This window comes from Pleurodeles waltl, chromosome 1_1 (genome assembly GCF_031143425.1).
Source record: "Pleurodeles waltl isolate 20211129_DDA chromosome 1_1, aPleWal1.hap1.20221129, whole genome shotgun sequence".
NCBI classification, from domain to species: domain Eukaryota; kingdom Metazoa; phylum Chordata; class Amphibia; order Caudata; family Salamandridae; genus Pleurodeles; species Pleurodeles waltl.
In genome coordinates, this window is record NC_090436.1 from 406,868,708 (window position 1) to 407,816,978 (window position 948,271).

The 948,271-nt window shown below is 45.7% G+C and overlaps 2 protein-coding genes across 7 annotated transcripts; one reads left to right on the forward strand and one right to left on the reverse strand.

Moving 5' to 3' along the window:
• The first annotated feature begins 195,011 nt into the window (after window positions 1-195,011).
• On the forward strand, window positions 195,012-407,086 carry POC5 (POC5 centriolar protein). 6 transcript variants are annotated; one of them, XM_069223681.1, is made up of 16 exons: window positions 195,012-195,162; window positions 220,848-220,913; window positions 227,001-227,084; window positions 235,717-235,861; window positions 247,800-247,904; window positions 258,061-258,254; window positions 275,112-275,288; window positions 285,820-285,924; window positions 289,316-289,495; window positions 304,700-304,862; window positions 317,363-317,505; window positions 329,664-329,777; window positions 352,218-352,397; window positions 371,505-371,636; window positions 406,127-406,167; window positions 407,056-407,086. In XM_069223681.1, exons 3-15 carry the CDS (start codon window positions 227,001-227,003, stop codon window positions 406,145-406,147), a joined length of 1,743 nt encoding a protein of 580 aa, XP_069079782.1. In that variant the 5' UTR covers window positions 195,012-195,162; window positions 220,848-220,913; the 3' UTR covers window positions 406,148-406,167; window positions 407,056-407,086. The 6 variants fall into 6 exon arrangements, with proteins under 6 accessions (XP_069079782.1, XP_069079790.1, XP_069079763.1 ...); XM_069223689.1 differs by having other exon boundaries at window positions 258,064-258,254; window positions 317,360-317,505; XM_069223662.1 differs by having other exon boundaries at window positions 195,013-195,162; window positions 317,360-317,505.
• Window positions 407,087-421,905: 14,819 nt separating this feature from the next.
• ANKDD1B (ankyrin repeat and death domain containing 1B) lies at window positions 421,906-938,103 on the reverse strand. The gene is made up of 16 exons (XM_069223721.1): window positions 937,717-938,103; window positions 876,631-876,734; window positions 814,253-814,351; window positions 797,248-797,346; window positions 776,779-776,883; window positions 740,029-740,127; window positions 708,266-708,352; window positions 676,416-676,499; window positions 671,391-671,489; window positions 612,233-612,331; window positions 579,458-579,556; window positions 557,385-557,483; window positions 527,433-527,528; window positions 514,106-514,304; window positions 448,430-448,561; window positions 421,906-426,803 (listed from the first exon to the last, which is right to left on the reverse strand). The coding sequence occupies exons 1-16, from the start codon at window positions 937,808-937,810 to the stop codon at window positions 426,745-426,747; spliced, it is 1,653 nt and encodes a 550-aa protein (XP_069079822.1). The 5' UTR covers window positions 937,811-938,103; the 3' UTR covers window positions 421,906-426,744.
• Between the last annotated feature and the right edge of the window lie 10,168 nt (window positions 938,104-948,271).

A 948,271-nucleotide genomic window follows, 5' to 3' on the forward strand; every position in this document is an offset into this window, starting at 1 on the left:
GAGGCTTTCACTGCCAATTACACCCAGCTATATTCCGCAGCTGTGACTAAGACAACATAGGACTCAACGGATCTCCTCAAAGATATCCGCCTCTCACGCCTAACACATGATGAATTCGAGTATTTAGAAACTGACAGAGTATTTAGAAACCAACATGGGGGTGGAAGAGATTGAGTTGGCAATACAAGAGTTGCAGTCAGGGAAAGCCTCTGGCCTATAGGACTCCCACTTGAGCTCTATAAAGTAATGGCATTGAAACTTGCCCTGCACTTACTAACCATGTACAAAAAGAGCAAAAGGAGGGGCTCCATCCTTAAAGACCAAAGACTAGCTACCATAGAGGTTGTTCATAAGCAAGGAAAGCTCCCAGAGTACTGGCCTCCTCTAGGCCCACATTGTTATTGAATACCCAGGTCATAATATTGGCCAAAATACTGCCAATGTGACTGAGAAAGATGATTCACTCTTTGTTCCATACGGATCAATCAGTTTTTTTGCATCACAGAAGCACAAGGGCCAATCTCAGGTGACTATACAGAATGCTGGGGCAGAGGGAAAATCTAAGTGAGAATGCGTTAGTGAAGTCTCTGGACAGTAAAATACAGTTCAACATGCGGGAATGGAATTATATGTTCACTGTACTGGACAGGCTGGCATTTGGCCTGCAATATATGCAGTGTGTCCGCTAGCTCTATGATGGCCCGCTGGCAAGGGTCAACATGAACAGGGCATAGTCTTCAATATTCAAACTCCAACAAGGCACTAGGCAGTGCTGCTGCTGCTCCTTATCACCAATGATTTTTGCTCTGGCACAGGAGTCACTGGCTGCCTGGGTACAACAAGATCCAGTAGTCAGGGGCCTGGACTGGGGGGGAGGGGAAGGCCGGGAGGACAAATTATCTCTATACCTGGATGACGTGCTAATCTATATTTTCGACCCTGAGTTGACAGTGGCCAGAATAATGCAAACACTCATGAATTTTGGGAAATACTAAGGATACATCATACATTGGCACAAATGCATAATATACCCGTTACGGGGTGACATCTCAAGACTACCACAAGATTGTGGAGTGACAATTGTATGGAATGGATTCAGACACCTACAAATTTACATAATACCTGATGTGGAGCTCTTCCATGAGTGGAATCTAACTCTGCTGCTCGACTGAATGAAGGGTGAAGCTGACGTGCACTGCCGCTATCCCCGTTTGGCAGGACTTCCTTATTTAAAATTATGTCACTGCCATGTTTCTTATACATGCTATGAAAGACTTCCTAAAGGGTTCAAAAGGCATAATTCAAGGCAACTGAGACAGACACTCGCCTATTGCTATATGATGGTGGCCCAGTATGGCTCGCCTTGCCCAAACTGACGAGAGACTGATATGATGGAGGATTTGCCCTCCCAGATATTCAAAAGTACTACTGGGTGTCACAATTGATCACCATCCATGAATAGGCCTTCATGGCACAGCCCAAACCAACATTATAAATGGACAGATATGTGATGGGGGCGGCAGAGGATACCAGGCGGCACTTTATGGCCGTAAGATGTTAGTCAGGCTACCCACCCCCGCCAGACCAGTTATTAAAATCTGGAAAGAGGTAACAAAATACTCGGGAAGGGGGAATAATTTACACAGGTCACCTGTGAGACATTGGGATACTGGTTGAGGTGGGTGAAACCACAATCCTTGTCTTGGGAGGCACAAGCAAATCCCAAATTAACTTGTGTTCAACCCCCTGGCAGTTTGGCACAGAGCAGTCAGGCTTAACATAGAGGTAATATGTAAAGTATTTATGCAGCACTTCAAACAGTAATACAGTGAAATCATGACACAAGGAAAACCCACGCCAATTAAAAAAAATATAACAGAATTTGATAAATAAAACAGGACCAACAAAAATCCAATCAGTAGAACGAGACATGCAGATTTAAAGTCCCACTTGCAGCTATTTAGTCATGTGAGACTGGGAGAAAGTCACAACTTCAGGCTAACTGCGATGTAGCATTGGTCAGATCCAGGGACTTGGTCAGTTCCACAGAAAAGTTACCTTCTCAGTCCAGTGCAAAGTGTACTGTTCGCAGTGGAGGGGACTGCAAGGAGCGGGGAAGCGTCATGGATGATTGTCGATGTTGCACAAGGAGCACGGCTAGCGTTGTGGATGGGCGTCACTGTAGCGTAAAGATCCTGTTGTTGCAAGCTGTGGGGCTGGAGCTTTGAGGTGGTGTTCTCTGCATGCTGTCAATACTGCAGTATGAAGGGTAGGTTTGATGGAATTTCACGTTGGCGGGCAGCGCAAGCGACTAGGTTTTGGTGCCAATGGACACATTTGCATCAAGAAGAGCCCGTAAACTTCAATTCAGATCCACTGAGACCACACCAAGGGTCTAAAACCTAATGGGCCCCAATTGATGGTCAGGGGTTTCCTCGAGCTGGATCTGGGTGCTGGGTCAGGTGGTGTGGAGCCTCTTATGTCCCTCTGCCTCTGAACTGGAGGCCAGCAGACTAGCCCCTGGAGTCACTCTGGGGTCATGGGTTCAGGTGCAGGTCCAATACCTCTGACTCCAGCAGGAGAGCAGTCCAGCAGAGTGACAGTCCTTTCAGCAGAACAGCAGTTGTCCTTTCTGTCAGAGTCTCCACAGGTCCGGAAGTATAATGAAGGGGTGGTGTCTGGGGTCCAATATTTATATACCTGGGTCCTCCTTTGAAGTGAGAGAAGTTTCTAGAGGTTTCTCTTTGAAGTCACCAGGTTTCCTGTTTTCCTGGCCCTGGTTCCAAATTAACTACAGGGGGTATGCAGCCCTTTATGTGGAGGCAGGACACAGCCTAATCAAGTGTAAATAGGGTTGTGCCCTACTATGCCCTCCCATCCTGTCGCTGATGGTCCATCCAGGCACACCTAAGCTTTCTATTGTGTATGGCTGTCTAGGTGAAATACACAAAGCCAAGCTGTCAGCTACACTCTTGTGTTGCCCTACTTCAAACTAAGAGGAAACAATGCAAAAGAATGCAGTACTTTCAGTCTGAATAATGAATTTATTAAGGCACTTCCCCGATATAAAAAAAAGCACACAAAAATATGAACATAAGCATTTAACTTGAATGCAGTGAAACACATGTATATGCGAAAATACAGCAGTTAAACAATGACAGGCAGAAAATGTGCAATACATCAACAGTGAATATATGCAGTGAACACACATATGTATATATATATATATATATATATATATATATATATATATATATATATATATATATATATATTCAAGTTAAATAATTAAGAATTAAAATGCCAGGATCAAGCCGAGGAACCTTGAACGACTGAGCCAGGAGGTTGTTCCCAAAATGGGATTTTTTTCCTGAACAGTGCGTCCACTTTCAGGTGAGCTCCCTCCTCAGTGCCAAGTTTCCCCACCTTATATTCCTTTCAAGTGCTAGCTGTACTCGGTCTGCGTCGAAAACACGCAAAGGAACGGGCCCTGCCCCAATGCACATTCTAGAAACTGAGCTGCACTTTTGCTTGATGAATACATTCCCAGGCTGAGACTCTTTTATCATGTCCATCTTACACATCCTCCAGGTTTTGTTCCAGCACAGTGTAAGCCTGTGCTGGTGAGAAAAACAAACACGTTCTGTGTAGAAAACAAGCTTGGTGCAGAAAAACCCTGCACTGCCGCTGTGACGGCACCTGAAGCTAACCACAAAATTGAGTGAGTGGTCAAGATGGAGTCAGTGGTCAAATACACATAGCATTACAACTCTGTCATGTGACCCAGAACCAGGCTGCAGGCACTAATAAAATGGCTAATGCAGGAAAATGCAACCTTCAAAAAAGTGGCATCTTCAAAATTGTAATTTGAAATCTGACTCTACCATAAGAGAGGATTTTAATTACAATTCCAAAGACACCAAACATGGACTGATCACCTGTTCCCATTTAGACATCACAGCTTATTGAATGTAATAGAGTAACTCCAGTGTTATCTTATGTGAGGGGAAGGCCTTGCAGTAGTGAAAAAAGATTTTAGGTGTTTTTCACTACCAAAATATGTCAAACCCAAAAGTATATATATATATTTTTAAATCCACTCCCTGGACTGTTAAGGGCCTACCCTAGGGGTGACATATGTATTAAAAAGGAAGGTTTGAGCCTGTTTTACTAGGTTGAAATGTCAGTTTAAAACTGAACACGCAAGCTGTAACAGTAGGCTTAAGACATGTTTAACGGCTACTTAGGTGGGGGGCACAATCAGTGCTGCAGATCCACTAGTAACATTAAATTTACAGGTCCTAGGCGTAGGCAGTGCCTTTTTACTAGGGACTTATAAGTAAATTAAATGGGCCAATTCGGTGTGAGCCACTTCCACCACGTTTTAAGGAGAGAGAACAAGCACTTTAGCACTGGTTAGCAGTAGTAAAGTGTGCAGAGTCCTAAAAGCCAACAGAAAGGGGTTCAGAAAACGGGAATGTGAAGGCAAAAGGTTTGGGGATGACCCTGCTGAAAGTGCTAATTAAAACATCACCCCACTCTGGGACACAGAGATACTGGTGGTCCTGAGGAGACTGAAGGGCTTGCCAAGTGGAACTTAATTGGCTTATCCACTGTGGGGGAACATGTCGATTAAGTGAGACATAATTCCCCTGCTGGATTTAACGAATGAGTAGCAACTGTAAGCCTCTGAGACCTGCAAATATCTATAAGTGAGACTTGCTCTATGGTCTGTGTTGCCAAAATGCATGGAAGTAGAGGAGTCCTTCCACCTGGAGGACAGACTTTTGAGTGACCCCATGCCTAAATAAGCCACATCCTTGACATATAAAAAAATCCAAAATCACATGCCTGATGCCTCACAACAACTAAAGGTACAGTGGGAGTTAGACATGGAAGACTTTGAGAAAGGGGAGTGGGAGGAGGCCCTTGGTGCCCCCAGAGCGGTCGCTATACAATAGGGATTTCGGTTGACACAATTGCGTATAATGCATCACTCATACTACTCCTGAACTGCCCTGTTGAAAATTGACAGGGCTATCTCCAGTCTGTGCTTGCAGGGATGTGGGCAGATTGGCTCTTTCTTTCACATCCTCTGGGACTGCCCAGTAATAGAGATCATTTGGACCACGCTCATGGATTGCAAGTGACGGGCAGAAGGAGGGGGGCTGGTGAGCTCAGCAAAAGGATGTGTGCTTAACATATGGAGAGAGGCAGAGGTAACCAAGTTTCAGAAAATATGGATCACACCAGGTTTAATGGTAGTGAAGAGGAATATTGGAAAAGCCTGGGGAGCTGGAAAGTCTATGGATTTGGAAACCAGGAAGCAGGAAATGGACTAGTGTTTTCTAACTGAAAAGTGGTCTATGAAGGCCGGGGAAAATGGGAAAAATCTGAAGTAAATGGAACTCCTTTCGGACGTTGATTCAGACAGGTTATGAATGACAAATCATAACTAATTTCAGAGGCACTTCCACTCCTGGAGAGGAAAACATTATAGATGGCTGCCTCTCTATACAGAGAACAAAAATGATGTTCACTGTGCAGAGAGCCCAGGCAACCCCTCCTTGGTACCCAGAGACAAAAAGACAACCCAATGCTCTATTTTTGTGGTAGTATGGACAAGCAGTTAGGCGTATCTAGGAGTTGCGCTAAGCATTTGTTGTACTAATAGAATCAATAAGACCCACACTCAAAAGAATAACTTGAGTCCAATAAAAAAAATAACATGGATTTGTGTAGAATTTTTCAGACCAAGAAATTTGTTACAAGTTAAGCAGTTTTTAAATTAAAAATACTTTTCAGTTTCAAAAATCATTGTTAACCAATGGAGAAGGAGTAGCCGAATATGCGCTGCTCCCAGGTGAGTGAGCGGGGTCAGGGGTCGATATCCTGGAGTTGAGGTAAGTACAAGGGGGGCCACAAGGCAGCACCAAACTTACACCCTCAGTGGCACAGGGGCGGCCAGGTGCAGTGTGCCAACACAGATTGGATTCAGAAACAGGCTTCAGGCTGTGGCCAGGAGGCTGCCGAAGACAACCCACAGCTGCCCAAGTAAGTTAAGATGTCAGGGGTCGTAGAGACACTGATGGTCCAGCTCACCAGGGTCCTGGGGCTCCAGGTTCAGGGGTGTCTTTTGGTATCTAAAACAGCTTACTGGGCAGGTCAGGGTCAGGGGGAGCCTTCGGATTGAGGCTGCCAGTGTCGCTGTGGAGTCCGGCAAGGTCAGCCCACAGTGGACTCTTGCTCAGAAGCGCTGGGGAACCTTCACAGGACCAGTGGGCCACTTGGATTCGGGACGTGGGAGTCGGGTGCAGAGGTAAGTCCAGAGGCAGTTTTGCGGTTCCTCAGGCAGACTTCTTTTTCTTTGAAGTTGGTTTCTTTTGGACAGGTCCACTGTCCACAGGAGTTCTTGGTCTTTATCGAAGTCAGGCAGTCCTCCCAAGGCTTTAAGGTCACTGGGCTGCAGGACAATTTGGGGGTGATTCTAACCTTGGCGGACGGCGGAGGCCGTCCGCCAAGGTACCGCCGTGAAATGACCGCACCGCGGTCAAAAGACCGCGGCGGCCATTTAAACATTTCCTCTGGGCCGGCGGGCGCTCTCCGAAAGAGCGCCCGCCGGCCCAGAGGAAATGCCCCTGCAACGAGGACGCCGGCTCAGAATTGAGCCGGCGTAGTTGCAGGGGTGCGACGGGTGCAGTTGCACAGTCGCGTATTTCAGTGTCTGCAAGGCAGACACTGAAATACTTTGGGGGGCCCTCTTACGGGGGCCCCTGCCGTGCCCATGCCATTGGCATGGGCACGGCAGGGGCCCCCAGGGGCCCCGCGGCACCCCCTACCACCATCCTGTTCATGGCGGGTTTCCCGCCATGAACAGGATGGCGGTAGGGGGTGTTAGAATCCCCATGGCTGCGGAGCGCGCTCCGCCGCCATGAAGGATTCCCCCGAGCAGCGGTAAGTCGGCGGGAGCCCGCCGACTTGCCGCTTCTGACCGCGGCTGAACCGCTGCGGTCAGAATGCTCGTGGGAGCACCGCCAGCCTGTTGGCAGTGCTCCCGTGGTCGGTGGCCCTGGCGGCCACCGGCCGCCAGGGTCAGAATGACCCCCTTTGTCTTTTAGGTGCAAGTTCTTCGAGGGCTGCAGACAGGCCAGTAGGGCTGGGGCCAAGTCAGTTGGTGTCTTCAGTCTTCTCTGCTGATGCAACTTCCCTAGTGTCCAGCTCTTCTTAGGTCATCAGGAATCTAAAGTTATGGTCAGGGGATGCCACCTAAATAGTGTATTTAGGAGGCATTGGGGGGAGTACCTATAATTAGCCAATGGGCTACCTACCTTGTGTCATTTGGGAGGAGGACACAATCCTGACCGTAATAGGCTATAGTTCCTTCCATCTAAGATGAAGGAAAATGAAATGGAGGTGTCACATCGCCTGCAACACCTCAGCGGTGGTGTTAGCTGAGGGTGGCCACTCCTATACTTTCTAGTTTAACCACCAAGTTTCCCACCTAAAGTGGGGGCTAAACATGGGGGTTGCCTTCTGCTGGTAGCAGCAGAGGCTGGGGGTTCCATTTCAAAGGCGGTATAGCTTTTGAAGTTTCCTGCCTGAGCACGGTGCCTGCCTGGGGGAGGCTTTGTCTTCTGCCTCTAGAGAGCATAGGCCCAGGAGTCCAGAATCATGTCTGGTGGTGGTAGGCTGACTAAGACCAGTCAGCAACCATGCCAGGGCTGTTAGGTTTTCAGGGGCCACCTCCAAGGTGCCCTCTGGGTACCTTTAAATCAGACACTGGCACCAGCAGGGATTTATTATGCTGAGTTGTTTGATACCAAACAATCCAGGGTTCAGAGAGGCTATCATGTATTTGGGGAACTCGTAGCGACCAGTGTCCAGCACATGCACTTACTATGGCTTCCCTGTACACTCACTATGTCTAAGAATTGGCAAAGACACAGTAGGAGCATATTTACTCATGCACATATGCCTTCACATGTAATATAGTACACCCTGCCTTAGGGCTTTAAGGCCTGCTAGAGGGGTGGCTTATCTATATTGCATGCAATAGTAGGGGACATGGCACTGAGTACCATGTTGAGTTTGCAATTTTGGGGACACCTTGTCATTCAACCTGCAATGGCAGTCTGCATAAGGCTGGTGTGGTGCCTCTCAGAGAGGCTCAATTGGTGCTGCAGCTCTTGGTGGCCCTCTTCCAAATCCATGCCCTAGGTACCAGGGGTACCATTTACTAGAGACCTACAAGGGTAGCTGAAGTTGTCAATCACAGTACAGTGTTGGGAAAAGAGATCGGGCCCTGAGAACCAGTTTAGAAGGGGCCCAGGGCACTTACTGTTCAAAACCACATCATGTTCCAGGCAAAAAGTGGGGGATAACCATGTCAGAAGAGGACAAACAAGATATGGTGGGGAAAAGGGGTAACCCTAGGGGGTCTGAAGCTATTCATAAATACAACAATTGTGCACACAGTGAAAGTTGTGAATGTTATTGTCTTGGAATCGCTATTAACAATATGTTTAAAAAAATAAATGCTATGTGAATGTCGCACGTTTCAATAAAAAGCAGAAAAAGCAATGGTTGCACGAAGAGATGAGATGTATCATAGTTAGGAATTCTGATCATGCTTGGTGGCTTATAATATGGGACAGTTCACTTACCCACAGAGGAGAACAGAATTCCCACATTTCAAGAGTGCTTTGAGGGACATTTTGAAAGAAAAGACATTTTGAGTGGCAGGTCTAAGATCATGTTGAATTGTTTGAAATTAAATGCACAAGGAATATAAGAGAGTGATACAATGATTACACAATTTCACTGACTGCCAGAAAGTAGGGAATATTCTTCAAACATCAACAAAACTAATTTCTCAAGAAAGAGGGGCAGATGGCTACAGCACCCCAATCTCTAGCCCACTCTGTGAATAAATTATGCAAATTAACAGTTAAAGGGGATGGTTGGAGGTGAGCATGGAGTGGCATAAATTCCAAATGGGCCCGTCAAGCCCTTCTCTACTGTTTGATGCCTATGTTACCCTTTTAGCAGCCTTTGTACGATCTTTCAGATTCCAAATTATCTCCTTTGTCGATGGTATTGAGATTATTCTTTCCATCTTTGAGAATGTAACCACTCACTCAATAAAAGGTTTGCGGCCTCTCTGGTCTCAGTTGTTAAATGAATACACACCAAATGCATGAAGCTCAGCTCTGACAAAACAGAAGTCTTTTCATTTGGCAAACAGACCCTTCTTGGTCCTCTGACTGTTAGCCTGCAGAATTAGAAACACCACCTACCCCAGGTCCCACGGCAAAAAGTCTGGGTTTTCATATTGAGTCCAACCTGGACTTTGCCAGCAAATCAATCATGTCTCTTCCACTTGTTTTTCTATTCACAGATCTCCTCGTAAAATAATTTCTGTATTCCCATTTCTTGCTGTAAGGGAGCTCAGAATTCGGCAACCCCACTGATCCTCAACCTTCCAACATATCATTCTGTATCCTCTCATTTGCCTACTTTTCATTGGCTTCTTGTCAGGAAAAAAATCTGTTTTCAAATCACTCTGTGTAATTCACAGAACTGCGTCCAACTTTGGCAGCTCATTGATTCGCAATGAAATTGCACCTTATTTTCCCAAACGCATACACTATCCTCATAACGCTACCTTGGATATGGCGCTGTTGATGTCTGATGCCTACTCTCCATAAGCTCCCGCTGGAGTCTTCCAGTAACCTGTGTGGCATCAATTGGTGGTGTAGAGCGATATTGATGGATCTGCCTCACCCGTATTAGTGGTAGATCCTTTTTTAGGGTGGAGCCTGCAAGCACATGTGTCTCGCTTACAAAACTGTTTTGTGTTCAGTGAGGTGGTTGGAGCCTACCTGTTACTTACCGCTTGTTGGCTTGTGTGGCACTCTTCTTTACAGCCTCGTAATTTGTCACTGCAGGCCAAGCATCATTTTGGTTACTGTCTGTGGATCAGAGACCAAGCACTGATTCCTTCAACTTAATCAGTGCCCGTCCTCTGCTCCTAGTGTGATTGAGGTACTATTTTGTTCTTTTTAACTTCTGGTGCCCTGCAAACAGAAGGAATGTGACTGGCAAAAATGTGCCCAGCAGGACAAACAAAATTGCTAAGTTATTTTCTATAGCTAACTTTCTTTTATTTTGGCAAGTCATCTTTTCTTACTTTGCGCTCATGTTTCTTTTGTTTTTGCTCGTTGCCGCTGTTCTCAAAAGATGACTTGTGGTCTGCGGCCCCCAAGAGGTCTGTGACACATACCCAGAGGGTCCACAAGCCTGGGCCAGCAGGAAGGCACTTCTCCAGCTAGGGCTTCTCCACAGAAACAAGTGTGTGCTTTTCATATTTAGTATTTCCTTTATGCAACAGTTTTAAAAGCACTGCAAAGTTCCTTGTACATACAGCAGGTTTCGGCAAAAATAAAAGTGTCAAGATAACTCTGGTGATAAATGTACCTGCTGGAGAGAGATGGGAGTTTTGCCTAGTGGCAGCTTTGACTCATCTAAGGTAGCACAGATGGTTAAAATGCTTGCTGCAAAGAACCTGAATCATGCAAACAGTATGTTATGTGCACAGTGGGTTGCTGTCTTTGTCACAAAGATTCTTTTGCTACTGTGCAGTTTATAAGTTACAATTGTAATCTAGCACAGTGAGCTATGAAATGCCATCAAAGTGCTGCATGCAAACTGAATGGCACAAATTAGAAAGTTATGTTTTTTCCAGAGTCTTTCATTCTCCTTATGATCCTAAAAAAGGTTTGTTTGCATAGAAATTCATTGTTATTATTAAAGTCAATGCTAGCCACTGTGTTATGTTCTGAAACCTGAATTTGTGCTTCTCCAAACCAAGCACCCATAGAAAATGCCTACCAGTGTGGATGACATGTGAATCCTACACCTTGTAGTTCCCTGTAAAGTGCTCCAATACCCTACACTGGTATGAGAGGTGCTATAAAACAAATGAATTACATGTGACAGAGAGGCTATGGAGAGATGAGATACCCTTATGGTTTTATTTCCTTTCCCCACCACATATTTATGTGAAAAATAGTTCTTAGATCTTATGTACCTAAAAAATAAAAACAGAAATCACTTGGAAAATATAGAGTCTGACCTGAGAATTCAGCGTTCCTAAATAAAACCAAACATTGAAAAGTTAGTCACCAAGATGCAGTGTCAACCTTCCCATTAAAAGTTTTCAATTTCTACATATCTTTTCAATATAAAATAATTATGGCCCTCACTATGACTTTCGTGGTGTCTTCTCAAGACCGCCGAAGCCACAGGTGCCAGAAGACCGCCAGTGCTGGCGGTCTTCCAACTACCTTATTACGAGTACCGAAGGGTTTCAGCCACAATTTGGGTGGAAATCCTCCAGTAGACGTGCTGGCAGTCGGAGGCGCAGGGGTGGTTCCACCACCGGCACCACCCCACCAAAAGGACTCCGCCAGCTGTATTACGATCTGTAATACGGACCGGTGGTGTCCTGATGGCAGGGCACTGCCAGCGATGGAAGCGACTGTTCCGGTTTCCTGCCGGACGTCCTCCTCGCCGGACAAAGTAAGTTGTTGATCCCACAGGGGAGGGGGTGGGAGGGTGGGGGGTGTTGTGTGTGAGTGGGTGTTGTTTGTGTGTGTGCATGTAAATGTGTATGCGTGTATACATGTGTGTATGGGTGTGTGAATGCTCGTATGATTGTTGAAGTGAGTGCGTGTTGAATTGTTTGTATGAATGTGTGTATGTATGCGTTGAGTGAATGGGTGTATGTAAGTGTTGGTGAATGAGTGTATGTGGGGTGCGTGTGGGTGTGTGTTCACGTGCGTGTATGCGGGGAGGTGGGGAGGGGAGGGGGTTGCTGGTATGGAAAGGGGGTTGGGGGAGTGGGGTGCTGTTCGGGAACGGGGTGCGGGATGGGAGTGCTGGTAAGGAAGGGGGGATGTTCTGGAAGGGGTGGTGGAGGAGGGGGTGCTGGTATGGAAGAGGGGGAGGGGGAAGTACGGAAATTGCAAGGGGGAGTCGTCTGCCTTCATTGGTAGCCTTTCTGCCAGGGTTTTCATGATGGTTTTACCGCCGCGGAAACCCTGGTGGAAAGCCGACTCATGATACCACCGGCGGTCTTCAGTGGACCGCCGGGTTGGAGATGCTGATCTCCAGCACGGCTGTCCAACCGCCCTATGGTTACAAGTGGGGATGTTCCGGTTTGGCAGAGGCCAAACCGCCACACTCACAATGTGGCGGTCTTGACCACCGGCCCATCAGTGGTGAGACCGTCACCGCAGCCCTTGTGGTCTTTGGACCGCCAGGGTCATAATGAGGGCCTATATCTTTAATAATTTGAGTATTTGTTTGGTGTGTACTTGTTTGTGTATTTTTGGTGAATTACTGTTTTAATGTTTGAAATTCAAATTGTACAAATTGCTTGGGGGTCCCCGGCTTCCAGCAGTGATTTGGTGGGGGTCTTCAGCAGTCAAAAGGTTAGGAACCACTTCTCTAACACATAATCATGCAGTACACCTCAATCCACCCCACTACAATCCACATTAATTAACCCCACACCACACCCCACCCCAATCCACCCCAATCCAGTCCACTCCAAACTACCCCACTCCAATCCTCCCAACCCACCATAATCTAATCTGCCCTACTCTAGTCTGCCACACTCCAATTCACCCCACTGTAATCTAAAATAATATGCACCACTCCAAAACAATCTGCCCCACCCCTATCCACACTAATCTGTCCCACTCCAAAACACCCACTTCAATCCAAAACAATATGCCCCACTTCAATTGAAAACAATATGCCCCACTCCCATCTACCCCACTCCAATCTGCGCCACTCAAATCCTAAACAGTATGCCCCAGTCCAGTCCCCAAAAATATACCCCACTACTATCTACCCCACTCCAACCTGCCCACTCCTATCCAAAACGATCTGCCCCAGTGCAATCTGCTGCACTTCAATCCAAAAACAATCTGCCCCACTCCTGTAAGAGCTTGACCACTCACCTAAAAGGCAGATTGTCTGTAGGGGCGCTGACTGTTCCCCCATCCTTCCAAGATACATCTCTGCACTGCCGATGTAATACAGGAGTCCCCGGCAAGTGTCTCCAAAATATATTGTCTCTGCTGCCTGGTCCAGCTGGGCTCCCGATGCTGTGGGTTGCTGGTAATCGCTGTCAGCTTTAGCTGTTGAGTGTCCAGAGCTATAAGGGAAAGGACAAAGATGAGTGATGTGTTGAGGGCACTCTTGTGCAGTATTTATGAGCACAGTCTATTATCTCAGCTGATCACCTGTCACTCAACACGTTCCTCACACTTCCGCTCCACTCAATTGGGCTTACAGGAATGCACCATCATTGCCTGGATCTTCTCTTTGTCGCACACTTCTTAAAGTAATCACTCTTGGTGTAGTTGTTCACACTGAAAACCTATAGCACACGAACAAACAACAAAAACTCTTTCCAAAAAAATAAATAAACATACACTGATTTATACAGTCAAGTGAAAACCTGTTTTTCTGTGTTTGAGGAATCACTAAAATCAATTTGAGACAATACTAAAAGAGTTCCTGCAAAATGAGGATTGTTATCATAATAAACGACACACACATAATTAGAAAACGTCACACACATATGAAGTTTGTTCATCTCACAATACCCTCTTTGCATGCTGATGTCTTTCCCAATTGTAGAATGGATCAACAAGGCAGGATACAGATGCACAATCAATGTCAAAGCTTTAAGCGTTTCCGTACACTCTCTTAATCTACCTCAGAACTTTTGTTCTTTCTTGAAAATAAAGTCATTTAGTTACACACTGAGGTTCTTAATCTTAAAAAAAAAACAGAGCGTGCTTCCTCCTCTTAGCTTATGTGAACAGCTGCAAGCGGGGAGACTGAAGAAGTTCAGATCAGAGAGGCAGCTGTCCAACAATGTGCAGGGGCTCAGGTGTTTTTAATTAACCCTGTAGATGCTCCAAAGAACCTTATGGAGGTTGAGTAAACAAGCCTTGATAAATACAAGCAACAGTGGGGAAACAAACCTTGGTAAACACATGGTGTACATACTTTTCAATATACAAAGGCAACAGGCTTGGGCCAAATATCTGTAAACATTACAACATAACATAACTACTCCAACTGAACATCATCAAGCCAACAACCCAGTGGTAGTATATTACACACAATACAAGAAGCAGATAAAGGTGAGGGAATCTCAACAACTCCAATCCAAAACAATCTGTTTTACTCCAATCCGCTTCATTCCAATCTCCCCCACTCCAATCCGCCCCACTCTGATTTGCCCCATTCCAATCTGCCCCACTCCAATCCTCCTTGTTCAAATTTTCCCCACTCCAATCCAAAACAATCTGTCCCACTCCAATCTGCCCCACTCCAGTCCATAGTGATCTGCCTACTTCAATATGCACCACTCCAATCCAATCCACTCCCCTCCACCTCACCCCAATCCAATCCACCCGACTCCCTTCCAATCCACTCCCATCCAGTCCACCCCACTCCAAGTCATTCCACCCACTCCAATCCAATACACCCCACTCCAGTCCACCCAAACACAATCTGCCCCACTCCAATCTAAAAAGATCTGCCCACGCCAATCTAAAACAATCTGCCCCACTTCTATCCAAAATATCTGCCCCACTCCAATCCATTTCAGTCTGCCCCACTCCAATCTGCCACAATCCTAAACAATCTGCCCCACTTTAATTCAAAAGAATCTGCCCCACTCCAACCTGCCCTACTCCAATCCAAAACAACTGCCCCACTCCAGGTTGCCCCAATCCACTTTTCCCCAATTCAATTCACCACAATCCATCCCAATTCACCACTCCAATCCACCCCACACCAATCCACCACAATCTAGTCCAGTCCAATCTACCTCACTCTAATCCACCCCACTCCAATCCAATCCACCTCCTCCCAAACCAATCCATCCCACCCCAATCCACTTCAGTCCAATCCACCCCACTCCAGTCAAATCCATTTGATCCCACTTCAACCCACTGCACCCCAATTAAATCCACCCCAGTCCAATCCACCCCACCCCACCCCACTTTAATCTACCCCACTCCAATCCACCCCGCTCCAGTCCAATTCACCCACTTCAGCCCAACCCACCCCACTTTAGTCCAACCCACCACGCTCCAATCCATTCCACCCACTCAAATCAATTCCACCCCAATACAATCCAATAATGTCCACCCTACTCCAATCAAGTCAACCACTACACAATCCACCTCACTCCAATCTAATCCACCCACACCACCCCAATCCATACCACTCAAATACAATTTATTTTAATCCACCCCATTCCAGTCCACTCTAATCCACATGAATCCACCCTATTGCAGTCAAATCCATGCCACTCCAAACCACCTTAATCTACCCCACTCCGATGCCACTCCAATCCACCCCACCCATATCCAATCCACCTGATTCCAATCTGATCCACTCCAAGCCAGTCAACCCTACTCCAGTCCAGTTCACCCCACGCCAATCCAGTCCACCTCACCTCAATGCAATCCACCCCACCCCACCCCACTTTGATCCAATCCACCCCAATACAACCCACCCCACCCCACTCCAATCCACCCTAATCAATCCACCCCACTCCAAACCATCCCCAGCCCACCACAATCCAATCACCCCATTTCAATCCACCCCTCCCACTCCAATCTACCTTACCCCAATCTTTCACACTCCACTCCAATCCTCGTCACTTTATCCCAATCCAATCCACCCCACCCAAGTTCAGTCCGACCAACTCCAATCCAATCCATCCAGTACACCCCACTCCAATCCACCCCACTCCAGTTCAATCCAATCCACCCACTCCAAACCTGTAAATCCAACCTACCTCACTCCAATCCAATTCACCCCACTTCAGTCCAATCTAATTCACCCCACTCCACTCCACCCCATTCCAATCCCCCCCAGCCCTTTCACTCCAATTCAAGCCAGCCACCCCAATCCAAACTAATACATCTCACTCAAATCCACCCAACTCAATTCACCTCACCCATTTAAATCCACCCACTCAAATCCAAGCCACCCCACTCTACTCCAATCCAATCCACACCACTACCTCAATCCACTCCACCCTATTCCACCCCACTCCACGACACTCTCTGCCAATGAACTCTGCTCTAATACACTTTGCTCCCCCTACTCCACTCGACGACACTCCAACAAATTCACTCTGTGACACTGTTCTCCACTCTGACACTCCACGCCACTAACTTTTAGCCATACTGAACAGCAACCACACTGGTGTACAACATGGCAAAAACACATTGCCAAAGCCAATAGCTCTTGTATAGGTGAGACCTATTGGCTTTGCCAATGCTTGTTCTACTAGGGTTTAAAATACTTCAGCTCACTTCCTCTCAATCTTCCTACAGATAAAACAAACCTATCTTTCAGAAAACAACTCAAAGTCTGACTTTTTCAATTAAGCATATAGCTTTTCCTTTTGCCTCCCTGCATTTCTGCCTTACCCCGTGAACGATGCCCTTTTCGGATGACAGTGCACTCTAGTGGTAACACAAATGAGCAACAAAGATTACTCTTTCTCACTTTAATCGTCACATACTCAATAAATCTCTTAGTTCATTTCGCAAACCCCAGATGCACTGTTTTATTCAGTTGTGGAGTAGTCCATTTTAGAGGAGTTAGGCCCTCATTACATCCCTGGCGGTCAGTGATAAAGCGGCAGTAATATCGCCAACAGGCCGGCGGTCAAAAAAATGGAATTACGACCATGGCGGAAACCGCCAACACAGACAGCCACTTTAACACTCCGACCGCCACACCGCAGTGGTAACCGCCAACAGACAGGCGGAAGACAATGTACCGCCCACACTATTACAAGGCACCAATCCGCCAGCTTTTCCGGGGTGGTCCCAACGCCATCAAAAGCACAGCAGAAACAGTACAGAGAAGGGAAACCACTCACCTCTCGACACTCAACGAAGAACCAGGACGCAATGGATCCCGAACTACAGGTGTTACCAATGTTGGTGTATCTTCTCATCTACCAGGAGTACGAACGGCGGTGGCGACGACCATGGTGAGTACTGCACCTAGCACGCAGGGGAGGCGAGGAGGGAAAAGAGAGTGACACACGCACGCAACAACACCAACCCACAACAACAGACACACACATATCCAATCACATCACAGACACACCCCGTCGCCCCCTGGAAGAACGCAAGGACCAAACGAAATTAGTTTAACTAGTGTAATATTTGAACAATCAGATAGCCCAAGAGAAGAGCAACTAATCAGTATACACAAATATTTGCAGCAAGTACACAAGTCCGTACACTGTCCTATGAAATGTCCGTTGACCAGTGGTCCCAAAAAGCATGGGCGAAGCCCACACATGACACCTGCCTCAAAACGGAGAGAACACTGCAGGGGCATCAGGTCGAAAAAAAACAGGCACCTCAGGGGGAAGTGGACGGGGGGCACCTCAGCTGGATGATGGGACAATGCCACTGCTCCTCGATGGGGCTCCATGCCCACTGCCTGGTCCGGGGGAGTGCAAAGCCACAGTCTCTCAAGTCTCTCAAGTGGGTCCACTGCCCACTGCTTGGTCCTGGGTAGTGCAAAGCCACAGTCTCTCAAGTCTCTCAAGTGGGTCCACTGCTCACTGCTTGCTCCTGAGGAGTGCAAAGCCACAGTCTCTCAAGTCGGTGACATGTTCCACTGGTTCTGGAGGGGGCTTTGTGCCCAAAGTGCTTCATCCTGACAAGGATAGGGTGAGTGGATGCTTTTCTCCACTGGTTCTGGAGGGGGCTTTGTGCCCAGAGTGCTTCATCCTGCCAAGGATAGGGTGAGTGGATGCTTTTCTCCACTGGTTCTGGAGGGGGCTTTGTGCCCCGGATGCTGCTCCTGGGTGTTGGCATGTTGACTTTGTCTCACCTGTGTGTCACAGCCACGTGATGTTCGGAACTGGTGGCATGATACTCCATGGAGGTAGACCCTCACTCCATCCTGCGGCGACTTAGGCTGCCAATTGCTTGTTCGTGTCAGTGCTGGAGGGGGTGTCTCAAGTGGCGTGTCCAGGTTCCAGGACGTCACCTGCAGACTCTGACAGCTGCACACTGGGGATGGGGCTGACGTCTGACAGAGTTGCAATGGCTGTGCACATGGTGGTGCTGATGGTGGTGCAGGCGCCGGTGGCTACGGCGGAGATGCTGCCAGTGCTGGCCGTGGTGCAAGTGACTGTTGCGGTGGATGGAGACACCATACCGTCTCCGACAGCCTCAGATGGCTGATCCGTGGGGAGGATGCTGCAGACTGACGTTGTGGAAGCAGCAGTGCAGGTGGCGGTGCATGTGGCAGTGCAGGTAGTGGTCGGAGCGGCGGTGGTGACTGGGGTGCATGTGGCTGCCATCCCTGATGAGTTGGTGGTCACCAGCCCCTCACCAGGTGACATCATGCCCAGAGGTGATGTGCCTTTTGGCTTGTGGCCCTTCCCCATCTTGACAGTCGCTGCAGGGACCTTGGCACTGTCCACTCTGTGTTTGTGCGAGGCATTGCTGGGTGGGTAGTGTGACTGTCCCCTGCTGGAAGCCGGTCCATTTTTTAGCTTTGCAGGTGGTGGAATAGGGTGGTCCTTCTTTTCTGTCGGTGACACACTGGCAGCTCTGACGGGTGCCCCCTTTGACCGTACTGGAGTAGCAGGGACCACAACGGATGCAGATTTTGTGGCTGAGGTGCTGGGCTGGGATGTGGACATCCTGGCCCTAGCAGAAGGAAGGTGGGGAGGTGTATGGAAGAGCTCCAGGTTAGCTAGGTAAATTTTTTAGGACACACTGGGACGGGAAGATGGAGGGGGTTTGGGAGTGGAGGAAGAGGTAGTGGTCATAGGATGTGTACGTCTGCTGAGTTTGGGTGAAGGTGCATGGATTGGAGGCTGTTGTGAGGTGGATGGCTGCTGAGTGGGTCTGTGCCTGCATTTGTGTACTTTGGGAGGAGGGCTCACAGACACACTGGGAGAGGACACAGGGGACGTGTGAATGGTAGTGGGAGTGGTGATTGCACGTGAGCGGTGTGTAGTGATGGGCGTGCTGGTGATGGAGGTAGTGGCTGAGGATGTAGTGCATGCAGGTGTGAGTGGAGACGAGACAGGGAGGGAGGTGGAGGATGTGGAGGAGGGGGACACAGTGGAGGAAGTGGATGTTGGTGTGTCTGCATGGGTATGGTGCTTGTGTGAGTGCCTGTGAGATGTGTGGTGCTTATGTTTGCCTGACCCACTTTTGTGTGTTGATGTGTTTGCATGCTGGTCTGATGGTGTGCTGGGGATAGGCTGAGGTAGAGGGGACTGGGTCTTGGTAGAGGAAGTTGGAGGGGAGAGGCTAGACACAGGGACAATGGCTGCCATCAGTGCTGAGGCCAGAGCCTGAAATGCTCTCTGTTGGGCCGCCACACCAGAATTAATTCCCTCCAGGTATGCATTTGTTTGCTGCAAATGCCTCTCAATACCCTGAATGGCATTCAGAATGGTTGACTGCCCAACAGTGCTGGATCTCAGGAGGTCAATAGCCTCCTCACTGAGGGCAGCAGGGCTGACTGGGGCAGGGCCTGAGGTGCCTTGGGCGAAGGAGATGCCCACCCTCCTGGGTGAGCGGGCACGGGAAACACGCTGAGGGGCTGCTGGGAGGGCGGTGCTGGTGGGGGGGTGGCAGCTATATCTGTTGTTGCAGTGGGCACAGAGGTGCCCGCCACCGCAAGGGTGCTCCCATCAGAGAAGGAGTCGATGTCGCTGGTGTCCCCGCCTGTCCCCGTCGTGGAGCTCCCCTCGCCCTCCGTCCCACTGGTGCCTTCAGACTCTGTAGATTCACCCACCAGGGCCATGTGGGATGCAGCTCCCTCCGTCTCCGGTGCCTCTGCTCCTCTGCCAGATGATGCTAATGCACACAAGGACAGGGTGACAAAACAAGATGGGTGGAACGACAGAGGAGACACATGGTCAATGTCAGCAACACCACTACCGTTGGGGGACACAACACACAGGGAGCAGCCCTATGCACTAGGCCATGCACTAACAGTTAGTAGGAAAAACACCTGCCCATGGGAGACTATGCCTAACCCCATTTGCTACACACCTGGAACCCACAGGAGGCTGACTAGTTGCAGATGGCCACTACCACTATTGGGGTTGGAGAACCACAGAGCCTGCCTAACAAGGGACCTACCCTACCAAGTTAGCCCTGGCCTAGGGGACCCCACAGCCCACATCCCCCACCCAGACACCTTTTAAAGCGTGCAGAGTCAGCTGAATGAGACTGTACTCACCCCCTTGTGGCTGCTGTGATGCCCTCAAGCGCCCATCCAACTCCGGATATGCCACCGCCAGGATCCAGAACATCAGGGAGGTCATGGTGCGACGGGCACCCCTTCCACGTTGGGAGGCCATCCGCAGCTGGGCCTCTGCCGTCTTCTTGCTCCAGCTGCGCAGGTCCTCCCATCCCTTGCAGCAGTGGGTGCTCCATCTATGATAGACCCCCAGGGTCTGCACTTCCTTGGCGATGGCACGCCTAATACCCTTCTTCTGGTGGGCGCTGACCCAGAGGAAAGGTATAGGATGAAAGGAAATTACTCCCCCGTCCGGTTCGTCATACTTATTGCCCACCACTTCCCACCAATGCCCTGACACACATACACTCACCATCCTCTCATGCAGGCCTCAGCCCCCAACCCCACATGTATCTTCCATCCACATCACTCCATACATTCATGTCCCACGCATCATGCTCACAGTGTACTCACCTGTTTGTCTGGAGGACAGTAGATTAGGGTGTACTGTGGGAGGACTCCATCCACTAGTCTCTCCAACTCCTCCAAAATGAAGGCAGGGGCCCTTTCCCCAGACACTCGAGCCATTGTCGCTTCCAGACACAGGTCACAGCAGCACTTGCAGTGTAGGTTCTCTCCTGTTGAAGGTCAGGTATCAAGTGAGTGAACAGGTAGAAAATGGTGGTCACGTCCGCGGTGGTGCGTACCGTCACCGCCGGCGTACATCGTCATTCAACCCTGGAACCCATAGGGCCCAATGATAACCAATGCTGAATTGCGCAGCGGTCTTCGATCGCCTACAGCGAAGCTGCACAACACCAGCGCAGTTACCTCATTTCCCCTTGTCCCTCCCTATAGGTCAGGCAGCCGCCATTTTCAGGGTGGCACATGGCATGGCACCTAACTGCGTCACAGCACATTTGGGCAGAAATATGGACAGACAATGCCACAAACGGATTTACTCACATTACTGCAAAAACACTTGTGCAACCTATGTGGTACATGACCCTCCGCTCACCGTTCTCCTCCATAGGGCACATCAGCTGGGGCAGATGATAAGATGGCGTCATCCTCTGGTGTACAGACCCCTGGTGGACCTGTCAACAATGGAAGCCAGACACATCATTATCACCTACAGACTTGATCGTGCCACAATCCAAGAACTGTGTGCCCAAATGGAGCCTGACCTGATGTCAGCTATCCGCCATCCCACAGGTATCCCCCCTCTAGTGCAGGTCCTGTCAGTGCTCCATTTCCTGGCAAGTGGTTCCTTCCAAACAACAGTGGCCATGGCATCAGGGATGTCTCAGCCAATGTTCGCTAACGTGTTGACCAGAGTGTTATCTGCCCTGCTGAAACACATGTGCAGCTACATCGTTTTCCCCCAGGTGGAGGATTTGGCCACAGTGAAAGCTGACTTCTATGCCCTGGGACATATCCCCAACATAACTGGTACCATTGATGGTACACATGTGGCATTTGTCTCCCCCCCCCGCACGAATGAACAGGTGTACAGAAATCGAAAAAGCTACCATTCTATGAATGTGAAGATGGTGTGTCTGGCAGACCAGTACAACTATCATGTGAATGCCAAGTGTCCTGGCTCTGTGCATGACGCTTACATTTTGAGGAATAGCAGCATCCCTTATGTGATGGGCCAACTCCAGAGGCACCATGTGTGGCTAATAGGTGAGCCCAAGATCCCCACACAGTATGAATAGGTTTCTGGGTATGGGGTAGTCCCTAATTGTTTGTGTGTGTCTAACAGATATCCATCAACATTTGCAGGTGACTCCGGTTACGCCAGCCTCTCATGGCTACTGACCCCAGTGAGGAAAACTAGCGCCAGTGGACATGGAAGGCTGTTCATCGTTCGGGCTGGTGTCAGGGGCCCGGTGGTATGCCACTGTCTCCCTCATGGTGTTGGCCATGTCTGCCAGCACCCCTGCAAAGGTGACCAGGGTGGTGTTAATGGACTTCAAGTCCTCCCTGATCCCCAGGTACTGTTCCTCCTGAAGCCGCTGGGTCTCCTGAAACTTGGCCAGTACCGTGCCCATGGTCTCCTGGGAATGGTGGTATGCTCCCATAATGTTTGAGAGTACCTCGTGGAGAGTGGGTTCCCTGGGCCTGTCGTCCCCCTGTCACACAGCAGTCCTCCCAGCTTCCCTGTTATCCTGTGCCTCTGTCCCCTGAACCGTGTGCCCACTGCCACTGACCCCAGGTCCCTAATCGTCCTGTGTTTGTGGGGTTGCCTGGGGTCCCTGTAGTGGTGGACACACTGCTGATTGACATGTCCTGGGGACAGTGGCATGGGCCCGGTGGGTAGGTGCTGTGCTGGTGTTTCCTGAGGGGGGAGGTTCTATGGTGGTTTGGGACTGTGGCAGGGGAACCGACTGTCCAGAGGTCCCTGATGGGCCGGGTTGATCATCTTAATCCAGGCATGCAGAGCTGCTATCTTCACTGTGGGCCTCTTCTGTGGGGGGACTGGATATGGCTGGCACCTCCTGTCCGGTGACTTTGGGTAGGGGTCCTGTTGGGGTGTAAATGCATTGTTATTGTATCTGTGTGTGCCATCTTGTGCAATGGGTGTGTTTCCCTCTACTACTGTGCTTGCAATATCGCCTTGGCCCTTGTGTAAGTGGTGATTGTGTGCCCTGGGTGAGTCTCTCTTGGACATGCTTTGGTGATGGGTGTCCATGCAGGTCTGTGATGGGTGTCCATGCATTGTTGTAACATGCAGGGCTTGGTATTGGGATGTGTGGGTTGTGATAGTAGGGTATATGTGAGGAGTGATGGGTGTGAGGGTAGGGGTTGGGGTTTGTGATGGCATGCAGGTAGGGTGGGGGGATAGAATAGTAAAGATATGACTTACCAGAGTCCAGTCCTCCTGCTACTCCTGCGAGGCCCTCAGGATGCATGATCGCCAAGACTTGCTCCTCCCATGTTGTTAGTTGTGCGGGAGGAGGTGGGGGTCCACCGCCAGTCCTCTGTACGGCTACCTGGTGTCTGGATACCACGGAACGTACCTTCCCCCATAGGTCCTTCCACCTCTTCCTGATGTCATCCCGTGTTCTTGGATGCTGTCCCACTGCGTTGACCCTGTCGACAATTCTCTGCCATAACTCCATCTTCCTAGCAATGGATGTCTCCTGCACCTGTGATCCGAATAGCTGTGGCTCTACCCGGATGATTTCCTCCACCATGACCCTGAGCTCCTCCTCAGAAAACCTGGAGTGTCTTTGAGGTGCCATGATGTGGTGTGAGTGATGTGTGAGGTGTTGTGTGATGTGATGTGTGGGGTGATGTTTTGGGGTGTGTGGTGTTTTGTGCGTGAATGGTGTATGAGTGATGGTGTTGTGTGCCTCTGGATGCTGGTGTTGTCTTTGCTTTTCTCTCTATCTGCTTCTTCCAAAAATTTAGTTGTAAGGGCTTGTGGGTAATGTAGGTGTGTGTTTTTTAGTGGTGTGGGTGTGTGGGTGTGGTGTGCGTATGTGTGTCCGGTGTGTGTCGTTTGAATTGTCCAGTGTGGTTGTGTTTTGTAAGTATGTGTGTATTTTGAGTGCGGCGGTGTGTACCGCCAATGGTTTACTGCAGTTGAATGACCACCTCGTTGATTCGTTGGTCGTGATAGTGTGGGCGTATTCCTGTTGGCGTGACGGTGTGGGTTTTAGGATCGCCAACTTATCACTGACCTTTGGTGTGGCGGACTTGTGTGGGTGACTGTATTGTGGAGGATTTCTACGTGTGGGTCATAATACCCGTAGCGGATTTCCACCGTGGACACAGTATGTTGGCGGCGGTCAGCAGAGAGGTCAGCAGACTTTACCGCCAGGGTTGTAATGAGGGCCTTAGTATATTATCTGCCTATACTCGTTTTTCACTCTCTGGTTACTGCGGAATATCTTTTGGCCATCTGTCTTTCAAGAAGATAATTTCATGTCTTGAGTGAGTGACCGAGTAAAGGACTGACTGTAATAAGCAAACACCGAATTCAGTATCAGTTACTATCAAGTACTCTAGTCCGCACAGGAATAATGGAGGGCTTTATTGCTTCCTGCAAAACGGTTTTGCCTCTCGCGCACGCCTCATGCCCAGATAACCTTTTTGGGCCTTTTACTGTTATTTATCGTTTTTTTAAATTGGTACATTATTTACATGTGCATCTAAAATGTACCTGCACTCGAACCTAGTATATACCTGCCACTCCCCTCTTACTTCACGTCGCAAGTTTGCTCCTTCAGGGTCCTTGAGCCTGGCAGTATTGAAGCCAATGTTCACAAAAGGGTCAAATAAGGGGGTTGATAACGCCGTGCTAAAAATGAAGTATATTTTTATGTGTATATGGTTGTGTTAATAAAATGTTTGCCTATTACGTTAGCACTTTTTACAAATGAATTAATAATATTTGACAACAATAGAAGGGAGGCTCAAGAGATAGTTGCCGTTTTACTTCGGTCTCGTGACACCGACAATCCTTCGTAGTCTCTTCACTGGATTCTGGAAACAGATGAATGCTCACCAGTACGTTCTGCATTTGGCAGCCGTGGCACCTTAGATACAGCTAAATATGGCGCCGTCTCTTATCTGTCACAATGTGAGGCCAGAATAGCTCTCCTCAGATCAGCTTCCTTTCCTGCTCATCAGCACCGAGCTGTCAGCTCAAACTCAATTAAGTGTCTCCCACAACAGCAATAAATGCCTCATCAGCAGCCATGCTTTGTCACACTTAAGTTTTAGCTTTTTGGTTTTGTTTTGCCTAATGAAAACATTCGCTTTTTATCACGTTATGACTCAGTTTTTGTTTTGTATTGGAAATACAATGGGATGCTTGTTAGAAAATTAGGATTTCCATCCAAGTGATTTGGAGAAAAGGAAGGCAATTTGTATTTAATGCTAATTAAATTACAGAAAGCTAATTTGCATGTAATGGTAATTCAATTTAGGTTGCTAATTTTCCATTTAAGGCTAATTCAATTATAAAATGCAAATCTACCAGAAAGGTACATTCATAAGTACAACACATTGAAAGCAAACTGCAAGTTTAGGCAAGTCTATAATACACACATTAAATAAAGATATGAAATTGGCTACCAGGCACCGGCAATAAAACACGAAGCAGCAGTAATTTCAAAGCAGGAGCTATGCGTGGTGTGCAGCTGCATAGAGAAAGCGATGATATGAGAAAAAAACAATATGAAAAGAACAGAGAATCCCATTCCGGTTTCTGGGGAATTACCATTTTACACTGGGCAAAATTCAGTATTGCACCTTGCGGTTTTAAATTTTAAACTACCGCCTCACTCCGACTCAATGAAGCCGGAATATGGGATAAACGGCAATAATGGCATTTTTGCACCTGACTAAACCCCATTCTTCCTCTTGCAATTCTTACTTTTGAGGTACTGCCTCCTCGCTCTAATGCACATATTACACGTGGACCTGTAAAAAGGGCAGACATACTGATACTAGGTGGTATTACAGCACCTTTCAAGAGCCAATGCAAGTTTTACATTTGGAATGGAGAATAGCATGCAGAAATCACGTTAACATACAGCTTTCCATATTAAATTTCTGAATTATAGCCCTTGTTTCTGGGGACATGTTGCCCAAGGCTTATTTTGAAGGATTTGATCCCAATATCACATGTGGTATCACCACATGCAGAAATAATGCATGACTTATATTTCCAAATAGTTATTTTTTTTTGTCAAACCAGTGCTTAATGTGTGCCAGTGTTTTCCAGTGCTTAGCATCAGCACTTATTTTGTGACACCGGCATATATTTAAGGCAGTCTGCTACATGGTGGCATTGTCAGTCTATTTCTTAAACAAAAACAAGCAGACGACCAAAATGTTTAACAATTACATATGCAATTAAAATTAATAATACCAGTGTACTTAGACTATTCTTAAAGCTTTGGTTCACCTAGTACAGTCCAAAGTGTAACATAGGACTGTAATGGCAAGTAGGTATAAGTGATTCTGGTATTTGGCAGCATTGGCAAAGACCTGAAGTGGGACAAGCAGCAGTGGCATCCAGAGACATTTGCTGGGCCCTGGCACTTATTATTTTACACTTATTATTTTACAAATCAAGCAAGGAGTCAAACCCTCCTGCAGTGGTAATGTGCGCTCACTGATAGAGCATTAAAAAACTAAGGCCCTCATCCGCGGTGGCGGTCCAACTGCTGACGGGCTGGCGGTGAAGACCGCCAAATTACGAGTTCTGCGGTTTACCAGTGATACTCTGCCCATTCTGCCTCTTTTCACTGGTCCACCGGAATGGAGGTGAGCACCCTCAGCACAACGAGGGAGACCCACAGCATTTTTCCAGCAGTCGCACCGACAGAAAAAGCTGGAGGTCTTGCATACTGGTGACAGGAATAAGCATTCCTATCGCCAGGATACACTTGCACACATGTCCAAATACCCCGCACACATGCACCCACATACTCCCACACACAAACATCCCCCCACTCACCCATGCACTTGCGTCATACACCCCATTACCACTAACATACATACACAAACACCACACTCACGCACGCATTCACTCCCCTCCCTCTCTCCCTCCCTCCCTCCAGCGCATACATACATTCACACACCCCGTCCCCCCAGCGCATACAACCCCCTCCACCACATACATGCAATTACCTGCTCTCCCCATCCACTGACACAAACGCACCCGCTCTCCCTGTTCACTCACTCACACACTCACTCCCCTCCCGGTCCACGTACATACGCATGCACACACATACACACACTCACCCCTTCCATTCACTCACTCGTGCACTCAATCACTCACACCGGCACGCATGCACTCACTCGCTCACCCCCATCCACAAACACTCACACATCTCCCACCTGGAAAATACTCACACACACCCCATCCACAAACACTCACACACACCCCTCACCCTGTCCACAATCACTCACACACGCAGACATGCACCCCCGCATTCACAGCATTCACACACGCACTCACATACGCGCCACACACACCCCTCCCCTGTCGAACCATCCACTTACCTCGTCCGTCAAGGTGGTTGTTTGGGAGGGGACGGTTCCCTGCACTTCCACCGCCGACAGCGCACCGCCATCAGGACATCGCCGTGTCGTATTACCGGTCATAATGGTGTGGCGGTGCCAGCAGTGGAACCGCCTCTTCACCACCGACTGCCAGCACGACTGGTGTCAAAATTCTGCATGATTTCGAATGGAAATCAGTCTTAATAGGGCAGTCTTAAGACCGCCAGCACTGCCAATCTTTCGGCACCCGTGGTCATAATGAGGGCCTAAGTTTTATTCTTTAGTGTTTACAAGGGTAGGTCGAGTATAGCCTCTAAATCTGGCCTTCTTTGAGGACTAGTGACATTCTGCTGGTGACACCGTTGGACAAGACCTAAGTGACCTAAGTGAATCTAATAGGGGCAGTGTTGTTTATCGCCTGATTAGAGATGTCCTTCGGTCATTGGCTGTCCGTTGATGACCCTCCTCTCTGTCCTGCTGCCAGAAAGTGTGTCTGGTAAGATAAAAGTGTCTCTGGTTGTCAAGAAGGCCAAGGGACCTAGGGACCCACAGTCTCTCCTTACTGGACAGAGGCACCATGGCCAGAGCCGATCCCAGAGCAGGGCATGGCTTTACTTCTTAGGGGCACCTTGTGGTCTGGGTGCCTTGGTTCTACACCCCATGACAGCCAGGGAATCAATTTATTCACAGGCACACCCATGCACAGCCACGGCCTGCCTGTCAATGATCCTGCACTTATACAGACTCATCAAAGACACCCCCCATTCACTCAGGTATCCACTTCACCTTTAATTTGTACTTATAAAACACACTGCTCACCTTACACAGACAAAGACACACTGCTCACCCTTCACTCACAAAGGCACACTCATAACTATACACATATGCAGAATTTAAATACCTACATAACAGGATATTTCTGATCCTTACACAGTAGTGTTTATCTTTCCTGGCATGAAAATGGTTACCTAACCGGAACACTTTAATGCTGGCATGCCAATGTGTATTCAGTGGGATTAATGGGAGACCGGCATGGCAATGCATACCCAGTGGGATCAATGTGACACTGGCATGGCAATGTGTACCCAGTGGGATCAATGTGAGACTGGCATGGCAATGTGTACACAAGTGGAGCAATATGAGACTGGCATGGTAATGTGTTCCCACGTGGAGAAATGTGATTCCGGAAACTTGTGCCTCAGTAGGGCAATGTTATACCAGCGTGTAGAAAAGCAGTGGCACATTAATTCTAAAATGGATTAAATAAACACACTGTATAAATACCAACTCAGCTTTAAGAGTCAAAGCCTACAGGCAGTTCAGAATGCTGCTGTTAAACTGGTACAAAGGAGGAAAAAGCTGTCATGGTGAGCTATTTGTATTGGTGCCGAATGAGAGAGAACAGGATTCTCGTTAATTTTGTTGCTCAACTTTTAAATGTCTGAAATATATTGCTACCATACACCTGGGGCAAAATCCTTTTGTATGTGTCACATCAGTCAGACATTCCACCCAGCCAAATAACATGTTACCTTCGGTACCACCTTATCTTGTAGAGACTATATCTAACCACAGATCCCTTACCTTTGAATAATCCCCAGGAATCAGATTGGATCCGGATTTTTTGTGAGAAGTACCTTTGTGTGCTATTAGGTGGCATGGTTTGCCTTTGCGTGGCATTGTGTGCGCTTGAAGTGACATGCGCAGTACATATATAGGAGCCACCCCAGTGCGCTAACATAAGTTTCTTTCCACAACTTTACATATCAGAAGCACAGAACCAGGAAGAACACTGACTACTGGTGCGTCAGAGTATAACCCTTGAAAGGGGAACACTCCTTCACTCTGAATCCGTTTGCAGAATGCATAGAATGGGTGGGTCGGTAAGGATTCTAAGGCTAGATACAGTCTCTACCAGATAAGGCCTTAACAAAGTTAAGTAACTTGTTCATCTGATAGAGACGTCTAGCTGCAGATTCCTTATCTCAGAAGAGATACCTAAGCAATACCCCCTGTAGGGGGGCCTGCAACATGTATAATACAAAAATGTTCTGAAGGTCTGAACAGGCAGAATGCCCATCTCTATGGACTCGAGTGTCAAGGCAGTAGTGTTTCACAAACATGTGCAGGGAAGTCCACGTTTGCTGACAGACATATATCCAGGATGGGTACTCCATGAGCTAACACAGTGGTTCCAGCCTTGGCTCTGGTAGAAGGAGCTCACAAACCTTCAGGAGGTTGCTTTCTAGCCAATGTGCAGATTTTGATATAGAGCACTACCCACGGCCTTTCTTTTCTTGGCTCAGACGTACCCCACAAGGAGTTGATAGTCTACCCAGACCTTTTCTGTACTGTCAAGGTAGAACCACAATGTTGTTTTTGGGTCCAGACGATGGAGTCTCTCCTTTTTTTTACAGAGGTGAGGCAGAGCATAAGAGGTAGGTAGAGTGAAAAGGAGTGATCATCTTCGATAGGAAGGATGCTCTAGCCCAAAGAAACAGTTTATCTGGGTAGATGTTAAGAGACGGAAGGCTGAGAAGACAAAGCCTGTAGCTCATTGACTCTCCAGGCATATGTTATTTCTACTAGAAACGCCATTTTTAGGTTGAGCTTGGCAGCGCTGTCCACAAGACATGTATCAATATGGGCTTTTGACCGCGTCCACGCTTGCCATTTGTTCTTTGTTGTGATTGTCTTAAATGTTTCCTTTTTATTGGTGCATTATTCTAAATGTCCCTCCCTTTGCGTGCTTAGTTCCCTCCTAGGGGATTTCACAAAGAGAACATTTTTGTTCGCCATCAAACAACATCACAATTCCTCCTGTTACCACATGTGATGGCCCATCCTCCCTCCTGGTTTCGGTTTTGCCTTTAATCCCAGCCACAATCCTTTCTCCTTGCGGCTTGCTGCCATGCTGCATGTTTTCTTTTGTCTGCGCTCCATGGCTCCCATGGCGCTCAGAGCACAAACTCAATTTGCAGTATTGGAGCGCTGGTCACATTATTTACACTGTTACCTAATAAGACTCATTTCATTTTTGTTTTTGGATTTTATTTGCGTGACCTGTAGGTTACTGGATTACCTTTTCGGATAATGCATAGTAAATATTTATGTATTTGTGTTTTCCAGGCACATCAGAAGCATTTTCTTTCCAGGTCCTGAGGCGTGTGGAAAGCACCATCGACCATCTTGCCCAGGGAAGCTGTAGGCGGGTGTCACTGTGTCCAGTGTGGGAAATGAGGTCTCTGTGGAGTCAGAAGCAGCGGGTAGGGAGTGTGGACAAAACAAAGGGTCAACAGTACACATAGCAGAGACCTCAAGTGATTTCATAGTCGAGATTTACAAAGCTGTTCTCTCCAGAAAGAACATTAATCGCCTGAGTTATTTTTACATTTTTTTGATTAAATGCACTCTGATCTGCTTAGTACACGTTCTGTGCAGAAGGCATACTGACCCTCTGTGATACCTTATGATGACTCCAAGCTTACAATAGACAAAAGTACATTCTCTCTCCAGAAAGAACAAAAATCACCAGAATTATTTTGTCATTTTTACATTGTATACACTTTGTGATTTGCTTAGCATATGTTCTTTGCAGCAGGCACATTAACCCTCTGTATTATCTTATGATGACTTTAAGCTTCCACTAGACAAAGGTACATTCTCTTTACAGATAGAACATTCATTTTTACATCTTTACATTAGATGCACTCTAAACAGAAAAACACCACAAATGGAAATAAAACACAGCTGTAACAGTGAGCTGAAGGGGCTGGGAGTGGCTGGACATTAAATATATAGGCCCGATATAGCTTTAAAATGATGTTGCCTCAGTATTTAGTGCTTTAACATTCATGTGCAGCAGCTGTGTTACTGCATAGTGCCTTAAAGTTATTTTCTGCTTTGAAGATGTTTGATTTTTTGGGCCTCCAGGAATACCGAGTTATTTGTTTGAACACAAAATTACAACTTTACTGAACTCCTTAACAAATACCTTTGAAATGTGTGCACTGTGGCCACTTCCAAGCCCTGTGCAGGCAGCCAACCCCAGCTCATGAGATGGAGCTGCAGTCCGCGATGATAACAGTCAGGTAAGGTGCTGATATCCTGGCTTTGCCCTGTTTTTACTATGATACGCTACTATTCAAGAGGGCATTCCAACTGTAAAATTGAAAGGTTGGAAGCCAGCACTTGGAGTAGTATTCATAGAGTTGTCCAGCTCCCTAGTTCAAAATGCAATTTGCTCATTTAGTTTATGTTTCTGCTTTGCATTCTGGACTTGTAGTTTTATTTTAATAACGTGAAAAAATGCTGGAAACCAGTCCTTGAAGTAGTATTTGCAGAATTGTCCAGCTCCCAGGTTAGATGTGTGATATGCTCTTTTAGTTTGTTTCTGCTTTGCATTTTGAGACTTGCAGTTTTACTTGTATAACGTGATACAAGCTGTGAATACAAAGAAGAAACCTGGTTAGATGAACTACACACGTTTGAGTCTGTGAAACTTGACCTGTGTGTGATGCGAATCTATAAAATATATAAATACTGGAGAACCACAGTCTACAGGTAAGTAACTTGTTTCTTCTCCAGTATTGTATTTTTTATAAATACACATGCTTGAATCAGACTAGTCAGTAGTATCCAATAAATAAAGGTGGTGGGCAAGGCAAACGATCCCACTAGGAGACCCAAAATTAAATACGATTAGTCAGATTAAGACAGTGAAATTGCATAAAAGCAAGAAGAATACAGCATAGCATTAAGGCAGCATAAGAAAAAGTCTTAAACTGGTAAAACAATTACAAACAGAAAAAATAAAGAAGATTTGAGCTCAACAGCTGCATTCCTTATCGAAACAGTCTCCGAAGGGAAGCCTGGACAACCTCTACATCTGCCTTATTTTATTATTCTAGGTATCCAGACAGTAATGCTTTGTGAAGGTATGGGCGTTGACCCAGGTCGCCGCCCTGCAGATGTCAGGTAGACACACTCCTGCAAACAGGGCTGATGACGTTGCAAACTTCAGAGTAGAGTGAGCCTTCATCTTTGTAACCAGTGGACATTCAGCCTTCTCATGACAGAAGACTATAGTTGAGGAGACCCAGCAAGCAATACTAGCCCGCATCAAGGCTTGACCATTTCTTGGAACAGAGAAAGAAATATGCAATTGACTTGACTTTTGGAAAGTTTTTGTCCTTTACAAGTAGAACTTCAAACAACAGTTAATGTCTAGTGAATGCAAGCTCTCTCTGAAGGCGAAGATGGATTAGAGAAAAAAGAAGGCAAAATGACTGGTTCATTGGGCTGAAATGTTGTAGGCACCTTGGGGATGAATGAAGGATTAGTACGCAGAATTACTCTGTCTTGTAAAAAATATAGGTAAGGTTCTTTTATCGTGAAAGCCTGAATCTCACTAAAACATTTGGCAGATGTAATAGCCAACAGAAATGCCATTTTCTATTAAAGAAATTTCAGCTCGCATTTATGAATAGGCTTGAATGGAGATCTCATGAGTTGTGACAAGACACTGTTCAGCTGCCAGAGTGCTGGAGGTTTGATAGGAGGGTAATCTCTGAATAGACCCTTCATAAACACTTTCACAAGCCTGTTGGACCACAACGACAATCGCCCAGAATGTCATCTGTATCTGGAAAATGATGCTAGGTGTGCCTTAACTGAGGAATGTGTAAGGCCTGATTTGGTGAGATGTAATAGATAAGGCACAATCTGCTCAGGTGTCGACAAAAAAGGATGGTAAGACTGAGAAGCACACCATGAGCAGAATCTTTTCCATTTTGCTGAGTAACATTTGAGTGTAAAAGGAGCTCAAGCCCATTGAAGGATCAACTTGCTTTCGTCAGAAATTGTTAGAGCTCTGATTTCATCGTGGTGAGGAGCCAGGCTGACAAATTGAGAGTGTGAATTTGTGGGTGAACCACCTGGCCCTGGTTCATTGACAGGAGATCCTCCATCGGCTGGAACTGTATGTGTGAGCACTCTGACAGGCAATGCAGTTCCATGTGCCAGACCTGCCTCGCCCAAGCCGGGGATATTAGAATGAGCCAGCACGGCTCCCTAATCATTTTATGTAGGACTTTTGTAATAAGTGGAAATGGGGAGGAATGCGTAAGCGAACATCCCCGCCCTTGAGAAGTCACAGGCGTTCCCCCAAGAACCTGGCTGAGGAAATCTGCTGGCAAAGAACTTGCATTTTTGTTGAGGTATGTAGTGAATAGATCTAAGGTAGGATACCCCCAAGTATGAAAAACCTTTTCCTAATTGCCTCTGGCTGAGTTCCCACTCGTTTCTTTGCTGAGGGAATCGGCCCACTTGTTTTGCACTCCTGGGACATGTTCCATTTTCAATGAGATGTCGTTGGCTATCAGCCACCCCCATATTTACTGTGCTTGGACATAGAGAGCTTGAGATCTCCCCCATTTTTGCAGATAAAACATGGTAGTAGTGTTGTCGGTCCTGACGAGAACTGACGAGTCTCTTAACCTCGGCAGAAAGGCCTGAAGACCTTGGAAGACCGCCTTCAATTCTAGTAGATTTATGTGACATAATTGATCCTGACTTGACCACTTTCTGTGGACCTTTCCGTGGACCTCCAGATCCTGTAGGTGTGCTCCCCATCCTTCCATGGAGCCACCCGTTGTCATCACTACCTGGGCACTGCAGGCAGGAAGGAGAGACCCTGAGAGATGTTCTTTTTCACCATCCACCAGGACATTGCTGTCCTAATCTCTGGGGTCATCTAAATGATGTCCTCAAAAGATACTCGAGATTGTGTCCAAGCACAGCTAGCTGTTCTTGAAGAGGTCTCATGCACAGGTGGCAATTGGGAACTAACAGGATGCAGGATGACATCATCCCCAGTATGGATTTGTATGTCCTTACAGAAACGCACCTTTTTGAAGAGAGTGTTTGCGTTAGTGTCTGCAATCAGGTAATCCTTTCTTCTGTGGGAAAGACCTTTGAAAGCTTGGTATCCAACACTGCTTCAAGAAACACCAGCAATCTGGGGGGAAGAGGGATGATTTTTTGCTGCTGAGTTTGAGACCTAGGGATTAGAACAGATGTAGGCAGGCCTCCATGGACTTCTTTGCCGAATGAACTAACCCGTTGTTCTGATAGGGTAATACCTTGTGACCAGACCATCTGAGAAATGCCGCCACTGGTGCTATGCATTTAGTACTCTGGGGACTCATTTTAACCCGAAGAGGAGTACCTTGAATCCATAATGGCAACCTGTCACCTCAAACCTGAGAAACCTTCTGTGTTTCAGATGTACTGGCACATGAAAGTATGCATTTATTAGATCTAGGAGATCTAGGGAAATGAGGTAGTCCCCTGTGTCCATCAGCTACAAAATATCTTGAAGAGATAGCATTCTGAAAGGTTAATTTGTAATGAACTTGTTCAAGAACCTGAGATACATTACCTGCCACCACTTCCCTGACTTCTTTTTGATCAAAAAGAAGTGGGAATAAAAATCTAGATTGCGCTGGTGCGGCACCTCCTCTATTGCTTGTTTGGAGAGAAGTAATCTGATTCCTTTTTGGTAACTGGAAGATGAAAATTAGGAGATTTGTGTACAAATTTCAGGACGTGACCATGCTGGAATACGTCCAACTCTGTTTCTTGGAAGATATGAGCTTCCATTAACTGAAGAATTTGGATAACTTGTGGTTGAATTGACGTGGGGATGTTGTTACAGGGGTCGTGGTACTGCATTGTCTTCTGTTGTTATCCTGAGATTTTCCTCTTACTGAAGGGGGTCGACGATTAGGTTCCTAGAATATGCGGCGGCTGTGGTTGGCCTGTAAGACTGAGCCAAATACTGTTAGTGAAAACTCTGTTGAGAGTAGGGCTGAAACCGCTGTTGGAATTGCGGCTGGGAGATATACTGACCTCTAGTGACCCCTACTCCTGCCTCAAAAGGGCTGGAATCTCCTCCACTGTACGTTTCCCAGCAACTTTGCCATTTACATGTCTGACTTGATCAACTGCAATGCGTCATCAACGTGTTTTCCAAAAAGGTACTCTCCATCGAACGACATGTCCAGCATCTTGGCCTGTTCCTCTGGACAGAATGTAGTCACTTTAAGCCAACCTTACATTTTCAATACCCCCGCTCCAGCTATTTGCCTGAAGGCTGTGGAAGAAATATCAATGGCCACATCTATGATCTCGGAAGAGGCCTTTTCACCTGCTGGCAAGATCTCTCTTGCCTTTTTTTTCTTGTCCTCAGGGAACTAAGTAGCTGTCATTGCGGTGAACCTCGTGCCTATATTGTCAAGCCGGAGGCCTTCCTTATCCGCAGGGGCTATGCATGGTGGCGAAGGATGTTTTCTCTCATCTGAGCAGCTTGCATGATGACTGAATCTGGTCGAGGATGGCCAATAAGACATATAGAGGAACTCTCAGGAGCCTTGGACTTCTTGTCCAATTTTGGAATGTCAGCCGCCACAGACGCTGGTGTCTTCATCAACTTTAGGCCTTCCTGCCATATAAAATCCACTATGTGGCCGGTGTGAGTAGTGCGTTGTGTTCCTGCCTTAAAACCATAGAGAAAACACAGTTTGCTTAGCTGGTACAGGAAGGTCAAAGAGCTTAGACACTCTGTCAAGCAAATTGTGGAAACTGCCAATATCCACAGAAGGTGAATTGGCTGCTAGTGGGGTATGAGACGTTGGCATAAGTACAACATAATCATCCCACTCATCATGGTCAATGGGATTCATCTGAATCACACCCTCTTATAATTGCTGATCTTCACTGGCCTGCAAAGTATATGGAATTGATTTTGGAGGCGTTATAGATCTGTCTTTCTGAGGCCTAGGCTCGCTTTGTGGAGCAGGAGTTGCGTCAGAGGTTTCCTGCCTCAGTGAAAGCTGCTGAGTGGGGTTGGCATCAAGGAATCTTTTGTAATAGTCATTTAGCATCATGCATAAGTCTGTGACCAGCGTGATAGGAATTTTTAAAGAAGGTTGCAGAACATGATGCTGCTCATCGTCCTGGTCTTCATAGGGATAATGCTCCTGGAACTTATCAAATTGCTGAGAGGGATGCCCCCTATTAGAGAAAAAATAATAGCCTTCAAGGTAGGCTGATTGATCACCTTCCGCTTCTTCGTCCTTTGATTCCTGACATTTTACTCTCAACTGTGGAGAGCTGTATGTAGGACAAATTATACACTCATCCTCAGATTCCTGATACTTCAGAAGACGTGCTGGAAGCAGTGGAGAAATTCTGGAAAAGTCATGAGGCATAGAAGAAGTTGTGTCTACTAGGAACATGTAATGCTGTCTTTTCCTCCTGTAGACGAGGAAGCAACGGGGCTGTGGTTGGGGTCGTCGACGGCAGAGCCGATGATACAGCACTGAGAGGAATCTTTGTTGACGGTGCAGCAGAGGGTGCGGCCCCCGGCATCAGAGTGGTCAATGATGAAATTGTCATCAGAGATGGTCTTGTTGTTGTTCACGATGGTGTCGTCCCTACAGTTTTTGTTGACAATGCGGCTGCATCATCGTCTTAGTCGTCGAAGTAGTGGAGGTCGCCGTTGACACTGTCGACTGTGCGGATGCTCCTGGTGACATGTAAGCTGTTGACGGTAAGTTCTTCGTCGACTGTGCCATCGACGGTCGATATTTGTCTGAAGAGGACTCCTTGAAGGGAGTATGAGGAGCAGGTGGAAATGCTGAATCGTACCTTTGATGAGAATAAGAAGGGCCAGCTGGCTCTTTTCCTTGTCTTTTCTCCTCACTAGTTTATCCACTGTGAGAGTTTTTAGAGTTTCTATGAGAAGATGGTGATTCTCCCTCTTTCCTCTTTCTAGGGGAGGCATTAGTTTTTTCCTCACACTCTGAGCCTGAGTCAGAGATAGCCTTCTTCTTCTGTAGCCACAGAAGTAATTTTCCCTTGTGGTGTTTGAGTGCTTTCACAGACAAAGTACAACAGTACTTGTATTCTTTGGGCTGATGGTTAGGATAAAGACGGTACAGGCATTCTTTATGTGGATCTTCAGAATTTAGCCTGTATTTTTCACAAGTCTTGCAGAGCCTAAAAACCTGTTTTTTAGACTCAGACATTTTGTGTGGAAAACACAGCAAACACATCTCAATACTGTTCCCCCAATGACAGTGGTAGCTGAAGAGATGAACTGTGAAACTGCAGGTCAAAAGGTTTACAGTAACACACTGTGACTGAGCAGAGCTCAGGGAGACTCCCTAACACAAGATGTGCAGTAAGAAATCTGAGGTATGGTGGCTCTGCCGGGGATGAGTGCTTCAGGGTCTCTACTCTCATTGGCTGAAGTTTGGGTGTATTAAATCATTGTGAATTGGCTACTAACTGCTATTGATTTTTCAATGGAGTTTAATGCTAATGTTTTAGCACTGCTTTTATTACTGTTACCATGGGACTCCCACCATGAAAACAGGGAAGATTCAAGCATGTGAATCGATGAAAGATACAATACTGAGAATAAAAACTGTCAAGAGCTCCCCTATTCAAATAACTGTAAACCAATAACATTTTAACTGATATATTATGATACTGAAAATCATGCTGCAAATTACGTCACTTAGCACTCGTTAATAAAAAATAGGAAGAAAAGTGAATTGTCGCAACCCAAATCCCATTTGGCTGTTTGGGTTTGCTCCCTTGCACACATGCTAACATTTTAAATAATCAAAAAGTGAGATTTAGAGGGAAAAATATCAGGTAAATTTAAATCCCCAATTTTCATGGCGTAGTCGAACCTTTAAGTGAGAGAAACCTAAAATAACATTATTTTTACAGGCTTCCTCCTCTCCGACGGCGATGGGAGGGCTGGGTGGGTGAATTGGATGTTGACGACGACTAGAGGGAGGCATGTTTAGTCCCAAGAGAGCTGGTGACTTCTTTGTGGCTGTGGATGGTTCAGATCAACTATCTTCATGCAACATATCTGTCCACTGATCGACTACATTAGAAGGGTCTAGTGGCACAGCCCACATATGCACGATGTTCCTTCCCTGATGCTGACTTCTTTCATGTGGTCTGTGTTTCTCCGGCCTTATGCTCTTTTGGGATGGGGTGAGCTGCGAGATCTAAGAGGTGCGGGACATTCCATTGATTTGGGTCCTGGGTTGGCGCTATTCAATCAATAAATTAATTTGTTGAGCGCTCTACTCACCCGGAAGGGTCTTAAGGCGCTGGGGTGCTACTGCTCGAAGAGCCAGGTCTTGAGGTGCTTCCTGAAGGTCAGGAGGTCCTGGGTCTTACGTAGGTTGGTGGGGAGGGAGTTCCAGGTTTTGGCGGCAAGGTAGGCGAAGGATCTGCCGCCGGTTGGGGTACGGTGAATGCGAGGGACTGTTGCGAGGGCGAGGTTGGCAGAGCGGAGCTGGTGTGTCAGGTTGTGGAAGTTAAGTAGATCGTTGAGGTAGGTCGGTCCGGTGTCGTGGAGAGCTTTGTGAGAGTGGATTATGATTTTGAAGACGATCCTTTTGTTGACGGGTAGCCAGTGGAGGGCTCTGAGGTGGGCAGAGATGTGTTTGTGGTGAAGGAGGTTGAGGATGAGACGTGCTGAGGCGTTCTGGATGCACTGGAGTTTTTTCTGAAGTTTGGCCGTTGTTTCCACGTAGAGGGCGTTGCCGTAGTCCATTCTGCTGCTAACGAGGGCGTGGGTGACCATTCTTCTGGTTTCCAGGGGAATCCACCTGAAGGTCTCGCAGAGTATTTGAAGGGTGTTGAAGCATGAGGACGAGATGGCGTTGACTTGCTGGGTCATGGAGAGTGAGGAGTCTAGTGTGAAGCTGAGATTGCGTGTGCGGGTGGTGGGCGTTGTGAGTGACCCCATGGTGGCCGGCCACCAGGAGTCACCCCATGCTGACTTGTTGGGGCCGAAGATGATGATCTTGTTTTTTTCTGAGTTCAGCTTGAGGTGGCTTGCTCTCATCCAGTTGGCGATAGCGAGGAGTCCGGTGTGGAGGTTGTTCTTGGTGGTTGCAGGGTTCCTCGTGCGGGAGAGGATGAGCTGAGTGTCATCTGTGTAGGAAATTATGTTGAGGCCGTGGGATCGGACGATGTTGGCGAGCAGAGCCATGTAGATATTGGAGAGGGTGGTGCTGAGTGAGGATCCCTGGGGGACTCCGCAGATGGTCTTGGTGGCCTTTGACCGGAACGGAGGAGGCAAACTCTTTGTGTTCTTTCAGAGAGGAAGGAGGTAAGCCAGTCCAGGGCTCTGTGGCAAATTCCGGCATTGAAGAGGCGTGTGCGAAGGGTTTGGTGACATACGGTGTCGAAGGCTGCGAAGAGGTCAAGGAGGATGAGGGCAACGGTTTCACCTTTGTCTAGCCTGGCCCTGATGTCGTCGGTGCAGGCGATGAGGGCGGTCTTGGTGCTGTGTTTTTTCGGAATCCAGACTGGGAGACGTTGAGTAGGCTGTTGTCCTCCAGGAAGCGGAAAAGTTGGTAGTTGATTATCTTCTCTATGGCCTTCGCGGGGAAGGGGAGTAGGGAGATAGGTCGGTCGTTTTTGAGGTCTTTGGGGTCAGCTATGGGATTTTTTAGCAAGGCGTTGACTTTGGCGTGTTTCCAGCTTTCCGGAAAAAATGGCAGTCTTGAAGGAGCTGTTGATGATGGTCCGGAGCTGGGGAGCAATGATTTGTCTGGCCTTATTGAAGACGTGGTGAGGGCAGGGGTCTGCGGGAGAGCCGGAGTGGATGGTGCTCATGGTCTCGGTGGTTTCCTCATCGTTGGTGGGGGTCCAGGCGCTCAGTACGTTGGTGCAGCAGGGTGCGATGGGGTCGACATTGTCAGTGGTGGTGGTGGTGGGGGACGGCATTGCGAAGCTTCCACGTATGTCTGCGATCTTGCGGTGGAAGAAGATGGAGAGGCAGTCGCAGAGGTCTTGTGAGTGGGGAGGATCGGTGGAGCAGGACTTGGGGTTGGTGAGATCCTTGATGACTTTTAGGAGGAACTTGGAGGGCCACGCTCTGAAAGGAGCTTCATAGGAGTGGCTTACTTAGTGGCCAAGAGGGATATTGCTCGTCACTGGAGGTGACCCATACCCACCTTGCTGCTGGCCTGGAGCAATGAGGTCGACTGGTGGGCACATCAAGGAAAAACAATATACGGGGCAAGGGGATGCCCCCAAAAACATGATAAAATATGGGGGAGGTGGTGGGTGTATCACAGGATGCCATTGTAATGAAAAATGTTCGATATGACTGTTCATATTCAATACTATCTCCCAAAGCTACTGAAATAAAAACAGTGGATGATGCTTTGTGTTATTAAACTCAATAAAAATTTGGTTAACAAAAAATAACATTACTTTTAAAAAGTGATGGGTTACCACTTAAATCGGCATGGTGAAATTATAGTTTAAACTAAACCAATTTCAAAGTTTACTAGCTATCACTGGTACGGTTACTGAGCCAAAATGGAGTGGAGTCTGATTTGGAAAAGGGATGAGAGGAATTACTATTCCTCTCATCTCCTATATAAAACTAAGGGGAAAATATATGTGTAAAATCAATCCGTACTAAACGGTAGTTGAAGTGCATAAAAAATTTATGGGAACAGTGATCCTCAGCTCAGTGGGGTCGGGTCGGTGAGCATGGAGGCAGGGTCCGACACAGAAGTAAAAAGAACAAAATACTCTACTTATATGGTTGAACTTTCAACTAGAAATAACTGCTTATGAAATACAAGGCACACGCCTTGAATGAAAAATAAACGCAAGTTATACTAATCTCCACTGTGCAGTTATACTAATCTTCACCCCTCCTTTTAACTATAGACAACGGACGGTCTTCATTAACAACGCTCTTTAACAAGTGTTCTGAGAAATGGTGTGATAAAATTAACAAAAGAGGTCGAGGATGTCGTTCCCAGTAGATCCCATGGACTTTAGCCTTCGGCATTAAATACAAATTGAGGTGTCAGCTGTTCGTTCTAAGTTCAGTCAGCTTAGTTGTGTGCTTAGGGTGTGTCTGCAAAATTAGTCTGCGTCAGTAAAACTAGCATCGTATTTGTTCGCGTACAATAAAACCAAAGACACAAAGTCCTTAAGTTTCCATGAATGCAAACGAGATTCAAACCAATACAGCAGTGGTTCCCAACATGTGGGCCGTGGACCCCTGGGGGTCCGCGAAGCCTCCTCAGGGGGTCCGCCACTGCTTAGAAAATGTAATAGTATTAGGTTCCAACTATCAGTAATGACTCAGTGGGGGTCCCCGGATTCCAATAATGATTCAGCGGGGGTCCCCGGGCTCCAGTATTGATAAAATGGGGGTCCACAGATGTCAAAAGGTTGGGAACCACTGCAATACAGCATTTATGTTTGTTTTATATAATAAAACACGTTTCAGGTGGTGTTCAAGCCGGCTGCCAGTAGAGAGCAGTACAGTACCGAAAAAAGGTATATCAGCACTGACTGCTATTTAAACTAAGGCAAACTCCGTATTCAGCGTACATTTTAATGTAGTTTCGTATATACAGCGCTTATTACCACCGAAGAGGCGTTCAAGTGCTTTACGGCAGGTAGCACGCTACGGCGGAACCCAAGGTTAATCAAGTGTAAATTGGGATTAGGTTTTGCTCTCAAGGATACCATTCTATGCATTTACTCCAGTTTGATTCTGGCACATTAAATTAACAGAAGTGTGCTCATTAGAGGAGGTATGTGAATTCCTGCCAATGGTCGGCGGGGTGAATTGATAGGCTAGGGGAAGTCAGTTATTGTTAGGATTGTGGAAAGGGAGTGGCTGTTATATACGAAATATGCACGCCACACAAAGTTTTGCAGAATTATGTAGACAACCACCTGCCAAATGAATCCTAAATGTAAATCTGCACAAATCACTTAAACAGATAGAGAAAGGAATGGAAACACAATGTATTACTGAATAAATAGGAAGATGCGTTGGGAGTGGGAAAATGTGTTCATCAATTGTATAATATACACAACGTTTTAAACAATGGCAATATGGATCATTAGATGAAAATACTTGCTGCACGTTTCCGACATTTACATGCGTTTGTAATTGGATTTTGGGGGCCATTCCGTCCATTTACATGCTTGATCATTTGTGTGTTTCTAATTTAATTACACACTTACTGCGAAGATACTGCAGGAGCCTGGTGTTATTTGCACCACAAAGGAAACACAGAAGCACAGGAAAAGAAATGGAACAAGTCTGGCAGAGGCCCACACCCATAGAGGGCTTATGATGCCGGCGCAGTAAACAGTTGAGCAAGCTTAAGGAGTTGGGGAAGGCCAGGCAGGGTGGCAGACCGGGCACTTACCTTGGGATGCCTCACGGCAGGGTAAGGATGTCAGAGAGGAAAAGGGGGCAGTACAGTGCACTCGCAGCTCAGCCTGCCAGTCCGCGGAGCACAACAGACTATACAAGGTAGCGAGCTGGGCCTAAAGTTATGAAGTAATACAATACCCCTCCTCTCGGTACAGACAGTGAAGCTCCAGCTCAAGGACCCAATCAGCAACAATAAAATGCAGAACTGATACAAGCGCTAAGTTGACTATTAATCATCATAAAATGTATTCCAGTTGATTTAGATCTTAAACAACATGCTGGAAGTATTTATGGTTGATTTATAATCATGTGTCAATGTCACAACTTGATTTATGGCCTGTAGGGTGATTTATGACCTGTGTCAATACAAGATGTTTGCGGTTGGGCACAGAGAAACAATGCAACTGTAAGAACTGAAATAAAGCTGTAGCCAATAACTTCCACAAGTAATATGTGTGGACTTTTGATTGCATGCTGAGTGGGAGTGGCTGCGTACAAAGTTTAAGGGAGATTGCTATCTCCATCTCAGCAATTTAATTACATAGCTATTAGGAAGATACTTTACCAGCCTGATGCTGAAAGTAACAGACACATAACAGAAAATACGGTAAAGACCCCATTTTGTGTTCCACCATCCCACATAATGAGGCCCCTCTAGAGAAGCTTGCCGGCTGGGCGAGGAGGACAATGGCAGCCTGTGTTCCGTACAGGCCCACGCTAGCCTGATCCACCCCCTGAAAACTGTGGTCCAAGATATGCAGCGGAGTAGCTTTAATTAATTGCGAAAGACCACACACTGTAACAAACTGAGTAATCTAAGATCATAGGGGGTCATTCCGACCCTGGCGGTCATGGACTGCCAGGGCCGGGGACCACGGATGCACCGCCAACAGGCTGGCGGTGCATCCATGGGCATTCTGACCGCGGCGGTACAGCCGCGGTCAGAAACGGGAAACCAGCGGTGTCCCGCCGGTTTCCCGCTGCCCTGGGGAATCCTCCATGGCGGCGCTGCTTGCAGCGCCGCCATGGGGTTTCCGACCCCCTTACCGCCATCCTGTTCCTGGCGGTTTTCGCCGCCAGGAACAGGATGGCGGTAACGGGTGTCGTGGGGCCCCCTAACAGGGCCCCACCAAGATTTTCAGTGTCTGCCAAGCAGACACTGAAAATCGCGATGGGTGCAACTGCACCCGTCGCACCCCTTCCACTCCACCGGCTCCATTCGGAGCCGGCATCCTCATGGAAGGGGGTTTCCCGCTGGGCTGGCGGGCGGCCTTCTGGCGGTCGCCCGCCAGCCCAGCGGGAAACTCAGAATTACCACGGCGGTCTTTTGACCGCGCAGCCGTATTCTGACGGTGGGACTTTGGCGGGCGGCCTCCGCCGCCCCCCTAAGTCAGAATGACCCCCATAGTCTCCTCAGACGGTAAGTTTAGCCTAAAGGTGGTATTTCTTTCACTACATGCTTGGAACTATCTCTTCCTTCAGGTCTCATCAAGGTTTCACCAGTGCCCCATGTTCAACAGGGGACCACATGCCCAGCTGCTGCCATGGTTGGTGGGGGGGGTGGGGGGGGGGGTTGGTCGTGATTGGGAGTTGAGGTGCCCCACTTGACCTGCCATAGGAAATAACAGTTTTAGCAAGGCGATGCCAGATCAGCACCAGTGTTGTGAAAAGTTTGAGAACCCAAAGAACTTTTGTATGCATTGGCCTTCAGCTATCTTCAGAAAATAAACCTCTCCCTGGAGGAACAGACAGAAGCAGTCAGTCACATATCCAGGCTGCAGTACTGCATGGGTATAGAATTCAATCCCATACCAAACTGAGCTCAGGCTATAACTTATCTGACACTTATCTAATGCAGTAGCAGTTAATTACTGTAGAAGAGACAGAAAAGTAAAAATAATGCTTAGTGGAATAGAATCAAATTATGAAATAAACAGGGGAAGAGTATGAAAGGAGACAAAAAATTACAGGAAAATGAAACAGAAAACCACAGGGGAAAGAAATAAAGTCAGCAGGGGAGTAACAGTAAAGGGCAGGGGAGAGATAAAGGGAATGAGAGAAGGCAAGAGAGACAAACAGAGAAATAAAACATTTTGGTTTCTAAATAATCAAAAGATTTTGAAAGCTTTACTAACCACACTGTACTGGTAAAATAAGTGCTACAGCAGGGCAGGTTTCCTTAAATGCATTCAATAATATTTGTGCAACTTTGCTGGTACTTTACCAGTCTCTCCTGTATTTTTATGTTCATGTAAAAAAAGTCAAAACAATGAAATCCCCCATCCTTTCCAATTGAAACTAAACAAAATCAAACCTGTTCTGCTTCTTATCAAGATAGCCAGAAAGAAGAATTCTGTATTCCACTCCCAAGGCTAAGTTCAAAGTTAATGGCCAGGTTCCAGAGAGGGCTGTCCCCTATGCCCCCTCGTTTTGACCTTTTGTTTGGAATCCCTCTTGCAGAAAATAAGGCATCTGGCTGACAATCAACCTCTAAACATGCACTAGAACTAAATGTGACCTTCTTATGAATTAAGCCAAATATTCACTATTGGCATGGAAAAAACACTCTCTCTCCTGGGTGGGACACACCTCCACACGCAAATGATTTTACTACCTCACATCCTGTATTTATTTCAAGTCATGCCTCTCCCTATCTGGAAAGAAGACCTCTCATGACTACTGGCAATTTGCACTAATTACATATGGGTGATCGCAACTTGCCCTAAAGACCTGCATGAGGCATCTCAGCGAGGGTGGACAAGGGGTTCTGAACCTCATTTTTACTACCAAGTGTGAGAAAGGGCCTCTTTTGACTTGGTAGCACCCCCAAGATTTGCCTGGAAAATGATGTGGTTTCAAACTGTAAGTGCCCTGGGCCCCTGCTAAACAGGGTCCCAGGTCCAGATCTTTTTCCCCCAAACTATACTATGTTAGGCACTTCAGCCACCCTTGTAAGTCCCCAGTAAATGGTACCCCGGTAAATAGGGCATGGGTACTAAATAGGGCCCCCTAGAGCTGCAGCACCAATTGTGCCACTCTGAGATACCCAACATCAGATTCATGAAGACTGCCATTGCAAGTGCATGACAAGGTGTATTCAAAAGTTGCAAACTTGACATGGCAGTCACCAAGAGTGCCATGTCTGTTAACACTGCATGCAATATAGGTAAGTCACCCCTCTGGCAGGCCTTACAGCCCTAAGGCTGGGTGCACTATATTGCATGTGAGGGTATATGTGTGCAAGAGCAAATATGTCCCTACTGTGTCTTTGTAAAACCTTAAGACATAGTAAGTGTCCAGGGAAGCCATGGCAAAATCATGTGCTAGACACTGGTCATTATGAGCTCCCCAGCTACATGATGGCCTCTCTGAATACTGGGTTGTTTGGTATCAACCAGCTAAGAATATTAAACCCACAATGATGCCAGTGTTGGATTTATTATAAAATGTATCCAATGGGCACCTTAGAGGTGTACCCTGCAAAACCTAACAGCCCTGACATGGTTGCTGACTGGTACTAACCAGTCTGCCACCACCAGACATGATTCTGGACTCCTGGGGTGAGAGCCTCAGCTCTCAGGAGCCAGAACACAAAGCCTTTCCTGGGTGGAGGTGTCACACCTCCTCCCCCAGGCAGGTACCCTGTACCAGCAGTCAACTCCAAAGGCTTTACCACCTTTGAAATCTGACACCTGCCTCTGCTGCTAGCAGCAGATGGTCGCCCAATGATTTTTTTCCCCACTTTGAACAAACAACTGGCAGGAAAACTTAACCAAAGTAGGAGTGCCCCCCTCAGCCTGCCCACCCCTCAGGTGTGGCAGGCGAGGTGACCACTCCATTTCATTTTCCTCCATCTTGGATGGTAGGAAAATAGCCAATCACGGTTAGGGATGTAATCTCTTCCCACATTGAGTGTAACCACCCTAAGGTAGGTGGTCTATTGGCCTCTAGCAGGCACACCCTCTAAAGCCCTCTAGATGCAGTATTTAGTGGGCATACCTAGACCAACAGATCAGATTTTACGGACACAAGAAGACCAGGAACAAAGAGGACCTGAGGCACAAGAACAGAAGCCTTTCTGCACAAAGTAAATAGGTGGCAAACCTTGCCTGCTGCTTTTAGGACTCAATTGGAAACCTGAAGGACTCTAGAAAACCCCAGATCACCTCCAGCCTTCTGAAAATCGCCATGAAATTCCCTCAGTATGAAGATATTACTCTCATGCAACCTGCAAGCAAGGAACCAGTGAAGTCCAGTTCAATGACCAGCCACTGACCAATGAACCGGACCCAGCACCCCAACCAAAATCCACACTACAGACCTGATGGAAAAAACCTACAAGTGTGCCAAGTTTGGTGGCACTGGGACTTTCAGGGCCTGCGACATACCATTGCCTGGGGGACTGACCCCCCAAGGTTGGACATCTAGAAGCAAAGTCCACTCCAGACTCTCCAAAGCCTAGAAACAAGCACTAGTCTAGGGACTTCAGGACACCCAAGAACCACTCACCAGAGACCAGAGTGGCCCTACTGACCTGCAATCTACCCTCCAAGTGACCTGCTCCTGGCTCCTAGGACTCAAAGATGCACAATTCCTGGCTGATGTATCTTTACTGCATCTGGGCTCCCTGGACCATGCATCATCAAACCAGCTGTGAGGTAGGGGTCCCTAACCCCCTGCAATCTCTACCCTCCAAGGGAGCCCAACGGGCTTACCCTTAAGTTCACATGAGCAGTGTGTTTCCAAGTGGTCCCCCTCTCCGTTGTGCACCAGCCCTAAGACTTTTAGCCGCTGCTCCCGCTTAAACCGGGATCTGCCCGAACTTCTCCGGTTGGCCTACCGGACATCTCAATGATCTCGACCTAAAAATAGATGGTGACACTTGTGAGAGCTTCTGTAGCCTGAACAGGATGTCAACCATTGGATTCACTCAGGTTAGTCTAAGATAAAGGAAGGAGGTTCAGTCTTTCTTCTCAGAGAGCAGGGTAGGCCCCTACCAGCAGGGCAGTCATTCTTCGATATGTCCACAAGTCCAGGACTGTACTGAAGAGTTGCTCTGAGGGTTCATTGTTTCTACCTGGTGCCAGCTTTGATGTGTGTAAAGTGTGTGAAACTTCTAGACTCCCTCCATTCTGACCAGGTTCCAAGAGGTCTGGAAAGACAACAGGCTGGAGACATTTTCTTTGTGAGTGTGCTGGAGGCAGGCCCATTGAAACGTAATTGGGGCAGGGGAAAGCTCCAGCCCTCCGACCCTGGCAGGATGATTAATCTTGCCAAGAGCTAGTCCCCCCTTGTCTCACTGTCAGAGGACTACACAACAGACAACTGCCAACAACACTTTGGCCCTCATTATGACATTGGCGGTCAGCTGACCACCACGCCAGTGATGGCGGTAGTCCCATCACCAGGCTGGCGGTGAAGATCTCCAAATTATGACCATGGCGGTGATCCCTCCCATAGACAGCCAATGTACCATTCCAACCCCCAGTGCAGACCATCCACTGACCACGGAGGTAGCCATCTTCAGACTGGCGGAAGAAAATGGCCCACCCACCATATCATGACATAGCAGACCACCAGGATTTCCGGAGCGGGACTACTGCCACCAAAAGCCTGGCGGAAACACATCATATAAAAGTAGACACTCACCTCCAGGGACACAGGGAAGTCCGCGGCTGCCATGGAACCCAAATTGGAAGTCCTGCCAATGCTGTACCATGCGCTGGCAGTCCAGGAGCAGCAACGCCGACGGAGACAATGACGGTGATTACAGCTGCCTAGCCCAGAAGGGAGGGAGGGGAGCGTGACACACCCATACACACATACCACACACGAGAACTATCTGCAGAGAAGTTTAACAACAACATAACCCAGGAGCAAAGAAAGCCAGAACACATACCTTTGGTCTAACCACTGTAATACAAAGGGTATAACGACCTCAATAAAACAAAATATCAATATATGTACAGAAAGGGCCATTGTCCCGTCCAATGTAAGTATAATGCCACAGGGCTACGTCCAAGGCCCAACTTGACTCCTCACAGCACAAGTCACTCCACTGGGCAGGGGCATCATGACGATGGTAGGCAGGCACCTCAGGGGGTGGGGGGTAGGGAGGTGAGGGGGTTTCTTGGGGCAGGTCCTTGCTCTATTGTTTATAGGGCAGAGGTGGTTGCTTGGGGCAGGGGGGCTGGAGTGCTACGCTTGTGTCCCTTAGTGGCATGTGAAGCTTTAGGGGGAGGAACAGGAGTGGCCTGGGAGCTGGAGGTAGTGGGCTGGGGGAGAGGAATCTTACTTTTATGGGCAGGACGGGTGAGGAGGGAAGAGCTCAAGGCGGGTAAGGAAAAGTTGAAGGACAGGGCTTTGGGTCTGGGAACAGGTAGTTGGAGTGGGGACGGAAGAACCAGGGACACTGGCTGCCATCAAAGAGGAGGCCAGAGCCTGAATCGATCTCTGTAGAGCAGCCACGTCACAGTGAATGCCCTCCAGGTAGGCACTGCATTGCCTCATTTGGGATGCCAGCCCCTGGATGGCATTCACTATGCTTGACTGCCCTACAGGGATGGATCTCAGGAGGTCAATAGCCTCCTCAGTGAGGGCAGCAGGGCTGACTGTGGCAGGGCCTGAGGTACCTGGGTTGAAGGAGACACCCACCCTCCTGGATGAGCAGGCACGGGAAACTGGGTGGGGGGCTACTGGGAGGGCAGTGCTGGTACAGGGGCGGTGGAACATGTTGTAGCTAGGGTGGTCCCAGAGGGTTCCGCCACCACCAGGGAGCTTCCATCGGAGGAGGAATCCAAGTCAGATGTCGTTGCGCCAGTCTTCCTCATGGTGCTCCCCTCGCCCTCCAACCCACTGGTCCCCTCGGAGTCTGTGCTCTCCGCCTCCTGGGTCCCGTCGGCTGCGGCTCCCCACTCGCCGGTGCCCCTGCTCCTTCACCTGATTATGTTAATGCACACAAGGACAGGATGAGAAAAGGAGAGAGGGTGCAGGAGAAAGAAAGGGAGCACAGGGTAATTTACAGCAACAACAGCACATATGGCATACAGATCACAATCACTCACTGGGAGTAACACTGTGCAGTATGGACCACAATGACAAACCATTACCTGGGTACAACAGCAGTAAAGAACCCAAACACTACCATCTGCACACCTACTGGGACTCCCTAAGCCATGTCTGCCATGGTATGCTAGCTACTCACCAATACCAAATATACATACCACCCTACATTGCTAAGCAGGACCCCACAAGAATAACTAAACTGGCATATTGGGGCATCCACTGACTAGATCCTTGCACCCAAACCCCATGGCAGGCAACAAAGATAAATACCACACACTCTGCACTCACCCCATTGTGGCTGCTGTGCTGCCCTCAAGCGCCCATCCAACTCAGGATTGGCCACTGCCAGTATGTGGACCATTAGGAGGGTCAGGGTCTGAAAAGCACCCCTCCCTCATTGGGAGGCCGTCCCAGCTGGGCCTCTGCGTCTTCTGTGCCCAGTGCCTCAGGTCCTCCCACCGTTTCCTGCAGTGGGTGCCCTGCTGGCTGTGGACCCCCAGGGTCCGCACGTCCTTGGCCATGGCATGACACAACCCTTTCTTCTGATGAGCGCTGACCTGCATAGAGAACACAGACAGAAGGAAACCATGAACTCAACACTCCATTCTGTAAGAGAAATGCTTACATAGTGCATAGATCCCACATTAGGCACACACAACACGTACCTCTGCATACACATTGCATGCAGCCAAAACACCATCCCCAAATGACACACTGCCAGCACACAGATACATCTTCATGCAGCCATGTCACATCCTACATACCCATGATGTACTCACCTGTTGGTCCGGAGGCCCACACAACTGCCCATACAGGGGTAGGACCTGATCCACAAGCTTCTCCAGCTCCTCTGATGTGAAGGCCAGGGCCCTTTCCCCTGTAGATGAGCCATCGTGGGTTCTAGACACAGAACACAGCAGCACACGCAGTGGAGGTGTTGAACCATAAAGTGAATCAAGTGAAGTGGTACAGAGAAAATGGCTGTCACGTCCGCTGCTGTGAAGATCATCACTGACGGCGTTGATCATCATTGGTTCCTATGCTCATGGAGCTCCATGTTAGCCAATGAGGAGTTGCACTGCGGTGCAGACTGCCTTCCGCGATGACACCAAACGCCAGCGGAGTGAGGTCACTTCCACCTGTCCCCGCATACACGACAGGTGGTTGTCATTTCCTAATGCTGGTACTTATGTTGGACAATTGAATGTGCGTCTTAGGTATCAATTGTACACACCAAGACAATTCCAGTAAGCTACATACATACATGCTCTGTGTACTGTGATATTGTGTGTCCATACTTCCTGTAGTCACACACATCTCATGTTTGGTTTACTTAGATATCTACCACTGTGGAGGAGGAGGCAAGCACCCATGTACAGACCCCTAGTGGACTTGGCTACACTGGAGGACAGGCACATTATACACACCAATCGTCTGGACAGGGCCACAATTACTGAGCTGTGTCAACAATTAGAGCCAGATCTGAATCCTGCTATCCGGTGCACTACAGCAATACCCCCTGCAGTACAGGTACTGTCAGTGCTCCACTTCCTGGCAACAGGGTCATTCCAGGTGAGAGTGGGCTTGGCTGCGGGAATGTCAGTTTCAATGTTTTCGATTGTGCCTGGAAGGGTTTTGGCTGCCTTGCTCAAACACATAAGCAGCTACATCTCATTCCCCCATAGTGAAGATTTGCCCACTGTGAATGTGATTGGGGCCATTGACGGGACCCATATTGCCTTGGTCCCTCCCAGGGCAAATGAGCAGGTCTACAGGTCTGCAGGAATAGGAAGAGTTACCACTCTCTAAATGTCTGGGTGGTGTGCCTTACTGAGCAATACATCTCCCATGTAACTGCCAAGTTTCCTGGATCTGTGCATGATGCCTATTTATTGAGGAATAGCAGCATCCCAAAGGTGATGACACAACTACAGAGGCACAGAGTGTGGCTCATAGGTGAGTTTTAGTCTTCACACAATGTATGTTAGTGTATGCCAACTGGAGTTGTACTGCATGCCATTGTGTCCCTTACTACTTCCAGGTGACTCTGGCTACCCAAACCTGCCCTGGCTGTTGACCCCAGGGAAGAATCTGAGGACAGGGGCAGAAAATCAGTACAATGATGCACATGGCCATACGAGGAGGGTTGTTGAACGCACATTTGGACTACTCCATTTAACAGTTGGATCTGTATGCTACGTCCCTAAGAAGGTCTGCCAGATAGTGGTGGCTTACTACATACTGCCTAATTTGGCCCTCAGGCACCATGTGCCACACCTGCAGGAGGAGGGGGGAGACAATGCACCTGTGGCAGCAGAGGACACTGAAGACAGTGATAAGGATGAGGATGAGGAGGACAGGACACATTTCATACAGCAGTACTTCCAATGACACTCTGGTAAGACTGGACTTCTGTTCATATCTCCATTTCAGTTAAGTGCTGTGAGCCTGCTGTGTTGTGCCACGCAATACCTTTACTTTCCAATTGACTGTCACTTATGCTTTCCCTTTTTGCAGATGTTGGTGTGGTCACAACTGTGTCCTGATGTGATGACTACAGACTGCATAAACACATTTGTTGGATGAATTTACCCATTACAGTACATTTGCACAGGATAATGCAGTTCAATACATTGCAAACTGTAGTATGATGAAGCACAATACTCCAGTTGTGTTCAAGGGTGTTTATTTAAGTGACAAAAAGGAAGGGATAGTGCAATAGAGTGGGGGTGATGGTGGACGAACACTTCAGTGTTGTGGCCCAGTTGGTTTGTAGCACAGGTCCAGTGTCCATAGGGCCATATGAAAGGAGCAATAGCAGTCCAAAGTGAACAAGGTGACTCAGTGGCACACATGTGGGACATTCTGGAGGGGCTCATTTCCTGGCGGTGGTCTTGGCAACAGTATCGCGTGTCTGTCTAGGTCGCAGGGAACGTTTGCGGGGTGGTTCATCTTCAGCAGGGGGTGGTGTGCTGGTGGCCTGTAGGTGGTGTTGCAGGTCCTCCAGTCCACTAGCTGCAGCAGATGTTGATAGCTGCTGAGTGGGGTGGATAGTGGAAGTGGGCCACTGGTGTGCTCTGTTCTCCCACATGGTGTTGGCCATGTCACTCAGCACCCCTGCAATGGAGGCATTGTTGGCATTTAGGGCCTGCAACTGCTACATGACCTCCTGGTGGTGTATCACCTGCAGCTGCTGGTTCTCCTGCATGATGGTGATCACCTGGCCCATCCTGTCCTGGGTTTGTTGGTATGCCCCCACAACATGTGTGAGTACCTCCTAGGCAGACGGTTATCTGGGCCTGCCCCCCCCCCCCCCTGGCACACAGCTGACCTCCCACTGTTCCTGGCCTCCTGTGCCTGTGTCCCCTGAACGGTATTTCAACCTCCACTTAGACCTGTACCTTCAGGGTGTGGTGTCGCCTCGGGTCCCTGCACACTATTGATCGACATGTCCTGGGGACAGAGGTTTGGGGACATTGGCTGGGTGCTGTGGTGTTGGAGTCGGAGTGGGGGGCCCTGTGATGGACTGGCTGTGGGATGTGGATGCTGAATGACAGTGGTCCCAGATGTGCCAGGGAGTTTATCCAGCTCGGGACATCCAGAGTTGCTGTCATCACTGAGGGCATCTTCGGGTGGAGGACAGGTTTGCCGTGGCACCTGCTCGCCGCTGACATTGGCTGGGGCACCTGTGAAGATGTAAGTGATTTGTAGAGTCATTGTCTGTCACACATTCTGCATTTCTGGCTTTCCCTATCGGTTTGGTGTTGTCGTCCCACCTGTGGTTAGTGTATGGTGATGGATTGTGGGATTGGTAGTGCTACATGCTGCCCATGCATTGCTGTTGTGTGTGCATGCAGTGCTGGGAGGGGTGTGCTTGCAGTGGGTAGGGCATGCAGGGGTACACACTTGAGGGTGGTTATTGGGGTGGTGCACTGTATGAGATGGAGTGTGGTGTAGGGAGTCAGGGTGAGGAGGTGACATGCCATGCAGGTATCGGTGGAGGTAGGGTAATAATGGTGACTTACCAGTGTCCAGCCTCCAGTTACTCTAGTTAGGCCCTCAGGATGCAGAATTGCCAAGACTTGCTCCTCCCATGCTGTCAACTGTGGGGAGGAGGTGGGGGTCCACCTCCAGTCCTCATGATGACGACCTGGTACCTTGATGCAATGGAACGCACCTTCTCCCATCGGCCGTTCCACCTTTTTCAAATGTTGTCCCTTTTGTGTGGATATTATCTCACAGAGTTCACCCTGTCCACTATCCTCCACCATAGCTCCATCTTCCTGGCATGGAGATCTGCTGGACCTGTGCACCAAATAGCTGTGGCTCTACCATGACGATTTCTTCCACCATCACCGCTGTCGTAGTTTGGACTCTTGCTCTGAGCAAGTCTGCTGGTTTAAGGATGACAGTACTTTTGTTTGTAGGCGACTACATCTTTCCTACAACAAGTCGCAACTGTTGTCCCAACCTTACCGGCTCACTAGCAGCACCTCACCAGAAACACAATAGTAAAAGATGATTTATGGCAGCCGTTACGCATGGAATCGAGAATAAGATATCTCAGGGAGTGTTGTGGTTAAACGGAGATTACCCTTTTCTCACAGATATATTATGTCTCATACAAACACAGGCAATGACACAGATGCAGTAGAGTTACAATAGTTTTTATTTAACATAACTGCAATTTGCGATAAGTTGCATGGGCTGCCATGATTAGGATAATGAATAAAGCAAGAAACAGAATTGTGAAGACAAGAGTCATTGTTATAAAGACCCCCACCATCTTGCAATATGTAGGAAAATAAATGAGATGTAATATGCCCTAATACCCTAATGTGAAAAGGCCTAACCTCCTACCTAAAGGAGAGCTGGGTTTGTTAAACCTAATCTGCCAATGCCATGTCCATGAGAGGAGCACCCAACCCTTGTTACCTTGGAATGAGGTCTCTATCTCAGACTCCGCAGGGACAAGAAGACTGGGTCTGCCTCAAGACGACTGCAGCATCGATATCAGCGATGGTGGCGATGCCCTCTGGTCGGAATCATCCCAAAAGGCAAGCACTTAGTGAGCAACCTATGTTTTTCCTGTGGTCCCATATGGGGAAACACAGCTTCCAGCTGATTTGGTTTCTGGGCAATCCAGAACAGTATTTTTTCCCGTTCTGTGGGTACTTTACCCATAATAGTATGCACTGTTTGTGGATTAATCCCAGTAGGCAATTGATAACCACCAGCTACTGGTGGTGCTGGACACACTGGTGTTGTGTTCAATGTTCGCATCACGAACTGGACTAATTGTCTATATAATGCAAATAATTCATTATATAAAACTCGTAAACCTGCCATCGGCATATTTTGTAAGCCTGGGTGAGGAGTGTATGTGGCAAACATAGGACACGTGGGTCCATCATTACTTAAAGGACCTAACCTCACTCTTTGTAGTACATGTGGTAGGGCGCCTTCGAACCAGTTCTGATGCTCCTGGTATGTGAGCGATATTTCATGATACTGGTATGCTTGGTACCGTAAAGGTACGTTTGCAACTTCAAATGTGTGAAATGTGTGCGTTCTTTGGTCAACCTCAGGAAAGGTGACCCAACAGTAAAATGTCTCTTTTTGGTATGCTTCAGTAGCATCTATTATCAGAGTAACATCCCGTCCTCCTCGGTAAGGCCATGCGTTAATAAATGTTGTGTTAATGCATATCAAGCATTTGCAGGAATGTCTATGGCATCAGCCATAATTGTTTAGAGAAATGGAACACCAGAAATGGGAAGTAAAGTCCTTTTATGTGTTCGAGCTCAAACAACCTACAGCTTAATCAGGTATTACCTTTTCAGCTGAGGATGATTCTCCCAAAGACCACGGATGTCTCTGTGTAATGGTACTTAGGGCACCTGTTGTCTGTGAGACAGTGATAGTCAGGGTATCCGTAAATTAGTGCCTAAACACCATTGTTGGTGGTGCCATGTCGTAGTTTGGACTCTTGCTCTGAGCAAGACTGCTGGTTTAAGGATGACAGTACTTTTGTTTGTATGTGACTACGTCTTTCCTACAACAAGTCGCAACTGTTGTCCCAACCTTACCGGCTCACTAGCAGCACCTCACCAGAAACCCAATAGTAAAAGGTGATTTATGGCAGCCGTTACGCATGGACTCGAGAATAAATATCTCAGGGAGTGTTGTGGTTAAATGGTGATTACCCTTTTCTCACAGATATATTATGTCTCATACAAACACAGGCAATGACACAGATGCAGTAGAGTTACAATAGTTTTTATTTAACATAACTGCAATTTGCGATAAGTTGCATGGGCTGCAATGATTAGGATAATGAATAAAGCAAGAAACAGAATTGTAAAGACAAGAGTCATTGTTATAAAGCCCCCCACCATCTTGCAATATGTAGAAAAATATATGAAATGTAATATGCCCTAATATCCTAATGTGAAAAGGCCTAACCTCCTACCTAAAGGAGAGCTGGGTTTGTTAAACCTAATCTGCCAATGCCATGTCCATGAGAGGAGCCCCCAACCCTCGTTACCTTGGATTGAGGTCTCTATCTCAGACTCCGCAGGGACACGAAGACTGGGTCAGCGTCAAGACGACTGCAGCATCGGTATCAGCGATGGTGGCGATGCCCTCTGGCCGGAATCCCTCTGATTATCTGTCTAAGGTGTGATGTATTTATACAGATCTACAAGGTCCCCTGACATAGGTGTGTTCCTAAACAATAGATAACAGACATGCTTGGGACTGCAATTAATATCAACAATCCCTCGAAAGTATAGAGAGGGAAAATCCCTAAGTGTGAACACCTACTGTTTGTTTGTCTTTGGTGCTTGATCTTGACGCCTTGGCGCGGTGACACTGATAATGTTACCCATAACAAGTGGCCTAACTATAAACAAGGCAGCCATCTTAGAACAAATAAATAATTAAATGGGCTAAGACAAAGCAAGCTAAGTAGGTTAAAAGTCACTAGGTGACGGGGGCACAAGTCTACAAGCCAGAGGCTAAGCTAACTCCTGTTATCCCATTAAAACAAACTAGGATTCACTACACCGCAACTCCTCATCAGTGAAACAGGGGTTCTTTTTTGGGGACATGCTTATTGTGTAGTGTGTGTGTTGTGCAGAGGGTGTTAGTTATTGAGATTGGGTGTGTGGTGTGTGGTGTGTGATGCGTGACGGGTGTACATGTGGATGTGTGTGGTTCTCTAAAGGTTTGGCCTGGAAAAGTGTAGCAGTCTCTTTGTGTTTGCAAAGGATTGTGGGTTGTGTGGGGGGGTGCTTTGTAGTGCTGTTGGTGGGTGTGTACGGTGTGTGTATATGTGTCAGGTGTGGGTTTTTCTATCTGGCCATTGTTGGCTTCTAGAGGTGTTGGGTGCCCAATCCTGCCGCAGTGGTGTGCACCGCCAAAGGCTGACCGCCATTGAGTGCCCGCTGTGGTGATTTGTGGTCCATAATTTGGAGGGCTGTGTGTTGCTGGGGTAGCAGGTAGGATAATGGGTCTGACAGTTTTTGCCTCCGTTGGGTCTGGCGGAATTATGGCTGTAGCTGGTTTCTGTCGATTTTGTGTTTGTGTGTCATTATCTGGCGGGCAGGTTACCACCTCCGCTGCTATCTGTTGGCTGCCGTCACCATAGTGGTCTTCGGTAAGGACCGCCAATGTCATATTGAGGGCCATTGTCATGTGACCCAGAATATAGGCTGCAGGCACCAAATGGTTAGGACATGAATATGCCAACTTTCTATAAGTGGCATTTTCGAATTGTGACTTAAAATTTCATTTTACCATTAAAGAGGATTTTTAAGTATAATGTTTTTGAGTGTAAACATTATATTCCTATCTGCTCCCAATCAAAACCTATTAAATGTAATAGGGTAACTCAATGCTATCCCCTGGGAGAGGTAGGCCACATAGTGGTGAAAAATGAATTTGGGAGTTTTTTACTACTAGGACATGTAAAACTTAAGTTTATGTGTCCAGCTTTTAAATGCACTGCATTTTGATCTGTGGGCAGTTGAGGGACTACTTTAGGGGTAACTTCTAAGTATTAAAAGGGGAGTTTTAGGCCTGGTGAAAGATTCATTTTGCTGAGTTGAATTGGCACTTTAAAGCAGCACACAGTCTGCAAAGGCAGGCCTGAGACATGTTCTAAAATGCTATTTAAGTGGGTAACACAGTGGGGGGGCATGTCCAAGATGGCGGCCTGGTGAGATGTATGAATGTGAGCTCAGATCCGCCGCATATACTTATCAGTTTTATTTCCTTCCCAATGCCTGAGGACGGCACAGGAACGGAGGAGAAACATCGGAGCCTCATTGTGGGGTGGATCGGAGCCGCCAAACGGCCACAGATGACCCAAAGCGCGTCGCCTTCCTGACCGTGGAGGGAGCGCTATGGGCTACACCAGAGGGTGGAGCCTCTGCAGCTGAGACTGTGACTTCCAGGAGAACATAACACAAAGAACCGAACCGCGCATAAGCAGGGAGATGCTTGGATGGTACAGGAACCCTGAGCCACAAAGGGACACCCCTTCTACCGTGACCCAGTGTCCTCGAGCTACGGAAGGTCGTCAGCAACGTGTTGGGAAGGCAGGGACTGCTAAGCAAAGTTCCCAACTCACCATGTGTTGCTGCTTTCATCCTCTGACTGCAGCGCCGTCTGCAAAGGAATATTCAGAATAAGTACTGAGTCCCCATGGTCCCCGAACCCACACACTCCCAAGGAACCAGAGGTGACACCAAGACTGCAGCTGTTAGCAGGTGAGAGGCAAAGGGCCTTTATTTTACAGAAGGGACCCCATCTGAGGACTTGAGCACCAGGAGCCAAGGGGATGTCAAGGCAGAGAGGAGGCATAGCAAAGCCTTCTTAGAGTCAAGGAGATAAGTGGCACGGTGCCATTTGTGGAATATTTACCCAAAAGCACCACAGGACTCGTGACACTCCTACAGGCGCAGTGGTCCCTTGCACAGGCAGACACTTCCACTTACCCGAAAACCTACTGTTGTGTAGCCATTTTAGTTATAGCTCCATGCACGTTATTTTAGCACACTAGGCCTGCCGCTGTGCACTTTAACCTAGATATATTTTATCCAGCCTCGTTTATTATTTTAACAATAGGCACTTTTGCGGTCTTGTTTAAATCTCTCTATCTAGCTGTTCTTAGCTTAGGCCAGCACTACGTTCTTAAACAAGACATTCTTGTTCACTCTGTGCTTCTTTCAAGGCTGCAGTAAGATAGGTTGCCGGTAAAATGCCAACTGGAGTTGTACTTCAAAGAAATATACACATCCTTACGTTGGGACATTTTCTCTGAACATTTTCTCTGTACATCAGCTGTTTTATTATAAAAACACTTCCCTGTCCCATACACGTTAGAGGGAGATTCCAGCCAGAGGACCACAACTGTATGCTGATTGCTGAACGCTTCGCTACAGCTGCTTATGCAGACTTCAGGCTTTGCTCAGGTATGGGGATGATGTCTTCACAGGGCAACCTGAAGGGCAGAACTAGAGCTTAACATGCTGTGCTCTAATATAGCCTAGGTAGGAATTAGTCTATTGACTCCAGTGACAATATGGTAGCGTTATTTCTATGCTTCACTCTCCTTGTCACAATTTTAATCTTGTCAAGCTTTATCATCCTGGGTATTGCAGTACATGCTTCATTGTCTAAGATGCAGTTGCTTCATTAAAGCCTTATTGAAACATATACTGCCTCTGTTTGTCATTGTATATGTGAGACTAATGTAACTGAGAGAAACTGATAAGATCTGAGTGACCACGATTTCCCTGAGGAATCAATTGTGTCATGTGCTCGGCTGCCCAATCATCCCTGCTCTTGGGTAGAGATGAGGCACTGCTAGTTAGCAGGAGCATAAGCCGGATTGGGGCGACAGGTATCACCTGTATTGGGTTAAGACTCAGGGGGTTATTCCAACTTTGGAGGAGGTGGTAATCCGTCCCAAATGTCACGGATTTACCACCAGCCGTATTACGAGTTCCATAGGATATAATGGACTCGTAATACGGCTGGTGGTATATCCGTCACTTTACCGTCACTTTTGGGACGGATTACCACTTCCTCCAAAGTTGGAATAACCCCCTCAGTCTCCCAAACCGCAGGCGATTCTACCACTCAAATCAAGAAGTGGCTCACCTGAAAGCAGGAGCAGATGACGCTGAAGATTGATCCAAACAAATTAATATTAGGGTGGTGGCTAGCCCAGAGGGGCAGAAGGCCCACTTGTTTATGGATAACTGGCTGACGGAGGTGGTATTGAGTGGAAAGACCTCCACGTTTTCTCCATGGAGAGGGAGGTAGAGAGTACCGGGCCACCCACCAGTGCCAGGAGCGACACCGCGACCTGTGGTGTTGAGACTATTCAATTACAGAGATAACATATTGCAGTTGGTTCTAGCCAGGAGCCCCCCGCAAATTAATAATTGCAACGTCACCATCTATCCTGATTACACCGTGGATGTACGCAGACAACGGGACGCCTTCCGCGAAGGGAAACAATGCCTTCGCGCCCTGGAAATCAAATATGCTTTGTTGTTCCTGGAGAAAATACAGATTATTGCTGGCACCAAGGCACTATTCTTTACAGCTCCTCAGGATGTATGGACCTGGTTGGAAACAAGAGAAGATCATCAATGATCGCCGACGACAATTGACAACCAAAGATGGGAGACTTGATGGCCCCGCTGATGCCCTAATAAAGTCACAGGAAGTGCCCGTAGGAAACCAACCAAAGTGCGAGCAGCGCTGGGCAGAGCAGAAGTGCTAAAAGCAGTGGAACAGTCGTCTTTATCCAATCAGGAGAGTGCTGGCTCCGATAATGACATTGGTACCCTGTTAGACACTGCACCGCTGGACATGCTACCGGCAGAACTGAGAAATGGCCCACAGGTCACACCCATGACGGTAGACTTATTTCTATCAACCTGAACGCTATATAGGGCTTTCTCAAGCATGGATCAGTTTCTTATGTCTGATGCGGAGTGGGGAGAGAAAGGGGTCAATATGGAAGCTCACAGATTGCACAATGTTGTAAGGTATTACTGAATCATCGATATAGCGGCAGGAGAGCCAAAAGGTTGGACCTTCCTAGACCTGTGCTCAGAATGCCCTCCATATCTGATAGACTTTGCAGAAGTTGCTAAATCATTACAGGCAATAAGGGGCTGTGATCGATTGAGGGTGCAGCCTGGGTGTGGGAATTATTGAGGATTATTGACAATGTTTTGTTTTACTGTTTGTTTGCAATGTTATTTAGCGCACTTGATACCGCACACTCCCAAACACTTCGGCTGATGCAGGAGATACTTTATACACAACATATATGGAACCCGGGGACTATACTATTATGACATAGAATGTGAGGAGGTGGTCTGTTACACTGAATGACACAGAATGTACACTCACTTACGTAGACGCCGTGTCCAATTCGCATGCCTTCAGGAGACCCATATAACATTGAAGGAACTCATCAGATTAAGCAAGAGCTAGCGAGGCACAGTGATAGGCACCACCTATTTGGCTTACACTATATGGAGTTTTATTGTGGGTAGCTCCTGGTATACCATTTGTTATCGATAATACATTAGTGGACCCAGGGGGTCGTTATGTGGTGGCAGAACAGAAATTGGATGGGCAGCCCATAACTTTAGTGGTGATATATGTCCCGAATGTGGGTCAGCCATTATTTTTTAACTCCCTCACACCTGCCCTTCTTCGTTCCCTACTTTCCCCCTCCTTCTGGTGTGGCAACTTTAACTGTGTGCCGGATATAACGCTGGACTGATCCACACCTCCCCTTACGGGAACGGTATCTCATGTTAATATTCAACAACTTCAACAATGGGCACTCAACCTTCAGGTCACTGAAATATGGTGTACAATGCATCCCTTAGAACATGGGTACTCACACTTCTCCCCTATGCACGTGCTTCATACGAGAATAGGCCTCATATTTGGGTGTGGGTTGCTAATGCTTAAATATAAAGGAGCAGAATATTTCACCAGGGCACTGTTAGACCACTACTACTGGTGACATTCCAATCGGGCACAGCCGTCCCTCTGATCCTGATGTGGCAATTACAACCACTAGCCCTCACAGATACCACTTATTGCACGCTTGTTGGGGAACAAATAGACAAATATTTTACCGAAAATGCAGGCACAGCTACATATGAGAGGATAGAGTGGGATGTATTTAAGGTGGTTAGGGGGACATGTATGTCAGCACAGTATGATGTAAAGTGTACCCTCCAAAGATAAATCACTGACACTGAAGGTACAACGAGGGACACCAAAAGAGAGTAGGCAAAAGACCCTACGCACCTTCGGAATTTGGAGGAAATACTACCCTACATAGGAAAAAGGCCTGTCGGCTGGACACATTTGACTACAAGGAATACACTAAATGGCAGAATCACCTGGGAGACAAGGCCAGGGCTTTGCTGGCCTGGCTGTTGTGATAGAGGCGCACACATGTTATTATAAGTGCAATTCGTACAAAAACAGGCACCAAGGTGAATTCCCAACTAGCCATCAACAGTGAATTCAAAACATATTATAGAACCCTTTACCAGGAACCTATAGAAGTGTCTATGGACATGATTCACACATACTTAGCCCCTGTTGATATGGCACCACCAACACCATTGCTTGGACAGGAGTTGGACGAACCCCTCAACGAGGTTAAGGGGGCTATAAAACAGATTACCAAAGGCAAAACTCCTGGTCCAGATGGACTTCCTATAGAGGTGTATACCACATACCAGTCTATTCTAGCCCAGCAATTATCAAAGCTGTAAAATAAGGCCATGTCCCAAGGCTGGTTACCACACAGCATGCAGGAGGCCTTGATTACAGTTCTACCAAAGCCTGGCAGAAATGCACTGGAAGTGACCCTCCTATCACCCCCTTTCATTGCTCAATCTTGATTACAAGATATTGAGTAAGATACTGGCGAATAGGCTGACACTCACGGCCCACACTTTTGTTCACCCAGATCAGAACAGCTTCATTCCCAGAAGGAATGCATTTCTAAATATTTTTTGCCTGTTTGGAGTTTAAAATGGGTATGTCACGTCTCTCAGCAGGGTTGGGTGGCCGCATTGTACATTGAAAAGGCTTTCAACACTTTGAGATGGAGCTACTTGCAGTCAATACTAGTGAAGATGGGCATCCGTCCTGAGTTTTGTACGTGGGTCCAAGTCCAAAACAAAGGCCCAGTGGTTTGAGTGCGTACAGGTTTCAGTTATATCTGAGGGCTTCACTATTGGACGGGGCACCAGGCAAGGTTGCCCTCTATCACCCTTACTGTTTGCCCTGGCTATGGAGCCAACCACTGGCTGGCAAACTACAGGAGAGGGCAGGTGCCAGGGGATATATAATGGGAAATGACCCTAACATAGGGGGTCATTTTAACCCTGGCGGTCCAAGACCGCCAGGGCTAAAATGACGGGGGCACCGCCAACAGGCTGGCGGTGCCCCGCTGGGCATTCTGACCGCGGCGGTTTGACCGCGGTCAGAAGTGGAAAACCGGCGGTCTCCCGCCGGTTTTCCGCTGCCCATTTGAATCCTCCATGGCGGCGCAGCTCGCTGCACCGCCATGGGGATTCTGACAGCCCATACCGCCATCCTGTTCCTGGCGGTTCGCCCGCCAGGAACAGGATGGCGGTATGGGTTGTCGTGAGGCCCCATGCCCAATGGCATGGGCACTGCAGGGGCCCCCGTAAGAGGGCCCCACAAAGAATTTCACTGTCTGCATTGCAGACAGTGAAATTCGTGACGGGTGCCACTGCACCCGTCGCACCTTGCCACTCCGCCGGCTCCATTCGGAGCCAGCGTCCTCGTGGGAAGGTAGTTTTGCACTGGGCTGGCGGGTGGCCTTTTGGCGGTCGCCCGCCAGCCCAGTGCAAAACCCAAAATACCCTCAGCGGTCTTTCGACCGCGGAGTGGTATTTTGGAGGGGGAAGTCTGGCGGGCGGCCTCCGCCGCCCGCCAGACTTAGAATCACCCCCATAGAGTCGATGTATGCAGACAACACATTGATATACCTACAAGCGAGCCATATGAATTTGCTAGAAGCTATGTCAGTACTAGACACATTTGGGCATTTATCCGGGCTCCACATTACATGGGGAAAGTCTTGTCTCCTCCCTCTGCTACAAACACCCTTGGATACTTGTAGAAAAGTACCCTCTTTTTGGCATGTTGCCCCCAATTTCTGCCTGATGTCAGTGTGCCTCACTGTGTTCACTGGGATCCTGCTAACCAGGGCCCCAATGAGTATGCTCTCTCTCCTCTAAATGTTGTCACTGCATACTGGTAACCCAGTATTTCATCCAGAATTGGCATTCTGGTGACCCCTTATAAGTCCCTAGTATATGATACCTAGGTACCCAGGGCATTGGAGTTCCAGGGGATCCCTATGGGCTGCAGCATTTCTTTTGCCACCCATAGGGAGCCCATGCTAAGGCTTCTACAGGACTGCCATTGCAGCCTGTGTGAAATGGTGCATGCACCCGTTCATTGCCGTTTACACTGCATCAGGTCACTTATAAGTCACCCATATTGCAGGCCTTCTAGCCCTGAAGGCTGGGTGCAGAGTACCTGTGTGTGAGGGCAACCATGCACTAGCAGAGGTGCCCCCAAAACCTCCAGGACCAATTTCCCAGACTTCATGAGTGCGGGGACACCATTTTACAGGTGCACTGGACATAGGTCACTACCTATGTACAGCTTCACAATGGTAACCCCAAGTATGGCCATGTTTGGTATCAAACATGTTGGAATCATACCTCAAGGCTTTTGCAAGCATTGGCTGTATGATTCCATGCACTCTGGGGTCCCTTAGAGGACCCCCAGTACTGCCATTACAGCCTTCTGTGGATTACCAGGCAGCCACAGCTGCTGCCACCTCTCAGACAGGTTTCTGCCCTCCTGTTGCTCAAGCAGCTCGAGCCCAGGAAGGCAGAACAAAGCATTTCCTTTGGGACACGGGTGTTACACCCTCCCTCTTTGGAAATAGGTGTTACAGGCATGGGAGAGGTAGCCTCCCAGTGCCTCTAGGAATGCTTTGAAGGGCACAGATTGTGCCCTCCTTACATAATCCAGTCTACACCAGTTCAGGGATCCCCAGTCCCTGCTCTGGCGTGAAACTGGACAAAGTAAAGGGGATTGACCACTCCCCTGTCCCTCACCACCCCAGGGGTTGTACTCAGAGCTCCTCCAGAGTGTCCCTGGGTTTTGCCATCTTGGATTCCAAGTAGGCAGGGCACTCTGGGAGCATCTGAATGGCCAGTGCCAGCAGGTGACGTCAGAGCCCTCCCTGATAGGTGCTTACCTGTGTAGCTAACCAAATGCCCCTTTCAGGGCAATTTAGGATCTCTCCCTTGGGTGGTTCTTCAGATTCGGATTGCAAGACTCCAGCAGGAATCCTCTGCATCCTTTACTTCACCTTCTTACCGAGGAAACTGCATCTGGACCCTCCAGGAACTCTACAAACTGCAACAAAGAAGCAAAGACGACGTCTGCAACATTGTAACTTCAGCTCCTGCCAGCAACTGTAACCTTTACCGGGTCGTGCATCCTCCAAGGAAAGCCTGTCTTCAGCCTCCACCAGAAGAACAAAGGAATCTCCATTGAAGTGAAGGAGTCACTTCCCTGCTTCAGCAGGCACCCCTCTGCAGCGACGACCGGTGGCTTGGGTCTTCTCCCCTGAAGAAGTGCGTGGATCCAGCAACCCAGGTGGTGGACTGAATTGGTACCGACGGTCCTGACGTCCAACTTTCCAACTTTGGTGGACGTAGGAGCTTGCCTCTCCATGCAAGACAGTATCCCTGTGCACTGTGTGTTTTGCAGTTGCCAAGGTTTGTTGGCATCCTTCCACAAAGTTGTTCATACACCGTGCAGCTCCAGCCCCCAGCACTCTATCCTGTGACGCACAGCTTCCTGAGTGGTTCTCCGGCGGCGTGGGATCCCTTTGTGTAGTGCTGCGTGGGCCTCCTTTTGCACCTTCTTTGTCCCTGTGCTGTGGGACTCCTGTGCATGCTGTCTGGTCTTCCAAGGGCTCTCTGAGTTGCTGAGAGACCCATCTGACTGCCCCTCCTGGGTAGATCCTAACAGGTCACTCCTGGTCCCGGCCATTTTCCTCCGCTAACCGTGTGCTTTGCGTGTGCCAAGGCTTGTTGGCAGAATCCAGCAACGTAAACCAGACTGCAATCATTCATCCGGCGTGGGACATCATCTGCACCAACCAGGAACCCGCATCCGTCTTCCTGGCTGCAGTACTGACTGTTGTTCTTCACCGGTGGTTGTTCTTTTGCACCTTCATCCAGGTTAGCAGGGGCTCCTGTTCTCCCTGGACTCTTCAGTGCTTCTTGGACTTGGGCCCCTTCTTCCACAGGTCTTCAGGTCTCGGAATCCATCATTGGTGTCTTGCAGTCTCTTCTGGGTCTTGCATAATCTCCTTTCTCGTATTCTTGTGTGTTCTAGGATAGTTACTGTGATTTACTCATGCTTTCCTGGGCTCTGGGGTGGGTTCTATTACTTACCTTTGGTGTTTTCTCATACTCCCAGCGCCCCTCTAAACACTACACTTGCCGAGGTGGGAAAACAACTTTCGCATTCCACTTTTGTAGTATATGGGTTTGTGTGCCCCCAGGCCCATTTCTAACTATTGTGAGTTCCACTATTTGCACTGTTTTCTAACTGTTTTACTGCTATTTCTGCATACCAGTGTATGCAATTTGTGTATTACTTACCTCCTAATGGAGTACAGTCTCTATGGTATTTTTGTCATTTGTGTCACCAAAATAAAGTTCCTTTATTTTTGAAACACTGAGTATTTTCTTTCATGTATGTGACTACTCTGTGACTACAGAGGCATTGCATGAGCTTTGCATATCTCCTAGTTAGGACTTGGCTGCTCATCCACACTACCCCGAGAGAACCTGGCTTCTAGATACTGACTACATTTCACTAATAAGGGATAACTGGACCTGGTATAAGGGATAAGTACCTTTGGTACCCACTACAAACCAGGCCAGCCTACTACAATACTTTACATCCACCACCAGGGAACACGTCCCTTCAGTGGAAATCTGACACGCTCAAATATTTAGGAATCCAGATATATCACTCTGAACAGGATTTGGTAGAGGGGAATTTGGGCAGGGCATTACTCATGATTCAACACTCACACACCTTCTGAACACAACTCTCACTATTCCCGTTGGGGAGGGTATCCATTGCCAAAATGCTGATACTGCCTTAACTTTTATACTACTTTGCAGCATTACCAGTAATATTGCAGAAGCCCTTCTTCTCACAGCGATGGCGTCTGCTGACATAATTAGTCTGGGCTGCCAATAGGCACAGAGTCAAGGTGGGCACTTTATATAACATGTTAGAAAACGGAGGACTAGGCACTCCGCATTTTAAGTATTATTATGTGGCTGCTCAGTTGCAATGGCCTTTTAGAATAGCTTCAGAATCTCCTGAATCCCGAGATCCTACTATTAGGGGTGGACTTCCAGAACACATCATTAGTGGAGTGGCTCCTGCAGCCACCACCAATTCACGCCATTCATGGTGCACTTTTGAAAGTGGCAATATGGTGTTGGCAGAAATATATATTGCAAGGGAAGATAGCATATACGCCTGCTATTCCTCTATGGGCCCCACCACAGTGTAGACAATTGAAAGAAACTTTCCAAGTTGATGCTTGGAGTGCAGTGGGATACACAACATGCAGTGACACTGTTGCGGATGGCAAATTATGTGATTTCGAGGATCTAACGGAAGGGAGTAAAATTGGACCCAAGCCAGTTCCTCGTATACTCCGCTATTCGGAAGGTAGCGGGGGCACTTTGGAATATAGACAGAGAACAAGCATTAGGAGTTAAGCCTCTAGAGATGATGCTGACATTGACTGGGTCCTGGAGGTAGTCTTCCTCATTTATGGAACCCTGACTTTAGAGAGTGTGGGATCGGGGCCTTTGACTCCCAAGGAGTGGTGAGAGACTAAATTAGCGATGGTTATACAGGAGTCTGCGCGGGTGCGGTGTCTGGGATCTGTTAGAATGGTTTCACGAAATGCACAATTTTTATTTTTACATTTTAATTAGGTACACCATACCTATCTCTCCCCAGATAAAATTGCCAAGATGTACCCGTGTCAAAGTGAAATTTTGTCTGGAAGAGAAATAACAGTCAACACACAGTCATGGTATGAAAATCATAGCAAAGTTTATTTTCTAGAGCCTATAGGCGGAAGACTCACACTGTGGAGCTCTTCAAAAACATCGAGTCATCAGAGGCTTTTTATAAGGTTTAACGCTCATTAGTTTGCATTACAAGCACTGTTACACAAGCTACAAAAAGTTGCAAAAACATACAATTGACAGCAAAAGTAATTATTCTCTAAGGGAAAACAAGGTTATCGGTAAAGTAACTTAGGAAATGGTGCCTCCAAGAGGCCCTCCTTGTCTCAATTTCAAAACCCCTGTCTAGGGCACATTGTATTTCATGTGTAGCATCCTAACCCCTCTAAAAGGCACACACCGTCCCTACACCATGTCTGCATTGATAATTAGAAAGCAGAAGACGAGAAAACCTCACGTTTTAGCTCAAGAGGTCATACGGAGGAATGTATGCATGTTTAAAGAAAGGAACCTTTAAACAGTATCCTAAATGCAATTTCTGAATGCTTGGACAATGGTTCAATTTCTCATGTTAATTTTATTTTGCTTTCACAGATTCACTATTTGAACCCTTGTTCAAGCATTAATATTGCCTCTATTTCAGTTTATCTCTATCTTACACAGTTCCACAATTACAGCATCTTGCATGATTACAGTGTGGTCACGGAAACTATGGCACATTTCATAATGCATGAATCATTGTAAGGGAAAGGTAGGTGCAAGAAAGGCATTCCCTTTTCAACAGTTGCTGGCATTTTGAAACATATCCAATAGTTTGAGGCATTCATTTCTCTGTGATAAGCATTCATAGTCGGTATAGCGACATTCTCATGATACTCCTTTGCATGATAAATATGCAAATTTAACCCAGCTAGACTATATTCAGAGTTCAATACAGGCGGAAAATACATTTTATACAAAAAGATGGCGATGATAGCTAATGCAGTTAGAGCAAAAACAAGTGGAAAGCCAGACACTTTTTCTTTCATTTTTTCAATCGGTTTCTTTTTTACGATCAGCACAGTCTGAGTCCTTGCTCTGTGTCCCATATTAAATCTTAGCATATAGGCCCTCATTACAACATTGGTGGTAAAAGCCGCTTACCGCTGTGCAGAAGACCGCCAACACACTGCTGCGGCAGTGGAATTCCACCACGGTCATTGTGACCCACTGCTCGGAATCCGCCAAAATTCAGACACCCACAGAAGTCCGCCACACCAAAGGTCAGTGATAAACTGGCGAGAACAAAATCTCCACTGTCACGCCAATAGAAATACGCCCACACTATCACGACACACGAATCCACGCGGCAGTCTTTCAACTGCGGTATTCCATTGGCGGTACACACCGCGACGCTCAAAATACACACACATTTACAAAACACTACCACATTGGACAAATCGAAATACACACACCTGATACACATACACACACCACTCCCACACACCCATTACAAGATAAAACACACACCCACATCACCCACAAACCCCTACAACAAAATTACCGAGAGAAGGCCAGAGAGAGACACTACAAACAACTACCAAGCATCCACAGGCACACAATACCATCACCCACAATACTTGCACGCACCTCACACAACACACCACTAAATATTACCCCACTTATCACTACACACACCACCACACACATCACCCACACCACCCCATGGCACGGCAAAGACACCCCAGGTTCTCTGAGGAGGAGCTCAGGGTCATGGTGGAGGAAATCGTCCGGGTAGAGCCACTGCTATTCGGATCACAGGTGCAGCAAACCTCCATAGCTAGGAAGATGGAGGTATGGCGAAGAATAGTGGACAGGGTCAACGCAGTGGGACAGCACCCAAGAAATAGGGATGACATCAGGAAGAGGTGGAACGACCTACAGGGGAGGGTGCATTCCGTGGTCTCAAGACACCACCTTGCGGTTCAGCGGACTGGCGGCGAACCGCCACCTCCTTCCCCACAACTAACAACATGGGAGGAGCAGGTCTTGGCGATTCTGCATCCTGAGGGCCTCGCAGGAGTAGATGGAGGAATGGACTCTGATAAGTCAAATCTTAACTAATACTTCCCTCACCCTACTTGCATGCTATCACATACCCCCACCCTCACCCCCATCACTCCAACTCCTCACAAATGTCCCACTATCACAAACCACACATCCTAACACCAAGCCCTGCATGCAACAACAAAGCATGGACACCCATCACCAAAGCATGGCCACTGCACATACCCATACACCCCCCTAAACCACCATCACACAAGGACCCACACAGGAATGCAAGCACTGGGGTACATGGTCACCCACCCATTGCACACCATGGCACACACAGATGTCATAAACGTCCTTTTATACCCCTGCAGGACCCCTACCCAACGTCACCAGACAGGAGGGTCCACACATGTCCACACCACCAACAGAAGAAGCCCACAGTGATGACAGCAGCTCTGTCCAACTGGATCTAGATGACCAGTCCAGCCCATCGGGGACCTCTGGACAGTCGGTTCCCCTGACACAGTCACAGGCCACCACAGAGCTTCCCCCCCTCTGGAAACACCAGCACAGCACCCACCCAGCGGGCCCTTACCTCTGTCCCCAGGACAAGTCAATCAGCAGTGTGTCCACCCACCACTACAGGGAACCCAGGCTAACCCACCACCCCAACAACAACAGGGACCTGGGGGCAGTGGCAGTGGCAGTGGGCACATGGTCCAGGGGACAGAGGCCCAGGAACACAGGGGAACTGGGAGGGCTGCTGTGCAACAGGGGGAGGACAGGCCAAGGGAACCCACTCTCCACGAGGCCCTCTCCAACATCATGGGAGCCTACCACCATTCCCATGAGACGATGGCAACGGTACTGGCCAAGTTTCAGGAGACCCGGCGCCTGCAGGAGGAACAGTATTTGGGCTTCAGGGAGGAACTCAGATCCATCAATTCCACCCTGGGCACCATCGTAGGGGTGCTGAAGGAAGTCCTCAACACCAGGAGGGACACTGTGGCACAACAAGGGGCCCCTGACACTAGCCTGGATGATGAACTGCCCACCACCTCCGCCGGCGCTAGTGGACAGGAGGCACTGCCACAGGACCACCACACCAGCACCCCACCCCCTGCAGAGGGTGAACCACCCCGCAAACGGTCCCTGAGATCCAGGACAAAGACAGAGAACGAGGCCAAGACCCCACCAACAAATGAGACCACCCTGAATGTCATCCTTCTGTCCCACTTTGTCACCCTGTTCATCCTCAAACTGCCCCAGCTCCACGTCCTATGCCCATTTGGGCAATGCACCTGTGAGACTAATAGACTGGACTCTGCCATTGACATTCCTCCACCATCACCCCAGACCATTTTACAACCCCCTCCAATATTGAGCACTTAAATAAACACCCTTGAAGCACAAAACAATCTGTAGTCAGTCTGTGATTTCTAAATAGTGTATTAGCAATTACAGTGTCAAAATGCTCTTTCAAATGTGATGTCAACATACCTATGTCACACAGCTCTAGTCCATGAGGAAACAAAGCAGATGTCACACAGTGGGACCCACATCTGTGAAAATGTAAGGGAAAGTGACAACTCAGTGACCATATACTGGGTGAAAACGACAGACAGTTGAGAGGTAGTAGTGTTAAAGTACATGTAGTAAGCAGGTTTGTATTCTTACCTGTGTCTCATTGGAAATATTGCAGGATCACTGAGTTCCTGTTGTCGATGTGCTCTTCTTCTGCTTCCTCGTCTACACTGTCCACAGGCTCCACAGCTGCAACAACACCGCCATCTGGACCATCCTCCTGCAGAAAAGGCACCTGTCGTCGCAAAGCCAAGTTGTGAAGCATACAGCAGGCCACAATGATCTGGCACACCTTCTTTGGTGAGTAGAATAGGGATCCACCTGTCATATGGAGGAACCTGGCCTTCAGGAGGCCGAAGGTCCGCTCTATAATCCGCTGAGTTCGCCCATGGGCCTCATTGTAGAGCTCCTCTGCCCTTGTCCTGGGATTCCTCACTGGGGTCAGTAGCCATGACAGGTTGGGGTAACCAGAGTCACCTGCAAATGGCGAGGGACAACTGTGAGACACACACTAACCTGTAGGGATATCCCCAGACCCAGACAACCATTCCCACTGACTTGCTTCTAGGTGCTCACCTAATTGCCACACACGGTGCCTCTGAAGTTGCCCCATCACATAAGGGATGCTGCTATTCCGCAGGATGTAAGTGTCATGCAGTGAGCCAGGGAATTTGGCATTAACATGGGAGATGTACTGGTCTGCCAAACACACCATCTGCACATTCATGGAATGATAACTCTTCCGGTTTCTGCACACCTGTTCACTCCTGCGGGGCCATCAATGGCACCTATGATGTTGGGGATATGTCCCAGGGCATAGAAGTCACCTTTCACTGTAGGCAAATCCTCCACCTGAGGGAAAACGATGTAGCTCTGCATGTGTTTCAGCAGGGCAGACAACACTCTGGACAACACGTTCGAAAACATAGGCTGGGACATCCCTGATGCTATGGTCACTGTTGTTTGAAATGACCCACTTGCAAGGAAATGGAGTACTGACAGCCCCTGCACTTGAGGGGGGATTCCTGTGGGATGGCGGATAGCTGACATCAGGTCTGGCTCCAGCTGGGCACACAGTTCCAGGATTGTGGCACGATCAAGCCTGTAGGTGATGATCACATGTCTTTCCTCCATTGTCAACAGGTCTGTACACCGGAGGATGCCACCATCTCCTCACATGTCCCAGTGGACGGTGCCTTTGAAGGACAAAAGCGAGCACAGAGTCAACCAACTCAGAGGTACGTACCCACAGCTTACACAGAACAGGAATCATAATCCGAAATTTGGCCTGTATGAGTGTTGAGGCAAGGCCTAGGTATCTGTGACGCAGTTAAAAATTAAGCCATTTGGGCCCCTGAAATGGCGGCTGCCTGATCTGTAAAGTGGGACAATGGGATGTGAGGTAACTGCGCTGGCGTTGTACACCGTCGCGGTAGGCTGTCGAAGACCACAGCGCAATTTTGCATTGGTTAACATTGGACCTTATGGGTCCCAGGAGCCAATGACGATGTACGCCAGCGGTGACGGTACGCACCGCCTCGGACGTGACCGCCATTTTCTATCTGTTCAATCACTCGATCCCTGATCTTCAACAGGAGAGGACCTACACTGCAAGTGCTGCTGTGACCTCGGTGTGGAAGAGACAATGGCTCGTGCGTCTGGGGAAAGGGCCCCTGCCTTCACATCAGAGGAGTTGGAGAAACTCGTGGATGGGGTCCTCCCCCAGTACACGCTACTCTACGGTCCTCCAGACAAACAGGTAAGTACACTGGGAGCATGCTGTATGGGCTATGCCTGTGTGCAGTGGGGTGGATGAAAGATGGGGGAGGAGATTGAGGCGTGCATGAAACGACGGTGAGTGCATGTGCCACATGGCAAGGGTAGGGATAGGGGCCAATGACTGTGACGGTGCAGTTGGTAATAACTTTTCTTTTCCCCCTGTACAATTCATGTAGGTCAGCGCCCACCAGAAAAAGGATATTTGGCGTGCCATCACCCAGGAAGTCCGGACCCTGGGGGCCCACCAAAGACGGAACACCCACTGCCGTAAGAGATGGGCGGACATTCGCTACTGGAGCAAGAAGACGGCGGAGGCCCAGCTGGGGATGGCCTCCCAACGTAGGAGGGGTGCCTGTCGCACCATGACCCCCCTGATGTTCAGGATCCTGGCTGTGGCGTACCCGGAGTTTGATGGGCGCTTGAGGGCATCACAGCAGCCACAAGGGGGTGAGTACACTCTCATTCTGCTGATTTTGAGCGCAGTTGAGGTGTCTGGGTGGGGGAGGTGGGCTGTGGGTTTCCCTAGGCCAGGGCGAGTGTGCTAGGTTGGTCGCCTTGTTCTGGAAGACCCTGTGGCACCCCACCCCACCTGTTTACAGTACCAAGTACACCTAGTCAGGCGGAGGAGCAGTGGCACCGGAGCAGGAGGGAGCTGCCTCCCACATGGCCCTGGAGGGCTAGACAACGGACTCGGAGTTCACCAGTGGGACGGAGGGCGAGGGGAGCACCACGGCGGGGATAGGAGCTGAGACCAGTGATACGGACTCGTCCTCCGATGGGAGCTCCCTTGTGGTGGCGGCAACATCTGTGCCCCTCGCATCTACATGTACAGCCGCCACCCCCCCTACCAGCACCGCCCTCCCAGCAGCCCCTCAGCCTTTGCCCCGTGCCCGCTCATCCAGGAGGGTGGGTATCACCTTCGCCCCAGGCACCTCAGCCCCTGCCCCAGTCACCCCTGCTGCCCTCAGTGAGGATGCCATTGACCTCCTCAGGTCCCTCACTGTTGGGCAGTCTGCCATTTTGAATGCTATCCAGGGTGTAGAGATGCAGTTGCAACAAACAGATGCATTCCTGGAGGCCATTCATTCTGGTCAGGCGGCCCTTCAGCGAGCTTTTCAGACTCTGGCCTCAGCACTGATGGCAGCCATTGTCCCTGTCTCTAGCCTCCCCCCTCCAACTTCTTCCACCCAGACCCAATCCCCTCTACCTCAGCCTATCCCACGCACACATTCAGACCAGCATGCACACACGTCAGCACACAAGGGAAGCTCTGGCAAACATAAGCACCACACATCCCACAGGCACTCATGCAAGCATCACACATATGCAGACACACCAACATCCACTGCCTCCACTGTGTCCCCCTCCTCCTTGTCTCCCTCCTCCCTCCCAGTCTCGTCTACACTCACACCTGTATGCACTACATCTTCTACAGCCACTACTTCCATCACCAGCACACACACCACCACACCCCGCTCACGTGCAGTCATCATCCCTACTGCCATTCACACGTCCCCTGTGTCCTCTCCCAGTGTGTCTGTGACGCCACCTCCCAAGATACACAAACGCAGGCACACACCCACCCAACAGCCATCCACCTCACAACAGCCTCCAGCGCATGCACCTTCACCCAAAGTCACCAAACGAACACCTCCTACAACCACAACCTCTTCCTCCACTCCCAAACCCCCTCCAGCTACCCGTCCCAGTGTTCCCAAGAAACTTTTCCTGTCCAACCTTGACCTCTTTCCCTCACCTCCCCCACCCCGTCAGTCTCCTAGGGCCCAACTTTCCAGGTCCCAACCTAGCACCTCAGCCACAACATCTCCGGGACCAGTGGTGCCTGTAGTCACCGGAATCTGGAGTGCACCGGCCACCAGGGCAGCCAGTGTGGCACAGAGCCACAGCACGGACAGTCCCCCACCTGTCAAGCATCAAAAGTTGGCCAGTGCCCGGCGGGAGAGGGGGAAGACTCCAGCCACCAAAGCCGTTCCCAGGGGTACAGGTGGGAGTGTGAAGTCAGCTGCGACACCTTCCAAGGTGGGGAAGGGCCACAAGAAAGTCAGCAAGTCTGGGAAGAGCAGCACAGTGGAGAAGACCGCCATCATCCCTGCTGCCCAGGAGGCCACCGCCATCATCCCCGCTGCCCAGGAGGCCACCGCCACCAGCCCTGCTGCCCAGGAGGCCATCGCCAGCACCAGCCCAGCTGCCCAGGAGGCCACCACCAGCACCAGCCCAGCTGCCCAGGAGGCCACCGCCATCATCCCCGCTGCCCAGGAGGCCACCGTCACCAGCCCTGCTGCCCAGGAGGCCACCACCAGCACCAGCCCAGCTGCCCAGGAGGCCACCGCCACTAGCCCTGCTGCCCAGGAGGCCACCGCCAGCACCAGCCCAGCTGCCCAGGAGGCCAGACAGGACCGCCAGCACCAGCCCCGCTGTGCCAGAAAGGACCGCCAGCACCAGCCCCGCTGGGCCAGACAGGACCACCAGCAGCTGAGTCACTGCCAAGGACCCCGCCACCACAAGCACCGCTGAACAGGACACCGCCGCCACAAGCACCGCTGAACAGGACACCGCCGACACAAGCACCGCTGAACAGGACACCGCCGCCACAAGCACCGCTGAACCAGGCACCGCCGCCACAAGCACCGCTGCCAAGGACACCGCCGCCACAAGCACCACAAGGACCGCTGCCAAGGACACCGCCGTCACAAGCACCGCTGAACAGGACACCGCCACAACAAGCACCGCTGGCCCATGAGCGCCAAGGGCACTGACGCTACTGAGTCCGTCACGAGCAGGATGAAGCACTCTGGGCACAAGGCCCCCTCCAGAACCAGTGGAGAGATACATCCACTACCTCTGTCCTTGGCAGGAAGAAGCACTCTGGGCACAAGGCCCCCTCCAGAACCAGTGGAGAGATACATCCACTACCTCTGTCCTTGGCAGGATGAAGCACTATGGGCACAAGTCCCCTCCAGAACCAGTGGAGTGATACATCCACTACCTCTGTCCTTGGCAGGATGAAGCACTCTGGGCACAATGCCCCCTTCAGAACCAGTGGAGAGATACATCCACTACCTCTGTCCTTGGCAGGATGAAGGACTCTGGTCACAAGGCCCCCTCCAGAACCAGTGGAGAGATTCATCCACTACCTCTGTCCTTGGCAGGATGAAGCACTCTGGGCACAAGGCCCTCTCCAGAACCAGTGGAGAAAGGCATCCACCTGAGAGACCGTGGCTTTGCACTCCCCAGGATGAAGCAGTGGGCAACCCACCCACTGTAGAGACTTGAGAGACTGTGGCTTTGCAATCCCCAGGATGACGCAGTGGGCAACCCACCCACTGTAGAGACTTGAGAGACTGTGGCTTTGCACTCCCCAGGATAAAGCAGTGGGCAACCCACCCACTGGAGTGACTTGAGAGACTGTGGCTTTGCACTCCCCAGGATGGAACAGTGGGCAACCCACCCACTGTAGAGACTTGAGAGACTGAGGCTTTGCACTCCCCAGGATTGAAAGTGGGCATGTGGCCCCCTCTTGGATTTGGCGTTGTGCACTCAACTGGCTGAGGTGCCCCACCTTTCCCTTTCCCCTGAGGTGCCTGTTTAATTGCTATCTGATGCCCCTGCAGTGTTCTCTCTGTCATGTTCGGGGATGGAGTGTGGGCCTCGCCCATGCTGTGTGGGTCCAGTGTTCCACGGACTTCAATGGAGCACTACCTGGACTACTATTCTTGGTGTATATATTTGCTTATAGTGTATATATATTTTTGCGTCCTGGATTTTAATAGATTACAATGGTTACACTTATTTGCTTTTGTCTTTGCATTCTTCCGAGGGGTTTAGGGGGTGTAACTGTAATGTATCATGCTGTATTAGTGTGTGTGTTGTAGTGGGTGAGGGTGGGGGTGTTGCGTGTGTGTGTCCCTGTTTTTCCCTCCCCCTCCCCTGTGTCGTAGGTGCAGTACTCACCGTTGTCTTTGCCACCGGCGTTCGTGCTCCTGGTAGAGGAGCAAGAAGATGAGGGCTGGCAGGATCTGGAGCTCGGGTTTCATGGCGTCCGCATTCCTCGTGGGGTGTGTAGAGGTGAGTGTTTCCCTTTGAAGTCCTGTTTCCGCCTTGTTTTTGTCCGCGGTGAATCCGCCCCGGAAAAGGTGGCGGATTGGTAGGTTTGATACTGTGGGCGGTACGTTGTCCTCTGCCTGTCTGTTGGCGGTGACCACCAAGCTGTTTGTTCGTACCACCGTGGCAGTCAGAGTGTTAAAGTGGCTGTCTTTGTTGGTGGTTTCCTCCACGGTCGAAATTGCAATTTTTTTTACCGCCGGCCTGTTGGCAGTCTTACTGCCGCTTTAACACCGACCGCCAGGGTTGTAATGACCACCATAATGTCTCAGGCCACACTAATGACCTAGAGGGTGTTATTAAAGGTATACCACAACTTGTCCTTCATGGAATTGTATCTGGCTGGCAACGAATGGAGCTGTAGGTGCACTGGCACTCACAGAATCCTTCCTGCGTGCTGTTACCAGGCTGGTTTCCCTTTTGCATCACTCTGTAGGCCTGGGTTTAGTCAATTTTTAGATATGTACTGCACTATGAGTTCATCCCAAATTAGCTTACTATTTAGTTCAGCATTGGCAAGTGTAGACCAAGTATGTACCTGTCCAGTGCAAGAGTAGACAGTTAATCCTTGTTCAAAGTAGACAATAACAGCAGCTAATGGATCCTTCAGTTCTTTCCTCAAAGTCTCTTCTGTGATCTCAGGTTGTAAGGTAGTGCCTTGCTGCTGAGAGGTTGTGGGTGTTGCTGAACTTCCTCCATTGTAGCTGTGGTAGATGTTAGCAGCGTCACTTGCAGTGGCGCCCTTTTCAAATGGGATGCATGAATCCAGTTCTTGTTGTTGGTGTATTTGACAGCAGTCTCCGTAGCCAGCAGAACTTGCTCAGGACCTTTCCACCGAGGCTGGAGACAGTTGGTTCTTTGGAAGCTGCAAATCAGCACCCAATCTCCAGGTTGGAAATGGTGCCCCCTACCTTGCAAGGGCTCTGGCAAGGCCTCCTTCACCTGCTGATTAATAGAAGCAAGACATTTAGCCACAGCAAAACAATAGTCTCTCATTAGTTTGTTTGACATGCCAGTTCTCATTTCAGTCTCTGACATTCTGCAAAGAGACCATTGATCTGTCAGCAACAATTCCATGGGGCTTAATTTGTGTTCTGTCTCACAGTGGGTGTTGTTCTCATGCTCACAAGTGCAATCAGCAAAGCTTCCATCCATATCAGTTATTTTTCTACGTATTTAAACAGTTTCAATTCTGAGCACGTTATTCTTCCTTCCCACCACACCCACTGCTTCTGGGTGATAGGTACAGTGGCTTGTCGCTTACACCTAGAGATCTGCACACCATACATACTCTGAGAAACCTTTGTTGCACTTTTCCTAATGTTCCTGTGGACTCAAAGCATTGTCATACAGTTCACAAAGTAATTTCCACCATTGCATCTGTTTGTGCCATGTCACTGTCACTTGGTAAGGATACTTACCTGATCAACCTGCATCATATTTCTGCTTCGTTTTTCTCCTTGTTTTCTCTTATTAAATCATGTGTGTCAGTCACAGATTTTACACTTGAAGCTTGAGACGCAACATTTCCATAACCTCATTTGAAAGGGTGACCCATTGTCTTTCACTTGAGCACATCGCACACTTTTCCGTCAACATGGATTAGAGTATTTATCCAAATAGTTTCCTTCCTTATTACTTATTATCATTTACCTTCAAGTCCAGTAACCTCCACAAAGCTCCTCAAAGTGTTCTTTCATATGCAAAAACGAAAATCAGCACGGGTATTGCAAAAGGTGAAATCATTCCTAATATCACATCTTCAGAGTCATTATAAATGCTAAAATGCAATGCTGCAAAGGAAAAGAAGTCCAAGGTGGGTTTCCTACATCCTCAAGTCTCTATCATTCAAGGTGACATGATAGCAGTACCTTGGTAACTATTACTTTCTCCTGGGAAAATCCTGTAACTGGTCACTTTCTCCTCATCATATGCAGGGTAGTTTAATTTGTTATTCCACCCAGGGTAACCTTTACCTTAAAATGCCTAATTATACATACAAGGTCCTGGATATACAAATCCACATTGGTCACATATTTCTTTGAAACAGGGTGGTTCATCAAAGGTGTTACATCTAGGAGGTGAGAACTGGATGGGATAACATGCCATTATCACCCCAAAGAATTGTTTAAATGCCACAACAAAAATCATTTGCTTCAAAAATTAACATTGTGCACAGTGTAATAGTCATTTGCCTATTGTTAACTCCCCCAATTGAGTCATTGCTACTGCCAGCGCTTCTCGTGTTCTTTACACAGGTTATAATAGAAATGTTATCGCCAAAGGAAACACCCATTGTCAAATGTAGTATACAAATCACTAGAGAAAAAAACAAAAGCAGGAGGGGGGAATTCATAAGTGTTTCTGGCAATAGACCACCTTGTACTGTGGAAAGCTGTTTCTGTTCCATAATAATGTTACTGACAAAATTGTACTGCTGACTCTTGTGACTGAGACATTATGCCTACTTACATTTCATATCTTCCTACTTTGTAAATAGTAAACCTGCTTACCTCATCATATATTTCACTCAGTGTAAAAACAGCATCATTATTACTTTCTCTTGCCTGATAAACCAGGCTAACTCCATGAAACAGCAAACTGTTTACATATAGAAAGCACGTTTTGTATCCCTCCTAATGTATTGGTGACCTGTCATACAACCCAAAATTGTATTACAGTTCAAATTTATTTTAAAAACTCATTTGCACCTTAAATCACATATAAATGGTTCATAAAGTTACATCTAAATTATGCATGTTTGCCATTTTGCCATTTTGAATGCAAATTTGAATCCCATCATAATTCCATGCATGTATATATTTCCTTTAAGCAAACTTGTTTTGTGGCAGACACGTATAGATGGAAATGATAAAAGTGTTGCATTTCATTTTTCATCATTCTTTGCCCTTTTCTTTCTCAGAGACTGAAGCAAAATATATTTTACATGCGTACAAAATTAGGAAGCATACCTTTAGAATTTTTCAGGGAATCAAGACTTAAAAAATAAAAGCCTACTAAACTGGCTGTTGCACACTTCTTACTCATAAATACCCAATTGCTTCATGGAAGAAAATGTCAAGGGAAACAAAGCTTCATTGCCTAGAAATCCATGCAAATAATTGAAAAACCTACAACAGTGATACATTATTTAGTTGTCAGATATTACAAAATACTCCTCAAACACAACTCAATTATGTCAGCCCTGTGAAACAGTCATGTCAGTTAAGTTCCTATTTCCAAGTTGTAATATATTCTGATTGGAACAATATGTTGTTTTACTTCAGTATTCTGGATCTTCACATTATCCTGAGGCTTACCCTGTTAATGAATTGAGAAATATGTTATTGGCGCACTCTATTAGAATTATTTAAACATTTTTAAATGAACAATCATTAGTTCATCCATTCATTACATAACTCCCATTATCATCAATAGCACACCTTGCATATCCATTTTGCCTATTGTCTGCATCTTTATTTTGTAAATGCAATTATCGTTGTCAAAGTATTTCTGTACACTTCCAACATGAGATATTAGTGTGATTGCATATTCTTATATTGAATGTACATCAAATGTGACAGGGAAATATTCACAATCTTTTATAGTAGCCAGTCATAACTAAAAATGTGTGCATCTGTTTTGCATTACTGTGGGTGGTACAACCAACATTTTATTTTATATGTTTTGCATCCAGTTACCTCCTCCCTTTCGGCAGAAGGTGTCCCAACCAGGAACCCACTTGTTTGAACGAATATACATACTATTAAGAAATGCCTTTTAGTCTCAGGTAACTTAAAACTCAGTAATTTATAGAGTGTGTGATGCAGTGCTCTCTAATAGTGCTGATCAAAACAAATTTGCTTTCTGCATTAATATCATACCTCATCAACATGTAAAAATATCAGATTTGTACATATTTTACAAACAAAAAAACTGTCAATGTGCTCTTGAGAAATCTGCCTGAAAAATTAATAAATATATTGCAGATCTCAACTTTAGTCACTAATTCAGACTCTTCATTTAGTGTTGCAGAAAGGTGTGTATCTCTGCCTGCACCTTCTTTATTCTGATTAGGGTTTTTGTTCTCTTTATCCTCTTTGTAACTGTCCTTGCCCTTCTTCTATATCAACATTTCCTGTTCTCCAGAAGCTGCATCATGCACCTTTTCCATCTTTTTCCTTCCATAGTTTACTACTTTCCCAAAATGTATCTCTTGACTCTGTCCACTGTCTCCCTCTTGTACAATCCTTCCATGCATAAAATGCCTCCCACTGTAACGACTTTACCTTTTTCCTTCCTTCTCACTTGCTCTCAAACAATCTTCTAAATAATCTATTCTACTTTTCTCAAACGTACCTCCTTTAGGCCATTGCATAGATAAATCACCACTAGTCAGATGGTGCCATTTGTCTAAAAATATTGCCACATGATAACCCTTTTTCTTTACCACAAATCAAGTCGGCTTCCCTAGCTCTGGTGTGGGTTGAGTCTCATCCAGACTCTTAGATGTTCTACATTTAGATCCACAATAAAACAATTTACTCAACATTTTTTAAAAAACGGTTATTAAATAAAAAAAATAAAACCGTCAATTGCTCATCTACAAAGACCCTGTCTCTGAGACAATAATAAGGCCTTTTCCGGTCTAATGGTCCAACCACAGACCCCACACAGAATCCCAGTTCTATGTTTTATCTGGAGCAAGAAACCCTGTTTCCCTCCTTCCGTAAAACCCAGTTCCCTTGGTCTAACCTTGTCCACGATGACTGCGAGTGACTGTCAGGCAATTCAACTTTTACATTTCGAATAGAGCTGATAAGTTCATCTGCCTTGGGGGGTTCCAGGGAGTCCTTCATCTGAGGCTGCAGGAAGAAAGTCCTGATAGTTGCAGTGTGCTTCCCTAGACAGCTGGAGTCCTCTGGCCTTGGGACCGCGGCATAATTATCCGTATGTAACTGAACCAGTCTAGACCGGGCGAAAACCCCAAATTGTCAAAGCGAAATTTTGTCAGAAAGAGAAATAACAGTCAATACACAGTCAAGGTATGAAAATCATGGCAAAGTTTATTTTTTAGAGCCTATAGACGGAAGACTCTGCTCACAGTAACACACTGTGGAGCTCTTCAACAACATTGAGTCATCAGAGGCTTTTTATAAGATTTCACGCTCATTAGTTCGCATTACAAGCACTGTTACACAAGCTACAAAAAGCTGCAAAAACATACAATTAACAGCTAAAGTAATTATTCTTTAAGGGAAAAACAAGCTTATCGGTAAAGTAATTTAGTATATGGTGCCTCCAAGAGGGCCTCCTTGTCTCAATTTCAAAGCCCATGTCTAGGGCACATTGTATTTCATGTGTAGCATCCTAACCCCTCTAAAAGGCACATTCCAGCTTTGTAGTGTAAGAAGCTATAATTCTGTAACACACGTCACTTTTATTTTCTCAAACATCCTTAAGAAGTTCAATTTACAAAATAACCAATTCTTCCTCTAAGTCTTCAAAGGTTTAGTGATTTGCGACTGCACAAAGCTGAGATAACACAGTTCCCTACGCCATGTCTGCATTTATAATTAGAAAACAAATTTAGCTCAAGAGGTCATACAGAGGAATGTATGTGTGTTTAAAGAAAGCAACCTTTAAACAGTATCCTAAATACAATTGCTGAATGCTTGGACAATGGTTCAATTTCTCATGTTCATTTTATTTTGCTTTCACACCCAGGGACTAGTGAAACCTGACACAGATGCCAACAGGTAGAAGCACAGTTCCTTCACATGGTGTGGTTTTGCTCTGTAATAGAAGACTTTTGGCAGAGAGTTATTACATGCATCTCTGCAATGACAGCATCTGTTTTGCCCTGTGACCCTATGTTGTGTTTTCTTCACTCAGGGTTTGTAACAAAAGCCACAGTACAGCTCAGGGGATTCCAAATTCTGGCATTCGTTTTGGCACAAAGACACATTGCTAGGTCTTGGAAAGCAGCACTGCCACCCTCAGTCATCCTATGGCAGAAGGATATAGACCCTCATTATGACCCTGGCGGTCTTCCGAAAGCCAGGGTTAATATGGCGGTAGCACTGCCAACAGGCTGGCAGTGAAGACTGCCACATTATGAGTGTGGCAGAATTGCCGCTGGCAACCTGCCACATCTCCACTCATACCGCCATGACGTTATGAACTACTGGGCCGGAGATGTTCATCTCCGACCCGGCGGTCCACAGAGAGCCACCAGCAGTTTTATAAGCCGGCCAACCACCATGGTTTCTGCAGCGGTAGCACCACCATGAAAACCATGGCAGGGAATTCCTTCCCTGTACCTGGTAGAAGGCTTCCCCCACAGGAAGCACCTGACCCCCCCACCTCCCCTACAGTCACAGCGCCCCCAACCTACTTTCATGATGCCCCTTATCCCACCTCCCCGCATACATGCACACAGACACCCACACGCACCACGCATACACCCATTCACCTACACTTCCACACATGCATCCACTCACACATACTTACACAAGTCCATATATGTATCCACTCACACATACTCACACTCATCCATGCACACAAACATCTGACCACTCATACTCACATGCATACTGTTAGACTTTTCATCCTTGGTGTGGTCTCCCTTAACTTTTTGCCTCTGTTTCCCAGGTTGTTGATGTGTGCTGGACTCTGTTTTTGCTGTTTTTGTTACTCTGGGCACTTTGGGCCACATGTACGAAATGCAGGTTTTGCGACTCGCAATTTGCAAGTCGCAAAACCTGATGTACAACAGTGTCAATGACACTGTCTGTGATTCCTAATGGGGTCGCAAATGACCTACCTCATGAATATTAATGAGGTAGGTCGCAATTTGTGACCTCATTGGGAATGGCTGCTCTCACAGGGATGGTGGCCTGCTGGAGACAGAAGACCACCATGTCTGTGACTGCTTTTAAATAAAGCAGTTTTGTTTTTTAAATGCAGCCCGTTTTCCTTAAAGGAAAACGAGATGCATTTCAAATACAAAAAATGAAAAGTTTTCTTTTCATTTTTTCAGAACAGGCAGTGGTCCGTGAGACCACTGCCTGCTCTGAAAAAATATTTTCACTGCCATTCACAAAGGGGAAGGAGTCCCCTGGGGACCCCTTCCCGTTTGCGAATGGGTTAGGACCAGTTTGAAACTGGTGCTAACTGCAATTGTTTTGCGACCACATTCGCAGTCACAAAACAATCACACATGGGACTGTGACACGCAATTTAGGAAGGGAACACCCCTTCCTATTTGAGATTCGCAAACCCTTTTTGCGATTCGGTAAATAGATTACCGAATCGCAAAAATGGGTCTGTACATCCCAAATAGCATTTTTCAAGTCGCAAACGGCCTGATTTGCAATTTGCAACTTGAAAAATGCTTCATACATCTGTCCTAAAACCACTGCTAACCAGTGCTAAAGTGCAAGTGCTCCTTTACAAAATGTGTATGTAACTGGCTTGTCCATGATTGGCATATTTGATTTATTAGTCAGTTCCCAGTACAGTGCACTAGAGTTGCCAGGGCCTGTAAATCAAATGCTACTAGTGGGCCTGCAGCACTGGTTGTGTCACCCACATAAGTAGATCTGTAATCATGTATCAGACCTGCCACTGCAGTGTCTATGTGTGCAGTTTTAAACAGTACATTCGACTTGGCAAGTGTACCCACTTGCCAGGCCTAAACCTTCCCTTTTCTAACATGTAAGGCACCCCTAAGGTAGGCCCTAGGTAGCCCCAAGGGAAGGGTGCAGAGTATGGTTAAGGTAGGACATATAGGGCCTCATTACAACCCTGGCGGTAAATCCCGCTTACCGCCGTGCTGAAGGCCGCCAACATACCGTGGAGGCGGCAGAAATCCGCTACAGGTATTATGACCCACATCTCAGAATCCGCCACAATACAGACACCCACACAAGTACGCCACACCAAAAGTCAGTGATAAACTGGAGATAGCAAAACCTACACCGTCACGCCAACAAGAATACGCCCACACTATCACGACCCACGAATCAACGCGGCGGTCTTTCAACCACGGTAATTTATTGGCGTACACACCGCCACACTCAAAATACACACACATTTACAAAACACAACCACATTGGACAATTCAAAATACACACACCTGATACACATACACACACCACACCCACACACTCACAACACTATAAAACACACACCCACATTACCCACAAACCCTTACAATGAAAATTTTTTGAAAAAGCTGGAAGAGAGAGAATAGCAAACACAACATCAGCATCCACAGGCACACAACACCATCACTCATACAACATCCACGCACCTCAAACAACACAGCCCAACACAACACATCACACAGCACAACAAACATCACCTCACATCACCCACACCACATCATGGCACCTCAACGACACCCCAGGTTTTCTGAGGAGGAGCTCAGGGTCATGGTGAAGGAAATCATCCGGGTAGAGCCACAGCTTTTTGGATCACAGGTCCGGCACACCTCCATTGCTAGGAAGATGGAGCTATGGCGGAGAATCATCGACAGGGTCAACGCAGTGGGACAGCACCCAAGAATACGGGATGACATCAGGAAGAGGTAGAACGACCTACGGGGGAAGGTGCGTTCAGTGGTATCCAGACACCAGATTGTTGTACAGAGGACTGGCGGTGGACCCGCACCTCTTCCCCCACAACTAACAACATGGGAGGAGCAAGTCTTGGCAATACTGCATCCTGAGGGCCTCCCAGGAATAGCAGGAGGACTGGACACTGGTAAGTCATATCTTATTTACCATATCCCCCCACCCACCTGCATGCAATCACATACCCCCAACCTCACCCCCATCACTCCAGCACCTCACATATGCCACCACTATCACAACCCAGCCATCCCAATACCAAGGCCCTGCATGCAACACCTATGCATGGACCCCCATCACCAAAGCATGTCCAGTACAGATACCCACCCAGAGCACAAAAGGGCAAACACAATAATGCAAGCACAGGAGTAGAGGGTAACTCACCCAATGCACAAGATGGCACACACAGATACTAAAACTATGCATTTACACCCCAACAGGACCCATACCCAATGTCACCAGACAGGAGGTGCCAGACATATCCAGTCCCCCCACAGAAGAGGCCCACAGTGATAACAGCAGCTCTGCATGCCTGGATCAAGATGACCAGCCTGGCCCATCAGGGACCTCCGGACAGTCGGTTCCCCTTCCACTGTCACAAGCCACCACAGACCCTGCCCCCTCAGGAAACACCACCACATCACCCACCCAGCGGGCCCATGCCACTGTCCCTAGGACACGTCAATCAGCAGTGTGTCCACCACTACAGGGACCCCAGGCAAACCTACCAACCCAAGACAATCAGGGACCTGGGGTCAGTGGCAGTGGGCACACGGGTCAGGGGACAGAGGCACAGGACAACAGGGAAGCTGGGAGGACTGCTGTGCGACAGGGGGAGGACAGGCCCAGGGAACCCACTCTCCACGAGGCACTCTCCAACATCATGGAAGCATACCACCATTCCCAGGAGACCATGGGCACGGTACTGGCCATGTTTCAGGAGACCCAGCGGCTGCAGGAGGAACACTACCTTGGGATCAGGGAGGACTTGAAGTCCATTAACACCACCCTGATCACCATTGCAGGGGTGCTGGCAGACCTGGCCAACACCATGAGGGACACAGTGGCACACAAACGGGCCCCTGACACTAGCCTGGACGATGACCAGCCCTCCACCTCCGCCGGCGCTAGTGGACAAGAGACACCGCCACAGGACCAACAGGCCACCAGCACCCCACCCCCTGCAGAAGGGGAACCACCCCGCAAACGGTCCCTGAGATCCAGGAACAAGACAGAGAACATTGCCAAGACCCCCGCCAGGAAATAAGACCCTCCTGGTTGTCACACTTCCGTCCCACTTTGTCACCCTGTCCACCTTAAACTGCCATTGCTCCCCTTCCTATGCCCCCATTGACAATGCACCTGTGAGACCAAGAGACTGAACTCTACCATGGACATTCCTCCACCATCACCCCAGCCCATTGCACACCCTCCTCCACTTATTAGCACAGACATAAACATCCTTGAATCACAAATCAATCTGGAGTCAGTCTGTTCTTTCACAAATGTGTAATTGCAACCTCTCAGAAATATAGCAATGTCAACGTACATGTTCACATACCAATGTTACACACAGTTGTTGGCCAGCAGTAAACATAGCAGAGGGCACAAAGTGGGACCCAGATCTGTGAAATGGAAAGGCAAAGTGACATGTCAGGGTCCATACACAGAGGTAAAAAGGCAGATTTATGCTAGGTCCTACAATAGTATGAGATGTGGGAAGCAGTTCCATCCTCTTACCTGTGCCTCACATGAAGTATTGGATGATGATGTTGTTACGGTTGTCTACATCTCCTTCTTCTGCCTCCTCTTCTTTACTGTCCACAGGCTCCACAGCTGCCACAAGACCACCATCAGGCCCATCCTCCTGCAGAAAAGGCACCTGGCATCGCAAAGCCAGGTTGTGCAACATACAGCATGCCACGATGATCTGGCACACCTTCTTCGATGAGTAGTATAGGGATCCATCTTTCAGATGGAGGCCCCGGAATCTGGCCTTCAGGAGGCCGAAGGTGCACTCTATTACCCTCCTAGTTTGCCCAAGTGCCTCATTGCGTTCCTCTGCCCTTGTCCTGGGATTCCTCACTGGGGTCAGTATCCATGACAGGTTGGGGTAACCAGAGTCACCTGCAAATATCGAGGGACAACTGTTAGACATCCTTCAAACATTAGGGAATCTCCCATACCCAGACACCTATTTATACTGTGTGGGGACCTTGGGCTCACCTATTAGCCACACACAGTGCCTCTGGAGTTGCCCCATCACATAAGGGATGCTGCTATTCCTCAAAATGTAAGCGGCATGCACAGAGCCTGGATACTTGGCATTGAAATGAGAGATGTACTGGTCTCCCAAACACACCATCTGCACATTCATTGAATGGTAGCTTTCCGGTTTCTGTAGACCTGTTCATTCCTGCGGGGGGGACAATTGCCACATGTGTACCATCAATGGCATCAATGATGTTGGGGATATGTCCCAGGGCATAAAAATCACCTTTCACTGTGGGCAGATCCTCCACCTGAGGGAAAACGATGTAGCTGCGCATGTGTTTCAGCAGGGCAGCTAACACTCTGGACAACACGTTAGAGAACATTGGCTGTGACATCCCTAATGCCATGGCTACTGGTGTTTGAAAAGACCCACTTGCCAGGAAATGGAGCACTGACAGGACCTGCACTAGAGGGGGGATTCCTGTGGGATGGCGTATAGCTGACATCAGGTCTGGCTCCAACTGGGCACACAGTTCCTGGATTGTTGCATGATCAAGTCTGTAAGTGATAATGATGTGTCTGTCTTCCTTTGTCGACAGGTCCACCAGGGGTCTGTACACCGGAGGATGCCGCCATCTCATCACCTGCCACAGCGGATGTGCCCTATGGAGGAGAACGTTGAGCAGAGGGTCATACACCACATAGGTTTCACAAGGCTGTTTTGCACAATTGTGAAATTATCTCTAAGTGCCTTTGTCTGTCCGTATTCCTGGCCTAAATAGGTGTGACGCAGTTAGTTGGCCTGCCATGTGGCCCCCTGAAATGGCGGCTGCCTGACCTGTAAAGAGGGACAAGGGGAAATGAGGTAACTGCGCTGGCGTTGTGCAGCATCGTGGTAGGTGGTCGAAGACCGCTGCACAATTCAGCACTGGTTATCATTGGGTCCTATGGGTTCCAGGAGCCAATGACGATGTACGCCGGCGGTGGCGGTACGCACCGCCGCGGACGTGACCGCCATTTTCTATCTGTTCACTCACTTGATACCTGACCTTCAACAGGAGAGGACCTACACTGCAAGTGCTTCTGTGACCTGCGTCTGGAAGCGACAATGGCTATAGTGTCTGGGGAAAGGGCCCCTGCCTTCACTGCGGAGGAGTTGGAGAAACTGGTGGAGGGTTCCTCCCCCAGTACACGCTACTCTACGGTGCTCCAGACAAACATGTGAGTGAACTGTTTGCATGGTGGATGGGACATGATTGTATGGAGTGTCGTGGATGGAAGGGACGGCAGGGGGGAGAGGCCAGCATGTGAGGATGGTGAGTGTATGTTTTTCTGGGAAAGGGTGGGAGGTTTGTGGTCAATGTGTGAGAACAACTGTACGGGAAGGTAACATCCTTTTTAACTTCACTATTCCTCTAGGTCAGCGCCGACCAGAAGAAGGGTATTTGGCATGCCATCGCCAAGGGAGTGCGGACCCTGGGGGTCTACCATAGACAGAGCACCCACTGCTGGAAAAGATGGGAGGACCTGCGCCGCTGGAGCAAGAAGACGGAGGAGGCCCAGCTGGGGATGGCCTCCCAACGTGGAAGGGGTGCCCATCGCACCATGACCCCCCTGATGTACCGGATCCTGGCGGCGGCATATACATAGTTGGATGGGCGCTTGAGGACATCACAGCAGCCACAAGGGGGTGAGTACACTCTCATTCAGCTGACTCTGTGCGCTTGACGAGGTGTCTGGGTGGGGGAGGTGGGCTGTGGGTTCCCCTAGCCCAGGGCAGACACGCAAAGGTAGATCCATTGATTTGCAGGCTCATTCCCACTCCAACCCCAAAGGTGGTATTTGCCCTCTACACCTAATCAGGCTCCCATGGGTTCCAGCTGTGCATGAAATGGGTCTAGACAGAGTCCCCCTTGGGCATGTGCTTTTCCGCTGCACTGTTAGTGCATGGCTTAGTGCAAAGGGCTGCTCCCTGTGTGTTGTGTCCGCCAACGGTAGTGGCGTTGCAGGCACTGACCATGTGTTTCCGCTGTCTTCCCCCCCTTTTTGTTTTGTCACCCTGTCCTTATGTGCATTAGCATCATCTGGCGGAGGAGCATTGGCACCGGAGCAGGAGGGAGCTGCAACCCACATGGCCCTGGAGGGCGAAGTAACGGAGTCAGAAGGCACCAGTGGGACGAAGGGCGAGGGGAGCTCCACGATGGGGACAGGAGCAGACACCAGCGACAGCGACTCCTTCTCTGATGGGAGCTCCCTTGCGGTGGTGGGCACCTCTGTGCATCAACAGGTACAGCCGCCACCCCCCCACCAGCACCGCCCTCCCAGCAGCCCCTCATTGAGTTTCCCGTGCCTGCTTACCCAGGAGGGTGGACATCTCCTTTGCCCCAGGCACCTCAGGCCCTGCCCCAGTCAGCCCTGCTGCCCTCGGTGAGGAGGCTATTGACCTCCTGAGAGCCCTCACTGTTGGCCAATCAACCATTGTGAATGTCATCCAGGGTGTTGAGAGGCATTAGCAGCAAACAAATGCATACCTGGAGGGCATTCTTTCTGGCGTGGCGGCCCAACAGAGAGCATTTCAGGCTCTGGCCTCAGCACGGATGGCAGCCATTGTCCATGTGTCCAGCCTCCCCCCTCCAACTTCCTCCATCCAGACCCAATCCCCTGTACCTCAGCCTATCCCAAGCACACCATCAGACCAGCATGCACACTCATCAACACACAAGAGTGGACATGGCAAAAATAAGCACCACACATCCCACGGGCACACCCACAAGCACCATCCCCCATGCAGACACACCAACATCCCCTGCTTCCACTGTGTCCCCCTCCTCCACATCCTCCTCCTCCCTCCCTGTCTCGTCTCCACTCACACCTGCATGCACTACATCTTCATCCACTACCTCCATCACCAGCACGCTCATCACCACACACCACTCACGTGCAATCACCACCCCACTACCATTCACACATCCCCTGTGTCCTCTCCCAGTGTGTCTGTGAGCCCTGCTCCCAAACTACACAAACGCAGGCACTCACCCACCCAACAGCCATCCACCTCACAACAGCCTCTGGCCCATGCACCTTTACCCAAATTCAGCAGACGTACACCTCACAACAGCCTCCGGCCCATGCACATTTACCCACATTCAGCAGACGTACACCTCCTACAACCACTACCTCTTCCTCCACTCCCAAACCCCCTCCATCTTCCCGTTCCAGTGTGTCTAAGAAACTCTTTCTGGCTAACATTGACCTCTTCCCTACACCTCCCCCCCGTCCTTCCCCTAGGGCCAGGCTGTCCAGGTCCCAGCCCAGCACCTCAGCCACCAAATCCTCCAGCACTGTGGTCTCAGCAAGTCCGGTCACATTGCAGGCGGCACCCATCAGGGCTGCCAGTGTGCCACCTAGCGAGGCCAAGGATCAGCCCATTCCACCACCTGCCAAGTTGAAGAAGGTGCCCACATGCCGGAGGGAGAAGCCGCACCAACCACCCAGCAAGGGCTCCTCCAAGCCAAAAGGGGACAGTGCCAAGGGACCAGCAGCAACATCAAAGGTGGGGAAGGGACACAAGGCGAAGGGCAAGTCAGGACAGGGCACGGAGCCTCCGGTTGAGGGACCAGAGTCACTCCTTCTGTCAACCATAACATAAACCTGTACGACGGTGGACACCACCACCTGCACCGCCACCTGCACGTCTGCTGCCTCAGCAACAGTCCCCAGCATCATCCCCAGTGGGCAGGTGCCCGAGGCTGCAGGAGACGTCCTGCTGAGTTCCTCCACAGGTGCTGACACATGCACCACCGCCAGCATCTCCACCACAGACACCGCCGCAACCACCGCCAGCAACTCCGGGTTGTACTCAGACAGTGCTACCACAGCTGACATGGCTATCATCCCCAGTGGGCAGCCGTCCGAGGCTGCAGGAGACGTCCTGGACCCTGCACAGCATATATGAGGCACAACACCCAGCACTGATTGTACCTGCAGGTGGCAGGCGAAGTCGCAGCAGGGTGGACTGTGTCTCTGCCTCCATGGAGTATCATGGTACCTGTTCCCAGGCAATCTCGTGGCACACACACCCAGGTGAGGGAATGGGACCTGTCACACTGCATGTGAAGCACTCTGGACACAATGCCCCCTCCAGAACCAGTGGAGAATCACATCCACTCCCCCAGTCCTTGGCAGGATGAAGCACTCTGGGCACTAAGCCCCCTCCAGAACAAGTGGAGAATGGCATCCTCTTGAGAGACTGTGGCTTTGCACTCCCCAGGATAAAGCAGTGGGCAAACCACCCACTGGAGAGACTTGAGAGACTGTGGCTTTGCACTCCCCAGGATAATGCAGTGGGCAAACCACCCACTGGAGAGACTTGAGAGACTGTGGCTTTGCACTCCCCAGGACCAAACTGTGGGCAGGGAGCCCCCTTGTGGGGCAGTGGCGTCGTCCTTTCATCCGGCTGAGGTACCCCCTCTCCCCTCCCCCTGAGGTGCCTGTTTATTTTCGATTTGATGCCCCAGCTGTGTTCTCTCCGTTTTGAGTCAGGTATCATGTGTGGGCTTCGCCCATGCATTTTGGGACTACTGGTCCATGGACAATGATTTAATTACTATCGGTACAAGTGTAGTTGGTGTACATATTTGTATATACTGATATTTTAATTTGGCCTATCTGGTTTTTCAATGATTACACTTGTTACAATCATTTCATTTTGTTCTTGCGTTCTTCCAGGGGGTGACGGGGTCTATATGTAATGTTGCTGCATGTATTTGTATGTATGGTGTTGTGGGTGAGGGTGGGGGTGGGGGTGTTGCGTGTTTCGTGTGTGTGTCACTCTCTTTTCCCTCCTCCCCTCCCCTGTGTGCTAGGTGCAGTACTCACCGTGGTCGTCGCCGGCGTTTTTGCTGCTCCTGATACAAGAGGAGGTAAGCCAACATGGGCAGGACCTGTAACTCGGGCTCCATGGAGTCCTGGTTCCTCGTTGGGTGTTGAAAGGTGAGTGGTTTCCGTTCCACAGACTGCTTCCGGCGTGCTTTTGACGGCGTTGGTACCGCCCAGGAAAAGGTGGCAGATAGGCCTCTTGTAATAAAGTGGGCGGAACCTTATCTTCTGTCTGTCTGTTGGCGGTTGCCGTCGCAGTGTTTGTTTCTACCGCTGTGGCGGTCGGAGTGTTAATGTGGCTGTCTATGTTGGCGGTTTCCGCCATGGTCGTGATCAAATTTTTTTTTACCGCCGGCCTGTTGGCGGTATTACCGCCGCTTTAACACTGACTGCCAGGGTTGTAATGAGGCCCATAGTAATGTGTTTTATATGTCCTGACAGTGAAATATTGCTACATTTGTTTTTCACTGTTGCAAGGCCTGTCCCTCTCATAGGTCAACATGGGAGCTACTTTTAAATCTGATTAAAGTGTAGATTCCCTTTGGGAGCGGATGGGCATGTGGAGTTTGGGGTCTCTGAACTCACAATGTAAAAATACAACTTTTAGTAAAGTTGATTTTAAGATCGTGTGTTTGAAAATGCAACTTTTAGAAAGTGAGCATTTTCTTGCTTATACCATTTCTGTGACTCTGCCAGTTTGTGGATTCCCTGTCTCGGTCAGTTTGACAGTTGGGCTGGTTGCACCTCTCACTAGACAGTGACACAAAGGGAGCTGGGGTGTAGTCTGCATTTCCTGATGAGCCATCTGTGCTAGGAGGAGTGCTCACACACAGCTGAAAGGGCTGTGCCTGCCCTCACACAATGCAGTATCCAACCCCTGGGTGAGTGTCTGGGGCCTGTCCTGGGAAAGGTAGGATTTCACAATCAAGAGAGACTTTGCTTTGAAGTAGGCCTACGTCAAAGGAGAAAATGGGTATAAGAAGGGCACCCAAAACCACAGACTTTAGAACACTTCTGGAAACCAAGAAGAACCTCTGCCTGGAGAAGAACTGCAGAGCTGAGGAAGAAGAGCTGCCCTGCCTGTGACTGTGCTTTGTGGAGCTCTCCTGCAGTTGCTGCTTCTGCCTGTGCTAGAGGACAAAGACTGGACTTTGTGTTACCTTCCTTCTTGTGAAGATCTCCAAGGGCTTGATTTAGAGCTTGCCTCCTGTTATTTGAAGTCTTAGGGACAGCAAAGACTTTTCTCTGCCAGCACCTGGAGTCTCTGGAGAGCCTCCTACCCTGCCAAGTGGTGCCCATCCAGTTCCTGGGACCCTGAAAGGAGAAGCTGGCAGCCCAAGAGTAAGAAATCCACGCACACACCACCGTGCGGGGAAAAGATCGAAGCAACTCAGAGCTGTAGCTGAAAATCAACGCTCTTCTGCGGCTGGAGAAACGAGGCGCAGCATTGCTGACAGAGGCTGGTGAGATCACAACCTGCACTGCGTGGTTCTCGGACCATCGCCCAGCTGAATTTCTGACGTAAACACTGCTGAGCGTGTAAAAACAGAGCAGGCCTGCCCGGACCCGAGAGTACTGACCGGATCAGTGCATCGCTGTCCTGAGGAGAAAAGAAACAATGCATGGCAACCCGACTAAAGGAGAAACAACGCAAGGTCTCGCTCGTGAGCGATATCAAAGCATCGCAAGCCCTTTTTGACGCACACTCGCCCATGCGGGGTTATTTTTTTTACACACCCAAGGTAAATTTTCACGCTAACAGCATTAGCGTTGTGTTTAAAATTACATGAAAACTCTTTTTGCATTTTTAGTGATAACTTGACTTGTGTGTTCTGGATTTTTATCATTTTGGTCTTGTTTTGTTTAGATAAATATTTTCTATTGTTCTAAACCTGTGTTGTGTCATTTTGTAGTGTTTTCATTAGGTTCTGCTTGTGTCAAGCTACCAAGGGGGTAGGCAGGGTTTAGCAGAGGGTGATTCTCTTTTACCCTGACTTGAGTGAGGGTCCTTGCTTGGACAGGGAGTAACCTGACTGCCAACCAAAGACCCCATTTCTAACATTGGTGATAAGCAGTTGGGATTGAACTTGTATGTGTACTTGACATACAGTAATTAAGTCTACACTACTGTTTTGAGTGCAGACCACTACGTGACCACATACTGCTTGTATTGGGATTTTTTTTCTTTCTCTTTTGCTTGGTATAGGAAAGTACCATCTTGCCTGGCATGTTACCCCCATTTTTACTTGTGTGTATGTTTGTTTTTGCCTGTGTCACTGCGATCCCGCTAGCCAGGACCCCAGTGCTCATAAAGTATGCCCTGTATGTGTTCCCTGTGTGGTGCCTAACTGTATCGCTGAGGCTCTGCTAACCAGAACCTCAGTGTTTATGCTCTCTCTGGTTTCAGAATTGTCACTACAGGCTAGTGACTAATTTTACACTTTCTCTATGGCACACTGGAACACCCTTATAATTCCCTAGTATATGGTACCTAGGCACCCAGGGTATTGGGGTTCCAGGAGAGCCCTATGGGCTGTAGCATTTCTTTGGCCACCCATAAGGAGCTCAGACAATTCTTACATAGGCCTGCCACTGCAGCCTGAGTGAAATAACATCCACGTTATTTCACAGCCATTTTACACTGCACTTAAGTAACTTATAAGTCACCTATATGTCTAACCCTCACTTGGTGAAGGTTAGGTGCAAAGTTACTTAGTGTGTGGGCACCCTGGCACTAGCCAAGGTGCCCCCACATTGTTCAGGGCAAATTCCCCCAACTTTGTGAGTGCGGGACACCATTACACGCATGTACTACATATAGGTCAATACCTACATGTAGCGTCACAATGGTAACTCCGAACATGGCCATGTAACATGTCTAGGATCATGGTTTCTAGCATAGAGCCGGGGTACTGCCAAACCTACCTTCCGGGGTCTCCTCTGCAGCTACCGCTGCTGCCAACCCCTCAGACAGGCTTCTGCCCCCCTGGGGCCCGGGCAGCCTGGTCCCAGGAAGGCAGAACAAAGGATTTCCTCTGAGAGAGGGTGTTACACCCTCTCCCTTTGGAAATAGGTGTGAAGGGCCTGGGAGGAGTAGGCTCTCCTGGCAATGCTTTGAAGGGCACAGATGGTTCCCTCCTTGCATAAGCCAGTCTACACTGGTTCAGGGATCCCCCCAGCCCTAATCTGGCGCAAAACTGGACAAAGGAAAGGGGAGTGACCACTCCCCTGACCAGCACCTCCCAGGGGAAGTACCCAGAGCTCCTCCATTGTGTCCCAGACCTCTGCCATCTTGGATGCAGAGGTGTGAGGGCACAATGGACAGCTCTGAGTGGCGAGTGCCAGCAGGTGACGTCAGAGACCCCTCCTGATAGGTGCTTACTTTTCTCTGTAGCCAATCCTCCTCTGTGGGCTATTTAGGGTCTCTCCTGTGGGCATCTCACCAGATAACAAATGCAAGATCTCACCAGAGTTCCTCTGCACTTCCCTCTTCGACTTCTGCCAAGGATCGACCGCTGAATGCTCCAGGACACCTGCATAACCACAACAAAGTAGCAAGAAGAGTACCAGCAACATTGTAGCGCCTCATCCTGCCGGCTTTCTCGACTTTTTCCTGGTGGTGCATGCTCTGAGGGCTGTCTGCCTTCACCCTGCACTGGAAGCCAAGAAGAAATCTCCTGTGGGTCGACAAAACCTTCCTCCTGCTAACACAGGAACCAAACTTCTGCATCACCGGTCCTCTGGGTCCCCTCTCATCCTCACGAGCGTGATCCCTGGAACACAGGAGCTAGGTCCAAGTGTCTTCGACACTCCAGTGGCCCTTCTGTCCAAATTTGGTGGAGGTAAGTCCTTGCCTCCCCACGCCAGACAGTAATCCTGTATATTGCGTGAACTGTAGCTGCTCAGGCTTCTGTGCACTTTTACAAGGCTTCCTTTGTGCACAGCCTAGCCCAGGTCCCTGGCACTCTGTCCTACATTGCCCAACTCACTGAGTTGAACTCCGACGTCGTGGGAGCCTCTTTTGTGGCTCTGAGTCAACCATTGTCCTCAGATCTTCTAAGTGCCTGTTCAGGTGCTTCTGCGGGTGCTGCCTGCTTCTGCGTGGGCTCTCTGTGTTGCTGAGTGCCCCCTTTGTCTCCTCCTCCAAGGGGCGGCCTCCTGGTCCTTCCTGAGCCCTGGCAGCACCCAAAATCCTTAACCATGACTCTTGCAACTAGCAAGGCTTGTTTGCGGTATTTCTTTGTGGAAACAACTCTGCATCCTCCAGCACACCGTTGGACATCTTCTGACCAAAGGAGAAGTTCCTGGCACCTTCCATTGTTGCAGAATCTTTGGCTTCTTCCACCCAGAGGCAGCCCTTTTGCACCTTCATCCGGGGTTTAGTGGGCTCCTGCACCCCCTGGACACTTGCGTGACTCTTGGACTTGGTCCCCTTCCTTTACAGGTCCTCAGGTCCAGGAATACGTCTTCAGTGCTTTGCAGTCAGTCGTTGTCCTTGCAGAATCCCCTATCTCGACTTTACTGTCTTTCTGGGGTAGTAGGGCAACTTTACCCCTACTTTTCAGAGTCTTGGGGTGGGGTATCTTGGACATCCTTAGTGTTTTCTTACACTTCCAGTGACCCTCTACACACTACACTAGGCCTGGGGTCCATTCGTGGTTCGCATTCCACTTTTGGAGTATATGGTTTGTGTTGCCCCTACGCCTATGTTCTACATTGTTTGCACTACTTTTCTAACTGTTACTTACCTGATTTTGGTTTGTGTGTGTATATTTTGTGTATTTTACGTACCTCCTAAGGGAGTATATACTCTGAGATACTTTTGGCACATTGTCACTAAAATAAAGTACCTTTATTTTTAGTAACTCTGAGTATTGTGTTTTCTTATGATATAGTGCTAAGTGATATAAGTGGTATAGTAGGAGCTTTGCATGTCTCCTAGTTGAGCCTAAGCTGCTCTTCCATAGCTACCTCTATCAGCCTAAGCTGCTAGAACACCTCAAATCTACTAATAAGGGATAACTGGACCTGGCACAAGGTGTAAGTACCCCAAGGTACCCACTATAAGCCAGGCCAGCCTCCTACACTTGGATTTTTCCCTACCTCCATTATTTGTGGTAAACTTTGATTGACTTCTGAACTTCGTTTGGTAACTTGTTTTATGCCTTTTGGAACCTTGCACTTTTGTTGACTTTTCATCATGTCCCAATCTGGAGATGCATCACTTGGATCTGCTTTTGACCTAGAGAAACTGGATAGCTATACCAAGTCTCAGTTAAAGCAGTTCCGAATAGTTTTGAATGCCCCATTAAGAGCTCATCCAAGAAGGAGGAACTGCAAAAGGCGCTGAGGGCCTGGGTGACAGCCAAGAGCACTTAAGGGCACACAGAGGAGGAGGAGGAGGAGGAGGAGGAGGATGAGGAGGAGGAAGAGCATTCCATACACAATTGTATTGTGGGTGTGCCTGTTATACCCAGGGAGAGGGTCTGCAGGGCAGGTAGCAGTGTCTCATCTAAGGGTCTGACCCCTAAAGAATTGCAGGACAGACATGCAGAGAGGGAGCACCAGAGGAAGTTGGAGAAAATGAGGATGGCCATTGAGGAGAAAAAGTTGTTGTTGGCTCATGAGCTCAGCTTGAAGGAGCTAAATCAGAGGAGCCAGTCTAGTAGGGATTGGGGCAGCCACATCACAGTGCAACCTGAAAGGAGGGTGCACATTCCTAAAGATCTTGTGAAGGCTTATAAAAGGGAGGACGACATATACTTGTGGTTTAAGGGGTACGAGTCTGCTCTCCATATGAATCTGGTCCCTGAAGCTCATTGGGGGGCGGGTCTGTGGAAGCACTTTGAGGTAGAGGGGAGGGATACACTGACAGGCTTAGGGGATGCTCAGAATCTCACCTACACCATCATGGAGGATGCCCTACTCAGAAGGTATGGTCTCACCCCTGAGCAGTATAAGGATAAGTTTAGGTCCTACAAGAAGAAGGAATCCCAAACATGGTTGGAATGTGTTGATTCTTATTGCAAGTCACCGGATGGTTGGGTGAAGGGCAGTAAGGTAACTACGTATGAGGGGCTTTACAATCTCATTGTTTGGGAGCATGTGTACAGTTTATGTTTTCCACAGCTGCGCCAGCACCTGTTTGACAGCAAGCTGACTGACCCCAGGAAGCATGCGCAGTAACCGGACCGCTGGGAGGGCACAAGGGTCCAAAGGAGGTATAGGGGAGACCACGCCAAGGGTGGGCAGGGTCCCTCTCAGAAGAAAAGAAAGGTAAAGGTAAACAGGGAGAGTTCTATAAAGAGTCCCAAACTGATTCCCAGGGTAAGGATTCCCAACCCCCAGTGAGAAGACACCATGGTTCTCCTAAGGGAAGCCAGTGGCAGGTGGTCCCCCACATAAGTGCTATGCATGTGACCAGGTGGGTCATGTGAGGGGGCACCCCAAATGCCCCAAAAGTACACCGGCACCCACTGGTGCGACGTCCCAGGGTTTAGCTAGTGTAGGGGTTGGGGAGGAGTTGGTTCCAGGTGGGTGGGAGCCAGATGAGATGACCCTTGTCTCACTAGGGGACAGTGAGATGGTCCAGAGAACCCTTGTGCCTGAGAAGACTAAGAAGTACAGGCAGTGGGTGACCATCAATGGACAGAGGGTCGAGGCTCTGAGAGACACAGGAGCCAGTGTGACTGCAGTGAGGAGTCAACTGGTGTCTGAAGAGCAGATTGATCCCCGGGTACTTCACCAAGTAGTTGCAGTGGACAACTCAGAGCACCTGTGCAGAGTGGCGCAGGTTCCCTTGGAATGGGGGGGTCCTCAGGTTCCTTGAAGGTAGCTGTGAATCCAACATGCCTGTTGATTGTTTGGTAGGCAATGACCTGGAGCATTCCCCTTGGAAGGAGGTGGACCACAGGTCTCACTTGGAGATGCTGGGTCTGCCTGGGTGGGTATATTATCCACCCGGTGAATGGCAGCCCATCAGGTAGTTGTAGGAAGTTGACTCTGTATATACTATTTCAAAGTAAGAAATAGTGTGCACAGAGTCCAAGGGTTCCCCTTAGAGGTAAGATAGTGGCAAAAAGAGATAATTCTAATGCTCTATTTTGTGGTAGTGTGGTCGAGCAGTAGGCTTATCAGAGGGTGGTGTTAAGCATTTGTTGTACACACAAAGGCAATAAATGAGGAACACACACTCAGACTTACTCTAGGCCAATAGGTTTTTATATAGAAAAATATATTTTCTTAGTTTATTTTAAGAACCACAGGTTCAAGATTTACAAGTAATACTTCAAATGAAAGGTATTTCACTAAGGTACTCTAGGAACTTTGAATAATCACAAGATCATATACAGTCTTTGTAAAAATGGCAATAAGCTATTTTATAAGTGGACACAGTGCAAAAATGAACAGTTCCTGGGGAGGTAAGTAAAAGTTAGTTTTGCAGGTAAGTAAAACTCTTACAAGTCTCAAAGTTGGGTCCAAGGTAGCCCACCATTGGAGGTTCAAGGCAACCCCAAAGTTACCACACCAGGAGCTCAGGGCTGGTCAGGTGCAGAGGTCAAAGAGGTGCCCAAAACACATAGGCTTCAATGGAGAACAGGGGTGCCCCGGTTCCAGTCTGCCAGCAGGTAAGTACCCACGTCCTCGGGGGGCAGCCCGGGGGGTTTTGTAGGGCACTGGGGGGGACACAAGCAGGCACAGAAAGTACACCCTCAGCGGCACAGGGGCGGCCGGGTGCAGAGTGCAAACAGGCGTCGGGTTTTAGATAGGAAGTAATGGGGAGACCCAGGGGTCTCTTCAACGATGCAGGCAGGAACAGGGGGGCTCCTCGGGGTAGCCACCATCTGAGCTAGGCAGAGGGTCGTCTGGGGGTCACTCCTGCAATGGAGTTCGGTTCCTTCAAGCCTTGGGGTCTGCGGGTGCAGTGTTGGTTCCAGGCGTCGGGTCCCTTTTTACAGGCAGTCGCGGTCAGGGGGAGCCTCTGGATTTCCTCTGCAGGCGTCGCTGTGGGGGTTCAGGGGGTCGTCTCTGGCTACTCACGGGCTCGCAGTCGCCGGGGAGTCCTCCCTGAAGTGTTGGCTTTCCGCAGATCGAGCCGGGGGCGTCGGGTGCAGAGTGGAAAGTCTCACGCTTCTGGCAGAAACGTGAAGTCTTTAAAGTTTTTTCTTTGTTGCAAGAAAGTTGCAGATTGTTGAACAGGGCCGCTGTTCACTGGAGTTTCTTGTTCCTTGGTTGCAGGGCAGTCCTCTGAGGCTTCAGAGGTCGCTGGTCCCTGTTTGATGTGTCGCTGTTGCAGTTTTCTTCAAAGTTGGGAGACAGGCCGGTAAGGCTGGGGCCAAAGCAGTTGTCGTCTCCGTCCTCACTGCAGGGCTTCAGGTCAGGAGTCCTTCTTCTTGTTAAGGTTGCAGGAATCTAGTTTCCTAGGTTCTGGGGAGCCCCTAAATACTGAATTTAGGGGTGTGTTTAGGTCTGGGAGGGCAGAAGCCAATGGCTACTGTCCTTGAAGGTGGCTACACCCTCTTTGTGCCTCCTCCCTGTGGGGACAGGGGCACATCCCTAATCCTATTGGGGGTATCCTCCATCCACAAGATGGAGGATTTCTAAAAGTAAGGGTCACCTCAGCTCAGGACACCTTAGGGGCTGTCCTGACTGGTGGGTGACTCCTCCTTGTTTTTCTAATTATCTCCTCCACTCTTGCCACCAAATCCTCCAGCACTGTGGTCTCAGCAAGTCCGGTCACATCGCAGGTGGCACCCATCAGGGCTGCCAGTGTGCCACCTAGCGAGGCCAAGGATCAGCCCATTCCACCACCTGCCAAGGTGAAGAAGGTGCCCACATGCCGGAGGGAGAAGCCGCACCAACCACCCAGCAAGGGCTCCTCCAAGCCAAAAGGGGACAGTGCCAAGGGACCAGCAGCAACATCAAAGGTGGGGAAGGGACACAAGGCGAAGGGCAAGTCAGGACAGGGCACGGAGCCTCCGGTTGAGGAACCAGAGTCACTCCTTCTGTCAACCATAACATAAACCTGTACGGCGGTGGACACCACCACCTGCACGTCTGCTGCCTCAGCAACAGTCCCCAGCATCATCCCCAGTGGGCAGGTGCCCGAGGCTGCAGGAGACGTCCTGCTGAGTTCGTCCACAGGTGCTGACACATGCACCACCGCCAGAATCTCCACCACAGACACCGCTGCAACCACCACCAGCAACTCCGCGATGTGCTCAGACAGTGCTACCACAGCTGACATGGCTATCATCCCCAGTGGGCAGCCGTCCGAGGCTGCAGGAGACGTCCTTGACCCTGCACAGCATATATGAGGCACAACACCCAGCACTGTTTGTACCTGCAGGTGGCAGGCGAAGTCGCAGCAGGGTGGACTGTGTCTCTGCCTCCATGGAGTATCATGGTACCTGTTCCCAGGCAATCTCGTGGCACACACACCCAGGTGAGGGAATGGGACCTGCCACACTGCATGTGAAGCACTCTGGGCACAATGCCCCCTCCAGAACCAGTGGAGAATCACATCCACTCCCCCAGTCCTTGGCAGGATGAAGCACTCTGGGCACTAAGCCCCCTCCAGAACAAGTGGAGAATGGCATCCTCTTGAGAGACTGTGGCTTTGCACTCCCCAGGATAAAGCAGTGGGCAAACCACCCACTGGAGAGACTTGAGAGACTGTGGCTTTGCACTCCCCAGGATAAAGCAGTGGGCAAACCACCCACTGGAGAGACTTGAGAGACTGTGGCTTTGCACTCCCCAGGACCAAACTGTGGGCAGGGAGCCCTCTTGTGGGGCAGTGGCGTCGTCCTTTCATCCGGCTGAGGTGCCCCCTCCCCCTGAGGTGCCTGTTTATTTTCGATTTGATGCCCCAGCTGTGTTCTCTCCGTTTTGAGTCAGGTATCATGTGTGGGCTTCGCCCATGCATTTTGGGACTACTGGTCCACGGACAATGATTTCATTACTATCCGTACAAGTGTAGTTGGTGTACATATTTGTATATACTGATATTTTAATTTGGCCTATCTGGTTTTTCAATGATTACACTCATTACAATCATTTCATTTTGTTCTTGCGTTCTTCCAGGGGGTGACGGGGTCTATATGTAATGTTGCTGCATGTATTTGTATGTATGGTGTTGTGGGTGAGGGTGGGGGTGGGGGTGTTGCGTGTTTCGTGTGTGTGTCACTCTCTTTTCCCTCCTCCCCTCCCCTGTGTGCTAGGTGCAGTACTCACCGTGGTCGTCGCCGGGTCTTTGCTGCTCCTGATACAAGAGGAGGTAAGCCAACATGGGCAGGACCTGTAACTCGGGCTCCATGGCGTCCTGGTTCCTTGTTGGGTGTTGAAAGGTGAGTGGTTTCCGTTCCACAGACTGTTTCCGGCGTGCTTTTGATGGCGTTGGTACCGCCCAGGAAAAGGTGGCAGATAGGCCTCTTGTAATAAAGTGGGCGGAACCTTGTCTTCCGTCTGTCTGTTGGCGGTTACCGTCGCGGTGTTTGTTTCTACCGCTGTGGCGGTCGGAGTGTTAATGTGGCTGTCTATGTTGGCGGTTTCCGCCATGGTCGTGATCGAATTTTTTTTTACCGCCGGCCTGTTGGCGGTATTACCGCCGCTTTAACACTGACTGCCAGGGTTGTAATGAGGCCCATAGTAATGTGTTTTATATGTCCTGACAGTGAAATATTGCTACATTTGTTTTTCACTGTTGCAAGGCCTGTCCCTCTCATAGGTTAACATGGGAGCTACTTTTAAATCTGATTAAAGTGTAGATTCCCTTTGGGAGCGGATGGGCATGTGGAGTTTGGGGTCTCTGAACTCACAATGTAAAAATACAGCTTTTAGTAAAGTTGATTTTAAGATCGTGTGTTTGAAAATGCAACTTTTAGAAAGTGAGCATTTTCTTGCTTATACCATTTCTGTGACTCTGCCAGTTTGTGGATTCCCTGTCTCGGTCAGTTTGACAGTTGGGCTGGTTGCACCTCTCACTAGACAGTGAAACAAAGGGAGCTGGGGTGTAGTCTGCATTTCCTGATGAGCCATCTGTGCTAGGAGGAGTGCTCACACACAGCTGAACGGGCTGTGCCTGCCCTCGCACAATGCAGTATCCAACACCTGGGTGAGTGTCTGGGGCCTCTCCTGGGCAAGGTAGGATTTCACAATCAAGAGAGACTTTGCTTTGAAGTAGGCCTACTTCAAAGGAGAAAATGGGTATAAGAAGGGCACCCAAAACCATAGACTTTAGAACACTTCTGGAAACCAAGAAGAACCTCTGCCTGGAGAAGAGCTGCAGAGCTGAGGAAGAAGAGCTGCCCTGCCTGTGACTGTGCTTTGTGGAGCTCTCCTGCAGTTGCTGCTTCTGCCTGTGCTAGAGGACAAAGACTGGACTTTGTGTTACCTTCCTTCTTGTGAAGATCTCCAAGGGCTTGATTTAGAGCTTGCCTCCTGTTATTTGAAGTCTTAGGGACAGCAAAGACTTTTCTCTGCCAGCACCTGGAGTCTCTGGAGAGCCTCCTACCCTGCCAAGTGGTGCCCATCCAGTTCCTGGGACCCTGAAAGGAGAAGCTGGCAGCCCAAGAGTAAGAAATCCACGCACAGACCACCGTGCGGGGAAAAGATCGACGCAACTCGGAGCTGTAGCTGAAAATCAACGCTCTCCTGCGGCTGGAGAAACGAGGCGCAGCATCGCTGACAGAGGCTGGTGAGATCATAACCTGCACTGCTTGGTTCTCGGACCATCGACCAGCTGAATTTCTGACGTAAACACTGCTGAGCGTGTAAAAACAGAGCAGGCCTGCCCGGACCCGAGAGTACTGACCGGATCAGTGCATCGCTGTCCTGAGGAGAAAAGAAACAATGCATGGCAACCCGACTAAAGGAGAAACGACGCAAGGTCTCGCTCGTGAGTGATATCAAAGCATCGCAAGCCCTTTTTGACGCACACTCGCCCATGCGGGGTTATTTTTTTACGCACCCAAGGTAAATTTTCACGCTAACAGCATTAGCGTTGTGTTTAAAATTACATGAAAACTCTTTTTGCATTTTTAGTGATAACTTGACTTGTGTGTTCTGTATTTTTATCATTTTGGTCTTGTTTTGTTTAGATAAATATTTTCTATTGTTCTAAACCTGTGTTGTGTCATTTTGTAGTGTTTTCATTAGGTTCTGCTCGTGCCAAGCTACCAAGGGGATAGGCAGGGGTTAGCAGAGGGTGATTCTCTTTTACCCTGACTTGAGTGAGGGTCCTTGCTTGGACAGGGAGTAACCTGACTGCCAACCAAAGACCCCATTTCTAACATTGGTGATAAGCAGTTGGGATTGAACTTGTATGTGTACTTGACATACAGTAATTAAGTCTACACTACTGTTTTGAGTGCAGACCACTACGTGACCACATACTGCTTGTCTTGGGATTTTTTTTTTTCTCTTTTGCTTGGTATAGGAAAGTACCATCTTGCCTGGCATGTTATCCCCATTTTTACTTGTGTGTATGTTTGTTTTTGCCTGTGTCACTGCGATCCCGCTAGCCAGGACCCCAGTGCTCATAAAGTATGCCCTGTATGTGTTCCCTGTGTGGTGCCTAACTGTATCACTGAGGCTCTGCTAACCAGAACCTCAGTGTTTATGCTCTCTCTGGTTTCAGAATTGTCACTACAGGCTAGTGACTAATTTTACCAATTCTCATTGGCACACTGGAACACCCTTATAATTCCCTAGTATATGGTATCTAGGCACCCAGGGTATTGGGGTTCCAGGAGATCCCTATGGGCTGCAGCATTTCTTTTGCCACCCATAAGGAGCTCAGACAATTCTTACATAGGCCTGCCACTGCAGCCTGAGTGAAATAACATCCACGTTATTTCACAGCCATTTTACACTGCACTTAAGTAACTTATAAGTCACCTATATGTCTAACCCTCACTTGGTGAAGGTTAGGTGCAAAGTTACTTAGTGTGTGGGCACCCTGGCACTAGCCAAGGTGCCCCCACATTGTTCAGGGCAAATTCCCCCGACTTTGTGAGTGCGGGACACCATTACACGCATGTACTACATATAGGTCAATACCTACATGTAGCGTCACAATGGTAACTCCGAACATGGCCATGTAACATGTCTAGGATCATGGTTTCTAGCATAGAGCCCGGGTACTGCCAAACTAACCTTCCGGGGTCTCCTCTGCAGCTACCGCTGCTGCCAACCCCTCAGACAGGTTTCTGCCCCCCTGGGGCCCGGGCAGCCTGGTCCCAGGAAGGCAGAACAAAGGATTTCCTCTGAGAGAGGGTGTTACACCCTCTCCCTTTGGAAATAGGTGTGAAGGGCCTGGGAGGAGTAGCCTCTCCTGGCAATGCTTTGAAGGGCACAGATGGTGCCCTCCTTGCATAAGCCAGTCTACACTGGTTCAGGGATCCCCCCAGCCCTAATCTGGCACAAAACTGGACAAAGGAAAGGGGAGTGACCACTCCCTGACCAGCACCTCCCAGGGGAGGTACCCAGAGCTCCTCCAGTGTGTCCCAGACCTCTGCCATCTTGGATGCAGAGGTGTGAGGGCACAATGGACAGCTCTGAGTGGCGAGTGCCAGCAGGTGACATCAGAGACCCCTCCTGATTGGTGCTTACTTTTCTCTGTAGCCAATCCTCCTCTGTGGGCTATTTAGGGTCTCTCCTGTGGGCATCTCACCAGATAACAAATGCAAGATCTCACCAAAGTTCCTCTGCACTTCCCTCTTCGACTTCTGCCAAGGATCGACCGCTGAATGCTCCAGGACACCTGCATAACCACAACAAAGTAGCAAGAAGAGTACCAGCAACATTGTAGCGCCTCAACCTGCCGGCTTTCTCGACTGTTTCCTGGTGGTGCATGCTCTGAGGGCTGTCTGCCTTCACCCTGCACTGGAAGCCAAGAAGAAATCTCCTGTGGGTCGACAAAACCTTCCTCCTGCTAACGCAGGCACCAAACTTCTGCATCAGCGGTTCTCTGGGTCCCCTCTCATCCTGACGAGCGTGGTCCCTGGAACACAGGAGCTAGGTCCAAGTGTCTTCGACACTCCAGTGGCCCTTCTGTCCAAATTTGGTGGAGGTAAGTCCTTGCCTCCCCACGCCAGACAGTAATCCTGTATATTGCGTGAACTGTAGCTGCCCAGGCTTCTGTGCACTTTTGCAAGACTTCCTTTGTGCACAGCCAAGCCCAGGTCCCTGGCACTCCGTCCTGCATTGCCCAACTCACTGAGTTGAACTCCGACGTCATGGGACCCTCTTTTGTGGCTCTGAGTCAACCATTGTCCTCAGATCTTCTAAGTGCCTGTTCAGGTGCTTCTGCAGGTGCTGCCTGCTTCTACATGGGCTCTCTGTGTTGCTGAGTGCCCCCTTTGTCTCCTCCTCCAAGGGGCGGCCTCCTGGTCCTTCCTGGGCCCTGGCAGCACCCAAAATCCTTAACCGCGACTCTTGCAACTAGCAAGGCTTGTTTGCGGTATTTCTGTGTGGAAACAACTCTGCATCCTCCAGCACACCGTTGGACATCTTCTGACCAAAGGAGAAGTTCCTGGCACCTTCCATTGTTGCAGAATCTTTGGCTTCTTCCACCCAGAGGCAGCCCTTTTGCACCTTCATCCGGGGTTTAGTGGGCTCCTGCACCCCCTGGACACTTGCGTGACTCTTGGACTTGGTCCCCTTCCTTTACAGGTCCTCAGGTCCAGGAATACGTCTTCAGTGCTTTGCAGTCAGTTGTTGTCCTTGCAGAATCCCCTATCTCGACTTTACTGTCTTTCTGGGGTAGTAGGGCAACTTTACTCCTACTTTTCAGGGTCTTGGGGTGGGGTATCTTGGACATCCTTAGTGTTTTCTTAGACTTCCAGCGACCCTCTACACACTACACTAGGCCTGGGGTCCATTCGTGCTTCGCATTCCACTTTTGGAGTATATGGTTTGTGTTGCCCCTACGCCTATTTCTCTCTATTGCATTCTATTATGTTCTACATTGTTTGCACTACTTTTCTAACTGTTACTTACCTGATTTTGGTTTGTGTGTGTATATTTTGTGTATTTTACGTACCTCCTAAGGGAGTATATACTCTGAGATACTTTTGGCACATTGTCAAAAAATAAAGTACCTTTATTTTTAGTAACTCTGAGTATTGTGTTTTCTTATGATATAGTGCTAAGTTATATAAGTGGTATAGTAGGAGCTTTGCATGTCTCCTAGTTGAGCCTAAGCTGCTCTTCTATAGCTACCTCTATCAGCCTAAGCTGCTAGAACACCTCGAATCTACTAATAAGGGATAACTGGACCTGGCCCAAGGTGTAAGTACCCCAAGGTACCCACTATAAGCCAGGCCAGCCTCCTACACTTGGATTTTTCCCTACCTCCATTATTTGTGGTAAACTTTGATTGACTTCTGAACTTCATTTGGTAACTTGTTTTATGCCTTTTGGAACCTTGCACTTTTGTTGACTTTTCATCATGTTCCAATCTGGAGATGCATCACTTGGATCTGCTTTTGACCTAGAGAAACTGGATAGTTATACCAAGTCTCAGTTAAAGAAGTTCTGAATAGTTTTGAATGCCCCATTAAGAGCTCATCCAAGAAGGAGGAACTGCAAAAGGCGCTGAGGGCCTGGGTGACAGCCAAGAGCACTTAAGGGCACACAGAGGAGGAGGAGGAGGAGGAGGAGGAGGATGAGGAGGAGGAAGAGCATTCCATACACAATTGTATTGTGGGTGTGCCTGTTATACCCAGGGAGAGGGTCTCCAGGGCAGGTAGCAGTGTCTCATCTAAGGGTCTGACCCCTAAAGAATTGCAGGACAGACATGCAGAGAGGGAGCACAAGAGGAAGTTGGAGAAAATGAGGATGGCCATTGAGGAGAAAAAGTTGTTGTTGGCTCATGAGCTCAGCTTGAGGGAGCTAAATCAGAGGAGCCAGTCTAGTAGGGATGGGGGCAGCCACATCACAGTGCAACCTGAAAGGAGGGTGCACATTCCTAAAGATCTTGTGAAGGATTATAAAAGGGAGGACGACATATACTTGTGGTTTAAGGGGTATGAGTCTGCTCTCCATATGAATCTGGTCCCTGAAGCTCATTGGGGGGCGGGTCTGTGGAAGCACTTTGAGGTAGAGGGGAGGGATACACTGACAGGCTTAGGGGATGCTCAGAATCTCACCTACACTATCATGAAGGATGCCCTACTCACAAGGTATGGTCTCACCCCTGAGCAGTATAAGGATAAGTTTAGGTCCTACAAGAAGAAGGAATCCCAAACATGGTTGGAATGTGTTGATTCTTATTGCAAGTCACTGGATGGTTGGGTGGAGGGCAGTAAGGTAACTACGTATGAGGGGCTTTACAATCTCATTGTTTGGGAGCATGTGTACAGTTTATGTTTTCCACAGCTGCGCCAGCACCTGTTTGACAGCAAGCTGACTGACCCCAGGAAGCATGCGCAGGAACCGGACCGCTGGGAGAGCACAAGGGTCCAAAGGAGGTATAGGGGAGACCACGCCAAGGGTGGGCAGGGTCCCTCTCAGAAGAAAAGAAGGGTAAAGGTAAACAGGGAGATTTCTATAAAGAGTCCCAAACTGATTCCCAGGGTAAGGATTCCCAACCCCCAGTGAGAAGACACCATGGTTCTCCTAAGGGAAGCCAGTGGCAGGTGGTCCCCCACATAAGTGCTATGCATGTGACCAGGTGGGTCATGTGAGGGGGCACCCCAAATGCCCCAAAAGTACACCGGCACCCACTGGTGCGACGTCCCAGGGTTTAGCCAGTGTAGGGGTTGGGGAGGAGTTGGTTCCAGGTGGGTGGGAGCCAGATGAGATGACCCTTGTCTCACTAGGGGACAGTGAGATGGTCCAGAGAACCCTTGTGCCTGAGAAGACTAAGAAGTACAGGCAGTGGGTGACCATCAATGGACAGAGGGTCGAGGCTCTGAGAGACACAGGAGCCAGTGTGACTACAGTGAGGAGTCAACTGGTGTCTGAAGAGCAGATTGATCCCTGGGTACTTCACCAAGTAGTTGCAGTGGACAACTCAGAGCACCTGTGCAGAGTGGCGCAGGTTCCCTTGGAATGGGGGGGGTCCTCAGGTTCCTTAAAGGTAGCTGTGAATCCAACATGCCTGTTGATTGTTTGGTAGGCAATGACCTGGAGCATTCCCCTTGGAAGGAGGTGGAACACAGGTCTCACTTGGAGATGCTGGGTCTGCCTGGGTGGGTATATTATCCACCCAGTGAATGGCAGCCCGTCAGGTAGTTGTAGGAAGTTGGCTCTGTACATACTATTTCAAAGTAAGAAATAGTGTGCACAGAGTCCAAGGGTTTCCCTTAGAGGCAAGATAGTGACAAAAAGAGATAATTCTAATGCTCTATTTTGTGGTAGTGTGGTCGAGCAGTAGGCTTATCAGAGGGTAGTGTTAAGCATTTGTTGTACACACAAAGGCAATAAATGAGGAACACACACTCAAAGACTTAGGGGGTTATTCTAACTTTGGAGGAGGTGTTAATCCGTCCCAAAAGTGACGGAAAAGTGACGGATTTACCACCAGCCGTATTACGAGTCCATTATATCCTATGGAACTCGTAATACGGCTGGTGGTATATCCGTCACTTTACCGTCACTTTTGGGACGGATTAACACTCCTCCAAAGTTAGAATAACCCCCTTACTCTAGGCCAATAGGTTTTTATATAGAAAAATATATTTTCTTAGTTTATTTTAAGAACCACAGGTTCAAGATTTACAAGTAAAACTTCAAATGAAAGGTATTTCACTAAGGTACTCTAGGAACTTTGAATAATCACAAGATCATATACAGTCTTTGTAAAAATGGCAATAAGCTATTTTATAAGTGGACACAGTGCAAAAATCAACAGTTCCTGGGGAGGTAAGTAAAAGTTAGTTTTGCAGGTAAGTAAAACACTTACAAGTCTCAAAGTTGGGTCCAAGGTAGCCCACTGTTGGGGGTTCAAGGCAACCCCAAAGTTACCACACCAGCAGCTCAGGGCCGGTCAGGTGCAGAGGTCAAAGAGGTGCCCAAAACACATAGGCTTCAATGGAGAACAGGGGTGCCCCGGTTCCAGTCTGCCAGCAGGTAAGTACCCACGTCCTCGGGGGGCAGATCGGGGGCGTTTGTAGGGCACTGGGGGGGACACAAGCAGGCACAGAAAGTACACCCTCAGCGGCACAGGGGCGGGCGGGTGCAGAGTGCAAACAGGCATCGGGTTTTAGATAGGAAGTAATGGGGAGACCCGGGGGTCTCTTCAACAATGCAGGCAGGAACAGGGGGGCTCCTCGGGGTAGCCACCACCTGAGCTAGGCAGAGGGTCGCCTGGGGGTCGCTCCTGCAATGGAGTTCGGTTCCTTCAAGTCCTGGGGTCTGCGGGTGCAGTGTTGGTTCCAGGCGTCGGGTCCCTTTTTACAGGCAGTCGCGGTCAGGGGGAGCCTCTGGATTTCCTCTGCAGGCGTCGCTGTGGGGGTTCAGGGGGGTCGTCTCTGGCTACTCACGGGCTCGCAGTCGCCGGGGAGTCCTCCCTGAAGTGTTGGCTTTCCGCAGATCGAGCCGGGGGCGTCGGGTGCAGAGTGGAAAGTCTCACGCTTCCGGCGGGAAACGTGAAGTCTTTAAAGTTTTTTCTTTGTTGCAAGAAAGTTGCAGATTGTTGAACAGGGCCGCTGTTCACTGGAGTTTCTTGTTCCTTGGTTGCAGGGCAGTCCTCTGAGGCTTCAGAGGTCGCTGGTCCCTGGTTGATGTGTCGCTGTTGCAGTTTTCTTCAAAGTTGGGAGACAGGCCGGTAAGGCTGGGGCCAAAGCAGTTGTCGTCTCCGTCTTCACTGCAGGGCTTCAGGTCAGGAGTCCTTCTTCTTGTTAAGGTTGCAGGAATCTAGTTTCCTAGATTCTGGGGAGCCCCTAAATACTGAATTTAGGGGTGTGTTTAGGTCTGGGAGGGCAGTAGCCAATGGCTACTGTCCTTGAAGGTGGCTACACCCTCTTTGTGCCTCCTCCCTGTAAGGAGAGGGGCACATCCCTAATCCTATTGGGGGTATCCTCCATCCACAAGATGGAGGATTTCTAAAAGTAAGGGTCACCTCAGCTCAGGACACCTTAGGGGCTGTCCTGACTGGTGGATGACTCCTCCTTGTTTTTCTAATTATCTCCTCCAGTTTTGCCGCCAAAAGTGGGTGCAGTGGCCGGAGGGGCGGACATCTCCACTAGCTGGGATGCCTGTGGCGCTGTAACAAAACGGGTGAGCCTATGAGGCTCACCGCCAGGTGTTGCAGTTCCTGCAGGGGGAGTTGAGAAGCACCTCCACCCAGTACAGGCTTTGTTCCTGGCCACAGAGTGACAAAGGCACTCTTCCCATGTGGCCAGCAACATGTCTGGTGTGTGGCAGGCTGGCAGAAACTAGTCAGCCTACACTGGAAGTCGGGTGTGTTTTCAGGGGGCATCTATGAGATGCCCTCTGGGTGTATTTTACAATGAATTGCAAACTGGCATCAGTGTGCATTTATTGTGCTGAGAAGTTTGATACCAAACTTCCCAGTTTTCAGTGTAGCCATTATGTTACTGTGGAGTTTGTGTTTGACAAACTCCCAGACCATATACTCTTATGGCTACCCTGCACTTACAATGTCTAAGGCTTTGCTTAGACACTGCAGGGTCATAGTGCTCATGCACCTATGCCCTCACCTGTGGTATAGTGCACCCTGCCTTAGGGCTGTAAGGCCTGCTAGAGGGGTGACTTACCTATGCCACAGGCAGTGTGAGGTTGGCATGGCACTCTGAGGGGAGTGCCATGTGGACTTAGTCATTTTCCCCCCACCAGCACACACAAGCTGTGAAGAAGTGTGCATGTGCTGAGTGAGGGGTCCCAAGGGTGACATAAACCATTCTGCAGCCCTTAGAGACCTTCCCTGGCATCAGGGCCCTTGGTACCAGGGGTACCAGTTACAAGGGACTTACCTGAGTGCCAGGGTTGTGCCAATTGTGGAGACAAAGGTACAGTTTAGGGAAAGAACACTGGTGCTGGGGCCTGGTTAGCAGGGTCCCAGCACACTTTCAAGTCATAACTTAGCATCAGCAAAGGCAAAAAATCAGGGGGTAACCATGCCAAGGAGACATTTCCTTACAGTAGTCAAGAGCCCCTGGAGCCTGAAACAGTGGCTCAGGGGACCGCCAAGAAGAGGAAGGGCAGAGGGCGTGGGAAACAGGCCCCAGAAGTTCCCACAGTCTGGGAGGAGGTGGGGCTGAGGGTGACACCCCAGAGCCTACAGAGGAACAGGTAGCTGATCTGGGTGAGGTCCTTGAGCTGTTGCAGTGGTAGCAGGAAGGGGGGCCCACCAGGGAAGCATTCTGTGCAGCACAGAGGACATACCCTGCTCTGGAGGGTTTGCGGCAGCAGGCTGCACACCAGGGGGCTGGCAAGGAGCCAGGGTCACACCTGATTTATTTGGAGGATGACCTCCTGCATAGTGAGCCTAAAGTTCCTGAGCCTGCGTCAGCCCGTGTGCTGGTGGTACCCCAGTGCTTCAGGGCCTTCCTACTGGGGGTTGGTTCATGATGTGCCTTTAGCTGGACAATTGGAGCAGGACAAGACCTTTGAGAGGCTTTTCACCCACTTTTACTAGCCCCTAATGCGCAGGCACCCAGATGCACATTGCAGGTCTTGCCAGACTTGTCAGTCAAGTGGCAAGAGTGGGGGTGAAATGTAAGGCTCCCCTCCAACCTTTACCTGTTGTCAGTACTCCCTTTGAGAGGGTAGGGATTGACATTGTGGAGCCTCTGGATCCCAAGACAGCCATGGGCAACAGGTTCATCCTGGTCTTGGTGGACCATGCCACCAGGTACCCATTCCTTTGAGATTAATCACTTCCCCTGTGGTGGGTCGTGCTTTGATGGGGGGTTTTACCCGCATGGGGTTCCCCAAGGAGGTGGTATCTGATAGGGGTACCAACTTCATATCCACGTATATGAAGTCTCTGTGGAAGGAGTGTGGGGTAAGCTACAAGTTCACCACCCCTTACCACCCCCAAAGTAATGGTCTGGTTGAGAGATTCAACCGCACCTTGAAAGGCACGATTATGGGCCTGTCAGAGTCCTTGAAGCAGAAGTGAGACGTCCTCTTGCCATGCCTTCTGTTCGCCTACAGGGAGGTGCCTCAAAAGGGACTTGGGTTTAGTCCCTTTGAGCTCATCTATGGCCACCCTGTGAGGGGACCTTTAAGTCTGGTCAATGAGGCCTTGGAAAAAGCTCCTAGTAAACACCCCCATGATGTATTCAGTTACATGCTGGCTTTGAGAAACCAGACTGCCGCTTCAGGAGTCTCGCACAGGAGTACCTGGAAGCAAGCCAGGAGGACATGAAACGCTGGTATGACCAGAATGCCACTCTGGTTGAGTTTCAACCTGGACAAAACGTGTGGGTGATGGCACCAGTGGAGTTCACTGGGCCATTTGAGGTTGTGGAGCACAAAAGTGAAGTCACCTACCTGGTGGACTTGCAATTTCCAAGGAATCCTTTAAGGGTCCTGCATGTCAACCACCTCTAGCCTCACTTTGAGCGGACTGAACTGTCCATGCTCCTTGCAACAGATGATGGGGTGGAGGAGGAGAGTGAGCCTCTTCCTGACCTCCTGTCTGCAGGAGAGAAAGATGGGTCTGTGGATGGAGTGATCCTCTCCCTCTCCCTGACTGAAAAGCAGCAGAGTGACTGTCGCCACATGTTGGGACAGTTCGCCTCACTGTTTTCCCTGATCCCAGGTGTCACACACTTGAGCATACATGATGTGGACACTGGGGACAGTTCACCCATTAAACGGAAGATTTACAGGGTGACTGACAGGGGCAGGGCTTGCATTAAGGATGAAGTATCCAAAATGTTAACCCAGAGGTTATTGAACACTACAGCAGTCCTTGGGCCAGCCAAGTGGTGTTGATCCCAGAGAACTCAGGTTCTGTGTGGACTACCTGGGACTCAATGCGGTCAGCAAGACTGACGCACACCTCATCCCCAGAGCTGATTAGCTCATTGACCGGCTTGGAGCTGCCAAATACCTCAGTACGTTTGACTTAACATCTGGGTACTGGCAGATTGCCTTAACTGAGGGGGCCAAGGAGAGGTCAGCATTCTCTACCCCAGATGGACACTTCCAATTTAAAGTGATGCCATTTGGATTGAAGAATGCCCCTGCCACCTTTCAGAGGTTGGTCAACCAGGTGTTGGCTGGGCTGGATGAGTTCAGTGCCACCTACCTGGATGACATTCCTGTGTTCAGTTCCACATGGGAGGAACACCTGCAACACCTCCGGAGAGTGTTAGAGGCCCTGCAGAAGGCAGGCCTCACTATTAAGGCGAGCAAGTGCCAAATAGGGCAGGGTTCTACTGTGGTGTACTTGGGACACCAGGTGGGGCGTGGCCAGGTGGCACCCCTACAGCCAAAGATGGACACCATTCTGTCTTAGGAGCCTCCCAAGACCCAGACTGAAGTGAAAGCCTTCTTAGGTCTCACAGGATACTACAGAAGGTTTGTCAAGAGGTATGGTACCATTGTTACCCCCTTGACTGAGTTGACATCTAAGAAGCAACCCAGGAAAGTGATCTGGACAGAGGCTTGCCAGAACGCTTTTGATGCCCTGAAGGCTGCCATGTGCACAGCACCTGTGCTGAAGGCACCTGAATACTCCAAGAAGTTTGTTGTGCAAACAGACGCCTCAGAGCATGGTACTGGAGCAGTACTCTCACAGCTTAATGAAGAGGGCCTAGATCAACCCATAGCCTTCATTAGCAGGAGGTTACTTCCCAGGGAACGTAGGTGGAGTGCCATAGAACATGAAGCGTTTGCTGTGATCTGAGCACTGAAGAAGCAAAGACCCAACTTGTTTGGGACTCACTTCCTGGTTCAGACCAACCATAGGCCCCTCAGATGGTTAATGCAGATGAGGGGTGAGAATCCAAAACTGTTGAGGTGGTCCATTTCCCTACAGGGGATGGACTTTACGGTGGAACACCGTCCTGGTACAGGACACACCAATGCTGATGGTCTGTCCAGGTTCTTCCGCCTTAGTGATGAGAACTCCCATGAGGTTGGGTAGTTGCTCCCCACTTTCAGCTGGGGGGGACACGTGTTAGACTTTTCATCCTTGGCGTGGTCTCCCTTTACTTTTTGCCTCTGTTTCCCAGGTTGTTGATATGTGCTGGACTCTGTTTTTGCTGTTTTTGTTACTCTGCGCACTTTACCACTGTTAACCAGTGCTAAAGTGCAAGTGCTCCTTTACAAAATGTGTATGTAATTGGCTTATCCATGATTGGCATATTTGATTCATTAGTCAGTCCCTAGTACAGTGCACTAGAGGTGCCCAGGGCCTGTAAACCAAATGCTAATAGTGGGCCTGCAGCACTGGTTGTGCCACCCACATAAGTAGCTCTGTAATCATGTCTCAGACCTGCCACTGCAGTACCTGTGTGTGCCGTTTTTAACTGTAAATTCGACTTGGCAAGTGTACCCACTTGCCAGGCCTAAACCTTCTTTTTTCTTACATGTAAGGCACCCCCCTAAGGTAGGCCCTAGGTAGCCCAAATGGCAGGGTGCAGTGTATGGTAAAGGTAGAACATATAGTGATGTGTTTTATATGTCCTGACAGTGAAATATTGCTACATTCGTTTTTCACTGTTGCAAGGCCTATCCCTCTCATAGGTTAATTTGTGGCTACCTTTCAATCTGATTTAAGTGAAGATTCCCTTTGGGAGCGGATGGACATGTGGAGTTTGGGGTCTCTGAGCTCACAATTTAAAAATACATACTTTAGTAAAGTTGATTTTAAGATTGTGTGTTTGAAAATGCCACTTTTAGAAAGTGAGCATTTTCTTGCTTATACCATTTCTGTGACTCTGCCTGTTTGTGGATTCCCTGTCTGGGTCAGTTTGACAGTTGTGCTGATTGCACCTCTCACTAGACAGTTACACAAAGGGAGCTGGGGTGTAGTCTGCATTTCCTGATGAGCCATCTGTGCTAGGAGGGAGGGGAAGAGTGGTCACTCACACCTGAAAGGGCTGTGGCTGCCCTCACACAATGCAGTCTCCAACCCCCAGGTGAGTGTCTGGGGCCTGGCCTGGGCAAGGCAGGATTTCACAATCAAGAGAGACTTTGCTTTGAAGTAGGTCTACTTCAAAGGAGAAAATGGGTATAAGAAGGGCACCCAAAACCACAGACTTTAGAACACTTCTGGAAACCAAGCAGAACCTCTGCCTGGAGAAGAGCTGAAGAGCTGAGGAAGAAGAGCTGCCCTGCCTGTGACTGTGCTTTGTGGAGCCCTCCTGCAGTTGCTGCTTCTGCCTGTGCTAGAGGACAAAGACTGGACTTTGTGTTACCTTCCTTCTTTTGAAGATCTCCAAGGGTTTGATTTAGAGCTTCTTGCCTCCTGTTATTTGAAGTCCCAGGGACAGCAGACTTCTCTCTGCCAACACCTGGAGTCTCTGGAGAGACTCCTACCCTGCCAAGGGGTGCCCATTCAGTTCCTGGGAACCTGAAAGGAGAAGCTGGCAGCCCAAGAGTGAGAAATCCATGCACAGACCGCCGTGCAGGGAAAAGATGGACACAACTCTGAGCTGCGGCTGAAAAATGTATGCGCCGCCGGCTTCGCGGCTGAAAATCAATGCTTGTCTGCAACGCGACTGAAAGATCGACGCCCGCAGCTGGAGAAACGACACGCAGCATCGCTGATGGAGGCTGGTTATATCGCAACCCGCGCTGCGTGGTTCTCGGACCATCGTGCAGCTGAATTTCTGACGCAAACACTGCTGGGCATGTAAAAACAACGCAAGGCCTGACCGGATCAGTGCATCGCTCTCCTGCAGAGAGAAGAAACGACGCACGCCAACCCGACTAAAGGAGAAACAACGCAAGGCCTGCTCGTGAGTGACACTGAAGCATCGCAAGCCCTTTTTGACACACACTCACCCGTGCGGGGTTATTTTTTACGCACCCAAGGTAACAGCGTTAGCGCTGTGTTCAAAATTACATGAAGCCTCTTTTTGCATTTTTAGTGATAACTTGACTTGTGTATTGTGGATTTTTATCGTTTTAGTCTTGTTTTGTTTAGATAAATATTTTCTATTTTTCTAAACCTGTGTTGTGTCATTTTGTAGTGTTTTCATTAAGTTACTGTGTGTGTTAGTACAAATACTTTACACTAGCACTCTAAAGTTAAGGCTTCTGCTTGTGCCAAGCTACCAAGGGGGTAAGCAGGGGTTAGCTGAGGGTTATTCTCTTTTACCCTGACTAGAGTGAGGGTCTTTGCTTGGACAGGGGGTAACCTGACTGCCAACCAAAGACCCCATTTCTAACACATACACACAAAATCCAAAAATGCACTTACTTCAACATTCATACATGCATTCACTCACATGCATACAACCATGCATACACCACAACACTCACAGTCACATTCACACACATTCATACACACATGCAGACACCACACACTCACACACAACAACCCGCACTCTCCCACCCCCCTCCCTCCCTGTCGGACGCCCGACTTACCTTGTCTGGCGAAGAGGTCGTCCGGTAGGGAACAGGGAGGGGCACTGCCAGCGCCACCACCGCCCCGCCCCGCCAGCAGGACACCGCCAGGCTGTACTAATGGTCCTAATACAGCTGGCGGCATCCTACTGGCGGGCTGTGCAGGTGGTAGCAATGCCAGAACACCACCGCCTGCCAGCATGGCTACTGCGGGATATCCGACCACAGTGTGGTGGAAATCCGGTAGTATCCATAATATGGCAGATGGATGTTCACCTCGGCGGCGGTATGTTGGTGGCCGTCACCGCGGTGGTAGGCGGAAAATACTGCCAATGTCATAATGACGGCCATAATCCGCTGGGCCACAGAGGAGCTATCACTCCGTGAAGACACTATAGCAAGGGATGGGAGACGCAACCTTATGATACAATGGTCTGAGTACCTGACAAAACTTAATGAAACACATACCCCCGAGAATGAGTCCATTCCAACATGTCACTAGATAATGTACAATACGTTATTTGATTACTGATTGGTTGACTGCACTGTATCTCTTCTTTCTATAGATGATGGGTGGGCGGTGGATGCCGGGGGAGCGAGCAGAATTCGGAACATAGTTGGTCTGGTTGTGCAGATACTAGTAGCTGTTTCCGTAACTGATAACAATGTCTGAGTCTTCGATAATTGCTTTTCAGTTTTTTTTTTTAACAATGTTTCAGTAGACCTGGAAAACATGATGACCAGATCTGATCCACTCACACAGCATTACTGCTGGATGTTTATGAAAACCCGCAGATGCCATATGTATGCTTTTTGTTCCTTTTAACCGAGATATAACCAATAAACATGTATATAAAAATGTGAGTGGCACAATTAGTGCTACAGGCCTACTAGTAGCATTTCATTTAAAGGTCCTGGGTACATGGTGTACCACTTTACTAGGGATTTACAAGTAGGTTAAATGTGCTAGTTAGGTGTAGACCATATTTTACCATGGTTTAAGGAGTGAGCACTTGTTAGCAGTGGTAAGTGCACAGTGTCCTAAAGCCAACAAAAATGAACTTCATCAAACAGGAGGCGAGGAGACAAAATGGGGAAGATCACCCTAAAGGCTGTCAAGCCTCCAGATGCCAAACATAATAGTCCAAGAATTGCATTTTTCTGCGAAACGTAGTCCTTTGGTGTGCTTTCAAATATTATTTTTTTGTGTGGACATACCAAATATGATGGTTGATCCACTGCTATATCTTTTATCTCCTACTGTTCAAGGGTTACTTCCTGTTGATTAACCAGATTAAATTGCCTTGTATTTGATAGGTGATTATAATATGTTTGTGCACTTTTGATATTATTCTTGGAGCTTCCACAAACTGTTCTTGTGGGGGTACCAAAAGTAAACGCCCATGTGGTTCTATAATTGATATCCAGTGGGGTTATCACTCACTGGCATATACGTTGACATGGTCTTATATATTAGCTAGGTGAATAGATTATTTGTCTTCTAAACTGCACCTTCCATTTTGTTTTACAATATTTTTTTTGTATGGGTACACCAAATGTAAAGGCCCATACATAGCTATATCATGTATGCTCTACTTCTTAAGGGTTACTTTTTAGCGATATAGCAACTGTGTTTTTTTCGACAGTTGGTTACAACATGTTCATGTTCATGTACATTTTATATTATTCTACAAGTTTTCACATCCTGTTTTCGAGGGAAACATAATTGCTCAAGCAGTGCTGTAAAAGTTGCCACCCTCGTTTTTAATCGGAAACTATTACCGATAAACCATTTCAATTTAACTCATTTTGGGATGGTGAATTTTTCCTGCCTAATGTTCGTTTGCTGCTGTGGAAGTTTTGCGGGGTACACAGCGAGTCTACCACATATGGAGTTCTTTTCAGATAAGTTTTTATTCTTATTCTCTTGCTATGTATCTTATCACAATAGTCAGTACATATGTCTATCAAGTAAGTGCATATTTTCATTTTTTATTCTTATCTTCATTCGACGTTTCGTCTCTTCCTGTTGTACCGTTCTCTTTCAATGTTTTCTCCAACAAACTTCCTTTTTCACACAGGGACTGCACTGGGACAGTTCTCCTTTCTCCAATAATGAGTCTGTCTGCCACTATTGCTCCCTTACTGTTCTGTTAACATCGGGAATAGCGGTCATCAGTATACTGAAACCTAGCTGGTGGTTTTAAGCTTTTATGGTCCATCAATTGATAGACCATTCCTGAATTCTCCCTGGCAGTTCTCAGAGCCTCCATATGTGTAGGATGGCCTCCGAGGGGTATTGCAGGATCATAAGGAAGTGTAGTGCATGTATAAGCAATACTATGCCTCAAGCATTTCAGAGCAGTTCAGAGAGATCTTTTGCGGTTTGGGCCCTGGAATGAATCTCTCTTGCAACATCCCATCTTAATTCTGCACCTGTGTGAATCCCATCTTGCTACCTTGATATCTCTCCAACCAGTGGGCTACCCATTGCAAATGGTCAGTAGTATCCCTGAAAGTCTGTGCTCCAACTCACCTTGGTCAGTGGGTAGCTTCAGTTTGCTAGTGCTTCTCTTCGTCGCCCTCATTCCCATATAAGTCTCCCAAGAGGAATTCCTTCCCTGGAATCACTAGCAGCAAGCTAACAAACTAATAAAGCCATCCTGACTAACACAATGCAGGCTATTACTGCCAATTGTAATGTGATCCAAAAGGTGATGTGGAAGCGTATGGCCCTTGCCAAGCAAACCTCCAATTCGTCTACCTCATTGTGATGTATGTTGATATCTAGGTAGCGAAAGATGTGCTGTCCAATGCAGTGCTCCTCCTCCCTGGTCAACCTCCTGCTGGGGAAGAGTTTTGCAGAGATGAATGATACAAGATTTTCCCCTGTTGACCTTCGAACCTGAAACATCCTTGAATGTGATTGAGGTGTTTGAGACTGGAATCAGATCAGAGTTGATGTCCAGTACACAAAGTATCGTGTAATTTGCGTATAAGAATATCACATGCAGCCTCTGCATCTTTATTGCTAGGGGATCAATTGCTAACACTAACAATAGAGGGAAAAATGGGCACTCCTGCTTTGTGCCTTTAACTACTCCATAGAAATCCGATACATGACTAACCATTCTGACCAGGTGTTGGTCTAGCATAGAGGACCATTACCCACTTTAGCATCTGGGGTTGATGCCAAACCTTTCTAGGACCCCAATCATGAATTACCAGTTCAGTGCATCAAAGCCCTGTTCAAGGTGTAAAGCCAAGCCGGCAGATCAGGCCAGCTTTGCAGGGCCCAGTCCATAATATGATAGAACCTTCTAATATTTAAAGAGAAAATCCGTCTTAATATGAAAACATTTTGGTCTTCATGTATCATGTCCTGAAGGCTAGTAAGAAGTTTTCAGGGTTTTACGATCAATATTCAGGATTGACAGCATCTGCATGAGGACATATTTAATAGTTTGCATCAATGTTTAAGGACTGAGGTTACTAACGCTTTGTTCAGTGTGGTAGGGACGTGACCCAGTTCCCTTACTGCTGCATATAATGTAAACAATATAGGGAGGAGCAGAGCTCCATCGGTTGCATAAAATTGTATGGGCAAGTCATCAATTCCTTGCATTTTACCCCTAACATCACACAAATGGCAGATATTACCGCCTGCTCAGTGACGGAGGGGTTTCACTTCTTCATGTCAAGAGGGCATTTGAGGGAATTCTCTAGAAAGGTAAAGAAGCATTTAGGTGCTTATCATTAGGAACAATTGTTTCAGAATAGAACTGCATAATTTTCATTGAAGACTAAATTTATCTCACCTTGCATATGGACCAGATTCCCTGTCTGATGTTCAATGGAAAGATTGGGGACATACCGCTGTTGAGGTTTTATAAACCAGGCTAACAGCTTTAAGAGTGTGCTCTCGCTGCATATGAAGCCAAGTCGAAATATCACAGGCATTCTAGGACCTCAGTGTTTTTCTCTGTGGCTGCATGTAGCTGTTCCAAGAGATCAGGGTAATTGAAGGCTGCTCTCTCCAGCCCCTGAAGCGAATTCTCTGTTGCTTTGACGTCTAATTTGATTGTTTTCCAAACCCTATTGTGGTTCTTATACTAAAACCACTAACAACCACTTTGAGCAATCACCATTGTAGTAGCGGTGAAGAGGAGCTTCCTCCCTCTACCTGAAGTCGTTTACAATTGTTCTCGTAATGCCTCCTCGAATAAGACATCTACTAGCCACAATGCTTGCAGCTTCCAAGTGGGTATAGAAGTTGGGATCCTGCTCCAGGTTAGCAGAATTCCAATGTGTTATGCTCGGACAGCGTCTTACCCAACTGAGTCAAGTGGCACATACACGGCTACACTGATTCAGAGAAAAACATTCTACCTAATCCAATTTTCAGTGCATGTGAGGCCAAATAAAAGGAGTATTCTTTCATCATTTGATTTTTTGCATCGCCGAAAATCTACCAGCTGGCATTCTCTTAGCCATTATTCCAACTCCTTAGCATTACGGACTACAAGGTCATCTGGTAGATGAGGGGGGTACCAGTTTAATTCTACACAAGGGCACTATTAAAATCACCATTATTACCAGTCCATTCGGCCAATTTCAGTGACAAAGTTGCCAGAAAATGTGGCTGTTCCACATTAGGTGCATATAAGCTGCCCAGTAATATGAGGCGTCACCTAAGCAGCCTTTAACCAGCATGTAACAACCGTCTAGGTCATTACGTCATTCCTTCGCATTGCAGGGTAGACCAGGCCTCAGCCAGAATGTGGCAACTCTAGTATATGCTGAGAATGTGCTGTTGAATTACAGGCATCTGTTTACACCTCCATTTGCTTCCTGCTTTACAATTCAGTTGTGTTTCTTGGAGAAACCATATGTGGAATGCTGAATGTTTTATTTCGGCTTGTATTTTTTATCGTTTACTTGCTGACTCCATGCGCTAAATGTTCCATATTAAGAATATGTGCTTATCCTGTGTCCCCAAAGTGCATTTTATTCTTAATGCATGTGCCAGGCCTATGTGGAAGGCGTCAGTGAGATCTTTTGCAATTCATCTCCTCCTAAGCATCTCACCAGTACTCCCCTCATCCCGGTGGACATAACCCTCCCCTATAACTGCCAGTCAGAAGCAGAACTGACATCAAACCATAACATTTTAACTGTACAACTTGTGAAACTTTTCTAAGTGTAGGTTGGAATACTCACTATGTAGTTAGACAAGATTCTGGGTGAGAAGAGAACCAGCTGGTATTCGTAATGAGATCGTACGTCTGACACTCAACCCTTTGAATGTACCACAGGAATGCATGTATCTATGGGGAGAGCCTGACCACCTTGCTGGAAAACTTGTAATGATTTTAGTGTTACCATTAACAGGTGCAGATTATATCATCTCTTAGCAATGTGGAGACTTTGGGCCAGATGTATCAAGCTCCCAGTTTGCTTTTTCTAAATAGCGAATTTTAAGAAATCATTATTTTAGAAATGCAAAATGGGATGTATCAAAATTGTGAGTCGGTAATAGTGATTTCTTAAAATTCGCAAACACAATTTGCGATTAGAAAATATCGAATTGCAAATAAATAACGATTCGGTATCTGAAAATCGCGAAAACGTAAAAATGGAACACCCTGATGACATCACAACCAGGAAGTGAGTCAGCCCATGCTGTTTCCAGGAGCCTCACCCACAGGAGCAGGCAGAGAGACACAGCCCAGCACTAGGGAGCCCTCTTTGTGAGCCTGTCAGGACCAAACTGCAACATGGGCAATGACTGGAATGTGAAGGACAAAGGAGACAGGAAGCGTAAGCTCAAATTCAGTGAGCAGGATTGGAGGTGCTCACTGAGGAGGTGGTCAGGAACCACGACAAACTGTTAGGAAAGAACTCACTCCAGGTACCTGAAAGTGAGAAGAGGAAACTGTGGTCAGAAATCCAGACCAAAATATGCGTAGTGGGTGTTGCGCAGTGCTCTGTTGAGGAGATACACAAGTGATTGTATGACTTGCATTCCCGTCCCAAAGAGAGGGTACCCAGTAGGCTAAAGGAGGCAAGGAGCACCGGAGGAGGACCACCCACCCAGACACCGTCTACACCAATGGAAGACATGGTGGAGTCCACCCTGCTACCTGAAGCTGATAGTGGTGTCACCGACATTGACACCTCAGGGACACCCAGCACCAGCAAAGGTAAAGCCAGCAATGATGTGTATCCCCATATGTGCATGTACAAATGCCCCTTAGAAGATAACTATTAGATGCATTGTGATAAGTAGGCCATGCCACATCTTACATACATCACAACTATGCCTTATGGGAGTGGTAGTCCACAACCCTAATACCACATAAATAGCAAGTTACTGTTCAGCCACATAGAAAAACAACACACAACTCACAGTGATACAATGTCAGTGCACAATTATTTCTATTGTGCAACTTCTTGTGATATATTCATAAATGACATGCTGCACATTGTCGTTGCGTCCCGGGCCCTGTTTCAACAGAGTGTGGAAATGTGGGGGATGTTTAAACACAGTCACAGTCTGACTCAAACAGCAGTGAGTCTTTCAGTATTGCACCAACTAGACGCAGGGCAAGGGTGTTACCTCTCCCAGAGCAAAACCTGAACTCAGATGAAATGCTGGATGAAGTCCCCACACCACCCCCAGAGGCTAGATCCACAGGAAGACAGTAGTCCCTGCCCCAGCGTCAGTCAACTCCCCTCAGGAGGCGTCACGAAGCAGGCAGGCAGTGCACAGATGAAGGAGAGGGCCCATCAGTCTTTGGCTGCCTTGAAGCTTTCTTGCTGAAAGAGCAGCGCCTGCAATGCAAACACATGAGGTCAATGCACAGGCAGTTTGAGTCTTCTCAATGACAATATGGGAGAACTGCACAAGCAGATGGATGCACTCAATAAAAATATTGGATCAATGCACAAGCAGTTGGAGTCTCTGAATGAGGGAGAGCAAACAGCAGCAGAAAACACAAAGGAGTTGACAAATGCCATTAGGGACCTCTGTACTGAGATTCAGCAGGAGCGTGTCAGCCACCGTAGGCGCCATCACCAATTTATGAGAAGGTTTAATGGGTTCTGCAAATCGGTCAATCGGCTTGCTAGCTCAACTGCCTTGATTTCACGGCATGCTGTGGGCATACAGGTGGAATGCCGGAGGCGCGCCAGAGGCAAGCCCGTCTGCGCCCGTCCGCGCCTGGCCCGCGCCCAGCGCCACGACCCCTGGTCCCCAGCTCTCCCAAGCCCCGCTGACCGGCTACGACCCCACCACCCTCCACGCCCTCAACCCAGGACGCTCCAACACCTGCTTCCAAGCTCACCCCAAACGCACCCATGGACCCTTCGCCTGCAACTCCTGCAAACGCACCTTCCACCACGCAACAACCACGACCACAAGCCCACGTGCCATCAACCACCTCAAGTGCATCCTAGTCAACGCTCGCTCCGTCCACAAACACGCCATTGAACTCTGGGACCTCCTAGACTCCATAGCACCGGACGTCGCCTTCATCACGGAGACCTGGATGAACGCCTCCTCGGCCCCTGACATCGCCACTGCCATCCCCGAAGGCTACAAGATCTCCAGAAAAGACCGCACCAACCAGGTAGGAGGAGGTATCGCCATCGTCTTCAAAGACTCCATCAGTGTCACCACCTCCACCGAAGACACCCCTCTCGCCGCTGAACACCTGCATTTTCAGATTCGCACCGATCCGAGGACCACCCTCAGAGGATCGCTCGTCTACCGTCTTCCCGGCCCACGCGCCCCTTTCAGCGACGCCATCGCCGACTTCATCTCCCCGCACGCCCTCGCCTCGCCGGACTACATCCTCCTAGGTGACCTCAACTTCCATCTGGAACAAAACAACGACTCCAACACCACCACCCTGCTCGACAACCTCGCCAACCTCGGCCTCAAACAACTGGTGAACACCGCCACCCACATCGCCGGACACACGCTTGACCCCATCTTCTCCGCCAGCAAACACGTCTTCTTCAGCCACGCCTCCGCCCTACACTGGACCGACCACAGCTGTGTCCACTTCACATTCCGACGCGAGACCCGCCACCTCCGCACCCAACCCATCCCTCGTCGACAGTGGAACAAGATCCCCGAAGAGCAACTCTTCTCCGCACTCGCCGCCAACCAACCCACCCTCACCACCGACCCCAACGACGCAGCCCTCAACCTCACAAACTGGATCTCCAACTGCGCAGACATCCTTGCTCCCCTCAAACGCATGCATCGACAGACCAACACCAAAAAACCTCTCTGGTTCTCTGACACCCTCAAAGAATCAAAGAAAACTTGTCGCGCCCTTGAGAAAGCCTGGCGCAAGGACCGCACCGCTGACAACATGACCGCCCTCAAGAACGCTACCCGCGAACACCACCACCTGATCCGCGCTGCCAAAAGGAACTTTTTCACCGACAGACTGGACAAAAACAGACACAACAGCAGAGAACTCTTCAGCATCGTCAAGGAGTTCTCCAACCCCAGTGCCAACGCCGTCACGCCCTCACAGGATCTGTGCGAATCCCTCGCCACTTTCTTCCATCGCAAGATTAGCGACCTCCACGACAGCTTCGGACACCAGACCCAACCATACACCACCGAACCGGCATCCACGGCCATCACCCTCAACAACTGGTCCCACATCAACACGGAAGAAACCAAATCCATCATGAACTCTATCCACTCCGGCGCCCCTTCGGACCCCTGCCCGCACTTCATCTTTAACAAAGCTGACGACATCATCCCCCCGCACCTCCAGACCGTCATCAACTCTTCTTTTTCTTCTGCTACCTTCCCCGAATGCTGGAAACACGCCGAAGTCAACGCCCTACTAAAGAAACCTACGGCTGACCCGAGCGACCTAAAAAACCTCCGCCCCATCTCTCTTCTGCCTTTCCCAGCCAAAGTAATAGAGAAGACCGTCAACAAACAGCTGACCACCTTCCTGGAAGACAACAACCTGCTCGACCCCTCACAAACCGGATTCCGAACCAACCACAGCACTGAAACCGCCCTCATCTCAGTCACTGACGACATCAGAACCCTGATGGACAACGGTGAAACAGTTGCCCTCATTCTGCTCGACCTCTCGGCTGCCTTTGACACCGTCTGTCACCGCACCCTAATCACCCGCCTCCGCTCCACCGGGATCCAAGGCCAGGCCCTGGACTGGATCGCCTCCTTCCTCTCAAACCGTTCCCAAAGAGTTTACCTCCCTCCGTTTCGCTCAGAACCCACCGAGATCATCTGCGGCGTACCCCAAGGCTCATCACTCAGCCCGACACTCTTCAATGTCTACATGAGCCCCCTCGCCAACATCGTACGCAAGCATGACATCATCATCACCTCCTACGCCGACGACACCCAACTTATACTCTCCCTCACCAAGGACCCCGCCAGCGCCAAGTCCAACCTACAAGAGGGTATGAAGGACGTCGCAGATTGGATGAGGCTCAGCCGCCTAAAGCTGAACTCTGAAAAAACGGAAGTCCTCATCCTCAGCAACACCCCGTCCGCCTGGGACGACTCCTGGTGGCCCACGGCCCTCGGCACCGCACCGACCCCCACAGACCACGCCCGCAACCTCGGCTTCATCTTGGACCCTCTTCTCACCATGACCAAGCAAGTCAACGCCGGGTCCTCCGTCTGCTTCCTCACCCTCCGCATGCTCCGCAAGATCTTCCGCTGGATCCCCGCCAACACCAGAAAAACCGTGACCCACGCCCTCGTCACGAGCCGCCTGGACTACGGCAACACCCTCTACGCCGGGACCACAGCCAAACTCCAAAATCGCCCGCAACGCATTCAAAACGCCTCGGCCCGCCTCATCCTCGGCATACCCCGCAGCAGCCACATCTCCGCACACCTGAGACACCTGCATTGGCTCCCTGTCAGCAAAAGGATCACCTTCCGACTTCTCACCCACGTACACAAAGCCCTCTACGACAAGGGACCGGAATACCTCAACAGACGCCTCAGCTTCTACGTCCCCACCCGCCTCCTCCGCTCCTCTGGCCTCGCACTTGCTGCTGTCCCTCGCATCCGCCGCTCCACGGCGGGTGGGAGATCTTTCTCCTTCCTGGCGGCCAAGACCTGGAACTCCCTCCCCACCAGCCTCAGGACCACCCAGGACCACTCCGCTTTCCGGAGACTCCTAAAGACCTGGCTGTTCGAACAGCGATAACCCCCCCCTTTTTCCCCTAGCACCTTGAGACCCGCACGGGTGAGTAGCGCGCTTTATAAATGTTAATGATTTGATTTGATTTGAATGGCACATTGCAGTCGGGACGTTGCACAGGGATTGGTGCAAATAACCAATGTCCTGGATGAAATGCAGACAGCACGCAGTGCTACAAATAGCTAACTGGGTGGTGGGGATAGTAAGGAGTTCTCTAGCCTCAGCAGTCTTACAGCTCCTGTGATGGATCCTAGGCATCGCAGCACCAGACACAATACTGCCTGTGAACACGCTACAGGAGGTGCTAGTGAGGCCACTGAGCACTCATGTGGAGTGCGTGAACGCAGGAAGTAATGTTGAGGGCTACAGGGGGCTACCGTAACATGTAGCTATACAGTTATACTATGATGCTAATAGTGTGACACGGTTAATCGTACATGTTCGCCTACAGTTCATGGCTAAATTGCATGTGCAAAAGGCCATCCTATTGACACACATGTTACCTGAAGTTAAGGTAATAAAGTTTTGAACTACAGAAATACATAATATTGAAATGGTGTTGTCATTACTTACATCAGAAATGGTTGTGCGTGATGTCAGCACGTCTTTGCCTGCCCTCTGCTGCACTGCTCATGTCTACTGGGTGGTAAGGGACCACCATCTTCATCTGAGTCCGGCTCCATTGGTTCAGCTTGTATGCCCCTTCTCATTGCAATGTTGTGCAACATTGCACATGTCGCCACAATTTTGCATGTCATCTCTGGGATGTACTGTAGTGCACCTCCACTCTTATAGATGCACCTGAAGCGACTCTTCAGCAGTCCGAAGGTCCGCTCCACCACACTGCGGGTTGGCCTGTGTGCAGCATTGTACCTCCTCTCTGCTGGCGTTGCAGGACTCACGAAAGGTGTCAGTATATAGGTCCGCACTGCGTAGGCATTGTCTCCCGGAATGGACAGAGAGTAAAATGAGTACTGTTGATATCTGATGTCACAATAACATCAATGCAACATTGTCAACTATTACTTTACGCAGTAGGTATCCTTCGCCAAATTCCCCAGCTAGCCGTCTTGTATGAATCCTGTTGTGGCGAAATATGTTTGAGTCGTGTGCTACCTGGGTATCTGGCCACGAGATCGGTTATGATGTTGGAGGCATTACTAATCGCCTGTATGTTCATGGAATGATGCTTCTTATGGTTACGATACACATACTCGGTGGCCGATGGTGGACAGATTGCTACATGAGTCCCATCAGTGGCACCTGTGAGATGTGGGAATTGTGCAGTCTGATAGAAATGTGTTTTCGTCTGTTGTAATTCGTGTGGGGTGTTGGGGAATCTCATGTGCTCTTGTATTTTGCTCAGCATGGCATTGAGAAATGCATTGAAGAAGCATGAGAGAGCACTCTGTGAGACCCCTCCTGCTGCTGCTATGACTCCTTGTTAGCTCCCTGTGGCTAATAGGTGCCAGGAGCATAATACCTGCACATGGGTGGGTATACTTTTGGTCCTGTGTGTGGTTCGCTGCAATATGGGTTGTAGATCTGCTATCAGGTCAAGTATCATGGCTGAGCTTAACCTGTACTTATCATAGATTTCTTCCTCTGTCTGGTCAAAAAAGGGTTATGCGCACTCTGAAAATGCGCTGCTGTCTCCTCCTCCCTCTCCTCAAATCTGCCAAGATCCTCATTCTCCTCGCCATCACGTAGAGTGCAGCCACTGTGGAAAAGAGGCTGAGTCATTCTGGGCCTCTTTATATAGGCTGCACGTGGTTACCACCTGATTTCAATTTGTGGTAAATTGCATGTGCAAAAGGCCATTCTGCGAATATTTGCAAATTGCGAATTTTTGATGCATCGCATTGCGACATGGTTTCGCGTTCGCAAACAGCATATCGTAATTTGCGTCAGGATTTTGCAGATCGCTATCTGCGATTAGCAAATCTTTGTCACAGTTTGTGTCACGCAAATAGTGATTCAGTAAATCATGTCGCTATTTGCGATATGCTGTTTGCGACACGCAAAACCATGTCATATTTGAAAAAAATTGCAAATTTTGCGATTCCTTATTTTCACAGTGCGAATGCCTTTCATGCATTGTGGAAAGCATTTTTGCATTTGCAAACTGTAGAATTTTGCGATTCGCATCGTTTGCGAATGCAAGAAAGTTTGATACATCTGGCCCTCCTTCTTACTTCAGAGGTACTTGCTCTTACGTTTCTACTGTAATCTGTCTACATCTTGGCCTATGCAAATAGCATTGTCAATACATTATTTATATATGTCATATAAGTGTGTACATCAACTGGCTGAGGGCAATAGTCAGTCATGTGAGCAGTACATTACTTGCAATGTTACAGTAGGTCCTCAGCCATATGTGGTGCTACCAGCAGTAGCTGGTTCGAGCTGCTACTCATGTCCAATCCTGAAGTCTCTTTCTCAGAGTCTCCATTGGATGGGCTTTCACTCTTGGCAGGCTGCTGCTGCAATTGCTTCTTTTTGACCCTCCTGGGTCTGCAAGCGAGTCGGTACATTTTGCAGGTTCTGAAGTCTTGCTCTCTTTACTTGCGATCAGGGATCCTTGTTGTTATGTCATCTTGTCACCAGACCTAATTTAACTTGGTTCTTTTTCCCATCTTTGTATTGTTCTAGCCAGTTCCAGGTGTCCTATTGCTCAATAAAGAAAAGTGTACTGATCTGTAACAATTATTTGTATGGCTGGAAAAAGTAGAGCGTATTTAAGGCAAAGTTCTCTGAGTCCTTTGTTCGGGATCAAAAAGGAGATTCTGCAGTACTAAACGGGCAGTGTAAAAGCAAGGAAAATCATAAATTTGGAGGAGCTCAATAACAAGTTGCTATGTGAACTGGTCTTCTACAGGATTACATCACGGTCATGGTAATTCTGAATTCTCATTATTATGGGTCTGAGCGGCTGCTTAGTGGGGACCTGGTAGGCTCGTTCAACAGTGAAAAATGGTGATTAAGAACTGCAGGTCTATTGATTTCTGGAACCAGGCATCAATATGCAGCATTACATTGGAACCTTCTGTGCTTTCAGGCATGTCGACTATGCACAGGTTATTGGGCCCAAACTGGTCTTCAGAATCCTCAGCCCAACACTCCAAGAAGTGTGCCCAGTCCATGAGATTGTGTAGCTGTTTCACCATATCTGTAGTTTTTATCAATGTTTTATTGTGGTGGAGTCTTCCTTTAAGTTTACATTGGTCTTCTCTTAGTAGGTTAATGTTGATTATCACTGCATCAATCTCGTGTCCCCAATCGCTGCCAGGGTTTGGTCAAGTGTGTCAAGGCCCACTGCAGTTATAGCCAACTATTGTTCAAATTCTTGTTCAACTTAGGAGCCCTCCTTCAAAATCATGCTACATTTCAATGTCTTCTCTGTGTATAACATTGTCCTACCTGTTCGGATCCTCCCCATTTGACTTATGGCACTCTCTGCTGCTATCAATCCATAGGTTATGCTGATCACACAAACACAGCTTGGTGTTTTTTGCAGACAGCCTGCAGAGCACACTTGTGGCTCTCCAACTGTTTTCTAATCCCTGGGACCAACATGAACATCTAACTAGCCGGTGTACTTTGGCCATTATGACAATCAATTAAGTTTTGTACAGGCTTGGACAGCTCAGAGGGGGCCACAATACCCAACTGTCAGCTCTCCATCTTATCCATTAACAGCTGTGGGGCCTGGCTCTAACATGAGGGGAGGAGTCCCAGTTTCAGAGAGCATATTTAGTTGCTTAGCTTTAATCACTGTGTTAAGACCACAAGATCACTCCAGGACTGTGTTATGGATGGAATGATTCAGGCTGGACTGTTCCCATGGGGAGCAGGGACAAAACTGATTTTCATATGGCTGGGTCCAAACTGGGCTGGCATGTTGGGCAAAAAAAACTATGGATTGGAATGCGGCCCGAGCAACTGCCAGTGGCTGAGATTAATTCAAGTATTCCACCCATCACCTTGTTGTTTTTGTATTTGCTGTCCTAAGCACGCCCGGTATGCCCAGTGTGGGTCCCAGGCTCACTGTGCCACTGGATTCAAGCTAGCCTGGCTGATGAGGGGTGATACTCCAAAACCGGTCCCAGTATGCTTGTTCCCGGTCTGGGGAGGACCTGGCCTGGCAGTTCGGCTGGACTGTTCCCATGGGGAGCAGGGGCAAGACTGATTTGCATATGGTTGGGTTCAAACTGGGGGGGCATGGTGGTAAACAAAATGATGGATTGGGAAGCAGCCCAAGCAATTGGTTGTTTTTGCACTGATGTTCAAGCAATACAGTTCAGACAATGGAGGGGGATGTCTTCAAAAAAATTGGGGCTACCCAACTTAACTCTCCAGAGTCTTGGGCAATTCAACGTATAGAAACTTAGCCCCTTAAGTGGGGACGCACTACCTCCCTGGTGCGGGTCACGACCAGTGCCCGACACCGTGGAGGGGGTTTGAAAATCCTCTGGTGCGTCGAACCCGAGGATTTTCTTTTTTTTTTTATCCCTGGGAGACACGAAGAGCTTCTGTGTCTCCCCCCACCCCCCACCCGCCCCTTTGTGACGTCAGCGCACCACGATTCGCGCTGACGTCACACTGTTGGAAAACGGCCCCAAACGGCCTTCCCCACGTTCGGGAAGGCCTCATATGAAAGGGGAGACTCTCCCCTTTCATACGAGGCCTTCCTGAACGCGTTTCTTGGCCCCCGGGGGCCAGGAAATGTCACTAGACGCCAGGGATTTCACTTGGTGGGGTCGGCCCCCCTAGGAAATGTTTTAAAATTTAATGTTGGGTCCCCTCCAGGCGCAATTTTTAAACAAAATTGACAGTGGGTCGCCCATAGGCAGGGCGACCCCCTGTGGGGGCAATTTTTTTTTAGTAGTTGTACGGTTTCCCTGGGGGGTGTTTTTGGCCCCACGGAAACCGTACAACTACCCAAAAAAATACAGATTATATATATATATATAGATATATATATATATCTTTATATAGATATATCAATCCATGTAGATAGATATGTCTATCTATATAGAGATCTATATATATATATCACTTTTGTCAGTGCATGTGTGGTTTCCCTGGGGGCTGCAATCGGCCCCCAGGAAAACCAGACCCACAAATAAAAGTGATCTATATATATATATATATATATATATATATATATATATATATATATATATATATGTATATTTGCCACCAGTTGTCTTGCAGTTGCAGCTTGCGTCTTCAAAGCAGTGCACATACTTCAACTGACGCATTTTAGCTGCAGCTTTTAGGCAGCAATAAAGAAGTCAAGTAAGTCTTGTGATTATGTTTCTGCTACAAAAGGATCAGACTTTTGTCTAGTGGCAGTTTTAGTGCCATAAAGAAGCACAGAAGGTTTATATGACTACTGCAAAGAGCAAATCTGTATTTTAAGTGAATAGCTGAGTACGTTAGTAAAGTCAGCCACTACCTGCGCTATAATACAAATGAAATGTATGTGCGGGGTGGGGGGTGGCTATGGAGAGATAAAGAGCATGTTTGCTGGGTGGTAATGAGGGAATCCGAGGAGGAGGACATGGGAGTGGGAGCACCAATAATGATTGTTGGACTGGGCGCAGGAGGTGCTAAAGACTGTGACGAAGGGTATGTGACAAGGTGTTTGAGTGTCTTGAAAGAACGTGCTGATTGAGGGAAGAAGCGCAGGTAAGGTGGCCTCTACTATTGCATGTATCACACACACACACCAGCAATTTTGTGACTGTCTATGTAGGCTAGTGTTTTAGAGCAACAGTTTAGCCAATAGCAGAGATGGCATCTTGCTGGATGGCTGCTGCTGACGTCACTCTGGTTATAGAGGACAGCTCTGACATAGGATCAGAGACTGAGACAGCAGATACTGAGACAGCATCTGAGGGATAGGACAATGGTGCAGATTCTGGGAGTGATTTTTCAGTTGGAGGAGTCCCATTGGATAACACCTTCCAGTAAATTGTGAGGGAGGTGATGAAGGCAGTCCTGTTGTCCCTTCGCAAGCACAGTCTGTGCAACAGGGCAATAGTGGGTTAGCCCAACCCAGAGAGCAGGTGAATGCAGGGGCAAGCACAGAGAGGGTTCTCTCTTGGGAGCTCCCCAATTTAGTTCAGCCCCGAATTCCACTGCCCAAATTGTATTGTGGAGACATCAAAATTATCTATCAGAAAACAAACTGGTTTTGTAAGGCAGGCAACTGTGTTTTTGGTCCTGAGAGCGGCGGCTATATAGGGAAACATACTAAACCCAAACATTTCTGTAAACTAGACATGCGGGGGAATCCACAGATGTGTGACTTGTGTGGATTCCCCAAAGTTTTCTTACCCAGAATACCCTGCAAAGCTGAAATGTTGAATAAAAACTCTATTTTTCTTGCATTTCTGTCACACAAACTACAGGAATATGCTGCGATCCACAAAATGCCTACCACCCAGTGATTCCTCACCTGTCCTGATAAAAACACTACCCCACTTGAGTGCCTATACCTAGTGCCTGCGTAAGGAATGGATCACCCCAGGGTCAACAGTTGCCTCATGTAAGTACCAACTTGACCGTTGTATGATCTATTCCTGTCGCGGGCACTAGGCCTACCCACACAAGTGAGGTACCATTTTTATCGGGAGGCTTGGGTGAATGCTCGGTGGAAGGACATTTGTGGCTCCTCTCAGGTTCCAGAACTTTCTGTCACCGAAATGTGAGGAAAAAGTGTTTTTTTGGCCACATTTTGAGGTTTGCAAAGGATTATGGATAACAGAACCTGATCAGAGCCCCACAAGTCACCCATCTTGGATTCCCCTAGGTGTCTAGTTTTCAAAACTGTGCAGGTTTGCTAGGTTTCCCTAGGTGCTTGCTGAGCTAGAGGCCAAAATCCACAGCTAGGCACTTTGCAAAAACAGCTCTGTTGTCTTTGCCAAAATGTGATGTGTCCACGTTGTGTTTTGGCATTTCCTGTCGCGGGCACTAGGCCTACCCCCACAAGTGAGGTATCATTTTTATCGGGTGACTTGGGGGAACGCTGGGTAGGAGTAAATTTGAGGCTCCTCTCAGATTCCAGAACTTTCTGTCACCGAAATGTGAGGAAAAAGTGTTTTTTTGGCCACATTTTGAGGTTTGCAAAGGATTCTGGGTAACAGAACCTGATCAGTGCCCCACAAGTCACCCCATCTTGGATTCCCCTAGATGTGTAGTTTTTAAAACTGTGCAGGTTTTGTAGGTTTCCCTAGGTGCCAGCTGAGCTAGAGGCCAAAATCTACAGCTAGGCACTTTGCAAAAAACACGTCAGATTTCAATGTAAAAATGTGATGTGTCCATGTTGCCTTTCCTGCCGCGTGCATTAGGCCTACCCATGCAAGTGAGGTACCATTTTTATTGGGAGACTTGGGGGAACACAGAATAGCACAACAAGTGTTATTGTCCCTTGTCTTTCTCTAAATTTCTTCCTTACAAATGTAAGACAGTGTGTAAAAAAGATGTCTATTTGAGAAATGGCCTGTAATTCACATGCTAGTATGGGCACCCCGGAATTCAGAGATGGGCAAATAACCACTGCTGCTCAATACCTTATCTTATGCCCATTTTGGAAATACAAAGGTTTTCTTGATACCTATTTTTCACTCTTTATATTTCAGCAAATGAATTGCTGTATACCTGGTATAGAATGAAAACCCATTGCAAAGTGCAGCTCATTTATTGGCTCTGGGTACCTAGGGATCTTGATGAACCTACAAGCCATATATATCCCTGCAACCAGAAGAGTCCAGCACACGTAACAGTATATTGCGTTAAAAAATCTTACATTGCAGGAAAAAGTTACAGAGTAAAATGCTGAGAAAAATTGCTGTTTTTTTCAGCTCAATTTCAATATTTTTTTTTTTCAGTTGTTATTTTCTGTAGGAAACCCTTGTAGGATCTACACAAATGACCCCTTGCTGAATTCAGAATTTTGTCTACTTTTCAGAAATGCTTAGCTTTCCAGGATCCAGTGTTGGTTTCATACCCATTCCTGTCACTAACAGGAAGGAGGCTGAAAGGACCAAAAATAATAAAAATGGTGTATGTCCCAGTAAAATGCCAAAATTGTGTTGAAAAATGTGGTTTTCTGATTCAAGTCTGCCTGTTCCTCACACTCATGCTCACCCGGGCAGGAATACGCAAGGTAGAGAGTACACTTCTGAAAACTGCGTTAGAGTGCTGGAAGCGATGCTCATGTCGAGTGGGAATAGGGACAGCATACTCCCCGGCTCTTCCATTAGAGTGGCTGGTATTTCACCCATTAGACGGGTCAAAGACTAGCAGTGGCCTAGGGATCTGGGCGAGTAAAGGAGTGAAGACTCTCAGTGATTTCTTTCAGGGCGGAGTATTAAGATCATTCACGGACTTAGTTGAAAGGAATAAAGTACCGACTGGGCAGTTCTTAACTTACAGCACCTGACTCACCGTATTAAAACACACTGGGGAACGATTAATGCAGAACCAGAGACACATAATATTCTGCATATCCTCCTGACCATGGGCAAGGATACCCACCTGGTCGCTAAGCTGTACAGGGCCCAAAACGAGAGCACACTGACCCCCCCTCCAGTTGCTACAAGAGAGATGGGAAAAGACACTAGATAGTACCCTAACAGAGGCGGAGTGGAAGAAAGTCATGGCATGCCCTAGCACAGTATCCAGGAACACACATTTGAGATACATAAAATGTAACTATTTGCACAGAACGTTTCTCACGCCGCATAGCCTAAACATCATCTATGGGGGTGTCTCCAGAACAGGTCCCAGATGCAATGAGCTGGATGCAGACTTGGACCATATGCTGTGGCACTGCCTGGACCTCTGGCGTTCCTGGGAGGAGGTCCTGCGCAAACTGGAAAAAACACTTGGTGTCAAACTGGCACAGACCCCATCGCTGTGCCTGCTGGGTCTTCGTTCAGGGCTGGCGGCGGGTACTGTAACTACCCGGTTTCTGGATCTGGCATTAGCACTCTATAGGAGACAAATAGCACTAAAATGGAAAGCTCCTGGATGCCCCCCACTGGAGGTGTGGAGTCGTGAAGTTACGAAATGGGCTAGAGAAGAACTTCAGGTCCTGGGGCGCGAAGAAATGAAAGGACTGTGCCAGAAACCCATCGCCCCCTTATGGGAAGGAATTTTAGAAAGATGGGAATCTCGAGATAGTGATGAGGAAATACACCGGGATTAGGCAGGACACCCTCCAGCTAGGAATAGTAAAGCTGACAGGTACACTTAAACGCAACGCTATTGCCCGGAGGGAAAGTGCAAGGGACTTCAACACCAAGTAAAAAGTAGGCGAGGAAGGCAGCACCTACCTGGATGTAATAGACACTGTACAAGCATGACCAAGAATCACACCAAGCACCCACCCACTTGACTAAAATAGCCCCGAGCAGACACAAATTAAAGTGAGAACATTGCAAGAGAACTGCAACCCCAGATGACTAGTCTTTATTTCACCCCACTACTGATACTCACCTCAAGTTAACCACCATCATGTAAATAGTTCTATAGAATATCTGTTAAGAAGTTACATGGACTATGAACACGCTCGTGCAGACACTGTCTAAGAATCTGAACAGTATAACGTCTATTGGAATTGATTGATGCTGTCTAATGTACAAGTTAAAACTGTATTATCAAAGTATGAGAATAAAATGATAATAAAATATTGTTAAAAAAAAAAAAGTCTGCCCGTTCCTGAAAGCTGGGAAGATGGTGATTTTAGCACCACAAACCTTTTGTTGATGCCATTTTCAGGGGAAAAACCACAAGCCTTCTTCGGCAGCCATTTTTTCCCATTTTTTTGAAAAAAACAAAGGCCCATATTTATACTTTTTGACGCTAAACTGTGCTAACGCAGTTTAGCGTCAAAAAATTTAGCGCCGTCTAACGCCATTCTGAAGCGCCATGCGGGCGCCGTATTTATGGAATGGCGTTAGCCGGCGCTAGCAGACCGGCGCTGCCTGGTGTGCGTGGAAAAAAACCACGTAGACCAGGCAGCGCCGGCGTAGGGGGAAAATGGCGTTAGGGCGTCTTAAAATGGGGCAAGTCAGGTTGAGGCAAAAAAATCGCCTCAACCCGATTTGCGCCATTTTTTTCGACGCCCAGATGCCATTTAAATGACTCCTGTCTTAGTAAAGACAGGAGTCATGCCCCCTTGCCCAATGGCCATGCCCAGGGGACTTATGTCCCCTGGGCATGGTCATTGGGCATAGTGGCATGTAGGGGGGCACAAATAAGGCCCCCCTATGCCACCAAAAGAAATTAATAAAAATAAAAAATTATACTTACCTGAACTTACCTGAATGTCCCTGGGATGGGTCCCTCCATCCTTGGGTGTCCTCCTGGGGTGGGCAAGGGTGGCAGGGGGGGTCCCTGGGGGCATGGGAGGGCACCTGTGGAGCTCATTTTGAGCCCACAGGCCCCTTAACGCCTACCCTGACCCAGGCGTTAAAAAGTGGCGCAAATGCGGGGTTTTTTGACCCGACCACTCCTGGGCGTGATTTTTGCCCGGGAGTATAAATACGACGCATTTGCGTCGCCGTCATTTTTTTAGACGGGAACGCCTTCCTTGCATCTCATTAACGCAAGGAAGGCGTTCACGCAAAAAAATGACGCTATTTGCCCATACTTTGGCGCTAGACGCGTCTAACGCCAAAGTATAAATATGGCTTTAGTTTTGCGCCGAATTTGCGTCGAAAAAAACGACGCTAATTCGGCGCAAACGGAGTATAAATACGGGCCAAACTTTTCTATGTATTTTGGCTAATTTCTTGGTTTCCTCCAGGGAAACCCAGAAACTCTGAGTATAAGTGAAGAAAGTTCAGTTTATTCTTAAAAATGAAATGTCCATTTAGAGCAAAAATAACCATGAGGTGTCCATTTAGAACAACAACAGCCAACACGTGTTTCGTCTTGTGAGGAAATTAATCCCAAAAAGACTTTATCAGGGCTGTAACAGATACAAATTGTAACCATCGTTATGATCAGAAAAACAACCTATTGGTCATTCTATATCATTATCCCCATGACATTTGTGAATCATAATCTTGAAGCATGACAGTTCGTGAAACAGATGAAGCCACGTTGATAAACACACATATCAAAAGACATTATTCTTGTTGTGTGGTGTATAGTAAATTAACAAAGTGATAACTTATGGATGGATAAGGAGAACATATGCGACAAGATGATGTGCACGTGAGAGAGCCCCAGTCACCAATATATAAATAATCAAAGAAGAATAAGACCCAACAGTGTATCCCTAGCAACCCAAGGAAAAAGGACTCAAAACCTGTATCTTGAAAATGGAGAGGAAAACTCAAAGCAAAGTCATAATCAAGAGAGACCTACCAATAAGAATCAAATTAAAATTAACTGTTGTGTCCAGAAACATACCTTATGCTATTATTGTATGAGACAAGACGAAACACGTGTTGGCTGTTGCTGTTCTAAATGGACAGCTCATGGTTATTTTTGCTCTAAATGGACATTTCATTTCAAGAATAAACTGAACTTTCTTCACTTATATCCTGGTCCGATTTTTGCTGGATGATTGAGAACAAGATACCAAGACACAGAGCATATGATTGATTGAACTTTTATTAACGAGTGCCCTGACTTTCTGTTTCTGAGATTTGTTTCCTATGAAACTTAGGAGGAGTTTGGAGGATCCTCCTGTCATGAGCATGTGCAGGTACTTAGTTAGTGTCACTACTGTCAATTTGGTGACTTACAATGAGCGCTGACTCCTATGTTGTTTCTTCCATTGCGCATTTCTTTTTTCAGAAACTCTGGGTACCTGTAGAATCCCTAGGATGTTGGAAAAAAAGGACGCAAATTTGGCGTGGATAGCTTATGTGGACAAAAAGTTATGAAGGACTAAGCGCGAACTACCCCAAATAGCCAAAAAAGGGCTCAGCACTGGGGGGAAAAGGCCCAGCAGCTAAGAGGTTAATAGATGACTCTAGAGGGATAGATTCACAAACATTTTTGTCAACAATATCTCAATTATTTTTGGATCAATTGTATTTTTATTATACTCTGTTTCCTTCATATAGTATTTGCAAGAATATTTACAGGCACTGTTTGTAAAAAGGATGAAAAACTAAGCATATACCGTAACCAAAAACACCACTTGATTGTTTACAAACTTATGTTTAAATCAATATGCTTTTACACACTTGTCTTTATATTACAAACTTTCAAAAGTGATGGCTTAATATGTATCGTCCATCTTTTTTGGTCCATCTGCAAGATGATCCATACTCTAAAGACCTTATTGCCTGATGACCCAATTGTCTCACACACTGTGGATTGTGGCTGATGGTCTTCTTTCTATTCAATATTTTCATTTTTAATTATGGACTCCTTGTGTACAAAAAGTGTCAAAGCGTTTCGGCCTGGTTGTTAATGGCCTCTTCAGGACAAGATAAGGAGCACATGTTCCTCCCTAATATGTGGTATGGGGGTACAACCATACATAAGGGGGAATTAAACTGTCCCATGTAACAGCCAACCGGCACGCAAATGGTTGTGCGCTTGGTGGCCAAAATCGATCAGCAGTTAAATAAGGGGGTAACTGCAGCGCGTGTCTCTCCCCACACAATTGTTTAGTCGCTCTGGTCATGTTCCAACTGATCCAACCAGATAGATCCCGGCACTTCCTGGATGGAGGGGGATGGGCACCACTAAACATTCCTATTTTTTAAGAAGAGGATGGGTGGTACTGATTCCCTGTCATAGTTCTGGAGAGGCTGACGCTAGACTTGCAATGATCTACTTGGTGCCCTCACTTACTTGCTGACTCTCTGCGTACATAACTGCAGTCCTCCCAGACCGTCCCATTGTGCCTCCCCCCACCTCAAGATCAGTCTGAATTAGGGCCTGTCCTGGCCGTCCTTGCTGATTTTTGCAGTTGCGGCCTCAGGCAACCTTGTGGGGCCACTCTTGCCATGCTCAGCATGAGGCACCATCTTAACTTGTATCTTTCGCTGTAGCCTTCCAAGATGGCCTGCACCTGACTTAGTGGGCAATCGCTTGGTATCAAAACCGCATCCGTCAAGGTTCCAAGTTCTGGAGGAGTCAGCTCTCATCTCCCGCATTTTATGTTGGGCTCCCCACTACAGACAGCAGCAGACAATCAGACCGTGTGCAAGAGCACCTTTAGTGAGCATCTGCCACTTTAGATGGCTGACTTCGCTCCCTGACTGCTAGCTCCCCTTTGCCAGGTTCAGAAATAGGTTCTGCATCCTGCTAAGAAGAACTGCCTTGAAATTACCTTGATGAAAGGAACCTACCAGCCGCTCAGGAGAAGTGCTTGAGGTGCCGTTGCCAAAAGGAAAGGCTGCCTAGATAAGGAGGACTATGCAGGAAGAAATGAAGTTGGCCGGCTGCTGCAGAGAGAAGGATCTATACTGGCAGTCAGTGTGGCAAGGCTTTGTGACTCTGGTTCCCCTACAGTGTCTCCAGGAGCGTGATCAGTTAATTCCTGAGTCTGTGCATGTATTGGGCACTAGTGGACTTCCTAGCTGATCTGTAGAGCCTCACGAAGGCAATCAAGACAGTAAAAATTCCCATGAAAACCAAAATTGTCAAAGAAGTGCCATGACGCCTCTGTGCTATGGAATACAGGACGACATAAACACAACTTGTGGTTTATTTCTACTAAAAGAAGTATCTATGCTAGCTTGGTGCTCCAACAACTTGCAAGTAGCAAATCTTTGCATCAGCAAGATCACCCCATCTTCTTTCGCTAACCATGGCTTATTAACGAAATCCCATTTAGATGTTAAATGCTAAGCATATCAATTTGTAAGATCCACCCAGACAGCCCTCATCGAAGGCGTCATCTCACACAAATCAATATTTGTTAGACTTGCCGCTCAAGGAAAAGCCAACCTAGAAACACAATTATTCCAATCAGAATATAATGCTCACCGAGGACATATAGGGTCCTAAGGAAACCTTGGGAAGCAATAGAAAAACTCATTGCAAGAAGAAGGCAGGAAAATGTTTTATATAAGCCAATAATGACAAGACAAACAGGATCAAACACAGACTAGGGGCCATATTACAATTATTATAAAGGGGAAGGTATAGAGCTAAATGACACTAATAGCATAATGAAAGACTCCACACATACAACACTACCCTTTACCCCTCTCTTATATTAGATGCTGCCACCGAAGACCAATATCATAGAGATTTTACATTACCCTAAAACTAATCTCTAAATTAAAATTAAGATGCACTTGAGGAAACAAGTACAGCTGAAAGTCAGAATAGCAATCAAACAACAACCAAATAATAAAGCGACAGGTCTGATGGCTTTAGAGCATCATTTTCAAAAGTGTTTACCTATCTCCTAATCAGTCCCTCTACCAAAATGTATAAAGACATCCTGATCACAGGTTCAGTCATTAAATCCATGGCAGAAGTCGCTCTTCTATTGAAGCCCGGGAAAACCACAATGATTGTGCCTCTTACTATTGGTCTTCCTGCTGCTCAATATTAACATGAAGATCATTACATCCATTCTAACTCAACTCTTCCATTTCATGTGGTCCACAATCATATCTGCTGACCAGTCAGGCTTCATAAAAATGGTCACAAGTACAACAAAAACAACCTACGACCAACCCAAAAGATTTGGTGGAAAAAAGATCAACAGTGAAGGATCCTTCTCTCACTTGATGCAGACAAGGTACTCGATACAGTAAACAGGAAATGCGTAATGAAAGTCCTGAAAAAGATAGACTTGGGCCCGAATACATCATGTCAAACTTTTGAACAAAAACAGCAATGAGCAAAGTGACTGGCGAGGTCAGCTTCACCTGCTAAAGAGAAGCATGAGACAAGGATGCATGTTGTCATTTTTGTTTGTTATTTGCATTACCAAAGGAAACTTCAGTTCAAAATAATTATAAAAAATCGAAGTATCAGGGGCAGCAGGGCTAAGACTTGGCACTATTTCGCGGATGATTTCCTGTGCTTTCTTGTCGATCCTGGGATACCACTTCCAGCTGTAACAAGCAAGCTAACTAACTTCTCAGAGATCTTGGGCTTAAAAATCAATTATGCTGACTCACAGGGAATGGGGATAGCAGACAGTGAGCAAGCATGAAAAATGCTCTATATTATAACGGATTTAGATGGACAGCCGGCACTTTAAAATTCCAAGGAATACATCTAACATGCACAATAGCTAAACTATACCGACATAACTTTACCCCCATGCCCCATGCTAGATGTTCTGCATTAGGACACATACAGATGGGGTACGCTGGGGATTTCATTCTTAGGCAGGTTGACTAGTATACAAATAAATGTTCTTCTCTGTTTTCTATAAGTAGCACAAACACTTCTGCTGAAACTCCCAAAATGAATAGTGACTCAGATACAAAAACTTGACACTTGCTTGGAACAATAAAACCCCTAGTGGTATCCAGTGCCACCCTTTTAAAACCCTTAGTAATAGCGAAGACTACTGGCAAGCTGTGAAGACACATCCAGCTCTAGATTGGAGCCACCATTCCCTTCTAAATCTATGTCTATTTTCGCACAGGAATTTCCCCCATGTGTCACTGCAATACATGTTGGGGTTGCCTCAAAGATCACCCCTCGAGCTCGGACCCAATTTTAAATATAGAAACCATGCTAGTACCAGAGCCAGACTAATAACTAAAAATAAAAAGACAACACTACTGGGGAACAGGGTGCACTCAATGAATACTGCAAGTAAAAAGGCTGCTTTTATTGGCTTGGGTGCACAATCACATAAACAAACCTGGCCTTAGCCTTCCAAAACTAGAAACCTCACTAGACAAGAACCTATCCTATAACCTCCACCCCCTCCCCTAAAGTACCCTACCTATCCCAACCATCATCAATGCAAATTTCCCGCATTTGCTCTAAACTCATTTAAACCATAACAGCACTTTGATATTGTAAACCTGTAAACCGCTGAATGCATCACATTTGTAACCAAGCTTGAAAGGATGTCCCGTCCATGTTTGGTCCTATGTACCGCAGTCTCTCCAGCCTGCCCTAAGCCCAACCATGAACTGAACAAAATGAGGATAACCTGTCCTCCTCCCACCATGCACCTGTGAAAGGCAACAAAGCCCGTACATAAATCCCCACTCTTATGCACCTAAACCACCTAAACAACACCTTATATGTTCCATTGAAACACTACATTCACCCAGACCCCCAAGGACAATAATTCTGTGCAAAGAGGGAAGGAGGAAGGTGTTTAATATCTTACTCTACAACTAGCCGCCGGGTCACCAATTCTAAAATGGTGGCCCACATTAAAATGGCTGGCTATAAATGTGCCACAAGAAAGCCCAAACATAGCCAAATTGAAGCCCAGGACAGCTCAAGGAGAGCACCACTTCCCAAATTCCCCCAGGGCGGAGTCTTCCTTAGAGTGCGCTCCCCCCAAGTCCCCATTTTTCATCTCTCAAGACACCAATGATGCATAATACAGAGTTTGGACCAGGCATAAGCAATGCAGGCTTTAGGAAGGAGAGCAGCCTAGGAGGGATGTATGTACAGCTAAACTGAACCTTAGGTACAGAAATAAATTTAGACTAATTCATGTGATGCACTAGATAGGCATAAGATCTATATGAGAGGCACCATGCAGGGAGAGATAAGACTCTAACAGACTAAGGCCCTCATTACATCCCTGGCGGTTGGTGATAAACCAGCGGTAATACCGCCAACAGGCCGGCGGTAAGAAAAATGGAATTATGACCATGGCGGAAACCGCCAGCAAAGACAGCCACTGTAACACTCTAACCGCCACTGAGATAGCAAAAAACACCTGGGCGGTATCTGCAAACAGGCAGGCGGAAGACAATGTACCGCCCACAGTATTATGCACACCAATCCACCACCTTTTCTGGGGAGGTACTAACGCAATCAAAAGCACGGCAGAAACAGTACACAGAAGGGAAACGACTCACCTCTCGACACACAAGGAAGAACCACAACGCCATGGAGCCCAAACTGCAAATATTTCCAATGTTGGTGTACCTCCTCCTACACCAGGAACACGAACGGCGGCGAAGACGACCACAGTGAGTACCGCACCTAGCACACAAGGGATGGGGAAGGAAAAAGAGAGTGACAAACACATGCAACACGCAACACCCCCACCCCCAACACCATACACACAAACAGATGCAACAACATCACACATACACCCCGTAAACCTCAGGAATAATGCAAGGACAAAAGGAATTGATTAAAGTGAGTGGAATATTTCACATTTAGATATATACGTCCTTGAAGCAATAAATAGTATGTACAATATATACAGATGGAGGGGCAATGCCCACTCCAAAATGTCCGTGGCCCACAGGGCCTTAACACATAGGCCAAGGCCACACTTGACTCCTGCCTCAATACAACGAGAACACAGCTGGGCATCAGATTGAAAACACACAGGCACCTCAGGGGGACGGAGAATGGGGGGCACCTCAGCCGGAAGATGGTACAACACCACTGCTCATGGAGGGGGCTACATGCCCTCTGCAATGTCCTGGGGAGTGCGAAGCCACAGTCTCTCAAGTGGGTGGTTTGCCCACTGCTTGGTCTTGGGGAGTGCAAAGCCACAGTCTCTCAAGTGGATGGTTTGCCCACTGCTTGGGCCTGGGGAGTGCAAAGCCACAGTCTCTCAAGTGGGTGGTTTTCCCACTGCTTGGTCCTGGGGAGTGCAAAGCCACAGTCTCTCAAGTGGGTGGTTTTCCCACTGCTTGGTCCTGGGGAGCGCAAAGCCACAGTCTCTGTAGTGGGTGGTTTTCCCACTGCTTGGTCCTGGGGAGTGCAAAGCCACAGTCTCTCAAGTGGGTGGTTTGCCCACTGGTTCTGGAGGGGGCTTTGTGCCCAGTGTGCTTCATCCTGCCAAGAAGGGGATGAGTGGATGCCTTCTTCCACTGGTTCTGTAGGGGGCTTTGTGCCCAGTGTGCTCCATCCTGCAAAGGAGGGGGTGAGTGGATGCCTACTTCCACTGGTTCTGGAGGGGGCTTTGTGCCCAGTGAGCTTCATCCTGGCAAGGAGGGGGTGAATGGATGGCTTCTTCCACTGGTTCTGGAGGGGGCTTTGTGCCTACTCTGCTTCATCCTGCCAAGGAGCGGGTGAGTGGATGTCTTCTTCCACTGGTTCTGGAGGGGGCTTTGTGCCCTGTGATGCTGATCCTGGATGGTGCAAGGTAACAGTCTCTAACCTGGGTGTCACACCTGCAGGTGTTGCAGGGGCCTGGACGCACTACAGCCCATAGAGGCACGACTACCCACTGTTTGCTAGCTGCTCAGTGGATGGCAGTTGAGCTGCAGGTGGCGGTGCTGTCAGTGGTGGTGGGAGGCTCCAGGCCTTCCCCTGCAGCCTTGTACGGCTGCCCACTGGGGCTGCTGCTGCTGGCAGTGGTGCTGCTGGAGGTGCAGGTGGGGGTGCTGCTGGGGGTGCAGGTGGCGGTGCTGCTGGCGGTGGGGCGAGGCTTCAGGCCTTCACCTGCAGCCTCAGACGGCTGTCCACTGGTGCTGCTGCTGCTGGCAATGGTGCTGCTGGCGGTGCAGGTGGCATTGCTGCCGGCAGTGCAGGTGGTGGTACTGCTGATGGTGCAGGTGGCAGTGCTGCGGGAGGTGGGGGGAGGCTCCAGCCCTTCCCCTGCAGCCTCAGACGGCTGAAGTGCCATGGCTGGTGTTGTTTGCCCAGATGCTGCTCCAGCCCCAGGCACCAGATACATCCTGCCTGTGGCGTCAGTTCCCTTTACATTGGCCTTGGCAGCTGTTGTCCCCTTCCAGCCCTTGGCAGATGGTGGTGCCTCCTTGCTTCTGCCTGCTGGTGTTCCCTTCCTGCTCTTGATGGCTGGTGTTCCCTCCTTCCCCTTGCTGGCTGGTGGTGCCTCCTTCCCCTTGCTGGCTGGTGGTGCCTCCTTCTCCTTGCTGGCTGGTGGTGTCTCCTTCGTCTTGCTGGCTGGTGTTCCCTTCTTGGCAGGTGGTGCAGGCACACTGGCTGTGGTGACGGGTGCCTCCTTGAAGCCTCTCACACCTGCAGTAGCTGCACGAACTACAGTGGCCGTGGAATGGGTGGCTGAGGTGCTGGCCTGGGTTCTGCACATCCTGGCTCTGGAGTGAAGGACAGGGGTGGGGGGGCAGGGAAGAGGTCAAGGGTGGCAAGGAAAAGCCTTTTACGGACACTGGGGCTGGAAGAGGGTGAAGGTTTGGGAGTGGTGGAAGAGGGAGTGGTGGTAGGAGGTGTCAGTCTGGTGTGTTTGGGTGCAGGTGCATGGGCTGGATGCTGTTGTGAGGTGGGTGGCTGTTAGGTGTCTGAGTGCTTGCGTTTGTGTACTTTGGGAGGAGGGGGCACAGACACAGTGGGAGAGGACACAGAGGACTTGTGCATGGATGTGGGGGTGGTGACTGCCAGTGAGGGGCGTGTTGTGATAGGTGTGCTGGTGATGGAGGTAGTGGATGAGGATGTATGCATGCAGGTGTGAGTGGAGACGCAACTGGGAGGGAGGTGGACGAGGAGGAGGAGGGGGACACAGTGGAGGCAGTGGATGTTGGTGTGTCTGCATCTGGATGGTGCTTATGTGAGTGCCTGTGGGATGAAGTGTGGTGCTTATGTTTGCATGAGCCACTTCTGTGTGTTGATTTGGGTGCCTGCAGGTCTGAAGGTGTGCTTGGGATAGCCTGGGGTTGAAGGGAATGGTTCTGGGTAGAGGAAGTTGGAGGGGGACGCTAGAGACAGGGACAATGGCTGCCATCAGGGAGGAGGCAAGAGCCTGGAATGCTCTCTGTTGGGCCGCCACACCAGAGCGAATGCCCTCCAGGTATGCATTTGTTTGTTGCAAATGCCCTGCTAGACCCTGGATGGCATTAAGTATGGTTGACTGCTCAACTAAGAGGGATCTCAGGAGGTCAATAGCCTCCTCATTGAGGGCAACAGGGCTGACTGAGGCAGGGCCTGAGTTGCCTGGGGCGAGGGAGATGCCCACCCTTTTGGGTGAGAGGGCACGAGAAACTAGCTGAGGGGCTGCTGGGAGGGCGGTGCTGGTACGGGGGTGGCGGCTGTACCTCTATTTAGGGTGGGCACAGAGGTGTCCTCCACCGCCAGTGTGCTTCCATCGGAGGAAGTGTCGCTGTCAGAACTGTCTCCTCCTGTCTCCATCGTGGTGCTCCCCTCACCCTCCATCCCACTGGTGCCCTCACTGTTGGTGGATTCGGCCTCCAGGCCCATGTGGGATGCAGCTCCCTCCGTCGCCGGTGCCTCTGCTCCTCCGCCAGATGATACTAATGCACACAAGGACAGGGTGACAAAACAAAAAGGGGGGGAAGAGACAGAGGATACACTTGGTCAATGCCAGCAACAACACTACCATTGGCGTACACATCTCACAGGGAACAGCCCTATGCACTAGGCCATGCACTACTGGTTACAATGCTAGACACCAGGCCATGGGGTACAATGCCTAACGCCATTAGCTGCACACCTGGAACCCACAGGACCCTGCCCAGTACTAGATACCAACTAGCATTATTGGGGTTGGAGTGCATCTGAGCTTGCCCATCATGGAACTTACCCTGCCATGTTCTCCCTGGCCTAGGGGCACCCACAGACCCACATCCCTCACCCAGGTAACACCTTAATGCGTGCAAAGTCATGACTCTGAATCTGTACTAACCCCCTTGTGGCTGCTGTGATGCCTTCAAGTGCCCATCCAACTCCAGATAGGCCACTGCCAGGATGCGGAACATCAGGGGGGGTCAGGGTACGACTGGCACCCCTTCCTTATTGGGAGGCCAGCCCCAGCTGGGCCTCCGCCGTCTTCCTTGCCCAGCGGCGCAGGTCCTCCCACTGTTTTCGACAGTGGGTGCTCGGCCTGTCAAAGTCCCCCAGGGTCCGCACCTCCTTGGCGATGGCACGCCACATACCCTTTTTCTGATGGGCGCTGACCTGCAGAAAACAGTACAGCAGAAAAGGTATTATTCATACCGTCCGGACTGTTATACTCATGGCCCACCATATCCCTCCCATCCCCTTACGCACAGACATTGCCCACCGAACATACAGCACTCTGCCCAGGACCCCTCAGCCTTCCCCCCCTACACGAGGCTTACACACACAGCACACCATATATTCTTGCCCCACGCATCGTGCTCACAGTGTACTCACCTGTTTATCTGGAGGACCATAAAGTAATGGGTACTGGGGTAGGACCCCATCCACTAGTCTCTCCAACTTCTCAGAAGTGAAGGCAGGGGCCTTTTCTCCAGACACTCGAGCCATGGTCGCTTCCAGACACAGACAGGCCACAGCAGCACTTACAGTGTAGGTCCTCTCCTCTTGAAGGTCAGGTAGCAAGCGAGTGAAGAGATAGAAAATGGCGGTCACGTCTGCGGCGGTGCGTACCGTCACTGCCGGCGTACATCACCATTGGCTTCTGGAACACGTAGGCCCCAATGATAACTAATGATGTGTTGCACGGCGGTCATCGACCGCCTCCCACAACGGCGCACAACACCAGCGGAATTACCTCATTTCCACTTGTCCCGCCTCACAGGTCAGGCGGCTGCCATTTCAGGGGGGCACAGGCCATGGCACCAAACTGTGTCACAGCAGACATAGGCACATCAACGGACCTACACATTCACATACTGTTTCTGTAAAAAAAGAAAGACATTTTAACCAGAGTATATGTTTGAATATGACCATCTGCTCACTGTTTTTCACCCTAGAGTTCAACCAATTAGGATGAATGGGAGATGGAGACATACCCCCGTGTACAGACCCCTAGTGGACCTGGCGACAATGGAGGACAGGCACATTATCCTAGCCTACAGGCTTGATAGGGCCACAATCCAAGAGCTGTGTGCCCAATTGGAGCCAGACCTGATTTAAGCTATCCGCCACCCCACAGGTATCCCCCCTCTAGTGCAGGTTCTGTCAGTGCTCCATTTCTTAGCAAGGGGTTCCTTCCAAGCAACAGTGGCCATGGCATCAGGGATGTCACAGCCTATGTTCTCAAACGTGCTGATCAGAGAGCTGTCTGCCCTGATGAAACACATGCGGAGCTACATCGTATTCCCCCAGGCAGAGGATTTGGCCACAGTGAAGGCTGGCTTCTATGCAATGGGACATATCCCCAACATCATTGGTGCTATTGATGGTACACATATTGCCTTTGTAACACCCCGGAGAAATGAACAAGTGTTCAGAAATCGAAAGAGCTTTCACTCTCTGAATGTGCAGATGGTGTGTTTGGTGGACCAGTACATCTCACATGTCAATGCAAAGTATCCTGGCTCTGTGCATGATGCCTTTATCTTGAGGAAAGCAGCATCCCATATGTGATCTCTCAACTCCAGAGGCACAGGGTCTGGCTAATAGGTGAGCCCATGGTCCCCACCCAGCTGATGAAGGTATATGGGTGTGGGGTTGTCCCTAAGGGTGAGTGTCTGGCTAACAGGTATCCCTTGATATTTTCAGGTGACTGTGGTTACCCCAACCTCTCATGGCTACTGACCCCAGTGAGGAATCCCAGGACAAGGGCAGAGGAACGTTACAATAAGGTACATGGGGGTACAAGGAGGATCAATGAGCGCACCTTTGGCCTCCTGAAGGCCAGATTCCGGTGCCTCATCTGACAGGTGGATCCCTGTTCTACTCACCCAAGAAGGTGTGCCAGATATCTTTGCATGTTGCATGTCGCACAACCTGGCCTTGAGACGCCAGCTGCCTTTTCTGCAGGGGGATGAGGCTGGAGATGGTCGTGTGGCAGCGGTGGAGCCTGTGGACAGTGACAAAGAGGAGGCAGAGGAAAAGGATGTGGACAACAGAACTACTATAATTCAACAGTACTTCCAGTGATACACAGTAAAGACAATGTAACTTCACCTTCCTTTGCAGTTTTGTGTTGGACATTGTACATGGCAGCCTGATTTTCCTATTTCTACGGGCACTTATTGTACCCTTTGGCATCTCTATTTTCAGATACCTGTGCCCTACTCTGGCTCCTGGTGTGTTTACTACTGCCCACTACAGGTCATACCTATGTATATATAACTGTACATTTGATTTGCAATGTTTACGGCTTGTTAAACTAATACATATTTCAATCAATTGACAGACTCCATACTTGTATTTGTTCCAAGGGTGTTTATTTTTGTGATAACAAGTGTAGGGGGTATTGCAATGGGCTGGGTTGATGGTGGAGTAATGTCCAGGATAGAGTCCAGTCTATTGGTATCACAGATGCATTGTCCAAGGGGGCTTAGGGAGTGGGGCAATGGCAGTTCAAGGTGGACAGGGTGACAGAGTGGGACACAAGGGTGACATTCAGGGGAGTCTTATTTACTGGTGGGGGTCTTGGCAATGTTCTCTGGCTTCTGCCTGGATCGCAGGGACCTTTTGCGTGGTGGTTCTCCTTCTGTAGGGGGAGGGGTGCTGGTGGCCTGTTGTTCCAGTGGCGGGCCTCCTGTCCACTAGCGTCAGCGGAGGTGGAGGGCTGTTCATCAGTGTGGCTAGTGTCAGGGGCCTGTTGGTGTGCCACTGCCTCCCTCATGGTGTTGGCCATGTCTGCTAGCACCCCTCCAATGGTGACCAGGGTGGTGTGGATGTCTTTCAGGTCCTCCATGATCCCCAGGTACTGTCCCTCCTGCAGCCGCTGGGTCTCCTGCAGCTTGGTCAGTATCTGGCCCATGGTCTCCTGTGAATGGTGGTATGCTCCCAGGATGTTGGTGAGTGCCTCGTGGGGAGACAGTTCCCTTGGCCTGTCCTCCCCCTGTCACACAGCAGTCCTCCCAGCTTCCCTGTTGTCCTGTGCCTCTGCCCCCTGAACCGTGTGCCCACTGCCACTGACCCCAGGTCCCTGATCGTCCTGGGTTTGTAGGGTTGCCTGGGGTCCCTGTAGTGGTTGACACACTGCTGATTGACGAGTCCTGGGGACAGAGGGATGGGCCCGCTGGGTGGGTGCTGTTGTGGTGTTTCCTGAGGGGGGAGGCTCTGTGGTAGTTTGGGACTGTGGCTGGGTCACCAACTGTCCAGAGATCCCTGATGGAAAAAGAACAGATAATGGACGGAATGCAGAGCAAATCAAACATTCACCCCCAGTCACAAAGATCTGGGTTTAATCACTCATTTGTTTGCTCACCACGCCACCCCTGTTTGGACCCAGCCATATGCAAATCAGTCTTGACCCTGTTGCACATGGGAACAGTTCAGTCCGAATTGCCAAGCCAGGTCTTCCCTGAACCGGAAACAAACATCCTAAGACTGGTTTCAGGGTATCACCCTTCATCAGCTAGGCTAGCTTGAAACCAGTGGCGCAGTGAGCACGGGACCCACGTCTGGGCATACCCTTCCCACTTGGGGCAACAAATGCAAGCAGAACAGATAATGGACGGAATGCAGAGGAAATCAAACATTCACCCCCAGTCACAAAGATCTGGGTTTCATCCATAATTTTTTTGCTCACCACGGCACTCTGGTTTGGACCCAGCCATATGCAAATCAGTCTTGACCCTGTTCCTCATGGGAACAGTCCAGCCTGAACTGCCAAGCCAGGTCCTCCCTGGACCGGAAACAAGCATCCTAGGACCGGTTTCAGGGTTTCACCCTTCATCAGCTAGGCTAGCTTGAAACCAGTGGCGCAGTGAGCACGGACCCACGTCTGGGCAGACCCTTCCCACTTGGGGCAACAAATGCAAAAAGAACAGATAATGGATGGAATGCAGTGCAAATCAAACATTCACTCCCAGTCACAAAGATCTGGGTTTAATCCATCATTTATTTGCTCACCACGCCACTCCAGTTTGGATCCAGCCATATACAAATCAGTCTTGACCCTGTTCCACATGGGAACAGTCCAGCCCGAACTGCCAAGCCAGGTCCTCCATGGACCGGAAACAAGCATCCTAGGAATGGTTTCAGGGTATCACCCTTCATCAGCTAGGCTAGCTTGACACCAGTGGCGCAGTGAGTACAGGACCCACCTCTGGACATATCCTTCCCACTTGGGGCGACACATACAAAAAGAACAGATAATGGACGGAATGCAGAGCAAATCAAACATTCACCCCCAGTCATAAAGATCTGGGTTTAATCCATCATTTCTTTGCTCACCACGCCACCCTAGTTTGGACTCAGCCATATGCAAATTAGTCTTGACCCTGTTCCTCATGGGAGCACAGATAGGACTTGCACAAGAGGGGGGATCCCAGTGGGGTGACGGATGGCAGATATCAGGTCTGGCTCCAATTGGGTACACGGCTCCGTGATTGTGGCCCTGTCCAGCCTATGGGTGAGGATAATGTACCTGTCCTCCATTGTTGCCAAGTCCACCATGGGTCTGTACATGGAGGGATGTCTCCATCTCCTATTCATCTGCAGCGGTTGTACTCTAGGGGACAAAAGAGTGAGCAGCTGGTCAGTATTCCACATATCCAAACTGTACACTGTATTGCATATTGTGACAGTAACAGGATGTTTTTGGATATACTGTGACGCAGTTACGTGCCATGGCCTGCCCCCCCCCGAAATGGCACCCGCCTGTCCTGTGTGGATGGACATGTGGAAATTAGGTAATGCTGCTGACGTTGTGCGCTGTTGCGGGAGGCCGTCGAGTTCCCCTGTGTAACTCCTCATTGGTTGTCGTTGGGTCCTATGGGTTACAGTGGCCAATGGTGAAGTACGCCGGCAGTGATGGTACGTACCGCAGCGAACTTGACCGACATTTTCTATCTGTTCTCTCACTTCCTACCTGACATTCAACAGGAGAGGACCTACACTGCAAGTGCTGCTGAGACCTGTGTCTGGAACCGACCATGGCTCGAGTCACTGGGAAAAGGGCCCCTGCCTTCACCACTGCGGAGTTGGAGAGACTGGTGGATGGGGTCCTACCCCAGTACCAAATGCTGTACGGGCCTCCACACCAACAGGTGAGTACACTGTGAGCACAATGCATGGGGCATGAATGAATGTAGTGCTGTGTGTGAGGACCTCGTGTAAGGGGGGGGGTTGGTGGAAGGGTCCTGGGCAGCGTGCTGCATGTATGGTGAGCAATATCTGTGCGTAAGGGGATGGGAGGGCTATGGTGGGACATAAGTGTAACAGGCCAGACGGTATGGCTGATACCTTTTTCTATGTATATTTTTCTGCAGGTCAGCGCCCATCAGAAAAAGGGTATATGGCGTGCCATCGCCAAGGACTTGCGAACTGCAGGCGGAGCACCCACTGTCGCAAATGGTGGGAGGACCTGAGACGCTGGGCACGGACGACGGCGGAGGCCCAGTTGGAGTTGGCCTCCCAGCGAGGAAGGGGTGCCCGTCGAACCCTGACCCCCCTGATGTTCCGCATACTGGCGGTGGCCTATCCGGAGCTGGATGGGCACTTGAGGGCATCACAGCCGCCACAAGGGGGTGAGTACAGTTTCCAAATCTACTACTTATGCATGGTGGGAGGCCTACGGGTGGGGAATGTGGGCATGTGGGTGCCCCTAGGCCAGGCCGGACATTGCAGGGTATGTCCCATGTTGTTCAGGGGCTGATGAACACCACCTCCTACAAAGCTAGTAGGCATCCACTACTGGGCAGGGGTCTGTGGGTGTCAGGTATGCTGCTATTGGAGTTAGGTATTGCTGTCCTTGGGCTGGTGACTAGCATTCTGACTGGTAGTGCATTGCATAGTGCGAATACCTGTTTCCTGTGTGAGGGTGCTGTGTACGCCAAAGGTGTTTTTTGGGCAGCTACTGACCAAGTGTGTCCTTTGTCTCTTCCCCCCTTTTTTGGTTTGTCACCCTGTCCTTATGTGCATTAGCATCATCTGGCGGAGGAGCAGTGGCACCGCTGATGGAGGGAGCTGCATCCCACAAGGTCCATGAGGCCGAATCCACTGACGGTGAGGGCACCAGTGGGACGGAGGGCGAGGGGAGCACCACAGCGGGGACAGGAGGGGACAGTTCTGACAGTGATACCTCCTCCGATGGAAGCTCATTGCTGGTGGCGGACACCTCTGTGCCCACCCCAACTACAGGTACAGCCGCCACCCCGTACCAGCACCGCCCTCACAGCAGCCCCTCATCGAGTTTCCTGTGCCTGCTCACCCAGGAGGGCGGGCATCTCCTTCGCCCCAGGCACATCAGGCCCTGCCCCAGTCAGCCCTGCTACCCTGAGTGAGGAGGCTATTGATCTCCTGCGATCCATCTCTGTTGGGCAGTCAACCATAGTGAATGCCATCCAGAGTCTGGCAGGCCATTTGCAACAAACAAGTGCATTCCTGGAGGGCATTCACTCTGGCATGGCGGCCCAACAGAGAGCAATCTAGGCTCTGGCCTCCTCCCTGTTGGCAGCCATTGTCCCTGTCTCTAGCCTCCAGCTTCCTCTACCCAGTCCTGTTCCCCTCAACCCTAACCTATCCCAAGCATACATTCAGACCAGCATGCACCCAAGACAACACACAGGAGTGGCTCAGGCAAATACAAGCATCACACATCATCCCTCTTCCTCCACTCCCAAACCTTTACCCTCTTCCCGCCCCAGTGTCCCTAAGAAGCTTTTCCTCTCTGCCGTTGACCTCTTCCTTACCCCTCCCCCCAGGCCCCCTCCAGAACCAATGGAAGAATCCATCCACTCACCCCATCCTTGCCAGGATGAAGCACACTGGGCACAAGGCCCCCTCCAGAACCAGTGGAGAAGCCATCCACTTGAGAGACTGTGGCCTTGCACTCCCCAGGACCAAGCAGTGGGCAAACCACCCTCTTGAGAGACTGTGGCTTTGCAATCCCCAGGACCAAGCAGTGGGCAAACCACCCACTTGAGAGACTGTGGCTTTGCGCGCCCCAGGACCAAGCAGTGGGCAAACCACCCACTTGAGGGACGGTGGCCTTCCACTCCCCAGGACATCGCACAGGGCATGTAGCCCCCTCCAGGACCAGTGGTGTTGTACCATCTTCTAGCTGAGGTGCCCCCGTTCCCCGTCCCCCTGAGGTGCCTGTGTATTTTCGACCTGATGACCTTGCGGTGTTCTCTCCATGTTGTTGCAGGAATCAAATGGGGCCTTCGCCTATGTGATGTGGCCCTGTGGCCCACAGACATTGTGGACTTGGCAGTGTCTCTACATTTGTATATATGTATATACTGTTTTGATTTTGAAGAACGATTTTCTACACTTTTATCTTATTACTTTAACTTTAATCAATTCCTTTTGTCCTTGCATTATTAGTGAGGGGTACGGGGTGAATATGTAATGTTACTGCATCTGGTTTTGTGTATGGGGGTGGGGTGTTGCGTGTGTGTGTCACTCTCTTTTTCCTCCACCCCTCTCCTGTGTTCTAGGCGGCAGTACTCACCATGGTCGTCTTGGCCGGCGTTGGTGTTCATAGTGAAGAAGGAGATAAACGAGCATGGGGAACACCTGCAACTCGGGCTCCTTGGCAGCGTGGTTCTTCCTTGTGTCTCCAGGGGTGAGCCTTTTGCCTTCTGTGCACTGTTTCTGAGTGCTTTTGATGTTGTTGGTACCGCCCCGGAAAAGGTGGTGGATAGGCCTGTTGTAATACAGTGGGCGGTACATTGTCTTCCGTCTGGCTGTTGGCAGTTACCGCCGCACTGCTTGTTGCTACCGCAGTGGCGGTAGGTGTGTTAAAATGGCTGTCTGTCGATGCGGTTTCTGCCGTGGTCATAATTCCATTCTTGTTACCGCCGGCCTGTTGGCGGTATTACCGCCGCTTTATCACCGACTGCCAGGGTTGTAATGAGGGCCTAAATGTTCTATAATAAACAGTTGAAAAAAGAACGTCATTCCTACATAGCCAAATGAATAATGTATGGTCAACCTGAAAATAACTTACATGATCAGATGAAAGAGGAACTTGTGAAACGATATTCCAGAGGTCTGTAACAGCTTGTGGAAGAGAGAAGCACAATAATCTATCTGCACTCAACATAAAGAAAATGTCAATGAAGTCCCGACAAAGTTGTCTTTCACACGGATTAGACTGAAAACCATGTTTGAAGGCCCAGACCTATGCTGAGGGGATGCGAGGGCACACAACAGATCTATGTAGTGGTTATGTATCCAAATTCAAGCATATTAGAAAGAAACTTTATCATGCATAAAAAGATAACGAGTAGAACCCTCACTACATTATACCATATTACTATTTTGAGCCACTGGTGAATACCGTATTTATTTGATGACAACAGTCCTGGGCAAAGTGATAATACTACAACTACGCAAACGCCTACTACTGGCAGCTAGACTACATATAACACACGTCTGTAAACACCAGTCAATTTCCCCTATTGGGCCGGATTATGCTCTTATTGAATTCAGGCCAGCGGCTTCTTCAGATGCGGCGCATGTCTGTGGGTCGTCACTTAGGCTGCCTGGATAAACGACAAGGCAGTCTTGGGTGCTGTTTGCAGGTCTCTGGTAGTTGTGACTTTCCAGCCATGGGGCAGGCTTTCCGCTATGGCTGCAATGATAATGTTCATCAGGAACATCACTTACTAACCAGCTGTGGCACAAGTCTCTCAAGAAACACATCAGTGGCCCCAGACAGCAGGCTGATGGTCTGGTTTGTAGTTTTCTTTATGCATTTTGCCACACCAAATGAATACAAGGCCAGGTTACTTCTCACATCCTGGGCTGACACCGTTGGGGCCCTTGATATTAGAAGCATGGCTGGTCTTCTCCTCCTAGACAGTCTCTCCTCATTCCGCTCTGATAACGAAGGCAGGCTTCTGAGCACAAGGGAGAACCACAGCTTCACAAGCAAGCTGGACAGACTTCAGGTGATGTCCTTATCTGAGAAACTGAATGTCATGCAAACACCAGCCCTGGTCTCACAACAGCTATTCGAGTTCTCAGAGAAGAACTCTCTTCTTTGGTCACTGAAGCAGTGAGCTGACTTTGGTTAAGTCTGCCTCTGCCCCCTGACGCCTGCCTTGTCTGCAGTGAGCACGCAATGCTGCCAGGCTCGCCCTCACCACAGGTGTGAAGGAGATTGTCGACAAGCCGGAACCGGAGCGGAGAGCTCAACTTGGATTGAATCGACCTCGTTGGTTTTGTTCTCCCCGTCAGTCCCTTCATAGTTGCTTTATCCCCCTCTAATTCCAACATCATTTTGGAGATATCTATGAGGCGGGAGGTCGGGGCCAGTACCTCCATGACAGCCCTGTGCCACACTCGAGGCTCTGGGGCCTAACAGGCTGCAACTATGCCTGCTCAACACAGTTAGCCATGGGGAGCTTGGTGCGCAGCAGTGCAAGCACGCGGCCCAAAGGGGGACATAGTAGGCCCAGGTAAATGGCATTCTGCTCCAAGGACTACACACGGGGGAGGGTTCAAGTAAGGTCCCCGGTACAAGAACAACTGAATTGTAAGGCCCTAGCAAGAGAAAATAAATCTGTTAAGCCTTAGGTTTCCCCCTGAAAAGTGCACTGAAGGATAAAAAAAGCTAGAGGGGGCGACAGCCCACCAGGACTGCAGAAGTGAGTGACATTACTGGAAAGTGGGGAACTTGAAGTGAATAATGTACCCCACCGTAGAGTAGGTCCTAGGACGATAATAAGTGAAAGAAATCACGATTTTAACTGCCAGAGAGTGGGGTAGCTAGTTCTATGTCTCGTAAAATAGAGTGCTGTACCAACTCTTGAGTAAAAAGAGACCCCTGAGTAACACCTGTAGGAATGGCCCTGGCAAAAGGTAGAACTCGCCAAGGATTGAACAATCACCAAAAGAAAGGAGAAACAACCACTGCAGGAAATATGACACTAGAAGGGAATCAGGTGGTGCAAACGGATAAAAGCAGAAGTCCAAAGTCCTCTCGAAAAAGTGCAAAGAAGCATGATCCCAATGAAAGCCCCTCACCGAGTGAGATTGGTGAGTCTTCAGTCACTGAATCAATGAAGGGCTTTGGGCGCAAACATTTACCAAAAAGGCCAGCTCAACTTGAGTTTTCAGTCTCTAGAGAGAGGATACCTAGTGGCACGGTGAATGATAGTTACTGGATTTCGGACCTGAGTCTACCCTTCATAGATAACCCAAATATGACGGACTGCAATGAGTTCATATTAGAGCCAATGCTGTCCTCTTCACCTCGGCATTTCTACCTATAATAGGGTCACTCAAGAAGGAGGGGTAGAAAGTAGGGTGGATGAAGAGATGGACAGAGGGACTGTAAATGAAAACAGGGAGGAGCTTGGCAATATGCAGGAGAAGCTCACTCCAGCAGCAAACGAAGAAAGCAGGTGCATCTGTGCAAAATTCAGTTTTAAATCTGTATATCTCAGCGTCACCTTCAGCCTCAATGTTGGACATAATGCTAATCCTACAAAAAACCTTGCACGTATTATTAAAGGTGTCGGTTAAGAATAATGATATTTTAAAATCACAGAAGGCATAGTTACAGATCATCGCAGGGGAACTAAAACAAATAAAGGACCTTATGCAGACCTTAATGAGGCTTGTTGATGAAAATAAAAAATCCATAGGTAATGAAGACCACGGGACGGCAGAAGGGGCTATTCTCCAGGCAGATAGTGCTCCAAATGTTTACGTGTCTAAACCACCTATTTTTATTAAAAACAAGTGGGGAGAACCTACTATTTATAGGCAGTATATCCCTTGTACGAAGAGAGTTAAAAAAGGGCCCAAGGAGGGGAAGGGAAAAAGGAAAAAACAGCCATAAACACACTAAGAGGGACATCTAAAAAGAAACTCCATGAACGCCACAAGAAGGCTCTAATAATGTGTACAGGGAAGAAGAGATTGGAAGGTGGAATTCAGGGAGTGCCACACAGAGTAATTCACAACCCTCAAGCAAGAAAGAGACTGGAAATGCTCAAAAGGAGGTAATAAGTGGAAGAAATAGAGCCTCTGGCGAACAAGGGCAGGGACGCCACAAAAGTAATGCAAACAAAGTAAAGGGAGATACTACGAGGGAAGGTGTAATGAAAGAATCATAGCAACAACGAGGAGGGGGAATAAAAGACCTATGGGTTTATTTAGAACCTATACAAAAAGAGTAAAAAGGAGAGACATAATGGAAGTTAGTCCCTTTAAATCACCCTCAGTTAATATACTCTTTATCAAAACGCCCCAGTCTGAAAGCAATAGAGTCAAAGGACCTCAGACAAGTAGGGTTTAATAACAATAACAAAGGGAAGGAAGTAACAAAGGTATTATTACATTCTGGCCTGGTTAAGGCAGCACTTGAAAAGATGGAAAGTGAGGTGTTAAAGGAAGGGATTACATTTGCTCCTGAAACAGAAATACCAAAAGCTAACAGACCCTTCTTGAGGTATCGTGCAGGGTTGGGACCAAGGCAAGTTACACTGATTGAACAGGGGTACATGAATAGCAGATAGTTAGACGTTAGTAAGAAGGAAGACCTAAGAATAAGAGCCCCACACTTCAGCCCTGAAGGAGGGGGTGGGGGTAAGCAGTTGTGAGAATAGATATACGGCCCTTTCTTCATCAGCCAATAACAAAGCCAGGTGACTGAGTGATATCAACTAGGATAATGTATGGTCGCACAGCCTGATGGTCCTATCATGGAACATTAGCAGATTTGTGAAAACATCACACTTATAAAGGGTTAAAGAGGTAAAGGATCAATAAGAGTCTATGGGGGTCATTATGACCCCAGCAGTAAGTAACGCCAACAGGCTGGCGGTACCTACCGCCATATTATGACAACCTGCCAATGTACCACTCCGACCGCCATGACCTTCCCTGTCACTGATGGGGTCTCCCCCCGCCTCCAGTAACCCCCCAAACCTCCTGCCTCTCCAAAGGCCCCTTACCCCCTCTACATTCACACCCCCCTTCACACACACACACACACATACTCACACACTTTCCCACAAACATCCACGCAGGCATACATCCACTCACATACACCCGCACACACTTTCAAACATACACGCAGATACAAAACACAACACACACGCACTCACACCTTCATACATGCACACTCGCATCCATCACACAACACACACCCGCATCCACGAACACACAAACATACACACACACCCCCACAAACATACACACACACACACACAACACCCCCACCCCCTACCCTGTCGGAGACCCGACGTACCTGTAGTCAGGGGGTCCTCCGGCAGGGGACAGGGCACTGCTGCCACCGTCAGCATCCGCCAGCAGAACACCGCCAGGCCGTATTATGGGTCATAATACTGCCGGTGGCGGTCTACTGGCGTGGCGCTCCTGGTGGCAGCAGCACCACCTTACTGCCATCTGCCGGCATGGCCACAGCCGGATTTCCGTCATCCTTCTGGCGGAAATCTGGTTGTGGTCATAATACGGTGGACGGCTGGTAGCGGCAGCGACGGTCTTTGGCGGCCGTCGCCACGGCAGTAGGTTGGTTTTACCGCCAATATCATAATGAGAGCCTATATGCTTGCAGGAAACCTGGCTGTGCAATGACAAGATATGACTGTATGCTAATAATTAAAGTTCATATCCAGGTGGGCAGTGCAGAAGAGTATGGGTCTAAATTAAGAAAATTTAAGGACGACATAGAATGTAATGGTACAAATTTCCATAGAGATATGATTATATTGCTGGGAGATTTTAAGCATAGATTGGACCCAAGAATGACTGATCCCTTATTCAAGGCGATATTGTCTTCTTATAACATCAATATTGCTAGGTTCCTCGCTAGTTCCCTGGCTATGCACAACATCACACTAGGAAAGTTCTTGGGCTCTAAAGGAATATTTTGAGCTAATGGGCACAGGAACCATGACCAGCCTGCACGCCAGGCATTTAAAAATAGGTTGCAGCTTTGCCCAAGTGATGATATCTTCTTGCAGGCCTGGGTCTTGGACAAAATTGGGAAGCTTCCAGGTATTTCAAATACAGGGAAGCAGCCACGATCCCCCAGCACCTAGAAATAACTACGGGGGATGTAACTAGGATTATATAAATGGTTTTACCCAAACACATAGATCACCCCAAGTGCCTCACCACCAGAATCACAGAGGAATATCTGGTTAAACTAGCTAACTTCCAAGAGAGCGAAGAGCTCACACAAGCTCCAGTAAACTGTATAAAGTGGTACAAAAATACAATTAACCAGGTTGTTCTCTGTCTAAGAGTAGATTTAAATGCCAGCAGGAAGAGGAAGAAAAGGGCTCAGGCCAACACTACGAAAGTTAATGCTTGGTCTGATGGGGACTGCAGAGAGTTAAAGTCACAGATTAGAAAAGGGGTGAAACTCCTTAAAATAAAGTTTGCCCACGAGATCTATGTTAACCTCCAGAACACCAATGGAAATATGAAAAACTGGTTAGAGATTGGGAAAGAGTACATAAGGAGAGCTGCTTGGGAAATATGCTATAAGTTATAGAGGCAAAAAATGTTAAGGTTTGGAAGCTTGTGCTGCTGGGCTGAGGCATGGAGACGGGACAATGAAATGTGTGGTGGAAGAAGAAAAATGGGCTGAATATCTAAAAGAAATATACAGAGCTGGGTTGGAGTCTGAGAGTATGAGGTCAATGCAATGGGGTGGATAAGAATATTAGAACTCAGTTCTCTCTGGTCAATATTAAAAAACACATTCTTGCCCTGCTGGATCTGACTAAAGTAGTGGGGCCAGTCAATCTCCCCACTGTTATAATGAAAACCAGGGTGGACTGGAGGGCAAATTTCTTCCACCTGACCTTCCATGGAATAATAGTCACTGGCCAATTCCCAGACACTTGGAAAGGGGCTATCATCAGACCGATACACAAGAGGGAGGACACAAAGGACACAAAAAATTACTGGTTGGATATTCTGCTGGATGTGGACAAGAAACTGCAAAAATAATCCTAGGGAGTCTTAAATAATGGGCTGAATTACATCATATTGCATCATATTGTATCCCCAGGAAATAGGAGGGAAGGCCACTCGATGACAGACCATTGATTCAGCCAATGGTCCCTTGCGCGGAAGTCTATGAAGCAAAGCGGCAGCTTATTCTGTTGCTTCATAGACTTCCAAGAATCCTTCTACTCGGGGGACTGGAATTGTTATGCGAGAATCTGGTGAAACAAGGTAGCCCCAAGAGTCTCCTGGCTATTATAAAGGGGCTGCGTTCACACAACTGGGCGCAGGTAATTACAGACATATATGGGTCTTTGAACCAGAAAATCCCAGTCAATAATGTACTGCAACAAGGATGTGTCTTGTCCCCCTTGCTCTTCTCCTTGCTTATAGCAGATTTACCATCAGCACTAGCAGTTGTGAAGGGAGCTAGACAATAAATGGTTGGCAAACATATAGCATGTCTCCTATATGTGGAAGACCTTGTTATCATGTATCTGCAGGAGATAGGCTTGCAAAGGAAGGTGTATATGTTTATAGAATACTACAATAATAAAGAGCTAGTGGTAAACTTGGAGAAGACTAAGGTGATGGGATTTGGCACAAAATGTGTACATTTCGGGTAGTACTTAGGATCCAAAAAACTGGAATCTGTTAATAAATATAAGTATCTAAGGGTGTGGTTTGAGAAGAGTCTACTGTGGAACGTCCATATTGAATCGTCCAAAGCGAGAGCCTTAGCATCACTAAGTAGTCTGATAAAATTTAATAGAGACTATCAGGGTATATCCCTAAGAGCAGTAATCACAGCCTATCTCACTATCGTACTCCGTCAATTTCAATATGGAGCCGAGTTGTCAAATCTAATTGGCAAAAGGAACTGGGAATATGAGGAGCGGAAATGTCTGAAAAGCCTTTTATCATTGCCAAGGTTCTCAATGATGCAGGCAATAAGATTGAAAATAGGTTTTATGTCATAGAGCCACCTGTCATGTGCGGATGTAATCAGACTCTGGCTACTTTTGAGCTCAGGTGATGGGCAAAAGTTATCATTATGGTGTAAAAACAAGATTATGCATAGTGAATGAAAGTAGGCTCACGGTGTCAGGAAAAACCTGGAGGATATATGTAGGGTATTAGGTCTTAGGTTGAGCTCCCAGAATCTGCAAATAGAAACCAAGAGGAATAAACTCTGTGTTTTAATGAAGAATATAGCCAAAGAACATGATATGAGGCATTTAAAAGGGAAGTCTTCAATTCAATTCATGCCCAACTCATGGCAAAATGAGAAGTGGTTCCCTTACGAGGATTCTCTACCTAACCGTAGTTTCAGACTAGAATTCCTAATGTTTAGAACTGGGATCGATCTGTGTTACAATAGTGATAAGGTAAAAATGGCTATGATGAATGCATCTGATAAATGTACCTGTGGCCTGAGGGTAAAATGTAATAATTTACAAATCTTCTTATGATTTTTTAAAAGTTGATACCCTTTGGAAAACTATTTTAAGGCTGCTCTTTTTAAAATAAGGCATCTGTAACTATGTGCAAGCAGTGGCACTTTTAACAGACATGCATTACTTGGATGTGTCCTGTGCCTTAGGGAGATTTATGGTTGCTGTCAAAAGGTTTTTATTGGATTATCAGAAGTCTGCCTTGTGAAATTTGGTTTTACAATTTTTTATGAGGAAATGGCTATGTCTGCTATGTAAGTTTATCAATCATAGCATTTGTAAAGTGCAGCACTATCACCCCAAAGGGTATCTGGGCGCTGAGGGTGCCCTGTCTCCATAAAAAAGCCATATCTGGAGTCTCCTTCCAAAGTCTGTCAGGAAAGGACTGTTCGGAGATGGAGGGGCAGGCTGTTCCAGGACTTGGCTGCTGTATAGGAGAAGGAGCGGCCTCAGCTGCGGCTGCATAGAATGTGGGGTGTGTGTGTGAGGTTTAGCGAGGCGGAGAGTAGTTGTCTTACTGGGACACAGAAGCTCAGTCAATGGTTGATGTAGGTTGTGAAGTGATAACAGCAGAATGACCCCGGCACACAGAATGGTATAATCACAGTTCAAATTGAGGACAAGTGTCCCTGGTGTTCAGGTTCCGGACGTGGGTAATAAATCTGAAGAGTCCTCAGTTGGTGATGCAAGTGTCTTTATTTGTAGACCCAATTTGCCACAGATTTACGTAGTCATCCAAGAACAGCCAACACGTGTTTCGTCACACAAGTGACTTTTTCAAGGCTGGGCCAGTTGGCCAGGAAGGTAAGTAGTGGGTGGAACCAATGTAAGGAGTTGAATGGTTGGCAGTAGGTAAAAGACGATCCAGTAAATGAAGGTAAGCCAAAAAGGCCTTGATAAGCCTCAGTTGGGGACCCTGGTGGGATAGTGAGCCGGTCGTAGTCTGCCGAAGAAGCGCGTCTCGGTGTAGTGTAGGTTGTGAAGTGCCTTGTATGCAAATGTAAGGATTTTGAATTGGCATCTCTTCTGGCCAGGGAGCCAGGGAAGGTTCCTGATGTGTGGGGTAATGCTTGAGCGTTTGGGGAGGTTAAGGATGAGTCTGGCTGCGGTGTTCTGTAGAGTCTGGAGTCTTTTAGGTAGCTGGGAGGACACTCAGGCGTAGAGGGTGTTGCCATAGTCGGGGCGGCTGGTGACCAGGGTGTGCATGACTGTCTTTCTGGTGTCAGTAGGGATTCATTTGAAGATTCGGCGGAGCACATGGAGGATGTAGAAGCAGGAGGAGGCGACTGAGTTTACTTGTTGATTAATGGATAGTTGGCAGTCGAGGATGATGCCAAGGTTTTGTGCGTGGTCTGATGGAGAAGACTTTGGTCCGAGTTCAACTGGCCACTAGCTGTGGTCCCATAAGGAGGTGTTCTTCCCAAAGATCAGGACTGAGGATGAGTTTTCTATTCATGTATATGTTAATATTGGTTAAAATTATGTCAATGTACGCCATGATATGTGTACGCATTACAAAGAACTTGCATCACTGTTGTCGAATCCATCCGATGTGACCTACTCATCAACTCCAGAAATACATGGTCAGGTAAGCCTTATGACCTAGGCCTGAAGGAACTGATTGACAGATCACTGGTGTGGTGATACATAGCCCGTAGACAAATGCTCAAACAGGAAAAACCCAGATCTCTCCCTCAGATAGGCAGTGACACCACAATGTCCTAGAGGACTGGCCCTAAATAAAACACAATTGGCCAGAGGGGTGCTCATCCCCAAAATACCATAAACGTTAGATGCCACATAAAGTTAGGGACACTCAGCCAATCAGAACACAGCACACACACACAACACAGAGTGATCACGCGCTCCACATGCCGGACATCTGGACATGTTACCTACTGGCCTGCATTATGTCCACACAAGGTCGAGACCCACCTGAGCACTTTATCAGATGGTCAGATTTGTGACTCCGTGACTAGGCCCGGATTCCTTTCTCCAAAGAATGCATAGAAATGTTTCATGACGCTTTGAGAAATGTATATAATGGCACTCAATGTACTTTGAGACAGTCATCAGTCCCCAACTCTGTACTGCTCTCTCAGACACTACGTTTAATTAAACCAACTGTTCCTGTTTTGCCAAATTGAGCAATATTTTGATGAGCCAGATAGGAGAGATTTGGTTTTCAAACCCGACAGCAGCTGAAGGAAGAGGATCCCACCCGTACAGATTCACATATGCTCAACAAAAGAGGTGAACAAATGCCGCAATTGACTGAAAGTTCTGCTGAATCTGCGGGCCAGAGGTCCATCCTGAAGCCGCCATCAGGGGTGAGAGACTACATCCGATCCTTAGTCCCAGCATTTGGCGTATGACAAACTAAAAAGGACCACAAAAATTTAACTTGAGCACCCTGCCACTGACAGAAATTTTACATACTGCACATTTCATGTGTCCGAACTGAGTAGTCACAAGACGGCCTCGGAGGCGATCCTTCGGAGGTCAAATTTTTACAATAGTCGGCTAGGGAAGGTGAAAGTGTTGTTTGGTCGCTTGGACCGCTGGGATTGACACAGATCGTACGCTTGACCCCTGGGTGTGACACTTGGATCACTGGGCGAGATACAGATTGTACACTTGACCCCCGAGTGTGATACTGGGGCGAGACCTCACCACTTGGGCCAATGGGCGTGACACAGACAATACGCATAGGCCCAGGGTGTGATATAGGGCCACCACCGCAATCTTATTTTTTAGTCAAAAAGGGTTTTCTCAGCGCCATCGGTTTCTTAACACTGGTGGAAACTGAAAGAAGTGAGAGGTGTTATTGGCTTGGACTGCTGGGAGTGACATAGATGGTATATATGACCCCTGGGTGTGATACAGGGTGTATTTTGGACATTAGGGGAAGATTTGGATCTTGGAGAGTAGGTGTAGCGTGTGCTTTGCCGAGAAGGGCCTGTAGTTGTCGAGTTGTTCCTTCCTCTCTGCGTAAATTGTTGCTATCTTTGTCTCCGAGCAAATATTCTCAGGCTCTTGGGCTCACTTGGTTCCGTGTACCACATGGAGCCTCCTCTCGGCATCGGGCATCATTGCTCAGAGCGGTCTATGGGCTTTTTTTTGCCGTTTTCTTTCTCTTTTTATTTCCAGTGTGGTTTTCAATGGATTCATTGTTGATGTTGTGAGGTGATAAACTATTGTAACTATATTCATGTTGAAGTGCTATCTCTTGTTAAGTGAGTTAATGTGCACATGGAGAAGTCACTATCTTTCACAAATCATTTTTCTATCTCAGCTATTCCGCTGTTAAAAAAAAACAGTACATAATGTTTTGAACTAACCATTGCACTTTCTTTCAGATTGTGACCCTTCATATGTGTTATTTTATGTATTGTGAAAAGTCTGTTTGCATCTCTGTCTGAAGTTGAGCTTCTAGCTAATAGTTATTGCAGGCATTATCCTGCATACATATTTCCCCATGACCAAAGTAGAATTTAGGATTATTTTAACCTTAAGAAAGTTAAAACTATGCCAGTCCCTTAAGAAAGGTTCCCAACTGTTAGAAATGGGAGTCTCTAGCTGGTAATGGCTTGCACCCTGTCCAAGTAGGGACTCCTCTTCCTAGTCAGGATAGGGGAGTCACACACCTAAGATAACCCCTGCTTACCCCTTTGGTAGCTTGGCACAAGCAGTCACACTTATCTCAGAGGCAGTGTGTAAAGCAATTGCACATAATGCACAGTAATATAGTGAAAACACTACAAAAGGACACCACACCAGTTAAAATAAATAGCCACTATTTATCTGTGTAAAACAAGACCAAAACAAGAAACATCCAATATACAATAATAATGATAAGAGTTTTGCAAGAATTTACTTAAAAAGACAGTTCCTTAAAGTCAATAGCTCCTTCTGGGGCTATCACGGTGTCGTGAACAACAAATCCAACAGTTCAGGTGAACTGCAAGGTCGCCGGCCAGCTACGGGAAGACTCGCAAAGAATATCCTGGAAATGTAGGATCTCGTGATCCTGACGATAAGGTCCAAAGTGCGGATTCACTGGTGATGGCTGGTGTCAGGTCCGGAGGTCGGTGCAGGGGTCGTTGGGCCCTTGAAGTCACACAGGTTGCTGATCAAACTCCGTGCTGATGATGAAGTCAGGAGCGCTGGCGTTGATGGTGTTGATGGCGTCGGGGCTTCGGTACAAAGTGGGATGATGCAACGTGCAGAGCCCACAGGTCACGGTGCAGGAAGCGGCTCAGTGATGGCGCCTTGCGGCGTCAGTGAGACCAGGGCTGTGGTGTGAAGTGGGGTGGTGGAAGGTGAGGTGTCTCCAGGTCTCAGTGCAAGCAGTGTTGTCGTTGTCACTGAAGCGTTGTCATTGGTAGGCTCATGGCTGTGGTACAATGCAGGGTGGGCTCCGTGTGGTGCCCACAGGTCGCGGTGTAGGCAGGGGTGTCTGTTGGCGATGCTGGAGTTGATGATGGATCGGGAAGGTGCTTCGTGTACCTCACGAGTGGTGTCCTCAGGCTATGGTGCAGGCAGTGGCGTCAGCATAGTGCGGCGGCGGCGGGTATACCAGGGCTGCGATGTGGAACAAGGTGATGCGACGTGCGGGGCCCACAGGTCAAGGTGCAAGCAGCGGCTCGGTAATGGCATCAGGTGGCTGCAGTGAGACCAGGGTTGCAGTGCAAAGTGGGGTAAGGCTCTGTGCTGTGCTGTCAGGTCACGGTGCAGGCAGCAGTGTCATTGACAGCATTGTGGTGGTTTTTCTTCTGTTGCAGCACAAAACACATAGTTCCAAGTGTTGTAAGCAATTGAACATAACGTCTTTGGTGTCCTTGAGACTTCCAACAGGAGGCAACTCTACTTCAAGCCCTTGGAGAAACTTCCCAAGCAGGATACCCTGCAAAGTCCAGTCTTTGTCCTCTCCACATCAATAGCAGCAACTGCAGGCCAACCCAGCAAAGCACTCACAGCAAAGGGGCAGTACTCCTCCTCACAGCTCTTCAGCTCTTCTCCTTGGCAGGGAATCTCTTGATCCAGATGTGTTCTTAAAGTCTGGGGTTTGGGGTCCACTACGTATAAATATTTCTGCCTTTGAAGTAGGCAAACTTCAAATGAAAGTTTCTGTTGTTAACAAGATACTCCCTTGCCCAGGTCTGGCTCCAGACATACTCCAGGATGTCAGAGACTGCATTGTGTGAGAACAGCACAGCCCTTTCAGGTGTAGGTGTCAGCTCATCCCTCCCACTCTATCCCAGAAACACCCATCAGGATATGCAGGACACACCTCAGCTCCCTTTGTGTCACTGTCTAGAGTGAATTCACAACTAACCTAACTGCCAGTCTGACCCAGACGTGGATTCAGCAGTCAAGCAGAGGCACAGAACTTAGAGACCCCAAACTCCACATCTCTATCTGCTCTCAATGGGAAACTGCACTTAAAAGATATTTAAAGGCAATCCCCATGTTAACCTATGGGAGAGATAGGCCTTGCAATAGGGAAACCGGAATTTGGCAGTATTTCACAATCAGGACATATAAAACACAACAGTACATGTTCTACCTTTTGAATACACTTCACCCTGCACATGGGGTTACCTGCCTACTTTAGGGGTGCCTTACATGTACAAAAAGGGAAAGGTTGGGCCTAGCAAGTGGGTTTATTTAAGAGCTCAGCTTTCACAGGTGTTGGTAACGGTACGAGGGGCGTCAGGATTTACTATTTTCTTTATGAGCACTGGTTTTAGTGATTGATAGCAGACATGTATTCAGCACACTGGTTCACATGTAAGTTTGTTTTTCGTTTTGTTTTTCATTCAGTTTGAATTTAGAATTGTTTCTCATGTGTTGGTTTTGAGATGGACACTATTTTTATAATTGTGTATTTCTTTAGAACATTTTTAAAGTTTCCTTTTTAAAGTTTTTTTAAGTTTATTTCAAAGCACATTAAAAAGTGTCAGACACGGGGGTTAGTTCAAAAGTGTATACAGAGAGTGTATTTTCGTAGGTAGGGATCAATGCATCAGCTGGTCTGAACTACTTCAGGGTAGATTGGAAGGGGTTTGGCAGACTGTAGGTTGGGACGGCATGCATAAAAGTGTGAGATTGAATCATATGGTATATACATAGCATTTGATTAGCAGCACTGAGCTATTGAAAATATATGCTAGAGGGAAAAGTGTCACCCAAACGTTGAATCTGATGGTGTTTTAACTTTCCTGTTTCAGTTACCCCTGAAGAAGAGATTGTATCTCGCAATGCATTGGGTATAAAAACATCATGTGTGAAATTTGGATTGTCGATTGTGAAGCCATTAAACCATGGAATTTTTATATTTTTGAATCACCATACAACCAATTAAATATGAAAGATATAAATATTTATGCTTTGGTCTTTTTGAACTGGATTAAACTTGGATTGAAATGGTTGAAGATGTAAAAAGGTTCAAAAAAGTTTTTAAAAAGTTTAAAATGGACAAATCATGACTATCATTGAGCAGCGCTGGATGCACGTAGCCCTATGGGCCTGTTTACAAGGCTGTGCACCTTGGGACTGTTGTACCCAATCAGGACATTAGCTTGCGATCAAGTGGGTGCACTTGCCAGGTCAACATTGCAGTTTCAAACTGTACACACAGACACTGCAGTGGCAGGTCTGAGACATGTTTACAGGACTACTCAATTGAGTAGCACAATCAGTGCTGCAGGCCCACTAGTAGCATTTGATTTACAGTTCCTGGGCACACATAGGCCCTCATTCTGACCTTGGCGGGCGGCGGAGGCCGCCCGCCAAAGTCCCGCCGTCAGGTTACCGTTCCGCGGTCGAAAGACCGCGGCGGTAATTCTGACTTTCCCGCTGGGCTGGCGGGCGGTCTCCTTCAGACCGCCAGCCAGCCCAGCGGGAAAGAGGCTTCCACGATGAAGCCGGCTCGGAATCGAGCCGGCGGAGTGGAAGCTGTGCGACGGGTGCAGTTGCACCCGTCGCGTATTTCACTGTCTGCGCAGCAGACAGTGAAATACATTTAGGGGCCCTCTTACGGGGGCCCCTGCAATGCCCATGCCAGTGGCATGGGCACTGCAGGGGCCCCCAGGGGCCCCGCGACCCCCCCCTACCGCCATCCGGATCTCGGCGGTCCGACCGCCGGGATCTGGATGGCGGTAGGGGGGGTCAGAATCCCCGCGGCGGTGCAGCAAGCTGCGCCGCCGCGGAGGATTCAATGGGGCCGCGGTACACTGGCGGGACCCCGCCAGTGGTGCCGGTCCGACCGCGGCTTTACCGCCGCGGTCGGAATCCCCATTGAAGCACCGCCGGCTTGTCGGCGGTGCTCCCGCGGTCCTCCGCCCTGGCGGTCAAAGACCGCCAGGGTCAGAATGAGGGCCATAGTGCACTTTACTAGGGACTTACAAGTATATCGAATATGCCAATCATGGATAAACCAATCACTAATACAATTTACACAGGGAGCACTTGCACTTTAGCACTGATCTGCAGTGGTAAAGTATGCAGAGAATAAACCAGGAAAAACAGAGTCTAGCATATAAAAAAACAGGGTCAGAAGGAAAAAAGACAGGGGAATCATACCAAAAGAGGCCAGGTCTAACACCAACTAATCATGGGGTTGCCGTTAAGTCACATGCAAACTAGATTTCCCACTCAGCCTAAAAAGCTAGATACCTACCAGCTAAAAGAGAGGCACTGTTAGAACTATGAGTCATCCCGACCTGCAACCACCCAGAACCCGCAAGCAAGGTTTTCGTACTTCCCCCACCATAAGTAAGTGCTCTCTCTGATGCCTGCCATCCCAGCTGTTCCAGCACTAGGTTACACCAATCTGGCGGGTATGGGACCCAGAAGGCCCCCTGCCGGGTGGTGAGCCACTACATCCAGTGCTGGGAGGTCACCAGACTGGCAGCCCCAGATGATTCCAGCCCCATCCCAGGTAGGCGCTAGGGTTCCCCCAGGTTCGGACCCCCCCATCTGTTGGTTCAGTCGTTCGAACCCCAGCAGTGCAGGGAGCATATCTTCCTACCTCTCTGGTGACTGGGAGATTCATTGCGGTCCTGGGTAGTGATCCCAACAGTCGGGGAGGGGGAGTTCCTAGCCTTCCAGGGTCAGATTTTGAGGGGGGAACCACAGGGTACACTCCTCCAAGGTGTGTCCAGGCAACGGAAGAGACAACAGAAAGTCAGCTTGAGGGCCTGTTCCCCCCAAGGAAAACTGCACATAGCACCAAGCGAAGGAGGCAGCCCAGGTGGAAGTTAGCAGAAAGGTGCAGGTTGAGGAGGGAAAGAGAGCTCTTGCCTGGGAAGCGCAAAGGGAGAACAGAACAGCTGCCCTCCCCCAGAGGAGAGCGAGGCTAGGTCCAGGCTCCACGTGAAGAGGAGTGCAAAGTAGAACCAGTAGGGAGGCCTCGAACCTCACCATACCATCAGCATATGGGAGGAGCTGATCAAGAAATACAAAATCAGAGTAGCCTAGTCCAAACTCAATTAAGGCATATGAGAAGCAGAATGGCACCTTTAATCACGCACAAGAAGAGTAGTGACAAAGATGTCCGCCGTTCCTCCAAACGCGCCAGTCACACAAGCTGATCCCTAGGGAGATAGGGCTAGAAAAGAAGGTGAGGATTTTCAGCAACCATTTCACCACCTGCTGGCCCGCTGGACCAAAAGGGAGGGTCGGTATGATAGACCCTGGCCGGAGGAGGGACATGGCCGTCGCAGAAGACTGCATCAGGCACGGGGGCCATATATGTGCCATGGGCGCTGATGGGCAAAGAAGGGCCCAGGACCAAACTGCCCCCCTTGATGGACGGGGCAAGAAAATGGACCTCATGTTTTGAGAAAAACATCACAGGAATAAACCTAGCAATAGGTGATGTCAAGAGCCTGCTCAACAGCCTCATCAAAAAGCAGACTAAAGTGGTGTTTTCCGAGCTCGCATTCCAACAGTCACACTGACTAACACCAAGCATGACGGGCCGCATTCAATTAAATCAGACACCAGATATGGACCGCCTTGAAGGAAATGTTCCTTGACTGCCCAGACGTAGAGGATTGATGGTGGAGAGCATGAAGCACTTTTCTAGAAAGAATGAGGGAACAAGAGACAGGACAGCCATGGACTGACAAGGGCCCCAGATTGCATTCTTTTACAACATCCTCAAAAAGAGGCTGCCCACCGGAAAGCAGAGTGGACTGGAAAGTGTAGTAGGATTAAACACCAAACCCTGGCAGGAAATACAGGCCCACATATTACTCTACTACAGAAAGAAACAGGAAAAGGACAGGGAAAAGCAGAAGCAAGCCCAAAGAGACACTGCTAAGCTTGTCCAACATAAATTTAAAAAGACCGTCCTCGAGGGAGCCACATTGGCCACAAGCATGCAACTGGCACCAGTCTTGAAGGGAGCTCTGCCTCAGAACCCCAGAGGGCTCTCACCCAGTCCAGATGACAGAGGTCAGGGAGGCTGGCAGAAGCCAGATGTTAGAGAATGTTTCTATTGCCACAAAATGGGCCACATGGCTGACCGATGACGCCTAAAGGCGTATCATGAGCAAAGAGCGCTAAGACTGGTCCAATCCCTGCAAAATCCCCATCAACAAAACCAAGTCCAGGTTATCCCAAATGCATCCTACATTTAGCCACAGGGAAATCAGGCAGCCACCAGACCACTACAGCAGGGACCAGGTGGTTGGCCAAACACATGGCAACATGGCATGGCAACATCAACAACAGACAGGGAATCCAGCCCAGCAATGATTGGGCCACAACCACAGCGGGGAGGGGTGACTGTCTGGGGGGGCAATCCCTATATCAATTGAAAAATCCAAATATGCAGGTAGTCAGAACCCCCAATAAGTTTACATTCACATCATACCCACTTCAAAACTAAGACTAGTTATAATATTAGGAGAAAAACGCAAGCCGTACTCACATTTGGAGAAACTTAGGGCCACTAAACACTCTGTCAATCAGGAATCGGTGCTAGAGTCTGCCATTCAGGTGCCTGGGTCCCCACTCCGCTGCTGGTTCTCCAGGGGTTCGCTGGTCACACCCCAGAGGAAAGGGAGTCTGATGAGGTTGGCGGAGTGGTCCCCGACTAGTACATAAAAACAGGCACCCATGTCCCCTTACCCAACTCACTAGGACGGGCTCCAAATCGAAAGGACCCCATTCTTCAACAACAAGCCTCTAGCTAAAGGAGACCCCTTTTGGTGCAAAAATAAGGCAGAATTCCAGTGTCAGAAACCAGGTTTCCTGTGCACTTGGGATAATGATGTCCCCATAAAACTCCGAAGTCCACGCACAAATCTGACAGATTACAAAGCAACAACACAGAACCAAATCAGTAGGGGAATTCACCAGAGCAATTAGCCGCCCCAGTTTATCACCCCTATCGGGCAAATATCAACAAGTCCTGGTCATGCACCTGACTCCCATTGTAAGCAAATGCTCTTCCTCTTCCTCTCCCCAAAAGGCTTCCAAATGTCCAAAGGCTGCTTGTCGGATTATGTGCCTCCAAAACAGTGAGAGTAGATTGTCGCTGGGTTGTAGTCCTTGGTCCCAGCCGGGGCGGCAGACCCAAAAACATCCTGGATCCCAGGGAGAAGGAGGTGCTGGGATAGAAGGGGATTCGGTAAATGACCATCACAGACCCATTTGAGGTGCACAGATTCGATCACTGCTGCGTCTGGCCTGTCAATCAGCTCACATAAGGCCTCCCACACACCGTCCGAAGAGGCAGTAGCCCGATCCCAGTTAACTGCTGCATCAAAATCACACAGGGCCAGACAGAACCTCTCCGACCCCCTCCAGTACACCACCAACAAACTCAGCATCACATGAAGACCTAGGAAGGTGCCTAAGGACCAGCAAAAAGTAGCCCAAAATGAAGTTTCCAGGAAAAAAGGCATAGTCAAGAAACCTGACTACATTAGAGAGAGAACCTCATTGAATGCCACGTGCAGGGACTAGAGGGGCATACATGTGACCTCAGAGCATGTTGTGATCACCAGCAACCCTGAATTGCGACATGCCCCCCTACTTTCACATCACTCCAAGCACATGTAGGTCAAAAGGTTCCATCCACATTGGTATAGCGTGCACACACACACACACACACGCACACATAAACACACACACACACACGTTAGGAAAAAGGAATTATCCCACGAAAATCACCCCCATAGAAATACTCTCCTGTGTCATGGCAAGAGGTGAGAACCAAATGGCCCACAAAATAAAACTCATGCGATCCATAACTAAAACACTCACCGCTCCCTAAAAATAGTTGCATCAACTGCAGCCACCTTCAAAATAAATGTACAGAACATACATAAAAAGGAAAGACACAGGATTCTTCAGAGACTAAATAATGATGTATGTTTTCTAAAGTGAACCTACAACCCACAGCTCTTATCCAATAGGTCTGCAACCGAGCCATGAGTGCACCACCTTTACAGTGGCACGCCACCTCTTAAGCAGCAACTTCCAGAACCCCAACAAGACCCATGTGTGAAGACAAAGACATGGACTGTTTTTTATGGACATCCTTCTACAAAATCATTTTCCAACAGCAAAGACACCCCGGTACTGCAGCATTTTTCCAGAGCACAGACATCCCCAATTGCCAGAAGTCTGCAGATGTTCCCCCAGAGAAAGCAAAATGTCTCATCCATTTGTACCTATCAATTTAGCCAAGTTACAAACTAGTAGAGTGGAACCCCATAGAGTGGTAGTAAAAATAATTTGATATGGAACCAATACCTTCGCACTGTACCTTTACACTGAGTATTGCGTTATTCAAACCGAACTAGACAGGATACGCAGGCGAGGGCACTGAATTTCTAGAAAAGAGGTACTTGGAGGTAGCAAAACGACTGCACCAGTGCACAAACGCATCTGCTCCCGCCTCTGTCCGAAGTCCCAGGGTGGCCCTTAGCTTGTCTGGGGCAGTCTTCTTTAATAACAAATGGACCAAAGACATGAAGTTCCTGTGTAAGGGCATCGACCTCAATGATACAAGGGGAAATGAGCCTCATGGAGAGCATTGAATAGCAGAATAAATACCCCATGTCAGGAGATTCGGGATGATGAGATGGATAGGTACACGTGGTTATAAGGGAAGGGGCAAACCCTAATTGTACGGAAACTTACACTGCATTCCTTGTATTTCAGAGGAAAAGGGACGATCCCGCTCAGCAAGAATGAGAACTGTGAAGCAATTCTGCACATACCAGATGTGCACTGGGTCACCTACGCACTGACTGATTTCTACTGGCAGTGCTGATAATTCACCTACATTCAGCTAGTACCTGGATGCCAGGGCGTTTTCTCCTTCCACACCACTCACACCCCAACCCTGGTCATCCCTGGAGAAGACCTGTCCGAGTTGTTCCAACAGCCGCTACCGAAGAAAACAACTCTGTTGCATCAGGCTCTAGAAAAAAGAACTACTGATTATTTTGGCTGGGCCCAGTACAAGGACATTCCGGAAGAATTTAGACTATTCACGGACACTCAAGAAAATGCAGGATGGTCCATACCCTTCTTCACCCTACAAACAAAAGCAAACACCCGCTGGTTACAAATAACAAGGTAGGAGATGCTGAAAATGATCAACAATACTGAGCTCGGACTAAAAGCTAACAAGAAAGAATTAAAAGCCATCCGCCTCATGGTGATGCAACATCAGTATGTGTTCAAATTAATGACCGCAATGGAAGGTGGGATGTGGGCCAAGATCAGTACAACCTGTTGTACATTTACACTGGTAATGACCTGAACAATGGGGCACTAACTTCTGCCATCCAAGCACTGCATCGTCTACCAGCCGACATGAAGAAAGAAGGAGGTGCCCTTGAGTAGGACTGATTATTTCATTGGTTTTCCTGACTCCCCCGGTGGATGACCAGACTGTACATGCCACTGCTGCCTATCCTCATTCCTGTGCTGTTTCTGTGCTGTTTCCTACAAGTGGGGGTTTCCTGCTATAAACACTGAGTCCTCAAATTAAGTACAATGCAAGTAAATAGGAAAACAGTAATAGACATAACAGAAAGACAACAACCCTTAAATAATGTGACTGTCATGAAGTTTGGAGTGGATAAAGTAGTTAAAAATTCAACTAGAGGGGGCAATGTTAATATTGATAAAAACAATGTCAATAGACGCCATGATATGTGTACTCATAGCAATGAATTTACATCATTGTTGTTGAATCCACCCGATGTGACCCCCTCATCAACCCCAGAAATACGTGGCCAGGCAAGCCCTTTGACCTAAACCTGAAACAACTGGCTGACAGATCACAGGTGGAGTGACATGTAGCCCTTAGACAAACGCACAAACAGGACCCCGCAGATATGCAGCAACACCACAATGGTCCTAGGAGATTGGTACCCGTTAAAACACAATTCTGTACTGCTCTCCCAGCCGCTGCGTTTAATTAAACCAACTGTTCCTGTTTTGCCAAACGCCTCTTGTCTTTAATTTTCTTTTAAGGTAAATCCACATTCGAGCAACATTTATTTATTATGACGATATGTTATTTATGAATTTTATGAGACGATTTTAATCCTACATATGTTTTTAGGATGACCTACTGTCGGAATGGTTTTATGTAGTTTAAAGACCAGAGTCTAAATACAAATTCTTTGTGACTTGACTTGACTTAACAGTGAAGCAGATATCAACTTCAACGAAGTGGAATGGCTTGGGTCTCACCTTTAAACTCATTATTTGGATATGGGGATGTGAATTCACTGTGCAAGGTCCTAGAGCCAGTTCATAGTGGATTCCCCTCAAATGTCATTATCTGTCTAGAGAGCAGACACAGACTGTGTGCAATGTGATGGCCCTCACAGGAGGTAGTGATGAGCACAATGAAGTGTGTACTCTCTGCATGTGGCTTTTATCAGCATTTGTGAATTTGCAAACAGTAACAGACAAAAGAAACAGGCAACTCTAGAAACTTACTTGCCCATAACAGCAGAATCTGTTGGCTCGCCAACTCCCCCACTGCTCATGAAAGACTAATTGACAGTACCTTGCCGGAAAGTCCTTAAAGAATTTTGATGGGCAGCCCTGTCTCCATAATACCTCACTTCACTGAGTATCCACCATTCAGCTTTAGAAATGCTGGCAGCACACTTCTACTATGTGTAGAAAAACGTCCCTCACCCACTATTTGTGGCATGCTTCATCATAGGGCCCTGCTAACACAATCAGAAAAATGTATCCCCTTCGGAGTAGAGCAGTAAGGGTACGGAGACATAAAGCACATCAGACAAGTCCAACAATAATGGCACAGGGACCACAACAGAGAACAAACGTAAAAACTGTCTCAGGCTAATCACTCGTCCTATTTTATTCTAGTGTAGCCTGGACAGGATTAAAATATATCATCAGTGGTGTATTCAGGAATTAATTACCTGTACACCCCAATATCTGAGGAGGGTCAATATGTTTCGGCCATTTCAGGTTACCACCTAGGGTCATACGGCCTTCTTTAGGACCTTCATCCTGTCCCGTTATTTATATGTGCCCCTACCTATCATTCAGTCAGGGACTCACTTATTCGTGCTTCTGAGATAATTTCTCATTAGTCAACACACTCAGTTATCTGTAAAGGATAAAGAAAATAAGCAAGATACCAAAGGATCAATAAAGTAGGGTATCTAGTAGTATTTAATTATTCCCAAATCATCACCTTAATGTGTGGAAAGGATAATATCCAAACTGTGCATTTTGGTCCCATAATTTCCATGTTAATATTGGTGGAAAAAGTATAAATTTATCAGATCCACCTGTGTCTTTTGGTCATATACCCAAGTCCAAAAACAGTAGAAGAAGGAGGCATATGTGAGTACACTTACCGAGTTTTCATTATTACTCGCTTTAATCAAAGCCGGGTGGGAGCACCACCCTGTAGTCACACACTATATAAAGATAAACAACCATTATTGCAATAATCGGAAGTAGCTGTACAAACAAATATATATGGTATATTTTCCCTTTTGCTCCTTAACCCAAACGTGTCCTGAGCTACGAATATTATCACTTAAAATTCAATATGTTGTAAAAGAGTTACGAGAAACTTGCTGTTGTCTTATATTGTAACTGTTCATTGTGTTTTTAACCACTTCAGTATCGTACTCCGGCTGAGATCTAGTTTTTCCACCCGCCGGCCCCTTCATATTCCATTTTTAGAGCCCCTGTTTTCCTTATTCTCTCATGTTAAGCATGCAGGGCGATCTACCCGGAACCGGGTGACCATCTCACTTGGACAATGTGTAGTCAATAAAGTATACCCCCTTCCGTGCCCCCATCCCCATATTATCTCCTTACTTCATCAAGGGTCTGGCGCTGCCTATCATTGCCGCTCCCCGGCTCCGCGTTGATGTGATACGCGGGGCCGGGATTCAGGTAAAGGCAATTCCGGGTACCCCATATAATTTTTACAATCACATTAATCATCATAGCTGGTATTGGGCTAATATAGCTATTTGCTTTATCTTTGGAAGTAAGACCCCCTCCCTAATATGTCTGCCATTCTTTTCGTTAATTTGATAAGGCGTTTTATTCATTAAATGTAGGATCGGTCTTCCAACCCTACTCAATATGGCCGCAGTGATTTAGAATTTAACGTTCCAGCCTTTTCTGAGCAAAGCACGACGGTAGTGACGACATACCCGGAATTGCCTTTACCTGAATCCCGGCCCCGCGTATCACATCAACGCAGAGCCGGGGTGCAGCAATGACGGGCAGCGCCAGACCCTTGACGAATCCCTTGGGGATGGGGGCACGGAAGGGGGTATACTTTATTGACTACACATTGTCCAAGTGAGACGGTCACCCGGTTCCGGGTAGATCGCCCCGCATGCTTAACATGAGACAATAAGGGAAATAGGGGCTCTAAAAACAGAATATGAAGGGGCCGGCGGGCGGAAAAACTAGATCTCAGCCAGAGTACGATACTGAAGTGGTTACAAACGCAATGAACAGTTACAATATATGACAACAGCAAGTTTCTTATAACTCTTTTACAACATATTGAATTTTAAGTGATAATATTCGTAGCTCAGGATCCGTTTGGGTTAAGGAGCAAAAGGGAAATATACCATATGTATTTGTTTGTACAGCTACTTCCGATTATTACAATAATAGTTGTTTACCTTTATATAGTGTGTGACTACAGGGTGGTGCTCCCACCCGGCTTTGATTAAAGCGAGTAATAATGAAAACTTGGTAAGTGTACACACATATGCCTCCTTCTTCTACTGTTTTTGGACTAGGGTATATGACCAAAAGACACAGGTGGATCTGATAAATTTATACTTTTTCCACCAATATTAACATGGAAATTATGGGACCAAAATGCACAGTTTGGATATTATCCTTTCCACACATTAAGGTGATGATTTGGGAATAATTAAATACTACTAGATACCCTACTTTATTGATCCTTTGGTATCTTGCTTATTTTCTTTATCCTTTACAGATAACTGAGTGTGTTGACTAATGAGAAATTATCTCAGAAGCACGAATAAGTGAGTCCCTGACTGAATGATAGGTAGGGGCACATATAAATAACGGGACAGGACGAAGGTCCTGAAGAAGGCCGTATGACCTTAGGTAGCAACCTGAAATGGCCGAAACATGTTGACCCTCCTCAGATATTGGGGTGTACAGGTAAATAATTCCTGAATACACCACCTATGAGATATTTTAATCCTGTACAGGCTACACTAGAATAAAATAGGACGAGTGATTAGCCTGAGACAGTTTTACGTTTGTTCTCTGTTGTTCGTCTCTGGTCCCTGTGCCATTATTGTTGGACTTGTCTGATGTGCTTTATGTCTCCATACCCTTACTGCTCCACTCCGAAGGGAATACATTTCTCGGAGTGTGTTAGCAGGGCCCTATGATGAAGCATGCCACAAATTGTGGGTGAGGGCCGTTTTTCTACACATAGGTGTTGAACCGTTCTGGTTCTCACACCAGATATTTTTCCGTCTTTTTTTGTGATAATATATATAGTATAGGGAGGTCGGACAGGAAAAATTTCATTTCACCTCTTTGTAGTGTTTTAGTACACTTCTACTGTCTGTATCCCAAACTCAGTTTTGTGCTATTTTAAATCAGGGGCCATATTAACTGGATCCCAATTGTCTCAGTATTCAGACTCCCACCACACGTGATGTCTTGCTACCACCATAAATGCTAAATAAAACCACCAGGCATACAAGCCTTTCAGCACAAACATGGTAATGTCAGTGCATGGGTTAGGGTCTGGATGTTGTATCTCAGCAGAACTTTGTATGCATGATGCCAGTAGGTTGAGCTCCCAGATACAGAGAAAAGGGTCTGTTCAGGTGTATTATTCAACAAAAATCTTTCCTGTTTTGTGACCTTAACAGGTCACAAAACAGGTTCTGGATTTTAGCCTTACCATGGGCAGGTCTATGCCTCAGCAAACAAGCTGTATTAGTGTGTTAGCTAGACCAACAAAAAGTGAGGATAACAGTTTCATATGCAATAGGGTCATTCTGGTCATGAGTACATTCTCGTATACCACCCAGGGGAAATTCCCATCCCAACAGTGTGCATCCTCACTGCTGAAGTCTCCTGATGCTAACTCTTCCTCTGTGACCAAGTTCTGTGAGTGAGCGGATATGCTGTGAGGCAATTAGGGGTGAGGCCTTTGATATTAGGAGGAAGGCAACAATGCACCACCATAACTTATCTTCTGTATTAAAATTAATCAACCTGCTCTTCTCTGCAGGTGCAGGATGAAATATGAGTGCTCACAAAAATAAGCTGGGAACTACAGATTTTAAAATCATTCCGGGGTTCCAGTCACCCTTCAATGACACAGCCGTTCCAGACCCATTTGTTCTCCATGCATGTCAGAAAGCACTGTCAACAAAGTAAGAAGAGTATACTTTAGACTGACAACACACCATCTGTTCTGGCTAAAGACCCTTCAATTGTTTGGCTAGCCTACAGTATTATTTCAGTCCATATTTCATTACAGTGGTTACTTATATTTCACTTCCATGGGTTGGTAGGAACTCATTCACAATACATATCTTTTAAATGAAAGTAACCATACTGATTACTAGATCATGTGCTTGTCTTCCTTAACACATCTCATGCAGCAGACCTTTAGTCCATTGTTTACTGTGTGATTCCATTTCAGTGCACAGTTCCTGTCTAACTGCCAACTATTTAACACTCTTTCCTACCTCCTGCACTCTCATGAAGAATACAACTTGCATTTTAGATCAAATTCTTCCTACTGTGGGCTTTGCCAAGGCTATGTTCATCTTTTGACTGTAGAATTGACTGTAAAAGCCTAGAGGATTTCATTATTTCCACTTCCTCATAGGGCTTTAGAACTCCTTTTCATGGTGAACATCACCTTCGCACCACAGCACATCAACAAATTAGCAAACACTGTTTTGACTTTAACTCAGAAACACCTTTAACTTTGGCAGCTCGATTTTATAACCTGAAGACTGCCCTAAATTCAGACTTCATCTGAATATGCAGCAATAGAACTCAGTATCAAACATATTTTGTGGACTTGTGGTCTTCTGTCTTCCAGGCCTCTTACGCTATAGGTGTGGCAAACATCTTCAAAAATCATTAGCTCAGGATTGCCACATCTTCAAATTCTTCTTTGATGCAATCTCAGGCATCTAAGGCTAGTTCATCTTGCATCTCTTCACTGGATTACTATGTGCTGCAATAATCGTTTATGTAATTATTCTCATCATTATATTGCAACATGTCCAAGAGAGCACCAATGCAATAATGTTCTGGCTGACTGTCTGGGACTCATGGAAATGGCAGCCTGAGTCCTCCTCCAGCATTGACAGCATTTAATAATATTTTGCTCAATAATCCACTGGAAATTGCATGTACTCGGTCTGCAGGCCACTGCTTATGGTTCACCGTTATCTAAGTTACAAATGTTTCCTGTCATGCCTTCTTTAACTGTACAAACATCTTCTTACTCTATAATCTCCCTTCAATGCTCATGAACCAAGACGAGACTTCATATCACCCGCTTCCCCACTACTATTCTCTTCTCAGTGCAGCTACCATATCTGCAGTCCTTACCACCCATTGGAAGTTTGGCACCTCCATGTCTGTCTCCTCAGTCTCTGGCATCAATGCTTTCTGTTGTCTCTTGCCCACCATCACCAGTGGTACTTTTCATCTTCAATATTTCTGACTTGGACATGTCAGCGCTTTCTAATGATTTAACCTCCCATTAGGACACACAGCTGCTGTTCAGTCTGTGATGTCCAGTTTTTTTTACAGTTTTGCATCTTGCTGTTACTTTACTGGGTCTTGCTTTTTGGCCAGGTTTTACACTTTACTAATGTGCATTTTAATATTTCTTCAATATAGAACACTTAGGCCCTCATTATGACATTGGAAGTAAATACCAAATACCGCCGCAGTGACTGACGCCAATATACCGCATGATGGCGAACATCCGTCAGCCAGATTATGACACATACACACAAAACCAACAGAGAGCAGCCACAACCATAAATCCGCCAGACCCACTAAACGTAATACACTGTCGGAACTAGCACACATACGGTTACGTCATCAAAACAACGCCCTCCAAATAACGACCCACGAATCACCACAGTGGACATTCAATGGCGGTAAACCATTGGCGGTCAACACCGCCAAGGCGGGAATGGCCACCCAAATACAAAACAAGACAACATTGGCCAGAACAAAAACACCAAACCTGACACAATTACACCCACCCCACATACTCACCAATGGCACTATAAAACACTCCTCCACAACACCCTAAACCTTTGCAAACACGAGAAGACCGCCACACCTTGCCACGTCAATCCCAGAGACAACTGCACACACATACCACAACTACCCATACATCGGTCAAGCACCACACACCACACGCCCCAACACATTACACATATCCCTCTGCACAACACACACACCACACAACACCCATGTCCTCACAAAGGCACCCCCCGTTTCACTGATGAGGAGTTGCAGGTCATGGTGGAGGAAATAGTCAGGGTAGAGCCACTGCTGTTTGGAGCACAGGTACAGTAGAGCTCCACTGTCAGGAAGATGGAGCTATGGCTGAGAATCGTGGACAGGGTGAACGCCGTGGGACAACATCCACGCACAAGGGACGACATAAGGAAGAGGTGGAACGACCTATGGGGGAAGGTGCATTCCATTTCAGCAAGGCACCAGCTCACCATCAGGAGGACTGGCGGTGGACCCCCACCTCCTCCTCCACAGCTGACAGCTGACAGCATGGAACAAGCAAGTTTTGGCAATACTGCATCCTGAGGGACTCACTGGAGTAGCCAGACGACTGGACACTAGTGAGTCACCATTTACAACCTATCACCCCCCCCCCCATACCTGCATGCCATCTCACCCTCTCAGCTTGACTCCCTTCACCTCACTCCATCTCACACAGTGCACCACCCCAATTACCACACCCAAATGGCAACCCTTGCTTGCCATACCCACTGCAAGCACATCCCTTCCAGCTCTGTATGCACACCCACCACCAATGCATGCACAGCATGTAGAACTACCAATCCCACAACCCATCACCACACACTACCACCAATATCACTGGGAATACTAGAAATGCAGAATATGTCACAGCCAAGTACCCTAACACATCACTTACATCCCCACAGGTGCCCCAGCCAATGTCAGCGGCGAGGAGGTGCCACGGCTACCCAGTCCCCCACCAGAAGATGCCCCCAGTGATGACAGCAAATCAGGAGGTCTGGATCTGGATGAACTCCCTGGCCCATCTGGGACCACTGGTCAGTCGGCTACCCCATCCCACAGCCAGTCCACTACAGAGCCCCCCTTCTGAATTTAAACACCACAGCAGCCAGCCAACGCCCCCAGACCTCTGTCCCCAGGACATATCAATCAGTAGTGTGCCCACCTGTACAGGGACCCGAGTCCACACCACACAGGCTAGACAATGAGGGTCCTGGTGTCAGTGGGAGTGGGCCCACCGTTCAGGGGACACAGGCACGGGGGCCAGGGACAGTCGGAGGACAGCTGTGCACCAGGGAGAGGACAGGCCCAGGGAATCCACTGCCCAGGAGGCACTCACAAATGTCCTGGGGGTATACCAACAATCCCAGGACAGGATGGGTCAGGTGCCCAACATCATGCAGGAGAACCAGAGGCTGCAGGGGGAACACCACCAGGAAGTGATGCAACAATTGCAGGCCTTGAATACCACCATGTCCTCCATTGCAGGGGTCCTGAGTGACATGGCCAACATCATGCGGGAGTACACAGCACACCAGTGGGCCACTACCACTAGCCAGTGTACTGACCAGCCCTCCACATCTGCTGCAGCTAGTGGACAGGTGGCCCTACCACAGGACTCACAGGCCACCAGCACCCCTCCCCCTGCAGAAGGTGAACCAACCCGCAAACATTCCCTGTGACCCAGACAGACACCAGAGACAGTTGCCAAGACCAAGACCACTGCCAGGAAAGGAGCCCCTCCAGAATGCCCCCTTGTGTTACACTGTGTCACCTTGTCCACATTGAGCTACCATTGCTCCTCCTCCTGCATCCCCTTGGACACTGGACCTGTGCTACAAACAGACTGGCCCACTACACTGGACTTTTCCCAACCATCACTCCACCCTATTGCACTTTGCATTGTATACCTAATTTATTAATAAACAACCTTGGCCACAACTTGAGTAATAGTGCTTTATCTGAAGGAAATGTACAATGTATTGAACTGTATTGAACTTCATGATCCTGTGCAAATGTCCTGTAATGTGGTCATCCATCCTACATATGTGTCTCAGCAGTCTGTACACATCACAGCATCACACTGTTGTGACCACACCACCAACATCTGAAATAAGGGAAGGCATATGTGACAGTCAGTTGGGATTCAAAGTTAGTGACTGGCATCATACTATAGCCACAGAGTACAACACTTAAACTGAGAAATGTATAGTTCAACAGTCTTACATGAGTGGCATTGGAAGTACCGCTGTATGATGTGTGTCCTGTTGTCCACATCCTCCTCCTCTTCCTCCTCCTCACTGTCCTCAATGTCCACTGCTGTCACAAGTGCATTGTCACCCCCCTCCTCCTGCAGATAGGGCACATGGCGTCTGAGGGCCAAATTGTGCAGCGTGCACTACACTACAACAATCTTGCAGGCCTTCACAGGGGAGTAGCATAGGGATCCACCTGTCAGATGGAGGCACTGAACCCGGCCTTCAGGAGACCGAAGGTGTGTTAAATAATCCTCCTGGTACGCCCATGAGCATCATTGTGCTAATTCACAGCCACTGTTCTCAGGTTCCTAACAGGGGTCAAGAGCCAGGATAGGTTTGGGTAGCCAGAGTCACCTGGAAGACGTGGGGGACACACTTTAGCCTTGCACAATGGGATTGGGTATGACTCCTGTAGGCATACACTGACATACATTGGGTGGGGACTGAGGCTCACCTACAAGCCACACTCTGTGCCTCTGTAGTCATGCCATCAGCTGTGGGATGCTGCTATTCCTCAGGACAAAGGCATCATGCACAGACCCAGGATACTTGGCAGTGACGTGGGAGGTGTACTGGTGGGCAAGCCACACCATCTGGACATTGAGTGAGTGGAAACTCTTCCTATTCCTGTACACCTCTTCATTGGCCCTGGGAGTAACTAAGGCAATATGGGTGCCGTCAATGGCCCCAATCACATGTGGTATGTGTACCATTGCTTAGAATCTAGCCTTCACAGTGGGCAATTCAGCATCCTCGGGGGATGCGATGTAGCTGCACATGTGTTTGGGCAAGGCAGTCAGAACCCTTGCAAGCACAATAGAGAACATTGGCTGTGACATTCCTGTAGCCAAACCCACAGTCACCTGGAAAGAACCTGTTGCCAGGAAATGGAGCACTGATAGAACCTGCACAAGATGGGAAATTACTGTGATGCAACAGATAGCAGGCAGCAGATCAGGCTCCAATTGTGCTCACAGCTCTATGATTGTGGCTGTGTCAAGACGATAGGTGAGTATGATGTGCCTGTCCTCCAGTGTAGCCAAGTCCACAAGGGGTCTGTACACAGGTGCTTGCATCCTCCTCCTATTCCTCCACAGTGGTTGGGACCTAAGTGACCCAAAAGTCAAAAGGGAGTGACAACAGGACCTATGGACACACAACATCAGAGTACACAGAGCATGTATGTATGTTGGACACTAGAATTGTCTAGCTGTGTACATTCAACACCAATGAAGCACTTTTATATTCAATACATGAGTACTAGCAGTAGGAAATGGCAACCGCCTGTCCTGTATGCAGGGACAGGTGAAAGTGACCTCACTCCGCCGGCATTATGCGTCATGGCGGAAGGCGGTCTGCACCGCCATGCAATTCCTCATTGGCTAACATAGGACTCTATGGAGTACAGGAACCAATGATGATCAATGCCTTGGGTGACGGTGTTCACCGCCGCGGACATGCCCGCCACTTTCTTCCAACTACTTCACTTTATTCCTGACTTTCCACTGGACTACATCTCCAAGGGTGTGCTGCTGATACCTGTGTCTGGTACCTGCCATGGCCCGTGCTACAGGGGAAAGGGCCCCAGCCTTCAGGTCAGAGGAATTGGAGAGGCTTGTGAATGGGGTCCTACCCCTGTATGGGCAATTGTATGGGCCTCCAAACCAACAGGTGAGTACATCATGGGTTCGTTGCATGCAACATGGCTGCATGTAGATGTATGTGTGTGCTCGCAGTGTGTCATTTGTGGGGGTCTGGCTACAGGCAATGTGACTGAAGAGGTATGGGTCATGTGTGTGCTTGATGAGGGGCAAATGCTGTATGTAGGCCATATGTGTGACAGGCTGGATGTTATGGTTCATGATGTCCCTCTGTCTGTGTTTCCTCTGCAGGTCAGCGCCCTATCAGAAGAAGGGGTTGTGGTGTGCCATCGCCAAGCTTGTGCGGACTGGAGCACCAACTGCAGGAAATGGTGGGAGGCCCTGAGATGCTGGGCCCGGAAGACTGCGGAGGCCCAGCTGGGGACGGCCTCCTAACAAGGGAGGGGTGCCCGTCGAAGCCTGAACCCCCTAATGGCCTGCATACTGGCAGTGGCCTACTCAGAGTTGGATAGGCGCTTGAGGGCAGCACAGCAGCCACAAGGGGGTGAGTACAGTGTGTGTGACATTCATCATTTGCTGCCTGGCATGGAATTTGGGTGCTAGTCAGTGGATGCCCCAATATGCCAGTTTAGACATTGCTGTGTGGTCCAGCTTAGATATGTAGGATGGTATGCATATTTTGAATTGCTAGGTAGCTGGCTTTCCATGGCAGACAGTGCTTAGTTGGTACCAGTAGGTGTGCAGGTGGCAGTGTTTGGCTACCTGCGGCAGTACCTAGCCAACGGTATGCCACTGTGGTCGATACTGCCCATTCCTAGTCCCAGTGAGTGATAGTGATGTGTATGCCATCTGTGCTGTTGGTGCTGTCATTGACCGTGTACTCCCTTTCTCCCCCCCCTCCTTTTGTCATCCTGTCCATGTGTGCATTAACATCATCTGGGGAAGGAGCAGGGGCACCGGAGAGTGAGGGAGCTGCAGTCCACGAGACCCAAGAGGCAGAGTCAACCGACGCTGAGGGGACCAGTGGAGCGGAGGGAGAGGGGAGCACCACGGGGGAGACAGGGGCTGATACAACTGACTCTGATTCCTCCACCGATGGGAGCTCCCTGGTGGTGGGGGACGCCAAAGGGGCCAGCCCAGCACCTTCATCTTCTGCCACCCCCGTACTAGCACCGCCCTCCCAGTAGCCCCCCACTGAGTTGCCAGTGCCCGCTCACCCAGGAGGGAGGGCGTCTCCTTCACCCCAGGCACCTCAGAACCTGCCCCAGTCAGCCTTGCTGCCTTCAGTGAGGAGGCTACTGACCTCTTGAGATCCAACTCTGTAGGGCAGTCAACCATAGTAAATGCCATCCAGGGGCTGGTATCCCAGATGCAGCAATGCAATGCCTTCCTGGAGGGCATTCACGGTGGCTTGGCAGCCCTACAGAGATAATTTCAGGCTCTGGCCTTCTCTCTGACAGCAGCCATGGTCCCTGTTTCTTCTGTCCCCCCTTCAACTACCTGTTCCCAGTCCCTGTCTCCTCTCCCCCAACCCATCTCACCCACACATTCTGACAAGCATTCACCAAAAACAACAGACAAGACTCTCACAGACAAACACAGGCACCACATTGTCCACAAGCACACACAGCCAACACAAAGATACACACACATCAGCCACTGCCTCCACTGTCTCCCCCTCATCCTCCTCCCTCACAGTCACATCAGCACTCCCACCTGAATGCACAGCATCAACAGTCCCAGATCCTGTCACCCACACAGCCTTGCCCACAGTCACCACAACAGCAGACCCGCAGACATGCACCCCACACACCACATGGGCAGTCACCACCACCACCATCACCATCTCATGCAGCACACCCACCTCACTTGCAGACACCACAATATCCATCCACACGTCCTGTTTGTCCTCCCCTACCCTGTCTACCCCCCAAAGACACACAAACGCTCCCACTTAGACCCCCAACAGCCATCCATCTCACACAAGCACGCTGTCCAAGCACCTGCAACCAAGTCCAGCACACCACTCCCTCTACCTCCACTCCCATACCTCCTCCCACATCCCGCCCCACCGGTCCTAAGAAGCTTTTCCTTTCCCGGCTTGACCTCTTCCCTCCCCTACACCCCCACGTCCTGACCGTAAAGGGAAAGTCCTACCCCAAGCCAGTACCTCCAGTTCCAAACTGACTCCTGTTCCTCCCCCTAAGTGTACTCCTGCCACTAAGTTGAAGAAGGGCGGCACTCCGGCCCCCCATCCCAAGGCCACTCTTCTGCCCCCAAGCCAGAAGGGCAAGGAACTGCACCCTCCCAAACCCAAACCCAAGGACCTCCCTGCGAAAAAGAAACAGGAGGGATCACCGCCAGGGTCATAATTTGGGGGTCATTACCCCTGGCCTGGCAGCGGTATTACCGCCATGGCCAGGTGGCGGTCAGATGACCGCCAATGTCATAATGACCACTTTAATCTTCAATATAGCTCCAGTGCTGTCTTGCCTTTGTGACCTCTGATTTATGCGGTACAGCCTCAACTTCTAACATATACCTCTTACTTTCCATAACACCAAATTAGAATGTTATGACTTTCTGTTAGTATTAGCAGTTATGAAAGGTCACCTCGGTTTTATCAGCATATCACATATATTTCAGTAGTGCCCATCACCGACGTTTTTTTCACTGCAAGGTAATAGGCCGTATATACAAGTGTAAATATTATACTTTTTCACATGCATCAAACGTAATGATCACAAGACGGCATCAAGATCCGAACTACAAGAAAATTGTGTCCACCGTGCGTCATAAGTATGGGTCTTTCTTTTGTACCAACCGAACGTACAAACTTTTTCAACTTTCATGAGGACATTTTGAAGTTTGTTAGACAATTTGTTTGTATTCTTGTGAGTCACAGGTAAATCAATTGGAGTGCAGTGCTATTATTCCAGTATTGTTTAAACTTTTAAACACCAACTTGTGGTCCATAGCATCAAGAGTTGCTGAAATGTCCAGAAGTAGTAGTGTGGCGACTCTATTAGAAGTCATCCCAGTTAGAAAGCAATGCTGGTTCAGGCTCTTCCAGGTCAGAATCCTGACTATTTGTTAAAGAGGGTGTTTTCTTCAAATCTGAAGTCTCAATATATATGCTACTATTTTGATCAGTTTACAGAGGAATGGCTCTCTTGACATAGGTTTGTAATTTGTTAGATCCTCCAGGCCCAGTCCTTGCTTCCTAAAAACAGGAGCGGCTCCTTCGCTATGGCGAAGGAGCGTCGTCCCCCTGGCCAAGAGCCAGGAGATGGAAAATGAAACGATAGTGGAAGTATCATTTCATTTTCCATCTCCTGGCTCGGCCGGCAGTACAAGGGAGGGGTGGTGCTGGGCCACGGGAGGTGGGAGGAGGAGAGAGTGCACTAAGTGCAGAAGTGTGTTTGGCCGGCTGTCTGAGGCCGGCCAAACCAATGGAAGCCTACTTTTAATGTCTACTCTGAGCAGGTGTTAAAAGTGCTGGAAAAAATGCGTCATTTTTTTGGCCCCCCTAACGAGGGATGCCCCCTTTGCATACATTATGCCTGGCGCAGGCATAATGTAGCACAAAGGGTTTACAAAGTGGTGCAATGCTTGCATTGCGCCTCTTTGTCAATATGGAACTGTGTTTTTGGCCTTCTAACACCACATTAGTGTAAAAAAATGACACGAATGTGGAGTTAGAATAGCACTAGGGGCTCTTAAATATGCCCCTATGGCAGTGCTTAATTTGTGCTTGTTGTTTCCGGTGTGGAGCACCAGCACTTATTTTTGAGGGCCGGCGCTTATTTTTCTGCCTCAAATATTTACTGCGAGAAAAAGACACATATGGGAAAGACGGAGGAAGAGAAAAACAAAATAGCGTCAGAATGGGAAAAAGCAGAAATCTGCAAGAGTGAGCTGAAGGGGCAGGGAGTGCCTGTAGATGGATTGAGGGGGCCCGAGATGGCTTCAGGATTACGCTGCCTCTGTGTTCTGTGTTCACACATTTCATTGCAGCAGCCGCGTGTTTAAGAGGAGGGCTTTGGGCACCAGCACCTTTTTATTTACAAATTAAGCACTGCTCTATGGGGCATATTTGAAAAAAATGGTGCTGCACACTTGTGCCCCTTAGTGCCCCCCCTTGCCACCATGTGTGCGTCATATTTAAAATACGGCACACCATGGCGGTAGGGGACTAGCGTCAGAATTTTTTATGCTAATCCGGTGCTTTGCAGGATTTGCATAAAAAATGTTGACTCTAATCCTGCAAAGCACCCAGAGGCCCATTGTAACTAATGGAAGCTTTGTTTTAATGCCTGCTGTGAGCAGGCGTTAAAAGTGCCGGAAAAAAATGACGCAAAGAAATCTGTCAGATTTCTTTGCGCCATTGTTTTGGCCTCCCTAACGGGGGATGCCTTCTGTGCATACATTATGCCTGGCGCAGGCATAATGTAGCACAAAGGGTTGCAAAGTGGCGCAATGCATGCATTGCATCACTTTGTAAACATGGCGCAGTGTTTTTGGCCTTCTAACGCCACATTAGCTTAAAAAAAAAAATGTACACTATTGTGGCGTTAGAATAGCACTAGTGCCTCTCAAATATGCCCCTGGGGGACAAATTCGAAAAAAGTGGTGCTGCACACAGTGCTTCTCCACTTTTCTTGCGCCCCTTAGCGCCCACCTAACGACACCGTGTGTGCGCTGTATTTAAAATATGGTGCAACACGATGGTAGTTAGGGGGCTAGTGTCAGAATTCTTGACTCTAGTCCTGCGCTTTGCAGGATTAGCGTCAAAAAATGTGATGCTAATCCTGCAAAGCACCCAGAGACCCACTGTGACCAACAGATGCCTCCTTTTAACGCCTGCTCCAAGCAGGCGTTAAAAGTGCCAGAGAAAAGCAATCCAAAGAAATCTGTCAGATTTCTTTGAGTCATTTTGTTGGTCCCCCCTAACGGGGAATGCCATCTTTGCATACATTATGCCTGGTGCAGGCATAATGTAGCGCAAAAGGATACACAGTGGCGCAATGCATGCATTGCACCACTTTGTAAATACGGCACAGCGTTTTCGGCCTTCTAACACCACATTAGCGTTAAAAAAGGACGCTAATGTGGTGTTAGAATGGTGCTAGGGGCTCTTAAATATGCCCCTATATTTTATGTGGCTAGCTGAGTGAATTAGTAAAGCCAGCCTTTACAAGTGCTTTAAAACACATGAATGTATGTGAAAGGGGAGCGATCGAGAGATAAGGGGCACAGCTGCCGAGTGGTAGTGAGTGAACCGAGGAGGCGGTCATGGTGTGGGGGGCGCCACAATAAACTGTTGCACAGTCACCTGTACTAAAGCCGGCCCTGGCGACGAGTCTCCCATATAGCCGAAAGAACAGAGATGGGAATTCTCGAAAAGGTTTGCTGAAGACTTTCTGAGGAGTGAGTGTGCCCAGATACAGGCAGACTATGCCCCACACCCAGATCTGTCTGACCCAGTGCTTTGAATGGGAATATAGAGGTGCCGGCACTCACTATTTAAAGTACCTGTTAGCGCCTGAGAAGTGCCGGTACTCTCCTATTAAATGTACTGCGATAGTGTGAGAAGTGCAGGTACTCAGTATAGGAGAGTACCTGCCTATTTAAAGCACTGGGCTGACTCTTGTGGGATTACGAGGGGGGGGGCGTGCTTTCCTCAGCTGTTTAGATCTCACCTATCTGTACCCAGCCACAAATCTAATCCCCGAGTAACGCAGCCAGCATTCGCATAAACACTCCTGCTAGACTGCGTCACTTACTGTTCCAAGTTCACATACATAATATTTTCTGAAAACGTAATCACGAAACCAACACATAATTGTAGTTTGGGGGTTATGCTTTCCTGCACACACCCTTCGGAACAAACTCGACGAGGCCATTTACTACATTTCCCTTCTTACCTCAGGGCAACTGTAACAATAGAAGAGGGACTATATTCATAGGCTCCCTCTCAAGAGCCCGCTTAGTTCTGTTTCCATGGCAACCGACCTACTGAGGGCGACTGCTTTTGTCCTATTAGATTGGGTCGTGCAAGATCGCTGTAGAGCTCAACATGTATCCAATCAACGGTTGACTCTTGATTGTAAAGGGCCAATGAACAGAAGCGTTGTTGGTGACCGGCAGTTTGAAACTGTCGGAAACTTCCTGGTGAGGCAAAGCCGCAGAGAAAGCGACAAGTCTCTATTTGAATTGCAGAAGCGGAGGTCCCTTAGCATTGATTAGAGGTGAGAAGCGACATGGTAGTGGCAGCGCGGACTAGCAGCAGCTCATGTTGAAGATACCAGGCTGTAAAGTTGCACATCTGCCGCCTGTGGAGGCCTGAACTAAGACCCTTTAATTCGAATCACTTGTATGCCATATTATTGTGAAATGCACTTATGTAGTTTATTCATTAGTATGGCACCATAGTACTTAGATGGGTTTCCAAATGATTTCATTTAATTGACTGAGAGGGTACATGACTTGTGGATATTAGGATCAACGATGGTGATGAGGGATTTTAGTGACATGATGGTGAACCGTACACCAATGCTAAATACAAATGTCATCAGAATCGCAAGATGGCATTATAGAACCTTAATAACATGTTCCTGATACCTATTTTTAGATGTTTTATGCTCTGCATTGATGGACATTGCTTTACTGACTAACGGGATGTATTTTCTTTTATTACTAATCATAATGTATTTGAGTTTAAATCCCTTTACCACCTCCTGGCGTAAACCTTGATTGCTTGCTATTTCAACTTTTGAGAGACGATTTTAGAAAATTGACAACTCTGGTATTCAAATGGATTGAAAGTGTCCTAAGCTACTGAACATAATGCCCAATCACCAGTCCAGTGGTGCATTTTATCCATGGACTAGGATACTTTACAACCAAACTCCACTTTACCACATATGCTGGGAATTGACTTGATTTTCCCAGAAAAGGCAGCCTCTTCGCCTTGCCATCAGAATCACTGCCACCCCAGTTGTGGTTTGGTGGGCTAGTTGGGAACATGAAACCAGTATAAATATTTTTTAATACCAGCCTTCTATTTGGCTAAATTGTGTGCTATTGGGCACTACTTTTTGAATTTATTATTTTTGCTCTATTGTTTGTAATATTGGTAGTGTTTAGAATCATAGTAATAGCTGCTAGTAAACTTGCATAGTAGTTAAAGTGATATTCATTATTCACAACATGTAATGCAAATCTGGTACACACAGCCAACGTCTTTCGTCCCTTAGACATTAAGATTTCTTCAGGACTGATTAAATAACTGTTGTAATCAAGGATGGATGCTCGTAGGTTATAAAAGAGGTAGGTTTATTAGCTTAGTTGTAGGTTACAGATAAAGCCCCGCCAGGAGCAGCATCCTGCCGTTCAGCTCTTCTCACTCCAACCGTCCACTCATCCAAGCACAAACACTGTAAACTTTCCAACCATACAATGACCCCACTCACTGGCTGAGTAGCAGGTAACATTAAGGGAGTGGGGAGAATGCTTAAGATAGAAAGAGTCCACAACACATCTCCCCCCCCCCTTATAAAAACAATGAAATATTCAACAGAACGGAAAATGGCAAAACACCCCCATCAACCGTCCTCCAGAATTGAGTACCACCCCATTGAAATAAACAGAACAGTTTAACAAACACTCTCTGCAATGTACAGAAAAGTTTAACAAACACTCACTCTGCATAACTTCAATACTCCAATGGGATGTAAGATGGTAAAACGGAATTAATCAATGTGTTCCAGAAATTTACAATACAAGTGTAAAACTAACACACAACTTCCCTGCTCACCCAACAGAGAACACTAACTACCTGTTCCCCTCCACATCATGCACACTATAACAGGACCAGCCTGTTGCCTTCCAAAACTCAACACTCAACAGGACTAGAGTTTCTTCCACCTCTACGGCATTGGGGTGTAACCACCTACCCCATCACCATTCACTTAAAGAGAACCAGGGTCTCACCTATTCTCCACTGTATTGGGGTGTAAACATGTACCCCTATCACCATTCACTTAAACAGAACCAGGGTTTCACCTACCCTCTACTGCATTGGGGTGTAATCGCATGCTCCCATCACCCTGTACTCGAACAGGACCAGGGTTTCACCTACCCTCGACCGCATTGGGATGTAACTTCGTATCCCCTTAACACTGGGCCTAAACACTGCCCCCACATCCTTCCTTAACCCTGTAGGAAGGATTGGCACATCATTGGAGTGTACCCCATTAACATTGGGCTTAACACACTGCCCCCACATCCTTAACCCCATAGGATGGATGGTCAAAAACGCGATCCATAATACGGATCAAAATACTAATATCCCAACATTAAAATGTCACTCTGCATGTGACTCTAGCATCCAACCTCAAATTATACGTCTCTAAAATCAAGCAAGGCTTTAAAACTTCAGGCCAATATACACAAGCAAAATATGGTAAGCAAAATTTCATATTAAAATAGCGTTAGGGTGCACCTCCCATGCGTAACATACATGCCATGACTCAACAACTTTAAAACATGTTAGAAACTGCATTACATTTCTCAGTTCAGTACAACATTAAAAAATCATTTCAGCAGCGGCAAACATTGTCCGCATAAACATAACATTACTCAATATAACCCAACTCGTCTTTAAAATCCAATATAGCAGTATTGAAAAATACACTCAAGCAATGTGTGAGTATGCTCGTAGGTTATAAAAGAAGTAGGTTTATTAGCTTAGTTGTAGGTTACAGATAAAGCACCACCAGGAGCAGCATCTTGCCGCTCAGCCCTTCTCACTCCAACTGTCCACTCATCCAAGCACAAACACTGTCAACATTCCAACCATACAATGACCCCACTCACTGGCTGGGTAGCAGGGAACATTAAGGTGGTGGGGAGAATGCATAAGATAGAAAGAGTCCACAACAATAACACATAAAGAGCAATACACAAAAGTTAAAATTACATATATTGTAATCATAAAGTTAAAACACATCACAGAAAAATCTTAAAAACATACATTGCTAAAAACATGGTAACTAGACAGTATACCAATTCTCAGTGCAAAAAAGTGAATCAATCTTAGGGCACAAAACAAATACTTGTTTGTGAGTTGACTACCAACTTTTCTTTGACTATACTGTATTTTGCCCTATTACATTTGCAGTTGTGACATCTCTTTTGTCATATCAGTTTGCAAATAAGGTTTCCTAATTTCCAGTACAAAATGCTCACAACTGCCATGAAGTCAGAGCATGGTTGGAGAATAGCCACATTGGATGCTTTTTGTAAACCCTCTTCTCTCCAGACCAGCCCCATGTCTCGGATGTAACCAGCAGAGGGACCAAATTGAAGTTCTTACCTTTCTGCAAAGAGGGTGGTTTGGGAGGAGTGAAAACCACTATTACCTTCTGACCATGGCATTTGAGCTTCAAGGATGCTTAATTATATTTAATGGTTTCTTTTAGGATGGACTTTTTAGTATTGAGGTCATTAGAATAGTGTAGGTTCAACGAACAAAAGCATTAAATTTTCATGTGACTGACTCGTTAGTTTATAATAGCAAAAATGTGTTCATTATGTAGCACTTTCAACTGTTTGCTCATGAAGGACATTTTGTTTACAATTATTGTTACTAAACTTGATTTGGAATTTATTTAGATAGTTTTTGAATGCAACTTTTGTTACCAGGGCTAATCTGGCATTTCTTTCATTGACTTTAGAACAGTGGTATTCAAACTCAGGGGTGTGGAATTCCCATAGCCCGACGCCCAGGACATATTGTTTGGGGTTCAAGGACAACAAGTTTTCATGGTTATTTTGTGTTTGGGACAAGTAGGCCCAACGGCTTGCAGCACCGACCCTTTGGCTGCCATTTTACATTGAAAGGGAATTGTTTGCAGTTGAGGTAATATTTGTGTATATGTTAATGCTGTTTGAACTTGCATTTATGGTTAATTAATGCAAAGTTTTTATTAGTGTGAGCAATCTAAATAAACATTGTATGGTCACACTGCACTACTGACAGTGGTTCCAGTAAAAAATGTGTGCGCACATTTGAAAAATGTAACAATATGAGTCTATATATAATGCTCTCTGATTAGATGCAAAGGTCTGCAGAAGCTTGTAAGCATCATTGATTATTCGTTGCTTCCAAAACAAAATGTTCAGGAAAAAAATGCAAGTAGGAAAATATGTTTTGATAAATTACTGTCATAAATTAGGTACTATTTCTTTTAAGCATTATTTAGTAAACTGTGTTGATGCAGCCTCGTATTTCCAAAACATCTTCATAATGGAAAATCAGTGTAACCATTTTCATCAAGATTGTGAGAAACATGAACATATGCATGCTCTGGCAAAGCCAACCCATCCGGTTTTGGTGGCCTGTCTTTGGTTTTGCCAATGTGTGTCTTGTTTTGATATGGCTTTTGTAACACTTCTGTGAAAAAAGAAGCAAGTGAAGGATAGCCTAATGGCATGCGCCTTGAAGCAAGCTTGTGGTACTAAAGAAAGCCCATGTTGTGATCCGCAATAAATATACTCTGCTGTGCAAACTGTTTACAGCCCTGAATGTTGACATTACAGGTTCTGCATGATATTGGAAACCATCCTTGGCAAAGCTAGTATATTTCACTTTTGTTCCGAATGCTAATGATCTTGCCACTGCTTGTATGTGGACTAGGGAGAACAGTCAAAAGCCTCTAAAATGGATGCTATAGAAAACATTTTTTATTGTATTTCTGTCGGACTAAAGTGCAGAAATTTACTCCTCCAGCGTAAGTATTCATCACAGTTTCAGATATTGCAGATTAATCACTTTTCAAACACAGTGGCAAATCAATTATGTTCACAGAAGATAATATATATTTCTGTCCAGTTGTAATAAAAACTACAATTGCATTGTGGTGACCATAATCCTACAAAAAACTTCACTCATGAAAATATTACAAAGGTGCCACAAATGCTATGCGGCAAAGTGCCAATTTCTGTGAAAAAAATAAAAGATAAGGGGGTAGAGAAGCAGCCAAGATAAGAAAGAGGGCCAATTTTTGCAGTCAAGGGTCTTTAATTATACTGTATCAAGTAAATTCACTTCAGTGTAACACCAGTTTTTCTATTTGTAAACCAGTAGAACCATTATATTCCTTGTTTCAGCATAATTATTATCCCAAAGAGGCTACTTACCCCAAAAGCTAAGACTCTGCCCAATCCTTTGACATCTACAATACATTTTGGCCTATTGGTTATTGTCTCTCCTTTCAGGGTGTTGACATGTTTCGACCCATACATCATTTATAGGTCTTATTAGAGCATTGCTGTGACTTGTTCCTGCATACAGAGAAAGGGAATTTTTAGTGAATGTAGGGTTTATATTAATTATGAGAGGTTAAAACCACATCTTCTTGAGGTGACTCAGAAGTTCCTACCCAATCTTCTCTCATTAAGGTCAGTGGGCAACACACAAGGTGCCTAAAAAGGAGTTCAAAGGGGCTGAATCCAAACCCCTTCTATATAATTTCTCTGTAGGGGAGCAAGCAACATGACAGGTCCAACTTCCTTCTGACATTTTCTGGTAGAGTTCCCCTCATGCTCTTAATGATGTTATTAAATCTCTCCTACATCTCATGGGATTCTGAGTGGTAGTCACCAGAGAACTGGTAGGTCACACCAGCATAATCCCTCATGTCTCTTAAGCATGAGACTCTACAGCTTCTATCTTAAGCTAATGAAATTGGTTGTTAAATGGACCAGTAATGTCAAGTCCCACCTGCTCAAACGGAACACCCGCAACTGGTAGATGCAATAAATCTGCCTTCTTCTTAACTACCGACTCATTTGGCAGGTAGGAGAGGTACTAGAGATCCTCTCTGGCTCTGCTCATCTCTGGCTAGTAGAACAAAGAGTCCAATCTACATGGGTCTTTCTGATGCAGTGGTATCCTGCTGAGGGCACTTCTAGGGCCAGTGACAGCAAGAAATAAGTCTGTATTAGGGGAACTCCCAGCTGCTTCCTACCTCCTGGCCCAGGATTCACAGGCTCACTTTAAAGTAGTCCAACCAACTTTGTCTTCCAACAACTGTCTTGCTGACCTGTACCTGTGCTTCATTCTGAAGGTCCACAAATGTAGGCACTCAACTTGTGCCTGAGGGAATTCCTCAAGGGTAGGGCCCCCAACAGGTAATAACCCCTGCAGCTCTGGCAGTGACCTAGACACCAAAACCTGGTCCCCTTAATGTGTCATTCTGCTATCTCTATGTAACAAGGGCGATGGACTCGCATTCCCTTGCCTTTTCAGATTCTTCCTGCATCCGCTGACTACCTTGCTCTTGTCTAGGCAAATCTGGGATAATTCCAGTCTTTTCTTGAGACCCATCTGCAACCTGTGCTCTTAACATTGCTGTTGTGGTCCAAGCCATGCATGTAGGTTTTCCCCTGCCCCAGGAACCTACATATATTTCAGGGGGTCCCTAGAAACAATATAGCTAAGCCATGTAGGTACCTTGTCATGAAAAATCAAGGGCAATTAAATCACTGAGTAAGAGAAATCCAGCACCCTGTTTGTCTCTCAACCCTGCATCAACCATGGCTGATGTGCCATTGATTTCTGCATCGCGTGTGCTCAGTGTGAATCCCAGTGGTTACTAAGCCTGTGACATTGACAGTGTGGTGAATCTCTTTAGGTTTGAAAAAAAAACCCTGTCAGCCGTAGTTCTGTGAGTAGCTTCTATCACAAACCCCATGGATGGATGTGCTTTCATGCATCTGGGTACCTTTCCCAGATTTCCTCTGCCAGGTTGAGTGCAACAAGGCCCTCACTGCTCCCTTCACCTACAATTATTACTTTTGCTATCCTCTATACAGTTGGTACCAGGATCTTTTATGTGCCCCTCCTTGTGACACCTATAACAAGTAATTAACTTTGCCTTGGAAAAGCATTCCTGTCCACCCTTCTCCTTGTGTTCTGGACTTCGATTCCTTCTCCCTTTCTGCTTGCATCCTCCCATGGATCATAGGAATTACCCTAACCCTTACCTGCCAATGTGCAACCAGTTCTTTGAGGGTTCCTCTCGTCCTTTGGCTTAGAGCCATGCAACTCCAGCCCCTTGTTACCCCTCTTAGCCAACTACTTGCCAACCAATTCAAAATATTTCTCTGAATCCTTCTGTCTTGTCTGGCAGGTATTGTGTAAGTGTGGTAGAGCACTCATCCTTGAGTCACTCCATCATCATGAACTGGTCAAGAGCGTGTAAATCCATGGCCTTCATCCCTCTAACCCAGTCATTCTTGTCACACAATACGCCACTAATCCATGTCTCAAACAGAACACAATCTGCCCTTTTGCTCTCCTTAAACCTCCTTGTTTTTTGGAAGCACCTATAGCATTATCAACCCTCCCACTGGGCTATGTCCTACTATGTTGACAGTCCTCACAAGCTTGACTACTGGAGATAATTAGGCTTTTTGTGAGACTTGCAAATCGGAGGCCATCTTAAGTCTGGTTGTATATAAATAAGAACAATGCTCGGTTTCCAGTCTTCAGTTGCTGTTCCTAGGTGAAGACTCCCCGTTTTCCTCTCATGCCCTAATCAAGGCTTTTTGATGACTTTTGAAATTTATTTCTTGACCATGTCACCGTGAACCCTCCAGGTGCCTAAAACCTAATAAAATAAAGACAAAAAGCAAGCATTGTCAAAGCTTAACAGGACTCACCATTGTGACCTATTTGCTTTGCCACTGCATTTTGTTGATGCTACACCGCATCAGTAAAATGGAAAATGCGTTTTGCTAATGCTGTGTATCACTGGTCAAAAAAAAGGAAAAAAGGATGTTGACACAGCTGCATCATTCCCTAGGCGTTCACATGCATGGTGACATATGAATGCTTCAAGGAAATAATATGAGTGCACTGTTTATTTGCCAGTACAAGATGGGGGGGAGGAATTCAGTAATTTTAGTAGTTTCACATTTTTGTACTGGAGAGTAACCTGCCAGCAAATGGCAGCTGCTCGGCCCTCAAAAAATAAATACAGTTAATATAAAAACATGTTATGCACTGAAAGGAGCTGGGGAGCAGTGGAGGAGAGGGACAGGGAAGCAATGAGTAAAGGTGGGGGGGGGGGCAATGTTTGCTATATTTAATTGCCTACACTGTTGAGTTGCTAACTGCTTGTACACTACTTCTCATATGTTCTTTGAAGAATGTCTAGTTTTTTGGGGCATATGTCTCTCACTAAAAAGTCTCACTTCTCTCCTATCATTCAAATCTTTTACATTTAAAGTTTCCAGTTTAACCGTTCAATAATGTTCTCGATATGCAAGGAGAACAGAAATACAGTAAGCTCTATAACTTCTTTTTACTTCTTCTAAAATATGAAATTCATGTTGATTGATGTTGTAGTCAACTTTGTTCCACTGCATCATTATTGGTGCCTTTGGACTTCACAATCTGTTACCTACATACTCACTTTTCTATTCGTTTTTCTGCTGCATGCCTTCCAACACAGGCATCTAATTAAGCAGACGTAATTATTCATGTTACAGGTTGTGAAACAATTTAGTTTTATTTCCTCTCTTCTCCTAAACAATTGTGCATATTTTTATATCACATTTGAACAATGAATACACAGTAAACATGGGTATATTTTTTTCTGTTTATTCTGATACTTTTGTTTGTGTTTAATATTTAACTCTGATAAGCTTAGCTTTGTTTTTATTTTTTTATATGCCATCAAAGATGAGTAGTCAAAAAATCCTTTGGACACATGTCCTCACCACCTATTTGAATGTCTCTTGGTGATTTGAATGATCATCATGCTTGACGTAGAACATCTTTCACTAGTATAGTCACATCTAGGAAACACAACAGTTTGTATTCATGTACTGAGTTTAAGTAAGCAATGTTCTCTGTTAGTTCTTCTTTCTCACCCCCCACTAATACAAGGAGCACATCAAAAAAGCATAGTAGTATCTTTAGGCCCTTCCATCATCATTGAGATGTGGTCATCTTTGAATCTCCTCATGGACATGTTTGCATAGCAAATGTTTGCTGATGCTCTTGTAAATGTACTAAAAGTCTGTTGATAGAATTTGGTACCCTTGGTTAAAAAAAAAAAAAAAAAAAAAAAAGTTTGTATTTATACCTGAAAGTTCTTTCCAAAAGAGACAAAGTTCTACAGATCCTATATTTTATGCATAAGTATCTATGTGTGTAATGCTGTAACATCAGTGGTGCATAGGCAACTTTCTGATGAATGACAGTTAAATGTTTTTAAAGAATTGAGAACATGGCCCAGTAATGGGTTTTATAGATCCCCTAGCACTGAGGACTTTGTCAATGTGCCAACCCGTGAAAGAAAACCAACTGTGCTACAACCATCTCATAACCCACTAGCACTGATTGAGTGAGATGTGTTTTAGTAACCGTCTATCTCTATGTGATATCATAGAGATAATTAGTGGAACTCAAATCCTCTATCATTATGGAAGGCACACTTAAGAACACCAGGAAACCATGGATATATTTTAAAGATTTATATTTAAAGCCAAATCCTATCCTGGTGCATGCAATATGAATAGTAACTATCATTAAATCCAACAAAACAGAGGTAGCAATATATATCAAGAGTGTGTAGAAAATAATATTGTAACATATTGGTTATACAATAAATCTTTCTTTATATTCAATTCTCCAACCCATTCCTTATATCTTCAGCTAACCGAATTAAACTTAGCACAAAATGGGGATTCTAATTTGAGTTTCAAAGATGGTTCATTCCCACATACTTCTTCTTAACAATAGTACCAATGTTAAGCAAACTAGCAGCATCGCTATTCTTTTCCACATCAGTAAGCAGACTGATAAGCCCACCGAGCTTAGACTAAATGTGCCTCTTGATAGCCTTCAGCAAGGAAAAGTGATACAGTTCTGTATGAGTCTCTGGCCCTTTTGACTGTTGACTGTATGAAATAATGAACATAGAAATGAATGAATATATTTGCACAATGATTCTTTTATCATTTCCATTTCTAGCATAGTGGGCCTGCTTGTAGAATTTTCACATATGTTGTTGCTTTAACATAACTAACACAGCAGGAAAACCACTGTAATGTACAGTATAGTGTGAAAGAAAGCATCTGCAGGTTTAGCTAGCAACATGTTCATATACAATCCGCACTAGTATCCCAAACGTATGCATTTTGTCACATATCACATTTCAGTCAGCTCAAACTAAAAAGAAAACGGCAGCAAGTAAACCAGTGATCAAGAGTGAGATCCAGATCTTATCCCCAGATAGTGAAATGTATATTTTGTGTCCCTGATGTATTGTTCGCCAGACCCGGCACAACAGTACAAAGAGGATGGAAGACTAGGAAGAAGGTGAAAGCTGGAGAGGGGAAGGGAGCAGAGTGCTTTCTTTGGGGTTCAGGATGTTCACATTCATTTGGGGGCCCATTCTGATCTGATTAGGATGTCTTGAGCCCTCGTTCCCCTCTTTTTTTCAATGTCCCCCCTTCATACCTCTCTTTTGTGGAGTACTGTGTTCTTGCTGATGCCTTTTTTACCAAGTCTCTGTGCCACGTCAAAATATAGAGGCTGCTGTTGTCACTTTCCAGCTTATAGAAATTTGCCTTTTAGTGAGGGCCAGAGCCAGGAATATGAATCTGCTAGTCACCTTGTTGGCTTTTGACCTTTGGATAGGCCTAGTCTGCAGGTTTAAGGCCGATGTTTAGCTGTGTCAACATTGGTCCCCAGTGCTCCCATAAGGTGAGGAAGTCCAGACCATGCGGTAGAAGTCTGCACCCCGCTCCCCACACTTGAGGCACTTTGATTCTAAACTGGAGTACATTCTGTTTATTCTGTTGAACATGATAATACGTTATGTCCATAATAAAAAGGGCTAAACTTGAATCTAGCATTTCTAGAGATTTCTGGGGCAGTCCTCTGTACTCTGCCCCATTCCACTTCAATGATCGGCTTAGTCATGACGTTTGCCGATGTACCTCTCAATGAAGCTAGTGAGCATTTTGTGTGCTCTGTGCCTGTGTTATACAGTAATATAATAGCTTTGAGCTTGTAATTGGTAGGGCAAATCACTCTCCAACCCTTGATAGATTAGTAGTTCATTGTGACCTGTTTTCCATAACCTCTGCTCAAGAAGATCAAACTCCTGCAATTCCCCGAAGTCTGTATAGGTCCCATTTTGAAATAATTCTGATTCCCCTTTTTTTTTTTTTTTTTTTTTGGACCCTCTGTGGAGTAGCGATCAGAAGAAAGTTGGGTTCAGGTCTTTCTCCAGATATCTTTGCTACAGTCACTGTGACATTTATTTTTGTGTGACAATCATCACTGCTCCGTTAAAAGCAATTTGATTCATATTTTGAGCTGGTAATAGAAATAAAAATCTTCTGCTCCTTTGTGATTGAGCTTTGCCTTGGCACAGCAATTGGGCGCTGATCTACTTCTTTGTAGGATGCAAACAATAAAACCTAATCCGGTTATTCAAGTAGAGGGACACATACCCAGGCAGGTGCTTGAAGGTCAGGCAGGCGATCCTAAACTAAAATTGCACTCAAATGGCATGTGAGTCCAGTTTCACTTTGACCATAATAAAGTGTATTTACTACACCACATTGCTGTAAGCTGATCAGTTAGTCAAACATCTTTATTCAGCTACTGGCATAAAAGTCAAGTCCTCAATTAAAATATACAATAAATAAAGAATTTTAAAAAATACAAAACTCCTAAAACCATCCACATAATAATTCATCCTTTACATTTTGTAAAATGATCATAATCGCAGCACGTTTACCTCTACTTATCATACATTTTTCTTATTTTTAAACCCTACCGGATAACGCGGACTACGGCGCAGCAAGTTGAATACGTTCCTAAACACTGTTAAAAAAAAAAAAAAAAAAATGTAGCCCTAGCTTATAAGACCTAATGTTTTCAGCATGCAAAATTGGGATCAGGAGTTGTAACCTGGGTAACTATAGAGCTTCCAAAATAATATAAAATGTACAACGGAGTTGGACGATATATTATCTCGGGGGCAGCAAGGCAAAAACGAAAACCATGATTTTGCTGGGGAAAAGCACAAAAAAGTGCAGAGTGCTTAATCTAAAATGAGTGAGATAAAATCTATTTTCAATATCGGCTATCCATTTCACATTTGGTTCCAAATCTAATGTAGTGGGATTTAGAGTGTCTAATCATTGTATCAATTTCTTGTGCACGTGCTGCTCATAGGTCCTGTCAGTGTTTACCTTTAAAAAAAAAAAAAAAATCTTTAACAAGAGTTTAAGAGTTGCTGTCAATTTCAGGGGACAAGGAAACATTTAATCCCCAGGTCTAAAGTTGTGTGTTTAACGTATGATAGCCAGGAGATTGTATCCATATGTCGTAAATTTACACAATCCTCAAGCAGGAAAATTTTGCTTCGGTAGTATACCAAACCTTTAACCAGAGAAGTAGGGGTGCAATTCTGAGCAAGCCTTTAATATAGGATAATCCTAATTCTGGATGTGCAATATAACTCGCAGTACTCTTGAGAATAGACAAAAGTCTACATAAAAATGTATTTTCTTGAATTTGTAGATTCCCAGTAATAAAATAGCCCCATAGGTGGCAATGAAAGACATTTACTTTTATAGAGGTGGATCATTTCCTTGATGGACTTATAACTTACCTTTTCTGTAAATATAAATATGGTTTCCAGTGCCCCTGAAAATCTTTGTGTTCTATGGTTTGAAAGACCTCCCCACTTTAGATTGGCATCAAATAAAATGCGTAGGTTGTTAAAATTATTGCCCTTAATGACAGGTGGCCCATGTAACACAATTTTTTGTCCTTGTGTTTTTGGGGGCACATATCATAACATAAGATTTGTATTGGTTCACTTTCAGAAAAAGACTATTCATAGAATTAGAAAAAGAGTTCAATAATATGTGAAGACTGTTTGTCATGCATGCAGTAAGAACAGCATCGTCCCCATATATAAGAACAGGTAAAGGGCGGTTCCTGACCGTGGGCGTATCTTTTCCGGTTTGTATTAATTCATTATCCAGACCGTTATTATAAAATAAGAATATAAAAGGGGCTAAAATACATCCTTGCCTGACACCACGATTCAACCTAATTTGAGAAGTACATTCTCCATCATAGAGGACATTCATGACCGTTCCCCAATGCAGATATTTCTCTGTATTCACCATGTCAAAAACACTGGAGAGGTCCATAAAGGCCATGTTTAGGGAACCTCCCCTGGCTTTGTCATATTTCCTAATCAAGAGGACAGGTTTATTGGTTGTCCTACAGTTTCTATACCAGGCCGAAAATTCTATGTGGTTTCTGAAAAAAATATATATTTTGTGTTCTAACCACTCCTCAAGTTCAGGTTTTTGGAAGATGACCTTTCCCATAATTTTTGATGTGGAGTCCAAGAGGGAAATGGGATGATAACTGGTCGGCTGAGACCTGGCACCCTTTTTAAAGACAGGAACTATTATCGATTTCCAGACCCCCCCCACCCCTTTCCCCAATGATTGAGGCAAATCACCCTTTATTGCGGGCTGAAAAACATTATTAATGGTGCTTAAAGGGAAAGGTCCTGTCTAGAGATCAGTGGGGCCCCCATCAGGACCTGGGGCTTTGCCTGTGGCACCTCTTAGAATGGCTTTCGACATGTCTTGAATTCCAATCGAGTCACTGAGGATGACAGCGCTTTCTTAGTTAACAATTGGGAGTTCCAGTTGGTCTGCCTCATGCAAAGTGTAATTATCAGGATCAAATACCCAAGAAAAGTGTCAAGCACTAACCTGTTCATCCCATGGAGACACAATGTTGACCAAGCTGCTTGTTCCCAGTACCACCTAAATGTTGCATGCCTCTCACTTAAATACACATGATCGGCACCACAACGTCCCAGGGGATGGATGAGAGAAGGAGAGAGACACTGGAGCCACAGGGCTGGATCTGGATGCCTAGTGATGGTTCTTGAAGAGCCTGTCTTTCCTATGATCATTTACACATCAGTCAAATAACTAATATCTCATAACCCATGCATGCTCTTGTTAAACTATGATGTGCAAGCTAGATGTACCTGTTGGGTTCCCCTTTCCCGCTTTTGATGGCTCTCCCTCTCTCTCAGAATTTTCGGAAACAATGTGGATTACCTGTAATTAAATAGGAGCCTTGAACCTCCTATACTGTGTGTAACTACTCCCACTGTGATCCCATATTAGTCCCTCGCCGCCACAATTAAGTCTACCTAGATGTTCCGTGGATACCTTTCATCTTTCACCTTGATGAGATTTCCCAAGATGCTGACTCACTCGACTCCTAGGTATTCATGGGTCAATCATTGTACTGTACTAATATTGCGAGGAACTCAATTCAATGTTTAAATCACACTGAAAACATAGGGTTAGTATCAAGGATTATGGTTCACGTTGTATTACTATGAAAACATAGGGTTAATCAATAACGTTCAACTTCATGAACAACCGGTTTATCACTGTTACATCACATCGTAATTTTGAGCATGGCAAAGATAAGCTTCAACTTCGTTTTAAGCACCAAACACAGAATGTTCTGCATCACTAGCAACAATTTGAAATAATGCAAATGGCACTTTGAACTAACTATATTCTCAATACATCGTATCGCTAACAACAATAGAAGTGCCATTTTAAACTCAGCGATAATAAAGGTATTCACAGTATATCATTTTCATAATAATTGTTCAACAGTAACTCCTTTGTGTGATTAAATGTAAGCAACTACAGTCAGCGTTGTAGCATGACAAGCGGCGAACATCCCAATGACCTTAAAACCCAAAGATGTGCCCTTTTAGGCGCATCGCATCCTGGAACATTTGCTTATCTAGCTTCAAATCAGCAAGTATCAAGTTTTAGCAATAAATGTTTTTAAATCGTGCACAAGGGTTAAGACCCTTGGTCTGTTCTTCTTCCAGAAGCGGCCTCCAAAATGCTGAACAGAACGTGAAGATCAAAAGCGGAGGAGCAGAGATTCCTTCTCTGCAGCCGTTGACCTTTACAGCAAGCCACTCACTCAGGCCGGGTGTGGTTTAAATACCTGCTGCATCCAACTACATCCAGTCTGAGTCATAGGTAGCCACACCCAGTTTGAGTCATAGGGATGCTAGAGGCTTGTGCAACATGTGTTCCCAAACATGCATTGGTCTCCAACAAGCATTGGTCCCTGCAAAGGCAAATGATCAACTCAGATGTTTTTTACTGGGACATATCTGGGTTTGCAGGCCTGACAAAAAGTGGGTTACCCATTGCTCTGCCGGAATATGACGTTCTATCCTGGGTCCGTCAGTTTCTATAAAGTATGGCCGATTGGGGCACTGCCACTCCAGCCACCTATATGGTCTTCTGGCTGTTAATCTCTGGCTCAAACGGACCCCATTGTACTCATTTCAGGCTGAAAACTACATCTTCATCCATTTGGGATAAGGGCTCTGCTGTCAAAGTGAGGGTGACATGGATTGATGCAGTTTGTAGAAGATAGGTGGCTGAGAGCAAGAAAATTGCGGGGCGGCAAGCAGCGGCCCAGCATCTGCATCAGAGACCCTGCGACAACAGGGGCTGCAGGTGAGTCTAGGGCTACCAAGCCTTACTGGGCCAGACACCCCTCTCCCAAGCTCCATGCTGATCTCCCCGGAGCTGCTGATGGTGGGGTGGATGCTGCTGGGGAGCTTCGAATGTTGAAGGAGGCCAACCCTGCTGTGAGGTTTGGTAGGCCCCACGGAGGCACCTGACTCATCCTGTACAAGCCAGGTGGAGCACTTTACTGACACAGCCTCAAAGCTGCTCTTTTTCTGCCCTTCCTTCTCTCAGCTGATCCACTAAGGCATGCAAACCAAACACCTGCATAGCAGGATGAAAAACTGGCGCAATCTGCGCTCTCAGCGGGAAAGATGGCTAAGAGGGGGCCTATGGTTGCACACAGACTCCCTCCTTCATCTTATGCTACATATGATGGCTGAGTGGACTGGTGGCACTGTTCTGACCCCTGGACAACTCACTGGCGCTGCATTACATGAGGAGCACCTGTACCGGAGTGGCTTCTGTGATCCTTACGTATTCAACACACTTTTGACCATTAGAGGAGCTGCCAGTTTCCTTTGTTCCTTGAAGGAGCTGAACTCTCACTGCACACTACTAAATGCGCTTCCATTCCATCCCTCCCTGGATATGGTTGAAGACGGACGCCCTCCCCAGGTGCCTATAGCATATACGGTTGGCAATCATGTTGAGGTGTGATCCCAAGGAATGCAAGCTGCCCTTTTGAGTGGCCTATAGGAACAGGGTGGCTTGCTTCCTCCATCTCCTCCCTTCAGATGCAGAAGAGAGTGCGGTGGGGTGCACAAATGGTGACAAATTGACTGGTACAGCAGCTATAATGGTGGAACTGCACACAAGCTTTCACTCAATCAACCCTTACTTTAACACCTTAGTGGGTAGACTTGACTGTATGGGCGAACGGCTAGATGGACAGAGCATACGGATGGATGGTGAGGAGGAACGCATATTAGGCCTGGAGGACAATGCAGCGGATATTTCTAAGCAGCTGGAGAAGCTGCAATGCCTTCTGAAAGTAGTGGCTGTGAAAAACAGACATGGAAGCACAATTTCAGCACAGCGATATCGGACCGCCCAGATCAGTTTGTTGAACATTTACTTGCAGACCTCTTTGACTGTCAAAAGTTCACTTTCGCATTTGTGGTTGAGATGACCCATTGACCGCTTGGCTCGTGCCTACCTCCTGGAACTCCACCCGCCCACGTGCACATGCAACATTACTAAATTAATTTAGAGAACTAGCAGCAAGGGAAGACGCGTATCTGAGGAAATAAGCGAGACCATGACAATATGGGAAGGGTGAACGCCCACATCGCACACTGACGAGACTTGCGTCCAAACCATGGTAGTGTTTTATATATCTGAGCCACAACTGGCAGATGGGGAATGAGTGACGGATAATCAAAGTATTATTCATGAACTGCTTAGCTACTACATGCACGTATATGCATCACAAGCTAGTGGTGACATCACTGCACAAGCAGAGTATTTGGCCAAAATCGCACTTGTCTATCTGACAGATGCTCAACAGCAATTTTTGAGCAGGCCCATCTCCTGTGAGGAGAGCATACAGGCGATAGACACCTTGGACGAATCCTAGGCCCCAGGTCTGGATGGACTCACTGGAGCGTTTTATCAAGCTTTACAGGTTACAAACATATATTCTTGCACCGCATCTTCTTGAGCTGTACGTCTAGGCACTCCCATCTTCACTGAGAGAGTCGGTGATTAATTTAATATTGAAACCAGGAAAGGACCTGCAACTAATTCCCTCCTATTACCCGTTATCACGCCTTAATTTTGACAATAAAATACTGGCCGAATTGGTAATAGACAAGATTACGTCACCAATGCAAACTGGTTATGTCCCACATAGATCAATGGCCATTAACCTGTTTAACTCTGCAAAAATAGTGCACAAGTTATCTCCAGATGTGCGGGCAGCTGTGGCCTGGTTGGATGCAGAAAAAGCATTTGACTCTTTAGAATGGCCCTTTCTTCAGGTGACCTCACATAAGTTGGGAATGCCCTGCAGGTTCATATTGCTTATTTTGCTGTTAATGTCGTTCACTCACATGGTTGAAATTTAAGTGAGATGTACCTTTTTTAGGCCATACTTCCAAAAGGTATCAGATTAGACATTACTGACATCAAAACACACTCAACTACAAGCTGAGCGTGGCGAAAACTTTGCTTGCTGTTGGGGGCTGGACTGCTATACTCCTCTGCTCTTCCTCTGGTTAACAAACTGGCTTCCAATAACCCAAGAAACTTTGGTCCAGCGCACTTGACTTAGCTACATTGAGGGACCTTTTCAAGGATGTGCATGTTCTCTCCCATGCCGACAATAACTAATTCACACACCCCACATCCATGGATCATTTTGTACTGAGGTGTCTGCATAATGTGCTTCGAGCACAAATGCCTTCCTGAAATCAGATTACTTCTCCCCCTCCCCCCTGTGATGCTCAAGATAACTGACACAGACAGCAGACAAATTATCTCTAGACTTTACCACACATACATGGATATGATGTCGGCATGAAATAGGAGAATTAGAGCGTCCTGGGTGCAGGTCCTTGGCAGCCCCTTACCGGCACTACTGCAGCCCAGGACACAGCTGAGGAGGACGGCAAGGCAATCTAGGTCGCCAGGAGCACCAGCATGATACAGCTGTGCCAGGGGACGGGAGGAGCGACCAGCAGCCATTGGGGGAGCAAGGTCACCACCGTAGCCCAGGCCAAGCGAAGGAGAGCGGCACAGATCCAGGTCACCGGGAGCGCCACAACGAAGACAGCAAGCCCGGTCAGAGAGCAAGGAAGCTGGAAGAAGCAGCGTGGAAGGCAGAGGCACCCAGGCCTCTGTGTAAACTCTTCGCCAGCTGGGGAGCGAGTGGATAACCAAGTGAAGTAAGGCTGCAAGTGAGAGGGGGCGTGCTTGTGTACACAAATGTTGGTAGAGCTGGCCCAAAGCGGGGAGTTTGGTTTTTGACTCGCAAGTGGTGATACTGGGGATGGCAGCGTGAGGTCCCTAAACAGACAATATTTTGAAGTGAAACTTTTTGTCTTACCCCAGCTGCAGGCATAGGAATTTGGGGCAAAAGAAGGGCTATATTATTAAACCTGACTGCACTAGCCAGCCGGAGCAACCGGAAATCAACACCTCAGATAAACGGCCACTTTTTATAGCTTGTAGTTTTGTTACTGCCTACAGCAAATGCATTGCAAGGACATTTCAAGTTTTCTAAAGAAGCTAGCCAGCGGGGAAACAAATGTAAAGACATCAAGGGGGGCAGGCTGTAAACTCCTCAGCAGCTGGACATAAACAAAAAGGACAACTTCAACTGTAGATAAGACAAGAAAACAAAAGGAGCAGCCAGAGACCGCCTCTGGGCGATGCAGCATTGCTGCAGAAGTTCCAAAGAAGCAACATGGTGACAACCCACGAGGGTGAAGTGACCAGAGTTGACCAGCGGACAGGCCATTAAACAAGGAGACAAAGGACAGTTGGGGACATCCCGCAGAGGCTATGTGAACCATTTATGAACCACTGAGTAGCAGGCAGCTGGGGACGGCCTACTGTAGCAATGCAGCCAGAACAGGTGTAACTTCAATAAAATACTCCCTCCACCCCCAACTTGACCGTGGAGTACCAGGTTACCAGTCACCAGTCCGATCTGGAGGAGATGATCAAGGGAGGCTGCAGCGACACAGAGCAAAGAGTGGATCCTTAGGGAAATCAGAAGAGAGGGCAAGGAGCAGCCCGTGCAAGAAGCACCCAGGGATGTGGGCAACACAGAAATAGCCAGGGAAGAGGCGGAAGCCACCGAGGAGCCAAGAGAGCGGAATAGGAATTCAAGCAGAGGCGGCAAGAAAGGAGAAAAAGAGGGCACAGGAGATGCTGTAGCAGCGTTTGGGTTCCCAGGACCTAGCAAAAGGGCAAACGCGAATAATGATGAGCGAATCAGTACCACAGTACAAGAGTGCTTAAAATCATTTGCGCCATTGCTGTTTGTGAATAAAGGGGGCTTGGTAACAACAGGAAAGAGTGGGGGAGGAACCACTCAAAGAAGCCAGGGTCATGCTAGGTTCCCCTAGTAGGAGGACTCCATCGCCACGGGCTAAGGAGTGCCCATATCCAGAGAGGGTGGAGGATGAAATGGCAGCAGCCAGCACTGAGGCACTGTCCACACAGGTATGGGGCGCAGAACCAGGAGTTAAAGGGCAAAGGCAGGCCAGCGCAGCCACAAGAGGATTGGACGCGGAAGCATACAAAACAGGTATCCTAGGAAGGCCTTCTATGGTCACCAGGGTCCCTGGTTTAGCCAGCATGATACTGTTGGCTGTCAAAGAGCGCATTTGGCGCAGGGAATTCATTGACATATTATCACTTTTAGAGATGCAGGTAGAGGGCCTTGATTTGACCACAGTGAATTAAAAAAAAAAAAATTAAAAAAATAGACGAGGAGAGAGAAAGGATCAGGATAAGAAAAGAGAGTAACTTTGATAACTGGCTTGATACCTTTAGGATCACGTGCTGCATCCTAGTTGAGAAATTCCCGCACTGATACATGAGGCACAGAGGCAGTTTGTGGGTGAAGCACGGCTGGATTATGATCAAGGTTTCAGGCTAAAAATGCAACCTCACCCAGAAATGGAATGGGATGAGGAAGATGTGGCAGGGTTCATACACAAGATGATGATGATGATGATGATTGTTAGGCACGCAGGGAGCTGGTCTGGGAAAAGCAAGGAGCCCTTTTGCGGGAGCTGTCAAAAAAGGGAAACCTGAGAAGCAGAAGCCCTACTACAAGCAGCTGCACTACACAAACTGAAAGGAACAGAGTCAGGGAAAGGTGCATTGTCCATTTGTTATAAGTACAACCAGGACAAATGTACCTGGGTGGGCAGCATGCAATTTCAGGCATGTATGCTCCAGAGCAAGAGTTCCCTAGCACGGAACCAAGGAACCTCTGCATGGCAAGCGAGCACCCAGAAATAGGAAGTAAATCAACAAGGGGAAGGAGAAGGAGAAGGAGAAGGGGCTGGGGGGGGGGGGTGTAAGGACGTCTGAAAGAAGGTGGCCCCCTTGGCCTGGTCATCTTGTGCCTAGGTGTAGTGCCCAAGAAAGAGTAGGGCCAGTTCAGACTAATCCACCACCTTTCATATCCAGAAGGAAGATCAGTGAATGTTGGAATAGCCCCTGAAGTCTACGCAGTGGGGTACGCATCAGTTGTGACACAGTAGACCTAGTGTGCTCAATGGGGCGAGGGCCTGATGGCGAAAGCAGACATTGAGTCCACCTCCAGACTACCCCCGGTTCATCCAGACAGCTATCACCATCTGGGTTTCAAGTTTGACGGGACACATATTTTGGCCAAGCGCTGCCCATGGGGTGCTCTCTCATGCGCCTACTTCGAGCGCTTCTGCACCCTCCTGAAGTGGTCCCTACATAAGCGACACCCAGGGGGTGGTAAGCTGCACTACCTAAACTACTTTCTTTTTGGAGGTAAGCCAGTTCGACCAGAGTGCGGAGAACTGCTAAGGGCGTTCCAAACCCTAGAAGCAGAGCTAGGAGTGCCAGAATTCGATAACAAAATAGTGGACCCACTACAAAGCTGATATTCTTAGGCATAGAGTTGGACTCTGAAGCAGGCACATCCCGCATGCCCTAGGACAAAGTTCAGGATATGAGGAGGGACTTACAAGAGCATTTGGGTAAACTGAAAGGCACCCTGGGGGAACTGCAGGAGCTCATCAGGAAGTTGCTTTTTGCAGCCAGTCTTTCCCAGCAAGGAGGGTTTTCACCAGAAGGCTCATACAGTTGACAAGGAGGCTTCAGAAATAGCATCACCACGTGAGACTGGGCTCAGGGGTGAAGAGGGATCTACAAACTTGGCTGACATTTCTGAATAATTTAACAGGACTGTCATCTGGAGAGAAGGCTGGGTATCAGCAAAACAGAACAGGTGGTGTGCCAAAGAATGGCCCAGAGAATGGGGTATGGCGTGCCTCACTGGAAACATCACGCTCCTGGAGCTATTCCCCATAGTGGTGTCCCTGACAATATGGCAAGAACATCTGATGAACATGAAGATCACACTATGGTCAGATAACCAGGCAGTAGTCCAAGCAATTGACAAGGAGGGAGCCCAGTGCTCACAAGTATTAAAACTGTGTTGACACTTGGTAAAACTGCAGCTAGCAAGCACCTAGATATCCGGACGAGGCAAGTCCCCAAGTAAGTAATGCTAAAGCAGATGTGCTCTCTCGCTTCCCGATGGAGAAATTCGGGAGATCAGTGCTGGAAGCGGAGTAGGGAATGATACCATTCCAGAACAGCTTTTGGGGATTAGTAGAAGCTACCTGTCCCACTTAATAGAGCAGGCATTAGCCCCTAAAACAGGCAAACGCTATGCTACATATGCACAAACAGTGCAGAAGGTAACAGGGCTGATAGGTTTTGATAATCACAAGGTGACAATGGAACCAGAAGACGTCAGTCATGGGCATATGCGCATCTAACAGCAGTGGCACGTTTTAGCAGATTAATAACAGGAAGGAACCGCACAAGCTCACACTACATAAGGGCGGCCATGACTGGGTGGCAGAGGCTGGAAGGGCCCGCACAGAATACAAGGCGCCTGATCGAATTCAACACACTGAAGCTGCTGGATGCGGTGTGCAGACACTTTTGAGACCACACTGTTCAAAGTAGCATTTAGGCTGAAGTGCCTGGATGATCACAGCCTATGCCCGGTGTGTAGTGTCATGAGATATATACTTACTGATGAGACCAGCAGTGGACGGGATACTTTTTCTGCACAACAACGGAGAATGCTTGAGCACATTCCAGTTTAAAACAGTGCTGAAGGGGGTATTGATTAAAAGCAGAGTTGCTAACTGACTGCTTTGGTACAAATTCATTCTGGATAGGGGTGGCAACACCTGCGGCCAACTATGGGTTGCCATTCGCAGGTATTAAGGTGGTTGGTAGGTGGCGCTCTAATGCATATAGGAGCTACATTAGGAGGGAAGCACCCTGGGTCAGAAGGAGGACATTTTGGGAACACACACCCACCCCTACACACCGCACCCCTTATTTGTATGGCGAACACAGACCTGGTGGAACTGCAAGGGGCCCAGGAAGGACCTATGCCCTCAACAGACAGACATTGAGGCTACCTGGGATGAAGTGGGGGACCTTTGGCCTAGCTTCAAAAGCTGCAGGCGACCCAGCCTCAAATGCCGGACATTTTAATCATACTCTTGAGGGGCTACGATCTAGCACAACTGGGCAAGAGGGAACTCCTGGTGCGCATCAGGGAGGATCTAACAGAAGCAGCAAGGCTCTTTGGTAACACAATGTTGATCTGGTTAGAGATCATTCCCAGGCAGTATTGGAGGGGAGCTGAGTCAGTGGCAGCACTGGATAAATCAAGAGATAAACTTAAAGTGACTGTGAAAAAGTGTTTTTTTTTAAAAAAATTTTTTTAACTGTTTGTTATTTTCAAACTATGCTCATCATACAGACCATACAAACATGGTGTTACCTCGTATATAACACTTGAGGCTGCAGTGGCGCCATGACAGGCAGGTTTAGAAACTTAACACAGCTGGTAAGAGTGATTTAACGGCCAACATATACATTTCACCCACTATCTGCTCTTGGTGTAATGTGTCTCCTTGTTTTCAGGGTTGTTACCCCTGCCTCATCAGACCCCTCTATACATTCGGCATGCCCCCCACACGTTCTCCCACTTCCTTTGGCAGCCGTGGTTTTGATAGATTACCTTTTCAGCATGTTGGCACCAGTCTAAGTCTGACTTCCAGTCTGTAAGTCTCGGTGCTCCCCGATGCCCTTGCAGTGTTTCTCTTGGCTACTCCTGCAGCCAACCGCATCCATGGGTTCTGATGTGTGGTCCAGGTCTCCTCTCCCGACCCTGATAATAGGAGCCATTTGGCGTCTAATTTCAACTCAATTGACATAACTTGAGACATAGTTTCCCCCACCCAGTGAAAAAGTTTTGCTTGTCTAATGGCTGGGAAAGCATCAGGCATGGCCTCGTAAACCTACAGAGGCCGGAGTACTTCCATGACAAGAGGGTGCACCAGTGTACATAAGGGACGGAAGTTTTCTGGTCCAACTACTGGGCAGCCATGAAACTAGCGGGCTGCGGTTAGGGTGATTGAATTTTGGGGGTGAGCCACCATCGGGCGGAAACTCAAAGGCAGTGTGGTGGTAAAGAACGTAAGGAGGATGGGGAGGCCATGCCCAGCACGACTGGGTGGTGGGACTACTTACTTTGGTATGCCTTACTGCAGGGTAAGACAGTCTGTGGAGGGGGTACACGAAACACAGTGCTCGCACCCCAGGTGTGCCAGAGGGCAAGATGCAACGGATCACCAAAGGCAGCAAGTTGAGCCTAAAAAAAGGTTCAAAGGAGTACCAAGCCTTCAACCCCTCTCCACCCCCCACAGGAAAGGACAAACACCAGCACCAAGACTCAGTGTACTCTAAACTAAACCATCTGATTTATGGCTAGGTGATTTATGGTCTTCCTACATATACAAATGTCGGAATGATTTATGCTAGGCCTGCCAACAAAATAATTGATGGCCTTTTTGTTGCGATGAATGAAGTATATTCTTTAAGTAGGAAGTGCTTTATTCAAAGTAGAACAGGAAGGAAGGGAATGAGCGCACGACTGCTTCTTTCCCAGTCCAGAGCGCTTTTGAATAACAGGCAACCTTTCTCCAGAACACTCAAGATGGAGATCACAGAACTGGGCAGTAAATTAAATAAATACATTCAGAATCCCGTGCTTTGTCATGGTATATACAATAACAATGTAACACCATCTTTTCCTTTGCAACATCAACACCAAAAATGTGTTTTATGCTCTTGAACTGAAAAATTACAACCTTGTAATAACCTATTGTATGTAATAATCTTTATACTTAACAGATAATAAGATCTTTCTACTAGACCTCTTGGTAATTATTGGTTCCTGACAAGGCCTGGAAGACTCCAGCATTTCCATCAGTAGACCCTGAGGAAACAACCCTGTTAAAACTATTACCTACATTAGTATTACACTTGCCTTCAGTAGTGTCAAACCACCAAGAATGTTTATCATTTTCATCCCAGTTCAAACATTTATTTTTGACTTTAGTAGTTTTTATGGCTTGTTCATGAGACTTTCACCAGACTCCTGTTCCACCAACTTTTCCATCTATGAGAACAGCACCTTTAGCTACTCTGGTAACTGTTACAGATAGAGTAAATGTTGACTCACCCTTCTAGACTTTGTTTGGTTTCTTTACTATAACCCAATCTCCCACAAGATACTGACATTCTTTACCACTGTGCTTTGCATTAAAGTAGGTCATGTCTGACTTTTGCCTACTTTCAACACTTAGGTAATCTGTTGCGAAATAACTTGAATGGAGATTCACCTGTAGTGAATCTCCAAACTGTAGTTTAACTCAGCCAGAATGAGAGTGAGTGATACAAATGCTATTGTATGTTGCTTTTTGTCTATCCATTGAGATAAAACAGCGTCTATGCTCAATTGACTTGCATCCACCATTTAAAAAAAAAAAAAAAACAAGGTTGTCCAGCAGTAAAAGTAGGCAAAATGGGAGTTGAGGTATTGAGAGATTTGATTTGTAGTTCTCTCAATGGTGGTACAATTAAAGCATAGCCATGTACGAAATGTGAATAATATTCACAGAGACACAACAATTAGTGAAAAGTCTTTGTTCTGGGGCGGAACGGTGCCCTAAATGGCGCTTACTAAAGACATGTCAAATTTGATGCCACAGTCAGAAATGTAATGACCCAAATAGTCTAATACGTTTACACTTATCTTTCCTTAGGGCTTTGCATAATTTCTCCTAAGGCATAAAAAGGAATTATCAGATTACCCTATTTTGGCCCACCTTATTACATGATTTTTATTGTGTGGTCCTGAAGAAGGTGTATTATTATTTCTTTATACCCACCAAAATGTTTTGAGCTACGGATTTCCCTTTTAGCAATACCAATTATGTTTACTTGGTTGCCATAAACGTAATATTGACCACATTGAGTAATTCACGATGGGTCAGCTTTGAAGCTCAGATGTATATGTCTTACCATTGTTGTCCTGAGGAGATCTGTAATGTGAAGGCCGAAACATGTCGACATATATAATTGGAGGAGTAAGTTAAATTTGATGTCGAGAATAAATGATTTGTGCAAGGCACATCTTTATTGGACAAGGAGAGGGCATTTATTTGTCTAACTGTATTGCCTTTAGAGACTACCTCACATAAGGACTGCATTTGAGGCAAAGACGCAGTTAGTAGAAGACTACATCAATATTGTAAGTTTTCTGCTAAATTCCATGTTTCTAATTGTACTTTAATGTCTGTAATCTGTGAATTCATGTGTTTTGCCAAAAAATATTTACGGTTTTGATGGTATCCAATATTGTGGTTGTAATAAAGTTGTACAAATGTATTCTCCGTAATATAATTTTTTTGACCCTGGAGCAATTAGTTTCCTCTATTGTTGGTAAGTACAGTTGCTTGATCTATCCCCACTACACGTTGTTTCTATACACTTTTAGTCTCTGGCCCAGTTATAGAGGGCTTCTGTGGGCACACCCCTGATTTTGTAATATACTTTCTCAAAGGTGTCAAGCACTCTCTATAGAATAAAATTGCGCCCCCTGGCACTGTGTGCAAATATATGCACATCGTACTGAAAGGCTTGCACCCCCTGAATGCCGCCCAGAATAATATCCATGAACTTCTTGTTGGAAAATGGGTTATTGGTAAGGGCAGGTAGGTACCTACACTTAGTAATAGGCCACTAACCTCCACTAAGGTCCAGTTAGGTCTCAGTAAATTAAATCCAGCTCGGCCCTTGGTAGCTTGGCAACGAGTGTCAAGGCTTAACTTAGGAGACAGAGTGTAAAGCATTCAAATATCACAAAACAGTAATTAAATAAAACACAGGAAACAGTTTAAAAATCCAAAACCAATTTATAAAAATAGATTCTATTTTTATTTTTAAGATGACACAAAAATGAATACAATAGGATTAGGGGAACCGGAGATATGAATTTTTAAAGAATTATTGTTTTTTTAGCACCTATAAACAAAAAGCGCCAATCGGGTCATCTGGTTGCACCTCAACCGGGGCAAAGTCAAAGTTTAAGGCTGACCGCGATGGAGCCCTGCTCGGCTACAGGCCGCTGGAGGCCTCAGTTAAAAGTTTACCTTCACACTTAGTCTCTTTTTCGAAGATTTTCTTCAGTGGGACGAACCTGCCAGTCCAATCCGACCTCCTGGAGCCCTTCTCCGGATACGCGTCGCGGGAATCCTCGGTGGAGATTTTTACCTTCGGACTTAGTCGTTTTTTTCGAGGTGAAAATCCTTCGACCGGGGTAAACCTGTATCTTGATCTGACGTCCCTGGAGCCCTCCTCGGGTACGCTGGCTGGGAGGTCCCGGTCAACTTTTTACCTTCTGACTTAGTCTCTTTTTCTGAGATTTTCTTTACCGGGACGAACCAGCAAATCAGGCTGGGTCGCGGTTGAGGCAAGCCGGCTAGAGTTGCCGTGGTGGGTCGGTCCCTCTATGGAGCTTTTTTTTCAAAAGTTCTCCAAACTTCTGGGGCTTCTCCCAGATGTTCTTTTAAGGTTCTTTTGAGGTCCACAGCTCACCCCAGGGGTCCAGAAGTTCTGAGATGGTCCTTGGGGGTGCAGACTAAAACTCCCAGAATGCACCTGGCGCAAACTCCTTTTTAGCCACTGGGCAGTGGCCAGCTGGTTGATTTCTTCAGGAGTTGGTGCAAGGGATTCTGGTTAGCAATTTTTCACCTGTAGCAAGGAGGGAGTCCCTCCTTGAACCAGTTGAAGCCAGGCAAAGTCCTCCTTGTGGTGAAGCCCAAGTGTGCAGCTGGTGCAGTCCTTCTGAGTGCAGGTTCCAGGTGCAGGCCAGGGGTCCAGCAGGGCAGTCCTTCTTCTCCTTTGGTTCTTCCTTGTTGGAATCTGATGGGGATCTGAGGTGTGGGTGCAGGTCTGCCAGTTTTATCCTTGCTCCTGGGTGAAAAGCAGGGGGGTCCTTGTTCTCCAATCAGGTGCAGGGTCCTTCCACCTGTGATGACCACTTCCTGGGAAGTGTGGCAAAAATCAATCCCAAGAGGCAATGTTCTCCAAAAATCCATCATGGCTGAATCTGATTTTTGGAGGTTACATCTGGCTGAGCCCACCCACTGGTGTGGCTAATAATCATAAACGCATCCCTCTCCTGCCCTCTCCTAATCTAATCAAGGGGGCACCTAGTTGTCTGGGGTTGCAGGATGTGGGGCTGTTGCTGGTTGCTCCAAATGTCCTTCTCTGTCTTTGAAGACCAGTTTGGCAGCCCTCCCCCTTCCTGCCTCACCATCTGCTGAGGGGAGATTCCCTCCCACAGGCACATTCCTTTGTGTGAAGCCAGGCCATTACTTCACACCTCATCAAGGCAGCCTGGCCAATCCGAGCACAGCAGCAAAAACAATGCAGGGCTGAAATTGGCAACTTTTCAGGTAAAGTTTAAAACTCTTTACCTGAACAAGTTATATTAAATCCCACAACTGGAAGTTGTGGGATTTATTATAACAATTAATTTGATACCAAACTCTTGGTATCCATCATTTAAGGGGACTTTAAAAATTAAAATAAAGTCTCCCCATTCTTGCCTATGAACGCCATTTACTACAATGAGGGAAAAACGAATTTGGCTGTTTTTACCTCACCAGGGCTTATAAAACTATTTTTATAAGGTCCCTGCTTATAGTTACATGGCACCCAGACCCAGGGGCACATAGGGCACACCTTAGGGGTGACTTATATGTAAAAATAAGATAGTTTAAGACTTTGGAACTACTTTTAATTCAAAAGTCGAATTTGCATATAAACTAAATTTAAAAGCAGCCAGCAAGGCAGGCTTGCTTTCAAAATGACACTGGGCACCTCAGCAGTGCACCTATGGGTGTACTACCTATTCTGTGGTCCCTAAACCTACATGCCCTACCATATACTAGGGACTTATAGGTAGGTTACCTTAGCCAATTATAATTAGCCTAATATGCATATCCATTTTACACAGAGCACTGGCCCTGGGACTGGTAAGCAGTACCCAGGGCACAGCCAAGAGTCAGTAACCACCTGTACCTGTCCAAGAAAGTGTGGGGTGACCAGGACAAAAAGGAGGGCTTTCCTACATTTCTGAAATACACTGGCCGCAGAGGCCAAACCAAAGGGAATACACAAAAAAAAAATATGCTCCAAAAGGGGTAATGAAGGTAGTGAGGTCTTGGCTGTCTGCAGCTAGTGGTATCTGATGATAGGCCGATCTGATATCAAGTTGCGAAAACATTTTTGACCCTCCTATATTGGCCAACAATTCTTGCACTTTGGGTAGTGGATGGCAATTGACTACGATTTTATTATTAACGGTGCGTAAATCCACACACATTTTGGCTTTTTCTTTTTTTTTTTTTTCTTTCTTTCTTCACTATAACTATCGGAGTAACCCATTCTGATGAGTCAGTCACTTGGATGACCCCTTCAGTACATAATCTGTCCAATTCTTTAAAATCTGACTTAACTGAAAGACGAATAGATCTAACTTTGTGTACTACAGGACTGGCACCCTCTTTGAGTTTGATCAGATGTTCAAATTTAGTAATGTTACCTATGTTGTCACTGAAGATATTATTAAATTAATTGTATAATTTCTAAATTTACGCCATCTTCCCACTCAGTAAATTAACTGGAATCATCCGCTAGTAAAATAGGGTTCTCGCCCACAGGAATTAATATAATTCCGAGCCTGGCTTGATCCCGCCAACCAATAATGTTTCGGCCCTTATGGGAGCATAAATATTCGTGACAATTTGCCTGCCCAGACAAACAAGTGCATCAATTAAATACCCAAGCACGTCACTATCTTGTTCATCTTGTATCATGCCTCAGGATGCAAGTCCGGTTTTGTGAGATAAACTTTGTCTGAGATAATGGTTATGGGTGCACCCGAATCTGCCATCATATCTGCAAATATTGAACCAATGAGGTCTTTGCACCACAGACCTTTAACTTTACCAGAAGTTAGTTGGTCATAAGCTACAGTCAAAACAAGTTTAGATAGCTCTACAGAACATTGATCAGTATCTATTGCTATATTGCTATTTTTTTACATTTATTTGGTTCTTCTGGAAACTGTTTGAAAATTAAAATTTTTACAATAGTTGTTGCATCTTTTGTTAATGGATGGACATTTGGGGATGTTGCTCAAATGAGACTTTGAAACACATTTATAACATGCGTTGAAACCTTTCTTTAGTGGCACTTTTCTCCCCCGCTCCCTTTTTCCTAACGTCAGTTGCCCCAATATCCTCTTGTACTGTGTTTACATTCATAACTGAAACACCAAGAGGTGATGCTTCAGAATACATCATTTTGCTGGAAATAATAAATCTTTCTACTCCCTTAGCGATATCAGTTACTTCTGTAAGGGTAGGGTCTCTAAAACCCTAAAGTCTCTCTTGTATTTTTTTTTTTTTTGGTTTAAGAAGCACAACTATATACAAATTGATTTCTCCTATAGGTGTCACGAAAATTACCAAAGTTAGAGGATGAAGTTAACAACCTCAGTGCAGAAATCTATTCCTCCAATGATTCCTCAACATTTTGTTTTTGTCTAAAAAAAAAGTTAGTGTTCCAATAAAAGACTAGGTTCTTCTGAGAATTTCTTTGTAAGTCTAGCAACTGCCTCTGAGTACACATCCCCAAGAGTCTGAACAACCTGGAAGTGCATCAGTTTGTGGAAGATTGTCAAAGATTTGTTGACCTTAATAACCTAATTGACCAAACAGTGCAAGTTTCCTTTTGGGTGCAAATTGTAATGTATCATTTTCTACCATGCATATTGCTAATGACCTTAAGCAATGGTTCCAACGTATTTATGGTTTCCCAGGATTGGGTAAAAAAGGAGTAATCTGTAATAATTGTGTATTGCTGGACATGCCATGACCAAAATATACTTAATAGTGCACCTAAACAACAAGTAGAATGAATTAGTTCAATATATATCTGGGTCTTGCAATAAATTATAGATATATTCTGTTTTTTAAGAGTAGAGATTAAGGATACAAGCTATTGGGTGTGCCTGTCACCGATAATGCAGGCTGAAATGTTGTGTTAGTTTACACAACAGGTGTGCCTATCGTGGAAAGTGCTGGCAACAAATACGTGTTCAGTACCTTCAGTTACTGTTGATGGTTGGCCACTGTTAATGGTTGGCCACTATTTCAGAGAATGTGGCAGCCTTCACAAACGGAAAATTACCAAGACGGGACTTCAAAGAGCATTTGGAGTGTGTAACCGCATGAAAACGCTCTGGTAAATGCCGACGTGCAGTGTGGAAATATGTGGCTTTTCTAGTGACCAGTGCAGACGTGTGAAGTCATCAGAGAAAACGGTGACTCCTTACCAATAAATGTGTCACGTGGTTGGTGCGAGAGGACGCCTGCACGAGACCAAGCACGTCCAGGGTCTCTGTGAAACAAGTGCGGGTCCAAAACCAATGCCAAACTGTACTGCTGCGAGAGTTGCTGTTCTAAGCTGGCGAAATAGAAAGCCCAGAGACCACAGCGGGGCCAGCAGACAGCCTTAGCACAATCCCTCGGAAAATGCCTCCGAGTCGGTGGGCTTAAATTATCCCCGGTGAGTTAATCCTCGGGTAACCCAACAAATCACGTTGTGATGAAAGAAAGAATGAAAGGTATTCTTTGGAGTAGGAAGTGCTTTATTATTAGAAGAACAGGAAGGAAGGGAATGAGCCCACGACTGCTTCTCGCCGAGTCCAGAGCGCTTCTGAATAATGGACAACCGTTCTCCATAACACTCAAGGCGGAGATTACAGAACTGGGCAGTAAATTAAATAAATATATTCTGAGTCCCGTGCTTTGTCACAGGATATACAACAACAATATAACACCTGTACGGCTCACAAATGTCAAAATGATATATGCCAGGCTCATATGATCTATGGCCCCAATAAAGAATGACAAGGGTGGCTTCATGCTATAAATCAATGATAAACTGCAGCCCGTATTTTTCCAACAACATCATGAACACCCCTTATATCATAGTTCTGTACAGACATTTAGGGCGTCATCCAACGTCTGGTATATTTTGTGTTATCCTGTACTGCTTTTTGATTCTCTAAAATGTAATATTTTTATACTTCGTTCTTTGAACAGTGTTTAAACACCGGAAATGGATATGTAAAGCGTAACTACATCATGCAAAATAATAAATATTAAAAAGGAAACTACACATTCTCATTTTAAGCTTTTGACGACCACAAATTATTGTGCCCTAGTTTTATGTTTTTTATATTTTATATGTATTTATGCAGATGTCATCTGATGAGGAAAGAAACTCCTCTCCAGTTCTTCCAAAAGACTCTGATCGTGGAAGTTCTGTCTCTTCAGATTTTCAGGTAGGTCAGACACATCCCCATTTCACCTATCTTCTTTTCTATCGTCAGCAAAAACCTTACTTTCAAACAGATCGGGCGAACATATTTGTAAAAAGTTAGCTTTTAACAGTATGCGGGTCGAAGACCGTGAAAATAAGTTTTCTTTTGAGTCACTGCGATGCAATGTGGGGATCTTTTACTTAGCTAGGACCACCTGAGTATTATATTTGCAACAGCTCTTTTTCTGTATGTGTACTTCTTTGGCACACAGTAGCCCTCCAGCTCTTGCCTTGTTTTCTTCTATCACTTAAACTATCATGCCTGAAGTTCCGTTCATGCTGTTTCGGGCCTACTACCTCCAGTTAGGTGACACCGGCCCTAACCAAACCCACACCCTACTGATGCGAAGATGACACACAATGAGCTTGGTAGGTTACTGCCCTCCAAGAACAAACTCACACTGCAAATACTATATTACGCTCCAGTTGTCACACCTCCATTCTAGTGTAGTACTTTTAGACAGGACTGGCTTTAGCGCTGATGACGCCGGAGTGACGATCCTTTTTATAAAATTTTTTTTTTTTTTTTTTTTTTTTTTTTTTTTGCCCTCAATGGCCTCCTCCTCAGATTCCCTCACTACCACCCTGCAAAAGTGCCCCTCATCGCTCCATAACCCCTCTCTCACATACATTAAATATTTTTTTTTAAAGCGCAGGTAAAGGTAAAATCCAAACCGCTATCTACATAAAATACAGATCTGTTCTTTGTAGCAAGCATTTTAAACCTCTGTGCTACTTTATTGCAAGTCAAAACTGTCACTAGACAAAACTGACCTCTCTCTGTAGCAGGCACATTAATCACAAGAGTTACCTCGGCTTTGTTATTGTGCATGAAAGCTGGACCCACAAGGAACTCTGCAGAAAGTGTTTTTGAATCGAAAGTTATTGCTCAACACCCCCCCCCCACCCCCAATTGATGAGGGACCCCTGCTCCAGGTCAGCGTCCAGTGGGGCAGCACCACTCGCCCCACCCCTTCTCTCCCCAAGCCGACCTTGCTTTTAGATCTCCGAGACCAATTAATGTTTCTTATTAACCTGAGTGAAAATGTTCCTGCCCTACTAAAATATCGTTTCAGAAATATTCAGTTTCAGTTTTTTTTTTGTCGGGATTGACACTTGATGGCACGGTTGAACAAACAAAGGAAAAACAATATTGTGCAAGGCCGACATTTGTCGGAAGGTTTTTTTTCCCCAGTCTTATCCGCCCTGTTCCCTGAAAAAATACTCTTGTCTGGTTTTTATATATATTTCGTAAACCTGGAAGAACACATATCTATAAGCATATAAATTCATCTGTTTGTGTTAGTTGTCACGCTATGCCTGTTCTGGTGGTTAACAAATTAGTGTGAGAGACGTTTAATGCCCGCTGGTCGCATGGTGAGCAGATTTTCAAAACGGAATGGTTTTGTTCTCGTGCTTATGGTTCATAGACTCGTATGCTTAAATTACTCCCCCAATACAGCCCATCCACTTAATGTGGCCAATGCCAAGCTGTAGAGGTGAAAATGGCTTAAGCTTCTTTCTCCTACAGCTCAGTACAAATGGAAACACATCAAAGGAGAGAGGCAGAAGGTTGTAGGTCAATGGATAGGGGTCAATGTATAGGCGTCAATGTATAGGCCTTTCGCCACTATCTAGCCTAACACGCCCTGTCCCACCTGCACTCTCCAGCAAACGACCATACTCTTGAGTAACTTGGTGCTCTCAGCATCCCGGGTGATTGTGGGCAGATCTTGAAGGTGGCTAGAGCCTAATTCATATAAACATGTATAATTTGAAATGGAAGTTTGTATTTGCTCATGGTGGAGAAGTTACATCTTCTGTTCATCTACCCTAACCAAATACTTTGAAATCCCCTGCGCCTTAAATGGACTGCCCTTATGCTCATAAGATTCCACCTAAAGTTGACCTCTTGCTTTGAAAGACACGCACACAGCTCTCTCAGTGAGTAATAAAGTAGATTGATACACAACGCTGTACGAATGTACCTGATAAAGTGCAAACCTAGCTGTAAAGCAGATGAGTGCCTCACAGTAGGACATTTCACATTACAAGTGGGTATCTTGAGGCAAGGGAACATTTCCACTAGCACTGTTCCCAAATTGTACACAGACGTTCACTAACATAGCTCATGGATGCCTCATTTGACCCTATCCTGAAAATGAATTGTAAGAACCGATCTTGGAAGACAACTATGGTCTTACCCATAACTCCTGCAAAGCCACTCCTTGAAGCTATGTTGTTTTCTATATTGCAGCTGTGCCTCAGGTTCCATATAGAGGAGTTTACACACGTCTTGTTCCCAGGGTTGTAAATAGATTTTCATATATGGTGATGTTCACTTTCTTCTCTAATCTGACAACCTCTGCTAAGAACTCTCTTCATACAATTGTCATCAAAAAGTACCTGAAAGTGTTTCTTGAAAGAACCAAAAATATTTACAACTCAGATCAACTATGTGGCATTTGAAAATACTATCAAGAGCCAGCACTTGTCCCAGTAGACCAGTGCCCACTAGATATTTTTCCTGCATTACACTCTGCCCCACCAAAGGAGTAACTATAAACAAGGCACTCCATGTACCACCCCAATTACAGTAATGCTCAGCGAGAGCCACTAGATCAAGCTCACTCCACCACATTAAGTACAAACCAACCAGCAAAATGAGGGAGGTGTGCTAGATATGTTTGATAAATTTCTGTCTTTTCTAAGTAAACGTTTCTATTTAATTGCCCTGCCTAATGAGGGGAAATAATTCAAGCACGTGAAACTATTAAAGACATTAACCATGGAGGACTATATTTGCACATTTTGGAATGAGTCTCAATGATCCCATGGTGAGAAAACACCAGACAGGTCTGAGCTACCATTTCGGTGAGATTGCATACTGAGTTTATTCACAAATCCATGATTTGCTTTGGTGCCTTTTGGAGACTGCAACCAAACACATTCATGGATAGAGCTTCAGGATTTATTGTTCTTTGTGTTAGAAAAGCAGCGAAGTTAATTATTTTAATGTTAAATCTTTTCTTCTGCTTTATTTTCTTTAGCATAAAAAGTGATAGTAAACCATAGCTTGCACCAATTAATAATCCCTTTATTGTACCAAAAGGCTATTGTAGTCAGGATCCACAGTGATGCAAAGATGGTACAACTGCTTGAATTAGCTAATGGGAACATAATAAGCATTGGCAAAGCCATTGTCTCTCGTCGTTGGTACCTATTGGCTTTGCGAGTTACTTTTGGCTGTGCTTTACAGCCACAGAACAATGTGCAGCACCCCCCCACTCCCCCCCCCCCCAAAAAAAAAGTAACATCAGTCTCATTACACCGACATGCACTACGTCAGAGCGCATGCACACAACAGCAGAACGATGTGGGCACAGTGTGCGTTAATATATATATATTTTTTGCCTATACCTATGCAAGGTGACGGACCCCCCTGAGATAGGTAAATAAATTGAAGATTTTTATTTTAGAGCAAAATCGCCAATGTAAAAAAATAAAAATGACTTTAGGTGTTGAGGTTTGGTGGGGTTCAGTATAACGGAGGAGAGGATGGGACAAGGAAGACAAAATCGTCACATGCAGGGTGGGAAAGAGAAAACACTACAGGAGCACATAGGTGAGATAGAGCAACATGAAGCATGGGATGCAAGAGGGAAGTGCTGAGAGCGAAGCACAGCGAGTTAAAGCAGTAAGCAAGGCACACAACACAAAACAGCAGGAGGGAGAGAGAAAAGCACATTAAGTAGGCAGCTGAAAAGCACATGCATCCTTATGGAGTGCATAAGCAAAAAGAAACGAGCATTGGCAAAACCATTAGGTCTCGCCTATGTAGGAACTATTGGTTTTGCCAACATGCTTTAGCCATGTTGTACACCAGCGTGGCTGCTGTTCAGCAGGGCTCAAAGTTAGTGGGGTAAAGGAGAGTCGCATGGAGTGGGATATCGTAAAAAGTGGAGTGGAGTGGAGTAGAGTGGGGTGTTATGGAGTGGCATAGAGTGGTGTAGAGCTGAGTGGCATGGAAGAAGTGTTGTATAGTGGAAGGGCATAGAGTGGAGTAGTGACGTAGAGTGTCAGAGCTGAGTAGTGTGTTGTGGAGTGGCATAGAGGCTGTTGCGTTGAGTGTTGTGGAGTAGATGGTCATAGAGTTCAGAATGGAGTAGTGTATGAGACTGAAGAGGCATAGAATAGAGTTGAGTATTTTAGAGTGGAGTGGCATAGAGTCAAGTAGTGGAAGAGAGTGGAGAAGTGTGTCATACAAAAGAGTTGAGTAAAGTGGCATTGAGTTGTTGTGGATTCCTTTTAGCGCTTAGATTAGGTTCCTTTATTTTAGCTTCAGGCCTGCAGCCTGTGCCCTTTTACCTATACACACATTTTATTTGTTTATTTATTTTATTATATTTTAACATGGATTGCTTTTCAGCAGGGTTGGTTTTTATATTCTAATCGGCTGTCCTTCTGTGAAAGCATTGCTCAGTTCCTTTGCAAGACATTTCATTCTGTGCTCTGCTCAAGGCTGTCATTGCATACAATAATTTACTAGGTATTGCCAGTCAGAGAGTTACGGAGTCAACCTTCAAATCGGAGACATATTATCATGTCAGGCCTGCTCTCGGAACGCAACACGTTTTGCCACATAGACCTAAGAAGGTTAGAGGGGACATTCCAGCCAGTCACCGTGCGCTGTGTGCCACTTCGTCACAACTTTGCTGATCTTGGCCTTGTCTTTACAGCCAACTGGGAGGACTAGTAGCAGACCAACAGGCAGATCTCTTGGGGGCTCCTTCCATAGATTAGTACAGGCAGAAGGACTAACACTGCCATGCTCTCATGTTAGATGCTTGAAGTGCAGGTAGGAATTCTTAGACTCATGATTATGTCAGGATGTTGGGACTGTTTATATGTTTCACTCTAATGGTCACAATTATCACTGTTATGTTTCATCTTCCTAATAATTGCAGTTTGTTCCTTTTATCATGGAATACAGTTTCTTCAATAAATGTATTGAAACTTATCCTGCATTTGTTTTGTCTGCCATCACATGTGTGAGTCTTTATGCAAATGGGAGAAAGGGGTAAGATCTGTTCCACCACAACTTCCCTGAGAAGTCCCAAGTGTCATGTTTTTAGGCTGCCACAAATCACTTGTACTTTCTAGGTTTGAGGTGCTTCTAGCTAGCTGAGAAGGTCAGGACACCAGCTTCCAGTCAGTGTTGGACTGATTCAGTCACCCACACGCGATGGGGCTGCCACCCGAAACCAAGCAGTCTTACCCCCCTCCCTCAGGGTAAGAGTCCTACGACAGAGGGAGTTGCTTAGAGCTTTGTAGAGTGTAGTAGTGTTGTAGAGTGGCAAATAGTGTAGTAGATTTTAATGTCTTGGAGTTTTGTACAGTGGCCTAAAGTGAAGTGGCGTAAAGTAGTGCAGAGTAGATTTGGCATAGATTTCACGGGTTTTGAGTAAAGTCATGTAGAGTGCACTGGAGTAGAATGCTGTGACACACAGTTGAGTGCAGTGGCGTAGAGTAGAATGTTCCAGAGTAGAGTGAATTGGTATGGAGTGGTGCAGGATAGAGGGCAGAGGTGTAGAGTAGAGTGCCCTAGAGTGCTGTGGTGTAGGGTAGAGTTCATTTGAGTGCAGTGGTGTGGAGTGCATTGGCCTAGCGTGGTGCAGAGTAGAACATAATGGCATAGATTGGTGCAGAGAGCAGTGGTGTAGAGAGTACAGTAGTGCAGAGTAGTTGGCAAAGTGCATTGGTTTTGAGTATAGTGGTGTTGAGTGCATTGGCATAAAGTGCAGTGGTTTAGAGTAGAATGACCTAGAGGGGCAGTGGTGGAGAGAAGAATGGCCTAGAGGGGCAGTGGTATGGAGTGATGCCAAGTGAAGTACAGTGGTTTGGAGTGTTGTGGTTTGGAGTGCAGTGGTACAGACTAGATTAGAGTGGCGTAGAGTGATGCAGACTGTAGAGCCTTAGAGTGCATTGTCACAGAGCAGTGGTGCAGAGTAGCACAGAGTGGCAGAGTGCAGTGACATGGTGTGCAATGGCGCAGTGGCATATCGTGGAGTGGTGCACAGTTGGGTGACAGTGAGATCATTCGTGGTGAGTGCAGTCTTGTATAGTGCAGTGGCGTAGAGTGGTTCAGAGAGCAGTGGCATAGAATGCATTGGTTTTGAGTAAAGTGTTGTTGAGTGCATTGGCATAGAGGGCAGTGGTTTAGAGTAGAATGATGTTAAGGGCAGTGGCGTACAGTGGAACAGTGTACAGTGAGTGGTGTGGTATGACAGTGGAGTAGAATGGCATAAGGTGCAGTGGCATAGAGTGGAGAAGTGCAGGGAAGAGTAGTGGTGCAGAGTGCAGTGGCGAAGGGTGCAGTGGTGCATAGTAGAGTGGGGTAGGGTACACTGGCGTAGACTGCTGTCATAGAATGCAGTGTACGGTGTACAGTAGATTAAAGTGGCCTAGAGTGCATTGCGTAGAGTGGTGCAGAGTAGAATGGCAGAGTGCAGTGGCCTGGAATAGAGAGTAGAGTATAGTCGCGTACAGTGCAGTGGTGCAGACTTATTTGGCAAAGAGTATACTGGTTTGAGTAAAGTGTTGTAGAGCATTGTCGTTGAGTGCAGTGGCTTGGAGTACAGTGGTATAGAATAAAGTGGAATGGCACAGGTAGATTGCTAGATTGCATTGGTGTGGAGTGGCGTAGAGTGGAATGGCACAGAGTAAAATAGAGTGGTGTAAAGTGCAGTTGCATAGAGTAGTTTGAGTACAGTGCAGTGTTGTAGAGTGCAGTGGTACAGAGCAGATTAGAGTGTCTTAAAGTGGATTGACAGTGTAGTAGCACAGCGTAGAGGGATGCACAGTAGAGTGATATAGAGTGTAGTGGAGTGCAGTAGAGCGGTGCAGAGTAGAGTGCAGTGGTGTATAGAAGAGTTGCATAGAGTGTAGTGGCGCAGGGTAGAGTGCAGTGGCACAAAGTGCAGTGTTGTGGAGTGGCATAGAGTAGATTGTTTCAGCGTGGAGTGGTGCACAGTAGAGTACTGTGGCGTAGATTAGAATGGCGTAGAGTGGATTGACGGTGTGTTATCATAGAGTTGAGAGGCAAAGAGTGCAGTAGTGCATTGTAGAGTAGTTTGGGGTAAAGTGCATTGGCGTGTAGAGAGTGGTGTACAGCGCAGACTGGAGTTAAGTGGGGTAATGTGGAGTATGCATGGTGTGGTAGCGCACTGCCATTATAGGCAAGACATTTTCAATTGAAAGGACCAGTACTTTTGCACAGACATTCAGTTTTACTGATAAATGTATATAGTGCACAAACAATATGTGGAAATGTAATCCCCTAATGTATTGATTTGTTTTGATCATATTAAGCTATTTACTTCAGAATTACAAAAAAAGTTCCTAATTTGTGCTTATCTAATTCTGATCAGTTCTGAAATATTGGTACAGTTCATTTACAGACATTTAAGTTTTGTTGTGTGCTAGAAAAATATTTTTCAACCGTCCTCAAGGACTCCCCGAGTAGCCAGCATGATTGTTGCATAAATCCTTTCACTTTGAAGTTGGAGAAAGAAATGTAAACACCAAGCTACTTTGAAGACCGAGCCTGACATTTGATTTCTGTCTTTGAATGCACAGCGAATGTGACAAAAAAAGAACGATGTAAAAGCCAGTGTACTGTTGGAAGAATACAGTAAATAAGCTTTGGACAGCGGAAGGACCGAACTAAAGCTAGGCAGTCCAATACAAGTATACCCAGCAAATATAAAGCAAGCAAATGTAAGTTGCAAACCAGAAAGCCAGTGGTAAGCAATGTGCAGAATGCATTCCCCAGGGAAGCTTTCCGAATGTTCCAAATATGTCATTAGCAAACCAGATAGCTGCACCGTCTGGTAGGCTTCGACCTAAAAAGTAGCCCCTGAAAGTGAGCAGTGCAAGGACACAACAAATCAGACTGTGCTCCAGGGGAGGGACAAAGATAAGATAGACATAGCAAGCCATTGAATAAGAAGCAAGCAAATGAGTGACAAAGCCAGAGTTTTAAACCCACTGTACGTTCTTGGTATACTGACAATAGTTTTTTCCAGATAAACAGCTGTGTTGTGTGGTAAGCTTGACCTAAAACATCTCTGGCATACAATTGTTCAAAAGCCCTTAGTACTGAAAGGGGTTAATACTTGCTTGGGTTATGCAAAGGCTCTCTGTACTGCCACCTTCTTTGCTGTCCAAAACCAAAGAAAAGAGTAGAAGAGAATCCTTTTTCAGTGAATAATTTGCCCCTGCTTTGCATAAGGGCTTACATTTACTTAACCTACTGCAGATGGTGGAAAAAATGTTGAAATAGGTTTGGGTTTGCTGTTTAAGAGCGCATGGTTCGAAATGACTAGTGAATCTTACACTTTATCTAAATGTAAAGATAGGGCACTATTTAAAAAAATAAATAAATATATATATATATATATATATATATATATATATATGTATATATATATATGTATATATATTTTCTAGATTTCATTTGTGTTTTCTGTTTCCGCTTGGAACTCACCGTCTTGCATTCAGAGTTCACAGAGCAATCCTTCCTTTTTTGACAGGATGAATATGAAGAGCTTCTTCGTTATGCTGTAGTGACTCCAAAGTTTGAACCGAGTGTTCTGGGGCAGCCTCAGCCGCCCCTTCAATTGACAGCTGATGGCAGGATTTCAAATGTTCCAAGTGATGTTTGCCACCAAGGTTCAGGTACTGTCAAACGATGCATGGTTTTGTTTTTTCGTAAGCCTTTCATTTTATGTCTGCTAATCGATGTCTGAATTTTTCCACAAAAATGCAAGACATTTTTAAAGCATTTATTTGTCTTCTGCCCACATAGAACACAAATATAACCCCTTTTAAAGCCTAACCGTTGTAGAATCTTGTATGATAACCATAATACTGGCATTTACCTGACACCTAGTATAAAATTTAGCCTTGCATAGATTCAACCACTTATAGGACATTTCTTTAACAGTTCCAGTTATGCATTATGCATTATGTTACTATTCCATCAACACTTGCCTAGTCCAGTTTGATATTTTTTTAAATTCCTATTCTGTTCTACAGTTGCAAATATTTTTGTGAATTTTAGTGTTCGAACTGTTATCACAATTCGATTGCTTTAAGTATAAATCATATTTCCCTTGTGTGTTAAACAAAACCTTGGCTCTTCCTTGTCCACGTTTTTTTTAACTTTGTTATCTGAACCCATGACGTAGCTTTCTCTTGCTTTGTCAACATATCTCCAGGATAGCTGATTGACTATCTGAATATTTGCTGTCTGAATGATCATATTTTTCAGTACATTTGTGTTGTGTTTGAAGGTTGTTGTTTTAACAAACAAAACACAAACAGTAGGAGACCAGGTGCTGCATTAATGAGATTTGGCTGTTCTATACTTCTCAAACGACCAGTGAGACACAAGGTTGACCTGACCATACTAAAGGAGGCACACGTAAATCACAGCAGGCCAGTACAGTTTGGGAAAGATTGGGGACTGAATAGTTATTTTGCTGCATAGATCTCATATTCAAGAAGGGTTTGCCTCCATAAATCAGGAGACTTTATGCTTAAGGAGAACCCTGTCGAACCGTAGTGGGTAGTGGGTGGTGGGTGGTTGTTGGAACTTGAATGTGGTGCTGAATCCACAAATGTATAGGTCCAGGCCAGGAAGCGGGTAAACAGGCTTAGAGGCAACCTTTTTGTATGTTTATGGCATTCTGTAGCACAAACTTCACCAAAAGGCAGCGGTGCGCTGGTGAATGTCAAAGACAAGTAAAGATTCAAACAGTAAAAAGACAGGAAGCGGGGTTTTGGACACTTAGTGTACTGTGATTTAGTGCTTTTTCAAGAGGCGAGTCTATAACTATTTTCTAATTTTGATCAGTCCTCAGGCAAATGGGAGTGTTGTTCCAGAGACTTGATGGATAATGCTTACTGCCATGGAGCAGGGTGTTGCCACCATTCGGATGCAAGAATATGAGGGCTTGAAAAACAGTTCTTAAATTACTTTCTGGAAAAAAATGGGTTGATCTCCTCCTAAAAAAAAAAAAAAAAAAAAAAGGGGGGGACTGGTACCTGGTCCATCTTTGTTGTATTTGGCTTGTGTTCCTTAAGAGTGAAGTTGGTGTCCAGGGTGAATCCAGGTGACTTGGCATTCAGTGAAAGCTGGTGTTTGTAGCCATCAAAGTTCATGTAATTGAGCCCGGTTTCTACCATATCATTTTTTTTGTTGTTGTTTGCAAACAACAGAACTTCTGCTTTAATTGGGTTGAGCTTCAGGCAGGTACTGGACATCCAGGTCTACATGATGTTACATGCACTATTTGAGGCATTGGATGTATGAAGAAGAGAAGGCTTTTTAGAGTGGAGTATCCTCGCCCTATTCGTGAATCTTGATGCTGTTTTCTGTGAAAAGAGCACCAAGCATCTCTATGTAAAGTTTAATGATAACAGGAGACCGTATGGAACCCTGGAGGTACCACATAGGTGAAACGGATTTTTGTGACCTAAAGGAGCCAATATGAACAAAGTGGTATTGATTGGAAATGAAGGAGGAGACCTAGAGAAGTAGATTGCTGGTGAATCCTATTCAAGACTCCAGTGTGCAAAAGAGGCTGATATGGACTGTGTCAAAAGTAGTTGAGTGGTTCAGCTATATTAGAAAGTGGTGGTCATCTTCATTTGTGGTCATGAGGGCATAGTATGTAATGTGTAAGGTAGCGGTCTCCATCCTTCAGTGTTAAATTAAGCTAGACTGCTAATCGTTTAGGAGATGGTTGGCACTGAGGTGATATGGTTGTTTAACATAAACTGCTTTTTCATGATCCTGAGCCTGGTAAGGTTATCAAGGTTTAATTTCGGATTTGGTCTGTCTTGAATGCTTCTGGAAAGATGCCTTGAGTGAGGGGGCAGTGACAATGGAATGTAAGGATGTAAGAGTTGCCCAGAGAGAGCTTTGATGAAAGACGATGATAAGATATCATCTTCATAAACAGTGGCTTGAGGGAGTTCAGTATGTCAGTGAGATCTGGAGAGTTTTACTTTGTCGCACCGCTGTAGAATTCTGCATGAAGGGGTGAGAGTAAGAGATGAAACAGGCTTCAAACCCTAGTCTCTCCAGATCTCTCCAACGTACTCTACTCCCTCAAGAACTCCCTCGCCATTGGGAGTTATAGGTCGGTCTGTTTTTCCATAGCAAAAGTGTTTTTAGGTTGCAACCTACCAGACAGCGCAACTGCCTGGTTTGCTTAAGAAAACTTGGGGACTTTCAGAAAGTTCACCTAGGAATGCCTTCCGCCTGTTGAATACCATTGGCTTTGTGGATGGTAAATCACTTTCTGGCTTTCTGTTGGCTGGCTTTATTTGCCTTAGGCGCCCCAGCTCCATTTTGCCCCTCCCATTGTCTAAATTGTATTCAGTATATCCTTTTACAAGTTCCCTTTCTGTAAACAGTCTTTAAAATCTTCTTATCTTGTCACATTTGCTGTGCTTTCAATGACCAAGGTCAAATGACAGGCGATTTTGTCTGAGAGCGCTTGTTTCCCTTTCTTTCTATGACTTCAAAGTGAGAGGATGTATCTGACAATCTTGCTGGATACTGGGGGTAGGAAAGAAGTTTTTGCTAGCATGCGACCATATTTAAATGAACTGTGTAAGTATTTCGGAATATATCGGAATTAGTAACACCTATGAAGCACTTTTTTTGGGGGGTTATTTCTGAAGTGTGTTGGAAACATACTTTAACATGACCAAACAAATTATTACACAAGGTGACGCACTTTCCACACATTTTTGTTTGTGTACTGTATAGTTTTATTAGTAAAACTGTATATCTGTGCAAATGTAATGGTCATTTCAATTGAAAATGTGTTGTCTAAAATGGCATTGTGCCACCATACCATGCATACTCCATTCTATGCCACTCCACTCCACTCTACACAACTCCACACCACTGCACTCTGCTCTGGACCACTCCACTTTACCCACTCCATGCCACCACACTCTGCACCACTCCACAGTATGCCACTGCACTCTATGCCACTTCACGATACCCCTCTCTACTCTACCCTGTACCAATCTACTCTATGCCAATGCACTCTTTGCCACTATACACCACTGCACTTTTCGCCACTGCACTCTACACCACGCCACGATATAGGCCAAACCAATCTACTTTGCACAACTCCCCTCTATGCCCTTGTACTCTATGCCACTCCGCAACACTGCATCCATGCCAATGCACTCTTCGCAAATGCACTTTACTCTTTAACACTCAATTCTATGCCCCTGCTTTCTATGCCAATCCACTGTATGCCACTCTAATCTACTCTGCACCATTGCACTCTATGCCACTCCACTCTACACCACTTTACACCACTTTACACCATTACAATCTATGCCACTCTACTTAGCACCACTTCACTCTGCCACTGCACGCCACAGCACTTTACTCTACACCACTCTATGCTACTCTACTCTGCACCACTCTATACCACTTGAGACTACTCCGCAGTCTACACCACTGCACTCTATGCAACTGACTTTGCTCTGTGCCACTGCCCTCTGCATCACTCAACTGTGCTGTGCCACTCTACTCTATGCCACTCCATTCTGCACCCCTGTACTCTACTGTGCACCACTACACTCTTCTATGCCCCACTCTAATCTGCGCAGCTGCATTCTATGATGATGCATTGTATGCAGCTGAATTCAATGCCTCTGCACTCAATGGCAGTTCATACTATGCCACTATACTCTGCAACACTACGCCAATGTACCCTACATCGGTCCACTCTATGCCACTCCACGCAACTTCACAATGTGGTACTCTAATACAACATGGCTAACACACAGTGGCAAATAGCTCTTACATGGGCAAGACCAACTGGCTTTGCCAATGCTTGTTTGTTACTAATAAATTTGGTGCCATCTGACAAATCTTCACAAACGTTTCCAAAAAAAAGTTCTCCCACCTCAGCTCCTTCCTGGAAAGTGTCACGTGGAACTCTTTAAGTGGGGGCCAAGGAAAAAGGGGTGTCACATAACACAAAATACCCATGCATTTTCATAGTTTTTTGCAGAGGGATATTGCTAAAACTGCTAAATGGAATTAAAACATATTTAACAGGAAGCTAGATTTTGGTGACAAAAACTTGCGTTTTTGTGATTTGGTGTAAATCTGTTCAGTAATTTTGGAGCTATTAAGGGACAAAAATATTTATATCTGGATGATTGGGGTCACAGTAGTCTAGTGAGAGTCCCTCGGTTTCACAAATTAAAAACAAATAGAGCCATCTGATTGGTCAAGATGCCAGGCATAGGGCTAGCACCCCTCCCTCTTCTCCTGCACCCAATATTCCTCACCCAACCCTTTCCCCAAAGCAGGCAGCAAAACCCACCCAACCAACAAACCATCCCCCTGTAGTTAAAGCAGATCTAATATCTTTCTCCAAAAGTCACCAATGATTTTAATCAAATTTATATTTCAATAATACACACATCAATGTACGGTGTGTAAGAACCTGGGCACCTAGCCTGTCACTTGCTTGTGGCCCCCAGTTCCTGCTTGTTCCAGACTGATTCCTCCCCAGGGGTTTCCTGCCCTGGTTTTCTCACTTACCGTTGTTCCAACAGAAGCCCAGCCCACCCCCGGAACTACTTAATACAGGCCGCAGCGAGGCCGCACAGCGGACGTGCTGCTGGCACTCCAAAGGCAAGCCCTTCTGTGGTCATCTGGATCCAGCGCCACAAAAATACAACATTGCAAACCGTGCCACCATGCCGACCCACTCTCCATGATATGACCTTTCAGCTGCACACATTGCCAGTTCACCTGCATCAGCCCACACACCAGCCCACCGACCAGACACCACCTGAACACACCTTCTCTTATGCGCCCTTCTCAGCACTTGCCCTCTATGCAAGCATTCCACCGAAGTATGAGACCTCATCGCCACCCTCACACCAACATTCTTTCTTCATTGAGACCTGGCTCAACCCCACGCCTGGTGCAGGCATTGCCACAGCGATCCCAGACGGATATAAAATCACTCACAAGGGCAACAACAACAAGCCAGCAGGAGGAACAGCCATCATCCACAAAGATATCATACAGTGCACCACCACCACTGACAACACCAATAACCCCATGGAACATCTCAACTTCAAGCTCCACACAGACGACAAGGCAACCATCAGAGGCACCACGCTTCAGCTTCTGCAACACCATTGCAGACGTCATTGCGCCCCTCGCCTTAGATTCAAAGGACTAAATCTTTCTCAGTGACCTAATGACCACAGCACCACACACCTCTTTGACAGTATGAGCAGCCTCGGATTGACCCAGATTGTCAACAACCCTACACACTGCAGGACACACGCTGCACGACATTTTCACCTCCAGCTACTGCATCAAATACAGCCACTTCAGAGAACTCACATCACTACATCATCCATCCATCCATTTCAGTATCTCCAGCCCTCACCATCACCACGAAGACGACCATTGTTCCCCACCGGAGGTGGAACAAAATATCAGAGATCAGCTGGAGAGACGACCTCAATACCTTCAACCCTGCAACTGCCACCAGCCTTGAACAGGGAATAAAGACTTTCAATGCCTTGATCACCAATTGCGCAAATAGCATCGTTCCTATCAAGGGCAACATCCAGAGAAAATCCTCCAAAAAGGCCAGGTGGTACACCCAAGAAATCAGAACAATGAAACGAGATAGCAAACAGCTGGAGCAGAGATGGCACTGCTGTAGGGACACATCTGACAGGGCATCCTTCAAGACCTCCCATAACCTCTACACCTCCTGCTGAGTGCAACACGAAGATGGGACTAGCCGCATGCATCAAAACCAGCACCAAAAACACTAAGGAACGTTTCATTATTGCTAAGGAATTATCCAAATCAGCTGCCAGCGAAAACAACATCGCACCCTCACAGGAGCTGTGCGACAACCATACCGACTTCATCCACAACAAGATTGTAACCTTATTCAGAGACTTCGAACCCCAACCCACACCTACAGACTTTAACAGATACGCCACCATTGCAACTGACACCAACCGCAGGCTGACCACCTGGAACCTCCTCTCCACCCAGGACACCACCCCCACCATGAAAACCATCCACTCGAGATCTCCCACAGACCCATGCTTGCACACCATCTTCCACCTCAGAAAGGATCGGCCATAACTCGCCACCCCTGCTCAACACCTCTGTCATTACCGCAACATTTCCTGAGGCCTGGAAAAACGCCGAAGTCAGACCACTACTCAAAAAATACTCCACCAATCCTAGCGCACTCAGTAGCTGCAAGCAGTCTCCCTGCTCCAATTCCCAGTGAAGGTACTGGAAAAGATAATCTACAAGTAAATCATGACACACCTGGAGCTTAACCAGCCACTCAAACCCTCCCAATCCGGCTTCCGCAGCAATCGCAGCACCAAAAGCACTGGCTTCCACAACAATTGCAGCACTAAAACCACCCTGAACGCAACCACAGATGACATCCAAATCCTCCTCGACCGAGAAGAAACAGCAGCTGTGGCCCTCCTTAACCTCTCTGCAGCCTTCAACACTGTATCCCACCACACGCTGATTGAAAGACTTCACCACATATGCATCCAAGGGGATGTTTTCAAATGGGACACCTTCATTCTCACAGGAAGAACCCAGAGGATTCACCTTTCACCTCTGTACCCAAGGAGATCACCTACGGTGTCCCTTTGGGATCATCCCTCAACCCCATGCTCTTCAACGCATATATGACCTCGCTGGCCAACATCTCAATATAATTACCTATGCAGATGACACCCAACTCATCCTCTCAATCACCAATGACCCCCACCACCAGAACAACTTCCACAGATGCATGACAAGCATCGCCAACTGGATGAAGAAAAATTGCCTGCTGCTGAACATAAACAAGATGGAAGTAGTGATCTTTGGCAACAGCAGCACCACCTGCAACTAGGGGGGCCATCAGACCTAGGACCCACACCCACTCCCTCCGACTATCCAGAAACCTCAGAATCCTCAATGACAACAAGCTCGCCATGAAATCACAAATCAATGCTGACTTTTCCGCCTGCTTCCTCACTCTGCTCATGCTATGTAAGATCTTCAAGTGACTACCCCCTACACACGAGATGCACCATGACACAGGTCCTCATCACCAGCCAACTGGACTAAGGCAACGTCCGCAACATAGGAATCACCGCACACCTCCTACAGAAGCTTCAAACCATACAGAACACCCCAGCCAGAGTCTGCCTTTCCTGACGAACCCACATCATACCCTACCTCGGGCAACTCTATTGGCTCCCCATGCAGAAAAGATGCCAATTCAAGCTGCTGACCCATGCACACATATCTGTATACAGCCAAGGGAAATGCTTACATTATGTACTGCCTGAACTTCCACCAGCCTTTGAGAAGACTACGCTCTGCCTCCCTTTTGCTTGCCCATACTCCCCGCATCTATTGAAGCTAAAGTGGAGGACGCTCCTTCTTCCACATAGCAGCAAAGATCTAGAACAGCCTCCCCATGCAACTCCAGACCATCACTTCCGTTCCGGAATTCCAAATGACCCTCAAGAGCTGGCTGTTTGAATAAGCCTCCAGGACCTGTTAGCGCCTGTATACGCTATTGGATGATTAGCAGTATTTTATAAATCTTGATTATTGATTACTTACAAACATATTTAATGACGTTTTGTTAACACACCTGTGACTCTTCCTTTTCACAATTTTTTTCATTACATTTTGTGGGTGAAAAATGCAAAAAAAAAAAAAAAATATATATATATATATATATATATATATATATATATATATATATATATATATATATATATATATATATATATATATATATATTTTTTTTGTTCTCAATGTTTCTAGATCTTTCTTCTGCTTTTGTTTAACCCAAAAAATGCAATCTCAAAAACAACACGAGGTCCTAATATCGTCTGTATACATCTTTAAACCACAACAAAAGCAGCCGTAAAGAACAAGCCCCTAGAGAGTGGTGCATTTATATCTGTAGAGCAAAAAACGCCAACCTGGGCAATGCTTTAAAAATGTTTTCTAGAGGTCATAGTTCAATGATCAAGGAAACTTAAAAATTTTTTATTTTTCAAATGTTGCTGATGGGCTGCAGAACTCTCTGCAGTCCCTCACATCATTAAAACAAAGGTTTTGGTGGTGCCCTTTCTAGGGACATCACCAAAAAGTAAAATATATTGCCCTTGCAGCTCATTATGGGGCGCTTCTCGAAGGAGTAGCAATAAAAAAATGAGCGGCTGTTTCCTCTCATTTATTATTCACTTATTTGTGTGTTGTTGTTGTTGTTGTGTTTTTTTTATTTTTTTTCTGGGTGTCCCAGTCTCACTGAGGTTACCTACTGATTTTATTTTTTTTATTTTATTTTAAATGAAGGGCCGTGGTGGGAGCCCCAGGGCCCTTGCGGCCCTGTCGGCTCCCTGCATTAAATGGGGCTTCCCAGGAGCCTATATATATATATATATATATATATATATATATATATATATATATATATATATATATATATATATATATATATATATATATATATATATATATATATATATATATAATGTATATATTTTGTTTTTTTTGTTTTGTTTTTTCATGATCCCACCGGTGGGAGAACAGTGCACTTTCCCTGCACGCAGACAGGGAAACAGCCAGTTTCCTGTGAATTGGGGACACCATCTCTGAGCCAGCCCCGAGGCCTGAAAGTGGCTCGGTGGGCAGGGGGGAACGTTTCCCCATATAATTTTTTGCAGCCTTGGGAGGGTGGATGCCTGGGACCTTTTTAGGCTAAGTGAAGGGGCCCATGCTCTCCCCTCCCCTTAATTTAAGGGCCCCTGGGGATAAGGTCCCTGTTTTCTCTTTTTTTTTTTTTCCTATGGAGAAAACACGTTTTCGGACTCCCATTTTTCAGCACCTGTTTAACAGATCACCCCAAATCTTTCCATGCACAAATAGCCAAACAGTAGCACTTGTTTTGGAAAGTTTTGTGAAGAGTCGTCAAATGGTGCCAAAGATACAGGCAAATAAAAAAAATAAAAAAAATGTTTCTAAGGAAACAGTCCTAACTGTATGTGTGTGTGTGTATGTATATATATATATATGTGGATGTATGTATAGAGATATAATATATATATTATATTTCACTGAAAAAAAACAATGGTTACAGGGACATTATACTCGCACGAAACCTTAGAAATCCAGCAGTTATAGATAGTTATTTCAAGTATGTTTCATTTATATTTATAATAATAATACCATCATAGAAGTTGTCATGAGTGTTGTAATATCTGGGGTAATTAGCAGTGCATGGCGAGGGCGCAAGTTATTGTTACCTTAGGGCGCGAGTTATAGTTACTTCGAATAACTCTATAACTACTGATTTTCTACAGTTTTGTAAGAGTAAATTCAGAACCTAACTATAACATCCCTGTAACCTTTTTTTTTTTTTTTTTTTTTTCAATGAATTTCTGTTTTTTTTAGCACACAGAAGTTTAAATATAAGCAGCGCCACACACAGCCAAAGGCCAGGTCTGGTGGCCAACTCGCATGCATGCACCCAAACCCAAGCTGTGCACGGCCTTCGACTGTGTGCCTCATAAGTTTGGATGCAGTGGGTGTTATATTTTTTTTTTCCCAATTTTTCTCAGGATTTGTGAATCCAAGATCCGTAGATCCACCTGCGGATCAGACGGGAAAAAAAATTGTGAATTTTTTTGTCCACGAGGACCTCTGTGTCCTGTGGGGTTAGGATATCTGTAACCGGACCCCATATGTGTGTTTTTTTTCACACTCCTCTTCTCCAACCCCTGAGCCGATGCAACAAACAAAATGGCAGCAGCAAGTTTTCAATCATTGCCATGCTTTTCTCCTTGAATCTGCCAATCCACATCCGTGGCACTAGATAGCTATATTTTCTAAAATCTAATATCTCAGAAACTACTGAACAGATTTTCACCAAACCACAAAAAGCATACTCTGCGGAAGAGAATCTAGCTTCGTCCCAACTTTGGTGTAATTCTGTTCAGCAGGTCTGGCTGTAGGTATGTTTAAAGAATGCAAAATCCCCATTGGCACAGAATGGATACATTTTTTTTTGGGACAGGCCCCCAACCCCCGCAATCCATTATTTTGGCCTCTGCTTCAGGGATCACCCCAAAACTTTCAAGACTGCAACTGAACTGATCAAAGAATGAGTTTGAAAAAAAACTCTTTCATGAAGCCGTAGTTCCACTAGATGTTTCTAGGTGTTACTCACAAGTCAATTGCAAAAGCATTGAAATTATTCAATGAAGCTGCTGTTCCACTAGTGGCTACTAGGCCTCCCTCAAGTAAAATGCAAATCCGTTGATATTCTTTCCTATAGGTGCAGTTCCTAAAAAAGTGTTCCTAACATGTCGAATGCAAAACCATTGAAATTCTTATGTCAAGCCGCAGTTCCAGACGTTGTTATTCGGTGTCCCTCAAAAGTCAACTGCAAAAGCATTGACGTGTTTTTTTCATGAACCTGCAGTTTCACATATTGTTATTAGAGGTCCAGCTCAAGTCAGATGCAAATGCTTCAAATGGCCTGCACCAAGTTGTGGGGGTGTGGCTTTAGCATATAAATTTGCATACCCTCTTTAATCATTTACACTTGTTTTCCATAGGATTTTTTTTACTTGCCAAAGTCTAGCTCATAATAACGAGTAAAAATTACAGATTTCAATATATTTCTTGTTTTTGTTTTTTAAACTTTTTTTAAATGATTATTTTTAAGTATGTGATCACACCATACTATTTATAGGAACTTTTATTCACTTGTAAGTACAAGGACGTTCAAAGAACATATTTTGGATTTTTATATTTGTGTGGACATAAGATTCCAATAGGGGAGATGCAGTTCCACAAGTAATGACTAGAGGTTTCTCTCCACTCAGACTCAAGTGGTTGAAATGTCAATCACAAATATTTGCACTTCAACCTGGAAATTTGAAACTACAGTTTAGCCACACTATGGACTTGTGCTTGTTTTCAGTAGGGTAAATGAACATACCATAAACTGGTTCATAGTGAGGGATGAACATTGTAATTTACAGTGAATGTCTATAAACCCTATTATACATATGAACTAGTAAGTGTAAGTCTCTATTTTTATTTTTGGGGAACACTTTTTCAGGTTTATATGTACATGTGCAAGGGCAAAATGCTGTCACCGAAAGTAAAAGAATCTAATGGCTGGAGTGTGCTGGTCCATTGATCTATAACTTTTGTTAGGGTGAGAGGTAGTATAATTTGAGTGACATGTCACAGACCAATGGTGAAAGTGTGTTGATTGGGAGCTCCCATATATGTATGCATTTTTGTATTATATTTTTTGGAAAACATGAGGTGGGCACAACAGCTAAATCTGTCTTGTAGAATAGACCTACAAAGAGGGCTGTTCAAAATCAGTTCTGCTCTCTGCTCCTTGCTGGTCTAGACTTCTTACTTTCCTGCTCCCTCCATGCCTACTTCTTTTTGGGAAAAACAGCTTGATATTGGTTATTGTATTTTGAAGTCACTTTGATCACCTTTCTTTGTGTGTTCACGTTACAGGAAGAAATCCACAACTAGAAAACTCGCCCCAAGATTCAGGAACCAATTCAGAAACTCCAGCTAGCTCAACTCGACAAAGTCCTACAGCTCTACATGCTGTAGAAGGTACTGGTGTGATTGGGTTTATACATTTGAAAGCAGTAACACTACAACTTCATTTGGAAGTAGGATGCTGTGAATGCTTATCTGACATTGCCTCGTTGAGCTTTGATTGGTCCGTTGCTTTTCTTTAGTTGTGTATTTTTCAGTTAGTTTTAAAAACAACACTGCCATACTGAGTGCGTGCTCACTTGCAGCGAGTGTGCATTAAACAGTTTCAAGGCTGGTAACCTTAGTTTTGAGTTCAGTTGTGAGAATGCCTTTGCATGGATTGTGTGCATTGCTGCTTTGCTCAAGGCACTCTGATTCTTGAGCAGTGACGCTCTACCTACTTCCAAGGGTTGCAGTTACAAGTCTTTTATTCGACCAAGTTCAACCCATGTTGCAGGACAGACTGTTACAGAGTGATGTTCTTAAAACCTCAGCGTTGTAGTAGATGAATATCAAACCTTGGAAAAGCAAAGTGTACTTGTCAACTCTTTATTCTTCCAAATGATACTTCCTTAATACATATTAGTTCACTCAAGTTACAAACCTCTGTTACTGATGAGCAGACAAACAGAGGAAAGGGTCTTACCACCCAGACCTGATTTCTCCACTGCCTCAGTCTATCCAAAGAATGACTCTATAGGAGTTTTGCATGTAGTTGGGAAAGGGTGAGGCACTAATAAAGCCCTGCCTTCCTTATTTCCTTCCCTGTAATAAATTCAGAAAACATGTCTGTCGCGTATCTCTCCTCCAAAAGGAGCCTCTAGTTTTCTTTAGCTTGACTTAGCATGTGGCTATCTCTTCACCTATTCATTGAACCATTAAATAATGCCTGTGATCCTTTAAAATGCTTTTAGTCTTTTCTTATACCACTTGCCTTAGTCCACTGTCTCTCTCTTCTCCTGGCAGTTCAGAGTATGTAGAGGAAATTCTCTTTTCTGAAGGGTACTTTTAACTGCAGATTTTTCTCTTTAGAATATCCCTAGATGGCACACTGGATCAAGAAGATTTAAACAGCATTGCTGCCATGTGCCTGCAGGTGGGGCACATGGAACTTCACATTGGCATTCATGTTGTCTCAGAAGTGACGATGGAACCTAGTGTAAATGCCACCCATGCATATTATTGTCAGATCCTTTCTTTCCACACCTTCCTACGTGGATCTGGTGCTCACTGAACTTTATCCACAATCCACTGTCAACTTTTTGCCCCCCAAATTCAGTTTTTTCCCTATTTGCAAGAAAACCATGTAAACCATGTCCCTTCCTAAAACCTATGGAATTAAGCAATGTAATTACTGTTGCAAACAAGTGCTGCAAAAGACCCCCATGAGAAGCGCTTCTGATGGTTGGGTTCAGGGCATGACTCAAAGTCCTGTAAGTAGTGTGCCCTTATGAGTACGAAGGCGATTCAGGAACATGATGTGAAGCTGTACGTTGCAAAACACCAAAAGGAGTCACGAAGGTCCCGCTCCTGCTAGAAGTTGAGGCCCACAACAGGCCCTCATTTCAGCCCAAGCCTTTCAGTGAGTGGAAGCAGAATCACAGAAGGACAAACAGGATTTATCCCAGTCCCTCTACTCTCATATTGTGAAGTCAAATGGATGTTAGGATGCTTCTCTGTCTTGCTGCCTGTCCCCACCGAGAAGGTGATTCTACAACTGATGGCAGTGCACTCTGACATTTTGGGGTCATCGCCAACATCACAGCAGATTGAGGCCATGTTGCAAGTCTTTGGAACTCTTCCATCTCCCTCTGGCTCTGCTTCCAAGTTGCTTTACTTTTCCTTTAGTGGCACATGACCAACCTATGGGATGCAAGAACAGGCATTTCCTCCAAGGGTGTCAAAATATAACATCTGACAGTTGTGTCCTTGAGATTGTCCAATGGAGCACTGCCCTACCATTCATTTTAGACCCTTCAAATCTTCCACCCATATCGGAGTGTCTCGTAGACGAGCCCTTTTTGCCTTGTCCAAGAAGTGCAGGCTCTTTAGGCCTAAGGAGCTCCACTCCACTAAGGAGCAATAGAGAAGGTTCATGCTCTTGAAATAGGAACTGGCTGTTACTCCTGCGGTTTCTTTGTGCCGAAGAAGGACAGGGGCATCTCCACCCTCTGAACACCTTTTGTAGAAGGACAAGTTCAGGATGCTCACGTGGGCCACATTCTGCCTGCTCAGGATATAGGTGACTGGATGGCAGTTTTGGACCAGCAGGACACCTACTTCCATGTACCTGTTCTGCAGTCCTTGTGGTACAGTCCCACTAGCGCCCCTTGAGTGTTCACAAAAGTGATGGTGGTGGTCGCAGCATACCTTAGGACATTGGGGATTCCAGTTTTCCTCTACCTCGATGACTGACTTTAACAGGTCATCCTCCCACAGTAAGTCGTAGACCACCTCTAGACAACGACAAACCTCCTAACATCATTGGGGTTCACTATCAACATACTGACGTCACAGCTGACTCCTTCTCAGTGGCTTTCATTGGAGCTGTCCTGGATATGGTGCAGTTTTGAGCCTCTCTCCATCAGAAGCCAAGGGCATTTGGGCTATAATTCTGGTGTTTCAGCCTCTGTCCTGGGTCTCGGTGAGAGTGGCTCTTGGCATCCTGCTAGTCGACTGTGCCAAGTGGCATATGCAGGCTCTGCAGTGGAACCTGAAGTCTCAGTGGACCCAGCAACAGGGGAACCTGTTGGAGTCCATTCATGTTTCGGAGGAGACTACATAAGACCTGCAGTGGTCGCTGCTGAACCACAATTGCACTGGCACTGGCAACAAACCTCCTCTCCCTGAACTACCTGAAGCTGACAGCTGTAATGGGTGCATTACTGTTGGGATGGAGAGATCACCTGGGAGAGATAGAGATCAGAGTGTTCTGGTCTCTGGCAGAGCCCTGTCTCCACATCATCCTATTGAAGATGTGGGCTGTTTGTCTAGCACAGAAAGCATGGATCCTATGTCTGGAGGCGCTTCCTCTCTGAAGCTGGCTGGAGCATCGGTACATTTCCCTGGTCATGAGTCATGTGGACGGTTCTTTGGACGCCACAGCAGAATAAGACTGCCTACAGCACCTGGCAGACCTTGAATGTCTGTTACATCCTGAGATAGCAAAGGACATCTTCGAGCAATGGGAAGGACCCTGGCTAAATATTTTCTATGTTGGTGGGAGTGCTCATTGTCAAAATGTTTGCACGCTGGAGATACTCCTTTCAGTCGCTTCATCTCCTTCCCCAAGATCTGAAAGAAAAATAGAACGACCGGGCCCTAGTCATCGTAGTGGTTACAGATAGGACAACGAGAATGTGTACCAGGGCATGAGTGGGGTGGGATCTCCTGTCAAAGCAGCTGCAACTCCATGTATGGAGTTTTAACAGCAGCAGTTAACTGCCTTCAATTATCTCCTATAGTTGTGGATATTCTTTCTGCCAGCTTCTGGGACAAAGTTGTAGTCTGGTGTTTAACTCTCAGTTCAGACCTGTTGCAGGCCAAGCTGTCACAAGTCTTGATATTTGTTTTATCTCTGGCCCGGCAAGGATTCGCGGAACCAACTGTCTTTGTTCAAATCACCTATTGTGATGAGGCTTCTGAAAGGTTTGACTCATTTGTTTCCTCCCACAATGGCATCTCAGTTTGGTCTGCCATTTTAACATGTGCACTCCCTTGGAACCAATGCACAGCTGTCCGCACATTTCCTTACTCTAAAGGCTGTGTTTTTTTTGTCATGGTAACTTTGGTGCATCCCATGTTTGAACTCAAGCTCCCTGTAAAGGTTTGTAGTTCATTCCAGACCAAACCTTTACCTTCATCAGTGGGCTGTTCCTGGAAGTTGTAACAAGAAAGGGCTCTGCAATTTTTAATTTGTTAATGAGCATTCCAGCTGTAGCCTTAAACTTCATAGAAAAAAGTTCTCATTAATGGAAAAACTGCTACGATCAATCTCCAGAGGTTGTCTTTTTTCCGGAAGGCTTAACCCACTTTCTGAAACTTTTTCTGCAGCCCTCTACGATGACTGGAAAGTGTCCATATTTTCATACTGCGTCTTTCAGCACCTGGTCCATTTCCGACATTGTGTCAGCCGTAGGCCCACTACAAGAGCAGTTTTTCCAGTGATGGAGCATGAAATGACTCAACTTTCGTAAACGGTGTTTCCCCTGCTTTTGAATGAGGAAGGGTAATGGAGAGCAGAGCAGGTGGGACATGCATAATTTTGTGATGGCCTATGCTTCCACATGTGCTTTGTTTCTTCTTCAACTTATTTTTAGAAGTTCCTTTATGTATTAGGCTTTTGTTTTTATATTTTGATTCATATTCTTTCATTCAACACCTCCACGAGCACTGGAAAAGGTTAACACCCCCAGTCAGTTGATGTCCACATGTAGTCAAAGTTTTGTTTTCCAGCAGTAGGCAGTTGTTGTCCTATAGCACAAGAGTTGCTTTTAGCCAACATGTGATGGAGGAAACACTGTCCCCAAAAGAATCCTTATTTATGGATCAAATCTGTTTATTAACAGTTTAGGATGCAAGAAACACATTACACAGCCATGCGCCTACAACCTCTCGGGCCGGCAGCATTTCACATCTTCCATCAACAAGCCCAAGGAAGAAGCTCCAATGAAAGGACTATACAGCCACAGTTAAGTGCACACCCGTCCCTCCCACCTCAAGAAAACCCGAACTAGAATGAGACCTAGCGAGCGCTGATGCCCCGTCTTAAGAAAAGAAGAAACAGAAGAAAGGTCACAGACAACCATAACATGTAACACAACAAAACCCCTCACAGCAATGCTTAGCTAGAGTACATTCTGCGCCCACCCGGACCACACCCCCTGGCCTTTAGCGCCACCTGTCCGACTCACCCCACCCCCACGCCCTACTTACAGCTCCCAATCAGTCCGCTCCAAGTATCCTCCGCACCCTCAGATATACAGGGCATGTGAGTTTGTTAAATTCAGCGGATAGGATCTGAATAAAGGGTTTCCACAGCTCAGCTAATTCATCTGCTCTCTGATCAGCCACTAAAGTTAGTTTCTCCATGGCCAGAATATACCAAAGCTTGTAAAGCCAGGAGGTATAGCTCGGGGCCCCGTCCGTGCCCCACAATCCAAGAATCACCTGGTGTGCCGCATTGAGGGCAAGGGCAATCTGCCGTCCCCGCAAAGAACGGAGGGGAAAGGTGAGAGAGTTAGCCAAACCCAGAATAGTGTATGCCAGGAACCTTGGGATCTCTGTGGAAAACACTCTGTCAATCTCATCCATAATACAATTCCAGTATCTTGTCAGCTTCTGACAGTGCCACAGCAGGTGGATGAGCAAGCCCGTATTCCCACACTCCCTCCAGCAAAGCCCAGATTTAGTAGAGTCCCATTCACTTATCCTCGCAGGGGTATAGTACCAGGAAGTAGCTATCTTAAAGGCCGTTTCAACCCCCGGAATAGGCACTGCCAATCCCCCCTCCGACTTGAGGCAGTACAGTGTGTTACGGGAGATCCGCGCGGGCCTCCGGTCCCATATAAACTTCATGATCGCCGTCTGAAGCGTAGCCAGTGTGTTAGATGGCGGAGTGAGAGGAAGTGCCTGAAACAGGTAGAGTATGCGCGGCAAGATCGTCATTTTGATTGCGGCGATCCTACCGAACCACAATAGTTTATACTTCATCCATGTCTCTAGATCCCTGAGTATCTCCCTAAAGAGGGCCGTGTAATTCAAATAGGCTGTCCTTGCCACTGGCTTCGCTAGAACAATTCCCAGATACAGGATATGCGAGGCGGCCCATATAAAGGGAAGATTGATTCAACTTAACTAGTGCCGTCCGCTGCTCCTGATGTGATTGAGATACTATTTTGTTCATTTAACTTCTAATGCCCTGCATACAGAAGGCTTGTGACTGGCCAAACATGCCCAGCAGGACAGACAAATTTGCTAAGTTTTATTTTTTTAAAGCTAACTTTCTTTTATTTTGCCAAGTCGTCTTTTCTCACTTTCCTCATGTTTTTTCTATTTTTGCTTGTGGGCAGTCTTCTCAAAAGATTACAACTTGTTCAAGCTACATTGTTTCTTTATTATGTGTAATTTCTGAAATGCTTGAACACGTAAAGTGCAGTACACTCTAATCCACACACTCCAATCCGCCCTGCTACAATCCACCCCACCCTAGTCCACCCCACTACAATCCAAACCACTCAACCCCAACCCACTTCTAATTTGCTGCACTCCAACTCACCCCACTGTAATCAAAACAATCTGCCCCACTTCAATACGATCTGCCCCAATCCAAAACAGTATGTCCCACTCCCATCAAATCTACTTCAGAGTGCCTCACTCCAATCTAAAACAGTCTGCATCACTCCAATCCAAGACGTTCTGCCCCTCTCCAGTCCAAAACATTCTGCCCCATTCCAATCTGCCCCACTGTAATCTGCTGCATGCCAATCCAAAACAATCTGCCTCCCTCTAGTCCAAAACAGTCTGCCCCAATCCAAAACCTGCTGCCCCACTCTAATCCAAGACATTCTGCCCCACTCCAATCTGCTCCAATCCAAAGCAATCTGCTCCACTGCAATCCAAAACAATCTGCCACACTCCAATACAAAGCAATGTGTCCCACTCCAGTCCACCTCACTCCAATCTGCCCCACTTTAATCCAAAATAATCTTCCCCACTCCAATTTACCCCACTCCCATGTGCCTCACTTCAAATTAAAACAATCTGTCCCACTCGAATCCGCCTCACTCCACTCTGTCCCACTCCAATCCAAAATAATATGCTCTACTCCAATCCACCTCACCCCAGTCTAATCCACCCCCACACCATCTCAATTCACCCCAATCTGATACACCACAATCCGATCCACCCCACTCCAATCCACCCCATGCCACTCCAATCCACGGCATCTCAGTGCAACCCACCCTAATAACCCCTCCAGGCCACCCCATTTCAATCCACTCCAATCCACCCCACCCTTTGCCAGTTCAGTCCACTCCAATCTCTTCAGCCTACCCCACTCCATTCTGACCCTCCACGTCACTAACTCTTAGCTATGCTGAACAGTAACCACACTGGTGTACATCAAGGAAAAACACACTGCCAAAGCCAATATCTCTTGTATAGCCGAGACCTGTTGGCTTTGCCAATGCTTGTTAATATATGCAAGTTACCCTAAGGTAAGCCAATAAAGCCATAAGGCAGGGTGTATATATTAAAAGGTGGAACATGTACATTTGCAGCAGTAAAAACCCTAAATAGTAGTTTTTACTTTCAAAAGGCTAGTAGCTCTGTTGACAAGTACAGAGCTACAGGCTGGCACCCCTGCCCTGTTAACTCCTGAATGGGCATACTAAAGTTAGTATTGAAAAGTAACAAAAGAATCAGTGCATTGAATCGGATTTAAGGGTTAATTCAAATTCAATGTAACATGGGCAAAGTTCAATGTTACAAGTTGCCGCTTTGGTTGCTCAAGGTTCCCAGTGTCTGTTTTCAGTTGCACACAAAGACTTTCCTCACTGGAGCCTTCTGTCATCCTGGGAAGACGTATCAACGACTCTTAGGAAAGTTGACAATAGAGGCCAGCCATGGGAAGAGGTATTACCTCCGCCTGGAAGGGAGCAACATGGCTGTCGGCCCAAAAGGCGAGCTTCAAAGGAGAAGCCATCTTTGAAGAGCAAATGTGGAGCACTTGGGTGAAGAGCTGCCATATTGTCTTGGTAGACAGGCTGGCACTCGGGCAGGAGAGGGGAAACCAGTTGCCAAACCAGTTTTCCAGGGACGTGTAACCCCTTTGGTCGGCTAGAGAGCTCTGTACACCAAGAGAGGGGTTCCGCCATGTTGTAAGTGGGCAGAATGGTGCATCCTGGGATATCCAAGTGCCACACTTTGTAGGAGTGGAGGAAATCCGGTAGCCCATTGGATACCAACCACATCCTACGTTGAGGGCACCTTTGACACCCAGAACTCAGATCTTGACAGATTGCAGAAGGGGAACGAAGGAGGACTGGCCTTCTGCACTGAGTAACTGGCAAAGAGGCTGCACCAGCATGGACTGCACCGGCTGAATCTGGTGGTTATCAAATGAGAAAGGAATGTGCCTGCTGTGTCCTGCTCATGGGGTAAGTTGTCTCTGAAGCCCAGCTGAAGCAAAAGACTGCAAGGTTCAGTTGACTGACTTCCTGTTTGCAGCATAGGGTCACAACAGCTGAAGTTGCTGGAGCTAGTTGGTAGCCCATATATTTGTATCACCACCACTTGTTGCTGTGTAGCACCAGAGACCAGGACCTGACACTCAAAGTTGCACCTCAGTCTGCTGGACCCAGAAGAGGAGTCAGAGTGCAATTTGGTCGCCCTGAAGACGAGGTGTCGCCCAGGAAAGGATTTGGCTGTTACTGCCATACCGGGCAACTGATAGCCCAGTGTTGACTGTACTACCAGGACCAAGAGGACTTCAAGGGATTTTCACCCAAGTGGCCAAGACCACCTTTCCAAGTTCATGGACCGAGTAGCCACAGTAAGACCTCTGTTGACCACATTGCATCCACAGCATCCTTGAGCATCTTCAGCAACCTGTATCCCTTGCATCAGGACCACTTCTATAGGAACTTATAGCAAAGGGTTAAAAGGGCTTTGAACTTACTGAAGACTGCTTCTGAGGACCTTGCTGGTTCCCCTTACTGCCGGAGTTGGTTGCCTAAAGTATCTAAAAGTAAGTACAGTGGTACTTACATTTTTCATGAAAGTTTCCAAATATCAAATTTGTTCAGTTTGCCAGTGCTTGTTCGCCATTAAGTGAAAGTTCATATATTCTATACCTTGTAATTGCTGTATACCCAGCCCAGAACCGTCTTTTTGATCTTTTTCATTGAAGTGTCTAAAAATACATAAAATGTAGTCTATTTTTATAAATTGGTGTTGGATTTCTTGACTGTCTCATAAATGTCTACTTCAGTTGTTTTGGTGCTGCTTAAATCCTTAACACTTGTTCCTTTGTGTACACCTGACAGCTGAGAGCCACAGCTTCCCAGGGTTGAGCTTAAGGTTTAATATACAAAACCTACTACTCCTTTATTACACAGTGAGGTCACACAACCACACCATATAATACACCCCATTTCCTCAAATAGGTTCTTTGCAAAATCTCCAAGTGCAATTTCTTGTACTTCCTGCCCCCCCCTCCATGTACTTCAGACTTTTAGCATATAAATCCAAACATCCATCAAATATTAAACTAACCTTTGAATAAAAAAAGTTAGGTTAGATTAAAATAAGTACATCATCTTATAAATGTACACATGGTTGCACTAATACATAGGTACTCACAAACATTTTTTCAGGGGCCAAAAGGGTTTGTCTGTGATGTGATCAAGGGCCCCCTTGTTGCCAGCAGGGTGGCAGTCGGGATGGGTGTTTCCCAGGGGCTGTGCCGGGAGGTGGGTGTAGGGGAAGCAAAACCTTTACATCCATTGCACAATGTGAAACCAGAAAACCTGGGATTAATCCAGGCTTTCCCACTTTACCAAATTGTGTGATGCTAGGAAATTGTACAGTTTTACTTTCCCTCCTTTTTCTTCTTTATCATATATAAAAGGACGTCGAAATACATGATTCCGGATGTGCATTGTACAAAACCTTCTCCTGTGTTTAATTTAATAAACTATAATGTTTTTGCTGTGTAATAGGAAACCAGCCCAAAGAGTGCACTTAACAACAGACTTTCATCTTAGTTTACCATTGACACTGTTGTCAGGGTGGAGGAAGAATGAATGTAAATTCCTGTTTGAAAACTATTATATATTTCTCAATGCATTGATATAATGTGATGTGTTATGGTGAAACGGTTTTGCATGTTAATGAAATACACTTCTTGAACTTTGAAGAGACCTTATTTTATATTTACACTTTTGCTTCAAGATGTCTTTACAAATAAAGGTGTTTGTAAAGATAGGCGCTTCAGGATAACCTAGTTACCGCCTTTCTTTCACTTCAATTAATCTTCAAATAAAGACTTGCCTGTTTATTTAACTTATTTCTCTAGATAACCAATCAGTTACTGGCAATTATTGACAAATTGCCATGGTGGGGTTTGGAGCTTTTCCGGTAGTGCCTCACAGATGTCGCATGACATTAGCTATTTCATTATTAAAAAAAAAAAGAAAAAAAGTTTTTATTTGTTTGTTTTCTCTTTCAGAAGAAGTAATAATGGAAAACAGACCCTTTCAATCTGGCATGCCACTGTTTTCTCCTGCTCATTCTGAGGATTCAGATCTACAAGGATCGGGTTCTCAAAGGAGTAGTGAAGTACAAGTCACTGAGTTGCCTATTCCAGATGAGAAAATGAAACGGGTTGAAGACATACTTGATATCTGGAGCGGAAATCTTAAAGTAAGCCTTACAATTATTTTTAGAAACAGTCTTATTAATTGCATATTGTAAGGAAATGCCTCTTCTTGCATAATCACCCCAAAGCTTTTAACTGATGCTAATGGTGTTTTGACTCCAAGAGTACACTTATGCCTGCTAACCAGACCTTCCTGCCAGTGCTATGAACCTGGCTTATCTCAAAATAACATTACTTACCTTAATTATAATATGTACATGTATATGCTACCAGTGGTACCCAGGGCCTGTAAGTGAAGTTGTCCCCTATGGATGGAGTTAATTGTGCTACCCTATGGTAACAAAGACAAACGTGTCTTCAGCCTGCCACTTCAGACTGGTGGAGAAGGTTTAAAACCGCTAACTTGACTATCATTTAAGCTGTGTCCCCCCTGCAGCAGGCCTATTGAGTCCTAAGGTAGGGTGCTGTATATTAAAACATAGGACATATATTTTTATGTCTTAACAGTAAAAACTCCAAATAGTTTTTTTTATTGTGGCAAAGCTAATAACCCTATAGGCAAGTACATCGTTACAGGCTGACAACTCAGCTGTGCTAACTTCTGATTGGGCCTACTTAAATTGGTACTTAAAGGTATCGAAATAAACATAACATTAAATCCAACTTGATGTCCAAGTATCGAATTTAATCTAACATTTAAGGAAATGCACCTTTTGCAAAATTGCTACCCTGTTGCCCATGTTTTCTCGTGGCCATTCGCGGATTTTGCCCTCAAACACCCTTGTGCCCTCCTGGGGAGAAGTATGAACAACTCCCAGGAAAGGGAATGGTAGAGGCCTGCCATTGGAAGAGGTGTCACCTCTCCCTGGCAGAAAGCCACACATGCTTGAGCCCAAAAGGCAAGGTTAAAAGAGAAAGCCGCCTTTGAAGGGCAGATGGTGGACACTTATGCAAGAGGGGCTGATCCTTTCTTCAGGTAGGTGGGTTTGTTTTCAGGATAGAGAGGGAGAGACCAGTTCCCAGACAGTTTTTTCCATATGCGTAGCCCTCAGATAGCCACACTTCTAGGCTGGACTACCATGCTGCACATGCCAAGAGAGGGGTTTGCCATCTTGTGAGAGGTCAGAATAATTGCCACATATTGAAGGAAATCTCCATCTGCTGAGAAACGTCTAGGTGTAACCGCTGCATCCCCAGGGGCATATTCTGGACACATATACGTCACCTCTGGCACCCAGACCTCACATCACATCTAGACTGGAGAGATGACCAAAGGACTGCCCTGCTGTTGCCTTGCCCTGGCAAGAGGTTGTACCAACCACTGGATTGCACCGCCTGCTTGGTGGGCTGGCAAAAAGGGGACTATGCCTGTTGTGCCCGGCTCATGGAAAAGTAACTCCTGAGCTCCAAACAGAAGAATTAACGTTCATGAGTCAGTTGGCGGACTTCCTGTGGCAGCACCAGGGCCACAAAAGCTGAGATAGTCCATCCTGGCTAGTCAGTAGCCACAATTGTCTGATCACCACAGGCTGCCAACGTGCAGCTGCGAACACCAAATACCGATGCTCAAAAGTTGCACCTGAGTCCACTGGACCTGGGAGAGTTGTTGGAGTGCAGTTTGGTGTCCGAAGACGGACACTAGCCTTCACCAAAGGGAACCAATGGTTTTGCTGTGACAGGAGAAGAGCAGTTCAATGGCAACAGGACTTTTGGAATGAGGAGTAGCCCCAGGAAGCTTCACCCCCACCCCTATTTACTGCACAGCATCTTCAGGATCCTGTATCCCTTGCATCAGGATCACTGTAAAAGGCACCCTTTTTGGCATGGTTAGCCCCCCCCACTTTTTGCCTGGTACCGGAGGTAATTTCAACTGTTAGTGCACTGGGTCCCTGCTAACCAGGTCCCCAGTGGCAGAGCTCTTTCCCAAAACTGCACAGTTGTTTTGCACAACTGCACACACTTTAGCACCCACAGTAAGTCCCTAGTAAATGGTACCCCTGGTACCTAGGGCCTGGGGTACTAAGGAAGGTCCCCGAGGGCTGCAGAACCAGTTGTGCCTCTCCCAGGGACCCCTCACCAAACCCACACAGTGCTGAAGTGGTCATCAAAAGGGCGTAGTCACCCTAAAGGTGGTCAGCTTATTGACTACCACCTAGCGCTCCCTGTAATGCCCCTAAATTGAATATTAAGGTGGCACCCCTGAACCCTAGAACTCAGATCCTGATGACCTACGAAGAAAAGGACACAGAGGAGTCTCACCTGCAGAAGAGGAAAAGAAAAGGCAGCTGACTTGGTACCAGCCTGCCTGCTGACTTCAAAAGACTGTGCCCAAAAAAGACAACTCGTCCTGCAGCTGAGCCTCCAATAAACCCAGAAGGACTGCCTGCCTTCCACAAAGACTCAGACTTCCATGAGCAGCGGATCTGCTCTGCAACAAAGTCTCAAGAAAGGACGCTGCAGCCTATGGGACAGCAAAGACCCGACACCTGAAGTGACCGCTGCACCTGACGTCCATGCCCTGAGGTGAAGCAAATAAATGGTGCCAGCAAGGTTCCCCAGCTGTCCAGAGTCCTAGTCCACCCGTGTTTCACCCCTTTTGGACTCCCCTACGTTGCTTGCAGCCTCTGTACGCTGGCCCTGTGTCCTGCGGCCTTGTGGTGAGAGAAAACCAGACACCACCAACAACCACTGCACCTGGCACCCATGACCCAATCTGAGGTAAGTCATCAGTGCCAACTATGTCCCCCGGCTCCACAGGGCACGAGTCCACCCTGGTATCCCCAGCTCCCTGCTGGAATCCCAGATGACCCGTGCAGCCTCAACACATAGGATCCCCTTCACTGCAAGTGCTACTGCGACCAAATGTGCACCAATGTCCCCAAATACCCCCCGTCTACAACCTACCTGTTTGTTGTTCCCGACTGGCTTCTTAGCCAGAGCCTGCAGCCTGTCTTCACGAGGGCCAATTCTCATTGAATACCATTGGGTACCCGACGCCTTGCTGCACCCCTGCACCCAGCCCCACCAGTGCTGCCCGAGATGACCTGCTGGTGTGGTTCTGATCAGTGTCCAATATTTACCTTAACTCTCTGAGATTGGCCTTGTGAGTCGTTGTTAACTGTGTGTTTGCTACACATTGTTTCTCTTGATAGGTTAACACTGAAGAATTCTGAAATTGTATTGAGTTAATATTTTGAAAACAAAAATTATTTATGCATGAAAACGTACTTACCTTAAAACAAAGTTCTTGGGTTGAAGTGTATACATAAACAAAAGTATTATTTTTCTAAATTGGTCTTGGATTTATTCTTTGATTGTGTCTCTCATTTATTGCCACTGTGAGTACAACAAATGCTTATCACTAATGTCCGATAAGCCTAACTGTTCACCGACAAAATAGAGCATTAGTCCGATCTGCTTTTGCCTCTGCAAACCTATTGGGAATCCACTGGACTCTGCAAAGTGTACTTCTAAATGCATCATATGGAAAGCCAGCTTCCTACAACAACTCCTTTGAAATCTATGGTGGTTAACCCATAGAGCCTGGAACTGGACTGCAGACTGCTTTGGTGACTAGGTAACTGTCCTAGAAATTCTTACTGACCCTCTTGCCTGCCCGAGTTGGTGAACTAGAGCAGGCCAGAGAACCCAAACACAACTTTATAAAAGTTTTACATTGTTTCTGGTAACCTATGTAGTTGCCAGTGCTTGTTTGAATGAAAAGCTGTGAATTACATTTTCCTTAAAAATCTATACCTCCGTAGCCTTCTGGTTGATTGTTTTTTTTTTTTCTTCAGTGTCTAAAAATTAGACCTCTTTTGATATATTAGTGTCCGATTTCTTAGGTGTTGTATGACTTTCTAATTATGTTGTTTTGGTACTTCAAATTGCTTTACACTTGTTCCTTTGTTTAAGCCTGACTTCTCCTAATCACAGCTACCCACAGTTGAGCTACGATTTAGTAAACAAGCCTGACTCTACACAAGTTGGTACAGTCGGTGTCTTACAGGCTGAACTCACACTACCACACCCTAAAATGCACCATTCTCTTCACACGTGTAATAATTGTTCATAAAATTAACTTCTGTGCTTTTGTTAATCTTGGAAGGTGGTTTTGGGCTTGAGAATGGTGACACATTGAAAGGAACTCATTTTTAAGTCCCACACAGCAGTAACTGTTTTCCTGTACTTATCTCAATTACTATAAACAGGGCACCGTTATTGCCACATTGGAAATTAGGGTGATGTGCATGACTGCCCATCATCTAATTTTATGTAGGCTTCTGACCGAACCACCCATATTTTGACATAGAACTTTGAGTATAAAAGTAAATGGCTGAATCGTGAATGCTGGAATTGACCTAAACCCTAGAGCCTTACAGTAAATAAGGCAGATACTAAGGCCTTGATTACCAACTGAAAGGAATTCCCATGTGGAATTCTGTTCCACTGATTGTTTTTTTTGTTTTGGTTTGCATTTTTGTTTGTTTTGTTTTTTGAGTGGGCTCCTGTACCTGTATGTACTGGATGTGGGAACCATTTACTTACTTGTACTGGCCAAAATGATCTGTCCTGTAATATTGCTTTGGTAAAGGGCTGCCTTGCAACCTAAACTGGCTCCCTGGCCACCACGTGTCCCTTAGAGGAGGTACAGGGAGCATGTCATGATCCTCAATGCCAGCCAACATTTTCCCCTTCCCTTGTCACTCCCCCTCCGAGCAGGTGATAAATGTGTCTGTTAATGTCTGTTAAACCCCACAGAAAAGGGAATATCTTGTTGCATTCTGGCCTGTAATTTCGGTTTTGCACAGTTATAACCTGTTCCAAGGCGTTTAACTCATAATTCCTGGAACTGTATTGAGAAATTACATGGGCATCTAAAAATCTGACTGCCCAGAATCTTGCTATTCAATTTGGTCGTAATCTGGACCTAAGGGGAAAATAAGGTTTAGGTTTGCTGCTGCTAATTAAATAACAACGTGCATGTTCATTTTGATGGAATAGGTCATTAGTTGATGTAATGGCTTTAAAAAAATACTGACTTTGCTGTCATTCTTCAAATTTTAAACTATTTGTTTATTCAATTATTAATTCTAGTCCAAATTAGATCCAGAGCAGTGTTTTTTGCAGCTGTGCTTTATTTTTTTACTGTTAACTTAGTCGAAATATTCTTGCAGAATAATATTGAGATATTTATATTTCTGTTAGAAATTGAGGTTGGCCACCTTGACCTGTTGAATTTCTCACGGTCTCCCCTAAAATGACTTACACGCCATATGTAAGTACAGACTCTAAAACACAGGGGTGTTATTATCCGTAGTAAAGTAGGTGCTGTGCCACCCTGACCCAGGAATGTTTGGGCCCACTGCAGCCATGTTTTGCCTGTAATTTACTATCTAACCAGTGATGGGCATATTTCTTGCTTGCACTAACAAGGGACCATGGCTCTCTTGGTACACAACTACATAACGTTTGTATCTGAACGCATAAACTGCTTACATTTGTAGGTTGACTGACAAGGTGTACCGTTTGCAACCAACCTCTTGTGTTTTTAGAACCAAATATTGAGGATGTAAAATGTTCATCATACAAACTCCTTCCATATGAAGTGGAATTGATATTCCTCCTGTGTGTACAGAATGGAAGACGTGCCATTTAAGGTGACCACCTCACTCTTTTAGATTTTAGACTGAGTACCCTATGAAGAATACTTGTATGCATTTATTCACATGTCTGCACAGAGGAAACATTCTTAAATTTATTAGATACTTCACACCCTTTTAATGCTGTACTGGGTGAATGACTTCAATTTTGTTTTTTCACGTTTGTTTACTCCCCTCTCCCCAAGAGTAATAATAGTATCTAGTCTTCCCCTAATTCTAGCAGACAGAATGCTTACACCCATTTTCTTTACTTAAAGACCCAAATTATTTGAAATGATCTGTGAGACGATTGTATGAGGTTTTTAGAATTGAAGTTTTGAGGATTTTGTTGATCATGATTCTTTATAATAAGGCAAACAAAATTTGAAATTTAATTGACGATACCAACGCAAGTTTTATGCGTCCGCAACCCTAATGCTTTTTTTAACATCCGCATTTCTTAAGTTAACAATATTTGCATAATCTGGTTGGATAAACGTTAGTTCTTTGACTTAAAATGTTGTTTTAACCCCGACCGCCATTGCTTCCTAGTTCAGCTCTCTTTCTTTCATAGATGCTTATTAAAGTGTCCACTAACTCTGAACACACTGGCGTTATCACCACTGTGGATCTTGCACTTTCTGTCCAGGTATCTATGGTTTTCTGTGATCATCGTTGACAGAGGCAAAACCCAATTGATACTGTGTCTGCGAAAACAATGCAACCTAAACCTTTCAAAGCAATGGGCAAGGGACCTTGTGCAAAACTTTAGATCAACTCTCAACTCAAGGAAACCTTTAATATGCTACCTGTCTTTGCCCCCCTCCCCCATGTTTCACAGGCAGCATAATGAACAAACCCTATGTCATAAATAGAAATTCAGCGTTCTTTTGTTAGTATATGAAGAAATGATTTTATGGTAAAACGTATCTAAAAATAAATTCTTGTTCAAAGGTAAGTACTCACTGCAATGGTCATCTAATTGATGGTTATTCAAATAAAACTCTTTGAAGACCATTTCTTGCCCTATCAGCCACCCTCAAAATACCATTTAGTTTAGCCCATGCTAAGAAAGTCTTAGCTAGTTTAATGGATGGGACTTGTTTGTGTGTTTTCCGGAAATAATTAAAAGTTGATGCTCTACCAGAGTTCTGAGTTGTTTAGGTTTAGCTTCATTACTCTTCAGGTGTGGGGGTGGTGGTGCAGCATGTCAAGATGGCGCCCAGATAAGACGTACTGGTGTGGAGCTCTGCCGCTGTGGCCTACGATAGCAGCATTCTTGGCTCTCGAAGCAGGTCCCACTGCATCCGCCCAGCAGAGGACCATACTGCGGGGGGTGGAGTAGTGGTCCTTCAGCAGATCTTTGGGCCAGGGTGAGGTCTGTCTGGTGGGAAATGGAGTGCGGCGGGTGCGAGGACATAGCGGTCAGCAGCGGGTTGCGCTCCAGAATGTTGATGGATCAGACTGACTACAACAACCTTCACTCCACTGACTATAGGAATGTTCCCAGGCAGGTAACTACCCAGTTGTATGGCTCTATATTTGTTATTGTTGTTTCTCCTTCCCCCATATTCCGCACACGACTAGGTCACCTATGGCACCTAGATTCACAGCAGTCCCTAGCTCTGGCATTAAGGCCCCCAACGTATGGCTACACCATTAGCTTATCAATCCCACTACCCAATACTTAAAGTTGTAAGCCTTAATATACGTGGTTTAAATGCTGTGGTTAAGCGACTTGTGCTACTCTCTCAACTCAGGGACTCACACTGTGATATTTGCCTCATTCAGGAAACACATCTTCTCAAATCTGATTGGAAGCGCATGCGCTCAAGATGGTTCAATCACCAATTTTTCACTTCTGGACAGGGGAAAAAAGGCAGGAGTGACGATTCTGCTGGCTACACACTTTCTGGAGAGGGTGATCCAAACAAAAGTCGAAGTTGCAGGTAGAGCGGTCTCCCTATGCATCACCATGGGAGGCTACACATTCACTGTAGCTTTATATAATATGCTTCCAATGACCACCGAGAGTTCTTCCTAAAAGATGCAGTGGGGCAAATACTAACTACTAGAGAGATTTTGATCAGAAGAGACTTTAATCTGGTCCCAGATAACGCAGTAGATAGGTCTACGCAGATGCTGAGCCAAGCGGGTGCGCACACCCAGATGGTTTGCCAATGGTTGGCCAATACTGGCCTGGTGGATGTCTGGCGACTGCATCATCCACTAGGACAACAATATACATTTTTATCTGCGGTGCACCAATCCTATGCTAGGATTGACTACCTCCTCCTCCTCTCACTCCTCCTGAGTACAGTCACTACTATAGCAGACATAGGGGTGCTCTTCGACCATGCACCTATCTCAGTGGTCTGTTGTCTACCAGACCCCATGGCGCATCACCACACTTGGCACCTTAATCACTCCCTCCTATGTCAAGGCACAACAGTGACAGAAATAATATCTGCTATAGCTAGGTTCTTACACCTTAAAGATACCACAGAGGCTGCAGTTACACTACTCTGGGACACACTGAAATCCGTATTCCTGGGGCATTTCATTGCAATAGCGGCCCGCACAAATAAAGATAGAGAGAAGAGAACGCACCTGGAGACTGCAGTTCAGGAATTAGAAGACAAACACAAACAAATGGGAACCTTCAAAGTACATAGGCAGCTGATGGCTGCTCGCAAAAAACTTAAATCCCTGGACATAGGCAGAGCCGAATATGCATTGCTGTGCCTAAAGCAGAAATACTATTTAGGGGGGGCAACACAGTGGGGCAACTGTTGGTGCATAGACTACATTCCCACATGCAGCAACAGAGAATAGTGGAGGTGGATGACGCCCAAGGCAGTTGGGTACGCAGGATGACCTCCTAGCGAAAGCATTTGAAATCTGAAAATTTAGAGATAGTCAATGCAGAAGTATACCTAGCACATTTACCCCTGCTCTGCCGCTCTGGGTCTGACACTTCCATCCTGGGGAACGACATTCACATAACTGAGGTATTGCAAGCCATACAAAAACTGACACCTGGCAAAGCCCCCAGGCCAGACGACTATACAGCGGACTTTTACAAGACCTTTGCACCCATACTAGCCCATCTTAATTAGACTCTACAATTCCTTTAGCATGACCGGCACTATTACTGACACCATGCAATTGGCAACCATTACTGTTATCCCCAAGCCTGGCAAGGACCCTGCTAGCTGCTCATCACACCGCCCCATCTCTCTACTGAATATAGATGTAAAAATCTTTACAGGAATCTTGGTGACCTGCCTGGTCCCCTATATGCAATACCTGATTGATCCCAATCAAGCTGGTTTCATACCAGAGCACAACTACATCGATCATACAAAGCGACTTTGTCATCTCATTGACAAAACACACCCGTCACACATGCCCACTGTCCTCTTTTCGGTTGACACTGAAAAAGCGTTTGACAGAGTGCATTGGCCATTTCTTCAGCTCATCCTTGCTAAACTAGGCTTGGGTCCAGGTTTTGTAACTGGGTGGGGGCTAGTTACAAACACCCCAAGCAGCGGTCAGGGCCAATGGCCTCCTTTCTCAGCCATTTGACATCTGCAGGGGCACCCGCCAAGGATGCACCCTGTCCCCCTTGTTGTTTGTGCTCTATATGGATTCTTTAGCACAGCGGGTGCGTCTTAACAATAGTATTCAGAGGTTTACCGATTTTGGTGGGGGGGGGTTGGGAGCACAAGCTTGCGCTTTATGCTGATGAACCCACTCACCTCGCTCACTCCACTTATGTAGGAACTGGAGACTTTTAGGAACATCTCAGGTTTTAAAATTAATCTCTCAAAATCTAACATTGTCAACCTTACTTTGCCCAAGGCGGGCCAAACACAATTGGAGCACCTTTTCCCTTGTACCTGGGTGACTCAGGGTGTGGCTCACTTGGTTCTGGACATACTGTAGACTCTGGGCCGTACAGTCAGAAGCAACTACTAGAGGCGCTTAAACCTTGCCAGAGCAGACCTTACTTAGCTGACTGGGTCATCTGGCGGCAGTCAAAATGACTGCTCCCAAAAATGCACTACGTCATGCAAACCTTACCATTGTATTCCCCCCACCCCCCCTCCCCCCCCAACCCCCTCCACCCCACCCCTATCCTCACTAAATGGCAACTCCTCATTGATGTCTTTATCTGGGGTGGGAAAAAGGCACGAGTAGCTAGACAATATGCCTATTTGACTCTTGCAGAGTGTGGATTGGGCATACCAAACTTGATAAAATATTATCAAAGTGGCCCAGCTGCACTACATGTTGCAATGGGCCAGACCCTCCATAGAGAAGCATTGGTGCTTTATTGACCAAGCGATGGCTGACATCCACATTTTGAAAATACCCTGGCTACCTAAATTCCTTTGGCCGCCTAGTGTATACATCTCATCTGTCCTACAAGCCACTATGAGTGTTTGGGACAGGTTACAGCTCAGACATAAGCTATCCTCTCACATTTCACCTCTGACACTCTTTGTAGGCTACCCAAAAGTCCCACCAGCAGCCCAAGGCACTTCCTATGATGCCTGGCAAGCAGCAGGATATAGGCTGGGAGATGTTTTTGACCTGAAGGGCTTAATAGATTTAATTCACCCAGTCCAACTTCAAGATCACTATGACCTCCCATTCAGTGCTTACTGGCATTATATAGCGCTGAGACACTGGCTGTTGCAACCCCACATTCACCCCCATGCGAATCATTCCCTTATGGTCTTTGAAAAGTGGTTGCTCACGCGCACATCTGGCAGGCGCATACTTTCGGACATCTATATATTCCCTGTTGCGCCCCTAAACACCCCAACAAATCCCCAGCACAGAAAATGTGGGAGCAAGAGTGTGAGCGCACATTCACTGGAGGAGAATACTGTACAAGTTAGTGTTGCCAAAGAATCTGTGCAGGGGAAGCAATACACAGAAAATCTGGACGACTTTAATGACGTAATCCCAGGCATAGAAATGGGTGGTCTAAAAACTAAAAAGGGTAACTGTCAGGCAAAAAACCCTGCCTCTGTAAACAATTGGTCAGAAGGTTTGATGGTGTATTATCTCTTCTTAATCCAAATGTAAATCCATATGACCCGATGTATACTTTAATAAGTGGGTTCAAAAACTGGTACACATGCGAAGTTAAGCAGTGAGGGCCGCATGGGTGGCAAAAGGAACTTGAGGTGGCTGAGATTTCAAAGAACCTGGATTTTAATGTTGTATTTGACAATGAGGTTTCCATTTTAAATAGATCATATCTGCTTTGTTTTCTGGCTCAGTTAGATTACTTGTAGTCTATAAAGAGTAGCAATATCAAACTGGTAGAATTACTAAACATGGGGGAGAGAAAAAATCTAGGGTTACCTTCTTTTCGCCTACAATAGTTAGCCTAATAATGAACAATTGTGAATTTTTCATTTCAAGAGGGGTTGATAGACGGGAGGGTTTTAACTGTAGTAATGGGAATAGGCCATCTCTCACAGGTAATGGGACAATTCCACCTGAGGAGTTGGAGGTAAATGCAAAGTTAACTGCAGTTTCCTGTGCAGTGGGGAGCAGAAGGGCTCCCCTTCTAAAACAGAATTCAATTACTGAGGAGTGGGAGGATGACTTGAGGGGTTGGCAGGAGTCCTAAATGAAAAGGGCCTAGGCCCACAGCATGCACTCTATTTAGCAATCAAATTAATATTGTCTCTTAGAACTTAGCGGATAGCTCTAAAAGCGTAGAGAGAATTTTAAATCTCTCTTCATTAAATGCAGATTTATTATGTTTACAAGAAACATGGATTACAGGTACATTTGAGGTAAAAGATTATTTTGTCATCAATAGCCCTGCGAAGATGTCTAGGAAGGGGCATGCAAGCACTGGCATCGCCACTTTGTAGGTCTTTGAGCAGTATGGACTCAAAGTGTTCTATCATCCCTCAAATTTACTTCATTGTATACTTTTTGGTAAGAAAACAGGGAGGGATTTTTACCTACCCCAGCTGTTGTTGGCTAATATGTATTTACTGCATGGGAAAGAGTTTAACCAACTCTTAGGAGATTGTTTCCATTTAAATAAATCAGTGGCCATCCAGGCCCAGATAAGTAATATAATTTTGATTGGTGACCTTAATGCTTCTGTCTCCAGTCATTTGTTAAGATTCCATTCTGATAAGGAAAGAGAGGAGGTTTTGAACATAACAAAGGAGTCTTTTCCAATCGGTCTAGAGTAAATAAGAGAGGGTAACTACTGCTGGAGGCATCTAAGGGGTTAAACGCCATTATTGTAAATGGCAGAGTAGATGGTGACATCCTGGCCCATCTGACCCATAGAACATCCAATGGCTCGATTTTATCATGAATTCCTACGCCGCCTTCCCTCTTATAATGACTGCTGCTGTAATTGATAACAATTGCGCGACCACAGTATTTTATCCTTCTCCATTAAGGGCAAGCCTGAGGCTATTGATAATTGGTATATAAGGTAGGAGGAGCAGGTAAATTTTAAGATTGCCAATGGTAGGGTATCCTGGAACGTTGCAAATAAGCTTTTCTTTAACTAACAACTTGAGACGAGCTGTCAAGGCAATTCCCGATAAGGTTTGGATATCAGCAGCATACAAAAGATATAGGAAAATTTGTAAAGGTTAAAGCTATTGCTCCAGAGAGTATCAAATATAGTAATCAGGTGAAGTGCCTAAATAAGGGGTTTTCCCTGAATAGACAAACTTCAAAGAATTTTTTTTAAATTTTACTCAAAAGAATGTAATAAAATCCTAAATTGTCTTGGAAGGAGGAGATCATGGTGGTTAAGGTTACAAAAACAGGAAAGAAGCAGATATGAGATGGATAGAAATCAGTGAAGCTGTTAAACAGAAGAATTGCGGTTATTGTGGAATATTGTGGTAGAAGGCACTTTAATCATTGAGTGTTTATAAGATGAAAATACCTCCTACACTGCTATATGCAGTGGAAACTATACACATTAAGCACTAGCACTTTATGCATAAACTTGAAGGGAAAATTTAGAGAACTCTTTAATTCAAACACCTCAGCACAAATTGAGGCATTGCGCATAGAAATGGAACTGACTAGCACTGTTGAAAGAGGTTTGTTGTCTTTAGTACGTTGGGGCATTCATCTTATGCACTCAGAAGAGATTTTCTTGAGGAAACGCATTAGCGTTGAATGATTTCCCTCATTAAGAGGAGGTTACACCCTGATGTTGAACCTGCTGCAAGCACTTGAGCACTTTAACCTTAATTTGGTTGGCCTACGAGATATGACTTACAGCATCCTTAAATGCTACTTAAAAAGCTCTGCTGAAGTTGGATCAATGGAACTAGGCAGTCATCATTGCAGGAGTCTAAAAAGGCTGGAGGAAGTAACTAAGGGCCAGATGTATCATCACAGCCCTTTGCTATTCGTAAATAGCGATTTTTAAGAAATCACTATTTCCGACTCTCGAAGTGCCATGCATCACATTTGCGAATCGGTAATAGCGATTTCTTAAAAATCGCAAATACTATTACCGAATCGCAAATCGCGATACCGGCCCCATTCGCAGCTATGGGCCTGTTGGCCCATATCTGCAAATTTTTTGCATTTCCAAAATTGCGATTTCTGAACCAGAAATCGCAATTTTGGAAATGCAAAACCCCAGGGTGCTGGGGGGCTAAGGCCCCCTCTGCTGCACCCCAAATTGTTTTTGGGGGACATGTAAGGTGCACACATGCCAAAAGGGCATGTGTGCTTTACATGTACAATTGAAAAATGCATTTTAAATTTTGCACATGGTTACCACCAAGTTCAGCTTGGTGGTAATTAGCGATTCCTAAATGCCAAAATCGCATTTTAGGAATTGCTTCATACATGTGCTAAGAAATCGCAAATAAGGAACCCTTATTTGCGATTTCTAATTCAGAGAGTCGCAATTTGCGACTCTCTAATCAGGGTCGCAATTTTAAGGAATCGCTTTTTTAGTGATTCCTTAAAATTGCGTTCAGAATGCATACATTCTGAAATGACATTTTGCATTCGCACCGTTTGCGAATACAAAATGCCTTCATACATCTGGCCCTAAGACCACTAGAGTCTTGGCTTCTCAGCCCTATCTAAGGTGGAACCTGAATCACAGGGTCCATCGCTGTATGCTGACGTTCAGACTAAACAGTCTCCCATTCAGTTGTCATGGATGTGTGGCACCAGGTAAAGTTGGATGATAGGTGGTGTACTCTGTGCATGGGTGGCATACAGACGAGAAACATACTCTGTTTGCCCTGTTTTAAAGCCAGCTAGATGTCTTTTTTTTAAATCCCTTGTTTTTGAAGCATGGTATTAACACATCCAAAGCAGCCGCTGAGTTCCTTTATAACCCGGTCAATGAGATGTTAAAAAATATTCAAATGTTTTAAGAGTTTAAGTATGTATTAATAAACCTTTATCCATGTAACTCAATTGAATCTTGATGGAATGTAATGGTCGACATTGTATTAAGCCGAATTGTTGACATATTGTGATTTCTTTTATCAAATGCAAAAATTTAATATACGGTATTATTGCGGAACTTGCTGTTTTACTGTAGATCTTTGTAGATCTAAAAAATTTGAATACACATCTTGAATCTTGAGATGGTTATACCAAATGGTGCTGGTGCACAGTATGTTTCCATTAAAGTGAAGAATTTCACCTTGCCACACTTTAGCTCTACATATAGGAAGAACTCCAGTGGTTCAGGAGCAACCTCCCAACTAAGCAGGTCGTCTGGAAACTATTGATGAGATGTGGTGGCTACTAGGTTAAAATACCAGACATAGTCAGCATGGATGGATTTACACAATAGGTTGGAGCAGGTCAACTATCCAGTCCATTAACCTGATCTTGAAATACAAACAAATGGGGGTGTGGACAAGGAGGCCAAGATGGAGGTTGGCCTTAGATCTTCTCATGCCGCCCAAATACAATGCTTCCCAATCTTGTCTGACAGTGCCACCATCCACCCCCTCCCCCTTAACCCTAGTGGGTTCTGGACCCAATGGAGGTCATTATTTGCCCTCCTCTGGGCGAGTGCGATACTGCGAGGACCTTATGGCGGAGACACTGGGTGACGGACCGTGACCAAGATGGTGGCTGCCCGACGCCTGGTCCGCTGCCTGCTGGCGGCTCTGAGATGTTGGCCCTGACCAGGCTGCAATCTCCCAGTGATGGACCTAGTGGAGTGTGGTGGCCGGCAGCTTGAGTGGGGGCTGCTCTTGCTGACCCATGATTGCTGCTGACCGGCTCGAGGGGGCAGCATGGCAGACGGCAGCCGTCTCCTTCCCATTACTGAAGCTGTAGGCTCTCACGGTCACAACTGGAGAGACTGAAGATTGCCACCTTTCCACTCCTGATACCGAGTCTGTGCTGCAGCAAGATTTCAGGTGAGGCGTATTGGGGGCTCATGAAACGTTCTGTGGAACCCCATTGCCCTGAATTGGGGCTGCTGGGGGAGGAGGGCCCCTATTTTGAAAGGGGCCGGCAGCCCCCCTCTTGTGAATTGGCTCACATATGGCATGGCCTGGCCTTGATGGTGATGTCCCCATGCTTTGCAGTCACACTGGCGCATACCATGGTCTAGTGGTGTCATATCTTGGAACTGGTCACTTGGGGCTTGACCCTGGGGGCTCTGGCGATATTGAGCCCTACACTGTGACAGGCTGCTGTCCCTGGAGCTGTGTGCCCCTTTAGTGGCTGGCGATTTGGAATGTCTCCAATAGGATAGTGCCGGCCATTAGACATGCCTCTGGAACCCTCTGTGAGAGTTTGCCTGATATTGTGCAGGTGTTTGCGGTCTACTATCAGAACGTTTGTGTGGTGCTTCCCGACCTGCCTTTATGCAGTACTCCCCCTTTGATTCAGGATTTCCCGCTACTCTTCCATCCTTGCCTCCCTTGCTCAGGAACTTAAGCAACCCTTAATGGTGGAGGAGATATGCCTAGCTCTCTCGGACATCCAATCGGACACGACCCCTGGCTTGATAGGTTCCTATTGAGCTCTTTAAGCACTATTGCACCCATCTGATACCCATCTCTTGGCTTTATACTGAAGCGTTGAGGTGTGGTTCCTTCCCTTATGACTTGGATAACGCCACAATCTTGGTTATTCTGGAGGAAGGCCAGCGTACGGACCAGTGCTCTTCCTGTAGACTGAGTGCCCTCATTAATGTTGATCTCAAGATATACGCAAAGGTCCTCGCAGCCAGGCTGGGACACACCATCTAATCCACCCAGACTCCATGCCTGGGCAGAGCACACGCCACTGCATATGAAGGGTGCAACTAGCCCTCTCCCAGGCAACCCGTTTGGAGGTTGCTTTGTCCCTCCTCCTTATTGACTTTCAATGGGCCCCACTGCACAGGCCCCATGCACCATGTGTACTCTCTCCGCTGTTGACCTTTTCCATAAGGTATGGTCTTGTCCGGCTTGGTCAAGCTTTTGGGTGGGAATCTGGGTGGGAGATCTTGGAGTTACTGGGCTGTCCTGTTGATGTGGAACCCCCGATGGCCCTCCTGGGTCTCCTGGAGGAGGCAGGGGGACCCTGCGATGACGGGGCCTTCATAGGCATAGTCTCCTTGGCGGCTAAATGGGACATCACCCATGCCTGGAGGCAGCCAGAGTCCCCCCCTTGTTGGCGGTATGGAGAAGGAGAGTGGATTGGCGTGGTCGCCAAGAGAAGCCAATTTCTGACGCAAGGGGCTGCCCCTAAAAACATACTAAGGTATGGGACGGATGGTGGGCCAACATAATGCTGCTATTGTTTGTAGACATTGGTGACCTATGTTGCAAATTAACACGTACTGTGACAATGTTCCAGGACTGTTGGTGGATGTGATGCTAAGTGTTAAAATTAATAAAATGTGGTTATTTTACAAAAATACAAACAAACAAATTGTATTACTATCTTCTCGTCTAAAATGCAACACTAGCTCAAAATCAGTAAGTATCTGAGCAGCAAGGAAGAGTGGCGCCTGCAGGAAATCATGGCTGAAGAGGAAAGCATGGATGCCAGCCCAGATAAGAAAAGGTTTTAGGTTAAGTATCCAATTTATCCCACGGGTTTACACATAAAAGTACTTTCAGCCAAATCTTTCTGCTGTTACAAAGAACGTTAACATGAAAGAAGCATATGTTGCCGCAGAATTTTCTTCTGTCTGTTATCAGCAAGTTTCTTCTTGTAGCAAAATGGCTATATTGCAATATTTTTATTTATTTTTTCCAGACAAATGTAATAACTGAATTAAACAAATGGCGACTTACAATCATTGAGCAACACAGACTGGAGATAAAAAGACAAAGTGAAAAGCATGCCAACCAAGTCACTCAATTTAGCAACCAGGTTGACAGCCTGAAGGATTTGTTGCAGAACTATGAAACTTCTGTGAAGAGAAAAGATGAGGTAATTTATTTGCATCATTTAGAATTTGAATTCTTGCTCTTAGAGAATATTAGGTCCATTTGGACTGTTAATAAAGACATCTGTGAAGTGTCCTATAAACAAAACTATTCATTGAGTGCTACCTGCAAGGCGATTGTCTGCATCTGAAAACGCCAGATCTTTTACCAAATTTGTGTTCTGATGGATACATCTACCGGTGAATACCTCACCTTTTGAATATCCCATGTGCCAGCATTCCACAGAAACTTTGTTGATCGCTCTTCCATATTGACAACGGCTTCTGAATTTTCACAGCTCCGCTAGCGACAGTGTGATGTCACTGGCGCCATGAGAAGCCCTCATCAGCATCCTGATGTCCATTTCCTCTTTACGCGCCTTCGACGCATAACTGTTTTTGTTCACTCTCCACTGGGGAATGGTCTAAGTCTTTTGATGATTTTTGAGAGTGAGAAGAAGCAGTGTCATGGTTCTCGACATTAAGAGATGAGTTGTGTCCCCATGTCCGGCTTCAGAAAAAGACTAGAAAGAAGTTACTTCAGTGCCGTCCCCAGCGACTTTCCCAGCGCCACCTTCGGCTCCAGTGCCCTGGACTACTAGATGCAATGACGGTCTTGGATCTAGTGCCCAGCAGGAGCTGATGTATGCAGCCTTCCCTGCTCCAGGAGTGGATCCATCCCATTTTTTCAAATACTATGTTTAGCTTTTTCAGTAGGGTGATGACACCATCTGGTGCGCCTGTGAGCCCCATAGGCCTGCTATCATTCTTTAGAAGGTTTTCCAGCAGATTATCAATAGGCACCTTTTATGCCATTTGTCAATGGCCCAGGTTTCCTGGCCAACTCCAGCGCCGAGGAAAAAGATTCCTTCTACTATTCAGATGTCACTGACAGTGCCTTCTCCGATGCCCGCTTGCTCCATTCTGGCGTCACATGGTTCGACTCTGCCTCTTCTCACCTTTGCAGCACAGATATACTGATGTCTCCAGCGCTTTTACAGACATTGCTGTTGCAGACATCACCAGCACCATTGCCGATGTTACATCATAGATCACGAAGTGAGGCTCAAAGACTAGTCCTCTGCTGATACATATTGAGAGTTTTTCACATACAGAACAGGGTACCTATCTAGTGTTGTCTATTGGATTCTGGGAGACTGTACACTGGACTGTGGATATCTCACTTCCTCTCTTTTAACTGACGGTCCCACTTTCTTCCAGGATGGAGGTCCATGACATTGGATCAGTGGGTGTTAAATATTGTGGAGTAGGGTTACTCCCTACACTTTCTGCCCCAACAAAATTTCATTTCCGCAGACCATCTTCAGCTCCTCCAGCAGGAAGTCAATCCTTGCTTCAAAAGGGTGCAGTGGAGTTGGTTCCAGAGCAGGAATGGGGTCAGGGATGCTTTTCACTTTATTTCTTGATTCCCAAGGAGGAGGGTTGGTTGCATCTGATCCTAGATCTTTAAGATCTTCTTCAACTGGTTTCTCAAGCAGGAAAAGTTCAAGACACTCACCCTAGCTCAGGTGCTGCTTGCGCTGGAGAAAGAAGATTTAATAGTTTTGATTGACTTGCAGGATGCGTATTTTCACTTTCATAATCTGCAGCCACACAGGAATCATCTCCACTTCATGGTGGGGATCTCAATATTATCCGTTTGTGTCCCGTTTGGTCTTACTTCTGCATCTTGAGTCTTAACGAAGGTGATGGGAGTGGTCGCAGCTCATCACAGAAGGTTGGGGGCTATTAGTATTCGCTTACCTAGATGATCAGCTTATCAAAGCCAAATCTCTGGAGGTTGTGGTTTAACCTGGATTTTTTCCATCAACAAGCCCAAATCTCACCTTGATACCTCTCAGAGCACCCTGTTTAATGGGTTAATGAGTGAGTCGAGCCTTCCCTCTCCCTCAGAGGGCTCTGGACATTCTCTATGACTCCAAAGTTTCAGAATGAAGCAATGGTTCCAGTTCTGAAGGTCTCACGTCTATAGCCTCCTGCATTCTGTTGATCAACCATGCATGCTGGCACTTGAGGGCCCTCCAGTGGTGCCTCCACAGGCAGTGGTTTCAACACAACAGGTATCGCCAGGTGTCTGTCAAGATCTCCCGAAACACTGCAGTGGATCTTCAATGGTGACATGTCCCGCAATCTATCTCAAAGAAGCATTTTCATCCTCCTCCTCCAGTAGCCACAGTCACAAAGGATGCCTCCACTCTAGGGTTGGGTGCTCATCTGAGGGACCCAGAGATCAAAGGACTTTGGTCTCTAGAGGAACATCTGTTTCATATAAATCTGTTGGGATTGCGGGTGATACGTCTGGCTCCCAAGACCTTTCTCCCTTCCATTCGTTGTATCAGTCAGTACACGTCCCGACAGACAATACTGCTGCAATGTAGTACATTGACAAGCAAGGAGTAGGGTCGTATCCTCTCAGCAGTAAAGCTCTGTGACTTTGGTCATGGGCTCAGGATAATCGGATTTGTGTGATGGCATGTCACCTGGCTGGAGTTCTCCATGTGCGTGTAGACAGTTGCAGTCAGTGTTTTTCTGCTGACCACGAATGGCATTTCCACCCGGTTATGGGGGACCCACAAATAGACCTTTTTGCCATGTGTGAAAATCCACACTGCCAGTTATTCTGCAGCCTCCAGTATCTGATGCAGGGGACATTGGGGGATGTGTTTCAATTGGACTGGAGTTCCCAACTGCTTTACGCACACCCAGGTCCCTCCATTACCACCCACCCTCGATTCCTTGAGTCTTTAGCAAGATTCACCTCAACTGGACCCAAGTCAGATTAATAGCTCTAGATTGGCCACAAAGGGTGCAGTACACATAGCTTCTTCACCTCTCCCTGTGTCCACCGCTCAGTCTCCCTCTCAGGGCATATCGCCTGTCGCAGGGGCAGGTGCTACAACTCCACCTCCAGGGCCTGCACCTATATGCCTGGAGTTTGAATGGGACAACCTGAGTTTGATTTTGCTTCCTCCTGATGTAGTGGATGTTATTTTATCATCACAAAGGCACTCCACTAAATCTGTTGGTGGTAGATGGTCATTTTTGTTTTTTTTCAGTGGTGCAGTTATAATTCTATAGATCCTTTACAAACTTGTTTGTCTGATATTTTACATTTTGCTCTTTCTTTGGCGCAGCCAGGCTGTGCAGTTGCCATGGATATGGGCTATTTTTCTGCTCTTCCGGTGTTTCCCTGTTTCAGATTAACCTTCTTTAAGTCTCCTATAGTGTTAAGGTTTATTAAGGTACTTACAAATGGATTCCCTCCTGTGACGTTCATTATGCCTCAGTGGGATCTTAATTTAGTGCTCACTTACTTGATGTGTTCTCCCTTTGAAACTTTACATAGTTGTACTTTGAGATTTCTTACTTTTAAGACCGTTTTTCTTGTTGCCATAATGCCTGCAAGATGCGTTAGTGAGCTACATTCCTTTAGTGTAATACCTCTATTTACAACGTTCTTCCCTGATAAATTGAATCTGAGAACCAGGGCTACCTTTCTGTGAAAAAGTGGTTACTCCATTCCATTTGAGTCAGTTAATCATCCTTCCTACTTTCTGTCCTTCTACCCATCCATCTAAAGAGGAGAAAAAGCCTTTGTTGTTTGGACCCCAAAAGGGATTTCAATTTCTATGCCGAGAGAATACATGATTTCAGGCTGGATGACCAGTTTTGTGTGGGATATGTTGGCAAACAGGGCGGCAATCCACAAAAGGACTTTATCAATATGGATCATCCAGAAGATATTCATGCTCACTCTACTAGAGCTAAATCTTCCACCTCTGCTTTAGGCAGGAGAGTCCCTGTAGCAGATATTTGTAAGGCAGCGACTTGGGCCTCCTTTTACACTTTTACAAAGCACTATTGTTTTAAAGTCACAAGTGAGGAGGGACAGTCATTTCACTTGTTCTGTTTTGCAGGATGTTTTTTTATAGGCAGACATGCACTCCCCTTAGACTGTGGGATTGCTTGGGTACTCTATTCAAAAGGTGAGGAATCCACAGGTAGATGTAATTTATCAGAAGAACGTGTTGCTTACCTTCAGTAAGGATTTTTCTGTTGGATACAGAAACTACTTGCAGATTCCTCACTGACCCACCCTCCTCCATGTTGCTTGTCTGCATATACCAAAATAAGTTTGTTTTTCATATGTATAGAAGTTTTTATATGCAATTCTTTGATTTGGAATTTTCAAATTATGTTTCTGGGGTTTGTTTCATCTGTTCACTTCAAATGCATGTAAAAAATGGGTGGAAAATTGTTGTCAAGCCGACATCTTATGGTGCCGGTAATGTTGTGTGGTGTCACATGCAGAGTCGTGAAGATTCCGAAGCCCTTGTCGACGTGGGAAAGCTATCAAAGCTTCTGTGGAACACTGGCCAGCAAATATTGAAATCTGTAGGTAGATATGGTATCCACCAGAAAAAGCGTTACCAAAGATAAGTAGCTTGTTCTTCTTGGTGGAAGGTGATTTGTTCCTTACACTATCGGGAAATAAAAGTGTGGCTGGAACCAGGGCTTTACTTCGATGCATCTTTGCTCTGGCAGAAACGGGATCAAATTAAGTTTGCCCCCATTTTGTTGAAATAGCTGTAATATAAGTTCTTTGAACTTTCAAATTGGAGTGTTGCAATTTACCTTGATGCAAAATCTGGCTTGTGTGATCACATTTTCTGTAATCCACTAACAATTCAAATTTGGTTTGCTCCATTTAACCTGATGCAAAATGGTATTCCAAGTGACTTCCTTTCTCTTTGCTAACCACAAGACCACAACTATACTATTTTTACTGTGTCATGGTTGGCCATTTCTAAGTAGTTTAATTAGGAAATTGTCATTAGGCTCATTGCTTGAGACTTAGAGGCCCCAATTGGGCTTTGTGTTCCAGGATTTGATATTGAAAACAGTAGTGTTGGACCCAGATGCAAAGCCATCAGCACTCTGTCACCCTGGATCACCCCAGACAGGGTCTTTCTTCTAATATTTAAGATTGTGTAGGAGTTAAAAATGATGGCAGGGCCTACACTGACTGTTTTAGGGTGTTATTGTGTTTCATCCTTGTAAGTCGCCTGGTGATTTTGGCTGTGAGGGCTTCTATTCTTGAGAATGGATGTCCTGCTTTTCATGTTGTGGGTTTGCAAATGGAACATTTGTTTGTTAAGGAACATTATAAGAGTAGTGTTAATTATTGTGCCTGTAGGAAGTTGGCTCTGTATGTGCTATTTCAAAGTAAGGAATAGCATGCACAGAGTCCAAGGGTTCCCCTTAGAGGTAAAATAGTGGTAAAAAGCGATAATACTAATGCTCTATTTTGTGGTAGTGTGGTCGAGCAGTAGGCTTATCCAAGGAGTAGTGTTAAGCATTTGTTGTACATACACCTAGACAATAAATGAGATACACACACTCAGAGACAAATCCAGCCAATAGGTTTTGTATAGAAAAATATCTTTTCTTAGTTTATTTTAAGGACCACAGGTTCAAATTTAACATGTAATATCTTGTTTGAAAGGTATTGCAGGTAAGTACATTAGGAACTTTGAATCATTTCAATTGCATGTATACTTTTCAAGTTATTCACAAATAGCTACTTTAAAAGTGGACACAGTGCAATTTTCACAGTTCCTGGGGGAGGTAAGTTTTTGTTAGTTTTACCAGGTAAGTAGGACACTTACAGGGTTCAGTTCTTGGTCCAAGGTAGCCCACCGTTGGGGGTTCAGAGCAACCCCAAAGTCACCACACCAGCAGCTCAGGGCCGGTCAGGTGCAGAGTTCAAAATGGTGCCCAAAACGCATAGGCTAGAATGGAGAGAAGGGGGTGCCCCGGTTCCGGTCTGCTTGCAGGTAAGTACCCGCGTCTTCGGAGGGCAGACCAGGGGGGTTTTGTAGGGCACCGGGGGGGACACAAGCCCACACAGAAATTTCACCCTCAGCAGCGCGGGGGCGGCCGGGTGCAGTGTAGAAACAAGCGTTGGGTTTTCAATGTTAGTCTATGAGAGATCAACGGATCTCTTCAGCGCTGCAGGCAGGCAAGGGGGGGCTTCCTCTGGGAAACCTCCACTTGGGCAAGGGAGAGGGACTCCTGGGGGTCACTTCTCCAGTGAAAGTCCGGTCCTTCAGGTCCTGGGGGCTGCGGGTGCAGGGTCTTTTCCAGGCGTCGGGACTTAGGTTTCAGAGAGTCGAGGTCAGGGGAAGCCTCGGGATTCCCTCTGCAGGCGGCGCTGTGGGGGCTCAGGGGGGACAGGTTTTGGTACTCACAGTCGGAGAGTAGTCCGGGGGTCCTCCCTGAGGTGTTGGTTCTCCACCAGCCGAGTCGGGGTCGCCGGGTGCAGTGTTGCAAGTCTCACGCTTCTTGCGGGGAGTTGCAGGGTTCTTTAAAGCTGCTTCTTGAAACAAAGTTGCAGTCTTTTTGGAGCAGGTCCGCTGTCCTCGGGAGTTTCTGGTCGTCGTCGAAGCAGGGCAGTCCTCAGAGGATCCAGAGGTCGCTGGTCCCTTTGGAAGGCGTCGCTGGAGCAGAGTTCTTTGGAAGGCAGGAGACAGGCCGGTGAGTTTCTGGAGCCAAGGCAGTTGTTGTCTTCTGGTCTTCCTCTGCAGGGGTTTTCAGCTGGGCAGTCCTTCTTCTTGTTGTCGCAGGAATCTAATTTTCTAGGGTTCAGGGTAGCCCTTAAATACTAAATTTAAGGGCGTGTTTAGGTCTGGGGGGTTAGTAGCCAATGGCTACTAGCCCTGAGGGTGGGTACACCCTCTTTGTGCCTCCTCCCAAGGGGAGGGGGTCACAATCCTAACCCTATTGGGGGAATCCTCCATCTGCAAGATGGAGGATTTCTAAAAGTTAGTCACCTCAGCTCAGGACACCTTAGGGGCTGTCCTGACTGGCCAGTGACTCCTCCTTGTTATTCTCATTATTTTCTCCGGCCTTGCCGCCAAAAGTTGGGGCCGGGCCGGAGGGGGCGGGCAACTCCACTAGCTGGAGTGTCCTGCGGTGCTGTGACAAAGGGGTGAGCCTTTGAGGCTCACCGCCAGGTGTTACAGCTCCTGCCTGGGGGAGGTGTTAGCATCTCCACCCAGTGCAGGCTTTGTTACTGGCCTCAGAGTGACAAAGGCACTCTCCCCATGGGGCCAGCAACATGTCTCTAGTGTGGCAGGCTGCTGGAACTAGTCAGCCTACACAGATAGTCGGTTAAGTTTCAGGGGGCACCTCTAAGGTGCCCTCTGGGGTGTATTTTGCAATAAAATGTACACTGGCATCAGTGTGCATTTATTGTGCTGAGAAGTTTGATACCAAACTTCCCAGTTTTCAGTGTCGCCATTATGGTGCTGTGGAGTTCGTGTTTGACAAACTCCCAGACCATATACTCTTATGGCTACCCTGCACTTACAATGTCTAAGGTTTTGTTTAGACACTGTAGGGGTACCATGCTCATGCACTGGTACCCTCACCTATGGTATAGTGCACCCTGCCTTAGGGCTGTAAGGCCTGCTAGAGGGGTGTCTTACCTATACTGCATAGGCAGTGAGAGGCTGGCATGGCACCCTGAGGGGAGTGCCATGTCGACTTACTCGTTTTGTCCTCACTAGCACACACAAGCTGGCAAGCAGTGTGTCTGTGCTGAGTGAGAGGTCTCCAGGGTGGCATAAGACATGCTGCAGCCCTTAGAGACCTTCCTTGGCATCAGGGCCCTTGGTACTAGAAGTACCAGTTACAAGGGACTTATCTGGATGCCAGGGTCTGCCAATTGTGGATACAAAAGTACAGGTTAGGGAAAGAACACTGGTGCTGGGGCCTGGTTAGCAGGCCTCAGCACACTTTCAATTGTAAACATAGCATCAGCAAAGGCAAAAAGTCAGGGGGCAACCATGCCAAGGAGGCATTTCCTTACAGTGCCCATCTCCATTAATATACCTTACATCCTGCAACTCCCCCAATAACATGAAATGCTTGTTGGCCCAATTTTATTTTATTTTATTAGATTCTTTTGCATAAGTTAAGGCTGGGTTCTACTGGTCTGTCATTGCCTCTTTAAAATTTTGCAGTGCAACTGGCCCTAATACTTTATTGCTTAATAACTTCTCAGACCTAATTGCTGTCTCCTCCATCGCTTAGATCTACACGGTGAATTTAATCGCCCCTGATATTTGAAATTCTTCAAAGATTCCTTCCTAGATCTTTCTGCTCAACCTAACCTCGCGTATGGCAACTAATTCTTTCATCACATGCGACAATATTGACTTCATCCTGTCTGCCTTCCCTTCATCACCTGCCTCCTACCCATTCCTTCTCAATTGACCGCTTTGCCCAGACGTTTCATCTTACCATTTGAAACCTCTTCATAAATGATAAAATAAACATTCTGTCCAGATACTTAAAAAATCGTCGTATTGAATAGCTGGATCGCAAGCTGTCCTGTCTGCTTCCCAACACATCAGGTGATGTCTTGCCTCTTGTGCTCACTAGATTCTCATTCAATTTGCTAACGCTCATAACGCCACAAATACGGAGGAAATTAGGGAAGATCAAAATATGCTTTTCCATGGTACACCCAATAATGAACATTGCAAGATAAGCTATAAAGAGACAGGGAGGCCTGGCACATTTCAGCATCACTTGTTGACCTCCTATACCTCAGTACTGCATGCACTGTAAACTTGAAGTTTGTGAAATTAATTTTGCACATAATTTTAAAACCGTTGCCAAAACTAAGTAGAAGAGCTTTAACAACCTTTTCCCCCATGATTTCTCACTCAGTTGAGAACCTGTCAAACATAACCAAACCCTTCAATACTAAAATCAAACTATTGGAAAAAATGCTTTTTTGTATGCTTAGCACTCAATTCCCCCTACCATTAGATGTTTCAGAAGCACCTTCCAGTTCTTAACCACGAGTGACGTGATAAAAATTCTCCATGCCTTCAAAGCAACCACCAAAGATAAGTATGTACTCCCCTCATCTATCTTTAAGTTCCCTTTCAGTTTATCAGTTCTGAATATATTCAACACCTTCCTTTGCAGGGCTACGTGCCCTCAGCATTCTAACTTGGCCAACTTCTTTACTAAGTGGTTCCTCTTCAACAGAAACCCAATTTAGAATGCAATAACCTTGCAAGTTACCAACATACCTCTTCTCTCACTTTCATTGGCAAGGTATTTAAAAAAGTAGTAGCACTGCAACTACAAAAATGCCTAGTCTGCCAAAATGTTCTTGTACTCTTAAACTTCTCTGTGCCCTTTTGAAACTGTTGACCAGAGAGACCTGCTCAACACTCTCTCTTCATGAATGGATATCTCTGACACTTCCCTTAATTGGTTTCCTTCTTTCCTTCCTCTCAAATAGTCAACATACATTCTGCTCTTTATCCTCAAACCCTATGATCTTGACCCTTTGCATGGAGCCACATTTCTCTAGTGCATGGATAATACTAAATTATAACTCAAAGCACATGTATCCAGTGCCTAAAAACATGCTTGTAACCATTTAGTTCTATATGACAAAAAAATATTTTGATTCTTCTTAATGGTAGCGTTGTGCAACAATAAGTTTAGTGTTTGTTAACTTCAGTCCATCTTAATGGCTTTGTCATCTCCTTCCACCCTCTTACACTCAAAGCATGCTATACTCAACAAAATATTCTTGAAGCTCACTAAACAAAAACAGAAAAACAACAAAGTAGATTTTTCCTCCTTAGCTTTCTCCCTCTGGAACAACTTTTCCCATTACCTTAGGAGTAATACTGTATCAAAACATTAAGATCTGATCTTGAAAACGCTCCACCTCTCATCCCCCTTACCTCTTAGTAGGCATTTCCCCTGTCTTGCTGACTTGATCTGCAAATCCCTACTAATTACAATATCACTGTATGCATGTGTGGTTATGTATGTATATATCTGTGTGTATTTATGTGTGTGTACAAACTATCCAGAATCAGCAAATATTATGTATTCTGTGCATAGCCAAAGCCTTTTGTGATTTTTGTATATTTCCTGAAACAACCTCCTTTTTGCAGCCTCCTCCCAACTGTGGAATACACTGTCCCTTGTTGGATGTGGCTAGAGACATTAGAGAGGGTACCAGAGATGTACTCAGTACATAATACACGACAGAAAGGGAGATATTTTTAAATCTAGAGAAATAGGACTCCATTCAATTTATATGTAGAATTTGCAATATTAGCTAGAGTTCAGTTTTTTTTTTTTTTTTTTTTTTTAACTGTGGGCCAGTTAGCCATTTGCAGGGAGCTTCTTGCAATACTTGGACATTGCACAATGATTAAAGCTTGTTCTCTTACCTTTTCTGAATCCTGGTACTCACTCAAATTAAAATGATTTTAACCATATATCATGTTTCGGAGTTTTCCTTTTTGTCCAAGTATTTGGTTCAATATGTCTGTTTTTGGCCTAGTTTGTGCATGGGCGTGTTGGTGGAATTTGCTTTCTTTCTAAGAGGTACTGTGAATTTTGGATGCAGAGTGCTTCAAGATACAATTTGAAATTAGTTTTATGTTCATTATTAACTGTATTTCACAGGTGATCTCTAATTTGACAAATGCAATTGAAAAGCAGAAAGAGAGGCTGTCTGTAATGAAATCATTTACACAATGGAGGCTGGAGCATGCAGAGAGTCGCCAAGAGGTGGGTATGAAATTCAAACCATAATTGGTGTAAAACGTTGGATCATTCTTTGTGTTCTGATCTGACTTAATTGGTTGCTGCCAGGTGTTGCAATGCGGAACTATTGCTGTCTGCTATATCTAATAAACCATCAAGCATTGCTTGTTGCACCACAATTATATCTAAATCCCTATCTTGCTCTATCATGCTAAGACTGCTTACTTTGCCAATTTAACTTTGGCCACCATCATTTCACCTTTAGTACCTTGGTTCACATTTGCTGACCTTTATCTCGACAATTCCTGTTTCAAATTTGGTTAGAAAGAAGTTAGAATACTAACTTTGCTTTTCCCACCACCACTTTGACTATAATGTCAATCACAGATATCCATAATGACTACTCACTGGCATATAGAGTTCAGATTTCACAATCGTTAAAGTGAAAAAAATCCTCTAATTTATTGTTGAAATGGTGCAACTCTTCTTCAACTTTTTCTAGAACCTGTTGTTTAGCTTTTGTTTCGCCATCAAAGCTATTTCTTCACCTAATCCTACTGTAGAGGTGTATAGACCATGACTTTGAAGACAAAGGCTGTTACGTTATGAAATGGTATAATACTAGAGGAAAATTCAAAGAATGGAAAATGTTTAATTTTTTTGCATGGGTCTCCAGTTTTATTCTCCTGGATATCTGGTATCTTGTGGTTAACAAAAAAGAAAGTTAGCTTTAGTTTCCCTATTTTGATGTGAGCTGAAACCTACAACAGACTCCCTGTCTGAGGCATTACTGGCTGATACAAATGATCAAGTAACTTTTTAGAGTTTCAATATGAATTATTTATCTTGCATTAGAGGTGCATTCAGGTGCCATTGTTTCAGTAAGTCATTAGTTTCCAGATAATGTAATGAGAACTTAATTTCATAATCTTCAGAATTTGCCAATTTGTGAACCTACAACCCCGTGTTATAAAGGTTTGAGATCAAGAACAAACACAATCAGATAGTGAGCTCCATTAGTAGAAAAGAAAATGAATCACAATCACGTGGTTACCATGCCCTCCAAATATCCAAATGTGGGAATTCAGTTGCCAAACCTCCAGATTGTGATTGTGTTAGGTAGTTGAAAACTGGACCAGTTTACTTCTCAAAATCACATTAAAGGCAGTTGTTGCTCTGCTTTTGTGATGGGGTGATAGCTGCTAGTTCACAGTACTACCCTTTGGACTCTTAAACACCAATAGTGTTTTACAACCGTCATGGCAGTCACAATAGCACATTTACATCAGGAGATCCGGTTATACCCGTGCCACCCACATAGAAGCCTTGGACTGTTTGCTACCCTGAAAGTATAGTTCTGAAGAGGTTGTACTTGGCCTAGTTTGCAGAGCCATAGTATGTCAAGCCCTCATGCATCAGTAGCAGACAACCACCTCATTTGGGTCCTTGTTAACGTGGATTGCCCAGTGGCTTCTAAACAGTGTCTACCATACATAGTAAACTCTGCTTCAGTATTTTGCATGTAGGTATTAACAATCCCTTTATTTCTTTAGAGAAAATCCAACAAGCCTTACGAAAAATACTTACATTTAAACAATAAAAAAAAGTCATTAACAGTACTCATGTCGCCATGCCTCGTCTGTCCTTAAGTCCGTGTTGCCTGTTCTAATTGCAGTATATAAGGGTAAAGGATTGGCAGTTTTCCTTCCATTACTACATAGTTTGCCAATCCATGTTCCTTGAGATTCTGCTTAAGGCTCTGGTATAGAGATCATTTGCTAATTATTTGAAAGGAAGATGTGGTCCGGGTGCTTTACTATGGGGTGTGTCAGTCAGGGGAAAAGCTATTACTATCTGAGAGCAGAGTTATTTGGTTCTGGTCCCACAGGTCTGAGACGGAGTGTAAATAGATTAGGGAGAAGCATACATGCACATGTAATGCATAGTAAGCAGTTATTTCAATGCAGAGAAAACATAACCTGCAGTATGGAGTTCTGAGGAAACCAGCTTAAAACTAGAAGTATGAGCTGATATTAAATGCATTGAAGCCTACTGTTTGGAGTGGTATTCCTTCTGCAGGATCATGTGGCACTTTGCAACCATTGCCTCTTTCTTTGCCTGTTGTTCAACACTCATATTTATTTCAATTTTTTCCAGTGAAATTGAAATGTAAGGGAATAAAGGCAGTAGACACAGTTTACCACAGAAGTTAAAGAAGTGCACTACTTCACTGATGTAGCAAAATATAATGGATCAAGCTACTTCCTCCCAAGTGGTCCATCTACATATGTCTAATTCAGTAAGCTGGCTTTGTTGCACTTCTCTAAAACGTAAAAATGATCAGACCGATTTAAAAGGGCAGATGGACAGAATGAATGAGGACAGAAAAAGACGACTAAATTTGCCCTTTTAGCTTTGATGTGTTGCTCATTAACCTATAAATATTGAAAATGTGATTGGTGACTATTGTTGACAGGTACGTGAAGGAAAATTAAAAAAAAAAAGACAAAGGAAAGGAGTAGAGAAGTAATGATGATTTTGTATTGTACCGTTCTATCTTTTAGTTTTGATTCATACAAGATCGTTACATTGCACATCCTCTTGTTTTAATTTAGTGTTTTGTGATCACTGTTTTGGGCAGACTTGCTGTGTCAGAGTGCCAAGAGAAACTGTGCAAATGTATCCCTCGCTGAGTGGTCATTAAAATGGACTGCCAATATATAGTTTCCACCCAGTGCTCTGATGGAGCACCGGTTGGAAATTATTCTGCTTGATAGAAGAGTCACTCTGCATTCTATTCTGCACAAGGCTCTGCTTTGGAGTCCAGCTCTAATAATGGACTTGGTCCCTAGATTCTCCCTCATACCCCCACCATGGCAAATATCAACGAGATAATTGGGTGATTCTCTCCAAGACTAGTTCTGATTCTCATTGAGTTTCTACCTGCCTACTCTAGCTCCAAAGCACTAATGTAGCAATCAAGGTTTGTAGTGCCAGCACGTGGCAAAGTATTTGCATAGAGATGTACTCTCTCAAATCTAGTCCCATGTGCCTCGCAAACCTATGTGCTGTACTTTACAGATGACTGCAATCCACCATTTTAGCACACACCATGGTGCCACTAAACACCACAGCATAAAGCCTGGGAGCTGTAATGACAACTATACAAGACCTAGATGAATGTAGTTATGTAGTGTCATGAAGACTCTTTTCACTTTGGATTTTTTGATTGGTAGCTCTTGCTTAATAAGGAATGATTGGAAGGAGATGGTGAGCATAAGTTATGGATTTAGGAAATCTAAAGCCAGTGGTAAGTATAGTTTATAAACTCCATTATTTTCTGTGTCTAGTTTTTATAATTGTCTTTAGATCAATTAATGAAGCAATGCTAATGAGTACTTTTATCACATTAAAGGCTTATGCACGGAACCTGGCAGATAAGCACTACACCATGACTTTAATAAAGAAAGCGTGGCGTGCATGGCACTCTATCATTCAAGCAAATTGGAAAGACCGAGTAGAGAAAGCATGTCGAACTCGAGCTGAAGAAGTTTGTGTTCAATTGTCTAATGATTATGAAGCTAAAATTGCCCAGGTAACTCAGATATTTTTCTCTTTAACTGTTTTCAAGCTGAATATGGAAAAAAAAACATTACCATGCTCCTAATCCTAGATCATTTGGACAAGTCAGCTACCTATAAAATGCTTGCCATAATATTTGGGCATCTTTGTAATCTTCCTGGTGCTCCTAACCTTTTGAATACTTGTGGTATGGGTGGATCATAAAATATATTATGAAAATCATTGTTTTGTCCTTACTAAATCAGACTCACTGCCTCAGCCTTTAAAGCTGAGATTTTCAGGCCGCAAAGGATCTTAAGCGTTTTACGCCATCAATGCTATTTCTTCACCTAATCCTACTGTAGAGGTTTATAGACCATGACTTTGAATACAAAGGCTGTTACGTTATGAAATGTTATAATACTGAAGGAAACTTCAAAGAATGGAAAATGTAGATTTGTTTTTGCATGGTTCTCCAGTTTTATTCTCCTGGATATCTGGTATCTTGTCGTTAACAAAAAAGAAAGTTATATAAAAAGCTAAGGTACATATGTTGAATTAAATGTATGAGCAGATGTTTAATACAATGCACAATTACAAGCAGAAGCCCTTCTGCTCATTAGTGGCAGCAGACAAAATATCTAAAAAGAAAAAAAACACGGTTGGCCAGCTACACGAGAATACCATACTAAATAAATCAATACCCAATTTGGCAATATTGATAACGCAGTTGGAAGGGAAGGGGTGATTTACCCCCAAACCCAGCCCCCATCTATTCCCCACCCTCCCCCCTCCTCAAGAGAGATGTGAACTTGATTGGAATTTATGAGCAGCCTTTTAACAATTAAAACAACGGTCTGGTTTCATACTTCCCTGCTGTTTAAAGACTTTTGCAGCATGGAAGAAGTTACAGAACTTTTCTTGAAAGTTGGGACTTTCAAAATGTCTGTTTCTTGAGGATCAGGGCAGGGCACCAAGCTTAAACAAAAAAGATGCAATTTTGGTGGTTTCATATTACTGCCTTTTCCACTTAGAGGTTTTGACCGTGAAATTAGAGGTCCACAAAAAAATTATATCTAGCTGCTGGAGTCCTGCATGGCCTTTATGCTTTTGACCATGGCAAACTGCAAAACTTTCCCCGATCTGACTGACAAGTCAGCTGTAATGGTTAAATTAAAAAATGCTAAATCGATTTGTCTAGTCTTAATTTTTAGGTCGGATATGAATTGCTTTCTTTTTAATCTGTGACTTGAAATAAATGTGTAGGTTTTTAAGGCTTGTTTTAGAGTTTGTCGGATGTGTACGCCATAAACATGTGGTGGATAGCCTGTCCGCCTAATTACAAGTACACTCGTAACAAGGCAGGCATGATATCAGTCACGTTTGTGACAGAATCCCGTCTACGAAACTCTAAATCCGGCCCTTAGTATTGTTTGTCTAGTTTGTATAAAAAAATTAATGTATGCCTGTGTAAATATAATATGAAATTGTTTTGCATTATATATCTTCAGGCTGTATAACTGGTTGTTTGAAGGAATGCGTGTAATGGTCTGGTGGTAGTATTTTATTGAAAGCATCAGGTTATTGTATGAATGTCACTGAAAATATGTAGTGATTCTAATTATGGTATGTATCAACACAATAGTTTTTTTTAGAACACATACATTGTGCTAGTATTACAACATGCATTTTATTAATGAATATATTGATTGTTAAATTGACATAACATAATATTAGTGTTGGATGTTTACTTTAAAAAAAAAAAAAAATTGGGAAATCTTTTTATTGACAGTATAATGAACAAATACAAAACATAATTGCGCACTGATATTGAAGCGAATAAGTATGCTGCTGTGTGATACTCAGCCGTTCAGACGATAATTCCTTCCCACTGCTTGAATCGATCGACAATAATGAAGCGTACAGTGAGACCTGGTCCCTATTCCATCGGACCTGTGGAGGCAAGAGTCATTACTACCGTTACCTCTGTATGTATTCCATTTCCCCCAAATTCGCCTCCATTTTAGAGGCTAGCCCCTGCCGTTATACACCACTTGCTCGGCAACCATACACCAATCCATATTCCCGTTTCCAGTCCCTCAACTGTGGTGGCTGTTCTGCTCCCCATAGTCTCGCTATAGTACGTTTCGCTACCAATAGTCCCAAGGTCTACCATAGCTATTCTGTGCGAATTAGGCCTGATGTGATCCAGATATTGAGAACACTTAATTTCGCTGAAGAGGTCATTGCACACTCATGCACCTCATTCATAGAGGCCACTATTGCTGTCCAAAAGTACTGTAGCACCGGGCATTCCCAGATAATATGATTAAATGTGCCAACTCGCCCACAGCATCTCTGACAACTCTCCGCCGCTGCTCTACCCATCTTAACCAGGGTGGTCTGGGTGTAATAGGATCGATGCAGGATTTTTAGTTGGATTAAGCAGCAACTCGCCAGCATGCCCAATTCTTTCGGAGAAGCCAAAGCCTCTGCCATTCACCGTCTTGCAGCTCTACTGGAGCCTTGGGCCATTAATCCCTCAGATGCTGCATGGTATCAGGTAATTTATCAATTAACTTTTTGTATGTCGGGGACGTGACTTTTCGTAGCATGTATTCATCCAACAGCCGGTCTTCTAGGGGGAAACATTCCAGAGGTCTCCCAGTTGGGAAAGGCCTGTTAATTCCCATTTGTCAAACCACTGCTGCTCTCCTAGAGTACCCAGTTGCGCCGTGTTCCCACCGGGGTGTGACTTGTGTGAGTTTATCTTTCCACCCTAGGATCTTTGTGGCTGTTCTGTTGAGAGCAACCACAGTTTCTGCCCAGCCATAGAGGGCAGTGTTGCTAGCCTTACCATAAAGTGCCCGGAGGTTCTGTATCAGCCTATTTATTCATCTTACCATGAAGCACCCAGAGCTGCGTTATTAACCTTTTCATTCGAATTGAGGGTTCGGCGAGGTGGCAAATTGTTGATGGTGGGGAGTTGTGCAGCCCAGTAATATTTATGTATATCAGGCAGGACAATTACACCTTCCTCCCCACCATCATACCTCCGCCTGGTGAGTTTTCGTAGCACTATTCTCTCCAGGCCCCTATCCCCTAGAAGAGTTCTAATTTCCCCATCAATGGCTTTGAAGTAGAAGTCTAGTACCTGGTAGGGCGTGTTGTGCAGAGCATATTGTAATCCGGCAGGGACATCATCTTGAAGAGCGTGGCCCTTCAAAGGAGCGACAGGGACAGAGACCTCCAGTGCTGCACATCCCTTCGCAGCCTATCCAGAAGTGTAGAGAGGGTTTTTTTTTGGGGGGGAAAAACAAGTCTGAATTGGTAATGAAACCTTCCCTCAGTCATGGGGCAATCCGGGGCCTTTGGCCCTTCAGGAGTTAACTGGAAAAAATCTTTAATTTAATAGTATAACAAGTATAGTTATGATCTGCATCAATCTATCCAGTGTAAGAACTGTGTCTGTTTACACTGGGCAGAATGTCGTCAGCGTATAGGAAGGTTTTGTCCTCCCAATGATCATACCACTGTAACCGGCATACCAAGGAGTTCTGTCTGATCCAGTCAGCCAGGGGCTTAAGTACTAAGGCAAAAATCAGAAGCGATGGGGGCAGCCCTGATGGTTGCCTCTCCAAAGTTCAAACACGTGGGAGCTCTCCCGTTGACTTTCACCTGTGCAAATGGGGCTGCGTATAGCAACCTCTCCCATTTTATGAAGCGTGGGCCGCAGCCCAGCCTGGCCAGGATTTCAAACATGTAGGCCCATTCTAATGTGTCAAATGCCATTCTGGGGGTCTAATCAGAGCAGTAAGGCATCTTATTGAAGTTTGTTTCACCTGGCCCAGGACACAGTGAAGGCATCGGAGATTCATGGTGGCGCTGCAGCCCGGCATAAAGTACGACTGGTCTGGGTGAATTAGGGTTGTGAGATAACTTTAGGGAGGCAAGAGGCCAACACCTTGGCCAGGATTTTGACCTCTACAATATAGGAGTGAGATTGGTCAGTAAGAGGTGCAATCCTCAGGTGGTTTCCCTTCCTTGTGAATAACTACAATCGTGGCAAAGCACTGGTCCCTCTGCAAAAATCCTTGTTTCAGACTCTCTGTAAATGTATGCAGCATATATGGAGCCAGCTTCGGGTCCATAGGTTTGTATAGTTCAGTTGGCACTCCATTGGTACTGACTGCTTTGCCTAAATTTAGATCGCATATGGCTTGTATTATTTCAGCTTCTGTGAGCTCTTCCTCTATGAGGGCTCAAACAGAATGATCAAGTGTTGAGAGACAAATATCGGAGAGGAGCCCCCTGGAGTCCTCTGCTGTGGCTGACAGCCGGGAAGTATATATGTGTGTGTAGTAGGCTACAAAGGCACCAGCTGTGCTTTTCTTATCCCTTGCCAATGTTCCATGGTCGCGGTACACCTCCAATACACAATGGCTATCTTGTTCCTGTCTATCAAGCCAGGCCAGGAGTTTACCCACTTTGTTGCCCACTTCGTAGAGGCAATGTTGCGTGGCTCTGTGACTTACCCTAACCGCATCCGTGGCCTCGTCTTTATACTCCTACTGCTATAGTCTCAGACCATGGTGGGTGTCAGTCATATCTTGCATGAAAAGATGCTTTTCTAGCTCCTGTGTCTCACCTTTGAGGTTTTCTAGTTTGGCCCTTTTATCTTTTTTGTGGCCAACAATCAGAGAGGGGGCCTGCCCTTTGATAACGGTTTTATATGCCTTCCAGGGAGGCTGGGGTGAGGCAACTGGGGTTTTGTTCTTGGTGAAATAATGATTGGTGGCCTCTGTGACACCTAGTCTAATACATGGCACTTTGAGGTACCAGGGATTGATCGCTATCTCATGGTGTTCAGAGCCCTCATTGAGACCAAAGATCGCCCAGAGTGGGGAGTGGCCTGAAATTCCCCTGGACAGGTGTTGGACATCTGAGTAATGGTGAAGCTGGTGCGCGGGAGTGAAAAAAAAATGATCAATACGGAAGAGACTGATGTGCTCCCCAGAATGGAAAGTATAATTTCAGAATTGTGAGCGCGCCAGAGGTCGGCTAGGCCAGGGGCTGAAAGTCAGTCATATAAGGTGCAATGGGATGGTCACACTGGTCCCAAAGGCCAGCTATCACGTTCCTCACACAACACCAAATTGAAGCTTCTCCCTGCCTCCCACCTGCAGCAATTGTCCGCCGCCTGGCAGTCAAAGCAAGAGGGTACTCAGGTCAGCATCACTGTCATGAAGGTGTGGTGGGAAATAGACTGAGCAAATATTAATTATTACACCCTCCCAACTTCCCATGAGGACTGCATACCTCCCGTGTGCATCCAACCAAGTCTGTTGAAGGGTAAGTGGGAGCGATTTCTTGATCAGAATGCCAACCCCCCCTGAATCCTCTAATGTAACCTGCGCGCAGTGTCATAACGCACCTCCATGAGTTTAGCACTCAATATGTGGTGCCCTTCATGTGCATCTCCTGGAAGAGGGCTATATCAGGGACTCTACATTTGATATATTGCATAACAAGCCCTCATTTGATTTTATCGCCTAGGCCATTCACATTCCAGGATAGAATGTTGATCTTTGATATATTCGTGAAGTCTCCCATGTGTGGGTTTAGGCCAAAGGCCTATTTCTTACCTTTTCACTAACCCTGAAACTGTGGAGTGACCTGATAGCGAAGAATGGGCGGTTACCCATATTGTCTGTGCTGGTGTCATGTATGATATAATACATGTCCAAAACACTGAATGAAAGGTAACTACAACACACCACCCCGCCTACCTACCTGCTGCACTGCAGACTTTAAAACTGTCTGCCCCCCAAATGTTGCAGATTGCCTGTAGCCTGTTGCCTGTAGCCTCAAACTAAACCTGGAATGACAACCACCAACCCCCCCCCCCCCCCCCCCAATATTGCTCACTTGTAACCAAGAGGCATCAGTTGTCACGAAGAAACAAAACATCCACTGCGGCCTTGAGCATAGGAGTCTCGTTGCCAGAGGGCTGTGTTGTAGGGCTTGGCGCCGAATTGCGGAGCAGGACTTAACCACCGCTGCCACCCATGGAGCATTCTACAAGGGGATGCCTCCCTCCACCTGTCGGGTTTTCCTGCTGCATGCCCCTTAAATATTGGGCGGTGTAGCGATGTTTGTGGGGGTGCGCTTTGTTTCAGGCCACTAGGTTATCCGGTGTGAGGCTTGCTGGAGACCTCCGTTACTGTGTCTCCTGTCCATGTGACTTCAGGGAAAGGGAAGGGGACGGTCCGACGCCTCAGTTAATGCGCAGCGATCAGGTCATAGGGTGCTACACGAGAGGGCCAGTGTCTCTTACCTGTTGCAGAAAGTTAAGAAAGCGGGCCCACATCTGCCAATTGTTGTCAGATTTGGGAAGTGAATATCCCCTCCTACGTGATGGTGGCACCGTGTCTGTGGGCAGTGGCTAACAGGTGCCCCCCTGCTGCGGTTGTTCATTGTGATTCGCATGGAAGGAAGAGTAAAATGGTATAAGCTATTTTGCTGCCCTGCCTCAGGCCCCGTATGGCTTACCTAGTGGCCCAATGCAGGCCATCGCCGCCAGTGCTGTATTGTAGATTCGCTCCGCTGCGATCTGGGGCGCCTGCGTGTATCAGGGAAGGAAGCCGCGCCCGCACAGGGAGGAACCGTTCCTCCGGATTCAGGTACGGGCGTCGCCCATCAATCCTCTGCTTCTCATCGGGCACCTGTTTGCCTCGGAGTCCACGTGGGGCACCTGTGTCAGGAGTGCTGGCTACAAGTCGTGACATTTCCCCTCTCCCCTTTTCCCCCCCTCCCAGCGAGTCTTCGGTCAGGGCAGCAGTGCCGAGGAAGCCCCCTTGTTGAGGTTTGACAGCTCTCACCACGGCCACCTCAATCTTCAAGGCCCCTTACTGTTGTCTGTGGCTCCAGCAGGTGCGTTACACTGCTAAACCAGATGCGGGCACTCGCGCCAATATTTGTTATCATAGGTGGGGACGGCTCCTCTCCAAGCCCCCAAGGAGAGTGTAATGTCCTGCTGGACACGTTCTAGTGTTTGGCCAGCCTCTCTGCTGAGGGCTGGCCTCCCACATACACCCCACACCTACCCAACACAGGCGTCACTGGTCAGGTGACCCTGGCAATAAAAGGGGCCGGGCGCATGTGCCCAGGGCCAGTTATACCTACCATGCAACTGTGTCTGCGTTGTCTATTTTAGTAGCATGGGGGCCTAGGGCCACAACACTACAGAGAGCTTCAACTGTAGGCGGCGGTGTCTCACTCGCAGGTGGCCCGCATTGCCCCCAAGAAAGTAATGCGGTCGCCGCGTGTGCCACGCTGCTGCGGCCGCAAGTGAAGGACATGGTGCGATTGTGCACCAAGAACAAATGAAAATGCACTGGGGCCGTTTCCCCCCTCTGTTTTCAAGTAATGGTGCTGTTGCGCACTGAGAAAGTAAAAGGCGGAGAAAAGGAAAAGCGGTCCAGCCGGTCGCCTCTGCCCCACCTTCAAGAGAGAACTGCCAGGACTGCTGCGGGCGCGAGGAGGGTGGCGCAACGGTGCTGCCCCGCACCGGAATTACAGAAAATGCCCAGGGCCGCCCCCCCTCTTCCCAGCAGTAACGAAGGCAAGAGGTGCTCCTACACACCACAAAAGAAGAAAGGAAAAGTGTCCAGGGCTGCCCCCCACCCCAGAAATGCTGGCAACGCGGCCCCAAGCGTGAGAAATCTGGTGCGGCCGCGCACCAGATAAAAGTACTGCCTAGTGGTGCGGTGCTTCCATGCGCCAGGAAAACAAAGGAAAAGCCCAGGGCCGCTCCCCCACCTTTTTTCTTCAAAATAAAATGCTGAAATGCGGCCCGCAGCGCGAGGAAATGCTGCTGCGTCCGCGTAATGAAAATGGTGCTGGCACGCACCAAAGAAGCAGAGTGCCCGAGGATCGTACCCCCTTATCCCACGTGGGATACCAGGGAGGTTTGCAGCACAGGCCCGCGAAGGCTTGCACCAACATAGCTGACCCCCACAGCATATGCCCGCATGTCACCAGGAGGCTGTGAAAACAAACAAAAAAAGAAGACAGAAAAGTGCACTTACCTACAAACCTCCTCCAGCCTGAAGAACTAACTCTTCCTGCAGCATGGCTTCTCAGCATGGCTTCACCCTGCGTTTGTTTCAAAACAAACGAGGCCGGCAGGAGGAAAGACTTTATTTCAAGGGGAAAAAAAAGTGCACTAGTGGCATCCAGTGGCCAAAGTCGGTACTGCACCCTATTTCTATTTTAAAGTAGAAAAACCAGTTTTGTTGAAAGAAAGTCTACAGCAGCAACTCAGAGAGTGACTGCACAAACCAACAGCGCGCCCGCGGAGGAAAATGGCACAGAAGACGGAAACGGCGCAGAAGATGGAAGTGACACGGACGACGCTGCACAGGGAAGGAGAAGACTGCAGCTGCTCCAACCAAGCTGCACCCATGAGAAATGGACAGAAGTGCCACGTAAGGCACGAAGAGTGCGCGCATGGACTGCGCAGACCCAGGCGGCCATCCACCGCCATCGCCGAAAGAACGCCACGTCTCAGCAGTGATGGACATCACCGCAGGACAAGAAAAGGACATGCCAGACGCTAACAAAGGACGCCCAGAAAAAAGAGAGACTATGTCACATGCGCAGAGAGCTGCGCCATAGAACGTGATGACTAAGACAACGCCCACGAAATTGGATAGAGCACCCAAGAGCGTGACGTAACGCACGGGACAAGAGGCAGTGCCAGCCGGCCTTTCTGCAACACCAGATGGCCACCGCTGGCCCATCACACAGGAGGTCATCAGAAGCGACCAACCCTGCAAAGCACACCCAGGTTCAAGCAAGTCCCAGTGCCAAGAAAGCACTGCCTTGAGGCGCAAGCACTGCGCCCTCAAGTGAAGAGGAAGCGGAAAAGAAAGTGACCCTATGTCACTGCCCTGTAACGGGCCAGAGACTCAGCAAGGAGTGTCCTCCCCCACACTGCCTCAAGACGGAGTCGGCAGTGACCCACAACAGGCAAGAGGAGAGTCGCACACCCCAAGTGGCATGATGCCACCCAGCAACACTGAGAAACACCTAGTCCTTGGACAGGAGAGGACAGGACCTTCTAAAGGTCCACACAACAAAGGAGAAGAAAGCGTGGCGCAGCACCACGCTATGAAGAAGGAAGAAAGGAGAGTGTGTGACCTCACCTGTCACACTGCAACACCTGACGACAACAGAAGAAAAAGAATGGAAGATCAACAGGGTGGAAAGATGGAGGACTCGCACAACAAAGGAAGAGTGCACCCACAGACAAGACAGCCACCGGGGTGCAGTGACGTCACTGGAGACAGCTCGGAGGGAGTGCCAAATGTAAGAGACGCCATGCGCGAACTGCGTACTTACCCCACATGTCAAAGGTGACCATGCAAGCCACCTGTCATCGGCTGCTTGAAGCAGATGGCACCACTGCTAGCATCTGCACATGCGCAAGAGAAAGACTGCACTCGCCATGACGAAGTTACTCCAATCACCCTTACTCCAGCAACATCACTTGTTGTCCAGGTCTCCAAATGGCAAACATCATCATTGCCATGTGCATCACGGTATCCATCAAAGGAGCAGTTAAACAACCAGACTGGAGTCCTACACCTCTGCTTTAATGCTCTGAAGAACCAGTCAACCAATGACCAACTGCTCGCCCTGACTGTATCCTGCTGTCGGTGACAAGAGCAAGTCGTGACCTAGACCCATCTACACCTGCAATTGCACGAGCGACTAGGCAGTGGCTCCTAGGAGGTCTTGCAGCTGCCCTATGTGGCACACAAGCAGCCCCAGCGCAGACCACAAGCAGTCCCGTGACAACCCAGACAAGGGGCCTCTCAAGCTTGAGAGAGGACTGGACATTGCCCCACCGATGAAGTCAAAGAGACAAACAGGGCTGTGCAATGGAGACTCCAACAGGTCACAGCACACCAAGACTGTCTTCGGTGAATTAACATGACACCAACTAGACACCCTCCTGGCAACGTGATAGACCATTGCCATGAGACCGTCTGAGAGCCAACATGCACCTGATCCATGTCGGCAAGCGCCCTGACCATGGAACATCCACCCTCGTGGTTGCGCGAATGATTTGAGCATGGCTCCTGTCGGAGAGCCTGCAGCGGCTGGCAGATGGCCCACACGCAGCCCAGCACAGTCCATGCCAATCCATGGCAAACCCATCGAAAAGGCCTAGAGGAAGTTCCATAGTGAAGAATCCACAAACGAGAGGTGGTCTGGAAGCAGCTCTGCCATCAGAGTGTCAGGATGTACAAAGGTTTCAGAGGAGGACTTCACGCCATCATAGATGTCATCCGTCTTCGAGGGATTGGCCTTCGTGAAGCCAGGATGTCTCGGCAAGCAGATTCACAATGGACTCCACCAGTGCTCGTGATGCACCCAATTCGAATGACACCCCCAATTCGAATGATACGCCCTATTCGAACAAATTGAACTGTAAACACCACCAGCCTCGCCACGAGTGCCCACAGGACTGAACCACAGCGCATCAGTGGACACTTACCCAACCTTCTGACTGTCAGAGTCCGGACTTCTTCCACACAGTGTTCGTGCCCGGCTGTTCCCGGTTAAATCATGAACTCGTGCAGAAGGATCCATGTGCTCCCAGCTGCACCTGCCCACTGCAATCCTGCGGCCTGCCTTCTCGAGGCCGAGAGACTGATGGTGGTGTTTTTGTTACTGTGTTTTCTCTTGCAGGTTGGACTTGGTTTTTGTTACTCAAAGTTTTGGAAGAATGTAGTGTCCTGCTGGACACTTTCTAGTGTTTGGCCAGCCTCTGTGCTGAGGGCTGGCATCCCACATACACCCCACACCCACCCAACACAGGCGTCACCGGTCAGGTGACCCTGGCAATAAAAGGGGCCGGGCGCATGTGCCCAGGGCCAGGTATACCTACCATGCAACTGTGTCTGCGTTGTCTATTTTAGTAGCATGGGGGCCTAGGGCCCCAACACTACAGAGAGCTTCAACTGAAGGCGGCGGTGTCTCACTCGCAGGTGGCCCGCATTGGCACTCGGGTCCGCGGTTTTGCCCGCTACTGCAGGTCTCTGCATCGGCCAAGAGCTAAACTGCTCTAGTAATCAGACCGGACGGGCCTCTGGAATCCCCTCGGCCGCCAGGTTCTTTAATTGTCGCTGTTGGCCTTCGGAGACCCATCAGGGCTCGAATTATGGGAGATGCAGGCGGTGGAAGATGGGAGCCGCTTTAAGAAGTGCCCAGTCCAATCGATGGTCTACCGCTCCCCTCTATTTACTTTAAAAGTGTGGGTTATAATTTAAATGTTTCTGTAGGAGTTCAGCTTGTGACTATGATGGTGGAAAAAGGTATAGTTAAGGTCGAACCTAACCGTTTTAATATCTAATCTTTTTAGGTTTTGATTGTAGCCTCAACTGCGCCTTACTCAATGTTCCTTCCCTTAAACGTACTTTTTTTTTTCCAATACATTTCTTTATTTAAATGTTGGACTAATAATAGGTTAAAGGTTGATGCTGTGTGGTGCAAATTAAGTACACCTTAACAATGACATGAGTGTCTGTTATAACTTGTTTTGGAACACAATTTGTTTGTGAACATTTAACAGTTAAGCAATGCAAGTTGGGGGTTCCTGCTACTGTTAACTTATCTTCCCAGGGTTTCACAGATTACAATCCTCATGGAATTAAATGTCCTCTACTACATTTTCAGTGCTCTAGAGCTCCTGTCCCCTCGGCCTGTGACTGTTGCTCATCCATGTACCAAAAAGTAAAGGGAATGGAAGGCCAAACAGTTTTTGGCAAGGGCATGCAAGAGCAGAAGTAGTGGTACTATTATCCTCTCTTCTGGGAAGGCCCTGGACAGGAACGGTCTCTCAAGGGCTCACACAGCACAGGAAGGAGAAGTCCTCTTCTTACTGAGGGATGCTACCTTACTTCAGGAGCATTCAGAGACTTGGTGGATCTGTTCTGTGACTCTGGCCTCTTCCTCATTTTCGAAGCTGATTCTGGTTCTCTAAAAGTAGCTAGAGTTTCTGTTTCCATCTGCAGCCTCCTCCAATGGCAAGATTTTTTGGCCGACCATGTGAGACATTTTGTTGATGGTTCAGCAAATCTCTAGGCTACTCCTAATGCAGGGTTGATCAAAATGTTTTGATGATTCTGCCAGCTCGGAGCCAGACAGTACAAGACTCTGCAGTTTTGGCCTTGGAGATACTTCCAAAGTAGCACCTACCTATGAAGACATTGGATCTTGCACCGTAGGTGCCATCTACAACACCCTTTCCAACACCACCCTTGGAGATCATTTCCACCTTCGAAATATCAGACATTATCAGTGTGGTGAAGGAAAAGAGTTGAGCTTGCTTTCACAATGAGCCCCTTGCATTGTTACCACCTGCAGCAATAGACATATTTTATAAATTACAGTATCATTTACAGATATTTGTTCTCAATTGTCCAGCGACACAGACCAGTTACAGCCAGCAAGTTTTACCAACCTTGCTTGAACGTTCATGAATGGCCAAAAATCGGTTTCTTCAATATCGAGTGTACTGTATGACCTTTGAGGCTCTTTGACCATCTCTTGTTTGTCCCAAAAGCAATCTTTGAACCAGTTCTGATTTCATGGGAGAAATCTTTCTTGGACCTCTCAGCCCACAGACAAAACGCACCATGCCATAGTACTGCGCCATCTGACCCCAAAGTTTTGTCTTCCCCTCCCATCTTTGAAGACTTTGGTGGCACCAGTCTCTCATGCCAAGTTACATTCTAACAGTTTTACCACTGCTCATCCGGACCATGAATCTGAAGATTAATGGTCAGGAAAGCCTTTGCTTCCTGCGGCCTAACTCTGTACATTGGAAAAGCCACATCATCTTGGCAGTATGTCCATGCCTTGCGCAAATTGGCTAGCATGGCCATTTTCAGTCTTGTTGACCACAAAAAGCCCTCCTCCAGCCTAGTCAGTATAGAATTGGGCTCCTCCAGACAAATGTTGAAGTGTGACCAGAACTCTGGTCACACTATGGCTCAGTCCATGGCCAACGTGGTTACCTTAGGCCAGCACGGCTAAATGCAGTCCACAAGATTTTTAGACTGTCTGGGTGGCACTGATGCATATGCCATTCAGTGGCAAGCAACCTTTCAGGGAGAAGACAGACTCCTCCCTGCAATATTTTTAACAATAGTCACAGCATGAATGCATGCCATGGCCTCCCCGTGGAAGTAGTTCCATCAGCAGTACCATCGTTTACGTGACCTCTTCAGGGACAATCCTCAGGGCAGTGGCATCTAATCAGCTTATCCAGACCCTACAATAGCTTTGTTGCTCTTTTGGGTCAGAGTGTAGCTAAGAGACGCCAATATCGCCAGCTGTCGTATCTCCAGTCTCCTCTGTCTTCTAATGCATCTGCCATGTCGCAACTTCTTTGACTCCCCTTTTTGCCATAGCCACCAGCTTTCAGTAGAGAGGAGAGTCTCCCTCTTACCCTCCAACTGGGAGGCCATCAGGATGAGTCACTGAGTGCTTCAACTTAGCTGAAAAGGCTACATTCTAAACTTTAGCCTTAGACCTTGACCCTTCCTGTAGCCCCTACTCCACCACCATCTTTCTGCAAGGAAGTACTCGCTGATGTACGCCAAATATTGAAGGTTGAGGTTCTTTCTCTTCTAAACAACGTAGCTGCAGAAGTGCTTTCCTAGGGGAAAGTGGTGTGATATTTTATTCTTTTTACCTCTTGGTCCCAACAGTATTCACAAATGCATTCTGGACCTATGGCTCTTACCCCTCTTCTATCAATATGATAATTTCAAAATACTTTCCTGTGCCATTTTCTGCTGGCCCTGCAACCGGGGTGATTGTTTGGTGTCCTGGATCTGCAGGATATGCCCGTTTTTATTGGTATATCCTCCATCTTCACAAGCCTTTTTACCATGGAGTCCCAACACTCCCACGCAGTACTATCATTCGGTCTTAGAACTGCTCCAAAAATGTTCACAAAGTGTTGACTGTCATAGTGGCTTCACTCATTAGGTCATGAGTCCTTGGGCAGCTCGCTGGTGAAGAGATGGTCCTCTGTGTACAGTGACCATTCTGCATGAGTTTGGCTTTATCGTCAACACCCAGATGTCCCATCTCATATGTAGAGGCTGCTGTTTTTTGGTGTGGTGTTGGGCACAGCCTTTATAAAGCCTTTTTCTCATCATCTGAGGATTGCAAAAATTTGAGAAAGGATTTCTGTTCTGCAAGTCATCCAACTTCTGAGCCTGAAAGTTTTTTTCATTCTGGTGGTGTCACACACCAAGTAAAACAAAAGAGGGCCCTAGAGTTGCACTTGAAATAGCAGTGACTCCTGCATCATGTCTCTGTTCTTGAACTTTCACTGATGAACGTTCCTTTCAACCTCGTTGTTGCTCCTTCAGTTTGTGCAGGCTCTGATGCCTTTTTGTTGGTCTGGATCATCCATATGGGCAAGATTACAGTGCAAGACCTTTATTCAATTATGAGGAATTTAACTCTTTCCAGAAACAAAAACAGTAATGTATCAAGACGGTGTTGTGGCTCTAGAAAAGGCTCTGTCATCAGGCTCATAAGTGTTCATACAGTCATTGCAGCATCAGGATATCTTACTAGTGGAAATTGTTTTGCATGAAGATGTCACCGCGGAACATGAGGAAGATTGAGTAGGCGGCAAAGATGATGTTGCCAGGAGTCCATGTCATAGTCTTAATTGCAGTGCCTGTTACTGCTGAGACTCATAATGAAGAATAGCTTTCAAATGCTTCATAATCTCCAGCTAGGCCTGGGAGGAGAAGTCCTGTTTATTCAATGGGAGTGGGCATGTTTATGCAAGAAACATGCCAGAGCTCTTAAGGGCAGAAATGGCAATCTTAATGTCTGCCTTAACTACAGATGTGTATTAAAAAATATTACTGTTTCATTTAAGTGTGTATCTCAGTGATTGTTTTACTGATCTGAGTTTACTTAGACACAACTGCTTGGGAAATCTTTGCAGGTTATATTTCTCCTCAGATTTCAAATAGATTCTATTAAAGGTTTTAGCATTAATTTAGCATATGTGTACACATAACTGCCTTGCTCTGTGCAGTTGATGAACTGACTACCTTTCTGCATAATAGTTGTTTTTTATTGTGGGTTTTAAAGATATGTGTACCTTTTTATATACATATTTGTTTTTTAGTGCAATGAATCTATTGAGGAAGCAAGAGCAGAGATTCAGCGCCTTCATGGAGATAGAGAACATTTTGAAGGCTCAATGAAGAAAGCATTCATGCGTGGTGTATGCGCCTTGAATATGGAAGCAATGACCATGTTTCAGGGCAGAGAAAGTAAACTGGAGAATGGTTGGTATTTAAATGGATACTGTAAAGTTACATTTCACTTACCTGTAAAGTTACATTTCACTTACCATGTTGCTATTGTCAATTTCACTGCTTGTGAAATTTGTATCTATCGCCAAATTTAAGAACTAGTCTGTGATGGTGTGAAAGTGCTTCACTTATCCTATAGTAAACTTTGTTTTGTATCCAAACTAATATTATCAGGCTCTCTAAAAGTGGCTTTACGCATCTTTTGTTCTACTTAGCTAGTATGGGTTGAGCACAGAGGTCTAGTTTACATGCATCTCTTCTAGATGCCTTTGCATTATAATGCACATTGCCCTCTTGGTTTGGAGATGTGAGAAGTAGCAAACTCCTGCCTCTCCTTTAGGCAGACTTAATTACTAGCTGTCCCCAGTATTTAGGTTCCTACTCTTTCGAGGGAGGTGATTTTAATTGTATACTTTTGCAGACCCTAGGTTGATCATGCTGGGTGTCCATCAAATTTTACCTGAAACCCTTTGTCTAAATATGATCTAATTAAGCTGCGAGAAGCCTCCCATGCAGTTTCCCATCTTTGTTCATGCTGCCACTCCTTCCATAATAACTCCTGTATAAACAGCTGTTCGTAGTTTGTGCAGCTATAGACACACTTGCTCTGCATACTTTTGCCATCTAGAATTGGGCTCAGACTGTTTGTTTTTTTGTTTTTATGTTTATTTTATTTTTTATTTTTTGGAGCAGTTTTTTGAGTTAAAAAGTATTTGTAAATCCTCTGGGAGTGAATGCGCACAATTTCACTGTTGGATTGTTTTCCCCATCATTGGGTTTGGACGTGTATCAGCATTGCTCTCGATCTCAACATGGTTGACGTTGTTGTGGTCCCAGGACCTGATACTTCCTACCTCTTGCCAAGAAGAGTTCTACTCTACATTGGTTCCATTTTCAACTCCTTCTTTTGAACAGCACTAGATATCTTTTTGAGGGCACTTTCACCATTTTAAGAGCCCCCACTCATTCCTTATCGACTCCAAAGAATGAAGAGGCATAGGGTAAGATGGAATGAACTCCCTTCAAGAGACGCCCTCAGTGCCACTCAAAGTATTCTTGAGTTGACCTCCATTCTGTTTGCAATCTGTTCCTCTCTCCTCAGTATGACGACGCCCGCTGATACTCCTGCTTGGCCTTCAGGAGTAAGAAGACCCGTAGGCAACAGGGAGCCCATAATAAGCTGTACTTTTCATTGTCCAAGATGTCAGATATGTTCTGTGAAGCAGACCCACTTGACCCCAAGGAAGAGGAATACGGTGAGACATCTGACGTACCGGCCCGGAAATCATCAGATCCAACTATTTGGAGCCAGGAAAGGATGAAATCCAAGGTGAAGAGGAGAGCCACTCAAAGATGCCATGTCTACCTCAGTCTACCCCAGACCTCTCACCAAGCCCACGCTGAAACATGGAAGTATGGTCAAGACCAGACTTTCACCTAAAGCTTTAAATCACGTAAGCAGTTGCACTTGGAGGACAAGCACTGTCCCCTGGGAGACTGGGTGCTGAGTCCGTGCACAAACCACTGCTGCTTCCAGGTCCACTGCCACCCTCTGGGCCCAGTCTGCGTAAAGGTTGTGCAGGAGGGTTGGCTCAGGGGTGGAGGGATAATGTGGCATCTGAGGACTGGCCATGGGTGCTTGGCATCTAGAACTTTTCACCCACACATATAAACTTATGCACAAGGAAGAGACAGGGGGAAAGACTCTGAACTTTGACAGTGACAGCACCAGCATTGTGGCCAGCTGGAAGGAGAAGCCACCAGATTCCCGTGATGGAATAAGAACAAAGTGAAAACTTTGAGTACAGTTGCGTGAACAGTCCACGAAAAAGAAAAACACTCCACGTAGAAGAATTTTCAAACTCGTTCATCTCCATATAATCCACTATACTCTCTGACTCTGTTACAGCAACTTCACAACTCAGGCTTGGGAAAGAGTGGAGGGATGAGAAGGGGAACAGTTTAAAGTGGGGGAGCACAGGAAGAAAAGGGAACACACTGCAATGTCTGCCATTAAAAGCTCCAACAAATAGGAATAGGACTCCACAGCCCCATTGCCCATCCCACAACGAATACAGAGGAAATAGATTGGTATCAAATTCTAGATGCAATATAACAGGATCACTCTTTTAAGAAACTCTGATCAAATGGCTTGCTTAAGGCCATTAGTAAAGTATCACATAACATCAGTTTTAGGAAAACAAATATACTTCTCCGCATGCAAGACCTTTAGTCTTGCTGGGTTCCTCACAGCCAGCCTAATTCCCATGTCCAATAATCTCTTCTGGTAGGTCTGCATGAGGATTCTCTTTCACTGGCCAGCTGGGTAGCTCCCCAAGGTCCGGCAAGGGACGTACTCTTATGTCACCTTTTTTTTTTTTTTTTTTTAATAAAGAATTTTGTATTGGTTTTGCAATTGAATAAGATAATACAAAACAAGCTAAACAATTTTATACAGAAATAACAAGGCGCCAATGGGCACCAAACAGTGGTCAAATCCAATGCCCCAGACAACACCCTGAATGAATAGATTGTACATGTCAATATCGGCGTGTCACGTATGTGCCCCATTTCCCACCAGAGGAATTAGAGGAATGTGTGTGGATTCTTCCTCTCATCGGGGGTTAAGTTGTCATGCCCTCCCACCTCCCCCAAATCTTGTTATATTTATTCGGGCACCCTCTAGCCTCATATACGAGCTTTTCACATTGGGCACACCAATACATCCCTCTCTTCCATTTGGTCAGGGCCGGTGCCTTATTGGCTTTCCAGTCCGCCACGATATCTCTTTTGGCCACTAGGCATGCCACCCCTAGCAAGGTTCGCTCTGCTCTGCGTAATCCCGAATCTCCCATAACCCCTAGTAGGGATGTCAATGGTGTCAGCTCCATGTCCACTTGCAGGGTCAACGAGATCTCTTGCGAGATCATCTTCCAATAAGTATTAATAGTCGAGCATGACCACACCATGTGGAAAAAGTCAGCGTCTGGGCTCATACATCGGGGATAGTCAGCTGTAGGCCGGAGCCCCGCCCTGTGCATTTTGGAGGGTGTAAGGTAGGCAGTATGGAGATAATAAGTCTGTATTAGTCGGAGACGTGTCGCCATGGTCAAGGCGTGGGGAGCTGCCAATGCCTCAGTCCAGTCCTCCTCGTCCACAGGGCCCACCCATCCCTCCCATTTCCGACGAAGTTCCTCCAGGGAGCAGGCAGTGGAAGTGATTAATGTGCGATATACCTGGGAAACACCTCCCCTACCCAGATTCCCCATCAGGGCCCTACTCTCCATAGGACTGCTTACGGGTATGCTGTCCCCTGTTTGGACCTGCGTCAGAAGGGCATGTCGTACTTGGAGATACTTGTGGAATTGTGTCTTATTTAATGCAAAGGTTTCTTGGAGATCTTCGAAGGAACGCATATGCGTGCCCTCCCATACATCACCCAGTGTAGAGATGCCTATATTATCCCATTTCTGGAATCCCTGAAGACCCGCCACCTCTCCCAAGCATGTCCCATGCCACAGTGGGGTCTGCTGAGTAGGGCGCCCCCACCATCCTGAAATCTTTTGAGCCGTCTGCCATCCCTGCAACACCACCCCTGTCGCCCCAGGAGTCCCACGTGTGATCGGACCGCCATACAGGGCGTCAAAGATCTTGGGGTAGCTCAGTGTCTGAAGTTCCAGTCGGTACGCCGGGTCTGGCGAGTGTTATGTCATTCAAGAGGGGAGAAGCTATTTCAACAGCAGGCCGGGGGTGCTCTGCATACAGGCGTGCATAATAGGAAGCAAAACTCTGTGCAATCTCGATGGGTGTCTTGAGAAGGGTGCCTGTATCATCTCTAATTTCGGGAATGATTCTGTTAACTAAGGGTCGGGTGGCCAACCAGTGTAAGAGCTTCCCATTTTTGTCTCCCCATCCATATATTCGGGCAGGCAATGCCCTCCACATATGCTTCGCTGACTCAAGTGTTTGATTTCTTCTCGGATCCTGGTGAGCTGCCTCAATGCGGAGACTTCGGATAAGGCCGTTTGTTGGCGTTCCAGTTTTAACGCTTCAGCTTCTAGCTCGGACATTCGTGAGTCACAGGTGCGCTCACGTGCGTGCAGGAGGCACTTAGCATGTCCTCTTAAGGTAGCCTTGTAGGCAGCCCATATTGTGCCTGACGACTGGACCGTTCCCACATTCAGTTCAAAGTACTGCGTGAGACGATCCCTAATCTCGAGGGTATAATCATCATCCTGTAAGAGCCATGCATTTAGGCGCCATACCGGGTGTCTAGTGAGATCTACTCCACCCAGCCGAACTCGCACCGGTGCGTGGTCCGACACCCCTCGAGGCAGTATCTCTGCCCCCGTGACACCGGTGAAGTCCATGGCCGGCATAAATACTAAGTCAATTCTAGAGTGTGTCCAGTGGGCAGCAGACGTGTGCGTATATTGACGCTCCATAGGGTGCCAGGTTCTCCACACTTCACATAGGCCAAGGCTATCAGCCCATCCCTTGAGGCCTGCGGCTCGGGTGGACCTGCCCGCAGTGACATCTCCTGACACATCTAATCTGGGGTCTAGAACCGCGTTAAAGTCCCCTCCTACTATTGTGATTCCTTGGGGGAGTCCCGCTACCACCTGCCGAAGTGAAAGTAGAAAGGCGTCAAATCCCGCTGGGGGGGTATACACACACACAAGATTCAGGGGCTCATTCTGAGCCCGGCGGGCGGCGGGAGCCGCCCGCCTGGAGGGAGCCGCCAAATGACCGCACCGCGGTCAAAAGACCGCGGCGGCCATTCAGACATTTCCTCTGGGCCGGCGGGCGCTCTCCAAAAGAGCGCCCGCCGGCCCAGAGGAAATGCCCCTGCAACGAGGACGCCGGCTCAGAATTGAGCCGGCGTAGTTGCAGGGGTGCGACGGGTGCAGTTTGCACCCGTCGCGTATTTCAGTGTCTGCATTGCAGACACTGAAATACACAGTGGGGCCCTCTTACGGGGGCCCCTGCAGTGCCCATGCCATTGGCATGGGCACTGCAGGGGCCCCCAGGGGCCACGCGGCACCCCCTACCGCCATCCTGTTCCTGGCGGGCGAACCGCCAGGAACAGGATGGCGGTAGGGGGTGTCAGAATCCCCCATGGCGGCGCAGCAAGCTGCGCCGCCATGGGGGATTCCAAGGGCAGCGGAAAACCGGCGGGAGACCGCCGGTTTTCCTTGTCTGACCGCGGCCGAACCGCCGCAGTCAGAATGCCCTGCGGGGCACCGCCGGTCTGTCGGCGGTGCTCCCGCCGACCCTGGCCCCGGCGGTCTGAGACCGCCGGGGTCAGAATGAGCCCCTCAGTGTCGCCCCACGAAGTAGCCCTGAGACTACTACAAATCTGCCTTGCGGATCGGATCTCGTAGATGTAACCACCATGGGTAGTGAACGGTGGAGCAGGATAGCCACCCCCCTGGATCCCCTAGAGAATCCTGCGTGGTAGACCCTATCAAATCCTCCTCGAGCCAGATTAGGGCATTTAGTTCCCAAAAGGTGGGTTTCCTGCAGTAGGGCCACCAAGGGGGAATATCTACGGAGAGTGTTACTTACTGCGGATCTTTTGATCTTATCTAGCAGCCTGTTCACATTCCATGAGATGATTTGTGTCAATGGGGACCAGGCGTGAGTCGCGTAGGAGTCTTATGGTGTTGGGTGTCAGTCAGTGGACAAAGGAATGACCAGTTAAAACTTAACAGTGCAATACTCAAAATATACCTATCCAACCCTAACTTAACCTTCTTCCCCCAAAACCACCCCCCTCCCCATACTCCCACCCAGGAAGCATCTGTCGCCCTAACAATCAACCGGAACAAAACAGCCATAGGAGTGGAGTGGTGGACCCCTCCATTAGGTCGGATCATTTACAACTAATCACAAAAAGTCAAGCCATACTTTACAAGTCTTAAGGAAAGCCCATATCCCCGATGCAGCCCATCGCGGATTTCCTCAAGATGGACCGGGCCCTTCGCCCCCCCCCCCTCCCCCAAACGCTCCGTTCGGGGCTTCGTGCAACATGTCAGCCAAGCGCCGGGGATTGGCTCAGGCGGTCATCGTCTCCAGTCTGCATCTGAATCCACCCCTCTGGAGACTCAACAGGCAACCCTCCTCTCTGTGAGCCAGTCTCTCCCACCGTCTCTCCACCCATGGGAGCATCCGAGTTTCCTCGTCTTCCTCTCCGAGACCTAGTGCGTTTACGGCCCCTCCAGGGCCCCCCAGCGGGGGGGGGAATCCACCCGGGAGGGTTCCCCTCTCCGCGCCGCAGGCCCCTTTCGAGCCCAAACGCCCTCCTCAGTTAGCCAATCCCATGCCTCCTCCGGGGAGTCGAAGAAGTACGCCTTGCCCGCCATAATGACTTTAAGTCTCGCAGGAAAGAGGAGCATGTACGAAAGTTTTTGTTTAACTTGCTCATATGAGCGGCGACGGGCCTGGACCTCCCTGGTGTAGTCCGGGAATACTAAGATTTTGTGGTTTTCCCACTGAAGATTTTCGGAGCGCCTTGCCTCTTTAAGGATATTGTCACGGTCTCTAAAGTTGAGGATTCGGGCAATCATCGGGCGTTTTGGACTGCCCGGAGGGGGGCGTGGGGCGAGGGCCCTGTGAGCACGTTCCACTGCAAAACCAGGGTGAAAGAGTTTGGTCTGGCATCCAATTTTTGATCCACTGCTCTAAGAATTCTGTGGCTTTATCTTCCTCAGAGCCTTCCGGGAATCCTACAAAACGTAGGTTGTTTCGTCTCGATCGGTTTTCTGCATCTTCCGCCCGGCGATGTAGTTCGGATGTTCGAGTCTGTAACTGGGCCACCTTGGTCCTAAGGTCAGCTAGTTCGTCCTCGTTGTGGGAGACTCGGCCCTCCACTTCAGTGATACGATTTACTGCGTTTCTGAGGTCCTGCCTGATGAGGCCCATGTCCTCGCGCACCTCCCCGATTTTAGTCTCCACAGCTGTTTGCGATGATTGAATTGCCAGGAGAATGGCATTCACTCCGCCTGGTGCCGGGCCCCCCGCGGCTGTCTCTCCGTCTCCTCTAGGGCCTGTTGAAGTTGTAAATTGATCAATCTTTTGCTGAGAGGGTGGGGGATGTTTACTCGCTCTATCGATCCCCATTTTGTATCGGAGGGAGGGGATGGAGTGTCTAATTCGAATTATGCAGCTCTTCTGTCCAAATTCTACACCCTAGACGCACCCACAGGGAAGGTCCCAGGGGAGGACCATCAGCAGGGTCTCATCAGGGCGCGTAGGCAATAGATGTCGCAGTCCCCTCCCCGGGACTTGGTGGCCTCCGGTCAGCCACGTGTTGCTGGTCTGCCAAGTGTCTGGTTTCTCCCCGTTCCAGGTCCTGTCAGACGACTTCGGGAAGTCGCGAGGCGCAATGATTCCCTGGAGACTTCAGCACGTCTTTAGTGGGTTCCCATCACCAGGGTCTGTTGGCGTGCTTTATCAATCTTATGGCCGTGGGATGGGAACAGGTCTCCGGGGAGTCTCTTTAAATTGAAGATTGGGGGCACTGTTGCCCAAATCTGCTGCGCCCTTTTGAGTTCCTATTGCGTTGTTTATTTGGGGGGGGGGGCCCGGACTCTCTTCTCCCTCTTTCTCTCTTTCTTCCAGGAGGGGGCAGCTTCGTTCCTGGGCGGCCGGACCCGGGGGGCGAGGGCCACCCACTTCACCCCAGTCGCCCGGGAGCAGCGGACAGGAGAGCGGCCGCACCGCACAGCTGCGCCCTACCCGGCTCAAGCGAGGTAGCCCCCACCGTACGGCTCACCTCTTCAGCGCCAGCATCATTGCGTTCATTTCGTCAGGGCGGGGTACATCAAATCGGCCGCGTCGCCTCTTCTCTTGCGGGGGGCTCCAGATTACATTGCCAGGTCCAGGCGCCCCCTGCAGGACGCACGGCTCGCTCGCTCGCAGCAGTTTTCTTAGCAGGCAGGCCCCCGTCCCGGGGCCCGGCCGCGCATGTCTGAGTCAGACAGGGGAGCCCCCGTCCCAGGGCTCACCCTCTCCGGGCTTCCCTTCTGCTTCCCAAGCCCGGTGCCACGGAGTCCGAGTCTCCGAAGGCCAACTAGGGACGCCGGCCGCGTCGCTCCACCATCCGCCGGGGGCTACAGGTCACAGTCCGCTCCAGGCTCTTCAGCGCCGCACACGGCACTCACTTCGGAGGGGGCCCCGTCGGCGGGCGGGCCCCGGGCTCGCCGAGACGCCGTCAGCCCGGCCGCCATCTTGGGAGACCTATCGATCCGGTCGCGGCCAGCGTTCACGGCTCGGGCCGTGCCGACACCGGTGCCGGAGGTCTCTTTGAGGTCTGGGAGCTAGCGGGAAAAACTAGGGCAGCATAATAAATTTCCTGGTGGCAGCTTCTTAGGGTGGATGACGGAGGGGTCCAGAGCACTCTGAGTGCGACCGCCATCTTGACGCCCGAAGCCACGCCCCCCCCACCCCCCCCCCCCTCTTATGTCACCTTTTTAATGAGAGATCCTCCAGTGAGGTTGCAACTCGCCAAGTAGGCTCTCTGAAGTCCGATCACAAAAGTACTGCTATGACAATGCCGCTTTCGGAAGGTACACCTGAATGAGATGTCCTGACAGGCAACCTAATAATCTTTCTGCACCACCTCACCTCCAGTGACCCGGATGGAGGTCGCCTATTCCTGAAAAAGGCGCATACTGTTTCAGTCATGGAGGTGGCTTGACGCACTAGGAAATCAATCCTAGTATATGGATATTGGCAGCTCTTCGCCCATTTGCAAGCATTTCATTCTTCTTGTCAAGCAGAATCCTAGCATCTGTTACCCCACCACTCTACAGCCAGCACTCAAAACCAATGCTACAGGGTGAGTGACACACAACTCACAAGTAGCGATGCTCTCCAGTGCTCCCCACTTGTGTCATGGGTCCCAACTGCTCCTCCGTCACTGTCTTTGCTACTACAGCTGTTCCCTGAACTGTCTCTGAGTCCAGAGCCTCTTTTGTGCCTGTCCTCAAAGGTGCAAACAACTCACTACACAATCCACACACTGTTAACAGAATCGGGGCAAGCAAGCCCAGACATCAGAGCTCCAATGAAAGGCAGCTATGTGGGCAACATGGCCTTATTGTGCTTCTTAAGCCATGTTTCAGGCCTTTTGTATTCAATTACCTCCATTATGAATCCTTTTCTTGGTGAAGAAGCCATATCTTAGTATTCAAAGCAAGCCACTATTATCAGCCTTTCGAACCCTAAAATATAGACCACCTGCTGGCCTATACATAATCAGCAGGATCATAGAGAATATTGTCCCCATGAGGCAGCAAACATATTTTTAATAAGTGTACTGGACCTTAATTCATCAGGGATTTGACCTGAATACAGTGCCGAGAAAGCTTTCTAGCATTTAGCTGACTATCTGTTGACCTCAGGAGCTGGTATTGTTTTATTGTTCTTTTGTGGCACGTCAACATAGTGTACCAGTAGGAGCTGCCAATCGGTGATCTCAGTTGGCGATTTCAGCCTACCATACAAATTTTTTTTTCTTTCTGATCCTACCACTGCTGGTCATGGGGTCTTCCAAGGTTCACTGTTATTCCCCATTATTTTTAATATTTAGGTACGACCTTCAGTAAACACCATTCGTAGGCATACGTTAGCATTTCAGTCATATGGTGATGACCTGCAAATTATGTTGAAAGACAGTAATCCTCAGATATTTCACTCTCCACCCAATATGTCTAACTAATATTCAGATCAGTATGAGTGGTGAGGCCCTTGACCTATTCTACAGAATGTGCTCAGAACTTTTTTTGCCTTTTTATTTGCAATCTGTCTGCGATTGCCAAAACTAAAGTAAATGACCTAGTTGTATACTTAGTCCTTTATCCCTGTAAGCTAAAGTAAATTTGGTTCCCAGCTACATCTCTTATTATGATGCAAGGTTGGTTGTGCGCCTTAATACTCTTCCTTTTTGAGGAACTGCAAAAGAACCAAGAGAATGGCTTTATATGGGTGTGAAAAGCCTGCACATGTAGCATCTTCAACAGCCCCTAAATACAGATTTTAATTTAAGAGCTGGATTTACGAGAATAGAAATCCTCCAAAGTGAGGAAGTCAGTTTTAAAATCCTTTGTCTGGTTTGCATGTACCAGCTGTGTACCTTGGGTATATCTGAATGGTGTAATTAGTCCTTATCGCACTGTTAGGTCACACTAATCACCAGCGACATTCCTTGTGCACTGTGCTATTTTGAGCCTGCTAGTTATGAAACTCTCCTTTGAGAGAATCACTATTTTATATTTTTAAGGGAGAGGCAGTTGTCTACAGTACAGTCCAGTGTTCTCAAATCAGATTGTTCTACCAGTATAATTTTACAACAACAACAGCAGAGATTTTGCTGATTTAAAATTAAATTGGCAAAGACTTTCCCAGTTGTGTCTAATAATGATATTCTATACAGGTTTATAGGCAATCTTGTTTCCCTTTCTAAAGTGCTGGAATTATTAAGCTTCCCTTACAGGTAGCAGGAATGATTGAGTAAGGCAGATAATAAGTAAATGAAGGTTGTGCTCACTTGGCCCAGATCAGGGAATTATTTTTAATTATTAGAAGACCATCCAGTCTGTGGGCACTTGAACATTTAAAAGAGTTAGCTGATCTAAAAATGTCATCAACTTGAAACCAATACAATATTGGATCTGAGACAGTACTCCCAGAAAATGGAACCCATAAAATTATTCGGTTTAATTTGTCAAGGTTATGTTCTCACTCTATACATGTTAGTAGGATGGCTACGCTTTCAGTTGTGTTGCCAGAAACCCCTGAAACAATAATACAATAAACCAGAATTTCGATTAATCATTCATTTAACCATGGGCTATTCTGAACCAAAATTGTGTTTCTATTTTGTCTGTTTTAAATAGAAACTAAATTAGTTTTTAATACCGCTAATCTATCTTAGTTATATTCCTAAGGTAGTATGGATCAACACTATCTAGCGCATTAATATTTTTTCTTTCCTGAATTAGGGTTTGAGATGTTTCATCTTACTTAATGGGTCTTTTCCAGTTAATGATCAGATTTATTTTAAATTCTTTGGGAATAACAGATCAGGGTAATTATATTCCCTGTAAATTTCTTAAGCCAGTCTGTCACAATAGTAGAATCTATGTGTGAAATTAAATAGGGAACTAAAGCATTAGTAAGTTTGCTTGTAGACGTATTCCAAAATAGTTTTCCAACTAGCAAATGAACACTACCTTTACTTTATTGTCCAATTTTCCAAAGAAATAAAATGGGGAAACACTACTGGAAACTATGATACAGTAATTTGTTGCAGCTAGTTTTCCATTAGACCAGATCATTAGTTTGTATAGACATTCTCCAAAGCAGCATTTCACGAAAAGTAAGATATCACTATCAAGCCAACCTAATAATATACTATCACGTTTATCCGCCCTCCAAATTTACAGAAGCAGAAGACTTAAACCAAAAATTGGATTCTTTTTTCATGCTGATGACTCGTTGCACAAGTAATTGGTTATCAGTACTTTAAAGTTACCAATGACGACAACAAAAAAACTCTATTTTCAATCTTTAAATTCTCAAACACCTTCCAAGTTCTTTGCAGAATCAACTGGCACTGGAAAAGCACCCAGCGCCTCTGGCTGCTCAGCTGTGGACCAAAAGGTTGCATCCCTGCCAAACAACAAAACCTTTTTCTTCTCACTGTTCAGCTTAAGATAGTTGGATTTCATCCAACTACTCACTGCGTTCATGCAATCTTAAAAGTTGACAGTGCATGAGTGAATGCCATCAGAGATGTTAACACTAACCTGCATGACTTCTGCATAAGAAAGAAATGAATCCAAATGATCTAATGAGGCTGGCCAGCGGAGACTTGTACAGATAAAAGAAGGTAGGACTCAAAGAGCCTTGAGGAACACATATGGGAGTGAAAAGGGATTAGGCCTAAATGGGCACAGTCACCCGTCTGAGTTCTGTTTGACAGAAAAGAATGAAGTAGTTGGAGAGCCTTGCCATTGATTTCAAGTTGAACCAGACCGGCACAGTGTCAAATACTGCTGGATAGGTCCAACAGGATCGGGGCTGTATAGTCCTCTCAGTCTACTCCTCTGATGTCCTGTAATTTTGAGTTCCTTAGGGTCTGGTGACGTGACAGTTTACCGTTGTAACTGGCATATATCTAGTCCTCCTTGTAAATTAACTAGCTCTAAAAGTGAATTCCTTCAAATTGTTTTCATCCATTTTTTTTACCGCAGCAAATTAATCATGTCGGTCCTAGGTAATACCTTTGATCCATCTAGCAGTGACTAACCAGGTACATGTTGACAGGGTGAACCCAAGCAAGACATAGTTGAAGCGGTTTTATTAACATATTTAAATGATAAAAGAATAAGCAATATATGTTGCCATTTGCATAGTTGTCTCTCTAAGTGCAGCACCTAAAGCCTTCTTTCCTTTACTTTCAGCAGATCAGTCAAACCGAAGGGAAGATGCTGGGCCAAGTCAGCCAGTATCTTTCCAGCCACAAACCAGAACCTCCCTGCATATGGATGCTGCTCAGTATGATGTATCCACTTCACAAATGGCACCTACCGGGACATCAGAGCACATTGTAAGTAAAAGACCCATTGATACTTAAAGATAAGTGATCAATTGTTCTTTGATCTTGAATATTTTACCCGTCTACCAAAGGTAAATATTAATCTGCCTAAGTAATGTGCTTTACGTTTTTTTGATATAGTGCTGGATCTTTTATCAAATAAAATCCTCAAACATTAGGAAGGGAGTAACCCCTTCAATGCGGGCGACGGCCACTGGCCGACGCCCGCACTACCTCCCTGGTGCGGGTCACGACCAGTGGCCGACACCAGGGAGGGTGTTTATTATTTTTTTTCTTTCCCCGGGAGACACTGAAGCTTCAGTGTCTCCCCCCCACCCCCACCCGCTCTTTTCTGACGTCAGAAAAACAGTTTTCAGAAGGCCTCGTAAGAAAGGGGAGAGTCCAGGAAACATCACTAGACGCCAGGGATTTCACTTTGGGGGGGGGGGGGGGGGGTCGGCCCCCTCGGAAAAACGGGCCGGCCCCCTGGGGCATATTTTTTTTTTTTTAAAGGTAGGTGCCCCCCCGGGGGGGGGGGGTGGGGGGCGCGATCGCGGGCAGGGCGACCCCCTGTGGGGGCAATATTTTTTTTAGATGTTGTAGGGTTTCCCTGGGGGCCATTTTAGCCCCCAAGGAAACCATACAACAACTAAAAAAAATAGATCTATATATATAGATATATCTATAGATATATCTATGTAGATAGATAGATATATATATATAGATCTATATATATATCAATCAATCAATCAAAGAGATTTATAAAGTGCGCTACTCACCCGTGAGGGTCTCAAGGCGCTGGGGGGGGGGGGGGGGGAGACGGGGGGAGGGAAAGGGGCTGGGAGGTTCACTGTTCGAAAAGCCAGGTTTTGAGGCCCTTCCGGCAAAGTAGGTTTTGGGTCTTGCAAAGGTGGGTTGGGAGGGCGTTCCAGGTTTTGGGTGCAAGGTAGGAGAAGGATCTGCCCCCGGTGGTGGTGTGTTTGATGCGGGGGGCAGAGGCGAGAGTGAGGTCAGCTGAGCGGAGGTTTCGTGTGGGGGTGTGTAAGGTGACTTTCGTTGAGGTAGGCAGGGCCTGTGTTGTGATTTGTGTGCGAGGATGAGGATCTTGAAGGTGATCCTTTTGTCAATGGGGAGCCAGTGGGGGAATTTGAGGTGTGGAGAGATGTGTTCGTGTCGGGGGAGGTCGAGGATGAGTCGTGCTGCTGAGTTCTGGATGCGTGTAGTTTGCGCTTGAGTTTTAGAGAGGTGCCGGCATAGAGGGCGTTTACGTAATCAAGTCTGCTGCTGATGAGTGCGTGAGTGACAGTTTTTCTGGTCTCTGTGGGGATCCATTTGAATGTTTTTTTCATTATACGGAGTGTGTTGAAGCATGAGGAGGTGAGAGCGTTGATTTGTTGGGTCATCGAGAGGGAGGAGTCTAGGATGATGCCGAGGTTGCATGCGTGGTTGGCGGGGGTGGGTGCAGGGCCTAACGTGGTGGGCCACCATGAGGGGTCCCAGGTGTTTTTATGTGGGCCAAAGAGGATTATTTTGGTTTTGCTTGAGTTGAGTTTCAGGTGGTTGGCTGTCATATATGTATCACTTTTGTCAATATGTGTGTGGTTTCCCTGGGGGGAAAAGGGTCAGACTTGTCTAGTGGCAGTTTTAGTGCCATAAAGAAGAGCAGAAGGTTTATATGCCTACTGCAAAGAGCAAATCTGTATTTTATGTAAATTGCTGAGTACATTAGTAAAGTCAGCCATTACCTGCGCTATAATACCAATGAAAGGTATGTGCGGGGTGGAGGGCGGCTATGGAGAGATGAAGGGCACTTTTGCTGGGTGGTAATGAGGGAATCCGAGGAGGAGGGAGTGGGAGCACCAATAATGATTGTTGGACTGGGCGCAGGATGTGCTAAAGACTGACGAATGGTATGTGACAAGGTGTTTTTTGAGTGTCTTGAAAGAACGTGCTGATTGAGGGAAGAAGCGCAGGTAAGGTGGCCTCTACTGTTGCACGTATCTCACACACACCATCGATTTTGTGACTGTCTACGTAGGCTAGTGTTTTAGAGCAACAGTTTAGCCAATAGCAGGATGGCATCTTGATGGATGACTGCTGCCTGCACTCTGGTTATAGAGGACCGCTCTGACATAGGATCAGAGACTGAGACATCAGATACTGAGACAGCATCTGAGGGATAGGACAATGGCGCAGACTCTGGGAGTGATTTTTCAGTTGGAGGAGTCGCATTCGATAACTCCTCTTCCAGTACATTATGAGGGAGGTGATGAGGACAGTCCTGCTGTCCCTTCGCAAGCTGTTTGTGCAACTGGGTAATAGTGGGTTAGCCCAACCCAGAGAGCAGGTGAATGCGGCTCCCCAATTTAGTTCAGCCCCAAATTCCACCACCCAAATCGTATTGTGGAGACATCAAAATTATCTATGGCAAAACAAACTGGTTTTGTAAGGCAGACACCTGTGTTTTTGGTCCTGGATTCAGCGGCCATATAGAGAAACACACTAAACCCAAACATTTCTGGAAACTAGACATTCGGGGGAGTCCACAGAGGTGTGACTTGTGTGGATTCCCCAAAGTTTTCTTACCCAGAATACCCTGCAAAGCTGAAATGTTGAATAAAAACTCTATTTTTCTCGCATTTCTGTCACACAAACTACAGGAATATGCTGGGATCCACAAAATTCCTACCACCCAGTAACTCCTCACCTGTCCTGATAAAAACACTACCCCACTTGAGTGCCTACACCTCGTGCCTGCGTCAGGAATGGATCACCCCAGGGTCAACAGCTGCCTCACGTAAGGACCAACATTGACCGTTGTGTGAACTATTCCTGTCGCGGGCACCAGGCCTACCCACACAAGTGAGGTATCATATTTATCGGGAGACTTGGGGGAACGCTGGGTGGAAGGAAATTTGTGGCTCCTCTCAGATTCCAGAACTTTCTGTCACCGAAATGTGAGGAAAACGTGTTATTTTAGCCACATTTTGAGGTTTGCAAATGATTCTGGGTAACAGAACCTGGTCAGAGCCCCACAAGTCACCTCATCTTGGATTCCCCTGGGTTTCTAGTTTTCAAAAATGCGCTGGTTTGCTAGGTTTCCCCAGGTGCCGGCTGAGCTAGAGGCCAAAATCCACAGGTAGGCACTGTTTTCTATGAAAAAATGTGATGTGTCCACGTTGTGTTTTGGGGCATTTCCTGTCAGGTGCGCTAGGCCTACCCACACAAGTGAGGTATCATTTTTATCGGGAGACTTGGGACAACACTGGGTGGAAGGAAATTTGTGGCTCCTCTCAGATTCCAGAACTTTCTGTCACCGAAATGTGAGGAAAATGTGTTTTTTTTTTTAGCCACTTTTTGAGGTTTGCAAAGGATTCTGGGTAACAGAACCTGGTCAGAGCCCCACAAGTCACCCCATCTTGGATTCCCCTAGGTCTCTAGTTTTCAAAAATGCACAGGTTTGGTAGGTTTCCCTATGGTGCCGGCTGAGCTAGAGGCCAAAATCTACAGGTAGGCACTTTGGAAAAAACAGCTGTGTTTTCTGTCAAAAAATGGGATGTGTCCACGTTGTGTTTTGGGGCATTTCCTGTCGCGGGCACTAGGCCTACCCACACAAGTGAGGTATCATTTTTATCGGGAGACTTGGGGGAACATAGAATAGCAAAACAAGTGTTATTGCCCCTTATCTTTCTCTACATTTTTTCCTTCCAAATATAAGAGAGTGTGTAAAAAAGATGTCTATTTGAGAAATGCCCTGCAATTCACATGCTAGTATGGGCACCTCGGAATTCAGAGATGTGCAAATAACCACTGCTCCTCAAAACCTTATCTTGAGCCCATTTTGGAAATGCAAAGGTTTTCTTGATACCTATTTTTCACTCTTCATATTTCAGCAAATGAATTGCTGTATACCCAGTATAGAATGAAAACCAACTGCACAGTGCAGCTCATTTATTGGCTCTGGGTACCTAGGGTTCTTGATGAACCTACAAGCCCTTTATATCCCAGCAACCAGAAGAGTCCAGCAGACAAAACGGTATATTGCTTTCAGAAATCTGACATCGCAGGAAAAAGTTACAGAGTAAAACATAAAGAAAAATGGCTGTTGTTTTCAGCTCAATTTCAATATTTTTTTTATTTCAGCTGTTATTTTCTGTAAGAAAACCTTGTAGGATCTACACAAATGACCCCTTGCTGAATTCAGAATTTTGTCTAGTTTACAGAAATGTTTAGCTTTCCGGGATCCAGCATTGGTTTCACACCCATTCCTGTCACTAACTGGAAGGAGGCTGAAAGCACCAAAAATAGTAAAAATCGGGTATGTCCCAGTAAAATGCCAAATTTGTGTTGAAAAATGTGGTTTTCTGATTCAAGTCTGCCTGTTCCTGAAAGGTGGGAAGATAGTGATTTCAGCACCAGAAACCCTTTGTTGATGGCCTTTTCAGGGAAAAAACCACAAGCCTTCTTCGGCAGCCCTTTTTCCCCATATTTTTGGGAAAAAATAAATTTTCACTGTATTTTGGCTATTTTCTTGGTCTCCTCCAGGGGAAACCACAAACTCTGGGTACCATTAGAATCCCTAGGATGTTGGAAAAAAAGGACGCAAATTTGGCGTGGATAGCTTATGTGAACAAAAAGTTATGAAGGCCTAAGCGCGAACTACCCCAAATAGCCAAAAAAGGGCTCAGCACTGGGGGGGGGGGGGAAGGCCCAGCCCCTTAGAGGTTAAACCCTGGGTATAAAATGCACAGGAATTCTATGTAATGAGTACTAATGCAAAACCTTTTGTAACATACTGATATCCAAAGCAAGAGGGCAGAAAAACGCACTATTTCTTTTTTACATTATTTTTGGTTAAACTGAATTCTCACTGCTATAAATGTTTTTGGCATTATTGGCACATTGTGGAGTGTCTGTGGCAGAGAACAGGGAGTAATAACTAGAGTGCAGCAAGTGCTGCAGCCCAGATACGTGGCATCCCCCACCTCACTTGCCATCAGACCACCCTAAATATGTTGAGGAGGTGCCTTCTGTCCATCTTTCCACACTGTGACGTCATGTTGCGATTACCAAAATTGCTGCTGCAGAGTAGAGCACTGTAGTACAGTAATGCAGCAGTCATGGGGGGGGGGGGTGGGGGGGGCGCAGCTGTGGGCTTATTATGGGAATATTGCTCTGTGCACATAGGACTGACATGCATGTGTCTGCCACTTCCACTGTCATGCCCGCCCAGCCCCCATAATGGTCACTGAAGGTTAAAACCAAGATGACATTCATAACAGCACAAACCATGATGGAGTCTGCACAGCCCAATGGTAGATTCCATTTGATACTGTGAGGGAAAGTCAGGCAGCACTCTGTAAAGTAATCTCAGTTATGATTGCAGAACGCATAGCTAGTGGCAGAGATGACGGGAGCAGAGGCTTCCCTCTGGGGCACTGCGTTTTCAAGACAGAAACAGAAAAGCAACAGATACCTTTATGCATACCTTCTAGTTTGGGATACTGCCAGGTTCTCTAGTGAATTATTTGTATGCTTTGGTTGTTTGTTTTTTGCTCTTGTCTCGCATCTTAGTTCCCTTATGTTGTGTTTCTGGTATTAGGGCTGCTACTCAGTTTTGTGTCGTATAATCTGAGTGTGCAGCACTTATAGTGACTTCTTCTCTGATATTATCTGCTAAATCGTGGGAGTGCTCCTGTTTAAGCCGATGATGCATTTTTTTCTTCCTAAATTTTATTGTTGCTATGCTTGCACGTTGACTCCAACAGCAACCCATTCCTTCTGTATAAGCCTGGCAAGGAAAAAAAATAAGGAACTGATGCCAATTTGTCCAGTGGTGCAGTATGTAGACCTGTTTCGTCATTCCTTGGGCATGTGGAACTTGAAACACGTGGAACCATCTGGCTGCGTTAAAGAGCTACTTTTAAAGGGAAACGTTTCCAAATCCAGTTTGGTGCTTGGGACTATGTTTGTGTTGAGCAATCCGTGGGAATATATAGTATCCTCCAGAAATGGTGTTACCAAAGTTACCCCAAGTTATCGTTTGTCAGGCACTTCCACAATACCATTGTTCAGCTAATTATTTCTCTGGCTTGAAGGATAAACAAATAACAAATTCCGAATGATAGAGTTAGAGCACTGGAATCGCTTGTTTCCTTTCTATGACAAAAGATTGTAACTGGTACTTTAAAGGTCCGTATTCTGTGTGATACTTAAAATTATTTGTACCGTTTTGTCCTCAGCTCAGAACATTGCATGTTCAATAGCCTATCCTGAAACTAGTTACTTGCCATGGCCTGTATTGGCTACTTGTCCTGGCTGTCAGAATCTAAAGATGATTTAACTGCAGTGCACCTTACTGGTTGCCAGCCTGACAGATTACACCAGTGGTAAATGCAGATTCAGGTGTGATAATGAGGCCTTGTTTCAATTTTGTACCATATCAAGAGCCATTTGCAAGGGACAAAGTAGTTTCTTTTGCTTTTATTTTTAAATAAAGCCTGCATTAAACCAAATGGCACTAAATTATTATTTTATTTATTTAACAATTTAATCATTTTCCCTGCTACTGGAAAAATAGAAGGGTTTACCTAACGTTAAAATTGGATTTTGATTCTGGCATGTTTACCTTCCGGTTGCAGGTAAATCTAAACCTGAAGTACTAAATGCTTTTGCGTTCTCAAATCCATTACGCAAAATCACAGAATTTAGGAGCTCCAAAGTGTGATCTACAATTTACTTAACTCATTTTAACTCGCACCAGAGGTTTTTCAACCCATTCCAAATCAGTAAGGAGGGTTATAAAGGGGTGCTACTCCTAACTGTTACAATAGTATGTATCCATGATTGGCTACCGCTGTTAGAGAAGGTTGTTACTCGCTTTGCAAAAGGGTATGTAGAAAAAGGAATTGTTCTGTTGCCTCGCTGTCAACCCAAAGGTATAAAATATATATATATATATATATATATATCTCAAACCAAGGCCCTTTCAGGGTTAGAGTGACCCATAAATTATGCAAAAAACAAAGGAGAACTCTGGGAAGTTCCCAATTTTAGGTGGAGAGCAGCTCTAGTAAGGAGCAACCTGCAACACCAGCGACACTCTAGATTTGCTCACCTCAAATGTCTTCTTATCTAGCAAAGTTTTTAAGCATAGGATCAGCACAGTGCTATCCTCGCCGAGCTAGATAGTGACAAAGTCTTTTGCCATTTGTACAGCAAAATCTTTAAGCATGGGATTGACTGTGTCATCCTCGCCGAGCTGTAAAATGACACTTAAAGATTTTATATTTTTTTTTTTGAATACTTTTGGAGAAACATCGGGGGAGCCTGCAGCAGACCACTGCCTACTCTCCCAGCGCCTACAAATACAATCCACTATGCAAATTACGAAACCTTTACCACCTCCTCTGAGGTGTTGATAACTGATCAGTACTTTGTGACTGCAGTGTTTTTTTTTTTTTTTTTTCTGAAAGGTCGGCCATTTCATGCTCCCTTCTAATTGTAGTTCGGAATGGATCGCAAAATGGGCTTAAGCCATTTAACAGGTACAAACCCCGCAGTTTAAGCAAATCACAGGATTTGCAACTGCAAAGTTCTTTGTACATATGCCCCAATGGTTCATTTTTTTAGGTCTTGCCTACCAGGCAGCTTTTAGTTGTCTGTATCCAAAAGCCTCTTGTGCACCATACCTAAAACTTACAATGGCCGTAGACCTTGCCCATTGTTTGGTTGAATTTGTTACTCTCATTTGCTTGCTTCTTATTTAGTGGCTTGTCTTCATCTTTTTGTATTTGCACATTCATTGTATCAAAGCTACCACACCATCATTTTAATTGGCTAACTTATATCCTTCCACTGCTCACATTTCGGGAACTACTTTGTTACTTTAAGCACTCCGTGAGTGCATGTCTTTTCAGGCTCACTCCCCCAACCCTCCAGATAATTTCCCCACCCCAAACCCTTTGGACAGTCAGTTTTTCTCACTCTTCCCCTACCTCGTCCATTACTATCTCCTCATTGGCCTCTAATTTCCCCCACCCTCCCCACTCAGTTGCTTTCCTTCTATTAGAACGTTGCTCTTCTATCCCTTATGGTCATTAAACTAAAACATAGAATTGGATATTTTGGATGCAATTGATGCTGCTATTTGCTGCTGGGTTGCTCTACTTAAATAAAATAAAAAAAGCACTTTCTTGCAGTTTTTTTTTTTTTTTTTTAAACATCTCCAAGTTGTCTGCCATCTTGGATCAGTGTATATATATATATTTTTTTTAAATGGCGTCTCTTTGAATTGTTATGTATGTGCATACATAGTCACGCATGCTTTCACCTACTGAACAACATGCCAATAGTGTCATAACACATGCACGCTATGCTGTAGCGTCATGCTATGCATCATGGCCCAAACGCAGTTTGTTTTTTAGCAATGCTGCACAGTATTGCCAAAAAGCATTGGCAGAGCAAGTTGGTTGCAAAAGTGAGACCTATGGGTTTTGCCAATGCTTGTCTTGTACAGTTGTCGCATTAGCAGTTTGCCAATTTGTGGCGCTTCAAATAGCCATGGTTGCCACCACCCATTTTTAACAGTATTAACTTTGTTGACTGTGGAAGTGCTAACCGAGGCAAAAAGCTCTTAACTGAATGCTCTCTGCTAGTAGCATATTTATGGCCAGATTTGCCCATGGTCCATTTGGGTATAACCTCTGGTACTTTGTCACGATGTATTATCAAATTCACACAAAATAACCTTTGCAAAATTCAGATGGAATGCCTTCTTTTCCTCCATGCTAGATTTGCATTTTAGGTTAATACTCGGACTTGTTTTGACAGTGGTTGATTTTCAAACGATTCTTTCGAAATTATAAGTGTTAAAATCCTTCCTGATAGATGGGATCTCGAGGACGTATTTTCTAGCATCTATTTTGGTATTTTAGAGTTTTCCTGTGCCAACTTGATGCCAAATAAGCAGTTCTTCTTTAGGAGGCACTCTAAACGCTAATGTAAAGGCGGGGCTCCAGGATTCAGGGAACCAACTGGTTATCTTCAGTTCTAGTTTTTTTTCCATGAACACTGGACTGAGCCTTTTTGCTGCACATAAATACTGTTTTCCTCTACACCCTGCATTGTACTTTTCTTTCGCCAACATTTTGTTCATGCCTGCTGACTGTTTAGGTGTGTAGCAATAATTATTTTTTCCTGACTAAATTAGTTGTCTTTTTGCTCCCTGTTCCTTAAGCTATGTGATTTATAATTAAATCACCTAGTTCCATAATTACAATATAGGGAATTTTAAAAAGGCGTGCACATACCTCTTCCCGAGCTTGGCCATGCCATAAATAGCTGCAAAATGCGTATGAATGTACTCACTCCTTTGTCCAACACCCCCGACCCCTCTGCCTCCCACTCAAATCCCCCCTACACACCAGTTGCAAAGTTTGTAGAAGCTTGGTCAGAAAAGAAAACTACCGTTGCCTTTTCTGCATTTTCACTGGCTCCCTTATGACTGGTTTGAGGATTTTGAGGTCTATTTTCCAAGGTACATAACCTGTCTCTCAAGGGGTCGCTTATTAGTCTTGCTAAAGAGCACTTAAGGGCCCTCACTACTAAAACTGCTGTGGTACCTCCTAAGGTCTTTCTGATGTTACCTTGCGAGCGGCCTTCTTCATGCTGACCCCCAGCCAGGTACCCTCGATATCCAGATAATACTCCTTCACCCGGTGAATAATTATAAAACAGCATTTTAACAGTTATACCATGCAGATATACCAACTTCGATAACATCTTAGCTACCAAGGCTGTCAGACAAAAAGTAGCGAGCCTCGGATTTGGACATTGTGTACAGGATGACTCCCCTGCAGTGTCCACAATTAAAGGAAAGACTTTGAAATTGTGATTTGTCTAATTTGGTCCATAGGACATGGAAAGTGAACAAATCGAGGCAGTGGTGGGTGCTCGATTGATCCACAGGAGCCTTCTCCTCCAGGAATGTGAAATGTCCACTTATGAACATTGAGAGGTCCTTTTGGAGTAGGCTAGACTGTATTTTATTTTCCCTGACCAGTACGTGCTGCAGGCTGTCTTTTGGTTTGGGAACGAAGCCAGTGCATTTAAACCATAAATCCATGCTAGAAATGGCATATATAGCTGCAGGGGATCTAGCAGTCATTCCGTTCCCATTCTTATACTCTAGAGTTTAACAAGAAAAAGAAAAGTAGGTGGCCAAGTCTTCTGGATTGGAATAACAAAAATGTCGCTGGGGTTACTTCAGATGGTCCAGATATGGTTTTGAAGCAGCAGAATCAAGCTTCTCAATGGCTTTAATATCCTGCCTGCAAATACAGAGATAGATTAATTTTGGCAAGACTGTTTCATCTGCTAGGGTCTACCGCACTACAATATGCCAAACCAAAGCAGGTTCCTCCCACTCACAACTAGCTAATGGCGGGAAATGATGCACGTCCATGGTTTGTGGGAGACTAACATGCATAGATGACTGGTAAAGAATAAGGAGATCTCTTGGTAATTTGTAAAATGCTAAACCACCAATTTGTCTCCCTGTGAAGAGCGAATTTTTGGCCCTACGCAAATTACTCCAAGTACAAGGTGAAGACATTTTGAGCAACAGAGGGATAGTGCTTCATTGCACTCTAACTATCCCAAGCAAACTGACAGATCTCTACGTTTGGATACAGGGATGTGTGGTTGTACTGTGACCACCTATGTGGGAAGAGTTAGGTAATGTGCATGAGGTCCTGACACACGGTCTGATCAGTTTGCTGCAAAGGTCAGTTATGCAATGTGTGCAAACTTAAGACTTTATCTTTGTCCATTTTTTATGAGTACAATGCAAAAGAATTGACATGAGACCCATTGTACTTACATAAACAGTATCAGGTTCACAGGATGAGCAATGCATTCATAAAGCACCATTTGCCACCTCTTTAAAATACCAGCTTGCTTGCATATCCTTGTCTTCACCACCCTCAGCATCTGATATAACGCTACATACCAGGATGTTACTACCCACAGGTGCTGGTTACCATTAGCGTAGGGATTCCAACAGCCATTGCATCAGGTAAGAAGGTGGATCAGCAGTTACCCCTTCCATCATCATGTTGATATCTATATCTGCCCCACATGTCAAACTAATTCTGTGCCAGCATCCCAGGGGCCCTTGCTGCCAATCAAAAGTGCCTTTGAATAACCACCTGTTTAAGGCACATAGATCTAGGCCAATATTGAGCCTCATAGAATTGTTGTCTTTTTATTCTGCCGCTAGGCTATGACTCTATTTATTCAATGTTTAATAGAGGTGCGGGAGAGGAACTAGGCAGTGATTCATGCAGCAAATATTTTATGCAACTTCTCACATAGCAGTAGCATGGTTGGTGTCCTATCCCATTCTAATTAGACTAGTGTTGCAGACCTGAGGGTTACTGTGGAGTCCACTCTTAGAACTGAAGTCGCAACCAAAAGAAAATCCACTGATGACTCAGTTGCATCGTTTGTGCTTCCAAATTTACTAAGAAAATCCACAGCTCTCCTTGGTAAATTATTTTGGGGCACCACTAAGAAGCACAGAAGGATCACCCTTATGGCAAATGCACAAAAACCTCAGTAAAGGGTCTAAGTGGTCACCCATAAGCACTGTACGTTGCAGCTAAAGAAAAGCCTTACCACAATCCACCCAAAGTGCAGCCAGCCTGAGTGGATAACACTGGAAATGAGACTGAGGAGGCATCAGTTTGACACCTGTGGAAGGAATGCAGGTAGATGATGGAAAAAAGAAAGGGATAGAGATAGTGAAGTTTCCAAAAAACAGTTTAGAGGCATCAAGCAATTATTCTGTCCATAGGCAATTTTTGGTTTCTAACAAGCCCAAACAGGGAAGTTGCCATAGGAAGTCTCCCTTAATCACTGTTCCAGTTCCACAAAATATATTCTCTCCTAATGTTTATCGATCGTTATTAGTATAGCTTACTGTACTTACTTCTTCACTTTTTGATTATTCTGCCCCTTAAACTCACTAATAAACATGTTTTCTGTAAAGCAATAACTTCCTCTGAAAAATGGAAAGGTATAGTGATTGCGTGTCTCCTTGGCATACTGTACGTATTGTCCTGTTTTCTACCTTGCTTATCTGAGAAACTTTTGTGATTTGTTTGCAGCTCTCCGCTCCCTTTAGCCATCAGACAACTCACCAACTCCAAGATGATTTACGTGTTCCGGTTATTGTCTCTGCAACAACTGCAGGATCGGGCATTCAACCAGCTCAGCAATTGGTAATTATGGTGTCCTACTGGAATTCACTTAGATGGGCCTGTAGTATTGAATTGTGCAATCTAATGCAATTGGTTTAAGTTCTGCTATTTTTTATATATATATATATATATATATATATATATATATATATATATATATATATTGTGGTATTTTTTTTTTTTTTTTTGACAGAATCTTCACAAACTTTTCCCAAAAAATGTTATGCTCGCTTCAGCTGCTGTCTGGAATGTTTTGGGGTGATCTGTCAAGCGGGGGCTGAGGAAAAGTGGGGGTCCCAAAACACTTTTTTCCCCATGTTAATTTTACATGGGGATTTTGAAGATGACTACCACCCGAACCGCTGGACGGATTTACACCAAATTTGGCAGAAAGCTAACTTTCGTTCCAGAAAGCACACTGTTTGTGATTTGTTGTAAATCCATCCAGTAGTTTTCTACTTCTTAAGTGAAAACCAAATTTGTATATATAGGGATGCAGATCCTCCGCAGATTCGGAAGAAAAGCAAGGCCCTGATTGGCTGGCCCAACTTGACAGAAAAGTTGCAGCCACCATTTTGTTTCTCTCATTGCCTAGGGGGTGGGGAAAAAACAATGTAAAAACATATATCTCTCCGAAGAGGTATAATGATAACGAAACACGTGTCAGGGGTCACTTTTGATCATTCCAGGTTAGCTTGGATGGTATATTACCAATTCAAAGCTGTAATACTGTGCCTAGGGTGGTGAAAGGCTTTTGTCATTTACAGCTCAGCAAAGATGGCACTGTGCAATCCTATGCTTAAAGACTTTGCTGTATAAATGGCAAAATACTTTGTCATTTTCTCGCTCCTTGTGGATGGCACTGTGCTTATCCTATGCTTAAAGACTGATAGAAAACCAGACATTTGAGATGAGTCTCGCTGGTGTTGTAGGGTGCTCTATACAGGAGCTGCCTTCCACCTCAACTTGGGAACTATCCAGATTATTTTTGTGGACAAACATACTGCTTTGTAACTGTTTAAACTCTGAGATAGTCTTCTGTGACTTCCACATGACTTGGTTAGTGGTGGTATAAACATGTCCTTACGGATAATTTGAGTGTGTGATTTTTCCATACCCCAATTCCTGTTCCCAGTATGAAGTCTCTCACTGGATGCTGAGGCAGTCAGTGGCTACTTGCTGGTGTCCATGATGGGTAGCAGGGTTTTCCACTGGTGTTCAACAGTCTTGGAGACTATGGCACTTTAGCTGGATAGTTTTGTAACCCCTTTTTACTGATGGCGTTCCATTAGTAGCTTGACTGAGCAGTTAAGGCTCCCTACTGGATGTGGTAGTCTTTTTAGCTGAAAATAAAATTAGCACTCAAAGTTAATAAATAATTGGCCCTTTTAGTTTAGGTAGCTTAGGTTTAAAAAAGCAAGAATAAAAAAACTGATGGTCCTGTAGGTGCTGGAAGTAGTAACAGTGGGTGTTGCAGCACCTCCAAAATAACCACACTGGAGTTCTAAGGTGAATGAGCAATAAAGATGCTATTAAATTTTGTTTAATTATCTTGTCATATTTGCTGCACTTATCAAAGACAGACATCAAATATCAGGGTATGTCTTCTGACAAATTACTGCTAATTATTTTAAGGTGGAGATTGGTGTTTACTTTTCTTTGAAAAGCGACCTTATGGACACACTTTTGTCAATCTGTGTCCAGATACTGATCGAGTCTTCTACTCACCCTTAAAAAGGGACACAGCCCAGAAAGGAGGAGGGGGGCTTAACAGGAGAAGGAACAGCAACTCAAGGTCTTGCTGTACTGGCTTTAGAGACCCCTTAGGTATGGCATACTGGTAGGAAGCCAAGACCCAATCAGTTTTACCACTTTCAAAAGCCATGACATCAAGGCAACCTCATTAGGGTACAGCTTCATGTACCTTTTCAAAGGTTTCTTACACTGAAGAGAGAGAAGTGGAGATGTGTATTCACTTGTTGCCAATCAACAATAAGCTGTTGCTGAGTTTCATTCCATGCATTGTTCCTAGCAGGTTCTTCAGCTTAATGTGGATTAAAGCCTAGAAATTAAATGAGCGACAGTCACAAGTTCTACAAAATTTGTGTCCCAAGAACTGTTCCGAGCAGAAGGGAACTGGAACAGCCTTAAACCATAATCTTGTGCATATGTGGTGTCATCAGAGTTTGAATGAATCTCCTACAGGAATGGAATTTTAAAATGTGCCTCGTCACAATCTAATAGGTCACCACAAAATTCAGGCTTCCCCTTAATCTGGTGAGTAGGCAGTAATTGCCAGACACTGTGCTTTGGGGTACACTTTGTGTACTCTTAGCTGAGCAGAGCATTGTGCTGTTTTGTAGGCCACACAAAAACAAGTCGAGCACCCTGTTGCTTTTCTTGGCGTCACCACTCAGAACTGGCAACTTTGTATGAAGAGTTGTAGTTTTACTGGCAGCAGTCGTCTACCTGCCATCCTTACACTGGACGTTCTCTCTGATTGCAGTGAGCCCTGTGAGTCTGAGTCCTAATTAGTCCTGCATCTTTCCTGTAGTGGTCTAAAATGTGGTGCTTCCATGGGAGATTATCCCCTGCTTCCAGCCCTGCTGTAGCATGTCTTGCCATAACAGCATCTTTCTCCTTAGAGACAACACAATAATCTCCACCTCATTACTTTATTTTGCCATTACTCCCCTGCCATCACTTCAGCATTACCATTACTTTGACTGTCACTAATAAGGCATACCATCACTTAAACCAACACGCCGCACAACTTAAAAGGCAAAGCAGAGTTCCAGTACATTAGCGCAATGGGCAGTTCAAGAATCCAACAACAGTTTCACAATCTAACCAAATGAATCTAGCTCTCCCTAGTTATTCACTACCCCAAGGCCTCTGAAGCATGCACTGGAAGAGATTGAAGTGTTCCAAGAATTAAAGGAAATTATTTGAAGAGTTCTAAAGTTGCAAAGACATTCTTTGAAGTGATACTGTGGATGAAGTTCCAAGAAGGGCCACGTGCAGAAAACGTCTGACAAGATGAACTCTGCCTGGCTTGAAAATAGTTTCAGCTGAAGAACCAGGAACAAAGACAAAAGCTGAGCTCAAGCAGAGGCTTCCTTTCATTAACAGGGAGGAAAGAGAAGCACCTGGCAGTCTGCTGGGTGTAGCTTTTATAGACTGCAGGAGACCCGACACTTACAGTAGATCCTCAAAAGTGAGGCGCTTTGAATCCTGGGGTGGATCCTGCTGTAGCCTGTCACTCGAATGGGGCATAATGCCTCAGCTTTTGGGGTGCAGCATGGCCAAACGTATTAGTATTGCTGATGATAATTTCACAACTAGACTGCACCCATGTGGTAGCCGAAATCCAGGGTCGCATGACTCCCATCAAACCATTGTAGACCTACTGAGTGACAATACCCTGATTAATGGATGGAAGGGGGGCACTAATGCCATGTCTGGAAGTGGATAGGAGTAAAGGAGAGCAACGGTAGCACGCCACAGGAGTTTTCTGCTGAGCACTCCATTTCTTGGTCATAAGGACTTTTTGCTGGAACTAAATGAGGTGGTTAGGGTCTCACCTCTATGCACAACGTCTACACAGGGCATGTGGATCCACTTTTTCAAACTCTAGAACTGTTTTGAGCTGGTTCTTCTTCCAACTGTCCACCTAAGGTTGTTCTCCAGACAGTCTTTGTGTAAAGTGGTGCTTCTCACAGCTGGTGGCACTGTGGCTGTCACACCCGCAACACAGGCACAAGAGGTGTGAGGTTTCTGCACTTGGCTCTGTCCAACTGACGCAATGGTAATGGCCAGACAAAATGGTAGGCTAACCTAGAAATGTACCTAGAAATGTACTCGCCTTTCACAACAGCCAGCAATTCCATCCTTCACCTTTGCATTCCACCAAATGCCAGTGTTTAGGAAGAATAATCAGTTCATTTCTAATCAAAGGCCCCACAGAATTTCAAAAGGTAGCCCAGTCCCCTCACTTCAGTTTCTGAGGCTCCCTCTCCAGCTACAGCCAATACACTTCCAGTATCTGGGAACACCCTCGCTCTCCCCCCTATCATTGGATTGGCCAGGCAAGGAGACTCTAAAAGGGCTTCTACTGGCCTCTATTACTGACTCACACAGCATGCATGTGTTGCACACTCTCTCTCTCACACACACACACACAATGTCGGTGCAAGGATCTGGCCACACACATGGAAGCAGAACTTTACACAGACGAGGCAGAATCCTCAACCCTGGTGACACAGATAAAAAGGGCTGGTCTTACTATTCATGTCTCTTAACCTGAGTGTGCTGTCACCACTGCTGTTTGCACTCGACAGTAGTTTACTGCCAGCAATGAGGGCATGCTTGGTGCACCTTCCTGGCACACTACAGGTCCACCAAAAATCTCTCATGGTAAGGGACAGGCCTTGGCCTCTGTGCTCATGCTTACATTAGTGTGATGTCAGGGCCACAATAAGTCAGGATATCAAATATACAGGCAGTTTAGCACTCAGGGCAAGGGAACACACCAGTATATCATGTAGGGGACATTCCTGTGCCAAAAGATAGACTAAGGTTATTTTAATCTAATGTAGCATAATTTCATTATATTTCCTATAGGGTTAGTATTAATTTATTACTGTTAGAGATAGTGCCCTTTCTGCAGGGCCGTACTAGGTTTTTCTGCTCTTTTTGTTGAACATTAATTTTGCCGGCTATAGAACTTATGTACACTTTGCCCCTGCCAACTAGTGGTAAAATGCTTGTGCTCCTCCCTTCAGCATAGCAAACGTGGTATGCACCTGACCAGTTTATTTAATTTCCCTGTACGCCCCTTCTATATGATGTACCCACGATCTGTAAATTAAATTCTACCAGTTATGCAGCACTCATTGTACCATCCAGAGCAGTGGCACTGTAAAGAAAGTCTCTAGGCCTACTAGTAGTCTGGCTGTGCAGTTTTATAAACTGAAAACTCGACCTGTCAAAATAGCCCCCTTTGAGAGGCCTAAATCTTACTTGTAAACATTAATAAGACACCCCTAAATAAATAGGCCTTATCAGCCATAAGGCTGGATGCATTGTGCTCAAGAGTAGGACAAGTAAAAGTTTAATGTTAAAGATGTCCTTAAGTGAAAAATCCTTACAAGTTATTTTCAGCCTAGGACAGTTGGCTGTTCCATAGGAAAGCATTAGGGTATAATAAGTTTAATAAATGTTATCTTTGGCTCAGAAACTGATACAAATTTAGTTTTTGGACCTTTTGAAATATTTAGTACAAGCCTATTACACTGGTGAAGTTGTATTACTGATAAATATATAGTAAAGGGCACCTTAAAGTCAGGTTTACCCTGCCTTAAGTCCTTGGAAGCTAAATCTGCAATTGGCTCTCAAACGTCTGCCAGCCTGTAATAACATTGGAATAGGTGGCAATGAGGTTTAAACTTGCTTCCAGGAGCAAACAAAAGGCTGACCTGAATGGGGCGAGATGGACCATCTGACCCTTACAGAATATGTTGGAAGGATCTTTTTTGACTTGACATTAAAGTGTCATGTCCTACCTGAATGTCACATCCTGCTTGACAGGTCTTCTGTTTTTTTTTTTTTCATGAGACACTTGGGGAGCACTTCAAAGATGCCTCCTCTGTCTCAGACAAAGGCAGGGCCGTTCTTTCCCCCACCCCCTAGCCCCAGACAGAAGACCAGTCCAAAATCTCAGTGGGCCTCTTTTTGACCTTACAGTGTCTCAACTTGTTTGACAGGTTGGCTGGGTTTACGTATAACGTTTGAATTGCATTTCAGAAGGCAGGATGCCAAAACCATTCTTGTGTATTCCATGTCTAGTTTCTGAAAACTCTGCTTTATTCTACCGGACTAATGTCTGAGGTTGTGGGTACAGGTATTGCTTTAAACTGAATTTCGGTATTACATCTGGGAGGACACTAGGATTAATATAGTACACTTCCAACACATACACCCAGCCCCCAAAGCCCACATTTTCTGTGGCTGAAAACGTCTGCCATCTTGGAAGTGTCCAAAGTGGGTAGGGGTAGCCGCAGGTTAGGGTGTTCCTAGGGGCCATTCCCACACACTAGCTGACGTCGGGCATAAATGGCACATCCGGGTTCCCACCTCAGAACCCTTGTGGATCTGAGGAAGATCAGAAGAGGACTGCTGTCTAGGACCTGTGAAGAACCTAGAAGGCTAGACCTGCTCTGTCATACCCAGGACAAATAAGTGAACTCCCGGGCTGACCTCTTCAAGTTAAAGGGCTACAACAAGCTACAAGAGGCTTTTGCTGCAACTGACCAGTGGCAACTGGACCGTGCTCCAGACAGCTGCCTAACACCCAGTGAGTCTCTAAGCACCTCCCCCTGAGGTCCTAGGGGATTTTGAAGTGCAATCCTGTGCCAGATTGGCTCCTAAGGAACTAAAATCAGAAGATGCAATCTTTGACCAGGACAAACCTGGACAAACCTGGTTAGTGTATCCGACCTGCACCCCAATCTCTGTCAAATTGAGACTAAGGCCCTCATTCTCATGGATATCCCACCAGGTAATCCCTGGCGGAATGCCTACTGGTGATAGGAATACTCATTCCTGTCAGCAGTATGTGACGTGTTAGACTTCCCCCTTCTCCCCCCACCAACTGCCACAACCCTCAAATACCCCCTCAAGCCACTGGACACCCACCCCTGAAATCCTAAACCCTACCCCTCCTCCCCGCGATCTCCCTGTAGGCCATCCCCCAACCACCCCCTCACCATTCCCCCACCTCCGTTTAGGGCCCCTCCCAACCCCCAAAATACACTTGCACGCATATATAGACATATATGCGTTCATACACGCAGACACACCATCGCCCTTCACAAACACAAACACACACGCACACCCCCATGCATGCATGCACTCACTCACTCAACACACCCCTCTGCCCTCCACCCCCCTCGGGCAGCACTTGTCTGTTCCATGGCGCAGCTCCGGGAGGGAACGGGCTCCTAGGATGCTGCTCCCCCTGCATCGCCATACACCACCACACCTATGACTGCATCATTATAGGCGTGGCGATGTCTGCCTGGCATGGCAATGTCTGGCTGACGTGGCTGTGAGGGTGAAACACCATCCACCCCCGCCACCGACCACCATCATGGTGCTTGTCAGCCCTCACCTCCATCAATGGCCTCACCTTAGCCCTTTTGTGCCTGCAACCTGGCCTGCGTCACATGACTGATTATAACTGACAGATTTTGAGATTTCTTCCCAGACAGTCACACAGTAGAAGGGTTAGGTATTCCTGGATGGGTCACGTGCTGGCAGGATAAAGGGGCGGAGCGGAGTACAGACCCACTTGCAACTGAATTGGGCGTGCTGTGCCTTCACACAAAGGACTTAACACCTCAACATTGTCACTGAAGCCAGTTTGAAGTTGGGGCAGGGGAGCCAGGAAGTTACATGTACTTCAAAGCCACTGTCTAAAAGGTTCTCCCACCTTCCAGAGGGAGGGTGCCAGGGTGTAAAAATAGGACCTCGAATGCCAACTCTTCAGTAAATAAGTACACTTCGGAACCTGTGTATTCTGTGCCAGGAAAAGGACTGCTATGCTGATGAAAGGACTGTCTCTCTGCTGGAATGCAGCTCCGAAGGACTGCTGCCCTCTTGCACTGCTGCCTTCTGCCTAGGTACAAGTAATGGATCTTCTACTGTCCCAGGACCTCCAAAGTGAACCGGAGGCCAGCAAACTAGCTCTTGTGAACCGGAGTCACAGGGACACACAATGCTTACCCCATCATGAACCTGCACCTGAAACCAGTCCTGACCCTCCAAGTAGTGCTCCTCAAGTCTTAAGCCCTGGGAAGCGGTGCTCAAGATGTCCAAATAGCCCAAATCCAAAAGTGGGGACCTGGATTTTTTTTGGCTAAAGCTGCTTTGAGAACCGGACAGATACCGGGACCAACCAGCTCGCCTATTGCCCAATGTGCATCGTCGGTCGGATTGACTTTGCACCTTCTCCCACTACCCTCACAGTAAATCCTTTTCAGGGATCCTTTGCCGAAGAAGGCTATCCTATTAGAATTGTCTTTGGCTACAGTGCGTTGCCTCGTCCTGCTGGAGATTTCTTGGCTTCCTTTTCAGAGACTAATTCTAAATGTAGAAATCTTCACTGCTGTTTCGCCCAAGGGTATCCGATGATGACAATGACTCCTGCAGCCTTGTCTTGCTGAACTTTACTTTCTCAGAATTTTTATTAAACCCGAAGGCCCAGTCCACCTCTTGTATCTGAACTGCACTCCATCACGCTCAGACTTATTTTTAGTTTCTGACCTGGTCTCAGGCAACTTGATGTCCGCGGTTGGCGCTTTGATCTTTTAGGTGCTTCTATTCATAACTCCGATTCTACTGGTGCCATTTTTGTCATTTTGGGGTCAACTTATTAAAATGTATGCTATTTTTCTAAATTGTTATAGGATTTTTCTTGTTAGTGTGCTGCGTAAATACTTTACATTTTGCCTGTAAGTTAAGCCTGGCTGCCTTTGTGTGCCAACCTACCCAGGTTTAAGCACAGGTTAATTTAGTGACTTCTTGTGGTTCCCACTACAAGGGACTGGGGCTGTTGCTTTACCAGAGATCACCTCCCAGTCAACCAACAAACCAAGTTCTAACAGTCTCCTTCAGACCCCTCATAATTAATAACTAGATTAACATTAAGCATAATACAATTCATGGTTAGAGTTTGCATTGCTAACAATAAGATCAAATACTTTTGAGTAACATATAATGGCATTCAGGGATAGTAATAGCTTTTATTTGCTGTAATGCCTTTTTTATATAATTTATTACACTGTTTCTTTAATATAATATGTAAAATAATTTAGTTTCAGGTTAGGGCTAGTAGTAGAAATATCGTAAGATTATTCATTCTTAAATATAATTTAGGAAGAGAGTTAATTTCATTCAGAATGCAGGAACGTGTTGGCATTAATAGGTTGAAGTAATTGTCGGTTTAAGTAATGTGTTCAAGTAAAGGTATTAGGAAATAATGGTGGTTGAATCCTTGGACTCTCGTATGAGATGGCTTTTTTGCTTTCTTCTTGTTATGGAGCAGTATGCCACATGAATACCTGAACATACATGTGTTCATTGAGTGTAATACACAAGCGTACAAGTGCTCTGTCTGCTCTGTGCTGGCCGAGAAACAAGCCCAGTGCCACACTGCTTGGGTTTTCTCTATCTTGCATGAATGCCCTTTCGGGAGCATGTTCGAACCCAAGAAAAATAATTTATATCAGGCTATGGAGAGAATACATTTTGGGCCTCAGCAAACTGCTTTTCTTTACCCTGTTATTCTTTAATGAGATGTAACGCTGGTTGGTATGGGCACTGTTATCAAACCTGTGTTCTAAGTTTCCCAGATGGTCCTGGCACATTTGTGTTTTGAGCTATAAATGGGCTTTAAGTAGAAACTCTTTGGCTTACAAAGTAATCTTACTCTCATCCCTAATGAACCCAAAATGTTCTGTTAAAACTGGTATTCTTGGCACATCTTACAAGGAGCGTGGCAGACAACTGTTCTGTTATCTAGTATGATTGTGACCTTCACAGTGGTGGTCAGAGAGTGCTGTTCAAGCAAATTGGAAGTTATAGTTTCCAGTGAAAGGATAGTATCTGAACAGCATGAAGTGACTTTATTCCATTTTTGAGTTATTTAGGTATAAACTCCATGCCAAAGCAGAACTGGAATTTTTGCCCAGCAACAGCCATTTCTGGCATAATGCTCCAAAACTTGCATCTAGTTAATAGTGTTGCAGTTCTATAAAGAGGTAACATGAATAAACATAACTGTGCTTCTAAACTTTAAATTCAACTGACCTATCCTCACAAGTATTTCCTTTACCACATTGTACAAGCTACAACTGTTTGTATGTTATGTTTCTGATTTAAAGTGTCCCTAAATTGTTTACATATGGTGAAGCCTCTTTTTTTTGTGGAGGCAAGGAAAATTTCACTAGGGAAGAACATGTGCTGTTGCTCAATGCCCAGATGCATACTGTGATGTTTTATTTACACATGCGTTCTGTATCTAGCCTCTTCCAAAAAATATATCCCAGTACAGAAATGTAGCATTGATTAATTTCCCTCCAATCAACATAGTTCTGATACTGGATACTCCTTCCATAAAACTGGACCCAGCCATGTTTCAGTAATTCAGAAGAGTTCTGCCATTTAGTTGGTATTGTGTGGCACAAGACTTAGTTTTTATTGCCATTTAGTTTTTTTATGTCCATCACAGATGCCAAGATCATCAAGGCTTGTTGAGCTCTTGCCTGCTTGTTTTATTAATACTACCAAATCTTCCGGCATGAAGCTTTAGCTGAAGTGTAGAAGTTAAGTGTCTGTGTTTGGCCCACCTATATCATGTATGTGAACCAACAGTGTGATAAGTATGGTAATTGTTAGAAATTGGTTTTTTGGTTATCCGATTAGGGACCACTGTCCTGGTCAGAGTAAGTCAGATGCACACCCTAAAATAACGTGCTCACCCTCTGGTAGCTTGCCACAGAGCAGTCAGGCTTAACTTAAGAGGCAATGTGTAAAGTATTTGTGCAACACTTAATTACAGTAACACAGTGAAAGACCATAAAAAGACTCCATGCCAGTTTAGCGAAATAGATATTTATCTGGGTAAAACAAGACTATAATGACAAAAATCCAATAAGTAGAAGTTGAGATATGTTTTTTTTTTTTTAAGATTAAATGTGAAAACAGTCAATAGTGGTTACAAGGTATTGATGTAATTCCAAGTCCAGGCCTACTGCGATTGAGTGGGTTCTGTAGCTTGCCTACCCTCCGAGTCTGCTGAAACAGTACCTTTGATGGAGCAAAGCATCATCGTTGAGGGCACGATGCATCTGTATTTTTCACACAGTCGGATCACTGCATTGTCGTCTGGCGCCACTGAAATGAACGCGATGCATCATTGACGAGCCGCACAGTGTGTCGTCGTTGAGCTGCGCAGGCTGTGAATCTGCTGCCATTGAGCAGCCTCGGCATCGAGAGAGCTGTGTGTTGGAAGTTCTCCTGGATTCAAGGGTATGCATTGGGTTTTGCAGAAATCCGCTGCAGAACCTACTTCTGAGGCCCAGGACTGCAGAGGGGGCACCTCTGGCAAGGGTAGGACTCACCGAAGGCAGAGACCAACAGCATCAGGAGAGTTGCAGGCAGTCTTTGATGTCCCTGAGACTCAGTGATAAAAGAGGGCAAGCCAACATGCCCTTGGAGAATCTTGGGTACAAGGATGTAGAGAACAAGTCCAGTCCTTCAGGCAAGAAGCAGCAGGCCACCACAGCAAAGCATGTATCAGAATGGCAGTTTCTCCTACAGCACTTCACAGCAAGCAGTAGGCCAATACAGCAGTGCTGTTGGAGAGTGGCAGTCCCTCCTGGCAGCACAGCAGTCCTTCTTCCTGGCAGAGTGTCCTTGGCTCCAGTAGAGTTCAAATTTGGTGTGGTTTGAGGTTCAGTACTTATACCCAAATATGCCTTTGAAGTGAGGGAGACTTCAAATGTGGCTTTTGAAGATCACAAGGTACCCGCAGTTCCTTACCTGGCTCCAGACACTCTACAGGGAGGTTTGCAGCCCTTTGTGTAAGGAGAGGCACAGCCCTATTCAGGTGTAAGTGTCTGCTCCTCCCTCCCATCTAGCCCAGGTAGACCCATCAGCCTGGTGATGATCCATCAGGATCCAAATGTCACCCAAAGCTCCTTTTGTGTGTGACTGTCTACAGGGACTGCACAACGCCCATCTATCATCTACCCCAGACGAGTACAGAGATAGGCATGGGCACTGAATGGTTAAAGTAAGAAAGTGCCAACTTTCTAAAAGTGACATTTTCAGACGTAAAATTTTAAAATCCAACTTCACCATAAGTGGTGATTTTAAATTGTGAGTACAAAGTCACCAGGCTCCATATTTCTATCTTTTCACAGCTGAAAATTACACTTTAAAGATGTTTTAAGGTAATCCTAATGTAGACCTATGGGAGAGAGAACCCTTGCAGTAGTGGAAAATGAAGTTACGTTTTTCACTACATGGACATGTTTACACGTCCAGTTTTTTAAATACACTGAACCATGCCCTTGTAGGCTAACTGGTTCTACCTTAAGGGTGACTTACATCTAATAGGAAGGTTTGGGTATGGCAAGTGGGTGCACTTGGCAGGTCGAAACAGCTGTTGAACTGCACACACAAGCTCTGCAGTGGCAGGCCTGAGACGTGTTCGAAAGGCTGTTGTAGTGGACGGTACAATCACTGCTGCAGGCCCACTAGTAGCATTTGATTTTCAGGCCCTGGGCACATATACTGCACTTTACTAGGGGCTTACAAGCAAATTATATATGCCAATTGTGGAGAAGCCAATGTTAACATGTTTAGAGTACAGAGCACCTGCACTCTAGCACTGGTCAGGAGTGGTAAAATGCCTGGAAACCTAAAAGCTTACAAAAATGAGTCAGAAAAGCAGAAGGTAAAATGTTAGGGGAAACCACGCCAAGGGTGCCAGGTCTAACAGTAATGAAGATTAGTAGTGATGAGTATTGTGATGATGTAGCACTTGGGAAGCATGCCGCTGCTACTCTAAAAGCATCTTTGTGCAATAGAGCAGTGAACTAAACCAGATAACAAAAGCATTACCTTGTGAGGAAAAGTTTAGGTTTCCTGAAAAAGAGAGGCAAAGCAAAGAGGAAGTCTGTGTTAAAGCTTGGGAGTCGTGAGAAAAAAGAAAATGTGGCCTCCTATTTGAGCATGGCCCAAAGAAGGAACACTCAGCCGATACTGAGGTTGAATGAAAAAGTTTCATCTATAGTTCAATGGCCACTCTAGTAAGAGCATTTTAAAGTGTTTGAAAGTGGTGTTTTTGGGCATCCCTAAGTTTATAGTATTTCATTAAATAGTATGAGGTGCAGTGGTTTCCTGCAGGTCAATACAACTCCATTAACTTGATGTTCAGATAAATTGTATGATCAGATTGCGGACCTGGCATGACACAAGTTCCTGTGACGTCTGCATACATGTACACCCAAAGATTAGTGAAAGAGAGGTTAAGCTATTACTATTCAGAAGCAGAGAAGAAGCCCAAGTCTCTGCCTCTGTCCAGAGGTCCATCAGTACATCGACCCTCACCTTGGTTCAATTGCATTTTAAAGAATTATGTTTTTTCTTCAAAGATTTTCTTTTTATATTGTCTCCGTGAACCTCAAATGGCAGGAAATACAAAGCTGACAGGGTTTTGTCTCCATCTACATTCCTGTTTTGAAGAAGTCTTCTATCTTCACTTAGTTTGAGGGCAACCATTGATATGAGTTCTTTTTTTTATTTTATTTTTGCCTTTTAAGCATTGGAGGAGCTAGTGCTCCCTTTAGTTTGCCATCTTGAAGTTGAAGTGAAAGGACAGTAGTGTTGCTGAGTGATCTTGGGTCAGAATCTCCAGATGAGCATCAGTTTTCGCTGCTAGGTCATGTGGGTTTAGTCTTGTGTTTCTGATCCATTGTGTAGTTACAAAGGTGTGGCTTTTTGATTGCATTCTCATTAAAGGCAGGGAGATTTGGATGAGGTGGTGCTCGGACCAGTTGACAGGTTGTATAAAGTTGAAAGATGTTTGCTATCTTGACTATCCCAAGGTTGTGTGTGGCTCTCTTATTATGTGTCAGTTTGGTGCAGAATTGTGAAAGACTGTTGTTAAGGAAGGTGTTCAGCTGAGTTACATGGAGATCCATTTGATTGTTCCACTTTAAGTTGATTTCAACTACAAAGATGATATTCTATGAAGCAGGGGCTGGGCTTGAGATGCACTTCATTAATTCTTTCATGAAAATTTGATTGCCTTCTGGGCAGGTGGTTGTTGATAAAAATCAGGGTTCAAATCAGTGCCCTGGAATTCAACACCTAGGCATTCATATAAAGAGTAGTTCTTAATTCTGACATCTGAGATAGGTTGTATGTACATGACAGTGACTCCATCACCCAGTTGGGCCATCAGGACCCTGGTATGGGATGCTGAAGTATAGTGGGCACTAGTAGGTCAAGAGGGGATGAGTTTTCAGTAAACAATGTTTCTGTGAGGAAAATTATGTTGGAGTTATGGTTTAGGATAGACCCCACAATCTCCGAGCAGTGTATGGTAACAGAAAAAGTGTCCTGAAGGATGCACTTCAGGTTTGTGAGTGTCTGCTCAGTGGTGATAAAGGGGGCAATAAGAACATGCAATAGGTTATTGGGGATGGGTCTAACTGATGTCTGGAGAGTAATTTGTTTCCTAAAGCTTTCAATTACCTGTATTTTGGATGAGCTCGAGTTGGGGAAGAAGCATCTTTTAGATCTGTAGAGTTTTAGTGAACTGTTAATGTTGATGTTTGAGTGGTCGCGGAGAGCTCTTTTTGAGTGAAGTTTACCTAGGTACAGCTGGCCATTGAGGGGAAATACCATTGGGGAAGTAAGAGAGAAGCTGTTCTGTTTAGATGACTTTGGCAATTTTATCAAGCCTGCAGACATGTATAAGATGATTGTGAGTAGTGAATCAAGTTTGGTCCAGATGTTCTCAGTGGTAGACTGGATGTAGGGTGGGATCAGAACCTGGGCCGAGTTAGTCAACCATGTGCGTAGTGGAGTGGTGGGTGGGGAATGAGTGTTTCTTTTTTATCTGGCTGAGCGCTGGCTTCTGTGGTTGGTGTGTTGTAGTACACTGGGAGAAAGCAATTTTTTGAGGGGGGGGTTCACGCTGTGGCGAGGGGACATAATGGGCCCCTTTTGGGTAAGTAGAGGGGGAGAGGGTCATTGGGGGAAGGTAGTAGGAGAGCAGTTTGGTTTCCGAGGTGGTGCTGGGGTTACAGTTGCAGGTTTATGATGGGTGATAAAGTAGGAAGCATGGTGAAGAGTTTTTGGTTTGTGTGCTTTAATGCTAAGAGGAGGAGGAGGAGGGGTGGGTGGTATGTTGATAGGGGTGGTTATGGACATAGGAGAGCCAATTAGGTGGGTCTCTGATGTCTGTGACTGCAAGTGGGTCCCAGTGTAATATAAGGGGATGTTTCGACTCAGTGGTAGTTTTGGGAGATAAAGTGCTGGTAGGAGGGCTATTGACGAAGGGACTGGGTAAAGGGGGAGCCACCTAAGAAGGGATCTGCTATCTGTCACTGCAAATGGGTCCCATTTAAGGTGGACTAAGCTGGGTCCAGGTGCGTTAATTTGATGGTTAAGGCTGGGATTAATGTTTTTGATATGGTGCAGATTGACGAATTGTAGGTTGAAATTTTGCAGGATGATGTCAGAGGCTTGGATCATTATGTTGCAGTTGTAGATGGAAATTGAGACATCTGTGTAGAGATGGGCTGATTGCAGGTTCAGAACCTAGAGGATTCACCAAAAAAAACAAGTTATGAATGGAATTCTTGAATTAATCTCAGTCACTGGTAATTACTCAGTCAGCATCCCAATCCATCATTATTCTGCACACCATGCCTCCTCAGTTTGGACCCAGCCGTTTGCAATTCAGTATTGACCCTGCTCCAATGGTAACAGTTCAGCCCGAACTGCAAGACCAGAACCTCCCTGAACCAGAACATAAGCAACACAAGACTGTTTTTTGTCCTGTGTAGGGCTCCTAACCCAGGCCATAGCTTTGTTCCAGTGACCATGTGTACAGGACCCACGTCTGGGAGTACCCGTCCCACTTAGGACAACTCACTGAAGCATACAAAAGTGATGGGTGGAATGGTTGAATTAATCTTGGTTACTGGTAATTACTCGGGCCCCATCCCAATCCATCGTTATTTTGCACACCATGTCACATCAGTTTGGACCCAACCTTTGGCAAAACAGTCTATAACCTGCTCCAGTGGTAACCGTTCATCCCGAACTGCCAGGGTTCCAGCAGAGCAAGTTTGGTCCAGCCTGCACGTTCATAGACGGAGAATGTAAGGTCAGTATTTAGGTGTCCCTTTTGAGCATAGCATTAGTGGTTGGATAGAAGGGTTTCTGGGAGCTCCTTGAGAAGTCAGTCTTTGGAGTTCTTAACAGTATTTTTGTAAGGTTTGAGGAGTAGAGCTTTATATAGGAATGTGGGCTCGCACCCAAGATGTGGGATTGAGGATTGTCAGTTGGGTGGGTAGACATTGCCATGTAGCCTCCAAAGGGAGGAGGAAGTGGTATGTGGGACAGAAGAGATGTGGGAGGACAGAAGAGGTTGTGTGGCACAGAGCAGACTTATAGCGGTGCCCTGCACTATGGGCTGGTGAAGGGGCACGGAGTGTAGTTTTCAGTTCGTAAGAGAGATGAATAACATTGGAGCTTCAGTGAACATCATCAAAAGGTGGTCTCCGTGAGTGGAGTGAGGGCAAGGAGGAAGTCAAGAACAGAAGGAGGAGGCAAAGAGGGAGATTTACGGACTTCGTGGTGGTAGGGCAGATCTTAGAGCAGTATCAGTAGAGTGGGAGAAGTCAAAAGTAATGTAAGATAAAAGGGGAGAGGATGTTGTTAGGTTGTTAGGTCTGAGTATTCAACCTAGGGGCATGTAATTGGGGATTGGGCTATTAGAGTAAGTTGGGCTTATCTGGGGTCAGTGGGTAAGAAGGGGACTTGCCTGATTTTTAAAGTAGGTGTGGCTTAAGTCTGTGCTCATTTCACCCTCTTTTATTGTTCCATGAGAACAGCTGGAGAGGTAATTGAATATAGAACCTGGATTCTCAGTTCCGGTGATTGGTCTTATTTCTAGGGTTGGTTGGGTTTATTAAACAATGTCCGTGCACCATCCTTTGAGAGCGGGGTGCCATATATAAAAGTTTCAAGTTTAATTTTATCAACTGCAAATTTAGTTAAAACATTGCGCTAAGTGCATACTTAAAACCTTTAAAATAGAAAGTTACAAAGAGGCACTTTGATTAGCGATGATGAGTAAAACATGGTGCAGAATGTTGCAAGTTTGAAGTGCCTAGTGTGACGAATTTGTCCAGAAGATAGCTGGGTGACCAAAGATGGCTGCCTCATTTGTCAGTGTGTAAGGGAAGGGATTTTTATCACAGGTGTGTGGGTAATGTCTTCTGAAGGAGGTCTTAGTGGTGCCTCGCAATGCGGTGCTGGCCAAATTCAGGATGCCAGGTATTGGATGAGGTACTAAATTGACTGTGCACTACCAGGTGGCATGGTGAGGCACAACTGAACATCCCAAAGCAGAGGAGGAGAACTGCCATGCACAGTGTTAAAGGAGAACAGCCTAGGAGCAGTGCTGTGCAGGGGATGAGGGGGAGGAGACCAGGGTAAGCCCACAAGGGTCCTTTACTTGAGTGCCACACTGGCAGCAACAGACACCTGGAAGAGACTGCAAAAGAGCAGGTCACCCCAGCCCTTCTAATGAAAGTGTTGGGCTGCACATCCTTGGCTGTATCTGGGCTCCAACATTGTCCCACATGTCCTGGTGCAGTGGGCAGGATCTCAGTGTTTATGGTGGCCTCTAGCACAGGCTCCCTTTGTGGTAGATGTGGTTTCTGCACGGTGCTCACAGTGTTGGTTGGGAGAGGGGGTTTCTTACCTAGGCCATGGAGTTCACAAACAGGTCTACATCCTGTTGCCCATCTTGGGTTACTCTACTTGAATGTTCCATCAGTTGGGACTGGAAACTGATTCAGTGTTGGGAACCTATGACAATTTTGAAATCTCAACCAAATCTATAACCCTTAGGGCTACAAAAAATGTAAACAGTCCTAATAGCCCGGCAGGCCACAGACAATGCAGGCTCTCACCAAACTTACATTCCCAGAATTACCTTGTGGCTTTGCCGGCATAACCGCGTCTGGTCAGCTCAGCTGCAAGTTCTTTGTTGCTTCTTAGTATCTCAGGTCCTTGAGCTAACCCCTAAACAACCATCAGTAAGCTGGACATTGATCCTACATCTTCCTGTTCAGAGACCTGTTCCTATCACCCCAGGAATCTGTTTTGCCTTCATCCATTTGTTGGATCCTGACCGTCATAACACAATAGCTAGCAGGGTTCTGTTTGAGGTGAAAGTCCCTTTTTGCTGGTATGTTGCTTCCTTGTAATATCAAGACAGAGTACAACTGCTAACAGAATGGGTCCAGCATCCATCCGATTTTGGTACATTGGGAAGAAGCTTTGGCCATCCAAAGTACAAACCTTGTTTAAAATTTGAACATGCTGCCAATCTGATGAGGGTGCATCTTAGTTTTATTTGGAGGGCATAGAGGGAGAGACTGGGTGCAACTTATCACACCCAGCACTCTCAGCCAAGGACCCTACGTTACTGGGTGTCCTCCAGTACAGCACAAGAAGAATAAAAGGGGACTGCGGTATTGGGGTAGGCAGAAACATGTTTAACGGGGAAGAGATGTTGATTTGCGCTACCCAGACACACACCTTGTAGGAAAGTGCCCCCTTTCTTGGCATGGTTACCCCCATTTTCTGCCTGTTGTTAGTGTGTTTGACTGTGCTCATTGGGATCCTGCTAACCAGGACCCCAGTGATTATGCTCTTTCCCTTCTAACTTGGTTACTCACACCCCACATTAGGTATACTGGTGCCTCCATGTACGTCTGTCATATATGGTACCTAGAGCATTGGGGTGCCAGGGGATCCCCATGGGCTGCAGCATGTATTATGCCACCCATGGGGATGCAGACCTGCCCTACAGGTCACTGCACCAGGTCACTGTAAGTCACCCTATGGCAGGCCCTCCTAGCTCAGAGGGCAGGGTGCAAGTACCTGTGTGTGTGAGGGCAGCCCTGCACTAGCAGAGGTTCCACCATGAACTCCAGTTCCATTTTCCTGGAGTTCGCGAGTGCGGGGATGCCATTTTATGCGTGTACCGGACATAGGTCACTACCTTTGTCCAGCTACATAATGGTAACTCCGAACATAGGCATGTTTGGTATCAAACTTGTTGGAATCATACCCCAATACTGTTGCCATTCTTGGAAGTATGATTCCATGCACTCTGGGGGCTCCTTAAAGGACTCCCAGCATTGCTCCTACTAGCCTTCTGGGGTTTTCCAGGCAGCCCAAGCTGCTGCCACCCTTCAGACAGGTTTCTGCCATCCAGCTGCTTGAACAGCTCAAGCACAGAAAGGCAGAACAGAGGATTTCCTTTGAGAGGGGGGGTGGGGATAACACTCTCTCCCTTTGGAAATAGGTGTTACATGGCTTGGGAGGGGTAGCCTCCCCAAGCCAGTGGTATGCTTTGAAGGGCACATTTGGTGTCCTCTGTGCATAAACCAGTCTACACCGGTTCAGGGACCTCCAGTTCCTACTCTGGCGTGAAACTGGACAATGGAAAGGGAAATGACCACTCTCCTGTCCATTACCATCCCATGGGTGGTGCCCAGAGCTCCTCCAGGGGGTCTGTGGGTACCACCTCAGGGGTGGTGCCCAAAGCTCCTCCAGAGGGTCTCTGGGTTCTGGAATCTTAAATCCAAGGTTGGCAGGGACCTCTGGGAGCATCTGAGTGGCCAGGTCAGGCAGGTGACGTCAGAGCCCCCTTCTGATAGGTAATCACCTGGCTAGGGGGCCAATCCCCCTTTCAGGGCTATTTAGGGTCTCTCTGTTTAGTGGGTCCTCATATTCGGCTTGCTAGATTTCAGCAGGACTCCTCTGCAACCTCTACTTCAACTTCTAGCCACTGGAACCATGACTGGACCCTCCAAGAACAACAATCTGCATCCACCCCGAAGACACTGCTTGCAACATTGTTTCCACGGCTCCTTCCAGCTTCTGCAACATTTCACCGGCTGTGCATCCTCTGAGAGCGGCAAGTTTTCAGTCTGCATGAGAAGGATGAAGGAATCTCCCTTGGAGTGAAGTAGTCACTCCCCCTGCATCTGCAGGCACCAACTGCCACGACAACTGGCTGTGTGGATCTCCTCTCATCCTGAGCTGCGTGGATCCTGCATCACGGGTGGTGGTCTGGAGAAGTCTCTTGGTCCTCTCTGCCAGCTGTCCAACTTTGGTGGCGGTAAGCCCTTGCCTTCCCATGCCGGACAGTGTCCCCGTGCACTGCTTCTCTTGCCGCTACAAGGGCTTATTTGCATCTCCTCTGAGGGATCTTCAGGCTCCGTCTAGCCCCAGCACTTTTTCCTGGGAAGCATCGCCCTCTGCATGCTTTTCCTGCGGCGTGAGACCCTTACTCCAATAGTGCTGCGTGGGCTGCTCGGTTGGGAGCTGCCTTTTCTTCCGTTGACTCTCTGCCTTGCTGAGGGTCCCCCTTGGACTCCCTCCATAGGTTGAGTCCTCCTGGACCTTGCTGGTCTCCAACAGCTCCACTTTTGCTTCACTGTGATTTCTGCCTTTGCCAAGACTTGTTTGTGGCTTTTGCACGCCAGTGACCTACTGCAATCATCTATCAGGCGTGGGACGTAGACTGCATCCTCCAGGAACTCTTCACCTGCTCCAGGGCTGCATTCCTGACCATCTTTGTCCTACCATCGATGAACTCCTGCATCCACAACTGGGTGGGTAGTAGCTCCTGCTCCCCCCAGACTCTTCTGTGACTTCTGGACCTGCTCCCCTTCTTCCACAGGTCTTCCTCTTCAGGAATCCACCTCTGGTTTCTTGCAGCCTTGTCTGGGTGTTGCATTTTTTTCATTTTCTTCCTTTTGGGTGGTTTGGGGAAAATCTAGTAGTAATTTACTCCTTTCCTCCTGGTCGCTAGGGGGCACTGTGGTACTTACCTTTGGGGTTTCCTAGTACCCACAGCTCCCCTCTACACATTCCACTTACCTAGGTGTGTGGGTCCTGTGTTTGCATTGTATTTTTTTTTAGTATATGGTTTGGGCAACCCTAGGGTCACTATTGTCTATTTACATTTGCACTGTTTTCTATCACTTTCTATGCATATTGCTGATTACTAGTGTACATTTCTAGTATGTTTCTTACCCCAAATTGGAGGGTTGCCTCTCTAGTACTTTTTGGTATTTGTGTCACTAAAATAAAGTACCTTAATTTATGTAACAATGAGTGATTTCTTTCATATGTGTAAGTATGACTACAGTGGTATTGCATGAGCTTTGCATGTCTCCTAGATAAGCCTTGGCTGCTCATCCACAGCTACCTCTAGAGAGCCTAGCTTCTAGAAACTGCCTACACTACACTAATAGGAGATACCTCAGGTACCCACCACACACCAGGCCAGCTTCCTACACAACTCTAGTGGTTTGAGAATAGTATCCAGGAGGCCAGCCAACTAATCCTTCGAATCACTGTGGGTGTCCGGGGTTCAAGATGCAAGTCCAGTCCTTCTCACTCAGGCAGCAGAGCAGAGTAGCACTCCTTCTTGCAGAGCAGTACAGCATTCTTTCTAACCCTTCCATGGGTCCAGAGATGTACTGAAGCGTTGGGTCTGAGGGTCCATTATTAATACCTGGTGTGCCCACTTTGAAGTAGGAGAAGGTTCTGGAGGTTTCCAACCCCAATTTCTTGCCTCCCTGCTTTGGCTCTTTCTTGTCTGAGGTCACAGCAGACTACTGTCAAACACTTTGTGAGTGTGCTCAGACAGAGCCTTTGTGATGTGCAATTGTGGTAGGTGACAGCTACTCTCCCTCATCAAGTCAGAGATGGCCCATCCTGCCAACACCTATTCTTTGTCTCACTGTCTGGATGCAATACACAACGACCAACTGCAAGCTACATCTACCCATGTCACCCAGAATACAGGCTGCAAGCACCAAATGGTTAGGACAAGAAAATTCCAACTTTCTAAAAGTGGCATTCTCAGAATTGTGACTTAAAATCCGATTTTACCATTAAATGCGGTTTTAAAGTACAATTCTTTAGACCCCAAACTCGACATTCCCATTTGCGCTGAACTTGAAGTTGTCACTTATTAATTGTATTATGATAACCAAATGTTATCCTATGGAAAAGGGTGACCTTGCAATAGTTAAAAAAACTTTGCGTTTGTGTTTGTCACTGTAAAAGTTAAAACTACATGTCCAACTTTTTAAAGACACTGCACCCTGCCCTATGGGCTATTGACGGCCCAACCTAGGGGTGACCTATATGTATTAAGAAGGAAAGTTTAGGCCTGGCAAAAGGTGTATTTTACCAGATAGTCGGGTCAAAATAGCACTTTAAACTGCACACACAGGCCGCACTGGGAGGCCTAGATCTATCTCAGGGGCTACTTAAGTGGATGGCACAATCATTGCTGCAAGCCCACTAGTAGCATTTCATTTACAGGTCCAGGAGACTTTGGAGCAGGTGAATTATGCAGAAATCACATCACCGCTGCTGCAGCACCTATGTGGTGCTGCTACTGTTCAAACTGTGATGTCTGGTAGATGTGTGAACAGGTGCTTTCTTGTTGTCGGATGGTTGAATTGCTTAAAACTGACAGGGTATTTATCATAAAAAAAGTTACCTAAGGTATGTAGCTTATTAGTTTGTAAAATGTGTTTTTCTGTAATTTAGCCCATGACAAGAGTTGTAACGTCGGCTCAGCAGAACGCTGGAAAAACAATAACGGCAAGAATCACTGGACGGGTGGATTTGGTGCAGAAAGCGAATAGAATTGGAAGCAATATAACTTCAGTAGGTGTAACGCCACCAATGAGCTCTATTGTCGTGGAGAAACATCATCCCATTACACAGGTAAACTCTTTTTGGGTTATGGAAAATAACCTTTGTGACATGCTTAATATTGCACGTTTTTTCTGGTAGTCGTGTACCACACTTTGTGCCCACTGTCCAATCTGTATAGCAGTAAATGTGCACAGTCAGGTTTTATGAAATCACAATTTTCTGGCACAATGAGACCAAAGGGGAAAGCTGCACGTGGCTGAACGCTTCTTGCAGTGGGCTAGGTCCATATGGCATCTTTGTTCAGAATCTGGCCAATGGCTAGGTCCTATGCCCAGGGCCTGGCCAATGGGTAGGCCTATGCCCAATCCTGTGGGCAAAAGCATAGGCAATGGACATGACTGATGGCTAGGCCATTTACCCACCCGCTGCCTGGGTCATTGGCACACAGGCACACAGGCACTGAGTGCAAGGCCTGGTCTTTTCTCTGTGCTCTACGCGCAAGCCTTGGTGTGCATGGCCAAAGGCAGTGCATAGTGGGTTATGTCAATATATGAGGGCTTGTGCATCACACATTATCCTTGTTTATGCTCTGTGGTAATGTATGTGATCACTGTTCCAATTTGAAATGTATTAAACGCCCATAAAGTTGAGAAAAGTTAAGGTTAGTCGTAGGATCAACAGTGGCTTTAGCACAAAACAAATTAAGGTACTACCTTTACCTCATCTCCTGCCTCTTTCCTTTCTGGCATACCATGTAATTTGGAGAAATTAGATTTGACTAATAGAGTGGGCAAGAACGTGTATGAGTATGTGAAGTGTCTCATTAGCTGGAGTGGCAATAAATAGAAAGTTAATGTAAACTATTTATTTTTATTCTTGTTTTATTCTTGAGTGAAAATTAATTATCATTGTTGTTGGGGTCTTGTATGTTATATCATACGCCTGATATGCCAGTCTATATTGGTGTTAAAAGCTTTTGGGGTTCAAAACTTAGGGCCAGATGTAGGAAGAAACCAAATTGCAACTCGCAATTTGGTATGCAGAAAGGTGTCTCAGACACCTTCTGCAACTCGCAATGGGGTCGCAAAAGACCCACCTCATTAATATTAATGAGGAGGGTCGCATTTTGCGACCCCATTGCGAGTATGGGCACTCACGGGGACGGTGGCCTGCTGGAGACAGCAGACCACCATGTCCGTGACTGCTTTTAAATAAAGCAGTTTTTTTTTCTCCATCTGCAGCCCTTTTCCCTTAAAGGAAAACGAGCTGCACTTGGGGGGAAAAAAAAAAAACGAAACCTCTAGTTTCCGTTTTTTTCAGGGCAGGTAATTGTCCATTGGACCACTGCCTGCTCTGAAAAAATATATATTTTTTTCCAGTCATAAAGGGGAAGGTGTCCCATGGGGACCCCTTCCCGTTTGCGACTGGGTTACCATCCACTTCAAGTGGATGGTAACTGCGATTCCATTTGCGACCGCTTTCGTGGTCGCAAATGGAATTGAATTGCATTGCGAGTCGCAAATAGGAAGGTAACACCCCTTCCTATTTGCGAGTCGGAAATGCATTTTGTGAGTCGGATCGGACTCGCAAAATGCATTTCTGCATAGCAAAGAGGCTTTTGCGCCTCGCAAACAGCGTTTTTTGCTGTTTGCGAGGCGCAAACACTTTGCTACATCTGGCCCTTAATTTGCAATCAAACCTGTTTAGTATAGAAAAAATTCCTGGGTGTAGATTTTCGAATGTGGTATTTAGTGTGCAAAAACATGTTTCACCTTGTGAAGTGTATGGCGGGGGCAAGAGGTATTGTATCAGGGTGTTTTCTTTGTTCTTCAAACTTTGGATTCCATTCAGGTTTCTATTCCCTTTATATGTAATTAATGTAAAGTCATGATATTGTACATCGTGTACTGTTTGTGAAATGTGTTTCACAGTGCTAAGTGTGTGGCATGGATTCTATTGTTCTACACCTTTCACAATGGTCCACCAACCAAGAACATCCACTAGCAGGGTTCCAGGCTGCTCTGAGTCAGCTGTTGCTGAGCTTTTTGAGGATGAAGGTGGTTTGGGACAGACTGATGTGGCTGTTCCCAGCTCACAGTTTCAAATGGGACATCAGGCCAACAACTGTCACCTGTCCCAAGCCTTTAAAGGTTGCAAAATGATGCTGGCTGGGGAGAAGCATGGCAGCGTACACTAAACCGACACCCTTTGTGGTGATGTAGGTAGCTAGCTAGAGGTCAGTTGTCCCCGGTGTCTTCATTTTCATGATTTCTTTAGGAACTGGTTACAGGTGGCTGATTGCTTTGCTTGCAGTTGCGAACAGGGTACCTAACACTTATGTTTGCCCCCATTGTGGCCTAAGAAGGAGAGACACATGCTCCTCCGCTCTGTTCATCATTGCAAACTATGTGCTAGGTCAGCAGTCCCATGATGGCCAGGTTCACCACCTCTTCCCTCCCCTTTGTTAGGTTATTTGTAGCATGGTCTGTTGGCTCAGTGTTTACTCCATCAGTAACAGAGTAGTGAGCAGTGTCCATGTGGGCATCTGACTTTGTGCTTATGGACTGCAGAAGGTGGCTGTTGCAACGTAAAATGGTGGATGTGGGAGCATATAATGGTGAGTGTGGCATCTAATGATGTGCTGAGCCTTCTGCTTCCCTTGTTCCACATGGACCCGCCAGTTCGATTCAGCAGTTGTCACAATGTGCCTCGTGCTGGATCTGCATCCCTCTGCCAACTGGCCATGTTGCTCCCAGACTCACTGTGCAGCCCTGCCAGTCTCACTGCTGCCATCTAGTGCTTGGATCCAGCCACCACATCCAAGCCTTGTTACCCAGTGTATCCTGCTCTGCTGCCCTATTGTACCCTGATACAATATTTGAACTTGCACCCAGCTGCCCACTGCCTTAAACTATGCTTTGCTATCCTACTGCCTCTTTCCTTTTGTGAGGATTCCAAACGAGATGGTCCGGTAAATGAGCATCTAATGGTGAGTATAGGGCCACCTGATGATATGGGTAGCTTTCTGTTTTTGTGTCAGATGCTCTGTATATTGGCATCAGGTGTGTATGTAAGCATCTGGTTATGTATGTGTGGACATCTCCTGGTCTGTGTGTGTCTGGGCCTTTGTGTTTGTGGGTGCTTGGTGTGGATGGGCATGTAGTTTTAGCAGCTGATTGGTGCGTGTCGGTGGCTGATGGTGGGCACGTGTCGGTGGCTGATGGTGGGCACCTGTCGGTGGCTGATGGTGGGCACCTGTCGGTGGCTGATGGTGGGCACCTGTCGGTGGCTGATGGTGGGCACCTGTCGGTGGCTGGTGGTGGGCACGTGTCGGTGGCTGGTGGTGGGCGCTTGTTCGTGGCTGGTGGTGGGGGTGTGTGGTCGGCTGGTGGGTGGGGGGTGTGGACGGCTGAAGAGCAGGCATTGGAATAGCTGTTCGTGTAGAGGTGGCTAATGGTATATGTAGACATCTGGTGACAAGTTTGTGGGTTTTTTTTTGGTCTGTGCTTTTGTCCGATTGTGGTTGTATAGATGCTTGATTGTTGCCTTATCCTGCTGAACATCTGAGATTAGACATGACCACAAGCTTTCAGGATGGTATAGCTGCACAATTTCTGCACACCAGTGTTTCAATTGTTAACTTTTATATTATAAGTTACACGTTGGTGCTAGTGACAAAATATGAATTTGGATCTGTAAAGGAAAAATTAAACTTGAACAACAACTGATGGTGATCATAAAGCAAAAAAATGCATTCTGTACTTAGTATTCCCTGGTTGGGTTCAATCCAGGTACTAACCAGACTCGCTTCTCCTTAACGTCTGGATTCTGCCATGATCAGGTGCCATAGGCCTACTGTAAATTTACTCACAAATTCTTACCTTGCCTACATGATGGTAAATGTTGCCACTGACAAATGTGCATTACTCTCCACTTGAAAACTGAGCACTAACTGCTGCCTTAAGTACCACTAGTTCTCCTGGAATGGGGGGGGGGGGGGTGGGAGGGGGGGGTTTGGGACAAATAGTCAGTCACATGTCCGTTGTTAGGCAAGAAGGGTTTCATTAGATCCTCGCCACGTATTAATCTGCAAGGCCATAGTAGGTTTATTTTTTGGCACCCAAGATTTTTGGGATTTCCCCATTTCTTGGTTTGCCAAATGTAATGACAGGTGAAGCACCCCTTTTGATTGATTTCGTCGTGACTTATGTGGCAGGCTCTAGAGAGATCTACATAAGTGGCCAGACTCAAGTCCCTTTTACTACTTCATTATGCAGCATTGTGTTTCTTGCTGTCTTACTTATGTGTCCTTTGGAGTGAGGCATCAATCTTAACCACAGAGCACATCCAAACAATACATAAATATGTATGTATGTATGTATAAACCTACAACAATTTTCAATTAAGATTGCTGTCCTGCTAAACAGAATTTTAATCGCTCTTTCTGTTTGTGTCAAACCATTTAACCATTGTATCCAACAACAGAAGAAAAGTTTTTTGAGACACCTGTCCATCCTGTACCCTATCGAAATAATACAAGTTTGTTCACAGTGGTACGCCCAAGGTTCGTGCTGTACAAATACTCCTTCTTTCCCTCCCTTCCTCCTTTTGTCCATTATATCTGTTTGAGAGCCGTAGACCACTGCAGCACACTGTCTCAGGAAAATAACGTAAAAAAAATAACCTGACTTATTCAGTCCAATCGTGATTGGCAATGGCAAAGCCATGGATAATAAACATTTGTTAACGAACAGAAGAACTGGGCACCTTGCACCAAATGATCAGTTAAAATAAAAATGTCAACATGTTATTACTTTGTGGAACTAATGATTTCAGTACAACATTTTGCACTTCCCTTTAATTATTTATTTTAATCTGTTGTGGGGTTATTTTAGCACTTTTCATGGGCACATTTATTCCTTTTTAATATTTTAGCAAAAGCTTCACTTTAGCAGTGATGTTTTATTATTGTTATGAGCTGCCCTTTCACGCAGAGTTTATTAGTTCTTTTGCACGACATTTCATCTTGTGGTCAGCCTGTGGCTGTACAAGGCTGTACATGAATATTTACAGAGTATTGCTGATCCAGAGAGTACAATGTCTACCTTACACAGAAAGGAGGCATTAATTATCGCATCGGAGCAGTTCTCAGAACAACAACATGTTTTATTATAAAACAACACACTGCCAGAAACTAAGTTAGAGGGGAACATTCCAGCCAGCCATTTTATGCTGTACCATGTTGCAGCTCTGCTGAATTTGGCCTCATCCCACCATCCACTTGGAAGGACTGCCAGTAGTCCAACAGGCAAACCCCCTACTTTGCTCAGGAATGGGGATGGGGTTTCTTTGCAGATCCTTGTATGGGTGGATTAGGACTAACACTGCTATTTCTCTAATGTAGATTTTTAGTAGTGCAGGTAGGGATTTCAGATTCATTTGTGTGACAGAATGTAGGGACTTGTCATCTGTTTCACTTTTCAGGTCACCGTACTAATAGTGTTGTGTTCCATTGTCCTTATAATTGCAATTCATGCCTTTTTAAATAGAACGCAGTTGCTCCAATAAAATGTATTCAGCATAATCCTGCTTCTATTTTTCGCATGTATGAAACTTGTGTAACTAAAAGAAAAGGGTATGATGTGTTCCAGTACAACTTCCCTGAGAAGTCATTGAGTGTCATGCGCCAGGCTGCCACAAATCACCTTTACTTTTGGGTTCTGGGGAGGTGATGCTAGCTAACTAGCAGAAAGGGTTAGGCCGTCAGCTCTCAGATGGTGCGGAATAAGACTCAGTGCCCCGCACGCGGTGGTGCTGCCACCTGAAGCCAGCAATATTGTCTCCATGATGAGTCCTACAATAAAACCTATAATTACTGTTTCTCCTACCAGTCCAACACACCTTCTGCTGAGGAAAGTCAAGGCATTGCAAATGAGTGGCCTATTCATGCACCATTCCTTATTCCAAACCGGGAGTTCACTACCTAGTACCACAGTGATTCTCCTAAGAATAGCTTACTGATGCTCTTCATACGCCAGGCCTCAGATCTTAATTCATGCCACCACAGATGTGATCTCTTGACTTGATCTGGAAGTGGCTTCATTTATTTCAGTACTGCGTAAGGCCCTCAAACTACCCTTTTCTGTAGTAGAAACAAAGTAAAATTCCTTCACTGAGATGCTACAGCTTGCTGTGTTTGATGTTGGACATCTGCAGTTCTTTCAACAAGTCATCATAGACCCTATTCCAGTGGTGTAGAACAAGCAAGAGTCTGCACCAGTTTTCAGTTGCCAAGTTGTTTCCCATCATCCTGCCCAGGTGGATTAGAAAGTTTTGACAGCTCACCAGTCGCCTGTGTCTTGTGGTGCAGACATCTTCGTCTTCTAAACAAAATCCTGATTCTTTTCCTACCTCTCCATCAAATAAGGAGTTGATAAAGATTGAAGCTATGAGGAAGATATTTTATTTTTCATCAGGGAGCCTGGCTTTTGCTGAAATAATGCACCTTGGCCTGATGCACCTCTGCTTTGTGGTAGATGGCTCAGCTAGTCATTCCTAATGTCCCTGATCATCTCTTTGATCACTTTGTGTAGGTTGTGCACCATGGACAAGATACAGCAAAGCTTATATTCTACTCTGGTCTGGACACTCAGTTGCCCGATCTATGAGCTCCTCGTTCACCATCTGTTGCCACACATGGATGAGCTCCGCTGTTTTTTCTGGAGCTGCCGAAGCATTTTTAATAGACATGCAATTTCATAGCTTCTGCCTATTTGGCTATAATGCATACGCCTCTCCCAAATTCTTTAAACAAGGATGGACCTCTGCTTGGTTTTTGGACCTGGTTTCCCTGGCACAACGGTTCCATCAGCAGTATCACAATTTCCACGGCTGTTCCCACAGCATGCCCTGTTGGAGACATCAGTTTTCTAGCTCCCTTTAGTTATCCAGAGTTTTTTTGCAGTACAGATGGTTGTTCCCACTCTTCTTCCCTTCCCTCCTGCCTCTCCGCACCCCTCCCAGAACCCATTTAATGGAGGTCGCAGCACAGCCTCCACTGAGCAGGCCCTGACCTAGCTCTCGCAGCGCCAGGCTGTCTGCCCAGCGCCAGGCACCCCTGACCAGGTTTGTGGAGGTTGTGCACCATGGACAAGATACAGCAAAGCTTATATTCTACTCTGGTCTGGACACTCGGTTGCCCGATCTATGAGCTCCTCTTTCACCATCTGTTGCCACACATGGATGAGCTCCGCAGTTTTTTCTGGAGCTGCCCAGGTATTTTTAATAGACTTGAAATTTTATAGCTTCTGCCTATTTGGCTATCATGCATACTCCTCTCCCAAATTCTTTAAACAAGGATGGACCACTGCTTGGTTTTTGGACCTGGTTTCCCTGGCACAACGGTTCCATCAGCAGTATCACAATTTCCACGGCTGTTCCCACAGCATGTCCTGTTGGAGACATCAGTTTTCTAGCTCCCTTTAGTTATCCAGAGAGGTTTTTTGCAGTACAGATGGTGGTTCCCACTCTTTTTCCCACCCTCCTGCCTCCCCGCATCCCTCCCAGAACCCATTTAATGGAGGCCGGAGCACAGCCTCCACTGAGCGGGCCCTGATCTAGCTCTCGCAGCACCAGGCTGTCTGCCCAGCGCCAGGCACCCCTGACCAGGTTTGCCCCACCAGCACACCTGTACAAGCTGCCCCCTCCAGTAGCACCAAGGTCTACTGTCCCAGGAAGCCTGGTCAGCTCCTTTGCCCTTGGGATCCTGCGCTTCTGGTTTCTACTTTTTTTTTCCTGCCTCCCCCCACCCCTTCCAGGACCTATTTAATGGAGGCTGCAGTGTGGTCGTGAGGCAGATGCGTGCAGCGGGTGCCCTACTCGCACACCAAAGGAGAGCCTATCTGTGTTGGTCCAAGCCTGGACCACACCCAGTGGCAGAAACCCTGGACCTCTGGACTGCAGCAGATATTCTGCCACCGACCTTCACTCCCTTGACCCCGGTCACATCAACAAGTGTTACCGGGCATCACCCCTGCACTACACTGGGACTTTTCAACTGCTGCCACTTCTGCTGCACCGCCACCTCAGGACCGACTACCCCCGCAGCTTTCCCTATTGCGCCGTAGGCAACATCTAAGACCAAACCTGGCAAACTCAGCTGCATCTTACTCAACACCAGATACTCAGCAAGCACGTCACCGAAATATGGGACAACATTTCTACCCTCACACCGACATAACCATCAGTGAAACCTAGATCACCCCAGCTATCACACCGGACATTGCTAAAGCAATTCCCACCAGCTACAAGATGAAACACCGGGACCGCACCAACAAACATGGAGGCAGCATCACCATAAGACAGAAGGAATCTATGTCCTGCACAATCATAGATGACCAGACCTCTCAATTCATGGAATACATAAACTTCCAGCTCCACCACCTTCAAAAGCACCCTCGCCTACAGACCACCAGGACCATGGACAGGAATCTGCAATGCTATTGCTGAATTAATCACTCCCCTTGCCATTGAATCCGAACATTTCATCCTCCTGGGAGACCTCAACTTCCACTTTGATGACTCCACCGATACCATCTCCACCCACCTCCTGGAAAGACTAGACAACTTCGGCATCAAGGAGCTAGTTACCAATCCAGCACACATAGCAGGACACATGCTGGACCCCATTTTCTCTTCTAGCAACAGAATCAGTTACACCCACACCTCAGACGTCACCTGGTCGGACCGCTCAATTGTACACTTTACCATCTCTGGACATGGTTCGCCAATGCTACCGACCAGGTCGCCCCCTCCAGCTAAAGCTCTCAGAACAGCCAGGCAAGCCACTTGGTACACTCCAGAACTCAGCTCCACCAAATGCGTGGGCCCTGCACCAAATCCAGATTCAAAGAACTCGAGAGAAAATGGTGCACCAGTAAGAAGAAAATCTACTCAACCGCTTACAAATCAGCCATCAGTGGCTACCACTGACAGATAAAAGCAGCAAAGACTGAGGCCCTGCCCTTTCAGATCGACACTAGCACCAACCGAACCAAGAAACTCTTCACCATTGTCAGACAATTCGCCTGCCCCACAGGAACAGAAAATGCAATCCCCACATCACAGAAGCTTTGCGATGCCCTTACCAACCACTTCCACAACAAAATGGAAAGAATCTACAAGAACTTCAACCTCCAACACCCCCAACCACCACTACCGACCACCTGCTCGGTGCCTGGAAACAACTCAGACACAGGCACAACTGCCCTTATGAGCTCCATCCACACTGCAGCACACACTGACCTCTGCCGCCACTGACTCTTCAACCTCAGAGGGAACAAAATCAGCCACCAACTTCTCACCACAATCATCTACGCTTAACTGGCCACAGCCACCTTTCTTGATGTCTGGAAACAATCCAAGGTCAAACCCCTTCTCAAGAAACCCACGGCTGACCCAATGAACTATAAAAATACCAACCCATCTCACTGCTCCTTTACCCTGCCAAAGTCTTGAAAAGGGCTGTCATCCTCCAACTTGCCGAACACCTAGAGAGAAATAACCTACTAGATTCATCTCGATTAGGTTTCAGAAGCAACCACAGCACTGAGGCAGCTCTGATCGCTGCCTCAGACAACTTATGAGCCATACTCCACAAAGGAGAATCCATCGCCCTCATCCTGCTCGACCTATCAGCCGCCTTCGACAGTCTTCCACCACACACTCATGTACTGTCTATGCCAAACGGGAATCACTGAGAACGTGCTTAATTGGATGGCATCCTTCCTCAAAGGATGCACCCAGAAATCTGCCCCCCTCCCCCGCCTTCACATCGCAAGCCAAGCATAACATCTGCGGCGTTCCCCAGGGCTCGTCCCTCATCCCCACACTCTTCAACATTTTATGACTCCACTCGCAGACATAGCAGATCGCACAACATCAACATCTTCTCCTACGCCAACAGCACTCATCTCGTCCTATCACTCTTCGCTCATCCCCAAACACTACCAAGACAAGTTTCCACAAATGCATGAAGAACATCACAGCATGGATGAAGAACAGCTGCTTAAAGCTGAACACAAACAAGATGGAAGTTCCCATCTTTCCCAAAAACACTGCCTTCTGGTGGCTGTCTGAGCTCGGCCCTTCGACCACGCCCGCAACCTCTGCATCATCCTAGACAGCGAGCTCGCCATGAGATATCAGATTAGCTCCATCCCCTCAGCCTGCTTCCACACGCTACACATACTCCGGAAAATTTTCAAGTGGCTCCCCATCAACACAAGAAAGACGGTCACTCATGCCCACATCACCAGCTCTCTTGACTACGGAAATGCACTGTATGCCGGCACCACCACCAAACTCATGCAAAGACTCCAATCAATACAGAACACGGCTGTCATACTGATTCTCGACCTGCCCAAGAGAATCCACATCTGACAGCACTTGAAAGACCTCCACTGGCTTCCGATCCAGAAGAGATGCCACTTCAAACTCCTCACTCATGTCTACATAGTCCTCCATGACCAGGGACCCACCTCTCTGAAATAACATCTGAATTTTCATTACCCCTGCAGAAACCTCTGCTCTGCACAACTGGCCCTTGCACACATCCCCTGCACTCACTGCTGCCCCGTCGCAGAGCATTCCTTCTCCCACCTCGCCTCCAAGGCCTGGAATACCCTCCGCCTCCCCTACACTGACCGATTACAAGAAAGTGTTCAAGACCTGCCTTTTTGAGTGAAGACCTGCTCCTAGCGCCTGGATACCAGCACAGGTGACAAGCTGTGCTTTACAAATACTTGTTTGACTGATAGCCTTAGAGGTCAGCAGCAGCAATCTTCCTCCACTGGGTACTGCACTTTATTTGTAGGGGCTACACCCTGCCCTTCCAGGAATCCCTCCCACCATCCCTCCTGAACCACCCCTGAAGATCATTCTCACACCCTGAGCAGGTGGTTCTTTCGTGCCTAATCAAAGGTGTGGTGGAAGTGGTTCCAACAACCAAAATAGTGTATCATGCAACAAAGTTTCATAGGGCATCAATAGATATTGATTTTGTTTAAATAACTAAATATGACAACGATCAATATGGCACCTGAGTTCATAAACAAATATAATCTGATAGAGACTTCTAGCCTCAGATTCCTTACCTTTGAATTTACGGGACTCAGCTTTGAAACCAGAATTTTTGCTGATCGTTTGGATCAGTGTGGCATCATTGGAGTCATCCGTGACGTCACGGTCGCCTATAAATGGCGCCACCCCAATGGGGCCTCTTGGATCCAATACCGGATCCGGAAATACGCAGAGTACACACAGTCATCGTCCTCCGTCGTCATTCCTGATGTTGACGCTCCCTGCGGCACTGGTGCCCACCGGTGGTGCGAGGCCTATCCTCATACCTGATGAACTGCAATGGCGTCATGCAACGCCAATTCTGACGGCACCGACAGGGGCCAGATCATTGCCTGAGCCTTACCATGAGCAACCAGACACAGGTGAGGAATGGAGGGGTCTTGGGATCCTATATAGTTTGGTTTGGAGCAAATGGACTGGTATGAGAAACTAGAAGCCAGGGGACTGGACATCTCTCCAGAAACTAGCATGCTCTCACCTCCTACAGTGGCTACGGAGGAGGGAGCTTTGTATGCTATGGTGGTGCATAGGGAAACTGAGGTCTTGGACCTGGATTTGCCTACGGTGCCGGTCATGACTAACCTTGACTGAGGTGCTTCAGCCGGTGGTTTCCACATCGGAACCCATGTTAACCTTTAACAAAGCCCTCACTGATGTCTTGCTGGGGACGTGTCCAAACCCAGTACAGGGGCTCCTGTAAATAGGACATTTTGGCCACTGCCACAGCCCAGCTCCAAATGATCCTAGTTTCCTCACCCAGCACCCCACCCCAAAGAGCTTGGTGGTCCAGGCCTCCACTTCCCCGGGTGCCTTCCCTTCTACTCCCCTGTATAGGGAATCCAAGAGGCTGGATCTGCTTGGGAAGAAAATGCTTTCTTCCTCCAGCCTGGCATTGAGGTCTGTAAACACCTCATGCATATTGGGCCGTTCTTCCCATACTTTATGGGATACGGTGGCACAGATGCCGCCACAGGTCCTGGAGGGCGTGCAGGACACTTTCTCACGTTGTCAAAGATGGGAGAGATGCAGCGAAGTTTACAATAAGGTGTGGTTTGGACATGACTGACTCACTGGGTAGGGCGATTTCATAGACAGTGGTCCTTTGGCGCAACGCCTGGCTTTTCATGGGATGTCCAGGCAAACCTTATGGTCATGCCCTTTGATGGCTCGCGCCTTTTCGGTGAAAAGGCAGATTCGGCGCTAGAGCATTTCAAGGATTCTCGGGCTACGGCCAGGTCATTGGGCTTCTCTTCGCCCCCTTGCCAGCAGTCTGCCTTTCATCCCTTTCGAGGCTTCGGATGGGGTGGGTAACACGCCAACCACAGACCAGTCACCGTTGTCTGTCAGGGCAACATCCTGTGTGAGGACGAGGTTGTGGTACCTTTAGACCCAGAGGGTGTGGCCAGAATTCTTCCACCATCCATCCCCCCCCCACTTCACCCAAGTCCTCCTAGTATGATTCTACAAGACCACATGTGTCCAGTTGGAGGGAGGATTCAGTTTCATCTCCCTCACTGGCGATCCAGAACACCGGACAAGTGGGTTTTGCAGATCATACAGAAGGGCTATTCCACCCCCCCCCCCCCCCCCCCCTTTCCAGTCTTTTTCTCCCTCTATGGCTCAATTAAAAGAACGGCTGATGGAGGATCACTTAATCTTGTTCCGCGAAGAAGTTACAGAGCTTTTGGCCAAGGGAGCTATAGAAAGGTTCCTGATGTTGGAAGTAGGCAGTGGTTGTTACTCCCGCTACTTTCTGATTCCCAAAAATAACAAGGGTCTTACCCCTATTCTGGATTTACGGGACGTTAGTCTCTTCCTCATAAAGGAGAAATTCAAGATGCTGACCCTTGCTCAGGTCTTGTCTGCCCTATACCAAGGAGACTGGATGGTAGTGCTGGACTTGCTAGATCCGTATTTTTACATCCCCATCCTGCTTGCCCACAGGTGTTATTTGCGTTTCAAGGTGGGCCATGAGCACCTTCAGTTTACTGTTCTTCAGCCTTACCAGTGCTCCTCGGGTGATGGCGGTGGTAGCAGCTCATCTGTGCAGGTTAGGGATTTCAGTCCCCCCCCCCCCCCCTCGACGACTGGCTCCTACGTCCCAGGCTCTCATCTCCCACCTTCAGACTACGGCAAACCCTCCTGCATTTGCTGGGGTTTACTATAAACGTGCCAAAGTCACACTTGACTTCCTATCAGAAGCTCCCTTTCATTGGAGCTGTTCTGGATGAAGTGCAGTTCTGGGCTTATCCTCCCGAGCAGCGAGTCCAGGATATTCAGGTTATGATACCCATGTTTTGGCCTCTATCCTGGATTCCAGTGAGAAAGACTCTGAGGCTGTTGGGCCTCATGGCCTCCTGCATCCTGTTAGTCAAGCATGCCAGATGGCATATGAGGGCTCTGCAGTGGGACCTGATGTTCCAATGGGCACAGCATCAGGGGAATTTCACAGACACAGTTCAGATCTCAGAGGGAACTGCAAAAGAACTGCATTGGTGGTTAGTTAACTGCGATTTGATCAGTGGCAGACTCCTTCCTCCCCAGCCAGTGGTGACAGATGTGACACTGCTAGGATGGGGTGGCCATCTGGGAGAGGTGGAGTTTAGAGTTCTCTGGTCTCCAGTGGAATCCAGGCTCCATATCAATTTATTGGAGCTCCGGGTGATCAGACTGGCATTGAAAGCATTTCTTCCTGTGGTAAAAGGGAAGATGGTGCAGGTTTTCATGGACAACACTACCACAATGTGATACTGCAACAAGCGGACCCTTTGTCAAGAAGCCCTAGGTCTCTCTACATGCCTGGAACAACAGTGGAGAACCCTTGTGTTTCAACACCTGGCAGGTTCCCTGAACGACAGGGCAGACAAACACAGCCGTCGATGCCTAGTGGATCACGAGTGGTGTCTCCACCCTGAGGTGGCGCAAGGACTCTTTCATCAATGTGGAGAGCCTTGGTTAAATCTGTTCGCCTCCGCAGACAATGTGCAATGTCAGCAGTATTGCATGTTGGAGTTTCCAAGGCGGCAATCGCTCGGCAACGCAAGAGGAGTTCAGGCCTCCTGTACGCCTTTCCGCCCATACCACTTATGCCCAGAGTTCTCCATGAAGATCAAGACAGACTGGGCCCAAGTAATCCTAGTGGCTCCGGACTTGGCACAGAGAATCTGGTATCCTGAGTTTCTGAAAATGAGCATCGATCCTCTGATCAGGCTGCCCCTTCGGGAGGATATTCTGTCGCAACAGCAGGGTGAGGTTCTCCACCCGGACCTGTCAACTTTGCATCTGCATGCGTGGAGACTGAGCGGCGACAGTTGATGGCCTTTGACCTTCCTCCCAAAGTCTGTGTAGTTATTTTGGCAGCCAGGTGTTCCTCCATTAAAACTGTATACGCCTGCCGTTGGAAACGCTTTTTCCATTATTGTGCAGAAAGATCTATTGATCCTCGTTCTGCTTTATACTATCCCTTGCCCAGCAGGGTTCTGCCTTGACTCCTCTCAAAGGCTATCTTTCCACCTTAACAGCGTTCCATCGGCTGCCTGATCAGCCTTCACTTTTGAAGTTTCCTATTGTATTTAGATTTCTTAAACGGCTTGTACATATGTTTCCCTCCACGCCCTTTGTTATGCCTCAATGGGATTTAAATCTGGTCCTCACATTTCTCATGAGTGCTCACTTCGAGCCCTTACACAACTGTCCCCTACAGCTGCACACCATCAAAACAGCCTTCATAGTGGCAATAACATCTGCTAGGAGAGTGAGTGGGATGCAAGCTCTTTCATCTAAGCCACTGTATCTCACTATTTTCCCCAGACAGTGGTTCTCAGACACATGCCTCTTTCCTTCCCAAGGTGATTACCCCATTTCATCTGGGTCAGAATATCACCCTGCCCACCTTCTTTGCTCCACTGCATCCCTCTGAGGAAGAGAAGCAACTCCATTGACTGGACCCAAAAAGAGCATTGTTGTTCTACCTTGACTACACAAAAGAGTTCTAGGTGGATGACCAACTCTTTGTGGGGTATGTGGGAGCAAAGTAGGATACGGCAGTGCAGAAAGAACCATTTCGCACTGGGTCATTCTCTGCATTAAGATCTGCTACGCACTGGCTAAGAAGCAGCCTCCTGATGGTTTGAGGGCTCATTCTACCAGGGGCAAGCTGCTACCACTGGGCTAGCACAGGGTGTTCCAGTCCTGGATATCTGTAAGGTAGCAAGATGGGCATGCTTGCACACGTTTGCAAAACACTACTGCCAGGACAATCCGGTCCAGAGAGACGAACACTTTGCCCTTTCAGTGCTACAGGACTTCTAGTGTAAGAAGATCTATCCGCAGCCCACCGCCAGGAGGTTATGGCTTGGGTATAATTTCCAAGGTAAGGAATCTGCAGCTAGAAGTCTCCAACAGATGAACAAGTTGCTTACCTTCGTAACGCATTATCTGGTAGGGCCTCTATTGAGCTGCAGATTACTTACACCGACCCATGCCTCCCCCCCTATGTGGATCAGTCTAACAGGGTCAGAGATTGTCCCTTTCAGGGCTCTAGTTTTTTGCACATACAAACTGTTGGTTCTATCCATGTCTCTGCGCTTCTGGCGTTGAAGTTCATGGGAAAAAGAACTGACAGACGTGTGCCGAGGTCGTGCCTTTATAGGCGACTGTGACATCATAGACTGCTCCAACGACGCCGACGACGTCACACAGATCCAAATGACGCCACCCAACAGCGCACGCATGGTACTGCTCAGCAAAGATTCTGGATTCCAAGCTGATACCAGGAAATTCTAAGGTAAGGAATCTGCAGCTAGATAGTCTCTACCAGATAATGGGTTACCGAATGTAAGTAACTTGTACTTTAACAATATTATAGAGAAAAGAAGTAATTAAAAGCAGCATCAAACCTAAATCATGATTGTATTCCAAGTGCAAGGGAAAACATGGTGCTTGTGAAAAAAAAAGATGAACGATGCAAAGTGAAGCAAATATAGGAATACTAAACAGTGACCGGACATCAGTTGGTGGATTGTGTGCATGACTTAAATTAGCCCAATATTTAATTTAGGCCATCATGGCACAATACAAATCCACATATGTTCCGATGTTTGTTAACGGCGTTTTGACCTTCCTCAGTTTGAGGTCATCAGGACAGAGTAAACAGAATAGATATGATTGATTATTAATGAGCTATATTGGCGGTACCTGAGGAAATTCCAGGAAACCTGCTAAGTAGTAGAAAAAAACATAGAAGGGAAAGCAAGAGCTAATAAAGTCATTTGAGAATGGATAGACGCCCCATGATGCACCGTGAATGTGTGCTCATTAAATAACACTTGCGGTTGTATGCCGCCATTTAGATCCTTTTTGAGACAGAAATATTCAGGATGGGGAAGATTTAAAAAGCAATAATTGGATAGGTATAAAGCGGAATCATTAGAGCGCTCTTAAGTAAACTGTGGTAATCAGCGTGATGGTGATGGTGGTGGTATGGAGGATGGAGAGCCTGTCTTAGGAAATGGGTGGTCGGCACTAGGGTCAGTCAACCAATCTTGGGTGAAATACAGTAAAGCTAATTTCCAAGGGAGACCTAGTTATTGCAAGGTAACGAATTTGTTCTTAAGGAACTGCTGTATGAGGGATGCTTAGTGAGCCACTCAGTCACACAATCGCCAGGAAAGCTGGTCGATGCTGATAAAGTGGTAAAGTGCTCTGTCAATTATTCCGATGTGGCAGGTGGTCGATTTACAAAAAAAAAAATGGGGAGGGAGTTGGAGGATCTAACCTGTAGGGAAGGATTGCTCTTACGCTCACCGCACTTATGGTTGGCTTTGGTTATAAGATGTTACCGTAGGTATAAAAACCTAATATTCGCTGGGGGGGGGGGGGGGGGGGGGTGGGTGGGAGCTGGGGTTCTCATTTAACATAAAATTCTAGTTACAAACACAATCTAAAAAACACTGAATTGTTTCCAGTTTGTGCTAGGTGAACTAACCAAAAAACCTTACCAAAACGTGTGCCCTCATCATGGGCTGCCTGTGCTCTCTTTCATAACCATTATCCACCCTGATTTGATTCTCTGCTACAACAATTTGCTCTGAAGAGCTTCTGAAGCATATATTGTCATAATTTGTGATAACATCTCTCTTGCCTATGGCCAGGCCAGCACAGGAATAACCTCGTCAGTGCCATGGGGTGGTGTTCCTTGCACTCTGACAATGCTTTCAGGGCTTGAATGCTGTGATTGTTTTCACCTTTTTATACCTTTTTCCTTTTCCCCTTCTTCTGATTGCCACACAAGGTTTTATTTGGAGACTCCAAGTGTGCTTGCATTATTATTCCTCCTTCAACACCCTTATTTAACGTCTTTATTGCTTTATGGTGAGTGAAAAGCGTAGCTCCTTCCACATTATTAGCACAGCCCACTATACTTAGGTTTTCTCAACCTCACCAGCTCCTTCCAGAGGTTCATGATCGTGGCCTTCCGTTGGGAATCAAGGACAGTTGGCACACTGACACAATTTTTGGTTTCCTTACACTAGCTGACGTCAGTTACCCTGATTAAGACATAAAAAGGATGCAATTACCTACCCTAGAAAGCCAGTGTTTGATACCGTGCTAAGAGCTAAATTTCAGGGGATGGAAAAACTCATTACTCCGATGTTAAAATAGGGGTCTTTAAGGATCCCGTCTTCTTTTACTTTCCTACATTTATGCCTTATCTAGGAGTAGTCTTATCAGTGGTCTGCTGGTTTTCTCTTCGTCTACTAATCCATTGATTTACAATGGGAAAGTAATGTTGACGGTTGACTAAAGCACTAAAGCCCTGTTAACCAATTTTTAATTTTCTATTGATCTTGTACTTATATGTTTTGTTATCTGTAAGGATTTTTTTCTCTCCATTGACAGTATTTCGCCATCACAGGCAGGGGTATAGATTGTGCTATTTGTAAAATGAGTTGATACTTGTGATGGGTAACTAGTTTTACAAGACTTATTTTGTATATTGGTTGCTGTAAAGATGCGCCTGGAATCATTCATTTGCATAAAGGCATGATCCCCCAGATTCTAGCTCGTCTTTTTCAAAAACGTATAGCCTTACCACCTATTCCACAACACCAGAGCACAGATTAACTCACTTGCCAAGCACAAGTTGTAATAACACAAGAGCCCTGCTCCTGAATCTCCCACATGACTAATCACCTTCCGCACTACTCTCGCACTTCTCACTACCAGCGATATGTATGACATACCTTCTAACTGTGGTTTTCAAGTCAATTCATGATCTTTCCTTACCTACCTCACTGACACCCTCCTTTGCTATTCTACTGATTCCATATTGATATCCTGTGTGTGAAAAATCTCCATATGCACCAACCTATTGGTGCTCACTCCACGTACCAGTTCACTTGCTCTGGAATGCGCGTCCCGCTGATCGTGGAGCCACTTCTTCCACACCAGGGTCAAGGATGCCCTGAAATTCTACATCCTGTCTTGAGTAACTGTCGCCACCTAAACAAGTGTACAAAAGCTAGGTCACAAACTACCCATTTTTCGTCACTCTCAGTAATTATCCCTTAAACACTTGCAAACGTACATCACTCCACTGCATTTTAAAATTAATCTCTTCCCTCATCTTTTATTTACTAATCATCTTTCCAGTAGCGTATGTAATCACTCATATTCAGTACCAAGATAATATCAACCGTCAGTGTATCATTGCTCGAGTCCTTTGTCTCGACATGTAAATAAATGTATCACAAAACAGAATGTTTTGGTCTGTACAATACTTTGCTTAAAGGAAGGAGTGTAGATGATCGAATTTGAACGTTTACTGTGTATAAATCATTTTGTTTTCCAAAGGAGTAATGTATTGTAGTTCCTAGATGGTTGACATTTCATACTATGAATATATAGTTGTTCTGAGAGCAAAGAATGTCTGCCAGAAGTAGGGCACTAACAATGAGAATATGTATCCGTGATGAATTGAAAATGGAGGTATTGTTGAACATAATGTTAATGCAATAATTGTTTTATTTTTCTAAGCAAACCATATCCCAAGCAACTGGTATGAAATATTCCCGAACTGCACAGCATGGTTCCTCTTCTGTGACTGCAAGAAGTTCAGGACAGAGCAGCAGAACTCATCACCCATTCATTGGTGTTCAAACAATAAAGGTGGTTGACTGAAAATGTATTTTCTATTTCGAAAATATATATTTTTTGTGAAAAACCCTTGCCAACATTTATATACCGCACTGTTTACCATATCAACCATCTAACATTCCCTGTCAGTGCTTCTATTTTCTCAATCTTTCTTCTGACTTGATCAACAGAAAATGTTGAATTTTAGTGTGTTGAAAAAAAAAAAAAATCTGTTAAGAAAGGAAGTTTAACTGAAATCCGTTTTGTGCCGAGTTGCTTTTTTTTAATTATTATGGATGTGATATTTGCAAAATGTATATAGACTCATTTTCATGGTTACATATTTAAATGCTTAGAACTTCAATCATTTGCTTTTGAAATCACTTGAACAGAAATAGCTTTACTGTTTTTCTGGGTAAAATAGGCAGAATTTGTTTCTTTACTATTTGCTCACAGGCAGTTTCCTTCCAAAGTCATTATTCAGTACTCGTTCAATCATAATGCATTCTGTGGCCATCAATTAGTACTTAATGGTCTGAACATCGTAAACCTCCTGCCACGTAGATCTCTTAAAGAGGTTGTTCGGTATATTAAGGAGCAGCAGAACATGTGTCCACTATACAAAGTAAAATGGTGCATACTGTATCTGGAAGAGGGTGTTGAAGCTGAGGTGTTGAGCAGTTACAAATGGGATGGATACGAATGCGAAGCTTAAAGAAAATCCGGTTTCCTCCTTTGTTTTTTTCCTTCTTTCTAGTCAGTATGAACAAGTTGCTATGTCCTTAACATAGGCGCTTGTGGCATTTCTACCTTGATTTATGAGAGGTCGAAGCCCGCCTGGTTTTTGAACACTTCATGAAAAGGACTTGCTTTTTATCCAATTATTTTAAGGACTGGTAACTGAATAGCCAAGTTTTTTTTTTTTAAATATGATTTTAAAATGTATCCTGTGTCATAAGTGCTATATATAATTTATTTTAATAAAATTAGATATTCAAGCTTCATGTGTCTTGTATTTAATGTTCTTACAATTTCCATTGAGGTTACGTTACTATGAAGACCACCCTGATGCATTTTGTGGCCAGTTGGCAAATGTTGTGTAAAAGAGCAAGTGGAAATCTGTGCAAATCTTTTTATAATTAACATATTATTGTTTGCTGGCAGTTAGATTGAAGAAACACAAAAAAAGAATCTGCCTCTTCTATTACTCTAGGATGATCCTAAAGTCCCAATTCCTGTAAGCAGGACCTATAGGGTATTTATGAAAATATACAGGATGGACTCACCCCCACCCCCTTGTTTCGGGTGGGTCTCCAAGAGGGCTTCTATATTATTATTTTGAGTGCTTTGTTGCACATTTGATAACCCTAGTGGGGCATCTACGTGCCTTAGGTTTGTCCTCAAGTCTCTTGGCCTGTTCTTTAAGTGCGTTGATGTTGGAACAGTTGTGCCTAGTGCGCAGAAACTAGCCAAATCGTAGGTTTTCTCTTAGTGATCTCAGGTGGTAGCTGTCGAATCAGAGTAGGCTGTTTTTATCCATAGGTTATTGGCAAACCCATGTAACAAACTTGTTATCGATGTTCTGAATATTAAGATCTGAGAATATAATTGGGTCTTTGCTGATGGTCTGTGTAAACCTTAGGAAGCAGTCTCTAGTGTTTACCGATGCTGAAAAGTCATTTGTTGATTTCAGGTCACCATGCCAAATGAGTGTTAGAAATTGGGTTTCTGGTTGGCTAGGGTATGCCCCTAAGCCAGGCAGAACTTACCCACTCTAGTCAGGGCAAGGGAGTTACACGTCCAAGATAACCCCTGCTCACTCCCTTGGTAGCTTGGCACGAGCAGTCAGGCTTATCCCAGAGGCAATGTGTAAAGCGTTTGCACAACACACACGTGATGCAATATCCCCACCACAAAGGAAACACAACACCAGATTATATGAAAATATACTGTATTGTACACAACACAATTATCAGACCAAACATCACATATCAGTACTATCCTGCTACCTTAGCAGTTGTCAGAACGTTACACATTAGTTACTCTGCAAACTAGCAGTAGTTACACATAACACACAGGTTACTCAGTATCCTGCAACATAAGCAGTAGTCAGGAAACACTATTACACCAAAGCATTTGTCATAAGAATATCATAAAATGCCCAGAGCAGGAACATTAGAAAACATATGGCAAGTTAGAAAAACATATTAGCAAGCATGTCCATAAAAGGAACATTTCCACACATGTATAAAATCATCATAACACAAGTAGGCAACGTATAATACAATAAAGTCTCTAATAAGAACTTATGATATATATTTTCCCTTTAAAAGTACCTGGTCTTGTGACGAAGGTACCTCCAGTGCCTAGAAGACAAAGAAGAAGGGGGCCCCCGGCGCTCCTCTGCGCAATGTGATTGCCTTATTAAAATTCTGAGGAAGAGGGGGGTGGCACACACCCCCTCTGCACTACTGACAGGCCCCTTCTGGGGCCCGTGATCACTGGGGGCCCCCCTGGGCCTCCACCTGCCCTCACGTGGGGGGGGGAGTCACCCAATACTCCTATCAAGGAGGGGGGCGCCACGCACCCCCTCCGATTCGAGGGCAGGCCCCTCCTGGGACCCGTGAATGTTGTAGCCCCCCCCCCCCCCCCCAGGCCCTGACTGTCCCTCCACGAAGGGGGGAGCCAAGAGATCCAAACTGGCCCACACAAGGGCCACGCCAGGGACTGGCGGCACAGGGGGCCTCTGGTGAGAAACCAGCAGAAAACAGCAGGACGGCCTCGTTTGGGCCGGAGGGAACCTCCGATGAGGTTTACTTCCCCCCACCCGGAGTCCAGTTGTAGGCGCGGCCCGCCCGGCTGTCGAAGAAGAGGCAGGCACCAAAGTCGGTGCCTGCCAGTGCCCCGGGGGCGCTCTACAGAGCGCGATTCTCCCCAGGGGCACGACAGGAGCGCTCGAACTCCAAGGATAATAATCAAGACTTCTCCTGGTGCCCTGGGGACACGGGACAGCGCACTCGCTCGCCCTCAATCCAGCAACTTCCCCCGGGCTGCGGCTGTGATTTTCCTCGGGCAAAAAAAAAGGAAATAGCGATTTGGAGGGCGCTAAGCACCAGTGAGGGGGGGCGCTCCCAGGCACTAAGAAAAACCCCTAAATAAGCGCTTTCTCAAGCGCTTAGCTCATGGGCAAAGTGAAGCACCCCTCGTGCTTCAGGGTAAGTGCAGGGGTCAGGGGCCTCAGCACCCTGCCCCTGGTGAGAAAAAGTTCAGGAAAAGGCCCACCGGTGGAGGGGCCCAGCAACCGGCCAGCACAAGGGAAAGGCAGCAAGTCCTTTACAGTGACCAAGCAGGTCGCAGGTCAGCACAGCAGCAGCAGTCCATGGCGGTCCCTGGTGAGTTATTCCAGTGTCCAGTTCCATGATGTTCAAAGAGTTTCCAAATTGTGGGGAAAATTCCCCTATACTTGTACTCAGTCCTTACAATGTTTTGCAATGGTAGGGAGAGGGGGTTCTAGCCAGTTACAACTGGATCTGGGAGTGCCCCCTCTCTCCTTTCAGCACAGGCTCCAAACATCAGTGGGGGGTTAACAACCCTATTCTGTGAGGCCAGGGCACAGCCTTAACAAATGTAGGTGTGCCCCGCCTCTCCCTTCTCTCAGCCCAGGAAGACTATTCAGTATGCATATGCACCTCTGTGACACCTCCACCCTCCCGGTGTACAGGCTGTCTGAAAAGTATGCACAAAGCCCCAACAGTCACTCTGCCCATACGTGGATTGGAGTCAAGCTGCACAACACCAGAGTCATAAGCACAGATAAATGCGCACTTTCTAGAAGTGACATTTCTGTGATAGTAATAAAAAATACACCCATATCAGTAAGCAGCATTTATTATCACCATCTCAACCATACCAAACATGCCTACGCTACCCCTCATAAATCAGGCATTACCCCTTACACATAAGGCAGGGCATTTCTGATGCAATCCTATAAGAAGACAGCACTCACAGCAGTGAGACACCAAGTTAGGCTGTTTGTCACTACCAGGACAGGCCACACAACCTGGCACATGTCCTGCCTTTCTACATACATGGCACCCTGCCCACAGGGCTAGCTAGGGCATACCTTAGGGGTGACTTACATGTAGTAAAAGGGGAGTTCTGGGCCTGGCAAGCAAATTTAGATGCCAGGTCCCTGTGGCAGAAAACTGCGCACACAGGCCCTGCGCTTGCAGGCCTGAGACAGGTTTGAAAGTCTATTTCAGTGGGTGGCGCAAGCAGCGCTGCAGGCCCACAAGTAGTATTTAATTTACAGGCCTGGATATAGAGATACCACTGTACAAGGGACTTGTAGGTAAATTAAATATGCCAATTAGGTATAAGCCAATCATACCCACTTTAGATGGGAGAGCACCTGCACTTTAGCACTGGTCAGCAGTGATAAAGTGCTCAGAGTCCTAGAGCCAACAGCGAGAGTTCAGAAAAACCAGGAGGAAGGAGGCAAAAAGACTGGGGATGACCCTGTGTAAGGAAAAAAGTCCAACAGTGAGTATATTGTCAATTTGGCTATGCCACATGACGATATTAGCTTTGACCGGGTTATCATTACTGTAGATGTAATTACTGTCAAAATGTTGGGCATAATGGCATGCCAAGCTCGGGCGAAGGTACTGCCCATTGAAGTACTCTAGATTTGGTGATAGTTTTATTGTGCTAGAAAAAGTTCTCAGTGAGGCCAGTCTGGCACAGACAAGTACAAATTGTATAGGGGAAATGGTGTCTATCTCTGCATCTTTGAGTCCATTCCCAATGACTTCGAGGGTCTGTTCCTGGGGGATACTAGTATATATATATATCCTCAATATCCAGTGTGATGGTCTGTTTCAGAGTCGCAGCTAAGGTCCTTTAGGAGACAAAGGACACCTTTATTGTCTTTTAAAAATGATGAAAGAAGCCACTGACTTTCTTTGTCTTATATGTTAGAGGGTAAGACAATTGTTGTACCCCCTTTATCAGCAGGTTTTATCACTATCTGGTGGGTAATCATAAGGTTCTTGAGAGCTTTCCTCTCCAGAACAGAAAAGTTATTGTACTGATTGAGTTCTTGATGATGTTGGCTTCTATTACTCTCGTGACTGCCATCTCAAAACTTTGAATTGTCACTGTTGTTGTCTGAATAGAGGGTTGAAGGGTTGATTTGTTACCAAGACCTGTGTTCTGCAAGACACTATCAGTACTGGGGGGGGGTTGGTAAAATAAGCTTGGAGTTTGATTTTTCTGAAGTACTCTGCTAATTCACACTGGAGGTCAAACTTCTCAATTTTAGGGGTAGGGACAAAGATGAGCCCTTTACATAGGACCTTATGCTCTGTGTCTGTGAAAGATACCGTGCAGAGGTTAATCACTAAGTTGTATTCAGATCTGCTTGGTTGTTGTCCTTGGTCTTGCTCCTGGTAGCCATTGTTGATGGTTTTGATCCTTGTACTTTTGGTCCCTCTCTTTGCTTTTGTCTTCCTCTTGGCAGTCCTCTCCATAAAAAAGGCAGTTTTCCATATTGGAAGTGGAACCCCTGTTGGAAGTGTGGGTATAGGTGGGGCCACATTCCCTTTGGGAAACCTGCATTGTGGGGGCCCATTGGTGGTAACTGGGGCCAATACTGGCCCCATCGTTACTACTGTACTACTATTCCTACCAGAGCTGATTGACCAATCATTTGGGGTACATTGTTTTTTGTTCAAATTCCTTTCGCTTTGGTAGTGAGTTCCTGGCTTCTCTGATGTAATACACGTCAGTAACATAAGGGGACAGTTGACTTTTTTAATGTTATTTTGCGACTTCGTGATTTTGGACTGGGTTAGAAACTCCCTATGTTAGTTCATATCCCTATTGATTTCCTCTAGTCTTTTCTTGAATGTCATTTGGACTAGAGTTCTAAGGTGTCCCTTGCTTGTCTGTATTTGAATGTGCATCCTGTCTTAAATCCTCTTGGCTGTATTAATGACTAGCATTCCCAAATCCGTAGTACATTTCCAGGCGATGTAGGACCATTCTTTTAAGAAGGTTACATCGTCCAAGAAGATACAGGATTCGTTGATTACTATGAGGACATGGGGTGCTGCCTCAGATCAAAGTATTCTGTCACTATAGCACCATGTAAAGCTGTTTTGATTTGGTTTCTTTTTAATTTGGTGAATGATTCCCAGTCTCCAACCTCCGCTAGTTTTTGTGCGACATTAAAGTCGCCAAGAAGTGATAGGGCCACTGGGATGTTTGTGACTGTTTTATCATCAAAACCAAGTTCGTTTGGTTCAGACCTGTTTGGGGATGGAAGCGATCCACTAACGATCAGATACTGAATAATACCTAGGGACGTGGTTGACAATGCAAATGGAAGAATAGCTTCCCGTGGCTGTGAGCCGCACCAAACAGCAACACACAATGCCTTATCCAACGAAGGGCTGGGGGAAGGAGAGAGTAACTATAGAGGTACACGTTTGTGCTGTCCCTTACCAAATCAAGAAACACAAAGAACAAGCATGCCCCTTCAATAGGTTCTCATATACAAGAGCCACTCGCCCTACTGTGTGGGTAATGACCCAATCCAGGATGATCCTTAAGTCCCAATTTCTATAAGCAGGACCTGGAGAATACTTTAAAAAATATACGGAATGCCTCACACATACCCCGGGTGTCATGCTTCGGTCATCCCGCACTCACCAAAGAATTCTCTAGTGGAGAGCAGGCTGGCGTAGTACACTGCTTAGGGGCTGTGCAGGGTGTCTAATCCAGGTGACTGGTAGACACCTGTTCGGTATAAGTCAATATGGACGTTCAATGAAGGACCACATGCCAATTATGAATACAATTTAGCTTTACTAGAATTTCAGGTAAATGTATGCATTTAGCACATCAACAATGGTAGAATAAAAATAGCAATGAAGAGCATCTATTTATATATGAGTACACTACAAAGAGCATCTATGTATATGTATGAGCAAAGAGTTCATTGACAGATATGAGCTTTGATTAACTGTATACCAAAATGCGTCACACTATGATGTTCAGGAAGCAAAATATAAACGAGCTGAATACTTCAGATAAGCTTTGACTGCATACCAAAATGCATGTTTCAATTACTGCAGCAAGCTCACACTACGATGTTCAGAAAGCAAAATATAAACAAGCTGAATACTTCAGATTATAAACACAGTGCAAGCATAATAATCAATCATAATAATAGAGCAGAGAAACAAAGGCCTTTAATTCCTGTGTAGAACTTAACTTAGTCCACAAAATGCTGGGAAGCCCTCTACCGCTCGCTTGGACCTCTCTCCCCCTCAAGCATCATGGTCTCTGAACAGCAAACAGGGAGGCAGCACTGGTCCTGGAGATGGAAGCTTTCACAACCCCATCTGCGAGCTTCAAATCCCTCACCCGCACTTCAGTGCTTAAATAACTCGAAGCTTGGATTCTATCCCTTTCTGGCATTTTCTAGCTATGTTATCAGCACTTGTCTCTTGGCTGCTCTGCCCTTCCCCAGCCATTGTTTTCATTCCATCTTCTCCCTGTACTCTCGTTCTCAAGGTTGAGACGGAGTCTCCTACACAAACAAGCTTGAAAATAACATTGTGAACTTTTCCACGTTGTTCGGGTTTCAGCAGGCGTGATGCTAATCTACACTGTTCAAGCTAATTAACCCTTCGCGTCACAATGTCTTCTGCACCTTTCCCTATACTGATCACTCCACCCCTTAGATGAGCGCGATGCATGCAAAACAGATATCATTTATTTTGACGTTCCGCTAGCTAGGTTGCTACAAATACTTGTCAGCGTTATTCTAAGCGCCTGTATCTTAGTATAAAGCTGTTTTGTGCGTACATATAGTCTACATAGTGTAGTCATTAGAGTAACACAAACAATCAATAACCAAATTAGCGAATGTAACACTATATTTAGCATCTATGGTCATCTGTATGGCTGTATCCTTGGTGTATTTAGCTGCCATATCAAATTTAGCAAAGGTAACTTGTGCGTAGTGCCTGATTGCCTCTAATCTGGGTAGCTTAACAACAAGCGAGATGTTCCACTCTAACTGCGCTCACATTTGTGTCTGTAATGTGGTTATGGTGAACTTAGTTGGTTGTTACAAGATTTGAGTGCTTATGTTAATAATGCTGGTAATATTGCACATACGAATTACTTGCTCTCCGGTGGTTTGTATAAATCAGTTAATAAGTAAGGGATGATTAGTGACATATCCAATAGGGACAGAGAGCATATGTTATAAGTCTGTGCCATTAATAGGATAAGGTAACCATTCACATTCTCCTGGTATTGCGTGAAGACATGGATCTAGTACCCGTCCAGTGTGGGTACATACCCACCCATTAGACCAATCTGCACATCTAGTGGGATCTACAGTGTGATTTGTTGGATTAATCCACTTTTTGTCAGTGTGAGGTATCCACCATTCTTCACCTATCACTCCGCGGAGCAATATAAAGGGGCACCATATGTCAGGAGGAAGATCACTTCTTGCTATATCAAAAAGAGCATAACACATTTCTTCCTCACAGTGAAACTGAATGGGCTTTACCCATATTTCTTCAGGCAAATGCAATTGTTGTCTCCAATATTCACCCTTAAGCTGTCCCCATTCTGCTTTAAAGTCTGCATACTGTTGATTAACAATGCTTTGCCATAGTATGCACTGGATGCCCTTAGTCACTGTGTGTTTTGAAAGCTTTTTCTGAATTGTTTATAAGTGAAATTATGCCATTGCCAATCGCGATACAACCCACGCAGGACTTTCCATACTTCTTGTGAGTGTGTGGGCCCCCATTGAGAAATTACTTTTATGGCCTCTCCTGTACTATATACTGTAGAAGATAGCTTATTCCTAATGGCTTCAATATAAAAATAATTCAGGGCCCCTAAACCGATTCCGATGGCCCCAGCTATCAAGGTCCCTAGATCTCTTCTAATGCGCAACTTTGGCAAGGGCCATAACTGTGGTGTCCATGGTGCACATAATGGATCATACTTTGAGACATTCCCCTTGGCAATATTTATCTGTAACACAATACGGTTAATTATGCTTGCATGCAGAGCTTGCTTACATCCTATTCTATATCGAACTATGGAAACGCTTCCTAAGTTGCTGACCATGTGTCTTTCGGTTACATAAAACATGAAGGCTGGTGGTTTGGAGTATCGAACTCCTTTGGTTCCATTGTTCATTGTAACAACCACCATATGTCCTGGTAAAATAATCTGTTTGTCAGAGCAATCATAAGGTTTACACGGGTATGCCTGTGCTGGTGTAAAAGGTACAATGGTATCACAATATTTACATATCATGTTTAGCGTATAATTCAAAGCCTGTACTGTTGCTGGCGTCCCCTTCAACTCGTTCAGTCCGTTGGCATGTCGGATTTGCTGTCCAGTTACCTTCCAGGTCACAGCTTTGGCAGCCATCCACTTGCCTCCAGGTACTTTCACGTTGCAAAGTGAAACATTTCCCTGGTCATTAGTTACGTTAGCGGCTTGAGATGCACAAGTGACATGAAGGTCCGTAACGACATTCTCTGCTACATTCGGTCGAACCCAAACACCTCTCCCAGTTGTAATTATGACCGCAAACAGGAACTACGTCATTGACGCAGATGTCATCGTTTACGACCGTGGGGTAAGTCACACTGCAGGTACAAACACAGGTACATTAGAGTTCTTTAAAAGTACAATATACGTACTCCCCACCCCTTGACTCAATATCTCTCCTGCCTCCTGGCTTTTTCCCAGAATGGTTCACCCATACTTTTCTTCCTGTGCTTCCAAATCCTCCCTCACCTCTCTGGGTGTTATCTGGGGGGGGGCAGATCTTTCTTCAATGTGGGGGGTTTATGCTTGTTCACAAATCAATTGTGCAAGTTTGTCATGTGCTGATAACTTTTTTAGCTGTTCTTTCAACAATCCGTTATATCTCTCAATCATGCCTGCAGCTTGTGGATAATAACTAAGGTGCAAAATCCACTGAATTCCCTGTTCCTGCGCCCAGCCCTGCACTGTTTTCCCTGAAAAGTGTGTGCTCCTATCTGTTTGGATCTCATCAGGTGCCCCATAATGTTTTATCAGGTAGTTTAGCCCTCGCAAAGTGGTCTTTTGGACTGCAGACTTACAGGGCGTACCAAACATAAAGCCAGAGTAGGTGTCCACCATGGTCAATACGTAGCTTTTTCCTCCTTCTTTTGGTAGCAGCCCGATATAGTCCAATTTCCACACTGTAGCAGCTGCAGTTCCTCTTCTGATATGGCCGCTAGGCTTCTCTTGCAGGGGCATTTGTCTAATCTGGTTGCATGTGGGGCACTCCTTTACTGCTTGTTGCACTTGTTCTTTAGTAACTGTAATTTGTCGTTGCTGTGCCCATGCAGAAGTGGCATTCTCTCCTAGAGGTCCGGATGTTGCATGGTCCCAGTTTGCTATAGCAGCTTCAGCTTCCTCATTGATGACCACCGTTCGTGTTTTGGCCATCTGATCTGGGGTGTTGTTGAATAGAGATGCATGTGAGGTGTCCGATGGACAATGGGCATCCACATGTCCCACATCGATTTGACATTTGTTGGCCTTTCTCCCACATCTCTTCCCATAGCTGCTCGCCTCCCGAAATGGGGGTGCCTTTCATTTTCCATCCTTCCTGGTGCCAAGTCGGGGCCCAGCTTACTAGTCCTTGGTAAGTGGCCCAGCTGTCAGTGTACACAAATGTTTTCTCTCTGATGGGGGCTTGTTCGATCACTGCTGCTACTCCCTGCAGTTCTGCAAGCTGGCTTGATCCAGTATCCCCTCCTCGCAGCAACATCGTTGCTGTAGCAGGCTGAAATGCGACTGTTTGCCATTGTCTTTTCCCTTGATAGCACCGGGCGGTACCATCTGTGAACCATGCATTTTGCTGTTCTTCTTCAGTAAGTCGTTCAAAAGGCAGGGCTGTCTTAAATGGTGAGGATTCCATTTCGCAGGGCTCTGGGGCAGGGGCAATTGCCTGCAAGTCCACTGCCCCTAGCGTATCTTCTTGTAACTTCGACACTCCTGCTGGTTCCGGTTTTGCCCTCTGCTGCAGATACCATTTCCACTTCACGATGGTAAACTCCTGCGCCCTGCCTACTTTAGTGCCAACCCCTCCTTCTCTTATCCAACCTAGTAAGGGGACCTGCGTTCTTAAGGTAACCGGCCGGTCACCAGTTATGCATTCTGTTTCCACTAATGCCCAATATGCCCCTGCTTGTTCTTTTTCTAACGGGGTGTAATTGCTCATGGATGGTGTTAATCTCTTTGACCAGAATCCTTGTGGCACCCTCTTTTTTCCCTGCCTCTGCCATAAGCTCTGTATCACTACATCATCCTGCACTATCATTTCCAGCTCAAACTGGTCTCCTTCTGTGATGGGACATAACGTAAAAGGATTCTGTAATGCATCTTTTGCTCCAGTGTCCCACAATCTCACCAACCTTTTAAACAAAGGCTCTGCAGGCAGCTGCCTAAACATACGGGTTATCTCCAACAACTCACTCTGCGTATAATCTCTCACCAAATGAGAATTCTGTATTTGCCCACCATTCACTCCATTTGATTTGTTTTGCACGAGTGGGCGAACCTCCATTACACTTCCTCTTCCACCTTCAACTTCACCTACACCTACACTTCCTTCTCCACTTTCAACTCCACCTAGTTCTGCTACATGTACTTCCACCTCATCCTCCCAATTCCAGTCGTCATCATTATCTGAGACTATTCCATCCCAAGTATATGGATCCCAATTTTCTTTGCGTACCAATGCCATCACTTGCACAGCTGAGGGTATTTTAGGCCTCTGCCTATTCTTCTGTTTTGCTACTTGTACTGCTAATGCGGTGCAAATTGCCTCCATTTGATCACCCCGAGTCACTGCACTTCCTATGGTCTCTTTCATGAGTAACTGTCTTTCCTGCAAGGCTGCAACCTCATCCCGCAGTATTGTCTTCCTGTATACCATACGGAGCGCAGACCGGAAAAGCCATCCCACTTGCCCTGCTGCTTTCAGCTCTAGCTTCGCCCCTCTTAGCTTCACACTCTCGGCCGCATCTTCCACTAAGAGAGGAGTCACTTGCTCATCTAATGCATCCCATAACACCGGCGCTGCCCACCTGTTCAGGAGTCCTGCCACACCAGAGAATGGGTTAGTTGCTAACCACCTGGGAATGGATCTGGCTTCTGCCCCATGCTGCCTTCCGCTCTCTGCCCCATTTTTCTACCGTCCCCAAAGAGGCAATATTGACTTATGCCCCACTCCTGGTACCAAAATGTCTTATACAGGTGACTAGTTGACACCCGTTCGGTATAAGTCAATAAGGACGCTCAATGAAGGACCGCACGCCAATTATGAATACAATTTAACTTTACTAGAATTTCAGGTAAATGTATGCATTTAGCACATCAACAATGATATATATAAATAGATGCTCTTCATTGCTATTTTTATTCTGAGTACACTACAAAGAGCATCTATGTATATATATGAGCAAAGAGTTCATTGACAGATATGAGCTTTGATCAACTGTATACCAAAATGCGTCACACTAAGATGTTCAGGAAGCAAAATATAAACGAGCTGAATACTTCAGGTAAGCTTTGACTAACTGCATACCAAAATGCATGTTTCAATTACTGCAGCAAGCTCACACTACGATGTTCAGAAAGCAAAATATAAACGAGCTGAATACTTCAGATTATAAACACAGTGCAAGCATAATAATCAATCATAATAATAGAGCAGAGAAACAAAGGCCTTTCATCCCTGTGTGGAACTTAACTTAGTCCACGAAATGCTGGGAAGCCCTCTGCTGCCTGCTTGGACCTCTCTCCCCCTCAAGCGTCACGGTCTCTGACCAGCAAACAGGGAGGCAGCTTTCACAACCTCATCTGCGAGCTTCAAATCCCTCACCCGCACTTCAGTGCTTAAATAACTCGAAGCATGGATTCTATCCCTTTCTGGCATTTTCTAGCTACAGGGAGTGCAGAATTATTAGGCAAATGAGTATTTTGACCACATCATCCTCTTTATGCATGTTGTCTTACTCCAAGCTGTATAGGCTCGAAAGCCTACTACCAATTAAGCATATTAGGTGATGTGCATCTCTGTAATGAGAAGGGGTGTGGTCTAATGACATCAACACCCTATATCAGGTTTGCATAATTATTACGCAACTTCCTTTCCTTTGGCAAAATGGGTCAAAAGAAGGACTTGACAGGCTCAGAAAAGTCAAAAATAGTGAGATATCTTGCAGAGGGATGCAGCACTCTTAAAATTGCAAAGCTTCTGAAGCGTGATCATCGAACAATCAAGCGTTTCATTCAAAATAGTCAACAGGGTCGCAAGAAGCGTGTGGAAAAACCAAGGCGCAAAATAACTGCCCATGAACTGAGAAAAGTCAAGCGTGCAGCTGCCACGATGCCACTTGCCACCAGTTTGGCCATATTTCAGAGCTGCAACATCACTGGAGTGCCCAAAAGCACAAGGTGTGCAATACTCAGAGACATGGCCAAGGTAAGAAAGGCTGAAAGACGACCACCATTGAACAAGACACACAAGCTGAAACGTCAAGACATATCTCAAGACTGATTTTTCTAAGGTTTTATGGACTAATGAAATGAGAGTGAGTCTTGATGGGCCAGATGGATGGGCCCGTGGCTGGATTGGTAAAGGGCAGAGAGCTCCAGTCCGACTCAGACGCCAGCAAGGTGGAGGTGGAGTACTGGTTTGGGCTGGTATCATCAAAGATGAGCTTGTGGGGCCTTTTCGGGTTGAGGATGGAGTCAAGCTCAACTCCCAGTCCTACTGCCAGTTCCTGGAAGACACCTTCTTCAAGCAGTGGTACAGGAAGAAGTCTGCATCCTTCAAGAAAAACATGATTTTCATGCAGGACAATGCTCCATCACACGCGTCCAAGTACTCCACAGCATGGCTGGCAAGAAAGGGTATAAAAGAAGGAAATCTAATGACATGGCCTCCTTGTTCACCTGATCTGAACCCCATTGAGAACCTGTGGTCCATCATCAAATGTGAGATTTACAAGGAGGGAAAACAGTACACCTCTCTGAACAGTGTCTGGGAGGCTGTGGTTGCTGCTGCACGCAATGTTGATGGTGAACAGATCAAAACACTGACAGAATCCATGGATGGCAGGCTTTTGAGTGTCCTTGAAAGGTAAGGTGGCTATATTGGTCACTGATTTGTTTTTGTTTTGTTTTTGAATGTCAGAAATGTATATTTGTGAATGTTGAGATGTTATATTGGTTTCACTGGTAATAATAAATAATTGAAATGGGTATATATTTTTTTTTGTTAAGTTGCCTAATAATTATGCACAGTAATAGTCACCTGCACACACAGATATCCCCCTAACATAGCTAAAACTAAAAACAAACTGAAAACTACTTCCAAAAATATTCAGCTTTGATATTAATGAGTTTTTTGGGTTCATTGAGAACATGGTTGTTGTTCAATAATAACATTAATCCTCAAAAATACAACTTGCCTAATAATTCTGCACTCCCTGTATGTTATTGGCACTTGTCTCTTGGCTGCTCTGCCCTTCCCCAGCCATTGTTTTCATTCCATCTTCTCCCTGTACTCTCGTTCTCAAGGTTGAGACGGAGTCTCCTACACAAACAAGCTTGAAAATAACATCGTGAACTTTTCCACGTTGTTTAAACCAGACATCACGCTCATCTACTCTGCTCAAGCTAATTAACCCTTCGCGTCACAATGTCTTCCGCACCTTTCCCTATAATGATCACAGGGTTATGCCAGAACGGAATGGGGAAGCCGATCCGGGTGTGATATAAAAATCCCAGTCACCTACACAAAGGTGTTCTCTACTTTATTGATGGAGTGATGAGGGAATAATTAAAATGAGTAGTGGAATAATTAAAATGAGTAGTAGGACAGATGAGGCTTAATTATGCAACTCTTGTCCTTATCAGGGCTGAAAAATGTTGACCACTAAGTTCCCACGTGGGGCGTGGGGCTTTCCTCTGGACCGGAATCCTATTATTACCCTACACTGTGTCCCTGTCTGTCATCACTGTCGGAACAAGAAACACACCATTGAAAACAAATTAAAATACAATAAATAGAGCATGAAACACATATAAATAAAAGAAAATGGAACGTGCGTCAAATTGAAGGCCAAAAAGCAGTTCCAAGCCTTCAGTTACATCATGTGCCACTCAAGTGTCTACTGCAAGTATGTGAGAACATTGCAAACATTTCACAGTGTGTATGTGGAATTTCAAACACACTACATGCGTTGGACACTTGTGTGATAGTGGTTCATGAACTAGCAGACAACTTAAACTAATGAACTATATCTTACCCTAACTACGGGAAAACCACACCGAATGGAGATGTAAACAGAGGTGGCCTTGAAGTCACGCTATATGTACAATGAGTTGTATAAAGGGAAGCGAAAATACAATATTCCTAGTGTCAGCCTAGTGTGCTGTATCCTGGTGCTGAGGCCAAGGTCAAAAAAAAGGAGCAACTTACTTCGTCAAAGGTCTCAACCCCCTCCAGAACCTATTTCTGCCTTTGCTGGCTCCTCCCAAAGATACCGATACTAGGATGGATCTTGCTTTTTAGTATGTGGGTTCACGTGTGGTACGTAGAGACCCTCCGGGATGTGTACGCAGGGCCCATGGGCCCAGAGGATGCTGGAAATTATAGTCTTGGCTGGTATACCTCATTCAGGCGTAATAAACCACTTGGGGGAAACTTTGGTTCCCTCAGAAAGGCGCTCACCAGTGTACATGTGGTCAAGGAGTCAGATTTCGAACATGGGCAATCTTCACAGCTACTTGAAAAACAGATCATGAATTGTCTAACATAATGTACAGCATTATTGGTTGAACAATCGCTCCCTTGCCCGCTGACTTTCCAATATTTAAATACTTCTACTTTGTCATTATTTTGAATTTGCGAACTGTGTGCATACCATTAACGGTGCCCTAGGCACAAGGATGCAAGGCTGAGAAGCAAGTTAAGTTTTTATAATATAAAAATACATATCTTAAAGTGTATCCTAAAGATAAAATGGTTTTCAGCTGTTTAAGGTTGCCACACACACTTTGTAGATGTGTCAGGACAATGCAACTATCTCCAAGACATGGTTCTACCAATTCTTTGAACTAGAGTGGGCTTTGACCCAATCCAAAGTGTATAGTTCTGCATGCATTGTAGTGCATGAGGGACTATTTTGCTTCTAAGGAGTACTCTCAGTTATCACATATTGAATATTTTCTCTCATACTTGCACTGTATATAGAGTCAATCTGACTGGATCCAGAAACGTTTCAGCAGAACCTCTGAACACCAGAAGGTGGCACCTTGCGGCTCCACACTGATGCCATTCCCCTTTAGAAATGAAGTGTGGGCCTATATAGGCAGCACTCCCAAGCAACATCGCTTCCTTTCTTTCTGTGCCACATGACATGAATCCGGAGAGCCTTCTCGTCTCTCTGAGACATTTAATTCAACATTTATTTCTACCAAATTCTACGATGTGCAAGGGATGTCACCTCCTAAAATGACAGGATTCAAACCCTGTAGGTGCTGTTGCAAACAAATGTTTGTAACAGATCCCTATAAGATGTGCCTCTGGTGGCCCGGGCCAAACCATGAATACAAGGCATATGGCGATTGCACAGCGATGAACCTGAAGGTTATTGGAAATCAGAGGTGAAACTGTTGCTAAGCATAACAAGACTGCCCTGATACTGCTCCAAGGCCCACTCTTGGTCCTGTTCCCAGAGTTGACAGAGCCACTCCAGACATTGATCTTCATCGCGCCTCCTGTCCTCAAGTAAGTATAAAAATATAAGTTGAAGCGCCCCTGCACTACTTGCATTCACATGAGCACGCTTTGGGGGGGTGGGGTGAGGACCCCTTTCGAAGTCGCTCCCGAATTCAGGCAACCACAGAGCTAACTATGCTGGTGGTTCCGGCACAATGTGTGTCCGGGGCCTTCAGCCATGCCATGTTAGATCAAACAATTCGGGTTAACCATGCCCTGGCTATTAAGATCTGTGCCAACTTCCTCTTGTGCACGTGCACTACCTGAAGAAGCCCCTCAGATTGCCCTCTCCAATGCTGGCTTGACCTTGACCGACAGCTTGCTGGAAGCTGGCTAAGTCATAAACCAACCAAACACCCCTCAACCCCTCCCCCCCACCACCCCCAAACTTTGAATTAACAGAGGCTCAACGGCACACTTTGCATTCCCTTTATGGGACTGATTCAGATATCCACTGTCACCCGGGTGATGAGTTTGCTCACACATTACAACAGTTACGAGGGTTTACAGTAGGTTACTGGCCTCAGTACCTTAGAGGAGACAGGCAATTTTTCTCCCTGTGAACCAGCCACAGAGGAATCCACCTCCTACACCATGGTAAATGCAAAGGGCAGCCGAAGTAGTTGACTTTCAGCTCCCCACACTGGAAAATGTCTTGGTGGAGGTCCAAGCAGGGCAAATGTCTTCTGAGCCCCTTCTTTCCTTTTAGCAAAGCACTGACTGCTACCTTACTGGGGATGTGGACCAAACCTTGCTCTGGCTTTCCACTTGAGAAAAAGTGCTAGGTCTCCTGTTCGGAAAGAAAGCTGATTTAACTGTTGAACATTTAAGGAGAGCAGGGCTACTGGTCTCTAGGCCTTTCCCTGCCAACTGCAGCAGTTCCACCGTTCCTTTTGGGCTCTTACTGGGGCATCCCACCAACCCAGCTGCCACAGGGAATCTAGCAGTTTCGGGTAGAGTCCATGATGGCCCACTGGCCTGCAGTCAAAGTCTGTGCACCACCCAGCCTGTGGCCCCACCTGTGAAATCTCTTTAGTGTGCCCTTGCAGGGACACACTTACCTGGTCAGAGACAGGATCCCCTGATTATCGGGCTGGCAAATGATCATGTTGGATAGGTGGGTCCAAGATTGCAAGAGATACACCTTTCCCTTTTCTCTCTTCTCTGCCGCATATCACACCATCCCCCCACCAGCTGTCCTTTACAGCTCCTTGCTGTGTTCCTCATTGCCATCACCTCAGCAAGGCATGTGACTGAGCTTCAGGCTTTTTGTGTCAATCTACTTTACACATTTCCCAACCAAACAGGTTCTGCGGACACGGATGTCTTTCCTGCTGAAAGTTATGATGCAGTTCCACGTCGCTCAATCCATCACCCTGCTGGGGTTTTGTGCTCCACCTCATCCCCCTAAGGAGCAGGAGCAATTTAATTGCTTAGACCACAAGAGGGCACTGAGCTTCTACATAGATCGTACTAAAGACCACCAGGTGGGCAATCAGCACTTTGTGGGGTTCTCTGGAGTGAAAATAGGCAAGGCAGTGCAAAAGACAACAATCTCCCACTGAATTGTGCTCTGCGTTAATATCTGCTATTCTTTTGCCTAAAAGCAGCCTCTGGAAGGACTGCATGCTCATTTTACCAAGTCCAAAGCTGCTACCACTCCATTGTCACGTGGAGTAACTGCTCTAGAGATTTGCAAGGCAGCTACGTGGGCGTCCCTCCATACCTTCACAAAGCATTATTGCCCGGAAAGTCCAGTTTGCTGGGTGGAACATTTTACCCACTTTCCTTCAGTCCTTTCTGGTATTCAAAAGGTGAAGAATCTTCAGCTAGAAATGTCTATCAGAAGAGCAAGTTACTTTCTTTTGGTAATGTTATTTCTGGTAGAAACTCTGTCTTGCTGAAGATTCCTCACCAACCCTCCTGTCCTGCCCATTTTGTGACTGGACTGTATCCATTAATAACATCCCAAGTCTAGGAATCGACACACTTGACTAATTTGCTTTTGGGGCTCTGCCTCTGGGGGCACAGACAGTCTCAAAAGCACCTGACAGCGTGTGGGAGCGGTGCCTATACAAACCCCAAAAGTCATTTCTAGAGCAGACAACATCCGTGTGGAGCCGCAAGGCGCTACCTTCCGGCACACACCGCTGAAAAGTTTCTTGATCCAGTTTTGAACCTGCAGAATATTCAAAAGTTAAGAAATCTGCAGCTAGATAGAGCGTTACAGAAGGTAAGTAACTTGTTCTACAGTACCATTAATTGTGAGACCTAGGTTGTACTCTTCTTAGGCCTTCCCTTAACGGAACAATAAAGAGTCCCACTTTATTCAAAATGTTTTGAAATGTTAAGGTTGAGAAGCCAGTCTCGCACTAAAAATTCTACTGTGGATCAGTATTTTGTTCTATGGGAGAGCATTATGACCCATATCTGGGCTTGTTATTTTCCAAAGCTGTGCCACAATCTGCTCATTTTGACTGAATAAACATGAAGGCCCTTGCTTTAATTAATGGTGGGCAAAAATGTAACAGGTGTTTTGGTGGTCTGTTCATTATGTATAGCAAATGAAAATAGAGTTGCACTGAATTCTTCTTCCCATATGATGAGGTATTTATTATATACTGGACATCTCACATACATTTTGTGGCATGTTTTATCATCTGTATCTCGTCTGTGCCTAGAAATACATTCTCAGGGTAGGCCCAACCTGATGTGGGAAGGCTTGACATGGAAAAATAAACAGCAAAAAGAATTCCTGTAGGATTTTAAAATTATCTCATCCCAAGATTGATTATCTTTATTGTGTATCCAAGAGATATATGTTTAAAATAGTTGTAATGTACGAGAATTTTTATTTCTACACCAAGAAAGATCTACATGTTTCAACCATCACAAATGGCAGCATAGGTCAATGGCTTTCTTCAAGTCCGGGATCCACAAAAAGTTTAAGCTGTCTCAAAAAGTAATCATTCATTCACAGACAGTCATTCAAAAGCTTTCTAATCATGCGGTTTTTATACCTAACATGATTGCTTCTCTTTTACAGCAACCAATTATGAGAAGAGATAAGAGCATGCACATAGTGTCTTGTGAAACGCTGCAAACATCAAACTTGGTGTGAAGCACACAAGTACATAAATATTCATTACTGTGTTCAGAATAATTCAGCAGTAAGATGTAGGGATTACCATAAATAACACTGTTAGCTAGGTCCATGGGGGACACAGAGGTTAAAACATTCTATGTCAAACATCCCGGGCACAGGAACTATAGTGAAAATTATGAAGGTCAGTGATACTCTTACCAGTTAAATTAAATATCCTGGGCTCATTTACAAGCCCTCTCCACTGCTGGTGCATCACTTTTTGTGATGCACCGGTGGCACATAGTGCAGGTCCATATCTATGACTTTGTGTGGCCTTTAATGGCCTTGTAGATATGGTGTAAGGCAACGCAGCATAAGTTGCAGTGTTACCTTACACTACGTCAGGGAGGTGTTACATTGGGGTTTTGACACATTCCCAGATTTACAAGAATTTGTAAACCTGCTAATGCTTCAAAATCTTACGCCGCCCAAGCGAGGCGCAATGAGGAGAAATATCTTTATTTCTCCTCGTGTTTTTCCTCTTTCTATGTGTGCTGGCCTTTGCAGAACAAATAGAAAGAGGAAAAAACCTCAGGTTTTTTTTGTGCAGGAAGGTGTTCCTTCCTGCACAGAAACAATCTTTTCTGATGGATACAACTACCTGTGGATTCCTCACCTTATGAATTCACCCTTGCGCCAGCATCCAACGGAAAATCTTCTTCCCAGCTCTCCACGTCGACGAGGACATCACAATTGCACGGCTCCATGCGACTCAGTCTGACGTCACCGTGCCAATAAGAGGTCCTCGCTGGTGTGCTGACGTCGGTTCCCTTTTTTCCGTGCCTTCGACGCTGTTTTCTCCTAGCTCTCGCTTATGTTGGAGGGTTTCATTTTGTTGCTATCAGACTTGTTAGTTACAATGTCTTCCCCCTAGGAAGTCCAAGCCATGCAGAGAGTGCGGGGGTCACATGTCGGTCACTGACCCTCATGACGATTATCTTTGGTGCCTTAGTTCTAAGCATGACGTCGAGAAATGTGTGTCTTACCAGAGCATGAATCCAAAGGTGTTAAAGAAAAGGGAAGTCAAACTCTTTTTGGCTAAGGCGAAGAAGGGTCAGAGGAGCCATCATAGATCCTCTTCCCTCGCTTCTTCGAAGAAGCATAGACGGGTCACGAGGTTGGAGGCTCGATTGAGGTCACGCAGGAAGGCCTTGCGACTCTTAGAGGAGTAAGAGTATCGAAGGCAGTTGTTGGAGGAAGGAGAGATTGTCCAGCCCTTGGGAGAGTATCAAGGCCTGGAGTCGGCCAGTGGACTGGATACTTCCCTGGAATGGGACTTTGTCTACACCGGGGGAATTTACAGAGGAGGCAGCTTCTTTTTACACAGTGATCAGGAAGGCAGCAAACTTTTTAAAACTTCCATTGCCTGCTGCGGAAGTTAAGACGAACATTTTAAGAGGTCCTGCAGCCTTCTTTGGCTTCAGCAGATCCTTTGCTTCCATTCAACAAGGCTCTTACGGAGCCCATATTAGAACTTTGGAGGAAGCCTGTATTGTCGCCTGCTGTGAATATAGCTGTGGCAAGGAGATATAGCGTGGCACCTGGTGATCTGGGGTTTTGATCAAAACATCCTACCCCGGAGAGTTTGGTGGTTCAGGCCTCTTGCTCCACACGGTCTGCTCTAGGCTCCTTCCCTGTGATTCCATCAGACAGGGAATCCAAGCGGATGGAGCAATCCGCAAAGAAGACTTTCTCGTCTTGCAGCATGGCTCTCAAGGCTGCAAACGCTACCTGTGTGCTGGGTAGATTTGTCCCCGCCCTCATGGACTCCACAAAGGCCGTGTTTCCTGACCTGCCGCAGGATGTAGAGAGACCATTTGGGGAACTCCTATCTGATGCGCAGGCTGCTGCAAAACAAATAATCCAGTCTCGCCTGGACTCTATGGACTCGCTGGCCAGGGCAATGGGTACATCTATTGCCACCAGGAGGCACACTTGTTTGAGGTCCTCTTGGTTTTCTTCAGATGTACAGACCACTTTGTTGGATTTGCTCTTTGATGGGGAAAAACTGTTTGGAGATAAAGTGGACTCTTCCCTAGAGCGCTTTAAAGCTTTAAAGATAGCCGGGCCACAACTAAGTCTTTGGGATTGCAAGCCTCCTCTGCTACCCCATTTAGGTCCCTTCGGAGTTCAAGGGGTTTGGGCGTGGAGCCGTTTATCAAGGGAGACTCCAGTCCTCGGTCCAGCAGCCTACCAGCCTCCCATATCGGTTCTTTAGAAGACGGGGAGGGTTAGGACAAAAGGGGCCACCCAGCAGCACCCTACATCATCCTCTTCCTCTGGAGGACCACAGCAAGGGAAGCAGCCCTAGTTTTCTCCCCTTTATTGACCATACTTCTCCTGTATGGGGAAGATTACGACTTTTTCTCCACGAGTGGGAGTTAGTTACATCAGACTCATGGGTTCTAAGTATTGTGAGAAAAGGATATGCTCTCCCTTTTCAGGAGTTTACTCCTCCCATCCCTCGTTTTGTTCAGAAGACCATCTCCTGTTACAGCAGGAGGTTCAGGCCCTATTGTCAAAAGGTGCGGTGGAGTTGGCTCCAGAGCAGGAAAGGGGTCAGGGTTGTTATTCAAGATACTTCCTGATCCCCAAGAAGGACGGTCGTTTGAGACCAATCCTAGACCTGAGGAGTTTGAATTGGTTCCTCAAACAGGAGAAATTCAAGATGCTGACTCTAGCGCAGGTATTTCTGGCGTCCAACAAAGAATTGGATGGTGTCTATCGACTTGCAGGATGCGTAATTTCATATCCCTATACTCAAGTCGCATAGGAAGTATCTCCGGTTTGTGGTGGGGTCGCAACACTACCAAGTTTGTGGTCCTTCCGTTTGGTCTTACTTCAGCACCTCGAGTCTTCACAGAGGTGATGGCAGTGATGGCAGCAAGTCTCAGAAGGAAGGAGATATCAGTATTCCCTTACCTGGACGATTGGTTGATCAAAGCCAAGTCTCCAGAGATTGTGTTGCGTCACTTGCAGATGACAACTCAGTTGATGTTCAGGCTGGGTTTTTTGATAAATGTACCCAAATCTCACCTGGAGCCCTCTCAAAGCCTTCTGTTCATAGGGGCAGTACTGGATACAACATTGAATCGGGCCTATCCTCCGCCTCAGCGGATCCAGGATATTCAGGCATTGATTCCAATGTTTCAAAATGGAGCAGTTGTTCCAGTCCTCAAGGTCTCACGCCTGCTCGGTCTGTTCGCTTCTTGCATTCTGTTGGTCACTCATGCACGTTGGCACATGAGGGCTCTCCAATGGTGCCTCCGCAGGCAGTGGTTTCAACACAAAGGGGATCTCGGGGATCGATAACTATCTCCAGAGATGCTGCAGTGGATTTACGATGGTGGGCTGTGGACAGCAACCTTTCTCAAGGAAGGACGTTTTCACTGCCTCCTCCAGTGGCCACGGTCATGACTGATTCTTCCACTATAGGGTGGGGACCTCATCTGGGGGACCTGGAGATCCAGGGTCGTTGGTCTCCAGTGGAACAGACTTTTCACATTAAGCTGTTGGAATTGCGGGTGATACGTCTGGCTCTCAAGGCCTTCCTCCTGTCCCTTCGCGGTCAGTCAGTTCAGGTCCTCACGGACAACACTACTGCGATGTGGTATATAAACAAGCAGGGAGGAGTAGGGTTGTATCTTCTCTGCAGAGAAGCTCTGGATCTCTGGTCCTGGCTTCAGGACCATTGGATTTGCTTGATAGCAAATCATCTGGCTGGGGTGCTCAACGTGCATGCAGACTCTCAGTCGGCATCTTTCGGCCGACCACGAGTGGCGTCTCCATCCAGATCTGGTCCTGCACATCTTTCAGATGTGGGTTTCTCCAGTGATAGATCTGTTTGCCACTCGGGAGAACACGCACTGCCTGGCATTCTGCAGCCTTCAGTATCCGGTGCAAGGAGCTTTGCGGGCGCGTTTCAGATCTCTTGGTGCTACCAGTTGCTTTACGCGTTTCCCCCTATACCCTTGATTCCTCGGGTTCCGAGGAAGATTCACCGAGATCGGGCTCAGCTTATTTTAATAGCCCTGGATTGGCCAAGAAGGGTGTGGTACACGGACCTTCTCCAACTATTGCTGTGCCCTCCGCTCCATCTCCCTCTCAGGGCAGACCTCCTCTCGCAGTCGCAGGGGCAGGTTCTACACCCCTACCTCCAGGGCCTGCACCTTCATGCCTGTAGATTGAACAGGGCAACCTGAGTTCCTTTTCTCTCCCACCTGATGTAGTGGATGTTATTTTAGCGGCCAGGCGACACTCCACTAAGTCAGTTTATGTCGGCAGGTGGGCAAAATTCGTGGCTTGGTGTGGAGAAAAGCAAATTGATCCTTTGAAGGCCCACCTTTCTGATATTTTATTATTTGCTTTGGACTTGGCAAAGAAGGGTTGTGCAGTGGCTATGGTTAAGGGTTATTTAGCTGCTCTGTCAGCCTTTCTTTGCCTCCCGGATCAGCCCTCATTGTTTAAATCACCTATTGTGGTTAGGTTTCTTAAGGGTTTACTTAATAGGTTTCCTCCCACTCCTTTTCATGTGCCTCAGTGGGACTTAAATCTTGTTTTAACCTTTTTAATGGGGTCACCATTTGAGCTCATGCACTCTTGCCCGTTAAGGTTTTTAGTGCTTAAAACATTTTTTCTTGTTGCCATAACCTCGGCTAGGCGGGTTAGTGAGCTTCAAGCTCTTTCTGTTAAACCCCCTTTACCTTGTTTCTCCCAGATAAAGTGGTGTTGAAAACCAGGGCTGATTTCCTGCCAATAGTTGTCACTCCTTTTCATATAGGGCAGACTATTACCCTTCCATCTTTCTACCCTCCTCCTCACCCATCGAAGGAGGAAGAAAGGCTTCACCGCTTGGGCCCTAAAAGGGTGCTTATTTTTTACATTGAAAGGACGAAGGACTTTCGCCTGGAAGATCAGCTGTTCGTGGGGTATATTGGACAGATGAAGGGCAGAGCAGTCCATAAAAGAACAATCTCCAGGTTGGTTATCCTTTGTATCCAGATCTGCTACTCGTTGGCGAAAAAGGTTCCCCCTGAGGGTATCAGAGCCCATTCCACCAGGGCTAAGTCCGCTACTTCGGCCCTGGCAAGTGGGGGTTCCGGTGGTGGATATTTGCAAGGCAGCAACTTGGGCATCCCTCCACACCTTCGCAAAACATTATTGCTTGGACTCTGAGGTTCGGAGGGACGGCCATTTTGCACGATCTGTGTTGCAGGATTTCTTGGTGTAATCCTACCTCTGAGTGCGGTACTGCTTTGGGACTCTATTCATAAGGTGATGAATCCACAGGTAGTTGTATCCATCAGAAGAACAAGTTACTTACCTTCGGTAATGCTTTTTCTGGTGGATTCCTCACAGTCCCACCCGCCTCCCTGTTGCCTGTCTGATTGCACTAGGATATGTGGTAGTATAGATGTATGTATATATTGATATTTTTCCTGTATGTATAAATGATGGTTTTGATTATGTTGCATCATGAAGGTTTTGTGTATATATGTATTTATTGGAGTTATTTTGGAGTCGGTTTTCACCTGTTTGCCTCAAAGGCACGTAAAAAATGGGTGAAACTGACATCAGCACGCCGGCGAGCACCTCTTATTGGCACGGTGACGTAAGACGAATTCGCGTGGAGCCGTGCAATTGTGATGTCCTCGTCAACGTTGAGAGCTGGGAAGAAGATTTTTCGCCAGATGCTGGCGCAAGGGTGAATTCATAAGGTGAGGAATCCACAGGTAGCTATTGTATCCACCAGAAAAAAGCGTTACCGAAGGTAAGTAACTTGTTCGTCTGTGACAAAGGCATCATTGCATCATGGCACATTTCTGCCCTTTCCCTGTGGCGCAGGGCAGCACAGCAAGGTCACTTACTGTGCGCCCTGCGAAACGGGAATTGTAAATAAGCCCCCCTTTGTTTTACCAGCATTACTCACTTCATCAAGGATCCACTGCCAGCTTTTGTGCCCGCTTGCCTGCTGCAATTGTCCAATAAAATGACATACCACTTTTTGGTATCAAGACAGATTTAGTTTTTCATTCAGTGGGTAGACATTGAACAGCTTTCTGGAAAATACATTCACATTGCAAAATTCCTATTAGAAATGGAACAATGGTGGATATACAGACTTAGCACTCATAACTGGGATGAAAGACAAAAATTTCATGAACCCCTATAGGTAAATAAATGGTATCCTCTTGAAGCGCCCAGTATGTTTAGGATGAGCTCCTTCATAGCTTTTGGCGTATAATTTGATCTTAGTCCTTCCAGTACAAAATTCCAATCTATCGCATCAGTGCTTAGTGTACATTCCACAGTCCCTTGCAGCATGATTAGATATGTTTACATGAAGGCATTATATTGGATTTTGTCGCACTGTCCGATAGTAGCTTCCTCGTCTGCTACAACATGTGAACCATTGATTTTTTTGTTTACCAGTATGATTATGAATGATAATATTTTTGGCAACTTTATTTGAGATATTGTCTACAGCAGCCATCTCCAAAGAGCAGCTTGGGAGCAACTAGTGGCTCTCCAGGTATCTGAAAGTACCTCTCCTGTATGCAGGCCAGCCTACTAAATAAAAAATAAAACACAAAAGGCAACAGTGACTCTGTTTAGCTGCACATTCCTCAACTTCGCAATTCAAATTGTATTTGTGGTGCTCGTACACTATAATACATCCATTGCCAACATGTATAAACTGGAATCAGACAGCCAAACCAGTTAATCACAAAACAAAAAAATAGTGGAGCACACCATAACTCAATTATTTAACATCAAACTGTGAAAGATATTTGCTATGGCCTCATGAATCATTGCATGAAATGCACAGATATAAAAAAGGATAAATAAGATATCAAAAACAATTTAGGAGGATCTAAGTAAACTAGATGAAAAGATTAGAAAGGGTAGATCATATGTCATATAATATAACTCAAAAAGAGAAATTGGCTTTGAAAAAATTGTGACAACCAGATGTTGGTTGTCAAGGAAGCAGATAAGGGGGGCAATATAATCATCCTTAACAGATCTGACTACATTAAAGAAATCAATCGACAATTGGCAGATACAACATCATATATAAAATTGAAAGATAATCCGATGAATACAATTGTCCAAAAATTGGGGATTTTATTATAAATGTGGCAGGAACAGTGTTTAATTTCTGATCTAGAATGTAGGTGTATATTGAATACATACCCTAAAGCACCGTGTTTATATGTATTACCTAAAATACATAAGAACAATACATCACCTCTTGGTAGACCTATTATATCAGGGATTAGTGCACCCACCGAAAGACAAAAAATGTACCCTCATATTTGCAGAACACGAAGGATGTCCTTATGAGATTATAGTATGGATGCCGGAGATGATTTGGGTCACAATGGATGTCACATCATTATATACATGTATACCAAGAACCAAAGGTTTGGAAGCGGTGCAATATTTCCTTTCTAATCGCTCAACACCACATCTAGAACACACAGATATGTTATTACAAATGATTGATTTCATATTGGAAAATAATGTTTTTATTCATGAGGGCAAATGGTTTTGACAAGCCCAAGGAGTAGCTATGGGGTCGCGATTTTCACCATCTCATGCAAACTTGTAGTTGGGCCGATTTGAAGGATCACACATTTGGCAAAAGGAGCTCATGCGCTGACTAAGGAATAATGATTTATCCTCCCCTATAGTGCGCCACATTAGTAAGATACATCCTGCTTTGGAGATTCCACTGATTAAATATGTGGGTATTATTCAAACTCCTGTGCATTCTAGAGATGGGAACAGGATGGCAGAATTGAGAAGAAATGAGGCAAGATGGATAATTAGATTAAAAAACATAGAATTAGGGATGAATATAGATGAAGAAATGCATCACTTTCAATAACTGTATACAGAACAAATTGTGAATATTATATAGGTGCATTACATGGCGGATACATTTTTTATAATGATAATGTGATTGTTATGATCAAAGCATGGAGATATACAAGGATTAACAGTGGTTACAATTCAATAGCTGCTATTAACTTGAAATGTTTAGAACAACTTAATTGCCCATGGAAATAACAGGATATGTGTAATAATCCTAAAAAACACTACTAATCTCTCATGTCTAATAGTTAGGAATGTCTGCATGTGACTAACACACAGGTAGAACCTTTCAATTCATCTTTTCCGTTTTAACTACCAATTATGACCAAGATCAAGTATAATTTAATTTTGTGTTTATGGATAATTTTAAAAGGGGCCATTAGATCATAGGACATGAGGTACAGCGGATTAACATTGGGTTTGTTTTTGGTAAATAGAACTAATTAATATTTTTGTTCATAGACCTTTTCACCAATGATTTGGTGGACACTATAAACGGATCGAGAATGAGTTTGAGTATAAATAAGACAGTGCCTCTTTAAAAATGGTGACCAACTTTGCGGTGGAATCGATTCAACTTTTGGTTAGATAGAAGGTATTAAAGGCTCTTGGGATGTGTTGCACTGGTGACTCTATATAAGAAAATTCGTTACTTACCTGTAACTGTAGTTCCCCAGTATTGGAATCTTTCATAGATTCACATGCTTGAATCCTTCCCCGTTGTCGAGATGGGAGCCCCCGGTACATCAAAACAACAATATAGAAGTTACTGCAATGAGAAAAAAAGCCCAAAGGCTTTCACTTTAGTAGCCTATCCTTGTCTCTATGAGTAAAAAGGACCAAAGCAAGTCCCAGCCAATAAGGCTTCCCCTCCCCCTAGAACCCTCCTGAGAGAAGCTCCATTCCCTCAGATTTTCCCAAGCATGAGTGCCAGAGTATCTGAAGAAAAACAGGAAATGATGAGCTTCCCAGGGGAGGAGGGAGGGTCGCATGTGAATCTATGAAAGATTCCAATATTGGAGAACTACAGTTACAGGTAAGTAACTAATTTTTATACTCCAGTATTGATATATATATATACACATATACACACATATATATCGTCATAGAACATACATATATAAGCAGAATCACTGAAGAAAAAAAGATCATGCAGGAGAGATACAATACTAGATAAGCAATAAACATGATAAAATAACACCTTGACCAGAAAAATAAGAAATATCACAACCTCAAAGGAAGAAACAATGCTATACAATGTGCGCTAAGTATACTGGTCTGGCTTTAAAAGGGAATAAAGGAATACAACACCACAGTGTTACTGGAATAGATGTCGTAAAACCGCTTGTCCTACCGCCATATCACCCTGCTGAGTTTCTTCTAAACAGTAATGTTTCGCAAATGTATGTGTTGACTTCCAAGTGGCTGCCCTGCAGATGTCCTGGATGGGCACTCCTGCAAAAAGCGCCGTGGATGCAGCCATTATCTTTGTTGAATGCGCATGCGCTAGATTCTGTAAAGGTTTGCCTGCTGCTGTATGACAATAATTAATCGCAGAGGCTATCCACCTTGCAATCCCTTGCTTGGACAATGCTCTGCCTTTACGCGGAGCACTAAATGCCACAAAAGGTTGGTTTGATTGTCTAAATTGTTTAGTTCCAATCGAGATAAAACTTCAGGCACCTCTGAACGTCCAATGAATGCAGAGCTTGCTCCGCTGGCGTCGATGGATTTTGGAAATATGACTTCAGTACCACCAGCTGGTTGATATGGAAATCCGAAGGGACTTTAGGTATATAAACTTTGTGTTAGTCTGTAAAATTTCCTTGTCTCTCTTGAACTGCAAGAAAGGTTCTTGGATAGTGAATGCTTGAAGCTCGCTCACTCTTCTGGCTGAGGTAAGAGCGAGAAGGAGAGAGACCATCCAGGATAGAAATTTCAAATCTGCGTTGTGAATTGGCTCAAACGGTGGTTTCGTTAATTGAGACAAGACCAAATTAAGCTGCCACGATGGAGGAGGAGGCCTGACTGGAGGGAAGGACCTGAACAGTCCCTTAAGAAACTGCTTTATGACCCTTGCAGACCACAAAGGAGGCACGTTATCTGCATGCCTATAACGGGTAATCGCTGCTAAGTGGACTTTAATCAAGAAAATAGCCAAACCGATCTGGCCAGAAGGAGAAGATAAGGCAGTATTTGCTCTGGCGATGAATAGAAACGATGCACCTGAGCTTGTGTACACCATAAGCAAACCTCCTCCACTTCGGACAATAACATTTTCTGGTACTCTCAGCTGCAGCCCTGGCGAGGATGACTCTACAATCCGAAGGTATATCTATATGCGCAAACTCATGGTGTTCAGGAGCCAAGCTGTCAAGTGAAGTGGAGCCGGATCCGGGTGGAGAATTTGGCCCTCGCTCATTGTTAGCAGGGATGGCATCACTGGTAGAGGGATGCTGTGGTTCTGTGAGAGGAGAATGAGCTCTGTACACCAAAACAGGCGAGGCCATGCCGGAGCAATCAGAAGAAGCTTGCAACGCTAGTTCTTGATGTTTGCCATAACCCTCGGTATTAGGGGAATGGGAGGAAAAGCGTAAGCATAAATTCCTGACCATGTCATGGAAAACGCATTCCCCCAGGAGCCCTGATGGTGATCCTGACTTGCAAAGAATCTGCATTTTGCATTCAGCTGGGTGGCGAAGAGATCCAGGTTTGGTTTTCTCCATAGGGAGAAGACTTGATTCAACACTCCTTGATCCAGCTCCCATTCGTGGTTGGACGATCAAGACCTGCTCAGAGAATCCGCTATGATGTTCTGTACGCCTGGGATATGTTCCGCTCGAAGGTTTATCTGCTGGCTGATAGACTATTCCCAAATGCGCTGAGATTTTCTCGATAAGAGCAGAGACCTGGTTCCTCCCTGTTTGTTGATATAATGCATTGTTGTAGTGTTGTCCGTCCAAATGAGTACTGATGAACCTTTTATTTTTGGAAGAAAAGTGCAAAGCGATAATCGAACCGCTTTCAATTTGAGGTAATTGATGTGAAAAACCTTCTGATGTGGTTTCCATTTGCCCCTGAGTCGTAGGTGCTGAAGGAAGGTGCCCCAACCCTCAAGAGAAACGTCTGTAGTAATCACCCATGGAGCTGGTTGGGGGAGAAAAGAAAGTCCCCTTGATAAGTGAGACTCCTGAGTCCACCAAGTCAGAGGTGATATCATGGGCTTTGTTATTCTGATGACATTGTCGAAAGACTCCCTGGACTGCGTCCACTGAAGGTCTAGCTGCTCCTATAGGGGCCTCATTTTGAGACTACAGAATGGTACCAGTGGAATGCAGGAGGACATCATCCCTAACAGGGACTTGAAGAGGCAAAGTGAAACATACTTTCTTTTTCGGAAGCGCCTTGCAAGGGATATCCGCTTTTTCCGTCTCTCCTCTGTAGGAATTGCATTGTTGGTGGAAGTGTCCAATATCGCCCCTAGAAATGTTCTTCTTAAGGGCTGGAAGGCTGACTTGTTGCGGTTGACTGTCAAGCCTAGGCTCGTGAACAGCTCAATGCAGGCGCATGTGGACTTCAGTGTCTGAGACCTGGACTTGACCTTGACCAGCCAATCGTCCAGGTACGGGAAGACTTGATGGTTCTGCCTTCTAAGGAAAGCTGCTACTGGAGCCAAGCATTTGGTAAAGATTCTGGGGGCCGATTTCAATCCGAAGGGTAGCACTTTGAACTGGAAATGGTCTCCGGCTACTACAAATCTGAGATATTTCCTGTGGGAAGGGTGTATAGGGATATGGAAATCTGCGTCCAGCAAATCGAGGGTGGACATGTAATCTCCCGGGTTGATCATACAGATTGTTTCTTCAGATAAGTATTGAGATCTCTGAGGTCTAGGATTGGGCGCCAAATCTTCCACTTCTTTCGAACCAGGAAGAACCAAGAGTAGAATCCCTTTCTTTTGTCCTGATGTGGAACTCTCTCTAAAGCTCCCTTGAGGAGCATCGACTCGATTTACAGCTTGAGTAAGTGCAAGAGTTTTCCCCTTCGAGGGAGGGGAGGTCTTGTAGGAGGGTACTGCAAGAATTCCAAAGTATGGCCAAATTGAATGAGATTTAAGACCCATTGGTCTGATGTTCTCTTTTGCCAATTGTGAAAGTAAAGAGAAATCGTTCCCCCTAGTTTTGTATCCAAGGGAAGGTTCGCAGCCGGAGACACCAGAAAGTCATTGTCTGCGTCCTTCGCTTGCCTTCCAGCTTTTACTCTCTGTGAAGGTCTCGAATAAGCCGCTTGCGGAGGCAGTCTCTGTTGGAACTGGGAACAAAAGGACTGACAAGCCAAGGAGACAGAGGGGTACCTATATTGTTGGAAGCCTCCCCTATATGATGAATACCCCTGACCTCTAGCTCCCCGAGAGGGCTGTCTTTCAAACTGCAGTGTGCCAAGGGACCTGGCTGTATCAGTATCCGTTTTTATTGACTGAAGCGCATCATGAATGTGCTTCCCGAATAGGGCTTCACCATCAAAAGGAAGGTCCAGAATTTTGTTTTGAACCTCAGGCCTAACTGAAGATGCCCAGGGCCAACCCTGCCTTCTTAGAACCGCAGCTCCTGCCATCTGCCGGAAAGCCGTGGTGGCGATATCCATCGCACAGTCTATAACTTCAGCAGAAGACCTCTCACCCTCTTGCAAGACATTCTTGGCTTCCAACTTAGTGTCCTCTGGCAGCTGATCTAGGTAGGGAGCAATGTCCGCCCATAGCTTTCTATCATATCTGCCTATGATAGCCAAAGAATTAGAAGCTCTTATCATAAGCGAAGCCATCAAAGAGAAACACTTCCCAATATTATCGAGCCTTCTACCCTCCTTGTCCGGTGGAGTAGTTATTGGTGCTGGAGGGTTTCTAGATCTACGTTGTGCCGCATGGGCAATTACAGAGTCTGGTTTGGGATGGCCCGTGAGGCAGGCCGGAGAGTCCTCCGGGGCCTTATATTTCTTGTCAAGGCGAGGCAAAACCGGGGTGATGGTTGCCGGGTTGATGGTTGCCGGGTTCTTCATTACCTTGATGCCCTCATCCCATATGTAGTTCAGAATTGGCATAGACTTTACACTTTTTTGAAATCATACAGGAAACAGTCCATCTGCTTCGTGGGCATGGGCAGCTCAAACCACTTTGCAGCTCTTTCCAACAAATTGTGAAAATCCACTGGAACCGGGGAGGGTGAGGGCAGGGTAGGAATCTGATAATCATCCCACTCTGTTATGGCATCCGGCAATTCCCCCTCCTTTCTGTAATCGTCAGATGAAGACAGATCTTGTGTTGGGATTGAAACTGGCATCTGTGGTGGTACATGCAACAGCTGGACCCCCGGATGAATGAAGTCGAAGGAAGAGTCACAGAGGGTGTCATAGATGGATGCTGCACTTCCGAGCCGGCTGGCGGGAAACAATCTTCTGTAGTCATCCAACATCAGCTGTAAGTCAGCTATGAGTGATCCCGGCAAAGAAACCATCTGCGCCTGATAGGGATACTGCTGTGGTTGGGAATAAAATGAGTGTGGATCATGCTGAATGTCCTCCTCTAGATCCTGGCACTTCACATGCAGTTCTGATGGGCTATGTGCAATCCCAAACAGGCCCTCATCTTCAGAATCTTCCTGTTCCAAAAGATGTGCAGGTACCAATGCTGATACCCTACTTGGAGATGTAATCAGTGGCGAGAGTAAATCAGACTTCTTATGTCTTTTAACCACCTTTTTACTCAGAGACAAGGATAGGCTACTAAAGTGAAAGCCTTTGGGCTTTTTTTCTCATTGCGGTAAGTCGGGTGCTCCGACAGGGGAGGAGGTGGGAGGTGTTGTGTGTGTGCGTAGGGGTGTGGGGGTGTGTGTGACTATTTGTGTGCATGCATGTGGGTGTGAGGCGTGTGGATTGCATGTGTGCATGAATGGGTGTGAGTGTGCGTGTATGTTGTATTGTGTGAATGCGTGTGTGCAGAAATGAACGCTTAAGAGCCTTCGATTTTCTAACTGAGAAGTTGTTGTATAAAGCGCTAGCGTATAAATACGTGGTGTACGAGATTGTTTCATATATTATTTACTCTTAACGCAATATGAGTGTGATTGTTCTCTGTCTATGACTAAACCTCTGCCTTCTGAGATGGGGTTGAAACACCCAACTCTCTCTTGTTAGTAGAGGTTGGGCATGTTATGTGGGGCACCACGTATAGACAACATGTTTATGGATATGAATATTGCTGCAGGGACTAAGGGATATTTCAGCTGTAGTATGTAGGGGAGAGTAAGATATGATATTGGCACATATACATTGCCCAAATTTCGTGTCTGGAGACATCTTAACTTGATTGGACCAACTTATGTCTTGTATATATGGTTTGGCTGGTTAAAAAATCGATTTATTAGAAATAAGTATTTACATTTTTTCGCATTTTATCTCATTGCAGATTTGCATCTTTTTTGTTGTTTGCTTTGTCCAGATGCGTACCAGTAAAGCACTTATAGTGCATGTTGCAATTGAAACTTGGAGACTCTATTTTGGGAACATAGAATTAGACGTTCTGCCAAATAATTCTTCTGATGAATTTCTCATTTCCTTTCCTAGTTTCGCGTTCCTTGGGATTAGGATGTATACAAGGAAACAAGGTACATCTAGTCTATAGAATTTTTATTGCATGGGATACTATGGTCTTTCTACTATTTTATGTTTCACTCGTGTATAATGAAGCAGGGTTTATGGAATATGGTGATCACAGGGTCTTCTTTCTAACCCTATACTTATGTTTTGCATGGGTCTATGGGTGTTGGAGCACTTTTTATTATGTACTTTGGTTTTATAAATGCTTGGAAAATGGTGGTCTGTGGGACACTAGTTTTTTTTTAGATAATGGTTGTATTATAATCTTTGTACTTGGTGATTTTGGTATTGGAGTTTTAGCAACAATTTGTGATTTAATAGATACATGGAAGACATTGTATAGTATAATTTTCTCATGTTGACACCCTATCAGCCTTGAGAAAGTCCTGAGATAGGATGAAACACATGTCGGCTGAAGTCTACATCCATTGGCTGAGAATTTATAAAGATTGAACGTCTGAGATCCATAACTACTTCTGAATGAGATTCAAAATTAATTATGTATTTTCTAAGCTGTTTACAATTATGTATTTGCATAAGATTATATATTTATGAATGTGAATATTTATAAGCAAATATGTTACATGTACTATGATTGTGATAATTTATAGTACTTTTGTATATGGAACCAGTAAAGATAATAAGGACTTTAAAATTACACACCCATATGTTATTGATTTCTTATCTATCCCTTTTTATATCTGTGCACTTCATGCAATGATTCATGTGGCCATAACAAATATCTTTCACAGTTTGATGTTAAATAATTGAGTTATGGTGTTCTCTACTATTCTTTTCTTCAGCCTACTAAATTAGACATTTTTACTTGGGTGAATTAATACATGTATACCAAAATTAAAAGCATGTATTCAAGATGAAAATGTGTTTATTTTCAGAACTCAAAACCTGACGCTTGGTGAAAAATTGGTGGATTTCCAAATATATTGAACAGTGATATCTGAGCGGTAAATCGTGAGGTAATGAAAAGGCTTATTAATACTATTACCTTGTGCCAGAGGCATTGTAGCTATATCTGTTATTTTTATCTGTAAATATGCATTCCAAATTGACAGAGCCCTTTTCCCATTACTGCTGGTAACCCTGCCTGATGCACTGAGGTGATCTCTGCCAGTAATCTTGCACGGGAAGGCCAATAGGGTAATCTTGTCTGACATGATCACTGTTCCCTAACTAAAATTGTTATTAGCTCGGTATTTTCGTTGAACATAAGTAGCTCTCATTACAGAAAAGATTGGAGAATCCTAGTTTACAGCTAGTTAATGAAGGCATAACATGTACATTCTAGTCTTGCAATTGGAGCAAAGTTGTGTGATGACCTCATATGCATGATGCAGGCTCTGGTGCTACAGCATTTAGTGATGCTTTCAAAACAGCCGGGCTCTAAATTTAGCTTTTGGGTGCGCCCCATTTACCCTAACTCTATGGAGGCTGGGGGCAAGAAGACATGCCCATTAATTATCATATTTGCACTTAACTCTTGCACTATAGGTTGCTACAAAGACGAATCAACCATGTTGACTATAAAAACTGCATAAGCAGCATGCTGCTGATTGTATTTGAATGAATGAATTCCTTTTTGAGACAGGGTGTTGGGACGGAAAAGTGCCCTTCATGATGATGGATATGTACTCCTCCCCAGAGTGCCTCAGCTGCATGGATATCTGGAATCCTTGTACTGATATTTTGTGATTGGCAAACACAGATCATACATGTGTGCCATGACGCAGGCCTCTATCATGGTGATGCAGCCTTGTTAGACAGGGATGGTGTACCAGGCGTTGCACCCAGAATAGTAGAGAGATAATGCCCTTTCCTGGAGTGAAGTGACATGAGTGTTGGTGGCATTGGTGCTGGAAGCATACCTATTTGTGTTTAGTACTTAGAACAGGCCTTTTTTTTTTTAACCTGTCACAAGTTCGGACATGTGCATGGTGCATAACATGAAGGCCTATAGGTTACATTTTGAAAGCCTTGGGCCTGGAAAGGCTAGTGGAGGCGAGGACTGCATCCACCAGACAGGGTTTGTGGACTGATGACATTCCTGAGAGCTGGAGTGGAAGTAGTGTAGAGCATCGGATTCCAATTACGGTTATTAGTCGGAAAAGTCTGGCCTCATTGTTGGGAAGATGGTGAGACTATTAAGGTTGGCACTGTGGACCAGGGAATTGAATTGTGAAAGAGAGGAAGGACTAGGCATTTGAACCTTTCTGAGGCATATTTGAGTGGAGGGTGACAGCCAGGTGTGATCCCATGTTACACCCATGCCATTTGATGTGGATCATACAGATTGGAGACACTCCTACTATGGCAAACAGTCCCTTTGGCAAAGGACAGGGCAAAGGAGAGAGCACATCAAAGTAGCTGGCAAAGACGACCAGAGTTTCGAAGGCCCAGACAATAAATCATCTGTGTGTCTGAATTTGGAACATAGATGCTGAAGACTGAATTCCACACTTTGTTCAACAGCACTGTTCATTAGAAGGCTTTGGGCTGCTGCACTAGGACTGGGGACCATGGTCTGCCAGTCTCCCAGATGGGTGAGGTGCCATCTCCCAAAAAGCGGAGACCAGTTCCCTGTGGATCGAGCACAAACCTTCTGCCTGCCTCCCTGCCAAGATCAGTGTGCCCTGTGACAAGGAGGAGAGCCTGGAGGGTGTGCGATCCAGCGGGGATCAAAGCAAGTGCATCCGAGTGAGCAGTGTGAGGTGCCTGGTCCTGTCGGAATTGTTATTGCTAGGGAGCTGTTTGGCAGAAATCTGTAACCCCTGTTGGGGCTACCATGAAGTTGGAGTCTGCCCAGTGCAGCAGCCAGCGTTGGGGATGTTGCCTGTGTCTAGGACCCCTGTATGCCGGAGGGCGGGTGGGGGAACTGGAACTTTTGGGGCCATTGCAACTAAGACTGTTGGGCTGTTGCATGGGTCCGTGACTATGATATGCCAGGAGGCAGCAGCTATGATTGTTTGCCCTGTGCATATGACCTTGTTGGGGGCCGACTCCTGTACCTGGGGCTCTTTGTACCAAGAGGGAGCCACGAGGTGGGTAAACACATCCTAGGTCAGCCATTCTGAGTTACTTATTTAGTGTGCTGTGTTTTCTTGCAGAATAAATACTGCTTTTCTTACCAAATGAAAGTATTAGACTGCAAAATTATATTATTGGGTTCACTGGGAGTATTTTAAGATATATGCTGACGCATATCTTACACCTACCTCCCCCTGAGGAGCTCAACCCGCACTACCACTGAAGCAAGGGCTCATGGTATGGTACTTGGACCAGTTAATATGGGTCCATAGCAAGTTGGGCCACAGAGCTGCAGGAGTACAAAGCCATAAGTCTGCCCCCCCCCTCCCTACGGGGGCACCCTGTAACCCATACTTGCCCAGTGGGCTTCTGAAAGGGCTTCTGAAACAGGATAAATGTTATAGTCTGTAACCCAGTCCTGAAGAAAGTAATTGACCTAAATCACCATTTGCCATAGTTAAAACATATAGGAATAATAATAATTAGGGCCATAGTAGGTATTATCCCTATGGTCTTATCTGGTTGCAAATGTCTAATTTTAGATAACATAATCAAATTAATAATATTGAAATCTTGCCATTAACCTCTACTGCTATGATACAACCAGTAAGATTAGAAGTGGGGCTTTGAGCCTCACAGTTACAGCCCGAACATTTAAATTTATATTTTTGTACAAGTTAGCTTGTGTAACTATATTTAAATTATTGACACTGACCCTTACAGCAAATTGTTGTTGTGAAAGTTTCAAAAATGCTTGCGTAGAGGATAGACAAATAGAATAAAAAGGACTCGCAACACTTCACGCAACATGCCTTCCTCTAGGCCTCGAGCAGCGTCAATAGCAGAGAGTGAATCTTTGGGTAACACAGACCTCACTACAACCCCCAAAGTTCCTTCGACACCTGGGCTGATGAACACTTCACAGGCAGGCAGTCCTATAGCATGCAATCCGGCAACCCCATTCCCAACAGACAGAACGCTTCTCCTCTACAGACAGTTCAGAAATGCTTCCGTGGACTGGTAGGACGCCTGCAGGCTGACTCTGGCCATGAGTGTTTGCCAAACATTAGAGCTTCCTAATGGCACACATGCTTATCTTCTCTTTACTTGCATTTCTCCAATCTGCTGGCAGCCCATCTGCAAGGCCAATCTTTGTCTCTGTTTTGCCGCTGGTCCAGAAGGGACAAAATAGTGAATGATGCAGACTGTTTGTTGTAGATGCCCCTTCTGGAATATCTGAAGTTCCTCTCTCCTCAAGAAGCACATGAACATGAATCAAGTAATATTTTTCAATCTTATTTTGGAGAAAAAAATCCTGTGTTCTCTGATGTAAGGTGAAAATAGAAGCATGTGAATTCCCTCGCACAATAATTTAAAGCCACTGTGTTTTGTTTAAATATCATACTGGTATGAATATATTACATACCAAAATATAATAAAATATTTAATACTGGAAATGTATGTAAATAGAATTACAAACAAGATTTAAACATCATACAATATATGTGAAGACTTACAAAATGAGGACCTTGACAAGGAAAGATGCATCATGGGGCCTCAGGCGAAACACATGACACTGTACTCTGTCAGAAATGCACAGAAGCTCCACACTTATCCTGTGCCCTAAACAGTCCACATCCACCTTTCACTTCTAACTCCCACATGTGGAAGTGAAAGATCCCAGATAAGGGAGACTGGCAGAACCTTGTAATGATGGGGTGGGGGCGGAGGTATCAACCCTGAACACTAGTAAACACATAAATCCATTCACTACAAGTTAAGCTGTCACCACCATCGACCCCATAACATCTAGGTAGAAAGGGTAGTATCCACTTTTCCTAAGGAGGAGGCACATTAATTACCCACGACGACCTACAAGACCTTCTTTGAGGTCTCAGACCACCTGTAACTAGAGTTATTCACCACTGGTATCTCTCATAAACTCACGTGCTTGAATTATTCCCCAACCTCAGGCTGGGAACATTAAAACAGCAGTATCCCAGTACACCAAATAACACTGAAACAATAAACTACCACTAGCCTGTTCCCATAATTTTATTACCCAAAGTCCAGCCAGACAGGTGGATGGGCTCAGTGCTTCAACTCTCCTCAGAGGCCCCAGCTGTCAGCTTTTACCAGTTTGTCTCTTAAAGACATTGGTAGTCCTTTGAGAGAGGAGGGTGGGAGCATGTGAAACTATGAAAGTTGCCAGTGGTGAAGAACTGTAGATACAGGAACATACAGATACCTTTCTCGTCCACCATTAGATTTTAGTCACATGCTTGAATTGAGATTACCAAAGCAGAACATTGCATAAGAATAAAACAAAGGCAGAAACGAGGCTCACCTTAATGAAAAAAGTTGTGTAGCACTGCCTATTAGGCTGCTCTCTCCGATCTATACTCAACATCAAGGTATTAGTTCCGTGTCAGTTTGTGAGTGACACTTATGTTGCTGGTTTGCATATGTCCATAAGTGGCACTCCTGCATACAGCACAGATGTAGCTGCCTCTTGTCGAGTGATCTCCGATTTTGCACTGAAATGGTTTATCAGATTTGGAATGACAACAAGTAATATATAAAGAAATCCATCAGGGAATTGTTTGTTTTGAAACGGTATTCTTAGATTCATTGCGGATTGACACAAATAGCTAGTTTTCCACATACTTGTTCTGCCCATAGAGAATTGTGAGCATCGCTTAAAATCAAGTGACCAATGCTATTTATTCCGGGGATACTGGTGTCGCAAAGAATATCAGCTGAAATACCTTTTAATTAAAAATTAAATGGAAGGAAGCCCCTTTTGGAATGAAGCATGGATTTCAGGATAAAATAACTGTCCTAAGAAATCCTACGAAAAGATGCTCTAACTGAGAAAGCTTCTATCACACCAACTCGTCTCACAGAGTATTGCCAGGAGAAACACATTCTTTCGTGAGAGCATTTGTACAGATGCCTGGATAGAACCATAAATAGTCCCTCGTGAGGGCCTTTAAAAGTATTGTTCAACTCCCTGCAGGGGGCTGTTTGGTTCATGGAGAATAAAGTCTGAATGAACCAGCAGGTGATAGTTCTAGCTGCCCTCAGGACTTACCTGTGACCAGTCCTCAGACCGAACAAAGCCCTTTCAGAACCGGCTCCGCACCTTGAGGCTCCACCCGTGCTCTCCCTCGCTGTCTGGTCTCTTTTCTCTCCTCTCACATTTGTCTAAACATTTCTTTTGTGTGCTACTGATTCTCTGTGCAGTGACTTTGCCATTTGTTTTTCCCAGAATTGTGAAAGCTGTTTTGTCTTTTTGTTTCCCTTGATTGTCTTCGCCTGATCGCCTTCTGCCTTTGCTTGTGCCATTTGTTGTCCCGCAATTGTGCCACTTGTTTACCTTTTTAGAGTCGAGCCTGCGAGTGCATGCGCTGGCGCATGCGTCTTGCTTGCATGACTCTATTGTGTTCAGTAAAGGGCTTGGAGCCCGCCTGTCCCTCACCATTTGTGTGGCACTCTTCTTTACACCCTCCTAATTTGTCGAGGCACACCTGGCATCATTTCCGTTCCTTCGTGTGGAGTAGCAAATCGAGCACTGATTGATTCAATTTAATTGGTGCCCGTCTGCTGCTCACGACGTGATCGAGGTACTATTTTGTTCTTTTTAACTTATAGTGCCCCACAAACAGAAGGCATGTGACTAGCAAAATGGTGCTCAGCAGGGCAAATAGAATTGCAAAGCTTTTTTTTATAAAGCTAACTTTCTTTTATTTTGCCAAGTCGTTTTTTCTCACTTTCCACTCATGTTTTCTTTTGTCTTTGCTCATGGGCACTCTTCTCAAAAGATGCCAATTAACTTACATGAAATATTGCAAAGTGACAGGGTTTCTTTATTATGTGTAATCTGAAATGGTGCTTTAACACATAGGCCCTCATTATGACATTGGCGGTAAATCCCGCAAACCGCCGCGCTAACGGCTGCCAACTTAGCGCTGCGCTGGCGAATATCCGTTCACCATATTATGACACACACATACCAATCTGACAGAATACAGCCACATACGCAAATTTGCCAGACCAAAGGTCAGTGATAAACTGGCGGTCCCAAAACCCACACCGTTATGCCAACAGAACAACGCCCATCACATTATGACCCACAAATCCCCACGGCGGACATTCCACAGCGGTAAACCATTGGCAGTACACACCGCTGCGCTCACAATGGACACCCACATACAAAACAACACTACATTGGCCAATACCAAAGACACACACCTGACACCCATACACACACCACACCCACACCACTATAAAACACCCACCTGCATTACCCCCAACCCCTTACGTACAACAATTGCCACCAGGAGACTGAGAAGAAGAGCACAGAGACAACTAGACACACGTACCATTTACACCCATACACCCCTCAAGCACTCCACATCACACACCCCATCACGTTACCCAACATACTCTCACGAACACACATCACATAACACCCATGGCACCACAAAGGCACCCCCGTTTCACTGAGGAGGAGTTAAGGGTCATGGTGGAGGAAATTGTCATGGTAGAGCCACAGCTCTTTGGAACACAGGTACATCAGATTTATTTTGCAAGGAAGATGGAGCTATGGCGGAGAATCGTGGACAGGGTGAACGCCATGGGTCAGCACCCAAGAACAACGGATGACATCAGGAAAAGGTGGAACGACCTTTAGGGGAAGGTATGTTCCATTGCAGCAAGGCACCAGCTCGACATATAGAGGACTGGCGGTGGACCACCACCTCCTCCCCCACAGCTCACAGCATGGGAGGAGCAATTCTTTGCAATACTGCATCCTGAGGGACTCGCTGGAGTACCCGTAGGACTGGACATTGGTAAGTCAACATTTACTACCTATCACCCCATACCTGCATGCCATCTCACGCCCACACCCTCACTCCCATCACTCCACTCCAACCCACACACTGCACCTACACATCTCATTAACCCCAGTACCAAGCCCTGCATGCCATACCAATGCATGGACACCCCTCATAGCACTGCATGTACACTCATCACTTAAACATGCACAGCATAGGGAAACTAACAATCCCACAATACACCAACATACACAAGCAAAAGCTGGCAGGGTAATACCAACCATAGAGGGTAAGCTACAGAATTATAAATGTCACACCAATTGAAGCATAATACATCATTTACATCCCCACAGGTACCCCAGCCAATGTCACTGGAGAGGAGGTGCCACCACTATCCAGTCCCCCAACAGAAGAAGCCCTCAGTGATGGCAGTAACTCTGGACTTCTGGATCAGGACGACCTACCTGGCCCATCAGGGACCTCTGGACAGCTGGTCACCCAAGCCCATTCACAGACCACCACAGAGCCTCCCCCAGAGGATCCAACACCACAGCACCCACCCAGCGTACCCATGCATCTGTCCCCAGGACATATCAATCAGCAGGGTGCCCACCTGTACAGGGACCCCAGGCCACACCTCGCCAACAAGACAATCAGGGACCTTGGGTCAGTCGGTACACCGTTCAGGGGACAGAGGCACAGGCCAACAGGGACACTGGGAGGACTGCTGTGTACCAGGGGAAGGACAGGACCAGGGAACCAACTCTCCAGGAGGCACTCTTTGAGATCCTGGGAGCCTACCAACATTCCAAGGACACGGTGGGCCAGATCCTAGACAACATGCAGGAGAACAGGCGGCTGCAGGAGGGACAGTATCAGGGCATCTGGGAGGACTTGCAGGCTATCAACACCACCCTAATCTCCATAGCAGGGTTGCTGGCAGAAATGGCCAACATCATGAGGGAGGCAACAGCACACCAGCAGGCTCCTACTACTGGCCACTCATCGCTAGTGGCCAGGAGGCCTCACCACCAGCACCCCTCCCCCTGCAGAAGGTGAACCACTCTGCAAACATTCCCTGCGAACCAGACAGAAGCCAGAGACACTTGCCAAGAGACTCTCCTGATTGTCCCCTTTGTGTCACACTCAGTCACCTTGCTCAATTTGAACTGCCATTGCTCCCCTTCCTATGTCCCCATGGACACTGCACCTGTGCTACAAACAGACTGCTGGAACTATACCCTGGACTCTCCTCCATCATCACCCCATTCCATTGCACTTTCCCCTCTATATTTTAGCACATTAATAAACACCATTAGATAAAAATTGACTACTATTTCATGTATTGCAAAATTGTATTGCTTGAAACAGCTACAACAATAACAAATAAACTGTACGTAGTATGAGCATAGAATTAATGACCTGTTGCTGGCAGTTGTGATCACATCAGGACAATGTTGTCATATCAACAACATCTGAATGAATATCCAAAGGTAACAGTAAGTATGGGGAAGAAGTAGCATGCTAATGCCACACAGAATACACCAATAGTCATAGAAATGTGAAGTTGCACCGTCTGACCTGTGTGTCATTGGAAGTATTGACGTATCACCAATGTTCTGTTGTCCACATCCTCATCCTCTGCCTCCTCATCCTCTTCCTCCTCATCCTCGCTGTCCTCAGGGTCCACTGCTGCCACCGGGGCATCTCCAGTCTCCTCCTCCTGCTGAAGAGGTACATGGCACCTGAGAGCCAGGTTGTGCAACATACAGCATGCCGCTACTATCTGGCAGACCTTCTTGGTAGCACAGGGATCCACCTGTCAGATGGAGGCACCTGAACCTGGCCTTCAGGAGGCCGTGGGTCCTCTCAATTATCCTTCTGGTTCGTTCATGTGCCTCATTATAACGTTCTTATGTCCTTGACCTGGCATTCCTCACAGGGGTCAGCAGCCATGATAGGTTTGGGTAACCAGAGTCACCTGCAAATATTGAGGGACAACATTTAGCCACACACTATCCTATAGAGCCAACAGCATAGGCATCCACCAACATATACTGAGTGGGGACCAAGGCTCACCTATTAGCCACACCCTGTGCCTGTAGTTGGGACATCCCATTTGGGATGCTGCTACTCCTTAGGACAAAGGCATCATGAACCGACCCAGGATACTTAGAATTGACGTGGGAGATGTACTGGTCCACCAGGCACACCATCTGCACATTCATGGAGTGGAAACTCTTACGATTCCTGAACACCTGTTCATTTTGCCAGGGGTGATAAATGCAAAATGTGTTTTGTTAATCGCCCTAATTATATTGGGGATATGTCCTATTGCATAAAACCCTGCCTTCACAGTGGCCAAATTCTCCACCTGGGGGAAAGCAATGTAGCTGCACATGTGTTTTATCAGGGCAGACAAGACTCTTGCCAGCACAATTGAGAACTTTGTCTGTGACATTCCTGCTGCCAAGCCCACTGTCACTTGGAAAGGACCAGTTGCCGGGAAATGAAACACTGACAGAACTTGCACAAGAGGGGGGATCCCAGTGGGATGATGGATGGCTGAGATCAGGTTAGGTTCCAACTGGGCACACAGCTCTGTGATTGTGGCCCTGTCCAGTTTGTAGGTGAGTATAATGTGCCTGTCCACAAGTGTAGCCAAATCCACCAGGGGTCTGTACAGAGGGGTATGTCTCCATCTTCTATTCATCTGCCGCGGTAGGTATCTAAGGGACACAAGAGTGAGTAGGCTGTCACATTTTGAACAACTATACCACAACAGCAGTCCACATCGTGCAATCATGTTTTGGGACAGTGTAATTTAAAAGTATGTGCCTATATATTCTATCACGCAGGAGTAATTGATAGGCCAGTTCACCCCCCTGAAATGGCGACCGCCTGTCCTGTGTGGAGGGACAGGTGAAAGTGAGGTAATGCCGCAGACTTTGTGCACCGTGGCAGTAGGCGGTCGTGAACTGCCGTGCAATTTTATATTGGGCCTTATGGGGGTACAGTGGCCAATGGGGATCTACGCCGGTGGTGACGGTATGCACCGCCGTGGACGTGAAAACCATTTTATTTGACATTTCTCACTTGTTTCCTGACCTTCCATAGGAGAGGACCTACACTGCATGTGCTGCTGTAACCTGTGTCTGGAACCTACCATGGCCCGTGTGACCGGGGATAGAGCCCCAGCCTTCACTTCGGAGGAGTTGGAGCGACTGGTGGATGGGGTCCTACCCCAGTACAGACTGCTGTATGAGCCTCCAGACCAACAGGTGAGTACACTGTGGGCACGATGCATGTTGCATGAAGGCATGGAGTTGTGTGTGAAGGCATTGTATAAGGTGGGGTGGGTGGATGTCCTCTGGGCGGTGTACATATTGTGCACTGGGCTATGTGTGTGCCAATGGTGATGCAAATATGCATGGTGTGACAGGCCGGACTGTTTTTCTAATGGTGTTCTCCTGTCTGTATTGCTTCTGCAGGTCAGCGCCCATCAAAAGAAGGGAATATGGCATGCCGTCGCCAAGGACGTGCAGACCCTGGGGGTCTATGGCAGGAGGAGCACCCACTGTCGGAAACGGTGAGAGGACCTGAGACGCTGGGCATGGAAGACCACGGAGGCCCAGCTGGGGATGGCCTCCCAATGAGGAAGGGGTGCCCGTCAGACCCTGACCCCCCTGATGGCCTGCATACTGGTGGTGGCCTACCCTGGGGTGGATGGGCGCTTGAGGGCATCACAGCAGCCACAAGGGGGTGAGTGCAGTGGCTATCATTACAACTTACGGCTGGTGGGGTGGTATCCGGGTGGTGGTTGTGCGTCAGTGGGTGCCCCTAGCCCAGGCCAGACATAGCAGCGTAGGTCCTCTGGAGGCTAAGGGTTTGAATGGAAAATACTGCTTACCTAGCTTGTTAGTATTCACTTCTAGGCAGGGCTGCGTGGGTCCCAGGTGTGCTGCAGTTGACGGTGTATGCCCCTCCTCATGCCTTGGTGACTAGCCATTTTACTGGTAGTGCAATGCATAGTGCGTAGGCCTGTTCCCTGTGTGTGAGGGTGCTGTGTACACCAACGGTGGTGTTGGTTCAGTCATTGACCCAGTGTATCCTTTGTCTCTCTCTCTCTCTACCCCTTTCTTGTTTTGTCATCCTGTCCTTAGGTGCATTAGCATCATCTGGCGGAGGAGCAGAGGCTCCAGCAACAGAGGGAGCTGCATCCCTCAGGACCCTGGAGGCACAGTCCACCGACGCCGAGGGAACCAGTGGGACAGAGGGTGAGGGGAGCACCACAGCGGAGACTGGAAGGGACAACAGACTCTTATACCTCCTCCAATGGGAGATCCCTGGTGGTGGCGGACACCTCTGTGACCACCCCAGCTGCAGGTACAGCCTCCACCCCGTACCAGTACCGCCCTCTCAGTAGCCCCTCAGCGAGTTGCCCGTGCCCGCTCACCCAGGAGGGTGGGCATCTCCTTCGTCCCAGGCACCTGTGGCGCTGCCCCAGTCAGCCCTGCTGCCCTGAGTGAGGAGGCTCTTGACCTCCTGAGATCCATCTCTGTAGGGCAATCAACCATTGTGAATGCCATCCAGGGGGTGGCATCCCAGATGCAGCAATGCATTCCTGGAGGGCATTTACGGTGGATTGGCAGCCCAACAGAGATCGATTCAGGCTCTGGCCTCCTCTCTGACGGCAGCCACTGTCCCTGTTTCTACCGTCCCCCCTCCAACTTCCCCTTCCCAGTCCCATTCTCCTCAACCCCAACCCATCCCAAGCACACAGGCAGACGAGCATGCACACAAAAACACACGAGTGGCACAGGCACTCCAGATAGCTCCACCTTATGGGCCCCTGAGAAGTATGAGCATTGGTGCACAGATGGGTGTTTGGAGTGCCACACATCTGTCAGACCTAGAGTACTTAAAAACCCAGCCAATTGGGTTCCCCTGTGCCCGAACTTGGGTTTGTGCTATCTAGGTATGGGTCCACTATATCGTTAAAGTCTCCACCAATTATGTGTATATGGGAGCAGATTCCACTATTATTTTGGTGACCTTGTCCAGCGTCTGTCTTTGCAGTTGCGTTGGGGCATAAACGATTATGAGGATGATACCCCTCAAGCCCCACAGTCCCTTCACTGCCATATATGTCCCATAGGGGGCCGCCCAAGTTTTCTCCATGCTGAAGGGGGGGTGACTTTCGGATTAGTATGGCCACTCCTCAGGAGTCTGATGTATAACCTGTGTGTGCTAGCACCTTATAAGTTTCCCTGCCCAGGAAACCGCAATGTGAGCCCTTCAGATGTGTCTCCCCCAAGAGGATCACATATGGCTTTAATTTTTTGAAGTATGTGGCAACTAGCCCCCTCTTGATTTTATTGGCCAGCCCACTTACGTTCCATGTCATTAGTGAAAAAAGCCCTCTTCTTGCATGTCATCTCCCTTCATCTGTCTGGTAATTTTTTATGGTAAACTTGCCTGTGCTGGTGAAAATTAGTTGCTGGCATCCACCTGTTGGGCCATACAATTGTCTTCTGTATTAGTATGTTTGTAGTTTTCAAAGAGTGCCCGAAAACGGGCTGTTTGTATATTTTTGATAGCCTGTAATGCCTCATTTGCATGCTTGCCAAACAGGTGCTTGCCAGCAATGATGTTGGTCCTTGGATTGTACTCTGAAGGAAGTACTACGGACCCATCCATATTTCTTGCACAATGGTAAAAACGTTTTGCAAAAAGGTTCAGGAAAAACTTGTTAGATGAAAGGAGTAGAGCTCCAGATCTGCATTCGAAGATGTGGAAAAAGTAACTGACATCAGTGCACATGGGTGGTGCTTATATGCACCTCACTGCATCACTTCTGCGCTGAACGACATCAACACAAAGCCACAAAACGCCACCTACTGCTGTGCAGTAGTACTGGTTTTGAGGTTTCTGGGTCCAGTCTGACACCTGGGAAGTATTCACAAGGTGAGGAATCTGCGGTTAGATTAAAAATTACTGTACCACCCACTATATTTCTAAGTAACAGACCATTCCCTCCCAATTGGCAATATGACTTTTAAGTGTTAATCATGAACAGTCTCCACACCAAATGTCTCATTTCCTAAAGCACATCTGCGAGTGGACAGGAATCCTCTCTATTCTTCTCCTGAAATATTTTTCTCTAGAACTGCAGATATTCCGGTCTCTTGTTAGTAAATCTCTGCTGCAGGGGGTTAAATCTTTTACTTACTGAGCTCTTCAGGGAGCACTACCACCTACAGGATAGAAGTTTTCTGTATAGCAGCCTCACTGTAAACCATTATGAATCATATCCAAGACTTCCAGCTTCCTATCGAGCACTCCTTTGCTGTGCAGTTAGGTTTGTGCTACATAAATACCAGTACATACATACATGCATGCACAACGTAGAATGGAAAAGTGACTTCAAGGGAGTGATATTTGAATTAGGAAGGGCAGTGAAGAGGGTTTGCCTTTGTCAACGTTTGAGATGGAGAGTGGGCACAGATGAGTGGCAGGTTAGGTTAAGAGAAAAGGTTTCATACTTTCATAGGAGGCTTAGCTGAGAACAAGCAGTTTATTATGTCATCTTTATTTGCTCTTTGAAGGAAAGATGTAGATGTCCTTGGACTTGACATTAAAAGAGAGGGAGATTGCAAACTGAGTTAATTGCTTGTTTTTAAAGCAGATCATTGATTTGGCGTTGATCCTTCCCACTGTTTGAGAATTAACTCCGTTTTTGTTGTGTTACACCACTGGCATACTGGATTGCATTAGGTCAAAGTAGCTATTTAAACGCCCTGTGTAAAACGTCAATGTACATTAAGGTACAGCTGCATATTAACAGTTAATTGATAAAGGCCCATGTCCTGCTTGATGGGTAGGGCCGTTAGAGGTTCCTGAGTGTCCTCAGGGTAATGATAAAATTTAAAAGCAATCCATATTACCCTGGAACTTCAAACTTTGGAAATGTGTGTCTGGACAAATTGCTTTTTGGCAGCTAGAAAGCAGCCAAAGTTGATGAACACTGTTTGAGTAAGGTCTATGAGGATGGAAATAGAGGTAAGTAGAATATAGTAATCAACAGATTTCATGAACACTGAGAGGCCAAGGAGGACTAGGAAACGCAAACCATGGATATTCTGGGGTGTCTCCTGGTGATGGAACCCTAACTGCTCAGTAATGAATATGGAAGGACATTCATGTGTAAAGAGAAAGCAAATCATCTAGGATAGATCTCTTTCGTTGTGGCAGGAAAGCGCAGTTCCTCAGCTCTGCAATACCTTGGCCGCCAACCAGAATCTCATGCAGGTTATATATCCAAGCTTTTAGATAAGTAGATGTTTGTGTGCAAAACTCAGCTCCAAGGAGAGAGAGAGGCACGAAAGAACAAGCATTTGCCATACAATGGGTCTCGCATTTGCTCGAGTTACAGCTATTAGTGTTTTAAACTCCCAACCAGACTTTTCATGCCACATAAATTGAAAATGAAAAGTAATACAGTTTCAAATAAGCGAGCTGATTCAAAGTGCCACGGCATCTGCGTGAAGCAGCCCACAAAAGGAAAAAGAAGTTTGCTCGCAGTCAAACATATAGGAAAAAGTGCAATTAACCATATAACAGGGGCTATGTCCAAGGTGTTAACTAAACCGCCCCAAGGAGGGACAAACGTAAAGCATTTACTAACGAGAATCAAGGATTTTTGAAGGGAAAGCCCTTGAACGAGTGGTAATGATGGGCGTGCAGTGGGTGTGGTTAAAAGCCCAGATACATACCAACATGTCGCAAAAGCAGCTGCTATGCTCAACCTAAAAAGGATTAAATGTTAGACGCAAAAAAAAAATATATAATACAAAAGTCAAATATTTATTTCAATGCAAGACAAAAATATCATGGCAGTTATACAAAGTATGGTAAATTAAATTTTCCCTGCACTATAGGTTTCTTCAACGAGAATATGAAATATAACATAATGAGAAGGGGAGTAGCGTTAATGTTTCTAACAGCCATCTTTTGTTGGGTGTCTCATAAAAACATACACTTGTGTGCTACGCTATGGCAGAGTATCTGAATTTCTCCACTGAAGTTCAATGTGATCATTTCATTTATGGACAAACTACCAAAACTGTTTATATTTGTGAGTTAAAAAAAAAGGATTACAATTGATTTAAATTTGTAACTATTGTGATTATTGCTGTAAACTCTAGAATGGTATTTCTTCATGCAATTGCTTCGGGGATCTTGTCCTATCTCTCAACCCCAGGCAGGATCTGAAAATGTGATCCTTGGGAACATGTTGCAAGTCAGCGGCAGCACTCTATGCACAGGGCCACTCCAATCAGGGGGGCCCACTTATGTCGGCGGAGCTGTGCCAGGAAAAGTGGGGGTGGGGGGGTCAGGTGGTGGCAAGCTCCCCAGCCCCCACCCTTGTTACAAAATCACAGCCGACTGGCTGTAATAATGCTGCTGCACCAGATGCACTGTTTGTGCTTCCGGGATCGTGCACAAGGAATGACATCACGGGGCCGGCCTTGATAAGGCGGCCGTGGTCGGCGAGCGCGTCTCTTGCTCACCGACCGGACCAGGGGCCCCAGGGACCACCGGAAGAAATACCCACCCGCCTACCCCCGTTCTTGGGCATCAGTCTCTACTGAAGTAGTTTTCCTACAGTTACATACAAATGCTCCGAATGTGCAATTGTTGTGTATGTACTAACGACTTGTTTTTTCTCAGGTGACTTTATTTGGTAATACAAATGGGTACCTTTTATTACAGGAACTGGGTGGCAAGCAAATTGGACCCTCCAAGGGGTGCTGGCTGCGAAGTGAGGACGACATACAGGGGCGCGGGGGTTGCGAGCGGTCGCTGGTATCTGGCCCTTAGAGCCAATCACTTGCGCATGCGCAAAAGGTATGAAGCGAGCACTGGCCCTTGGGGGGTGTAGTCTGAGGGTAGCAGGGGCGCCCAAGGTAGGTATCCTGGTGGGCAGGCGGGCCCCCTTCACAGTAATCCAGTTTGGAAAGGTATGAGAACACCCTGATGGCGATCCTACCCCTGGGATTCATAGCGTAAGGAGGGACAGTGTATGGGGTACTAGAAAACAGTCATGATCTCATTCACAACCACCAACATTGGGTACGCAGGAACGAAGTGTTTTTTAGTCATTAGTCAGTGTCAGGAATGTGGATGTATTAACGTACTCTGTTAAGGCTAGGCATGAGATTACTGCGTATAATTTTCGATTATGATTAACAATGTCTTGTCAGTAATAAAATACAGCCGGGGGTTTATGACCCCTAATCGCAAAGGAAGTGTGTCTGAATTTTAAATTAAGCTTGGGGGAGGAGAAGGGGGAAGGGTGAGTGGTGTTTGGTGTTAAGAGGCCTCAGCGATACCCGGCCATATAGCCTTCTTACCTGGTTTTATTGGATGAAAAAATGGAGACTAGCCATAAATCAGATCTGAGTCCCAGATCAGGGAAAGACTTTAAGGTTCCTTTGTACCTTATACTTTGACCACCAATTTATTGTGAATCAGTTTGCTTCAGTAGCATTGTAACATTTTCTTTTTCTTTTTTTTTTCAGCATTTACAGATGAACAATGATGCCATGTACTGCTAATAGATCAACGACTGATCCAATTCCACATTGTGTGCCATTACTTGCTAAAAGTTCAAACAAATCTTTTTTTTGCGTTTTTTCCATAGTAGTAGTAGTGTCTTAGGACTGTAATTTCTTGTTCTCACCTATGATGGCCATTGTAGGTGATGCCCCAGTCTACTCTTGTATTAAGTGTTCTCTGCCTTCCTTTCTCAAAGGAAAGGATTCTGTACTCACCAGCTTCTAGAGTGCTGATATTTGTTAAGTCACAGGACTTTCTTTAAACTATCTTCCCATAAAGCTACCCTGATTTATCGTATTCTCCAAATACATAAACAATTTGTGTGTCTTCTAAGTGAAAAATATCCAGATGTTTTGAAGATCTGTCACCCAGGGCAGTGCAGCAATGAAAAACCTGCATCAGGGAGGGAGCCGGAGAGCACCATATCTACAAAGATATGGCACTCTCCGACCCTCTCTCTAACACCTCCGCTGATTTCAGCTGCTTTGCGCCACACACATACACCTTTGTGCCGTAGTGCAAGGGTGTGTGCATGAGTCTAGCATTGGTGTTGTACTGAAAGGGTACCCTTTCAATAGAAAATACTATGCATTAGACACATTTCAAAACTTTTCCTACTTTGTATGCGTGCTGCACAAAGCGGCATGCATGCAAAGTCGGAAAAGAAAGGAGAAATAAAAACATTTTCTCCGTTTAATGCCTACTTACAAATGGTGTTAACTTTTGGTGCAAAACCCCATCTACTATTGTTTGCAGATACTGTTTTGCGACAAAAGGCATGGGTGATTGCATGGGAATGCCCATGTACCACCCATGCTTTGCGCTTCTTTGCGTTACTTTTAAGGGACTTTCCAACAAGTGTTGCGCAGGAAAGTAAATTAGGAAACAATATTTAGTGCTTTTAGCATCACTTTTTGTGGTGCTAACGTAGCACAAAATGTATGTAAATCTCCCCCCTCATGTAGAGAAGAACTGAGGGGCATATTTATGAGAAAGTGGTGCATCGGTCCCCATGCGCCACTTCTCTTGCATTGCCCTTGCCCCGCCTAATTACACCATGGTTGCACCGTATTTATAATCCCGTGCACCATGGCGGTCATTACCATAAAAGCGTCAGAATTTTTGATGCTGTTGTGGCACTTTGCTGTACTAGCGTCAAAAATGTTGATGCTATTGCAGCAAAGCACAGGGAAGCCCATTGATTTTGATTTGTGTGTCATTTTAACGCCTGCCTTGAGCAGCCGTTAAAAATGACAGAAACAAATGGTGCAGTGAGAACGCCCCCCCCTTTGCATACATTATGCGTGCAGGGGGTTGCAAAGTGGAGTAATGCCTGCATTGTGCCACTTTGTAGAGCTGGTATGTAATTAAGGCCTCCTTAGCGTAAAAAAACAAAAATTCCCCTAAATCTAGTGGTTAGGGTCTATTTATGTTGCCCATGTACGGGGCAAGATGGCAATAATTTCAGCACAGCAATGATGTCATTTCTCCAGAGCCACAGCAGAGCAATGATGTCATGTCTCCAGAGCTGTAGTAGATTAATGTGCCATGTCTCCAGAGCCGTAGTAGAGCAATGATGTAATGTCTTCAAAGTCATAACGGAGCAATAATGTCATGTCTCCAGAGCCACAGCAAAGCAATGATGTCATGTCTCCAGAGCCACAGCAGAGCAATGACATCATGACTCCAGAGCTGTGGGAGAGCAATGACGCCATGTCTACAGAGCCTTGGCAGAGCAATGACGCCATGTCTACAGAGCCTTGGCAGAGCAATGACGCCATGTCTACAGAGCCTTGGCAGAGCAATGATGTCAGGTTTCCAGACCCACAGCAGAGCAATAATGCCATGTCTCCAGAGCCACATCAGAGCAATGACGCAATGTCTCCAGAGCCGTAGTAGAGCAATGATGTCAAGCCTTCAATTATTCTCTGGGATTGAGCAGCGGTGCTAAGGGGAGGAGAGTTAAGAAATAGATGCAGCGGCCAGTTGATAGACTACATCTGTTTTGACCAGGTACCTGGTCTGTCACGGTTGCTCTCTCGCTCCTTTAGAAGAGGGATCAATGTAATAGAGAGGGGTGGGATGAGAGACACTGATTGGCCTCATACATAATATGACATCAAATGTGGCACATAAGTGTTGTTATAGATGGTATTTAAAACCAAGTCCCATACAGAGGTTCGAGAATGCTGTTTCTTCCCAAACTCAGTCTAGATGAGGCTGATACGGCTCCCTCATCTGGCTGGTTACCTTTTCTCCACTAACCATGACCTACTCCATCTTGATGTTTTCTCTGCTCCAGGAAGGGAGCCTGCACGTGGATGTCTGCTATTCACTCTCCCATGTTTCTATAGCTACCTCTCCTTGCTTTAGATAGTGTAAAGAAGGGAGAAGTGTGGGCGTTAAAGGAACGGCATGTTTTAAACCCGGCTGCCGCTGCACAGAGAGATTAACTACTCTGGTCTCCTTTCAGGCAACTGTTCTTTTGTTCACGATACTAGCACTGTCAGGGATCAATTAAGGTGTCAGTGTTCGGACTGCCACTCACCAGATTCACTCACGCTTTCTTAATCAAGACAGCTGTAAAATGTTACTGCATAACAAGTGAGCCTGCTGACATCACTACTCGTAATACATTGTTACAAGCAAGGAGGTATGTCATTTTATGACATGCGAACGCACCTGTAACAGAAAATAAATAAAAGAGCACATTATAGGAAATCCGTCGCTCACATTACAGTAAAATTATGATTAATTTGTCAAAAGCCTCTATGAAAATTACAATTGTTCATCACAACGTGCAATCGCACTGATAATAATAAAAAATGTATTTCACATTAGAGTAAGATAATGTGACTGGAGTTCACTTGAAATGACTTTGCTATGGATTCTTGTCCAAGAGTAGACATTATATCATCGTCTAAAAGAAGAGGCTATCAAAACATCTCTTAAAAGTGCAGGCATCTTCTGGCTAGAGCGCACACTTTGTCATCTGGATTCTGAGAATAGTACATTTCCACTTCTGCTGCAGCCTTCATATATTTTTTTCTGCTGAATAGATCCATTCCGTCTTCTGGGACGTCAAGAAACAATGCACTTCTTAGAATCTGTCTCACTGGTGCTTTCAGATCTGAAGTGTTCTGCAAGATCAACGAAACACATAATATGATATAAAAGAAAATATTTCAAAATGTCACACGAAAAAGCATCTGTGTCATGTAGATTGATTAATTCTGTTTTTATGAACTATGGAGCACATTTACAAGAAACTGGTGCATCGGTGCAGATGTGCCAGTTTTCTTACATCGGCCCTGCCCCGCCTAATGACACCATAGGTGCATCGTAAAATACAGTGCACATTAGGCCAATAGCGTCAACATTTTTGACACGATTGTGGCGCTTTGCTGCACTATTGTAAAAAAATGTTGACGCTAGTGTACCAAAGTGCAAGGAGGCCTATTGATTAAAATGGGTGCGTCATTTTAACACCTGCTTTAAGCAGGCGTTAAAAATTACGCCAAAAATGGTGCAGTGAAATCTTGTAGATTTGGTAGTGTAGCAAAGTGCAAAGAGGCCCATTGATTAAAATGGGTGCATCACGCCAAAAATGGCACAGTGAAATCTTGTAGATTTCACTGTGCCATTTTTGCGGGCCTCCTACTGCCGGAACGTTCCCCTTGCATACATTATGCCTGAAGCAGGCATAATGTGGCACAAGGGGCAGCAAACTGGCACAATGAATGCATTGTGCCACTTTATAAATATGGCATGGTGAAAATTGCATCCTTGAGCCATATTAGCCTAAAACAAGTGACGCTAGTGTGGCACAAGGAGGTGCTAGGACCTTGTAAATGTGGCCCTATGAATGTCTAGTGGATTTCCTTTTTTGCTTGTAAATTCATTGTTGTGCAGTTACTTCTCACTTTACCTGTAATCAATACAAACTTTAAAACCAATTAGGTAAAGGGTAAAACTTGCTATGGAAAAATCAATACAAATAAATCTATCAATCTTCATGCTGACAGTATTAAATAGTTTTGGAATAAAATGCACGTGTCGATAAGAATTGTACAGACGGAAGACAATTTAATAGATTAGTGTTTTTTTTTAAATGAGATTAATGGTTTGTCCACCACCAGTGTGCCTAGAGGCTAGGATTCTCGGTTTTTAATTGATGCTCTAGGTATAAAAAAGTAAATGAACAAATATTTCTTTCAACTTACTCTGTGAATGCACAGCATAAAGAATTCCACATGGTCCAGTCTTGAAAGGCCTTCTTTGTTGTGCAAAGCGGATGAAGGCCCATGGGAGCCAGGTGAAGTCTGTCAGTTCAAGAGATTTTTTAAACTGTGCCAAGAGCTCACCAAAGATAGCAAACATTCAGGAGTCATGGGTGTCCTTTCTCAGGCAGGCAGCATACTACTAGGTGCTACGCTGAGCCTGTGGTTTAGCATCCTCACCTGCTAGACCCTACAGGGTTTCCTGTGCTTAAGGTCACCAAGGGGGTGTTGAGTGTTGGCTAAGAAAGGCGGTAGTGGAACTGCTAAATTCAGTGCTGGGAGAAACATATAAAACTGCAGGCTCTTAATGTGCCAAACTGACGCCCTCAGTTTCTGGAAGGGGATGTGGACACCCCTTATTATCTGGCATTTTGCAAATGATTGTCTGTCCAGACAATTCTATCTAAGGTTCCCAACTCAAGATGAAGTAGAATCTTATCCTGTGATGTCAGATTCTGTTTGAATAATATAAAAGGGGAATTTTCCAACTAATGAATTCATAGCAACATATTTGTTATCTATAGAGAGGTCTAGCCACAGATTGCTCACCTTCTGAATATTCACCAGGCCTCAGACTTGATCTGGAAACTTTTCAGCAGTACCTCTATGCCTTGGAAGGTGGCGCTGTGCGGCTCCGCACCAATGCCATTCTGCCCCAGAAATCACATGCTTGTGGAGTTTATATAGGTGCCACTCTCATGCACTGGCATCAGTTCCTTTTTTCCTGCACCACCAGATGTGAATCTGGAGCTTTCTTCATGTTTCTTGGAGATATTTTTCTTGAACTTTTTTAAATGTTAACGGAATTACATCCTCTAAAATGACAGGTTTCAAGCCTATAGGAACTGTCACAAACAAATGTCTGGGGACAGATCCCCGCCAGGAATACCTGTTGTGTTTGTTGAATCTGGGGTCAGGCCACAATTCCAAGGCCTGCTGTCACTACATGTTGATGAACCCGACAAGGCTAATTGCACTTTAGAGCGGTTTGAAAAGAGCAGGGCTACTGCACACTCTTTTGGCCTTTCTGGCACTCCTTGCCAACCACAACAGTTCCACCACTCCTTGTGCGCCTTTGGCCGTGCCACCCTCTACAGCCAGCCGGTCCGGCCTCCACAGGGAACCCAGCAGTTTTGCTGTTGAAGCCTTGGTGCTCACCGCCCCTGCAGTCAAGGTCACCGAGCCACTCAGCCTCCAGGCCACCTTCCAAGCCTCTTTTAACGTGCCCTTAAAGGAGCACAGCCATCCGATGGGAGACCTAATCCACTGATTCTTCCTGGGGTATCAAGCCATAACTTCAGACAGGTGGGTTCTACAGATTGTTTGCATTGTTTGCACCTTACCATTCCTTTCTTCCCTGCGGCACTTTCCACAATCCCTTCACTGACAGAGGACCATTTCTCCATTTTGCAGCAGGACGTGGAAGCCCTTTTGGCCAAAGGGGCTGTCAAGACCATGCCAGTGGCAGAAGTAGGATGTGGTTGTTATTCCCACTACTTCACAAAAGTGATTGTGGTGGTGGCAGCACACGTTAATGTCGGGGGGCAGTCTTCCCCCTACCGTGCTGACTGGCTGCCTTGGGGGCTCACCCCAGACAGTCATCAGCCACTTCCAGACTATGGCAAATGTCCTGCCATCATTGGGTTTCACTGTCAACGTGCCAAAGTCACATCTGACTCCTTTTCAGACACTCCCTTCATAGGAGCCATTCTGGACATGGTTCTGTTTTGTGCCGTTCCCCTGAGAGAGTGCAGGACATTCAGGCTATAATCCCAATCTTTCAGAGTCAGTCCTGAATTTCAGTGAGATCAATTCTGAGGCTGCTGCAGCTACATGGGTGACCTTCCATATGTTCACTAAGCACTGTTGCCTGGACAGTCAGGTTCGTCAAGAGGGGCATTTTGCCTGCTCAGTCCTGCAAGACTTTCTGTTTTGGGTCTACTCTCAGACCTACCTCCAGAAAATAGGTATTGCTTTCCAAAAAGGTGAGGAATCTGCAGCTAGAAGTCTCTTCCAGAAGAACAAAATTGTCTCTGATTTTTTGTTTTTTTGAAGTTGTAATTATTACTGAATCCAATTCTGAATAGTCCTGCTTGGCTCTTCTGCTTTCCTCCTCTCAGAGGGCGTTTGGAGCCTTCCTAATATCCCTTGTTTTAATCTTCAGTGAAGCGCAAAATATTGCATAGGTTTGTTTTTAACCTTTGTGTTTTTTTTTTTTCTTCCGACCTGGGACCCTCTTAAGGAGGCAGCTGATATCTTTCATGTTGGCTATTAAGTTCAAGGTGGCATTTTGACTACTAGTAGTCACCATTTCCTTTATCAGTCAAGAAGAGAGCTCAACAGTCCTTCTCAACGTCCACCCCTTGATAGCCTGCAACACCCACAATGACTTCTTAGGTTTGATTTAAAGTATGGATTATTCACAGGACGTAGCACAAGAGGTAAATTAATTATGCCTGGACAATTTGGTGTTAAAGCACACATTGGAATTACAGTCTACAAATATCCTAGTAGTCCCCTGAAGTTCCCCACATGTTTCTAGTGAGCCAGTGAAATTAGAAGAATATTTAAATTCTCTCATGGTGTCTTTTTCTTTTCAACATGCACAGTTTAGTTAAGATCAAGTAAAGGTGTGTTACCCGATCGGTCGCTTTACTGGATATACATTTGCAAATCCTTTAGTAACCAATTCAGATGCTTGGTTGGAGACTTATGATACTTTCCACCTATCAATTAAGAGGACGTTTGAACATCCTGACTTGGAGTTTTCTGCTGAGGAAGCACTGTGTGAGATTCAGCCACAGGGATTGGATGTACTGACTGAAGTGGCTCATATTCTTCAACCAGTAATTCCCTGGTTTGAAAGAACCTCCATGTGAATTTCTTTCAGTGTAGTTTGAAAGAAGAAATTAGCGTCAAGTTGGTCAGTTCACAACATTCTACTTCATTTTTGACCTTTTCGATTTAGTGCTTAAGAAAGATGAGAGGAAAAAAAGGAAGTCCCAAGAGAGCTATTCGAATCTTTTCAGTTTTGTTTACTTCTGGTCAATCCGACGTTTCACTGGACCTGTTGCCCCAAGTAGAGCCTAAGTAAGTAGGAGCAGTTAAGGGTCCTGTAAACAAAAAAGGGAGCACCCGTTCAAGATTGAGCTGTGTCAATATTGTGGTGATGCTGAACATATGATTCAGGCATGTGCTAAACGGTCTCAGAAAAAATGTTGGAATAAACCAATCACCTCCTGAAAAACAGAAGTAAACAAGTGCATTGGCTTCCTTATACTGAATCGGCTGTGAATGATACTGATAAGCATTTGTTCCTTCTACTAGTTGCAATTAGAACAGAAGAAAAAGTTGTTAATAACACTGTACTTTTGAATCATGACACATGTCAAATGGTCATTGATCAGGACTGGGTCTTTAGGAATAATATAAGAGAATCAAGACTCCTGAAGTGATTCAAACTTTTTACTGGCTCGTCATTGACTTCTGGCCCTCTTCTACAGTGCAAGTCTCATTTGGAGAGCATATGGAAGTGTTATCTTTTGGCATTATTGCCTTTTTCAATTATGCAGTAGTTTTTTTTTTTTTTTTTTAATTCCTTGGTTAAAGAGGCATAATCCATATACCAATAGGTCTATTTGAAATATATTTATTACAGTTATGTGAATTATCATAGTTATGCTTCAGGAAATTCAAGGACCTGCACGGTGTACAGTACTTGAGAGAAGTGGCTGAAAAGGGTGAGTTTGTAAATTCCTTCTTAACACATCAAAGTGGGTTGAGTGTAAAGCTCCAGAGGTAGCACAATTCTGCTGGTGGTTGCTGCACCCAGATTGTTTCTGGGTTTGGGCAGTTTTATATTTTGGTGATTCAAGCTTAAATGAATATCTGCATCTTAAAGTTCCCAAGTTTCCCGAGATAGATACAAGCTTGGATCACATAAGAAGGTTAGTTTTTCGTGATAAACTTTTAGTCTAGGCAACTGATCTTGAAATGTATTCTGGCCTCAAATTGGGGCTAAGGTAGCTCTCTCCAAATAGACAAGATGTGGTTATATTTTCTTTTGGAGATGATGAGTTGGATTACTTTATGGGAAGAGACTGCATAATGCTTATAAGACGAGCAATGCTGAAGACGATGCAGGCTATAACAAGATATAGCATTTTTATTAGGCTGGTCAGAGAGAGAAGATGCTCTATTTTATTGCTGTTGTGCGCATAAATATTTGCTGTTTTACTCCTGCTGTTGATGTGCGGAATGAGAAGGAGTTATGGGTCAAGGATGAGCCCAGAGATTTGGGATAATGGAAGTCGCCTGCAATTAGTTCACTCAATAATAAATGGTTATATTTTCCCTTTGGTTTTAGGGATAATGAGAAGGGACTCCAACCCTGACATACTATTCTTAGGTTGCAAAATAGTTGGTGTTTCCGCAGAATATTTTAGCACTCCAATGGATATACTAATATGTCAGCAAAAAAATGGTATTCAGGAGGAATAATAAAAAATCCACCCTTGAGTCATGAACTTTTTTCAGATAGGGTTGAGTGTCATTCACATGTTGGTGGATAACAACTCCGGTCTTATCCATTTGAGTGCTACTTGGATTACAATTAAAAAATATATATATATCACTTTAACAGTTGTATTACACGCATAAATTAAGGATAATTTTTCCAGCCATTACAGAGCGTCAGTCAAATTAATTGCATGTTTCAGAATCATTTCAGCACAATTTATGTATCAAGCTCTTTTGACTCAGCCAATATGCACCAATTAGTCCTGCAGTTTCTGCATCTGCAACTCACCCTGCTGGGCAGTTGGCTCAGCTGGTCCCCACCTACATCTCCCATATCATCCCTCTTCCAATAGAGTGCACGTTCTGATTTTGCTGTCATTTCCCCACATGCACTTCATGCTCTGTGAGGAGTGGGGGTTTCTAACTAAGTAGTAGGCTTGAAGAAGAGTCCAAATATCCGTGGGTGGCGCTGAATGTGGAAACGATGAGAACACGTTGTGTTTTTGTTGTAATGTATCAGATCTTTAATCCACATGGTGGAAGCGTGGTATCCCCCCATCACATTGCCACCATTCCCTTTGTCAGTAGTAAGAGCAAAGCAATACATCTGCAAGTGTTCTCTGCACCTCCCTAACATAACCCAACAGCACCACCTGTATTGATGGAAGAAGTGGCAATACTATCATCTTGGAGATCTCCTGGAACACTTTCACTCAATATGTTTGTAGTGCTGCACATGTCGATGCAAAGTGTACAATATCTGCTGTCTATCCTGCTTAGGTCACAGCACCCCATACAGAGTGCAAGCTGAAACAGTCACGTTGACGATTGATATATACCATGTATTGATTTGATGTGTAATAGGCATAGGTTTGTGAGCAGCAAAAAGTACTGAGGGCCTCATTTACAAGTCCTTTGGGCCACCGCTGCATAATTCTTTTTTTGATACAGCGGCAGTGCTCGCAGTGCACTACACTGCTCCATATTTACAAACTGACGCACTGGACCCAATACGTTAGTTGTGGAGCCCTGCGTCACATTATACCTGCAGCAGATATAATGCATGCAGGGTAGGCGTTCCCACGGAAAAAGCCACATAGAACTGACGCATTGAAATTCACAACTTTCCACTGCATCACTCTACGACTTCACTACATAAAAATCTCACCACCTGCTTAGACCAGGCGTAAAATTCAATTCCAATTGGACTCTTCTCGCATTGCTTGAGTTGTGGTAGGTTAACAACACAACTCAGGCAAATGCGTCATTTTAGCTCCAACAGATTTGGAATTTCTGACATGTGAAAACATGTGCCATGGAGCTCTACATTGTAAATTCAGCACATCAACTGTGTCATTAGGGGATGTGTGGCAGGCGAAAGATTTCTGATGCATCAATGACAATGCGTCAGTTTATTGTAAATGAGGCCCTTAGTCTCTGCCGTGATTAAACCTCTCCCTGTGGAGACTTGTAATTCTGCCTCCCTGATTCGGATGGGTGGAATTAGAGGTCAGTTTTACTGCCAGTCAACACCAGGAAAACCCTATAAGTAAAAAGGCAGCAAAAACTGCTAAATGCCCCCATCGCAATGAGAGTTCTCTCTCATTGCGAGGGAAGCGTTGTTTTTTTTACTTTAAAAAAATACTCTTTTGGGATTTTGTTTCGGAAAATCAAAAAAAGGAAACTCTTTGGTGCAGGGCTCCGTCATGTTGATGGAGCCCTGTACCAAACAGCAAAATGCATTGACAGGAATTGCTGAAATGCTGGTTCCTGGTAATGCCTTATAAATGACCACCAGCTTTGCAGTCATTTATAAATCTGGTGGGTGGTCCCTCCACCAGGGCGATGGAGCAATTTACTCTGTTGCTCTGGCAGAACAATGGGCTGTCAGCAAGGAAATAAATCGGACCCTTAGGCCCATATTTATACTTTTTTTGCGACACATTTGCGTCACTTTTTGAAGCAAAAGCAGCGCAAACTTACAAAATACAATTATATTTTGTAAGTTTGCGGCACTTTTGCATCAAAAAATTACGCAAATGCGCCACAAAAAAGTATAAATATGGGAAGAATAACACAATTTGATTCTTGGCATTGCCATAAAGGTGATAGTGTAGGTGTTTCCCACCTAATTAGGGGCTGCCATCCCGCCCTTGCCATGCGCACCATTAGCGCCCTCATCTTTCTGAAGTAACTGCATGAGCGCAAGGGCAATATTACAAAACCAATAAAGCAATGAAGAAAGCAGCACCATCTTCATAAGAGCTATTCTCCCAGCCACTGACAGTAGTACTTGAATTCAGTATTCTACCAGGTAAGCTGATTTATCATAAACTGGACCATAATTGAACCTATGAGATAAACTCCGAGTCTTGGTGAACCTGGATCGCTCAAGTTGCGAGGATTCAACCCTTTGTAACAAATATTCAGGGCATGCCCTTTCAATAGACTGGGTTTGAGGGGACGAACTTCACAGATGTTCTTTTTTTCAAATAATGTTTAGCCTTGACAACTGAATATTAGATGTGGTTGGGTGACAGGAAAGAGGTTTACTGTTGTTGATTTTTTTTTTTTTTTAAACAGCAGGTTGTGTTGTCCATATATGATAAGAGTATTATTTCTGATGGATACTTCAAACCACGGGGTCCTCACCTTGTGAATATTCCCCAGGCTTCAGACTTGATCCAGAATCTTTAAAGCAGTACTCCTGTGCACTGGTATGTGCCGTTGTCGGCCTCTGCACCACTGTTGTTCTGCTGTGGAAGTGACAAGCTAAAGCACATATATGCATCACCCATGTGTGCTGATATCAGTTCCTTTCTGTGCCTTCAGGCGTGGTTAGAGAACTACTCTTTGGTCTTTTCAAAACCCTTTTTTTTACACATTTACCAGTGTATAAGGGGGGAAAATGTCACCTCATAAGGCAACAGGGTTCAAGCAGTGTAGGGATTGTTGCAAAGAGATGTCTGTGATAGAGCCTCACAAAGTGTATGGTGCCTGGAGTTGGAGCATGATTACAGAGCCTGCAACGACTGTGCCTAGATAAATCTGAAAGCCATCTGGGATCGCAAAGCTGTATTTCACCAAACATCGGAAAACTGTATGCAGTGACTGATCAAAGTTGAAAGGAAAGTCCTGTTCCTTTGGCAGACCATCGTTGTGGTCAAAGTCTTTGAGTAAGCCCAAGAAATGGAATAAGAAATCAAAGAAGGAATAGGTCTATTCCTGCCACTCTCAAAATCCAGAGAGAGATCAAGGGCATCAATGTGCCCCACCAGTCTCACTCCTGAGCTCCATTAGAGCTGATCCAAGTCTAGTCCCGATACACAATGAGTTTCTGGGTCCGTCAACCAAGCTGCAGGACGTGCTGGGCATTTTTGGCACTCTACCGGCTAGCACTGGCATGGCTTCAGTCCCTAAGCATCTGCAGTGACTTCCAGTTGGATTTCTCCTGGCAGACCACCCTCTGCACCATCTGTAACTGTTCGGCACATTCCACTGCTTTGGTTCCCTTCACATCGATGCCGGTGCCAACATCATCAATTCCCTCCGGAGGATCTGCAGCTTATTGTACTTTCCCACTCCAAGCAGAATCCACCTCGACCAAGGCTGCGCCCTACTTCCACCAGAGCACAGCCGGTCGGCTGGCAACCCTTCAGATTCAGATACCTTGCCCTTACCTTGTAGCTGGGCTCAAACTTTACATTATAATTTCGGCACTGATTCAGACAGTGACCATTTTTATGAAAAGGATGATTTTGCCTCCCAATATGTTAAGAAAACTGGTATGAGGAACTACAGGATGCCAGTGGCCTGAATAAATCTGACGATACTGGCCTTGTTTCTCCTCCTATCCTTGCCGGCGAGGAAAGTGCCTCCTTCACTTTGGTCATGTGGAGGGTGACAGAAGTACTAGGCCTGGAGTTCCCTACTATGTAGATGAAGACATGTTCTGACAAAGGTACTCCCGTCTGGTCCAGAATCTACTCTATTGCCTTTTGATGGGGCCCTTGCAGAAACCCTTTTGGGCACATGGATGCATGTTTGGACCACCAGCCATAGACCAGCACCAGGCAACCCTGACTTTCTTGCACAACATCCCATGCCAGAGAGTTTGACGTTGCGGATCCACCAGTAAGGTTAATCCCAACACATTCCCATCTGCACCCCCCCAGATCATGAGTCTAAGATATTAGAGACATATGGCAAGTGCATCTTTTGCTTTACGAATCTTGCTCTGTGATCTGTGAATGCCAGCTACCACCTAGGCCGCTTCTCCTATGCCTTGTGGGACATACTGACCCAAATTGTACCCGTTGTTCTGGACAACCTTCTGGCGTCCCTAATCCAAACTATTCAGGATGGCTGTGATGCAGGTACATTTGTAATATTCTCTATCTTGGACGCAACCAACTGCTCAGGTCGGGTGATGGGTGAAAGTGTGGCATTTTGGAGCCATGCCTAAATGAGGTCTCTGGGCTTCTTCAGTGATGTCCAAGCATCCCTGATGACCATGCCATTTGATGACTCTTGACCTTTTGGCAAGAAGGCAGACTGGAATGTTTTAAAGAAAGCAGGGCCAAAGCACATTCTGTGGGCCTGTCTGTCACACCCAGACAGTTCCATCAGCAATTTAGCCCCTTTTAGGGTTACAGTAGGGGTTTCCAATACTGCCAACATAAGACCCTGCCGCCAGCCCAGTAGGTCTCCCAGCCCTTTCTTGGACAAGGCCACAGCTCTCAGAGACATCCGAAACAATGGGCAGCTCAGTTCCCTGCCCTCTGCCAGCTGCTGCTGCAGCAAAAACTCTTTAGTGTGTCCTTAATGGTACACAACAACCCTGTTACCCTGTTAGGGGGGAGGGGCAGGGTCCAGCACTTCCTCCACATGTGGTAATCAATTACATCAGAAAAGTCAGTCCTCCAAATTGTCATTCAAGGCTATCCCCTCCTGCTTCTTTTCGTCCCATTGCATCTTCCACCATCATCAGGATAGATCACTGAGGACAACATGTCCATTGAGAGGGTTCCAACCTTGAAAGTAGGAACTCGGTGTTACTCCCACTATTTCCTTGTGCCGAAGAAAGATACAGCATGTGGCCGATTTTAGATCTTGGCCCTTTCAACACCTTCCTACAGAAGAACAAATTCAAAACGCTCACACTAGCCAAGGACCTGTCCTCCCCAGATCCTGGAGACTGGGTGCTGGCATTGCACCTGCAGGATGCTTATTTCCATATCCCAATCCTGCAGGCCCACAGGCGCTACCTGTGGTTCACACTGGAGCAGAAACATTTTTGGGCCTCACTCGTGCTCTCTGAGGTGTTTCACAAAAGTGATGGTAGTGTTCGCAGTCTACCTTCGGAAGTCGGGGTACCGTCTCCTCCTACCTTGATAATTGGCTGTTGAAGGTGGGCTCACCACAGGCAGTTGTCAACCACCTCCAGATGACGGCAAACCTTCTAACATTGTTAGAGTTCCCTATAAACATGCTGAAGTGACACCTGACTCATTCACAGATGCACCTGTTTATTGAAGCCATTCTGGATACGGTACAGTTTTGTGCATTTCCCCTAGAGTGCAGAGTCCAGCATATTAGGCCATGATCCTGATGTGTCAACCTTTGGCCTGGATCATAATTCAGTGTGGATGACTCTGAGGCTGCTAGGACAGTTGGCCTCCTGCATTCCACTACTGAACTGTGCCAGATGGCATATGCAGACTCTGCAGTGGGACATCCAGTCCCATTGGGCACAGCACCAGGGGGGTCTGTCAGATTGTATCCAGATTTTGAAGGAGACTACAAGAGACCTACAGCAGTGGCTGTGGGACTGTGATTGGGCAGATCACCTCTCCTTAACCCACTCAGACTTGACATTGGTCAATGATGCATCGCTTCTAGGTTGGGGAGGCTATCTGGGAGAGGTGGAGATTAGAGACGTCTAGGGGCATATTTATACTCAGTTTGCGCCGAATTAGCGTCGTTTTTTTCGACGCAAATTCGGCGCAAAACTAACTCCATATTTATACTTTGGCGTTAGACACGTCTAGCGCCAAAGTTCATGGAGTTAGCGTCATTTTTTTACGTGAACACCTTCCTTGCGTTAATGATATGCAAGGTAGGCGTTCCCGTCTAAAAAAATGACTCCCAGGCATGTGCGTGGTATTTATACTCCCGGGCAAAAATGACGCCCGGGAGTGGGCGGGGCAAAAAACCCCGCATTTGCGCCTCTTTTTAACGCCTGGGTCAGGGCAGGCGTTAAGGGACCTGTGGGATCAGAATGAGCCCAGAGGTGCCCCCCCCTGCCCCCAGGGACACCCCCTGCCACCCTTGCCCACCCCAGGAGGACACCCAAGGATGGAGGGACCCACACCAGGGACATTAAGGTAAGTTCAGGTAAGTATTTTTTTTTTTTTGTGGCATAGGGGGGCCTGAATTGTGCCCCCCTACATGCCACTATGCCCAATGATCATGCCCAGGGGACAGAAGTCCCCTGGGCATGGCCATTGGGCAAGGGGGCATGACTCCTGTCTTTGCTTAGACAGGAGTCATGTTAATGGGGGTTGGGCGTCGTAAAAAAATTGCGCAAATCGGGTTAAGGTGATTTTTTTGCCTCAGCCTGACTTGCCCCATTTTTGGACGGCCAAACGCCATTTTTCCCTACGCCGGCGCTGCCTGGTGTACGTCGTTTTTTTTCACGCACACCAGGCAGCGCCGGTCGGCTAACGCCATTCAATAAATACGGCGCCCGCATGGCGCTTCAGAATGGCATTAGACGGCGCAAAATGTTTTGACGCAAAATGTTTTGACGCAAAACTGCGTTAGCGCAGTTTTGCGTCAAAAAGTATAAATATGGCCCCTAGTCTCCAGTGATGCTTGACTCAACATCAGGTTTGTTGGAATTGACAGTGGTGCTCTTGACTTTGAAGTACTTTCTGCCACCCTCAGAAGAAAGCTGGTGCACCACCCCCATGTTGTATTGTAACAAGCCGAACGGAGTGGGCTCTTGGGACCTGTCCCAGCAGGCTTTAGGGCCCTGGAAAGACTGCCAGGGAATTTCTCTGGTGGTCAGCCATATGGTGAACTCTTTAAACACCACGGCATACAAGCAGAGCCACAGATGCTTAGCAGACTACAAATGGCATTTATAACCAGAGGTGGCGCAGGGCATCTTCCAGCAACGTGAAAATCCTGTCTTGATCTTTTCTTCACCGCTGAGAACGTGCAATGTCAGCACTTTTGAGTCTTGGAGTTCATAAGAAGGGTGTCTCTCTCTGGGATGCATACCACCTAGAGTGAAGCTCTGGACTGCTGCCTCTACTGCCCTGAGTTTGGAAGAAGATCAGGAACAACCAGGCACAAATCATTCTGGTTGTACCAGATTGGGCCAGGAGATTATTGTACCTGGAACTCCTAGGCATGAGCATTTGTCCTATAATCAAGATGCTGATTCAGGAGGAACTGTTGTTGTAACAAACGTGCAGAGTGCAGCTCAAGGGCCCAAGCAATCTGCATTCATGTTTGGAAATTGAGTTGCAGCAACTGACCTCTTCTGACCTTCCTCCTGAGTTTGCTGATCTCATCTTGATGGCAAAGCATGACTCTACAATATTGTTGCACACCAGTCATTGGCGCAAACTTGTGGCTTGGTGCAGCACCTGCCAAATTGACCCACTGAAAGCCAAACTATGTGAAGTTTTGCAATACATAAACACGACTCTGTAATAACTCAAAAAACACAAACAATACATTGTAACAGCCCAACATAAATCCACACGGAAAAGTGCCACAAAACTCAATGAGACCAAATACAAACAACCCACCACATCATCTCAACAGAGAAATGTAGCACATCTTCTACACAACAGCACATTAAAACAACAGACCAACACCGGCAAACAACATAATAAAACATGTACACAACAGACCACAACACTGCAATAGGACACAACCATACAGTAGGAAACCTCAGGACAACACAACAACAAACTCCATCCACCACCAGCACTCTTTGGCCTGCATACATTGGACATTTTCATTTCTATAGCCTATTAATCTGTACAATGCAAATATTTTGTCGGGGACAATGTACATTGCGGATACATATGGAATATGAACTGCACTTTTCAAGTACAAGCTGTCTCAAATCTCGTCTTCAGTGTCAAATTAATCAGATAAGAAAAACAACATATCCGGCGCTGAACATTTTACATATCAGCATAGGGTCCAAACCAACAATACAAAGGGGGGAAATCAAGGATACAGCAGCAACAAGTCGCAGTTAGAAGCAAAGAAGTTACATTCTATACATTCATCACAAATTAAATCTGTCTAGATTAACTAGCAGTAACAAAGCAAATAGGTCTGGCATTAATGTGCAGTGCATGCCTGCGTTGGTATTCATATTCAAATTAAACATAGCCTTACTGGCGTTTCATTTTTTCCTGGCTGGCAGATTCCCTAAGACTGTGTTCACAATGATCCTCAAAGCCCCCATCTCTTCACTGACAGAGCAGGCATACAGAAAACAATGGGAGAAGCAAACCTCCTCAAAATATACGATATGTGGCTGCTTCTGCTCAGCTACGCAAAAACGAAAATACACGTTAGGAGTAGAAAAGCAGCAAATAAAGCACTTCAAATGCGCAACAAAGTTCAAAACCTCAAGTAAAAAGAATAGCATTTACAAGAGCAAACATAGGCGTTCAGGCACCTGTGAGAAGTGTTGTAGTACCAGAAGACTAGGAGGACTCTGGGTAAGGTAATAAAAAAGCATGCAAAAAATCGTGAAAGAATGCCAGGATGGTAGAAGGAGCACCAGAGTGGTACACAGAAAGAAAAGCAGGTTTGTAACAAAGGCTCACCTGTCACCTGACTAAGTGAAGGTAAAGTCGTAGAGCGAGAGCCTAAATTATAGTCTTAATTTTGTTTCAATGTCATAATAAGAAAATCAGGGAAATAGTGTAAGCTTCCATGCCATTTGATTTGTTTCACATAGAAACAAAATCATGAATATAATGAAGGCTCTCATGCTATCCAAGCAAGTCAATCAAAGATTCCATGGCAATAGGGGCATTAAATACAGGCCTGCATATATTTCTATGTGAAATGAAAATCAGATTGTTTTCTGCGACACAGAATGAAAACTACAATGAAGGGTTCCTTGCCATATAAAACAGAAAAAAAGAAATACTCATTCTCAGCGGTAGTGCACAGGAGCCACTGGGAGTTTAAAATAATTATCCCCAGCAGGAATTAATACAATCCTTCAGAACCTTAAAAAATGTAAAAATAAAATAAAAATAACATCCCTCATGCATTGAGAGAGTAAGGCCCATATTTATACTTTTTGACGCAAAACTGCGCTAAAGCATTTTTTGCGTCAAAAAAATTAGTGCCTGCTAACGCCATTCTGAAGCGCCATGCGGGCACCGTATTTAAGCAATGACGTTAGCCGGCGTTAGCCGCCGGCGCTGCCTGGTGTGCGTTGAAAAAAACGACGTACACCAGGCAGCGCCGGCGTAGGGGGATATGGAGCTTGGGTGTGAAAAAATGGGGCAAGTTAGGCTGAGGCAAATTTTTCGCCTCAACCCGATTTGCGCCATTTTTTTCCACTCCCAACCCCCATAGAAATGACTCCTGTCTTAGCAAAGACAGGAGTCATGCCCCCTTGCCCAATGGCCATGCCCAGGGGACTTCTGTCCCCTGGGCATGGTCATTGGGCATAGTGGCATGTAGGGGGGCACAAATCAGGCCCCCCTATGCCACAATTTTTTAAAAAAAAAAATACTTACCAGAACTTACCTTATTGTCCCTGGGATGGGTCCCTCCAGCCTTGGGTGTCCTCCTGGGGTGGGCAAGGGTGACAGGGGGTGTCCCTCATGGGAGGGCACCTCTGGGCTCCTTCCGAGCCCACAGGTACCTTAACGCCTGCCTTTTCCAGGCGCAAAAAAACGGCGCAAAATCGGCCGTACGTCATTTTTTCTAACCCGCCCACTCCCGGGCGTGAATTTTGCCCGGGAGTGTAAATACGGCGCACATGCCGCGGAGTCACTTTTTTAGACGGGAACGCCTACCTTGCATATAATTAACGCAAAGTAGGTGTCCACGCTAAAAAAGGACGCAAACTCCATGGACTTTGGCGCTAGACGCGTCTAACGCCAAAGTATAAATATGGAGTTACTTTTGCGTCGGAATTGCGTAAAAAAAAACAACGCAATTCCGGCGCAAACGGAGTATAAATATGCCCCTAAATGAGTAAAACTACTCTGAAGCCCACTGTAGGTATTTTTATTTAGAAAGGTAGTGACAAGAGTTCCGGTAGACAGGTGGACTGTCAAGCCACAAATTCACCAAGAAATGTCTAAACCGTCACACTACAAAATCAAAAGTGGGGACCCTAAAATAGTTCCTACTGGGTGGAAAATAGAACTGTAGCTGAAGAAGATTTGAGTATGTTGAACCAAGACACAATAGCTAAATATGAGCTAATAAAAGGCAGAACTTTCTGAGCACTCACATATACCAATGAACCTCAGAAACTACATATCTCAGGCATCCTACTATTTAATGTCTACCTTGAACTTAAGAGCCTCTTTCCCATTCACTAGAACTCACTTACCCCTTTAAGTGCAGAAAACCTGAAAATCCATACTTTAATGCATGTAGATGACACTGTATTGTCACCCAAGTTTGTTTTATACATACCCCATACACTGGAACTGGTTTAACTAGCAAACACAATGAATGTGGTCAAGTATGTGGGCTAATGTTTCCAGCACGTTTCTCAGAAAGCCTCCTCTCAAAACATTGTTGGCAAAGCAAATTCATTTCATTAAACCACTAAAGGTTTTGCAGTTCAAAGGTAATACCAACTTTGAAGGGTGTAGATTTCAAAATGATGGTTCAACGGCTACTTCCTTGTACTGTTTGAGAACACCAAATGGACTGCCAGTTACTGTGATGAAACCCAAAATCTATGCATGCCGTTATAGGGCGGCTTCATACTGTTTTTCTTGAAATAGGCGGATCGTTTGAAAGCAGTGAGATATCCACATGAAAGCAATGAAAACAAGTATTGGCAAAATTTAAAGGGCTTGCCTGTACAAGAGCTATTGGCTTTGTTTTGCAATGTTGTACACTGCTGTTCAGCAGGCTAAAGGTTAGTGGCATGGAGTGTCAGAGTAGAGTGCCATAGAATGGATTTGTCCGAATGTTGTAGAGTGGAGTAGGATTAGAGTCTTGTAGAGTTGAGTAGAGTTCAGTGGCAGAGAGTGAAGTGGGGTGGAATAGGGTGACATTGGTTAGAGTGGCTTGGGGTAGTGGGGTGGATTGGATTGGGGTGGCTTGAGTGGGGTGGATTGGAGTGGGTTGGGGTGGATTGAAATGGGGTGAGGTGGATAGGATTGGGGTGGATTCAAGTTGGTGGATTGGATTGGGTCAGTGGTTTGGATTGGAGTGACAGGGGTGGGGTTGACTGAATTGGAGTGGAGTGGGGTGGGGTTGACTGGATTGGAGTGGGGTGGATTGGATTGGGGTGGATTGGAGCGGGTGGATTGCATGGAGGTGGGGTGGATGGATTGGAGTGGGGTAGAATGAACTGGGACGATGGGGTGGATTGAATTGGGCTGGGATGGATTGGAGTGGGGTAGGCTGGATCACTGGATTGAAGTGTGATGGGCTGAACTGGCATGGGGTGAGCTGGTTTGGGGTGGAGTAAGGTGGACTGGAGTGGAGTAAGGTGGACTGGAGTAGAGTGGAGTGGATTGAAATGGGGTGTGGTAGATTGGGGTGGGGTGCACTGAATTGGGGTGGCTGGACTGGGATGGATTGGACTGGGGTGGATTGCACTGAGGTGAGGTAGACTAGATTGGCATGGGGTGCATTGGACTGCAGTGGGGTGTATTGGATTGGGGTGTATTGGGGTGGGATGGAGAGGAGTGAGGTGGATTGGACTGAGTGGGTGGATTAGGGTGTGCTGGGGTGGATTGGATTCAGTGTGGTGGATTGGATAGGGGTGGGGTGGACTGGATTGGGTGGGGAGGATTGGATTGGGGTGTGGAGGATTGGATTGGGGTGGATTGGAGTAGAGTGGACTGGGGTGGATTGGACTGGAGTAGGGTGGATTGGATTAGATCAGAGTGGGGCAGATTGGAGTGGAGTAGATTGGATTGGTGTGGCGTGTATTGGATTGAGGTGGATTGACTGGAAAGTGGTGTACTGGATTCAAGTGGGGTAGGTTAAGATGGTTTAGAGTCTGGTGGATTCGATTGGAGTAGGGTGGATTAATGTAGACTGAATTGGACTGAGTGGGGTGGATTAAAATGGATTATATTGGAGTGGAGTGGAGTGGATTGTATTGGAGTGAGATGGATTGGGTAGCAGTGGACTTGGGTGGGTTGGATTGGACTGGGGTGGGTTGGATTGGACAGGGATGGGATGACTGGAGTGAGGTGGGATGACTGGAGTGGATTGGACTACAGTGGGGTGGATTGGACTGCAGTGGGGTGGATTGGACTAGAGTGGGGTAGGGTGGATTGGATTGCTGTGGGGTGGACTGGGCTCTAGCGAGTGGATTGTGCTGGATATGAGTGGGGTGAACTGGGTTGGAGTGGGTTGGATTGGGGTGAGGCCGACTGTTTTGGATTTGAGTGGGTTGTTTGGCATTGTAGTGAGGCATGTTGGAGTGGGCCAGGTTGTTTGGCATTGTAGTAAAGCATGTTGGAGTGGGGCAGGTTGTTTTAGATTACAGTGGGGCAGAATGAAGTGAGGCAGGTTGAAATGGATTAGAGTGGGGCAGCTTATTTTGGATTTCAGTGGGGCATATTGTTTTGTATTGGGGCAGATTGGAGTGGGGCTGATTTTTTGATTGGAGTGGTGCAGATTGCTTTTGATTAGAGGGGACGAATTGAGTGGGGCAGATTAGATTTGGGTGGGTTGGGAGGATTGAAGTGGGTGGAATGGAGTGGACTGGAATGGACGGGGGAGGGTAAAGTGGGTTGAATTAGGTGGATAGTAGTGGGGCGGATTTGAGTGGGGTGGATTGGGGTGTAGTGCATGATTATGTTTTAAAGCATCATTTCAGAGATTACACATAAAGAAACACTGTTGCTTTGCAATATTTCTAACTAGTTAATTGTCAACTTGTAAGAAAAGCACACATGAGCAAAAACAAAAGAAAACATGAGGGGTAAATGAGAAACAACAACTTGGCAAAATAAATGAAAGTTATCTTTAAAAAATAAAACTTTGTAATTTGTTTGTGGGGCACTAGAATTTGTAAAGAACAAAATAGTACCTCAATTACATCAGGAGCAGCAAACGGGCACTAATTAAATTGAATCAATTAGTGCTTGATCTCTGGTCCACACAAAGGAACGGAAATTATGCCAAACGTGCCTTGACGAATTACGAGGCTGTAAAGAAGAGTGCTACGCAAACCATCAAATCGTAAGTGACCGGCAGGCTCCTAGCCCTTTACTGAACACTAGAGTCTTGCAAGCGAGACGCATGCGCTAGCTCATGCACTCGCAGGCTCAAACCTAAAAACGGTTGTCAACTAAATGTCAATCTTAGTAGTTGTCTTTTGTGAAAGTAGTTCAATAGCTTGCAGGAGTTGAGGACTAATGGAAGAGTCACATTTAAACGAGGTCACAGGTGACATTTATAAATTAGGCATGGTCTACATCTGGGTCAGCAAAAGCTTTCCTGGTAGAACTTCATGTTGGTGTGGAGGACTCCAAGGAACGTGGCTGAGGGCGCACAAAGATGTTTGGGATTGCTGGTCATGGTGACATCCCTCTGCCATACTGTAACATCACTGATACACCTTGTTGTTTCAGTAAAGTGGTTTACTCTATTAAGAGTGTAGATGTGGTGCCCCTTCCGCCACTTAAACAATCCTGTTGACAACACAGGCACTCTTCCTGGTGCAAGGATGCCTCCATTGGTGCTAGGCTGCCAAAGCGACACCAGCGCAGGAGGGAAGGACAGGAATGAACCATATTAGATAATTAGGGTGCGTTCCTGCCCTTTCACTTTGACGGTCAAATACCCATAAATGAGGGCCTTAGTTTGGGAAGCACTGCCCTATATTGTTTCCTATTCCCAAGTTGCGTAGTCCACTGGGTGCCTCTGAGACAGACTTTGATTTTTTTGATTAAGGTCCAAAATCCAGCCACTATCTTCCATAGAAATTCCCTGAATTGGGGGTATAGTAGGTAGACAAGGGTCATATGTGGTTTTTTTCACTGAATCATTACCTCCATCACTCATCTAGGCCCTAGATTTACATGTTCCTAGGGGGTAACAGAGGGCAATCTGCAGATTTAATTCATGCACGGTGGGAGCCATTGATAAACAAAAACTTGATTTATTAAGAGGGACATAGACACAATGGTGTAACATGGGGACTGAAAGTTGTGATTGGTGGTAGAAGAAATGAGAAGGCTAGGAAGACAATCAGAGAAGATTTATTGCTCTGTGATAAAACAGTATGTCCATTGAAGAAGAAATCGACAAGGAAAGAGAATGGGAATGGGAAATGACGCAGTAAACTACACAGTCATTTGGGGTGTAGCGATCTTCACGTAAAATGGCATGCAGGGTAAAGGATTAGGAGAAATTGAGCGGATACAGGGATTTCACTGAAAAATCTGAATAAATATGTTAATGATGGAAAGTAACCTTTGATTTTGATGGGGCAGAGCATAGTAGATGGAATACAGAGGCTTGCTGCATTAAATATTGGATAGGAGAAGTAGGCAATATTAAGTCTCTCTTCCTTGACAGAGGAACATAGCTGGTAGGACCAAGACTGTGACTTGCCTGTATGTAAGAAGTGAATGAGAGAGAGTCCCAAATTAATTTAAGGTGATGCTCACAATGAAGCCCCAACCCAGGATAAAGTCCTCAAAAGCTTCTCCCCAGGAGTGCTGGACTAAGGCAGTTCTTTTAGTAGTCCTCACTGGTACTTGTTGGCTTTGACAGGAGAATCTGATTTTTTGTTACCCTACAGAAAAACCACCCTGATTTACTAATGACATGCATTGTCCTGGCAAGTCGACGAAAGTGCCTAAGTGACATATTCAAAGCCAACAAATCAATATTTGCATGGCCTTACTTTACTTTTCACCTGCAAAGTATCGCAATGCAGCACCTTTCACTGCCCTGCCCTGCATTACCCTTCATCAGGGAGGAGTTACATGAATGGAGCATGGATGCTCCCATGTTTTTTTTTTAATGAAAACCCAGATTTACTAAAGCCTGTAAACCTGGGGTTATGCTAAAATGGTGCTCCTACCTGATTTGGGAAATAGTCTTATTTCTCCTTGTTACTTCCTCTTTGAATGTGTGCTGCATTCTACAGCAGACATACACAGAGGAATAAGCCTCTAAGGATTGTTTGTGTGCAGGAAGGGACTTCTTCCACAAAAACAATCCTGCCAACAACGCAGGCACCCTTGCACCATGGAGCAAGGGTGCCTGCGTTGATGCTATACAGCCACAAGGGCGCCAGCGCAGAGAGAGAGATGAACAGCGTTATACCTTTGTAAATATGGTGCAGTTTAGCTCTCTCCCTTTCAAGCAGCGCAGCAACTTGCTTTGCTGGGTTGCATGAAAGTTTAGTAAATCCTTGACTTTGAGTTGATAAGAGATGATCAATGGCTGTCAGCTGGATAGGCCTTAAATTTCTTCAGCATGAGCATATTTTGTATGAGCATAGTTAGGCCCATATTTATACTTTTTTAGAGCCGCATTTGCGCCGCTTTTTGACGCAAAAGCAACACAAACTTCCAAAATACAATTGTATTTTGTAAGTTTGCACCGATTTTGCGTAAAAAAACTACGCAAATGCGGCTCTAAAAAAGTATAAATATGGAGCTGAATATTTCAAGCACAAGATAATCATGCCTAGAAGCCCAGTAAGAAACACGTGTACTATGTCCTGAACTGGAAATGTGTCTTACCAGCTATCTGTGGGTGTCCTATGCGCACCAGATCTTCATACAGGTTCTTGACTGGATTTTGATGAGCCAGAAGGACACCGTTTAACCAGATGAGCAGCATCCTGTTCCCATGCTCCTTGTAGCTCTTCGTTCCTGCACAATAGACCATTAGTAGGTTAATCCATGAAATCACCACCATTTCACAAGTACAGCAGATTCTGAAAGTTTAAAACACTTTACACGGGTTATATGTAGGCGTGCCCACTGTGGTGTCGCTGGTCGGTGACGTAACCGACCATTCGACACCTGGTTGGCAATGGGGGAGTACCCAGGCGCATCCAGCCTGGGTAGTTCCCGGATGTATTTGATGGATTGTCACCTCTGTTTTCTGTACTGTTGGTTTCCCCCGAGGCTTCCGGCCCGGGGGTATTTAATAAACAGGGCGTGGTCGGAGGGCAGGGAAAACGCGGCACAAGGAGATTGCAGCAGCCCGCTGCAAAGCTGACACGTGTTACGAGGCCCTATCCGACCACACGGTACTCGCAGCAACAAACCGGTGGTCAGTGTCATTATTTATACAGGTGCCATTGCATAGATCTGTCGGGTTGGTCCGTGACCGACAGACATAACACCCACTTGAAGAAGATATTCTCATATCGAGAAGATATCTCCTCTGTGAATTTATGTGTCAATTTGGTATGTTTGCTGCTCTGCTATTATAACAGCATTTTAGAGTTACCCAGTCACGTAATGTAGTTGTGTCCCTCAGCTCTGAGTAGGCCTATGTATGGAAAGAGGTGTGTGCGCAATTATGTAACCTCTTCTCATTGGCCCTCTCCCCCACCCCACCAATCTGCTTTCTGGAATCCACAGGTGGGAGGAAATGGCAGCAACTAGTACAAAAAAACACGATCCTGCGTCCGAGAAAAGAGTTGAGGGTAGATGTACTCATTTGTCATGTGATGCAGTACAGCAAAAACATTTCTTGTGCAGGGGATAGGGGGCAGCACAGAGCCAAGTCTTCCATGACTTGCCTGCGCTGCACTGCTACTGCAATCAGGCTTTCATGCACACAGCACAGCTGCACATCATGGTGGAGAGGGGGCTGTGTCGTCCATCTTACCACTTATACTGCAAGCACACTCTTCAAGTACACATTTCTATGCTTAGACAACCCTAATCATCCAACTTTTTGGATGTGTGCAGTGCACTTCAGCACTTAACAATATGTGGGTTTCTTTTTAGATATTAAAACATTTCCTCTCGTTAGCGCCTGCTTCATGGAGGCATTTCTTAATTATGAAAAGCCAGGTCTGGCTCCCTTTGTAGACTGCTCTTTGCATCAAAACTCATTGGTGCGATTAAAGGTGTGGCAGTCCTGATTAAAAAGTCTATAAGGTTTAAGATAGGAGAGGTGCAAGTAGACTCTAGGGGTAGATGGGTAGTGGTAGAAGTGTGTGTAAGTGGCTACTGGGTCACAGTCGCAGGCTACTACGGACCAAATCTAGATGACCCGACGCCATTTCAAGAACTATTTAACATTTTACTTCTAGCTAGGTACCCAGTGGTGCTAGGTGGGGATTTTAATATACTGTTGGATCCTGCTCTTGATAAGTCGATCCACCGGGCTGCGGTTTATTCACCTAAAACTAGGGCACAGGTGAAGCAAGCCATGCGGGATTTAGGATTGATAGATATATGGCACTGGAAAGGGGGTGAAGGAGATAGATACACATTCTACAATAAAAAATATGGACATGGATCTAGAATAGACTTCTTCTTAATACATAAAAGTTTATGTTCAGAGGTGATCAAGGTAGCCCATGACCCAGCACACCTTTCGGATCACTCAGCTGTAAAACTACATTTGGATATTAGGGTCGTAAGTAAGGGTATCAGGAGTACAATTAATCGCTCTTTACTTTTAGATGATTCAATAGTAGAGGTGTTAAAGAAAGATGCAAGAGATTTTTTCTATTTAAATCGAGGAACAGCAAGTTTATGGTGTGTCTGGGACGCTTATAAGGCTTACATTAGAGGGAGGCTTGTGAGCCTGGCAATATATAAGCGTCGTGAAGAAAGGAAGAAGTTGGGGGTTATGGTATCATCTTTAAAAACTTCTCAAGTTTTAATTCATAATGCACGATTAGAAGGGAAGGAAGAACTACTAGAGGAGCTGATACGCCAAGAGGAAAAGGTTCGGATCGACTTAGATTCTTTTTTGGAGAAGCGTAATAGGTTAAAGTGGGAAAGTAGTCGATATGCACATTATGAATACGGAGAAGGTTGTAGTAAACTGTTAGCTTGGAAGGTTAAATCGGATTTCTCTAAAAGGTATATTTTATCGGTTAAATCAGACCTTACGAACCAGATTTGTGTGGAGCAAGATGAGATTGAGGGGGCATTTGAATCTTTTTTTCAAGAAATGTATTCAGAAAGTTTGGTAAATTCGGAGGAGTTGATCAGAGCATTCTTGGAAAAAGCGCATCTTCCAGTCTTGGATGAATCGGCAAAGCTGTCATTGAATTGTAAGATAAGTGGGGCTGAGCTTGATGAAGGCATAAAAGCTTTGAAGAAAGGGAAGGCAGTCGGCCCAGACAATTTACCTAATGAGTTATATAAGGTTCTGGGGGAAGAACTTATTCCAATTTTACTGGAATTATTTAATTCTATGTTGGTAGAAGGGGAACAGGTGCCTAAATCCTGGAGAGAAGCTATAATCTGTTTATTGTTAAAGCCAGGTAAGGACTCAGGGGGTGATTCTAACCCTGGCGGTCGGTGATAAAGCGGCGGCCAACCCGCCAACAGGCCGACGGTCAAAAAAATTGAATTCTGACCCTGGCGGGAACTGCCAACACAGGCCGCCACATTAACACTCCGACCGCCGTGGCGGTGCAGACAAACAGCGTGGCGGTCACCGCCAACAGGCAGGCGGCAGACAATATACCGCCCACACTATCACAACTCACCAATCCGCCACCTTTTCCGGGGCGGGAGCCCCGCCGATAAAAACACGGCGGAAACAGACTACGAACGGGAAAACGCGCACCAAAACACACTCCACGAGGAAGGAGGACAGCATGGAACCCGAATTAAACATCCTACCTGCTCTCGTCTACCTTCTCATCTACCACGAGTACGAACTCCGGCGCAGACGACAACGGTGAGTACTGCACCTACGACACACGGGAGGGGGGAGGAGGGAAGCTTACGGCACACACATATGCGACCCCCCCCCCCCAAACTATGTACACACTAATGCAGAGCAACAATGCACAGTGACACCACCCAAACCCCCCTTAAGAATGCAAAGACAGAAATAAATTGGGACGAAAATTTTATATAAAAAATAGACTCTGATATGGAGCGGTCAACTACGCAAAATATCCATAACAAAATGATACTATATACACTGCCATGGAGAACCGAGGCAATTAGTCCTGTACATGAAAGTTAAATGGAACAGTCCGTGGGCTACAGTGTAGCGACACAAGGGCAAAGCCCACACAGGAGACCTGAGTCCTTTGGAGAGAACACTGCAGGGGCATCTGATGAAAAAATACAGGCACCTCAGGGGGAAGGGAAGGGGGAGGCACCACAGCCACATGAGTCCACGACGCCAGATCCACGAAGGGGCCACCATGCCCATTGATGTATCCTGGGGAGTGCAAAGCCACAGTCTCTCAAGTCTCTCCAGTGGGTGGGTTGCCCACTTCACCATCCTGGGGAGTGCAGAGCCACAGTCTCTCAAGTCTCTCCAGTGGGTGGGTTGCCCACTTCACCATCCTGGGGAGTGCAAAGCCACAGTCTCTCAAGTCTCTACAGTGGGTGGGTTGCCCACTTCACCATCCTGGGGAGTGCAAAGCCACAGTCCATCTGGTGGATGACAGTGTCCACTGCTCAAGGAGGAGGCATGGTGGGCACAGTGAACCATAAACAGTGCTTGACAGGAAGGACCCAGCGGAGCGGTGCTTGAGACGGCGGGGCCCAGCGGAGCGGTGCATGACAGGAAGGGCCCAGCGGAGCGGTGCTTGAGACGGCGGGGCCCAGCAGAGCGGTGCTTGACAGGAAGGGCCCAGCGGTGCGGTGCTTGAGACGGCGGGGCCCAGCGGAGCGGTGCTTGAGACGGCGGGCCCTGTTCAGCGGTGCTCTTCTCCACGGCGGGCCCTGTTCAGCGGTGCTCTTCTCCACGGCGGGCCCTGTTCAGCGGTGCTCTTCTCCACGGCAGGCCCTGTTCAGCGGTGCCTATCTTCACGGCGGGCCCTGTTCAGCGGTGCTCTTCTCCACGGCGGGCCCTGTTCAGCGGTGCTCTTCTCCACGGCGGGCCCTGTTCAGCGGTGCTCTTCTCCACGGCGGGCCCTGTTCAGCGGTGCTCTTCTCCACGGCGGGCCCTGTTCAGCGGTGCTCTTCTCCACGGCGGGCCCTGTTCAGCGGTGCACATCCAGTAGGTCAAGGGAGCAAGACCTGAGCTGGACTCCCTGCTCAGTCGCCCTCCGACCGTGATGCTTCTGGACCCTTCGGGATGGAGTCCTGGGCCCTTTGGTGTCCTCATTTCCAGCTGGGATGTGGCATGTGGGGCCCACCTGCTCCGCGCTCCTGCTGCCTGACTTCTCCGCCCTGCTGCCCTTACGCTCCTTAGATGGGGCTCTCGGGCCCTTGCCTCCCCTAGATGATGTGGCTGGTGAAGTGGGCGAAGTTTGCTCCTTGGGGGCAGCCGTGTCAGTCCTCGCACGGCGGCCCTTGTGTTTCCTGGTCCTCTTGCCGGGGGGGGGGGGGCTGGATGTGTCCTTGCTGCTGATGGAGGTGTCACTGCTGGCAAAGGGTGGACTCCAGAACCCATGCACAACAGTGACACCCGAAGCTGGGCTGGTGGTGGCTGTGGTGCTCTTGGGACTCTTTGCAGATGGAGGGGGTAGGTCATCGGAGGGAAAGAGGTCAAGATTAGCCAGGAAAACTTTTTTAGGGCCAAGGTAAAGGGTAGGAGAAGTGGTGATGGGAGTGGAGGAAGAGGATGTGGTTGTAGGAGAGTCAGGTGTGCTGTCATTGGGTGAAGGTGGTGGTGCTGTAGGCTGTCGTGAGGTGGATGGCTGTTGGGTGGGTGGCTGCCTGCGTTTGTGTGTCTTGGAAGAGGGGGTGACAGACACAGTGGGAGAGGACACAGGGGACATGTAAATGGCAGTGGGGGTGGTGACTGCACGCGTGCGGACTGTACGGGAGGGTGTGGTGGTGATGGAAGCACTGGCTGATGTTGGTGTGCATGCAGGTGTGAGTGTACACGTCACAGGGAGGGAGGAGGGAGACGAGGAGGAGGGGGACACAGGGGTGGCAGTGACTGTTGGAATGTCTGCATCTGGGTGTTGCTTGGGTGAGTGTTTGTGGGATCTGTGCTGCTTGTGTCTGGATGAGCTGCCCTTGGGTGTTGAGGTGTGTGCAGGCTGGTCAGATGGTGTGGATGGGATAGGCTGAGGAACAGGAGACAGAGACAGGCTGGAGGCAGTCAGAAGAGGGAGGCTGGAAACAGGGACAATGGCTGCCGTCAGTGCTGAGGCCAGAGCAGTGAACGATCGTTGATGGGCAGCCTGACCCAAATGAATGCCCTCCAGGTAGGCATTGCTCCGATGCACCTCCCTTTCTACCCCCTGGATGGCATTCAAAAGGGTAGTCTGCCCAACAATGAGCGTCCTCACAAGGTCAATGAGCTCCGCACTGAGGGCAGCAGGGGTGACAGGGGCAGGGGCTGAGGTGCCTGGGGCGAAGGAGACGCCCGCATTCCTGGGCGAGCGGGCACGGAGCGTAGGCTGAGGGGCTGCAGGGAGGGCGGGGCTGGTGCGCTGGGTGGCGGCTGTACCTGTAGAGGCGGGGCTCCCGGATGTTTCCGCCACCGCTAGGGAGCACCCATCCGAGGACGTGTCTGTGTCGCTGCTCTCACCACCGGTCCCCGTTGTGGTGCTCCCCTCGCCCTCCGGATCACTGGTGCCCTCGGTGTCTGTTCCTGGGCCCACCGGGGCCTTGTGACTTGCAGCACCCTCGTGCTCCGATGCCAAATCTCCTCCGCCTGATGATGCTAATGCACACATGCACAAGTAGATGAAGAAGAAGGGGGGGGGAGAAAAAAGAAGACCAGGTTGAGTGCATGCAATGTCAACACCGTTGGCGGAGAGGACAGACACAGGAGCCTCATGCACTAAGCCGCGCATTCGGGGTACACTACTCAGTACTTCTGACTAAGACAACAGGTCAAGAGAGGACAAACGTGCAGATGTGTGAGGCTGGACCATCAATAGCTGTACTTGTCACCCTACAGAGGTGGGGGCCGGGAGCACAGGGCCATGCCTAAGGGAGAGGACTACACTACAGAAAGCGCCCTGGCCTAATGTCACCCACAACCCTCCTCCCCCACCCAGACGCCTCCACTGCGCAGAAAGATAGCAGAATGTGCTGATACTCACCCCCTTGTGTCTGCTGTGATGCTCTCAAGCGCCCATCCAAATCAGGGTAGGCCACCGCCAGGATCCGGGACATCAGGGGGGTCAGGGTACGACTGGCACCCCTCCTAGGTTGGGAGGCCATCCCCAGCAGTGACTCGGCGGTCTTCCTGGTTCCGCGGAGGATGTCCTCCCACCTCTTGTGGCAGTGGGTGCCCCGTCTGACGTGGACCCCCAGGGCCCGGACTTCCTTGGCGATGGCACGCCAAATCTCGACTTTCTGATGGGCGCTGACCTATGTGACATGTACAGGGTGGGAAGGAAACATTCATCAACTTACTGCATGTTAGATGTGATTGGCCCCCCCTCCCCAACCTTGCCATATGGCACATGCTCTCATCTGTCGTGCGTTGCACTCCTCATTCGCCCCCCACCCCACCAACTTACATCCACCCCACTCCACACAGGCATCGCCCATTCCATGTGCACCCGGTGTACTTACCTGTTGGTCTGGAGGACCGTAGAGTAACGCATACTGGGGGAGGACCCCATCCACGAGCTTCTCCAACTCTTCAGACGTGAAGGCAGGGGCCCTTTCCCCAGTCGCAGCAGCCATTGTCACTTCCAGACCGAGGTCACAGCAGCACTTGCAGTATAGGTCCTCTCCTGTGGATGATCAGGTCTCGAGTGATTAGGCAGATAGAAAATGGCAGTCACGCCCGCGGCGGTGAGTACCGCGGCGGTGCGTACCGCTACCGCCGGCGCACATCGTCATTGGCTCCTGAAACCCATAGCATTCAATGTTAACCAATGCGGCTCCGTGTAGCGGTCTTCGACCGCCTACCGCCACGCTGTGCTCCGCCTGCGCATTGACCTCACATCCCATTGTCCCACTTCACAGGTCAGGCAGCCGCCATTTCAAGGGCCCACATGGCATAATTTCTACTGCGACACACAGGCCTAGGCCTTGCATTGCCACACATACACGCCTTTCAAAACATAGATAACCGTGTGCTATGCAAGCTGTGGTGAACGTACAAGTGATTGGCTTGACTCTGTGCTCCATGTTGTCATTCCTAGGCACCGTCCGCTGGGACTTGCGAGGAGAAGGATGAATCCTCGCGTGTACCGACCGCTGGTGGACCTGTCGACAATGGAAGAACGCCACATCATACTACGATACCGACTTGACCGTGCCACTATCCATGAACTGTGTGCCCAGCTGGAGCCAGCCCTGATGTCCCCATCCGCCAACCCACAGGAATTCCCCCTCTGGTGCAGGTTCTGTCAGCCCTCCATTTTCTTGCAAGTGGCTCATTCCAGACAACAGTGGCCATGTCATCTGGAATGTCTCAGCCTATGTTTTCCAAAGTTTTGTATAGAGTGTTGTCTGCCCTGACGAAACACATGCGGAGTTACATTATATTCCCTGAGGAGGGTGATTTGGCCACTGTGAAGGGTGATTTTTATGCCCTTGGACATATTCCCAACATCATTGGTGCCATTGATGGGACCCATGTAGCCTTAGTCCCCCCAAAAGACGATGAGCAGGTGTACAGAAACAGGAAAAGTTACCATTCAATGAACGTCCAGGTGGTCTGTTTGGCTTACCAGTACATCTCCCATGTAAATGCCATGTTCCCTGGGTCAGTGCATGACGCGTATGTGATGCGTAATAGCAGCATCCCTTATGTGATGGAACAGCTACAGAGACAACGTGTGTGGCTAATAGGTGACTCTGGTTACCCCAACCTGCCTTGGCTATTGACCCCAGTGAGGAATCCCCGGACCAGGGCTGAGGAACGGTACAATGAGGCCCATGGGCGAACTAGGATGATCATAGAAAGGACCTTTGGGCTCCTGAAGGCCAGATTTAGGTGCCTGCATATGACAGGGGGATCCCTGATGTACTCACCAAAGAAGGTGTGCCAGATCATCGTGGCCTGCTGTATGCTTCACAATCTGGCATTGCGACGTCAGGTGCCTTTCCTGCAGGAGGATGGTCCAGATGGTGGTGTTGAAGCAGCTGTGGAGCCTGCGGAGAGTGAAGAGGAGGAAGACTCAGAGGACGACACAGACAACAGGGACAGAGTTATCCAACAGTATTTTCAGTAGCACACAGGTAAGAATCAACCACGCCATTTTACTTTTCCTGCAAGCCTCCTGCTTCTCAACTTTGTCTATGACCCCCCAGTTCTTTTAAACTGATGTTTGAATTTCCCTTCCCTTTTCAGTGCTGTATGACCCACTCCGTGACTACTGCTTGGTTAGCCCATGGACTAATGCTTATTGATCTCGGTATGTGTTCAGCACGAAGTTAACAGAACATAATTGATCGGTAATGTGTTATACATTTGTAAATAATACAACCTGACTCCTGTTTGATTTCAGTGCATTGAGTGATTTATTTTTTGTGCTAGATAATGGTACATGATATAAACACGGTGATGGGTGGGGGTGGAGTAATGGCCATGGCAGAGTCCAGTTCTCAGTCTCACAGGTGCATTGTCCATATGCCTGTGGAAGGATGGAGCAGGGGCAGTTCAAGGTTGGACAGGGTGGCAATGTGGGACAGTGGGATGACTTCAGGGGGTGTCTCATGCTGGCGGGGGTCTTGACATCCTACTCTGTCGATTTTTTGGATCTCAGGCTCCTCTTGCGGGGTGGTTGTTCTTCAGCAGGAGGTGGGGTTCTGGTGGCCTGTCGTTGTGGTGGGGCCTCCTGTCCACTAGCACCGGCGGAGGTGGTAGGCTGTTCCTGGCTAGTGACAGGGGCCCTGTGTGGTGCCACACGGTCCCGCAACGTGTCTTCTATCCGGTTGAGGGCCTGGACTATGCTCCCCATAGCGGTAGAGATGTTGGTGAGTTGATTGGTGAACCCCATGTAGCGTTCCTCCTGCTGTCCCTGGATCTCCTGGAACCTGGCCAGTACCGTCGCCATCGTCTCTTGGGAGTGGTGGTAGGCTACCATGATGGTGGTGAGGGCCTCTTGGAGAGTGGGTTCCCTGGGCCTCTCCTCCCCCCCCTGTCGCACAGCAGCCCTCCGAGTTGCCCTGTTTCCCCCGGCCTCTGTCCCCTGGACGGTGTGCCCACTACCACTGCCCCCAGGTCCCTGTTGTTGTTGGGGTGGTGGGTTAGCCTGGGTGCCCTGTAGTGGCAGACACACCGCTGATTGACCTGTCCTAGAGACAGAGGCATGGGCCCGCTGGGTGGGAGCTGTGCTGTTGGCCCCAGAGGGGGTTGGGTCTGCTGTGGCCTGTGTGTGGGGAACCGACTGTCCAGAGGTCCCCGATGGTCCGGGCTGGTCATCAGGTTCCAGGTCGACAGAGCTGCTGTCATCACTGGGGGCCTCTTCCGGGGGGGGGATGGACATTTCTGGACCCTCCTGGCCGGTGTGTTGGCGTTCGGGTCCTGCATGGGGTAAGAGAGTATGGTTATTGTTTCTGTGTGTGCTATTGCGTGCCATTGATTGGTGCCCTTGTCCCCCAGTGCTGCCATTCCCTTGGGGCAGGTGTTGTGGGGGTGTTTTTGGGGGGGGGGGTATGTGCAGTGGTCATGCTTGGGTGATGGGTGTCCATAGTTTGTGGGGGCATGCAGGGGTTGGTGTTGGGTGGGTTGTGCTGGAGAGACATACTCAGGGAGGATGTGTGATGGGGGGTTGGGGGTGAGGGTGGGGGTGGGGGTTAGCATGCTGGGGGGGGGGGTGAAGTAGTTGAGATTGTACTTACCAGAGTCCATTCCTCCGTGTACTCCAGCGAGGCCATCAGGATGCAGGATGTTTAGTACCTCTTGCTCCCATGCTGTGAATTCGGGTGGAGTGGGTGGGGGTCCCCCGCCAGTCTTCTGCACTGCGATGTTGTGTCGCGAGACCATCGAGCGCACCTTTCCCCGTAAGTCGTTCCAGCGTTTGCGGATGTCGTCTCGATTTCTGGGATGCTGTCCCACCGCGTTGACCCTGTCCACGATCCGCTGCCATAGCTCCGCCTTCCTGGCTATAGTGGTGTGCTGCACCTGTGAGCCGAAGAGCTGCGGTTCAACTCTTATGATTTCCTCCACCATGACCCGGAGTTCTTGGTCCGAAAAGCATGGGTGCCTTTGGGGTGCCATGGGGTGGTGTGGATGAGGTGTGGGGTGGTGTATATGGTGATGAGTGTGTTGGTGTGTGGTGCTTTGTGCTTCTATGTGGTGTGTGTGATGGTGTAGTGTGCCTCTGTGTGATGTAGCTCTATATTCTGTGATGTGTCTCTCTCTCCTTCGTCTCTGATCTTCGGTCGTAGGGGTTTGTGGGTGATGTGGGTGTGTGTTTTATAGTTGTATGGATGTGTGGGAGTGTTGTTGGTATGTGTGTCAGGTGTGTGTATTTCAAATTGCCCAATGTGGCAGTGTTTTGTATGTGTGTGTGTATTTTGAGCGCGGCGGTGTGTACCGCCAATGGAATACCGCGGTTGAAAGACCGCCGCGTGGATTGGTGGGTCAGAATGGCATGGGCGTGTTTGTGTTGGCGTGGCGGTGGAGGTTTGGTCATCTCCAGTTTTCCGCGGCCCGCTGATGAGGCGGCCTTCCTTGGATGTCGGGTTTTTGGCGGATTCACAGTTGGTGGTCAGAATGACCGTGGCGGTTTACCGCGGCCGCGGCGGTAGAATGGCGGAGTTCTGACCGGCGGTATGGCCCTTTTACCGCCAAGGTCAGAATGACCCCCTCAATGTCTTGTTCATCGTATAGACCCATTTCCTTGTTGAATTCGGACTACAAATTGTACACCGGGATTTTTATCTAGGAGACTGGGGAAAGCTATAGGCAAATTGATTCACTTGGATCAAAAGGGATTTATGAAGGGTAGACAACTCCATGAGGTAACTCATGAGTTATTCGCTGCAGTAGACCTGGCGGAACAAGAAAAGGCTCCATTAGCGATTTTGACTTTTGATGCAGCGAAAGCTTTTGATCGAGTCAATTGGTCTTTCTTGGGGGTCGTGTTGGAAATAGGGGGTTTGGGTATTCCTTTTATTAGGGCTGTTAGGGAACTGTATAGATGCCCTTCTGCGAGAGTCCTGGTTAATGGTCAACTATCACAGGAATTCAGGATTTGTTGGGGTACGAGACAGGGGTGTCCTTTATCTCCCTTGCTTTTTAATCTATATATTGAACCTTTGGAAATCTTATTACGGGCCTGTAAGGACATTCCCCTGTTTCGGGTTGGGGGCTGGGAAAAGAAAGTAGCGTTATACGCGGACGTTCTTATGCTATTCACTAGTGATGTGATGACTACTTTGCCTATGGTTAATACATTGATGGAGCAATTTGGCAGAATTTCAGGTTATAGTATAAATACAGAAAAGACGGAAATTATGTGTTGGAACTTGGCTTATGTTTCTCCCCTAGTTAAACAAGAGATTAAGGCCCTCATTCTGATTCTGGCGGGCGGCGGAGTCCGCCCGCCAGAATTCCGCCCTCCAAAATACCGCGCCGCGGTCAAAAGACCGCAGCGGGTATTTCAAGTTTTCCCCTGGGCTGGCGGGCGGCCGCCAAAAGGCCGCCCGCCAGCCCAGGGGAAAACGACCTTCCCACGAGGATGCCGGCTCGTAATCGAGCCGGCGGAGTGGGAAGGTGCGACGGGTGCATTTGCACCCGTCGCGTATTTCACTGTCTGCCAAGCAGACAGTGAAATACTTGTAGGGGCCCTCTTACGGGGGCCCCTGCAGTGCCCATGCCATTGGCATGGGCACTGCAGGGGCCCCCAGGGGCCCCGAGACTCCCCCTCCCGCCATCCGGTTCCCGGCGGGAGAACCGCCAGGAACTGGATGGCGGGAGGGGGAGTCGGAATCCCCAAGCCGGCGCAGCAAGCTGCGCCGGCTTGGAGGATTCCTGGGGGCAGCGGGAAACCGGCGGGAGACCGCCGGTTTCCCTTTACTGACCGCGGCTAAGCCGCCGCGGTCAGAATGCCCCGCGGGGCACCGCCGGCCTGTCGGCGGTGCCACCGCGTCCCGCGGCCCTGGCGGTTCTATACCGCCAGGGTCGTAATGAGGGCCTAAATACTTGGGAATCCAGTTTACAACTGATCTTAATGATGTAGCTAAGCTAAATTTTGACATAACTTACAGGGAAACAAAAAAATTGTTAAAGGCGTGGGCTGCTCTTCCACTTTCTATAATTGGAAGATCTAATATTTTGAAGATGTGTATTCTTCCAAAGTTTACTTTTTTATTTAACACAATCCCATTAGAGTTTAAGAGGAGTTGGTTTAAAAAATTACAGGGAGATTTATCCTCGTTTGTTTGGGCCTCCAAGGGAGTAAGGATTTCTTGGGAAAAGATGAGTAGAAAAAAAGAGTGGGGGGGTATTGCATCTCCAGATTTTTTTAGGTATTATCTGGCTTTTTAACTAAAAAATACCAGAATGTTATTGAATAAGAAGTCAGAGTACGCATTGGTCTGGAGAGCTCTGACGGCACATCTTGAGGAAGGAGCTGATCATTTTTTATATAAATTTGGAAACCCAAAGTACTTCAAGAAGGTGCGTTTGAAGCTCCCCAGACAGGCGTGTAATGTTTGGATTCACTTTCGGAAGGTGCTAGGGATACCTTATTATTGTAGTTCTGCTCCTATTTGGGATTCACCCGGTACTCCTGAATGTCTTATTGACAAATTATCAATTCCTTTGAGAACAAGTGGGATGGTAAGATGGGGTCAGATTATAGAAGGTTCTGAATTGTTAATCTGGTCTGAATTTCAGGAGTGTACTAGAGGGACAGTTTCTAAATTCAAGTACCTTCAGTTATCTAGTTGGGTGAAATCTCGACGAGCACGAGAAATAGGGAGGAGCTCATGGGAAGGGAAATTAAACCAGATAGCCATTAAAAAAGAAGTTGCTTTGTGGTATCATGCTCTGTTGGAAACAGTAGATGATGGTGCATCCCTCCCCTTGTTGAAGTGGGGGAGGATCTTTCCAACCCTAGAAGTTACAGCATTGTGGCAGAAGTCTTGTTAAGAACTGTGGTTTACTATTAAACCTGCAGGGTTGAAGAAAAACCATCTGTTTACACTACATAGGGTTTACTGGACACCTGCTAGATTAACAGCTATTGGGAAATTTAAGAAAAACTGTCCGTGGTGTGGGGAAGACAATGCGGATGATGTTCACATGTTTTGGCAATGTTCAATGTTGATTAAATATTGGAAGGAGATAGGAAGTATTCTGAAGGTAATTTTTGATGTAAACTTAAGAATAAACCTTCTTATGGTGGTGTTTGGGGTTTGTGAACCGGGTATAAATGATCAGAAAATGTCAGTACAACAGGAGCATTTGTTGTTTGTACTAATGCTTTTGGCCAGACGGGAAATATGTGGTAAATGGGTGGATCCTCTGCCCCCCCTTGTTCAGGATTGGCAAACATCTGTAAATCGACTGTGTAAAATGGAACAACAAGGTTCTTTTACTAGAAGAGATCATTTTTGTTTGGTCTCCTCCTCCTGAATTTTAAGTCCAATGATTAGAACTCCCCTCACCTTATTGGGTGCTGCTTTGGTTATGATCAGGTCTTGAAGAAAACAGTAAGATTTGGTTGATGGCAGTCGATTGGGAAAAGTGCAATAAGTAGAACAGGTGGGGCGGCCCAGCAGTGTTGCGGACCGCACACCTGGAGCCATGCCAGTATTGCCTCGGCCATTGCCTTTTTCCTTTTAACCAAAGCGTGGGTGGCGAAATGAGGAAAAAAAAAAAAAACTCATTGGTGCTCGCGTGAACCACCCAAGTAACGACCCCTTGATGCAAAGGGACGGAAAACAGCGCACACCCCTTTTTGCACTGAGAAAAGGCCACCTTTCCCGCAGCAAAAGGTAAATACCAGCGCATCGCTCTGCATCAGTTTGCATGGGTAAGAAGCCTTTGTAAATCCGTGTCTAGAAGTAGGAAAGAAATCATGCAATACGGATGCCTGGAGAGTTCCAGAGCAATCCAAACTTCAGAGATGTCAACTCATCTGCATTATTTTTACTTTGTCTCAGTACATAAAACTAAAACATTTGTACACGAATTTCTGCATACATGGGGCCAGCTGTAGGTAGCTAAAAAATTGCGAGTCGGAAATTGCGAGTCATTGCGACTCGCAATTTCCGACTCGCAAAATGGTATCCAACAAGAAAAAGCTACTTCCTTTTGCGACTCGCAAATGAAGTCGCACCGCAGATAGCGAGTCCAATGTTTGCGAGGTCGCGTTGTGCGACCTCGCTAAAAACGGACACACAAATTGCGAGTGGGTGTTGCAAATTGCGACTGTGCCGCAAATTGCATGCAGGTGCAGCAGAACAGTTTGGAAAACACTTCCTGGCTCATGCTGATGACATTACAGCCAGGAAGTTAACAAATACACCTGGGAGGAGGGAAGAACACACCCTTTTCTAACTGCTGAGCAACCACCTGGAGGAACAGCAGCAAGAATGGAAGACTCTGGCAGGAAGAGAAAACTGATGTTTTCAGAAAAGGAACTTGAGGTGCTGACAGACGAATGCTGCCAGCACCATGACAAGCTATTTGGAAGGGCTGTCCTGAGTGTGCCAGAGACGGAAAAAAGGAGGATCTGGAATGACATCCAGGAGAGGGTCAACGCCATAGGGGTGAGCCACAGGAGTATAGAGGAGATAAAAAAGAGATGATATGACCTGCGCTCCAGGACCAAGGAGAGGGTGGCAGAGCGCCTCCGGGAGATGAGGGGCACAGGAGGAGGCCCATCCACCGTCCCACCACCCACACCCATGGAGGAACTTGTGGAACAGACCCTTGAGTCTGAGGCAGTGGCTGGAATGGGAGTGCTGGACACGTCAGCGCCAGGGACATCAACAAGTGAGTACCATGAAACATGCATGTACGCCCATATCTGCCATACCCCCACCCACCCAGTACACAGCAGCATGCACAACTAAACTAGCTCCATTCCAGACTTGCAACCACCAGAATGGTGCATTATGGGCAATGTAGTTCAGTAGTCAGCTGATAGGCAACAGTTTATTAGGAGGCATACAACAGATGTTAGATACTGACAGTGTGTTCCCTATGTCCCACAGGTCTCCCACAAGACACCCCCACCAGCCAGTCCGTCCAGGGTGCAGAGAGCAGCCAACAGGCAGCACAGGAGTCTGAAGCAGCCACTGCAGGGACCAGCACCACCCAACCACAGTCCCCTCCATCTGCACCAATGGACATTGTGGAAATTGACACAGCACCTAGTCCCAGCCACAGTGTCATACAGCAGGACCCTGAAGCTCCACCGCATCGCAGACGCAGAGTCCATGTCCCAGGAGGATGTAGGTGACTCATCTATGTCCGCCGCGGAGGCAGCCCTCATAACTGGTCAGTGCCTGCAGACAAGGCAGATGAGAGTAATATCAGGGGCAATGCAACGTATGGAGCGTAATTTCACCACAGGGCTGGCACAGGTGAACACACAGTTCACACGTCTGAATGAGAATGTCGGTGACCTTGCACTCTCCATCCATCAACTCATAACAGAACTATGGCCATATTTATACTTTTTAACGCAAAACTGCGCCGGTGCAGTTTTGCGTCCAAACATTTACCACCGGCTAACGCCATTTCGTTGCGCCATGCGGGCGTCATATTTATACTTTGACGCACGGCGGCGCAATCAACAGGTGGGAGTCATTATTTTTTACACACACCGCGGCGTTAAGTCATAAAGGAAAACGACATTAACGTGGCGGAAATGGCTGTGGGTCGATTTACGACACCGCAACCCGGATATGCGCCGTTTTTTGACGCAATAGCGTCAAAAAACCCTGCGAACACTGCAAGTGCACCAGAGGAGAGCCAAAATGGATCCCAGATGCCACTACAGACCCCAGGAAGATGACAGTAGACCAGGAACCAGCCAGAATGATCCATACAAGAACCAGGACACTTATAGAAAGAAAAGAAAGTGTCGCTTCAGTGCAGAGGAGCAGCAAATCCTGGTTAAAGAGGTGACGGAACACCAGCACTTACTGTTTATCACCTCAAAGTTGCCAATCAGTAGGAGAGAGGCCATATGGCAACAAATTGTTGACAAGATTAACAGTGTGGCTGAAGTACGCAAAACAGTCACTGAGTTTAAGAAACGCTGGCATGACCGCAAACGCAGGACCAAGGAAAAGATGGCCAGGAACAGGAAGGCAGCACTGCAGACTGGAGGGGGGAGTCCAGCACACCAGGAGGCCCTGGACCACATGGAGGAGATGGTCGCAGCCGTCATCCCTGAGGAGATCATCACAGGGATTCAAGGACAGGACAGCGCAGACTACCACGAGACAACGCACATGCAGGGTAAGTCGCATGGGGAATTATAATGCAATAATGTCTACTGTAAGCAGGGGGGGAAATATCTACTACACATTGCATGTAAGTCATCATATACATGGAGTGGCATGGGTAAAGGTGCACCGCACGGGGGCATGGCCTGCACAAACATAAGCTGGGGCACAACATTACACTACACCAACAACAGTCTCATGGGGGCATGCTGTCATGCCAACGATGGAGCAAAGTGATAACCTCGACAGGAGGGAAGGCCACTACGTCAAACTTACATCCTGGCACTCGTCAGCCAACATATCTCCTACTTTAACTAGGGCCCTATTAGCAATCCTCTAGCCAAACCGACAACTGCAATGTAACTGCAACAACAGTTGCCACTACCACCTCTGCTCTGTGTGCAGCTCAAGTAGCCAATGGCAGTAACCTCCCCATGGAACATACATACCTAAATTAGGGGGTGAGGATGACATCTGCAACAATCTCCTGAAACAAGACAAAGGCCCCAGTACACTCATATGTCAATGCCCATAGGTGTCACAAACATCAGCCAATGTAAACAACAATAGGAGTGACACAGCACTAAGGACACACCCATGCTGCATATGTCAGGGTCCATCCCGTGCCTGGCTAACAAGGCAACATCACAAATGTCATACTGCTCAGACAACAGCATTGAGGAGGGGACACATGGAACTGGTCACTGAAATACACCTGCACAGTCAGAGGAGGAAATAGGACACTGATACGACTATCAGTGCAATCCAATGTAACACACATTACCCAACATCAGCAGGACACATTAACAATGTCAACATCCATATCACATCATAACATTGCCATGCATAGGATATGCTACATGCCAAGTAAAATTAAGTCGATGTGAAAGATCAGGGATTGGGGCAGGTCCTGATAACTAAGTGTGCTGCCAGGGCCATCAGAACACCTACAGCCAGTGAAAGGTCTCACCATGAGAATGGATATACACGGAGGGTCGAGTAGGACAAGAAGGTGTCAATTCTTTATTTGGCATAAATCAACACCTAGAGGCGATGAGGCTGACAAGTCGGATAACTCAATAACATACATGTGACACACAGGTGGGCCATAGGCCTGAAACAATGCCCATCTGAAGGACTGCAGATATTAATACAAAACAAGATCACAAAGTGAATTCATCAAAAGGCAGGCACGTCACGTCAAAAATGTCACAACACAGACACACTAATTGTACCCTGTTCCATTGCAGAGGAAGATGGATCTCCTGCCGATATGCCTGTCCCAGATTTCCCTGATGACATGGATGACGAGCCCATAAACATTCCCCAGGAGACCATCCAAAAGGTCCTTGAAAGCCTCCAGACCCCACCTTCAGTCACAAGGAGGAGCACAGAACAAGAAGCCATCACAGAGGATCCACCCACCACCCCAATTGCAAGACCTGCCAGCTCCAATACAGCTGAGGACTCAGATGACACTGGCACCAGCTTTGAGAGAACTGTAGTTGGAGTACAGCGAGAGCTGGCCAAGGAGGTGCGGGTGGGGATGCAAACTATGGCAGCCAGCCTTGAGGGGGTGCGTTCGTGCATGATGTCATCTGCAGATCAGGCAGCAGCTATGCAAGCCCTAACATCCATACTGCAAGGACTACAAGAAACTGTCAAGGAATTCACCACTGCAGTAAGGGAGTTGCCACAACACCTTGCACCCCAAACATTCCACTGCATGCACAAATGCAATCATGACTCCCTCAGGGCCGACCTGGCTGCCTACCATTGTGATGTGGCTGCTATTCTCAAAAACCAGCAGACCCTCCTTGCTGCAGTACTGCCCTTAAGACCTTCACAGGGAGCAGCGACCGGGATGTCTGACTCCACATCTTCTAAAACTGAGGTGTGTGTTGCCCCTTCACAACCAACAACAACAAGGACGAAGCAGGCAACACACACATCAGAAGGAGAAGACATGGAACAGATCACATTGACACGGAAGAGTACCCGGAAGCACTAGTTCCTGCACCATGGCCTACTTTGACCAAGGTCCAACGTTTTGTCAAACAGCTATACTCAATGACTGTTCTGCTAACCACTGTATAACTTGTCAGCATGCCCAGTTAATGTCTCTCTCCTACTAATCGGCAAATCCTGTCCCTCTGCACTGTCTGTAACGTCACCCCAGCATGTCAGTAGCATTACCTACACCCCTTCTGTAGGATCACCATGTAAGATTTCACTAGAACGGACTCAGCAAACATGGACAATGTACGTATTGCACTACAGCACCTATCAATAAATAGCACTTGCACAACAAATATGTCTCTGTGTAATTTGACACATCAACTGTGCAGTAGATAACACAAATGTGCCTGTGTGCCAATCATGTAGCTTGTCAATACAACTGTCCTGACATCATGTAGTCAGAACCATCTGCACAGTGGCCAGGATTGCATCATAGCCTGCCCATCCTGAGGAGAATAACTGATGAAGTGAGAAACCACACACCATCACGCTGTTTTGGACAGAATAATGCTTTCTCAAGAGATATCAAAGTCAACTAATAGTGGCTGATAAATGTTGTCACCATGCAATACTAACACATTGAACTGTGCAGTCTAATCTAAGCAAACACTACAAAACACAGCATGAATCAATCTTTCTGAGTAAACATCCAAATAGGTAATCATGCTGAATATTGACACAAATGATCTGTCAGTAATGAATACAAGAAGACAAGAGTGTTAACAAGACCTCATCTTCGAAGCTGTCCCTGAACATCACACTGCAGTCAGACCTAAAACTGTCCCCACAATACCAAGTTTGGAAGCACACTTTGTGACGTAGAAAACATACTCATCAACAAAAATCCTTTGTGATCCATGTCAACTCCGATTGGTGGTTCTAACAAATGGTGGATTCTTACCAAGGTAGCACTGGGGTAGCTGCCATTTTACACCTCAGTTTGTATTTGTTTGCAGCATAGGAAACAAATGTAATAGTACAACAACCATCTACACTGATGCCAAGGCCATGATCAAGTAGCAGTTAACACATAATGTAAAGGGTTATCTATATATTTATTCAAAACTAATCACACCAGAGGCAACTAAGGGAAAAGTCATACCTACCCTAATCTAACCTGACTACTCATTATCCACAACTGTCCCTAACTAACCTAAGCTAAACTTACTCTTCACATTTAACGAATCGTTCTAAACATCAACCCCCCACCCACCATTATGAGACAGGACACATGGAGGACAACACATACTAACCTACACACATACTATACTATCCTAAACAATCATATATTTTTGGGTTTTTTTTAAAATATTTTTTATATATATATATATATATTTCAAACACACAGGAACCCCAACATTGCCTACCACCCACCCACCCACAAACTTAATAAGGAAAAGTAGAAAGAATCAGGACCCCTCACCCCCCTCCCTAAACTAACAACCTATACTAACCTAACACTAATCCCCCAAGCCCACTAATCATGATAACAAGGAAAGAGGAGGGAGGGGAGGGAATTATGTCCATAGAAAAAGGTTATTCCTAGAGGTTGGCCCTCCGGAGGGTCCGCCTGATCGATTTGACCCGATTCTTGATGTAGCTGACATCCTTGCTAAGATTGTTCACCTTCCTTAGAACTTTGTCCATCTTATGTTCCAAAGCCAGGAATGCCGCAGGGTCGATTGTTGGTGCTGGTGCTGTTTGTGTCCCGGCCGAGGTGCTCTGTGGCCGTGTGGAGCCTAGCCCACTGGAGTGTCCTGCAGCTGTCACACTGCTGGGGCCTGGGTGTGCTGCAGATGTAGGGACAACTGTCCCCGCTGTGGCTGGGGCCACCTGGGGAGAACCAGTGGTTGTGGTGGTGGTGGCTGTAGTGGGCAACCTTGGGCCACCCTGTGGTCAAGCCCACCATGCTCCGGAGGCCCGATCAGACTGGTGTGTACGGGCCATCCTTCGGATCACCAACTGCACCTGCAGGATGTGTCTGTACCTCATGGCCCGCCTCTCAAATTCATGCTTCTGGGCGGGTGTCATGTTTGCAGCTGTGAAGACAAAGGGCAACTATTTACCATAGGAACTGCATTGTGTGGAATAGCACAAGTGGTCAATCTGACAATACATCTACTGTACTTGTAACAGCTCATATCACCATACAGATCATTGAAAGTCTCAGAGGAAGTAAATGGAAACCCTGCCTACAAAGGTCATCTCACAGATAGCACACACAAAATCTAGATGATGGGTAACAACTGGCAATAACTTGTCATCAAAGTACTGACAGTTGTCAGCTAACAATCATGCTGCACCTCCTCCGCCTATTGCCTGGACTACATATGTCAGTGTATGTGATGATAATCACAAACCTCAAGGTCTGCGATTTGTAATGGGATTTGCTAGTACAGTACTCATGTGCCATACCTGAGGGTGTACACTAGGTTCAAATTTTTTTCAAATAGTCACAAGTATGTGTAACATACTGGTTGCTTCAGTCCTAGGTACCCTATTCACAAACCCATGCCTGTGTTTGAGGGGGGAGGGGAGAAGAACAACAAACAATTCCAAACTACATGCACACCCAGGAGTGTATAGAAAGCTCAACATGTTTTTGGCTCTACACACACACACCACCAGTAAGGGCTATCAACAAATTGGAGTCAGCTAAACCTTGTCCTATCCAAGGCCCACACATGTCAGAATGTACTGACCTAGGTCAACATCACATACTTCCAGTGAGGCATAATTTTCAACAGACACAGAGGAGCAAGAACACCCATGATCATGAATAGCATGCACACCTAGGCCTTTGCACTCTAGTTACACACACTTGTAGTACAACTTGTGGAAGTACATGCTCCCAGAAGGTTCAACCTACAGTGTACTCAGTACATCGGTTAATAGGGAAGCAGCAGTCTTCAGAAAAGCCATTTGCATAAGCTATCTGGGAGAATGTCAGTCTGACATGAAGACTCAGTCCGAGACGAGTCCCAGTGCAACTCTTATTGTAACTAGTGTATTCCACAAGACTCACCCCAGTTCTCATAGCGGGCCCTACAGGAATGGCCTACAAACCCAAGATCAGACAAATGGATAAGCATTGGCCAACTCAAAATATTATAATAACTGAAATCCCACTAATGGAACAAGACTAATGATTGGGCAGCGCATCACACCTTGCAATGTGTTAAACACACAGGAGTCCATCACACATCACCAGCAAACACAAAACATAACACACATGTCAACACTCACTGTAGGTGTCGGGGTCCTCAAAACGAGCCACCTCTCCCACTGTGTACGGTGCAGGTCCACCTGTAAAGCATTGAAGGAAGAATATGCTCAGAATCAGTGCAGTGACAAACAATTTCAAATAAAAATACAATGTGTAAGCTGACATGGGTAATGAAACACTTTCAGACATGCTCATAATGCATGTAATATTTCATGGCCAACATTTACATAGGATGGGTCTCCTGCTACAGTTACACACACTTCTACACACATGCAGTGGCCCTGACTGTCATGTGGTGGCAAACATGCACCTCCATTAGTGAGCAGCAAGAATATTGGTGTGTATTCGTCTAATCATGTGCATCCAAGAGAGACATCCAAAGGCTGGTTACTTGAGGACTGCATGACCTATCAAACAGCCTATGTGGTCATGACACATTTGTGACAGATAGGTACATGGTACAGAGGGGCAGGGACTTTGGCAATACCTCATGTTGTAAAAGTTTCATAAATTGATGTGTCCCAACAATGGTGATTGGCACCAAACATAGATGTTTGTACCCTAGTCCATACCTTTGGACTGCCATCCCTAATCGAATTTTGGCACAAGAAACAAAAAATACCTGTCTAAGATGTTAGCTGAGGGTATCTGACTCCTTTCCAAATATGGTTCATGTTCAGATCTGGCATGTATCAATAAAATATGAAGGAGCACATTAATCCCTAACAGGCATAGCACTTCCGTGAACACTTTCCTTACACACTCACCAGACACACATGAGACACATGTCTGGGCCACACTGATATCATCAATTGACGTGAAGGCAGCACTCATTTTCTGCATCATGTAGGGTTTCCAATGTCAGTCTAACTATAGCGTCAACATATGTAGGTATGATGTTAGAACATCCATACTTCACTGGCAATTGTGACCTGTAGAGTCCTGATTGCCTCATTAATGTTTCACTTGTCTGACACAAAGGTGGCACTAAATTACATTCAGCAACAAGCAACCTGTAAGTGTGCAAAACATGAGCTGCCTGACTGCTAGCATTTGTCATCCTTCACATAGTGCATCAATTACCCTGTATGTTTCCTCAGCATTACACACAGTCAGCTACTTATCTGGCAGATTGTGTACCAATCATCTCATGTCACTACACAGCTTTTAATTGTGCACATTTACATGATCTGTACTCACCAACATGGCCACCAATCATGATTCCCAGGTGGTCCAGCAGATCTTGCTCCCTGGAGATCAGGTCAGCCCAGCGGTGCTTCAGTTGATGCTCATTGCGTTGGCTCCCATACAGACGCACAAGTGATGGCGCACCTTCCCCCACCTGACTTTTCGGGCCTCAGTGTGATACCCCTGTATCACCCTACCCCCAGCCTCCAGCATCAGTGGGAGGAAATGGCACACCAGCCATATGAATCCCCCCAATTCCTCCTCACCCATCCTGGAAAGACGTGGCCTACCAGACATTTATACACAGAAAAGGGGAAAATATAGTGGTAAAAAAAGAAGAAAGGGGAAAATGGGGAAAGGTGGAGTAAGGAAATACAAAGTAAACTTAACAAATAGAAGAGCCCAACTATCCCCTATATAACAGTACCCACAACAGACTCCCACAGACAATAAATACAACACTGGACTGGACAAATGTAAACAACACACACTCAGACAGTATTCTACAACAATATATTAATGACAAAACAACAAGTAAGATGGCACTCTGGACACAAAAGCACAAAATCACAGGACAACACTCTGCACACAGCCACACAGTCTAGAATAATCACAGACTGCAAAGTGAAAGTGAAAGTACACCCACTGTACACAATCTGTAAACAGGATATCCTATTACATCACATCCTGCATAACATGGCTGCCGTTTTTTTTCATTATGTGTCATATTTTCACGCACTCAGACCGTATTCTACAACAATATATTAATGACAAAACAACAAGTAAGATGGCACTCTGGACACAAAAGCACAAAATCACAGGACAACACTCTGCACACAGCCACACAGTCTAGAATAATCACAGACTGCAAAGTGAAAGTGAAAGTACACCCACTGTACAGAATCTGTAAACAGGATATCCTATTACATCACATCCTGCATAACATGGCTGCCGTTTTTTTTCATTATGCGTCATATTTTCACGCATACAGCTTGTGCGTCATATTTTTTGACGCACAGGAGTGCAAATAATGTTGAATCCAAATAATTTTAATAATTGGTCAATAATATTTGGGTACGGCATAATTTACACTTCCAGAGGTGAAAATTAAGCTGCATCCAAATATTATTTACCAATTATTAAAAATATTTTGATTCAGCATTATTTGCACTCCTGTGCGTCAAAAAATATGACGCACAAGCTGTATGCGTGAAAATATGACGCATAATGACAAATATGTATTTTATATGTCCAAATGAGTCATGAAATTTTCCTTTACCAAACGGTGCTAAATGATAAATACTGGGGTTAGCGAAAGCAAATGTGCCTTACAGGATGTATGGAAGGTATTCACAGTGCAATAGTAATGATTGGCCAAAATGGAGATTACTTATAATTGCGCACACATGTAGGTAATTGCTGATTGTGACTTTCCAAATGTGAAAGAGATAACAGGATGTCTTTATTAGCTAATTTGTGAGCACATGTATCAAGCTATTCCAAATTGCAAAATGGCCATTTAGGTAATGCAATTGACGCCTAAACAATTTTTGGGGGTAACCATGTGCTAATTACGAATTAATGTAGCTAAAATATGTTTCACTATAGACATGTAGCGCACACATGCCTCTTAAGCATGTGTGTGCGTCACGTGTCCGTAAAAAGTGTTTAAGTGGGGTGCAGCAGAGGGGGACTTAGGCCCCCAGCACCCTGGGATTTGCTGTTCCTGACTTGCGAATTAATCAACGGTTTTCCCAATTTCAGTAATGCTAAACCATTGGCAGCAGGCCCATAGATGCAAATTAAGTATGATTCTCTTTTTGCAAATCTGTAATACCATTTGCCCATTTGAAGTTTGCCCTATTACTTCTTTAGAGAATTCTGACATACCATTTAGCATTGATTTAATAGCAAATTCTCAAAGTTCCTTATGTCATAATTGCAAATAGGATTTTGATGTATGTGGCCCTTTATGCATTACCTGGTTTAGTGGCATGTTTCAATCTTCATGCTAGGTTACAATTGGGACACTACTGTGATAGGCTGCTTGCAACCACTTTGTTGATTGGATGGTACATGTACATGTGTGTGGTCCAATGTTGATCCTGTATCAACTGTTAAGGTGTATGTTGTCACTGTTACGTCCAGGTCTCATCATGAGTTAGAGGCAGCTAATCGTGTATCTAATGAGTATCCTTTGGAGATAAATGTGAGTAAAGTCATTGAGGACATGGTAACCTACACATGGATGGTCCCACCCTGTCACTGAAGACGTGTAATGAGACTTTCAACTGGGCAACCTTGGTGTGCTGAGTGAGAGAATGTCTCAGGTGTCAGGATCCGGCATGTGTCGTTGCAACATTTGTACTCAAGTTGGCCTCTGTGGATGGAAATGCATCTGGGAACATCATAGCCTCTGTGCAGAATAATATGGCTGGTATTCACCACACACGAGCCATCTCTATTATTTGGACAATGTTACTCAGTGTGTGAACTGTCAGGGTCCTCAAATGTGTCGACTTTTCATGGACATTATCTGAGGTTGCTGGTTCTGCTTGAGGCCACGTACACCATCAAAGGCTATGGCCCAGGTACACTGTCAAACTTTGTAGTTTAGGCATTAATGAGACACAGACAACGGATGGGCCATGATTTAGCTATTCAAGGGCACTGTAACAAATATGATACCAATAAAAGTCAGATGATGCAACACAATGTATTTGAGTATACATTGATGAGACAAATGACAAATTAGCCTCTGAGGAAAGAGAGGTTTTGAACAGCAAGTGTGGTCCATATGTGGCCACCGGGTATCTTTAGGGTGACCCACGGACAGGTGCCAGTCAGGCTGACAGGATGCAGGGTCAATCAGGATCCAGCTCTTTCACAATTGACATGATCAGTGGTCTGACTAAGACTGGTCAGAGGGAGCAGTAGACAGTTGACATGTCAAACTTTGTATGTCCTGTGTTGTTCTGAAGGTGACACATGAACCCAAATACAGTGTTACTCGGCAACATTAGTAGCAATGCTTAACGGTTTAATTGTCAAAATGACTACATCTATGCTGTAGGAGGCATCAGCAGGGACAGTGCATGTAAATTTGGGTGGTGTGCATGGAGGTGATCACTGGTGTGGCCTCCATCAGTGTCTCACAAGTCCTGTCGGATGAGAATTGCTTTCAAATGGCCTACAGTACCTTTCACACGGGAAGCAATCTATGCTTTGTTCTTCCGCTGCCCTGCACTTCCGGTCTCTTTATTTAACGAGGCAGGTACTTTGTCCCGCTGCTATCTCTCTTTGTCGCCGCTTTCCTATTTTTCACCTGCTATTTCTCCCTCGCTTTCCTGATTTTCTCTTTTTGCTCTGGATGAAAGGCTGGTAAAGAAGAATATGACTCAGTTTCCAAAAATGACTACTAGTGTCGACCACCTGCAACCACTGATATAAATGAAGCACTGGCCGTCTCTCCATCTAACAGTGGGAAGTTAATAATACTGACACCAGGAGCAAGACATACCAAAGTCAAAGTCCAAATTAAAGCCCTAGTAACCTTCAGAGCAAGACTTGAACCAAAACGAACCCCGGCAAAAATGCTGAAAGTGCTTTTACTAGTTGACTGCGGGAGGCCACAACTACAGTGGGACCACTGAGGCAAAGCTGTAACTTGGCAGCCCAACCTGCTGTGAGCGCAGCCCTCTAGCCTGCGGCTCACCGGGAAATAGCCAGAGTTCCAGAATGGGCAGACCAGCCCTGGTTTCCTGCATATTTAGATACTGCACTTGTCTTGATGTTGGGTTCTTATATCTCTCACGGGACAAGGGCAGCTCGACTCTCCAAAGGAGTGCTCCTAGGAGTTTTTATTCTACTTCATCCTAGAGGTGCCAAATGGTGAGGCATAATACAAAAGACGTGAGCCGCTGTGAGTGCCGGACAATCCTTTGTCCCGTGTAGCACATACATCAGATGAATCATGCTTCAAAAACCTGGCTCTGGTCTAGCACACTCACTAACTGCTTCTGAAGAAAACCACTTGTGGATGAGGTGCTCTTATATCTCCAGCACCAGGCCTTGAATGAGTGGCAACAGGAAGGTCTTGGGGAGTTGAATGGTCAGTGGCTAAGGACCAACCTAATACTCACCTATCCAGGCCATGGTTCTCCAAAGAATCTGGCACTTTAGGTGAGTCACAGGGTGGGTCCCTGCAACAGTATCACCGTGTGTCCCACTGCTGTTCCCCATGAGAGATGGTCAAAGCCTGAGGTGTTTTTGAGTGTCAGATGGGGAATGGCAAGGCACACCGCTTTGGTCCTTTATGGTGGAACTGTGCACCGAGATTAAAAGAAATCCCCTTCATGAGAAGAAATGGCCAGCTTCCGATTGTCATCCTCCCTCCCCATGTTGGGAAATTGCCTTAGACTTACATTCTGAGTGGGGCTACAGTGGTTGAAGACTTACTGGCTAAAGTTCCTTTATCAGGACGGCTTGAAACACCTCCAGAAAAGGGTGTGTATAGCGGTCAGTGGAAGCTTATGCTTGGGCCATGTAAACTTACGCTTGGGCCATGTAAATTTATGCTGGGAGCTCCACAGTGCAAATCCCGGAGTTTGGAGGTACAACTGGAGGTGGAAAACCTGGATGCCCCTTGCAGCATTGATCCACTGCAGGGGTGGCTGTAGTACTGGTGCCAACCGAATCAGGTGCACTGGCAATCCATTGCTCATCAAATTTAGTGCCAGCAGCTGCACCAGCAGGGGGGACAGGTGCTTGAACATTTCTTTTTAGGTCAAAACCAGGATCCACATGCAATGTGGGCTTCTCAGAAACATCAGAAGGGGATGCAGCCCGTTCCCCTAGCAAAGACACAGAGGGGGTCATTCTGACCTCGGCGGTAAAAGGCGCTTACCGCCGGTCAGAAGGCCGCCACAACACCGCCACGGTTGCGGTAAACCGCCACGGTCATTCTGACCCTCAAGAGGCAAACCGCCAAAAACCCGACATCCACAAAAGTCCGCCACACCAACGGCCAGCGTTAAACTGGCGAAGACCAAACCTCCACCGTCACGGCAACAGAAATACGACCATGCCATTACGACCCACGAATCCACGCGGCAGTCTTTCAACCGCGGTATTCCATTGGCGGTACACACCGCCGCGCTCAAAATACACATACAGCTCCAAAACACAGCCACATTGGACAATTTGAAATACACACACCTGAGACACATACACACAACACTCCCACACACCCAATTAACTATAAAACACACACCCACATCACCCACAAACCCCTACGACCACAAATCAGAGACGAAGCCCAGAGAGAGACAGCACAGAATAGAGAACACCATCACACAGAGGCACACTACACCATCACCCACACAACAACCACGCACAAAACACCACACACCACTACACTCACCACACTCATCACCGCAAACACCACCCCACACCTCATCCACACCACCCCATGGCACCCCCAAGACACCCCAGGTTCTCAGACGCAGAACTCAGGGTCATGGTGGAGGAAATAGTTTGGGTAGAGCCCCAGCTCTTCGGGACACAGGTGCAGCACACCACCATTGCCAGGAAGATGGAGCTATGGCAAAGAATAGTGGACAGGGTCAACGCTGTGGGACAGCATCCACGAAATCGGGACGACATCAGGAAGCGGTGGAACGACCTACGGGGGAAGGTGCGTTCCATGGTATCCAGGCACAACATCACGGTGCAGAAGACTGGCGGCGGACCACCACCTCAACCCCCAGAATTTACAACATGGGAGGAACAGGTCTTGAACATCCTGCATCCTGAGGGCCTCGCAGGAGTATCTGGAGGAATGGACTCTGGTAAATCTAATCTCAACTACTTCATCCCCCCCACCCACCAGCATGCCAGCTCATACCCCCACCCTCCCCCCACCCCCATCACACATCCTCCTTGCTAATGTCTCACCATCACAACCCACCCATCCCAACACCAAACCCTGCATGCCACCACAAACCATCGACACCCATCACCTAAGCATGCCCACTGCACATACCCATCTCCCCCACAAACCGCCGTCACAACAGCCCCCACAAAGGAATGCCAGCACTGGGGTACATGGGCACCCACCCATTGCACGCTATGGCACACACAGAAGCAATAACCATACTCTTATACCCCTGCAGGACCCGAACGCCACCACACCGCCCAGGAGGGTCCAGAAATGTCCATCCCACCCCCAGAAGAGGCCCCCAGTGATGACAGCAGCTCTGTCTCCCTGGACCCAGATGACCAGCCCGGCCCATCGGGGACCTCGGGACAGTCGGTTCCCCTCAGACAGCCACAGGCCACAGCAGACCTACCCCCCTCTGGGAACACCAGCACAGCACCCACCCAGCGGGCCCATGCCTCTGTCTCCAGGACACGTCAATCAGCGGTGTTTCCACCACTACAGGGCACCCAGGTTAACCCACCACCCCAACAACTACAGGGACCTGGGGGCAGTGGTAGTGGGCACACGGTCCAGGGGACAGAGGCCCAGGGAAACAGGGGAACTGGGAAGGCTGGTGTGCGACAGGGGGGGGGACAGGCCCAGGGAACCCACTCTCCACGAGGCCCTCACCTCCATCATGGGAGCATACCACCACTCCCAGGAGACGATGGCGACGGTCCTGGCCAGGTTCCAGGAGATCCAGGTACTGCAGGAGGAACAGTTTATGGGGTTCAGGGAAGAACTGAGAAACATTAGTTCCGCAATGGGCACCATCGTTGTGGCTCTCAACCAGATTGTCACCACATTGCGGGACCATGTGGCACCACAAAGGGCCCCTGTCACTAGCATGGACCAGGAACAGGCTACCACCTCCACCGGCGCTAGTGGACAGGAGGCCCCGACACATGAACAACCGGCCACCAGAACCCCACCTCCTGCAGAAGAAGAACCACCCCGCAAGCGGGGCCTGAGATCTAGGAAGAAGACAGAGTAGGATGCCAAGACCCCCGCCAGGAAAGGATACCCCCTGATGTCATCCCACTGTCCCACATTGTCACCCTGTCCAACCTTAAACTGCCCCTGCTCCACCTTCCACAGGCATATGGACAATGCACCTGTGAGAATGAGAATCTGGACTCGGCCATGGACATTCCTCCACCATCACCCATCACCGATTTTCAACCATGTCCCAAAATTGAGCACTTTAATAAACACACTTATTGCACACAAATAATCTGGAGTCTGCTTGTATTTTTGAAAATATGTATTAGACATAAACGTGCCAAAATGACCAGTTACATTGTGATGACAACATACCACTGTCACACAGCTGTAGTCCATGGGCAAACAAAGCAGAGGTCACACAGTGGGGCCCACATCTCTGAAATTGGAAGGGAAAGTCACAACTCTGTTAGCATACACTGGGTGAAAAGGACAGACAGTAGAGAGGCAGGAGACTGTAAGTAAATGTAAAATGCCGGTGTTGATTCTTACCTGTGTGTTATTGAAAATACTGCTGTATCACTGTGTCCCTGTTGTCTGAGTCGTCCTCTTCGTCTTCCTCCTCTTCACTCTCCGCAGGCTCCACAGCTGCTACAACACCACCATCTGGACCATCCTCCTGCAGAAAAGGCACCTGGCGTCGCAAAGCCAGGTTGTGAAGCATACAGCAGGCCACGATGATCTGGCACACCTTCTTTGGTGAGTACATTAGGGATCCACCTGTCATGCAGGCACCTAAACCTGGCCTTCAGGAGGCCGAAGGTCCGCTCGATCACCCTCCTAGTACGCCCATGTGCCTCATTGTACCGTTCCTCTGCCCTTGTCCTGGGATTCCTCACTGGGGTCAGTAACCACAACAGGTTGGGGTAACCTGAGTCACCAATTAGCCACACACAGTGTCTCTGAAGTTGTTCCATCACATAAGGGATGCTGCTATTTCGCATGATGTACGCGTCATGCACTGACCCAGGGAACTTGGTATTTACATGGGAGATGTACTGGTCAGCCAAACAGACCACCTGGACATTCATGGAATGATAACTTTTTCTGTTCCTGTACACCTGTTCACTTTCTCTGGGGGGTACCAAAGCCACATGTGTCCCATCAATGGCACCAATAATGTTGGGAATATGTCCAAGGGCATAGAAATCACCCTTCACTGTAGGCAAATCCCCCACCTCAGGGAAAACGATGTATCTCCGCATGTGTTTGAGCAGGGCAGACAACACTCTGGACAACACCTTTGAAAACATAGGCTGAGACATCCCTGATGAAATGGCCACTGTTGTTTGAAATGAGCCACTTGCCAAAAAATGGAGTACTGACAGCACCTGCGCTAGAGGGGGATCCCTGTGGGTTGGCGGTGGGTGACATCAGGGGCCATATTTATACTTTTTGACGCAAAACTGCGCTAACGCAGTTTTGCGCCAAAAAAATTAGCACCGGCTAACGCCATTCTGAAGCGCCATGCCGGCGCCGTATTTATTGAATGGCGTTAGCCGGCGTTAGCCGACCGGCGCTGCCAGGTGTGCGTGAAAAAAAACGACGTACACCAGGCAGCGCCGGCGTAGGGAAAAATGGCGTTTGGGCGTCCCAAAATGGGGCAAGTCAGGCTGAGGCAAAAAAATCATCTTAACCCGATTTGCGCCATTTTATTTGGGCGCCCAGACGCCATTAACATGACTCCTGTTTTAGCAAAGACAGGAGTCATGCCCCCTTGCCCAATGGCCATGCCCAGGTGACTTATGTCCCCTGGGCATGGTCATTGGGCATAGTGGCATGTAGGGGGGCACAAATCAGGCCCCCCTATGCCACAAAAAAAAAAGTAAAAAAATACTTACCACAACTTACCTTTTCTTCCCTGGGATGGGTCCCTCCATCCTTGGGTGTCCTCCTGGGGTGTGCAAGGGTGGCAGGGGGTGTCCCTCGGGGCAGGGGAGGGCACCTCTGGGCTCATTCTGAGCCCACAGGTCCCTTAACGCCTGCCCTGACCCAGGCGTTAAAAAGAGGCGCAAATGCGGGTTTTTTTTGCCCCGCCCACTCCCGGGCGTGATTTTTGCCCGGGAGTATAAATACCACGCACATGCCTGGGAGTCTTTTTTTAAGACGGGAACGCCTACCTTGCATCTCATTAACGCAAGGAAGGTGTTCACGCCAAAAAATGACGCTAACTCCATGAACTTTGGCGCTAGACGCGTCTAACGCCAAAGTCTAAATATGGAGTTAGTTTTGCGTCGAATTTGCGTCGAAAAAAACGACGCAAATTCGGCGCAAACGGAGTATAAATATGCCCCCAGGTCTGGCTCCAGCTGGGCACACAGTTCCTGTGTAGTGGCTCGGTCAAGCCTGTATGTCAGAATAACATGTCGTTCCTCCATTGTCGACAGGTCCACCAGCGGTCTGTACACGGGAACATTCCTCCATCTCCTCGCAAGTCCCAGCAGACGGTGCCTAGGAAGGACAACAGCGAGCACAGAGTCAATCAACCCACAGGTACGTTCCCACAGCTTGCACAGTACACGATTCTCGATGCATTGAATGGCTTGTATGAGTGTTGATGCAAGGCCTAGGCATGTGTGACGCAGTAGAAATTAAGCCATGTGGGCCCTTGAAATGGCGGCTGCCTGACCTGTGAAGTGCGACAATGGGATGTGAGGTCAATGCGCTGGCGTGGCACACGTGGCGGTAGGCGGTCAAAGACCGCAGCGCAAAGCCTCATTGGTTAACATTGAACCCTATGGGTTTCAGGAGCCAATGACGAAGTGCGCCGGTGGTCGCGGTACGCACCGCCGCGGTACGCACCGCCGCGGACGTGACCGCCATTTTCTATCTGCTTAATCACTCGAGACCTGATCATCCACAGGAGAGGACCTATACTGCAAGTGCTGCTGTGACCTCGGTCTGGAAGATTCAATGGCTGCTGCGACTGGGGAAAGGGCCCCTGCCTTCACTTCTGAAGAATTGGAGAAACTCGTGGATGGGATCCTCCCCCGGTATGCGCTACTCTACGGTCCTCCAGACCAACAGGTAAGTACACTGGGAGCATGCTTTGAGGGCAGTCGGGTGGATGAAAGATGGTGGGGAGGGTAGCGATTGAGGCATGCATCAAACGACGGATGAGAGCATGTGCCACATGGCAAGGGTGGGAATGGGGGGCCACTCACATCGAGCATGCAGAAAATTATGACAATGTTATTTCTCCCCCTGTACATGTGACATAGGTCAGCGCCCATCAGAAAATCGACATTTGGCGTGCCATCGCCAAGGACGTCCGGACCCTGGGGGTCCACAACAGACGGGGCACCCACTGCCGCAAGAGGTGGGAGGACATCCGCCGCGGGAGCAGGAAGACCGCAGAGGCTCTGCTGGGGATGGCCTCCCAACGTAGGAGGGGTGGCTCCCGTCAATTGACCCCCCAGATGTCCCGGATCCTGGCAGTGGCCTACCCCGATTTGGATGGGCGCGTGAGGACATCACAGCAGATACAAGGGGGTGAGTACAAGCACATTCTGCTGATTTAGCGCACATTGGAGGTGTCTGGGTGGGGGAGGAGGGCTGTGGGTATCCCTAGGCCAGGGCGATTTCCGTAGGCTAGGCCCCTCCGTTAGGCATGGCCCTGTGCCCCCGCCCCCCCCTCTGTAGGTTGCCTAGTACAGCTAATCATGGCCCTGTGTCACCTATGTGTGGATTTGTCGTCCATAGGCTTGTAGGCCATGTCCCACGGATTGAGTAGTGTACCCCAAGTGCGCGGCGTAGTGCAGGGGGCTTCTGTGTCTGTCCTCTGCACCAACGGTGTCGCCAATGCATGCACTCAACATGTCTTTATTTCCCCCCCCCCTTTTTTGTTGGTCTTCCTGTTCATGTGTGCATTAGCATCATCAGGCGGAGGAGAAGTGGCATCGGAGCACGAGGGAGCTGCATCTCACATGGCCCTGGAGGGCCATGCAACCGACTCGGTGTTCACCAGTGAGACGGAGGGCGAGGGGAGCTCCACAGCGGGGACACGTGGTGACACCAGCGACACAGACACGTCCTCAGAAGGGAGCTCCCTTGTGGTGGCGGCAACATCCGTGCCCACCGCAACAACAGGTACAGCCGCCACCCAGCGCACCAGCTCCGCCCTCCCAGCAGCCCCTCAGCGTTCGACCCGTGCCCGCTCACCCAAGAAGGTGGGCATCTCCTTCGCCCCAGGCACCTCAGGCCCTGCCCCAGTTACCCCTGCTGCCCTCAGTGAGGAGGTCATTGACCTCCTCAGGACGCTCATTGTTGGGCAGTCTACCCTTTTGAATGCCATCCAGGGTGTAGAAAGGGAGGTGCACCGGAGTAATGCATACCTGGAGGGCATTCATTCGGGTCAGGCTGCCCATCAGCGATCGTTCAACGCTCTGGCCTCAGCACTGACGGCAGCCATTGTCCCTGTCTCCAGCCTCCCTCCTCCAACTTCCTCAACCCAGTCCCACTCCCCTGTTCCTCTGCCTATCCCAGACATACCTACAGACCAGCCTGCACACACCTCAACACCCAAGGCAACCTCATCCAGACATAAGCACCACACATCACACAAGCATTCACCCAAGCAACATCCACATGCAGACATGCCAACAGCCACTGCCTCCTCTGTGTCCCCCTCCTCCTCGTCTCCCTCCTCCCTCCCTGTGACGTCTCCACTCACACTTGCATGCACAACATCATCAGCCACTACGTCCATCACCAGCACACCCACCAGGATACTCCGCACACGTGCAGTCACCACCCCCACTGCCATTTACACGTCCCCTGTGTCCTCTTCCAGTGTGTCTGTCACCCCCTCTTCCAAACCACACAAACGCAGGCAGCCACCCACCCAACACCCATCCACCTCACGACAGCCTCCAGCACAAGCACCTGCACCCAAAGACACCAGACCTGACTCACCTACAACCACATCCTCTTCCTCCACTCCCATACCCACTGCACCTACCCTTCCCACTGCTTCTAAAAAAAAATCATGTCCAAAATTAACCTCTTTCCATCACCTGACCCACCCCCTCCATCTCTTAAGAGTCAAATCAGCACCTCAGCCACCACATCCCCTGGACCTACAAGGACAATAGTCCAGGGATTTTGGAGTCCACCACCTTCAAGGGCAGCTACTTCGGCTAGCAGTAAAGGGACAGCCAGCCCAACCCCTGGTAATAAATCTAAGAAAGGCAAGGCCCGGCGCGAGAGGCCAGAGACAGCAGGCTCCAATGGCACTACCCTGGCACCGTCAGGAAGTGGGGTGCCACCTGTCACACGACAAAGGGAGGAAAGGGCCACAGAGGAGCGGGGAAGGGTGGCAAGGGCAGCACGCCCGACAAGTCCGGCAGCAGGCGAGCTGCCCAGGAGGGCCCCACCAGCCCCATTCCAGGTGTGAAGGAGGACACCCACGGGCCCGGGACGGCAGCACAGGAGGGCCCCGCAAGCGAGAAGATAGATGTGCATGAAGGGCCCGGCAGCCACATGTCGGGTGGCGAGTGAACTCCATCTCATGGCCGGATCTGGTGTCCTGGAGACACATGTCAAGAACCGCTGAACAGGGCCCTTCAAGACAAGCACCGCTGAACAGGGCCCTTCAAGACAGGCACCGCTGAACAGGGCCCTTCAAGACAGGCACCGCTGAACAGGGCACCGCCGTGTCAAGAACCGCTGAATAGGGCCCCGACGTGTCAAGAAATGCTGAACAGGGCACCGCCGTGTTAAGAACCGCTGAACAGGGCCCTTCAAGACAGGCACCGCTGAACAGGGCACCGCCGTGTCAAGAACCGCTGAACAGGGCCCTTCAAGACAGGCACCGCTGAACAGGGCATCGCCGTGTCAAGCACCGCTGAACAGGGCCCTTCAAGTCAAGCACCGCTGAACAGGGCACCGCCGTGTCAAGAACCGCTGAGCAGGGCCCTTCAAGTCAAGCACCGCTGAACAGGGCCCTTCAAGACAGGCACCGCTGAACAGGGCACCGCCGTGTCAAGAACCGCTGAACAGGGCACCGCCGTGTCAAGAACCGCTGAACAGGGCACGCCGTGTCAAGCACCGCTGAACAGGGCCCTTCAAGTCAAGCACCGCTGAACAGGGCACCGCCGTGTCAAGAACCGCTGAACAGGGCCCTTCAAGTCAAGCACCGCTGAACAGGGCCCTTCAAGACAGGCACCGCTGAACAGGGCACCGCCGTGTCAAGAACCGCTGAACAGGGCCCTTCAAGACAGGCACACTGAACAGGTCACCGCCGTGTCAAGAACCGCTGAACAGGGCACCGCCGTGTCAAAAACCGCTGAACAGGGCACCGCCGTGTCAAGCACCGCTGAACAGGGCCCTTCAAGTCAAGCACCGCTGAACAGGGCACCGCCGTGTCAAGAACCGCTGAACAGGGCCCTTCAAGTCAAGCACTGCTGAACAGGGCCCTTCAAGACAGGCACCGCTGAACAGGGCACTGCCGTGTCAAGAACCGCTGAACAGGGCCCTTCAAGACAGGCACCGCTGAACAGGGCACCCCCGTGTCAAGAACCGCTGAACCGGGCACCGCCGTGTCAAGAACCGCTGAACAGGGCCCTTCAAGTCAAGCACCGCTGAACAGGGCCCTTCAAGACAGGCACCGCGGAACAGGGCCCTTCATCTCAAGCACCGCTCCGCTGGGCCCTTCATCTCGAGCACCGCTCCGCTGGGCCCTTCATCTCGAGCACCGCTCTGCTGGGCCCTTCATCTCGAGCACCGCTCCGCTGGGCCCTTCATCTCAAGCACCGCTCCGCTGGGCCCTTCATCTCAAGCACCGCTGGCCCATTGGCAGAAGGGGCAGGGCCGGATCTGTGTTGGGCAGGGCTGCACGAAGCACTCTGGGCACCATGCCTCCTCCAGAACCAGTGGAGTCTGTAATCCTCTTGATAGACTGTGGCTTTGCACTCCCCAGGATGGTACAGTGGGCAATCCACCCACTGTAGAGACTTGTGAGACTGTGGCTTTGCACTCCCCAGGATGGTACAGTGGGCAATCCACCCACTGTAGAGACTTGTGAGACTGTGGCTTTGCACTCCCCAGGATGGAACAGTAGCCATGGAGGCCCCTCGTGGATCTGGCGTCGTGGACTCATCTGGCTGAGGTGCCCCCCCTTCCCCTCCCCCTGAGGTGCCTTTAGTTTTGATATCTGATGCCCCTGCAGTGTTCTCTCCAATGGATTCGGGTCTCCTGTGTGGGCTTTGCCCATGTGTTTCGGCCCATTGGCCCAGGTACAATGGCTGATACCCAATTTGGACAAGACAATTTACATATGTGTATATAGTTATAGTTGTTTGTTATATTTATTTACTTAGCCGTACAATATACTTCAATTTTCATGATCATTTTATTTTGTCTTTGCATTCTTCCGGGGGGTTTGGGGGGTGTCACTCTGAGTTGTTGCTCTGCATTGATGTGTATGTAGTTGTGGGTGAGGGTGGGTGTGTCACGTATGTGTGTGCCCGTAATCTTTTCTCCTCCCCCCTTCCCTGTGTCGTAGGTGCAGTACTCACCGTTGTCTCCTGCGGCGGCGTTCGTGCTCCTGGTAGAGGAGCAGGTAGACAATAGCTGGTAGGATGTGTAATTCGGGTTCCATGCTGTCCAGATTCCTCGTGGAGTGTGTAGAGGTGAGCGTTTTCTGTTCGTACTGTATGTTTCTGCCGTGTTTTTATCGGCGGGGCTACCGCCCCGGAAAAGGTGGCGGATTGGTGGGTTGTGATAGGGTGGGCGGTACATTGTCTCCCGCCTGTCTGTTGCCGGTGACCGCCGTGCTGTTTGTTTGTCCCGCCGTGGCGGTCGGAGTGTTAAAGTGTCGGTCTCTGTTGGCGGTTCCCGCCAGGGTCAGAATTCCATTTTTTTTACCGCCTGCCTGTTGGCGGGTTGGCCGCCGCTTTAACACCGACCGCCAGGGTTGGAATGACCCCCAGAGTATCCAGTGATTTGATTCCTGACACTGCTCACAGTTACATTAAAGTACAAGTTTGTAATTAGTTGGTTTCTCCTGAACGTTGTAATGAGTAATCAAATGTTCCCCTTGAACCTAACACTGACTATGTAAAATCCACACTCCTTCCAAGGGTGCCGAGCCAATTTCAAATGAAACCCCAATAACTGGGAATAATGCAAAAGGGCCAACTATAGATAAAAAGTTTACCAGCACTCATGAGCGAGGAAAGATACAGACTAACTTCAAGCAGTCTACAATAATAGGTAAAGATCTAGCACAGGTCAGTGCTCTTAAGGTGGGGTTGGACTGAAAGCTGCAGAGCAGAGCCTGGAGGAGGCTTAGCATCAGCAATTTGACCCATGAAACTAAACAAAACTACCCTTCCCGATTCAACTTTATGCACTGGCGAGGGCCCTTTCTCAGTAAATACTGAATAATCTGAGGGCATTAAGTTTTCTTTTTCGTTATATGACACCTCAGAACATGGCAAACATAATCAGATGAAGAAGGTGCAAAGTTAGGTAATATGGCCATTAACCAAAAAACACTGGGTGCTTGTTGGGGAGATCTTGTTGAGTAAGCTAATTTCCCAGCATCAGATCCTATCTCCTAAACAGTTAATTCTAGACGATTCCATGGCATGTATTTGCTAAAGATTTCACATTTATTAGGCCACATAGTTCAAATTATGATCAAGAAGCACAGAGCCTGTCAAGAAAAGGAAAGGATAAAGAAGCACAACCCACGCTTGTCTCATTCCAGGAAAAGTGCAGGATTTATTGGCAAGACTACAGAAAACACCACAGGGCCATCAACACAGCTCATCTAAAGTCTCAAGTTGCAGTATGCAATATCTCAAAATGAGTGCATGTTTTTGATACTCAAGTACAGGAAGTTGAAGACTGAACAGGAAAACTGGAGAATCTCACTAATACTATGCAACAACAAATTGGGAAGCACGAGAAAAAAACTAGTGATCTGGTTGAAAAACTAGAAAATATTGAGAATCAATTGAGGTGCAACAATTTTCAAGTATTGAGAGTGTCAGAGGGAAGTGTAGGAGATGATCCATCACATTTTACTGTTCAGTTATTCCAGAAGTCTTTTCCTGATCTGAATGACGGGGACACACATTATCAAATCCAGCATGTCTAACAATTTCCTTTTCACAAACCTAAATCCATTCAGGGAAAAGCATATCCATGTGCCCTTTTAATATTAATTGGTAATGTAATATATTTGTTTGCCAATTGGTCTATCATTGGACATCCTGAGTTTTACGTACCTTCTAATTATTTTCCACCCCACAGCGAAACAAAGATGGAAGCTAAGAAAGTGATTCTAGAATTGCAGATAATGGGTGTTCAGGTCTTTCTCCAAGAACCTGCTAAACTGAAAAGTATATAGAAAGCTCAAACATATGTCTGGAATACATATCTGAAAACTCAAAACATATTGGTTAGTGATCCTAAGGAAACACTACTGATGTAGCTCAAAGTTAATACTGAAGAGGGAGAAACAGGGAAAAATAAAGTACTGGGAGGACTTTAAAATGGTAATTGAAAGTGGGCTGAGAGAGTTTTAAATGTTGGGAATAGGGTCTACTTTCCACTTCTGTTTGTTTTGTTTGGGCAACGTGGCTCCCCATAATGACATGGCAGAGCTTAAGATAGGGAATAAAGTAGGTTGAAAGTGATATCTGGGAGGGTAGTTGGGATAAAACAAGTAGGGGGTTCAGAGAGGGGAAAAACAAAGCAAATGTCAAGACGATTAGCGTCTGGCCCAGCAAAAAAAGTCTTTATGTGTGGGAACTCAAAAATGGTGTTAAATCAACAGGCTAGAAAAAAGACTCTACTCATCTACGAATTCTAACTTAGAATGTCAAAGAAGTATGCTCGACAATGAGCTGTAACACCCTACCCCTGCACCTCAGGCAGTCACCATTGCTACCCCAATTCTGGAAGGAACTTAAAACATGGCTCTTCGGCTGAAGCTCAGAGGACAAAAACCCTGAGCGCCTTGAGACCCTAACGGGTAAGTAGCTGCGCTTTAAAAACCTGATTTGATTTGATGCTCTCCCAGTAAAAGTGGGAAAATATAATGGGAACTGTAGTATATATTTTCTGAGATTTTGTGTTTACGGGAAACACATCCAGTTAATAAAACTGGCACATCTGTGGTTCACAGTTGGACGTGCTACACTGGAGATTCTTACTAAAGAAGTTGCATATGGGCTTGAAATAATACCTGGTAATGTTATAAAGTAAAATGTGGTAACCAGGTTCAAAGGAATACAGTAAGAATAACCCAATAAATTTGTTTTTACTGTTTGCAATCTATATGCCAATAACGGAAACCCTTCAGCCTTCCAACAACTGCTACTTGAACTTTCTTTCTGGGAAGGATCATTCATTATTTGTGGGGATATTATTTTGCCAAGAGAGTTGGGCAAGGGTTTGACTAATTCCTACAATACTATTTAAATTTGATCCTTCTGGCCGTTCTTCAGCATAACATGAATTCACTAGGATTGGCTGATTCTTGGAAACATCTTAATCCAGATAAACCTGGGTTCCCATTATATTCTTTACTAAATAACCTATATTCTACAATAAATATGTTTTTGATAACACAATAACACAGAAGCTTTATGAAAATGGGTCAATTCAGCTATATCCTCTGATTCTAGCTGATCATATCCAATTGATTCTCATAATATCTTATAATTCTCTTAATATTGTTAGTACAATTAAACATTTACCTAAAAGCAAGGCTCCTGGCCCAGATTCTATTCCATCTGAGTTTTATTAACGTTTTCTAGAATACTAGTACAATTCAATATAGGAAATCCATCACCTGAATCTTGGAGACTAACCCGTATTGCTATTGTTTTAAAGATAAGGATTTGAGGTTGTGTGGTTCATAACCTCAAAAGCTTTGTCAACCAGTTACACTAAAATTCTGGCCAACAGAACTGAGCCTCATATTGCAGAATAGGTTGACCCCATGCAGCATGGATTTGTTCCATCCTGAGCTACAGTTAGGCATACGGATCTTGCCAATACTATACTTAATATTGCTGGAGCCACTGGGAACCTAACAGCAGTGATTATCCTTGATGCCAAAAAAGGATTATAATTGGTTTTCCTTGCTTTTTCTGTGGTGAGTCTTACTTTGTTTTAGTTTCAGACACATTTTTATCTGAAAAATGTAGTCTTTGTTTGAAGGATTGTAAACCTAGGTGACCCGTATGGGGATTATCTCACCCAGTCTTCCTATTTTTAGCGGGACATTGCAGAGTTGCCCTTTGTCCCATTATCTGTTTGCCCTCTATCTTGAATCATACCATAAATATTTGAAATTGAATATGAATATGTCTGCACTGTTCAACTAAATCAATAACTAACATCATAGTCACATGATGTCACTATAGTCAACCGGTGACAAGATCAATTCCTTATATGGAATCGAGCAGGAGCCAAACAAATACAGGATGATGTCAGGTTATCATCTTGGTCAAGATAAGACTCAAATCCTGTTTAACAAAAATCTGACAAGAGTAGCTAGCTGATATATGCCCCCAGCCACCAACGTAGGGATAAAATTGTCCCTTCAAATGCAAAAATGTTCAAGTAAAATTACAATTCTTTGTAAAAGAAGACTATGGCCTAATTGAAGAGATGGAACAAATTAGCATTGAGTATAAAATGAAGAAGTAATGTAATCAAGAATACTATTCTTCATAGTTTTATGTTCTTGTTCAGAGATTTGCCATTATTTGTCCCATCTGTTTGTTGCATAGATCGACACTTTTATATCTCTTTGGGGGGGCAGTAGACAAGGAGAGAACCTCCTAAGGCCGCTCACCGCGAGTGCAAGAGTAGCTAAGCGAGCCCCACAACAAAAAAGGTTAAATAAGAGTTAGAAGAGCATGAACGTACACGCTCACATGACTCATTCCTCAGAAATAAGCCGCAAAACCAAATAGTGGTCCAATTTTTAAACACGAAAAATAATTTAAATACATAAATAAATACATTGGTGCAGGAAAACATAATTAGAATACACCACGATATATCCCTGACATGTTAAAAAACAATTAGGATCTGTGTAAACCATACACTGGTATATTCTCCTATTCTCCTACTTTCTACTTCCCTATCCCCCCTAGGGGAGTTTGTTGCCCTCCATTTGTTTACTTTAATTTATTGAGTTGAGAAAGACATGGATGTTTTTGTGTTTTTTATAGCCCTTTCCTGCTAAAGTCTTAGGAGAGGCTTACAGTTTTTGAGGGCCCTTTGATGGTATCTGCAACCGAAGTTAGATGCACTACTGAATTGTTGCTACGAGCAGGCACATTGCTTTACCTTATGACTGACCAGAGACACGGGTTCCGTGTAACTGAAGGTGAGCCTCTGCATGTGGTCATTTTCATAATAAGTCAGATTGTACAGCCTCATTTATTGCTGGATAGGTTGTACTTTTGAAATGTATTTCCTTAGCCCTCTGGGCAATACCACCAGTGATAGGTGCACTACAAATATTGTTTTGTCAAAAAGGATTACCGCCTAACTACAGACTGATTTGGGCTAGTCATATGTGTTTTGAGGTGAGCCCATGATGATTTTGTAAAATATGGAATTATCTGCGTCCTTTGTCTACACTTTTCATGTATGTCTATTGATTTTGGGGTAATTTTCCAGCCCAAATCGTCGAAGGCTTTCCATTGTAAATGATGAACCCTAAGTGAGGTGCTTTTAAAATGTTGCTATGACATACAAGTTGGCCGTCCATTCTCCAGTTTATTTGTGGTGCAAGTTTCTTACACTTTAAGGTAAGCTTCCACGTAATTGTTTTTCATTATATTTTCTCACGTGTCAGGTCAGGCTTTAATCTCCCTTTCTGCTCTTTCATACAGGTTGCCCAATCCTTAAAATCCTGATGGAAATCCCTTCTTGATGGTTTGGAATAACCACATAACAGAGGGTCAAAAGGTCGACCCTCCATTTTTTTTCTGGAATTCCCATTTCCACTCTGGGGCCTCTACGGAAGTTACTCTAGTGGCCCTCTTGTGATTTATCTTGACAGACTGCTGGCAGACAGCCTTTGTTTTGCGAATTGCTTTAAAATGTTGTTATTTTATTGTATCACTTGCACATTGCACGAGCGATGTTTCCATTTTTCTGCACTTACTGGAGCAACTTTAATTGAAATGTTTGTTGATTTCTTCATGTGCTTTTGACTAATACGTGATATACGTGATAATTTTCCGTCTTGGTGTTATGTGTGTTTTTGATTTCATTTTTTGTTTTTCCGCATATGTTGAATCATGCATGTTTTGGACCCAAAGAAATATAGCTACACAGTACCGGTTTCTGGCACCGACAGGAACTTTTTTATTCTATCAGTTAGCACCCAGATCCTGAGATTCACTAGGTTACCCATGTTTCTGTAATAGCACCCAAATATGAAGGCATTGTTTTTGCAGCAACAGAAATATAGCCAGAATTTGTATTGCCAAATCATGGCTGGATAGCAATGTACAAACAGTGCAAGAATGGTATTCACAACCACTAGATCTTTGTAGTTTAACATGGCTTTATTTGAAAGAATCCAAAGCAGGAATTGGCGTCGGATTTGGATTCCAGTTATAGGGGGTCATTAGTTTGACCGACGGAAACACCCGCTCCCAAAACTCCTGACAAAGAGACTGCCACGGTGCTGGCAGTCTCCCCATCGGCCGGCCCCATTACAACTTTCCCACAGAAATGACCGGCAGACACCTCAGCCAAGTGGGAAAGGTGCAAAAACAACAGATGATGGACGGAATGCAGAGCAAATCAAATATTCACCCCCAGTCACAGATCTGGGTTTAATCCATCAGTTTTTTTGCTTGCCATTCCAGTTTGGACCCAGCCATATGCATATCAGTCTCAACCCTGTTTCCCATAGGAACAGTCCAGCCCGAACTGCCATGCCAGGTCCTCCCTGGACCAGAAACAAGCACCCTGGGACCAGTTTCAGGGTATCACCCTTCATCAGCCAAGCTAGCTTGAGTCTGGTGGCATAGCAAGCACAGGACCCACGTCTGGGTATACCCTTCCCACTTGGGGCCACAAATGCAAACGCAACAGATGATGGATGGAATGCAAAGCAAATCAAACATTCCCCCCCAGTCACAGATCTTGCCATGCCATTCCAGTTTGGAACCAGCCATATGGAAATCAGTCTCGACCCTGTTCCTCATGGGAACAGTCCAGCCTCAACTGCCAGGCCAGGTCCTCCCTGGCCAAGAAACGAGCATCCTGTGACCGGTTTCAGGGTATCACCCTTCATCAGCCAGGCTAGCTTGAGTCTGTGGCATAGCAAGCACGGGACCCACATCTGGAAATACCCTTCCCACTTGGGTCGACAAATGCAAAAACAACAGATGATGGACGGAATGCAGAGCAAATCAAACATTCACCCCCAGTCACAGATCTGGGTTTTAATCCATCAGTTTCTTTGCTTGCCATGCCATTCCAGTTTGGACCCAGCCATATGCAAATCAGTCTCAACCCTGTTCACCATGGGAACAGTCCAGCCGAACTGCCAGGCCAGGTCCTCCCTGGCCCAGAAACATGCATTCTGGGACCGGTTTCAGGTAAACACCCTTCATCAGCTAGGCTAGCTTGAGTCTGGTGGCACAGCAAGCACGGGACCCACGTCTCGGCATACCCTTCCCACTTGGGGCAACAAATGCAAAAACAACAGATAATGGACGGGATGCAGAGCAAATCAAATATTCACAGATCTGGTTTTAATCCATCAGTTTTTTTGCTTGCCATGCCATTCCAGTTTGGGAAAGGTGTGGTAGCATTATTCCCAGCTCATAACTGAGCTGGCAACAATGCTGCTGCATACAGGATGCACCAGCACCCTTGAAGTGCATTTCAAGAGTGCTGGGCAGGGGGACCCATGCACTGCCCATGCCATTGGCATGGGCAATGCCGGCCACCCCCGGTAGGCCCCCTGCACTTGTTCTCCTCCAGCCTTTTCATGGCGTTCGGACCACTATGAAAAGGCTAACGGAGAACAAGGTTGTAATCAGCACGGTGGCGCTGACTTCAGCACCACCGTGGCTGATTACAATCAAGATTGCCATCATTCCGTCAGTATCACTGATCATGGCAGGGGCGTCGGTCTTTTGGTGGTATGACTGCCAAACTCTTAGTTTGACGGTCAGGCCGTCAAAGCCGCGGCAGTCCGGTAATTAGGCCCATAGACTGGATGCAAACATCATGCCCTGAATTATTTTCAAGGTGCTTGATTTTCCTGAATTCTCAACACAGAGAAATGGAACGTTAGATTTTTTTGTTGGGCTTTATAAATTTGCTATTTATGAATGCAAGAAATTATTAGAAATTTTTCAGCAAAAAATTAATAATTACTTTATGTTTATAATTAATTTTGCCATTTCTCAGTGTCACCTTGTGTAAATAAATTTAAAAAAAGTGGCTTTCACATGTGGAATTCCCTTAACTTTCAACTGTCCAAGAATAAGCTGGCTGTAAAGTCGAACATCATACTTATTGCAAAATAAAAAAGCGCAAACGACTCAATTATCAAAATAATGCAGTTAAGATTAAAACTCAAATGTATAGATTTACACCAGAGAAAATAAAGTAAAGTAATGATAAGTACAAATGACAACAGCAAACCCTTTGAGCTTGGTTGGAGAGCTTTATCGGGCTGGACTGGAAGCAAAAAGCAGTACGGTGATATTGTTTAACTCAAGCCACTTACTGTACAGAGTGTACAAAGTGAACACGTCTGACCCTCATTATGGGAGGCTAGGACTACTTCCATGAAGAAACTGTTTTGAAAAAAATTGACCCAGCAAATTTACGTTAAGGCAACATTTTCCAAATGTGCTGGATAAAAAACATGCAATCCTGATAAGAAACTCATCACATGTTTCAATACGTTAGAGTCTGGTACAAAGCCAATGAACGTTGTTTCCCTGTGCATTAAGAGGTTTATATGCATATAAGAAAACTGTGTCTTTCTCTCTCATAGCTGCTTTCAAGCTAGATGGGGCAGCAGTTCACCTTCTCAAAGTTCATCCAGAATTTTCCTTGTGTCCATAATGACCATAGTGGCCCTGGCTCCATCACACACTAACACCCTACACTGATTCACAGAGCAGAAGTAAGGGTACTACCAGTGTAAGTGTAAGAAGTGGTTTCACAGCACGTAACCACTTGCACAAGAGAAACTGCGGGAAAGAGATCAATGCCAGTAAGAGATCAATCGTAGTAAGAAGTCTTTGTTCTTCAAGTTTAGAGAATCATTCCGACACTTCTGAAAACTGCAGGGAATGAAGAAAGCAATGGTGAAAAGTTTCTCTTTCTGAAGTACATGCATTTTCCTGTGATGTGAAAATGGAATCTGGAAGCCATGAGAAGAAAAGGTTTTAATCTGCCTGTCAAAAATCACCCGTGGAGGACAAAGCAATCCTAGCTCAACCAATTGGGAGAGCTGTCAGGATGTGGGACTTCATGGGATAATGTGGGAATAAACATATGCGTTCTTCTACCCCCGCCAGATCCCACCATAATACCAACACCTTTTGGTGAAGAACCCCATCTGCATATTTGTCTGATGAGATGATTTCCCTTCTAAGCATCTAAACCCCACAATAAGCTATTACTTCCCCAAACATCCTTCAATCCTTATGAAATTCAGGATGGATGCTAAAAGCCTTCTGATGTCATTTGTTGTTAAACCAGGGTTTGATCTCTTCTCACCAAGCTAGCAGGATTAATACATGAATGTACACTGTTTTGGACATAGAGTGTAAACTGCAAGCCCATAACAGATATTGATATAAACACTAATGCTACATTGACTAGGAGCTGCTGAAGAGCTCTGAGCCCTGTCACTACATAATCCCTTTTGGGGGCCAAGAGAGGGTTAAACTGCAGTATCTGGCAGACAGAAGTGGACTCATTAAGGGAGACTGGGAATATTACACTGAGAGAATTACAAAAACTGATCTTAGAGTTTTTAGGGGACCCGGACCCCCAGCTGTGTTAGCCTTAGGATCAGTATGATTCAGCCACCTAAAATTTTATCTGTGCCTAATAGCTGTCTAAAGGTTTGGTAGGTGGCAAAGGTTTTAAAAGATTTTTCACGGCAAAGTGGAAGAACTTAGTTGTGGACAGACTGAGCCTGCTTTAACAAGGCTTTGCTCAATATTTTCAGAACCTTCTAGCATTTATTTGACAATTTTACTTCTTGGGGACAAACAAATCAACGTCAAAAGGAAAACTGCTGATGCTGAAATATGAACTTAAAAGGTATGTATTTCTGTCCTTGAGACCCTAACTCATTGACTAGAACTTGAAATTCTTTCTTTATGTAGTAATTTCCACCGAATGCACAGACCATCGCATTAGTTGGTGGTGGAAGAAATTGGCTGTGTATAGAATCAAGGTAGTGGGTGGGGTCATCTTATGAGTGAAGCACAAGACCACACTCTGTCTGCAAGTCACTGGGTGCTCCAGAGTAGAGCCCAGCATTGCAACAATTTCTAGTCATAATTTCAAGCCCGTCTTAAAGCATCTACGGGTCCACATGGCTCTCTCCCTCGATAATACATCTTGAAATAAGTGCACACTATACAAACCTTATCCAAACAAGTCTCACTCAACACGCATAGTAAAGATTTTGATACACGATAATTCACTTATTTTTTTTACTTTAGTCGTACTTGTAGAAAAACACCCGAGTACAATGCAAGTGCATCTGTACAGCAGTTCCTCAATCAAGGTCCCTCCTCGAATCCCCAGAGGTTCTCAAACCCACATGCAGCATTCCAAAATGCATCACAAGTGATACAGTGTGAACAATAGATCAGAAAAATAACCAACACTACAACCATCCTGTAAGAAGGAGTCATACATACAGAGAAGTGTTTAGAGCGAGGTCCTTGATCACCACACTGTGGGAGCTAAACCCCAATAATCACCTGAACCCCAATATTTGGTCACCCTGATTTTATAATAATTATTTAAAAAATTTGTTCCAGTATCTCCAACTGGTCTAGAGGTTAGAGACTACACTCATCAGGAGACAGAATTTAGCAGAGTTAAACAAAATAAAATATTGGAAGCATAAAGCACTGAATTCTACATCACAAATTAGGCAAAAGGTGAATGTATTACAGAATAGGTACAATGCGATACAGAGAAAAATGCATGAAATGCCATGAAGGCCCAAATACAGAGATAGAGATAAATGCAAATTCATAACATTTAGTAGTCCCTAGTTAGGTAAAATCTAAGCATAAATTCCAAGTGTCAAACTCATAAAGTGTATTGACAGCATCCCAATAGGAAGTCTAAGACAAATGAAAAGAGTCTTGGAGGAAACTGGAAAGTAGTCCCAAAAGAGAGAAATAGAGGAGCAGAGAGCCAAGGGGTGAGCCAATGGGGGCAAACAGATCCCCAGACCCAAGGGCTTTTATACACGATTCACACAGGCTATTAATATATTTTGCAATTTTAGCATAGTATGATCATGGTTAAGGTTGCATTGGGAAATCAGGAACAGCAACGAAATGTTTTAAATCTTTAGAACTAATTTCTTAAGGCAAGAGGTATCTTCCACCTGCTCCCTCGGCAACTGCACTCTGGAGATGTAAACACAAAATGAAACATTTTTTAAACAATGGCTCATAAAATTAGCACGCATACAAAGGAACTTCCGGCGGAAGTCTCTGAAAATTATAATTAAGTACACCATTGGAACTTCATTCACAATACACACTTTCTAATATTGTTGAACATTACTAATACATTGACGTCATTCACTTGGTGCACATCAGAAAAAAAGTGAGAGAGATTTTTTGCAGCGGGACACTAATTGGAAGAAGCAAATGAGCAGGTGCAAGTTGAGCAGAACACCAGAAACTGCATCCACTCTAAAAAACATAATAGAATCTAACATGAAAGTATGGCAAAACCATTTATAGCATAGTTTTATGCTTCTAAGTCACATAGGAAACCTGTTCCAAATGCAGCATCACTAGTTCATAGGTTACGATTCTAAGCATCATTAAAAACACTAATTATCAATAATAGTTTTCACACAACACTTGCACATTTTGCACATTTCATTAACATTACAACAACAGGTAGCCCAGATTGTGCATACTAGTGTACTGGGTAACAGTAAAACATCTGTTATTTGTCAACAACACCAAGAGACTCCCTGGGATAAACATGCATTTACACAAATACGCATGTTTCGTTATGTTCTGCTCTTCTTAAAACTTGTCGTTTGGTGCAAATGAAATGTAAAATATGTTAGAGAGCGTGCTTGAGAATTTTCAATATGTCTCGAAAATAGAGAGGAAAGGCTTGGTTCAAATCCTAATTTCAAATATTTTCACACAAGCATGTAGTTGGAAAGATAATTAGTAAATGGCAGTGTGCAAAGAGAGTTTGAAGTTTCATTTTTTTTAAAACAGTACTTAAGTGAGCACATTCATTGTAAAACAAAAAAAATATTTTCTGGAGATTTGTGCTGTGGAAAGGCTTGTGCTTGGGAGGAGGCTCGTGTTTTTTACCTACATTGGTTGGGAGTTACTATGTTGTGCCGTGAACTGGAACAGGTACTGAGTTGTGTGAGAATGTATGATACCTTCTTCTGTACTGGTCTGTGTTTATAGGTCTGCCATTAGCCAAGACCTTTTGAACTTACTAAAATTATACCTATAATATACTTATTTAAAGGGCATTTCAGCAACCTTTCTTCATCCACTGGTCTGTTGTTGTGTCATTCACATTTTGCTTCGCCTACTACAGCATAGAGCATGAGGCAAGCAGTCAGCCTAATTAAGCCTCTGGGAAACTTCCCTTTGATTGACTGCATTTTGCTCTTTCACAAGAAGCACATGCACACCCAAGGAAGTTTCCTTCAGTGCCAGTGTTTTTGTTTGTACTTCCTGTATAGAGCCTGCTGTGACAGCTGGAGGCTTTTCATGTGAGCACAGACCACATTCTCTACTAATGTTCCTAAATTCCTTTCAGAAAGGCCTTGCTCATCTGACTGCTGCTAGTTTAGCTCATATGAACTCTCAATACAAGTGACCAGTGTGCTCTTTCAGTCTTTCTGTCTTCCTTTCTCTTTTTCTAACTTTCTCTTTTGTTCTCTCTCTTTCCTGTTCACCTTTATCTTTCTATTTCTTTATCTTTTTGCCGTATTTCTTTCATTCTTTTTTCTTTTTCTCCTTTATTCTTATTTAATTTTTTTTCTTTCCTTCCTTCCATCTGCTGCCAAAACCATGTTTGATGCTTTGAGCACATACACACTTCACTGTTCAAAGGCATAGTGGAGTAGTTCTAGACGAACCTTTGGTTAAAACTGTACTCTTGGTCATCTCATGACAATACTATGTATCATATACAAGGATAGTGTGTTTTATGCACCAAAGGCTTTGGAACCATTTTGAGTTATTTATACATACAATAAATTGATCTTGCAATGATGTTTTGCAAAAAATGAGACATTTAAGCATTGTGGGGTTCTCAAGAGGAGGTATCTATATTTAAATATTTGCATATAAATAATGGCACAAATGTCCAATAATAATGCATGTGTTATTGTTGACAAAATAGATTAGATAAATCTGTCCCGCTAGACTAGTTCCTCCTTTTTGCGTTTCACTATGACCCATGGCATTCTGCCCTTTCAGAAGAAGCACATTCACCCACAAATTAGTTCCCTTCAGGGCCAGGGAGTTCTATGGTAATGTCTGCATTATTTAAGCCCACAAATAACATTTTTGCCTTTAGCCAATGCTATTTTTAGATTAGTAAGGGCCAAGCAGCTTGAATAATTAAGTTTTACAAAAACCATGACAAAAAACATAGGAATTGCCAAAAGGCTTGCCGCCAGTGCCTGACCTATTGGCTTTACCAATGCTTGTGTAGGTATAGGAATTACCTCTCTAGAAGAGGGTGGAAGCAAATCTACTTCCTAAGCTGTAGAGTACACCTTGAGGAGCTGGAGCATAAGCAGATCACTGTAAGTGCTAAACAAAACTGATGGTAATACGTCTGTGGGATAGCTATTGGTAAGAAAGGATAGGTTGTTTTTACCTGAAGGAGTTAGGCAAATTGGTTTTAGTACGAATGTGAGGGAGTTCATGTTGGTAAGTGTTGCAACGGAGTTGGGTGTCACGAACGTCAGTACTACGACACTCCAATCTCAAAGGAGTTGTGCAGGATCAGTGGCTGGGGCGATGCAAGGCCTGCAGAGTCATTGGGGTCGTTGCGCTTCTGCAAGGTCCACGGCTTCAGGTGCAGGCGGTGTTGCAGGTACCATGCGGTGGCGTCCTTAGCGAAGTTGCACGGCGTCGTCCGGTGTGTTTTCTCAGAATTGTTCCAGAAATTCACTTCCAGGGACCCAGTAACTGGAATGGCACCCTCTGGAAAGCTAGAGTCCACAGCATGTAGACTCAATCTTGGGTGGTGAAGCCTTTGTTGTCCCTGAGGCTTCAAAATAGGAGGCAAGCTCTACTCCAAGCCCTTGGCGATACCTCTCAAGCAGGAATGCACAACACAGTCCAGTCTTTGTTCCCTTTCACAGGCAGAAGCAGCAACTGCAGGATAGCCCAACAAAGCACAGGCAGGGGCAGCACGTCTCTTCAGCTCTTCTCCTTGGCAGAGGTTCCTCTTGATTTCAGAAGTGATCTAGAAGTCCAGGGTTTTGGGTCCACTACTTATACCCCTTTCTGCCTTTGAAGTAGGCAAACTTCAAAGGAAAGTCTCTGTTCACAAAATCCTGCCTTGCCCAGGCCAGGCCCCAGGCACGCCCCAGTGGGTTGGAGACTGCACTCTGTGAGGGCAGGCACAGCCCATTCAGGTGTAAGTGACCACTCCTCCCTCCACTCCAGCTCAGATGGATCATTGGGATATGCAGGCTACTCCCCTGCTCCCTTTGTGTCACTGTCTAGAGGAAATTCACAAACAGCCCAACTGTCAGTCTGACCCAGACAGGAAATCCACAAACAGGCAGAGTCGTCACAGAATGGTTTAAGCAAGAAAAAGCCTACTTTCTAGAAGTGGTATTTTCAAACTAACAATCTAAAAACCAACTTCACTAACAGATGTATTTTTAAATTGTGAGTTCAGAGACCCCAAACTTCACATTTCTTTCTGCTCTCAAAGAGAAACTGCACTTTATGGATATTTAAAGGCAGCCCCCATGTTAACCTATGAGAGAGATAGGCCTTGCAACAGTGAAAACCGAATTTAGCAGTATTTCACTGTTAGGACATGTAACACACATCAGTACATGCCCCACATTGAACATAAACTGCACCCTGCCCATGGGGTTACTAGGGCCTACCTTAGGGGTGTCTTTCATATATAAAAAGGGAAGGTTTAGGCCTGGCAGGTGGGTACTCTTGCCAAGTCTAATTGGCAGTTTAAAAATGAACACATAGACACTGCAGTGCCAGGTCTGGGCCATGGTTACAGGGCTACTCATGTGGGTGGCACAACCAGTGCTGCAGGCTCACTATTAGCATTTGATTTACAGGCTCTGGGCACCTCTAGTGCACTTTACTAGGGACTTACTAGGAGATCAAATATGCCAATCATGGAAAAGCCAATTACACATTTACATTACACAGGAGCAGTTGCACGTTAGCACTGGTCAGCAGTGGTAAAGTGCCCAAAGTGCCAAAAACAGAGTTCAGCACACAGTCTAAATATGGCAAGCAGAGGTTAAAAAGACAGGGGAGACCACGCCAAAGGACGCCAGGTCTAAGATGCTGCCAAGGCTTTTTCTTCAAATTTGTATTTGAGAGTTAAGTTGTGTTTTAACGTTCACAAGCTCCTTTATCTGGCTCCCTCCTTGTTTTATTTGTGCCCCAAAGAGAGGCTACTCTGGGCTCTGTTTATCTAGTGCTGATCTCAGGGTGGTTGCAATGTTATTATTACTTGGGAACGGGCATAAACAATGACATGAGTCTTCATTTCAAGAATAGTTTTGTAAAACATGTTCGCATTAAAATATGCAGAGGAAAATAGCAAAAGTAATCTGTAATACGAAATAAGTAACAAAAGAAAACCTAATTTCTTCCTTTTACCCTTCGCCTCCCTGGTGCAAGCCGAACATCAGGATGAAGCAAAATCTTGAAGCGCTCGTTGTGATATTTAAGTCTCGGCTCCAAGGAAGCTCATCCTCAGCTAGCTAAGGCCGATCAAGGCAGGGCCGAGGACTGTCAATGGTTTGATCTTTTCAGATCTGCACATGAAAGGCTGCAGCTGCCTTGTTGAACAGCCGCATGATGAAAGTTCACGTCTGTGTGCCATCCCTATAGCTTAGCTCGGGAATGTTTGGCGAAAGAATATTTGTTTCACTTCATAGTCACAGGTTCGAATCTCCATGGTCCACTCAGCATTTCATCCTTCTGGGGTAGATAAAATGAGTTCCATTTATTTGGGTAACAAAGACCATATGATGTAACTTGGTCAAACTCAGGCCACTGGAGATGTGCAATTTCGAGGGTTAGCATTTTCCACATAATTATTGATGTGCCACATAATCCATTATTTGCTGCATAATCTACAGAATGTAACTAAAAACCTGTATTTCTAGCTCAAAAGGATCAAAAGTTAATAAATATGCAGTGAAGTAATGCAATCCAATTAGCATGGATTAGCATGGCCGATTTAAATTAGGATGCTAAATGGGAACATTTTCATTTTTTGCTGCAGATATAGAAAGAAGGTAAATGGAAGTGCTTTAGTTGTATGTAAGGCCGCTGGAATTTTGTGGCAGGAAAAGACCAAATTACGAGGCAGGGTTTACCAATTTATGAGGCAAGTAAGGTCCAGGTATGAATTTACAACGCCAATAGCTCTAACTCAAGCATTTGCGAGACTTATTGCATTGCAAATGCTTGTTTATTTAAACCGTAAGTCATGTTGTACAGCAGCTAGCGCCTCTGTGCAACATGTTTTAACAAGCCAAGGCTCATTAATTTCAGCTTCTGACAACAAGAAAATTGAGGAGGAAGTGTAAAACAATTTAACTGGCAGTAGTACAGAGGTAGGGTGTGTAACCCTGTACTTACTTAAACACCAAACACTAGGCGCACCCTGTGCACTACAGCATTGCACCAGGCTCTATTATGAGCTGGAGACAATGCTGTAGGCCGATTCCCCCTGGGCCAGGGGAAATTCCTGATGGGTGCAGTGGGGAGGCTGCCACACTGGCGGCAACCTACCCGTCGGGACTTCGGCAGACGGGCTTTTTCGTCCGCCGAAGTCATAATAAGCCCCATTGTGTGGTATTTTGCCCCTAAAATGCCTAAATGTTTCAGGCTATTTTATATGCTTACAAATGTATATATTTTTTGCATAAATGAACAGTGTGAATTATGGCCATTGGCCCCAAAAAATAATCTGTAACGCAATCTTTACACCTCTGTATGTTTTCTTCTTGCAGAAACATTTGGTGGGCACTAGACGTTACTTTGTGGTGTGATCCCATGAGGTGCCAATGCTTCCTGGTACTATTATAGCAGTGCTTACTTTACCGGATCGCTCCTCATGCAGTACACACAAGTCACAAATGTGGAGCCTTCAATATAATGCCACTTTTCTCCACCCTAAGTTGACAAGATGGCTGGCACTGCTTTGGAACGCATGATTGAAATGGTTTTGCATTGTGCGTTCCAAAGGAATGTCAGCCATCTAATATGGTGAGCTCAATGTTCACGGAGAGGAGAGGTGATGTGACGTAAGGACTAGAGCCACTGATACTGAAGCTGGAGAACCAGGTTCGAGTCTCCGCAGGAAGCTAAAAATTCTGTAATTAATTGAAAGAAAGAAGGAACAATGGGACATACCAGGGATTATACAAATATACAAACATAAGGGATTGTGTAAAATATGGAGTGCAAAGATTAAAAATAAACAAGCATGCTTGAAATGTGTGCAGGCATGCAGAGACTAAGTAAAGGCAGAAGACAAACAAAGCAAGCCCTGTGCAGGCAAAACAAAAAAAAGAGTTCTGCAAAAGCAGATGAAAACAGTACTTGGGTCTCAGAGCACTGATAAGAGAAAACGCATGAGGAACAGGCATTGGTAAATGCAGGAAATATGCTTCAGCCAATAAATACAGAGGAAACCTTAGTGGCAAGCACAGGGACCAATGAAAAGCAAGTGCAGGATGTAAGCCCCTTTTAAGATTTATATTGAATGCAATAGGTTTCACAAGCACAGCGCAAGCACTATGCAGGCAAAACTTAAAAAGGAGAACAAATCTGCATATAGTTTCACTGAGCTTGAAACATACACTTGACCTCCAGATTTCAATTACCAAGAGGGAGATTTTAGCGGATAACCATCACTGACAAATGGTACTTTTAAGTATAGTTGGGTGTCATTGACCTAATGATATATGAAAACACCCTAGTTACCTAGCAGCCTAACCACTGGCTCCAAGTACAGTTTTGCATTGTGGGTCACAATTTGAATGTTTGGTTGACCCCGGAACTGACAAAGAAAAAGTAATCTGGGTGCTTCCATGTGGCTGTATTAACATACCCTTACATAAGAGAGAAAGGAGAAGAACCACCTTGGGACCTACTCCAAGTGTAATTTGTGGAGATCTTATGATGAGTATTGCTATGTTAGCTAAGGCACCATCAATTGCAAAGACAGCTAATGGAACAAGAAGACAGAATAGGATGAAATGGCTACATAGTGACAGGCAGTTCTATAGGATACTCTGGGCATCAATGCATGCTTGTAGTTAGAAAGCTCATTCAAGTTTCTCATGGTAGTGACAGTGAGGGTATAAGTAGAAACTGATTAGTTTGGGAGGATTTAAATACATACATTGTATTATTTGACTGTTTTTATGGAAATGGGTTAGAAATGTACCTTGGACGAGGGACACATATACAATATGCTGCTGGACTTTTTGTCCCTTGTTTGTGTGCAGTTATATAATGGGTTGATTTGTACCTGTAAAATGGTTACATATTTGTGGTAAAGGCATTTGTTGTAAAGGTATATTCATAGTAAAAAAAAAACATTGTCGTAAAGCCATTCGTTGTAATAGTACTTGTTATTCCATCATACATCCCTGGCTACATTGTGACAATGAAGTTCCCATTAAACTGCATATCCAACATCATCCAAAGTGCTGATTTATGGTTTTACCTCTTGCTGTTTGGATGCCTAAGCAGGTCATTAAAAATAATGGGTAAGTATTATTCCCTAATTGCCATTTAATTTGCTTTAGTTATGTGTCATGACAACATGTTGGATTTTTGCTCACAAAGGCTTTCGTCAAGACCAATGAAAATACTGGTACTTTGGCAATATGCAATATTTTGCTGTGTAAGTTCATGACTTTGAATGCACACCATATCTTCTGTCTCAAGTTCATAAGACTCTTCTTTGAGGGTACAACATATCTTTGCGATTGCAATCTGCTAATGCAATCTGTTCAGCAAAGGGGTCCATTGCCATTGTTATCATTAGAAGGCACCAACATGCAATTGTATTAACATGCAAAGAATCCCACTGACCTTGGTTTGTGCATTTCCTGTCACAGGCACTAGGCCCAGTACACAAGTGGGGCTGCATAGTTTTTGAGACAAGTGGGGTAATGCTTGGTGGTATGAATTTTGTGGATTCCTGCTAATTCCGGATGTTTCTATCATAAAAATATATATGAAGAAGGTTGATTTTAGGCGAAGTTTGAGGTTTGTAGGATGTTGTGGGTAAGAAAACCTAGCAGGATCCATGTAAGGCACACTACCCTGGGTGCCTAGTTTTCAAAAAGGTCTGTGGTTGGTAGGTTTCTATGGGTGGTTGCCAATCACTGCCCCAAATACTGTAGCTACCCCTATTGCTGATATCTCCAATGAGCAGTTTAGGGTCTTTTGTGTTGCAGTCTATTCGCCCTCCCACACAAGTATAATTTTTATCAGGAGGCTTGAGGGAACGCTGGGTGGTAAGAAATTTGTTGCTTTCCACAGATTCCAGAACTTCACATCACAGAAATGTGAGGAATATGTGTGTCTTAGCTAAAGTTTGAGTTTAGCAAGGGTTTGTGGGTAAAATTATTTGGCGAATGCCATGCAAGTCATGCCACCCTGGACTCTCCTGGCATCTAGTTTTCAGAAATGTGTAGGTTTGGTATGGTTCCTTAGATGCCGGCTGAGCTAAGGTTAAAAATTCACAGCTTGCAAAAAAAAGGGATGCTTTTCCAAGGAAAAAGGTGATGTGGCCATGTAGCATTTTGGGCTCTTCCTTCTTGCAGGGGTTACGCCCACCCAAGAGAGGTACCATTGTTATCAGGAGACATGGGGCAACGCTGGGTGGTAGAAAATGTGTGGATCACCACAGAATCCAGAACTTTCTGCCACAAAAATGTGAGGAATAAGTGTGCTTTTAGACAAAGTTTGAGGTTTGCAAGATAGTGGGCCTTAGTTACAGGTAAGTATATTGGGCCTTAGATACAGGTGACTGGGAAAAAGTGGAACAGGGTAGAGTGGAATACAGCCTTAGAAATAGGGCCTTAGATATAAGTAAATACAGTGGAACAGAGTGGAATAGGGTACATTTTGGGTTCAGTGTTAGGGCCTTAGATATAGGTAAGTAGAGTGGCAATAAGTGGAACCAAGTGGAATGGTGTACAGTGGAGTGGTGTACAGTGGAGTAGGGTATAGTGGATGAGCATAGAGTGGGGTGGCATACATTGAAGTGGCGTGGCATAGCATAGAGTTAAGGGAACTGTTGTAGTGGCGTCCCATACAGCAGAGTGGAATGCTGTATTGTACAGAGTTGGAAACTGTTGTAGAGTGTTGTACACTGGAGTGCACGGGCATAGAGCTGAGTTCAAATTTGGACAGAGGAGTGTATGGGGATAGAGTAGAGTAGATTCTAGTAGCACGGCATAGAGTGTAATAGTGCTTTGTAAAATGGAGTTATATAGAGTGGAGGAGAGTGATGTGGTTTAGACTGGAGTGGTGTATGGTGGGGTAGAGTGTAATAACATACAGTGAAGTGGCGTGCAGTAAAGTGGGACAGAGTGGAATACCGTACAGTAGAGCGGCAAAGAATGAAGTAGCAAACTAGCGCAGAGTGGAGTGCAGTGGAATATCGTAGAGTGGAGTACAGTGGATATAGGTAAGTAGTAGGTCCCTGCCTATTACCACTTTATTTATATTTTTTATATACATTTAAATAAGTTTGCAGCCATGTAACACAGTAGTTTCACAAAATCGTTAGAAGATCTGCAAAAGTACAGCAGTGACAGATTCACTAAGTTTAAATGCCTTATAACTTAAAAAATATTTACCCTACTTTACTGCAGTACCAGAGACGCATCATTTCTGCCAAATTTCATGTAAACCCACTCAGTCATTTTCACACTACATCAAATACTATAGTATATGGAAAATCATTGGTGGAAAAACACGTTTTGGGATCCACTTTCATCTTTGCACCCCCTTAATGATTCACCACAAACATTGACATCATCTTATAATGTAGAAAATGCTATAGGTCTGCCAAGGTTTGCGGTGATTTATCAAATGGTTGGAGCGTTATTAGGGAGGTAATATCCAAAAAATGTCTATCTTTGGGAATACTAGCTATAACTATAGAGTTGCAATCAGATTTAATGTGATGTCTTTTTATATCTATTGTATTTGTTATGCATTTGTTTATTGGTTTACATAATCAAGTGACAATAAATATGTCTTTTAGTTGTTCATGTAGAATTTCTGAAAATTTACACATGCAGTCTAGTTTATTTGTTGGGCTTCCTTGTTACTTTTAGTAGGATTGTGCTTCATATGAAGCCCAAAGTGAATGAAAGCCAATCATTTATGTTATGAAAATTAAGATCTTTTTTATCATGTCCTTCATATAGTAGTTTGTGTAGCTCACTGCTGTGTCATTTTTCCATTTTGTTGCACAGGAGTACATAAGGAAGATGTTTTTTCTTTGGCTTGTTAGGCACATTTTTATTTTGTGAGCCAGAGTGCATGCAAAAAAACCTTATGTAGATTAACTTGTATTCTATTTGTTATGTATTTGTTTATATGCAGTCGTGGCTGCTGCCAGGAAGTGGTGTGGGGGGCAGCGGGCTGAGCGCAGGCTCCGGCTCGATTTATTTATTTATTTTTAAATTATAAACTTACCTGCCCCTCCGTGATCCGCTGCAGTCACCTCTCGTCTTCTTCCCTCCACAACCAATCCCAACGCTTCTCTCATGCTGTTACACAGCATGAAAGAAGTGCTGTGATTGGCTTGAGCAGGCAGAAATGCTGCTCAGGGAGGGAGTGAGGCACTGCTCTTGGTCTCCACCCAGCTGTAAAATATAGCCAGATAGAGAGTTTCTAAGTGCACATGTCAGTTTGGCCGGGCTCGGATAGCCGGCCAAAGTGACATAAGCATTTAGAAGTGCACCACTACTCCTCCTCCATTTGCTGACGTGGAGGAGGCTGTCCCGCCCGCCCTACACAAGCAGAAAAATAAAGGGATAATAAAATACTTTTATTACCCCTTTATTTTTCTGTTTTCAGCAGCCAGGTGACGCTCCTCTGCCATAGTGGAGAGGCCACCCCTGTTTATATGTTTCCATTAGCATGTGACTATGAATCGGTCTTTCAAGTGTTCATGTAGTAAACCTGAAACTTTACATTTGCACTCTAGTTTACTTTCTGGGCTTCCTTGCTAGTTTAGTACGATTGTGCTATATATAAGGACAAAGTAAATAAAAGGCAACCATTGTTATTGTTATAAAAACTGGGGTTATTATGTTTTTCCTAGTGGGCAATTATCATGCTCACCAGATGGTAGTTGTGTGTCTCATTGCTTGGTCACGTTTTTCATTTTGTTGTGCAGGGGTGCATAAGAAAGATCATTTTTGTTTGTCTTGTTGGGCCAGTTGTATTTTGTTAGCCAGAAAGCATGCAAAGAAAACTTATGTAGATTAAGATGTATTCTATTTGTCATATATTATAGGTTTCCAATAGCATGTGAACATAAATGGGTCTTTCAGTTGTTTATGTTGTAAATCTGAAACTTTACATAAGCAGTCTGGTTTATTTTTTGGCCCACCTTTCCACTTTTAGTTGTGTTTTGCTACAAGATATCAATAAGTTGAAAAACTATGTAACTTAGCATTTACTTATTCTTCTCACCTGCAGTCCCCCACAGTATCATCTGCACCCCCTAATATATCATACTGTCAAATTGCATAAAAATACAGCTGGCGGTTTTTGTGAGATGCGAAATACAAAGGTTTGTGGAAAATGCATTCGATTTGAGGCCCGTTTTGGGGCATCTATTTTTTCTTTGCACCCTCTTAACCAAACACTGTGAAACTTTCAGTCCTCCCAAAATGAAACAGGGGCAGCAGGTCTGCAAAGTTTCACGCACAGTCGTTGAACGGGCGCAAAGGTATAAAGGGACAAAGATCTGAAAAATTCCTATTTCTGGTCACCCTAACTATATCTACAGAGTGTCTACTGCCTTATTACATTACCTACTGGAGGTTGCCAGTAGATAGTTATAGTTAGGATCTAGTTTCCATAGGAAAAGAGTTTTTTTGTTTTGCTAATAACTTTGGCACCTTATGACGAATCTTCAGAAATTTTCCAAAATAGTTTGCCAATCACTTGAGCTGCTGTCTGGAAAGATTCAATGTGATTCATCCAGTGGGGGCCGAGAAAAAGGGGAGGGGGGGTCTCAAACCAGGTTTTGCCCGTTCAATTTCCTGTAAGGATTTTAGACACGACTACAGCCCGAACCGCTGAACGGAATTACACTAAATTTGGCAGTGGTCTAGATCTTGGTCTAGAAAGGGTGCTTTTTGTACCTTGGTTTAAATCTGTTCAGTAGTTTTGGAGTTATTAAAGAAAAAAGATTTATATATATTTAAAAACGTGGAGGGTCTGCAGATCCGACAGATCTCATGATGAGATCTGATTGGCTGCCACCACTTCAACCAGGTAGAGGTGGCAATCATCTTGGGACTCGGACTGGGCCCTGTCCAAGACAAAAAATATAAAAAAACATAAGGGAGCAGGGTAGCAATACCCTGAGGCCCACTGGTGCGGTCTACCAAATGTTTTTTTTGTTTTTTTTAAATGTTGCCACTGATCAATGGAAGTTTCCTGCCCTTGTTTTATTTTCATGTCTCTGGGGTGGCCCCGTTGCCCGGCTGATTTTGGCCCCAGAAACCCCATTCCCCAGGCCCCAGCCAATGCTAAAAGGGGGGAGAAGGGCAGCTCAGCCACCCTCCCTAGGCCAATTTTGGTCCTAGGGACCCCATCCCCTGGGGCCTGGCCTTATAGATATATTGGGAGGAGGCTTGCAGACCCACTCCTGGGCTGATTTTGGCCCCAGGGACTCTATCTCCTGGGGCCCAGCACAAGCTAAAATGGGGGAGATGTCAGCCCAATGGACCCCATCACTGGGGCCATGTTAGTAATGGGGAGGGAGGTTGGGTGACCCTCCTCCCGAGGCTGATGTCAGCCTCAGGGACTCCATCCCTCAGGGCCCGGCTGCATTTAGAAAGGGAGTGGAGGGCCGTGGGACCCCCTTCCTCAGCCATTAATAGTCTCGTAGGAACCCATTCTCCAGGCAAGTCCCAGGGTGCCCACCCCTGGGACATATTGGTTTCCCTGCTCACACTGGCGTGGGCAGGAAACCTCTGTTTACTTTTGCTTGGCGTGAGCAATTTCAAAGCTCCCACCAAGCAAGAGCAAACATTAAGTCCGCTCCTAGAGGACTGGAGCATGAAAAATGCTCCCGCCTAGTGGAAGCAGACTTGAGGTCTGTTTCCCTGCACGCAGCGCGGGGAAACAGATCTGAATATTCCTCCCCCCTGCAGGGATCAGTCTTTTTAGCGTGGGCAGAAGCAATGCTGCCTCGTGCTGGATGCAGGGAGCTCGCTGGGGCTGCGTGGACCTTGGTGATCCCCCCGTGGTCCCCAGCGTGGACATGGTGGGTGCCCTGGGTGGGAACCAGAGCAGCCACCCTTTTTTGGCAGGGCCATGGAAGGGGGTGCCACGTGACCCCTCTACCCCTTTAGTAACTGGCTGGGCCCCAATGGATGGGGTCTCCGGGGCCAATATTGGCCTAGGGAGGGGGGCCACATGGCCCCCCTCCCACTTTAGTAATCGGCCGGACCCCAGGGGCTGGGGTCCCCTGGGCCAAAATTGGTAAAGGGATAAAACGTGTCTTTGGAGACCTCATAGATAAACCTCTTCTGACAGCTCTTGTGCCAATAATACTTTGAGCTTACTGCAACAGTGCTGGGAGCTCTAGGGATGGCTTTTAAATTGCTTGGCCTTTTCCATTATTTAATCCACATATTAGGCAGTAGCTCAGGATGGTTTTAGTGATCAGAAGTAGCTCTTGCTATTAAAACGTTTATAGAACTCTGTTGAAAATTAATTGCACCACTGAATGAAAGTAAATTGTGGGTCAAGCAGAATTAGAACATATTCTAACATCATATTGTTCATGGCTGCCTAGTGGGCATATCTGTGTTTCAATGTCTATTTAACAGCTTTAATCCCATCTGCACATTAAATTGACGTGTTTAGGATTGCTACATCTAAGTTGCAAGCATAAAGATCGTTACATGTCATAATTTAGCGTTCTGTAGAAATGAGGGGAGATTTTTGACATAGGGCTAAATGTGCAGGTCTATGAATGGCAGGACCTTGCGATAGGTGGAATTAATACCCAAGATTATTGTCTTCATGTTCGTGGAAATCTATCTTTTTTGCACTTTGGGCAGAAGACATGATGTGGCCATGGTTGGCTGTGCTATAAACAGATATATTTTGTCTTGCTTTAAAGTAGCCCCAGTTCTTCACAATCATCTAGCATGTTCTTCAATATTAGGAGTGCTTCAGTAGTAGAACTGCTGGCCAATCGTTTGTAACAGATGGTATCAGGTAGTTGTTTATCCCCCTCTAAGATATAACCATCTGCTTGTAACAGTAAATAGGCTAATATGTAGTCCTCAAATGTCCAGAAAGATTCACATGACAAGCTAACTCATAGTCAGGCTTTTGCCCTTTTTAATTTAAGAGCACTGCAAACTTTCTCGTGGGTAATGATTTGACCCCACATTTTATAAATCTACATAGGATTTGGTAGATTAAGGAATACTTTATTTCAAAATACGTCTCAGAAAGTCAATCCCACTTTGGACATGTTGTACTCTTGTGATTTCTTGACATATGGCCATCGAGGTGGCTTGAAACAGGTGATGGCGGGGGGACTGGAGTATTAGAGAAACTTGAGTTTGCTTCAGTGTATTTGAGAATGGACTTAGAACTGTGAACAGCATGATTTTAATTAAGTTCAAGCAAAGGATTTTTTTGGGGCAGTGCAGTAAGGTTGTTTTAGTGTTGATGGTTCGATCAAGTTAATGAAAATGTTGGCTGCTGTTTCCAATCTACCTTTCCTGCACCATTCAGAAACTGGAATCTCGTTGTAATTTTCCGGGAGGTACAGAAGACAGGAGTTGTTGTATAGTTATACTTTCAAAAGAGTTATCAAGGTCTTGGTCAGAAATGCTAATATTTGGGACTCAGCAAAGATGCTGACCAGGTGTACATACTTTGTCACCAAGTCACCATTTGTATCCTTACTAGTCACTATTGTATTTCTGTCTTCATTCAATTTTAAAAATTATCTTTGGAAATAAACCAACTGTGGTTTTCTCTGTAAATGTATACAGGGCAGGTCTGTTGAGTGGTAGGGAGTGTGCGGGAATGGTTGAATCACTGGTGATGTGCAAACCGTATGTTGAAAATATTCTAGAAGAGTCTTTTCTGGTTCTCTGAAGGAATCCAGAAGAAAGAATGCCTTAAAGGAAAAGAATCAATGACTTTCAATTAGTTTTGCCTAGGATTTACAGAATATTTCAGAGACTTGGCTGTTTGTGAGACACTGTCATTGAATTTGGGTTCAGCATATTGTTTTGTTTATTTTGCTGTACAAAAGAGAGGAACCTGTCAGTTTGGCTGAAAGACAAGTAATATTTGTCTGTAAAGTGCAGCGTGTTATGTATGTAAATTTTGGTGTGTGGTTATTAAGCAAGACCAATAGGGTGAAGCTGTTTTAGTTTTTGCGCACCATTGCTGGATTTCTGGAAAAAAGGTTTATATATTTGCCCTTAGAGAGAAATAGATTCATCACTCATGTCCATTTCCCAAAATGTTTGAGGAACAAATAGATTTCGACACTGAAACGGCAGCAGAAACATTTTCCTTGAAATCATCTTGTTTTGTGGTCTAATCAGCTTAGTGTTCCAAGATTAATTAAGGTTTAATTTATTCCCACAATACACCTGAGTAGGACAGATGTTCAGAATGGACATAGTAACCTATTTTGTTCCATTACAATAAAATGATGAGATTTTCAAGGATGTAAATAGAAGTAAATATTTGAAGTAAAGCCATGAGACAAAATGCTTGTCTTTAGCCAAAATTAAATTTGTTTGTGTTGTGTGGTTTGGGTTGTGTGTCACAGAATGCAAAAAGTAATTTCAACCTGCACAAATATCGACTACTCCTATATGGGCAAGGTAATCATGGTTATCATGGTTATTGTGTAGTGAAGAATAGATTTAATATTCTAACTCTACATTTAGTGACCTTGATGATGTTCTGCAAATCGAAGTTCTGGAATCGATATGTGTGCAGGCCATTATTAAAAAACCTTAGGGCCTAATTTAGAGTTTGGTGAAGGGCTTACTCCGTCACAGTATTGACGGATATCCCGTCTGCTGAAATATAAATCCCATTATTTCCTATAAGATTTATATTTTGGCGGATGGGATATCCATCAGCGTTGTGGGTAACCCCACTGCCAAACTCTAAATCAGGCCCTTAATCTTGTGAGGCCCCGCCATAACTCATTTTGTATGTATTTTTATCTGAAGAATTTCTTTAAGTTGTTTTAACTGATGTTTCATTGTATCATGACAACCTGTAATACGGTTAACTGTTCTTCAAGGGGTTACCTCCCAGTGTGATCAAATCCAGATTTAAAGTGATATGTCTCTTGGATGATGTATGCAGGGTAGAAGGTGGTTGAATTAGCTCTTAGATTGGAAATGGTCGTTCTAAAAAATGTTAAGGTTATTTTGACTTTCTGTTTAGCCAATTCACTGTGGTCTTGCCAAAAAATAAGACATTGTGCTTCTTCAGTGCAAGACCCTGTCCAGCAAATCATATTATTCTATTGTCACATACTGTTTTATTGAAGCGCTTGATGAAACAGCCACAGCCTTGAGAGTACAACTAGATTCACTACTGGTGTTAAATAGCATTCACTGCCCTTTTATTTTATGAGCACTCTTTCAGCAGTACGAATTTTCCGGAGTAAGTCATATCTAGTCATGGAAAGATGCTTTCTGAATTGGGCCCTAGGTTACCAGGTGCATATAATAAGAAATAAATTATACTATATTGTTTGCATACACAACCTATTCAACCCTAAAGGTCTTCCTTGGTTTACAGCCACTTTGCAAAATATGCTGTTTTACCTGTCCACTGGTCTTCTACAGCTTTAATCTGGGCCTCCGTGAACATCCACACATATGCCAACTTCTTCCACTCCTGTGGTTTGAGGCGATTATAAGACAGATTCCAAAGAGCTGAACGGATTAGGCTAGTTTGCACAGAGTGATCTTGTTTAAATGAGAGGCTATCTTCATATACTTCTTGCCCAGTTTCGATACGATCCTGAGGGAAAAGAAATCCAAACTGAATTTTAGGCCTTTGTCCCCCTCGCCAACACTTAAGTGCAGTCCACATTAACTACTTTAAGTCAAAGCATGTACTCCTACAGCACCTGCAATAAATAGAAGCCATATTGGGACCCTCTTTGTAACACTTTATTTTAAGACAGAATAGGATAAACAACAAATGGGCCAATTCCCAAAGACATTAATGATTGAGAAGTAGTACCCCTATAGTCCTACTTCACGCACTAATAATGCCATGTGAATTGGCCCTAAAGCATGTGGAATGTGGATATTCAGGAAAAAATCATACATAACTAGTACAAACAGAAAAGGATGTTCCCTCATTGCACTTGTACCAATAGGGAGTTCGAAATTTTGGGGCCAATTCATTTATGATTACGTGTAACTGTAGTACTTCAGGCACTAAAAATACCTTTGTGAATTGGCTGCAGTGTCACAGTCCAATTGAAAAAGAGATGCATGTACCCACACCTGTATGCATTACACACCAATAACATGGGGCCTGGAGAGGATTCATAACTGGGGGAGGTGTAGTGTGCACGCTCATCTTTATTTTGATAATGTCGTCAGGAATCTTTACAATAACTGAGCCAACTGACCTGCCTAAATTTGGCCAATATATCAGCCTATTACAAGAACCACTCAAATAATGCAAGAAGACTGGCCAGATTTTCCTTCTTCAGTAAGTCTTAGAGGACAAGCAAGTCTACTCCCTGAAATTGTGCATTTTAATTTGTTGGCTGATAGCACTGCTTTTAACTATGAACTCATATTGTCTCCTTTTATATTGATTTTTTTAGCATACACTGAGAGACTTTCGTATTTTATAAGCGTTTAGCCATCACTTGACACTTTTGTGCTGCTATGACCTCAGGTCTTTTCTCCAATATTTGCACTTTATGGTTACCCTGGCTATTGCTGAGTGATATATATGTCGGCTGCTCATTGTAGGGTTTGTTTAGAGTATCAAATGTAACCTTCAAGACATTCCAAAGAATGAATTGTTTTAATATATTTTATTTGTTGTGGATTATTTTGCTTCTCCTTAAATATTGTAAAGAATTTAAGTAATCATACAATAAAGATTTTTCAATGTACTCATGGCCTTGGTGGTCATGAGGCAGTGCAGAACAGAAAAGATTGTGTGGGTCTGCTGTTACAGCATGGCCGAGGAGTACACATGCCAGCATTCATTCAGAGCAGCGCAAGTCTTCTGCTAGGATAAACAGTAAAGGGAAGATCTTCATACAAGGTGGGCTTAGAACCTAGTGGACATGTCTGTGCTTGCTTGATTGACTTTTATTTAAAGCAACACCTGTCATGGTCAATCCAACATCTCATTCTCTGCATTCCAACATCGAGTTTGGGCCCAGAGAAGTGCATTGCAAATGTTGAAACTCGCTTTGCAGATTCCCCACAAGTAGAAGTCCAAATCACTTCTCTCTTCCTTGTCAGTGTTTAACAGGTATTAAACACAGTGTCATAACAGTGTCATAACAAAGGCCCCCACAGCCTCTGCTGTGTGGGGGAGCCTCCACCCTCCAGGGGCCCCTCTCAGCTCATTACCCTGGTCTGAGAGCTCCTGAGTGAGTTCAGAGGGGGGGGAGCTCATGTTTCGTTACTGCATTCTGTGCCTTTTCTCTCTTCCACCATGCTGCTTTCTAAATTGTTACTGCTTATGTCATCATCAGCTTTGAGGCAGTTGAGAACCATCTTCAGTAAAGAACTGCCAGCACATCACCTCCTCATTGAGGGACGGCACTGGCAGTTCCCCAAGGGTGGATTTAATCTTTAGGACCTGCTGCATTATCTACAAAACAACAAAGACTACTGCACCTCTCCAGCCACTGGGCAGAAAAACTCACCATGCAACACAATAAGCAATGACATCACAAGAAAGGAAATAAAGAACTGCAGAAAGGAAAATACATGGAGTAAAGTCTTACCAAACTGAGCACCAGGATTTGAAATAAGGTATCCCACCCATGAGATTTCATTCATCATTTTTGGACTTCCAAAAAGAGATGAAAACACACCTTTTCAATAAGTCCCTCCTTAGCCACCATTATTCCACTAGTCCCAATATTTTGTACAACACCACTGAAGGATACGGGGTTATTAGTTGTGCATGGTGTGAGGCCTGCACAAGTTATTGGTCCACAATTTCCCCTTACTGGGAACCAAACAGGCCGCAGTTACACTTGACTCTCTCAGGGTAGCGAAGCACAGCAGTCCAATTTCTACTCAGGGGAGGTGGTGTGAATAGGCAATCACCATTGGCACGCAATAATAATACTAAGGGGGTTATTACAACTTTGGAGGAGGTGTTAATCCATCCCAAAAGTGACAGATATACCACCAGCCGTATTACGAGTCCATTATATCCTATGGAACTCGTAATACGGCTGGTGGTATATCCGTCACTTTACCGTCACTTTTGGGACGGATTAACACCTCCTCCAAAGTTGTAATAACCCCTTAAGTAAGTGACTATCCAGTCAGGGCTTTTTCTTTAGAAAAAGGAAACAAACATTTATTACACATACACCACTAAAAACTATGCACTATATACAGAAAGCAGATTGAAAATACCATGGATGACATTGCAAAATCACATTTGACTCCTAAAATCCCAGTACCTCCTTAACCTATACCAGGCATCATAATATAGGGGGTATCAATTTAGATAAAACAGGCCTATTGGCTTTATCAAGGGTTCAACATACTATAAGAGCAAACAAAACATGTTAAAAACACCTTCATTTTTCGTGCAAATGTAATAATCAACAATATCCATGTGTAAATGCAATGAATGTTAACATAGCATTTCAACCCTGATCAGTAATCACTGTCAACATTATTATATCCCTAAGACTTTTCAAAATTAAACTTAACTTGTATGTGTGCATTTTTTATATACTTTCAGGCCACATAAAATGGAACAGTAAAAATACCCCTAAAGGGTTCTACTTTCTGACCGGATAAAATGCAGATATAGATTCAGCCCCTAGAGAACACATCTCTCTATATACCTTCCTTATATCCCTCAGGACAGATTTAAGCAGCAACAGAAACAGTGCCTAGAGAACGATGCACTCCCAGATGTAGAGCAATAGCTCCAGTCTTTAGAGTGCTTTCAAACATTAAGTGAAAATCCCAGAAGGTCATGGCTTCTTTCATCTCTGCAAACTTAGGGACAGTTTTACAAACATTACTTCTGAGGGCGCTGCTGTAACTTCTACAACCCCGCACAACACTTTCCAGATTCATTGTTGGTGTCCTTGTCCTCCTTGTGTTACAAATAAACAGGGTATATATATATATATATATATATATATATATATATATATATATAAAATCACCCACCAGTTCTCCTCATCAACTGGCAAAAGTTAAATACCCCCACACAAAGTGGACCAACTAATGCCCGAAGCCAATTCCGAAAATAAAGCAACACAGCATATAAATACTTGCTTCAACAACAACTTTTTAGAAAAGCACTGCTTAATTCTTTTCGTCCGGCACATCCAACTAAATAAAAAACATATAAAGTCAAGAGTAAAGTTCTAACATCTGATCTACAGTAGCAGGACTCCCACAGAACCATGATTACCGCTAGTAAGTTACTCCAGCACAAGGAAAGGACAATGAAATCTACATGAAGACAAAATAAACGGCAAACCATTATCCAGATATCAACAAACACACACAACTTCAGGTCACTATAGAACATAAATCCATTAGACACAAATATTACTTACTTCACCACAGATACGTAAACTCCCACTGGGCTCGACTCAACCATAAATCTCAGACGTGCAAACAAACAAACAGTCCCTCTTAACCAAACGCCTGGAGGGCATAGCCCGTTAGAAATCACATGACAACTGCGGCAGCCATCTTGGAACAGAATATCTCATCAAACCTATTGAATACCTGATTGGTCCTAACATTCCATACAAAAAAGGGGCAACAATATGATGCATTCAAACATCAAAGTGAATGCAGACTTTATTTAACGCAGGTATACAGTCATAACTACCTTGGTGGTTAAATAGTCCCTCTTCACTAATTGCTTGGAAGGACTTACCCCTTGTCCTCCTAGGGCCACTACAAGACAAGACCATCATGCAAATTAACCAGTTCCACAGGGCATGATGGGGTGCTCCAGTTTGGAGCAGTGAATATTATTTATATGAGCAGCTCTCTCGCTGTGCTGGGGAGAGCTGCATAGCTTTTTCCTTTGTTTTTTCTTCTTTCCTCTTGGGGGTGACTGGTCCCATCCGGGCACCCCACATGCCTCCATTTGCTAGGGGTAGCTTAGGAAGCCCACCCCCGGCTGCCCCTGCCACCTCCCAGCAGGCACGGCATTTGCTACATTAGTGGCCCTCAGACATGTGCATGGAGAGCAGAGACAAGGCCACCACCATTGCTGGTGTTCCCCCTTCTGCACCTTGGTTCAGGGTACCAGGCCCCAAAGACTGCTTCTTGGCCCTCTGGGCTGTGTTGTTACTGCATTGGCCCCTAGGGAGATGCTGGTCCCCGGGGGTACTTAAAGATGAGAGGAGATGTCCTCACACAGGCCCACTACCTGGATATATTAAAAAAATGAATCCTGTGCTGATCCCCGGGGTATTTCTTATACTTGGTGGTGCAGCCCCACACGCTAGCTTCTCTGGGGATCAAAAGTCACCAGTTTTAAAATGACCATAACGTGGGCAACAGTGGGCCTATTCAGACACTACTGGGCAGTCCCAGCAGGCCTTCTGGTCTAAAAATCGATGTACCTTGCAGGGAGCTGGTTCAACTGACTCCTTGCACCAGCCATCCTTTGGGTCTTTGTCTCTGGGTTCAAAAGTCCAGATCTTCACCCTCCTGGTTCTTAGGGACTTTTACAGGGGCAGCCTCACTGGCCCTTGGAGTGACCCACAGGTCCTTGGGTCAACCGGTGAAGGGTCTCTGATCCTTTTGGGCATCAGGGGGTTTCTCTTTCCAGTTGTCCATCACTGTTGCAGTCCCAAGGTCCAGCAGCAAAAGCACATAAAGCCCCAACAACAGCAACCCTCCTTTGTTCAAGAGTTGTCAAAGAGGGTGGAAGGTTCCCCCTGGGCAATCCTAGGGTGCCACATCACCTCTCCGCCCCTGCCCCAACCCTCCTGCACAGCTTGCTGGGACAGTTCAAGATGGTGTTATCAAGGACTCACTGGTCCCATCTGGTCTTGGGGTCTCAGCTCCACCCCTTGCTGATATCGTTGCCAGGGTCTTTCCCACCAAAACATCAAATAGGAGACGCCACCTGCGTTGGCACCAATTGTCTGCACTTCATCCTATGTACAGTGGACCTGGACTGTCCCCAACTCTGGTACAGTGTGACAGATAAGTAACAGATGCAGATTTCCATCCCAAGCCCTTCCTGCTCAAGAGCTGAGGAAAGCAGTTATTTCTGGGGCGGCCTTTGTTCCCTCTGCTGAGGGGATATGTAATTAAATTGGCCCAGTGGGGTGACAAAAGGCCTGGGCTCTGATCCTGAGCTGAGCCAGAGCAATATGACAATTCTGGATGACCCATAAGTTGTACAGACCCCTTCTTGGAACTTGCAGGTTTGATTTTGGCGCACATGTTCCACTCCATTTTGATGTGTCACTTTGTAGGCCAAAGGGAGTGAAACTGCGCTCCAAGGCAGTTTTCCCCATATGTGTATAGTAAAGTATCACTGTAGACAAAAGAGAAAACCACACTGACTTTTCCTATGAGTATACACTAACAATGTAAGGCCAACCCCAGGTCAATATCTAATCCAGGATAGTCCTCTCAGTGCCAGGCTACCCGTGCGCAGTTACCGGGCTGTGCGCAAAAGTAGTTTCACACGTGCAGCACTCACACGCATGCACACATGTTCACATGTAACCAGCCTAGTGCCCCTTACCCTTGCTGCCGTGCAGAGGCCTTATCTTAAAAAGCGGACACTGGTGGAGGCATACGCGGTCCATTTGCCATGTGATTACCGTGGGTGGGATACATGTAGTGAGACTCACCCATAGTAAAAAGTCCAAAACTGGGTAATCCAAAGAGCAAAAAATCTGGGTATATTAAATGGGCAGAACCCATTTTGCAACAACAATATTGCTCACTCATCAGCAGTGGCACAGCATGGACACAATGGGTGCTAATGCAAGAAAGGAAAATGGGCCCACCCATACCATGGGGTTGTAATAAAAGAAGCCCATGATTGGGCTGAACCCATGTGTCACTCAACCTGCTTCACAGCATCTAAAGATCTCCATGTTCCTTATTCTATCTGCCTTTTCTTCTAGCCCTCTTTCTCTCCTGCTCTCAACCCTATCCACCTTTAACCCTCTGTCCTTCTTATGTCTTCCTTTGCCTCTTTCCCTCTTGATTCTCACTCGTTATTATCTTGTTCTGCACTTTCTCTCACTTTTTCTCTCCTTGCTTTCCTTCAATAATCTTCTCTCTTTTTTTCACCTTTCCTCTCTTCTCCAGTATCCACTCTCCTTTATCTGCATCCCCCACCTTCTCTCCTCCAACCTCCTCTTCGTTAACTTGTTCTCTCTATCTCCTTCTATGGTGAATCCATTTTAGTTCTTATTGGGATTCAGGAGTTTAGCTTAGGCTTTTGGCTTGCAGGCCTGTGCCCCCGTCACCTAGTGACTTTTAACCTACTTAGCTTGCTCTGTTTTATTTCATTTATTGCATTATTTCTTCTAAGATGGTTGCCATTGTTTATAGTCAGTAAAGATGTTTTGATTTGCATTATCAGCGCCACTCTAAGAAGGCGTCATGATCAGTGATGTACGTAGGTATTGTTATCATGTCCCTTTCTCACTTACGTGTGATAGGACCATAATATACATTTGTTGGGGATTGTTTATATAATTGCTGCCACAAGTCTGCCTCCCTATCAGTTGTTTAGTAACATACCTGTGTTAGGGATCCTACATGATCTGCATAAATACATCTCACACGGACAAGGTGTAGGAAAGTACCATCTTGCCTGGCATGTTACCCCCATATTTCACTGTATATATGTTGTTTTAGTTGTATGTGTCACTGGGACCCTGCCAGCCAGGGCCCCAGTGCACATAAGTGTGCCCTGTATGTGTTACCTGTGTTATGACTAACTGTCTCACTGAGGCTCTGCTAACCAGAACCTCAGTGGTTATGCTCTCTCATTTCTTTCCAAATTGTCACTAACAGGCTAGTGACCAATTTCACCAATTTACATTGGCATACTGGAACACCCTTATAATTCCCTAGTATATGGTACTGAGGTACCCAGGGTATTGGGGTTCCAGGAGATCCCTATGGGCTGCAGCATTTCTTTTGCCACCCATAGGGAGCTCTGGCAATTCTTACACAGGTCTGCCACTGCAGCCTGAGTGAAATAACGTTCACGTTATTTCACAGCCATTTACCACTGCACTTAAGTAACTTATAAGTCACCTATATGTCTAACCTTTACCTGGTAAAGGTTGGGTGCTAAGTTACTTAGGGGGTCATTCTGACCCTGGCAGCCGGTGACCGCCAGGGTCACCGACCACGGGAGCACCGCCAACAGGCTGGCGGTGCTCCCAAGGGCATTCTGACCGCGGCGGTTCAGCCGCGGCCAGAAAGGGTAAACCGGCGGTCTCCCGCCGGTTTACCACTGCCCTACAGAATCCTCCATGGTGGCGGAGCGCGCTCCGCCGCCATCGGGATTCTGACACCCCCCTACCGCCATCCTGTTCCTGGCGGGTCTCCCGCCAGGAACAGGATGGCGGTAGGGGGTGCCGCGGGGCCCCTGGGGGCCCCTGCAGTGCCCATGCCAATGGCATGGGCACTGCAGGGGCCCCCGTAAGAGGGCCCCACAAAGTATTTCAGTGTCTGCAAAGCAGACACTGAAATACGCGATGGGTGCAACTGCACCCGTCGCACCTTCCCACTACGCCAGCTCCATTCGGAGCCGGCGTCCTCGTGGGAAGGTAGATTTGCCCTGGGCTGGCGGGCGGCCTTTTGGCGGCCGCCCGCCAGCCCAGGGCAAATCTCAAAATACCCTCAGCGGTTTTGTGACCGCGGAGCGGTATTTTGACGGGGGAACATTGGCGGGCGGCCTCCGCCGCCCGCCAATGTTAGAATCACCCCCTTAGTGTGTGGGCACCCTGGCACTAGCCAAGGTGCCCCCACATTGTTCAGGGCAAATTCCCCGGACTTTGTGAGTGCGGGGACACCATTACACGCGTGCACTATACATATGTCACTAAATATGTATAGCGTCACAATGGTAACTCCGAACATGGCCATGACTTCCTCAGAGAGAGGGTGTTACACCCTCTCCCTTTGGAAAAAGGTGTCAGGGCTGGGGAGGAGTAGCCTCCCCCAGCCTCTGGAAATGCTTTGATGGGCACAGATGGTGCCCATCTCTGCATAAGCCAGTCTACACCGGTTCAGGGATCCCCCAGCCCTGCTCTGGCGCGAAACTGGACAAAGGAAAGGGGAGTGACCACTCCCCTGACCTGCACCTCCCCTGGGAGGTGCCCAGAGCTCCTCCAGTGTGCTCTAGACCTCTGCCATCTTGGAAACAGAGGTGCTGCTGGCACACTGGACTGCTCTGAGTGGCCAGGGCCAGCAGGTGACGTCAGCGACTCCTTCTGATAGGCTCTTACCTGGGTTTCCAGCCTATCCTCCTTCCTAAGTAGCCAAACCTCCTTTTCTGGCTATTTAGGGTCTCTGCTTTGGGGAATTCTTTAGATAACGAATGCAAGAGCTCATCAGAGTTCCTCTACATCTCTCTCTTCACCTTCTGCCAAGGAATCGACCGCTGACTGCTCTGGACGCCTGCAAAACCGCAACAAAGTAGCAAAGACGACTACTGCAACCTTGTATCGCTGATCCAGCCGCCTTCTCGACTGCTTTCCTGGTGGTGCATGCTGTGGGGGTAGTCTGCCTCCTCTCTGCACTAGAAGCTCTGAAGAAATCTCCTGTGGGTCGACGGAATCTTCCCCCTGCAACCGCAGGCACCAAAAGACTGCATCACCGGTCCTCTGGGTCCCCTCTCAGCCCAACGAGCGTGGTCCCTGGAACTCAGCAACTCTGTCCAAGTGACTCCCACAGTCCAGTGACTCTTCAGTCCAAGTTTGGTGGAGGTAAGTCCTTGCCTCCCCACGCCAGACTGCATTGCTGGGTACCGCATGATTTGCAGCTGCTCTGGCTCCTGTGCACTCTTCCAGGATTTCCTTTGTGCACAGCCAAGCCTGGGTCCCTGACACTCTAACCTGCAGTGCACGACCTCCTGAGTTGTCCTCCGGCGTCGTGGGACCTTCCTTTGTGACTTCGGGTGAGCTTTGGTTCACTCTTCTTCGTAGTGCCTGTTCCGGCACTTCTGCGGGTGCTGCTTGCTTCTGAGTGGGCTCCTTGTCTTGCTGGGTGCCCCCTCTGTCTCCTCACGCAATTGGCGACATCCTGGTCCCTCCTGGGCCACAGCAGCATACAAAAACCCTAACCGCAACCCTTGCAGCTAGCAAGGCTTGTTTGCGGTCTTTCTGCACAGAAACACCTCTGCAAGCTTCTTCACGACGTGGGACATCAATCCTCCAAAGGGGAAGTTCCTAGTCCTCTTCGTTCTTGCAGAATCCACAGCTTCTACCATCCGGTGGCAGCTTCTTTGCACCCTCAGCTGGCATTTCTTGGGCATCTGCCCACTCACGACTTGAGTGTGACTCTTGGACTTGGTCCCCTTGTTCCACAGGTTCTCTCCTCTGGAAATCCATCGTTGTTGCATTGCTGGTGTTGGTCTTCCTTGCAGAATTCCCCTATCACGACTTCTGTGCTCTCTGGGAACTAAGGTGCACTTTGCACCCACTCTTCAGGGTCTTGGGGTGGGCTATTTTTCTAACCCTCACTGTTTTCTTACAGTCCCAGTGACCCACTACAAGCTCACATAGGTTTGGGGTCCATACGTTATTCGCATTCCACTTTTGGAGTATATGGTTTGTGTTGCCCCTATACCTATGTGCTCTCATTGCAATCTATTGTGACTGTACATTGCTTGCATTGCTTTCTATTGCTATTACTGCATAATTTTGGTATTGTGTACACATATCTTGTGTATATTTGCTATCCTCATACTGAGGGTACTCACTGAGATACTTTTGGCATATTGTCATAAAAATAAAGTACCTTTATTTTTAGTATATCTGTGTATTGTGTTTTCTTATGATATTGTACATATGACACCAGTGGTATAGTAGGAGCTTTACACGTCTCCTAGTTCAGCCTAAGCTGCTCTGCTAAGCTACCCTTTTCTATCAGCCTGAGCTGCTAGACACCTCTTCTACACTAATAAGGGATAACTGGACCTGGTGCAGAGTGTAAGTACCCCTTGGTACCACTACAAACCAGGCCAGCCTCCTACACAAGGTCATTAGAGGGGTTCCTTCCAGATGCCATCAATGCTGCACATCACCTTGCTATAGAACTCAGCCTTTGTGTCACCACAGAGCCTGAGCTAGAGACATCATTCCAAGCAACAAGGGTTGGGTGGGGATTCTCATGGACATGGTACTGGCTTATTAAATTTATCATACATATCTCTCTCTAGGTTAGAGATTAAGCTCTTTTTGCTACGAATTTCACATCTCATGTGTATTGTAAGATGATGGGGGTTTTTATATTTGCAACTCTCATCTTCTCAATTCTGCTCCTTTTATTGTTAATTATCCTAATCATTGCAGCACATGCATTTTATTGTAGACTGCAGTCTTTTCAATAAATATATTGAAAACCCTCCTGCATCTCCTTCATTGCCTCTGTGTGACTGAGACTTGTTGCTAGCATGAGAAAAGGATAACTTCCGTTCCACCACGACTTCCCTGAGAGGTCTTATCTAGAGTCCATGCGTAAGGCTGCCAGAAATCACCTTTGCTTTCTGAGTTTTGGTGAGGTACTGCTTGTGAGCCGGGAGGGTTCGGCCGACAGTTGCGACTTGTTGTATGAGTGACTCAGTAGCCTACGAACAAAAGTGCTGTCTCCCCTAAACCAGCATTCTCTCTTAGGAGCGAGAGTCCATCTACGACACTTCCTCCCTTTCTCTTACATAAAAACCTTGTTTTTATTGCTCTCTGTAGCTTCCATTTCCAGACTACTGTTCTTCCCCTGACATCCTTATATGTGGCCACTGTCTCATTTACATGTTCTAATCTGCTTCTCTCTGGTACCTTTCCTTCACCTTTCGATGTGTCACCCTTCCCGTTTTTTAATTTCACTTACTCTTCTTCATCTTTCTTACTCTCTGTCCTCTTTCCCTAATCCCTCCACCCTGATCGTACACCACTAAGAGTAAACAGTACAAGGGCCCAGCAAGACCCTGTTTCACTGATTCGAAGTCAGTGAATTGTAATCCTATTGTAGCCGATCCGGGCGGGGTATACTCGCTCTCTACTTTTGGCCCGGGTACCACTGCACCATCTGCACCACTGATAGCGATGCCTCCGCTGGAGAGGTGTGCACTTGGTAATTATCACTACCAGTTCCTCTAATTCTGGAATAAGCCCATGAGTATGCGCTGGACCCAAGAGGATGGAACTGATATACAGATACGTTTGACACAGTGCCAATGGCCTCCTTTCATTATTTTATTTTTTTTTCAACTAAATAACCAACATGTAGAGAGTTATATGTCAAATCTTTAAAATATTCAAGAAATGTGGGGGCCTTTGGCATGTTATGTAAGAGCCTGAAAACATGATATAAAACTGTAAAAAAACACAAGTAGGACACCCTAAGAAATTGGGGTCTATGGGCTTAGGAGCTAGGTGCCAGCAAATGCCAAATAGCATCTGGCAGGACAGGACTCAAGCAGCTGTCTAGTATCAATATTTTGGGGGCAAAACAGCATCAATAAGAGTAGTTTCGGGCAGGCAAGGCCCTATTGTTTGTCAATGGAAATTACAACTACTGCAGGGTGCGAAGAAGACAGTCGGAGCCTCAAGCTTATCTACGTGTCTGCTGAAACCCATATGAGGCTTCAACTGAAAAGTGTACTCCTTCCTAGAGCATGGCTTGTGTATCCACGCACTAATCCAGTGCACTTGTTTGTTTTGTTACCAGGTAGAAAAAAGCAAAATATTACTAGAGTAGGAACACATTTCTTCTAAAACACATTGGGTCCCACTAACAAAGAAATGTATGAGTATAGGAAGTAGTAAAACAGGCATTCTCTTTTACCTACTCCTCCGTGACTTTGTGCACCTGCTACAAAACTATCAACTCAGGACTTAATTTGTACAAAAAACAAAGTACCAACGCCCACATCCTGTCAGCGCTATCAAATCAGTGCTACTACCCATCACACTGCAATGAATGTGACAATTTTGATTATTCCATGCAATCAAAGGAAAAAGAATGATCGGGATGACACACTGTTATGTTAATATATATATTGAATTTTTAAACGCTCTACTCATGTGCTCTTATGAAGACAGCACCACTATGTGGAAGAATATGAGAAATGAATGCTGGTGCCAAGCACCCGGGAACACCAGCACAAATTAAGCCCTGATCCTACTCCCTATAAGTGAAAGCACAGAGCGGACACAGTCCCTTCTACTTGCACTAACCATAAACTAACTTTAACTACTTATTTCCGTGTTATTCTTTTTATTCAAATTCATTAAGGTATGAAAGAGTAAGTGAAATAATATGTAAAAGAGTACTACAGGAGTACTCCAAAATGCTTTATGAATTGGACCTTTAAAAAAGTGACTATTGAAGTTTCAACTAGATGGCAATAGATGGCCACGGCCAATTCTAACTACCCGACTATCCTTAGATGCCAGAAGAAATACATGGGAGAGTGGAGCTTTTCTGTACCGATATAGCATTCCCTCCCTGGTCACCAGCGAAATGAAACCGTGTTTAGGCTCTTCAGGAAAAATCTAAAAACATGGTGATGTAGAGAAGCATATATCACTGCTGATAGAGGAAAATTTCAGATTGCCTTACCTTATGGGAGGGAGCCCCAGCATTTTTTAGCTTCTAGAAACCGTAGGTTAATGTGCGCTCTATCAAGTATAAATTACGTAACATGTCCAAAGATAGTGTAGTTTCTTACCTTTAGCCAGTCGTAGTACCTCTGCGCCTTGATAATCATATCTACGATGAGGGTGTGGTTGCTTCTGGAGGCCACGTTCAGCGCAGTTTTACCTTGCTGAAGACAGAAAGTGTGAGTCATTGAGGTAGACGGAAAGAACTGCTCATGAAGGCATTCGGTGTGAGAATGTGAGATGCTTGCAACTGGTTAAATGTTAACAAAAGCACAGCTGTTAAAATACCTTGTTGTTATATTAAAATCTGTGGCGTAACAAAGGCCCCCGCAGACCCCTGGGCGCGGGGGCGAGCTCCAGGCACTCCGTCCCCCCAGCACAGCAACTGGCCTGTGAGTGAGTCCGGGGGGTCCATTTTCTGTGCTGGAAGGGGTGGGCCCTCCAGTTTCATTACGCCACTGTTTAGAATGTCATCTTCCTGTAAGGTATATGATGGAACAGGGCAGTTCCAGTGAAAAAAAAAAGGGGGGACACGTAATTTACAAGATGTATATTAATTTATTTATGTATGGCAAATCATAGTGTAAGAGCATTTCCAAAGCAGTCTTTTGGCACTGCAGAGGATTAGTATCCTGGTACAGGGATTAGTTGTTAAATTACCGCGCAGCAAGGAGGCTTCTGACCATAGGGGTATTGGAAGAGAGTTCCATATCATTGAACCATGAGATCGGAAGGCCATGTCACCACGATTCTAGGATCCGAAAGTGGGGACACTGAAGATGGATTGATAGACGGACTTTAGCTAGTGAGGTGGTGTGTATTTATAGAATTTGGCTCTTAGTGAAAGGAATGCTTTCTCATAGTATAGCTTACATGTGAGGCAAGCCTCTTAAAGATAATGGGCCTAGATTCATCAAGATGTCAAGCAACGCAGTGCAGCAGGTAATATGCTGAGCTGTACTGCCTGAAAGGGAGAGAGGGAACAGTGCCATATATACTAAGATGGGGCGCTGTTCTGCTCTCTTCCTGGGCTCGCGCTCAAGACAGCTATGTGCCAATACAGACACCCGTGCGCCTTAGTGAAAGGGCGCCTGCCTTGTCTGAAGCATAGTTTTTGTGCTGGAAGGGGTACTTTCCAGTACAAAAACTGTACTTTGAGATATTTCCCACTTTGTTTGTGTGCTGTTCAATCAACAAAACATGCAAAGTAGAAAAAACAAGGAGAAATTAAAACATTTTTGCTCACTGCCCCTGTCTTGAGGAGGCATAGGATCTTGGCGCAAATCCATGTCCACAATTTTCTGTAATAAGGGATTTGCATCAAACCCCATAGGTGGTTGCTTTGGAATGTCTACACACTACCGATGGAGCACCCTCTTAAAGCAATGTAATTCAAGGCAGCACATTGAATTACTTTGCACTGCTTCTGGTAACTATCTAATATAAATTACTATTTGCATTGGACAGTAAATCCCACCTGAAGACTTTGTGTCAGGTTTGCATTGTGCATTAGAAAAGCAATGCAAGGACGGCATGACCTGGCATAGCGCTAAGATGGTGGTGTTTAGCTTGGCTCTGCCGGTCAGAGCAAATGTACTACAAAGTCATAGCATGACATATGTCCTTGGCCGGCCACAAGACACGCATTGACTGTCAGCTTTACAGCTTGAAGCGGGAGTGGCCTCGACCCACCACGTTGCTGTATTGGTCAGAGCTGGGGGAATACACCCACGCCAAGCCTGCGTCACCGGAGTGCCACCTGGGCCCCCGGTCTCTGCGGTGTGGCATGCTTCAGAGGACACGTTCACTGCATTGAAAAGATGCCGGGGGGCGGTGGGGATGTTGGACTGGCTCGGGACGACATCAGACCCATAGTGGCACACACATGACGGTGCGGCCTGACTGTAGCCTACCGCTGCACGTTTTTATCACCATTGGGAAGACCTGCCATAACATGGGAGGGACAGCAGGTGAAGACCGTGGACTGCACTCTGAGATGACACATGAGCCGTCCTCCCCACTCTACTTCGTACAGTAAATGCAATCCTTTCAGACTGATGATTGCTGAAATGGCCCAATCTGAGTGACTGCTAATGCCATAATCTGGGGTATGTTTTGGAACTGTGCTGACCTGCATGAATAACGATCGCTGGCCCATACATTCAGGATTGCATGCTATATGGCACTGTCCCTTAGACTGCCTCTACCCTGGATCGGGAGATGACTGTCTTAAGACCCGCTTTGCTGAGGTGTTAAATCAAGTCTCCTTTGCAACAGGAGCCTGCCACCACACTGTAGAAAAAAGGGCAAAATGAACACTAAACTACAGCGCCTTGCATTTGAGTCAAAGCGGCAGTCATGCCTGATCGGATCATCCACTGATCAGCAGCCAGAGGGTGAAGGCTTTAGTGGGGATGACTCCCCCCGCTGAGGATATTAAATCAATATTCATAGAAATGTGATCTAGTCTCACAGTCATTAATTATAAATTAGATTCCCTGACAAGAGGCATGGGTGATATGAAAGATCGCATGGATAAACAACACACAAGAATCACAAATGCTGAACAGAGGATCTCTGATGTGGAGGATGTGCACACACAACAGGCCAAGCCCTAGAAGAGGTGAAAATGGAGCTGCATAAAGTGCAAATGAATAACGATGATTTAGAAGCCTCGCCAACCTCGGCCTCAAGCAGCTCATCACAACACCCACCCACTCCGCAGGACACACGCTTGACCGCATTTTCTCTGCCAGCAAACACATCTCCTTCAGCCACACCACCGAACTCCACTGGACCGACCACCGCTGCATCCACTTCTCCTTTGAGAAACGCACAATACACCATCACTCGCAACAGATTCCCCACTACAGATGGAACAAGGTGACCAAAGACCAGCTGATCACCCCTCTGTCCCGGAACCCACCTATCGACACCACCGACACAGCAGCCCGCAACCTCAGGCAATGGATCGACGACTGTGCCAACACTCTCGCCCCGATCAAGAAACCCTCTAACAGACGCACCGACTGAAAGGCCTTCTGGTTCACCGCCGACCTCCAAGAATCCAAGCAAACATGCCAAAGACTCAAGAAAAAGTGGCGCCAAGAACAGACACTGGACAACCACGTAGCCTTCCAGAACACCATCCGCAGACACAACCAACTCATCCGATCCACCAAAAGAACCGCCTTCAAAGAACGCATCAACAACAACGCACACAGCTACAAGGAGTTCTTCAACATCATGAAGGAACTCTCCAACCCCAGCTCCAATATCAACAACATCCCGCCATCACAAGACTCTGCGACTCCCTAGCCAACTTCTTCTACCGCAGGATCCCAGACATCAATGACAGCTTCAATACCCAGACCCCCGTCAACCACCGACACCACACACTCACCGCCCACCAGCCTCCTGCTCTCATGGACCCACGTCAACGACGATGACACCATCAAATTCATGAACACCATCCACTCCGGCTCACCATCCAACCCCTGCCCTCACTACATCTTCAACAAAGCAAGCTCCGTCATCGCACCCCAACTCCGGAAGATCATCAACAGTTCCTTTGAGACCACCACCTTCCCGGAGAGCTGGAAACACGCAGAGATCAACGCTCTCCTCAAGAAACCCAAGGCAGACCCAAAGGACCTCAAGAACGTCTGGCCCATCTCCCTGCTCCCCTTCCCGGCAAAAGTAATTGAGAAAATTGTCAATAAACATTTGACCCATTTCCTCGAGGAGAACAACACTCTGGACCAGTCCCAATCCAGATTCCGCAGCAACCACAGCACTAAAGCCGCCCTAATCGCTGCCACCGACGATATCAGGACCATACTCGACAACGGTGAAACCGCAGCCCTCATCCTCCTGGACCTCTCGGCCGCGTTCAACACTGTCTGCCACCACACCCTACGCACATGCCTTAATGATGCAGAGATCCACGCCAGAGCCCTGGACTCGATCACCTCCTTCCTCACCGGCAGAACTCAGAGAGTCCACCTCCCTCCATTCTGCTCTAAAGCCACCAAAATCATCTGTGGCTAGCCCAGGGATCGTCCCTCAGCCCAACCCTCTTGAACGTCTACATGGCTTCGCTCGCAAACATCGCCCAATCTCACAACCTCAACATCGTCTCATACGCCGATGACACCCAGCTGATCCTATCCCTCACCAAGGACCCCTCCACCGCCAAAACCAACCTCCACGAAGGAATAAAGGCCATCTCTGAATGGATGAAGAACAGCTGCCTGAATTCTGACAAAACTGAGGTCCTCATCTCCACCCTCTTTGTGTGGGACGACTCCTGGTGGCCTACCACACTGGGAACCGCACCGATACCCACCGTCCACACATGCATCCTGGGATTCATCCTGGAGTCATCACTATCAATGACCCAGCAAGTCAACGCTGTCTCTTCCTCCTGTTTCAACACCCTCCGCATGCTTCGGAAGATCTACAAATGGATCCCCACTGAAACCAGAAGGACGGTCACCCAAGCCCTCATAAGCAGCAAACTGGACTACTGCAACACTCTCTACGCAGGAACCACGGCCAAGCTCCAGAAAAGACTGCAACACATACAGAACGCCTCCACACGCCTCATCCTGGACATCTCCTGCCACAGCCACATCACAGCCCACCTGAGAGACCTGCACTGGCTCCCAGTCAACAATAGAATCATGTTGAAACTCCTCACCCACGGTCACAAGGCACTGCACAACACTGGACCTGAATACCTCAACAGATGGCTTTCCTTATACACCCCGACCCGACAGCGTCGCTCCGCTGACCTTGCCCTCGCCACTGTCCCACGCATCCACAGAATCATTCTCCCACCTCGCCACCAAGACATGGAACACTCTTCCCACCCACCTGCGACAGACACAGTACCTACTTACCTTCAGGAGACACCTCAAGACTTGGCTGTTTGACCAGTAGCAGCTCCCCCACCCCCTCAGCGCCTTAAGACCCTCACTGGTGAGTAGTGTGCTTTACAAATGCTTTGATTGATTGATTGATAAGCCAGGTTCCGGTGAAACAACATATGCATCCTAGGAGTTCCTGAAACTACAGTGACTGAGGGCTTTGTCGAAAAACAACTTCTTACTCTCTTTTGGGCTGAACATTTCTCTCAATCATTCATGACACAGCGGGCGCATAGGTCTTTGGCTCCTTGGCCAGTCCCTGGAGCCCCTACGAGGCCCCTCATTGTGAAGTTTCTAAACTGTAGGGACAGAGACTAAGGGGCATAGTTATACTCTGTTTGCGCCGAATGTGCGTCAACAATTTTGACGCACATTCGTCGCAAACCTTGTCTCGGACGTCATAGAACCTCCATGTGCATCATTTTTTGGATGCGGGAAACCACCTTGCTTTAATGACATGCAAGGTAGGCGTTCCCGTCCAAAAAATGACTTTAAGGCCTGTGCGCCTTATTTATACTCCTGCGTCATTTTGACGCACAGGAGGGGGTGTGCCTTAAAAAACGAGCACAGCCAGATGTGTGCCATTTTTTAACCCCTGGGTGAGGGCAGGCGTTAAGGGAACTGTGAGCTCACTTCCATGGTCTCTGGGGTGCACTTCCCTGCCCCCAGGAACACCCCCTGCCACCCTCGCCCACCCCTGGAGGACACCCATGGATGGGGGACCCATCCCAGGTATGTACAGGTAAGTTGAGGTAAGTATAATTTTTTTATTTTTTAAAGTGGCATGGGGGGGCCTAATTTGGGCCCCCCTACATGCCACTGTGCCCAATGGCCATGCCCCGGGGACAGAAGTCCCCTGGGCATGGCCATTGGGCAAGGGGGAATGACTCCTGTCTTTGCTAAGACAGGATTCATTTAAATGGGGGCTGTGTGTCAAAACATGTCACAAGTCCGGTTTGAGCCATGATTTTTTACTCAAACCTGACTTGCACCATTTTTTGACGCACAACCCCTATTTTTCCCTACGCCGGCGCTGCCTGGTTTGAGTCATTTTTTTTTTACTCTGACCAGCCCGCAGCACCGGCTAACGTCAATCCTTAAATAAGGTGCCCGTATGGTGCGTAGGAATGGCGTTAGCCGGCGGTAATTGTTTTGACGCAAACCAGCGCTGGCTTACGTCAAAAAGTATAAATATGGGCCTAAGTGTTCTGGCTGGCTTAAGGGACTAAAGAGTTTCGACATGAGGGGATGCACTTTACTTTCTTTCCTGACTTCATGCAGCCTGTGCAAGAAGCTACAGGAGCGAGGCATACAGTATTCCACGCTTTACCCAGCCAGTTTAAGTTTTTCCTGGAAAGGAAGACCAAGGAACTTCCTGGAATCAGCTGCCACCATGTCCTTCCTGCAGACGCACCCACCTACCCATGGGCCTTCATCGTCTTGAGAACATACTGACATTTCATCGCTGGATGAAGTGGAATGACTGTAGACCAATGCAAAGTGTGCCACTTAAGTTGATCTGACTAGGCAGTCAATCCTCAATAATACTTTATTCAATTGTTTATCAACAACCATAAAAGCACATAAAAATTAATACTTATATCACAAATAATCCAACTAACATCAATTCATGATAAAACACACATAGAGCACAATCTCATAAAATTTTGTTAGGCAGATAAAAGCTAAAACTTATGTCACAAAATCCACTATAAAAGTTAAGATCAATTATCGATAAAAAAGAACATAAAAACATCTTCTCAAGTATTTTGTTAGGGAGGAAAGCCTCATGGCATCACAAAAGTCATTCGTAAAATCATCTCCAAATTTATCTAAAAGCCTTACCTTCAAAACTGCGCATAAATAGACTGCAAGGGCATTACATATTTTGATTGATGGCAAAGTTAACAGGTACAAAAAAGCCGGGCGGCACTGATGTATTTGTATAGTTTTTAAAGTTGGTATCACAAGTTCTTTTCTCTGTTCAGTATAAAATGTGCAAAATAAAACTGTGTGCATTGTACTTTGTGTCGAAACTGAATCACAAGGACAATTCTCCAATACTGGGCTCCAATCATTGATTACAGGAAAACTGACTAGTCAATGAAATGTCTCTAGTCTTAAACGAGTTAGAACAAAATGATGCCTCGGATTTAGGACATACTGCAAATATGGTTCCATACCGTCCGTTAGCTGCAGCAAGTAATTCCTCATCACACTAGATTTTTTCGCTTCTGTGGACCACCTCAAGTCAGCCAAGTGGGTGAGACATTCCTTTTTAAGATCTTTCCTAGATAGAATTTCCATTTTTCCTCGGGTAAAATAATAATCCGGATGTCCCAAGTCCGTGAAAAAGTTCTTTATGTGTTCCAGCCACGGAATTTGCAATGAATAACTTAATGATTGAGAGTCTGCTATAATCGCCCTGTTCAAACTCGCAAATTCTGAAGTCCAAACTTTGTGCCAAAGTAATGCTGGTTGTATTCTTCTTAAATCTATGATATATGTGGGCCCCATATCTGAGTGACACGCAAATGTTGAGGTAGATTTTGGGGCACTTAGTATTGACTTTAGAAAGTCATTTTCTGCTATCTGTAAATCATTACATTTTTTGTATCCCCATAAGCCTGCCCCATACATTGCAAGAGAAACCCATTTCGCTCTGTAAATTGTCATCATATCTTTTGGAGAAATCCTCCCTACTCTTTTGGAGACATTTTTTATAGCCATAATGGTTTTTGTAAAGTGTAGTTTCCTGGACCTAATTGCTTGGGACCAAGTGCCTTTGTTGTTAAACAGGATTCCTAAGTACGAAAACGTTTGCGTGACATCTATTTTCCCACCCTTTATTGGCACAGGGCATTTTTTTACAATCTTTGTGCCACGTTTCATCATATATGTTTTAGAACGGTTAACTCTGAGGCCTAGTTCTTCTGTATAATTAGCAAAAGTTTTCAGAAGGCGCTGCAGAGCTACTGGAGTTCGTGCCATGAGCACAGCATCATCGGCATACATGAGAACTGGAATCGGTCGTCGGCCAATTTGTGGTAAGTCTCTACATTCTGTAGTTAATACAGATTCAAGTTTACTTATACATAGTGAGAAAAGAAAGGGCGCTAAGACGCAACCTTGTTGTACACCCCGATTTATGGCGAAAGGAGTGGTACACTCCCCTTGTGCCCCAAATCGTACCTTTGCTCTGCTTCCAGAGTATAACGCCCTGATAAAGTGCACTATTGTTTCATCTACCCCCATTTTCAACAGAAAAGTACATAGTTTGCTATGAATTACACAGTCAAACACTGAGGTCAGGTCTACAAAAACAAGATATAGGTTTCCTTTTTTCGGCCTTTGAGTATTTGCCAATGAGGATACCTAAGTTCAAAGCCAGTTCCACCGTTTCTATCCCTGACCGAAACCCATATTGCAAGTCCGTTAAGATGCTATTGGCTTCTGCCCACTCCTGTAGTCTATTCAGGATGATATGCCCTGCAATCTTTGCGAAAGTATCAAGAAGCGAGATTGGTCTATAACATGCAGGGTTTTGGCGATCACCTTTTTTAAATATTGGAACTATAATGGACTCCGCCCAGGTTGAAATGAAACCTGTGGCGCAGCTTGCTGTCAGAACCTGTGTCAATAGGGGAGCCCACAAAGCAATATTAGACTGATATAAATATTGACTGGGACTCCATCTGGGCCTGGAGCTTTCCCACTCTTACTAGCATTTATGGCATCAGTGACCTCATTTAGACTAAATGGTGGAACAATAGACAGTAAGTCACCCTTGTGGTCTTCTATATCTAAGGTTGCCTGTTTTGAGCAATATATTTCAGAGAAATGGACGACCCATTCCTCTTCCGTAATTGCTATTTCAACGCTGGGTGGTACACCTTCTCCCAGCAACTGAGAATTTACGACCTTCCAGAATGTAGTGTTATTATTTTGGAGATTTCGTTCATGCAAAGTATTCCAAGCCTCGTCTTTCAGGAATTTCTTCCTGTTTTTTAGGGCCTTCTTGTAGTTGTGTCTAAGTATAGAGATCTCATTCTTACTTATGTTTTGATTATGTAAGGTCCTTTTAGGTTTTTTGTAGGCCCGTGTGCATTCAGTATCAAACCACCCTTTTTTTCCGGGGTCCTGGAATTTCTACATTTACAATAAGTGACTTTTTAATTCCCCGTGTGGTTTATCTCATCACGAGTACCCAGTACTTGAAATGGAAAAATAGAAGTGCAGGTACTCTGTACCAGAGTACCTGCTTGTTTCTGAGAAGTTCTGGTACTCTCCCATTAAAAGTATTGCGTTTTCCTTGAGATATGCCGGTACTCTCCCTCTCAAAATAAAAAAGTGCCGGTACTCAGTACCGGAGAGTACCGGCCCATTTAAAGCACTGCGAGTACCCTACAACACCTTTTGGTCCATAATATCTTTTATGAGAAGGGTGTGTGCAACGTAAAATGACACAGTGAACCTTTTACACAGCTTGACAAGTAAAAGTGATCAGTGCTTAATCCTATGAGAAGCACAGAACACAAAGGTTCTAACTCCTGCAAGGCTGACTCAACTTCCCTCTTCCCTGGGTCAATAATGTGTCTCAAAAAGGAAATTGTCAAGTCCCTTCTCCTGAAGAGATGCCAAGGTCAAGTCTACATTTTTATGGATGCTTGATATAGAGATGTAATCCTTTCCCTAGCACCATACTTTAATGTTGTACTTACTTACACTGATGAGTTTTTGTACAGGTTTTGAGATTTTTGGAGTGGAAAAGATACTGGTAATTTTACCCAGTTTCCAAGTCACAGACTAGTTCTGTTTATATCAAGTCATTTGCTTTCCTGGTGCTGATACCATAAACACGTGACAGTAAAATACTACAACCGATAATGCGCTCAGTCTTCTATCCATATACTGACAAATTCACAACCCAACCCTACACAGGACCCCTTTCCTCACACTCTGCTATTGCACACTATATCCACCCATGCCCTCACTAATCAGTCTAGCTAGCCATGTACTTATTGACTCATGCAACTGCACCCTGAAACACTTGCACTATCTATTATATCCATTCATCTGCATTCACCACAGAAACATCAATCTTGATGGGTTTTCCAAAGAGCTTGATAGGTGGCTTCACCTATTTTTGGCTATATGGTGGGGCCACTTGCCCTCGCTCAAATGATTTGATTGAATTAAACTATGTTCTACATATTTTTTCTATGATACTCCATGCTGTCCCATTTTTAGGTTTTTAAGTTTCAATCACAGGATCTAAAGTAGAAACTTACTGGTAATATATTTTTTAAGATAACATTTGGGTCCCTCCTCTAAAGATTTACATGCCAGGCAGGCAGTTATAACTCATATCTCTTTGTTAACTTGGAAATACCATGGTGAATCAGAAATCTAAACTGTGATGTTATCTTTCTAGGCCAAGGATTAAGATGATTGCTGCCTTTTGTAAAATGTGTGGCCACTTGTGGTTGTAATTAAGAGTACCAGCACAAAGGTCGTCACTGTGATCCAACCTTGACTTTGTCTCTATTCAAATATCGATTGCTGCATCAGACTGTAGTATGTATAGTAGAATCTTTTTCAAAGGTATTTGCCATTGATCTGCAGTTTGAAGGCTGGTCATGGTTTCAAGAAGACCTCTAAAGATTTTACTTTATCTGATTCCTGTTTTTATCTTTTGTATCAACTTTCACAATTCTGTCTGCAGCTCAGATCCATCAGAATGGTAATTTATGGAGGGGAGACTATAGCTGAACCTAGGTATTGGTAGCTTGGCACGAGCAGTCAGGCTTATCTCAGAAGCAATGTGTAAAGCCTTTGCACATACACACAGTAATAAAGTGAAAACACTACAAAAGGACACCACACCAGTTTTAGAAAAATAGCCAATATTTATCTATTTAAAACAAGACCAAATCCGATAAAAATCCAACATACAGTACTAAAAATATGAATTCTGCAAGATTTACTCAAAAATACAGTTCCTTGAAGCTCCACCTGGGACTATAAAGGCGTCATGATCAACAAAACCAACAGTTCAGGCCGGCCTCGGGGGCCCCGAGCCACCTACAGTGTCGGGGAGACCCGCAAACAGTATATTGGATTTGCAGGGCATTGTGATCCTCGCGGTGAGCACTGGAGAGCTGCGTTGCGGTGTCAGTTCTGGAGTCGGTGCGGGAGTCATCGGTCCCTTGAAGTCACACATGTTGCAGATCGAACTCCGGGCTGATGAAGTCAGGAGCGCTGGCATGGATGGCGTCAGGGCTGCAGTGCGAAGTGGGACGATGCGTCATGCAGTGCCCACAGGTCACGCTGCAGGCAGAGGCTGGGTGACGACATCCATCGGTGTCTGTAAGACCAGGGCTGCGGTGTGAAGCAGGGCAACGTGCGGTGTCCACAGGTCACGGTGCAGGCAGGGGCGTCATAATTGCTGAAGCACTGTCATCAGTAGGTACAAGCCAGCGGTGCGGGACGGGACAGTGCTTCGTGACCCTCACGAGCGGAGTCCACAGGCCACGGGGAGGCAGGATGCCTGGTGACGACAGGGGAGTCGATGATGCTGGCGTCAGTGGACCGGGGCTGTGGTATGGGACAGGACGATGCTTCGTGTACCTCATGAGCGGTGTCCACAGGCCATGGTGCAGGCAGCTGCACCGGTGTCAGCAGGAGCAGCGTCGCCGGGGATGCCCAGGCTGCGATGTGAGCAGGCGATGCTGGAGTGTGGGGCCCACAGGTCGCGGTGCAAGCAGCGGCTCGGTGAAGTCGTCTGATGATGGCGTCGGTGAGACCAGGGTCATGGTGAGAAGCGGGGCAATGTGACTCCGTGCGGCATCGGCAGGTCACAGTGCAGGCCAGCAGTGTCGTTGGTAGCGTCGCTGTGGTTTTCGTCTTGAATAGCACAAAACACACAGTGCTGCAGGTCGAGGGAAAAAAGTCCTTGGTGTCCCTGAGACTTCCAACAGGAGGCAAGCTCTACTCCAAGCCCTTGGTGAACTCCTTTCAGGCAGAAGCAGCAACTGCAGGCCAGTCCAGCAAAGCAACACAGCAAAGGGACAGCACTCCTCCTCCAGCTCTTCAACTCTTTTCCTTGCAGAGGTTCCTCTTGATTCCAGAAAGATTCTAAAAGTCTGGGGGTTTGGGTCTTCTTCTTATACCCTGTTCTGGCTTTGAAGTTGGCTAACTTCAAAGCAAAGTCTCAAGTGTTTTCAAGATCCTTCCTTGTCCAGGCCAGGTCCCAGACACCAGGGGTCGGAGACTGCTTTGTGTGAGGCCAGGCACAGCTCATCACGATATGCAGGCCACACCCCTGCCCCCTTTTTTGTCACTTTCTAAAGAGGTGCAAAACAACCCAACTGTCAAACTGACCCAGACTGACAATCCACAAACAGGCAGAGACACAGAATGGTTTTAGCAAGAAAATGCCTACTTTCTAAAAGTGGCATTTTTAAACAGACAATTTAAAAACCAACTTCACTAAAAGATGTCATTTTAAATTGTGAGTTCAGATACCTTAAACTCCACATTGTATCTGCTCTTAAAGGGAATCTGCGCTTTAAGGATATATAAAGGCAGCCCCCATGTTAACCTATGAGAGAGATAGGCCTTGCACAGCGAAAACCAAATTTGGCAGTATTTCACTGTTAGGACATCTAAAACACACCAGTATATGTCCTACCTTAAACATACACTGCACCCTGCCCCTGGGGCTACTCTAGGGCCTACCTTAGAAGTGTCTGACGTAGTAAAAGGGAAGGTTTAGGTCTGGCAAGTGGGTACACTTGCCAAGTCGAATTAACAGTTTAAAACTGCACACACAGACACTGCAGCGGCAGGTCTGAACCATGTTTACAAGGCTACTAATGTGGGTGGCACAACCAGTGATGCAGGCCCACTAGTAGCATTTGATTTACAGGCCCTGGGCACCCCTAGTGCACTTAACTAGGGATTTACCAGTAAATCAAATATGCCAATCATGGATAAACCAATCAACAGTACAATTTACAGAGAGAGCATATGCACTTTAGCACTGTTTTAGCAGTGGTAAAATGCTCAGAGTCCTGAAGCCAACAAAAACTGGTCAGAACAATTGGGAGGAAGGAGGCAAAAAGACTGGGAATGACCTTGCAAAAAGAGCCAGGTGCAACAATTAGTTTGGAAATGTATGTGTTTTAAGTGTCACTAACAATCCACCCTTCTCTCACTTTCCACTGCCCCATTTGCCCCCTTATGTCCTGCTTTTCAAATAATTACATTTTACGAGATATTCCAGTGTGACTGATGGGAAATCTGAAGCTCACACCTCTGCAATCTTAATGACCAAGCTACCCCCCTGCTTAGAACCCTTGCTTCAGCTTCAACTCTAGAATTCAATTTACTAAAATAGCTTTTGGTTCAGGATTCTTTTTTCTGTTCTAGCACAATCAAGGGCATTTAACCAGTCCATTGTCTATTCGCTACAGGACAAGTGCAAATCCATAGATCTACAGTTATCAATTATCTACCCTTCCTGGTTTACTGGTCTACAGTAGGTTGATTCTTTGCCCTGTGTGTTCCCAACTCATTTGACCTTGGTTTGGTTTCAGTCCATTTTTCTTGCCCGTGGAGCAGGGGGTCTGCAGGTCATGGTCTTCTATAGTAAAGAAATAGCTGATTAACTTTCTACCAATTTCTACTTGAATACAGAGGCTACAAGGTTGTAGCTTACTGTAGATCACCCAAAGGCTTATATCTAATAATGAGCAATAGGAAAGGGAGCTGCAGAATATAGCTCCCCAACCCTCTGAGATGCTGCCATCTAATTCCCCACCTTTCTGGCCCAGGTCCTACGCCTCATGATGATGGCTGCTGTTGACTTAAGTTCCTCAGCTGAAAGCTAGTATACACATATTGAAGATGAGGCTAGACAAAAAGGATGGCAGAAAGAGGGGTAGTTCTAAAACATCACTGGCAAAGCCAACAAGTCTGGCTTGTTATAGATGTATTCAGTAGTTGTTGTAATGTATATATGTTGTTGTGCAGTGCGTTTGGGTCCACCAACAGATAGCATCCATGCATGCACACATATTCATACATATAGTACCTACATGCTTGCACAGCGCACATACAGTCAGGTAACACAGATACATGCAGGCCAGATGAATGTCAGTTGGCTGCAAGGATTGATTCCTGGCTATGTGTGTATATGCAAAGATGAATAGAAGGCTGTAGGTGCACGAAACCAAGGGTGGTTGGAACACTTGATAAGTATATTTGCTTAACTGGATGAGAGCAAAATGTTGGTGGATGGATGTACACATGACTGTGGGGTTATAGATGTAGGTTTAGGTGTGAACAGATAAATAGGTGCTTGGGTGAGGAGAACGATGAATGCATTGAGGAGAGGGTAGATGTAAGTACATGTATACAGAAGTAAGAGTAGGTGTAATACTAAACATGAGTAGGAATATGAATAGAATTAGTAAAGTACTTATGAATAAGTAGACGAGTAAGACTAGGTATAAGTAGGAGTAATAGCAATACGAGTGGGAATAACGGGGGAGTTGGTGGGAGTAGGTGTAAGTAGGAATAAGTGGGAGTATGAAAAAGTGAATGTAGGTGTAAGAAGGAGTATGAACAGAAGTGAGGAGCAGGTAACAAGGTTGAAGTAAGTAGGAGTAAACAGAAGTAAGTAGGAATGAGCAACAGAAGGGGGAGTAGGTGTAAGAAATATTAAGAGTAGGAGCAAAAAGGAGGAAGTAGGAATAGGAGTAGCAATAGGTAGTAGTAATTAAAAGTAAAAGTAGGAGCTAGAGCAGGCATATGCAGGTGCAAGAAGAGGCAAAAGTGGGTGAAGAAAAGAATACGTATAGCGTGTGTAGGGTTAAATGTTGGAGTGTAACTCTATGTATGTGAGTTTTTTTTATCTGGATATGATTTTTATCCCGGATGTTTAGTGACTTAGGAACTAAAGTTTTATTTTGAAAGTAGTCTAAATAGGGTGGCTACTGAACTGTAGCAAAATTGATATTCTAATAGCCAGCTCCAATTGGAAAATAAATTAAACTTATTGACTCATCTACACATCTGTAGTAAATATCCAGCCACATCTGTGGCCTGCGGATTGCACACACAAATCTCTACCATTAACCCACTCAGCTACCTTATAAGTTTAAGAAGAAGCAAATTAGAACTGATCAGTTGTCAATTAAAAACATATGAGGGGCATAGCCACTCTGTATCCATTTGTGGGTGGCTTTACCTGTCTCAAGGAGTAATAATCTCTCAACCCAACTGACCCACCTCCAGCCACACAATTGCTGAGGCACACATCCTTCCTATCAGATGCTGGGGGGAGGGGTTAAGAAATGAACATGCAGTATCTGTATTTTCATAGCTAAACAATACAGATGTTTAAATATTGATGGTCATTAGAAAGTAATAGATTTGATATTTGGTTTTACAACTTTCAAGATACCGCCCTCTGTCAATTTGCCCTTCACACCTTCAAAACCTGCTTAGGTTATTATGCAATAAACAGACATTGGAAATTATATATGTCATTTAGGACAAAATAATCCTGCACAATCATGCACATATTGCTGAAGTTAGAAGTCATATGTATTTAAATGGCTATTAAACTGACAACTCACTAAACAATTAGAGAAAAAAAAAAATAACAGTAAAACCAAGATGCCTTCAGTGATGTCTTCAATAATGGCACTTATCACGTCATGAATGAGGTAATAAGTGCGATCCTAAGATGTGAGATCATAAGCAGGGCAGGGCACAAGTTATTGTTAGATCAGTAAGCTAAAACTGATGAATTTCAGTTTTAATTGGGCTTTAAACATTAGTTTTTGTATTCTTTCTTCACCTAACTATAACGTCTATTTAACTTTTGTTTTTTCAGTGAATTTATAGGTTTTTCAATGTAACTAAAATGTTATTACCTTACTTAACTATAGCGTCACTTCAACTGCTGTTTTGTTTTCCGTTTGTATTATTTACTGCTCCAGCAAAGACATTCCCCATAATGCAAGGGAAAATGTTGACCATAGAAAATGTGACACTTGATAAGGCCATAGAAATTGCTAGTGGAATACAGTCCATTACTGCATTCATGGAACAAATGGCTGTACACAGGTTCATACTGTGCAAGTGAATGAGAAATCCAGAAGGAAGGGGAAGAACAATGATGGAAGAAAGAAATTAATGGAGTGTTATAGATGGTGAAATAAGAATCATGTGGGATGTTTTGCCAATTGTCCTACAGTAGACAAGTATTGTGGCAAACATAAAAAAGGCTCTTTTGCTGACTCTAAAGTGCCTTCTAGGAGAGTGAACATAGTTCAAAGAAGTTCAGACATAATGATACAAACTGATACGGTTGAGGTAAGTGTGGTACTGATGGTGGACACTGATCAGAGTGTGGATACAAATGTGAGTATTGAGAACAAGATTTCATTTTAAAAAAGCATTGCTACCATGCAGGAGTCATATTGTCAAATGTAAATTGGGGATGTTGAAGTGTCTATGATGGCTGATTCAGGTTCTATGTTTACTCTAATAGGACCACATGAATTGGAATAAATGATAGTGTTACCCTTATGAGGTCCTGTGTCCAACAAGTAGCATATGGGTGTTAGGAGAGTTTAGCACCACCCTGAAGCTCAAAGGGAATATGGCAGAAGGAACTGTTTATGTGGCTGGGATGGGTCATCTTTGTTTGGGCTGTTTGGATCAGAGGAACCTAGGGATTATCTTGGATCCCAATAGTTCTGAGAAGGTTGTGTTCACTAAGGAGTGTTTGTGTGTGATGGCTGCGGATGAGTGTTCGTGGGTGGAGGCATTTCCTGAAGTATTTGGAGATAAACTGGAAAAGATCAAGAGTTCCTCATACCAGACTATTTAGAAAGCCGGAGTGGAGCCTGTGGTCCATAAAACAAGACATGTTCTTATTTCAATGAGAGAGGAGTTAAGTAAAGAATTAAAACGTTTATGTGACCAGGGAATCCCTGAACCCATTGAGAGTTTGGAGTAAGTATCTCCTGTGGTTCTGGCTAAAGGAATGGTTCTCTGAGAATATGTATGTATCTGAGAGATCTCAATGAACAAACTTGGGTTGACAGACATCCTTTGCCAAACATCACAGAAATGCTTTCATCTCTGAAAAGCGTCTAAGTCTTTTCTACATTGGATATGTTCTTTGTATACCACCAAATTGTCTTACATTGGGGATCTCGACAATTGACCTTGTTTGTTAAGAATGATGGGGCTTACAGGTTTAAGTGCATGCCTTTTGGCTTGGCCTTGGCCTTATCTGTGTTTCATCGAGTGATGAAAGCTTTATTTAAAGCAGTGTCAAACGTCAGATGTTTTCAAGATATCACATTGATTTACGGTAAGGATGTGAAATTTCGTGATCAGACTTTAGCAATGGTTTTATCCATTCTAAAAGAAAAGGGTGTGACCTTGAAAGCCAGTAAATGTAAATTTGCTGTGGAGTGTGTGGACTATTTAGGTTGTAAATTGTCTGTCAATGGAGTCGAGCCTACAGGAATTTTTATGAAGGCCATTAAGGAATTTCCTGTACCAGAGAACAAGGATCGGTTCCGTTCTTTTTTCAGAATGTTGGAATTTTACGCTGGATTCATTCCCAAATGTGCAGAAAGAACTCACATGGTAAGGTTCCGGTTAAAACAAAATGAGAGGTTGTGTGGAGTGATGAAGTATCCAAAGAATTTGATCTCATTAAGAATAAAGTGGTTGAAGCCATTCCGCTTAAGCCATTTGACACATGAGATCTCTGTGTGTGGTGGTCACTGATGGCAGTCAGTATGGCCTTGGTGCAGTTTTACTGCAAACAGGTGGAGGCAGGGATGAAGTGGTGGAATTTGCTTTGCATGCTCTGAAGGGGGTAGAATATACTTATTCAATGACTGAATGGCAGGCTTTAGCCTGTTAGTGGGGTGTAGACCGTTTTAGGAGATATTTGTGGGTTGTTGAATTCACGGTGCCCATGAATCATAAGCCATTGGTCAATTTTCTATACCACAGAAGTAGTATGTAAAGCTACACCTTGCATCGCAAAGTAAAACTATAGGTTTAAATTGGAGTACATATCTGAAGTGAAAAATGGGTTAGCTGATTGTCTTGTTTGCCTCTTAAGGAAGAGGGTGTTCCACATAATGTCAAGAATGATGATTTTTGTATAGTCGCCTTTGCATCAGCTGGTGAGTAGGATTGTATATCAGAGGAGGAATGGAGATTAGCCTTGTCAGGTAACGATAAGTTGCAGGAAGTGTTTCAACAAGGAGTGGCAGAGGTGTGGGGTTAGTGATTCTCTTAAGGTTTACAAGTAGGTGGTTCTACAGTTGCAGTTGAGTGTGATCATTGGTATTATAACACACACTGATTTGTTGGTAGATCCTCAGGGAATGCATTGTGAGGTACTCAAATTGGCCCATGAAGGTCTTGTTGGCATGAGAACAATGAAAAGGAGGCTCAAGGATGTTTTTTTGGTGGCCAGGTGTGGACAAGGAGCATTTTGTTAGGGACTGTGTGGCATGTGCCATCAGTGATAAGTCCCAGGTTACTGTTCCTAGTCCTGTTGAGGCAGTACCTGTGCCAGACAAACCTTGGTTTAAGTTGGGGATATCATTGGTCCCATGAATGTACTTAAAAAAAGTTGCAGATATGGCATTGTTTTGATTGATTATTTTTTACACTGGCCAGAAATGAGGTATGTGAAAACAGCTAATACTGCAGAAATCACAGGTTTCTTGTAATCTTTGTTTTTGAGAGAAAGTGCCCTTTCCAAATTGGGACTGATAATGGGGTTCAATTCACGACTGCTGAATTTGTGTAATTTGCTGAGGGAGTGGATGGCTGCGACAAAGTTGGCGTGTCCTTGGATAAATATTTTAACTCTATCTGAAGAAAAAAAGGCACAGATTAAGCGTAAACGTGAGTGTGCTCAAGGGAAGTATATAACTGAGCTGTTAGTCATTAGTCAAAAAGGCGATTGGGTCAGGGTTAAATTATCTGGTTTGATCTCCAAGGGTCAGACCCTAAAAAAAAAGTGGTGCACGTCAAAATTTGGGCAGTTATTCTTGCGGATGGCAAATGGTGACACAAAGAAAAATTATTGCTACAGAAACCTTTGATGGAAAACACTGTTACACCTAAAGGATCCAGGAGGAAGTGGACCTGTTAAGGAATCCTGGGCTTATTAAAGGACACTGATGCTTCAAGACCTCCTAATGTGGGAAAACCATTTGTGAAGATCCCCACGGAAACAAGACCTTATGCGACTATGTATTCTGAATGCATTAATTTTATGTTGTGGTGCAATTACTTGATTTTTTAGTGTGTTTGGGAAAGCTTTTGGGGTGTTGTCATTTTGGGTTTCAGTATAAGGGGGAGTTGTGTTGGGTTTATCTTGGAAGGAATATTAGAATGTGGAATTCTGGGGTGGCAACCAGGATGGGTGGGGATGTAGAGGGAAGGTTGAACAGTTTGCCTGGCAGTTGCTGGGTCACTGGCTGCCCTGCCAGTTGTGTATTCTCATGCTGAATAAACGTACCTACTTATCTTCATGGAGCCTGCGGTCTTCACTCATTACCAGAACTTTTCTCTTACCTAACTATAGCGTAACTTTAACTGTTGTTTTTTCAGTAAATTTCTGAATTTTATTGTTTACTGCTCCAGGAAAGAAGTCTCCCATAATGCCCCCTGTGGGCTTATTTGTGCATGTGTTTATGCTTTGTGGTGCCCCAATCTGCACCAATCTATTAACAAAGTGTTATGGGAAACTGCTGGGAAAGTAGCAGCCCCCCAAAAATAATTTAAAACAAATTAACCCTATGTTTCCTGGGGTCTGTAGAACATGACTCCAGGGGAAGTTTAAGATATTCTTTTGGCATTCTTATGGCTGACGTTTTTGTTCTTCAGTTTGGAAATGCAAGGGCCCATTGGAGTTGGTTAGATGCTTTCTGTGGCCTAAGTGATGTAAAAGAAAGACCCTAATACAATTTTATGTTGTTTTGAAGGCAAATACTTTATTTAAAATTTTGATGACAAACATTGTAATGCTTTTTATTAATGACAAATGTTTATCAATAAGGTTATGCAATCAATTGGCTAAAATGTTAAATTTTAAAATGTAATTTTTATTTTACTACAGTAATGACCCCTTAACATAGTGAATTGGCATGGAATTGTGTATTGATGTGGTGACACTGACAAATACATTAGGCCTTCTTGACATTTATATCCATAACTTACAGTTACCATTTAAACCCTTCCATAAAATTACTATAACTCATGCACCTCCATACAGACTCTTGTCATCTTGCCAACTATAACTCTGCACTGCTTATACCCTATCATATTGCATCACTTGCAGCATGGTTAATCATAGCATTCAGAACTCATGATATCTGAAATAACATCATTTAAATGAACACTGTGCATGGTAGGGGGTAAGTTATAGTTCATGTAGTCTGACTAAAGAGTTGACAATGTCTGTAATCTTTGCCCTTGCTGTAAAGTTCTGCATTGTAAAGTACCTGAAAATGGCCTGTGTGGTGACTACCTATGTTGTACAAACTGCCTGGGAAAAGTACCACGTGGTACAGGCTGCATGATAAAGTAACATACCCACATTGGGCAACATACCTAGTAGAAGCTGTGTAATGTATACTAAACAGGAATGCATTGGCCCATGGCTGACAACTGGAAAAGCAAAGGGGTTGCTTTCTTTATGGGTAGATTAATTCTCTTTGGCGAACCCCCAGAAGTTCTCTTTGACAAAACCCCATGAAAAGGTGCTGCTCACAAGAGGGCTTGGGGGGAAAGCTGACCACATGGAAGTCTGCCCCCGGGACAACCTGGGAGGGTGGCTCAGTCCAGAACTGCCAATTTGAGCCCATTGTGGCCCAAGGATATATAGTGGGTACTCTTGGCTTCCTGCCACCATTTTAGGTTCTTGTGACCTGGTGACTGGTGTCAGGGAGACCGATTAGTGGTGATTTTTCTCAAACTGGCATTGCATTTTATATATTGTAAAAAGAAGTGCCAGCTAGCTTAAATACTTACCGTTGATCATGGCTAATGTGGAGAATAAGGTGGCGGAGGCGATGCAGCTCCTGAGGCAAGCCGGGGACCCCAACCTTGTGGCTGGCGGGAAGGTATTGGTGGGGCAGCCTGCCCAATTCGGGCTTTGCTCTGTGAAGCCGCTGCTCTGGCTTCATGCTTGCAGCCATATAAAGGGTGAGCAGCTGTGACATCTGAGGTGAGGCTGAGTGTTAGGGGCCCCTCAGTGGCAAGGGGAATGGCCACTTATGGCACAGGGCACAAGGGGGTATCTGTGTAGGGGTGGGCTGGCCAGTTTTACCCATGCATGGGGCAAAGGCTCCTAGGGTGGGTTATGGGCATTGGAGTGTTGAGGCACAGAGAGGAGGTTGAGGTGGTGGTGCGGGAACAGCCATCGGCACTGCTGCACCGAGTGCCCGAAAAGTAGGGGACGTGGCTTCTCTGCATGGCCTACGCATCTACGGTGCTGCTGGAAAATAACAGGAGCCACAAGGCCGGCATTGAAAAAAGAAGCACGTTCAGCAGGAAGCAGGAGGTGGGTGTGGAGCCGCCTGCAACTGTTTTAGTTCAGCCTATGGGCACGAGGCACGGGGCACGGGGCAGGAGGGGGATGGGGTAGATAATAAAGAAGATTATGGCTGGTCCCGGAGGAGTTGAAGTATGGGAAGCAGCAGGCTGGATTCAATAAATAAAAAAAACAAGTGCGGGTTGAGGTGGGGTGGGGTGGAAAATACGAATTATGAGCCTGCAGGGGTGTCAAAAAAAGGACAGAATGCTGCAGATTTATATTTAGGGACCCCGGTGCTCGAAGGCCCCCCGTGAGCTGAAGAGGAAGGGTAGGGGGAGTACTGGGACCATGAAGGTGAGCAAGAGTCACACCTGGGAAAGTGGGAGTGGCTCCAAATGGCCCTTCAGCATCTTCAGGCCCAAGGGGCAGTGGGAGGCTCTTGGGGGGAGAGGAGTGCGAAGGGGGGGACTGCTGGGATGAGGGACTGGGGACACCTGAGTTTAAGTAGGTCATTGGGAGAGAAGAGGAGACAGAGATGGACAGGGGCCTCTCGACCACTGTTGCAGCAGCCATGTTAGAATGGAGCAGGATGAGGAAGGGAGGGAGGATCCCAGAAGAGAAAAAGCATACGTTGAGCCAGACGCGCGGCAAAATCTGGAAAGTTTGGGCAAGTTAGGGGGCAGGGAAAGGCGAGGTTGTAGAGGCAGGGGGAGGTGAGTGGTCTTGGGGCTCAGCAGAGGCCAGGGATAGTTCACGGCAGGAGTAGGGTACCAGTACCCTAGTCCTGTTATTGTTCCCACAGGTGGGGGAGCAGTGCAGGTTTCCGGACTCGGCAGACCTTAGGGCACCTCAAGAGAACGGAGGAGAAGAGATGGCTAGGCCCAGTGCAGTTCGCTGGAAATTGTCGATGGAGCCCTACTTGGCGGACAGAAGAAGGTCCAGAATGTCCTAGTCAGCCCCACCGGCTAGTGGGTCTTGTACGGCCTCACAGCGGCTGGGACAGATGGATGGAGTTGTCAGAACGGCATGGAGGGGGTTACTTTGACCCACCACAGCTCCAGAACATGTTTCGGTATGTGGAAGGGAAGGAAGTGCAGACCCTAATTGGGCAGGTGTGGAGGACTCCTTGAGGGTCATGCTGGTAAATAATGAAGTGGAAAGCCCGGAAGAAAGGGAAGTTTGAGATGAAGAGGGGCCAGGGTTGGTGACAGGGTCCAGCCTTGGGGGGCAGGGGGTTAGGGTGTGTGCAACTAATGCCTTGTCAAGTGTGTTGCAGGCAAGTAAATAATGGCTGAGCATGGCGGTGGAGGTGCAGAGGGCACGGGCGAGGTAGCAAGCAGCAGTTCAGGCACCAACCTTGGAGCCAGGTGAGGGCCATGCAGTGTTAGTCCGGTGATTGTATCCACAGTTGAGGAAGCAGGAATGATCAAGGGAGGGCAAGAGAGCGGCTGCAAAAGGGGACGTATGTCATGAATGTGGGTGTAGGTACACAAGCAGAAGCGTACAGCACACAGGGTGAGCAAGGGTCCAAAAAGAAAGTGCAGGCAGTGGTTGGGGAAAGAAAAGGGAAAAAAAAGGAAGTGTTAGAGAGAAATTAGCTCAAGATTAAGAGGTTACGCTACATTGGGGTCACAAAACCCCTGGAGGCCCATTTAATGTTGGCCACAAAAGAAAGGATTTGGAAAGGGGAGTATGTGGAGATGCACAAACTCCTGCATAGGAAGGTGCGCTCCAAGAAGGGGTCAAAGGAGGAAGAGTACGAGCCCACTAAATGTCCGAATTTCCCCTGACAATTGAAAATTGAACCTCTGCTTTCTTAATTTATGCCAGCATTTACTGTGAAAACTTTCCGGAGCACTCAGTGGCCATGTTTGAGTACATGGAGGTGATCAAAAAGGCTCATATCACAGGGGTGGATACACATGGTTGCAGTATGATGTAGAATTTCGGGTGCGCTTGGCATAGGATCCAAGAAAAAGTGGGGGGAGTTAGATTCAGATCTTTGGTGATACACCATGGGTGCTGGAAAGCGGGGAAAGACAATTTTTACAGCCAATTGTGTATCGCCTCATTCAGGGGCATCCCACCCAGGGAGGGGAGGGGTGGGGTTAGCATCAAAAGGCCAGACAGGGACAGGGGACACCTGCTGGGATTTCAATAAAGGAATGTGCACTTTGGAGACTGTGGGTTTGCCACAAGTGCTTTAAGTGTGCAGACTGGCATGTCCTTATCCATTGTTTAGGCACAGGGTGGGTACCAGAGCCATATCTCCAGCAGGGTGCAAATAAATAACATTAGTCCTACAGCAGCAGAGGTGGGAGGGGGTACAGGGATCTGGTGTGAAAGGCTTGTACTCCAGTAATTTGAACAGATTGGAGAATGGGCTGGGTTTCTATGATAGTACAGATGAGGAGACAGTTCTATGGGAAGGTTTCAGATGATGTTGTTTTCAATTGTGGTATGAGGGCCCTCAGGTTCAGAGGTGGGCAGACAATCTGCAATCAGATAAAGAACACAGACATGCAGTGCAGGACAAACTGGATACGGAGGTTCTGGAGGGCAGGATGGGGGGCCCTTTGATGATTGGCTTATCGAGGACTTGATCGTATTACTGCTAGGGATAGTGCTTAAGAAGGAACATAGCCAGCTTCACTTACTACAGCATCTGTCATGGCTAGAAGGGGGGAAGTAAATGATTTGATTTCAGAGGAGAGGGTCTTGGTGGACGTGGCCATGTCACTCGTAGTGACGGTGGACAAGGTTGTACCGATGGCAAAGAATGACATGAAGTCAACTTTTCGGCAGCTGACAGTGCATCCAGATCATTTTCAGTTTTTGGGCATACAGTTTCAGGGGCAGTGGTATGTTGACAAAGCACGCCCACTATCAGGTGCGCTGATTTATACATCAGCTCATTCCTCGAATGGCAGGCAGGACATCAGCTAGTGACACACTATTTGGATGATTTCTTTTTTGTGGGGGCACCCAGCTCGGTGGACTGCCAGCAGCTGCTGGTAATATTCCAGGAGCTCATGGGTGGCATTGGGGCACATGGCAGGTGGGATATCAGCTGGTGACACAATATTTGGATGATTTCTTTTTTGTGGAGGCACCCAGCTCGGTGGACTGCCAGCAGCTGCTGGTAATATTCCAGGAGCTCATTGTTGGCCTTGGGGTTCCTTTGGCACCAGAGAATACAGTAAGCCCGGGTACGGTTTTGATTTTTTTTAGGCATCAAAATAGACTCCCAACTGATGGAAGCGAGGTTGACATGGGAGAAACAAGAGACAATGCTGAAGCTGTAGACCGGCATGCTAGCGAGGGAAAAGGTGAAAGTGGGAGAGGTTCAGGTTTTGCTGGGTCACCTAAACTTTGCATGCAGAGTGGTCAGGGCAGGTAGAACCTTTCGTAGGAGATTGCACTTTTAGGTTTGTCTCTGCCTCATCATCATGTGAGGCTGTCTCCAGTGTTAAAAGAACATCTTCCGATGTGGTACTTATTCCTGAGGTCCTATACCTGGACCCCTCTAGCGTGGCAGGACGACTTGGTTTGGGACATGCAGATATTTTCAGATGCAGCAGGAGGTTTGTGTTTCAGTGTGTACTGGCAGGGCAGGTGGTGTGCAGAGATGTGGCTGGGGCAGTGGAAGTACGGAGGCAGGAGCATAGCATTCTTGAAACTCTTCCCATTGGTGGTTGCGGTCACTTTGTGGGGAGAGGAGCTAGTGCACAGGAGTATGCTGTTCTGAGGGAACAATATGTCTGTGGTGGATGTAGTGAACAGGGAGTCCACAAGAGATGCACAAGTTTTGAAATTACTGAGGGTTTTTGTGTTGAGCTGCTTGCGGCATGACTTTGCTTTCAGGGTGCAACCTGTGCCAGGTGTGGACAATGACATTGCGGATACTTTGTCTCATTCACAGTGGGGGAGATTATGTGGGTTGGCCCAGCACGCCGACAAAGACCCGAAACCACTGCCAGAGAAGTTGTGGTCAGTAGGCAACACAGGATGGTGCAGCTAGTGGTAGATTCTCTTGCGGAGTAGACTCTGAAAGCTTATGGTTACGCATGGGTGGAATTTTTGGCATTAGAGGCACAGCATAGGGAAAAGGGTTGAGTGCGGATCGAGGATGTGACAGTGGGTGAATTGGGACACAGGATGCTGGAGGGGTGGACACGAGAGCAGGGACGACTGGGAAGGACCAGGAAACTGTTAACTTGGACATTATTCTTCAAGGTGTTGCAGTGGTTGCCAGGGATGTGCAGGGAAGCAGTAGAGACTTGTTTGTTTCGCGCCCTCAAGTCTTGGATGTTTTTCGGGTGCTTTCTGCATGTCAGAACTCTTGGGTGGCAAGAGACGGGGTACTGTGAGAGGACATTTCAAGAAGGGGGGATAGGTTGGCAATATGGATCAGCAGTTCCAAGACAGACCAGCGAGCTTGTGGGATGAGAGTAGATCTACATGCTGTAGAGTTGGTGGGGCGGTATCCAGTACTGTGGGGGTGATAAGTGGGCTATTTGCTGTAGGGGTGGTAGCAGCTTTGTGTTTAGACACCATTCTGGGTTAAAGTTTATAGCATTTCAGCTCTCCATAAAGGTCTGGGGGCTTTTCGGGGTGCACCCAGCAGATTATGGTACCAATTCATTCTGTATTGGGTCGGCATCTGAAGCAGGAAATAGAGGATAGGCACACAAAGGAATTGTGAGGCTGGGGCACTGGTCTTCAAATTGCTACAGGCGCTATGTGCAGAATTTGGAAGTTAAAGGTAGCACCGTGGGCCAGGTATTCTGACATTTTACTGCATTTTTATTTTCTTGCAGGTTCAGTGGCACATTTTACGGCAGAGGATATGGCCATTTGGGTGGTGGGCCACTCTTTCATCAAGTGAATGGAAACAAGCTCATCAGAGGGATTTGGGGGCCAATTTGAGACTACAGAAGGAAATGTTTCCAATCACATGGAAAAGAATAGGGGATATCTGCTGAAGGGAGTAGTTGAAATGTTTGAATTGTATGTTAGACGGTGGTCAGTGCTCAAATCTGTTGGTCTTACATCTAGGGAAAAACAATTTAGTGAAAGAAAAGAGTGTAGTGCTTATCGATAAAAAGAAATTTACAGCAGATTGAGGCGAGATTGGCTGGTTGGTTTGTATTATGGATAGAGTTCATGCCTAAGAGGTGTTGGAGAGGGGCGGGCAAGCCCTCTGTGATTGACAGGGCTCTTAGGAAAATGAATTGGGAAATTTCTAGTTTTTGCAGGGAAATTGGCTTTGGGTGTATTTCTCATGTAGACATCAAGTTTGAGAACAGGGACCTCTTTAGGGGAGATGGAGTGCATTCGTTGTGCCCTGGGATGGAACTGTATTTGTTAGAGTTGAGGTAAGCCTTGTGGAGGACCATGAACATTAGTCAATAAAGTTTATAGTTAACAGGGAATCAAGGGTGGGAGGGGGCAGAAAAAGTTAGCAGGCTCTCTTTTCATAGGCAGCAGGTGCCTGGAACATTTTGCAGGAGTTGTCAGATATTTGGTTTGGTACTGACATTTGGTGAACCATGTACAAACGGAGGGTAGGCAGGATGTTTAAGGTTAATGTTAGAAAGTTTGGTTGCTTGGAGGTTCATACATACAGTCCTAGGCTGTAGGAGAAATATATAGTTGAAAACTGTTGAAATGCATTATAGCTAATGAGTTAGTTGCGGGTGGAGCATGTGGGTGGGACCACAGGGGTGAAGATGGGATGTTAGTTAATTTGACAGTTGGCCAGGTAAAAGTTTGTGATGTGCACCTCTTTCAATAAAGCAATACTTGTCACACAACAAAGTGGTCGGTGGTATGCGCTGCACCCCTCTCCCAATATTGTTAATTTGCCACCTATGTTCTTAAACAACCATAGACATTTTACCGTTTTGAGTGCTACCTCTTGTGAAAGAGACAATTAATCAATACACCTACTCCTATGGCTTATCAATTATTCCATATAATGATAAGTGCAAAACATCCAGAGATTAAGGGCCTGATTACAACTTTGGAGGAGGTGTTAATCTGTCCCAAAAGTGACGGTAAAGTGACGGATATACCACCAGCCGTATTACGAGTCCATTATATCCTATGGAACTCGTAATACAGCTGGTGGTATATCCGTCACATTTGGGACGGATTATCACCTCCTCCAAAGTTGTAATCAGGCCCTAAATGCCGAGGAGACCCCAGCATGAGCACCACTTACAATCGCACTGGCAATTGTGTTAAAAGGTAAATGCATGAAGTATTATTTTCTCATGTGGCATAATGCAAGGCGAGTATTTGTTCCCAGCATCCCTAGATACTGCCATAATTTCAGAAAGCCACTGTGTGTAAATTCACCGCCTTCACTCGTGGCACTGAAGTCTGAGGAGGAAGACGCCAAGCATAGGTGATGGGATAATGACAAGCGCTTGTACTCTCTGGGGCACACCAGCACTAAAGGGTCAATGCCAGTGGGGAATGACCGCAAAGTATACTATCAGCAGTGCCCCATCAGTACAGGGTTGGTACCCTTGTGGATCTGTGACGGAACAAGGTTGCAAAAAAGCTCGATATCAGCAGTCTTCAGAAGCCATAGAGAGAGACAGAAATCAATATGGAAGACGCCTTGCAAAAATGGCTTCTGTATTGAGCCAGCAGAGAAAACGGACAACATCTCTTACTACAATGGGGACCGCATTACAAAAAAAACAACAGTTTGTCATTTTAGTTGTTTCTGTACTGAACTGAACCAGCAGGGCCACTTATCTGAAAAGAAAAGCATCCTTGAAGTATTAGCTAGATATGCATGTAAATATAATATTTTCAAGTCTTATACTTCAATAAAATCATTGCTTTTGTACTTTTCGTTTCCACCAAGAAAAGATATGTTTTTACAAGTAACACCTGAAAAATATACTTATTAATTTTATATACTTCAAGTAAAAAATTGTTATCATGAGTTTTAGTGGGCCTGGGGTGGCTATCTTTATTTTGAAGATGGCTTCTCCATTGAAGCTTATAGTCCCTTCTCGACCTGCTGCTGATGCTGGGAATAACACATCTCAAGTGTTACAATGCAAGTACTCTTTAGGAGGTAGAGTTATACAAGTAGTAGAAATAGCATGAGGGTGAGAGAGAAATAATCCTCTGGCCTCTTCCAAGACATGACTGACAGGTTGAGAAAGCAATGGTCGGGGCGGGTGGAGGGGTGTGGAGGGCAAAGCAAGGATATTCCACCTTCTCCACCTGCTACGTGTCCCTTAGGGCTGTTGTTTCCTCTTGTCCAACCCTGCGCTCTTTGACTGTGAGTTACAACAATGGAGAGTAGCTACACGTTGCAGGATACCCTATCATGGCCTTTAGTTGTGCTTATCCATGACTACTACTGTAGTGCAAATGCTTTTTTGGAGTCACGCCACCTTCTTGAGAAAATAATGAAATGTGAAGAGCCAGAAAAGTACACCTTCAAAGTTGACATCTTACGTCATAGGGAGGAGATGTGGGTCTACGGCCACAGCATTCCACTTTGGGACTGAGGAACCAGGTTTTATGAACGAGCTGACAATTAGAGCAGGATACGACTCTACAGTGGGAAAGAGGCACTAAAAACACAACAGAGGGACGAGACACTGAAAGGAAACAGTAGCAGTAGCCTGAGTGGTGTGAAGCAATAAGGAGGGCCGAGCTATAAACTAATGAGGGGTGGAAGAACACTACTGAAGAGAAAGTAAAAAAAAAGAACTGATGGACACTTAGACATTAAGAGAAAGAAACTATGGATCAGAAAATGGTGGTTCCAAAGGGTTACCCTCTATCGTCTTTTTTGAGTTTGGACAGGAGCAGCAAACGTTGTGCATCTACCCCACGCTGAAAACACTGCACCAAATGACCATGGTTGGGATAAATACCAGTGAAGTTACATTTACCACTTATGTATAATAGGACGTCCAAGGCCTCAGGAGAAACACGCATTGTGAGGAAGGCATAGAAGGTTTGCTTCACTTTGCAGATATCACCGAGTATCGTTGAGCATTTTACATTTACAATTCTTGATCGGTTACATAAATGATTGGAATTTATAGGACTGCTATATTACCATCCATAATTACATATTACATTACAAACAGAGTATCCTTGAACATTTTACATTTACAATTCTTGATCAGTTTCCATAAATGATTGGAATTTATGGGACTGCTATATTACCATCTATAATTACATATTACATTACAAACAGAGTATCCTTGAATATTTTACATTTACAATTCTTGATCAGTTTCCATAAATGATTGGAATTTATGGGACTGCTATATTACCATCTAAAATTACATGTTACATTACAAACAGAGTATCCTTGAACATTTTACATTTACAATTATTGATCAGTTTCCATAAAAGATTGGAATTTATGGGACTGCTATATTACCATCTATAATTACATATTACATTACAAACATGAGGCAATATTTAGAATTGCACTATACCTTGTCCACAGCGTGCAGGTCACAGCCTGCCTTTAGCAGCATTTCCACCATTTCAATATTCCTAAGGTCAGCCGCAAGGTGCAGAGGAGTTTGTTGTCTCTATATCCAAAAAGAGGAGAGTGTAGTTTAGCGACTTGAAGCTGTTCTCATTTATAATTAACAGGTAATAATAACACACAAGTTGGAAATAAATTATTAATGGTGACTAAAGCCATGACCGGTCGCTACCACCTCTTATCACTGCCGTGCACAGCCTTATCTGGACAAGAGTCAGATTATCAACTAAGAACACAGCTGTACCCGAGTTGTATGCTGACAACAGCCCGAAGTAGGGCTGCGCACTCGCACCATTTTTGTTCTGTTTATACATCTCCCATCTTTTGTACTTTTTAGAAAACTGAGTTGTCCTCCCCCAAAATGATGCGGCCACTCTGTCAGTCACTGAGCATGTGCCGACGACTTGGTGAGATTCTCTTTGACACATTCTGGGCTTCGGAATTGTGTATTAATTGTGTGCAGTACAATTACTTGCGGCCTTACTATTGACTAGAAAATAAACAGGTCAGATCCTATCAGGAAACTAAATCAAAACTTTTTTGTGACCAAAGGAGTTGAGAGATTTTCAGTCATCTATGGCAGCCGAGCAATCACCCCCAGGCTCGCAGCCATGAACGGGAAACTCTTCCTGCTTCGCCTTTATGCCTCAGAGGCATTCCAAGGCAAACAGATCAAATCATGTAACACCATTTTTATGCAAAACATTAGGCTGTTACTGAACTTACAGACTTTCATCCCTCAGGCTATTCTCTGATAAGAAGTCAACTTAAAAACTGCTATGATCTTGCGCAATTGATCAACCTCGCCTGTGAGTGTTGGTCCGCACAGGACGAACCTTAACAAGGTGGATGCAAGAGGACTTAACTGCCAACAACTAAAAAAATCAAGGAGACTTTACTAGCCGCAGTATCGGGAAATGTCTTGACCATAATCTACCTTTCCTGGCTGTACCGTTTGGTCCTCCGGGAAGCAGCTGCAAATGGCTCACAAGAACCTACCTACACCAATTAAGCCGTCTTAATGACAGTAAGCTCATTCGAAATACAAACGCTCCCTCGTATTGTCAGACTCCTGCTGTTCCTCAAAACAGCCAGACCTTAACTCAGGCCTGGAAGCCATTAAAAAAATTAAATACCTCCTGTTCTGTCTACTGTATCTTCCAGTTGGCAAATTTGACGGGTCTTGCAAAATATCCACACACCATTACATGCGGTGCAGACTGTGCAACTATAAATTTGAACCACTGGTCAACATACTATGCACTTTTCCAAGCTTACTGGATCTAAGGAGCTGTTATTAAGGACAATGTAAGAACAGTCAAGGAAGCGACAAGGTACGGTTTCTCTCTTCAGATGGACAGTTTTGTTAGTAAGATTGGACAATTTTTATACTTAGCCTATCTCAGGTTGGCAGGCTAACAGAAAGCTAGGTGCCTTTAATGGGCAAGATTGTTTGCAGATGACCTGAAGATAAGCTTATCAATTTATTTCGGCTGACTTGAATTAAAAAAATGATTTTGATTTGCGTTTATTTGTATTATGTAATGAAATATTTTGATCGCTAGATCTGAGCATGACTGTCCCCGAGTCCAAATGATCCTAGTTTTAATATGATCTTTCCACAGTGGAGTACTGATAGAGCGGTCCGTACTAATAATTTTACCTGTTTTCGGACGCTCTTTAGGCCGATGAATCTTTTGACTAAGTGGGACTCTCCGTACTCTTAATCGATCAATTGCATTCAAATCAATAATCAATAACGAACATAAGCAATACCTTGATCAACATAACACTTAACAATTAATCCAGAATACATTTCGGCGAACCCTGACCTTTCAGTCAGGAATAACCACACCAGTTTATTCAAAGTTAGTGAATTTTATTTCCCTATATTAGCAAAGCTAGCACAATATAAATGTGTCTCAACACCAAATGATAAACATATATGAACATTAATAGCTGTCCATAGCGGCGAAACAGGTGCAATCTATGTAGCATTTGAATCACAAGGCATTCGATAATAGCAATGCAAATCACTAATACGATAATCTGTAATGAACTAATCGCATACATTTAGTCAGCATAACAAGATCTCAAATTGCATCGTGTGACATATGGAATCCTCGTCTAACCTCAAATTAGCATCTGCATGTGGGACTTCATGCAAAACAATTTAGCAACATTAATTTAGAAAAACTCCTAGCTAGGGCTCTTATCAAAATCAGCAGTTGGTTACCTAAAGGAAACACAATGCAATTTTACAATTTCCTTTCATATTTACCAATTACGATCAGCAATCAAGGAAGTCTTCGTCTCACAGGTACCGTTTCTTCGGTCAGCATGGGTACCGTTTCGATCAGCATAGGACGGGGCAAAGGGGCAAGGGGTGAACGGGGCAATTGCCTCACGGCGGCAAGGTAAACTACTACTTCATGCAAAGGATCAAAGTTAAAGTCTCTAGGGCCAGAATCATTAAAAGTCTCTTTCTCTCGATTAGAGAAAGCATCAAAGTCTCTCAAAATGGCGTCGCAGCAAAGTGGGCCATAATAGCTACGAAGTCTACAAAATGGCGGGTATCGAGCTGGTAATGGCGGATGATAGCGCAATGGCAATCATAGCGCGTAATGGCTACCTTCTTCTCGTGCACCTGGTTTAAATAGACAACAGTTCAAATCCAGTAGGGTCTTCCATTGGAGGGTTCATAGGTTAGCTTCAAATTGTCCAATCAAAAACGACAGTTCTCAAGCTTTTACTTAAGCATACATTATCCTTGGAGATGGGTACGCAAGTTGCAACATTTTATACCAATTAACTCACTTTCAGAGCCTCCATTGTCCGCACCTGCAAATCGACCTTGGAGTAAAGAGAAAATATGCCAGGCTGGCACGAAACCTTAAGATAAGCATGTGAACGATCTCAGTGGAAAAGTACAGCTTCAAGCAAAAATACACGTTTAATAGCACATTGGAAAAAATACGAGCATCTAAACCGTGAGACCAGGCCACTAGGCCGAAGCCTGCACTAAAGTAATGCTAAGCTAAAGCATTTCAAACAAGCAAATCATAGCACACGTTTACGATTATGTCGGATTAGTGCAATTCTAATACACCACGTTATATAAAGCACGTTTATAAATGTTGGCAAACTACTCTGAGGGCACATTTTGTCCCCGTACATTCTTTATTAGTTCGGTTAAAGTCACACATGATTATTTCACACTACGTTTACGTGTTAATAAATGTAAAACCTTCATTTTCCGCTTCATCAATCCCTCCTCTGATGACTACTAGTCATCACACCAAACCACGCCCACAAATTTTATTCCATTAAAATTCTGTCAGTTCTCTTTTCCTTTTAATTCCCCTAGTTTGCGCTTTGTATTCTTTTGCCATTCTTTTCATAATTTTCTCTTCTTTTCTTCTTTTAATTCTCTCCATAATCATTATTATTCCCCTTTTTATTCCCCAAATTCCAAATATGCACATTATAACTATTAAAATTCCCTCTATTATTTTTAACAATATTCCATTCCAAATTCCCCCAATCCAATGTCCCACTGAAGCAAGTCCCTTTCCAACCTTCTCCCACACTCCTGGTTCTTTCAATTCCTTGAAATCTGCACTCTCTTTTGTTAGATTAGCAAGCATAGTTTTAATTTTCACACTATTGTCAGGAATATATGTACAACAGTGTCGTGCACCAAGCATTTTGCAAACGCCACCATCCTTTGCTAAAAGAATGTCTAAAGCAAGCCTATTTTGAAGAGTCATAGCTCTTTCCGCTGCAAGCTCAGCATCTATCAGGATTATAGCACCTGAAAACTTTGTCAACATGTTATCCACTATAGTAGACAACTTTCTTATTTTGATGGAATTCAACACGACTCCCAACGAAGGAATCATGGCTCCAAATATATCTCCTACCACAGCAGCTGCGGTCTCTCTTTTCTGGATACAATGGGATCCAGATGTCTTTTGAATCATCGATAGGTCATCCAGTTGATAAACCTTTGGGAACACTATACCCAAATAACATCTCCCCCACCATCCCTTTGGAAGACGATAATAGGCATTATACCCACAAATGTAATATACACCTGGAATGACAGGGTCAAGTCCGTTCATCATGAATGTCCATTTGGCCTTAAAAATAAACGTATGTTTACACTCACTCGCTCCTACAAAAATGTTGTCATAATAAGATTCACCTCGATATATACAAAATTTCCCTACATGCCAAGCATCTAAAGCTATTCTCCCTTGTGTCTTTATTGCAGCAAAATCATAATTATCTACTGAAGTCCTCTTATGTAGCTCCTTTTCTAATTTCGCATTCATTTGTGCCCTTCTATCATCTGTGCGATCTAAAAAGCTTATTTCTACTGCAGAGAGCGAGCAGGTGAGATTTTCCCTATGAGCGTGAGCCGTTTCAAAAGGTTGCATTGGCTCGAAAAATTCCCTCATAATTTTAGCATCCCAATCTTTAGCAATCTGGCTTAGCTGCGCTATTATAGGAACATATGCAAAGGTAACATCATAATTTGAATAAAAATACTGTATGTTAGTTTGACCATAAAACCTAGACATTACTATACTACATGTAATCCCGTATGTAAGAGGCATGTGGTGATATGTCACCCCTTCCTTCACTGATGTCGGTATCTGTGTACACACATAACAATCTTTCGCATCCATAGTCTCAACATATTCTGTTAGCAAGCGATAGAAAACATTATACGAAAGCTCCTTCTTATCATGCAAGAGTCTCTCATCTAATTCTAATCTTTTCCGTGCAGTTAGTTCAGTGACAGTAACAGGAGCAAAGGTAGAAGCATCAATTTTCTCATTCTCAGTCTTACCATGTATTCCAAGCACAATTGCCATTATTATTAGTACACATGCAATTATCAAGCCTATACACACATATTTACAATATTTCTTTCTATTGTTTTGCGTCATGATCTGTATAGAATCAGAGAGCTAGAAGCACCTATAAATGAAACTATTTAGCAATTCAGTTACAAAGCTGAACGAGCACAGTGTTCACACCGTCTTCTTCAGGAGGCCAGTCACTTATCGGTTAGCAGCATTTGTCTCAATTCGGCAATAACTCAGTCTTTATCGGTTTAGCAAATGTCTCATCCGGTTTAGCAATGTCTCAGCTGGTTGTTTGTTTCACGTTATATTGTAGCAAGCAATATCATTTATTGCCCTTTCAATCGACAGAGTCCATAAAACTTTTCTTTTCTATTGGTATCTCTTCTTCTTCTTCGTTCTCGATGCTTAGAGATACAAACTCGTCAGTCCAATTGTCATTGACTACATATGCCCATTCAGGACCGGAATATCTCCTGTTTGGTATCCTTTTCCTTTTCAATTTTGCTTCTCTTTTTGATTCTGCTTTGCTGGTACTTTCCTCTTTTGTCAAGTCTTTTTCTTCACTTGAGGATTGTTCCACAACAGTCACTTCCTTTCTTTTCTCTTTCACTTTTGGCCTTTCTCCGTCGTTCAAACTTTCTTTAGTCCTTTCTTTTATTGGTGATATACTTAGTCTCCTCTTTGCACCATGTCCATTTGATGGACCTGCGATCTTTTCTGAGGAAGCTTGAACCTTTTCGTTCTGTTTTGCCTTGTCCCCTCCTTCTGGGGAATCAATCACGTTCTCTTTTTCTTTTTCTATACCGTCTGCTTCTGGGAAAGCCCTCCTCTGATCCGGCTCTCCTTCCTTTTCACCTTCTTCGAGCCCTTCGTCACCGTTACTTTCGTCAGGCTCTTTATCACTTTCAGCTGCTTCAGGTTCTTTGTCACCTTCAGCTGCTTCAGACTCTTTGCTACCCTCAGCTGCTTCAGGTTCTTTGTCACCTTCAGCTGCTTCGTCGCTGTCTGAACTTTCTCCTTGGTCTTCCCCAAGTGAGTTAGTCTCTTCGTCCTCAGAGAATATCTCCCTCTCTCCCGTTTCTGCCTGTTCGCTTTCAGTTCGGTTTTGCTCTGTTTCAGCACTCAGCACTGTTTTGTCAGGCACTGGCAGCTTTAGCGCTTCAACTTCCTCATCTGTGGGACACAACACCTTCTTTGTGTGACTGGCGTGAATCCAGTTGGGAACCCCCGCACACTTCACAGCGGTAGTTGTCATCAGGATCACTTGGAAAGGGCCTTTCCAACGGGGTTCCAGACACGACTTTCTCACGTGCTTCTTTACCACGACCCAGTCACCTGCTTTCAGTGCGTGTCCTGGACCTTGGATCGGTGGCAAGGTGGTTGCTTCCACCTGGTGAGAGAAAGAGCAAACCACGTCAGCCAGAACCTTGCAGTAGTCTAACACCATATCATCTGTAATATTCAAAAGCGCGTTTGCGGGAACTGCAGGAAGTCTCATAGCCCTGCCCATGAGGATTTCGTGCGGAGACAATCCAGTCTTTCTATCAGGGGTGTTCCTCATTGACATTAGCACTAAAGGCAACGCGTCAGGCCATTTCAAATTTGTCGATGCACATATTTTCGCCATTCTTGATTTCAGTGTACCATTCATCTGCTCCACCAGTCCTGAGGCTTCAGGGCGATAGCTACAGTGCAGCTTTTGCTCAATGTTCAGCGCTTCGCAAAGTAACTTTATCACCTCGTTATTGAAGTGACTTCCCCTATCTGATTCTAAAGAGATCGGGAATCCGAAACGTGGTATTAACTCTCTCAACAATAGCTTTGCAACTGTAAGGCTGTCATTTCTACGTGTGGGGTATGCCTCAATCCAGTGACTAAAAATGCACACAATCACCAACACATATTTCAGACCTCCATGCACAGGCATCTCAATGAAGTCCATCTGCATACGACTAAAAGGCCCGCTTGCCCTACCAATGTGGCTCGAGTTCACAACTGTTCCCTTTCCTGGGTTCATCTGCTGGCAAGTGACACATCGATGGCAAACTGCTTCTGCAGCTTGACGAAATCTGGGGTTAAACCAATCAATTTTGAACAATCTTATCATGGCATCTCTCCCTAGGTGAGCCTGCCCATGATAGAACCGCGCAAGCTGTGATAAGAGACTGTTTGGCAAAACAAATTTTCCCTCATTTGAAACCCATAACTCGTCTGGTCTTTTTATACATTGTGATTTAATCCAGGAATCTCTTTCATCCTCTCTGACGCTATTCTGTAATGCTTTTAATTCATCTATTGTATCTACGACCTTCAGGGCAAATGCTTCAGCTGGTTCGAGTTCTGGCTCACTTATCGAATTCCAATCATCCCTGAGTAATATACAGTTCAAGGCACAAAATCTTGCGACTTGATCCGCATATGCATTTCCCAGAGAAACATAGTCCTGTCCTTTCGTGTGAGCACTGCACTTTACCACTGCAACTTCGGCTGGCACTTGAATGGCGTGTAACAATTCCCTTATCCTCTCCCCATTTTTCACTGGGGATCCTGAAGAAGTCAGGAAACCTCTCTGTGACCATAGTTGTCCAAAGTCATGCACAATCCCAAACCCGTACTGACTATCAGTGTAAATGGTGACTTTCATCAATGTAGACAGTTGACATGCTCTGGTAAGGGCTACAAGTTCTGCTACTTGTGCAGAATAGACTCCTTGAAGCCATCCCGCTTCCAAGACCCCTGTTACAGTACATACAGCGTATCCTGCTTTCAAAATCCCCATCCCGTCCCTTAGACATGAACCATCAACAAAAAGAATTTGGTCATTTTCATCAAGCTTAGTATCCTTAATGTCCGGTCGGGGTTTTGTGCAAAATTCAGTCACCTGAAGGCAGTCATGCTCGACGTCTTCAGCGTTCTCAATTTCAGCATTTTCTCCAGGGAGCAAGGTTGCTGGATTCAACGTAGTGCACCTTTTCAGCTGCACATTCGGTGAGCCCAGAATTATCGTTTCATACCTTGTGAGTCTTGCTCCAGTCATGTGCTGCGTTCCGGAGCGGGTCAAAAGTATCTCAACTGAGTGAGGGACCATGACTGTTACTGGGTGTCCCATCACTATTCCTTCACTCTGAGTGAGGCTGATACCAACTGCTGCTACGGCGCGCAAACACCCTGGGAGTGCTGCTGCGACCGGATCCAAAGTAGCTGAAAAATACGCTACTGGTCTGTTTACGCCACCATGGGCTTGAGTCAAGACAGACAAAGAACATGCATCACGTTCATGACAAAACAATGTGAAAGGCTTTGTGTAGTCAGGCATACCTAAAGCTGGAGCTCTGCACATGCATTCTTTCAACTCAATGAAAGCATCCATCTCATCTCCTTTCAGCTCAATTTCATCCAATGCATCCTTCTGGGTCAGTTTCAGTAGAGGCTTTGCTAGAGTCGAGAAGTTGGGAATCCACTGGCGACAATAACCCACCATTCCCAAAAACTTCCTCACCTCCTTCCTTGTCTTTGGTGGACTCATTTGGAGTATACTCGTTATTCTTTCCTTCATTATTATCCTTGACCCTTTCTCTATCTGGTGACCCAAGTATTTCACTTTCTTCTGACAGAACTGCAATTTGGAAGGAGACACCTTATGTCCATTTCTTCCCAAATGATTCAACAGAGCAATGGTATCGGCTGTGCAGCCACTTTCTGTCTTTGATGCGACCAGTAAGTCATCAATGTACTGTACTAGAGTTGACTCGAATGGCAATTCTAATGCTTCCAAATCTTTCTTTAGAATCTGATTGAATATTGACGGTGACTCAGAAAACCCTTGAGGAATTCGACACCAACTGTACACTCTGTCTAGGAATTTGAAACAAAAGAGGAATTGGCTGTCCTCATGAAGAGGCACTGAGAAGAATGCTTGTGACAAGTCGATGACTGAGAACCACTCAGCATCGCAAGGGACCTGGAACATTATCACAGCTGGATTCGGTACTACTGGGCAGCATTTGACTATGATGTCATTTATTTTCCTCAAGTCCTGCACGAGTCGGACCTTTCCACTCGGCTTTATTAGTCCCATTATTGGTGAATTACATGGACTGCTTAACACCTCTTTCAGTACTCCCTGTTTTACAAATTCGTCAATAAGTTGAGCAACTTTCATGAGGGTGTCTTGTGCCATGTGGTACTGTGGGGTCTGGGGAAAGATTGCATTGGGCTTTACAGTCACTTTCACTGGTTCCACTCCTTTCATCAATCCCACCTCTTTCCCTGTCATGTCCCACACTTCCTTTCCGACTGTCTCCCGTAATTCGGCTGGAATATCCTCTTCAGTCATCATCGGAAAAAGACAAATCAAAGGATACTCCTCATCTACAGTTTCCATCTCATCCCCCTCTACACTGTCCTCTTCTTCCCCATCACTGCTCGTCTGGATTGTTATTCCTTCCTTCGAACACATGATCGAACAACCCAATTTGCACAATAGGTCTCTCCCTAATAGTGCTATCGGGCTTGAGTCACATACCACAAACTGATGTACCCCTTGATAGTTACCGATGCCGACTGGTACCGGATCTGTTATTGGGTTTGTCAGGTGTCTGTTTGCTACTCCCACCACTTGAACTGTCCTCCCTGAGAGTGGCAAATTTGGTACTTCACTGCTCTTAACAGTTGAACGTGTGGCTCCCGTGTCAACCAAGAATGAGACACGATGACCCATTACTCTTCCCTCTACGTACGGACCCTTTTGATCAACTTCCAAGGATGCTGCAAGCACACAATCTCCTTCTTCTTCTGAACTTTCACTCTCCCATACATTGTTTATTCCACTCTCACTGTGTAATGGGAACTGTTGTACGGTGCCACTTGTACTCATTACCTGACCCGAGACCTGTGGAGGAACCATCACTTGCTGCTGACTCATTGGTGCCAAGGGTATTTGCATTTGCTGATTAGGTACCATAGGTAACTGCTGTTGCATTGGCTGCATTTGCGTCATCTGCATACGGGGCATCTGCATCTGCTGCGGCTGCATAGGTTGCAATCCCTGCAATTGATTTATGGTCTGAAAATTTGGGTTTGGACCTCTCATTTTCGGTCCCCTCATTGTCTGAAATGCATTGACATCATTGTTTTGCTGACCAACACCTACACCTGCACCTGCACCTTCCTGCACCACCATCGGGCACTCGCGTTTCCAATGACCGACAATTCCGCACACGTGACACGGCATCACCTTCTTCATTGCCTGCACACCCGTCACAACAGTGTTTAAATCCAGACCATTATTCACAAAACCTCCTCTGCCTCTGGCCTGTGGCTGAAACGCCATGTTTCCCTGCAACTGCGGCTGCGGTTGCGGTACCTGCTGTTGGAACCCTTGCATCCCTTGCAGACCTTGCAGACCTGTCTGAGCTGCCTTAAGCTGCATCATCATCACCTTCTCTTTCAGCTTCTTCTGTTTCACCTCAATTTCGTCGCTACAGTATTTTGCATAATTTAAGACCTCATCAATCGGTTTCGACTGCCAGCAAATCAAATGCGACTTTATCATCTGACTTATCTCTGGCCTCAGCCCTTCCACAAATCTAAACACAAAATGAAGCATGTCCTTCGCCTCTATTGTTTCCGTGCCACTGTAGTTCTTAAACGCCTTCAACAACCTCTCATAGTAACTATGAATCGATTCTTTAGCCTCTTGGGCAGTTCGATCGATCTTCTGCCAATCCACATTTTTTGCGGCAACCTTCGTCTTCAAATGCTCAATCACCTTATAGTACAGGCTCATCACCATAGGTGATGGTGCACCCGTCTCCCTGTCTCTCTCTGGTTCACTTGTTGGCCAACCTACAGCTCTTTTGCAATCCTCCCACAAATCTGCCGGAACCACAATCTCAAAGAGAGTATTCAGGTCTTCCCAGAGACATTTTGCAAGCTTCACAAACCTGTCAGTCTGCTGATACCATTCAATCGTTTTTTCTCTCTCAGTTTGGGAAAATCGTCCGTAAAAGACTGAATGTCACTTCTGTGCCATGGTACATGTATTAATTTCCCCCCTGCTGTCTCCCTCATTGGTAACATGGTTACTGTCTCGCTGCTTTGTGGTCTTTTCTCATTGTGCTCTGTAGCGCTGTCCCTCCTCTTTTCCTTTCTCTTTACCCACCTGCTTTCCCACTTGTCTAAACACCTCCACACTTGTGCACTCTGCAACAATTCTCTAAGGTGCGCCTTCATGCCTGCTGACCTCATGTGTTCAAACTCTGTGGCCCCAAAATCCAACCTGTAGCTTCTGCTCAAGTGTTTTGTCTTGTCTATGTCGACCCCGTTTTTGTCAGCTATTTCCTGCAAGCTTTTATGTACCTTGTTCACTTCCTTCGTAATCTTTGGACATAGATACCTCAGCTCCTCTTCCGAGTAGGACTCTAACCTATTCACACCCATAGTCCCTTCCACCAATTCTTGTGCTTCCATGTTCAACCTCATCCTATTCATATAATCTTCTCCCTTCCCACTGGCTGCGCTTTGTGTAGAATTCAGACTGTTGAACCACTGCGTCAGCTGTTGCGCATTCAACCCCATCAGCGTAGCATTCACATTGACTGCCATCGATGGTTGCGGCAACTTTTCAGTGTTCGATGTTAGAGGTATTATCAGTGGGGGGCTCGACCTCACCAGTGTTGACTGAGCACATATGGGACTAAACTCCATCAAGGATCCGGATCCATTTGGCTGAGCCGCTATAGGAGTTATCCCTGGAGTGTTTTCTATGCACCTTCTTTCTGTCCCACTCTGCAGCATTGGTCCCTGACCGCTCATACCTAAGTTAGGCTGACTGTACAAAGGTACCGGTGGACCTACAGTAATGGGTAGTGATATCGCATCTGGGTTTTGTCCATTTCCCATGTTCTGTGGCATGTTCATTCCCACACCATGGGTCATCATTGCCGGCATGCCCATCTGACTCCCCGTCATTTGAGCATGTGCTGTTCCCCCCTGCATCTGCTTTTGGGGCATCAAAAACTGAGTTGATTCAGCTTGTGCCATTGTTGGGTTGTAACCATTCTGTACTCCCCTTACGGTTTGTTCTAGAATCATTCCTCCACTGTTGTCGCTGCTGTAGTACCCTGGCATCTGCGCCTGATAATTTTCTGCTGGTTTCAACATGGGCACATCTGGATATATTCTCCTAACCTGCGGTATCTGCGGGGTGAACAGTAGACTCGGGTCCTTAGATCCCGATGATGCTCCTGAACTCTGAGTTTCACTGTTCTGTACCGGTGCCGGAGGGGCGGAACTGGTACTTGGACCTTGTCCATTCTCCGCATAAGGTGGTGGACGGTCGTTCAGCAATTGCATGATTAACTCCTCATCCTCTAACTCCTCTTCTCTTCTCAACTTTTCCTCGTCCTCTCTATCCTTGGAACACTTCCTGTCTGTCTTACAGGTAGCTTTCTTACCTGTCTCCTCTTCTTCCTTAGTAATGGCGGGAAACAATTTTATCCCCTGCAATACATCTGACCTCCACACCTTCTGTGCATTATCCCACCTAGCATCCGCTAGTGTCTTTTCTACCTTTCTCATCCTGGTCTCAAACTTCTTCTGCTGTTGCTGTCTGGCCATTAGTTCCCAAATTGCTAGAGCCTCAAACTGTGCTGGCCTTGGAGGCACCTTCATGTCGTACATCGTGAATCTAAAATTCTCTAGGATCCTTATATTGAATGTCCCATGTATCGGGAACGCTACGCTCCCATGTTTCTCTGTCAGTTTGTGCCATTGCTTTAGCCAAAGACACGGAGCTACCCCCTTCTCTTCCATTACAATGTAAGCTGGTGTACCCTCGGGCGGCGTCTCCTCTCCTACGCTCGCTTTAATGTAAGACTCCCCCTTCATCGCACTCCTAAATGCTTTAAAGAATTTCATTTTTTCGTCTTTTATTTCACAAAGTTTGTAATCAATAGGTGACTTTAATTCCCGGAATACTCTTCGCTTGCCTTTCCCTTCCAATCGAGTCCCACGGACTGCGTCCAATCCGTGCGCGACCCTTCTCTGCAACCAACCTATCCCAGCGCGGCTCCTAGTGACGTCACACTCACACACACTGCGGCTGACAAAGCCTCGCGGCTAGTCCTCCTTCACTCACCTCCTCTCGTAACAACTTCTTGCATGTATCGCGAGCTACCAAAAATTAAAACAGATCTGTCGGTTTACTACAGGAAGGGTAACACAATCGCTTCAGGACCTTAGGGACTTTTCACTAGCCTCGGCCGCTATTCCGTCTTTCTCGGTCCCCACGTTCGCAAGCAAATCTGACCCGCAGACCTACTCTCAACTTGTCAATGATCTGTTCTAGTGCACTTAGAATCTTGTCAAAGCCCGAAGTCGAAGTTCCTTTCACTCCCTAACACACGTACCGACTTGTTGACCACGCCCGATCAACCTACTAAACCGCCCAGACCACAACATGGATCAACATACTCCGGAGTCTCTTGACCTCGCAGGGCCCGTCTCAACAACAACAACCACGTGGACCTTTTTATGCACAAAGCGCCACACGCACATGAAGCTCGACGACTTCCCTACTCTCACACTCGGAGTCGCACCTCCGCTATCTCTATGAAGTTCGACGACTTCACTACTTCTACACTCGGAGTCGCACCTCCGCTATCCTCTAAAAAGAAAAATCCTCGCAACCTTTTCACACACCCTGCGGCAATAAGCTGTGCAAGCGCAAAACCCTAACTTCACTCATACCATCACTAGTACCGCCAACGCCGAATCCACACCTCCATTCTCTCCATTCGCAAGCTCCGAGATCCCGGGAAAGTCGCGGTGGACCTAGCCCATCATCATTCTGTCAATCTATTTTACCCAAGAAAAATCTAATTCAACTTCTCGAGTGGGGTCTCAAAATGCGTAACCGTTAATTCAACATCATGTACTCTGAGTACAGGGTCCCAAAAGACGAAACCATCCTCTGCTACCATCTAATGATAGAGCGGTCCGTACTAATAATTTTACCTGTTTTCGGACGCTCTTTAGGCCGATGAATCTTTTGACTAAGTGGGACTCTCCGTACTCTTAATCGATCAATTGCATTCAAATCAATAATCAATAACGAACATAAGCAATACCTTGATCAACATAACACTTAACAATTAATCCAGAATACATTTCGGCGAACCCTGACCTTTCAGTCAGGAATAACCACACCAGTTTATTCAAAGTTAGTGAATTTTATTTCCCTATATTAGCAAAGCTAGCACAATATAAATGTGTCTCAACACCAAATGATAAACATATATGAACATTAATAGCTGTCCATAGCGGCGAAACAGGTGCAATCTATGTAGCATTTGAATCACAAGGCATTCGATAATAGCAATGCAAATCACTAATACGATAATCTGTAATGAACTAATCGCATACATTTAGTCAGCATAACAAGATCTCAAATTGCATCGTGTGACATATGGAATCCTCGTCTAACCTCAAATTAGCATCTGCATGTGGGACTTCATGCAAAACAATTTAGCAACATTAATTTAGAAAAACTCCTAGCTAGGGCTCTTATCAAAATCAGCAGTTGGTTACCTAAAGGAAACACAATGCAATTTTACAATTTCCTTTCATATTTACCAATTACGATCAGCAATCAAGGAAGTCTTCGTCTCACAGGTACCGTTTCTTCGGTCAGCATGGGTACCGTTTCGATCAGCATAGGACGGGGCAAAGGGGCAAGGGGTGAACGGGGCAATTGCCTCACGGCGGCAAGGTAAACTACTACTTCATGCAAAGGATCAAAGTTAAAGTCTCTAGGGCCAGAATCATTAAAAGTCTCTTTCTCTCGATTAGAGAAAGCATCAAAGTCTCTCAAAATGGCGTCGCAGCAAAGTGGGCCATAATAGCTACGAAGTCTACAAAATGGCGGGTATCGAGCTGGTAATGGCGGATGATAGCGCAATGGCAATCATAGCGCGTAATGGCTACCTTCTTCTCGTGCACCTGGTTTAAATAGACAACAGTTCAAATCCAGTAGGGTCTTCCATTGGAGGGTTCATAGGTTAGCTTCAAATTGTCCAATCAAAAACGACAGTTCTCAAGCTTTTACTTAAGCATACATTATCCTTGGAGATGGGTACGCAAGTTGCAACATTTTATACCAATTAACTCACTTTCAGAGCCTCCATTGTCCGCACCTGCAAATCGACCTTGGAGTAAAGAGAAAATATGCCAGGCTGGCACGAAACCTTAAGATAAGCATGTGAACGATCTCAGTGGAAAAGTACAGCTTCAAGCAAAAATACACGTTTAATAGCACATTGGAAAGAATACGAGCATCTAAACCGTGAGACCAGGCCACTAGGCCGAAGCCTGCACTAAAGTAATGCTAAGCTAAAGCATTTCAAACAAGCAAATCATAGCACACGTTTACGATTATGTCGGATTAGTGCAATTCTAATACACCACGTTATATAAAGCACGCTTATAAATGTTGGCAAACTACTCTGAGGGCACATTTTGTCCCCGTACATTCTTTATTAGTTCGGTTAAAGTCACACATGATTATTTCACACTACGTTTACGTGTTAATAAATGTAAAACCTTAATTTTCCGCTTCATCAGTACACAATCCCCAAAGGAGAGACAGCAAGAAGGTAATCCACTGGCTATTATGTTCTGAAAGAAGAATGTAGTGGAGGAATAAATATCGAAAATAGATTTAAAAAAAGACCTTCTGCAGATAATTTGTGGTGAGTCAGAGAAGCCAGTTTCAGTGCACATCACCACACCGTGGTGGTTGATAGTGCCATCATATACCCGGCGTGTAAAGCTTGTATTAAAGCTTGTATTAAAACAGTTAAAGGAGCAAGAGAGAAAATGACATTGTGTGCATGTGTATGTCCATCTGTCTGTCTGTCTTTATGAGGATATGTGCAGAGAGGCACTGCCAATGTGTCAGATTTTCCCGGGTTAGGGCAAGCAATCACCCTGAACCCTGTGAGCTGAGTGCAGCCCCTTGTGTCCCCAACATCCTCTCACTGATTGACCCTTCAGATGGAACAAGGCATGCAGGATGCATTTTTTCATGTGTGAATCCCTGCTCTCATTTCTTTTGTCCTGCTTCCTTCTCCAGATGGTACCTGGCCTGTAAATACATGGTCTCTCCTCAGCATCCTCAGCCTGATGAAGATGAGGGCTCCACCTCATCAGGGTTCAGGAGGCAGTGAGCTGCAGCTCTCCATCTCCCCAGCTATGCTGACATATAGCACCATGGTGCTTCCCTCTCCAGGGCCCTCTCCAGGCTCCATTGCCCCCCCCCCTTTCACAAGAGGGCAGTGGTTAAGAGTGGCATAAGTCTGTGCACATGTATAAATGTGAATGTGGTAATATTTTGAGAGGGTGTCTTTGGGGTGTGGGCGCATGTTTGTGCATATGTATGCGAGTGCATGTGTATGACTGATGCATGTCTATTCGGGAGTACCCTGACATAATCTGAGAATTTAATGGAGGGATTCAAGGCACCATGTTGGCTGCCAGTAGCACAATGTGGCCATATATTGAGAGCATTCATTGCAAAATAGCAGCCCATCCATGACATTTTGTGGACACTAATGATGATATTCTAGCCATCCCACACACAATACAGACCTATCTTTGTTATAATGTGGGCATTCAAAAGAACATTCTGATTATCAAATGCATACAACGAGCCTACCGATGACACAGTGGGAATTTCAGTGAAGCATTCTGGTTATTTAGGCATATTAGTGGCCCAACCATGATTTACTGTGGGTATTCTGAGTAATGTTAAAACTATCTCATGCAACCTTTGGGTATCCTTCGCAAAAAAATGACCAATCCTTGACATTTTGTGGACATTCTTGACATCATTCAGAATATCCTTGGCATAACAGTATCTCGTCCTTGACATAATTTGGGCATTCTTGGTGGCATTCTATCTGTATCTTGCATCATAGTGGCCTATCCATGACATATTATGGGCGCCCTTTGCAACACTCCAGCTAAACCATGGCATAACAGTGGCCAATCTTTGACGTTTATAGCCATTTGTGACAAAATTCCAACTATCCTTGGAATACTGCTGCTCACCCTTGACACACTGGTAGTGGTCCTGACGAAATGGTAGCTATGCATTGCATAATGGTGGCCCTGGAACAATAATGCCAATCCTGACATACTTCTGACTATCACTGGAATAATAGTGGTGAAAATCCAAGGCATGCGATGAGCAAACCTGGTATTTAAAAATGGTAAGTGGACATAAAACACAACATCTATTTTTGTGGTACTGCTTTTGTGGTAGTGCGAACGAACACTTAGGCTTATCCGAGGATAGTGTTAAGCATTTATTGCAAACACACAGACAGTAAGTGAGACACTCACTCAGTAAAGAAATCCAACACTAATTCATGAAAATAACACTTATTTTATATGAACATAGATCACAAGATCATCAGAATCAGGTAAATAATATTCAGGACATGAAATTTTATGAGTTTCAAAAGTTGACAGTGCAATTTATGGAGTGGTAATGTTATCCAATGGGGGGAAACATATATTGCATTTCGGTACTTGTCAGTGACTTACAGGACTGTTCTTCAGGACTTAAGGTGAGTATGGGGCAAGATCCAAGGCCACATCAACAGGTCACCTCAGGGGGCCCTGGGGAGTCCACAGTTGGCAAACCCAAGGTGGGCTTTGGATCTGGGGGGGGCCTGTGGCCATTTTAGCACTGTTGGCCCACTTCAACTCAGGCAAGGTGGCACGGGTGCAGTGGTGCTTTCCAGTGTCAGGTTTTTGGCAGTCCATAATCCTCGCAGCTCTTCTGGGATGCCATATGTTGCAGGGGAGAGCTCTGTTACTCCACGGGAGTTCCTGGATCTTGAGTGAAGGCTGACATTCCTCCCAGGCTTCTACAGGCACAGGCAGGTGCAGGATGAGTCATATTTGGTGCAATTGTCAAGGACAGCAGACGGGCCGCGGGTGAGGAAGGTGCCAAGTCAGTTTCTAGTCTTCTGTTCTTGCATTTACGTTTCTTCAGTGTCCGTCTTCTACTTTCAGGTTGGCAAGATATGAAATCCTGGTATCAGGGGGTCCCCTAAATACTCAAGTTAGGGATGTTAAGGGGAGTGAAGGGTAGTAGTCACTGGGCTACTTACCCCTGGGGTCACTACACCCCCTAAATGACCACTTCCTTTGGGGAGTGGGCATCACACTGTCCCAGAATTCCTAATTCCACCACACACAAGATGGTGGAATTACACATTTTCTGTTAACTTCAGGCTGGTCAGCATACAGGTGTGTCCAGCCTGGCAGGGAAACACACCTCCTGCATAGCTAATTTTCCCATCTGTCCTGGTGCCAAATGTGCCTCAGGGTAGGGGGTTGCCTCTCCCAGGTCCGGGGAAAGCTGGAGTTTGCATACCAAAGGCAACAGGGACTTTGAAGTCCCTGGCCTTGGTATGCAGATTTACCAGCCATTCTATTGGCGGAGTTGATAACACCTTCTGCCAGAGCAGGTGTTGTTTATGACCTCAGAGAGCAGGGGTTCTCGTCTCCAGGGGTTCAGAAACTCGTATGTGGTGGCAGGCTGGTCGATACCAGTCAGCCAGCACACAGAGGACTAGTAGGTTTTCAGGGGGCACCTCTAAGGTGCCCTCTGGGTGCATGTCATAATAAATCCAATACTGGCATCAGTATGCATTTATTAAGACGAGGTGTTTGATATCAAACACCATTATTTTCCATGTAGCAATAATGTAGTTGGGTCACTAGCAATGGCCAGTGTCCAGTAAATGTTCTGGGATGGCTGCCTGGTCACTTGCAATATCTAGTAATAGAACTAGACATCACAGGGCATATCTGCTCATACAGACATGCCCTCACATGTATTATAATGCACCCTGTCTTAGGGCTCCTAAGGCCTGCTGTAGGGGTGACTTACATATAATGCATGGAGTGACTTTGGCATGGCACACAATGAGTGTGCCATGTCATGTTTTCACTCTCTGACACGCAGTCTGGAATGGCAGGCTGAGTGTAATTTGTGTGTGGGCCCCTTAGGGTAGCATAAGATAGGCTGCAGCCCTTAGGGACCCTCTTTAATACCTATGCCCTATGTACCAGAGGTACCATTTATTAGGGACTTACAAGGGTGCTAAAGTCCTGTACCAATTGTAAACAATTACACATACATTATCTTTATGGAAGGGGCACTGGCACTGGGGTCTGTTTAGCAGGCCACAGTGCACTGTCAGAGTCGAAAATCAGCATCTAGTAGTTCTAAAAGGGAGCAACAAGTTGGGAGCATCTACAAAGAAGCCTAGTTTCCTACACAACCCCTCTGCCGCCAACACACCCAGGAGACTGAGCCCACAACTGGGAGAGTTTTCCTAGTGTGTCAGGTGGAGAAGAGTAAGGAAACTGGCTATGCTATTGCAGGACCTGTTCTGCCTCACATTCTCCTGCCAAGGTCACTGCCTCTGGACAATTGACCTATCCCAACAGTAATAGGACCAGTTTTGAACTGAACTAGATCTGTTTCCTTTTTTCTCCTTTCTTTGGGGTTAGAGGTATCTGCCTCTACTAACTCTATCCTAGCCAGGACAATTCCCAGCTTACCCAAAGAGGTTAGTCATAACTGGGTCAACCCCACTATGACCAGCAGGGTCAGGGGCCTAACTTGCTATCTGACAGGGGGTCAGACCACCATGCAGAGGACAGTGCAGCCATAAAGTTTACCACCCAGAAAAGGCTACTGACAGCTGACAGTACCCAGAACAACACCTCAGCTCTCCACTGACAGGTGGATGGGCTAACAAATCGGTTTCTTTAGGTTCAGGGGGTCCTCCTGCTGTTTCTGTAGCAAACACCCTTTTTCCACTCTCTCTTCTGTTAGCAGAGGGGCCAGAACCTCCTGCGGAACAGCTGTCTGACCAGTCAGGACTTTTTGTGGGGCAGGTGAGGACTCACCGTGACAACCCTGGAGTTCTTCCTTACTGGAGCAGAATCTCCCTGGCTGTCTGGAACTTTTTCTAAAAGTGGCCCACCTTTCCTACACTTCCTTTTCTTGCTTTTCTTCTGGTGTCTACTTTTACTAGCTGTAGGTTGAGCACCTCCAGAATCCTTGGGAGAGGACTGGCGCTGGACCAGTACCTCTTCTGGTTCAGACCAACCTCTGAGAGGTCGTTTCCAAGGGTACAACCAAAGGAGGGGGGTCTGGACTGACTACCACCCTTTGCCAACTAAGGGACTCAGCTATCTTTAAGGTTACTAAACACACAGGCCTAACAGTAACCTCCCCTGGGACAGCCCTTACTCTTCTGGTCTCTCCTGGCAAATACTGGTCTGTGGATACCAACCACTGATGTACAACAGCGTGTCTGGAAAAAGTATCCCTCACGGCAGTGATTGGGATTTCATTCACCTGGATGTGATGGAACTGCCTTTTTCCCTCTGGGATCACCAACTCACCTTCTGGCCCTACTTTCCAGTTAAAGGCTAAAAAGATGTCCTCATATCAGGATCACTCCTCTAAGGCTACACTGCCAACCCCAGTGCCTACTTTTTCCTTGTGACAAGTTGAGTCCCCTCTGTAGTACCCCAACTGCTGACATCAAAGCAGGGCCTACTACCTAGAGTCTTTTTAAGCTTCGGGTCCCCACTACTCTGTTTACCACTAGAGGTGGTGTGGGATGTACTACCCTCTTTTGTGGGGGCATGGGTCCCTGAAGTTACTTCTTTGGAGGGCTTACCACTTCCTTCCTTTCCCTTCTTTAGGCCTAACCCCAATTTTTGGGATCTCCCTCCTGTTGCTTTTTGGGTACCCTAGTCGTAACTCATTCACCTAATTTTTTAGCCAGTTCTATGGGACTAGAGAGTGATGTATCGACTAGATGCTGATGCAACTTTTCTGATGTACAATTTGACAAAATGTGCTCCTTCAAGATCAAATTGTAGAGCATTTCATGGTCCTACAACTTGTTACCTTTTTACCAGCCACCTAGTGAACTGATTGAGAAGTCAAAAAAATCTACCCAGGGCTGACTCAAGGTATGTTACTTTTAAGGAAAGGGTACTGGCAGTGAGGTCTGTTTAGCAGGCCTCAGTGCACTATCAGATTCAAAAATATGCATCTAGTAGTTCTAAGAGGGGGCAAAACGTGGGGGCCATTTGCAAAGAAGCCCAGTTTCCTACAGGGGAGACTCCACCCAAACCATCCCCATGAAAGTTGGGCTAGTAAGCATTGCTCACTCACTCTGCCAAATTTGAAGCAAGTGCTTACTCCCCTCTACTTTCAGAGTTCACCAACTGCCACTATACATTAGGAGACCTTCTCCCCCTACCGTGTGTGGTTCTGTGCCTGGAGAGACTTCTGCTTAATCCCCGATACTGAACTCAAGATTTCATGATTTAGTTTAGGTGATATGGGGTCTTCATACTCTTCTTCTGATAGTCCACCCGGAGGACTATTACTTTTAATAGGCATTCCAATGTCAAGATTTCTAATGTGTCCATTCTTCTATTTATATATGATCTATAGTTCTCTGCCTTTTCACTCACCAGAACAAGAGTCGCTTCCCCACCACAGTGACTCTATTCCCAAGGATTCCAAATGAAAGATCAGTAAGACAAGAGTTCCTGTTCCTCATACTTCTTTTGCTACCCCGACATCACAGTATAAATGTTGCCCATATTGGGGAATTCAGGCACCGATTCCAACTCTGCCAAGTTAGAGTCAGGAGGAAGAGGAAGGTGAAGCAAATTTTGCCAAAGTGGAAAAGCAAAATAAATCCAGGCACAAAAAAGGCAAAATGGATTGGATTCATTGCGTTGGCATGATGGAGGGCAACAGCGCCCAGATCAACTATGTTAATTTAAGCTGCCATTGCATTATTTTAGTAGCACAAAAAAAAGTAAAGAACAATGACAAGCATAAACAAGATTGTTACTCTACAGATTTGAACCACTCTAGATAAGAAGTAGACCTGCCATCATTAAAAGTAGCATGTGGATGCCATTTGACATCTGTCTAAATTAAGACTAAGCAGCCACATTATATTAACATAAAAGAGCACCATCACTTATAATAAGGACAAAACATGTTGACTTATTTTACCTGGTCCAAGGTGTTTGTTTCAATTTTTGCTTCTAGAAGAATTTGCACTACATCAGAATGATCATTTTTAATAGCTCGATGAAGAGGGGAATTTTTGTGCTGCAAGGTAAAAAAAGAAAGGCAGTTGTAAGCCAGCAGCAATATCAGAGATAAACCGTATTCAAAATCATGGGCGCTTGACTTCTCTTACAGTCAGAGAATTAAACCTTACAGCCGGAAGAGAGCCACAACCAAATGTTCCTTTGACAAGTGTAGTGTATAGTAGAAATTATTCCACCTGCACTGACCACATTGAGCATGTCTACAGTCCTAAATCTTGATCCATCTGGTTTTCTGCGTCTGAGCCTGCCCACAAATGTTATGGAGATCATGGGGTTTGACAAAATTGTACCACACCAAACCGTCTGAGTGAAATGTGTCACTATTTGTGGAATTTTAAACTTTTACATTTCAAACACGGAAAAAAGATTGTCATGGATATACTTATAATAGTACAATTACAGCCATACAACTGGGATCATGGTTTGACTCAAACGTTTATCTACACATAGGAAAAAAATCAACTTTCGACAATACAACAACACAATGATGCTCCCCTTACAAAATTTCTCTTAAAAAAACACCCATCACACATCACCTGACCCACCTGAGATTAGATAAAGTAAAGTAGAGCGTGAAACACTGGGGAGAGAGTGCAGTTGCCTCTTCCACAACCTAAATCTATTGCTGGCTTGCACTCAGAATTTGTTATCTGTGATCCTTTTCAATGTATACTTCGTACTGTATTTTCTTATTGTTCAAGACGAGTCATTAACAATTCTGTATGTGTTTTCTTCTTTGGGATGGCACTCTCTTATTTTTTTGTCTTGCCACAGATTTACGCAAAGATTCCAAGGTTCACTATATGGCTGGTCTCAAGCATCTATCCTTCACTCTCCCATCCCAATTATCTTTCATGGCTGTTTAATCAGTACTTCCACAAAAGTATCCATTGTCACCTAAGTTACACAGCCTCTCATCAAGCACCTTTGGTACAGAGGTACATGACTGTAAGAAATGGGGTTATTAGTTGAGTGGGGGTGAAAACCCCACTCAAGTAATAAACACAGTCCCTGTCAGGGTGAACCACAAAAGTCACTAAATAAACCTGTGATTAACCCTTTGATAGCTAGGCACAAAAGCAGTCAGACTTTACTTAAAAGAAATGTGCAAAGTATTTAGTAGCACTCAAATGGTAATAAAGTGTAAACACAACACAAGAAAAATCTCAAGATTTACTAAAAATAGAGTAAAATGTATTAAATAAAATGACATCAAAACAACAAAAATCCCAAAAATAGAACCTCAGTTTTGAATTTCTAAAGTTCTAGGTGAAAGCTAGCTTCCAGTATATTGTTGTGCTGGACCAGGTCAAAGTCATCAGTTAAAGCTGGCTGTGTTGGAGCACGGGTCAGATACAGGGACCATAATCGGCCTGGTGAAGAGTTTACCTTCTCAAAGTCCACGTCCATGCGAGAAGCTTCAGCTGGAGCTTCGCATTGAGAGGCTGCGAGGAGATCATTGTCAGAACAAGGAGCAGTTCATCGCTGGAAGTTCACGTTGGCATTAGGAATAGGCATTTGCTGTTTGGCACAAAGAGTAGGACGCCATCAGAACTTCATGTTTGCAGGACACTCTGTGATAGTTGCTGATGCTGATGCTGGGTGCCCTCTCGGGGTCACAAAGAATCCCAAACTTCTAGATTTTCACCTGGAGCTTGGTTTTGAAGCAGGAGGTGAACACTTCGAGGCCAGCAGCAGGGTTCAAACAAGTCCAATTGGTGCTGGACAGATAAAGGAAAGGCTGCAGGAAGTTTGATGTGTCCTTGTAGCTCAAACAGGAGGTCAGCCAACTGTCCCCTGGAGTCATTTCTGGGGATCCCAGGTTCAAAGCAAGCAGGTCCAGACTTCCTTTGTCGGACAGTAGGGCTTCTCAATCTTCTAAAGGTAAAGCAGTGCTCTGATGAGGGTTTCTGAGGATGCCATTCTTATACCCAGTGCCAGCCTTTGCGTGAGGATAATCACTGGCCACTCCTAAACTAGCTCTGGTCAGTTCTCCCCTCCTCCCCATGTTTCACTCCAATCTGGCTATGAGCACAAATGCAAGATGCAGGAAAATGGCTCTCTGTTGCAGTTACCCCCCACACTTTGCCTGATATTGATGCTGAGTTGACTAAGAAGTGTGCTGGGACCCTGGTAACCAGGCCCCAGCACCAGTGTTCTTTCACTAAAAATGTACCATTGTTTCCACAATTGGCACACCTCTGGCACACAGATAAGTCCCTTGTAAAACGTCCCAGTGGTACCAAGGGCCCTGTGACCAGGGAATATCCCTAAGGGCTGCAGCATGTGTTGTGCCACCCTAGGGGACCCCTCACCTAACACATGCACACTGCCATTCCATTTTGTGTGTTTTGGTGGGGAGAAAAGGCAAAGTCGACATGGCATCCCCCTCAGGATGCATGCACACAAAATACTGCCTGTGGCATAGGTAAGTCATCCCTCTAGCAGGCCTTAAAGCCCTAAGGCAGGGTGCACTACACCACAGGTGAGGGCATAGCTGCATGAGCAATTATCCCCTAGTGTCTAAGTCTATTCTTAGACATTGTAAGTACAGTGTGGCCATATTAAGTATATGGTCTGCAAGTTTGTCAAAACGAACTCCACAGTTCCATAATGGGTTACACTCAACACTGGGAAGTTTAGTATCAAACTTCTCAGAATAATAAACCCACACTGATGCCAGTGCTGGATTTATTACAAAATGCACACAGAGTTCGTCTTAGAGATGCCCCCTGTATTTTACCCAATCCTTCAGTGCTGGACTGACTGGTCTGTGCCAACCTGCCACTGAGATGAGTTTCTGACCCCCTGGGGTGAGAGCCTTCTGGCCCCTGGGGCCAGAAACAAAGCCTGCACTGGGTGGAGGTGCTTCACACCTCCCCCCTGCAGGAACTGTAACACCTAGCAGTGAGCCTAAAAGGCTCAGGCTTCATGGTACAATGCCCCAGGGCACTCCAGCTAGTGGAGATGCCCGCCCCCCAGACACAGCCCCCACTTTTGGCAGCAAGTCCTGAGGAGATAATGAGAAAAACAAGGAGGAGTCACCCTACAGCAAGGGCAGCCCCTAAGGTGTCCTGAGCTGAGGTGACCCCAGCCTTAGGAAATCCTCCATCTTGTTTTGGAGGATTCCCCCCAATAGGATTAAGGATGTGCCCCTCTCCCCACAGGGAGGAGACACAAAGAGGGTGTAGTCACCCTCAAGGACAGTAGCCATTGGCTACTGCCCCCCCAGACCTAAACACACCCCTATGTTGAATATTTAGGGGCGACCCTGAACCCAGGAAACCAGATTCCTGCAACCTGAAGAAAGAAGAAAGACTTGAAAGCCCTGCAGAGACGACGGAGACAACAACTGACTTGGCCCCAGCCCTACTGGCCTGTCTCCAGACAAAGAGAACCTGCACAGCGACGCATCCAGCGGGACCAGTGACCTCAGAGGACAAGGACAAAGAAACTCCAGAAGACAGCAGCTCTGCCCAAAACTGCAACAAAGAAACCATCTCCAAAGAAGACTCCAGCCTCACTCCGGAAGCGTGAGTCTTCACACTGCACCCGACGCCCCCGGGTCGAGTCCAGAGAAACCAACACTGCAGAGCGGACCCCCAGATGACTCCAACGACGTGGACAGCCTGAGTCAACCTCCCTGCACCCCCACAGTGACGCCTGCAGAGAGGATACAGAGGCTCCCCCTGACCGTGACTGCCCAGTAACAAACAAACCCAACGCCTGGAAGAAACACTGCACCCGCAGTCCCCAGGACCGAGAGGAACCAACCACCGGTGCAGGAGTGACCAGCAGGCCGCCCTCATCCTAGCCCAGTCAGTGGCTGGCCCGAGAAGCCCCCCTGTACCCTGCCTGCATCGCCAGAGTGACCCCCGGGTCCCAATACAAAACCCGACGCCTTGTTCACACACTGCACCCGGCCGCCCATGTGCCGCTGAGGGTGTATTTTGTGTGCCTGTTTGGGATCCCTCCAGAGCTCTACAAAACCCCCATGGTCTGCTCCCCAAGGACGCAGGTACTTATCTGTTAGCAGACTGGAACCGGAGAACTCCTGTTCACCATAGGCGCCTATGTTATTTGGGCCCTACTTAAACCTCTGCACCTGACCGGCCCCGTGTTGCTGGTGCTGGGGGTTTGGGGATGACTTGAACCCCCAACGGTGGGCTGCCTATGCCCAGGAGACTGAACTTGTAAGTGCTTTACTTACCTGAGAAACTAACCAATACTTACCTCCCCAAGGAACTGTTGATTTTTGCACTCTGTCTACTTTTAAAATAGCGTATTGCCATTTTTGCCAAAACTGTGTACATTACTGTTTTAAATCAAAGTTCCATATTTACCTGTAGGAAGTACCTTACAATTTATGTACTTACCTAAATTCTGAATCTTGTGGTTCTAAAATAAATTAAGAAAAAAATATTTTTCTATATAAAAACCTATTGGCTTGGAGTTATGTTTTTGAGTGTGTTTTCTCATTTATTGCCTGTGTGTGCACAACAAATGATTAACACTACCCACTGATAAGCCTACTGCTTGATCACACTACAACAAAATAGAGCATTAGTATTATCTAATTTTGCCACTATCAACCTCTAAGGGGAACCCTTGGACTCTATGCACACTATCTCTCACTTTGAGATAGTAAATACAGAGCCAACTTCCTACACAAGGGCAGGCAGGGTCCTTAGAAGTGTAATTAGGGCACATCACAACTTCTCCCAAGCCATTGTGTCACAAAGTACTATTCCTTCTACACCCAGGCCCCTTTTCTCCTAATGTCTATAAAGAATACACAAGATACCATTGGAGAGTCATTCACAGTTATGAGTCCCTGGACACTGCGGAACAGCACATTTGGTTTAGGCAGCAGAAAAGGCAAGTTTCTAAAAGTGACATTTTCAGAATAGTGACTTAAAATCCACTAAATAGGATTTTATATTACAATTCAAAGAGTGGAAGAAGTATTTCTGTACCTGCTCCCAACTGAAGCTATCACTTATTAAGTGTAATAAAGTAACCCAATGTTAATCTGCGGAAGAGCTAGCCTTGCTACAGTGAACAATAACTTTGAGAGTTTTTCCACTGCCAGTACATATAAAACCTTAGTACACTTTCCCTATAATTTTAAATATGATCCACCCTGTCCTATGAACCTTTAGGGCCTACCTTAGGGATGACAAAAATATTGAAAAGGAAGGTTTAAGCCTAGCAAAAGGTTTATTTTGCCAGGTTGAAATGGCAATTCCAAACTGCACACACAGCCTGCAGTGGTCATCTAAAGACATGTTTTACATTGCTAATTTAGTTGGGGGGGGGGCAGCATTTAATTTGCCATATTATGATATCTAATGGACGTATAAGTAAATAAAATGGACCAATCAGGTGTGTATCAATGTTACCATGCTTTCAAGGCAGATCACAAGCACATTAGCACTGCTCAGTCGGGGTAAAGTGTGCAGAATCCTAAAGTCCAACATACACAGTTTTAGCAAGGGACTGCAAAAATACTGGGTGACCTGTAGAAAGGACCAAGTTCAAAATGGTCCTTATTAAAGGATCACTGATGGAGATGTCACTATCAATTTCTGAAGTGTATAAAAGTCAGCAGTGAATAGCAAAGGTGTTAATGAAGTCCCATTCACTATTCACTCCAAATTCCCTTTGGCATAGGAAAATGCTGTTTGTGTTTCCCTTCCAGGCAAAAAAGCTGGATTGATATTGCATCCTTCCGTAGTTGTTCATGTCCTAGCATTTTTATGGGCTTTGGAGAATAATGATATGCTTAATACTGAGCAATAAGTCACACACACAGTGGGATACAAAAATGGCCTTTTCAAGATTTAGTTGACTGATGGCAAAAAAAACTACTGCATTTAATACAGACTTAGAGGAGGCTTTGTGGATGTTCATTGCTCATGATTCAATGTTTTTCTTCTTTATCACACCTCCATGGTCTTGAGTTTATGGTTTTCTCGCTATTTGTCCTGCCCAAGAAGCATTTCCTTCCATTTCTGACTTCACACCTTGCACAATAATGCGCAAGTGAGTACTGTCTGTAGCTCTCTGTATTGTCCTGCTAGCTAAAGCTCCTTTCCCACATCCCACTCTCTTTATTAAAAAAGTAGGCACCACCCCTGCCTCAATAGCAGATTACAGCGAAAAGTCAATTTCTAGCACGAGTGGTGGCCATCACTAAAGGCTTTTAAAATTGTTTATATCTATATAAAGATCGATGCCACACATGAATGAGCATTCATGACTGCCGTCTTGTTATGTCAGTTAGAGAACTTTATTCGACGGTTGCCATAAAAGTGCACACAAAGACACATATTACAAATCTATAAATAGTATAAAACACATTTAGATACCATAAAAGCATTATCTAAAAACAACATATAAACATCCGATCCAAAAAACCCTTGACAGATGGCAAATAGGTATACTAGACATAATTAAAGATCACAAAAATAAAAAAAATTGCAGATGTAATCTCAGAACAGAAACTACCTTGTAATATTATGCAGAAATCTCTCACAAACTTATAGGGATTAGAACAAAATAATTTTTTTCCTAATACTTAAAGAAGCTATAAAAAAAAATTGTACATGATGACAGGTTTGAATATCTGTCAGTCTCTGAAAATATAGTAGAGCTTCCTTATAATGGATAGGTCTAAGATGACATAAGATGGGTAGAATAATGGCCTTTCTGAGAGTAGCATATAAAGAACAAAAAGAAAAAAATGAGAGGTACTCTGCTTTGATTTAGAATCACAAGGGCAGGGTGGTAAATCCTTTTGCCAAATACATGGTTTAGGAAAGGCTACCTTAAAATGAATCAGATCAAATCTAAAAAAGGTTAGAAGAGAGCTTATTTTAGAACATGAAAACCAGATCAAATAAGGTTCCAGACATGGAACCGTTGCAATCCGGAAATAGGGATCAAAAGATTTCAATTTCAGGGAGCTATAAAATCTCAAATCTGATGTATACTCAAAATAAGTTGATTTCAAGACAGACCTAGAATTTGTAGTTAACAGTTGGGGTTCTTCAAACATATACCTGAGCCCTAGCTTCTCAAAAGAATTTCGTAAAAATGCAAGCCAGGGAATCCTATTTGAGTTGTCCAACTGTAAACAGTCAGAAATACAGTCTTGAACAAGTTTTCCCTCTGGGTTCAGCCAACATCTAATCCAGAGCATAAAGGGGCAATAGAAACCCTGTCCTCCAAAAAACATTGACCAATTTCCTCATGACTGATGATGTTTGCTATACACTTTGGTACCATCAGTAATCTACACAGGAATTTATTTTCAGCACTTTGGAGGGAGGGTACTTTGTTATAGCCCCAAACACCTGCCCCATATAAGACTGCTGCAACACACTTGGAGTTATAAAGTGTTTTCATCTGAGCAAGGTGTCTGTGACCTAATTTGCGAGTAAAGCGAAAAATCGCTTCATTATTCCTTGTCATCTGTTGGAACTTAAAATTAATGTGAATCTTCCAGGACAAAGAGTAACTCATATACATACCTAAATAACAAAAACATTTTACCTTATTTAAAATATGTCCTCCCATGATAACTTGTTTGGACCTTGTATTACGTGGGCTGCATGTCATAACTAAAGTCTTAGGATAATTTACTTTCAAGTCAAGATCCAACATAAATTTATAAAAAAGGTCCAAAAGACCCTGTAAACCGTTTGCAGTACGAGCAATTAAAACGGCATCATCAGCATATAATAAAACTGGGAGCAGTCTCTGGCCCATCTTTGGTACATCCTTACCGTGTTTTACCAATGAATCATAAAGCCCATTTATATATATCAAGAAAAGAAAAGGCGCTAGAATACATCCCTGTCTTACGCCCCTTGTTGATGGAATAGGAGAAGTTCTCTGACCAGATGAGCCAATCTGAACTGAAACCATTAAATCTATATGAAGGCATTTAATAAGCTCCAAAAGTGACGTATCACAACCTAAAGCTCCCAAAATTTGCCATGTGAATAGACTCCTTTTTGGCAGTCACATACGTATCAAAAACTTGCTCAACTGTGCCTAGACCAGGTCTAAAATCAAATTGAATTGGGGATAGAATCTGTGCCTCAGTCACCCAATCTTCTAAACGAGATAAGATCACACTTCCCAAAATCTTAGCCGTTGAATCAATAAGAGAAATTGGTCTGTAACAGGAAGGATCTTGTCTGATTCCTTTTTTGAAGATGGGAACAATAGTAGTCGATTTCCATGAAGTAGGTACGTTACTATTTACAACACTTCTCAACACGTTTGTAACTAAAGGGCCCCAAAGATCAATTTCAGATTTAAAAAGATCAACAGGGACCCCATCAGGGCCAGGAGCCTATCCCTGCCTTAGCCGATTGATGGCACCTAGGACCTCATGAAGATCAAAGGTAATATCTAGGGCCTTAATATTGGAGTCTGAGGTAGGGTGTGCAATAAAGTTATCCTCCATATACAGGTTCTCGTTGTCATTGTATCCTGGGCAAAATACTTTCCTAAAATGAGTCACCCATACATCCTCTGCAATAAGGCAATCATCAGCCTTAGTGTTATTATCTGAAAAATATGGGTGATTTACCACCTTCCAGAATTTAGAAGTGTCCTTCAGCTCAGAGGCAGCCAGAAGTTCGTCCCAAGCCTTGGACCTAATTTCTGATTTCCTTTTTTCAAGAGCAGCCTTATATTCGGCTCTAGCTAATTTAACTAATTGGCAAGAGGGGGGAACGACTTTAAGAGCATCTTTAAGTTTTTTATGAGCAGAAGAACACACAGAATCAAACCATCTATGAACAACTGGGCCCTTCAAGGGCCTATCCACCAGCAAGGCTTGCGAGATATCAATACTTAAAAGTTCACATTCATGGACTATACGTTCATGATCTAACTGCTGGGACAGACACATATTAATAGAATCAATCCTAGTTCTTATAGTTTCCTGATTAAATAATTTTGGGTTTATTTTGTCCCATTTTAAGCTTAAGCCACAATTTGAATTATAAACAGTACTAGCTCTTAAACTTTTATTCTTAGGAACCTGATTAATATTTAAGTCCAAATTAATGCTAAGGGGATTGTGGTCACTGGCACAGTGAGGCGTGATCTTAAATTCTTGTACTAGATGATAGTCTGGGGAGCCAATAAGTCTATAATCAATGATGCTCCCCTTCGGTTTCCCTGTGAAGGTTGGTATATTACAGGCATCAGCAGCCAGTTTCTCCATAACGTGTACCAAATCAAACTTACATATAAAGTAATTTAGATCATCTCCTTCAGCAGAATGAGTGAAATGGATGGTTGACTCTCTGCCCTCATCGGGAAAGGCACACAGTTCAGAAGGTTCCTTACAACACATAGGAGTGTTGAAATCGCCAACCCATTATACAATTAGATCACTAACCTGCAAATCATTTGATGAGTCAGTAAAATCTGCTACCTCCTCCAGGCATCCCATAAGGAGACCCCGGGGAATGTTGTTAGAAAAATTTAAAATCAAAATACCTTTCCGTCCTCTGATAGATACTAGAACAACCATAAAATAAGGAGAAGACCAAATTAAGGACACATTCAATAAAGGAAGATGTAAGGATACGAGGACTAAAAGGCCGCCATGTGTTCTCCCCATTGGAGAGGTTATAGTTGGCTGACAAAGAGAAGTAAATTCATCCAGGAGGAACGTATCCTTAGACCAAGTCTCCTGTAGACAAATTATGTTGTAAGAAGAAATAAAGCTCGTCCAATCCGAGTTGTCAGTTTTGGACCGCAACCCCGCTATATTCCAACTATTCAGGGTTAGTGGTCTAAACCCAAGACATGGTGTTAAGTCTCCAGTATTTATAGGAGTTGACAAATCCAATACAAACTTTCCTGCATCCCAGATAAACTCATCATAAACATTCTCAGCCATTGATCGCACCATATTATTAGGGCACGGAAAATCCGTGGCCATCAGTCAATCGTTTTCATCTAGGTAGTTGAGAGACAAAAAACGATTACTAGTGGGCACATTTACCTGCAAATGGGACCTTACTGGGACAGAGGTGTGGTTTCTTAAGTCAGCAGTGGAGCGATGTGGTAGGAGCGAGGGGTCATAAAATTGACACAGAGAGTGTATTTGGATCCCATTAAGTGACCTGTTGCATTGGTCGGACTTAGCCAAGAAGTAGTCCACTGAACAAGGGTTTGCAAAATTTAAAACAAAATAGGGCCAGATGTAGGAAGAAAGCAAATTGCGAGTTGCAATTTGCGAGTTCTTCCGACTCGCAAATTGCAACTCGCAATTTGCTATGCAGAAAGGTGTCTCAGACATCTTCTGCGACTCGCTATGGGGTCGCAAAGACCCACCTCATTAATATTAGCGAATCTGGGCACTCACGGGGATGGTGGCCTGCTGGAGACAGCAGACCACCATGTCCGTGACAGCTTTTAAATAAAGCAGGTTTTTATTTTCTATCTGCAGCCCGTTTTCCTTAAAGGAAAAGGAGCTGCACATAGAAAAAATACCGAAACCTTTTGTTTCGTTTTTTTTTCAGAGTAGGCAGTGGTCCATTGGACCACTGCCTGCTCTGAAAAAATACTTTTGTGATCATTCACAAAGGGGAAGGGGTCCCATGGGGACCCCTTCCCGTTTGCGAATGAGTTACCATCCACTTCAAGTGGATGGTAACTGCGAGTTGATTTGCGACCACTTTCGCGGTCGCAAATCAACTTACATCGCGGTGCGAGTCGCAAATAGGAAGGGAACAGCCCTTCCTATTTGCAAGCAGGAAACGCATTTTGCGAGTCGGTTCTGACTCGCAAACTGCATTTCTGCATCGCGTGCGAGCATTAGCGCCTCGCAAACGGCGTTTTTCGCCGTTTGCGAGGCGCTAATGCCTTGCTACATCTGGCCCATAGTCTCCCTCCTCTATTGTCTTTGAATATCCAACCCTCTTCACTCTGTGCGCCATAAGAATCTTATCATTATAGTGAAAATTTGGTTTAATATTAGATTTCAACCAATGACCAGCCTTCCTGATTAAAGATTGGGTGTCTTCTATTTTGGAACTCTCCAGAGAGGGATGTTGTTATGATTTTCTTTGGATTTAAGAAAACTCATTCCAATATGGCCACCACCTTGTGTGCACTTGAAGGACGGCCATCTGATTAATAAGAACAACTTTGGTAAAGCCGATGAGTATCATAAGTGAGATCTACTGGCTTTGCCCATGCTTGTTTTTCCTGGGTAGCCCATAATGTTTGCAAATCAGTGTTCCTTTAAACTGTTACATAGCAGTATCAATTAGAGACAAAACAGTAATTTGTATTTCACCAAATGTAAATGCTGACTAGAAAATGGTAAACCGAATCTTTACTTCCAGCTACCATTCACGTGCTATTTAAAAGATCAATTTTTTTGTAACTTCATACATTTTTTTATTACTTTTCTTGAATGTTTTTTCCCAAGTATTTAACATCTTCATGTACCATAAATAATAAAAAAACAAAGACCTGGCACCAAAGGGAATTCATTGTGATTCTTTCCTGACCAAATAGTTGTTGTCCAGAATTACACTAGTGATATTTGACAGGTTCAGTGTTCTTGTCACTCGCCTCCACTTCCACTGGATCACATTCTCTTCCTGTAGATCTCCTTCTTATCTTCCCAACACTATGTTAACATTTCTGAAGTATAACTTTGCCTTGTAAATTAACCTTTTGTGTCCCACACATTGGTTCTAACAGACTTTTCAATGTCTTTTTCTATTGACAATTGGATCCGTCCACTACTATGTACCATCTACCATCCACTACCAGCACAATATTTAGCAGGGCTTGCTTGTAGCAAGTTTCCTTTAATTTCCCTCATATTCCTCCAACCCACAGCTAAGATCCACAGCACAGAAAGACCACAGCTAATATCTCAATGCTTTTCCAAAGTATGTGGGAGCAAAGCATTGTTGCATGAAGAAAGGTTCTCATCTCTCTTTTGTCTCTGACATATCTATCCCTCTCACTTTTTTCCACTGCATTTGGACTATCTCTTGAGCAATGGATTTGGGGCAAATATTTAGGTAGGATGTGTCCAAGTCTTGAATTAATGACCACTTGGGACTAAGGTCCATTCCGATTGCACTGTAGTGATATCGCATGTATATAGCACAAACCACCCGGAGGAGGTGTTGACAGGTGGCAGGTAGCACACTTCTCCATAATCCAAAGTCAGTGGTTAACCCAGTGGTTATTAGTTATTGTAGTATATTGTTGGTTTTTGGGTTAGTCATTGGCTGGGAGGGAACTGTTCGATGCATTTCCTCTGGTTTATCGTGGTGCATTAATTTGTACAAGTTTGGTGTGATTATTAGGGTGATTTCCTGTGAGTAGAAAAAAACTAAAAAGTAAATAGGGTAGAAGAGGTTAAATATTGTGAGATTGCAAAGAGAGGTCACACACAGGAGAAGTTGTGGTTCATGAGAGTTGGGTGACTAGATAGGCTGAAAAGTTTACATATTGTAGGAATAGTTAGTTGGTAAGGCAGGAGGGCATGTGACAGAGCAGCCACTAAGGCAGGCAGAAGATGGAGTATAAGGAGAGTCCTTCAAAAAACATGGGGGAGAGAATAGTCCCTAGCTATAAATAAAGGATACATTTAATGGAGTTTTTTTTTTAGTATATGGCGGGGTAGGATATAGAGATAGGATTCAATCACAAGAAGTATACAGAGTATTAAGAAAAGTTGATAGTTGATTACCTGTGAGCAGGTGATATATGTTGTTACATCTTTGGTGATTCTATTTGACTGTTGATGGTGTTATTTCACTCTGCTCATATCTTGCATAGATATTGAACAGCAATGAGAATGTTTAATGTTATACATGTTTTCAAATATGAGGTACTGAGTTAGGTGGTATGTCTGGACAGCAGGCTTTCTTCTATGCTCTCAGAGGTGGAGAAATCTTAGTGTTCCGAATAATTTTGAGACCGTATGCTAACTGTAATACCCCAAACAATGGGTTGCTAATAAAGGGGAGTCAAAAAAACAAATGTTCACTTCAAAACATTATAGAATTAATTTTGTAATACAAAAAGATGACACAAGATCATTTGATAAAAAGTACTCAGATTTACAAGAATATATTTAAAAGATGTCATAAGTCGCATCTTATTTTACATGACCACAAGCCAACACGTTTCGCAGAATTTTGTCTTTTCCACTACCTCAGGGCTGTGCAAACCAAGCTAGACTGATCCCAAATTATAAAAACAGAAAAAAGAAAGTAAAAACATAAAACACATAATCAGAACAGGACAAAAAGTTAAAAACGCTCTCACACACTTGAAAGCGATCTCATTTTTTAAAGAGACATTATACACATTTATTGATAGTCCCGCGATTATATCACATACATCTGACACCAATTTATTTTTTCGGATGAAATGTAACTATCTTATTCGAATATTTAATTAAATCAGTGCTGATGCACAAAGTTTTGCAGCTCTATACACATAATTATATTTCTGGATATATCATTTTAATTGTACTCACATCTATCATTTGAATTAAACCATATTGTACATTGCGATGTACTCAAACTAATTGTTCCTCAAGTGTAGCAAGTAAATTCATAATGGGAGAATAGAGGGGGCAGAAAAGGAAGGGCTTGCCATAGATAAAACATAATATTTAGTGACAAGCTACATATTTTGTATTAAAAAACAATTAGATACAAAGGGCCTGATTACGGGTTTGGTGGACAAGGTGACCCATCTGCTGAATTTCCGATGGGGAGGTTGCTGCCTAACTGGCTACCTTGCCACTAGGCCCATTTAGACTTTCTTGCTAGGCTGATGGGTGGAAACCCAGGTTTCCACCCGTCAGACCAACAGGGAAGTGGCGCCAGGGTGCACCAGCAAGCTCGCAATGCTCACTGTCTGCGAAGCAGAAAATGAGCATTGCGAGGATGCTCGACGGGGATGCTGCACTGCCCATGCCAAGAGCAAGGGCAGTGCAGGGGCCCCGGCTGTGGCACCCTGCACCTGTTCTACGCCAGCCTTTTAATGGCAGTGAAACCATGGAAAGGCCGGCAAAGAACCAGGTCGTAATCAGCAGGGCGGCGCTGACTTCAGCGCCGCCCTGGCTGATTCCGACCTCTGCCACCATCAGCCTATATGGATCAAAGACTGGTAGGTTGACAGGGCTGCCCACCAACCTCGTAATGTGACGGTCAGACTGCCACAACCGCGGCGGTTCAACAGGCACCACAAGTGTGGCAGTCTGAGGACCACCACACTTGTAATCATTTGATTACCATTTTTAGCAGCTCTTAATAGCATAGTTTATTTAATGTTTAAAACAGCTCAATTGTTGGCTGTCGTTGTGAGAGAAGGATGTACTCACTTTCAGTTCAGCTTTGATTCAATTAGAGACTGCAAGTCTTTTGTTTTTTAAAACTCCTTTTATTTACGATTTCCGTCGTCTAGTTTAACACCAGTATTCTTACAGCCACTTGTATCTAATTTAGTAGACATTATTTTTTATAACTGCATATTTAAAAGAAACAAGATGACCCCAAGTTATATTTTATTGCTTTTTGCTCCGAAGCTACCCTTTTGACCTTTCTTACCCAGTATACTTACTTGTAACATTCACAGAGTTACTACTCCCTCCATGGCTGTTTCACAAGCCCACAAAAGAAAGGGAATTTTGTCAGGTTCACTGCACTCAGGTAGACAACACAATCTACAAGGACATTGTTAAATGTTTTTAAACTAAGTGCTTCTTAATTGAAAATGCGAAACATATTGGTTTGGAGGGACACTTCATATTTGAATCTAAAACACCAGACATATACAACATATTTTCTTGTATCTATGCGGTCCCCTTGCAGTTTAAAATTAATCATAATAGTGACATTGAGAAAATACATAGAGGTGTGGTGAATTCCTTGTGGCTTAAGGATACATATTTCTCCTGTAGTAGAGGACCTCATACGAGAACAAGTTAAGAAATGTGAAAACAAATTAGATCAGACATCAAGAGACCTAATGGAGATGTTTATAGAACAAGAAGAAAATAAAATGCTAAGCCTGCAGAGAGAAATATAATTAGTGAAAGAAGAAACTATAGCTTCTAAAGTACCAGAGGGTACTGAGAAAAACTATAACATACGGGATGAGGTACTGAGCAAATATCAAGAATGTATACAGAGTAGAAAGGAAATAAAGTTTTTAGTGATGAGTCATTATAACTCTAGCCGAACTAAAGTCTATGCTAGAAAATATAATGATCTACCACACAAAAAAACTGAAACAAATGGATTACAACGAAAGGGCAGCATTAGTACAATTGACTCAGTAACTTCGATTAGTACCTAAGAGAGGGAAGAAGATTTAGGTCCACAAATACGTTTCTGTTGTTCAGAGAAATTGGAAAGCATGAGATTTGTAGAGATAAAAGTGATGTATCAAACCAGGAAGGACCAAACAACCAACATAAGGAAAATAAATGAAGGCAAAGAGGAAGGAGGAAAACAACAGAAAGACATAGGAAATAGATAGGACGGGATAAAAACAAGAACACAGAAGAGATTGCATCAGAAATAAAATAGAACATTGTTGAGAATATTTCCAGTAGACCACTTATCAGAACTGGGCCTGAACTAAATTGTTTGAATAAAGGGTTATCATTTAATCCAAGCAGCTATCTCAACATATTAGATGTCAAAGTATGTCCTTCTTAGGTTCACTCGACAACTAAAATAAAAAAATAAAAAACTTTTGCATAATTCCAGTGATGCACAAACCTATTGTTATAACACCAAATATTTATAATGTAACGATTGGGGACTTAAAGGACACACATTTGATTTGTAGTCTTGAAAAGGATAAATCTATTTACTTGCACGTGCTAGCCACCTCTTTGAGGCAGATCAAGGGGGAAAAACCGGTGTAATGGATTTTGGCTTACAATGCTGAAAACAACTAAGAAAGCCCTATGACTATAAACTTGTCTCTTTTCAGAAGTTAAAATATGCTCAAGATTACATGCAAATGTTACCTCTTAAATGGTTAAATTGGACATTCTTAATTTAGAAAAATTCAGCTACTTAAATATTAAATCACTAAAGGTCCTGGTGATCTACTGCTTCACAAAAATTCAAAAAGCAGGAATGTCACCCACTTACAGTCCTAAAATCACAGGAATAGGATCTTTGACAGAGAATATTGGAATATATAGGCACCTTTTTGGACCTGCTTTCATCCTATGTCAAAGCCACAAAGATGTAATAAATAGACCTAGGGCCTCATTACAAGTTTGGCGGCTGGACGACCCAACCGCCAAACTCGCAGGAAGGCATCACCACCATGGCAGTGGGGTCCCCCTCAAGCATATTACAATTTTCCTGCTGGGCTGACCGGTGGGAACATTGTATTACACCACTCATGCCAGGCTGACTGGCGGGAACAGTGCTACAGTATTGATCTTGTCTCCCTTAATGGAGCAGAGGCCAATACCGCAGCACACCAGCACGATCGGAATGCGCACTGTCTGCAAAGCTCAGCTGAGCTCAGCTCAGCACCACCATGGCTGAGCACAACTCAGACTGCCGTCAGCCCATCGGAAACGATGTTCTCAGCAGTGACGGCGGTCTCGGGCGAGTCCACCCGCCAGGGTTGTAATGTGGCAGTTAGACAGCCTGGAGTGCGGTGGTCCGACTGTCACCACAATGAGGCCCATTATAATGTGATATGGGAATACAACTTCCAGTTAGTAACCATGGATGACAAAGGTTTATACACAGTTATCAATCATGAAAAAGGATTAACTGCATTGATTTTTTTTTAGCAAATCCAGTAGTTATCTACTAAATATACAGATGATCTTAAAAATGACAGAATTTGCATGTGGCCAATTTTTTTCCATATTAAAAATACCTCCACCAAAAGGTTAGGGGCACAGCAGTGATTTCCAGCTTTGCTCCCTCTTTTGAAAACCTCTTTTATGGTATGGTAGGAGAGGAAGCATACATGGAATGAAACCATGTCAGATGTACATAAATGCATGTTACTGTGAATACGATTACTTGACGATATCCTTATAATTTAGGATTGATCCTGTGATGATGTATTTAAACTTTCTGAATTGAAATACATAATATTGAACTAATAGATGAATGTAGTAAGACCAACACTCAATTTCTGGCTCTTGGCATCTATATCAAAGATAGCAAAATAATGTGCAGACTATTTAGGAAACCAGCTTCATCTAACAGCATATTACTCCGATGGTCATCCCACTAGTAAAATAAAAAAACAAAAAAAAAATACCATATGGTGAAATGCTAAGACTAAAGTGAAACTGCAGTGAAGCAGATGAGTACCTGAAGGAGGAGAATAAATCTATGGAATGGTTTGTGGAAAGGGGTTATCCAAAAAAAGTGTATTAAAAGGCAGAGCTAAATTACATGGTGTTTCAAAAGAAACCCTACTTATGGATAAGCCATAGAACAAGGAGAAAAATGGCCAAAGTAAAATTAGGATGAGAATTGAGAACGAGGATGAGAACACAGTGAACAACATTATTACATTTTTAAAACTTCGAAAAAACATTGGTCTATGTGTTCTTCCCATGTCTGTTTAAGGATCCTGGAAAGCGGATAAAGATATCAGTGATTATGTAGGTGATTAACCTTTGATCACATAAAGAAGATCTAAAGGTTTACAGGGCTAGCTTAGCCCGAGTGACACCACGAAATACAAAAGACATATACACAGAAAAACATGGTTATCTAAGGTTGTGATGGGGTGCTTTAAGTACAATACCTACATCTGCTGTATATATGTACCTAAAGGTATTAGCACATTTAAGAACTGGAGTGCAAACAAGAATATCGTATTTGCTATTTCCTCAACTGTAAAACAAAAAAGTGTGTACATAATCCTATGCATTTGTAAGAAATTCTCCATGGGCTCTTCGAAAAGGCTCTTGAAACAGGGATGGCAAGAACATATAAGAGCCATACAAAATAATGATAAAAGAGATTGGCTGGTTGAACACTTGCTGAACATGGAGAGCTAGCTTTGTGGGGCATTGAATGGATCTCAGCAGGTAGAAGAGGTGGAGGTAGTGAGAACGTCTAGAGGACCAGGAAGTATGACAGAATGAAAAACTGAATGCCACAAACCTTCCAAATGAGAGAACAGACAAATTGGGATTGCTTTGGACTTGTACTATTTAAAGAGTTTTATCAAGTCACTCAGAATTTTAGCAAATGACAAAGCTCTGACCCAGGGAGAATAGGTAAATTAAGTTTACTTTACAAGTAGTTCTATCCAGGAAAATATGAGGAGATCTTGTGGAGTACGTCTAGAGGATTGATTGTACAGATACGTTTAGTGAGAAATATATGAGACCAGTACTAGTGTAGTAAGTCCTTCTCTCAGATGTCACACTTGCCAGTTGGCTTGCCAAGTGGTAAGACAGGAGTGTGTGTTATAAGCGAACCTTCAAAAAGGAGTGAGTTTGATTCCTGCCGCATGCACGTTTTGAGCAAATATACAGTGGTTTTACATTATTCACTATTACACTTATATTATACTTTGATGTTTGAAACATTGCAATGGATTAGAGTTTTTCAATGCACAAGCTATTTTTGTGTATGTTTTTATCTGAAGGAGTCACTTTGTTGCTGAAATCTTGTCATGAAGAATTGTAATACAGATGAGCCACCTTAATTGCTGAATTGGCTTTATGATATACACAATAGATTCCTTAGTTTGAAAATCAGAACACAGGTAAATAACCCAATTACAATATCGTCTTCAAAGCTAGACCTTTTTTCTCTACATCAAAAAGTTAGGCAGTTTAGCCTAGTGAAATGTCAGGTGCAACAATGGGGAACAAGAATACAAGTAGAAGAGGATTTGATTCCTTCCTCATGTGGAGAATAGCACTATAGTGTGTTTTCTTATCCCTCTTTCCTCTTTTGAGGTGAAAGTAAGTTGTCCTTAAACAGCGTGGGGAATACATGGGTAGAAGAAATTAAATATGCTGTAGTCTATTGTTTTAGAGTTAAATATGAAAGATCACTCTAAAGTGGACTGCCTGTTTATTTGGAATTTTTTTTAATTGTGTCATAATTAGCTTGTTTAGACAGCCGTGGACACTGTATGTAAAAGTTATGTGGAGTGTGATACAAACAAGTGTATCACATGTCAATAAATCATCTGTTAATTAAAAGGGGCTATAAAAAGGTTAACCAGTGCAGTTGCTGTTCCTCTGGGCTACAGAAGATTGCAGATGGATGTGAAGCTGTGCATTATGGAAGAATAGACAGCTAGATTTTGGGAGTTTTCTTTCTTGATAGAACAGTCTTGTTCCAGATTGAAATTTGTTCTTATCGTTGTTAGGTCAGAAAATGATTTTTTCTCCTGAACGTTGGCCCAATGCTTTCAAAGTAATAAAGTTGGATAAATAATCAGATAGTCTATGAGGTATGAAATGTAAAGGTTTTTACATAAAAATAATATGTAAGGCATTTTTGATCAAGGAGTAGTTTGTAGTAATTGTTTCTTAAGAAGTTGTTTATTTATTAAATGTACTGGTAATGGTATGTTCCATCCTCCCCTGTCCTGGCACAATGTTATCTCTTGGAATGCTCAGGGATGCCAGTGAAATCAGTTGGAGAAGAGAGATTGCTGTGCCAGGTGTGGCTGGAGTTTCTGGATTCATGACTTATAAATAAATTACAGAAACATTTCAACTGGATTTCCAGATCTTCTTGTTTTCATAATACAGTGATTACTACAATTTGTCGACGAGCTGTGGAACTTTGGACTCTTTGTCGTCTAGGAACTTCAACACATCGTTTGTGTTTAATACAGTTTACTTCATTTTAAAGGAAAAAGGTACTGTTACTTTAAAAAAAAATTTTTGTTCTATTCCTCTCAACTTAATCGCGAAGTTAAACACTTCACATATATCTTATTTGGATTTAAAGCATTACTTCCGACACGGACTCAGCTGTTTCGTTTCCAAGCAACGCATTGTGTCCTTAAAACCTCGCGCTGCCTTGCGCATTTGATTTCTTTGCGTTTCTCCTTGGAAATCATAACGTTGCATTGATACATTATTTCGTCAAGCTTGGCTCAGCTGTTTCGTTGCCAAGCAACTCAACTTGTTTAAAGCCTCGCGCTTTTGTTTTCCTCGCATTTCTCGCTTGGAAATCATAACGCATTAACGGGAAGCAACTTGTTTCAAGCGTCGCGCTTTTGTTTTCCTCACGCTTCTTGCTTGGAAATCATAGCGCATTGTGAGAACCTCCCTCAAAGGAACCCTAAGCATTTCTGCTTAGCAATTATCACAGTTTTTGTTTCTCATTTCTCACGCTGTTGCCCTAGACATTTTTATCGCATTTCAAGAACTATAGTGCCATTGAATACCATTTGGTTTGTGTTGTTCATTTCAGTTGCACCAAGCATTAGGAATTGTTTTGCATCAATTGAAATCATTTCTTCATTTTTGGCACTTTATTGAAACATTTATATGGGCACAATGGAAAGTTAAATGTGATATTAAATTAATAAAGAAAATTTTAAGGACAGATTTCCGTCGTTATGCAAAATATTTCTCCACCTCCATTTTTTCTATCGGTCCCTGGAGAACCCCCAATTCCATGGAACAAATGTAAAAAAAAGGTATTTTTAACCTACCTCTGTGTTTGTGGCAGCAATTTATCTGCGGAGAGGAAAGCATCTCTTCTTCAACACTGTCTTGGAGCTGAAGGGCAAGAGATTTTAGAAACTTTACCTTCAATCACCTCTTCTGATGGTGCTGAAGGAGATTCTTCTGTTAATGAATTGGAGATTTGCTTGCTCAAATTGGATAAACACTATTTACCTAAGATTTCTATTGTTCTACAGAGATATTACTTTGGAAAGTGCAAGCAGAATGACGATGAAACTGTGAAAGAATTTGTGACAAATTTACGAAAGTTAGCAGCCCAGTGCAATTTTGGTGCAACACTTGAAGAACGTATTTGTGATCAACTTATGCTTGAATGTAAGAGTGACAGGATTGGGGAAGCATTATAGTCAAAAAATGATCCTACTTTGGAGGAAGTATTGGCAATTGCAAAACAGGTTGAACATTCAGAAATGTGTATGGATGATCTAAAGAAATCTAAGGAGAAGTTAACTACTGTTCAATCTCTGACTTATAAAACTAAAGAACTTAAAAAATCCAAGTTAAATTGTTTTAGATGTGGGTCTGTTTCTCATTTGGCCAATAGTAAAGAATGTCCAGCTGTTAGTGTCATATGCAACAAATGCAAGAAGAAGGGACACTTTGCTAAGTATTGTAGGTCTGGGACTAAATTTAAAATGAAGGTTAATGAAGTTGAGTGTGATGATGATAACCATGACTTCATTCTACAGGTGATCAATGATGTCAATTGTGTTTCTAAGGGGTCTTGTGAGTATCCATCTGATTTTGTGGATGTGAATGGTGAGAGGGTAGAAATGATGATGGATTCGGGAGCAAAACTAACTTTGGTTTCTGTTACATATTTTGAAAAATTATTTCAAGGAAATGTGTCTCTGGAAAATCCTGATGTTACGCCTTACGGTTATGGCGGTAAACCTATAGATCTAAAGGGATATTTTAACGCCTCAATAGTGTTTAAAGGAAACACAATTCATGGAAAGGTTTATGTTCCAGTTGTAGGAGACACTATCTTAAGTTGGCCGCATCAGAAATGATTAGGTATCACTCCTAATCCAAATGCTGTACCTCAAGTACAAGTACAAAATGTTTGTGATTTTGGGGAAGAGTTGAATGAAGTTCTAATGTGGGATGTATTAAAGTTTATAAGCATCGCATAGTGTAACAAAATGGTGCTTTACCTGTTGCATGTAAAGCCAGGAACATTCCTTTTAGTTTGAGAGATAAAGTTTAGAGTGAGATTCAAAATTTGAAATCTCAAGGAATAATTGAGGATGTGGAAGCTGCCCAATGGATTGCGCCCATAGTTGTAGCTTTAAAAAAAGAATGGTGATACCAGGCTGTGTGTAGATTTGCGCAATTTGAACAAAGAGGTTATTGAGGACAGATTTCCGTTACCTAACATCACGGAAATGGTGGGGTCATTAGGTAAAGCAAAGTATTTCACTACTTTGGATTTAAGTTCTGCCTATCATCAGGTGCAATTATGTGAGCAATCCAAATTGTTAACATCTTTTATAACACCTTTTGGGGTGTAAAAGTTTAACCGGATGCCTTTTGGTCTTTGCGCAGCAGCATCTGTTTTTCAAAGAATCATGTCTGACATATTGGGAAATATAGCTAATGTGAAGTTTTTTCAAGACGATGTGCTAATATATACTGATACATTGGAACAACACAAAGAGAGAGTGAGAGCAGTTTTGAAGATTTTTTAAACTAAAGGAATAACTCTTAAGAGTGATAAATGTAGGTTTTTTAGATCTGATATTACGTATCTGGGTCATGTAATTTCTGGTAGTGGTGTGAAACCTAAGGATGATTTGGTTAAGACTATAATTAATTTGTCTACACCTGAGAAGAGAGAAGATGTTCAAGTTTTTCTTGGGATGGCTGAGTATTATGCAAGATTTATTCCCAACTTTGCTAGGAGGTCTGACTCCATTAGAAGGTTACTTAGAAAAGGTGTGATGTTTGATTGGACTGAAGACTGTCAAAATGAATTTATGGATCTTAAACAAGCTTTATCATCTGCTCAATCTTTAAGTAGTTTTCTTCCGAGTTTGCCATGCTACATTATAACTGACGCTTCAGATAAAGGCTTAGGTTGTGTTCTTAAACAAGTGATTGATGGAAAAGAGAGTATAATTGCTTTTGCTTCACGTGGATAGCGAGATGCTGAACGTAGGTACTCTACCATAGAGAAGGAAGCTTTGGCCATATATTGGGCTATTAAGAAATTTAAACAGTTTATTTGGGGAAGAAATTTCACATATCAAACTGATCATAAACCTTTGCGAGAAATGTTTGAAAAAAAAGGATTAGACAATGTTTCTTCTAGAATTTGTAAGTGGGTTGTAGGACTACAAGATTTTCACTTTTCTATTAAGTATGTACCTGGATGTGAAAACAAAACTGCTGATTGTCTATCCAGGTTGGGAGTTGAGAATTTGGATGTAGGAGAGAAAGAAAATTCTTGGTGGATTGATGATGAAGTCAGAGTATGCAGTGTGACGAATGGTTGTATATCTGAAGATGAATGGTTGCATGAGTTGAGCGAGGATAAAGAATTGTTAGAGATCAGAGATTTGTTGTTGTCTGGGAAAAGTTGGATGGATTCAGAAGGTAAAAATTTGTCATTTAAAAAAGTTTGGGATGAACTTTCTGTTCAGAATGGAGTAGTTTTGAGAGGTTGCAAGTTGATTCCTCCACTTAAACTTCGTGAACGTTTTGTTGATCTGGCTCATTCTGGTCACCATGGAATATGTAAAACCAAAGAAAGGATGCGAGGTGTATATTGGTGGCCTGGTATGGATTTAGTGTTGGAGAGAAAGGTCAGAGACTGTGTTGAGTGTAAAATTACAGACAAGTCCTTGAAGGTCAGGACACAACCTATGGAGTTAAAAGAGATCCCTAAGGAAGTATGGGAAGAAGTTTGCATTGATATAATGGGGCCTATCAGTTGTGGAGGTGTTGCTAAATAAGCTGTGGTACTGATGGATGGTTTATCACGTTGGCCAGAAGTGTTAATAACTTCAGAAATAACATCTATGGTTGTTATTAAATTTCTTTCTAATGTATTTGCAAAGGAAGGAAATCCTAAATTTATTTTGTCAGACAATGGGGTCCAATTCACCTCTAAATTGATGAAAGAATTTTTCAAATCTAGAGGGATTGTTCATAAAAAAACAGCGTTGTGTCATCCTGAGTCTAATGGAATGGTTGAACGTTTCAACAGAACTCTAAAGGAAACCATTCAGTTAGCTAAACATTTGGGTACAAATTGGGAGAAGTCAGTGTTGTCTAAAGTGGAAGACTATAGGTTTACACCTCATTCTAGCACGGGTTTATCACCGTTTGTTTTGTTCAAAAAACGTATACCTCACACAATGATTTACCCTCCTTGGGTCAAGGAATATGTTTCAGAACAGTTCAATTATGAAGAGCAGAAAGGTTTTGCTCTGAAGAAGAATGTGTATCTTCAAAAGGGAAGAAAAAAAGTGTTTGATGCTCGCAATTCTGTCAAACATATTGATGTAAAAGTGGGTGATTCTGTCAAAGTGAGGTTACCCGGTAAGTTTCATAGTGGACAATCTCATTACAGTAATGTATTCAGTGTGATTAAGGTTTTCGGAAAAGCTGTAAAGCTTGATGATGGTCGTATTTGGAATGTAAACAGAATTGTCAAAATATAATAAATGTATTCTTTTCTATTTGTTTTTATTTGTTAGAATGGAGATAGTAGTGTAGTATTTGTTAGAATATTTGTTTGTATTTGTTAGAAGGGAGATAGTGTAGTATTTGTTTCTTAAGAAGTTGTTTATTTATTAAATGTACTGGTAATGGTATGTTCCATCCTCCCCTGTCCTGGCACAATGTTATCTCTTGGAATGCTCAGGGATTCCAGTGAAATCAGTTTGGAGAAGAGAGATTGCTGTGCCAGGTGTGGCTGGAGTTTCTGGATTCACGACTTATAAATAAATTACAGAAACATTTCAACGGGATTTCCAGATCTTCTTGTTTTTATAATACAGTGATTACTACATAATTAATCCAAAAACAGTTCACATTTTCCTTGTAGATTGGGGACCCTTCTACAATTCACTTTGATTTGTGCACTTGTTAAACAGCTATGAAGGGAGTGAAAGGAATGTCAATGTTACAAGCAAGTATGTTACCCTGTTACAAGCAGGCATAGCAGGCAAGGAAGGTCAATATGGAAATTTGAATTACATTCTGAGCAAAAAGCAAAGACATATAATTTGGCTTGTCTCAAAGCTTCGAGCTTGCGGAGAAGGGTAGGTTGGGGACACAACCACTTTGACTTACGTTTGTTTTGCAGCTTCCAGCGTGAATCTTCTTTGCCCCTGGTTGCACTTTACGGACCCTCATCGGGTTAGTTTAAGTGACTAAAAGACGACTGTAGGTAGCCACAATTTTTACAAGTGATGTGATTTTTGAAGATACTCCACACACTTATATAAGATTAGATTTATTGGTCCTGATGAATTGTCTAGAACTTTGATGACAGTAGGGGCAAGAGACATGTTGACCACTTTATATATAATAGTGTGAGCTGCCTGGAACATTATATCCATTTGGCAGCCGGTATTCTTGTTTTTAATCATAACAAGGGAGCCTTTCTTGTTAAACAAACATTATTTAGGTATTTCTTAGTTATTTTTAAAGCATTAGACACCAATCTACATGTAGAGCACCTCATCAGTTAGCTATTTTTTCGGCTTTTCAAAAAGATCAAGGGCAAAGTGCCCCCTCTGAGGGATCCGTTGGACATTACAGTGCTGGCCCAACGAGGGGCTAGCCCGAGGATGAAGCATGACACTCAAATGGGTGTGTGAAGACTCTTGCTCCAGAGTTACTGGATCCTCCTGAATCCCCTCCCGCAATTAGTAACTGACGTGTGTTCTTTTTCCTAAGGGACTCACCATCCCCGTCTGCTTTTATAGGAAAAGCACACCCTTTCCGTTAATGATTTGTCTGAAAGCTTGCCATCTTGTTTCTTTTACGTATAAAGAACATCAAAAGAATAACTAAATAGAAGTAAGTGACCATAGAAATACAGTTGTTAAATTAGATGTAGGAAATCGTAAACAAAAGGAGGGTTAAGGAACAAAAAACTTGTAGTCTCTAATTGAATTAAAGCTGAACTGTAGGTAAGAACAGCCTTCCCTCACAACGAGGGCCAATAATCGAGCTGTTCATTAAATGAACCATACTGTTAGGAGTGTCCAAGAATAGCTTGCTTTGTAGCTAATTGTGTACAACTACAAAATATGTAGCTTCTAGCTAAATATAAAGTTTTATCTATGGCAAGAACTTTTTTTACACTCTCCTCACCCCTTCCTCTATAATGAGGTTACCTGTTAGATTTGAGGAACAATTAGTTTGACTACATCACAATGTATGTTATGAAATGGTTCTGCTTGAATTTAAATGACAGATGTTAGTACAATTAAAAAGATGAATCAAGTAATTTAATTGTTTGCTTAGGGATGCAAACCTTTATGCATCAACAATGATTTAAATTATTTCTAGAATCAGACAGTTACATTTTATGCATGGAAAGTGAAAAAAAGAAACGTGAAATCATGGGACAAGAAGTCCTTATAATATGGTTTATAAGCATGGGAATATGTATAAACACGTATGTCTCTATAAAAAAATTTGATTGTTTTGATTTGTGGAAGAAATTTTTTAACTTTTTGTCTTGTTCTGACCATGCTTTTTCTTTCTTTTTTTTGCTTTTTTAAAAACATTTTATTGGGTTTTCAAGTGAGCAATAATATCAATTGTCAAGATCAGTGCATGATGCAGTTACAGGCATGTTATCTATTGCTCTACAGCCTGCAGTGAAAATAACATTAGAAAAGTATTGTCTCTCTATATCTCCTCCCCTTCCATACCTTCCCCCAAGCCGTGACGCTAGTGTTCGTGTTATGAGGTAAGCCTGCGGGTGCGCTCGATGTTTTCACATTTTTTACGGTTGAATCTGGATCTGTCCACACAGTCTTGAGGAAGTAGAAAAGACTACACTTCAAAAAACATGTGTTAGCTATTGGTCATTTAAAATAAGATTCTGCTGATGACATGCTTTTGAGAAATTCTTGCGCATCCAATGACATTTGATCAAATGATCTTGTGTCATATTTTTGGAATTCAAATGTAATTCTACATTATAATGAAGTGTATGTCTGTTCGTTTGTGTCCCCTTGAATAGTAATCCCTTGTTTGGAGTGTTTCATTGCAAATATGGTGTCAAAGTAGGTTGTGCTTTGTTGGGGTAAAACTGGGATGAGGGTTAGAGTCTTTGCAGGACCACAGGTGTGCACTTTGCTGCACTCTCTGAACTTTTCACAAGAATCCCCTATTGGTAAAGACTAACTTGAGATCTTATTAACAGTCAACCAACCACTCCTCAGAACGTGGAGGTGAAAGGCATTGGTGAGAAATTTGCCTGTAGGGAGTATCTACCAAAATGAATGTTATCAAATGCTAGTAGTCTATGTTCCTTGTGGATACTTCTCTTTGCAGATGCTTCACCTCCTGATTCAATACCCAAGCATTACCTCTAAGATGGTGGATCGAAAAAGATGGTCAAATCAGGAAGTTCTGCATCTCAGATCTAGCAAAATGTCCATCTCTGCAGACATAGGAATGAAGGCATTATTATTTGGTAAAAGTGTGGACAAAAGCCCACTTTGCAGCATGGCAAATGTCCAACAAGGCAACAATGCTAGACAGTGCACTGGAGCAATGGACTCTGATGCCTTCTGGATGTTCTTTCTTAGTGAGGGTATAGCAGATCTTGATTCACAGGACAATTCAGAGGGAAATAGTCTGCATCTGAATCACCTTGCTGTTCTTGGAGACAGCAAGCTGAAGAAAAGTTGGTCATAGATCCAAGATTCTCAGGTCTTGTCGATATAAAAACTGAGAGACCTACAAGGATCCAAAATATGTAGCCTTTCCTCCTCCTCAGCTTTCCTTTTTGTCAGTAACATGAGGTGGGTACAAGGTCAGAAGTGTGATCAATTGACATAAATGAAAGAAACAGGCTACTTTCAGAAGGAAGTCTTTGTCCCTAGGACTACATTATCTGGAAAAATTAAGAGAAGGGAGGCAAGTCCAACTATGCCTACAGCACATTAACACGCTATGCCAAAATATGACAATAAGAAGGAAAATGTTACACTACAATTATCTGTCTGTAGCCTGTAGTGCACAGCATCACCATTCAGCCCCAGTTGTAGACATCCACAAGCCACCACTCCTCGAAGAATTTCCCAGTCCCAAGATACCCCACAGCCTATGCCCATGCCTGAAATTAATCACCATTGTGGCGTAAAGACAATCCTTTTTCAAGGCCAATGTTTGCAGTTTATCTCTTAGCATGTGCAGAGGTTTACTTGTGAATTCCAAGATAGCACTGCCCATGATTAAGATTTCTTTCTTTTTTGGATGTAGAGGCTTCAATGGGCATAGGTCTTGAAGTGGACTTTCTGTTCGCAGCCTTCAAGATAACAAATGTGTAGTCTGCATTATACTTAGATTGATATACATTCTGTAGTCCATATTCTCATTTCTATAAAAGGTTATTCATGATTATCTTCCTTAATACTATTACTGTTTGATGTTGCTGTATTTGCATTATTGGCCTTGTTAGATTTCACATCTTTGGCGTGCTATTCCTCCAAACTTTTTGCCTTAACCCCATGATTTTTGCTGAACTCGTTTTTTGCTCTCTTTTGGCATTAGGACTCTGTGTACTTTACCCAGCTAACCAGTGCTAAAATGCTTCTGCCCTCTCCTTCAAACATAGTAAACAGGGTAAAACTGGACTACACCTAATTGGTACGTTCAATTTAGTTGTAACTCCGTAGCAAAGGGTACTACCAGCAGCCAGGGCCTGTAAATTAAATGTTACTAATGAGCAGCGGTACTCATTATGCCACCCACTAAAGTAGCACAGACCTGCCACTGCAGCCTGTGTGCCTGTGTGTGTAGTTTTAAACTGCCATTTCAACCTGGCAAGATAAACCTTTTGCAAGGTATAAACCTTCCTTTTTTAATACTTATAAGTCACCCCAAAGCTAGGCCCTTAAGTCTCATAGGGTAAGGTAGATTGTATTTAAACAGTAGGGCATGTGTACTTATGTTTTACATGTCCTGGCAGTGAAAAACTCCTAACATCATTTTTCACTGCTGTAAGGCCTATCTCTCCCATTGACTGATACAGGGTTACTGTATTACCTTTAATGAGAGTTAACATCAGATTGAGAGTAGGTAGAGATACAATGTTAACACTCAAATCAATTGTAATTTGAAATCCTCTTTAATGGTGAAGTCAGATTTTAAGTTGCAATTCTGAAAATGCCACTTTTAGAAAGATTACATTTTCTTGTCGCAGCCAACTGTTCCTCTCTGCCAGTGTCCTTAGTCACATGACTGTGAATGGCTCTGCTGTTGAGGTTTGTGTATTACTTCTAGTCAGTGAGACAAAGGGGGGGGGTTAGTTGTGGACAGGGTGCAACATCCTGCTGGGATGGCTGTGGAGTGGCTGCTCCCAGCCTAACTTACACTTTAAGATTTACCTATTGCATACACACAGGAACCTGAAGTCAGGCCTGCCCGGCCTGTTTTTACCCCAGACAGCTTAGGGCCTTGGCCAGGGTAAGGGGAATAACTGACGAGAACCAGTTTTGGGGGTAGGCTATGTAATTCCACCACACAAAGGCTAGCACCAGGTATAACAAGAGAGCTTGCAAATCCTCTCATCAGAACACTCATGGACCTGTGAAACATTCAAAAGGGGGACTATGCTACTGCCAGAAGGACTACCCTGCGGCATGAAGGACTGCCTTGCTGTCTGAAGAAGGAACTTTGGACTTACTTGTCTTGATTCCAGGCTACTCAGAGTAACTCCAAGTCCTGCTGTGTGAGCTACGGGTATGCAATAGGATTCCATAGGACTCCCTGCAACTGCCCAGCTGACTAGCACCAACTGGATCTGCCTGAACCTTGCTACAGGCCTCTGCTAGAGTGAGTGCTGATCCCCAAGAGGTGCCCTCCAGATCCTAGACGTCTGGCTGGCATTAGTGAGAGCTGCTTCTGAAGAAGAAGGTGAAAATCCTGAAGTCTGTGCTCCTCACAACCGCAAATGCCCCTGTTTGTGCCAAAACTCTGCTGCCCATGAGGACTACCAATGTGAAACTCCAGTGGGACCTGCTGTTCATGCCGACAGCAACCATCCGTGACGATCTGCAACATAAAACCTGCACTTTGTGCTACAGCAACGACAGCCCATGGTGACCGCCAATGCGAAGCTCTAGCGTTGACCGTCAAAAATGCTCAACCTGCTCTTCCCACCCAAAGCCTCCTTCAATGCATACAGATCTCTTTGCATCAAGACCTGAGAAGGTAACTTTTCAGCAGGACTGACCAAGGCCATCTACCTGGCTTGCACTGCATCGTGGTCAGCATGAACTTTCCTCTGGCCCAGCAGAATCAGGTAACCATGATTGGCGCTTTTTGCTTCTTTGCTCTGTTTTCAATAAAACCCTGGAAATTCACTATCTCCAGTTATAGTGATTAGATTTTGTTCATTTTTGTGTCATTTTATTTATTATAATGAAAATATACTCTATTTTTCTAAATTGGTCTGGGATTTTTGATGTGTAGTGATTTCACTTCATCACTGTTTGTGTGCTGCATTAATATTTTACATTTTGCCTCTAAGTTAAGCCTGACTGCTTTGTACTAAGCTACCAGAGGGTTCAGCACCGGTTAGTTTAGTGACTTCTGTGGTTCACCATGACAAGGATTGTGGTTTTTGCTTGTGTGAGGCTTCCACCCTTCTCAACTAATAACCCAGTTTCTTACAAGCCCCACACTGTCTACCCCAAAATAACTACCTTAAACCTCAGTAACTGCTCCACTGACTGGTGTAGGAGATAAGAATTGATAAACGTTAATTGAGAAGAAATTAGAAGCCCATGCCTTGGCACTTAACGTAAATAATATATTTTTTGACCATCAGATCTCACAGAGCAAATAATATGTTTTTTATGGCAACATGGTGATTGCCCAGTGACATTGACACAATCCTTGTACCTCCGTGAAAATGAAAACGTCACTCCTCTGCATCACCATGACGGCAGAATTCATAACTATAAAGTAGATAGGAAGAAGACAAGCAACTCTGACCCACACTCGGATTTGCACTAAAGTTCACCTTACTTTCATTATCTTGCTGCTTTAAGGTTCTAGGAGATGACTCGTCAGCACATGTACGTAAACAATCTGGGCTTCATGGAGGTTTATGCAAACACATTAATGCAGTCTTGTGGATCCGGTGAATGTATCATACATGGATACATAAAAAATAATCACCAAATAGTTTTGACAATTTGTGGGATATATTTTGCTTGCTAAGCTTTAAATAGAAATTTCTATAGATAAACCGTCGATTAATACTTGTTTCATGCTCAATGTAACCCTATCATTGTCATAGATCTGTATGTTTGTTTAAAGGAGCCCTCTGGTGGAATGGTTCTTAACCTGTGGTCCGGGGACCCTTGAGGGTCCGCAAAGCTTAGTCAAACCACCAGCCAATGCTTAGAAATGTATATAATATTAACAGATTAATACAATGTATATAAATGAATACGAAAAATTTAAAGTAAAAAAATGTAAAATGTTCCGTAAATGTAAGGGAATTTGCAACTGGAGGCTAAAAATTAAGTTTGTATCCCCTGATGTATTCATGGGAGCAGTGCAAGTTCGTCAAACAGAATATAGCATGGATGATGAGGGGCCGAAACTGAATCTAGAAAAGCTCCAACCTTCCCAATAAAATTAAAATTCTGTTTTTTGTATATTTGTAAATTAAATGAAATAATAATGTAAGTATTTTTTGATGAATGCTTGTTTCTCTGTTTTTGTGTATTGGTTTGCGTTTCGAATCATCGAAAATGTTTATGCCAGGGTGTCCGGCTTCCAGGAATGCCTCAAATGAAGGGGTCCTTGAATTCCAATAAGTGGGGATCCCGGGTTCCATTAATGATTAAGTGGGGTCCACAGATGTCAAGAGGTTAAGAACCACTGATCTGGTGTAAAGAAAAAACACATTTCTCTTAGCCTACTCAGTGGCTGCTCCTCCGCTATGGCTGAGGGGCATCCCCCCCACACACACCCCCACCAGCAGCAACCGCTGCAAATCCTTTAACAATAAAAGGATAATAAACCAAGTTTATTATCCTTTCATTGTTAAAGGGGCGGGGCATTTGGGATGACAGGGAAGAGGGGAGTGCACTGTGCACTCCCCTCAGTGCGCAGGTATGTCTGGCCGGCTGTCTCGGGCTGGCCAAACACACATGCGCACTGTGGTTTCTCTAGCCCGGCACTGTGTTGCCAGGCTGGAGAGAGCAGGCACAGGTTCCCAGTATTCCTGGGAGTGCCCTGGCTGGGTGCTCCCAGCCAATCCTAATGCTGCTCTGAGCAGCGTCAGGATTAGCCTCAGGGCAGGCTGGAATCCTGTGCCTACGGCCTGCAGAGGAGCGGCGGCACACAGCGTGCAATTTTTTTATTTTTATTTAATTTATTTAATATTCCCCCCTGCCACTCCCTCTCCCTCCCCCCCTGTCCCCCCGGGGCCCCAACCTACCCCCTGAAACACCCACAAGCCACGGTTGAACCTATTACTACATTGCTAACAATCACGAACCATAGGCATTCTGCAATGCTGCTCTGTTTGATGACATCAGCCTGGGCTTTGAAATCTATTGTGACTTTGTTTACCAGATGGCCCACAGTTAAAATTCATGCAAAGTTCTGTGGCTGTAACTTTGCATTCCTTAGGTTTCATATTGAGTCGTATATTCTGGAGACCATCTTGCGTAATAAAACGGACACAAGCCTGCAGGTAACACTCACCTCTGGTTTTGGCGTAACATCAACATCTTTACTCAGAAGGAATTTGACCAAAGATAAATGTCCATTCTCTGCTGCTGCATGCAAAGGGCTGCTGCTGTCCTGAAAATGAAAAAAAGAAACCATCAGAAACAGGAGGAAAAAAACAACTTTCCAAATAGTGTATTCCACCAGCCGGCAAGCACTATGCAGGCAAAAGTGGAAGTCATGGTAGTCACAGCAATGCCTGCACGTAAGGGCAGTGGACTCTACTGTTCTCAGTCAGTCACTCCTGATCTTTGTGCCTTAAGCTGCTTCTCGGTTTATGTGGTGAGACAGTGTTTAACTAAAAGACAGGAAGGTATGTTACACTCAAAGTGTTATTAATCAATGACTGCATGAATGTGGTACTCAGGGGACCTACACAGGCCCTGAATCCCCTGCAGTGCTTGGAGGCAAGAGGACCAAGAAGCCACCTGTCATCTTCACCCACAAAATCTGCGTCTGAAGGGTTCCCATGCGAGTGATGTGTAGGGCAGTGGGTCCCCTCCGGTTTCATTCCCATGGTGACGGTGCCGTCGGTGAACACTGGAGTGAGCAGATGGAGTCCTGCTGTGCGTGGATATGTGTATGTAAGGGTACGGGAAGGAGGATCATCGTGGCAGCGGTGGTCTGAATACGTTCAGTTGTGGAACATATACCCCGGGAATGGCAGTGGGGACAAAATTACTTTACAGTCACTCTCAGGACCTCCAATAGACCTCAGTATCAACAACTTGAGGTCAGACAGTATTACAGGTTGGCACAGTAAGTACACTCTGTTTGTACATTCACCAGTGTAACAGCATGTGAGTGAAAACTATGTAGGGAGCAGTTCCAAGAGTTGTGCCGCTTAACTCAAGTTGCTGGTAGAATTCAACAAACTATAAATCCAGGATACCCTCCCGGGTGTGTTGTGTGCTGTACTGAAACACATAGCATAGCAGGACAAACATAACATAATATAACATAACAAAACAAAACAAAACATAACACAATATAACGCAACCCAACATTACACAACATAACATAACACAAATTTCAATTAAAGAAGCCAGTGTCTGTATTATACACTCCAATGTCTGCCTCTATCAGGGTGTAAAATTCCGGCATATGCAACGCTTTTGTAGAAACATTCTGAGAAAAGATCAAATGTACAAGGAATGTTGTTTCACACAGCTACAGGCAGCATGAGAAATATGCTGTAAAGTTGTTTTTGTTTCCTATGACAAACACAAATGGAAAACATTGCCAAAGCGTTGTTCATAATTGAAAGAAAATATACATGCAACTGAAAACCAAAAAGGAAATCTGCTGACCACGCAACACCTGACCTGATCCAACATGTTGTCTAGAGTAGACAAACCCTTACCTGGTTAATGAAAAGCATATACTGTGTTACTCAAACAGAAAACCATGAGCACCAAAAGTAATAGAAGAAATGGCTCTAGTGGGTAAAAATAACATATTTTTCAATTTTCTAGCACTATGCATAATGAGTGTTTTTAGAAGTGGCATCCTTGGCATGGTTTCCCCTTAACTTTTTGCCTTCAGACCTCTTGTTTTCCCCGACTTTGTTTTGTTGGCCCTAGGACTCTGTGCAATTTGCCACTACTAACCAGTGCTAGAGGGCTTATGCTCATTCTCTAAATCATGGTAACATTGGCTTCTACCAAATTAGCATATCTAAATTACTTAAATTACTTATCAGTTCCTAGTAAAATGCACTACATGTCCCAGGGCCTTTAAATTAAATGCCTAGTAGAGGGCCTGCAGCACTGTTGTGTCACCCACTTAAGTAGCCCTTTGAACATGTCTCAGGCCTGCCATTGGAGAGCCTGTCTGTGCAGTTTTAATCTGCCATATCAATGTGGCCAAATAAACCTTTTGCCAGGCCCTGACCTTCCTTTTTAATACATATGTCACCCCTAAGGTAGGCTCTGGACAGCCCCAAGGGCAGGGTGCAATGTATATAAAAAGCTGGACATGTACTTTTACGTTTTACATGTTGCGGTAGTGAAAAGTTCTTAAATTCTTTTTCACTATTGCAAGGTCTATTGCTCCCATAGGATAACATTCGAGTTGTCTTATTATTATTGGGAGAAATAACTGGTTCATGTTTGGTGTCTCTGGAATCCTAATTCAAAATCCTAACCTATGGTGAAGTTGGATTTTAAATTACAGTTCTGAAAATGACACTTTTAGAAAGTTGTCTTAGCAATTAGGAGTCTGCAGACTGTCTCTGGTCACATGAGTGGGTGTAGTTGGCAGTCACATGACTAGATATAGCCAACAGTTGGGCTTTGTGTATTCCTCCTAGACAGCCACACACAATGAGAGCTTAGAGGTGACTGGATGAGCCAGCCCTAGCAGGATGGGAGGGAGGAGCTGGGCCCAGCCTTACTTACACCTGAATAGGCTGTGCCTTGCCTCCAAACAAAGGGCTGCATACCTCTGTAGTTAGTCTGGAGCCAGGTCAGGGAAGGCGGGGTATCTTTGAACTTGCCTCTAAGAAGCTTCGCCCAACCTCTAAGGCCCAACTGTGTAAGAACATTCAGTACACTTCTGGACCTGTGGATACTCTGCCAGGAAGATGGACTACTGTGCTGGTACAAGGACTGCCACCCTGCTGGACTGCTGCTCTGAAGGAACCGCCTGCTGTTCTGGCCTGCTGCCTGCTACCCTCTTACCTGGGGAGTAAGAATTGGACCTGTAACCCATCTTGAACCCAGGACTCCAGAGGGACTCAGAGGGCTAATCTGTTGGCCTCCTAATCTGAGCCTCAGGGACATAAAAGGCTTCCCAACATCTACTGGACCTATCCTCAGTGAGTTCCTGACCCCCAGGTGGTGCCCTCAGGTCCTAGACCTTTGGGATGGCTCAGCGGGCACTTAATTCAAGGTTTTGAGCTCTTCACGGCCATAAACAGGCCCATTCACACAGGAACGTGCTGGTTACACTGAAAATCAGCGCAAGCCGCCGCCAGTCTGTCTCTTCGCGCAGCAGCATCAACAGCTTACCGGGATCCGCCAACATGAAGCACCAGCCTACCTGTCCGCGATACCAGGTCTGCTCATTGCTCCACACTGGCAGCCTGTCTCAACATCTTCCTTGACCCTCGTGACGCTCTCCAACACAAACAGGCCTCTTGGCACAAAACTTGAGAAGGTAAACCTTCAGCAGGACTAATCTGGGACTGCATCCAAAAAGCGCTCCATTGCAGTCGACCTGAACTTTTGACTCTGACCAGGTCCAGTGTGATCAGATAGCTGTGGTTGGCGCTTTATGCTCTTAGGCAGTATATTGCAGTTTATTCCTTAAAAAATTTATCATTCTGGTTCTACTGATTGGTCGTCCTTGAAGTCTTTTTTCATTTATTAAATTAATCTCTAGTTTACTAACCTGGTGCAGGATCCTTTATGTGTGATGTTCTCCCTGTTTTACTGTTTGAAATATTGCACAAATAATTTATACACTGCCTCCAAGTTAAGTCTGACTGTTCTCTGCCAAGCTACCAGGGGTTTGAGCACAGGTTAATTTGGAGTTTGCTTGTGTCTTACCCTGAGAGGACTGAGGTTTCTGCTTGACCTGGGCTCACACCCCAGTCAACCAGTAACCCAATTTCTAACAGGTGTCATTACTCAAAAGTGCGGTGCTTCATTTATCATCAATGCACGTACTTAAGTTTGAGTTAACACCGATGGGTTTAGGGGGGCCGTGCCTGTCACTTTGAAGACAAACACACAGTCCTGAGCAGCAAGCACTTAAGCAACAGTGCTATTTTGAAGGACTTATCCAAGTTAATATTCATATCATCTATATTAATTAAGTATGCAGGTTGTATGTACATGCCAGAAATGTTTATCAGCCATTATGTGTACATTTTCCGACATTATCTTGATTTGCAAATAGTACTCAGTGATTGTTAAATCTTGCTAGTAGTTTACAATTTGAAATTTCATATTGTGATCTGTCATATGCACGGTAGTATAACCTCGAGGAGTCTTTCAGTAAATGGGTATCAGGACTTTCATTCCTTTTTCATGGTTCTATTTTGTTTGCGACCAAGTGATGTGAAGAGCTCACTATACCCCAAAAATGGCTATCTTTTAATAACCAACTGAGGGCAAAGTGTCCTTCTTTCCGTGCTTGAATTAGTGCCACGGCACCCTTGCTAGCCTCAAAGACCCAGAGTTACTAACGCGTTGTGCTGGGTTTATGTTACTTTGTAACACAAACTTGACGCAAAGTATTATGGTGGGATTTACTATCCAACGCAAATCAGAATTTGCATTGGATAGTTTCCCAAAGTTGTGTTATGCATTGTTTTGTGCTACGTTATGTCAAGGCGGTGTTCCATGGGTGCTGCAGGAGTGTTTTCATACAACTACCCATGGGTTTTGATGCAAATCCCTATAATCAAATAGTCATTAACAGGGATTTGCCTCAAAAACTTATGCCTACTTGAGGAGACATGTTTTCATTCGCCCCAATTTTCATACTTTGCACTTATGCTGCACTGTAAAGTACACATACAAAGTAAGAAACGTGTTAAAGGGTAGTTTTAGTATTGAAAGGGTCACTTTTCAGTACAAAAAATATTCCTTAAGAGCGCACATATTCTTGCATTATGGCGCAAAAGTGTGTATAGTTACACATGGCAGCCTATAGAATGCCAGCGCTGGTAGAGAACAAAAAACAGCACCATATTTACTAGTTATGGCTTTGTTCTGTTCTCTCCCTTTCATGCAATGCAGCAATGGGTGAATTATTTGTAAATCTGGGCCGTAGTGACTATTTCTTAGTGCATTCCAAGATAAGATTCGAAACCACATACAGCTACAGTAGAAATGAGCATCTTATACCAGATTAAAAGCGGATGTCCTACCACAGAAGTCCTTTGAAACATAAAACATTCTGCTTTGTAAATGTTTGCCAGGTGAACGGGACATGGATGTGTATAATGAATTTAATTCAGTTAATAGCTACCTAGGGTTTAAGATCAGGCTTGGATAATGACTTTAGAAGTTCACCTTGACAAGGATTATGATTATTACCTAACTAATACTCTAATTTCTTACCGATTTATACTGCAGTTGTTGCTCAGCAACCCCCTTCCATGAGTGACACTCTTCAGCCTGTACTGGTTTGCATATCAACAGCACTGCACACTAGGAGCAAGATGTACTAAACTTTTTGCACGTCGCAAACAGCGAATTTTGTTGTTTGCAACGTGCAAAAAGCACATTGCGATGCCCAAACCCCGTTTTGCGATTCAGTAACCTGGTTACCGAATCACAAAACGGGATTGCGAGTCGCAATTAGGAAGGAGTGTTCCCTTCTTAATTGCGAGTCGCAGCGCGATGTTGTATTGTTTTGTGAACGCCGTCGCAAAAAACAATCGCAGTTAGCACCCATTTCAAATGGGTGCTAACCCATTTGCAAAAGTGAATGGCATTAAAAACATTTTTCCAGAGCAGTCAGTGGTCCTGTGGACCACTGCCTGCTCTGAAAAAATGATACGAAAACGTTTCATTTTTTAGTTTTGTAATGCATCTCGTTTTCCTTTATGGAAAACGGGCTGCATTACAAAAAAAAACTGCTTTATTTAAAAGCAGTCACAGACATGGTGGTCTGCTCTCTCCAGCAGGCCACCATCCCTGTGAGTGCTGCGAGTCTCAAGGGGGACGCAAATTGCAACCAACCTCGTGAATATACATGAGGTGGGCCTTTGCGACCCCCTTGCGAGTCGCAGATGGTGTCAGGGACACCATCCTACATTCCGATATGCAAGTCGCAAATCAGAACCTACCTACATCTGGCCCTATGAGTCAAGAACAATAGGTCTAACCTGGAAAGTTAAATAAAAAGTCCCAGAATTGTTTAAAAATCAGGGCTGACTAGTGATTGACCCCCTTTACCTCACAATTCCCCCGAAGGTGAAGTTGACATGGGGCCAGCCGGCAACTAGGTTTAAAGGTTTTTAAAAGGAAAGCCGTGTTTACAGTTTTGGAGGACTACAATATCCGTTGTTTGCAATCAAAAACCTACTCCTTTTAGGATAGAGTTAACATAGTTGATTTAGTGGTCCTAGGTGTTATGGGACACTTTCAGGAAGCCATGAGGTTGTGGCTAATAGCGCTTTGCATTCTGAGACAGATAAATAGTCTTGCTGTATGTAACATTGTAGACACAGGTTGACAATGCCCTGCATGCAAACCACTGCTGGATACCAAATCAGCACTAACTAAAGTTATCAAAGAAGACATGGGCCATTGGGCAACAGTGAGCAAAGTAGCAGTGCTGAGACCAACAATGCAAAACCATTCTTTCAGAAACAACAGGAATACCAGGACACAGAAGCTTGCAAAGGTGATGTGGGCTGATCACCCATTTAATCTGAGAAGATGCAGATATTCTATTTCATATTGTGATAGTCTTCCAGTCATAGAAACAGTGGTATAACAAAGTCCCCGGAAGCCCCTGCGGTGCAGGGGGGAGGTGAGCTCCAGGGGGCCCCCTCAGCACTGCACCCTGGCCAAAGGGCACCTGAGTGACTCTGAAGGGAGGGCCCTCCGTGTACGTAGCATGGGATCCCCCTCAAGTTTTGTTACGCCACTGCATAGAAACATAGGGCCAGATGTGCAAAGCCCTTTTGCATTTTTTAACAGTCTAAATTGGTATTTTGGGCTGTTAAGAAATGCAAAACGGCCTTTTCTGATGTATAAAGGCCTTTAGGAAATTGCAAATTACGATTTCTACCCTGTAGAAATCGCAACTTGAGATCTCCAGAAAAGGAAATCGCACATAGGGATTACCTTTTTGCGATTCCGATTCTGATGTACAAAGCATTTCCTAAATTCGATTTGGGCATTTAGGAAATGCAATTATCATCGACTTGAAGTCGATGGTAACCATGTGAAATTTAAAAAAAGCACCCCCAAATGCTTTTTTAAAACTGCACCAAGGGGGGGTCTTTTGCCCATTGCCATCCTTGGTTTTGCATTTCTCAAATAGGTAATCGCTATTTGGGAAATGCAAAACCGGCCCATTGCCACAAATGCAATGGGATTCCTTATTTGCGATTTGCTAGTAGCAATTCTTACTTTGTAGGAATCACTATTAATCTGTGCATAGCATTTTGTATTTCCTAAATACCGATTTCAATGAAGTCGCTATTTAGGAATAGTAAAATTGCATTTTAATACATCCGTCCCATAGTGTTATCCCATAATATGTGCAAAGAGATCTGCTGGCAGTAAGAACAAGCATTAGAAAATCATATAGGCCAGCTTTAATGTGGCTTTAAACTTTTTTAGGATCAGTAGCTTTTCTATCACTAAAATCGCAGATATTATCAAAGAAGAAGAATAAAATGGCTACAACACTTAATATCATGGAATTAAAATCTTCACCATCCAATATCAATATAGCACAAGCTATCACCCATGAAGCAGAGACTCCCACTAGTTGAATGACCTCGAATATGAGAAGAAACAGAAATGCCTGACAATCAATATTTAATAGCTATCGCTAGATGAACCCAGCAAAGAGAGTTGCAACTGATTAAGACCCTGACGGTCAGAACTAAAAGAAACAAAAAAAGTGTCTGATTTGTGAAATTTGGAAGTTTTTTGTAAACACATCTTTATTGTTCAACCAACATCTAAAGAATGTAAAGATCCTTTCTTTCTCCTTTATCTGAAGAGAAACTAAGAAGAATTTCTTTATTTAGATGGAAGTCAGAAACAACCTAAGGTAGAAAAGAAGGCGAAAGAAGGTAAAAAATATAGTGCAAGACCATCAGGCAGAAACCAAAAATATGGATCAAATGACAAACATGCGCCAATCTCACCCAATCTATGTGCCATTGCTATTGTGACTAGAACCACCATCTTAACGGAAATGTTTAATGTATGCTTCTTCTGGAGTTTCAATGGGAGCAGTTTGTAAAGCACCCATTAAAACGGGTGATCTCAAGGGGGTATAAGGTTATGAATCTTAATCAGAATTCTTCAAAAGTTGAGGAGCCAGTTCAAACAAAGAGCCTAAATTCTGTCAGGGAGAACGGAAAACAGTAACAGCTGTTAATTGTCAACAAACAGTAGAAATAGCTAACCCTAAGAAATTCAGAGAAAGAAAGAGGGTCACATGAAGGAGGATTTGGATCTTAGAAGTGTGTCATTGTCAAAAGGAGGCCCAATGTTTATTCTGTGATTTTAACAAAGCTGAGTAACAAGCCTACTTAATTGCTAAGGCAACCTCTTGGAAAAATACTTAAATTACAAAGTCCTAACCTATTTAAAGTGAGACCATCAACTTGAGGTGGTGCGAGGTTGATAGGGACTGTCGATTTGAGGTGGCACAAGGTTGATAGGTAAGGATTGGCTACCACAAGGGAGATGGATGGTAAGGTAGTAACCATTAATAATAAACACTCAACTCCCTCAGGAGGGGAAACCACAAATTCAGCAGTACAAACTCTCAGGATGACCTGAGACTTTGCTCTGAGTCCTTTCATTATTAGGGGAAAGAAGGGTAGGCATAGAGGAGACCTCGAGGCCAGTGAGATGTTAAAGCATTGTATGCCTCGGGTTGAGGATCCCTTGCTTTGGAATAAAAATATGGGAGTTGTGAGTCTCTCGAATTCACTGACAGATCTGTTAAGGGGGTCACTAACCTCAGATGACTCTCCGGAAAGATTTCTGTTTTAGGGTAGCTCAGCAAATTGGTGTCCATAACAGCAAATTCAAGGAACCTTTGATGGCATTTTCTGGGGGGAATATGAAAGTAGGCATCATGCAGGCATATTGAGGATGTAAAATCTCTGGGAAACGGATAGAATGAACTCCTGGATAATTTCCACCCAAAAATGTACGGTCTTTACATTGAAGTTGCCACTTTTTAAATAAATAACTGGATGATAATCTCCAGAAGGTTTTTGGACAAGAAAAATAATTGAATAAACAGAGAGGGCCTGATTTAGATCTTTGCAGTAACTGTCTTGCTGTGAAATTACCGTCAGATTTCCCATACGGGGACCACCCACCCTATTTAGATGTTGGCGATTCCATTGATGAAAGACTGCTGATGGTCCACCTCCATCACCATGAATCACCGCCTGCATCGACAACACAATAGGCAAAAGTGACTGACGGCGGTACTCCAGCCCCTTTTACCACCGAGCCAATCACAATGTGCCTTACCGCCAACCTAACTGTGGTGGTTAAACCGCCACACCTGAGTTGGCGAATTGGGAGGGATATCAGCACGAAACATACCGGTTTTCACTTTTCCCATTTACTGCCACCACAAATCCAATCGTATAAGTATTGCCTTTGATGCTGCTACTGGACCAAGATGAAAATCAACCCTGTTGTTGCAGGAACCGAAGGTAAGTCACTGTTTTACCTGTCATCCTCACAATTGTTGGTGTACATTAGCATTGGACTCGAGCATGTTTAACAAATACTTGAAAACAATAGTACAATGATGTGCTATGCAAATGTTTAAAAAAATGTTTAAAAAAAATATTAGTAATGCTCACCAATCTGGTACTAAGGGCCAGATGTACCAAAGCATTTTACCCATTCTGTGTCTATGGGAAAAAGCTTTCGTACATATGGCCCTAACTGTCTTCATGCAATGGACACCTACACAAAATGTCACAGCAATCCTAAATCGAAATGAGTATATGCAGGCGTGTGCAATAATCTGCCCTAAACTACCATATCATATGCACAGACAGTATAATCAATAGGAACTACTGAAATCCATGATAATGTAGCAATTGCACTACAAAACGCTACAGGTCGGTGTACACAGAATGTTCAAGGAATGTTACCTCTAAACTGCAAACATGTCAGAGATGTATGAAGGTCATATGTCCTCTTGGTTTGTGCAATATCTGTTATACATTAGATGTCATTCAACTGTAAAGTGTCAGGGTCCCTGTGTAATGCATATGTGTATATAGTTGACACATCATGTTAATATAAATACACATGCATTCTCCAATCACAATAACAGAAACACATATAAGTTTTGGTATAAGTGTCCAGTAACAAGATGAATTCTTGCACCAAAATTGACGTGTCCATCACAAATGTGCAACACTAATGTATGCATTATAAACATTTCTAAAAAAAATAAAAACTTTGCTTCTCACTGTCACAAATGAGAGTAAGTACATGGCTCACACATTAGCAAAAAAAATCACAGTCAGCAAACAATTAGTAACAATCCAAAAATAAGTCAAGGACAAACACAACAAAGCCTCAAGGCCACAAAGTCCCAAGTCTGGGTTGCATGCCCATATCTTGCCTTCTATTTGCACTGCCAAAATCACCCTCCTCTGCAAGAGGCATTTATGGGGCAGAAATCAGGCATCTTAATGATCTTACTTGGGGGTGCTCCTTTGGTTTGGGAGGGGTGGGTTGGGATTTGGAATTGGGGGGTTGGGGCGTGGAAGGCGTGGGATGTGTTGGGGTGTCAATGGGGTGACAAGACGTTTGGGAGGGGTGACCTTTTATTGAGAGGGGTGGTCTGGGATGAGGAAGGGGTCGGGCCAGGGCAAACATAAGGTACTCCTTAGAGAAAATGGTAGGGTGTTCTGGAGGGAGTTGGGAGGCAGTGTCTGTTGTGCATGTGTCTGTTGATGGTGTGGGCGTCTGTGGATCTGATGTATGTGGCGTATGTTTCAGTTTGCGTTTTTACTGGGTGCCTGTTGTGTGGTTGAGTGTGGGCGTTTGTGTACAGCACTTGTGTATGGGTCTGCTGTGGAGGTGCTGTGTATGGTTGTGGAGCCTGTGATGTGCTGGTGCATGTCAGTTGGGGTGGGTAAGGTGTCTCTGGGTGTGGTAGTGATGGTTGTGGGTGTTTGTGCTGTGGTGGGTGTGGTGTTTGCGGGTGTGCTTGTGGTGAATATGGATGTCTATGTCGTGGTGGGTGTGGTGTCTGTGGGTATCATTGAGGTTGTTTGTGGTGGTGGTGGGGTGTGTGGTGCCTGCATGTGTTTGTGTCTGTTTCTTGCTGTGTTTGTGTTTATGTGAGGATGTGCTGCTTGTGTGTGTTTGGGTGTGTGTGTATAAATTAGTGCGTGTGTTTTGGATAGGGCTGGGAAGAGGGATTCAAGATAGGGAATGGGGTGGCAGTTGAGGCACGAGGGTGGGATGGGTGGGAGGCTGCGGTCAATGAGGAGGCCAGACCCTGGAATGACTGCTGTAGGCTAGATATGGCACTGTGAATGTCATCCAGGTAAGCTAGAATCTATGTCATTTGACCACTAAGCACCTGGATGGTATGCAGTACTACACTCTGGCCTATAGTGAGAGTCCACAATTGAAATATTCTCCTCAATGAGCAAAGCCTGGAGACCGAGGTGGTGCGAAGTGCCTACAGCAAAGGTGTTGCCTTCCTTTTTGGGGAGCGGCTATAGCCAACTGGGGTGGGGGCAAGATGGGGGTGGAGATGGAAACGTGGGTAGCATATGATGATGCAGGTGGAATTGTCACATTGGGGTCTACCACCACTAGGGACTGGTCGTCTATGGAGGCCTCAGAAGATGTTGTGGAGTTGCTCGTGGCCTTCGCGTTAGTCACCTAACTCTCTGTGGCACTGGGTCCCTAGGTGTTGGTGGTGTCTGCACCTGGACCACAGTGCCCAGTTTATTCCCCAACGCTGAGGCCGCTGTCACATTCATCTTGCCCAGATGATGCTGCAAAGAAAGATACAAGAGTGTGAGGGTATCTGTGTAATTAGATGTGAACATGAACCTTGCTCACAAAGCATTTGCAAGTCTACATATTAATCCAGCGGCAAGGCACTTAAACTTGGCTTCTTAATAATCAGTATCTCATGCGTGTAGGAAAGAATTCCACAAACCATTTGCTCACAGTCTAGAAATTCCCCATGCTAGCTCCAATATCATGTATGCATTTTGTCTCTTAGTCACTTTTGTTTCTCTGCATGACAAATGGCTTGGACAGCATTAGTAAATACATAGACCTGGATACATTCCTAAATCACTTTAGAACAGAGCAAAACATTTCCACATTTCCAAAAGAGACATGTTTTGGGCCTAATATAGACTTCAAGATGGGATACTCCAACATTTACGTGATGTAACCTTCCATCTGCAATTGTCGTTTTTAAGTATGACTTTTGTCACCATCATTGCTTTCTCATCAGGACACCAATAAAGACACTTAAATGTCATTTAGGGGACCGGTAACACTGTCACCAATGAAGACACATTCCTGTCCGTTTCAATCAATACTGTTTGGCATAAACGTTCATGTTGGCTGACACAGACTGGCTTACATGCACATTTGGAAAGGACAGAGGCTTCATGACAATCTGCTACTGTCTACATGAAATTAATTGAATTTTGCTGTTGAAACATATTTCTAACATATCTCAAATAAGAAATGATGCCATTGTACATGTTTCCATTCCTTTTGGTGCAGATGTTCATGATCATATTTTCATTGTACCAACTTACCAATGTAAAGTTGGAAACATAAACTGTATCAGTGCTTACTATCCTATGTCACTAGTAAGAGGGCCCACATTACCTATCACATTTGTGATGAAGCATCCCTCCTGACCCAATCCTCAAATGGGGCATGTCTGGTACAAATGTACCTCATAACATGGAGAAAATGCTGGTACCCCTTTTTCGCACGCAGCCATGTGTCTGCTCAAAATGGTACTTGGATTTTGATGAGGAATCTAGTGACAACCTTTAGCACAAAACAATGCACCAAACACCATCTGAAAAACTTACACCTCCAGCAATCCTCATCTGCTTTGGATGTGTGTCAATCATCATGTTGATGCCAAACAACATTGCTGTAAATAAAATAGGTTAAACAACAAGATTAGCTACATAAATAGCTCAACCCTTTGATGTTGCTGGTGGGCCCTCAACTGCCCATCAAGCTCCGGGCACGCCACAGCAAGGATGCGGTCCATTAAAGGGTCATGTTGCGGCACACGCGTTCGCCTTGTTGGGAGGTCTGGCCGAGCTTGACTTCTGCTGACTTCCTTGTCCAGCGTTGGAGGTCCTCCCACTTCTTCCTGCAATACCTCCAAGGACCGCACCTTCATTGCGATGGTTTTCCACAAATGTTGCTTTTGATGGGTGTTGACCTGTACGGATGAGAACAAATAACAACAAAATATGCTTTAAGTGATTTTTTTTTGTCTGTAATGAAGTGACACAATTTCTTGGCACCCCTCAATGCATTCCAGAACAGTCAGTACAGATTATTTACAAACATGTCAAAGTTCCTAAGAAACAATAATTTGCAGTGATCTGTGGAGTCGCTAAACACTTTCTTTCTTCTATGTAACCAATCCAAGACACAAACATTATCTAAACTGGGGCTAGGAAACTTTTCATGTAGTGAGACTCACTCCAGATTAGTCCAACTCATTGTGAGCTACTAAAAGCTAAACAGCCTATGCATTATTTGCACATAACCACATGCAAAGCTACATTGTCTTCATGCCTAATTTTCTAAGAGTCAGATATTATGGTTTGCACAACATACAGTGATGAAGGGAAGTATAGGAGGGCTTCCATGTGTCAGTGAGAGCGTGGTTTTGGGTGAAGCATGAAAAAGTTTGAGTAGTAACGGGACATACTTGTATGGCTGATTGAGAGCCTGTGTCATTTAGACAGGCAGCACAGAAAATACCTTTCCCATATGTGGCACAATGACATGTTTAAAACATAAAGATACTCCTATTTCAAAATATGGGCTGTACATTCACTTGACAGAACAGCATCAGGCAAAGATTCTGCTTAGACTTAAAATGTATCTCATTTCAATATGAGCTGAATGTTTCCACTTAAACTAGTGATACAGTGACTACTAGCCACTGGAAGTAGGGTGCATGCAGTCTGTTGAGTTACACCTGGAATTGTGAGTAACATGCACTGAAAACTCAGCTTATCCTTTCAGGTGACTTTTCATTTCAATGCACAGACATTTCTAACATCCTCAAACAGCATCCTGCACCCAGCTATATCATTCAGTTCACTACACTCCAATCAAAATACTTCATTCTTGAACAAAAAGAGACCAAATAGCCTGTGGACAAAGAGGGAACAAGTTACTTTGGCAAACATTTCCCACTCAAACATGTACCTGTTCTTTGGGGTTCCCATACAGCTGGCTTTACAGGGACAGGATCTCCCTGGTGAGGATCTCCAACTCCTCAGGGAAGAAGGCAGGGGCTCTGTACCTGCTTTGCCCGGCATCCTGGCTCCTGGAGATCAGTAACAGCAGCAAAAAACAAGGAGGCCTTGTTGGCTGAAGTGTTAGGAGACAAGTGAGCTTTTTCTCAATGCACAGCATACAAGTACAAGGCGTACGCGATCCGTGACGGAGACAGACACAGCTATTGGCTTTCATGCTGAGCCGTCACACACGTTAGCCTATGGCAGTGTTTGTTGTTGAGTGTTCCACCAACTAAGCAGTCAACTTCCGCTGACGCCTGTCGGCTAGCCAATGTCCTGATGGCAAGGTCAGACACCTGCCATTTTAGGATATGAAGCTTTGTATTTTTCAATTATTTGTGCATCACCAGCAGTCCAAATGGAGGCTAGTATATGTACAAATGTCAGATACGAACAACACTGTTTTTGACAAGATATGACACATTAAAAAGTGAATCATGACCGTGTTTAACATTGATAGTTCCACAAGGGATGTAATACCTCTGTTGACGGTATTTAGAAAAAAACATTGAAAAAACAAAATATTTGCAAATAATACATGCCAAATGTATTATTTACACATAAAAAAATAGACATGTAAAAAAGTGAGTTTTAAAGTAAAAACAATTTGATGACACTGTGTACGTATATGACAAAATGAGATTCCTAATGTTACAAAGACATAAGATGTGTGTTGCTTATAATGGGTAGAAGACGACGGCCTGAAGTCTTCAGACCATTTTCAGACCTTGCCACCATGGAGGTAAGGGATATTATAAAGAAGGTCATAATAAATACACAAACTATCCTGAGTTTGTGTCACCAGCTGGAGCCTGATTTCCTGCCTCACAATATGAACACAACAGAAATAACACCAATAGTGAAATTCATGACAGTACTTCATTTTGTGGCCACAGGATCTTTCTAATACACTATGACAGTATCTGGAGGTATGTCCCAAGCCACCTTCAGTGGTGTGCTATCTTCAATGATGAGACACATCAACAGCTACATCCAGTTCCCACGACAACAGGATTTTGCCAATGTGAAGGGAGAATTTTATGCTTTGGGTGGCCTACCAAATAAGGCTGGAGCAATGGATAGATGCTTTTGGTGCCACCACACACTAGAGCACAGGTCTACCCCAATCGGAAGAACTTCCATTGCATCAATGTGCAAGTTGTCTGCTTAGCTGATTTTTACATCTCAAGTGTGAGTGCCTGTTTTCCAGGATCAACACATGATTACTTTGTACTACAGAATAGCACCATACCTCTGCAAATGTCACAACTTGGAGGGGAGAGGGCCTGGTGTGTTGTTGTTAAGTACAATATAACTTGAGGGCCATTTGCTTTAATCCCAGTTTAGGAAGGTGCAATTGATATTAATCTATTGATATATTGTTTCCATGCAGGAGACTCAGCTCACCGCTAAGAAATCCAACAAGGAAAGTCCACTTCAATGAGGCCAGAGGAAGGACATGGAGGCCAGTGGAGCAGGTTTTTGGGCTCCTGAGGGCCAGATTTAGATTTCTGGACAAGGCCAATGGAGCCTTCCTCTACTCACCCAAGAAGGTGTGCCAAATCATGGTTGCCTACTGCATGTTTCACAACATCGCCCTGCGACGGAACATCCCAATCATCGCTGAGGTTGGAGACCATAAAGAGCACCTGGGTGAAGCGGTTGAAATGCCAAATGAAGATGAAGGAATTGACCCACATCAAAATGTTATTGACCACTTCTTCATCTGAGTGTAAGTGTCAGTGTCAGAACAACTTGTGACATACTGAACATATCAGCCTGTGATGCTAAAGTAGTGGTAATGATCTGTTCAGGAGGAAAGTCCAAGGCAAAGATGCTTATTTATCAAAGCTTCCATAAATTGCTTATTTATCAAAGCTTCCATAAATTGACTACTGTGTTTATTAACAGAGATGTTCTTTGCTTGTGCTAAGTATATGTGCCTTCCTAACTTATCACTTGAGTCACATTTTGTCTGTGAAAATATTAATTTTCCCTTGTTATTCTGTTTCACAATCCTTCAACATGTCATCTTCATTCGGACATTTCAAAGTTGGAACATCTGCAGCGATATGTTGCTGTTGGAAAGTACATAGGGAGCATGGGTTGATCCAGGGACAGGGACCTACTTAAGATGTACAGATCTTGTAGAGAGACAACTTGCACAGTGATTGAATGGAAGTTAGAGGTTGCCACCAAGGCAATATGCACTGCTTAAATTGCTCTAATCACATGTGTATGTCAAGCCATACCATGGTGATCTCCCTTAACATTGGCTGAATCTTCAATTTGTGTTCAGTGTATCAAGCTGGTGATGTGTCTCATCATAGTTGCAGGAACTTTTTGTAGCACAGCACTTAAAGGTGGTTGTGACATGGCTCTAGATACCGCCACAGTGTACTGAAATGGTCCTGTGGCCTCAAAGCTTTTGGCTGCCATAATGTAGACTATTGATGTTACTGATGAAGGATTCCTGTTGAGGGCAGGATGTCTGGCTCCACCTGATGCCGTCAATCAAAAATATTTAGTTTTAATTTGGATTTTCGAAAAATGCCATTTCTTCCATAGTCTCACGGTCGTGGAGTGTCAACCTCTAACTGGCACAGGCTATTTGGGTAATGCATGGTTTGTGAAAATCATCTCTGATTCTATCAAAGACTTGTTACCTACAAATGTATGACACCATACATTGTGATTTTCATTCGTTATGTTTGAATAAAATGGGTAACACATTCCCTCACTGTCATAACTGATTTTCCTTTGCAGCTAATTGTTCAATAGATTTAACAAAATGATGACGGAAGAAAGACATGGAATGTGAACTACCATAATAAACACAACAACAGTCTTGGAGTATGTGTCAGTAGCATTTATTTACATGACACAAAGGAAATGAAAAGTGTTTCCAACAATAAAACAATGAACAAACCCAAACAAAAGAGTCTGTCATGATGGATAAATTATAGTAGTAGAGGCAAAATAGTTTGCAGTCCAAGGTGCAAAATACCTCTGTCCTCAAAAAAGGTAAATGCATCCCTGTATCAGTCCACAGAGTGAATGCTAGTCACTGGAGGAATTTAGGACTGGCATCTCTTGGAGGTGGTGGTGGAGGTCTTGCCAGCCCCTCCTGGTGGTTCGGATGATCATCCCCTCTGGGGAGGAAGTGGGCACAGTTGCAGGGACTAGGGTGGGGGGAGCAGGCTCCTCTTGTGGTAGGGCCTCCCTATCTGTGGCTGGCATTGGTGTATTGGGTCCAGATGTAGAAGGGTCACAGACAGGGGCAGATGGTACTGGAAACTCCCTGCACATGATGATGGGATATATCGAAAAGCACAACAGTCAAGGAGCTTATGTGGTCATTGTGATTCCAGACTTCCACCATGAGTTCCAGCTGCACCTGCGTGATCTCCAGGAGCTCGGATACAACCTGGCCCATCACATCTTGGGACTAGTGTACTGTTTCCAAGAAAAGGTCAATAGTGATCTGGGTGAGAGTGACACCAGTGGCCTCAATTTGCTAGCCCACAGATTCCCTCCCACGAAACCTACCCCCACTACCCTTTTCCCTGGAGGCAGTGCACCCCATCCCAATGAGTCCTGGAACAACTGGAGGCAGTGTTGGTGTTGTCTCAACAGCAGACAGGATTGGGGGCACAAAATTGATGTTGTGTTCCTCTGGACACAGGAAGTGGAGGTATCCTGAGGCTGAGATGTGGCTGCAGCTGGGGTGGGAGGTGTAGGTGTGAGCTGAGTGAGACTCACTGGAGCTGTCTGCCCAGACAGTCCAGGCTGCTCCGGACCATCTGGACTTGCAGGATCGGAGTCTTCACTGAAGGCTTGATCCTGCTCTGGAATGGAGGTGTCTTGAGTAGCAGACGGTGGTCCACTGGTCCTGGGTGTTGGACATGAAAAGAATGCAGACAATATGAAATTAAAATCTGGTTTCTACCTCAAATGTGTCTTTAGCTACAAATGAGGCAACCTAATATGAAAATTCAGAATGATTAGGCCATTATGTGATTTTCATCATTTTACACACTCAGGCTAATTGCCACAGATGCAAACTCCAGTAATGATGTTGTAGAGATGCCCTGAAATGCAAAATATTATTTATGAAGTGTGCAATACATGTACAGGACATTCAACCCAAAGCAGTAGTAAGGAGATTGTGTATAAACCATTCATAGGCCTAGCAGGCTAAAAAACAAAAAAACTGTAGTACAACTTAATTTAAAAATGGCATTGATCATCACATGGACACTGCAAAGTAAATTTTGTGTGGACACTACTTCTATTCAGCATGCCACATAACATGGTAGCAAATCTTGTATTCAACAGACTATGAACTATCTGAGCAATTACATCAATTCAAGGTAGCTATGAGAAGTTGTCAACATGACTGATGACTGATATTTTCATACATAGCAGGATACGGTGACTTAGAAATGCACAACCTGCTGACGTGTGCACATATGGAAGTAAAGGGAGGTAGAGCAACATTACATTGCACTATTGTTTTTCAGATACAAAAACAAGGCATCATGGAGTTTGTAGTCATCTGTTAACACCTTTGACAATACTTGTTAACATGTGAGTTACACACACCTATTTCAATGACACACATTTACAACATGTACAAACACACATATGTGTATATTGAAAATAGGTGAAAATACCACTTCCCTTTATGTGCAAATTGATGGAATTTTAGACCTGTTTTCTGGAGAACAGGAACATACATTGAGAGCAGTGTGCTTAAAAGATATAGGGGGTCATTCTGACCCCGGCGGGCGGCGGGAGCCGCCCGCCTGGAGGGAACCGCCAGAATACCGCTGCGCGGTCAAAAGACCGCCGCGGGTATTCTGGGTTTCCCACTGGGCTGGCGGGCGACCGCCAACAGGCCGCCCGCCAGCCCAGTGGGAAACACCCCTCCATGAGGATGCCGGCTCCGAATGGAGCCGGCGGAGTGGAGGATGTGCGACGGGTGCAGTAGCACCCGTCGCGAATTTCAGTGTCTGCTGAGCAGACACTAAAATTCAGGGTGGGGCCCTCTTATGGGTGCCCCTGCAGTGCCCATGCCATTGGCATGGGCACTGCAGGGGCCCCGAGGGGCCCCACGACACCCCATACTGCCATCCTGTTCCTGGCGGCCGAAGCCGCCAGGAACAGGATGGCAGTATGGGGGTCAGAATCCCCATGGCGGCGCAGCAAGCTGCGCCGCCATGGAGGATTCTACAGGGCAGCGGAAAACCGGCGGGAGACCGCCGGTTTTCCCTTTCTGGCTGCGGCTGAACCGCCGTGGTCAGAATACCCTGTGGAGCACCGCCAGCCTGTTGGCGGTGCTCCCGCCGACCCCGGCCCCGGCGGTCCTTGACCGCCGGGGTCGGAATGACCCCCATAGTAATGACTGCTGAATATTTGCACTACGATAACCAGCATGCTAAGGGGTAATGGTGCATGGATACGAGCCAGTGTGCTCCTACCCCCTCCTCTCACTATACATTGACAGTACGAAAGGGACTAGGCAAATGCAAGGGATGACCTATGAGCAACAGCACACAATCTAATAAACCATATTGCTCATTTTTAAAAAGAGAGATGCAACCATGATGGTAATAATTGGGACCCAAGTTTAGATATATATGTTCTAATAATAAGGGTGTTGAAATATTCTAACCAGCTAACATAAGGGCAAGAACTACATTTGTGACTTTTGAGACATTGCTGAGTGCAACTTACCAGTCTCCACTCCATCATGGATTCCAGTCAAGCCTTCAGGATGTAGGGTCTTTGTGACGTTCTGCTCCCAAGCAAAGGGTTGTATTGGGGGATGGGGGAGCAGGAGAACCACCATCAGTCGTCTGGGCGTCCAGGTAATGCTCGGAGGCCAGGGAACACACTCTCCCCAGCAGGTAATTCCACCTCTTCCTAATTTCCTCCTGTGTCCACATTTGCCTTTTATGAGATATGATTGTCTTTTGTATGTGTACTCCAAACAATTGTGACTCTACTCTAATAATTTCATCCACCATAACAGACAATTCTCGCTCTGTGAAATGTGCATTCCCCCTCTCTGCCATAGTGAATAAGTGAAAAACAAATCTAGAGCCCAAAATGTTTAATGAAAATCAAAAACAGTATAGGGAACAAAAAGCACAGAGAGAAATAAACACAAAAAAGCACGTGTCTCCAGAGTGGCAATTCTTGCATCAAAATGCTATGCTGCAGTGTGATGGCAAAGGATCATGGTTTGAAATTGGGTGTGTTGTATAGTGTGTTTTGCAGGTGTTCACAATAGTCCAATATACATCAGGTGTGGGCTGCTAGCATCCAACCAATAGCCACAGCCATCGTACAATACTGAACGGGTTCTGCGATGGACTCCCACCATCATGAGACTGTCGCTGATACACTGCCAACACGATTGTGATATCTAAATAGGGTCTTTGGGATCCCACCATCAGGACAGGGATGGAGTGTTAATCAACAGCACTGGAGTCCGCTATGTTGGCTGTGGGATGAAGCTGGAACGACACACTCCGTTGTCGCAGACAGCGGCTGACCTGCCATAGGTCTAAATATGTTGGGCAGCCCCCCCATCAGCAGCAGTACTTGGGATCACCGCCGCTGCAAAATGGCGGTAATACCGTCAAGATCAAAATCAGAGTCCTTTTCCCTCTATGGGAACAAGAGAGATTGCTGACTTCTGTAGGAGCTTCTGTATCCTTGAACGTAGAGAAGATTTCTTCACATGGTCTTCAGGAATAGGAGTTATACAAAAGTAAGGGGGAGGCTGCTCTAGAAAGGCCTATAATGAATGGTCTTCTATTATCCCTCTAGTACCACTCTTTTCTATATGTAATTCATCCAGACTTTGTAGAATGATGTTATTCTCCAACTATTTACTTGGAGGAGAAACTGACTAGTCAGGAAGGTTGCACTTCTGCTAGGTGCTGACGAAGGGTGTCCTTTAGAGTCAAACAGCAGTGTTTTCTCCTTCCTCTCCCTCTAACAGGTCAGCCTCTACTAACAGCTTATTTCAAAAGTGGATTATTTTGACATGGCCGGCACCATGAATGACACCAGTGAAGAATGGAAGTGAAAGGAGGAAATTAACTTTGTCTTCAGCAAGTTCTTTTTGAGTTTTTCTAGGTGAGCTTCAGACCTTCAAAGGCCAGTTTAGGGAAAAGAGGTTCCTACAGAAGTAACAATACCTAATGTAGAGATTTTTATAGAATCCACAGAAATATCAAAAAGTAATTTAGCTGTTTTTCAAATTATATGAAAGAGATCAGAAAACTGTGTCCTCCCTCCATGACTGAAATGAATGAATGAAACTCTCTCATTGAGGAATGAGCCAAAAAGGCAGCATATATTTTGGCTCTAATGGCAAAGCAAGTAACAGCATGTTAATATATTAAAGCCAATGCAACTGTCTTATCAATGTGATCAGAAGGACTGAATCCTCGGTGGCAATAAATGAGCATCCTGCAAGGCAAGACAGTGTGGAGTCTATTTTAAGAATGTCCAGAAACTTCTGGTCAAATTCCTCCAGAGGGTATAATTTAGCCCATTATCTGAGTACTGAAGCATTTTCAGGGTTTTTCTGACGCTGAAGAATAGTCTTTAAATATCTTGGATTTTGAGGCCTGAGAAGTGATGTTGTCAAAAATGTATTTGTTCAAGTATGTGCAATGATATCCTTTAACACCTCTTTTTTTACATAGAATCTTAATTAGGGGTATCCTCAATATCTTGGACAAGGTCCTGAGGATTCTCACAAGTGTTCCTCTGAGGCTCTAATGAGAAGATGTTAAGAAGCAAAGCACTTTTCTGAAGCAGGGGACAGTGCACTATCAATTCAATATTTTTGCATTTCCAGGCCTGTATGCTTATAGGGGGTTGGAGCACTCAGTGTCTGACATTATACTATTATAAATATACAAACTTATCCAAATCAAATGGCATGAAAAATGTACAAACACACCTAGCCACGTTTAGAATCGAAGAAGAAGCTTAATAGTAAAGGAGTGTCCCAAGTAAGACAAGCTGAGTATAAATGAACCCTGTGAGCAGAGGACAGGCCTGCACAGCAGCATCTAACCGTAAGAATTCTTTAAAGCAACACAGTTAACACTAAGTTGAAAATTCACAAGCTTACAGGAACCTGAGCAATGGAAGGAAATAAAACAGGATATCCTGTTTTCTTTATTTAATTTCTATACATAATAATGGGGAGCTAGTTATACAATTACAATTGACACTGACGCTATGATTGCTTGGAATAGGGGCCTGTTGCAAGGATTGGAACCATTAGAGATATAAGGACAGGGATAAAGAAGTTGTAATGTTATTTTCAAAAGGTGCAATTTAGGACTCTGCGATAGTTGTCACTGCACAGTTTTATTTCATATCCATGCCTACACTCATGTTAAAATATGGCCTGGTGAGGAGACTTAGCAAGTCCTGTGGGGCTGAAAAGGTAAATGTCCACAAAATACTTATGACTCAGAAAAGAGAACTTTCAACATGATTATTCGTAACTACATTAAACAATTGATGCTCATTGTTGCCTATTATTATGCACCTAAGTACCTCAGCATACAGTTAACAACTTTATCCTACCATTACATCTTCTCTTTTTGGTGCATATTTAGAATGTTTTCCACCACTGTACCACCAGCTTCCTTTAGCTATGTTATTTTCACAGGGTTAGCAATAGATACATTTATTTCTACAAAATGTCACCAGTGCATTATTATCTACTAGGGCCACACATTTGTGCTTCTATGGTGACCTCAGGTAAGTAAAACAGAGACATCAACCTCATGATATACCTCCACTTAAAATATTAACGGGTAATAACATCACCCTGAAGGGAACCCTCACCTACCATCCTCTGGGCCCCCAAGCGGAATTCTAACACCACATTACAGACTTCATCGCTCCCCTCTCCATCGGATCAACCAACTACATCTTCCTCGAAGAGCTCAATTTCAGCCTGACCCTAACTCCACTGCCCTCCTCGACAGCCTCAGCAAATTCTGACTCACCCAGCTTGTCCAAGGACCAACCCACCCATCAGCCCACACACTCAATCCTATTTTCTCCTCCCACAACAGGATCACCACCACCCACCCCCGCTCCATTGGTCCAATAAGTACATCATACATTTTCGGATACCAGCCCACCAAGCCACCCCACAAGAAAGACCCAAAGCACCATCAAGACACTGGGGCAAAATAACGGATGAAACCGTGGCCAAGACCCTACAGGAATGCCCACCCACCCACACTGGGAACCTCAATGTCGACACCAAGCTCTTCAATAAATAAGTCGCCGACTGTGCCAATTGCAATGCTCCCACCAGAAACGAATCCTCCAAAAACAACAATCGACCCTGCTGGTACACGAACAACCACACCACTGCAAATACCTTGAGAGAAAATAGAGACTCGACCAAAACACTACCACAAGATCCACATACTGAGCTGACTTCAACCTCCACCACCAAAAACTATGCGGTGAAAAGAAAAAGGCACGGACTGTCAGAATCGAACCCAGCCCCAACGGCAAATAATTCTTCACCATTGTCAGGGAGTTCTCTAACCAGGAAGCTGCCTACATTATCATTCCATCCCATGCACTCTGTAATAGCCTCTCAAACTTCTTCAAACAGAAGATTGCCAAGATCAACAACACAACATACCAATATGAATGCCCAGCATGACACGTCTCTCATTATCAAACAGCAGCTAATTGACTGGGAGCCCCTGTCAAATGAAGACACCACGCCCTGATGAATACCATCCACACACGAGCCCCCTCAGACCCATGCCCCCACTTCATGTACAACCTTGGAAGAACCATCATCTCCCCGTACTCACTGCTATCATCAACACCTTCAAAACAACTGCCACTTTCCGAACTTGCTGGAAAAAATGCAGAAGTCAATGCCCTATTAAAGAAACCAACAGCAGACCCCAAACCCCTCAGTAGCTGCAGACCCATCTCGCTCCTGCCTTTTCCATTAACAGTCATAGAGAGAACCACCTAGAACTTCATCAACTCCTAGACGGCTCTCAAACCACAGCACAGAAACAGCCCTCATCGCGCCCACCGATGACATCAGAATCATCCTCGAAAAATGGCTGCACTCATCCTCATTAGCATTTTATATGGTCTCCCACAAGTCACTCATCAGAAAGCTTCAGCACTTGGGTATCTGATCTGCAGACTCCCCCTCAAGTGGATATCCTTCTTCCCACTGACAGAACTCAAAAAATTAGACTTCTCCCTTACAACTCAGAACCCACAAAACTCATTTGCGGAGTCCCTCAAGGATCCTTGCTCAGCCCAGCACTCTTAAACGTCTACATGATGCCCCTCGTGGATACTGTGAGAGCCCACGGCATCAACATAGTATCCTATGCCGACGACACACAGCTCATCCTCTCCCTTATTGACTCAATCAAAGTAAACTTCGCCACCTGCATGAGCAACATCACTGCTTGGATAAAAAACAACTGCCTCCTGCTCAACACAGACAAACCAAAGTATTTATCTTAGGCAACAACCATTGGACGCCTCTTGGTGGCCCTCTGAACTTGGCCCCCTCTCCCACCCCTGAGGACGAAGCCAAGACCTCAGGATCATCTTGCACACCAACTTCTCCATGAGCAGACAGATCAATGCCATTGCCTCATCATGCTTCCACATCCTGCCAGTGCTACGCAAGATTTTCAAGTGGCACCCACTCAACACCAGATGAACAGTCACCCAGGCTCTTATCACAAGTAGATTTCACTACAGAAATGCCCCATACTTTGGAATCCCAGGCCATGTGCTACGCCTACTCCAAACCACCCAAAAAGTCTCCGCCTGAACATTCTGTGAATTAATCACATCTCTCCACGCCATAACAACCTCCACTGGCTCCCATTCCAGGAAAGATGTAAGTTCAAGCTACTCACATATGCCTACAAAGCTCTCCACAACACCCATCTAGCATACCTCAACCCATGCCTCAACTTCTATCAACCCACCAGACACCTTTGATCTGCATCCCAGTTAGGAGCACACCTCCTTCGGATCAAGAAAACCAAAAGCGGAGGATGCTCCTTCTCATATCTCGCAGCCAAGACCTGGAACGGCCTTCCACATAACCTCAGAACCTCCCCCTCCTTCATGGACTTCCGAAGGAACCTCAAGTCATGGCTTTTACAGAGTAAACAGGCCTGATCTCCTCCTCTTCTCTCAGGCCTGCCGTACTTAGCACCTGGACCCTCACAGGTGATTAGCCATGCTCTACGAATCACATAAGATAACATAACATGCTCCATGGTTTAGGTGAAAATGCTAACTCCTCTGTATATTTCTGCAAAGTTCAAACAGACACAGGGAGGGAGTATTGTGCTCCAACATAAAACTACATTCCAGTAGAACCTGTCCAAGGACTTAACTATGCACTAAAGAGCACAGCAGGAACTGGAAATCATTTAGATAGAGATATATTTATTCATCTTAAGTACATCCTGTTTCTCCACATTCTTGGGCTGTCAGTTCAGTTTGGCTGAAGGTAGCTATTGTACACTGCCTCAGCTAACATGGTACTAGGTTTGTCGGAACTCAGTAGCTCACCCTGATTGCAAAATTCATGTTAGGATATGGGTTGGCACAACATTTTGAAAGGTAAAAGAAAACCCAACTTCACTAAAGGATTGTAGAATGACATGAACATCACAGTTTCACAGGATGTAAAGATGATGATACACCAGGACAGTGGCTTATGACTTTTAATTTGCCTTCATACAAATTTAGAAGAATCAGGAGCACATTTAAAACTACTCCTTTGCAGCTTGTTACTTTTTTAGATCTGGTCTAGAGACAGATTCGGTTGTATCGCCAGCCTCATGTAATAAACAAAATATCCTGAATAAAAAGTACATATATATATATATAGAAAAAGTACGTACAAAGAGTGGTTTTGGGTCAGCCCTGTTCATCCATTGTCCCATTCACATTTTGCTTCTGCCTACCACAACATATAGGAAATGTGTTGGAAATGACCATATTTTGCATGGTGTATCCCCTGATTTTTTCACCTTAACTGTTTTGCTGACTGTAAAACTCTGTGCGCTTTACTCCTGCTAACCAGTGGAAAAGTGCCAGTGCTCCCACTTGCAACACGAAGAAACAGAAATCGGCATACCACTAATTAACATGCTTAACTAACCTATAAGCCCTTAGTATATGGTACCCAAGTGTACTCTAGGCATGTACTTTGAATGTCACCAATGGGCTGCAGTCACAGGGCAAACATGACTACAGGCTTGCCACATGTAGCACAGCGGCCCATTTTGTAGCTGCAAATTCAACCTATCAAAATAAACCCTTCTGACAGGGCTAAACCCTCCTTTTAAATATCAATAAGTCAGCCCTAAGTTTACTGCTCATCAATACAGCACAAATGGTATTTAAAAGTAGGACATGAAAACCTTTAATGTCAAACATGCCCCAGAGAAAAGGCTATTTTCATTGTAGCAGGGTTAGCTGTTCCATAGGAAAGCATTGAAATACAATATTGCATTTATTATCACTATCTCAGCTTAGGAAACAACTATAGAAATCACCTTTAGACTTTTAAAATATTTATTACAAACTTAATTAATTGGTAAAGTCTGATATGCATTAAGTATTTTTTAAAGTGGTACTTTTAAAACATTGCCTTTTACCTGCCTAAAGCCTCTAGAAGCCCATTTACATGAGCTTCCAACTGTCACACAGGGGATGAATAGCCCCCTTCATGAGGACTGAATTGCTCTCAGAGCTAAGACAAAGGTCTTCGATGTGTAGAAGTGTTCTGTTTCTCTAGCAGGCTGTCCATCTGGGCTGTGCCATTAATGTAATTAAATTTACCCTGTAACAGGCAGATGTAGCTAACAGCTGGGCCTGCTCCTTTCCTTTGTACTCCTAGCCAGCCAGGCCCAGTGGGAGAGGAGCTGCCCCCAGAACCAGTTTGGGTGACCACAGAGGAAGAGTTGCTCATTTCCCTTGGTGGGTACAGGAGGTCTGCGTAGGGGAACAAGGTTCTGCCATGCTGGTTTTGGGCAGAGAATGGCACTGTGGAATTGTTTGCAGTAAAGCACAATGAAGTGCTGCAAAAGTGGCTAGGGACAACCATGGGAACTTTTACTCTATTGGTTAGTGGGTGGCCAGGAGTTTCCCTCACCCATATGGTGGATCTAAATGTAGCACACTCCTCAGATCACTTCTGGACCCGTGGAAGAAAAGACCTGCTGTCTCTGACCTGAGAAGAGCCCTGAAGACTGGACCTGTGCACCCTCTTGTACCCAGGACTAAGGTATTGACTCCATGGGTCATAGGACTGACCTCACGTTCAAGCTAAAGGGACACAACAAATTTCAAGAGGCTTTCATCCTGCATTAGCAGCTTATCAACTCCAATTAGATCTGCCCTGGACACTGCTGCTGGACTCTGCTAGAATGACTCTTGACCCCCACGTGCTGTCTCCACAGTGCTGGACCCTTGGCTGGTATAAAACTGTACTTCTCCTAACAAATCCTGAAACATACGACTTAGAAACGTCTTGCTACTTTTTGCTCTAAGAAGTGACCAGGACAGGTACAACCCACATAGGTGCATAGGTGTGTTGCTACCGGGCTAAGGATTCAGTTTGCTCACACTATGTTTGGCTCCGCAGCAGAAAGTCTGATTCAGCAGGGACCTCATGGAGAGGGTATCTGACCTCATAGAGCCACCTTCAGCTATAACTCTGCCCCACTGGAAGAATCCAAGCTTAAAAAAAGTGGCTAAGTCTGAAGCTAGAAATCTGCACAGGGAGAAGGATCCAAAAGTCAGCCAGCAAGGGACCTTCTCTGGGTGTAAAAGTCAAATTTCTCCAGCTCAGAGCTTTCCCGCCAAAAGTCAAAGGCTTTGTTGGGACCTCAACTACAATCTATTTGATGATATAGAGCCCTCTTCGGCCACAGCTTGCTGCCTTACACTGCTAAGGATTTTTGACTTCCATTTCGAAAGTAAAGCTTTTCAATTAAATGAACCTGCTTTATGTTTCCAGTCTGCGCTTCATCGGGGTCAACCTTAAACCTCACCCTTGTCCAGATCAAATGGAAACAGATGAGCTAGGTTGGTGCTTGACAGTTTTTGAAGCTATTTTAAATTTAAACTTTAAAAATTCCTAATTGCAGTTCTGTTTCTTGGATTTTGTCGTTTTGGTGTCATTTTATTCATTAAAATTTACTCTGTTTTTCTAAACATGTGTGGGATTTTTCTTGTGTTATTTTTTTACTTTATTACTGTTTTTGTACTGCATAAATATTTGACACCTTTCCTCTAAGTTAAGCCTGTCTGCTCTGTGCCGTAGCTACTACAGGGTTGGCCTTAGATTAATTCAGTAACTTTAAGGGTTCACTCTGACAAGGATTGTGGTTATCTGAGGTGGGCACTCACCGCCTCAACTAAACCCTAATTTTTTACAATAGATCAAAATTTGTGTTCAAGCTATGTCCTCAGCTTACAGTCATTCAAACCAATAGTAAAGTTTATTTGTGCCAATAAGAATCAGATTCTCTGTCATGTGATTTTTTTTAATAAACATTTTTATTTCAAGGACACCACATCTAGGTAGGGGCGTGTTTTCTCTTGTATCATCCTTTTTATTTGTGTGGCAAATGCTTATGATAATAATTAAATGAAAAAAGCATTGACCCAGAGTGTGAGTTCTATTGACTTTGCCAGTGCTTGTTACTCTTGTACTGTAGTCTAGCCCGCTAAGGGAAACTCTCACATATTTTGCTCAAAGCCATACTACCACACTGATTAGAAGGTTTTAGCTTGGAGATTCCCTGGTGGAATATCTATTCATCATAGCAGCCTTTTTAATCTACGATGGCAGTGGCAGAAAGGCCACTAAATGGTCACCGCAAGCTAGAGATTTCTCTATCAAAGTGGCTGGCTCTGCCACAGAATGTGTAACTTGGGCAGGGAGGTTGGCAGTTACTCGATCAATGCCGCTGTCGAACAATGGAGTTTCCTCCATCAAATGTGGAAATTCAAATATCCCCCCCCCAAAAAAAAACGGGAATAACACCCAGCACTTTAGTGTGAAATTTATTGCTAATTGTTTCTTTAGTTAAAATGGCATATATGAACCATTTGATGGAAACTGATAAATTGTGAAGGTGTGAAAATAAAATTGACGCCAGTTTAATGCTCTGGTGCCAACAATGTTCTGTTAATAGTATGCACAGTACTTCCAGATGGGTGCAACATCGTTAGACAAATGCATGTGAAATATTACAATGGTTTGCCTTGGTTCCCATTCAGTCGGGGGGGGAGCTCTTTCATATGGGTGGAGGAGCGTTACCCCCCCACCAGCAGCAGAAGCCGCAAACCTTTCACCAAGAAGGGATAAACTATGTTTATTATCCCTTCTTGGTGGAATGGGCGGGGCCACGGGGTGACGAGTACTGAGCGCATATGTTATTTGGCTGGCCGTCTCGGGCTGGCTAAACACACATGTGCTGTAGGCTCTCTCCAGCCCAGCAACAAAGTTGTTGGGCTCGAGAGAGCCTGCACAGGCTCCCCATCTGCCTGGGAAGGCCCAGCCATGGCGCTCCCAGCAAATCCTGATGCTGCTCTGAGCAGCATCAGGATTGGCCACAGTGCAGGTTCGGAGCCTGTGTCTGAGGGAGGAGACCAAGGAGAGGAATGACATGCGAGGAGCAGGTAAGTTTTTATATTATTATTATTATTTTTTTTAATTAATTTTAAGACCCGCTCCCACGCACCACCTCCCAGCGCACCGCCCCACCCCCCTCCTCATTAAGGAAGCAAGCCGTGACTAAATTTAGTGGTGGCATTAGGCTGCATCCAATGCTTGCATTAAACTGGACTTTGGTATTTGTTGCATGCCTTACTAGCCTGCATGAGGCATAACTGCTTCCTAGTTCCACGTAACAGTTAAAGTTCCTTTATCAAGTTGTCTTGAATTGTCTTGCAGCTCTCAGAGACACTGACTTTGAAATTAATGAGAGGGCTGTTGCCAGGTAAACTAACAGGTTAAATGTAACGTAAACATAAAAATATAATTTTGAAAAGCACGGCAAAACTACCCAGACTGCCAAACAGGCTAATTTGCTAATTGTGGGTCTAATAAATCATAGGGTTATTATGAGCTAAAGATTAACTGTAGGTCACACCCAACACATAACAAAAGAGCCCTGAAGCAAGACTTATCAAACGCTGGTGCAGCCCTTCCCTTAACCAAGAGCTAACTCACGTGAAGAGGTGCCGTGGAACACCTGATTCTGACCTTTCCTCTTCCTGCACTTTACCAAAGGACTGCTTGCTCCCTTACCTGGACAACCAGGAAACACTTTTAGTAATCCAAGCTAGAGAAAACATTTAGAAGCATTCCACCAATCATGTAACAAAAAAACTTGTGCTTGATACCACTGTTGTTGGGTCTAATAATTTAAGAGCTTACAAGACATAGAGAGGGAGAGCAACACATCAGCCCCACTTAGCCACTGGGTGTTTAAAATAAGCGTGGGCGAAATACTCTGTTCTGCCGCCAGAAGTGGTCGAATTTAGGCGACTGCTTTATTTTTGTAACATGGGGTCCCGGCAAATTCCATTAATTGCTGTGTGGTGGAATTTTTCTCATGTGTGGCACCACAACAGTAAGTTGGAGAGAGAGATTTGGCATCCCCTAGTGAGATTTCCAGTTGCTATGAGGACATCTTGCAAGATTTTTCTAACATGGGGGTTCGTGGGCAGTCCGGAACGTTTGTGATCAGAAGGCTGCCATTTGAGTAGAAAACCTACAGAAAAATCAACTTGAATAGCTGCTCCCTCTAGCGCATTGTGTGGTGCAGTTCGGGCTGATTTTTCAGCACTGAAAACACTCCCAGAACTAAATCACAGCACAAGCAATACAATGTCTATTTCCGCCAATTGGCGGAACTCCACAGAAACTCACTGAGCTTTTATGTAACTTAGCAGAATTGCGCAGAGTCAAATTCTATGAGTTCCACCCATCACTAGTTTATAAGTGTCAAGCACAACTTGATGAGCCCACAATATACAGAATTATAGATGGATAACAGTGAATTATGAGGTTTTACTTCACCGAGGGGTTCTGAGTGACATCAAATAGACATCAAGAGTGAAGATCAAGGTTTCTAAGAGGTCACTCAGCACTCTGAGGTAAAAACCATACCCTTAATTAACGTTCTACCCATTTATAATTTTATGGTCTATATGGCTCCCAAAATCAACTGCCCCTGCATTCAACTACCACACAGGGGCAGAGGAGTAATGTGGAAGCCCTCCATAAGAAAGCCTCTCCTCCCTGTCCAAATTTGAAAAATAAATACTTTACCTGCCATTCTTTTTCTCTATAACTCACACCTCCATGTCGGAGGCTATGGCCCGTATGATGTCAGTCAAGAAAGATTTATCATCCACATTTGGGGCATATGCATTAACTAGGCAAGTTTCAGAGCCGTCTAGAACCTCTACTACCACTACATAGCAGCCCAGTTGGTCTGTTAGGAGCTTCCATTCCAGAAACAGGGCCCCTGGCACTACCCCAGTCACCACCACCCAGACATAATTAGAGTATGTTGCCATGTACATATGACCTCTCCATCTTTTCCCCAGCTTGGTTGCTCCTGCCCGAAGCAGGTGAGTCTTCTGCAGCATTGCAATCTGCACCTTGTATCTGCAAAGGTATGAAAAGATTCTGTATCGCTTAAAGGAGATATTCAGTCCCAAAAATTCCAGGTTACCTATGTTCTAGTCATAGGGAAGATACACATCCATGTTGCCCCTAGCCAGGAGCCCTCAGCCTGGACCAGGAAGCCACTGCCCCATCCATCAGCCATATCTGATGTGATGCTTTCACCTGCATCCACCCGTACTTGTCTACTTAACTTTCCCATCCAACAGCTTCAACTACCCAAGACCCCAACCCCACCTCTCCCCAAGGACAGCCCTCAAGCACCACCAACCTTTAGAGACATCTCCCACTAAGACCCCCTGCCCAAATTAACAGATTTTTATACTTCAAATGTGTGTGAAGTCATGGGCAGCTATCGGCCTGCACAGCCATGCTCTAGAGGGCCATTGAGACTAGCTTGACACAGCAGGGATAGAGGTTCAAGGGCATCCACCCCTGCCCCCTATTGTGGTAGCCATGAAGGCACTTTTTCTGTTGGTGCCCTTGGGCTCTGTCTCCACATGCAAAAGACTCAACCTAGTACCATGGGGTTCGAACATCTACAGTGTTCTCAGCCAACGATTACACCTGTCCAGGTCCCAGTTCCACCAGTCTTTCTGAATTAACTCTCATCCAAACATATCCAGAGGGCAGCCTGATCTTGAGAGACTCCAAGCTCGCTCATCGTTTCAAGGACTCAGCCCTCCTCAACTGAGTGAGGAATATCCACCCTGGAGTCCTCCATTCAGGCCACTGTACCATTCTCCTGGATTGTTATCTAGCCCCTCTACTGGGAGGCCACCCTTCGGAAACCCAGACAGATCCGGCCCCTTCTGCGCCACACCTCTCGCCATTCCAGGTCTGTCCTGTGGGCCCCACCTTGTCCCACATTTCCAGCCACGCCCATATTTGCTCCAGCGATTCAAAAAAGTGGCTTTTTTCCCTGCGCTGTTACTTTCAGGCAACATTACTTGCCATCCTTAACCAAAACCCACCACCTTCTTTGCCTTCCTTTCCCCTCCTGAAGCTTTGCTTTCTGTTTTGAGGCAAAGCAGGCAAGCAGTGCTGCACTCACAGGCTCTCAGAAAGTCCTATCAGCCTGGCCTCGTAGGCCTTTATGACATAGCAACAGTGGGTAACAAGTTTTGTTATCAAGTGTTGCTACATTATAGCAGTGACTTACCAGTTTTAGAATCTGGTGTAAACGATAGAGGCTTCTTAGGGAAGCCATACATAACAAAGCCATTGGTTGTGATACTTGTCATTCACAAAGTATGGTGTACTGCCTTTTCAACAGCATATGGCATATAATCATTTGATAGGTACATTAAGTGCATGAGTCAGAAAAAGAGAAAAACATAATTCATGCAACTGGGACCGGGGTACTGGGAGTATCTCTTCTAAATTGAGGCACTGTACCACTCCACTTGCGAGAGAGATGGAAATGCTGTGTCTAGGCTCTGGACTTGTTCAGTGGGTTCCCAGTAAGTGGCCTCATGCTTCGACCACAGGCATTCGTATAAGAAGCAGCAGCTGTAAGCACCTGACTGATGCGCAGATGTCTCTTAATCCTGCACAGTGAAGGAAGTGGCAGCTTCCTCCGTGGACTTTCCTCCTGCAGTGTGTATGAGCCTTGCCACTCCCCAACAGAGACATGCTCCCAAATCTGAATCCCGCAGCAGTACTATCATCTTACTTTACCACTAGTGAAGACGCAGGGAAGTGAAGAAGAAGAGATTGTAGCAGATATTACTTCAAAGAAGGGGGCCAAATTAATATTTTGGTCAATCAGTGTAAGGAAATGCCTCTTTGGCATGGTTACCCACTGAATTTTTGCCTTTGCTGATGCTAAGTTTTGATTTGAAAGTGTGCTGAGGCCTGCTAACCAGGCCCCAGCACCAGTGTTCTTTCCCTAACCTGTACTTTTGTTTCCACAATTGGCACACCCTGGCATTCAGGTAAGTCCCTTGTAACTGGTACCCCTGGTACCAAGTGCCCTGATGCCAGGGAAGGTCTCTAAGGGCTGCAGCATATCTTATGCCACCCTGGGGACCCCTCACTCAGCACAGACACACTGCTTGCCAGCTTGTGTGTGCTGGTGAGGACAAAACGAGTAAGTCGACATGGCACTCCCCTCAGGGTGCCATGCCAACCTCACACTGCCTATGCAGTATAGATAAGTCACCCCTCTAACAGGCCTTACAGCCCTAAGGCAAGGTGCACTATACCATAGGTGAGGGCATAAGTGCATGAGCACTATGCCCCTACATTGTCTAAGCAAAACCTTAGACATTGTAAGTGCAGGGTAGCCATAAGAGTATATGGTCTGGGAGTCTGTCATGCACGAACTCCACAGCACCATAATGGCTACACTGAAAACTGTGAAGTTTGGTATCAAACTTCTCAGCACAATAAATGCACACTGATGCCAGTGTATATTTTATTGTAACATACACCCCAGAGGGCACCTTAGGGGTGCCCCCTGAAACCTTAACCGACTATCCGTGTAGGCTGACTGGTTTTAGCAGCCTGCCACACTAGAGACATGTTGCTGGCCACATGGGGAGAGTGCCTTTGTCACTCTGTGGCTAGTAACAAAGCCTGTACTGGGTGGAGGTGCTTCACACCTCCCCCTGCAGGAACTGTAACACCTGGCGGTGAGCCTCAAAGGCTCACCCCCTTTGTTACAGCACCACAGGGCACTCCAGCTAGTGGAGTTGCCCACCCCCTCCGGCCACGGCCCCACTTTTGGCGGCAAGGCCAGAGGAGATAATGAGAAAAACAAGGAGGAGTCACTGGCCAGTCAGGAAAGGCCCTAAGGTGTCCTGAGCTGAGGTGACTCTGACTTTTAGAAATCCTCCATCTTACAGATGGAGGATTCCCCCAATAGGGATAGGAATGTGCCCCCCTCCCCTTGGGAGGAGGCACAAAGAGGGTGTACCCACCCTCAGGGCTAGTAGCCATTGGCTACTAACCCCCCAGACCTAAACACACCCTTAAATTTAGTATTTAAGGGCTCCCTAGAACCTAGGAACTCAGATTCCTGCAACCTAAGAAGAAGAGGACTGCTAAGCTGAAAAACCCTGCAGAGAAGACGGAGACACCAACTGCTTTGGCCCCAGCTCTACCGGCCTGTCTCCCCCCCTCTAAAGACACTGCTCCAGCGACCTCTGAATCCTCAGAGGACTGCCCTGCTCTAGAAGGACCAAGAAACTCCAGAGGACAGCTGCCCTGTTCACCAAAGACTACAACTTTGAAACAAAGCAGCAACTTTGAAACAACTTGTGTTTCCCGCCGGAAGCGTGAGACTTGCTTATCTGCACCCGACGCCCCCGGCTCGACTTGTGGAGAACAATCACTTCAGGGAGGACTCCCCGGCGACTGCGAGACCGTGAGTAGCCAGAGTTGCCCCCCCTGAGCCCCCACAGCGACGCCTGCAGAGGGAATCCCGAGGCTCCCCCTGACCGCGACTGCCTGCTCCTCAGATCCCGACGCCTGGTAAAGACTCTGCACCCGCAGCCCCCAGGACCTGAAGGATCCGAACTCCAGTGCAGGAGTGACCCCCAGGAGGCCCTCTCCCTTGCCCAGGTGGTGGCTACCCCGAGGAGCCCCCACCTTGCCTTCCTGCATCGCTGAAGAGACCCCTTGGTCTCCCATTGCTTTCTATTACAAACCTGACGCTTGTTTGCACACTGCACCCGGCCGCCCCCGTGCCACTGAGGGTGTACTTTCTGTGTGGATTGTGTCCCCCCCGGTGCCCTACAAAACCCCCCTGGTCTGCCCTCCGAAGACGCGGGTACTTACCTGCTGGCAGACTGGAACCGGGGCACCCTCTTCTCCATTGAAGCCTATGCGTTTTGGGCACCACTTTGACCTCTGCACCTGACCGGCCCTGAGCTGCTGGTGTGGTAACTTTGGGGTTGCCCTGAACCCCCAACGGTGGGCTACCTTGGACCCAAACTTGAACCCCGTAGGTGGTTTACTTACCTGCAAAAACTAACAAACTCTTACTCCCCCCAGGAACTGTTGAAAATTGCACTGTCTAATTTTAAAATAGCTATATGTGATTTATGTGAAAAGTCTATATCCTATTTTGCTACTTCAAAGTTCCTAAAGTACCTACCTGCAATACCTTTCATTTGAAGTATTACATGTAAATCTTGAACCTGTGGTTCTTAAAATAAACTAAGAAAATTTATTTTTCTATACAAAAACCTATTGGCCTGGAATTGTCTTTGAGTGTGTGTTCCTCATTTATTGCTTGTGTATGTACAACAAATGCTTAACACTACTCCTTTGATAAGCCTACTGCTCGACCACACTACCACAAAATAGAGCATTAGTATTATCTCTTTTTGCCACTATCTTACCTCTAAGGGGAACCCTTGGACTCTGTGCATACTATTCCTTACTTTGAAATAGTGCATACAGAGCCAACTTCCTACATTGGTGGATCAGCGGTGGGGTACAAGACTTTGCATTTGCTGGACTACTCAGCCAATACCTGATCACACGACTAAATTCCAAAAATTGTCATTAGAAACTGATTTTTGCAATTTGAGCTATTTTTCTAAATTTTTAAAAGTCCTGCTAGGGCCTTGTGTTAGTCCCTGTTAGCATTTCTTTTAGAGTTTAAAAGTTTTGTGAAAGTTTGAATTAAGTTCTAGAGACAGTTTTAGATTCTTAAACAGTATTCCAACTTTTAGAAACATAGGGCCTGATTACAACTTTGGAGGAGGTGTTAATCCGTCCCAAAAGTGAAGGTAAAGTGACGGATATACCACCAGCCGTATTACGAGTCCATTATATCCTATGGAACTCGTAATACGGCTGGTGGTATATCTGTCACTTTTGGGACGGATTAACACCTCCTCCAAAGTTGTAATCAGGCCCATAATGTCTAGTGCAGAAGAGAATGTGATGGAACTCGACATCACCCCTTACCTCCATCTTAAGATGAGGGAGCTGAGGTCTCTCTGCAAAATAAAGAAAATACCAGTTGGCCTAAGACCTTCCAAAATACAGCTCCAGGAGCTGCTGGCAGAGTTTGAAAAAGCCAACCCCTCTGAGGATGACCTCCCAGAGGATGAAGTTAGTGACTTAGAGGAGATTTCCCCCCCCCCTCCAGTCCTAATTAGGGAGATCAGGGCCCCTCAAGCCCTGTCTCCAAATGTGATAGTCAGAGATGCTACTTCCCTCACAGGAGGGTCCAGCACCTCTGCAATCACTGAGGATAGCCTCAGTGAAGATGACCTCCTGCTAGCCAGGATGGCCAAAAGATTGGCTTTAGAGAGACAGCTCCTAGCCATAGAAAGGGAAAGACAAGAGATGGGTTTTGGTCCCATCCATGGTGGCAGCAACATAAATAGGGTCAGCGATTCTCCTGACATGTTGAAAATCCCTAAAGGGATTGTAACTAAATATGAAGATGGTGATGACATCACCAAATGGTTCACAGCTTTTGAGAGGGCTTGTGCAACCAGAAAAGTAAACAGATCTCACTGGGGTGCTCTCCTTTGGGAAATGTTCACTGGAAAGTGTAGGGATAGACTCCTCACACTCTCTGGAAAAGATGCAGAATCTTATGACCTCATGAAGGGTACCCTGATTGAGGGCTTTGGATTCTCCACTGAGGAGTATAGAATTAGATTCAGGGGGGCTCAAAAATCCTCGAGCCAGACCTGGGTTGATGTTGTGGACTACTCAGTGAAAACACTGGATGGTTGGATTCAAGGCAGTGGTGTAAATGATTATGATGGGCTGTACAATTTATTTGTGAAAGAACACCTGTTAAGTAATTGTTCAAATGATAAACTGCATCAGCATCTGGTAGACCTAGGACCAATTTCTCCCCAAGAATTGGGAAAGAAGGCGGACCAGTGGGTCAAGACTAGGGTGACCAAGACTTCCACAGGGGGTGACCAAAAGAAAGGGGTCACAAAGCCTCCCCAGGGGAAGAGTGTTGAGACATCCAAAAACAAAAATAGTAAAGAGTCTTCTATAGGCCCCCGAAAACCTGCACAGGAGGGTGGGCCCAGAGCCTCTTGACAAACCAATTTTGGGTACAAGGGTAAAAACTTTGATCCCAAAAAGGCCTGGTGTCGTAGCTGTAATCAGCCTGGACACCAAACTGGAGACAAGGCCTGTCCCAAGAAAAGTACCACTTATAACTCCACTCCAGCTAACACTGGAATGGCTAGTCTCCAAGTGGGATCAACAGTGTGCCCAGAGCAAATCAGGTGTCACACTGAAGCTACATTAGCCTCTGAGGGTGGGGTGGATTTAGCCACACTGGCTGCCTGGCCTCCTAACATGCAAAAATACAGGCAGCAGCTCTTAATTAATGGGACAAGTGTAGAAGGCCTGAGGGATACAGGTGCCAGTGTCACCATGGTGACAGAGAAACTGGTTTCCCCTGGTCAGTACCTGACTGGACAAACTTATCCAGTCACCAACGCTGACAATCAGACTAAAGTACATCCCATGGCTATGGTAACTTTAGAGTGGGGAGGGGTCAATGGCCTGAAACAGGTGGTGGTCTCCTCAAATATCCCAGTAGACTGTTTGCTTGGAAATGACCTGGAGTCCTCAGCATGGGCTCCGGTAGAATTGAAAACCCATGCAGCCATGCTGGGTATCCCTGAACTGGTGTGTGTCAAGACAAGGGCACAGTGCAAGGCTCAGGGTGAAAAAGTAGAGTTGGAGCCTGGAAAAAGGGCCCACCCTCCCAAGAGAAAAGGAAAGACAACTGGGAAACCAGCTGCAACACAACAACAAAAAGAGAACCTCTCTTCCCAAGAAGAAGTTCTGCCCTCTGAGGGAACTGAGCCTATGGAGTTAGAACCTTATCAGGTTGAGCTCTTAGGCCCAGGGGGACCCTCAAGGGAGCAGTTGTGTAAGGGGCAAGAAACCTGCCCCTCTCTTGAAGGCCTTAGGCAGCAAGCTGCTGAAGAGTCCAATGGCAAGAAAACTGGAACACATAGGGTCTATTGGGAAGATGGACTCCTTTACACTGAGGCAAGAGATCCCAAACCTGGTGCCACTAGGAGATTGGTAGTGCCTCAGGAGTTTAGGGAGTTCATACTGACCTTAGCCCATGACATTCCTCTTGCTGGGCATTTGGGACAAACCAAGACGTGGGAGAGACTAGTCAACCACTTCTACTGGCCCAACATGTCCCAGAAAGTCAAGGAGTTTTGTGTCTCCTGTACAACCTGTCAAGCCAGTGGTAAGACAGGTGGACACCCAAAGGCCCCCCTCATTCCACTTCCAGTGGTGGGGGTCCCCTTTGAAAGAGTGGGTGTGGACATAGTGGGTCCACTTGAACCTCCCACAGCCTCAGGGAACATGTACATACTAGTAGTAGTGGATCATGCTACTAGATACCCTGAAGCAATTCCCCTTAGGTCGACTACTGCCCCTGCAGTAGCCAAGGCCCTCATTGGTATTTTTACCAGAGTGGGTTTTCCTAAGGAGGTGGTGTCTGACAGAGGTACCAACTTCATGTCAGCATACCTGAAACACATGTGGAATGAGTGTGGAGTGACTTACAAATTCACTACACCATACCATCCACAAACTAATGGCCTTGTTGAGAGATTCAACAAGACATTAAAAGGCATGATCATGGGGCTCCCTGAAAAACTCAAAAGGAGATGGGATGTCCTCTTGCCATGTCTACTTTTCGCTTACACAGAGGTGCCTCAGAAGGGAGTAGAGTTCTCACCCTTTGAACTTCTGTTTGGCCACCCTGTAAGGGGACCACTAGCTCTTGTGAAAGAAGGCTGTGAGAGACCTCTTCATGAGCCTAAGCAAGATACAGTGGACTATGTACTTGGCCTACGTTCAATGATGGCAGAGTACATGGAAAAGGCAAGTAAAAACCTTGAGGCCAGCCAACAGCTCCAGAAGTTTTGGTATGACCAAAAGGCTGCAATGGTTGAATTTCAACAAGGGCAGAAAGTCTGGGTTTTGGAGCCTGTGGCTCCCAGGGCACTTCAGGACAGATGGAGTGGCCCTTACCCAGTGCTAGAAAAGAAGAGTCAGGTCACCTACCTGATGGACCTAGGCACTAGCAGGACCCCCAAGGGGGTGATCCATGTGAACCGCCTCAAGCTCTTCCATGACAGGGCTGATGTGAATCTGTTGATGGTAACAGATGAGGACCAGGAAGCTGAGAGTGAACCTCTCCCTGATCTCCTCTCCACAAACCCTAAAGATGGCTCAGTTGATGGAGTGATCTATTCAGACACCCTCTCTAGCCAACAGCAATCTGATTGTAGGAAGGTCCTGCAACAGTTTGCTGAGCTCTTTTCTCTAACCCCTGGTCAGACACACCTGTGTACCCATGATGTGGACACAGGAGACAGCATGCCTGTCAAAAACAAAATTTTCAGACAGTCTGACCAAGTTAAGGAAAGCATCAAGGCGGAAGTCCACAAGATGCTGGAATTGGGAGTAATTGAGCACTCTGACAGCCCCTGGGCTAGCCTAGTGGTCTTAGTCCCCAAACCTCACACCAAAGATGGAAAGAGAGAGATGAGGTTTTGTGTGGACTACAGAGGACTTAATTCTGTCACCAAGACAGATGCCCATCCCATTCCAAGGGCTGATGAACTGATTGATAAATTAGGTGCTGCCAAATTCTTAAGTACCTTTGACTTAACTGCAGGGTACTGGCAAATCAAAATGGCACCAGGAGCAAAAGAAAAGACAGTATTCTCCACACCTGATGGGCATTATCAGTTTACTGTTATGCCCTTTGGTTTAAAGAATGCCCCTGCCACCTTCCAAAGGTTGGTGAATCAAGTCCTTGCTGGTTTGGAGTCCTTTAGTGCAGCTTATCTTGACGATATTGCTGTCTTTAGCTCCAGCTGGCAGGATCACCTGGTCCACCTGAAGAAGGTTTTGAAGGCTCTGCAATCAGCAGGCCTCTCTATCAAGGCATCCAAATGCCAGATAGGGCAGGGAACTGTGGTTTACTTGGGACACCTTGTAGGTGGAGGCCAAGTTCAGCCACTCCAGCCTAAGATCCAGACTATTCTGGACTGGGCAACTCCAAAAACCCAGCCTCAAGCCAGGCCATTCCTTGGCTTGACTGGGTACTACAGGAGGTTTGTGAATGGATATGGATCCTTAGTGACAGCCCTCACAGAACTTACCTCCAAGAAAATGCCCAAGAAAGTAAACTGGACTGTAGAATGCCAACAGGCCTTTGACACCCTGAAACAAGCAATGTGCACAGCACCAGTTCTAAAAGCTCCAGATTACTCCAAGCAGTTCATTGTGCAGACAGATGCCTCTGAAGATGGGATAGGGGCAGTTGTGTCCCAAACAAATGATGATGGCCTTGACCAGCCTGTTGTTTTCATTAGCAGGAGGTTACTCCCAAGGGAGCAGCGTTGGAGTGCCATTGAGAGGGAGGCCTTTGCTGTGGTTTGGTCCCTGAAGAAGCTGAGACCATACCTCTTTGGTACTCACTTTGTAGTTCAAAAAGACCACAGACCTCTCAGATGGCTGATGCAAATGAAAGGTGAAAATCCAAAACTGTTGAGGTGGTCCATCTCCCTACAGGGAATGGACTTTATAGTGGAACACAGACCTGGGACTGCCCATGCCAATGCAGATGGCCTCTCCAGGTTCTTCCACTTAGAAAATGAAGACTCTCTTGGGAAAGGTTAGTCTCATCCTCTTTCGTTTGGGGGGGGTTGTGTAAGGAAATGCCTCCTTGGCATGGTTACCCCCTGACTTTTTGCCTTTGCTGATGCAAAGTTTTGATTTGAAAGTGTGCTGAGGCCTGCTAACCAGGCCCCAGCACCAGTGTTCTTTCCCTAACCTGTACTTTTGTTTCCACAATTGGCACACCCTGGCATCCAGGTAAGTCCCTTGTAACTGGTACCCCTGGTACCAAGTGCCCTGATGCCAGGGAAGGTCTCTAAGGGCTGCAGCATATCTTATGCCACCATGGGGACCCCTCACTCAGCACAGACACACTGCTTGCCAGCTTGTGTGTGCTGGTGAGGACAAAACGAGTAAGTCGACATGGCACTCCCCTCAGGGTGCCATGCCAACCTCACACTGCCTATGCAGTATAGATAAGTCACCCCTCTAGCAGGCCTTACAGCCCTAAGGCAAGGTGGACTATACCATAGGTGAGGGCATAAGTGCATGAGCACTATGCCCCTTCATTGTCTAAGCAAAACCTTAGACATTGTAAGTGCAGGGTAGCCATAAGAGTATATGGTCTGGGAGTCTGTCATGCACGAACTCCACAGCACCATAATGGCTACACTGAAAACTGTGAATTTTGGTATCAAACTTCTCAGCACAATAAATGCACACTGATGCCAGTGTATATTTTATTGTAACATACACCCCAGAGGGCACCTTAGAGGTGCCCCCTGAAACCTTAACCGACTATCCTTGTAGGCTGACTAGTTTTAGCAGCCTGTCACACTAGAGACATGTTGCTGGCCACATGGGGAGAGTGCCTTTGTCACTCTGTGGCTAGTAACAAAGCCTGTACTGGGTGGAGGTGCTTCACACCTCCCCCTGCAGGAACTGTAACACCTGGCGGTGAGCCTCAAAGGCTCACCCCCTTTGTTACAGCACCACAGGGCACTCCGGCTAGTGGAGTTGCCCACCCCCTCCGGCCACGGCCCCACTTTTGGCAGCAAGGCCGGAGGAGATAATGAGAAAAACAAGGTGGAGTCACTGGCCAGTCAGGACAGCCCCTAAGGTGTCCTGAGCTGAGGTGACTCTGACTTTTAGAAATCCTCCATCTTGTAGATGGAGGATTCCCCCAATAGGGATAGGAATGTGCCCCCCTCCCCTTGGGAGGAGGCACAAAGAGGGTGTACCCACCCTCAGGGCTAGTAGCCATTGGCTACTAACCCCCCAGACCTAAACACACCCTTAAATTTAGTATTTAAGGTCTCCCCAGAACCTAGGAACTCAGATTCCTGCAACCTAAGAAGAAGAGGACTGCTAAGCTGAAAAACCCTGCAGAGAAGACGGAGACACCAACTGCTTTGGCCCCAGCTCTACCGGCCTGTCTCCCCCCCTTCTAAAGACACTGCTCCAGCGACGCTTTCCCCAGGGACCAGCAACCTCTGAATCCTCAGAGGACTGCCCTGCTCTAGAAGGACCAAGAAACTCCAGAGGACAGCGGCCCTGTTCACCAAAGACTGCAACTTTGAAACAAAGCAGCAACTTTGAAACAACGTGCGTTTCCCGCCGGAAGCGTGAGACTTGCTTCTCTGCACCCGACGCCCCCGGCTCGACTTGTGGATAACAATCACTTCAGAGAGGACTCCCCGGCGACTGCGAGACCGTGAGTAGCCATAGTTGCCCCCCCCCTGAGCTCCCACAGCGACACCGGCAGAGGGAATCCCGAGGCTCCCCCTGACCGCGACTGCCTGCTCCTCAGATCCCGACGCCTGGTAAAGACTCTGCACCCGAAGGATCCGAACTCCAGTGCAGGAGTGACCCCCAGGAGGCCCTCTCCCTTGCCCAGGTGGTGGCTACCCCGAGGAGCCCCCCCCTTGCCTTCCTGCATCGCTGAAGAGACCCCTTGGTCTCCCATTGCTTTCTATTACAAACCTGACGCTTGTTTGCACACTGCACCCGGCACCCGCTGAGGGTGTACTTTGTGTGTGGACTTGTGTCCCCCCCGATGCCCTACAAAACCCCCCTGGTCTGCTCTCCGAAGACGCGGGTACTTACCTGCTGGCAGACTGGAACCGGGGCACCCTCTTCTCCATTGAAGCCTATGCGTTTTGGGCACCACTTTGACCTCTGCACCTGACCGGCCCTGAGCTGCTGGTGTGGTAACTTTGGGGTTGCCCTGAACCCCCAACGGTGGGCTACCATGGACCCAAACTTGAACCCCGTAGGTGGTTTACTTACCTGCAAAAACTAACAAACTCTTACTCCCCCCAGGAACTGTTGAAAATTGCACTGTGTCTAATTTTAAAATAGCTATATGTGATTTATGTGAAAAGTCTATATGCTATTTTGCTAATTCAAAGTTCCTAAAGTACCTACCTGCAATACCTTTCATTTGAAGTATTACATGTAAATCTTGAACCTGTGGTTCTTAAAATAAACTAAGAAAATATATTTTTCTATACAAAAACCTATTGGCCTGGAATTGTCTTTGAGTGTGTGTTCCTCATTTATTGCTTGTGTATGTACAACAAATGCTTAACACTACTCCTTTGATAAGCCTACTGCTCGACCACACTACCACAAAATAGAGCATTAGTATTATCTCTTTTTGCCACTATCTTACCTCTAAGGGGAACCCTTGGACTCTGTGCATACTATTCCTTACTTTGAAATAGTGCATACAGAGCCAACTTCCTACAATCAGCTGTTGCAAGGGAGTGTGGATAGTACACAGAGACGCTTTAAGGCATGGGCAAAGTGGGCTCTGGCCCAGGGTCCCCACCTTTCAGGAGGGCCCTTATAAAGCTTGCTCTGTTCTGCAGAGTCTTTCCCTGATGACTTGTTTTAAATACCGTTTTCCTTGAACTTATTTTTAATGTGGGTGATGTATCAGAGTCTATTACGGACATTTTGCGGAGAAATGCTGTGTTTATGTTTCATGGGATATCCATAAAAAAGTTTATTTTAGATCAATACAGGACCTCACACATGAAAAATGGGAGGGCGTCACAGAGATTATTTGCAGTAAAATTAATGAGCTATTGCTGTGTTAAATGTTGAAAACGCAAGTCACCATCTCTGAATAATAGAGGTAAACACATTCAACATTTGTACAAGTGGTACTCTGGCCAAGAGGGCATGCAAGAGCTGAATTTGCATCACAAATGTAAAGCTGATCTGAACAGTGGGCCCCAAAGTCCGTTTGGCCCAGAGCCCCCAAACTTCCTAAAATGACCCTGGCCATTTTGTCTCATCATGTATTATCCTAAAGGCTGGAGCAATCTGAGGCTGATTTTTAAAGGTTGAAGGCCGCAGTCTCTTTCTCCAGCTCCCCGCAGAGGCACAGCTGGAGCAAAAGGAGAGAGGAAAGGGAGAGAGAATGAATTAATGTAAAACAGAGATAGAAGGAATGAGCACGGCTGATTTGAACATTTTTGTCAGGGTTGTTTTTGGTTTACAGTCTGGCTGTGAGTGCATGTCACTTGGGTCCCTCTAGCACAAGCGGAGCCCTCAAGCTTAAGATTCCTCCTGAATATTGGTTCCCCACCGAAAAAAGAAAAAATACTAACTATACTCAAATGAAAGACTGCATCTTAACAGTGTTTAGTGGATGCAAAGCATACAGACCCTTATTTTGGAGCAGTATATTTAAACATATAAAAAGTGCACTAAAATGCATTGTTAGACCTGTTAACTCTTGGCATGGTTTCCCCTGTCTTTTTGGCTTCTGACCTCCTGTTTGTCATCCTGTACTGAATTTTGTTTTTGCTAGCTTTAGGACTCTGGGTACTTTACCACTGCTGACCAGTGTTAAAGTGCAAGTGCTCCCTAAATGGTATTGGTGATTGGTTTATCCATGACTGGCATGTTTGATTTACTAGTAAGTCCCTAGCATAGGGCACCCTGTGTGCCCAGGGCCTTTAAATCAAATTATACTAGTGGGCCTACAGCACTGATTGTGCCACCCACACAAGTAGCCCTGTAAACATGCCTCAGACTGCCACTGCAGTGTCTGTGGGTTTTAAAGTGCCATTTTGACCCCAAACCTTCCCTTTTACTACATGTAAGTCACCCCTATGGTAGGTCCAAAGCAGCCCCATGGGCAGGGTACAGTGCATTTAAAAGGTAGGCCATGTACTGGTGAGTTTTGCATGTCTTGATAGTGAAATGCTGCTAAATTCATTTTTCACTTTCGCAAGGACTATCTCTCACATAAAGTAACATACTTAAGTGTAATTTCCCATTGGGAGCAGATTGAGATTTGGAGTTTGGGGTCTCTGAACTCACAATTTAAAACTACATATTTTGGTGAAGTTGGTATTTAAATTGTAAGTTTGAAAATGCCACTTTTGGAAAGTAAAAAGAACAGATGATGGACAGAATGTTGAACAATGCAGACATTCACCCCCCAGTCACAAAGATCTTGGTTTAATCCATCGTTTTTTTGCTCACTACACCACCCCAGTTTGGACTCAGCCATGTGCAAGTCAGTCTTGACCCTGTTCTCCATGGGAAGAGTCCAGCCCGAACTGCCAAGCCAGGTCCTCCCTAGACTGGAAACAAGCATCCTAGGACTGGTTTCAGGGTATCACCCTTCATCAGCCCGGCTCGCTTAAATTCAGTGGCACAATGAGCACAGGACCCACATCTGGGCATACCCTTCCCACTTGGGGCGACAAACGCAAAAAGAATAGATGATGGACAGAATGCTGAACAAGGCAGACATTCACCCCCAGTCACAAAGATCTGGGTTTAATCCATTGTTTTTTTACTCACCACACCACCACAGTTTGGACCCAGCCATGTGCAAATCAGTCTTAACCCTGTTCCCCATGGGAAGAGTCCAGCCCGCACTGCCAGGCCAGGTCCTCCCTGGACCAGAAACAAGCATCCTAGGACTGGTTTCAGGGTATCACCTTTCATCAGCCAGGCTAGCTTAAATCCAGTGGCCCATTGAGCACGGGACCCAAGTCTGGGCATACCCTTCCCACTTGGGGTGACAAACGCAAAAAGAACAGATGATGGACAGAATGCTGAACAATGCAGACATTCACCCCCAGTCACAAAGATCTGGGTTTAATCCATTGTTTTTTTACTCACCACACAACCTCAGTTTGGACCCAGTCATATGCACATCAGTCTTGACCCTGTTCCCCATGGGAACAGTCCAGCCCGAACTGCCAAGCCAGGTCCTCCCTGGACTGGAAGCAAGCATCCTAGGACCGGTTTCAGGGTATCACCCTTCAGCAGCCAGGCTAGCTTAAATCCAGTGGCACAGTTAGCACGGGGCCCACGTCTGCGCATAACCTTCCCACTTGGGGAGACAAAGACAAAAAGAACAGATGATGGACGGAATACTGAACAATGCAGACATTAACCCCCAGTCACAAAGATCTGGGTTTAATCCATGATTTGCATATGGCTGGGTCCAAACTGTAATGGCAAGCAAAAAAACTGATGGTTAAACCCAGAACTGTGACTGGGGGTGAATGTTTGATTTGCTCTGCATTCCGTCCATCATCTGTTGTTTTTGCACTTTTAGAAAGTGGGCATTTTCCTGCTTAACCATTCTGTGCCTCTGCCTGTCTGCTGAATACACGGCTAGGTCAGGATGACAGTTGGGCTGTTTATGAATTCACTCTAGACAGTCACACAAAGGGAGCTGAGGTGTGCCCTACATATCCTGATAGGTCTTTCTGAGCTAGAGTGGTGGGACGAGCTGACACCTGCACCTTAATATGGCTGTGCCTGTCCTTACACAAAGCAGTCTCCAACCCCAAGGAGTGTGTCTGGGGCCAGGGCAGAAAAGGCAGGGTCTTATGTACCACACTTTCTATGAAGTTTGCCTATTTCAAAGGCAGAAACAGATATAGGTACTGGACCTCTGACCCCACAAAGTTAGAACACTTCTGGACTGATGACATTCTGTGAGGAAGAAGAGCTGGATGCTGTAGGAGAGACTGCCACTCTGCCTGTTGCTTTGCTGTGCTGGCCTGCTGCTTGCTACTTCTATCCTTGGATGGAAAGGACTGGACTTTGCTTTATACATCCTGCTTTCCAAGGTTCTCCAAGGGCTTGAACTGAGCTTGCCTCCTGTTACGAAGCCTCAAGGACATCTAAGACATAATCTGCCAGTGCCTGGGTTCTCCTGCTGAGAGTCCTTACTTGCCAAGTGGTGCCAAATCTAGTCCCTGGTCCATGGGAAGTGGAAGCTGGTAACCTGAAGAAGAAAATCCACGCATCAGCACACCGCAAAAGAAAAATCTACGTAGAGCCTGCCCCGCAGCTGAAAAATCGATGCAGTGCTGGTCCCGTGGCAGAGGAATCGACGCAGCGCCTGTTTCAGCGTGTATTCATCAACACATTACATCTGGATTTTCCATGCATCGTCACTGAGTGTGATATTCTCATCGACCCGCACTGCAGTAAAGCACCAACGCATCTCCTGCCCTGCGCAGTAAAGAATTAATGCAGCAATTGTTTTCCGATGCATCATCTATTTTGCGGCCTGCATTGTTTTTGTTTTTTAACGCATCCCACGTACTGGGTATTAAAAGGATATAAGCATTGATTCCTATAGATTAAGGGGGTCATTCCAACCCTGGCGGTCGGTGTTAAAGCGGCGGCCAAGCCGCCAACAGGCAGGCGGTAATAAAAATGGAATTCTGACCCTGGCGGGAACCGCCAACACAGGCCGCCACTTTAACACTCCGACCGCCACGGCGGGACAAACAAACAGCGCGGCGGTCACCGCCAACAGACAGGCGGCAGACAATGTACCGCCCACACTATCACGACCCACCAATCCGCCACCTTTTCCGGGGCGGGCGCCCCGCTGATAAAAACACGGCGGAAACAGACTACGAACGGGAAAACGCTCACCTATACACACTCCACGAGGAATCTGGACAGCATGGAACCCAAATTAAACATCCTACCAGCCATTGTCTTCCTGCTCCTCTACCAGGAGCACGAACGCCGGCGCAGAAAACAACGGTGAGTACTGCACCTACGACACAGGGGAGGGGGGAGGAGGAAAGGTTACGGGCACACACATACGCGACACACCCACCCCCCCCCAAATCCCTACACACCAATGCAGAGCAACAAGTCAGAGTGACACCCCCCAAACCCCCCAGAATAATGCAAAGACAAAATAAAATGTTCATTAAAATTGAAGTATATGAAAGCATATTTGAACTTAAGTGAAATATGAAATTTATCAAATAAATATATTACAACATAAACAATATATACATAGTCCAAATGTCCGGCACATATTGGCTACATTCTATTGTTCGTGGGCCAATGTGCATAAACACATGGGCAAAGCCCACACACGAGACCCGATTCCATTGGAGAGAACACTGCTGGGGCATCAGATAATAAAACCACAGGCACCTCAGGGGGAAGGGAAGGGGGGCACCTCAGCCACATGAGTCCACAACGCCAGATCCACGAGGGGCCTCCATGCCCACTGTACCATCCTGGGGAGTGCAAAGCCACAGTCTCTCAAGTCTCTACAGTGGGTGGATTGCCCATTGTACCATCCTGGGGAGTGCAAAGCCACAGTTTTCCAAGTCTCTACAGTGGGTGGATTGTCCACTGTACCATCCAGGGGAGTACAAAGCCACAGTCCATCAGGTGGATTACAGACTCCACTGGTTATGGAGGAGGCATGTTGGCCAGAGTGCTTTGTGAAGCCCTGCCCGACACAGATCCGGCCCTGCCAATGGGCCAGCGGTGCTTGAGATGAAGGGCCCAGCGGAGCAGTTCAGAGACGGCGGTGCCCAGCGGAGCGGTGCTTGACAGGAAGGGCCCAGCGGAGCAGTTCAGAGACGGCGGTGCCCAGCGGAGCTGTGCTTGAGATGAAGGGCCCAACGGATCAGTTCAGAGACGGTGGTGCCCAGCGGAGCGGTGCTTGACAGGAAGGGCCCAGCGGAGCAGTTCAGAGACGGCGGTGCCCAGCGGAGCGGTGCTTGAGATGAAGGGCCCAACGGAGCAGTTCAGAGACGGCGGTGCCCAGCGGAGCGGTGCTTGACAGGAAGGGCCCAGCGGAGCAGTTCAGAGACGGCGGTGCCCAGCGGAGCGGTGCTTGACAGGAAGGGCCCAGCGGAGCAGTTCAGAGACGGCGGTGCCCAGCGGAGCGGTGCTTGACAGGAAGGGCCCAGCGGAGCAGTTCAGAGACGGCGGTGCCCAGCGGAGCGGTGCTTGACAGGAAGGGCCCAGCGGAGCAGTTCAAAGACGGCGGTGCCCAGCGGAGTGGTGCTTCTCACGGCGGGGCCCTGTTCAGCGGTGCTTGTCTTGGCGGGGCCCTGTTCAGCGGTGCTTGTCTTGGTGGGGCCCTGTTCAGCGGTGCTTGTCTTGGCGGGGCCCTGTTCAGCGGTGCTTCTCACGGCAGGGCCCTGTTCAGCGGTGCTACTCACGGCGGGGCCCTGTTCAGCGGTGCTTCTCACGGCGGGGCCCTGTTCAGCGGTGTTTCTCACGGCGGGGCCCAGTTCAGCGGTCCTTGTCTTGGCGGGGCCCTGTTCAGCAGTGCTTCTCACGGCGGGCCCTGTTCAGCGGTGCTTGTCTTGGCGGGGCCCTGTTCAGCGGTCCTTGTCTTGGCGGGCCCTGTTCAGCGGTCCTTGTCTTGGCGGGGCCCTGTTCAGCGGTGCTTCTCACGGCGGGGCCCTGTTCAGCGGTCCTTGTCTTAGCGGGGCCCTGTTCAGTGGTGCTTCTCACGGCGGGGCCCTGTTCAGCGGTGCTTGTCTTGGCGGGGCCCTGTTCAGCGGTGCTTCTCACGGCGGGGCCCTGTTCAGCGGTGCTTGTCTTGGCGGGGCCCTGTTCAGCGGTGCTTGTCTTGGCGGGGCCCTGTTCAGCGGTCCTTGTCTTGGCGGGGCCCTGTTCAGCGGTGCTTGTCTTGGCGGGGCCCTGTTCAGCGGTGCTTCTCACGGCGGGCCCAGTTCAGCGGTCCTTGTCTTGGCGGGGCCCTGTTCAGCGGTGCTTCTCACGGCGGGGCCCTGTTCAGCGGTGCTTCTCACGGCGGGGCCCAGTTCAGCGGTGCTTCTCACGGCGGGGCCCTGTTCAGCGGTGCTTGTCTTGTGTTCCTAGGGAACCAGATCTGGCCAATAATTCCCGCTCAGTCGCCATTCGACCTTTCGCTTGCGGGGCCCTCCTGTGCTGGAGTCCTGGGCCCGTGGGTGTCCTCCGTCACACCCCAAATGGGGCTGGTGGGGCCCTCCTGGGCAGCTCGCCTGCTGCCAGACTTGTCCGCCCTGCTGCCCTTGCCCTCCTTGGCAGAAACTCTGGGGCCCTTGCCTCCCTTTGTGGATGGGCCAGGTGACGGTGCAAGGATGGTGTCCTTGGGGGCAGCCGTCACAGGCCTGTCGTGCCGGCCCTTCCCTTTTTTGGTTCTTTTCCCAGGGGGTGGGCTGGCTGTCCCCTTGCTGCTGGCCGATGTTCCTGCCCTAGGAGCTGGTGGACTCCAATAGGCCTGAATGATGGTCCTAGTAGGTGCAGGGCTTGTGGTGGCTGAGGTGCTGATTGGAGTCTTATGAGATGGAGGGGGTGGGTCAGTTGTCGGAAAGAGGTCAAGGTTGGAAAGGAAAATCAATTTAGAAAGACAGGGACGGGTAGTTGTAGTGGGTATGGGAGTGGAGGAAGAGGATGTAGTTGTAGGAGAGTGAAGTCTGGTGTCTTTGGGTGCAGGTGCTTGTGCTAGAGGCTGTCGTGAGGTGGATGGCTGTTGGGTGGGTGACTGCCTGCGTTTGTGTGGTTTGGAAGAGGGGGTGACAGACACACTGGGAGAGGACACAGGGGACGTGTAAATGGCAGTGGGGGTGGTGACTGCACGTGTGTGGACTGTTCTGGTGGGTGTGGTGGTGATGGACGTGCTGGCTGATGGTGGTGTGCATGCAGGTGTGAGTGGAGACGTCACAGGGAGGGAGGAGGGAGACGAGGAGGAGGGGGACACAGAGGTGGCAGTGGCTGTTGGCATGTCTGCATGTGGATGTTGCTTGGGTGAATGCTTGTGTGATCTGTGGTGCTTATGTCTGGATGAGCTGCCCTTGGGTGTTGAGGTGTGTGCAGGCTGGTCTGTAGCTGTGTCTGGGATAGGCAGAGGAACAGGGGAGTGAGACTGGGTTGAGGAAGTTGGTGGGGGAGGCTAGACACAGGGACAATTGCTGCCGTCAGTGCTGAGGCCAGAGCGTTGAACGATCGCTGATGGGCAGCCTGACCCGAATGAATGCCCTCCAGGTATGCATTGCTCCGATGCACCTCCCTTTCTACCCCCTGGATGGCATTCAAAAGGGTAGACTGCCCAACAATGAGCGTCTGGAGGAGGTCAATGATCTCCGCACTGAGGGCAGCAGGGGTAACTGGGGCAGGACCTGAGGTGCCAGGGGCGAAGGAGATGCCCGGCTTCCTGGCCGAGTGGGCACGGGGCGAAAGCTGAGGGGCTGCTGGGAGGGCGGAGCTGGTGCGCTGGGTGGCGGCTGTACCTGTTGTTGCGGTGGGCACGGATGTTGCCGCCACCACAAGGGAGCTCCCTTCCGAGGACGTGTCGGTGTCGCTGACGTCTCCACGGGTCCCCGTTGTGGCGCTCCCCTCGCCCTCCGTCTCACTGGTGAACTCGGAGTCGGTTGCTGGGCCCTCCGGGGCCATGTGAGATGCAGCTCCCTCGTGCGCCCATGCCACTTCTCCTCCGCCTGATGATGCTAATGCACACATGAACAGGAAAACCAAAAAAAAGGGGGGGAGAAGAAAGAAAGACATGTTGAGTGCATGCATTGGCGGCACTGTTGGCGGAGAGGACAGACACAGAAGCCCCCTGCACTACGCCGCACACTCGGGGTACACTACTCAATTATTGTGACTTGGCCTACAAGTCTATGGACGACAAATGCACACATAGGTGAGCCCGGACCATGGATAGCTGTACTTAGCACCCTACAGAGGTGGGGGGCGGGGGCACAGGGCCATGCCTAACGGAGGGGCCTAGCCTACAGAAACCGCCCTGGCCTAATATAGCAGAATGTGCTGATACTCACCCCCTTGTGTCTGCTATGCTGTCCTCACGAGCCCATCCAAATCGGGGTAGGCCACCGCCAGGATCCGGGACATCAGGGGGGTCGATTGCCGTGTGGCACCCCTCCTAGGTTGGGAGGCCATCCCCAGCAGAGCCTCGGCGGTCTTTCTGCTCCCGGGGCGGATGTCCTCCCACCTCTTGCGGCAGTGGGTGCCCTGTCTGTTGTGGACCCCCAGGGCCCAGACGTCCTTGGCGATGGCACGCCAAATGTCGATCTTCTGATGGGCGCTGACCTATGTGACATGTACAGGGTGGAAAAAGAAATATCATCACTTTTCAGCATGGTCGATGTGAGTGGCCCCCATCCCCAACCTTGCCATGTGGCACATGCTCTCATCTGTCGTGGGTTGCAGTCCTCATTCGCTCCCCTCCCCACCATCTTACATCCACCCCACTCAACACAGGCATAGCCCATACTACGTGCTCCCTGTGTACTTACCTGTTGGTCTGGAGGACCGTAGAGTAGCGCATACTGGGGGAGGACCCCATCAACAAGTTTCTCCAATTCCTCAGATGTGAAGGCAGGGGCCCTTTCCCCAGTCGCAGCAGCCATTGTATCTTCCAGACCGAGGTCACAGCAGCACTTGCAGTATAGGTCCTCTCCTGTGGAAGATCAGGTCTCGAGTGATTAAGCAGTTAGAAAATGGCGGTCACGCCCGCGGCGGTGCGTACCGCGACCGCCGGCGCACATCATCATTGGCTCCTGAGACCCATAGGGTTCAATGTTAACCAATGCTGCTTTGCGCCGTGGTCTTCGACCGCCTACCGCCACGGTGTGCCACGCCAGCGCATTGACCTCACATCCCATTGTCACACTTTACAGGTCAGGCAGCCGCCATTTCAAGGGCCCACATGGCTTAATTTCTACTGCGTCACACAGGCCTAGGCCTTGCATTGCCACTCATACGAGCCATTCAATGCATTGCGAATCGTGTACTGTGCAAGCTGTGGTTACGTACCTGTGGGTTGCTTGACTCTGTGCTCCATGTTGTCCTTCCTAGGCACCGTCCGCTGGGACTTACGAGGAGATGGAGGAATCCTCCCGTGTACAGACCGCTGGTGGACCTGTCGACAATGGAAGAAAGTCATGTCATACTGACATACAGACTTGACCGAGCCACTATACAGGAACTGTGTGCCCAGCTGGAGCCAGACCTGATGTCCCCCATTCGCCAACCCACAGGGATTCCCCCTCTGGTGCAGGTTCTGTCAGTACTCAATTTTTTGGCAAGTGGATCATTCCAAACAACAGTGGCCATATCATCAGGGATGTCTCAGCCTATGTTTTCTAAGGTTTTGTCCAGAGTGTTGTCTGCCCTGATGAAATACATGCGGAGCTACATTGTTTTCACTGAGGTGGGCGATTTGGCTACAGTGAAGGGTGATTTCTATGCCCTTGGACATATCCCCAACATCATTGGTGCCATTGATGGGACCCATGTGGCTTTGGTTCCCCCCAGTGGAAGTGAGCAGGTGTACAGGAACAGAAAAAGTTATCATTCGATGAATGTCCAGGTGGTCTGTTTGGCTGACCAGTACATCTCCCATGTAAATGCCAAGTTCCCTGGGTCAGTGCATGACGCGTACATCATGCGAAATAGCAGCATCCCTTATGTGATGGAACAGCTACAGAGACACCGTGTGTGGCTAATAGGTGACTCTGGTTACCCCAACCTGTCGTGGCTACTTACCCCAGTGAGGAATCCCAGGACAAGTGCAGAGGAACGCTACAATGAGGCCCATGGGCAAACTAGGAGGATTATAGAAAGAACCTTCGGCCTCCTGAAGGCCAGGTTTAGGTGCCTGCATATGACAGGTGGATCCCTAATGTACTCACCAAAGAAGGTGTGCCATATCATCGTGGCCTGCTGTATGTTTCACAACCTGGCTTTGCGACGCCAGGTGCCTTTCCTGCAGGAGGATGGTCCAGATGGTGGTGTTGTAGCAGCTGTGGAGCCTGTGGAGAGTGAAGAGGAGGAAGACGACGGGGACGACACAGACAACAGGGACACAGTGATACAACAGTATTTTCAGTAGCACACAGGTACGAATCAACCACGCCATTTTACATTTACTTAAAGTCTCCTGCCTCTCTACTGTCTGAGTTCCCCCCCAGTTCCTGTTAACTGAATTGTGACTTTCCCTTCCGTTTTCAGAGCTGTGGGCCCCACTGCGTGACCTCTGCTTTGTTTGCCCATGGACTACAGCTGTGTGACAGTGGTATGTTGTCATCACAATGTGACTGAACATTTTTGCACCGTTATGTGTAATACATTTGTTCAAAATACAAGCAGACTCCAGATTTTTTAAGTGCAATGAGTGATTTAATTAAATTGCTACATTTAGGAACATGATTGTAAAACGGTGATGGGTGATGGTGGAGTAATGTCCATGGCAGAGTCCAGTTCTCAGTCTCACAGGTGCATTGGCCATATGCCTGTGGAAGGATGGAGCAGGGGCAGTTCAAGGTTGGACAGGGTGACAATGTGGGACAGTGGGATGACATCAGGGGGTATCGTTTGCTGGCGGGGGTCTTGGCATCCTACTCTGTCTTCTTGTGAGATCTCAGGTTCCGCTTGCGGGGTGGTTCTTCTTCTGCAGGAGGTGGGGTTCTGGTGGCCTGTCGTTGTGTGGGGGGCCTCCTGTCCACTAGCGCTGGCGGAGGTGGTAGGCTGTTCCTGGTCCAGGCTAGTGACAGGGGCCCTTTGTGGTACCACATGGTCCCGCAATGTGGTGACTATCTGGTTAAGGGCCACGACGATGGTCCCCATTGCAGAACTAATGTTCCTCAGTTCCTCTCTGAACCCCATGTACTGTTCCTCCTGCAGTACCTGGATCTCCTGGAACCTGGCCAGTACCGTAGCCATCGTCTCCTGGGAGTGGTGGTATGCTCCCATGATGGAGGAGAGGGCCTCTTGGAGAGTGGGTTCCCTGGGCCTGTCCCCCCCTGTCGCACAGTAGCCCTCCCAGTTCCCCTGTTTCCCTGGGCCTCTGTCCCCTGGACGGTGTGCCCACTACCACTGCCCCCAGGTCCCTGTTGTTGTTGGGGTGGTGGGTCAACCTGGGTGCCCTATAGTGGTGGACACACCGCTGATTGATGTGTCCTGGAGACAGAGGCATGGGCCCGCTGGGTGGGAGCTGTGCTGGTGTTCCCAGAGGGGGTTAGGTCAGGTGTAGCCTGTGGCTGTCTGTGGGGAACCGACTGTCCCGAGGTCCCCGATGGGCCGGGCTGGTCATCTGGGTCCAGGGAGACAGAGCTGCTGTCATCACTGGGGGCCTCTTCTGGGGGTGGGATGGACATTTCTGGACCCTCCGTGCCGGTGTGGTGGCGTTCGGGGCCTGCAGAGGTATAAGAGTATGGTTATTGCTTCTGTGTGTGGCATTTCGTGTAATGGGTGGGTGGCCGTGTACCCCAGTGCTGGCATTCCCTTGTGGGGGCTTTTGTGACGGTGGCTTGTGGGGGTGATGGGTGTGTGCAGTGGGCATGCTTTGGGGATGGGTGTCCATGCTTTGGGGACGCATGCAGGGCTAGGTTTTGGGACAGGTGGGATGTGATGGTGAGCCATTTGCAAGGAGTTGGTGTGGTGGGGGTGGGGGTGAGGGTGGGGGTATGATTTGGCATGCAGGTGGGGTAGGGGGAATGAAGTAGTGAAGATTTGACTTACCAGAGTCCATTCCTCCGCCTACTCCTGCGAGGCCCTCAGGATGCAGGATGTGCAAGACTTCCTCCTCCCATGCTGTGAACTCTGGGGGAGTAGGTGGGGGTCCGCCGCCAGTCCGCTGTACCGCGATGTTGTGCCTTGATACCATGGAACGCACCTTCCCCCGTAGGTCGTTTCACCGCTTCCTGATGTCGTCCCGATTGCCTGGATGCTGTCCCACAGCGTTGACCCTGTCCACTATTCTGCTCCATAGCTCCATCTTCCTGGCAATGGTGGTGTGCTGCACCTGTGCCCCGAAGAGCTGGGGCTCTACACGAACTATTTCCTCCACCATGACCCTAAGTTCTGCGTCAGAGAACCTGGGGTGTCTTTGGGGTGCCATGGGGTGGTGTGGATGAGGTGAGGGGTGGTGTATGTGTTGTAGAGTGTGGTGAGTGTGGTGGTGTATGGTGTTTTGTGCGTGGAAATTGTGTGGGTGATGTTGTGATTTGCCTCTGTGTGATGGTCTACTCTATGCTGTGCTGTCTCTCTCTGTCCTTCAGTCGCAATTGTGGTCGTAAGGGTTTGTGGGTGATGTGGGTGTGTGTTTTATATTTAATTGGGTGTGTGGGAGTGGTGTGTGTATGTGTCTCAGGTGTGTATATTTCGATTTGTCCAATGTGGTAGTGTTTTGTAAGTGTGTGTGTATTTTGAGCGCGGCGGTGTGTACCGCCAATGGAATACCACCGTTGAAAGACCGCTGCGGGGATTTGTGGGTCGGAATGGTATGGGCGTATTTCTGTTGGCGTGACGGTGGAGGTTTGGTCATCGCCAGTTTCCCGCTGACCTTTGGTGTGGCGGACTTTTGTTGGTGTCGGGTTTTTGGCGGTTTGCCAGTTGCGGGTCAGAATGACCGTGGCGGTTTACCGCAACCGCAGCGGTGTTATGGCGGTCTTCTGACCGGCGGTTAGCGCCTTTTACCGCCAAGGTCAGAATGACCCCCTAAGACTCTTGTAAACATTTAAAAAGTGATCTCTTTATTTGTGTATGTAGGATTTTTGTATTTTTGGTCTTGTTTTTCTCAGATAAATATTGTCTATTTTTCTAAACTGGTGTGGCGTCCTTTTGTAGTGAATTCACTGTGTTACTGTGTGTATGTGTGTGTGTGTGCGTGTGTTTGTGCCAATACTTTACACCCTGAGATAAGCCTGAGTGCTTGAGATAAGCTACCAAGGGATGAGCAGGGGTTATCTTAGGTGTGTGGCTCCCTTACTCTGACTAGAGTGAGGGTCCCTCTTGGCCAGGGTGTAAACCACTGCCATCTAGAGATCCCATTTCTAACATGCATTATAGAGAAAAGAGCAGCGCAGGAGCAAACTCCAGCTTCAAGGCAACCCAAAAATGAAAAAATACAATAAAAAAAGGGGGAGAGGTTGGGGACTTGAGAGGGGCAGAAAAGCAATGGAGGAGCTGGGGAGGGGGGAATAAAAAGGAAAAGGTGGAGGAAGCAAATGAGAAGATGGGGTGGAAGAACACAAAGAAGATGGGGGCAGAGCTATGAAAGGGAAGCAACACATGGAGTAGAGTAAGAAAAATATGCATGCCACGGAGCAATTAAATAAGAAGTAAAGGGTACAGCTAAGCAGTCACCAACACTCTAACACAGTTGGATGGGGGGAACAAGCACAAGAAGAGGAAGAAAAGCCACTTGGCAGACAGTGAAAAGCACAATGGGGCTGTCCATGAGGGCCCCTGCACTGCCTATGCCAAGTGCATGGGCCCCAATGGGGCACTCTGCACCCCGTCTCCGCCAGCTTTCACATGGCGGAGAGGGGTCTCGTAATCCCCAGGGCAGTGCTGCATGCAGCGCTGCCCTGGCAGTTTGCGACCGCCAGTCTCTCCAGTGGAGGGAAACTAGCGGTGCTGATGGTCCGACCATGGCCAAACCGCCACAGTCATAATGTGTCATTAGATAGTCGGGGACATAATGAGGCCCTTAGTCATGGGAAATACAAAACAATATAATATGCTTTGTTATGCACGACTGTCAGTAAGGGCCACTAGCATAAACACCAGATTCAAAATCTGTTGACTCACTGCTGTGAGGTAGCAACAGTGAGAAACAAAAGTTGTTTTCTACTGTTGCTACATTATGAAGGATTACTAGGCTGCTCTTAAAGACCTCTTACAGAGCCTGTTAGTGTAGTGCTCAGCCTGTGAGTGTAGTGCTCGCTCTCAGGTCCAATGCACATCAGAGAGCATCACCTCCGGAGGATGGGGAGGGTGAAGGAAGATACAGGGGGGTTTGGAGGGGCAGGGGAGGCTTAGATGCTGTCCATAACAAGATTAACTACTTATTTGTAATACAGGGGACACAGAATATGACGACAAAATAGATGAGGCCATTACATCAAACTTATCCAGCAAACCACTCGCACAAAAGACTATTAGACCACTTTCAAATATTTTTTCAAGCACTCTAGCACAAATCAAGCACCCTATTCCATTAAGATTCTTAGAAAAAAAGAAAATTCCAAAAATAAAGGCAGAATTTAAGCAACTGGTCAAAATAATGTCTTCAATATAAAGACAATCCTTTATAATGAAGTACATAGCAAAATAAAACAATGAGTACATTTTTAAACACAAACGAACATGGCAAAAGGCCACAGGATTTCTGCTGTGTGCTACGTAACTAGTTGTGCTCCCTTTTTCAGACGATGCACCCATAAGCCTCGGAGTCTACATACCTTCGTGGAAATATTGATGTCACATCTGGCATCAGCCAGCAGCTCCGCACACTTTTCATGCCCTCCTTCCGCTGCCAAGTAAAAGGCGGTTTCTCCATTCTAGTACACCACATGAATAAAAGAAATAAGTCCTGTCAGTAAAACGTACATTTACATTCAAAGTGCACATTTAGAACAAGCCAATAGGTCGCGCCTATAAAAGAGCTCTTGCCTTAGCCAATGTGTTTTAGCCATGTGGTACACCAGCGTGTCTGCTGTTCAGGATGGCTAAAAGTTAGTGCTCTAAAGAGAAGTCGCATGGAGTGTCGCGAAGTGGAATGGCGAAGAGTGGAGTAGAGTGCTGTAAAGTTGAGTGGCAGAAAGTGTTGTGTACTAGAGTAGCATAGTGTGGAATCATGTAGAGTGACATACACTGCAGTGGCATAAAATGAAGTAGCGTAGAGTGGAGTAGTGCAGAAGAGAGTGGCGTACAGTTCAGTCGCAGAGAGTTCAGTGGTGTAGAGTGGAGTAGAGTAGCGTAGCGAGCAGTGGTGTAGAGTACAGTGATGCACAGTGAAGTGCAGTGGCATAGAGTGCAGTTGTGTAGAGTGCATTGGCTTAGAGTACAGTAGTTAAGAGTAGAGCGGCGTAGACTGCAGAGGCATACAGTGGAGTGGCACAGGGTGAAGTAGATAGATGTAGAGTGCAGTGGCATAGAGTAGATTGCTTCAGAGTAGAGTGAGGTGGCATAGAGTGGAGTGGTGCAGGGTAGAGTGCAGTTGGCATAGACTGTAATGGTGTAGAATAAAGCGGTATAGAGTGCAGTGGTGCAGAGTAGATTAGAGTGGCATACAGAGGATTGGCGAAAAGTGCAGGGGTACAGAGTTGAGTGTTACAGAGTAAAGTGCATTGGAGTAGAGTGTATTGGCATAGAGTGCAGCGTTGGAGAGTGGCATAGAGTACAGTGGCGTAGAGTGGAGTTGTGCAGAGAACATTAGTGTCCCTAGACTGGAGTGGTGTACAGTGCAGTGTCTAAGAGAGCAGTGGTGTAAAGTAGAGTGGCAAAATGTGCACTGGCATAGAGTAGATTGGTAGAAGGTAGAGTTGAGAGGCGTAGCGTGAAGTGGCATAGAGTGCAGTAGAGTGGAATGGTGTAGAGTGCAGTGGCGTAGAGTTCTGAAAAGTGGAGTGGTGCAGAGTAGAGTGCAGTCGTGTGGAGCAGAGCAGAATATGCATGGTATGGTAGTGCTCATTATAGACAACACATTTTCAATTGAAATGACCGTCACATCTGCATAGACATACAGTTCTACTAATAAAAGTCTACAGTGCACAAACAAAAATGTGTGGAAATTGCATCATCTAGTGTAATGATTTGTTTTGATTATATTAAAGTATTTGTTTCCAACACACTTCCGAAATAACAAAAAATATGCTTCACTTGTGCTCCCAATTCTGATATATTCTGAAAATATATACAAATTTCATTTAAATGTTGTTGTATGCTAGAAGAAACTCTTTCCTAACCCTAGGAACCAGCAAGATTTTCACATAAATCCTCTCACTTTGAAGTGAGAGAAAGAAAAGTAAACAAGTGCCCTCAGAATACAGCGTCTGACATTTGACTTGGGTCTTTGAAAGCAAAGCAAATGTGACAAGATAAGAACAAGACATAAAGGGACATTGTGGAAGAATACAGTAAACATGGTTTAGGCAATGGTAGGAATTAACTGAGCCTTAAGAGCGTAAAGCAAATAAAGCCAGCAAATAGAAAGCCAGAAAATGTGAGTCACAAACCACAAATCCAATGGTAATCAATGGGCGGAATGCATTCCTAGGTCAACTTTCTGAAAGTCCCCAAGATGTCTGTAGCAAACAAGACACCTGTGCCATCTGGTAGGCTGCAACCTAAAAATCAAACCTAAAGCGTTTCAGACTATACATTGTCCTTGCATGTTTGGCAGCACCTAAACAACAGTGACATTGCATATCTATGCTCAAAGCGATCTGCAGACCACAACGTGTCCATTTAAGGAGGACATTTGCCTTGTCATGTTAACTTGACTTTTGCTGCTGTTTTATATGAGTAAACAAATTGCAATAAAGAAAAAGGCACAGAACGCCCTTCCAGGAATGCAAAGGTTCACAGCTACCTTCACTACTTTAGTAAGTGGTATCTGAGTTTTAATAGTATTCTGGGAGTGTGGGGTAAGGTAAGTGAGTGGACCTCACGAGGCAAACATCAAACCAAAGGTCACAACTGTTACCACATAGGCACAAAAGTAAAGACCCTCAAAGAAACAGAAAAGAAGACCTTTGAATACCGTCTCTCCCCCTCGCACTGTGACCGAACTTGGAAACAACTTGTGACCTCTCACCACGTAGAATTATCTGGAGCATCACAGACATAGCAGATCCATAGCAAAGTCCAGAGTTCAAATTTCTTGGAAAAGTCAACAACTCACCACAGCCTGTAACAGTAACAACCTGCCTACCTGAGCTAAGCACTCCCACCTCCCCACATCTTGAAGCAGGACCCTAAGCTCTGGGCGCTGGAGACACGAGAGAGAAACAGGATGAACGGCTGCATCTCCCTTGCTCTCAAGTCAAGCATTGGGACCAGAGCTATGCTCAGTCCTGCGCTTGGGCTTGAATCTTAATTGAAGTGAATGAAAAAGTGCTGCCTTCATGACAACCTAATTTCAGGTTCTAACCTTCAACCTTTTTAACAATAATTACTTGGCTTGAAAAGATAAGCTTGAACTAAACATAAAAACATGAGCTGTAGATTGTAACTGCATTTTTCAATGTAATTCTCATTATGGGGTATACCATAGCAACGTTTAGTGAGCTAGAAAGCAGCGATATATATGAAAGGACATCTTTTACTGTCCTGAACTGTAAGATATTTAGTGAACATGCTCACCGGCATGTTGAAGGACATGGAATGCTCTTGAAGTGCAATGTGGCCCACAGTAACTACTAGTGGCTGAGGTTATGTCACCCATTACACCCATCACTTCTTCTTTTTCTCAATTCTCAGTTAAATGCACTAAGTGTGATGGACATGCTAATACATGGATCAGTCGCTCACTGTATTTAGGACTCAAGTTGCACCTCACTAGTGAGACCTAATAGAGGTGAAACAGGTCTGGAACTACTTGTGTTCGGTTTAGAGGGGACGTGGCCTTGACGTTTTTGCTGGACTGTTTCGACTGGAGCAAGAAAGCAAATTTGCACATGGTTGGTCCTCTCATGCAGTGCACAGTGAGCAAAATTAGAAATCGGCCTGGAGTAATTATCAGTTGTGGAGATGAATGCAAGTATCTATCAATCAATTTTTACTTATCTCAGTGACACATCGTACATCCAAAGGAATGCCTAGAGGTGGGCATAGGATTCAAACTGAGCCTCATTCAACGGACTAATAAGGCTGAAACCAAACTGGTGTTTCTTACATTCCCTTTCAGAAGATTTAGGCTGCACTGCTCGTATTAGAGAAGGAACAAAGCTGATTTGTGTATTGTTGGTTCCTCATATTAGTGGTTTTAATGAGCTAGAAAAGTGGTACTCAACCCCTGAGGGTCTGTCTCACCTATTCATGGGGTCTGTTACTCTTTATAAAAAAAATGTAAGTTAGCAGATTAATAATATCCATATGTAAAAAAAAGCAAAATAGAAATTGTAAAGCTTTTAAAGTTTTTGTAAATGTGTAGGAATTTGAATGTTGAATCGAAAAATTAAGTGGGTATCCTTATCTTGATTTGCGGGAGTAGCGCAAGTACAGCAAACAGATGGACGATTAGTGGCCTACATTGAATGAGTATTACTATGCACAGATAAAAAAGAGCTCGCACCAGGAGCAAAAAATACATTGATATACTAAAATGTAGCGAATTGTGTCGTCTTTCAGAAGTGAAACTAAAATTTGAAAAGCTCCAACGTTCCCATTAAAATTAAAATGTTTGCACATTGTTGCTTGTAAATTCAACAAAATATTCCAACTATATGTATTTGTTTGATGTATAAGTCTTTCTGTATTTTCGTGTAATGCTTTGAGATCCAAATCATAGCAGTGGCTTAGGTGGAGGTCCCTCATTCCAGAAGTGATTCATCAGGGCCACAGAAGACAACCGGTTAAGAAGCACTGTGCTAGACTACCCTGCAGGGTAATTCAACCATCCCACCCATCATTTTGTTTTTCTTTACTAGTGCATCATAAAAGAGGTCTCAACAAGCACCTCGAAGAAAAATTCAGAAAGTATTTCCCCAACGCTTTAGGCACTTTGAGAACCACCTCTTTGAAGAAAAAAAGGATTCTTATGATATATAGATCTATTGTAAAATGGAACTATTTATATTTGTATATATGCAGGAGACCTTTTGTAGCACAAACCTAACGATTAAGCAATACGGCTCTGTAAGTGGTAAAGGAGGGGTCAAAGCAGTGCTTCATTTGTAAATAAAAACGTGCAGGTGCCCAAAGCCCTCCTCTTAAACACACCACTGCTGCAATTAATTGTGCGAGAACGGAATACTGTAATTCTGAAGCCATCTCGGGCCTCTTTAATCTATTTACAGCCACTCCCTGCCCCGTCAGCTCACTCCTGCAGCTTTCGGTTTTCTCCTGTGGTGACGCTTTTTCGTGTTTCTCTTCCTGCGTCTTTCCCATATGTGTATTTTGCTTGCAGTAAATACGTGAGGCAGAAAAATAAGTCCCAGCCCTAAAAAATAAGTGCCAGTGCTCAGAACCGGAAACAACAAGCACAAATTAAGCACTGGGTCACAGATTATTACTAGGGTACAAATCGGGGGTTGCGCCACAGATGCTATACAGGACAAGAAATGTTAAGGTGTGCCTTCAAGAGGATTTCATCACATTAAATGATCGTCTCTCAATAGCCATGTGCCTTGCTTCTTTATTTTTAGTGCAAAGCGATGATTGTAAAAATTGTGCATCATTAGCCAATGCCGGTTCTGTGTTTCAGTGCATCCATTATTTTTGTGCTTTTTGCTCTTAGCATGTGAAAATCAAGGCTTTCTTACCTCATTTTGTTCATCAAGATTTTCCCAGCGATTGATCAAATCTTCGCTTATCTCACTGCTGCGTTTTTTTGCTGCGTTGCCCTCCTATCAAAGGGAGAAAAATGTTTTTTTACCAAGTTTCCAAATTTTAACTTAGAAAATAGTAGACCTTTATTCACACCAAAAGACTCTCACAGTCTAAAAAAATTACAACACATATTGAAAGTGGTAATTCATAAATACAAGCAATCCAGCATTGGTTTACGGGTGTCTACTGCCAAAATAACAACCTACCAGGCGCTTCGTCGCTCACATATGCAGGGTACCAGGGTGCCAGTCTGGCGCGAGGGGGAGGGGCGAAGGCTGAGCCATGGCTCACGGAGGGCTCGCCTGAGAGTCGTCTGTATTTGGGAGTCTTCAAGTATCCTGGTACAAAATTCTGGCCTAGAGGGATTAGGTGAATTCTGGGCCTTTCAAAGATTGTGCTGTTTCTGCTTAGATAACCAGCCATGGCTCCGCTCCCACTTCTTTCATCTCTCAGGAGCAATAGTTGAACAGCAATAGGCAGAATCCATCCCTTCAGAAAAGAGCGGCCACTGCCGTCCCATTCTTGGCCATTTGGCATCATTTATTTCTTATTTGACAACATCTTCTGCATGTTGTTTTATAAAGTGCAGGACCATCTCTGATGACCCTCGTTTTTTGGGGTAAACGCTGACAGCACCCCACTTTCCTTCTCATTAGGTTGCTGCTGGATACCTGTCTCTAGGTCTTAGACCTAATAACATTTCTGTTTTGCGTGGCTGCCTCTTACTCCTCCTTGCACGCACCGCTAGGCGCCGCACTCACGACAACACAAGACACCTCTAGTCACTCATGCACAGCGGCGCAGTACTTCCCACACAGGATCACAACAAATGCAATACTCCGCCAGGCTTGCATTCCCCCTGGAGTAGCGCCCTACCCATCTCATAATGCGCCTCAGCGCCCACAACAGGGAAATACTAACTACATAACTGCTATGGTACAAAAGAACCTAAGTTTTGAAAGGCTGCAAAACAGTTTCGTAGCAAGTCCCATTATTTCTATATGTTTGTGATGCGCCTGCAAAGGTACGATGTAAAATACAGCCTACTTGTATGTTCTTTGTCTTCAAGTAAAATGCTGCGGGTTTGAGAGCTTTACACATTCTTCTCCACAGTCAGGCGACCTTAAGTATCAGATCTGCCAATGAAGGGCCAGAACTAGTTGTAACAAAAAAGTGTCGTGAATGGAGAAAGGGGACATCACAATGCCTTCTTGTATTTTTCTTATATACATTTGTAATCAAACTTGAACAGAATAACACAACACAAATCGGGATAAAGTCCCTTCACCTGTCAAATGGGGACCTTTGATTTTTTGTGTCAAAGACCTTCACCTGATACGGAAGGGTAAACAGGCCCTGCCCTGCTGGGTGAAAAGGCTGCTGTATCTGAAAACCACACTTCAAGATACCAGTGAGCAATGGCAACAGAGCCTCCCTTAGTTCACCCACGGCAGAAGAGCTGTCTCTGAACTCAACCTAGGAGGCTGGCGAGTACCTCGCTCTACCTCGAATGCCCAGGTAGACATCTCCTCCAGCAGTTTGAGGCCATCTCGAGCACGTAACCCTGCCGTCCGCCAGGCAAGCTCTTTGCTACAACTGTTACTCCCAGTGGTGGAGAACCAAAGACGGGAGTCACCCGACTACCAGCAGCAATGTGCGCGTTCCACAAAATGAAGCAACATGTCCAGTTGGGTTCAGTTGTACACGCACAGTGAATTAACAAACATAACTGGTAAATTGATTTGGTTTGCACATTAATTGCCTATCCTGAAGCCAGTGGTAATGTTTCCACTGTGTGATCTCAGCTCGAACACACCTGCCCACTCTCGGCGCTCTTTACCGACCAGTGGGGCAGCCCTGGTGTCATGAGCCCTCATATAACAAGGAAAACGGGCCTTGTGCCGACAATAGAGGAGTAAAAGAGTCATAACTGGGTGGTGGTGGCCCCTCACAACCGCTGGGCACCAGGACTACTGCACCAGGAGCTCTATGGATACTGACAAAACGGTCAGCAGAGCAGTGCAAAGGGCACAATTCAATTGGATTTCAGCTTTGAAAGTGAGGCTTGGGTGTAGTCTTTCAGAGCATGTAGTGTATCAATGTCAGGGCCAATATTTGAACAATATCTCTAGGTGTTTGTAAAGTCACTTATATCTTAATCAATCTTGGGTTGAACTTATAACCCAGATAACTGAGTTTACTTATGTATGCACGAGTAGATCACACCTCCATCAAGCAACACTTGTGCAATACGTGTTTGGTTTAAACAAAAACCATCAGCAAAGCTAATAGGTTACGCCTGTGCAAGATCAATTGGTTTGGTCAAAATTGTTTTACTCATGTTAAACAACAGCGTGGCTACTATGTATTGTATAGCATAGTATGGTATGCTAAATCTTGTCACTGTATAGCACAGTACAATATAGTATGGTATGGCACGGCAAAAAATAGTGAGATCAAAAGCCACAGGGATCGAGGTTGAGAGAGAAGGGAGCAAGGCACATGGATGGAGGGAGGGAGTGAGTGAGAATAGGCAACATGGACGAATGGAGGGAGAGAAAAAGGGCAACATGAAGGAATGTCATGTCTGCAATACAACTTGAAGAAAGTCATAAAAATGTGAGTGACATGCACACTCCAACAAACTTTATCAACTATAGTGTAGCATGTTTGAAGCAGTAAAGAGAAAAGGGGGGAAAACCACAGGAATGGAGAGTGAGGGACGAAGGCACCATGGACAGAGGGAAGGAGGATAGGAGCAGGGGGGGGGGCAAAGGCACACGGACAGAAGGTGGAAGGGAGGGAACAGGCATAACACAAAGGACAGCGGGAGAGAGTTTAACATGAAGGAACAGCATGTCTACAATACAACTAAAGCAACAAAAGTAAGAAAAATGCGAGTGATACACACTCCAAAAATAAACTTTCTTAACTACAGTGTAGCCTGTTTGAAGCAGTAACAAAAATGGAGATAAGGCAAGAGGGGTCAAAAGCGAAACGGACAGAGGGTAGGAAGAGAGGTGCAAAGGCCACACCAAAGGACTTGTCTGACACAACAAAAACAAAACTCAGAAAAATATAATGAACACACTCAGTATGAAAATAAACTTCCTATGATGCGATGAAGCATGTTTAAAGCAGAGGGAGTGGTACAGAAATAGAGGGCTTGCAAACAGATGCACCATTATGGAGGGCTTCCTCCAAAAGAAAAGAATATGGCAGGCGTCAAAGCGTGAGCAGCTGAAGGACACTCAGGGGCGGCTGCTTCGCTATGGCGATGGAGCGTTGCCCCACTGGCTGAGCCAGAAGCAGAAAAATAAAATGATAGTTAAGAGCCAGCAGGGAGGGGCGGGGCTAGGCCACGGGAGGTGGGAGGAGGGGAGAGTGCACCTAAGTGCCCATGTGTGTTTGTGTTTGGTCGGCCGTCTGAGGTTTCTACAGCCCAGCTGTGTTTAATAGACGGGCTGGAGAAACTGCACAGACCTCAGGGTTGTGTCTGAGCGGCAGTCCAAGCAGCTCAGACCAATCCTGGTGCTGCTTTCATGCTACGTTTAGCACAATAGCAGCACCAGTATTGCTGGGGAGCCTGTGCTGGTGTCCCAGCAGTGAATGCCCAGGTATCACAAGAGGAGCGACGAACGAGGCGGCCAGGACAGAGGCAAGGTATGTGCGTTTTTTTTTTACATTTTCACCTCATCTCCGTTTCCCCACACCTCCTCCTTGAGTTATGCGGCTACCACCACTGAGGACACTCAGTGGAAATAAAAGCAATACTTTGGCCATGAGCCACAGGGGAGACAAACACACAAAAATGAAATAAAACCAGCATATGCTAACCAAAATAATACACAGAAATGAGAGTAATGATATAGCTAACCAGTGGTAAGGAATGGGTGGGCCCTAAACCCCCTTTAAGGTAACAAAATGTCTTGCAAGCAACAGCACAAGAGCTGTCTAAGGCGAGGCCTAAATAGAGGTCATGGGGTGAAAAACAACAGGAGAACAGGCTTCTTTACTTAGCTCTGTCCCCTGTTGCCAATCTTATCTCTGAGTTCTGCCGGAGATTTACATCACAGCTGTGAACCACTCACTAATCATTTTGCCACCGTAAAAATTAATTAAAAAAATAAACAAAATGATTTCTAACTAATTCACAAACGGAATTCTCATTTCTTTTATACTTAAGAATTTTATCTTAATTGAAGAATTTAGCCTTCATTGCAGCAGCAACAACTACTCTCACGTTGATATTCCGCTTCAGACAGCCTGAAGGCTTCTACGCTCACAAGTCAAGCTTACATTTCTCAAATACAGCACAACGTTAAATTTGGAGATAAACATCCATAGCGTAAATCCAGTTACCACTGGGAATTACCTCCCAATTTAGTGTTGTGCAGGTGAAGTTAGGAATAATGTTTGTTTTTATACCTGCAATTACCACCAGTGTTTTATTGGTGGTGCTTACACATGGATTTACTATGTTTTACCACATCACTTATGTAAAATGTGATTTCACCTCTGCCATATAAATGCATCACACAACACTTTTGAGGCTTAATTTAAAGTCTTCATAAATGCCGATATGAGTTGTAACCAGGTTACTGCACATATTTTACAATCAGTGCAGTGCTGTCCATGTGACAATAAACGTGTTGTGGACAGTGGCGGATGTCACTCAATGGGGGCGGTGGGGTGGGTCAGGACGGGACAGGGCAGGGGGAGATGTAAAAAGATAAAAGAAAAAAACAAACGCTTACTGGTGGGGGAGATGCATTCATCTTCCCTTCATCCTTTTTGTCTACCCGGTTGCACACAGGGTATCAGCAAACCACAACGCTGCTGTCGCCAGCATGACAGCATCGTTGTGATTGGTCTGAGCGGACTGCTTCATCGTTCAGACTGGGAGTGGGAGCCTGGGCATGTTCTACACTCGTCTGTGCAATACCTTAGCGGAGGAGCCACCCCTGGTTGTGGCATAACTTTACTATATTGCATGCAATATATCAGTTGACAAAAATATTGCATTCACTACCTCGACTTAACTGCAATATCACAAACCAAGTCTAGGTAAGTAAATTTGGATCTAAGAATAGTAAATATATAATTACTTTGATAATGTAGTGGCAGGCGATGTAGTGAATATGATATTTTTGTAGGTTGCTAGTATAGCCTGATACCACCTCTGATGTAAGTTAGAAATGGGTGATAGGAGAGGAACAAAAGTACAGTTTAGTAATCTGAGCACAATGATATAGTCACAGATCGCATAACTTTTATTGTACCTCTCAAATGCTTTGCCTAATATTTTAATCTGGCTGAAATAAGTTTGGAGCTTTTATGAAACTACTGCTTGCAGCGTAGTATTGAGTGAAAAAGTGAGTATTTTCTTAATAACATGTTGTTCCACTTCATCTGGAGAGCTTTTATCCAATAATTCTTCCAGTAACTTTAACTATGCTGATTTTCTGTTTATACAAATTAATATGTTTTGAAATTATTTAAGATTTTTTCTATTGTACCCAATACAACTGCGATCTGGGGAGCATAATGATTTAAAGCACCATATTCTACAACATTCATAGGTTGGTACGGGCAGATTTGAACTAAACAACAGAAGCGATTCGCTTTTCAGTCTCTCACCTTTCCCACCAATGGCCATATATGATGAGATATAAGAGCCAGTGGTGGAAGTGAGGAATGCGGAATGGGCTCCAATAGAAAATAGAGACACATGACTACACAACCTGTCTCATCACTTCTGGGTGCAAAGAGACCTGCAGGTTGTAGTGGATTTCTACAACTCAAACATATACCTTAAGTAACTCTATTTGAACACTGAACATAATTGCGATTGTGAAGTGATATACCTTAGCAATATCTCTGAATAACAAATGTTATGCTTTCACAAGTAATTCGGAATTCCTGAAAGCTAAACATAAGGAAACATACATACCTTGCAATACATATACATTTACACATCTCCTTATATTTATAATAACTACTTTAAGTTTTGTCACTATATGCCCTTATGTTGAAGATAAGTATAGTTTCTATTTGACTTTAGTAGTGTCGCGTGGGCTCTCATTATTCTAAATGAGACTACTGGATTTCTAGGCAGCAGGATCGTTCACGGTGTGGGGGACTGAGTCTGACCCACTTGGAAGGACCTCTGGCACCCTAAACCCGGTTTTGCTCCAGCTAACTAGCAGTGCCTCATTTCTCCCAAGGGGAAGAGATGATTAGGCAGCCGAGCGCATGACATCTTTGGAACTTCTCAGGGAAGTCGTGGTCACTCAGATCCAAACCAGCTCTCTCATTTACAGTATGATCTCATATACAAATGACAAAGGCAGTTTAAGTTTTATATAATGTTTTAGTAAAACGACTGCATTTTAGATATTAAGGCGTGAGCCGCAATAACCAGAACCATACAACACAGTAGGTTTGAAATATACGAGGAGAGTGAAACATAAGAATAATGCTATCATGGTGTTAACAATTTCTACTCTCTCTCAGATAGTTCTATTTCGAGCACAGCATGTTAAGCTTCTAACTTGTCTTTCAGATTCTCTGGGAAGACATCAACCCTCATACCTGAGCAAAGGCCTGTGATCTGGTTCAGCATCTGCAACGAGGCAGTCAGCATCTAGTTGTGGTTCCCTGGTCGGAATCTCCCTCTTGCATGTATTGGGACAAGGAAGTGTTTTTATAACTAACATGTCAGCCTGATCACAAAATGTCCCTACGCAAGAACGCCAAAGACTAAACTCCTACCACGTCTATCGGCAATGTACCAGACTGTATCCTTGACTGAAGCACAGAGTGAACAGGAATGTGTTATTGAGAACTCCAGTGCTGAAGTAGGCTGAACAGTGCGATATACAAAATAAAACAAGACCGTAGAACTGGTTATTTGAAAAATAACAGTACGAAGACGAATAAAAAGCAATTAGAGCAAAGTGCACAGAGGCTCTAAGCTGTGAGCAAAGGAATAAAATACATCCAGGGCAAAGTGCACAAAGGCCTAAAGCCTGAAGCTAATGCGCAAAGAATACACAAAACTGATCACACTACACCCTCCCCTTGTCGGTAGCAAGTGGTTCCAATAATATAAAAGTATGCCCCAGATACCAAAAATACATCAAATATATTTCGACAAGGTCAGAGGACAGCAAAGCAGAAAACAAATTATAAATTGGGAAGCATGTGAGGGTAAGGCCAAATTCAATATAATGTCAATTTAACAAAAAAAGAAATGACAGAAGCCACGGAAAGCAGGAGATCCTCCACTTCGACAGATGTCAACATCGGAAAATCCATGCCAAAAATTATCATGGAGCAGGTGTGTTCCAAAGCCCCATAACCATCCAGGGCGGCACCCCGTGCAGGGCCTATGAATGAGACAATACCATCTTCCTCCAGGAAGGGAATCTCATAAACTGCCTCACGAAGCAAACGCAACCGCAGTGCACAAGTCTGGGAATGAGCCCTAATCGGGAACATCAACAGATCAGTATCGACCACTGGGGGGCGCCGCAGTGAGAGACAGAGAGCCAGTGCATGTTCAAACAAGCACCAAAGCCACCGAAACACGGGTTGCACACAATCCAAAACCTGTCGCAATGACAGAGACCAGTCACACTCCAACTGTCCCAGGAGTGTTGCTCCAAAATGCTACATCATGCGTTCACGACACAGCTGCGCTGACGGGAGCGCTAAAGTGGGATCTCGTCGCAGTGGGACAGCCATTGCGGAAGAACAGTAGCAACAGCAAAACCCCAGCCAACAAAGCCAAAGTAATCGGGAATCCCCCAAAAATGCTTCCGAAAATAGAGTGAATAGCCGAAGGTATTAAACCGAATATGGAAGAGAAGGTATGAGCAAAACCAACACCAACGGCTTTGAAAAAATGTGCAATTCCAGCAGTGCTGGACGCATTAAATATATGTCCCACGAGTTCACCAAAGTGACTCGGAAAGTTAGTATTCAAAAGGGACTGTATTTCCGCCGATGACCTCGCCACCTGAATTGCGTAGGTCTCGCTAGCAGATGTAAGGGCCACATACTTTTGAAACAATAGAGCTTTCAGTCGACTCAACTTGTCGAAATTCACCTTGGAAGTAGCAATATGAGGCCAGATGTCCGCTACCTCCCTAATTTGAGTGGGGGAAAACAACACATTCCCGCAGCACGTAACGGCCTTGGTGACAATGACCACGTAAACTATTCCGGCACGCATGCCACAACAGGGTTCACTGTTAAGAAGGACATAACTGCCGTTTGAAAGCACCTGGAAAGTGTCTTTAATTACCGTGACTGGAACTCCCTTAAGATAACAAGCTAAGCTAGCAATCAAGGCATTACACGCCCCGTGCAAAGACAGCTGTTTACAAACCATCGAATGGCTGACAGAAGTTTCGCATTTGCTACCGCTAAGAAAAACCTCCCTCAAACCATTAATACATCTGTATAGAAAGGGAAGCTCCCACACCTCGTGTATGTAACTGTCTCCCAACCGTTCATATCTACCCACCGGAATGTGTTTTAAACAAGAAGTAAATTGCAGAGTGGAGATAGGCAAATTAATAACCCTGTGAATCAACCACTCAGCTGACGGAACCTCAGCAACAGTAAAAGGCAATTTCTCCAACTTTTCAATATTTAACATAACATATGTTGCTTCCTTCTTAGCCATCAGCTGTTGTTGACGAGTCAAATTAAAGGAAATAAATATCTCCCTGGCACGAATGCGCTGCCACGGAACGCGACCTGCCTTCAAGGTCTGTAGAGTCCAACCCAACTGCATGACGGACCGCGTTTGACTCTGCCCATGATATAAAGAAGACATATCAGATTTAATAATGTCTGTAGCAGAGGAAACAATGTTGTCAATTGTGTAAACATGGTCTGAAAGGGTATGCATCCCATTATCCACAACAGACAAAGCCTGTATCAAATTGTCCTGATCAATCTGCCTCAACCGGGCCGCTGCCTCTTGTTGTGAAAGCTTCCAAATCTCATTATATACTTCATATAGAAAACGTTTCTTCCGCGGCATTCTTGGTCCTGACAAAAAATCTTGCAAGTCAGTATCATTAGACAGTAACGTGAGATGTGTCTTAACTGCATCCAGCGTGGATGACTTCAACCATTGTTGACAAAGTTTCCCCACGCTGTATGTAGTAATGATATCAGCATGTTCTGGTGATATGTAGCGAGGGTCTGCCCTACTAGTCCTGAAACCCCCCGAAGAGGTGACAAAACGCTGATCAATCAATCAATCAATCAGAGAATTTATAAAGCGCACTATGTACCCGTCAGGGTTTCGAGGCGCTGGGGGGGGGGGTGCTGCTAGCGTTCGAAGAGCCAAGTCTTGAGGAGTCTCCTGAAGGTGAGGAGGTCCTGGGTCTGGCGTAGTGAGGTGGGGAGAGAGTTCCAGGTCTTGGCGGCGAGGAAGGAGAAGGATCTGCCGCCAGAGGTCTTGCGCTGGATTCGGGGGACGATGGCGAGGGCGAGGTTGGCAGAGCGGAGTTGACGTGTGGGGGCGTAGAAGTTGAGTCTGGTGTTGAGGTAGGTGGGTCCGGTGTTGTGTAGCGCCTTGTGAGCGTGGGTGAGGAGTTTGAAGGTGATCCTTTTTTCCACGGGGAGCCAGTGGAGGTCCACCAGGTGGGGGGAGATGTGACATCGGTGTGGTATGTCGAGGATCAGGCGGGCGGATGCGTTCTGGATGTGCTGGAGTCGTTTGATGTCTTTCGTTGGGATGCCTGTGTAGAGTGCGTTGCCGTAGTCAAGTCTGCTACTGACGAGGGCTTGAGTAACCGTCTTTCTGGTTCCTGTTGGAATCCACTTGAAGATCCTGCGGAGCATGCGGTGGGTGTTGAAACAGGAGGAGGAGACGGCGTTGACCTGTTTGGACATGGTGAGAGCGGAGTCAAGGATGAAGCCGAGGTTTCTTGCGTGGCTGGCAGGGGTGGGTGGGGGGCCGAGGGCTGTGGGCCACCAGGAGTCGTTCCAGGCCGAGGGGGTGCGTCCGAGGATGAGGACTTCCGTCTTGTCGGAGTTGAGCTTCAGGTGGCTGTTGTTCATCCACTCGGCGATGGATTTCAGTCCCTCGTGGAGGTTGGTTTTGGCGGTGAGCGGGTCTTTGGTCAGGGAGAGGACGAGCTGGGTGTCGTCGGCGTAGGAGATGATGCTGAGGTTGTGTTGACGGGCCAATTGTGCGAGGGGGGCCATGTAGACGTTGAACAGCGTCGGGCTAAGAGAGGAGCCTTGGGGGACGCCGCAGATGAGGTTGGTGGCTTTGGAGCAGAAAGGGGAGAGTCGGACTCTCTGGGTTCTGTCGGAGAGGAAGGATGAGATCCAGTTGAGGGCTTTGTCTTGGATGCCGGCTTCTTGGAGACGGGTTAGTAGGGTGCGGTGGCATACTGTGTCGAAAACGGCTGATAGGTCGAGGAGGATGAGGGCTGAGGTTTCACCGTTGTCCATTTGTTGTCTGATGTCATCTGTGGCGGCGAGGAGTGCGGTCTCAGTGCTGTGGTTTCGTCTGAATCCAGATTGAGAGGGGTCTAGGATGGAGTTGTCTTCTAGGAAGTGGGCGAGCTGTGCGTTGACGATCTTCTCGATGACTTTCGCTGGAAAAGGGAGGAGAGAGATCGGTCGGAAGTTTTTGAGATCGTTGGGGTCAGCCTTGGGTTTCTTGAGAAGGGGTTGGATTTCTGCGTGCTTCCAGCTGTCCGGGAAGGTGGCGGTGTTGAAGGAGAGGTTGATGATCTTGCGGAGTTTGGGGGCGATGATGGCATCGGCTTTGTTGAATACGTGATGTGGGCACGGGTCCGTGGGAGAGCCTGAGTGGATGGAATTCATGGTTGTGAGGGTTCCGGCGTCGTCTACTTGGGTCCAGGCGGTGAGACGGTAGGCGTGGGAGGAGTCGTCGGGGGTGGGGTCTGGCGGAGGTGTGGTGTTGAAGCTGTCGTGGATGGCTTTGATTTTCTGGTGGAAGAAGGTGGAGAGGTCGTCGCAGAGTGTTTGGGAGGGAGGGACGTCGTTGATGTTGGCGTTAGGGTTGGAGAGTTCCTTCACAATGCCGAAGAGTTCTTTACAGTCGTGGGCATTGTTGTTGAGGCGTTCTGTGAAGTGGGCGCGCTTGGCGAGTCGGATCCGTTGGTGGTGATCACGGTTGGCGTCCTTGAGGGTAGCGAGGTTGTCGGGTGTGCGCTCGAGGATCCATTTCTTCTTGAGTTTCTGGCAGGTGTGTTTGGAGGTGGTCAGTTTGTCTGTGAACCAGGCTGGTTTTTTCTTTTCTTGGTTGGCGGTGGGTTTCTTGAGTGGAGCTAAGGTGTTGGCGCAGTCGAGGATCCATTGATGGAGGTTGATGGCGGCGGCGCTCGGGTCGGTGTGGTCGGGTGGTGGGTTTTTGACGAGGGTGCTGGTTAGTTGGTCTTCGGTGACTTTTCCCCAGCGGCGGTGAGGCGGTAGGGGGATGCGTGGTGTTCGGTGTTTTTCTTGAAGGTAAAATGGACGCAGTGATGGTCGGTCCAGTGGAGTTCGGAGGTGTGGCTGAAAGAGATGTGGTTGCTTGAGGTGAAGAGGGGGTCAAGTGTGTGTCCGGCGATGTGGGTGGGAGTGTTGACCAGTTGACGGAGTCCGAGGTTGAGGAGGTTGGTGGTCAGTGATGCGGTGATGACACCCATTAGTGTCTATGGGCCACAATAAACCACCCACCCGGACGTATCAATGAAGTGTTAAGCGTACCATTCTGGACCCAGTCCGTAAGCTCACTAAACGTGGTATTAACATATCGCTGCCAATTGTTCAATTTGGAAGGGACAGGTATGCTAGGCAAATTCAAATCTCTAATCGTTGCTACACCCAAACAACTAGTCTGTTGTACAGTGTCATTTAGGAAAATCATTTGGACAGGAATAATACACGCCCTAAACAATGTGTCCCTACCCCGCATTTGCCAATTTTTCGTTCCCCAGACACTTTTCAAGTCAATAGTTTTGGACCAGTATTCATACCCCTCAACCGAAAGTTTGGATACAAACAAATTTGAATACAGTAATTTAGTGTCTGTCAATAACATTTGCTTATTAGCATGAGGAGTAACTTTAAAATAGTAAGACTTAGCACTCTGTTGATTATGCCCCAAAAAATATGCAAATTTATCAGAATACGTTTTAGAGCTCCCCTGTGGAGGAGTTGGGCAATGTTCCCATTGCATATATTCAAATATCGACTTAGGGCTACTAGCTTTATGAATAAAGTGGTGTCCATAATAACTGTAGCAAAACATGTCACCATAATTATCTCTAATTAGGTAAGCATCTTCATTTTCATAGACAGTATAATATTGCAATTCCGTCAACATAGAATCCACTGTTTTTACATCCCAATCATCAGATACAATACCTGGTATAACGATATCATTCATTGATAATTTGAGAACATACGGTATTTGAATTATTTCAGTGGGACCATATATATCAAACATTACTCTATCCCACACAATCCCATCCGGAATCGGCACTGCAGAAATGTTCACAAAGGACAAGTCTCTTCGAACCATATGAGATGAAAAATGTGGTTTCAACACCGTCTCCACGTGCTCAATGTCAGATCATTCAGGAAGAAAATGACCATGTATTACCAAAAAAAAGGTAACTACAAATCCCAGCCACAAGAAAAGAGTCATTACAGTCATAAAAAGCCACAGATAGTTCCAAGGAACAACAAAATACTTGTGTTTAAGCCAACACAGCAGCTTACGTGGACCATGGGCTGATGGTAAAGAGGACGAGGAGTCCGACACGGTATCATCAGTGGTGTTGAAGCAGCCAGAGGCAGTTCTCGCAAAAGGTGCTACCGTAAACAAAGAAGCAGATGGTGGCTCTTGCCTTGGCACGCTATAAACCACATGTTCAGTAATATCATTAGAACGTACAGCAACTTGATCAAAAGATTCCAAATTATTCCCCGTCTGTGGAACAATCGCAAGATCAGCTTCCACCCTCCCCAAGCCCGGAGAGGAAATAGCGTCGGTGCAAATCACCTGCAGCGGGACTTCTTCCGCAGTAGTGAGAGGGATTCCGGAACTACTGGGTGTCCCTCTTGGTCTGCTGTGCAGAATCGGCCACATGTTGTAACTTGACAATGGAAACAAGCGATTTTCTTTGGCACCTTGCAACGGCGGTAAAATTACAGTTCTTCTGCCGCTGATTCCTATCACAGGGAAAGGCACCCGATAAGAAGGACCAAATTCTTTTTTTCACTGCGACCTTTTCACGCACAAGATCCCCAATCCTGGGAATCCAACCAGTAGGCGTTACTGGTTCATCCTTAATTCCTGTGGAGGCAGCACTTGCAGAAGAGTTATCTTCATGGAATTGTTGTAAATCCTGCAAAACAGTGACACGATCATTTATGTCAAAGGGCGTATCCGCCGTCTCCACACCAGGACCATCTAGATCAGGAACATACATTTGTGTTCCAAACAGGCACTCATATGAAGTACGACCCCCCAGGGACCTTCTAGGCAAGTTATTAAGTGCTCTCTGTACTCCATACAGGTGGGCTAGCCAACTACGACCCGTACCTATAACTCTGGCCGTTAAGGATTGCTTTAAATCACGATTTAAACGCTCCACAACAGAATTTCCCTCGGGATGAAATGGAGACGAGAATTGGAGTTGGACCCCCAACGAAGCCATGGTGTCCCTGAATGCCTTAGAGGCAAAAGCAGGGCCCTGGTCCGAATGAAAAGCCGCAACTGCAAATGTATCGACAAAGATGCGCAAATCTTTAATAACAGTCCGAGCGTCAGCCGAGCACTGTGGCCAGACACACACAAATCTGGAGCACGAATCTACAGCAACCAAAATATATTTGTATGCACTATCTGGCGTCAGCGGACCACAATGATCCCAGTACACACATTGTAAAGGTTTATTTGAAATCAGAAGGGGCGTCTGCTGCGGGCGTCTAGCCGTCGAAGCTTTAATTTGTTGACAGACGTCACAACAAAGGACATACTTATTTGTCTCCTTATAGAGACCAGGCCACCAGTAACGAGCCTGCAAGAGTGAAATTGTGGCAGCCACGCCCGCATGCGCAGATGCCGCCCCCTCATGTGCTGCAGTAATTAATCGAGGTCGCTCAATTTTATTGGGCATTTCACGTACACCAACGCCTGGGATTTTAACTACAGCATTTAGCATACCACCCATACAGTAACTATATTTAGAAGGGAATCCTTTAGGAAATGACGTGCCATCAGTCGTAGCTTTTATGGCAGCCAAAATCTCTGTGTCTGGTTTGGAACTCTAACGAGTTACTGCGTCCACAGTGGCAACTGCCACCGCCGATTTTGCGGCTTCATCAGCCAAAGTATTTCCAGCAACGTGTATTCCAACGCGCTGGTGTCCAAGTGCATCTACAACATGGACCTTAGGAAGTGTTTCTTTCAGATCAGCAACCTTCCCCCACAGCAATTTGTGTTTAATGGTGTTACCTTTGGAATCTCTGAACCCATTCAACCTCCAGTAGTGTAAATATTCATTGAAAGACTGAACACAGTAGTAGGAGTCACAGACCAGCAATGTCCGCGCGTTCCAAGGCTAACAATAGATCTTTCAGCTCAGCCAACTGTGCCGTACTATCTCCCAAGGTTTGTGTATAAGTATGTCGGGGGCAGAACACTTCCCCCTCCATATAGCCGCTCACCACCGCATATGCAGCAGAATACTGTTGTTTAGTCCCAACCGCTGGTTGTGCAGAGCTATCGGTATACATGACCACCTGATATTGGTCAATAGGCAATGTGCCAGCGGGAACTGGGTACTCCATTTCATATTGAAGAAAATCTTGAGTCTGCAGTTTAGGGTCAAATATGTAATCTACATCAGTGGCCGTCAAAGACGTTGCCCATTGTATCCATCGCGGGTGTAAAGCTTTCGAATTAGGAACACTCGCTTTTGTAACAGCCTCTAAGGCTGGAATCAGGGAAACGACAATAATGCGTTGGCCCTTGGCAAGAGGTCGTTCTTTAATAACAGCCATCTGTACAGCAGTGAGAATTTTCTCAGTTTGTGCAAAACGTTGTTCTGCAGCCGAATACAAGTGAGATTTGTATGCTATTGGGACTGTCTCACCCTCATTAAAGGTGACATATGTAAATCCAACGGCACCAGGTATAACCCTGATGACCAGATACGTTTTATTATCCCGTGAGCGGTTGGCGCATATTGTGCGCTATGTTCACTACTTGAGGATTCGCCATTATAAAAATAGCACTAGGGCAGAGAAGGCACACCAATATCGGGGTTTTCCTTTCAAAGTTCAAGCTTGAACAACCGACCACTAAGTAATAGGATGCACCTATCCTGTGGTGGCGGAAATCCTCAGCCCCACGGACGTCTCCGTTAACAGAACCGAGGAGTCAATATATATATGAGACCGAGAGAGTCAGCCGGACCCGAAAATTAGAGCCAGACCAATCGTTGGCGGCACCATGTCGCATGGGCTCTCATTATTCTAAATGAGACTACTGGATTTCTAGGCAGCAGGATCGTTCACGGTGTGGGGGACTGAGTCTGACCCACTTGGAAGGACCTCTGTCACCCTAAACCCGGTTTTGCTCCGGCTAACTAGCAGTGCCTCATTTCTCCCAAGGGGAAGAGATGATTAGGCAGCCGAGCGCATGACATCTTTGGAACTTCTCAGGGAAGTCGTGGTCACTCAGATCCAAACCAGCTCTCTCATTTACAGTATGATCTCATATACAAATGACAAAGGCAGTTTAAGTTTTATAAAATGTTTTAATAAAACTACTGCATTTTAGATATTAAGGCGTGAGCCGCAATAACCAGAACCATACAACACAGTAGGATTGAAATAGTCACGAGGAGAGTGAAACATAAGAATAACGCTATCATGGTGTTAACAATTTCTACTCTCTCTCAGTTAGTTCTATTTCGAGCACAGCATGTTAAGCTTCTAACTTGCCTTTTAGATTTTCTGGGATGACATCAACCCTCATACCTGAGCAAAGGCCTGTGATCTGATTCAGCATCTGCAACGAGGCAGTCAGCGTCTAGTTGTGGTTCCCTGGTTGGAATCTCCCTCTTGCATGTATTGGGATAAGGAAGTGTTTTTATAACTAACATGTCAGCGTGATCACAAAATGTCCCTATGCAAGAACGCCAAAGACTAAACTCGTACCACGTCTATCGGCAATGTACCAGACTGTGGGGGTCATTCTAACCCTGGCGGTCGGTGATAAAGCGGCGGCCAACCCGCCAACAGGCCGGCGGTCGAAAAAATGGAATTTTGACCCTGGCGGGAACCGCCAACACAGCCCGCCACATTAACACTCCGACCGCCACGGCGGTACAGACAAACAGCGTGGCGGTCACCGCCAACAGGCAGGCGGCAGACAATGTACCGCCCACACTATCATAACTCACCAATCCGCCACCTTTTCCGGGGCGGGAGCCCCGCCGATAAAAACACGGCGGAAACAGACTACGAACGGGAAAACGCTCACCAAAACACACTCCACGAGTATGGAGGACAGCATGGAACCCGAATTAAACATCCTACCTGCTCTCGTCTACCTGCTCATCTACCACGAGTACGAACGCCGGCGCAGACGACAACGGTGAGTACTGCACCTACGACACACGGGAGGGGGGAGGAGGGAAGCTTACGGCACACACATATGCGACCCCCACCCCCCCCAACAATGTACACACCAATGCAGAGCAACAATGCACAGTGACACCACCCAAACCCCCCTGAAAAATGCAAAGACATAATTAAATTGTGAAGAAAGATTTATATAAAAAATAGGCTCTGATAAATATAGGTCAACTATGCAAAATATCCATACCAAAATAATACTATATACACTGCCATGGAGAACCGAGGCAATTAGTCCTCTACATCAAAATTAAATAGAACAGTCCGTGGGCCACAGTGTAGCGACACAAGGGCAAAGCCCACACAGGAGACCTGAGTCCTTTGGAGAGAACACTGCAGGGGCATCTGATGAAAAAACTACAGGCACCTCAGGGGGAAAGGAAGGGGGGGGCACCACAGCCACATGAGTCCACGATGCCAGATCCACGAAGGGGCCACCATGCCCATTGATGTATCCTGGGGAGTGCAAAGCCACAGTCTCTCAAGTCTCTACAGTGGGTGGGTTGCCCACTGTGCCATCCTGGGGAGTGCAAAGCCACAGTCTCTCAAGTCTCTACAGTGGGTGAGTTGCCCATTGTGCCATCCTGGGGAGTGCAAAGCCACAGTCTCTCAAGTCTCTACAGTGGGTGGGCTGCCCATTGTGCCATCCTGGGGAGTGCAAAGCCACAGTCTCTCAAGTCTCTACAGTGGGTGGGTTGCCCACTGTGCCATCCTGGGGAGTGCAAAGCCACAGTCTCTCAAGTCTCTACAGTGGGTGGGTTGCCCACTGTGCCATCCTGGGGAGTGCAAAGCCACAGTCTCTCAAGTGGATGACAGTGGGTGGGCTGCCCACTGTGCCATCCTGGGGAGTGCAAAGCCACAGTCTCTCAAGTCTCTACAGTGGGTGGGTTGCCCACTGTGCCATCCTGGGGAGTGCAAAGCCACAGTCTCTCAAGTCTCTACAGTGGGTGGGTTGCCCACTGTGCCATCCTGGGGAGTGCAAAGCCACAGTCTCTCAAGTCTCTACAGTGGGTGGGCTGCCCACTGTGCCATCCTGGGGAGTGCAAAGCCACAGTCCATCAGGTGGATGACAGTCTCCACTGGTCAAGGAGGAGGCATGGTGGGCACAGTGAACCATAAACAGTGCTTGACAGGAAGGGCCCAGCGGAGCGGTGCTTGAGACGGCGGTGCCCAGCGGAGCGGTGCTTGAGACGGCGGTGCCCAGCGGAGCGGTGCTTGAGACGGCGGTGCCCAGCGGAGCGGTGCTTGACAGGAAGGGCCCAGCGGAGCGGTGCTTGACAGGAAGGGCCCAGCGGAGCGGTGCTTGAGACGGCGGTGCCCAGCGGAGCGGTGCTTGAGACGGCGGTGCCCAGCGGAGCGGTGCTTGAGACGGCGGTGCCCAGCGGAACGGTGCTTGACAGGAAGGGCCCAGCGGAGCGGTGTTTGAGACGGCGGTGCCCAGCGGAGCGGTGCTTGAGACGGCGGTGCCCAGCAGAGCGGTGCTTGAGATGGCGGTGCCCAGCGGAGCGGTGCTTGACAGGAAGGGCCCAGCGGAGCGGTGCTTGACAGGAAGGGCACAGCGGAGCGGTGCTTGAGACGGCGGTGCCCAGCGGAGCGGTGCTTGAGACGGCGGTGCCCAGCGGAGCGGTGCTTGACAGGAAGGGCCCAGCGGAGCGGTGCTTGAGACGGCGGTGCCCAGCGGAGTGGTGCTTGAGACGGCGGTGCCCAGCGGAGCGGTGCTTGAGACGGCGGTGCCCAGCGGAGCGGTGCTTGACAGGAAGGGCCCAGCGGAGCGGTGCTTGACAGGAAGGGCCTAGCGGAGCGGTGCTTGAGACGCGGTGCCAAGCGGAGCGGTGCTTGAGACGGCGGTGCCCAGCGGAGCGGTGCTTGACAGGAAGGGCCCAGCGGGGCAGTGCTTGACAGGAAGGGTCCAGCGGAGCGGTGCTTGACAGGAAGGGCCCAGCGGAGCGGTGCTTGAGACGGCGGTGCCCAGCGGAGCGGTGCTTGAGACGGCGGTGCCCAGCGGAGCGGTGCTTGAGACGGCGGTGCCCAGCGGAGCGGTGCTTGACAGGAAGGGCCCAGCGGAGCGGTGCTTGACAGGAAGGGCCCAGCGGAGCGGTGCTTGAGACGGCGGTGCCCAGCGGAGCGGTGCTTGAGACGGCGGTGCCCAGCGGAGCGGTGCTTGACAGGAAGGGCCCAGCGGAGCGGTGCTTGAGACGGCGGTGCCCAGCTGAGCGGTGCTTGTGACGGCGGTGCCCAGCGGAGCGGTGCTTGAGACGGCGGTGCCCAGCGGAGCGGTGCTTGAGACGGCGGTGCCCAGCGGAGCTGTGCTTGACAGGAAGGGCCCAGCGGAACGGTGCTTGACAGAAAGGGCCCAGCGGAGTGGTGCTTGAGACGGCGGTGCCCAGCGGAGCGGTGCTTGAGACGGCGGTGCCCAGCGGAGCGGTGCTTGAGACGCTGGTGCCCAGCGGAGCGGTGCTTGAGACGCCGGTGCCCAGCGGAGCGGTGCTTGACAGGAAGGGCCCAGCGGAGCGGTGCTTGAGACGGCGGGGCCCTGTTCAGCGGTGCCTATCTTCACGGCGGGCCCTGTTCAGCGGTGCCTATCTTCACGGCGGGGCCCTGTTCAGCGGTGCTCTTCTGCACGGCGGGGCCCTGTTCAGCGGTGCTCTTCTGCACGGCAGGGCCCTGTTCAGCGGTGCTCTTCTGCACGGTGGGCCCTCTTCAGCGGTGCCTATCTTCACGGCGGGGCCCTGTTCAGCGGTGCTCTTCTGCACGGCGGGCCCTCTTCAGCGGTGCCTATCTTCACGGCGGGGCCCTGTTCAGCGGTGCTCTTCTTCACGGCGGGCCCTGTTCAGCGGTGCCTATCTTCACGGCGGGGCCCTGTTCAGCGGTGCTCTTCTGCACGGCGGGGCCCTGTTCAGCGGTGCTCTTCTGCACGGCGGGGCCCTGTTCAGCGGTGCTCTTCTGCACGGCGGGCCCTCTTCAGCGGTGCCTATCTTCACGGCGGGGCCCTGTTCAGCGGTGCTCTTCTGCACGGCGGGGCCCTGTTCAGGGGTGCTCTTCTGCACGGCGGGGCCCTCTTCAGCGGTGCTCTTCTGCACGGCGGGCCCTGTTCAGCGGTGCTCTTCTGCACGGCGGGCCCTGTTCAGCGGTGCTCTCCTGCACGGCGGGGCCCTGTTCAGCGGTGCTCTTCTGCACGGCGGGCCCTGTTCAGCGGTGCCTATCTTCACGGCGGGGCCCTGTACAGCAGTGCTCTTCTGCACGGCGGGCCCTCTTCAGCGGTGCACATCCAGTAGGTCAAGGGAGCTAGACCTGGGCTGGACTCCCTGCTCAGTCGCCCTCCGACCGTGATGTTTCTGGACCCTTCGGTGACGGAGTCCTGGGCCCTTTGGTGTCCTCCTTTACAGCTGGGATGTGGCATGTGGGGCCCACCTGCTCCGCGCTCCTGCTGGCTGACTTCTCCGCCCTGCTGCCCTTTTGCTCCTTAGATGGGGCTCTCGGGCCCTTGCCTCCCCTAGATGTTGTGGCTGGTGAAGTGGCGAACTTTGCTCCTTGGGGGCAGCCGTGTCAGTCCTCGCACGGCGGCCCTTTTGTTTCCTGGTCCTCTTGCCGGGGGGGGGGCTGGATGTGTCCTTGCTGCTGATTGAGGTGTCACTGCTGGCAAAGGGTGGACTCCAGAACCCATGCACAACAGTGATACTCGAAGCTGGGCTGGTGGTGGCTGAGGTGCTCTTGGGACTCTTTGCAGATGGAGGGGGTAGGTCATCGGAGGGAAAGAGGTTAAGATTAGCCAGGAAAAGCTTTTTAGGGCCAAGGTAAAGGGTAGGAGAAGTGGTGATGGGAGTGGAGGAAGAGGATGTGGTTGTAGGAGAGTCAGGTGTGCTGTCATTGGGTGAAAGTGCTGGTGCTGTAGGCTGTCGTGAGGTGGATGTCTGTTGGGTGGGTGGCTGCCTGCGTTTGTGTGTCTTGGAAGAGGGGGGGACAGACACAGTGGGAGAGGACACAGGGGACGTGTAAATGGCAGTTGGGGTGGTGACTGCACGCGTGCGGACTGTACAGGAGGGTGTGGTGGTGATGGAAGCACTGGCTGATGTTGGTGTGCATGCAGGTGTGAGTGGAGACGTCACAGGGAGGGAGGAGGGAGACGAGGAGGAGGGGGACACAGGGGTGGTAGTGACTGTTGGAATGTCTGCATCTGGGTGTTGCTTGGGTGAGTGTTCGTGGGATCTGTGGTGCTTGTGTCTGGATGAGCTGCCCTTGGGTGTTGAGGTGTGTGCAGGCTGGTCAGATGGTGTGGATGGGATAGGCTGAGGAACAGGAGACAGAGACAGGGTGGAGGCAGTCAGAAGAGGGAGGCTGGAAACAGGGACAATGGCTGCCGTCAGTGCTGAGGCCAGAGCATTGAACGATCGTTGATGGGCAGCCTGACCCGAATGAATGCCCTCCAGGTAGGCATTGCTCCGATGCACCTCCCTTTCTACCCCCTGGATGGCATTCAAAAGGGTAGTCTGCCCAACAATGAGCGTCCTCACAAGGTCAATGAGCTCCGCACTGAGGGCAGCAGGGGTGACAGGGGCAGGGGCTGAGGTGCCTGGGGCGAAGGAGACGCCTGCCTTCCTGGGCGAGCGGGCACGGAGCGTAGGCTGAGGGGCTGCAGGGAGGGCAGGGCTGGTGCGCTGGGTGGCGGCTGTACCTGTAGAGGCGGGGGGCACGGATGTTGCCGCCACCGCTAGGGAGCACCCATCCGAGGACGTGTCTGTGTCGCTGGTCTCACCACCGGTCCCCGTTGTGGTGCTCCCCTCGCCCTCCGGATCACTGGTGCCCTCGGTGTCTGTTCCTGGGCCCACCGGGGCCTTGTGACTTGCAGCTCCCTCGTGCTCCGATGCCAAATCTCCTCCGCCTGATGATGCTAATGCACACATGCACAAGAAGATGAAGAAGAAGGGTGGGGGGAGAAAAAAGAAGACCAGGTTGAGTGCATGCAATGTCAACACCGTTGGCGGAGAGGACAGACACAGGAGCCTCATGCACTAAGCCGCGCATTCGGGGTACACTACTCAGTACTTCTGACTAGGACAACAGGTCAAGAGACGACAAACGCGCACATGTGTGAGGCTGGACCATCAATAGCTGTACTTGTCACCCTACAGAGGTGGGGGCCGGGAGCACAGGGCCATGCCTAAGGGAGAGGACTACACTACAGAAAGCGCCCTGGCCTAATGTCACCCACAACCCTCCTCCCCCACCCAGACGCCTCCACTGCGCAGAAAGATAGCAGAATGTGCTGATACTCACCCCCTTGTGTCTGCTGTGATGCTCTCAAGCGCCCATCCAAATCAGGGTAGGCCACCGCCAGGATCCGGGACATCAGGGGGGTCAGGGTACGACTGGCACCCCTCCTAGGTTGGGAGGCCATCCCCAGCAGTGACTCGGCGGTCTTCCTGGTCCCGCGGCAGATGTCCTCCCACCTCTTGCGGCAGTGGGTGCCCCGTCTGACGTGGACCCCCAGGGCCCGGACTTCCTTGGCGATGGCACGCCAAATCTCGACTTTCTGATGGGCGCTGACCTATGTGACATGTACAGGGTGGGAAGGAAACATTCATCAATTTACTGCATGTTAGATGTGATTGGCCCCCCCTCCGCAACCTTGCCATATGGCACATGCTCTCATCTGTCGTGCGTTGCACTCCTCATTCGCCCCCCCACCCCACCAACTTACATCCACCCCACTCCACACAGGCATCGCCCATTCCATGTGCACCCGGTGTTCTTACCTGTTGGTCTGGAGGACCGTAGAGTAACGCATACTGGGGGAGGACCCCATCCACGAGCTTCTCCAACTCTTCAGACGTGAAGGCAGGGGCCCTTTCCCCAGTCGCAGCAGCCATTGTCACTTCCAGACCGAGGTCACAGCAGCACTTGCAGTATAGGTCCTCTCCTGTGGATGATCAGGTCTCGAGTGATTAAGCAGATAGAAAATGGCGGTCACGCCCGCGGCGGTCACGCCCGCGGCGGTGCGTACCGTGGCGGTGCGTACCGCGACCGCCGGCGCACATCGTGATTGGCTCCTGAAACCCATAGGCTTCAATGTTAACCAATGCGGCTTCGTATAGCGGTCTTCGACCGCCTACCGCCACGGTGTGCTCCGCCAGCGCATTGACCTCACATCCCATTGTCCCACTTCACAGGTCAGGCAGCCGCCATTTCAAGGGCCCACATGGCATAATTTCTACTGCGACACACAGGCCTAGGACTTGCATTGCCACACATACACGCCTTTCAATACATAGATAACTGTGTGCTATGCAAGCTGTGGTGAACGTACCAGTGATTAGCTTGACTCTGTGCTCCATGTTGTCATTCCTAGGCACCGTCCGCTGGGACTTGCGAGGAGAAGGATGAATCCTCGCGTGTACCGACCGCTGGTGGACCTGTCGACAATGGAAGAACGCCACATCATACTACGATACCGACTTGACCGTGCCACTATCCATGAACTCTGTGCCCAGCTGGAGCCAGCCCTGATGTCCCCCATCTGCCAACCCACAGGAATTCTCCCTCTGGTGCAGGTGCTGTCAGTCCTCCATTTTCTTGCAAGTGGCTCATTCCAGACAACAGTGGCCATGTCATCTGGAATGTCTCAGCCCATGTTTTCAAAAGTTTTGTCTAGAGTGTTGTCTGCCCTGACGAAACACATGCGGAGTTACATTATATTCCCTGAGGAGGTTGATTTGGCCACTGTGAAGGGTGATTTTTATGCCCTTGGACATATTCCCAACATAATTGGTGCCATTGATGGGACCCATGTGGCCTTAGTCCCCCCAAAAAACGATGAGCAGGTGTACAGAAACAGGAAAAATTACCATTCTATGAACGTCCAGGTGGTCTGTTTGGCTGACCAGTACATCTCCCATGTGAATGCCAAGTTCCCTGGTTCAGTGCATGACGCGTATGTGATGCGTAATAGCAGCATCCCTCATATGATGTAACAGCTACAGAGACAACGTGTGTGGCTAATAGGTGACTCTGGTTACCCCAACCTGCCTTGGCTATTGACCCCAGTGAGGAATCCCCGGACCAGGGCAGAGGAACGGTACAATGAGGCCCATGGGCGAACTAGGAGGATCATAGAAAGGACCTTTGGCCTCCTGAAGGCCAGGTTTAGGTGCCTGCATATGACAGGGGGATCCCTGATGTACTCACCAAAGAAGGTGTGCCAGATCATCGTGGCCTGCTGTGTGCTTCACAATCTGGCATTGCGACGTCAGGTGCCTTTCCTGCAGGAGGATGGTCCAGATGGTGGTGTTGAAGCAGCTGTGGAGCCTGCGGAGAGTGAAGAGGAGGAAGAATCAGAGGACGACACAGACAACAGGGACAGAGATATCCAACAGTATTTTCAGTAGCACACAGGTAAGAATCACCCACACCATTTTACTTTTCCTGAAAGCCTCCTGCTTCTCAACTTTGTCTATGACCCCCCAGTTCTTTTAAACTGATGTTTGATTTTCCCTTCCCTTTTCAGTGCTGTATGACCCACTGCGTGACTTCTGCTTGGTTAGCCCATGGACTAATGCTTATTGATCTCGGTATGTGTTCAGCACAAAGTTAACAGAAGATCTGTAATGTGTTATACATTTGTAAATAATACAGCCTGACTCCTGATTGATTTCAGTGCATTGAGTGATTTATTTTTTGTGCTAGATAATGGTACATGATATTAACACGGTGATGGGTGGGGGTGGAGTAATGTCCATGGCAGAGTCCAGTTCTCAGTCTCACAGGTGCATTGTCCATATGCCTGTGGAAGGATGGAGCAGGGGCAGTTCAAGGTTGGACAGGGTGGAAATGTGGGACAGTGGGATGACTTCAGGGGGTATCTCATGCTGGCGGGGGTCTTGACATCCTACTCTGTCTATTTTTTTGATCTCAGGCTCCTCTTGCGGGGTGGTTGTTCTTCAGCAGGAGGTGGGGTTCTGGTGGCCTGTCGTTGTGGTGGGGCCTCCTGTCCACTAGCGCCGGCGGAGGTGGTAGGCTGTTCCTGGTCCGGGCTAGTGACAGGGGCCCTGTGTGGTGCCACATGGTCCCGCAACGTGTCTTCTATCCGGTTGAGGGCCTGGACTATGCTCCCCATAGCGGTAGAGATGTTGGTGAGTTGATTGGTGAACCCCATGTAGCGTTCCTCCTGCTGTGCCTGGATCTCCTGGAACCTGGCCAGTACCGTCGCCATCGTCTCTTGGGAGTGGTGGTAGGCTGCCATGATGGTGGTGAGGGCCTCTTGGAGAGTGGGTTCCCTGGGCCTCTCCTCCCCCCCCTGTCGCACAGCCGCCCTCCGAGTTGCCCTGTTTCCCCCGGCCTCTGTCCCCTGGACGGTGTGCCCACTACCACTGCCCCCAGGTCCCTGTTGTTGTTGGGGTGGTGGGTTAGCCTGGGTGCACTGTAGTGGCAGACACACCGCTGATTGACCTGTCCTAGAGACAGAGGCATGGGCCCGCTGGGTGGGAGCTGTGCTGTTGTTCCCAGAGGGGGTTGGGTCTGCTGTGGCCTGTGTCTGTGTGTGGGGAACCGACTGTCCAGAGGTCCCCGAAGGTCCGGGCTGGTCATCAGGTTCCAGGTCGACAGAGCTGCTGTCATCACTGGGGGCCTCTTCCGGGGGGGGATGGACATTTCTGGACCCTCCTGGCCGGTGTGTTGGCGTTCGGGTCCTGCATGGGGTAAGAGAGTATGGTTATTGTTTCTGTGTGTGCTATTGCGTGCGATTTATGGGTGCCCTTGTCCCCCAGTGCTGTCATTCCCTTGGGGGAGGTGTTGTGGGGGTGTTTGGGGGGGGGGTATGTGCAGTGGTCATGCTTAGGTGATGGGTGTCCATAGTTTGTGGTGGCATGCAGGGGTTGGTGTTGGGTGGGTTGTGCTGGAGAGACATTCTCAGGGAGGATGTGTGATGGGGGGTTGGGAGTGAGGGGGGTGGTGGGGGTTAGCATGCTGGGGGGGGTGAAGTAGTTGAGATTGTACTTACCAGAGTCCATTCCTCCGTGTACTCCAGCGAGGCCATCAGGATGCAGGATGTTTAGTACCTCTTGCTCCCATGCTGTGAATTCGGGTGGAATGGGTGGGGGTCCCCCGCCAGTCTTCTGCACTGCGATGTTGTGTCGCGAGACCATCGAGCGCACCTTTCCTCGTAAGTCGTTCCAGCGTTTGCGGATGTCGTCTCGATTTCTGGGATGCTGTCCCACCGCGTTGACCCTGTCCACGATCCGCTGCCATAGCTCCGCCTTCCTGGCTATAGTGGTGTGCTGCACCTGTGAGCCGAAGAGCTGGGGTTCAACTCTTATTATTTCCTCCACCATGACCCGGAGTTCTTGGTCCGAAAACCGTGGGTGCCTTTGGGGTGCCATGGGGTGGTGTGGATGAGGTGTGGGGTGGTGTATATGGTGATGAGTGTGTTGGTGTGTGGTGCTTTGTGCTTCTATGTGGTGTGTGTGATGGTGTAGTGTGCCTCTGTGTGATGTAGCTCTCTATTCTGTGATGTGTCTCTCTCTCCTTCGTCTCTGATCTTCGGTCGTAGGGGTTTGTGGGTGATGTGGGTGTGTGTTTTATAGTTGATTGGATGTGTGGGAGTGTTGTTTGTATGTGTGTCAGGTGTGTGTATTTCAAATTGTCCAATGTGGCTGTGTTTTGTAATGGTGTGTGTATTTTGAGCGCGGCGGTGTGTACCGCCAATGGAATACCGCGGTTGAAAGACCGCCGCGTGGATTCGTGGGTCAGAATGGCATGGGCGTGTTTGTGTTTGCGTGGCGGTGGAGGTTTGGTCATCTCCAGTTTTCCGCGGCCCGCTGATGAGGCGGCCTTCCTTGGATGTCGGGTTTTTGGCGGTTTCACAGTTGGTGGTCAGAATGACCGTGGTGGTTTACTGCGGCCGCGGCGGTGGTATGGCGGAGTTCTGACCGGCGGTATAGGCCTTTTACCGCCAAGGTCAGAATGACCTCCTGTATCCTTGGCTGAAGCACAGAGTGAACAGGAATGTGGTATTGAGAACTCCAGTGCTGAAGTAGGCTAAACAGTGCGATATACAAAATAAAACAAGACCGTAGAACTGGTTATTTGAAAAATAACAGTACGAAGCCGAATAAAAAGCAATTAGAGCAAAGTGCACAGAGGCTCTAAGCTGCGAGCAAACGAATAAAATACATCCAGGGCAAAGTGCACAAAGGCCTAAAGCCTGAAGCTAATGCGCAAAGAATACACAAAACTGACCACACTACAGTAGAACTAGAAACTAATGGACACCATTAACATCCTGTGATTCCCTGTATATAGCAATAATTATACAAACTGAAAATCTAATATCTTATTCACTCTATTCATTGATATTTAAATATATGTGAAATATCTGTTAAGAATTTGACCTGTTCCCTTAAAGGACACCCTAGCAAACAAAACAACTCCCATCTTTGAACCAAGCAAGGATAGTTCAAAGTTTGTTTTCAAATCAAAAAGAAATTCAGAATACTTCTATGTAAATCAAAAAGTCCATCATTCGAACCTTCAGGAAACCAGAGGTCTTGACTCTTGAAAACCAGCATTTATCATAGCATGATTGCCTAGCAAAGATGCCTAGCACCACAAAGGAAGTTATAACTGAAGATCTAAGATGGTCGCATCTTTCTAGACACAGAAGAGTCCATGGCCCACCGGCAAATGTAGTTCAATGCCACGTACTCCACTGTGCAGTACTTTCCCAACGCATGTACGGAGTGAATCCATTCAAGTGCAACACTGTAATGACCACTAGCCTCCCCACCAACCTCTGGTCTACGCTATTTACCTTATCTAATACTCTTTGCTTTTTTTAACTCCATACCTGAAATCCTGTCACCCTTTCCCACCTTCCCTCAGTATGTACCTTATCGATATTTAAAACTGATGAATGGAGAATGGCATGCTTATTGAATACTATGAGCTGCTACTTAGAATTCGGCTTATTAGTTGGTTGAGCAAGTTATCTCAACCAGGAAACTTTCTAGGGCCATCCACCAATAAGTCACACTGCAGAAAGGAGTTCATGCTGTCCAATTGAGACATAATTACCCACCTTTCTGGCTGTAAGCTGAGGCAGTTGTTCTCTCTGGACAAGAACGTTTATTCAGTAGAAGTTATAAGAAAATGTCAGCAGATATGTGGCTCTAGAGTAATAAATTATGATATATGACTAGAAGTAACATATGGAAGTTGTTTTACTGGTAATCATACCATATGTGACCAACTCCTCACAGTTCTGATGAAACAGACAACAACATTACCACTGAGCAACAGAAGAAGAAACAAAGAGAAATAAAGAAGAAATAAGCAGCGCAGAAGTTGCTGTTGTGTTCTGTCGTCAAAATGTAGGTAGTTATGCAAATATAGATAGTGACTGGACAATGTATAATTTCCTGACTCACAGGTTCGTTCCACCTACTCAACTCTCTAGACTATTTAAACCAGTTAACATAATTCACTAATTCATTTAGGCAATAATTGATATTCTCAATGCTTCTACTTTAATTACATTTTACATTATCAAGGTTCAAATGGTTAGCCATCAAATATTTCCTATTATCAGGTTAATGAAACATAGTTTTATGTGGCTACGTATGTATCTATATCTTGGTATTTGTATAGCGGGAGCCCAGTCGAAAAGGCATCATCATTTCCATTTAAATTGTGATGCACTTTATTTCCCTTTTGCACTTTCAATGCTTTGTGCACTTTTCATGCCCTTCTTCCGCTGCCAAGTAAAAGGCGGCTTCTTCATTCTAGTATGCCACATCAACCAAAGAAATCATGCCTGTCAGTAAAATATCCATTAGCATTCAAAGCACACTTTTAGGAAAAACACAAACCTAAAGCTTTTCAAACTTTGCATTGTCCTTGCATATTGGCGGCACCATTGCATATCCATGCTCACAGCGATCTGCAGACCACAACTTGTCCATTCAAGGAGGAAACCTGCCTTGTCATGGTAACTTGACTTTCGCTGTTGTTTTATATGAGTAAACAAATTGCAATAAAGAACAAGCATTTGCAATGCAACGGGTCTCGAGTTAGAGCTATTAGCGTTGTAAACTCCTAACCAGACTTTTCTTGCCGCATAAATTGAAAGTTAAAAGTAAAACAGTTTCGCATAAGGGAGCCGATTCACTGTGCCACGCCGACATGAGCATCAGCGTGAAGAGACACACAAAAGGAAAAAGAAGTTCCCTCGCAGTCCATTTATTGGCAGAAGTGCACTTAGCCGTATAACAGGGGCGATAGCCAAGTCGGTAACAAAACCTCCCCAAGGAGGGACAAAAGTAAGCCATTAACCAATGTCATCAAAGGATTTTTGAAGGGCAAGCCCACGAATGAGTGGTGATGTGGGCGTGATTAAAAGCCCAGATACATATCAACACGTAGGAGAAGCAGCGCTTGTGCACTGCTATGCTCGACCTAAAAAGGCACAGCACCCCTTCCAACAATGCAAACGATCACGTTCACTCAGGATCAGTGACGTTTACTATCTTAGTAAGTGGTGTCTGAGTTTTTATAGTAATCTGAGAGTGTGGGGTAGGATAAGTGAGTCAAAAAAACAAAAAACAAAAAAAAAACAAACAGCATAACTGTTACTACACAGGCACAAAAGAAAAGACCCCAAAAGACACCGAAAAGAAGACCTTTGAACAGCCTCTCTCTGCCCAGCACTGTGAGCCCCAACTTGGAAACAACGTGTGACCTCTCACCATGTAGAATTATCTGGAGCATCACAGACAGAGCAGATCCATAGCAAAGTTCAGAGTTTAAAGTTCTTGGACAAGTCAACAACTCACCACAGCCTGTAACAGTAACAACCTGCCTACCTGAGCTAAGCACTCCCACCTCCCCACATCCTGAAGCAGGACCCTAAGCTCTGGGCACTGGAGACACGAGAGAGAAACAGGATGAACGCTGCATCTCCCTTGCTCTCAAGTCGAGCATTTGGACCACAGCCATGTTCAGTCCTGTGCCTGGATTTGAATCTTAATTGAAGTGTATGAAAAAGTGTTGCCTTCATGACAACCTAACATCATGCCAACCTTCAACCTTTTTAACAAGGTAGGCTAGAATGAAACATACAAAATGAGCTGTGGATTGCAATTGCCTTTTTCTCATTATGGGGTATACCATAAAAACCTTCAGTGGGTTAGAAAGCAAACATGGATGGAAGGACACTTTTTACTGTTCTGAACTATAGTGAACGTGCTCAGCAGCATGCTGAAGGACACGGCTCTTGAAGTGGAATTTGGGCCACTGCAACTACCAGCGGCTGAGATTATGTCAAGCATTACATCCATCACTCTTTTCTTTTTCTCAGTTTGCACCTGGTTGGACCCGTTATGCAGTGCACAGTCAGCAAAATTAGAATTCAGCCCAGAGTAAATACCAGTTGTAGAGATGAATGCAAGTATCCATCCATCACTTTTTATTTGTCTCAGTGAGACACCATATAGCCAAAGGAATATCTAGAAGTGATCATAGGATTCAAGCTGCACCTCATTCAATGGTGTAATAAGGCTGAAACCAAACTGGTGTTCCTTATGTTCACCTTAAGAAGATTCACATTACACTGTTCCTACTGGAGCAGGCACAAAGCTGATTTGTGTATGGTTGGTTCCTCATTCTAGTGGTTTTAATGCGCTAGAACAGTGGTTCTTAACCTGAGGTTTGCGGTCCCCTGAGGGTCTGTGACACCTATTCATGGGGTCCGTGACTCTTTATGAAATTAAGTAAAAATTAGCAGATTAAAAAAGTACATATATACAAAAAGTATAATTGAATGGTTAAAGAATTAAGGCTTTCTGTACATGTTTAGGAATATGAAATTTAAAAATTAAGTGGGTATCCTTATCTCAATTTGTGGAAGTGCACAAGCAGTGTAAACAGATGGATGATTGGTGGCCTAATTTTAATTAGCATTAGTGTGGGCAGAAATAAAGAGAGCGTGCATTAGGAGCAAAAAAGACACTGAAATGACGGAGTGCAGCATAATGTGTAGCCTTTTAGAAATAACACTAAAATTAAAAAGCTCCAAATTTGCCATAAAATTTTTTTTTTTGCATATTTTTGTTCGTAAACTAAATAACATAACTGGACTTTTCTTGCCACATAAATTGAAAATGAAAAGTAAAACAGTTCATAGAAGCAAGCAGATTCAAAGCGCCGCCATGACGTGAGCACAAGAGTTATTGGCTCCCTGCGTGAATGTCTAGAAAGGATCGCAGCTGGGTTGAAAGGCAAACCGAAACCGGAGGAGGGGCCATCCCACGCTGTAACAGGAGGAAGTGTGACGTAGTGTGATGGCCAACAAAAATGTACACTTAATTAAATCACCTGGGGTGAGAACTCAGCACACAAAGGAGGGACATTTCACAAAATGCTCCAATAAAAATGAAGCATTTAAGACAAGCACGACAAAGAATGAACAGCAAGAGTGGGTGTGGTTAAAAGTTCACAGAGGGGATTACAACAGGCTAGAGTGCTTGCGACCGACCCTAAAAAGGTTAAAAACTACTGTGCTAGAATACGCTGCAGGGCAATTCAAGCACTCCATCCATCATTTTGTTTTTCGCCAAAAGAGAATCATAAAAGAGGTCTCAACAAGCACCTGAGAGAAAAAGTCAGAAGTATTCGCTCAGCACTTTAGGCACTTCGAGAATCACGTCTTTGAAAAAAGGGATACTTGTGGCACATAGCTCAGTTGTAAAATGGAGGTACGTATACATGTATGTAGGACACGTTCATAGCACAAACCGCACAGTAAAGCACCAAAGCTCTGTATGTGATAAAGAAGGGTTCACAGATTATTACTGGTGCGCAGGTCGAGGGGTTGAACCTCAGACGTTATCAGGGACAAGGAATATTAAGGTCTGACTGCCTGAGAATTTGATCGCATTAAATGTTCACCTCTCAATAACCATGTGCCTTGGTTCATGGTTTTTAGTGCAAAGCGTTGCTTGTAAAAACAGTCCATTAGCAGCCAAGGCTGGTGTTGTTCTCAGCGCATCTATTATTTTGGCCGTTTGATCTTAGCATATAAAACTCGAGGCCCTCTTACCTCTTTTTTTTCAGGCTCCTCGATCAAAACTTGGAGAACCTCACTGTGACCGTTTTTTGCTGCAAGATGCAATGCTGTGTTCCCTTCCTATCAAAGGGTGAACAAAACAAAAGTTAGTAAATGTTGACTTAAAAACTATTAAATCTTTGCACCAAAATAGACTCATAGGCTGAAAAAATTACTACACATACTGCAAGTGGTAATTCATAAAACCAGGCAATCTAGCATTGGCTTACGGATGTCGCTTACCCTCATGTGTAGGGTACCAGGGTGCCAGTCTTGGGAGGGGAGGGGGAATTCTTCATGTATCCTGGTACAAAATTCTGGCCTAGAGGGATTAGGTGAAATCTGGGCCTTTCAAAGATTGTGCTGTTTCTGCTTAGATAACCAGCCATGGCTCCGCTCCCACTTCTTTCCTCTCTCATGAGCAATAGTTGGACAGCAATAGGCAGAATCCATCCCTTCAGAAAAGAGCGGCCACTGCCGTCCCATTCTTGGCCATTTGGCATCATTTATTTCTTATTTGACAACATATTCTGCATGTTGTTTTATGGACTGCTGTACTATGTCCAATCAGCCCACTTTCTGGGGGTAAACGCTGACAGCACCCCACTTTCCTTCTCATTAGGTTGCTGCTGGATACCTGTCTCTAGGTCTTAGACCTAATAACATTTCTGTTTTGCGTGGCTGCCTCTTACTCCTCCTTCCACGCACCGCTAGGCGCCGCACTCACGACAACACAAGACACCTCTAGTCACTCATGCACAGCGGCGCAACTCTTCCCACACAGGATCACAACAAATGCAATACTCCGCCAGGCTTGCATTCCCCCGGAGTAGCGCCCTACCCATCTCATAATGCGCCTCAGCGCCCACAACAGGGAAATACTAACTACATAAATGCTACAATATAATCCAACTTACCTTTTGAAAGGCAGCACAACAGTTTAGTAGCAAGATCCATTATTTCACTATGTATGTGATGCGCCTGCATAGGTACAATCTAAAAAATAGCCTATTTGTATGTTCTTTATCTTCAGGTAAAATGCTGCGGGTTTGAGAGCTTTAAACATTCTTGTCCACAGTCAGGTGACCTTAAGTATTAGATCAGCCAATGAAGGACTAGTTGTAACAAAAAAGTGTTGTGACTGGAGAAAGTGATATCACGATGCGTTCTTGTATTTTTCTTACATAAATTTGCCAACAGTCTTCAAGAGATTAAGTAAAACAAATCGAGATAAAGCCCCTTCACCTGACAAACAGGGACCTTTGATTTTTTGCGTCAAAGACATTCACCTGATACGGAAGGGTAAACAGACCCTGCCCTGCTGGGTGAAAAGACTGAAAACAACACTTTAAGATACCACTGAGTAATGGCAAAAGAACCTCTTTCACCTACGACAGAACTGAACTCAACCTAGGAAGCTGGCGAGTACCTCACGCTACCTCAAAAGAGGCTGTTAGGCCAGGCGACCCGAAGGACGCTTCTTTCATCAGTTTGAGGCCATCTCGAGCACGTAACCCTCTCGTCCGCCAGGCAAGCTCTTTGCTACAACTGTTACTCTCAGTGATGGAGAACTAAAGACGGGAGCCACCCAACTACCAGCAGCAATGTGCGCGTTCCACAAAATGAAGCAACATGTCCAGTTGGGCTCAGTTGTACACGTACAGTGAATTAGCAAACATAACTGGTAAATGGATTTAGTTTGCACATTAATTGCCTATCCTGAAGCCAGTGGTAATGTTTCTACTGTGTTATCTCAGCTCGAAAGCTCCTGCTCCACTCTCGGCGCTCCTAACTGACCATTGGCATAGCCCTTAGTGTCATGAGCTCTCATGCAGCAAGGAAAACGGTCCTTCTGCCCCCCATTGGGGAGAAAAAGAGACAATTCTTAACCGGACTGGAGGAGGCCCATTACACCACTGAGCACCAGTACCACTGGATACTCAAACTGTTTTTACATTTCAATAATTTACAAAAAGGTCAGCAGAGCACAGGGTACAATTCGATTGGATTTCAGCTTTGAAAGTGAGGCTTGGGACTAGACTTTCAGAGCATGCAGTGTATCAATGTCAGGATAAATATTCTAGGAGGTGGCAGTAGGGGTGCTGTGGGTGCTGTAGCACAGTGGTGTAATATTAGTCCCTTTGGTGCACAGTGGCCCCTGAGCTCCAAGGAGCCCCCTCAGCACGGTACACTGACTGGGTCTCCCCTGGCCTCAGAGCTCCTAACTGGGTCCATGTACTTTGTAGGTTTTGTTATGCCACTGCTGCAGCACCCCCAAAAATAACCATGTTGGAGGTCAAAAAGCACATGAACAACAAACATGCCTTTTGATTTTATGTTTATCTTGTTTCATTTTCTGTGCTCAAAGACAATGGTCAAATGTCATGCTATGCCTTCTGACAAGTTGCTGCTTATTCGGAAACTGGTGTTTAGTTTTTATTTCTCTGACTGCAAAATGAGGGGATTTTGTAAAAGTGGAATAGGTGACAATCTTAATGGGGTACAGGAAGTGAAAGGAAAGGCAGTAGGATGTCAATTTTTTCTACCCACAAAAACATTTAAATACCTGTAAAGGAACAAATTAAATAAAACAAAATAAACAAAATCATATTTCAAAATATATCAGCAATTAGGAGAGAACAAATGAATTACATTTTTCTAATTGTGAAGTGTTATGGAAACAGAGATTTTAATAGGATGAAAACAAATCAAGATACTCTACTTAGAGATGCACAAATAATAAGTATACCCTGAAACCCAATTTTCACACATTATCATTGGTGTGCTATATAGTTTTACTAGGACAAGTCTTTGCAAATTAAGTAGCTATTTCAACTGAAAATCCACAACCCCAACAGTGCTTCAAAATGTACCACCGGCTACATAATACACCCATATCACTCTCCTGCTGAATTGGCGTGGTGCATTTGCCGTACTTGTTTTTTAGTGTGATGCGTAGATATTTCACAATTGCTGTGGATTTAGTAATGCAATATTAATGGCAGCACCCCCACTCTAAATATTGTTCCAGCACCACTATGGTTAGAATCTCTCCTTATTTGTAAGGTACTGTATATCTTAATCAACAGGTTACTCTTTGGTTGAACTTATAACTAGGGCTCCCCGTTTTATGGTAGTTATTTTCTTAACATTTCCGTCTGTATTTATCCATATTTATTTTTCACCTATCTTATTGGTATTTATTCATATTTATTTCGTGTGTTAAGAACTAATGGAGTAGTAAAATTGTATATTTCTACATTTATTTAACTGAAAACCATGAACTCATAGCTTGTTGTGTTTCAGCAAATTAAACAGCCAATATAGCAAAACACTACGCCCACAGGTAAATAGTTACACTACATACAAATATATGTTAAAATATAAATGTATTTAAGGAAATCTCATCCTGTTTTTAACTCCCCATGCTGTCTATCTGCTCAGCTGTTGGCCTGGAATTCCTGAAGCCGAGCATGACAAATCACTTAGAAGAAGCGCAATTCCTTGCATTTTTCCACTTTTAATAATAAATACAGTCAGAAAACACATTGTTTTCTGGCTGAATTTATCTGTAAAGACCATTAAGAACGGAAAAGTGGGAGCCCTACTTAAAACCCAAATAACTGAGTTTACTTATGTATACACAAGTAGGTTACACCGTCAACAAGCAACGTTAGTGCAATGTTTGGGTAAAAAAAAACACAAGCATTAACAAAGTTAATAGATCTTTTGAGTTTGTCATTTTTTTTTTTAGCCATGTTAGACAACAGCATAGCTGCTGTGCATTGTATTGTATGGTATGGTATAGTATGGCCGTCATTGAATAGTATAGCATGGTATAGTATGGTATGGTATGTGTTAGACTTTACATCCTTGGCGTGGTCTCCCTTAACTTTTTGCCTCTGTTTCCCAGGTTGTTGATATATGCTGGACTCTGTTTTTGCTGCTTTTGTTCCTCTGGGCACTTTACCACTGCTAACCAGTGCTAAAGTGCAAGTGCTCCTTTACAAAATGTGTATGTAATTGGCTTATCCATGATTGGCATATTTGATTTACTAGTAAGTCCATAGTAAAGTACGCTAGAGGTACCCAGGGCCTATAAATCAAATGCTACTAGTGTGCCCGCAGCACTGGTTGTGCCACTCACATGAGTAGCCCTGTAATCATGTCTCAGACCTGCCACTGCAGTGTAAGGCACCCCTAAGGTAGGCCCTAGGTAGCCCCAAGGGCAGGGTGCAGTGTATGGTTAAGGTAGGACATATAGGGGGTCATTACGACCCTGGCGGAAGGCGGAGAACTGGCGGTAAGACCGCCAACAGGCTGGCAGTCTCCCTTCATGGAATTATGACCATGGCGGTTACCGCCATGGTCATCCGCCGGTTCTCTATTCCGCCTGCCAGGGTGGAGACGACAGCCAGGCTGGAGACCTGGGTCTCCAGCCCGGCGGCCGTCACTATACCGCCGGCGGTATTTTGACCTGGCTTACCGCCGTGGATTTCCAGCGGTTTGAACCGCCGTGAAATCTATGGCGGTAAGCACTATGAGTGCCAGGGAATTCCTTCCCTGGCACTGATAGAGGTCTCCCCCACACCCCACCCCCACCTCGACTCCCTCACCTACCCCCCCACCACCCCTGCCACACCCCAAAAGTGGCAGGGTCCCCCTCCCACCCCGACCCCCAACATCACATAACTCACACACACACGACACGCATGCAGGCACCACCTACACACTCACACGCACACACGGCAACATACATGCCTACATACACACACACAGGCAGACACGCACACCCACATTCAAACATTCACGCACACATCCATACTGACATACCCACAGACATACACGCACTCATTCCCATACACACAACACACCCGCAAGCATACACGCACTCATACTCCCCCTTCACATACACACACGCACACCCCCAAGCACGCACACAACACCCAACATCCCCCCACCCCCCTCCCCTCACGGACGATCGACTTACCTGGTCCGACGATCCTCCGGGAGGAGACGTGATTCGCTGGGCGGTGTTCTGTTGGCGTGGTGGTGGAGGTGGAGCAACCTCCACTTCCCTGCCTCCCGCCAGATGGCTGTTGGCGGCTCTCCGTCTGAAAAAGGATGGAGAGCTGCCAACGGTCATAATAGGCCAAGCGGAAAACCGTCACCACTGGCGGTCTTCCGCACGGCGGTCCCTCGGCGGTCTTGCAAAAAGACCGACGAGGTCAAAATGACCACCATAGTGATGTGTTTTATATGTCCTGACAGTGAAATATTGCTAAATTCGTTTTTCACTGTTGCAAGGCCTTTACCTTTCATAGGTTAACGTGGGGGCTACCTTTAAATCTGATTAAAGTGTACATTCCCTTTGGGAGCAGATGGACATGTGGAGTTTGGGGTCTCTGAGCTCACAATTTAAAAATACATATTTTAGTAAAGTTGATTTTAAGATTGTGTGTTTGAAAATGCCACTTTTAGAAAGTGAGCATTTTCTTGCTTAAACCATTTCTGTGACTCTGCCTGTTTGTGGATTCCCTGGATGGGTCAGTTTGACAGTTGGGCTGGTTGCACCTCTCACTAGACAGTGGCACAAAGGGAGCTGGGGTGTAGTCTGCATTTCCTGATTAGGCATCTGTGCCAGGAGGGGGGAGGAGTGGTCATTTACATCTGAAAGGGCTGTGTCTGCCCTCACACAATGCAGTCTCCAACCCCCTGGTGAGTGTCTGGGGCCTGGCCTGGGCAAGGCAGGATTTCACAATCAAGAGAGACTTTGCTTTGAAGTAGGCCTACTTCAAAGGAGAAAATGGGTACAAGAAGGGCATCCAAAACCATGGACTTTAGAACACTCTGGAAACCAAGAGGAACCTCTGCCTGGAGAAAGGCTGAAGACCTGAGGAAGAAGAGCTGCCCTGCCTGTGACTGTGCTTCGTGGAGCTATCCTGCAGTTGCTGCTTCTGCCTGTGCTAGAGGACAAAGGCTGGACTTTGTGTTGCCTTCCTTCTTGTGAAGATCTTCAAGGGCTTGATTTAGAGCTTGCCTCCTGTAGTTTGAAGTTTCAGGTACAGCAAAGACTTCTCTCTGTCAGCACCTGGAGTCTCTGGAGAAACTCCTACTCTGCCAAGTGGTGCCCATCAAGTTCCTGGGACCCTGAAAGGAGAAGCTGGCAGTCTAAGAGTGAGAAATCCACGTACAGAATGCCGTGCTGGGAAAAGATCGACAGGACTCTGATCTGCGCCTGAAAAATCGACATGCTGCCAGCTTCACGGCCGAAAATCGACGCTCGCCTGCAACGCGACCCAAAGATCGATGCCCGGGGCATGAGGAACAACGCACAGCATCGCTGACGGAGGCTGTTGAGATCCCAACCCACGCTGCTTAGTTTTCGGATCATTGTGCGGCTGGATTTACGACGCACACACTGCTGGGCGTGTAAAAACAACGCAAGACCTGCCCGGACCCGAGAGTGCTGACTGGATCGACACATCACTCTCCTGCTGAGAGAAGAAATGACGCACGCCGACCCGACTAAAGGAGAAACGACGCAAGGTCTCGCTCGTGAGTGATATTGACGCATCGCAAGCTCTTTTTGATGCACACTCGCCCGTGCAGGTTATTTTGATGCACCCAAGGAACATTTTCACGCTAACAGTGTTAGTGTGAGTTTAAAATTACATGAAGACTCTTTTTGCATTTTTTGTGATAACTTAAGTTGTGTATTGTGGATTTTTGTCGCTTTGGTCTTGATTTGTTTAGATAAATATTCTCTACTTTTCTAAACCTGTGTTGTGTCATTTTGTAGTGTTTTCATTTAATTACTGTGTGTGTTGGTACAAATACTTTACACCTAGCACTCTGAAGTTAAGCCTACTGCTCGTGCCAAGCTACCAAGGGGGTAAGCAGGGGTCAGCTGAGGGAGACTCTCGTTTACCCTGATTAGAGTGAAGGTCCTTGCTTGGACAGGGGGTAATCTGACTGTCAAATAAAGACTCCATTTCTAACAGTATGGTATGGTAAGGTTTGGCCTGTATTTGTGTGGTATGTCAAGGCCTGTATTCATATAGTATGGTATGGTACAGCATGGTATGGCCGGTCATTGTACAGTATGGTATGGCCGGTCATTGTATAGTATGGTATGGTATGGTAAAAGGTAGCGGGATCAAAACCCAAAGGGATAGTGGGTGGGAGGGAAGGGGGCAAGGCACATGGCTGGATGGCGAGAGCGAGTAAAGGCACAATGGATGAACAGAGGAAGAGAGAGAGGGTTACATAAAGTATGATAGGGCCTGTCATTACATAGTATGGTATGGTATAGTGTGGCTGGTCATTGTATAGTATTGTATGGCATGATACGGTAAAGCAGAGATGGAGCGAAAGCCACAGGGACGGAGAGTGGGAGGGAAGGGGGCAAGGCACATGGCTGTAGGGTGAGAGCGAGTAAAGGCACAATGGATGAACAGAGGGAGAGAGAGAGAGGGGGTTACATGAAGTATGATATGGACTGTCATTATATGATATGGTATGGTATGGTATGGTATAGTATGGCTGGTCATTGTATAGTATTGTATGCCATGATACGGTAAAGGCGAGAGGGATCAAAAGCCTCTGGGACGGAGAGTGGGAGGGAAGGGGAAAGGCACATGGACAGTGAGAGAAAGTGGGTAAAGGCAACACCGATGAACGGAGGGAGAGAGAAAGGGCAACACGAAGGAAAAGCATGTCTCAAATACAAATAAAACAACAAAAGTCCGAAAAGTGTAGGCAACACGCGCACTCCGGAAATAAACTTTCTTAAGTATAGTGCTGCGTGTTTGAAGCAGTAACAACGATGGAGATATGGAGAGCGGGGTCAAAAGCCAAATGGGCGGAGGGTAGGAGGAGAGGTGCAAATGCAACACAGAAGGACATGACTGTCCACAACAAAAACAAAATTCTGAAAAATATAGTGAACACGCTCAGTCTGAAAATAAACTTTCTCTGTCACACTGAAGCAGGTTTGAAGCAGGAGGGGAGCGGAACAGAAATAAAGGTCTTGTAAACAGGTGCAATATTGTGAATTTCTTCCTCGCAGATGCAGCATTATGGAGAGCGTCCTCCGCAAGAGAAGACCATGGCAGCCATCAAAGCGTGAGCAGTGGAAGGACACTCTGTGGAAACGAAGGCAGTACTCTGACCATGAGCCACGGGAGGGACAAACACACAAAGAGGAAATACAACCAACAGGCGCTAACCAAAGAAAAGCACAGAAATACGAGTAATTATGCAGCCAACCCATTGTAAGAAATGGGTTGGCTCTAAGCCCACTTCAAGCTAACAAAATGTCTTGCAAGGAACAGCACATTTGCTGTCTCAAGACATAGAAAGAGTCCCAGGGGTGCAGGACAACAGGGGTACAGGCGTATTTATCTCTTAGCTGCGTCCTCTCTTGACAACCTTATCTCTGCCAGAGGATTACACCACAGCTATCGGGCACACTCTCACTAATCACTTTGCAACCGTACAAATTAACACATAAATAAACTGATTTTTAACGTTTTGACAAACAGAACTCTAATTTGCTTTATAATTAAGAATTGAAGCTCACAAATAGACAGGTACAGACCCTTCATTGCAGCAGGAACAACACCTCTCACCTGGGATATTCAGCATCAAACAGCTAGGACTTCTCTGCGCTAAGAAGTTAAGCTTACATTGCTCACAAAGAGCACAACGTTAAAGCTGGAGGTAAAAACCCCATATCGTAAATGAAGTTTTCACTGGGGTTTACCTCTAGATTTAGTGTTGTGAAGGTGAAGTGAGCTATAATGTTAATTTTTAGGGTTGCATTTTTAGCGTTGCATGCGCTCGAGCATGCGTATCGCAGCAAGACTCTTTAGTGTTCAGAAAAGGGCTCGGAGCCCTGTCAACATCACGTCAGTGTTTTTTATTGGTTTGTGGGCTTGCCTAATAAAATCTGCTTGCTTTCATTAGTCGAAGGCACGCATACGTCATGCCTTTTCCGGTGGCTAGCCCTCCTCGAGCGCAGCGACCAAGTACAGAAAACATGCGAGGCTCGCTGTTTTCCATCGGGCTCGTGGACTTCTTTTTCACTAATTTACGAGTGCGATCTCGCTTGGCAGAAGTCGAGCGCTTTACATAGTTAATTGCACTTTTTCAGGTTACGTATATAAATACACTTTTGCCCAATAGGTGAAAAGTCGGGTTAGGAGTTTACAACGTGATCAGCTCTAACATGAGCAAACGCGAGACCCGTTGCATTGTAAATGCTTGTTATCCCTGCAGTTACCACCAGCCTTTTTTTGGGCGGTATGATAGAGCATGGATTTGCTGTTCTTTGATGAGGCTTTACAATGTCACTAACTTGAGATGCGATCTTACCACTAATGACATAAAACTGTGTTACACAACACTTTCAGGCTCAATTTAAGCTCTTCATAAATGCCTATATGTACTGTTGGAGTTAAACATAGTAAATATGTAATTTCTTTGCTGATGGGGTGGAAGGCGATGTAGTGAATGCAGGTTTTTGTAGGTTTCTATTGTCGACCCTAGTGAAGCCTCATGCAACCTATGTTGTGAATCGGAAATGGGTGAAACGGAAGGAGCAAATGTATAGCTCAGTAATATCAACATAGTGATAAAGTCACAGATTGCACAACTTTTACTTAACCTCTCAACAGCTTTTCCTAATATTTGAATCTCGCAGAAATAAGTGTGGAGTTTTTATGAAACTACTGCTTGCAGCGTAATCTTAAGTGAAAGACTGAGACTGCTTTTAGTGACTTATTGTTCTACTTCATAAAGAGATTTTTATTAAAAAATTCTTCCAGTAAATTTAACTATGCTGATTTCCTAGTTAATACTACTTAATATGCATTTAAGATTTTTTCCATTGCACCAACTAGACCTGCAATCTGGGGAGCACAGTGCTTTACATGAACATATTCTACAAAACTCATAGGTTGGTAGTGACAGATTTGCACCAAACAACAGAAGCCAATCTGCTTTTCAATAACTCACCTTCCCCACCAGTGACCACACATGACAAGACATGAGGGCAGTGGCAGAAGTGAGGCAAGGGGAATGGGCTCCAAGAGAAAATAGAGACACAAGACTACACACTCTGCCTCAACATTTCTGGGTACACAGGGGTCTGCAGGTTCTAGTGGATCTTTACAAGACAAATAAACACCATAAGTAACTTTTCATTTCAGCACTGAACATAACTGTAATTGTAAAGTGATATACCTTAGCAATATCCAGTGCTTATTTTGTAAAGTAATGAGTGCTGGTGCCTAAAGCTCTGCTCAGAAGCTGCGGACGGTGCAGTTAAATGTTGGTGGGATGAATACTATAGTTGTGCAGTCCTAAATGCACCTCATGCCTCTTTAATTCTCTTCCAGTCACTCCCTTTTCCTTTGTCTCACTCTTTCAGGTTCCTGCGTTCTCCATTGTGCTTGTTTTTCCATCTTTCTCTTCCTTCATCTTTCCACTGTGTACAGTTTTTCCCCCTCTTGCACTTGGTAAATATCTAATGCAAAAAAATAAGCGCTGATCCCCCAAAATAAGTGCGGATGGCCACCAGCGGCTCAAATTAAATACTGAATAACAAACTTGCTATGCTTTAAGAGGTAATTCGGAATTCCTGAAAAACATTAGGAAAAATAAATATCTTGCAATACATATACACCTACACATCTATATGCTTTTTTGTGGAAGATAAGTCTAGTTTCTATTTAACTTTAATAGAACTAGAATATAATGAAATCATTAATATCCTGTGATTCCCTACAATTAGCAATATATACATAAACTTAAAATCGAATACTTTGTGCACTTCATTTACTAATATTTATACATATGTAAAATAACTAGTCCTGTTTCTTTACAGGAATCCTTAGCAGACGAAACATACCTAGTCTTTGCAGTTCAAACAAGCACACAAGAATAGTGCAAGGTTTGTTTTCAAATGAAAAAGAAATTCAGAACTCTTCTATGTAAACCAAAAAGCCATCATTAAACCCTTCAAGAAACTAAAGGTCTTGACTCTTGAAAACCAGTATTTATCATAGTATAACCGCCTAGCAAAGATGCCTAGCACCACAAGGAAATGTATACCTGAAGATCTAAGATGTTCGCCATTTTTCTAGACACAGAAGAGTCAATGGCTCACTGGTACATATAGTTCAATGCCAAGTGCTAATCTGTGTGCAGTGCTTTCCCAATGCATGTAGAGTGACTTCATTGAGTGGCAACACTCTGTAATGACTACTAGCATCACTCACCAACATCTAGTCTACTCCATTTACTTTACCTAATAGACCATTGTTAGAAATTGAGTCTCTAGTTGGCAAAGGGATGCACCCTGTCCAATTAGGGACCACCGCTCTAGTCCGGGTAAGTCGGAAACACACTATAATTTAACCCGTGCTCACCCTCTGGAAGCTTGGCACAGAGCAGTCAAGCTTAATTTAAGAGGTAATCTGTAAAGTATTTGTGTAACACATAAATTACAGTAAGCCAATGAAAACAATACAAAAGACTCTACACAGATTTGGAAAAATAGAGAATATTTATCCCAGTAAAACACGATCAAAATGACAAAAATCCAATCAGTAGAAGTCAAGATATGATTTTTTAAAGTATTTATGCCACCACAGTGCTTTAAAAGTCACTAATGATTTTGTTTAGATTACCTTTACCACCACTGTGCTCACAAAGTCACTACGGATGTTGTGTAAATTATACTTGCCACCACAGTATTCAAAAACAAGCTACTGATGATCTCACATGCAAGGCTGGTCGCTTAGACTGATTTGATTTGGCAGTTACAGCAGCGTGTGAAGAAATGCAGGCCGGTACCAGTCACCCCGTAGGCCCCATAACACTCAGTACCTTTTGGGTGGGGATGCTGGCATCATGTACTGGGACTCTGCGGTACAGCAGAGGTCTCTGGTTGCACTGGCAGGGCCTGTGTCATCAAGTCCACTTGGACGAGGAGAGAGCTGAAGCATGGGCGTTGCACTGGTGGTTGCTATTCCTCATGATATGGACCGCATTGTTGACTCCACTCGGCATCGTCTTGGAAACAGCATTGCTGGAGCGGCTTCACTGGGGGGGTTTGCCCTCAGCGCAGTGGTAGTCTCAAAAGAATGGGGAGGGGTTACTGGCCAGAAGAAGTTAACCTGCTGGGCGGTCATGAAGTGCAAAGGCCAGAGGCCGTGTTGAGTAGAACAAAGTCTTTCAGATTCCCTGAGACTTCATGACAGGGAGGGCAAGCTAGCAGCCTTTGTGGTCACTCTGGGGTCCAGGCAGATGGGTTCAGTTCTGTCCTCAGAAGGGCAGAAATCCGTAAGAAGCAGGACAGCTCAGCAAAGCAGGGAAGCAGATCCTCAGAACAGTCAGTCACAGCAGAGTGGCAACCATTTAAGCACAACAGTCTTTACTCCAGATGAGTTCTTCCCAGGTCCAGTGGTGTATTGATGTTAGGGGGCAAGAGAACCAGCATTTATGGTCAAAAGTCCCTTTGGTGTAGGGGATGATTTCAAAGGAAATCTCTGAAGTGCACAAGCATCCATTTCAACCCAGCCCTATCTGCCAGGGTATCTGTGGGGCCCTTTTTGTGGGGTCAGGCCAGACGCTAGCCTTTGAAGTCTAATTCAGGAAGACCCATCAGTATGCAGATGAATGCAGATGCAGTTGAGGGTCCCTGTGTCTGGAGGGAATGCACAAATGTAGCTGTACCCAGCCTAGTCCAGTCATATATTGGAGACAGGCTGCCAGGCACCCAGAGCACTGACAGCAGATAAATGCCCACTTCCTAAAAGTAGTATTTCTAAAATAGTAATGTTAAATCCAACTTTAGCTATAAAGAGGAATTATTATTACCATGCCAATGATATGAAGCATGATGTAGCTATTCCTTTCTGATCAGGAATTATGGCTTAAAGGTGTATTAAGGGATTCCCAATGCTGGCCTGAGAGGAGTAGGCCTCACATTAGTGAAAAATGACTTAGGGAGTTTTTCAAGACCAAGACATATAAAACATGAAAGCACATGTCCTGCCTTTTAATTACACAGCACCCTGCTGTATGGGTTGCTTAGGGCCTACCTGAGGGGTGAGGTATATGTAATAAAAGGGGAGTTTAAGGCTTGGCAAGAGGTTTTATATGGCAAGTCAAAGTGGCAGTGAAAACCGCACACACAGGCTCTACAGTGGCAGGCCTGAGACATGGTTAAGAGCTACTGAAATGGGTGGCACAATCAGTGCTGCAGGCCCACTAGTAGTATTTAATTTACATGCCCTGCATATATGGCATGCCACTTTACAAGAGACTTACAAGTAAATTAAATATTGCCAATTGTGTGTACACCAAAGTTACCATGTTTAGGGGAGAAACGCTTTAGTATTGGTCAGCAGTGGTAAAGTGCTCAGAGTCCTAAGGTCACAAAAAGATACAGCAAAATCAGGAGGTGAAAGGCAAAAAGTCTGGGGTAAGACCACCATAAGGATGCCAAGTCTAACAACCATGTTTTTGTGACACCATATGTGGCATTCTGTTATCTTTTTCCACCTCCCTTAGTAAATTCCTCATCAATATTTAAAAAGAATGCCTGAAGAATGATGTGCTTATTGGACAATAATAGCTGCTTCCCAGAATATGTCTTACTAGTTGAGTGAGCAAGTAATCTCAACCAGATGGGTAAAGAACCTTCTTGGCTCATGCACTCATAAGTCACACCACATGACAGCTCATACTGGCCGTCTGCTCTCAGTTCTGATGGAATAGACAATGTCACCACTCAGCAACAGAAGAAGAAATACAGAAGAAATAAGCAGTGTAGAAGGTGCAATTCCAGGCTGTCATCAAAAATTAGGTAGTTATGTAATTATACATAGTGACTGGACAATGTATAATTTGCTGTCTCATAACATTTTAACCAGTTAATATAATTCACTAATTAATTTAGGCAATAATTGATACTCTGAATGCTTCAATTTTCATGAAAGTTTATATTATTAAGGTACAAAATGGTTATCCATCAGTTCTTTTCTATTATCAGGCTAATGAAACATAGCTTTATCTGGCTGTGTATGTTCCTATGTATGTGGTGTTTGTATAGCACAAGCCCAATCGAAAAGGCAGTATCATTTAACATTTAAATTGTGATACATTTTATTTCCCATTGCACTTTGAATGCTTTGTTTTCGCATGCAAATATCAAGACAATTAATGATAGCGTTTCTTTTTTTCTTTGTCTTAATGTATTTACTATCAAATGGGATTCTGTTTTTGGTACTTTGTGCTACTGAGATAAAAAAAACAGCATCATAGCATTTTGGGAAAAAATCCTTAAATCTGCCTGCAGACCATCAATCAATATTAACACTATCTCAGTAGCTAACTCTCTGGTGCCTGCCAGCTTTCCAGGAACTAACACTTGCATACAATAAAAGACACTGGGCGGATGCAGGTATCACCACGATGGAAGATCTATATGATGGTGGAACACTGTCTTCCTTTGAATCCCTGAGGGAGACCACAGGCATTGTAGTGTGGTCAGTTTTACGTATCCTTTGCGCATTAGCTTCAGGCTTTAGGCCTTTGTGCATTTTGCCCTGGATGTATTTATTCCTTTGCTGGCAGCTTAGAGCCTCCGTGCACTTTGCTCTAAATGCTTTTTATTCGGCTTCGTACTGTTATTTTTTAAATAGCCAGTTCTACGGTCTTGTTTTATATTTCATATCACACTGTTTAGCCTACTTCAGCACTGGAGTTCTCCATAACACATTCTTGTTCACTCTGTGCTTCAGTCAAGGATACAGTCTGGTACATTGTCGATAGACGTGGTAGGAGTTTAGTCTTTGACATTCCTGCGTAGGGTCATTTTGTGATCACGATGACATGTTAGTTATAAAAACACTTCCTTGTCCCAATACACGCAAGAGGGAGATTCCGACCAGGGAGCCACAACTAGACGCTGACTACCTAGTTGCAGATGCTGAACCAGATCACAGGCCTCTGCTCAGGTATGAGGGTTTATGTCTCCCGAGGGATTCAGAAAGGCAAGTTAGAAGCTTAACATGCTGTGCTCGAAATAGAACTAGCAGAGGGAGAGTAGAAATTGATAAACATCATGATAGCGTTATTCTTATGTTTTACTATCCTGATGACTATTTCAATCCTACTGTGTTGTATGGTTCTGGTTATTGCGGCTCACGCCTTATTATCTAAAATGCAGTCGTTTAATTAAAACATTATATAAAACTTATACTGCCTTTGTTATTTGTATATGAGATCATACTGTAAATGAGAGAGTGGGTTTGGATCTGAGTGACCACGACTTCCCTGAGAAGTTACAAAGATGTCATGCGCTCGGCTGCCCAATCATCTCTTCCCTTTGGGAGAAATGAGGCACTGCTAGTTAGCCGGAGCAAAAACCGGATTTAGGGTGACAGAGGTCCTTCTAAGTGGGTCAGACTCAGTCCCCCACACGTGAACAATCCTGCTGCCTAGAAATCCAGTAGTCTCATTTAGGATAATGAGAGCCCACGCGACATGGCGCCGCCAACGATTGGTCAGGCTCTAATTTTTGGGTCCCGCTGACTCTCTCGGTCTCATATACATTTTGACTACTCGGTTCCGTAAGCGGAGAGGTCCGTGGGGCTGAGGATTTCCGCCGCCATGGGATAGGTGCATCCTATTACTTAGTGGACGGTTGTTCAAGCTTGAACTTTGACAGGAAAAACCCCGTTATTGGTGTGCCTTCTCTACCCAAGTGCTGTTTTTCTCTAGATGGTGAATCTTCTAGTGGTGCAGGTAGCGCTTAATATGCGTCAACCGCTCACAGGACATCTGTTAGCACATGGCCTAACGGTCCAGGGGGGTCCGGTCACTTTTGTGGTGGACGCCCATGCAGCCTATAGAACAGAACTTTTTTATTCTTGGGTCGTATTTCCAGCAGTTGATGGGGGTACTAACACTTTTCAAGAATACACTGTTGCGAATGTCCCTGGACAGTACAGGGCTTATGCATACTTATAGATACCTATATCTTATCAAGAACACCATAATTGGCTTGATGGCGCCCTCCCACACACAGTAGCACAGGTTAGATTAGGTCCACTGAGTAATGATGGTCCGACCTGGCCTTTATTGGCTACGTACACACCATATCCTGCGGTTGCTAATTTGGCAGTGGCTGAAGTTTGTCGTTTATATATGGACTTAGCAACTACATACAGACGACTGGTTCAGTTTGTGATGCAGGCCTTAAATAATAATGCAGCACGTGCTGCTCCAGCGCACCCACAGGCGGTGGTGCTGGTAATCAATCCGGCCACTGTACACTCAGTTATGGGTAAAGTACCGGCTAAACGTGAGGAAACTCCATTTTGGCTGGCGCAAAAAATTAATAAGCTGGAAGCAGTATTTCCCCATATGGGACCTCAGGATAAACATAGAATATTGACGATGTGTTTGCAGTATGGAATGGTTCCTCCGGTGGACCTTTGTAATAAATGGGGCACGGTGTTTGCGCGCTCTACACTACAGCACACGGTACACCAACATTAGCTAATTTGCCGGAAGTGCTTAAACAAATTCAGGATGAATATGGGGCTGCCCCCGCCTTAGATTTAGGCATGCAGTTGATGGGCAATTTTGCCGCAGTTTCTTCTATTATTTTGAGTAACCTCAAGGGAGAGGCAGTAGCACTAACAGTGCGAATGCGTCTTCGGGATGTTACGCAGATTAATCAAGAACGGGAACTCCCGAGAATAATAGCGGAAACATATTCTAGTATTGGTCGCGATAGCCTAGGGGCTAGACCACAAAAACCCCAATTACAGGGTAAAAATAATAAAGAAAATGCTAAGCAACAGCAACCTGAGGGTAATAAGAAGCGCTGGGAAAAGAAACAGCAAACACCTAAAAAAGATGGGGGACAGTCTCCGCAACCGGAGACCCCGCAGAATAGGTATAATCTCAGGAATAGGGATAATTTGAAGACGCCTGATAGATATCAATATACTGATACACTCCAATCTCGTTCCTTTCAGGACTCCTCGGACAAGAGAAGTGAGAGAGGTGGGCGGTCAGAGCGGAGAACTGAGTATGTGAAACCGAGACAGGATTCACAACGCTCAACGGAGGTTTCTATTAAACAGGAAGAGAAACCACTCCAACAAAAACAACAATTTAAAAAGAAGAAGGTGGCAGCAGTCTCAGTTAGACATGCCACTCAAGAAGAGAGTTCTCTTGACGAACAAGACATGGGCATTGGCACTCTTAGACAGCGCGGCAGAGGTCACAATAGTTCGCCGGAGTCTTCTAGAGCATCTGGAGGTGAAAGCAACTGATGACTTCATACAAGTCGAAACGGCAGATATGCGTGTCTCTGATCCTGATAGAGTATATGAAGTAACTCTACGATTAGAAGGGGACATTGACCGCATTGTACACGCCATCTTTTGGGACCATGTGGTAAAATCATATGACGTTCTGCTGGCCGAACAAGATTGGCCACCTGACTTTGTTCGCGACTGTCCGGTTGGGGAGGAGGTTATTACACCTTCATTCTCACCGCTTGTTCCGAGAGAACTAGTGGAGTCCTATAGTAAATTATTGGCTCTGACACAGGCCACCACTCTATTTAGGAATAACGTGGGGTGGGATAGACAATCACCTTATCATGTAATTCCAATAAAGGGTGAACCTCAGCCGCAGCCGCAGTATCCTATCAAATTTGAAGCAAGGGCATCGGTTAGGAAAATTCTTACACAATTAGAGTACCAGGGTGTAATAGAACCCTGTGTCTCGCTGATGAATAATCCCTTATTTCCAGTTGCTAAACCGGACCATTCATACAGGACAGTGGTGGATTACAGACACTTAAATGGACATACAAGCACATATGCAATACAGAATTCACACAGCGCAGCGCTTATGAATAATATAGTGCGTAAAAAATACAAAACAACATTAGATATCTCGGATGGATTTTTCTGCCAGAATATAGCGCCCGAGAGTCGGGACTATACCAGTTTCAGTGCGTTTGGCTCTCAAAAAAAGTTTTGTTGTTTGCCTCAGGGGTATAAGAATAGCCCGGGACTATTTTCGGCTCGTGTAACTGAAATTCTGCACGAGTTGGACCCTGAGGCGTTATGATATATATTTGACGGATGATGAGATTCTGCAACATCTAAGGTGTGTAGCACGCATTGTTGTGGGGTTTGCTGAAATTGGCTATAAGTTTAATTTTAAGAAATCAAAGATTGCCTTCCTCAGCGTCATTTTCCTGGGATATGAGTTGTCGAATGAGGGCAAGAGCTTAGCGCCACATTTTTTGGAGAAATGTGCTCAATTGCAGCCTCCTAATACGGTTCGGAAGCTCCAGTCATTGTTGGGGTTTCCGAATTTTGGCAGAACTTACATTCCTGATTATGCTACGCGTATAAAACCCTTATACGAGTTGATTCGCCAAAAATTTTTCGAGTAGATTTTGGACGATTGAGCATACACATATACTACGAGATTTGCAAACTGATCTCTTAGCAGTTAAACATTTACACACACAGGACAATAAAACGCATTTAGTCATCAGGGTGATACCTGGGGCTGTTGGGTTTACATATGTCACCTTTAATGAGGGTGAGACAGTCCCGATAGCATACAAGTCCCACTTGTATTCTGCTGCAGAACAACGATTTGCACAAACTGAGAAAATACTCACTGCAGTACAGATGGCTGTGATTAAAGAAAGACCTCTTGCCCAGGGCTAACGCATTATTGTTGTTTCCCCGATTCCAGCCTTAGAGGCTGTTACAAAAGCGAGTGTTCCTAATTCGAAAGCTTTACATCCGCGATGGATACAATGGGCTACGTCTTTGACAGCCACTGATGTAGATTACATATTTGACCCTAAACTGCAGACTCAAGAATTTCTTCAATATGAAATGGAGTACCCAGTTCCCGCTGGCACATTGCCTATTGACCAATATCAGGTGGTCATGTATACCGATGGCTCTGCACAGCCAGCGGTTGGGACTAAACAACAGTATTCTGCTGCATGTGCAGTGGTGAGCGGCACTATGGAGGGGGAAGTGTTCTGCCCCGACATACTTATACACAAACCTTGGGAGATTGTACGGCACAGCTGGCTGAGCTCAAAGCTCTATTGTTAGCATTGGAACACGCAGTTCCGGCGACTCTAACCTTGCTGGTCTGTGACTCCTACTACTGTGTTCAGTCTTTCAATGAATATCTACACTACTGGAGGTTGAATGGGTTCAGAGATTCTAAAGGCAACACCATTAAACACAAATTGCTGTGGGGTAAGGTTGCAGATCTGAAAGAAACGCTTCATAATGTCCATGTTGTACATACACTTGGACACCAGCGCGTTGGAATACACGTTGCTGGGAATACTTTGGCTGATGAAGCCGCAAAGTCGGCAGTGGCAGTTGCCACTGTGGCTGCAGTGACTCGGTCGAGTTCCAAACCAGACACAGAGATTTCGGCTGCCATAAAAGCTACGGCTGATGGCACACCATTTCCTAAAGGATTACCTTCTAAATATAGTTACTGCTTGGGTAGTATGCTAAATGCTGTTGTTAAAATTCCAGGCGTTGGTGTACGTGAAATGCCCAATAAGGTTGAGAGACCTCGATTAATTTCTGCAGCACATGAGGGGGCGGCATCTGCACATGCTGGTGTGGCTGCCACGATTTCACTATTACAGGCTCGTTTCTGGTGGCCTGGTCTCTATAAGGAGACAAATCAGTATGTCCTTTGTTTTGACGTCTGTCAACAAATTAAAGCTTCGACGGCTAGACGCCCGCAGCAGACGCCCCTTCTGATTTCAAATAAACCTTTACAATGTGTGTACTTGGATCATTGTGGTCCGCTGATGCCAGATAGTGCATACAAATATATTTTGGTTGCTGTAGATTCGTGCTCCAGATTTGTGTGGGTCTGGCCACAGCGCTCGGCTGACGCTCGGACTGTTATTAAAGATTTGCGCATCTTTGTCGATACATTTGCAGTTGCGGCTTTTCATTCGGACCAGGGCCCTGCTTTTGCCTCTAAGGCATTCAGGGACACCATGGCTTCGTTGGGGGTCCAACTCCAATTCTCGTCTCCATTTCATCCCGAGGGAAATTCTGTCGTGGAGCGTTTAAATCGTGATTTAAAGCAATCCTTAACGGCCAGATTTATAGGTACGGGTCGTAGTTGGCTAGCCCACCTGTATGGAGTACAGAGAGCACTTAATAACTTGCCTAGAAGGTCCCTGGGGGGTCGTACTTCATATGAGTGCCTGTTTGGAACACGAATGTATGTTCCTGATCTAGATGGTCCTGGTGTGGAGGCGGCAGACACGCCCTTTGACTTAAATGATCGTGTCACTGTTTAGCAGGATTTACAACAATTCCGTGAAGATAACTCTTCTGCAAGTGCTGCCTCCACTGGAATTAAGGATGAGCCAGTAACGCCTACTGGTTGGATACCCAGGATTGGGGATCTTGTGCGTGAAAAGGTCGCAGTAAAAAAAGAATTTGGTCCTTCTTCTCGAGCACCAGTCCCTGTGTTAGGGGTTAGCGGCACGAGAACTGTAATTTTACCGCCGCTGCATGGAGCGAAAGGAAATCGCTTTATTTCCATTGATAATGTCAAGTTACAACATGTGGCCGACTCTGCACAGCAGACCAAGGGGGAGAGCCAGTAGTTCCGGAATCCCTCTCACTACTGGGGAAGAAGTCCCGCTGCAGGTGATTTGCACTGATGCTGTTCCCTCTCCGAGCTTGGAAGCTGATCTTGCGATTGTTCCACAGACGTCGATTAATTTGGAATCTTTTGATCAAGTTGCTGTGCGTTCTACTGATGTTTCTGAAGATGTGGTTTACAGTGTGCCGAGGCGAGAGCCTCCATCTGCTTCTTTGTTCACGGTTGCACCTTTTGCAAGAACTGCCTCTGGCTGCTTCAACGACACTGATGATGCTGTGTCAGACTCCTCGTCCTCACTATCTGCAATCCGAGGTCCATGTAAGCTGCTGTGTTGGCTTTAAACGCACATATTTTGTTTTTCCTTGGAACTATTTGTGGCTTTTTATGGCTGTAATGACTCTTTTTTTGTGGTTGGGATTTGTGGTTACTTTCTTTTTAGTAATACATGGTCATTTCCTTCCTGAACGATCTGACATTTAGCACGTGGAGACGGTGTTGAAACCACATTTTTCGTCTCATATGGTTCGAAGGGACTTGTCCAATGTGAACATTTCTGCAATACCGATTCCGGATGGGATTGTGTGGGATAAAGTAATGTTTGATATATATGGTCCCACTGAATTGATTCAAATACCGTATGTTCTCAAGTTATCAATGAATGATATCGTTATACCAGGCGTTGTTTCTGATGATTGGGATGTGAAGACAGTAGATTCTATGCTGACAGAGTTACAATATTATACTGTCTACGATGATGAAGATGCTTACCTATGTAGAGATAATCATGGTGACATGTTTTGCTACAATTATTATGGACACCACTTTATTCATAAAGCAAGTAGCCCTTAGTCGATATTTGATTATGTGCAATGGGAACATTGCCCGACTCCTCTACAGGGGAGTTCTAAAACGTATTATGATAAATTTGCATATTTTTCTGGGCATAATCAACAGAATGCTAAGTCTTACTATTTTAAAGTTACTCCGTATGTTAATAAGCAAATGTTATTGACCGATACTAAATTACTGTATTCGAATTTGTTTGTATCTAAACTTTCGGTTGAGGGGTATGAATATTGGTTTAAGACTGTTGATTTAAAAAGTGTCTGGGGAATGAAAAATTGGCAAATGCAAGGCAGGGACACATTATTTAGGGCATGTATTATCCCTGTGCAGATGATTTTCCTCAATGACACAGTACAACAGACTAGCTGTTTGGGCTTAGCAACGATTAGAGAGTTGAAATTGCCTGGTATACCTGTCCCTTCCAAATTGAACAATTGTCAGCGATATGTTAATGCCACGTTTAGTGAGTTTACACACTGGGTCCAGAATGGTACGCTTAACACTTCATTGATACATCCGGGCAGGTGGTTATTATGGCCCGTAGACACTAATAAGTGTCATCAACGTTTTGTCACTCTTCAGGGGGGTTCAGGACTAGTAGGGCGGACCCTCGCTACATATCACCAGAACATGCTGATATCATAACTACATACAGTGTGGGAAAGCTTTGTCAGCAATGGTTGAAATCATCCACGCTGGATGCAGTTAAATCACATCTCAAGTTGCTGTCTAATGATACTGACTTACAAGATTTTTTGTCAGGACCAAAGATGCCACGGAAGAAACGTTTTTTATATGAAGTATATAATGAGATTTGGAAGCTTTCACAACAAGAGGTAGCGGCCCGGTTGAGACAAATTGATCAGGAAAATCTGATACAGGCTTTGTCTGTTGTGGATAATGGGATACATACCCTTTCAGACCGTGTTTACACAATTGACAACATCGTTTCCTCTGCTATAGACATTATTAAATCAGATATGTCTTCTTTATATCATGGGCAGAGTCAGACGCGGTCCATCATGCAGCTGGGTTGGACTCTACAGACCTTGAAGGCAGGTCGCGTCCCGTGGCAGCACATTCGTGCCAGGGAGATATTTGTTTCCTTTAATTTGACTCTTCAGCAACAGCTGATGGCTAAGAAGGAAGCGACGTATTTTATGTTAAATATTGAAAAATTGGAGAAACTGCCTTTTACGGTTGCTGAGATTCCGTCAGCTGAGTGGTTGATTCATGGGGTTATTAATCTGCCTATCTCCACTCTGCAATTTACTTCTTGTTTGAAGCACATTCCGGTGGGTAGATACGAACGGTTGGGAGACAGTTACATACACGAGGTGTGGGAGCTTCCCTTTCTATACAGATGTATTAATGGTTTGAGGGAGGTTTTTCTTAGCGATAGCGAATGCAAAACTTCTGTCAGCCATTCCATGGTTTGTAAACAGCTGTCCTTGCACGGGGCGTGTAATGCTTCGATTGCTAACTTAGCTTGTTATCTGAAGGGAATTCCAGTACCAGTTATTAAAAACACTTTCCAGGTGCTTTCTAACGGCAGTTACATTCTTCTTAGCAGCGAACACTGTTGTGGCATGCGTGCCGGAATAGTTTACGTAGTCGTTGTCACCAAGGCCGTTACGTGCTGCGGGAATGTGTTGTTTCCCCCCACTCAAATTAGGGAGGTAGCAGACATCTGGCCTCATATTGCTACTTCCAAGGTAAATTTCGACAAGTTGAGTCGATTAAAGGCTCTATTGTTTCAAAAGCATGTGGCCCTTACATCTGCTAGCGAGACCTACGCACTCCAGGTGGCAAGGTCATCGGCGGAAATACAGTCCCTTTTGAATACTAACTTTCCGAGTCACTTTGGTGAACTTGTGGGACGTATATTTAATGCATCCAGCACTACTGGAATTGCACATTTTTTCAAAGCCGTTGGTGTTGGTTTTGCTCACACCTTCTCTTCCATATTCGGTTTAATACCTTCGGCTATACACTCTATTTTCGGAAGCATTTTTGGGGGTTTCCCGATTACTTTGGCTTTATTGGCTGGAGTCTTGCTATTGCTGCTGTTCTTCCGCAATGGCTGTCCCGCCACGACGAGATCCCATATTGATGCTCCCGTCAGCGCAGCTGTGTCGTGAACGCATGATGCAGCATTTTGGAGCAACACTCCTGGGACATTTGGAGTGTGACTGGTCTCTGACATTCAGGCCGGATTTGGATTGTGTGCAACCCGTGTTTCGGTGCCTTTGGTGCTCGTTTGAACATGCACTGGCTCTCTGTCTCTCACTGCAGCGCCCTCCAGTGGTCGATGCTGATCTGTTGATGTTCCCGATTAGGGCTCATTCCCAGACTTGTGCACTACGGTTGTGTTTGCTTCGTGAGGCAGTTTATGAGATTCCCTTCCTGGAGGAAGATGGTATTGTCTCATTTATAGGCCCTGCACGGGGTGCCGCCCTGAATGGTTTTGGGGCTTTGGAACACACCTGCTCCATGGTACTTTTTGGCGTGGATCTTCCGATATTTACATATATCGAAGTGGAGGAACTCCTGCTTTCTATTGCTTCTGTCTGACAATTGGATTTTTTTTTTTCTCCTCCTTCTCAATGAAGCAAAAATTGACATTTTATTGGATTTGGCTTTATCGTCACATGCTTCCCAAATTTATGACTTTGTTGTCCTCTGACCTTGTCGAAATGTATCTTTTTATGTTTGATTATATTTGGGGCATATTTTTATTTTATTAGAACCACTTGCTACCGACAAGGGTAGGGTGTAGTGTGGTCAGATTTACGTATCCTTCGCGCATTAGCTTCAGGCTTTAGGCCTTTGTGCATTTTGCCCAGGATGTATTTATTCCTTTGCTCGCAGCTTAGAGCCTCCGTGCACTTCGCTCTAAATGCTTTTTATTTGGCTTCATACTGTTATTTTTTAAATAGCCAGTTCTACGGTCTTATTTTATATTTCATATCACACTGTTTAGCCTACTTCAGCACTGGAGTTCTCCATAACACATTCTTGTTCACTCTGTGCTTCAGTCAAGGATACAGTCTGGTACATTGCCGATAGACGTGGTAGGAGTTTAGTCTTTGGCATTCCTGCGTAGGGACATTTTGTGATCACGATGACATGTTAGTTATAAAAACACTTCCTTGTCCCAATACACGCAAGAGGGAGATTCCGACCAGGGAGCCACAACTAGACGCTGACTGCCTAGTTGCAGATGCGGAACCAGATCACAGGCCTCTGCTCAGGTATGATGGTTTATGTCTCCCGAGGGATTCAGAAAGGCAAGTTGAAGCTTAACATGCTATGCTCGAAATAGAACTAGCAGAGGGAGAGTAGAAATTGATAAACATCATGATAGCGTTATTCTTATGTTTTACTCTCCTGGTGACTATTTCAATCCTACTGTGTTGTATGGTTCTGGTTATTGCGGCTCACGCCTTATTATCTAAAATGCAGTCGTTTTATTAAAACATTATATAACACTTATACTGCCTTTGTCATTTGTATATGAGATCATACTGTAAATGAGAGAGTGGGTTTGGATCTGAGTGACCACGACTTCCCTGTGAAGTTCCAAAGATGTCATGCGCTCGGCTGCCCAATCATCTCTTCCCTTTGGGAGAAATGAGGCACTGCTAGTTAGCCGGAGCAAAAACCGGATTTAGGGTGACAGAGGTCCTTCTAAGTGGGTCAGACTCAGTCCCCCACACCGTGAACGATCCTGCTGCCTAGAAATCCAGTAGTCGCATTTAGGATAATGAGAGCCCACGCGACAGCATCACAATTGATCACTTTATGGCTCATGCTGCTGTAAAGAAAGCGACTAAATGCACATAGAGAACTGAGGAGAAAGAACGTGCTAGGTCGGGTGCCCCAGCGATAATACTTACCGAAGGGCCTGTAGACATGCATTAACCATAGTACATACAGCAATAGGCCAAGCTTTTTATGTCCCACTCAATCCCTTGAAAGCCCTTTGGGAGCAATGCCGGGGGTGCCAGTTCCAGTAGAACTGGAGATATGCGATTTAAAATTCTTAGGTAAGCGCCATATAGTTTTCATGTATGCTGTATTCAATTTCCTTGATTCTCAATAACGGCCTTCTTTACAGAGCTCACATTAAGAATGATCCCCATTCCGTTAGACATCTTATACATTGACTCCAGGTTGCTTTGTCTTTCAGTCCTGACAAAGACCCATTTAGGATGTTTTCAAACAAGCACCGCTAACGCTGAGGGTCAAAACATCGACAATTTAATTATATTGCATGTGCCTATCGAACATGCCCAGCAATAAGACAGGATAGCGAATTCCCACTGGCCTTAGCAGCTACGATTCAATGCATTTTGGAAAGGATTAACAAGCTAGATACATGTACTGTCTTTGTGAAGTCCAATTTTGTTTTTGTTCACACATTTGTTTGCACTGGATGCACACTGCATGAGCACTTTCAAGTTGTACTTACGAAGCAACCCATATGAATATTGACTCATTTATCATTCTACCTATGTTTTGAACAATTTGAATATACCCAATGTTGGTAATCAGACCCGTGTGTTTTTGTATTTTGTTTTTTGCCCTGTGTTGTTTCAGCAATCAATGCTTTGAAATATATGGGAATATCACTATGTAAATGCAGTTACTAAGCAACTGTCTAAGAGTGTATTAATCAGATTCCGACAGAATCAATAGTTTTTTTGTTTGTTTTTTGCATTAAGTAATACCCAGGTTCTGAGGAATACAGGGTTATCCTATACAATACTGAAAACCAAATGTGAGAGTTTTTCACTACCAGGACACATAAAACATTAATGTACATGCCCAATATTTTAAATATGCTGCACCCAGCCCTAAGGGTTGTTTAGGGCTGACACGAGGGGTGACGTATATGCATTAAAAAGAAAGGTAGAAGCCTGGGAAAATGGTTATTTTGCCAGGTCGAAATTACAGTTTGAAACTCACCCAGGCTGCATATAGTAAGACTGAGACATGTTTGGAAAGGCTACTGAAAGGGCGGCTTAATGAGTGCTACAGGCCCACCAGTATAATTTAATTTTATAGGTCCTGTTTACATGTAGTATCACTTTACCAGGCACTTACAGGTATATTAAATGTGCCAATTGGGTGTAAACCAATTTTACTATGTGTTAGAGGGAGGACACAAGCGCTTCAACAGTGGTTAGTAATGGTAAAGTGTACAGAGTCCAAAAGCCAACACAAATGAATGTAGCAAAACAGGAGGGGTGAAGAAAAAAAGTTTGGGGACTACCACCCAGGGTGTCAGGTCTTATACACGCAAATAAATCACCTGCACCAAACGCATTTATTGCCTATCAGAATACTCAAAATGTTTCTGAGCGCAACAGATCTGTGTCTGTGATATCAGCAAATGCAGGCTGACTTTTACCATATCGGTCAGAAGTTCCCAGTGATACGACCATACCTGACTGAGACATTAAGAAAGATTAATTCAGTGGGTGGACGGTTGCTCCTGCTGGACCCTGCCATTTGTCTCCTGAGAATGCTCAAGAGGACCAAATATTTTAAAATCTTTTGCTTTTTTATAAATTGAGCACTAATGCTGGTCAGAAAGACTACTGCAATGGCACGGAAAGCACATGATGCACTGGGAGTTACCAGCTGGTTAAAGGAGTGGCATAAATGGTCCCTGTTTGAAGTTACCACATTAGGTGCTCTAATAGGCATAAGGGCAAAAAAGGACTCAGTGGCTATGTGGGAGGGATTTATCAGGGTCATTGAAGCCAAGTCAGATGACCTACCACTACAGATGTTTGATGTATCATGATATAGACTCTCATTACGACTTTGCGGTCTTGCAAAAAGACCGCCGAAGCCGCGGACGCCACTATACCGTCAGTGCTGGCGGTAGTGGTGGCTCCCTATTATGACATTTCTGCTGGGCCAGCAGACCGAAACAGCGTTTCTGTCCGCTGGCCCAGCGGAAAAGTCACATCAACAGTGCAGCTGGCTCATAATAGAGCAGGCGGCAATGTTGATGTGCAGCGGGTGCAGAAGCACCTGTCGCGCATGTCACTGCCCGAAATTTGGGCAGTGAAATGAGCGATGAGGCTATGCCTGGGAGCCCCTGCACTGCCCATGCCAAGTGCATGGACAGTGCAGGGGCCCCCAGGGGCACTGAGTCCCCCTTACCGCCAGCCTTTTCATGGTGATGTTTACCACCATGGATCCATGGACAGGCTGGCGGTTGAGGATTATGACTGCCTGGCGGAAACCTGGCGGTCAAGTGGAGGGGCCGGCAGTATGGCCGCGGCTAATGCGCCACAGTCATAATACACTGGCACAACACCGCCAGCCTGTTGGTGGTGGTACTGCCAGTGTACCGCTGGCCGCCAGGGTCATAATGACCCCCATAATGCTCTGTATCGTTTCTATGGTGTGAGTAGTATCCCTTTGATCTCTAGTTAGCAGAGATATGCACCCTGTCCACGTAGGGACCACAATCCTAGCCAGGGTAAGTCACAACACAACCTAAATTATCTTGTGCACACCCTCTGGTAGCTTAGCACAGAGCAGGTAGGCGTAACTTAGAAGGCAATGTGTAAGGTATTTGTGCAATAACCCATACAGTAACACAGTGAAAACACCACAAAAAGACTGCACACCAGGTTAGGAAAATAGATTATGAATCTATCAACATATTAAGACAGAATGACAAAAATCCAATGTGTATTAGTCAAGATATGAATTTTTAAATAATAAATACAAAATAGCGCTTAGAATCAAATAGCGCACCAAGGAGATACTTTAGGTCATGCTGGACCGGCCATTGATGGTGATGCATCCGTTCCCAAGACAATCACTAGAGCCAAGATGCATTGACTCCGAAGTGCAATGCACCAGGTTTTCCCATGCAGCTGAAGGATGCATTGATCCCCGTAGGCTGCTCCGGAAGTGAAGTGCGGTTCTGATGCATCAAGCTCTAATGACAATGTGGCGATTCCGAGAGCAATGCAGCAACTTTCCTTCCACAACCCAGTCAATTCGCCAGTTCTGTTACACGCAGGCAGGGGTTGCATCAATTTCTGTGTTTCAAGCCTCTGGGTCAACATTAAAGGAACAAGGCACAAGAGCAGGAATAGAGACTTTGATGTCCCTGAGTCTCAAGCAACAGGAGGCATGCCAACAGGCCCTTGAAGATCACTTGTGGTGCAAGGCAGAGTCCAACTCTTCCTCAGCAGGGTCAGAGAACAGCAGGCAGCAGGGCAGCACAGCAGAAAAGCAGTCCTTCCAAGTCAGCAGTCCAGCAGAGTAACAGACCTTTTTGCAGCACTGCAGTTTTTCAGAGTTCAGTTGTAGGTCCAGAAGTGTCTCATGTGGTGGGGTCAGAGACCCAGTACTTATACCCAAATATGCCTTTGAAGTGGGGGGACTTCAAAGAATGGATTTGAAGTGCACCAGTAGCCCTTTCAACACAGTCCTGTCTGCCAGGTTTCTGTGGGGGTAATCCTCTGAAGTGTAAGTGTGAGCCCCTTTCTCATTTCAGCCAAGAAAGGACCATCAGAATGCAGATCTTTGTAGATGGGTACTCAGCCACACCTAGCCTTCCTGTGTGTGCGGCTGTCTGAAGGGAATGCACAAAGTATAAATGCCATCCTGCCCAGACAAGTATTGGCTATAGGGCACATAGACCAGTAAGAGCAAAGAAACGCCCACTTTCTAAAAACGCCATTTCTAAAAGAGTAATATTAATTCCGACTTTACCAGTAAAGAGGATTTATCATTACCATTCCAAAGATATAAAACATGATGCAGCTACTCCTTCTAATCAGGAATTAAAACTTAAATGTATTTTAAAGATTTTAAAGACTTAGTGAAGGGTTTTAATTGCCAAGTCAAGGTGGCAGTAAACTGCACACACAGAATCTGAAATGGCAGGCCTGAGACATGGTTAAGGGGCTACTTATGTGGGTGGTACAATCAGAGCTGATGGACCACTAGCAGCATTTAATTTACAGGTATGGCACTTTACTAGGGACTTATAAATAAAATACATTTGCCATTTGGGTATGTACCAATATTACCATGTTTAGGGGAGAAAGCACAACTACATTAGCACTAGCCATCAGTGGTAATGTGCACAGAGTCCTAAAACCAGCAAAAACGAGTTCAGAAAAATGGAGGTAGGCAGGAAAAAAATTGGGGGGGGGGGAGACCATCCTAAGGCTGCCAGGTCCAAAAATACTGTTTTACTATTCTGTTCAAGCAGATCGTTTGCCCTGATGCTGTATTATGAGATGCATGTGCGCATGATTCTGCTTGTGTGTGTGAATGTTAGTTTGCTGATACATTTGTCATTCTCTGTACGTCACTTTCTAATCACTACATCCTGAAGTTTAAAGGTAAGATGGGTAAGTAACCAAATCTATTTACTACTAATCTTTTTTTTCTTTTTAATGATGATACCTATTGATGTACTATTAGCAATAGGCATAGATGTAACAAACATCTGCTCAATGCTCAGGGCTATGTGCATAATTCTAATACAAACAGGCATATTATTGCACAAATATTAGATGTTCTATACACTGTTCATAATGAACCTTGAACCACACGAGTTTATAGTGCAGTCTTATAATAACAAACACAGCTAAATCCAATCTAGAATGCCTGGTGTCTTCAAGGCATCATCAATAATATTCGAGTAGAGGTTACAGCACGTCTCATTCAACAAATTCCTTGAAATCATACCTACAAAATTATTATCATCCCAGATCCTATTTAAATCTGCAATGTGCTAAGAGGCAGAAAACAACCCCTCCTTCAAAGATGAGATATTAATAAACCATTATAAAGTCAAGATTGTTAGAAATGGGGTCTTTAATTGCCAGTCCCTTTACACCCTGTCTAAGTAGGGACCCTCACTCTAGTCAGGGTAATGAAGTCACAATCCAAAAATAACCCCTGCTCACCCCCTTGGTAGCTTGGCACGTGCAGTCAGGCTTATCTCAGAGGCAATGTGTTAAGCAGTTGATTCCACACACAATAACACAGTAAAAACACTACAAATGGACACCACACCAGTGTGGGTACTCTGAAGGCAGAAAGATCCCAGTCTGTTTGGCAGGCAGATCTACCAGTAAGGCGGTGGCAATGGCGCTGGCCAGGCAATTTGCATTCACCAAGTAATCCCCTAAATCTATTTGGCAAGAAGTTGTTGGTGTACTCATCTGAAAGAAGACGTGGCCTATTTCGAAAAATCAATTCTGTAACCAAATCTATCAAGATCACCCGTCATCTGTCCTTATTTCTCTTAGTATGATGGTCAATATTCATTGAAGAAGTTATCTACAAAGCAGTTAATTTGTTCACGAGATATAAGTCCTTACTAATATCTATGTCAGTCAAAGTCATTGATTTACATTGGAGTGTGGCAGGAGAGCCATTCCTGAGTTCACACTCGCAGTGAGTGAGTGAGTTATCCAAGAGTAGCGGGGTAGAACTATGGAGAGATGGCATAGCCAGGATGGTAATTCAGGTACTTGCTTTCTGATGGTATGTCTGGAGGGCTTGGTCTACATCTTTTTTTGCTTTACTTCCTTTTTCAATAGTAACCTCAGCACATCAGACCAGCAGAACCAAAACTATCGCCATGTTGGTCGATGCAAACTTAATTTGCCTCTACGATAAGTAGTGCACATCTGTCTTGAAATGATCCACTGCAGGTTTTCACATTTTCATGCCCAATATACAAAATATTTTCACTGTAAAGAAAATAGACTTATTGACTTAGTCAATGTTTGTTTACTAAGTGGGCCTGGTCTTGTTACTTTATTCCGGGTCTAACTCTCCTCCATTGTGGTTTTGATTTTGGAACATTTTAGCTCTCTAAACAATGGCAAGTGTTCTGCTGACTATCGCAAACCTGTTTTTCGGTCTGAAATTTGCAATAACACCACCCGACCACAAAGTTAATCATCTTTTAAAAAATAGCAGCGAGCACACAAAGAACTTCCTCCAGCAGTCTGTCTTTCAGTGCTTCTGAACTGAGAGCATAGGCGAACCAAGGTGGCGGCTTCCGGTTAAATCTTAAGTGTTTCATCACTGTTATGCTTAGTTGTGCAATTTATTAGACAGCTCCACTGAAAATAACAACTATTGCACGCTGAGAATTAGTTTTTTTACATGTTACTTACCAAGTCTTTTTCTGATGTGAACAGATCAAGTTCAATCAGAGTATTTATCATTTCAAGGTGACCTTTCTCGGCTGCCAAGTGAAACGGTTTTCTACCCTTCTGTAAAATAAATATTAACATATTTTACATAAACTTGAATTTCTTTCCAGGTCATTAAGGATCGAAAAAGTAGTAACACTTGAAAAACATCAGAGTTTAAATACATGTTGCTAGATTCAAAGACAGGCAGTTATATAGGTTGGCCACGAATGGTTAATATATGCCTAGCATGCGTGGGTGGGAAAAGTCCCTCTCATGGTAATAGATGTGCAACCCTGCCCAGGGTGCCCCAGTTGCGCTGACATCTGGACCCTTGGTAACAATCTGTGGTCAGATGCGAACACAGATTATGCGTGAATGCCAAGACCTAGCCTCGCCTCACGGATTGTGGTCTGAACCAGGAGGGGCACCCACTGCATAACCTCATAATGGTGAAGGGCTATTGCCTTTACCGAGAGCTAAGTAGTGCAAGCATGGAGGGGGCAGCACACTGTTTTGTGATAAGTAATCAGTAGATTGGCCAGCAGTGGCGGCTCCTCTGCTATGTCAGAGGAGGGTTACCCCCCGCCAGCAGCAACTGCTGCAAATTCTTTAACAACTAAATGATAAAAAACTAAGTTTATTATCCTTTTGTTGTTAAAGGGGCAGGGCATTGGGAATGACGGGGACGAGGGGAGTGCACTGAGCACTTCCCTCAGTGTGCATGTGGGTTTGGCTGGCTGTCTCGGGCCAGCCTAACACACATCCACACTGTGCTCTCTCCAGTCCGGCACTGTGTTGCCTGGCTGGAGAGAGCAGCCCGGCACTGTGTTGCAGGGCTGGAGAGAGCAGGCACAGGCTCCTAGTCTGCCAGGGAGCGCCGTGGCTGAGCGCTCCCAACCAATCCTAACGCTGCTCTGAGCAGTGTCAGGATTGGCCGCAGGGCAGACTGGGAGCCTGTGCCTGCAAGACGGAGGCTCGGCGGTGTGGAGCAGCGGTAGTTTTTTTTTAAATGTATTTTTTAATATTACCCCCTCCCACGCTATCCCACCCCTTGTAACTCCCGTGAACCACGACTGCTGGCCATACCGGTTTACCTGTGTCATGGTAGTGGGTTCTACAGCCCACTTGATGGAAATTGCATTGCTGTGTGCTAAACTAGCCCTTGGTATACACCAGGGTGGCTGAAGTGCTGGAAAAGCAAGTTCTTTGCACACTGTGCTGTTATATATGTGTGCCTGTGGCAGCAGTGCATGGAGGCAAACGTGCAGGTCTTTACACAGAGACCTGTTATTTATGTGTGCTATTGGCAGCAGTTTGGGGAAGCCTGTGCGTGTGTCTTTACACAACCCAGTAATGTATATGTGCCCATAGCAGCAGTACATGGAAAGCTACACAGAGGTTTGCGTGCAGTGCTAAGAATGCAAGTGACTTTGTGTGGTACTGTGCATGAATAAACTAATGAATGAGCCATTTATGTAGCGCACACCTACCAAAGACACATTCTGGTGCTGAAATAGCTAGAAGAGGGCAATTATTGAGAGCTGCTAAATAGTAAGAAATAGCCAAGTATTCAGACTTTTTGTGAAAGTCTGTTTATCTGGGAAAGCTTAAATATTATACAAAAGAGCATTCCAGAGTTTGGGGTCCAAGGAAGAAAAGGAACGAGTACGATGCACTTGCAGGAGTAACAGACTGGAAGATCTTAGAGACCTAGAGGAACAAAATACATGAAATCTTTCCCTCAGATACACTGACCTCTGTTTTAATGTGCCTTGAAAGTCAGCATTAAACATTTACACAAAATGCGTTGACGCACCACACGCCAAAGCAGATTCCTCAAATGTGGAGTTAGGAGTTCCTCTCTGGACAGATTAAGTAGTAGCTTTGTTTGAAAGCTACAGAGTAAATAATCACGTGGGCCCAGATACAAAATGTTTGCAATGAGAGATGATCATGTAATGCATAATGATTTTTCCTGGTATACTCTTGAACTACACTAAGGATCCTTTTTAAGTTTATCAAAAGAGCAAAACAATGCCCTGCGTCTGCCCTCGCCTTGAGAAATGAGAGATCTTTATCAAATTTAATTCCAACGTTTCTCACATCCATCAGAGTGGGAGGGGTCCCAAGCTCAGAGGGCCATCACTGGACCAAATAGAAAGTGAGCACTTGAAGAGCAGTATTTCGGTTTTATCCGAGCTAAGTTTTGAACAACAGCTCTTCATCCATTTGACAACTTTCACCAGGCAAGATTTGAAAGAATCCTGTAGCTCACAGTTGGCCTCATGAAAAGAGAACATGAGTTATATGTTATCAGCATTTGACACCACCTTCAGTCAAATGGTTGGATAATGCTCACCAGAGGGGCCATGTAAGTATTAAACAGAGTGGGACTTAGTGCAGATCCTTGCTTAACACCAGGTCTCAAAAACTTGATAGAGGACGTGTAGGGTGGGAGATAAATGGACTGGTGATGGTCAGATAGAAAATACTTAAGCAAAATCGCATATACTAATTTTCGCTAGACGGTCTAACAAAATGGGGTGAGACACGGTGTCAAAAGCAGCACAGAGATTTAATGGTACCAATGGTGATTTTTGAACCTGGTCCAGCCTCATCTTGATAAACTTGGTTACTTCAGTAAAAGTCGACTCTGCGCTGTGACATGGCCAAAAGCCAGAGTGCATACTATGCAAACGAGTATTAGCCTCAAGATAATGATTAATCTATAGAGAAATTGATCTGAAATTTGCTAAGACCACAGAAACTTGCTAGGATTCACAGAAGTCATTTTTAATTAAGGAACAACCCATCCATGCTTCCGAGCCCCGGAACCACTGATTGTTGCAACAATCAGTTAAATAGATAATTGATAACTGGGTTTAAAATATGTACAGCCTTTACTAAGACAAAAGGTTGGCAAGGATCCAGCGGTCCAAGATGGCCTGAGCTGAGACATCTGAAGAGATATTTTCAAAGTCACACAGAACTGGTCCCCGGGGTCTAACGATTGACATATAGGAATTGAGGTCGGATAGGTGGTTTGTACCTACATCTATCAAACTATTTTAACAATCTCTCTAGATACATAGGTGGCTAATTTGATCAGCGAAGTAGTCAACTTGGGGCTTTCGAACTGCTGGATAATATTTCTTTAAGGAAGATTTATAAATCTTTTTGTGTACGAAGTTATTTTTTTACCTCCAGGTAAGTTCCAGCCTGTTACACGTTTTTTTCAGTCTTCAAAGCGGCCGAAAACCAAGGGATGTAAGGAAAATTCTACCCCCGCAGATTTTCACTGTTTTCAGATGGAGGCTCCTGCTTTACAGATTTGGCTGCTTGCCTTCAAAAGACTCCACACCACTATGTGTACGCGCACTCATGGCGAAGTCATGCTCTTTATGTGCCTGCCTTCATGGGTCAGCCGGGCATATCTTATGCACGTATTTAGAGTTCAAGGGGAGAGAATTCGCCTGCTAAAACCATTGCTTAATTCTTTCCACATACGTTCTTGTAGACAGGCGTTGACAAACCCATGGAGTGTGCGAACATTCAGCTCACATGTTGCTTTATTACATTTTTAAGATAACTGAAAATCACAAAAAGTATTAGAAAACAGCCAGTTGTTTAAAAAAATCTCACTTGTTTATTTCAGCTCTTGATTTTCGAGTCATGATTACATATTCTCTGTTTAAATAGCTATTCTAAAGAAGTAGTTACTGGACTTTTTATTTGTTTACATTTTTGGCCAAATCTTCTCAGGGTGATTTAAGTATACAAGAGCTTTTCGTTTATTAGGTCACATAGGTACTGCTTTTTAATTGTTCATTCGTGTATATGTGCTCTCTCCCTTTAATTTAATTTGCCGCTCCTCTACTGTTTGTTTGGTCCTAAAATTACTTGAATAACGTTTCACATGCAGTTTGGGAATTTACTTACTAAAGTCAACCAATTCAAACAATTCAACAGTCTTTATTCGGTTTGTGTCTGAAACCATAAAAGCATTCATACAAAACATAAATACTATACATAAAAACATTGCATTCAAATAGAAGATAAAAGCTCAGGGTCGAATGAAGCACAATTAAACGTTCTGTAAACTCCCTATGGCAACAATAGTTCTTTAAAAACATATAACATTTGTAAGAGTAAACCCATCTGATAACATCTGTATAAATAAAAGGCCAAATAAAAGATCTTCTGGGTTCTTTATAATATTTACAAAACATTCTAAAATGCAATATGTCCTGTGGAGATCTACTGTTGCAGCCGCAGCGACTCAGGTATTTCAAATCATATCGACCCCTTGGGTAGGCTAAATTTAGGTGTAATAGATTAAATCTAAATCTTACAAGCAGCTACAAGCAGGTATCTATCCCTTTCACAAGAGTTAGGTAAGACTCCATATCCTGTGTAGTAGTTACCATAACATATTTCCTGACAGTAGGTTTCGTCAGTTCTACCTCTTCCCTAAGCAACATCCTTTCCATGAAACGATCCTTTACTCATTTATAGTCCCCTCTACAGATGCCCCCTGGGTTGGAAAATACCTCTGCCCTCCCAAGCTTAAAAAAAAAGTTCCTTTTATACCTACGCCAAGGTATTTTTAAGGCACAATCAAGTGACATGTAGTCCCTCATTATGAAGCTGTTAAGACTCAACTCCTTGGACCAGATCCTGATCCAACTCAGTAATGAGTGGAGGGCTATCTGGTCACTGAGATACTTTACACCTAGCTCCTTTTGCACACAAAAGGTAGACATACTTTAGGGGACACACAATAGACGTCTAAAGAATTAGTTTTCATCAATATGGGGCTCATTGAAAATGAGGAAACCCCAGGTGTTGCTCCCATACAGTGCCCTTGAAACACACAACCTGGTAGATCTTAACAAGGGTCGTAAGTGGTCAGCTTCCCTACCTAGATACAAAACTAAAAACAGCACCAATGGTCTTCCTAAGCTCCTCCTTTTTGGCCATAATCAAAGGTTTCCAACACAATTTGGAGTCAAATAAAACCCACAAATAGGGAAAAATGCCAAATTGTGCCAATATGTGGTGATTCATGAAAAAGGTGTTAGATCTGGTTGAATTTGTCCCACCACCATACTATATGATTTAGTAAAGTTAACTGACACACCTAACTCTCTCATGAAGAAGTCAAACGAGTCCAACAGGCTTTGCAGGTCATTAGCCATCCTCGCCATCAACGCAACGTCATCTGCATATAAAAGTACAGGAAGGGAGCGCAAGCCAATAAGTGGACAGTCTGAGTTGGTGGCAATGAAGGCCTGTTCAAGCCTATTTATATAAAGGGGGAATATAAACGGGGCAAGGACACACCCTTGTCGGACGCCACACCTAATTTCAAAACTGTTAGTATGAGCAGAGTCAATTGAGTATCTAACTGTTGCGGTGGTATCAGCATGAAGGTTTCATAAAAAATAAACTATGTTAGGGCAGACTCCCAACTCCAGAAGGATCTTCCACTTTGTATCACAATGACCCGGACTAATACAGATATAAGGTCCATAAATGCTAGGTGGGCTGATTCAGAGCTGGCAACAGTATATGTATTAATCACCATATACAGATTAATGCATTGGTCAATGGTGGATTTGGACGACTGAAATCCATATTGGGAGTCCAAGATGACGTTATTTTGGTCTGCCCAGCTATTAAGTCTGTCTAGTATCACCCGCCGCAGAACCTTAACAACTGTGTTAATAAGCGTTATGGGCCTGTAACACTGCGGATTATCTTTATTACCCTTTTTTTAAATGAGCTCTGTAACAACTGATGACCAAGAGGGAGGCAGGCCATCCCTACCTGCAGCATTCAGAATCAAATTCAGCATTGGGGCCCAGAAATATATGTTCCTAGCGTATAAGTCGGGCAGAATGCCATTAGGGCACAGGGCCTTATGCCTGGGGAGCCCCTTAATGCCCTGTATAGACTCTTCCAGGGTGAAGAAAAAAATATATCTCACCAAATCAGCGCCTCCCCTCTCCATCATGCCGAATGGACCTGTACAGTTATGGCTACCCTCAAAATGAGAAACCCTGTCACACGCTGTGATATGGTGACACAAATTGGGGTTTACGTCTGTGCAAAGCAAGGCTGGTTGATAATAAGCCAAAAAATTAAGCTGTGCCTGCTTGTGTTAGATCCTCTCACGCTATTTCCCTCAGGGTTCTTTTCCACCTCTGTAACTCCTTCTTGTAAGCACAGCGGCAAGTTACCACTTGCTCACTGTCTCTAGGGATTATTTTATGGGCTCTTTCTAGATTGCGTAGAGCCTTTGAGCATCTAGAGTCGAACCATTTAGGGGCAGTAGGGGAGGAATTTGTAATAGGTACAAGTAAAAGCTGGCAACCTTATCTGAAATACAACCAAAGGCTAATAAAAGCATGTGATCTGGAGAAGTAGGATCAAGACAAATTGTTATTGCATATGCACAGTTATGAAATAAGGTGTGAGCAAAAGGTTCAGTTTCTACCTTGGCCCATCTTAAAAGTCTGCCCTGACAATGTGACTGAGGGGCAGCAGGGATTCTTGATAGACTCGCAGGGTGTGTATGTACTTAGCCCCCCCCAACCCTAAATCAATGGGTTATGATCACTAAACCCTTGATGAGGCATACTGAAATTAGAGATCATAAGATTAAATGGGGGGAAATAAAAATATAGTCAATAATAGAAGCACAGCCCCTTCCCTTGTAAGTGGGGGTCACTCCCGCCAAAGAAGGATTTACCAATTTACCCAAAGTGAAGACAAGACTGAAATCATTTAGCAATGTGTTGAGATTATTTCCCCCTTTTTGTATGTTCCAAATGTAACCCTGTTGATAACAGACACTTCTGAGAGTTATTCAAATCCTCAAAGGTTTTTTTCAAGTAAATGTATATTGAAATTTATATTATATTTGCCTGCTCCTTCTGACGCTCAACTAATGATTGAATATATGAACCCAGGGTGTAAATACTAGAAGTAATTGTGACCATGTTTTTGCATTATAAAAATTAAACAGATAAAAGGCAAGAGACCCTGAAAGTGTTATTTTAGGTGGTTGTAATAATGCAGCCCCTGGATGTCAGTCAGTAACTCGTCCCTTGTTCTCCAGAAGAAAAAAAAATCAGGCCCCCTTTAGCCACTTCCTGAAGTTGAATGAATTTCTCAAGTAAAAATGTTCAAAAGCCCTCTATGAGAAAGGTGTTTGTGGTCCCCCATGTTTCTTGTAGGCATATCAGATGGAAACCCTTGATACACCTTAACTACTTCAAATCCATTCACTTAGAGGAAAGCCCTGCAATATTCCAGCTTATCAACTGCAGATCGACACTGTTGACAATAACTGGATCACTTTGCGAGTGGGCACAACAGCTATCTGGGGTGGGCGGGAAACTGGAGCGGATAAAACCAATGAGGACTCAAGTCAATCAAAAACGTCCAACAGGCTCAAAGGGACATATCTGTCAGTGGTTGCCACGTGGAAAGAAGAGGGTTGCTTTCTGAAACAATCTAACCTCTGGGAACCAGGTTCAAGGCGTAGAACAAACTATTTCAGATCTAAAACAAAAGCCCAGAGGGAGCACATGGATATAAAACAGCGATGCAAGCCTACGGAGACTTGCTGCTGCCAGAACGTGCTCTGCCACATTGGCATGATTAAGATTAGTCTCTCCCCAGTGTCTTTGTACCCTTTCCCAACCCTCTGACCCTCCTAACCATATTTATTTGTTCATGTATGGCTAAGCCTAAATTAGAATTTGTGCCTAACCAATAGGTCACTTTGTTTTTTAACTCAATGTATGATTCCTTGGAGTGAGCAGTTCGGACGGCGGGGGTCGGGGAGGGGCATAGTTGGTCCTTCAGCCCTTTGGAGCTACCACAGGCAACACTCTGCTAGGCTCACTACTATGAGAAGGTCCACCCCTATCCAACAGTGACTCTTGCCTGGGTGGGTATCCTACAGTATTCTTGGGATCAGCCTTAGTGACAGGCACAGCTGTACAAACCTTTTCTCTGATTATTGTGACTGCCAATGGGCCATCAGCAGTTGGAAGTGATGGTAAAACGGTGGCTGCCAACAAGGAAACTCTCTTAAGGACTGCAATACCTTGCTCAATGTTCCCACAACATTACTCAAGCAGGAGAAGCAACTCCCTAAGCAACTGCGTGCGTCCATACAATTTCGAAGTTTGGTACTAATAAAATCCTCTACAGTTTTATTAAGAAATGCATCCTTTGTTTGTGAAAATGTTCTGTGGCTTCCTTTTGAGATTAACCATTGCCTTTTCTTCCACTTGCGCGATGATGGGAGCTAGTCAATTACCTCCTCTAACCCACTATCATTCAACGTCAGAGTTCCTTCGCAGGTGAGTGTAACCAAAATATGTACCTGCGCCTGAATAGTGTTAGTGAACCAGAGAATCTCCCTCTCCACATTGAGCCAATTTATCCTCCACAGTTGTGATTTCCTTCTTCAAAACCCCCACAGTGGAGGATAAAAATGACAATATATTAGTTTCCGCCTGGTGGAGTTTGGGGGCTCTCAGCTCCTTCCCTAAGGTAGCATCCCCATTGGACTTTTGTTTCCCCATCTGTACTATTTGACTTGTAGAATAGATAATATTATGGTTGTCTGAGCCACCCCCTGAAAACACCACAAAGCATAAGCTGGAGGACAGTCAGTGCTACTCTCACATTGAGTCAGAATGTCCACAAAAACTTGAAGATGTTAAGTTTATAGTCCTTTTACTGACAGGAAACTAGCTTCAGTCCAGCGCTGGTGGATTACTACAAGCGCTCCACACGAACATACACGAGCAAACAGAGTGACTGAAGCATGCAATTTTAAAATTGTATGAGAGAACTGTGCGACCAGGTTCGAAGGGAAAATAAAGTCCTTACCAATAGACCGCAGTGCAAAGTTTAACCTTGGAATTGCACAATGAGAAAGAGCGGAGCCAAAGGGGGTAGCCCTGCCCTGCCTCTTCCTGGTGCTGGTGGGCGTGTGTCCCATGCGGCAGGACAACACAATATAGCGCCAATTAGCCCTCAGGTACTGTGGATTGTTGGGGGCTGCCTCCCGGCCCAGTTGGGTCTTAGGACATGTAGTCCCATAGCAACAAGGTCCTGCAGCTCCTGCATGAAGGGACAGCACAATGAGCTATATAGTGCCAATCAGTCCTCAGGTGTTGTGGATTGTTGAGGCGGCCTCCTGGCCCAGTGGAGTCTCGAGACACATAGGCCCTCATTATGACCGTCACGCCCGTCTTCCGCCCTCCAGCCCTTTTAAGAGTTGCCTGCTGGGCCAGCGGAAACAGCTTTTCTGCCCGCCGGCCCAGTGGGGAACAGGAATTTAACAGTGATGCTAGCTCATAATTAAGCCGGCGGCAATGTGGCGGTGCGTCAGGTGCGAAAGCACCCATCGTGCTTTTCACTGCCCGTAATTCAGGCAGTGAAAAGCGCGGCAGGGCTGTCCTTGGGGGCCCCGGCACTGCCCATGCCAAGTGCATGGGCAGCGCAGGGGCCCCCATGAGGGCCCCAGCGCCCACCTTCCGCCAGCCTTTGAATGGTAGGGATTGAGACCCCCAGCACTGCCAGGCTGGCGGCAATTTGGCGGGGTCGCGGTCCAACCGTGGTGGCTCCGCCATGGTTGTAATGTGGAGGCCGGACCGCTGGTTTGGCAGCGGTCTAACCTCCACCACGGTCTTGGTGGTCTCATGACCGCCAGGATCCTAATGAGGCGCATAGTCCTGTGTCAGCAAGGTCCCACAGCTCCTGAAGCTCTTGTGCAGCGGGACAGCACAATGCGCTATATAGCACCAATCAGCCCTTAGGTCTTACAGATTGTTGGGGCCTCTTCCTGGCCCAGTGGAGTCTTAGGATACGTATTCCTGTGTCAGCCAATTCCAGCAGCTCCTGTGTGGTGGAACAGCACAATACGCGATAAAGCGCCAGTCCGCCCTCAGGTGTTGTAGATTGGTAGGACACCCTCCTGGCCCAGGGTAGCCTTGGGACACGTAGTCCCATGTCAGCAAGGCCGTGCAGCTCCTGTGCAGAGGTACAGCACAATGACCTATATTTCACCAACCAGACCTCAAGTGTTGCTGATTGTAAGGGCCGCCTCCTGGCCCAGTGGAGTCTTGGGACACTTAACCCCAAGTTTGCAATGTCCCGCAGCTCCCGCAAGTCATACAAGTCACCTTAATTCCACAGGGAAGCCATCCAGACCAGGACTTGTACTCATCCCAGCAATTTTCCAAATGTACTTTTTTTGCTATTTTTCTTGCTGATTTGTTACAATTGATAACTGATCATAAATATATATTTTTGAGTTTTATGACCTTATTGTCTATAGCCAGAATTTTAAGATGTATGCATGAGTTTGTTGACTTTTTGCTTATTTTAAGATTTTTAATGAATCAAATAATATTTCTTTTTGACCCCCACAATTTGGCCTACTAGCTCCGGCTTTGCTCCGTGGCTCTCTGACAAGTATATTCTATTATCGTTTGGTTCAAGGGCACTGGGGGCATATGTCTTTGTGTGTGCCTGTATGTGATGTGCTTTGTTATGATGTTTCATTGAACTGTTTAGTGTTAGAGAATTCATGCCATTTAATTATGTGCATATGTTATATTTACATTTTATAATATGATTTGCATATGTGTCTGATTATATAGAGGCATAACCATTTTTGTAAATTAACTTATTTAAAAAAAAAAAGTTTTTTACTATTTGCACGATGCAAATGAATGTATGCAATGTCTAAAGCTATATGAACGTTTTGACTTTTTACCATTTAAAAAAATATTTAACATTTTTACAAGTGGGTTTCTGTAAGATTGTCTGCAAGGGCTAAAGGTTACAATTTTTTTCCTTTTTTTTTTTTTTTTTTTAGGGGTGTTAGATTTGTGCTGGTGTTAGTCCCTGCATACGTTGATTTCTATGTGTTCCTTAGCAGTATGTGTGAGTGGCCATGTGAAGCGTGTGGCTTTCTCCAAGATTTGACCGGAGTAGATTTGAGCCTTTTGGGGCTTTTGTAGTGCTGGAGTAGATTGGGTGTAACTTGTATTAAGTGTATATTTCTACCACACTGTCATCCTCATAGTTTTTGGGTGGGTTAGATTATTTATATTCGGGTGGGCTAGATTACATAATGACTGGCAAGACACTAGTTGAGTTCAGAGGTGTTTACCCGGGGAGGAAGCTGGGAAGTTGGGTATGGTATTGGTGGTTGTTATTGAAACAGCAGATGACACACTTTATACTTACAGAAAATGTAGTGCGGCAGATAATGCACCTTCTTCTCACAGGAGTGGACTAGTGGTGGGGGTCGACTGGTGGAGGGGCAGCAACAGTGCAGGTTAAGATACCTAGAGATGGGTGAATCGATATGCTTACTCATGTGGAAAATGAGAGGATTGAATTCTTTTGTGAAGATGTATAGAATACACACATACCCCAGGCATGTGGGGGCGCACATCGCGCTTCTACAGGAAACACACCTGTTAGATGCTGATGCCCAAAAACTACAGAGAAAATGGAGGGGACAGCTCTATTCATCTACATATTCCTCTTATGCCATAGGAGTGTCTGCGTGGGTTGCCCTTGGGGTACCATTGCAGCTAAGAAATCAGGTGGCAGATGTAGACCAGGTTCTTCAGGGACCTGGAACAGGAGCTCCTGACTTATGTTGGGATTCCTATTATCTGGGTGGCGGACTTTAATTGCGTCTTTGACGGATGTCTGGACAGGCACCCCCCTAAGCTGGTTGCAAGACTCTGTGTGACTATGACTAGGCTGTAAATTTTTGATGTCTGGAAAGACCTCCATCCCCTGTCCAAAGAATTCTCGTGATACACTTCCACACATAGGGCACATAGCCAACTGGACCACTTCCTACTGGCAAACCGCGGCACCTACAATGTCCAGAAGGCAACCTAAGAAGTGTGTGTTCTGTCAGATCACGTCCCCCTGTTATTGGAATGCGGAATGCGCACCCGTAGGCCGGCTGTCTCCAGTGGCATCTCAGGCGTGAGACACTTGGGGACCCTGAATACAAAGTGGATATGATGGAGGCGCTGCAGGGTTTCTTTGGCAAGAATCGAAACACTGCTCAGACACGGGGCGGAGAGTGGGGAACCCTTAAGGTGGTCATCCGGGGCGAGAGCCTTAGTAAGTCTTATGGTATTAGAAATAAACTGGAGCGAGAGCTTACACAATAGGAAGACACTCTTGCCTGGCTTCTGCAACGGGAGGGTGGACAGGCCATGGGAGATGCAGAACTCCTAGAGCCACATAGTGGGGTCGAGGCCACGTGGGACAGACTGGAGTGTTATCTACGGAAAGATTATAGACGGTTACATCGAGAGAGGGATAGGTTGGAGCACATGTTGGCCTGGCTGCTAAAATGTGAGATACGCCCACCATTGATTCTTGCTCTTCGTGGGCCAGATGGAGGGATGTTAGTGGGACAAGTACTCATCAAATCACTGCTGCGGGACCACCTGATGGGAGTACATGCACGTGAACGTGGAGATTACCGTGGTGGGTGAGTTCCTTAATGGGCTTCTGATTCATAGGTTGACAGAAGCTCAGGCTGAAGGTCTAGAGGGAGACATACAACTGGAGGAGGTAGAAAAGGCTCTCCAAGAAATGCCTTGCAGTAAATGCCCAGGTTCAGATGGGTTCCAGGCTGAATTTTTTCAGGCCTACTCTGTCTCCCCTCTTGTTTTGCTGAAGACACTCTGCAAGGCGCATGAAGAGGGTGCACTACCAACGCACATGTGAAAAGTCCTAATAATTATAATACTGAAGGCCAGCAGGGACCCTGCTGATCCTGGCTCTTACTGGCCAATGTCTATGCTTAATGTAGATGTTAAACTACTCGCTAAAGCACTAGCAATGCAAGTAGGCCAGGTGATTATCCATATGGTCCATGAAGACCAATGTGGGTTCATGCCAGGGAGGGGCACTTATATGAATTTGCAGAGGCTCTCCTAAGTGATGCACAAAACGTGTGGCACGGGGGTGCAGGCAGCACTTATCGCCTTGAACATCGAAAAGGCATTTGAAACCCTGTCCTGGGAATTCCTATGGGAGGTGATGAGTTGAATGGGCATCTGGCCGAGCTTCCTGTCATGGGTACACCTACTATACACAGCACCAAGAGCAAGAGTGCTCAAGGTAGTTTCCGACTCCTTCTATATCGAGTATGGGATGCGGCAGGGGTACCTGCTGTCGCCGCTCCTGTTTGCGCTCACTATGGAGCCACTGGCGATATACCTTAGGGCAGAATTGGTGGACTGGGGTATATTGGTGGGCACCGCAACACATATTGTGTTAATGTATGCTGATGACACCCTGATATATGTGTCAGACCCAGAACACTTGGTGTCCCTCCTTGTGCGCCATATGATCAGTTTTGGGAAGGTCTTGGGTCTTCAGGTTAACCGGCACAAGACTGTGCTCTTCCCCATGGCATCTCTGACTGGACTTCCTGCCTCCGACCTCCCCGAGGTGGGCCTAACATGAGAGACCCGTGCGTTTCGATATCTAGGAATGCAAATGACCCCCACCTACAGTACGATTTTAATAAGGGCAGAGGGCTGGACGGCCTTTCAGCCTCTGTCCAGTTCTGGACCACACTGCCGCTATCAGTTATGGGTGGGGCTGCCATGAGCTAGATGATCCTGCACCCCTGCTGCCTTTACACTGCCAAGTTTATTTCATTGAATCAACAGGTTGTTGGTGTCCCTGATCTGGGCGGGAAAGAGATGTAGAGTCTGCATAGCGATCTTGAAACTAGACCTAGCTGAAAGAAGTCTGGATCTCCCAGACCTCCAATTATGTTATTTAGCAGGCCTGCTCCAATATGCGGCCCTGTGGTGCAAGGAAGGCCCCAACTGGGAGAAAACATTGATGGAGGTCTCGGCGGGAATAGCTGAGCTCCCTAAATTACTCATGTGCGGTTCCAGACTCCCGACGGGCACCCCCTTCGCTGTCTCACAGGTAGCCCAGGCATGGGAACGGGCAGTCACGCAGGGGCTACAACAAGCACCCTACACTCGGCTTCTCCAAGTTTGGTGGCTACGCCCATTTGAGCACATAAGATACTCAATGGATATCTCAAGATGGCTGGCAAGAGGCTGTCAAAGAGCAGGAGCCTGTATCAGAACGGCTCCTTTATGTCCCTGGAAGAGGTTGGGGCTCATTTTGAGATTGGATGGGGGCAATTTCTGCAGCATACAGGTATATCGTGGACAGCCCAAGAGATTTGGACAATCTTCGCAGAGGAACCCGTCAGATCTAATCTATTGCAGTTGATGCTGGACCCTGGCTCCACCAGGGGTATCCTCTCTCTCCCGCTTACATGCTGCCCTTAAGAAGGACATACAGATGGACGTGTCATTGAAATGCAGAGCTTGGGACGCGGACCTGTAGACACCGCTCACTGACCAGGAGTGGACCAGGACCCGGGGGCTAGTGCAGGAGGTGTTCAGCAACGCCAGATTTAAATTGACACACTTTTACTATCTGCACAGGGCAGACCTGACACCGCAGCACCTACATTGAATGTACCCAACATGTCCCGACACCTATACATGCTGCAGCATGTCCCTGGCCTCGTTCACCCATGTCTCATAGGAATGCGGGATGCTGCAGCCCTTTTGGACTGAGATAATACTGGTAGTGGGCAGAACAACAGCGGTTACGGTGGAACAAACGATACTGCTTGCTGGGGCTGTTACTGCTTCCCAAAAAAGGCAAAAAAAAAGCAATATTGATTTATTGATTTGCCCAAATGGGGCTAGCACTTGCCAGGTGACGTATTGCCATTCATTGGGCCAGCCCGACTCCTTCGACCAGAAACAGGTGGCGCACAGATATACTGGAATGGGCAGCGGCTGAAGAATGCTGACTTCCAAAGGTCAGCACAGACGAAAACGCCGGACGAGATTTGGAGTGCTGGGGTGCAATGGTAGACCATTTGGGGAGGGCAATGCGGTGACGGCTGCTGGACCCGGCTTGAGCCTGCATGGACCCGGGGCTGGTCTCATCCCGAGGTTTCTGCTGGGGAGTCTGCATGCAATGACTTCAAAGAGTTAGACTAGCAACATGTGGTTCAATTGTTAAAGTTACGTTTTGATGGTTAAGGTCACAGACCCTCACACGACAGTTCAGGGTTCTATACAAGGTGTGTACATGATCATTTCCCTCCTTTAATTTCTTTTTAACTTCAAAAGTTTAAGGATCATACTGAAAGGCGATATCACTGTTTTTAATTGACAAATACATTTTACTTTTCAATTTGTCCAGAAATAACTCAATCTAAGTATCTCATTCATCAAAGCCTAAAAACTATCTTTCTCCCTTTCACTCCCCCCTCTCTCTCTCTCTTTATATCTCTTTCTCCCACTCACACACCCACTCAGACCCTTACGCACCCAGTCACAGACCCACTCAGACACTCACGCACCCACAGACCCACTCAGACCCTCGTGCACCCACTCACAGCCACACTCAGCTCCTCACACATCCATTAACAGACACTCTCACACACACATACACCTTGTCACACCTATTCTCACACCCAGAGAGACAGGCTGCAGCCATCTCCCGCTGCGCACATCCAAAGGGCCATGTGCAGCATGGAGTTGGGTGGTTAGGGGGGTTGGCCACGGGGTTTGGACGCAGGCCAGGCCCTGTGGTCAACCGCCGCTGTGTACAGCCAAAGGTGTATGTGGCGGTAGTTGGATTAAAGTAGTACTGAAAATTACTTCGCGCAAAAAAAAAAAAAACGGAGCAATTCACGTAAAAAAACAAATGTTACATGGATGTTACAGTTAGGCTCATATTTTAAACTTACCAAACCATAGAAATTCACCAGTTATAGTTAGAGTTATCTCAAGCAACTACAACTCGTCCCCTAAGGTAACTAACTATAACTCGTGCCCTCACCATGCACTGCTAATTACAGCACTCATGACATCTTTGATAACATAATTGATGATATCAATGTAATATTTGCAGTCAAATATTTGACGAAAAAACTGTGCATGGCCGCAAGCTATAGTTACCTTAGGGCACAAGTTCCAAACAGAGCTTTAGTCAGTTTTACTAGCATGACAAAAAAAAAAAAAAAAGTGTCCCTAAGGGCAAAGTTGCACATGACACCATGTTACAGCACCTCCCTATCACAGCACTGATTACAATCTGTTGTTGTTTTCATCCCACTTCTTGCCATACTTCTGAAGCTACTAAATGATGCAAAAGCAGGAATGTGGACCTTAGAAGATGAAAAACTGAGAGTTTTCCTGTGATTTGAACTTGTGACCTCCGTGTGCTGCAGGGGCACTCTGCTCACTAAGGGCCTGATTTATATTGTGGCAGACGGGCTATCCATCACGGTGTGATGGAATAACCCATCTGCCGAAATGTAAATCAGGCCCCCAAGTCATTCACTCAACAGCACAAATGCTAGCCATCCATGAGGAACGTTTTTCTCAAGGGGTGCAGAACTATGCAAATAACATAGGAGAAAAAATGTCATTGGAATTTCTATGATAAACAAATAACCATGAAGCTGGAATTTGCAGAGATTAATTAACCTAACAGGCCTCTAGAAAACTTCAAATATAGCCAGAAAATACCACACAGTATCTTTACTTTCTAGTGTCCAAAGGATAGCTAATGTACTACAAATCCATTACCTGGGTTTATGGACAGCTGATTTGCATTGAGAGATAGGAAAAGTATATGTGTTTACTGTGTAACATGGGGACCATGTTAAAAAAATATTAGTGAAACCCAGGTCATGCAGGTAGCCAAGCCCTCAGAGACTCAGTGCCGTACATGGCCTGCTGAGAAACTGCAGTCCAAGATGCACCCTAAGCCAAGGGAATGACGATACACCCTCAGACCATTAAAGTCTGCACCAACATAGAAGGTCTATTTCCTTGTACATTATCCTGGAATTCTCACAGTTCTGAACCCATTGTTTTTTCTAGATCTTCTAAGTAACTATCTTGCTCTCTCTTTCTACCCTCTCTATGCACTTCCTTCTTTTATTGCCCCCTTGCTCATTATGCATGTCTTGTTCTCTGCTTCTATCTCTTCCTTCTCTATTATTATTAATAAGGCTTACTATTGTCCCTGCTCTTCTATTACTCTTTCTCCTGCCTCATATCTCTAAAGTTTATCCATCTCACTTTCTCCTGGTACCCCTCTCACTCTATCCTTCCTGCTAGTTTCCCCGTTTGTTCTATAACCTCTGCACCTCTTCACTTTCTCTCCTATTAACTCTACTATTTAATTCAAGTTTCTTTCTCCATCTTCCTGAGTTTCAATCTGTCGTTCTGTCATTCTTGCTTGTGCTGTCTTTATTCTCTCACCTTTCTTAGTTTCTATTTTTCTTGATTTTCGTTCCTGTTCTTACTCCTCCTACTACCTTCAGCCCTCTCCATCTTCCAGGGGATAAAATGAATTCAGCACGTGACGCTAATTCTGTAAAAGAGATCTCACTTCGAGAGTCTAACCTTCACTTTCAGTTTTAAAAAAATGACCGAACATTGTGAACATGTGTGCATCACCACTTATTTAAATAGTTATTAATGGCCGAGTGATGGGGGACCATAACACTTAAGACGTCAAAAAATATACATATTGTTAGAAATCGGGTCTTTGGTTGGCAGTCAGGTTACCTCCTGTCCAAGCAAGGACCCTCACTATACAGGGAGTGCAGAATTATTAGGCAAGTTGTATTTTTGAGGATTAATTTTATTATTGAACAACAACCATGTTCTCAATGAACCCAAAAAACTCATTAATAACAAAGCTGAATATTTTTGGAAGTAGTTTTTAGTTTGTTTTTAGTTTTAGCTATGTTAGGGGGATATCTGTGTGTGCAGGTGACTATTACTGTGCATAATTATTAGGCAACTTAACAAAAAAAAATATAAACCCATTTCAATTATTTATTATTACCAGTGAAACCAATATAACATCTCAACATTCACAAATATACATTTCTGACATTCAAAAACAAAACAAAAACAAATCCGTGACCAATATAGCCACCTTTCTTTGCAAGGACACTCAAAAGCCTGCCATCCATGGATTCTGTTAGTGTTTTGATCTGTTCACCATCAACATTGCGTGCAGCAGCAACCACAGCCTCCCAGACACTGTTCAGAGAGGTGTACTGTTTTCCCTCCTTGTAAATCTCACATTTGATGATGGACCACAGGTTCTCAATGGGGTTCAGATCAGGTGAACAAGGAGGCCATGTCATTAGATTTCCTTCTTTTATACCCTTTCTTGCCAGCCACGCTGTGGAGTACTTGGACGCGTGTGATGGAGCATTGTCCTGCATGAAAATCATGTTTTTCTTGAAGGATGCAGACTTCTTCCTGTACCACTGCTTGAAGAAGGTGTCTTCCAGGAACTGGCAGTAGGACTGGGAGTTGAGCTTGACTCCATCCTCAACCCGAAAAGGCCCCACAAGCTCATCTTTGATGATACCAGCCCAAACCAGTACTCCACCTACACCTTGCTGGCGTCTGAGTCGGACTGGAGCTCTCTGCCCTTTACCAATCCAGCCACGGGCCCATCCATCTGGCCCATCAAGACTCACTCTCATTTCATCAGTCCATAAAACCTTAGAAAAATCAGTCTTGAGATATTTCTTGGCCCAGTCTTGACGTTTCAGCTTGTGTGTCTTGTTCAGTGGTGGTCGTCTTTCAGCCTTTCTTACCTTGGCCATGTCTCTGAGTATTGCACACCTTGTGCTTTTGGGCACTCCAGTGATGTTGCAGCTCTGAAATATGGCCAAACTGGTGGCAAGTGGCATCGTGGCAGCTGCACGCTTGACTTTTCTCAGTTCATGGGCAGTTATTTTGCGCCTTGGTTTTTCCACACGCTTCTTGCGACCCTGTTGACTATTTTGAATGAAACGCTTGATTGTTCGATGATCACGCTTCAGAAGCTTTGCAATTTTAAGAGTGCTGCATCCCTCTGCAAGATATCTCACTATTTTTGACTTTTCTGAGCCTGTCAAGTCCTTCTTTTGACCCATTTTGCCAAAGGAAAGGAAGTTGCCTAATAATTATGCACTCCTGATATAGGGTGTTGATGTCATTAGACCACACCCCTTCTCATTACAGTGATGCACATCACCTAATATGCTTAATTGGTAGTAGGCTTTCGAGCCTATAGTGCTTGGAGTCAGACAACATGCATAAAGAGGATGATGTGGTCAAAATACTCATTTGCCTAATAATTCTGCACTCCCTGTAGTCAGGATAAAAAAGAATCACCCTCAGCTAACCCCTGTTTACCCCCTTGTTAGGTTGACACGAGCAGTAGGCTTAACTTCAGAGTGCTAGGTGTAAAGTATTGGTACCAAAACACACAGTAACTCAATGAAAACACTACAAAATGAAACAACACAGGTTTAGAAAAATAGGAAATATTTATCTAAACAAAACAAGACCAAAATGACAAAAATCCACAATTCACAAGACAAGTTAATAATAAAAATGCAAAAAGAGTCTTTAAGTAGTTTTAAACACACACTAACACTGTTAGCGTGAAAAAGTATTTTGGGTGCGTCAAAAATAACCCTGCATGAGCGAATGTGTGTCAAAAAAGTCTCACAATGCGTCGATTCCACTCACAAGCGGTACCTTGCGTTGTTTCTCCTTTCGTCGGGTCGGGCTCCTTCTCTCCGCAAGAGAGCGATGCGTCGATCCGGTCAGCACTCTCGGGTCCGGCAGGCCTTGCGTTGTTTTTACACACCCAGCGGTACTTGCGTCGGAAATCCAACAGCGCGATGATTAAAAAACCACGCAACGCGGGTTTCGATCTCCGAGTCTCTGTCAGCGATGCTGCGTGTCGTTTCTCCTGCTCCGCGCATCGATTCTTCGGTCGCGTTTCCGCCGAGCGTCGATTTTCAGCCGTGGAGCTGGCGGTGCATCATTTCTTCAACCGCAGATCGGAGTCGCGTCCATTTTTTCCCCGCATGTCGCTCGGTGCGTGGATTTCCTTTTCTTTAGACTGCTAGCTTCTCCTTTCAGGGACCCAGGAACTGGATGGGCACCACAGGGTAGAGTAGGAGTCTCTCCAGAGACTCCAGGTGCTGGCAGAAAGAAGTCTTTGCTGTCCCTGAGACTTCAAACAACAGGAGGCAAGCTCTAAATCAAGCCCTTGGAGAGTTCTTCTCAAGATGGAAGGCACACAAAGTCCAGTCTTTGCCCTCTTGCTCTGGCAGAAGCAGCAACTGCAGAATAGCTCCACAAAGCACAGTCACAGGAAGGGTAGCTCTTCTTTCTCAGCTCTTCAGCTCTTCTCCAGGCAGAGGTTCCTCTTGTTTCCAGAAAGGTTTCTAAAGTCTGTGGTTTTGGGTGCCCTTCTTATACCCAAGCGACAGCTCAGGGACCTCCCCCAGTTCAGCCACCTGTTCCCCTGTAGGCTCCAGGGCGTCTCCCTCAGGCTCCACCTCCTCCCGGACCGTGGGAACTTCTGGGGCCAGTTTCCTGCGCCCCCTGCCCTTCCTCTTCTTGGCAGTCCCCTGGGCCACTGTTTCAGGCTCCAGGGGCTCTTGATTACCCTGACGGGCTGCCATTGACCGGGTGGATACGCATACCCACGCAGGCAGACCCAGCATCTCCAAGTGAGACCTGTGTTCCACCTCCTTCCAAGGGGAATTCTCCAGGTCATTGCCTAGCAAACAATCAACAGGCATGGCTGGACTCACAGCTACCTTAAAGGGACCTGAGCCCCCCCTCCCCCCCCCCATTCCTAGGGAACCTGCGCCACTCTGCACAGGCACTCTGAGTTGTCCACTGCAACTACTTGGTGCAGTATCTGGGGATCTATCTGCTCTTCAGACACCAGCTGACTCCTCACTGTAATCACGCTGCCTCCTGTGTCTCTCAGAGCCCCAACCCTCTGTCCATTAATGGTCACCCACTGCATGTACTTCTTAGTGTTTTCAGGCACTAGGGTTCTCTGGACCATCTCACTTTACGGTCATCTCAGCTGGTTCTCACCCACCTGAAACCAACTCCTCCCCAATCGCTACACTGGCCAAACCCTGGGACGGTGCACCAGTGGGTGCCAGTGTACTTTTGGGGCATTTGGGGTCCCCCCTCACATGATCAACCTGGTCACATGCATAGCACTTACATGTGGGACCACCTGCGACTGGCTTCCCTTTGGAGAACCATGGCTTCTTCTCACTGGTAGGTTGGGAATCCTTACCCTGGGAATCAGTCTGGGGCCCTTTAGAGAATTCCCCCTGTTTACCCTTACCCCCCCCCTTTCTTCTGAGAGGGACCCTGCCCACCCTTGGCGTGGTCTCCCCCATACTTCTTCTGGGCCCTGGTGCTCTCCCAGCAGTCCGCTTCCTGCACAAGCTTCCTGGGGTCAGTCAGCTTGCTGTCAATCAGGTGCTGGCGCAGCTCTGGAAAACATAAACTGTACAAGTGCTCCCAAGCAATCAGATTGTAAAGCCCCTCAGACGTAGTTACCTTACTGCCCTTCACCCAACCATCCAGTGACCTCCAATAAGAATGAACACATTCCAACTATGTTTGGGATTCCTTCGTCTTGTAGGACCTAAATTTATCCATGTACTGCTCACGGGTAAGACCATACCTTGTAAGCAAGGCATCCTTCATGCTAGAGTAGGCGAGATTCTGAGCATCCCCTAAGGCTGTCAGTGTATCCCTCCCCTTTACCTCAAAGTGCTTCCACAGACACGCCCCCCAATGAGCTTCAGGGACCAGATTCATGTGGAGAGCAGACTCATACCCCTTGAACACCAAGTATATGTCATCCTCCCTCTTGTAATCCTTCACAAAATCTTTAGGAATGTGCACCCTCCTTTCAGGCTGCACTGTGATGTGGCTGCCACCATCCCTACTAGACTGGCTCCTCTGATCCAGCTCTCTCAAGCTACGCTCATGAGTAAACAAAATCTTCTTCTATTCTAGGGCCATCCTCATTTTCTCCAACTCCCTCTGGTGCTCCCTCTCTGCCTGTCTGTCCTGCAATTCTTCAGGGGTCAGACCCTTAGATGAGACACTGCTACCTGCCCTGGAGGCCCTCTCCCTGGACATAACAGGCCCACTCACAATACCATTGTGTATGGACTGCACTTCCTCCTCCTCATCTTCCTCACCCTCTGTGTGCCCTTCAGTGCTCTTTTCTGTCACCCAGGCCATCCACGCCTGTTGCAGCTCCTCCTTCTTGGATGAGCTCTTAATGGGACAGTCAAAGCTTTTACAGAACTCTTTTAACTGAGCCTTGGTATAGTTATACAATTTCTCCAGGTCAAAAGTAGCTCTGACTGATGCATCTCCAGATTGAGACATGATGAAAAGTCAACAAAAGTGCAAAGTTCCAAAAAGCAGAAAAGTTCCCAAATGAAGTTCAGAAGTCAATCAAAGATTACCACAAAAATGGATGTAGGGAAAAATCCAAACAAAAGAGAAAAATCAACGATCCCCAAACAAGTAGTATGTGGTCACGCAGTGGTCTGCACTCAAAACAGTAGTGTACACTTAAAAGTACAAATCCCAAACGCTGATCGCCAATGTTAGAAATGGGGTCTTTGGTTGGCAGTCAGGTTATCCCCGTCCAAGCAAGGACCCTCACTCTAGTCAGGGTAAAAGAGAATCACCCTCAGCTAACCCCTGCTTACCCCCTTGGCAGCTTGGCACGAGCAGTAGGCTTAACTTCAGAGTGCTAGGTGTAAAGTATTTGTTCCAACACACACAGTAACTCAATGAAAACACTACAAAATGACACAACACAGGTTTAGAAAAATAGGAAATATTTATCTAAACAAAACAAGACCAAAACTACAAAAATCCACAAATCACAAGTCAAGTTATTAATAAAAATGCAAAAGAGTCTTTAAGTAGTTTTAAACACACACTAACACTGTTAGTGTGAAAAAGTACCTTGAGTGCGTCATAAATAACCCTGCACGGGCAAGTGTGCGTCAAAAAAGGCTTGCAATGCTTTGATGAGCGGGACCTTGCATTGTTTCTTCTTTCGTTGGGTCGGGGCACGTCGTTCCTTCTCTCCGTAGGAGAGCGATGCGTCGATCCGGTCAGCAGTCTCAGGTCCGGGCGGGCCTTGCGTTGTTTTAACACACCCAGTGGTACTTGCGTTGGAAATCCAGCCGCACAATGATTCAAAAACCACACAGCGTGGGTTTCGATCTCCGAGTCTCTGTCAGCGATGCTGCACGTCGATTCTTCGGTCGGGTTTCCGGCAAGCAGCAATTTTCAGCCGCGGAGCTGGCGGCGCGCCATTTCTTCAGCCGCAGATCAGATTTGCATCAATCTTTTCCCCGCACAGCGCTCTGTGCGTGGATTTCTTTTTCTTTAGGCTGCCAGCTTCTCCTTTCAGGGTCCCAGGAACTGGATGGGCACCACAGGGCAGAGTAGGAGTTTCTCCAGAGACTCCAGGTGCTGGCAGAGAGAAGTCTTTGCTGTCCCTGAGACTTCAAACAACAGGAGGCAAGCTCTAAATCAAGCCCTTGGAGAGTTCTTCTCAAGACGGAAGGCACACAAAGTCCAGTCTTTGCCCTCTTACTCTGGCAGAAGCAAGATAGCTCCACAAAGCACAGTCACAGGCAGGGGAGCTCTTCTTCCTCAGCTCTTCTCCAGGCAGAGGTTCTTCCTGTTTCCAGAAAGGTATCTAAAGTCTGTGGTTTTGGGTGCCCTTCTTATACCCAATTTCTCCTTTAAAGTAGGCCTACTTCAAAGTAAAGTCTCTTTTGAATGTGAAATCCTGCCTTGCCCAGGCCAGGCCCGACACACTCACCAGGGGGCTGGAGAATGCATTGTGTGAGGGCAGGCACAGCCCTTTCAGGTGTGAGTGACCACTCCCCCTCCCTCCTAGCACAGATGGCTCATCAGGATATTCAGGTTACACCCCAGCTCCCTTTGTGTCACTGTCTAGTGTGAGGTGCAACCAGCCCAACTGTCAAACTGACCCACACAGGGAATCCACAAACAGGCAGAGTCACAGAAATGGCATAAGCAAGAAAATGTTCACTTTCTAAAAGTGGCATTTTGAAACAAACAATCTTAAAATCAACTTTACTAAAAGATGTATTTTTAAATTGTGAGCTCAGAGACCCCAAACTCCACATGTCCATCCGCTCCCAAAGGGAATCTACACTGTAATCAGATTTAAAGGTAGCCCCCATGTTAACCTATGAGAGGGACAGGCCTTGCAACAGTGAAAAACGAATTTAGCAATATTTCACTGTCAGGACATATAAAACACATTACTATGGGGGTCATTTTGACCTTGGCGGTCTTTTTTAAAGACCGCTGAGGGACCGCCATGCGGAAGACCGCCAGTGCAGGCGGTTTGCCGATCGGCCTATTATGACCGTTGGCAGCTCTCCGTCCTTTTTCGGACGGAGAGCCGCCAACAGCCATACTGGTGGGAGGCAGGGAAGTGGAGGTTGCTCCACCTCCACCCCCACGCCAACAGAACACCGCCCAGCGAATCAGGTCCTGTGATTCGCCGTGGCGGTGTTCTGTTGGCGGTGTGGTGTCGGCAGAGCTGCCCCCATGGCTCCCGCCCCCTTCCGGAGGATCGAAGGAACAGGTAAGTCGATCGTCCGTTAGGGGAGGGGGGTGGGGGGGTGTTGTGTGTTGTGTCTGAGTGTGTAGAGGGGGTGTGTGAGTGCGTGTATGCTTGTGGGGGTGATGCGTGTTTGGGAATGAGTGCGTGTATGTCTGTCGGTATGTCTGTATGGATGTGTGCGTGTATGTTTGAATGTGGGTGTGCGTGTCTGAGTGTGTGTGTGGATGTTGGCATGTATGTCGGGGTGTGTGCGTCTGTGTGTTGGTGGTGCCTGCATGCGTGTCGGGTGTGTGTGAGTTATGTGATGTTGGGGGTTGGGGTGGGGAGGGGGGCACTGCCACCTTTGGTGGGTGGCAGGGGTGGTGGGGGGTGTAGGGGAGGGAGTCGGGGTGGGGGCTGGGTCAGTGCCAGGGAAGGAATTCCCTGGCACGGATAGTGCTTACCGCCATGGATTTCATGGCGGTTCAAACCGCTGGAAATCCACGGCGGTAAGCCGGGTCCAAATACCGCCAGCGGTATTGTGACGACCGCTGGGCTGGAGACCCAGGTCTCCAGCCCGGCGGTCGTCTCCGTCCTGGCGGGCGGTACGGAGAACCGGCGGATGACCATGGCGGTAACCGCCATGGTCATGATCCCACAAGGTAAGACCGCCAGCCTGTTGGCGGTCTTACCGCCGGTTCTCCGCCTTCCGCCAGGGTCGTAATGACCCCATATATGTCCTACCTTAACCATACACTGCACCCTGCCCCTGGGGCTACCTAGGGCCTACCTTAGGGGTGTCTGACATGTAAGAAAAGGGAAGGTTTAGGCCTGGCAAGTTGGTACACTTGCCAAGTCGAATTTACTGTTAAAACTGCACACACAGACACTGCAGTGGCAGGTCCAAGACATGATTACAGAGCTACTTATGTGGGTGGCACAAACAGTGCTGCAGGCCCACTAGTAGCATTTGATTTACAGGCCCTAGCACCTCTAGTGCACTTTACTAGGGACTTACTAGTAAACCAAATATGCCAATCATGGATAAACCAATTACATACACATTTTGTGAAGGAGCACTTGCACTTTAGCACTGGTTAGCAGTGGTAAAGTGCCCAGAGTACCAAAAACAGCAAAATCAGAGTCCAGCACACATCAACAACCTGGGGAACAGAGGCAAAAAGTTAAGGGAGAACATGCCAAGGATGAAAAAGTCTAACACATATTTGTATACAAATTTCACAATGCAGTGCCTAAGCGCGTGAGTATATTATGTGCTTTGGGAACTGCACTGTGCAATTCCTAGCAACATGACATGTTTAAAATAATGTGCAAGTAAATGCTTGGTTCGTAGCGCTGTTATGTTTTTTAATCTTAGGAGCGCAGGATGTCACATAGCATAAAGTATCCTGTGTATCAGAGCTAGGGCACTAAGGGCCTGATTCCAACTTTGGAGGACGGTGTTAAACCGTCCCAAAAGTGACGGATATACCACCTACCGTATTACGAGTTCCATAGGATATAATGGACTCGTAATACGGTAGGTGGTATATCCGCCACTTTTGGGCCGGTTTAACACCGTCCTCCAAAGTTGGAATCAGGCCCTAACTGTCTCTGGTGGTCATTAAACGTAGCTTCTCGCTTGCTACCCACCCTCCAGGGAATGTGCCAGGTCAGGCTCTGCTAATTTAGGCATGGTGCCCTGTGGTCCGAATCTGAGGGCATGCTTGGTCATGAGAGCAAATCAAGTTGCTGTGCAGAAGTTAGAGTAGAGGGCACTATACCATCTGAGCAGTGGCAGAGGTCAGACTGTGGTGTGTAGCTCATCTGCACCTTCGCAGTTCATATGTGCTGGTCCTGCCGGAGCACACAGAAGTTCCAGATCTCCTTTCCATGGTCGCGTTATCCTCATAGCCCCATTCTGCATCATACTCGTTTGAACTGTCTTTTCAGAAAAAGTTTCAGTTTCTGGTTGTTTCATAGGAGGCAGCAAGGACCTCGATTCTGCCAACCTAGTTAATATACATGTCGCAGCTAAGACCTTCGTATACAGAAAAGCATGTACCTGAAGGCAGTGCTTAAATCAATAACAATTTTAGCAATACTGAGGCCTGTGATTTGGAGGGGGGGGCACGCAAAAATTTAGACTGGCCGGGCCCTGCTGGGTTACCCCGTGGCTACGTCCTTGTCTTTTGGTGCACTAAGAAATCCCTGCCCCTGATGCCTTATATGTTCACTGTGTCCTCCTTCCCTTGACCTAGTGTTTGAATTATGTCTCTTCTACGTTGGTAAGTGCTCCCAGTATCCTTATTAGTTTGTATTCCTAATTGTTATATTGTTGTTTTCTTTGTTCATTTGCATTGTATTAGATATGTCTAGGGGGCCTCCTCGACGTCTGACTGTCTTCCATTCCTACATTGTTATTTCACACAATTTTATCTTGTTCACCATGGTTCAATCCTCTATGGCTCTTCACCATCTCTTCTTATCTTATCATTCTCTGTTCACTTTTCTATACCTTATCCATCTTGTCAATTCCTCCCTACCTTACTGCTCTTTCTTATATGATCTTTTTACTATGCCTATCCCCGTTATTGCCTCATAGGCTGTATTTGGGCTACAAATGGCTTTCTCATAAGCATCACATATATATTATTTTTCTTGCTGTGCATATGACAAGTAACCTTTACCTTGTTTCCTGGAATGTCAAGTGTTTGTGCAATACTACTAAAAAGCAAAGACTACTTACACCTTTATCCACATTAAAATGTCTAATTGCCCTTTTACAAGAAACCCACCTTCCAGATAAAGACCTTAGTACTCGAAAAGAGAATTGGGCGGGACATGCACTTTGCTCCTCTGCTAAACAAAATAAAAACGGTGTTGTTATTTTGTTTCAGAGGTCACTCCCTCTGGTTGTTGAGAATGAGGTGGGCGATGAGGATGACAGATGGCTGCATCTTATTAAAGATAGTACTCCAATATCCATTTTTAATACATATGGTTCTACTAATATAGATGTTAATTTTTGGGAACAAATTTAAAGTACGCTATCGTCATGTCAAAACATTAATTTTATTGTTGATGGGGCTTGTAATCAATCTATGGATCCCTTTAGAGACAAAAATTCTACTGCCAAATATGTAGCAAAAATAAAATACAAAAAACATTTAGAAATTCTATCCAGCCTAAGGGCTAATTGATGCTTGGAGGGCTTACAATCCGGATTCTATGGAGTACATTTTTTACTCTCCAGTTCACCATCCTAAATCAAGGATTAAAGACATTTTTATGACACATGATTTACTCTCCTTGTTAATTAATGCTGAAATTGGCTCTATCCTAATTTCTGATCACACACTTTCTACAGCTGACTTGAATCTGTTACCAGACGTTTCCTGGTCCAACAGATGGCTTTTCAATAACAGTTTATTAAGAGACACTATCTTTGTTAAACAATTTGAAATTGCCTCAAAGATTTTTTTGGATACTAATATCAATCCAGATACCTCTTTTTGTTTAGTTTAGGATGTTTTTAAAGCAATAGCTAGAGGATTTATTATGGATTATTTGCAACCAAAAAGAAAAAATCCCTTATGGAATCCTCACTTTTTCTTGCCTCTTTTGAACTTGAGAAGGAATACTATACTTCTAACAGAGACACTACATGAATACGTCTTGTTCAGGCCAAGTTAGATTTTAATAAAAGATCAGACGAGGGAGCATCTGGTGTACTGCAAAAAATAAATGCAAAATATTATGGTGGTCACAAAAACTTGTAAAATGCTAGCCAATTATTTCAAAGTCCGTTAACACAAATTTAAAACTGATACCATTAACAAAGAAAAATGTAACTAAGCATTTTAAAGATGCTGAAATCCTAAAATATTGTACAGATCTTTACCAGACACTATATACCCACCAGAACATTCCACATCTGATGATGCATTAAATGCACTCTTTGACTCGATTCCAAAACACAAAGCTCAGCTATCTGATCTTTCTTCCTTAGATAATAACATCTCCATCACTGAAATAAAGGCAGCCGTCACCAGTTGCGGCTCACAGGAGGGAAAGGAGCAGCGCGGGGAGGGAACGAAAAAAATAAATAATATATTTTTTTTTATGTACCTTTCTCGCCGCGCCATTCCGATCCGCTCCTCTGGCTGCCAAAAGTTGCAGGCACAGGCTCCTAGTCTGCCCTGCGGCCAATCCTAACACTGCTTTCATGCTGCTGGCATAGCGGAGGAGCTGCCCTTGGCTGTTGCCAAATTACCTAAAAAAAAGGGCCTGATTACAACCTTGGCAGACGGGATACTCCGTCACAAATGTAACAGATATCACACCTGCAGTTTTACAAGTTCCATAGGCTATAATGAAACTTATAATACAGCGGGCGGGATATCCGTCACCTTTGTGAAAGTGTATCCCATCCACCAAGGTCGTAATCAGGCCCAAAGCCCTTGGTACTGATGTTTTTTCAGTTGAATTCTACTCACTTTTTTTTTTTTACATATTTTCTTACCTCATTTATTATCTTTATTCCATTTTTTCCTTTCTACTAACAAAGCCAGCGTTAATTGATTCCAAACATAGACAATGATTTAGCTCTTTGCAATAATTATAGGTCCATGTCCCTTATTAACTCGTATTGTAAAAATAAAAATAGAAATCTGGTTTTACGTATTAACAGTTTTATTATGACTTTAATTGGAATCGAAAAAATCTGGTTTTGTGAAAGGCAGATATATGGCAGATAATTCTAGAGCTTTTTTGGACATTATACATTTTTCATCGAGAAGTACCACCCCTGAAGGTGACATAATATTGGATGTGGAAAAGGCTTTTCACAGAGTTGATTGGAGATTTTTGAAACAAGCTTTAAAATGGCATATCTTTGGACCGAGAATATTAAAATACATCAGCCTATTATATGCTTCTCCAAAAACCTCCATTTATGTCAATGGAATCGAATTCTCACATTTTCCCTTACTTAGAGGCACATAACAGGGATGTCTTCTGTCACCGTTACTGTTCAAACCTTTTTAGAGACGTTTCATCAGCCATCCTTCTTTCACAGCTTCAAGTATAAGGAAATATAAATTAAATTAATTGTGTATGCAGATGTTGTTCTTTATGTCTTTGACCCACAAACCTCTATTCCGGTTTTCTTTAGGTTATTAGCAAATTATTACACTCTTTCCAGTTATAATTTGAACATTGATAAGTCAGAAGTTCTGCTTTTTAATAAGTATTGTTTAAAAGAAATGTTTGCAAATTCTGGATTCTAAATGTATCAAATGTTTAGGAATTAAATATTCTGCCTCTATCACAGAAACAATCTGGATTATCTTGGCTGATGCTCATGATAACATCCTTAATATGTCAGATAATTTGTCATATTTATATTTACCATGGTGGGGCAGGTTAGACACAATCAAAATGATGATGCTACCTGTCATCATCTTCTAACTATCAATGCACCACGTGAAGCTCCTTCCGAAGTTTTTTAAACCAATTATTAGTTTGATCTGCAAATTTTTGTGGAATGGGCAGAAAGCTCGCATTTCATTACATACATTATGCAAATATAAAGCCTTGCATGGGGTAAATGTTCCTGACTTTTAGAAATATCACTCTGATTTTATTTTTAAACAAATCTTATCTCATTTGGGCAGGGATGAGGATACTTCTTTTACTGTCTGGTGCGAACTGGAAGATTCAATAACTTAAACTTTTTCTTTTACAACTGCAGCTCATATTTCCCATCCTCTAAAACATTTTTTATTGCCTACTATTAAGACTTTAATAAAACTAGCACACCCTATTCTCACCTGGTCGTTGTCACCTCTGCAGGCATTTTTGGAATCCTCTGTTTCAGTGGTTCTCAACCTTTTGACTTCTGGGGACCCCCACTTTGTCGGACCCCCACTGAATCATAATTGGAATCTGGGGACCCTCCACTGAGTCATTACTGAAAGCTTGTGACCTAATCTGTTAATATTTTTTAATTTTCTAAGCAATCGCGGACCCCCTGAGAAGGCTTTGCAGACCCCCAGGGTTCCCCGGACCACAGGTTGGGAACCACTGCTCTATTTGGTACAACAAAATATTAAATTATCAATCTGGTTAATGTGGATAGATTGGGTTACTAAAGATACAGTTCAAGTTAAACAATTATTGTGAGGCACTGTTTTCCTTCTCTCGATTGAATTTCAGTGTAAGTGCGGTCTCACCTCCTTCTGTACACCCAAATATGACTTGTTGAAGTCAAAGATTTTACAGTATGTGTCCACTCTTAAAAATACTCACAATCCCACTCCTACCACACCTCACAATATTTTTAATTTTCCCTTGCAGTGAAGTTTCCTTGAATATATAAACATCTTGAACATATACCTCTCACCCACTCCAAATCTAAAGTGGAAATACAATGAGAAATTGATTTCAATTGTTCCTTTACACTACAAATATAATTTGGTCTAAAATTCATCACATTTCTTGCAAGGCTAGTATTACACACGCCTTTTATTATTTTTATACCAGGTTATTTTTAACTCCTACTTCCCTTCACAAATAACAACATAGATAACAGCAACACCTACTCTCATGCAGATTTTTTTTATTGTCCATCAATTAAAACCTTTTTGGCTGGCAGACTAGACTAAGATTTCAACTGTTTGTTCTATTACTCTTTCCTTTGACATCCTACATATTTTCCTGGGCAGTTCTCCCCAGATATGGATTGGCAATCATAAAGTGGGTTAATTGGTAGACTTACTCATCACCCATTGCTTTACAATTGTATTGATGGTCAGCTGCATATTGTTTCTTCAATACGGCTTGTTTATGATTTTCACACTCTTTCCTACTTTTCTGTTTCCCTTTTCTCTTCTCTCATTTCTCTTCTTTTCTTTTCTTTTATTTTCCCCAGCCCACATAACACAAAAGTTAGAATGCTAGTTCTTCGGAAGCATGTTACATATATTTAGCATGTTTTTCTCTATACATTGTATAATTATATTTCACTTACTGCTGTTTATTACATTCTACAGTATTGTTCTGTTTACAGTCGTTATATTGATTATCTATACATATGTTCACTATGATTTTCTCTTAGATTTAAGCATTTTCAAACTTAAAAAACACACACTAGCACCTCTTTTGCTTTTTTATTGTACTGAAATAAAAGATGGCAAAACTACCAAGTTAGAAGGCACAAATGTAATCAGTCTCACGAGGATAACGGATGAATTAGCCAAGCAGCAGTTAAAAACAATCTGACTTAAGGGTGGAACACAGATTTCAACACTAACTACTCACTCAGCTTTTTGACAAAATATTATGCAACTTTACAGTAATGTGAAAACAAGTTACATTTAAAGAATATTATAACATCAAAATAGATGTGAGAACCAAATACATAAAGGTCAGTGATGATGTTTTTATCAAGGTACAATGGTGGTCAGGAAGCCATGGTGAAGTGCAATGCACCTGAAGTTGAGAGCACGTGAAGACTGAGGCTTGACTGAGACTGAGTTGAATGAAAAGCAATGGCATAATACAGAAATGATGGTCAAGGTTCATTTCTGCATCGCTTTGAGCTCAAATGGCCCAGAAAGAGCATCCATGAGATATGCTGCTACTAATGTTCTCATTTTTACCAGCCTGGAACGTTTTCTTGTCAAGGAGACATATCATAAATCCACTAACATGTGCTCTGCAAGCTTTATTTGTTGCTCACCAACAGATTGACAGGCTCTACTGGGTGATAAGGGTTCGCCCAAAGTGGTACTCCTTTTAACAATGGTGGCTCCATACACACAACCAGGCATCAAGGAGATAAAGATAAACAGTTGGTGGCACTGAATAATAGTCATGGGGTACAGGCCATTCACTTGCAGTCTAGTAGGGACATAACCTATCAGCTTTAACAGTGTAAATCCATGTGTCTGTCATCAATCAATCAATCAATCAGGATTTATAAAACACAGCTAATCATCCGTTTTTTGTTGCGATGTCAGAGAAGAAGCGTCCTCCACTTTTGCTTCTGTAGATTAGGGTAGTATGGGCAAGTGAAATGGAGGCAGAGCATAGTCTTCTCGACAGTTGGTGGAAGTTAAGGTGGTAGATAATTACGTAAGTCCATGGTTGTGTAGAGCCATGTATGTGTGGGGCAGTAGCTTGGTTTGCCATCCCTTCTGTATGGGGAGGCGGTGGAGTTGCCTGAGGTCGGAAGTGATGTGGGTTCATCAGGGAAGGCCAAGGATGAGTCTGGCTGAGGCGTTCTGTATGGTCTGAAGTCTTGGTAGGAGGTTTGCAGTGATTCCTACGTAGAGGGCTTTGCCGTACTCCAGTCGGCTGGTGTTGAGGTGCGTCTCGTGTGTAGGGGTAGCGACTTGAAGATCCTACGTAGCATGCGCAAAGTGAGGAAGCAGGCAGAGGATACAGCGTTGATCGTGATTTCATGATGAACTTGTTGTCAATGATGATTCTGAGGGTTCTTGCGTTGTCAGAGGAGGTGGGTGTGGGTCCTAGGTCTGATGACCACCAGGAGTCGTTCTGTGTGTTGCTTGTCTGTGTTCACCTGCAGGAAGTTGTTATTCAGCCAGCCAGCAACTCTTTTCATGCATCTGTGGAAATTGGTTCTGGTGGTGGAGGGGTCGTCGGTGAGTGAGAGGATGAGTTGGGTGTCATCTGCGTAGGAAATTATGTTGAGGCAGTGGGATCTGATGATGGTGGCTAGAGGGGTCATATATGCATTGAAAAGCATTGGGGCTGAGCAATGAGTCCTGGGGGACACAACAGGTGATCTCATTGGGTTTGGAGGTGAAAGGTGGGAGGTGGATCCTCTGGGTTCTTCCGGAGGAAGGAGGTGAGTCATCTGAGCATGTCCCCTTAGATTCTGATGTAGTGGAGTCTTTCAATCAGTATGTGGTGGGATACAGTGATGAAGGCTGCTGAGAGGTCGAGAAGCATCGAAGCTGCTGTTTCTCCTCAGTCCAGGAGGGTTTGGATGTCGTTGGTGGCTGTAATCACAGCAGTTTTGGTGCTGTGATTGCTGCTGAAGCCGGACTGGGAGGCATTAAGTAGATGCTTCTGCAGTACCTTTGCTGGGAATGGGAGCAGGGAGATTGGCTGGTAGTTTTTGGGTTCACTGCGTTTGGCAGAGGGGCTTTTGAGCCTCCTGAATATACATGACTGCAAATTGTGAGCTTGAGCAGTGCTTGGATCCAGAAGAGGAAGGGTACCCTTGGGCTGTGGTCTGCCCTTTATGTATTCAGCTTCTAAGATTATGCGGTGCTTCATAATGATAGTCAGTGCTACTGTCTCCCTATCACTCGATGTTCCTGTGTGCTGCTCCTTTTATTTTCCCCTCCATGCAGACGCCATGGGAAAAAACAAGTGTATGTGCTTAGCTCTTAAATCAAAGCCAATGACTGGAGCAAGGATATCTATCCTTTCGTGCTCCACTAATCTGGATCAAGATGTTTCCAGCAGGTCAGCCAGAGGCCAAGGTAGAGTAACACTTAAACAGACTGTGGAAAAGGGTGTAGCCAGAATTTGAAGAAAGAGGTGTTTACCTTCCCTCCTCTGCCAGAGAATCCAGGTCCTTTTAAAAGCATGGTTGAAAAGAGGTTGTTTGTTTCAAATTTGCAATTTAAGAGTGATTTGTCTGGCAGCTGGTTTCCATGAGACTGCGGCACACCTGAAGGAAATGCACTGTGTAATGACTGGCTCCTGCCAATACTTTGGTGTCAACTGGGTGGCCAGATGGTTGAATGCCAACTGATCTTGTAGTGGACCTAAGGTTCCTCTTGTGTGTATATGGATTATCGTGTATGTGTGTTCACTCTTCAACTCTGGCCTTTGACTGCTTTTTTACTACATTATAACAATTTATCATTGCCTTGCTTATGTTGTTTTGTATTATGGTAGTGTGCTTTTCATTCATCTATCCAATGTGTTGTTTATAAGCCTAGTGTTGTACAGGTATACAGGATTGTAACGATTCCTGTGAATTTATTTCCAACAATACATCAATATCACAAAGACGCCGTCTCATCGTCCTCCTGTAGCAATACTACAAATAGGACCACATGGTCTTTCTAAAAGTGATAAGAGCAGTATTTTTAACAGGGCGTTATGTCTCGAAAAACAGGCACACCGATAATACAGCCATCCTGCCACTCTGGGCTGCCTGGGCTACAGGCAGCACACCCTTGGCAAACAGGTGTGTGCTTACTGTATTCCACCTCTCAGACTGGCAGCCCTGTTAGCTGCTAATTCTTCATAACAGAGACTCAGTAAGAAAGGAAAAAAAGCAATACCATGTTATTGACATTTAGGCGGTCATTCTGACCCTGGCGGTCAAAGACCGCCAGGGCGGAGGACCGCGGGAGCACCGCCGACAGGCCGGCAGTGCTCCAATGGGGATTCCGACCGCGGCGGTAAAGCCGCGGTCGGACCGGCAACACTGGCGGGCTCCCGCCAGTGTACCGCCGCCCCATTGAATCCTCCAAGGCGGCGCAGCTTGCTGCGCCGCCGAGGGGATTCCGACCCCCCCTACCGCCATCCAGATCCCGGCGGTCCGACCGCCGGGATCCGGATGGCGGTAGGGGGGGGTCGCGGGGCCCCTGGGGGCCCCTGCAGTGCCCATGCCACTGGCATGGGCATTGCAGGGGCCCCCGTAAGAGGGCCCCTAAATGTATTTCACTGTCTGCTGCGCAGACAGTGAAATACGCGACGGGTGCAACTGCACCCGTCGCACAGCTTCCACTCCGCCGGCTCGATTCCGAGCCGGCTTCATCGTGGAAGCCTCTTTCCCGCTGGGCTGGCGGGCGGTCAGGGCGACCGCCCGCCAGCCCAGCGGGAAAGTCAGAATTACCGCCGCGGTCTTTCGACCGCGGAACGGTAACCTGACGGCGGGACTTTGGCGGGCGGCCTCCGCCGCCCGCCAAGGTCAGAATGAGGGCCTTAGTATGTTTAAATTCTTAGATTTTTATATTGTCACAACTGTGATATTTGCTACCAATATTCTGCATATGTTCTGTTGTAGATTGTCTCTAAAAAGGCATTTAATAATAATTGCTAGATACATTATGGGCCTCATTACGACCTTGGCGGCCAGCGGTAAGCTGGTAGTAACCCCGCCAACAGACTGGTCGTGTTCCGCCAACTATTATGACCGTGGCGCAATAGCCACGGCCATACCGCCGGCCCCTCCACTATACCGCCAGGCTTTTGCCTGACGGTCATAATCCCCAGGGCAGCGGTGCAAGCACCACTGCCCTGGGGATTATGAGTCCCCGACCGCCAGCCTGGCCACTGCGGTAAACACTGCCATGGAAAGGCTGGCGGTAAGGGGGACTTGGGGTGACCCTGGGGGCCCCTGCACTGCCCATGCACTTGGCATGGGCAGTGCAGGGGCCCCCAGGCATAGCCCCATCGCGCATTTCACTGCCCGAAATTCGGCCAGTGAAATGCGCGATGGGTGCTACTGCACCGCTGCACATCAGCATTGCCGCCGGCTCTATTACGAGCCGGAAGCAATGTTGATGTGACTTTTCCGCTGGGCCAGCGGAAAAGTCGAATTAGGGAGCCAGAAATACCGCCAGCACTAGCAGTATTCTTGCGCCCGCTGCCTCGGCGGTCTTCTGAGAAGACCGCCGAAGTTGTAATGAGGGCCTATATGCTTTACAGGCAGAAGCTGAGATTTCACACAAAACAAAGCTCCGCTGTCTGCTAGATACACTGGTTTGACCCCACAATGATATATGTATAGTAGAGCGAGCCCCAAGGTAAATACCTGCAATATGCATTTTCATTTGTGCAAGGTAGCGTTATCGAGTGCATTAGGAAAATTGCATGGAATATTTAAAATGGACCAGCGGTCGTTTTTAAGAGCTTCATTCAAGGCACTTCTATGAAATTGCATTATGCAATGAAAGGATGAAAAGTTGCAAATGCTTCATTCAACAGCAGTTAGTAGATGTATTAGCTCTTAGTGGAAACTAAAGCTCTCTCATATCTAAGAGACTTCATCTACACTTTTGGGGACGAACAGAACAGTGTACTCATTTGTTAAACATGCCTTTACATTTAATGGGTTTGAAGGCTTACCTTATCCAGAGTGTTTAAATGTTGCAGTTGCAGATCTTTAACAAGATACCGCATGATGGCATCATTTTTGTTCTGTGCTGCAAAGTGTAAGGCGTTCATTCCATCCTAAGGAGAAACACATACAAAAATGAGATCTGCTCATATAAAATAATGGAGGTAGGGACTTAAAATAAACTCTGTAGCAAATAATGTTAAATTCAAATAAATTATAGTAATAATTAAAAAATAATTATAACTTAATGTTTAAAAAATATCGAAAAATAACATAGCTTTTAGTTTATTTTAACATATTTTAATAATGTTTTTAAATGAAAAAATATGTAACATTAATTTGTCTTATTTTAGGAGGGACTTTTTTATTTTTACACTTCATAAAAATGACATTAATTTAATAGTTTTAAAATAATAAAGGAGTAGTCACAAACAACACTGATAAGACTACTAAGGAAGACTAGTGTTGCTTAACTTACTCCTGCTCTTTTTTTGGCTGTAGTATCTCACACTTGTAAATTTATTCTACACTTTCAAATAATTTTACACTTAGATTTTCTGAATAGCTCAACGCAGTAAAGTTACTCAAAGTGTAACAAGTTTACTAGCAGTAACTCTACATGTGTAGATTTAACTTAGGACTGATGAGTGGTATAACGCTCTATATTCAACACAAGTTCATAGCACTGTAGTTCATTTGTAAACTTCCACGAATTAGATAATAATAGCACGTGCCCAATCTATTGTGAGCTTTGATCAAATGTTGCAGTTAAAAACGTGCAAAAACAACAGATGATGGATGGGAAATGCCAGGCCAGGTCCTCCCTGAACCAGAAACAAGCATCCTGGGACCAGTACACTTTCCACTCTTACCTGCTAAACCCGTATCACTCAAAATCGACAACACTTGATTCAAAATTAAATCATGCGTAACCTTATCCTTTCCAAATACTAAGATATTGCCTTGAAATACTCTTGCCCCATTTACATTGGCCAACAATTTTGTCATTTCCATTTGAATCACGGCTGACGCACAAGCGAACCCCAAAGGCATTCTCTTGTATTGTAAAGCCACTTCAGTAGTTATGAAGGAAGTAAAATGCTTCAAATCCTCCTCCAGTTCAATCTGGTGATACGCACTGGGCAAATCAATTGTTGAAAAAACAATTGCATGACTCACAGATGATAACAATTCCTGTAAATTGGGTAATGGAAAGGTGTACACTCAGATAGCTTCATTCAAACATCTTATATCTATAAATAAACGTAACTCTCCATTAGCCTTACAGTATATATGATATCACAATGGGTGTCATTCAATCTGAGCTCCAGTTCAATTATGTCCTCTTCACCTAATTCCTTCAACATGTCCTTAAGTTTGGATCTATAGTTCATTGGCACATTACGCAATTTCTGTCTCACTGGACTCATGTTTTCTTGCAGTGTAATTTTGTGTTTAAACGCCTTCAGTTTTTCCAAGGACACATCAAGAAATTTCTCCTTAAGATCTTCATACTCTGCTTCTTCTCCCCTTAATTTTTGCACTGCATAAATTTGAGTATTCCTACTAGGGTCTAATTTAATTCCTAGCTCATTAATGTGAATCCATCCCAATATAAATTCACCTTTTTCAGCAACATACAATTTCCTATAACATTTCTTGTAGCTAAATTCAATGTATACATATGCAAACCCACCATAGGTATTTTGTGACCTGTATACCTTCCCGGACATACTGCCTTCCCTGCCTGGCCATAACGTATCAAACATAACTTTACTCATGATGTTATACCAATAGCCTGAGTCTGCCATAACAATTACCATACACCCATCGTCATTTAGTTTACACATTGGCAATTTCACAGTCATACCTTAACACAACATGTTCCTTCCTCCTGTACACTTAATACTACACTTCGTATAATTCCTTCCACCTCCCCAACCTCACCGTCTCATATATAGTTTACTTTTTTCTTTAGTCCTTTGCAAATTCTGCTAAAAGTACCTATTTTTTTTTCACAAACTACAAATTTTTCCTATAGCAGAACGCATTTTGGAGTTAGCCAAGTGTTCACTTAATCCACACCTATAGCACAATTTTGTACTAGTTTTCTTTGCATCCATTCTCTTTTCCTTCTCTTTACTTCCTTTCACTGATGTAATTAACTGATGGCATTAACCAATTCTGCTTTCCTGATGTTGGATTCCTTCCTTACAGTCTCACTACACTTTTCAGATACTTCAATGCTCCTAGCTGCTTTTAAAACAGTTTTCAAATTAAATTCACCACACAACCATAACTCCTGTATTTTTTTTTGTCTTCATGCGTAGTTGGTCTATAAAAACCTAGTCATTTGACATATTTTCAAACTTGCACGTAACAGCTAGACCTCTAAGCGACGCTACAAACCAATCAATAGATTTGTCTTCCTGTTGAACCCTGGAATAAAATGTAATACTTTCCAACACTACATGTATTTTCCTTCCATAGCGTTCATGTAATTGTTTTTTAGCAACTTAGTACACATCAATATCTCCTGGATTTTCTAGTGCTGGCAAATGTTTAAATTCTCTAGACCAACCACCCTAGTCTATGTTTCAACAAGGCTAAATACCATTGTAGTGAACATTCCTCCTCCAAGACTTCCACGTATGCCTCAAATAAGTCCACCAGCAATTCTCACTCAATAGGTGGTTCCCCAGGTTCAGACAAAAAGAATGGTGGAGGTTGTATCAAAACGACGCTCCAACAATAACATTACACTATTTGTAATGCCAAAAAGATGTTCGAATCACCATGACCTGCTTGCACAAGTCATAAGAATTACTGTAGTATCCATATGTGTATATTAGTTCAACCAACACTGATAGACTAGCTGGTTTTATGCAGTCAACAATAATAAAATGGTGAGTGGATCACCAACGATCCACTATGCAGTACAAACAAATTTCATAAAATTGCCTTTTGATTACAACATATTATGACCATTGCAAGTGCACAATAATGAATTAAAGGTGAGCGGATCAACGTGAAGAAGTTATCCACTCAAATCAAATTGACTTGTTATGCTGTGGTATAGAATTTAAAGGTGTGCATATCACTGTGGAGTAAATTGCCACAATACACTAAATTTTACGCCAATGTTGTGCTGTGGTAAAGAATTTAAAGGTGAGCATATCACAGTGAAGTAAATCGCCGCAATGCGCTTAATTTTATCCCAAATGAATAGACATGGTGTGCTGATCACCGTTTCCGCACCAGCAGCCAAAATGGCCACTGCATCACATACTGACATTATAGCCTGATTCAAAATGGCTGCCCTTGTTAATGTCATGAGCAGCAATATTAAACTCCATGACCCTCCACATATATGCAACTCTGACTGTAATGCCCACTGCCTGACAACGAGTTCCCATAAAAGCTGGCACATCAAAAGTCACACCTCTCACCACCCACATGCAGTGCTTAGGTGCCTGACAAGCTTCACTGCTTTTCACAGATCCAGTGCCGGTATCCTCCAGTAATAAGTAGAAAGGGAACGGAACACCGCTCTCGTGAACAGGGTGAACTTCGTGGGAACCTATACACACACAAGGAACAACATTCGGAAGCGGTGGAAAGACCTAGGGGGGAAGGTGCATGCGGTGGCCTTGAGACACCAAGCTGCCAACATGAAGACTGGCGGTGGACCCCCACCCCCACATTTGAGAGCATGAGAGGAGCAAGTCCTGGCAATCCTGCATACTGAGGGCCTCACAGGAGTCACTGGAGGGCTGGACACTGGTAAGACACCATTACTTCTCTACGACCACCGATACCTGCATGGCATGTCACCCCCTCACCCTGACTCCCTTCACCCCACTCCATCCCAAACAGTGAACCACCCCCATAACCACTTCAATTGTGTAGCCCTGCATGCCCTACTACTGCAAGCACACCTCTCCCACTTCTGCATGCACACACAACAGTAATGCATGGGCAGCATGTAGCACTACCAATCCCACAATCCACCATAATACACTAACCAAAGGTGGGAGGACAACACCAAACCCATAGGGAAAGCCAGAAATGGTGAATAAATGACAGACAATTACTGTAACAAATCTCATACATGTCCACAGGTGCCCCAGCCAATGTCAGCGGCGACCATGTGCCACAGCAACCCAGTCCTCCACCAGAAGATGCCCTCAGTGATGACGGCAACTCTAGATGTCCCGATCTGGATGATCTCCCTGGCCCATCTGGGACCACTGGTCAGTCGAATTCCACATCCCACGCCCAGTCTACCACAGGGTCCCCCATCTGACTCCAACACCACAGCAGCCTCCCAACGTCCCCAAACCTCTATCCCCAGGACGTCGATCAATTGTATGCCCACCTGTACAGGGATCTGAGTAGACACCACACAGGCAAGATGATGAAGGTCCTGGTGTTAGTAGGAGTGGGCACACCATTCAGGGGACAGAAGCACAAGGTGCCAGGGCCAGTGGGAGGTTAGCTGTGCGCCAGGGGGAGGCCCTGCCCAGGGATCCGACTGCATCGGAGGCACTCATACATGTCCTGGGGGCCTACCAACAATCCCAGGACAGGATGGGCCAGGTGATTACCATCTTGCAGGAGAACCAGTGGCTGCAGGGGGTACACCACCAGGAGATCATGCAGCAGTTGCAGGGCTTAAATGCCAACATGGCTTTCATTGCAGGAGTGCTGGGTGACATGGCCAACACGATGTGTGAGTATAGAGCACAACAACATATGTTGCAGCTAGTGGACAGGAGGACCTGCCACATCACTGAAAGGCCATCAGCACCCCTCTCCTTGCAGAAAGTGAACCACTCCACAAATGTTCCCTGCGACCCAGATAGAGACCAGAGACTGTTGCCAAGACCAAAACCACCACCAGGAAATGAGCCCCTCCTGAATGTGTTCCTCGTGTGCCACTGAGACACCTTGTTCACTTTAGACTGCCATTGCTCCTTTGCCTATGGCCCCATGGATACTGGACCTGTCCTACAAACCAACTGGGCCACTACACTGAAGGTTTTGTCCACCATCACCCCACTCTATTGCACTATCCCTTCCTTTTTGTCATTTCAATAAACACCCTTGAACACAACTGAAGTGTATGTGCTTTATCATACAACAATACGCAATGTCTTGACCGGCATTATCCTGTGCAAATGTCCTGTAATGTGTGAATCCATCCAACAAATGTGTGTAAGCAGGTGGTAGTCCTCACATCAGTACACAGTTGCGACCACACCAACATCTGCAAAAAAGGAAAGCATAAGTGACAGTCAATATATAAGTAAAGGTAGTAGAGCAACATGAGTCCCTGTAACATAACAGCCTACATTCAGCTGGTCACTTCTACTCAGTAATTTGCACAGCAATGCCTCCAAACACCATAAGTGAGGAGATACAACCCATTTAGGCCCTCACATAAAATGCCACAGTAGTAGTAATGCCATGTTGTCAGCATGCCAATCCCTCCTCTGCACCACCTAGTCTGGGCCACACTGTCAGGGACATTGAAGTCAAAGAGCAGTTGTGGAAGACCATTGTAAGTCACGTGACATTCCTAGTAACATATGCTAAGTACTGCATGAGAGGAGGACATAGTTTGCAGTGTGCATGTATCTGGGAAAGCGAAACTACTGACACATTGCTTAGGCAGAATAAGCCTGTTCACAGTCACCATATCACTGGCACGACTGACTACAGATGGAACAGTGTTAGGTCACATAATGCACACATTTGTGCTTGGCACAACACAGCAGCCACACAACACTTAACTGTAATGGAGGTAGGAACAGAAGTACAGTCTTACCTGAGTGTCAGTGGAAGTACTGCTGTATCAGATGAGTCCTGTTGTCCAAATCCTCCTACTCCTCATCCTCATCACTGTCTTCAGTGTCCTCTGCTGTCAAAGGTGCATTGTCTCCCCCCCTCCTGCAGGAAGGGCACATGGCATCTGAGGGCCAAATTGTGCAGCATGCAGCAAGCCACCACTATCTGGCATACCTTCTTAGTGGTGTAAAGTAGGGATCCACCAGTTACATGGAGGCACTGGAACCTGGCTTTCAGTAGCCCAAATGTACATTCAATAACCCTCCTGGTACCCCCAAGTGCTTCACTGTACCAATTTTCTGCCCCTGTCCTCGGATTCCTCACTGGTGTCAACAGCCAGGACAGGTTTGGGTAGCCAGAGTCACCTGGAAGTAGTGAGGGACATACATTACTCATGTACAATGGCACAGAGTACAACTTCAGGTGGCATACAGTGACATACATTGAGTGAAGAATCAAGCTCACCTATGAACCACACTCTCTGTCTTTGTAGTCATGCCATCACCTGTGGAACGCTGCCATTCCATAAAACACATAGGCATCATGCACAGATCCAGGAAACTTGGCAGTGACGTGGGAGATGTATTGATCAACAAGGCACACCATCTGGACATTTATAGAGTGGTAACTCTTCCTATTCCTGTAGACCTGCTCATTTGTCCTGGGAGGGACCAAGGCAATATGGGTACCGTCAGTGGCTCCAATCACATGTGGTATGTGTCCCATGGGGTAGAATCCAGCCTTCACAGTGGGCAAATCTTCACTCTGGGGGAATGAGATGTAGCTGCAGATGTGTTTTAGCAAGGCAGCCAAAACTCTTTCAAGCACAGTTGAAAACATTGGCTGTGACATTCCTGCAGCAAAGGCCACAGTCACCTGGAAGAAACCACTTCCCAGGAAGTGGAGCACTGACAGTGCCTGTACAGCAGGGAGTATTGCTGTAGTGCTACGGATAGCAGGAATCAGATCTGGCTCCAATTGTTGACACAGCTCAGTAATTGTGGCCCTGTCCAGACGATAGGTCATAATGATGTGCCGTTCCTCCAGTGTAGCCAAGTCCACTAGGGGTCAGTACACGGGTGCTTGCCTCCTCCTCCTCCCCAGTGGTAGGTATCTAGGTAAACCAAACATGAGATGTGTGTGACTACAGGAAGGATGGACACACAATATCACAGTACACAGAGCAGTCACATCCGACTACACCAACAAGATTGTAAAGTGGACTGGTGCCCTCTACATGCAAACAGACTTCCTCAAATATACCAATACTTTTCATTGGCCATTGTGTCTCACAGATGTAGTCGGAGTCATGTGTCGTGATTAGTATCATCCCATTATAAATGTCCTGTCAACTACTCTTCTGCCAGCAGTGAACTGGTATGAGATCTCATTTGAGTGCCAGAGTCTACAAGCGAGCCAAACTATGTAGCGGACTGAAATTGTCTTGATGTGTACCATTGGTACACACATTAAATTGTCTGCCATGAGTACCAGCATTAGGAATTGACAACCACCTGTCCTGTATGCAGGGACAGGTGGACGTGACCTCACTCCACTGGCGTTTGGCATCATGGCGGAAGGCGGTCTGCACCACTGTGCAACTCCTCATTGGTTAACATGGAGGGCCATGGAGCACAGGAATCAAACAGGGCGTGACCGCCATTTTCTCTGTCCCACTTCACTTGACTCAACAGATCAATAACTCCACTGCGTGTGCTGCTGTGTCCCGTGTCTGGAACCCGCAATGGCCCATGCTACAGGGTAAAGGGCCCCAGCCTTCACATCAGAGGAGTTGGAGAAGCTTGTGGATGGGGTCCTACCCTTGTATGGGCAGTAGTATGGGCCTCCAGAACAACAGGTGAGTCCCTTATGGGTATGTTGGATGCAACATGGCTGTATGAAGATGTATGTATGTGCTGGTAGTGTGTCATATTTGGAATGTACTTTTGCTGCATGCAATGTCTATGCAGAGGTACGGGTCATGTATGGGCTTAATGTGGGATCTATGCAGTATGTAAGCCATTTCTGTAACAGAATGGAGTGTTGAGTTCATGGTGTCCATTTGTCTGTGTTCCCTATACAGGTCAGCGCCCATCAGAAGAAAGAGTTTTGGCATGCCATCGCCAAGGATGTGCGGACCCTGGTGGTCTATAGCCGGCGGAGCACCCACTGCAGGAAACAGTGGGAGGACCTGAGACGCACATGGAGGCCCAGCTGGGGGCAGCCTCCCAAAGAGCGAGGGATGCCCGTCGGTCCCTGACACCCCTAATGGTCCACTTACTGGCGGTGGCAAATCCAGAGTTGGATGGGAGGTTGAAGGCAGCACATCAGCCACAAATGGGTGGGTAACCAATGTGTGGAATTCTTTTTTGATGCCTGCCATGTTGTATGGTTGCAAGGTTTTAGTCAGTGGATGCCCCAATATGCCGGTTTAGCTAATCTTGTGGAGTCCTGCTTAGCAATGTAGGGTGGTATGCATATTTGGTATTGGCAAGTAGCTGGCATACTATGGCAGACATGGCTTAGTGACTCCCAGTAGGTGTGCAGATGGTAGTGTTTGGGTTCATTTATGCTGTTGTTCCCAGGCAATGATTTGGCATTGTGGTTTACACTGCATAGTGTTAGTCCCAGTGAGTGATTGTGATGTGTATGCCATATGTGCTGTTGTTGCTGTAACTGACCCTGTGCTCCCTTTCTTTCTCCCACACCCTCTCTCCATTTCTTATCCTGTCCTTGTGTGCATTAGTATCATCTGGGTAAAGAGCAGGGGCACCGGCGAGTGGGGGAGCTGTAGCCCACGGGACCCAGGAGGCAGAGTCCATCGAGGGGACCAGTGGGTTGGAGGGTGAGGGGAGCACCATGGGGGAGACAGGAGCTATGACATCTGACTCTGATTCCTCCTCAGATAGACGCTTCCTGGTGGTGGCGGACCTCTCTGGGACCATCCAAGCTACATCATCTTCCGCCTCACTCCATACCAGCACCGCCCTCCCAGTTGCCCTCACCCAGTTGCCCGTGCCTGCTCAGCCAGAAGAGTGGGCATCTCCTTCACACCAGGCACCTCAGGCCCTGTCCCAGTCAACCCTACTGCCCTCAGTGAGGAGGCTATTGACCTCCTGAGATCCATCTCTGTAGGGCAGTCAACCATAGTGAATGGCATCCAGGGGCTGGCATCCCAGATGGAGCAATGCAATGCCTACCTAGAGGGCATTCACAGTGGTTTGGCTGGCCTACAGACATCATTTCAGGCTCTGGCATCCTCTTTGATGGCAGCCAGTGTCCCTGGTTCTTCCTTCCCCCCCCAACTACATGTTCCCAGTCCCAAAGCCCTCTCCCCTCACCCATCCCACGCATACAATCAGACCAGCAGGCACCCAAGACAACAGATAGGACTCGCACAGAGAAGCACAGGCACCACACTTCACACCAAAAGCATACACACAGCCAACACACAGAAGCACATCTAACTGTCACTGCCTCCACTGTCTCTCCCTCCACCTCCCTCACAGTCACATCAACTCACACCTGCAAGCTCTGCATTTTCAGTCCCACATCCTGCCACCTGTACAGCCTTGCCCACAGTCACCGACAATAGCAGACACACAGACTAGCACCCCATTCACCAAATGCTCAGTCACCACCATCACAACCACATGCAGCACACCCACCTCACTTGCAGACACCACCACAACATACATACACACATCCTGTTTGTTCTCCCCCACCCTGTCTGCCCAACCCCCTCCAAAGACACATAAACGCTCCCATTCAGACTCTCAACTGCCATCCACCTCACACACGCACACTGTACATGAACCTGTAACCCAGTCCAACACACCTACTCCTCCTACAACCACTCCCTCTACCTCCACTCCCAAACATCCTCCCACAACCAGCAACACTGGACCTAAAAAACTTTTCCTTGCACGCCTTGACCTCTTCCCTCCTCCTCTGCCCCCCATCCTACCCAAAAAAGGAAGGTCCCTCTCCCGAAGGACAAGTACCTCCAGCTCCTAATCCACTCATGTCCATCCCTTGCAGCTAAACCTGACACTAAGGGGTACAAGACTGGCACTCTGGCCCCCCGCTCCAAGCCAACACTTCGGCCCCCTAAACAATGGAGCAAGGACACCCCTCCCAAGAAGACTCCCTCCCCACCCCCAACTCCCCACTCCCCCTCCACCATGAGCTGCCTGCCTACCATCAGCATGATGTCCCTGCCCAGTGGAGTGACTTTGGCTGGCAGGAGTCAAGTTGGGCCTTGGACGTTGCCCTGTGGGTTTTCCTATACATTGAACTGGCCAATGGCCCTTTCTGTATATAGTTATTTTATTTTATTGTGGTCGCTGTTCCCACCGGGAATACAGTGGTTGGACCAAAGGTATGTGTCCTGGCTTTCTTTACTCCTGGCTTATGTTGTTGTTGAATTTCTCTGCAGATAGTTCTCAGTGTGTGGTATGTGTGTATGGTGTGTGTTGTGCGTGCGGGTGTGTCACTCTCCCCTCCCTCCCTTGGATGCTAGCCAGCTGTACTCACCATCGTCATCTGCATTGCTACTCCTGGACTGCCATCACGTGGTACAGCATCGACAGGACTTCCAGTTCGGGTTCCATGTCGATCGCGTACTCCTCTGTGTCCCTGGAGGTGAGTGTCTCCTTTATATGATTCGTCTCCGCCAGGCTTTTCGTGGTGGTGGTCCCGCCCCAGAAATCCTGGCGGTCTGCTATGCCTTAATATAGTGGGCGGGTTGTGGTGTTCCGCCAGCCTGAAGATGGAAACCGCCGTGGTCAGTGGATGGACCGCACTGGCGGTTTAGGTGGTACTTTGGCTGTCTATGGGAGGGATCACCGCATTGGTCATAATTTGGCGGTCTTCACCGCCAGCCTGGCGACTGACCTACAGCCATCGCTGGTGTGGTGGTCAGCTGACCGCCAATGTCATAATGACCACCTAAATCCCTGTAAGCCTTAGGGGCGAAAGGGGAACTGTTATCTGAATAAAATGAATGAACTTCCCCATTCACCAGCAGGCACTGTAAATCGTTTACTACTGCTGAAATGCTTGCATTTTCCTGTGGTCAAACCCATAGGAATCGAGAACATGAATCAATCGCCATAATTATGTACATATATCTGTTAGCTGAGTGGAGGGGACCAATGTGATCCAAATAAATCATCCAGAGGGGGTTATTTGAGGTCATGAGGTGAGTTGGTAAGGGTATTTTGACAGGGAATGGTTTATTCTGCTGACAAATGTCACACTGCCTAACATAATCCCTCAGTAGCATTACTGTAGCATGTCTATGGTTGCGTTAATTCCTGCATGCGCAGATGCCAACCACTCATGGGTTTCTAAGATTAAATCTAATCTAGACAGACTATTAGGTATTATTCTGTCTCCCACTCCTGGTATCTTGGCTTCAGAAATTTTATCTGAATTAAAGGTGTAGATGTATTTGGGAGGAAACCTGCAGGGGATTTCACACCTTGCTTGATTGCATTTATGGCTGTTAAAATATATGTTGTGATCTTTGTTTGAGATCTAGTTAGGACTGTGACTCTAATAGTCTGAATTGCAGCATTTGCTGCTAGGTCAGCTGCACAGTTCCCTTTGTTGTGAATGCCATCATGCTGATGGCCCAAAGTGTGCCTCTAATGGACCAATGGAAGTTTATCTTGTAGGATGGCTACCTTTTCCCAAAGCTGTTTATTCTTTATAGATTTTCCCTTAGACAATGGTGCAAGTCAACATTGTAACCTTTCACATATAAGGATGAGTCTGACACAATAAGTGTGGGAAAAGACAAGTCAGCCTTTTGCAATTCAAATAACAGGGCATGTAACTCTGCATGTTGTGCAATACTGTCACCTAAGATTTTAGTGTGAGTGTGCTGTGAGATGAATTAATCATACTTCACAACACCTTGTATTGCAGCGCAGGTTGTGGAGTACTTATATTTTGGTCCTAATGCCGGTTGGGCAGAGACATCTGCATAGCATATGCGTTGGTAAGACTCGGTGGGTAAAGTGGCTGAAGTCAAAGCAACATCTTGTTCATATTGGAGAAAAACTTGTGTGCGAAAAGAGGGCTCATACTGAAACTTCACATCAGCTGCACTTAAAGAAGAGGCTTACTGTACCCATCTTTGGTGTAGGGCGCGAGCATTAGGAATGCTTCCTTTGGTGGCTGTTTCTAGTACTGGTACAGGATAAACAATAATGATAAGTTTTCCTTGCGCCAAAGGGTGCTCCTTTAAAATAGCTGTTTGTACAGACGTCAGGATCTTTTCAGTTGAAGTAAAACATGCCTCAGCTAGAAATACTAGTGAGACATGTAAGCAATAGGGAATATATGTCCTTCATTGTGGGTCACATAGGTAAAACCATAGTGATTGGGGATGACTGATAATGAGGTAGGTTTTAGTGTCCTTAGTTTGTAAATATTTAGTCTCAAACATGTCTGCTTGTAGGGCATGCAAGATATCAGTATGTGTGAATGTTTAGATGAAAATGTGGGCGAAATCAGGTCAATGGTTTCACTTTCTCAGCATAGTGAAGCAAGTAAATATGTCCAAAGTTAAGAAATCCCAGGAGGGAATGCAACTTTTTGAGTATATCGGGAGGTTGCAGGGTAGCACAATTCTGAAGGAAGTCTGCAGCTGGATAACTCGTATCCCAAAAAGGTCACCATCAGGTTGGCAATCTTTGATTTTTTTAAAATAATTTTTACACCTGTGATGTTAATTTGGCCACCACTCTGTCTACCCTGGTAAGGTGTAGATTCAAATCATCATCAATAGGCAAAAGGTCTAGATCTGGTTGTAAGATCTCCGTGACTCATGCTGAAAGTAAGCCAGGACTGTTCTTAAAGCCCATGGACAAGCAAGTGGCATAAACACTCCACTCTGTCGAAACTGAAAGCGGTTAGATACTCACTCTCAAGCGCTATATCCTCACCAAAGAACCCATTAGAAATATCCAGGGTTGTTGTGTATTGTTTTCTGCACCAACTTAGTCATAAAGCCTGTGCTATGTGCATTTTGTAGTGTGTAGGATCCCATGTGGGAATTTGAGTTTTTAAAGTCAAAAACTATTCTATAGGAGTTGGCAAAAAGGGGCGTGTTCATTGGTGAGAGGCAAGGCATTATTATGCACAAGTACTGGAGCTAATCTAATATTGCTTTTATACCACGTTTTGCTTCTGGTTTTAAATGGTATTGTGCTTCTGGTTTACTGCATAAGGGAATGACATGTGGACTAGGGTGTTTGTGGCACCTTGCTTTGTTTCTAAATAGGGCAGGTGGTTGTCTCACAGCCCATTCCCTGGCATAAATGTCCCAGATATCCTAAGGTACTATGGGGGAGAAGGCTACCCTTATGACCCTTATGACTTCTTCCCCCCGGGGTGCTTCCCTAATAAAGACTGAAGGCCAGTCTTCTCCTACTAGGATGATGTTATAAACATCAGATAGTTGTAACCAAAAGATTGCTTTAATATTATGTGGTATGCGCCTTCAATTTTATGTTTAAATTTTAAAGTCTAACCAGAGGATTTAAATGTTTGTTTGGAGTCTTGATCTGTAAAAATTCATCAGTTGGATTTGCATCCAGAAAATTCTGAAGCATCTGATGCATTATCGTGACTTCAGCTGAGCTGTCTAGAAGTGCTTTTGCCCGAGTCCTGTTTCACAGGAGGACTCATAGCTGTATCAGCATATTTCTGAGACAGCCCTGCTACTTTCTTCTTCTTTACTGGGGTTTTAGAGTCCAATACTTTCTCTTCCATCTTTAGGCTGATGACAGTTTCACATCCTGCTGCATTTTTCCTACTGTATTTTTCTTTTCTTTAGTGCTCCCCGTTCTGTTCTTTTACCATCAGTGTCCTAAAAGGATGTAAATCACGGCTATCAGAATACTGATACCATTCAGGAGTTGCTGATTTTTAAGTAATAACCACACCTGATGGATTCCAGAGAAGAGGATGATCCAGTTTATCTCTTTTCTTTAGCTATCTCTTTATTCTTCCATTCTGTTGCAGACTTCTCTTTAACATAACCATCAGTATCATTATTGGGTTTTAGATGTGGTTTAAGGGGTCAAGTAGTCAGGGTATCTCTACCCACTGATGTATACATTTAGATGATAATTTTGGTAGTTTCCGTTCACGACCTTGAACAGGAACTGCTTCCAGTCTCTGGAATATAGCCAGAAATGAAGCTTTTCCCTTACTAATGCTTTGGATGATAGAGCACACTGTAGATATATCCCTATTAACTTCGTTCCTAAGTCCAGAGCTGCTGCAGCTCTATGCTCATTCTGTACCTGTCCCAGTACATCAGGGAGATCCGCCAATGAAGGTGTACCATGCTTAATGGTGTAAATGCATGTAAAGATGCTTCTTTGGGAGGCACCATTCCATGAGGGAGACACATAGAGCCTGATATAGATCTCAGTGAAGGGGTTACGCCGTTGCAACAGTGTCAGATATTCCATCCACCAAAATCTAAATAACATGGAAAACGATGATATTTATATTTAGGCGGACTAGAAATCTTTCACCGGTTGCGACGGAGTAACCCCTCTGCCGAGATCTAAAAAAGGCCCATTGTTAATATTTTATGTTTGTCCTGGGGAGTGGTGTATGGATACACTACTTTTAATTGATCTGTCTTAAGAGCAATCCAGAAAGCCATTCATCACACTTCATGGGCACATTTCTCACTATAGCATTAATAGTCTGCAGGCTAATAATTTGTACCTGTGCTGGAGCGATGGGTCCCGCTGTGACAGCAGGTCTGGAGCTCAACCTAAATTGTACAGCTTTACAAGTCTCCTATTTAAGGCAACTGTGTTATTTAATACCTCTTCCACCTCAGCAAGACTCAGGATTATAGCCAGCCAAAACTGGTCACGTAGCCCCTTCATTGCTCAGAGACCCCAAACGGACATTTCTATGCATATGTGGCCATTAGCCAGAAAACCGATTCTTGTGTTCCTAGTAAGTTAAAGGGATTTCCAAGTCTTGGTAAGCCTTATAGCGCGAGCAGGTCTACCGCTGTATACACACAAAACTGCCTTGAGGCATCATCAATAGGTTCAAGCTCTACCCATGAGTAAAATGTCTCAAAGGCATGTGTAGCTAATACAAAAGTAAATCCCCCCTTCATGGGGACAGCTCGAGCTTTGAGATGCTGAGTGACTGCTTCCGTATAACTGCCCCCTATCACAATAGGTGCTGCCATATTGAATAGATTAAATTGAAAGCTGGAACCAAAGAATTTGAAAACCTTCAGAATGGGAAATAACCTTTTATGAGTCAAGCTTGACAAACCTACGGAAACAGAGTCTCTCTTATCCCTAATAGGGGACAATTACTACAGAAGTTTCTGTAATGACACAACAATGGTTCAGGTGTGCGTGAAAAGTAAAAAAACTACTCAAGGAATACCCATAAAATACAAGCCCCATATTCGGTGCCAACTGTTGCATAAACTACAACTCTGGTGTAGTTCTACAAGGTGTGCTTTCCCACCCATGGGTGACCTGTGAGAAATGGTTCAATGCACCAACAATAAATGTGAAAGACAGGTTATTATAGCCCCCCAGAATACAAATCAATATGCTATTGAAATAGAGGGATCTCTTTTGGGTTAACAATCCCTGTGAAGCGATCAGGGGAAGTGTGCTAACAGTAACGAACAAGTTACTTACCTTTGTTAAAGCATTATCTGTAAAAACTCTACCTAGCTGCAGATTCCATACCTTTGATTTTCCCAGGTGCAAGGCTGGATCTGTAAACTTTTGGTGAGCAATATCCCTTATGTGCGTCGTTGGTGCTGAATGTGACATCGCGGCCACCTGTATAGGTGCTATCCAGGTGCACAGGCGTCAGTTACTTTTACCACATCTTTCTATGCCAGAAGCGCAGAGCCATGATAAGAACTGGCACAAAGTGTCACTAGTAACAAGTCAGCAGAGCAGGGAGGCATGGGTGGGTATAAGGAATCTGCAGCTAGATAGAGACTCTACCCGATAATGTAACTTGTTCATCTGATAGAGACTTCTAGCGGCAGATTCCTCACTTTTGATTAGATACCCAAGCCATATCCTCCTGGCGGTGGGCTGCGGACAATGTTTTCAGACCAAGACGTCTTGCAGGACCGAACGGGTGAACTGCCCATCCCTACGATCTGACTGTCCAGACACTAGTGCTTTGCAAACTTGTGCAGTGGCACCCAGGACTGGGAATCCACACGAGCGCCGTGGTCGCAGCCTTTCCCCTGGTGGAATGGGCCCTTAAGCCCTCAGGAAGCCGCTTTTTAGCCGGGGTGTAGCAGATCTTGATACCTAGAATGATCCAGTGCGAAATGGTTTGCTTCTGTGCTGCCCATCCCTTCTTTGCTCCCACATACCCCACAAAGAGGTGGCCATCCACCTGGATCTCTTCTGTGCGATCAAGATATAATGACAACACTGTTTTTGGGTCCAGCTGGTGGAGTCACTCCTCTTTCTTAAAGGGATGTGGGGGAGCAAAGAAGATGGGGAAGGTAATATTTTGACCCAGATGGAAAGGGGTCACCACCTTGGGAAGGAAAGAGGCACGGGTGAGTAACGCCACTTCTTCCGGAAATACAGTGAGATATGGCATTTTAAATGATAAGGACTGTATCTCACTCACCCTCCGGGCAGATGTTATTGCCACTAAAAAGGCTGTCTTGATGGTGAGCAGCCGGAGGAGACAATTGAGTAAAGGCTCGAAGGAAGCACAAATAAGGTATGTTAGGACCAAATTAAGATCCCACTGAGGCATTACAAAGGGCGTATGTGGGAACATATTTACAAGATGTTTAAGAAACCTATTTACAATAGGGGATTGGAAAAGAAAGAGTTGATCAGGCACCTACAAAAAGGCTTATAGAGCAGAAAGATAGCCCTTCAGTGTGTCCAGAGAGGAACCCTGTTGGCTAAGACAAAGAATAAAGAGAAGAATATCATATAGAGAAGCAGAAAGAAGATCTATCGACTTCTCTGTAAAATATTTTACACATTTTTGCCAACAACAGGCGTATTTTGTCTTTGTGAGGAACACCTGGCTGTCAAGATAACGTTACAGACTTCAGGCAGAAGGTCAAAAGCTGTCAACTGCTGCAGCTCAATCTCCACGCATGAAGGTGCAGTGACAAGTTCAGGTGGAGAATCCTCCCCTCCTGCTGCGATAGAAGATCCTCCCGAAGGGGCATCCTGATCAGAGGATCAATGCCTATTTTCAGAAGGTTGATTTACCAGGCTCTCCGTGCCCAATCCGGAGCCACAAGGATTACTTGAGTCTGGTTGTTCTTGATCTTCTTGAGAACTCAGGGCAGGAGCGGTATGGGCGGGAAGGCCTGAGCTCCATTCGCAATGAAGGGCGTCCTACGAGCGAGTGCCGCCTTGGAAACTCCAATGTGCAATACAGCTTACATTGAGCGTTCTTTTTCGGAGGCAAACAGATCTAACCAAGGCTCTCCCCACTGCTGGAAGAGTCCTTGCACCACTTCTGAGTGAAGACACTACTGGTGATCCACGAGGCATCGACGGCTGAGTTTGTCCACCCTGTCGTTCAGGGAACCTGACAGGTGTGGAACCACCAGACTTATGCCCTGCTCCATTTCCAGAGACCTCTTGGCAAAGGGTCCATGACCCCACCCCGCCCTGCTTGTTGCAGTACTCTGTGGCGATGGTATTGTCTGTTAACACCTTCGCCAACTGCCCCTTTATACAGGGAAGAACTGTCTTCAATGCTAGTTGGATTGCTCTGAGCTCCAGCATGTTGATGTGGACCCTGGATTCCACCGGAGACCAAAGCCCTCTTATCTCCACCTCTCCCAGATGGCCATCTAATCCCAGAAGAGACACATCTGTCACTATTGTGAGATCTGGTTGTGGAAGGGAAAGGAGTCTGCCCCTGACCCAGTCACGGTTCATTAACCACCACTGCAGGTCATTTACAGTTTCCTCCGCGATCTGCATGTTGTCGGAGAGGTTTCCCTGATGCTGCGCCAACTGAAACTTCAGGTCTCAATGCAGAGCCCACGTGTGTCATCTGGCATGTTTTACAAACGGGATGCAGGCGGCCATGAAGCCTAGCAGCCTCAGAGTCATTCTCAGTGAAATCCAAGATAGAGGCTGAAACATCAGTATCATAGCCTGAATATCCTGGAGTTGCTGTTCGGGAGGATAAACCCGAACTGCACTGTGTCCAGAACAGCGCTGATGAAAGGGAGCATCTAGGAAGGATTCAGGTGTGACTTTGCCATGTTTCTAGGTTGTGTTGGATGGTGGCTGGCATAGGGCTGGTGCGGTGCCACTCCCCTTCCAAATCCACAAAAGGGGCGGTAGACAGACTGTGAACGAGGGATCACTGAGAGACCTAAGGACTTGCCTGTAGCCTGATATTTCCTAAAGCTCTCCAGCACTCCAGTCTGCCTTCTCACCAAATAAGTGAGTGCCATCGAAAAGCATGTCCATCAGATTTGTTTGGACATCCCCTGAAAAGCCAGATGTCCTCAGCAAGGCGTGGCGCCTCAAGGCCACCGTGAGTCAGACCATTGTATGGTGAACTTATCTGCATCTCTCCCATCTTTAACTGCTTGGGAGAGTATGGCCCAGGCATCTTACGGGACCTGTAACAGCACTTGCACTACCATGTCCCAAATGAAAATGCGCAAATGAAAAGGCCAAATAAGCATGAGGTGTTAAATAGCCTCACTGCCAGGCTGGTGGAGGAAAACAACTTCTTCTCAAGGTGGTCCAGCCTGGAATGCACCATGGGATGTGGAGGCTTGGACAAGCAAGCTCCAAGAGGTAGGTGTTGGGTGAGAAAACTAGGGTCACCCGGAGTGGCGGCAGGCAATCGTCCCATTAACAGGAGTCCCTGTGCTGGGCTTGAACCAAGTTCCCAGCAGGATGTCTGTAAGGGGAAACAGCCTTAACAATACGTCTTGAACCACGCTGTGCCTTCACAACGCGTCTCTACAATCCATTCCTTTACCACGCAAGTCATTACAGTGACTTTCCTTAGGGAAAGTGTTGAGTCCTCAGGGACTCAGCCTCATCAGCTTCAGGCTTCAAGTGAGATGTAGCAGCGAAAAATATAATAGCAGTTGGTGAGAATGTCTCTGGCAGAATGTTGTGTGATAATCTGGGCGAAGGACCGCTCCTGACAAGTGGTCAAGTGGCAACCATCATATACTAAACCATATCAGAAATTGGAAATCATGACATAAGTTTAGGAATGTGTGACGTAGATTGTATACATCAATGTGTGCATCCCAGAAGTTTTATTACGAACATATAAGGTTAAAGGACGCTAATACAGACTGCATTATTTGGGCTATATGTCTGTATTTGTTCTTATTCGACCTTGACATGGTGAAGAGTAGACTCTTGTCCCAGACTAATGTCGCATCAGGTGTTAAATCTATGTCATTAGTATAATGACTTCATGTTTTCACAGTTCTTAGAAAGATAAGGTCAGACGACATCTGTGTCAAATGGCAAACATGACAATGATTCTGCATCAATCAGGAAAGATGGCAACTTCTATTGTCTAAGATTTAGAAGATGGAGACAACCATTATCTAAGATGGAGTCGGGCGTACATAAAATGGAATCAGAGCTTAGGGGCTTTACGTCAGCTGGTGGACCCACTGGCACTAATTTTTGGGAACCAGCACTTATTTTTCCTCATCAGACTTTGACCTAGCGGAACAGAGAGAAAAAAACAAAATGGGAAACAAAGGAAAAAAAGAAAGACTGCACAACAGTGACAAAGAAAGAAAGCAGGGATGAAAAAGAACCTCAAAGAGTGAGATAAAAGGGAGTGTCTGGTGGTGAATGAAGGGGCTTGAGGTGGAATCAAGGCTACACAACTTTGGAAATCGGCGCCCCTGACATTTGAGAGCATCAGTCATGGGCTTCTAACCAAAATAATGGGCCCCAGCCCCTAGGGCCTGATTTAGATCTTGGCGAGGGGAATACTCCGTCATAAGCATGACGGATATCCTGTCCGCCATACTGTGATCTCATTATATCCAATGGGGATCATAAGACAGCAGACAGGATATCCATCACATTTGTGATGGAGTATTCCATATGCTGAGATGTAAATCAGACCATCAGTCTTTTACATATTAAGCAATGGATAATATAAAAAGGCATACGTCCCAAAATGCTTTGGGCTGATCCAAAACTAGGAAGACAGCCCATCAAGCCAATATCTGACCAGGGCTCACTCAAACAAGTAACTGACATCTCTGTGTGTTGTGCATTATTTGGTGTGTTGTATTATGTTGTTGGTTGTGCATGTTTAACACAGAGTACCTTGCCAACCTTTAAACTTTCCCTTGGCATTCTTTTAAAAGTAGTACTCACACACATAAAAGTTTATTTTTATGGTAATGAAATATCCCTCACTCAGTGGTGCTCTAGACAAGGGCTTTTCTGTGTGTTGTTTGTGCTGCAAGAAAGCAAAGCATATTTGTAATAAGCAACTTGTAACATCTGAAATACATTTACTAGCTCAATGGGGGAAAGTTAAAATAGAAAATCAGGTTAAGTTATAAACGTAAACAATTCAACTCAACTCACCTCATTTGTGGCCTTTTGATTAGCACCTGCTTTAAGTAATATAACCATAATATTTAGATCTGCATTCCAGGCAGCAAGATGAATGGCCATCAAACCATGCTAAAAACAGAAAATATTGAACATTTGTAAATAGTATGAAATATCTAGACAACAAGATGAGTTGCCATGAAACCATGCTACAAACAGAAAACATTAAGCATTATTTTAAATGTTAACACTACCTATAAATGATTAAGACCAGTCTAGCAAACATTTGAACACTTTTTCTCTAAACAGTTGGATAGTAATGAGAATCTCAGTTCTTTCTGCCTGGTTCCATAATGATTCACGTTAACAGCTTTGTAGACAGCCACACTTCTTGCAGGAAACAGAGTGGTCCGTGGTAAAGAAACACTAAAGCACACGTCTGCCTTTCTACAACTTTATTTGCCACAATTTGTTCAAAGGTTCACAAGATCCGCGCAGTCGGCCTCCACCTTACCAAGCACTGTCACTGGTGAGGCTCTCTCAAAGCTCCAGGGTAGACTGCTTGGTAGATGAAAGGTCTTTTCTAGGCCTGGGAGAGACATCAGTAGTCCTGTCACAGAGCTCGTGCCAAGTATACAGAGAGGGCCTAGAGCTCAGCCCATTCATTGCTGTGACACCGATTACTTGCAGCAGCCACTGGCTGATAGCGACTGTCATTCATGATACATGGAAGTTTGCTATTGCTCTAAGCAATAGCGCCATTAAGTTGTTCTATCAAAGAGATGAGTTAAAGTAGGAAGGGGCAAGCTCGTTTTGGTGTCCTTTGTATTACGTGGCACTCTGCTGACCGTGGAAAGCATGTTTTCAGAGCAGAAGATAGAAAACGCATTCATTCATTTCACTTAGCTTTCTTCACTTGGTCAAGTAGTGCGTGAAGCACACTTCAGTAGCTGCAATGTCATTTACATTTTGGAAATTACTCTTCTTTTCAAATAAACAGTTATAGAGTTTTTGCATTGAGCGCTTGAATACTTTAAAACACATTTGCAAGTAGTAACTACCTTTTTAGGCTTGGCACAGCTAGAGCTTTTGTCAATGATTATCAATGAAAATCCACGAAGAGAGGCTAGGGTCAGCTCTTTCAATATTTACTAGAATAAAGTATCATTCATATTTTGTCCTAGTCCAGAGGAGTATTTCATTCTTATCATCATGATATTAGATACGATGCATATTTCCTCACCTCCTATAGAGCGCTTCCATTGCAATGCATGAGGGTTCATTGTTCTTAGCACGAGCAGGCAGGAACTATTTGCTTAAACACCAAAGGCATCTTGAAAAGATTTCTCCTACTAAAAGCAACACATTCCACACAAAAAAAACACTAATAGTATGACCTACATAAGGTTGTAAACACAATATTTGTTAGGGATTATTTTTCTAGAAACTGTTTTGAGGAAAACAAACATTACTTTAAAATAAAAAATAAATACTATTTTGAATGACTTAAGGAATATAGGGCCTGATTTATATCTTGGCGGTAACGGTCCTGCCATTGACTTTTTGACAAAAAAAACCTGTCCCCCTACTAGGTGGTTTGCCTGACCGATTTAGATGTTGGCAGGACGATAGGCAAAAGAGCGCCAGAGTCCTGCTGACTCAGCCAAAAGTCTCCAGCCGCCTCGATGGAAGCATTGGGAATAGGGGCTACCAAAGGGACTCCAGCAATCTTCACAGTCGAGCAGATTTGAATGTGCCTTACTGCCAAGTGAACTGTGGCGGGCCGAAGTCCACATCTGAGTTGGCAGATTGTAGGGGGAAGGGGCACAAAACCTACCTCTTTGCACGTTTCCACTTCCGTTTTGGACTGGACCCAACTGGACATCACCTGCCGTTGTTGATGCCACTGGACCAAGGAGGACACACAATTGTGTATGTTGTGTGGGCACTGTACATGAGCTTGGGACCTCAGTAGAAATATACACGTCACCAGTATTTTTTTAAATACCTTTGACATGCAATTTTTTTAAAATACCTCCAACATGCATATGTTGGGAACACATTTGTCAGTGATTTATGGGGACACACTGGTACAAGCCACATATTGCACACATAGACAATTGTTATTGTGATGTCAGAATTCATTGCCAAATGAATGCTTGCATCACAATAAGAATGGCGTCACACTTGTCAACATGTTAATGTATGCACATTGCTAGTGAATCTGTACCTGTGATGTTGTGAGTCCAGTTGTGTGTGTGAGTCAGTATGTGTATGTATCTGTGAGATTGGGTTGGCTGATCGAAGTAGAGGGAGTGGGTATTGCGGTTGTGTCTATTTGTGTGCCACATGCATATGGGTCTGATGTCTGTTGTATGGTTTGGGTTGTGTGTTGTGTTGCTGTGTGCAACATTCAGATGTGTGTTGTTGTTGTGCGGTGGTCGTTGTGATGTGTGCAATTGGGCTTTCGTGTGCATGTGTTTGTGTAGATGAGTGCATCATTGTGTTGGTTGCTGTTGTTGTGTTGTATGTGTGTGTATGTATGCGTAGTATCAATGGTGTGTGTATGTTGTGTCGTGGATGTATTGCAATGTGTGTTTTAAGCATGGAATAGTCTTGTTGTGGAGGAATGGCAATGGACAATAGTGTGTGTTGTGCAGGTGGATACATATGGCTAAGGCACAGTGTGTGTGTGTGTCACTTGCCTCTATGCGATAGCCACTGCCATTGCACAATGGTCTCCATCCGCCAGAAATCCGCCACCAGTACACCACCTGCAGGACTGTAACATCTAAATAGAGTTGGCAGGAACCCCACAGCCTGACAGCTAAGAAGAGCACTTTTTTGTGGCGGTCTGAGGCTCAGCCACAATACATCTAAATACAAATACAGCAGGTGGAACACCATGGTGTTTTCAAGTTTGTCACCATGGCGGGTTGGAGGTAATACCGCCAAGATCTAATGAGGCCCATAATGTGTTTACACACATAGCTAGCTCATTAACTATTTGTCATATTATGTGGTTTGTGTAAGCTTCAGAACCAAAAGCTGATTTTATAAGATGGCTTCTTTGCCTCTCTTTTCTGTGCCTCACTTGTTTTAAACACTTTGACTGACCACTGGCTAAACATCTGTGAGTGCTGAAATTAACATTAATAATTATTTTGCTTTCATTTGAATATATAAGATGTATTAATATTGAAATTAATAACGTGTGACACATAATGTGCTTACTTGATTGGCCACTATTACATGTAAGACCCTGTGTATATGGTCTTTTCACAAATTAATGTACTAATATTGTATTAGGCATCATAATCGTCATCAAAACTCATTGCTCGGTTTAATTAATGGTTAAAATAATGTGAGTTTTATTCTTAATATCTGCAGAGCCACAAGCAAGCAAGGCTACTGCGAAAGGTATTTATCTGCCAAAGTTTTAGAAGTTGTAACTTATGAAATCATTCCATGTCCGTTGTATAACAGAGTTTATTGTTTGAGTTGCATATCTCTCTAGAAGCTTGCACTAATAAAATATATTCCTTTTGAGGAACTGATGTGTTTTTGAAGGTTTTCTGCAGTCTCTGTAAACACTACCTAGCAACATATTTGGATTGTACTGAACAAAAGGGCCTACTGATCACAGACGGAAGGTAGAGCAGGATGATACATTTAGTATAGTTTGGAGTTACGCAAATGGAGAAGACCCATTCATCACACTGCCAATGTTGTGCTGTATCTTTCCTAATGCTTTGCCGATATCTAATTTTTTTGTAATTGGATGTTCTTCCTTCGCCTGATGTTTCTGACTAATAGCAAACTTGTGTTAGATTTTATTTAACAACTGTGTGCCGGGAAACTTGAAGACTTCAATTCCGACTCTCATGGTGACTTGTCAATTTGTCACTTCGTGCCTTACCAGTTACTGATGTTCTGGGTTTTTCTGGGATTTTCTGGGATTTTCTGAGTTTACTATGCCTGTTCAATGCTGAACTAATGCTCCGAAGGTTTAGTGAACTTATAGCCCAAATTCTAAACCGTGCCCCGTTCCCTGTTCCTGTCCTGATGCTGATGCTGCTGTCCCCTGATGACCTGATAAAGCTGAAGCTGTTTTGCTGATCTCCCAGGGATTGGTAATATCAATGATCTGCGCATTGTTGTTTGTCTTTTGTTTTTCAGGTACCAACTGCTACTGTTTTGATACTGCTGCTGTTTTGATAGCGCCATAGCTAGATGTTTTCTAAATTAGTGTTAATAAAACCATTGCGTGAAGCCCAACATGTTAATGCTAATCTGAAGTCAGTGAAGTGTTTCCTTCATACCTGTGAACTGACATCCTTCTGGTGTTGAACCAATGTATGTTATTTCTCTTGCTCAAATATTGCTGCTATTAATGAGTGTTTTCACTGTTAAAATTATCGTTCTTATTGCTTTGTTTAAGTTGACATTCTTTAGAAGGTTTGGTCAACCTGTGATGTTTCTTTACTTGTACCATTTGGTGTTGAGACTAATTTTCGTGTCCTTAGCATTGTTGATCTAGGGAAATGAACATTTTAATTGATACTAAAAGGGGTGGTTATTCGTGGCCAAATGGGTCATGGTGCATTCTTTACTGACTCTTGAATGGTTTGTATTGATTTGATATTGTTGTGTTTTATAAACTAACTCTTTATAAAATGTAAACGAGTCAAAAGGTTCATCGACCTTAAGCAATGCCGTCCACTTACTATTAACATAACAAAATAGATAAGCAGAGGGCGCGCTAGCACACCCATGCCCTCTAATATTTGAAATAGCCACAACGTTACAGATGTAGTGATCACACCAATCATAGTCCAGCATTACGACATCAATTTGAACAAAAGCCTCTTCATTAGATATTTGTAGGTATGCCAAAGCATAATAAGCAAAAGTGACCACCTCAACATTTGACTGAATTAAACATGGTCATTAATTAGACTGTGAATCAATGAAAATGGATATCCATAATGCACCAAACAGGAAGTGTCTGAAAAATCCTGTGCACCACTCACACCCACCCTTTCCTGCAGAATCTCGAAATGGTCAACATTTGAAGCCCAATCTCTTCCATCTCTGGCTGACATACTGAATTCCCTCAAATCCATTTCTTATGAAAATGATGTCTTACCATTGCCCTTCCTCAAAGCTCGTGCTAAGAGTGCTCTCTTACTCCTACTTACCATTGTCAAAGCATCTCTCTTTCAAGGCATCTTCCCAGAAACTATCAGGACTGGCCCGATCCTCCCGCTCTAAAAGAAACCTGCACTACACCCTGATGACCTCACCAACTACTGGCCCATCTCTCACCTAACATTCAACTGCCAGATGGCTAAAAAAGCAGACTCCAACATCACATCAATGCAAAACATCATCCTCACGACTACCAGTCTGGCTTCAGATCATGCTGCAGCAAGAAGACCGCCACCTCACACATCATAGACGATGGTCTGTTGACCACAGATGAAGATGAGCTCTACCTCTTGATATTGCTGGACTTCTCAGTTGCCTTCAACACAGTCGAACATCCCATCATCATACACACCCTTGAGTCCCAACAGAGATTTACTGGCCATTACCATCACTGGCTCTCTTCCTTCTTTTCCAATCAACACCAGTGTCTCACATGGGCACCCCCATGTCACTAAGGATCCCTACGAAATGTAGAGCCCCCCCAGGGTTCCATACTGTCTCCTGTCATCTTTAACCTTTACATAGAAAAGCTTGGAGCTCTACTCACAGAAAACAGCATTACAATTCACCTATATGCCAATGATACACAACTCTCCTTGAAATACTCCTCTGCTTCAGACATCCAATGCCTCAAACACAGCTTGCACATCATCCAGACCTGAATGTCCAGCACTTACCTAAAGCTCAACCCAACAAAGACAGAATTCCTATTGTTTGCAAATAGAAGAAAAACAAGAAACTGTACAAATCGAGCACCATGCCATGAACCTTGGTGATTTCGCACCAACTCTCACAGAATGCCAAATAACTTGGATTCACTATGGACATCAACCTCTCAAGGAACACATTGCGAAACAAAAGCAAAGACAACCTCTTACCAACTCTCTTCTAAAGAAAGTCAAACTGTTTCTTCCAGAAAGCAGCTTCAGAACCACTGTTCAGGCCCTTGAAATATCACATCTGGATGGTGGTTAATTCACTACACCATGGACTCCACATCGGCACCCATTAGGGCTTAATTATGCTGCAGCACGTCTCATTCAGGGCCTGAAGAAATATCATCACATCACCACCACCCTGATGGAACTCCATAGGCTCTGCTTGTGTGCCTGCGCCATCTTCACAACTAGCAGGTCATTTGCAAAGCCATCACAACCAGCACCCCTGCTTATCTTGTAGAATATCTAACCATCTCTGGTGGGTCTCGGCGTACTCAAAGCCAGAACACCAAGGTCAACAATTCAGCTTACTCTCCTATTACTCACCAACTTCAAGCTTTCCTTTGCCTATATATAGCAATCTGCTGTCTTTTGACTAGGTTTGCCCTATAGCAATACTATATACATACATACATCACTGAAGAACTTTGACCAGAGTTAGCACATTAGCCAGAGTTAGCACATATCCCTAACTTATCTCTGTATTTGCTAATGTACAGCCATTGTCTGAGAACTTGGTCACTGATGACCATTGCAATAACTGCTATATATTTTTATGTTTGATGTCAACATATTCATATTCAATCACTAATCTTCCTCTGCTGTTGAATAGGAGGTAAAACTATAAAGAAAGGAGAACAGCACAGTCTAAGTGTGGCTTGCTGGTACTGAATGAAGGTGCAAGTATTTGACTGATCTGTAGGAAAAGAAAAATGAAAGCTCATTAAGATGGCAGTCTTTACAAGTGGGCTGCAGAAAGCATGGGCGGCCACATTGAGACGAAGAAGAGTGGAGGCTGTGCTTACGATCTTGTCTTCAAAGTGTTGGACAGACTTTAATGTGAAGACAGGAATGGTTTTGTATTGCACACATGTGGGTCTTTGCCACACTGTAAGCACAGCAGCCTTCTTCAGTGCTGTGGGAGTAGGGAAGACTGATCAAGCAGTATGCTCAGCCTCGCTAATCATCTCAGTCAGGCAAAGCACAATCTCTGCTCTTTATCAGGTGCTCCTAGTAGATGGTATGTGTGTAGAAATTCTCTACAATATCCCACACCTTCATCTAGAAGCTCCCTTCTATTTTAATATTTTAATGAATCGTTTTGACATCATTTTCCCCTTAAATGTAGCCTTGCTTAACCCATCTCAGCAAAAAAGCAATATATTGCCTGAGATGAAGGTAAAAACCATATGAGACTAGGGGAACATTTATGAATACTTAGGTTTAAAGGACACTTACACACACACTTACAGGGCCAATATATTTAGCATTTGTACAGCTTGTATGCACACAGGCACATGGCTTAGAGACATTTACTGAAGGTGCACATCCACAACATTCAAAAGGGCATATAGACATCCAGCTGTAAAGACCAAGGAACTAGCAGACATCAGAGAAAACAGACCACCAGTCATATATAACTCTAAGGAAGGATAGGGAAAGGCATGGTGATAGCAGGTGATGATGCACCAGAAAGGCACACTGAATGATGTGAGGTTCAGTGGCGTACAGCAGGGTGCACTAGGATTCCATAAAAGGGTCACAAGATGATGGTGGGTGTGAAGAGGCTTTTTCTTCAGCAGCATTTTGTATACTGTGATGTTGGAGTCTAAAAAAGAAGATTTTACAAATGGTGAAGATCTGTTGAGGACTGGTCCCTAAAATATGTGTAACCTATTAAAAAGATAAGCCCAATAACAGGGTACCCACTACAGATTTGATGTCAAAGAAAGTTTAGTGTGCTCAAAACCATGGCCAAAGCTCGACTAGATTCATAACCCTACATAGAATAGCTGAGCACCAGCAAAAATATAAAACTTATCATTCTAACTTCATGTTAATGTTTGGAACTGAGTACTTTCTGCACACTAATCATGCTCAAATTATTTTGTCACTTCCTACTTTATCATCCCTCCTTCAGACACGTGCACTACACTATCTCACTGTTACTGGATGACTTACTGTAATGATCTTCAAGTCCAAAACAAATGATTTTCCAGGAAGGTTTATTCTGATCCACATTCAAACGTCCATCATCCAGTATCTCCCAGCCAGAATGCCACCATCCCTACATTCTCTTCCCATCACCATTCTCCATTCCATCCCCTAAGTTCCTTAAAGGGAACTTACATTTCTAAATACAATACATTTCCCCCCTTATAATAAACTGAAAACAATTAAAACAACTGAGTAAGATACAATTACAACAAATTGTTGTACATCAATGTCCTACTTCACACATAGACCACAAGCCGAGAAGACTTTGATCTGGAACGACTTTCCAACTTTACTCTTGAGGCTATGGAATCCTCCTCTAAACTTTCCATGCTACATTGTCTGTCATTCTCCCTACAGTCTATGCCACTAGAAATCCCATTCTCTCCTCTTCCATTGCATCCATCTTCCTGGCTTATATTCTCGGACGCGTGTTCTCCGGGATCTTGGTAGACAATGGGTCCAGGAACAGCATAATTTCCACTTTGTGTTTCTCTGCATCCTGGAACACACTTAGGTAGTCTGCTCACATTCCAAACTTTCCCATCTTGTGTAATCACTTTCTTCTTGAACACTTTTATCACTTTCATGGGCTTACTGAATCTGGACATACCCTTCCTTACCAATCCAGGTTTTCTTACTTTGACCCAATCTCCCACGACAAACATAGGTTCCTTTACTCTCCACTTCTTATCATACGCCTCTTTACTCTTCTCTTGTTTCAGTCTTACATAATCTCCAATCTTTTCTACATCAACACTCTCGAACTCCTTGTTGTGCTTCCTCTTAAACTACCATGGACACAATTTGGATACAGGATCCCTTCCCCTTAACAGCCTGAAAGGGCTAACACCAGTGGTACTATGAGGAGTGATGCGATAATGCCATAATTTCTCTCTCACTTTCTCCTTCCACAACCCACCAAAACCACGTGCCCAACAAATACACTCCTTCAAGACCCGATTAAATCTCTTAACCTGTCCATTCTCTTGTGGTTCATATAACGAAGTAGTAGCATGCTTAATATTGCAATATTTGAGGAACCTCTGCATCTCCTTCGACACCAATTGAACACCATTGTCTGACACAATAGTTTCAGGATACCCTTCTTTAGCAAACACCTCCTTGAAAAACTCAATCACCACATTCGTCGTGACTAGTGGTACCATCTTCACCTCAGGCCATTTGGAGTGATAATCCACTAACACCAGAGCAAACCGAGCCTCGTGAGGCAAAAACAAAAACGGTCCAGAAATGTAAAAACCCAATTTCTGCCATGGAGAATCAGGCCACTGAACAGGACGTAAGGGGGCTGGCACTGCCCTCAACATCTTCTCAGCACTCACACATACCCCGCACTCCCTGACAGTCCTCTCCGCCATCCTGTCCATTCCCGGCCACCAGAAAGAAGTGCGAATGAGCCTTTTCATAGTCGACATACCAGGATGCCCTTTGTGCGCCAACTTCAAAATGACCACTTGCATGCCTTCAGGTGGAACACATTTCCCCCTTTTGAATACCAGCTCATTATCAATTTCTAAATCATCTTTTACTTTAAAGAAAGGCATTACTTCTTCCAGGATACATTCTTTCCTCGGTCAACCAACCCTCAAGTAGCGTCTCACCTCTTGCAAAGTTAAATCTTTTTGATCTTCATCAGACCAATCTTTTTCTTCAATAGCTTTAAACTCTCCTGAAATAAATTCAGACACTACCGATACAAAATCACTGTCACCACTTCCGCCCTTATCCTGAGCATCCAAATCATTCTGAGGTAGCCGCGACAGTCAGCCACAGAATTTTTCTTCCCTGGCACATACTCCACCTGGAAGGAATACTCTTGCAATCTCAAAACTAATCTAGCAATGCAGGCTGTCGCATTCCACCCTCCTCCTGGAGACAGAATACCCAATAAAGGTTTGTGATCAGTTTGGAGGACAAAACGTGAACCCCAAATGTAATTCCGAAAATGCTCAATCGCCCAGACACAAGCTAATAACTCCTTCTCTATCACCGCATACCTCCTTTCTGCATCTGTCAGGGTACGTGATGCAAATGTAACATTCCACATCTCCTTGCCACATCTTTGGGACAACACACCACCTACACCATACATACTTGCATCTACCGTTATCACACACTGTGCCAGGACATTAAATGGTTTAAGTGTAGGTGCACCAGCAATCTCCCTTTTAATGGTCTGAAAAGCACTCTCCTGCCTTTCCGACCAAACAAAATCCAAATTTTTCCTCGTAAGCTCCCTTAATGGTTCCATTTTGGTGACAAAGTGTACAATAAATTTACTGTAATATTCGCATAATCCTGCAAACGACAACAACTTTTCTCGACAATCTGGAGCAGGTGCATTTATGATGGCTTTGACCAAAGACTGTTTGGGAACAACACCCTCACCAGAGACGGTATGTCCCAAATAATCCACAGACTTAGCAAAGAAATGAAATTTCTTAAATTTTAGAGTCAATCCATTCACGTTAAACACTTCACACACCTCAACTAGATGTTTTTTGTGTTCATCTTCATCTTTGGAGTAAATCAACACGTCATCCTGGAAACACTTCACAAAGTTGTCCATGTCCTTGAACATATTAAACATAGCCCTCTGAAATACTGATGCCGCTGAGGCTAACCCAAAAGGCATTTGTTTAAATTGAAACAACCCCTGTGGTGTAATGAAGGCAGTCAAATGTCTAGAATCCTCAGTAAGTTCAATTTGGTGGTAAGCTGACCTCAAATCTAGCGGAGAAAAAATCTTTGCCCCATCCAATAGACTAACGACTTCATTTATATTGGGTAAAGGATGACAATTGACTATAATATTGGCATTCAACACTCTCAAGTCCACACATAATCTCAAATAATTATCTGATTTCCTGGCTAACACAATAGGTGAAACCCATTCAGATGACTCAATCTCTTCAATAATCCCTTCTTTCACCATTTCTTTCAATATATCTCTCAATTCCTCACGCACACTAATAGGGACATTCCTTAATTTTTGCACCACAGGTTTGGCATTCTCTTTTAGTCCAATCCTGTGACTATAGTCTTTCAGTTTGCCCAAAGTATTGGAAAACACATGTGGAAACATAGAGACCATCAACTTCGCTTTATCACCTCCCCCAACCAACATTACAGGTTCACGAGCCCTGGGATTCAAAATTATCCCCAAACCTGCCTGGTCTCTCCACCCCAACACATTAACTCCCCTCTCCGCTACATATAACTTAACCTGTGGAGAACGGTCCTTAAAACAGATCATCGTGTTTACATACCCCATAATATCAATAGCAGTCCCATCAAAACTTTCCGCCACAATATCAGGACATGTTAAGTTGGACACACTCCATACTTCACTACATTTCTGAACGTAAAATAATCACATGTGATAATTGTCCAAGGCGATCCAGAATCTGCCATCAGCTCTAGCTCGACCTTCAATGAGAACTGTACATTTAGGTTGTTTCACCACATTCCCATCTTTGTCTCTAAAATCATTCTTAACAGATAACACCAATCCACTCTCTCTTTCATCATAGATGCATGCAATTTTACTTCTACTGTCACTATCAGCCTTCCGAACCTCTTTACAAACTCTAGCACAATGCCACGCTCTTCCACATTTTTTACATTTTTTCCCAAAGGCAGGACACTGTGGAAAATTTGCCAGATGATTAGGATTGCCACAACGATAACATGACATTCTATTAATTTTTGCGTTTTTGTCATCTTTTCTGCTCCAAGTCATTTTTTTTTTTGTGTTATCGTTGTTACCACCAACAGCTCCCACCACCTCCAAGTCCGATAATTTATTCTTCTCTGTCTCCTGCACCGACTTCATCCATTTTTCTGATTGCTCCAATGCCTTAGCAGTATTAATTACATCTTGTAACTTTGGTTCACCCACAATTGTTCTTGGATTCTTCTGCTTCTGACATGAACAATAATTTCATCTCTAATCATCTCATCGGTGATAGGTCCAAAATTACAGTGCATGGAAAGACCTCGTAACCCTGTCAGAAACTCATCAAATGTCTCATCCTGTTGTTGACTCCTAGTATAGAATTTGAATCTGTTCAAAGCTATACTCGTAGTTGGCTTGAACCTATTCTCCAGTTTGTTTAGAGCATCTTGAAACACATCAATTTCTTCATCATGAAGAATTCCTTGCGGGAGTGTCCTGAAAATGAGTTGCCCCTCAGACCCCAAACAATGTAACAAAATATTCTTTTTTCTTTCTTGTGACATATTATCCTCATCAATAGCTTTTAAATAAGTCAAAAATTCCTCCTTCCATCTCGACCATGGTATGGGCGGGTCCCCTTTAAGTTGCAGAAATTTGGCTGGTGGTTCAACCTGCATCCTTGGGATTATTATTATAATTTTCTCCTTCTTTTATTGTTATTTTATTTGGAACTCACAACTCACTCTGAATATTAACTGTCTTTACTTCACACAAGTGTTGTAGTATAAAAATGGAAGAAATCCTTGAGCTCTTCCCTCCTGGGAAACAGGAAGTGAATTGGATTCCAGAAAGTGAAGCGAGAGGTGGAATAATGAAGTCAGGTGACAACTCTGTAAGTATACTTTGTAGAGTTTTAAATGTTTTTATTCCAGACTAATTGAAACGTGTAAATGTGCGCTTTCATTTCAGACAAATGCAAAGTGTAAATGCGCGTTTATTCAGAATAAGCTGATGTGCTTGATGTATGGAGCGCCACTATTGAACATGCGCCTTGAAAATACACTCGCGCTGTGCTGAAACGCGCTTGCTTGAATGCGCGTTTGCGTGAACAAGCGCTCGCGGCCACAAATGACAGTTTGAGTGCCACTGTTGCTAAGCAACAGACAGCTGCAACGAAACGTCCGAAAATACCCTAGAAAAGCATGTTAAGTAGTAAACAAATTTTGTACTTGCTCCAAGAAAATCCTTGAAGATCGGATAGTGCAGTACCACCAACAGGATGTCCAAGGTACTTAAAAAAAACGATTTTCATCAGCAGTGTAGCGGAACAGAGGGGACACGTAGAATATGTCCTCCAGAACACGAGTGGTGTTCCCGCAGCTCGTCGCCAAATTTGTAATGATCTTCAAGTCCAAAACAAATGATTTTCCAGGAAGGTTTATTCTGATCCACATTCAAATGTCCATCGTCCAGTTTCTCCCAGCCAGAATGCCACCATCCCTACATTCTCTTCCCATCACCATTCTCCATTCCATCCCCTAAGTTCCTTAAAGGAAACTTACATTTCTAAATACAACACTTACACTCCCTCATATTAAACGTCCCTAAAACTGAGGTTCTGCACTTTCGCTCTGTGTCAGCCCACATCTTTCTGACTCCACTCAATTTCCTCCTGAACCCGAAATTCACTTTGCCCCAATAGAATTTAGGTTTAATTTCAACCCATCTGTGTTTATGGAAATCTTTTAGAACCAATGTAGTCACCTAGTTGTCAAATTTTAAATATAAAGAAAGATCAGCTAACATATCCCATTTAACAGTCCAAAATCTCTCATCCAATCACTAGTACCCAGGAGACTGGACTACCGACCTACGTTATCCGTAGGTCTACTACAATGAACATGTGCCCCAAAGGACAAAAGTCTTAAAATTTGCTATAAAAAAAATCTTGTTTTTGTAGTTGTACAATCTTTAAGGTAAATTCCCACCTATTCATATGCCACTAAGCTCTTGGCCAAAAATGGAGCCATCTGCAAGCTAATTATGCTTGGATTTAACGCATGCCACTCCCAACCCATTCATATCATATCTCAATATATCCCTAATCCAGGATCTAAGATCGGTTAGCTTTATTTTTCTAGAGGAAACCGAGACACCCTGTGTTGCCTCATGTTACGATCTTTTCACCTTCCATGTCCTTTTCACTTTTAACCATCAGGCATCCAGGCAGTTCTTCTCTAATAGTTCAAGAAAAAACTGAAATGGCACTTCTTGCAACTTGAAGAGCGAGCGCTGCCTTATTCACTCCCCATTCCTGTGCACTAAACGTAAGAGATGTGTTAGAAATGGGGTCTTTGGTTGACAGTCAGGTTGCCCCCTGTTCAAGCAAGGACCCTCACTCTAGTCAGGGTAAAAGAGAATCACCCTCAGCTAACCCCTGCTTACCCCCTTGGTAGCTTGGCAGAGCAGTAGGCTTAACTTCAGAGCGCTAGGTGTAAAGTATTTGTACCAACACACACAGTAACCTAATGAAAACACTACAAAATGACACAACACCGGTTTAGAAAAATAGGAAATATTTATCTAAACAAAACAAGACCAAAACGACAAAAATCCAACATACACAAGTCAAGTTATGAATTTTTAAAGATTAAACTCAAAAATAGCGCTTAGAAACAAAAATGCTTCGATGAGATGTTAACACGCCGTCGTGACGGAGTCGTTCCCAACAAGCCGACACCAGCGGCGCCAGACACGGAGTCGTGTAGACCCCCAAGTACAGTACCTTTGGTGAAGAGTGAAAACAAGCTGATGCGCGAAGTTAGGGATCACGGCGTCTGTACAAAATGTTGAATCCGTGCAATTCGAGCGGCATCGGTCACGACGTGGTGCGGCGACTTCCACGGAGTCGTGGACTTCAGCGGGGCTGCAGCGGCGTCGGACCTGCGAAGAGCGTCGCGTTCCAGTGAAGGTCACAGCGTCGGGTGCAGGCGGCGCCACCGGATTCAGCAGCGGCATTGGTCCGGAGTCGTCCGAAGTCGATTTCCTTGGATTTCCACCAGCTTTCCTTTCAAGGGCCCAGGAACTGGATAGGGCACCACTTGTCAGAGCAGGAGTCTCTCCAGAGACTCCAGGTGCTGGCAGAGAGAAGTCTTTGCTGTCCCTGAGACTTCAAACAACAGGAGGCAAGCTCTAACTCAAGCCCTTGAAGATTTCTTCACAAGATGGAAGGCACACAAAGTCCAGTCTTTGCCCTCTTACTCTGGCAGAAGCAGCACTGCAGGAAAGCTCCACAAAGCACAGTCACAGGCAGGGCAGCACTTCTTCCTCAGCTATCAGCTCTTCTCCAGGCAGAGGTTCCTCTTGGTTCCAGAAGTGTTTCTAAAGTCTGTAGATTTGGGTGCCCTTCTTATACCCATTTTAGTATTTGAAGTCACCTTTCTTCAAAGGGGACTCACACCTACTTGTGAAATCCTGCCTTGCCCAGGCAAGGCCTTAGACACACACCAGGGGGTTGGAGCCGGCATTGTCAGAGGCAGGCACAGTCCTTTCAGATGAGAGTGACCACTCCACCCCTCCCTCCTAGCAGAGATGGCTAATCAGGAAATGCAGGTTACACCCCAGCCCCCTTTGTGTCACTGTCTAGTGCGAGGTGAAAAACAACCCAACTGTCAAACTGACCCAGACAGGGAATCCACAAACATGGCAGAGTCACAGAATGGTTTAGGCAAGAAAATACTCACTTTCTAAAAGTGGCATTTTCAAACGCACAATCTTAAAATCAACTTTACTAAAAGATGTATTTTTTAATTGTGAGTTCAGGGACCCCAAACTCCATATGTCCATCTACTCTCTAGGAGAACCTACACTTTAATCATATTTAAAGGTGGCCCCCATATTATCGTATGAGAGAGACAGGCCTTGCAACAGTGATCTTTTAGATGCTAGCTTTTACTGAAAACTTAAAAAATGTATAATTCCGGTTCTACTGATTGAATGTTTGAAATTGCAGTGTCAAATAATTTATTTAAATCTACTCTATTTTTTCTAAATTGGTTTGGGATTTTTTTTCTTGTGTTGTAATTTCACTTTATTACTGTTTGTGTGCGGCATACATAATTAATAAATTCCCTGTAAGTTAAACCAGACTGCTTTTTGTGCTCACCTACCCAAGATTAAGCACAAGTTAATTTAGTGACTTTTTGTGGTTTACCCTGCAAGGGATTGTGGCTGTTGCTTGACCAGGGCTCACACCCAAGTCAACCAACAACCCAATTTCTCAAAGTAAGCAATTGGTGGGCTTTAAGGTCATACGTTTCTGGAAACCCCACAACAGTTCTTCTTCAACCAAACAGCTTCAGCTGTCTGTTGGGAGAGACCTAAAAATACTGAGGACCTTTGTGCTAACTGTTGCTGACCATGCCATGGCACGCTGACAGTAATGGTTGTTTGTGCTGTCAAATGTCTTGATGGCTCAGGCATTTGGAGGCACAGGCAAGCAGTCCCTTGCAATACTGTTACATTTCTTTGAGAACCCCAAGTTGCTGGACAGAAGCTCAGATGGTCGTAGGTAACATTTGCATTGATGGTCATTCAGCACCCTGGCACACCCGTGGCTACTACATCAATTGGCACTGATGCCTTTGGTACTATTCCTCATCAATATTTAACGAAGAACGTTCACTGTGAATGCCTTTTATTTTGGTTTCTCTAAATGCAGATAAGTCGCTCAGCCACCCTAATTCGTATCGATTTTCCAGTTAAACAAGATGAACTTTGTGTATGCAAAGTTTATGAAAGTATAATCTTATTTCCACCAATAGGGATGATTAAATAGCAACGTTTCTGAAAGAGTAATGTTTCTGTCAAAAAGCAATGAGCTTGCAAATTATCCAGCCCTACCGAAGAATGGCAAAACCTGAATTAACATTCTGTAACTGAAAGAAATCTCACGAATTTCAGGCAGTTGGCAGTTTTCAAAACTGTCTACATTTATCATCTTTATTCTACCACTGGGCAAACACTCTCTGAAAGCATCGAACAAATAATAAAGTAGTTAATACAAGTGCAAACCTTTTCCTAACGTTATAATACAACGGAGTTTCTTTGTGGCTGCCTGGTGCACAGATAACGCAGCAATGCAGCAAGAGTGAAGAGTTTAGGAGTATGTAATGGACGGTTGTTTCCTTACCTGGTCTGCAATGTTCACTTGAGCCTGGTTTTTGAGGAGGAATTCCACTACATGATAATGGTTTCCAGCAACAGCAAAATGAAGGGCTGTGCGCTTTAGCTGAGGAGAAAGCAACAAAGCCAATTACAGATTTCCATCACTCGGTAATATAATGCAGTCTGGATAGTAAATACAGGCTGTGGGGCACAAGAAATGAAACCAGCGTGAAGTCCAATGGATCTTCAGCACACACACCTCAGTGCTTTGGGTGTGAATGTTCTGTAAGTCAATTAAAGTATGTTAATAATGAGGTTGTACAAACTAATCATATAACCTAGTGCAATCAAATATTTCGTCGGTTGATCACTTGATTAATTTGAAAAAAAGAAACTGAAGTTATATAGTCGAAATAATACTTTCAGAGATTTGTGTGCACTTGAGGGCCACAACACAAAAGACCAGTCGCGGCTCGCAGCAAGCAGAAGGGGCGGGGCGGCGCGCGGGGGGACTGGGCTCAAGAGAGCCCACTGCGCATGTGTGTTTGGCTGGCCCGAGACGGCGGGCCAAACACACATGCGTTCTGAGTAGGAGTGCTATGCACTCCCCCTCACTGCTCGTCACCCCGTGGTCCCGCTCCTTTTACCAAAAAACGATAATAAACACAGTTTATTACCATTTTTTGGTCAAAGGTTTGCAGCTGCCACTGTTGGGGGGGCAGGGGGGGCGACGCTGCCCCACCCTAATGGAGGAGCCACCTCTGGAAAAGACAGCCAAGTGCACATATTGGATGATGGGAACAGAGAGATGGCAGAGTGACTGGGAGCTGCTTGTTGGAGGGGTTGGAAGCCTTATGGAATTGAAACCTTCCATTTTCAGATCTGGCGTTAGCCAAGACCTTTTGACTGTACTAAAACAGAGGGCTTTCAGGAGAGGGTTCGGGTACTCAAAGGGGTGGGGAAGAGACAAATGTGAGATAGACGAATACAGCGGTGAGTTAGTGAGTGAAGAATAAGGAATTGAAAGGTAGAGAGAGAGAGGTAAGGTACTGGTAGAGATGGCAATGTGAGAAGTGAGGCCCAGAAAGGCAGGACTAGTAAGTAGAAAAGGGAAGCAGCAAGAAAGAGAGGGGTGAATGGTAGAAAGAGATGAGGTGTGCAGAGTCAAGAGGTCAAGTAGGGAGTCAGGTGAGGTACTGAGCAAGAGATGAGGTTGATAAAATGGTAGCGAGACTGTGGGCAAAGACAGAGCGTTAAGGTATTGTCAGGCAGATGAAGCACAGAGGATGAGCTGACTTAGAGAAGTACATGCAAACAGAGATGTAAGAGACGGGGTAATGATAGCAACAAATATGCAGATAAACAGAGGTCGCAGGAAATCATTGATAGCAAGAGAGAGGTGTTAGAGGGAACAGCGTTTTGAAGGGAGGGAATGGTGAAGCAGGGTACCAAATAGATGATGACGTACACTGAAAGGTTAAGTACTGAGGGATAGTGAGAGAGGGTGGATTAGAGAGAGGAGATAGTAAGACAGTTGTTAGGTAGAGGCATTACAGAGTGATGATGAGAAGAAAGGGGGTAAGATAAAAGGACAGAAAGGAGCTAAGTAGGCGAGGTACATAAAAATGAGGTCGAAAGACTGGTGATAGTGATGGAAAAGAAGTACAGGGAGGTGAGATACAATCAGAGTAGTGACGTGTAGATATAGGTCTGAGGTAGGCAGAGTTGACAACGAGAGGATGGGTAAAGTGGTACCGATGTAGAGATACGTTCAGAGAGTCAGAGGCAAAGTAGAGGCTGTTAGACAATATAGAGATACAGTACAGAGAGGTGTACTTAAAGAGATGTGGTGGAAAGAAGTGAGGTAAACAGAAAAATAACAGATGTAAAGGAGATGGATACAAAGAGATATAGAAATAAATACAGCGGTAAAGAGATGTTGGTGATGTTGAAGAGGTGAAGTGCAGTAAGGAGAGAAGCATGAACATGAACAGTACAATAGGTGAAGAAGTGGGGGGTGGCAGAGGCAGTCAAAGAGAAAGAGAGATAGAGAGCAGAGGTAGGGACAAGGGTAGGGATTTAGTTATTGGAGAGTCATGAATAGATGAGATGCAAAAAGGGAGAGAGGTAGAGAGATGAAGCAGAGAAAAGTGATGTAGAAACTTGTAGAAAGAGAAGGAAGAAGAAGAGGGAGAGATACAAGGTAGACATTGTAAGGTAAAGACAGAGAAGTATAGAGTGTGGTAAAGAGGCAAGCACTATACGTAGCGAGAGAAATGCTACAACGAGAGATAGGTGAGGTATAGGAAGAGAGGTAGCTAGTAAACATAGAGAATTTCACGGTTATCAAACATTACCACAAATACATTTACAGCGTGGGACATCACAGTAAATTTTTTTACAAACCTTTGTAATGCACCACAATGTAGATTACATTTGCAATGCAATCCTTACAGTGCATATTTTTTATAATGTGTTTATTATACATACACACACATGACAATATATATATATATATATGTATATATATGTGTGTGTGTGTGTATATATATATATATATATATATATTTATATATATATATATATATATATATATATAAAACTCAAGTGGTGCTCGCCACTAGGTAGTTATAGTTAGGACCTAGTTTCTATAGAAAGAGCATTTTTTGTTTTGCTAATAACTTTGGTGCCGTTTGATGAATCTTCACATAATTTCCCCAAAAAATATGATCTCACTTCAGCTGCTGCCTGAAAGCTTCAGGGTGATCCATCAAGTGGGAACCATTAAAAAAAAGGGGGGGGATAACACTTTTTGCTCAGACTTTTTTCCATAAGGATTTTGAACAGGAATATTGCCCAAACCACTGGACAAAATTACACCAAATTTGGCAGAAAGGTAGCTCTTAGTCTAGAAAGCAACTTGTTTGTTATTTGGTGTAAATTCGCTCAGTAGTTTTTGAAATTAGAGAAAAAACGAATTTGTATATATAGGGACGCAAAGGCTCCACAAACCCCCCTGAGCTTGTGCTGAGATCTGATTGGCTGCCAAAGCTTCAACAAGGACGTGTTGGTAGCCATTGTGGAAAAAAGATTTAAAAAAAGAAAAGGAGCCAGGTTAGGGACACCCTGACCCCTTAGCTCTGGTGCAGGGGTCCCAGAGGGACTCCTCCCTCACCCCCCACCCCCACCCAGGAAAAAATCATTTTTAACAATTTGTTTACTGAGAGCTGTGCCAGCTCCACGGATCAGGTGAAAATGTAAAAAAAAATAATAAGAGCGGCCTCCTACACTTGCTTTAATAAAGCCCTGGGAGGACCAGGTCCTGGGTACATGTCAAAAATAAGGAGGGGGTGCACAGGACTCCCCTCCTGGGCTTACTGAAGCTCCAGGGACCAGCACTTCTCCGGGTCGATTATTACAATAAATGCGGGGGCCGCATGCCTGTCCTGTGCCCCAGGGACTACCTCCCTGGGGCAAAATGCTTTTATAGAAGTAGGGGGGGATCCTGTGAACCCCGTGTGCCCCTGGGAGCGCCACCTCCCCAGGACCAAATATAGAATGAAATGGGGGGGGCACCAGGCCCCCCTGCAGGCCCGGGGACCACCACCTCCACAGAGCCAAACATTCAATGAAATACAAGGGGGGCAGCCCAGCCCCCTGCAGCCCCATGAACTGTCACCTCCCAGGGGCCAAACATATTATAAAATGTGCGAGGCACTCAGCCCCCACAGCCATAGGGACTGCCACCTCCTGGGGGCCAAACATAGGACTGAATGGGGGGCAGCCTGGACCTCCTCCAGGCCATCGGACCGCCACCTCCCTGTGGTCAAACATAGTATTAAATGCAGGAGAGGCCACCCAGCAGCCCTGAGGACTGCCTCCTACCCAGGGCCACACATAATATTAAATGCAGGGGGCGTCTGGTCCCCCCAGAGCCCCAGGGATTGCCACCTCCCCAGGGCAACCATAGAATGAAATGCAGGGAGGCCATCTAGCTTCCCCCACAACCCTGGGGACCTCCACCTCCCTGGGGCAAATATTCAATGAAGAGCAGGGGGGTCACCCACCCTTCCCTCCCCACAGTCTAGTGGACCACCCTCTCCCTGAAGATGAATGTAAAGAAGATAGGGCATCTGTTGCAGACCCCCTTCCCCAGGACCACCCACTCCGTAGGGGGAAATTGTAATGTTGGTGGGGGGGCCCTGGGGACTGTCACTTCCCTGGGGCCAAATATAGGATTACAGGGGGGGCGCCCGGCCCCCCTCCTGTACCTGGGACTGCCACCTCCCTGAAGTCAAATGTAATATTAAATGGGGGGGCACCCAGACCCACAGCAGTCCAGAGGACAGCCACCTCCTCAGGGCCAAACATAGTATTAAATGCAGGGGGTTTCTGGTCCCCCCGCAGCTCCGGGGACCACCACATTCCCGGGGCAAACATAGAATGAAATGCGGGGGCCACCTGGGCCCCCCACAGTCCAGGGGACCGCCACCTCCCCGGGGCTGAATGTAAAGAAGATAGGGGTTCCGTTGCGGACCCCCCGCCCCAGGGACCACCACCTCCTTGGGGCACATTGTAATGTTGGAGGGAGGCCAAGCGACCCCACCTCATGGAGCCAAAAATGGCCCTGAGGACCGCCAACCTCAAGAGCCGGCTTCTGATATGTCCTGGGAGCCCTTCCCCAGGACACAGCTGTTTGCTCTGACTTGGCGGGAGCTTTGATAGCTCCCACGAACTCAGAGCAAACACTCCGGTTCCCGCAAGTGAGAGATGTCAAACAGCTGTCACTTGCTGGAAGCGGAGGTTTCCTCTGTTTCACTACATCCAGAGATGAAAGCAGGGAATCAGAGGAAACTATTGCTCTCACAGAGAGGGAGTTGTATCTTTAGCAGCTCCCTGTCTGTGACAGCAATGACGGCTCCCACAGGAGGCGGGGAATTGCTGGGACCATGGGGGCCTTCCGGCTCCTCCTGCGGTCCCCACCCATTTCGACTGCCAATAATGGCCCTGGGGACCGCCAAACTCAAGAGCCGGCTTCTAATATGTCCTGGGTGCCCATCCCCAGGATACAGCTGTTTGCTCTGACTTGGCGGGAGCTTTGACAGCTCCCATCAACTCAGAGCAAACACTCCGGTTCCAGCAAGTGGGAGATGTCAAACAGCTGTCACTTGCTGGAAACCGAGGTTTCCTCTGTTTCACTACATCCAGAGATGAAAGCAGGGAATCGGAGGAAAGTATTGCTCTCACAGAGAGGGAGTTGCATCTTTAGCAGCTCCCTGTCTGTGACAGCAATGATGGCTCCCACAGGAGGAGGGGAATTGCTGGGACCATGGGGGCCTTCCGGCTCCTCCTGCGGTCCCCACCCATTTTGACTGAGTGCCCTGGGGGGGCACCAGGTGACATGGCCAGGCCCTGGGGTTGGGCCCCTGGACCAAGATCTGCCTGAGAAAAATAAAAAAAATGATTAGGCCGAGCCCTGGGAGATGGGGTCCCCGAAGCCGAGATCAGCCTGGGGAGGGGGGCCACGCAGCACCCCTACCCCCCTAAAAAAATGAACGCTGGGCCCCGAGGGATGGTGTCCATCCCCAGAGCTGAAATTGGCCAGGTGGGGGGGGCACGTGCCCCTCCCTTCCCCAATAAAACATTTTTGTAGAAGGCCGGGCCCAAGGGGATGGGGTCCCTGGGGCCAAGATCGGAAGAGGGCCACGTGGCCCCCTTCCTAAAAAATAGATATATTAACGCTGGGCTCCGGGGGGACAAAAACAGCCATGGGAGGGGGGTAACGTAGACCTGTGGCCAACTTCATCTGTGCATGTCCAAATGCTGTGTGCAGCGTGGGATTGCATGGTTAGCCAGAAAGACTGGCCGCATGCCATGCACGGTGCAATGTTGGGTGGTTTTAGGGCATTGGCCCTGCAGGCAAACCGCCGCTGTCCACAGCCAAATGCCATGCATGGCTGGATTAACGTATAGTAATGAAAATTACTTTATGTTAATAAAAATATAGAAATTCACTGAAAATACCAAAGGTTGCAGGGACGTTATAGTTAGGAAACAGAATTTTAAAAAACATAGAAATTCATGTAAAAAATGAAAGGTTACAGGGACGTTATAGCCTCATGTTTTAAATGTACAAAACCATAGAAATTCACCTTATAGTTAGAGTTATCTCATGTAACTATAACTTGTGCCCTTAGGTAACTATAACTCGCACCCTTGCCATGCACTGCTAATTACCCCATGAAGTACGGCACTCATGTAATATTTGCAGTAGCATTTTTGACAAAAAAAACTGTGCATGGCGGGGGCGCAAGTTATCATTACCTTAGGGAACGAGAAGTTACGACCATCATTCCAGGTTACTCCTTTTGTCCTTGTGGAGCTTCTCACAGACCTTCAAGCACAATGGGCTCCACATTAATTCAGTTTCGGATCCTGACACCTGCAGCTCATGGAAAAACATGCAAAAGCAAAATGCACGTTAAGGATTAAGCACAGAAAAATAAGTGTGGCCTTCGCGCCAGCTGGGCTAACGAAACACAAATATACTTTCAGTTTAATTGAATTCTATGCATTACTTATCTGGAAATACAAAATAATGATATAGAACAATACTCCTAAAACATTACAACACAAACATTCTTTAAATATGATGATTAAATGTAGCTTGCTTAAAAATGTTAAATCCAACTGTCACGTTGGCTCTCATTATGCTAATGAGGCTGCTGGATTGGGCCGGCAGCATCACCTGAATTGTGGGAAGTGAGTTCAATCCCACACCATGTGACAACTGTCGGCCCAATCCATTTCTGGTCAACTAGCAGCACCTCATCTCTGCCTAAGAGCAGGGACCATTTGTGGCACCCGGGCACATGGCATTATGACTTCTCAGGGAAATCGTGGTGGATCAGATCTCATCCTTTTCTCTCAGTTACATTAGTCTCACACACATATAAAGACAAACAGAGGCAGAAAATGGTTCAAAATGTTTTATTGAATCAATTTTGCCTTAGATAAAATGCCATTGTAGGAAGGTAGCCTCTTTCTAGCCTTGTTACCCCAACTTTTGGCCTGTTTGTGAGTACATGTCAGGGTGTTTTCACTGTCTCACTGGGATCTTGCTAGCCAGGGCCCAGTGCTCATAGTGAAAACCCTATGTTGTCAGTGTGTTTGATATGTGTCACTGGGATCCTGCTAGCCAGGACCCCAGTGCTCATAAGTTTGTGGCCTATATGTGTTCCCTGTGTGGTGCCTAACTGTATCACTGAGGCTCGGCTAACCAGAACCTCAGTGTTTATGCTCTCTTTTTGCTTTAAAATTGTCACTGCAGGCTAGTGACTAATTTTACCAATTCTGATTGGCACACTGGAACAACCGTATAATTCCCTAGTATATGGTACCTAGGTACCCAGGGTATTGGGGTTCCAGGAGATCCCTATGGGCTGCAGCATTTCTTTTGCCACCCATAGGGAGCTCAGACAATTCTTACATAGGACTGCCACTGCAGCCTGAGTGAAATAACGTCCACATTATTTCACAACCATTTTCACTGCACATAAGTAACTTATAAGTCACCTATATGTCTAACCCTCACTTGGTGAAGGTTAGGTTCCAAGTTACTTAGTGTGTGGGCACCCTGGCACTAGCCAAGGTGCTCCCACATTGTTCAGGGCAAATTCCCCGGACTTTGTGAGTGCGGGGACACCATTACACGCGTGCACTACATATAGGTCACTACCTATATGTAGCGTCACAATGGTAACTCCGAACATGGCACAATTCCATGCATCCCCGGGTCTCTATCACAGAACCCAGGTACTGCCAAACTGCCTTTCCGGGGTCTCCACTGCAGCTGCTACTGCTGCCAACCCCTCAGACAGGTTTCTGCCCCCCTGGGGTCTGGGCAGCCCAGTCCCAGGAAGGCAGAACAAAGGATTTCCTCTGAGAGAGGGTGTTACGCCCTCTCCCTTTGGAAATAGGTGTGAAGGGCTGGGGAGGAGTAGCCTCCCCCAGCCTCTGGAAATGCTTTGATGGGCACAGATGGTGCCCATCTCTGCATAAGCCAGTCTACACCGGTTCAGGGATCCCCCAGCCCTGCTCTGGTGCGAAACTGGACAAAGGAAAGGGGAGTACCACTCCCCTGACCTGCACCTCCCAGGGGAGGTGCCCAGAGCTCCTCCAGTGTGTCCCAGACCTCTGCCATCTTGGATTCAGAGGTGTTGGGGCAAAATGGACAGCTCTGAGTGGCCAGTGCCAGCAGGTGACGTCAGAGGCCCCTTCTGATAGGTGCTTACCTCTCTCAGTGGCCAAGCCTCCTTTCTTAGTAGCCAAACCTCCTTTTCTGGATATTTAGGGTCTCTCCTCTGGGCTATTCCTCAGATAACGAATGCAAGAGCTCACCAGACTTCCTCTGCACTTCCCTCTTCGAATTCTGCCAAGGATCGACCACTGACTGCTCCAGGACGCCTGCAAAACCGCAACAAAGTAGCAAGACGACTACCAGCAACATTGTAGCGCCTCATCCTGCCAGCTTTCTCTACTGTTTCCTGGTGGTGCATGCTCTGAGGGCTGTCTGCCTTCACCCTGCACTGGAAGCCAAGAAGAAATCTCTCGTGGGTCGACGGAATCTTCCCCCTGCAACCGCAGGCACCAAAAGACTGCATCACTGGTGCTCTGGGTCCCCTCTCAGCATGACGAGCGTGGTCCCTGGAACTCAGCAACTCTGTCCAAGTGACTCCCACAGTCCAGTGACTCTTCAGTCCAAGTTTGGTTGAGGTAAGTCCTTGCCTCCCCACACCAGACAGCAAACCTGTGTACTGCGTGATTTGCAGCTGCTCCGGCTTCTGTGCACTTTTCTGGGACTTCCTTTGTGCACAGCCTAGCCTGGGTCCCCAGCACTCCGTCCTGCATTGCCCAACTCGCTGAATTGGACTCCGACGTCGTGGGACCCTCCTTTGTGACTCTGAGTCGACCGCTGTCCTCAGATCTTCTAAGTGCCTGTTCTGGTACTTCTGCGGGTGCTGCCTGCTTCTGCAGGGGCTCTCTGAGTTGCTGAGCGCCCCATCTGTCTCCTCCTCCAAGGGGCGACATCATGGTCCTTCCTGGTCCCCAGCAGCACCCAAAATCCTCAACTGCGACTCTTGCAGCTAGCAAGGCTTGTTTGCTGTATTTCTGCATGGAAACACTTCTGCAACCTCCAGCACGTCGTGGGACATCTTCCATCCAAAGGAGAAGTTCCTAGCCCTTTTCGTTGTTGCAGAATTTTTGGCTTCTTCCACCCAGAGGCAGCCCTGTTGCACCTTCATCCGGGGTTTAGTGGGCTCCTGTCCCCTCCTGGACACTTTCATGACTCTTGGACTTGGTCCCCTTCCTTTACAGGTCCAGGAATCCATCTTCAGTGTTTTGCTGGTGCTTGTGGTTCTTGCAGAATCCCCTATCTCGACTATACTGTCTTTCTGGGGTAGTAGGGTAACTTTACTCCTACTTTTCAGGGTCTTGGGGTGGGGTATTTTGGACACCCTTACTGTTTTCTCACAGTCCCAGCGACCCTCTACAATCTCCCATAGGCCTGGGGTCCATTTGTGATGCGTATTCCACTTTTGCAGTATATGGTTTGTGTTGCCCCTAGGCCTATGTCTACCTATTGCATCCTATTGTGATTCTACATTGTTTGCACTACTTTTCTTACTGTTACTTACCTGTTTTGGGTTTGTGTACATATAATTTGTGTGTATTACTTACCTCCTAAGTGAGGGTATCCTCTGAGATACTTTTGGCATATTGTCACTAAAATAAAGTACCTTTATTTTTAGTAACTCTGAGTATTGTGTTTTCTTATGATATTGTGCTATATGATATAAGTGGTATAGTAGGAGCTTTGCATGTCTCAGCCTAAGCTGCTTTGCCATAGCTACCTATATCAGCCTATGCAGCTAGAAACACCTCTATTCTACTAATAAGGGATAACTGGACCTGGCACAAGGTGTAAGTATCACAAGGTACCCACTATAAGCCAGGCCAGCCTCCTACAGCCATGAAGTGCAATAATTAGAATGATGAAAGATGATAGAAGCAAAGTGGTGGCAAGAAAAGTGAAACACAGGATAAGTCCCACCATACTGTTACTATGCACAATATATGCAATTCCTACCTAAACTAGGTTAGAGCACAGCAGGATAAGTTGTTGTGTAGCCATTTTAGTTATAGCTCCATGCAAGTTATTTTAACATACTAGGCCTGCTGCTGTGCACTTTAACGTAGATATATTTGATTTGACTTCACTTTATTATTGCTACAGTAGCCACTTTTACGGTCTTGTTTTATCTTCTCTCTATCTGACTGTTTTTGCCTAGGCCAGCACTCTGTTCTCAAACATGACATTCTTGCTCACTCTATGCTTCTTCTAAGGCTGCAGTAAGATAGGTTGCCGGTGAACTTGGTATAAGTTTAGTCTCTGATATTCATAGAAAATACACATTCTTACATAGGGACATTTTCTCAGAACAGCAGATGTTTTATTATAAAAACATGTCCCTGTCCCTTACACAATAGAGGGAGATTCCAGCCAGAGAACCACAACTGCATGCTGATTGCCGATTGCTTCGCTATAGCTGTTTTGCAGACTTCAGGCCTTTGCTCAGGTATGGGGGATGATGTCTTCCCGGGGGAACCTGAAGGGCAGAATTAGAGCTTAACATGCTGTGCCCTATCACAGCCTAGGTAGGGATTAGTCTGTTGACCCTAGTGACAATATGGTAGCATTATTTTTATGTTTTACTTTCCTTGTCACAATTTTAATCTTGTCATGCTGTATCGTCCTGGTTATTGCAGTCTACGCTTTGCTATCTAAGATGCTGTCGCTTTATTAAAGCATTATTGAAATATATACTGCCTCTGTTTGTCATTGTCTATGTGAGACTAATGTAAATGAGAGAAATGGATAAGATCTGAGTGACCACGGCTTCCCTGAGAAACCAGTTATGTCATGCGCTCGGCTGCCCAATCATCCCACCTTTGGGTGGAGATGAGGAACTGCTAATTAGCCGGAGCAGAACCCGGATTGGAGCGACAGGTGTCACCTGTAGTGGGTCAGACTCAGTCTCCCACACCCCAGATGATTCTGCCACTCGAAATCCAGTAGTCTCATTAGAATAATGAGAGCCTACGCAACAAAGCCATAATCTGTCCTTCAGGATTCCCCCCTTGGATGACATCATCCCCCATACCTGAGTATGACAGTAGTGAAGAGGCCTATTATCTATAAAGAACCATCCCCATGTGGGCTAGGAGCCGGTGGTCTCAGCAAGCAGCTTTAACGAAGTCAGACAGCATGCAGTCGTGGTCATCTAGATGGAACCTCACTCTACCGTGTATGGGAAAGGGAAGTGTTTTCATCTCTTCTGACCCTTCCGAATTTTTCTTCTCTTCCAAAAGATTATGGGGGTCATTATGGCGGTAATTTGGAAGAAAGTACTGCCAACATGCTGGCAGTACTTTCCTCCATATTATGACATTGGCGATTTGGCTGAAGCCACGGCGGTAACAGCCATCAGGCTGGAGACTTCAATCTCCAGCCGGGCAACCGTCACTTGGCCGTCTGCAGGATTATGACCCCCGCCTACCGCCATGGTTTTTGTGACATACTCACCGCCATAGTGGCGGTAGGCACTATCAGTGACAGGGAACCTCTTCCCTGTCACTGATAGGGGTCTTCCCTGCCCCCCTCCCCCTCCACAGGTTTCCTCCCACCCCCCTCCCTCCCCAGACCCCTCTTCATACACACCCCTCACTTCACACACGCACACATGCATACACACAGCCATTCCCACATTCATCCACGCATGCATACATCCATTAACACACACATCCACACACACTTACATACATACACGCAGACACGCATTCACACAACTCAACATACACGCACCCACATCCCCAGAGATGCACACACATACAACACGCAACACCCACCCACATACACGCACACAGACATACACACACCCCCACACACAACACCCCTCCACCCCTCCCCTGTCAGAGCACCCACTTACCTGTGTTCAGGGGGTCCTCCAGCAGGAGATGGGGCGCTGCTGCCAGTAGCAGCATCTGCGAGCAGAACACCACCAGGCTGTACTAATTTTCATAATACGGCTGCGGTCTACTGGCGTGGCGCTGCTGGTGGCAGCAGCGCCACCTTAACGCCATCCGCCGGCATGGTCAGAGCCGTATTTCCACCATCCTTCTGACGGAAATCCGGCTGTGGTCATGATACAGCAGATGGCTAGTAGCCACAGCGACGGTCTTTTTGTGGCCGTCGCCGCAGCGGTAGGCAATATATACAGCCAAGGTCCAAATGAGGGCCTTTGTATCCAACCCACAAAACTATTGCCACCATTGAAATGACCAACAATGGCCTCAATGCAAAATCTACAACTCCACTTCCCAAGTTACCAAATCATGAGCGTATGGCAGAAAATCCATCTCCAAAAGCTTCCCATGCACCAGTCACTTCTAACTCTTTCAAATCTTTCGTCAATCCTGACATTTTCTGGATATACTTCTGCAAATCCTTACTTTTATCTGGACTATAGGTACAAATTTGTTGAACTTTCAAAATTCAACAGACTCCGCCTCTTTGTGGCAAAAAACTAACACAGGACAATTTTGCAAAACTATTGATCTTTTTGCTACCATCTTTGTGTTTATCAACAACAATGATTTTGCTGTGCTAGTATCTAATTTATCCACTATCGTAGACAGCTTTCTAATCTTCAGATCATTTAAAATCACTCTCACTGATGGAATCATTGCACCAAAAATATCTCCCACTATTTCTGCGGCACTAGCTCCTCGCTCAGTTTCATGTTTCGTCTCCCACACAGGATTTTAAAATGTTCCACATGATAGATCTTTGGAAATACTATCCCTAAATAACACGTACCATGCCATCCTTTTGGCAACTTAAAATATGCATACTGTCCACAGATAAAAACACTCCACGGATCACAGGATCCTTTCCATCCAAAAAGAATTCACTCTTTCCTCTGACATCAAAGACATACTCACTATCACTCTTGCCTATGAACAATGGATTTATATAGGTTCTGATCAATATGTATGTACAACTTCCCATTGTGCTGCCAGTCTAAAATTAAAGCTGATAAATTCATTTGCACTTATTTCCTCCTTCTTCCATGGATGTTGTGAATTAAGGTTTTATCTGTTTTGGATTTGGTTTCTAGTTCCCTCCTCAACTAAATTTGGGGATTTCTTCTCAATCTCAGTCACTGAACAGGTCAAATTGTGTCTTTGTGCATATGTAGTGTCTAACGATCTCAGTGGAAATAAATATTTCCCTCCAAGTTCTGATCCTTTAAAATAAGGATTCTTACTCTGATGCTTAAACAAAGGGACTCCTGGCAACACAAGCTCATAATTTCAGAAATAATATTGAAAACGTACCTAATTGTAAAATATGCCTAAAAACAGACTTCGAGAAATACCATAGGTTAAGGGAATATGATGAAATGTGATACCTTCTGACACAGAATCATGTGTCTGTGTACAAATCTAACAGTCCCTTGCATTCATTGTATTAATGTATTCATGCAACAATTCAAAATATACATTTGCTGAATAATCTGCTCTAAACTCATCTAAGTGTAATACTTTCTCATCTAACATCTAGTTACTATTGTCTTCAGGACTAATACTTTGCGGGGTAACACTAGGGGATAGCATCCCTACAGGATGTGTAGAGGAAAACGCTCCTATTAGCAACACTACTAATACTCTTAGAGAAATAAGTGATAAAGCACCTAACTTGTATCTACATCTGTTTTTTCTTATTTGGCTCCATTACATCTTTTGATTCAGATTTTTTTCTTTTAAAATATATATAGCACAACAGCAAGTATTGTTTTGTTGAAGTCAACAATGCAAACAGCAAACAGAGTTCAAATGTTCAAAGTTTGTCTAGCAGCAATGCATAAATATCCATGAGACTTCCCTAGCCCTAATCTATGTTCTTCCAAATGACAACCCTTCTTTTTCTTCTACTTGGGCCTAGGTAGTCTTATCAGTTCCCTATCGCAGTCAATGTAAATGTGTTTAACTTAAACACAATCCAAGCTTATCAATGACAATAAGAATTCAATGTGCAGTTCAACTACTTCATTTAGTCTATGACAAGATTCCTAGAATTCTTTATCTATGACTGTGTCATTTGCAAAGTAGGTCTACTCAGATGAAGAATACTTGCGACTAGGCACTTTTGTTCTTATTGACTTTCTCAGTGTCAAACTTTCATCTTCTGTTTCACTCAGGTCTGATCTTTCTGTTTCTTCAGCAATCGTTGGTGGCGCTCGTTCTTTAAACACACTCACTTTTCCCCTTGTTTGTCTTCTGGGCCAATGGTCTCCAGCTTCAACTCACATTCTCCCAGCACTAGTCTCTTCTTAAGGGTCTTCTTCTGAGTCCAACTCATTCACCACAGGACAAAGTTCATTTTTCTCTGTTTTGGTCTCAGTTGTGACTTTTGCAAGACCCCCTTCTGCATGACCAAGTATTGTTTGTAGCTCAGTTTGGTCCCTGACAGCTTGGCTTACCTGCCTCTTTTGTCTTTTTTGTACCACTGGCTCTTCTGGGACAGGCGTTGTTGTATCGAGGGGACACTCAACTCTGCAAGTATGGGAAGTGTGGATTCAGTTGGGGAGACCTCCACACTTCACAGCTGCTGTGGTAATTAGGATCAACTTGTATGGCCACGCCAAAAAAGTTCCAGACACGTTTTTTCTGAAGTGTTTCTTCACCAAGACCCAAACACCGGGATTTATGTCAAAGCACTGCTCTTGATTCAGAGACATTATGGCTGCTCCAACTTGATGAAACACAGGAGGCACCACATCAGCTAGTCCTTTGCAATAGTCTGGGTCTATGTCATTAGTGATGTTCACAAGTGCTTTCGCAGGAAACACTGGCAGTCTCATCGCCCTCCCCATTATGATTTCATGGGGGGACAGACCAGTCTTACGATCAGGTACACTCTGAAGACCCATCAACATAAGAGGTAAAGGATCAGGCCATTTCAATGATGCTGAAGCACACACTCTTGACAATCTGGATCTTGACGTACCATTCACCTGCTCCACAAGACCAGAAGCCTCTGGTCTATAGCTGCAATGCAATCGCTGTTCCGTCTGCAGTGCTGCATACAACAATTTTAGAACCTCATTGTTGAAATGAGTTCCTCAATCTGATTCCAAAGAGATTAGTATACCGAATCATGGGATGAGTTTTCTCAACAACAAGTTTAGCTGCAGTGAAGCTATCATTTCACCTAGTTGGGTATGCTTCGACCCATCGGGAAAAGATGCATAGAATTATCAAAGCATACCTCAATCCATTACACACAGGCATCTCAATGAAACCATCTGAATTCTGTTAAAAGGCCTTCCTGACCTTCCTGTGTGACTCAGTGTGTCTGCAGTTCTCATTTCAACATTGTTCTGTTGACAAACAACAAAGCGCTTCAGCCATCAACCTACATTTTGGATTGAACCAAGTCTGCCTAAACAGTCTCACCACAGCATTCCTACCAACATGGCCTGGACCATGGAAGTACCTAACCAGAGGAGGTAACAGACTATATGGCAACACTGGTTTTCCATCCATTGAAACCCAAATGTCGTCATCTCTTTTAACACAGCCTGCTCTGACCCAACTCTGCTGTTCTTCCTCAGACACTTCCTCTTGAAGCCTTTTCACTTAATACTAGATATCAACTGTTGTCAACAAAAGGTTAAAGTTAATATAATTCATTCCCTAATTTGTAAATTCATCATTAAAAGTATAAACATTGTAAGTACAGTATTTGGCAACCTTTTCTGAGTACTTAATGCCCAAAGTCACATGATCACCTCCAAAACAATGTGCAGGGCACTTAACCACTGTGACTTGTTCAGGCCATTGTGATGCTTCGAGAATGTTCCTTACTTGTTTGCTGTTCCAGATCAGAGATTCAGAGGACGTCATAAATCCCCTCTGAGACCACAGCTGTTCAAAGTCAAGAACAATACCTAAGCCATACTGACTATTAGCAAAGTTTGTCACTTTCAATTGATCAGAAACATAACATGCTATAATAAGAGCAACTTGAGCTGAGGATATGATTGAAGCCAGGAAGAGTACATACAGCATATGCTGCTCTGAGACTTCTTCCATCATCTCTCAAACATGAACCATCAACATAAAGGACATAATCAGATTCAGGCAATGGTTCATCTTGGATGTCTGGTCTCGGGTTGGTGCATAGTTCAGCAACATCTAGACAATCGTGGTCCCATTCACAATATTCAACAGTTTCCTGATTCGGTAATGGCAACAGAGCAGCAGGATTCAGAATTCCAGTGTTTAATCGTCACATTCTCTGGAGCTAGCACTATCTGCTCATACTTAGTAAGTCGGCTACTGGTAAGATCTTGTGTTCTGGTTCTAGTTAGCAAAAGCTCAACTGAATGAGGCCTGTATACAGTTAATGGATGATCCATAGCAATATTCACACACCTCTCAATGCTTGTACTAACTGCTGCTACAGATTTTAGGCAGTCAGGTAAAGAAGAAGAAATAGGATCTAATGTGGCTGAAAAATATGCCACTGGTCTCTTAGCATTTCAATGCGTTTGAGTCAGCACTGAGAGAGCACAGCCCTCCCTCTCACTGCAGAAAAGTGCAAAAGATTTATTGTAATCAGGCATCCCTACAGCCGGGGCACGACAGAGACATTCTCTCAGCTCTAGAAACGCAACAAGGCAATCGTTGTCCCATGGTACTGGATCAGACACATCCTTTTGTGTCAGCCTCTGTAAAGGCTTAGCTACCAGGGAAAAGTTGGGTATCCACTGTCTACAGTAGCCTACCATTCCCAAACAAATCCTGACTTCTCTTTGTGTAGTTGACTTACTCATTTTCAGTATGGCAGCGATTCTCTCTTGTGAGTCTTTTCTCGCTCCTTTTTCAGTGTGATGTACAAGATATTGGACTTCATTTTGACAGTATTGTAACTTTCCTGGGGACACTTTATGTCCATTCTCAGTGAGGTGGTTTAGTAATGCAATAGTATCCTGTTTGCAAGCTTCTTGAGTATTCAGCGCTATCATCAGGTCGTTGATATACCAGATCAGGACTGAATTCCAAGGCATGACCAAAGTTTCAAGATTTTTCTTTAGAATCTGATTAAAGATTGATGGCTATTCAGCACACGCTTGTGGGACATAACACCACATTAAGACCCTGTTTCTGAGCCGGAATGCAAAAAGGAATGACTGTCCTTATCCAAGGGTATCGAAAATAAGGCCTGGCACAAGTCAGTGACAGTGAACCACTCTGCCTCACATGGAATCAGAAACAATACTACAGCTGGATTCAGTACCATGGGGCAACAAGGAACAACAAGGTTATTTATTTTCCTAATATCTTGCACAAATATGTATTTCCCACTTGGTTTCTGAAGACCCTCTCATTATCTACTTCAGAATTCACTGTTGTATCATGGACTTGATTACAGGAGTTATTCCAACAATCGTTTTGCATGTCAAGTTATATTGTGGCATTCTCAGGAATTCAAAATTAGCTTTAACAGTGATTTGGACAGGTTCTACGCCTTTTATCAATCTGATGCCTTGTCCTGAAAAATCACACAATTCATTTGTGACAGTCTCGCTCAAGTCTGAGGGCAAATCATCCACTGTTAGCAATACCTGTAACATGCAACTTGATTCACATTTCATTAATATAAAGGCAGCATCCTCATCTTGGGTTCGCACTTCTATTCCATTAGGAGTACAGAAGATAACACAGTTTATCTTAGAAAGCAAATCTCTTCCCAGGAGAATCACTGGACTGCGATCACATACTATGAACTTGTGTTTATTCTCAAAAGATACTATTTTCACTGACACATGGGTGGTTTCTTGGGCGGACTTTTGTTTATTCCTTACACCAACAACTTTCATCGTTCCCAAGAGGGGAAGGTTTGGGACTTCTACTGTTCTCGAAGTAGAATGGGTAGCACCAGTATCAACCAAAAATGACCCAGGACAACCATCCACTTCACTACCTATGAATGGATCCCTCTGGTCTACCTCAAAGCTGTGCCAAGTTCGCAATCTTCCTCCCCTCTCAGACACCACTAGACTGACTGATCAGAGCCATTTCTCGCAAATGAATCAAATAAGGGAAACTGTTGAAACATATTATCTTTTTTTCGGATTCGCATTCATTCTCAAACCCTGATTCATCTTTTGTTGAGGTCCAACAGAATTTTGCTGTGGCATCGGAGTTTGAGGAATTTGCATTATTGATGCTTGAAAAACAGAAATTTTTTGATTCCGGGGTCTTTGCACACCCTGCATCTGGTTAGAATTATTATTCTGAGAAGGCACAAATCCTACATTTTGGACCTGATTAGCTGGATTTAAACAACTTTTCCGCTTCCAAAGCACCATCTTATTGCACAGGTGACAAGGAGTTCTTTTTTTAGGCTATTTACATCCATTCCTGTACCAGGATCTATTGGGGCTCCCCAACCTCTACCTTGCATTGTATTCTGTGGCTGTTGTTACACACCTTGCATTGCACCTGCATTGTTTACAACTATGGACATCAGGCTAGTTCTTTGGACTGCTATAATCTGGGCAACCATCAGCTTTTCCTTTATTTTTTTCTATTCTATTTCATCAAAACAAAACTTGGCATACTGCAAAATCTCATCAATCGACTTGTTCTGCCAACAAATCAAATGCTGCTGAATCATCAGACTAATTTCGGGCCTCAATCCTGTCACAAACCTTGACATAAAATGCCCCATATCCTTTGTTTCTAACGTCTCCCTACCACTGTTCTGTATGAAAGCCTGCAACAATCTCTCATAGTAAGCATGTATCGGCTCCTTCGGTTCTTGAGTTGTTAGATCAATCTTCACCCAATCAACATCCTAAGGAGGCACTTTCCCTTTCAGGAATGTCATGCCCTCCTTATTTTTCTTCATAACCAGCGGTGAAGGACCCTTAGTTGTCGCATTTGTAGTTGGCTCCGTTTTGGGCCACTGAACAGCTATCTTACATTCCATCCATGTCACTCTGAACAACAATGACAATGTGTTCAAATCAACTCATAACACCTGCAAAAGATTCACAAACCTTTCGACCTGTTTATACCATTCCACTGGCTTTTCTCGTAATTCTGGGAATTCATTTGTAAATGATGCAAGGTCATTTCTACTCCACAGCACATGTACATAGCCTCCACCAGGCACTTCTCTCAGTGGGAAGTTTTTAACACCTCCCTCTGATCCATTTGGAGGGATTTCACCTGAAGGTTTCTTTACTTCTTTCTTTTTCGCCCATTTAATCTCCCACTAAACTCATTCCATTTCCTAATATTCTGAATTAGTCCTTTAATCTGAGTTTTTAGTCTTGGAGTTCCCATTTCAGCAATGTCTTACTCACTGAAGCACACTCGCTTAGTGATATCCCTACTTATGAATGTGAGCTCATTTTCTTCGTAAGTCTCTAATTGTTCTAGACCAAGGTTTCCAACAACCATTACATCCAAATGTACTGTCAGCTTTGCTACATCCAGAGTCTTTTCTCTTGGTGTCGATGGAATTGTTCCCTGACTCACGTCTGTACTTGTACTCTCTTTAGATGGAGTGCTTCCATAAAATAATTGCACCCATTCAGCTATAGCCTTTGCACTAATGATTCTAGTTACCGCAGGAACCCTGGGTGTGAAATCACTTCTTTGAGCACCATTTCCCAAATTTAGAGGTGGTTCCCATACAGGAGTAGTATGTTGAGAACAGCTACATTATATGCATTTCTCCCAGAGCCTTCTGATTTATAAATAGGAACTATTGAACCGATAGTTACTGCAAAGGTAAGGGCATTGACAATACTCACAGATGGATTAACTGAGACACATCCTCTCAAACCGTCTATTCTTGGTTCACAAGGCACACTATTGGGAATAGGTTCCACAGGACTGGAAGCTGTTCTTGCTGGTGCAGTAGGAATGGAAATTACGTCACTGCTTCCAGTACCATTGTCCCCATCCTCACTTTTAGATCCATTGTACGGGGGTGGACGTAAACATCTAGAAGACTATCTCCAGAATCATCACTGTACATACTCATGTCATCGGGCTCTCTTTGTTTCTTCTCTTTCTGTTTTCAAATTGTTGTTTGTTCCCCTTAACTCTCAGTCCCATCTGTGCTTAAAGCCGGATACAGCTTAACCCCTTCTATCATATCCGTTCTACACCTCCTGTGCTCAACATCCCATTTAGCATCTGCATAAGTATGTATAGCATTCTTCCTCTGCCCTGATATTTCTCTTTAATCCTCGAATGGGAAGCTAATTCCCAAGAATTAAGTTCTTCATATTGTGCAGGTTTGTGCAGATCTAGGAGGTCGTTTCATTTCATGCAGTATCCTCCTCAAATTTTCAATAATTCACAAATTAAATGTGCCATATTGTGGGAATCTCAATGAATCTTCCTTTTCTGTAATCTTGTACCATTGACCAAGCTAAACACATTTGTGAAGACTTACATTTATTGCCATATAATGACCCACAGTACCTACGGATGGTGTCATTTCACCCTCCCTACTGGGGATATGAACAACACCTCTAAAAAAATCTTGTACAACTTTAAAACATTTTATTTTTTGCAAATAAATGTCAACAATTACAGTGAAACCGCTCAAAACAGCGTCGTATTCACAGTCTTTTACTCCGACACAACCACCAATCACTGCTGGAGTGAGGGGACCTCTTGTGGTTAGTTTTATGGCTGGTCTTTGTGGCCTGAAAAATGTTACAAAAAGACTCAAAAATCATGCTATTTTATTTTTGCTAAAGCTTTGCTATGTGTGAATTTATAAAATAGGCATTGGATTATTTGTGACTGCTTAATATACAGGAGTTCAGCTTAATATATGATGATATGTTGAGTCCTTTGTAAAAAATATAAGACCTTTTTTATATGTTGGTGTCTCACCCTTTGACAAAGTCAGTAGGTCTGCCTTACTTAAAGTGACACCTTTATAGCCTTAGAACCTGCCACTGTGGGCTATATCGGCCATCAAAGGCCCACTCCAGCGTTAACGGCTCGAGCCAAAGGCGAGGGCCTTTAACAAGGGAGCTGGACTTTAATTGCCGGTATAGCCCAGCTACAAAGGGGTATAAAGCTATTAAAACATTCTGCCACTAGAGGGCAGAATGTTCTAATAAATAAAACAAAGTCCTCACGGAGTCCCCTTGGGCTCTGTGAGGCCTTTGTTCACAGCTGTGAACAAACAACATTGGAATGTTGACGCTCTGGGCTTCCAACATTCCAACGTTCTAATATATTGTTACATCATATAGCCAGCACTGCATGTTCAATCCAATGTCACTCACAGGCAAAGGCCGTGCACAGCAGGGGCTAGGGCCTGGCCATAGGCAAGACCCTGCAGCCAACCCCATGCTGCAAAGGGCGATGGACAAAGGAAAGGTTAAAATGAAGTTATAGTTAAAAAGTTTAATAATATGTAACTTTATCTTTAAAAAGAAAACTTCGAAATATCTTAAATTACATCACTGGTGCCAACACTGTGCATGGAGGTGGCGCAAGTTATAGTTACTCTTTTCGGCACAAGTTATAGTTACTTGAAGTAACAATAACGGGTGAATTCCAGTGGTTTCCAGTGGTTGTGCACCACAAATCTCATTAAATGAAACCATATCTAGCCTATACTACATATACATGTGCCTTACCCAAGCTAGCAAACCCATACATAAATAAGGCTGTACCGACTCATGATTAATTTTCTGCTATACTCAGCTACGGAAGTTATTTCCAAAACAGTCAAAATCATGAGTCAGCTTAGAAACCCACAAAGCATCTGCATAGATCACAACTGAGCAAAGCTATACAACATATGACTTTTCACAGGCCCAGACTAAAATGTCAACATAGTGTTTATTAAACTGCGACAGACCTCAGGTTAGTTTGTAATTAAGCAAGATCCCCAGGTTAATAATCCAATTCAGAATATTTAGTTTACACTTTTCCAAACATCAGTTGTGTTTGACTCTGCCTTTTCCAAAGTTTTTAACTTTGTTCATATTTACGGTCAGGTTACTGTGCATGATACAGGTATAACAAGAAGAAGATGGGTATCATCCATAAAGAACACAACTGAGGCATGTGTACCCTTTAGTATGGTAGGAAGGCAATCTCCATTGGGCCCTTGCCCTTCCAAGTTCACGAATGGAAATGCTGAAGCGGAGGGGGACTAGAACACATCTCTGCCTCATCCCGAAGCTAATACAATTGGGCTCCACCTTTACCTTCTCACCAGGATATTTAATACATGTTTGCAAACATGAATAACAATAAAACCACTAGTGCAAAATTAAGCACATCAAAAACATGTTAGTTATTTTTTGCAAACATTAATTAGAAACAGTTAAATACAAGTCAGTTTAAAAAAAGATGATCTAGATAGACTTTGTAGAAACATACAGAAAGATTCGAGCTTTTGTCTAACTGAAGAGTGCAAAAATAAACATGTTTTCTCTGCTTGTCATTATAACCTAAAAAATAGAGAAGAAAGAAAAGCAACATTTGTGTTCGTTGCTTTAAACAGCTCCTTCAATTATGCACTGTGACCTGACCTGCATTTCACCTCGGCTGCTGGACTGGCAGCAGGCAAAATATACCTCATAACCTGACTGTAATAACCTTATGAAAGTCGAGTGGGTGTGGCGCAAGTCACCGATTATCAAGGAATTAGTGACTGTTGTTTATACTAGGATTACAGAACCCCATTTATTATAAAGAAATTACAGACTGGCGTTTAAACAGGCATTACAGAATCAAAAATGTTATACTATTTTTTATGAACAAGAGCTAAAATAATCTCTCCATAAATACATAGATTTTACCCATTCACAAGGTAGTAGAATGTTGCTCCACCATGTATTAACAGCAGAGATCATATAACCTGGTCAAAAGTCCTTCAGCATAAAATCTCAGATCAAAGTCATTTTCATTCTCCCTTCAGGAGAAGCATAATCACAACCTATAACTTTGTCGTAGTATGAGTATAGCGATAGCAGACCGGTACATGCATTCCAGTCAGCATGACAAATATTAGGAGCCAGCACATCATCAACCATCTTAGAAACCACCTTCCAGAAAAATATACCTTTCCTCCCTTGATGATCTGTTTCATCTACTGTCAGTCACACTCTAGAGCTATCTTCGTTGTTTGCTTGATCACCTTTGGCTTACAGATCTTAATAAACATGCATTTAACATGTTTATCGAGCACAGTTGACAGTGCAACTTTGCATATAACATGTAGACTCTGCCTTCTCTCGGTTTTGACATCATAACCAAGCGAGCTTCCCTCTCTATCAGTACGCATCACCCTTGAGCGTACAAAACAGAAATATATTTGAGAAAGTACACACTCCATCCAGCCCTTTTTATTACACTTGCTGTATACATTATCGTTCATCTTCAACGACAAAGGGTATTTTAACAACCATAGTCGCACATAAAGGAAAATATATTGTTCGGTACCTAAATCATGAACGGTTGGTGATTTCTACTTCATTCATATATTTTCGGTTTAGTTTGAAACCACTTTAAAGTGGAACGTACAAGTACAAGAAGATGGAGACGGTGCACTTTTCACAGACATTCTTTATGTTGCTGCCTTTCTTACTAAGCGGCTTTGGAACGATTAAGGATGACCACTGGCTGACACCAAAATACTAGTGAAAATGCTTGCTAATCGCCCCATCTGGCTCCTCCCATTCCTGGTTAGGCCAGACCAGTCTGAGTTTGACTGGGGAGATCTACCCTGCATCATTTGAGAACTCTGTTTGCAGTTATGCAGGATATAGATCTAGATATGGATGCAGTCGCTGTCTTTTTAGACGTAACCAAGGCCTTTGACTCAGTGGAATGGGATTACCTAATAGCAGTGCTGCACCGCATGGACTTTCTGGATGGCTTTCTGGCATGGATAGGCCTTCTACATACTCAGCCTATAGCAAGAGTGCGAATAAATGCTGCACTGTCAGATCCAATAAACATCTCTAGGGGCACCAGCCACGGGCGTCTGCTGTCGCCACTTCTTTTTGCATTGGCAGTGGAGCCTCTGGCTGCTAAACTTTGGCAAGACCACTGAAGCTATACTCAGCGCTATCCATCGAGAAATCTTTTGGTGTCACTCTAGGCGGATGACATTACCCTGTACCTGAGGGAACCCCGGCTTAGCACGAATGGAGTCCTCCGGGAGTTTGTTCATTTTGGGGTATTATCCGGCATGCAGATCAACTGGGGAAAGTCTCATATCTTCCCACTGATGCCTCATACGCAGCCCTTCACCACAGGCTACCCACTACAATGGTGCGCCACGAAATTCAGGTTTCTGGGAGTAAAGATTGTGCTAGCTAAATAGGGGGTGGCACTCTCAGCTATTACCGATAACATCACTAGATGGATATCCTTACCTTTGTACTTGGCGGGCTGGATAGGCCTGATGAAAATGGTCATACTTTGCAAGTTACTCTACCTCTTTTTAAACACACTATACCGACCCGGGGCATTTTTTTCAGGTGCTCCACACTCAAATGGTTCAATTGGAGTGGGAGTAGGGGCCTGCTCAAATTGGTTGGGAGATTCTTACCCTCTCTTTCAGCCAAGGTGAATTTGAGGCCCCTGAAGTTGAATTATTTTATAACTGTGCACAAGCTCATTTTGCCACACACTGGTTTAAACCCACACCATATCTACCACATCTGGCTGTGGAGGAGGGATATATGAGCCCACTTCCTCTGACAGCCGATTTTGGGCACTGCGCAACAATTTCCAGATTCGTCTGACTCAATGGTGGCATGCAGTTCCACAGCATGGCATAGCCTAGTGCGACACACGGGGCACTGATACCATACTACCCACTAGTCCCACTACCTTACAACCCTCTGCTACCGGTCACTTATGAAGCGGCCTGCCACGCACTCCTGAGGAGGGCCGGCTGTGCATGTTGGGGTGAGTTGTACTCAAAGGGCACCTTTAAAACAAAGGTCCAATTTTTTACGGGGTGTGCGCAAACTCAACTAGATACATTCCTGTACATCAGGATTAGGCAGAACATTAAAGCTGTCACCCCTGATTTCCCAGCGGAGCCACCAACACTGAACACTGTACATACCCTACTACTGGCAGAAACGCCACGCTGCCTGGTCTCTGCCCCTTACTGTTCCATACAAAGTGAGTCTACTTCAGGATGCGTTCGGGCCAGGTCTAAGTGGCAAGCTGAGCTTGAAACTGAATTGACTGATGCCATTTGGTCGGCATGTTGTGCACACACTGGTGATGTAGTCTCCAGTAGTCGACTCCGCATTATACACTATATGTACTTACACAGGGCTTACTATACCCCGTGGAGATTATATAGATATAGGCTAAGAGATGATGACAGATGTCACCGTTGCGATGTGGGGGGGGCTGACTTTCTCCATTTGGCTTGGCAGTGTGGCTGTGTTTGGGAGTTTTGGCTTGATATAGAAAAAGCATTGAGAGAGATAACAGATCCACTACTTACACTCATTCCCCTGCTTACCCTACTGGGATCCACACAACAACTTGAGCCCTGCTACAAGAAGTTCATTGCACTGGTGTAACTACTAGCCGAGCTGAGAACTGCATGTAGATGGGGGAGAGGGCGGGTACCTAAATTTAAGGAATGGCTGACTGACCTTCTGTACTGTAATGATCAATTGACATTGTATGCCGACACATCCATTTGAACTCTAGGCCCAGGGACATCTGGGAAGCCCTGTGCACCTATCTGCTGTCACATTCTGATGCCTACTTGCCTGATCGACCAATCAGCCACTGATCTGTGAACAATCCTCAAAGAGACATCCCACAGGAGATCGGTGCTGTGCGGGCAGGACCTTCCCAGTGACGATGCAGAGGCCAGGTATGCAGAAATCTACTACGCTCTTCTGTCTGACTGCTCCACGTATGGTTACTACCTCTGCTTGTTGATAAATGATAGACATTGATGATGCAGAGCGCATTATGATCAATACTGTGTGTAATAGGGGAGAGCTATAATTGAATGAGACTGGTGAACCAATATGATGCATTCTTCTGTAATAAACACTCAGTTTGTGAAATTTCCCTGTGACTAATTGATGTATAGATTGTTCAGGCTGTTAATGTTGCTATTGCATGGTAGGGCTTATGCTTGTTGTACCTGTTCTTGGTTTTTTTTCTCTTCATCCTTAAAATCAATAAACAAATATAAAAAAAAAAGGATGACCACTGGCTGTCCCTGAATGTCTGCCTCACCTTATAGGATTATATTACACTGTATTCCCATATCTCTTGGTCCCCATGTACTTGGCTGAACCATTGGTGAACCAAACATGCTTCCTATCCTCAAGGGACAAGCATTCAAATGGTTCACCCCACCTAACAGGTGACTCCTTTGCCTCTGGCACCTCTTGCACCATCTCATCATCCTGAATGGGGGCCAGTGCCACCTGTTCATGCAGGGCCGCTGTCCCTGCCTGTCCCGTATGTACCATTTCCACTTAATGACGCTTACTTCTTGTGAATGTCCTTTTCAGGGAATTTTGGTAGTAGTGTATTGTCGGGATCTCTGGTCTCAAAATCACATCATGCCTTATGGTAATTTGCTCATTATCCACTAGAGCCCAGTAGCACGCTAGTAACTGTTTCTCAAAGGGAATATATCACCCTCCAGCATCTGGTAGCTTTTGGGTCCAGAAACCTAGAGGCACCCTCTTTCTTCCCTGTTTTTGCCACATACTCCAATTTGCATATTGCCCCTAAACTGCTACATGTAACTCAATGTCTCCTTCCTGTACTGGCCATAAGTCTAACGCCTGTTGAATCGCCTCCTTTGCCAATTTAAACACACACTACTGCTGTGCTCCGCATTCAAACTCATGCTTCTTTCGAGTCACTTTGTACAAAAGGGCCAAAATTTGACTCAAGTGAGGGATATGCTATCTCCAAAAACTAAACAATCCAATGAATCTCTGAGCCTCCTGTTTATTACGGGGTGTGGCAAATTCTAGTATCTTTTGCCTTGCCTGCAGCAAAACGTCCCTATATCCCTAATTCCACTGAATTCTTATAAACTTCACATTTTGAGAGAGTCTTTGCTTCTTATCTGGATTGGTCATCCACCCTTCACTTTGCAAATGTTCCACATCCCTGTCCGACTCAATGTGCACCTGTTCTTGATAACATCTTTAAATTGTCTTCCGTTCCACGAGAAAGCAAATTGCTCCTGACCCCAGGGACCAATGGCATGGAGAAGAAAGCATTGTTAATATCAATGGTGGCATACCAGGTCCCTTTTTTTTGTATCCACTCAATTAAATTGATGGTGTTGGGGACTGCAGCAGTCAGAGGGGGTGTATATTTGTTAAATTCTCGATAACTGATTGTCATTCTATAGCGCCCATCTGCTTTGCGTATAGGTCACAAAGGACTGTTCCACACTGTGGTGACTGGGGCCACCACACCTGCTTCTATCAAATCCTGTATGGTCTTATTTATCTTCTCATGCTCTCCCGGGATTCGGTACTGTTTCAAATGAAGCACCTTCGGGGCTGGAGGCACCTTCACTGGGGGTATCTTTAGACGGCCCATCCTCCCTGCTGCCACTGAAAGGTATCCCTTTGATCCAAATTGATAACAACCATCATCCAAGTATAAAGTTATCCACTTCAGAATGTCAATTCCCAGTATATACTCTAGGAGGGGCACAATAAAAACAATGTATTCTCTTTTTGGCATTCTCCCTATTTTCATTTGAACATTAGTCTGCACTGCAGTGATCTGCTTTCCACCCTACTGTGTGATGGTGTAGTGCTGACCTGTACATTTTCTGGAAGCCCATCCCTGTTCCGGAGTTTGGCCTATTTCCTACTCTGGTTTAAACCTGTAGACTTTGCCTAAGTCAGGTCCGGATATATGCTCTCATATCTGCAAGGAGATTCCTCTCCTTCTCTGTTTTCCTCAGTCAACCAGTCAGTATTCAAATCTTCCTCCTCCTTCCCACTCAGAGAAATATTTTTCTTTCTTTCTTTTCTTTCCTCCTGCATCTGTGACTTGCCCTGATTCACTCGTTTGTTATCCTGCTTATTCACCTTTCTGCTCCCCTCCTTTCTGTCTAGCTCTCACTTGCAGTACATCTCCCACAGACTCTTGGCCTCTATCCCATCTATCTTTTTTTGTGTAGCATTGACACAGAAAGAGGTCCATCTAACAGATGGTGAGCATCACCCAGGAAAATAGTAGTTATAATTCCCTCCTCCTTAATTCTCTGCATTGCATCTCTTAATGTATACCAGGGATCAACATTTTGTGGCCAATCTGACTCTGTAGGATACTCATGGTTACACCCCATAACTGCTATCTGTAGTAGGGTGATCTGCTGGTTACCCTGGTAGCCACTAAACTACTCCTGTACAGTGGGATCAGTGCTAAGTATGCAAAACTTCGGGGCATCTCCTACATCGAACTTTACTCCAGAGGCTCCTGTGTCAAATAATCGCACCATCTATGTAAGTAATGTTTCCATAGATCTCTGCTTAAATCTGTCTATTATATCATGTATCTCCTGTTGTGTATAATCCTCTAAAGAGTCCATGCATGGCTGCCCCCCAGGGTATTGAGGTCCATGTTGTAACTTTAGTCTGTGTATAGGGTGCGCATGAACCATTTTCTGTTCATCTACCTCGCTGAGCACCACTATTTTTACAAAACTCTTCGCTAGAATCCCAAAAATCGGTAGAATCCCAAATATTTGCATCCCAAGCGTCCAGTCTAGCTCTGCTTTAGCAATGGCTAAACGAACTTTCTTTTAATGAACTCTTCCCTTGCGCTTCTTGTACTTATACTGAGCGACGCGCACTAAAACTTTCTCTGCCACTGACTGATAAGTATCAACTTTATCTTGTAGTAATTTATTCTGACAGGACAGCATGGTTGAGTTATTGTTGGCTTCAGCTAGCTGCCTCTCTAATTGCTGATTTTCTTGTTGTAACTGAACACATTTGTCATGCATTTTTCTATAAGCAGGTACCAGAATCCAGTCATGTAGACATAAAAGAGATAATTCTTGCCCCTTATCTAGGGGCACTTTTTGCAAACAATTCAATACCTGAGTTGTTTCAGTATCTACAAGACATTCACCCCAATTTTCACATACGTCCGCACCATTTGCCCCTTCACTCGCAAGAGCATTATAGCGTGCTTTTTCCCACCCTAGTATGTCATTTGGCACCTGGGAAACTACCATTCGATTTTTTGCTAAACATTTTCCCAAAATCCTGCAGAGTGACGCCAAGATGTGTTTCTCTACTTGAAACTAAGAGGAAATGATGCCAAAGAATGTAGCACTCTTAGTCTTAGTAATTCTTTTTTAAGACACTTCCCAGATATCAAATAAAAGCACACAAAATATGAACATGAGCATTTAACTTGAATGCAGTAAAACACGTGTAGATGCCAAAACACTCACATCAGTTAAACAATGACAGGCAGAAAATGTGCAATGCATCTGTAATGAATATATGCAGTGAAAAAAAAAAATGAAAAAAAAAAAAAATATATATATATATATATATATATACATACATACAGTCAAGCTAGACAATTAAGAATTAAAATGCATCACCAGGGGGGTTGAATTCTTCATCCTTGCCAGCATCAAGTCAAGGAACCATAAACGGCTTAGGCAGGAGGTCTTTCCAACATGGGATCTGTTCCCTTAACCGTGCGTCCACATTCAGGTGAGCTCCTTCTACCTCAGTGCCAAGTTTCCCCACCTTATATACATTAAACAAGTTCAAGAGGAAGATTCTAGCACTCTCCCCCTCCCTTCGGTTATGAAATTCAATTGTTGGCTGTACTCTGTCGGCATCGAAAACACGCAGAGGAACAGGCCCTGCCCCAATGCCCGTCCCAGAAACAAAGGAGCTGTACTTTTCCTTGATGAAAACATCCCTAGGCTGAGACCCTCTTATCACGTTTACCTTCCATTTCCCCCACGTTTTGTTCCAATACGGTGTAACCCTGTGCTGGTGAGAAAAGTGCAAACATGTTCTGTGTGGAAAACAAGCTTTGTGTGGAAAAACCATGCTCCGCCATTATGATGGCACCTGAAGCTAAGCACAAAATGGAGTCAGTGGTCAAAATGGAGTGGTGGTCAAATACAGATAGCATTACAATAAAACGGGGAAACTTGGCACTGAGGAAGGAGCTCGTCTGAGAGTGGATGCGTTGCTCAGGAATCCCATTTAGAGACATTCTTCTGCCTCAGCCGTTCGGGGTTCCTCGGCTTGGTGCTGGCAAGGATGATGGATTTAACCCCTATGTCGATGCATTTTAATTCTTAATTATTTCGCTTAAATATACATTCACTACATATATTCACTGCTAATGTATTGCACATTTTTGCCAGTCATTGTTTAACTGCTGTGAGTTTTTTGCCATATTCATGTGTTTCACAGCATTTGAGTTAAATGCTTATGTTCATCTATTAGTGTGCTTTTATTGGATAACTGGGAAGTTCTGTTACAAATTCATTACTCAGACTAAGAGTGCTGCATACTTTGGCATCATTTCCTCTTAGTTTAAAGCAGAGCAACTCACCAAGGATACCTCCCCATTTATGTACCTCCTACCGGCCCCTATCATTGCTTAATCATGACAATACAATACCAGCTAAGGCTAGCTCAACACGCCTGTCCCTCTTGAGGGATCACATAATTTCTCCCATGCAATTGGGCTTTGTACCACACTGATCCACATCAATTAAACTTTGCACTGTGTTTGCGGTGATTATTCAAATCTCTTCAGATATGTGGTTACACTGCTGGATGCTGAGAAAACATTCAGTTCGCTTGAATGATCCTTTTTATACACTACCCTAATGAAATTAGGGATACACAGAGGATTCCAAGACCTGATCAGATTATTGTATGAGGTCCCTGTGGCACGGCTACAAGTCAACAGAGCGCTCTCCTATCCTTTCAACATAACTGGAGACACAAGGCAGGGTTGCCCATTGTCCCCGCTGCTATTTATCATTGCAATGGCTCCCTTGCTCGTCACTTCCAAGAAAGCCACATGGATAGAGGTCTCAGATTTCATCATGCTCCACTCCTGTCCTCCCTGTGTGTGGACGATATATTGCTATTTGTCCGTGATCCTGCAGCCAACTTCCCACTATTGATACAGGAGGTGGTTCGCTTTGAGGTCCTCTCAGGCTTATCCATTAACTGGAACAAATCAGAGCTCTTTCCATTGACCACTGTCACTGCCCTGTGCGCTCTAGGCATCCTCTGCAATGGTGTACGGACTCCCCCAAATATCTCAGCATTTGTTTAAATAAAGACGGCTCTGAGGTGATCCGCCACACTTATGGCCCTACAGTTGACAAACTCTATTCAAACTGAATGGTGGATTAAGTTAACATTGTCCATAGTGGGGCACATCGTCATAATCAAAATAGTGGTTCTGCCACGCTTTTTATTTTTATTTTTGAATCTCCCCGTTGCCCTGACTAATGCCTTCTTTGCAACACTACGCAGCGTGCTTACACAACTCATTTGGGGGCCGTCATCCCCGTACACTGTGGGATACATTAACGCTTCCCTATAAACATGGTGGCTTCGGGGTCCCTGATTTCCATCTCCTCTATCTGGTAGCACAATCACATTTTGCATATCAATGAGAGCATCCAGATGCCAGGTGCAACTGAGACGGATCGGTGCCGAGCGATCCAGAGCTGGCGGGGAGTGGGATCTTGGGAACCCCATTCCTAATAAAATCTGGTACTACTGCTATACACAAACAAATTCATCTCCAGCAACTGCCACCATAAACTGCTGCATTATAAATATTTGCATTGTGCCTACACAACTCGTAAAGCACTTGCTAAACTAGACCTTACCAGGTCGCATTAATGTCCTAAATGCACAGCAGAACAGGCAGATTTTGCACACTTAACATGGAATTGCACCTTAATCCAAGTATATTGGGAAGACGCTTACTCCACCTCAACCCACATGACAGGTCACACACTTACTGCTGACCTGTTTATGGCCCTCCTGGGTTATGTTACGTCCTTTCCAGTGCATGTAAGGTATTTCACAGCCATCGCACTGCTTCTGGCAGAGAGTCAGGTGGCCCTACACTGGCGAAGCGTAACACTTCCAACAGTTACAGCCTGACTTAGAGATATGGCATCCTGTGATACCAACAGTGAAATTGACGCTTCACTGCAACCTCCTACGCCCAGACCCAAAAACGTATGGCAACCTCTCTGGGATTACCTGTCATTACTGAACTCCACTGATAATGGAGAAAAGGAAAATGTAGTTTCAACTCCCTGACGAGGACTGTTTACGATGATCCACCATGTTGCTTTACTAACTATGATAGGGTTGGTCCCGTTTGTAATACTTGCCGATCACCACATCGCAGGTATACCCAACTGGCCTCTACCAGCACCCTCCACCTACATTTCATTCTTCATTCCCCTTTATGCCACACTCCATCTACTGCTGTACTTTTTCATTAGAGTTTCTGCATTGTCTTGCAGTTCACGTTTGCGAATGTGTAGCTACTGTGCATTTCTTCTCTTCCAAAATGACTTAAATAAAGTTTTTAAAAAGTCGTTATGGATTGGATACATATTTAATTTATTTTTAGGATTCTGTCATTTGAAAGGATAATTGCACATTTGTATGGCTTTGATAGATATGCGACTTGGTGACTATGAATTATTTTTAAAAAATGACTCAGTCTCAAAACCTACAACAGAATTACCACTATTGATTAAAATATTCCTTCAATATCTAGTAATTTCATATGTTCTAAAGACAAAAAAATTATAAAAGCAATTGTAAAACCCCACCAAAAATGTCTATGTAAGGTTCAAATAAATATCAAATATCTTTCAAGCCTAACATCTGTCAACAACAGATAATATTCACAAACTTTTTTTTGAAGGCTTTTTTTAATTGAAAAGATATAACCCAACCAATTGTGTGTGTGTGTTGCAAAGTGACAGTCACAACTGTGTAGTTATAGTTAGTTGAGAGTTTCCATAGGAAGAGTGTTTTTTATTTCTGTAATCATTTTTGCACCATTTCACAAATCTTCAAAAGAGTTTCCACAAGACAAAAAAAATTCATCCACATCAGCTTGTTCCTGAAAAGTTTTGCACGGATCTGTCAAGCAGGGCCAAGAAATGAAAGGTCCCAAAATGTTGTATACAACATTCCCAAAATGTTGAATGTTGTTTACAGATTTCCTGTGTTAATTCCCATAGGAAACCTCTGCTACAGCTAGAGAAAACAAGCATTTCAATGCAATGGGTCTTGTGTTTACTTGAGTTAAACCTATTAGCGTCTTAAACTCCTAACCGGACTTTTCTTGCCACGTAAACTGAAATGTAAAACAGTTACACATAAGCGAGCCAACGGCCACCATGACTGCAAAGCAAACACACAAAAGGAAGCAGAAGTTCACTCGCAGTGAAACGTATCAGCAAAAGTACGATTATCCATGTAACCAGCAAAAGTGCAAATATCCATATAACAGGGTCGATATCATGCAAAGCGCTCCACTACTGCCCATCGAGATTGCGCTGCCTACGAAATAAAGAGAAAAAATAGCGCAGAAACCATACGGAAAACATGAAGCCTCGTATGCCACACTTGGCAAACAGTTTGAACTTCACTCAGAAAGTGTACTTTTTGTGATGTGGGGTATTTACGTTCAGCTGTTTGGGAAATTTGCATTTAAGGCTGTGTGCTTGGGTTGGGTCTGAAGGAGTTCAGAAGTTAGGTATATCTGGACGGCGTAAACAGTTGGGCCAGGGGAACCATAACTTTAGAAAATGGGGTTTTCGGCTTAGCCCAGGGAGTTTTTTCCTCCCCTGGGCCTTTTTGGTACCATGGTACCGGTAGAGCTATACCAAACAGTCTTCTTGGATGACCACAACAGGAAACAAAATGCTGCAGCAGTCATTAAAGGACTCAGGGACCCGAAAAATATTTCATAATAGCCTATAAATGGGGAAGGTGGGCACACCCTAACCCCAAGGGTCATGTGGAGGGGGCATTAAAGGCACCCCAACTATAGATAAAAAGAAATAAAGAAATGACTTAGAGGCACCGATACAGTGGTATCAGCTTCCAGAGCCATGATACCCAGCGTGACCCTTCTTTTAATTATTTATTTGGCACAGTGTAACTAATGAAATCATTTTAAAAAATAGAATTTCTTCAGTACTGATACAAATTACTGAAACAAAAGAAATCAACAGGTCTGGCAAATTGTGAGGGAGAACACGGACACTGCACAACCAGTGAGCAAGGTTTGGGGCGCGGCCACTGGACCACGGAGGGCAGGAGGGAGGGACAGAGGCAGCACACGGGAGAACAGGGCAAATGGGAGGAGCAGCAAGCCGCCCTCAAAGCGCAGGCCGGACTGGGCAGGGGCAAAAGGCTGACTGGGTGGGGGGCAAGCAGGAGGGGGCAGGAACAGCACTTTGGAGACAAATGGCAGAGTGAAGAGGCAACAGGCTGACCACGGAGGACAAGCTGGAATGGGAAGGGGCAGCAGGCTGACCACGGAGGGACAGAGAACAGGGGGCATGCAGGAGGGGCAAGGACAGTAAGGTACCACAGAAGGCAGGCAGAAACGTGGCATGGGAGAATGGAAGGCAGGTGGTAAGGGTATTGAGCAACAAGCTGATCACAGAGGACAGACCGGAATGGGCAGGGGCAGCAGGTCAGAATGGGCAGGGGCAGCAAGCTAGTCACAGAAGCTGATGGGAGGCCGGCATGGAGGCAGGCTCGAAATGGGTAGGCACAACAAGCTGACCACGGAGGGCAGATGGGATCAGGACAGGTGCAGCCAGCTGACCATGGAGGGCAGGTTGGAATGGGTCAGGCACCAACGTGACCACAGAGGGAAGGCGGGAGGAAAGCAGGAGAATGGAGAACAGGTAGAGACATCAAGTTGACCACAGAGGGCAGGTCAGCAGAGGCAGCAACCAGGAAGGGCAGGGGCAGCACACAAACAATGAGGGGCAGGAGGTGGTCGGGGCATCAAGCGGACCAGGGAAGGAAGTCAGGAGGGTCAGGACATGGACAATAGAGGTCATGCGTTAGGGGCAGAGGCAGCACAGGGACAAAAGCAGGCTGGCAGGAGAGGGGTGAGGATAGCTGACCATTGAAGTGATGCAGGAGTGTCAGAGGCAGCCCACCGATGATGGAGGACACGCAGAAGTGGCAGGAGCAGTGCACAGGCAAATGAGGGCAGGTGAGAGGGGCAGCGGCAACAAGCTCACCACTGAGGACAGGCGGGAGGTGGAGGGGCAGGGCACATGGCAATTGGAAGGCAAGCAGGAGTGGCAGGGGCAGCACACAGACAGCAGAGAATAGGTGGGAGGTGCAGAGGCAGCAAGCTGACAGCAGAGGGCATACGTGAGGGGAAGCTGAGCACATGAACAAAAGAGCGCAGACGGGAGGCTCTGAGGAAGCAAACTAACAGAGGACAGATAGGAAGGTCAGGGGCAGAAAGCTGACAAAAGAGGGTGAGTGGGAGGGCCTGGGGCAGCAAACTCTGTGGCCAACCATCACTGTGCAGCACGTAGGTCTTGTGCAGTGGGGGTTGGCTGCCTTCAGTGGGTTAGGCGCAAGGCCAACCCACAGCTCCACACATGTAGTGCACAGCAGGGGCTTGTCTGCCTGCAAGGGAATAGCCACTGCACACTGCTTTCTGCTGGACACCAGTGTGGGGTTGAGTGCAGGGCCTGGCCAGAGACAGTGCCCTGCTGTACAGGGCTAAATCCCATGCATAGAACTGCATTGCCTGCCTACAGGAAGTGAGCCTGGGCCTGGCTGAACGTAGTGGCGATGTTGGTTGAATATAATATTAATAAAAATCACAAATCTAAAGTGACGTTATAGTCAGGTGCTGAAACTACCTTATACTATATAAACCGCTAGATCTATTTATAAGTTGCAGATATTTATTTGCAGAAGTTCAGTGAAAATTCAGAGACATTATACCGTGTTAAAGAATGTATAATGTATGGGAGACTCACAAACGGATCAAGCTGCTGTATGAGTTTAAATTTGTTCACATTTTTGTACACTTCTTTCCTGAAGAAGGTTGTAATAAACATTCAAATTGGTTTGGGAAGTGACCCCAAAACATATTTTCACAGGGTGCAGAGGAACGAAAGGTAAAGTGTGCAAATTTTCATCACATGTCGTACTGTGAGAAGTGCACAGTTGTTAGGTCCTCATTAGGAGTTTACTGGATTTTGAAACTGACAAGGTCAGGGCAGCCCTAGCAGGGCTGGGTTAGGTTGGAGCAGTATTGTCTGCAGCAGTATCATCAATAGGTGCTAATTTAACAAGGCAACAATGTTACAGTAGTCACACACCCTTAGCAATGTAGAATAACTAAACACAACTGTGATGATCTGGGTGCCACTTATTGTCCTTGTTATAGTCCTTGTAATACACTGGGGAATATTTGTAATTTTGTTCAATATTAGTTACGTTCAGTCTTCGCTCAGTATTTTCCTTTTCTGTCATTTTCTGGCTCACAAAGACATATTGTTGACATTTTCGCTATAGGCAATTTTTGTAACTGAATGTCATGGGCGGCTCCTTTGAAATGGAGAAGGAGTGTCCCCCATTGGATGAGCCAGCAAGTGAAAAATAAAACGAGATATTTTACTATTGTTTGATTTTTCAGCTGCTGGCTCAGCCAGCATGTGCAGTGAGGGGTGGGGTTGGTTGTGGAGTGAGTTCACTAAGTGTGCATGTCAGTTTGGCCGGCCGTGTTAGGCCGGCCAACTGACAGGCGCACTTAGGTTTCTCCAACCTGAACATGTTGCACAGCTGGATTGGAGAAACTGCATAGACCCCAGTGCACTGTCTGAGTGGCAGACCAAGCTGCTCAGACCACTCCTGATGCTGCTCTCAAGCTAGGTATAGCGTGAGAGCAGTGCCATGATTGCATGGGGGAGCCTGTGCTGGTGCCCCAGGGACTGCTGGGACATCAGAGGAGCAGAGAAGCGAGGCGGCAGGTAGCGTCCTCGTCAGAACAGTAAGGTTTTATTTTGTAATTATTATTTTATTTCCCCCATCCACTTCCTAACTCCCTCCCCTCCCCTTGAGATTTGCGGCCGCCACCGCTGCTGGATAAATGGACATTCTTGTTCTACCTTGTTCCCAGTAAGCATCTGGTTAAACATGGCTCTTTTCTTCCGCTTTTTTAAATGTGTAAATCCAATGTATCCTTCCAACACAAGTGATCGGGTGGCACCTCCCCACTTTTTTTCTTCCTTTTCTTTCTCTTGTTGCCCTAGTAGGACTATATTTGGTCAGAACATTCAACATAGGGGGTTTTGTTGTTCGAGAGAATATGTCTTCTATGTCTATAGCTAGCACGTGACTACATTGCTATTCTATTAAGAACACCACATAGATCACTCTTTAGGTTGAGAGCGCAAGTGCTCTGACGTGTTGTAATCTATCTGTGAGCTTTTAACCACACACATCCATCACTATCACTCATTCATGGGCTTGCCTTTCAAACATCCTTTGTTATCGTTGGTAAATGCTTTACGTTTCTCCCTCCTAGGAGCAGTTTTGTTACTGCCTTGGTCATCGACCCTGTTACATGGATAATTCCATGTTTGCAGATACGTTTGACTGCGAGGGAACTTCTTTTTCCTTTTGTGTCTCTCCTTCGCGCTCATGCTCACGGTGGCGGTGGCGCTTTGAATTGTCTTGCTTATGTCAACTGTTTTACTTTTAATTTCCAATTTATGTGGCAAGAAAAGTACAGTTAAGAATTTACAACTCTAATAGCTCTAACTCGAGCAAACACGAGACCTATTGCATTGCAAAAGCTTGTTTTCTCTAGCTGTTTGAACGAGATCGGAACACACAGCACGCAAATCATTTACAGTGATCAAATGAGACTATACATGCCTTCGTTTTGCACTATTTTCATGGCTTGTGTTTTCACAATATAAAGCGGTTTCTCAGGCCACCAAATACGACTGCAATTTGGAAATATATTGAATTCCTCAATCTTGCACTGCAGAACATTTGCTGCAGCATAACTTTATACAAAGATTAATCTATGGGCCTCTTATAATAAGAAATAGCTTCACAGGCAACCTCGGGTGTTTGCTTTCTTTATTGTGTTTATCGATATGTTGCATTTTATCTGTGTTTGAGAATATGTTGGGACAAGATTTAGAGGTCATAATCTCTGTGACAATTACCATAAATTTCACGTGTCAGCTCTTTGTTTCATAGCGCGAATGTGACAATGGTGAGGTGTAGCCTTATAATTCAAATGTAGCTTTTTAAGTGAGATTATTGTTTCATCATGTTAGTAGAACTCATGTTTATCACTGGCTATTTTTGCCGAAATAATTCTGTGGCACCATTTGTATGAGAACAATTTAGGATCACTCGAATGTTTTTTGCTCAATTTGTACTCGTGGTCCTCTCTTTTGATCGTTGCCTCACGTTAGAGACATAAATACATTAAATGACTAGATATCCACAGTTCGTTTTCACACCTCATTAGTCATGACGCTAAAGAACTGTTCTTGGGTTATGAAATGTATTGGCCTTAGTGGCCTGGCTACATACATATTGGCCTACGCAAGTACAATACATTTGGTGCATTGTTTCCCCTTTTTTCAGACATCATAAGGCTTATGAAGGTCTTTTACTCGAGCGGCTGCCCTTTATCGTCATCGGTTCTTGACACATGAGCAGGTACTGGACCCTCTATCTTGCGTATGATTAAGCTTCTTTAAATAACTAGCATACGGCACTTCGATATCTATGGTTCATTGAAGACTAAATTGGTTTATACATATCTTATTCTTAGGCTTTGGCGGCTTCCTTGTCGCACTGCCATCTACTTACTAATGGATGGCACTAGAGCTCATACATCGAATGGGCTCAGTGTGCACCGTTTCCTCATACTTTGAGGTTAGTTGTTAAGATTTCCAGGGACCTCAAAAACATGATTGTGATATCTAAGTTAATGCCAATTTCTTCCCCCCATATCTTCCTCAGTGGTCCTTACGATCCTGTGGCTCATAAGAAGAGTGCATATTGATCTATTCTCTCGCACATTACCCTTTGGAAATAGGTATTAGTTGTACTCTTTTTTCTTGATTTTTTTCTTGACAGTTTCTTTATTATTTACAGGCTTCACGACCTGCACTATGGACTTACATAGTACAACCGGTGGGTTGTTTTGTTTGCTGCTATGTAAATCTTGCTCTTGAAGGAACTCATATTTTCTATCTGACATAAACAATTTTGTGTTTCTGTCTTCTGATCACATCACTGGTTTCACTTCTCTTAGATTTTGTTTTCCTTTATCACACCAACGATAAATGTCTAGGTAATGGTTTGTACATCTGATAGATGGGCAGTTCATGATTTTTTATTTACACATCAATGGGTGATGACATGGTGATGAATACACCAGGTAGTGTTATGATAATGATTTTGTAACTTTTTTTTACATTTATAACTTTTCTGGAATTAATACAATTGTTTTAATTGTGTTTTTCTTTTATTGTAGCAATGATCAGCCTTGAAAAAGTTGGGAAGTAAACATGTGTCGGCTGAAACTATGTATGAAGCATGACTACCATTTCTGTTGTTAGTGCTGAAAAATTGTTAGCACTGTTACGACCTTGAGTGTTTTTTTATAATATCTGAATCAAGTAAAAAAAAATATTATCTCAATATTTGAAGTGCTGCTGGGAATTATTTTAAGATACTTTTTATCACATTGCCTAAGGAAACATGTGCTTTGCACTTGTAACATAGAAATAATGGTACAATGGACCTAGACTGATATAATCAATTTAGGATACCGAATTAGGAGTGCTCCGCTATTCTTTCTTTTGTTTCACTAGGTGCACCTGGTGAAACCAGGTCTGGTGTTTCCAGACCCAGAATTATTGCGTCTCCAATCGACAACTTGTAGCTGCTCTGTATGCTACCCCTCCCAGTGGGACACAGGCATTTGATGGGGGCCAGGCTGTATTCCTGCTTGCCACCCCTTTTCAACTTCCTGCAGTGCTTTCACTAAATGTGGCGCCACACCCTGCAGATCTAATCCTGCGTCTCTCGGCCCAGAACTGTCAGGTCCTGGGACACTAGGGGCCAGATGTATCAAGTAGGCCTTTTGCAAGTCGGAAATAGCGATTTTTGAGAAATCGCTATTTCTGATTTGCAAAATGCAATGTATCACATTTGCGATTCGGTAATAGCGATTTCTTAAAAATCGCAAATGCTATTACCGAATCGCAAATTGCGATACCGGCCCCATTCGCACCTATGGGCCTGTAGGCCCATATTTGCAATTTTTTTGCATTTCCAAAATTGTGATTTCTTAACTGGAAATCGCAATTTTGGAAATGCAAAACCCCAGGGTGCTGGGGGCCTAAGTCCCCCTCTGCTGCACCCCAAAAAGTTGTTTAGGACATGTAAGGTGCACACATGCCAAAAGGGCATGTGAGCTTTACATGTACATTTTAAAAATGTTTTTTAAAAGCATTTTTGAATTTTGCCCATGGTTACCACCAAGTTCAACTTGGTGGTAAATAGCGATTCCTAAATGCCCAATTCACATGAATCCTTATTTGCGATTTCTTATTTAGAGAGTCGCAATTTGCGACTCTCTAAACTGGGTTGCAATTTTAAGGAATCGCTATTTTAGCGATTCCTTAAAATTGCTTTCAGAATGCCTTTAAAACATTCTGAAATGGCTTTTTGCATTTGCAAACGGGCATTTGCACCGTTTGGGAATGCAAAAAGCTTTGATACATCTGGCCGTAGGCTACTTATAATGGCTCAAGGTCACATCCCTCCCATAGTCTACAATCCAGCAGCAATACCACTTCTTGTAATGGGAACCTAAATATGGATGGAGCTATGGAATGCATAGAGTTCTAAATTATACTAGAAAATGAACGAAGTGATGTCAGAAATTGTTAATGTGTAGATTGTTTTTCTTTTTTTTTAATCAAGCTCAATGCTTTCAGCATCTATGTGAATGGAAGTAGATCACCTCACTGTACACGTAATAGTCAATTTATTGGGGTACATGCTATTAACAGAAGGTGGAAAGGAACACAACATTAGTGCTTTTTAATGGGAGAGTTTGAAAAGTGGATGATGAAGATGATCTTCACAAACACTGACCTCGAGGCCTGGCATGGAATTCAAACATTAAGTAAAAGGAAGAGTCCATGTAGAAACACAGCTTGTTCAAGGTGCCACAACGATCTTCACTTCTACCGTGAATTATTCTCAAAATGTTCATGGAAAAATCTTGAATCTTCTTTATACACTGAAGCTGTAATGTTCATCAAGAACTTCATTTAAAAGTATAAAATCGGAGGAGCAAAATAAAGAATGGTTGAAGAATATTCATGGGTTTGTGCAACAAAAAGCAAGTTACAACAACAAGGGCCAATGTGTTTTTACAATGATAGGTCCAAAGAAGTGAAAGCAAAACACTTTCAAGGTGGTAACACTGAAATATCACAATCGTTCCCAAACCTGTCAATATTTAAATCATGTACGTAATGGTCAAAAAGGGATTGGACACTAGCTACAATGGAGATACAGCTGAGCATCAATTCGATTATTGTTATCACTGTCTCACAATTAATATAAGTAATGTAAGGGCCAGCTGAACCATCAGTGAGCAGGGAGGAACCAGTTCTCCCTAAAGAGCATACTTTGGCAACAAGGCTTTATTTTAAATGGAAAACTTCCCTTAGAAGTCATGTTCCATTCCATTCCACTTGCAGTGGTGATTCTGTACAAATAAGTCTGAAAGACGTAAAGTTGTCAAAATATTGACAATGTAGCAGTTAAAGACAATGTGGTACAAGTGAGAGGGTGCGTGGTGTGTTTGGGAGTGGTGAAGTGAAGGGGATGCAAGGAAATGTATTTAGGAATTTAGGAGAGAGTGAAAAGAGGATGCTGAAGAGGAAAGACGTGAGATTTAAGATGCAGAGGGATGAAATGTGGAGAGAAAAATGTTGTAAAAGTCTAACATAGAGTGAAAATAACAGGAGTGATTGAGACTCTGTAAAGGCCACTACGCCTTCCACATGTCCTAGTAATGTTTAATTGAAAGTTCCACAATTTCAGAATTTTAACATTTCCAACATTAATTATTTAAAACAAAAAAAAAGGTAAAACCACATCATTCTCAAGGGCAGATTCTCTTATGAAAATAATATGAAGACCCTCACCAGCTAGTTTATGTCAGTGGTATGTAGTTTCCACCGATGTACAAATAGCCAATAGCCTCATTATTGCATCTTCCCTCCAACAGGAGGAGGATCTCTTGATGTAGAGTCATGGTGGGATCTGTGGCAAAAGTGCAGTGGCTAAAGTCATTTTGCATCCCAGAAAAATGCTATTTATTGAAAGACTGATAGGGCAAGGTTAAAAAAGGATGAGCTGTGTCATGGATGGGTTATATATCCTTCACATCTACAAACGTGGTCAACATGTTTCAGCCTACTTGTGCATGGATAGGTTCTTGGCTTTCTTTAGGAACTCAATATCAATATACCAGATCCCAATGGTGTCATGTAGGACAATCCTCACTGAAACTTAATAGTCAATACATTGACTGGATAATGAATCACTATTCCCTAAATATTATAAGGAAAATTCCATTACAAACGAGCAACTTTGTGCATTCCCACCGAGCCCCTTATTCTGTTCAGTGGATCCCGATGTGGAGTTCAATATTAATATGTGCTTTGCAAGGCAAAAAGGAGGGCTGAGATTGTCCATATCATTTATATGTACAATATCCATTATTTATATCATGCACAGCAACTAAGGAAGTGATGTCATTAGGTGAGTACTCATAAATGTGGTGGTATTCATTTGACTATCCAATAGGCCATAGAAACTCATGAATTAAATAACCATACAACCCATAGGACATATAGAGAAGGGGGGCAACTATCAACACAGCCTTATATAAGGTAGTAGCGTAAAAACAGATAAATAAAATGACAGTCTTGGTAGCATGTGGTCCCTCTGTCTTTACAAGAGTTTGACACTGATCTTAAGCAAGTCAGTTAGAAATTGAAATAGAACTGAAAATAGAACAAACCCCCAGCAGTGGTGACCTTGTTCCAAGGTGTCTTCTTGCTCTGAAAAAATAGGAGCCAGAAATAGAGGGATATCTGAATGGGGGAAATATCTGGGCCCCATAGGACGTATGGAGGAAGCAGGATAGCTACCAGCACAGCCTATCTTGAAAAGCAAGGAACACAAAATCAGAATTGCCTTGGTAGGAACAAGAGCGTGTATGCAACAAGCGGTAAATTGGAACACAAGCAAGAATCAGTACTTACTTATCCAGCTAGTCGCTTGTACTTCTACCTACAGCATCCTCCCTGTCCTGCATATCGACAGGAGTACAGCCGGGTTCTGCATTTGTATACCGAAGATATCCAATAAGTCCAGGGCACAAGTCAGAAGTACACGTGGGTGGATGACATCCACCCACTATTTTCACGAGGTGGACGCTGTCTCCCCTGCCAAGAAGCTGGGCCCAGAATAATATGATGGAATTCTCCCAATGCAATTTGCCAACTCCAGCACCAGCACGTTGTCTGTTTTCCCTTTACAGCAGCAACGTGCAGGAGTTGAGGAGGGCTTTCATGTTCAATATTCCAGCTGGGTCCAAATCAACTATGGAATTTAAGGGGCTGTCAACTCTCCTGTTGTTTCAGTGTGATCCTGGCTGGGAGCTATCTGAGCCTCATGCAAAGGTGCCAATGTAATGTAGAGGAAACAAAGGCACAGATATCTTTTCAGTTGCAGTGTATATGCATGCACTTTATGAATGTCAGATGTATTGGATTGGATGAGTATTTGCATACACAAAAATTTGAATACCACTTTTCTTCAATGTAATTCTTTTATAGTGCTACCCATTCCACGTAGGACATCTGAGTGCTTTACATCACATGCACACATTTTTAATTGACAATAAGTTATATGTTATGATGTGCTTAACTTAGCCATCATGAATTCTGGAATGTAATGGGAGTGAGGATTCGAAGGAGGGCAGTTGATCGAGTGGAGTCCGAGGGCTGAACGCCAGGTTGTGTCTTCTCGAAATAAACTTAATTTCGAACAAGAAACACATCTTTGACCTTTCATCACAACATTTTTGGCGACGAGAGAACCTGGAGTCAAGGCACAACCTGGGTTGGCTGGACGCTTACCTGGTTCCATGGTGACTGACCTGAAGTTCGTGGCTCAGTTTGAACTGCTGTGTTCCGTGTTCATCGGCGAATGACCTAAAATTAAAACTTCAGACAAGCGGCGAGTAGTGTGGCACTTGAACTGTCATCACTGGAGGTAATCGCCTTTCCTCCTGTTCACCTGGGCATTTCTCTTCTTATTCGGAAGAGGTGCGCGCCCGGCATACGCACACAGGTGTGGCATTTGAACTGTTGTTCCTGATGGTATTCGCCGTTCCGCCTGTTCGCCTGGCCATTTCTCTTCTGATTCGGAAGAGGTGCGTAGAAATCGCTTTTTGACACACAGCTGTAGACGGAGGCCTGTGGTTGGATTACGCGCTGCGTGTCTCAGTAGTGCAAGGGGCGGCATCTTCAATAAAACAGAAACTGAGCACTAGACTGCTGCCCTGGAAGTGTTCTGGATGTGGTTAAAAGACTATTACTAAAGTAAACGTTAGACTGCTGCCCTAGTAAGTGCTGTGTGCTGTCCTGCAAGCGTTTATTTCATCAAGTGCGCTTTAAACAATTCTAGACTGCTCACTCTGTTGGTTGGTGTGAAAGTGCATCGTGGCAGCCGTCTTACTTGTGTCACAGATTCAGCTTAATTTTATCTCTTTACAAAGTGTACATTGTTTTCGCACTTACTTATTTTGTAAATCTATTGTTGACCTCGTTAGAGTTCAGAACAGAACTTATTAGACATTTGTTGCTGTGGTATTAAAATAGAGTTCACGATATAATCGAGTGATGGCCTCAGTAGGGAATATTATTACACCACCATTTTTCCTTCAAAAAGCGGGTCAGCCCGATATTTGTTGGGAGGATTGGATTGAAATTTTAGAAAATTACATCATAGCACTTGATGGTCAGAATTATTTGTCGACCAGAAAAAAAGCAATTTTATTAAGTGGTCTTGGTAATGAGGGGCAGTGAATATTCAAGTTCTTGCCGGTAGCAATGGGCCATAATGGGCAACCTCTGGATGACGTTTATAAAGAGGCTATAAAAAGGCTGGAGAATCACTTTGCAAGAGAGGTTAACTTAGTTAAGGCCAGATATAAGTTTTACACACAGCATCAAGGGGCGCATGAGTCCATTGATGAGTTTGTGGCCAGATTAAGAGAACTCTCTGTTAAATGTCATTTTGATAATATGACGGAGGAACTGATCTGCAATCAGTTACTTGTACAGTGCAAGGAAAAAGAATTCAAGAAAGCCTTTGGGCGGCGAAATATCCTTCACTCTCGGAGGCCATCGGAATGGCTAAGATAATTGAAGAATCACAGAGATGTATGAAAGAACTTAGCAAGAAGGATAAAGCAACTGATGTATCTGTGGTTGGTCAGGATCAACAGGACTGCGCCGACAACGAAATTTGTGTAGTAAAAAAGAAGGAAAGAAGAGACTATGGTCTGAGCAAGAACAAAGGGGAACAAAGTATTCCTGGTGTTAGAAGTAAAGGGGACTGTATCCGGTGTGGCAGCAATTTCCATGAGTCAAATAAATGTTTTGCTATTAACAAAATTTGCCGGAAATGTGGAAGGAAAGGTCATTATGCAAGAGTGTGTAAATCCAACAGGAGTGTGAGTTCTAGTGTGGGTGTGGTTGAGAGTGCAATGGGAAATGTGGATACTGACAGAATCCTCGTAGTAAGGGAAAATGCCAAAGGACATTAACCCAGATGGTTGTCAGGGTGAGACCATAGACATTTTGGGGTACATGGAAGGTAATATACAGTATGGCTCAAGGGGTACAAAGGGTAAAGTGTATATATCGATCGAGGGACCTGCAATCCTGTGCTTGGTGCACCAGTTTGATCTGAACATTATACTAAATCCCAGAGCTCCTAATCAGGTACTAGTTGTGCACAAACTCACTCTAAAGAAGGTGTTGAATGAAGCGGAAAATGTATTTAACAAGAAATTGGGATGTCTGAAGGGGTACGTTCATAAAGTTAAAGTGAAACGTGATGCTGCTCCAGTACAGCATAGATTACAGCAAGTTCCACTGTCAGTTTGTGAGGGATTGAAAAAACGTTTGGCAGAGATGTTGAAAGATGGGGTCATTAAGCCTGTTGAGGCGTCAGAGTGGGTATCGCCAGTGGTTATCACCAAGAAGGCTGATTGTCGCCTAAGATTCTGTGTTGACTTATGCTCTGTCAACCAGAGAATTATAGTAGATGTGTTCCAGCTTCCCAATATAAGTGAACTACTTACATTGGTGAAAGACAAGAGATGTTTTTCTAAACTAGATCTAAGGAGTGCGTACCACCAAGTAAGATTACATGAGAGCTCCAAATCACTTACCACCTTCATCACTCCAGAGGGAACATTTCGGTTCACTCGCTTGCCGTTTGGGTTGGCATCCGCTGCCAGCGTTTTTCAACAAGTTATGACGAAAGTTTTGGAAGGGGTGAAGGATGTAATTTATTTCCAAGATGACATTTTGCTGATGGGAAAATCAGAGGGAGAGCATAATGCCACCTTACGCCTAGTGTTGAAAAAATTGGAGGAATATGGTCTCACACTTAATCAAGAAAAGTGCACCTTTTTAGCTGAAGAGGTGGAGTATTTGGGTTACAGTGTGGCTATGGGTTCAATCAAGCCAAAATGTTCCTTGTTGAATGCCATAAGTGGAGCATCTGTTCCAAAGGATAGAGATCAATTAAGATCATTCCTGGGGTTGGTGTAATACTACGCTAAATTTGTTGAAAAGTTTGCAGAAAAAACAGAGAGTCTGAAGAAATTGTTGCGAGTTTCAGTGGCAGGAAGAACAACAGCTGTGTTTTGACAAAAGTAAGAATGAGATATGTAAGGCAGGCATATTATCAGTGTTTGATAGAGGTCTTAAAACTATTCTCACTGTTGATGCCAGCGCTTCTGGTTTGGGAGTGGTGCTTTCTCAACTTCACAGTAGTGAAGAAAAAACTGTAGCATTTGCTTCTCGCACCCTGACGATGGCTGAAAAAAACTATTTGGTCATAGAACAGGAAGCTTTGGCAGCAGTCTGGGGTGCTGAATACTTCCGTGTATATTTATGGGGATTGCCATTTTTTTTGCGTACAGATTCTAAACCGCTGGTCAGAATCTTGGCTCCAGGTGGTGCAGGGAAGGGTTCAGCCAGATTAGCTAGGCTTGCGGCCAGGCTTCAAGAATGTACATACTCTGTTGAGTTCTTGCAAGGGTGGAGAAATGTTCAGGCGGATTGCTTATCCAGACTATCTTTGAACTGGGAGGAAGTGGATGGTGTTGGTGTGAGAGATGCAAATGAGGAGGGTGCTGTTGCCACCGTGCATGATGTAGTGGATTGTGGAACGGGGTCGTTTTCGGAAATGCAGTGGCAGGAAAAGATGAAGGAGGATCCTGTGATCAAGGGCGTAGTTAAAATGATTAAGTGTGGAGGGGTGAAAGAGAGTGTTTTGGCCCTGGCAGTGAGGCCCTATTTGAAGGTGTTGGAGGATCTTTCAGTGTGCGGTGATGATGTGATTATGAAGGGAGATTGTTTTGTTCCTCCTGTGGGGTTGCGTTTTCGTATCTTTCAGTTAGCGCATGAGGGTCATCTTGCTCAAGGCCTGACCACCAGGAGAGTGAGGACGAATGTTTGGTGGCCAGGTATGGACAATCAGATCAAGAAATGGGTGCAAAATTGTGGATTGTGCAAAGTGAGTGAGAAAAGATTGGTTCTTGAAAAATGTAATGGTGGACATTTAGTGGATCCTGGCAAGTCTTGGCATACTGTCTGTTTGGATTTCAATGGACCACTGAGAGGGTTGCCTCCTGATATGAAGTTTGCAATGGTGGTGGTTGATATTCACTCGAGATGGTTGGTGGTGGAATTCTTAAGGGATGTTACTACAAAAACCACCATTTGTGTTTTAAAAAAATCTTTAAGGAAGAAGGGGCTCCAGCAGTTCTTATTACAGATAATGGCACTCAACGTACTTCGCATGATATGGTGGAGTTTTTAAGAACTTGGGGAGTCAGACATTCTTGCACATCCTTGTGTAATCCTAGGGGCAATGGTGCAGCTTAAAGAGCGGTCAGGTTGCTTAAAGGGACTCTGTAATTGGCTTTGACAAATCAGTGTGATGTCAAGGACACCATTTTTGACATGGTGTGGGCTTTCCGTACCACACCACACAGTGTTACTCAGAGGATTCCACTTGTGGCTATGAGGGGGCGTTTACCCGGCACTAAATTGGTGCCAGGGTGGCTAAAAGAAATTTGGGTGGGGAGACTACTTCTAATGATTCAACTAGGTTTCCCAAGAGAGGACAAAGAACTGGTTCACGTGTGAAAGTAGGAGATTGGGTGAAAGTGAAATCGGGCAGAATACAGGGAGGCTTAACAAAGTTCAAGGGCCCTCACTGAGTTAAACAAGTTGGTACACGTTCCGTGATTTTAGAAAATGGTGAGAGGTGGAATTTCAGAAATGTAGCTTTATATCAAAAGGGGGGAATAATTGATAAGGAGTATGAAGAAGGTTGTTCAGGAGCAATGTTCATGAGTGATGGTGAGGTGGTTAGTGGCAAGGGACGGATGTTTGTTGGCGATTGTGTTGATGAACTTCCAAATGAGTTCAGTGATGAACTTGTTGAGAGTGAGAAAGTGCCTGTCCTTCAGAAGAGGATTAGGAAGCCACCATCTTACCTGGAAGATTTTGTTAGATGAATTCTGTTACATGTAAATTTACTAGTAGACAATGGAAAAAAACATATCTAATTGCTTAAGACTTTGCTCATTTCATGGACTTTTTGTGATTCTTTGTTATTTTCTTTATTCTCAAATGTTCATATTTCTGATCTTTGTTTCATATAGTATTTATTGGGCATTGGTTGCTACGTAACTGTAGAATAACTTTCTTATTTGAGGTCTGTTAATGAACGGGAGAGGATGTGTTATGATGTGCTTAACTTAGCCATCATGAATTCTGGAATGTAATGGGAGTGAGGATTTGAAGGAGGGCAGTCGATCGAGTGGAGTCTGAGGGCTGAACGCCAGGTTGTGTGTTCTCGAAATATTTGACCTTTCATCACAACATTATACAAGTGTGTAAATCAATGTACAGGATTGTAATTGTATTCATAAAGCGCTTGCTACCCCTGACAAGGTATTTTGCTCAGATTGTGTGCATCCCCAATTGATAGGCTGGGGGAATGGCAATGGTTTGCAGCGAGAAACAAAGCATAAAGTGTTTGAGAGTTTATTTCCAGCCTTGTAATCAAAAATTTCCCATTTGTTTTAATCTGGAGCACTTCACAAATGTGCATGTCATTGTTATACAGGATCTATGCTAATCTTCTCTGCATAATGCGTGGGCTATGTGCTATAACTATTTTTAAATAGTTTATCAAGATGTATATTTGTGGTTTGATTTAAGCCGGATTTGAGTTCACAGCCTATAATAATGGAATTGTAACTACCACGAAGGGGGCACTGCAGTAACCCTCTGTAGTAACAAGTTTGTCAAGGTGAGTTAATGCAGTAATCTACCTAGAGAACCTGCATGACCTCTCTCTCACAGTACTCAGAAAGGACTCAAAGGGGTTTCACCGCCAAGCGGCCGCAATCCAGCCGGCCGCATTAAGACATTGTTAAAACATAGTTTCCGCCCGCCGGCCCAGCGGGGATGTCGGCCGTAACATTGAAGCCGGTTCCTAATGGAGCCGGCGGTGTTGCGGCCGTGCGAAGGGTGCAGCAGCACCCGTCGCGCTTTTCACTGTCTGCTGTGCAGACAGTGAAAAGCAGGTTGGGGCTGTGCCTGGGGGCCCCTGCACTGCCCATGCCAAGTGAATGGGCAGTGGGGGGGGCCCCCAGGGGTCCCGCGACTCCCCTTCCCGCCAACCTTTCCATGGCGGTAGATATGGACAGGCTGGCGGGAAGGGGACTCGTAAACCCCTGGGCAGCGCTGCAATTAAAACCCCCGGGACAACCATGGCGGGAAACCGCAGGTCCCGGCGGTGCGACCGCGGCGCTACTGCCGTGGTCGTAATTCACCAGATTGTACCGCCAGCCTGTTGGCGGTACAATTGCCGAAACAGCCCTGGCGGTCAAAGACCGCCAGGGTTGTAATGAGGCCCATATTGTCAGAGGGAGCTTGTTACATGGCTTTTTTAGGAAAGTTAGAGCTTTCAATGGAGGCCGTCAGACCATCGTTTGCATGGTATTCTTACAGATTTTGCCTTCTGATGGCTGAATCCATTTTTTTGTTGGCCATAGAACCCTGTATACTTTACTCCTACTAACCAGGAGTAAAGTGCTTGTACTTCTCCCTTTCAAACATGATACAATCGGCATATCCCTAATTGGAGTATTTAATTTACTTGTAAGACCTTAATATATGGTACATGTACTCAGGGCCTGTAAATTGAATGCTACTATTGGACTGCACCACTCATTGTGCCACCCATTTAAGTAACACTGTAAAACAAGTCTACAGGTCTGCTAATGCATCCTGAGTGTAAACACAGCGACTCTCAAGGGATCAATTGATTAACATTTCTTGACACAATAATACATCAATTATTATTGTACTGTTCATCTGTATTTTCTAATTCATTTCATTCATCAATTACTCTTGTAGAACTTTGTAAGATATCCACCAGAACCACTACTGTTCCATCTTGTTTAATCCCAGTATACACAATAAACCATATATTATACATTCTTCTGTACATTTAATCGTATTGCCATTCCTCAGCACATTATCCTTATTTCTATATTTTGCATGACGGCCATTGTCCACATATATCAAATAATCTAGGTCCGTCTAGTCAGGTAGTCCACTATCTGAACATCAATCTTCACAGTCCACTGTTTTGTCTGATAATCCCTTCGTATGCTTTAAAGACTGCTTACCCTGTCAATGGCAGATATAGCTCACACCTAGGTCTGTCTCCCTTTGTCTTCCTAGTCAACCTGGCTCCAAACCCCATGGTGGACCTGCTTGCCTTAAACTCAGGACCCCAGAAGTGACTCCAAAGGTCACTTGGCTGATCTTATGTATGAGCTATGGAGACGCAACAATATTTCAGAGACCTTGCTCCTTACAACTCCCTAGTTGACCAGTTCCAACTAGACCTTCCCTGGATCCTGCTGCTAGCCTCTGCTGCAGTGACTCCTAATCCCCAAGTGCTGCCCTTCAGGTCCTGGGCCTTTAGCTGGTGTTACAGTACACTCCTCCAGAAAACCAGAGGGAAATCAGGACTGCTGTCGAGCCAAAGACATCAACTTCAAATCACCGGTCAGCTTCAAGTTGATGGTTTGCCCGCTGAAGGAGATCTGACTTCCAGAAAAGTTTTTAAGTCCAAAGGTAAGTTTACCACCTGAACAAATCTTGCCCCTGTATCCAACCCACATTCCATTGCTATCAGCCTTAACGTTTGACTTTGACTGGTTCTACCACGACCAGATAACCGCTGTTAACGCTTTGTGCTTTTTGCCTCTATTTTGAACCTTAAACTTTAAAAATTCATATGAAACTGTACTCCTTTTTAAATTGGTTTGGGCTTTTTCCTGAGTTGTGTTTTCACTTGAATACAGTTTGATTACTTCATGAATACTTCACACATTCCTTATAAGTTAAGCCTGTCTGTCCATGTGCCAAGCTCTCAGAGGGTTAAGCACAGGTCTATTTAGTAACATTTGTGGTTCACCCTGATTCTGATTGTTGTATTATATGGGTTCTCACCCCTCTCCAATCCAATACTCCAATTTCTTACACACTCATATTTGCATTCCACAAACAGCAGGCAGATATTACGTCACTACTATCAAGAATATTTATACACCACTAACTGCCACAAGATCATCTGATTATCCCTTTCACCTTATAACACATATCAAAAATGATATTACTCTTTTGGTGGTTAAATCGGCTAAGGATGCAGCCACATTAATAAATAAGGCCCCGTTCTCTACCTGGGGAGAGTCCATAATGTCTATGGTGAGTTGGCTCCATAGTTTTCTCAGAAAGCCATTGATATCTTTTGCAACTTGTTACTCATGGCACATAGTTGATATGTCTTCACTTTTACTCTACAACCCTCCTTGGCCATCAGAACCATTCCATAATTCACTTCCAAATAATAGTATGCCCCAAGGGACCTGTATAAGCTAAATTGTTTTTTAATACAATTTGAATTAACTGTAGGTCAGCCATGCACTTCAGTATACAGCCAGTGTCAGAAATAGGGGCTAACTTAAAGGACCAGCATCTTGGATTGGTAGAAGCTGACTTGGGGTGAGTGACCTCATGTGCTATGGAATGATAACTGGAACACTGAATAATTGTCCTTAGTACTTTGGTTGTATAGCTCTTCCTTCACCCAGCATTGTTACACCACATACTTGTCAAGAAGAGTTATTCAATAGTCTAGCTAGTGAACTTACATCTCTTTGCAGGGCTCAAAATCTCTAAAGCATCTTCAGACACCCACAACTTTCATATGCAGTCTTTTTTAGCAGTCATACATCACTCCAATTCCCTCATTAATTAATCTATATCAGGGGCCTTGGGCTCCACAATTCCAAAGCAATATCTTGGCTGCCTATCATCATACTCAAAGAATATCATGTCAGTCATGGCTGAGAAGACCAAGATTTCCTGACTAAGACTTTCCTAAATATCAAGTAAAGCCATTCAGGATGACAATACTAGTTACTACACTAGGACTCTGGATAGTTCTGAACACACAATGTGCTCAAACTATCAGGTCTCATGGCACTCTAACAATAAATATCGGAGAATCCATTTCTCTGTCCTACATGAAACACTTCTGGGTTTAGCCACCAAACCAACAGTTTACGGTTGTATGTTGGAACAATGCAGGCATTTACCAAGCCTGCTTTAATAATGCGTCCCGAACCACAAATGCGTTGCCTCAAAAAGTGCTGGACTTTGGAATAGTATAATTTACTATTCCAGCTCCAGTCTGTGCCACTGTAGGGAAAGTGTTGGACCTAAAGTCCAATATCAGTTCAACAAAGCTTTCTCTATGGCAAGTTGTTGTAATGAATTGCGTGGTTAAGAAATGCGTTGTAAAGACACATTCGTGGTTCGAGACGTGTTGTAAATGCACAGCATGGCTCTAACCACATTGTTGAGGCTGTTTTCCACAGTTTACTGTTTAGACATAGCAAAGAAACCTCTGTGTAGACTCAACTGTAGTAGTTTGAAACCTGTTTGTGTGTTGACTTCTCTAGAGTAGAGGTATGCTGCCTCCCACTCTTTGGCTTCAAGCAAACTCAAATTTGAAGCACACCTTTGGGGCCAGTTTAAGCAGACTGTTCAGTACTTTGAATATAAGAGTCATGTAAATGTTAGAAATCACCATATTTGTCAATTTCTCCAGAAGTAGCCTGGTTACAATTGGACAGAGGGCTTATAAGCCTCCACAATCAATATTGTAACTCTGTTTGGCATTTCTAAACTACAGTTACTCGAACGGTCTGTGTTCTGTTAATTGAATTCGGCTCTTAATAAATCAAAGGATTTTAATCCGTTCCTGCTGGAAAGGAGACTTACTATAGATCTATCCATCATGTATCAAGCCTCCATTCTAGCCACCCCACTGCAATTTTCTCCCAAACCACAGGATGGCGTTCTTCGACACATCCCACCTTTCATCCCACCATCTTCGTAGATGCCAAGATTTAATCACCATTTTTATGGTCTGCGGAAATGTCCCAATCTCCAAAGTATGCCTTGATTCCATTACCAAGTCTGGTACCTTAGGGTGAAGGCTTCTCCAAAAGTGCATGTGACCACTCATTAATCAACAATAGGAGTGCTGCCAAGTGCTACCCCTGCAAGCGGGGTAAGGAAATGCCACATTCCTATGGTGAGCTGCATCCTAGCAAGGTTGTAAGCACAGCAACAACAACCCAAGGCAATCCTCAGAGACTCAATATGGAGGCTTCTGGACGGCATAGAAAAAACATGGAGAGAGAGATCATTTTAAACAAATTCGCCTGACCCATAAGCAGCAGAAACAGACTGATCCAGTGTAGAACATAATTATTTAATCTCTCAATAAAACCCAAAAATGTACAGTCCATTAACTGCAATTCATCCCAGGATATCTCCATATCCAGGAAACAAAACTATCCTCATTCACCTTAAGGTGATATTGTGCATTGAGACTGAATAACAATTGTCAAATTGGGAGCAGGGTGCATATGGTCAACAACGGAGCATATCTGGTCAAGGTAATGCAGAATCTGGAATGCATAATGAATTCATAAAATATGTATATTCAGTTTGACTATTATCATGGGCCTGGTACGGAGTAGTGAAACCCAGAATTCAAGCACTGGAACAAAACCTATTTTTGTCTGAACTCTCCACTGAAAAAAACACTAGAGTCAAACACATTTCAGTGTCTACTGACCAAATAAAGAGTGATCCATTGAGGGTATCCGTCTAAGGGCATAATTCATGAAAATCATAATTGGTTGGGGTGTTGTTATAATGTCCATTAATCTGATAGTCTCTGAATTGAAGAGGAAAATGGTACAATATAATATGTATGTGTGTGAGCATGTGCGTTGGTCTGTAAAGTTCACATTTTGCTTTGAGGAAGGTGACAACCCTGATTGCAAAGAACCAGTTAGGGGAATCAGAGCTCCAAAAGCAATCGGTTTGGGGTAGGTCAGAGCATTGTTGGAGCTAAAATGAACAAGCATTGGCAAAAGTAGTAAGTCAGGCAATTTTTCAAGTCAGTGGTTTTTAACATTTTCACTTCTGTGGACCCCTATTTAATCTGTATTGGAATCTAGGTCTCTCCCCACCGAATCATAATTGGAATCCGTCAACCCCCTACTGACTTACTGAAAGCAAGGGACCCCAACTTAGGCAAGTTTGACTGTTTGAGCCTCAAAATAATACACAAAACTACAGAAACAAGAATGTAAACAAATAAGAAATAATTAAAAAGCTAGGGCATTCCTAAATTCAACTGAGGTGAGTGAGTGCATGGAAGTATGGTGACAGTTTACACTGATTTTTATTATAGGCAGGGCCTTAGAAAAAGTCATAATTATATTAAAATGCCCTAAAATATCAATACTGTGCCAGGATTACATCAGGGCTGAACACCGTACTAAAAGTTAGTGAGATCCCACTTAAACAATGTCAAAATACAAGTTCATCAAATTGTTTATTTGTGAAATGAAAAGCTGTAGAGAAAACACACGAATCGTAGTATAGTCTTGAATTCAAAGTTCATTGAAGTATCAGCCTTAAACTGTGAAATAAAAGGCTGTAGAATAAACACACGAATCGTGATATAGTCTTTGGTTCAAAGTTCATTGAAGAATCAGCCGACACCTGTTTCGCCCTTTGTTGCATGTACGCCAGGGCTTTTTCAAGGCAAATCATATGTGGTAGAAAAATCCTCTGTTACAAATACCACATGTATTGAGGATAATCGAACTATGAGCTGGAAGATTCCTGACAGTGCGTCCCGCGATAAATCGCAGTGCTGAACACCACTGTTCCAGCAATGTCCACAATACAAAAGTATTACATTACGGAAGAATGGGCACCCTGATGTAATGAATGCCAACAGTAGGTCAAGAATTCCTGTCAACATGCCATTGCCAGTATAAGGCTCAAACATGCCATGGATGCCCACATTCTGTCAAACCCAAATAGAGTATACATTGCAAGGTAGGAAGTAATGCATAAACAGTAAATTCATTCACTAAGTGGAATGAGCGCATGTGACAGATATATTCTCAATGACAAACCCACAACTTCATAATTAATTGGTACAGTTAAATCAACTAATAGCAAAGCAAACAAATGGTTGCTTCCTAATTATAACTGTGGTTAGCATAACAATCAGAAGTAATGATTAGAGTTTGTTATTAGAGAACAACAATGAAATGTTGAGCTATGTACAGAATCAGCTCCTCCATTAGGGCCGAGGAGCGTCACCCCTTGCTGCAAGCACATCAAACATGAAAAGTAAAATGGAAGTCCAAGCGGATCCTGCCAGCCTGAGTCGAATATAGGGGCGGGGACAATGCTGGTTACTGGCAGCAGCAGGGAGGAGTGGTGGGCACTGCAAGGGTGCATGTCCATTTGACTGTCTGTCTTGTGATGGCCAGCATGACATGCACATTTTAAACTTCTTCAATCCAAGCTCTTTTACACAGTCAGGTGGGAAGCAGGCACAGGCCACTGGTCACTGGGTGAGCACCAAGCCAGCCTGCTCAACGAATCCTGGAGCTTCTCATATGCTGAATAATAGTATTGACAGCATGAGAGCAGCGTCTGGATTGGTTAGGGGAGATCATTAGACTCTGGTAGCCTGTGCTGGATCCACGGACTGCCGGCACTGGAGAGGAACACAGAGGCAGTGAGAGTAAGCACACTTTTAAACTGTTTAGTTTTAATTAAATGTTCCTTTTGACTCACTGAAAGGTACTGTGGGAAACTTGCTCCAGAGTTCTCAGTTGTGGCCCCTAATAAACACTGTTTGTAATGGCCCAGGATTGAGAGCATTGGTGTTGAGCCCAAGGGCATTGCAGGTTTCTGACAGTGCCTGTCAGGGGATTAAACTATTCTCCCCTGCGTTGCCCCGCCACTTTAATTCGACAGCAGCCGCATCTGGCCATGTATGGTGAGAGCAGAAAAAAGAAAGTGGGTCTGTTACAAGAATCCCCTTATGGCCCAGCAATGAACATTATATGATTTTTACTCCTGCTGATGCCTGGGTTGTAATTGCTGACTCACAAATACTTGTACCTCAACACATTTGCACAATGTAATGCAATTTTTGTTTAACAGAAGAGGAGGGAAACTAGTTAAGAGACAGCCTAAGGATTTGGGAGATAATTATTTGAAGTGCGTTATGATGAGCAGTGGCAGCTCCTCCGCTATGGTGGGGGAGCGCACCCCTACACACACACCCTGCCCCTCCCCAGCAGCAGCAAACCTTTAAAAATAAAACAATAATAAACTAGGTTTATTAACATTTTATTTTCAAAAGGGGCGGGGCAATTGGGATGACAAGCAAATAGGGGGAGTGTACAGTACTCCCCTCAGTGCACATGTGTTTGGCTGGCAATCTCAGGCCAGCCAAAAAGATATGCGCACTGTGCTCTCTCCAACTTGGTACTGTGTTGCTGGGTTGGAGAGAGCAGGCAGAGGATCCCAGTCTGCCACGGAGCGCTAAGCAAGGGTGCTCCAGCCAATACTAACGATGCTTTCATGCTATTAGCAGCATGAAAGTATCATTAGGATTGGTCGCAGGGCAGGCTGGGAGCCTGTGCTTGCTGTTGGCGAGGACTGAGGAGTGGAGCGGTGCAGTAGAGGCGGCAAGTAAAGTACGTTTAAAAAAATAATAAATCTGTTTCTTGACCCCCACCACCATGTGCCGCCCTGCCCCTTTTCCATATTGCGAGCCGCGCCTGATGATGAGGTTCCTGAAATCCATGAAATATTTAGATTTAGGAATCAAGTGCTACTTTTTTCACCAGCCCAGCAAGCTGCACTTTATTTCTTAAACAGCATAAGGGATAAACACCAGCATTGCTGGGTCTGTTGAAATCAGACTTTGCATGTTAATCTGTTTGGATACTGAAACATCAAGAAGGTCGCTTTATATCAGCCAGAGCGGGATCACATAATTGTGACAGCCATCTCGAAAAGCTAAATTGGCTGCTGCATTTGCCTGGGAACAATGAGAGCAGTTTTTCAGATTGCTATGCAAGCTCTGATATTGGAGAAGCCAGATGTTACCCCTTAAGCTTGTAAAGAACTACAGCTTAGCTTGCTGGGCTGGTGAAGTGGTGGACCCCATAGTCTCCACGTGCCAAAAATGTTGCACTAAGAAGCAATTAAATCAAGGCACCTCATGAAGCACTTTACATATGTTTTCCTTAGTTCTTTAGGGTGCCTCTTATTTCTCACCCCCTTGTTCATATCAACAGCGTCACAACATCAAATTATACCACTGTTTTAGGTAAGAGTACTGGTGATTTAGTCACTGTCCAGTTAGCTGTAGAAATCTTGAGATGGTAAAGTCATGTTATAAGATGGATGCTGCATACAGGAACAGTTGGCAGAGCACATGTCTTGAAGAAGGTGCAATCTGGAGGATGAGGGCCCCCAGGAGATGCAGAAGCATTTTCCCAGAATTTAGTACAAACACTAGCACTCCAAAGGCAGACTCACACACCTTCTCCTTTGTGCTAATCATATTGTGAATGACAATGTTAACAAGCGTAGGAAAGTACCCTCTTTCTTGGCATGGTTACCCCCTTTTTTCTGCCTGATGTCAGTGTGTTTGACTGTGTTCTCTGGGATCCTTTTAACCAGGACCCTAGTGATTATGTTCTCCCTCCCAAAACCCTGTATTTCACCCACAATTGGCAAACTGGTGCCCCATTACAAGTCCCTAATATATGGTACCTAGGTACCCGGGGCATTGGGGTTCCAGTGGATCCCTATTGGCTGAAGCATATATTTTGCCACCCACAGGGAGCCTAAGCAAAGGGTTCTGCAGTACTGCCATTACAGCCTGTGTGAAAAGGTGCAAGCACCCTTTCACTGCCACTTTTCACTACACCAGGTTACTTATAAGTCACCCCTATGGCAGGCCTTTTAGCCCAGAGGGCAGGGTGCAAAGTACCTGTATGTTCGTGGGGCACCTCTGCTAGTGCAGGGGTGCCCCCACGAACTCCAGACCCATTTTTCCAGGCTTCTTGAGTGTGGGGATGCCATTTTAGGTGTGTACTGGACATAGGTCACTACCTATGTCCAGCTACATAATGGTAACTCCGAACATAGGCATGTTTGATATCAAATATTTTGGAATCATATCGCAAGGCTTTTGCAAGTATTGGTTGTATGATTCCATGCACTCTGGGGGCTCCTTAGGGGACCTCCAGTACTGCCATTACAGCCTTCTAAAGGTTTCCTGGTAGCCCAAGCTGCTGCCACTTCCCAGGCAGGTTTCCGCCCTCCTGTTGCTTGAGCCCAGGAAGGCAGAACTAAGGATTTCCTTTGGGAGAGGGGTGTTACACCCTCTCCATTTGGAAATAGGTGTTACAGGCTTGGGAGGGGTAGCCTCCCCAGGCCACTGGAAATGCTTTGAAGGGCACATTTGGTGCCCTCCTTGCATAAACCAGTCTACACCGGTTCAGGGCCCCAAGTCCCTGCTCTGGTGCGAAATTGGACAAAGGAAAGGGGAGTGACCACTCCCCTGTACATCACCACTCCAGGGGTGGTGCTCAGAACTCCTCCAGAGGGTCCCTGGGTTTTGCCATCTTGGATTTAAGGTTGGCAGTGAACTCTGGGAGCATCTGAGTGGTCAGTGCCAGCAGGTGACGTCAGAGCCACCCCCTGATAGGTGGTCACCCAGCTAGGTGACCAATCCCCCTTTCAAGGCTATTTTGGGTCGCTCCTTTGGGTGGTTCCTCAGATTTGGTTTGCAAGACTCCAGCAGGAATCCTCTGCACCCACTACTTCGACTCTTCAGGACCCTACAAGCTGCAACAAAGAAGCAAGACACCTTCTGCAACATTGTATCTCTGGCTCCTTCCAGCAACTGCAACATTTCCCCGGTTGTGCATCCTCTGAGGACAGTCCGTCTTCAGCTTGCATCAGAAGAAAGAAGGAATCTCCCTTGGAGTGAAGGAGTCACTTCCCTGCTTCTACAGGCACCAACTGCGATGACGACTGGCTGTGTGGATCCCCTCTCTTGCTGAGCTGCGTGGATCCTGCATCACAGGTGGTAGACTGAAGTGGTACCGACGATCCTCTCTTCGAACTGTCCAACTTGGGTGAAGGTAAGCCCTTGCCTGCTCAAGCAGGACAGTACCCAAGGGCAACACGTCATTTGCAGCTGCCAAAGCTTGCTAGCATCCTTCCTCCAAGATCTTCATGAATCTTGAAGCTCCCGCCCCCAGTATTCCTTCCTGCGACGCACAGCGCCCTAAGTAGTTCTCCAGCTGCGAGCAAGCCTTTTTCGTAGTGCTGGGTGGACCTCTTCTGTGACTTTCCTGTCCCCGTCCTGTAGGACTCATGTGAGCGCTGCTTGGTCTTCTGTGGGCTCTCTGTGCTGCTGAGGGCCCCCTCTGACTCACCCTCCTGGGTAGAGTCCACATGGTCCTTCCTGGTCCCCGGCAGCGCCATTCACCGCTAACCGCGAGCTTTGCGTGTGCTAAGGCTTGTTTGCGGACTCCTACGGCGCAAACCTGACTGCAATCCTCCATCAGGCGTGGGACATCACTTGCACCCTCCAGGAACCCAACTTCGTCTTCTTGGGTGCAGAGCTGACTCCTTCTTCTTCACTGGTGGTTCACCTTTTGCACCTTCATCTGGATTGGTAGGGGCTCCTGCCCTTCCTGGACTATTCTGTGCTTCTTGGACTTGGTCCCCTCTTTCCACAGGTCTTCTTGTCCAGGAGTCCACTGTTGGTGTCTTGCAGTCTTTTCTGGGTTTTGCAATATTCTTCTTTACTTCTCTGTGTGTGTTCTGGGAAACGTACTGTGAATTACCCCTGTTTTCCTGGTCAGTGGGGTGGGTTGTGGTACTTACCTTTGGGCTTTACTAGTACACCCAGCTCCCCTCTACACTTGCCTAGGTGGGGAACTGACTTTCGCATTCCACTTTCTTAGTATATGGTTTGTGCTCCCCCTAGGCCCATTTGTTCCTATTGTGATTTTCACATATTGCACTGCTTTTTATGCCTATTTCTGCATACTAGTGTATATAATTTGTCTATTACTTATCTTCTATGGGAGTATAGTCTCTATTGCATTTTTGGAATTTGTGCCACCAAAATAAAGTACCTTCATTTTTGTAACACTGAGTGTTTTCTCTCATGTGTGTGAGTACTGTGTGACTACAGTTGTATTGCATGAGCTTTGCATATCTCCTAGATAAGCCTTGGCTGCTCATCCACAGCTACCCCTAGAGAGCCTAGCTTCTAGACACTGACTACACTAAACTACACTACACTACACTAATAAGGGATACCTGGATCTGGTATAAGGTGTAAGTACCATAGGTTCCCACCACACACCAGGCCAGCCTCCTACAACAAGCACTGGCTGAAGGAGACGCCACGAAAAGCAGCATAATCTGCATGAAAATAAAGATGTAAGTATAATGTCATTATTGACAAAACCTATGTTTTAATAAAATCATTTGTTTTATATTTTCCATTTAGTTATATTTTTAAAAATGTTTACGAAAAATAACACATCACAACACCTCTATTTCTTTATCGTACCAAATGTGTTGCTTCCAGAGAGGGGAAGCACTCTTTTCAAGATGGTTGCTGCAGTCGTCAAATATTTCCTGACAACTGCTGCGCCTTGTGAAACGCCTCAAAGATTGAACTGAATTTTTTCCTAAGAGGTGGAATAGCATATTTAGCAGTCAGCAGTATAATGGTTACAACAGTATCCAGACATTTATAAGAGAGATAACCAGAGAGAGAAATAGATCTGTTACATCAGACTTGCAACAATAGAGACTAAGGGCCTGATTTAGAGCTCAGCTGACTATTTACTCCATTACAACGGTGGTGGATATCCCATCCGCCAAAATCGAAATTCCATTATCTTCTATGCTGCAATGAGACAGCAGTATGACTCTTCAAGAGGAATGAAGAATGATACAGCACATCAGGATATCATGTCTAGAGCCCCCTCTTCATATGCTTCTATGTCACATGCCTGAAATGTGGTAGATAGTAAATTGCAAAAATGTGAAGCCAGTTGTGAACTTTCTGTGAGACTGCACTCAGTCAGTCTTTCATATCAGTTTTGATGTACTTTACTTACAGCAACATCCATGGTTACATTAAAAATATGTTTAGTTCTAGGAAACATACCTATGAGAAGGAACTGAAACATCTAAACAGAACTACAGTTTAATAAATAAAATAAAATACTCACATTGTTCTGAGCATTCAAATTTACATTCTCCTTCAGCAGTTGTTCCATGACCTCCAAATTATTGTTTTTAGCTGCATTGTGTAAAAGTATCTCATTTCGAAGCACTGAAACAAAATCAAGGTATACACTACAGTTAAGGCAAAAGGCCTGAAGAAAGCTCTTTTAATTTAACATTTAAGAAATATCCAATGATCCCTAACTGGCATGGTTCCATACTACTACAAGAATAACGGTAGTGTTGTTCCAATATTTCTTTCTGAAATGCTGAAAAGAAGTGGAAATGATATCCCATTAGCACTTATTGCCTCAAACTCTCTCTATATTTGTACAAACCTATTCTGTACTGGAGATTTACGACTGAGCGACCACAACCAGTGATGAGTTAAACGGTTCACTTTTAATATTTTCACTGGGTGAAGTCATATGTTCATCTATATAGCAGAACTATGTCCTCAGTCTCTCATTCCATTCACAGTGTAGGCCCCTCAGTTACCTGTGCTTTATAGTTCTGGTGAGGCGGGATAGGAGCAGCAGTTCTGCTCCTCCTAAAGGTGAGGGGTGTTATTGTATCACCTGCAGGTTTTGTCTGACACTAAATGCCTTTGCCTATCTGACCATACCTCAATGGGGGGAAAATGAGAAACTAGTGCAGGTTTTCCATTTTCCCAAAAAGGTTCCTGCTTCAATTTGGGGCTTAGAAAACCCAACCGGTTTGACATCATTAATTTGGGACTAGCATGGTACCCTGTTTACTTTCTGTTCCCACCAATAACTTGGGAGTAACATGGTACCCTGTTTACTTTCTGTTTCCACTCTTGCCTACATGACCCTGAACCCCCGGGTAGCTTGGGAGAGCCATGGTAGAAGCTATTACCACCATAGACCAACAATTGAGATCCATGCTGAGCTTTGAGGTAGTGTTAAAAAATTTTTTCTAAAGAAGAGCACCAACTATTAGGAGATATGGTGGTATCAGGCCATCCTTTATTAAATTGTATTTTGGTTGAGTGGGGAATTCACCTCTCTTTCCCATATTTATTCCTTCTTGTGTATCACAATTTTTCCTTTTTCCCCCCAGGAGATAAAGTTATTATAATTATTATAATACGTTGTATAATTATGCTAACGTACAGCCTTCTTTTATTTCATTTGTCTTTGAAATCTGCTAGATACAACCCAATAAATAATAATAAAGAATCTTGCTTGATGTAATTATTACACTTTTGCCTCTCTGACCAGTCCCAGAGCAATCTCCCCACCACTTCATGTGGTTTCCCACTCCCTCCAAAGCACACTGTTCCTGGCAAAAGGTTGCAGTAGGAGATTTCAGTCCCCCAAATACATCTGGTTCTTATGGCTCAGAACTATTTATCAACATCAGGATTCTTCATATTGTCTATTCCACTTCACTTACAGTAAATCGGATTAGTAAATTGCAATCTCTAAAAGTGGGTCATTATACAGAAGCCAAATACTTGTGTTTTAAGATGCTATTGATTAGAAGTATGGTCCTGGATGTCACGTGTGTTTAGAGTCAATAAGTCCTATTTGAAAAAAAATAGACTGAAAAATATAAGATGCACGTGATATTCAACAAGCACACAAGTGATCACATCATTCATGCTACCCCTACTATTTGCAACCTACCACATAGCAGTTCCATCCAAACGTGCACACAATCTGCTGCATCCCATGTCCATTCACCAACTCCTTAGAGCTATCTAGCCAAATACACCTCACAGTAGTAGGCAAGGGACCTCACATCAGGTCAGGTCAGTCCTTCACTAAAAGGCTGTAGACAGATGCCAGTGTAAATACAGAGTTTGGAAAACCAAAGTCTCACATCATATCAAAAGCTCAAAATAGCAACTAAACAATTGGGCCATAATAACACAGCAAATCCCTCATATACTCATCTACTTTGTATCTGATTTACTATATTTATTAATCTATTAAGACCAAACTGTATAGCAAATCCCCCTTATTTTCGTTTAAAGGTTTTCAAACCAAATGCAAGTATTGGAGGACTTATAGCTTACAACAACATCCATGCTTCTGCACCGATTTGGTTTAGTTTGTTTCTCTCTGTATTCAAATGTTTACATGTAACCGTCTGACATTTCTGAAACTCACCTCCCCATCCAACATGAACAGACCTCAACCGAGTACAATGACCCAAACACAGCGTAGCCTTTTTGGAAACTGGAAAGTGGGGGAAATAAGGTAACTCGCCTGTAGCTAAGGGTGCTTAAACACATAGCATTGGTAGTGGGTAAAAGATAGTGGCTAACACAACCTCCCAGATCACATTGATGACATTGAATAGAACGCTCTTAAGGGCCTAAGAAACAATGACACAACCGGCTCCTTCCACTCATGTAGACTTATAGTCACCATACAGCCATTTTAGAATTGACAGACAGCATCCAGTCCACTACTCAGAATGAAGCCCATCAAAATGTAGGGCCAAGTTCCTCCTACACATGGGCAGTCTTGAGCAGTGTGCCTCTCACGTGCAGTGTATGGAGTGCATAAAGAGCATCACTGTTGGCCCCTTTCACCCATGATGCAAACCAGTGCCCATGTACCCATCTCACTTTCCTCAGGAATGTGAGACAGTTATAGGGCATCAGAGCTATATAAAACTGCTCCAAACCACAGTGAGAAATTTGCATCACATGGCCAACTCTGGACTCCTTAAATCATAGAACAGACTCATCTCCTTTAATGCCCAAGGCCATCTAATCTTTTCAATCATCCCACCTCCTCCTCAGAGTAGTTTCTGTGACAATCATTTGATTCCGCACATCCCCCACTAGCCCACGATCAAGCTTCACTTACTGAACAAGTGCTTAGCTATACTTCTGTGGACGGACTTTTCATCTTTAGCGGGAATCAAATGCACAACAAGGTCGACTGACTTTTGGACCCAGAAAGATATGTGGTAAACCATCAACAATTACTTCAACACCACCCCAATAATTTAGACACCATGACCAATGTGGCCACGAAAGGAAGACTCCAATAAGGAATATAGATTAAAGCTTTATTACAAACACAAAGTCAAGTAGACAATGCGCAAAACAAAGTAATAGAGATACATAATCACCAAGGGTTGCCTAAGGCAACACAATAAATTCAGACATACTAACATCTGTAAAATTAATCATTCAAGAACAATGATACAGAAAATCAATAGAAATATCTGAGTCAAAGAAATCACGTGATGCCCAGATTTCACAATCATTTAGTCAATTCAAATACAATTAAGTCAATAATCCTTAGCTGGGCATAGGTCAAACCTACAGCTAACCAAATTAGGGAAATACATGTGTGGGGAGAAACACATGCTGGCAAAATACAAAAAGGACAAAAATAATTAGGAAAAATATATAACTCGGGCTCCAGGACACTAACTAAACAGAAAAACTAAATTAGCATCAGCATAGTGGTGTTTCTAAGCAAAAAGGGCATTTCAAGGGGCACTGGCAAAAGGCTGAGAGGAAGGAACCTCTCCAAGTGATACAGCATTCAGGGAATCTTCATCAGCAAAGCATCTGGTCAGCAAGGCATGTGCAAGCATCAGGATAATGTCTGTCTCAGACCAAGGCAGGACTGCTCTCTGAGCAAAATTCAATCAACCAACAGTATATTTATTATTCCACATGAAACACACTGATTTGTCCAATGTGTTGGACGACGTTACTTTGAAGGGGCATCATCCAATTAGGATCACTCATCAGACTTCAGGTTGCAACAGTTTGAAATGTTCCCAAGTCTGTCATGGGAACATCTCCTTTCAGTGTGACTCCAAATGGATTGAAACATATGTGTACGATCTCAGTCTATGTTCCTGCATTAAAGGACTCTCCAAGGTCAAATGGGTACAGTTTCTTTACAGATAAACAACAGACTTTGTACAAATGGGACTTTGCTTCTCATGGAAACAAAATCTAAAATAATAATGTCATGAAAAAATAATTCAACACTTAAACATGACTACGAAATGCAAGCTCAGTAGGCTTCAGTTATGCTAACACAAGAAAATAGAAAATGCAGTCGATTTAATACTTGTTAATAAAACACACATAATACGCAAACTTTATAAATTCATCCTTAATTGTATTTCATCAGTATAAATAAAACATTTCATTTAAATCGGAAAAGCTTTGTTATTGCATTACCTTATGTATAATAGAGAACTGCATTTTCCCACTTGCATATATTTTCAGAGTCATTATTCTTTCATTAAACACAGGCGGTCTAAATTTGTTACTATAGTGGCTATTGAGTCTAAAATACATTTTAACATCAACTTTAACCTGCCACACATGAAAAGGCACCTATTTCAAAGTGTGAAATAGAAACAAATTGCACATTTAAAGGGCATATCAGTGCAGCTATGTTAGTTTTTCTCTCATTTAAGTTCAGAAATGTAAACTTGTCAAAGTCTGATGTGACATGAGGGGCATTCACAATATCAACACTGCAATGTCTTGACTGCCCCTTCCCTCCGTCATTCACCTACCATCCCACTCCTCACAACTGTAACAGCCTATCCAGGCAAAAAGCCCATGATCAACTTGGAATGGAGGATACTGGGCTGCAACCACCTCTTTCTACCGCAACTGTGCACCATTCAAAAAGCTTCTCAGGCAACCATTTTGCATATTCTTATGATGCCAGCATAACATGCAGGCACCATACTGCAGGCAGAGCCACAACTGAGAGAGAGTAAGAGAGAGATAGAGAGATAGAGAGAGAGAGAGAAAGAGAGAGAGAGTGTGTGTGTGTGTGTGTGTGTGTGTGTGTGTGTGAGCGAGAGAGAGAGAAAGAGAGAGAGAATATCCTACTGGGACTTGGATATATCTTTGGTGCTGCCTAATGAATCTATATGAAATTTTTCCAAAAAAAAGTGTGCCCAAGGAGATCTTGTTGTACATGGAAAGTTTCGGGGGGATCCATCAAGCGGGGGCTGAGAAACGGGGCAAAGCGAGAAAAAAAAAAGTGTGTTTCCCATTTTAATTCCCATAGGGATTTTGAACACAACTACAGCCTGGACCGCTGGATCGAATTATACCAAATTTGGCAGAAAGGTAGCTCTTGGTCCAAAAAGTGTACTTTTTGTTATTTGGTGTACATTCGTTCAGTAGCTTTCTTGATATTAAAGGAAATCCAAATTTATATATCTGGGCACAGCCTAAGCACATATATCATGATAAGATCTGTTTGGCTGGCAGCACTTCAACCGGAAAGTGCTGGCAGCCATCTTGGGAGCAATATACATGAAAGCACCCCATTTAAATACATTGTCGAGAATGGCAGGTTTTGAGGGTCACAAAAAGGAGGACGTATAAAGGGTGATAAGAGATTTCAGTTACAATGTAAATCATTTGTTGCTAGGGTGATTTTACCCTGTGAAAAAGCCTTCTGCTGGGATTTCATGAATCATATTTAAGAGACAACAGTTTTCTCAAGATTTTCCCACAGAGGTTTTCAAAGGTGCCACAGAAGCTAAAATGAAGGCATATTTTCTATAAAAACCACACTGTCCTTCTCAGCCATATGAGAATGAAGTCTGAGATTCTCAGTAAAACATGTACTTCCAACAGGAACTTTTCTAGCATTGCGTCAAGAATGTTTAATTCTATTATGGACACAGAGGCGAGGATCATGCTTCCCTTTCTTCGCTGTTTATTAATCTCCAAAACACAGCAGCCAATAAAAACGAGACTTTTTTTTTTCAAACTACAATACCTATTACTTTCAAATGTGACATCATAACATCAGTACCAGCCATGGCACACCATCATATTTATAACGATGAGGAACCATAAATCATCCTCTATCTTTGCTCTTAAATGAATAAGTCCTAACAACCAGGAAACGTCCCAACTAAAACTTCTCCATGTCGATTCCAAGTGAGAACTCGAGCTGTCCTATAGAAACGCAATAGTGAGCAGGCCCAAATTACTGAAGTGAACTCCACTCTCTTTTCAGTTATCCAGTCTTTTGGTCAGAGACTGTGTAAGAGAAAAAACAACATTATCGTAATCTTATGATTAGAAAAGAAATAATACAACAACACTCTGTTATGATACACGAAATACAAGGATAACGGTGCTAGCATTCATCATATACATAGGTATCGTATACAACTCATAATCATATTCATGAAGTTAAAACTGTTAACAATATATCATGTCAAGGAGGGAATTCAACATAATGGAATCAATGGATGGGAATGACCAAATAATTGGGTGGGATAATCCTCGCCTCTATGTCCTTGTTAGAATTGAAAATTCTTGACGTGTATGCTAGAAAATGTTATATTCTATGTCAGGGCCAGAGGCTTCAGATTATGCTTGTATAAAGCTGTTGTAATACAATGGAAGCTACATCCAAAATCGGTTTATAGTAAAAACATTTTAAATGTAGAGTCTGCTGACCAATCTGCTGCTCTCATTATGTCCTGCAATTGTGACCCTAGAGCATATGTTTTCGAGGCCATGGCACCTCTTACAGAATTAGCTTTAAATTTAGAAATGTCACGGCCCGCTTCAGAAAAAATCCATTTCACCCAACGTGCTAAAGTAGCAGAAGACATTGGATGAAAGGGATTTGAAGGGCAATCAGAAGTTGACCACAGGGAGACTGTTGTAATCCCCTGGTGCAATGTTCATGATCTCTTAAACATTGCACAATGCATAACTAGGATAAGTTACTTGTATGGAAAAGGTTTTAGTTCTCTTAGAGATGGAGAAGGTAATACTGTCAAGAGAATAGTCCCTGCCTGAACTATCTAGGGCGTGAACATCCAAAACTCTCCTGTAAGATACTAGGCATAGCAGAATGGTCAATTTTTCTGACAATTGTTTCCTGGAAAAATCTGAATTGCAGGGCCACCATTGCAGGAAGTTTAAGATGATATTAACATCCCAAAAATAAGAATATGTAGGTTGAGGAGGATTGGCTAACCAAATACCTCTCATCTCCCTACTTACCGAATGGTGTTTCCCCACTGGTTTCCCATCTATGGACATGTGACCCACTGAAATAGCTGATCTATAGTTATTGACAGAAAAGTAACTTAAACCTTCTGAGGCCATCTCCGCCAGGAAGTTGATTACAGAGCTAATGGGGGCCTCCAAGGGATCCAAGTCTCGTGTGTTGCACCAGCCAACCCATTTACACCAGGTAAAGGAGTAGCTCTTATGAGTCGAATCTGAACAGGAAGTGGATATGAAGGAGATAGATTACTCCGAAAGCTGTGGCCCAAACCAACGTTCCCTGAAATGCGCCAAGCTATGAGCGGTAGTTTGTTTTGAATGAGGAGAGGGTGGGGATGATCTGATGGATCTAATAAGAGATTGGGAATTGAGGGAATTTGAACTGGAGGATCCCGAGACATTTCTAGTAGAACTGGAAACCAAGTCTGAGCTCTCCATATCGGAGTGACCAAGATCAGTTCTTCTTTCTGTTGCAAGAACTGTGATGCTACTCTCAGAATCATTATGAACGGAGGAAAGGCATAAAGAAAAACCCCTGTCCATTGTTGGAGAAATGCATCTGTAGCTATGGCCATTGGATCCAGTCTCCAAGAGAAGAAGCGGTATAGCTGGTGTGAGAGACAGGAGACTGAGATGTGACATTGGCCCCATCTCAGCAGAAGGGCTTGGAAAACTGACAGATGAAGTTTCCACTCACTGAGATCCCTGAGGTATCTGGAATTCCAATCCGCTACCACATTGAGCTGACCCGGTAGATATCCTGTTGTCACAGAATTTTGACTCAACTAGGATTTGTGACTTTATTCCCCCCAGTTTGTTGACATAATGGACTGCAGAGATGTTGTCCATTCGTAGAAGTACGTAACAACTGGAATGCTGAACTAGGGTCTTTATCGCGACAGAGCCTGCTAACAGCTCTAAACACTTCACGTGGAGCTGGGATTCTTCAAGAGCCTATCGGCTGCCTGTGGGAATGGTACCGCATCTGTTGCTCCAGACCCACTTGCTGGCGTCCGATTCTAGGATGACATCTGGTCGAGAGCCGAAAATAGGTCAATGAGCTCTGCGTTTGTTAAGGCCTTCTGAAGATGATGGATCTTTAGGTGTTGGAGAGCCCTGTATGGCTTATATAGATGACGCTAGAAATCCCACTATCCTGGCTAATATCCTGAGGGATATCTTGTCTTTACGGAGAGCGGAGAGGATCTTCTTTTGAATGGAGTGTAAATTCTGGGCTGGAAGAGATAGGATGGAAGTAGAAAAGTCGATCTGGAATCCAAGAAATTCATTCCAACAGGAAGGGAACAAATCGGATTTCTTTGCGTTGATCAGGAAGTTTAAGTCCTGAAGCAATTGAATGGGCCATCCTAGGAGTTGTGTGAGGGATTAGACATCTTGGGCCATGAGAAGAATGTCTAGGTAGACAATCATTCGAACTCCTCTGGAGCAGAGTTTCTCTGTCACTGGGTGCATAACCTTGGTGAAGCACCAAGGCGCGGAGGAAAGTCCAAAAGGAAGGACCTTGAATTGGAACCATTCATTGTTCCATCTGAACTGCAGGTATTTCCTGTGAGGGGGAAAATCAGGGTCAAGAGCTAGGCGTCTTTGAGGACCAAGAGGACCAACCAGTTTCCCTTCCCGAGTATGTCTCCGAGAAGGTGGATCCTTTCCATTTTGAAGTGCAGATAAAGCTTCCAACAGTTGAAATCTTTCAAGTTGATAACCAAACGAAACCCCATCCCTTCTTGTTCACCACAAATATGTTGCTGCAAAATCCTGAGGTATTGGTCTGGTAAGGAGCAATCGCATCTTTCCTCAAAGGTTGGTCTATTTCTTGTTGAATAAAGGAGCAATCTAGTAGGGAAAAATGGATTGGTTGCGGTATGCAAGTTTGATGAGGTGTCCTGAAAAACTCTAGATTAAAACCTGTTATCGTCTCTGGTACCAACTGGTCGGAGGTTAACAAAGACCAATTGTGTACGAAGTGTCTGGTTCTGCCCCCCAATGTTACTGACGATGGTAATATCAAGCTTACCTTGAGGGTTGGCACCAGAGTTGTAGTTGCCCTGCGAGCAGAAACCGCAGTTGAAGTGAGCACGTCCTGCTCGTGCTCTGACAGGGTAGAGAGTGTCTCTGGCCTGACACATGTATCCCCTGCCTGGGATGCTGTAGCCTGTATGAGGGCTGCAGGTGGTTGAGCGGCCGGACAGATGCCCTCGATTTCTGCCGGCCCTGGCAAAAATGCGCTGATGGAATACTTTATTCAATGGGGTTTGGGCCTTGTCTAGGGCCGTGAACGTATAGACAAAATTGCCCAAATCTTAAACAAACTTGTCCCTGAAAAGGAGGCCATTGGCTAGGGGCCCTGGCTCTGCAATTGGCTAGGTCTACTAGCTTAGGGTCAAAGCGCAATAAGATTGATCATCTACTCTCCATGGAGATTCGGCAATTCGCATTGCCCAACATACACAATATGCGTTGTGCCTATCCTGCCAGGGTTTCTGGGTCCATGATGGGGCCAGAGTCTTTTGCGGTTACCGCTTGGTCTACAGTCTTGCATAGGGGGCCTACAAGGTTTAAACCTTTGTCCTGGCAGGATATCCAGGACCTATCTATTTCCTTAGTAGGGTCTTTGGAAGATCTTTTAATGAAAGTCGCCAGGTTGGGGTCCAAATCAGGCATGAGGGCTACTATCCTTAGAATATCAGAGCAGTGACACTCAAAACGGAGATGGTTCCTAACATCCTTGTCTAAGGGTTTCCAGAGACATGGTTGACCGTATTCTGTGACTGCGGGCAGGGGGGTCCAGTCTGAAGACCTGGGGTGGACGACTGCATCAGGATCAAAGGCGAGGGAGGATTTTGGGTCTAGAGTCTCATTTGCTGGGTGGACATCTGGAGTCCATCAGAAGAATGGCACCCTCGTTTTTGGGGGTGAGAAGCATCGTTTGAGTCAGTTTAGAAGGAGCGTGAGTTGTCGGATCCATCGTCAGGAGGGGAAAAGAGGAAGAGCTTGGGCGCTGGTGGAAGATTGCACCGAGTATTCATGATCCATGGCTATATTTTGGGATAGTCAAGCCAACTGAGCTGCAGGGAGCCATTCTGTTGGAGGGGGGCTCAGACATCCATTCGGGAAGTCGAAGGAATGGGACTGGGCTGTCCATAGGGATTTACTGTCAGGGCATACTTCTTTAAGTGCGCGGCAGTTGGCTGGAGTGCTACTGCTAGGGCCCTGTTAACTGACTTGGCAACTGATGCGTATAACGCAAGCACAATATCCTCAGTAAGGAGCATATCTTCTTGCTCCTGATAAAGCGCAGCATCGTCAGGGTCTGCATGTCTGCCATGGAAAGGGGACAATGGAAATAATGAGGAATGAAATACTGAAGCACTGAAATACTAGGCCTATATAATTAAGCTAGGAAAAAATAAGCCTTCTGCAATGCTTGCATTAGTGAAGGGGAACAAGACCCCAGAAACTCTTAGGCTGCTTGGGGAGGCACAGGCAACTTCCTCTAACACAGCTGTACAAAGCTTCTTCCTTTTTAATGTTTTTCTTCCCCCTCAGGAATAAACCTGAATTACAGCCCAGGCACACGGGCGTATGAGGGATGATTTGCTCGTCCGCGTAACTGACACAGCTAGAGCCGACTCTGAGCCTGCTGAGTCATGCCGTGAGGTTGCACTCCAATTCAAGTTGCAAACTGACCCACAGCACTTAGCGTACACAGCAAGCCAGGTGCAACAAACAATTGCGGCCTATTGTATGGGCGAACGCATGAGTGAATGAGGCGATCACGCAGAACGTGTAAACTGCTCCAACAAGTCACTCAGTGAGTCATTTCTGCTGAAAGGTGAATCGCGTCCGCTGGAGCGGTCGCGTGCGCAGAGAAAGCACAGAATATAATTATAAGACTATAGTACTGAATACAAAGCTGAAGACAATACTCATGTTTCCACGAAGCAGCAAAGAAAGAGGATGATTTATGGTTCCTCATCGCTATATATATATATATATATATATATATATATATATATATATATATACTGGTGTGCCGTGATTAGTACTGATGTTATGATGTCACATTTGAAAGTTATGGGTATTGTAGTTTATAAAAAAAAGTCTTGTTTTTATTGGCTGCTGTGTTTTTGAGATTAATAAACAGCAGAGAAAGAGAAGCATAACTCGAAGCTTCCGGTCCTGGCATAGAATTCCCTTGTGTTCCTCTGCAGCCCTCCATCCCTCCATGGTGTTCAAAAGAGCGACTACAGTGCTAACAGTCTTACTTATGACAAAAGTGTGGCACGCCTGAAGCCATCTTGATTGAATCAAACTGGTAAAATTTAAAACATTTAATTTAGAAAGGAACAAAATGAGGGGGGTTCAATTTGTCATAGAAATTATTGTAGGTTCTGACAAGTAGACTGAAACATGCAAATTCGGAATCTACGCCAAAAGTATGGCTTATCTGATCGCCATCTTAATTGAATCGATATGGAAAACTGAAAGCACTTTCTACTTAGGATACTGCAGTAAACGAGGAGACTAGGGAGCTTCATAACAAAGAAATAACCCAAGATTGCCACCAGAGAAAAAAGAGCTCAAATGGAGCACAAATATTACCCAAACGTAGCCCTAGTATGGCCCAATGACAGGAGTGTGCAAAACACTTTTTTTGCAGTTTTACATAGGGCAGACTTGACCCGAAGGTATTGGAGTGCTTTACATGGGTATCAATCACAATACACAAGAACGCATTCCTTTTGGGCTTTAGGCATGGGGAGATTAAGGGTGTCATTCTGACCTCGGCGGTAAAAGTCACTTACCGCCAGCCAGAAGGCCGCCATAACACCGCCGCGGCCGCGGTAAACCGCCACGGTCATTCTGACCCGCAACTGGCAAACCGCCAAAAACCCGACATCCACAAAAGTCCGCCACACCAAAGGTCAGCGGGAAACTGGCGATGACCAAACCTCCACCGTCACGCCAACAGAAATACGCCCATACCATTCCGACCCACAAATCCCTGCAGCGGTCTTTCAACTGCGGTATTCCATTGGCGGTACACACCGCCGCGGTCAAAATACACACACCTTTACAAAACACTACCACATTGGATAATTCAAAATGCACACACCTGAGACACATACACACACCACTCCCACACACCCAATTAAATATAAAACACACACCCACATCACCCACAAACCCTTACGACCACAATTTCGAGTGAAGGACAGAGAGAGAGAGCACAGCATAGAGTAGACCATCACACAGAGGCAAATCACAACATCACCCACACAATTTCCACGCACAAAACACCATACACCACCACACTCACCACACTCTACAACACATACACCACCCCTCACCTCATCCACACCACCCCATGGCACCCCAAAGACACCCCAGGTTCTCTGACGCAGAACTCAGGGTCATGGTGGAGGAAATAGTTTGTGTAGAGCCCCAGCTCTTCGGGGCACAGGTGCAGCACACCACCATTGCCAGGAAGATGGAGCTATGGAGCAGAATAGTGGACAGGGTCAACGCAGTGGGACAGCATCCACGCAATCGGGACGACATCAGGAAGCGGTGGAACGACCTACGGGGGAAGGTGCGTTCCATGGTATCAAGGCACAACATTGCGGTGCAGAAGACTGGCGGCGGACCCCCACCGACTCCCCCAGAATTCACAGCATGGGAGGAGGAAGTCTTGCACATCCTGCATCCTGAGAGCCTCGCAGGAGTAGGCGGAGGAATGGACTCTGGTAAGTCAAATCTTCACTACTCCATTCCCCCCACCCCACCTGCATGCCAAATCATACCCCCACCCTCACCCCCACCCCCATCACACCAACTCCTTGCAAATGGCTCACCATCACATCCCACCCATCCCAAAACCTAGCCCTGCGTGCGTCCCCAAAGCATGGACACCCATCCCCAAAGCATGCCCACTGCACACACCCATCACCCCCACAAGCCACCGTCACAAAAGCCCCCACAAGGGAATGCCAGCACTGGGGGACACGGCCACCCACCCATTACACGAAATGCCACACACAGAAGCAATAACCATACTCTTATACCCCTGCAGGACCCGAACGCCACCACACCGCCACGGAGGGTCCAGAGATGTCCATCCCACCCCCAGAAGAGGCCCCCAGTGACGACAGCAGCTCTGTCTCCCTGGACCCTGATGACCAGCTCGGCCCATCGGGGACCTCGGGACAGTCGGTTCCCCACAGACAGCCGCAGGCTACACCAGACCTAACCCCCTCTGGGAACACCAGCACAGCTCCCACCCAGCGGGCCCATGCCTCTGTCCCCAGGATACGTCAATCAGCGGTGTGTCCACCACTACAGGTCACCCAGGTTGACCCACCACCCCAACAACAACAGGGACCTGGGGGCAGTGGTAGTGGGCACACCGTCCAGGGGACAGAGGCCCAGGAACACAGGGGAGCTGGGAGGGCTGCTGTGCGACAGGGGGGGACAGGCCCAGGGAACCGACTCTCCAAGAGGCCCTCTCCTCCATCATGGGAGCATACCACCGCTCCCAGGACACGATGGCTACGGTACTGGCCAGGTTCCAGGAGATCCAGGTACTGCAGGAGGAACAGTACATGGGGTTCAGAGAGGAACTGAGGAACATTAGTTCCGCAATGGGGACCATCGTAGTGGCCCTCAACCAGATAGTCACCACATTGCAGGACCATGTGGCACCACAAAGGGCCCCTGTCACTAGCCTGGACCAGGAACAGCCTACCACCTCCGCCGGCGCTAGTGGACAGGAGGCCCCCACACAACGACAGGCCACCAGAACCCCACCTCCTGCAGAAGAAGAACCACCCCACAAGCGGAACCTGAGATCTCACAAGAAGACAGAGTAGGATGCCAAGACCCCCGCCAGAAAACGATACCCCCTGATGTCATCCCACTGTCCCACATTGTCACCCTGTCCAACTTTGAACTGCCCCTGCTCCATCCTTCCACAGGCATATGGACAATGCACCTGTGCGACTGAGAACTGGACTCTGCCATGGACATTACTCCACCATCACCCATCCCCGTTTTACAATCATGTTCCTTAAATTTAGCACTTTAATTAAATTACTTCTTGCACTAAAAAAATCTGGAATCTGCTTGAATTTTTAACAAATGTTTTAGACATAACGGTGCCAAAATGTTCAGTTACATTGTGATGACAACATACCACTGTCACACAGTTGTAGTCCATGGGCAAACAAAGCAGAGGTCACGCAGTGGGGCCCACAGCTCCGAAAACGGAAGGGAAAGTCACAACTCAGTTAACAGGAACTGGGGGGGAACTCAGACAGTAGAGAGGCAGGAGACTTTAAGTAAATGTTAAATGGCGTGGTTGATTCGTACCTGTGTGCTACTGAAAATACTGTTGTATCACTGTGTCCCTGTTGTCTGTGTTGTCCCCGTCGTCCTCCTCCTCTTCACTCTCCACAGGCTCCACAGCTGCTACAACACCACCATCTGGACCATCCTCCTGCATGAAAGGCACCTGGCGTCGCAAAGCCAGGTTGTGAAGCATACAGCAGGCCACGATGATATGGCACACCTTCTTTGGTGAGTACATTAGGGATCCCCCTGTCATATGCAGGCACCTAAACCTGGCCTTCAGGAGGCCAAAGGTTCTTTCTATAATCCTCCTAGTTCGCCCATGGGCCTCATTGTAGCGTTCCTCTGCCCTTGTTCTGGGATTCCTCACTGGGGTAAGTAGCCACGACAGGTTGGGGTAACCAGAGTCACCTATTAGCCACACACGGTGTCTCTGTAGCTGTTCCATCACATAAGGGATGCTGTTATTTCGCATGATGTACGCGTCATGCACTGACCCAGGGAACTTGGCATTTACATGGGAGATGTACTGGTCAGCCAAACAGATCACCTGGACATTCATAGAATGATAACTTTTTCTGTTCCTGTACACCTGCTCACTTCCACTGGGGGGAACCAAGGCCACATGGGTCCCATCAATGGCACCAATGATGTTGGGGATATGTCCAAGGGCATAGAAATCACCCTTCACTGTAGCCAAATCGGCCACCTCAGGGAAAACAATGTAGCTCCGCATGTATTTCATCAGGGCAGACAACACTCTGGACAAAACCTTAGAAAACATAGGCTGAGACATCCCTGATGATATGGCCACTGTTGTTTGGAATGATCCACTTGCCAAAAAATGTAGTACTGACAGAACCTGCACCAGAGGGGGAATCCCTGTGGGTTGGCGAATGGGGGACATCAGGTCTGGCTCCAGCTGGGCACACAGTTCCTGTATAGTGGCTCGGTCAAGTCTGTATGTAAGTATGACATGTCTTTCTTCCATTGTCGACAGGTCCACCAGCGGTCTGTACACGGGAGGATTCCTCCATCTCCTCGCAAGTCCCAGCGGACGGTGCCTAGGAAGGACAACATGGAGCACAGAGTCAAGCAACCCACAGGTACGTAACCACAGCTTGCACAGAACACGATTCGCTATGCATTGAATGGCAATGCAACGCCTAGGCCTGTGTGACGCAGTAGAAATTAAGCCATGTGGGCCCTTGAAATGGCGGCTGCCTGACCTGTGAAGTGTGACAATGGGATGTGAGGTCAATGTGCTGGCGTGGCACACCGTGGCGGTAGGCGGTCGAAGACCGCGGCGCAAAGCAGCATTGGTTAACATTGAACCCTATGGGTCTCAGGAGCCAATGATGATGTGCGCCGGCGGTCGCGGTACGCACCGCCGCGGTACGCACCGCCGCTGGCGTGACCGCCATTTTCTACTTGCTTAATCACTCGAGACCTGATCATCCACAGGAGAGGACCTATACTGCAAGTACTGCTGTGAACTCGGTCTGGAAGAGACAATGGCTGCTGCGACTGGGGAAAGGGCCCCTGCCTTCACATCTGAGGAATTGGATAAACTTGTTGATGGGGTCCTCCCCCAGTATGCGCTACTCTACGGTCCTCCAGACCAACAGGTAAGTACACTGGGAGCACGTAGTATGGGCTATGCCTGTGTTGAGTGGGGTGGATGTAAGATGGTGGGGAGGGGAGCAAATGAGGAGTTCAACACACGACAGATGAGAGCATGTGCCACATGGCAAGGTTGGGGAGGGGGGGCCGCGCACATCGACCATGCAGAAAAGTGATGATATTTATTTTTCAACCCTGTACATGTCACATAGGTCAGCGCCCTTCAGAAGATCGACATTTGGCGTGCCATCGCCAACGACGTCCGGTCCCTGGGGGTCCACAACAGACGGGGCACCCACTGCCGCAAGAGGTGGGAGGACATCCGCCGCGGGAACAGAAAGACCGCCGAGGCTCTGCTGGGGATGGCCTCCCAACGTAGGAGGGGTGCCAGTCGTCAATTGACCCCCCTGATGTCCCGGATCCTGGCGGTGGCCTACCCCGATTTGGATGGGTGCGTGAGGACATCACAGCAGACACAAGGGGGTGAGTATCAGCACATTCCGGTATATTAGCGCACAGTGGAGGCATCTGGGTGGGGGAGGAGGGCTGTGGCTATCTCTAGGCCAGGGCGGTTTCTGTAGGCTAGGCCCCTCCGTTAGACATGGCCCTGTGCCCCCGCCCCCCACCTCTGTAGGGTGCTAAGTACAGCTATCCATGGCCCGGGCTCACCTATGTGTGCATTTGTCGTCCATAGACTTGTAGGCCAAGTCACTATAATTGAGTAGTGTACCCCGAGTGCGCGGCGTAGTGCAGGGGGCTTCTGTGTCTGTCCTCTCCGCCAACGGTGCCGCCAATGCATGCACTCAACATGTCTTTCTTTCTTCCCCCCCCCTTTTTTTTGGTTTTCCTGTTCATGTGTGCATTAGCATCATCAGGCGGAGGAGAAGTGGCATCGGAGCACAAGGGAGCTGCATCTCACATGGCCCCGGAGGGCCCTGCAACCGACTCGGAGTTAACCAGTGAGACGGAGGGCGACGGGGGCTCCACAACGGGGACCCGTGGAGACGTCAGCGACACCGACACGTCCTCGGAAGGGAGCTCCCTTTTGGTGGCGGCAACATCTGTGCCCACCGCAACAACAGGTACAGTCGCCACCCAGCGCACCAGCTCCGCCCTCCCAGCAGCCCCTCAGCTTCCGCCCCGTGCCCGCTCGGGCAGGAAGCCAGCCATCTCCTTCGCCCCTGGCACCTCAGGTCCTGCCCCAGTTACCCCTGCTGCCCTCAGTGCGGAGATCATTGACCTCCTCCAGACGCTCATTGTTGGGAAGTCTACCCTTTTGAATGCCATCCAGGGGGTAGAAAGGGAGGTGCATCGGAGCAATGCATACCTGGAGGGCATTCATTCGGGTCAGGCTGCCCATCAGCGATCGTTCAACGCTCTGGCCTCAGCACTGACGGCAGCAATTGTCCCTGTCTCTAGCCTCCCCCCTCCAACTTCCTCAACCCAGTCCCACTCCCCTGTTCCTCTGCCTATCCCAGACACACCTACAGACCAGCCTGCACACACCTCAACACCCAAGGGCAGCTCATCCAGACATAAGCACCACAGATCACACAAGCATTCACCCAAGCAACATCCACATGCACACATGCCAACAGCCATCCTCTGTGTCCCCCTCCTCCTCGTCTCCCTCCTCCCTCCCTGTGACGTCTCCACTCACACCTGCATGCACACCACCATCAGCCAGTACGTCCATCACCAGCACACCCACCAGAACAGTCCGCACACGTGCAGTCACCACCCCCACTGCCATTTACACGTCCCCTGTGTCCTCTCCCAGTGTGTCTGTCACTCCCTCTTCCAAGCCACACAAACGCCGGCAGCCACCCACCCAACAGCCATCCACCTCACCACAGCCTCCAGCACAAGCACCTGCACCCAAAGACAGCACACTTGACTCTCCTACAACCATATCCTCTTCCTCCACTCCCATACCCACTGCACCTACCCTTCCCATTGCTCCTAAAAAGTTGTTCCTCTCCAAAATTAACCTCTTTGCATCACCTGACCCACCCCCTCCATCTCGTAAGAGTCCAAACAGCACCTCAGCCACCACAAGCCCTGCACCTACTAGGACCATCGTTCAGGGCTATTGGAGTCCACCAGCTCCTAGGGCAGGAACATCGGCCAGCAGCAAGGGGACAGCCAGCCCACCCCCTGGGAAAAGAACCAAGAAAGGGAAGGGCCGGCGCGACAGGCCTGAGACAGGCTCCGCTGGGCCCTTCCTGTCAAGCACCGCTCCGCTGGGCCCTTCCTGTCAAGCACCGCTCCGCTGGGCCCTTCATCTCAAGCACCGCTCCGCTGGGCCCTTCCTGTCAAGCACCGCTCCGCTGGGTCCTTCCTGTCAAGCACCGCTGGCCCATTGGCAGGGCCGGATCTGTGTCGGGCAGGGCTTCACGAAGCACTCTGGGCACCATGCCTCCTCCATAACCAGTGGAGTCTGTAATCCACCTGATGGACTGTGGCTTTGCACTCCCCAGGATGGTACAGTGGGCAATCCACCCACTGTAGAGACTTGAGAGACTGTGGCTTTGCACTCCCCAGGATGGTATAGTGGGCATGGAGGCCCCTCGTGGATCTGGCGTCGTGGACTCATGTGGCTGAGGTGCCCCCCCTTCCCTTCCCCCTGAGGTGCCTGTGGTTTTATTATCTGATGCCCCAGCAGTGTTCTCTCCAATGGAATCGGGTCTCGTGTGTGGGCTTTGCCCATGTGTTTATGCACATTGGCCCACGAACAATGGCATGTAGCCAATATGTGCCGGACTTTTGGACTATGTATACATTGTTCATGTTGTGATTTATTTATTTTACAAATTTCATATTTCACTTAAGTTCAAATATGCTTTAATATACTTCTATTTTAATGATCATATTATTTTGTCTTTGAATTATTCCGGGGGTTTGGAGGTTGTAACTCTGACTTGTTGCTCTGCATTGGTGTGTGGGGATTTTGGGGGGGGGTGTCGCGTATGTGTGTGCCCGTAATCTTTTCTCCTCCCCCCTCCCCTGTGTCGTAGGTGCAGTACTCACCGTTGTCTCCTGCGGCGGCGTTCGTGCTCCTGGTAGAGGAGCAGGTAGACAATCGCTGGTAGGATGTTTAATTCGGGTTCCATGCTGTCCAGATTCCTCGTGGATTGTATAGAGGTGAGCGTTTTCCCGTTCGTGGTCTGTTTCCGCCGTGTTTTTATCGGCGGGGCTCCCGCCCCGGAAAAGGTGGCGGATTGGTGGGTTGTGATAGGGTAGGCGGTACATTGTCTGCCGCCTGTCTGTTGGCGGTGACCGCCGCGCTGTTTGTTTGCCCCGCCGTGGCGGTCGGAGTGTTAAAGTGGCGGGCTGTGTTGGCGGTTCCCGCCAGGGTCAGAATTCCATTTTCTTTACCGCCTGCCTGTTGGCGGGTTGGCCGCCGCTTTAACACCAACCGCCAGGGTTGGAATGACCCCTTATTTGATTTGGCCAGAATCACAGGATGTCGAGCGATGCTGAAACTCAAACCTGTTTCCCCAGTTGCAAAGTCTGCAGCTCTGCCTTAATAGCACATTCTCTCCCCTAAGTGCAACATATATTCAAGTGATCAACTGGATAAAAAAAATCAGTATAGCAAATAATTTAAAACTGCTTTGTCACTATTTGAGAAATCATAAAATATGTCCTCATTTTAGCTTTTAGACCACTAGCCATAATTTCTATGGGAATAAGACCCTCTCATTTTTATAATTTCTAAAGGAAATGCTAGGTATTACAGTTTTGATTACATCAATATGACGTCAGACTTTACGCACTTTAGTAATTAATATAGAATGTTAGCAATATAGTTGTTCATTAGAATACTGTGGGGAGGGAGATGTCAGGGGCATGGACTTGGATAATTGAGAGCAAGCAGGAGGATGTAGAGACAACATGTTGACTGCCCTGGGCAGGCGGGAGGGGCAGTGACAGCACAAGGGACTGTGGAGGGCAGGGGAAAGAGGGGCAGGGGCAATAAGTCAACCATGTACGACAGGCAAGAGAGACTGTGGCAATATAACAAACCATTGAGGGCAGAAGGAACAGGCAGTGGCAGTACAACCATACATGTCAACAGACTTGATTCAGCCAGGAGACTCCAGATGTTTTAAGCCCGAAAGACCTTTATTTTATATGTCTCCTGCCTAAAATCTCCTATTTTACAATGTAAGTCAATAGGGAAATCAATTTCCCAGGTGTTGTTTTTCAAAATCTCCCTCTTACTAAGTTCAAAATGTTGGCAAGTATGGTACATTTGATCTCTGTGAGCAGGAAGAATAGTGTAGGGACATGGACTCGGATAGCAGAGGGCATAAGGGAGATAAGCAGGGGTACCAAACTGACCTTACCGAGAAGGCGTCAGGGGTTGCAGTAGCACAATACACCACACAGGGCAAGCGGGATGGCAGTGCAGCACAAAGGACAATGAAAAGCAATAGGGAAGGGAGAGGGCCATGCACATGGACAACAGAGAGCTTAGTGGAAAGAGGAAAGGATAGCATGCTGACCATATGGGACAGACAGGAGGGACAGTTACAGCATAACAGAACATGTAGGGCAGGAGGGAGGGGGCAGGGGCACAACAACGGACCAGACAAGGCAGGAGGGATGGAATAGGGGCCTGCACATGGAAAACGGAGGGCAGGGGCCAAGGAGGCAGGGCTGGAGCAGCAAGCTGACCATGGGAGGCAGGCGGGATGGGCACCAAGGAGGGCAACAGTGAGACTATAATGGCATACACACACACAACAGAGAGAAGGTTGGAGGGGGGTTGGTAGCAGCAGGCTGGCCACACAGGGCAGGTGGGTGGGGCTGTAGCAGCACAGAAGGCCATGCATGGCAAACGGGAGGGTTAGTGGCAGCATAATGGCCATGGTGGGCAAAAGGAGGGGGCAGGTGCATGCACAAAGGACCATGGAGGACAGAAGGGATGGGTAGGAGCTGGACACAGGCAAGAGAGGGCAGAGTAGGAGCTTCACAACAGACCACATGGGGCAGGCAGGAGGAACAGCTACAGAATAACAGAGCATGGAGGGCAGAAGAAAGTGACAGAAAAATGGACTATGGAGGACTGTAGGGAAGGGATAGGGGCATGGAACTCAGACAGGTAGGGTTGAGGCGTCAGGGACAGGTGGAAGCCATCTGACCATGCTAGGCAGGTAGGAGTAGCAGCTCAACAGAACGCTCAGAGTAGATAGGAGGGGCAGTGGCAGGTCTATGGAACAAAAAGGAGGGAGCAGGGGCAAGCACACAGACATCTGAGGGCAGGGGGAAGGAGGCAACAATCCAAGCACAGAGGTTAAGCAGGAGGGAAATTATGGCCATAGCATTGGACAATAGAGGCAGGAGGAGTGGGCAGGGACATGAAGCTAAAGGAAGGGCAGTGGCAGCACATCAGACCATGTAGGGACCATGCAGGGCAGCAGGGTGGGGGCTGGTGCATGGACCCAGACAACAGAGTATGGATGAGGTGGATGGGGCAGCAAGGCAAGGGCAGGTGGCAAGGGCAGTGGCAGAACAACAGCCTCACAGGGCTCTAATGAGGGAGCTTGGGCATGGACTTCGACAATGAATGGCCAGGCCAAGGTGGGGTAGGGGCAGCAAGCTTGGGTGGGGGCAGCACAATGCCAGGCCAGGCCCTGTATCCAACTCCCCTCTTCCCCCAACGTGCATAACGAAAGGCAATTTATTTAATGTTAAAAAAAACTAGAAATTCACTGAAAAACACAAAGGCTACAGGGAGGTTATAGCTAGGAAATAGAATTTAAGGATTCCTTAGAAATTCACTAAAAAAACAAAGGTTACAGGGACCATTTAGTTAGGTTCATATTGAACACAAACAAAACCATAGAAATTCAGCAGTTATAGTAAGAGTTATTTCAAGTAACTATAACTTGTGCCCTAAGGTAACTATAACTCACACCCCCACCGTGCATTGCTAGCTACCATAGATGTTACATCTCTCATGACATATTCTATGACATCATTGATAATATCACTGTAACATTTGCAGTAAAATTATTGATGAGAAAACTGTGCATGCCGAGGGCACAAATTATGGTTACTTGAAATAACTCTTAAGGACTGCTGTAGACAAAAATCTTTAATCTTTAATATATGTAAAATCTTATTAGCTAATACAAATATAATGGCCTTTTAACCTTTGCTTTTTCAGTGAATTTCAGAGTTTTTTTTGTCATATTTTAATTGTATCATGCATATAGTTACACTTGTGCAGTCTGTGTGGACAAACTTGTGTTGTATGCACTGTGGTTTGGCCGCAAGGAGTAACCTTTGACGTACCCTGCGGCCAAACTTGTGCCAGCATTAAACAGCTTTCCCTCTGCATACTTAAATTAATTGTAAGTAAAGTAATTTTGGGTGGTTTTGTAAAGGTGTTTATTTTAACCTTTTTTCAGTGTTTTCAAACTTTTTAAAAGTAATGATAACCATTTTATTATTGTATTTTATTTTAACGATAGAACTTTAATAATGCAATTTGGTTTTTTTTTGCTAATTTTTGTGATGCTCCTTCAAGTGTGTCTCCAGTGTTTTCCCAAAGCTTTTATTGGTCTCACCCGAATTCTCGACTCAGTGGCATTCTTTTCAGTATGTTGTGAAAAATGCACATCTTCACCCACTTGTTGCTGTTCGACCACACCCACAGGTGTTTCAACCTCTTTTTCTGCTGCTGTTTGATCTCTCTGGTACTAAGCTCTGGCAATGTCTTTGGGACGCTTTGTTCTCAAGAGATTTCACAACAGCGATTTACCCATGTGCAGCTCTTAGTGGCGGCTGTTACAGGTGACACTACGGGCGTTCTGTTTTTGCCCAGTTGTTGAACTGAAAAACTGCCACACTACTGGCTGTTTTTAGTCCTTGTAGTAGGCAATTGTTTTAATCTACTGGTGCCATATTGGCATTTCACCGCCTCCATCACCTACTATGGAACTCTAGTTTTGTCATATATATTATGCGGTTGAAAATTCTAATGTTAGCAGTCGGTTGAGATGAGCTGCGAAGTGGCTGGTGGTTTTAATTGCCGTTCATTGAAGCTAAACAAAACTTCACATACCTCTATCTGGCTCTCCTGCATGTAGATGCTACATTTGGCGGCCATTTTTGGAAGTTTGGCAGTTCCAATGCAAGCCAGAAGTAAGCTTAAGACTTGGCTGGCATTCAAAAATGTTCTACCTAACACGTAAAGAATGTTCAGTTCTATTAAGGACATGCAGGCAAGGACTATGCCTCTCCTTCTTTGCTATTTATTAATACCAATTCAAAAGCAGTCACTCAAAACAGACTTTTGTAATAAACTACATTTTCCATAAACCATAGCATGACATCATGTCTCCTGCACCAATCCCAATGTTCCTGCACATATAAATTGCATTATCACCATATTGACGTCCTCTTTCTTTGCCCATCGATTTACTGAACTTTGGAACAAAAATCCAACTTCCATCAACTGGAAATCACTGCAGTGTCTTAATCATATTGGCGTCCAGGATAAGCCACAGGAACTAGAATCATCCAAGAGATCAATAGAATCTCGAAAACAACTGAATTCTAGAAACTTTTCTTGTTCATCTATTCCTATTCGGGCTTCCGATCAGAATCTGGGAAGACCAGAGAATTAAAACACCATAATACTCAATGCCAGATAAGAGTGAAAACACCTCACTTGAATACATTAGTACATGATATCACTGTCATGTAGGGAAAAAACACCACATAAGAGTATATCAGTACATAACACTCAATGCCATGCGGGGTAAAAGACATTACATATGAATACATTAGTACCTATGGGTAGGATAATATAAACAAACTGCTAACACATCAGCGTGATAAACAATTTTTAACAAGTGAGGGTGGGATCATTCTCGCCTCCGTGTCCTTGAAAGAATTGAAATTTCTTGATGCAGTAGCTAGAACATTTTTTATTCCATGTCAGAATCGTAGGCTTCGGATTATGATTCTTCAAAGCTGTTGTAACACAATTTAAGCAACATCTAGAATCAGCTTGCAATAAAATGGGAATTCTGAAAGTGCGGCTAGTAAAGCAAGACACTGCTCAAATGATATCTTGTATCACAGAACCTAGATGGTAGTATTTTGAGGCCATACTCCTGTTGGCTGAGCAAGCTCTAAAATTAGAGACATCATCACTTGCTTTGGAGAAAACCAGTTCATCCAGCGTGCTAAAGTATCAGAAAGGACTGAAAAGAAGGGTTTATGAAGAGCCAGTAAGATGAGATGCCTATTTGAATGCTAACACCCCTAGTATGGAATCTGTGTCTCCCCTGGCAACACACCATGGCCAAACTGGAGATGTCTGCAAATTAAGTAAATAGTCTGCTTAGAAATCGTGTTTGACCCTCCTGATATGATGAAAGACACCATGTCTGGGAAAACAAAACCAACCTACCTGGGGTAACTAGGACTTATACATCCAAACGTTCTGCAGGAAAACTAAACATAATAGAATGGTCAGTTGTGCGGAAATTGTTTTCTGGATAAAGTTGGGGGTCTATCTCTGAAGGGATCCAATGTTTCTGAAGGGAAGGAACAGACCGTATGATTCTGTTGACTCCAAAAAACTGCCAACTGGTCTACCCTTAAATTGGGAAAGAACTGCTGAAGTTGCAGACCAATATCATTACACAGAAAATTATATTAATCCAATAGAAACCAATTCTGGTATGAAGTTGAAGAAAGAGACAATTGGGATTCCGAGGGAAACAAAACTCTGTCCATCGTACCAGACTCACCACCTCTTCCAGGCTGGGAGTGGGTGGGTGGGTAGTGCATGTGAGTGGAAAGTGACCAGGATGTGGATAGAAGGGAGGGAGAGTTTTTGATCTGAAAGGGCTGGGAGGAAAACAGCATCTCCTGGGATGCGCTAGGCTGTGGAATGAAGATGGTCCTGTGGGGAAACAGGAGATTTAGAACTGCTGGCTCCAAAAAGGAATCAAGGAGTAAAGAAAATTTTATTGGATTATCGCAGGCTGTCCCAAAAAGGACCAGGAACCAGTGTGAGCTTGGTGACAGAGAGTATATGCATATACTTTCAGGATAGATCAGGAATTTGGTGGAAGCATTATGCAGGGAAACTTTCAAATTTTTAAGCAAGGCATTTGTGTTTAGGACAATTATATATGATCCCTAAGAGAAGCACCTTCTCAATTGAGTGAGCAGGAGCATTTTAACACTTTGGATCTCTGCAGCGCTGACCCTACCCACTCTATAGTGCCTGAAATACATCAGAAGGAGCTGCCACCCTCTGGAATCTCTTGAGGAATTTTGGGTTGTAGACGATTATTACGTTGCTCTGACCTGGCCAAAGAGTCTGCCCTGACAGATAGTCCATTGTCCCTGCAGTACAAAGTTTAAAGGCCAACATACCAAACCAACCCTCACAAAATGCTAAAGTTGGGATCTCATCACTCTCAGTTTGGTCATGTAGTGGACAATTGAGATAAGGTCTATTCTCAATTGAACACGCCAATTGGAGGAAGGAACCAGGGAGCTCTCCTACAGGACCTCTAACATCTCTAAGCAATTCAAGCGTCCTTTGAGCCAATGTGTACTCTTCAGAGGGTTTCCTAAAGGAGATCTCAGAGTAAGACACTTCCCTACACCGAGAAACTTTATCTGGTATTCTGTCACAGTTTTTAGAACCCATGGGTAGGCAATCAGAGGAATATAGGTGGAAAATAAATACTGTGCTCTGCCTTCAGAGACAACAGGGAAGGTTGAATCAGTCTTACCGTGGCAATTTAATCTGGGGTTGTCCTTGTCCTGGGGTCAGAAGGAATTTCTCTCTTAGCAAAAGGAGGTTTCTCAAGTGTGGGTGGAAGGACGCCAGTCTTTGGGCAGAAATTATGACTGGGAACCATGTACATGTGAGCTGCCGGTTGGACACGCATGAAAACGGCTGTCCCTGTCAAAATGCATTGGCTGGATATGTTGAAACGGGACGTCTGGGACTTGTCAAGGGTTGTATGTGTGTGGTCCAGCTTGCACAGGTCTTTGGTAGACTTATCGTCTGACAACATGCCACTGGACAAAGAGTCTGTCTCTGCAGTAGAAAGCTCTGCACATTTGGGATCACTCTGGCTTGCCACTAATCAACTGTGTTCTACAGATAGTACACAATGAGTGTTGCCTAGTAGACACCGTGCTTTTGGCGCACCTTATAAGGTGCTTTAAAAAGGTGACTAAATTGGGGTTGAACATTACTGTATCGGGGTTGTCTGATCAAAGGCAGTCTGAGGGAGGTATGATATGGATGTCCCTATCACAGGCATTGACAACAGGAGTGGGAGCCCGGTTCGAAGAATGTGGATGCAGGAACATGGCAGGATCAAAATCTAGAGAGGTGTCAGGGTCAGAAGTGGCAAAGAGGGCAGCAGACTGGGACTGGTCCTGAGATTCCCAGTGACCTCGTTTAATCCTAGGGAGGAGGCATCGCTTGAGTTTCGGGAAAACAAATGAACACTGTCAGAGTCGATGTTTGGAGGAGTGAGGGGGCGGAAAGGCTGCCAGAGGAAGGGGTGACCATGAGGTAAGCGTGGGCATAAGGCAGGTTTTGAGACCTATGACTCATCACTGTCCTGTGGGGCCCAACGTCGTCCTTATGAGGAACGGTGTTTTGGTGGGCATGGGTGGCATGAGCCAGGTGGGTTCTGAAAATTGCCTGGGCCTGGCATACTGCCTAAGATATTGGTAGGACGGCTGGAGAACCTCTGCCAAGGCCATGTTGGCGGGTTGCAGTACGGAAGCATACAAGGCTTCCACAGTAATATATGCCCATCTGAGCACCTCCTCAAGATCATGGGGTCCGTCTGAAATGGGGCACAGGTAGCCATGAAGGAGACCAGTGCTGGGGTACAGCCATAGTTCAAGAAACAACAACAGAAAACAGGGGTGAAAAGCTGTGGTAGATGAAGGGGGTGTAGAGGAGGCGATTTTGCTCTACCACGTGTGCTCACACCTGTGGAGCCATGCGTCCACTAGCTTGTCCCAATATGGGTCAGGAAACCCTGAGCATGTGAGTTGTGCACATGCGGGAATGCGAGGTCAAACAAGACAGAAACTGTCCGCTCGCAGCGCTCTGCCTCTAAGCACCCCCTTCAGATGCCAATGTAATAGGGTAGGAGGCAAATAACAAAACTAATCAAAAAATAAGACAAAAACCAAGAATATTAAACACAAATAATATTTAATGGTGAAATCAAAGTCAGCTTATGTTGTTGTTGTGCAAAAGCAGCAAAGAAAGAGACATTAATATATTTATGTGTGCAGAGACACTGGGATTGGTGCAAGAGACGTGAAGTCATGCTGTGGTTTACAGGAAGTATAGTTTATTTAACAAGTCTGTTTTGATTAGCTGCTATTGAAATGGTATTAATAAACAGCAAATAAAGAGGAGCATATAAAAAATTTATTAGAAGTTGATTTCTTCCAATACAAGCTCCACTGCCTTTAAAAAACATGTAATCCTGCATGTTGGCAGCCATTTTAAGAGGTTGGAATCAATTCCATAAAAACCAGTGAAGCTGCTACTTTTCCTGGGATGAATCAGGAGATTTTTTTGGGGAAACCCAAAGAAGACTCAGTCAATTTTATTCCTCATTACATGATTCTTGGAAGCCTGTCAGAGGTGACAGACAGACCAACTTATTTCAAATTTTATTTTCCTGGACGTGTCTTTGCCCTTAGTGCACTGAGGTGACAGTATTTCATCCGGAATTCCTTTGGCCTTACAATTTGATAACTTATGTACTATATCTGTATATCTATATTTATCTATTTTTCTACATGTATTTTCTCTGAATCCCCTTTCACACTACCAAAAAGAGCTACGACACATCAGAACTTGTAAACTTCAAAGTTTATTGTATTTGTTTTTTCTATGTAGCCATGACGTGTTTCAGCCCTGTTCACATATAAAAGCCACCATCTTAAGTGTAAATTTTTAGTGCACAAGTGCTCATGTTACCAATAAACATTGAAAACATACTATCATATACATCGTACCAAGAAATACATTACAGTTCATTTTTCAAGCAAATTAGATATCTCACATTTTTGTACACAAGTGACATATTTTGCATGCAAGTCATGTATTATGAATCACACCTAAAATGGATTACCTCTTTATTATATGATGAGAATCCCATTGTTTCACTATTTTCATTGGTAGCAAGAGAATGGATGCACTTTAAAATTCATACCAAAGATGGCACTTTCTCTATGTAAACAAGGCAGCAGAAATGCGCCACGGCGACAGAACCACAAAGATACATAAAACCTGGAAGTTTATGAGCTCTAGTGTGTCGACAGCCATTTTTAGGAGTGAGAGGCGGATTCAGACAATGGATATGGAGTGAACTGACTTCAAAGTTGCTGATCCCCTTGTTTCAGGAGCACGGCAGCGGTCAGCTGTTGAGAGGAGAAAATATATATTGTTAGACCTGTCATCCCTATGGTGTTCGCCCCCCAAAGTTTTTGCTAACTTACCTCCTCTGTTTGCCTTAGGACTCTGACCACTTTACCACTGCTGACCAGTGCTAAAGTGCAAGCGCTTCACCCCTAAACGGGGTGACATCAGTGTATGCCCAATTGACATATTCAGTTTACTTGTAAGTTCCTTGTAGAGTGGTATACTATATATATACCTGAGGGCCCATAGCCTAAATACTACTAGTGGGCCTGCAGCACTGATTGTGCCACCCACACAAGTAGGTGTCAAACCTGTCATTGAAAGACCTGTGTGTGCAGTTTACTGCCACTTCAAATTGGCATTTAAAACCACTTGGCAAGCCTTAAACTCACCTTTAATTATACATAAATCATCCCCAAGGTAGGCCACAGGTAGTCCACAGGTAGCCCTCGGGGCAGGGTGCTGTCTAAATAAAAGGCTTACTCCTCTCATAGGCTGGCATTGGGAATTCCTTAATAAACCTTTAGGCTGTAATTCCTAATCAGAAAGGAGCGGCTGCATCATGTTTTGTATCTTTGAAATGGTAATGATGAATCCTTTACTGGTGAAGTTGGATTTAACATGACTATTTCACAAGTTCCACTTTTAGAAAGTGAACATTTCTCTGCTTTTACTGGTCTGTGTCCCTTGCAGCCTGTCTCCAATACACGTCTGGAGTGTGTGACAACTACACTTTGTGCATTCCCTCTAGACAGCTACAAACACAGAGAGGGTAGTGTGACTCATCTGCATTGAGAAGGCGGGAGCTGACACACCTGAATGTGCAGTATCCTGCTTCCCACACAAAGGGCTGATTAACCCCTACTGATATTCTGGAGCCATGGCTGGGAAGAAAGGGGGACTGTGCACATTAAAGGTCTGCTTTGAAGTCATCCCCAATTCAAAGGCACAACTGGGTATAAGAAGTGGGGCTCGGATCCTACAAAGACAGGACGCTACTAGACCTGTGAAGAACTCTGTCAGGTTGTAAAGAATGCTGTGCCACAAGGATTGCCAATCTGCTTGAGTGCTACTCTGGAAGAACTGCTTTTCTGCTTTGCTGTGCTGCCCTGCTGCCTGATCTCTGCCCTACTGAGGTCAAGGACTGGACTCATTTCACTTGAACCCAGAGAGACTCCAAGAGCTTGCTGGCTGTTCTGAAGTCTCAGAGCCATCAAAGACTCCCTCTAACCCTGCACAGCAACCCTTATTTCCCATTCTCTTTGTGATTGCAATGGAGCCCCTTGCGGCCCAGCTTCTCCAACATCACACCCATTGAGGACTCCCTTTTACTCCTCACAGGATCCTAGTGTTGCCATATGCAGATGATGTCACTCTGTCAGATATCCACAAATACATTTACCTCCCCTCATAAGAGAATTCACCAGTTTTTGGGGTCTGTCTGGTATTGGGATAAACTGGGTGAAGTTGATTTTATTTCCTATTGACTGATGGGTTACTCCCCTTTGTTTCAAAATTCCCATTTACCTGGGTAGCTGGCCCTGTCAAGTATCTTGGTGTGTGGCTCATGAGAGCTGGATACAGCTCCCCTTGACCCTGACTGGTCGCTTTGCCATCACAAAAATGATAAGTTTTCCTAAATTTCTGTATCTCTTCATCAACTTAACGCTTCCCTTGCCACATTACTTCTTCTGTCGACAGCTCAAATCGATACTCACTTCCTTGGCTTGTGCGGGTGGACAGCCGCACATTGCCTGGGAGATCCTGACACTTCCATTTGAGCAAGGTGGACTGGGTTCCCCAGACATGGACTTATATTACTTCTGTGCTCAGGCCTACATTGTACACTATTAGATCTTCCCTACTCAGTTCCTTGCTCACATGGACCCTGAGGTCAACCATGCAGCATCTTGGCCCCTCCAGACAGTGATGTTTATGACCCCCAAGCACACGCAAGCACAGATTGATACTGTGGCATGCACAGTATGGATGTGGAATGAGCTTAGGTGTAGGACTCACACTGAGCATCTTTTTGCTCCGTCCATGCTGCTCATTGGACATTCCCCATCACCAATGACCAGGGAACGTGCTCCAGACTGCATAAACTGTGCCTTACATCTATGGGTGCAGTCTACCCTGATGGCACCTTCTTCACACCGCAGCAAGCCCAACAAGGCCGTGACACCAATTTGCTTGACATATTCACATACTGTCAGAATCGCACTACAAACTGTGAGATTTATGCTTCCTTCCTAGATGCCCCACCCACATTTCATGTGCTTGAGGCAACTCTGATTACCTCACCCCCTGTGAGCTGATAATGTGGCTTTAAGGGGAGATGTAAACCTCAGCGCTAATACGCACTCTTTAGACATAACACCCCCCCAAACCAATGAACAATGGCGCTACTGTTGTGCTCAGGTACTCATGCTTTCCACCAACCATGGACTTCAACTCATTCATTTCAAATGCATTCACCATCTATATCATACTCCTATGCAACTGTTTGGAATGGGCCTGGTTGCAGATGCGCAATGCATGCAGTGTTCCTTTCCCATAGCCAATTTTCTGCACCTCGCCTGAAATTGCCCGGGAATCTCTGATTACTGGGCTAAAATTTGTGCAATGATTGATGATATTACGGGACATCTCTTTGAGCACTCCCGTAGAGTGGCACTGCTGGGTTATGTTAGGGAGGTGCCCTCTGAGATGCGTAAACTAACAGCAATCCTTTTCTTGCTTGCTAAGCTCAAAGTGGCAATGCGATGTGGTAGATGCGCATTGCCACTTGCAACGGATTGGCTTAAAGATGCAGTGTATTGTCAGGAACAGCTTGCCTTCTGTGAACAGCTAGTTGCCTTCTGGGAACTCATGCCCTTACGTTTGGACCTAAAGATACCTTTGTGTCTGAGCAGACACAGCAGAGACTGGGCTAGATGAAGCAGAGAATGTGCTTTTGGATCCATTAGAAGCGTTGTGGTTGGGTTCAGATTCTAACAGTCCCTCAACTTTTGCGCCGTGCTATCCACTGCGTGTCAAGACTTCCCCAACACTGCCATTTCAACCATCAATATTGTAACATGAGTATGCTGAGTGATTGTTTCTTTTTTTTTTTTCTCTTTCATCACACTGTTACCCCCGCCCCTGTTTTTCTCTATAATGGCTAATGGCAGACAAGGAATTTCGTTAACATATACTGAACCATGCACCTTTTTCCACACTGTACTTCAAGATCATTGTCTTCTGTATACCTTTAGTCCACTTGACACTCAATAATTTTTTATTTTATTTTTTAAACAAAAAAAAACACAATAGCCATTTGTGAGCCCTTCCCTGCCCAGTGGTGCAATTCCAGTCCTGGGCCTTTGAAAGGTGAATGCTGACCAGAAGCATAAAAATCGATGCAGGAGCGCCTTTGCGCCCAACAGAACTGATGTATTACCCTTCAATGCCAACGCAGGACCTGATCAATGACATCACTTCAACAGACTGCGAGGCTCGACAACGACACAGCACCTGCATCGTTATAGAGTTTGTTGACGACACCTTCATCGCTGCATAGATCAGAACCAACACATTAAGGCTTCAACATCGACGCTTGCTCCATCCAAGGTACTTTTTCAGCAGGACCTGCATGAGTTGTGTAGTCAGCCTGACCTCCCCCTCGGTCAGCCTGTACTTTGGATTTACCCCGGTCCACCTCAACCTCCAGTAATCCCTAAGCGATATTTGTTTCTAAGCACTACTTTTTGATATAATCTTTAAAAATTCATAGCTCAACTTATACTTATTGAAATTTTCTCACTTTGGTCATTCTACTCATGAAATATTATCTATTTTTCAAACCACGTGTGGAGTATTTTTGTGGTACACATTGCCTCTTTAGATAAGCCTAACTGCTCTGTGCCAAGCTACCAGCGAGGGAGCACGGTTATCTTTTAGTGTGTATCTGTCTTACCCTGACTAGAGTGGTTTTGTGTGTTTGGACTGGGTGCATACCCCTGCCAACTAGAGACCCCATTTTTTAATCAGCATACATTTTTTATCAGAAAAAGGAGACCCTCTACTGACATTAAAACATTGGGAGACTTCATTTGACATGCATCTCCTTGCAATTGGTGAGGAAAATATTTCTGCACTAGGAAAACAGGCTGCTCTATTTCACATGAGGGTGGAAGGAAGAAATATATCTGAAAGCCTTGATGAAACAGCTCTAGGGTGAGGAGGTAGTGAGTCTGAAGACATTTCTGATGAAATACTTTTTTGGCTCTTAAATGAATGTAGTCTTACAACTGCATAAATTGTGCACAAGAGCGGAGGAAAAACTGAAAAAAATGGGAACTCGGTTGAATCCTTGCAGACCTTAGCCCACACTCGTGTGTTTGAAACTTTGTCTGATTCCCTTATGAGGGATCCACTGGTAACCGCCGCATCTGCAATGGACTGCACTAGACCTGTAGTGGCACCACAGTGCTTCCTGGCCCACAATTTCCCAACAGATGCAAAAGCTAACACATCCTGACCACCATCGCTGAGCAAGCAAGCCACAGGCAACAAATTAGATGCATAACTGCGGGTCATTGAAACTTCCTGCAAAACAGATGCAATGGCAGTGGACCTCGCATGCTGCAGGATGATCGTAAGGTGTTCCAAGATATAGTCATGGAGGATGAGACAACCATACAGGAATTGAAACCTCAGACAGCACTGAACAACATCTAGGAATGATTATGACTCCTAGACAGAGGGTGGAAAACGTTAGAGGTAAATCCCACCAAAACAACATCCGGGTAGTGGGCCTGCTGAGGGCGTCGAGGGGTTTGACAAGACCTCATGTTTGGAAACTTGATACTGGTATACCAAGGCACACCATAAAAGTCCATAGTATTTATGATGTTTGTCCAAGTTCTATAAAGTAAATTGAGCAACCCTAAACACCATCATACTGCACATTGGTACGCAGCAAGGCACAGCACCAGCTCTGAAGGAGGGGACTAAATGGAGATAACAGCTGTCACCTTGCGCTTACAGGTCATCCACATCATAACATAACAATGACCATAGTCCCCAAACCTTGCTTTACAACACTGAATTATAGAGGGATACACACAACAAGCAGGAGATATAGGGCCTGATTACGACCTTGGCAGAGGGCATTACTCCGTCCCAAATGTGACAGATATACCCTTCGCCGTGTTACAAGTTCTATAGGATATTATGGAACTTGTAATATGGCAGGTGGGATATCCGTCACATTTAGGATGGAATAATGCCCTCCGCCAAGGTTGTAATCAGGCCCTTAGTGTATCTCCTAAATTAAATGGCAAGAGCACAGATTGTCTTCCTGCAGAAAACACACATGATGGCTGCAGAAATTACAAAACTGAAAAAACAGTTGGGGTACACTTCACTCCTCTAACTGTTCGGAATTCACCAGAGGCACAATACTCTGGGTGTAGGGTCTGGGGTTCCCTTTCAGGTATTGAACACTATTATTGACAATGAGGGTTTGTTGTCCTTGTGGAGGACGATCCAGATGGCACTGCAGTCTTACTGGGGAATATTTACACCCCTAATTCGGATCACACTGCTTTTGTCAAACAATTGTTGAACACTGGCCTCGGTGGGCATGGCTTGGATCCTTGGGGGAAATTTTCACTGTATCCCCGGCACACACACAGATAGGTCTCCCTCTCCTTTACTACAAGCCCCAACAGTCCACACGGCAGCACATTTTAAACGCTGGGCCACACATTGGCCCCTGACCAATATTTGGAGGCACCATAATCCAAGTGCTCTGGTCTATTCTTTTTCCTCTGCTCTGCAGAATCTGTATGTCCGCCTGGATCAGATACTCTGCACTACAAGCATGGTTACTCTGAACACACATGCTGATTACCTGGGCAAAGTGATTTCCAATCACAATGCTGAAGTGGTGGACCTGCACTGGGGCACAGGCCGACCCACAGTCCACACCTGACATCCTAGCTGAGAACCTGGAGGATCTGATTTTCCAGACCACTGTCTTGAAGCACATTACACAGTACTTCACCAAGAAGCAGAACACGGCGGTGACTTGTGCAAAAGAATTGGAATCCTTCAAGGTAGTCACTCAGGCTTCAGTATATGTACTGTAATGGGTTATCTGAATTATGTGCCCTAAATTACAAAATCCCACACAGGTGACAGGGCTGGTAAACTCCTGGCCTAGTTGATTAAGCAGGACACACACACCACTCCTATAGTCTCATTACATATTCCTTCTACCACCATTCTCTTCACTCCAGAAGCCATACTAGATGCATTTTACACATATTATGCTCGGCTATATGGAGACACCCATAAATCTGTGGCTCAAGCCTCAGCCCACTATCTAACATTAATCACACTACCTTGGGTGCCTGCAGACCATCATACAGAACTAGATGGGCCAATTACAACCCAGGAAATAAATGCAGAAGTTCAGGAGCTGGCTATAGGGAAAACTCTCGCTAGAATATTACAAAACCTTTGCAGAGCAGCTAGTACCCCACCCTGCTACACTATACACCAAGGGGACACACACGGAAGTATTAACTCTCACTATTAGAGAGGCCCTCTTGGTCTTGACCCCCGAAACCAACTATTATCCCGCACAATTAACATCTTACAGATTGCTAGCGATGCTGGGGACCAATCACAAAATCTCAACTAAGATCCCGGCAGAGGGATATCTACAAAAACTTTGGCCAGGCCAGAGATGACCTCGTGGCATGACGACCCGGCAACCAGGACCCCCGCATCATCCTCGTGGACCAAGGAGTGCCTGCAGGGAGAACCTTTTGATCACGTCAGATTAATAGCATCTTTGGAACATCTGAAGCATCCTTCATCCCTTGTATCAGGATCACTCCATAGGAATCCATAGCAACATGGATAAAGTGCCTGTAACTGCTTGAAGGCTGCTTCTTCTGTGGAGGTAACTGTTCTTGAGAACCTTTCCAGTCCCCCTAACTAGCTTTCTGCTGGAGTTGGCCACCTCAAGTATTTCTACCCGACCGCATTGAGAATTACCCAAGTTTACTTTGAAAAGGTTTCTAAGTGTAAAATTAATTGAAATTGCTATGGCTTGTTCGTGGTTGACTGAAAATGCTTTGATTTATTATTTCTTGTAAAATCTATATCTCCACAACCCTCTGGTGGATCTTTTTTGTTCTAATGTCTAAATTCTCATAAAAATATGGTTTATTTTTATAAATTGATGTTGGATTTCTTGAGTGTCATGCCACTTTCTTCTTCAATTGTTTTGGAGCTGTTGGAATGCTTTACATTTGTTCCTCTGAGCTTTGCAGCTCAGTGCCACAGCTACCCAGGGTTGAACTGAGACTTTGACAGACGAAACGTATGGGTCCTAAAAGGGGTTGCTAAGTGTATTACACAATAAGGTTACACAAACAGACCATATAATACATCACATTTTCTCACATTGTTGCCTAGCCTTGGGATCCAGAACATGTGTTTAACACTACCATATAGTTGTTGAAGTCAGGGCCTCTGAGACTCCAAACAGACAGACACCTACTTAGAATAAGTCTTGCTCCCAAAAATGATTTCTGTGGATATTTTTGAACTCCTGAGTACTGTCTTAAAAGAGCTGCAAAAACTTCCCCAAGGAGTGTAAGAGAGTTTAAAGATGATTAGCAAAGTTTCTACAAAGTTCATGTACGGGTGGCAAAAGTTCTCCACACATTTTTTAACAGATCCCAGGAGACAGTTTTCCAACAAGGAGACATAGAGCTCAACCTGGAAAATGTGTCCTCTTACATGAGCGATGACCTGAGGCCAATATGTGCAGAGAGGAACATTATCATGGGAGCTAAGGCCAAGAACCCTGCTTTGATTAAGGCCCTGGGAGCTTGGGAGGAGGCTCACATGCCACCTCCACGCCTGAAGAAGGAGTTACCCCAAGGTAAGGTGGACGCAGAGGAGGTGGAGAACAATCAGAGAATATTGAATGGAGCCAGTGGGACAGTTCCCCTAGGGAAGCCCAAGAGGGTCCCCAGGGCCCACAGCTTGGCTGGCTCTGAACACAGCCAGGGATCCATACAGGAAAGCATGGCAGCCCTGAACATGGAGGGCAGGGCCGTAAAACTCTGGCTGACAGAAGGTTGGCCCTAGAGGAATGTAGGGGCAGGTTGGACATGGAGCCCAAAGAAGATGGTGGCAGGAGAAATGGAGGTGCTGATGGGGGTGCCCCTAGTCTAAGGTTGCCCAAAGGGGTTGTCCAGGGGCTGACACTGACAAGTGGCTGGCCTCATATGAGAGAGCGCTCAAGATGATGAAGGAGAGCACACAACACTGGGGAGCACATCTGTGGGAGTTAGTGCCAGGGGTTGGTAGAGATAGGCTACTCACGCTGGAGGATGAGGTAGCTGAGTTTTACACCTACATGAAGGCAGCTATTGCTGAGCTTTTTAGGTCAACTCCTGAGGAGCATGGGCAAAAGCTTAGAGCCCTTTAGAAGGGTACTACACAAACATGGGTAGACTTTGTTGACACCTCAGTTAAGGCACAGTATGGTTGGATTAAAGGTGACAAAGTGGACACAGCTGAAGGGCTCTACAATCTGTTGGTTAAGGAGCACATTTTAACAAAATTTCTTTGAGAAAAGTCGTACCAGCATCTGGTGGACTCTTAGCTGTGTATCCGCATGGAACTGGCGAAGGACTGCTGATGAGTGGGTAAGAAACAGGGTCCCCAAAAAGTCCCTGGGTGGAGACTAGAAGAAAATTGGTCAGGCATACTCTCAGGATAAAGTGGGGGGTATAAAAAGTCAGTTAGCCCCAAAGAGTTCCCAAAAGTATCCCGGGAGGGGGAAAGAGTCACGAGCCACAAGCCATTCAAAGGGGAAGGGGTACCAGGGAAAGAAGTTTGTCCCCTGGAAGGCAGGGGGGTACTTTGATTGTAAACAACCAGGCACAAGAGGGGGATGCAGTGTGCCTCAAAAAGGCACCCACTGGTGACGAGTACAAAGGGTTGGCTAGTGTAGGGATAGGATGAGAAGTTGCCCCTAGAGATCCCAAAGTGCACACAGAGGCCACCTTAGTGTCCCTGTGTGGGGAGAACATTGAACACTTGGCCCACTGACCTTCTAGCATGGAGAAGTATAGGCAATGGCCAAATTAATGGAGTGAAGATGAAGGCTCTAAGGGATACAGGTGCCAGTATAACCATGAATATGGCTAAACTGGTTTCCCCAGACCAGATTCTGCCTGAGGAGGTGGACAAGACTGTCAAGGCTGACACACAAGATTGTCAAGGCTGACAATGTCACATAGCCTACAGTTGTGGTTGACTTTGAGTGGGAAAGTGCCTATTTTTTAATGGTCACCCTCAGGGTTTCAACTAATGCTGCTGGATTGTTCACTCTGAGGATGCACTGAGGCCTGCTAACCAGAATTCAGTGCTAGTGCCCCAGCCCTAAACCCTAAAGGGTATATAGAATTGGCCGTACCCAAGTGGAAATGGCTAACATACCTTTACGTCCCAGGTCTATGGTACCCTGGCACCCAGAGCATGTACGTTCGAGGGGTACCCAAGGGCTTGCAGCACTGGTTGTGCCACCCTGATGGTCCCCCGAGTAAAACAAGTCCCTCACTCTGTCACTGAAGACTGGCAGAGCAGTTGTACACTGCTAGCCTTACTTTGCATTGAAAGCAAAGGAAAAGTCACTACTTCCCCTGTACATCTGTGTAAATCACCCATCTGGCAGGTCTACCGAGTCTTAAGGCAGGGCGCAACATATGACACAGACAGAACATGTATTTTATATGTGCTGACAGTAGACACACAAAACCATAGTTTTTACACGACTTGGTTGCTCATTTAGCAAGTATAGGATTACCTGCTCATCCCTCAGCTGTGCTAACTACTGAACGGTGTGACCAAAGTGGGCATTCAAAGGTATCTAACAACTTGTTACCTTAAGCCCAACTTATAAATCAAGTAGTAATTAATGTAACTTGATGCCATGTACAGCTTTTGCAAAGCTACCACCTTGCTGCCTTTAGAACTCCTCTGCCTTCCCGGGCACACATCTATGATTTTGCCACACATGGAGCCTGTCCAGGAGACAGCTTTCTGCCTGCCTGGAGAGACGTGCCAATGACTCTTTGGAGGAAGAACAATGAGGGACTGCAGGCTAGGGAGTTGTTACCTCCCTCCTGCAGGAGACCACTTGGGTGTTAGCCCCAAAAGGTAGGCTTGAAAGAACAGGCTGCCTTTGAATGGTGGATGTGTTACACTAGGAAGGAGAGCTGCCCCATTGTTTATGTACACAGGCTGGCACCAGGAGCGCAGAAGGGAAACCAGTTGCCAAACCGGTTGTCCCAGGGACAAGAAGCCCTAAAGTAGTCACACCCCAGGTGTGGGCTAGGGAGGTCTGAACATCAACAAAGGGGCCTCGCCACCTTGAGCGTGGGCAGAATGCTGCATCCTGGGATAGCCAGATGCCACATTCCACAGGAAGTGGTAGACTGGTGGGAGGGTGGCATGACTCCATCTTGTCCCTTATGTGCTGTGGGTTTTACTCGTTGGGCTCATGTCACCATTCCCTTGTGGCACCTCCTTGTCCCGAACACTCAAAGTCATCCTTCCCTTGTGGCACCTTCCTGCCTCAAGCGGGGCGGGGTTGGATGAGTCAAAGGTGAGATAAGTGAGGGAGAATTCAGTAGGGCTGTGTGACCGGATGGTAGGGAAGGAATCACTCCGACAGAGTTCCAAGTGTAAAAACAAGGAGGTTTTATTGGAATAATATGGATGAAGCAAGTTCAGGTACGTGTTTCTGGTCATTAATTGCTGGGTAGAAGGTGGTGAGGGTTTGTCTGTAGTCAGTATTTCACCCTCCTCTTCTCTGTTCCACTTCCGTAGGGATTCCCCGGGAGGTACATGCAGAAAGAAGAGAACAGAAGTGGTAAGAGGACTAGGTATTCCTGTCGTATGGTAAGTATTGAGTTTCTCTTCCTTTTATCCTCACTTTCTATTCCTGATACTAGTCATTCCAGTGTTTCTTTTATGTTTAACATCCTTTCTTACTATGGTTCTGTTTTTCTCCCCCCCCCCCTCTATAGTGCTCGTGATCCTGTGCGCGATGACTTTGGTGATTTAGACTCTTATTATACTCTACGGTGTTAGTGGTAAGTGGAGTTTTCAGCCCTTCCCCCCCCCCTGTTGTGCTGTATTTGTGCCCTCGCTCGACTCTCTATCTCTCTCTCTCTCCGCTGTTACTCAGGTTCAGGCTCGTGATCCCACGCACCTGTACTGCCACGCTTCTCCGGAAGCGTGGCGGGATGCAGCAGCTCGTCCTCCCGGTCTCTGGGCTTCAGGATGTCCGATGCTCGTCCCCAGCCGTCACCGCCAAGATACGAGTGCTCCACCTGCCTCCGTGTAGTCCTTGGGCTCCGTCCTCTGCTCCCGACGTCTGTATGGTTGTCGTCTGTCTCCTTGTTTTGATGGTATTTCACTGGTCCTCGATCGTCTCTAACTACTTCCTCACAAACCCCGGACGCCGTAAACTTCGGTAGCGGCGTTTTTAACTTCCTGACATCCCGCCGCTTGCAAACGTCCAGCCAATCACGGGACGGTAAACTGGGCTGCCTGGGCCCACCAGTGTCAGCACAAGTGAAGTCCGAGTACGGGCGAACAGGTTCCAGCCCGTCACAGGCTGTTTAGGAGATCATAGTAGTAAACAGAGGTTCAGGGTGAGCCAGGAGCGGTAGAGGAGGGAAGAGCTTAGGCAGGGTGAATTTGGAGATCATAGTAGTAGAATGGGTTTGGGATGAGTCAGAGAGTGGGGATCGAGGAACAATTGATACAGGTATACAGTGATGGGACAACAGAGTAAAGCTTATGGAAGAGAGTTTTTTTCCCTCTTGTAAAGTAGGATTGAAGTAATAAGTAAATAGATACGTAAATACATAGTAAGGGAATGTATGTGTAAAGCATATAATAATAGAAAACATATTTGGAGATTCAATGTTGTGTTGTACAAACACATACTTTCAAGATTAGCAATATTTGCGGTTAATTTATCTGTGCACTTTTCTAACATTATTTTATCAATTTTCAATAGCCAAATGGTTGCTGATAAAATAGTTAAGATAAAATTTGCACATTGTGATTGTTAAGAAAAAAGCAGGGATTTAGAAGTATCTAATCTAACAACTTGTCTAGGAACTATGCAATGGCCTATGAACATGTTAAGTATAGGATAATATACACACAAGTATACATACACATAAATTGTATACATACTTGTATATACACATATTCACCCATATATATGTACACACACACACACACACACACACACACATACATTTAACCGTGAGTGAATATACATTTGTTAAATAAGCTTAAAGAGTATGTATATATTTTATTATTATGACATAGTAATTATACATATTTCCAAAATAAATACAGTTATCTAGATATATACACAAAATCAGATTATAAATGTTTACCAACAGAGGCATACACAGCCCATTGCTGTTTGAATATGATAGTTATGAAGGAAAGAGCCAATTCTTGAGTAGTCTTCTGAAGACAAGATAGTTATCAGTGGATCTTATACTTGAGGGTAATGAATTCCATAGTTTGGCCACTTGAACTCAAAAGTATGTACCATCTATACTCTTTTTGTTGTATTGTGGTGTTTTAAGGCATACTGAAAGGGTCTTCCTGGGCTGGGAGGGTGAAGGGCCTGACACTTACATGTCAAGGACCGTGGCCTACCCTCATACAAGGGACTGCCACACCCCCAACTGGGACCCTGGCAGACAGGATGGAACTGAAACGGGACATTCTGCACTTCTAAGCCACTCTTTGAAGTCTCCCCCACTTCAAAGGCACATTCGGGTATGTAAACACGGCCTCTGACCCCACCAACTCAGACACTTATTGACAAAATACCTACTGGGAAAGGAACTCTGAACAAGACACTGTAACCAGACAAGAACAGCTGTCTGGCTACCCAAAGGACTCACCTGACTGCTTTGCTGAAAAGGACTGCTGCCTTGCTGTTGCCCTGCTGCCCTCTGGCTCTGCTAAGAATTGCACTCCAAGGGCTTGTATTGAGCTTGCCTCCTGTTTTCTGAAGTCTCAGGGTCAAAAAGACTTCATCTCTGCAAAGAACTCCTTGTGCAGCGAAATTTCGACACACAGCCTGCCAGAAACGACGCACAGCCTGCATCGCAGTGAGAAAATCACCACACGCTGAACCGGAACAACGCAGCCTGACTCCCCGAGTGGAGATCGACACAGCGCCAGCACTGCAACCGGAACTTTGACGCACGGCCCACTGGATCGACGCATAGCCGAGCCGGAACGATGCAGCCCGACTTCCTGCAAGAAGAAATGACGCAGCACCTGCCGTGTGACAGAAATGTCCCCGCATCGCCCATTGGATCGACGCAGCTCCTGTGACTTCGTCCTGCACGCCCAGGATTTCTCTGCATCGTCCCCGGGGCTTCCAAATGCCTCGCAACCCGACAAGGATCCAAATCTGCATGCCGGAAATTGATGCAAGGCCCTGGCTGCATGAAACATATTGACGCATCGTCTGTGTGTGCCCGGAGAAACTGACGCACACCTCCCCGTTTCTCACTCATGTCCTCCTCTGCGGTCCCGTGCAGATAATTTAGAAGCAAACCAGGTACTTTTTGCTTGCAAGAGACACATTGCTTTTTAAGAACTAAAGACTCTTTTTATCATTTCCTAAAGCAATATTTCAACGTGTACTTAATCAGAGAAGTATTCCATATTTTTCTAAACCTGTGTGGTGTATTTTTGTGGCTTTATACTGTTATTGCATGATTTATTGCACAAATACTTTACACATTGCCTTCTAAGTTAAGCCTGACTGCTCAGTGCCAAGCTACCAGAGGGTGGGCACAGGATAGTTTGGATTGTGTTTGACTTACCCTGACTAGAGAGAGGGTCCTTGCTTGGACAGGGGGTAACCTGACTGCCAATCAACTACCCTATTTCTAACACTACTCTTTCTATCAGTTTGCCCACGAAAGGTCCATTTGTAATTGGTCTGTAATTGTTGGGGTCCTGTGGATCCAGGTTTGTTTTCTTCAATGACGGGCCTATGTATGCCTTTTTAAAGACTTCAGGAAAGGTTCCCATAATCATAGAATTACTGATGATTCCTTCTTACAGGTGTGGCAGCAGAAGTAGTTAAAGATGTCCGCTGGACAAGATTCGGAAGGGCTGTCGGAAGGCCTGCTTGCTTTGACCAAATCCATAAATTCACTTTATGATATTTGTTTGAAGGAGTACAGATGATGGGTTGGCTTACTACTGGAGGGGAGTTTAGGAAATCGGTTGGTGCTGGTGGCTTTTCTTTGTTTTAAATAGGAGTCCAATGTGTCTGCCTAAGTTATGTAATGATTTGCCAGTTTGTCTGTGAATTCTTGAGTAATGGGATGAGTTTCTTCCATGCATTTATGTTTTCGAAATTCATTGAGAATTTTATAAAATTCTTTATTAGCAGATTTAACATTTCGAATTCTGTCTGAGTAGTACCTTTTTTTATTTTAGCTTTTTTGATTGATGATTTTTATATTCTGTTAAGTTTGTGTAGAACAAGTTTGTCTTGAATGTGGTTTGTTTTGAGCCAGGTTTGTTGCAGCCTTCTGATTTGTTGTTTTATTTTTTTTTAGGTATGTATTTCTCAAAGTTGTTGATTTTCCTTTGTCCTATTTAGTTTTTTTGAGTGGTAATAGGATATCAAAAGCTTCTTGTAGCCACTCATGACGTTTTGGAACACAATTTATTGTGTCTAGATCTGTGCTGGCTATTAGTTGTGTATGTAAGTCTTCAGAATTGAGTTTGTTCCATGGTTGATTGATGGATGTATGTAAGGTGGTTTGGGGTGGTATATGTTGGAAAGTTACTAAATGGTGGTCTGACCATGTGACGGGCGTGATGCTTTGAACAGTAACCAGTTCTGCGTTCAAAAAAAATTACATCTATGATGTGTCCAGCGATGTGTGTGGGATTGTGTGCAATCTGATATAGGTTCAATGTGACTAGGCCAGTGGTGATAGTTTTTGGATGTGGCATATTGGGTTTGTCAAACCAAATGTTTAGGTCCCCAAGAATGCAAAGGTTGGAGTCTAAAGTTATAAGGTTTGAAACCGTGTCTATAAATGTGCCTGGGAATTTTGAATTGTTAGGCGGAGGTCTGTAAAGGAGGAGAAAGCAGCAGAAGGAAGATAGTGTTGGATTACATCTGGAGAGAAGGGCCTCACAACCTTGCATGGAATTTTTTTCTGTTTTGCTAAGATTTATTGCTTGTTTAAATATAATAGCTAGTTCACCTCCTCTTTTGTATATTGTTTTATGTGATAGTTTGGAGGAATGGCTTCATACAGCACTAGGGCCATATCATCTCCCAACCATGATTCTGTTTTGAATAGTAAGTCAGGTTGGGTGTCAGTCAGCAGGTCGTAGATGTGGTGCTTGTTTGTTTGAGACTGACCGAGCATTTATGAGCAGGCAGTTTAGAAATTGTGTTTTGGTGGTGGTGTTATTTTGGTTTGGAGAAGGGTGAGCAGTATATTTTGAGTTTGTAGCAGGTGTATTATTACTTGCCATAACTGTATGATGGTCACAACAGTGTTATTTTTCTAGATTGTGTTCCTCGTCCAGCAGGCTTAGGAGGTATTTTGTTCAGTCTGTGCATGTTGGTGGTGGGCTTGTTGGTTGAGAGTGACATGATGAGTTTACTTTTTTATGTAGAGTAGCCTTGTTGTGTAATGGACAGTGGGATGTGAAGTTGTTGAAAGTGGCATGTAGATTATTTTGTTTGTGTATGTTTAGGGTGGAAGGAGTATGGGTTGGGGTGGTGGAGGAACATATGGATCATATTCTAAGGCTCTAAATTGAGCAATGGATGAGATGCGGGTGAATGAAAGTTCCTGGGTTGGGGTCTATGTAATAGATGTTATTGTAGAGTGACAAGTTAGTGACAAGTTTGGAGTAAAGGTTGGTCAGGATTTGTATCATTTGTGTAGTCATGAGTGTGGGAGTGTGTGTGATGGAAAGTATTATGTAAGTTCCTATTCGTTTGATGTGCTGATGTGTGTGGTTTATTTAGTTTTTGTGGAGTAGTGAGAGGAGATATTGATGTAGTACAGTAACATTAAGGTATAAAATAACATTAAGCTGCAAAATCACCATTGATACAGCATCACCAGGAGTGTATAAACAACTTTAGGAGCACAAATCACATTTAGAAGGAGAAACAATTTAGGTACAAGGAGGAGCGGAAGAGGAGTGAAGGGATCTTGAGGGGTGTACTAAATAAAAAGTGACAGGGTGGTAATGGCCTTCACAAAAGGCAAATGGTTGAGTACAAACTCAATGTTTGAGACAGGAGGCCAGATGATTAAATACAATGAGATTAAGAATGGAGGTGACAAACACCTTTAACTGGTGGGAGAATTGAGGCAAAATAATCCCATCCTAGGAAGTAAAGACATGGACAGTCAGATGCTAGAAAATAGCGAGAGGCCCCACGAGGTGGAGGCTGTACATAAAAACAATAGCGAATGACGGAAAGGTAAAATGGCCAAAACACATGGGAAAAGAAATTGAAAAGGTGGTAGTGATGTTCCATATCAAGAGGCACGTGGTGGGTCCAAACACTGAAAGGTAGCCCATTAGAGTGCATGGGGCTTAATCCGCAAATAATGCTTGATGGCACTTCAGGTAAGTAAGTAGGTAACATAAATCTAGGTCAGAAAGAAAGCCTAGAACCCTCTTATATTTCAACCACACCCCGTTATGTCTGTGCATTTTATTAAGTGTTCAAAATTAACATTAGAGAGCAGTTTGGGATATTTGTATTGTAAATCCAACCTATTATCCAGGCCTGGGTAATTGTACCGTATTGGAAAGACCGGTATGGGAAATCTAGAGCATCCAGGAAAATACTTGATTTTTTCAAATTTATCAATACGTACTTCTGGATTTTGTTTTTAATAAAGGACAGTTGTTTAATTTTATTATTTATTTTTGAATCCATAGAAATTACAGTAAATATTTGTATAATTCTGTGTTTAATAGTTATTTAACTGAAGATGCAAGGCACATACATCATTTTCCAAAGCATTCCTTAAATCAACAATTGCTGATATCATCCCCAATGCACTCCAACCAGAGCCCTTCAGGAATAATATCACAACAACATATACAACAATTTACTATCCAATGCTAAATCTACAGTCACTCTCAGAGATGCACATTTGCTACGCCCCAGCTTGTCATAAAAAAATAAAAAACAAAAAAGGTTATTCCCTACATATCAAAGATATCATTATTCATTAGTTCAAGTAAGAACAAACCCCAAATATTCAGTGCTAATTAGTTGTAATTACCAGAGGTTATCTGCAAAGACCTCTTGTTTCAAACGCATCAGAATACAGGTTGGTAAATATATCTTCGGAAACCAATTCAGACTTGAAAATAAGCATGTGTGTTCACTCTCAGTAGCTTTGCGCGGTTTAACCATCCACACATTGTAATGTAAAGAGTGAAAAGTAAAATTTATAGCCAAAAGTGTAACCAATAATCAAATGTTATATACATTTCATGTTGGTTAACTCGAAATCAGTTATATCATGAAAGAGTGACACAGCAATAGCAGTAGAAAACAAAACAAACATTATGAGACAACCCTTTGACTGAGCCACAAATAAACAAACAGTTCTTTATAAGTGACATTTTAACCAAATCAATTAGATATGCCATGATGTTTCTGTTCCTAATGAGCAAGTTACTTACCTTCGGTAACGCTTTTTCTAGTGGATACACTAACTACCTGTGGATTCCTCACCTAATGAATTCTCCCTAATGCGCAGCATTCAACGGAAACTTCTTTCCAGCTCTGCACGTCGGCGAGGACGTCACAATTGCCCGACTCCCCGTGTCTCTGTCTGACGTCATCGTGGCAATAAGAGGTCCTCGCCAGCGTGCTGAAGTCAGTTTACACCATTTTTGATGTGCCTTTGAAGCGAATAGGTGAATACCGACATTCCATACTCATTTTGATTGTATCCAAGAAAAACTTTTATACAAAAGGTAAACAATATCCATATATATATATATATATATATTTATATATATATATATACATACGCCAAAATAGTCATAAATATGTACAAATACATATATATATACACACACACATATTTACATATATATATATTTATATCTACATCCTCTCATAAAAAAGCAGCATACAAATATACATATATACACCCAAGGAAATTTAGGTATGACCAGACAGACTACGGGGAGGCGGGTGGGACCGTGAGGAATCCACAGGTAGCTAGTGTATCCACCAGAAAAATGCGTTACCGAAGGTAAGTAACTTGCTCATTAGGTAAGTAATTGCTAATATTATAAATCAGAAAAAAGCTTGGTGTTAGAAAAACATACTCATTTTTAAGAGGTGTTTTAAATAAACACTCACTAATAAAAGTGTTTCAGTATCTAGCTGGTGGTTAAACAACTGTGCAGACTGTGTGATGGGTACAATACACAACAGAAATGCAGTGCAGCAAAAGTAAACAGCACATGGACACAGTTTGCCAAACATTGATACAGCCTCTCGAGTGTGTAAATGGTGAGATTCAAAATGAACCCTTTGTTTCTAAAAACAGACAAAGGGCAACTCAGTACAGCAACATGTGTTGCGGCAAGTATTACATCTACATCAGGAAAACTATAAACTTGAGGAAACACATGGCTACACAGCAAAATAACAAAATGATGACAAAATGTACTACAAATTGAATTATACACATACTTGATCGAGTAAATACTGGACTGGATTAATGGACATTGTGGTGGATCAAAATTAGCTAGAGAAGAGAAACCTGTATCTTATTCAGTGCTGGAGTTTTTAAGTTGTAAAAATAAAGAGCCACTCAGTACAACAAGGTGCGTCGTGGACCACAGAACACTATAGGTGTTTCAAGCCAGAAATATTTAACGGCAGTTGGCAAACGTTAAATCTACATCATGGGGCCTATAACCTGGAGGAACAAATGATGAAAGTACGTCGAAATCTGCACCTAATCAATTTATATCCATAAGTTATCAAATAGTCTGGATCAATGTGTGTTATGGCAGATCTAAATTATCTAATAAAGAGAAACTGACACCTTACTTCGTGCTGAAGTGTATTCATACCAGACCTTTGACAGAAATTAGGGCCACATGTAAGACCAGCACATTCTGTGACTCGCAAACTGTGATTTTTAGCGACTTTCAATTTGCAAGTTCCAAAATGCAGTATACAACAGTGTCTCAGACAGTTTGCAATTCCCAAATAGATCGCAAGGGACCTGCCTCATTAATATTCATTAGGCAGGTCACAATTTGAGACGCATTGGGAATAGCCTGGCACTCAAAGGGATGCTGGCCTGTTGGAGTCAGCAGACCACTAAGTATGTGACTGCTTTTCAAATAAAGCTTTTTTTTTTTTTAAAGGAAAATGGGATGTGTTTCACAAAAGAAAATTAAAACTTTTAAATTCATGTTTTAAGAGTAGGTAGTGGTTCATGAGACCACTGCCTGTTCTAAAAAAATGTTGGTGCACCCAATCACAAAGGGGAAGGGGTCCATTGGGAATCCCTTCCCGTTTGCGGATGGGTTACCACCAATTTGAAATTAGTGGTAAATGGCGAATGGTTTGCAACCGCATTACGCTCGCAAAACTTTCACACACCCCACTGCGAATCGCTATTAGGAATGGACACCTTGACACACCCCTTCCTAATACCGAATCCTATAGGCAAAACGCAATTCTTTGATTTTAAGATTGTGTGTTTGAAAATGCCACTTTTAGAAAGTGAGCATTTTCTTGCTTAAACCATTTCTGTGACTCTGCCTGTTTGTGGATTCCCTGTCTGGGTCAGTTTGACAGTTGGGCTGGTTGCACCTCACACTAGACAGTGACACAAAGGGAGCTAGGGTGTAGTCTGCATTTCCTGATGAGCCATCTGTGCTAGGAGGGTGGGGAAGAGTGGTCACTCACATCTGAAAGAGCTGTGCCTGTCCTCACACAATGCAGTCTCCAATCCCCTGGTGATTGTCTGGGGACTGGCCTGGGCAAGGCAGGATTTCACAATCAAGAGAGGCTTTGCTTTGAAGTAGGCCTACTTCAAAGGAGAAAATGGGAATAAGAAGGGCACCCAAAACCACAGACTTTAGAACTCTTCTGGAAACCAAGAGGAACCGACCTGTAGAAGAGCTGAAGAGCTGAGGAAGAAGAGCTGCCCTGCCTGTGACTGTGCTTTGTGGAGCTATCCTGCAGTTGCTGCTTCTGCCAGAGTAAGAGGGCAAAGACTGGACTTTGTTTGCCTTCCATCTTGTGAAGATCTCCAAGGCCTTGATTTAGAGCTCGCCTCCTGTTGTTTGAAGTCTCAGGGACAACAAAGACTTCTCTCTGCAAACTCCTGGAGTCTCTGGAGGGACTCCTACTCTGCCCTGTGGTGCCCATCCAGTTCCTGGGACCCTGAAAGGAGAAGCTGGCAGCCTAAGAGGAAGAAATCCACACACAGAACGCCGTGCGGGGAAAAGATCGACACAACTCCGATCTGCGTCTGAAAAATCGACGCTCGTCTGCAACGCGACCCACAGATCGACACCTGGCATTGGAGAAACGACACACAGCATCGCTGACAGAGGCTGGTGAGATCGCAACCCGCGCTGCGTGGTTTTCGGATTATCGTGCGGCTGGATTTGTGACGCAAGAACCGCTGGGTGTGTAAAAACAACGCAAGGCCTGCCTGGACCCGAGAGAGTTGACCTGATCGACGCATCACTCTCCTGCGAAGAGAAGAAACGGCGTGCGTCAACCCGACAAAAGGAGAAACGACGCAAGGTCTTGCTCGTGAGTGAAATAGAGGCATCACAAGCCCTTTTTGATGCACACGCACCTGTGCGGGGTTATTTTTGACGCACCCAAGGTACATTTTCATGCTAACAGTGTTAGTGTGTCTTTAAAACTACAAGAGAACTTTTTTTGCTTTTTAATTGATAACTTGACTTGTGTATTGTGGATTTTTGTTGTTAGGTTTAGATAAATATTTTCTATTTTTCTAAACCTGTGTTGTGTCATTTTGTAGTGTTTTCATTAAGTTACTGTGTGTGTTGGTACAAATACTTTACACCTAGTACTCTGAAGTTAAGTCTGCCTGCTCGTGCCAAGTTACCAAGGGGGTGAGCGGGGGTTAGCTGAGGATGATTCTCTTTTACCCTGACTAGACTGAGGGTCCTTGCTTGGACAGGGGTCAACCTGACTGCCAACCAAAGACCCCATTTCTAACAGGAACAATACTCATCAACCAATGCAGCTTCACCTACACATGCACTCAGCTCTGGCTTCTAGCTTTCACTGTTCGATGCAGCTCATTGAATCTCCCCCGCCTCCCTCCTTTGCCAACACCCAACAGGTGCAGCCTCCCATGAGCCGGATAAGTGAGAAATTGAGGGTACGAATGAAAGGGAGAGGGAGTGTTTGTGTGGCCATGTATCTGATTGCTAACCTATATGCATATGAGATTGGCAGGGCAATGAAAGCTAGTCTTATGTGGTGGGCATCTGTAGCATTAATTGACAGTCCGGACATCATGTAGCTGTCTCAGGCATTCATGCAAAGTATATGGTGGGTATCCTTGTCAGATGGTGTTTAATTCTGGGATATGATGGCCCAACATATAGTGACAACAATGGAGTAACGAAATTAGACCTCCCCCCCTGCAAAGAACAAGGAGGGGCCTCCCTCTTAACTCACTCAGGCCATGTGCTGTGCTTAGAGGGCCACCTGGAGCCCATGTCCTTTGCACCACAGGGGTATGGGGGCCTTTGTTACACCACTGAGTGACAATCGGGTAGCCATTCCGTTCGGGATAAAATTATCAAAATATATTCTTCATTCTCCTCTGCCTCTTATTTAGAATCCATGGACCTCCAGTTAACTGATGTGTCGGTCCCATGTACTACATTAAGTGATTTTCAACCCCTTACAGATACTCTGGCAGTTAACCTTCTTCGCAGCATCAATTCTGGTTCTCCTCTTTATCCGGCCCCTCCTTCCATACTGCTATTGGCCTCAGATATTATCGTTCCCCCACTGACAAATATTTTAAACCACTCCTTATCCTCAGGCACTCTGCCTCTGTCTTTTAAACATGCCATTATTAAACCCCTTCTTAAAAAACCCAAATTGGATCCCGTTTTGCTAGATAACTATAGGCCAATTGCTCTCCTCTCCATTTTAGCAAAAGTCCTGGAAAAACATGTCAATCTTCAACTGACAAGTTATCTAGAGAACCAGAACCTCTTGGATTCCTCTCAGATGGGTTTCAGAGCCCAGCATAGTACTGAATCTGCTCTCTTAGCAGTCACTGAATCTGCCAAGCAACTTCTGGATCAAGGTGGCCATGCAGCTATTATATTACTTGATCTTAGTGCAGCATTTGATACTGTTGACCACAATCTCCTCTCCTACAGACTCTCTAAGATGGAGACAGGAGGCACTGCTCTGTTGTGGTTCTCCTCTTTTCTCACAGGAAGATCTTTTCAAGTCTTAGACCGCTCTTTTTTCTCCGATATCTATCCTCTAACCTGTGGAGTCCCTCAGGGTTCTTCTCTGAGTCCGACTCTATTTAATGTCTATTTATCCTCTTTATCTTTCTGTGGTTACTTATGCTGACGATACTCAGCTAGTAGTATCTCTCTCTAGCACTGGGCAGTCCTCCTCCGCCAGTCTTTCTGGCTGTCTAGCAGACATTGCTAACTGGATGAACTTATCCAAACTGAAATTTAATGATGGAAAATCCGAAGTTATGATTGTAGGTAATGGCCTTCCTGCTTTTCCTCTAACTTCCTATTCAGAGGCTTTCAGTAGCCTCCCTCCTCCTAAGACTAACATCAAGAGCCTAGGTTTTTGGCTTGAGCACAGTCTTACAATGGAAATCCAGTCTAAAAAGCTCTCATCTATGTGCTTTGGCCTTTTGAGATCTCTTAGGAAGATCTTGAATCTTCTTCCACCCAGGGCTAAAAGAATCCTTGTTCAGGCACTGATTCTTTCCCGCCTTGACTATGGCAATTCTTTGTTCCTTAGTTCGCCAGACTTAGTGATAAGGAAACTTCAAGTTGTGCAGAATGCCGCAGCTAGACTGCTTACCAATCTATTTAGGCATCTGTCCGCTAAACCAGCGCTCGCAACCCTTAAATCCTTATGCCTGGTCCAAAAAGCCCTACATGACAGGGGCCCTTTTTTTCTCAGACATTCTTTCTCCATCTACACTCCTGCCAGACTTTTGCATTCATCTACCTCCCGGCAAATTTTTATAGCACGATTCAAGAAATCTTGGGGAGGTAACTCCTTCACTGTGAAAGCTGCTCCGCTATGGAACTCCCTTCCTCTAGAGCTTCGACACAAGTCTTCAGAGTGATTATTTAGGAAGAAATTTAAAACTATTCTTTTTGCTATCAATTCTTAGACCTAATCCTCCTTTTTTCTGTTCTTTCTTGGAGCCTTCACGTACCTCAGCGCTGGGACGCCCTAGGGTAGCTACGCGCTTTACAAACTCATAAACTCAAACTCCAAACTCAGTTAGAGGCCATCTCTGATATTTGGAGAAATTAATGGTACATGGTGAGTATTCTAGCCACGTGATGGCTATCGCTTACATAGTTTGTTCTTCCTTGCCATCTAATTACCATCTCTAGTGGCCACCACTGGCATTGTATGGGCAACTCCAGGTATATAATGGGGACCCAAGGCATGTGGCACCCATCCCTAGGATGCAATGGATATCCTTAACATGTAGTGAACAACTTTATTATTGATAGGTGTTGGACTTTTGTGCTTATGCAAGGTCATCCCCAATCTTTTTGCCTCCTGCCTCCTATTTTTTTCTTACCTGTTGCTGTTGGCTTTTGAACTCTTAGCACTTTACCACTGCTAACCAGTGCTAAAGTACATATGCTCTCTGTGTAAAATTGTATGTAATTGGTTTATTCATGATTGGCATATTTGATTTACTAGTAAGTCCCTAGTAAAGTGCACTGGAGGTGCCAGGGTCTGTAAATCAAATGCTGCCCGTGGGCCTGAAGCACTGGTTGTACCACCCACATAAGTAGCTCTATAATCATGTCTCAGACCTGCCACTGCAGTGTCTGAGTGTGCAGTTTTAAGTATAAATTCGACTTGGCAAGTGTACCCACTTGCCAGGCCTAAACCTTCCCTTTTCTTACATGTAAGACACCCCTAAGGTAGGCCCTAGGTAGCCCCAAGGGCAGGGTGCAGTGTGTGGTTAAGGTAGGACATATAGTAATGTGTTTTATATGTCCTGACAGTGAAATATTGCTAAATTCGTTTTTCACTGTTGCAAGGCCTGTCCCTCTCATAGGTTAACATGGGGGCTACCTTTAAATCTGATTAAAGTGTAGATTCCCTTTGGGAGCGGATTGACATGTGGAGTTTGGGGTCTCTGAGCTCACAATTTAAAAATACATCTTTTAGTAAAGTTGATTTTAAGATTTTGTGTTTGGAAATGCCACTTTTAGAAAGTGAGCATTTTCTTGCTTATACCATTTCTGTGACTCTGCCTGTTTGTGGATTCCCTGTCTGGGTCAGTTTGACAGTTGGGCTGGTTGTACCTCACACTAGACAGTGACACAAAGGGAGCTGGGGTGTAGCCTGTATATCCTGATGAGCCATCTGTGCTAGGAGGGAGGGGAGGAGTGGTCATTCACAGCTGAAAGGGCTGTTCCTGCCCTCACACAATGCAGTCTCCAACCCCCTGGTGAGTGTCTGGGGCCTGGCCTGGGCAAGGCAGGATTTTCACATTCCAAAGAGACTTTACTTTGAAGTAGGCCTACTTCAAAGGAGAAATTGGGTATAAGAAGGGCACCCAAAACCACAGACTTTAGAAACACTTCTGGAACCAAGAGGAACCTCTGCCTGGAGAAGAGCTGAATAGCTGAGGAAGAAGAGCTGCCCTGACTGTGACTGTGCTTTGTGGAGCTATCCTGCAGTTGCTGCTTCTGTCAGAGTAAGAGGGCAAAGACTGGACTTTGTGTGCCTTCCATCTTGAGAAGAAATCTCCAAGGGCTTGATCCAGAGCTTGCCTCCTGTTGTTTGAAGTCTCAGGGACAGCAAAGACTTCTCTCTGCCAGCACCTGGAGTCTCTGGAGAGACTCCTACTCTGCCCTGTGGTGCCCATCCAGTTCCTGGGACCCTGAAAGGAGAAGCTGGCAGCCTAAAGACAAGAAAATCCACGGACAGAGCGCCGTGCAGGGAAAAGATTGACGCGAATCCGATCTGCAGCTGAGAAAAATGACGCGCCGCCGGCTCCGCAGCTGAGAAACGACGCTCGCAGGAAACGCAACCGAAAAATCGACGCACGGAGCAGGAGAAACAACGCGCAGTATCGCTGACGGAGGCTGGGAGATCACAACCTGCGCTGCGGGATTTTCGGATCATCGTGCAGCTGGATTTTTGACTCAAGTACCGCCGTGCGGAGTTATTTTTGATGCACACCCGCCCGTGCGGGGTTATTTTTGACGCACACCAGGTACATTTCCACTCTAGCAGCGCTAGTGTGTTTTTAAAACTACTTAAAGACTCTTTTTAATTGATAACTTGACTTGTGTATGGTGGATTTTTTTCGTTTTGGTCTTGTTTTGTTTAGATAAATATTTCCTATTTTTCTACACCTGTGTTGTGTCATTTTGTAGTGTTTTCATTAAGTTACTGTGTGTGTTGGTACAAATACTTTACACCTAGCACTCTGAAGTTAAGCCTACTGCTCTGCCAGGCTACCAAGGGGGTAAGCAGGGGTTGGCTGAGGGTGATTCTCTTTTACCCTGACTAGAGTGAGGGTCCTTGCTTGAACAGGGGGTAACCTGACTGTCAACCAAAGACCCCATTTCTAACATTGGTGATCAGCGGTTGGGATTTGGACTTGTATTTGTACTTGACACACAGTGATTAAGTGTACACTACTGTTTTGAGTTCAGACCACTATGTGACCACATACTACTTGTCTTGTGATTCGGCTTTTTGTTCTCTGATGTACTCCTGGAAATATTGCTAATATTTGTGGACTTTGGTTTTTGGTTGTGAAGCCTTTCCAGAATGGAAGTCAATTTCTGGCACCTATTTATGTATAAAAAGTGGCAGCTTAAAGCATTCTGCATGGAAAGGGGACTGGCTGTGAACAAGAAATCCAGAAGGGAGGATCTTGAGTCAGCCCTGTTTCAGTATGAGTTGAAATGTTGTCAGGCAACACCACCAAATGAGTCTGAGGAGAACAACCACTCTGAGGAGGAGGACTACTCTGAGGAGGAGGGTAGTGGCCCTAAGGAAGGAACAGAAAGAGATGATTGGCTCCTAGCTCGAATCCGGAGTATGGAAGAGCTAGAAGCAGAGCTTGAGTGGGCTGAGGAGAAGAGAGCCTTAGTCCTGGAAAAGGAAAGGATTGCAGCTCAAGAGCTGAGCTGTGAAAAGCTGAAGCTGGAAGCCATGAGGGCTGAGTCCAGTTCAGATGGTGGCAGCAAAAATCTTGTATCCAGTACTGCTAAAGAAGTGCACATGCCCAGAGATGTGGTGCCCTACTTGAAGGAGGGAGTTAACACACACCAGGAGGTTCAGGGGTATGAGGTAGCTCCAGTGATGCACAGGGTCCCTGTGGTGGATTGGGGAACTGGCATGGGGAGTCATATTCCTACTGGTGGGAGAGACACTCTGCTGACTCTAGGTGAGAGTGACAGGGAGAGGGGTTCCCACCAGGTAGAAGTCCTGGTTATGGAGTGTGAAGACATCCCAGAGGAGTGTGGGTTGAGTGTCAGGGACAGTCAGGTACTGTCTCACTAGTCTCAGAAGGGTGATGTGGGGTGCTTTTTCAAAGCAGAATCACTGGATGTTTGGGTGAAGGGTACTTTGGTTAATTCATGTGAGGGGCTGAGTGATGTAACTGCTGGAGAGCATATGTCTAGTCCTTATTTTCCAGAGCTACGCCAACACCTGGTAGAGTGTGAGTTCTCTGACCCCAGGGAGCTTACAATGGAGGCAGACTTCTGGGTGAGTACCAGAGAGTCTGAATAGGCATTTGGGGGTGCTCCTGAGAGGAGTGGTCTAGGTATTTCCCAGCCAGGTGTGGTAGGGAAGGATTGTAGTGTCCCAGGTAGGTCCCAGTGTAGTGGGATGGGTGAGGGACCCCATGTCCAGTTTCAGAGGAGAAGGAATGGGGATGGGCTGAGGCCCAAGGTGCCCAAGATGCGGCCCCAGGTCCTGGAGGGTTCCATAAGGGAACTCCAGGAGGGAAGCCTAGCCTGTACCGTAGGGCCACCTGTTGAGGGAGACCCCACAGTGTCAGGAGAACTTGGGGGGGCGGCTGTAGCCAGCGTCCCACCAGTTCTGGTGTCTGGCAGTACCACTCCTAGTGAGGGGGTGCAGAAGTCCAGACAGAGGGTTGAGAAGGGGTTGCGGACCCCAGTGGAGAACCTGGAGGGTCAGCTCTGAGAGCAGGGCCCCCCAGGAATGACCTTGGTGAGACCATTTCTGGGTTGGGGGGAATCCAGACTCTGTCAGATGGGCAGAGGTCAGGGGACCTGCGCCAGCCAGACTCTTGTGTGGCCCTTGGGGACAGAGTGTCCCTTGAGGGGGGTAAGTGTGCCCCCCTGGAAGTCCTGGTGTGCCAGGCAATGGTTTAACCGCAGGGTGATGACTCTGGGTTGAATGATCAGGTTCAGGGGGTAAACTCTGACCTGGTGGGGGTAGGTATGCCCCCCAGGAAGTCCTGGGTTGCCAGGCAGTGGTCCAGTCTGTGGGTACAGACCCTGGACTGGAGGATCAGGTGCAGGGGGTAAACCCTGACTTGAAGGTGTGGGTGGTTTGCCCAATCACCCCCCCCCCCTGGTGTGATTTCAAGGGGTACTCTCCCTGGGGGGGGGGGGGGGGGGGGTGCAGAGCCCTGAGAGTAGGGGCAGGGAAGAGAGACTCACCCCTGGCCCCATTGCAATCTAAGGGTGGAGACCCTGGATTGGAAGGCCAGGTTCAGGGTGTCCCCCCTGACCTGGAGGAAGGGGCTACTGCTAACAGTGCCCCTACCATGTTGTCTTCTGGGGGGGGCACTCCTTGTTGGGGGGTGCAGGAACCCAGAAGGGAGGGCAGGGAGAGGGAAGCCTCACCCCTGGCCCTGGTCCAACCTGAAAGTACAGACCCCAGGTTGGAGGACCAGTTGCAGGTTTACATCCCTGTACTGGTGGAAGTATTGTTCAGGACTGCTTCTACAAGCACCCTGACAATTTTGGACTCTGGGGGTGCCGCTCCTGCAGGGAGGGTACAGAGCCCCAGAGGGGAGGACCAGGGTCAGGTTGTCGTCCCTGACCTGGTGGAAAGGAGAGTGGTCAAAGGGTGTCAGGCACCTGCGGCTATCGCCCCCCACTCTCCACAGTCACAGTGGTTGGAGAGGCCTGAGGTCAGGCTCTCATCCCTGACAGTCGTCAGGGGTCACTGTGGCTTGCTGTCCTGGTGGACAGAGTTGCCCCTGTGGGGGGGACGAGAGTCACACCCCAGGGGTGGAGTGGGCAAAACCACTGTGTTGGCACTGGTGGTACTATCTGCCCATTGCAATACATCTGTGAGCAAAGTAAAGTTAGGCGCTGCACAGATGGTGTCTGCAGATGTGGAGAAGGGTTCCCCATGGGTTAGCTTAGTGGGCCCTGGGAGTATGGACAGAGGGATCCAACTGGAGTCAGGAAGGCGTAGAACTGGAACACGCCCCTGCTGTTGTGGGCCTGGGTCCTTGTTCTATCGCCCCAATCAGAGAAGTACATCAAGGTATTGATTGTTCTCCCCTGGCTTTAGGCTGGTAGGGGGTCGTGTTGGACTTTTTTGCTTATGCAGGGTCATCCCCAATCTTTTTGCCTCCTGTCTCCTATTTTTTCTTACCTGTTGCTGTTGGCTTTTGAACTCTGAGCACTTTACCACTGCTAACCAGTGCTAAAGTGCATATGCTCTGTGTGTAAAATTGTATGTAATTGGTTTATTCATGATTGGTATATTTGATTTACTAGTAAGTCCCTAGTAAAGTGCACTGGAGGTGCCAGGGCCTGTAAATCAAATGCTGCTAGTGGGCCTGTCTCAGACCTGTCACTGCAGTGTCTGAGTGTGCAGTTCTAAGTGTAAATTCGACTTGGCAAATGTACCCACTTGCCAGGCCTAAACCTTCCCTTTTCTTACATGTAAGACACCCCTAAGGTAGGCCCTAGGTAGCCCCAAGGGCAGGGTGCAGTGTATGGTTAAGGTAGGACATATAGTAATATGTTTTATATGTCCTGACAGTGAAATATTGCTAAATTCGTTTTTCACTGTTGCAAGGCCTGTCCCTCTCATAGGTTAACATGGGGGCTACCTTTAAATCTGATTAAAGTGTAGATTCTCTTTGGGAGTGGACAGCCCGTCTCCACCAGCTTTTCCTTGGTGGTGCAACCGTCATGGAAAAGCTGGCGGAGAGGGGACTTGTAATCCCCAGGTGAGTGCTGCTAGCAGCGCTGCCCTGGCGAAATAAAACCACTGGCACTGCCAGACCGTCGGCTGCCGAAAAAGTGGTGCTGCCAGCGGTCTGACCGTGCTGCTTTCGCTACTATCATAATGTGGAGGCCGGACCGCAGCACTGGTGGGGGTCCACGAGTCTGGCTGTCCTAGGACCACCAGACTCGTAATGAGGGGGCCAGTATGCTGCCACCACCGCTTTATGTGACTTATGCCATGCGTATCCTGTGCTGGCTAAGGGGGCTCACTTTGTGCGCTCTTCCAGCTCACAAAACAGGTTCTGAACCTACTTGTCGCCTAGGCTTCCGTGATACTATAGATTGCAGTAATGCCAGGGGCAGCAAACATTCAAATAAATCAGGATACCAATTTCACAAGTAGTCGGGCACACAGGGCAGTGCATGCTTGTTTACCATGCTTGGGGCATTCCTGTCCAATTCATGTTTATCCATCAACTTATACAACCCCAAATGCATTTAACTCCATATTATTTTTTCATCTGCATAAAGCAGTATTTATATATAGAATCCTTCATGTTAAGGCCCCACCTCAAGAGAGTTGTATTTGGTATCATGGATAATATAGGATGTTGTCATGGTCTCAAATTTTAAATTTATACCTCAACCTTCTCTATTGATTTTGTAAATGGTGCTCTGAAAGACACGAAGTAGCAATAGAACTCATATTGGCTCTACTTTCTGGATCTCTGTGATATGTCGGTAATCTAATATTACAGTCTGCAGGGGGCACTACTCACTCTAGAACCAACCTGCTCAGATGATATGATCTGCTTTTAGCAACCCATGCATTCAGTTCTTGTGGTATATGTTTTATAGAGATTGCTGGCAATCAAGATGCAAAATAAGGTTGGAAGCATCTATATTTATTTGATGACCCTTCTTAAATCTTGGCAATGCCTGTGTACTTTCCTTGCAGAATGCATATTCTGATTGAATAAGAGGTTAAGCAGAGCTTAACCTTAGCCAAAGACTTAAGAACACTGTCTGACCCTAGCATTTGAAATATTTTGCCTTTTTCACTTTATTACATTGACCACCCCAATCCGTACCACTACACACCAAACTATGTATCGGAAGGGATGTGTTTGTGCCACTCTTAAAACGGCTCTCAAAAGGCTCGCAGCGGTCGTGTCCAAGGATAACAGTTACTGCTCCTGTCGTTACATTTCCAACCGTTGCAACCGTACTGTAAAAACTCAGGGCGTTTTTAGTCTATGTAGCCTTGAGGTTGGTATTCGATAGCTCATAGCAATGCAATCTTTTTCACTTGAATCAACACTATGTACTCTGACGTCAGATTCCTGGGTAAACACTGAGGTAATTACTTCCTCACCACTTCTATGTTAACGTGTTTCACCCTCGGGCAGTCTGCAACACGCCTGGCCTGGAGCGCTTCTGGGTGATTTTCAGCATTAGCGTGTCTTACAAATAGGTGAGATGAGAATCTCAATAACAATAAAGATATAATAATCAATAGGACCATTATTACTGGCTACTGGGGGCATATTTTCTGCCCGTCAAGCTCCCCCCTCCATCATCATTATGTATGACTACGTTACAAGTAGGTAGGACTGCTTTCCGAGGTCTGAGCCTTAGACAAATCTCACCTGTGGGAAATATCAGCTGCTTGGTCCTGTAAGATCATTCTAACTTGTGAGGAACCTCTGCTTTCTAACCATGGGAGATGCTTAACCTGAGGGCCAGCTCTGAAGTCTAAACCTGATTCCGCTGCCTCCCTTTCTGTCCCAACTGGAGTCTGAGACAAAAAATACGCCTAAGGAACTATTGGGCAGAAGTGGTGCATGAAAATGAAAAGAAATGGAAAACATAAGCACAGTCAGGTGGGTTATACATGAAACATGAACATTAAAACGATATTTGGCTTTATCAAATTACATAACACCATTATTAGAACTTGCTATAAAATCTATTCATGTGTAGCAATTGTTTTCTGTGAAACACAAACTAAGGTTCCGGTTTTTAAGATTTTTGGCGAGATCTTGCACGGCTCCCAATAACTTTGAAAGGTAATCACCGGCCACTTCGGAGCAGCCTGGGTACGTGGGCGGAGACTGAACACAACTGTGTTATTCTGACTTCGTTGGAAACCCGTTCCACTCCCTGCAGGCATGAGCAGCGGAAGACGAGGCGTAAAACCCAGATCCAGCCAGCCCTGCCTACACTGCGACAGTAAATGGAAGAACAGGCTGTCAGGGGACCAAGAGCCGCCCAAGAAACCATACCTCAAACCTCTCTGGGAAAAGTCAGTTCGTCGCTTCTGCGGTTTACGGGAGTACACCAATAAAATCTCCGCGCTTTCGTTAAGTCTTAAGAAGAAAAAAAAAGTGTGTGGCAGTGTAAATAAACCACCTATTTTTAGTCACGCGCTGTGCTATTGTGCTAATTGCAGCTCTCTCTCACCGGTGAGCTATTTTGCACTTTGTACAATGATAAATCAATTGGCTGCCTGTTATGCACTCTCTCCAAATACTCCAACCAAAGTGGGTTTTTTCAGTAAAATCATAAAATATGTTTACTATGTGTATATTTTATTAACCCGGGTTTGTCTTTATTTTTTGCACTTTCCTTTTTTTCCAGAAGAGGTCTGAGGCACATCTGGGTTGCTTCGCGCATTTTCAAAACTGCCTGCTGGCCTCGAATGTTCTCATGTCGAGCAGCATTCAATAACGCCCACAAGGCCCACTTATTTCAAATTTCTGTCTAATACACTGAACTTTCGAACGCTGCGTCTTCTATCAGTCGCGCAGTTATGTTTTTCCTGCAAAAGCCTTCTATCGTGGAAAGATTATCAGACCCGATGGAGTCAGTAAAGCTGGACGTGTCCACTTGTCTGATGCACTGTCTACAGACATCTCAGCCCGTGCGAGCACTCCTATTGTGCGCACACTCACCCTCAGCCATTGCACACAGCACTATTAAGGAAAGAATAGCTCCTGGAAGGGAGCCTTGTTGCGCACTTACGAATCTCGTGGGTGGCGCCCTCTCGGGTGTCCGCAGTCTTCGAGAGGTGCAGAAACCCGCTCAAAAGGTTCTTGGGGTCCCGTAGGCTTTTCATCGCGCGCGGCTCTCTCTCTCCTCGCTGCACTGGGGATGCGCTGCTCTGGCCCCTCTCCACGAGGCTGGACCAGACCGGACCCAATGTCCGGACTCCTCTGACTGGAGTCCTCTCTCCACGAGGTTGGACCAGACCGGACCCAATGTCCGGACTCCTCTGACTGGAGTCCTCTCTGCAGGTGAGAGCGGCGGCGGCTCTGCTGTGCTCCGGCCTCTGCCAAGGTGTGTGCAGGGGTGTGGGAGAAGCCGTGCATGCTGACAGCCGCGGTACGCAGCCACGACTCAACCACAGACAGCGTACACACAGGGAACCGGTTAGTTCACTTTGCTGTCTACACTGTTGCGAAAAATCTGCGTTTTAATGGAAAGACCTGAGACTCCTAAGCAATGACAGACCACGAGCAAGATCCTCTCAGTTAAACATCGTTTATTATTTACAGCTGTTTGCAAATGCTTTCAAAAATGTTAATTAAAGGTGTCCTTTAGGATAAAAATATCAAAACACACTTATTTATGCCGTTCCACTAATCTCCTAGGTTGGATGATTTTTTCGTTTATTTATTCAGCCAACCTCCTAAGAATTGTACATGTCACCAGATACTGAGCCCCCAAACTACTATTGTTGAACTGGTACAATAGTAAAAAGATATAATGCACAAGATATAAGGCACTGCGCGTCCCTCTGTGATTAAATGACCGCTAAGTAATTCTTGTAACACGAGTTACCACTGTCCTGGGTCACAGGAGCTCGGTAGCAGCGAGCTCACTCAACTACCAAGTGCTTCTTGTGAGACATGAAATCAGAATATTTCCGGCACTCGACAGATTTAGGCGCAGTCAACAGTTCTAGGAGACCTTCACCAGATACCTCTCCAACTCTCCAGGCCAGGGTTGAAGCTGAGGTCCACTGGATGCAACCGGAAGGTGCACACATGCTCTCTTCGAGTGGGAAAATTGAGTTATTGAATACACATCAGAGAGTACCATTCTTTAGGTGCATAAGCGGATACTACAGCAATTCAGAGCTATTAAAAATCAGGATGCCACGCACCCAGTAGCAAGACATTTTGCTAAGGAACATCAGGGGAATGGCTGCAAGCCTTGTAAGTTACACTGTAATTGACAGTGTACCTTAGAAAATGAAAGGTGGAGATAAAGAGAAGGAATTGCAGGGATTGGAATCGAAGTGTATTCCAAGCAACCCAGGAACCTCAATATTGACGAGGAGATGCATGCTCATCTTTGTCACTAAGATTGTACCTCTCTCGACTGAGTGAGGATTAGCCGCTTATTTTTAATATTTCAATTTGTAGGTGAGGACAAGTTTATGTTTTGTATTCACAGGAGCATGGCGGGTGATCATATGGAGAAAAGTAGTGAAGAGAGCGGCATTGGATTAGCACTTAAGGAAACTCTGGAGGTACAGCCCACTTAGGCAGAATGTTTACAAGCACGTATAAAAGGGAAAATCAACTATTCATTTTTTGAGTCAAGAATGCGTGGATATCAAAATTTATAGTATCTGTGTACAGGTGTTCTTAAAAGAGATTGTATGATGTAATGTAGTATTACATGATATAATGGAGTAAATATTTTTTAATTAGATTGATTGCAATTATAATGATTTTTGGTTATTCATATATATGAGGTAACGCCTGATGAATTAACTGTAAATTTCACTATGATTAGTTAATTATTGGTTAAGATTTTATTTTTTATTCGGAATCAAGGTACACATTTGCAAATGAGGAAATGTTATAGGTTGTATATGTATATGAATTGTAATAACCCACTCCCTGATGGCCACTGGGGATCACTTTGGTGCCATGCAATAGAGGGTTGTCTTTGGGCACCTCAGGCCATAGGAGGCCGGCCCTGGGGGTGGAGGTCCCCTGAGCCATTAATGACTCCAAGAGAAGGGCCACACACTGCCTCCCCTCCTTTATTTAGTATAGGGCCATCCCCGCGGAGGTGGTTAGCCCCGAGGGCGAAAATGGCGTGGGAGGGAGGGCTGTGCGACCCCCCCTCCCACTTAAAAATTGGCAATGCCCTGGGGAGGTGGTTGTTACCGGGGCCTTCAAAAGCATGGGGGGGGGTGCAGCCCCCTGTCTCTTAATTCAAATATGGCTAGGCCCTGGGGATGTGGCGGCCCCTGGAGCCCATACCGGCTGCTTACATTAAAAAAAAAAAAATGCTTTTTGGTCCAGGCAGGGTACCTGGGAGACCCCAGCACCAGGATTAGGGGGTGCCAGATATTCCTACCCTGCTCCCTTTTCTTAATTTTTCTCTTGTTTTGGTGATAAGGCTGAGTCGGAGTCTCAGAATGGCTGCCAACACTTCCTGGTTGAAGGGTTGGCAGCAAATCCGATATCAACTCGAGGACTGTTGGATCCAAGAAGGATCCGCGTCCCTAGATATCTATTTTTGTTTTACCTTTAAATATCTCTGAAACTACTGAACGGTGTTAGAAAGTGGATTATTGGTAAGGGCAGGCAATAAGCCACTAACCCCCACTAGGCTCAGTTAGGTCTCAATAAATTAACCCCAGATCAACCCTTGGTAGCTTGGCACCGAGCGACAAGGCTTAACTTAGGAGAAAAAGTGTAAAGCGTTCAAGTATCACAAAACAATAATTAAATAAAACACAGGAAACAGTTTAAAAGTCCAGATTAAATTTTTAAAAACAGGAAATATTTTTAGTGTTAAAATGACACCACAATGAATACAATCGGATAAAGGGAACCGGAGATATGAATTTTGAAAGAATTAGAGTTTTTTAGCACATAGAAACGAACAGCGCCAAACTGGTTATCTGGTTGCACCTTGACCGGGGCAAAGTCAAAGTTTAAGGCCAACAGTGATGGAGCCCTGCTCGGCTACAGCAAGCGGGAGGCCTCGGTCAAAAGTTTACCTTCAGACTTAGTCGTTTTCTTGAAGATTTTCTTCAGCAGGACGATGTCGCCAGTCCGATCCGACCTCCCTGGAGCCCTTCCTCGGATATATGTCGCAGGAGCCCTCCGTGAAGATTTCTATGTCCGGACTTAGATGATTTTTCGAGATGAAAATCCTTCGACCGGGGCAAACCTGAATCATGATCTTCCTGGAGTCCTCTTCTGATACACTGTGCGGGAGGTTCCGGTCAACTTTCTACGTTCGGATTTAGTCACTTTTTCAGGGATTTTCTTCAGCGGGACGAACCTGCAAGTCAGGCCGGGTCGCAGTTGAGACAAGCCGACTAGAGTTGCTGTGGCGGGACGGTCCCTTTATGGAGCTTTTTCCAAAAAGTTCTCCAAACTTCTGGATCTTCTGCCAGAAAGTCTTATAAGGTTCTTTTTGAGTCCACAGCTCACCCGAAGGATCCATACGCTCTGAGTTGCCCCGTAAAGGTGCGGACTACAACTCCCAGAATGCACCTGGCTCAAGCTCCAAATTGGCTACTAGACAGTGGTCAGTTTCTTAAGGATTTGATGCAGGGGACTGAGGTTAGCAATTTGTCACCTGTAGTAAACAGGGAGTCCTTCTTTGAAGCAGTTGAAGCCACGCAAAGTCCTTCTTGTGTTGAAGCCCAAGTGTGCAGCTGGTGCAGTCCTTCAGAGTGCAGTGTCCAGGTACAGGTCAGGGGTCCAGCCAGGCAGTCCCTCTTCTGTTCTTCCTTGTAGGGATCTGAGGTGTAGGTGCAGCTCTGCAATATTTGTCCTTGCTCCTAGGTGAAAAACAGGGGGGTCCTGGTTCTCCAGTCAGGTGCAGGGTCCTTCTCCCTGTGATGACCTCTTCCTGGGAAGTGTGGCAAAAATCAATCCCAGGGAGCAACATTCTTCAAAAATCCATCATGGCTGAAACTGATTTTTGGAGGTTACATCTGGCTGAGCCCACCCACTGCTATGGTTAAAAAGCATAAACACACCCCTCTCCTGCCCTCTCCTAATCTAATCAAGAGGACACCTAATTGTCTGGGGTTGCAGGATGTGAAGGAGATGCTGGGTTGCTCCAAATGTCTTTCCCTGCCTTCGAAAACCAGTTTGGAAGCACTCCCCCCTTCCTAATTCCCTATCTGCTCAGGTAGTTCTCCTCCCCAGGCACATTCTTGGTGTTCAGCCCAGGCTACTTCACGCCTCATCAAGTCAGCCTGGCCAATCAGAGAAGGGCACTGAATTTGGCAATTTTTAGGGTAGAGTTTAAAACTCTTTACCTGAACTAGTTATCTTAAATCCAACAATTGTATGTTGTGGGATTTATTCTAACAATTAATTTGATACCAAACTTGAGGTATCTGACACTTAGGGGGACTTTGTAAATTAAAATAAAGTCTCCCCATTTTAGCCAATGGAGGCCGTTCACTACTGTGAGGGAAAAATTAATTTGGCTATTTTACCTCACAAGGGCTTATAAAACAATTTTTATAATGTCCCTGCTTATAGTTACATGGCACCCAACTGTAGGGGCACATAGGGCACACCTTTGGGGTGACATATGTAAACATAAGGTAGTTTAAGACTTTGGAAGTACCTTTAATTCAAAAGTCAAAATGGGAACCTCAGCAGTGGACCTATGGGTGCGCTACCTATGCTGGGGTCCTGAAACCTACATGTCCTACCATATACTAGGGACTTATAGGTAGATTGATACTGCCAATTTTAATTAGCCTAATTTGCATATCCACTTTACACAGACCACTGGCCCTGTGACTGTTAAGCAGTACCCAGAGCACAGCCAAGAGTCAGTAACCACCAGTATCTGTCCAAAAAGTTTGGGGGTGACCAGGGCAAAAAGGATGATTTTCCTACAAATGGATTTACACCAAATCACAAAAAGCACACTTTCGGCCCAAGAGCTAGCTTTCTGACAAATCTGGTGTTTCATGACATGGTCTATGACATCAATGACAACATCACTGTAACTTCTGAAATGATACCTTTGAAGACAACACTGTCCATGGTAGGGGTGCGAGTTATAGTTAATTTAGGGCATGAGTTATAGTTACTTGAGATAAGTATAACTGGTGAATTTCAATGTTTTTTTTCGCTTAAAATGGTGTCTTTACTACAACACCCCTTTAAACACTGTTAACAGTACCCACTTTTCTACTTATTTCTACTTCTTTCCTCAATATAGGCTCAGTGACTGTGAGGGCTTGATACAGATAAAGACTGTCCAGAGTAAGGCATTAGTTATGTAACAGGGCTTCAGTATCTGGAGGAACTTTGTATTCTCTGAACAGCTGCCTACAGGTTGAACACTATAAGCAGGATAGGTTACCATGTAATCTGTGGTTCATAGTCAACATGAACTCAGCTACCCATGAAGTGTGCGATATAGGGTTAATATTGCACACAACACAAGCTTGTGTTACCTGTGGATATGTATGTTTAACAGCAGCAGTAATGATGTTTCATATTATTCTCAGCTATTTTGCATTCACTTTCATAGCTCTAATACTATACCCATTTATAGAGCGATGCATAAAAAGAAGCTTGAATGATGATTATTATTCAAGGTGATATCCGCAATGTCACCAGTAATGTTAGGTTGCAGTTTACATTGAGAATGTGTTTCTTTAGTACCCTATGACATTGGTGCCACTTGACATATGTGTATGAAATCTGGCAGGCATTTATCATGTTTTAGTTACTCTTGCTATTTCATGCAGATCTGTCAAAGGGGGAGAATTAACCAGGAGGGACAAATAAAGTTACATACACTAATACCTCTAGCCCAACTCATGAATGTGGCAGATTGTTCGCATATTAAGCACAGTGTTTGGATCTCAAGTATGACATACTAAAAATCCACCAATTACCATGCCGATTTAACTAGTGACCTCTCACACCTGGAATCTGTGTGGCCCTGAGTGCACAGGGTGCTGTGTAGGACTAATGTAGAGTATAGCTTGCTTGGTAGGGTAGGGGTTAGGTAGGGTACCAGGCTATAGACCAGGCCGTCATCCCAATATGCACAGCTAAAGGCCACGTGTAGGGTGCCTGCTGGTGTATATGCTGGCATAGGATATGGCCTCAGGATGGGCCTATGCCCAGAAACTGCTGCATATGGCAAAAGGTTATGCAGAGCTAGCTCAGTGGCACAGGGCCTCACCACCTTAGGTGAAGCCCTGCACCCACAACTTCCAGCTTGTTGCCAAAGGAAGTATACAGTAAGCCTGTGGTGTGAGAGCTGGCACAGACCCTGACTAAAGCCTCTGCATGCAGCCAAGGGCTGTGCATAGCAAATAGGAATGGGGGCTGGCGAGACCCTGCACCAAGAACCTGCTCCACACTTTAAGGTAGGTAAGTTTTGGTTACCTTTGCTAAATGAAGCATTAGCATATGATTAAAAAATAAGCCTAAATACCACTGAAATTCAACAGTTATATTATGCTCAGTCACAAGCAAAGCACACTTTTTTAAAGAGGGATGGGCAACGTGAAGCAGGCCACATAGACCCAGTAAAAGAGCGGACAGACCAGCAAATAAAACACAATACAATGTCTGGTAGACTGGTAAAAATGTTTTTTGCTTTAGATTGCTCTCAGCCACGTATTACAACAAAGTAGGGTTCCGAGCCACTCATGGCTAACATACTTGCACATACTGCACTGAATGCACTTACACATGGTTCAGTGAGAATAAATACTTTGAAATTACATCTGAATTGTCCTCCTTTGCCAGCAATAACACAACAGACACTGCTTACAGTGTTCTGCGTCCATGCCAGCTCGTTCATGTCCAGATGACCAATCTCAATTTAGAGACTTGGTTTGGGGCACACAGGTTGAATGTTAAAATAAATGCTTTATCAATGCATTTGGTCCTGCATTTTTGTTTTTAGAAAAGGTTCATTAGCTGAAGATTACCTCACCTGGTAAGTCTTCTCTCCATGGGATTTATCATGTTCAAGGATTCTTATGAGATATCAAAGATATATACTTTGAACACTGATATTTACATTGAACTACCAGAGTGAATGCACATCATCGTCAATTAATAATAATCTACAAGACCATTGTTAGAAATTGGGTTTGTGGTTGGAAGAGCTATGCATCCTGTCCAAGCAGCAACCACAGTCCTAGTCAGGGGAAGTCAGATACACACCCTAATTTAACTTGTGTTCACCCTCTGGTAGCTTGGCACAAAGCAGTCAGGCTTAATTTAAAAGACATTTTGTTAAGTATTTTTGCTACACTTCAAATAGTAAAACAGTGAAAAGAACACACAAAAAGATACCACGCCTAGCTAGAAAAACAGAACTAAATTTAATAAATAAAACAAGACCAAAACGACAAAAATCTAATAAGTAGAATGTAAGTAAAGAATAAATTGAATGTAAGTAAAGAATAACTTGTTAAATAGCGCTTTATCGCATGAAGCTCCAACTGGGGATATCTGGTTGCGCCGGACCAGGTCAAACGCAAAAGTTCAGGCTGACCACAAGGGAGCGTCTTTTAATCCTGGATGCAATAACGTTGAAGATGTGGGGAGCAGACTGGAGTGGTGCATCGGTGTTGATCCCCGCAATGGAGGTGATGCTTCAATCCTTTCCACACACTGGCAACGATGTGGCAACTTTTCTCCATGCAACACCAGCGATGGGTCGGGTTCGAGATATGGCGGTACTGAAGGCGATGTGCTGAGGTCAGTCCGCACTGGAGAGGCGATGTGTCGATTCCAATCCACGCAATGGGGCTTACGCGCTGGTTCTGATCGACGCAACAGGGGTGATGTACCCGTTCAAATCCGCAGAGTGGCGGCAATGCATTGGTTCTGCCTGGAACAACACTTTATACCCACTTCCAAGGGCCCAGGACTAGACTGGCACCACTTAGCAGGGCAAGACTTACAGCTGGCAGGGTCCAGGTGCTGCAGCACATGAGTTGGAAGTCTTTTGTGTCCCTGAGAGTTCAAAAAATCAGAAGGCAAGCCAGCAATATCTTGGAGTCACTTTGGTTAGGGTGTTGTTTTTAGTTATAGCTCCAAGCACGTTATTTTAGCATTCTAGGCCTGCGGCTGTGCAATTTAACCTAGATATATTTTATTCAGCTTAATTTTATTATTCTTACAATAGCCACTTTTGCGGTCTTGTTTTATTTTTCTCTGTCTAGCTGTCTTTGCCTTGGCCAGCACTCTGTTCTCAAACAAGACATTCTTGATCACTCTGTACTTCTTCCAATGCTGCAGTAAGATAGGTTGCCAGTGAACGTGCTGTAGAGTTTTGTGTCCGACATTCATAGAAAACACACATCCTTACGTGGGGACATTTTCTCAGAACATCAGCTGTTTTATTATAAAAACACTTCCCTGTCCCTTACACGTTGGAGGGAGATTCCAGCCAGAGGACCACGACTGTATGCTGACTGCTGAATGCTTCGCTATAGCTGCTTATGCAGACTTTAGGCCTTTGCTCAGGTATGGGGGATAATGTCTTCCCAGGGGAATCTGAAGGGCAGAATTAGAGCTTAACACGCTGTGCTCTATTATAGCTTAGGTAGGAATTAGTCTATTGACTCTAGTGACAATATGGTAGCGCTATGTCTATGCTTTACTCTCCTTGTCACAATTTTAACGTTGTCATGTTGTATCTTCCTGGTTGTTGCAGTCCATGCTTTGCTATCTAAGATGCAGTCGCTTTATTAAAGCATTGTTGAAACCTATACTGCCTCTGTTTGTCATTGTGTATGTGAGACTAATGTAACTGAGAGATACGGATGAGACCTGAGTGACCACGGTTTCCCTGAGAAATCAATTATGTCATGCGCTCGGCTGCCCAATCATCCCGCCCTTGGGTGGAGATGAGGCACTGCTAGTCAGCCGGAGCAAAACCCGTATCGGAGCAACAGGTGTCACCTGTAGTGTGTCAGACTCAGTCTCCCACAGCAGGCAATTCTGCCACTCAAAATCCAGTAGTCTCATTAGAATAATGAGAGCCTACGTGACAATGGGTTGGAAAGATGCAGGTCCAGTCCTTGTCACTACCTGGCAAAGAGGTCAGCAGAGCAGGAGTCCATCAGGGTAACAGTCCTTTCAGCAGCACAGCAGTCCTTCCTGGCAGAGTATTCAGAGGTGTACTGAGCTGGTAGTGTCTATGGTCCAGTACTTATACCAGTTGTGTCTTTGAAGTGGGGGAGACGTCAAAGAGAGGCCTTTTAAGTGCACAGGGTCCCTGTCCTTCCTATCCTGGCAAGACTCATTACAGGGGGGTATGGAGCCCCTTATGTGGGGACAGGACACAGCCCATTCAGGTGTAAGTGTCAGCTTTTCCCTCCCATCCTGCCCAGGACGGCCCATTAGTCACACTTAAGCTCCCTTTGCGTGTGGCTGTATAGAAGGAATGTGCAAAGCCAGGCTGTCACCCATCATAAATGTGTATTAAGAGACAAGCAGAAGGCACCAGATGCTTAAAGTAAGAAAATGCCAACTTCCTAAAAGTGGCATTTTCAGAATTACAATTTAAAATCCAACTTCACCATAAGTTGTGATTTTAAATTGTGATTCTCGAGACACCAAACTAGGGGGTCCATTCTCTTCCCAATTGGAAATTACACTTAGAAAATGTACTAAGGTAACCCCGCTGTTATCCAGTGGGACAGATGGGCCTTGCAATAGCGACAAATGAATTTAAGAATTTTTCACTATAAGGACATATAAAACCTGAAAGTACAGGTCCTACTTTTTAGATACACTGCACCGGCCCTTGGGCTGTCTACGGCCTACCTTAGGGGAGACATCTGGATTAAAAAGGAAGGTTTGGGCCTGGCAAGATGCTTAACTTGCCAGGTCAACATGGAGGTTTAAAACTACACACACAAGCTCTGTAATGGCAGCCCTGAGACATATTTGAAGGGCTACTTAAGTTGGTGGCACAATCAGTGCTACAGGCTCACTAGTAGCCTTTAATTTAGAGATCCTAGGCACATGTAGTGCACTTTACTAGGGACTTATAAGTAAACTAAATATGACAAATATGGATAAGCCAATGTTACCATCTTTTAAGCAGAGAGCACATGCAATTTAGCACTGGTTAGCAGTGGTAAAGTGCCTAGAGTCCTAAAGCCAGCAAAAACGGGGTCAAAAAAAGGAGGTCTAAAGGCAAAAAGTCAGGGGAAAGATCGCCAAGGATGCCAGGTCTAACAACCATTCTCTGCCATCTTGCACCTAATATTACATTATTTATTACTTTAGAGGAATCTGTTATGGGTAAATGCTACATGACTTGTTAGCATGAGCAGGACGTAAAAGGAGCCACTGAATATTCCTTGCACTTTCCCAATATGGATAATACAGTTTGGAAATTCTCATATTCTCGTGTCATCTTAAAAAGAAACCACATTTTACTCAGATACAATTTTATCTCCTGGGATTCATGAATGTGTAATTGTCCAAAAAGATTGTGGTTCGACATATGCTTTTAATTGAAAATTCTTACAGACCTGAATTATAATTTATTCTTATAATGGTTAGCCCAAGCAAACACG

What these genes read in the sequence shown, in the direction of transcription:
- POC5 (XM_069223662.1), top strand. Translation starts at nt 227,001, where the DNA reads ATGTCATCTGATGAGGAAAGAAACTCCTCTCCAGTTCTTCCAAAAGAC. An exon ending in AGAAAGTAAACTGGAGAATG is followed by an intron (nt 304,863 to 317,359) that starts GTTGGTATTTAA and finishes CTTTACTTTCAG; the next exon opens with CAGATCAGTCAAACCGAAGG. An exon ending in TTCAACCAGCTCAGCAATTG is followed by an intron (nt 329,778 to 352,217) that starts GTAATTATGGTG and finishes TCTGTAATTTAG; the next exon opens with CCCATGACAAGAGTTGTAAC.
- ANKDD1B (XM_069223721.1), bottom strand. Translation starts at nt 937,810, where the DNA reads ATGAAAAGCCTACGGGACCCCAAGAACCTTTTGAGCGGGTTTCTGCAC. An exon ending in ATTTGAATGCTCAGAACAAT is followed by an intron (nt 814,352 to 876,630) that starts GTGAGTATTTTA and finishes CTTTCTCCTCAG; the next exon opens with CTAAAGCGCACAGCCCTTCA. An exon ending in ATTTAAACACTCTGGATAAG is followed by an intron (nt 740,128 to 776,778) that starts GTAAGCCTTCAA and finishes TTTATTTTACAG; the next exon opens with AAGGGTAGAAAACCGTTTCA.